Source organism: Sorex fumeus, unplaced genomic scaffold (genome assembly GCF_029834395.1).
Source record: "Sorex fumeus unplaced genomic scaffold, SorFum_2.1 ptg000130l, whole genome shotgun sequence".
Lineage (NCBI taxonomy): Eukaryota > Metazoa > Chordata > Mammalia > Eulipotyphla > Soricidae > Sorex > Sorex fumeus.
The window spans coordinates 4420123-5573555 of NW_026606187.1; the positions used below are offsets into that span (position 1 = coordinate 4420123).

General features: G+C 45.1%; 16 protein-coding genes and 7 non-coding genes across 26 annotated transcripts; 17 read left to right on the forward strand and 6 right to left on the reverse strand.

The window, feature by feature from the left end:
- Positions 1-8111: 8111 nt before the first annotated feature.
- LOC130046033 (U6 spliceosomal RNA) lies at positions 8112-8218 on the reverse strand. The gene has a single exon (XR_008795647.1). It is a non-coding gene; the product is annotated as a U6 spliceosomal RNA (small nuclear RNA).
- A 3253-nt stretch (positions 8219-11471) lies between these two features.
- Positions 11472-28569, forward strand: ANKS4B (ankyrin repeat and sterile alpha motif domain containing 4B). Its single transcript, XM_056138784.1, has 2 exons — positions 11472-11635; positions 26633-28569. Exons 1-2 carry the CDS (start codon positions 11472-11474, stop codon positions 27714-27716), a joined length of 1248 nt encoding a protein of 415 aa, XP_055994759.1. The 3' UTR covers positions 27717-28569.
- Positions 28570-32744: 4175 nt separating this feature from the next.
- Positions 32745-56224, reverse strand: CRYM (crystallin mu). Its single transcript, XM_056138786.1, has 8 exons — positions 56019-56224; positions 55427-55580; positions 51907-51969; positions 49911-50012; positions 45224-45407; positions 37619-37740; positions 36338-36422; positions 32745-33072 (listed from the first exon to the last, which is right to left on the reverse strand). Exons 1-8 carry the CDS (start codon positions 56186-56188, stop codon positions 33008-33010), a joined length of 945 nt encoding a protein of 314 aa, XP_055994761.1. The 5' UTR covers positions 56189-56224; the 3' UTR covers positions 32745-33007.
- LOC130046036 (U6 spliceosomal RNA) lies at positions 41397-41506 on the reverse strand. The gene has a single exon (XR_008795650.1). It is a non-coding gene; the product is annotated as a U6 spliceosomal RNA (small nuclear RNA).
- An 18218-nt stretch (positions 56225-74442) lies between the features above and the next one.
- On the forward strand, positions 74443-201117 carry LOC130045923 (phospholipid-transporting ATPase ABCA3-like). The gene is made up of 36 exons (XM_056138805.1): positions 74443-74502; positions 76181-76442; positions 78988-79115; positions 88745-88892; positions 91802-92067; positions 94991-95107; positions 95719-95836; positions 99528-99701; positions 106236-106414; positions 107695-107829; positions 110406-110535; positions 116103-116257; positions 116772-116927; positions 117476-117686; positions 120046-120196; positions 120649-120747; positions 121634-121802; positions 132427-132727; positions 134488-134731; positions 134880-135081; positions 136985-137201; positions 140711-140885; positions 149386-149555; positions 151507-151514; positions 157496-157609; positions 157836-158030; positions 163444-163631; positions 164611-164781; positions 165132-165322; positions 170743-170816; positions 171016-171151; positions 174550-174608; positions 178432-178510; positions 179892-179972; positions 190038-190159; positions 200968-201117. Exons 1-36 carry the CDS (start codon positions 74443-74445, stop codon positions 201115-201117), a joined length of 5535 nt encoding a protein of 1844 aa, XP_055994780.1.
- Positions 201118-201269: 152 nt separating this feature from the next.
- LOC130045924 (phospholipid-transporting ATPase ABCA3-like) lies at positions 201270-299860 on the forward strand. The gene is made up of 29 exons (XM_056138806.1): positions 201270-201389; positions 201920-202067; positions 218359-218624; positions 224121-224237; positions 225151-225268; positions 234260-234435; positions 235272-235403; positions 238828-238957; positions 246887-247041; positions 255469-255624; positions 256411-256621; positions 259077-259227; positions 268429-268527; positions 269352-269514; positions 271150-271450; positions 273244-273496; positions 273652-273856; positions 275750-275955; positions 278279-278298; positions 281073-281216; positions 285807-285827; positions 287155-287330; positions 287834-287959; positions 288177-288371; positions 292205-292392; positions 293104-293274; positions 293669-293859; positions 299191-299264; positions 299636-299860. Exons 1-29 carry the CDS (start codon positions 201270-201272, stop codon positions 299858-299860), a joined length of 4638 nt encoding a protein of 1545 aa, XP_055994781.1.
- A 14036-nt stretch (positions 299861-313896) lies between these two features.
- LOC130045925 (phospholipid-transporting ATPase ABCA3-like) lies at positions 313897-419303 on the forward strand. The gene is given in 31 exon segments (XM_056138807.1): positions 313897-313956; positions 314418-314670; positions 320355-320482; positions 323953-324094; positions 328304-328560; positions 335155-335271; positions 337069-337186; positions 340026-340199; positions 344650-344831; positions 351633-351770; positions 359407-359521; positions 363375-363529; positions 374351-374503; positions 374823-375033; positions 377687-377837; positions 381928-382026; positions 389751-389922; positions 390631-390925; positions 394504-394747; positions 395153-395357; positions 396406-396665; positions 398532-398656; positions 401533-401757; positions 404083-404171; positions 404646-404840; positions 407911-408098; positions 410524-410694; positions 411353-411543; positions 416430-416503; positions 416871-416985; positions 419245-419303. Coding segments are annotated over 31 exon segments (5061 nt in total).
- A 578-nt stretch (positions 419304-419881) lies between these two features.
- Positions 419882-441832, forward strand: LOC130045958 (cytochrome b-c1 complex subunit 2, mitochondrial). Its single transcript, XM_056138849.1, has 14 exons — positions 419882-420008; positions 422993-423076; positions 423199-423348; positions 424505-424569; positions 425641-425697; positions 425932-426056; positions 428341-428438; positions 432458-432515; positions 433343-433438; positions 433688-433887; positions 437811-437891; positions 438926-439002; positions 440116-440269; positions 441590-441832. The coding sequence occupies exons 1-14, from the start codon at positions 419976-419978 to the stop codon at positions 441671-441673; spliced, it is 1362 nt and encodes a 453-aa protein (XP_055994824.1). The 5' UTR covers positions 419882-419975; the 3' UTR covers positions 441674-441832.
- On the forward strand, positions 425395-425528 carry LOC130046044 (small nucleolar RNA SNORA30/SNORA37 family). The gene has a single exon (XR_008795655.1). It is a non-coding gene; the product is annotated as a small nucleolar RNA SNORA30/SNORA37 family (small nucleolar RNA).
- Positions 429763-429868, forward strand: LOC130046037 (U6 spliceosomal RNA). Its single transcript, XR_008795651.1, has one exon. It is a non-coding gene; the product is annotated as a U6 spliceosomal RNA (small nuclear RNA).
- Positions 441833-456140: 14308 nt separating the features above from the next.
- POLR3E (RNA polymerase III subunit E) lies at positions 456141-738661 on the forward strand. Of its 3 annotated transcripts, XM_056138937.1 has the most exons (22): positions 456141-456150; positions 713491-713556; positions 718235-718305; positions 719250-719300; positions 722031-722108; positions 722943-723058; positions 723218-723300; positions 724944-725051; positions 725445-725494; positions 726479-726598; positions 726899-726984; positions 727112-727156; positions 727235-727326; positions 728046-728166; positions 732120-732201; positions 732402-732461; positions 732548-732705; positions 732940-733001; positions 733278-733807; positions 734633-734710; positions 735964-736089; positions 737820-738661. In XM_056138937.1, exons 3-22 carry the CDS (start codon positions 718270-718272, stop codon positions 737874-737876), a joined length of 2139 nt encoding a protein of 712 aa, XP_055994912.1. In that variant the 5' UTR covers positions 456141-456150; positions 713491-713556; positions 718235-718269; the 3' UTR covers positions 737877-738661. The 3 variants fall into 3 exon arrangements, with proteins under 3 accessions (XP_055994912.1, XP_055994911.1, XP_055994913.1); XM_056138936.1 differs by lacking the exon at positions 456141-456150 and having other exon boundaries at positions 713444-713556; XM_056138938.1 differs by lacking the exons at positions 456141-456150; positions 713491-713556; positions 718235-718305; ... (4 more) ...; positions 724944-725051; positions 725445-725494 and adding an exon at positions 725877-726104.
- Positions 465465-541509, forward strand: MOSMO (modulator of smoothened). The gene is made up of 3 exons (XM_056138939.1): positions 465465-465669; positions 532722-532934; positions 540694-541509. Exons 1-3 carry the CDS (start codon positions 465564-465566, stop codon positions 540876-540878), a joined length of 504 nt encoding a protein of 167 aa, XP_055994914.1. The 5' UTR covers positions 465465-465563; the 3' UTR covers positions 540879-541509.
- VWA3A (von Willebrand factor A domain containing 3A) lies at positions 560195-618647 on the forward strand. Its single transcript, XM_056138808.1, has 31 exons — positions 560195-560212; positions 570695-570819; positions 570895-570975; positions 573553-573607; positions 578640-578738; positions 579849-579955; positions 582632-582757; positions 583469-583577; positions 583817-583879; positions 585579-585704; positions 587693-587816; positions 587956-588059; positions 589368-589448; positions 590689-590783; positions 593627-593746; positions 596461-596535; positions 596886-597030; positions 597371-597566; positions 601344-601414; positions 603608-603760; positions 605662-605749; positions 606158-606268; positions 606999-607102; positions 607880-608017; positions 609968-610076; positions 611417-611561; positions 612732-612880; positions 613882-614029; positions 615541-615664; positions 618273-618370; positions 618541-618647. Exons 1-31 carry the CDS (start codon positions 560195-560197, stop codon positions 618590-618592), a joined length of 3339 nt encoding a protein of 1112 aa, XP_055994783.1. The 3' UTR covers positions 618593-618647.
- SDR42E2 (short chain dehydrogenase/reductase family 42E, member 2) lies at positions 623954-644037 on the forward strand. The gene is made up of 12 exons (XM_056138809.1): positions 623954-624131; positions 624348-624574; positions 626402-626497; positions 629642-629699; positions 630801-630919; positions 631406-631481; positions 635787-635869; positions 637460-637597; positions 638159-638224; positions 639023-639086; positions 639663-639736; positions 643792-644037. The coding sequence occupies exons 1-12, from the start codon at positions 623954-623956 to the stop codon at positions 644035-644037; spliced, it is 1425 nt and encodes a 474-aa protein (XP_055994784.1).
- TRNAL-UAG (transfer RNA leucine (anticodon UAG)) lies at positions 647705-647786 on the reverse strand. The gene has a single exon. It is a non-coding gene; the product is annotated as a tRNA-Leu (tRNA).
- EEF2K (eukaryotic elongation factor 2 kinase) lies at positions 659219-693675 on the forward strand. The gene is made up of 17 exons (XM_056138935.1): positions 659219-659455; positions 674678-674778; positions 675951-676011; positions 677762-677799; positions 678193-678364; positions 679880-680029; positions 680273-680405; positions 680563-680690; positions 682082-682283; positions 683644-683711; positions 684955-685032; positions 685715-685777; positions 685970-686104; positions 686242-686430; positions 689657-689781; positions 690877-691055; positions 693479-693675. Exons 1-17 carry the CDS (start codon positions 659219-659221, stop codon positions 693586-693588), a joined length of 2169 nt encoding a protein of 722 aa, XP_055994910.1. The 3' UTR covers positions 693589-693675.
- On the forward strand, positions 692308-692409 carry LOC130046040 (U6 spliceosomal RNA). The gene has a single exon (XR_008795653.1). It is a non-coding gene; the product is annotated as a U6 spliceosomal RNA (small nuclear RNA).
- TRNAL-AAG (transfer RNA leucine (anticodon AAG)) lies at positions 713153-713234 on the forward strand. The gene has a single exon. It is a non-coding gene; the product is annotated as a tRNA-Leu (tRNA).
- Positions 738662-750948: 12287 nt separating the features above from the next.
- On the reverse strand, positions 750949-775073 carry CDR2 (cerebellar degeneration related protein 2). Its single transcript, XM_056138879.1, has 5 exons — positions 774696-775073; positions 765014-765126; positions 755606-755754; positions 755244-755408; positions 750949-751853 (listed from the first exon to the last, which is right to left on the reverse strand). The coding sequence occupies exons 1-5, from the start codon at positions 774772-774774 to the stop codon at positions 750986-750988; spliced, it is 1374 nt and encodes a 457-aa protein (XP_055994854.1). The 5' UTR covers positions 774775-775073; the 3' UTR covers positions 750949-750985.
- Positions 775074-782314: 7241 nt separating this feature from the next.
- On the forward strand, positions 782315-845697 carry LOC130045929 (transmembrane protein 180-like). The gene is made up of 8 exons (XM_056138810.1): positions 782315-782464; positions 787838-788569; positions 798406-798560; positions 801796-801879; positions 808455-808577; positions 811250-811257; positions 829172-829337; positions 845595-845697. Exons 1-8 carry the CDS (start codon positions 782315-782317, stop codon positions 845695-845697), a joined length of 1521 nt encoding a protein of 506 aa, XP_055994785.1.
- METTL9 (methyltransferase 9, His-X-His N1(pi)-histidine) lies at positions 845557-895910 on the forward strand. Of its 2 annotated transcripts, none has more exons than XM_056138900.1 (5): positions 845557-845869; positions 859524-859714; positions 864554-864763; positions 868516-868700; positions 895201-895910. In XM_056138900.1, the coding sequence occupies exons 1-5, from the start codon at positions 845726-845728 to the stop codon at positions 895401-895403; spliced, it is 933 nt and encodes a 310-aa protein (XP_055994875.1). In that variant the 5' UTR covers positions 845557-845725; the 3' UTR covers positions 895404-895910. The 2 variants fall into 2 exon arrangements, with proteins under 2 accessions (XP_055994875.1, XP_055994873.1); XM_056138898.1 differs by having other exon boundaries at positions 845559-845869; positions 895198-895910.
- IGSF6 (immunoglobulin superfamily member 6) lies at positions 879782-891905 on the reverse strand. The gene is made up of 6 exons (XM_056138901.1): positions 891839-891905; positions 888741-889094; positions 886082-886188; positions 884587-884634; positions 883008-883088; positions 879782-880997 (listed from the first exon to the last, which is right to left on the reverse strand). The coding sequence occupies exons 1-6, from the start codon at positions 891903-891905 to the stop codon at positions 880941-880943; spliced, it is 714 nt and encodes a 237-aa protein (XP_055994876.1). The 3' UTR covers positions 879782-880940.
- Positions 895911-914312: 18402 nt separating the features above from the next.
- OTOA (otoancorin) lies at positions 914313-998802 on the forward strand. Its single transcript, XM_056138811.1, has 28 exons — positions 914313-914443; positions 915071-915099; positions 915191-915221; positions 915323-915350; positions 918971-919058; positions 924153-924284; positions 928955-929190; positions 934278-934381; positions 946991-947091; positions 949600-949739; positions 953046-953169; positions 955294-955509; positions 957613-957780; positions 959553-959693; positions 961127-961179; positions 961371-961488; positions 964439-964512; positions 967428-967563; positions 968417-968607; positions 970666-970759; positions 973867-973996; positions 977196-977398; positions 980329-980484; positions 989880-990022; positions 990238-990374; positions 991679-991776; positions 997948-998143; positions 998741-998802. Exons 1-28 carry the CDS (start codon positions 914353-914355, stop codon positions 998800-998802), a joined length of 3420 nt encoding a protein of 1139 aa, XP_055994786.1. The 5' UTR covers positions 914313-914352.
- Positions 998803-1153433: the final 154631 nt, after the last annotated feature.

The window sequence follows — 1153433 nt, forward strand, 5'->3', positions numbered from 1 at the left end:
TATTTTAGGTAACATGGAAAACATTTTTATTTTTTCAATAAAGGCTTTCCTCAGGAGCCTTAGAGCCTGGGTCACTCCCAATGACATCCTGGTGATCAAGCTCTGCAATGCCACATTGCACTGACCCAGCAGGGCTGTCGTGGGAACATGACAGATAGGACATGACCATAAGCTGCTGGGATCAAGCCTCTGGCCCACATCCTCAGCACCATCAAAAAAGCTTTGTGGAGAAAAGTAACATAAAATACATACGGTGTAAAACCTAGTATAATACTAACAGATAGGGAAAACAGACTTAGTACACATGCTGTGTACAAGAAGGAGCTTGGTAGCCACTCTTGCCACTCAGGGTACTACTACTTCTAGAACAGTTGTTGCAGAAAGAACTAAAACAGAGCATGGTATTAGCTTTTTGCCTTTGAAAAAATAAAAACAAAAACAAAAACCTAACCACCCCCAAACCCTGAAGTCCTGCCTGTTTTCCTTGTGGTTAGTAAAAATAGGTTACTAAAGTAAATTTTTCATAAAAGTGAACTGGCTTAAAGTGAGCTCTTGTGAAAGAGGAAGTAGCAATGCAGGGAAGGCATAGGTGGTTTCAGAAACTGACTGATGAGTGTCTAGGCCTGCTGTGTTAGATCCTACACCAGCCCAAGGAAATGTGGAATTGAATTCAACATTAGAAATGAGAAAACTTCTTTGGTTTGGGATAGTTGAGAATATTGAGGTAAAGGTAAAGGCCCTCCCGTTGATCGTCGATTTGCTCGAGCGGGCCCAGTAACGTCTCCATTGGAGACTTTGTTGTTACTGTGTCTGGCATATCGAATACTCTCGGTAGCTTGCTGGGCTCTCTCCGAGAGGGGCAGAGGAATCGAACTCGGGTCGGCCATGTTGGCCGCGTGTAAGGCGAACGCCCTACCCGCTGTGCTAGACTACCTACCTTTTCTCCTCCCAGATCAGTGCACTGTAACACTGTAGTACTGTCCTCCCATCGTTCATCGATTTGCTCGAGCGGGCACCATAACATCTCCATTGTGAAACTTGTTGTTACTGGTTTTGGCATATCGAATACGCCACAGGGAGCTTGCCAGGCTCTCAGAGAGGGACAGAGGAATCTAACCTGGGTCTGTCGCGAGCAAGGCAAAGGCCCTACCCACTGTGCTATCACTCCTGTTTCAGTGCAGGAACATTAATCTGAAATCTTTATTTGCAGTCGAAGAGGAAGTGTGCCTCAGGGGTGTAGCCCCTGAGTGAACTGATTAATCAATCGCCTTGGCTACTCACTCTTCCTCAAAGTGTAGCTCCCTGTTCTCATTCTCTAAAAAAAACACCTTCTTGAGACTGTGCAGACAAGATGATTGTTTTGAGGATATGAGTCCACATCTTACAATCTGTGGGCTTGTTACCAATAAAATTCTCTCTTTCAACTGGACACTGAGTCTTGTTCGATTTGCTTCAAGGGCAGTGAAATGGAAACCTTCTGGGTGATAGTTCTCTGCTGGACTTATCCAGAAACCCTCAAGATAGGAAAAGGAGGGGCTGGAGTGATAGCACAGCCGGTAGGGTGTTTGCCTTGTATGCCACCAACCCGGGTTCGATTTCTAGCATCCCATATGGTCCCCTGAGCACTGCCAGGAGTAATTCCTAAGTGAAAAGCCAGGAGTAAGCCCTGTGCATCGCCAGATGTGACACAAAAAGCCAAAAAAAAAAAAAAAAGGAAAAGGATAAGGAAAGAAGGGTCCTGCCCATGCTCCAGCCCCATCCCACCTCATCCCACTCCAACCCACCCCTCCAGGCCCTTGGGAGCAAGCTGAATGTGTGTGTATGTGTATGTGTATGTGTATGTGTATGTGTATATGTGTGTGTGTGCGCGGGTGTGTGTGCATGTGTGTGTGTCCTGTGCCCAAATTCAATACAAATCAGACCCCTGATAAATCCTCAGTACCTCAAAATGTAACCACGGATTTGGAGATCAGGTCTTCAGAGGGGATTATCTTCAAATGAAGCTGTTAGCATTGGCTGACAATTTCAGCCTTTCTAGGAGGGTATTTGTACACAATCACATAGAAAGGGAAGATGAACTGTTCCAAGAAGAGAGTCTGGGAGCAGATCTTTCTCTCTTTGTCCTCAGAAGAAAGCCATCCTAGTAGCATCTTGTTCTCAGAATTTTAGTTTCCAGAACTGTAAGAAAAAAATTAAAAATTCTGTGTTTTAAGCCTCTTGGAGCTAAGGCAGCTGAAAAATAAATACTAATTTTCAGATAGGAGCTGAAGAGATGGTAAAAGGTTAAGGTGCTTGCCTTGAGTGTGGCTGGTCCAATTCCTGGCACTGCTCATGGTTTTCTGAGCACTGCCGGGACTGACACTAAGCATAGATCCAGGACTAGTCCCTGAGCACCCCTAGGTGTGGGCTTCTTTCTCCCAAAACCAACATATTTTTTATTGTAGAAGTGCCGGGATAGCCATGCAATCTAGTTCATTTACTCGTCAGTTTTCAATCTTGCCTACATGTGGGTTAACCAGTCAGATAAATAATAAGGGGGGGGTAGTATCTATCACTTAAAAGGAATCTTAGGTCAAGCAACTTCCTGATCTTAGCTCCAGCCCTGACAGATGGCGCCAGGGCAGGTAGCACAACCAGCAAAACCAGATTGGGTTTTGTTGTCGTCGTTGTTGTTATTTGTTTGTTTTGTTTTTTAAGGTTTTTGGGTCACACCCAGGAGATGCTCAGGGGTTCTTCCTGACTCTGTACTCAGGAATCACTCTTGCTGAGCTCCGGTTGGCTGCATGCAAGGCCAGCACTTTATCTGCTGTACAGTGGCTCCAGGCCCAAGAAAGCAGCAGGTTTTTTGTTTTTGTTTTTGTTTTTTTTATGTAGGAGTACTGCTATTTATTCAGCCACTGGTTAGCTGATTGAATTGTGCATGAACTTCACCTTACTTTTTAAAAATTTTTTATAATTTTATTTATTGAATCACTTTGAGAGCAGTTACAAAGCTTTCGGGTCTAAGTCTCGGTCATACAGTGAAACACCCGTACCTTCACCAGTGCCCATTCTCCACCCCCAACAACCTCAGTATACCCCCATCCCACACCCTCCCCCTACCTGTGGGGCAGATAATTTCCACATTACTCTCTCTCTACATTGATCACATTCAATATTTTGACACCAGACCCACCATTATTATTTGAGATTTTACCCCAATACTCAGATCTGCTGAAAAGGCAACAGTAGACAATTTGTTTTCTCTTGCTGGTTATGAATAACATATGATGTCGCATGGCTGCAGTAGTGGCCACGCGATTTTGAAATTCCAAAATTTTAACACTTAAATCTGGAGGGATTTCTGCCAAAACTGTTGGGTTCCAAGGTTTGCTCCTGAGTCTCTGGGCTGTTAAGCAGCTTGATCAGGAGCTAGAAAGGTCATTCGTGAACGATGACGTGGGGTCTCGTTGGGGTGGGGAGGACAGGACCGGCTCCACCCCCATCCTGTGAGGCCCAAAATGTCTCGTCACTGTGGGCTCAAACCTGACTGTCCAGTGGCCTCTGGAGGATGGCAGTCACCAAGCCACCAAGGGGAAGCAGGCGGAGGGACAGCACCCTTTCCCCCCTGGGGTCGCCCGGCAACAGTAACCTACTGTGGGGTTCGACGCATTTCTGCCAAAAGCCACTGGGTTTTAAGATTTGTTTGAGTCTCTGATATCATGGCCGTTGAGCAGCTTGATCAGGAGCCAGAGAGGACGTTGGTGGTCAATGACTTGGGGTCTCGTTGGGGTGGGGAGGACAGGACCGGCTCCATGTCCATCCCGTGAGGCCCTGCATGTCTCATCACTGTGGGCCCAAACCTGACTGTCCAGTGGCCTCTGGAGGATGGCAGTCACCAGGCCACCAGGGGGAACAGGCCAAGGCACGAAACCTGTTCCCATCTGGGTTGGCCCAACACCGGTAACCTACTGCAGGGACCGGACGCATTTCTGCCAATAGCCACTGGGTTTCGAGATTTGTTTCTGAGTCTCTGGGATCATGGCCATTAAGCAGTTCAATCAGGAACCAGAGAGGCTATGCCTCCAATTATATAGCTGAGCCAGAGGTGGTCTGTGGGTGTGTTTCCCATACACCTAACTTTTGGCCGTTTCCTTTCTTGGTAAACTTTGCCCCAAGTTTTTGGGGTCTGGCCAAAGGCACAGCAGCAGTTTTGGGGTATCTGGAAGTCTGAAGGCGCCATCAGGCTGCTGATGCACTCGCCTCACAGGTACAGGTTGACCTGCTGGTGGCACCATACCCCCTAAGAAAGCAGCAGTTTTTACCCACAGCTCTTGGCTGAAGAATTCGGGAAACCAAAGAGTAATAATCAACCACAAGGAGAGACAGAGACAAAGCATTCTTGATAGACCAGTGGGCCATCATCAGCCCTGAGACTTTGAGGGGAAAGAGCCAGTGAGAGAACAGTGTGGACCAAGGGTGACACGTATGGAAACAATGAGAAGAAGCATGAGACCTGGATAGAGGACCCAAAACTAAGTTCTAAATGCCGTTAAGTTAATAACTATAACTTCATAAATATCTGTAGTTTTTGCATGTTAATCTTATACACAATAACTCAAGGACCCACTCTGGAGTTAGCCAGTTTTACAGAAACAAATTCCCAAATTGAAATAACTTTATGTGACTATATAACATATATTATTTATTGTATCAGGATAAGGAATAAGACAAAACAAGAAATAAACAAAAGTAGACTGCAACTGTTGTTATTGAGAATGGAAAGAGAAGTCTTAAGAAAATCTAATATTCAGGGCTAGAGAGATAGTACAGTGGGTTGGGCATTTGCCTTGTATGCATGTGACCTAAATTCAATTCCTAGCACCCCCTATCGTTCCCCAAGTTCTCCAGGAGTGAGCCCTGAGTGGGGAAGCAGGAGTAAGCTCTGAGAACTGTTTTGTTTCTGGTGTGGCCCAAAAATAAAAGGGAGAAAGAAAGGAAGAAAGAAAGAAAGAAAGAAAGAAAGAAAGAAAGAAAGAAAGAAAGAAGAAAGAAGGGAGGGAGGGATGGATGGAGGGAGGGAGGAAGGAAGGAAGGATACTCTCTCTCTCTCTCTCTCTCTCTCTCTATATATATATATATATATGATTGACTTAAAAAAGGGAGAGAATTTCTGCCTTTCAACTAGTGGTACTACCACTCTACTATTATTGTCAGTGGGGAAAAGTCCACAGCTGATGGGTTCTTGTTCTGTGATGTGAAAAGAATTAGGCGACAGAGCTGGACTTAAAACATTAGTTTTATTTCTTTAAGAGGAAATGTTTGATTGGGCGCCCAGATCCTTCCGTTGAACCATGGGGCAGGCTTCTCATGAATAGTGTAGCACCAAAGGGCTTTTATAACTTCCCAGCATTGCCTTAGCCAGTATGACAGGTTTTTGTTGGGCCTGGTGCTTTGTACGACGGAATGAATTGGGAGAGGTAACAGGAGCCTTTGAAGTTTTAAAAGTCTCTGTTCAGCTTCCCAACACTGAAGTGGAGGTTAGGGGAAGGAGAAAAATATCTGGAATTTGAACAGTCTTGTGAGTTTCCACTCTGTGCCTTCCCCCTTGGCTGAAGCAGTTAGGCACATAACTAACTGTTTAAAAGTGACACTTCCACTGACTTCCAGTAAATGGCAAAAAAATATATATACTCACAGTTATAACATAATAAATAGCAGTAACACTATTACTGTAGCATTGTAGCACTGTCTTCCCGTTATTCATCGATTTGCTCGAGCGGGTACCAGTAACTATTACTATCACTACTAATTTACATTCACTAGGTACTAAGTATTCATCTGACATGGAACTACTTTACAAATATATATAGTCAGTAATATCCAGTACTGTTCAGTAATCTTGCAAAAAAAGTCCTGTAACTAATAACTAGAAAAATATCACCTTCATTTTACTGATGAGAAAACTAGGCTCTGCTCCAATCACTGATTGCATCAGTCAAAGTTTTCAGTTTCTAAAAAACCTGTTCTTTCATTTGGTTTTTGTCGTTTGGTTTTGGGCCGCATTTAATAGTGCTCAGGGATCACTCCTAGTGGTGCTCAGGGGACCATATGCAGTATAAGGGATCAAACCAGGGTGGACCACAGGAAAGGCAAGCGACTCAACCTCTGTACTCTCTGTACTCTCTCTCCAGCACAAGAATCTGTGATCATAATCATTACTCTGTGCTGGCTTTATTTCAACACAATACTAGGCATTCACATTAGTTAATCTGATGTCTCCACTTTCAGCTTTCAGAGAATTGAACGTTTTTATGAAATCTGATGATCTGCAGGTGGGTGATAAAGTATACACCTTCTGAGGTAAATTGTGACATCTTAAAAGAAAAGAGCTGTGAGGTAATGATTTGGATTGATTATGTTGATGAAAGTTTTTAATGTACAAAACTAACAATTAGGATAGGAAAAGACATAAGGAAAGAAAATTTGCTAGGATATCAGGATCAGTTGATTCAAGTGCATGATTTAAATTCATAGTTTCTACTTTGACTATCCAGTATTCACATTTTAAATGATTTGTTTTTTTGAGGCCTTTATAAAACTCTCTACTGTTACAATGTAATGCCATCTGGGATTTAACATTTATAAAATGTGCAGTTAAGAGATGCCAAGAGATTCCTCATGTAAACCAGATGGTACAATAACAGCTCTGTCTATTTTTCTGACAGAAAAATAGGGCTTTGAATGGGTTGAAGCTTATGTGAATAAATTAAGAATAAATTAAACACAATCAATACTTTAGGGACCTTGCAATTTTAATAGTCAAACATACTCAACTTCATAAACTTTTTTATTCAGAGAAGGAAAAACAAGACGGCAGACATTGGTTCCTTTGATTGTTTTATGTTTGTTTTTAACAGTATTTCTAAGGACATCAACTTCAAGAACCTTTGACATGAGAAAGTTTCTCCTTATTTTAAGTGTGATATGTGCTTAAATGAGAAGCAAAATGGAACCTCTTTTGAGTTGGAAAAATTCTCATCAAATAGGCTGAATCATTTTATTCCTGTGCAATAGAGAAAAAACTTCACATCAGAAGGATATTTTCCAGATAATTCACTTGACTATCTGGAGCGAATAGATTTCCCATTAATTAGCCCATGTTCAACACATACAGTACTGGGTTAATAATACCTTGTGCTGCCCTTTTCTGAGTCCATGCAATAAAAGGGCTATTGTAATCCCCTTTAATTTTATTTATTTTCTGTTATTGCTTTTATTTTCATTAGAATTTATAGATACTCATTAGAGAAAGTAATCTTGTTAACAGTAAGTGTTCTGCTTAGATCTTTTCTTTTTTCCTTGTTTCATAGAAATTCATTTCCTGCCTGTACTTGTGAGTTACCTCTGTAATTAAACACGAATAGCTTTGGAGAACAAATCTAGCCTGTTTTTGAAAGCCAAATTTCTTGAGATACAAGGGGCAATCTCATTAATAAAAATATGTGTTTCTGGGCTGCACAAGCTGTAGAATTTCTTTCCCAATTAGCAGTGAATGAAACTTTTCATGAAAACAAGGGGGAGAAGTTTGGTTTCCACTTTGCTGGCACTGGTTTTTCTTGGGGCAGACTGAAAGTACAAATTATTGTCCTTTCTTTGCCTCTCACTGAGCAAAGGAACATGGAACTCAGTTCTTTTTTCCTGTTTTATTTGCTTGGGAGACACATTGGGCAATGCACAGGGCTTACTCCTGACTCTGCACTCAGGAATTACTCCTGATGGTGCTCAGAGGACAATTTGGGATGCTGAGGATCAAATTTGGGTGAGCCACGTGCAAGGAAAACGCCCTACCCGCTGTCCTATTATTCCAGCCCCTGAACTCTATTTTCTTTTTATTTTTTTCACTTTATTTTATTTATTTATTTATTAGACTTATAAATTTTTGTGCTTGGGTTTCAGTTATACAATGATCAAGTACCCATCCCTCCACCAGTGCCCATCCTCCACCACCACGGGTCCCAGCATCCCCCCCACCCCCCATCCCCCCGTCCCACCCTGCCTCTGTGGCAGGGCATTCCCCCTTGTTCTCTCTCTCTTCTTTTGGGTACTGTGTTTTGCAAGAGAGGCATTGAAAAAATATGGAACGCTTCATAAATTTGCATGTCATCCTTGCGCAGGGGCCATGCTAATCTTCTCTGTATCGTTCCAATTTTAGTATATGTGCTGCCGAAGCGAGCACTGAACTCTATTTTCTAGCTAAGTCAAAATCATAGATAATTTCTTCCTTGAAGTTTTACTTCCTCTGGGGCCATGATCAGATTCCCAGGTTGATGGCATATCTGCTTAGATAACTCAACTTTCAGGCAGCTGATATTGTGGCAGAAGAGATTACAAAATCATAAACTTAATGATGAAGACTTGAAAATGCCATTGCTCTAGAGGGAGAAGACCTAAGGGTGGGAAAACCTCTCCAAGGGCTGATTAAGTACATTTCCCTTGGTCATTCACTGTATCATTGTATTACTGTTGTTCATCGATTTCCTCGAGTAGGCACCAGTAAGGTCTCCATTGTCCTAGCTCTGAGATTAGCAAGTGCCACATTGGAGGCTCTTTCAGTGTGAGGGGAGTGAGACCCATCATTGTTACTGGTTTTTGGCACATCAAATACACCACGGGGAGCTTGCCAGACTCTGCCGTGCGGGCGGGATACTCTCGGTAACCTGCCCGGTTCTCTGAAGAGCAAGAACTAGACAATAAGAGGTCACATGGTCCCTTGGTCATTGGCAGGAAAAAATGGCTTCTGGGCAGAGGATCCTTGCAACATAGCAGTTATATGCTTGAGGAACCAAGTAATGAGTTTTTAGGGCTTTGAGGAAACAAAGCAGGAAGTAAAGCTTACTTATCTAAGTAACCACCAAAGGGACAGAAAAGTCACTGGCAGAATATTTTTTTTCTCTGAATTAATATATAACATTACAGTAGTGTCAGGAGGTAAGGGAAGAAGGGTTGCTTCCAACAGGGAGATTGATGGTGAGAGCATAGAGGTTTTTTATTTTCTAAATAATTTATTTTAATTTATGAATAAATCTTATTTCCAATTATTTTTAAATTAAAAAGATAGAACAATTCAGAGGAGGGTCATTGCCACTTAAGTTTGACCTTCAGTGTGCAAGACAGCATGTGCTTCTCTGATCTTACAAAGAATTTCTCAGCACACTCTGAAAAACTTAATATGTGTTTCTATAAAAAACAATTCAATCACACCCAGTTGAAATATGCCATTGTCCTACAGTTATCAAGATTTCTCATTGGAAAATATAAGTCCAGGCACTGGGAAGGAAGGTCAAGTGTTTGCATACATGCATAAGCAATATACTCTAATTTAGATCCACAAAGACACAGTGAAAGGCTCAAGTAGAATAACTTGTTCCAGAGCATAGACACTCCAGCACTTTGAGCTTCAAGCTCAACTCTTTTTCTCAAACTTGAAGGGGTGTGTTAGGGAGGATCTTCAATTTCATATGGAATAGCTTTCCCCCCCCTCCCTCTCTCCATCAATCTTCTTTCAAGGAAAGCATTTTCTCAAGCAAATACCAGAAGGTTCCAAGATCTTTATAATCAAAAACAAACAAACAAAAACTCAGATGTTTCACCATTTCACAAGAACCTTTTCAAGTTAATTGATAAATATTTCTAGAGTCAAAAAACTCTTCCTTCTTTCTGTCCTTCATCTATAAGTTTCCTCTTTGACTTCATTAGGAATCTGTCCTTTTCCTTTGCTTTTGTTTTCATCTTTGGCTCTCTTTATCTATAGTGTTGTCACCGTCATCAGCCTTTTCATGTGGCAATAGATCCCTTGCTTGATTGTTTCATAGCAGTCTACCACAAAGTCAGATTTATCCCATTATCTAAAAATATTTTGTCCTTACTTGGGATGATTTGGGAGGCCTATGGAGGGAGAGGAGTAGACGTGCTATCACTATTAATTTATGTAGAAAAATTTTTGAGCATCCCCAGAGCTCCACAATAACCTACCAAGCCATACCAGAAAAGAAATAAATATAAGATGAAGAGTGGAAAATTAGCACATAAAAATGTATTCAATGCCATGAGTCATGCAAATTAAAACAATGATTACCTCTTTGTAGCCACCACAATGGTTATGATATACATGTTGAAAAGATTCAGAAAAATTGACTCCTCATATATTTCTCATGAACCTGTAAAATGATACAGTCACTTTGGAAATAATTTGTCCATTTCTTAAAAAGTTAGATATAAATTGTAACATGACAGTTCACTGCAGAATAAAGAAAATTTGTTTTATTAATAGAATAGAATATTACTCAGCAATAAAAAGGTGATACTGTTACATGCTTTTGCATGGAGAAGCCTTAAAAACCATGCAAATCTTAATAAAAAGCTATTCAAAAGTATATCATATAAGTGCATTATGTAGGATTCCAATTTAAAAGCAATTCTTTAAAGAGAGAAAACAGATCAGTGGATTCCTGAGGTTGGGAGTGAGAATAGTGAATAATTAAAAATGAGCGTAAGAGATGTTTTGGGGCTGATAAAATTAGATTGTAAATAATGGCCAGAACTTTGTAGATTTACTAGAAAACACTGAGTTGTATACTCGAAATGGGCCTCACAGTATATAAATTATAGATTAGTAAAATAGCTTTAAAAATCTATCTTCACAATGAACTATATCATTTCTGATTTTGGGGTGCAAATTATTTTCTATATTTCTGTCTAAATTACCAATACTACACTCAGTATTCCATTCAATATTGCCAATATTACATTCAAGACTTTTCTTAAAAAATATTTTTTTATTTAGAGAACCATGATTTATAAATTTTCTTTACAGTTGAGTTTGAGGCATGTAACATTTCACCAGTGATTCCACCAACAGTGTCAACTTCCCTTCACTAGTGTCCTTTTTGTCCCCACCCCCACACTCCTCTCCCACTCCCTCTTCACCTCCCGCCTATCACCTTAACAGACACATCACAAAGTTATGATGTGTGTTTTCAACGTTGCTGAGTGTGTATGGGATAGATTGCCAATTTCCCGCATCACTGTAACTGAAGCCCAGCCCCTGTTCGCCCATTATTTCCTTTTCCTTTCTTCCTTCCCGCCTTGATTTTTCATCCCTTCTTTGTCCTTCTCCTCTCTACACTCTGAGGTCAAAGGTGATCTAGGCTCATTCATTTTGACGGACATAAAATATAAAATGTGTCTTAGAACATCCAAGAAGTTCTCAATATTTGATGCCATGGCCGTTCCATGGGGAAAAAGTCCAAGTTTCAGGGCTGGGAACCGCTCTGGCTCCCGGCCAAGAAGCAGGGTGGCTGGAATGAGCTTTGCCCTGGGCTGACGCTCTTCCTTGTCACTGATTAACCAACTTTGTTGGAAGTCTGTTCCGTTGACACCCTACTCTACCCCAAGAGTGGTATCTGGCCAAGCACTGTGAGCAGGAAAAAATGTCTACCCGCTACCACCAAGCTGCCAGTGACAATTACCTGGAACTTTTGAAAGAGGCTACCAGGAGAGATCTGAATTTATCTGATGAGGATGGCATGACTCCCACGCTCCTGGCGGCCTTTCATGGGAACTTGGAAGCCCTAGAAACCATCTGCAGCAGGGGGTGAGTTGAACCTGTGGGTTTCGCTCGGAAGTGGCCGTGGTCGGATTTTTGCGAGGGGCAGCCAAGCCGATGAAAATGCTTTTCTTTCTTTCGAGACCATCTAAATGATTGTCCTTTTAGAGAAGGGGAGACTGCCGAGAGCTGCTCTCCTTTCGTTTCTGACTTCGTGGGGATGGCTCATAGCTTTTGAGTCCCAGACAGAGAGACCCTGAGTTCGAAGACACCTGCTTTGGGAGTGAGGCGCTGTATTTTGATTTTGTGCCTTTAAATCTTTTCCGTCAAGTGCCGATGGCTCTATTTTATTTATTTATTTTTTGTTTGTTTGAGGGCCAGACCTGGCAGTGCTCATAGCTTACTCCTGGCTTTGTACTCAGGGATCCCTCCCTGGTGGTGCTCGGGGAACACTATACAGTGGCCAGGGATCAAACCCAGGTCAGCTGCATATAAGACAAGCATCCAATCTACTGTGATATCACTCAGACCCCCTGCAAACAACTCTTTGAAAAGAACACATTGATTTCCTTTGTTTTAAGATGTCAATCTTGATTAGAACTAATGAATTTTTAAAAATTTGTCATTGTTGATTTTATCTGTACAATTAAAATCCAAAAAACCTTGTTTTAGTACTCGATTGTAACATAATACTCATTATTCTTAGATGGGCTAACTTGTTTTATAAGCTATAAAAGTAACCATTAACCTTTCTTATCTTCATTACTTCTCTTTCCATCAGATACATACATTATGCACGCCCCACACAACCTCCTATGCCCAGCCCAGACTATTATAGAAACCATCAGATTTTTTTTCTTTCCTGCTTCTTACCAAAGAGACTAAAAGTACTGAAACCTATAACTCAAGAAGAGTAAAGAAAAATAAAAGAGAATGGAACGAAAGGGACTAAATAAACCAACTTCGATTCAACATACTTCTACATGGCTCCTATGTGTCAGCCATTTCGTGCTGTTAACTTCAACAGAGATACAGTTCCTGCACTCAGTTTTCAGATGTGAGAGAGGACAGCAAATTACACCAATTATGTATAGGTTCAAAGAGGGGGGAGGGGATCAGAGGGAGCTAAATAAATAACATAGACAACAACACCAATAAAGTAAATGCCGGAATTCTTTTCTGAGCATTTAAGCTGGGGTTTGAAAGATAAGGTGGTGGATTGGTAAGGAGCACTGCATTTTGGAAACGGAGGAGGTTGACTTTGGCTGGATGTGGTTTGAATTGGAAGAGGACAGATTTTTAGACTGGAATCATTCAAGTAGCAGCAACTAGATACTCATTATCTCTGTCTCTCTGTCTCTCTTCTCCATGTCTGTGTTTGTATTTTTCCTTGTGTATCTGCATGTTTTCTTGTTTAAATTTTTTTCTTTTAATGTAATTGTTTTAATGTAATTAATTTTAATGTAATTATTCTGCTTTTCTTCTGATTTATTTCTCTTTTCTAGCCCCTTAAAATCTTACTGAAATTTTGGTATAAATGCAAAGGAATAAGAATCTGAGTCCAGTTAAATCAAGTCATACATTTGCACACAAATTATAAGGAACCCCCTCCAAATGCCATACTGTAAACATTGATGTTATATTTATTATGTGTGTAAATATATATGTATATATTCAAGTTTACATAGCATGTATAAATATACAAACATATTTTGCCTACATAAATATAATGGTATATATTAAGGAAATGATTTTGGCAGGGTGTTTTTATTTTTTTAACCTCTCAGTACATTATGAACTTTTCCACATGCCCATATATATTCTTTTATAATTTAATACTTAGGAGATCCTTAGTATTCAGGTCAATGAATTTATTTCCTAATCAACTTTCTTTTAAACAATTTGATTTTTAAAATTTACATAGTGTTGTGATGAGTATCTCATATATAAGTCTTTGTTTTGTCTACTTTTTCTCCCTCCACCATTCAAATATAATTAGTTCATTTGTTATTCACATTTTCTTGTGAAACTGAAGTATCTGAATAATTGTACATTCAGAAATGGACTACCTTGTTTTCAAAATTATAGTAAGTCATTAGTGATTTATCAATGTAACTTTGTTTTATTTTAGGGGCATACCCAGCTAGTTGTCAGGGTGTCTCTTGGCTCTGTGCTCAGAAGAGACCCTGAAAAGGTTGGGGGATTGTATGCCATGTCAGGAATCAAATAGGGTCAGCTGCATGTAAAGCAAAGCACCTTACTTAGATAATCTCTCTGGCCCAAATATTCTTGTCATTCATTAGTGGTAAAGCTGAAAATGTGGGATTTTTCTTTTGTTTCTTTAGTGGTCATTGAATTTCCACTCTATGTGCTTGTGTTTGCATGTTTTGTTTTGGGGCCACACCCAGCAATGCTCAGGGCTATTCCTGGCCTGTGTTCAGGGATCACTCCTCGCAGGCATGGGGGACCATATGGGGTGCCAGGTTGAACCCAGGTCAGATGCATGTAAGGCAAATGCCTTACCCACTGTACTATCTCTCCATGAACTGTACGTGCTTAAAAAATGTACAAACTCTATACACTATTGCCATTCTTACATTGAGGAGTTGAACACTACTCACTGATTTATAGAAAATATGCCTTTCAAAGTTCAAATGTCAGTTTTTTATTAATTATTTGTTTATTTACTTATTTTGGTTTTGGGGGCCACATCCAGTGGTACTCAGAGCTTACTCCTTGCTCTATGTTCAGCAGTCACTCCTGGTGGAACTCGGGATGGTGGGGATCAAACCCAACTTGACTGTGTCCATGAAAAATGCCCTATCTCTCCAGATCCTCTTCTGTCAATATTTTAATATATATTCACAATCACGATCACGATCATCCTGTTGTTTGTCGATTTCCTCGAGCAGGCACCAGTAACTTCTCCTTCCTCCTAGCCCTGAGATTTTAAAAGAGCCATTTTAATGCTCTTTCAGGATTAGGAGAATGCCACATACCAGTAACAATATATATTCACAGTTCATTATTAGTATCTTGACAACAGGTATTTTAAATATCTTTAAATATGTATTTTAAGTATGAGTGTCTTTATATATTGAAATCTGTTCAATTGTACTATCATTCTAATTGGGTGGTCATACTTATACACTGACATTTTCTTTTGAGATTTCATGTTTTATTTAATTTATTGGTGGTGGTGGGGTGGGGGGAATGTTGGATTATACATGGCACTGCTCAGGCTTCTGGTTCTTGTTTTAGGGAATCATTCCTAGCAGGGTTTGGGGAACCAGGTGTGATACCAGAAATCAAATCTAGATCACTGATCACCAGGCAAGTCCCTACCTCTGTACTATCTATCTCTCTGATTCTCAAGTTTTACTTTATTTATTTTTGTGGGGGACATACCTGGCGATGCTCAGGAAGTCAATCCTGCCTCTGCAGTCAGGAATTATTCATGGTGGGGCTTGGGGGACCATATGTAATGTCAAGAATAGAACCTGGGTCAGTCCTGTGCAAGCAAGTGACCTATCAGCAGTACTACCTCTCCAACCTCATATTTAAATGAATTTATATATCAGTTATTTAAATTTGAGGTTGAGGTTTATGATCCAACTTTACATTCTCCAACTGGTTAGTCATTTGTGCCAACATAATGTTTTGTAGTCTACTCTTTCCCGTTTAGTTGTCATAGTAATTTTAAATCAAGGTAATGTGAAAAATCTGTTTAGTAAGTTGTATTTATTAAACACTGTTTATGAGCACAAAAATTGTTCTAACTCACTTTTTCTAGTTCTTCTTCTCTGTCGCTTGTCTTCTGATAAATTTTAGTACATAATACTAGCTTTCTCTTTTCTCCCTTCAGAAGTATTTAAAATCCTGTGTCAGTTTGACCTGATGTAGGCAGAAATAAACGTCTTGTGAGAGCTCGCCTGTCCCTTTTGGCAGAGGGGGCTCGAGGAGGCTCTAGAGGGCAAGAGGGAGTAGGTGTAGCCACTCCTGGTGGTTCTTAGAAGATCTTGTGGTGCTGTGGATTAAATGCAGATTTTCTGGGGCCAGAGTGATAGTACAACGGGTAGGGTGTTTCCTTGCACGTGATCAACCCGGGTTCGATCCCAGCATCCCAAATAGTCCCCCAAGCACTGCCAGGAGTAATTTCTGAGTGTAAAACCAGGAGTAACCCCTAAGCATTGCCGGGTGTAACCTAAAAAGCACCCCCCCAAAAACAACAACAACAACAACAACAACAACAACAACAACAACAACTCAGGCTTTCTTTATGTAGAACATCCACTCCAGCCAAGCTGTCTTTCTGGATCTATCTCTATTTTTTGGTCATAATAGATCTTTAGGTATCTGTGTGAAATCAAGTTTATAATAATATTTAAAGGACAAGTAAATAAAACAGATTTAAAAGCAAATTTAGAGCCTGATAAATCATTTTGGTTCACTGTAGTCTGATCTATATTTATGAGAAAATGGGTCCTGTGATGATCATTAATATCCAAATTTAGGCTCTGTTAAAAACTTTTTTCTTTCATTAAAATTTTTTATTTCAGTTTTAATTTGATTCCAATTCATTTTATTTCATTATTTATTTTATTGTTTCATTATTTTAGTTCATTACTTATTTAGTTCACTATTATTTAGTTCATTATATTTCATTTTAATTTATTTAATTTCAATTTCTTAATTTCAAGATATCAATCAAGATAACATGCTATCCCCAATTACATACTGGGGATACCAATAATAATAATAGAACTATTTATTAAATAATAATCAGTAATTATAAATACTTTACTGAAATCAATAGAAAATAACATGTTATCTCCAAGTACACAGACTTTCATTTGGCTTTTAAAGTGTGCATGTGTTTTTTATTTATTATCTAAAATAAACAAGTTTGTTTTTCTTCCCTGATTCTCCTTTTCTTTTCTTTTTTTTGGGGTGATTTTTATACATTTTATTTTCATAAAGTAGTTCACAGTAGTTCATTACAGATAACATTCAAACCCCCACCCATCCAGCAAGCACCTTCCCATTACAAATAAGAGGGAAGTGTGTGAAGGTTGTTGTTTTTCATTCTGGGGCCATTTAAGGCCGTACATAAGACAATACAAGCAACTACGTCAAAACCAAATACATGTGTGCTGCTTTAGGTACATCAGTGGGCTAGAGTATAAGAGGTCGTGAATGCGGCGCTGCTCCAGGAAATATGACTGTAGCTCTCTTCCAGGAGCGTTGTTTTATAGTCTCTGGATCTTGGCCATTGATGAGATTACATGGCACTGGGGGAAGCGACTGGAAAACTGTGGGCCTGGGTGAAGGAGGCCCAGCCCCAATCCAAGCAGGCTTGGAGATCTCAGCCACGAGTCCCGCATACCTGGATTCCTCTGCCGGTTCCTTCATGTGTGAGGCTCATCTGAGCGTGTGAAGAGTGCCCTTGGATTCTCCTTTTCTTAATTTTTGTTTTTTGTTCCATACCCACTGGTGCTCAGAACACCCCGCTTATGAGACTATGAAGTGCAAGGGATCAAACCCTGGGTGTCTCACATGCAAAATAAGCTCTGATTTCCTCTTTTTAACTTATGCAAGGAAATACACATTTACTGTAACAGGTCCTATCACTTGGGAAGGTTATGGCTAAGGAGGTAAAAATCGTACAAGTTCTTTGATAATTAACAGTTGAGAGTATATTCTTCAGACTTTTCCCCTTGAGAATGAGTACAGGGGTCTGCAGAGAGCTCAGTTTGCTCAAGCATTTGTCTGCATGTGGAAGCCCACCCAGCTTCCATATCCACTTGAGATGTTTCCCCCAGCACTGCAGGGAGTTGCTCTGGGCCCCTCTGAGCACTGAATCTAGTGACTGTGTGATGGTGTCTTCTAAGATCTTGTCACGGTCACCGTCACAGTCCGCCAGTTGTTCATCGATTTGCTCGAGTGGGCCCAGTAACGTCTCTATCATGAGACTTGTTGTTACTGTGTTTGGCATATTGAATACGTCACGGATAGCTTGCCAGGCTCTACCGTGCTTGCCAGGCTCTGCCGTGAAGATCTTGTCATAATTCATCAATTGCTCATTCATGATGCTTAAGTCCAGTCTTTGTTCAAAGTGAGCTGGGTGAAGGTCCTTGTTCATTCATCTTTGCTCATGGTTCTTATATTTTCCTAAAATAATTTTCTAAAGGCAGAGTTGGTGACTTAAGAGTGGCATCATGTTTTAAATGATTGGGGCACAGGCTGTGCCAGGAAATTTGAGCCACTTTAGGTTTTTCCTAACTTTTTAAAATTTCCTGACATCCCTGCCAATTTGCTATTTTTTTCTAATCATTGCTAAACTTATAGGGGAAAAATGGTAATACATTGTTTTCATTCAGACCAAAGGTAAAGGTAAAGGCCCTCCCGTTGATCGTCGATTTGCTCGAGCGGGCCCAGTAACGTCTCCATTGGAGACTTTGTTGTTACTGTGTCTGGCATATCGAATACTCTCGGTAGCTTGCCGGGCTCTCCGAGAGGGGCGGTCATTCAGACCAATGGGTTCAAATATTCACTTTCATATAAAATTTCTTTGATCACTTGACTTCCCGTTAATCGTCGATTTGCTCGAGCGGGCTCCAATAACGTCTACATTTATCCCTGTCGCATGCTAGTGTAGCCCAATGGCATCTGTTAGTTCTAGGGACATGAAGAGCCTCAAACCGATTGATCGTTCAGGATCTTGATGAAGAAGTCTGACCATCTGGTAGGTGGGCGGCCATGCGGTATTTTGACGTCCCATGGAATCCAGTCGGGAACAGCTCTAGTCCAGCGGTTTTCTCCAAATCTCATTACGTGTCCAGCCCATCTGATTTTTGACACCTTGGCAAACGAGACAGCGTCCCTGATTCTTAATCGTCAGTGGAGGTTGGAACTCTGGATTCTTTCTCTCATTTGAGTGAAACGTGATACTCCAAGTATTGCTCCTTCGATTCCTCTTTGGGAGACCCGAATAGCGTTCTCATCCTGTTTTGTAGGGCCCAGGTCTCTGAGGCATATGTTAATGCAGGAAGAACAGTAGAATCAAACAGATGTGCCTGGAGCCGGAGGTTCTTCGGCCTCTTAGCTATTTCTTCAACGCTCTTGAAGACGTTCCAAGCTGCTCTCTTCCTCCTGCGAACTCAGGTGCCAGGTCATTCAATATGTTGACTTCTAGACCTAGGTACACGTAACTGTTGCATTCGAAGATGGTCATTCCATTGAGAGCGAATGGAGCATCAGGAATGAGGCTGTTTCTCATAAACATTGTCTTCAGAAGATTCAGTTGTAGTCCGACCTTTCCACACTCACGATTAAGTCGGCCAGCATTTGTGCCTCCACTGTCTCCACTACCCAGCCACCGCCATGCTCCAGGACGCTTTCTGGACCGCGCGGCTGCTTTGCGGCCATGCGACACATTATAAGACACTTAATATCCATCTTCCAGAATTGCCGTACCATATTTGATAGGGTTCAAATATGGTTTGAACCATGGGAACACCTATAAGAGCGATTAGGGGCCGCCCCAAAAGCCTCTATCCCTCTCGGAGAGCGTGGCAAGCTACCGAGAATATTCCGCCCGCACGGCAGAGCCTCTCAAGCTATCCATTGTGTATTCAATATGCCAAAATTAGTAATTACAATAGATCTCATTCCCCTGGCCCGGAAGGCATCACCAATATGGCAGCGTTGAGAAAGATGATAAATCTCAAGGCCGAACTAGGCTGCCACAACGAAGGAAGACAAAAATGATCGTCTGTACTTTCAATGCACATACGCTAGCATCAGATGCATCCATCAAGGACCTGATGGTACAAGTGCGAAAGATCAAATACGATATCATTGGTCTGACCGAGACAAGAAGGCATCAATCACATCACGCCGTTTTCGACACTGGAGAAGAATTGTTCCTCGGAACATGCGATAAAAGAGGTGTTGGAGGCATCGGTGTCCTTGTCAACACGAACTTGGCCATGAGCATTGATTCATTTAAATGACTAACAACCCGAATCGGATGTTTACATTTGAATAGATGTGGCTCACTGCCGGCAGTTTCTATCTTTGTTGTCTACGCACCAACTTCCAATGATGATGAAGAAGAAATTGAGAAGTTCTACATGGAGCTGGAGAAGTTCTATAAAGAAGACCATATCTTCTACAAGATCATAGTCGGTGATTTTAATGCCAAGATAGGACCAAGAAGATCAGCTGAAGAACTCCACATCGGGACCCATGGCCTAGAATGGAACAAACAGGGTGAGAGACTGTCTGAGTTCATCATGTCGACCAAGACCATCCATGGTAACTCACAGAAGGCCAAATCTAAATGTTGGACATGGGAGTCTCCTGGTGGACGGTTCCACAACGAAATAAAATTTCTTTAATTGTTTTTTTTTTCTGAGGATGTCATGAAAATCAAATAAATGCCAAAGGGAAAAATAGACTAGATGTTCAAAATAACTTAATAGAAGCACATGTCCTATTTAGTGTCATTAATACAAATACGGGCTGGAGCGATAGCACAGCGGTAGGGCATTTGCCTTGCATGCAGCTGGCCCAGCTGAGCCAGGTTTGACTCCTCCGCCCCTATTGGAGAGCCCGGGAAGCTACTGAGAGTATCTTGCTCACCTGGCCAACCCTGGCAAGCTACTGGCAACAACAAGTCTCATGATGGAGACGTTACTGGGCCCGCTCGAGCAAATTAATGAACAATGGGAGGACAGTGCTACAGTGCTAATACAAATACAGCTTTAAACATTATTGCCTAGCTACTTGAAAAAAATTTTATTTTAAATCAATTAAAATTGAAAGTTAAATTGACAAAATAAATGATTGCCCAAATGCACTCACAGATCCACCAAGAGACAAGAACAAAATTTGATTATGTTAAAATCTGTTTTGTGAGCTTCTCTTTAGGAAAAAAAAAAGTATAAGGGAAAAAAGTAACACAAGACAGAGTTTGGCCAAGGAAATGCTCAAGCATCAATATGAATTCAGATAGTCATATTGAGTGGGGGCAGAGGGACACCAGCTTATGAATTCCTACTGTAAGGTGGTTATAATGGTTCTATTAAAAAGTGAGACACACCAAGGATTGAAAGACAAGCTTGCTTTTAAAGGGATCCCATGAAAGTTGTCAATAGAAAACACTTTTCATCAACTTGGAAAACTGTAAATAAAATTTGTGCAGGGGAAAAGTTTAAATGCACTATCACTTGTATCACTTGTGATCCCATTGTTCATTGATTTGCTAGAGCAGGCGCCAGTAACGTCTCCATCTGTCCCTGTCGCATGCTAGCTAGACACCTGTAGCCCAATGGTGTCTGCTCACTTCAGGAACACGAAGAGCCTCAAACCGATCACTCAGGATCTTGACAAAGAAGTCTGGCCATCTCGTAGGTGGGCAGCCAGGCATTCTTTTGATGTCCCATATAATTGGTAATGGCTCTAGTCCAGCGGTCGTCTGTAAACCTCATTACGTGTCCAGCCCATCTGATTTTTGATGCCTTGGCAAATGAGACAGCATCCCTGATTATTGAGTGTTGACGTAGGTCGGAACTCCGGATTCTATCTCTCATTTGAGTGAAGCGTGATACTCCAACCATAGCTCTTTCGATTCCTTTTTGGGAGACCTGAATAGCATTCTCGTCCTGTTTTCGTAGGGCCCAGGTCTCTGAGGCATATGTTAGTGCAGGAAAAACAGTGAAGTCGAAAAGATGTGCCCAGGGCCAGAGGTTCTTTGTCCTCTTAACAACTTCTTTGACACTCTTGAAGGCGTTCCATGCACTAATATGCACTATAAATGCATATAAAAGCATATATAAATATAAACGCACTATAAAACTCATAAATCAAGTTTTTGAATTTTGTCAGGAATTATGGAATTTTGTGTATGAAATATTTTAAAAAGAAGACGTATCTTAGGGGTCATTTCAGGTTTTCTTCAGGTTCTTCTGCCTATCCTGAAAGATCATTCAAGATCCCACGAGACAAGAAGACTCCACTTGGCCCCTAAGCATGTAGAATTAATCCAATCTTAAAAACATCAGTACCCTGTTAATTCCCCACCACAGTTCATTCCCCTCAATGATATTTTTTTTAAAAAAATTATCCAAGAATAATTTGGGAAAATTGAATCAATATTTTCACTATGTTTACAGTAACATCTTTGATGTACAATCCCTCTGATGTCTGGGTTACTTAAGGATTCATTTAAATATGCATTTGGTTAAAATAAATACAAAGTCCAACTACATTTCTGAGCACGAGACAATCTTCCTTTAAGATACACAATTGTGCTAAGGTTGAAAAAAGTAGAGCGATCTTTAAAGTGGCTGCCCAAGATTTTGAACAGCGTTATTCAATATTTGCTTTCTTTAGATCCAGTTTCCTTCTTCCTTGCCCCGAAGTCCCCTGGCCCCATCCCCACACACACGGGTCGCACTGAGGTATACTGACAGCCTCTCAGTTATGGTACATCACATGACCCATCTGTGGCTCTGCTCACGCTGTTCTCTGTTCAGAAGGAGATTGCCAGCTGCCTGTCTGTGGGCTGGATCTAGCACACAAATCTGTTTTCTTTGGACTTCAATGTATTTTTCTTTTAAATTTGAGCCCACATTAAAAATTTTAGAAAACACCACATGAGATTATGGCTTTCTGTTTTTGCTTGGGGAAAAAAAAATGGAAGCAATATCGTGCCTGCTTTAAATCAAGAGTTCCATCAACCAGTGTTGAGCTCTGTACTGTTCTCTCTGTAAGGAGCTTGTGCTGAAATATGACTTTGTTGAAAGAATAAACCTGGCCATTGTTCAGTAACTCATGATACCTGCATGGCTTCTTTAGATGGAGTGGAGACTAGAAGTCAGGGGTGATACGAAAGACCAAAAAAGACACAGACTTTGTTCTCTTGGGCACATTATTGAACCAGGGGAACAGGGCATACATACTTGGCAAATTACACAAGACTATAAATGTCAAGTAAGTATAATAGCTATCATAGTGCTGAGAGAGAGTGGTTAGTAGATGGATGTGAGGGGAAAATATAGGGACTTGGGAATTATGAGATTAGTGATAAAAATGATAGTAGAGAACTAATCAATCAAATAGCTACAATGCACCAAGCACTCATCTATTGATTTTTATATGTTAACTAATTGGCATAACAATTCTATGAGAGGTAATCTGCTCAATTTATACAGCAGAACACTGAACCCTTACTTAAAAGCTCTGTTTGTTTTATTTTAAAAAATTGTTTTTAATTGAATGGCCATGAGATATACAGTTACAAAGTTGTTCATGATTGGGTTTCAGTCATACAATGTCCGAACACCCATCCCTTCATCAGTGTACATTTCCCAACACCAATGTCCTGTTACTTTCCCCTACCCCCACCCCTGCCCCCTGCCTGCCTCTACGCCTGTGATTTTCTCTCTTTATCTCTGACTTTCCTTTTGTGTTTTATTGTTTGCAATACAGGTACTGAAATGTTATCAGGTGTATTTCTTTACTTACTTTCAACACTCTGTTCTTGTCCAGAGTGGATCATTTCCAACTATTATTGTCATAGTGGTCCTTTCTCTAACCTCCACTCTCGATGTTCTTGTGGCAAGCAGTCCTCCTGGCCCCTGTTTTATCTGTCCTTGGATATTACTCGCATAGTACCATTTTTTTATATCCCACAAATGAGCACAGTCATTCTTTGCCTGGTCCTCTCTAAAAAGGTAGGTATCTGCTAAAGTATAAAAAGTGCTTTATTTATTTATTTTGCCACACCTGACTGTACTCAGGGATCACTCCTGGCAGTGTTTGTGGACCATATGTGGTGCCAAGGCTCAAACCAGAGTCAGCCACATACAAAGCAAGTGCCTAAACCCTGAACTCTCTCTGGTCTAAAAGGTGATATGTTAACACGAGAATGTATTGTGTCGGCATTGGGGTCAAGCCTTGAAGCCTGTATACCAATGGACAAATCCATTAAACACCTGTTGTCTTATGTTATCACTCTGATAATTATTCTCTTCCTCCTTCTCTAAGGGCTGGAGCGATAGCACAGCAGGTAGGGCATTTGCCTTGTACGCGGCCAATACGGCCCACTGGAGTTTGATTCTTCCTCTACCCCTCTCGGAGAGCCTGGCAAGCTACAGAGAGTATCTTAAGTCTCACGATGGAGACATTACTGGGCCCGTTCGAGCAAATCGATGAACAACGGGAGGACCGTAACCGTGACCGTTCTTGTCCAGAGTGGATCATTTCCGACTATTATTGTCACAGTGGTCCTTTCTCTAACCTCCACCCTCGATGTTCTTGTCGCAAGCAGTCCTCCTGGCCCCTGTTTTATCTGTCCTTGAATATTACTAGCATAGTGCCATTTTTTAATATCCCTGGCAAGCTACCTGTGACATATTCAATATGCCAAGCACAGTAACAAGTCTCACAATGTTACCGGGCCCGCTCAAGCAAATCGATGAACAACAGGAGGACAGTGAGAGTGACAGTGATTCCTTCTCTAAGAAGAACACAGTGATGATTGTTGGTGTGTAGGTAGCTAGTGAATGTCTAAGTACTTCACAGCCAGAAAGCATAAGGAAACCAGAGGTTCCACAGAGGAGCTACAAATCTGTTCACAGAATTGTAAAACGTCAGTTAGGTGACATCAAACAGTGCAGCTCTTTCTAATCTATCATGAGCTTAGAAATCATTTGGGTATCTTATTAAATGTTCAGATTCTGAAACAAGCATTTGGGCTGGGGTACAACATTTTGTCTTTCTATCAAACTTACATGTGATTCTGCTATTGCTGCTGCTGGTAGCTCAGGGACCAAACTTTGAGTAACAATGTCCAAGTCAGAGCTGGAGCTATAATACTTGCAAGTGGCTGACCCAGGTTCCATCCCCATGTGGTTCCGAGTCCTGCCAGGAGTGATTCTTGAGCACAGAAGCAGGAGTCATCCCTGAGCAACAAAAGGTATAGCCCCAAGTCCCCCCCAAAACAATACAAAACAAAATGAACAAGTGAGAGTTTATAGTGCTGTAACACATCCACCACTAGAACTTGGTCTTCTTTTCCATTTCCATTTTTGGCTCACAAGAAATGCTAAGAGGCTTTCTTGTGTTCTCTCTTCTCCTTCCATGGAGTTGTCTCGGGGGGCTTTGGTAAGATCTCTATCTGGGGATCCAGTCAAAAGAATCAGAAGGTACCATTTGTATTTTCAGATTTGTCAGTAGTGGCTGGAGACAGATCATAATCAACAAGAAATTGTTATTTATTTGTGTTGCTTGTAACATAAGGCATACATATGAAAGGTGGTCATGGGGGAGGGGGCTAGGACAGGATTCCAGAGATTCATTTATTGCTTAAACCTTTATTGAGCACCTACTTTATACCTATTTCTGTGATGGCCATAGGATCTCTGGTCCTAATAGCATTTATTACTCTCTCAATGTCCATCTTTTTTTTTCTTTTTGCTTTTTGGGTCACACCTGGCGATGCACATGGGGTTACTCCTGGCTCATGCACTCAGGAATTACTCCTGGCGGTGCTCAGGGGACCATATGGGATGCCGGGAATCGAACCCGGGTCGGCCACGTGCAAGGCAAACGCCATACCCACTGTACTATCACTCCAGCCCCTCTCAATGTCCATCTTAAAAGATTACAGAACTGTTCATATGTATGTTACTCTCCTAGGGAAAAAAATTGAGAAACCAGAAAATATATTGTAACCTTTGCATTATTATTAACAGAGCATTTACTACCTACTCAATATCCATTCCTTTCTTTTTTGTTTTGTTTTGTTTTGTTTTGGGGACACAGCTATGCTCAGGGCTTACTCCTGGCTCTGTGCTCATGGATCACTCCTGGTGGGTGTGGGCACCATATAGGGGTCCAGGGATCAAACCCTGGTCTACCCATGCAAAACCAGTACCTCATCCACTGTACTATCTCACTCCAGCCCTGATATCCATCCCTTTCTATATTATTGATAGAGACCTAATTTTACTCAATTATTTCTCTACAAGTGATTAAGGGAGGGTATGCAGTTCATGAGAGATGATTGATAAATTTTCAGAAATTTTGAGCATCAGTTGAATGCATATATTTGTAAAAAGAAACTATATAAGCCTATACTTTAATAACTTAAATTAGCTAACACTAAAAAACTCCTCATCTCACAATTATTTTATCACATTCTATACTATTATATAAGTTATTAATATTAGGCCCATATATTATACCCATACATTATATATGTATATGTACACAGGCATATATGTATATGTATGCATATACAATGGAAAGAATTTGTAATGAATTTCTTTTCCAAATTCATGACTCATAATGCCACGATAATAAATTGGATTTTACCATGATGACATATTTACACCAAGGATATTGTCACACACTATAAATCAGCGTTTGATATTTTGCTCCATGACCCAGTTGTTAAACATTTACCAGAACAATGTTGGGCAATCCTAATGCCAGCTTTGGGAGAATTTTCTAAGTGATCTAAACCAAACGAGGTGGCTTTGTTTCTCTTCCCTTAGCCGTTGACCACATTCTAGCCAAATGAGACACGAATACTGCTCTTTTAGAGAGTGTCTTTGAAGGATTTTCTTGTTTCTAGAAGGTAGAAGAAAAATGAGAGATGAGCCCTTTATTTTTCTGGCTATGGAATATGTGTTTGAAACCAAACTTTGAGAATGTCAGGGAAGGATTAGTATAGATGTTGATTTTCTTTTCTTTTCTCCTTTTTTTTCTTTTCTTTTTTGCTTTTTGGGTCACATCTGGCAAAGCACAGGAGTTACTCCTGGCTCTGCACTCAGGAATCACTCCTGGCGGTGCTCAAGGGACCATATGGGATGCTGGGGATCGAACCCGGGTCGTCCGCATACCGGGCAAATGCCCTACCCTCTGTGCTATCACTCCAGCCCCTGGTTGTTGTTTTTCATGTTTGTTCTTATTTGGGGGGAACCCCAGGTTCAGAGAAAAAAAAACTGCATGTCTCTTTATTTTCTCTTCTAGAGGGGACCCTGACAGATGTGACATCTGGGGAAATACTCCTCTACATTATGCAGCCTCCAATGGTCACACTCACTGTGTCTCTTTCCTGATCAACTTTGGTGCTAACATCTTTGCCCTGGATAATGACCTGCAGTCTCCGCTGGATGCCGCCGCCAGCCGAGAGCAGAATGAATGTGTTGCTCTCCTGGATAAGGCTGCCAGAAACCAGAACATCATGAACCCTAAAAAGGTCACCAGGCTGAAGGAGCAGGCTCAGAAAAATGCCAAGAGACAAATCAAAGAGTGTGAGAAGCTTCAGGAAAAACACCAGAATAAGATGGCCCGCACTCACAACAAAGAGGACTTTGGGACTCTCTCTTCCAAGAGCAGTTTCTCCAGCTCATCCCTTTCAAGTGCTTCTACTTCCAGCACATTTGGTTCTCTCTCGAAGGGCATCAAAGACACCTTCAGGTTAAAGTTTAAGAAGAACAAAGACACAGTAGAACAGGTTGGAAAGGCAAACGGAAGTGGGCAGAGAAACGTGATGGAAGTGTTCATGGAAGAGGACGAGGAATTCTCAGAGAACTTCAAAGAGAAGCTGCATTTCTCAGCCGAGGATGACGATAGTGTACAGTATGAATCCATTCTCAACCGTCCAGGTCTTGGAAATATTATTTTTAATACTAATAGAATAATGAACTCCGAAGACATCTCCGAGAGCAAGAGGGAGATGGGGTTCAAAATGACCAGTGAATTGCTGCAGGGACCAGGAGCCGAAGAGACTGATGAAGCTGAAGCTATGGAAGATAGGGAGGAAAATGACCAGGAAGATGATCTGCCTTGGGCGGAGCATGAGGTGGAGTGGGAGGAAGATGTGGTCGATGCTACGCCGCTGGAAGTGTTCTTGCTGTCCCACCACCTGGAAGAATTCCTTCCGATTTTCACAAGAGAGCAGATTGACCTGGAGGCTCTGTTGCTTTGCTCTGACGAGGACCTTCAGAGCATACAAATGCAGTTGGGGCCCAGGAAGAAAGTTCTGAATGCCATAATCAGGAGGAAGCAGGTGATTCAGCAGTCGGGGAAGCTAGTTGACACCAGTCTCTGATGGGATGTGTGGTCTCCAGGGCATGTCTATAGCAGTGGCGTGGTGCTGTGTCCCACGAGAAGCACTCCAGGTAACACTCTTCTACCCTACACACTAGGCCAGTAGAAATGGCTTCCAAATATCCAAGGAAACTACCAATGAGCAACTCAAAGAGACCTGAAAAGGATAAGAAGACATTTCTCTTCAATTATCGTTGTGATCTCTTTGAATATAGAAAAGACCAAGGGGTTACGGGGAAGGTAAAAAACTCGATGAACTTTCCTAATTCTGTATACTTCAAAGTATAATGTCTTATCCCACTAGGCTGGTGCTTACTTTCTGATTCTTATGGTCTGGGGATTCTAACTCTAGTTTAGTTCCTAGTGCTATGACTTTCCTTGTTTGGGGGAAACTAAAGTTTCTTCATTGGCCTGAGGTTTGAAGCCCAACTTAATTATGTGTAATTCTTTGTCAGATTATGGATTCTATGACAGAATGAAAACGTCTGTTATTGGGAATAAAGAGAAAATGGAAGGCAGGGGAGTAAAGAAAGAAATAAGATATTGGTTACCAAGGACTGAATCTTGCCCTTCCCTCCAAGTTTATTTGTTAAAGTTCTACCCCTCAATGTGACTATACTTGATGATAGGACCTCTTAAAGAAGGTTAAAGATAAAAAAAAAGAAAAACCTCAGGGTAGCCCCTAATTCTATATGACTGGTGTCCTTGAAAAAGGAAGTTACCAGGAGTGAACATTTGCAGAGAAAGAACCATGTGAAGACATGGCAAGAAGGCAACAGTCATAGGAGAAACCAAGCCTTTCAGCACCTTGATCTTGGACTTTTGACCTCCTGTTGTAAAAAAATAAATTTCTGTTGTTTAAGTCATCCTGCCTATAGTATTTTCTCATGGTTTCCCTAGTGAACTAATACAGTGCTGAAGCAACAGGGTGGGGGAGGAGACAGTATGCATTAAAAACAAACTCATCCTATTTGATGATTTTTCTAAGGGCATCTACCCACTGAAACTTAAGAAAAGAGCCAATCAAATGTTCTGTTCTACTCTTGGTACAACAATGGTGTAGATATGAAAGATAGCACTACCATTAAACATGTTAGTAATCTCTTGTACAAGGGCCTATTGGCCCCAGGATGAAATACAACAATCTTCACACACTTTCCTCTAAGGAAATTTAATTGGACCATTTTTAGATTATTCATAACAAGCAATACAAAATTAATGGTTTCAGTTCTGCTTTGGGTGGGTATGTTTTGGGATTTGGGGTGGAAACATTTGAAATATGGTGGTGGGAAGGTTCAATGGTGGCGGGATTGGTGTGTGAATATTAAATGTAATGAATTATTGTAAACAAATTTATAAAAATAAAACAAAATTTAAAAATAAAGAAAAAAGGAATTAAAAAGAATGGAAGAAACCTAGAATCTTAGTAGAGAACTTTTGACTAGAAGAGAGTTTACTTTGTGTGTGTGTGTGTGTGTGTGTGTGTGTGTGTGTGTGTGTGTGTATTAGGTCACACAGTCAGTGCCTAGGGCCTACTTCTAGTTCTGTGTGCAAGAATCACTCCTGGTGGTTTTCAAGACCATATGTAGTGCTAGGGAATAAACCAATATCATAGTGTGCATGGCAAATGCTTAACTTCCAGTCGTTTCTCTGAATACCAAGCTTTTAGATTTTCATGCTCATTATATACATCTGTTTTGATTATTATTGTTTATAGCCATAGCTGCCTATCTAAATACTGGAGGTTTTACAGTATAAATTGGCAGTATCATTGCTGATGTTTTTGGTCAATCCAAATTGAAGTTCAAAAGTGATTTGTAAGTCTATAGACTGATACTGGATTTTCATATTTAAGTCCATAGAGTTACAATAATTTATCATTGACTTTATATAAGATATAGGTAGAAACAACTGTTTAATTTATGCATGCTTCCTGTTTCACATTTATTTAGGTTACCTAAAGAGGCTGAAGCATGAAGGATATAAGCTTAGGGAGAAAACGGATGCTCAGTATCATAAACATTTGGCACATTCTAAGTGAATGGATTTGAAATATCCAATGTCCAATATCCATGTATATAATGAGATATGTCACACAAGCGGTAATTATGTTTACAAAAATATTGAATTTTGTTTCTCTGGAGTAAAGGAAAATTGTATTTGCTTTCAGTGATGTGCATCAAAACAGGTAGCACATAGAAGACACTCAATAAAAGTGTGAAGTATCTGAGCATGCCTCCATTAGCACTTGTTATTATAGATGCAAGGATTCCTGCCTTATATTTTCCAGGAGCTTCCTGGTGAGACATTTACTGCAAGAATGTTGGAGAACCGTACGCCACTAGGAGAGTACCACTGCAATGAGAAATAATGCTCAGTAGTAGTGTTTTGTACATCATTTTCAGAAGAAAAAACAATACAGAAAGCCAGTGTTCTATTCTAGCAAGTGTGAGCCCATGCAGTGATACAAAAAACAAGGGACATAAGGAAGAGAATAAGACAGAAAGAGGAAGAAAAGACCACCCCATAAAAAACAGTACAGGAACTCAGCATCACAGCATTTAGTTCTGATTCATGGAAGTTTGTTCTCATTGGAATTTCTAGCTGGGATTTCCATACTGTCTTACTGGTGGACAGGCAATTTACTCAGAAATATGGGAGTGGGAGCACATATGTTTGCCTCATAGGACAAGACACTTTCACTGAGACCCGTTGGCCTGCTTGTAAATTATGTGGTGAGTTAGAAGGATGCGAATTTGAATGACAGTTGGATTTTAAACCCCCACATAGCAATTCCATCAAATTGCTAGATTAAAAAAAAGAGGAGGAGAGGGAACTTGGTGGAACACCGGTAAAGAGAATGGTGTAAAAATATTGTATGCCTGAAACTCAATCGTGAATAATAAAAAACTCAATCACCAATAATCACAGTGGCTAAATAAATAAATAATTTTAGAAAGACGGAGCAAACACAATCCTTTATTTTATCTCTGTGAGGCTAGAAATAGGCTGTTAGAAGTATGCATTTTTTAAGTTACATTTCATTTTTATTAGGATCACTGTATCATTGTATTACTGTCATACTGTCATTACTGATGATCAGTTTACTCGAGTGGGCGCTAGTAACGTCTCTATCCCAGCCCTGAGATTTTAGCAGCCTCTCCTTACTCCTCTTTCCCAATGATTGGAGGCTCTTTCAGGGTCAAGGGAATGAGACCTGTTATAATTACTGTTTTTGGCATATCAAATACACCACGGGGAGCTTGCCAGACTCTGCCTGTGTGGGTGGGATACTCTCAGTAGCTTACAGGGCTCTCCGATATATATATATATATATATATATATATATATATATATATATATTGTTGCCTAATGTCTGGAAAATGGGTAGGAAGTGTCTTACGATGTGTGGAGCCCAGAGTCTAAGACCACAAAGTTCCTTATTACCTGGGTACTGTGGGACTTCGTTCACACATGAGGCTCGGCCCGAGCATCTGGAAAGCAGCCTGGAGTGTGGCAACGGTTGGGTAGTGGAGGTTGGCTGCCAAGGCTGGGTCCCTTGGGGGTGGAGAGGGCTCTCACTTGCCCCGCTCTGGGGCGCCCCGAGTGAAAACAGCCTGGCACGAAGTCCGATTTTATTAGGATATTCCTGCTTATAGACTCCATAAGCTCATCGACCTTTAACATTTTTTTTGTCCCATTCAAAGGATACGTACATCTGCAATTATCATAAAGATTGTCTCAAAATACATGAATAGATAGAATTATTTTGCATCTTCCACACTGGGGCACAGAAAAGGCTAAAGATTCCTGCTCCTGGAAACTCTCCTGTGGTCAATAATGTATCACAGAAGCCAGGTCCTGTCCTGCTGCCTTGAGTCAGGGGACCCAGATACAAGGTGACAGACTGTCAAACAGCAGATATTCAAGACATATTGTTAAATAAATAACATCCTATGTTTGGAGGAGAGAGGTGCATGGAGGCAGAATGCAGGTTATCCTGATATGTTAACTAATTTGACTAATTTCAGGTTCCACACAGCATCTCAGGGTAGAGGTGGCCAAAGTGATATCAAAAAGACTGAGTAAGGCCAAAACGTTATCCTTTCCTGCACAAACCACTCTATTCACTTTCCCAACTGAATTGGAGAGTCATCATCTCATTGTGAAGAGTCTTCCTATGAAACTTTCACTTCCTCAGAGGAGAGATTCTTATGCGAAGAAGCTTACGTCATGTTATAAAACTTATATCAGTGTTCTAAACATTCAAGATTACTTATATTTAAAACAAATTATGATCCATGTATTAAATATTATTTATTGTTTATTTTAGACAAATGTTAAATTGTTATATATTTAGGGCGTTTGCCTTGCACGCAGCCAACATGGCCAACCCGAGTTCGATTCCTCCGCCCCTCTCGGAGAGCCTGGCAAGCTACCGAGAGTATCTCGCCCGCACGGCAGAGCCTGGCAAGCTCCCCGTGATGTATTCGATATGCCAAACACAGTAACAACAAAGTCTCCAATGGAGACGTTACTGGGCCCGCTCGAGCAAATCGATGATCAATGGGAGGGCCTTTACTTTACTTTTACTTTACTTTTAAACTAATTAATTCTATGGTGTGCACCTCTGCATTGTCCACTGTCCTCCCGTTGTTCATCGATTTGCTCGAGCGGGCCCAGTAACGTCTCCATTGGAGACTTTGTTGTTACCGTGTCTGGCATATCGAATACGTCACGGGGAGCTTGCCAGGTTTTGCCGTGTGGGCGAGATACTCTCAGTAGCTTGCCGGACTCTCCGAGAGGGGCGGAGGAATCGAACCTGGCTCGGCCGGGACCAGCTGCACGCAAGGCAAATGCCCTACCACCGTGCTATCGCTCCAGCCCATGGTGTGCACCTCAATTTGAAAAATAAAAATCTTAATTATAGTCATCAGAATTCACCCAGGAGGTGAATAGCAGGTTCTGTTTGCCTCACTTTCTTTGCCATGACAGATGGTATGGGTGCAAGAGCTCAAGAACTGAAAATGCTTTATTTCAATGGATTACAAAAGGTAGTGAAATAGAAGGGAAAGGGTGTGCTACAATAATCTGATATAACAGAAATAAATGGCCACCTAGCTTTGCTTTTCAACTACAAAGAAGTGCAGATCTCATTATTAAAGGCAAGACAAGGTTAGCACAATACGACAGTTCACTAGAGACTGGCATCCTTCTCTGGAGTTAAGACACCGAGATTTATGTGGCAACATAACTTTAGCTGCAGTACCCACTGCCATGCATTCCCTTGGTTTATTTGCTAGATGACCAGGAATCGTACACGAGTTTGGCTGCCACCATGTCTTCCACGGCCATTCCTAAAATAAACAGAAAGTGGAGTCACTTTTTGTTAGAACACTTTCCCATAAACAACACAGGCCCTGGACTGGCAGTTTCCTGAGGCATTAGCCAAGTGGCTTATGCTTACCAGAGAGATGATATCCTTGAACTGATACACAAAGTGAGTTCAGGTTTGGAGGGTCTCCAAAGGGCCAGGCGAGGGGCCGGAGGAATAGTACAGCAGGTAGGGTATTTGCCTTGCATGTGGATGACCCAGGTTCTATTTCCAGCATCCCATTTGGTCCCCTGAGCACTGCCAGGAGTAATTCCTGAGTGCAGAGCCAGGAGTAACCCCTGTGCATCACTGGGTGTGACCCATAAAGGAAAAAAAAAGAGCCAGGCAAGGCAAGGAATATTATACCAGGCAAGAAATGTCCACTGAAGGGGGGGGGGGGTATGGTGCTGCCAGCAGGTCAATCTGTACCTGTGAGGTGAGTGCATCAGCAGCCTGATAGAACCGTCAGACTTTCAGATACCCCAAAATTGCTGCTGTGCCTTTGGCCAGACCCCAAAAACTTGGGGCAAAGTTTACCAAGAAAGGAAACGGTCAAAAGTTAGGTATGTGGGAGACACACCCACAAACCACCTCCAGCTCAGTTATATAATTGGAGGCATGGCCTGTCTGGTTCCTGATCGAACTGCTTAACGGCCATGATCCCAGAGACTCAGAAATGAATCTTGGAACCCAAAGACTTTTGGCAGAAATTCATCCTGTTCCTGCAGTAGGTTACTGGTGCTGGGACACTCCCGGTGGGAATAGGTTTTGTGCCTTGGCCTGTTCCCCCTGGCAGCCTGGTGACCGCCATCCTCCAGAGGCCACTGGACAGTCAGGTTTGGGCCTGAAGTGATGAGACACGCGGGGCCTCACCAGATGGGGGTGGAATTGGCCCTTTCCTCCCCATCCCAATGAGACCCTGAGTCACCACCTCTCTGGCTCCTGATCAAGCTGCTTAATGGCCATAATCCCAGAGACTCAGAAACAAATCTCAAAACCCAGCGGCTTTTGGCAGAAATGCATCTGAACTGCATACAAGGTGGCCGCCACCTCAGAGCTTATAGGAAAGTCAGTTATGAGCTGGCAGTGACGGGACAACTGCAGTCTCATGGGAAGGGAGGCCGTACCGGCTTTTCCTTCATGCCCTACTGAGGTCACGAGTTGTCCCCCACGAGCAGCTCTCTGGCATGGCCATGGCTCCAGAGGCAAAAGGACTTAATCCAGAGCCCGGCAGCTTGTGGCAGAAAAGTGAATGGACCATGTGTTAAAGTATGGTGCGATGCCTCCCTGGGAGGGAAAGGGTGTTGCTCCCTTCTGCCTCCCTCCCCCCCCCCATGCCCCCAGCAAGGTGGCCGCCGCCTCAGAGCTTATAGGAAAGCCAGGTATGAGCCGGTGGTGATGGGGCAATTGCAATCTCATGGGAAGGGGGGCAGTACTGGCTCGTCCTTCACACCCTACCGAGGTCACGAGTTGCCCCCCGACGAGTGGCTCTCCAGCACAGCCATAACACCAGATACACAGAAACCAATCTCGTAATTATCTGGCTCTTTGCAGAAACCCAAAATCATTATATAATTCTCATAACCAGCTATAGAAAACAAGGTATTTCACAATGCTTTTCAGCAATTCTGATTGTTGGGGGGAAAATTCTAAACAATAATGGTGCATCTTTTGTCAAAATAATGAATGTAATCAATGTAGAGAAAAGTTAAGTAGAAATCATCTGCCTCACAGGCATTGGGAAGGGTGGGAGGGGGTATATTGGGGTTCTTGGTGGTGAAAAATGAGTACTGGTGAAGGGAAAGGTGTTTGATCATTGTATGACTGAGACTTAAACCTGAAAGCTTGGTAACTTTTCCCACAGTTATTCAATAAATAAATATAAGAAGAAAAAATAAATGAATAAAATTATGGAAAAAAAAGTAAGGTGGAGTTCATGTCCAATTCAATCAGCTAATCAGTGGCTGAATAAATAGCAGTACTCCTACATAAAAAAAAATAAAAAGAAATGTTCACTGAGCAAAATTTAAATGTTCTTTGAATATTCAAGGCATAAAACAATTTCCTGCAAGGGTCAGATGTAAATATTGTATGCTTTGGAACCCCTATGGTCTTTATTACAAGCGGGCAATACAAATAGCTGTAGTTACAGGTAAAACTGCCAATAACACTATGAATATGAAAGACTGATTTTTGCATAATTTTCATATTACAACATTTTTTTGCTTTTCCCGCCTCAATTATGTAATTATCATAAAACTTTTCCTTGGGGCTGGAGAGGTAGTATATTGGGTAGGGCACTTGTCCTGCATGTGACTGACCCAGTCTCAATCTCCAGCATCCAATATGGTCCAATGAGCACCTCCAGGAGTAATTCTTACAGTGCGGTAGGGTAGATAAAAGACCTCAGGATATGCTTCTTAGACATCCCTCTCTGCTGAGGCTTCCATGTCATTCTCTGAGTTCTCTGTTATTTTACATTTTTATCCCCGTTCGACCTCCTGGATAGTTTCTTCTGAGTTTCATTTAGATGAAGTCTGAATGAGTTTTGGATTTCTGCTACGTGCAAATCATTTTATTAATTCATTCATATTTGGGTCTTTGTGTCACAGAGGTGCTCAGGGATCACTTCTGGCAGCACGTGGGTGACCTTGTGGGCCGTGAATGCCCTCCTGATTGTACTATCTCTGGAGCTCAGATTTTACTTATGTCCCACAAAAATGCTAAGTAACAGGTGGTGAAGAAACCATGGCTAAAGAGGTGTGGTCACTTGGCTGAAGGATGTAGCAGGTACAGGAATTTAGTGTAGGACTGCCAGTTCCAGAGTCCACCAGCTTACCCATTATGCTAAGACAAGTAAATCATTGACAGGAATGATGGGTTTCTCTAATAATTCAGACAGAGATCCTGGTGACTCGTTTCTTTTTTCTCCTTTACCCTACTTGAAGAGATGGCACAGTGGTAGAGTCTTTGACTTGCACGCAGCCAGCCGGCTGATCTGGGTTTGATTCCTCCGCCCCTCTCAGAGAGCCCGGCAAGCTACCGAGAATATCTCACCCGCACAGCAAAGCCTGGCAAGGTACCCGTGAGGTATTTGATATGCCAAACACAGTAACAACAAGTCACACAATGAAGACGTTACTGGTGCCAGTTCGAGCAAATCAATGAACAACGGGAGGACAGTGCTATAGTGCTAAGCCTACTTGGTACTCTGGTTAGATTTGTGCTCGGGGAGCCATGTCCCTTACCCAAAGACTTGAACACCGTGGTCTTCTCACAATGCGCTGGCTTCGTGCCCTTCACCACTTCTCCCAGCTCAGCAAAGATCTTTGCCTGTAAAGTGAACAGCACTGACTTGGGATGCGAAGCTACTGTGTGCTTGCAGCCAGCTCATGAAGTCAGGAGAGAGAGCTCTGAACTGAATAAAGAATAAACTTCACAACAACAACAAGAATAAGCAACTATATTCTGCACACTAAATAGGATTCTGTTGTTGTTGTTGCGTCTCTTGCTGTTTTGCATTGCTTGGCACAAAGAAGATACTAGTTATCTTCTTATGCTTCCGGTACCCTCTGTGACATAAGTAATATATCTTATTTACAGATGAATAAGTCAAGACTCTGAAATAAACTGATTTAATCATACAACTAGATCTCACATTCAAATGTAGGTCTGCCTCAAAATCCTGTCTGCTTTAAACATGTTGCATGTTTTTATTGAATTCTTCATTAAAAAATACATGTAGATTTTTAATAAAGAGAAGTAAATACAAAAAAAAAAAGAATAAGTCAGAAAAAATCTAATACCCCATGAAGGGCTGGAGCGATAGCACAGCGGTAGGGCGTTCGCCTTACAAGCGGCCAACATGGCCGACCCGAGTTCGATTCCTCCGCCCCTCTCGGAGAGCCTGGCAAGCTACCGAGAGTATCTCGCCCGCGAGGCAGAGCCTGGCAAGCTCCCCGTGATGTATTCGATATGCCAGACACAGTAACAACAGTCTCCAATGGAGACGTTACTGGGCCCGCTCGAGCAAATCGACGATCAACGGGAGGGCCTTTACCTTTACCTTTTACCCCATGAAAACTGGGAAAATTTCAAGGAACAGATTCTCCTGGGTCCTTTTTGAAGAACTTCTACCTCTGTGATACTCAGAGATACATGTTTGTGTTCAGGGGAATGTATTCCCAGGGCCTGGTGTTGATGCGGAAATCTGTATGTTCTTATTAAACTCTCTTTTGGGCAGCTTCCTTTTTATTCCTATATCTTGATAAAAAAAGATTCAAAGAAGGCCAAACTATGGCCAACCACACTTTTTGATCCAGACTGGGAAGGCTGTATAACTCTCACCATCATGGCCCCATTATCCTGGAAAGCAGATTTCGAAGCATGGAGAGATAGCGAGGAGTTGGAACTCCAGAAAAGGTAGCAAAGGGGGCTGTGGTCTAGATTGGGCCAAACTGAAGGGTACATTCATGAAACCCTGAGATACAGGCAAAGGGAGCAGGGCAGCTGGTCACCCAGAGGCTCACCCCCGACAAGCGGACGTCTCCAGACTCCTTCAGGGCGGCCTCCCTCGAATCCACGTACAGCACCGCGTGGTTTATGAGCTCATCATCCATTTCTCTCCAGTCTGGTCTACTGGCTCCAACGGCTAAGAAACAGCACAAAAGACCAAAGCTGAGGAGTACTTGCAGGGGATTCCAAATATACCAAAGAAATGAAGGGAGGTGGGATGGTGAAGGGGAGAGGATGGGGGTGAGCATGACTGAAACAGATTAAGAACACCTCCTTTTCCTGGGCCAACTCCCAGCTAATCAGAAATACTGAACCGTTGGCTATCTTCTATCTGCCACTTTTCCCTTTCCACTTCCTGTTTCATAGTCCACCTCATTCCTCACATTTTATTTATTTATTTAGTTAGTTAGTTTTGCTTTTTTGGGTCACACCCCGTGATGCTCAGGGGTTACTCCTGGCTTTGTACTCAGGAATCACTCCTGGCGGTGCTCAGGGGAACATATGCAATGCTGGGAATCAAACCCAGGTCGGCTGTATGCAAGGCAAATGACCTACCCGCTGTGCTATCACTCCAGCCCCCATTCCTCATGGTTTAGAGGGAAACTGCCACTGCTATCCTGCTTTCTGGGGGATGTTTCACAGGATCATGTATAGACCTCATAAGTAAACTTCTTGTCTGATTCCCATTTCACTTATTTACTTCGTTTTTTTTTTTTTTTTTTTTTTTTTGGTCACAGTCGATGGTGCCCAGGGGATACTCCTAGGGTAAAGTAAAAAAGTAAAGGCCCTCCCATTGATCATCGATTTGCTCAAGCGGGCCCAGTAACGTCTCCACTGGAGACTTTGTTGTTACTGTGTCTGGCATATCGAATACTCTCGGTAGCTTGCCGGGCTCTCCAAGAGGGGCGGAGGAATCGAACTCGGGTCGGCCATGTTGGCTGCGTGCAAGGCAGACACCCTACCCACTGTGCTATCGCTCCAGCTCTCTATCACTACTCCTAGGGTAGTGCTTGGGAATTGCTCCCTGCGATGCTCAGAGGACCCTTCAGTGCGGGGACGGGACCAACTCCAGAGTGCTTGTATTTGAATCATGGACTCTGGCACTGAGCTATCTTCCTGGCAGATTCCAATCTGAAAGCTATAGTAACAGACCAAAGAAATAAAGGTGCTCACTCAGGGTTAAATATTTAATCAGAACATGGGTGGCTTGGAGTCTTTCACAATTACTCATCAGGGGCAGCTGCTTCCTTACGAAAACCTTTAAAAGTGACAGAACTGGGGCTGGCAGTGTCAAGTTCCCTCAAAACCATGAGGAATGGGGGCTGAAGTGATAGCACAGCAGGTAGAGCGTTTGCCTTGCACGCGGCCAACCCGGGTTGGATTCCTAGCATCCTATAGGGTCCCCCAAGCACTGTCAGGAGTGATTCCTGAGTACAGAGCCAGGCGTAACCCCTGTGCATCACTGGGTGTGACCCAAAAAGAAAAAAAAGTTACAGAAATTACAGCTTGTTGGTACTGACTGCACAACCCTCTCTCTTCTCTTGGCTTTTCACCATTCCTATTCTCCACCCACAATCACCTTTTTCCTAAAGTCAGGACAGAGAATCTATGAACTCATGACAAAATTGCTCAGATCAAGGTCGTAGAGAGGCCCAAAAAGAAGGAAACTCACTCTCTCCTAGAGTGATAAATCCAAGGATGAATGCCTTCTACAAAACCACAGAAATTGCACACATTATAACCAAATTCCCACAGGGTCGCACACATGATGAACATGCTCACTGCTGCTCAGAGGGACAGGACAGCAGAGAGACTGGGGTCTCCAGAGGAAAGCAGCCCCTTCTCCACACAGTCATCCTGTTGCAAGAGAGAATGCCCATCCACCCTCATCTACCTCCATTTGTGTATACAAGCGAGAAGTGGGACATCTATTTACATGTGTTATTTATTGATTTTTAGAATAAGTTAAGGTCCAAAAAAAAATCTGCTGGCTGGATTCAGTCCAGGGCCAACCAGTCTTTGGAAATCCCACTGAAGCCTTATGCCAACATGCGGCAGCTTTTATATGCCGTCCAGCTATCTCCGCTTGTCCTGCTTTCTGCTGTTCTCATTTTCAAAGGGAGTGGGGGCGACTATCCATCTTGAGGTTTGTTCTATACAGGAAAAATGCTAACTAATGAGGCTTGCAAATAAATCAAAGCTGGTGGGAAAAAATTAGTTTCTCAGGCCACCTCTTCTAATTGAAGAATTTTCCTGGTTCTGAACGAGGGAAGTTCATGAAGAGCTGTAGGAGAGCAGTCAGGGCACCTGGCTGCGGGCCAGGCAGCAGAGGGCAGGGCTGGACTCACACTGCGCCTTGGCCGTGCTTTGAAGGGTCAGAGACAGGCTAGTGGAATAAAGGGGCAGGACAAGAAAATCCAGGAGACACTGGAATTGGGGCTTAGCCAAGCTTTAAATTAAAAAAAAAGTTTTAGGGTGTTTTCTGGTCACCTGGCAACACACTTTCCTTAAGTCTATTTGACACCTCTGTGGACATAGAATCCAATTTTGACCGCAGGCCAGGGACTATCTCAGCACTTCCTGGAAAGATTTGAGACACAAGGGATGAGGCAGGTGGGGAATCTTGCAGGAGGGACAATTCCCCTCGATGGCTAAGAAGATGTGACAAGCAAAGTGGGTTTGTCTTCAAGAGCTGAGAGTGGATTCACAGAAACTGGCACTTGAATTCTTTTTTTTGTTTTGTTTTGTTTTTGGTTTTATTTTGTTTTTTTTTTTTGGGGGGGGTGGGCGGTGTCACACCTGGCGACGTACAGAGGTTACTACTGGCTCTGCGCTCAGAAATTACTCCTGGCAGTGTTCAGGGGACAATATGGGATGCTGGGAATCGAACCCAGGTCGGCCGTGTGCAAGGCAAACACCCTACCTGCTGTGCTATTGCTAAAGCCCCAGCACCTGAATTCTTTAATATAAGAAACCTCCCATAGCCACAAGAGCCTGGAAGAGTCTCAAAGACCAAGGGCTGGAGAGATAGCACTGCAGGTAGTACGCTCACCTTGCACACAGGGTTGACCCAGGTTCCGTCCCTGGAATCCCATTTGCACTCTCTCCCCCTGTCCCCCTGTCACCCTCTTGCCTAGAACCGCCAGGAATGCCAGGAGTAATTTCTGAGTGCAGAGGCAGAAGGGACCCCTGAGCATTGCCAGGTGTGGCCTCCCAAACAAAAGAAGCTCTAGGTGAGGTTACAGACTGGAAAATGCCTTATACTTCTGGGCGCATAGAACCCAGCCCACAGACTGAGTCGCAGAAATATGAGATAATAAATATGCTCTTTTTTAAGCTAAAAAACTAATCAAGTCAAACAGAAGTTTCTGTTCTGGTCTATTTCACTTAGAGGTTTTGATTTCTCAAAGTCCTTCCAGGTAAGGGTTTGTACTATCCAGAAATATGGACCAGACACATCTCTCACCTGTCCAAAGTCACTTCTCACCTCCCACCGGATATAGACCTTTAAAACCATATTTATCTTTGCTGAGTTCTTATGATTTATGCACTGTAGCAATGTCCTCCCATTGTTCATTGATTTGCTTGAACGGGCACCAGTAACATCTCCAATTGTGAGGTTTGTTGTTTTTAGCATAGTGAATACAGCACGGGGAGCTTGCCAGACTCTGATGTGCGGACAGGAGACTCTTGGTAGCTTGCTGGACTCTTCGAGAGGGACGCAGGAATTGAACCCAGGTTGGTTGTGTGCAAGGCAAACACCCTACCCACTGTGCTATCACTCCAGCCCACAAAATTATGGAACGCTTCACAAATTTGCATGTCATCCTTGCACATGGGCCCTGATAATCTTCTCTGTATTGTTCCAATTTTAGTATATGTGCTTCCAAGGTGAGCAGCACATATGATTATGATTTATAATAATGTTAATGGTAGTTTCATGTATACACCAATTCAACACCACCGAGTAGCCACTTCCCTCCACTAAGGTCCCATAAAGGCCCCTTCTGTCCCATTCTCTATGTCCATAAAATAATTTCTGGAGACCAGCTCTTCAGTTATGCTGCCTTTGGCCATTTGTTGCTCCTTTACAGTTTTGGACCCGTATCTGAACATCAGGTACACAAAGATTGAACTTGCATTGTCTCATTCCTCAAATATGTCAGGTTTTGATTCCTTCACAGAACTTATCTCTAGCTAAAACAATCTATTTGGGGCTGGAACAATTGCACAATGGGTAGGGCGATGCCTTGCACTTGGCCAACCCGGGTTCGAATCCCAGCATCCCATATGGTCCCCCGAGCACCACCAGGAGTAATTCCTGAATGCAGAGCCAGGAGTAACCCCTGAGCATTGCTGATTGTGACTCCCCCCCCCTTAAAAAAATTAAAAAATCTATTTGTTTCTCTTTCCTTAAGAGCATAAGTGTCAGGAATGAAAGAGGGACCCTGAGTGCTATGCTTTGGTGGCATCGCCAGGGTCTAGAACAATGCCTGGCACATTTCAGGGATTCAATAAACATTTGTGAATGAATATGTAGTCACAATACTTGGCTCTTGCCTGCTCATCTGCCAATGTGTACAGAGATCTTAGGTTTTGAATTCACACTGTGTGTTTGTCACTAAAACATGGGGTACCAAAAACATGTTAAAATCCTCTCGTCTTTGCCTGTTCACTCGCCAGAATGCAGAATTCTTCTCCAAAGATAATAAGGAGTATTATTTAAGAATTTGGGTTATGAGGAACTAGGATTATTCAGTTCAAATTCCAGATCTGCTACTAAGAAAATCTGACTTTGGGCAAATTAATATCTATCGCCATGCCTAAATTGACCCACAGATAGGGGTCATGATAACAATAGTGTTTACCTCATATGAATGGGAATGAGATGATACACATAGAGAATTCTGATTAGCATCTAAAATGGTAGTATTTAATGATGCAAGTTCTTGCTACAACCTGCAGGGCCACTTGAAGAGCCACAGGAAGTCTTTTGTTTAAAGTCACTCTCAGGGGGTATGGAGCCTCCAGCAGGTCAATCTGTACCTGTGAGGTGAGTGCATCAGCAGCCTGATGGCACCGTCAGACTTTCAGATGCCTCAAAATTGCTGCCGTGCCTTTGGCCAGACCCCGAAAACTTGGGGCGAAGTTTACCAAGAAAGGAAACGGCCAAAAGTTAGGTATGTGGGAGACACACCCACAAACCAAACTTCAGCTCAGCTATATAACTGAAGGCATGGCCTGTCTGGTTCCTGATCGAACTGCTTAACGGCCATGATCCCAGAGACTCAGAAACGAATCTCGGAACCCAATGGCTTTTGGCAGAAACGCATCCTGTTCCTGCAGTAGGTTACTGGTGCTGGGCCACTCCTGGTGGGAATAGGTTTTGTGCCTTGGCCTGTTCCCCCTGGCAGCCCAGTGACCGCCATCCTCCAGAGGCCACTGGACAGGTTTGGGCCTGCAGTGATGAGACACACGGGGCCCACCAGATGGGGGTGGAATTGGCCCTCTCCTCCCCATCCCAATGAGACTCCGAGTCGCCACCTACAAACATCCTCTCTGGCTCCTGATCAAGCTGCTTAATGGCCATAATCCCAGAGACTCAGAAACAAATCTCGAAATCCAGCGGCTTTTGGCAGAAATGCATCTGAACTGCATACAAGGTGGCCGCCGCCTCAGAGCTTATAGGAAAGTCAGGTATGAGCTGGCGGTGACGGGGCAACTGCAGTCTCATGGGAAGGGGGGCAGTACTGGTTTGTCCTTCAAGCCCTACCGAGGTCATGAGTTGCCCCCCATGAGCAGCTCTCTGGCACAGCCATGGCTCCAAAGGCAAAAGGACTTAATCCAGAGCCCAGCAGCTTGTGGCAGAAAAGTGAATGGACAATGAGTTAAAGTACAGCACCATGCATCCCCGGGAGAGAAAGAGTGTTGCTCCCTTCTGCCTTTTTCCCCCCTGGCAGCAAGGTGGCCACCACCTCAGAGAATATAGGAAAGCCAGGTATGAGCTGGTGGTGATGGGGCAACTGCAGTCTCATGGAAAGGGGGCAGTACCGGCTCATCCCTCAGGCCCTACTGAGGTCATGAGTTGCCCCCCATGAGCGGCTCTCTGGCATGGCCATAACACCAGACGCACAGAAACCAATCTCGTAATTATCTGGCTCTTGGCAGAATTCCAAAATTGCGCAGTCGCTATTGTGGCTGTATGACATTATATGATTCTCATAACCAGCTATAGAAAACAAAGTTTTCACAATGCCTTTTCAGCAATTCTGATTGTTGGGGGAGAAATTCTAAACAATAATGGTGCATTTTTTGTCAAAATAATGAATGTAATCAATGTAGAGAAGAGTTAAGGTGAAATCATCTGCCTCACAGGCATTGGGAGGGGTGAGAAGGGGGTATATTGGAGTTCTTGGTGGTGAAAAATGAGTACTGGTGAAAGGAAAGGTGTTTGATCATTGTATGACCAAGACTTAAACCTGAAAGCTTTGTAACTTTTCCCACAGTGATTCAATAAGTAAATATAAGAAAAAATAAATAAACAAAATTATGAAAAAAAATAAGTAAGGTGGAGTTCATGCCCAATTCAATCAGTTACTCAGTGACTGAATAAATAGCAGTACTCCTACATAAAAAAAATATAATGTCGTTCTCAGGTGGTTGGAGCTATATTATAATGGGTAGGGTGTTTGCCTTGCATGCAGCCAACCCGGTTCGATCCCAGGCATCTCATATGGTCTCCCAAGCACCACCAGGAGTAATTCCTGAGTGCAGTGCCAGGAATAACCCCAGAGCATCGCTGGGTGTGACCCAAAAAGAAAAAAAGAAAAGAAAATAAAGTCTCTCTCACATGGGGCCAGTAGTGGCTGGGGAATTTGTCTTGCATGTTGCTGATCTGGACTTGATCCCTGGTTCCCTATATGCTCCCTAAGAATAACCAGGAATGATCACTGAGTGCAGAGTCAGGAGGAGACCTTGAGCATGGCTAAGTGTGGCCCAAAATGAAAAAAAAAAAAGTCCCTCTATCACACACAGTTAAAAACATTCATGCATCATATTAAAGTGTCTTTTATGCTATAATTAAAAAATTTAAAAATTCTTCAGTTTTTTTAAATAATAAATAAGCCAGTGATTTGAGAACTGAACTGTGGGGTTGAAGGGATAGGACAGGATTGTACAGGAGGTAACGCGTCTGCTTGCCTTGCATGCTGCCAACTCATGTTCAGTGCTTGGTACTGCATGGGACCCACTGAGCAGAGATCCAGGAGTAGGATCCAGGAGGAGCCCCGGAGCACTGCTAGGTAAGGCCTAGATACTCAAAACCCTCCTTTCCCTTCCCCCCTACACACATACTTCCTGCGCCCACTGGCAAAAAAAGAACTGTGCTATAACTACAATGCTGCATTTTATAGAACTGTAATTAAACTTCCAGTTTCAATTTGTGATGTTCATTCCATAGTTTGGAGAGAATACTATTTTTCAGGGTTCACATATTTCCAAGGCCCTAAAACATTCTTTATAATGTACATGAAACAACTCTGGAAATGCCACCCCTTGGTTCCGCCTAGGGATGGGTTGGGCCTCCACTTACCCGGGGTTCAAGGAACCATTCTGCTTACCATTGATGTGTGCCCCTGGTTTCACCCATTTACCAAACAAAATGGGCTCTGTTGCCATGGTGACTGTTATGATCACATCTGCATCTGCCACGGCCTCTTGGACTGATGAACAGATCCGTACCTCTCCTTCCACAGTGTCCGCAAATTTCTTTGCATTTTCTCTGGTGCGATTCCATATTCTCACCTTCGTTCGAAAACAAGGGGGACATTGGCTTCATGATTGTTTGACTTTGCATGTTGCATCAAGTCCAGTTTGAGCCTGAATTCCATTTGAAATTCAAACCACTCTGGAGCAAGGACTGTGATTATTTTAGTCATTCTCTATGGAGAACAGACATTTGCTCAGGGACACAGCATTAATTTGGGAAGACACCTTCTCTGATATTTAAAAATGACTTTCTCTACCCTTTCAATAGAGTAAGAAAGGGTATTGGAGCTGGAGTGATAGCACAGAGTGTAGGGAGTTTGTCTTGCACACGGCCCGACCCAGGTTTGATTCCCAGCATTCCATAGGGTCCCCTGAGCATGGCCAGGAGTAATTCCTGAATTCATGAACCAGGAGTAACCCCTGTGCATTGCTCAGTGTGACCCAAAAAGCAAAAAAAAAAAAAAAAAAAGAAAGGGTAGAGAAAATCTCTACCCTTTCAATAGAGAAGTTTTGCTTTTGAGCTAGTACAGCAGGTAGGGCATTTGCCTTGCACTTGGCTGACCCAGATTTGATCCCTGGTACCCCATATTGTCTCCTGAGCCCCACCAGGAGTGATCTCTGAGCACAGAGCCAGGAGTAAGTCTTGAGAACTGCCAGATGTGGTCCCCAAACTAAAAAATAAATAAAAATTAGGAAAGTTTTTCATTTCTAGCCTGGGATTAACTTCAGTTGCTTAATACCTACCCTATAATTTAATGATTAGCACAGCAAGTTCTAGAACTAGTCAGGCTTAGAATCTATCCTTGTTTTGTCCTTTGCTGCTTCTGAAGTTACTTAGAGTCTTTCAGCCTGAGTTTTCATATTTGGAAAATGCAAATGCTAACTGGACAAAGTCAGGATCAACTCACACTTGATGATAAGAGAGTGGAAAATGTTAACTGTCTTTGAAAGCTGATAAACAGGCATTTTTTCCTTCTGTTTTTCTTCCTTAGAGTATACATTTCCCAAGGTCAAGGTATTATTTATTTTTTATTTATTTTTTGCTTTTGGGGTCACACCTGGCAATGCACAGGGGTTACTCCTGGCTCATGCACTCAGGAATTACTCCCTGCGGTGCTCAGGGGACCATATGGGATGCTGGGAATCGAACCCAGGTTTACCGCATGCAAGGCAAATGCCTTATCCAACGTGCTATGCTCCAGCCCCCCAAGGTGTTATTTTTAATCATAAAAGGCATACTTTAAATATGCCCTATTTCTCTCATACACATACAAAAATAAAAGGCATACTTTACTATTTTAGGAGAACACATTAGCTATGATTGGAAGAAGCTAGACCAGCATCGAGGCTGCAGAAGGCCGGTCCTGTGGTCTGCCGCCCTCCTAAGGCTTTGTCCTAGCTTCTAGATCCAAACAAACAAACACTGTCCTCCCGTTGTTCATCGATTTGCTCGAGCGGGCCCAGTAACGTCTCCATTTTGAGACTTGTCATGATTGTGTTTGGCATATTGAATACGTCATGGGTAGCTTGCCAGGCTTTTCCGTGCAGGTGAGATACTCTCGGTAGCTTGCCGGGCTCTCTAAGAGGAGCGGAGGAATTGGACCCGGCTCAGCTGGGCTGGCTGCGAGCAAGGCAAATGCCCTACTGCTGTGCTATCCCTCCAGCCTAGCTTCTAGATCCATAACCCTCAATTCTTAAAGATTTTTGGTTTTACTCAGAGTAGCATACAATGGGACACAAGGGACAAGAAGACAGACAGAATTGATATAATATCCTTTTGAGCAAACTTTCTGTACCCTCAAGCATACTCTCTGAACTGAAAAACTGCACATGGGGTATTCAAACCTTCCCCTAATCCTTCAGCTCAAAGGGGGTTAGCGGTGGGCAACCCATTAAAAGGAAAGTCTCACATTAAATTAAGGAGTTTCTTCATGCAAAAGAAACATGGTCTAAGACTAACCAATGGCTAACTGAATGGGAGAAAATATTTGCATTCAACATATCAGATAAAGGGTTGATATCCTAATACCCAGGATATATAAAGTACTCACAAAGACCAACAACAACAACAAAAAAAAGTCCAAAAAAACATCAAATATGGGTGCTGGAAATTAACAGGGACTGCTCTAAGGAGGACCAATTTAAGGCCAAAAGGCACATGACGAAAATGCTCATCATCACTTATCATTAGGGAAATCAAAGCAACAATGAAATACCATCTTTCATCAGTGAATTTGGCATCCATCAAAAATATTGGGTACAATCTACACAACAGAATACTATGCAGCTGTTAGAAAAGATGAAGTCAAGAAATTTGCATACAAGTGGAAATTTGTATAACATGGGAAGTATTATGTTAAGTGAAATGAGTCAGAAAGAAAGGGACAGACATAGAAAGATTGCACTTATTTGTGGAAAATAAAGCAACAGAATGGGAGACTTACACCCAAGAATAGTAGAGATGAGTACCAGGCTTGATGAGATGAGTACCATGGCTTGGAAGCTGGCCTCACATGCTGGGGGAAAAGGTCGCTCATATAGTGAAGGGACCACCAAGTAAAGGGTGGTTGGAGAGCCTGCTCCGGATGGGAGATGTGTGCTGAAAGTAGACTTTAGACCGATCATGATGGCCACTCAATACCTTTATTATAAACCACAACACCCAAAAAGAGAGATAGAGAGCAAAAGGGAATGCCCTGCCACTGTGGTGGGGTGCAGTAGGAGGATGGGGTGGGGAGGGTGGGAGGGATACTGGGATCATTCGTGTTGGAAAATGGGCACTTGTGGAGGGATGGATACTGGATCATTGTATGACTGGAATGTAAGCACAAAAGTTTGTAAATCTGTAACTGTACCTCACAGTGATTCATTGAAAATTTTTTTAAAAATTAATTTAAAAAACTGGGTACAAAAAAAAATACTAGGAACAACTCTCATCCAGAGCTTATGGGAATGTTGCCTGGTTTAATCTTTATGAAAAGGAGTATGGAGATGAGATATTTCAGTAAACTAAAAATTGAGCTGCCATATGACCCAACTCTATTTCTGTGTGCATCCACCTCCAGGACACAAAAACATTAATAAAAAAGATATATTCCCATCATTATTCATTGCAGCATTTAGTATAATAGTCAAGAAATGGAATCAATCAAAGTCTCCAACTACAGAAAAGCATATCTTGAAGATGAGGTATATATACACAATGAACTACTACACACCTCTAAGAAAAGACAAAATCACGCAATTCACTGCAACATGGATAGAACTGGATGATATGTTCAATGAAGTAAGCAGAAGAAGCAAACAAAGTCTGAGCTCTCTTACATGTGGTACAGTGAATAACTGAACAAGGGCATGCAATGTTTTAAAAGGGGAACACCTCAATTACCCTTGGTCTCAGATTATAGGGAGGAGAAGTGCAGAGAAAGAAAGAAATTGAGGGGAGAAGAAGAGGCAGGCAGGAATCAGTGGTTCTAGTACTGTTCTAGTGGTGTAAAAGAGTGGTACAATGAAATATCCAAACCGCTGAGTCAACCAACAACACTGAAAACCAAAGATCCAAACTTCAACATCTGAACTCTGTCAAGGTGGCAGGCTGGGTTTGGGTGGGAGGGAATTTGGGACACCTGGTGGGAAGAAGTATACACTGATGGTGGGATTGGTGCTGGAACATAGTATGTCCAAACCCTACTATGAATAACTTTGTAAATCATGGTGCATTAATTTTTTTTAAAGAAAGGTCTAGAGCAATTGTTCCAAAAACTGCATGGCATTGCCCACCTGCCTGCCTTTTCCCTGTGGTAGTGATGGAAAGATCCAGAGGAGTGCTTTTTTTTATTTTTTAAATTTATTTATTTATTTTTAATTTTTATTTTTTATTAGTGCAACATCATGAGGTACAGTTATAGACTTATAAATTTTTGTGCTTGGATTTCAGTTATACAATGATCAAGTACCCATCCCTCCACCAGTGCCCATCCTCCACCACCCCGGGTCCCAGCATTCCTCCCACCCCCCATCCCCCCCCCCCCCCCCCCCCCCCCCCCCCCGTCTCACCCTGCCTCTGTGTCAGGGCATTCCCCCTGTTGTTCTCTCTCTCTTCTTTTGAGTACTGTGTTTTGCAAGAGAGGCATTGAGTGGCAATCATGTTTGGTCTATAGACTACTTTTAGCATGCTTCTCCCACCCTGGGAGGGTCCTCACAACACCCTTTATTTGGTGCTCTCTTTTCTATCTGAGCTTCCTTTTCACCTAGCATGTGTGGCTGGCCTTCAAGTCATGGAGCAAAATTCCTGGTACTAATCTCAGCCATTCCTGGGTGTTAGTCGAAGAGTGCTTTGTTCAAAGGAAGTAGATTTCTGGAGGGAAGCATGACACTGAGTACTTTTTTTTTTTCAGAAAAGGGGACAGTAATCCAAATAACTTTTGGAACCTCAGGTTTATATTATATCTGAACTTAATCTTGTCTGCATACTCATGCTGTAGAGGAAGCGACAAAGGTAGCTGGTCTATCCCGTCTCCCCCACCCTCCCTGACTTACCTCCTTAAAAGAGAACTGCTCTGTGAAGACCTCATAGTGACTGTAGGCCTGGACCCCAGCCCCAAGGATGCTCAGCACTTCACTGCTGGAAGGTTTCAAAAACTATTTGAAAGAAATGAAGTGGAAAATGTCAAAGAAAACACTAGCACCTAGGTGAAGAATAAGTACAGTGAGTAGCTGCTGACCTTTGCCCTACCTTTATTTTACTACCCTCACACTCTCTTGGGCATCACAGCGGTATCGATTTGTATTTCAGTTTCCCCTCTGAAGGTCTATGTGCTACATAGTCCTACTCTTACAGATGAAAAAACTGAGGGCCAGAAAAATTAAGCAATCTATTCTAATCCAGTTAAGTCTGCATGATTTTATTTTATTTATTTATTTTTTTATGTAGAATACTGCTATTTATTCAGCCACTGGTTAGCTGATTGAATTGTGCATGAACTCCATCCTACTTTTTAAAATTTTTTATAATTTTATTTATTGAATCACCGTGAGAGCAGTTACAAAGCTTTCGGGTTTAAGTCTCGGTCATACAATGAAACACCCATACCTTCACTGGTGCCCATTCTCCACCCCCAACAACCCCAGTATGCCCCCATCCCACACCCTCCCCCTACCTGTGGGGCAGCTGATTTCCACATTACTCTCTCTCTACTTTGATCACATTCAATATTTTGACACCAGACCCACCATTATTATTTGAGATTTTACCCCAACACTCAAACAGACATACTCACAGTTTGAACGCTTGATCTTTGTTCCTCTAACTTCCCATTAGATCTCAGGTTTAGTGTTCCAGACCTTATACTGATATGGTTTTGTTTGGTTTTTGTTTGGGGCCATGCCCAGCTATGTTCAGGGCTTACTCCTTGTTCCTACACTCAGGGATCACTCCTTACTGGCTCCAGGAATGGTATGAGGTGAAGTTGGGTCAGATGTGTGCCGTATCCACTACTGAACTATCACTCCGGATTCGTTACTCATTTATTTAATGTGAAAGATTCCAGACTCATATTGTTTCCAAAGACCCTCAGTTTTCTAAGTCTCCTCTTCACTCTAATTTCTAAAAGTACTCTCTCCTATAAGATGCCCCCAACATTTAGGACACATCATCCCCTTCATTCCTTATTAGCTTTAACCTGGGGGTACTCTCCCATTTCTGGATATTTCGATTATTTCATTTAGTCTTTAATCAAATGTCAACTTCTCAGCGGATCTTTTGTGTCTGTGTGCCATTCGGGCGTAGTGCCACATCTTCAACATTTGCAACAGTGCTTGAGGTTCTCAGTCCTTCCTGACTGAATAAACAACACCCAAGTCTGCCTCAGGCTGTCTAGCTCCCCCTCTGCTTCTTGCCCTTTGTGGGTTCTGGCCTACGGAGCATCACACGGATTTAAAAAGAGCAGCATTATAGGGAGACAAGACGCAGTTCTTTTTTTTCTCTCCTTTTTTGAGGGGGGATCACATCCAGCGATGCTCAGGGGTTACTCCTGGATTTGCACTTGGGAATTACTCCTGGCAGTGCTCAAGGGACCATATGGGATGCTAGGAATCAAACCCCAGTCATCCGTGTGCAAGAGAAATGCTCTACCTGCTGTACTATCGCTCCAGCCCCCAAAAAGCAGTTCTGAGGGTCAGAAAAGTCAGGTTTGAAGTTCTTGCCCTGCAACTTAGTATCTGTGTGATGCTGAGCAGTTCAGAGAGTTTCTGAGCCACATTTCTTATTTGTGGCAAAGGGAGATGGTACCTTCTTTGCAAAGTTGTTGAGAAAACCCAGGGCACCGCACATCAATTACCTGCAATACGGTACCTGAATTGGAAGCACATTTCTTGAATCACTGAGCTCACCCGAGATCCCCTATTCATCAGATGAAATTTTAGTTATGTCCAGAGGAAGACCCAAATAAGTTTCTCCCTTCCTTAGGCTCTCAAACCTGAGCCATCTCACCCCACTCAGCAATTGTCTTTCGGACTCAGTTAGCATTCATCTTACCTTGGTGGCAATAGCAGACACTGCAGCTGTTCTCTTTGCTGTTATGATGTTTCCATCCATCACCTGGAAGGGAAGGAGAGATGGTGAGCCTGGCTTCCCCCTGTCTACCAATGAAGTGAAGAGAAACTAAAAGAGAGATCTGGGAAGAATTGTAGGAAAGGGCATGAACAACCCAGCTCTCATTCATCCACTTCTTAGGAATATGACTTGGACTAAACCCTGTAATCCTCAGCAGTAAATACAAAGACTATGCTATTTATTCACAGCGATTATGTGAGTATCATATGCCTGGCTTTTATGAAAATCCAGCACATGACAAAGACTTAAGTTAGAATGACACTGTATTTATTTCACTCATGTATATGTGAACAAGTAAATGGATGAACTAAATCAAACAGAACAAACTTGTAGACTAGCAGACAAAGTTAGTGGATACCAGGATGAGAAGGAAGGGTAAGGGATGGGTGAATAGGACAAAAGGGAGAATTGGACTTTTAGTGGAAAATTTAATCTCCATCATTTTATAATGGTGCAACCTAAAACTTGCTATGGTTTTAGTGTTACTTCAATAACAAATAATTTAAAAATAATTTCCTCTTTTTTTTCTTGCGTTTGCATTCTCAAAACACCAAATGAGGATGAAGCATAAGCAACTGGGGTAAATCAGCTGGCACTGTACCTGGCCCCGAAACTCTACCTCAGGCGCACTTACTTCCTGCCATACAGGCAGGAAGTTTTGGAAAGATATTTGACCCTTTATATTAACTGAATCTGAACCTCAAATGGCAGAAACCAGTCATCCTGTTTCGGGGGGGAGGGATAAGGGGAAGCACACCTGGCTATGCTCAGGGCTTATTTCAGGCTCTGTGTTCAGAGATCATGGCAGGGTCTTAGGGAATCGTATGTGGTGCCAGGGATGGAACCTAGGTCAGCTGCATGCAAGGCACCTGCCTTATTTGAGGTGCTAGCCCTCTGCCTCCACAGCCATTCTGATTTCAAAAGCTCCCCCAGAGGATTCTGAATTCCGCCCAGTTTATAGTAACCACCATTCTTCGTACTGTTTTCCGCTCAGAAGTTAATTCATCTCAGTTGATTCTTATGAGGCAGGTTTGTTGTTTACAGGTAAGGATGTGCATTGTTTAACTACTGAACAGGTTCCAGAATTGCAGTGGTGTCACTTTACAGGAGAACTAGCTCTGATGGGCAGTCTGGATGCCATCTCTATTGGATGAGCATAGCAAACACCCAGTACTTCCTAGAAAAGCAACATGGAACTTCCCAGAGGAGTGAGGAATAGACACCCAGGAAGCCAGAAATGAAAGGGAGAAAGGTAGATTTAAGGACCCAGGAAGGTTTACATGGAATCAAGGCAATTCACTCAGGGATGACCAACTGCCTGGTCTGAGAGAAAGCCCGGACACAGAGTGCAGTGCTCTGATACTACGAGGAGGTTTGAGGTCCAGCCATGCTCTGTGTCAGCTCTTTACTTATTTACTTTGGTTTTGGGGGCATACCCAGAGGTACTCAGGGGTTACCCTGGCTCTGAACTCAGGCTCTGGAGGTCTCAGGGCATCGTATGGGTTGTGGAGGAACAAACCCAGATGCCCTACTACTGTACTATTGCACCAGCCCCTTATGTCAGATTTTTAAACCCATAGTAAACTGGGCAGAGCTGCTCTGTGAATGTTGTCACAAATGCAAAATGGGAGTCAGAATATATCTATTAATATTACTAAGCTCTAAGGGATAAGTATGGAGAATTAATACATGTGAAGTATTTAGAACAGTGCCTGACACATTAAATAAAAAGGCTTTATAAAATGCAAGCTATTGGAGCTAGAGTCTGGAAAAAAACTGAATGCCCGAGAACAGATGACTGGTTAAAGAAACTTTGGTACATGTACACAATGGAGTACTATGCAGCTGTTAGAAAAGATGAAGTCATGAAATTCATATACAAGTGGTACTACATAGAAAGTATCATGCTAAGCGAAATGAGTCAGAGAGGAACAGACATAGAAAGATTGCATTCATCTGGGGAACATAAAGTAACAAAATAGGAGACTAACACCCTAGAATAGCTAAGATAAGTACCAGGAGGATTACTGCATGGCTTTGAGGACAGCCGCACACGCTAGGGGAAAAGGCAGCTCAGATAGAGAAGGAAGCACCAAATAAAGGGTGTTGGGAGGTTCCTCTCAGGATGGGAAATGCATGATGAGGGTAGACTATAGACCGAATAAGATTGCCACTCAATGTCTCTTTTGCAAACCACAGCACTCAAAATGAGGTAAAGGTAAAGGTAAAGGCCCTCCCGTTGATCATCGATTTGCTCGAGCAGGCCCAGTAACGTCTCCATTGGAGACGTTGTTGTTACTGTGTCTGGCATATCGAATACTCTCGGTAGCTTGCCGGGCTCTCCGAGAGGGGCGGAGGAATCGAACTCGGGTCGGCCATGTTGGCCGCATGTAAGGCGAACGCCCTACCGCTGTGCTATCGCTCCAGCCCACTCAAAATGAGAAAGATAACAAAAGGGAATGCCCTGCCACAGAGGTAGGGTGGGATGGGGGGATGGGGGGAGGGAGGGATACTGGGACTGGTGGTGATGGAGAATGGGCACTGGTGGAGGGATGGGTATTTGATCATTGTACAACTGAAACCCAAGCACAAAAATTTGTAAGTTCTACAACTGTATCTCATGGTGTTTCACTAATAAAAATTTAAGAAGAAGAAAAAAGGAAGCTATTGGTGTTTTTCAATGCTATTATTGTTTTTTTTTCTTTTTGGGTCACACCCACAATACTCTGGCTCTGCCCTCAGGAATCTCTCCTGGCGGTGCTCAGGGGACCATATGGGATGCTGGGAGTCGAACCTGGGTCGGCTGCATGCAAGGCAAATGCCTACCCATTCTACCCGCTGTGCTATAGCTCCAGCCCCTGGGTTTTTTTTTTTTTTTTTGGATTGTTTATTTGTTTGGGGCCACACCTAACAATGCTCCAGGATTACTCTTGGCTCAGGAATTACTTTCGACCATGCACAGATCATAAGGGATGCTGGGGATTGAACCCGGCTTGGCCATGCATAAAGCAAATGCCCTCTCTAGTGTGCAATCTATGGCTCCAGCCCGTTTGCTGTTTCTATACTATACCCCACGGACAAGACCCTCAGGGATTACAGAACACCCTACTTCTTCCATAGTGCAGAGTCCCTACAAACGTTTTTTCTTAACTTTCAAGTCTGTTAAGCAGTCTCTCTGGGGACCTGCTACAAGGAGAGCAGCCCCTGGAAGCATGAGATTATAATTTTCACCCGTCACAGACTTGTGGCAGCAGCAGGCAGGCTCTCCAGCCCAGGAAGGCAGCCTAGCAAGACACACAGTCACCGAGACCGTCACCGGTCCTATGAGGGGCACCTGTCGCTCACAATTAAAACTCCTGGTCCCAAGAACTAACTCCTGGGTCCAGTTCTGGGCCCGCTCCCCGCCAACCCCCCCCCCCCCCCCAGGGCAAGGGTCGCTCACCGCCAGAAGGGAGCCGTTGCTGGGCTCAAAGAGCAGCACAGTGGCCTGGTGGGAGGGGACGGTGGACGTGTGGCTGAGGCCCTCGTAGAAGGTGACCAGCTTGGTGGTCAGAGCGTCCTCTGCTGCGCTGTAGGCGGGCATGACCCCCAGGAAACTAGAGAGAGAGAGAGGGGGGAGAGAGAGAGAGAGAGAGGGAGAGAGAGAGAGAGAGCAGTTGCAACGCTTTCACCAAGGCTGGGGCACCCTTTAGCACTGCCCCGTTGGCCGGCACCCCAACATCGCGCAGTCCTTCCCTTAGGTTATCTGGCCAGCTCCTTAGAGAGCGGCCCCGAGCATCACCGATTACTCCCCCGGCGACAGCCCTGAATGCAATAAGGGAGCTCGCGTAAAGATGAAGTTGGCACCAGGGATGGGTTAGAAATAAGACGCCGAGGCAGCTGGGTTTGCTTTTGTTCTGCACCCCCTCCCTCCCCGCCCCAGGTCTAATCCTTAGCCTTTGCCTCTTCCCGCTTCCCTTCGCAGTCCTCCTCCTCCTCCTCCTCCTTCTTTTCCGTGTCTCCACCCTCCGGAGCCCAGTGACCAGGTCACTCACCCTCTGTGCTTGGCCACCGGCACCACGGTACGTACGGGCTGCACCACCCCGCCGTCGGGGCCGCTGGAGAAGTTGGCCAGAGCCGCCTCCAGGGGCGGGATGAGGAGACTGCAGCTGCGGAGGTGACGCTGCACCTCGGCCGCGCTCAGGAACACGGGTACCCGGCTCATCTCGCCTCTGGCCTGCTGCCACCCTGCACCGCGACCGCCGGCTCCCCCGAGGCTCCCTTTAAGAGCTAGCGCGGGGCGTTGGCCCCGCCCTGGGGGGCGGGGCGACTCCAGTCTCCGCCCCCTCCAAGGCCCATTTCCCCCAGCCCCCCACCCCTTTTCCAGGCTCATTTCCCCGGCCCTCCCATTCCCCCTCCACGCGGGGGAGTTAGTATCCCGGGGTTCTCTTTCCCAATTCCCTTTCCCTTTCCTCTCCTTGCAGTCGCATTCCTTGCAAAACCTCTTCCTAACGGGCTTTAGCGCGCCCCCACTCCTTTGCGCCCCTCAACTTTGCTTTTTTTTTTCTTTTGCTTGGAAATCTTCCTGCCTGGCAGAAGTAGGCAAACGGTGGCGCTGCAGGGCTGCAGGGGGCTCCTTTATTTCTGAAATCCCTGCTAGGAAATTTTATTTATGTTTGTACTTTATGATTTTTTTAATTGAGTGACCCTGAGATGATAGTTACAAAGCTGTTCATGATCAGGTTACAGACATCCACTGATCCAACACTCGTTCCTCCACCAGTGTCCATTTCCCACCACCAATGACCCCAGTTCCCTCCAGCCATTCCCACCCCCAACCTGCCTCTATGGTTCTATGGCAGACACTTTCTCCTTCTCTCTCTCTCTCTCTCTCTCTCTCTCTCTCTCTCTCTCTCTCTCTCTCCCTCTCCCTCTCTCCCTCTCTCTCCTCTTTTTAGATAAAAAGAGGTATCCGTTCTTAAAAAATTTTCCTTTCAATTCTGCGCCCATCTGGAGTCTCTTACAACGCCCCCCCCCCCCCTTTTCTTTGGAGAGGTATCACAGGCTCGCCTAGATGAAACAGAACCGAGCATCTTGCACTCAGGTACCGGATGAAAGGATGAAATCCATGCGCAGCCTGGGAGACAGCGCTGGGAAATGTCTGCTGAAATTATGTTCTCCTGAGTTTTGTAACAGATCTCACGTAGGGCTTTTCCTAGAGAGAGAGCTCTAGGGTAAGTGTGTCCGCAAGAGCGGGGGAGACTGGAAAGCCTAATATGCAAACTTTACATGGGGTCCGAGGGAGGTCCCTCCTTGGGGAGTCACCTAGTAGTTGTCTAATAAATCAACCTCTGGGAGCTGGACAGGAAGGGCTGGCAAAGGGGAGGGCTGAGGGTGACCCTGGTGCGCAGAGACAACGCAGGCAGGTGTGGCACCGCAGCTTCTGGCCCCAACACGGAGTCTTCAGACAGGGTTAGCCACGTTCTCGCACTGCGCCTGCGCTGGAGGGGCAAGCGACTAACCAGTCAACCGAACGATCAATCTCTTTTTTTCTTTTTCTTTTTTCTTTTGTTCTGTTTGTGCTCAGGACTTACTGCTGGCTCTGCATTCTGGGTCAGTACTGGCGCGGTTTCAGGGAACCGAATGTGGTGGTGGGGAATCCAGCCAGAGTCAGCAGTGGGCAAGGCAAGTGTCTCCGGGCTTGTACTAGACCTCCTGCCTCATAATCAACCTCATATGGAGGAAGAAGAGGAAGAAGAGGAGAGAAGGAGGAGGAAGAGGAGGAGGAGGAGAAGAGGAGGAGGAGAGAAGGAGGGGGAGGAGAGGAGGAGGAGAAGAAGAGGAGGAAGAAGAGAATGAGGAGGAGGGGAGGAGGAGGAGAAGAGGAAGAGGAAAAAGAGAATGAGGAGGAGGAGAGGAGGAGGAGGAGGAAGAGAATGAGAAGGAGGAGAGGAGGAGGAGGAGGAGGTAATGGGTAACATGGGTTGTTGGGAAAGTGATTTCAATTGCACAATTTAATTTCTTCAGCTCACCACCTCTAGAGTTGTATGCTAAGGGTTGCTGGGATCACAGACATGTTTATGACTCTTGTTTGTGCTATAATTATTAGCAGGTTAACATTAGGTTTAGAAAAATAAAGGTATCCCTGGCTTTTTGAAATGCTGAGATATGCCAGTTTGCTTTTTACCAGAGAGAGGGAGAGAGAGAGAGAGAGAGAGAGAGAGATAGAGAGAGAGAGAGAGAAAGGAGCTGCAGCAATAGCACCCTTGATCATCAGAGGGTATGACACAAAAAGGAAAGGGGAAAAAAAAGAAAGAAAGAACTTGAAAAGGAGTTTCAGTTTTAGGGAAAAAAGGGATTGAAAGCAAAAATCATACTTAGCACTTGCTTTATAGCCATTCTACCTTTCTCTTCCCCTGTTCCCAAGAAGCAGAGTTACCACCAAGAACTTGACCCTCAGGCATTCTTGCTTATACTACCATTAGAGCTATTTTATGTTTTATGTGTTCTCTGGTATAATTTGGCCATTAGTTTTATTTGGGAACTCTCAAAAGCATCTCCATGTAAATTACTCATAATCACACCTTCACTTTATTCTATATAAGCTTATGAAATGTTCTGTACGACTGGTTTTACTTTTGGATTGAAGGGGAGAACCTGTTCAGAGGTGTAAAGAAAATAAGCGGTCTTGGGGCTGGAGAGATAGGACAGCGGGTAGGGCGTTTGCCTTGCACGCGGCCGACCCGGATTCGATTCCCTGCATCCATATGGTCCCCCTGAGCACCGCCAGGAGTAATTCCTGAGTGCATGAGCCAGGAGTAATCCCTGTGCATCGCCGGGTGTGACTCAAAAAGAAAAAAAAAAGAAAAGAAGCGGTCTGAAAGAAAATGCAAGATCAAACACTGGCCAACATAAAGAGAAACATTAGGAAAGCCACACAGTTACTTGATCCCACTGTGAATTAAGCAACTCACTCCTGGGCTCAGTGGTAGAAGCTGGCCTGGCCAGTGAGGGCCTGGAGTCAGCGCCTGGACACCGGTGGACTGACATCTGCTTAAATACATACCCTTGAATTTCTTTCTAGCCAATCCTGTTTGAACAGGACTAGTCTGCAAACCACCTCTAATTCCAAATAACCTTCTTTATAAATCATTGGTCAATGTCATTCAGGCCCTCTGTGAAGTACAGGAAAACTATCTTGATTGAATTAGTTTATTGGACCAGAGACCCGAAGGACTAACTAATTCCAAGGGTCCGGAGGCTTTTATTTATTTGTTTGTTTGGGGGCCACACACAGCTATGCTCAGAGCTTACTCCTGCCTTTGCACTGGGTGCTCTGGATCGAACCCGGTAAATGACCCGTTGTGCTATCTCACCAGCCCCTGCAGAAGCTGAGATTTCTGGATGGAATTCAGAGTTATATAATCCAGGCAGACAGAAGGTCTTACTTAGGCAACTCTGGGTGTCAGGAGTTCAAGTGCTGGAGGGTCTAATACTTCATGACATCTCTTTTATTATTTCTTTCACATATTCTGTTAGCAATTACACTCCTCTCTTTGCTTCAGTAGAAGCAAATTTAGCATGTTGTTGTAGGTTACTGTGCTATTTAAATCCATTTGAATTTGCATCAAAATGAATATGAACTATTTAAAAGATAATGCGTCTGTGAATCATCTCCTAGGAGCTTCTTAATATGGCTTTGGGCAGTATTCCCCAGGTTCTCAGTCAAGTCTTAGCTGCCAAACCTGATAATCTGATCTAGGGAGACTGAATGACTATTGATTGGCTAACAAAACCTCCATTTTGAGGCTGAGGTATAACAGAGTTAAAAAACTGTTGAGCAGATTCCTTGTTCCTGGCACAAAACCAGGATGCCAGAAGCTAACCTGGGACCCACGAGGAGATACAAACCAGAAATCTCACAGGCACAACAATGGGGAGATAAGCCACTGTCCATCCTCTCCATGGTGTCTCAGGGGGTTCCCATGAAGCAAGGCCCTCATGCTATCTAATAGCAATTCAACAAAACAGTAGGTAGCATCTGAGCAATATAAGACACTGTCCTAGGGCTGACTTCCAGGACTAAACCATATTCCCAGGCACAAGACATGTAGACAACACTTTAGGCCCTGGGTGAGAATCTCTCCCACATCCAAGAAAGTATCCATAAACCCAAACAAAGAACAACACTGCATCCATCACTCTGCAGGAAAGGTCGGCTTCCCCTTTTGGGCAAGCATTGACTGTTACAGTGAAGAGGTTAGAGTAGAGGAATAAGATATTTTAGTTAATACAATTGATCATTAAAAATATTGTCAGGGAGCAGAGGCATAGTCCAGCAGGCAGGGCACTTGCCTTGCATATGGCAGACCTGGGTTCAATTTCTGATATGGTCCCAGGAGCCTTGCTGGGAGTAAACAAACCCCTAGTGCAAAGCCAGGAGTATGCTCAGGTACAGCTGGGTATGGCCCAAAAATGGTAGGGGGGGGGAAAAAGAACAAGGAAAGAAAAGAAAATCTGTCAGCACTAGGGCTAGCCTATAAAACAGAGAATGAAAATGACTAATGGGTAGGAATAATGATGCTTAAAGAGGAAACACTAGTCAGAAAATTTAAAATTTAAAAAAATTTTTTTATTATTGAACCACCGTGAGATACAATTACCGGCTTTCATGTTTGCGTTTCAATCATACAATGATCAAACACCCATCCCTCCACCAGTGCACATTCTCCATCACCAATGTCCCCAGTATATGCCCCCTTTCCAACCCTCCCCCTGCCTCCATGGCAGTCGATTTCCCCCATACTCTCTCTCTCTCTACTTTTGGGCATTATGGTCTGCAATACAGATACTGGAGGTTATCATGTTTGGTCCTTTATCTACTTTCAGCAAACATCTCCCATCCCAAATGATCAGGAAGCTTTTCTTTTTTGGATGGGGGGCTTTTTGGGTCACACCCGGCGATGCACAGCCATTATTCCTGGCTCATACACTCAGGAATTACCCCTGGCAGTGCTTGGGAGACCATATGGAATGCTGGGAATCGAACCCGGGTTGGCCACGTGCAAGGCAATCACCCTACCTGCTATCACTCCAGCCCCAGGAAGCTTTTTTGACCCTGTGCTCATGCCCAAAGGGACAGCAGCCTCTGTGACTGCTCACCTGTGACCTGGTAGACAGCAGGGAAGTTGCAATTTTCACCCATGAAGAACTGAGAACAAAGGAAAGTCAAAAGGACAAGTAACTGCTGGGCCACAGGTCTGGAGAAGTTAAGCCCAGAGCCCTAGCAGCAGGCCAGCCTCAGACCAGCTGGAATTTCAGGAGATAGAACCAGTGGAACACAGCACAGACTGGAAGGATGGTGCAGACCAAAGCCTGCATACATGCAAAAACACGCAAGGAACCAGCATGAGGCCTGAACATAGAACCCAGGCAGAGTCAAAACTACCTTCTTACAGCTGTTAAATAGCTGCTATAATCATATAAACATCTGGATTTTTGTATGTTAATTTTGCATACAAAATTAATTTAACAGTTTCTCAATTTAACACTATTTCCTTAATAAACTCCATCCAATAATTCTCTCAGTGCCGTCTTTCACAAACCCATCCAGCTGCTTGCCATGGAAACAGTCTTAAATTCCAGATGACAAGCACAAAACTGATTGCCAACCTTGGGGCAATATATTTCCCAAATTGGGCAATACTGTCCCCAGTGAGGGGGTGGGGCACGGGGAGGGGTTGGGTTGCTGGAATGATGCGGCAGGGGACAATTTGGGAGACACTTTCTGATTGTCTCCTTCAAGAGATTTCCAGGAGGTTCTGAGTTGTTTTTGTTTTGTTTTGTTTTCTGAAAAGGGGACAGTAGGCAAAAAAATTTGGAACCCTTCATCTACAATTTAGTTTAGAAGTTAGTTTTTCCAGCGTGTTTTCAGAGCACACAAGTTGGTCATAAAACAAAGATCTCCCTGTCCCAAACACCCCAGAGACCCCAAGGACAGGGGGTGATCACACCTGAAGTTCTGATTTTCTTTGACTGTGACTCTAAGCTTAGCATACTTTTGGGTGATCCAAATACATTCCTATGCTTAATTTACCCAGTTCCCATCAAAATAACACTTAAGAGTGTCCTGTGCACTTAGGGACAGGAAAATAATCTTTTAGGACAGGAAAATAATCGTTTGGGGACAGGAAAATGATACTTAAGAGTGTCCTGTGAAATAAAAGAGGACACGAGGAAATGGAAAAATATCTTCTGTTCATGGATCGAGAGAATTAACATTGTCAAAATGGCAATACTTCCAAAAGCACTGTACAAATTCAATGTGATCCCTATTACAATACCCATGACATTCTTCAAAGAAATGGAGCAAACACTCCTGAAATTCATATGGAACAATAAGTCTCCACAAATAGCCAAAGCAAATCTTGGGAAAAAGAAAATGGGAGGAATCAACCTCCCTAACTTCAAACTCTACTACAAAGCAATAATAATTAAAACAGCATGGTATTGGAACAAAGGCAGAGCTATAGACCAATGGAACAGGGTTGAATATACTGACATCTCCCCCCAAGCATATGATCATCTAATCTTCGATAAGGGGGCAAGAAAAGTGAAGTGGAGCAGGGAAAGCCTCTTTAACAAATTGTGCTGGCAAAACTTGTTGGCTCATGCAAAAAAGTGGGCTCAGATCTCTGCCTAACGCCATGTACAAAAGTAAGATCAAAATGGATTAAAGACCTCAACATCAGACCAGAATCCTTAAGGTTCATTGAAGACAAAGTTGGCAAAGCCCTCCATGATATTGAAGCTAATGGTATCTTCAAAGATGTCACGCCACTGGCCAAGCAAGTGAAAACAGAGATAGACAAATGGGACTTTCTTAAACTAAGAAGCTTCTGCACCTCAAAAGAAACAGTAACCAAAATACAAAGACAGTCTACAGAATGGGAAAGGATATTCACGGAATACACATCCGGCAAGGGGTTGATATCAAGGATATACAAGGCATTTGTTGAACTCCGCAAGAAGAAAACATCCAACCCCATCAAAAATGGGATGACGAAATGTACAGAAACTTTCTCAAAGAAGAAATCCGAATGGCTAAAAGGCACATGAGAAAATGCTCTACATCATTAATCATCAGGGAGATGCAGATCAAAACAACAATGAGATATCATTTCACATCACAGACACTGGCCCACATCCAAAAGAACAAAAGCAACAGGTGCTGGCGTGGATATGGCGAGAAAGGGACCCTCCTTCACTGCTGGTGGGAATGCTGACTGGTTCAGCCCTTTTGGAAAACAGTATGGACGATTCTCAAGAAATTAGAAATTGAGCTCCCATTTGACCCAGCAATACCACTCCTGGGAATATATCCCAGAGAGGCAAAAAAGTATAGTTGAAGTGACATCTGCACTTGTTTGTTCATTGCAGCACTCTTTACAATAGCCAAAATCTGGAAAAAACCTGAGTGCTCGAGAACAGATGACTGGTTAAAGAAACTTTGGTATATTTACACAATGGAGTACTATGTAGTGGTTAGAAAAGATGAAGTCATGAAATTTACATACAAGTGGTACTACATGGAAAATATTATGCTAAGTGAAATGAGTCAGAAAGAGAGAGATAGACGTAGAAAGATTGCATTCATCTGAGGAACATAAAGTAACAAAATAGGAGACTAACACCTAAGAATGGCCGAGATTAGTACCAGGAATTTTGCTCCATGGCTTGGAGGCCAGCCACATATGCTAGGGGAAAAGGCAGCTCAGATAGAGAAGGGAGCACCAAATAAAGGGTGTTGGGAGGATCCTCCCAGGATAGGAGAAGCATGCTGAATGTAGACTATAGACCAAACATGATTGCCACTCAATGCCTCTTTTGCAAATCACAACACCCAAAAGGAGAGAGATAACAAAAGGGAATGCCCTGACACAGAGACAGGGTGGGATGGGGGGGATGGGGGGTGGGAGGGATACTGGGACCAGTGGTGGTGGAAAATGGGCACTGGTGGAGGGATGGGTACTTGATCATTGTATAACTGAAACCCAAGCACAAAAATTTCTAAGTCTACAACTGTACCTCATGGTGTTTTACTAATAAAAATTAAAAAAATTAAAATTAAAATAAAAAAAAAGTGTCCTGTGAATTTAGGAACAAAAATAGTCACATTGCTTTCATACTGTGACTTACGGATGTGTTTGATGCATTGTGTGGCAAAATATCCTAACAGCCCCATTTTTTTCCTCTAAGATTTTTTAATGGGCTTAAGTGATAGCACAGTGGGTAGGGCATTTGCCTTGCACACAGCCAACCCAGGTTTGATTTCTCCATCTCTCTCTGGAGAGCCCATCAAGCTACCGAGAGTATCCCGCCCAGACAGCAGAGCCAAACAAGACCCCCGTGGCATATTCGATATGACAAAAACAGTAACAACAAGGCTCACAATGGAGACGTTACTGGTGCCCACTCGGCAAATCTATGAACAATGGGTGGACAGTGCTACAGTGCAGTGCTAAGATTTTTTAAATGAAGTTCTGCTGCCTTTTGAGTTAAAAATTTCTTACAAATCAGTTAACAGGTAGAAGATGCAGATCTTTGTGTTTCATAAAGACTCCATAGTCAAGTACGTATTTGAATCCTGTTTTTGGCACAGCTCTATGACAAGAGATTTAACCCTTTTAGTTCTGTTTTCTCAACTATAAAATTAGATGATATTAGTAATATAAAAAATCAACCTATGGGGGTATGGTGCCTCCAGCAGGGCAATCTGTACCTGTGAAGCGAGTGCATCAGCAGCCTGATGGCGCCTTCAGATTTCCAGATACTTCAGAATTGCTGCTGTGCCTTTGGCCAGACCCCAAAAACTTGGGGCAAAGCTTACCAAGAAAGTAAACGGCCAAAAGTTAGGTATGTGGGAGACACACCCACAAACCACCTCCGGCTCTGCTATATAACTGGAGGCATGGCCTCTCTGGTTCCTGATCGTACTGGTTAATGGCCATGATCCCAGAGACTCAGAAACAAATCTCGAAACCTAGTGGCTTTTGGTAGAAATGCGTCTGGACCCCACAGCAGGTTACTGTGGCCAGGCCACCCCAGAGGGGGAAAGGGTGCTGTCCCTCCGCCTGCTCCCTCTTGGCAGTCCAGTGGCCACCATCCGCCAGAGGGCATTGGACAGTCAGGTTTGGGCCCACAGTGACAAGACATGTGGGGCCTCACAGGATGGGGGTGGAGCCGGCCCTTTCCTCCCAGTCCCAAGGAGACCCCAAGTCACCGCCCACAAACAGCCTCTCTGGCTCCTGATCAAGCTGCTTAATGGCTATAATCTCAGAGACTCAGGAATAAACCCCAGAACCCAGCAGAAACCCCTCCAGATTTAATTGTTAAAATTTCGGAATTTCAAAATCATGCAGTCACTACTGCAGCTGCATGACATCGTACGTTATTCATAACCAGCAATATAAAACAAATTGTCTACTGTTGCCTTTTCGGCAGATCTGAGTGTTGGGGTAAAATCCCAAATAATAATGGTGGGTCTGGAATCAAAATATTGAATGTGATCAAAGTAGAGAGAGAATAATGTGGAAATCATCTGCCCCACAGGTAGGGGGAGGGTGTGGGATGAGGGTATACTGGGGTTTTGGGGGTGCAGAATGGGCACTGGTGAAGGGATTGGTGTTTCTTTGTATGACTGAGACTTAGACCCGAAAGTTTTGTAACTGCTCTCACGGTGATTCGATAAATAAAATTATTTAAAAAATAAAAATAAACCAACCTAGTAGAACAAAATAATTTTTTCAAGCATTTTCAGGTATTTATTACATGTTATTGACTGGTATTCTGTTAACAATTAGTATTAGTGAGTCAGGCTAACACAGTTCGGGAGCTTCTGTCTCGTTCTGCTACCACCATCCTCTGACTTTAGACATCACTTTCCAACCATCAGTACCAGGGAAGTCAGGTGGATGACCTGGAGCAGGCTAAGGTGGCAGGGCACTGCCCTACAACCCACACTTTTCCTTTATAGCACTAGAATTGTAATGAAATTACTGCAAACTCCCCTCTTCAGTGACACATCCGATGTCAGAACAGTTCTGAAAATACTGCACATAGTGTTAATTGGGCGGTGACACCAGTGCAGAGATATCTCAATGAGGAGCCAACTTTTCTTGGAAAAACACCCACCTGATTCTTGGAGAAGGACACTTAGATCCCATTAATACACTTAGATCCCATTCATCTTTTCTTTTCTTTTCTTTTCTTTTCTTTTCTTTTCTTTTCTTTTCTTTCCTTTTCTCTTCTTTCCTTTTCTTTTCTCTTCTTTCCTTTCTTTTCTTTCTTTTTTGGCTTTTTATGGGTGACACCCGGTGATGCACAGGGGTTACTCCTGGCTCTGCACTCAGAAATTACTCCTGAGGGTGCTCAGGGAAACCACGTGGGATGCTGGTGTGCAAGGAAAACACCCTACCCGCTGTATTACCGCTCCAGCCCCAGATCCCATTTACCTTAAGGTAGTTTTTGTAATTTGCTTAAGATCTGTCTCCCTTAGAGTAAGTAATAATCTTCAGGAAAACTACCCTTTGTTTTTCTGTATGTCTTCTTAAATTATTTTCTGTGATAAAGCCAAAATCTGGACCCCCACCAGAATCTGGGAGGGGGGCAAGAAGGGACCAGCCGGGACTGGGGATGCGCGCTTGCTAGGAGGTGGAGAGCTTTGAAAACAGGCGTCGCGCTTGGTCTCCGAGCGCCTCTCAGTGGCCGCTGTGGAGGCAAATCCGAAGCCTGAGAGTTCAGTACCCGGATTCCCCTGGATCTTCAGCACCGCTGTCACAGGTCCTCTGGCTTCCCTGGACACGGGTCCTGGGTCTGCACTGAGCAATATGGAAATAAAAATTGGGGAATTAAATATCATTGACATCACGGACATCAGAGAAGAAGCTCTAGGATCTCTTCAGGATCAAGGAGAGCCTGTGGCTGTTACTTAAGAAACCGGCCCTCAAAACAGAGAACAGTGGGTTGTCCGGAGCATCCTCTGACGCTCAGAGGAGCAAGCACAAATTCTTTCAAAGCATCCTGGACTGGGCATAGGGTAGGGCAAGATCCGTAGCGGGCAGCTGTCACAGTGTCAGTGGAAACTCTATACTGAAGGTAAAGGTAAGGTAAAGGCCCTCCCGTTGATCATCGATTTGCTCGAGCGGGCCCAGTAACGTCTCCATTGGAGACTTTATTGTTACTGTGTCTGGCATATCGAATACTCTCGGTAGCTTGCCGGGCTCTCCGAGAGGGGCGGAGGAATCGAACTCGGGTCGGCCATGTTGGCCGCGTGCAAGGCAAACGCCCTACCCGCTGTGCTATCGCTCCAGCCATTCTATTTAAGATCACAGAAAACAATAGGAGGGTACAAAGCTAAAACAAAATTATTCTGACCCACCCCATCATCTATATAGGAAACTCTTCCTAAAACTAGAAGGAACTATAAGAAAATTTCCTTCACTTAAAGATAAACAACTGGAGGGACCAAAGCGATGGTACAGCAGATAAGAGCACTGGCTTGTATGCAGCAAACCTGGGTTTGATCCCTGCTATCCCTTACGGCCCACTGAACCCTCCAGGAAAAACCTGAGTCAGGACTAAGCCCCGAGCACGGCTTGGTGTGGCCCCCAAACAAACAAAACCTGAACAAGTGGAAAGATTATGATTGAATTCTAGAGAAAAAGATTTTAAGTAAAAGAGAAGGGAAAAAAAACCTAACAATATATATACACATATACGCATTGTAAGGTTTTTCTTTTCTTCTCTTTCATATATACGTCTATATGTACACATTTCTCCAAGTACATTTCTCTAAATGAACAATATTTGTTATTTCCAATACCAAATTGTAATACAAATTTGTCTCCAGTAAGTATGATTTCTGCCTATGGTATTCATGGCTTCGTTTTCCTTATTCATTGAGTTAATGTCACATGTAGCTGATTTACTGCAAAAAAAAATTGCAAAGAATTCTGTAAAGAAAAAAATTCTTCAAATTATGTGAAGAATAAAGAGGGAAACTGAACAGACTTTGCCCAAGAGTCTAAAGGCATAAGTAATCTGAAATTACTAACAAAGGAACTAATAAAGCATCAGAAAAAGAGATACTTTAAACTCAATTATTGAGCAATTTTAATGAGTTATTCTTCACACTTGGAACTGTAGTAGCAAATGAGAGCCAAAAAAAATAGATCTTAAAAAAAATTAAAATCGGGGCTGGAGTGATAGCACAGCGGGTAGGGCGTTTGCCTTGCACACGGCCGACACGGGTTCGATTCCCAGCATCCCATATGGTCCCCTGAGCAACGCCAGGAGTAATTCCTGAGTACATGAGCCAGGAGCAACCCCTGTGCATCACCAGATGTGACCCAAAAAGAAAAAACAAAAAACTAGAATCTTAAATTTGGAACAGGAAGAAAAATCCCTTGTCCTGCAGTGCGGATTTCCTAACAAAACTTGGGCTCCTCCAGGCACTGAGGTTATACAAACATCACTGTCTGGACCAGGAAAGAAGAGCGGGTTTGCACCCTTGACAGTTCAGAGCCTGTGAGTCTAAGCGTTAGGCAGCCCTGGGCCAGAGCTAGGGTTGGAGATGGCCAAGTGAAGACAGTCATCTGAGTCAAAGGTTTGTGGGCGGGGACATCGCAGGGCTGAGCCAATCAGAGCAGCGCTTGCAGATGCACCCCCCCCCCGCGGGGGTTCCCGGGGTTCCCGTGGTGGAAGCGCATTAACTAGCCCCGAGCACGAGCACGGCTGGGGGCGGCGTGGGATGGTTCCTGCTGAAGAAGGGAACTCCTGGGCCTGGAGTCTTGAGCACGGTGGCCCCAGGATGACGGTTTGGGGTCATCCACGAGAGCGGGTTGCAGGACGGGGTGTCGTCACGCCTCTGGATGTTTCTAAGTCCTGCAGATTCTGAAGGCGGGACCCGTCTCCCCTGGAACCTGCTGCTACCAGTGACCGCCCTGCGGAGGGAGAGACCAGAGCAGGTGCGGGAGGGGCGGTGTGGGGAGGTGGAGGGTCGTGGGGCTGTGCTGCAGGGGCCAAAGAGAAGACCTTGGGGGGCAAGTGAAGGCGCACTGAGACGGTGTCTGCGGGGTGCCGGAGCCCGGAGATCTTGTGAGGATCCAGTGGGTGGTGGGGCTGCAGGCTCTGCGGGATCCAGGGCCGAGGAGTCAGTGCTCTAGGAGGAAGGGAGGGGGGTTGCACGGAGGGGGCCCCGTTCCAAGAGGGCGCGTGCTCGGCGTCCAGCGAGCCGACTGAGGACCAGGGCAACTGACCTGAGGTCATGGTGAGCTCGAGTGGATGCGCCTACTCACGCGCCAGAAGGAGCGGTTGGGAAGGCAGTTGCGTCGCCGAGACAAGTTGTGGGGTCTAAGATGTCTCTTCAGCTAGGGCGGAGAAGGTGGAGGCAGTGAGACTCCAGTCGTGAGTGACAAGGCATGCCTTCCTTTTCACTCTGCCCTGGAGATGCGTTTTGAACAAATCGGGTAGGAAATGGTGCGGACTCCCAACAACAGCTACAACAGCACACACACACACACACACACACACACACACTGATCTACTAATCCCAACAATGACAATAGCAACACACACACACACACACACACACACACACTGATCTAGTCCTCTCTTTATCCCAAGTCATATTCAGAAGCTAACCAGAACACACACACACACACACACACACACACACACACACACACACACACACACACACTGATCTAGTCCTCTCTTTATCCCAAGTCATGCTCCGAAGCTAACCAGAATAAATGAAACCAAAAGATACTATTAGGAGTTTAATTTTGACTGTGTTTTGGTTCTCGTTGAACCAGTCTAGAATTGATTTGCAGGTGGTGGTATTTTGCAGAATCAGGTGGTGGTATTTTAACAGAACACCATAAGCTGGGTGACTTAAAAACAGCAGAGTCCTGGAGGATGGGAAATTCGAAATTTAAGGATCTGGGCAAATTCCTGTCTGGCAAGAACATGACTCCTGGCTCATAAAAGACCATCTTTTTTGTTTCATAAATGGGAGAGGCAAGAGAGTCATCTGGTTTTAATTTCATTCATGCTCATCTACCTAATCACTGACAAGTGCCTTACCTCCTAATACCATTTTACTTAAAGTGTTTTATGGGAATGTGGTGTAAACATTTAGTGAATTGCAGTGACCTAATGAACAACCTGAACAACATCAAACCTCAGTTTCCACATCCGTATTAGAAAGGATACTGCTCGATTCCTCTCAGAGGGTGATTCTGAGGTTCAAGTTATCAGATCATAGTAAATGTTCAATTAAAAAATGTGAATGTGGGCTGGAACGATAGCACAGTGGTTAGGGCATTTGTCTTGCACACAGCCAAGCCAGGTTCGATTCCCAGCAACCCATATGGTTCCCTGAGCACTGCTAGGATTAATTCCTGAGTGAAGAGCCAGGAGTAACCCCTGTGCATCGCTGGGTGTGACCCAAATAGAAAAAAAAAGAAAGAAAAGGGAAAAAATGTGAAAGTGCCTTATAAATGCTACATTAGTTCAAGCTGTCTGAGTTTTCCTCTGTCAAAGCTCAAAAAGCACTTGACAAAGGGAAACAGGCAAGAGAGCCTTAAAGTAATGTTATTTACATGGAGGGTTGGGAAACACTAAAACTCAGGTTGAGCTCAGTTCTGATGAAGCAAGAGGACGCTAGAATGAGAGAGCAGAAGGAATTGGAGGACTTTAGTGTACAGGCTGACCTATATTCAATAGGTAGATTGATTTATTTGAATTGTCTACCAACTTGGAAAGATTTCTTTCTGTGTTCACTATTGCAGCTAGAGATAAATTTGTCCACTGTATCACTGTCATCCTGTTGTTCATCGATTTCCTCGAGCAGGCACCAGTAATGCCTCCTTCATCCTAGCCCTGAGATTTTAGAAAGTGCCACATTCAAGCCTCTTTCAGGGTCAGGAGAATGAGAACCATCATTGTTACTGGTTTTTGGCATATTGAATACGCCACGGGGAGCTTGCCAGATTCTGCCGTTTGGGTGGGATACTCTCAGTAGCTTGCCGGGCTCTCCAAGAGGGACGGAGAAATCGAACCCGGGTTGGTCATGTGCAAGGCAAACACTGTGCTATCATGCGTATTCATATATTTATATATATATTAAAGATTTAATTAAAGGCTGATAATTAATGCAAAGTTATTGATAGATGAGCTTAGGCATACAGTATTCCAACACCTGTTCCATCACCAGTGTCACCTTCCCTCTGCCAGAGTTCCCATATTCCTTCTGCTCACCAACCCCTCCCCGGCCCTCCATGGCTTATCACCTTGACAGGCACAAGTCAAAGTTCACCTGTTATAGTTTAGATCGCATGTGTTCTGTATTGTTGGCTCTGTACCTTGGTTATATAACGCTACTCTCCCACATCACCAATACACCTGATGCCTCTGATCCCTGTTCACCCATCACTTTCCTTTCTCATCTCCTTCCTTCACTCCTCAATTTCTTTCCTCCATTCTCCTCCTCCTGTACTCTGGGGTCATGGGTGATGTAGGCATTCCCCCTTCATTACATTTCCTCAGCCAGTTTTTCAATATATTACAGATAAGTGAGATCACCCTGTGTTTTGTCCTTTATTTCTGTTTGAATCAATTATTTGTTTTGTTTTGTTTTTCCTCATCAATTTTCTTTTTTTTTTTTAGTCTATTGAATTTCTCTTGCAATCATTCAGGTTAGGTAACCTTGAGAGGATTGTTGGTCTGAAGTCATCTTCAGAAAGTGACAGAAGTCCTAAATTTCTTGAGGATTTACCTATATTTCTGCTCCCATCTGTTGATGAGGTTAAGTTCTTTAAGTTTTTGTTATTTCTGTCTTTTTGTGAGTCTTCAGGATGAGCTGTAGGTGTTCTCGCAGGGATCTGGTGGTACCATTCCTTTTATTAGGCTCATGATTCTAACTACTATAAGAACTGACTTGTGACAACCACCAACGCCTTGGGTAGATTTCTCAGCAAGAACTGGGGAGAGGGACAGAACTAGGTCAAGAGTTCTCATAAGGCAGGAGTTGGAGGTAGCCAGACCACAGTAGGCCTCACATGCTGGAATGGAGTGTGTAAGGAACAAGGGACAGAGCAGGTACCAGTGGCAAGTTGGAAGCCTGGATGGGGTTCCAGGGTATGGTTCAAGGGTGGCGGGACAGCACGGCAACCTGAGGAAATGAATCGCATCAGTTTCAGTGGGATGGGCAAAGAGCAGGAGGGAGGCCCAACCTGGTGGAAGAGGAAGGTTGGCAGAAAGTGAGATTTCTGTCCTTCACATTTGAAGGTATTACAAAAAAAATGTTAACCAATGTTTTATTACTATTAAATGGCCCAGTGAAAGAGTTGTAAGACCAGGGCTGGAGCAATAGTACAGCAGGTAGGGTGTTGCTTTGCATGCAGCTGACCCAGGTCCGATTCCCAGTATCCCATATGGTCCCCCGAGCACTGCCAGGAGTAATTCCTGAGTGTAAAGCCAGGAGTGCAAAGCCTGTGCATCTGTCACTGAATTAGATTTGGTTCTCAGGCATTGGGGGATAACATTCATTTTGCGTTGGAGCACAGAAGAATGCATTTATTTTTCCAAGGCCAAAGGGGACTTCCAGGAGCTGGAGCAATAACACAGTGGGTGGGGTGTTTGCCTTGCACGCGGCTGACCCAGCTTCGATTCCTAGCATCCCATATGGTCCCCTGAGCAGCACCAGGAGTGATTGCTGAGTGCTTGAGCCAGGAGTAACCCCTGTGCATTGCTGAATGTGACCTAGAAAGCAAACAACAACAACAACAGGGGACTTTCAAACACTGAAACCCAGACTACAAGCCAAGTGCTCTTTATTCCTTGGAGTAGAGATACAAATCATGATCTTCCCATTCTGGGGTTAGGGTCCAATGTGACTTAAACTCTGGTGATAATTTCTTAAAAATATTAGGAGGTTTGTCATAGGGCCAGTTGAGGATGATGAGAGTTGGAGAAAGAAAGCTAGTCGGAAAGTCTTCGTTTCTAGCAGCTATAATTGTGATACCAGATTCTGTTCTGTCTCAATTGGGGAAAGGCAGAGGAAAGCAAAAAATGCAACACAGACTTCCAAAAAAATTAGTAGGAAAAAATATGCCAATTTTTGTGCACAAAAAAATTGTGAAAATGCCCACAGTTATGGTTTTGTTCTTTCATAGTTTTGAAGTTTTGAAGAAAATAGTATTCTCTCTCACCTGACAGATTTAATCATTGGCTATTTTGATATTCTGTTCCACTTTCTTCTCACTTGTTTCTGCTGAAAAACTTGATAAAAGCTTTTCTACTTCATAAATATTTGATTATCTTTTCGAAAATCTCTTCACGTTTAAATACCCATGTGTTGTATTAGTGTCATGTATTTTCGTATGTTATTTTCCTATTTGGGGAAGTTTTCTACCATTTCAATAAGCCCTGTGTTCATATTATGTCCTTCTCTTATGGTATACTTATATTGCCTTTCCTTAAGGAGTTAGGTCTCAGAAGGTACTTTTCTACTTCTTGCATCTTATTTCTTACTTCTTCCATCTGAACTATTTGTACATTTTTGTCTTTGAGCTCACCAAATCAGATTACTGATTTTTGAATCAGTTTTTCATTTTCATTATCCTACTTTTGATCATATTTACTAAGGTTTTACATATTAAGTGTATTTTTTTCTCACATTGTGTTTTTACCATGACTTTTATTTTATTACAAAGCCCTAAATTTATTTTTCTGAGTTTTGTTGTATCTCTGGTTAAAGGTAAAGGTAAAGGTAAAGGCCCTCCCGTTGATCGTCGATTTGTTCGAGCGGGCCCAGTAACGTCTCCATTGGAGACTTTGTTGTTACTGTGTTTGGCATATCGAATACTCTCGTTATCTCTGGTTAGCATTTCTAAATTGTCATGTATCAGTTTGGCTTTCCCTACAAACTTTTATCTCATAGGGTTTCTTTATTATAGTTAATTTTTAACTGTTTTATAGGGAGATGTAACCCTTCACATCTCTGATATTGTATTCTGGAGCATTTTGTCCTCCTAGAGGCCTCACTGAGCAGCAATTTGATCTTAGAATTGTGATCCAATTTTACATAGTACTTTTTTTTCTGATGTGTTAAGAACTGGAAGCTATACTGGCAAAATTTGCCTAGAAGTTTACCCTTTTGATCTTACTTTTTAATTTTGTACTTGATGTTTTGAATATTTTATAACTTGCGTATAGTCTTAACTCATTAAAAGTATAGGGATAAATGATTGAAGAATTTTCGGGTGATTGCGGGTTTTTTTTTGCTATCTTTAAGCTTGATTAGACAGTTCAAGTTAAGTAATTTATTTGTGTGCAAGTACAATTCATTATATAATCTTAATCTTTATAAAAATATTTCTGTCTTCCATAGAGTTGCATTTATATTTTCCAAGAATGGGCGTTTCTAATTTAGACAAATTTATGATACTTCTCTGGAAGAATTTTACTTTAAAGGTAAGTTGAACTGTTTTTCAGATTTTTGCAGAAATTAGAAGACCACAATGGGAAAATTCTGACAACCTATCTTCTGCATTTTAATTTTATACTATTTTATTTTCCTCAATCCAGGGTGGTGGTATCTTTTCCAAATAGGAGGAATTTTTATAGAGTGGAGTCATAGAAGAATGACAGAAGGAGAAAAAAGTCAGACCAGAAAACTTTCACTATTGTATGAAGAAAATTAATTTTTGTCATATGTTATTGCCATACAATATAATAGTTTCAGTTAGTGACTTTTTTTTTTTTGCTTTTTGGGTCACACCTGGCGATGCACAAGGGGTTACTCCTGGCTTTGCACTCAGGAATTACTCCTGGCAGTGCTCAGGGGGCCATATGGGATGCTAGGAATCGAACCTGGGTTGGCGGCGTGCAAGGCAAACGTTCTACCTGCTGTGCTATTGCTCCAGCCCCAGTCAGTAACATTGATTCCAAATTTTCATTGGCTAGAAATGCTGTCACTAGTAGATATAAAAGTAGCCTTTTACGTTTTTAGCAGCCTCATACTTATCATGCCTGGTATTTTTTTTCTTGTGTCTGATTTCTTGTGTTTAGTTTGCCATTACCACTAATCATATAAAATTCACTGCCAGCTATGCTAGTAAGAGGTGACTGCACAATAGTAAAGTCACCTAGTGAGGTTTTTTTTCAGACGGTACCTCTACCATTTAAGTGATGCACAGTTTGTCCCCTCTTAGCTCTGGTTCTACTTGCCACATTTTATTTTATTTTTATTTTTGGTCACACCCGGCAATGCACAGGGGTTACTCCTGACTCTGCACTCAGGAATTACTCCTGGCGGTGCTCGGGGGACCATATGGGTGCTGGGAATCGAACCTGGCTCGGCTGTGTGCAAGGCAAATGCCCTACCCGCTGTGCTATTGCTCCAGCCCCCTACTTGCTACATTTTAAATTGTCCTGGTCATCCACATTCTGAAAATCTTATGATTATGTGAATTTGGTATTTTGAGAGCTAGAATATATTTTGCTCGAGCGGGCCCAGTAACGTCTCCATTGGAGACTTTGTTGTTACTGTGTCTGGCATATCAAATACTCTCGGTAGCTTGCCGGGCTCTCCGAGAGGGGCGGAGGAATCGAACTCGGGTCGGCCATGTTGGCCGCTTGTAAGGCGAACGCCCTACCCGCTGTGCTATTGCTCCAGCCCTACCCTTTATTATAGTAAACTATTGTGATGATTCTGTTTATTGTTATGTAAATGAACTTGTCTCACAGTTATGTTGTCTTTAAGCTTGATTAGACAATTCAAATTAGCTAAGTTATTTGTGTGCAAGTGCAATTTGTTGTACTTTTTATGTCCTATCTTTTATTATAGTAAATTATTGTGATGATTGTATTTTATTGTTATATTTTATTGTCAAATCTCTTACTATGCCTATTGTTTTTTAAAGAATAGTAAATTTACATGGTGTACATAGATAGGGGAAAACTGTATATTTATATTTATTTATGTTTCGGTATTCATAGATTTAGGCATCCACTGCGGGTCTTGAATTATATTCCACTTGGGTAAGGAGGGACCACAATATCTTCTTTTATGAACTACATTTTTTTTTTATCTAAAATAGCTTTTTGTAAAGTTAATGGCTGTTAATTGACACATTTTTTTTTCTTTCAGAAGCGGCAGTTCATTGCTGTAGCTACAGAAATCTTCATAGTATTTTTAATTGCAGGCACAGTTTGGCTAATACGTATATCAAGTGATATAAAGGTTTATGGACCTTATACATATCCTTCTTTAGACATTGAAATTTTGCCTCAGCAATTGAGGCAAAACAATCCCTATGGAGATTGGGAATTGGCTTTCGTGCCTTCCACTAGTCAAGTGGTGACAGACATTGTTGAAAATGTGAAAAATTACTTAGACTACAATTTTCAAGGTTAGAAATTTAATATTTTTATAAATTGTTTTAGAGAAGATACTGTTACCTTTTATATATGCATTAGCATCTAAGTGTGACATAATAGAACTTGCCCATAGCCAAACAGTGATTTCTAAAGATAGTAGTGACTTCATTAAATGAAGTTAAATTTATATGAAATATTTTCTACCAAAATTCAAGCAGTAATATTTGAAAGTTAGATGACGGGTTTATATGAGTGTTGGTTTTAAGGAAATTCTGTGATACTCAGCTTTCCTGCCTCTAATTATTTCTTTTTAAATTTTATTTAGAGATCTTGACTAAAAGTTAGTTTAGGTTATAGATTTGCAATATTTGAAAGTTTATGCTATTTATGTATAAAGTTACTGTGTATCACCATCACCAAATATGACTTTTTACCTTGTCCTTAAGTTACTTCTGGTCTAATCTTAACTTCCCTTTTCTCCCCTCAAAGTTTACTAATAGATTTTTGTATCCAAGGACAAGTGCTTGCAAATTTTCTGTTCTTCAGTTTTTGGGCCACACCTGGCCGTGCTGGGGGCCTACTCCTGGCTCTGCACTCAGCAATCACTAATGGCAGTGTTCAGAGGACCATATGGACTTCTGGGGATCGGACGAGGTTGCCCATGGGCAAATGCGCTTGCCACTGCACTGTCACTCCAGCTCTGGGTTTGGAATTTTTTGGCTATTGTCTACTCCCTTGTTTGATCTCTCCATATTCCCCCAAGAGAGATTATCCATTATTTGTTCTTTTCTCTCTATTTTTTTGCTTTAGATGACACTCTCCAGTTCCGTCTATGTGGCAGCGAACTATATCAGTTAATCTTTTCTTTCATCTGAAGTGTTTAATTCATATCTATATATATCCATATATCTATATCTATATCTATATATAGATATATAGCACTGTCCTCCCATTGTTCATCGGTTTTTTCGAGTGGGCACCAGTAATGTTTCCATTGTGAGACTTGCTGTTACTGGTTTTGGCATATCAAATATGCCACGGCGAACTTGCCAGACTCTGCCGTGCAGGTGGGATACCCTCGATAGCTTGCTGGGCTCTCCAAGAGGGATGGAGAAATCAAACCTGGGTCGGCCACGTGCAAGGCAAACGCTCTACCTGTTGTGCTATTGCTCCAGCCCCATATATATCTGAATAACAATATATGTAGCTTAATTGTGTGTGTGTATATATATATATATATCACAGCTTTTTATTTATCCATCATTGGACAGTTAATTTTCCCCCATGTCCTTGCTATTACACAGATTCAATGAACATAGGTTGCATTTATCTTTTCTTTTCTTTTTTTGCTTTATGGGTCACACCCAGCGATGCACAGGGTTAACTTCTGGCTTTAGCACTCAGGAATTACTCCTGGCGGTGCTTGGCCGACCATATGGGATGCTGGGGATGGAACCTGGGTCAGCCACGTGCCAGGCTAACACTCTACCTGCTTTACTATTGCTCCTGCCCCAGATAACTATGTTTCTGGTGTTGTTCTTTTTGAATCTATTTTGCTTGGTATTCTTTTGGCCTCATGAATCTGCATAGTTGTCTCCCTACACAGAAAGGGGGATGTGCTTAGCTATTATTTCCCCTTTTCCTTTTTTCTTCACCTTCTGGTATTCCTGTAATTCAGAGGTTATTCTTCATTAAATAACTTGCATTTTCTTTCATTCTTTTACTTCTCTTATCCTTTTCAACTTCTTTAACAATGCTGGCCTGTATTTTATCAGGGTTTATAAAATTTTTTTTTAATTCGAGAGGAAGAAAAGAATACATGGAACTTTATTTGTATCTATAAACTATTGAAGCCTTTTGTATTCTATTTGCATTTAAAATGCTTTGCTCTAAAAAATTTTAGTGTAATCAAACACATATAGGCACTTAAGTAACAAACATTTATCTTAGAAGGGTACAAATAATGCCTTACATTAAAATTTTAAAGTAAGTTGAATTCAATTTCTGCTGAATTAATTGACGAGTCATATAAAATACTGAAGCATGATTACCTCAAATACTGAAGCATTACAGTTCTCAATTTCTGAGTATTTTTATTAAGTTATTAGAGATTCTTAAGGATAATACTTTGATTAGATTGCATAGGTCAATTTTATATATCTTAAAGTGAAAATTTCAAAATAATTTTAGTCATCTCTCTTCCTTTGCTTACCTTAAAATTTATTAATTTGAAAAACTAAAAACTTGTGAAAACTTTTTGTTAATCATGAATTATTTATGTACCTCAGATATTTGTGATATATTCAATATGCCAAATACAGTAACAAGTCTCTCACAATGGCGACGTTATTGGGCCTGCTCAAGCAAATCAATGAACAACGGGAGGACAGTGCTACAGCGCTACCTCGGATATTCATGGTTGTTATGTTGATTTTTGGTCAAGAGAATTTTGAAATTTTCAATGTTTTTATAATTTTCCTATGAAATGATTCTCTCATAGATAGGAAAGCCTTTTTATAAATTGTTTTATGTGTTCTTTTTTTGTGGTCAACTCAAACATTGGGTTTCTTTCTCCAGTTAAAGGGTTTACTTCAGAACAGTCTCTTGAAAACTATATTTTGAAAGATAACAACCATGAAAAAGTTCTTGCTGCTATGGTTTTTGACCACGAGTTCAAAAAAAGCAATGATTCCCTGCCACAAGTGGTAAGAATGTTTCATCAAAACTGCAGTCACCTCAAAATTGCTCCTTATTACTTTCCTGAGATTTAGTGAAATGGAGTCATCATTACTCTATTTTATAAGTGGTACAATTACAGCTTTCTCAAGGTCATACTGCTTGCACATAGTAGAGCAGGGTCAGCAATTCAAATCAAATTAAATTAGGATTTTATGCCTATGGAGAAATAAACAAATTTACCTCACACTGAATTTTCTATTTACAAACCAGAAAATCACAGGAAATTTTGACAACTAAATACCTCTTAGGCCAAAATGGATAACGTGATATAAAGCATGTATATCTTCACTATTTTCCTAACTAACACAAATAAAAAACTTTCCTCTTTGATATCATAATTGCTCTCCTAAATCTAAATCGGGGGTGGGGGATATGCACAGGTTTAGCTAGGCTAAGTCAGAATTAGGACATAGGCAAACATTAAGATTCTTGTAGCAAATAAATTATCTAGCATCTGTCTGTGGGGCAGGCTTGAGTGGTGGTAGGAAAATTCAAAATAATGATGATGGGAAAGTGTAATAGTGGTGAGATTGGTGTTGGAATATTGGATGTAATCCATTATTGTGAACAACTTTATAAAAATAAAATGTAAAAATTGAAAAAAGAGATTGTTAGCAACTCCAAGAAAAAGAAACAAAGAAATGTCTTTAACTAAGAAGGTCTGATGGTAAGAATATAACCAAAGATTTTTGCAGATTTCTGCCTGCATCCAAATTCTAAAATTAATTTTTTTCGATGTTTGTAAATGAAATGGGAAAGTAAGAAAATTACTTGTTCTAAGTAAGGTTGAGGTATGGTTTTGTTTGTCCCATCACTGTTTTAATAAATGCCAACATCCTTCAAGTTACTGCCTGCAAGTCCAGGCAGATGTAGGCTCCAAGGTACACTGTAGAGCTTGGTGAAAAACACTGGAGTCACTTTCAAACTTTTTTTTTAACTGAGAATCCTAGTTTTTATTTCCTTTTTGTTTCTTTTTTAAAATTTATTTCTTTATTGAATGACTCTGAGATAGTTACAAAGCTTTCATAATTGAGTTTCAGTCATACAATGATCAAACACTCATCTCTCCACCAGTGCTCATTTTTCACCACCAATGTCCCCAGTATCTCTCCTGTCACCCCTACCCTAACCCTCCCCTGCTTCTGTGGCAGGAACTTTCCTTCTTAACTCTCTCTCTACTTTGGAGTATGGTTCGCAATACAGATACTGAGAGGCCATCACATTTGGTCCTTAGTCTACTTTAGCACACATCTCCCATCCTGAGCGATCCTTCCAACCACCATTGACTTAGTGATTCCTTCTCTATCCCAACTGCCTTCTCCCCCAGCACATGAGGCAGGCTTCCAAACTGTGTTGTGATCCTCTTGACCCTTGTCTCTACTGTCCTTGGGTGGTAGTCTTATTTTATATTCCAGGTCATTCGTCATGTTGACTTCTCGACCTAGGTACACATAATCTAAACCATTGGATATTGTTGCATTAGGAGATGTTCATCCCATTGAGAGTGAATGGAATATCAGGAATGAGACGAATGAGACCGTTTCTCATAAATATTGTCTTCGTGAGATTCAGCTGTAGTCCAACCTTTCCACACTCACAGTCGAACTTGGCCAGCATTTGTGCTGCTTGGCTGATGTTTAGTGTTATTAGAACGATGTCATCAGCGAAGTGGAGGTGGTGTAGTTGCCGACTGTCTCCCTTCACTTCCATTTCTTCCCATTCCAGCCATCACATGACGTTCTCGAGGGTGGCACTGATGAGTTTCCATTGCCCTTCTGGAAGATGTGATAGATCCATCAGGACGTCAGAGGTCAGTCATCTTGGTCTTGTAGTTGGCGAAGGACAGGCAGGCGTTGCGAATGTTTTTTCCCAACCTCTGCCACATCTGCGAGCACTGCGCTCTTCTCTCTTTGAGGTCTTCCTTTACCACAACTGCACTGCTTTGTGAGCACAGACGTTCCTGTGCGGTTGCCTGAGGCTTGTGCCAAGCCACGTTGGCAAATGAGCTCGAGAGTTTTCGAAGACAGGCATCTTTTTGTGACTATCTCTCTCTTGGTGTTCTTTGCACAATCATGGAGGTGCTGAACCAGTCAATCGTATTCCTCGTCAATGTTGTCAATGATGGGATCTTCCCATGTTGCCGCAATAGTGCCAAAGAGCTCCCAGTTGGTGGTCGTTCTGGGAGTTCTCTTCTTAAACTTTGCAGCCCTTTCCGCTCTGTGAAGTAGAATTTTGCATGAAGGAGATGGTGGCCCGATCCTGTTTGGAAATTTGAAACAGCGACATCAGTCAGGCAAAACCGTCGGTTGAATATGATGTGGTCAATTTTGTTGTGGAACCATCCATCTGGAGACTCTCATGTCCAACGTTTAGATTTGGCCTCCTTGAATTGTGAGTTACCATGGATATCTTGGTCAACATGATAAACTCAGACAGTCTCTCACCCTGTTCCTTCCATTTTAGGCCATTGGTCCCGATGTGGAGTTCTTCAGCTGATCTTCTCTGTCCTATCTTGGCATTAAAATCACCGACTATGATCTTGTAGAAGGTGTGGTCTTCTTTATAGAACTTCTCTAGCTCCATGTAGAACTTCTCAATTTCTCCTTCATCATAACTGGATGTTGGTGCGCAGACAACGAAGATAGAAACTGCTGACAGTGAGCCACATCTATTCAAGTGTAATCATCCGATTTGGGTTGTTAGGTATTCGAGTGAATCAATGTTTGTGGCCAAGCTCGTGTTGACAATGACACCGACGCCTCCGACGCCTCTTTTGTCGCATGTTCTGGGGAACAGTTCTTCTCCAGTGTCAAAAACGATGTGATGTGATTGATGCCTTCTCATCTCGGTCAGATCAATGATGTTGTACTTGATCTTTCATGCTTGCACCATCAGTCCTCGATGGCTGCATCCAATGCCAGTGTACGTTGGATGTACAGACAGTCAATTTTTTGTCCTTCTTCGTTTTGGCAGCCTAGTTCAGCCCTGAGAATTTATCAGCCTCTCCTTTCTCATTCTTCTTAACACTGCCATATTGGTGGTCAGCGGAATGAGACCCATTGTCAGAGTGGCCACGCAACACATCATAAAATACTTAATCACAGATTGCCGCACCGTATTTGATGGGGTTCAGATATGGTTTGAACCATGGGAACACCTGCAAGGATGATTAGAGGCCACCCTAAAAGCTTCTATCCCTCTCAGAGAGCCTGGCAAGCTACCGAGAGTGTCCCGCCCACATGGCAGAACTGGCTAGCTATACGTGGTGTATTTGATATGCCCAAACTAATAAATACAATGGGTCTCATTCTTCCCAACACTTTTCTTTAAAGTTAATAACCACTCTAACAGGTATGAAGTGCTATATCATTGTGAATTTTGATTTGCATTGCTCTGATAATTAGTGATATTGAGCATCATTCATAGATCTGCTTAGCATCTGCAGATTTTCTTTGGAAAATTATCAATTGAGAGCTTTTGTACACTAAAATTTTATTTTTTTCTTTTGAGTAACATGGGTTTATTTATATCTTTGGATATTAACTGCTTATCAGTTGCATGATTTTATTTATTTATTTTTTAATGTAAAGGCCCTCCCGTTGATCATCGATTTGCTCGAGCTGGCCCAGTAACGTCTCCATTGGAGACTTTGTTGTTACTGTGTTTGGCATATTGAATACGTCACGGGCTGGAGCGATAACACAGCGGTAGGGCGTTTGCCTTGCACGCAGCCAACATGGCCGACCCGAGTTCGATTCCTCTGCCCCTCTCGGAGAGCTCGACAAGCTACCGAGAGCATCTCGCCTGCATGGCAGAGCCTCGCAAGCTCCCCGTGACATATTCGATATGCCAAACACAGTAACAACAAAGTCCCCAATGGAGACGTTACTGGGCCCGCTCGAGCAAATCGAAGATCAATGGAGGGCCTTTACTTTACTTTACTTTATTTTTAAATGTAGGAGTACTGCTATTTATTCAGCCACTGATTAGCTGATTGAATTGTGCATGGACTCCACCTTACTTTTTTCCCATTTTTTATAATTTTATTTATTGAATCACCGTGAGAGCAGTTACAAAGCTTTCGGGTCTAAGTCTCGGTCATACAGTGAAACACCCATACCTTCACCAGTGCCCATTCTCCACCCCCAACAACCCCAGTATACCCACATCCCACACCCTCCCCCTTCCTGTGGGGCAGATGATTTCCACATTACTCTCTCTCTACTTTGATCACATTCAATGTTTCGACACCAGACCCATCATTATTATTTGAGATTTTACCCCAACACTCAGATCTGCTGAAAAGGCAACAGTAGACAATTTATGTTCTATTGCTGGTTATGAATAACATATGATGTCGCGTGGCTGCAGTTGGGCCATGTGATTTTGAAATTCTGAAATTTTAACACTTAAATCTGGAAGGATTTCTGCCAAAAGCCACTGGGTTTTGAGATTTGCTCCTGAGTCTCTGGGATAATGGCCATTGAGCAGCTTGAACAGGAGCCAGAGAGGCCAGTCGTGGGTGATGACTTGGGGTCTCATTGGGGTGGGGAGGACAGGCCTGGCTCCACCCCCATCCTGTGAGGCCCAACAAATTTTGTTACTGTGGACCCAGACCTGACTGTCCAATGGCCTCTGGAGGATGACAGCCACTGAGCCACCAAAGGGAAGCAGGCGGAGGGACAACACCCTTTCCCCCCTGGGGTGGCCCGGCAACAGTAACCTACTGCGTGGTTTGGACACATTTCTGCCAAAAGCCGCTGGGTTTCGAGATTCGTTTCTGAGTCTCTGGGATCAAGGCCGTTCAGCAGCTTGATCAGGAGCCAGAGAGGCCGTTCGTGGGCGATGACTTGGGGTCTCGTTGGGACAGGGAGGACAGGACCAGCTCCACCCCCCATCCCGCAAGGCCCTGCCTGTCTCATCACTGGGGGCCCAAACCTGACTGTCCAGTGGCCTTTGAAGGATGGCAGCCACTGGGCCGCCAGGGGGAACAGGCCAAGGCACGAAACCTATTCCCACCTGGAGTGGCCCAGCACTGTTAACTTACTGCAGGGACCAGACACATTTCTGCCAAGAGCCACTCACTGCGTTTCAAGATTTGTTTCTGAGTCTCTGGGATCATGGCCATTAAGCAGTTCAATCAGGAACCAGAGAGGCCTTGCCTCCAATTATGTAGCTGAGCCAGAGGTGGTTTGTGGGTGTGTTTCCCACATACCTAACTTTTGGTCGTTTACTTTCTTGGTAAACTTTGCCCCAAGTTTTTGGTGTCTGGCCAAAGGCACAGCAGCAATTTTTGGATATCTGAAAATCTGAAGGCGCCGTCAGGCTGCTGATGCACTCGCCTCACAGGTACAGGTTTACCTGCTGGCGACACCAAACCCCCACAGTTGCATGATTTTAAAATACTTTTCCATTTGTCAGGTTGTTTCTTCTTTTATGTTTTCTGTAGTGATAGGAATCAGAATCTCAGATCACGTATTTACAGGCTAAATAGTCTAATTTTGAGCTTCATCACATCACTATCTTGGCAGGTTGTCCTTTATTTATTTTATTTCCAGAAGAGCGATTTTTATTTTATTTTATTTTATTTTTCCTCCCTTTTTTATTGATTCACATTGAGATACAGTTACAAAGCTTTCATGTTTGAGCTTCAGTCATACAATCATCAAACACCCATCCCTCACCAGTGCACATATTCCACCACCAAAATCCCCAGTATTCCTCCCCCCCCATCCCTTCCCCTGCCTGAGAGGCAGACAATTTCCCTTATACTCTCTCTCTACTCTGGTTACATTTGATGTTTTGACACCAGTCCCACCACCATTCAAACTTGCTGAACAGGCAATGCTAGACAATTTGTTTTGCATTGCTCATTATGGACAGAATATAATATGTGGCCACATGCTCTAGGAATGTTAAAATTTTAATAATTAGGGTCTGGAGAGATCTCTGCAGTTAGATGCTCAGTTCCAACATTTGTGTGTGTGTCTGGATCATGACTGTGTAGGGGCTTAAGTAGGCGGTGGTAGTCTGTGGGCATCATCTCAGAGTTCCATTGAGGTGGGGTGAAGGAGAGTGACCTGCTCCTCCCCTGTCCTGTGAGGCCTGGTGTTTGTTTGCTGCCACTGTTACTGCGTATCTGGGCCTTTCGTTGAGTTCTAGAAGATGGTGGCCGCTGGGGGGCAGGCGGAGGGACAGCACCTGCTCCCGTTTGGAGTGACCCAATGAAAGTGGTCTATTGCAAAGTCTGGAAGTATCTCTGCAGTGAGCTGCTTGGTTCCGAGATTTGTGTATGTGTCTTGTCCTTTCATTTTGCCAAATAGTTTCCCTTGTGGAGCCCAATCTTTTAAAAAGGATTTTGTTCAGTTCTTTCGTTTTTGCTACTTTTGCTTTGTTGACATATCTATTTTTTAATTTCATTTTAGGCATTTCGATTCATAATACTGTTATTGGTAGGGTTTCATGCATAAAACATTCCAGCATTACACTTCCCACCAATGTCCACTTCTCTCCACCACTGTGCCTGTGACCACCTCTTTTGTCATAGTCACCTTTTTGTCATAGTCACCTCCCTATCTTATTTCCCCCTAACGAGCCTTCTCAGTAAAGACCAGTTCTAAGTTTCCATTGCCCTAGGGAATTTGTTATTTACTTGCTATATTCTTTTTATTTTATATATGAGGAAGATGATTCTTTATTGTGTCTTTCCTTAAATTCACTCAGCATGATCCATCCATGTAAAAAAAATGCATGATTTCATCTTTCCTTAAAGCATGTAGTCATATATATGCATATATACATATATAGTATACTATATATACATATATAGTGTTGTATATATACATACACACACACCTTGGCTTCTTTATTCAGTCCTTGGACACTTGGATTGTTTCCAGATTTTTGGCTATTGTGAGCGGTGCTTTGGGATATTATCTTTACTCTTTGGCTTGCTGGGCTTTTATGCAGCTCTCTATTGTGTTCGCTGTTCTCTGGGGTGAGAGCTCTAAGTGATGCAGACCCTAAAGACAGGAGTGCAAATGTCATTTCCGAATAGAATTTTGGGAGTCTTGGAATAGATGCCAAAGTCTTGGAATAGATGCCAAGAAGAGGAATTGCTGTGTCATTTAAAATTTCTAGTATTTTTATTTTTTTGAGAAGTATGCACATCATTTTCCAAAAAGACTGGACCAGCGGTGAATAAGGGTCCCTTTCCCCCCCACATTCATGTCAACAATGTCTATGTTTGTGCTTTGTGATGTGTGCTTCCCTTTATTTCTTGATGGGGTTGGTCACTTCTGATGATAGTTTTCTCATTTCTGCTCTCAGACTGTCTTGTTCCTGAACCTTTGTTTCTTTGATCTCATTAAATGGTCATAGCATGGTCTTTCTCTGAGAGGTTAGACTGTTGGCTGATGCTGGTAGAGCCTTCTGGGATATAATCTTCACTCTTTGGCTTGCTGGGTTTTTATGCAGCTCTCCATTGTGTTCGCTGTTCTCTGGGGTGATAAAGGCAGAGAGGGTCACCCTAAGATCGTGGTCTTCCCTGGGGATATAGGTGTCTACAGTGTGAAGTTGAAGTTGAGTGGCCATGTATACCCCATAGTGGAGGCAAAATTCCTGCAGTGACAGGTGAGTTTGGGCTCCATCCCGTCCCCTTGGAGATAGTACAGCAGGTGGGCGTTTGCCTTGCATGTGGCTGACCCGGGTTTGATTCCCAGCATTCCCTATGGTCCCCAGAGCATTGCTAGGAGTAATTCCTGAGTGCAGAACTAGAAGTAACCTCTGTGCATTGCCGGTGTAACCCAGAAAGCAAAAAAAAAAACAAAAAACAAAAAAACAAAAAAAAAAAACTTGATTTCTACTCAGGAATTTTTTTTGGAAGTCTTTGCATCTTTAATGCACTTAGAATAGTGTATATGAGTGAGATCATCTGATCTTTGTCCCTTAATCTCTGACTTATTTCCCTTAACATGCTGCCCTCTAGTTCCATACAACTTTCAACAAAAGGCAATGTTTCATCTCTTCATATAGGTAAGCAGTTTTCCATTGTGACTATGTACCACAAAGTTTTATCCACTCATCTATCCTTGGGTTTTGGGGTTGCTTCAAGATATCAGTTATTACAAATAGTGCTACAGAGAATGTGTGCATGCATATCACAATCACTATCATCCTGTTGTTCGTCGATTGCCTCAAGTAGGCCCCAGTAACGTCTCCTTCGTCCTAGCCCTGAGATTTAAAGTGCCATATTTAAGGCTCTTTCAGGGTTAGGAGAATGAGACCCATCATTGTTACTGGTATTTGGCATATTGGGTATGCCACAGGGAGTTTGTCAGACTCTGCCGTGTGGGCAGGTTACATTTGGTAGCCTGCCAGGTTGTCCAAAGTCAGAATGAGATAATAAGATGTCTCTTCTGGGAGCTGGGTTTTATAGTCTCTGGGTCTTGGCCGTTGATGGGATTACACAGCGCCGGGGTTGTGGGGGTGGGGGGGAGGGGGTCAGCTGGTGGGTGTGACCCCTGCCTACTGGAAGATGGAGGATCTGGGTGGAGGATGCTCAGCCCCGATCTGAGCAGGCTTGGAGATCTCAGCCCCGGGACCCGCATGCCTTTGTTCCTCTGCTGGTACCTTCATGCGTGTGGAGAGTGGTCTCAGCATGGTTGTGGCTGGTTCTGGAGGTCTTTGGCTGCTGGAGCTCTGCTCAGGGCAGGGAGGGAAACTCAACCCATCCCCCTCCAAGGGGCCCTGGCGAGGACAGCCAGGCGTGGGGGCAGGAGACTCTGCTGTGCATGCATGTATCTTCTTGAATTAGTCTTTTTGTAGTTTTGTAGATTCCTAGAAGTGGAATTGGTGGGTCTTATAGAATATCTCCTTTTGATATCTTTAGAGAAATCCCCAGGTGATTTTTCATAAAGATTGAACCAGTTTACATTTCCACCAACTGTGTAAAGATATGCTTTTGTCTTCATACCTACCATTTCTGTATTTTGGATTTACAAACTTATTATTGATGAGGCAATATCAATAGTATTTAAAACTATGGCCTCAGTATATAAAAATTATTGTCCCTCGCCACCACCAAAGTGCCCATAACTCTTCTATTGTCCCTAAGTCACCTTTAGACTTGTCTTCTTTCTTTTTCAAGCTTCTTGGTAATTTGGTTTGTATTTCAATGTCAAAACCTTGTCATTGTTACTTTCTCTTGCTTCATCTTTTTATTGTTCTTAGTGGATTCTTTTGAGGTTGAAATCTCTTTCAGAAGAAGAGATTTTTGCTCCCAGTCTTCTTTGGGTCACATAGTAGAAGGTAAATTTAATAATATTTTGTTATCTTTCATGTTAGTATGTCTACCCACTGTCTTTCTAAGAAAAATACATTTAAAGCAGTGTGTGAGTTGCCTGTGTGTTTGCTTACTGAAAATCCACAACAGTCTTAGGACATTTATTCTCATGTCCTGATATTATTCTTCTACATGTGTACAGAGAATTCAGCCTCAAAATCACATATTCACAATTACAGTTCAAGCTTCTTTTGCTTTTCTTAATTGTTTGTGTATATAATTGTTTGGTTTGTTTCTTATTGCCCCTTGTAGGTGAAATGTTTTCTGCGTTTTAGTACTTTTCAAAGAAACGAGGAGATAGAATTTATTCGACTTGGAAGCTGGAAAACAAGCTCTCTTTATTTGGATTCTGCACAGCCAGGACCCAGATATTTTTCAGCTTCATCTGGAGGGCCCCCAGGTGAGCAGATCTTTAATCATATATTTTCTAAAATGGTTGTAAAGTCGAAGCTATCAAATATTTTTGCTTACATTTCTTCAAGCTTGTGATGAAATAGTTTACTTTTCACTTCCTATGGTGACTTTTTTATGTTAAAATATCACTGTCCAAAACCTCCTAAGCTGAGGCTGGAGAAATAGTACAGACATTCAGGCATATACCTTGCAAGTACCCAACTCTGTGCCCAACTCCAGTTCAATCTGTAGTTGTATAAGGCCTCCAAACATCACTCTGTAGGTTGCTGAGTGCTGCTGGCACAAATGAGTTGTTCCAGCACCACCGAGCCAGACAACACTGGTTCAGACAGACCTTAGACCCTAGGCTTGAAGCACTGAGTTCACCCAATATCACGAGGCGTGACGAAAGACATCCTGAGCACCACGTGGGTGGGGCCCCCCAGGGTTCTTTTCATGGAAATTATGAAATTTTATCCTCTTGCAATTTTTATTGTGTTTAGATTTTATGTAGATCTGTCCATTTTTATCTTAATGCCATAATTCTGCATAAAGCATAGGTCAATGATAAATGAAAGCTATTCTGTTGGATCGATGAAAAGGTTTTACTATTGTTATTTACTTTGATTAATTATACTAATTACAATTAAGAGGTCTCTTAACAACTAAGACTTATTCTCTCTAAGAAAATTATTTAACAGAAGAAAGCTATAATCAATTTTGATTCTTAAAAATTGGATATAACATATATCTCAATGAATGGCACGTATAAAATATAATTTGGCAGGAACACTGTGCAATCATTTAAAATACATTATTGGGTCTTCTAAAAAAGGCAAAACTCAGAAGTTTATTATGAAATTATACCTATGTAAATAGAGTATTTCTCAGCACAACACTGGTGTGTGTATGCACATATATATATCCATTACATAAACATATTTGTTTGGGTGATGGGATTGTATTCTGGGAAGATTTAGTCTATTCAGGAATCTATAACAAAATGCTATCACAATAAGTGGGTTTTATTTTTTTTTTTGCTTTTTGGGTCATACCCGGTGATGCACAGGGGTCACTCCTGGCTCTGCACTCAGGAATTATCCCTGGCAGTGCTCTGAGGACCACTTGGAATGCTGGGAATCAAACCTGGGTCCACGGCATGCAAGGCAAACGCACTACCTGCTGTGCTATCACTCCAGCCCCCACAATGGGTGGGTTTTATTTTATTTATTTATTTATTTATTTATTTATTGCTTTTTTTGGGGGGTCAGACCCGGAGATGCACAGGGGTTCCTCCTGGCTCTGCACTCAGGAGTTACTCCTGGCGGTGCTCAGGGGACCATATGGGATGCTGGGAATCGAACTTGGGTCAGCTGCATGCAAGGCAAATGCCCTACCCGCTGTGCTATCACTCCAGCCCCAATGGGTGGGTTTTAAAGAATAAATATGTATCACATTTCTGGGGACAAGTTTGAGATCAAGTTTCCATATTCTGGTGAGGCCTTCTTACTAACTCTGAATTCTTCTAGTGTTCTCATAATAGGGATATCTCTGAACATTTTTTTTATAAAGCACAGATTCCTTTTATGATGGCTCAGAACTTTCCAAAAGTCACTTCTACTATCACTAATAGCAGGATTTCATGTTTATAATTTCAACATATGAATTAAGGAGAACATTAAGACCATAACTGAAGCCAAATAAAGATGTGCATAGTAGAAACCATTCAAAAAATATTCCTGACAGAACTGTTACAAGTAGCAAGAAATAGGAGAAAATCTGGGCAACTGACGAGAAATATTGTGCAAAGAAGAAATTAAGCAAAAATATTGAATAAAGGAATAAAGTTTAAAATGAAATTTTATTTACAGAAATTAAAATATATGCACATATATATTTTATATATGTGCACATATATAACAGTACAAGGCTTTTGGAGGGTTTGAGAGGGAACACCCAGCGATGGTCAGGGATTACTCCTGACTCTGCACTCAGGAATTACTACTAACTGTGCTTGGGGGACCATATGGAATGCCTGGAGTCAAACTTGGATTGGCTGTGTGCAAGGTAACTGCCCTACCCACTCTACTATTGCTCTGGGTCTGTGGTTCTGAGCTCTACCCAGGCCATCATACAATGCTCAGGAGTTACCAGGGCTAATTAGGGAAGTCATGTCTTGTTTTGCATCTAACCAGAGTTGGATGCCATCAAATCTCCCCACCATCTATTGCTCAAGCGGGCCCAGTAACGTCTCCATTGGAGACTTTGTTGTTACTGTGTTTGGCATATCGAATACATCACGGGGAGCTTGCCAGGCTCTGCCGTGCGGGCGAGATACTCTCGGTAGCTTGCCGGGCTCTCCGAGAGGGGTGGAGGAATCGAACTCGGGTTGGTCATGTTGGCTGCGTGCAAGGCAAACGCCCTACCGCTGTGCTATTGTCACCATCTATAGATATTCTAAATTATCTTAATATCTTCCTCTACTAATATATCAGAAATAAATTATTTGCATACTCTCCAGATCCAAAGGATCATGATGAGTAGCACTAATTTGTGGATAAAATTTTACCTAACTCAACAGAAATTCATTTCTCTATTGTACCCTCCCTCCCTCTCACACACCTCCATGGTCCGCTGAATCAAAATCTTTACTTGTCCAATGAATGTCTGTTCGATCATCCAACTAAATGATTAAAAATACAGAGAAAGCAGCTCTATAATTTACATGCAACATTTCTGGAACGATGGGGATTATACTCCCCTTTACTATTATTTTCTTTGTTCTTCTGTGGTAAAACGATGTTGGTTTCCTCATTGCAATATTTACTTTATTGTTTCTCTTTACATAATTTAGAAACCATTCATCTCAGGCATTTCTTATTATATTATACTTAGTACTTCCTGTTCCTCATTTAGGATACTTTGCTGAAGGGTTCCTGGCTGTGCAACACGCGTTGGCTAGCTCCATCAGAACACACTATCTCTCTCAACATCCAAATACTTGGTTTGAGAACTTGAGGATCAGCATGCTGTCTGCGAGATTTCCATACAGAAAATATAGTCATGATTATTTCTTTCAACATGCTAATATTTTTATACCTTTAGTAATATTATTTATTTTTGCTATAAATCAGCTTATTCTCATTAAATCCATCGTGTGGGAAAAGCAAAACCGATTGAAGGTAATTTCACTTTTCATTTTCTTTGTTTAAATTTAAGGCATTTTCGACTGGGTCAGCCCTTTTGGAAAACAGTATGGACAGTTCTCAAGAAATTAGAAATTGAGCTTCCATTTGACCCAGCAATACCACTCCTGGGAATATATCTCAGAGAGGCAAAAAAGTATAGTCGAAGTGACATCTGCACTTGTTTGTTCACTGCAGCACTCTTTACAATAGCCAGAATCTGGAAAAAACCTGAGTGCCCGAGAACAGATGACTGGTTAAAGAAACTTTGGTACATTTAAACAATGGAGTACTATGTGGCGGTTAGAAAAGATGAAGTCATGAAATTTACATACAAGTGGTACTACATGTAAACTATCATGTTAATCAAAATGAGTCAGAAAGAGAGGGATAGACATAGAAAGATTGCATTCATCTGGGGAATATAAAGTAACAGAATAGGAGACTAACACCAAAGAATGGTCGGGATTAGTACCAGGAATTTTGCTCCATGGCTTGGAGGCCAGTCACACATGCTAGGGAATAAGGCAGCTCATATAGAGAAGAGAGCACCAAATAAAGGGTGTTGGGAGAATCCTCCCAGGATGGGAGAAGCATGCTGAAAGTAGACTATAGACCAAACATGATTGCCACTCAATGCTTCTTTTGCAAACCACAACACCCAAAAGGAGAGAGAGAACAAAGGGAAATGCCCTGCCACAGAGGCAAGGTGGGATGGGGGGTTGGGGGGTGGGAGGGATACTGGGATCCATGGTGGTGGGAAATGGCTACTGGTGGAGGGATGGGTATTTAATCATTGTATAATTGAAACCCAAGCACAAAATTTGTAAGTCTACAACTGTACCTCATTGTGTCTTACTAATAAAAAAAATTTTTAAGGCATTTTATTATTAAGCTTTCAAGACCAGTGTTAGTCACTATAAATTTTGTCTTTTTATAGATTGTCATATATATTTTCATATTATAATGTATTTATTGAAATATCATTAGTTTAAAACATTATATAGGTTTGGGATATACAGTATATGTTTTATATCATATATGCTATGTCCTCATCTCCAGAAAAATATTATCTCATTGTGAATAATAGTAATTTATTATAAAAGCATTTATTTACAGAACTGTATACATTTTAGAGATAGTTTATGGTATCGCAACATTAGGAACCATGAAATATACAAATTTTAAAAACTTATCTACCCATGGATGGACACATTTCCATCCTTCAGCTATTATGAATAGTGTTGATATGAGATTTTCTATTCAAATGTCTATTTCTATTCAAATGTCTTGAGGACAGTTTAAATTATTTTGAACATATACCCCATAGGATAGGTCTCAGCCAAAGCCATGCTGAGACCACGCTCCACACACTTGGATGAGGAATCGGCAGAGGATCTCAGGCTGAGATCTCCAAGGCTGCTCGGTTCAGGACTGTGCCTCCTTCACCCAGCTCCCCCACCTTCCAGTAGCTAGACAGTTACACCCAACAACTTCCATGTAACCCCATCAACGGCCATCTAGAATCTATAAAACCAAGCTCCTGGAAGAGAACACGGCAGAGTTTCCTGCCCCCACGCCTGGCTGTCCTCACCAGGGCCCCTTGGAGGACAGCGGGTTGAGTTTCCCTCTGCAGCTCGAGCAGAGCCCCGACAGCTGAAGACCTCCGGGACCCAGCCAAAGCTATGCTGAGCCCACTCTCCACATGCTTGGACGAGGAACCGGCAGAGGAACCCAGGTGTGCGGGACCCAGGCCTGAGATCTCCAAGCCTGCTAGGTTTGGGACTGGACCTCCTCCACCCAGCTCCCCAACGTTACAATAGCTAAACAGTTACACACACCAACTGCCATGTAACCCCACCAACGGCCATCCAGAGACTATAAAACCAAGCTCCCGGAAGCTCTTATTCTCTAGTTCTCACTCTCAGAAAACCTGGTAGGCTACTGAGAGTACCATACCCGCCTATATGCCTGACTAGGAACTCCCGTAAAGGTGATTAGAGGCTGCCCCCAAAGCCTCCATTCGATTCGGAGAGACTGGCAAGCTACTGAGAGTATCCTGCCCGCATGACAGAGCCTCACAAGCGTACTCGGTATTCTAAAACAGTAACAATGAATGGTCCTCATTCCCCTGACCCTGAAGGAGCCCCCAATATGTCATCAGGCTACACTTGCACGTGACAGGGATGAATGGAGACGTTACTGGGCCGCTCGAGCGAATTGAAGAACCCCATAGGAAAATTGACCAGATAGTATTTATATGTTCAACATATTGAATAGCTGCCAGACTGTGATACTGCAAGCCCAAGTCTCAGAATCTGAGAAATGAGCATTATGTTCACAGATTGCAAAAAAAGAATTCAAAGTTTGGAGACACCTGCTGTCTCTACAGTTTACTTATATGAATGGCTTACTTAAGAAAATGAGTAAGCAGGACAACAATAAACAATATTCATTTTAGCGAGTTAGACTCATTTGATCAAATAAGGTTAATGGTGCCTAATGTTAACAGTGGGGCTTATGTATTTATGTACATTATCGGACTGCTGGTAACTACATGAATTATTTTAAGCAAGTAACATTCTAAGCCAAACTTCCTCCTTTAAAAATTAAACATGATATCATTGTATAATCGAAACTCAAGCACAAAAAATTGTAAATCTACAACTATACCTCATGGTGTTTCACTAATAATTAAAAAAATAATAAAAAAAATTAAACATGATGATTTTTAACTACTCAAATTAGTTTGGTGATAGTAGAAATTAAGTTAAAAAGTGTTTCTCTCTGAAAGTTTAGATCATGTTATAGTTTTGGTAAATGTTTTTGATTTAATTAATCTTATCAAGTGCCTCCACGGAGAGTGAATTTTATAAAATGGCATTTTTTTCTGACATTGGTTGTGTTAACTCTCCTATAGGAGTACCAGCTCTTGATTGGACTCAGTAATTGGATGCTCTGGGCTGCCTATTTTGTTACATACCTTGCTTTGTACCTAATTGACATTTTTGTGATTTGTATAATTTTCTGTTATAAGGTAAGTGTCTAAATGAAGAATATTACAGTCAGACTTTGAGAGAAAAGAGTCATGGTGTGGGCCTCCTGGATAAATGATGCTAGAGAATTAGAATGAGCCAAGTTAGTTTAAAGATAGCCTTCCCAGGGGCTGGAGCAGGTAGGGTGTTTGCCTTGCAAGTGGCCAACCTGGGTTCTATCCCTGGCATCCCATAGGGTCCCCTGAGCACCACCAGGAGTAATTCCTGAGTGCAGACCCAGGAGTAGTAACCCCTGAGCATTTCCAGGTAAACCCCAAAAACAAAGCAAAGCAAAAGACAGCCTTCCCAACCTGCCCCCTAAAGTCTGTTGGTAAGATGCTTTGCCAAGGTGGTAAACTGAGAGCTTTCAATGGTCATTTGGTACTCTTCGCATGGCCTTTGTTCCAGTGGGAGGGACTCCCTTCCTTCCTAAGGGTCCTGCCATCTCTGGGCCTGAAGTTCTACATTTTAGTGGTTTTCCAGGCTGAACTTCACAGATACATCCTGTGTCTCAAAGGCCTTTATGCTTTGGGGATGGTCTAGATTAGCATTAGTCCCCTATCTCTCTGCTTGCAGCAGCACGACTAACCTGTGTTCCTGATCATTTTGCTAGCTTAAACCGAAGGCGATCTTCCAATACAGTGATCCATCTCTGGTCTTTGTCTTTTTGCTGTGTTTTGCCTTTTCCACAATATTCTTCAGCTTCATGATTAGCACATTCTTCAATAGAGGTGAGTCTAAGCTTCTGGAAAAGTTCTTCATTGATTTAGTAAGGACCACATTTGGACACTCCTGAATTTTTTTCCCCATCTTATCAATAGTCTCCATTTACATTTTGTTTTGTGTTGGGGTGGGATGGGGGGAGCACACCTGACAGAGTTTACTTCTGGCTCTGTGCTCAGGGCTCATTCCCAGCAGGCTCAGGGACCATATTGGGTGATGGAAATGGAACCACTTACCTTACCTGCTGTTCGAGTCCTCCACCCCTCTCAGAGAGCCCGGCAAGCTACCGAGAGGATCTCGCCCGCACAGCAGAGCCTGGCAAGCTCCCCGTGATGAATTCGATATGCCAAACACAGTAACAACAAAGTCTCCAATGGAGACGTTACTGGGCCCGCTCGAGCAAATCGATGAACAATGGGAGGACAGTGATGATTACTGGGCCTATTTAAAAAAAAAAAAAGAAGAGTAATGACAATACAATTCATGTAAAAATGGATTTAAAAAATGACACTATATTTGTGATATCTTCCTAAACTTTACCTGGTACTTCAACAAATAATGTCTTCATGTTGCTGTTACAGTGGGTGCAGATGAAATATGACATTGTTTGGGATTTCTTCCTATGCTTTAGCTGGGACTGCATATAACGTCTTTTTGTAACTGCTATAGTGGATGCGGAGTCTCAATTCTAATCATCAAGCAGTTAACATTGAAACCAAGGAACTGGAGATGGAATGACCAGATTCAGAAAATAATTTTAAGATGAAGGCAAAGAAAAGAAGGCCAGGAAGCTCCTGGATTATGGGGAGGAGTCTCCTTGAAGTGAGATTCCAGAGAAAGAGAGAGCTCTTTACCCTTTGATTCCTTTTTAACTAGCAGAGGTGTGGGAGTCGGGAGCTGAGTGAGGATTCTTCATTGAGTTTAAAGTAGTCAGGCTGATAAAACAGAGGTAGGATGTTGAGATGATTGTCTTCTGGTTATTTGGTCATGTAGTTCATCTGCATAGCTTGGGCCAACCAGGCTTATCAGACACCACCCAGGCAGACCTTTTGACCATCTATGTAATCGTTCCTTTCCTTTGGGCCATATTTCTATTCCCTTTCTGTCTCTACTTTAACTACTGTCAGGAATGTTTAACATTAAGGTGGCTTCAGTATATTCTATTGGAGAACCTAAATTTTCCTTAAAAACTTTTTAAAAAATTGATTGAGATTCTGTGGTTTACAATACTACTCTACATTCCCAGGTCTTTTGTCAAATATTAGCTTACAATAGACCTGAGGATCTGTCTCTGGGTTCTCAATTCTATTCCATTGGTCCAATAGTCTGTCTTTATACCAGAACCACTCTGTCATGATTTCTATAGATATATAACTTAATTTAAAATTAGGGAAATAAAAAACTCCAGTCTTTTCTCCCCCAGGATTGTTTTTGACTGTGTGTGTGCATGTGCATGTGTGTGCATGCATACCTGTGTGTGTGTATGTGTATGTGTGTGGCAGGGAGGTTTATGACTTCATATGCATTTTAACAGAAGTTGGTCTATGTCTCTGAAAACAGATTGAAGATTTTTATATTACATTAATTCTTTTACATTACAGAATTATCAACTCTGTACAGTGCTTTGGAAAGAGTGGCCAGTTTGATAATATCAACGCTTCAAATCCTTGAAAAAAAATGATGTTTGTGCTTCTATCTTCTATTCTTTTAGGAGTAGCATTGTTTTGTATATCTTTCACCCCCTTTGTAAGGATATTTCTAGGTATTGGAGTTCTTGAAGCACAATTGCGAATTGAATTTTTTTAAATATATCCTTCTATGTTATTGTTTACATGTATATTTGTGTGTTGATTTTGAAGTCTGCCACTTTCCTGTACAAGTACTGATTCTAGGAGGGTTTTTTTGGTAATTATTCTCTTTTGTGTTTTTTAAGTAGAGTATCATGACACCTGCAAAAAGGAATAGTTTTAAGTTACTCTTTTTGAATCTGGGTCCTCTTTATAGCACTTTCTTGCTTAATTGCTATGGCAAGGTCTTTCAACACAATATTGAATAGTAGCAATAAGAGTTGGTAAACTTGTCTTCTACCTAATCTTAGAGGGAAGACTTAACATTTTTTCACTATGATGTTAGGTGTGGATTTGTGGTAAATAGTTTTTTTTAATTAAAATTTTTTTAATAGTGAGACATCATGAGGTACAGTTGCAGACTTACACATTTTTGTGCTTGGGTTTCAGTTATACAATGATTAAATGCTCATCCCTCCACCGGTGCCCATTTCCCACCACCATGGATCCCAGTATCCCTCCCACCCCCCATCATGCTTGAGTTTCAGTTGTACAATGTTCAAGCACCCACCCCTTCACCAGTGTACATTTACCACCACCACCAACATCCCCAGTTTCCTTCCCACCCCCCAGCCTGCCTCTTTGGAATCTTTATTTTAAGTGTTTTGAGGAAACGCCATATTGGGAAGACTCTAATGTGATGAAAGATGAATTTCAAGTCCATTAGAATGGCAAGAGCAACGTGTAGGCACCAAGGAACTTTCCTCAAACTTTCCTTAAAACTATTTACCACACCTTTATTTGGTGTTCCCTTCTTTATCTGAGCTCACTTTTCTCCTAGTATGTGTGGTTGGCCTCCAAGCCATGGAGTAAAATTCCTGGTACTAATTCCAGCCATTCTTGGGTGTTAATCTCCTATTCTGTTACTTTATATTCCCCAGATGAATGCAATCTTTCTATGTCTATCCCTTTCTTTCTGAGTCATTTCGCTTAACATGATACTTTCCATGTAGTACCACTTGTACGTAAATTTCGTGATTTCTTCTTTTCTAACAGCTACATAGTACTCCATTGTGTAAATGTACCAAAGTTTCTTTAACCAGTCATCTGTTCTTGGGCACTCAGGTTTTTTCCAGATTCTGGCTATTGTAAAGAATGCTGCAATAAGCAGACAATTGCAGATGTCACTTCGACTATACTTTTTTGCCTCTCTGGGATATATTCCCAGGAGTGGTATTGTGGGATCAAATGGGAGCTCAATTTCTAATTTTTTGAGAATCGTCCATACTGTTTTCCATAAGGGCTGAACCAGTCGGCATTCCCACCAACAGTGAAGGAGTGTCCCTTTCTCACCACATCCGCGCCAGCACCGGTTGCTTTTGTTCTTGTGGATATGGGCCACCAAATAAAGGTGTCGGGAGGATCCTCCCAGGATGGGAAAGCATGCGGAAAGTAGACTATAGACTAAACATGATTGTCACCCACTGCCTCTTTTGCAAACCACAACACCCAATAAGTGAGAGAGAACAAAAGGGAATGCCCTGCCACAGAGGCATGGTGGGATGGGGAGTGATGAGAGTTTTGGTTTTTTCTTTCTTTCTTTTTTTTTTTAACTATGAAGGAGTGTAGAATCATGTCAAATGTTTTCTCTGCATCTATTGATGTCATGAGAGTTTTATTTTTCCTTGTATTGTTATAGTGTATTACGTTGACTTGTATTGATTAAACCATCCATGTATCCCTGGGATAAATCCTCCTCAATTGTGGTACATAAGTTTTGTATTGCATAATAATTTAGACAGCAATAGTAAACAAAAGAGATTTTTTTAAATTCTTGATGTGCTTATTTTAGTACTCTTATACTAAACAAAGATATTTGCATCTGAGGTTATAATCTCCTTTTTATTTGCAGTATATTTTGCTGTCAGTTTTGGAGGTTTCATTTGCATGGCCTTCTACTTTCCATCTTCTTTTGTCACTGCAAAATTGGGAGAGATGTCATTCTTACAGAGGCTTATTTCCTGTCTCAGCTCAAATACTGCAATGGCGGTGGGAGCCAGCTTTCTAGTCAGGGCAGAAAAAAATAGTGAGTATTTAACTTGTGATTTCCCAATGCTCTCACATGATAGTTTAAAATTTTTGGTTAATAATGACATGGTACCCTCTTCACTCCTCACGCGGTGCTCATCTCATCTCAAACCCAGGTCAGCCCAGCCCCTGGTGTGTGGCCCCGGGACTTCCATCTCTCCCTTCGGGACCTCAGGCGTCCCGGCAGACACCTGGAGAAACGCAGCCGTGAGCGTCTGCCGTCCCCTCTTCACTCCTCACGCGGCGCTCATCTCATCTCAAACCCAGTTTTCCGTAGAGGTGTGGTCTCTTCAGAAGTGGACGTGGCTTCAGAGTGAGCGTGACCTATTTTCTGGCCGGCGGCCGCTTATGCGGCCGCAGGTTGTTTACCCATTCTAAGGAACCTAGTTCCCAGGGAATTTAGTCCCCAACCTACTCAGCAATATGAAGAAACAAAGAAAATCCCCAACACAAGTGGAGGACAACAAAAACAATCCAGAACATTCTGTCGATACAGCTCACCTAAGGGACCTCTCTGACACAGAATTCAGATACAAAGTCATCAAGATGTTCAATCAACTCAATGAAACGGTCAGACAGACAGCCAGTAACACCACAGAAAAAATCGACAAATTATGCAAAGAAATGAGAGAAGAAATGTCACGATTAAAAGACTCCGTAGATGAAATGAGAAACTCAGTTTCTTCTCTTAAAAATAGAATGACCGCAGCTGAAGACAGAATCAGTGAGCTGGAGAATTAGCTGCACAAAACCTACAAGGCAACAACAAACAATAGCAAAAGACCTCAAAATCGCTCTAGAATGAATCAGAGTCCTAGGAGATGACTCCAAGAGGAACAACATTAGAATCATAGGACTCCCTGAAGCTCAGGGAAACAATCCCAACGAAAAAAACACCGTCAAACAAATCATTGCTGAAAAATTCCCAGAGCTCCACAATGCAGCCATTCAGGTTCAAGAAGCCCGAAGGGTGCCAGCTAAAAGAGACCCCAACAGAAACACTCCAAGCCATATCATAGTTAGAATGATTGATGCTGCCGATAGAGACACAATACTGCAAGCAGCAAGGGCAAAGAAGGAAATCACATACAAAGGAGCATCCCTTAGATTCACAGCAGACCTACCAGAGGAAACCCTGCAAGCCCGAAGGCAGTGGCAAGATATAGTCAAAAAACTCACTGAAATGAATGCTTCACCAAGAATACTCTATCCGACTAAACTCTCCCTCAAAATCGAAGGAACAGTACACTATTTTCTAGATAAACAGCAGCTCAGGAACTTCATAGACTCAAAACCAAACCTAAAGCAAGGCCTAAAGGGGCTACTATAAGACAAGACAAACCCTACAACCACAACACACCCTACAGAAAATGACACAAAACCCCATAACCATACTCTCTCTCAATGTCAATGGTCTAAATTCACCATTTAAGAGACACAGAGTGGCAAAATGGATACAGAGACAGAACCCAACATTCTGCTGCCTACAAGAAACTCATCTCAACAGCCAGAACAAACACAGACTCAAAGTCAAAGGATGGAAAACAATCCTGCAAGCAAACAGCCCCTTCAAAAAAGCTGGGGTGGCCATACTAGTATCCGACAACATTAATTTCACATTGAAAAAGATTAGAAGGGACAGTGAAGGCTATTTTCTCTTCATCAAGGGATACATACAGCAGGAAGAAATCACACTCTTAAATGTATACGCACCTAATGAGGGAACAGCTAAATATCTAAAACAACTGCTAACAGATTTTAAGGAGGACATCGCTACCAACACAATAGTACTTGGAGACTTCAACATCACCTTATCAACTCTGGATAGATCAACAAGAACAAAACCCAGCAAGGAATTATTGGCTTTGAAAGAAGAAATAGAAGAGAAAGGGCTTATAGACCTATACAGGGCTTTATACCCCAAAAGAAAGAATATACATTCTTCTCCAGTGCGCACGGAACATTTTCCAAAATAGACCATGTCCTAGGACACAAAACATACCTCAACAGAATCAGGAAGATAGAAATAGTATCAGCCATCTTTTCAGACCATGATGCACTGAGGATAGAAGTGAATCACACACTGACACGGAGAACAAAATCAAACACCTGGAAATTAAACAACTCGATGCTGAACAATGAGTGGGTCAAGAACGAAGTCAAGGACAAAATCAAAAGATACCTGGAAACAAATGAGAATGAAGACACAAACTACCAGAACTTATGGGATGCAGCGAAAGCTGTATTAAGGGGAAAATTTATAGCTCAGCAAGCATATCTTAGGACTGTAGAAACGATGCACATAAACAACTTGACCTCACAGCTCAAGACCTTAGAAAAGGATCAACAGAAAGAGCCTAAATCAGGCAGAAGGAAAGAGATCATAAAACTTAGAACAGAAATCAATGACATGGAAAACAAAGAAACAATCCGAAAGATCAATGAAACCAAGAGCTGGTTCTTTGAGAAAATAAATAATATAGATAAACCACTAGCAACACTCACAAAGAAACAGAGAGAGAGAGCCTTAATAAATTGAATCAGAAATAAGAATGGGGATATCACAACAGAAACTAAAGAAATTCAAGAGATCATCAGAGACTACTTTGAAAGTCTGTATGCCACGAAACAAGAGAACCTAGAAGAAATGGATAAATTCCTGGATTCCTATCATCTCCCAAGCTGAAGCAAGAAGATATAGAGTACCTGAATAGACCTATTCACATCAAGGAAATTGAAACTGTAATCAAAAGTCTTCCAAAAAACAAAAGCCCAGGTCCTGATGGATTTACTAGCGAATTTTTCCAAACATTTAAAGAGGACCTATTGCCAGTTCTTCTCAAGCTTTTCCAGGAAATTGAAAAAACGGAAACTCTCCCAAACAGTTTCTATGAAGCCCATATCTCTCTAATACCAAAAGGAAACAAAGACACCACAAGAAAAGAAAACTACAGGCCAATATCCCTGATGAACACGGATGCGAAGATTCTCAACAAAATACTAGCGAATAGAATTCAACAACTCATCAAAAAGATCATACATCATGACCAAGTAGGATTCATCCCAGGGATGCAAGGATGGTTCAACATTTGGAAATCAATCAACATAATCCATCATATCAACAAAAGAAAAGATAAAAATCATATGATCATATCAATAGATGCAGAGAAAGCATTTGACAAGATCCAGCACCCATTCATGATGAAAACCCTTGCCAAAATGGGGATAGAGGGGACTTTCCTCAATATAGTTAAAGCCATCTACCACAAACCTACAGCAAACATCATCCTCAAAGGGGAAAAACTGAGAGCCTTCCCCCTAAGGTCAGGGATGAGACAAGGATGCCCACTCTCTCCACTGCTGTTCAATATAGTACTGGAAGTACTTGCAATAGCGATTAGGCAAGAAAAAGATATTAAGGGCGTCCAGATAGGGAAAGAAGAAATTAAGCTCTCACTATTCGCAGATGACATGATACTATACTTAGAGAACCCTAAAACCTCTACCAAGAAACTCCTAGAAACAATAGGCTTGTATAGTAAAGTGGCAGGCTATAAAATCAATACCCAAAAATCCATGGCTTTCCTATATGCAAATAGTGAAAGAGAAGAAAGTGACATGAAGAAAACAATTCCATTCACAATTGTGCCAGAGACAATCAAGTACCTAGGAATCACCTTAACTAAGGAAGAAAAGGATCTGTACAAAGAAAACTACAAAACGCTACTTCGGGAAATAAAAGAGGACACGAGGAAATGGAAAAATATCCCCTGTTCATGGATGGGGAGAATCAACATTGTCAAAATGGCAATACTTCCCAAGGCACTGTACAAATTCAATGCAATCCCTATAAGGATACCCACAACATTCTTCAAGGAAACGGAGCAAACACTCCTGAAATTTATATGGAACAATAAGCCCCCACGAATAGCTAAAGCGATTCTTGGGAAAAAGAAAATGGGAGGAATCAACCTACCTAACTTCAAGCTCTACTACAAAGCAGTAATAATCAAAACAGTATGGTACTGGAACAAAGGCAGTGTTGCAGACCAGTGGAACAGAGTTGAATATACTGACATCTCCTCCCAAACATATAATCATCTAATCTTCTATAAGTGGGCAAGAAAAGTGAAATGGAGCAGGGAAAGCCTCTTTAATAAATTGTGCTGGCAAAACTGGATGGCTACATGCAAAAAAGTGGGCTCAGATCTCTGCCTAACGCCATGCACAAAAGTAAGATCAAAATGGATTTATGACCTCAACATCAGACCGGAATCCATAATGTTTATTGAAGACAAAGTTGGCAAAACTCTCCACGATATTGAAGTTAGTGGTATCTTCAAAGATGTCACGCCACTGGCCGAGCAAGTGAAAACAGAGATAGACAAATGGGACTATCTTAAACTAAGAAGCTTCTGCACCTCAAAAGAAACAGTGACCAAAATATAAAGACAGCCTACAGAATGGGAAAGAATATTCACCAAATACACATCCGACAAGGGGTTGATATCAAGGATGTACAAGGTACTGGTTAAACTACACAAGAAGAAATCACTCAATCCCATCAAAAAATGGGGCGAGGAGATGAACAGAAACTTTCGCAAAGAAGAAATCCGAATGGCAAAAAGGCACATGAGAAAATGCTCTACATCACTAATCATCAGAGAGATGCAGATCAAAACAACAATGAGATATCATTTCACACCACAGAGACTGGCCCACATCCACAAGAACAAAAGCAACAGGTGCTGGCGTGGATGTGGCGAGAAAGGGACCCTCCTTCACTGCTGGTGGGAATGCAGGCTGGTCCAACCCTTTTGGAAAACAGTATGGACGATTCTCAAAAAATTATAATTTGATCTCCCATTTGACCCAGCTATAGCACTCCTGGGAATATATCCCAGAGAGGCAAAAAGGTATAGTCGAAGTGACATCTGCAATTGTTTGTTCATTGCAGCACTCTTTACAATAGCCAGAATCTGGAAAAAACCTGAGTGCCCGAGAACAGATGACTGGTTAAAGAAACTTTGGTACATTTATACAATGGAGTACTATGTAGCTGTTAGAAAAGATGAAGTTATGAAATTTACATACAAGTGGTACTACATGGAAAGTATCATGTTAAGCGAAATGAGTCAGAAAGAGCGGGATAGACACAGAAAGATTGCATTCATCTGGGGAACATAAAGCAACAAAACGGGAGACTAACACCCAGGAATGGCTCAGATTAGTACCAGGAATTTTGCTCCATGACTTGAAGGCCAGCCACATGTGCTAGGTGAAAAGGAAGCTCAGATAGAGAAGAGAACACCAAATAAAGGGTGTTGTGAAGACCCTCCCAGGGTGGGAGAGACATGCTAAAAGTAGTCTATAGACCAAACATGATTGCCACTCAATGCCTCTCTGGCAAAACACAGGACCCAAAAGAAGAGAGAGAGAACAAGGGGGAATGCCCTGCCACAGCGGCAGGGTGGGACAGGGGGTGGGGTGGGGTGGGGTGGGGTGGGGAGGGAGGGATGCTAGGACCTGTGGTGGGGGAGGATGGGCACTGGTGGAGGGATGGGTACTTGATCATTGTATAACTGAAACCCAAGCACAAAAATTTATAAGTCTATAAATGTACTTCATGGTGTTTCACTAATAAAAAAAAATGATTAAAAAAAAAAAGCTAGTGTGCCATCAGCACCCAAAAGGAGAGAGCGAACAAAAGGGATTGTAAGTCTACAACTGTACCTCATGGTGTTTCACTAATAAAAATTAAAAAAAAATAATGACATGGTATTCTTCAAAATATGACAACTATTTTATACAACTATCTCCAATACTTGAGTGCTTCCATATTCTCTACAAAAGTTTACTACACTTTTAGGTTCTCCTTTATTCCATCTGGGGTTAAATGCCCCCTGTTTATTTGTCAGGGAAAAAATAGCACGGCTCTGCTTTTAGTAACTTTTCCCTTTTTCTATCAGTGAAGTATCTTTGTATAAAATTATTCCAGACATTTTTAGGTAATGGGAATTCCATTTTAATAATTGCTTTTCCAAAATAATATGTATCAGTGAAATTTTAGCATGAGAGTCATCATATTATCCTATGGGTCTGTTTATTTTTCTGACTTGTATTTAATATATTTCAACTCTGTTTCACTCATAACTACTAAATATGTTTAGGACATACATAATAGGCAGCATCTGCATGCTATGACATAAAGTGTAATAGTATAAGAGAACAGCTGAGGGGCTGGAGTGATAGCACAGCGGGTAGGGCATTTGCGTTGCACACAGCCGACCCGGATTTGATTCCCAGCATCCCCTGCGGTCCCCCGAGCACTTCCAGGAGTAATTTCTGAGTGCATGAGCCAGGAGTAACCCCTGTGCATCACTGAGTGTGACCCAAAATGCAAAAAAAAAAAGAGAGAGAGAATAGCTAGGTAAAGTAAAAATATATCTTATACTAGCATATTTCTTTAATGACATAGATAAATAATTTTGTTTAGGTCACTGGCACCTAAGTATCTTTTGTTATCTCTTAGACATAGGACTTAAATGGAGTAATGTCTTCGAACCAATCAAAATTGAAGGGTTTCATTTTGGCCATGTACTCGGAATGTTGTTATTTGATGGTTTCTTGTATGGCATTGTGGCCTGGTATATAGAAGCTGTTTTTCCAGGAGAGTACGGCGTGCCTAAACCTTGGTACTTTTTTGTGCAGGTGAGTTTTAATACTTCTGTTATTGAGTTCACAGTTCTTATAAATTTGTTCTGTGCTTTCTATAAAAACAATTTTAAGTTAACTTTCCATTGTATAGTTGAATCAGTAGTCAAAATAAATGCCTTATTTTCATCATTCTAACCATACTGGAATGGGGGTTGTTAATGGAAGGGAAACTGGGGACATTGGTGGTGAAGGGATACATGAGCCAGGAGTAACCCTAGTGAAGAGATGAGTGTTAGAACATTGTATGACCGAAACCCAATCATGAACAACTTTGTAACCATGTATCTTACAGTGATTCAATTAAGAGTTTTAAAATACTACATATATATGCATATATGCATATATAAACATATATTATGTATGTCATGGTCTTCAAGCCCAGGCTCTTCAAATTTTGAATTTTCTATATTTGCAATCGAGTACTTCATTAAGGATTGAAATTTGGCCTAAAATTATATGAATTATAGATGCTAACTAGAGGAGATTTAATTATGTACCATATCTGGGTACTTATCACTACTTTAATTCCTTGGTTTTCCCAGATTCCTTAGAGTCAGATGCGTTGCAAATTTGGGAGCATGAACATCTTGCCCTCACTTATCAATATTTTTCATTGCTTACATTGACTTACATATTGCTAGAATATTTCTTAGAAAATAATAAAATTATTTTACTACTATGTCATATATACATATTTTTGCTTTTTGGGCCACACCCAGCAATGCTCAGGGGTTACTCCTGGCTCTTCACTCAGAAATTACTCCTGTGATGCTTGGGGGACCATATGGGATTCTGGGAATCAAACCTGGGTCAGCCGCGTGTAAGGCAAACGTCCTACCCGCTGTGCTATCGCTCCAGCCCCTACTAGGCTATATTTTTGAAGTGACTTTGTTTTTCTTGGGCAATTAATAATTTCTCTAGTGTACTCTGGTTTTGAGTCAGCAGTCCCACCGAGCCAGCCAGGAGTGAAACCTGGAATCTTCTGATCCGTAGTCAGACACGTTATCCATTGCGCCACTGGCCCTGAGTGAAAAAGCAGATAAATATATATAATAAAACTGCATAAACACATCATAAAGTTATTATTAACTAAGTGGCATAAGGCCAGTGTGAACAGTGACTCTGGTTTTATATTTATAAAATGCAGAAAACAATTCCAAAATTCAATCCCATAACATTTTAAAGCAGTTTAATACACTGAATACTAGGCTAAAGCAGTTTCTAATGTTTCACTTTTCAGTATTATAATGAATAATTTCTAAAATTCTTCTTAGTACTCTTACTGGTGCAGAGAAAATCCACAGGCGAGTACGAAGAGAAGCCAATATGAAGATACAATCCCAAATCCGTTTTTTGAAAATGAGCCTACTGATTTGACAGAAGGAATACAAATAAAAAATTTGTGGAAGGTATTGTCTCAAATCACTTTTTCTAAAAATAAGTCATAGTTCATTACATATGTTTGTTACTGAAAATGTCAATGGAAAGATCCCATGATAGTAAAAACATCATGGTTATCCTGGAGAAAGATTCAAATAAAATAATTGCATAAAGGTAAAAGAAGTCACATCTTTTTTCTTAAGAATACATTTAGGTTTTCTATCATCTATAGTCTGATAGATAGTCTTCTACATCTGCTCTGATTTTGAAAAGTAAAGAGAAGAAGTACATTATTGTTTGACTATGGGAACACTGATTTATGTTTAGAAATGTTTTGCATTTGTTTATTAATATGTCTAGGCTTTCAAAAGGTGAAAGGCTGGAGGGGAACCTGTCACTGTCACTGTCACTGTCCTCCCGTTGTTCATCAATTTGCTCCAGTGGGCCCAGTAACGTCTCCACTGGAGACTTTTGTTGTTACTGTGTTTGGCATATCGAATACACCACGGGTAGCTTGCCAGGCTCTGCCATGCGGGCGAGATACTCTCGGTAGCTTGCCGGGCTCTCTGAGAGGGGCGGAGGAATTGAACTCGGGTCGGTCATGTTGGCTGCATGCAAGGCAAACGCCCTACTCTGTTTAACTTGACAAACAGCAGGCACATAGTAACTAACCTGTATATTTTCTGACTTGACTTGACTTGCAAATTTCCAGCTTTTAGTTTATCTTTTAAACAACAGCTTCGGAAAAATAAAAATGTTTTTCATGCAAGTTCCACTAATTTTAGATGGTTTCATGTTCTTTGACTCCCTTCTGCTTCTGTCATATGCTTTTCCAGTTTTGTGAGAGCAAACCAATTGTATCCAAGTCTTGTCTCTGGTTTTTGTATAAACTCATGTACCTCAAACCGTTTTTTGTTTGTCTGTTTGCTTGTTTGTTTGCTTTTTGGGTCACACCTGGCATTGCACAGGGGTTACTCCTGGCTTTGCACTCAGGAATTACTCCTGGTGGTGCTTGGGGGACCATATGGGATGCTGGGAATTGAAACTTGGTCCACCACATGCAAGGCAAATGTCCTACCAGTTGTATTATCTCTCCAGTTCCTCCTCCTGGCTTTGTCTGCCCTGGAGTCTTCACTCCGTAGCTCATATGTCACCCTCTTCCCAGTCATCTCTTTCCAGTCTATTCTTCTATGTGATCTGATCTTGAAATCACTCCTTAATAAATTTATACTTTCTAAACCTTAAGAAGTGTTACCAAAATAATAAGGTAGGGTCAGAGAGTTGGAAAATTTGCCATAGGAAATTCAAACAAATGAAAATTTCATCAAACTAATAGAGAAGTCAACACTCAGGTGGAAAGGAGCTTCAGAAGCTGAGGACTTGGAGGAGATCAAAGTCGGGATGACAGAAGTCAAGAAAAAGTTTGATATGACATTCACTGTGACTGTCACTGTCCTCCCATTGTTCATTGATTTGCTCGAGTGGGCACTAGTAACCTCTCCATTGTGAGACTTGTTCATATGATCTTAGCTGGGATATTTTGCTATAACATAAACAAATCAGGTAACCATGAATTTCATTTGTTTAATATTGAGAAATAATCATGGTTCTTTATGAGGTAAATGAACATGATATGATTTCATTTTTGAAATTACCACTCCTGTGAAAAGTGGAAGAAAGAACATGAATTGAAGCTTGCCTAACCCTTGTAGCTTTTAGGTAAAATGTGGCATTATGGACTAGACATATGGAAATGGCATCAGAGAAATTCAGCATTTTGGAGTTAGAATGGGAAGACTTGTTCATTAAATTCATGTGTAACTGAAAAGCTGTTTACTGGTGATTTTGTGGCACATGCAAATGGTTGTATAGTAAAGCCATTTATCAATACTGGAGAATTTGAAGTTTATATGGTTAGTTGGGTTTTTATTAATGTTAGAGGAATCAGGAGTTCCATTTGGACAAAGAACTTTTTTAAACCTTCATTGAAGTAGAGATTAGAAATAAACTGTTAAAATTAGCGACCTGGTAGTTAAGTATGGAGGGAAAATAACTTGAGTATGTCCTGTGAGTAAACATAGCCATTTTGGGTGAAAAAGATAATACTTTCTTACAAGATATATACGTTTATTATTATGGGTTTTATGGAAGGAATATGTTTTAGTTCTAAACTAAATGGCTTTAACTATCAACTCATTGAAAAACCTTTAAGTTATTTTCACTTAAAATTTATCAAAACGTTTTTAATAGTTTTCATATCTGTAGCAATGTTTAATGTCTGTAGTAGTTTGGCTAATCTCATCTCACTTATGGGTTCAAGTTTAGTTCTGAAATAGTATATTATTTAGCCTCTTTTTTGACAACAGTGGATAAAATTGCTCAGTAGATGTTTATATATTTATAGTAAAAGTCTAAAATGATTGATGCTTATTGTGCCTTTAAATGCAATAATAATTTTCCAAGTTTTTCCATTATTATATATTAATAGTTTTCCTCTTCAGATCGATTCTATTTCTCTGTTCTAGTGTTAGATGTTGTAAGTGCTTATTCTTCGAAAGTGATAATGACAACATATAAAGTTAATATTTGTGGCTTTCCCCCACAGGAATTTCCTGCACGTAATATGGTGAAAGTAGCTGTACAAAACTTAAATTTGAATTTATATGAGGGGCAGATTACTGTTCTTCTAGGAAACAATGGGGCAGGAAAATCCACTACTCTCTCCATTCTCACAGGTATGTATATGTTTATCTTTGCACAGGTTTCCTTTCCAGACACTGTAGATGAAGCTTGTAAGATATTTATGTATCCTTTTGATTTAAACAGCTTAATCACTTTGAAATATCTATAAACAGCTTCAATAATCTATTTTCTTTTTAAGTTGCAAGTTATAATTATAAGGTTTAAAGGCTGAGTTAATTTTTTAGGTTTTTTTAAAATTCATCTTTTATTTTTTAAAATTTTTTAATGAATCACCATGAGGTAGAGTTCATCTTTTCTAAGAGCTGCGTAGTATTCCATTGTGTAGATGTACAATAGTTTCTTTAACCAGTCCTCTATTCTCAGGCACTTGGGTTTTTTCCAGATTCTGGCTATTGTAACAGTGCTGCAATGAATATATAAGTGCAGATATCCTTTCTAATGTACTTTTTTGCATCTCCGGGATATATCCCCAGAGGCAGTGTATTGCTGGGTCAAATGGGAGCTCAAATTCTAATTTTGTTTTAGAAATGTCCATATTGTTTTTCAAAAGGACTGCAGTTGGCATTCCCACCAGCAGTGAAGGAGAGTTTCTTTCTTCCCACATCCATGCCAACAACATTGCTTTTGTTTTTATGTATGTGAGCCAGTCTCTGTGGTGTGAGATGATATCCCATTGTTGTATTGATCTGCATCTCCCTGATGATTAGTGATGAAGAACATTTTTTCATGTGCCTTTTGGGCATTCAGATTTCTTCTTTGAAAAACTTTCTGTTTATTTCATGTCCCCATTTTCTGATGGGGTTGGATGTTTTCTTTTTGTAGAGTTCAACCAGTTCCTTGTATATCCTTGATATTAACCCCTTATCAGATGAGTACTGGGTGAATATCCTTTCCCATCCTGTAGACCATCTTTGTATTCTGTTCACTGTTTCTTTTGAGGTACAGAAGCTCAATGTTTAAGATAGTCCCATTTGTTTACCTCTGCTTCCACTTCCTTGGTCAGTAGCATGTCATTTATGAAGATACTTTTAGTTTTGATATTGTTGATGGTTTTACTGACCTTTTCTTCAATGTACCTTATGGATTCTGGCCTGATGTTGATGTCTTTAATCCACTTTGACCTGACTTTTGTGTATGGTGTTAGGTAGAGGTCTGAGCCCATTTTTTTGCATGTAGCTGTCCAGTTTTGTTAAAGAGGCATTCTGGGACTATAGTGCTGCCAGCAGGTCAATCTGTACCTGTGAGGGGAGTGCATCAGCAGCCTGATGGCACCGTCAGACTTTCAGATACCCCAAAATTGCTGCTGTGCCTTTGGCCAGACTCCAAAAACTTGGGGCAAAGTTTACCAAGAAAGTAACAGGCCAAAAGTTAGGTATGTGGGAGACACACCAACAAACCACCTCTGGCTCAGATATATAATTGGAAGCACGGCCTGTCTGGTTCCTGATCGAACTGCTCAATGGCCATGATCCCAGAGTCTCAGAAACGAATCTCAGAACCCAATGGCTTTTGGCAGAAATGCATCCTGTTCCTGCAGTAGGTTACTGGTGCTGGGCCACTCCAGGTGGGAATAGGTTTCGTGCCTTGGCCTATTCCTCCTGGTAGCCATCCTCCAGAGGCCACTGAACAGTCAGGTTTGGGCCTGCAGTGACGAGACATGTGGGGCCTCATCAGATGGGGGTGGAACTGGCCCTTTCCTCCCATTCCAATGAGACCACGAGTCGCCACCTACAAACAGCCTCTCTGGCTCCTGATTAAGCTGATTAACAGCCATGATCCCAGAGACTCAGAAACAAATCTCAAAACCCAGTGGCTTTTGGCAGAAATGCATCTGGACCGCATACAAGGTGGCTGCTGCCTCCGAGCTTATTGGAGCCGGCGGTGATGGGGCAACTGCAGTCTCATGGGAAGGGGGGCAGTACCGGCTCATCCTTCACGCCCCACCAAGGTCACGAGTTGCCCCCCATGAGCGGCTCTTTGGCATGGTCATGGCTACAGAGACAAAAGGACTTAATCCAGAGTCTGGCAGCTTATGGCAGAAAAGTGAATGGACCATGCATAAAACTATGGCGCCCTGCTCCTTGGGAGGGAAAGTGGGAGGGAAAGGGTGTTGCTCCCTTCTGCCTTTCCCCCCGCCCCCCCCGCCCCCCGGCAGCAAGGTGGCCACCACCTCAGAGCTTATAGGAAGGCCAGTTATGAGCCGGTGGTGATGGGGCAATTGCAGTCTCATGGGAAGGGGGGTGGCACTGGCTCATCCTTCATGCCCTACTGAGGTCACGAGTTGCCCCCCATGAGCAGCTCTCTGGCACAGCCATAACACCAGACGCACAGAAACCAATCTTGTAATTATCTGGCTCTTTGCAGAAATCCAAAATTGCGTGGCCACTATCATGGCTGCATGACATTACATGATTCTCATAACCAGCTATAGAAAACAAGGTATTTCACAATGTCTTTTCAGCAATTCTGATTGTTGGGGGGGTATTCTAAACAATAATGGTGCATCTTTTGTCGAAATAATGAATGTAATCAATGTAGAGAAGAGTTAAGTAGAAATCATCTGCCTCACAGGCATTGGGAGTGGTAAGAGGGGGGCATATTGGAGTTCTTGGTGCTGAAAAATGAGTACTGGTGAAGGGAAAGGTGTTTGATCATTGTATGACCGAGGCTTAAAACTGAAAGCTTAGTAACTTTTCCCACAATAATTCAATAAATAAATATAAGAAGAAAAAAATAAACAAAATTAAGAAAAAAATAAGTAAGGTGGAGTACATGCCCAATTCAGTCAACTAATCAACAGCTGAATAAATAGCAGTACTCCTACATTTAAAAAAAGAGGCATTCCTTGCTCCACTTCACATTTCTTGCTCTCTTATCAAAGATTAGATGATGATATATTTGAGGGTGTGTGTAAGGATATTCAACCCTGTTCCATTGGTCTGTGGCTCTTCTTTTATTCCACTACCATGATGGTTTAATTATTAAGGCTTTGTAGTAGAGTTTGAGGTTAGGGAAGTTGATACCTCCCAACATTTTTCCCCCAAGAATTTCTTTAGTTATTCTTGGGGGTTTGCTTTTCCATATGAATTTCAGAAGTGTTTGATCAATTACTTTGAAGAATGTCATGAATATCCTTATAGGGATCACAATGAATCTGTATAATGCTCTGGAGAGTATTCCCAATCCATGAGCATGGAATGTGTTTCCATTTCCTCATATCCTCTTTTATTTCTTGAAGTACTGTTTTGTAATTTTCTCTATACAGGTCCTTTACCTCCTTAGTTAAGCTGATTCTGAGGTACTGGACGCCCTTAATATCTTTTTCTTGCCTAACTGCTATTGCAAGTACTTCCAGTACTATATTGAATAGGAGTGGTCAGAGAGTGGGTCAGGTTGGAAATCAAGGAAGAAATCAAAAGATATCTGGAAACAATTGAGAATAAAGGCATGAGCTATTAGAACCTGTGGGATGCAGCTAAAGCCACATTAAGGGAAAAATTTATAGCTCTGCAAGCATTTCTCAGGAAGGAAGAAAGGGCCCACATAAATAACAACTTCACAGCTCAAGATCTTAGAAAATGACCAACAAAAGTAGCCCAAATCAGGCACAAGGAAAGAAATAATAAAACTTAGAGCAGAAATTAACGACATGAAAACTCAAAACAATACAAAAGATCAATGAAATCAAGAGCTGGTTCTTTAAGAAAATAAACAAGATTTATAAACCACTAGCAAGAGTCCACAAAGAAAGAGAAATCAAAAAAACCGAATCAGAAATGAAAAGACGGACATCACAACAGAAACCAAAGAAATTCAAAAGATCATCAGAGATTACTTTGAAAGTGTATGCCATAAAACAAGAGATCCTAGGAGAAATGGATAAGTTCTTGGATTCCTATAATCTCCCAAGTTTGAACAAGAAGATTTGGAATACCTGAATAGACCTATTACTATCAAGGAAATTGAAACTGTAATCAAAAGTCTTCTCAAAAACAAAGCCCAGGTTCAGATGGATTCATTAGCAAATTCTTCCAAACATTTAAAGAATACCTAAACCAATTCTTCTCAAGCTTTTCCAGAAAATTGGAGAAACCTAAACATTCCCAAACAGTTTCTATGAGGCACATGTCTCCCTCATACCAAAAGCAGAGACTCCACCAAAAAAGAGAAAACTACAGGCTGATATCCCTGATGAACATGGATGCGAATTTTTTTTTGTCTACAGGATGGGAAAGGATATTCACCCAATACCCATCCGATAAAGGGTTGATATCAAGGATATACAAAGCACTGGTTGAACTCTATAAGAAGAAAACATCTAACGCCCTCAAAAAATGGGGTGATGAAATGAACAGAAACTTTCCCAAGAAGAAATCCGAATGGCTAAAAGGCACAAGAGAAAATGCTCTACATCACTAATCATCAGGAAGATACAGATCAAAACAACAATGAGATAAATCTCACACCACAGAGACTGGTCCATATTCAAAAGAACAAAATCAACCCGTGTTGGTGTGGATGTGACAAGAAAGGGACTCTCCTTCACTGCTGGTGGAAATGCCGACTGTTTCAGCCCTTTTGGAAAACAGTATGGATGATTCTCAAGAAATTAGAAATTGAGCTCCCATTTGACCCAGCAATACCACTCCTGGGAATATATCCTGGAGAGGCAAAAAAGTACAATAGAAATGACATCTGCACCTCTATGTTCATTGCTGCACTATTCACAATAGCCAAAATCTGGAAAAAGCCCGAGGGCCCGAGAACAGATGACTGGTTAAAGAAACTTTGGTACATCTACACAATGGAGTACTATGCAGTGGTTAGAAAAGATGAAGTCATGAAAATTACATACAAGTGGTATTACATGGAAAGTATCATGGTAAGTGAAATGAGTCAGAAAGAGAGGGACAGACATAGAAAGATTGCTTTCATCTGGGTAATATAAAGTAACAAATTGGGAGACTAACACTCAAGAATAGCCAAGTTAAGTACCAGGAGGTTCACTCCATGACTCAGAGGCCAGCCACACATGCTGGGGGAAAAGGCAGCTCAGATAAACAAGGGAGTACCAAATAAAGGGTGTTGGGAGGATCCTCCCAGGGTGAGAGATGCATGCTGAAAATAGACTATAGACCAAACATGATTGCCACTCAATGCCTCTTTTGCAAACCACAACATCCGAAAGGAGAGAGAGAACAAAATGGAATGCCCTGCCACAGGGGTGGGGTGGGATGGGGGGATGGGGGTGGAAGGGATTCCGGGAGCATTGGAGGTGGGGAATGGGCACTAGTGGAGGGATGGGTACTCAATCTTTGTATAACAAGCACAAAAATTTGTTAGTCTACAACTGTACCTCATGGTGTTTCACTGATTAAAAAAAAAAAAGAAACAATAGAGTACAGTGAGTTGGAAATTTGTTCCCTAGTTATGGTTTAGAACAACTCACAGTTAAAATGCCCAAAGCATTTTATATAATTGTCAAAACACCTGGGCCATCTTTAGGGAAACAGAACAAAATCATTGAAATTTATAGAGAACCACAGAAGACCTCAAATGCCCAAAGCAATTCTGTGTTTATAACTTCGTTTTATTTTAGGTTTCTATCCTGCTACCAGTGGAGAGGCCTATGTTAATGGGTATAACGTCTCAGAACAGATAGTTGAAATCAGAAAAAGCTTGGGCTTATGTCCCCAGCAGAACTTATTATTTAATCACATGACAGTAGCAGAACAACTTTATTTCTATTGTGTGGTGAGTCAACAATGTCCTTTCTGTATATTCTGTATATTCAGTATATTGATGGCTTTGAGTCAGTTACCACTCTCCATTCTTATTTTTAAAAAGTTCAAATTAGGTTTTTGGTGAATTGTACTTTAAATTGTATGTTAGAGCGGAGCAATAGCACAGCAGGTAGGGCATTTGCCTTGCACATGGCTGACCCAGGTTCAATTCCTCCGTCCCTCTCGAAAAGCCTGGCAAGGTACTGAGAGTATCCAGCCCGCATGGCAGAGCCTGGCAAGCTCCCCGTGGCATATTCGATATGCCAAAAACAGTAACAACAAGTCTCACAATGGAGACGTTACTGGTGCCCGCTCGAGCAAATCGACGAACAATGGAGGACAGTGTTACAGTACTACAGTACTTTAAACATAGAAGGGCAAAGGGAAGTTGACACTATGTAGAGCATGTCGTAAAAGTGTTGGCATAATATGTTGCTAAGGGAAAAATTAGAAGCATCACATTAAACTCTGTCTCCTCTTTTCAGTTAAAAGGAGTACCTAGAAATACAAGATCCATAGAAATTGACCAAATGCTTTCTACCTTCCACCTCCTAGAAAAGAGTCATGTGCGTGCAGAATTGCTGAATGGTGGAATGAAACGCAAGATCTCTATCATTATAGCACTTATAGGAGGCTCCAAGGTAAGAGAAAAAAAGAGATATTTATGAGAGAGAGGGAGTGAAAGGGAGGAGAGAGAGAGAGAGAAAGAGAGAGAGAGAGAGAGATCTTTGTTGCAGCAGATTTAAATCAACTGACACAACTGAGAGTCACACAACTGGCCCCTGGAGGCTGGAGAGGCAGTAATGGCCAGCCCAGGTTCTCTGTTGTCCCTTGAGTACAACAGGATTAATCCCTGAACGCAGAGCCAGGACTTAAGCACTTAGCACCACCATGTGTGGCCCTCAAACTGAAAAATACTACTACTACTACTACTACTACTACTACTACTACTACTACTACTATTACTACTACTACTACTAAATCCCTGCAAGTAATGAATCCCCAGGCAAAATTCATATTATCAAATTAGTTGGTATAAAACAGTCATGTGTTTGGCATTACTTCATCCTTACTTATTCTAAACATGCTAATTAATGCAAATGACTAAGAAAGCAAAACCAGATCAAGCCTGTTAGTGTCACTAATTAATGTTTAGCAATGATCAGCTACTGTTTCTTCTGGTTCTTAGGTGGTGATACTTGATGAACCAACATCTGGTATGGACCCAGCCTCAAGGAGGTCCACCTGGGATCTCCTTCAATACTATAAACAGGATCGGACTGTGTTATTGACCACTCACTACATGGATGAAGCTGATGCCCTGGGTGACCGCATTGCCATCATGGTCAATGGGTCCTTGCGGTGCTGTGGATCTCCTTTGTTCCTGAAAAATATATTTGGTCTCTCTTCTTTGGATTATTCTTTAAAAACTGATGTCTCATGCTTTAACACAATTTTCATGAATATTGGTGTTTTAATAGCCTTCTAACGATTTTCTCTACATAATATCTCATATTTAAGCTTTTTCTGTGTCTTTGCTCTATGTACTTTTTAATGCCAAGGTCATACTTTTTTATTACTATAGTTACATAATATAGTTTAAATCAAGAGGCCAGATGCTTTTCAGATATTTTGTGTTTTTCTCAGAATACTTTGTTCATTTGGGTTTTTTGTTTTGTTTTGAGATTCCATATTTACATCTGGATTTTTAAAAATATATATATTATAGCTTAGATGACAGGTTTATAACAGTATTAGTTCAAGTTTCTAGTATTGATGAACAAAGATACTGCCCATCCTATAACCTTTCCCCATTGCTACTCCAGTCCAATATTCCATCCTTCTCACCCCCATTCCCATTATTTGACAATTATAGTTTTAGTGCATACTGCTTCTTTCCTTAGTACTACACATGTGCTGGGAATCTTTCATTTATGTTCCTGTGTTATTTCATGGCATCCCAATTATTCCATCTTGGTGAGCTTTTTTAAGAATTTGTCCATTTATCTTGAATTGTCCATTTGTGTTTTTTTTCATAGCCTCTCATGGTGCTTTGTATCTGTGTAATTATCAGTTGCAACACTTCTTCCTTATTTATGATGGGGGGAGGGACACCATACCTGGCAATGCTTTAGAATTAGCTCTGTGCTCAGGAGATTTTATGCAGTTTCAGGGACTGAACTGGGGTCATCCATATGCAAGTCAGGCATATTAGCTCTTGTACTGTCTTTCCAACTCTTTATTTGTAATTTTAATGTATTTATGTCTTCTATTTTTCTTACTCTAAAAGAGATCCCTTGTTTTTGCTTCCTTTTCTCATAACCAACTCTTAACTTGGTTATTTTTTTTTTCTGTTGATTCTCTGATTCTCTTATTTCTACTCCAATCTTGATCACGTCTTCTAATTTTTTTCTTTTTTAAAAAAAATTTTTGGGTCATACCCAGCGATGCACAGGGGTTACTCCTGGCACATACATTCAGGAATTACTTCTGGTGGTGCTCGGGAGACCATATAGGATGCTGGGAATCGAACCCGGGTTGGCCGCGTGCAAAGCAAACGCCCTACCGGCTGTGCTATGACTCAGCCCCCTATTTTTTTTTAATTTTTAACTTCATTTAAACATCATGATTAACAAAATTGTTCACAATATAGTTTTTTCAAATATTCAATATTCCATCACCAGTCCCACCACTAATGTGCACTAATTAGTGTACTTGGCAGGCACTAATTAATTTATATGGTTTGTTACAACATAAATCACATAATGATGTTGCTAAAGTCATGGTCTGAAGATTTATTAAGCTGTTGGGTGCTAGTTGGGCCTTCTATGTTATTGTTTTCACTCATTGGACTTAGTGGGCTTCTACTCATTTTTCCCATCGAATTTTCTTGTTTCCCCTGGGTTATTAACTCTATGAAGTCTGGAGATGTTGTGCAGCTGCAGAGTACTTTGCGAAGATTTCTCAGATCTCTGAAGTAAAGGGTTTTTTGTTTTGCTTTGTTTTATTTGCTTTGGGGGTCACAGCCAGCGATGCTCAGGGGTTACTCCTGGCTCTGCACTCAAAATTACTGCTGGCAGTACTTGGAGGACCATATGGAATGCCAGGGATTGAACCCGGGTTGACCACGTCAAGGCAAAGGCCCTACCCACTGTACTATCACTCCAGACCTTGAAGTAAAGTATTTTACACAATTTACTTAGCAATAGCACAGCGGGTAGGGTGTTTGCCTTGCACATGCCGACCTGGCCAACCCAGGTTCCATTCCTTTGCCCCTCTTGGAGAGCTTGGCAAGCTACCGAGAGTATCTCGTCCGCATGGCAAAGCCTGGCAAGCTACCCTTGACATATTCGATATGCCAAACACAGTAACAAGTGTCACAATGGAGACATTACTGGGCCCGCTCAAGTAAATGGATGAACAACGGGAGTACAGTGACAGTGACAGTGATTACCTCATTTATAAAAGGCATTTTTATATATCTGGTTAACATATTTGACCTCTTCTATTTCGATATCATGATAAAATGTTAGTTAATTATAAATAGTTTTTATTCCATCTCTGTTCTATAGTGCAGGTCACTAATTATCAGAAAATGACTGGACAAAATGACTACACAAAAAGATTTAGTAGACTTTTTAGATTTGTCATAAAATAACTTGTGAGATCTCATTTTAATTTGCTTAAAGCATGAAAAGCTGGCATTCTAAGAGTATGGAGAATACAAATTTTATTTTTCTTCTAAATATTTTTACTCAGGTGTGGGATACCACCTTGTCATGGAGAAGGAACCACACTGTAATGTTGAAAAAGTTTCTGATTTGATTAATGAACATATACCAACAGCCACCTTGGAGAGTGATGCTAGAAATGAATTGTCTTTTATTCTACCCAAACAAGAGAGCCAAAGGTATGGATCTGGGTAATGCTAAAGAGTTGATTTTTAGATGGCCAAAAGTAATTGTTTTTTTCCTGTTCTTTATTTCAAAAGTCAGAACTCCAGAGTTTAACCTTGCACTGGACATAGGGATACTACCTTACCCATATAGCATTATGGTTTTAATTTATAGTGCTATATTGTTGGTAATTTAAAAATTATCTGCAAAAGAGATATTGAAATGAGACTTTTTTCTTATTTTCTTATATCTAGCAATTATCAGGGCTTATTTATGGTTCTACATTTTTCTTACTATTAGTGATTAAATCAGTTTTGACAGATTTAACATAAAAATCAGATCTGGTGCTTGCATTATCTCCTCCTTGCTAGTTTCTTTCCTTATGGTTCCTTCTTTCTTTCTTTTCTAAATATATTTATTCAAGTTTTCTATAAATATATGTATATATATTTACTTTATTTTCTAGTTTTAAAGAGCTTTTTACTCATCTGGAAAGTAGAGGGGAAGAACTTGGCATAACTGGCTTTGGTGCCTACAACACCACCATGGAAGAAGTCTTCTTAAGGTGAACAACAGACATAGTAGTAGACATTAACTTGGAAGAAAAACACATAAATCACTCTTCTTTTTTGGTGGGGGAGGGAGGCACACTTGGAGGTTCTCAGGGTTTACTTCTGGGTTTGCACTGAGACATCACTCCTGGCAGGCTCAGAGGACCCTATAGGCAAGGGGTAGGCAAAGCAAATAAGTGCCCTACCTGCTGTGCTCCCAGTCTGGCGCCAGAACTTGATCTTCTTTGTAAACCAACCAAACTTCCATATTCACACATTAGAGACTTAGAAAGTGTGGAGTCAGGTGTTAACTGGACATAAAAATTTTGTGTTGTAAGGTGTTAAATGGGCTGAAGTGATAGCACAGTTTGTAGGGTGTTTGCTTTGCGCATGCAGACCCAGTTTTGATTTCCTCCATCTCTCTTGGAGAGCCTGGCAAGTTACTGAGAATATCTCGCCTGCACAGCAGAGCTTGGCAAGCTACTGTGGCATATTCGATGTGCCAAAAACAGTAACAACAAGTCTCACAATGGAGACCTTACTGGTGCCCACTCGAGCAAATTGATGAACGGGAGGACAGGTGTAAAATATCATAACCATCATTTTATAAAAGAATAGACATTTTACTTATTCTGAAATATGAATTAACATAACTTTAATGTGGATGACTACACCTTTATGAAACACTCATTAGGATGCCCCTGTTTATAGTGCTTTAAAGTATGAAAACAATACTTTGAGTTTGAGAAAACTACTGTTCTACCAGTTACCATGTAGAATCATCTGCCTATCAGTAAGAAAATCAAGGAAACCTTTCAGTTGGGTGCTGTAAATTAGAATATCAAAAGGAGAGATTTGTGGATAGAATTGAAATTAAATGATTTGTTCTTTTTTATGTAGGGTCAATACTTTAGAAGATTTTAAACCTTTTCTCAAAGTCTCCCGATCTCGAGCTCCTTCTCTAGTGAACAAAGCCTTAAAAAGTAATGAGAATATGAATGCATCCGGAAATGAGATTTCAGATACTCCCACCATAAATGAAAGTTCTAATACTAGCTTTAACACTGGAGTAAGTGCCTCTATAAAGAAATTTGATCATTTTTGCTTGGGGTGCAAGAGGTAGATTTAAAAAGATACTTGAACAAAAGGAGTATGGAGCATTAGTCCACTGCAAATTATAAATAGAATATTCTGCACCACATCAAGAATTGTCTGCACCTGAATGGGATGCGTAATACCCATGATAGACATAAGGACCAGGAGAATTGCTCCACAGCTTCGAAGCTGCCCTCATGTGCTGGGGGAAAGGGCACTGGGATAGAGAAGAGACCACCAAGTAAAGGATGATTGGAAGGCTCTCTTGGGATGGGAGATGCTTGCTGAAAGTAAACTATAGACCACACATGATGGTCACTTAATACCTGCATTGCAAACCACAACATCAAAAAAGAGAGAGCAAAAGGGAATGTGCATGCCAAAGAGGCGAGTGAGGGTGGAGTGGGATGGGGTGGGAGGAGGAGCAGTGGGGGGAGGGATACTGGAATCACTGGTGGTGGAGAATAGGCACTAGTGGAGGGATGGGTACTCGATCAGTGTATGACTGAAAAGTAAGCATGAAAGTTTGTAAGTCTGTAACTATATCTCACAGTGATACATTAAAAAATAAAAATTTAAAAAATTTAAAAATAATAATAAAAAAGAATTGTCTGCACCTAATGCCCACCTGTCCTTCACCAACTACAAGACCAAGATGACTGCCCTCCGATGTCCTGATGGATCTATCACATCTTCCAGAGGGGCAATGGAGACAATTATTCATGACTTCTACTCAGATCTCTTTAATAGCCACGTCCACTTGCCCACATACCAAATTCCACAGAATGGATATGTCATTCCCAATGTTCTCCCTTCTGAAATCCGACATGCCATCTCGTCGGTAAAGAAACAATGAGCACTTGACTCAGACAAGGTCAGACCCGAACACCTGAAAAACCTACCGTCAGTACTCATCAATACACTGGTTCAGCTCTTCACACACTACCTGTCTGAATGCAAGGTTCCATCCCAGTGGAAAACCAGCAGGACTGTACTACTATACAAGAAGGGAGATATCCACGGCATTGGCAACTATTGCCCAATCTGCCTATTTTCTCTTGTGCCTTTTAGCCATACGGATTTCTTCTTTGGGAAAGTTTCTGTTCATTTCATCGCCCTATTTTCTGAAGGGGTTGGATGTTTTCTTCTTGTAGAGTTCAACCAGTGCCTTGTAAATCCTTGATATCAACCCCTTTTAAGACGGGTATTGGGTGAATATCCTTTCCCATCCTGTAGACTATCTCTATATTCTGTTCACTGTTTCTTTTGAGGTACAGAAGCATCTTAGTTTAAGATAGTCCCATTTGTTTATCTCTGCTTCCACTTGCTTGGTCAATAGCGTGTCATCTTTGATGATACCTTTTTACTTTCAATGTCGTGGAGGGTTTTGACGACCTTTGCTTCAATGTGCCTGATGGATTCTGGCCTGATGTTGAGGTCTTTAATCCATTTTGATCTGACTTTTATGTATGGTGTTAGGTAGAGGTCTGAGCCCATTTTTTTTGCATGTAGCTGTCCTGTTTTGCCAGCACCATTTCTTAAAGAGGCTTTTCTTGCTCCTCTTCACATCTCTTGCTCCCTTATCAAATATTAGATGATCATATATTTGAGGTTGTGTGTAAGGATATTTAATCCTCTTCCATTGGTTTATGGCTCTTCCTTTGTTCCAATACCATGCTGTTTTAATTATTACCGCTTTGTATTAGAGTTTGAGGTTGGGGAAGGTTATGCCTCCCATCTTATTTTTCCCAAGAATTGCTTTACCTATTCGTGGCAGTTTGTTATTCCACATCAATTTCAGGAGTATTTGATCAATTTCTTTGAAGAATGTCAATGTTGACATTGTTGACAATGTTAATTCTCCCAATCCATGAGTAGGCTAAAGCAGAGGCTTTAGGGTTCTTTAGATATAGTATCAGATCATCTGTAAATAGTGAGAGCTTAATTTCTTCCTTTCCTATCTGGATGCCCTTAATATCTTTTTCTTGCCTAACCACTATTGCAAGTGTTTCCAGTAATATATTGAACAGAAGTGGTGAGAGTGAACATCCTTGTCTTGTCCCTGATTTTAGAGGAAAGGCTCTTGGTTTTTCCCTATTGAGGATAAATAAGCTTGTGGTAGATGGCTTTGACTATATTGAGAAAAGTTCCTTCAATACCCATTTTGGTGAGAGTTTTCATCATAAATGGGTGCTGGATCTTGTCAAATGCTATCTCTGCCTCTATTGTTATGATCATATGGTTTTAGCTTTTCTTTTATTGAATGTGATGGATTATGTTGATTGGTTTCCGAATGTTAAACCATCCTTGCATCCCCGGGATGAATACCAATTGGTCATGGTGCAAGATCTTTTTGGTGAGTTGCTGGATTCTATTCGCTAATTTTTTTGTTGAGGATCTTTGCATCCATGTTCATCAGAAATATTGGCCTGTAGTTTTCTTTTTTGTGGTGTCTCTGTTTGCTTTTGGTGTTGTTGAGATATGTGCCTCATAGAAACTGTTTGGGAGAGTTTTTGTTTCTTCAATTTCCTGAAAAAGCTTGAGAAGAACTGGCAATAGGTCTTCTTTAAATGTTGGGAAGAATTCACTAGTGAATCCATCTGGACCTGGGCTTTTGTTTTTGGGAAGACTTTTTTTTTTTTTGCTTTTTGGGTCACACCTGGCGATGCACAGGGGTTACTCTTGGCTCTGCACTCAGGAGTTACTCCTGGAGGTGCTCAGGGGACCATATGGGATGCTGGGAATCGAAACTGGGTTGGCCGCGTGCAAGGCAAGCGCCCTACCCGCTGTGCTATCTCTCCAGCCCCAGGAAGACTTTTTTTTTTCATTTTTTATAATTTTATTTATTGAATCACTGCGAGAGCAGTTACAAAGCTTTTGGGTTTAAGTCTCGGTTATACAATGAAACACTCGTACCTTCACCAATGCCCATTCTCCACCCCTCAAAATCCCAGTATACCTCCATCCCACACCCTCCCCCTACCTGTGGGGCAGATTTACACATTACTCTCTCTCTCTACTTTGATTACATTCAATATTTTGACACCAGACCCAACATTATTATTTTGGATTTTACCCCAACACTCAGATCTGCTGAAAAGGCAACAGTAGACAATTTGTTTTCTATTGCTGCTTATGAATAACATATGATGTCACGTGGCTGTAGCAGTGGCTGCACGATTTTGAAGTTCTGAAATTTTAACAATTAAATCTGGAGGGATTTCTGCCAAAACCTGCTGGGTTCCGAGATTTGTTCCCTTACTGCAGGGACCGGACGCATTCCTGTCAAAAGCTGCTGGGTTTCAAGATTTGTTTCTGAGTCTCTGGGATCATGGTCATTAAGTAGCTTGATCAGAAGCCAGAGAGACCATTCATGGGCAGCGACTCAGGGTCATGTTGGGACAGGGAGGAAAGGACTGGCTCCACCCCCATCTCGTGAGGCCCCACTTGTCTTGACACTTTGGGCCCAAACCTGACTGTCCAGTTGCCTCTGGTGGATGGCAGCCACCGGGCCTCCAGAAGGAACAGGCCAAGACACGAAACCTATTCCCACCTGGGGTGGCCCAGTGCTGGTAACCCACTGCAGGGTCTGGATGCATTTCTGCCCAAAGCCACTAGGTTCCGTAATTTGTTTCTGAGTCTCTGGGATCATGGCCATGAAACAGCTTGATCAGGAGCCAGAGAGGCTGTTAGTTGGCGGTGACTTGGGGTCTCGTTGGGGTGGGAGGGAAAGGGCCGGCTCCACACCCATCCTGTGAGGCCCCACGTGTCTCATCACTGCGGGCCCAAACCTGATTGTCCAGTGGCCTCTGGCAGATGGTGGCCACCGAGCCGCCAAGAGGGAGAAGGCTGAGGGACAGCACCCTTTTCCCCCTGGGTTTGCCCGGTGACAGTAACCTACTGCACTGTCTGGATGCATTTCTGCCAAAAGCCGCTGGGTTTCAAGATTTGTTTCTGAGTCTCTGGGATCATGGCCTAATTTAAGCAGCTTGATCAGGAGCCAGAGAGGCTGTTCGTGGGCAGCAACTCAGGGCCTCATTGGTGTGGGGAGGAAAGGGCCGGCTCCACCCTCATCCCATGAGACCCCACGTGTCTTGTCACTGCGGGCCCAAACCTGACTGTCCAGTGGCCTCTGGAGGATGGTGGCCACTGGGCTGCCGGGGGAACAGGCTAAGGCATGAAATCTATTCCCACCTGGGGTGGCCCAGCGCCTGTAACCTTTTGCAGGGACCAGATGCATTTCTGCCGAAAGCCATTGATTTTCAGGATTTGTTTCTGAGTCTCTGGGATCATGGCCATTAAGCTGTTTGATCAGGAACCAGAGAGGCCATGCCTCCAATTATATAGCTGAGCCAAAGATGGTTTGTGGGTGTGTCTCCCACATACTTAACTTTTGGCCGTTTACTTTCTTGGTAAACTTTGCTCCAAGGTTTTGGGGTCTGGCCAAAGGCACAGCAGAAATTTGGGGGTATCTGGAAGTCTGAAGGCGCCATCAGGCTGCTAATGCACTCACCTCACAGGTACAGATTGACCTTCTGGCGGCACCATACCCTCCTTGGGAAGACTTTTGATTACAGTTTCAATTTCCTTGATAGTAAAAGGTCTATTCAGGTATTCCAAATATTCTAGTTTCAGCCATGGGAGATTATAGGAATCCAGGAATTTATCCATTTCTTCTAGGTTCTCTTGTTTTGTGGCATACAGACTTTCAAAGTAGTCTCTGATGATCATTTGAATTTCTTTGGTTTCTGTTGTGATGTCCCCCTTTTCATTTTTGATTTGATTTATTAAGGTTTTCTCTCCTTCCTCGTGTGTCTTGCTAGTGGTTTATCAATCTTGTTTATTTTCTCAAAGAAGCAGCTCTTCGTTTCACTGATCTCTTGGATTGTTTTTTGGGTTTCTATGTTATTAATTCAATAATTAATTATTATTTCTTTCCTTCTGCCTGGTTTGGGCTCTTTTTGTTGATCCTTTTCTAAGATCTTTTTTTTTATTTATTTATTGAATCACCGTGGGAAAGGTGGTTACAAAGCTTTCAGGTTTAGGTCTCAGTCATGCAAATATCAAACACATTTCCCTTTACCAAAACTTATTTTTTACCATGAAGAACCCCAATAAAACCCCACCCCCCACCCCTCCCAGTCCCTGTGGGGCACATGAATTCTAGTTAACACTGTATCTGCTTTGATTAGATTCATTGTTTCAATAAAAGATTCACCACTATTATTTAGAGTTTACCCCCCCCCCCAACTCAGACATGCTGAAAAAGCATTGTGAAGTGATTTGCTTTCTACAGCTGGGTTCAAGAATTATATGTTGGTTTTGGATTTCTGCTATTTTACTTATTGACCCTGGAAGTATTTCTACTGAAAGTCAGATAGTTAAGAAATTGGTTTCTGTGCTCTGGAGACGTGGCCGTGCTGGAGAGCCACTAGTGGGGGGCAACTGGTGACCTCGGTAGGGCGTGAAGGGCGGACCGAAACGCCTCCCTTCCCATGAGGTTTTAGTTGCCCCCAGTCCCCCGGCTCATACCAGCTGTCCACAAGGCTCCCATGCGGCCGCGATCTTTCTTTCCAGAGAGGAGAAGGCAACTGGGGCAACACCCTTTCCCCTCCAGACAGACCTGATGGCCTGGATTAACGCATAGTCCTTTCACTTTTCTGCTCCAAGCTGCCGGGTTCTGCATTAAGTCCTTGTGCTTCTGGGGCTGTGGCCGTGCTGGAGAGCCGCTCGCGGGGGGCAACTGGTGACCTCGGTAGGGTGTGAAGGACGGACCAGAACGCCCCCCTTCCCATGAGGTTTTAGTTGCCCCCACACCCCCGGCTCATACCTGCTGTCCACAAGGCTCCCATGTGGCCTCCATCTTTCTTTCCAGAGGGAGGAGGGCGGAAGGGACCAACACCCTTTCCCCTCTGGTAGACTTGATGGCCTGGATTAACGCATAGTCCATTCACTTTTCTGCTCCAAGCTGCCGGGTTCTGCATTAAGTCCTTCTGCTTCTGGGGCTGTGGCCGTGCTGGAGAGCCGCTCACGGGGGGCAACTGGTGACCTCGGTAGGGCGTGAAGGGCGGACCGGAACGCCCCCCTTCCTATGAGGTTTTAGTCGCCCCCACACCCCCGGCTCATACCTGCTGTCCACAGGGCTCCCATGCGGCTGCCATCCTTCTTTCCAGAGAAGAGAGGGCGAATGGGGCAACACCCTTTCCCCTCTGGTAGACTTGATGGCCTGGATTAACGCATAGTCCTTTCACTTTTCTGCTCCAAGCTGTTGGGTTCTGCATTAAGTCCTTGTGCTTCTGGGGCTGTGGCCATGCTGGAGAGCCGCTCGTGGGGGGCAACTTGTGACCTCGGTAGGGTGTGAAGGACGGACCAGAACGCCCCCCTTCCCATGAGGTTTTAGTCGCCCTCACTCCCCCGGCTCATGACTGCTGTCCACAAGGCTCCCATTTGGCCGCCATCTTTCTTTCCAGAGAGGAGAGGGCGAACGGGGCAACACCCTTTCCCCTCCGGACAGTCATGATGGCGTGGATTAACGCATAGCCCGTTCACTTTTCTGCTCCAAGCTGCTGGGTTATGCATTAAGTCCTTGTGTTTCTGGGGCTGTGGCCGTGCTCCAAACTTAACTATGATTTTCAGAGAGAAACGTTGGGTGGTTTACTTCCCATGGATCACTTTGTATATAGAGAGATGTCGCCGGCGGCGTAAGCGGCCGCGTGGTTTTGAGGAAAAGTCCTAGTTCCCGCATACTCGAGCTGTGCTTGTAGAGGCTTCTGGTCACCGGGGTTCCATCTGGGGGAGGCGGGATGCGGTACCTACCCCATCTGGGGCTTCCCGATGATCTCGGCTCTTTTTGGAACCTGTTTTTTTTTTTTCCTTCGGGATCTGTGGATCCCACCCTCCATGTTGTCCTTCTCTTCGGCTGAATGCTGTAAATATGGCGCTGGGGGGCGGGATGTGGGCGTGACTTCCGGAATCTGAGGTTACCTGGGAGTTGTAGTCCCGGCAGGTTTGAGGAAAAGTCCTTGTTCCCGCATACTCGAGCTGTGATTGTAGAGGCTTCTGGTCACCGGGGTTTCATCTGGGGGAGGCGGGATGCAGTACCTACCCCATCTGGGGCTTCCCAATGATCTCGGCTCTTTTTGGAACCTGTTTTTTTTTTTTTCCCTTCGGGATCTGTGGATCCCGCCCTCCATGTTGTCCTCCTTTTCTAAGATCTTGAGTTATGAAGTCAAGTTATTTGTGGGCCCTTTCTTCCTTCCTGAGAAATGCTTGCAGAGCTATAATTTTGTTTTCCTTAACACAGCTTTAGCTGTGTCCCACAGGTTCTGGTAGCTTGTGTCTTCATCTCATTTGTTTTCAGGTATCTTTTGATTTCTTCCTTGACTTCCTTCCTGACCCACTCATTGTTCAACATTGAGTTGTTTAATTTCCAGGTGTTTGATTTGGTCCTCTGCATCTGTGTGATTAACTTCTATCTTCAGTGCATCATGGTCTGAAAAGATAGTTGATACAATTTCTATCTTCCTGATTCTATTGAGGCATTTTTTGTGACCCAGCACGTGGTCTATTTTGGAAAATGTTCTGTGTGCACTGAAAAAGAATGTGTATTCTTTTGGGGGGATGTAAAGCCCTGTTTAGTTCTATTAGCCCTCTCTATTCTATTTCATCCTTTAAAGCCAGTGTTTCCTCGCTGAGTTTTAATCTTATTGATCTATCCGGAGGTGGAAAGGCGGTGTTGAAGTCTTCAAGTACTATTGTGTTGCTAGCAGTGTCCTCCTAAAAATCTGTTAGCAATTGTTTTAAGTTTTTAGCTTTCCCATCATTGAGTGAGTATATGTTTAGGAGCTTGATTTCTTCTTGTCATACATATCCCTTGATTATTAAAAAATGACCTTCACTGTCCCTTCTAATCTTTTTCAACCTGAAATCTATGTTGTTGGATACTTGTATGGCCACCCTGGCTTTTTTTTTGAGGGAGTTGTTTGCTTGCAGGATTGTTTTCCATCCTTTAACTCTGAGTCAGTGTTTGCTCTGACTGTTCACATGTATTTCTTGTATGCAGCAGAATGTTGGGTTCAGTTTCTGGGTCCATTTTTTCCACTTGATTGGTGCATTTAGACCATTGACATTGAGAGAGATTATTGTCACGGGGTTTTGTGCCATCTTTCTGTAGAGGTTTGTTGTGCTCATAGGGGTTTTTCTTGTCTTAAGTAGCCCTACTTAGACCTTCTTTCAAGTTTGCTTTTGAGTCTATGAAGTTCCTGAGCTGCTGTTTATCCATGAAATAGTGTATTGTTCCTTCGAGTTTGAGTGATAGTTTAGCCAGATAAAGTATTCTTGGTGAGGCATTCATTTCATTAATTTTTTTCACTATATCCCACCATTGTCTTCGGGCTCGGAGGGTTTCCTCTGATAGGTAAATCTAAGGGATGTTCCTTTGTATATGATTTCCTTCTTTGACCTTGCTGCTTGCAGTATTGTGTCTCTGTCCACGGCATCCATCATTCTGATTATATGTCTTACAGTCTTTTTATTAGGGTCTATTTTAGCTGGCACACTTCAGGCTTCTTGTATCTGGATGCCTGTATTCTCCAGCTCTGGGAACTTTTCAGCAATGATATCTTTAACTCTGGCTTTTTCATTGGGGTTGCCTCCCTGTCCTTCTGGTACTCCGACGATTCTTATGTTGTTCCTCTTGGATTCTTCCCCTAGGTCTTTGATTCACTCTAGAGCTATTTTGAGATCTTTTCCCATTGTTTGTTGTTGCCCATAAGCTTCCTGCAGCTCATCTTCAAGCTTCTGTCTTCAGCTGAAGATTCCGTCTTCAGCTGAGCCATTCGACTGTTGAGGGTACCCCCTGAGTTTTTTATTTTATCTACCGAATCCTTTATTAGTGACACTTCTGTTTGTAGCTTTCTTATTTCTGCTCTCTTTTCTTCCTGTATTTTCTTGGCTGTCCATTCCTGTTTATTTCATGTCCTCCTTTAATTTACTGAATGCCAGTTTCACCGTTTCTTTGAGTTCATTGATAATCTTCAACATTTCACCTCTGAATTCTTTATCGGAGAGATTGTATTTGTGGGTAACTCCTGTTGAATCTTCTGGACTCTTTTCTTCATCCTCTCCTTGTAGTGGGGATTTGTGCTGTTTCTTCATGTTGTTGTAGTAGTATGGAGTTTGGACTTTCCATTTCACTATCAGTATTCCCATCTTGCTGAGAGAGATAGCAAGCTAGAGGCACTGGAGGGGCAGTGCTGGGGGCGGGCAGAATGGAGGTCCCAGGATGCTGGGAGGGTTCAGGTCCAGGCGGCAGTCTGGGGCACAGGTGCAGGAATGGGTCGTTGATGGCGGGTCACGCACCTGAGAGAGAGAGCAAGCTGGCAGTGCTGGAGGGGTGGTGCTGGGAGCAGGCAAGATGGAGGTACCAGGATGCTGAGAGGGTTTGGGTCCTAGTGGTGGACTGGGGCACAGGTGCAGAAATGAGGTGTCAGTGATGGGTCACACACCTGAGAGTCCAATGAATTTTTTTTATTAATTCACTGTGAGGCACAGTAACAAAAATTTCATGTTTGAACTTCGATCAGATGGTAATCAAACACCCATTCCTTCTCCAGTGCACATTTTCCACCACCAAAATCCCCTGTACGCCCCGCACCCCATTCCACATCTCCCCCTGCCTGTGTGGCAGACAATTTGCAAATATTCTTTCTCTACTTTAGTTACCTTCAATATTTTAAGATCAGTCCTACCATCCCTCATACCTGCCAAAAATGCAATGCTAGACAATGTGTTTTGTTATGCTTGTAATGGATATAATATAATGTCGCATAGCTGGAAGGGGGCCACATGCTCTAGGAATTCTAAGATTTTAATAATTAGAGTCTGATAGACTATAGACCGAACACTATGGCCACTTGATACCTCTATTGCAAACCACAACACCCAAAAGGAGAGAGAGAACAAAAGGGAATGCCCTACCACAGAGGCGGGGGGTGGGGGGGGGAGAAGGGGGTGAGGGATACTGAGATCATTGGTGGTGACAATGGGCACTGGTGGAGGGATGGGTAATAGATCATTGATTGACTGAAACACAAACACGAATGTTTGTAAGTATGTAACAGTAGAAGGGCCCACTTCCCCCTGTCCTTCGAGACTTGGGATTTGCCACCACCGTGACTCATACCTGAAGTTTCTCGCTGGCTTCTAAAAAATGGTGATCTCTGGAGCTCTTAGAAGGCAGGCGGAGAGACAACACCTGCCCCTATCTCGAACAGCCCAGCAGAGAAGGCCTATTGCAAAGTCCCGGGCCATCTCTGCTGCAAATTGCTAGGATCTGAGATTTGTTTGTGTGTCTCCAATGAAAATTTTTAATCGTAAAAGCCTATCATAATTTATTGAGTTCTTCTTTAAAGCAAACAGAAAGGCTGTTTATAGTACAGTGTGCATGACATTGTGTTATTGTGCTTAGGTTCTGTCCCAAGTATTTGTAAAAATTTTATATATCATTTTGACACTCCAAAGTGCTCATCTTAATGCACCTAAGTAAATGCAAAATGTATTCTGATTTATGAATGTCACAATGTTCTTTTCTTCTGTAGTGTTCCCTCTTTTACCAGCAGTTCATGGCTATGCTCTTGAAGAAGGTCTTATTCAATTGGCGCCAATGGAAACTGCTTTTGGTACAGATATTGGCATTTCTGGGTTCCCCTTTGCTTCTCTTCGAGGCTGAAAAATTTGCAAAGCTGGATATAGATTCACACTTCAGAGAATTGGATCTGAAACAGTATGGTAAAACCATTGTGCCTTTATCTCTGACTGGAAGCTTTAACTTCAGTATATTTGTTAAGGCGCTTGAGACAATTCTTCAGCCCGACAACCACAAGCTTATAGTGATGCGAGGCAAGTAAAGCTCGTTAAGGGAAAACAAAAAACAAAAACTCCTGACTTCTCTTAAGTGAATACCTGGGTGTATCTCTTTCAAAGTTCTTAACGAAGAAGGCTGTATATATGACAGCCTTCTCCTGCCCACGTCCACCCCCATTGCCCAATTAAGGCAGAATCAAGAAATGTTCTTGTTGACTCCTAGTTTCAAGGGGCCGAAGTGATAGAACAGTGGGTAGGGACTTGCCTTGCTTGCTGCCAATTGGGTTTCTATTACCTGAGCACCATAGCCTAGCATGTTATTATTTAGTCTTACCTATTTTCATTTCCTTTCTATTTTGATACCTTATGTTAAAATAGTATTAATGTTTATAATGTTGATGGTACAATATTACGCTCCTCCGCTATCAACAAGATGCCCAAGATATTCCATCAGTCCCACTTTGTTTTAAAAACATACATGCACTTTATTAAACAATACTATACCTTAGTTGCTGAATCTTTTATGACTGAGCTATACTATTTTTTTTTTCTGTGTCAGGGATGAAACCCAGAGTCTCAAACATGCGAGGCAAAGGCTCCATTGCTGAATTTTACCCTCCACACCTAAGTTCTTCTCATTTTAAATGATATCTCTCTATTCCAAATTCTATGCCATTTGTGAAGTTCACAGGGTAAAGAACTTCAAGTAAATCCTTTCTGACTTGGTATCCCTTATACTAAAACTCAGAAAAAAGATCACTGATGAGGAAAGAATATTCTAATAATCCTCCTCCCAACAATCTTCTCAAATAATATGTGTCAGCACTAGAGAAATGATTTTTTCTCTTTTGAATTTTTGGCTATTGTTTCATTTTAGTCATCATGATTCACATTTTTTTTAATTACTCTCAATGTTAGGGTTTTGTGCATACAGCATTCTAACCACACACCAGCCACCAGAGTTCTCAAGATAGCTTTCTTATCTTCCCTTCCCCTACCTTCCTCATCGTCCCCAACCTGCTCCCCACTTCTCACTGCCCTGGTCAGTTCCATTCTGCAGAGCAGTTCTTAGATTCTACTTCTTTTTTTTTCTTTTTGGGGTCACACCCGGCGATGCACAGGGATTACTCCTGACTCATGCGCTCAGGAATTACTCCTGGCAGTGCTCGGGGGACCATATGAGATGCTGGGAATAGAACCCGGGTCAGCCGCACACAAGGCAAACACCCTACCCGCTGTGCTATCGTTCCAGCCCCTCTACTTCTTTTGACCAGTTGTTGTTCCCTTATTATGGGTTTTTACATCCCACATAGGAAAGCATTCAGTATCTGTGTCTCTTCTCATCATTGACTTCACTCAGCATGATACCCTACCTTTCTAGAAAAAAATATGTGACTACTTCTCAGAAAAACTAAGAAATGAGCTCCCATGTGACCCAGCAATCATTGATTTTTAAAGCACATTCATGAAATAAGTGGTTTATTAGCTTTACATGGGAGCTCTAGCATAATAATTACTGTGAAATTCCATCTGCCTTCCCAGGCAAAATCATTTCCCCTTAGCCATAATTTAGATGAGTGTCACATTCTTAGGCTTTATCTCAAAAACATCGTACCCCTTTCATATACTTCTATAGATAATTAGATTAAAGAGAGGTGAGCGCACAATTTGATTTTAATAGAACCTGACTCAATTCTTAGCATATAAAAGCATAATTTGGACCAAGCAGTATTTGTTCCAGCTTCTAATGGGATGATCTGTATTATAGGTAAACTGATTACTATTTCTCACCCTAGGTAATCTACAAACCTATTTGACAGAGAATGTAGATTGTATTCACACTTGTATTGCTGCAGTTGCCATAAATGCAACAAGAACATCAATAAAAGTGACTTCTCTGTTCAACGCTGAAGCAATCCATTCACCTGCAGTGTCCTTGGCATTGGTAGAAAATGTCCTTTTGCAGCTAAGTTCTCCTGCTTCCTTGAGAGTTTTCAATAAACCTCAGCCATACATTTATGAAAAAGCAAACATAGCAACGTAGGTTGTGGTATTCTTTGTGTCAGAATAAAGTTTACAAATTAAATTATTTCTGCCATCCTGTATGATTAGATTGAAATGACTTTAGGAAGCTATCAATATAAAGTTGAATTTTCTAGTATGTCTACTTTTGTTCCTTCTTGTGTAGGGCAGATGGACTTCGTGTGGCAATATACATACATTTTGGTATGGCTCTTTTGATGAGCGGTTTTTGTCTCCTGTCAGTGAGTGAGAGAGTCTCTAAAGCAAAGCACATACAGTTTATGAGCGGAGTCTCTGTCCTTGTGTACTGGTTATCTTCTTTTCTGTGGGATGCGATCATTTTCAACCTGATCATCTGCTTGCTGTTGGTGAGTGTTAGATAAAGTTTCTTGAGAACTTCATTTTCCTTTTATGCCAAATGAAAAATTCCTCTTCTCCTATTACATTATTAGTTTATCTTACAATCAACTGTTTGTTCATTGCAAAATCTCATGGTGGAAAGTTACACTTCAATACTCGTTCAGTGGAAGAGAGTAATTTATTTACAAAAGCACAAAGATTTTGGGGCTGGAGCAATAGCACAGTGAGTAGGGCATTGGCCTTGCACGCGGCTGACCCGGGTTCGATTCCCAGCATCCCATATGGTCCCCCGAGCACCACCAGGGGTAATTCCTGAGTGCAGAGCCAGAAGTAACCCCTGTGCATCGCCGGGTGTGACCCAAAAAGCAAAAAAAAAAAAAAAGCACAAAGATTTTTATGAGTTAGCTTTCAAGTTATGTTCTCATCCGTGTATGCAAATCCCCCCAAATCTCCTTATAATACACAAGATTAATTTTTTATGGGTTGATTAACTTTTATAGATTCCACACCTTTGCGATAATCTCATTCTAAAGTGAGATTATTAAACAATGGTCACGGATCCATATATTTTGTCACAGTCATATTATTTTTATTAAAGAATAATATTCAATATTATCTCTACATCATATTTTCTATAATTATTTTCTCAATAAAAGACATGTAGGTTGCTTCCCTGTCTTTGTTATTGTAAATAATGCTGCAGTTACCACAGGGGTTTAATTTTCAAGTTTGGTTTTTTATTTTCTTTGTATGCATACAAAGATGGGAAACTCTTGATTGTATGGTAGTTCCATTTTTAATTGAAAAAATGCACCATTTTTCATAAATGATATTACAAACAAGAAAGCACAATAATTTATTTTTTCCCATATCTTCGCCAACACATTGTTTATTGCATTCTGGTAACAGCAATTCTAACTAGCATAAGGAAATATGTAATTTCACTTAATGATTAATGAATGATTATATTGAGCTCAAAATTCAAACTAGGTCATCTTAATTTTGTCCTTTTCTACTTGTCCTTCTGTTGGAGTTAGAAAACTTAAGATACTAGGTCCTCAAGTTCCTATAGGATAAGATGGGAGTGGAAGAGAGGAATGGAACATAAATTTAAAGGTGTATAGTATTTTGTGCAGCTGGAGTGATAGCACAGCAGTCAGGGCATTTGCCTTGGACACAGCCGACACGGCTGACCCTAGTTCGATTCCTCCACCTCTCTCAGAGAGCCAAACAAGCTACCAAGAGTATCTTGCCTGCACAGCAAAGTCTGGCAAGCTACCCGGGACATATTTGATATGCCAAACACAGTAACAAGTCTCACAATGTTACTGGGCCTGCTCGAGCAAAATAGACGAACAACGGGAGGACAGTGACAGTGGCAGCATTTTGTGACTTAAGCAGTTAAAAAACAAATAGAAATCTGTTTCTATTCTGGAACTGGAGTTAGAATTATGGGTAATATTAACTTCAGTATGTTTTAGAAAAATATTTCAAATAGAACAAAACAAAGGGAATTAGAGCACTAATATGCCCTATGAACTTTAGACTGATAAAATAAGGGTAGAAGTTTCTTCATGCCTGTAGACTGAGAGTCATTTTTTAGGGTCAAATTGATAGGCCTAATGAACACTTTTTTGAGGGGGGAGGGTCACACTGGTGATGCACAGGGATTACTCCTGGTTCTACACTCAGGAATTATCCCGGGTGGTGCTCAGGGACCATAAGGGATGCTGGGAATTGAACCTGAGGCAGCCGCATGAAAGGCAAATGCCCTACCCGCTGTGCTGTTGCTCCAGCCCCAACACTTCTATGACAAACATAAAGCTCATTATTTACCTCTCTAAATAACCTAACTTGAATTCTGTTTGCATTTACTTTTCACTTTGCTGGTATCTGTGTACTCTGTTTCAGGGGGTGTTCAAATACTGCCAGGTGGATATATATGTCAGTGATTACCGCTTTCTGGACACAATGCTGATCTTCATTATATATGGCTGGTCTTCCATTCCCCTCATGTACTTGATGGGCTTCCTCTATGAACGGCCTGGTAGTGCCTATACCATGCTTTCTGTATTTAATTATGTTTCTGGCATTTTCACTATCATCATAGATCACATATTTGAATACGGTAAGTGTAAAGGCTTCACAGAATGCCTCCTTTCCCTGAAAGCAAAATAAACTAATAAGTAAAATGGAATAAGAATGCACTGTTGCACTGCCCTGCCATTGTTCATCAATTTGCTCGAGTGGGCACCAGGAACATCTCACAACAAATTGTGAGACTTGTTGTTGCTGTTTTTGGCATATCGAATACATCACGGGTAGCTTGCCAGGCTTTGCCATGTGGGCGAGATACTCTAGGTAGCTTGCCGGAATAAGAATATTAGGCAAACAAAAATATTTGCTGTGTTTGGGAGAAATACTGTATTTGAGATGCCAATGTTACTTTGAATACCTGTGATACTTAAGGCATTGTGTAAATTTGGAATCTTCACATTAAAATAATTACATTGAAGCTGACCTGCAGATCCCTTGTCATGGTTCTGATCTCCATCATAGGGACTTCTTGATATCATTTGTGGCAAATATTGGAAATTTTAGGAGCATCTGTCCCTGAGAATCGTTTATGAGAGGGAGAGATAGAGGGAGAGGGAGAAACAGACAAACAGAAACAGAGACAGAATTCAAGAAAGAGAACAGAGATGGAGACAAGACCAAGAGAACAAAAGAACAGCACTCTTCTTAGAAGCAAAACCTCCAAAATTTGGAACAGTGTATTTCAACTACACGATACCATTCTTGTCCTTGAACGTGTAGAGTCTTTGATGTGGCACTTTGTGGTGGTGGGAAGAAAGAGAAAAGTGGAGAGGAATGATTCCCAGGCTCTTCAATATTCTTAAGAATAAAGATCGAATAATAAAGATGCTCAGAATCAAGAGTTGGAAAGTAGAAAGGTTTACTGGAAAGTAGATTAGAAGAGGAAAGGAGTGGAGAGGAAGTTAGCATAGGACTAAGTTAAAAATGGCTGTTTTTAAAATAGGAGAACCAGGTCTGTGTTACAGGGAATGCAGGGAAGTTAAGATAAGAGATGATGAGGGCTTTCATGTAGAATCTTTTTTTATTTTTGTGATTCTTATACATTTTATTTTCATAAATGTAGTTCACAATAGTTCATTACAGATAATATTCAAACACCCACCCAACTAGCAAGCATCTTCCCACCACAATAGGAGGGAATTGTGTGAAGGTTTTTGTGTTTCATTCTGGGGCCATTTAAGCCCGTATATAAGAGAATACAAGCAAGTATGTTAAAACCAAATGTGTGCTGCTTTAGGTACATCAGTGGGTTAGAGTATAAGAGGTTGTGTGGCCGCGAATGCGGCCTCACACTCCGGGAAATACTGTGTCGCTCTCTTCCGGGAGAATTGTTTTATAGTCTCCGGATCTTGACTGTTGATGAGATTACATGGTGCTGGGGGCAGTTTGTGGGTGTGACTGCCAAGTTACTGAAAAATATGGATCTGGATGGTGGAGGCCCAGTCCTGATCCGAGCAGGCTTGGAGATCTCAGCCACGGGTCCCACATACCTGGCTTCCTCTGCCAGTTCCTTCATGCATGAGGCTCATCTTAGTGTGTCGAGAGTGGCCTTGAGCATGGCTGTGGCTGGGTTCTGGAGGCTTTCGGCTGCCGGGGTTCTGCTTGGGGCAGAGAGGGAAACTCAACCCGCCCCCCTTCCGAGGGACCCAGTGGAGACAGCCTGGCACAGGGGCAGGAGATTCTGCTCATGTAGACCCTTTTAAATGAAAATTGGGCTTTTGTCAAAAGTTACAGAGGACGCCAGAATTCAACAGATCCTTGTCTGGACATTTGCCTTAAGTGTTTCCTGTTATCTTAACCTCTCTGTGAGCCTAAGCTCTGGGGAAGAATTTTATGATGGACAATTGTTAACTCCCTGTTGATCACAGAAAGCACAGGAATTTTCAGGAAGTCAAAAAAATTGGACTGCTCACAACAGCTGACAAGGGTAAACTGAGGCTTTCTCTTTCACAAGTAGTTCTTTTCTGGGAAAAACAAAAGTAGTTCTCTATTTTCTTTCTTAATGGAAAGGCACAATCCTTAAGTACCCTTTGATTTTCTAGGAAAAAGAAAAACCATTTTTTCCTGACCCACTCAAATATGAGTGTTTCTTCCTTCCATTCAGCATCATCTCCTTATTGTTCCTTCTCTAAACTATTTGGGAAATAGAGTCACTAAAATGACTATGAATTTTTTTTTTTTACTTTTTGGGTCACACCTGGTGATGCTCAGGGATTACTCCTGGCTCTTCACTCAGCAGTTACTCCTGGAGGTGCTAGAGAGACCATGTGGGATGTTGGAAATCAAACCTGGGCTGGCCGCGTGCAAGGCAAACGCCCTACCTGCTCGCTGTACTATTGCTCCAGCCCCTGAATAAAGTTTTTAAAAAAGAAAGAATAGTTCCTCTATCATTGAATCCATCTTCTAATATAAATTAATCTGACTTAATTATTTGTAAGACATTTGTAAGGCAACTGAAGACCTCCGGGACCCAGACACTGCCATGCTAAGACCACTCTCCACACTCTTGGATGAACCTCACGCATGAAGGAACCAGAAGAGGAACCCAGGTGTGTGGGACCCAGGGTTGCGATCTCCAAGCTTGCTCGGTTTGGGACTGGGCTTCCTCCACCCGGATCCCCCATCTTCCAGTAGCTTGACAGTTACACCCACCAACTGCTGTGTAACCCCATCAACAGCCAAGATCCAGAGACTATAAAACCAAGCATTCACAGCCACACGATCTCTTTTTGTCTAGTTCTTTCTCTCTGAGAACCTGGCAGGCTTCTGAGGGTTTCCATCCCGCATATATGCCTGACTGGGAACACCTGCGAAGGTGATTAGAGGCTGCCCCAAAAGCCTCCATCACTCTCGAAGAGCCCGGCAAGCAACTGGGAGTATCCCGCCTGCATGGCAGAGCCTGGCAAGCTACTCGTGGCGTACTTGATATGCTAAAAACAGTAACAATGATGGTCCTCATTCCCCTAACCCTGAAAGAGCCCCCAATATGCCATTGGGCTACACTAGCACGTGACAGGGATGAATGGAGATGTTACTGGCGCCCACTCGAGCAAGTCAATGAACAACCGGGTGATAGTGATAGTGATAATTCGTTATCAATTTATTCCTACTTGTTGCACAATTCCAGAATCACAGACTTCCTTCCTTATAACCTGTCATAAAATTTTTCACTTTCAATTAACTCAAAATATCACTTTAGATTAGGAAACTGGAACACCAAAGAATATTTCCATTTTTCAGAAACAGAGAAAACACTATCAGTGATACTCTGCAAAACAAACAAACAGCAAAGCAACCAACTTTTAATAAAGTGCTAAATTGGTAGAGGCCAGCAATAAAGGAAGCAGCCCTGAACATAAGAATATAAGTATGTCTTAAGGGTAAATTTAAACTGAAGTTGTTGACTGCATTTAGTGACCTTCATTTTCTGTTTCCATAAACTGATATCAACAGCAAAGTCAGAGAAAAAAAACCATAGAAGCATAACACATGTTTAGTAGCTTTCATATCTTGTCCTAATCTTATTCAATTTATTTTTAGGTATTCGACATGTCTTATCAAGTCCCATTGTAGACTTTGTTTGTAACGCAATAGTAGTCTTTCCAAATTTCAACCTTGGGAAGTGCTTGGTTAACTATTTTGCTTTCTACCAACGTAGAATACTGTGCTCTGTACGGAATCCTTCTGCCAGTTTAAATTGTGAAGAATTACGTAAGTATCTACTGGGAACTCTGAGTTATTAGAAGATTATTTTCAGCTCGACTCATGAGCTACATGAGGAATCTGCCCACGTTAAAAGGATAAAATCAGGATAAGTTCACTTATAAAAATGTCATTTTAAGTGTATATTCTTAGTCTAAAAATATAGGTCATTTTAAATATTAATTGATAATAAAACTCAGATACTAGAATACAGACCCAAGAGGACCAGAGGGAAAAAACCATAGAAGCATAACACATGTTTAGTAGCTTTCATATCTTGTAATAAGTCCTAGCCTTATTTAATTTATTTTTAGATATTCGACGTGCCTTATCAAATTCCATTGTAAACTTTGTTTGTAATGCAATAATAGTCTTTCCAAATTTCAACCTTGGGAAGTGTTTGGTTAACTATTTTGTGGTGAGGGGTAAGTGGACCCAGTAGACTATTTGGAAGTAACCTAGGAACATAAGTGATGGGTCTTAACTATATGGGTGTTTCTTAGAAAAGTAACAATATACATTATAAGGGATTTTGTTAGAATGAAAAGGAATCCCATCTAGAAGTAACATGACACCAAGAACATAAAACAGAGGAGAAGAATATTAATTGGTACTCATAATAACCTTTAAAATTAGCTTGCTTTAACATTAAAATAGGTCAAAGCTTAGAATACTATGTTTAAACATCAGAATAAAGAACCTGGAATAAATAGGAGGAGTAAAAATATGATACCCAAGCATAAAACAAGAGAGATCTCAAAGAAAAATTAGGGCAAAGTGGCAAGTAGCAGTTCTATTATTAATTTATAAATATTTATAAAGTATTAAATGGAAAAAGGCAAGCCTCTTCAACAACTGGTGCTGGGAAAACTGGGCAGCTACATTTTAAAAAACTGAACTCAGATCTATTTCTAACACCATGCAAAAATTCATACCAAAATGGATTAAAGATCTCAACATCAGACCTGAATACATAAGGGACCTGGAAGAAAACATAGGCGGAACCTTCTGTGACATTAAAGCTAAAGGCATCTTCAAAGACGAAACACCACTGACCAAACAAGTGGAAGCAAAGATAAGCTAATGGAACTATATGAAATTAAGAGGTTTCTGAACCTCAATGAAATGAACAGAAACTTTCTCAAAGAAGAAATCCGAATGGCAAAAAGGCACATGAGAAAATGCTCTACATCATTAATCATCAGGGAGATGCAGATCAAAACCACAATGAGATACCATCTCACACCTCAGAGACTGGCCCACATTCAAAAGAATAAAAGCAACCGATGCTGGCGCGGATGTGGCGAGAAGGGGACACTCCTTCACTGTTGGTGGGAATGTCGACTGGTTCAGTCCTTCTGGAAAACAGTATGGACGATTTTCAAAAAATTAGAAATTGAGCTCCCATTTGACCCAACAATGCCACTCCTGGGAATATATCCCAGAGAGGCAAAAATGTATAGTCGAAGTGACATCTGCACTTGTTTGTTCATTGCAGCACTCTTTACAATAGCCAGAAACTGGAAGAAACCTGAATGCCCAAGAACAGATGACTGGTTAAAGAAACTTTGGTACATCTACACAATGGAGTACTATGTAGCTGTTAGAAAAGATGAAGTCATGAAATTTACATACAAGTGGTACAACATGGAAAGTATCTTGCTAAGCGAAATGAGTCAGAAAGAGAGGGATACACATAGAAAGATTGCATTCATCTGGGGGATATAAAGTAACAAAATATGAGATTAATACCCAAGAATAGCTCAGATCAGCACCAGGAGGATTACTCCATAGCTTAGTGGCCAGTCGGGCATTCTAGAGGAAAAGGCAGCTCAGATAGAGAAGGGAACACCAAATAAAGGGTGTTTGGAGGATCCTCCCAGGAGGGGAGATGCATGTCGAAAGTAGACTATGGACTGAACATGTTTGCCACTCAATGCCTCTTTTGCAGACCACAACACCCAAAGGGGGAGAGAGAACACAAGGGATTGCCCTGCCACAGAGGCAGGGTGGGATGGGGGTGGGAGGGATATTATCCATGGTGGTGGAAAATGGGCACTGGTGGAGGGATGGGTATTTGATCATTGTATAATCGAAACCCAAGCACCAAAAATTGTAAATCTACAACTGTACCTCATGGTGTTTCACTAACAATAAAAAAAAAATAAAAAATAAAAAGGTTTCTGCACCTCAAAGGAAATGGTGTCTAAGATACAAAGACAGCACACCGAATGGTAAAAATTATTTACCCAATACCTATCTGATGAAAGGGTTAATATCAAAATTATATAGGACACTGGTAGAAATTTACAAGAAAAATACATCCAACCCATCAAATAATGGGAAGAGGAAATGAGCAAAAATTTCCTCAAAGAAGATACACAACCGGCCAAAAGGCACATGAAAAAAATGTTCTAAATCACTAATCATCAGGGAGATGCATATCAAAACAATGAGATTTCATCTTACACCACAGAGACTGGCACACATCCCCAAAAACAAGAGCAACTAGTGCTAGCGGGGATGCAGGATGAAAGGGTTTCTCCTTCTTTGTTTTTGGTCCTGCCTTTTTGGAAAACAATATGGACATTCCTCAAAAAAAAAGAAAACCTAGAAATTGAGCTTCCATAAGACCTAGCAATACAACTTCTGGGAATATACCCTGGGGGCCCAAAAACACAAGGCAGAAAAAACATCTGCACTTGTATAATGGTTCATTGCAACACAACAGTTGCAACACAGTAGTCAGAATCTGGAAGTTAACTTGAGTGCCTAAGAACAGATGACTGGATAAGGAAACTATGGTACTTCTACACAATGGAATACTACATAGCTGTCAAAATGAAATCGTGAGATTTGCTTATAAATGGATGGACATGGAGAGTATCATGCTGAATGAAATAAGTCAGGAGAGGGACAGTTATAGAATGACTGCATGTATAGAATGACTGCATTCATTTGTGGGATACCAATATATATATAGGTATATTGGTATATTGGCTGGAGCGATAGCACAGCGGTAGGGCGTTTGCCTTGCATGCAGCCAACATGGCCGACTCGAGTTCGATTCTTCTGCCCCTCTCAGAGAGCCCGGCAAGCTACCGAGAGTATCTCGCCCACACGGCAGAGCCTGGCAAGCTACCCGTGACGTATTCGATATGCCAAACACAGTAACAACAAAGTCTCCAATGGAGACGTTACTGGTCCCACTCGAGCAAATCGATGAACAATGGGAGGACAGTGATATATATACAGTGATATATATATGTATATATATATATATAGAGAGAGAGAGATTAATATCCAAGGAGAGGATAAACGCGGGGGAGGGGGCAGGAGGGCTGGTCAATGGTTGAAAGCTTGCCACAAGAATGTGTGGGGAGGGGTGACGAGCAGTTAGGATAAAGAAGAGATCAGCATGACAGTAATAATTAGAAATGAACATTTTGGACAGGAACTGAATGTTGAAAGTAGGTAAATGAATATACCTGATAACCTTTCATTACATATATTGCAAACCTTAAGGTGAGAGAGAGAGAGAGAGAGAGAGAGAGAGAGAGAGAGAGAGAGAGAGAGAGAGAGAGAGAAGGAGAGAAGTGCCTCCATAGTGGCAGGCGGGAGGTCGGGGGTGGGGCCAAAGGCCGTGATGGAAATTGGGGACCATTGGTGGTGGGAAAAGTACACTGGTGAGGGGAGAGGTGTTGGAATATTATGTGACTGAAATTCAATCATGAACAACTTTGTAAATGTTTTTACCTCTGTGATTAAATTAAAAAATTTAAAAAACAAAGATTGTATATGATCAAAATAAAAAGAAAACAAACCTATAAGCAAACAATAACAAAAACTGAATAAAAGGATACAGACAGGCACATATGCTGCCCAAGCCCATGTGCTGCTTTTGCCCACGTGGCCAACCACATGCGGTTCCTGAGCACGTGTCGCCCCCATCTCCCCTCTTGAGATGTGTACTTTCATGCTTTCATGTCTAATGCTGGGGTGTGTGTAGGGGCTCTCTCTACCCTTGGAGAAACCCGCATTCTCCCTTAAGCGTGTTACTCTCCCTCTCTACCACTCTCCCACCCTCTCTCCCTCCCTCTGTCCCTCCCTCCCTTAATCTCTCTCTTCCTCCCTCCCTCTCCCTCCCCCGCCTCTCTCTCAAAAATAAATAAAAAATAAACGGATACAGACAACCATATTTATAACAGATAAAAAGGAAAGGGTGTGTGCAAAGCTTTTAAAAGGTAACATAAATAAATGTTTTTATAATGGCCAAAAGATCATTCATGAAAATGAGTGTATATGAAGCATGAAATGGAGGAACTTGGGGCCTGAGAGGTAATACAGAGGTTAAATCTTTGCCTTGAATGTGACTGATCCAAGTTAGATCCTGACACTGCTTGGGGTCTCCTGAGCACTGCCAGGAGTGACCCCTAAACACAGAGTCAAGAGAAAGTCCCGGGCATAGCTGGAGACCCTTCACACCCTTTTCCCCCCAAAACCCAAGAAGAGATAGGAGTATTAAAATAACATAAATTTTGATTAGCAATCAAAAACCAAAAGCAAGTGAAGTACAAATATCATGCCACTGAAAAACTACTGACTCATCTAGAAAATAAAAGGTGAAAATTTAAAATATCTGGAAAAAAAATGAGTATTCCAATATATGTGGGATATAGAAAAAGCAGTCATAAGAGGGAAGTTTATAATAATAATAAACAATATAGGCCTATTTCACAGAACAAGAATAATCTCAAGAAATATAATCTTGAAATTATATTGAAAGGAACTCGAGGAGAAAGAACAGATGAAGCAAAAAAAAAAAAAACAAACCAGTAGGGGCTGGAGCAATAGTACAACAGGGTAGGGAGTTAGCCTTGCATGTGGCCAACCTGGGTTCGATTCCCAGCATCCCATATGGTCCCCCGAGTACCACCTGCAGTAATTACTGAGTGAAGAGCCAGGAGTAACCCCAGTGCATCTCCAGGTGTGACCCAAAAAGCCAAAAAATAAAAATTAAAAAAATTAATAAAAACCAGCTTTAATTGTTTTTCTTTTTCTATTAAAGCAAAATAGTAAAAATTAGCATAAATAAATTCAAAACAAGTAAGATAATAAAAAATACTAATAAAAGCACTAGTCAGTTTTTTAAATGGATAGACAAATTTGACAATCCTTTAAGGTTTACTAATAAAAATATTTAATAAATAGAACCAGAAATAAAAGGAGTAGTTATAAAATATACCTCGTAAAATACAAAGGATTATAAAACTATGCACAACTGTACATCCCCAAGTTGTAAGATACTGAAGAAGTGGAAAAATTATTAGAACTATATAACCCTACTTTATTGTTCAGAAGCAAAGAAAAAAATTATTATAAGCAAGAAAATTGACACTGTAAAGTCTCCCAATGAATAAATGTCTAGGTCCAGATGATGCTTTATAGTTAGTTCCAAAAAACTTCATAGATTACCTAATATTCAACTCAATTTCGATGAAGTTGTTGTTTTCAATCACTTACACTGGACTTCATAATAATTGTATCACCTTTTACATAAAAGAATTTTTTATAAATTATTTTATACAAGTGTTGTCAACTTTGAATGTATCATTTGAGGTTAAGTGAGTTTAAATCATTTGAGGTTACGTGAGTTTATGGAGGAGATAAAACCTCCATAAAGGGTTTTATTCCCTATGCCATAGATTCACACAGGCCTATTGGGTGATGAAATCTACAGTTTTTCTCTGCTATTTTTTGTTCTTCTCTTTCTGTACTCTGATGTCAGTCTTTTGAGTAGCAATCATATTCCACTTGCTACATATTGTTTACTTCTAGTAAGTAGTTTTTTGTTGAAGTTGTCTTGAGCTTGACATTTACGGTTCTATGCATAGCCCATTTTGAATAGGAAGAAACCAAATCTAGAATTTGTTCGTCTAGAAAACCAGTATTACTTCGTTTTTCATATCTTTTTAAAATAGTTAACAATAGTATTAACTTTGATGGATTTGAAAGTTTATCTTCACAAACCCCAAAATACCCAGGGCCTTTCATGTGGCCGACCTGAGTTCAACTCCCGGCATAGGAGTGATTTCTGAATACAGAGCCAGGAGTAACTCCTGAGCATTGCCAGGTGTACCCACAAAACAAAACAAGAGCCTTTGTCACCAATAGTTTGTTTTAAATGCATCTTCATGATATTTTCAAAAAAAATTTTCTTTTTCTTTTTCAAAGTTCCCTTAGTATTTTCTTGCAGAGATATGGAATTGATTTTTTTTAAACATCCGAACATCTTTAGTGATGTTCCTTTCTACTTTTGGGATATTACTAATTGTTTCTTTTTTATTGAATCACCATGAGATACAAGGCTAGAAAATTGTTCATGATTTGGTTTATTGTGGTTTGCAATAAAGATACTAAAAGGTTATCATGTACATCCCGTTACCTCTTTTCAACGCTTCGTTCTTGTCCAGAGTGATAATTTCCAAATTAAGTTTTAATACTTGTCCTTTCTCTGTGCTGACTGCCCTTCCCCTGGCCCCATTTGTGACAAGCTTTCAACAGTGGGCAAGTCTTCCCAGTATCCCACAAATGAGTGCAATCATTCTATGTCTGTTCGTCTCTTTCTGAATCATTTCACTCAGCATGATACACTTCATGTTTCTAAGCAAATTTCATGACTTCATTTTTCCTGATAGTATTCCATTATGAAGATGTACCATAGTTTCTTAACCCAGTCACCTGTTCTTAGGCACTCAGGTTGTTTCCAGATTCTCGCTGTTGTAAACAATGCTTCAATGAACATACAAGTGCAGATGTTTTTCTACCTTGTATTTTTGAGTTCTCAGGGTATATATTCCCAGATGTTGTATAGCTCGGTTGTATGGAAGCTCAGTTTCTATTTTTTTCCAGAAATGCCTACATACTTCTGCAAAAAGGCTGTACCTCAACTGTTATTCCCAACAGCAATGAGTGAGAGTTCCTTTCTCCTCACATCTTACCAGCAATTGTTGTTATGGTTCTTTTTGATGCTTGCCATCTCTGTGGTGTGAGATGGTATCTCATTGTTGTTTTGATTTGCATCTCCTGATTATTAGTGATGTAGAACATTTTTTCATGTGTCTTTTGGCCATTTGTATTTCTTCTTTGAGGAAGTATCTGTTGATTTCTTCTCCCCATTTATGTTTTATTCTTGTGAAGTTCTACCAGTGCTTTAAATATTTTTTATATCTTTGATATTAATAACTACTTATCAGATGGGTATTGAGTAAATAATTTTAACCATTTTTTGGGCTGTCTTTGTATCTTAGACACCATTTCTTTTGAGGTGAAGAAGTTTCTTAGTTTCATGTGGTCCCTTTTGTTTATCTTTGCGTATCCTAGTTCAGTTGGTATTGAAGTTTTTTTTTTTTAACACTAATTGTCACTGTCACTGTCCTCTCCTTGTTCATCGATTCTGCTCGAGCGGGTCTAGTAACGTCTCCATCGTGAGACTTGTTGTTACTGTGTTTGGCATATCAAATACTTCACGGGTAGCTTGCCAGGCTTTGCCGTGCGGGCGAGATACTCTTGGTAGCTTGCCAGGCTCTCCTAGAGGGGTGGAGGAATCGAACTCTGGTCGACTGTGTTGGCCCAAGGCAACCACCCTACCCGCTGTGCTACACATATTTTAAGGTTGTAACTTAGTAACTCTTCAAAACATGTTGCCATACATACCTAACACCAAAGTATAAAACCACTTTTAGCATCAGTACATTAAACTTATTCCCCCCTCTTTAACCTCCCTTTATCACATCCCTTCTGTAGCTTTAATGGAACATAGATTATATTTTTCTTAGAGCACGGTCACGGTTCTCCTGTTGTTCATTGATTTGCTTGAGCGAGCCCCAATAACGTCCCCATCGTGAGACTTGTTGTTACTGTGTTTGGCATATTGAATACGTAATGGGTAGCTTGCCAGGCTTTGCTGTGCGGGCGAGATAGTCTCGGTAGCTTGCCGGGCTCTCCAAGAGGGGCGGAGGAATCGAACCTGGCTCGGCCGGGCTGGCTGCACACAAGGCAAACGCTCTACCGCTGTGCTATCACTCCAGATATTATGTTTTATTCTTTCTTACTATTTTCTTCCAAAGAATTTTTTTAAAAGTCAGCCAGTTGCCATTAATGCTTAAACATTTTTACCTTTCCAAAACTTTATAAATGTTTTTGTGAGAATTTTCAATTTAATACTTCTAATTATCAATTTAATGTTTTATTATTTTGAAAGACTTTTAGCATGTATATAGCATTTATTATATAGAGATAGAAAGCAAAATATGTATGTATACTTTATTGCAATCATATTCATGAACATTTGTCTTCAAAATTGTTAAAATAACATTCATGTAGCAGGATAATTACATCTATTTTAAATAATTTAACCTAAATGTTTTAATTCCTTTTTATTCTTTTTTATTGTACTATTAGCCAGTGCTTTGCAGCAATAATTTCTACTTTTCCTCCTCAGGTGACCATAGTGTTTATTCCTTGAATAAGAAAATGATTGGAAGACCCCTGATCAGAATGGTTATTATAGGTTTTATTTGCCTTTTCTTGATCATCTTTTTGGAAACTACTTTCTGGAAAATAAAAATATTTTTCAATAAATATATTTTATTTGGTATATATAAAGCATGCAAGAAGGTGAGTAACTAAGATTAGACCATAAGAATAATGTGAGAATTGGAGCTACAGTATTGAGGGTAGGACACATACCTTACACACAGTCAACCAAGGTTGGACTCTTGCCAACACATACAATCCCCCAGAGCCTGCCAGGAGTGACATCTGAGTATAGAGCCAGAAGTAATCCTGCAGCACTGCTGTGTGTGTCCCTCAAAAAACACACAATCAATTTTTTCTTTGTTTTTTAAATATATATATAATATATATATTGCTTTTTGGGTCACACCTGGCAATGCACAGGGGTTACTCCTGGCTCTGCACTCAGGAGTTACTAGTGGCGGTGCTCAGGGAACCATCTGGGATGATGGGAATTGAATCCGGGTCGGCCGCGTGCAAGGCAAACGCCCTACCCGCTGTGCTGTGTCTCCAGCCCCTCAATTATTTTTTTAAGGAAAAGAATCACTTAAAAATTGAACATTAAACATGAAGGAATATATTTGTGGATTATTGCATTGATAAGTATATGAAAGAAAATGCTGACAGAAATATATTTTTTGACTGAGATATATTGCTTATAATTTACATACATTAGACTACATTTACTTATTAATCATTTCAAATAACCAAATTTTATCTTCCTTAAGTTTTCTCTTTTATTATTTTCTGTTTTATTAATTTATGGGTCTTAACCTTTATGTTTCTTCCTATTAATGCTTTCCTTCTTTTAGTATCATTTTGCAATTCTTAATGCTTATATATTTAAAGTCTTTAATTTTTCTAAAATAACCACTTAATGTTAGATATTTCCCTATAGTCTGTGTTCTAATTTTCCCCTGAAAATTTGTTATGCATATTTTAATATCACTCAAGTTGTTAAAATTTTATAATCGTTAACATTTTATAATTCTGGTATCATTCCGTTTGTGCATGAATTAACTTAAATGTCAGTGGAATAATTACAAATATTTATGTGTCTAACTATATTATTGCCATTATTAGCTTGTTTGTCTTGCCATCCAATAATATTTTCTGTATTATTTTCATCTAAAGTATTGATATTTTTCCTGTAACTTAGCATATAGTCAATCTTGGCAATACTCCTTATATTCTTAATGTAACTTGGTTTTGCACTTGTTGTGGTGGTGGGTTCTTGCTCTGTGAGGTGAAAAAAATTAGGTAGCAGAGTTAGGCTTACAAGAAGCAGATATTTTTCTCTAAGCTGCGGGTAGCACAGATGACTGAGCAAGAGAGAACTGTGTCTCTGCTGATGTAGCAAGGCTGTCTTCTTCTCCAAACAGTGCCTCTGCAGAGGTTTTTTAAATGTATAACCTGTTCCTAGGTATGTCCAGGTGGTGACATGGGGGCCTCAAGTTGGTTCCCTGTTCTTGTAAGGTAAGCTGAGGATAGCAGAAACCATTTGAACTTGAAAAATCTTTGTTCAGTTTTGTTCCCTATGGAACGGGAGAGAAAAAACAGCCAAGTTTTGAAAAAAGCTTGATATCTTGACAGAACAACCCAAACTAGAAGTCATGGGTGTTTGAAACCACACCCATGCTGTGGAAGGGTCTTTGTAACTGATTCTTGAACTATGGCAAGGGGCAACAAAATATATTAACATTTTTAATAAAAGTAGCATCAACCAATAACCAATCCCCCCTGTCGAGACATTATTGCAGAAACTTCTGAGGTACTTCAATGCTGTCTTTTTTTTAAATTGAAGTGAGTCAGATATTCCTGAGAAATATTATAGTGTTTTCCATAAGGGATGAACTAGATAACATTCTCACCAGGGATGTATGATATTTTCTTTTTCTCCACATTCCAGTCAGCACAGGTTGTTTCTACCCATTCTGAAATATGCCATTCTCACTGGTGTGAAGTGATATCTCATTGTAGTCTTAATTTGAAATTCCTTGATAAAAAGTGATGATGAACACTTTTTTATATCAAACTAGCCTTCTTCTTCTTCAAAGAAGTGTCTGTTCATTTTATATTTTTAAATGTGATTATTGGATTTATTGCTGTTGATCTTTGTGTATCTTAGATATTAACCCTGTATGTAACATATGGTGTGAAAGTCTTTTCCTTCCATGTCAGTAAGGTGTCCTTTAATTTTTTTTTTTTTTGCTTTTTAGGGTCACAACCCGTGATGCTCAGGGGTTACTCCTGGCGTTTCACGCAGGAATTACTCCTGGCAGTGATGGGGGACTCTGAGTTGCTGGGGATCGAACCTAGGTCGGCCACGTGCAAGGCAAACACCCTACCCGCTGTACTATCACTCCAGCCCTGGTGTCCTTTAATTTTGCCATGCTGTAGCACTGTCCTCCCATTGTTCATTGATTTGCTCGAGTGGGCCCAGTAACGCCTCCATTGTGAGACTTGTTGTTACTGTGGCATATCGAATACGTCATGGGTAGCTTGTCAGGCTTTGCTGTGCAGGCAAGATACACTCAGTAGCTTTCCTCAGAAGGGTGGAGGAATCTAATCTGGGCCAACCAGTCGGCCGCGTGCAAGGCAAATGCCTTACCCACTGTGCTAACGCTCCAGCCCATTTAGTGTGTCTGTATTTAAATTTTGCCAGGCAGAAACTTTTAAATTTGATTTCTCTGAGAGCTCCCTGTTTCCCTGACGGAGATGATAGTGGAGTTCTGATGTAGATGAGCAAACTTCTGAGATGGGTGGTCAAATATTCCTTGAAATTTTCAGATTCGGGGAAACAAATTGATTAGGAAACAAAAAATGTTTATTAAGGTGTCTAAAGAACACCAATAGAAGGGGAAGAATCACTTGATCACTTGACATTTCTTTGCTCATCGATTTGCTCAAGCAGGTACCAGTAATGTCTCCATTCATCCCTGTCGCATGCTAATGTAGCCCAATGGCATCTGCTCCTTCTAGGAACACAAAGAGCCTCAAACCAATTGTTCAAGGTCTTGACGAAGAAGTGTGACCATCTCATAGGTGGGCAGTCATGCCATCTTTTGACATCCTGTAGAATCCAGTTGGTAATGGCTCTAGTCCAGCGGTCATCTCCAAATCTCATTACATGTCCAGCCCATCTGATTTTCAACACTTTGGCAAATGAGACAGCATCCCTGATTCTTGATCGTCGACGGAGGTTGGAACTCCAGATTCTTTATCTCATTTGAGTGAAGCATGATTCTCTAAGCACAGCTCTTTCAATTCCTCTTTGGGAGACCCAAATAGCGTTCTCATCCTATTTTTGTAGAGCCCAGGTCTCTGAGGTGTACGTTAATGCAGAAACAACAGTGGAATTGAAGAGATGTACCCGAAGCTGGAGGTTCTTCGTCCTCTTAGCTATTTCTTCAATGCTCTTGAAGGCATTCCAAGCTGCTCACTTTCTCCTGCGCAACTCAGGTGTCAGGTCATTAATCATGTTGACTTCTCAACCTAGGTACATATAACTGTTGATTCAGAGATGTTCGTCCCGTTGAGAGTGAATGGAACGTCAGGAATGAGACTGTTTCTCATAAACATTGTTTTTGTGAGATTCAGCTGTAGTTCAACCTTTCCACACTCACAGTTGAAGTCGGCCAGCATTTGTGCCGCTTGGCTGATGTTTGGTTTTATAAGAACGATGTCATCAGCGAAGCAGAGGTGGCGTAGTTGCCGACCGTCTATCTTCACTCCATTCCTTCCCATTCCAGTCATCACATGATGTTCTCGAGGTGGCACTGAAGAGTTTTGATGAAATGGTATCACCCTGCCGAACCCCTCTCTTGATGTCAATGGTCATCTCCCTGTAGAATGGTGAGATCCTGGTAGTGAATCCGCAATACAGCTCACAGAGGATCCTGATGTATTGAATTTGAATGCCCTGTGTGGCTAGGACTTCAATGACCACTTCAGTCTCAGCACAATCAAAGGCCTTCTTTAAATCAATGGACTTTAGATAGAGTGGCAACTCCTGAGACACTTCAATGAGCTTGGTTATCGTGTGGATATGGTTGATTGTGCTAAATCCTTTTCGAAAACTGGCTTGCTTGCATGGTTGTCCTTCATCTAGTGTTCTGCCGATCCTATTCAGGATGAGTGAACAGCTTGTGAACGACAGACAACAGGCAGATCAGGCGATAGTTGCCAATGTTGTGGATGTCTCCTTCCTTGTACAGTCCTGCTGGTTTTCCATTGGGATGGATCCTTGCGTTCAGACAGGAAGCGTGTGAAGAGCCAAGCCAGTGTATTGATGAATACTGGTGGCAGGTTCTTCAGGTGTTCGGGTCTGACCTTGTCTGAGCTGGGTACTGTTTGCTTCTTTACCAACAAAATGACGTGTCAGATTTCGGAAGGGAGAACTTTTGGAATGACATATCCATCCTGCAGAATTTGGGATTTGGGCAGGTGGACATGTCTATCAAAGAGATCCGAGTAAAAGTCATGGATAATCTTCTCCATTGCCCTTCCGGAAGATGTGATAGATCCATCAGGACGCCGGAGGGCAGTCATCTTTGTCTTGTAGTTGGCAAAGGACAGGTGGGCATTTCGAATGCTTTTCCCGGCCTCTGTTGCACCTACCAGCACTGCTGCTCTTCTCTCTTTGAGGTCTTCCTTTATCGCGTCTCTGCACTGCTTTGCGAGTTCAGAGGTTTGCTTGCAGTTGCTTAAGGCTTGCACCAAGCCACATTAGCAAATGAGCTCTAGTTTTCAAAGATAGTCATCTTTTTGTGACTCTCTCTCGGCGCTCTTTGCACAATCATGGAGGTGTTGAACCAGTCGATCATATTCCTCGTCAATGTTGTCAATGATGGCATCTTCCCATGTTGCAGCAATAGTGCCAAAGAGCTCCCAGTTGGTGGTCGTTCTGGGAGTTCTCTTCTTAAATTTTTCAGCTCTTTCTCCCCGCTCTGTGAAGTAGAATTTTGCATGAAAGAAACGGTGGTCCAATCCCTTTTGGAATTTTGGGACAACAGCGACATTGGTCAGGCAAGACAATCGATTGAATATGATATGATCAATTTTGTTGTAGAACCGTCACAGCAGCCAGGCAGACCTCCATTATTTCCACTACCTCCACTACCCTGACACCAACACACTCCAGGACGCTTTCTTCCGGACACTCAGGCCGAGACTCACACACGAGTGAAGCTCAACAGAGCGAGGAAAGTGAAACTCTGTGACCTCGGACTCCAGGCTCAATGTACCCAGGAACAAAGATCCTCTGCCTGCTCCCATCAGTCAAACAGACCTCCACTACCTCCACTACCCGACCGCTGACACACTCCAGGACGTTTTCCAGATTCATTGCAGCCACGCGACACATCATAAAACAATACAAGACTACTGCACCATATTTGATTGCGTTGAAATATGGTTTGAACCATGGGAACACCTGCAAGGATGATTAGAGGCCTCCCTAAAAGCCTCTATCCCTCTCGGAGAGCCTGGCAAGCTACTGAGAGTGTTCCGCCCACATGGCAGAGCCTGGCAAGCTATCCGTGGTGTATTCAATATGCCAAAACCAGTAAATACTAGGGGAAGAGTGTCCCTACCAAAAAGGTTCCCAAATTCTCAAATATAGGTGGATGGATGACTGGAAACGATTACCTTCAGGCTGGAAGGTGCACTATGGCTCATTTCATTAACCAGGGCCTTTGAAGAGGTCCTTTAGATTTTCCAGAGGTTGAGATTGACATTCCCTGTCCAAGTGGTCTGCTGGAGTCTGGGTTTCCTCTTCCTTTGTGAAGAACCATTGGAATGAGAGTCTCTGGCTCAGGATGTGAATGGTATATCCAGTTCTTCATCAAGAGTGATGGATCCAGTGTGTGATACCCAGGAGCTGAATATTTAGAGAATGGAACCTGGTCCTTTCAGAGCATTTGTAGTTATGGTGAATCTGTTTTGTGTTCTGAGTTGTCTGAGTTCACTGAGTTCTCTGGAGTGGCACATATTTACCTGTGGCTCCAATAGTCTGTGAAATCGAGCCACTCCCATGCTCAGAGGATAATTTTAGAGTCTTGTCCAACACCTTTAATGTTCCCCTATCCCATTCCTACCCTGTTAATTCTGAAGTTTCTAGTCTTGTAGCTACTGAAGCATCAGGTTCATAATAATTAATTTTCCTCTAGTGAGAACACCCACGCTAGAATATTCTACCTTGTGATTCTCGGTGGCAATCTTGTAACCAGTGATTATTTTTTATATCACTGAAAGGGTTCTGGAGGGGGGTCTGTTTGAGCACCCATCTTTTCAGTATGTTTTCTTGCAGTAACACTTTTCCTAGGAATGCCAGAGGTGCCTAGGGCATAACTGTATTCTTCTTTTTTTTTTTACTTTTTGGATCATACCAACAATGCTTCGGGTTTACTCCTGGCTCTGCACTCAGGTATTACTCCTGGCATCACTTGGAGGATGGAGGATGCTGGGGATTGAACCCAGGTCAACTGCATGCAAGGCAAACACCCTACCCGCTGTACTATTGTTCCGGCCCCAAGTCTAGGGCATTCCTAAGAGCTATAACCAGAGATCAGTTAGTCTCCATAGGACCCTTTAAAGATCCTTTGCCAGTGCTCAGTCATGATCCAATTTTAATAACTCACCTAGCCTATCCCTGGATCCATACGTCTGTTTCTCCGTATCTGGGGTAACCTTTTTGTGATCTTACAAACACACAAGCAAGAAGCGGTATCCTGGTGGCATGGTGGTGTTGTCTCTCACCAGATTCAGCACCTCTAGTGATTGAGTGAGTCAGAACCCATCAATAGGGGGTCTCTGCATCCCTTGAGTTAATGAGGAGTTGCTGAGTGAGAGATAAAACATGCTTCACAGGCCAGAGAGCCATATCCCCCTAGTCCATGAGTTCAAAATTTCTTACAAAGAACTTCCTTACAGTACAACTCTACTGGTCTAAGACAGAAACCACTGATTAACCCTTGGAGAACTTGAAAGTGTCACCACTGCCGGTGGGGGAAGTTGGGAACAACTAAGAACAGATTAGTGAATTTTCAGAAGGTTGTTTAGGGACCCAAAATCAGAAATTGGGGAATGCTTGTCCACCTATGCCTGAGGGAATTTCAAGCAAGTGTGACAATCCACTGAACTGCCTTATGCTGGCTTTGCAGTGACAGTTCACAAGCAAACAAAATTTGGTGTTCATATTCATGACCACCGGCCAGACCTCAAAACTAACACTTACTGGATGTAGAACTAAGTGGCGTCTCCCACGTGTAGCATGTCTCTGTGTCCCCGTGTGTTTTTCTCTGTTTTTCTGCCCTATATGTTCCCTGCTCCTCCTCTACGTATCTCTCTTAATCACCTTCTGTCCAGCGAAGTATTATTTTCCTATGGCCACTCCATTGAAGTCAATTTACTTGGAGGTTCAAAGATAACTCCCAAACTATGCGACTCTCTTGTTGTCCTGTTCGTCTCTATTGGAAGTGAAACAAAGAACCTCCTTTGAGGTTCTATCATGACCCTGTATCTTATGATCTTTATAGCCTACAGTAAACTAGATTAGACCTTGAAGACCTGGCCTGTGAGTTTTCAAGTCGTAATTTTGATCAGTCTGAATGATTGCTTTTAAAGGTTTAATGTACACCATTTATCATGCTAATTCACACTCTATACCGAGTGCAGAACAGTTTTTCTTTCTTTCTTCCCAAATCCCCGGACTCTTTGGTCTAATATAGCATCCCTTATTTAACAATAAATCAAGCTGTACATTAGATGATGATGTGTATCACTGTAGCATTGTCCTCCCATTGTTCATTGATTTGCTCGAGTGGGCATCAGTAACATCTCCATTGTGAGACTTGTTACTGTTTTTAGCATTTCAAATATGCCATGGAGATGGATGATGTGTAATATTCATATATTTTTAAATGGCTCAGATCTTCTATTTTGTCATCACTTAGATTATCATTCAGTTTAGCTTTCATGAAGAGACTCATTCTAGACCAGATGCCTAAATACCATTCATCTCTATGATTCTTAAAATAAAAATAGGAATCCTTGGAATTAGAGGAAGAAGATGAAGATGTAAAAAATGAAAGAAACAGAGTCCTGACAGAGACACCAGAATTGCTAAATTCAGCATTAATTCTAAAGGAAGTCATAAAGGTATCAGCATTTGTGAACTAACAAATTATTGCTTCATTCATACATAACAATTCATCATTCCTACATAACTTTTCCTTTTGGTGTTTATGACTTTGTGAGTATGTGTTCTCCTGGTATAATATAAAAATTCTTACAAAAAAATTCAAAGTTCTCTATAACACTAGGGAAGTTTCTTGTACTTTATCTGTACATATTCCTCACTATGTCGTGTTTCTATATGCTTTAGATATATTTTAAGTATCCAGTTGTTATGGCCTTGAAAAATATCTCCCTCTCAGTTCAAAAAGGGGAGTGCTTTGGATTGATAGGATATACTGGAGCTGGAAAAACGAGTCTATTTCGAATCCTGACAGAAGAAAAGACTGTTACCTCTGGGGAGGTGTTTATTGATGGCTTTAACATCACTGAAAATATTCAAAAGGTAAGATGAGATTGCAGTCTATTATGAGAAGCATATGATAACATGAGGTGCAGGTCACAAGCTAGAGATGGTAATATGGTAATCGTGGAATATATTGATATTAGCACTACAAACTACATCTGTACATTCTAGAGTGAAAACTATTTTGATTTTTTTCATTGGTTTGTTATTTTTTTACCATGTAGTAATTAGAGGGTTAATTTTACTCCTTGATAGATGTTTGATTATCACCATTGCTTTTCAGTGCCATTCATGTCCATCACCAAAATAACTGTTAGTCCCACACTTCCCCTCATCCATTAGAGTAGATAGAGTTTTGAGAAGAGATAGTGAGAAAAAAGAAGAAGATTATAGGATATATTCTTTTCTCTTCTTTGAGACTGCTAGAGTACAAGGCAAATTCCTTGAATACTATATCAGTAAAGGCACTATAAAGAAGAAAAATTGGGGAAAATACTACTGACAATTGAGTTACAACTGGACCTTGATTCATTTATGTAACTGATTATGTCACATAAATGAATCAAGAACTGATTATGTGACTCATATGCATGTGTAAGGCCCTGGATTTTATTCCTGGCATCACATAAAAGAGAAAAAATGTTGATTAAATATACAAAATCAAAGTAAACAATTTACGCCTCTTTTGTAAAAATGGCTCTCATCAAAGTGACTTCTATGAAAGTAAATTCCTTAGACAAAAGTGATAGCCCTGCATCAACCAGTAATTGACTAAACATACAAACTAGCAGAGAGCGGATAACCAATAGAAGAAGCAAAATAGAGAGATTCAAGATAATTGAGTGGCTAAATGTATCAGATACAAGTAAATGTCTGGCAAGAGAAAGCCTAAATGTTGTCTATCTCATAAATTTAGTAACTAGAACCTCAGGTAAAGAAAACTTGCTTCTTACAGCTCTTGGTTCCTTGGGATACTGTAATCACTGATAGGAAGATGGGGCTGCATTAACATGTTTGAAATCGGATGGATGGTCTGGTATCAGAAGTAAAACAAAAATTTTGGGTCAATACCTTGCATATATTTATCTTTGAAGCAAAGGGATATATTAGCATTCTCTTGAAATAGTAATCGGAGATGTTTTATTAAAGCACTTGATCATATTAGAAGCAAAGAAGCTAAATAAAAGGAAACGTGATTTATGATTATAGGAGGTGAGTTTCTGTTACATATCTCTTGAGAAGAAAGGGATAAATGAATTTAACCATAAATATCCTTATCCATGTCACTTATCAAATCCCTTTGGGTATCATGGTGGCAAAGTTTGTGAAAACTGGTAGAAAGGTTAAATGTAGTAACAAAGAGAAAAATCTGCTCGGACCCCACAAATTTATAGAAAGTGTCAAAATTTAAAATAATGAGGCATACAGGCAAAAAATAAACAAAGATATAACAAACTTTCATTTGTTTCGTTTCTCTATATACCATGGGTTAAGAAGGATGAGGAAGGAAAGGTTGATAAAATAAAAAAATAAAAAACACGAACTTGGCCATAAGCATTGATTCATTCGAATGCCTAACAACCCAAATCAGATGATTACACTTGAATAGATGAGGCTCACTGCCAGAAGTTTCTATCTTCGTTGTCTACGCACCAACATCCAATTAGGGCGAAAGAGAAATTGAGAAGTTCTACATGGAGCTGGAGAAGTTCTATAAAGAAGACCACACCTTCTATAAGATCGGTGATTTTAAAACCAAGATAGGACCGAGAAGATCAGCCAAAGAACTCCACATTGGGCCCCGTGGCCTAGAATGGAACAAACAGGGTAAGAGACTGTCTGAGTTCATCATGTCGAGCAAGACACCCATGGTAACTCACAATTCAAGAAGGCCGAATCTAAACGTTGGACATGGGAGTCTCCCGATGGATGGTTCCACAACAAAATTGACCACATCATGTTCAACCAAGGGTATTGCCTGACTGATGTCGCTGTTGTCCCAAAATTCCAAACAGGATCAGACCAAGGTCTCCTTCATGCAAAATTCTACTTCACAGAGCAGGGAAGAAAGGGCTGCAAAGTTTAAGAAGAGAACTCCCAGAATGACCAACTGGGAGCTCTTTGGCACTATTGCGGCAACATGGGAAGATGCCATTGTTGACAACATTGACGACGAATATGATCGACTGGTTTAGCACCTCCATGATTGTGCAAGGAACACCAAGAGAGAGAGAGCCACAAAAAGATGCCTGTCTTTGAAAACTCTCGAGGTCATTCGCCAACGTGGCTTGGCACAAGTCTCAGGCAACAGCAAGCAAATGTATGAGCTCGCAAAGCAGTGCAGAGACACGATAAAGGAAGACCTCAAAGAGAGAAAAGCAGACGTGCTGGCAGATGCGGCAGAAGCTGGGAAAAGCATTCACAATGCCCACCTGTCCTTCGCCAACTACAAGACCAAGATGACTGCCCTCCAACGTCCTGATGGATCTATCACATCTTCCAGAAGGGCAATGGAGAAGATTATTCATGACTTCTACTCAGATCTCTTTGATAGTCATGTCCACCTGCTCACATCCCAAATTACGCAGGATGGATATGTCATTCCCAACGTTCTCCCTTCCAAAATCCGACATGCTATTTTGTCAGTAAAGAAGCAAACAGCACCTGGCCCAGTCAAGGTCAGACCCAAACACCTGAAGAACCTGCCGTTAGTACTCATTAATATACTGGCTTGGCTCTTCACACGCTACCTGTCTGAATTCAAGGTTCCATCCCAATGGAAAACCAGCAGGACTGTACAAGAAGGGAGACATCCACATTGGCAACTATCGCCCAATCTGCCTGTTGTCTGTTGTCTACAAGCTGTTCATTCAAGTCATCCTGAATAGGATTGGCAGAACATTAGATGAAGGATAACCATGAAAGCAAGCCAGGTTCCAAAAAGTATTCAGCATGATTGACCATAGCCACACGATAACAAAGCTCTTTGAGGCTTTTCAGGAGTTCAAGATGCCGCTCTACCTAACATTCATTGATTTAAAGAAGGCCTTTGATTCTGTTGAGACTGAAGCGGTTTATCGAAGTCCTAGCCAAATAGGGCGTTCAAACTCAATACATCAGGATCCCCCGTGAGCTGTATTGCGGATTCACTACCAGGATTTCACCATTATACAAGGAAGTGATCATCCATGTCAAGAGAGGTGTTCGGCAGGATAATACCATTTCACCGAAACTCTTCAGTGCCACCCTCGAGAACATCATGTGATGACTGGAATGGGAAGGAATGGGGGTGAAGATAGACAGTCGGCAACTACGCCACCTCTGCTTCGCTGATGACATCGTTCTAATAACACCAAGTGGCACAAACGCTGGCCGACTTCGACTGTGAGTGTGGAAAAGTCGTACTACAGCTGAATCTCACAAAGACAATGTTTATGAGAAACGGTCTCATTCCTGATATTCCATTCGCTCTCAATGGAATGAATATCTCCGAATGCAATAGTTATGTGTACCTAGGTTGAGAAGTCAACATGACGAATGACCTGACACCAGAATTGCGCAGGAGGAAGAGAGCAGCTTGGAACGCCTTCAAGAGTGTCAAAGAAATAGCTAAGAGGATGAAGAGCCTCTGGCTCCGGGCACATGTCTTCAATTCCACTGTTCTCCCTTGCATTAACATAGACCTCAGAGACCTGGGCACTATGAAAAGAGGATGAGAATGCTATTCAGGTTTCCCAAAGAGGAATCGAAAGAGCTATGCTTGGAGTATCATGCTTCACTCAAATGAGAGAATCTGGAGTTACGACCTCCATCAATGGTCGAGAATCAGGGATGCTGTCTCATTTTCCAAAGCATCAAAAATCAGATGGGCTGGACACGTAATGACATTTGGAGATGACCGTTGGACTAGAGCCATTACTAACTGAACGAACCTGAACGTCCCTGAACAATCGGTTTGAGGCTCTTTGTGTTCCTAGAATGAGCAGATGCCATTGGGCTACACTAGCACGCGGCAGGGATGAACGGAATAACGGGATGTAGTCAAGTGATCAATATACCATGGGTGAATGAGATAATTTGGTGTGTTATTTGTCCTGTCCCTCTGATGTATTTTGTTGAACATGATTCTAGTTTCATCCAAGTTACAACCAAAGCAAGATTTCTCTCTTCTAGTTGAGTAATATTCCATTGTGTATTTACACAACTACTTCTTTTCCATTTATATGTCGTAAAACATTTGACTTGTTTCAATATCCTGCCTGCTGTACAGTAAATATAGGTTTTCATATATCTTTTTGAATTAAGGTGTTTTTATTACTTACAAATAGTTTTTTTCATCTATGGAAGACCGTTTTGTCTGCTTGTAAAGCTAGTTTAGTAGCTATAAACTTCTGTAACTGATGTTTATCTGTAAAATTTTACATCTTTCTTTTGAATCTGAGTGATAACCTAGCTGGTTAGATTGTTCCCTTTTGGATAGCCCCCTTTGTAGTGCCCACGGCCCCTGGCCCGGCCCAGGGTCACTCCCACCCAGAATCCTGGAATGGAGGAGGGGCGATGGACAGTCCCACGGAGCTGAGGCAGGTATCCCTGGCTGGGGGCTGTGGGGTTTGGCGGGAAAAGGTGCGGGGCTGGGGGGGGAGGAGCGGCTCCCGGCTTGGGCTCCCCCTACCCACCTGTAGGGGAGGGGCAGATTAGGTGATGTACTGTCCCACGGAGCTGCGGCAGGTGTCCCCCGCTGGGGGCTGTGGGGTTTGGCGGGAAAAGGTGTGGGGCTTGTCTTTAAAATTATGTAGCAAAATAATTTTATCCTAGAATTAAAGGTTTTTAGTTGATTTATCCAAATGGCCAGAAAGAAAAACAGTTGGGGACATTCTAGAGTAACACCTCAATTCCAGATGGAAAAGTATTAATTTCAGTTGTTTAAAATACCTTAATTTTTTTATCTAAAATTAATTTTTAGTTCTATATTTTCTCTGTCAATATGTATCTCTATGTGAACCATAGAAGTGTTGATTATTTATTAAGGTAGTAGTGATTACAATACCCCATTTGAAGGTGTGAGGGATGACTTTGCTTCTTACTCAGCTTCACTATAAAACAAGGTATTTACATGATTATGAGTGTTTTTCTATGTTCCTTGAAGTGAAGTTTCTAATTAATGAGGGACATTTCTAGTTTATGACTAGAAACATCAATAACTAGACATACCCAACACTATTTTGCGTCTGATTTTATCATTCACAAAATATTTAAAACTGAACTGGGGACATTTTAATCCAGTTTATTACAATAGACCAACAGTCATAATTTTGTAAGCTGTAAGAAACAAAAACTTTTGGTAGTAGTCTTAGAAGAAAAACCTTGAGTATTATAAGGCCTCCTGTCTTTTCATTGTGTACTCAGTAGGATAGAGGACATGGATGTTTATTAAGGTAATACTTGTATTTAGGTGAAGTCAAAAGTTGGCTATTGCCCTCAATTTGATGCCTTGCTGGAATATATGACTGCTCGGGAAATGTTGATCATGTTTGCCAGACTGTGGGGAATACCTGAGCATAAAATTAGGCAGCATGTGACAGTAAGCTTGAATTCCCTACAACTGGAACCCCAAGCGGACAAACTTATAAAAACATACAGGTGAGTCATTGTACCGATCTTTTATTTCTGTTGCTAATGTTGCAGTTCTTCATTGTTTTTTTTTTAGCTCCTTCTGAGTCACTCCGTCAAACGATTACTAATTATGCAACAGTGCAGTGGGTTTCCAAGATTTTAATGTAGTCAAAAGATAAATCTAGTTCTATGTTTTTCCTTTGCAGATAAGAATTTCTCTTATATCTTAGTTTTATTTAAATGACTTTTGAACCTCAGCAGGAAGCATCTTATACTTATTATCCATTTGATTCTTTGTGTCCTAAGAAAGGACGAACGCAGGCCTTTCAAAATGTAGTGGGGTTTATATACCCGAAAAAATAATGACACCCTGGAGCTGGAGTGATAGCATGGCGGGTAGGGTGTTTGCCTTGCACGCGGCCGATCTGGGTTCGATTCTCAGCATCACATATATAGTACCCTGAACACCGCCAGGAGTAATTCCTGAGTGCAGAGCCAGGAGTAACCCCTGTACATTGCCAGCTTTTTCCCAAAACAAAAAACAAAAAAATAATGACACCCTAAGAACAAAATCAATACTAGAGATAACAATGTGACAGGGGTCCTAGAGATCTTAGAGCCAATAGGGCTCTTGTCTTGCACATGGCTGACCTGGGTTCAGTACCTGGCATCCCATAAGGTGCTTCAAGCACCACCATGAGTAATTCCTGAGTGCAGAACCAGGAGTAGTCCCTGAGCATTGCCAGGTGTGACCCCAAAACAAAACAAAACAACCAATGTGACAAGCAGTTACATAAAAGTAACTTCTATATTCCAAATAAAATGGATTAATATATACTCTTTGGTTCTGCTCATTTATTAGATGTATATGTAATTACCATGGGGATGCATTTATAAAGTATTTGCTAGAGTCTCAATATTTGAATGTTTGGTCTAAGTCTTTTCTGACAATAACTAATGTGTATATCCTCTCCTTCCTTCTACTGTTTCTTCCTGTACCATGAAGCGGAGGAAACAAACGTAGGCTGAGTGCTGCTATTGCTCTAATTGGAAACCCCTCAGTCATTTTGATGGATGAGCCATCAACTTGCATGGATCCATTAGCCAGACACATGCTCTGGGGTATTGTGAAAGAAGCATGTGCAAATGACAAGACCATTATGATATCTTCCCACAGGTGTGTTTCTTTGAAGGGATTGCTTCAGAGTTGGTGCTCTTGCAAGTGACTATAAAATAGCATTACAGGGCTAGGAATATTGGTTCTACTTATCGTCAGTTTTTGAGTTTCTTATTAGACCAAATTAATGGAGTGGCCAGAATCCTCTTTAAGTTAAAATTATCAAGCATGGGAAGGAAGAAGGTTAGGGATATTTTCTTTTTGAGGATTTTGTTACTCTGCCATTTATCATGTGAAAAATATTCACTTCCCGTTTAAAATAATCATAAAGTTCTGACTGTTTGAACTACATAAGGTCTTCCAAAGGAAAGGTTCTTAGATGTGCTCATCCCGGTGTTTAATTTCATCAGCATGGAGGAATGTGATGCCATCTGTACTAAACTGGCAATCTTGGTGAAAGGGAGGATTGTATGCTTGGGCAGCCCTCAGCATCTCAAGAGCAAGTTTGGTAACATTTACGTACTAAAGGTGAAGGTCAAGAGTGAGGCACGTGACCAGATGATGGAAGAGTTTAAAGATTTCATTGAGACAACATTTCCAGGTAAATTTGGTTAGGCTAATTTTGTTAGGAATTTTTTAAATCGTGTTAATCATTGTTACATATATTTAACAACCATTTTTCCATTAGTTTCTGATATTTCAACACTGAATTCATTTTGATACTTGCTTCTGCAATCCATTATGCCTGGCTATGCCATGCTTCCACAAAAAATATTTTCACTAATTTCTTACATCACTTAATATGGCAGTTTGGATTTGTGCCATTCACATAAATTATATTTCTAAACCAGTTGTTTAGCACCATTCTAAATTATTTTCACATGTCATATGCTACAAACTTTATTCAATCTTTTTCCTCCAAGTAAGCATAGGACCCTGATATTTTTCTTTCTGGGCCAGGATATGGTGTTACAAATGCAAAGAATTGTCCCCCTCAACCCGCCCCAAGAGTAGACCTGATTTGACAAGTGCCTTTCACTTTATACAACACAAGGCACAGATACTATTTATTTTATCTCTGTCCTCAAATAGAAGTAACAGACAAGGCAAGGCTGTCAGTATCACTTTTAATTTTTTCTCTAGGTAATGTTTTCTCTCTAGGTAATGGGAAATAGGTTAATGTATTGCATAGTAGGAGTTGAGATTTCGTTAAGGAATTGATGAATGGAAAAGAGATGTACAGAAAGATGATCACCTCTGTGTTGGCTATAGTGATTGTGATGTGCCCGTGATGCATGCAAATAGATATGCCCATGAATAATTTAAACATACAGTTTTGCTCAGCAAATAACTTGGTGAGATGAGGTGGGATGGGTTCTGGGGGGTTGAGGCAACACCCAGAAGTGGTCAGGGATAATTCCTGCTGGTACTCAGGGGAACTTTACAGTGCTGTGGATCAAATTAGGGTTGTCCATATGCTAAGCATATATGCTTAACCTCTGTACTATGTGTCCAACTCTCAATAAATATTTTGACATTTATTGTATCAAAGTTCTATTTCACCAGATACCTAAATGACTATTGAAAAATTTGTGATCAGAAAACCTCAGCAATTTTCTTTTCAGTATTCAACACTGAAACAAGTCTTAAATTTGAAGTGAGCACAAGATATTTAAAGGGAATATAGGTACAAGATATGGGTTTCATGTGCATTATTTACTGAAAGGTAGTTGTTGAACATTATTTTCTCATTTAACTCTTCAGAAAATAGTTTGCCAAATATTATGAAATCATAAAGGAATGGCAGGGAACCCACACACAAATAATTATTTTTAAAAAATAAATCAGCATCACAAACAACAATCTACCTGTGTATTTTATATGTATGAAGTCTATACAATAATGTCACCTAAATGTACTTTTTGTTTTTTATTATTGTAAATTTATTTAGTTAAGATACTGTGATTTATAAAGTTGTTTATACTACAGCTTCAGATATTCAACATCAATCCCACCACCAGTATAAACTTCTGTCCACCAATGTCCCCAGTTTCCCCACCCCCAACCCCAAGTCTGTACCCTTAGTGGGACAAAAGGATTTACTTTATACCATTTGTTACTACATATATCTCACAATGGTATTACTAAAGTCACTGAAGATTTACTGAGTCATTTGGTGCTAGTTGAGCCTTCTGTATTATTGTTTTCACTCACTGAGCTTAGTGGACTTTTCACAATTTTCCCATCCAATCTGCTGTGCTCCTACTGGATTGACAGTACTGTGAAATTTGCATATGCCACTGCCTATGCCCCTAGAAGAGAATAGGGCAGAGTCTCCTGCCTCCATGCCCGGCTGTCCTCACCAGGGCCCCTTGGAGGAGGGCGGGCTGAGTTTCCCTCCCCGCCCCGAGCAGAGCCCCAGCAGCTGAAGACCTCTGGTTACAGCCACAGCCATGCTTAAAACCACACTTCACAAGTTCGGATGAGCTTCACGCATGAAGGAACCTAGAGGTTCCCAGCAGAGGAACCCAGGTGTGCGGGACCCGGGGCTTAGATCTCCAAGCCTTCTCGGATAGAGATTGGGCCTCCTCCACCCAGATCCCCCATTTTCCAGTATGTAGGCGTTACACCCACCAACTGCCCCCGACTCTGTGTAATCCCATTAACGTCTAAGACCCAGAGACTATAAAACCCAGTTCTCAGAAGCGCGCGGCCACATTTGCCACATCTTATTATCTAATTCTTACTCTGGAGAACCTGGCAGGCTACTGAAAGGATCCTGCCCGCACGGCAAAGTCTGGCAAACTCCCCATGGCATATTCAATATGCCAAAAACTGGCAACAATGATGGGTCTCATTCTCCTGACCCTGAAAGAGACTTGAATATGGCACTTTCTAAAATCTCAGGGCTAGGACGAAGGAGACGTTACTGGTGCCTGCTTGAGGAAATCGATGAACAACAGAATGACAGTGATGCTCTGGGGTCTGTGGAACTGGGATGATTCAGTAGCCTCATGTCTCTAATTTTAGTTATGGAGCTGTGAAACTGGGACATTTATATGCCAGTGGATGTTGGGCATGGGTTGGGTGCTGAACTTCTCTCCACAGGGGAGGACTCTCCCTGCCCCATCTCCAGAATCTCCAGGATCTCTAGAAATTCCAGCCCAGACCCTGAGCTACCTGGGACAATTAGCAGCAGCATCTCTTTGCACTTACACCTACAAATTCTTTGAGCATAAATCCCTGTGGATTTAGACACAAATACATGAAGCCCCCTGAATCCTGTGGTTACACAGTCAAATTTCAGAAGTGAGAAGGAATCAGCGCTCTTCTCTCTTGCTCTGGGGTTCCTGCTGTAAAAGCTCCTTGCTGTCACCTCATGTTCTGCAAGTTGTGTGGTCAGGGCAGCCCTGGGAATGTTCCTTGTGGGCAGCAGTGGCTTGGGTAGTGAAGTAGCCCCAACTCCCAGCAAGTCAATTTTGTGTTCGTACCTTTCTTCTTTCTTTCTTTCTTTCTTTCTTTCTTTCTTTCTTTCTTTCTTTCTTTCTTTCCTTCCTTCCTTCCTTCCTTCTCTTTCTTTCTTTCTTTCTTTCTTTCTTTCTTTCTTTCTTTCTTTCTTTCTCTTTTTTAAGGGCCATAGCTGGTCTTGTTCAGGGACTACTCCAGTCTCTGTACCTGGTGCTTGAGGGAGCATACTGTACCAGGAATTGAACTTAAGCTTCCCACATGCAAAACACACACTCTTCCTCTTAAGTTGCCTCTCCATCTCCTGCAAATGAATACTCTAAAAAGGACTTATTTTGTGGGACCAAGGAATGCACAGAAAATGAGTTTAACAGAATCCCTCATAAGGTCCTGTTGGGAAAATTCACCAAGAAATCCAGTTACTGTCTCCAGAAGATATGATACTATGGAACACAGAGAGGAAGTAGATATTTAAGTTAAGGAGAGTGATCCCAGGAAGAAGTACAGGGATGAGGCAAAGACTGAAAGCTCCTAAATTTACACTGGAAAAGATGAGGAAGCTGAAAATTGAGAACAAACTTAAATCTATACTCATACTAATTTACTATTTAGCTTCACTTTTGTTTTTTTTCTACCAACGAAAATGAATCATTGAGGTCAATATGGAGAGTTCTCTCTAAATATTCCTTAATATATTTTATGCATTTATCTCTAATATTATTTGGTCTTTTAATCCATTTGAATTGCCCATTGTGTAGGGTGTGATACAGAGGGTGTCCATTTTATTTTCTTCCATGTGTATGTCCAATACTTGTTGAAAAGGAATTTCTTCACTTTAAAGCTCATAACTTCTGCTATTAATTGTCCATCCATATGAGACTTTACTTCTTTTATATAGTTTACAATAGTCATAAAGTTTATGGTATTGCTATACAAAGTTGCTTCATATCACCACAACTGCCCATGACCAATGTCTTTGTGTCACCTTTGGTCTTTATTCATTCTACTACTCACTTTACTGTTTGCACTCCTAACAATGCACAATGGACCATATGAAATACCGGGGATAGAATCTGGGTTGGCTGCATGCAAGGCAAATGCCCTACCTGCTGTACTATCACTCCAACCCCACATTCTTATCTTTTACTATTTCCTTTAACTTGAATACTATCTGGTCAGACATAAGTATGGCTATCCCTGATGTTTTTAGTCTACCGTTAGCCTTTATGATTGTTTTCCAATCTCTCACTCTAAGCCAGTGTTTATCATAAGAGTTCAACTCTTTCTCCTATAGGCAGCAGAATTTGTATTTTGTTTCTGGATCCATCCAGCCACCCATGCCTTTGATAGGAGAGTTCAGTTTTCAGTTTATTGATAAATAGTTGACAAGAAAAAATTTGTTGGCATTTTTAATGTAAATTTTGGTCATATTTTCCATTAAGCCATTTCATAGGAATATTAAGTGTTCCTTGTAGAGATGGTTTAGATGCAATGAATATTTTCATCTGTTATTTGTCTGAGAATATTTTTATCGTATAAGTGATTTCCTTGCAAGATAGAGGATTCTTGTCTGTAGGATATTTTAATTCAATACATAATATATATCATTCCATTACCTTCATATGAACCAACAATTCTGTCAACAAGTATGCCTTTTGGGGCTGGAGCCATAGCACAGTGGATAGAGTATTTGCCTTGCATGCAGCTAACCCAGGTTCGATTCCCAGCATCCCATATGGTCCCCTCAGCACCACCATTCCTGAGTGCAGAGCCAGGAGGAATCCCTGAGCATCACCAGGTGTGACCCAAAAAGAAAAAAAAATCAAGTATGCCTTTTATACACACCAGACACATTATATATATGAATATATATACATATATCTATATATATATCAAGTATCAACAAGTATATCAAGTATACATCCATTGTGGTAACTAAATAAATAAAATAATATTGAATCTTGAAGTCAGAAGTTAGATAACAATTGTCAGACAACTTGTATATCAGTATCCAAATAGAAAACAGATTAAAGTTGGAATTGGAAGATATCATGTTGAGTGAACTAAGCCAGAAGAAGAAATACAAACACAGGATGAGCTCACTTATCGGTAGAATATAGAACACTGGATGAGGAAAAGGGGTGTACTTAGATCTTCCTTGACCCCAGGGTTTAGAGAGGAGACAGACAGAGAAGGAAAGAAATCAAGGAGGCAAGACGAGACAAGAAGTAATGGGTTACCAGACATCAGGGCTTCAGTAATACCAGTGATATGAGGGAGGGGTATAGCCATATGCCCCAAACACAGATTCAACAAAACTGAAAGCATGAAACCTAAGTGACAACCACTGAAACTCTTTAATGGGTCAAGTTGACAGGTGGTATGGAGCTGGGGGTTGGAATGGCGAGGGAATCTGGAAACATTCTTTTGGGTAATCACAAATTTAGTCTTATATTCTTAAAGTTTATTTTTGCCTTATCTATTTAATTGACTTATTTCTTTTTATGTTCTATATAATCTGTTAAATAACTTACTTATGCTATTTTTCCTTTTTAGGTAGTGAATTAAAGCAGGAAACTCAGGGGATACTTAACTACTACATTCCCAAGAAGGACACTAGCTGGGGAAAGGTGATTGTAGATATCAAGCCCCTTATATACTGCCTTTTAAGAAAACACAAATGAAGACATAGTACCTATAACGGTCTTAATTTCTCATCTCCCTCCTCTGACTTTTATTCTCTGACAGTAATTTGGCAAGAGAAGAGGTTCATCTGGGGTAGGAGGTAGAAGAACTTTAATACTAATTTTACTTTTGTTATTTTTAAAGCTCGTTGATATTTTGGAGAACGCTAAAGATCAATACAGTTTAGAAGACTATTCTATCAGTCAGATGACACTAGAACAGATATTCCTGAACTTTGCTGTGCCAGAGGAGACAAATGATGAGAAGGAAAGAAGAATGAGTATGCCTTGGTAAAAAACACAAAGTGAGTTCAAATAAGAACAAGTGATCCTTTTATGTCTTCCTTGAACTGCCCTCTACTACACCTGAACACAGAGAGACATTCTCTTTTGTATATGTATCTCGGTATAGGTATATTTATGTAATAAAGTAATTGCCCCAAAGAAGACCATATGCTCCTTCTTTGTAATTTATGGGGGTAGGAAGGCTTTGAGTCCAATGTGCAGAAACAGATCACTGTATCACTATCATCCCGTTGTTCATTGATTTACTCTAGCTGGTGCCAGTAACATCTCCATTCGTCCAGCCCTGAGATTTTAGCAGCCTCTCCTTACTCGTCTTTCCCAACGCTGCTGTATTGGAGGCTCTTTCAGAGTCAGGGGAATGAGACCTGTTATTGTTACTCTTTTTGGCATATCAAATACGCCACAGGTAGCTTGCCAGGCTCTGGGTGAAGTGCTTGCCTTGCATGCAGTCAACCAATTTTCATCCCTGGCACTGCATATGGTCCCCTGAGCACTGCCAGGAGAGAGAGATAATTGGTGAAATTTCTGCTTTCTTTACTAGAAAAAATAGAAAGGTAACAAGTGATAAACATTACCACAGAGATAAAGGTAAAGGTAAAGGCCCTCCCGTTGATCGTCGATTTGCTCGAGCGGGCCCAGTAACGTCTCCATTGGAGACTTTGTTGTTACTGTGTCTGGCATATTGAATACTCTCGGTAGCTTGCCGGGCTCTCCGAGAGGGGCGGAGGAATCGAACTTGGGTCGGCCATGTTGGCCGCTTGTAAGGCGAACGCCCTACCCGCTGTGCTATTACCACGGAGGGGGCAGGAATTCTGTTCCTGATTATTCTGAATCTATGAATAAAAACAGAGAAACGATAGTGTTGTCAGAATAGAGAGTTTATAGAGGAAGCTAATTATATCTTAAACTGAGTCATGAATGAGAACATTAATCCTACAGTGAATCATTTTCCCATGGACACACATACATTCCCCGCCCCCCCCCCCCCCAATTTTATACAATTAAGAAGCTAACTGGGGCTGGAGAGACAATACAAAGCGTTAGACCTGGCTCAGTTCCCATCACTAAATGGTTTCCTGAGTATCCAAAAGAGTAGTCCTGGAGGCCCTCAAGCATTGCCAGGGATGGCCTTGGGCATCCCAGAGTACAGCCACTGTGGCTACAGTAGTATTGATACTCAAGATCAAAGCAGCACTGCATTCTCAGGCCCTTTTGCTGAGCTACTGGACTGGTTAGCTCAGTAGAATGACTAGTAGTGGTCTAAGCACTGTTGGAACACCGTTTCTCCCAAAGAAGAGCTGAACTAAAACCAGCATCAAAGTTTATACGGTAACAGATTGTCTGAAAAACTTAGATTCCACATTGTTTTGGTTTGCAGTAACCCCCTGTGGTTTTCAATGGTTAATCCTGCTTCTCTGTATCCTGGTTGGGTTACTCATAGTGGTGCATGGGGACCATATGTAGTGCGAGGAATTAAACTGGAGTTAGCCTTGTGTGGAGGAAGCACCTTAATCTCTGTACTATCTGGTCTCCAAGATTCCATATATTTTTTCCCTTTTTGGGTCACACCTGGAAATGCACGGGATTACTCCTGGCTCATGCACTCAGGAATTACTTGTGGCAGTGCTCGGGGGACCATATGGGATGCTCGAAATAGAACTCGGGTCAGCTTCATGCTAGGCAAATGCCACACCTGCTGTGCTATCACTCCAGCCCCTCCAAGATTCCATATTTTAAAGGAAGTTTTGGCACTAAAACATACAAAAACAAAGAAAACATGAAAAAAATAAATCACTTTCTTTTCTAATCTTTTTCCTCCATCTATGAAGAACGAATGAGAAATGCAATAGAGAGGGACATCATTATGATTCTTTGGGGGAACATAGGCTGCTGCCCACAAGCAACATGAGAAATCTAATTATTCTCCGGGTTTATGGAGCAGATGAACATACAACAAACTTGTTGAAGTAGAAGCTGAAAAGAGTCCAAGAGCTCATAGGGTTTGGGGACAATTCTTTATGATTTTAATATTCTCTATTGAATATCATAATAAAGTGAGTTATAGAAACATTTTTTATTTTCAAGTTTTAACCATCTATGGTTTCCATTCCTACACCTTCCATATATATTGATACTGATTTCAGCAAAATGTGTCTCTCAGGTTGTATATCTTGAAAGGGGGAGGAAGACTCATTTTATTAATGGTCACTTCTAATTGCATTTTAAATGCTCTTTTAAATTTTTCCCCTTGTCTCTTTTACTGTCTTGCTCCATCTCACAGCCTACTTCTTAATTGTCCTTCAAGATTTAAAAAAAAAAACAGGTAGTTTTTCAGTTCATCTGCTAAGCACCTTCTAACCAGAGTGTTATGTACATGGAGGAAAGAATATGAAGAATATGAGTGAGAGATAGTTCTCAAGGAGGAAACAATGTTGGAAGAGGGTTACTGACCAAGGCTGGGTTCAAACCATCTTGGGAAAAGGACCAGTGGTCTCACTGGATTTTGGGAGGTTCATTGTCCGGGACTGGTCTACAGCAAGCAGGAAATATTCTCAGGACACAGGCTGTTGTGACTGGTCCTGGGCAGCAGGAAACATTCTCTGGTGGGCTGGAAGGCAGGCTAAGAAGGGTCATCTATGTAAACCACTGGGTAAGTGAGTGTCAGGAAATGTCCTCTATACCTGGGCCTGGAGCAGCAGATGAGAGCAAAATAATCATCATCTATAAAACACTTGGACTGGAAGAGAAACCACTTTTCCTGCAGTGGGCGGTCAGCACCATCTCCTAATAAAACTCCTTGGGGCCAGAGATTGATTGCAGAGCAACTAAGGCCTTGCACGCATTTACTGGGCACCTAGTATGGCCCTCTAAGAGGCCCAGGAGTGATCCCTGAACACAGCTAAAACCCCATCCCCTAACTCCCAACAAACAAAACTCGAGCTCCTCTTGGCACTAAGATAACACATCACTGTCTGTTTGGAGTGTGTTTGTACCCTTGACAGTTCAGAGCCTGCGAGTCTAAGCGTTAGGCAACACTGGGGTAGAGATTGGGTTGGAGATGGTCAAACCGAGGCAATATCTGACCGTCCAAGGTTTGTGGATGGGGACTTCGCAGGGCTGGACCAATCAGGGCAGTGCTAGCAGATGAGCAACTGGGAATCCTGCATGCTGAGCCAGCAGTGGTGGAGGAAGCACAAAGGTGGAGTTTTGGAAGAGTGAGATAATTCCTACGGGGGAAAGACTCCCGAGCATCGTGGTGAAGACTTTGGGGCGACCCACAAGAGCCGGTTGCAGGACCCAGTGTCGTCACACCTCTGGATGTTTTTAACTCCTACACACTCAAAGGAACTAGTTTTTTAAAAATCTTTAAAAGACCTGTCCACCCTGGAACTTCCTGCCACCAGTGCCTGTCCTGCAGAGAGACCAAGACAGGTGAGGTGGAGGGCTGCAGGATCCAGAGGTTAAGAACCTGGGGCACAAGCGAAGGGGCACGGGATCTGGTGCCTTGAGCTTCATATGAGGTCATGCGAGGTGGGTGGCCCCACAGGCTCTGAGCGAGTGATCAAGGGCAGAGGGTCCACTGTACAGGGGGAGAGGAAGATGCCTGCAATGCCCTACTAGGAGCGAGGGAGAGCAGGGCTGCTTGGGGTCTGGAGTGTGGGGAGGAGGACAAACGGGAACCCTGGGCACAGGCTCTAAAGATAGCCGGGAAACATGCACTAGGGCTTCCAGTGAGTGAACTGGGTACCACTGGTCTCGGTTCCACAGGAGGTCCGTGGACAATCCTGCGCACGCGCAGGAAGGAGCGGTTGGGGAGGACGTTGGCGGGGGAGCCCTCAGGATATTTAGGACCTCTCTCCAGCTGCCCTCAGGATATTTAGGACCTCTCTCCAGCTGTGGAGGAGCTGAGCCTGCGCGGTGAGTGTTAGGGTTTTCCTTGCTGTTCCTCTTCCCAGGAGGTGGGTGCATCTTGAACAGCTCTGGAGAAGATAGTGCATCCGATCTCCCAACATAATCACCACAACTACAGTCACACAACAACAACAACACACACACACTCTGAGACTTCTCTTTCTCCCAAGCAATACACAAAAGCTAGTCAGAGGAAGCAAAATAAAAAGATACTTTTAGGAATTTTATATTGACTGGTTTGGTTCTATTTACACCAGTCTAGAATTTATTTGCCCGATGACTTTCTTCATCAACCGGAAGTATTTTAACATAATACCATAGGCTGGGCGGCTTATAAACAACAAAAATTTATGTGTCAGAGTTCTGGAAGCTTCAGGATCTAAGGGGACCAGCAGTTTCCTACCTCATAGAAAGTCGTCTTCTTGCTTCATATGTGGAAAAAGCAAAGGAGTCCTCGGGTTTGTTTTATGAGGACACATTCCATTCATTATCGTAGAACTAATCACTGTACCCAGGGCCTCATCTCCTCATGCCATTTCATTGGATTAGAATTTAATAATGTTTGGTGGGAAAGTGGCATAAACATAAGAGCAGTGACCTAACAGAAATAGCTAGCTAGCATCAAATCTCAGTATCCACATCCAGAGTAGAAAAGATACTACCTGACTCATCTCAGTGGGTGATTGTGATATCGAAGTTGCCAGATCATAGTAAACATTAAAAATCACAAAATAGAAGTAGCATATTATTAAATTCTACATTCATTCAAGGTGACTTAATTTTCCTCTGTAAAAGCCAGAAAGATTAAAATCACACTGGACAAAGGTAAACAAGCAAGGGACATTTTATGCAACATTAGTTGCATAGGGAAGGGGAGTAAGAACCAGTCTGAGCTCAGCTCTGTGGAAGCAAAGGATGGAAAGGATTCTCATGGTCAGGTTAAGATGGCGAGATGAGTGCCAAGAATGTTAGTGTAGGGGTTGATCAGTACATTGAATTATCTATAAAATTTGAAAAGGTTATTTTTATGTGATTAGATCATCTGTGTTTGCCTGTTGAAGTCTCTACAGAGATAGGTTTGTGATTTACCCTGCTTATTGATTGCATTTTCAAAAGAGGCCCTTGAGAAAGTTTTTGGTTTGTAAAACAAGATAGAGACATTTAGAAAGCCTTTCATATATTAAGGTAAGGTAAAGGCCCTCCCGTTGATCGTCGATTTGCTCGAGCGGGCCCAGTAACGTCTCTATTGGAGACTTTGTTGTTACTGTGTCTGGCATATCGAATACTCTCGGTAGCTTGCCGGGCTCTCCGATATATTAAAAAAAATGATAATCACTGATAGTTTTCTAAAGAAAGCTGTTGTAAGACTCTGAGATAGGAAACTATGTAATTTTCAGTCAAGCTGACGAGAATATTAAGGCTGTCTTGACCTTATTTGATGATAAATAGGCACAACATCTAAACTTAAGATAACCCCTTACTCTAGTAGAATGTGTTTTATGCAGAACAGGCCCTAAAATCCGAGTTTTTCTTTCTTTTGGTAACACATCTGACTGTGCTAAGGGTTTACTCCTGGGTCTGCAATCAGGAATGACTCCTGACAGGGCTCTGGGGATCAGATGGAGTGTCCAGGATTGAACGTTGGTTGATTGCATGCAAGGCAAGTGCTTATCCACTGTGCTCTCTCTCTAGCCTCTACACTACAAGTGTATTCTTGTAAATTACAGACTATTTTAAATGAGTACTTGCTCTATATGTCCTTTCCTTTGAAACAGATGAATAAAATTTCATTGAAGGATTGTGGAATTTCACTCTGCTTCTACTTCATTTTTCAATTTCCTATGTTGTGGAGATTATATTTTCACATCAATATTGAATTTTATGTGTCTATATTTTATGAACTTTGTTCTTATCTTTTTCTCTGTAGTACTTTTATTTATAAATATTTGTAAACAAAAATATTTATGCTAATGTAACAGCTATGTACTGAGTATCGTTAATTTTATCTGATATGAAACTCTTCCTTTAAATGAAAAATATCAGATTATCATAAAAGTGAAGTTGTATGAACTTAAAATTAATATATGTTAAATTAAATTAATATATGACATCATCTCATTAAAAAGATCTTATATCAGGCCACTTGATGTGAGTTTAGAGTTGTATTGCCGCTTTTAGGAATGTATCTTTTACAGAGAAAGTAAACAACATACCAAACTCATCTTTTTTGATATCTAAAGGGAAACTAAAACATCACTGGGCAGATTAAAGTCCAGCATCCTGTTCTAAAACTAAGTATTATACTATCATGTTGGTAATTTTATCATTTAATCTTTTCTTCTATTGAAGTGTAATTTACATCAATAAAATACTAATTTTGTGTGATAGTCTGACTGCTTGAAGAATGCTTACTTCTATCAGGACACAAAATATTTCTATCATGCGAGGGACTCTTCTCTAACCATCAGTCCTCAAGTTCCAAACCTCTGATAATCATCTTGCCTATTTTAAGACCTCACGAATGGAATCATGCAGACTGCTCTTTTGGTGTCTGCTTTTTTTTCACTTTGTGTATAGAGAATACATCCCACCACTTCTAGGCTGCAGATCTATTACCACACCCCAACCTACCCACGTTGTCACTTATTCCTCATGTATTCTTGATATGACTTCATATTGCTTGATCCAACAAAACTTAAAGAAATGGCAAATAGGACGATCAGAAGATAAAGTCGTAAAAGTCAATTTGTGAGAGCTATATGATTTTAACCTATATAAATAAGGAAATTAAAGTAATTTAATAGGATATAATAAAATACCTATTCTCCATTCATTAAGTTTTCAACCCTGAAATCTAAAATATATTGCTTTAAATTTTCTTTTAGTACTTGGATTCCACTATGGTAATAATCATGTCTTTCCATTAGTAAAACTTTAAAAATTCTGGGCTAATGTATTTAACATGAAAATAGGTAAGGCCAACATACTCCACATTTTACATAAACACTGTGGTTTACAAGGTTGTTCATGATGATTTCTTACAGGTAATATTCCAACACTAATCCCACCTCTACTATCATCTTCCCTTCACCCTCGTCTCTAATTTTCAAAGCCTCTCCTCAAGCCTGCGCCCATAGCAGGCCCACAATAATTTATTTTATATTGCTTGTTACAAATAAATTGCTAAGATCAAAACCTATTTCCTTAGAAGAAAATTAGTGAAAAATGTCTCTCACCATGGAGACATTATGTCCTTGTCTGGGGGATTACTAAGATGTTGTTACAAGTTAAGCCTTCTGTGTTAAAGTTTCTGTTAGTTCATATTGGTTGACTTCTACTTTAGATCTCATCCAATCTGGTTTGCTACTACTGGATTGTCAGTGTTGGAGAATTCCAGGAAATTCAGAACGTTAAACTGGATGGTACATCTGGAGTTAAATTTTTAACTGGGTGACAGCTGTGGGATGTGGGTGTGACTACCAGGGCTTCTGCACAGGGAGATGTGGGCATGTTGCCCGTTCTGACTTAGAGAAGGCTTGGAGTGTTCAGTCACAGGGAGCTGACCCCATGTACCTGAGTTTTTGGCAGGTTAATTTCTCTGTAAGGCTCAGTACTAATTGATGGAATCCAGCAGGAGTCATGTTGGTGACTTTGGAGGGTAGGAGCAAGCACCTGCTGGGGCTTTGTTTGGGCAGGCATTGGCCCACTCCCCTCCACGAGTGCCCAGAATGTTTCAACTGAAAATGGGAGTCTGAGAAGTTTTGTGGCTAGTTGATCTCTTTTGGGATTTATTTATGAGTACCTGGAACAAGGCCAGTGGATGAGCTTACATGGCAGCATAGGTGGTTCGTGGACATGATTGCCAGGGCTTCCTGGGAGTACAGGAGATGTGGGGAAGTAGCCCATCACAACATGGAGAAGACCTGCATTTTTCGGTAGAGCAGTGTTAAGAGTTCTGATATATTTTAGGATTTACCTGTATTTCTGTCCCTATCCATTAATGCAACTGAATTCCTTCAAACAAACAAAACAAAACACTGTCCTCCCGTTGTTCATCGATTTGCTGGAGCGGGCCTAGCAACGTCACCATTTTGAGATTTTTGTTACTGTGTTTGGCATATTGAATACATCATGGGTAGCTTGCCAGGCTTTGCCGTGCAGGCGAGATACTCTCGGTAGCTTGCCAGGCTCTCCGAGAGAGATGGAGGAATTGAACCCGGCTCAATCGGGCTGGCTGCATGCAAGGCAAACGCCTTACCTGCTGTGCTATCTCTCCAGCCCAATTAAGTTTTTTTTTTCTTTTTCTCTTTGGTTCACACCCAGCAATGCTCAGGGGTTTATTCCTGACTCTGCACTCGGGAATCACTCCTGGCAGTGCTTGGGGGACCATATGGGATGCTGAGGATCGAACCCGGCTTGGCCGCATGCAAGGTAAACGCCCTACCCGCTGTACTATCGCTCTGGTCCTTCTTCATTTTCTTTAAATTCCTAGTTCTTTATAAATGAGTTCCAAGAATTGGAGAACTACTGGCAAATTTTGCCCGGGAGCTTATACTTTTTTAATTAGGTGTTCTTTATTTTGTGCTTGGTGTTTTCTTCATCTTATAATGTGCATAGATTCTGAATACATTAAAAATATAGAGATAAATAACTGAAATATTTCAGATTCTTATTGCTTCTTACCTTCTTTAAGCTTGATTAGAAAATTAACAAATTCAAGTTAAATAATTTTGTCTAAGATGTACACTTTTTTATGTGACCTTTAATTTCATTTATAAAAAAATCTTTATTCCTTCTATACAGTTGAATTTATGTTTCAGAAGAATGGAGATTTGGGGTTTAAACAGGTTTACAATACTTCTATGGAAGAATTTTATTTTGAAGGTAAGTTAATCTATTTCTAAGATTTTTGCAGCAATTAAGAGAATGCAATGGGAGAATTTTAACAACCTATCTACAGCATTTCCATTTCATACCATTATATTTTCTGGTTGGAGCAATAACACAGCAGTAAGGCGTTTGCCTTGCATGCAGCCAACATGGCCAACCTGAGTTCGATTCCTCCGCCCCTCTCGGAGAGCCCAGCAAACTACCGAGAGTATCTCGCCCGCACGGCAGAGCCTGGCAAGCTACCCGTGATGTATCTGATATGCCAAACACAGTAACAGCAAAGTCTCCAATGGAGACGTTACTGGGCCCGCTCGAGCAAATCGATGAACAATGGGAGGACAGTGATACAGTGATATTTTCCTCAGTTCCAGGGATGTGGTATCTTTTCCAAATTTAAGGAATTATTATACAGTGGAGTAATAGAAGAGTGACACATAGAAGGAAGAAAAGTGTCAGTCAAGCAAACTGTCACTATTATAACCATCTGTTGTAATGGCCACAAATACTTATAATACTCTTTCCATCAACGATCTGTCACATGTCAGTGATCGCCTCTGAAATCTCATGGACTAGTGATACTACAGCCATCATAACATTTTACATTGACAACAACCTCATATTTCTTATGTTTGAATCATCATTTTCCTTGTGCCTATTTTATATTGTGGTTTTTTGGTTAATCACAACTGTTAATTATACAAAGTCCACAGCGAATGATGCTGGTGAGAGGTGGCTGCACAATGAAATCACCTAGTGTGACATTTCTTAGACTGTATCCCTATCAGTAAGTGATGTACTATTGCACTGTCACTCATTTCTCACTGTGTAAATTGCCACAGTCAGAAAGGGTCTGAAAATATATTATGTAATATTTTGAGATGTGGGACACAGTCATATAATACCTCTTATTATAAAAAAAAGTGTTTTGACTATTATATCTTATTATTGTTGTCCATCTCCTCCTATGCCTAATTTATAGATAAAATAGTAAATATAGTAAGTATCCATAGTAAATATAGTAGTGTTTATAGTTTTAGGCTTCCTTTGGGGGTTTGAATCATATCCCACAGGATCATGGCGGAAGTACCATTATGTCTTCTTTTATGAAGCAGGTGTCTTAATATAAAAAATTTAACCATTTGAAAAACTAATCCATGGGGCTGGAGCGATAGCACAGTGGGTAGGACGTTTGCCTTGCACGCTACAGACGTGGGTTCGATTCCCAGCATCCCATGTGGTCCCCCAAGCACCACCAGGACTAATTTCTGAGTGCAGAGCCAGGAGTAACCCCTGTGCATTGACAGGTGTGACGCAAATTAAAAAAAAGGAAAGAAAAAAAGAAAAACTAATCCATGAATGGATTGCTAAAATACTTGACACAATCTTTTTTTTTTAATTTTCAGTGGCGGCACTTCATTGCATTAGTCATCGAAATCTTCATAATAATTCTATTTGCAAGTACACTTTTGTTATTACGCAAGTCAATGGATATAAAAGAGCTTGGACCATATGTTTACAATGATCTGGACATCAATTCGTTGCCTAATTTTTTTACAAATGCCAACATTTCCTCAGAAACATGGGAACTGGCTTATGTGCCTTCCAATAACAGCCTTGTGCAAGAAATTATTGGACTGTTGAGCGTCAACTTAAATTACAAATTTAAAGGTTAGAAATTAAAGTCTTTTGATTAAAAAGTACTATACATTATTTTGAAAAGATAATGCTTATAACCTTTTAAATGGGTATTCATCTCTAAGTATAGCATCATGAGATAATCTCATAGCCAGACAACAATTTTCTAAGTATAAATAATATCAGGGGCTCTGCTAACCTTGATGGTTAAATTTATTTTTACTGGTTTTTCTTTTGTTTTGAGGCCACATCTGGTGGTACTCAGGGGTTACTTCTGGTTCTGCATTCAGAAATTAGTCCAAGTGGTCTTGGGAACTACATGGACTTCAGGGTTCAACCAAGGTCACCTGCATGCAAGGCAAGCACCCCACCTGCTATACTATTGCTTCAGCTCCGTAAACTTGAGTTAAATATATTTCCTTCTAAAGTTCAAATAGCAATATTTAAAAAATAGATGATCAGTATATATTATTCTAGGTTTTTACCTAGTATGTTGTGAAAATATGTGTCAATTATACGCCTTCTAGTCTCCGGTTGTGTTTCTCAAACCTGAGTAAGTATGACTGTGTATATGATGGTGAGAAAGGAAACTAAAGCCGTGACATACATAAGCTTTCATTTTAAGTAAATAGTTTGTGCTAAGTCATTTCAATGATTGTTTATGTAAATTTTTCACAAACTTATTTCTCAATACACAACTCTTCACTTTTCCCCACACTTTCTATTAAATTTTACTTCTCCTTTTCCTAAAGATACTGTCAGAAATATGATGCTTATTCCTCTAAGTGCCTCTTCTCTTTACACACAAATATGTTCAATACTCCTTTTTAAATTCTTTTTTTCTCTAAGAGTATTATAGAAACCTTGAGGGAATGGATGCCATCTCTAAACATTTAATGTTTTTTTTAAAAATGAGTACAAAATTCCTATTATTTTTAAAGTTTATGATTTTAAAGTTTTTCTCAAACTTCAGATTTTTATAGGCTACACTGGATAAAAATGTTTTGCAATTTTTCTTATGAAAATTTAAGTGATTTAAGTGAAGAGTTTAGTAGAACGACTTTTTAAGTGATTTAAGTGAAGAGTTCAAGAGTCTCCATAACAGGGTAAAAGAAATGGAACACAGACTAATTGCTCTAAAGTGTTGGAATTTTGAAATCATCCAATCATAGAGGAATAGAAGCTTATAGAATCTATGGAACTTACTTGAATGCTTGAATGTGCAACTATTGGGGGATAATGGATTTCTAGAAAAGAGGGGAAATAGAAGTAAAAGGTCTACATTTAAGTACTTAGTAAAAGTGGGGAGAGAGAAAAATGCAAATTTTGAAAGCTTAAAGGTTGCCTGTTATCCCAATGCAATCATCGCAGACATTTTAATGAAGAAATAGAAAATTAAATATAAGACTAAACAACTATAATAAATATTCTGACAAAAAAATTGGGAACACAAGAAACTTACTTCAATATAGCACAGGTCATATACATCAGATCCACATTTTACATCACACTCAGTGGTGGAAAACTGAAAGCATATCCTCTAAGATTGATCCTAGACAAGAAAAGACAAGGATGTCAATTTTACCGTTATCATTCAACATAACACTGGAAGTCCTACCCACAGTAATGAGTCAATAAAAGTAAATGGATTCAAATTTTAAAAGTTTAGCGATAGCACAGCAGGTAGGGCGTTTGCCTTGCACACAGCCAACATGGCCAACCTGAGTTCAATTCCTCCGCCCCTCTCAGAGAGCCCAGCAAGCTTCCGAGAGTATCTCGCCCGCGAGGCAAAGCCTGGCAAGCTACCTGTGATGTATTTGATATGTCAAACACAGTAACAACAAAGTCTCACAATGGAGACGTTACTGGGCCCACTCGAGAAAATCAATGAACAATGGGAGGACAGTGACAGTGACTCACTAATACATGAAAAATATTGTTTTTCCACTAAAAAACATTTTTTCCAGAGTTACACATTTTTGTGCTTGGGTTTCAATTATACAATGATCAAACACCCATCCCTCCACGAGTGCGCATTTCCCACCACCACGGATCCCAGTATCCCTCCCACCCCCTAGCCCCCATCCCACCCTGCCTCTGTGGCAGGGCATTTCCCTCTCTCTCCTTTTGAGTGCTGTGGTTTGCAAAAGAGGCATTGAGTGGCAATCATGTTTGGTCGATAGTCTACTTTCAACATGCTTCTCCCATCCTGGGAGGATCCTCCCAACACCCTTTGTTTGGTGTTCCCTTCTCTTTCTGAGCTCCCTTTTCCCCTAACATGTGTGGTTGGCCTCCAGGTCATTGAGTAAAATTCCTGGTACTAATCTCTGCCATTCTTGGGTGTTAGTTTCCTATTTTGTGACTTTATGTTCCCCAGATGAATGCAATTTTTCTATGTCTATCCCTTTTTTTCTGAGTCATTTCGATTAACATGATACTTTCCATGTAGTACCACTTGTATGTAAATTTCATGACTTCATCTTTTCTAACAGCTACATAGTACTCCATTGTGTAAATGTACCAGAGTTTCTTTAACCAGTCATCTGTTCTCAGGCACTCAGGTTTTTTCCAGATTCTGGCTATTGTAAAGAGTGCTGCAATAAACAGACAATTGCAGATGTCACTTCGGCTATACTTTTTTGCCTCTCTGGGATATATTCCCAGGAGTGGTATTGCTGGGTCAAATGGGAGCTCAATTTCTAATTTTTTGAGAATCATCCATACTCTTTTCCAAAAGGGTTGAACCAGTCGGCATTCCCACCAACAGTGAAGGAGTGTCCCTTTCTCGCCACATCCACGCCAGCACCACCGGTTGCTTTTGTTCTTGTGGATGTGGGCCAGTCTCTATGGTGTGAAGTGATATCTCATTGTAGTTTTGATCTGCATCTCCCTGATGATTAATGATGTGGAACATTTTCTCATGTGTCTTTTAGCCATTCGGATTTCTTCTTTGTCAAAGTTTCTATTCATTTCATTTCCCCATTTTTTGATGGGATTGAATGTTTTCTTTTTGTGGAGTTGAACCAGTATTTTATATATCCTTGAAATTAACCCTTTATCAGATGTGTAGTTGGAGAATATCCTTTCCCATTCTGTAGACTGTCTTTGTATTTTGGTCACTGTTTCTTTTGAGGTGCAGAAGCTTCTTAGTTTAACATAGTCCCTTTTGTCTATCTCTGTTTTCACTTGCTTGGCCATCGGTGTGACATCTTTGAAGACACCATTAGCTTCTATGTCATGAAGGGTTTTGCCAACATTTTCCTCAATGTATCTTATAGATTCCGATCTGATGTTGAGGTCTTTAATCCACTTAGATCTTACTTTTGTACATGAAGTTAGGCAGAGATCTGAGCCCATTTTTTTGCATGTAGTCGTCCAGTTTTGCCAGCATAATTTGTTAAAAAGGCTTTCCCTGCTCCACTTCACTTTTCATGCCCCCTTATCGAAGATTAGATGCTCGTATGCTTGGGCGGGGGGGGGGGGGACACGTCAGTATATTCAACCCTGTTCCATTGGTCTACAGTTCTGCCTTTGTTCTAGTACCATGCTGTTTTAATTATTACTGCCTTATAGTAGAGTTTGAAGTTAGGGAGGTTGATTCCTCCCATTTTCTTTTTCCCAAGAATTGCTTTAGCTATTCATGGGGGCTTATCGTTCCATATAAATTTCAGGAGTGTTTGCTCCAATTCTTTGAAGAATGTCATGGGTATCCTAATAGGAATTGCATTGAATTTGTACAGTGCTTTGGGAAGTATTGCCATTTTGACAATGTTAATTCTTCCGATCCATGAACAGGGGATATTTTTCCATTTCCTCGTATCCTGAAGTAGAGTTTTGTAGTTTTCTTTGTACAGGTCCTTTACTTCCTTAGTTAAGGTGATTCATAGGTACTTGATTTTCTGGGGCACAATTGTGAATGGGATTGTTTTCTTCATGTCTCTTTCTTCTCTTTCCCTATTTGCATGTAGGAAAGCCATGGACTTTTGGGTATTGATTTTATAGCCTGCCACAGTGGTAGGGCATTTGTTTGCCTTGCACACAGCCAGCCTGGTCGAGCCAGGTTCGATTCTTCCGCCCCTCTCAGAGAGCCCAGCAAGCTACTGAGAGTATCTCGCCCACATGGCAGAGCCTGGCAAGCTATCCATGGTGTATTCAATATGCCAAACACAGTAACAAGAAGTCTCAAAATGAGACGTTACTGGGCCCGCTCGAGCGAAAATCAATGAGCAATGGGAGGACCATCCATCCATCCATTCTGTTGGGCTGGAGCAATAGTACAGCGGATAGAGCGTTTGCCTTGCACGTGGCCGACCCAGGTTCAATTCCCAGCATCCCATATGGTCCCCTGAGCATTGCCAGGGGTAATTCCTGGGCTCAGAGCCAGGAGTAACCCCTGTGCATCACCGGGTGTGACCCAAAAAGCAAATAAATAAATAAAAAATAAAACCCTGAGTCTGAGCATCTTTAAATATTAAAAGAAAAGAAAAGAAAAATATTTTTGAAAACCTTGAACATTCATCAAAAACCTTTTAGAAATAATAACCTAATAGAATAAAGGAGCAATAAAGGAGCAAGCTATGAAACAAATCCACACAATCTATCATATCTTTATGTGCAAACGACTAAGAAAAAGAACTGTTTTATTGCAAACCATAATGTCCAAAAGTAGAGAGTATGGGAAAAATTATATGCCATAGAGGTAGAGAGATACAGTTACTTAAATTTTTAAGGGACCATAAAACTTACCAAATAAAGGTAAAAGGTAAAGGCCCTCCCGTTGATCGTCGATTTGCTCGAGCGGGCCCAGTAACGTCTCCATTGGAGACTTTGTTGTTACTGTGTCTGGCATATCGAATACTCTCGGTAGCTTGCCGGGCTCTCCGAGAGGGGCGGAGGAATCGAACTCGGGTTGGCCATGTTGGCTGCTTGTAAGGCGAACGCCCTACCCGCTGTGCTATCGCTCCAGCCCAAATAGCAAAAAAACTTACCAAATAGCAAAAAAAACTTACCAAATAGCAAAAAAAAAACAGTTTTGAGAGAAAAAGAAGAAACGCAAATTTTCTGAGAAATTTTCTGAGAAAAGTTTGTTTAATTTATTGAGTTAATATTTAAAACACGGTATGTTTCAGAGGTACAGTACTATCATTCGTTTTCTATATTTACATTTCAACATATAAATAATACTTACCAAAGTGCCAATATCTCTTGTCTCTCCCATTTCCCTCAATTAGGAAACCTCAATTCTGTTGTCAGGTCTAAAGATTTTTTTCTTTAATTGGACATTGTATATTCTCTTCCTTGTTTCTTTATATACACTAATATGTAGGACCATTTGGCCAACCTCACACCCACCCCCAGTGTCAGTGACTCTCCATCAATGTCTCAAGGTCCCTCCCTCACCCTCTTGGCAAACTTACTTTGAAAATTGTTATAATTTTGGTCATATGTTTACTGTAGTGTAAATGCTTATGTTTTCTATGCACACAGTTTCCCCAACTCACCACCACTGAAGTGCCCAATTCCCTCCTTCAATGTTCTTAAGTTGCATCCTGTCAGCCTCATCATCCTCCACCCCCTTAGATGGCACTCTCATTTCTAAAGTCCAGAGCCAAGGACTTTTTATTATTTGATACCTTTTATTTCAGTATGATATGCGTTTTTTATTATTATAATTATTTTTGAATTGTATTAATTATCAAGTTTGCACAAAATCTTAGGCAGTGTTCTGACCTGATTTTTTATTATTCCTCTTCAATAGTTTTTCAAAACCTTTATTACAAAGTAATATTACATTATAACATTATTTTTGAAGTATGCATTATTGAAAATCAGTGTGTGTTTATATGCTGTATCAAGTTCATGCTAAAATCCATCATAATCCTGAAAAATGCAAAACCCTAATTTGAAGAGATATATCCTTCCTCATCTTTATTGCAACATTATTTACAATATTCAGGAGCTGAAGACAGCCTAAGTGTCTATTGATGCATGGATAAAAAAAGATGTAATATACACACACACACACACAATTGATTAAAGTTTAAAATTTGGTATGTGAAAGGCAAAAGTCGCATAAATTTGTATACACTACCACTAATTTTTATTGAATCACTGTGAGGTACAATTACAAGCTTTAATGATTGAATTTCAGTCATACAATTATCAAACCCATCCCTTCACCAGTGTACATTTTCCACCATCAATGTCTCCAGTTTCCTTCCCACCACTGAGTTTTTAGCACTAGCAATAAATCAGTGAAGTCCCGATCCTAGAAGTTGCCAAAGAATTCCTCTAAGCTGATGAATGACTAAGGTGGATGAGTAAGTTAAGTTGCTTTTGTAATGTTTGGAAACATTGCAAAGTTGATTACAGATAGCTTTTTAGCTTGGGTGCCAAATACATTGACATGGGCTACACCTATTTTCTAGTCATTGCCTCAAGCATATGTTTTGGTGTAATTTTTTTGGCATGTACGTAGTCACCTCTGAGCCAAACATTGGTCTAGCATCATAAGAACCAGGGTCTGTTCCAGAAGTCATAAACTTGTCCTTTTTTCCTTCCTTTTGGGCCTGATTATATCTTTGTCCGTGACTGTAGAAATTATTTATGACTTATAAAAATGTTAAGCAACCGCCCATCCACCAATTCGCATAAATGCAGATAAATTAGAGAGTGAAAATTCAAGTTTCCCATGGAGATTCCATGTGTGCATAAAGGCTGGGGACTGATTTTTTGCAGTTAAGTGTTTTTGCAGTTAAGTGTTTTTAAACTAACTAGATGAGGAAATGCAATGGTTTAAAGGGAGGTATGCCTAGGTCACCCTTGGCCTCAGAGTATAGGGAGGAGAAGGGTAAAACAGAGTAAAGGGAAAGAGGAGAAGAGAAGCAATGGGGGCAAGGGTCAAAGGGATTCAGGTACATGGTGGTGTTAAGGAATGATCACACCAAATATCTCAACCTCAAAGTCAACACACTGAAATCACAAGACTCAAACTTTAATTACCGAACTTAAAAGGTGCCTGTCAAGATGACAGGTTGAACTTGATAACACTGGTGGTGTGATCAGTGATGGAACATGGTATGTCAAAAACCCAACTATGAATAACTTTGTAACTCACGATGCTTTAATAATATAATTTGGAGGAAACTTTTTTTTATCTCATTTAGAAAATAAGATGAAAGAACTGAGTTGCTGATTTTATGATAATTTTTTAAGCTTTATTTTTTTATTTATTGTAAACAATACTATCTGGGGTCTCTGGTGACAGTTGTGGCATCAACACAAACAGAAGCTATCTTTTGAGTAGGAGGTGTACAAGTATAAGACAATATCTTTAATGAAGGTTTGGTGTTTTCACAAACTATATCACTGACAATGACCAAAAACTGAGATTTATTATATTAATTTTTATGAATCAGTAATTATGTATTTGCTAAAAAGGGAATTTTGCAATTGAGTTGCTTAAAATCTTCAGAATAGAAATGCAGAGGAAGTCTGGGAGATGGTTCAGCAGTTACAGCACATGGCAGAACATGGTGTACGCATGATCCCAAACCAGGTTTGATATCCTAGCACCTCAAGACCTCCCTAGCATCAAAGGGTGCATCTCTGAAGACCCCTAAATCCCTTTGGGCTGACCTTGGTGGTCCCTGGTACAACTAACTGAGCAGCACCAGATCGTCAGGCCCTCAAACTGAATCATGGACCTAACTGCCTGGATACTACTGGGAGTGCCCCTGGGATCCCTGGGTACTGCTTGAGAAGCACAAAACAAGCTAACCAAAACATACATAGAACTGCATTTGGATTTATGTACTATTGAACCTTTTGTATCCTATTTACATAAAAAAGTTTTTAAAAAAAACTGTTGTGTATACAAGCATGCATAGATATTTAAAGCAGGAAATATTTGTCTCAGAGGGTACAAATAATGGCATTTTTAAAGCTGTCAACAAGGTTAAATTTAATCTTAACTAAATTAATTTACGCATCACCTAAAATACTGAAGAATAATTTCTTGAAACACTGAAACCATTCATTACTCAATTTCTGAGCATTTTTATTCCGTTTTAAAAATTCCTGTGGATTTGGACTTTGATTAAATTATGTAGATTAGATTAAATGTATTTATTTTGTTTTCATTTCCCTTAAATGTAGAAATTGCAAAAAAAAGTTTTAAGGGTAACTCTCTAATGACATGAAAATTTAGTTATTTGAAACCCTTATTATTTTAAGTTTGTGAAAATTTGAGCTCACGAAATAGTTACTCCAAATATTAATTTTTATGCTAGTTATATAAACGTGTTTTTGAAGTTTATAATATTCAACAGTCTTTCATCCACATAAAATGGTTTCCTATAGATAGAAAAGATTATCACACATTGCCTTATGTAGTCAACTCACATCTAATTATTTTCCCTACAGAACAAGGCTTTGCTTCAGAAAAAGATTTTGAAGAATATGTTACTGAAGGTGATAATCATAAAAAGGTCTTGGCTGCTATTATTTTTGAGGACAAGTTCAGTAACAATGAAGTGCCAAATAAGGTAAGAAAGCTTTACACAGTTAACACAAAATCGTTCTTCTACTTTCCTGTGATTTAATTCAATTTTATAGGTGTGGCAAATGTAACTTTCTCAGGATCATGCGACTTGTAATTAGCAGAGCATAGACTTTAATGTGAATTAAATTTTATTCAATGTATCTTATTTAGTTCATGTTTGAAACTTATGTGGAAATAAATTCACCAGTGGGCTGGAGCGATAGCACAGCGGTAGGGCGTTCGCCTTACAAGCGGCCAACATGGCCGACCCGAGTTTGAATCCTCCGCCCCTCTCGGAGAGCCCGGCAAGCTACCGAGAGTATTCGATATGCCAGACACAGTAACAACAAAGTCTCCAATGGAGACGTTACTGGGCCCGCTCGAGCAAATCGACGATCAACGGGAGGGCCTTTACCTTTACCTTTACCTAACTCAAATTTATAGGAAACTTTGACAACAAAAATACTGTGTTTGGGGATGGAGTGAACATGATAATGTATATATTAGCCATTGTGAGAATATTTTCTCCTATTCACTAGGAAGTATTTTTGTTTTGTTGATTTATCAAAATGTTGATTTCACCATGCAGTAACTTTTTAGTTTGATGTAATCTCACTTGCTTATTTTTAATTTTTAAATAGTTTAGTTTTTGTTTGGGGCCTAGTGATGCTCAGGGTTTATTACCTGGCCCTGTGCTCAGGGACAATTTCTGGTGGTGCTTGGGGATCATACACAGTGCCAGGTATCGAAATGGGGTTGGCCATATGCAAGGCTGGTATATTACACCTGTATTAATTCTCTAGGCCCCCACTAGTTTATTTGTTTCTATTTCCCTTGACACTGGAATCAAATCCCTGAACACGGAAGTAAAAATTATGGAATACTTGCCTATGTATCATATGGTTTCTGGTTTATTGCTCTTCCTTTTTCCTGTGAGTCGATTTTTTGTCACTTTTCAGTGAACTTACTCATATTCCAACTCATATCATATCATCGAACTAATTTATGATCTTTTGTCCTATATTGTTAGTTACTGTTAGTCTTTCTGCTCCTTTATGAACCTGGGGTTTTGATTTTTCTTCTTTTGTTTCCTTATAATATAAAATTTTATCTAAGAATGCTACCTTTTGAGTCAGTCAGTCATTCTAAATTTGACTCTGACAAGTCATTATTTCAAATTTTGGTACACCTTTATATTTTGTTGTATTGATATTTATGTTTGACCCAGGTATTTTAAAAGCTTTGTGTTTATTTTCTTTTACACCTGGTTATTCATTATCATAAAAACTCTTAAAACATTTGTGAATTTGTATCTGTTCCACTTGAAGTTGATTCCTAGTTTCCTATCACGATAATTGAAAAATACTGTGGGTATTATTCAGTTGTTTAAGATATGACGAGTCATTTTAGCGAAATATATTCTTTCTCATGGAGAATTTTCCACTTGCAATTTAGAAGTGTGTATTATCTTTGGATGTTATGTCCTGTATATATCTGTTACATTCATAGGCTCTATTTTTTTGCATTTTTTACATTAAATCACCAAGAGATACACAGTTACAAAGTTATATGTTATTTTATGATTGGGCCTCAGTCATACAATATTCAAATACCATCCATCCCCACCAGTGTGCATTTCCCACCACCAATGTCCCATGTTTCCCTCCTGCCACCTCTCACCCCCCAGCTAATATCTCTTTTCTAACTGAAGTATTCAAACTATTTATAATTAATAAGATTATCTATATGGATGGGCTGGAGCGATAGCACAGCGGGTAGGGCGTTCGCCTTGCATGCAGCCAACATGGCTGACCAGAGTTCGATTTCTCCTCCCCTCTCAGAGAGCTCGGCAAGCTACCGAAAGTATCTCGCCTGCACAGCAAAGCCTGGCAAGCTCCCCGTGATGTATTCGTTATGCCAAACACAGTAGCAATTGTCACAATGGAGACATTACTGGGCCGGCTCGAGCAAATCGATGAACAATGGGAGGACTGTGACCGTGACCATAAGCTTATGCCACCTTGATATTTGCTTCATGCATTTTCTGTTTGTCTTGTCCTGTTACTCTTTTTCTGCCATCCTGTGAATTAAAGAGTCTATTTTGGATTCCACGGTATCTCTTTAGGCTCTATTTTTTGTGATGGCTGATTCCCTAAAACTGCCAGAAAGATATACTGCTGAGTCAGCAGTATGAATGTTAGACATTACTTGTATCAGCCATTATGGAAGGTGTTTGGGTAAGGCTCATTGAAATGTCTAACCGTATATTTAAGTTATGACTTGTTTTAACTTGTGATCACATTTATGATATTAGGCAGCCAATATATAATGTCTATACCTCACAGTGTAAGTCCAGAAGCATTGGAAGAGAAAGTGTAGTTGAGACACTTGTCCTTGCTGGGTTCCCTGCACATGCCCAGCATCTCTTGAGCTTTACCCGAACAAATGTGCTTACACATCATCTCCACTCTCTCTTCCCTGATACCTTTGAGTGGGCCCAGCCACTTCTGTTCTTCCAGAACTGCTCCTGGAATGGAACCTTGGTTGGCCACATGTAAGACAAGTGCCCTACCCTCCGTATACTCGAGATAGATAATATCACAAACAGATGTGTGTCTGTCGTATAGGTGCATAATGCTCCTAGGTGTTCCTTCTACTACATTCTCTCTGGTCTCTGTGCTTCAGAAGCAACACTGTGCTGTAGATTATTTCAGTATTTTTCTGTTTCTGGGTGGTTTTTGTTTTTTCCTCCTAGGAGAAAAGAAAATAAAAAATCCTCTGCTGCCAAAATGGCGATGTCTTGCAGTAGTGTCTCCATATTATCTAATGTGTCTTTTAAAGCTATATTTCCTTGCTAACTTTTAATTCAAATGTGTTTTTCTTTTTAAAAATTAAATCACCATGAAAAGTACAATTAAAAAGTTGTTCATTGTGGCTGTGCAATCTTCTTCTTCCCCCAGGTTGTAACTGCCACACACACCAGGTACACGTAAGGGATGTGGCCTCTTCAGAAGTGGCCGTGACCTAATTTTGGGCCGGCTTACTCATGCCCATCAATCTTATGTAACATCTCAGTCTCCATACCTCCAAACCATATGGAGAAACAACAAAAATCCCCACCACAAGGGGAGAACGATGAAGAGTCCGGAAACCTCAGTAGGTGCTACTCACCTAAGGGACCTCTCTGAGAAAGAATTCAGATATGAAGTGATGAAGATGTTCAATGAACTTAATGAAACAGTGAGACAGATATCCAGTAAATTAAAGGAGGACATGAGAGAAACAATCAAGAAAATCCAGGGAGAAATGAGAGCAGAAATTGGAAAGCTATGCACAGAAATGTCACGAGTAAAAGATTCGGTAGATGAAATTAAAAACTCAGTCTGTGCTCTCAACAGTAGAATGGCCACAGCTGAAGACAGAATCAGTGAGCTGGAGAATCAGCTGCACAAAACCTACAAGGCAACAACAAACAATGGCAAAAGACCTCAAAATAGCTCTAGAATGAATCAGAGTCCTAGGAGATGACTCCAAGAGGAACAACATTAGAATAATTGGACTACCAGAAGCTCAGGGAAACAATCCCAATGAAAAAAGCACGGTTAAACAAATCATTGCTGAAAAATTCCCAGAGCTCCACAATGCAGCCATTCAGGTTCAAGGAGCCCGAAGGGTGCCAGCTAAAAGAGACCCTAAAAAAACACTCCAAGACATATCACAGTTAGAATGATCCATGCTGCCGATAGAGATACAATACTGTAAGCAGCAAGGTCAAAGAAGGAAATCACATACAAAGGAGCACCCCTTAGATTCACAGCAGACCTATCAGAGGAAACCCTCCAGCCAGAAAGCATTGGAGGGATATAGTGAAAAAGCTCACTGAAATGAATGCTTCACCAAGAATGCTCTATCCAGCTAAACTCTCACTCAAACTCGAAGAAACAGTGCACTATTTTGTGGATAAACAGCAGCTCAGGAAATTCACAGACTCAGAAACAAACTTAAAAGAAGGGCTATGGGGGTATGGTGCCGCCAGCAGGTCAATCTGTACCTGTGAGGCGAGTGCATCAGCAGCCTCATGGTGCCTTCAGACTTCCAGATACCCCAAAATTGCTGCTGTGCCTTTGGCCAGACCCCAAAAACTTGGGGCAAAGTTTACCAAGAAAGTAAATGACCAAAAGTTAGGTATGTGGGAAAAACACCCACAAACCACGTCCGGCTCAGCTATATAATTGGAGTCAAGGCCTCTTTGGTTCCTGATTGAACTGCTTAATGGACATGATCCCAGAGACTCAGAAACGAATCTCAGAACCCAGTGGCTTTAGGTAGAAATGCGTCTGGTCTCTGCAGTAGGCTACCGGTGCTGGGCCAACCCAGGTGGGAATAGGTTTCGTGCCTTGGCCTGTTCCCCCTGGCGGCCCAGTGGCCGCCATCCCTCTGAGGCCACTGGATAGTCACATTTGGGCCCCCAGTGACGAGACACACAGGGCCTCACGAGATGGGGGTGGAGCCGGGCTTGTCCTCCCCACCCCAACGAGACCCCAAGTCATCGCCCATGAATGGCCTCTCTGGCTCCTGATCAAGCTGCTTAATGGCCATGATCCCAGAGACTCAGAAACAAATCTCAAAACCCAGTGGCTTTTGGCAGAAATGCATCCGGACTCCACAGTACGTTACTGTCGCCGGTCCACCCCAGGGAGGAAAGGGTGTTGTCCCTCCACCTGCTCTCTCTCTTGGCGACTTGGTGGCTGTCATCCTCCAGAGGCCATTGGACAGTCAGGCCTGGGCCCGCAGTGACGAAACTTCTTGGGCCTCACGGGATGGGGTGGGGGGAGTAGCCGGGCCTGTCCTCCCTACCCCAATGAGACCCCAAGTCATCGCCCACGAATGGCCTCTCTGGCTCCTCATCAAGCTGCTCAACAGCCATGATCCCAGAGATTCAGGAGCAGATCTCTAAACCCAGTGGCTTTTGGCAGAAATCCCTCCAGATTTAATTGTTAAAATTTTGGAATTTCAAAACCACATGGCCCTACTGCAGCCACACAACATCATATGTTATTCATAACCAGCAATAGAACACAAATTGTCTATTGTTGCCTTTTCAGCAGATCTGAGTGTTGGGGTAAAATCTCAAATAATGGTGGGTCTGGTGTCGAAATAGTGAATGTGATCAAAGTAGAGAGAGAGTAATGTGGAAATCATCTGCTCCACAGGCAGGGGGAGGGTGGGGGATGGGGGTATACTGGGATTTTTGGTGGTGGAGAATGGGAACTGGTGAAGGTACGGGTGTTTCATTGTATGACTGAGACTTAGACCCAAAAGCTTTGTAACTGCTCTCACGGTGATTCAATAAATAAAATTATAAAAAATGGAAAAAAAAGTAAGGTGGAGTTCATGCACAATTCAATCAGCTAATCAGTTGCTGAATAAATAGCAGTACTCCTACAAAAAAAAAAAAAGAAGGGCTAAAGGGGCTACTATAAGACAAGACAAACCCTACAAGCACAACAAACACTTACAGAAAGATGAAACAAAACCTATAACAATAATCTCTCTCAACACCAATGGTCTAAATGCACCAATCAAGAGACACAGAGTGGCAAAATGGATCCAGAAACTGAAACCAACTTTCTGCTGTCTACAAGAAACTCATCTAAACAATCAGAGCAAACACAGACTCAAAGTTAAAGGATGAAAAACAAACCTGCAAACAAACAGCTCCATCAAAAAAACTGGGGTGGCCACACTAGTATTTGACAACATTATTATCAGATTGAAAAAGATTAGAAGGGACAGCAAAGGCCATTTTCTATTTATCAAGGGATACGTACAACAGGAAGAAATCACACTCTTAAATGTATACGCACCTAATGAAGGAAGAGCTAAATATTAAAAACAACTGCTAACGGATTTTAAGGAGGACATTACTGGCAACACAATAGTAGCTGGAGATTTCAACATCGCCTTATCACCTCTGAATAGATGGACAGAAACAAAACTCTGCAAGGAAACAATGGCTTTGAAGGAAAAAATAGAAGAGAAAGGGCTTATAGACCTATACAGGGATTTACACCCCAAAAAGAAAGAAAGCACATTCTTCTCAAATGCACACGGAACATTTTCCAAAATAGACCATGTGCTAGGCCACAAAACATACCTCAGTAGGATCAAGAAGATAGAAATAGTATCAACAATCTTTTCAGACCACGATGCACTGAAGATAGAAGTGAATCACACACAAGGAGAACCAAATCAAACACCTGGAAATTAAACAACTCATTTTTGAACAATGAGTGGGTCAGTAAGGAAGTCAAAGACAAAATCAAAAGATACCTGGAAACAAATGAGAATGAAGACACGAGCTACCAAAACCTATGAGATGCAGCTAAAGCCATATTAAGGGGAAAATTTATAGCTCTGCATGCATTTCTCAGGAGGAAAGAAAGGGCCCACATAAACAGCTTGACTTCACAGCTCAAGATCTTAGAAAAGGATCAACAGAAGGAGCCCAAATCAGGCAGTAGGAAAGAGATTGTAAAACTTAGAGCGGAAATCAATGACATGGAAACCTAAAAAAAAAATTTGAAAGATCAGTGAATCCAAGAACTAGTTCTTTGAGAAAATAAGTAATATAGATAAAACACTAGCAAGACTCACAAAGAAAGAGAAAGAGAGAGAGAGAGAGAGAGAGAGAGAGAGAGAGAGAGAGAGAAACCTAATAAACCGAATCAGAAATTAGAAGGGGGATATCACAACAGAAACCAAATAAATTCAAAAGATCATCAGAGACTACTTTGAAAGTCTGTATGCCATGAAAGAAGAGAATCTAGAAGAAATGAATAAATTCCTGGATTCCTTTAATCTCCCAAGGCTGAATCAAGAAGATCTAGAATACCAGAACAGGCCTATGAACATTAAGGAAATTAAAACTGTAATCAAAATTCTTCCCAAAAACAAAAGCCCAGGTTCAAATGGATTCAGTAGCGAATTTTTCCAAACATTTAAAGAGGACCTATTGCCAGTTCTCCTCAAGCTTTTCCAGGAAGAAACACAAACTCTCCCAAACAGTTTCTATGAAGTCCATATCTCTATATACCAAAAGGAAACAAAGACATCACAAGAAAATAAAACTACAGGCCGATATCCCTGATGAACACAGATACGAAGATTCTCAATAAAATACTAGCAAACAGAATTCAACCACTCATCAAAAAGATCATGATGAGTGACCTAGTGTGATTCATCCTGGGGATGCAAGGATGGTTTAACAATCGGAAATCAATCAACATAATTCATTATATCAACAAAAGAAAAGATAAAAACCATATGATATCAATAGATGCAGAGAAAGCATTTGACAAAATCCAGCACCCGTTTATGATAAAAACCCTCGCCAAAATGGGTATAGAAGGGACTTTCGTCAATATAGCTAAAGCCATCTACCACAAGCCTACGGCAAACATCATCAAGAGGAAAAACTGAGAGCCTTCTCTTTAAGATCAGGGACGAGAAAAGGATGCCCACTCTCTCCACTGCTGTTCAATATAGTACTTGAAGTACTTGCAATAGCAGTTATGCAAGAAAAAGATATTAAGGGCATTCAGGTAGGTAAGAAAGATATCAAGCTATCACTATTAGCAGATGCCCATGGCTTTCCTATATGCAAATAATGAGGGAGAAGAAAGTGACATGAAAAAAACATCCCGTTCACAATTGTGCCCCAGAAAATCAAATATCTAGGAATCATCTTAACTAAGGAAGTAAAATACCTGTACAAAGAAAACTATAAAATGCTACTTTAGGAAATAAAAGAGGACATGAGAAAATGGAGAGGTATCCTCTGCTCATGGATCGGTAGAATTAACATTGTCAAAATGGCAATACTCCCTAAAGCATTGTACAAATTCAATGTGATCCCTATAATGATACCCATGACATCCTTCAAAGAAATGGAGCAAACACCCCTGAAATTCATATGGTACAATAAGCACCCACAAATAGCTAAAGCAATTCTTGGGAAAAAGAAATGGGAGGAATCAACCATCCTAACTTCAAACTGTGGGCTGGAGCGATAGCACAGCAGATAGGGTATTTGCCTTGCAAGCGGCCAACATGGCCGACCTGAGTTCGATTCCTCTGCCCCTCTCGCAGAGCCCGGCAAGCTACTGAGAGTATCTCGCCCACACTGCAAAGCCTGGCAAGCTACCCGTGACATATTCGATATGCCAAATACAGTAACAATTGTCACAATGAAGACATTACTGGGCCCGCTCAAGCAAATTGATGAAAAACAGGAGGACAGTGACAGTGACAGTAACTTCAAACTCTACTACACAGCAGTAATAGTTAAAACAGCATGGTACTGGAACAAAGGCAAGGCTGCAGACCAATGGAACAAGGTTAAATATACTGACATCTCCCCACAAACATATGATCATCTAATCTTTGATAAGGGAGCAAGAAATGTAAAATGGAGCAAGGAAAGCCTCTTTAACAAATTGTGCTGGCAAAACTGGATGGCTACAAGGAAAAGAAAAATGGGCTCAGATCTCTACCTAACACCACGTACAAATGTAAGAACAAAATGGATTAAAGACCTCAACATCAGACCGGAATCCATAAGGTACATTGAAGACAAAGTTGGCAAAACCCTTCACAACATTGAAGCTAATGGTGTCTTCAAAGATGTCATGCCACTGGCCAAGCAAGTGAAAACAGAGATAAAAAATGGGACTATGTTAAACTAAGAAGCTTCTGCACCTCAAAAGAAACAGTGACCAAAATACAAAGGCAGTCTACAGAATGGGAAAGGATATTCTCCCAATACACATCCGACAAGGGGTTGATATCAAGGATATACAAAGTACTGGTTGAACTCCACCAGAAGAAAACATCCAACCCCATCAAAAAGTGGGGTAACGAAATGAACAGATACTTTCGCAAAGAAGAAATCCAAATGGCTAAAAGGCACATGAGAAAATGCTCTAAATCACTAATCATCAGGGAGATGCACATCAAAACAACAATGAGATATCATTTCACACCACAGAGACTGGTCCACATCCAAAAGAACAATAGTAACTGGTGTTGGGGTGGATGTGGCGAGAAAGGGACCCTCCTTCACTGCTGGTGGGAATGCCAACTGGTTCAGCCATTTTGGAAAACAGTATGGACGATTCTCAAAAATTAGAAATTGAACCCCCATTTGACCCAGCAATACCACTCCTCAGAATATATCCCGGAGAGGCAAAAAAGCATAGTCGAAATGACATCTTCACTTCTATGTTCATTGCTGCACTGTTCACAATAGCCAAAACCTGGAAAAAACCCTAGTGCCCAAGAATAAATGACTGGTTAAAGAAACTTTGGTTACATCTACACAATGGAGTACTATGCAGCAGTTAGAAAAAATGTCCTCCCACTGTTCATCGATTTTGCTCAAGCGGACCCAGTAACATCTCCATTTTGAGACTTCTTATTACTGTGTTTGGCATTCGAATACGTCATGGGTAGCTTGCCAGAAAAGATGAAGTCATGAAATTTGCATACAAGTGGTACTACATGGAAAGTATCATGCAGAGTGAAATGAGCCAGAAAGTGAGGGACAGATATAGAAAGATTGCATTCATCTGGGGAATATAAAGTAACAAAATAGAAGACTAACACCCAAGAATGGCTGAGATTAGTACCAGGAGGTTTACTCCATGGCTTGGAGACCAACTGCACGTGCTGGGGGAAAAGGCAGCTCAGATAGAGAAGGGAGCACTAAGTAAAGAGTGTTGGGAGAATCCTTCCAGGATGGGAGATTCATGCTGAAGGTGGACTATAGACGGAACATGATTGCCACTCAGTGCCTCTTCTGCAAACCACAGCACCCAAAAGGAGAGAGAGAACAAAAGGGGATGCCCTGCCACAGAGGCGGGGTTGGATGGGGGGAATGAGGAGGTTGGAGGCATCCTGGAATCATTGGTTGTGGAGAATGGGCACTGGTGGAGGGATGGGTACTCAATCATTGTATAACTGAAACCCAAGCACAAAAACTTGTAGGTGTACAACTGTACCTCATGGTGTTTCACTAAAAAAATTTTTTTAAAAAATGTTGTTCATCATTGGGTATCGTTCATACAATGTTCCACACTTGCCAGAGGCATAGTAGTGACTTTGGAGTGGAGAATTTAGCAGGACTGCCAATGCTCTGTCTAGGAGGGCACTGCCCATCCCAACCCTCCTCCAGGACATCCTGAGTTGGTCAGCCATAATCAGGTCACTCAACCCTTTTTGTGCCTGGTTGATCTCTATCGAGATTAATTTATGGATCTCTGGAACAGGATGGATAGACGAGCTTACGTGACATCATAGGTGGTTTATTGCATGACTGCCAGAATTCTAGAAGTACAGGGAAGTGGGGGCAAGTAGTCCAACTGGAATTCCATCCCAGAGAGCCTGGTGATTGCAGTCACAAAGACCCGCATACCTATATTTTTGGCAGAATAATTTCTCGATGAACTCGGTCCCCAGTTGTTGAAGTCCAGCCGTAGCCATGGTGGTAGCTTTGGGTAATCAGGAACCCTAGGGTGCCCTCAGGTCACCTCTGCTTTGGCCTGACAGGTTGACCCATAAGCTGTGCTTTGCCCTCTGCCCAGGCAGTCTTGGGGGTGGCAGTGGTGGACACCGCCAGGACTGGGACAAGGACCAGGCCCTGGGCTGGGGCAGGGCTGGGCTGGAGCAGCTCTGTGATACGGGTGGGTGGCTGCTGTTCCAATAGGGCCTGGCCTAGTGGCATTCACCCTTGTCCTCGGGTCTGGTCTCCAGGTAGTCAGAGCTGAAGGATTTGGAGGAGCTCTTCCCCTGAGACACGCCTCTGATGACTGCAGCTCAGATGCCAGTGCTCTGAGTCCTGGGAGCAGCAGTGTAGACATCAGGCTTGGCGTGACTTCAATCCTGGTACAGGTGCCAGGCTGACAGCGAGTCCCTGGGATCATCCGGCTGCCTGATCTGGCTGCTCATGGCAAAAACTTGGGCACAAAAGCAGTTCTGGGCACTGGGCTGGGCTTGAAAAGCGCTTTTAAAAAATGAAGAAAAGAAACTACATTTACATTCATTCTCACGAAAATATGCAGAGTTTTTGTGCCCTTACGTCCTGCTGCTCAGAGCTGGAAGAGCCACCACTGCTCCACCCCACCCCTGCAACTGTGCTGCCCCCAGTTGGATCCTCTAGATATATTTTCATTGATGTAAGAGGGTGGGATTTTTTTAAATCACTTTTAAAAAAAGAGAGATTTCCCTCCTAGTTTTAACTGAGTGACATAATGGGAAGATTATTTAATGATGCCTTTGGGTATACTTTCATGTTAATATGTGTACCGGTATTTTGATTTAAAAATAAGTTTGCAGAGGCCAGAGCAAGAGCACAGCAGATAGGGCACTTGCCTTGCATGTGGCCAATCTAAATTTGATATCTGGCATACCTGGTACCCCACATGGGGCCCTGAGCACAGAGGACCAGAAGTAAGTTTGAAGCATCACTGTGTGTAACCCAAAAGTGTTTTTTAAATGATAAAATGTAGGTTTATAGCAGTGTGGGGGTTGTGATCTGTTTACTTATGAAATCCCACAGTAGTCTTCGTACTCCTGATGTTTAGCGTCTGTGTTCATACTGATCATTCAGCCTCAACATTACATGTTCAGAATTGTACTTTAACCTCTTGTTTCACTCTAGTTATTTTTCTATATGATTTTTTTGTTTTTTAATTACTCCTTATAGGTGAGATATAATCTACGTCTTAGCAGTTATCAGAGGAACAGGTATACAGCTTTTATTCGCATCGGGAGCTGGGATACAAATGTTCTCTATCCACCTCATCCTATCCAGGGACCAAGATTCCAGGCTTTTCCACATGGAGGGAGTCCTGGTGAGCAGAACTCTAACCATATTTGCTCTGATATTAAGGTAAAGTTAAAGGCCCTCCCGTTGTTCATCGATTTGCTCGAGCGGGCCCAGTAACGTCTCCATTGGAGACTTTGTTGTTACTGTGTCTGGCATATCAAATATGTCACGGGGAGCTTGCCAGGCTCTGCCGTGCGAGCGAGATACTCTCGGTAGCTTGCCGGGCTCTCCAAGAGGGGCGGAGGAATCGAACTCGGATCAGCCATGTTGGCTGCGTGCAAGGCAAACACCCTACCGCTGTGCTATGATAGCTCTGATATTATATTTGCAAAATAAGAATGGTGGCATTATTACATTTCTATTTCCTCTACCATATGGAGATCACGAAGTTTGCTTTAAACTTTCTAAGTTTTCTCTTTTTTTTTTTTCATTAAAAAATTCAGTGTCCAGAAACACATTTGAGGTGCTGCAGTGATAGCACAGCAGGTAGGGCATTTGCCTTGCATGCAACCAACCCGGTTTCGATTCTCAGCATCCCATATGGTCCCCCGAGTACTGCCAGGAGTAATACCTGAGTGCATGAGCCAGGAGTAACCCCTGTGCATCACCAGGTGTGACCCAAAAAGGAAAAAAAAACACACATTTGAAAAGCTCTGTTCTTGTGCCTGAGAGATAGTGCAAGTATAAGGGCACTTCTACCTGACCCTGGTTTGAGTTTCAGCATCATATGGCATCCAGGTATCACTCTGGAGACCTATAAACTCTGCTGACATTGTCCTGGTGGTCCGCAACACAAGATTCAAACAGCAATTTAGCTTCAGCCTCTAGTTTGAATTGCTGGTTAGTTGGCCAAGTATTGCCACGAGTGACCAGATCCTCTGAGCATTGCTTAGGAGACTGCCCCCCACCCCACCCTGACACAAAAGTTGTGGACATGGAAAAAATCTTAACCTTTTTTTTGCAATTATTTGCATTGTCTTTGCTTAGATATTATGTAGACTTGTCAATTTTCATCTTAGTGTCTTGACTCATATAATACCGAAGACAACATTAGCTTATAATAACTGTATTTTTTTTTTGCTAAGTTGATTAAAAGATTTTACTAGCGCTGTCCTCCCATTGTTCATCGATTTGCTGAAGCAGGCCCAGTAACGTCTCCATCGTGAGATTTGTTGTTACTGTGTTTGGCATATCGAATACATCACGAATAGCTAGCCAGGTTTTGCCGTGCGGGAAAAGATTTTGCTATAGCTTTCTAATTTGATTTATTATGCCAACTATCATCAAAGGCCTTGAATATGAGGTAATTCTTTTGAGAACATTAATGCACAACTGCCCTGAGGATATTCTTTAATAGGAGAAGGAAGCTATGATCAATTTCAGTCCTTAAGAAGCATCTTAAGAATGAATGATAAGGTAAAAGGATAAGTTTACAGGGAACACTCTGTAATCATTTAAAATAACCATCCCTTTTCCTTGCACAAACCAACTTGGGTTAGTTCCCTGGTCCCTTGAGCCATACCAGGAATGGTTCTGAGCACAGAGTTAAAAGTAAGTCCTGAGCATAACCAAATGTGACAAAAAAAAAAAAGCCACCATAGCCACCATTAAGTTCATGGGGAAAAAAAGCAAACTGTGTCAGGAAATTGTAGTATATTAACAACAGATGTTCTGTCCCACAGCTCATAGGGTGCTCAGAGGTCTGCCGGGAGTAACAGGAGGAAGCCCTTGAGCACCAAATTTTGCCCCCAAAACCAAAATAAGTAATTACAGTGGGTAGGATGCCCAAGGTCTAAAGCAGGGGCACCATGAAGATTGAGAAAGCAAGACAGACGTAAGAGAGAAAATTATGGGTCAGAGACTCACAACCTCATAGACTGAGAACCATGATTCTCCACCACATTCCATATTTATTGCCTTAAACCAACAATCATCGGAAGAACAAGGCAATCATTTGCAGTCATTTGCCTATATTAACATAACCACACTAAGTTTTTCCATATCTAAGGGGAGTGTCTTATATCTAAAAGACCCTAAATTGTCTTAATCTATGCTTGTCTGGCACATTTTTGCAGCAGGCAGATATTTGTTGTTTATTCTTTCATGCTACATTATTCTTTCCTGGGAGCATTTTTGCAAGCACTTTGCATTCTATTATCTATTCTACTATCTTACCTAAGGGCATATTTTATCTTATGGGGTGGCGGGTCACTAGGGAAATTAATTCCCACAATCTCTGAGTGCAGAGCCAGGAGTAAGTTCTGAGCACCACAGGGTGTGGCCCCAAAATAAAATGAAATAAAATTGAAATTTTCAAAGGCTATTTCTACTAATATCATATACTTCATGTTTATTAATTCAACATATGAATTGAGGTGGGTAAACATTCAGACTACAGGAGCCAAACCATCTTTTATGGATCCATAGAAATGTTCCCGGCATGTTATTTCAAGTTGCAAGAAATAGGAGACAATTTAGGAAACTCACTGGAAATACTGAGCTAGATATATGCAAATAAAAAGGGCAAACAAACCTAGATAAATAAAGCGTATAACACAATTTCACTTACATAAATTAAAATACATGCATTAAAATACTAGTGCATAGTTTAGAATAACAAAGATTCATATCAAATGTATTCATAATGTTGTCAATGGGAAGCAAATAGTAGAAAGGAATAAGAATATAAAATAATAAGCAAAGAAGTTAAGAAATACAAATCAGGAACTTTTAAGGCTACAGCCAGATGTAGCCTAAAAGCAAAACAGAAGTGAGGCTGGAGTGATTACACAGAGGGTAGGATATTTGCCTTACCTGTGGCTGATGCAGGTTCCATTCCAGCACCACCTATGGTCCCCAAGCCCCAAAGGGGAGAGATCCCTGAGCACAGAGCCCTGAGCACCACTGGGTGTCATCGCAAAATAAAAATACAAACAAAACAAAATATACAACACAAAAGACTCCGAGTAGCCAAAGCAATACTGAAAAAAAAAAAAAGTAAAGTTACGTTCACTAAGTTTAAATTGTACTACAACGGCACAGCCACGACTCCAGAGCACAGAAACCAATCTCTTAACTATCTAACTTTTAATAGAAATACTTCCAGGGTTAATAAGTAAAACAGCAGAAATCCAAAACATCATTTTATTCTTAAACCAAGCTGTAGAAAGCAAATCATTTCACAACGCTGTTTCAGCATATCTAATTCGGGGGGGGGGTCATAAACTCTAAACAATAATTGTGCATCTTCTATCGAAACAATGTATCTAGTCAAAGTAGATAGAGTATTAACTAGAACTCATCTGCCACACAGGAATTGGGAGGGGTGGGAGGTGGGGTTCTATTGGGGTTCATGGTTAAAAATAAGTATTGGTAAAGGGAAATGTGTTTGATACTTACATGACTGAGACCTAAACCCGAAAGCTCTGTAACTTTTCCCACAGTGATTCAATAAAGAAATAAATTATTAAAAAATAAAGAAAGAAAGAAAGAAAGATGGCGGCCGCACGGGAGCCTTGTGGACAGCCGGTTTGAGACGGGCTTGGCGGGAGCGGCGGGGACCTCATGGGAAGGGGGGCTTTGTGGGCCGTCCCCCACGCCCCACCGAGGTCGCCGGCTGCCCCCCACGAGCGGCTCTCCGGCACGGCCACGGCCCCGGAGGCACAAGGACTTAGCACAGAGAACCAGCCGCTTGGAGCAGAAAAGCAAATGGACAATGTGTTAAACAGCGCCACCAAGCCTGCCCGGAGGGGAAAGGGTGTTGACCGGCCCGCCCGCTCCTCTCTGGAAAGAAAGATGGTGGCCGCACGGGCACAGAAACCAATCTCTTAACTATCTAACTTTTAATAGAAATTCTTCCAGGGTCAATAAGTAAAATAGCAGAAATTCAAAACCGCGCGGCCGCTATTGTGGCCGCGCGACATCATTTTATCCTTAAACCAAGTTGAAGAAAGCAAATCATTTCACAACGCTGTTTCAGCATATCTGATTGTGGGGGGTGGGTCGTAAACTCTAAACAATAATTGTGCATCTTCTATCAAAACAATCTATCTAGTCAAAGTAGATAGAGTATTAACTAGAACTCATCTGCCTCACAAGAATTGGGAGGGGTGGGGGGAGGTGGGGGTCTATTGGGGTTCGGGGTTAAAAATAAGTATTGGTAAAGGGAAATGTGTTTGATATTTACATGACTGAGACCTAAACCCGAAAGCTCTGTAACTTTTCCCACAGTGATTCAATAAATAAATAAATTTAAAATAAATAAATAAATAAATAAAATAAGTTTTACACTGAAAAAAAAATAAAATAAATTGTACTACAAGATGTTGGTCATTCTGGTTAAAGAAACTTTGGTACATCTACACAATGGAGTACTATGTAGCTCTTAGAAAAGATGAAGTCATGAAATTTACATACAAGTGGTACAACATGGAAAGTATCATGCTAAGCGAAATGAGTCAGAAAGAGGGATAGACATAGAAAGATTGCATTCATCTGGGGGATATAAAGTAACAAAATATGAGATTAATACCCAACAATAGCTCAGATCAGCACCAGGAGGATTACTCCATAGCTTAGAGGCCAGCCGGGCATTCTAGGGGAAAGGGCAGCTCAGATAGAGAAGGGAACACCAAATAAAGGGTGTTTGGAGGATCCTCCCAGGAGGGAAGATGCATGTTGAAAGTAGACTATGGACTGAACATGTTTGCCACTCAATGCCTCTTTTTCAGACCACAACACCCAAAAGGAGAGAGAGAACAAAAGGGAATGCCCTGCCACAGAGGCAGGGTAGGATGGGGGGAATGGGAGTGGAAGGGATATTATCCATGGTGGTGGAAATGGGCACTGGTGGAGGGATGGGTGTTTGATCATTGTATAATCGAGACCCAAGCACAAAAATTTGTGGATCTACAACTGTACCTCATGATGTTTCACCAATAAAAATAATAATAATAATAATAATAAATTTAAAAAAGATGTTGGTCATTAAAACAGTATAATATTGAAACAACAAAACCCCAGACAAATGGAATAGAACTGAAAACCTAGAAATAGACTCACACATATGTTTATAGTTTGCTTATAGACGTCATATATGTTGCATATGACATACAAAACAAGATTGTACAATTAGAAAATCTCCTGAACAAATTGTACTTGGAAAGCTGGTTAGCCACTTCTTTTTGTGCTTTTTGGGTCATACATGGCGATGCACAGGGGTTACTCCTGGCTCTGCACTCAGGAATTACTTTTGGTGGTACTCAGGGGACCATATGGGATGCTGGGAATCGAACCTAGGTCAGCACTGTGCAAGGCAAACACCCTACCCGCTGTGCTATTGCTCCAGCCCCTAGCCACCTTTTAAAAATAGGTAAAGGTAAAGGCCCTCCCGTTGATCGTCGATTTGCTCGAGCGGGCCCAGTAACGTCTCCATTGGAGACTTTTGTTGTTACTGTGTCTGGCATATCGAATACTCTCGGTAGCTTGCCGGGCTCTCTGAGAGGGGTGGAGGAATCGAACTCGGGTCCGCCATGTTGGCCGCCTGTAAGGCGAACGCCCTACCCGCTGTGCTATCGCTCCAGCCCTTACATTATACACAAAAATAGTTCAAAGCATACTAAAGATATAAGATCTGAAACTATACAATACACAAAAGAAAATCAGCATATACTCCTGAACATCAACTTTACTTTTTTTTATTTTTGGGTCACACCTGGCGATGCTCAGGGATTACTCCTAGCTCTGCACTCAGGAATTACTCCTGGTGGTGCTTAGGGAACCATATGAGATGCTGGGAATCAAACCCGGGTAGTCCGCATGCAAGGCAAATGCCCTACCAGATGTGCTCTCTCTCCAGTACCCTGAACATCAATTTTAGAAGTGTCTTTGGATTGTTGACTCGCCAAAAGATAAACAAAACAAAAATAAATATAGAGAGCTACACCATACTAAAAAATTTCTTAACAGAAAGAAAAATTATCATGAAAGCAAAAGACAGCTACTAATGGGAGAAGATGCTTTAAGTCACACATACTACATGTATCCAAAATATATAACAACACATTCAACTGGACAAGCAAAGATAAGCAACTAAATTTTAAAACAACTAAAATTTAAATAATCTGAATTTTCATAACACAGTAATAAAACCTATAGATCTCAGTTAAACTTCATCATGATAGACAGCTTATCTACATCAAAAGATCTGGGTGAATGAAATAGAAGAAGGAAAACCTCATCAACAAATGGAGCTGGAAAACTGGTTAGATTCCCAAAACGGATAAACTGTATAGCTCACAGCATATACAAAAGTTCATTCAAAGTGAATTAAATAGCTGCATATTAGACTGGAACCCATGAAATGCAACAGAGATAAACTCTACAAGATATAGAGCTCAAAGCTGCTTATAACAATATGATTGCATTGGAAAAGATAAAAGAAATAAAAATAAACAAATAGGACTACGTAGCATGAAAAGATTTTATATGGCAAAAGAATAAAAGAACAATGAGTAACATTTCATACTCTTCTCAAGAGTAGCACACCACATTTGATTCAGGGTGTAAGGTAGAAGGCAACTGATCGCGATCAAAAAATAATATATATATAAAATATATATATACTAGCACACGAGGGTCAACCTGTAGCAGCATGTTAGTAATCTCTTATATAAGGGCTAACTGGCTCCAGGGTGAGATACAACAATCTTTACACACTTTGCTCTAAAGAAACTTTTTTGAATCATTTTCAGTTAATTATTCATAACAAGCAATACAAAATAAATTATTTAGGACCTGCTTTGGGGGCAGGTTTCGGTGATGGTGAGAAAATTCAAAGTAATGGTGGTATAAAGGTGTAATGGTGGTGGGATTGGTGTTGGAATATTGAATGTAATAAATTGTTGTGCACAAATTTATAAAAATAAAATAAAATAACAAAATTTAAAAAGTAAAATAATATTAAAGGACATTATTGAATGGGAAAAGATATTTGCATACAGAATATCAGATAAAGAACTAATATCCAGGATATGCATATAATGGTCACACAGCTCAGCAACTTTAACCTCATTAAAAAAAAGGGGGGGCCATGAACAGACACTTTCACAAGAAGAAACATACAAGTGGAAAAGAGGTATATTTAAAATTGTTCACTACGACTTTTCAATATTTATTGTAGGCACAATAAATATTGTAGACATCTTATCAGAACTTTTTTTAAATGACATCTTATTGTCTCATTCCTATTTTGGACAAACTTGCAGGCTATCGAATGTAGCCTGCCCACAGGGCAGAGTCTGGCAAACTCCCCGTGGTGTACCAAATATGCCAAATACAAGTAACAATGATGGGTCTCATTCTCCTAAAGAGCCTTGAATATAATCTCAGGGCCAGGATGAAAGAGATGTTACTGGGGCCTGCTCGAGGCAATCAACGAATAACAGGATGATGAAAAAAATGAAAATTGTAGGCACCATATTTATAGTACTATCAATGATAGAGTTTTGTGCATGTAATATACCAGCACCACACCTTCCACTCGAGCACTTGCTCACCCTCACCCCCCCAGCCTCCTGACCATGGGTAAGCTCACTGTAATAAAGACAAAATCCAAGATCAGTAGAGTAGAATTCAGAGCCTAGAGACAGATCCTCAGGAATATAATTAGCGAATCTTGCATAAAGGAGGAAAGAGTAGGAAGTATGGAGCAAGGAAAGCCTCTTCAAAAATGGTGTTGGGAAAAATTGTCAGTCTCATGTAAAATAATAAACTCAGATCCCTATGTCAGAGCATACACAAAATTCAATTGAAAATAAATAAACTCAATATAAGACCTGACTCCATAAATTATATTGATTATATTTTGATTATATTCAATATCTTTGTCCAAGCAAACAAAATAAAAGATAAACAAATGAAACTACATCAAATTAAAAAGCTTCTGCACCACAAAAGAAGTGACAACCACAAAAAAAAGATATTCTACAAACTGGGAGAATATATTGTTCCCCCACTCATCTGAAAAAATGTTGATATCCAAGATACACAAAAACTTGTAAAAACTTAGCTAAGAAAAAAATTCCATCACAAAACAAGGACAAGAGATGAGTAGAAATTTAGTCACAGAAGACATGCAAATAGCAATAATTGTGTAAAAAATTGCTCTGCATCACTTATCACCAGGGGAATACAAATTGAAACAATTAAATATTACCTAAAACGAGTGAGACTGGCAGACATTAAAAAGAACAACAGTAAATGTTGGCAGGTATGTGGTAGATGGGTGGGGGAAGAACCCTCACCTACAGCTGGTAAGAAATTTGCCTGGTTCAACCTTTTTGAAAACAGTATGATCTGTCTCTAAAAAACTAAGAATTGAACTTCTATATCACCTATTGCCACTTAATTTCAGGGAAATAAAAATCAAAACAACAATAAGGTATAATCTCACACCAGTGAGAGTGGAATATAGCAAAAGAAAAAAGAAAAAAGAAAGGAAGGAAGGAAGGAAGGAAGGAAGGAAGGAAGGAAGGAAGGAAGGAAGGAAGGGGAAGGGAAGGAAAGGGAAGGGAAGGGAAGGAAGGAGAAAGAAAGAAAGAAAGAAAGAAAGAAAGAAAGAAAGAAAGAAAGAAAGAAAGAAAGAAAGAAAGAAGAGAGAGAGAGGGAGGGAGGGAGGAAGGAAGGAAGGAAAGGGGGCTGGAGTGATAGCACAGTGGGTAGGGCATTTGCCTTGCATGCGGCCCAACCAGGGTTCGATTCCCAGCATCCCATATGGTCCCCCGAGCACGGCCAGGAGTAATTCCTGAGTGCATGAACCAGGAGTAATCCCTGTGCATTGCTGGGTGTGACCCAAAAAGCAAAAAAAAAAAAAAAGAAGAAGAAAGACAGGAAGATAGGGAGGCAGGAAGGCAGGAAGGAAAGAATAAAGAAACAAGAAAGAAAATCAATGTCTACAAGGATGTGGTTTAAAAAAAAAGAACTCTAATTCACTGTTGGTCAAATATTGTCTAGTTGCATTCCTATTGGGAAAACTATGGAGATGTTTCAAAATAGGATAGAACAACTTTCACATTACCCAAATACAAAAACATTAGATATAAATTATATTTATGTACCAGTGTTCATTGCAATTTTTAATACAATTACTAGGATATGTAGACAACCCGAAGTCCAATGACAGATAAGGGACAGATTTTGGTATATATAAACAGTGAAATAATAGGCAGCTGCAGGAAAAGATGAAATATTGGAATTAGCTGCAACTGAATCTATAATGATATATTTATGACTTTGGGTTAAACAATGACTTATTAGGATACAAAAGGTCATTAAAAGAATAAATTGCTCTTCCTCTTCATCTCCCAAGCTGTGCTGATCTCTCCGCCACCCAGGTCAGTTTATCCACCGGTACTCAAACGTGGGACTTGGATTTCTCCCTGCAAGGCCCCCAGCCTTCCTCTTGGATGCTGGGAAAAAAGCAGCTTTGAGTCTCTGCCTCTTCCTCTTTGTCTCCCAAGCTGTGCTGATTTTCTCCACCACCCAGTCTTTACCCTCCCCCCACACACACACCAGGTTTCCGTGGGGGAGATGGCCTCTTCAGAAGTGGACATGGCTTCTCTAGAAGTAGGCGTGGCCTAATTTCCAGTGGGCCAAAGCTCACGCAGCTGCAGGTAATTTACCCATACCAAGAAACCAAGTCCCCATACCTACACACCAACATGAAGAAACAACGCAAATCCTCAACACATGGGGAGGACAACGAAAAGAACCCAGAAGTCTCTGTAGATACTGCTTACCTAGGGACCTCTCTGACAAAGAATTCAGATATGAAGTCATGAAGATGTTCAATCAACTCAATGAAACAGTCAGACAGATATCCAGTAACATGACAGAATAAATAGACAATTACGGGAAGAAATGAGACCAGAAATGTCATGAATAAAAGATTCCATAGATGAAATGGAAAACTCAGTCTCTGCCCTCACCAGTAGAATGACCGCAGCTGAAGAGAGAATCAGTGAGCTAGAAGATCAGCTGCACCAAGCCAACAGGCAACAACAAACAGTGGCAAGGGACCTCAAAATAGCTCCACAGAGAATCAGAGTCCTAGGAGATGACTCCAAGAGGAACAGCATTAGAATAATTGGACTACCAGAAGCTCAGGGAAACAATTCCAATGAAAAAAACACGGTTAAACAAATCATTGCTGAAAAATTCCCAGAGCTCCATAATGCAGCCATTCAGGTTCAATGAGCCCGAAGGGTGCCAGCTAAAAGAGACCCTAACAAAAACACTACAAGACATATCACAATTAGAATGATCGATGCTGCTGATAGAGATACAATACTGCAAGCAACAAGGTCAAAGAAGGAAATCACACACAAAGGAACACCCCTTAGATTCACAGCAGACCTATCAGAGGAAACCCTCCAAGCCCGAAGGCAATGGCGGGATATAGTGAAAAAAAAACTCACTGAAATGAATGCTTCACCAAGAATACTCTATCCAGCTAAACTCTCACTCAAAATCGAAGTAACGGTACACTATTTTCTAGATAAACAGCAGCACAGGAACTTCATAGACTCAAACCAAACCTAAAACAAGGGCTAAAGGGACTACTATAAGACAAGACAGACCCTACAAGCACAACACACCCTTACAGAAAGATGAAACAAAACCCCATAACAATAATCTCTCTCAACGTCAATGGTCTAAATTCACCAATTAAGAGACAGAGTGGCAAAATGTATTCAGAGACAGAATCCAACATTCTGCTGCCTACATGAAACTCATCTCAACAGTCAGAGCAAACACAGACTCAAAGTGAAAGAATGGAAAACAATCCTGTAAGCAAACAGCTCTCTTCAAAAAAGCTGAGGTAGCCATACTAGTATCCAACAACATTAATTTCACATTGAAAAAGATTAGAAGGGACAGCGAAGGCTATATTCTCTTCATCAAGGGATACGTACAACAGGAAGAAATCACACTCTTAAATGTATACACACCTAATGAGGGAACAGCTAAATACTTAAAACAACTGCTAACAGGTTTTAAGGAGGACATTACTAGCAACACAATAGTAGCTGGAGATTTCAACATCACCTTATCACCTCTGGATAGATCAACAAGAGCAAAACTCAGCAAGGAAACATTGGCATTGCAAGAAGAAATAGAAGAGAAAGGGCTTATAGACCTATACAGGGCTTTACATCCCCAAAAGAAAGAATACACATTCTTCTCCAGTGCGCACAGAACATTTTCCAAAATAGACCATGTGCTAGGCCACAAAACGTACCTCAATAGAATCGGGAAAATAGAAATAGTATCAACAATCTTTTCAGACCATAATGAACTGAGAATAGAAGTGAATCACACACAGACACGAAGAATCAAATCAAACACCTGGATATTAAACAACTCAATGCTGAACAACGATTGGATCAGGAAGGAATTCAAGGACGAAATCAAAAGATACTTGGAAACAAATGAGAATGAAGACACTAGCTACCAAAACCTATGGGATGCAGCAAAAGCCGTATTAAGGGGAAAATTTATAGCTCAGCAAGCATATCTCAGGACGGAAGAAAGGATGCACATAAACAACTTGACTTCACAGCTCAAGATCTTAGAAAAGGATCAACAGAAGGAGACCAAATCAGGCAGTAGGAAAGAGATCATAAAACTTAGAGCAGAAATCAATGACACGGAAACCAAAGAAACAACCCGAAAGATCAATGAAACCAAGAGCTGGTTCTTCAAGAAAATAAATAAGATAGAAAAACCACTAGCAACACTTACAAAGAAACAGAGAGAGAACCCTAATAAATCGAATCAGAAATAAGAATGGGGATATCACAACAGAAACCAAAGAAATTCAAAGGATCATCAGAGACTACTTTGAAAGTCTGTATGCCACGAAACAAGAGAACCTAGAAGAAATGGATAAATTTCTGAATTCCTATAATCTCCCAAAGCTGACTCAAGAAGACATAGAGTAGATTAGATCTATCAACATCAGGAAATTGAAACTGTAATCAAAAGTCTTCCCAAAAACAAAAGCCCAGGTCCAAATGGATTCAATAGCGAATTTTTCCAAACATTTAAAGAGGACCTATTGCCAGTTCTTCTCAAGATTTTCCAGGAAATTAAAAAAACAGAAACTCTCCCAAACAGGTTCTATGAAGCCCATATCTCCGTAATACCAAAAGGAAACAAAGACACCACAAGAAAAGAAAACTACAGTCCAATATACCTGATGAATATGGATGTGAATATTCTCAACAAAATACTAGGAAATAGAATTCAACACATCAAAAAGATCATACACCATGACCAAGTGGGATTCGTCTCGGGAATGCAAGAATGGTTTTACATTCGGAAATCAATCAACATAATCCATCATATCAACAAAAGAAAAGATAAAAATCACATGATCATATCAATAGATGCACAGAAAACATTTGACAAGATCCAGCACCAGTTTATGATGAAAACCCTCGCCAAAATGGGGATAGAGGGGACTTTCCTCAATATATTTAAAGCTATCTACGACAAGCCTACAGCAAGCATCATCCTCAATGGATAAAACCTGAGAGCCTTCCCCCTAAGATCAGGAATGAGACAAGGATGCCCACTCTCTCCACTACTGTTCAATATAGTACTGGAAGTACTTACAATAGCGATTAGACAAGAAAAAGATATTAAGGGCATCCATGTAGGAAAGGAAAAAATCAAACTCTCACTATTTGTAGATGATAAAATACTATACATAGAGAACCCTAAAACCTCTACCAAGAAACTCCTAGAAACAATAGACTTGTATAGCAAAGTTGTAGGCTATAAAATCAATACACAAAAGTCTATGGCTTTCCTATACACAAATAGTGATAGAGAAGAAAATGACATGAGGAAAACAATCCCGTTCACAATTGTGCCCCAGAAAATCAAGTACCTAGAAATCAACTTAACTAAGGAAGTAAAGGACCTGTACAAATAAAACTACAAAACGCTACTTCAGGAAATAAAAGAGGACACGAGGAAATGAAAAAATATCCCCTGTTCATGGATAGGGAGAATTAACATTGTCAAAATGGCAATACTTCCCAAAGCACTGTACAAATTCAATGCAATCCCTATTACGATACCCATGACATTCTTCAAAAACAATGGAGCAAACACTCCTGAAATTTATATGGAACAATAAGCCCCCACGAATAGCTAAAGCAATCCGTGGGAAAAAGAAAACGAAAGAAATCAACCTCCCTAACTTCAAACTCTACTACAAAGCTGTAATAATTAAAACAGCATGCTATTGGAACAAAAGCAGAGCTGTAGACCAATGGAACAGGGTTGAATATACTGACATCTCCCCTCAAGCATATGATCATCTAATCTTCGATAAGGGGGCAAGAAAAGTGAAGTGGAGGAAGGAAAGCCTCTTTAACAAATTGTGCTGGCAAAACTTGTTGGCTCATGCAAAAAAGTGGGCTCATATCTCTGCCTAATGCCAAGTACAAAAGTAAGATCAAAATGGATTAAAGACCTCAACATCAGACCGGAATCCATAAGGTTCATTGAAGACGAAGTTGGCAAAGCCCTCCATGATATTGAAGCTAATGGTATCTTCAAAGATGTCACGCCACTGGCCAAGCAAGTGAAAACAGAGATAGACAAATGGGACTTTCTTAAACTAAGAAGCTTCTGCACCTCAAAAGAAACAGTAACCAAAATACAAAGACAGACTACAGAATGGGAAAGGATATTCACTGAATACACATCCGGCAAGGGGTTGATATCAAGGATATACAAGGCACTTGTTGAACTCCGCAAGAAGAAAACATCCAACCCCATCAAAAATGGGATGACGAAATGAACAGAAACTTTCTCAAAGAAGAAATCCGAATGGCTAAAAGGCACATGAGAAAATGCTCTACATCATTAATCATCAGGGAGATGCAGATCAAAACCACAATGAGATACCATCTCACACCTCAGAGACTGGCCCACATCCAAAAGAACAAAAGCAACCAATGCTGGCGCGGATGTGGCGAGAAAGGGACACTCCTTCACTGCTGGTGGGAATGCTGACTGGTTCAGCCCTTCTGGAAAACAGTATGGACGATTCTCAAAAAATCAGAAATCAAACTCCCATTTGACCCAGCAATACCACTCCTGGGAATATATCCCAGAGAGGCAAAAATGTATAGTCGAATTGACATCTGCACTTGTTTGTTCATTGCAGCACTCTTTACAATAGCCAGAATCTGGAAAAAACCTGAGTGCCCAAGAACAGATGACTGGTTAAAGAAACATTGGTACATCTACACAATGGAGTACTATGTAGCTGTTAGAAAAGATGAAGTCAAGAAATTTACATGCAAGTGGTACTACATGGAAAGTATCATGTTAAGCGAAATGAGTCAGAAAGAGCGGGATAGACACAGAAAGATTGCATTCATCTGGGGAACATAAAGCAACAAAAAGGGAGACTAACACCCACGAATGGCCGAGATTAGTACCAGGAGTTTTGCTTCATGGCTTGGAGGCCAGTCACACACTCTAGGAGAAAAAGGAGCTCAGATAGAGAAAGGAGCACCAAATAAAGGGTGTTGGGAGGATCCTCCCAGGATGGGAGAAGCATGCTGAAAGTAGACTACAGACCAAACATGATTGCCACTCAATGCCTCTTTTGCAAACCACAACACCCAAAAGGAGAGAGAGAACAAAAGGGAATGCCCTGCCACAGAGGTAGGGTGGGACAGGGGGATGGGGGTGGGAGGGATACTGGGACCCGTGGTGGTGGAAAATGGGCACTGGTGGAGGGATGGGTTTTTGATCATTGTACAATTGAAACCCAAGAACAAAAGTTTGTAAATCTACAACTGTACCTCATGGTGTTTCATTAACAAAATTTTTTTTATAAAATGTAAATGATGGAGAATGGGCACTGGGGGAGGGATGGGTACTGGATCATTGTATAACTGAAACCCAAGCACAAAAATTTGTAAGTCTACAACTGTACCTCATGGTGTTTCACTAATAAAAATTTTTTTAAAAATTTAAAAAAATTAAAATAAATAAATAAAATCAAGTTAAATAAATAAATTTAAGCTAAATAAATAAATAAAATAATACATTAACTTTGAAAAAAGAATAAATTGAGCATTATTAAAATTAATTCTCATTTGAAAGTATGAAAAATTAAAAAGTGAAATTGACAAGATACATGTTCAGATCCCATAAAGGAACTGTATCAGTTCCTTAAAAGGTCAGATTTTAGGGCCAGAGAGAGGATATGGGAATTAAGGATATTGCCTTGCATGCACCCAACCCAATTTTCATCCTTAGCACCAGGAGGTGGAGCACAAAGTGAGGAGTCATCCCTGAGGACTGCAGGGTATGATCCCAAAATAAAAACAAGTAAATAAGTCAGGTTTTAGATGCCAAGGTAATGCCAAATTTCTATAACATGCCTTTCAACAAATAGTGTTTTGTTCTCCCAAGCAATTTTCTGCCATTCAGGTCAGGGATTCAATGTAAGAGCCCAGGGATGTGACAGTAGCCCTGTAGGCTAAGGGAACACAAAAGTAACATCACTGATGCTGCTCTATGGTCAGGCCCTGCAGTGTCTAGAGATGGACATAAGGTGTCTGGGATCATAATAGGGACCAGTTCATGGTACCCTAGTTTCTGCACTCTCTGTCCACCCTCTACAAAGTTTTCAAAGTGTTTTTTCTAAATTTCTTTGTATATGACTAATATGGCATGAAACTGTATACTGTAACAGATCAAAAGATGATGATGAAGAGCACTAAGCCCATATAATTCAGTACCGCTCTATTTATACCCCCAAATTTCCAGTCACAGGATCAAGCCCATTCAACAATTCTCATTTGATTCATTGAGAATGCAGAAAGCCTCTCTCTAATTTCATGTAACACTTCCAAGAAGCTACAAATTATAACCCTTTAAAAAGCACGAGAGAGGCTGAAACGATAGTACTGGGGAAGACACTTGTTGGCAGAGCATAATTCTATATCTGGCACTGAATGGAGTCCCTTGGAAAAAAGTCAGGAGTGATCCCCAAGCCCAGAGCCCACAGTAAACCCTGATCACTACTGGCCGTGGCTCCTAGCAAAACAAAATGAAATAAGTACATAACTGCATGTTTGGTATGGTAAAGTTGTGCTAGCTGCTCGTTGCAAAAAAAAATTTTCTTTGTTTGCATTTGACATAACTTACTTATCATTTTCTTTTGGCAGGTCAGATATTTCTTGTTCCATTATACTCAGAAACTCCTGTTTTTCATTTAGGGTACTTCACTGAAGGGTTCCTGGCATTGCAACATGCCCTGGCTATGTCCCTGATAGCAAAGCAGAACTACACCAAATTCCTGACGCTGTCAACAGTTAGAAATCTCAAAGTGTTTGCTAAGAGATTTCCATATCCAAAGTATCAGCATGATTTCTTCTTCCATTTTTTTAGTAATTTTGTCCCTTTAGTGGTATTATTTGTCTTCTTCATGAATCATCTCACCCTCATTCAATCCATTGTGTGGGAAAAGGATAAAGGACTGAAGGTAATTTCTGTTTTATTGCAATAGATACAAGTTCTGTCAAAAATGTTGAATATATAAGGTTAATTTCTGCTGTGTATTAAACTATTTCCATTCAGCACTGGTGGGCAATTTTGTTGCAGCAGCCACCAAAAAAGTAAACACTTAATCACTTTGCCATTTTCTAAAATGTTACTGGGGATTCTTGGCTTTGTTTTAGCTTTTCTCCTAAAAATACTCCACAAATATAGTAGCACTGTAGTACTGTCCTCCTGTTGTTCATCAATTTGCTCAAGTGGGCCCAGTAATGTCTCCACTGTGAGACTTTTTGTTACTGTGTTTGGTATATCGAATATCTCATGGGTAGCTTGCCAAGCTTTGCAGTGTGGGTGAGATACTCTCAGTAGCTTGCCAGGCTCTCTGAGAGGGGTTGAGGAATCGAACCCGGCTCGGCCGGGCTGGTTGTGCACAAGGAAAACGCCTTACCACTTTGCTGTCGCTCCAGCCCACAAATATAGTACCAAATATAAAATATTTTGAAATTTGTCTATAATAGAATATTTAAATATCAAACGCCTAAACTCTGTCTGGGATTAAAAGAAAATATTAATTTGGGCCATTCCTTCCTGCCTCTCCCTTTCCCTTTCATTTTTGTTGTGCAGTGACCACATTCCTGACTGATGTTTGCACATTTCACCTGTAGTCCACACAGGATTCCCCCATCTTATGGTTTTGCTCACATGCCAGAGTATGGAGCTTTCCAAAGTTGTGATCCTTTAGTCACATTGTGTGTACACGACTTACAAATGGACCCCATGCTTAGTGAAATCACACAAGTGACAGTTGTGGTGCTTCTTGTAGTGGCTGCAATGCTCACACACAATCACCAGGGATAGCTCTTCCCAGCCATGGTTTTCACACATATTTTTAATTGTGGTGCTTATTGGAGAGTTTCACCTTTTAAAAAAAATAATGATGCATGTAACATGTGGCTGCAGTGTGCTTAAAAATCACTTGCAGCAAGCACTAGAGTTCCACAACCAAGATGGCAGGCTCCCACTCAATGCTTGTGGAGTGACAGGATTTGAACTCATATCTCAGGTTTACAAAGCGGGTTCTCTTAGTCACTGCCCGCTTTGTCTGGGCTTACTGTCTTCTAGTACTTTTAGACTATCGTTTCCTATTCCTTCTCCTTTAAGAATTTACCAAGGGGTATGGTGCCGCCAGCAGGTCAATCTATACCTGTGAGGTTAGTGCATTAGCAGCCTAATGGTGCCTGCAGATTTCCAGATACCCCAAAATTGCTGCTGTGACTTTGGCCAGACCCCAAAAATTTGGGGCAAAGTTTACCAAGAAAGTAAACGACCAAAAGTTAGATATGTGGGAGACACACCCACAAACCTCTTCTGGCTCAGCTGTATAATTGGAGGCATGCCCTCTCTGGTTCCTGATCGAATTGCTTAGCAGTCGTGATCCCAGAGACTCAGAAACAAATCTTGAAACCCAATCTTTGCTTTATGTCGTATTCAATCTTTGCTTTATGTCGTATTCAATCCTCACTTAAAAATTTCTATGTGGCTAAGGTCTGGATCAGTCTGCTGTTACTGGTTCTGCTTGGTTATTTTCTTAAGTAAATGAAGTTAAACCTATAGGTCTAATTTCTGGGCATCTGAGTGATTTCCTTGGAGATTGGCAATCATTGTGCTCAGCTACTGAAAATTTTGGCTTGTAACATTACAAATAGTTATTAAAAAAGTCAAACATAAAAATGCTAGGCAAGCAATTTTCCTGCAAGTTATATACCCAGAGTAATTTAAAATGCCATCCAACATGAATACAAATGTTCATATCAATACTGTTCATGAAACACAGATTGGTTAATAGACTAATGTCTTTCCAATGATGTTCAGATTTTACTATATTTATATTCATGATTCTTTAAAGCATGTATTACTATACCACACATCGTATCACTAAATTCTATACAAGTGTGTAAACTAAAGTTAGATACATAATCATTTATGTGCAATGTATTGATAGCTCATAAATGAGTAAAGTTCTTACACATGAGATTGCAGGGATGAGTATCGAAAACATTATGCTTAGTAAAAGGATCAAGCTATAACATGGATATAATTTCTGCACTGCACTGTAGCACTGTCCTCCTGTTGTTCATTGATTTGCTCGAATGGGCACCAGTAATGTCTCCATTGTGAGATTTGTTGTTACTGTTTTTGGCATATCGAATACGCCATGGGGAGCTTGCCAGGCTCTGCCATGCGGGTGGGATACTCTCGGTAGCTTGCCAGGCTCTTCGAGAGGAATGGAGGAATCGAACTGGGGTCAGCCGCATGCAAAGCAAACACCCTACCCACTGTGCTATCAGTCCAGCCCAAACCCAAAGTACTAACTAATCTTGAACCTCAAGATCTTGGTATGAGAATATCTGGTAGCTTTTTTATTTGTTTGTTTTGTGATTTTTTTATTAGTGAAACACCATTGAGGTACAGTTGTAGAGTTACAAATTTTTGTGCTTGGGTTTCGATTATGCAATGATCAAATACCCATCCCTCCACCAGTGCCCATTTTCCACCACCATGGATCCCAGTATCCCTCCCATACCCATCACCCCATCACACTCTGCCTCTGTGGCAGGGCTTTCCCTTTAGTTCTCTCTCTCCTTTTGGGTGTTCTGGTCTGCAAAAGAGGCATTGAATGACAATCATGTTCAGTCCATAGTCAACTTTCAACATGCATCTCCCCTCCTGGGAGGATCCTCCAAACACTCTTTATTAGGTGCTCCCTTCTCTATCTGAGCTGCCCTTTCCCCTAGAATGCCCAGCTGGCCTCTAAGCCATGAAGTAATCTTCCTGGTACTGATCTCGGTTATTCTTGGGTATTAATCTCCTATTTTGTTACTTTATGTCCCCCAGATGAATGTAATCTTTTTATGTCTATCCCTCTCTTTCTGGGTCATTTCACTTAGCATGATACTTTCCATGTAGTACCACTTGCATGTAAATTTCTTGACTTCATCTTTTCTAACAGCTACATAGTACTCCATTGTGTAGATGTACCAATGTTTCTTTAACCAGTCATCTGTTCTTGGGCACTCAGGTTTTTTCCAGATTCTGGCTATTGTAAAGAGTGCTGCAATGAACAAACAAGTGCAGATGTCAATTCGACTATACATTTTTGCCTCTCTGGGATATATTCCCAGGAGTGGTATTGCTGGGTCAAATGGGAGTTTGATTTCTGATTTTTTGAGAATCGTCCATACTGTTTTCCAAAAGGGCTGAACCAGTCAACATTCCCACTAACAGTGAAGGAGTGTCCCTTTCTCACCACATCCATGCCAGCACTGGTTGCTTTTGTTCTTTTGGATGTGGGCCAGTCTCTGAGGTGTGAGATGGTATCTAATTGTGATTTTGATCTGCATCTCCCTGGTGATTAATGATGTAGAGCATTTTCTCATGTGCGTTTTAGTCATTCGGATTTCTTCTTTGCGAAAGTTTCTGTTCATTTCCTCGCCCCATTTTTTGATGGGGTTGGGTGTTTTCTTCTTGTGGAGTTCAACTAGTACCTTGTATATCCTTGTTATCAACCCCTTGTTGGATGTGTATTGGGCGAATATCCTTTCCCATTCTGTAGACTGTCTTTGTATTTTGGTCACTGTTTCTTTTGAGGTGCAAAAGCTTCTTAGTTTGGAAAAATATATACTTTTTTTGGTAGAAGTACTACTACTTATTCAGCCACTGATTAGCTGATTGAATTGGGCATGAACTCCACCTTACTTTTTCTTTTTTCTTTTTTATAATTTTATTTATTGAATCGCCATGAGAGCAGTTACAAAGCTTTCGGGTATAAGTCTCGCTCATACAATGAGACGCCCGTACCTTCACCCCTTCACCAGTGCCCCTTCTCCACCACCATACACCCCAGTATACCCCCATCCTAGACCCTCCCCCTACCTCTGGGGCAGATGATTTCCACATTACTCTCTCTCTACTTTGATCACATTCAATATTTCAACACAAGACCCACCATTATTATTTGGGATTTTACCCCAACATTTGTTTTCCATTGCTGGTTAAGAATAACATATGATGTCGCGTGGTTGCAGTAGTGGCCACGCATTTTGAAATTCCAAAATTTTAACACTTAAATATGGAGGGATTTCTGCCAAAACCTGCTGGGTTCCAAGATTTGTTCCTAAGTCTCTGGGAACATGGCCCAGCTTTGTAACTGCTCTCATGGCGATTCAATAAATAAAATTATAAAAAAGAAAAAAGAAAAAGTAAGGTGGAGCAGCTTGATCAGGATCCAGAAAGGCTGTTCATGGGCGGATCTCTGGGATCATGGCCATTAAAATGGCTTGATCAGGAGCCAGAGAGTCTGTTCATGGGTGGCGACTCAGGGTCTTGTTGGGGTGTGGAGGAAAGGGTCGGCTCCACTCCCATCCCATGAGGCCCCACGTGTCTCGTAACTGCGGGCCCAAACCTGACTGGGCAGTGGCCTCTGGAGGATGGCGACCACCAAAGACAATATGGGCATAACCTTGAGATAGAGTTGGGGAATGAAGATGCTATAGTGAGCATGGATGGTGCTGTCTGTACTGGGTACCAAAGATAGTGATTACACCTCCAGCCGTGTTTCCATTCTCACACAGGGAATTGTCTCAGGTGGTCCAATTATGAACATTATTTCCAGCTTCCCTCCAAGAAGACTATATAGATTTTGGAGGGTCAGTACTATTCACTTCATTTTCTATATTGTTTTTCCCAGTGATTAGTCACGTGTAATTGTATTTTATTACAACAATGCATAAAGGTTTCATTTTTGTATACCCTGGATAATATTTACTTTAATTTTAAATTTTATTATCATTATTATTATTACAGCCGTGATAGTGAAGGTGAGATCATATCTTATTGGTTCTGATTTTCATTTACCTAAAGAGTAATATAGATGGAGTCATACAGTGCATAGCCCTTCAGATTAGCTTCTATCACTTAATTATCCCCATTTAAGATAATTTTATGTCATTCCATAACTAGATAGCTCATTTCCCTTTTAGCACTGAAAAATATTCAATTGTCTAAATTTAATAAATATTTCTTTCCCAGATGTATCACTCTTTAGTCACTCACGTAACTAAAGATTATTTTACTTTGTTCCATACTTAAAAATAAAGAAAGCTGTTATAAACATTTCTGTGTGTAGTTTTGGGTAAATAGCAAGAAGTACAATGAAAGGTTTTAAGGGGAAACATATGGTTTATTTTGGCAATAAACTACTTAACTTAATTTCACATGATAATTAGTATTACTTAGCTCATTTTGGAGGTGGTAGAAATTAAGTTAGAAATAATTTTTACCTGAGCATTTTTAGACTACGGTTTTAGTTTAGATGCTTAAGATAAACTTTAGATTTTCTGTTTCACCAAATACTTCTCTAGAGAGTGAATTCTGTATGAATAGACGTTTCCATGACCTTTGGTTTCTGTTAACTCTCATACAGGAGTACCAGCTTATGATTGGACTCCGTCATTGGATGCTCTGGGCAGCCTATTTCTTCACCTACCTTATTTTTCACCTAATAAGCATCTCTGTGTTGTGCATTGTTTTATTTATCAAGGTAAGTATCTGACTGGAGCATGCTACAGTTAAACTATAGAAGTTAAGCTAGTTTCGAAGGATCACGTCTGCGAGTCAGGATTCCCGATCCAGAGAAAATGGCCCGGATGCGATGGAGCCTGAAGGTGTCATCAAGAGTAATTGGAATGAAATTGCTGACAGCTTTAATGAAATGAACCTCTTTTCTTTTGTTGTTGTTTGTTTTTTGTTTTCCTTTGAATAATTTTCACTTTTTGAGGCGAAAAAAATACTTTAGAAATTAAGCAAAATATTGGTATGAGCCTCTGCATACAGATTGACAGGAATTCAAGTGCATCTTTTATTGACTCAATGTGGGAAACCAGAGGTTGCGTACGGTGTCAGCAAACAAACTATAAACCCACGTGTGTAAAACCTTCTGTAGTTAATGAGCTGTTTAGTCTCTACTCCCCTGAGTGTCAGCAGTTTTATTGATGATAATTAGGTAACAAAGAACACATCAGTAATATTAAAATATTTAAAAATATTTCATTATCCTCTATGACACCACTTAAGAATGTGACTGATGGGGATATCACAGCTGGTAGAGCATTTGCTTTGCATTTGGCCGACCCAGGTTTGATTCCCAGCATCCCATATGGTCCCCGGAGCACTGCCAGGAATGATTACTGAGTGCAAAGCCAGGAGTGACCCCTGTGCATCGCCGAGTGTGACCAAAAAGAAAAAAAAAAAAAAGAAAAGAAAAAAAGAGCATGACTGAACTTGGGCTTAAACAAGGGTTAAAGTACTTGAGTTGCATTCATCCTGTTCTGACAGACACTGACCACTGCCAGGAGTAGTCCCTGAGCACTGCCAGATATGACCCAACCTTCCCCCATGACCTTCTTCCCAAATAAAGAAGTATGACTAAGCTGTCTTCCTGGTTGTTTTGCTAGATTGAACCTAGGCCAGTCCTGCAGTACAGTGAGCTTTCTCTTATCGTCATCTTTTTGCTGTGTTTTGCCTTTGCCACAATACTCTTCAGCTTCATGACTAGCACCATCTTCAGTAAAGGTGAGACTAAATCTCCTATGGGAAAGATCCTCGGTGATTTCGTGAGTACCCAATTTGGAAGCTTCTTTTAAATTTTATTTTACTCACCTATACTTTTGCTTCTCCTGGTAGAATACATAAAAGCCACTTTAGTTAATGATTGGTGATAGTTACATGAAGATTATGTATGAGGTATAAATGCAAAGGTTAGTAAACTATATTAATTTTCATCACCCCATTTCCTCTCTTTCAAGTAATATGTGTCTTTTTAGTGAAAGTATAGCACTGCACTGTAGCACTGTCCTCCCGTTGTTCATCAATTTGCTTGAGTGGGCACCAGTAACATCTCCATTGTGAGGCTTGTTGTTACTGTGTTTGGCATATCGAATATGCCACAGAGAGCTTGCCAGGATCTGCCATGCGGGCAGGATACTCTCAGCAGCTTTTACGGCTCTCTGAGGAATTGAACCTGTGTTGGTCCGTTCATCTCTTCTCCCCATTTTTCTCATGTTGAGCTTTATGAGTATGTTATATATCTTGGATATTAGCCTTTCATCTGACTGTGGTATGCAAATATTTTCGCCCATTAAGTAGCATGTCTTTTATTTTAGTTCAAGTTTCTCTTTGTCTATGAAAAAACTTTTTAGTTTGATATCGGGCAACATCGCCTGATCTGCCTATTGTCTGTCATCTACAAGTTGTTCACTCAAGTCATCCTAAATAGGATCGGCAGAACACTAGATGAAGGACAACCATGCGAGCAAGCCAGGTTCTGCAAAGGATTCAGCACCATCGACCATATCCACACAATAACCAAACTCATTGAGGTTTCTCGGGAGTTCAAGATGCCACTCTGTTTAACGTTCATTGATTTAAAGAAGCCCTTGATTCTGTTGAGACAGAAGCGGTCATTGAAGCCCTAGCCAATCAGGGCATTCAAGCCCAATACATCAAGATCCTCCGTGAGCTGTATTGCGGATTCACTACCAGGATCTCACCATTCTACAAAGAAGTGATCGTTGATGTCAAGAGAGGGGTTCGGCAGGGTGATACCATTTCACCGAAACTCTTCAGTGCCACCCTCGAGAATATCATGTGATGACTGGAATGGGAAGGAATGGGAGTGAAGATAGATGGTCGGCAACTACACCACCTCCGCTATGCTGATGACATTGTTTTAATAACACCAAACATCAGCCAAGCGGCACAAATGCTGGCCGACTTTGACCTTGAGTGTGGAAAGGTAGGACTACAGCTGAATCTTCTGAAGACAATGTTTATGAGAAACAGCCTCGTTCCTGATGCCCCATTCGCTCTCAACAGAACGATCATCTCTGAATGCAACAGCTATGTGTACCTAGGTCGAGAAGTCAACATGACAAATGACCTGGCACCCAAGCTGCGCAGGAGGAAGAGAGCGGCTTGGAACGCCTTCAAGAACGTCGAAAAAATAGTTAAGAGGACGAAGAACCTCCGTCTCCAGGCACATCTCTTTGATTCCACTGTTCTTCCTGCATTAACATATGCCTCAGAGACCTGGGCCCTACGCAGACAAGATGAGAACGCTATTCAGGTCTCCCAAAGAAGAATAGAAAGAGCTATGCTTGGAATATCATTTTTCACTCAAATGAGAGAAAAAACCCCGAGTTCCAACATCTGTCGACGATCAAGAATCAGGGACCCTGTTTCGTTTGCCAAGGTGTCAAAAATCAGATGGGCTGATCACGTAATGAGATTTAAAGACGACCGCTGGACTAGAGCTGTTACTGACTGGATTCCACGGGATGTCAAAAGACCGCGTGGCCGCCCACCTACCAGATGGTCAGATTTCTTCGTCAAGATCATGAACGATCGGTTTGAGGCTTTTCATATTCCCAGAGCGAACAGATGCCATTGGGCTACACTAGCACGCGACAGGGACAAATGGAGACGTTACTGGCGCCCGCTGAGCAAATCGACGACTAAAGGGAAGTTAAGTGATTTTTAATTGATATAACCATTTAATTGATATAACCATGGTCTCATTCACCTGACCCTGAAGGCTTCACCGACATGGCAGCACTGAGAAGGATGAGAAAGGAGAGGCCGACAAAATCTCAAGGCCGACCTAGGCTGCCACAACGAAGGAAGACAAAAATGATCGTCTGTACTTTCAATGCACGTACGCTAGCATCAGATGCATCCATCGAGGACCTGATGGTACAAGCGCGAATGATCAAGTACGACATCATTGGTCTGACCGAGACAAGAAGACACGAATCTCACCATGCCGTTTTCGACACTGGAGAAGAATTGTTCCTCGGAACATGCGATAAAAGAGGTGTTGGAGGCGTCGGTGTCCTTGTCAACACAAACTTGGCCAAGAGCATTGATTCATTTGAATGCCTAACAACCCGAATCGGACGTTTACATTTGAATAGATGTGGCTCACTGCCTGCAGTTTCTATCTTCATTGTCTACGCACCAACATCTCATTATGATGAAAGAGAAATCGAGAAGTTCTACATGGAGCTAGAGAAGTTCTATAAAGAAGACCACACCTTCTACAAGATCATTGTGGGTGATTTTAATGCCAAGATAGGACCGAGAAGATCAGCTGAAGAACTTCACATCGGAACCCATGGCCTAGAATGGAACGAACAGGGTGAGAGACTGTCTGAGTTCATCATGTCGACCAAGACCATTCATGGTAACTCACAGTTCCAGAAGGCAGAATCTAAACGATGGACATGGGAGTCTCCCGGTGGACGATTCCACAACGAAATAGACCACATCATATTCAATCGACGGTTTTGCCTGACTGATGTCGCTGTTGTCCCAAAATTTCGAACGGGATCGGACCACCGTCTCCTTCGTGCAAAATTCTACTTCACAGAGCGGGGAGAAAGGGCTGCAAAGTTCAAAAAGAGAACTCCCAGAACGATCACCAACTGGGAACTCTTTGGTACTATTGCGGCAACATGGGAAGATGCCATTGTTGACAACATTGACGAGGAATACGATCGACTGGTTCAGCACCTCCATGAATGTGCGAGGAACGCCAAGAGAGAGATAGCCACAAAAAGTCGCCTATCTTCGAAAACTCTTGAGCTAATTCGCCAGCGTGGTTTGGCGCATGCCTCAGGCAACCGCAAGCTAACGTCCGAGCTTGCAAAGCAGTGCAGAGATGCGATCAAGGAAGACCTCAAAGAGAGAAGAGCAGAAGTACTGGTAGATGCGGCAGAAGCCGGGAAAAGTATTCGTAACGCCCGCCTGTCCTTCGCCAACTATAAGACCAAGATGACTGCCCTCCGACGTCCTGATGGATCCATCACATCCTCCAGAACGGCAATGGAGAAGATTATCCATGACTTCTACTCAAATCTCTTCGATAGCCATGTCCACTTGCCGACATACCAAATTCCACAGGATGGGTATGTCGTTCCCAACGTTCTCCCTTCCGAAATCCGACACGCCATTTCTTCAGTAAAGAAGCAAACAGCACCCGGCCCAGACAAGGTCAGACCTGAACACCTGAAGAACCTGCCGTCAGTACTCATCAATACACTGGCTCGGCTCTTCACTCGCTACCTGTCTGAATGCAAGGTTCCATCTCAATGGAAAACCAGCAGGACCATACTACTGTTCAAGAAGGGAGACATCCATGACATTGGCAACTATCGCCCGATCTGCCTATTGTCTGTCATCTACAAGTTGTTCACTCGAGTCATCCTGAATAGGATTGGCAGAACACTAGATGAAGGACAACCATGTGAGCAAGCAGGGTTCCGCAAAGGATTCAGCACCATCGACCATATCCACACGATAACCAAACTCATTGAGGTTTCTCGGGAGTTCAAGATGCCGCTCTGCTTAACGTTCATTGATTTAAAGAAGGCCTTTGATTCTGTTGAGACGGAAGCAGTCATTGAAGCCCTAGCCAATCAGGGCATTCAAGCCCAATACATCAGGATCCTCCGTGAGCTGTATTGCGGATTCACTACCAGGATCTCACCATTCTACAAAGAAGTGATCGTTGATGTCAAGAGAGGGGTGCGGCAGGGTGATACCATTTCACCAAAACTCTTCAGTGCCACCCTCGAGAACATCATGCGACGACTGGAATGGGAAGGAATGGGAGTGAAGATAGATGGTCGGCAACTACACCACCTCCGCTTTGCTGATGACATTGTTTTAATAACACCAAACATCAGCCAAGCGGCACAAATGCTGGCCGACTTTGACCGTGAGTGTGGAAAGGTAGGACTACAGCTGAATCTTACGAAGACAATGTTTATGAGAAACAGCCTTGTTCCTGACGCCCCATTCGCTCTCAATGGAACGACCATCTCCGAATGCAACAGCTATGTGTACCTAGGTCGAGAGGTCAACATGACAAATGACCTGGCACCCGAGCTGCGCAGGAGGAAGAGAGCGGCTTGGAACGCCTTCAAGAACGTCGAAGAAATAGCTAAGAGGACGAAGAACCTCCAGCTCCGGGCACATCTCTTTGATTCCACTGTTCTTCCTGCATTAACATATGCCTCAGGGACCTGGGCCCTACGCAAACAAGATGAGAACGCCATTCAGGTCTCCCAAAGAAGAATAGAAAGAGCTATGCTTGGAATATCACGTTTCACTCAAATGAGAGAGCGAATCCGGAGTTCTGACATCCGTCGACGATCAAGGATCAGGGACGCTGTCTCATTTGCCAAGGTGTCGAAAATCAGATGGGCTGGTCACGTAATGAGATTTAAAGACGACCGTTGGACTAGAGCTGTTACTGATTGGATTCCACGGGATGTCAAGAGACCGCGTGGCCGCCCACCTACCAGATGGTCAGACTTCTTTGTCAAGGTCATGAACGATCGGTTTGAGGCCCTCCATGTTCCCGGAGCGAAGAGGTGCCATTGGGCTACACTAGCACGCGACAGGGACAAATGGAGACGTTACTGGCGCCCGCTCGAGCAAATCGACGACTAACGGGAAGTTAAGTGATTAAGTGATAACCATTTTCAAATTTTTGAAAATCTTTGCCAATGGAGACAAATCACTGATATCCTGGAGACTTTTGCCTATTTTCTCAACGTATTTTATTTATCCTAGTTTAATCTCAAGGTTTTAATTCTTTTGTTTATTATTTTATTTGGGAGCCATATCTGGCAGTTCTCTGGGCTTACTCCTTGCTCTGTGCTCAAAGATCACTCTCAGCAGACCTCAAGGGACCATATGTGGTACAAGGGATTAAAGTTTGGTTAGCCATATGCAGAGCAAGTGCCCTACCCAATCTAAGATGGCTTTGGCCCTAATTCTCTTGAATTAACTCTTTTCTATGGTGTGAGATACAGACTGTTTCTTTTTTACCCATGTAACTCTCCAATTTTCCCAGCATCATTTGTTGGAGAGATTATGCATTGTATAATAAGGTAGGTAAGGATGATGACTAAACTTTTATCCTTGAAGTTCTTATTGTGGGACACTTAAAATGAAACAAAGATTTGCATTCTGGGTTTTCATGGTTTTATTTTGGTTGCTTTTGGCCATACCCAGTGGTGCTCAAGGCTTACTCTGGGCTTTGTGCTCAGAAATCACTGCTTGTGGTGCTTGGGGAATCATATACTATGCTAGAAACCTAGGGTCTGCCACATGCAAGGCAAGTGCCTTAACTTCTGTATTTTATCTTTGACGCTGTATTTCAGGGCTTCATTGATTGCTAAAATTAACATTATGATTTCCTTCTTATTTGCAGTACATCTTGCTGTTTCTTTGGGAGGTTTTATTTATATTATATTATACTTTCCAAGTTATTTTGTCATCTCAAACTTTGCAGAGATGTCATTCTTCCAGAAACTGTTTGTCTGTCTCAGCCCAAATGTTGCAATGTCACTGGGAGTTCACTTCCTAGAAATGGCAGAAATGAAAAGTAAGTATTTCACAATTTTTCCCCATGTGCCCAGAGGATAATAAGTTTTAAATATTGATTAATATTTCTATGCTGCCCTTCAAAAAATTGTGACCATTTTAACCAACTATCTGTTCTGCAAAAGTGCTTCTACATAGGGGATATGGTGCCGCCAGCAGGTCAATTTCTGTACCTGTGAGGCGAGTGCATCAGCAGCCTCATGGCACCTTCAGACTTCCAGATACCCCAAAATTGCTGCTGTGCCTTTGGCCAGACCCCAAAAACTTGGGGCAAAGTTTACCAAGAAAGTAAACGGCCAAAAGTTAGGTATGTGGGAAACACACCCACAAACCACCTCCGACTCAGCTATATAAATGGAGGCAAGGCCTCTTTGGTTCCTGATTGAACTGCTTAATGGACATGATCCTAGAGACTCAGAAACGAATCTCAGAACCCAGTGGCTTTAGGTAGAAATGCATCTGGTCTCTGCAGTAGGCTACCAGTGCTGGGCCAACCCAGGTGGGAATAGGTTTCGTGCCTTGGCCTGTTCCCCCTGGCGGCCCAGTGGCCGCCATCCCTCTGAGGCCACTGGATAGTCACATTTGGGCCCCCAGTGACGAGACACACAGGGCCTCACGGGATGGGGGTGGAGCCGGGCTTGTCCTCCCCACCCCAACGAGACCCCAAGTCATCGCCCACAAATGGCCTCTCTGGCTCCTCATCAAGCTGCTCAACGGCCTTGATCCCAGAGATTCAGAAACAAATCTTGAAACCCAGAGGCTTTTGGCAGAAATGTGTCCAGACCCCGCAGTAGGTTACTGTCGCTGGGCCACCCCAGGGGGGAATGGGTGCTGTCCCTCCGCCTGCTCCCTCTTGGCGACTTGGTGGCTGTCATCCTCCAGAGGCCATTGGACAGTCAGGCCTAGGCCCGCAGTGACGAAACTTCTTGGGCCTCACGGGATGGGGTGGGGGGAGTAGCCGGGCCTGTCCTCCCTACCCCAATGAGACCCCAAGTCATCGCCCACGAATGGCCTCTCTGGCTCCTCATCAAGCTGCTCAACAGCCATGATCCCAGAGATTCAGGAGCAGATCTCTAAACCCAGTGGCTTTTGGCAGAAATCCCTCCAGATTTAATTGTTAAAATTTTGGAATTTCAAAACCACATGGCCCTACTGCAGCCACACAACATCATATGTTATTCATAACCAGCAATAGAACACAAATTGTCTATTGTTGCCTTTTCAGCAGATCTGAGTGTTGGGGTAAAATCTCAAATAATGGTGGGTCTGGTGTCGAAATAGTGAATGTGATCAAAGTAGAGAGAGAGTAATGTGGAAATCATCTGCCCCACAGGCAGGGGGAGGGTGTGGGATGGGGGGATACTGGGATTTTTGGTGGTGGAGAATGGGCACTGGTGAAGGTACAGGTGTTTCATTGTATGACTGAGACTTAGACCCAAAAGCTTTGTAACTGCTCTCACGGTGATTCAATAAATAAAATTATAAAAAATGGAAAAAAAAAGTAAGGTGGAGTTCATGCACAATTCAATCAGCTAATCAGTGGCTGAATAAATAGCAGTACTCCTACAAAAAAAAAGTACTTCTACAGTCTCTACAAAAATGTATTGCAAGTTTATTAGAACCACCTATTCCATTCACAGTTGTCACGTACTCTTTGGTTGAAGTCTGCTTACTAACTTTCTTCCTTTTCTATGAGTTAAATATCTTTTAAAAATTCAAATAAATAGCAGTACTCCTACATTAAAAAATATTCTAGCCTTATATTATGTAGCTAACATGAACCCCCATCTTCATTGGTTTTCCTTCATATATATAATATGTATACATATATAATATTATTAATATATAAATAATATGTTACATATATACACAACATACATATGTATACATAGGTGTATGTTTATTATATACTTATATATGTAGAATATCAAGTATATTTGCATGATATATTACACGTACATTATTTATGCATATATAATAGATTATAATATAAAGTAAGTAAAGTAAAGCCCCTCCCGTTGATGATCGATTTGCTCGAGTGGGCCCAGTAACGTCTCCATTGGAGACTTTGTTGTTACTGTGTTTGGCATATCGAATACGTCACGGGGAGCTTGCCAGGCTCTGCCGTGTAGGCGAGATACTCTCGGTAGCTTGCCGGACTCTCCAAGAGGGGCGGAGGAATCGAACTCGGGTCGGCCATGTTAGCTGCGTGCAAGGCAAACGCCCTACCGCTGTGCTATGGTTCAGGCTGAGATTATAATATACTGTTATATAAACATTACACATACATACTGCAGCACTGTCCTCTCGTTGTTCATTGATTTGCTAGAGCGGGCCAGTAACATCTCTATTGTAATATTTGTTGTTACTGTGTTTGGCATATTGAATACGTCACGAGTAGCTTGCCAGGCTTTGCCATGCGGGCGAGATACTCTTGGTAGCTTGCGAGGCTCTCCGAGAGAGGTGGAGGAATCAAACCCAGCTCGGCCGGGCTGGCTGCATGCAAGGCAAACGCCCTACCACTGTACTATTGCTCCAGCCCGTATAAAATAGTAGAATTTAAAATTAGTTGTTTCTATGCACGTAATGAACTATCAAAAAGAGAAATCAATCCTATTTGAGAAATCCTATTTGTGACTTCTTATGAGAAACAAAACAATCCTATTTATAACTTCATTACCCCCCCCAAAAAAATTAAAGGAGTAAATTTGACTAAGAAGATGAAAGAGTGTAAACTGCAAATCACAATAAATTAATGGAAGAAATAGCAGAAAACAGAAATAAGTGAAAAGATATTCCGTGCTTACATGCATATTTATTTAACTTTTAGTATGAAAAGTGATCTGCATATTAACCTATGAATCTGCTTATTTTGATTACTGCTTAATGTATTTTATTTTTATTTCATTCTTGGCTAATAATTTGTTTTGGGCACAGAAGGAGATATATTACATACTTACGAAGATATCCTAAGTTCTAAGAATATATGAAAATAGTGGAGTAAAGTAGAAATCCAGAGAATTACTACATTTCCTTCTCTTTAGTGACATAGATAAGTGATTTTGATCTTTCTTGTCTGGCACCTAAATCAAATATCTTTCTATCTGTTAGAAATAGGACTTAAATGGAAAAACATCACACTAATGGAATATGAGGAATTTTATTTTGCATATATACTAGGAATGTTGCTCTTTGATGGTTTCTTGTACGGCCTTGTGACCTGGTATATAGAAAGTGTATTTCCAGGAAAATATGGCATGCCAAAACCATGGTATTTTTTTATGATGGTGAGTTTCAATATTTCTGTTATTGAGAGAGACCACAGTCTTCATGAACCTGTTTTGTAATTTGTATAAAAATTATCCTGAGTTAATTTTAATTTTGCAGTGTAAACTTGAGTCAACACATCAGGCATGTCAAAATGTCAATTTTATCACTCTAGTCATAATTTACTAGCATTTGTTAATACAGTTTAAAGCTATCTATGTTATAAATACAAATATGTATACATAAATATACATAGCTATGTATACATATATAGCTATAGATATTTATATGTATGTCATGGATACACATTTGTATATGTTTGAAAAGTGACAAGATTTTCAAATTTGGAGTTACATCATATTCTCAATCAAGTACTTCATAAAGGATTTTGCTAAAAGGAAATTTGATAAAACTTACTTGGTAGATTCTAACAAGAAGTTTAACTGTGTGCCATATCTGGGTATTTAACATCACTTCATTTCCTTGGTTTTTCCTCGATTCCTTAGAGTCAGAATCACTGGAATGTGTGAAACTTGTTTATCTTGCCCTCTCTTATCAATCTTTTTTATAATTGTTGGCTTGTGTGTTGCTAAGAGAAGAACTCATGGAGATAATTATAATAATTTTTACTGTGCCATAATCTTGAAGTAATTTTCTCTCTTCAATAGTTAATGATTTTATACAGTATCCCACTTTATTCCTTGTAGATGCATATCAATTAGCTCCAAAATTCAATCCCCAAATATTTTTAAGTTTATAGTAACAGTGTTAATATAATGGGCAATAAGCTTAAGTAATTTCTAATGATTCATGTCTCAGTGCTCTTTTAGTGACGACATCTTAAAATCCTTTTTAGCGCTCTTACTGGTGTGGAGAAAAACATAAGATTAAAGAGATAACATCACTTGATGATACAACTAAAACTCAGTATTTTGAAGAAGAACCTACTAATTTGATAGCAGGAATACAAATAAAAAATGTGTACAAGGTATTGATTCAGATCATTTTTTCTTGATGTTGCTGATATTTAGTTACCAGTTTATTGCAAATGTTTGTTACTGGGAATACCAAGAAAAAAACACATGAGAATAGAAGCTTCACTTCCTAGAAAAGATCCAAACAAAAGTCCGCCTAATATAATAGAAGACACATCTTTCTGCTACCACCAGAATATTCATTATCAGTGCATTCAAAACATCCCCAGTTTGTTGTGGGATCGACCTTGTTATTACTATACTTCCAACCAACTATTCTCTCTGCTGTATCTACGTCCTTCCCTTTAATACATAGGTATTGATTCGCAAGAAAATGCCTGTGTAATTATTTATTTCTTATGTAAACTTTGATTCCTAACTTCTATCTTAAAGTGCGTTTATCACAGAGTGATTGTTGATGCTAGAGTGGATGGAGAAATCAGATGACAAGAGGAGAGGTAAGCGCTGGCAAAAAGTAGCAGCACAGTGCTTAGAATTTGGATGGCATTTCAAGGGTAATGAGTACAGTAGTCATTGTTGTGTGTGTATTGAGCATTTTAACAACATGGGTAGTAAGGACCAAGAAATCTAGGAAAGCTGTTGCATAAACAGGGAACAATAATATGGTACCCACAGGATGCACAGAAATGTCTCGGTAGTCTCATAGTTTCTTAGTCTGTAAATGAACAACAAATGCAGCCATCATAGCCTGAGGAGTGCTCAGGACAAGGACTGTATCATCTCTCACATAGATCTTAACGCAGAGCAATTAACCCCTGATGGGAGTAATCAAGAATGTAAAGAGAAGGGTAGGGATGTTAATTGCAGAGAGGAGCAACAGGAAACTGTTGGTCAATCCATTGCTATTCCGTGTGCAACTTTCTGCCCAGGAAAAAGAAACTCACCACTGTTCTGGAGAAGATGCAAAGGGAGTTGATTTGAAGAGAGAATATTCAAGGAGTAAAATGAAGAAAGTCGATAATTTTGCTTCCCAAACATTATATTCTACACCAGGAGACTTATTTCTTAACTTTGGAGCAAGGTATCATATCACTGACAGCTTCATTTGACAACTCCCAATATCATCATCTTTGGAATTTTATTGACTGAAAAAAGTCAGATTTCTGAAGTTAGACTCCTAGATTTTGTGTACACAAATTCCAGTGACTGGTCAATTTGGAGTTGATAAGGCTCTAATTTGTCTTAAAGCCTATTTGTGGTAAATCACTAAAAATGGTAACAATTGGTTTCAATCAATGGCCATTCTAGCATGCACATTATTCACGGGTTTTCCTGAGTCCCTAGAATAACTGATATGTCACTTATGTTCATCTTCTTCCATCCCATTCTTCCAGCTCTTCCCTGCATGGGATGTGAACTGCAAATCACTCTTTAATAAACTTCCTGTTTTCTAAAACCTTTAAGATTACTTTCCTCGAATTTGTTGTCCAGCAATCTTAGAAATGCTAACGGAATAACAAGTTTGGGCAAGCTGGTTGAACAATTAGGCCTAGGAAAGCAGCACAACGATAGCACAGCGGGTAGGGCGTTTGCCTTGCAGCCAGCCAACCCGGGTTCGATTCCTCCATCCCTCTCTGAGACCCCACCAAGCTACCGCGAGTATCCCACCCATATGGCAGAGTCTGGCAAGCTCCCCATGGCTTATTTGATGTCCCAAAAACAGTAACAACAAGTCTCACAATGGAGACGTTACTGGTGTCCGCTCAAGCAAATTGATGAACAATGGGAGAACAGTGCTACGGGACAGGAGACTCAAAAGAAATGAATTAAAAAATTGGAAGGCACTGTAATATGTCCAAACTTCAGTTGTGAAGGGACATGGTGGAGATCAAAGTTGGCAAAACAGAGACGAAGAGAAATATTGATATCGTACTAGCTTGAACATTAATCATTATATAAATCATCCTGTGATCAGGCATTTTATTTTTTTATTATTTGACAAAAATTATAGTCCTTTATGAGGCAGATGGACATAATATGATTTATGTTCTGAAATTACCATTCTTGGCTGCTATGAAGGGCATAAATGGAAGAAAATAAACAAATTGAGATTATTGTAGTTTCGGCTTAAGGGTAAGATGACCTTGTGGACTAGTCTTATGGCAGTGGAAACAGACATTCGGCATTTATGTTTTGGAATTAGGATGAAAAAGATCTTCCTAATTTGATGTGTAACTTGATGTGTGATTGAGAGATTAGGATAAAATTAATTGTGATTTATGGAAAATGTTTTTTATAAGTAGAGACATTGTCAATATTGGAGAATTTGAGGATATTTGGTAACTTGTATCTTTATTGAGGGTTTGAGAAATTAAGTTTTCATTTGGAAAAACATACCTTAGAACACTCACTGAAGTTTAGATTTTAAACCAGCTGTTAAAGTAATATTTAGGTCAGGGAAGAAAATAAGATAAATATGTCTAGGGATTGCACTGTAGCCTATCCTCCCGTTGTTCATCCATTTGCTCAAGCGGGCCCAGTAACGTCTCCATTTTGAGACTTGTTGTTACTGTGTTTGGCATATTGAACACATCACGGGTAGCTTGCCAGGCTTTGCTGTGCGGGCGAGATACTCTCAGTAGCTTGCCGGGCTCTCCGAGAGGGGCGGAGGAATCAAACCCAGCTTGGCCGGCCGGGCTGGCTGCACACAAGGCAAACGCCCTACAATTGTGCTTCGGTGAAAAAGAAATTACAGAAACAGAATTTTCTTTTCTGTTATGCACGGTTAAACTTATCTAATCATAAGTTTTTTGTAAGGAAAATACTTCCATTCTGAATTAATGACCTAAAGTACCAATTTTTTCAACAATTTCTCAAACTATTTATACTTGAAAATTTACCAAAATCTTACTACTATTTATTCACCAGTAGTAAAACCCCACTTCACTGATGTGTTCAGGTAAAGCTTGGTTTTGTATATTATATAACATTTTGTTTGCTAGAGAGGAATGATCATTTTAAGGAGAAGCACTACTAATTAAGACAAAGAAATCTGAGATAACTATCTGTATCTTAGATCTCTTATTCATATTTTCTATTAACGGTTTACTAAATTCCAACAAACATATTTACTATAGAAGTATGTGGCATCATCAACTTCAGGATAAAATAAAGTATAAACCGAGCAGAGATAGATGAGGTTGTTTACCAGCTGATAAATTTATGGTGAAAATCTAAATTGTGTGCTTTAAAAAGTATTAACTTTCAAAATTTCATCATTCATGCATTTTTTTCTCCTTTCAGATTTATTACATGTTATTGTTTCTTCTAGAGGCAGTTTGTATAAGTGCTTATTCTTCCAAAGTGATTTTGAAAAAGATTTCAAAGTGAAGAACAAAAAAAAAATGTGCCACTAGGGATATTGGCACACCATACACTTTTAAATATATATAAAGTATTTGTGGCTTTCTCCTGCAGAATTTTCATATGTATAAAACTGAAAAAGTAGCTGTAAAAAAATTGACTTTGAATATATATGAGGGGCAGATCACTGTGCTTCTAGGAAACAATGGGGCAGGAAAATCCACTACTCTCTCCATTCTCTCAGGTATGTTGGGCTTTCTTTTTTTTTTTTTTTCAGACCGTATACCCTTCTGGACACCGTAGATAAAGCTTACACTCTAGCCTAGGGCTAGAGTGATAGTACAGCAGGTAGGATCTTTGCCTTGCACGTGACAAACCCGGGTTCAATTCCTAGCATCCTTCATGGTCCCCTGAGCACTGCCAGGGATAATTCTTGAGTGCATAAGCCAGGAGTAACCCCTGAGTATCGCTGGGTGCGACCAAAAAAAAGCAATAAAAGAAAAAAAAGCTTACAAGACTTTTGTGCATCCTCATAATGATAATAGTTTAATCTGCATTACTATATCTGTTCAATCACTACTTACTTTTAAATTATATATAATTAAAAATTTTTTAAATATTGTCATTTCAAATCACTATCACTGTCATCCTGTTGTTCATTGATTTCCTCAAGCAGGCACCAGTAATGTCTCCTTCGTCCTAGCCCTGAGATTTTAGAACGTGCCACATTTGAGGCTCTTTCAGGGTCAGGAGAATGAGACCCATCATTGTTACTGGTTTTTGGCATATTGAACACTCCACGGGGAGTTTGCCAGACTCTGCCATGCGGGTAAGACACTTTTGGTAGCCTGCCAAGTTCTCCAGGGTAAGAACTAGATAATAAGATGTCGCATGGCCGCAAATGCGGCCACGTGCTTCCGGGAGCTGGGTAGTCCAAGTCTCTGGGTCTTGGCCGTTGATGGGATTACACGGTGCCAGGGGCAGTAGGTGGGTGTAATGCCTAACTACTGGAAGATGGGGGATCTGGGTGGACTCCTCCCAGATCCAGCCCCAATCCAAGCAGGGCTGGAGATCTACGCCCCGGGTCCTGCACACCTGGGTTCCTCTGCCGGTTCCTTCATGTGTGAGGCTTGTACAAATGTGTGGAGAGTGGTCTTAAGCATGGCTGTGGCTGAAACTGGAGGTCTTCAGCTGCCAGGGCTCTGCTCGGCGCGGGGAGGGAAACTCAACCCACCCTCCTCCAACAGGCCCTGGTGAGGACACCCAGGCACAGAGGCAGGAGACTCTGTGCTGTTCTCTTCTGGGAGCTGGGTTTTATAGTCTCTGGGTCTGGGCCGTTGATGGGATTACACAGTGCTGGGGGCAGTTGGTGAGTGTAACACCTACATACTGAAAGATGGGGGATCTGGGTGGAGGAGTCCCAGTCCCAATCCGAGCAGGCTTGGAGATCTATGCCCCTATCCACTCTCCACACGTTTGGACGAGCCTCACGCGTGAAGGAACCGGCAGAGGAACCCAGGTGTGCAGGACCCAGGGCATAGATCTCCAAGCCTGCTTGGATTGTGACTGGGCCTCCTCCACCCAGATTCCCCATCTTCTAGTATGTAGGCATCATTTCAAATATTTTTAGTTTTATTTTACCTGAGGTAAGATGGTCATGAAGCTATATAATATGGATATACAAAGTTACTGCATTCTACTACCACCAAAGTGCCCACAACCCTCTACTATTATCATCTCTTCTGGTTCTCATCCCCACCACACCCACACCCCTTCCCACCATTACTTGATAATCAGTTTTCAATCTAAGGTCAAGAGTTTGCCATTTTTCTATATTGTCTATTCCCCATTTTTCTCTCTCTCCATAGATAAGTGAGATCATTCAGTATTTGTTCTTCTTCCCTTGACTTATTATTCCATCACTTTTTTATGAGGTACCATGACTTCTGATACTTTCAATGAGTTTCATGCATACATTGTTCCTATACCACATGCACCACCAGAGTGCCCTCTTTCCTCTACCAATGCCCCAAGGACCACTGCTATCCAACTTCTACCTCCCAAGTAAGCTCAGTTTTGTAGACTAACCTCTCCCCAGTTGCATTTTGCTTTTGTTGTTACCTTAGCCTCTTCACATTCAACATATGAGAGAGAACATTCTGTATCTGTTCCTATTCTAATTTCACTTAGCATTAGTTCCATACCCTTAGTTTCATCCATATGAAGCAAATTGCGTGATTTCTTCTTTTCTGATTGAAAATAGTATTCCATTGCATAATGTTGCATGAACGTTCGTTCAGACAAGAAATGTGAAAGAAATTTATGTCATGGAGGGCCCAGGTTCTCTCAGACCTGTGAGAAAGGTAGAGAGCCCCGAAATCTCCTTTTATTACCATCCTACAGTTCAATTCAGTGAGGTTATCAACAAAGGAGTTACAGGAAGAACATGCAAAACTGAAAGCTTTTCTGAATACTGAAAACAAACAAAGTACCTAGGGTCTGCATACTGACAACAAACAGGTTAAGTAACCTTCAAGGATCTGTGAGAAAAGGACAACTGAAAATTTCAGTATACTGAAATTTATGAAATTATTCACTAAAGCAGCCAAAAGAAAAAGATGTTCACTCTCATCCAAACCAGTCAGGACACACAAGAAATCTCGCCCACTTTCATGGGTCCCTATGTTCCTGCCCTTGTGTGGAGAAGTTTACATGGGCTCACCCTGGTAGCTCAGTCCAGCCCCAACAGCATAAATTATCACTATCACTTTCACTATCATCCCATTGTTCATTGATTTGCTCAAGTGGTCAATTAAAATGGATTAAAGGCCTTTATTTAAGAAAGCCTTGACCAATAAATTATCTTGAGGAAAACTTATGCAGAACCCTTCATGACATTGAATCTAGAGGCATCTTCAATAAGTGACTCTCTGCCACTGGCCATGCAGACAGAAGCAAAAAGAAACAAATGGAACTGTATCAAATTAGAAGTTTCTGGATGACCAAAGAAATGAGTAGAATAAAAAGACATCCCACATAATGGGAGAAAATATTTATCTGCCACTCATCTGATAAAGGATAATATCCAAAGTCATAAAATGCATACAAAATAGCAAAAACAACAACAAAACACCATCAAAAAAGTGATGAGATGAAGAGACACTTAAGGAAGACATAATGAAGGCCAACTGGTATATGAAAAATGCTCTCATCACTTATCAAGAAAGTGCAAATCAAAACAAAGTGAAAATATCACCTCACATTATGAGATTGGCATACATAAAACAAGATTAAAACTGTAAGTGCTAATGTGGATGGAGACAGTGAAGGCAGATTTTAAATCATAAAAAAAGGCTTTTTCCACTGTGGAGAAGCCTGTGTTTTCTCTTAACAACCTCTCTTCCTTCTCACATTTCTTTAAATAAGATTCTTTAGGGCTGGAACGATAGCACAGTGGGTAGGGCATTTGCTTGCACGCGGCTGACCTGGGTTCAATTCCCAGCAACCCATATGGTTCCCCAAGCTCTGCCAGGAGTAATTCCTGAGTGCAGAGCCAGGAGGAACCCCTATGCATGGCCAATTGTGACCCAAAAATTTTTTTTAAAAAGTTTCTTTAAATAAAACTATTTTGCTTCCCAAAATGTCAATGAAATTGGCAAAGTTTTTGTTATACTGAACAAGAGGAAAACACAGTGATTTGCATTGTTTAAATCAGGAATTGAAGATTTATGACAAAAACTAGAATTTAGTGTTGATCAAATAATCTCAGTTTTAATACAACTAAAATTATAACACTGTTAAAAATAAAACTGAAATGAATGTGAAAATAGGTGCAGCTTCAGAATATTTGGTAATTTGGGACAAATGGTCAGTTATTGTGATTTACATTTTGAGCCACATTTATTCTCTGGAGCGATAGCACAGCGGTAGGGCGTTCGCCTTACAAGCGGCCAACGTGGCCGACCCGAGTTCGATTCCTTCGCCCCTCTTGAGAGCCCGGCAAGCTACCGAGAGTATTCGATATGCCAGACACAGTAACAACAAAGTCTCCAATGGAGACGTTACTGGGCCCGCTCGAGCAAATCGATGATCAACGGGAGGGCCTTTACTTACTTCACTTACTTACATTTATTTTGAAAGTAGAATTAACATCATACTGAGTTTGAAGTAGTTTACCCCCCACCAACCATTAAACTTTCCAATTTTGACATATCTGGCTAAACAATATACATGTTGTATATTGTATGTTTTTCTCCCCTTACTAAAATTTTAGTCCTACAAACAGAGCAGCTTTAATTGTCTGGATTTTCAAGTTTTACAAGTCTGCCAAAGTTTAGGACTGTGTACACAAGTTGTCATGATTAACAAAGTTTGTCAAATGGCTTATGGGAATGCTAAAATCCTCTAATACAATAAGATCATTGCTGTTTTTACAATCCTAGTGATAGTAAAATTCTCGTACATATTCACTGAAAAATAGAACATGCAATTCAAAATTACAAAATAGTTTCTAGTCTTATCACCCCAAAGATAATAGTTTCTATAATTTTCTTCCGAATGAGATAATAGTAATTCTATCACTGTTATGTGATCCACTATGCTATTTTGAACTTAAGGGCATAATGAACATTTTGTTGCCATTATCCTTATGAAAGCAAAGGTTTGGTCATATTCTCTACTTTTCCACAGAACTTGTATTTCATTTCTTTGAATTGAAATAATGAAGACTTCAAAGACTATGTTTTAGCAATACAATACACTTAGCAATACACTTCTTTAAAATGTACATTACCACACCCACCATTAAAGTACCAATACATTTTCACCATAGTCTACTCAGCTACTCCCTACTTCAATTACTTTCCCATTTTGCTAACTTCAAAATGCTTTCAGAATCTAAAGGATTGTTTTCCTTGTCTTCCTTTATTCCCTTCTTCCAATACCACATACAAGAGGATTTACTCAGTATTTGTTTTTCTCCTTCTGACTTATTTTCTTAGTATGATTTCTCCCAGCTGCATCTACATAATAGGAAAAAATGGAAGATTGCATCTTTTCCAATAACTGAGTGCAATTCATTGTGTACAAATCACATTTTCTTAATCCAATATCCATTGTCGGACTACTTGGCTTGTCTCTTGACAAGCTTTTGTAGAGAATGTGTGTCAGTGAACACAAGTATTTATTTTTGAATTAGTTTTTTTGTTTTCTTCATAAAAATACCTAAGAGTTGAATCGATGGATCTTGAGAAAGATTTATTTTAAATGTTTTAAGAGTTGTACCTTCTGTTTTTCATAAAAGTTGAACTAATTTGCATTCCCACTGCAAATGTATAAAAGCTCCCTTTTTTGTCTACACTTATGCCTGTTGTTGTTTCTGGCCCTGCAATTCTCACTAAGGTTCTACCTGTTTTGATTTTCATTTCCCTGATAAGTAACAGTAGTTGGCAATATTTCATATTTCATTTAACATGTTTGTTGACCATCTGTATTTTTTCTTTTTCTTTCTTTTTTTTTTTTTTTTTTTGCTTTTTGGGTCACGCCTGGTGATGCACAGGGGTTACTTCTGGCTTTGCATTCAGGAATCACTCCTGGCAATGCTCAGGGGACCATATGGGATGCTGGGAATTGAACCTAGGTTGGCCGCGTGCAAGGCAAATGCCCTACCCACTGTGCTATCACTCTAGCCCCATCCATCTGTGTTTCTTATTTGGGAAAGTAACTCTTGCAATTATCTTCCCATTTTTGAAATGTTTGTTTGTGTACTAAATAAATAGGAAATTCTAAAATGTGCATGTGTATCTTGAATATTATCTCCTTTATTCAATTTTTTAGGTTATATTTTGCCATTATTGGTAGTTTCTTTTGCAATTCAGGAGGTTGTGAGTTTTATTCAATAACTTTTTTTCTTTTCCCCCCTTGTCATTGAAGTTAAGACATATCGAAAGTTTACATTTGGGATAATTAATTTTTTTTGGCTTTTTGGGTCACACCCAGCGATGCTCAGGGGTTACTCCTGGCTCTGCCCTCAGGAATTACTACTTGAGGGTTCAAATGGGATGCTGAGGATCAAATCGAACCCAGGTCAGCTTTGTGCAAGACAAAAGCTTTACCACCTGTACTATCACCCCTATATCTAGGATTATTTTGTCTAAGTTTCATTCAATGTAATTTTTGAATTGGTGAGCAACATCCAAGTCTTTAATTCATTTTCAGTTCGCTTTCTTCCATGTAGTGTAACAATTATTCAGTTTTTCTTTTTTTTTTCCTTTTCTTTTTCATATAGCTATCTAGATATCCCAGTACCACTTTTTTTTTTCTTTTTGGGTGCCTGGCTCATGCACTCAGGAATTACTCCTGGTGGTTCTTGGGGGACGATATGGGATGCTGGGAATCGAACCTGGGTTGGCCACGTGCAAGGCAAACGTCCTACCCACTGTGCTACCCAGCCCCAGCACCAGTTATTAAATAAAACTTTCATCCATCCATTTGGCCTCTTTGTTGTGACTTAACTTGCTAATTAACTTGTGTAAAGAACTAATAATTCATATATGGGAGGATTTAATTCTGGGCCTCAATTCTATACTTTTAGTAGCACTGTCCTCCCGTTGTTCATCGATCTGCTCAAGTGGGCCCAGTAACGTCTCCATTGTGAGACTTGTTACTGTTTTTGGCATATCGACTATACCACAGGTAGCTTGCCAGGCTCTGCTGTGTGGGCAGGATACTCTAAGTAGCTTGCCAGGCTTTCCGAGAGGGGTGGAGGAATCGAACTCGGGTTGCCAGGGTCGGCCGCATGCAAGGCAAACACCCTACCCACTGTGCTATCACTCCAGCCCATCTGTATTATTCTACTGTCTTCAGGCCTTCTGTTTGTTTGATTTTGCCACACTCAGTTCTGATCAAGGGCTCCTCCAAGCTAAGTGCTTAGGTATCGCTCTTGGCTTTGCTTAGGAGATCATGTGGAGCTAGAAATCAAACGTGGACTTTCTACATGTAAAGTATGCACTCCAATCTATTGAATTATCTTGCTGGCCCAAAATTATTTTTATTATTGTATCTTGGTAGTATAGTTTGAATTTGGAGACCATGATGCCCCAACATCTTAAAGTATTCTATAGTAAATTAAGTGGATCATTCATCATGACCCAAATGGGTTTACAGGTATGGGTCAACACAAGCAAATTAAGTAGTATAATAAATTGTATCAGTAGCATTGTAGCACTGTCACTGTCCTCCCATTGTTTATCAATTTGCTCAAGCGGGCCTAGTAACGTCTCCCCTGTGAGACTTGTTGTTACTGTTTTTGGCATATCAAATACACTATAGGTAGCATGCCAGGCTTCGCGGTGCAGATAGGATACCCTCAGTAGCTTGCCGGGCTCTCTGAGAGGGATGGAGGAATCGAACCCAGGTTGGCTGCATGCAAGGCAAATGCCCTACCTGTTGTGCTATCGCTCCAGCCCATCAATAAATGAAATACAAAAAAATCATGATTCTATCAATAGATGTGGAGAAAACTTTTGTTAAGATTCAACTTCTGTTATTAAAATTTCTCAAGAAAATCTAATACATATCTTAGCATTACTTAGTGGTAAAAAAAAACTTAAAAGCATTTCCTCAAAACAGGTACAAGTTCTTACCACTATTGCTCACCATAAATAAATCTATGTAAATAGAAGAAAAGCTATCACTATTTGCAGATGAAAAAAGAAATGTAAATAGAAAATTTTAAAGATGCAACTAAAATGTACTAAAAACTATAATACACAAAATCAATGGACAAAAATCTGTTGCATATATATGTATATGGAATTAACTTGAGAAGAAATAAATTAAGAAATAATCACAAAAAAGAATTATATGCCTAAGAATAAAGTTAATAACAAAGATGAACTACTTTAAAATACCTTAAGCAAGGTATTTTAAAATATCTTACTTTTTTAAATCTACAAAAGGAATTCTACAGAGAAATAGAAATTTATTACGTGCATATGGATGAGAAAATACTTACAGTTAAAAGGTGAAATTGTTGTCTAGAATAATTCAATCTGTGTCAAAATCCCAGTGACATTCTTCAGAGAGATAGAATAAACATCATTTGAATTTGTAAAAAAAACACAAAAGCCAAATAGCCAAAACAACCCTATGATTATACTTTGTTTGCTTTTAGGTCTCTATCCTGCTACTAGTGGAGAAGTATATATCAATGGATATGAAGTCTCAGAACAAATAGTTGAGATTAGAAAAAGCTTTGGCTTGTGTCTCCAGCAGAACTTATTGTATAATAACATGACAGTATCAGAACAACTTTATTTCTACTCTGTGGTGAGTCAGATATGTTCCTTCTGTCCAGTATATTGCTGTACTGCAGGTAGATTACAAACCACTGTTATTCTTAGAGAGTGCAAAAATTGGTTTTTGATCATTGTACTTTAAGCATAAAGATGAATATAGAGAAGATCGCATGATATCATGTAGCAAAACAACTAGTGTACTATACTTCTGAAGATAAAATTAAAGATATGTTTTCGTGTGCCTTTTGGCCATTTGTATTTCTTTTTTGAGTAAGCTTCTGTTCATTTCTTCTCCCCATTTTTTGATGGGGTTCGAGGTTTCTTTCTTGTACAATTCTACTAGTCCCTTGTATATCCTCGATATTAATCCCTTATCAGATGGGTATTGGGTAAATATTCTTTCCCATTCCATGGACTCTCTCTGTATTTTGGTCACTGTTTCTTTTGAGGTGCAGAAGCTTCTTAGTTTAATATACATTTGTTTATGTTTGTTTCCACTTGCTTGGTCAGTGGTGTTTCATCCTTAACGATGTTTTTAGTTTCAAAGTCATGGAGGGTTCTGCCTCCATTTTTCTCCATGTACCTTATGGATTCATATGTGATATTGAAGTCTTTAATCCACTTTGATCTGACTTTCGTGCCTGGCATTAAACAGAGGTCAGAGTTCATTTTTTTTGCAGGTAGCTGTCCAGTTTTCCCAGCACCACTTGTTGAAGAGGTTTTCCTTGTTCCACTTCACATTTATTGCTCCTTTGTAAAGATTAAATGATCATAAATTTGAGATTCTGTGACAGAATATTCAACTCTGTTCTACTGGTCTGCAAGTCTGTTTCTAGCCCAATACCATGCCGTTTTAATTACTACTGCTTTTGTAGTACAGTTTGAAGTTGGGGAAGGTGATGCCACCCATCTTATTTTTTCCAAGGATTGTTTTAGCTATTCATGGGGGTTTACTCTTCCATATGAATTTCAGAAGTGTTTTGTCTATTTCTTTGAAAAATGTCATGGGAATCCTGATAGGGAAAGCATTAATCTGTATAGTGCTTTGGGGAGTATTGCCATCTTGACTATGTTAATCCTCCCTATCGCTAATCATCAGGAAGATGCAAATGAGATATCATTTCACACCACAGAGACTGGCACACATTCAAAAGAAGAAAAACAACCAGTGCTGGCATGGATGTGGGGAAAAAGGGACGCTCTTTCTTTTTATTCTTTTCTTTTTTTTTTAATTTTTATTAGTGAAACACCGTGAGGTACAGTTGCAGACTTAAAAATATCTGTGATTGGGTTTCAGCCACACAATGATTGAATACCCATCCCTCCACCAGTGCCCATTCTCCACCACCACTAATCCCAGTATCCCTCCCACCCCCATCCCCCCATCCCACTCTGCCTCTGTGGCAGGGCACTCCTTCTTGTTCTCCCTCTCCTTTTCGGTGCTTGTAGCTTGCAAAAGAGGAGTTGAGTGGCAATCATGTTCGGTCTATAGTCTACTTTCAGCATGCATCTGCCATCCTGGGTAGATCTTCCCAACACCCTTTATTTGGTGCTCCCTTCTCTATCTGAGCTGCCTTTACCCCTAGCGTGTGCGGCTGGCCTCCAAGCCCTGGAGTAAACCTCCTGGTACTTACTTTGGCTATTCTTCGGTGTTAGTCTACTATTTTGTTACTTTATGTTCCCCAGATGAATGCAATCTTTCTGTCCCTCTCTTTCTGACTCATTTCACTTAGCATGATACTTCTCATATAGTACCACTTGTATGTAAATTTCATGACTTCATCCTTTCTAACAGCTACATGGTACTCCATGGTGTAGATGTATCAAAGTTTTCTTTACCCAGTCATCTGTTCTCGGGCACTCAGGTTTTTTCCAGATTCTAGCGATTGTAAACAGTGCTGCAATGAACAAGTGCAGATGTCACTTTGACTATACTTTTTTGCCTCTCTGGGATATATTCCCAGGAGTGGTATTGCTGGGTCGTGGTCTGAAAAGATTGTTGATATTATTTCTATCTTCCTGATTCTATTCAGGTATGTTTTGTGTTCTAGCAAATGGCCTATTTTGGAAAATGTTCCGTGTGCACTGGAGAAGAATATGTATTCTTTCTTTTTAGGGTGTACAGCCCTGTATAGGTCTATAAGCCCTTTTTCTTCTATTTCTTCTTTTAAAGCCAATGTTTCCTTCCTGAGTTTTGTGCTTGTTGATCTATTCAGAGGTGATAAGGCAATGTTGAAGTCTCCAACTACTATTGTGTTGCTAGCAATGTCCTCCTTAAAATCTGTTAGCAGTTGTTTTAAATATTTAGCTGTTCCCTCATTAGGTGCGTATACATTTAAGAGTGTTATTTCTTCCTGTTGTACGTATCCTTTGATAAATGAAAAATGGCCTTTGCTATCCCTTTTAACCTTTTTCAACCTGAAAATAATGTTGCCACATACTAGTATGGCCACCCCAGCTTTTTTGATGGAGCTGTTTGCTTGCAGGATTGTTTTTCATCCTTTAACTTTGAGTCTGTGTTTGCTCTGACTGTTCAGATGAGTTTCTTGTAGGCAGCAGAATGTTGGGTTCTGTCTCTGACTCCATTTTGCCACTCTGTGTCTCTTAATTGGTGAATTTAGACCGTTGACGTTGAGACAGATTATTGTTATGGGGTTTTGTGTCATCTTTTTGTAGGGGTCTGTTGTGCTTGTACGGTTTGTCTTGTCTATAGTAGCCCCTTTAGCCCTTCTTTTAGGTTTGGCTTTGAGGCTATGAAGTTCTTGAGCTGATGTTTATCTAGGAAATAGTGTACTGTTCCTTCGAGTTTGAGTGAGAGTTTAGCTGGATAGAGTATTCTTGGTGAAGCATTCATTTCAGTGAGTTTTTTCACTATATCCCACCATTGCCTTCGGGCACGGAGGGTTTCCTCTGATAGGTCTGCTGTGAATCTAAGGGGTTCTCCTTTGTATGTGATTTCCTTCTTTGACCTTGCTGCTTGCAGTATTGTGTCTCTATCAGCTACATCCATCATTCTAACTATGATATGTCTTGGAGTGTTTTTGTTAGGGTCTCTTTTAGCTGGCACCCTTCAGGCTCTTTGAATCTGAATGGCTGCATTGTTTAGCTCTGGGAATTTTTCAGCAATTATTTGTTTAACCGTGGCTTTTTCATTGGGATTGTTTTCCTGAGTTTCTGGTACTCTGGTGATTCTAATGTTGTTCCTCTTGGACTCACCTCCTAGGACTCTGATTTGCTCTAGAGCTATTTTGAGGTCTATTGCCATTGTTTGTTGTTACCTGTTGGCTTGATGCAGCTGATCTTCCAGCTCACTGATTCTGTCTTCAGCTGTGGTCATTCTACTGTTGAGGGCACAAACTGAGTTTTTTATTTCATCTATGGAATCTTTAATTTATGACATTTCTGTGTGTAAAGGTAAGGTAAAGGTAAAGGCCCTCCCGTTGATCGTCGATTTGCTCGAGCGGGCCCAGTAACGTCTCCATTGGAGACTTTGTTGTTACTGTGTCTGGCATATCGAATACTCTCGGTAGCTTGCCGGGCTCTCCAGGAGGGGCGGAGGAATAGAACTCGGGTCGGCCATGTTGGCCGCTTGTAAGGCGAACGCCCTACCCGCTGTGCTATCGCTCCAGCCTGTGTGTAGCTTTCCAATTTCTGCTCTCTTTCTGGATTTTCTTGATTGTTCGATTCATTGTATCTTTCATGTCCTCCTTGAATTTACTGGATATCTGTCTGAATGTTTCATTGAGTTCATTGAACATCTTCATGACTTCATATCTGAATTCTTTGTCAGAGAGGTCCCTTAGGTGAGTAGCACCTACTGAGGCTTGTGGACTCTTCATTGTCCTCCCCACGTGTTGGAGATTTCCACTGTTTCTTCATGTTGGTGTGTAGGTATGGGGACTGTGATGTTACACTAGATTTCTTAGTATGACTAAACAACCTGCGGCCGCATGAGTGGCCACCCGCCTAAAATTAGGCCACGCCCACTTCTACCGAAGTCACGCTCACTACCGAAGAGGCCACACCCCCACGGGAACTTGGTGTGTGGGGGGAGTAAAGGCTGGGTGGGGAAGAAGACCGGAACAGCGTTGGGGATGAAGAGGAGGAGGCAGAGGCTCAGGGCTGATTTTGTCCCAGGGTCCTAGAGGACGCCTGGGGTGCTTGCAGGGAGAAAGCCAAGAAGGACACTCTTTCACTGTTGGTGGGAATGTTGACTGGTCCGGTCTTTTTGGAGAACAATATGGGCATTCCTTCAAAAACTAGAAATTGAGCTTCCATATGACCCTGCCATACCACTCCTGGGAATATATCCCAAGGGTGCAAAAGGCACAGTAGAAATGACATCTGCACCTGTATGTTCTACTGTTCACAATAGCCAGAATCTGGAAACAACCCGAGTTCCCGAGAACAGATGACTAGTTCAAGAAACTTTGGTACATCTACACAATAGAATATTATTCAGCTGTTAGGAGAGACGAAGTCATAAAATTTGCTTATAAGTGGCTGGACAGGGAGAGTATCATGCTAAGTGAAATGAGTCAGAAAATGAGGCACAGATATAGAAGGACTCCACTCATTTGTGGGATTAAAAAATAACATAGAGGTTCCTCAGGGAGCCAGGGAGTGCATCCCTTTCCTGTGCCCCATGAGTGCACCTCACCTGCATGCCCCTTTTCTGCGCAAGGCCCCCACTGTAGGGCAGCGGTAGGAGTCTTTGGGGAACACCTGCCCGAGTGCCAGGGGACAACCTGCCCACCTTTTCATGACGCCACCAACCTCTGCAGGTTCCTAGGTAGTGAGTCCCTGAGACTGGCTGGGGACGTGGCCACCACGTAGGGGCGTGGCCTCCTCAAAAGTGGGCGTGGCTTCTCTGAGGCGGCTGCAGTTATATTTCCCACTCCCAGCACTCTCAATTCACATCCCAGCCTTAATCACCTAATTCTGTGGAAAAAATCCTGGCCGCCTCAACTACAGTACAAAATAATCCATTGGCCTACTCCAATTCTAACAAAAGACCAGTACGCAAGAAGCTGTACAAGCCCAATATAAAAGAGCACCTCCAACGCTTCACTAGATGCCCGTCATAAGCCACAGAGGAATACCTGAGAGGAAGGACAGATTCTAGAAAGGGAGAAGAGTGACCACCACAAACTGACCTTATTCAGAATCCTCTCCCATGATAAGAGGGAACAGTGCTAGTGAATTCCAAGGTTTTACCTCTAGACAACCACAACAGCATGAAGAAACAGCGCAAATCTCCACTACGAGGAGAGGATGAAGAAAAGAGTCCAGAATCCTAAACAGGGGTTATCCACAAATATGCTCACTCTGATAAAGAATTCCAAGATGAAATACTGAGGATGTTCAAGGAACTACTCAAAGAGTCAATGGAGGAGACATCCAGAAAATAAAAGGAAAAAATGAAAGAAACGGTGGAACGGATAGTCGAGAAAATACAGGAAGAAATGAGAGCAGAAATACAAAAAAAAAAAAACAAAAAGAAGTGTCACAAATAAAGGATTCGGTAGACGAAATTAAAAACTCCGTGGGTGTCCTCAGCAGAAGAATGAATACAGATGAGACAGGATCAGTGAGCTTGAAGATGAGCAACAGAAATCACATAGGGAACAACAAACAATGGGAAAAGACCTCAAAATAGCTCTAAGGAGAATCAGAGACCTAGGGTATGACACCAAAGGAACACAATAGAATCATCAGAAAACCAGGACAGGGAGGCAACCCCAATGAAAAAGCCACGGTTAAACAAATCATTGCTGGAAAGTTTCAGAGTTAAAGAATGCAGACATCCAGATCCAAGGAGCCAGAAGAGTGGCGCTAAAAGAGACCCTAATAAAAATTACTCCAAGGCATATCATAGTCAGAATGATGGATGCCATAGAGACACAATACTGCAAGCAGCAAGGTCAAAGAAGAAAATCACATGCCTTCTTGTCTCGGTCAGACCAATGATGTCGTACCTGATCTTTTGCACTTGTACCATCAGGTCCTTGATGGATGCATCGGATGCTAGAGTATGTGCATTGAAAGTACAGATGATCATTTTTGTCTTCCTTCGTTTTGGAAGCCTAGATAGGTCTTGAGATTTTATCAGCCTCACCTTTCTCATCCTTCTCAACACTGCCATATTGGTGATGGAATACTCTCGGTAGCTTGCCAGGCTCTCCGAGAGGGATAGAGGCTTTGGGAGCAGCCTCTAATCGCCCTTGTAGGTTTTCCCATGGTTCAAATCTACAGAATGGGAGAGGATATTCACCCAATACCCATCCGATGAGGGGTTGATATCAAGGATATACAAAGCACTGGTTGAACTCCACAAGAAGAAAACATCCAACCCTATCAAAAAATGGGGTGATCAAAAGGAGAGAGAGAACAAAAGGGAATGCCCTGCCACAGAGGCTGGGTGGGATGGGGATGGGATGGATACTGGGATCCATGGTGATGGAAAATGGGCGCTGGTGGAGGGACGGGTATTTGATCATTGTATAATCAAAACCCAAGCACAAAAATTTGTAATTCTACAACTGTACCTCATGGTGTTTCACTAATAATTTTTTTAAATGAAGTGATGAAATGAACAGAAACTTTCTCAAAGAAGAAATCAGAATGGCTAAAAGGCACATGATAAAATGCTCTAAATCATTAATCATCATGGAGATGCAGATCAAAACAACAATGAGATATCATTTCACACCACAGAGACTGGCCCACATACAAAAGAACAAAAGCAACTGGTGCTGGCGCGGCTGTGGCGAGAAAGGGACCCTCCTTCACTGCTGGTGGGAATGGTGACTGGTTCAGCCCTTTTGGAAAATAGTATGGATGATTCTCAAAAAATTAGAAATTGAGCTCCCATTTGACACAGCAATACCACTCCTTGGAATGTATCCCGGAGAGGCAAAAAAGTACAGTCGAAATGACATCTGCACTTCTCTGTTCATTGCTGCACTGTTCACAATAGCCAAAATCTGGAAAAACCCGAGTGCCTGAGAATAGATGACTGGTTAAAGAAACTTTGGTACATCTACACAATGGAGTACTATATAGCTGTTAGAAAAAAATGAAGTCATGAAATTTACATACAAGTGGTACTATATGAAAAGTATCATGCTAAGCGAAATGAGTCAGAAAGAGAGGGACAGACATAGAAAGATTGCATTCTTCTGGGGAATATAAAATAACAAAATAGGAGACTAACACCCAAGAATAGCCAAGATATGTACAGGAGGTTTGCTCTGTGGCTTGAAGGCCAACCACACATGCTTGGGGAAAAGGCAGCTCAGATAGAGAAGGGAGCACCAAGTAAAGGTTGTTGGGAGGATCTTCCCAGGATGGGAGATGCATGCTGAAAGTAGATTATAGACCGAACATGATTGCCACTCCCCTTTTGCAAACCACAGCACCCAAACGGAGAGAGAGAACAAAAGGGAACACCCTGCCAGAGAGGCGGGGTGGGATGGGAGGTATGGGGGTGGTTGGGAGGGATACTGGGATCATTGGTGGTGGAAAATGGGCACTGGTGGAGGGATGAGTGTTTGATCATTGTATAACTGAAACTCAAGCTCAAAAATTTGTAAGTCTACAACTATACCTCATGATTTTTCACAAAACAAACAAACAAAAACACTATCCTCCCATTGTTCATCGATTTGCTTGAGCGGGCCCAGTAACATCTCCATTGTAAGACTTGTGTTACTGTGTTTGGCATACCGAATAGGGCTCAGTAACGTCTCCATCATGAGACTTGTTGTTACTGTGCTTGGCATATCAAATACATCACGGGCAGCATGCCAGGCTTTGCCGTGCAGGTGAGATACTCTCAGCAGCTTGTTGGGTTCTCTGAGAGGGGTGGAGGAATTAAACCCGGCTCGACTGGGCTGGCTGCATGCAAGGCAAATGCCCTACCACTGTGCTATCACTCCAATAATAAAAATTTTTAAAAATAAATTTAAAAAATAAATAAATGACATAATATGAGACTGACACCCAAGGATAGTAGACACAAGGGCCAGGAATATTGCTCTGTGGCTGGAAGCCTGTCTCATGATCTGGGTAAGAGGGTAGCTGGAACAGAGAAGGGATCCCTAAGTCAATGATGATTGGAGGGATCATTCGGGATGGGAGATGTGCTCTGAAATTAGATAAAGGACCAAACATGATAAACTCTCAGTATCTCAGTAACCCAAAATTAGAGAGTATGGGGAAAATTGTCAGCCATGGATCAGGAAGAGAGTTGGAAAGGGGGTATACTGGGTACACTGTGGTAGAGAATGTGCACTTGTGGAAGGATGGGTGTTTGGTCATTGTGTGATTGGAACTCAAACATGAAAGTTTGTAATTGTATCCCATGGTGATTCAATTTTTTTAAAAAAGTGGAAAAAATACACTATCTATAGTTTAAAAAAAAAGTATCATGTAAACTCTTATCTCCTCTTTCCAGCTGAAAGGAATACCTCAAAAGATGCGGTCTACGGAAATTGAACAAATGCTTTCTAAATTTAACCTTCTCGAAAAATGTAATGTATATGCAAACACACTGAGTGGAGGAATGAAACGCAAAGTCTCCATCATTATAGCACTTTTAGGAGGCTCCAAGGTAAGACAATACAGATCGATATGTAGGGGCGTGAGTGCTCATACAGCGAATAAGGCGCTTACCTTCCACAAGGCCTACCTGGGTTTGAATTCGAGCATGACATATGGTTCCCCCAGCCTGCCATATGTGATACCTGAGCATAGAGCCAGAAGTAAATCCTGAACACCACCAGATGTGTTCACTCAAAACCAAATACATATATGTCAGATATATATGTATGTATATGCATATATGTTATATATAATGACATAGATTAGAGAGAGCAATAGAGATAGATGAGAGAAAATATAATTAGTTAATTTATTTATTTTGCCTTGGGGTCATACCTGGTGATGCTCAGGGGTTACTGCTAACTCTGCACACAGAAATTACTCCTAGAGGTGCTCGGGGGTCCATATGGGATGCTAGGGCAAGCCTGTGTTGACCACGTGCAAGGTAAATGCCCTAGCCACTGTACTCTGACTTTGGCCCCCCAAATAGATATAAATTAAAGAGAGTACTTAAAATGCAACTGATTTTTAAAAGTTCAGCTGACATAAATCTGACAACAGACAGATATGTTGGACCTAAAACTTGAAAAGGATCCTCATACATGAAAAGGAATCTTTCATAGAATTTGTGATTCATATCAACAAAGTTTGAATACAGAGCCACGGGTTTGGATTTAGTCATTTTTTGCTTAAACTTACCAATTAATGCAAATTAACTGAAAAGGTAAAAACATATTAAGCCTTATTAGAGAGCTAACTAATCTTTGACGATGGTCGTGTCGTTTTGTGTTTTAAGGTGGTGATACTTGATGAACCAACATCTGGTATGGACCCAGCATCCAGGCGGTCCACCTGGGATTTCCTTCAGCATCATAAACAGGGTCGGACAATCTTATTGACCACTCATTACATGGATGAAGCTGATGTCCTGGGTGACCGCATTGCCATCATGATCGAGGGATCCTTGAAGTGCTGTGGATCTCCAATTTTCCTGAAAAATGCATATGGTCTCTCAACTTTTGATTATTCTTCAGATACTAGTGCATTCACTGTCACTGTCCTCCCGTTGTTCATCGATTTGCTCGAGCGGGCTACGTCTCCATCGTGAGACTTGTTGTTACTGTGTTTGGCATATCGAATACGTCACGGGGAGCTTGCCAGGCTTTGCCATGCGGGCGAGATACTCTCGGTAGCTTGCCGGGCTCTCCGAGAGGGGAGGAGGAATCAAACTCGGGTCGGCCATGTTGGCTGCGTGCAAGGCAAACGCCCTACCACTGTGCTATTGCTCCAGCCCACTAATACATTATGTTCTAAAAAAATTTTCATGGATATTGATGTTATAGTAGTCTTCTAACATAATATTTTCTGTATAAAATACACCTCATATAAGATTGTTTTACACACACACGTATTTGGGTTTGAGGGGCCACAGCTTGTGGTGCTCAGGGATTACTCCCAGCTGTTTTTAATGGTATTGCCATACTATTTAATTGCTGTAATTATCTCATATAGTTTAAAATCCAGAATTGTGATGCTCAAAGTTTTGTGTTTTTCTCAGGATTTTTTTTTTATTCAGGGGTGTGTTGTGTGTGTATGTGTGTGTGTGTGCATCATTACATACTTACATTAGGAAAAAAGCTACTGGACATTTTAGAGAAATAATGTTCAAAAACATCTATTCTATAAAAAATATTCTTTTATTTATTTAAACCTTTTCTTTAATCAAGATCAGTTTTCAACATAGAGCTATTTCATTGTTTTGACTGAATTTATCTCTAAATGTTTTATTATTTTTGTTGTTATATAAAATTATTATCTTCTTTTACAGATAATAATAATCTTTATTATTAGAGCATATAAATTATACTTAATTTTGTGTCTTAACTTTATAATCCTGAATTACTAAATTTCTTGATTATACATAGAAATTAAGTCTTTAGGAATTTTTTTAATTCATTACTGTAATTTATATAAAATGGTTACAATATTATCGTAAATTGTTTTGATGAAGACATTTATTAAACTTTTTTGTTGTTAAGGCATCATGATTTACAAAATTGATTATAATACAGTTTCAGGGAAACAATGTTCCAACACCAGTCCCACAACCAAGGTAAACTTCCCTCAACCAGTGTCCTCAGTTTCCCTCCCACTCTCAACCAGTGTCCTAAATTGACTGCATTTGCACTATCTTCAAAGTTCCCCAGGGCTTGGGGCTGGAGCGATAGCACAGTGGGTAGGGCATTTGCCTTGCACGCAGCCAACATGGCCGACACAGGTTCGATTCCCTGCATCCCATATGGTCCCCCGAGCACCACCAGGAGCAATTCCTGAGTCCATGAGCCAGGAGTAATTAACCCCTGAGCATCGCCGGGTGTGACCCAAAAAGAAAAAAAAAACAAAAAAACAAAGTTCCCCAGGCCTTCCACCTCTGTCTCTGGGTGATCCTTAGGCTGCCCTTGCATCAATATTACCTTAGCATTTGAAGAGCAAGAGTTTGTCCTTAGAAAATACTGTTCATTGCCTTGTTTCATTTCTCTAAAAGCCACAAATGAGTGAGAGCATCTGGTATTTGTTCTTCTGCCCGATTTGGAGACAATGTTCCTTTGTTTTTTTTTTTTTATTCCCTTTGTATTCCTTCACTATTTGTTTCTTCGTGTATTCTGAGTTGATCTAAAGAAGATGTTGAGTACTTTACAAAGATTTCTCAGATTCTAAAAGAATATATTTTTATATAATTTTTTTACTAGACATTTAATACATGGTATATAGTATAGCACTGCACTGTCCTCCGGTTGTTCATCAATTTGCTCCAGCAGGCACCAGTAATGTCTCCATTGTGAGACTTGTTACTGTTTTTGGCACATCGAATACACCAAGGGGAGCTTGCCAGGCTCTGCTGTGTGGGCGGGATACTCTCAGTAGCCTGCTGGGCTTTCCGAGAGGGATGGAAGAATCGAACCTGGGTTGGCCACATGCAAGGCAAACGCCCTACCTGCTGTGCTATCACTCCAGCCCATTACATAGTATATAAAAATATATATAAAGTTACATATTAACACATTCATAATGTATACAAATATTTATATATTTATGTAATTTTATAATAATCTTCTAACACAATATTTTCTGTATATCTCATATAAGGTAGTTTTATGCCCCTTTTCTGTTCCATCGGTTGTATAGTTAACACATACTAATTTTATCTTCTACTATTTCAGTGCCAATATAACAAAAAGTTAATTAACAGAGACTTTTCATTCTTTTTGTGCTCTATCTGGATGATTGTAAAAGCTATTTATTATTACTCCCTAAGAAAGTTAATTGATAATACATATAAATGATTTATAGGATTGCCATTCTTTTTTAAACTCACCCAAATTATGGAAAGCTAGTATTGTCTCACAAGAGTAAGGGAGTTCAAATTTTATTTTATTTTTTTCTTTAAATGTATTTACTTAGGTATTGGATATCACATAATCATGGTGAAAGAATCACATTGTAATGTTGAAGAAATCTTCAAATTGATAGATTATTATATCCCAACAGCCACCTTGGAGAGTAATCTTAAATATGAATTGTCTTTTATGCTACCCAAAGAATACAGGCACAGGTATGGATTCATAGGATCTAAATGGCTGATTTTTCAGATGATCAAAAAAATCATTGTTATTTTCCAGGTTTATCGAATCTTAGCAATCAGAAACTCCAGTCATACTCCAATCATAACTCCAATCAAAACTAACCATAGCTTGCACTGGATAAGGGGGTGGTCTCTCTAGTAGATCCTGGTGTCAATTGATAATTGTATATTGTTAGTAATGTAAATTTTATCTGCAAAAGACAAAAAGTGGAGCAAAAGAAAGAATTTTGTAAAGGCTTAAATGGTGGATCTTAAGCAAATGTAAAGGTAAAAGGTAAAGGCCCTCCCGTTGATCATCGATTTGCTTGAGTGGGCCCAGTAACATCTCCATTGGAGAGTTTGTTGTTACTGTGTTTGGCATATCGAATACGTCACGGGGAGCTTCCCAGGCTCTGCCGTGCGGGCGAGATACTCTCGGTAGCTTGCCAGGCTCTCCAAGAGGGGCGGAGGAATCGAACTCGGGTCGGCCATGTTGGTTGCGTGCAAGGCAAACGCCCTACCGATATGCTATCGCTCCAGCCCCTAAGCAAATGTAACAAGATCTTTTAGGAAATAAGCAGTTTTACATTTCTGGTTAGCCAAATTTTTCATCAAATGATGATAATGAAAAAATAATGAGTAGCTTTACCTGATGAAAAGGAGAAATGGAAAATAGAATATTCATAACTGATTTTAAAAGTATGGCTTTTCAATTTTCTTGTCATATACATCTAAGTGCTTAATTTGATAGTACAAGACAGTCATTATATTATAGACTGTGTTAACTTCATTTCTGGGGAAAAGTGGGATGTATCAAAAAGAATAGAAAAAAAGCAACCATAACTGCATTGTTTGGCATGAAAAATTTTTAATCGTTTAAGAATAATATAATTCGAGATATTTCATCTTAGAAATACATGAGAGTTGACTTGTTCCAAAAACGTTCAAAGACTTAATCCAATGAATTGCTATGACCTGAGTGAAAGTTCAAAGTCTGTCCAAAAGAGACATCAAAATAAGAGGCATGACTCAATTCCTCTATTGCAAACCATAACACCCTAAAGGAAAGAGAAAGCAAAAAGGGAATGCCCTGCCACAAAGGCGGGGGTGGGGGGGTGGGAAAGTAGGAGGGCTACTGGGATCTTTGGTGGTGGAGAATGGGCACTGGTGGAGGGATAGGTACTCGATCATTGTATAACTGAAACCCAAGCGCGAAGGTTTGTAAGTCTACAACTGTACCTCATGGTCTTTCACTAATAAAAAAAAATATATAAATAAATAATAAAATAAGCCTTCCAAATTAGACCACCTGAATTGGACTTGTAATAAAAGAGAAACTCAATCATCTAAATAAATAAATAAATAAATAAATAAGGGAGATCGTTTCACACACACATAAAAAGAAAGAAAAATAACAGGCATGGTTTCTTTATACAGTCATCTGCTCTTGGACACAGGGGTTGTTATCGGATCAAAGTCAATCTGAAGGAGAGTGACTGATTTTGTTGGATATATCTCATATGTGGGATATAAAGGACCTCTTTCATATGTGTGATATAAAGAAACATAGTATGGGGATAATTATCCTGAGAACTGACCTGTAGAACTGAGCTTTATTAAGAGTGGAGTCTGGGAGTACTGGTGGTGTTGGTGGGCAGGAAGGAACCATGAGACTATGGTGGAGAGAAACACACCCTCTGGTGGAAGGTGGTATTAGAACGTTGTGTGCATGAAATTCTATCATTAATGTGTGTTGTAAATCACAAAATTTCAAGTTAAAAAAAAAACTTTTAAAAATAAGAAACAGTTATTTAAATACCATAGTGCTGGCCTATATAGATACAATTTGAAAAGAAATCAGAAAAAATTGCTAAGATGATCTGAAACAGAAAATGAAAGTTTTGAGAAGCAGAGTATTCTTATCATACTTCTTTGTATTCATATGCATAACTTTATATATATACATATATACATATATATATATATATATATATATATATATATATATCTCACCAAGCTCCCAGAAGAGAACAAAGCAGAGTCTCCTACCCCCGTGCCTGACTATCCTCACCAGGTGTGCGGGAGGCGGGGCTGAGATCTCCAAGTCTCCACAGTTTGGGACTGGGCCTTCCAGTAGCTAGACAGTTACACCCACCAACTGCCGTGTGACCCCATCAATGGCCAGGATCCATAGACTATAACACCAAGCTCCAAAGAGAACAAAGCAGAGTCTCCTACCCCAGTGCCTGACTGTCCCCACCAGGGTCCAACAGCTGAAGACCTTCAGGCCCCAGCCAAAGCCATGCTGAGACCACTCTCCACATGTTTGGATGAGCCTCACGCAAAAAGGAACCGGCAGAGGAACCCAGGTGTGCGGGACCAGGGGCTGAGATCTCCAAGCCTGCACGGTTCGGGACTTGGCCTTCCAATAGCTAGACAGTTACACCCACCAACTGCCATGTAACCCCATCAATGGCCAGGATCCAGAGACTATAACACCAAGCTCCTGGAAGCACGTGGCCGCATTCGCAGCCACGCAACTTCTTATTCTCTAATTCTCGCTCTCAGAGAACCTGTCAGGCTACCGAGAGTATCATACCAGCACATATGCCTGAATAGGAACACCTGTAAAGTTTATTTGTATTTTCAGGCTACCGATAATATCCCACCCACACGGCAGAGCCTGGAAGCTACCCATGGTGTATTTGATATGCCAAATCCAGTAAATACAATGGATCTCATTCCCCTGACTCTGAATACGGCAGCGTTGAGAAGGATGTGGAAGGAGAGGCTGATAAAATCTCAAGACCAAACTAGGTTGCCAAAATGAAGAAAGACAAAAATGACTGTCTGTACTTTCAATGCACGTATGCTGGCATCTGATGCATCCATCGAGGACCTGATAGTACAAGCGCGAAAGATCAAATACAACATCATTGGTCTAACCAAAACAAGAAGGCATCAATCACATCATGCCGTTTTCAACACTGGAGAAGAACTGTTCCTTGGAACATGCGACAAAAGAGGCGTCAGTGTTGTCGGTGTCCTTGTCAACACAAACTTAACCATGAGCATTGATTCATTCAAATGCCTAACAACCCAGATTGGACGATTACACCTGAATAGATGTGGCTCACTGCCAGCAGTTTCTATCTTTGTTGTCTACGCACCAACATCCAATTATGATGAAGGAGAAATTGAGAAGTTCTACATGGAGCTGGAGAAGTTCTATAAAGAAGACCACACCTTCTACAAGATCATAGTGGGTGATTTTAATGCCAAGATAGGACCAAGAAGATCAGCCGAAGAACTGCACATCGGGACCCATGGCCTAGAATGGAAAGAAAAGGGTGAGAGACTGTCTAAGTTCATCATGTCGACCAAGACCATCCATGGTAACTCACAGTTCCAGAAGGCCGAATCTAGACATTGGACATGGAAGTCTTCCGGTGGATGGTTCCACAATGAAATTGACCACATCATATTTAATCGACAGTTTTGTCTAACTGATGTTGCTGTTCACCCAAAATTCCAAATGGGATTGGACCACCATCTCCTTCGTGCAAAATTCTACTTCACAGAGCAGGGAGAAAGGAATGCAAAGTTTAAGAAGAGAACTCCCAGAATGATCACCAACTGGGAGCTCTTTGGCTCTGTTGCGGCAACATGGGAAGATGCCATCATTGACAACATTGAGGAATACAATCGACTGGTTCAGCACCTCCATGATTGTGAGAGGAACGCCAAGAGAGAGATAACCACAAAAAAAGCCTGTCTTTGAAAACTCTTGAGCTTATTCGCCAATGTGGCTTGGTACATGCCTCAGGCAACTGCAAGTGAATGTCAGAGCTCGCAAAACAGTGCAGAGAAGTGATCAAGGAAGACCTCAAAGAGAGAAGAGCAGCAGTGCTGGTAGATGCGGCAGCAGCCGGGAAAAGAATTCGCAACACCCACCTGTTCTTCGCCAACTACAAGACCAAGATGACTGCCCTCCGAAGTCCTGATGGATCTATCACATCCTCCAGAAGGGCAATGGAGAAGATTATTCATGACTTGTACTCGGATCTCTTTAGTAGCCACGTCCACTTGCCCACATACCAAATTCCACAGGATGGATATATCGTTCCCAATATTCTCCCTTCCGAAATCCGACACGCCATCTCGTTGGTAAAGAAACAAAGAGCACCTGGCCCAGACAAGGTCAGACCTGAACACCTGAAGAACCTACCATCAGTATTCATCAATACACTGGCTCGGCTCTTCACATGCTACCTGTCTGAATGCAAGGTTCCATCCCAATGGAAAACCAGCAGGACTGTACTACTGTACAAGAAGGGAGACATCCACGGCATTGGCAACTATCCCGCGATCTTCCTGTTGTCTGTCATCTACAAGCTGTTTACTCGAGTCATCCTGAATAGGATTGGCAGAACACTAGATGAAGGACAACCACGTGAGCAAGCCAGTTTCCAAAAAGGATTCAGTACAACTGACCATATCCACACAATAACCAAGCTCACTGAGGTTTCTCGGGAGTTCAAGATGCCGCTCTGTCTAACGTTCATTAATTTAAAGATGGCCTTTGATTCTGTTGAGACTGAAGTGGTTATCGAAGCCCTAGCCAATCAGGGCATTCAAACTCAATACATCAGGATCCTCTGTGAGCTGTATTACCGATTCACTACCAGGATCTCACCATTCTACGAGGAAGTGATCATCCCTGTCAAGAGAGGGGTCCGGCAGGGTGATACTATTTCACCGAAACACTTCAGTGCCACCCTCGAGAACGTCATGCAACGACTGGAATGGGAAGGAATGGGAGTGAAGATAGATGGTTGGCAACTACACCACCTCTGCTTTGCTGATAACATTGTTCTAATAACACCAAACATCAGCCAAACAGCACAAATGCTGGTCGACTTCGACCGTGAATGTGGAAAGGTCGGTTTACAGCTGAATCTCACAAAGACAATGTTCATGAGAAACAGTCTTGTTTCTGACGTTCCATTAACTCTCAATGGAACAACCATCTCCGAATGCAACAGTTACGTGTACCTAGGTCGAGAAGTCAACATGATGAATGACCTGGCACCTGAGTTGTGCAGGAGGAAAAGAGCGGCTTAGAATGCCTTCAAGAGCATCGAATGAATAACTAAGAGGACAAAGAATCTCCAGCTCTGAGCACATCTCCTCGATTCCACTGTTCTTCCTGCATTAACATACGCCTCAGAGACCTGGGCCCTACGAAAACAGGATGAGAACGCTATTTGGGTCTCTCAAAGAGGAATCAAAAGAGCTATTCTTAGAGTATCACACTTCACTCAAATGAGAGAGAGAATCTGGAGTTCTGACCTCCATCAACGCTCAAGAATCAGGGACGCTGTCTTGTTTGCCAAGGCATCGAAAATCAGATGAGCTGGACACATAATGAGATTTAGAGACAACCGCTGGACTAGAGCCATTACCGACTGGATTCCACAGGACATCAAAAAATTGCATGGACGCCCACCTACGAGATGGTCAGACTTCTTCACCAAGACCCTGAACGATCATTTTGCGGCTCTTTGTGTTCCTAGAACAAGCAGATGCCATTGGGCTACGCTAGCACGCAACAGGGATAAATGGAGACTTTACTGGCTCCCTCTCGAGCAAATTGATGAGTAATGGGATATCAAGTGATCAAGTGATTTTTATATATTTTTAATTGAGGGCAAATGTTTATCACCACCTCTTTTTTTCCCAAACTTCAAACTGTACTATAATGATACTAATCAAAGCATGCTGGTACTTACTCCCACAGCTAGTTTTCGTGGAAAGGGGTGATTGGATTGAGTTAATGTTAGCAGGCGTGTTTGAGGGCACCAACACCACTCCAGAGAGAGTGTCATGCAAGAGTCCAATGTGTGTTCACCATGGGATATGAAGGATGAATGTAGGGCAAACAACTGGCACACACCCGGTTGGGTTGTACAGTTCATCTATGATTCATTTATGTTTTAAATTTTAACTTTTTTATTGATTGAAGTTCTGTCATTAACAATACTAATGATGGTTTTAATGTGTATAATTCCAACACCACACCAATCACCAACATATCCACCTCCATCTCCCAAGAACACCAACACCTCTCCATTCCCACCCCTACCCCCATTTCAACAGTTCTCCCATTGTGTTGCCTTTGGCCTTTTACTGCTGTCTTGCTGTGTATCTTTAAATCCCACAGATAAGAGAGATTGTCCTGTATCTGTTCTTTTCCTTCTGACCGGTTTAATTCAGCATGATATCCTCTAGTTCTATTATGTTGTAGTAAATTCTATACACAATGGAGTGCCATGCAGTTTACTGGGAAGAAGAGAAACAATAACATGTGGTAAATTGTATGATATTCTACTATTACATATATCACAACTTCTGGAATTTGGGTTGTTTCCATATCTCAGGGCTTGCACTAAATACTGCAACGAACATGGCATGCGCACATATATCCTTTCTAATTAATGTTGTTTTTTAACTAGAGGTATATTTCAAAAAGTGGTATCATTGGGTCATATGGGAGTCCTATTCCTTTTTTTTTAGTCTGAGAGATCTCTGTATTGCTTTCCATAGAGGCTCAACCAGATGATGTTCCCACTAACAATGAATGAGGGTTTCTTTCTCGCCACAACTCTGCCAACACTACTTGTTTCCAGACTTTTTTTTGGCCTTTTTTTGGCCACACTAGGCAGTGCTCAGGGCCTACTCCTGGCTCGGCACTCAGGGATCACTTCTAACAGTGTTCAGGGGACCAAATGGGGAACAGAAGATCAAACCTGGTTGACAGCATGCAAACCTGGTTGATAGCATGACTGCTGAACTCTGGCCCATTGTTTCCAGACTTTTTGAATGTGCCATTCTCATTGTTGTGAAATCATAACTCAATGTTATTTTAATGTGCATTAATTTCATCATGAGTGAGAGTGAGCACTTTTTCATATGCCAGTCATATGCCATATAAGTCTTCCTTGGGAAAGTGTTGTTGTAGTATGTTGTATGTTGTATTATGTTGAGATATGTTCCATCTATCCTTATTTCAGAGGAATTTTTTCTCATGTATGGGTGTTGGATGTTGTCAAAATCTTTTCTCTATTGAGATGATTGTTATCTTTCTTTTTATTTACATAGGGTATTACACTAATTGACTTGAGTAAGTCAACCCATTTGTGTCCTTGGGATGAATCCCACTTGATCATGGGATTTTAAGCTTTTTGATAGATTGCTAAATTTGGTTTTCTAATATTTTGTTGAAGATCTTTGCATTGATGTTCAGGAATATTTGTCTGTAATATTTTTAGTAGTGTAATAGTTTTCTGTGTAATAGTGTCTTCATAGGAGTGACTAGGGAGAATTTCTGTTTACTCATTATTTTCAAATAGTTTGAGATGTATTGGCATTAAGTCTTTGAAGTTTTTGTAGAAGTCATTTGTGAATTCATCTAGATCTGGGCTTTTGTTTGGGGAAAGACTTTTAATTTGTTTCAATATCTTTACTCAGGATTGTTCTATTCAGGTTTTCTGTTTCTCTTGGTTCCATCTTGGGAGTCCATGTGATTCTAAGAATTTGTTCATTTCTTTCAGGTTTTCAAGCTTGGTGGCATAAAGTTGCTCATAGCAACCTCTTATATTTTTGTGTGTTTCTGGGGTGTCTGTTGTAATTTCTCCACTGTCATCTCTGATTCCATATAGTTGTTTTATTCTCTTTTCTTCTTAGAATCTAGCTAAGTTTTTGTTAATCTTGTTTACTCTTTAGAAGAACCAACTCCTGGATTTGTTGACCATTTGCATTCGTTTCTTACTTTCTGTTTCATTGATTTCCACACTTATAGTTATCCCTTTCTTTCCTCCTGGTATGCATTTGAATAATATAAACCTTCCTAATATTACTATTTTTGCTGTTTTCCATATGTTCTAAAAGGTGGTGCCTTTATTCTTGTTTGTTTCAAGAATTTTTTTTATTTCTTCTTTGATTTCATCTTAGATCCAATTGCTGTTAGCAAGATGTTCCTGGGGGTTTCCTGAGGGTTTTTTTGCAACTTTTTGTATGATTGATTTCTACTTTTATACCCTTGTGATCTAAGAAGATATGTGGTATGATCTCAGTTTTGTGATTTTGGAGGATGTTCAAGTTATGCCCCAGCATATTATCTGTCCTGGAGAATGCCCAATGTGCAGTAGAGTAGAATGTTTACTCAGTCTTTTGGAAGTGGAGGGTCCTGAATATGTCTATTAAACCCAGTTTTTTCCTGTTCCTCAATTAGTTTTCTTGCTTCTTTATCAATATTTTTCCTGGTTGATCAATTCTATGATGAGAGTAGTAGATCAAAGTCCCCCATTACTATTGTGTCAATAGATGTATTTTTTTCAGATGCCCCTTCATTTAGGGCATATATGTTGATGAGAGTTAAGTCCTCCTGTTCTATTGATCCTTTAGCCACTATGTAAAAAATCTTTTAGATTTTTTAAACGAACACTGTCCTCCCGTTGTTCATTGATTTGCTCGAGCGGGCCCAGTAATGTCTCCATTTTGAGATTTGTTGTTACTGTGTTTGGCATATTGAATATGCCGGGCTGGCTGCACGCAAGGCAAACACCCTACCTCTGTGCTATCGCTATAGGGATATTGTGTGTGTAATAGTATATCTTCTCTCAATTAGCTAGAATTTTTAGTGTATGAACTCTTTTGTGTTTATTGGAAAAACTAAAATTATGTTTCTCCAATAACAAAGTACAACACGAAGCAATTTGCTATAGCAATTTGCTAGTTTATTTCTTTCCATTTTTTTTTAATTTTCTTGGAGGGTGGGGCTTTGGGGCCACACCAACATGGGATTACTACTGGCTCTGCTCTCAGTAATTATCCCTGACCAGCTCAGAGGATCATATGGGATGCCAGGGATTAAACCTGGGTTGGCCGCATACAAGACAAATGTCTTATTGCTGTACTACTGCTCTGGCCCTGTTCCTAGTTCTTATTTGTCAAAGGTGTTATGTTATAATGAGCACTGAGATTAAGAATCATTTACATATTTCTTTCTGTGCAGGGGAAATAGTTTTGAATAAATATATCTATCCTAAGCTGGTCTAGTGTTTGCATTTACCTTTTGCCTTTTCCTCCATGCAATCATATTTTCCTCTTCATTCTTTCCTGTTCTTCTAGGTTTGAAGATCTTTTTACTGATCTGGAAAATAGACAGCAAGAACTGGGCATAGCCAGCTTTGGTGCTGCTAGCACTACTATAGAAGAAGTCTTCTTAAGGTGAGCAACAGGATAAATGTAAAAATAAAAACTTGGAGAGAAAGAACCACAGTTTTGTCTCCTTTTCTACATTACCTAAATTTCAAAATAACACCTAGAAATTTAAACTGTGGGAGCCATGGAATAGCTTGACAATTATTTTAAAATTAGAAAACTGATAAATATTATAACCATCATCTTGTTAAAGAATAGGGACCAGAGAAATAGTACAAAGGTTGAGATATTTGTGTAGCATCAGATTGAGGAAGTGGCCGTAACATGGATTAAAACCTGGCACCACATATGGTCCCACAAAGCATAGAGAGCAATGTATGACCCCAAACCCCAAAATTTAGGTGTTTTAACTTATTCTCAAATTATAAAATAACACTAATCTTTAACTTAGATGATTAGTGAAATGCTCGTTATAATGCCCTTGTTTTTGTACTAGGGTCAGTCAGGATTCATATGGCTGGATTTTAAATCACTGCTCTGTGCAGGTGACGTAGTCAGCGGTCACTTGCCTTGCATACAGCTAATCCAAGTTCTATCCCTAATATCACATATGGTCTCTGGAGAATCACCAGAAGTGATCCCTGTGCACGGAGCCAGGAATAATGCATGAGCATCCCTGAGTATGGTCCAATCTCCACCCCCCACCCAAAGAAGACCACTTCTTTACCAATTGCCATGTTACATCCATAAAATTCTTCTGCCAATCAATAAGCAAATTTAGGAAACATTTGAGTTTGCACCACATCAAGTTGAGTGTTGTGATTTTCAATATTTAAGCAAGATATTTTGGGATGGAGTTTAAATGAAATACTTTGTACTTTTTCATGCAGAGTCAATGCTATGGAGGATTTAGAAACTACTTCCAAATCTACCCAGTCTCAAGATCCCTCCTTGATTAATCAAATCTCAATCACGAGTGAGAGTAAATTCAGAAATGAGATGCCAGAGTCTTCCATAACAAATGAATATCCTGTTATCAGGTTTAACACTGGAGTAAGTTCTCATAAATGAATGTGCTTTTTTCACTTGGGGTGCAGAAGTACATTTTATTTTAATATTTGAACAACAGGAGTGTGAATATTTAATGCATACAGACTTGCGCATAAATAGAATGGTCTACAGTACATCAAATTTCCTTAATTTGGAGATGATGAGTTATTGGTGTAGATCTCGGCTCTTTCGCTTAAACTTGTGATTCTTTGGTTCATTTTTTTTTTCTTTTTTGGGTCACACCCGGCAATGCACAGGGTTTACTCCTGGCTCATGCACTCAGGAATTACTCCTGGTGGTGCTCAGGGGACCATAAAGGATGCTGGGAATCGAACCTGGGTTGGTTGTGTGCAAGGCAAACACCCTACCCGCTGTGCTATTGCTCCAGCCCCTCTTTGGTTCATTTTTTATTCATAACTATGTTTGTTTTTAATTGGTAGCCCACAAATTTGTTGGATCTTTAATTCTAAAGAATTGTAAAATGAATAGAATTTTCAGTATTTTTTATAATAATTCAGTCTTACAATCTTTGCAGTTTTGCCACAAAAACTGCTATTATTGAAGTAATCATCACTTAAAGACATGATCTTCAGTATAGATTGTCTATTTGAATTTTCATTTTCTTTTCAGTTTTTATTTTTTATTCAATTTTTTCTCAAGTAACTTGTCATCTGAAAAAGAAAATCTGTTTTTTTTAACATTCAGGCTTCCAAGAAAAAATAATTTTAACATTTTAAGAGCATATACCAAAAACCAAACTTAAGCATTTTAATACCTTAGAGCTATGTTCAGCAACATACATTTAAAAGTGATCATTTGTATATCATAAAAATAATCACTTGTATTTAATATGTTCTTTGTTTTTATGATGCTGATTAGAAAGAGCTTTGGGGTCTTATATTTTGTAAGGAGAATGACTATCCCCTATGTTAAACCCCTCTTTGTAGAGGCATACTTTTATTAGGGATTGGGAAAAGGGGATGACTTTTCAGGATTTCAACACCAGAGTTTTCAAACTTTGGAAATTCTGGTCTTCAGGTTTCTGGAGTTAGAGATGATCTCTTTAAGGACAGCAATCAGTAACTCCACAGCAATTGCTCGACCTTGCCAGTTTTCTCCCCCAAACAATTTAACACTAAGAAATAAACAGGCTTATCTATGTTCTTATTCTTTTATCTTTTTCTTTCTTTTTTTTTTTTTGCTTTTGGGGCGACACCCAACGATGCACGGGGTTACTCCTGGCTCTGCACTGAGGAATTACTCCTGGAGGTGCTCAGGGGACCATATAGGATGCTGGGAATCAAACCCAGGTCAGCCGGGTGCAAAGCAAACGCCCTACCCGCTGTGCTATCACTTCAGCCCCGCTTATCAATGTTCTAATCCAACTCTTTTATACAAAACCAGATCATAGTTTGTTCACTCCTGCCTTATACAAACAAAAAGTTGATGGTAACTAACAACCCAATATGCTATTGTGCTAAGATTATTTTTCAAGTATGCATATGCCTATAACAAATTTTATATGTATAAATTTTTTATGTAATAAAAGTTCAAAGTATTCATCGCAATAAGCCTCAACATGAATGACCTAGTCACACCTTTGAACATTGTAATGCTGTTTCTCTCTCCACTTTCTAGTGCTTTCTCTGTAGTCAGCAGCTCTGGGCTTTGTTCATCAAGAAGATGATGTACAACTGGCGCAACTGGAAAATGCTTTTGCTACAGATACTGGCGTTTCTAAGTTCATTTATCATTCTCTCAGCATCACAAAGACATTCACATAATTATTTGGATAAAAATCCCAGAGAAATGGATTTGAATGAATATGGTGAAACCATTGTGCCTTTATCTCTTATTGGGAATGAAAATTTTACTGAATTTATTGAGGTTCTTGAGAAAACTCTTCAGTCTAACAACCATAAACTTGTGGTAGTGCAAGGCAAGTAAGGCTCATTAAGGAGAAAAATCAACTCCTGTAGGAGGAGATCTGAGTGGATCACTTTACAGAGTTTCTTCCCCCCTTCTCCCCTGAAATAGTCACCCCACCAGTACGAATTTCAAGGAGAGAGCTTGAAAAATACAATAGACTAACCCCAGAGTTACCTATTTTAAATTTTCACATTGTCCTTGTTAGCTAAATACATAATAATATATGTATAATAAGGTCTTGGTCAGTTCTACTTTCTTTAAAGAATCATTAAGTTGTACTCTTGAAACTTTATTAAATAATATTCTTAGTTGCAGAATTTTTTAAACACTTTATTTAGTTTAGTTTTTTGGGTGACACCTGACGGTGCACAGGGGTTACTCCTGGCTCTGCACTCAGGAATTACTCCTGGCGGTGCTGAGGGGACCATATAGTATACTGGGGATCGAACCCAGGTCGACCACATACAAGGCAAACACCCTACCCACTGTGCTATCGCTCCAGCCCCCAGTCGCAGAATTTTTTATTGCTAAATTCTTATTCTTTTTTCTGTGCCAAAGATGGATTCCAAAGTCTCAGACATGCAAGATAGCGTGCTCTAATACTGTGCTACTTGTATGGCCCTGAATTCTAATTTTTGTTTTGTTTTGTTTTGTTTTTTTGGGGGGGGTCACACCTGGTGATACACAGAGGTTACTTCTGGCTCATGCATGCACTCAGGAATTACTCCTGGTGGTGTTCGTGGGACCATATGGGATGCTGGGAATTGAATCCGGGTTGGCCGCAAGAAAGGCAAATGCCCTACCCACTGTGCTATCGCTCCAACCCTCTGAATTTTATTTTGAAGGCTACCGCCACCCACTGTGGTGACTGGGGTTGAAACCAGGTCGTCCCATATGCGAGACAAATGTTCTACCATTAAAGCTGCATCCTCTACCTCCGAATTCTTCCAATTTCATATGATGTATCTCCATTACAAACTGTCCCTTTCATTAACATCCTTAGGAGTTAAAAAATGATAGTAAATATCCTTTTACCCAAACTTTGAAATGTTTGCATTTTTGAAATATTATATTTATTATATTTATGTTTATATAATATGATAAACATTTTTCAAATCTATATGTGAGGAAATACATTTGAAAACAATTTTCCATATCAAACAGTCTTCCCAAATAGTATACGCATTGACACTGGGGAAATTTATTTTTTAGGTACAGCTATGAAATAAGTAAATATGAACTGTACACTAGATATCCTACCCCAATAATTACTGATAAATGCCACCTGCTTTCCCAAGGCAAATTAATCATTTCCTCTTAAGCATAAGTTAGATGAATTCCATTTTTGTGGACTTTATCTCAACCACATCGTACATCATTCAACCAGCATTGCACTATAGCTCTGCTCTCCCATTGTTCATCAATTTGCTCTAGCAGGCACCAGTAACACCTCCATTGTGAGACTTGTTACTGTTTTTGGCATATTGAATATGCCACGGGGAGCTTGCCAGGCTCTGTCAATAGTTCATCTATCTTTCAATAAATGTAGGCAAATGGAGACGTTACTGGGCCCGCTCGAGCAAATTGATGAACAAGGGGAGGACAGTGACAGTGACAGTGACAGTGCATAATTTATTTTATAGAAACTGACCCAATCTTTGTCCCATAATAAGCACACATGACAAACATTTGAAATAATCATTCTGAGAAAACAAAAGTTTGAGAACCAAGTACATTTTTTTCTCTACCCCAACACATAGCATATATAATCTGCATAGATTGATCAATATTTTCTCATCCTAGGTGACATGCTGCAGTACTTGCTAAAAAATGAAGACTGTATACTCATGTGCATTGTTGCTCTTATCTTGGAAACACGTAATTCAACTGTAGAACTTACTGCTCTATTTAATAATGAAGCATATCATTCTCCAGCAGTATCTCTGTCATTGGTACATGACATACTGTTCAAGTTAAATGCTCCTGATCCTGATACTTCTTTAACAGTTGTCAATAAACCTCAGCCAAAAATTTATGAAAAAGAAAGAATTTCACTGTATGTTGTTCTTTGAATCAGAATGAACTTTAAACTTTAAATGCATTTATATCACCCTGTCTGATTACATAAACTTTTTCTTTTAATTATCCATAGAAATTTGTGTTTTCTAAGTTGACGTTCTGGTATATCTACTTTTGTTGCCTGTTATTCAGGACGACAACTGGAATAGAAGTGGTGCTAGATGTACATTTTGGGATGGCTTTCTTGATGAGTGGATTTTGCCTTCTGTCAGTGACTGAGATGGTCTCTAAAGCAAAGCACATACAGTTCATGAGTGGCGCTTCCATCCTCATCTACTGGTTTTCTGCTCTTCTATGGGATTTGATAGTTTTCTTTATGACTAGCTGCCTATTAATGGTGAGTGTTAGATGAAGTTTTTGTAGGCCCCCTTTTCATAGTGCTAGATGAAGTTTTTGTAGGCCCCCTTTCCTTTTATTCCACATGGAGAATACCTCTTTTATTATTATATCATAAACATAACTGCAAATTCACCCTTTATTATCTTAAAATATTACAAAAATCTCATGGCAGAAAAGAACTCTAATCTTCCTTTATCAGAGAAAAATAGCTTTTAAAAAATTTAAGTACAAAGACCTCTCATGGTGGGGCTGGAGTGATAGCACAGTGGGTAGGGCATTTGCCTTGCATGCCGGGTTCAATCTCAGCATCCCATATGGTCCCCTGAGCACTGCCAGGAGTGATTCCTGAGTGCAGAGCCAGGAGTAACCCCTAAGCATTGATTGGAGTGTGATCCAAAAAGAAAAAAAAGACCTCTCATGGGACTGGAGATGTTATAGTGGATAGGGCGCTTTCCATGTACACAGCCAACCTGAGTTTGATCCCCAGCAGCACATATGATATGGTCCATGAGCACCATCAAGCATAATCCCTGAGGGCAGAGTCTAAGTAAGCCCTAGGCTCCTCGTGTGACCCAACCAACCATCCCAAAAAAAGACCTCTCATGAAATAGCTTTCAGTTTATTCGGAATGGCTTTCAGTTTATTCAGAAATAGTGTTTTCATCAGTGCATGGTGATATTCCAAAACCCTCAACAAAGGTGGAAAGGTACATATTTATCATTTTCCATTTTATACAGTCTTGTCTGGTTTTTCATCTACTAGTGTTCTAATGATATTACAGTCAGTTTCTCTTTAAGTTCTCTACATTAATTTATTAACGTATTAATAGTGTTATTATCCAGAATTCAAAATTATTCAGAATTATTTGGGATTCAGTGTGTGGTTTGTTCCTAAATCTGAATAATGGTCTTCCTGCTACTGAATTTCCCAAACAAATGAATCCTACTCAATATTACTATTTTAAAGCTAATCTATTTATGTTAAAAGTAAAGAGCAATAGAAATAACTATAGTTACTCTAATTTATCAAATACATTACAGAGGCAACTTATGACAAAAATTATATAATATAAGTATAAAATATAATATTAAAAAGTAAAGAAGTGGAGCAAAATATGAGAACAAATGTTTCTAATAAAAACTATTTTCTTAGTTTTATAAGCTAAATATTGTCATTTTATCATATTACTATAATAAAGTACATAACATTTATATTTTCAAACCAAGAACTAAATCTTTCATCTATTTCCCTAATATGTTCATTTATTCTAATTGAGATATAATTGGCACACATAATGATTTGATATTTGTGTATATTATGAAATGATACTCACCATAAGGCCGATTATCATCTGTTATCTCAATATTTTCCTGTTATGAAATCCACTCTCAGAAAATTTAATAATAATAATAGTGTTTTTATTTGTTTTTCACTCATGGTTGATGATGATCAGATTGAAACTCACCTTGGGTCTCCCTAATTTTTTGCTTTACTGCTTGACTTTACTTTAATTTGAATAAATTAGAAAGAAATCTTTGAATTTATATAGGAGTGAAGGAGCAGAATATAAGAAACTGGAAACTAGGTGTGTAAGTTATGCAGCCAAAGGAAAGTCTAATCTGCTAAAGCTATTAGATTTATTTGTGTAAAGTATTTCAGACTTTGTAACTTTATAAGGTAGTTATAGCGGTCATATGCTCTCTAGACTGTTCTTTGGTTTAGTTCATGCTTCTATCCAGGATAATTTAAGGATGCAATTTTATATCATTAAAGAATATCTCTATGAAAATAAAGGTAAAGTATAAAAATAAAGGTAATGCTCCTGTAAATATTCTATAATTATTTTTTGCATTAATCCTTCACCTTTTTTGTGTTTTGCATGCTTTTACAGGTGGTGTTCCTATGCCTTGAGTTGAACATTTATGTCCAGAATTACCGATTTCTGGATACAGTGCTGATCTTCACCATGTATGGCTGGTCAGCCATTCCCCTCATGTACCTGATGGGCTTCCTATACAATCATAGTGGTCAAGCCTACACCAATCTGGTCCAATTTAACTATTTTTCAGGCATTTTCACTAACCTTATAGATATTATGTTGCATTTTGGTAAGTGTAAGGGCTGAATATAATGAATGTCTTCTTTATTAGACAATAACAAAATATTCACTGTCACTGTCCTCCCATTGTTCATTGATTTGCTCGAGCGGGCCCAGTAACATCTCCATTGTGAGACTTGTTGTTACTGTGTTTGGCATATCGAATACATCAAGGGGAGCTTGCCAGGCTTTGCCGTGTGGGTGAGATACTATCCTGCTCTCCGAGAGGGGCGGAGAAATCGAACCTGGCTCAGCCAGATAGGCCCCGTGCAAGGCAAACACCCTACTGCTGTGCTATCCCTCCAGCCCAACAAAAAAATAAATAAAAATAAGAGGGCCAGAGAGGTACTACAGTGGGTCAGGTGCTTGCCTTGCAGGTGGCTGACCCAAGTTCAATACCTGGCACATCATATGGTCTGGAACCCATTTGTTCCCCTTATCTGCTACCCAAGTTCAATACCTGGCACATCATATGGCCTGTCTCATGAGCTGGGGAAGAAGGCAGTTGAAATAAAGAAGGGATCACTAAGACAATGATGGTTGGAAGAATCATTCTGGATGGGAGATATGTGCTGAAAGTAGATAAAGAACCAAACATGATAGCCTCTCAGTACCTGTATTGCAAAACATCATGCCCAAAAGTAGAGAGAAAGTATGGGGGAAGTTGTCTGCCATGAAGGCAGGGGGAGAGTTGGAAAGGGGGGCTAAGGAACACTGGGAACATTGGTGTGGAGAATGTAAACTGATAGAGGGATATGTGTTTGATTATTATGTGATTGAAATTCAAACATGAAAGCTTTGTAACTGTATTTCAAGGTGATTCAATTAAAAAAAAAACCTTCACAAATCTCTGGCAGGAAAAATATCTCATTTCTACTCTCAGTGACTGTACGTGGAGTTCTTCTCCTGCCAAAACAGAGCATCCCAGTCATTCCACTCTCTTCTGAGCCAGTTGGTTGATTACACCCTCATCCTTCTTAGTAAACTTCAGAATTTTGAGTAAAATGTGTATCCATCTTTATTCAACTTTTATCTTTAAATGTGTTGTCACTTAATGTTGTGGTACTTTCAGATGCTGTGAAGAAAAGGAAAAATGGAAAGGAAATTTAAGTTCTTGTGAAAAACCAAAAATTTTTCTCTATGAAGTTTTAGAGGCAGCACTTCTTTCCCTATTTAATGGAAAGGAACAAACTATTAAGTGCCCCTAGCTGGTCTAAGAAGAATAAAAACTAAATTGTTCTGATATCCTCAAAACTCGACCAAATTTTCCTCCTTTAAGGCCTGTCAAAATTCTTCTAATATTTTGGGGGTAAAGTCTCTAGTGATTGTTACTAAGAATTTTTCAAAAGCTAAAAGATAGTCCTCCTTGTGGCAAAATTCTACAAGCAAAGCAAAGTTTCCATTCCTCATACCCTTAGCTATTTGGCTGTTATAAAATAATTCCCAGAAAAACCCTTTTAAAAGTGACTACTCTATATGATTAAGACTTAAGACTCTGCATAGCAGGAAATAAAACTTGTAAGAGCTATTCTGTAGCATTAAGTCTCAGTAAACAGTTCAAAATATGAATCTGTCTATATATTTTTGCTGGGGTTGAGGGGAGTACGTACACTAGCATCAGATACATCCATCGAGGACCTGATGGTACAAGCGCGAATGATCAAGTACGACATCATTGGTCTGACTGAGACAAGAAGGCACGAATCTCACCATGCTGTTTTTGACACTGGAGAAGAATTGTTCCTCTGAACATGCGATAAAAGAGGTGTCGGAGGCATCGGTGTCCTTGTCAACACAAACTTGGCCAAGAGCATTGATTCATTCGAATGCCTAACAACCCGAATCGGACGTTTACATCTGAATATATGTGGTTCACTGCCTGCAGTTTCTATCTTCGTTGTCTACGCACCAACATCTCATTATGATGAAAGAGAAATCGAGAAGTTCTACATGGAGCTGGAGAAGTTCTATAAAGAAGACCACACCTTCTACAAGATCATCGTGGGTGATTTTAATGCCAAGATAGGACCGAGAAGATCAGCTGAAGAACTTCACATCGGGACCCATGGCCTAGAATGTAACAAACAGGGTGAGAGACTGTCTGAGTTCATCATGTCGACCAAGACCATCCATGGTAACTCACAGTTCCAGAAGGCAGAATCTAAACGTTGGACATGGGAGTCTCCCGGTAGACGATTCCACAACGAAATAGACCACATCATATTCAATCGACGGTTTTGCCTGATCGATGTCGCTGTTGTCCCAAAATTTCGAATGGGATCGGACCACCGTCTCCTTCGTGCAAAATTCTACTTCACAGAGCGGGGAGAAAGGGCTGCAAAGTTCAAAAAGAGAACTCCCAGAACGACCACCAACTGGGAACTCTTTGGCACTATTGTGGCAACATGGGAAGATGCCATTGTTGACAACATTGACGAGGAATATGATCGACTGGTTCAGCACCTCCATGAATGTGCGAGAACGCCAAGAGAGAGATAGACACAAAAAAACGCCTGTCTTCGAAAACTCTTGAGCTAATTCGCCAGCGTGGTTTGGCGCATGCCTCAGGCAACCGCAAGCTAATGTCCGAGCTCGCAAAGCAGTGCAGAGATGCAATCAAAGAAGACCTCAAAGAGAGAAGAGCAGAAGTACTGGTAGATGCGGCAGAAGCTGGGAAAAGTATTCATAATGCCCGCCTGTCCTTCGCCAACTGCAAGACCAAGATGACTGCCCTCCGACGTCCTGATGGATCCATCACATCCTCCAGAACGGCAATGGAGAAGATTATCCATGACTTCTACTCAAATCTCTTCGATAGCCATGTCCACTTGCGGACATACCAAATTCCACAGGATGGATATGTCGTTCCCAATGTTCTCCCTTCTGAAATCTGACACGCCATTTCGTCGGTAAAGAAACAGCACCCGGCCCAGACAAGGTCAGACCTGAACACCTGAAGAACCTACCATCGGTACTCATCAATACAGTGGTTCGGCTCTTCACTCGCTACCTGTCTGAATGCAAGGTTCCGTCCCAGTGGAAAACCAGCAGGACCGTACTACTGTTCAAGAAGGGAGACATCCATGACATTGGCAACTATCGACAATCTGCCTATTGTCTGTCATCTACAAGCTGTTCACTCGAGTCATCCTAAATAGGATTGGCAGAACACTAGATGAAGGACAACCATGCGAGCAAGCCGGGTTCCGCAAAGGATTCAGCACCATCGACCATATCCACACAATAACCAAACTCATTGAGGTTTCTCGGGAGTTCAAGATGCCGCTCTGTTTAACGTTCATTGATTTAAAGAAGGCCTTTGATTCTGTTGAGACAGAAGCAGTCATTGAAGCCCTAGCCAATCAGGGCATTCAAGCCCAATACATCAAGATCCTCCGTGAGCTGTATTGCGGATTCACTACCAGGATCTCACCATTCTACAAAGAAGTGATCGTTGATGTCAAGAGAGGGGTTCGGCAGGGTGATACCATTTCACCAAAACTCTTCAGTGCCACCCTCGAGAACATCATGCGACGACTGGAATGGGAAGGAATGGGAGTGAAGATAGATGGTTGGCAACTACACCACCTCCGCTTTGCTGATGACATTGTTTTAATAACACCAAACATCAGCCAAGCGGCACAAATGCTGGCCGACTTTGACCGTGAGTGTGGAAAGGTAGGACTATAGCTGAATCTTACAAAGACAATGTTTATGAGAAACAGCCTCGTTCCTGATGCCCCATTCGCTCTCAATGGAACGACCATCTCCAAATGCAACAGCTATGTGTACCTAGGTCGAGAAGTCAACATGACAAATGACCTGGCACCCGAGCTGCGCAGGAGGAAGAGAGCGGCTTGGAACGCGTTCAAGAACGTCGAAGAAATAGCTAAGAGGACGAAGAACCTCCAGCTCCAGGCACATCTCTTTGATTCCACTGTTCTTCCTGCATTAACATATGCCTCAGGGACCTGGGCCCTACGCAAACAAGATGAGAACACTATTCAGGTCTCCCAAAGAAGAATAGAAAGAGCTATGCTTGGAATATCACGTTCCACTCAAATGAGAGAAAAAATCCGGAGTTCTGACATCCGTCAACGATCAAGAATCAGGGACGCTGTCTCATTTGCCAAGGTGTCGAAAATCAGATGGGCTGGTCACGTAATGAGATTTAAAGACGACCGCTGGACTAGAGCTGTTACTGACTGGATTTCACAGGATGTCAAAAGACCGCGTGGCCGCCCACCTACCAGATGGTCAGACTTCTTCGTCAAGATCATGAACGATCGGTTTGAGGCTCTTTATGTTCCCAGAGTGAACAGATGCCATTGGGCTACACTAGCACGTGACAGGAACAAATGGAGACGTTACTGGCACCCGCTCGAGCAAATCGACGACTAACGGGAAGTTAAGTGATTAAGTGATAAGAGGGGAGTGAGGGAAGTCCTCGAGACATCGGTCAAGGGAAGAGAACGTTTTGGTAGTGGACATGATATTGGAAACTTATTTATAATATTGTAAATCACTGTTGAGAGGGAAAAAAACAAGAAAAGTGTTTTGAAGGAAAGTTTCAAAGTATTTTGTACGTTAAGAATACAAAAAAGAAGTAACACTTTAGATTTGGATCTCAACAAAGATTTCCACTTTTTTAGAAGCAGAGCTAACACTGAATCGTTGTCTGTGTGTGTGTGTGTGTGTGTGTGTGTGTGTGTGTGTAGCCATATAGTTTTTATTGCAGCTTGCTTAGATGTGAGGAAAGAGAAAGAGAGGAAGTGCATGTTCAAGAGAAAACACAGCCTTTTTCCATAGTAGAAAAAGTAAAAAGATAAGCAAGTGGGTCTTGTGAGCGAAGGAGAACACTGGCTTGAAGAGCAAGTCCCCAAATAAATTTTTTAAGTACTGAATAGATAGAGACCAGCAATGACGTAGAAATAGCATGCCTTAAAGGTAACTTTAAACCTAAATTGTTGATAACATTTAGTGACCTCAATTTTTCATTTCCATTTGCAAATAGGTCAGAATAAAAAGCATAGAAGTACAACAAATGTTTATTAGCGTTCATATCCCATAATAAAACCAAACCTTCACTTTCTCTTTTTTTTTTCAGAAGTTCAAGGTCTCTTACCAAATTCCACCAGAAAATTCATACTTAAATCATTAACGATCTTTCCAAATTACAACCTCGGAAAGTGCCTTAGTAATTATTTTGATTTCTACCAGATGGTGTTAATTTGCTCACTTAAAAAGCCTTCTGCCGCTTGTGAGGCCATAAGTAAGTATTTTCGGGAATTCTGAACTGTTAAAAAATTAACCTTAAGCTCGACTCATGAGACCTATGAAGAATCTGCCCATATTTCAAAGCATAGAATCAAAACACATGTTAGCATATGAAAATAATTTTATGAACCTTGATAGCCATTGTAAATATTATAAATCCTTAAAATAAGATCCTGTATAAATTTAAATTATTAAAGGGCTGGAGCCATAGCACAGCGGGTAGGGCGTTCGCCTTACAAGCGGCCAACATGGCCGACCCGAGTTCGATTCCTCCGCCCCTCTCGGAGAGCCCGGCAAGCTACCGAGAGTATTCGATATGCCAGACACAGTAACAACAAAGTCTCCAATGGAGACGTTACTGGGCCCGCTCGAGCAAATCGACGATCAACGGGAGGGCCTTTACCTTTTACCTTTACCTTATCAGGTATAGAAATAAAGATTTATAATAATTAACCATATGTTAACTCTATTTACTTTATTAGAAGTTTACTTCCCATAAGTTTATTTACTCTGAGTTCATACTTACATACCTCATATTATCTGTTTCTATGATGGTTTTTAGGACAATGGTTATGTGCTGTGTACTGTGTCTTTCACAGACTTTTGTGAATAAAATTTTTGTGAAATTCAAGGCTTACATTCTTACCCAGCACTGCTACTTCTCAGTACTGAGTGACAGATCTCTATAGCCAATACACAGCTCATCTACACTAAAATGACCTTTTTAAAAAATTGAATACCATGATTTACAAAGTTGTTCATAATACAGTTGCTTCAGGCGTTCAATATTCCTTTTTTTTCCTTTTTGGGTCACACCCAGCAATGCTCAGGGGTTACTCCTGGCTTTGCACTCAGGAATTACTCCTGGCAATACTCAGGGGACCATATGGGATGCAGGGAATCGAACCTAGGTCAGCCGCATGCAAGGCAAATGCCCTACCTGCTGTGCTATCGCTCCAGCCCCCAGGCGTTCAATAGTCCAACACCAATCCCACCACTTCTATGAACTTTCCTCCACCAAGGTCTCTAGTTTTCCATCCGCTCCCCAAACCTGCCCCCTTAGCAGGTTCAATTTTATTTTATATTGCTTGGAGCAATAGCACAGTGGGTAAGGCGTTTGCCTTGCATTCAGCCCACCCAGGTTCGATTCCTCCGCCCTTCTTGGAGAGCCCAGCAAGCTACCGAGAGTATCTCGCCTGCATGCCAAAACCTGGCAAGCTCCCCATGACATATTCGATATACTAAAAACAGTAACAATAAGTCTCACAATTTATTGTGAGACATTACTGGTGCCCGCTCAAGCAAATCAATGAACAATGGGAGGACAAAATGGCAGCTGTAATCAGAAAATAGATCAATAAACATCTTGTGATGATTGCTTTATCTCACAATGGTGTTATTAAAAGTCACTGTCTGAGGATTTACTGAGCTGGTTGGTGCTAGTTGTTGTTTTTATTCATTGAGCTTGGTTTTCTCCACAACTTTCCCACCGCATTTGCCATGCTCTTATTGGACTGTCAGCATTAGAAAATTTGGGTATGTATGTGATTGTGCAGCCTCATGCTCCAGCAGAATTGAAAATCTATAAAAGTAAACACATGCATTTTTTGCTGCAGTTAATTTGCAGCAAATGAGTCAAGTTTATATAGAGATTGGGAAGTTTCTTTTGCAAGAAACTAGAGAAAAAACTAAAACTAGACCAGTACTTCACACAAGACACAAAAATTATTTCATAGTAGGTTAAAGACTTGCATGTAATTCCTAAGACAAGCAGAAGTAAATGCCTTCCATAATATTAGCTTCAGTGATGTCTGTCTTTGGGAACCCCACTCTGGCAAGGGAAGTAAGCAAAGAAATAAAAAAGAATTTGGCTTATAGGAAAGAATCAGAAAACTAAAAGAAAGTCAGTAAAATGGAAATACATGCTACTGAATGGAAAATGTACTTGCAAATCATAATTCTGGAAAGAGATTCACTGTCACTGTCCTCCCGTTGTTCATCAATTTGCTCAAGCACGCCCAATAACATCTCCATTTTGAGACTTCTTGTTACTGTGTTTGGCATATTGAATATACTCTCAGTAACTTTCCGAGCTCTCCGAGAGGGGCGAAGGAATTGAACCCTGCTTGGCCGGGCTGGCAGCATGCAAGGCAAACGCCCTACCGCTGTGCTATCACTCCAGCCCTGGAAAGAGATTTATACCTAAAATATAGAGAGTGCTTATAAACTCAACACTAAGTAATAACTGCAACCAAAAAACTGGTCAGAAGAACCTATTTTTTAAAAAGACATAGACAGAGGCCAGGCCCTTCCTTTCGGTAGCCTCTGCCGCTGAAGTTGCATATGCCAGGTCACTCTGCCATCTGGAGATGCGCTACATTGCCTAATACCTGCTGGCCACCCTTGGGAACAACCCATCCCCTAGTGCCAAGGACATCAAGAAGATCCTGGACAGCATGAGCATGGAGGCTGATGACCACAGCCTCAACAAGGTCATAAGTGAACTGAGCGGGAAACTGGTCGCCCCAAAAGCCTCCAGCCCCCTTGGAGAGCCCAGCAAGCTACTGAGAGTATACCGCCCACATGGCAGAGTCTGGCTAGCTCCCTGTGGCGTATTCAATATGCCCAAAACAGTAAAAATAACAGGCCTCATTCCCCTGACCCTGAAAGAGCCTCCAATACGGCAGCGTTGGGAAAGACGAGTAAGGAGAGACTGCTAAAATCTCAGGGCTGGGATGGATGAAGATGTTACTGGCGTCCATTCAAGTAAAAGCGATGACCAACGGGATGACAGTGATGCAGTGACAGTGAAAAATCAAAGCAATGTGGTTAGCATGTATGCCAAAGACCCAGAAACAACAATTGTGTCCTTGTTAATTTTATATCTGGTTGTTCTGTCCTTTTGAGAGAGTGTCCACTTAGAACTTTTGCTCCCTTTGTTGTTTTAATTCACAGAGCAGGGATAAAGGGCTGCAAAGTTTAAGAAGAGAACTCCCAGAACTGGGAGCTCTTTGGCACTACTGCAGCAACATGGGAAGATGCCGTCGTTGACAACATTGACAAAGAATATGATCGACTGGTTCAGCACCTCCATGATTGTGCAAGGAATGCTGAGAGAGAGAGAGAGAGACAGAGACAGAGAGACAGAGAGCCACAAAAAACGCCTGTCTTTGAAAAACTCTTGAGCTCATTCACCAATGTGGCTTGGCGCACGCCTCAGGCAACCACAAGCAAGTGTCTGAGATCGCCAAAGCAGTGCATGTGGCTTGGCGCACGCCTCAGGCAACCACAAGCAAGTGTCTGAGATCGCCAAAGCAGTGCAGAGATGCCATAAAAGAAGACCTCAAAGAGAGAAGAGCAGCAGTGCTGGCAGATGCGGCAGAAGCCAGGAAAAGCATTCGTAACGCCCGCCTGTCCTTCGCCAACTACAAGACCAAGACGACTGCCCTCCAACGTCCTGATGGATCTATCACATCTTCCAGAAGGGTATTGGAAAAGATTATCCATGACTTCTACTCAAATCTCTTCAATAGCCATGTCCACCTGCCCACATCCCAAATTCCGCAGGATGGATATGTCATTCCCAACGTTCTCCCTTCTGAAATCCGACACGTCATTTTGTTGGTAAAGAAGTGAACAGCACCCAGCTCAGACAAGGTCAGACTCGAACACCTGAAGAACCTGCCATCTGTGTTCATCAATACACTGGCTTGGCTCTTCACACACTACCTGTCTGAATGCAAGGTTCTGTTCCAATGGAAAACCAGCAGGACTGTACTACTGTACAAGAAAGGAGACATCCACAACATTGGCAACTATCACCCGATCTGCCTGTTGTCTGTTGTCTACAAGCTGTTCACTCGAGTCATCCTGAACAGGATTGGCAGAACACTAGATGAAGGACAACCATGCAAGCAAGCCAAGTTCCACAAAGGATTCAGCACAATCTACCATATCCACATGGAGACCAAGCTCATTGAGGTTTCTCAGGAGTTGAAGATGCCATTCTGTCTAACATTCATTGATTTAAAGATGGACTTTGATTCTATTGAGACGGAAGCAGTCATCGAAGCCCTATATATACAGGGCATTCAAACTCAATACATTAGGATCCTCTGTGAGCTGTATTGCCGATTCACTACCAGGATCTCACCATTCTACAAGGAAGTGATCACCCATGTCAAGAGAGAGGTTCAGCAACGTGATACCATTTCACCGAAACTCTTCAGTGCCACCCTCGAGAACATCATGCGATGACTGAAATGGAAAGGAATGGGAGTGAAGCTAAACGGTCAGCAACTATACCACCTTCACTTTGCTGATGACATCGTTCTAAAAACACCAAACATTAGCCAAGTGGCACAAATGCTGGCAGTCTTTGACCGTGAGTGTGGAAAGGTCAGTCTACAGCTGAATCTCACAAAGACAATGTTTATGAGAAACGGTCTCATGCCTGATGTTCCATTCACTCTCAATGGAATGAACATCTCCGAATGCAACAATTATGTGTACCTAGGTCAAGAAGTCAACATGACAAATGACGGGGCATCTGAGTTGCACAGGAGGAAGAGAGCCTTGGAATGCCTTCAAGAGTGTCGAAGAAATAGCTAAGAGGACAAGTACCCTCAGACTCCGGGCACATCTCTTCGATTCCATTGTTCTTCCTGCATTAACATATGCCTCAGAGACCTGGGCCATACGAAAACAGGATGAGAACTCTATTCGGGTCTCCCAAGGAGGAATCAAAAGAGCCATGCTTGGAGTATCATGCTTCACTCAAGTAAGAGAAAGAATCCAGAGTTCCGACCTCCATTGATGATGGAGAATCAGGGATGCTGTCTCGTTTGCCAAGGCGTCAAAAATCAGATGGGCTGAACACTTAATGGGATTTGGGATTGACCACTGGACTAGAGCCATTACTGACTGGATTCCATGGGACGTTAAAAGATCGCGTGGCCACCCACCTATGAGATGGTCAGTCTTCTTTGTCAAGACCCTTAACGATCAGTTTGAGACTCTTCGTGTTTCCAGAATGAGCAGACGCCATTGGGTTATACCAGCATGCGACAGGGACAAATGGAAACGTTACTGGCACCTGCTCGAGCAAATCAATGAGTAATGGAATGTCAAGTAATCAAGTGATCAAAATGTCTTCTGACCTGAAGTTGTTTTACATGTTTTATTCCCATTTGTAAGCATATAATAACGAATTCTGTCTTACTGATGGCATGAATACATGAATACCATAAATACCTCCCCCTTTTGATTTTATTTCCTCACATACCCTTTTACAACCTGAAAACAAAGTGTGGTTCAAATTTTTCTTAGAATAGATAATTTATGCCTTTTATTCACTAATTTTCTTCCTAAATTTTTTTAATGTCAGATAATTGTCAACTTAAAAATATATCTTTTATATTTCTGTATCTTCTCTAAGTTTGCACTTAATGCATATAGTTGTTCATTTAAGATTTATACATCTGAAGGGGTTTATGTCATATTTATGATTAGCTATGTTGTGAAACATATTAATATGTATATGCTTACTAAATTAAAAATCTGTTAGTTCCTTAACATAAGTCTGTAAAATTTATTGTTCAAGTTATATTTTTGAAGGAGGATAACTGTCTTTAAACAACTTATGGGCTGGAGCAATAGCACAGTGGGTAAGGCGTTTGCCTTGCACTCAGCCAACCCAGGTTCATTTCCCAGCATCCCATATGGTCCCCTGAGCACCACCAGGGGTTATTCCTGACTGCAGAGCCAGGAATAACCCCTGTGCATCGCTGGGTGTGACCCCCCCAAAAAAAAACTTATGCCCTCAATTTAACCTAACATGTTCATTTATTTTTCCTTTTGTTGTATGTGTAGCCTCTGGTTTCAGTGTTCTACAGTAAGAATCTCTCATTTTCTATCCTCAGATAATAAAAACATTTATTCTATGGAAAAGAATATGATTGGAGAGCATCTCATTTCAATGTGTGTTATAGGCTTTATATTCCTTTTATTGCTATTCTTTTGGGAGACAACTTGGTGGAAAATAAGAGCATTTTTCAGTAAATATATTTACTTTGGTATTTATAAGATATTTAAAGAGGTGAGTAACTCATAGACCATAAGAATAACTCAAAATTGAACTTAGTCCCAAAGGTTTATGTCTATATACTACTGAGTGCATAACTCACAATGATACTACACTTCGGAGACACTATATCTGGCCTGTGGATTTTCACCTGCCACTTTGGCTTAAATGATCTCTTTGTTTGCTCGAGCGGGCCCAGTAACGTCTCCATTGGAGACTTTGTTGTTACTGTGTTTGGCATATCTCTTTGTTAAAATGCAAAGAATACAGTCTAGGGTGTATCCACACTTCACAGACAATGTGAAATAACTTTCCTTTCTCCTTCAGTTCCCACACTCAATGGTCAATACTTAAGCAAGTGGTACATAAGACACTCGATATTCATAGGTGCTTGAAATGACTCAAATCTTCTGTTTTGACATCACTAAGGTTATCCTCTAGTTCACTTTCAAAGACACTCATTCTAGACCAAATAACTAAATTCCATTCTCCTGTGTATTCTTGTCTTGAAAATATAGGAGAAAATATCCAAGGAATTATCTGGCGACTCTGATGATGAAGATGTACAGAATGAAAGGAAGAGAGTCCTGGCACTGACCCTGGAGTTGCTGGATTCAGCAATAGTTATGAAGGAACTCATAAAGGTAAGAGCATTCACAGCAAATATAAATCGACTTCATAAAGGAGTGTCATTGGTATTCAAGGCTCATTGTGGGTATGATTTTTTTCATCTCTAGGTATTTTTCCCAGTGTATTTTCTCAGTATTTCCAACGATTTTCAAGAGCACTCTGGAGGCAAGTCTTATAAGGGCTTAAGATGCTCATTATATTTTACCTATGTTGTATTTCTGTATATTTTAGATATATTTTAAGTGTCCAGTTGTTCTGGCTGTGAAAAATATTTCCTTTGAAGTCCAGAAAGGAGAGTGCTTTGGATTGCTGGGATACAGTGGAGCTGGAAAAAGTACTATATTCCAAATTTTGGCTGAAGAAGATTCTGCCACCTCTGGGGATGTATTCATTGATGGCTCTAACATCACTAGAAATTTCAGAAAGGTAAGAGGCTGCTTCAGTCTATTATAATAAGTGTGATGACATGGGGGGCAGATCATAGGAGAATAGATGGAGATATCAGGTAGGAATCATGGACTATTCCATTTCCCTTTCAGTAAAAGTCAAAAGGCAATAATTTTATTGTTCATAATTATGTTTGTAAATCTCTCTAATTAACCCTCATTTTTCCATTGTCATTTAATTTCCATCATGCTTTTGAGAAGTATGATATGCCTCTGTATAAAATAGAGGAAACCACTTTTTATATTTTTGAATTTTTTTAAACTTTAATATAAATTACTTGGTATCACTTATTTAAATTATTATCTTTGGAATTTGTTGACATTCTTAAATTTATTAATTTTTTGAGGGTCGGGGGCACACCTGGCAATACTTAGGGGTTACTCCTGGCTCTGCACTCAGTAATTACACCTGGCGGTGCACAAGGGACCATATGGGATGCTGGGGATCAAACCTGGGTCAGCCATGTACAAGGCAAATGTCCTCCCGCTGTACTATCTCTCCGGACCCAAATTTATTAACTTCTCTCTTTAATGGGTTTATAACCATTATCACTTATTACTTCAAATAATTCTCCTGTTCTTTTCTTCCCTTCTGCAATTATCAACATGTTAAATTTCAACTTTGTTGTTCTTTTTGTTTTGCTTTGTTTTCTTTGGGGCAGGCAAGTTTTTCTCTTGGCTCTGTGCTGGGGGTCATTCATACTGGTGCTCAGGGCACAGGCATTGTTCAGGACTGAACCCAAGCCTCTTGCATGTAAAGCACGTACTCCAGTTTTTATTGAACTATCTCTCCTGACCAGTATGTCATTCTTATCTCTCAACTCACTTTTGTAGTATTCCACCTGTGTTTTGTGAGATTTTACAGTGTAATGTATGTTACATTCTAGTAGTTTCTTACAAACTTCTTCAGGTCGATTTCTTTTTTTATTTTTATTAGTGAGACATCATGAAGTACAGTTGTAGACTTACAAATTTTTGTGCTTGGGTTTCCATTATACAATGCAAATATTCAGGTCGATTTCTTACTTTGTGACTAAATGACTGCTAAATGTATTTGTAGAATTTACAGCATAACTTATTTTGGTTTTACGGATTTAACAAATGATCAATTTTTTAAAATGTTTGTGATTGTATGCTCTACTTTCATGGAACTTTTTGAATTTTAAAAACTTGTCTAAATTTAGTAAAAATATGAAATCTATTTCATCATATTCCATAATAATCACAAGCAATTGTACATGTGTTTATTGTCTTTTTTATTATTCATTGGGTTATCTTTGTACATACTTTATGTTCAAAATTATATAGGAAAACAATTTTATGCCTAAAAATAAAAAGTTTGATAGATTTCTGTCAAGAGTCTAGGAGAATAAATAGTTGGGGATCACTGTCATCTAATTTATAAAATCCAGAACCAAATATTAATTTAAATCACAATCACAATCATCCTGTTGTTCATTGATTGCCTCGAGCAGGCACCAATAAAGTCTCCTTCTTCCTAGCCCTGAGATTTTAAAAGAGCCATATTCAATGCTCTTTCAGGCCTAGGGGAATGAGACCTATCATTGTTACTGGTATTTGGCATATTGAGTATGACACGGAAAGTTTGCCAGACTCTCCCATGTGGGCAGGATACTTTCGGTTGCCTGCCAGGTTCTCCAAAGTAAAAACGAGATAATAAGATGTCGCATAGCCGCAAATGTGGACACGTGCTTCTGGAAGCTGGGTTTTAAAGTCTCTGGGTCTTGGCCGTTGATGGGACCACCTGGAACGGGCAGCAGCTGGTGGGTGCCTACCTACTGGAAGATGGGGGATCTGGGTGGAGAAGGCCCAGTCCCAATCTGAGCAGGTTTGGAGATCTCAGCCCCGCGACCCACATGCCTGGGTTCCTCTGCTGGTTCCTTCATGTATGAGGCTTGTCCGGATGTGTGGACAGTGGTCTTATCATGGCTGTAGCTGGTTCTGGAGGTCTTCGGCTGCCGGGGCTCTGCTCAGGGCAGGGAGGGAAACTCAACCCTCCCTCCAAGGGGCCCCAGTGAGAACAGGCAGGCACGGGGGCAGGAGACTCTGTGTTCTCTTCCGGGAGCTGGATTTTATAGTCTCTGGGTCTTGGCCCTTGATGGGACCACCTGGCGCTGGCGAATAGTTAATTCAAATGCTTATAATAATTTTAGTTACTCTTAATTTTATTGATTTTTAACTATACACTTACTCTGTGGACTGGAGCGATAGCACAGCAGGTAGGGCATTTGCCTTACATGCAGCCAACCCGGGTTTGATTCCTCCGTCCCTCTTGGAGAGCCCGGCAAGCTACCGAGAGTATCCTGCCCACACGGCAGAACCTGGCAAGCTCTCCGTGGCATATTTGCCCCCGCGCCTGGGTGTTCCTTCCCGGAGTCCCTTGGAGGGGAGCGGGTTGAGCTTTCCTCCCCGCCCCGACCAGGGCTACGGCAGCCGAAGACCTCCAGGACCAGCCACCACCATGCTGAGACCACTCTCCGCACACATGAAGGTACTGGCAGAGGGACAAAGCCACGCGGGTTCCGGGGCCGAGACCTCCAAGCCTACTCGAATTGGAGTCGAGCATCTTCCACCCAGATCCTCCAAATTCCAGTAGGCGGGGGTCACACCCACCACCTGGCCCCCTGGCGCCGTGTAATCCCATCAGCGGCCAAGACTCAGAGACTATAAAATCCAGATCCCGGAACCGCGCGGCCGCATTTGCAGCCGCGCGACATCTTAACACAACTTTTTTTTTATGACATCTTATTGTCTTATTTCTACTTTGGACAAACTTGCAGGCTATCGAATGTAGCCTGCCCACAGGGCAGAGTCTGGCAAACTCCCCGTGGCGTACCAAATATGCCAAATACCAGTAACATTGATGGGTCTCACTCTCCTAAACAGCCTTGAATATAATCTCAGGGCTAGGATGAAAGAGACGTTACTGGGGCCTGCTCGAGGCAATCGACGAATAACAGGATGATGAAATGAATGAAATGAAACACAATGGAGACGTTACTGGTGCCCTCTTGAGCAAATCGATGAACAACGGGAGGACAGTACTACAAGTGCAGTGCTACACTTTCTCTAGCTATAGTAAGCTGAATAAAAATATCAAAAAAAGATTTGATACTAAACAACAGTGGTTGCAGTATTCCAGCTGTAGGAATGAGAAATAGTTTTACTTTTTGTACAATCTCACCTTGAATCAAAATATACATACAACTCTGCAGGCTGTGGAATATAAAGTCTTCTATGGTGACCATGTCTTTTAGGGTTTCTCATAAAGGAAGCTTCTGTTTGCTAATATCCCTCCAGTTTCATGGGGTCTAGCATTTTATTAATAGTATATTCTTTCCCAAAATAGTTAAAATTAAATATTTAATAGCACAGTGGGTAGGGCGTTTGCCTTGCACGCAGCCAACATGGCTGACCCGAGTTCGATTCCTCCGCCCCTCTCGGAGAGCCCGGCAAGCTACCGAGAGTATCTCGCCCGCACAGCAGAGCCTGGCAAGCTCCCCATGACGTATTCGATATGCCAGACACAGTAACAACAAAGTCTCCAATAGAGACGTTACTGGGCCCGCTCGAGCAAATCGATGATCAACGGGAGGGCCTTTTTACTTTATTGTGTTAGAAACAATTTATTGTGTAGATTAACATAATTTTATAGATCAATGACTTTAGAAAAAATATTCTTGGAAGATGTTTTAGAAGCAATACTGCAGTCCTTCAGGTCTTCTATAGTCTCCATGAATTTTCAGAAGAATAGATGACATAGGTCTTTATTAAGGCGATTTTTATATCTAGGTGACTTCAAAAGTTAGCTATTGCCCTCAATCTGATGCCTTGCTGGAGTATATGACTGCTCGGGAAACATTGATTATGTATGCAAGATTGTGGGGAATATCTGAGAACCAGATTAATCCATATGTGAATGAGCGTTTGAAGTCCCTACAACTGGCAGCCCATGCTGACAAGATTATAAGAACCTACAGGTGAATCATTTATGTTGATATTTTTGCTGATGTTGAAAACCCTGAGAGGGCCTCACAGTACTTTTTAGCTAAGTACGAGTTCTTAATGCATTGCCAAGATTTAGATGTTATTGATAAGGACACCCAGTTCTATGTATTGCCTTTGCAGACACGAATCTCTCTAAATTCTGAATCAATTTGAACAATAGCTCTCAAATTCAACAAGAGACATCTTTTACTTACTATTGTCTATACAATTGTCTCCCAGAAAGGAAGTTCAAGTTACTATTGTCTCTATGTACCTAGAAAATTATATCACTATAAAAAAAATCAATAAATACTAGTGACAATCAATTATACAAGAGTCACTCTTCTAGGGGCAGAGAGATAGCACAGGGGGTAAGGTGCTCACCTCTAATGCAGCCAACCCCAGTTAAATCCCCAGCACTGCATATGATCCCCTGAGCACCCCCAGTAGTAATCCCTGAGCACAGAGCCAAGAGTAAGTCCTGAGTACTATAGAGTGTGACCCATCCACCCAAACACTCTTTTACATTCCAAAGAAAATGAATTAATATGCATTAGATTTTTTTAATTCATGTAAAAATCAGTATTGAGGGTATACATGTAAAGCGTTTGATAGACTTGCATTTGAATATTTATGCTAAAACTTTTCTGTGAGTACTGATTCACATACCTTCCTCTCCTTCTATTCTCTCCTATGCGATGAAGTGGAGGAAACAAACGTAGGCTGAGTACTGCTGTTGCCATGACCGGAAACCCCTTGATCATTTTGATGGATGAGCCATCCACGGGTGTAGACCCATTAGCCCGAAAACTCATCTGTAATGTTGTGACAGAGGCACGTAAAAATGACAAAGCCATAGTGATCTCTTCCCACAGGTGAGTTTCCTTGGGAGACTTGCTTCAGAGTTCGCACCATTGTCCTGACTGTAGAAGAGAGTTTCTTAAGGATAAGAATATTGATGCTCCAGTTGCGCAATCGGTTAGCGCGCGGTACTTATAAGAATATTGCGCATGAATTAGTATTTAGTATGTGTCTTCCTTACTATCTTAGCGAACAGAGTAGTCAGAACTCTCAATGAGCCAAATAACTAAGTGTGGGTTCAGAACAGGAAGTTGACAAATTTTCTGTTTGAAGATTTGGTTACTCTTCTATTTATCATTGTGCAAAATTTCTTTCATTTGAAATCATTGAAATTCTGTTGTTTGAACTACATAATTTCTAGCAAAGGAGAACTTAGGTTTTTTTCATCCTGGTATTTTGCTTTGCTAGTATGGAGGAATGTGATTCTATCTGTACCAAATTAGCCATCATGGTAGAGGGGAAGATTGTGTGTTTGGGAAGTCCTCAGAACCTCAAGAACAAGTTTGGCAACGTTTACAACCTGAAGGTGAAAGTCAAGAGTGATATAAGTGAGGCTAAGTTGGAAGAATTTAAAAGATTCATCTTGGTGATATTTCCAGGTAAATTTAAGTTAACTTTACTAGAAAACTATTAACCCCTGTTTTATTGTTCTTTTATACATTAGTTATACATCTTCAATTATTCTTTATACATTTTATCGATATTCAGCACTAAATTACTTTTGGAAATGCCCAGTTTTACAACCTCTTGTGCCTTCATATATAATTTTCTCACAGAAAGTTTATCATTTTAAACAAAGCTTCTCATAAATTTCTTGCATTACTTTATGAGGCAGTTTTGGGTTTGTGTCCAAGAGTATCTCGCCCACACAGAAAAGCCTGGCAAGCTACCCGTGATGTATTCAATATGCCAAACACAGTAACAAGTGTCACAATGGAGACGTTACCGGCCTGCTCGAGCAAATAGATGAACAACGGGAAGACAGTGACAGTAACAATTCTCCACATAAATGATACTTCAAAAGGAGCATTTTTTACACAATTCTGAATTATTTTTACATATTATTTATAGAACATTTTTCATATTTACCTTCCAATAGGCATGTAATCTTGGTGAACTTTCTTAGTCAAGATGTTATTGGTATGCGCATAATAACCATTGATATTTCCCATCCTTAGAGTAGATCTGTTTCTACAGGATAAATTCTAAACATTTCTATATAAGAACAGGTAGTGGCTATTTTTTTCCTTGCTTTTTAAAAATAAAGGCACTCATTACCTCTAGTTCTATTAGAAATATTAATTTCTAGAAAAAGTCACTCAGAATCAGAAAAATTTGTAAAAATCACAAAATGGGAGAAAGAGAGTAATAATGAGGGCTTTCAGAAAGAACTTAGACTTCAATGCTTAAATTCAAATGGATAAATAGACTTAGAGCTTCAGATTAAATAAAATGGTAAAGCATAAATATTTCTGGAAACAAGAAGAAACCATCAAAAGCAGATTACTACATAAAAGGCAGCCTCGAAATTCGTGTTGAGATTTACAAGGAAAAATCAAAGAAACAAAGTGAAATAGAAAACCAACAGAAATCCTCATAGTGAGATGGCAACAATTTTTTTCATGTTAATAGTTTATCTAAAAGTCTATGGGCTGAACTCCCCAGTAAAAAGGTATATAATGAGGAATCACAGAGATAGTACAGTGAGAAGGAGGTTTGCTTTGCAAGTGACCTTAATCACTTCACTTAACTTCCCGTTAGTCGTCGATTTGCTCGAGCAGGCGCCAGTAACGTCTCCATTTGTCCCTGTAATGTGCTAGTGTAGCCCAATGGCATCTGTTAGCTCCGGGAACATGAAGGGCCTCAAACCGATCGTTCATGATCTTGACGAAGAAGTCTGACCATCTGGAAGGTGGGCGGCCACGCGTTCTTTTGACATCCCGTGGAATCCAGTCGGTAACAACTCTAGTCCAGCCCATCTGATTTTCGACACCTTGGCAAATGAGACAGCGTCCCTGATTCTTGATCATCGACGGATGTCAGAACTCCGGATTCTTTCTCTCATTTGAGTGAAACGTGATATTCCAAGCATAGCTCTTTCTATTCTTCTTTGGGAGACCTGAATAGCGTTCGCATCTTGTTTGCGTAGGGCCCAGGTCTCTGAGGCATATGTTAATGCAGGAAGAACAGCGGAATCAAAGAGATGTGCCCAGAGCCGGAGGTTCTTCGTCCTCTTAGCTATTTCTTCGACGTTCTTGAAGGCGTTCCAAGCCACTCTCTTCCTCCTGCGCAGCTCGGGTGCCAGGTCATTTGTCATGTTGACTTCTCGACCTAAGTACGCATAGCTGTTGCATTCGGAGATGGTCGTTCCGTTGAGAGCGAATGGGGCATCAGGAACGAGGCTGTTTCTCATAAACATTGTCTTCGTAAGATTCAGCTGTAGTCCTACCTTTCCACACTCACGGTCAAAGTCGGCCAGCATTTGTGCGGCTTGGCTGATGTTTGGTGTTATTAAAACAATGTCATCAGCAAAGCAGAGGTGGTGTAGTTGCCAACCATCTATCTTCACTCCCATTCCTTCCCATTCCAGTCGTCGCATGATGTTCTCGAGGGTGGCACTGAAGAGTTTCGGTGAAATGGTATCACCCTGCTGCACCCCTCTCTTGACATCAACGATCACTTCTTTGTAGAATGGTGAGATCCTGGTAGTGAATCCGCAATACAGCTCACGGAGGATCCTGATGTATTGGGCTTGAATGCCCTGATTGGCTAGGGCTTCAATGACTGCTTCCGTCTCAACAGAATCAAAGGCCTTCATTAAATCAATGAACGTTAAACAGAGCGGCATCTTGAACTCCCAAGAAACCTCAATGAGCTTGGTTATTGTGTGAATATGGTCGATGGTGCTGAATCGCTTGCGGAACCCTGCTTGCTCGCATGGCTGTCCTTCATCTAGTGTTCTGCCAATCCTATTTAGGATGACTTGAGTGAACAACTTGTAGATGACAGACAATAGGCAGATCGTCGATAGTTGCCAATGTCATGGATGTCTCCCTTCTTGAATGGTCCTGCTGGTTTTCCATTGGGACAGAACCTTGCATTCAGACAGGTAGCGAGTGAAGAGCCGAGCCAGTGTATTGATGAGTACTGACGGCAGGTTCTTCAGGTGTTCAGGTCTGACCTTGTCTGGGCCGGGTGCTGTTTGTTTCTTTACCGACGAAATGGCGTGTAGGATTTCGGAAGGGAGAACGTTGGGAACGACATATCCATCCTGTGGAATTTGGTATGTCGGCAAATGGACATGGCTATTGAAGAGATTTGAGTAGAAGTCATGGATAATCTTCTCCATTGCCGTTCTGGAGGATGTGATGGATCCATCAGGACGTCGGAGGGCAGTCATCTTGGTCTTGTAGTTGGCGAAGGACAGGCGGGCATTACGAATACTTTTCCCGGCTTCTGCCACATCTACCAGTACTTCTGCTCTTCTCTCTTTGAGGTCTTCCTTGATTGCATCTCTGCACTGCTTTGCGAGCTCGAACGTTAGCTTGCGGTTGCCTGTGGCATGCGCCAAACCACGCTGGCGAATTAGCTCAAGAGTTTTCGAAGACAGGCGTTTTTTTGTGTCTATCTCTCTCTTGGCGTTCTCGCACATTCATGGAGGTGCTGAACCAGTCGATCATATTCCTCGTCAATGTTGTCAACAATGGCATCTTCCCATGTTGCCACAATAGTGCCAAAGAGTTCCCAGTTGGTGGTCGTTCTGGGAGTTCTCTTTTTGAACTTTGCAGCCCTTTCTCCCCGCTCTGTGAAGTAGAATTTTGCATGAAGGAGACGGTGGTCCGATCCCGTTCGAAATTTTGGGACAACAGCGACATCAGTCAGGCAAAACCGTCAATTGAATATGATGTGGTCTATTTCGTTGTGGAATCGTCCACCGGGAGACTCCCATGTCCATCGTTTAGATTCTGCCTTCTGGAACTGTGAGTTACCATGGATGGTCTTGGTCGACATGATGAACTCAGACAGTCTCTCACCCTGTTCGTTCCATTCTAGGCCATGGGTCCCGATGTGAAGTTCTTCAGCTGATCTTCTCGGTCCTATCTTGGCATTAAAATCACCCACAATGATCTTGTAGAAGGTGTGGTCTTCTTTATAGAACTTCTCTAGCTCCATGTAGAACTTCTCGATTTCTCTTTCATCATAATGAGATGTTGGTGCGTAGACAACGAAGATAGAAACTGCAGGCAGTGAGCCACATCTATTCAAATGTAAACGACACTACTCCACTACCCAGCCGTCGCCACACTCCAGGACGCTTTCCGGACACATCATAAGATACTAAATACCCATCTTCTGGAATTGTCGTACCATATTTGATAGGGTTCAAATATGATAACACCTACAAGGGTGATTAGAGGTCGCCCCAAAAGCCTCTATCCCTCTCGGAAAGACTGGCAAGCTACCGAGAGTATTCCGCCTGCACAGAAGAGCCTGGCAAGCTATCCGCTGTGTATTCGATATGCCAAAACCAGTAACTACAACTGGTCTCATTCACCTGACCCTGAAGGCTTCACCGACATGGCAGCACTGAGAAGGATGAGAAAGGAGAGGCCGACAAAATCTCAAGGCCGACGTAGGCCGCCACAACAAAGGAAGACAAAAATGATCGTGTGTACTTTCAATGCACATACGCTAGCATCAGATGCATCCATCGAGGACCTGATGGTACAAGCTCAAATGATCAAGTACGACATCATGGTCTGACCGAGACAAGAATGCACGAATCTCACCATGCCGTTTTCGACACTGGAGAAGAATTGTTCCTCGGAACATGCGATAAAAGAGGTGTTGGAGGCATCGGTGTCCTTATCAACACAAACTTGCAAGTGACCAATCCTGGTATAATCTCTGGCACTCCATATGGTACCCTGAGCATGGGTCCTGTGCCAAAAATAAAAAATTTAAAAGCAAAGAAAAGAATACCATGTTGTTTACAGATTCTGACTGCTGTGACTAGTGCTGCAATGAACATAGAAGTGCAGATGGCATTTCTGCTGTGTTTTTATTTAACTTTTTAATTAAAGTGACTAAATTATAACTATATAGGTATGATTGTTAATCAGCTTTCCTATATACTCCATTAATTTCACCATTAAAAGCTCAATTCTGGACTTTATCCTATAGTTGACCCCTTTTACATAAATATCCTTTCCTTTTTTTTTTTTTTGGAGAAGGACAGAAGTTTATTTTATCATGATGGGTCCAAGGATCATGATGGGTCATGGGACTTTTACCCATTTGACAAATGATTAAAAAACTGAAATTGCATTTATACTCTAAAGCTATATTCCAAAGTGTCAATTCAGCCATGCATGATTACTGTTTTATTTATTTATTTATTTATTTTTTATTAGTGAAACACCATGAGGTACAGTTGTAGACTTACAAGTTGTTGTGCTTGGGTTTCAGTTATACAATGATCAAGTACCCATCCCACCACCAGTGCCCATTCTCCACCCCCACCAATCCCAGTATCCCTCCCACCCCTCCCATCCCCCATCCCACCCCGCCTCTGTGGCAGGGCACTCCCTTTTGTTCTATCTCTCCTTTTGGGTGTTGTGGTCTGCAGAAGAGACAGTGGGTGGAAATCATGTTCTGTCTATAGACTACTTTCAGCATACATCTCCCATCCTGGGCAGATCTTCCCAGCACCCTTTATTTGGTGCTCCCTTCTCTATATGAGCTGCCTTTGCCCCTACAGTGTGCAGCTGGCTTCTAAGCCAGCCATGCCCTTTCCTTTTGATAACTACTATTTTAATCTTATAGCCTAATATATTATTTTCATTTATTAAGTTAGTTCATTGATTTCATTTCTTTGTGTACCACATAATCTGTGAAATAACTCACCTATTCTATTTTTCCTTTTATAGGTAGTGAATTAGATCAGGAAAATCAAGGGATACTTAATTACCACATTCCCAGAAAGGACAATAACTGGGGAAAGGTGACTATAGAAATCATGCCCTTTAATCACTGCATGGGACAAAAACACAACACTAGTATGGGAGTATAATTTAATGGTATTTTGTATTTTTAATTTAATAATTATAATAATCATGCTGTAAAGTAGGATTTTGGAATTGTAGGAGCAATAACTACTCTATAGTTCATAGATTTATATTCCTCAAATCCCATCATTAGTTTATGGTCTATCAAGATATTAGAACAGAAACCTGCTCTCTCAGTTTCTCACTTACCTGTTTGTTCTAATTTTTCTTCTCCTTTCTACCTTTTGTTCTCCAACAGTAACTTGGAAAGAGGAGAAGGTGGGTGAAATTGCAAAAGTAACTGAAATTTTTTTTGTTATTGTTAAAGGTTTTTGGTATTTTGGAGAAAGCTAAACAACAATATGATTTAGAAGACTATTGTATTGGTCAAATGACTTTGGAACAGATTTTCCTCACCTTTTCTATGTCAAAGAATGTCCCAGATGTTCCAGATTATATGAAGAAAAGGGAGTTGGGTAAAGTTAGTTTAAATAAGATGAATACAGTTAGTTTGGAAGAGAAGGATAAAAGTCGCATCAGTGAGATTGAGTGACACTTTTATGTCCTTCCTGAACTACTTTCTACTACACCTGAATACAGATAGAGAGGAGCCTTCATATGTATGTTTTATATGTATTGTACATGTATATAATAAAGGATTTCCCCCATCCACCATGCACAAATACAGGGAAAAAATTGGTGAATTCTTGTTTGCGCTCCTAGAAGAAGCAACAAAAGGCAACACAAGAGCAGTGTTAAGCAAGCTAATGAAAAACATCTATTCCTATTTTTCTGAATGTTTGAAGAGAAATATCCAGAAAATGATGGTGTTCTCAGATGGGACTAGTTGATGGGCGAGATATTTCTGCTTTAAGGGAAAATATTAGGGGCTGGAGTGATAGTATAGCGAGCAGGGCATTTGTATTGCAGATGGCCTACAGGGGTTCGATCCACAACATCTCAAATGGTCCTCTGAGCACTCCCAGGAGTGATTCCTGAGTGCAGAGCCAGGAGTAACCCCTGAGCATTGCTGGGTATGACCCAAAAAGCAAAAAAGAAGAGAGAGAGAAATATTAATAAAAACCTTAAATTTGCAACAAGCCATTCACCCATGGACATGCATACACATAATTTTATACCAATAGGAAAATAAATAGGACCAGGGAGATGTACAATATTTAGACCTGACATTGATTTCTAGTCTACTGAGCATTTCTGGGTAAAGTTCCCCCGACACTGCTAGGTGTGACCCCGGGTCCCCAGACACCACCAGGTTATATCTGGTGGCCCCAGGCATACAGAGCTAGCATGATGCTGGCCTGATTGGCCAAATATTGTCCAGAGTGTCCCCACAGTCCCCTGGGTACCAGTAGAGACAATCGTCATTTAAAGAAGACAACTAAAATCAATATTAAAATTAGGTCTTAATGGGTTATTTCCTAAACCCAAAGATTCCACATTTTAAAGAGAATCTGTAAGTCAAAACATTTGGATTCCAAGCACATAAAGGGGAAAAATATACATCAAAATATGTCAAAATATACATCAAAAATATGGGGGATATAAATACCTGTTACAAGTAAGGAAGACAGATTTTCGTCTGACAATATACAGCCTGTGATTCTTTTTTTAAAAATATTATTCGTTTTATTTATTAGCATAAAATGGCTCAACAATAAAATTATGGGCCCTAAGAGCCAGTAATTTCTTTTCTTTTATTTTTTTATTTTTAATTTTTATTAGTGAAAAATCATGAGGTACAGTTGTGTAGACTTACAAGTTTTTGTGCTTTGGTTTCAGTTAAAAATGATCGAGAACCTGTCCCTCCACCGGTGCCTTTCCCGCCACCAATGATCCCAGTCTCCCTCCCACACCTCCTCGCCCCCCCCATCCCATCCCTTCTCTGTGGCGGGGCATTCCCTTTTGTTCTCTCTTTCCTTTTGGGTTGGAGCGATAGCACAGCGGTAGGGCGTTTGCCTTGCACGCAGCCAACATGGCCGACCCGAGTTCGATTCCTCTGCCCCTCTTGGAGAGCCCAGCAAGCTACCGAGAGTATCTCGCCCACAGGGCAGAGCCTGGCAAGCCACCCGTGATGTATTCGATATGCCAAACACAGTAACAACAAAGTCTCCAATGGAGACGTTACTGGGCCCGCTCGAGCAAATCGATGAACAACGGGAGGGCCTTTACCTTTACCTTTACCTCCTTTTGGGTGCTGAGGTTTGCAAAGGAGGCATTGAGTGGCAATCATGTTCGGTCTATAGTCTACTTTCAGCATGCATCTCCCATCCTGGGAGGATCCTCCCAGCACTCTCTACTTGGTGTTCCATTCTGAGCTGCCTTTTTCCCTAGCATGTGCGGCTGGCTTTCAAGCCATGGAGTGAAACTCCTGGTACTTATCCCAACTATTCTTGGATGTTAGTTTCCTATTTTGTTACTTTATATTCCACAGATGAATGCAATCTTTCTATATCTGTCCGTCTCTTTCTGACTCAATTCACATAGCATGATACTTTCCATGTAGTACCACTTGTATGTAAATTTTATGACTTCATCTTTTTCTAACAGCTGCATAGTACTCCACTGTGTAGATGTACCAAAGATTCTTTAACCAGTCATCTATTCTTGGGCACTCGGGTTTTTCCAGATATTGGCTATTGTGAACAGTGCAGCAATAAACAGAGAAGTGCAGATGTCATTTCAACTATACTTTTTTGACTCTCCGGGATATATTCCCAGGAGTGGTAATGCTGGGTCAAATGGGAGCTCAATTTCTAATTTTTTGAGAATCATCCATACTGTTTTTCAAAAGGGCTGAACTGGTCGGCATTCCCACCAGCAGTGAAGGAGGATCCCTTTCTCACCACATCCGTGCCAACACCCTTTGCTTTTGTTCTTTTGGATGTGGGCCAGTCTCTGTGGTGTGAGATGATATCTCATTGTTGTTTTGATCTGCATTTCCCTGATGATTGGTGATGTAGAGCATTTTCTCGTGTGCCTTTTATCACATATCTTCTTTGATAAAGTTTCTGTTCATTTCATCACCCCATTTTTTGATGGGGTTGGATGTTTTCTTCTTGTGGAGTTCAACCAGTGTTTTGTATATTCTTGATATCAACCGCTTATTGGATAGGTATTGGGTGAATATCCTTTCCCATTCTATAGATTGTCTGTATTCTGGTCACTGTATCTTTTGAGGTGCAGAAACTTCTTAGTTTAAGATAGTGCCATTTGTTTATCTCTGTTTCCATTTGTTTGGTCAGTGGAGTGTCGTCTTTGAAGATACCGTTCACCTCAATATCGTGGAGGTTTTTGCCAACCTTGTCTTCAATGTACCTTATGGACTTTGGCCTGATGTTGAGATCTTTAACCCATTTTTATCTGACATTTGTGCATAGTGTTAGGTCGAGGTCTAAGCCCAGTTTTTTTCATGTGGTTGTCCAGTAATGCCAGCACCATTTGTTGAAGTGGCTTTGCTTTCGCCACTTCATATTTTTGCTCCCTTATCAAATATTAGATGTTCATACATTTGTGGTTGTGTTTACAGATATTCCTCCTGTTCCATTGGTCTGTGGCCCTGTCTTTGTTTCAGTACCATGCTGTTTTAATTATTACCGCTTTGTAGTAGAGTTTGAGGTTGGGGAGAGTAATGCCTCCCCACGTCTTTTTCCCAAGAATTGCTTTAGCTATTCGAGGGCGTTTGATGTTCCATACGAATTTCAGGAGTGCTTGATCTATTTCTTTGAAGAATTTCATGGGTATCCTTATAGGGATCGCATTGAATCTGTATAATACTTTAGGGAGTATTGCCATTTTGACAATGTTAATTCTCCCTATCCATGAGCAGGGGATATGCTTCCATTTCCTCATGTCCTCTTTTATTTACTGGAGTAGCATTTTGTAGTTTTCATTGTAGAGGTCCTTCACCTCTTTAGTTAGGCTCATTCCAAGGTATTCGATTTTCTGGGGCATGACAGTGAACAGGATTTTTTTTCATGTCACTTTCCTCTGTTTCACTATTTGCATATAGGAAGACCATGGAATTTTGGGCGTGAATTTTATAGCCTGCGACTTTACTGTACAAGTCTATTATTTCTAGGAGTCTCTTGATAGAGGATTTAAGATTCTCAAGATATAGTATCATATCATGGCAAATAGTGAGAGCTTGATTTCTTCCTTTCCTATGTAGATTCCTTTAATGTATTTTTCTTGCCTAATCGCTATTGTGAGTACTTCCAGTACTATATTGAACAGAAGTGTGATAGTGGGCATCCTTGGCTTGTCCCTGATCTTAGAGGGAAGGTCCTTAGTTTTTTCCCATTGAGAATAATGCTTGTCATGGGTTTGTTAGATGGCTTTGACTATCTTGAGGAAAGTACCTTCGAAACCCATTTTGGTGAAAGTTTTCATCATAAACGGGTGCTGAATCTTGTCAAAAGTTTTCTCTGTGTCTAGTGATATGATCATGTTTTTTTTTTGTTTGTAGGAGTACTGCTATTTATTCAGCCACTGATTAGCTGATTGAACTGCGCATTAACTCCACCTTACTTTTTTTTCATAATTTTATTTATTTATTTTTTCTTCTTTTTATATTTATTTATTTATTGAATCACTGTGGGAAAAGTTACAAAGCTTTCAGGTTGAAGTCTCGGTCATATGATGATCAAACACCTTTCCCTTCACCAGTACTCACTTTTCACCACCAAGAAACCCAATATACCCCCCTCCCAACCCTCCCAATGCCTGTGAGGCAGATGATTTCTACTTAACTCTTTTCTACTTTGATTACATTCATTATTTCGACAAAAAATGCACCACTAGTGTTTATAATTTCCCCCCAACAATCAGAATTGCTGAAAAGGCACTGTGAAATACTTGGTTTTCCCCATCCAAAAATGGGGCAATGAAATGAACAGAAACTTTCTCAAAGAAGAAATCCGAATGGCAAAAAAGCACATGAGAAAATGCTCTACATCATTAATCATCAGGGAGATGCAGATCAAAACCACAATGAGATACCATCTCACACCTCAGAGACTGGCCCACATTCAAAAGAACAAAAGCAACCGATGCTGGCGTGGATGTGGCGAGAAAGGGACACTCCTTCACTGTTGGTGGGAATGTCCACTGGTTCAGCCCTTCTGGAAAACAGTATGGACGATTCTCAAAAAATTAGAAATTGAGCTCCCATTTGACCCAGCAATACCACTCCTGGGAATATATCCCAGAGAGGCAAAAATGTATAGTCGAAGTGACATCTGCACTTGTTTGTTCATTGCAGCACTCTTTACAATAGCCAGAAACTGGAAGAAACCTGAATGCCCAAGAACAGATGACTGGTTAAAGAAACTTTGGTACATCTACACAATGGAGTACTATGTAGCTGTTAGAAAAGATGAAGTCATGAAATTTACATACAAGTGGTACAATATGGAAAGTATCATGCTAAGCGAAATGAGTCAGAAAGAGAGGGATAGACATAGAAAGATTGCATTCATCTGGGGGATATAAAGTAACAAAGTATGAGATTAATACCCAAGAATAGCTGAGATCAGCACCAGGAGGATTACTCCATAACTTAGAGGCCAGCCGGGTATCCTAGAGGAAAGGGCAGTTCAGATAGAGAAGGGAGCACCAAATAAAGGATGTTTGGAGGATCCTCCCAGGAGGGGAGATGCATGTCGAAAGTAGACTATGGACTGAACATGTTTGCCACTCAATGTCTCTTTTGCAGACCACAACACCCAAAAGGAGAGAGAGAACACAGGGGATTGCCCTGCCACAGAGACAGGGGGGATGGGGGGATGGGGGTGGGAGGGATATTATCCATGGTGGTGGAAGATGGGCACTGGTGGAGGGATGGGTATCTGATCATTGTATAATTGAAACCAAAGCACAAAAAATTGTAAATCTACAACTTTAAAAAAAATAAAATAAAATAAAGGGAAAAAAAGAAAGAAATACTTGGTTTTCAATAGCTGGTATGAGAATCATACAATGTCCTATAATGATTTTGGATTTCTGCAAAGAGCCAGATAATTACAAGATTGGTTTCTGTGCATCTGGTGTTATGGCTGTGCTGGGGGCGGAGGGGAGGAGGAAGGGAGAAACACCCTTTCCCTCCCGGGGAGGCATGGCGCCATAGTTTAACTCATGGTCCATTCACCTTTCTGCCACAAGCTGCCGGGTTATGGACTAAGTCCTTTTGCCTCTAGAGCCATGGCTGTGCCAGAGAGCCACTCGTCGGGGGCAACTCGTGACCACGGTAGGGCGTGAAGGATGAGCCGGTATCATCCCCCTTCCCATGAGACTGCAGTTGCCTCGTCACCACCGGCTCATACCTGGCTTTCCAATAAGCTCTGAGGTGGCAGCCACCTTGTATGCTGTCCAGATGCATTTCTGCCAATAGCAGCTGGGTTTCAAGATTCATGAGCCTCTGGGATCATGGTCCTTAAACTGCTTGATCAGGACCCAGGGAGGCCATTTGTAGGCAGTGACTCAGGGTCTTGTTGGGATGGGGAGGAAAGGGCCGGTTCCACCCGCATCTGGTGAGACCCTGCATGTCTCGTCACTGCAGGCCCAAACCTGACTGTCCTGTGGACTCTGGAGGATGGCGGTCACAGGGCCACCAGGGGGAATAGGCCAAGGCACGAAACCTGTTCCCACCTGGAGTGGCCCAGCACCAGTAACCTACTGCAGGAACAGGCCGCATTTCTGCCAAAAGCCTTTGGGTTCCGAGATTCGTTTTGAGTCTCTGGGATCATGGTCGTTAAGCAGTTCGATCAGGAATCAGAGAGGCCATGCCTCCAATTATATAGCTGAGCCCGAGGTGGTTTGTGGGTGTATCTCCCACATACCTAACTTTTGGCCGTTGACTTTCTTGGTAAACTTTGCCCCAAGCTTCTGGGGTCTGGCCAAAGGCACAGCAGCAATTTTGGGGTATCTGGAAGTGTGAAGGCGCCATCAGGCTCCTGATGCACTTGCCTCACAGGTACAGATTGACCTGCTGGCAGCACCATACCCCCAGGTTTTTTATCTTTACTTTTTTTGATATGATGGATTTTGTTGATTGATTTTGTTGATCTTCAAGCTCACTGATCCTGTCTCATCTTTATTCATTCTTCTGCTGAGGACACCCACCGAGTTTTTAATTTCATCTACCAAATCCTTTATTTGTGACACTTCTTTTTGTCGCTTTTTTATTTCTGCTCTCATTTCTTCCTGTATTTTCTCGACTATCCTTTCCACCGTTTCTTTCATTTTTTTCCTTTAATTTTCTGGATGTCTCCTCCATTGACTCTTTGAGTAGTTCCTTGAACATCCTCGGTATTTCATCTCAGAATTCTTTATCAGGGAGAGCATATTTGTGGGTAACCCTTGTTAAGGATTTGGGACTCTTTTCTTCCTCCTCTCCTCGTAGTGGGGATTTGCGCTGTTTCTTCATGCTGTTGTGGTTGTCTAGAGGTAAAACCTTGGGGTTCACTAGCACTGTTCCCTCTTATCATGGGAAAGGATTCTGAATTAGGTCGGTCGATGGTGGTCACCCTTCTCTCTTTCTAGAATCTGTCCTTCCTCTCATGCATTATTCTGTGGCTTTTTACGGGCATCTAGTGAATAGAGCCTGTGATTCTAACCTTTTAACAAAACTGGGTGGGTATTGGGCTGGGGTTGAACCTATAGCAAACATCTGACTTTTGGGTGTTGCAGAAAATTTGGTGAACTTCATGGCAGGACTGGGATTCACAGGCATGACTCGAAGATGAGAGTTGAGGTTTCAGTGCACTGAGCTGTCAGGGTGAATGAGAATTGGGAAGGAGAGGGATAGTGAACACTAAGGAAAGGGAGTTTTATGAAGGGGGTTTTGGGGTGGCCCAGGAGAGTGGATTGCAGGAACTGATTCCCACATCTCTGGTAGGTTCTCATTTTGACAGACCCTAAGAAGCACAGCCATTCAATCTTCTCCAGCTCCTAGTGGCTACTAAAGGTTGCTGTGAGTCCTAGGAAGAAGGTTGCTCTGATGGTTTCATTGGGAGGGTGAGCACAGCCTCTCCTTCCAGGTGTGTCCCAGGGATAACCCCTGGGCAGGGGGAAAGGATAAAATTAGTTCAAAAAAGAATGAGTGACCCTTCTGTGTTTTCTTGAACTACAGAATACATAGTGGTGTGTATATATTTTGTGTGTGCTTATTGAGGTAAATATATTTATGTGACAAACAAATTCCCTAAAAGAATATTGTTTCATCATTATAGATTTACATGAAGTATCTGTGTCTCTGATGTACCAAGAACAGAGACATTTGGTGATATTATTGTTTTTACTCCTAGAAAGAGCAGCAAAAGGGAAAGGCAACAAAAATTCAGTGTTAATAAAAGTGGGAAAAGAAACTTATTCCTGATTATTCTGAGTGTTTCAACAGAAACACCCAGAAATTAGGTGTTATCGGGTGGGACAGATTTAAGAGCAAGATACTTACATTTTAAGTTGAGTTATGAATAAAAGGAATTTTAATTTTTCAGAAAAACATGTCCACAAGAGCACTACCACACACGCATGCACACAACACACACACACACACACACACACACCAGTTTTACAGTTTTAAGAATATAGTTGAAATTAATATAAAGTTCAGGTTGAACTTGGGTTGGTTCCAAAACTCAAACCAAAATTCCGCATTTCTAAGAGAATCTTTGCACCAAAAACACTTAGAATCCAAACCCATAAAGGAAAAACATTTGTTAAAATACACACTTTTTTTTTCTTGTTCCATCTTAAAATACGAAAAGATCATGGAGATAGTGCAATGACTAGAGCGCATGCTTTTCTTGGAAAAGGCAACAAGCAATTTAACTACATTAATACAGGTTTTAGATATGCATCATTTGTAGTTCAATTCCTGGAACTACACACTATCTTGAGACACCACCTAAAGGGACCCCAGGCACAAACACAGAGCTATGTGTAGCTCCTAAGCAGACCAGGTGTGGCCCAAAAACAGAGAGAGAGAGAGAGAGAGAGAGAGAGAGAGAGAGAGAGAGAGAGAGAGAGGAGGCAAAAGGGGAGAAGGAAGAGAAAGAGGAGGGAGGTGAGGATTGAAATGAAGCAGAGACAGAGGGAGACAGAACTTCTGCTTCTTGTTGGGGAAGATGGCGTCCCCAAAGCAATGTGAGCAATCTAATCATCTCTCTAGATTAATGGAAAATAATAAGCAGACAAGTAGATTGAAGTAGATTGATTCTTGTTGGATTGGAAGATGTAAAAAGCTCATGAAGCTTCTCTGTTTGGATATAGTTCTTTCAGGTTTTTATATTGTAATTTGGATACTGCAAATAGTAGAGTGAGATTCAGAAACTGTTTTCTGTTTGATTTTCACCTATAGTACAATTTTCCATGGACTCCATTCCTACACCTCTCACATATACTCAGTAGTTGATTTCCGTTGTGGCAGAACGTATTTCCTAGGCTGGACATCTTGAAAACGATGCAAGAACTAATTTTTATTAACTTGTCGCTGTCACTGTCATTCTGTTGATTGTCAAATTACTCGAGAAGGCCAGAAACATCTCTATTCCTCCAAGCCCTGAGATTTTAGCAGATTTTTTTCTTACTCATCTTTTACCAATGATTGGAGGCTCTTTCAGGGTCAGGGGAATGAGAACTATGTCACACAGTGAAGAATGCTAGAAGTGGATGGGCTAACATTAGCCCTGGATGATCTGATCTTTGAACCAGTCCAGCAGGTTTTGCCCTAACAGCCCTTACCTCTATTTTATTAACTTATTTACATCTAATCTCCCAGTTCATTAGTTACCCAATCCAAAAATTATTTTGTGATCTCTTTCACTGTCCCCATATCCCAGCCTAATCCTTCATCTTTCAGTAAAGTACAAATAATGTCAGATCCCCCACTCATCACTTTAACTAAAACATAAGCCAAGCACAAAGCAAGAAAGGGAACTCTAAAACAAGCCCTATGGAGATTATCACCCAAGAGTGGCCGAGATTAGTACCAGGAGTTTTGCTCCATGGCTTGGAGGCCAGTCACACATTCTAGGGGAAAAGGGAGCTCAGATAGGGAAAGGAGCACCAAATAAAGGGTGTTCGGAGGATCCTCCCAGGATGGGAGAAGCATGCTGAAAGTAGACTATAGACCGAACACGATGGTCACTCAATACCTCTATTGCAAACCACAACACCCAAAAGGAGAGAGAGAACAAAAGGGAATGCCCTGCCACAGAGGCAGGGTGGGATGGGGGGATGAGGGGTGGGAAGGATACTCGGACCCGTGGTGGTGGAAAATGGGCACTGGTGGAGGGATGGGTGTTTGATCATTGTATAATTGAAACCCAAGCACAAAAATTTGTAAATCTACAACTGTACCACATGGTGTTTCACTAATAAAAATTAAAATAATAATAAAAATAAAACAAGCCCTATGGCTGAGGGGAATCACCCAGACAAGAAAAATTTGAAGAGCACCTCTTAGACTGAAACCTTCTCGAAGAAGGAGTAGTTGTCACACACTAGATGAAAAGTTTGTTGGTCCTGAGCCAGGGCTATTCCACTGCTGTGGAGCAAGCAGACAATACTCTCAGAACACCGGGAAACTGGTGCTAGGCCCAGCAAGCAGGAAACAGTTCCTGGAGGTGTTGGCGGAATGGAAAGCAGGCGAGGATGGGGACACTGTGTGAATCACTGGGGTGGGTGCTGGCAACAGCAAGAGCAAGAAGAATGTTAAAAAGAAAAAAAGCAGCAAGGGGCTGGAGCGATAATTCAGTGGGTAGGACGGTTCACGTGACCCACCAGGGTTCGATCCCTGGCATCCCATATGGTCCCCCAAGTACTACCAGGAGTGATTCCTGAGTGCAGAGCCAGAAGTAACCCCTGAGCATCGCTGGGTGTAACCCTAAAAAAAAAAAGCCAAATAATCATAAAACCAAAAAAAAATCTTTAAAAAAAAAAAAGAACAGTGGGAAGAGAAAGCCTTTGCCCTTCTGTGTGTGCGCCTCCCAACAGAGCCCCTCCGGGCACTGAGAAGGTAATGCATACATCAATACCCGGGATAGGAAGGCAGGGGTAGGAAGGTTTGCGCTTGGACAATTCACAGCCTGCGATTCTAGCCATTAAACAATATTGGACTGGAAACGGCCGAGAGCAGCAACACAGAGGACCAGGGGAGCATCACAAACTATTCTGGGGAAGAGAGACAGTACATGGTGTCCAGTTAAGGCAGCGCTTGAAGGGGCAGTTCCCATGCACTGTGTAGCAGGGGCAGAGTCTAGGCAGAACATGAAGAAGAGTGGAAGAGGGTCCAAGGAGGAGAGGGGCTCTGCACCTTGAGGCATGGAACACTTTGGCTACCAGCCCTGTGCATGGTTTGTAACCCTCAGTTGGAGGGTATAAGGGGTGGGGTGGAGTGCAGCATTCAGAAGTTACTGACCCCCAACCAAGCTGGGGAGTCCCTGAGGCCTCCTGGACCTTCCTGGGACTGGCCCGATGAATGACCAAGACCCGGATAGGAAGAGGGGAGAGCCCGGGGAAGGTGTGGGAGGTTGGCTAAGAACCCAGGCAAGCAGAGGGACCCCCGGAAGAATCTTTAGGCTCTGGGGATCTTCCGCAGCTTGCAAGGGTGAGGGGGTTTGGCCCCAGGTTCTGAGGGGGTCAAGGGTGATGGGTGAGTCCATCGGGCTCCAGGAGAGGGATGAAGAGCTCCAAGAAGGGCGAAGGGGACTAGGTAAGGGAAAGGTTGAAACTGGCAGCGCGGTGACGGGAGCCGAGATGCGCAGGGGGGAGAAGGCGCATGTGCTGGGGAGGAGCCGCGCATGCGCACCGAGCACAGGCGGAGGCGCGAGGTACCTGCCCCTGGGGAGCGGTTAGGGACCGCCTGTGCGGACACGTGACTCAGAGGTGCCCCGCGCGGTGTCTTGCCCTGAACGGTGAGTGGTCGGGACCGCCCGGAGGGACTGCTGTGTCATACACAAGCTCAATTCTAGGTTGGTGGTCTTTCTTTCTTTCTTTCTTTCTTTCTTTCTTTCTTTCTTTCTTTCTTTCTTTCTTTCTTCTTTCTTTCTTTCTTTCTTTTTTTGTAAGTGTCCATATGGTTTTCCAAAATGATTGGACCCATTGAAATTCCCACCAACAGTGAATGAGGGTCGCTTTGTCCCCACATACATGCCAACATCGGTTGCTTTGGTTCTTTGTGATGGGTGCCCATCTTGCTGGTGTGAGATCACCTCTCCTTGTTGTTTTAATGTGCATCCCTCTTATAAGTGATATGGAACATTTTTCATATACTTCTTGCCATCTGCTTGTCTTCGTTGTGAAAGATAGTTTTTTCTCTTTTTTTCATCTTTATTTCTTTTGGAGCTACAGGATTTATTCCTGGTTCTGCACTTAAGAATTATTCCCAGTGATGTTTGGGGGACCATACAGGATGCTGGGGATCAAACTCAGGTCAGCTGCATGCAAGACAAGCGCCCTATCTGCTGTACTATCTCTCTGCCCCCCCCCCCCCCAGGCTTTTTTTCTTGGTCGATGAGGATGAGTTTTCTCTCTCCTATTTATATCTGGTTCTCCACCAAGGTTTGGGCAGAGGTCAAGGATTCATATTGAAATTGGCCTTGATGACAGCCCACGTTTATGAGTGGCCGGTGTTAGCTGCCAGCCATTAGTTCAGTACAAGGGCCCAAGGGTGCCAGGCTGTTTGGCCCTACAGTGTTAGGGATTACCTGTGCCATGCCTGCAGAGCTTAGGGGCCTCCAGGGTTTACACCTGGTAGCTCTCAGGGCACCATGGGGAGTCAGGGATTATAAGTGCTGTACTATTTCTGGGTCTCTCTACGGCCTTTGTTATGTTGAAGTTACATACATATATATATGGGCTGGAGTGATAGCACAGCGGGTAGGTTGTTTGTCTTGCATGAGGCCGTCCTGGGTTTGATTCCTCCGTCCCTCTCGGAGAGCCTGGCAAGCTACCAAGAGTATCCCACCTGCACAGCAAAGCCTGGCAAGCTCCCCGGGGCATATTCAATATGCCAAAAACAGTAACAAGAAGTCTCACAATGGATACGTTACTGGTGCCCACTCGAGCAAATCAATGAACAACACGAGGACAGTGCTACAGTGCTATATATTCATATAAAAAAATCTGTGTAATGTTTTTAAAAGGTGTCAAATTTGGCAGATGCTCTTTTTCATCTACTGAAATGATCTGAATAATTTTTGCCCCTTATTCTTTTGATGTATACCACTTTTATTATTTTGATTTAATACACCAAAGTCTATCATTGTACTTCATAACAATGCATGATCCTATTGATATATGTGCTGTTGAATTCCGTTTGCTTGCATGTTTTAAGAAGATTTTCATCTCGTTTTTCAGGAAAAAGTGATTTTAGTGTTCTTTCTTTTCTTTTCTCTCTCTTTGTTTTTTATAAGTCTCTTACTAAAAGTTTCATCAAGATAATAATGGCTTCCTAAAATGAATTTGGAAGTGTCCCCACTTCAATTTCTGTGGAAATTTGAGAAGTATTAGTGTTAATTCTACTTTTTTAATTTAATTTTTTTTATTGAAACCCCATGGGGTACAGTTGTAGACTTACAAACTTTCGTGCTTGGGTTTCAGTTATACAATGATCGAGTACCCATCCTTCCACCAGTGCCCATTTTCCACCACCAATGATCCCAGTATCCCTCCCACCCCCCACCCCAACCCACCCCACCCCCACCCCGCCTTTGTGGCAGGGCATTCCCTTTTGCTCTCTCTTTCCTTTAGGGTGTTGTGGTTTGCAGTAGAAGTATTGAGTGGCCATCGTGTTCGGTCTATAGTCTACTTTCAGCATGCATTTAATTCTACTTTTAATGTTTGATGTAATTTCTATGCGTATATATCTGGTCCTGGAAACTAATAGAAAAAATATAACTTGTTGGTTTTATGTCTTCTGGAATAATCTTACTGATTTTACAAAATGTTTTACTGATATTTTTTATTTCCCTTTTGGGTTTTTGTGTTAGTGTGAAGCGAGATACTTTTTCTTGAGCAAAACATACTTAGAAAAATATGAGGGGAGAGAAGGAAAAGAATATCAGCTCAAAAGAGCAAGCAAGCAAGAAGACAGAGATAAGCAAGCAAAATACATGTTCAAGAAATAACATGGGCTACAAAAGCAAGCTTTTCCCTTGTGTTGGTTTTTGTTTTTGTTTTTTTCCATCTTTTTTGGGTCACACCTAGAGATGCTCAGGGTTACTCCTGGCTCTACAATAAGGAATTACTCTTGATGGTGCTCGGGGAACCATATGGGATGACCAGGATAGAACTCGAGTCAATGGCATTCAAGGCAAACACCCTACACACTGTACTGTGGCTCTGGCCCCTTCCTGGTATTTTAAACTAACTGTTAGAACTTCACTGGGTAGTAACCAATTTTATAGATAAGAATTTTCACTATTTCTAGTATATATATATATATATCTTTGAAGTTGATGAGGGGAAGATTAGAATATCATTATCTTGACATTTCCTCTATTTTTTTGGTAACATAACATTGAAAAGCCTTTCTTCTATTCTTATAGTTGAACACTCTATAGAAGAATGGGTTTATTGATTCTCTGCCAATTTTCACTGCTCCTCTGGAAAAATTTCACCTTAAAGGTAGGTACAAGCATCTATAGAAATGTCCTTAAGGGCTCATATTGTACTTCAGATTATTTGTATATTTGGATATTGAAAATCTAATTTTATGACTATAGGTAGCCCTTGTATATCATAAAACTTAAGTTTTTCAATATTATGATATGAGAAAGTTCAGAGAAGGGTCAGGGATGTGACTCAGTGGTAATGTTTTATGCTTTGTATGCAACAGTTCTGGGTTTGATCTGTGGCATCACAAAAAACAAAAATAAATTTTAATTGTTGAGAGGGGAGGAACAAAGTGTAATATGATATAATTCAGAAAATACTGGAATTCTGTAATAAAATTTACAAAAACTTAGTGTCAGAGATTATCATTTGTGAATAAATATCAGTACTCCTACATTTAAAAAAAGAGAGACTATCATTTGCATTGAATATATTTCAAATTAATGAAAACTATCTTTTTGTTCCGTTTTTAGACGAGGCATTTTTCTGATTTAATATTGGACATCCTAACAGCGTTGCTATTTCCAACAACACTTTTGCTATTCCGTGTAATTATTAATGTGCATGCTAATAACCCTCAAAGTTTTAGTCCTCACAACATCAGTACCCTGCCACATTTTCTCAAAAATTCTGAAGAGTGGGAACTGGTTTATGTACCTTCTGATATTGATGTGCTGGAAGATATCATTGAAAATGTGAAGAGCAATCTAAACATGAGTAATAAAGGTTAGAAATTAAGGTTTTCTATAGTACTTATTGAATATTTTTGAGGAACTGAAACAAGGTGAAAAAAACTAAGTTGGGGGCTGGGGAGATGACTTAAGGGGCTATACATTCTTTGCCTGTGGGAGCCCTGTCTTTGAGTTTCAGCAGCGCGTAGCCCCCCATGCACTACTAAGAGTGATCCCTGAGCACCGTGTTGCGAGTAATCCACAAGAATTGCTGGGAGTGGCTCAAAACTTTTAAAAACTGATGTTGAAAGTATCACAACCCTTGATTTACAATATAATTGCTGTAGAAACAGCATGCTGTTGGTGATAGATATCCGAAACATCATAGGAAACCCAAAGTGACTCACAGAAATATAAATTTTCTACAATGGTATTCTTTCAATAAACAATGATGAATATTTGGACATCAGTAACTGAAAAATGAAACCTCATACCTTATGCAAAAGTTACATTAAAATGTATCACAGATATAGAGGTAGCATTACTTTTTAAATTAGGAGAGGACATAGAAAAATGTGTATAACTTAGATTAGTTGAATTCTTTAAACATGACAGTAAAAGCATCATCCATGGAATTGAAAAATTGACAAATTGGACTTAGTATATATAAACATTTGGATCTTTTTCACCTTTTGACTACATTATATATTAGGGCTGGAAAGATTGTACAGTACCTTTATACACACATAGATATATCCAAGGCTAGAGAGAATACAGTGGGGACAGCACTTGCCTTGCATGTGGTCAACCTGGGTTCAATCCCTTTTACTACATACAGTCACTCCTGCAAGAGCAGTGTCAGGAGTAAGCCCTGAGCACAGCTACGTGTTGCCCTCCTCCAATATATATATTTGGGGGAGGAGAGAGAGAGAAAAAAAGAGAAAGAGAGAGAGAAGAGTATATACTTTGAACATAAGAGGTGGTAGGTTTGATCTTTGGTACTGCAAAAAAAGAATAATTTGTAATTATTTTCTCCACAGTCCACTTAGAATACTTTGCTACTACAATGTAATTTAAGATATTTTCTGGTATGTAGGAATTTTTACTATTTGGGGGGATACCACACCCAGCAGCATTCAGGGATTACTCCTGGCTCTGTACTCAAGAATCACTTCTGGCAGGCTGAGAAGACCATACGGGGTGCCTGGGATTGAACCTGGGTCAGCTGCATGCAAGGCAAGCACCCTACCCACTATATCATCACTCTGGTTCCCAAACTTTATCATATTTCCATCTTTGTATTGTAGTTTTATTTCTACATCAGTGCACAACTTTCCCAGAAAATGTTATATATCGCTGGAGTGATAGCACAGCAGTAGGGCATTTGCCTTGCACGCAGCCAACATGGCTGACCCGAGTTCGATTCCTCCACCCCTCTCGGAGAGCCCGGCAAGCTACCGAGAGTATCTCGCCCACACGGCAGAGCCTGGCAAGCTACCCATGATGTATTCATATGCCAAACACAGTAACAAAAAAGTCTCCAATGGAGATGTTACTGGGCCCGCTCGAGCAAATCGATGAACAACGGGAGGACCGTGACCGTGACCGTTTTATATATATATATATATATATATATATATATATATATAATCATACGATCATGATCATCCTGTTGTTCATCTCTTGCCTCAAGCAGGCACCAGTAAAGTCTCCTTCTTCCTAGCCCTGAGATTTTAAAAGAGCCATATTCAATGCTCTTTCAGGGCTAGGAGAATGAGACCTATCATTGTTACTGGTATTTGGCATATTGAGTATGACACAGGAAGTTTGCCAGACTCTGCCATGCAGGCAGGATACTTTCGGTAGCCTGCCAGGTTTTCCAAAGTAAAAACAAGATAATAAGATGTCGCATGTGGCCGCGCGCTTCCAGGAGCTGGATTTTATAGTCTCTGGGTCTTGGCCGTTGATGGCATCACCTGGCGCCGGCAACAGCTGGTGGGTGTAATGCCTACCTACTGGAAGATGAGGAATCTGGGTGGAGAAGGTCCAGACCCGGTCCGAGCAGGCTCAGAGATCTAAGCCCCGGGACCTGCATGCCTGGGTTCCTCTACCGGTTCCTTCAAGTGTGAGGTTTGTCTGGATGTGTGGAGAGTGGTCTCAGCATGGCTGTAGCTGGAGGTCTTCGGCTGCCGGGGCTCTGCTCTGGGTGGGGAGGAAAACTCAACCCACCCCCCTCCAAGGGGCCCCTGTGAGGACAGCCAGGTGCAGGGGCAGGAGACTCTGTGCTGTTCTCTTCCGGGAGCTGGATTTTATAGTCTCTGGGTCTTGGCCGTTGATGGGACCACCTGGCATCATACATATATAACAATTTATATAAATGTGAAATGTTACGTTCTAACTAAATAAAAACTGTTTATTTAAATATTTGACTGGAGCATAGCAGGTAGGGCGTTTGCCTTGCACGCAGCCGGCCCAGGTTCAATTCCTCTTCCCTTTCAGAGAGCCCAGCAAGCTACCAAGAGTATCCTGCCCGCATGGCTGAGCCTGGCAAGGTCCCCATGGCGTACTTGATATGCCAAAAACAGTAACAACAAGTCTCACTAAGCAGACGTTACTGGTGCCCACTTGAGCAAATCGGTGTACAACAGGAGGACAGTGCTATTTAAATATTTACCATGGTGGGGAGCTGCAGAGATAGCAAAGTAGATAGGGTGCTTGCCTTATGAATTCAGTCTCTGGCACCCCATATGGTCCCCCCGTGTCTCACCAGAAGTGATCACTAAGCAAATAGCAAGAATAAGCCCTGAATAGGCCCAGTATGCCCCCCAAACAAAACAAATATTTACTATGATTATTGCTTTTGAAGTTCTATGTCTTCTTTTGAAAACACTAATATACTTTCTGTATCTATACATCTGCCTATTATAAACCTTTCTATCAATAGTTTTTTATAGGTTTTCTTTAAATTCTAATAATGCCACATATGGTCTTTTGTGATAGACTTCTTTTGTTTAGGATAATATTTTTTCATGTAGGAGTTCTGCTATTTATTCAGCCACTGATTAGCTGATTAAATTGGGCATGAACTCCATCTTACTTTTTTTTCATAATTTTATTTATCTATTATTTTTTCTTCTTATTTTTTTATTGAATCACTGTGGGAAAAGTTACTAAGCTTTCAGGTTTAAGTCTCGGTCACACAATGATCAAACAATTCTCCTTTCACCAATACTCATTTTTCACCACCAAGAACCCCAATATTCCCCCCCTACTCCTCCCAATGCCTGTGAGGTAGATGATTTCACTTAACTATTCTCTACATTGATTACATTCATTATTTCAACAAAAGATGCACCATTATTGTTTAGAATTTACCCCCAACAATCAGAATTGCTGAAAAGGCATTGTGAAATACTTCATTTTCTATAGCTGGTTATGAGAATCATATAATCTCGCATGGCCACAATAGTGGCCTTGCGATATTGGATTTCTGCAAAGAGCCAGATAATTACGAGATTGGTTTCTGTGCGTCTGGTGTTATGGCTGTGCCGGAGAGCCGCTTGTGGAGGGCAACTCGTGACCTCGGTAGGGTGCAAAGGATGAGTCGGTACCGGCCCCCTTTCCATGAGACTGCAGTTGCCCCATCAACGCTGGCTCATACCTGGCTTTCTTATAAGCTCTGAGGCTGTGGCCACCTTGCTACTGGGGGTGGGAGGGAAAGGCAGAAGGGAGCAACAGCCTTTCCCTCCCGGGGAGGCATGGGGCCATGGTTTAATGCATGGTCCATTCACTTTTCTGCCGCAAGCTGCTAGGCTCTGGAGTAAGTCCTTTTACCTCTGGATCCATGGCCGTGCCAGAGAGCCGCTTGTTGGGGGACAACTCGTGACCTCGGTAGGGCATGAAGGACCAGCCAGTACTGCCCCCCTTCCCATGAGACTGCAGTTGCCCCCTCACTGCTGGCTCATACCTGGATTTCCAATAAACTCTGAGGCGGTGGCCACCTTGCTGCTGGGGGGTGGGGGGGATGGTGGAAGGGAGCAATGCCCCTTCCCTCCCAGGGAGGCATGGCACCGTAGTTTAACGCATGGTCCATTCACTTTTCTGCCACAAGCTGCCGGGCTCTGGATTAAGTCCTTTTGCCTCTGGAGCCATGGCTGTACCGAAGAGCCGCTCGTGGGGGGGGGGGGGGGGGAGGGGGGGGAGGGGACTCGTGTGACCTCAGTTGGGCGTGAAGGACGAGCCAGTACTCTCCCCATTCCCATGAGACTGCAGTTGCCCTGTCACCACCGGTTCATACCTGGCTTTCCAAGAAGCTCTGAGGTGGCGGCCACCTTGTATGTGGACCAGATGTGTTTCTGCCAAAAGCCGCTGGGTTTCGAGATTTGTTTCTGAGCCTCTGGGATCGTGGCCGTTAATTAGCTTGATCAGGAGTCAGAGAGGCCATTTGTAGGTGGCGACTCAGAGTCTCGCTGGTATGGGGAGGAAAGGACTGGTTCCACCCCAATCTGGTGAGGCCCCGTGTATCTCATCACTGCAGGCCCAGACCTGACTGTCCAGTGGACTCTGGAGGATGGTGGGCCGTTAAGGGGAACAAGCCAAGGCATGAAACCTATTCCCACCTGGAGTGGCCCAGCGCCAGTAATCTGCTGCAGGAACAGGATACATTTCTGACAAAAGCCTTTGGGTTCCAAGATTCATTTCTGAGTCTCTGGGATCATGTCCGTTAAACAGTTTGATCAGGAACCAGAGAAGCCATGCCTCCAATTATATAGCTGAACTGGAGGTTGTTTGTGGGTGTGTCTCTCACATACCTAACTTTTGGCTGTTTACTTTCTTGGTAAACTTTGCCCCAAGTTTTTGGGGTCTGGCCAAAGGCACAGCAGCAATTTTGGGGTATCTGAAAGCCTGATGGTTCCATCAGGCTGCTCGCCTCACAGGTACAAACTGACCTGCTGGCGGCACCATACCCCCATAGGATAATATTTTTAAGGTTCATCAACTTTTTAGCATACAGGAACATTTTATTTCTTTCTACTGATAACCAATTGTGTGGATGTGCTACCTTCAGATAGTGTAGCCTTTACAGTTGATAAATATTTGAATCATATCCACCTTTTGACTATAAAAAATTTTCCTCATATTTTATGTGATGTGTAGTTTTATTTCCCTAAACTATATATCTTGGAATAGAATGAATATGTCATATGCTAACTCTGTTTAACTTTTGAAACACTGCCATACCATTTTGCATTCTAATCAGCATGAAGATTCCAACTTCCAACTCCTTACCTAGTATAACCTGTATCTTTTATAACAGCCTTTTTGGTGAGCTTGGAGTAGTATCTCATTGTGATTTTGATTTTTCATTTATGAATCACTGTCCACTGTCCACTGTCCTCCCGTTGTCCATCGATTTGCTCGAGTGGGCCCAGACATCTCCATTTTGAGACTTCTTGTTACTGTGTTTGGCATCTTGAATACGTCATGGGTAGCTTGCCAGGCTTTGCTGCGCGAGCGAGATACTCTCAGTAGCTTGTCATGCTCTCCGAGAGGGGCAGAGGAATCAAACTCGGGTTGGCCATGTTGGCTGCTTGCAAGGCAGACGCCCTACCCACTGTGCTAAATTTTAACACATAATATTTAGATAGACTTCTGTTCATGTAAAAATAGTAACTTAACTCTCAGGAGTGATCATCAGTCATTTTTATTTAAGTAAAAAATATTTTCCTGTCTACACAGTTCGTGGCTTTTCTTCAGAACTTGAGCTTGATAACTACATTAAGTATGACAATATGTCCAAAAAAATTTTGGCTGCGGTTGTGTTTGACTTTGACTTCAAAAACAACAGTGACCCTCTACCACTTCAGGTGAGAAATTTTTATTTTGCGTTTTACAAGTTAATATGTTTCTTATAATCACGCTTCTCACTTGCAGGATTTTTAATGCATATGAAATTTTTACCTTATTTTCTGAAGAAACTACTTTTTACTTTTTACTTGTACAAAATACAAGAATGAATCCGGATCTGAGAAATCATGTCTGTATTCCTTCTCTTTATTCTGATAAGGGAAAAACACTATCTTCCATATGCAAGGCCTTTGATTCACAGAAAACTGCCCAAAAAAAATTTGTCAAAAGATGGCGAAATAAACTTATAGAAGCATCTACATTTTTACTAACTTACTGTACTCAAGAAAAATTGTAAGATATTATTCTTTCTTTGAACAAAGCACAGAATTTAAGTCGTTTTATAAATCTTTAAAGAAAACTCTTAAGGGGCTGGAGCAATAGCACAGCAGTAGAGCATTTGCCTTGCACGCAGCCAACGCGGGTTCGATTCCCATTTGGTCCCCTGAGCACCGCCAGGAGTGATTCCTGAGTGCAGAGTCAGGAGTAACTCCTGAGCATCACCACATGTGACCCAAAAAGCAAAAGCAAACAAACAGACAAACAAAAAAACCTCTTAATTCTCAGCCGAATTGATTTAGAACTGGGACATCTGTGATCACTGAGGAGAAAGACAGTACTTTGAACTTTTTGTTTTTTTAGCAGCACTTAAAAACATTCTCTCCAGGTGGTGATGAAATAAATGGTCAATCTATGAAATCTAGACCTGAAGCCAAATACTGAGTCTGTTACACAAATGCTTCTCAGTAGAAAACATTAATTAAATCACTAATAAGATATTAGACATTTTCTAAGTATGCCATTCTTTCATGACTCCATTTTGTGCTCCAATTTCTTTGAGTTCATTAACTCAGAATAATCCATATGCTGGTAATTTACACTCAGCAATATACTTTATCTTGAAATGTCTTCAATTTCAAGTTTTATTCTCATTATTGATTAATGCTGTTTGTGTCCGCAAATATTTTAACTCTGCTTCTTACACCAAAATCTTTAAAGTTGAGTGGTAAGTTGCTTGGTCTGATTTTTTTCCCCCAGTTTTATTGAGAAATAATCAACATATAATTTCTTGGAAATTTAATATGGATAATGTAAAACATGTATAATCCAAACTGGTTACCACGCTAATTTTAATGTATTTAATTAATTTCTACATTAATTACCTCACAGAATTGCCATTTTTGTGTGTTGTGAGAATATTTAAAATACATAAGTTCTGAGAAACTAGTGTTCAACTTGCTGCTTGATTTGTGTAATATGAAACCTAAAATTTGTTGATTTTTTTGGAAACCAAGTGCTGATAAGTTTTGATGCCAAAACACTATTTTGAACATATTGCCAACCACATGACTTTAGCTATGCTTCCTCCCCACGTATGATTCCAGAGTTTTACAGATTCTAGTTGACTTAGCTACTCTAAGTTTGTGGCACATCATAATATAATTTTTTTCTTTTTCTCTCTTTCCACTCATAAATTTTCACTTCATAGGAAATTTCCATCCATAAGTAAAGAATGACTCCATGTAACTTCAGTAAAAATATAAATCCAGACCCATGAGTTTATTCTCTTTCCTTTCTCTGCTTTACTATGCCCCATGTATGCTTTGTAATTTCTAGGTCTTATAAAATTACAATATGCATCTGTTTTTTTAAATTTTTCTGATGAGGGGCTGGAGCAATAGCACAGCGGGTAGGGCGTTTGCCTTGCACACAGCCGACGCGGATTCGATTCCCAGCATCCCATATAGTCCCCTGAGCACCGCCAGGAGTAATTCCTGAGTGCAGAGCCAGGAGTAACCCCTGTGCATCGCCAGGTGTGACCCAAAAAGCAAAAAAAAAAAAAAAATTTCTGATGATCTTTTTACTAATGAGTATCTTATAATAATCTTCACGGTCATGGTCCTCCCGTTGTTCATCGATTTGCTCGAGCGGGCCCAGTAACGTCTCCATGATGAGACTTCCTGTTACTGTGTTTGGCATATCGAGTATGTCACCGGTAGCTTGCCAGGCTCTGCCATGCGGGTGAGATACTCTCGGTAGCTTGCCGGGCTCTCCGAGAGGGGCGGAGGAATCGAACTCAGATCGGCCATGTTGGCCACTTGTAAGGCAAACGCCCTACCGCTGTGCTATCGCTCCAGCCCTATAATAATCTTATTATAGCAATAATAATAATAGTGAGAGCTGATCCTGTCATAATATTGGCCAATGGGGAAATGTCTGGAAAACTCAGTAGAGTACAAGGAAATGTACCTTGGAATTTCTAGCAGGTGGCATTATTACCACGGTGTTGAAACTGACAAACAGGATGTTTCAGTGATTTTCAAGTATAGCTATGATTGGAGCAATTTTTTTGCCTGGCACGTCATTTCCAGGCATTCAGCATCACCTTGATGACACACGTATTGCAACAGATGAGTTTCCTCTTAGACAACTTTTCCATATTTCTAACATTTGCTCTTCATTATAGTATAACATGACAAAAAAATGTAAGGTACCAAAAGTGACCTAATCCTAGGCTCAAATTACAAAAACAGAAAGGCCAGGGAGGGGCGGAGCGATAGCACAGGGGGTAGGGTGTTTGCCTTGCACTCAACTGACCTGGGTTCGATTCCCAGCATCTCATATGATCCCCCGAGCACCACCAGGAGTAATTCCTGAGTGCAGAGCCGGGAGTAACCCCTGTGCATCACTGGATGTGACCCAAAAAGCAAAAAATCACTGTCAGTGTCACTGTCATCCCGTTATTCATCGATGTACTCGAGCAGGCACCAGTAATATCTCTATTCCTCCCAGCTCTGAGATTTTAGTAGCCTCTTCTTACTCATCCTTACCAACGATTGCAGGCTCTTTCAGGTTCAGGGGGATGAGACCTGTTATAGCGGGGAGCTTGCCAGGCTCTGCCTGTGCGGGTGAGATACTCTCGGTAGCTTGGCGGTCTCTCTCCCTCTCTTTCTCTCTCTCTCTCTCTCTTTCTCTCTCTCTCTCTCTTTCTCTCTCTCTCAAAGCAAAACTAAATAAATAAAATAAAAAAAGAAAGAAAGAACAAAGAAAGAAAAAGAAAAAGAAAGGCCAGGGAAGAAGAGAAATATTGTAGGGGAGTAAGAGATTGTCTGGGGAGATCATGGAGACAAGGGTCAGTAACCTTGGACACATCATTGGTGTAGAGGCAAGACACCTGTGTGCATCTCAACTGCATATGACCCAAACTACAATAATTAAACATAGAAATGTACCTGTTAGAGAGGTGGGCGGAGGGGTGGAAGGGAGCCTGGAGACACTAATGGAAGAATACTGACACAGGCCATGGGATTTGAGTTGGACATTATTTGCCTGAAACTATTTTTGACAGCTTTGTAAATCATGGTGCCTAAGTAAAAGATAAAAATAAATTAAAAAATAAAAATAGCTTGTTTTCTATTTTTCTCTTTAGGTAAAATATTATCTGCGTTTTTTCAGGACACAGTGGAATATTTCCTCATTAGAGATGGTAGACTGGGCAACGTCTTTGCTCTTTCCTGTTCGTCCTGTTGCAGGACCCAGGAACCCACAGTTTAGCGATGGAGGAAATCCTGGTGAGCAAATGCTTGGGCATATTATTTCATTGACATCATTGTGTACTAATAGACACACAGAAACACATTGTTTTACACATATTCCCAAGTAGTGCTCAAGAGGCCTAAGGGCCACTTCTGAAAACTCTCAGGTAGGTTGGCCAGCAGTTCTATGTAGGACCTGTAAAAGTGGTGCTGCACAAGCCCTGCAGTGCTGAATACTCTGGGTCAATCCAGCAATATTCAGGGGCCTTAACGAGCTGCATTTAGTAATGTTTGAGGGGCCATGAGGTGCCAGGGATTGAACCAGGTTTGGCCGTGATAGAGAAAAAGCCTTTGTTAAAATTTTGAGATTGCCTGTGATAGTTCTACTTTCAATGTTTTGGAAAAAGTTCGTATAAAAAAGTTTTTATAGCAATGGTATTGACTTAGAGATGAAAAAAAAAAACAATAGCAAGATAGGGAAGGATGAGACCAAGGTGGTCAAAAGGAACAGAATGAATGCATAAAAATGGAATGAAGCACGGTATTCCATAAGGGGTCTTGCTGTGAAAATTCACTGGAGAAAACATCCATCACCTTAGGGAGACTCGACTCTAAGGCAGAACCAAGGAGAGCATTCCTGGGTGGTAGGAGGGGAGAAGCAGAGATGGAAAGAAAAGGGTTTCAAATCCAGTACTAACACTAACGTAGGACATGAGGGAACTGATCTCCAAAAAAAATAAACCACAAACAGCCTCTCTGGCTCCTGATAAAGCTGCTTAAAAGCCATGATCCCAGAGACTCAGGAACAAATCTCGGAACCCAGCAAGTTTGGGCAGAAATCCCTCCAGATTTAATTGTTAAAATTTCGGAATTCCAAAACACATGGCCACTACTGTGGCCACGCAACATCATGTGTAATTTATAATCAGCAATAGAAAACAAATTGTCTACGGTTGCCTTTTCGGCAGATCTGAGTGTTGGGGTAAAATCCCAAATAATAATGGTGGATCTGGTGTCGAAATATTGAATGTAATCAAAGTAGAGAGAGAGTAATGTGAAAATCATCTGCCCCATAGGTAGGGGGAGGGTTTGGGGTAGGGGGTATACTGGGATTTTTGGTGGTGGAGAATGGGCACTGGTGAATGGGCACTGGGTGTTTCATCATTGTATGACTGAGACTTAAACCCAAAAGCTTTGTAACTGCTCTTACGGTGATTCAATAAAAAATTTATAAAAAGGAAAAAAAAAGTAAGGTGGAGTTCATGCCCAATTCAATCAACCTAATCAATGGCTGAATAAATAGCAATACTCCTACACTCAAAAGAATGAAAAACAGAACATCAGTTTTGGCACTTGCTAAGTTGAAAAGACTTGAGTCACAGTAGCACTGTGTGCAAGAAGAGAGCAGCAGTTCCTAAAGTGACCCACCCCCCATAGCAATGCAGTCTCAGCTCCACCAACGGGCATGCCTCCTAAGCTGACACTGCCCTGTCCCGCCGCACTCCCCAACAGATTTTACTAAGCAATTAGACTTTTCACAGCACTAGTTTGTCTATCGGTTCTCAGGAGTTGCAGAATATTAGAACTTCTTAAGTTAGACAAATGATGGTGCAACCACACTGGCCCCAGCTTGGAACAGCCATTTAGGAAGTGAGGACCACCCAACCAAGTCCCACCCTCAGTTCCAGTTATCAGGGGGTAACAGCTTAAACTGCCAGCCCAACAGACTCCCAGTCTTATCTGTGCTCTTGGCGGTTAAGATCCTCAGCTTTGCCATTCAGGCCCCACCCTTCAAACTTCTAACAATTCTGTGTATCTTACCACCAGGATTCCTCTACCCATTGAAATTATCTCTCAGACTGGAGGGGGTTATATAAATATTCCCAGACAAGCAACAGCTAAGACATTTGTTGCCTCTACACCAGCACTGCAATTTTGAAGAAAAATACACAAAAATATGAATAAAATAATAAGTTTTTAGAAACAGAGATAGTACATTTGGTAAGATGCTTATCTTGCATGTGGCTAATGTAGGTTCGAACCCCAGCACTGCATATGGTCCCCCAAGCCCCACGAGAAATGAGAGCACAGAATCTGGAGTAAGCCTTGAGCACTGTCAGGTGTAGTCCAAAAAATTGATTAAAATGAAAAGGTTTTTGGGGCTGGAGAGATAGCACAGCGGGTAGGGCATTTACCTTGCACGCAGCCGACCCAGGTTCGATTCTCAGCATCCCATATGGTCCCCTGAGCACCGCCAGGAGTAACTCCTGAGTGCAGAACCAGGAGTAACCCCTGTGCATCGCCGGGTGTGACCCAAAAAGCAAAAAAAAAAAAATGAAAAGGTTTTTATATGAAAGGAAGCTCAGCCTAAAATAAGACACACTACTGAATGGGATCAAATATTTACATACCATCATCAGATATTTATATATGTCCAAGATATATAAAGCACTCACAAATCTCAATAATAAAACATCCAATAATCAGATCAAAATGGAGAAAGGAGATGAATGAACTCTTCCCTGAAGAAGACATTTGGGTGACCAACAGACATATGAAAAATTGTTCTTTGTGACTTATTACCAAGGAAATGCAAATCAAAATGACAGTGGGATGCCCTCTCACACCAGTTATAATGGCACATAAAAAAAAAAACTGGAAGCAACCCATGTTGTTAGGAGATGTGATGAAAAAAGAATTGTTCGTTCACTGTTCATGGAAATGTCATCTGGTTCAGCCTTTCTGGGAAGCACTACAGGTATTCCTCAAAAAAAGTAAGACTTGGGGCTGGAGGGATAGCACAGCGGATAGGGCATTTGTCTTGCATGCAGCCAACCTGGGTTCGATTCCCAGCATCCCATATGGTCCCCTGAGCACTGCCAGGAATAATTCCTAAGTGCAGAGCCAGGATTAACCCCTGTGCATCGCTGGGTGTGACCCAAAAATAAATAAATAAATAAATAAGACTTGAGCTTTCATATCTCATAGTAGATACCAGTGAATATACTTTTGGGCATGTGCCCCCAAAACAAACAAAAAAGTAATTCAAAAACATTATATGCACACCCCTGTACACTTAGAACAATAGAATACAAAAGCCAGGCTATGGGAATAACACAAATTTCCAATGACATTTGAATGAATAAAGAAAATGTCAGTTGAACAAATAAAGAAAACATGCTACTTATAAGCAGTGAACTACTATGCAAGCATAAAACAAGTCATGAAGTTGACTGCAGCGCAGATGGAAGTGGAGGGTATCATGGTAAGCAAAATAAATGAGAGAGAGAAGGACAAATACAGATATCTCACGCAAGTGTGGCACAGAGACATTTTTAAAAACAAAGGAATAGATTGTATCGAACAAAGGCAAACCCTTGACCTTGGATTACAAAGAGATTACTAAACCATCAGGGTAAGAGTGGGAGGAATAAATGGACTAGATGCAACATAAGGACAGTTTCAATTTCTGCTAGAGGTGACATAGGTGTAGTCTTAGATAGTTTGGTGGTAACAGAGTGCTTTATACACAAATACCATAAGCTTTAGCACTAACTGTATCCATGATAGTGTCTAAAATTACTTTAGATATTTCATCAAGCAACGTATTTCTAATTCATGTATCAAGGAAGTCTCAGAAAGATTAGAAAAATTAAATTTAATAAAGAAAAAATATTCAGATTCACTGAGTATTTGAAGAATTGGAGGGAGGTGGTACAGCTAAAGCAATGCTTCAGAAGACTTTTGCAGTTCCTCTAAGGACAGAAAAGCTTAAAATTATGAGTTTCAATATTTAAAACTTGAAGAAAAGCTGCTTAAACTCCTGGAAGCCTTTTAGCTTTATGGCTGACTTTGTTTCACTGAAACAGTTTTCCTTAGAGACCATTTTGTATTATTCACTACAACATGTCAGTATTTAATTTCTTTTTACATTTCTGGGTCTTAATCTCTCTAATGTTTAAGTATGCATTCTTTTTGTAACTATAAGTTGCATTTAGGAAACCCACCATTTTTATTAAAGGTAATTAATTTGTGTAAAATAGGCATCAAAATGTACCTCTAAAAAATGCATTTTACCTCTGTGTCAAAGCTATGGTAGTTTCCCAGAGTAACTATTTGGTTAGCCTTGTTACAATAATAAATTTAGGGTTTATAGGTGACAAGCATAATTACTTAAATTAACTTGATTTTTGTGTCTCTGAACATTTGTCTGCTTTACTTAAAAATTCTTATTTTATCATGCAGGATACATCAAAGAAGGGTTCCTGGCTGTACAGCATGCCGTAGATAAGGCCATCATGCTGTATCATGAAAGCAGTGCTGGACAGATGTTTGATAATATCAGTATCCTTATACAGAGGTTTCCATACCCACACTTTTCTAATGATGGATTAATTGCGGTCATGAGCTCTTTTGCCCCTTTGATGTTCATACTCATGTTCTCTCCAACTGTACTTTCTAGCATGCGATTCGTGGTGTCAGAAAGAGAAATGAAATTAAAGGTAATCAGAATTATTTTTCTGATAAACTTTCTATGAATAATTTTTTAGAACTGTGTACATTGTATCACATCCCTATGACATAAAATTCAAATATAGAACAGAAAATACTATACGGTGAGGTATAGTCACCGTATCAGTTTTCTATGTGAAGGACTTCAGAAATAGACTTCCTGCGGGAACAGCATAAAGGGAAAACTTGAAGCAAGGAAGGAGATTTAAAAAAGGTTACTAGAAAGTGTGAAACCATCTAGAATAACTGAATCAAAAGCAACTTACATTCTGGCTAAAATAATATAATCATACTTATGCCTCATACTTATGCCTACTTATACTTTTTGCCCTATAAAAAGATAAAGGCCCTCCCGTTGATCGTCAATTTGCTCGAGCGGGCCCAGTAACGTCTCCATTGGAGACTTTGTTGTTACTGTGTTTGGCATATCGAATACTCTCGGTAGCTTGCCGGGCTCTCCGAGAGGGGCGGAGGAATCGAACTCGGGTTGGCCATGTTGGCCGCTTGTAAGGCGAACGCCCTAGCACAGTGTAAGCGTTCGCCTTACAAGCGGCCAACATGGCCGACCCGAGTTCGATTCCTCCGCCCCTCTCAGAGAGCCCGGCAAGCTACCGAGAGTATCTCGCCCACACGGCAGAGCCTGGCAAGCTCCTCGTGATGTATTCAATATGCCAAACACAGTAACAACAAGTCTCCAATGGAGACATTACTTGGCCCGCTCGAGCAAATCGACGATCAACGGGAGGGCCTTTGATTTTGCCCTATATAATAGAAAAATAAAAGGCATGCTAAAAATAAAGGTACTTTGGAGGAGAGTGGTGGGTACACTGGTGATAGGTGTGGTGTTAGAAATATATATATATATATATATATGTGTGTGTGTGTGTGTGTGTGTGAAAGAGTATTGTAAATCACAGTACCTCGATCAATAACAACTTTTTTAAGTAGTTCTTTTTTATTTTTATTTTTTTGACTTTTTTGGGTCACAACCAGCAATGTGCGGGGTTTACTCCAGGCTCATGCACTCAGGAATTATTTCTGGTGGTGCTCGGGAGACTATATGGGATGCTGGGAATCGAACCCAGGTCACCCACGTGCAGGGCAAACATCCTACCCTGCCTCCTGCCCCAATAACAAGTTTTTTTATGTAGGAGTACTGCTTAGCCACTGATTAGGCTGATAGAATTGGGCATGAACTCCAACTTCCTTTTTTTTTTTCATTTTTTATAATTTTATTTATTGAATCGCCATGAGAGTAGTTACAAAGCTTTCAGGTTTAAGTCTCAGTCATACAATGAAACACCCATACCTTCACCGTGCCCATTATCCACCACCAAAAACCCCAGTATACCACCATCCCACACCCTCCCACTACCTGTTGGCAAATGATTTCCACATTACTCTCTCTCTCTACTTTGATCACATTCAATATTTTGACACCAGACCCACCATTATTATTTGGAATTTTATCCCAACACTCAGATCTGCTGAAAAGGCAACAGTAGACAATTTGTTTTCTATTGCTGGTTATAAATAACATATGATGTCGCACAGCTGCAGTAGTGGCCGCGTGATTTTGAAATTCTGAAATTTTAACAATTAAGTCTGGGGGGATTTCTGCCAAAAGCCCTGGGTTCCAAGATTTGTTTCTGAGTCTCTGGGATCATGGCCGTTAAGCAGCTTGATCAGGAGCCAGAGAGGCCATTCGTGGGCAGTGACTCGAGGTCTCTTTGGTATGGGGAGGAAAGGGCTGTCTCCACCCCCATTCCATGAGACTCCATGTATCTCATCACTTAGGGCTCAAACTAGACTGTCCAATGGTCTCTGGAGGATGGTGGCCACCGAACCACCAAGGGGAGGCAGGCAGAGGGATAGCACCCTTTCCCCCTCTGGGGTGGCCCGGCGACAGTAATCTACTGCAGGGACAGGCGCATTTCTGCCAAAAGTCGCTGGGTTTCGATATTTGTTTCTGAATCTCTCGGATCATGGCCATTAAGCAGCTTGATCAGGAGCCAGAGAGGCCGTTCATGGGAGGCAACTCGGGGTCTTGTTGGGATGGGGAGGAAAGGGCCAATTCCACCCCATCTAGTGAGGCCCTGCGTATCTCATCACTGCAGGCCCAAACCTGACTGTCCTGTGGACTCTGGAGGATGGCAGTCACAGGGCCACCACGGGGAATGGGCCAAGGCAAGAAACCTATTCCCACTTGGAGTGGCCCAGCACCAGTAACCTACTGCAGGAACGGGCCGCATTTCTGCCAAAAGCCTTTGGGTTCCAAGATTTGTTTCTGATTCTCTAGGATCATGGCCATTAAGCAGTTCGATCAGGAACTAGAGAGGCCATGCCTCCAATTATATAGCTGAGCCAGAGGTGGTTTGTGGGTGTGTCTCCCACATACCTAACTTTTGGCCGTTTTCTTTCTTGGTAAACTTTGCCCCAAGTTTTTGGGGTCTGGCCAAAGGCACAGCAGCAATTTTGGGATATCTGGAAGTCTGAAGGCGCCATCAGGCTGCTGATCAGATAAATAATACTGCTATAAAAATACAAAATGGAATTGCTAGAAGTAGCTAATTTTTTATAAAGGAGCAACACATGTGAAGTAAAGCATGGAAAGCCTCTTCAGTCGGTGGTGCTGGGAAAACTGGACAGCTACATGCAAAAAAATTTTTTTTAAAATCCCTCAGACTTCTCTCTAATGCCAAGCACAAAAGTCAGGTCAAAATGGATTAAAGACCTCAGTTTCAGACCTGAATCCTTAAGATACATAAAGGAGAACCTAATCGCCACCAGGCTCACTGTTGGACCCCACAGGCTCAGACGAGACACTTGCATGAATGCATTTGTTGAAAAACTCAGGTAGGAGGATTTTGTGACAGAAATCTCTAAGCTTTCACTGTGTCAGGGATGGGTGACCGCCCCCCCCATTCCTCTGCTCTCCCTGGAGCCTGGCAGTCATGCCCATGAACTGCCTCCAGAGCTCACCAAGTAAGCTCATTAACCAGCCATGATACAGAGACTCATAAATAAATCTCAAAAGATTTTTGAGCTGCAATCTCAATCTCAAGCTGCAGAGATGCTTCCAGAGTCCAGAGTTACCATCCAGTTAATAATTCAACCCCAGTTGTATCACCCCATCAAAATTTTAGAATTCCTGCAACATGCAGCTGCAAACGTGGCTGCATGACATCTCTTACTCCACATCAACGACATATGAGGAGTACCACACCACATTGGATGGGATGTAAAGTAAAAGGCAACCACAAGGCTTAACCTGTGAAAAACATGTTAGTAATGTTTTATACAAAAGCTTAATGGCTCCGGCTTGAGATACAACAATCTTCACAATTTCTTTTAAGGCAGTCTGTTTTGATCATTTTTAGTGAATTAAACCATAACCAGCAATACAAAATAAATCCTTTAGGGCCAGCTATTGGGATAGACCTGGGTTGTGGTTGGGGAAAATAGGAAATAATGGTGGTGAGGAGGTGTAATGGTGGTGAGATTGATGTTGGAATATTGAATGTAATAAATCAATGTGAACAATTTTATAAAAATAAAATTAAAAAATTTTTAATTTTTTAAAAATGCGGGCAGAATCTCTCCTCCATGACATTGAAGAAACTAAAAGAATCTTCAAAGATGAAACACTGCTGACCAAGCAAATGGAAGCAAAGATAAACAAATACATTAAACTAAGAAGCTTCTGCACTTCAAAAGAAACAGTGACCAAGATATAAAGACAGCCTGCAGATTGGGAAATATTATGTAATACCCACCTTGATAAAGGGTTAATATCCAAGATATATAAGGCACTGGTAGAACTTTACAAGAAAAAAAAAACTTCTCCACCCCCATCAAAAAATGGGGAGAAGAAATGAACAAAAACTTTCTCAAAGAGTAAATACAAATAGCCAAAAGATACATGAAAAAATGCTCCACATCACTAATCATCAGGGAGATGCAAATCAAAACAACGAGATATCATCTCACACCACAGAAACTAGCATATATCCAAAAAAGCAACAGCAACTAGTGCTGGCATGGATTCAGGGAGAAAGGGACTCTTTTTCATTGTTGCTGAGAATGCCGACTACTCCAACTTTTTTGGAAAAACAATATGGGCATTCCTCAAAATGCTAGAAATTGATCTTCCCATATGACCCACCCATACCACTTCTGGTATTATAGCCTGGGGACCCAAAACACACAGCAGAAATACACTTCTATGTTCATTGTAGCACTATTCACATTAGCCATAATGTGGAAACAACCCGACTGCCCGAGAACAGATGACTGGTTTAAGAAACTATGATATATCTACACAGTGAAATACTATGCAGCTGTTAGGAAAAATGGAATTATGAAATTTTCTTATAAATGGATGGACATGGAGAGTATCATGTTGAATGAAGTGTGTCAGGAGAGGGGTAGACATAGAATGATTGCTCTCATTTGTGGATATTTTTTAAAAACCATAATACCCAAGTCAAGGCCCTGGTCCATGGTTGGAAGCCTGTCTCAAGTGCTGAGGGAGAAGGCAGATAGAGAAGAGACCACTATGATAAAGACAGTTGGAAATGATCACTCTGGATAGGAACTGCGTGCTAAAATGGGTATAGAACAAACATCTCACTCTCAGTGCCTATATTGCAATCTATAATTCCCAAAAGAGGAGAGAGAAAAGAGAGCAAGAAAAGGAAAGTGCCTGTCATAGAGACAGACTGGGGGCATGGTGTGGCAGGAGGAAAATTGGGGATATTAGTGGTAGGAAATGTACAGTAGTGAGGGGTGGGCATTGGAACTCTGTGTGACTGAAACCTAACCATAATCAGCTTTGTAAATCTGTGTCTCATAGTGATTCAATAAGAAATTTTAAAAGCATGCTCATTAATGAATACTGGAAAAATTCATCAGTAGAAACCTTAATGAAGGAATAAAAATTGAATACAAGATAGTTGAAATTACAAAAACTAAATGAAAAGCATAAAAGAAATGTGAAAATTCAGAGGAAAGCATACAAATGTATAGTAGACTATAAGGCGAAATATTATATACATAATTGTTAATTGCATAATAGGAAATTAAAGACTAGAACGATAACGATAACTAGAACTAGTAACGATAGACTGTTTTCCAAAGTTGATGTTAGATGTTAAACCACAGATCTTCAAAGAAGGAAATCAAAAGAACACAAAGCAGAATAAACTTATCTCTCACACACATGCACAAGTTAATGTACACACACACACACACACACACACACACACACAAAACACACGTGCATGCACGCATATACCTCAACATATTTAAACTGCTGAAAACCAAAGAGAAAGAGACATCTTGGAAGAAACCAGAGGATAATAAAAAGACACATTGCCTACAAGAAGCAAGCATGATTACAACCAACTTTTAACTTGGGATTACACAAGTAATCCCATCAATGGCCAAGACTCAGAGACTATAAAAACCAGCTCCCGGAAGAGAACAGTGCAGTCTCCTGCCCCCGCGCCTGGCTATCCTCGCCCGGGCCCCTTGGAGGGGAGCGGGTTGAGCTTTCCTCCCTGCCCCGACCAGGGCTCCGGCAGCCGAAGACCTCCAGGACTAGCCACCACCATGCTGAGACTACTCTCCGCACACATGAAGGTACTGGCAGAGGGACAAAATCACGCGGGTTCCGGGGCCGAGATCTCCAAGCCTACCCGGATCGGGGCTGAGCATCCTCCACCCAGATCCTCCAAATTCCAGTAGGCGAGGGTCACACCCACCAACTGGCCCCCTGGCACCGTGTAATCCCATCAACGGCCAAGACTCAGAGACTATAAAAACCAGCTCCCGGACATCCTATTATGACATCTTATTATCTCATTCCTACTTTGGACAAACTGGCAGGCTACCGAATGTAGCCTGCCCACAGGGCAGAGTCTGGCAAACTCCCCGTGACGTACCCAATATGCCAAATACCAGTTACAATGATGGGTCTCATTCTCCTAAAGAGCCTTGAATATAATCTCAGGGCTAGGATGAAGGAGACGTTACTGGGGCCTGCTCGAGGCAATCAACGAATAGCAGGATGATTTGTGATTTTGTGATTTTAACTTGGATTGTTAGAAGATATACTTGATAATATTGTTGGTATAGTAGAAAGAAATCCTAACTCCAGTATTTTAAAATCTCATTTAAATGTTTTTCATTTTGGTCCAGTAGTATTTGTAGTGTTGAAAACTAAAATCTCCTGGTGACCAAAGAGATAGTACTTGACTTCCATATGGTTGACCCAGGTTCCATCTATGGCACTCATTTGTGATTTCTCAAGTATTCCAGGAGTAAGTACTGAGCCAGGAGTAATTCCTGAGCACTACGGGGTGTAGCACCCAAAAAATCTCAAGAGTAATATGTTTTAATGCCAGTGTTACATTTATGGTGTCATTTTTATCAATACACTAGACTTTCTGAGCCTTGTTTTTCTCATTGACAAAATGGAGATATTAACTATATAGCTTTTCATGGAAATTTAATTAGAAAGATATGTGAATGCACTATTGCTGATGCTAGTAATATTCTTATTTTCATTGACTTTCCTACAGGAGTACCAGATCATATGTGGACTTAGGAACTGGATGATTTGGGCTGGCTATTTCTTCACATTCTTCCTAATTTATATCGTTACTATCCTTTTGATATGTGTGTTATTCTGTGTCAAGGCAAGCATCTAATTTCATGCTATCCAACAGATATATAATGAGTGTCATATGTAGATATTTTAAAGTAAAAACAAGTAAATTGCTTAAATCTTTATGTGCAAAATATTTTAATATGCTTCCAATGCAAAACTTGGGATATTTTTCATTATTTTATACATACATTTCAAACTTTAGTTTGTATTTTATGTTAGTAGAACATGTTAAGTTATACACTATATTTTCATTAGAAAATTACTTGCTCTGAATTTGAGTGTGCTTTTGTATTTTTACATTTATTTAAAAATAATTACAGTTAAGGATTATCATTTAGATCTAACGATACAGATCTTCAGGGACACAAAGCAGCTTAGGGAATTCATGGTCTTGAAACCAAAGCATTAACAAAGCATTAATGGAGCTTCTTTAAAAGGCGAGACAGAGCTGGAGCGATAGTCTTGCACACGGCCAACCCAGGTTCGATTCCCAGCATCCCATATGGTCCCCTGAGCACTGCCAGGAGTGATTCCTGAGTGCAGAGCCAGGAGGAATCCCTGAGCATCTCCGGGTGTGACCCAAAAAGCAGGGGGGAAAAAAAGGCAAGACAAACTCCTCAGCATGTGGCATTAGGTACGGCATTTACTCATGGTGCTATGGTTTCTCTCTACTTGATTAAGAAAGGTATATTTACTCCTGGCTCGCTAAGGGATTTTACACATTTTCAAAACAAACTGTCTCATTTATATTAAGTGTTCTATGTCTAAAGAGTTTTTTTACATCTATAGAAAATGTATTGCACTATTTTTACTTATTAATACAGATATTTAAGCAGGACCTGTAATATAATATATAAACTATATAGCACAGGATTTTTTAAAAATGTTTTATTAATGATAGGGAAAGCATGATAATTACCGCAGTGAGATCCAAGTTAAATTAAATTTAGTGCACTATATTTTAGATAACAGGATTGAAAGTTATATATGTAAATGATAATAGGTTTATATTAAATGATTTGAATTTATTTACGTAGGTTAAAATCACATAGTCATCACAAATTGATTTTTACTGATTTGTTTTCTAATAATTTCATTTACCATTCCTTTAAGTTTTGTTGGAGCAAGCAATATGAACTAAATTTATTATGTGTCTGCCAGGGGGACAGGCTGGGGGTAAGAGGGGGTTTGGGGGTAACCTGGGGGTATTGGTGGAAGGAAAATCACACTGGTAATGGCATTTGTGTTGGAACATGGTATTCTTGAAACAGCTCTATTTTGAGCAACTTTATAAATTACAGTGCCTTAATTTTTCTCATTAAAATTAAATTAAAATAAAGTTCAATGAAAATTAAAACCCTACAATCACATTAGGTGTATTTTAATTGCTTAATGTGGCTAAATGACACTATGTAAGACAATTCTAGTCGACTGTAGCATGTTTCAACTATCCTTTGAAAGAAAAAAGATGATAGAGTGTACAATTATTATCTCAGCACTATATGGCTGACACCTAATTATGAACAGCTTTGTAAAGATCTATCTCACAGTGATTCAAAAATAAAACCTTAAAAATAATTATTGCCTCAGGTTTCCAGGAAGTTGGATGGGGATTTTATTTTCTCTATTGTAGAGGTTGCTGAATTGCTGAGAAAAACTTAAACCTTTCTGTAAGAAAGCTTTTTGTCAACCTTTATCTCATTGAATTTTAGCCATTGAGCAGTTTATCTTATTTCATTAAATCCATCATCTTCTTTTTCACTTGTGTTTTGGTGACACTGTGTATTCTGTACCTTACATGACACCATGATTGTTTTTATTGTAGATTCTCAATGAACCAGTATTCCGCTACAGTGATTTTAGTTTCATCTTTGCCTTTCTAACTTGCTATGCTATTGCCTCAACACTCTATGCCTTCATGATTAGCTCATTCTTCACTAAAGGTGAGTCTAAGATGTCTTCTTTAATAAAAGTTCTGTTTTAATTGATCAGACTAGTGTTTGGGAGCTCCATTGCCACCATTTAGAACACTTAGAATAAACTGACCGATGATTTCTGCAAAAGTTGTTTTCAAGTAATTTTCCACTAAGAGATTGATAATTATTTATTATTCATCATATTCTTTGTATTTCCTTACCACATGTAGCCCCCCATACACTTTAAAAGAATGTTTTCTGTTATGTCTGTTAGGAACAATAGTTCATTATATTTCTGGATCTGATTGTTGTGTCCTTTACTGAAAGTAAGGTACTGAAGCCTGAAAAAGTTATTGTAGACTTTTAAAATTGTATTTCTCATCACAATATCCTGATTTATTACCTCCTTCCACTCTAGCCAGCTGGAGCGATAGCACAGCGGTAGGGCATTTGCCTTGCACACAGCCAGCCTGGCTGAGCCGGGTTCGATTCCTCCGCCCCCCTTGGAGAGCCCGGCAAGCTGAGAGTGTCTCGCCCACAGAGCAAAGCCTGGCAAGCTATCTGTGACGTATTCAATATGCCAAACACAGTAACAGCAAGTCTCAAAAAATGGAGACGTTACTGGGCCCGCTCAAGCAAATCGATGAACAATGGGAGGACAGTGACAGTGATTACCTCCCTACTGGAGTGGTAGATAAGCAAATCCTGCCAGCCACATTCACTTCAGCACAACTTAAGAATTTCATCCTTCAGGGGCCGGAGTGATAGCACAGCAGATAGGGCATTTGCCTTGCATGCGACCGACCCTGATTCGATTCCCAGCAGTACCTCAAGCACCACCAGGAGTAATTCCTGAGTGCAGAGCCAGGAGTGACCCCTGAGCATTGCTGGGTGTGACCCAAAAAGGAAAAAAAAAGGCATTTCATCCTTCATTCTTTTGTGTGTGTGTGTGTGTGTGTGGTAGTGTGATGTGGAATTGTTGTTTTTCCTTGAATATGTTTTGCTTAACATAATTTTTGAAACTTAAACATCGTAATTTACATAGTTGCTCGTAATACAGTTGTCTTGGGCATTCATTGTTCCATCACCAGTCCTTCCACCCAAGTGATCGTCCCTCCACCAAGGTGCTTAATGTATTTCAAAGATTTGTTAGGTATACGTTGTTATGCTGCTGCCTCAACACTCTATGCCTTTGTGGTTAGCACATTCTTCACTAAAGGTGAGTCTAAAGGTAAGTCTTCTTCAATAAAATGTCTGTTTTAGTTGATCAGAATAGGTGTTTGGGAACTCCTTTTAGCCAACTCACTTATTGTCTTGATTTATATTCTAGCACAGAAGATCAATTGCAATTGTTTTATCTTCTTGATAAGACAAGTGCTAACTTGAACTTTTCATTAAGAGTTACTGTATTTCAGGGCCAGAGAGATAGTACAGTGGACAAGACACTGACCTTGCATATCGCCAAACTGGGTTTGATCCCTGGCACCCTGTTTTTGATTCCCCAAACCTCACCAGGAATGATCCCTGAGTATAGAGTAAGAGTAAGCCCTGAGCTTTTTTTATATATGATCTTTCTGGTATTAGCATAAAATCTCCACACTGTTTAGGTTACTATTTCTACATACCACAGTTTTCTACCTTTACTTTCAACCTTTTTGTGTCTTTAGACTTTTGTAAAAACATATAGTTGGTTTTTTCTCCCTGAGAACCTTTCTATTTAGAGATTTTAATACATTTTATTTAAATAAATTATGGAGAATGGACACTTGTTTTTTATATGCCTTAGCGCCTTTTTCCTCCCATATTTTCTGTTAGTGAATTCTTTTGTTTCAGTTGCCTTTTTGTAGTTTGTTTTATGTCCTTATTTTCTAATGTGTGTATTTTATAGACAGCTTCTTTGTGGTTGACATGAGATTGTATTTAGGGGTCCTAATGTTAGGAAGATCTAATTGAAAGGGCTGGAGAGATAACATAGGTATTAAGTGCATACAGCCAGCCCAAGTTCAATTCCCCACGCTATGTGGTCACCCTGGAGACCTACGCTCACTGCTTGGATGGCCCAGGTGATCCTTAGCATCACGAATTTGCTTTCTTCGTGTTATTATGGGGACTGGAAAGGATTACTGGGGCAGGGTGCTTGCCTTGCATGTGGCCAATCTGGGTTTGATCCCCAGCACTATGGTTCCCTAAGCAGTGCCAGGAGTGATCCCTGAGTGCAAAACTAGAAGTCCTGAGCATCTTTGAGTGTTGCCCAAGAACAAAAAATAAAGTATATAGTCATGATGATCTCAACTAGAATCCTCTTTGTCTAGCTTATAAAACCCAATATTTATGGACTTGCCGGCATTCCATTTTTAGTAGTTATCTATTAAATAATTTTTAAGTATCATGATTCAGACTGAAAGTAAGGCTTAAAACTAGACTGTTTTTCTACCCATCGCTTCAAATCTCTGGAAAACTTAAGTGCATTGAACTTCTGTCAATAGTAATAGTTTGCCTTTGCAGTTTGTCAAATCAAATGAACTTGTGAATAAATAAATTTGACAGAAAAGGAATTTTTCCATAACATGTTTATGACTGCATGTTCAATTGCTAGATAGTAATTCCTATTGAAATTTCTAAATATGTATCATTTGATAAATATCGTAGATGTTGACTCATCCTATACACTATTCATTCAAGGCCTATTCACTGGATACATACTGTGTGCTGGTACCTGATAATGCAAGAAAGAAAAAGGGAGGCAGTTTTCTTTCCCTTGTAGATTTTGCATTCTATTCCTTTGCTGACCCATAAAATTATTTGTAATTCATAACTTTCATATTACTTTTTAAAGTGGATTTCTATCTTTGCTTCTTATTTGCAGCTGAAATGGTTCCTTCGTTTGGAAGCATCCTATATTTTGCCAGTTTCTTTCCATATAATTTCATGGCTGAATATTATGGAGTGCTAAGCCTCCCTCAGAAGATGGTTTCTTGTCTCAGTTCAAATGTAGCCTTGGCTCTGGGGGTTAATCTTCTGCTAAGGTCAGAAATAAAAGGTACTTGTGACTTGTGTCTTTCTGAGTAGATGCAGTGTGAATGGAGCCACACGTGGCCAGGAGGTTGAGAATATGTTATAAAAAAAATTGACCCCAGGATTTTTAATTTAAGATTATATATAACAAAAAAAACAGAAGTGTGAAAAATTGAAAGTTCCTTGTTTCTCCACAACAATGCTTCAGTTATACTCTCAAGTGAAATAATTTAAAAGTCTTCTGCAACTTACTTTATTTACATAATTATACATACTGAACCTCTTGAGATAGACTCACTCTCCTTTTTTACAGTTATTTGATATTTAATGGTGAAGAAGTACTATAATATAGTAATATATTTCTGTTTAAGTGCCTATTTAAATAGTTTCCACTTGTGAGTGGACACTAACTTAAATCCTAAATAATAACTGTCTTTTAAAGTATTTGTAGCTTAATTTGCATTGCTATTATAATAACCTTCAAATAGACTAGACTGGGGCCTGCAGGAATGTATCCAACCTCAGTTTGATCTCTGGCATCATATGATCCCCCCAGCATTGATGGATGTAGCCTTTAATACCACCAGGTGTGGCATTGAGGACCACAGAGCACCCAAGGGTACCTTGGGTGATTTTCAGCACTTCAGGACAAGTAGCATTGCAGCCTAGGTTACTCAGATTAAACTACAGGCCCAGTTAACAAAATTGTTTGGGTGTCTCCCCTCCAAGGAGAGATTAGGCCAATTCTCTCACCAAAGTATTTAACTTTTGGGGGACTTGAGTGATAGCACAGCGGGTAGGGCATTTGCCTTGCATGTGGCCAACCTAAGTTTGATTCCCAGCATCCCAATGGTCCTCTGAGCACCACCAGGAGTGATTCCTGAATGCAAAGCGAGCAGTAACCCCTGAGCATCGCCAGGTGTGACCCAAAAAGCAAAAAAAAAAGTTTAACTTTTTCTACACACTTTACAACAATATACCAATATATTAACGATTAGTATATTAGTGTATTTACTATATAACTATATTTATAAATATATATTTACATAGAAATATATATTTAATATATAAATAACATACTATTTTCTTATATCAAAGCATAGTATAGTATAATTTTTAATTTTAAGACAAATACAGGACCAGAAAGAGATTTCAAAGGGCTAGAACACAGGCTATGCTACTGGAGGCCTGGTTTCAATCAGGCAGTGTATGGTCCCTTGAGCACTACTGGGAGCAATGCCTGAGGACAGAGCCAGACAAATAAGCCCAACACCACCAGGTGGCCCAAACACCCTCCCCTAGAAGAGCAAATAGAGCACTTTTGTTTCCTCTAACTAATTTTTCCTCCAAACTCTGCACGACCACAGTGAGGAAATAAATGTAATCCAAGGATTTATGCAGGTTCTTCTAAATTGGTTTGTCTTTCTCCTTATATTCTCCAAGATTCTATGGATAAGGATAGAAATTAATTACCAGAGATTTCTTATGGTGGGAGGAAATAAGGACCCCAAATCTAGGGGTCATCTTTTTCCTTCAGAGTACTTAACTGAGTTTCTGTGTAGTGCCACACAAATCGAAGTGTGAGCATTTACACACAGCCCATGTAGCACAAAATAATGACGTCATCTCTTACAAGCTTTGTTTTGACTATTTACCCAGTCCTTATTGAACTCTTCTTTGCCACCTACCTTCTGTTTAGAAAATTCTTTGTTCTTCACAAACACTTGAAAAGTTACGCCTGCTGTAAATGTGAAGAGATGAGGAGCCAGTAATACTTCTGCCACCCATTGAGTTCCTCACTGTCAATACCAGATACAGTGTAGATGATCCTTACCTGATGTCTTGCGAGGGTTTCCCTGAAATGAAAACCTAGAATATCAAGATATTTATGCTGAGTATCTTATATTATTCTTTTCTTTTTTAACCTCGAGTTTTCTTTCCAAAGAATTCTTTCCTAAATGATGCTTATATTGCTACTGGTTTTCCGGGACACATAATGTCAGATACAAAACCAGATACAAAACAGCAGTCTAAATTTTAAAAATTTTTAAAGGGATGGAGTGATAACGCAGCGGGTAAGGCATTTGTCTTGCACGTGGCCGACCTGGGTTCGATTCCTCCGCCCCTCTCAGAGAGCCTGGCAAGCTACTGACAGTATCTCGCCCACACGGCAAAGCCTGGCAAGCTACCTGTGATGTATTGGATATGCCAAAAACAGTAACAACAAGTCTCACAATTTGTTGTGAGACGTTACTGGTGTCGCTCAAGTAAATCGATGAACAATGGGAGGACAGTGCTATAGTGCTTTAAATGGAAAAGAAATAGTCTTATAGATTTAGTTCCACTAAGTTGAGGAATGTTTCAGGTTTTTATATCTATCAAATTATTTCACCTTTTCTTTTTTCTGCTAAGTCAGAAACAGTGACTTCTAAATATTTTAATTGCCAAGGGAGACTAATTCCTTACCATTACATAGAAGAATTTGGATCCTCTAAGTGTTGTGGTAATATAAATAAATAGTCTTAGTCTAACTCATTTTTCCTATATTTAAGTTCCAAATATTTTAATTTTGTTCCAAATTTTTTAATTCAATATAATGAAATTGTTAGTGTTTTTATTTAGTTTGTACTTTAATCAAGAAATTCTATACTGTGCCATTTTCTAATATTTATACATATTGTTTTAATATAAGTATATAATTGATACTTATGATTTACTGATATGTCCTTTCCATATAAATATTTTTTCTATATGAATAGTGAGCTATTTTAATCACTAGTTTGTTCTCTACTGGTTTCTGATTCTACTTTTATTTTACATTATTTCCAAATATGCATAGACCTGTATCTGGCTATCTTTTCAATTCTGTTGGTCGTTTTGTAGTCTATTTTTATATTTCTACCACAATAACTTTATTCATAATAACTTTATAAAAAGTCTCAATGGTTCTTAATCTTGCCATAGTACCTTTTTGTTCTTTAGATAGTCTTGTCATCTTATATTGCACTTGAATTTTAAAATCACTTTATTATAAAAAATCTTGGTGATTTTTGTATGCATTTCATTATACGTTTGATTAGTGATGAGGACTGAGAATATTTTCTCATCTCTGAATTAAAATGTACCCCCAGTGAATGGTCAAACAAAAATATATATATGGCTCTTTACTTCATATTCTTTATAAAATATATTAACAGATTCACTAGGATTTATCAATATCAGGGTTTTAGGGAGTGATAGTCTGTGATGCTACCCCTTGCAGTGCTCAGGAGGTCGCCAGAGTCATACCTATTAGGGCTAGTAGACCTCAGAGCCGCATCAAGGTCTTGCACATGCTACACATATACTTGAGTCATTTGCACTATTTCCTTCAGCCCTCCGCATATGGTATTTTTATAGTCTTTATCTCTAATAGACTGTATCTTTTTTGTTTTCTAATTGGGTTATTTATATCATGTTATTCATCTTTATTATTCTCCGTATTATTTTCTCTTTCAGGAACTCATATTGTCTTTGGGGAGGGAGAATTTCTCAAGTTTTAGTAGGCATTCTACCTTCTTTTTTTCTAATTCTGTTCATTGCCTTTTGAAAATGGCCTTTATTTTTAAAATTCCATTAATTTTTCTCTCCGGCTTTTGCCTTATGACTTTCTCATGCAGCTGTTCAGTAGAAAAGAAGGGCCACAAAAATAGTACAGCAGGTAGGATGCTTGCCTTGCATGTGACTAGCCAAAGTTTGATCCCAAACAATGTTTGATCCCCTATGTTCCCCCTGAGACTACCAGAGTCCAGAAGTTAGCACAGATCCTGCAGTAAACTCTATCACTGAGTTTATCACATAAGAAACAGAAGGAAGGAAGGGAAAAAGGAAGGAGAGAAAGGGGAGGAGAGGGAGAGAGAGAGAGAGAGAAGAATGAGTTGAAGTTAAGGGAAAGATGACTTTCTTGGGCCACCATCATCTTGTTACCTCTTCACATTGCAAGCCTTGATACTTAAGTTACACTCTGTCCAGTAATAAAGAAAATAAAAGAACAGAATACTCTTTTATGGAGAATTTAATTTCCTCTTTTTCATCAGTTTTATAAGCAAATCGTTTTGATCTTTGGTTTGACAGTCAGCATCCATCTTTGTTGCCATTGAATAATTTTCCATTTTCCTCTATTGTCATTGAATATACCTGGTGAGTATTTCGTGAGAATTTAGCATGAGGGGAAATCAAAGGAATAGGATCTAACAGATCTGCTTTTATACTTTTATTCACATTGTCTCAGTTATTGCTGCTTCTTTGTATATTTTGAAGAGAAGAGGGACACTACCAATTCAGTTACATAACCCATAATTTTTTGCTTGATCTAAATACTAAGAGTATCAATTTGTAGATAATTCACAATGATAAAAATTAAGCATACCAACCTTTTTCCTTTGTTCTTCTAATCACATAGCTGTCATGACTGTAAAAACATTTTTTTCTTTCAGAATATGGTGTTAACTGGAATAACCTTTGGACCCAAGTCAGCCTTGAGGATAACATCATCTTTGGCTATTTAATAGGAATGCTTTTACTTGACGCTTTCTTGTATGGCCTAATTACATGGTTTATAGACACTACCTTTAAAAAGAATTACGGCAGTCACCAACCATGGTACTCCTTTTTCATGGTGAGTCTTAATGCTGCTGGTAATTGCAAAGAAGACATAATCAGTTCATATTTATAACAAATTTAAAGCAGGATTATTTGCATCTACATGATTTACTAAAATGCTAGTCATTCCTTGATATATCTTAGAACCTTTTAAATATATAAATATGTACAGATAGTATGTGTGGCTAAAACATTATTAGCCCCATACATTAAAATTGACGAGTGGTGATGGAAGGTGAGGGACCCTGGGACAGTGGTGGAGGGAAGCAGATGCCTGTGGTGCTATAATAGTTCATGTATGAAATCCGTGGTTGGAGTGATAGTACAGCGGGGAGGGCGTTTGTGTTGCACGCAGCTGACCCAGGTTCGATTCCCAGCATCCCATATGGTCCCCCGAGCACCACCAGGAATGATACCTGAGTGCAAAGCCAGGAATAACCCCTGTGCATCACCGGTGTGACCCAAAGAGAAAAAAAAGCCCAACTATGTAAACCATGATGACAAAAAAAAAAAAAACTATAAGAATTGTTCCCACCTAAATTTAAAATGATGGTTTCTCAGATCCTAGTGAGTGGAGAATTAGGTATTTAATGTGTCAGTTGTTTCACTGTTTCTTTTCTTCAAATGGTTAGAACAGGGCCAGAAAGATGATAGTACATCAGGTAAGGCACTTGCTTTGCTTGTGGTGGATTCAATCCCTGGCATCACATATGGTCTTGCAAGCCACCAGCAGTGATCCATGATCTCAGAGCCATAAATAATCCTAAGCACAGCCAGGTGTGATCCCAAAACCAAATAAATAAGCGAATAAATGATTATAGCAATTTACTTCAAATGAAAGAGCTTCAAAAACAAAAGTAGGACAGCACAAAACACTAATTCAAAAAGTATATATATACACACCTATGTTTAATATGCAACTATTTATAACAGCCAAGATATGGAAAGAATCTAATAGTCAACAACAGATGAGAAAGAAATAAATGAGTGGATACAGAAAGATTGGATATATTAAAAAAATACTTTCAGCTATAATAAAAGATGAAATATTTCATTTTGCTACAGCTTGGATGGAACCTTCTGAAAAAAATGATTATATATTTTTTCTATTCATTCTATTAATATAATATATTGCTTCAATTTATTTGCATATAGTATGGTACCCACACATTCCTGGGAGAGACCTCACAATTTCTCCCCCAAAAGGGGATAATATTTTCATATACTACTGGATATGAAATAGTATCACTGATAGTGATTGTATCACTGATTTTATAGTGAGGGCTAGAGCGATAGCACAGCGGGTAGGGCATTTGCCTTGCACATGGCCGACCCAGGCCAACCCCGGTTGGATTCCTCCGCCCTTCTCAGAGAGCTCGGCAAGCTACCCGTGACATATTCGATATGCCAAAAACAGTAACAACAAGTCTCACAATAGAGACATTACTGGTACCCACCTGAGCAAATAAATGAACAATGGGAGGACAGTGCTACAGTGGTACTACTGGGTATTATTTTTGCCAGTACTTTCTTGAAGATATTTGTATCTATATGATCTATATGTATAAAAATATTGATCTTTGTTTCCTTATGATGTCTTTGTCTAGCTTAGGGGAAGAGTATAATGCTGACTTCACAAAAGGAGTTAGAAAACGTTGCATCTTGTATTTCTTGGAGGGTTTGGACAATGATTGTTATTTGTTAGAATTCACCAGTGAAGTCATCTGATACTGGACTTTATTTTTCTTCAGTGTTGGTATATTTTAGTGATTAAATTCATTACTTTTTTGTGGTTATGGGGGCCATACCAGCGCTACACAGGACTTACTCCTGGCTCTGTACTCAGGGATCACTCCTGGTGGTGCTCAGGGGACCAAATGGGATGCCGGGAATCGAATCCAGATCAGCTGCAAGGCAAATGCTCTACCCACTGTGCTATCACTCCACACTCATTATAAAATCAGTGATACTATTCATTCTGTTGTTCGTCGATTGCCTCAAGCAGACACCAGTAATGTCTCCTTCGTCCTAGCCCTGAGATTTTAAAAAGTGCCATGTTCAAGGCTCTTTCAGGATTAGGATAATGAGACCCATCATTGTTACTGGTATTTGGCATATTGGGTACACCACGGGGAGTTTGCTAGACTCTGCCGTGTTGGCAGGTTACATTCAGTAGCCTGACAGGTTGTCCAAAATAAGAACGAGATAAAAGATGTCACGTGGCCACAATGTGGCCGCGTGCTTCCAGGAGCTGGGTTTTATAGTTTCTGGGTCTTGGCCATTAATGGGATTACCTGGCGCCGGGGGCAGTTGTTGGGTGTGACCCCTGCCTACTGGAAAATGGAGGATCTGGATGGAGGATGCTCAGTCCCGATCCAAGCAGGCTTGGAAATCTCAGCCCCGGGACCCGCATGCCTGTGTTCCTCTCCCAGTTCCTTCATGCGTGTGGAGAGTGGTCTCAGCATTGTTGTGGCTGAGTAATATAAACATTAGTTGATAGATTTAAAGAATTTCACAATGTTCCTCTACAAAAGTAAAGTTTCTTTCTTTTTTTTTTTTTTTTGCTTTTGGGTCACACCCAGAGATGTTCAGGGGTTATTCCTTGCTCTGCACTCAGAAATTTTCCTAACTCTGCTTGAGGGAATCACATGGGATGCCAGGGATCAAACCCGGATGGGCCATGTTGCAAGGCAACCGCCCTCCCTGTTGGACTATCACTCTGGTCCCTAAAAAAGAGAATCTGAAAGAAAATTGATTAGCTTTAATCAGTGCAAAATTTGACAATTCCGGGACTGGAGAGACAGTACAGTAAGTAAGATTCTTGCCTTGTACCGAGTCCCGTCAAGAGTTCCCTGAATTCACAGCCAGAAGTAAGCCTCAGTGTTATGTATAGTTCCCCAAACAAATCACTTGATCACTTGACTTCCCGTTAATAGTCGATTTGCTCGAGCGGGCATCAGTAACGTTCTCCATTTGTCCCTGTCGCGTGCTAGTGTCTGTTTGTTCTAGGAACACCAAGAGCCTCAAACCGATCATTCATGATCTTGATGAAGAAGTCTGACCATCTGGTAGGTGGGAGGCCACATGGTCTTTTGACATCCCGTGGAATCCAGTCGGTAACGGCTCTAGTCCAGCAGTCATCTCTAAATCTCATTACGTGACCAGCCCATCTGATTTTTGACACCTTGGCAAACGAGACAGCATCCCTGATTCTTGATCATCGACAGAGGTCGAAACTCCGGATTCTTTCTCTCATTTGAGTGAAACATGATACTCCAAGCATAGCTCTTTCAATTCCTCTTTGGGAGACCCAAATAGCATTCTCATCCTGTTTGCGCAGGGCCCAGGTCTCTGAGGCGTATGTTAATGCGGAAGAACAGTGGAATCAAAGAGATGTGCCCGGAGCCGGAGATTCTTCGTCCGCTTAGCTATTTCTTCAACGCTCTTGAAGGCGTTCCAAGCCACTGTCTTCCTCCTGCACAGCTCAGGTGCCAGGTCATTTGTCATGTTGACTTCTCGGCCTTGATACACATAATGTTGCATTTGGAGATGGTCATTCCATTGAGAGCGAATGGAGCGTCAGGGAAGAGGCTGTTTCTCATAAACATTGTCTTCTTGAGAGTCAGCTGTAGTCTGACCTTTCCACACTCACGGTGGAAGTCGGCCAGCATTTGTGCCTCTTGGCTAATGTTTGGTGTCATTAAAACAATGTCATCAGCAAAGCGGAGGTGGTGTAGTTGCCAACCATCTATCTTCACTCCCATTCCTTCCCATTCCAGTCGTCGCATGATGTTCTCGAGGGTGGCACTGAAGAGTTTTGATGAAATGGTATCACCCTGCCGAACCCCTCACTTGTCATCGATGATTACTTCTTTGTAGAATGGTGAGATCCTGGTAGTGAATCCGTAATACAGCTCACGGAGGATCCTGATGTATTAAGATTGAATGCCCTGATTGCCTTGGGCTTCAATGACCACTTCCATCTCAACAGAATCAAAGGCCTTCTTTAAATCAATGAACGTTAGACAGAGCAGCATCTTGAACTCCCAAGAAACCTCAATGAGCTTGGTTATCGTGTGGATATGGTCGATGGTGCTGAATCCTTTGCGGAACCTGGCTTGCTCGCATGGTTGTCCTTCATCTAGTGTTCTGCCAATCCTATTCAGGATGACTCAAGTGAACAACTTGTATATAACAGACAATAGGCAGATCAGGTGATAGTTGCCAATGTCGTGGATGTCTCCCTTGTACAGTAGTACAGTCCTGCTGGTTTTCTATTGGGACGGAACCTTGCATTCAGACAGGTAGCGTGTGAAGAGCCGAGCCCCCCAAACAAAAAACTACAAAAAAAGAGACAACTTCCAGTCCAATATCTTTTTTAAAAAATCCCAATAATTAGGGAGAGAAGGGGAGGAAGGGGGAGAGAGAGAAAGAGGGAAGCAGGTATGGAGAGAGAGAGAGAGAGAGAGAGAGAGAGAGAGAGAGAGAGAGCTCAAAGGGCTGGAGTAATAGCTTTGCATTTAGGAGGCCTTGGTTCAATTTCCAGTATTTGGTCCCCAAAGCATTGTCAGGAGCAAACTTCAAAGCAATGAGCCAGGAGCAGCCTCATTCATTCATTAAGGTGGGTGAATTGTGTGCATGTGTTTCTGTGTACACGTATAAGTATTTGTTTCTTTAATGGTCAATTCACATCATCATATATGTGTTTATATAGGGATATAGATATAGATGTATACATTGCCTCTAGGAATATTCTCAAAATACGGTATATTACTCACTTGTCACCTAGCAGAATTAGAAATTGAGACTAAGGGGTGGAAAAAACATTATGTTAAATATTGTATTTTCAAAGAAATTTAATACCAAATAAAGAAATATGAATTTCCATCTCTCTGTATAGACTTGAATCTTGTACACATTTGGAGGGTGGAGTGGGATTGGGCCATACCCAGTGTTGCTCAGGATATACTCCTGGCTCTGTTTAGGGATCACTCTCAGCAGTGCTTGGGGGACTATTTGGCGTGCTGTGAGGATTGAACCCAGGTTAACCTCATGCAAGGCAAATGCTTTAACTGCTGTATGTAGTATCTCTCTGGCACCTCATATACATCCCTAAAAGTATGAATTACCGTTTTCATTTCTTCTTTCCATAACTACTATATTGTTATATTTAATCATATCCAAAACCCACCTAATACCTGTTTTTATGCTTGGCCTTTAGAATGTCATATAATGTGAAAGTTACATATTCTGACTTAACACAGAGTGACTCATACCATTTGTTTTTTTCCTTGTATTTAAAATTTCTTGTGGGGCTGGAGCTATAGCATAGTGGGTAGGGTGTTTGCCTTGCACGCAGCTGACCCGGGTTCGATTCCCAGCATCTCATATGGCCTCCTGAGCACCACCAGGAGTAATTCTTGAGTGCATGAGCCAGGAATAACCCCTGTGCAACTCCAGTGTGACCCAGAAAGCAAAAATAATAATAATAATTTAAAAATTTTTAAATAATAAATAAAATTACTGGGTTTTTTCCCTGCATTAGTATAACAGTTGAAGATTATCCCAAAGTTTGCTCAGGCTTTCCTCTTGTTCAGGAGAGCCTTTTTTCCTTAAGAAATCTTTCACTTTCCTCCCCATCCCAGTGAGACCCCGAGTCGCTGCCCATGAATGGCCTCTCTGGCTCCTGATCAAGCTGCTTAACGGCCATGATCCCAGAGACTCAGGAACAAATCTTGGAACCCAGCGGGTTTTGGCAGAAATGCATCCGGACCACGCAGTAGGTTGCTGTCACCAGGCCACCCCAGGGGGGAAGGGTGCTGTCTCTCCGCCTGCTTACCCTTGGCGGCTCAATGGCCGCCATCCGCCAGAGGCCATTGGACAGTCAGGTTTGGGCTCGCAGCGATGAGACATGCGGGGCCTCATGGGATGGGGGTGGAGGCGGCCCTTTCCTCCCCATCCCAATGAGACTGCGAGTCACCCTCCACGGGCGGCCTCTCTGGCTCCTGATCAAGCTGCTTAATGGCCATGATCCCAGAGACTCAGGAACAAATCTCGGAACCTTGCAGGTTTTGGTAAGAAATTTTGGAATTTCAAAACCGCACGGTCTCTACTGCAGCCACGCGGCATCATATGTTATTCATAACCAGTAATAGAAAACAAATTGTCTACAGTTGCCTTTTTAGCAGATCCGAGTGTTAGGGTAAAATCCCAAATAATAATGGTGGGTGTGTTGTCGAAATGTTGAGTGTAATTAAAGTATAGAGAGAGTAATTTGGAAATCATCTGCCCCACAGGTAGGGGGAGGGTGTGGATGGGGTCATACTGGGGATTTTGGTGGTGGATAGTGGGCACTTGTGAAGGTGCGGGTGTTTCATTGTATGACCGAAACTTAAATCTGAAAGCTTTGTAACTGCTCTCATGGTGATTCAATAAATAAAATTATAAAAAATGGGAAAAAATTAAGGAGTTCATGCACAATTCAATTAGCCTAATCAGTGGCTGAATAAATAGCAGTACTCCTACATAAAAAAAAGAAATCTTTCAGCCATATGGTCTTGCATTCTTGCTGCTGGCCATCTATGGTTAATTCACTGATTTTCTAATTAAGACATGCTAAAATACAATCATATTTATGCTTTATTCAAAATATATACATATATACATACATATCAACATATATAATACAGGGAGCTTCTGATCAGTGATTCTATCACTTATTATAAACCTATTTATATAAGAAAACTTCATTTCCTGTTGCTCATTTCATTAATGTTTAGTGGGTTTTTTCCTCTTATTTTTTTCTCTTATCTTTTAGTACTCATATTGGTTTAAAAAAAGAAATGTTAGAATGAGCACACAAGAAAAGCACTATTCTATGGAAACTGAAAGAAAGTATTTTGAAGATGAACCTACTCATCTGAGGCTAGGTATCCAGATGAAACATTTGCACAAGGTATTGTTTCAAGTATCTCTTCTTCCTAAAAGTACCGGAAGCCATATACTGTCCATTGGAATTGTTTGTAACTGGGCATTCAAACAAAAAGGTGCTTAATAAAGACTCAAATATTAAACTATAATATACACTCACAAATGTCATATTTGCTCCATCTATTGTTCATTGTTCTTTCAATTTCCTCTGATGGGTTTGAAAGAAGTGATTTTTAAATTTCGTAAAAATTTGTGGCTAATAAAATTTTAGGGCTAGAGTGATAGCCCAGTGGGTAGAGCATTTGCCTTGAACGTAGCCAACCCGGCTGACCCAGGTTTGATTTCTCCACCCCTCTTGGAGAGCCCAGCAAGCTACCCAGAATATCTCACCCATACAACAAAGCCTGGCAAGCTACCTGTGATGTATTCAATATGCCAGAGACAGTAACAACAAGTCTTACAATGAAGACGTTACTGGGCCTGCTCGAGCAAATCGATGAACAACGAGAGGACAGTGACAGTGACAAATTTTCTGATAATATATTTAATATTTGGGTTTCTATGGGGAAGTTAACAATAAGGGAAGATAAAGAAAAACCTCTCTAAAGATACCTGAGATAGCAAAGGAAAGAATAGAATACCCAGGGTAAGGAAACAGTAAATTATTTATTTCTGGCCCTGAAATGTGTTCAAGGAATATTTGGAGGCAAAATATCAAGGTAAGAATTAAAACTAAGTTATTTCAATGAAAAACCACTGATTGGATCAAAAACTGGAGTAATATGATTTATGAGTTTGTTTTTAATAGTTACTGAGTTTACGTAAGATCATGACAGTAGTTAACTTTTTAATAGTTAGATTTTATGGTGATTATGTAAATAACTGCACATCTTTACCATCTCCAAAGTGCCCAAACCCTTTCACTACTGTCTTTATACACTTTCTAGTCCATGATTTACATCCCCCTTTGATTGGTAATCAGCTTGCCATCTCCCAAGGGTTTGTCATCATTTGATACTGTTTGCTAGTATCATTTTGATTCTCTATATGCCACAGATAACTGAGATCATCCACTATTTAACATTTTTCTCCAACTTGTTGCCTTTAATATGACTGCTTCCAGTTCCATCCCAAGTTGTAGCAAACTGCAGGATTTTATCTTATAGCTGTGTAATATTTCATTGGGTATATATAACACTTTAGCTATCAGTGCAGCTATGAAATCTGGGAACAGGGAAACTAACCTTCCAGTCAAAGGCTAATAGTTCAAAGATGAGCTGGGAGATGCCATCCGTGCAGGCCACAGACTGATGGCCACATGACAGCGTTTATTTGGGGGGAACAGTGATTATATAGGAGCAAAAAAGAATGCACTTTGTGAGGAGCACGAGACAGGAAGAGAAAGGTGAACTCTATGGTTACATGGGCTAAATAGGATAGAATATCATGAGGTGTCGCAGGGTTTCTGTGACTGCCCCTGACTCAAGTCCCATCTGCCAGCAGTTGCAAGGTCATGAAGTCATCAAGAAATGCCAGTTTCTCATGTAGGCTGGGCCTTGGGGCCTTCCCACAAGCCCTTCAGTCCAGGTGGTCAGGGAGCTGTCCCAGAAAGAACTACAACATACCACAACTACTTTTTAAAAAAAATTTTAATGTAGAAAAAAGCCACAACGTTTAATTTTTTAGTCACAGTCACAGTCACAGTCCTCCCGTTGTTCATCGATTTGCTCGAGCGGGCCCAGTAACGTCTCCATTGGAGACTTTGTTGTTACTGTGTCTGGCATATCGAATACGTCACAGGGAGCTTGCCAGGCTCTGCCGAGCGGGACAGATACTCTCGGTAGCTTGCCGGGCTCTCCAAGAGGGGTGGAGGAATCGAACTCGGGTCAGCCATGTTGGCCGCTTGTAAGGCGAACGCCCTACCGCTGTGCTAAAACGTATTTGAGTTTACATGAGCTGGTGATGATAAACTAACCCATTTCCTGGTCATCAAAGTAGCCTTCACATAGCTGAGATCAGACTTTAACAAAAGAGTTTACAAAAGTTTACAAAGGCACCTAGCTTCAGGCAGGGAAGAAAACATGCTGGTAGAAACTATACATTTAAGTACTAGAATGTCTCAGCTCAACCAACTTAGGCAAAAATCTTTCATAAATAGAAAAAAATTAAAATTGATTAAATAACAAAATTCCATAGTTAAATCAATAGTATAAAACATCAGTTTTTGTGAAAATTGTTATATCTGATTACAGAGTTAAGTCCTTGCCTAACACTTTATTAAGCTGTTTGTTACTATTTGAGCCATCTGTGTTATTGCTTTTGTTTGTTGAGATTCTACATTACTTTCCCATCTAATCTGGTATGCCCCTACTGGAATTTCAATACCGAGGAATTAGGAGATGTTGCACAGCTGTATATGTGGCTGCCAGTCCAGAGACTTCAGGATCTATGATCTGGGCCAGTGACTCAGCATGCCACTGGCTACGGGAAATGGGTGTGGCTTCTGGGGCTTCTGGAAGTATGAGGGCTTTCAGGGAAGTTACCCACTCCAACTCAAATAACACCACAGTTCTCAGCCTGGACACCGCATACCTGAAATTATTCACAGAGATGTGCAGAGAATATTCGTGAAGTGGTGGAGTTAAGCCCTTAGCATGACTGTAGTAGTGGAGTGTGGGGACAGTGGCCAATTGTATCCAGCCCATCCATCTCCAGAGATTGTCCTTTCAGCTGTAGGGATCATATACCACAACTTCTTTATTCATTGACCTGTCATTGGACTTTTGGGCTGTTTCCATAGCCTGACTATTGTACATAGCAATGTAATGAACATCACAATCACGATCATCCTGTTGTTCGTCGATTGCCTCAAGCAGGCACCAGTAACGTCTCCTTCTTCCTAGCCCTGAGATTTTAAAAGAGCCATTTCAATGCTCTTTCAGGATTAGGAGAGTGAGACCCATCATTGTTACTGGTATTTGGCATATTGAGTATGACACGGGAAGTTTGCCAGACTCTGCCGTGCGGACAGGATACTTTTGGTAGCCTGCCAGGTTCTCCAAAAGAAAAACGAGATAATAAGATAATAAGCTTCCAGGAGCTGGGTTTTAAGTCTCTGCATCTTGGCCATTGATGGGACCAAACTGGTGCTGGCGACAGCTGGTGGGTGTGCCGCCTTCCTACTGGAAGATGGGGGGGATCTTCCAGTAATCAACATAGACATGCATATATCTTTTGGATTTAATTTTCTTGTGTTCTTGGAAAAAATACCAAGTAGAATCACTGGGACATATTTCTCTGTTGAGACATATCCATACTGTTTTCTGTACAAGTTGAATCAAATAACTTTTCCGAAAACAATGCATAAGGGTACTTTTTTTTAATCACATACCCACAAACCCTGATTGTTTCCAATTGTTTTCCCCCCATAGACTATTCTCACTGGTTTTTTTTTTGTTATTTTTATTTGTATTTTGCTCATAACATGTGATGATCAGCACTCATATGCCCAGTGGGAAATCCTATAATCAGAGCCCAAAGTTTTTTTTCATGGATAATTGTCCATTCCTTCCCTTATTTCATTATATACCACAAATGAATAGGATCATTCTGTATTTGTCTTTCTTCTTAGGGATTATATCACTTAATGTGATAACCAACATTTCCATCCATAAGAAGCAAACAAAAATAAAGTTGCATCTATATAGTCAAACAGTGAACTAGATCACTTGATCACTTGACATCCTTTACTCATTGATTTGCTCGAGCGGGCGCCAGTAATGTCTCCATTCATCCCCGTTACGTGCTAGTGTAGCCCAATGGCGTCTGCTCATTCTAGGAATACAAACAGCCTCAAACTGATCATTCGGGATCTTGATGAAGAAGTCTGACCATCTCATAGGTGGGTGGCCACGCGATCATTTGACGTCTTGTGGAATCCAGTCGGTAACAGCTCTAGTCCAGTGGTCGTCTCCAAATCTCATTACGTCTCTAGCCCATATGATTTTTGACGCCTTGGCAAATGAGACAGTGTCCCAGATTCTTGACTATTGACGGAGGTCAGAACTCCAGATTCTTTCTCTCGTTTGAGTGAAGCATGATACTCCAACCATAGCTCTTTCATTTCCTCTTTGGGAGACCGGATTAGTATTCTCATCCTATTTGCGTAGGGCCCAGGTCTCTGAGGCGTATGTTAATGAAGAAAGAACAGTGGAATCAAAGAGATGTGCCCAGAGCCAGAGGTTCTTCATCTTCTTAGCTATTTCTTCGACACTCTTGAAGGCATTCCAAGCTGCTCTCTTCCTCCTGCGCAACTCAGATGCCAGGTCATTTGTCATGTTGACTACTCGGCCTAGGTACACATAAGTGTTGCATTCAGAGATGTTCGTCCCATTGAGAATGAATGGAACATCAGGAACGAGACTGTTTCTCATAAATATTGTCTTTGTGAGATTCAGCTGTAGTCTGACCTTTCCACACTTGCGGTCGAAGTCGGCCAGCATCTGTGCCTCTTGGCTAATGTTTGGTGTTATTAAAACAATGTCATCAGCAAAGCGGAGTGGTGTTGTTGCCGACCATCTATCTTCACTCCCATTCCTTCCCATTCCAGTCGTCGCATGAGGTTCTCGAGGGTGGCACTGAAGAGTTTTGGTGAAATGGTCTCACCCTGCCTAACCCCTCTCTTGACATCAATGATCACTTCTTTGTAGAATGGTGAGATCCTGGTAGTGATTCCTAATACAGCTCACGGAGGATCCTGATGTATTGAATTTGAACGCCCTGATCGGCTAGGGCTTCCATGACCGCTTCCATCTCAGCAGAACCAAAGGCCTTCTTTAAATCAATGAACGTTAGACAGAGCAGCATCTTGAACTCCCAAGAAACCTCAATGAGCTTGGTTATCGTGTGGATATGGTCGATGGTGCTGAATCCTTTTCAGAACCTGGCTTGCTCGCATGGTTGTCCTTCATCTAATGTTCTGCCAATCCTATTCAGGATGACTCAAGCGAACAGTTTGTAGAGGACAGACAACAGGCAGATGAGGCGATAGTTGCCAATGTCATGGATATCTCCTTTCTTGTACAGTAGTACAGTCCTGCTGGTTTTCCATTGGGATGAAACCTTGCATTCAGACACGTAGCGCATGAAGAGCCAAGCCAGTGTATTGATGAGTACTGACGGCAGGTTCTTCAGGTGTTCGGGTCTGACCTTGTCTGGGCCAGGTGCTGTTCTCTTCTTTACCGACAAAATGGCGTGTGGGATTTTGGAAGGAAGAACATTGGGAACGACATATCCTACCTGCGGAATTTGGTATGTGGGCAGGTGGACATGGCTATTAAAGAGATCTGAGTAGAAGTCATGGATAATCTTCTCCATTGCCCTTCTAGAAGATGTAATAGATCCATCAGGATGTCGGAGGGCAGTCATCTTGGTCTTGTAATTGGTGAAGAACAGGCGGGCATTCCGAATTCTTTTCCCACCTTCTGCTGCATCTGCCAGCACTGCTGCTCTTCTCTCTTTGAGGTCTTCCTTTATCGCTTCTCTGCACTGCTTTGCGAGCTCGGACATTAGCTTGCAGTTGTCTGAGGCTTGCGCCAAGCCACATTGGCGAATGAGCTCAAGAGTTTTCAAAGACAGGCGTCTTTTTGTGGCTCTCTCTCTCTCTGCATTCTTCACACAATCATGGAGATGCTGAACCAGTCGATCGTATTCTACGTCAGTGTTGTCAGTGACAGTATCTTCCCATGTTGCCACAATAGTGCCAAAGAGCTCCCAGTTGGTGGTCGTTCTGGGAGTTCTCTTCTTAAACTTTTCAGCCCTTTCTCCCCGCTCTGTGAAGTAGAATTTTGCACTAAGGAGATGGTGGTCCGATCCCGTTTGGAATTTTGGGACAACAGCGACATCAGTCAGGCATAACCGTCAATTGAATATGATGTGGTCAGTTTTGTTGTGGAACCGTCCACTGGGAGACTCCCATGTCCAATGTTTAGATTCGACCTTTTGTAACTGTGAGTTACCATGGATGGTCTTGGTCAACATGATGAACTCAGACAGTCTCTCACCCTGTTTGTTACATTCTAGGCCATGGGTCCCGATGTGGAGTTCTTCAGCTGATCTTCTCGGTGCTATCTTGGCATTAAAATCACCGACAATGATCTTGTAGAAGGTGTGGTCTTCTTTATAGAACTTCTCCAGCTCCATGTAGAACTTCTTAATGAAACAATGAACTAAAAGAGGAAAAATATTTTAAATCTTATTTAGAAATGCTTTCAAAATATCGAGTACCTAAGAATTAAACAGGAAGACAAAAGACCTGTACATCAAAAACTATATGCCATTATTAACACATTGATGCTGGCATGGCAATTTGTACTAGTTAAACTATATTCAAGTGTGAACCAGTGAAAAAATATTTTATGCACGTGGTGCAGGAGATTATTAATTATTAAAATGATCGCTCTTCCCAAAACATTATATAGATTCATGTGATCCCTATCATAATTGCAAAATCATTCAGTCTTTTTAAAGGTACTAAAATAAATACTTCTAAAATTCTAATTTAACCATAAATCCTTCCCCCAAATAGCCAAAGCAATCCTGAAAAAATAAATAAGTATATACATATATATAGAGAGAGAGACACCAACACACACACATATATAGGAAGCATTTCATTCCATAACTTTAAATTTTTCTATAAAACTATTCTAATCAAAACAGTGTGGCACTGGAAACAAAAGACCAATGGAAAATAGTTGAGAGTCCAGAACTATACATTCAGATACATGAAAAGTAAAATATGACAAAAGAGCTAAAAACATAAAATGAAAAAAGTTAAAAAGTTTCTTCAAAAATGGTTTTGGTAAGACCGTCAAAGAAATTTGACCATTCTCTCACACCATGCATAAAAGTGATCTCAGAGTGGATTAAAGACTTTGATGTTTGACAAATTGATTATATATATATATATAAACATGTAAAATATTACGTGGTATTGGCTGCAGGTTTGTCTTTGGTGATTGGACTCCACTGGCAAAGCCAACAAAAGAAAAAATAAACTTTTGAGGCTACTTTAAAAAACACTGTTGCAACCTCCCTGTACTTCCAGAAGCTTCAGCAGTCATATCCACACCCCAAAGCTGTTACCCAGTTAGAAAGATACTCCAGCCTTACCTTCCAGATAAAAATACTGAATGCCCTGAACATACACAATCACTTCTTAGTACCTGTATTGCAAACCATAATGCACAAAAGGAGAGAGAGATGGAGGAAGGAGGGGTGCCTGAAACCCACTCATGAACGGCTTTGTAATGGTCTATTTCATAGATATTCAATTAAAAAAAATTTAAAAACACTTTTACACTGGGAAAACTATTGTTAAATAAAATGTACCCTTTCTCTAGTTTTGCTGTCAGAACACTGCTAGCATCAGACTGAAGTATTTGAGTTAATCACATTGTCACTGTGTCACACTGTCCTCCCATTGTTCATCAATTTGCTCGAGCGGGCCCAGTAACGTCTCCATTTTGAGACTTGTTGTTACTGTGTTTGGCATATTGAATACGCCACGGGTAGCTTGCCAGGCTCATAGTGGAGGATTCTATGAAAAGAGGAAATGTAGGTGTTTCTTACCTAAAGCCATTCTTTCTTTTATCCCACAGCAATTTGATCACAGAATAGCAATAAACAACATGAGTTTGAATTTATATATGGGACAGATCTCTATTCTTCTAGGGAAAAGTGAAGAAAAATCCACTCTTCTCTCTATCCTTACAGGTATGTATTTAGCTCAGAAAAGCTCAGAAAAGTTGGATTGTATATGTTATTTCATGGCATTTAAACTTTGTTATTGTTTAAATTACTTAATACTAAGATACTCTCCAAATGATTTATTTTATTGAAAGTACATACGTGTATGCCCATACATTTAGGAATTAATAATACAATGGTTTTTACCAAGTTATTATTCTCAATTTAATACTCTGGTAGGATTATAGACAAAAACTTAAGACAGATACACTATATAAAATAGTTGACGTGTAGTATAGTTCCCTGAAACAATAAAATCTGGATATATTAATAGAATATAGCAACAGAACATATCACCCAACAGATGAAATCTAACTTGTCCAGCAATAAAGAAAAGGAAGTGACATAAAATCTGAGTCAACTAGGATTAAGCTTAATCACTTAATCACTTAACTTCCTGTTAGTCGTCGATTTGCTCAAGCGGGCGCCAGTAACGTCTCCATTTGTCCCTGTCGCGTGCTAGTGTAGCCCAATGGCATCTCTTCGCTCCGGGAACATGAAGAGCCTCAAACCGATTGTTCATGATCTTGACGAAGAAGTCTGACCATCTGGTAGGTGGGCGGACACGCGGTCTTTTGACATCCCGTGGAATCCAGTCGGTAACAGCTCTAGTCCAGCGGTCGTCTTTAAATCTCATTACGTGAGATTTAAATCAGCCCATCTGATTTTCGACACCTTGGCAAAATCAGCCCATCTGATTTTCGACACCTTGGCAAATGAGGCAGCGTCCCTGATTCTTGATCGTCGACGGATGTCAGAACTCCGGATTCTTTCTCTCATTTGAGTGAAACGTGATATTCCAAGCATAGCTCTTTCTATTCTTCTTTGGGAGACCTGAATTAAGAGCTAAGAAAAGAGAAAAAGTATTATAGAAATAAGCAGAGACCAGAATACTTAACATCAGGGAGTATTTGTATGATTATATCAGAGAAAGAATCTAAACTAATGCTAAAAGATTAAACAAATCAATCATTTAAAGGTGGAACATAAAAAAGCTTAGGAAATAGATTTTATATTAGAATTTGTGATAATGGCAATAAAAATCCAAAAATATTTTATGAAGGCGTATTGTATTCGCCAGGATAAAGAATGGGTGAATAGGATCCAGAGAAATAGTACAGCAGGTAGGGCATTTGCCTTGCCAACCCAAGTTTAATCTCATCACCCAATATGGTCTCCAAGCCCACCAGGAGTGATCCCTGAGCACAAGGATAGGTGTAATCCCTGTGCACTGCCAGGTGTGGTCCCAAAACAAACAAAACTAATAGTGAATAATACTAGGGACTATTAGAGCAGTTAATTTCCTGTTCCATGTGAAGCTAGTTTCAGTCCTAAATCTGGAGCAGGGCTGACTGTACCAGCTGAAATAAAATGACCACTCTCCTGGTATAAAAATAATACCAGAATAAGGAGTGATAAATATTACCAACATTCCCTGTTATATTTTATATTTTTCAACTGACTCTCAACAAAATCCCTTTTTTTTTATTATTTTTATTTATTTATTTTTTTACAGTTGTAGATTTACAATTTTTTTTGTGCTTGGGTAACAAAATCCCTTTTTAAAAGAATAATTATCAAGATAATATCACAGATAATATTCAAAATATACTTAGACAAAATGGAATTGCTCTACATAATTTTTCTTGGAAGATGCTCCATATTTTAGGTTACTTTGGAACACATATGCAATTTATATGCATGTGATTATTACCTTATTCTCACTGGCAATCCCTGATTCAACTCTGTACCTATTGAAAAATCTATTCAATGCCAAGATACAGCTCAAAAGAAATATCGGGAGCAAAATAACAAAGGATATAGCTTCAAGTTCCAATTCCTTCACTAACAAAATTAGCAACTACAAATTTTCATAACCAATTTTATCAAAATTCTGGAAATGGGCAAAGGAAATAATCAATCACTAAGGAAAAAGAACAAAAGCAATAGGAAATAAGAGTGACATCAGCTGTATGATAAACTATGAATCTCTAAAGGCTGATTCTTCAAGAGATGTCAATTTAACAATACAGAGACAAAAATACCTCTTTAATAACACCAGAAATCAGTTTGGAGGCATTAGCATGCGACTGAATATGCCACCAATATTTTAAAAGGCTGGAAGTTTGTGGCACTTTCCCAGTCGAAACTCTTCACTCACATGACATGACACAGTCAGGAGTCAAGTTTCTAATTTCAAGCTCTTCTCCTGGGATAAAAATAAAAAACACTAGAAGTTTTATCCCTTATGTTTTGATTTGTCTAAGTACTTTCCAAGGACCTTTTGGCCACCTAAATCTCAATTTTTAAAGAAAATGCCTATCTTATAAGTTGCAAGGAGGTATGGGTGCTAGGTTGGAATTGACAGAAAAAGAGGCAGCTATGTCTGGCATTTAAAATGATCTTAAGTTGTCTCACACAAGATCCATGTCACAAGACCCAGGACTGCCCTAAAAACCAGGAGGTTCCTAAGCACTGACAGCTAATGCTGATCTTTAAACTATAGGCTAAGGAGTGATGTACTTTTAAATGGATTGGTTAGGAAAGTATGTGTTGCTACAAATCTATGAAATGTGCAGGCTCTGCTGTAACGGCCGGTGAAGGCCTATATAAGATCTCCTTTGGAGAAGCTCGGGGTCTTGCCCAACCTGCTGGACCTGTGTATCTGCGTAGGCAGCTCAACACTGTCTAGCCAGTCTCACAATAAACCCTGCTTACTGTTTGCAAAAAACTAAATAAATAAAAAATAAAATGATCTTAAGTAACAAGAAGTCTGCAGTTCCACAAGTAGATGACAATTGAACAAGAGTATACACATGGAAATACAAGTTGTCAATATTAAGGAAAAAACATCAACTAGGCGCATTGGACTCTGTCCAACCTGCATTATGTAATTCTTTTCTTTTACTTTATGGAATTCCCTGTAAATGAGGGAATAAATAAATATAAATGGTGCTCGAGCGGGCACCAGTAACATCCCACAACAAATTGTGAGACTTGTTGCTACTGTTTTTGGCATATCGAATACATCACAGGTAGCTTGCCAGGCTTTGCCATGTGGGCGAGATACTCTCCGTAGCTTGCCGGGCTCTCTGAGAGGGGCGGAGGAATCGAACCCACGTCAGCCGCATGCAAGGCCAACGCCCTACCCTCTGTGCTATGTCTCCATCCCAACCCAAAAAGAAAAAAATTGAAATAAATAAGACCTGGGGATTGGGAGGGTGAAAATGTAGGATCTGTACATCTGTGCTATCATCTATAGTATCTGTACTGTCATCTCTAATATCCTACCATTTGTACTATCTCTTTGGCCACCTAAATCTCAATTTTTAAAGAAAATGCCTATCTTAAAGAATCAATTATTCATAGAGTTGAAGTGGCTCTATAGCCTTCCTTTATGTAACACCATAGAATCTCCCACAAAACTGTTATATTTTAATTAGTGATTAATCACGAATAGTGATATTTGGAATGTTATTAGTAATATTTTAATGTATTGAGAAAAAAATTATTTATTTCAAATCTCCTTCATATGGCACACAAATACAGTAATGGACTGATTGCAGTGCAAAACAATGCTAAATTTTTTAATGTTTTATGATAAATATAATCCATGAAACTTATGCTAAAATACTATGTATAAGCCAAAAGGAAATTCATACACTAAAAAAGATTGATATTATCTTGAACTGTTGTTCTGCAGAATACAATCCTTATTCTTTTGAATATCCTTAAGTGAATTTATCTTAAGTTTCTGATTTACAACGTCGAGCTCTCTCACCAAAGGTTAGTTTCTATCATGTTTTCTGCTTGCTGGCAGGACTTTATCCTCCCACTCGAGGAAATGTCTTTATTAATGGATATGACATCTCAACGAACATAACTGATATTCAGAAACACTTGGGCTTCTGCCCACAACATGACTTGTTGTTTGATGATTTGACAGTATCAGAGCACCTTTTTTTCTACAATGAGGTGAGTTCAGATTTTTTTAAAATTTTATTATTTGATAAATTTAACTTTTGATTTTAACAGATTCATAACCATTATGGTTGCGAACAGCTCGGTCACGCCAAATACTCCCTCATGTTTTTCCCTTCTGGGTGTCCCTCCTCTACCTACTAACATCTGTTCTTCTTCACTAATGTTTTGTCTTACTGAAAATGTTATATAAATTGGAACCATATCAGAATATAACACTTTGTAGTTAGCTACTTAACACTGCACCTTTTAGATCTGTACATGCTATTGCATGATCAATAGGTTTTTTCATCTGAGTTTTCAGTTTTGAAGTTTTATTTTATGTTGTTTGTACACCAATCTTAGGATAATTAGGTTTTTCCAGGCTCAGAGATTACCAACGGAGCTGTTCTGAATTTCATATGTAGTTTTTTTATGTAAATGTAAGTTAGAATTTCTTTGAGTGTTGGATTTATGGATTGCATCATTATTCAAATGTATAAGAAAATGTCAAACTGCTTTCCAAATTAGTTTTACTTTTTTGAGCCACTACCAGCAGTGTGGGAGGATTCTAGTTACTCCACATCCTTGCCAGTATTTGGTATTGTTACACTAAAAATCATGGTTTTGATATGTATTTCATGAATGGCTATTTGTGTTGACCACAATTACTATTTTTAATTACTATTTCTAAAGCTTCTTTGGTTAAATATTTGTTTAAGTCCTTTCGTTCACTTTTTAAATGTAGGGTGTTTGTTATTATTGAATTGTGAGTGTTATTTATATATTCTGGACATGCGTCCTTTGTTTGGTATGCGTTTTGCAATTAGGTTCCCAAATATTTGTCTTTTTCATTTTCTTAATATTGTCTTGCAGAACAAGTTTTTCATAGTAAAAAGCAATTCATCGCTATTTTCTTTTTATTGAGGTAACAGTTTACAAGACTCTAAGTTTTAGGGAGAGTTTCACAGTTCTTCAAAATGTATGCTGCTACACTGCACCCACCACCACAGAACCAATATCCCTCCACCAGAGCCCACTGGACTCCATCCACACTCTGTCGGTGGTAACCTCGGAGCACCAGGGTTTATTTCTTTTAGTTTTGTCTGTTCCTTGCATTGTTTCTTATAATATGCAGGAAAAAAGGAAATCAGCAGATATTTGTCCTTCTCCTTCTGATTAAGTTTACTTAGCATGATCCCCTTGAGTTTCATCCATGTTTGAGCAAAAGCCAATAATTTGAGATTTTTATAGATGTAGCAGAGTATTTTATACCACATTTTTTTATCCATTCACTATTATTGAACATTTGGGTTGTTTCTATATCATGGCTGTTGTACACAGCAATGTAATGAGAGTGTGCATAATGTATTTTCTGATCAGTGTTTTAATAAAATTCAGAAGTATAGAAAATTTTCTGGATTATATCATATACCATTTCTCCACACCCGTGGTAACACTTGTTCTTTCCAGCCTTTTTCTTAATAAGTCATTTTCACAAATGTGAAATAATATCTCATTTTTGTCTTGATTTGCAGCTCCCTGAGAGTATATGATAATGAGTTCTTTTCCCTGAGTCTGTTGGTTGTTTATTTTTGGTAAATTGTTTATGAAACTCTTCTCCATATAGCTTGGTAGGTTGTTTGGATTTTTGTTGTTTAATTGTGAATTTTTTGTTTTGTTTTGTTTTGTTTTTTTGAGTCACACCCGGCAATGCACAGGGGTTACTCCTGGCTCTGCACTCAGGAATTACTCTGGCGGTGCTCAGGGGACCATATGAGATGCTGGGAATCGAACCCGGGTCGGCCGCGTGCAAGGCAAACGCCCTACCCACTGTGCTATCACTCCAGCCCCTAGTTATGAGTTTTTTTCATCTATCTTGAACATTAGTCCTTTTCAGTTATTATCTCATCTTTATTAGGATGTCTAATAATTTTATAATTAATAATTAATTTTAATGATAATTTCTTTCAGTGTTACCACATTTTTCTTAATGAATCCTTCTATTGCTGTCTTTTCTCTGTGTCTAACCCCAGGAGATTAAGATTTTTTGCAATTTAGGGGCTGGAGTGGTAGCACAATGGGTAGGTTACTTGCCTTGCATTAACTGAGGTTTGATCCCTGCACTATATGGGGACCCCAGACAACACCAGGAGTGATTTCTGTGAGTGAAAATCCAGGAGTAAGCCCTGAGCATCACCAGTATGGTTCAATAAATAAAACAAAGATTTACTGTATTTTGTATATACTTTTTATTTTTCACTGTTACTGTTTTTGGCATACCAAAAAAAAATTCTCCTGTTTTCTATTTTAATGTAGAAAAAAGCCAGAAGTGTTTTGATTCAATTCTAGGATTAAAATTGATTAGATAAAAAATTTTAATGTTGAAAAAAATCCAGAAGTATTTTGATACAATTCTAGGATTAAAATTGATTAGCAAAAACAAAAAACTGCAATATTAAAATCAATATGTGTAAAAAGGAATTTATATTAAAATTGGGCTGGAGTGATAGCAAAGTGGGTAGAGCGTTTGCCTTTCACGTGGCCAACCCGGGTTCGATTCCTCCACCCCTCTCGGAGAGCCCGGCAAGCTACCGAGAGAATTCCACCCACACAGCAAAGCCTGGCAAGCTACCTCTGATGTATTCTATATACCAGAAACAGTAAGGACAAGTCTCCCAATTTGTAGTGAGACGTTACTGGTGCCCACTCAAGCAAATTGATGAACTACAGGGGACATTGCTAAAGTGCTACAGTGCAGTTGTATCTGATCACAGGGTTAAGTTTTGTTGCTTTGCTTTGCTTTTTGGGTCACACCCAGCGATGCTCAGGGGTCACTGCGCTCTCTGTGCTCTGCGCTCTCCAGGATTACCTCTGGACTGCTTGGGGGAAACATACAGGATGCTGGGATCAAACCCAGGTTGGCTGCTTGCAAGACAAACGCCCCACCCACTCTACTATCGCTCCAGCCCCAGGATTGTTGTCCTTATCAAAGAATTTATTCAGCTGCTTGGTCCAGACGCTTCAGGGTGTATGTATGGTCTGGGCTAATGAGTTGACTTGGTGGCAACTGTGAGAAGTGTGCATGGCTCCCAGGGTTTTCAGAAGTCCTACGGGTAGGGGAAAGTTGAAGTCACCCACTCTTGAAAAAACAAAACACCAGAGTTCTCAGCCAAGGCTCGGGTAGCACTGTTCTCCCATTGTTCATCGATTTGCTGGAGCAGGCACGAGTAACGTCTCCATTGTGAGATTTACTACTGTTTTTGGCATATCGAATACACCATGGGGAGCTTGCCAGGCTCTGCCCTGCAGGCAGGATACTCTCAGTAGCTTGCCAGGGTCTCTGAATCGAACCTGCGTCGGCTGCGTACAAGGCAAAAGCCCTACCCACTGTGCTATCGCTCCAGCCCCTGAAATTATTCAAAGATTGTGGAGGAGCACTATGTGGCTGCAGGGGTATAATGTGGGTCTCATTAAGCTCCAGGAAGCCCATAATTTTTAAGGGGTGGTACATCTGAAGTTAATTTTATAACTGGATTTTGGACTTTGGGGTATGGGCATGACTGCTGAGGCTTCCAGAAGTGAGGCCAAGTAGCCCATCCCAAATAGAAGAAAGGTCCGGATATTTCAGTCACAAAACCCACATACCTAATTTTTTTACCAAATTAATTTCTGGATGGGGGCTTGGTCCCCAAACAGTGGTGTCCAGCCAGGGGCATGATGGCCTCTACTTGATTTGTATTGGTATTGCATTCGATCTGTTTTAGACTAGAGAAAATTAACATTGCTAAGATATTGAGGCTTCATCATAATTGGATGTTGGTGCGTGGACAACGAAGATAGAAACTGCCAGCAGTGAGCCACATCTATTCAAGTGTAATCGGCCGATTCGTGTTGTTAGGCATTCGAATGAATCAATGCTCATGGCCAAGTTCGTGTTGACAAGGACACCGATGCCTCTGACGCCTCTTTTGTCGCATCTTCCAAAGAACAGTTCTTCTCCAGTGTCGAAAACGGCGTGATGTGATTGATGCCTTCTTGTCTCGGTCAGACCAATGATGTCGTACTTGATCTTTCACGCTTGTACCATCAGGTCCTCAATGGATGCATCTGATGCCAGAGTACATGCATTGAAAGTACAATCATTTTTGTCTTTCTTCGTTTGGGCAGCTAATTTGGCCTTGAGATTTTATCAGCCTCTCCTTTCACATCCTTCTCAACGCTGCCGTATTGGTGATTCCTTCAGGGTCAGGTGAATAAGACCCATTGTATTTACTGGTTTTGGCATATCCAATATGCCATGGATAGCTTACCAGACTCTGCCGTGTGGGAAGAATACTCTTGGTAGTTTGCCAGGCTCTCTGAGAGGGATAGACGCTTTTGGGGCAGCCTCTAATCACCCTCGTAGGTGTTCCCATGGTTCAAACCATATTTGAACCCTATCAAATATGGTGCAGCAATCCTGGAAGATGGGTATTAAGTGTCCTATGATGTGTCGCATGGTCACTTTGCAGCCGCATGGTATGAAAAGCATCCTGGAGCATGGCAGCAGCTGGGTAGTGGAGGTAGTGGAGGTCTGCTGGTGAGGTATTTATCTGGTACTGGTAGGGTGTGTCTTCTGTGCGTAATCCAATCCCTGGGTCCATGACGATTGGTGGAAGCAGACAGGGCAGGGCAGGGTGGGGCTCCTAGTTTTATCCCTTCATCACCTGTGGTTGGGGGAGCAAGCAGAGGATCTCTGTCCCTGGGTTCGTTGAGCCTGGAGTGCAAGGTCTCAGAGTTCTGCTTATCATGTTCTTTGGGGCTTCACTCGTGCTTGAGTCTCAGCCCAAGTGTCCGGAAAGCATCCTGGAGCATGGCGGCGGCTGGGAAATGGAGGTAGTGGAGGTAGTGTAGGTCCCACACCTTCTGCACACTTTATTGAGGCTCCCACACATTCTACAAGATCATTGTCAGTGATTTTAATGCCAAGATAGGTCTGAGAAGATCAGCCGAAGAACTCCACATCAGGACCCATGGCCTAGAATGTAACAAACAGGGTGAGAGACTGTCTGAGTTCATCATGTCAACCAAGACCATCCACGGTAACTCACAATTCCAGAAGGCCGAATCTAAACATTGGACATGGGAGTCTCCCAGTGGACGGTTCCATAATAAAATTAACCACATCATATTCAATCAATGGTTTGCCTGACTGATGTCGCTGTTGTCCCAAAATTCCAAACGGGATCAGACCACTGTCTCCTTAGTGCAAAATTCTACTTCACAGAGCAGGGAGAAAGGGCTGAAAAGTTTAAGAAGAGAACTCCCAGAACGACCACCAACTGGGAGCTCTTTGGCACTATTGTGGCAACATGGGAAGATACTGTCATTGACAACATTGACGAAGAATACGATCGACTGGTTCAGCATCTCCATGATTGTGCAAAGAATGCAGAGAGAGCCAAAAAAGACACCTGTCTTTGAAAACTCTTGAGCTCATTCGCCAACATGGCTTGGCACAAGCCTCAGACAACTGCAAGCCTACATCCGAGCTCGCAAAGCAGTGCAGAGAAGCGATAAAGGAAGACCTCAAAGAGAGAAGAGCAGCAGTGCTGGCAGATGCAGCAGAAGGTGGGAAAAAAAATTCGGAACGCCCGCCTGTTCTTCACCAATTACAAGACCAAGATGACTGCCCTCTGACTTCCTGATGGATCTATTACATCTTCCAGAAGGGCAATGGAGAAGATTATCCATGACTTCTACTCATATCTCTTTGATAGCCATGTCCACCTGCCCACATACCAAATTCTGCAGGTAGGATATGTCATTCCCAATGTTCTTCCTTCCAAAATCCCACACGCCATTTTGTCAGTAAAGAAGCGAACAGCACCCGGCCCAGACAAGGTCAGACCTGAACACCTGAAGAACCTGCCGTCAGTATTCATCAATACACTGGCTTGGCTCTTCATGCGCTACCTGTCTGAATGCAAGGTTCCGTCCCAATGAAAAACCAGCAGGACTGTACTACTGCACAAGAAGGGAGACATCCACGACATCGACAACTATCGCCCAATCTGCCTATTGTCTGTCATCTACAAGCTATTCACTTAAGTCATCCTGAACAGGATTGGCAGAACACTAGATGAAGGACAACCATGTGAGCAAGCCAGGTTACGAAAAGGATTCAGCACCATCGACCATATCCACACAATAACCAAGCTCATTGAGGTTTCTTGGGAGTTCAAGATGCCTCTCTCTCTGACGTTCATTAATTTAAAGAAGGCCTTTGGTTCTGCTGAGACAGAAGCGGTCATGGAAGCCCTAGCCAATCAGGGCATTCAAACTCAATACATCAGGATCCTCCGTGAGCTGTATTAGGAATCACTACCAGGATCTCACCATTCTACAAAGAAGTGATCATTGATGTCAAGAGAGGGGATAGGCAGGGTGATACCATTTCACCAAAACTCTTCAGTACCACCCTCGAGAACCTCATGCGATGACTGGAATGGGAAGAAATGGGAGTGAAGATAGATGGTCGGCAACAACACTACCTCTGCTTTGCTGATAACATCATTCTAATAACACCAAACATTAGCCAAGCGGCACAGATGCTGGCCGACTTCAACCGTGAGTGTGGTAAGGTCAGACTACAGCTGAATCTCATGAAGACAATGTTTATGAGAAATAGTCTCATTCCTGACGTTTCGTTCACTCTCAACGAGACGATCATCTCCAAATGCAACAGTTGTGTGTACCTAGGTCAAGAAGTCAACATGACAAATGACCTGACACCTGTATTGCGCAGGAGGAAGAAAGCAGCTTGGAACACCTTCAAAAGTGTCAAAGAAATAGCTAAGAAGATGAAGATCCTACAGCTCTGGGCACATCTCTTCAATTCCACTGTTCTTCCTGCATTAACATACGCCTCAGAGACCTGGGCCCTACAAAAACAGGATGAGAATGCTATTCAGGTTTCCCAAAGAGGAATCAAAAGAGCTATGGTTGGAGTATCACTCATTTGAGTTTCACTCAAATGAGAGAAAGAATCCAGAGTTCTGACCTCTGTCTACAGTCAAGAATCAGGGACGCTCTCTCGTTTGCCAAGGTGTCAAAAATCAGATGGGCTGGACACATAATGAGATTTGGAGATGACCTCTGGAATAGAGCCGTTACTGACTGGATTCCACAGAATGTCAAAAGATCACGTGGCCGCTCACCTACGAGATGGTCAGACTTCTTCATCAAGACCCTGAACAATCGGTTTGAGGTTCTTTGTGTTCCTAGAATGAGCAGATGCCATTAGGCTACACTAGCACGCAACAGGGATGAATGGAGACATTACTGGTGCCCGCTCGAGCAAATCGATGATTAACAGGAAGTCAAGTGATCAAGTGATTGAGGCTTGAAATTCTTTTTTAAGTTTCCTTATTTTTTTTTTTGCTTTTTGGGTCACACCCGAAGATGCACAGGGGTTACTCCTGGCTCTGCACTCAGGAATTACCCCTGGCAGTGCTCAGGGGACCGACCATATGGGATGCTGAGAATCAAACCAGGGTCAGCCGCATGCAAGGCAAACGCCTTACCCGCTGTGCTATTGCTCCAGCCCCAAGGCTTGAAATTCTTGACCACAGTCTTATCAATTTAGATCTTTACTGTTATCACTGTTTTGAGGTTTTAGTTTGTCAATTCAATGCCTGTTTGGGTATATTTATTCTTACATATGTGTGGTATCTCTCTTTATGTTTTACTCTTTACTCGGAGTATTGAAGCAGTTTTTGTGTCCACTAGTTTACATGGAGGTTCTAGCAGCGATAGCACAGTGGTAGGGCATTCGCCTTACAAGCGGCCAACATGGCTGACCCAAGTTCGATTCCTCTGCCCCTCTCGGAGAGCCCGGCAAGCTACTGAGAGTATCTCGCCCGCACGGCAGGGCCTGGCAAGCTCCCCATACGAATATGACGTATTCGATATGCCAGACACAGTAACAACAAAGTCTTCAATGGAGACGTTACTGGGCCCGCTCGAGTTTACATGATTGATAGGACACTGTCCATAGGATCGTACTTATGTACCAATCTGTATCCCTCTTATTTATTTTTCTTACCAGTTGCACTGCCAAGGAATGTGATTGTGTGGTTAGTTAGAATGGGCTCCTTTTTGCAGAGGGCTGGGGGTGGGGGGGCACACATGTCGGTTCACAGGGCTTACTACTGATTCTGTTCCCGGGATCACTCCTCAAGTGTTTTGGGGGACAATAAGTGGTGCTGGGGATAATACCCAGGTGTGCTGCATATAAACATTGTATCCAATTTACTGTCTCTCAGGCTCTGAGAGTAGACTTCTTTAACTTTTTTTCTGATCTTAGGAGAAAAGTATTCAATTTTTCATTGTTAAAACTTTTGGTAGAAGAATGGGAAAGGATATTCGCCCAATATACATCTGACAAGGGGTTGATATCAAGGATATATAAAGTACTGATTGAACTCCACAAGAAAAAAAATCCAACCCCATCAAAAAATGCGGAGACAAAATGAACAGAAACTTTCTCAAAGAAGAAATCCGAATGGCAAAAAAGCACATGAGAAAATGCTCTACATCATTAATCATCAGGGAGATGCAGATCAAAACCACAAGGAGATACCATCTCACACCTCAGAGACTGGCCCACATCCAAAAGAACAAAAGCAACCGATGCTGGCGTGGATGTGGCGAGAAAGGGACACTCCTTCACTGTTGGTGGGAATGCCGACTGGTTCAGCCCTTTTGGAAAACAGTATGGACGATTCTCAAAAAATTAGAAATTGAGCTCCCATTTGACCCAGCAATACCACTCCTGGGAATATATCCCAGAGAGGCAAAAATGTATAGTCGAAGTGACATCTGCACTTGTTTGTTCATTGCAGCACTCTTTACAATAGCCAGAAACTGGAAGAAACCTGAGTGCCCAAGAACAGATGACTGGTTAAAGAAACTTTGGTACATCTACACAATGGAGTACTATGTAGCTGTTAGAAAAGATGAAGTCATAAAATTTACATACAAGTGGTACAACATAGAAAGTATCATGCTAAGTGAAATGAGTCAGAAAGAGAGGGATAGACATAGAAAGAGTGCATTCACCTGGGGGACAGAAAGTAACAAAATAGGAGACTAACACCCAAGAATAGCTGAGATCAGTACCAGGAGGATTACTCCATAGCTTAGAGACCAGCCGGGCATTCTAGGGGAAAGGGCAGCTCAGATAGAGAAGGGAGCACCAAATAAAGGGTGTTTGGAGGATCCTCCCAGGAGGGGAGATGTAGGTTGAAAGTAGACTATGGACCGAACATGATTGCCACTCAATGCCTCTTTTGCAGACCACAACACCCAAAAGGAGAGAGAGAACAAAAGGGAATGCCCTGCCACAGAGGCAGAGTGGGATTGGGGAATGGGTGTGGGAGGGATACTGGGATCCATGGTGGTGGAAAATGGGCACTGGTGGAAGGATGGGTATTTGATCATTGTATAATCGAAACCCAAGCACAAAAATTTGTAAATCTACAACTGTACCTCATGGTGTTTCACTAATAAAAATAAAATAAAAATGAAAAATAAATAAAATTAGATTTAAAAAAACTTTTGGTAGAGTCAGAGCGATTGAGTATAGTAGCTGGGGTGTTTGCCTTGCATGCCGCAACATGTGTTCAATCTCAATACCCCATAAAGTCCCCTGAGCCCTCTAGGAGTGATCCTTGAGTACAAAGCCAGGAGTAACCCCTAAGCACCTCCAGATGTGGTCCAAAAACAAAAAGTAACTAAATAAAGCTTTTTTGTAGATTACCTTTTTTGTACTCGAGAAACTTCTACTTTGTTAACAGTTTTTATTATGAATGAATATTGCATACTGTCAAAGGCTCCTTCTGGATCTTATTAATAATGTGCTTTTGCTTTTGAAAGCTATGAATATGGTGAATTATGGTTACAGACTTTCAAATACTAGCATAGCCTTACTTTTTACATTTTAATACTTGATTAAATTCAGTTTAATAATTCTTTAGAACCTCCGGTTAGGAGGGATATAATGTATAGTGTTTTCTCATTCTTCTATCATTGGTTTTGGATTAGTGGTGGTATTGTCTTCATAAAATAAGCAGGAATTATTCGCTACTTTTATAATTTTTTGGAGAAAGTGTGTAGAATTGTTTAACTTGTTTTCATTTAAATTTCTTATTAAAATGATAAATAAAATGTAATTAAACCATATCAACTTAGGTTTGTTTTGGGTTTTTTTTGGGGGGGGGGATTGGGTTGGGGTTTTTTTTCTGGATTTTTTTTTGTTTTGGTTTTGGTTTTTTCTTGGTTTGGGGCCATGCCCAGCAGTGCTTAAAGCTTACTCCTGACTCTATGCTCAGTGATCACTCCTGGCAGTGCTCCGGAGGCTATACAGTGTGCCAGGGATCAAATCCAGGTCAGGAGTGTGCAAATCAAGCCCGTTACCCACTGTAACCTTTACCCACGCTGATCCCTTCCTGAGCAATTTCTTGGAAAACTCTGAACGTTCCTAGTTCTCCAGCTTTAACAAATGAGTTCAGTGGGAAATAAAAGAGAGTGTGTCCTCATATCTGAGAACTTAGAGTTGTTTTTCCCCTTTTGTTTATGAGTTTAAGTTCTCCTTATAAGTTTTTTAAAATGTTTTACTAGACCACCTTTAGACAATGGGAATAAGATATTATGTTGCCGATTTAAAAACCAGAGGGAATCTTTTAAGGCTGTGAATGCTAGAAACACCACACATTTATCTGGATGTATAAGAAAAGGCATTATCCAAGAATAAAGTGATGTTTACTATATAACTTCTGGTTCCTCTTTTAGATTAAAGGAAAACAGAAGAGTGAGTCTGTGGAAATTGACCATATGCTGTCTACTTTTGCCCTGCAAGAAAAGCGTGATGAATTTTCAGTGTCACTGAGCACAGGAATGAAACGCAAACTCTCTGTCATGATAGCACTGATACAGGGCTCCAAGGTATTGAAGGAGAGATAAATGAGAGTTGGTGTGCTTAAAAATAGGTTTCTGACAGTGGTCTAGAAAACTCAGCTGATAAAAACAAAATCTGAGAATAGATAAGAGTCTTTCAAAAATGTAAAAAATGTTGCCAAGGATTGTCAAGGGAATGTTAATTTTTCACTACTTTTATGATATAGTTAGGAATTTTTTTTCTAGAGTTCTTATCACCATTTTTAGTCTAGTTTCTGTATCTTATATGTGTTCCCTTTACATGGGAAATTCCATAAATGTGGCTAACATCAGTTATAAATTATGAAATTATTCTTTTGGTCTTTAGGTGGTGATACTTGATGAGCCAACTAGTGCCATGGACCCAGTCTCAAGGAGGTCCACCTGGGGTCTCCTTCAGCATTACAAACAGAATCGGACTATATTAATGAGTACCCAATACATGGATGAAGCAGACATCCTGGGTGACCGCATTGCCATCATGGTCAAAGGGACTCTGCAGTGCTGTGGCTCTTCAAACTTCCTGAAAAACATATATGGTCTCTTTCCTACTTTGATCATTCTTAAGATATTGATGCTCTGTTCTGCTAATGAGATTTTTCATTGTATTTTGTTTATGTATCCCAACCTTCAATAATTCCTTATCTTAACAAGTTTCCAGCTGTTCTAATTGGTATTTAAGATTGTTTGTAACACGTATATTCCCTAGATATACTTATCATATTCTTTAATATATACCTTCAGATGTAGGAAAGTCAACCATCCTTCTTTCTACCTTTTGCATTTACTTACTTTGACCTTGGAATGCAGTTGCACTATGTAATACATGTAATTTATTGAATAATAGGTTATAATAGGTTGACACAGACAAGTCATAGAGAAATTATATCTAATCCTAGTTCCCTTATTTGCCATGTCAGTATTATGTATTCAAAGTGATGGGATGATTTTGCAATTGATACTAAGAATGGGGGAGGAAGAATGAAGATCTACTCATTGTACTTTCAATGCATGTACTCTGGCATCAGATGCATCCATTGAGGACATGAATGAAGAGGTGAACTCAAAGTAACTATGTGGTTACTTTGGTGGAGGCAATTAGGCACTCTAATGCTTGTGAAGTAACAGTACACCGGGACCATAAATGTTAGCATTATTATGAACTTGTTACCTTAAATTTTAAAAAAAGTATTGGTTTTGGACCACACTCAGTGATGCTCAGGTTTTACTCCTGTCTCTGCACTCAGGGATCACTCCTGGTGGACTAAGGGGACTACATGGTAGGCTGAGGTTTGAACTCAGGTCAGCCACATTCAAGGCAAGTGCCCAACCTGCTATACTATCACTCTGGCCCCCAAAACAGTATTTTTTTAAAACTTAAATGCTGACCAAAAGAATGAACAGTGATAATGACAATAATGCAGAATGAAACATGATTTTAGGAGATTAATAAACAGGGGCCCAAGCAATGGTACAACAGGTCTACTTAAGGATCACTCCTGGCTGTGCTTGGGGAACCATGAGCAGCATCACTGCCAGGGATTGAGATACAGTTGGCCACTTGCAAGACAAGCATCTGAATCCTTGTACTAATTCCCTGGCCCACATTATTTAATTTTATGTTAGTTGGAACACTAACACAAATACAATGACAAATTAAAACGTATATTTTAAAATCAATAATGTTTCCTTCTGTCGATAAAGCACCAAATAAATATAATAATTCTCTGATGTCTTTAAGGTCTCTAAAAAAAATTAAAAAGCATTAATCAAATCACATTCTCAGGATCGGTCTGAAATTTTGAAACTGTAAAACCTTTCAGCATTTAATATCTTCCTTCTCTAATTTGTCTTAACAGTTCATTTTTAACTTCTCTTCCTCATTTTTCTCTATACTGGGCTGGAGCGTAGCACAACGGGTAGGGCATTTGCCTTGCATGCAGCCAACATGTCCGACCCGAGTTTGATTTCTCCACCCCTCTCGGAGAGCCCGGCAAGCTACCGAGAGTATAGCGACCGCATGGCAAAGCCTGGCAAGCTACTGGTGACCTATTCGATATACCAAAAAATAGTAACAACAAGTCTCACAATTTGTTATGAGATGTTACTGGTGCCCGCTCGAGCAAATCGATGAACAATGGGAGGACAGTGCTACAGTGCTATTCTCTATACCCTTTGACCAGAAAATGCTCATAGAAGGGCAGGAATGTTTGCATGTTTTGCTCACTGCTCTATCTTCAGGCCCTGGGTCAAAACATCTCAAAAATATTTGGCCTACTGCATCCCATTCAGAAAAAAATTACCTGTGCCATAGTATAGCAGGTAAGGTGCTTGCCTTGCACATGGCTGATCTGGGTTCGATCCCCAGCACCACACATGGCTCCTTGAGCACTGCCAGGAGTGATCCTTGAGCACAGAGTCAGGAGTAAACCCTGAATACCCTGGGTGTTCAACAACAAACACAATAACAAATACCTAGGAACTCCCTGAAAATCTCCCTCTTAAAGCAAGCAAATAGAAGCACCCCCATGCCCCAATTATACTGGAGGTTTCTCCCCACCCCCCACCCCACTTGGTTTATTCTAGCATCCCTAAGAGTCCCACTTTCAGAACCAGTGGTCTAGATTAATGCCCTTTTACACCATGGACAACAAATAATATCAAACAAGTGAATATTTAGCAAGAATTTTGTTACAAAAATGATCACCAGGTTATAGAGCCTTTATTCATACCTGTACTGACTATATACATTGAATTATCTAAAATTTAATTACTGAAATTTAAGTGTAAGTTTGTTATTTAGTCAACATCTTGGATCTCAGAAGAACTTTTAGAATCTCCCTAGAATAATAACACAATGTTTTGTCACATACCACAACTTCTTCCTCCAGGACTTAAATAATTTTAGCTTTGGAAAGTCTAATTTGGTCTGAAAATGAGATGTAAGACTACAGAATTATGGGGTTGGAGCAATAGCACAGTGGGTAGGGCATTTGCCTTGCACACAACTGACCCGGGTTCAATTCCCAGCATCCCATATGGTCCCCTAAGCATGGCCCCTCGAGCACCGCCAAGAGTAATTCCTGAGTGCAGAGCCAGGAGTAACCCCTGTGCATCGCCGGGTGTGACCCAAAAAGAAAAAAAAAAGAGTACAGAACTTCTTCATTTGGTCTTCTGAATGGTTTCTCTCAGGTGCTGGCTATCACATAATCCTGGTGAAGGAACCAGACTGTGACGTTGAAATGGTCTCAGCAATGATTCGGTCTCATGTTCCTAATGCAACGTTAGAAAACTGTACCGGATCTGAATTATCATTTATCCTACCCAAAGGAGATATGCACGGGTATGAAATAAAAGAGTTGTAGATAGATGATTGATGTGATCGGAAATAATTTTTTCAACATTAGCAAGCTTAATGACTAGCATTTTTCTTAAAAGTCGAGTTTCCAATTATAGCTCTCACTTGCCTATTAAAGCTGTCAAGTTCACAAATTAATATTTCTCTTAATGAACAGTGGATTGTCTCTTTAAATTCAAGTTTATTCAAAAGTTTATTTGATTTTTTTTCTGGGTTTTTTTTTCCTTTGGGAAGATGGAGGTATTGCAACCTACTGAGAACTAAGTAACTATATATAGTTTCCTAGTATTAATAAGGATAAATAAAATGGTAAAATACTCATACTGCATGTATTGTATAGATGATGAGTGAACTCCAGAGAAAGACTATGATGAAAGGAGAAATAGCTTAAATAGTAAGCCTTGGTGCCAGGTGGCAAGGATACAGCAAAATCCAGGAGTTTGCCCCCAAAAGTAGCCAATCTTAGTTATAGAGGAAAAAAACAGGGATAGTAATTCTAGCCCCTGCGATTCCTACTCCAGCTAATAACGGAAACTTAGAGTATCCATCATCAACCTTGAGACTGCCATCTTACTCCTGAAATTATTTCTGCCTAGGTATCTTACAGTTATACAGTGAATGTCACACACAGGAAGCCACTGTTTAGGCATTGTTCTGTATTTATAGTGATATAGAGTTACTTTGTAGAATGAAGGGAATAGAATAGGGAAGTCCAAGATTATAATAAATGAAGATATATGAAAGGAAAGAATTGCTAAGAAGAATTAAATGAACAGGAATTCTCAATTGGCACTATATTTATTCAGAGAACAAATCTGAAACTTCTTGAATAGCAAGAACATGAAACAATATTCAGACATTGTGATTAACCTATGAGGGAGAGGAGAGGAAATGAAAGAAACTACCAGTGCACATTCCTTATATCATTCAGCAGAATTAGGCAATTGTTTAAAATTTGGTACATTATTGCATTAAAATTTAAAGGCCCTCCCGTTGATCGTCGATTTGCTCGAGCGGGCCCAGTAACGTCTCCATTGGAGACTTTGTTGTTACTGTGTCTGGCATATCGAATACTCTCGGTAGCTTGCCGGGCTCTCCGAGAGGGGCGGAGGAGAAAAATGGCGCGGGCGCCCGGCGCGGGGGGCGCGGCGCGGCGCGGGCAGGGTAATAATAATTTATTACTATAATAATGGGCTGGAGTGATAGCACAGCGGGTAGGGCGTCTGCCTTGCACGCAGCCAACATGGCCGACCCGAGTTCGATTCCTCCGCCCCTCTCGGAGAGCCCAGCAAGCTACCGAGAGTATTCGATATGCCAGACACAGTAACAACAAAGTCTCCAATGGAGACGTTACTGGGCCCGCTCGAGCAAATCGATGATCAACGGGAGGGCCTTTACTTACTTACTTACTATAATAATAAAAATACGAAAGTACAAAGTATCTCCTAAAGAAAGCAGCCCTTAAACTACCATACCTGACATCAGAAAAAAGAACAACAGTGGTGAATATATAGTTAATATTGCCTAAAATGGGAAAAGTAAAGATTTAGAAAAAGTAATATTTTTATCATACATTCATTCTGGGACTGGAGCCATAGCACAGTAGGTAGGGCATTTGCCTTGCACGCGGCCGACCTGATTGACCCAAGTTTGATTCCTCCGCCCCTCTCGGAGAGCCCGGCAAGCTACCAAGAGTATCTCGCCCGCACAGCAAAGCCTGGCAAGCTACCTGTGACGTGTTCAATATGCCAAACACAGTAACAACAAGTCTTACAATGGCGACGTTATTGGGACCACTTGAGCAAATCGATGAACAACTGGAGGACAGTGCTACTACAGTGCTACATTCATACTATTTTTGACCTTGAAGAGAAAAAAGAGAAGAATCTCAAAGAAATGAATGGTCAAATTTATATCAGCATAGTAGATATTACTAAGCTATGGACATTTTCTAAGCTAGCATAATATACAAATTAAATCATAAAATTGAGAAAGAACATATTTGATCAGAATGAAGCTTTTTGAGTTTTGTGCATGGGGGAAGAGGAGACACCAGACACACACACACACACACACACACACACACACACACACACACACGGCTTACTCCTGGCTCTGTGGATCAGGGATAACTTCTTTTTGTGTTCACGGATTATTCCTAGTGGTGCTCAGGACCATTTGGGGTACCAGGGATCAATACTATCTCTCCAACTCCATTTTCAGGATATTTTTAAACAGCTATTGAAAGAAACAAAAATAATCATAATAAAATGCCCATACCTTATTAATTCACAGGACAATTCACAATAGTAAGGAAACAGTAAAATGAGAAATACTTTTTGGTTATTTTCAACACTAAACTCTATGTTAGAAAACAATAAGATGGGGTTGGAGTGATAGCACAGCGGGGAGGGCATTTGCATTGCATGTGGTCAACCGGGTTCAATTCCCAGAATCCCATATGGTCCCCAGAGCACCGCCAGGAGTAATTCCTGAGTGCATGAACCAGGAGTAACCCCTGTGCATTGCCAGGTGTGACTCAAAAAGAAAAAAAAAAAGAAAAGAAAAGAAAACAATAAGATAGTTCCTCAGAAACTTAACTGTTTCAGCTATTCCACTTCTAGATGCATGCCCAAAGTTTTAAAAAACAGGGCTTAGATAAAATATTTTATTTCCAGTACTTATACCAGCATATTCAAAAAATCAAAAGGTAGAAAACCCAAATGTCCACAGATAAATGAATGAATGAATAAGCAACATATATGTCCATAATGAGTGTTATTCATTTTTCATTATTCATTATTCTAAAAAGAATATAATGATTTCTTTATGTATTTTAACATATAGGCTCTGCCGTGTGGGCGGGATACTCTTGGTAGCTTGCTGGGCTCTCCGAGAGGGATGGAGGAATCAAACCCAGGTGGGCCACATGCAAGGCAAACACCCTACCCACTGCGCTATGAAACCAGCTCCCTGTGGTGTATTCGATATGCCAAAACAGTAACAACAAGTCTCACAATGGAGCTGCTACTGGTGCCCGCTCGAGCAAATTGATGAACAGTGGGAGGACGGTGCTACAGTGCTACTTTAACATGAACCTAGAAAGAATTATGCTACATTAAATAAGCCAAAACAAATATTGTGATTCCAATTTATATAAGACATAGGGAATAGGTAAACCTATTAAGATATAAAGAAGTAAAAGTGAACTTGAGGGGAAAGGGAACTAGAGAAACTGTTGTTTACTGTATGCAGAGTTTTAGCTTAGGATCATAAAAAAAACACTTCTGGTGTAAGTTAAATCACATTGTTTCAGTTTCATCCTGATTGAATTATACCTAAAATGATAAAAGGGCTACCATCTATCTTAAATATTTAATACAAGGAGGAAAACTAGAAGATAAGGCAGGTGCCAAAGAGCATAAAGGGCTAAAGGCTCCAAGTTCAATGTTTGGCATCATATGTTCCTTGAGTACCATTGTCTAAAGTCCTAGTGACCACCAAGCGCAACCCCAGAAGCTGTGCCAGAGCCCAGCACTGCTCAACCCAAGCAACACCACATTGTCATTCCTGGCACTGAACTATCTTACCTGCTTGGTTTACTATTGTCATGAGTAGCATTACCTAAGAGGCCCTACCAGAAAAAAGAAAAAATGGAGCATGTAACTGGGCCTTAAAATTAAGTACAAAATGGGGAGAAAAATAAAAGCTCATCACTGTCACTGTCACTTTCCTCCCGTTGTTCATCAATTTTTGCTCGAGCGGGCCCAATAACATTGTGAGGCTTGTTACTGAGTTTGGCATATCGAATACATCACGGGGAGCTTGCCAGGCTTTGCTGTGCGGGCGAGATACTCTCCATAGCTTGTTGGGCTCTCCGAGAGGGATGGAGGAATCGAACTTGGGTCAGCCATGTTGGCTGCGTGCAAGGCAAACGCCCTACCACTGTACTATCGCTCCAGCCCATATTTCCAAAAATTGAATTTTCTTGAAAATTTAGTGAACTAAAAATGCATAAAGATATATATCTAGACTGGCTCTAGATCTTTGTTTTTCTTTCTTCCTCTCCTTCCAGATTTGAAGCTCTATTTACTGATCTCGAAAAGAAAAAAAGTGAGCTGGGCATTGCCAGTTTTGGTGCTTCAATCACTACAATACAACAAGTATTCCTTAAGTGAGTAATAATGACCATAAAAGAAACAAAGTTCTACTCCTGAAATCCATAGCAATTTGAAAGCAAACCCCACCCTATTTGTAGATATGTATCTATGTATGCATTTATGCAGGCACAAACATATGTGTGTGTTGACTGAGGATTTGTATCAGTGATACAGTGCTTGCTTTGCTTACATAAGATCTGAGTTTGATTCCAGTACTGTAAAAAAAAGTATGTATGTATGTTTGAACATATTATATGTGTGTCGATGTTTAATGTATATAAATATCACTTTATATCTTCAATGTTCACCCATATTAGAATCAAATAATCTGAGTATATTAATATTTTATACCAATATATTTCCATATATCTAACTGGAGATATATAAAGATTTTGAGCTAGGGTTTTTGGGGTAGAGAATTTAAGAGTTACACTTACCATGCTTGTGTAAGACACTGGGTTCAATTCCCAGCACTGCATGGACACCACCCCCCCGCCCAGCACTTCCAGACATGATATCTGAGCAAAATCCAGGAATAGCAACCAAGCACAGTTGAGTGTGACAACCCCTTCCCAAAAAAATGAGTCAAGGAAAACAATCAAAGTATAATCATAGAAATTTCTAGTCCAAACTCTCAGTATGTAGAAATTCCTTTAAATTTCTGTACTATAAATGTCTTTATTTTTTTTACCCAATATTATTTTCATAATGGATTTAGTATGAATATTATCTGTTTATTGCACTGAGAAAAATTTCAAAATAAAAATGATTAGGAAACTCAGGCCATAACTAGATAAAGCGAGTGAGCTGATTAGCTGTTAAAAGTTTTCACAAAATGTCCTTTTCTCATACAAAGCTTAGTCCTGAAATCTCTTACACTTAGAGATTTACTAATTTCAGTGCCACAAAACTGCTTTTGGATCATCTATTTACATGAATTAAACTCATAAGAGACTGATTATATGAATTAAAATCTTAATTTATTAACTTATAGTAGCAAGTAAAATGTAAGAATATAAATATAAATTATAGACAGTGTGGTATGGGAATAAAAGCAAATAAAGCAGAACAAAGAAAGAAAACTTAGAGATCAGAAATAAACTTTCATGTAGATGAGCAGTCAGTTTACAACAAAAAAAAAGCCAAGAACAAAAAAAAAAGTCCAAGAACATAAAATGAAGAAGGAAATTCTCTTCAATACTGGTGCTTGAAAATAACTAGCCATCGGCAGAAGAATGAAATTGGATCATTATCTCACATCACATACTAAATATATGTCAAAATGGGTTAAAGAGTGTAATGTGAGTCTGAAACCAAGACTAGAAAAGCGTAGAATCAAATATATTATAGTATACATACTCCATGATAATGCTGTCTTCGGCTGTCTGGGGCCCATGAGCAAGGAAATCAAAAGCAAAAATAAATAAATAAGATTCAGTCAAAATAGAAAGCTTCTGCACAGCAAAATAAACTATTGTTACAACAAGAAAACATTCTGGGGGCTGAAGCAAAAGCACAGTGGGTAGGGAATTTGCCTTGCACGCGGCCAACATGGGTTTGATTCCCAGAATCCCATTTGGTTCCCCTGAGGATCGCCAGGAGTGATTCCTGAGTGCAGAGCCAGGGGGAACCCCTGAGCATCGCTGGGTGTGACAAAAAAAAAAAAAAAGAAGACATTCTGTTGAGTGAAAAAATACATGCATACCATGCATTTGACAAATGACTACTATCTAAATAAATATCTCAGAACTCAGCCACACAAGAAGCAAACACTCTCATTCCAAATGGGGATAATAGCTCAGTAAACATTTCACGAGAAATGACATATATATAGCCAGCAAAAACATGGGGGGAACTCATAATCAGTTATTATAAAAGGAAACGGAAAAGGAAAATCAAAACAACGCCGAGATCACCTCAGAGCTCCAAGAATGACCTCTATCAGAAGGGCCATAAATAATAAGTTATGACAGGGATGTGGAGAAAAAGGAGCCCTCATTCTCTCTCAGTGGCAATGTAAACTGGCTCAGTCTCCATGGAAAACAGCAGAGAGATTTTTCCAAAAATTTAAAAACATATCTATATAAGTTCCAGCAACCCACTCCTAGGTATTTACACAAATAACAAAAAACACTAAATCCAAAGGAGATACATGAGACAGAGAGATAGTGCAGTGGTTATATACAGAACTTGACTTCCACACAGCCAACCTCTGATCAATCCTCAGCAGGGCGTATGGTACCCCTAGCATCAGGAGTAATCCCTGAGCAGAACCAGCAGTAAGTCTTTAGGTAAAATGTTTTATTTTACTTTTTGGTTTTGGAGCCATACCTGGCAGTGCTCAGAGCTTATTCTGGTTCTGTGCTCAGAATCAGCCTTGGCAGTGTTCAGGATTGTTGCTGGGGAGTCAGCAGGGGCCTGCCACATGCAAGTTTCCAATCCCTAGATGGTCATTTTAATAATGTTATTCTTATCAGTCCAGGCGCAAGGTATATATTTCCATTTCTTTGCATCTTCTCTTTCTTAAATTTTTTTTTTTTTTTTGCTTGTTGGGTCACACTCGGCGATGCTCAGGGGTTACTCCTGGCTCATGCACTCAGGAATTGCTCCTGGCAGTGCTCAGGGGACCATATGGGATGCTGGGAATCGAACCTGTGTTGGCCATGTTGGCTGCGTGCAAGGCAAAGGCCCTACCCGCTGTGCTATCGCTCCAGCCCATCTCTTTCTTTCAATATTAACAAGCAGGCGAAATAATATGTTCAAAGGAGAACACAGGTTTGAAAAGCAAGCCCTGAATGCATTTGGGAGGAGCTTTTAGACAATTCTTCCAAAAATTTTTAATGGAGTTTTGCATGCATAAAAGTTAACCTAAGTATTGCCTTGCAATGTGATGATCTTCTCATAACCTCACTCCTTGCACTGTTGATGGTCTTTTATAATCTCATAGATTCTTCTGTAGCTCACCCTTTTTCGGGGGGGGGAGGGTCCAGGCTTCTCTGGGTGGGGCCTTGGATATCTACTTCCGGTTACTGTCTCACCTTCTCTTCAAAGAGCTCATGTATCTCAAAGGAATGTGGCACTGTGACCTTTTTTGGGCAACTCTTTGCCTGTAAGTTTGTTTTCTACATTTTCACTTTAAACCTGTGTTCATCATAACTGTTCTCTTCATAACAGATGAAGAGAAATTAATCTGTTACTAATCAAAATAGTATCAAAAGTCTTCCTCAAAACTTCCAAAGAGGGGCTGGAGCAATAGCACAGTGGGTAGGGCATTTGTCTTGCATGCAGCCAACGTGGCCGACACAGGTTCGATTCCCAGCATCTCATATGAGCCAGGAGTAACCCCTGAGCATCGCCGGGTGTGACGCAAAAAAAAAAAAAAAAAAAACTTCCAAAGAACTAACTGGTGAGTATTTTCATATGTGCAAAGGGTGCCACGCAACTTCTTATTCTCTAATTCTCGCTCTCAGAGAACCCAGCAGGCTACTGAGAGTATCATACCAGCACATATGCCTGAATAGGAACACCTGTAAAGTTTATTTGTGTTTTCAGGCTACTGAGAATATCCCACCCACATGGCAGAGCCTGGCAAACTATTCATAGTGTATTCGATGTGCCAAATCCAGTAAATACAATGGATCTCATTTCCCTGACCCTGAATACGGCAGCGTTGAGAAGCATGTGGAAAGAGAGGCTGATAAAATCTCAAGGCCAAACTAGGCTGCCAAAACAAAGTACAAGCATGAAAGATCAAGTATGACATCATTGGTCTGACCGAGATGAGAAGGCATCAATCACATCACACCGTTTTCGATACTGGAAAAGAACTGTTCCTTGGAACATGCGACAAAAGAGGCACCGGTGGTGTCGGTGTCCTTGTCAACACAACTGAGCCATGAGCATTGATTCATTCGAATGCCTAACAACCCTAATCAGACAATTATACTTGAATAGATGTGGCTCACTGCCGGCAGTTTCTATCTTCATTGTCTATGCACCAACATCCAATTAGGGCGAAAAAGAAATTGAGAAGTTCTACATGGAGCTGGAGAAGTTCTATAAAGAAGACCACACCTTCTACAAGATCACTGTCAGCAATTTTAATGCCAAGATAGGACCGAGAAGATTAGCCAAAGAACTCCACTTCAGGACCCATGGCCTAGAATGGAATGAACAGGGTGAGAGACTGTCTGAGTTCATCATGTCAACCAAGACCATCCATGGTAACTCACAGTTTCAGAAGGCTGAATCTAAATGTTGGATACGGTTCCACAACGAAATTGACCACATCATATTCAATCGACGGTTTTGCCTGACTGATGTTGCTGTTATCCCAAGATTCCAAATGGGATCAAACCACCATCTCCTTCGTGCGAAATTCTACTTCACAGAGCAGGGAGAAAGGAATACAAAGTTTAAGAAGAGAACTCCCAGAACGACCACCAACTGGGAGCTCTTTGGCTCTGTTGCGGCAACATGGGAAGATGCCATTATTGACAACATAGACGAGGAATGCAATCGACTGGTTCAGCACCTCCATGATTGTGCGAGGAAAGCCAAGAGAGAGAGAACCACAAAAAAAGCCCAAAACTCTTGAGCTTATTCACCAAGTGGCTTGGTACATGCCTCAGGCAACTGCAAGAGAACATCAGAGCTCACAAAACAGTGCAGAGACGCGATCAAGGAAGACCTCAAAGAGAAAAAAGCAGCAGTGCTGGTGGATGGGGCAGAAGCCGGGAAAAGAATTCGCAACATCCGCCTGTTCTTCGCCAACTACAAGACGAAGATGACTGCCCTCCGAAGTCCTGATGGATCTATCACATCTTCCAGAAGGGCAATGGAGAAGATTATTCATGACTTCTTCTAGTTTTTTAATATATTTTATATGTGGTTTTTAAATAGTGGAGAATTCAGGCCATAGGGATATTTAAAAAAAAAAAGGTTGAACATATGCAAAGGCAGAAAAGGAAATCATGTGTTTTCTTTCTTATTTTTTTTTATTTTATGAGGTTGGAGAGATAGAAGGTAGGGCACTTGCTCTGCACACAGCCAATCCAAGTTCAATCCCCTGTGTCCCATATGGTTCCCAGAGTACCATCTAGAGTGACTCCTGAGTGCACAGATAGGAGTAACCCCTGAGCATTGACAGGTGTGCCCCTCCCCAGGTTTTATTTTATTAAAACAACATGATTTACAAAGTTATTCATAATTGAGTTTTAGACATACACTGTTCCAGTACTGATCCCACCGCTATCAACTTCCCTCCACCAGAGTTCCCAGGTTCCCTCCCTGTGCCCCACATCCAGCTTGCCATCTGGACAGGTACCTTTCAAATTTGTTGTTAAAGTTTGAGTCTCGGGGCTGGAGCGATAGCACAGCGAGTAGGGCCTTTGCCTTGCACGCAGCCAACATGGCCGACACAGGTTCGATTCCCAGCATCCCATATGGTCCCCCGAGCACCACCAGGAGTGATTCTTGAGTGCATGAGCCAGGAGTAACCCCTGAGCATCACTGGGTGTGACCCAAAAAGCAAAAAAAAAAAGTTTGAGTCTCATGGAAAAATCATGTACTTTCTAGCAAGCATTTTGACTAAAGCAACACACGATGTTTTTTTTCTACTTAATAGTTTCTTCCATCAATTATAATAATATATACAGTATGTATATTTTATTCTTTATGTGTATAGATCAATATAGGAACTGATTCTCAAATATCCACATCCAAAGATCCAATTTCTGATAGAGGCAGTAGTAAGAAACTGTACTATTCACTGTTCCTATCACTTCATAAAGTTTTAATTCCAAAAATGTTATTTTTATTGTGTAACACTGTAGCACTGTCCTCATCTATTTGCTCAAGCGGGCCCAGTAACGTCTCCATTGTGAGACTTGTTGTTACTGTGTTTGGCATATTGAATACATCAGAGGAGCCTGCCAGGCTTTGCCTTGAGGGCGAGATAATCTCGGTAGCTTGCTGGGCTCTCCGAGAGGGGCAGAGGCATGCAAGGCAAACGTCCTACCGCTGTTCTATCTGAGGGCAGCCAGGGGGAGGCCCCAACAGCTCTTCCCCTAGCTGCGAGCGTTTGGGGTGCCGCTCACCCAGCTGGGGCAGCCCGGGCCCTTGGGCAGACAGTGGACGAAACGAGGGCCAAACCGGTTGATTGATCAGTTACCGTTTATTCCATTCTCCCCACGCGCCTGCCCCAGTCTCTCTGAGCCTCCCTTTCTGGTCTCACACTGTTCCTCATTCCCGTCTCCTTCTGTCTCTTCTGCTCATCTCTCCGCTCCATCTCGCAGCCTGGTCTCTCTCTCTCTCTCTCTCTCTCTCTCTCTCTCTCCACGTGCCTGCTCCTGTATTCTTCTACATTCTTCTCTCTGTCCCCCTTGCTAGCCTCTCCAGGGTCCATCATGCTGCCCTGCTTTCTCTCTCCATCCAGCTCTCTTACCTCTCCAACTGCCCTGCACTCTAGGCTGACACTGCACCCAGTCAGGTAGCCAAAACAACATAAGAAAGCTCTTCTTGAGGACCCACCAGGTTCAAAGGGAACACTACCTAAAAGGCATTCCAAAGCCCTTCCTGACTGCCCAAGGGCAAAATACCTCTTAAGGTGTTTTTCTCCTTTCCTCAGTCCATCCAATAACTATCAACATATCAATATTAGTTATTTTTGTATGGACACAGTAAGAGATAACTTTGAGGCTTGTAGAGCAGCTTTCCTGGGAACATCTTGCCACAGACTCAGACTACAGAGCTCAGGCCAGATTAATCTTTCCCAACCCTAGCAGGGTCCAAATCTAGTTATTGCTTTTTGGATCATGACAGCATTTGTCCATGACCAAGCTCTTAACTTATAGTTAAGCATTATGGCACTTCAGCCAGGCCCATCTTGATGCCAGGGTAGCACATAGCTTACTGCTTGTGCTGGTTCCATCCAGTCCCTCTTCAGGACCCTGCTTTTGGGGGCACTAGGGAAGTAAAGGCAGCTGAGGCTTAGGTGAGAGAACAGATGCCCAGGAGGGAAATATCACTGAGAGTCACATTACAAAAGCATGTGTTCTTGTGTCCATACAAAAAGGACATTGCTCTGAATAAACTATGCAAAGAACTTAGGGAGAAGAGAAAAACAATATTTACAAGCCAACAGAGCACAAAGTAAGAAGTTACAAATAAACACAGAGGAATGGGAGCACTGTGAGGGAAGCAACCCAATAAACCTAAACTACCTGAGGCTATGCAGGAAGGACAAAACAGTGTTATCCTACAAAAAGTAAGTCCTTTCATTTTAATATATTCCAAATTAGTGAAACATCATAAAATGCATTGTATTTGTTTTCCTCCAATTGCCACAAAGTGGTAGAAACTATACCATAAACTGACAGCAGTCCTCTAGTGTGTTAAGAATCAGATTTCTCATGCCATGTCTCTACAATACACCAGTGAGAAACATGAAGCAGTCTTCCCATTTTGGAATCTTACTTTATTTTATCCAGATAAAATGGATTGAGGCGGGGCCAGAGAGATAGTACAAGTGGGTAAGGCCTGCACATGGCTGACCTGCACTTGATTCCTGGAACCCCACATATGGTCCCTCAAGCTCACCAGGAGTGATCTCTGAGAGCAGAGACAGGGGTAAGCCCTGAGCACTATGGAGTAGGGCCCAAAACAAACAGAAGAAACTAACTGAGGCCATGGTCAAAGTGAAGTGCTTTGTACTTTCTGTCTGTTTATCTGTCTATAGAGTAAATATGATGGTAGATTCCTCTATGAATATTCAGAATTCCTCACCCTCTCACTTGGAAGAACAAGAGATAAAACAAGAAATGAAGACAGAAATGGATATACACAGTACTTATGAGAGACAAATATCTTCTAGATTGAATGAAATTGCTACCATTAAATTTAATACCGGGGTGAGTATACTCTCTAAGAATAAACCTATGTTTGTATGTTTTGCTTACGTGTAATATATATATATAGTGTTTAATAACTGAACATAAGAGATGTTTAGACTTCAGCCATATAAGAATGCCAGTGATGAAACAGTCTGAAATGCAACCTCCTTAAATTTCTTGAAGCACAAGAAACAAGTTCTAAATACAGATTGCAACTGCTTCTCTCACCATTGTTGTTTCTCTGAAATACTGTATTAAAGTTTTCATCCATGTTCTCCTAAATTTTTACTTTGTTTAGTTCTAAGATAATACCTAAGTTAGAAGATATTGATTCATCATATGAGAAACATTTTCTCACTATGAGCCAGAGTATGTGTATGAAATCTGGTAAAGGGTAACAGTTATATTTGCTTTATAGGAATACTTTACTTTAAAATAAAAAAATAGATTGTGGTTTAATGTTGAATAAAATATTTATAGTAATTTTAGCATGAGAATACTGCATATCTTGATGAATATAATAATTTTTATGAACTCTAATGTAGTTGCTTTAGAAATCAGATCTGAATTCTTTTTTCTTAACACTATATAAAATGAAACCATCTTATTTTCTTGACTTTGATTCACGGATGTATTTGTATTGTGTACATCTATCTTCTGCTATAAAATATGAACCATCTATCAGAGTGAGCAGACATTATAATGCTGTTTATCTCCTCTTCATAGTTTTCACTTTACCGCCAGCAGTTCTGTTCCATGTTTATAAAGAGAGCACTATTCAGTTGGCGGAGCTGGAAGATGGTGTTGCTACAGATAATAGTAAATTTGACTGTCACTACCTATCTCATATTGACTGTAGGCATAAACTATGACATGCCTAGCAGAGAACTGGATTTGAGTCAATACGGTCAAACTACTGTGCCATACTCAGTTTCAGGGAATTCTGATTTAACTCTGAATCTCATAAAGAACCTTCAGATTTTTCTAAAGTCCAAGAATCAAAAAATTTTGGAAGTTAAAGGTAAGACCCATAGCAAACACAGAGTGCTGTTAGAGGAAGAACTTAGTCACTTGTAAATTAGGAGTTTAAATTAGCATTTGGCTTTCCATTCACAATCTTCCCTTCCGCCTAATTAGTAACTAGTATCTTAAAAGCAGAGAGATCAGAAACCAAAATGTCCTCAATCTTTCAGAAGACAGGTAATGAGTTAAAACAGCATATTAGTGCAAATTTTAAAATAAGATTTGTGCAAAAGTGTTTCTCTTAGCTCTCCCAAGGTGTGGTGTTTGTTCCAAGAGCTGAAGTTGCCCGTTACTGTACTGACCACTTGAAGAACAGGTGGCAGAAGGCTTGATAGATGGATTCCTTTAGAACGTTTTGTCAAATCAAGGCAAGTTGATTTCTGATGATGTTACTAGAAACATTTGGGGACTGCAGTGTCACTACATCCCAACTACCACCAGAGTGTCATCTACTATGATTCCTAGTGTCACCTTGCCACCTCGCCTTAGTAAACGGAATTCTATAGGCAAACTCTCTAAGTATGTTATAATTAGCTATTGTTTATTCCATCACTATATTACTGTATACTCCACATAGGCATGAAGTTATTCAGTAATCTGTCCTCTCTTTTTTTTTCACTGAATCACCATGGGATACAGTTACAAAACTTTCATGTTTGAGATTCAGTCATACAATGATTGAATATCCATCCCTCCACCAGTGCACATTCTCCACTACCAATGTGCCCAGTATCCCCACCCCACTCCAACCCTCCCCCTGCCTCTATGGCAGACAATTTCTCCCATACTCTCTCTTTCTACTTTTGGGCATTATGATTTTGCAATATAGATATTGAGAAGCTATCACGTTTGGTCCTTTATCTATTTTCAGCACACTTCTCCCATCCTGAATGATTCCTCCAAACATAATTGACTCAATGATCCCCTCCCTATTCCAATCTGTCCTCTTTTTGATTTCACTTTACTCAGCATGATACCCTCCAGTTCGATACAAGCTGCAGCCAACTGCAGTTTAATCTTTTCTTACAGCTAAGCAGTCTAGCCCATTGTATATATAAAATCACAGTTTCAATAGTAACAACAGAAAGGGCAGTGAAAGCTGAATTGTGTCCCTGTAAAATTCATACGTTGACTTGCTAACTCTCAGTACCGCAGAATTTGATTGTATTTGCATATATATTTCTCAAAGAAGGAAATTAAAGCAAAGTCAGTTAGGTAGACCCTGATCCAATAGGGCTGGTGTAAAAAAAAGGTTATTATATAAGAAAAGGATGCTAGAACACAGATACAAGGGAATTCAAAAAGACTGTGTGAATCACAGGGATAAGACAACCATCTGCAAGTCAAGCAAAAGGCCATCAGAAAGAAATGAACAATGCCAGTTCCTTAACCTTAGACCTCTGTAAGAAAATTTCTGTATAAACCATTCAGTTCCTGATACTTTGTTATTACAGTCTCAGAAAAAATAAGAGAGAGAAGAAGCAATGTGATCCATACACAGGGGGGAACACCCAACAGAAAATGTCCTGGAGAGATAACAAATGTTGAATTTAGTAAACAATTTTTTTAAATTTTTATTATAGTATAGGTGATAAGACTATAATCGTGTTAGTATTTATAATATTAATGTACAAAGTCTCTGCACCACCACCAAAGTGCACGTGACTACCCACCACCACCCCTGACTCTATGTCACCTCTGGTCCAATATTCATTCTCCCTAAAAATCCCACCACTGCTTGATAATCCATTTAGGGAGGGGGGTGTTCTTGTTTGTTTGTTGGTTTGTTTGTTTGTTTAGAGGCATATACTCAGCAATGCTCAGAGCTTACTCCTGGTTCTGTGCTCAGAGATCACCTTGGGCAGTGCTCAAGGGATGAAATGTGGGGTTGAAGATCAAACTGGGTTGACCCCAGGTAGGGAAGCTCCTTAACTCCTGCTATTGTCTCTCTAGTAGTGATGTTTAATAATCCAAAACCAAGGGTTTAGACAAAAGACTTTACACTGGCTATTAGAAGTATAAGAAAAGCACTCATAAAAATGTGTAAATAATTAAAGAAAGTATAGTAACTATATCCAAAAAGACAGCATTCTTAAATAATATTTTTAAAAAGAAGTTGAAATTCTGTATTTGGAAAGCACAATTAAATGAAAATTTTACCCAAAATAATTTTATTTGAATATAAATGAATAAGCTAATTGAAGGTATCTCAATAAAGATTATCCAATTTATGGAAGGAAGAAGAAATTCTTAATTTATTGGGGGGGGTTAATTGTAGGATATATTATGATCTTACTTTAGTGATTAGTAATGCCATAGAATTTTTTTTTATGTAGGAGTACTGCTATTTATTCAGCCACTGATTAGCTGATTGAATTGGGCATGAACTCCACCTTACTTTTTTTTCATTTTTTATAATTTTATTTATTGAATCAAAGTAAGGGCAGTTACAAAGCTTTCGGGTTTAAATCTCAATCATACAATGAAACATCTGTACCTTCACCAGTGCCCATTCTCCACCACCAAAAACCCCAGTAGACCCCCATTCCCGCACCCTCCCCCACCTGTGGGGTAGACAATTTCCACATTACTCTCTCTCTACTTTGATTACACTCAATATTTTGACACCAGTCCCACCATTATTATTTGGGATTTTACCCCAACACTCAGATCTGCTGAAAAGTCAACAGTAGACAATTTGTTTTCTATTGCTGGTTAAGAATAACATATGAAGTTGCATGGCTGCAGTAGTGGCCACGTGATTTTGAAATTCCAAAATTTTAACACTTAAATCTGGAGGGATTTCTGCCAAAACCTGCTGGGTTTCGAGATTTGTTCCTAAGTCTCTGGGATCATGGCCGTTAAGCAGCTTGATCAGGAGCCAGAAAGGTCGTTCATGGGTGGCGAATCAGGTCTCATTGGGGTGGGGAGGAAAGGGCCGACTCCACCCCCATCCCATGAGGCCCCACATGTCTTGTCACTGAGGGCCCAAACCTGACTGCCCAATGGCCTCTGGAGGATGATGGCCACTAGGCCGCCAGGGGGAACAGGCCAAGGCAAGAAACCTAGTCCCACCTCGGGTGGTCCGGCACCAGTAACCTACTGCAGGGACAGGACGCATTTCTGCCAAAAGCCGCTGGGTTTTGAGATTTGTTTCTGATTCTCTGGGAGTATGACCGTTAAGCAATTCGATCAGGAGCCAGAGAGGCCATGCCTCCAATTATATAACTGAGCCGGAGGTGGTTTGTGGGTGTGTCTCCCACATACCTAATTTTTGGCCATTTACTTTCTTGGTAGACTTTGTGCCAAGCTATTGGGGTCTGGCCAAAGGCACAGCAGCAATTTTGGGGTATCTGGAAGTCTGAAGGCGCCATCAGGCTGCTGATGCACTCGCCTCACAGGTACAGATTAGCCTGCTGGTGGCACCATACCCCCTGCCATAAAACTTTTGAGAAAATGAAGAGTAAGTCATTCCAGGAAGTTAGGGACAGATAATAGGAAATTTAGGGTCTTTTACTTCTAAGGAGTAGGTAATCATAATATGTTGCTTCACTGACCAGTCTTTCTTTATTCTAGGTAATATAACTAAGTATATAGTGGAAACTAAAGCATGTCATGCTTTCTCCATTATCGCATTTTCCATTAAGGCTGAGCAAAACAGAACAGTATTAACTATTTTATTCAATAATGAGGCATACCATTCAGCTGCAATATCCGTGGCAGTGTTAGACAACATTCTTTTTATGTCACTTTCTGGTCCCAGTGCTTCCATTCAAGTTTTTAATAAGCCTCAGCCTCTTGATTATACTACTCACAAAATGTATGTATGTTCTTTTCTTTTACTTGAATTGGGGGGCTGGAGCAATAGCACAGGGGGTAGGGCGTTTGCCTTGCATGTAGCCAACCAGAGTTCGATTCCTTTGTCCCTCTCAGAGAGCCCAGCAAGCTACCGAGTATCCCACCCACACAGCAGAGCCTGGCAAGCTCCCCGTGGCATATTCGATAGCCAAAAACAGTAACAATAAGTCTTACAATGGAGACGTTACTGGTGCCCACTCGAGCAAATCAATGAATAACAGGAGGACAGTGCTACAGTGCTACTTGAATTGGGTGTTGATATTTCATTTTACTTTCTTGCTATATACATTTGAAAATAGTTGTAGCTACTAAAACTATTTTCTGTGCTTATCCCATTATTTAATCTTTTTTATTTCATCTTCTGTAGGTCTGTAGATGGAATACGAGTGGTGTTGTGTTTGGCTTTCGGCATGGCTATTGTGATCAGTGGCTTTTGCCTACAGACAGTGACTGAGAGAACATCTAAGGCAAAGCATATCCAGTTTATCAGTGGGGTCCATGTGTTTATTTACTGGTTCTCTGCTTTGCTGTGGGATCTCATCTACTACTCCATTCATTGCTGCTTGCTACTGGTGAGTATTATCTGGGGTTGCCCCGTGGTTCGTTTTCTATGTTGCCCAAAGGGAATTTTTATTTAATTATATCCTAAAATAATACTTGTAAGGAAATTTTGAAGTTCCATTGAACTTATTATGCCAGGTAGCTTACTGTGTGAATATCAGTATACAATTGTTCTCCCTTATATTATTTCAGTTGGAGAAAATGTTTCTTTTTTAAAAGTGTCTTTTAAGTTGACTTCCTACATAATTTCTCAATATTACACCCTCGTCCAAAAATCACTTGAGGGAGTAACACCACTTGTCACTTATGCCTTGATAAGCCCCACCCAAAGCTGATCTTTTATCAAATTGAACCGTAGCACAGTTTAGAATCACGGCCTAATGAGGCTTCCCCTGAAAAACCCAACTTAAATATTAAAAAAGTACTTCAGAGTGAGACTGTATACAATGATATGGAACATTTCATTGTAATGATTTTACTCATTAATGAACTTGGCAATTTTTTTTTTACTTTTTGCGTGATACCCAGCGATGCTCAGGGGTTACTCCTGACTCTGTGCTCAGAAATTAGTCCTGGCGGTGCTCAAGGGACTATATGGGATGCCGGGGATCAAACCTGGGTAGGCCGCATGCAAGGCAAACGTCCTATCTGCAGCCCTGAACTTGGCAAATTCTTTAATGTTGTGTACATATTGAGGGTTAGGGAGATATAAAGATACAATGGGGTAAACAGGGATTTTATATGGTTGTATGAGTAAAGAAGGTAAAGTTCTTTTCTGAATAGAAGATACTAGGAACTTAAATATGAGCAGGGGCTGGGGCAATAGTACAGCAGATTTGATCCCAGGCATTTCATAGTGTCCCCCATGCACTGCCAAGAGTAATCCCTGAGCAGGTGTGACCCAAAAAGCAAAGATAAAAAAGAAAAAATAGCAATGTAAGTAACTCTTTGACATACGAATTCTGTACTCTGGTAAAGACAAGGCTTGCTGTTTTCTGAATGTTCTGACTTATTTCACACCACCTTCACCTTGCCCTTTCTCTGTGTTCTTTGTCTCAGGGAGTGTTCAAATGCTGCGGAGTGGAAGCATTTGTTGAAAATTTCCGATTTTTGCAAACAATGATTATCTTTCTGCTGTATGGCTGGTCCGTTGTTCCTCTCATGTATGTTGGAAGCTTTCTCTTTTCTAGTAGTACTACTGCCTACGTCAAGCTCACCCTCTTTAACTACTTTTCCCACGTTTATACTGTAATGGTTTACTCCATTGCACATCGCTCTGGTAAGAACTTCAAACAAGTTTCCTTTCCTCCAAGCAATAGATAAATAAATGAAAATGAAGAGTAAAGACTTTGAGGTTGGGCTGGAGCGATAGCACAGTGGATAGGGCGTTTGCCTTGCACGTGGCCAACCTGGATTCGATTCCCAGCATCCCATATGGTCCTCCGAGTACTGCCCATTAGTCCTGAGCACCGTTGGATGTGGCCCAAAAACACACAAAAAGAAACCACAAAAAGTGAATAACTTGATAAATTTTTATAAATTGAGCCCTACCACTGGAGGCTCCTATTCACTGCCAGGTGTGACCGGGGAGGTTCTTGTGTTAGCCCCAGGTAATTCTCAACACTCCAAGATCAGAGCAAAACACATGCTTGAGCTCTCGCTTTGGGCTGACGGCCAGATTGGTGGAGAATGGCCAGAAGGAACTCCACCCCCCACCCCTAACTGCTTGGGAGACCCCCCCCCCTCCAAAATTGAGCATATTAGTGAAACCTCATCTACAGGAAAAACATATCAGAGACCTAGATCAACCAAGTCAGAAAACAAAGAAGGCCTTTATATTATTCTGTAAAAAGAATAGTTCTCCCAGAGCAAAAACTATAATGTTAAAAGAGGACAGTACTGATTTGAAGGGACAAATAGAAGAAATATGACACAACCTGTTGGATTTAACAAGAGAAAGTCGAAGGATACCCCAATGTCCAGAGGATAGAAGACATGAATGCTTTACACTTTACTATATTTTTTAAATTAAAAAGTTGTTTTTAAATTAAAAAGTTGATCTGTGAAAAAGTTGTTTAAAGTTTTTATATAACATTGATTTAACAATAAATTTTTAAATGTAGAGGCCAACAAGTGAAATCTAGAACCTCTCGATTTTTCCATTTTGTAGTACTGCATGGGAAATAGAGTAGAAAAATTTGGGACCAAGCCAAGATGCAGATTTTAATAGCAAGCCCACACCAAAAGAAGGAGGAAGGTGCAGGGCTGGAGCACATACTTTCCATGAGGGAGCCCCACATCCAGCCCCTGATACTGCATGGACCCCAGAAGCAATCAATGATCACTGAGCTGGTGTTGTCCAAAAAAAAAAAAAAGTAGGGGGAGGAAGACACTTTTTTCTCTCTTTTTACTTTTCTTTGCATTTTTTATTGCTTCTTTTTTCTTTTTTTTAAATTTTTTATATATTTTAATGAATCACCATGAGATACAGTTACATACTTACAAACTTTCGTGATTACGTTTCAGTCATACAATGAACAAGTACCCATCTCTCCACCAGTGCCCATTCTCCACCACCAATGTTCCCCAGTATCCCTTCCATCTCCCCATATCCCCCCTCCCTGCCTCTGTGGCAGGCGCATTTCCTTTTACTCTCTCTCTCCTTTTGGATGTCATGGTTTGCAATACAGGTAGAAAGTGGTCATCATGTTTGGTCCGTAGTCTACTTTCAGCATGCATCTCCCATCCCGAGTGAGACCTCCCACTATCATTCACTTAGTGGTTCCTTCTCATCCCAGCTGCCTTTTCCCCCAGCGTGTGAGGCCGGCTTCCAAGGCATGGAGTGATCCTCCTGGCCCTTATCTCTATTATCCTTGGGTGTTATTCTCCCATTCTGTTACTTTATATTCCACAAATGAGTACAGTCATTCTAGAAAGAAGACACATTCTAAGGAAATACTGTGTGTATGAGTCTTTAGAACTCTAAAGTTCTATGCTAAAAGCTGTCAAAGCAAATAAACTTGATAATTTTGTCATTCCCAAGTATCATCTGCTAGTTAGTAATTGTCTATGAGTGGTTTAACTAACTTAAGGGAAATATTTATGGGAGATTTATTACCTTTTTATCATTGATTTTATTTTTTAATAACAGGTATTGACTTTGTTAAAAAATATTTTATAAAAACTGCATTAATGCTACTTCCAAGTTACAACTTTGTTATGAGTCTCAGCAAAGTGTTTGATGATTATGAAATTAAAAAAATGTGTTCTAGGAAATATCCAAATGTCCATCTAAACTGCACTAAAGAAAGTGAGTATCTGAAGCACCCAAGTTTCTTGAAAACAACATACTTCCTTTCCAGATTTCCGTATTTAAGCCTAGATTGTGGGAGCTAGGAGCACCCTGTTCACTCTCTAACTGGAAATAGTCAGGTTTGCTATTTAATTATTCTATGCCAAACATTATTTCACAGACTGGGGCCAGGGTGGGAAATAAAGCCTCAAGATTAAATTCATTAAGTCACTACCAGATCTAGAATCAGTTCCAAGTCATCTACTAGGTGGAAGAGGCTTTGCACATATTATGTTGGTTGTTCAAAGCACCGGCAAGTTAGCTGCTATAATCCTGATTTTATAGTTGAGTATATTGAGCTTATTTAAAAATAAATGCTAAACTGTTTAGATAGCCAGAATCTGGAAAAAACCAAAGTACCCGAGAACAGATAACTGGCTAAAGAAACTTTGGTACATCTACACAATGGAATACTATGTAACTGTTAGAAAAGATAAGTCATGAAATTTGCATATAAGTGGATTAACATGGAGAGTATCATGCTGAGTGAAATGAGTCAGAAAGAGAGGGACAGACATAGGAAGACTGCACTCATTTGTGGTATATAAAGTAACAAAATGAGAGACTAACACCCAAGAATAGTAGAAATAAGGACCAGGGGGATTGCTCCATGGCTTGTAAGCCGTCCTCACATGCTGGGGGAAAAGACAGCTCAGACACAGAAGGAACCACCAAGTAAAGGATGCTTGAAGGACCCACTCAGGATGGGAGATGTGTACCGAAAGTAGACTATAGACTGAACACGATGGCACTTAATACCTGCATCACAGACCACAACACCCTAAAGGAGAGAGAGACTAAAAGGGAATCTGCCTGCCACAGAGGTGTGTGTGTGTGGGGGGGGGGGGGGGGGGGGTTGGGGGAGTGGTGGAAGGGATACTGGGAACATTGGTGGTGAAGAATGGGCACTGGTGGAGGGATGGTTACTCAATCATTGTATGACTGAAACATAATCATGAAAGTTTATAAGTCCGTAACTGTACTTTATGGTGATTCATTTAAAAAATAATAAAAATTGGGGGGATGGAGCGATAGCACAGTGGGTAGGGGGGTTTGCTTTGCACGTGGCCAACCAGGGTTTGATTCCCAGCATCCCGTATGGTCCCCCGAGCACCGCCAGGAGTAATTCCTGAGTGAAGAGCCAGGAGAAACCCCTGTGCATCTCCAGGTGTGACCCAAAAAAGCAAAATAAATACATAAATAAAAAATTTTTTAAAAAATTTTAAATAGTGGCTGAAACAACAGCACAGGGGGTAGGGCGTTTGCCTTGCATGCAGCCGACCCGGGTTTGATTCCCAGCATCCCATATGGTCCCCTGAGCACTGCCAGGGGTAATTCCTGAGTGCAGAACCAGGAGTAATCCCTGTGCATCGCCAGGTGTGACCCAAAAAGGAAAAAAAAATTAAATAAAATAAATAAAAGTAAAAGTTAAGCTTTAAGTATGATACAGATAAAGAGAAAGGATAATTCACAGTCAAATCAAAGTCAGGGGAAATAAGGTAGTCTATTCCACCTTCCTTATTTTGGCTGATTTCATATTTTTAGATTGATTCAAAGGTTCATAAAAGAAAGTATATTTCTACTGTATTCATAATCTCTTCTAGAACCAAGCCATTTATATGCAACCTCAGAAAGAGAAATGTAATTGTATGTCACTATATCAGAGCAATGTGAAATTATAATTTCTAGGGTTAAGTAATGTTTTGGAGCGATAGCACAGCGGAAGGGTGTTTGCCTTGCGCACAGCCAGCCTGGCTGAGCCGGGTTCGATTCCTCCGCCCCTCTCAGAGGGCCCGGCAAGCTAACGAGAGTATCTCGCCTGCAGCAAATCCTGGCAAACTGCCCGTGACCTATCCAATATGCCAAACACTGTAACAACAAGTCTCAAAAATGGAGATGTTATGGGCCCACTTGAGCAAATCGATGAACAACAGAAGGACAATGTTTGTTTGTTGTTTGACAGGGTTAAGTAATTACTCCCCAACTAACCAAAATAGAGTCATAATTTGGTCTTTTTAGTCTATAAATGCCTTATACTCTTAAAAAATCTCTATCAGTATTTATATGGATAGTGGTTTTTGTCTTTTATATAAAAAAGTCTGTTAAGTTTAGGTTGCAGAGCAGAATCACGAAGTCATATGGAAGGTCTATTCTTACCATTTTGAGAAACCTCCATATGTTTTTCATAGAAGCTAAAACAAATGACATTACCACCAACATTGTATGTTAGATATATAAACATATGTTTTCCACCTATGAATATTATCATTAATATTCTTTTTCTATTTAAATTCTTTTCTTAGTCGCAGTTTTTTCTCACTCTGAAAAACTTTAAAGATAATTCTGTATAGCCTACAGCAATGCCTTAATCTCATGAATGTCTTTAATTTTTCTACCTTTACTATTCTATTTATACAAATCAGACTTTGAATTTCTTTAGGTATACTATAAGATCATCTCCAATCAAAACTGGTTAAAGAAAGAGAAATATTAATTACAGGGTAACTTTTATACTAACTGTAGGTACAGATAAAATAAAATTAAAGATCCCAAGCCATAGTTCAATGGGTCAGGTTCTTGCCTTGCACAACACCAACCTAGGCTCAATCCCTGGCACCCCATATGGTGCCCTGAACACAGAGTTAGGAGTATATCTTGAGCACCAGTGGGTGTCACCAAAAAAAGAAAGAAAAAGAATGATTTTTATTAATAAAATTAAATAAATAAATGAAATATTATTTGCCACATTCTTATTACTTGTGATAATCTTGACTTTTATCTCAGACTATATCAGTTTATAGAGTAAGGTTATCTTTTTTTTTAATCATCCTCAGGGGTAGAGAACAATATCTACAGTTTTGAAGAAAATGGAATTGCATATTTTTTGACTGCATTGGCTTTTGCGGGATGTTTTTACATCACTTTGCTTTTATGTCTGGAGACTACAGTATGGAATCTGAAGAACTTTGTATTTCATAGAATAATACATAAGATCTATATCAGATTTTTTGAAGACAACAGTGTGAGTACATAACTTCAAATGCAGCTCACTATTTGCAGTGAGAGCTCAACATTAGGCCAGAATTAAGAACTTATATTCCTACTTCTGTTACTTTGTAAGAAAAGTACCACTGAGGTACAATATGGAAAGTATCATGCTAAGCGAAATGAGTCAGAAAGAGAGGGATAGACATAGAAAGATTGCATTCATCTGGGGGATATAAAGTAACAAAGTATGAGATTAATACCCAAGAATAGCTGAGATCAGCACCAGGAGGATTACTCCATAACTTAGAGGCCAGCCGGGTATCCTAGAGGAAAGGGCAGTTCAGATAGAGAAGGGAGCACCAAATGAAGGATGCTTGGAGGATCCTCCCAGGATGGGAGATGCATGTCGAAAGTAGACTATGGACTGAACATGTTTGCCACTCAATGCCTCTTTTGCAGACCACAACACCCAAAAGGAGAGAGAGAACACAGGGGATTGCCCTGCCACAGAGACAGGGGGGATGGGGGGATGGGGGTGGGAGGGATATTATCCATGGTGGTGGAAAATGGGCACTGGTGGAGGGATGGGTATCTGATCATTGTATAATTGAAACCAAAGCACAAAAAATTATAAATTTACAACTGTAAAAAAAATAAAATAAAATAAAGGGGAAAAAAAAAGAAAAGTACCACTGAATTATACCAGGATATAATTGAAACTAATGTAAATCATAAATTTTCCATCTAAATTTGGGTTGGGCTTTCAGGCTTAAATCCTCTGCTAATCAAATAATAATCCATTTGTGATGGAGTCCCTAGGAATAGAAAGCATGGCCTTGAATATGAGATATACTTGGTTGTAATTACGAAATTGACTTCTTTAAAATCAGGTAAGGGGGCTAGAGCAATGGCACAGCAGGGAGGGTGTTTGCCTTGCACGTGGCCGACCCGGGTTCAATTCCCAGCATCCCATATGATCCCCCTGAGCACCGCCAGGAGTAATTCCTGAGTGTAGAGCCAGGAGTAACCCCTGTGCGTGACTGGGTATGACCCAAAAATTAAAAAAAAAACAAAAAACAGGATTGTAGGGATTACTGTCTCTATAAGTCAACTTATTAATTATTGCTTTACATAGTTTTAATAATTTTATATATCTCAGAGTTTTTCCTAGAATAAAAAATTCTTTAATTGTTTATTAATTTACTAATTAAATTGGGTACTGACCTGTCCCTTGAAGCAAAAATTTCTTGAGGCAGAAAACTACTACCTACATATCTCTTTGTAACATTTCTTCATTCCATTTCTGCTATTCTTGGTTAGTCCCAGATTTTGGTCATAAGTTCTCTAAGCCTGTAACTCTCTACTGTTGTAGAAAGGAGTGTATCTTGAGGTTCTTAATGTTTCTGCTACCACCTGAAATTAGTATAATAACTAATTATTAGTATCATAACGAATATATCATTTACACAGTTTTAGTTTAGCTTATATGATAAGATTGTAGTTGCCCTTTATATGTTACTAGTTAGTGCATTGAACTACATAACCCGTGAAAGTTCTGTCTTGCTTGTTTTCACACCAAAGGCCACGTAGATTTTACTACTCTAATTAGAAGACATCTGGCTCAAGACATAAAAAGTAAATAAAGTGTTTAGAGTGTTAACATTGCACCCCTAAAATATTTATAGGGCCGGGGCTGGAATAACAGCACAGTGGGTAGGGCATTTGTCTTGCACGAGGTCGACCTGGATTCAATTCCCAGCATCCCATATGGTCCCTGGAGCACCGCAGGAGTGATTCCTGAGTGGAAAGCCAGAAGGAATCCCCGTGCAACGCCACGTGTGAGCCAAAAGCAAAAAGTAGTAGTAGAAGAAGAAGAAGAAGAAGAAGAAGAAGAAGAAGAAGAAGAAGAAGAAGAAGAAGAAGAAGAAGAAGAAGAAGAAGAAGAAGAATTCAGGAAGTTAATAAGAAGCCTCTTTGAAATTACTCAGGCCTTTTTAGATGTTTCTGAGACAACGCTCTTAAGTCAGATTTCCAAAAACCACTCAATATAAACAAGGTTCATCGATTTGCTCAAGCAGGCCCAGTAACGTTTCCATCATGAGACTTGTTGTTACTGTGTTTGGCATATTGAATACGTCATGGGTAGCTTGCCAGGCTCTGCCGTGCGGGCGAGATCCTCTCGGTAGCTTGCCAGGCTCTCCAAGAGGGGCGGAGGAATTGAACCTGGGTCGGTTGGGTCGGACACGTGCAAGGCAAACGCCCTACCGCTGTGCTATCGCCCCAGCCCATAAACAAGGTATCTTAAAATATATTCACATCTATAATTTTTGTTTTACAAATATAGGATTCCCAGCAGGATACTTCCATGAGCCATGAACAATTAAACGAACACGAAGAAGATAAAGATGTAAAAGAAAAAGAAAGTAATGAAACACAGTCTCCTCAACTGAACACTGCCCCACTGGTTCTTAAAGATGTTACAAAGGTAAAAAGGCATTTCACAACCAAAATTGCCATGAACTTTTCCCCACTGTTTCTGCCAAGAAATTTTAAGTATTCATTAAGTATTAAGTACTTATTTTAAGTCACACTAAGTGACCTAAAGTTCTTCGATGTTGAAACTTGAAGTAAAAGGATGTTTTGCTAAAACAGATTCTAGAATAATGTGCTTGAGCTTTTGTCCCACATTGGCCAATTGGCCAGTAATTTTTTTTTCTCATCAGTGTTATAACAAAATTATACTGACTGTAAAGATTTTATTCAAGGACTTGCTATATTACTAAGTCCCTCTGTGTGTGTGTGTGTGTGTGTGTGTGTGTGTGTGTGTGTGTGTTCTGGTAAAATAGAGGGCTACTGCAGAACTTTTGTAAAACTGCTCACAATTACTCATCCACAGGGGTTTGTGTTATGGATGACCCATAATCAATGCTTTAATACATTGTGGGTTTTTTTCCCTCAGATTTATTATAAGTGTCCAGTTGTGAAAGCTGTGAAAAACATTTCCCTTGTAGTGCAAAAGTCAGAGTGTTTTGGATTACTTGGAATAGACGGAGCTGGAAAAAGCACTATATTCAAAATGATTACAGGAGAGGAAATCACAACCTCTGGAGTGGTACTAATTGATGGCATTAATATCACTAAAAATACCACAAAGGTATTCCTTGCCTATTCACAGATGTGGTGGCCTAAGGGAGGAGGCAATAAGCAAGTAGGTTTGGGAAAAAGGTTAAAAGCTTGAACCATTAGTGTGCATATTCATTTTTCACAAGTAAGAAACTCTATGGACAGCAGTTATAATGCTAACATTAAGTTTGGTAAAGGAAACTATTCGTTCAGGCTAAAACAAAGTATATATCAAAGTAGAAACAGGAAGAACAATTTTAACCTGTGAGAACATTATTGAAGTTTAATATAAAATGGGGTTTAGAAAAAGTAGACGGCTCGGGTAGGACCAAATCAATGTACACCTTGCCTTGAACCCACCTAATTGGGGTTTGATCCATCACATCCCATGTGACACACCCACCCCACCCCCCAGAGCCCATCAGGAGTAATCCCTAAGCACAGAACCAGAAGTGAGCCCTGAGCACTGGGTGCTGCCCATAAAACAAATAAAAGGAAAAGAACACTCTTTCATGGACCCGGAATTACCCAACACTTCCAAGGACCAGATAGATACAGATTGGGCTGCTTAGGTCAAAAGAGAAAGAAATTGCCTGTCCTGAGGGCGCTAGCATTCCAACATGTGAGAACAGAGATCACAGATAAACTACAAATTGGTAAACAAATAAATGAATTACAGGACTGAGGATGTAGCTCAATACGACAGTGATGTCTGGGTTCAATCCATAGCACCACCACCCCAAAAAATAAATAAATAAATTGTGGTTAGAATGGGCTAGAGCAATAGCACCGCAGGTAGGGTGTTTGCCTTGCACGCGGCTGACCCAGGTTCGATTCCTCCATCCCTCTTGGAGAGCCCAGCAAGCTACCGAGAGTATCCCATACCTGGCAAACTCCCCATGGCATATTAGATATGCCAAAACCAGCAACAATAATTCTCATAATGGAGACGTTACTGGTGCCCGCTCAGACAAATCAAGGAACAACGGGAGGACAGAGCTACAGTGGTTAAAATATACACAATAGACTATTACTCATCTGTAAGAAGAGATGAAATTTCGCCTTTGCTTGAACTTGGAATTTTAGGAGGTCATAGAATACAAAAAATAAGTCAGCTTATTTGGCAAAGAACAAGTGCTACATGATCTCACTCAGATGGTGTATATAAAAAAAATTAAAGGAGGGCTGGAGAGATAGCACTAGGGTTAAGGTGCTTGTCTTTCACATGACTGACCTAGTTTCAGTTCTCAGCACCACAGCCGGTCCCCCAAGCAACAGCATGAGTGAAGCCTGAGCACAGAGATGGGAATAAGCACTGATCCCTGCCAGGAATGATTGCAAAACAAAACCCAAAATATATAAATAAATAATCAAGGAAATTAACAGTATCCAATGAAGAAAACTTTTGGATTTTGGCCAAAAAACTGAAATTACCCAGTGAGGACAGGTAGAGGATGGGGAGGGAAGTGCCCGGACAGTGGTGATGGTTTGGGGCACTTGGGTGGTGATGCAAGTATAATACCTTTGTATACCAATACCATAAACATCAACACTATTGTAACCATGTCACCAAAATAACAAAACATTTTTAAGTAGTTTGTAGTATATATACACAATGGAACACTACTTCATTATAATAATAGATGAAATCTTGGGACCAAAGGATAATATAGTGGGTAGGGCAATTTGTCTCTCAATCCTGGCCCAGGTTCAATCCCCAGCACTAGTATGGTCCTCCAAACCCCACCAGGAGTGGTCTTGGAATAACCGTATGTGGGGGCTTGAGAAGGAATGAGGCAAAGATGAGTTAGAGAAGGCATGAGATTTGTAGCATATATGTCTGTATGTGTGTGTATATATATGTATACACACGCATGTGTATGCATATTAATCTATTAAGGAAACATTAGTTTGCTAGTGCACAAATCTTTATTCCTTTTAGTGGTTCAAATCACCACACCGTACCCATCGTCAGAGTGTCAGTGTACCTCCACCCCAAGACAGAAATAGCTTTTTCTGTTGTCCTCCTGGTCTATGTGGAACTCCCTCACTTCCTCTTTGTGAGCTGTACCTGGGTCAAGTTTACATACTTCCACACAACGTCCACCAGTCCTTCCCCAGGTCACCCTAAATAAAGCAGCTTCCCTGCTGTCTGTCTTCCACCTCGGACCCACCTCCCTGTCTCCTCATGCCTGCCTATCATCCTGTGGAGTATTAAACTCTTCTTTGTCTTCTTTGTACTCTGCATTGATCTCTGAAGCACACGGGGTGGCTCAGTCTTACCGTGTAGCACTGTAGCACTGTCCTCCCATGGGCACCAGTAATGTTCCATAACAAATTGTGAGACTTGTTGTTACTGTTTTTTGCATATCGAAAATGTCACGGGGAGCTTGCCAGTCTTTGCCATGTGGGCGAGATACTCTCGGTAGCTTGCCAGGCTCTCCGAGAGGAGCGGAGGAATCGAACCCTGGTTTGCTGTGTGCAATGCCTTTACCAGCTGTGCTATCGCTCCAGCTAGTCTTACCCTAAGCTATGAAAATCTCTCAGTGTCTTTTCTTCTTGTTAACTATTAGTTGGTTTCTCCTGTTGATTATTAGTTGGTTTCTCTTGTTCATTATTAGTTTCTTTTGGGAAAGAAACAACCATCTCTGTCACCATTTTCACCATAATCTCCAGTGTGCTGTATCTAAATCCAGTGCAGTTCCTAATAGATTATCAACTTACTGCAAATCAATAACCAGGTAAAGAGTACAGAAAGCAAGATTGAACTAAATTATTATGTCTTTTTCCAAAGAGATTTGAATAACATCAAATATCAGTTTCATGTAATAAAAATGTCTTTAGCACATATGAATTCACAATAAATTTATGTTAAAATTTTCAACTTGGAATGTTAGCACTCCCATTTTACTACATTAAGTTCCAGTTATAAACATTCTTTGGACCAGAAAATAATCTTTCACAGGAAACTCTCTGAATTTCAAACTTTCTTAGTAGCCTGGTCTGTAAAGTTCTAGGTTGGCAATCACTTTGGTGTGAACTGTATGATCTTTCATATTGCTGACAAGGATGTGTTGCTTGTGATTGACCTCTTGATTCAGGTTGCATCAAGAATTGGCTATTGTCCTGAAATTAACCCTACGATCAAACATATGACAGGCCGAGAATTACTTACTATGCATGCCAGTCTGAGAGGGGTTCCTGAACCTGAAATTCATAAATATGTGGAAGCCTTTATATTTTCAGTGTACCTAGAAACCCAGGCCGATAACTTTGTCTCCACATACAGGTAAGATATTTTACTGTTTTGATTATTAAGCACATAGATATATACACACAAGTATGTTAAAAATGAATACCTGCAAACTCAATGTGATTTCTCTCTCACACAGAAAGTTCAAATATCAGTAATAGGGTACATCCCACTTATGTGAAATTAACTTTTGACAGACATGAGCGATAGCCTCTGAATGTAAGAGAAGAGAGCACTATCATTTTTATAACCCTAGGATACAGGGATATCATTCCTATTCCTATATCCCTTGTTTTCTTCAAATAAAAAATATTTCACCACTAGTGATACTGAAATGAATTACAAAAAAAGTATTTAAATTAAAATTAGTTGATCTGGTGGTGGCAACAGATGAGAAGGATGAGGAAGAAGAGGAGGAGGAGGAGGGGAGGAGGAAAAAGAGGAGGAGAAGTTGGTTCTCATGGAATTGTCATGCATCATTGATTCAGATTTTCTTTCAAAGTGTGGAAATAAATTTAAGATTCTGGTGAGCCTTCTATTTGAAGATGAATGTAGAATTTAATGTAAGAGTGAAAAGAGCACCTTTGGTGCCACTTAAGTTCTTTCACCAGCCATGATCCAGAGATTCAGAAATAAATCTCTAAAGAGATCTACGGTATTACTGCCACTGTCATCCGCTTGATCCTCGAATTACTCAAGCGGGCACCAGTAACGTCTCTATTCCTCCCAGCCCTGAGATTTTAGCAGCCTCTTCTTGTCTTTTCCAATGATTGGAGTCTCTTTCAGGGTCAGGGGGATGAGACCTGTTGTCATTACCGTATTTGGCATCATGAATATGCCATGGGGAGCTTGCCAGGCTCTGCCCGTGTGGGCAGGATACTCTCGGTAGCTTCTCTGAGAAGCATATATTTATATAAAGAGATCTACAAGAGGCACGGCGGTAGGGTGTTTGCTTTGCACGCAGCTGGCCCGGCCGAGCTGGGTTTGATTCCTCCGCCCCTCTCGGAGATCCCAGCAAGGTACCAAGAGTATCTTGCCCACACAACAAAGCCTGGCAAGCTACCCATGATGTATTCAATATGCCAAACACAGTAACAACAAGTTTCATGATGGAGATGTTACTGGGCCCGCTCAAGCAAATTGATGAACAAAAGAAGGACAGTGCTGATAGTGCTGACAAGAGGCATAATTCTCCCACATCCTACACAAGGCTGAGTCGTCCCCAGGCAACCCAGTGGGAGATGGGTGAGCCCCCACACCCGCCGAAACTGAGTCCCAGCAGCAAAACTAACCCCACACTCTACGGTCACTGCTTTGCTCCCAACCAGACACAACTGCTCAGATGAGCCTCATCCAGAAATTAACTTGTTGGAAAACTCAGATATACAGGTTTTGTGACTGAAATCTCCAGCTTTCAAGGGATCAGGGGTGGCCTACCTCTCTCCATCTCCCTGTAATTTGCAAACCTGGCAGTCGCACCCATGAACCACACCTTTGGCACCATGTGAGCACTTTCACTGACCATGATCCAGAAACTCAGAAATAAATCTCAAAAGAGATCTACAAGTGGCAGAGTTTCTCCCAAATCCTGCACAAGGCTGAACCATCCTGGCATAACGCAGAGGCGGGCAGATGAGTCCTTGCACCTGCCCAAACAGGGCCCTGGCAGCCAAAAAACTCAGTACTTCACAAGCACTCCCATGCTCACCCTCTGCTCGGATGAGCCTCATCCAGAAATTAATTTGTTGAAAAACTCAAGTATGAGGGTTTTGTGACTGAAATCTCCAGTTTTCACGGGGTGAGGGATGGGTTACCTTCCCCCATCTTCCTGTACTTTCAGAAGCTTGGAAGTCACACACACACACACACACACACACACACACACACCAAAGCCGCCAGTCAGTTAAAAATTTAACTCCAGTTGTCACCCTGTTAGAAATGTTGGACATCCTGGAATGCTCAGCCACAATTTTGGCCGCACAGCATCTCAAACTCTGTAACACTGATAAACCAGGAGATGTAATGCTGAAGGAAACCAATCTCAAGTAACAAAATGTAAACACAGAAGGCTTAACCAGTAACGATTTTTTAGTAATCTCTTATACAAGGACTTAAGGGCTCCATGGTGAGATACAATAATCTTCACTAACTTTCTTCTAAGGAAACAGTTTTTGATCATCCTTTTAGCAAACTATTTGTAACAAGCAATGTAAATTATTGAGGGCTTGCTATGAGGGCAGGCTCAAGGGTGGTTGGAAAAATTGGAAATAATGGTGGTGGGAAGATGCAATGGTGGTGGGATTGGTGTTGGAATATTGATCATAACTAAATTTAGTGTCTTAATAGAGTTATTTTTTAATTTTAATTGATCTATATATGAGCCAGTTTTGTCCTGTGGATTAATGACATGTGTACTCTCACCCTCTTTCTCTTTCACTTTCTTTCTCCTTTGGTGTTGAAGCAATGGAAGCAAACGTAGGTTGAATGCTGCCATTGCCTTAATGGGAAAGTCGTCCGTTGTTTTCCTGGATGAGCCATCAAGTGGCAAGGACCCAATAACCATGCACTTTCTCCAGGACGCAGTCACTTGGATGTGTGAAAATGGCAAAGCTATCATTATATCTTCCCACAGGTATGATTCATTGGGAAACTTGCTTGAGAATCAAAAGAGTATAGGAGGAAATTAGCTGAAGCTAGGCATAAGGGATAACACTGTAACACTGTCCTCCCGTTGTTCATCAATTTGCTCCAATTTGCTGGAGCAGGCACCAGTAACATCTCAACTAATCGACTTGTTGTTACTGTTTTGGGCATATTGAATACATCATAGAGAGCTTGCCAGGCTTTGCCCTGAGGGCGAAATACTCTCAGTAGCTTGCTGGGATCTCCAAGAGGGGTGGAGGAATCAAACCCGGGTCAGCTGGGCTGGCTGCGCACAAGGCAAATGCCCTACCGCTATGCTATCGCTCCAGCCCTTGTGCTATAAGGTCAGAAAACTTATTTAACTATATGAGCTACCTAGGAGGAAGAGGTTGATTCTTGGTTAGCCAAGAATCCACAGATGAATTCTGAAATCTATAATTGACTGACAGTAGGAAGCTGGGGGTGTTTCTATTGTGAATTTAGTAATTAGCCGAATTGCTTTTAAATTTTAAATTCTCTTCCCAAATATGGTGTGTAATAATCCTCTAAACATTGTGGCTTCCTTAGTGCAAATGGTACCTTAGAATCCTGACTGTTTTGAAATGTGTCAGTTTTCCTATAAGAGGGATGCTGTTTTGTCCCCCTAGCATGGAAGAATGTGAGGCTTTCTGCACCAAAATGGCCATTATGGTGAATGGAAGGTTCAAGTATGTAGGCAGCCCTCAACATCTCAAGAAAAAGTTTTGCAACTTATATATTCTGACAGCAAAGATTAAGACTGTTCATAAAGAAAATAAACTAGTGCAGTTCAAAGAATTTATTACGACAACTTTCCCAGGTAATAGAGGTAGAACTAACTTGTGACAGTTGTATTGTCATGTCTGGTCTGCTGCATGTCTTCAGTAATGAACTTTATCCTGTGAGTCACTGATGTTTAGAATTTATATTATATTTTTGGAATCATGTAAGATTAGAAAGTCTTAGAGATTCTAAACAGAGGGATCCCAGAGCACAGAGCCAGGAATAAGTCCTGAGCACTTCTGGGTATGATCAAAAACAAAGAAACAAAAATGACAATAAGTGCAGAACTGTTTGACGTGTGCAATAGCCTTAAATGAAAATTCCTGAATATCCTTGCTAAAAAAAAAAAAAGCACATACAGAACTGAAGCTGTGGTACAGTGAGTAGAGTGTTGCTTTGCACATGGCCAACCCACATTCAATTTCCAGCAACCATGCTCACTTCGGCACCACATGTACTCAAGTTCCAACACCCATATGACTCCCTGGGCCCATTGGAGTGATCCCTGAACACAGAACCAGAAGTAAGCCATGAGCACTGCCAGATGTGGTCCAAAAAACAAAATAAATCATTTAAAAGCACTTGCACATAAAAATCTGCTCAATATCATTCATCTGGTAAGATATTAGTTAACACATTGAGATATCACTATGTACTCATGACTGAAATTAAATAACCATACCAAGTGTTGGAACAATCAGAGATTTCAAGAAGGATCTCTTATTTTTGGTTTGTTGGAATTTGAATTATTTGAATTTTTGGCACAGTATGATAACGTTAATGACTCAAACTTCTGCCCCCCTGAGTCACTCATAGGGAAATTATCTTGTATAAGAACCAGAGAACCATGCAGTCACATCTTCAGCCACGCAATATTTCCTACTCTGCACCACTGATGTACCAAGAGGAGCACACCACATATAATGGAGTGTAGAGTAGAAAGGCCCTCCCGTTGATCATCGATTTGCTCGAGCGGGCCCAGTAACGTCTCCATTGGAGACTTTGTTGTTACTGTGTCTGGCATACCAATCTCATCTCAATAAAAAAAATTTTAAGTATTAGTACAAAAGGCTCAACCTGTAACAATATTTTAGTAGTCTCTTATACAAGGGCTTAATGGTTCCAGGGTGAGATACAACAATCTTCACATGCTTTCCTCCAAGGAAACTTTTTGTGTAATTTTTAGTGAATTATTCATAACAAGCAATATAAAAATAAATTCTTTAGAATCTGCTTTGGGCGCAGGCTTTGGGTGGTGGTAGAAAAATTCAAAATAATGATGGTGGGAAGGTGTAATGGTGGTGGGATTGAATATTTAATGTAATAAATTATTGTGAACAACTATAAAAAGGTAAAGGTAAAGGCCCTCCCGTTGATCGTCGATTTGCTCGAGCGGGCCCAGTAACGTCTCCATTGGAGACTTTGTTGTTACTGTGTCTGGCATATCGAATACTCTCGGTAGCTTGCCGGGCTCTCCGAGAGGGGCGGAGGAATCGAACTCGGGTCGGCCATGTTGGCCGCTTGTAAGGCGAACGCCCTACCGCTGTGCTAAATTAAATTTAAAAAAGAATGAAGAGATAGGGGCTGGAGTGATTTGCTTTGTACACAGTTTACCGGGGTTCAATCCCCAGTACCCCATATGGTACCTTGAGCCCACCAGGTATATAGAGTCCCTGAGTGCAGAGTCAGGAGTATGCCCTAAGCATCACCAAGTGTGTCCCCAAAACAAAAGAACCAGGAGGTAGAGGCAGGGGAGTTAGATCAAGGGGGTTGGAGAACATACTTCACATGCAGGAGACCTGGGTTCCATCCACAGTATCGCATATGGTCGGTCCCCCAGGCACCCCCATGAAGTGACCCTGAGTCAGGAATAGTCCCTGAGAACTTCCAGGTATGGCCCAAAAGTTATAAAAGTAAGAACCAGGAAGTAGGTAAAAGTTCAAATCCAACATGTTTTCTCTTGATGTATAGAAAATGACCAAAATACTTTGTGATCTACAACAATGAATACAAATTATTGTTTCTGAAGGTAAAAAAAATATATATATGAATGACTTGGATGAAATGGGTCAAAAGAGGTCTGGTTCAAGTCTGTCATAGTGTTGGATAAGAGTTGTTCACTGAGACTGTGATCACTGAGGCTGGGTATTTGTTTTCTGTATAACTTAATGGTTGTTAACAGTTCCTTGCCACATGGACCTCTCCACAGGATTGCTTGAGTGTCCTCAAATCACAGTCACAGGTTTCTCCTACATCAAATGATCCTAGAGAAATCAATTTAGTCTTATGAGCTAACCTAAAAAGACATAAAATCCTTATTTCTCTACTAATTTGTTACTATCAAGTTGACAAATCAACCCGATTCATTAGGGAAGGGACTAGACTGTCTTGCATTTATTAGAGGATAAATAGGAAAATGAACTCTAGTGACACACAAAACTATGCAGATGAATATTAAATATATAGTAAAGTAAATAAAAGTAAAGGCCCTCCCGTTGATCGTCGATTTGCTTGAGCGGGCCCAGTAACGTCTCCATTGGAGACTTTGTTGTTACTGTGTCTGGCATATCCAATACTCTCAGTAGCTTTGCCGGGCTCTCCGAGAGGGGCAGAGGAATCGAACTCGGGTCGGCCATGTTGGCCGCTTGTAAGGCGAACGCCCTACCCGCTGTGCTATCGCTCCAATGAGTGAAGAAAATGTTATTATTGCATATATGTTATTGTTTTCCTATGAAGTAGAAAAGAAGGCAAGACACGGGAGAGATGGTACAGGGAAAAAGGTGCTTGCCTAGCATGCAGCTGACCTGGGTTTGATCCCAAGCACCACATATGGTCCCCTGAGAACTGCCATAGAGTAGCTGTTCTTGACTCTGTGCTTCCCAAATACAGAGCCAAGATAGCTCCAGAGCACCGCCAAGTGTGACCCAAAAAACTGAGAGAGAGGGAGGGGGAAGAGAGAGAGAGAGACAAAGAGAGAGAGAGAGAGAGAGAGAGAGAGAGGGCAAAAACAACCTATGGTGATTAGGATCTCTACTAAAGTAATAAAGAATAGCAAAGGACTAGAAAACTAGTATGGGGGTGGGAGCAGGAGGGGGCAGGAGAGATAGTACAGCAGTTATTTGCCTTGCACACCGCCGACCTGGGTTCAAGCCCTAGTATCTCATAGGGTTCCCCAAGCACCATGAGGAGTAATTTCCGAGTGCCAAGCCAGGAGTAACCCCTGAGTACTGCTGAGTGTGCACCATCCTCCTCCAAAAAACAGCATCGGGGTTAAGATGCTTGCTTTGTTCAAGCATCACCATAAACTCACCCCCACCACCAAGGAAAAAAAAGATGCTTGCCTTGCATGAGGGTGACCTTGGTTCAATCCCCAGCACCATATGGTATCCCGAGCACAAAGCCAGAGTAGCCCCTACGCAGTACCACTGGGTACTGACCTAAACCCTCCCTCCAAATGAATAGCAAAGAAATGTTTGTCATAAAACTCAAGACAATACTTTTCTTCATACAGGAGAAAGTGAAAACGTCTAGATTATGAGATCCACACAGGTGATTCTGAAGTACTAGATGTCAGTTTGTAAAGTTAATTATAAATTACTAAACTGAAAATCATTTTCAATGCATTTTTGTATATTTGATATATTTCACAATTTTAAATGCTTCTTATAAATTTAGGCTGGAGTGACAGCACAGCGGTAGGGCGTTTGCCTTGCATGCAGCCAGCCTGGCCAAGCCAGGTTTGATTCCTCCACCCCTCTTGGAGAGCCTGACAAGCTACCAAGAGTATTCAATATGCCAAACAAGAAGTCTCACAATGGAGATGTTACTGGGCCCGCTCGAGCAAATCGATGAACAATGGGAGGACAGTGTTTGTTTTGTTTGTTTTATAAATTTACTTAAGTGCAGGAGTTTATCTTGACTTTTTACAAAAGGAATTGCCTAGAGGTCGGAACGATAGAACAGATGGTAGGTGTTTACCTTGCATACAGCCCAGGTTCGATCCCCAGCATCCCATATGGTCCCCCTAGTACTGCTAGGAGTAATTCCCGAGTGCAGAACCAGGAGCATCACCAGGTGTGACCCAAAAACAAAAAATAAGGGAATTGAAAGGAATTGTCTATTATAATTATTATTAATAATTTTATTTTAATCCAGGGTAATTCTATCTGTAATCTCTAACTGTGGAGTAAGAATAAATATAAATGTACCCTATCAAATAGAGGTTACAATTTTCTTACCATAATTTAACCTGTAATATCTCACTTCATTGAATGTCTTTATACTTGTGTTTTATATATGTGTATATGCCATATATAGAGATAGAGATTAGATATGAATTTTTTTCCTTCAGAATAAAGTTTGCCCAGCTATAAAAAAAAAACAGTAAAGACCCCATTCTCTACACATAAATGTGTGCAAATACATATATAAGCATGCTCACATTATAACCTCTATTTGATAGGGTGCACTTATACTTATTCTTACTCCACAGTTAGAGAATACGGATAGAAATAACCTGGACTAAAATAGAATACATGCTCACACACACGTACACAACTGGAAGAAAAAAATAACACATATTTCATGAGCATAATTATAGTACAGTGCTTAGAAACGAAGTTCTATAGAATATTTAGATTCATACATCATGTTTGGCAAAGTATATCGATTATCCTACCTTCCACAATTTTTACCAACTGTAGAGAAAAGGACCACATTTTATGTGGAAGTAAGCCTATTGAAATACTTACCAAAGTATCACATATCAAAAAACTGTTCTTTTGAGAGTATGTCTTATTTTGTATTACCTGTATACATCCTCTCTTCGTACATAATTAGAATATGAATTTGTTATGATTTTATTAAGCTGTCAAATACTGGGCCCTCTCTTGTTACTCACGTGTCAAATCTTTCCTTTTGTAGGTAGTGTCATAAACCAAGAGCATGAAGGGTTTGTTGGCTTCTACATTTCCAGCAAGAAAATTCAGTGGGGAAAGGTGATTGTGGTTCCTGAGGCCTGTCATTATAAGTTAACAGAGGGCCATGAGAACATTGGTGTTCAGTATGTGGAATGGGAGTCTGATGTTAGCAGAGAAACTTTGAAAACACTTTTCAAAGAAAAAATTTATAAGTAATGTAGATTGATTGACTGAATTCCATTATTCTACATACATCAAGAGAGTGTGAATAATTAACTGCCTCCTTTTCTCTCTATTTTTCCATCTTCTTCTACATCTACTTTGTAAATTTCCGATGCTGAATCTGTCACTAAGCATAAGCATAGCAAGAGTTAACAGTGACTGGGTGGGATAAAAGTGTTGGGTGGTGATCATGTGATGGTAACACTATGTTTTTCTGTTAAAGGTATTTGGTATTTTGGAGGAAGCTAAAGTGTTATTCAATCTAGAAGATTATTCCGTCAGTCAGATAACAATGGAACAAATCTTCCTGACTTTTGCTAATATTGATCAAATGGAAAGTGATAGTTTACAAATAAACTTGCTATGAGATTTGGTTCTAATCCTTGTTTTGTTTTTTTAATATTTTGGTGTTGTGAGTGAAGAGCCATGATATAAAAGTTACTGGTAGTTGCATTTTAGGCATACAGTACTTCAACACCAATCCCTCCACCAGTGTCAACTTCCCTCCACCAGTGTTTCCAGATTCCCTCCCCATCACTCCACCCTGCCTTGTATCTTGACTAGCATTTTACAAAGTTCCAGTTAACCCTTTTCTTTCTTCAGAGAGAGAGAGAAAGAGTCAGCCATATAGGGGGTATGGTGCTACCAGCAGGTCAATCTGTACCTGTGAGGCGAGTGCATCAGCAGCCTGATGTCACCATCAGGCTTTCAGATGCCCCAAAATTGCTGCTGTGCCTTTGGCCAGACCCCAAAAGCTTGGGGCAAAGTTTACCAAGAAAGTAAACGCCAAAAGTTAGGTATGTGGGAGACACACCCACAAACCACCTCCGGCTCAGCTATATACTTGGAGGCATGGCCTCTCTGGTTCCTGATCGAACTGCTAAATGGCCATGATCCCAGAGACTCAGAAACGAATCTTGGAACCCAAAGGCTTTTGGCAGAAATGCATCTTGTTCCTGCAGTAGATTACTGGCGCTGAGCCACTCCAGATGGGAATAGGTTTCGTGCCTTGGTCTATTCTCCTTGGCGGCCGGGTGACCACCACCCTCCAGAGGACACTGGACAGTCAGGTTTGGGCCTGCAGTGACAAGACACGCGGGGCCTCACCAGATGGCTCCTGAGCAAAAGGACTTAACCCAGAGCCTGGCAGCTTGCGGCAGAAAAGTGAATGGACCATGCGTTAAACCATAGTGCCATGCCTCCCCGGGAGGGAAAGGGTTTTGCTCCCTTCCCCCTACTCCCCCCCACCCCCGCAGCAAGGTGGCTGCCGCCTCAGAGATTATAGGAAAGCCAGGTATGAGCTGGCGGTGACGAGGAAACCGCAGTCTCATGGGAAGGGGGACAGTACCGGCTCGTCCTTCACGCCCTACTGAGGTCACAAGTTGCCCTCCCCAGTGCCTCTCTGGCACAGCCATAACACCAGACGCACAGAAACCAATCTCATAATTATCTGGCTCTTTGCAGAAACCCAAAATCACAAGGCTTCTATTGCGGCCACGCGAGATTATATGATTCTCATAACCAACTATAGAAACAAAGTATTTCACAATGCCTTTTCAGCAATTCTGATTGTTAGGGGGGAAATTCTAAACAATAATGGTGCATCTTTTGTCGAAATTATGAATGTAATCAATGTAGAGAAGAGTTAAATGGAAATCATCTGCCTCACAGGCATTGGGAATGGGTGGGAGAGGGGTATATTGGGGTTCTTGGTGGTAGAAAATGAGTGCTAGTGAAGGGAAAGGTGTTTGATCACTGTATGACTGAGACTTAAACCTGAAAACTTGGTGACTTTTCCCACAGTGATTCAATAAATAAATATAAGAAGAAAAAATAAATAAAATTATGGGGAAAAAAGTAAGGTGGAGTTCATGCCCAATTCAATCAGCTAATCAGTGGCTGAATAAATAGCAGTACTCCTACATAAAAAAAAAAAGTCAGCCATAAAGGCAGACTAGGAGCTGGTGACATCAATGGTGAAGGGTTGAGTGTTGGAACATTGTATAACTGAATCCCAATTATATCTTTGTAAGTGTTTATCTCACTGCGATTCAAAGTGGTATACAAATCTCATAGATAGATAGATAGATAGATAGATATAGATATAGATATAGATATAGATATATAGGCAAAAAGTCTTGTCCAGTATAATGATGCAGAATTGTCCACAAGGTGGCAGTATTACGTTAAACTTTCATCATTTTCTTATTGAAGCAGGGAGATAGGCACATGCAGACTTTGAATAAAATGGGTACTGGAAGACCTGGTTCCCTCATAGGTGGTTTCATGTAAAGTCACATTTTCTAAGAACTTATTGTGGTTTAATGCTTTATAGAAATTTTTGCAATGTTGCAAAACAATAAACTGCATAGATGATATAACGAATCACTTTGCAGATTAAATCAAGTTTTAAATTCTAATGCATTTGAACAGACCAACAAGTTTCAATGTTTGGATGGGAGTCGGGGGACAAGAGAAGGGAGTGGACCCACCTAAGCTAACCTTGGATGAAGTCCTAGTGATGAAACTTAACAGACCACCCCTTAATATTAAACCTTAATACTAAGTTTTAAGCCTTAAGCTCCGTCTGTCAAAAGGCACCTTCTTCGTCTTCCTCGAGAAACGGGGACAATTCTTCGTCTGGATCATGACATGACTCTTACCGTGCTGGATCCAACCGACATGCCCATGCACACCTCCCACCCAGGTCACCTCCCACCCAGGTCTCCTCCCAGGCCAGCCCAGGAGCTGGCCACGAGCCACGAAGATGCAAGATGCCCTCCCTGGGTTTCGGGCTCACTTATAAAGTGTCCCGACCCCGATCCGGGGGTCAGTGTAGCGACAGCTCTGATCTAGGCATGTCCCGATGGCGTCTGATCCTCCGGCGACCACAGCGCCCAGCAAGTAAAACGGCCAAGGACAATCCGATGATGCTCAGCGCAGGTCTCGGCGAGGGACCCCCCGAGGGGGGCTCCAAGCGACTTCGCCGAAGGGCTGACGCTGGGCGATCGGGCGGGAGAGCTGCCGAGCCCGTCAGGAAAAAAAGAAAAAAAAAGATTCTAGAGTGAATTTCTAGTCTGGGAACCTAAGAAGCTCCTGAACACTGACGTCCCGCCCTCTCGACATCCTGAAGGACCGGCCGGGCCCGCCCTCCCCACGACAGCCCCGGGGGAGCAGTAGAGTGCGAGCCGGCTAGAGAAGCCGCCCGGCGAGGGGGCGTGGCCAAGTGCCGCGGGGGCCGCTGGGAAATCGGCCTCCGCCCGCCGCCATCTTGCTTTCCTGGAAGCCGGCCGTGACCGGGGAGGGGGTCACAGGACGATCTGGAGCCATGAAGCTGCTGACCAGAGCTGGGTCTTTCTCGGTGAGCACAGCCGGCGGGGGCGGGGCACGTCGGTCAGCGAGTCGGTCCAGGCCGGGCCGCAGGTGCTTGGTTTGGGATGCCCGGTCCTCCGGGCTTCCGTCTGTCCTTCACCGGGAGGGTCGGAGCCGGAGAGCAGCCCTGCGCGCGCGCACACGCACACACCGGCCAGTCCTAGAAGCCGGGGGTCCAGCGCCGAGCAGCCGAGCCGAGGGAGAGGGGGCCGAGGGGACGCGAGCCGGTGGGGACCTCTGAAGGTCATCCCCGCGCCGGGGCGCCCGCCGGGCTCCGAGGGTCCGCCGTGACCTCTGGGAGGTCACGTGACTTCTGGGGGCCTAGCAGGTGCCGGAGGGGGAGCCAGCCGGGGACCCTCCTGCCCCAGCCCCCGACCAGCCAGCGGGGATCGCGTTCACTTGGAATCTCCCCGGAGGCCCCGCTGCCTCTGAGGACACTGTCGTGGGGGGCAGCTCGGAGCGGGGTCCTGCTGGCTGGTGCTAGTGGCCGGGGGGTGCTGCCAAATAAGCATCCTGCAGCGCGCGAGGGACCCCCTGAACCTAGAATAGCGCCTGAATCCCGACGCCCCGCGGCTGAGCGCCCCCCGGCCCCCCTCCGGTGCCGGGATGTGGGGTTGGTACCTAGTTGCCCGCCAGAAAGAGGCGAAGGACCAGGGAGCAGCGTTTTTCTGAGCGTAGGATGGAAGCAGTTGAGCCCCCAGTCGGACAAAGCGCCGTCTCTGGCGGTCCGCGGAAGACCGATCATTAACAGCCTTTGGAGGGCAGCCCGGTTCCGTCTGGCAAAAGAACATCAGCGTATCCCCCTTTATTCCATTCATTCATTCCCCAGCTTCCCCCCGAAAAGGGGAGTGGGGAGCCCAGGCTGGAGAGGTAGGAGAGACGTCAAGCCACTTGCTGTGAACGGGGCTCGCCTGGCGCCGCACGAGTCCCTGATCACCCTTGGGTCCCTGATCACCCTTGGCCGCCTCCTCACCTCCTTTGCAGAGATGAGAATAGCCACGAGGAGCAGCCAGGCCTCTGGAACGCGTTTTGGAATTACTAACCCCCTTACCCGCAAAAATAAGTAACCGAGTTGCAGAGGACCGGTATTGACAAATTGTAGTAAATTTGGAGGCAGTTATTATCATTGCACTTATTTTTACAAAAGACTGTGCATGTTTTGTCAGTAAGACATACTAGTCAGTGGGTGATTCTTTGTTAGAGTTTTGATTGGGACACATTGTAGAAACACAAAAGCAACAAAGTTACTCGAGGCACGTTGGCTGGGAGACCACTTCAACCTGCCTTGGCCCGGGAGGGTATGGATCATGCAGATTTGTACTCTGGTTACATGTCTCAAATTCTTTTTGAAAAATCAGACACCAGAATCCTAGGATTAATTACCTTTGTTAAAGCAAAGCTAATTCATTTTAAGGTGGCTACGTAAACGTGCAGCAAATGGACCCTAGGAAATTAGTGTAGTGCTGAAGGCCCTCTGGATTGATCTCAGTGTCGGACACCATGGTCTCTAATGGGACCCGCAGGAAACGCCAATGATGTGTACATTAGATCTGGGGTATACAAGGTCTTATGAATTCTTCAACATTGCTAGTAACCTCAAAAACCGTAGGCATAATCACAAAGAATTTTTGTGGCGTCTTGTCCCCAACCCTCCTCCCCCAAATAAAGTTATGAATTTCTGATCCCTTATCAGAGGTCTAAGAGGGCCCTTTACTCTTTCAGTAACTATATATATTTTTTAATATTGGGACACAGCTATGTATGAAGCTTGTTAATTGCTTATCTCGAGCAAACTTACATTTGAACTGGTTAAAGGTTAGATAAAACCCCTGATTATATAGACTTAATAGTAGAGAGTGAAGATACTTCGGGAAACACTGGGAATGTGAAAGATATCTGCCAGGTGTGCTTGGTCTTTTTTTGAAGGTTACTGAAGTGCTTAAGGCGATGAAGGCATTTCTGCTTGGAGATGGAAGTTGAGATTCTTTGAGTAGTTAGGGAGAAAAATGCCAGACTGTCTAAAAGGTGTGGATGTGTCAGCCCTGGACTTTTTAAAAAATATTCTGAGGCAGAATTGAAAGTATTATTAAAACATTTTTGCAAATGTTGGACTGTAAATTAAAATGCAGTATTTGTTTACATAGTAAAAAGTGAACATGAACTCACAGCTTTTCCAGTCTCTCCACAAATCACAATTAAGCTGAGGTTTAAGAGTGGCCAAAGGGGTCTGGAACCATAGCACAGCGGGTAGGGCATTTGCCTTGTATGTGGCCAACCCAGGTTCGATTCCCACCATCCCATATGGTTCCCTGAGCACCGCCAGGAGTGATTCCTGAGTGCAGAGCCAGGAGTAACCCCTGTGCATTGCTGGGTGTGACCCAAAAAAGAAGGAAAAAAAGAGTGCCTTAAGGGCTGGGACCAGGACAAGAGTTAGAGGACAGGATGTAAGCTTTGCACTTTTAGTCCAAGGTTTGACTGCCCCACCACACAGTTACACAGAGACACACACCCAGGAGGAGCCCTGCCTCAACAGTGCTGGGTGTAAAAGTGGTTTACAGAGCGAAGAACTAATACAGGGTTTAATGCACATACCTGATGCAGGACCCTGAGTTTGATCCTTGCATCACAGAGCCTGGAGCAGGCTGATATGCGGAGACCCTGGGCAGTGCTGGGTGTCCCCCTGGCAGCAAACTCCATCCCCCACCCCCGGTAATCCTGGCACTGAGGATCTGACCTGCACTGTATCCTCACGCGGAACTGCCACCCTTTCTGCCCATTCTAGCTAGGAGGGCCCTGATCCCCACCCTGTCCTCCTGAGCACCACTTGGGGAGTAGCGCCCCGCCCCGCTCAACCCAGTGGTGGGTTGAGTCCTAATGAGTCCAATTCTCCATGGAATTCTGTTCTCGGGCACACTGATACTGTGTACACTCTGCTTGTGGAAACTGTGTGTGACCTGTCTTTTTTGTTTTTAGAGGTTTTATTCCCTCAAAGTTGCTCCGAAAGTGAAGCCTGCGGCTGCGCCGACAGGAGTGGCTCTGCATCCTCAGGATCTCGAGGTGAGTCCCGCGGAGGTGCTCGCAGCGGCCCCCGCCACCACCCCCCCACCCCCACTGCCCTGCTTTACTGTCCTTGGTGATGTCCTGACAGTAACCACGTCTTTGCTTTATCTCAAATACAGTTTACCAAGTTACCAAATGGCCTCGTTATTGCTTCCATGGAAAATTACGCTCCCACATCCAGAATTGGCGTGTTCATTAAAGCCGGCAGTCGCTATGAAGACACCAACATTTTAGGGACCTCTCATTTGCTCCGCCTTGCCTCCAGCTTGGTAAGCCAGCGTCTTTCTACCTCAGCTTGTTTAGAAATGTGGCGCCGTAATTTATTCCCATACTGTGACTGCAGCCGGGGTGGTCTAAGTGGAAACTTACCCTGGGAGTCCTGGCCTGTGCGGATCCATGCCACAGACTGAGAAAAGTCTTCCTGTGCCTCTCCCAAGCTTCTGCTGGTCACCGTCAACCCTCGGTGTTCCTGGCCTGCAGCTCCAGGACTGCAGTCTCGCCTCTGGAGTCACAGTTCCCTCAGACTGGACTTTCTCAGTCACTGGATTTAGAGCTCACGCTGGTGGGACCTAATTTCCAGTGCTTAACATCTTTAAGTATTGAAGGTATTAGTGATGAGACTTGTAATGAAAGTAAGGTCCTATAGGCCTTGCTAGACAGGATTTTGAGGGTTTGTTTTCGACTCAGTTCAGTTGCCACATAAAATGCTGGGGCAGTTGGATGGGCGGAGAAATTGACCACCGAGAAGCACTTAATTGGTGACCAGCAAATGTTTCTTTTGGGCCAGGGAGATCCCTCAGAGGGCTGGAGAGCACGCTGTGCCTGCGCAAGGCCCCAGGTTTGATCCCTTGGTACCCAGAGCATCACCAAGCAGTGAACCTGAGATTGAGCCTGTGGGCTGTGGTGGCCACGTCATACCACAAAGGTGGCTCCCAGGACACATGAATGTAATTTTGGGGGCAAAAGAAAGTTTCCTTTAGACAAAACTTTCATTTTTGTAAAGCACCATGATTTACAAAGTTATTCACAGTTAGGTTTTAGACAATACGGCGTTCCAGCACTGATCCCGCCCCCAGTGTCAGCGTCCTTCCACCAGGATTCCCAGGTTCCCTCTCTACCTGCCCCCCACCGCCACCCTTTTAAGCTTGCTTGTCGAAGTTTGGGTCTCCTGATTTCTGCTGTTGACTCTGTAGTTTGACTAGTTAGCTCTGTCATTCCTCAGCACCGATGTGCGTGAGTCCCCTTGTCCCCTGCCCCTGTAGCTTCTCATCTCTCTCTCCTCTGACCTCCATTTCATTTCTTCTCCCTGTACTCTGGGGTCAAGGAAAGTTGCTTTTGAATCTAATCTAACATTACATTTTGAAGTCCTGTGGTGTTTGTCAGCATTAAAAAGCAACTAAAACAAGTGTTCTTTCTTTTTTTAAGACAACAAAAGGAGCTTCGTCTTTCAAGATAACTCGTGGAATTGAGGCAGTTGGTGGTAAATTAAGGTTTGTTTAAGATGTAATGATATCGGGTTCCAGGGATCGAAGCTGAGTTAGCTGTGTGCAACACAAGCGCCCTATTAGCTGAGCTATTACCGCTCTAGCGCCTAGAAAATACTTTCAATTAAAAAAAAAAAAGACAATTTAACCTTAGGAAAATCTGACACGTTACACATGGATGAACCTTGGAGACATTGTTCAGTCAATTAAGGATCGACAAATACTGGATGACGCCTCCTACAGGATGCAGCTAGGTTAGATAAAACCATGGAACATAGAAGGGCTCTTGCCAACAGTGCGGGGGTCAGCACTCAGGGCAGCGGAAACTTTAAGAGGGGAGTTTCAGGAGCTAAAGAGAGCACTATGGGCCAGAGCACAAGCTTCGCACGCAGAAGCTAGAGTGAGATTCTTGGTCCACATGGGCCCCTGGGCACAGTTGAAAAAGATCTCTAAAAGAGAAGCTGGGAGAGGCCCGAGCACCCCTGGGCACAGCCCCCAACCAAATACAATAGGAAGAGGACAACAGTCTGAAGGCGGAGGGTGGGGTTGTTTCTCTTTCTGTTTTGATTTGGGGCCTCATCCACTGAGGCCCTGGCTTGGTACTCTGTGACTGAACCCAGGTCTGTCCTGTGCACGGTAAGTGCCCTACATGCTGAACTATTTCTCCAGTACTGACATTTCTTAAGGACAAAGCACATTTAAAAGTTGTGCTTTGGCCCCAAAACCAAAAAAAAAAAATTATTTTCTAATATTTTAATTTGTAAATGTGCCCTTTTTTTAAAAAAAAAAGGAGAACTTTTATGCATTTTTCCGACTTTAAAAATATTTTCTGTAGCACTTTCACAGGTCCCCCCCAGGCCATGGGGTCAGGATTTGGTAGCTAGTGCTGAGAGAAAGACCCCTTGGTTGCATCCTTGCCCTGGCACCTGTTGTGCCAGTGGCGGCTGGCACTCAATGGGACAAGAGGCAGGAAAGAAAACTCCTCTTTCTGATGGAACTGGGTGACTTCGGCAGAGCTGCAGGAGGAGCTTGTTGCTGTTGCTGTGGCTGATCCTCTGTCCTTTCCCTCCACTGCAGCGTGACCTCGACAAGGGAGAGCATGGCTTACACGGTGGAGTGTCTGCGGGACGATGTGTGAGTAGCCGCCTCGGCCCCCATCAGCTTGGGTCTCACTGTGGGTTAGGTTAATGCAGTATCACCATTGGATTTGGGACGGTCACTTTCCCCCTGCTCAAATCACCGGGTTTTAAGGGGACTTAAAAGCCACCTATAGATGAATAGTGAGAGTGTGACCGTTCGTGGGACAGGCAGGTGTTGCTCTGAAAATTCCTGACTCATGACTCTCCCTTCCCCTGCTGTCGCCTGCAGTGACGTTCTCATGGAGTTCCTGCTCAATGTCACCACCGCACCAGAATTTCGTCCTTGGGAGGTCGCTGCCCTTCAGTCCCAGCTGAAGATTGACAAAGCTGTGGCTTTTCAGAACCCCCAGGCTCGTAAGTGTGTTTTCAGAATAGTGCCGTTGTTTGGGTGCGTGGGTCGTGGGCGGTCATCAGGGCCAGGGCATGCCCACTGATACTTGCCCTGGCTGTATATGCTGGACACATTAGTGTTTGGGCCTGGTGCTTGGTGCTGCTTCAGTCCACAGTGCTGGGAACTACTGGGGCCAGCCCCTGGGGTGCTCCATGCAGAGACCTGGGACCTCTCTTGGGCAGAGCATGCACCCCAGCCCTTTGAGCCATCTCCCTGGCCCCAAAGGTACTGTGTTTTTGAGAAAAATTGATGGGAGAGAGAGAGTTGCGATTACCGTTGTTTTTCCCCACTTGGGTTCAAGTGCTGCCGCTCGGGAGTAGAGCCGCGGCCTCACGTGTGCCAGCGCCTGCGTTGGCTCTCCCGCACCATTCAAAAGAAGAACCTAAAAACTAAAAATGGGATGGGGCGATAGAACAGCACATAGGGCATTTGCCCTGCATGTGGCCGACCCAGGTTCAATTCCCAGCATCCCATATGGTCCCCCAAGCACGTCCAGGAGTAATTCCTGAGTGCAGAAGCCAGGAGTAACCTCTGTGTATTGCCAGTGTGACCCAAAAAGGAAAAGGGGGAAAAAAACCTTTTGGAGGGGTCATGCCCAGCGGTGCTCAGGGCTTACTCCTAACCGTGTGGTCAGGGTTCACTCTTGGTAGTGCTGGAGACCACAGCCCAGCTGCATGCGAGGTACACCTTAATTCCTGTACAGTGTCTCTGGCCCTGTTAAGAATTATTTCTGTTCAACTCACCTCATTGCCTCTTTCCAAAGCAAGCAACTTAGTATTATTTTTAAAAAAATTTAAATGAGGACATTTTTATATTTACTTTTTTTGTTTATGCAATGTGTAATTTTACAGTGTTGACAAGTCCAGTTAGCAAAACAAATTAGTAAATAAGCACCACTAGGAGGAGCCGCAGTTTCTAGATGTAGGTAAGTGAGTGGGAGCAAGGGCTCGGCCAGGAATGCAGCTCACTCAGCACAGGGGTCCAGAGGGTCTCCAGTAGTACCGTGTCATGGTGATGCTTAATGTCACAGTGGAGCGTGGTCTTTATACTTCTGAAATAAAAATTAAATGGTAGCATTGTGGAAAAGATAATTCCATCCACATTGGCAGCAACTAGCCTCCAGCTTTCATCTTCTCTGAATAATTTGTGTAGTCTTGGGGGCAGGGAGGTGGGTGCATAGCTGCAGGTGTGGAGTTACATGCACGGAAAACCATCATTACAATACTGTAAGTCACAAAGATCAGTTTTTAAAAGTTTCTTAAAAAGTCAATCCAGAAATCAGTAGTACAGTAATGACTATGGCCTTTAGGCCGGAGTCTCTGCCTTTGCTTCTGCCTTCAGTCCATCCCCTGTTAACTCTAACTCCAGATTCTTTAATGGCTTTTTATCTCTGGAGTAAAGTCCAAGCGCTTTAACTTAACATATACATTTACTTTCATGCCTCCTCCCTACCTCTTTTGTTTCTTGTTCTTTCTTGCCCTCCGTGATTCCATTCCTTCGCTGTAGTTGATTTCTTTGTCTGCTTCTGTTTCTAAATTTTTCACCTAGGAAACTTCTACTCATTCCTCACCCCGGTGTTGTTACTCCTTTCCCTCTCCCACTGTCCTCCCCTGCTGTACTTTGGAGGCGCAATTGCCTTCATCCCCATAATAGCTATTTCAGGTTTTCCTCAACATTTGGAGGGTCCGAGTCATTTCTTACTCATCTGTGTTTCCATTACCTATCACTCTATCTGGTGTAGTATTATTGCCAAATAATGAGCAAATGGAGGGGACATAGTTCGGGCAGAGGACCAAGCAGATACACAGGACAGTACTTAGGCACCAGTAAAGTGTATTTGATCCCAGAAAGTGAGTAATATGACCTAAGACAGACAAATTCAGACCTCATAACTCCTAAGAGAAATGGAAGGAAATTTCTCGTCAAGTGACTTATGTCATGTTGGTGGCAGAACTGAAAAACTAGGTTTAGACTTCATGAAACCCAAGGCCATTCTACTTAACCACATGGTGCCAAAGTTAACGGTAGAGAAGTGGGCTTAAAGGCAGGTGCACTCGGCTCATAGAAGCTGCTGTTATAAATAATCTTTTCTTCTCAGCACATGTGACCGGTATAATTGTCAAGGCTGCAAGTCTTAACATGCAAGTACCTTAGGATGACCTAAGTGTGTCGTCACTTGTTTTCTAGATGCTGAAGATTTCTTATTTTTAATTGTATCTCTTCAACTGTTTCTCTGCTCATTTACAGAAGTCATTGAAAATCTGCATGCTGCTGCCTACAAAAATACCTTAGCTAATTCCTTGTACTGTCCTGATTATAGGATTGGGAAGGTGACGTCAGAGGAGGTATATGTCTTATGATCTTCCTAGTTGCATATGAAACATATTGAACATTCTTTTTCTGATATGTTTGCTAAATTTATCTTCTAATTTAAGAAATTGCTTTTTCTGTCAGTTTACTTTTGACGAGATTTTATCTGAATAGTGGTTTTTTGTTTGTTTGTTTGTTTGTTTGTTTTTAACATCTTTTACCCTAAAGTATTATATAAGGGTGTGTGTGTGTGTGTGTGTGTGTGTGTGTGTGTGTGTGTATTATATATAAGGTGTAGTGCATATATCATGTATTACATACATGATCATTATAGAAAATTCAAGAAATTGGGCCTGGGATGATAGTACAGTGGGTAGGGCATTTGTCTTGCATGTGACCAGCCTGGGTTCAATCCCTGGCTTCCTATATGTTCACCTGAGCACTGCCTGGAGTAACCTCTGAGTTTCACAGGGTGTGACCCAAAAAGCCAAAAGAAACAGAAGGAAATTCAAGAAATTAAGAAAAAGACTACATCACCCAAGTAAAAGCACTGAATGTTACTATCTAGAAATATTTTCTTTCAGCAGGGCTCATATGTATCTGTGATACATATCTTTTTGAAGACAGTTTGTATGAGGCTGATGAGCTAGTACATAGATAAGACTTTTGCCTTGCACATGGCTGGTGCCCCGAACACCACCAGGTGTGACCTCTTAGCGTAGAGCCAGGAGTAAGCCGTGGGCATCACGGGATGTGGCCCCAAAACAAACCAAAACAGTAAAATAAAATAGTATTCAAATTGTAAGTTGATGTTGAAAGTCTGCCCTTAGCAAAATCTTTGAATCTGTAGGAAATGATGAAGCCCTCTTCCTTCCCTCCTACTCCACCCTTGTGGGCTTACTGTCTCTGTCACAGCACAACAGCCTTACTTTGCTGTGGACCCATATCCATCTCGTGTGGCAGGTCTATTCTTGCAGAACTTGTTTCAAAGCATGAGACGCTGTTAAGTCTGCAATGTTAAAGTGTTGATGTTCATAGTTCATATAATCTTAATTTTCTAATTCTATCCCATTGTACCTCTCTCCTCCCCCTAAAAAAGGTTTTTTATTATCACACCAGATTTACCAAGTTGTTCATAATACAGTTGTTTCAGGCATTAAATACGCCAACAGTCAATTTGTGATCATGGTTATATCTTGTAGTGATGTTACTAAAGTCATTGTCTGAGGATCTACTGTGATGTCCACACTTTTTTAGTTAAGGATTTTATTCTCGTTTCATCCTGGTTACCCACTGCAGAAATCTAAACTTTATATTTATTACTTCCTTTGATTTATCTGTTGACTAAGAAACTGTTTGGTGCACGCTTCAGCAGCACATCCTCTAAAATTGGAACATAGAGAGAAGACTAGCATGGCCCCTGCACAAGGATGAGATGCAAATTCGTGAAGCATTTCATATTTTTAAAAAAGAAAGAAATTACTCTTATCTATCAGTAATTTAGTATGAGACATTCGTAAGTTCCACCCCCCCTTCTTTTTTCTTGTAGTTACATGATGACAGTCAGTGGTTATTTCTTACTTTCTGTAAGAAATAATGACTTTCTCTAGATTTCTTAAAGTGGTGACAAGTGGAGATAATACTGTTGCGCAGACTTGGTGAATCGTCATCTTCACGACATTTTTTTTCTACAACTGCACATATGTGGTATGGGATTTGATTTCTTTTGCCCAGAAAACTTTCTGAGTCTGGTGCCTATCTAGAGTGCCCCCTCACTTGTGGCAAACGTACAGATCTTTTTAGTATCCAAGGTACATGCCTCTTTAGGCATCTCCATGGATGCTAGTGAACATCAACGATGTTATTTTGGGGTGCTGCTTCAGGGTTGAACATCAGCACTACTTGGCAGGATCCATTCTGCAGGCCCAGGTGCATATGGCACCTGCAGAAAGTTAGTTAGAGCGATTACTGTGCGCCTTGAAGCTGGCACTTTTCATGAGAGAGGGCTCTGGTTCGTTTGAAAATTTTTCATGAATCAAATTCACCTTCATGAAGATAATGTTATTAAGGAAGCAGAAAGAGTCCACAAAGCGAAACAATCTTATCCACAAAGCCATCTATTATGGGATTATTGCAAATTTTTTGCCTCATTTTTAAAAGTAAAAATTAGAAGCAAATTAAATTTCCCTTGTCAGGGGACAAGTTAAGTAATGTAGTAAGTGTCTATAGAGTGGAATGCTATTCAGCCATTCAAAAATTTTAATTGGTAAGAATTCTATAGCATATTGAGGAGGAAAAGTTTATGAAAGGACATATCAAATGACTCCCATCTTTTTTGGAAAATTGAGTGTTTAGAGACAAATAACAAAATGAATTTTCTCACCAATTGTTAGCCTCTTCCTTTTTGTGTTTTGGGCCATATCCAGAAGTACTAGATACTGTTCCTGGCTCTGTGCTCAGGAGTGACACCTAGCAGTGCTCAGAAGACCCTGTGTGGTACGAGGGATTCAAACGTAGGTCAAAGGGATCCAAGGCAATTGATCTCTGAGCACAGAACCAGGGGTAAACTCTGAATTTTGCTGGGAGTGTCCAAAAAATGATGCTGGAATATTTTTAAGCAATGGCAGCATTCAACAGAGGGGCAGGGGAAAATGACTTTCCAAAGTGATTTCATAAATGTGAGTTTTTTTCTTTTTGATTTATTTTAATTGAATCAGCGTGTGTGATTAACACAGTTACAAAGTTGTTCATGACTGGATTTCAGTCAGACAGTATTCCAATATGGGTACTGTATTTTAAGGCTCAAATTCTGCTAGGCCGATTGAAAGTTTAGTCTCGTTTTCTTGGCCTAGTGATGCTCAACAATATCACTCATTCCCCCCAGGAACATTTGAAGCCAATTTTTTTAAAACCACTTTTCTGGTTTATTTTTCACCCTTCCATGCCCCCTCTGCTGAGATGGTGACAGTGGTGTTGGTGATGGCGGTGTGCTAACCAGGCATAAGACCACAGATAAAAAAGTAGACACTGTACTTTTTTCTTACCCTCAAGAACTCTTGGGAGCAGTGGTGCTCTTGCTAAGAATGTGTATTAGGACTGGAGCAATAGTACAGTGGAGAAGGCGCTGGCTTGGCACGCCGGCAATCTGGGTTCGATCCCTGTACTCTGTATGGGCCCTCGAGCCCCGCCCGGGATCAGCCCTCAGCATTGCCAGATGCGGCCCTACCCCTACCCACCCCCAAAATAGGTGATGTGTATTAGCTTTTCTTTTATATGTTAGGTCTGAGGGTCAGTGTTAATGGCACTGACCCTCAGACCTAACATATATATAATACATGTATTATGTAATATATATGTTATATATAGTATATATTATGTATATAATCGGGCTGGAGCAATAGCACAGCGGTAGGGCGTTTACCTTTTGCGCAGCCAGCCCGGCCAAGCCGGGTTCGATTCCTCCGCCTCTCTCAGAGAGCCCAGCAAGCTACCCATGACGTACTCAATATGCCAAACACAGTAACAACAACAAGTCTCACGGTGGAGACATTACTGGGCGCACTCGAGCAAATCGATGTGAACAACGGGAGGACCGTGACCGTGATGTATATAATCCAAGGGTGAAGTTTAGATGGAGTCCAGAATCTGTACTGAACCTCCTCCCATGCCAGCCTGCAGACTGGGCCCAGGGATAAAGCACAGAGGAGATGGTGTTTTGAGATGCACGTTTGTTTTAGTACCTTCACTTATGTACATGCATTCGTTTAAGTGGAGTATTTAAAATTAAATCTCAGCTTCCTCTTCAAGCCCATTTTCTCCTTTGAACACTCCCTTTTCTTGTTTTTGTGTCTCTTGGCTTAAAAGTTTGTGTTCTCTGATGAACACAAATTCCTTTCCCCTTCCCATCTTTCTAAATGAGCTTCATTGAGTAAAATCTACCTTGCTTCCCTAAGTTAAAGATAAATAAAAATCTCAGTGTCTAATTCAGCCCTGGGGTAACCCTTTATTTTGCCAGATTTATACCAATATAACCTTACTAATTTTTATTCCTCAGTTACATTTCTTCGTTCAGAACCACTTCACAAGTGCAAGAATGGCTTTGATCGGACTTGGTGAGTTGAGACCACCAGCAGTCAGCTGGCTTCCTTTTAAATTGTAATTTCATGAGCATAACAGAGAATGGAGTTCTAGGATTACTTGTCAGGCTTGTGTCCTGGAGTGTTCATTGTCGGATCTTGGAGAAGGCAGGCATCAAGAGGGTTTGAACCCCCCTTTGGCAAAAGTGTTTTTGGAGGAAAAAAAAAGTCTTTCAGTTTTTTGCCCATTGATAAGATGGATTGTTTAGTTTTGGGGTTTTTTTTTATTGTGGAGTTATCTTTTATATGTTCAGGATGATTTCTTTTCCCTGCCGCAGTCTGTCTTTCACTCTCCTGATCGTTTCCTCCAATGCACAGCCCCAGGTTGTGGAAACAGTCAACTTTTGGCAACGTGCTTAAAGCAGAATGGATGGTGGGTTGGGTGGAGAATGCAAGGGGGTGAACACATGCTTTTCTGGCAGGAGACCCCCAGTCAATCCCCTGAGCACCAGCAGGAGTGACCTCAGACCAAACTCAGGTAGTGGTCACCTGTCACCTGAAGCACCCCTCAGTGTGGTTAAAAAAAAAAGAAGGGAAAAGAATGTATTCAATGAATGATGGTACAGCCATGTAATGGGATTTATTATAACTGTCCAGCACTTGAGGTAGGCCTCATGCTTTGATGGAAGTGCCAGGAGGCATGTTAGAAACAGTGATCAGTAGCATAATGCTTGAAATGTTCTAAATGGGTATTTAGCAAAGAACTCTTTTTTTTTTTTAACTGTCTGTCCTTGAATTGGGTAGTCCTGTATTTGCTGAATGGATGTCTTAGAAAGGCTTGTTTTTTATTTCTGTTGAAATAGGTGTGAGTCATCCAGTTCTGAAGCAAGTTGCTGAGCAGTTTCTGAATATGAGGGGAGGGCTTGGTCTCTCTGGCGCCAAGAGTCAGTACCGTGGAGGTGAGCATTTTGGTTTATTAGGGCAAGTTGAGTGGAACAGCCCTTGTGTCTTCCCTCAAACAGTGCCTGGGCATTGTAAACTCTGTGTGTGTGTGTGTGTGTGTGTGTGTGTGTGTGTGTGCGTGTGCGTGTTTGGGGTAAGGATGGAGGATGACATGGTACTGAGCTTTGAGATAGCTTAATCTTACCAGGTGATCACGATGTTCAGGGAAATCCTGCAGATTCTCGCTCTCTCCACCCGCGATCCAGGTGAAATTCGGAAACAGAACGGAGACAGTCTTGTCCATGCCGCCCTTGTCGCAGAAAGTGCGGCCATCGGGAGTGCGGAAGCCAATGCCTTCAGTGTCCTCCAGCATGTCCTGGGGGCCGGACCCCATGTCAAAAGAGGCAGCAATGCCACCAGCACTCTGTACCAGGCTGTTGCCAAGGGAGTGAACCAACCATTTGATGTGAGTCTGAGAAGCTGGTGTCTCTCATCTTCTTTTCACTAATCTCATTTTAAACCATCCTGATCATTTTTGTGCTGACTTTAATACCTTTGGGGGTACAGGAGTCAGAGCATTTTATTAAGTCCAGAGGGGGCGGTCGGAACCCACCTTCCTCAGCCTGGCCAGGATCTCCCCAGCTTTACGGCCATTGAAGGTAAAAGCTAAAAGCTTTAGAAAATGTAAGAGATGGTCGGACTTGATGTTAATACATTACTGAGTCTATCAAAAACTTGTCATCTTTCAGCAACTTTAATACATAAAGTAACCAAAATCAGAGATTAACACTTTAGCTCCCTGTAGGATAAAGTGTTACACATTAAATAATCCCCTTGATTTTGGTCTTCTCCCCCTCACCCACCCCACCCCCCGCTCTGTTTTCTTCTATCCCTTCCTGTTCTTTGGTGTGCTTCCTGTATTTCACTCTTTTCAGTCAGTTCTATAAGAAAATACACCGAGAGGATCAAAGGTGCAGCTCCGCCATAGATCACTCATTTCTTCTTGCCTTGTATGTGTGCCTGGGTTTGATCCCTCGCACCATTTTTTTTTTAATTTTATATGCTTTTTAGATGACAAAGATGCATATATGTGTGTGCGTATATATATATACACACACACACATACACACACATATATATATATAGACACAGAAACATTAACGATCCATCCCCACAGCCTGAAATTAAGTTAAAAAGAAAAGGCAATATTTTATAATAAAAAGTCTTTATTACTTTAGGATTTATAGTCTCTGAGTCTTGGAGACTTCTTCTCAGGACATCTTTTTATGACATCTTATTATCTCATTCCTACTTTGGACAAACTTGCAGGCTATCGAATGTAGCCTGCCCACAGGGCAGAGTCTGGCAAACTCCCCGTGGCGTACCAAATATGCCAAATACCAGTAACAATGATGGGTCTCATTCTCCTAAAGAGCCTTGAATATAATCTTAGGGCTAGGATGAAAGAGACGTTACTGGGGCCTACTCGAGGCAATCGACGAATCACAGGATGATGAATGAATGAATGAATGAATGAATGAATGAAATACTTTAGAATATACTTTATGACAGGAAAAATGAAAAATGATAAAGCCATTAACATGATACTCCAGTTAAGAAAATGTAAAGATGGGGTCCGGCATGATAGGACAATGGGAAAGGCGTTTGCCTTGCACATAGCCACCTGGGTTTGATCCCCAGCATCCTATATGGTCTCTCAGCACTGTCAGGAATGATTCCTAAGTGCAGAGCTAGGAGTGACCCCTGAGCTTCACCGGGTGTAACCTAAAAGCAAAAAAAAGAAAAAAGATCCAAGGGACCAGAGGGATAGTTTAGAGGTTAAGATGCTTACCCTGTATTCTGCAGAACCAGTATTCAAATTCCCAGCCCTGCATGTGGTTCTCCAAGTACTCCTGGGGTCACTGCTGAGCACAGAGCCTGGAATAGCCTGGAACACCACTTGGTGTAACCCCAAACATCCCACTTCACCCACATAAAATAAAAGATCTTCCATTTTGCTCCAACATGGATAGAACTAAGTAAGTCCAAAGGAGAGAGACTGGATTTGTAATAAAACAAGGCCCACAGGGAGAAAACGTTAGACTGCAAACAGCTGAGAGCCAGAGCGATAGTACAGTGGGTAGGGCAGCCAACTTGGGTTCGATTCCTGACATCCATATGGTCCCCCAACCCCATCAAGAGTGAACCCTGAGGGCAGAGCTAGAAGTAAGCCATGAGCACTGCTAGATGTGGCTCAAAAAAATAATAAGATACAAATTTTAAAAAATAAAATTGAGATGGGGGATGGGAGGTGTTAGACAGGAGAGTGGATGGATTTAGGGACAGTGGCAGAGAGATGCCAGCACTTCGGTGGTAGCTGTGGTATGTGACATTGTACCGCTAAAGGTGAATATTAACACTATTACAGATCATGTTGCCACAATAATTTTTGAACTTTTAATAGAAGGTAATGTATTAAATTGCGCAACAAGGTACAATTTCAGCAATTTTTCTTTACCAATAGAGGAAATTAAAATCGGCCCCTTTTGTTGTTTTGTTTCTGTGGCCACGCTTGGCAGTATTCAGGGATCACTTCTGGCAGAATTGGGACGATGTGGGATACGGGGGATAGAACCCAAGTCCAGGTCGGCCATGGGCAAAGCAAACACCCTATCCACTGTAATATCTCCAGCCCCCAGCCTTCTCGAGTTTTATTCCTTCGTTTAATTTTCATAGTTTCCAAACTTTTTAATAATAGGGGGTTTTTTTCCCCCATATTGCTCTCTAACTGCAATAACAGCCCAATAGTAAGCCGTTGTGAATGTTTACTTGGGATTGAGCCCTTTGAGCCTTCAGAAATATCAAGCTTTATTTTTTCTTCCCGGAAGCTTGGTTTCAAAAGCATTATCTTCTTCCTAAGTTAAATTTAACTGCTGCTTTTTAACAGACTCCTCGGCTTTTCTTCTTTCCTAATTCAGGCTTTGCTCTCTTTCTTTCTGATCCACTTTTCACTCAGTGATGCATTTGGGCAGCATAGTTTAGATGGAATGCAGTATCAGTACTCAGTATGAATTTGTATAACTCGATACCACTTGTTAGCCTGAGGGGCCCCAGAGAACAATCAGAGGCTTAAAAGTGCCTGCCTGACGGTCACAGCGGCTGGAGTTCAAACCCCAATGTCACCTCACACACTGTGGTCACCAGGAACAGTCTGATTTATTACCAGAAAATGGCCCTGTGTGTGCCACACGTGCCCAGGCACCAGGATGCAGGTTCAACTAGGCAACTTGAAACAGCTCTGCAGTTAGGGGACTTGGTGGGGGCGGGCGGGGGGGTGGGCAGAAGATGAGTCTATGGCTCTAGGCACCTCCCAGAGCAAGTTAGAGGTCCAGAGCTCAGTCACTGGCACCAGGCACATCTGTGATCTGGGGGAAGAGAAAATTCTTTGACAATAAGGAAAGAAAATCATTGGGATGGAAACTCGGTATAGAAATAGAATTATAATTGAAACACGTTTCTTCTTAGACTTTACCAAACCCTTAGTTTGCAAACATGAACATGCACAGGAAGCACCAGTAACGCTAGTTAAGAATGGGGGCTTCCGGGCTTGTCTTCAGGGACCCGCTGCAGGACCCTGAAAGTATGGCTGAATAGGAACATAGACGATTCCGCAAGCACTTGAGTGATGCCAAACAAGTGGGCAATCTTGCTTCAAACCTTACAGAGCTTAGTACTCTGCTCGGCCTCAAGACTGCAGTGTTGTGGTATCCAGGACCTCCTTTCTTGTCACTGTGGACATCTGAAGAATGTCCTTGAAGCAGAGATGTTTCCCTAACCCTTTAACTCTGACCCTAGAACTGAAAGCAAAGTGATAAAAATAGGTAATCAGAGGGCCAGAGAGAAAGTACAGTGGGCAGGGCAATGGCCTTGCATGTGGCTGGCTTGCGTTCAATCCCTGGTGCCCCATATGTCCCTGGCACCATCTGGGAGTGATGCCTGAGCACCATCAAGTATGCAAACCCACCTCCCCAAAATAAAAGGGGAAAAAGCACAGAAAAGAAGGAGGTCAAAGCCTGCCTTCCGTACTCCTGAGCCTCAGTGCACCTGCAATAATAGTTGTTCACGGGCTAATGTTTTAACCTTTTAGTTATAAAATGAAGGTTTGAAAAGATCCCCACACAAAGGAAACAGTCTGTTTAGGGGGACCTCAAAGTCAAAACTCATCAGAGCTCTGAAAAGGGTGCACCTGCATCCAGAGAGAACTTCGGTCCCTAACACATTCAATGAAATCCTCATTTTTTTTATACTTTGAAGATACAAGTTTTTGATGAGGTAAACGGAGGGAAAGTTGCCGCTTTTGCATCAAATGACAGTTTTCCTCTGTTCCAGGTTTCTGCTTTCAATGCCGGCTACTCCGACTCGGGGCTCTTTGGGATTTACACCATCTCCCAGGCTGCAGCTGCTGGAGATGTGAGTTGCGCACTTACCTCATTGACTCTCAGGAAATTTCCCCCTCCACATATTCTTCCTGTCAGGAACCCGAGCTGCATGAATCCCCTGACGTACCCGTAGCTCAGTACTATGTGATAGCATTGTCAAGTACAAGTGCTCTGTGCTTGAAACAGTGTGCTGATGTTTCTGAAAAAGAGGGAGGAAAGGCCTCCCTGGTATTTGGGGTATTTGGTTCCCTTTGGACAGGTGGTATTGAGTTGTACTGTTTTCATTCCCAGTGAGAGCCGGGGCTGCCGCCTGTGGGAGAACACATGGTGTGCGTGTCTGAAGCGCTGAGCGTGGTTCCCGACACCGGCATCCCCGAGGAACACTAGGCTTTCTCTCTCAAATACAGGACCATTGGGTCCCATATTTTGAATGTTCGATTGCTCTCAGACCATTCTCAGAGTCGATTGCACAGCAGGAGTGACGGGAACTGCAGCCAGGCTCCCTCCATCGGAGATGCTGCTGGTGCAACAGTTAAAGGTTTCGGGAAAAGGTTACAGTTCCCAGATAACTCAAAAGCAGCCACGTAATGAGTCCTGGCACACATTGTGTTGTGGGGACAAAAGTGGGGGTGTGAGCAGAGTAAGTCCTGTCCTGAAGGACCCAGGAGACATCCCTTGCCAGTTGGCATTTGTTCTGACCTCACTCTCAGCTGTCCAGAGGGAAAGGTGCTCGGGGAGAGTCCCTGATGGCCACAGCGATTGTCCATTTTGCAGCGTGTGACCCAAGTCAAGCTCGGGTTTCCTGATGCCACAGACCTGCTTTCTGAGAGGGGGGCCAAGTTTCATGTGGAGGAGCTTGAAGTTACTGTGACTGAAAGTGACTCCTCCCTAGGGCTGTGGGGTCAGATGTCCCCTCCCCGGGGTCATGGCATTGTGGGTGAAGGACCCTCACCCATGAACGCCTCAGAGCTGCTCCCCCCTTACCCCTTAGTCAGACCCACCTATAATTCCCGCCACCTGGACATGCAACCCAAAGCATCACCAGATGGTACTTGTCTGCTCCAGGTCATCAAGGCTGCCTATAACCAAGTCAAATCCATTGCTCAAGGAAGCCTTTCCAGCACAGACATCCAGGCCGCCAAGTAAGTCTCCTGGGAACCCTATGTTTCACATTCTCAGGCAAACGTAAAGCAAACACTTAGATGGGATGGGCAGCGCACCTATAGCCTCCCATCACCTAAGGTGAGAATACTTTATTTTTTAAACATAATTGTTAATAGTTATAGTTACTTTAATTCTAGAGTCGCCCCAAAATCATCTTCCACTCCTTACTAATTTATTTTTTTACTTTATGTTTCTGTTGAGTTCCTAAACAACATTGCATATCAAAATACACTTCTTGAGTATTTTCTGCAGCTAGAAATTACAAACTTCTCTAGTGTATCATTGAATCAGATACATTCTTAGTGAACTGGAGCATTTGCTCTGCATGCAGGTATCCCCGGGCTTTATCCCCAACATTGCATGGTCCCCAGAGAGATCTTAAAGCACTGAGCTGGAAGTTGCAACCCACCGCCCCCCCAAAAAAGTTTGATACTTCATATTGTTGGCCCTCCATATCTAAGGGTGCGAACCATAGAACCTCCATACCTTAGATTGTGAACACAAGCCCAATTGTATATGCGTTAACTTGCCTTGCAAGTGGCCAAATCCTTGTTCGGTTCCCAGCAAAAAAAAATGGTGTGCATTTCCAGGTGTTGTCAAAACTGACCCACCCACCCTACCCCAAAAGAACTAGGTTTGTGCCCTACATTTTATAGAAGGGACTTGAGCATCTTGGGTTTGGGTAGGAAGTGAAGCATCGTATAACTAATAGCAGGAGCTTGGACTTAAAGTGTGTGTGTGTGTGTGTGTGTGTGTGTGTGTGTGTGTGTGTGTTTGAAATATAGAAGAAAGGTGAAATTTAAAAAAGTCATAATATTGAAAGGTTGCATCTTGGGGTGGGGGGGCATCAGTCACACCCAGCACTGCACAGGGTACCATGTGGGATGTCAGGGATTGAACCCAGGTTGGCCACATGCAAGTCAAACACTCTGACAGAATGGGACAGGTCCTGTCTGCAGCCCCCTGAGTATTGCCAGGGACTACCTCCCTCAGGATCTCGCCTGATAGCCTGAGTACCATCAGATATGGTCCTAAAACAAAAGTGGGGGGCGGGGAGCCGTATAAAACTGACTTCTGCCTTTCCTTGATAGGAACAAGCTGAAAGCTGGGTACTTGATGTCAGTGGAGTCTTCAGAAGGTTTCCTGGATGAAATTGGGTCCCAGGCTCTAGTAGCTGGTTCATATGTGCCCCCAACCACCGTCCTTCAACAGATTGACTCAGTCACCGATGCTGATGTCACCAAGGTAAGCAGGTGAAAACTGAAGATGCAGCATCACATAACTTCTCCTTGGTGGTCTAGTTTCAGGAGGAACACGTAGGCTTCACTCTGCTGTCGAGCGCCCGATACATGGAGGCTGGAGGGTGCATTACCTTCCTCATCCAACTCAGTTACCTTCAGCTTAAACCATTTAAATTGTTGGAAGCCAGGATGGGTCAGATATTGGCAGTTTTTGGGGGGAATCGATACATTCTGTTAGTCAAGTTGGGCATTTTTCTTCCTCCCAAGTCAAGCACCCCACCATACCTTTGTGATGTAGCGTCTAAGCTTTTTTCTCTTCTCTTCATGGTCTAAGGCAGTCTTCTGCTCATGCAGTGTTATTCACATATATTCTTGATTCCTAAAGATTATCGTTTTGAAGGCAAGGATTGGGCTGTATGCTGGACCTCTTTGTCTGCCCTGCTCTGCCTGATAATACAGGAGCGCCACTGCAGATCTGAAGGGGACCAGAGGGAGGTGGCTTAAGGGACTGGAGCACAGGCCATGCATGCAGGAGGTTCAGGTTTGATCCCTGGTGCCACGTGGTGGTCTGAGTACCACCGTTAGTGACCAGAGCACTTGCCTTGTTTGTGTCAGGCCCTGGATTGGATCTGGTCCGCAGAGAAAGGAAAGAAACACTAACTTGGCACCTAACTTTGTCACTACGTACTCTTCCAAAACTGGGTCTTGCAAACTGTCACTATGGAATGGACTGGAGAGATTGTACAGCAGGTCGGGCGCCTGCCTTGAATGCAGCCAACTACATTTTTTTTTTTATTCCTCACATCACATATAGTCCCACAAGCCCCGCCAGGAATGAACCCCGAGTACTGCTATCCTGCCAGGTATGCCCTCCCCCCCCCCCCCAAAAAAAAAAAAACTTGGTTCATTTGCTGCTCCTGCACCAATACCATTCTTCATAAAACCCTGGACCTGTAACCTTTGTATTTGAAAGTAGTAGCATAAGGAATACTAAGATCCAGAGTTTGTAATCAGTGCATTTTATTGACCCGATTGTTCTACAGCAGTTGGAAAGCACAGCTCTGCCTGAGGCCAGTTCTGCCCTGATTTACAGGTTTTCTTGAAGTTCCCCTTTTGCCTGTTTTCACAGGCACTTGATCATGCAGTTGACGGAACAGTCCGTAAACAGCTGTGTCTTCTGCGCCAGCACAAGAGACTATTTCAGAGTTGCTGACTGAAAATGCCCTCGCGCAAACTCTTGAAAGAACAGAAAGCATTTACTCTACTTGACGACACATTTTCTTACTTTTTTTAAAGCTTTTTTTCTTTGTTTGCTTGCTTTTAGGCTGCAAAGAAGTTTGTGTCTGGCCGGAAGTCAATGGCAGCAAGTGGCAATTTGGGGCATACACCTTTTCTTGATGAGTTGTGATGCTGAAGAAAAGAGCTGAACATTTTCTCATCCCAGAGCAGCAAACACATAAGCATTTCTCTTTTTCCAACAAGGTGAAACAATCTTAACACTTAAAATGTAGGTCATCATTCTTTGTTGACCTGACGTCAATAAAATGTTCTAATATTTTTCTTGTCATTTTTTTCCTAATTAGTTCTTCAACAAGTATTTCCTTGTAATCATTTCATCAACAGGTATTTATTTTATGCTAAAATATTTGACTTAGAGTACAATCGAATAAAAGGTCACATAGTTTTGGGGCCACACCTGGTGGTACTGAGGGCTTGGTCCTGGGTTACTCCGGCAGGTTGGGAGGACAATCTGGGAAACCAGGAGTCACACCTAGGCCAGTTGTATGCAAGGCAAGCACCTTTCCTGTTGTACTATCTGTACTATCTTCATCACTTCTCTAAAACAAAAGCAGTTAAATCTGTCGTTTGGGAGGGAGAGGGGGGACAGGGTTATGGGTACTCAAGAGAAAAACCTATGTTCGTACATTCATACATTCTGGTTTTGGACCATAATGGTACATCCATTGCCTTTTCTGAAAAATGGAACTCTTCACAGAACAGAGGGTTTTCATGATACAAATGATTTTGCTGGTTTTGAGAATAAGCTTGGTGAGACCGCAAAGGGATGTTTTTGGAGGTTGCAGGGAAGGTATCTGAAGAACTTCACAGTCGAGCTGCCAAAGAAAACTTAAAAGTCTGCACATCAGCTCAGGCATGCAGTACACATAAGTCAAAACTTTGCAAAAGCATCTGTCTATAATCAAAAATTTGCAAACTAATAAACTTTCGGTTCAGGATGACCCTTGCTCTTTTCCATGTGGGTCTCAGAATGACCCTTGCCTTTTTCCATGTGGGTCTCAGAATGACCCTTGCCCTTTTCCAGGTGGGTTTCAGAATGACCCTTGCCCTTTTCCAGGTGGGTTTCAGAATGACCCTTGCCCTTTTCCAGGTGGGTTTCCAAATGACCCTTGCCCTTTTCCAGGTGGGTTTCAGAATGACCCTTGCCTTTTTCCATGTGGGTTTCCAAATGACCCTTGCCCTTTTCCAGGTGGGTTTCAGAATGACCCTTGCCCTTTTCCTGGTGGGTTTCAGAATGACCCTTGCCCTTTTCCATGTGGGTTTCAGAATGACCCTTGCCCTTTTCCTGGTGGGTTTCAGAAAGACCCTTGCCCTTTTCCATGTGGGTTTCAGAATGACCCTTGCCCTTTTCCTGGTGGGTTTCAGAATGACCCTTGCCCTTTTCCATGTGGGTTTCCAAATGACCCTTGCCTTTTTCCATGTGGGTCTCAGAATGACCCTTGCCTTTTTTCATGTGGGGTTCAGGATGACCCTTGCGCTTTTCCATGTGGGGTTCAGGATGACCCTTGCCCTTTTCCATGTGGGCATAGTCTTCCATCCAGAATGCGTCTGAGGTTGAGGAGGTCGAGGAGGATGTGCTCTCCTGGGTGTGCTTTGTCATGGTCCAGTACGGAGAAGGGGCCCTCACGTCTTTCCTGTCACCTCTGTGAATCATATCAGAGTTGATGTCTTCTACGCGGATAGTTTTGGTCTCCTTTTTATAGTCATGCCATTCACTGGAGATGGACACGGTTCTCCCTACGGACGAACGCCCGCTTGACCGACGGCTTAGAGAAGGCCTCGGTTTTTTATCTAAAACTTTCTTTTCATTGTCATCACCGATTGTCGAATCCTCTGCCTGTTTTCTTGTCTTTTTTTTGCTGAAATGAAAAGAGGAGAGAGTGAAATGGACTCACAGCAATCATTCATGTAGAGTCTGCTGTTGCTCAGGAAAGAGGACAACAGGGGCTGGAGTGATAGCACAGCGGAGAGGGCGTTTGCCTTGCACACAGCTGACCCGGGTTCAATTCCCAGCATCCCATATGGTCCCCCAAGCACCACCAGGAGTAATTCCTGAGCATTGCCGGGTGTGACCCAAAAAGCAAAAAAAAAAAAAAAAAAGAGAACAGTACTAGTCCCTTTAAATTATTCCCATCCTAGAATATAAATCAAATATTGTCTTATTTTTTATAAGGGCTGGAGCGATAGCACAGCGGGTAGGGCGTTCGCCTTACAAGCGGCCAACATGGCCGACCCGAGTTCAATTCCTCCGCCCCTCGCGGAGAGCCCCGCAAGCTACCGAGAGTATTCGATATGCCAGACACAGTAACAACAAAGTCTCCAATGGAGACGTTACTGGGCCCGCTTGAGCAAATCGATGATCAACGGGAGGGCCTTTACTTTACTTTTTATAAGGAACTTTTATATGTAGTCTTGGCCCAAATAACTTACTGAAGAGTAAGTAGAATAGTAGCACACTTTAATCGGGGCATTGATTTCACACCACCTACGTTGACATGTTCAACCACACCATCTCCATGAAACGTTTTCTGGGCCGTGTGGGGTCAGAAATAACAGACTGTATAAACTTTCAGGGGAGTCAGGAAACTGGCCTCAGACATCATCAATGTGAGTTATTGGACCCCATATGGTCCCCCAAGCTCACCAGGAGCAAGCCCTAAGCATCACCAGGTATAACCCCAAAACAAAAGTTTTAGGGAACCAGAGAGAGTTCCGCAAGCCGAAATGTGTGATTTGCATGGTAGGATCCTGGTTTCAGCCCCGGCACTGTATGATCTCCCCAAGCACCTCCAGGAATAGCCCCGTGAACACCCTTGAATTGGTCAAAAAAAAAATCGTAAGAGGGACTGGAGCGATAGCACAGCAGGTACGGTGTTTGCCTTGCACGCAGCCAACCTGGGTTTGATCCCCAGCATCCCATATGGTCCCCTGAGCACTGCCAGGAGTAATTCCTGAGTGCAGAACCAGGAGTAGCCCCTGTGCATCGCTGGGTGTACCCAATAAGAAAAAAAAAAAAAGCGAAAGTGGGTTGAAGAGTTACTACGAAATGGTGTCTCATGAGGGAATGGTGCCATCCAGCACAAGGCGGCAAGTTGAGAGTCGAGGGTAGGACGGGCAGGAGTGGGCAGGAGAGGACAGTGGGGTTAAAGTGGGGTTTGCTGCCATGGTAAAGGCTCCCACAGGCTTGACTGTTAATGGGGAGGATCCAGGAGAAGCCATACAGGCAGGAGACAAATGAAGAACTAGGTACTGAAAGGTTCACTTGGAAAAGGCATACCACAGGGTCTGTAGAGTTTCCCTCCAGGGATTAGTTGGGTTTTTTATTGTTCTGTTTCATTCCCCATGATTCAAATTGCTGATGACAGTTTTGATCGATCATTGTTCCCATTCTAAACCCCTACCAGCGTCAACATCCCTCCACCAATGACCAACAATTCCCTCTTCTCCCCACCCAGCCTCCTCAGCAAGTTCATTTTTAAAAGTTTGCTTTTTAGGGGCTGGAGCATATAGTAGGGCCAATCCCCAGCATCCTGTATGGTCCCCTGAGTAGGGATTCCTGAATACATAGCCAGAAGTGACCCCAAAACAACAAAAAAATTAAAACATAAAAAAACCTCATTTTGGGGATGGAGCAATAGCACAGTGGGTAGGGTGTTTGCTATGCACGCGGCCAACCTGGGTTCAATTCCCAGGATCCCAGATGGTCCCCCAAGCACCACCAGGTCTAATTCCTGAGTACAGAGCCAGGAGCAACCCCTGAGCATCGCTAGTTGTGACCCAAAATGCAAAAAATAAAGAAGATTAAAAAAAAAATTAATTAAAAAAAACTCATTTTTAAAATTATGCTTACACTGGTGTTGACTCTGGTGAATTTGATGGACACATCCACTTCCCTGAAGACCCATGTTGTCCCATGTTACCTGTCACCTATCTTGGACCCCGCCCCTGTTGTTTATTTTTATATTTTGCTCTTTTAACTCCAGATTTAAGGCTCTAGTCTTTCTCACATCTGCCTTGTTTTAGATCCTGCAAACTGTTCTTTTCAAAAGGATTCAGAAACCCACTAAATTCTCCTTGTGTTTCCACCTGTATTACACACCTCCCCTTCCTACCAAAGACCACTGGTTGATTGCTGCATTAAAATAAGACCCTATGCATGAAGTTGGCATCCATTTGGTCTCCAGAGTACCACCCCACCCGGAGTAACTCTTGATCATCGCCAGACATGGTCCCCCAAACCAAAATAAATATACCAAGGCCCTGTACCTCATAGACCCCAGGAATTCTATAGCATAACAAAGTTTCCTAAAAGAAACTGCTTACCGTGTTCCTGGAAATTTGGTCTCAGGGATTAAATTAGATATTTCCTTCCATTCTTGGGGAATTTCAATAAAGTTTTGGTAAACCTTGATCTGCAGCACTGTTCCTATGGTGATACGTTGCAAAAGCTTAAAAAATTCTCGAAGAGTATATCCTAACACATTGGTATGGCCAACACTAATCAGAACATCACCTGAACAGAAAAAAAAAAGATAGTAATCCATAAAATTAATTGTTTCAAGGGATCATTTCTGGCTTTATTGAGAGGTTTCATTTTTATGGGTACATATTACTGCTCCACTTTGAACCCAAACCAGGCCTTACTAATAAAAATGGTCACCTCCAAGGCAAGTGTCCTTCACATCATGAAGAATAAGTTTAAGAGGTTTCTGTAGGTAAAAGGGGGGGGGGGGGGGACATCCCAGGGGTGCTTACTCAGGAGGCTCAGGGGCCACTCCTTGAACTTAGGCAGGGTCCCATGCTGAGGCCCTGTAACACTGCGACTCATCCAGACCACGCCTGGCAATGCTGTATGGACATTTTTCAGTCATGGTGTGAGAGATCAATCCAGGTTCTTTCATACTTTACTCCCTATGCTGTCTCTCTCTGGTCTGCAAGGGGGGTTCTTTTTTGTTTGTTTTTGTTTTGGGCTGCAGAACCGGGACATGACCCCAAAACAAAAAGAGCCACCACCAGGTGTGGCCCCACCAAAAAACAACCACAAAAAACTCTCATCTGGGCCAATCAACCATTTGGATTCTGAAAATGTGTTTCACATCAAATGAATAGCTCTACCGAAGAAACCACCGTCTCCCCTAAGTTGGTGAATAAACCACCAACTTTCTAGAATTTCCACCAGGTAACTTCCGTGCCCGTCACAAGTGAGCAGAACAAGTCTTTCATTGGTTTTGTTTTGCTTTGTTTGGGGGGCACATCGGACAGTACTCAGGGCTTACTCCTGGCTCTGCACTGAGGGTTCACTCTTGGCGCTTAAGTCTTTCATTTCAATGTTCTCTCCTTGTATTAGTTGAGGAGATAATTCTGCATGAGTCACTGGACAGTTACCGTGTTTTAGATAAGCTTAAGATGGGGCCAGAGCGGTAACATAGCAGGTAGGGTATTTGCCTTGCACATGGCCGACCTGGGTTTGATTCCCGACATTCCATATTGTTCCCCAAGCACACTGCCAGGAGTATTTCCTGAGTGCAGAGCAAAAAAAAAAAAAAGAACACAGATAAGTTTAAGATCTAAGATGTAGTGAGTTCCTAGCAACCCAAGGTGGCCAGGTCTCCTTCAAGGACGTGCTGGACAGGGAGAGAATCGTGGTCAACCACAGTGCTTCTACCACCTGCCACAGGGGGGACAAAAATCCCCTGGTGACAGTAAGTCTCTGAGATCCCAAATTGGAAATTAAACCAGTTTACTCACTTGCATCACCTGACAGAGCAAAGGCATGGATGGACCATCTAGGTCCATCTAGGTACAGCCCTGGACAGGCCATGTGGACTCTTGAGCCTGAAGCAAAGGGGGCAGAGGAGTGACAGGAGCGCAAGGCATCCAAGGGTGCTTACGTGCCCTCTGTGCTCTTGTCATTTCCCAAGTCTGGTTCTCCAGACTTGGTGCCAATCTCAATATCCTAAATTAGGGGCTGGTGAGGGCTGGAGCAACAGCACAGCGGGTAGGGCGTTTGCCTTGCACGCAGGTGACCCGGGTTCAATTCCCGGTATCCCATATGGTCCCCTGAGCACCGCCAGGAGTAATTCCTGAGTGTATGAGCCAGGAGTAACCCCTGTGCATCACCATGTGTGACCCAAAAAGCAAGCAAATAAATAAATAAGGGGCCGGAGCAATAGAACAGTGGGTAGGGCATTTGCCTTGCATACTGCTGATCCACGTTCAATCCCAGGCATCCCATATGGTCCACCCACGCACTGCCAGGAGTGCAGAGCCAGGAGTAACCCCTGAGCATTGCCAGATATGATCCCCCCAAAAAATAAAAAAAAAATCCTAAATTAAGTGCCTTACCAAGATGGTTTTCTGGATGTGATAAAGAACCCTGACTGCTTCCAAGGGCGTTCAGCAAAAGAGGAAGGAAATAGCAAAGGAATTTTCTTGTAGAGCAGGATCGCATTGGGTAAGGCCTGAAATCTTCCGCTTTTTCTAACCCTAACATCCTGCCAAACGGTAGTGGGACTTACTAGCTGACACCAGGTGCGGTGACGCCAATGAAGTTGCAAAGGCTGGAGGAAGCGAGTCCACATGACACCACATATCTGTCCTGCCATAAATCTGAAACCAAGGACTCAGGAATTGCACAGTACCTAAGGAAACCCCCGAGGACACATGTCCTTAGTGCTGGGGCCTCTCTGAAGCCAAAGTTCCTGGGGCTGAGGAAGATAAGACTGACAAGGGTGGAGAGAATCTTCTATTTTGGTTCCTGGGGAGATAATGTACAGCAGGTCCAGCTCATGCCTCGTGCGTGACCAACTCTGATTCGAGCTCTGGCACTATATAAAGTCTCAGAGCCCCACCGGGAGGGATCCCTGAGAACAGCCAGAAAAGGACCCTGAGCACCAATGACTATGGCCCCCAAACCCTTAAATAACAGAAGTAGGCAGGGAAAAGGAAGGTTCAAAGAGCTGGAGCCCATTCCTTGGATATCCAAGGCTTGCTGGGTCAAACCTTAAGACCCAGGGCTGGAGCGATAGCACAGCGGAAGGGGGTTTGCCTTGCACATGGCCAACCCGGGCTTGATTCCCAGTACCCCAGATGGTCCCACGAGCACCATCAGGAATTCCTGAGTGCATGAGCCAGGAGTAACCCCTGTGCATCACCAGGTGTGACCCAAAAAGCAAAAAAAAAAAAAACCTTAAGACCCTCATCATTGGAGAAGGTCCCTCTCAACAAAGAAGGTGACTGGACCCTACCATGGGTCTGAAGCTACGTTAGAATGAAACAGGGCTTCTCCCAGCCATGATAGACTGCGGTGTGAGACAGCTGTTCATCCTGTGGAGGTTAATTAACAACAGTCACAGGCTGAGTTTGCCCACTGTTAAAAGGAGCGTTTATGGCTGACGGCTATGGTTTGGCATTCTGCTTAATTACATGGTGAAAGGGGCGCTTCTGTCAAGAAAGCAGAAACAAGCAGCTTAATTCCCTGACCGCTCTGGCTATAAACCAACCTGTCTGTGCCTGATTGTGCCTACTCTGGCGATGGGTATTAACATTGCCCTTCATAAAGACGTGCCATTTGGTACTTCTCATTAACCAACCTCATTACATCTATTTTTTTCAATTTTAATGAGCTGTAGGAACCACAATGTATAAACTGTCTCAAGTCATTATCTGAAAGCAACTTTGCAGCAGCTAAGCCACTACTGAAGATTTTATTTCTGTTTTGTTCCATCTCTTCCAATGAGGCTGTTAAACTACATAAATTCTTTGCAGTGAAGACAACATCGATTTTTTGGGGGGGAGGGGTTGGGTCACACCCAGCTATGCTCAGGGGCTACTCCTGGCTCGGCACTCAGGAATTACTCCTGGCGGTGCTTGGAGGACCATACAGGATGTCAGGAATTGAACTCAGGTCGGCCGCGTGAAAGGCAAATGCCCTACCCGCTGTACTATCACTCCGGCCCCACATCGATGTTTTTGTTTTCTTTATGTTTTTTGTTTTTGGGTCACACCTGGTGATGCTCAGAGGTTACTCCTGGCTCTGCATTCAGTACTTAACTCCTGGCAGTGCACAGGAGACTATATGGGATGTGGGGGTCAAACCTGCTATACTATCTCTCTTGCCAGGTGTAGACCCAAAACTAAAAAAAAGAAACAAAAGAAAAGAACCTCCTCAGTGAAGAACCTCACAGAAGAGAAAGTTCAGACTTGCTTCCCAACTGGTGATTGAAATGGGTAATCAGAATTATAAACCTGTGGCTTAATCTCCATCATTTTTTATTAAGGAGAAAAGACAAGAATCTAAGAAAATCGACTGCCAGTATTTCAACAGTATTATGCTTTTCTTTTTTCCCTTATTTTTTTGTTCTTTCTTTTGGTTTTTGGGCCACACAGGCTCAGAGGACCATATGGGGTACTGGGGATCGAACCTGGGTCAGCCGTGTGTAAGGCAAGTGCCCTCTATACTATCACTCTGACTTGGCACAGTAGTTTAAAAAGGGCTCACAAAACTCTCTTCCAAGCCCCACAACATCGACAAAGGTGGTGGCATCCCAATGTAGAGGTAAAATAACTGTGGGCCTGCAAGATTACCTGAATTCAGACCATCTAACACAGATTCTTTCTTTTTTTTTAATTTTTCCTTTGAGTGGTGATGGGATAGAACCTCATACATGCAAGGCTCTACCACTGAGCCACCAAATGCTTTTCTCTCAGGCACCCTCCTTCCCCCACAGTGCTCAGCATCACAGGAGCCTCAGAGGAGACAGGTTCTGGGGAATCCCAACTTGAATGCCCTTTTTTCTGGAGGGGGTCACACCCAGGGGTGCTCCTGGCTCTGTGCTCAGGAATTATGCCTGGCAGTGGTTGGGGGACCATATGGAATGCGGGTATCGAACCTGGGTCGGCTGTGTACAAGGCAAACGCCCTACCCACTGTGCTATCGCTCCATCCCACCCAACTTGAATAGAAGGTAGTTTGTGCACCCAAAGAGAAGAGTAGGGCAGTGCTGATACTTCCTGTGCTCCAGATTCTGCACAAAGAAGGTTCAGACTGCTCCCCTGCCCCCAACTTGCTGTGACAGAGGCCAAGTGAAGACTTAATTATCTCTCAGGGCCGGAGAGGTAGTCCAGCTTGCCTTGCACACAGCTGACCCGGATTTGATCCTTGGCAGGTCCTATGGGTCCACCAGGAGTGATCTCTGAGTGCAGAGCCAGAAGTAAGCCCTGAGCACACCAGGTGTGGGCCCAAAACAAACCCAAAAAAGGACTTAATATCTCATTCTCTATCCGCCAGTGCAGAACCAACCTAAGGTTATTAGCACGTGAAATGAGCTATTCTGTGTAAGTGCTAAGATCGAGGTCACATTTTCCCTGGGTTGGTAGCATACCTATGAGATGGGTGGGACCCTGGAGAAGAAACTCATTGCCAGGTGTGACCAGCCAACCCACAAACAAAAAAGTGGGGAGATGATCCTGCTAGCTTCCTTCTAGAGGGTTCTGGTAAAATCCATCGAATAAACATCATGATAACTGAGGCTTCTTTGCAAAGTCAGTGGCTGGCTGGCTCAGAGGAAGTGCTTGAACTATCTATCTATCTATCCTCATTGGTTTGTGGGAGGTTGTTTTATTAAATCACCATGAGATTCACAGTTACAAAGTTGTTCATGATTGGGTTTCAATCATACAATGTTTCAACACCGTCCGTCCCTTCACCAGTGTTTATTTCCCATCACCAATGTCCACTCCCTGTCCCCAATCTGCCTTTATAGCAGGCATTCTCTCTCTCTCTCTCTCTTTCTCTCCTGTCTCTCTCTCCCTCCCTCCCCCCTTTTCTCTCTCCCTCTCTCTCTCCCTCTCTCTCCCTCCCTCTCCCTCTCTCTCTCTCCTTTTGTGCATTATTGTTCGCAGTGCAGGTCATCACGTCTATCCCTTTACCTCCTTTCAGCCCTCAGTTCTTGTCCAGAGTGAGCATTTCCAACCATCATTGTCATCAGTGGTCCTTTCTCTATCCTAACTTCCGTCTCCAGCCCCCTCCCCACCCCTATCACAATTTGTGGCAAGCTTCCAGCCCTGGGCCAGTCTCTCTGCTGTCCTTGGGTATCATCACTGCTAAGGCCGGAGGGAGGCAGGGAAAGGGCGGCCACCTGGCTTGAGCTTTCCATCCCTGGCCGCGGCGCCCTTGCTGAGGAGGTGGATGATCTGGAGGTAGGGCCCGTTCTGGACAATGATCAGCCCGAGCCCCAGGCGGCCCACAGTCAGCTTGGTGTGCAGGGTTGTGCTCAAGTTGTGAACAAATGGCTTGACATCTTGGGCGAGTTGTTTGTCTAGAAGAAAGAGAAGAAATTCCTTCAGTGGGGGCTGGAGCGAGAGTATAGTAGGTAGGACATTTGCCTTGCATACCACTAACCCGGGTTCGATCCCCAGCATCCCATATGGTCCCCTGAGCACTGCCAGGAGTAATTTCTGAGTGCAGAGTCAGGAGGAACCCCTGTGCATCGCCAGGTGTGACCACCCCAAAATAAGAAAAAAAAAAAAAGAAATTGCTTCAGTCCTTCATCTCGACCCAAGCTAGACCATCACTCAAACCATCAGCAGCCCTGGGCTTCTCAGGCCAGACCACTGGGCAGTGACTCATCTGGGTGGCTCAGTTTCCTGTCAGGTAAATGAGGAGAATCAGAGCAACCTCCTGGCATCAGAAGTAAATCTGACCGTAACTGGGTTGGGGCCTTCCTCCCCCGGAGTATTACCTCCGTGTCGGATGTTATTACCCCTTCACCGTGTGCCTGGGAACAAGTGCTTCACAGACCTTCCAGCCAGGGTGAAGGAGAAACTTAAAAAAATTATGTAGGGGCTGGAGCAATAGCACGGCGGGTAGGGTGTTTGCCTTGCATGCGGCCGACCCGGGGTTCTATTCCCAGCATCCCATATGGTCCCCTGAGCACTGCCAGGAGTAATTCCTGAGTGCATGAGCCAGGAGTAACCCCTGTGCATTGCCGGGTATGACTCAAAATGCAAAAACAAACAAACAAACAAAAAACCCAATTACGTAAAGATCTGAGGGGAAACTTGCATGAAATCTGAGGGCGGAGACCCCAGTCTGGAGACTGAGTTCTCCTGTGAGGAGGGTACACTGGCCATCACAGAAGAATTAAGCTTGAGTTAAGATCTAAAGGACCCAACGAGATGGAAAGGAAATGGTTAAAGCAAAGGTTAATCGAAAATGGTTAAGTTGGCTTAAATTGCACGAAGGTTTTGAGGCAGGAAAGCATAGGAAGGAGACCAGCAGGGGGCAGAGAGGAGCTGCGAGACCCTTGTCCTGAGGAGATTCGGCAGGTTTGCTTCAGTGACAATGCGGAGAAATCAGTGAGCGTGTCACATGTGCAGTTTTGCCTTTTTAAAAAATCAACCTGATGGTCATGGAGAGCATCATGCTAAGTGAAATGAGTCAGAAAGAGGGGGACATAGATAGAATGAATGCACTCATTTGTGGAATATAAAATAAAATAATATGAGACTGACACCCAAGGACAGTAGAGACAATGGCCAGGAGTATTGCTCCATGGTGGTTGGAAGTCTGCCTCATAAGCTGGGGGGGAAGGCAGCTGGAACAGAGAAGGGCTCACAAAGTCAATGGCGGTTGGAGGGATCGTTCGGGATGGGAGATGTGTGCTGAAAGTAGACCAAGGACCAAACGTGATAACCTCTCGGTATCTGTATTGCAAACCATAATGCCCCAAAGTGGAGAGAGAGTATGGGGGAAATTGTCTGCCATGGAGGTAGGGGGAGGGGTGGGATGGGGGATACAGGGACATTGGTGGTAGAAAATGTGCACTGGTGGAGGGATGGGTGTTCGATCATTGTATGACAGAATCTCAAACATGAACGCTTTGTAACTGTATCTCACGGTGATTCAATAAAGAAAAAACTTACTGAGCCATAGTAACATAGTATAGGTGTAGAGCACTGGTTGCACGCGACTGAACTGGGTTCGATCCCCACATCCCAGAGGGTCCCTCGAGACCAACCAGGAGTGATCCCTAACCCCAGAGCCAGGAGTAAGCCTTGAGCACAGTCAGGTGTGGCCCGCAAACAAATTAAAAAAAAAATCAAAGCACCTTGGAGGCTATGTGGAATGTAGATTTGGGGGGTGGGGGGTGGTGCACTGCCACCCCGCACGCATGCACTGTGGAAACGGAGCTGAGGGGGGGAAGCTCTGGAGGAAACGGCCACAATGGGTAAAGGAAGGGGCTGAAACGTGCTCCACAGTGGCGGGCTCGCAAGGGGAAGGTTCCCAAGGCTCAAGAATAGCTTCAAGCCAGTTCCCAAGAGGCAGCTTCTTGGAAAAGGAAGTTTCTGGAGAGAAACTTCAGAGCAAGTGATCAACATTTCTTGGTCACCACTTTTCCTTAAGGACAAGTATTTTTCCAGTCCCAGCAATGGGTTCATGGCCATCTGCTGCAAATGTGTCCCCACTCTCACCCAGGCCTCGAAGGGCAGACACACTCTTTCCTCCCTCCCTCCCTGCCCCCACCTCCCTCTCTCTCATAAAATAATCCAATTGAAAGAAATTCTGCCTTCGGAGATTCCTCAGGATGGTGGGAGAAATCTGGAGAAGCTTCATTTCTTGCCTAAGCCTCCCTGAACACACTCAAAGTCTCCTTTTAAGCAGAAAAGTGAACGGACCATGCGTTAATCCAGGCCATCATATCTGTCCGGAGGGGAAAGGGTGTTGCCCCATTCGCCCTCTCTTCTCTGGAAAGAAGGATGGCGGCCGCCTGGGAGCCTTGTGGACAGCAGGTATGAGCCGGGGGTGTGGGGGCGACTAAAACCTCATGGGAAGGGGGGCGTTCTGGTCCGTCCTTCACGCCCTACCGAGGTCACCAGTCACCCCCCACGAGCGGCTCTCCAGCACGGCCACGGCCCCAGAAGCACAAGGACTTAATGCAGAACCCGGCAGCTTGGAGCAGAAAAGTGAACGGACTATGCATTAATCCAGGCCATCATGTCTGCCCAGAGGGGAAAGGGTGTTGCCCCAGTCGCCCTCTCCTCTCTGGAAAGAAAGATGGCGGCTGCATGGGAGCCTCGTCTCCAGCACGGCCACGACTCCAGAGCACAGAAACCAATTTCTTAACTATCTGACTTTCAGTAGAAATACTTCCAGGGTCATTTAATTCTTGAACCCAGCTGTAGAAAGCAAATCACTTCACAATGCTTTTTCAGCATGTCTGATTTGGGGGGGGGGGTAAACTCTAAATAATAGTGGTGAATCTTTTATTGAAACAATGAATCTAATCAAAGCAGATAGAGTGTTAACTAGAATTCATCTGCCCCACAGGGACTGGGAGGGGTGGGGGGTGGAGTTTTATTGGGGTTCTTCATGGTAAAAAATAAGTATTGGTAAAGGGAAATGTGTTTGATATTTGCATGACTGAGACCTAAACCTGAAAGCTTTGTAACCTTTCCCACAGTGATTCAATAAATAAATTAATTAAAAATAAAAAAATAAAATAAAAACGTTCTTGTTTGTAAACTGAAAAAAAAAAAACAAAGTCTCCTTTTAGGTGGGGTGTGCACTGTTCCACCTCAGCTAGCAAATTCTTTTTTTGGAGGGGGGCACACCTGGCGATGCTCAGGGCTTACTCCTGGATCTGCACTCAGGATTCACTCCTGGTGGTGCTCAGGAAACCATATGGGATGCCAGGGATCGAACCCGGGTTTGCCGCATACCTGCAAGGCAGGCACCCTCCCCCTATACTTTAAAATTTTTTTTAATTTATCTTGCTTGGGTTTGGAGTCATTCCCAGTGATGCTCAAAGGTTACTCCTGGCTCTGCACTCAGGAATATTTCCTGGTGGTGATGGGGGACCATATGGGATACTGGGGATTGAACTTGTCCGATATACTATATCTCTCCAGCCCCCCTCAACTTGCAAATGAAATGTGCGCGTGAAATATAGTCCAGTAGGAAGCCCAGTCTCAGAACACAGCAGGTTATATGAGAGAAACCAGATGTGAGAAGGGCTCTGGTCTAGAGATGCTTTTTTTTTTTAACGACAATCTCCAAGGGAAAAGGGCAAAACCATAAAACAAATATGCCAGGGTGTCAGGGGCTGGGCTTGGAGGGGGGTTGGCTGCAAAGCTGCAGCACAAGATGACTGGAAATGGGGTGGGGGGGAGGTGGGTTGGGCAGGAGGTGGAACACCATGATTGTGGTGATGGAGAAGCGTGGGTAGACGTTTGTCAAAACTCTACAAAGGGGGTGGCGTTATATAAATCATAATTTATATCTTAACTATAGCTTCAATCTGACTGTGTGGAAATGAGGCTTTGGGGAAACAAGAGATGGTCCAGCCAGTGTCCAAGCTAAATTGCGTAACGCACCCCCAGTTTACACCCTGGCCCCCAGGACATCGCTCTCTCCCCATTCCCGCTTACCGCTTCTGATTCGGTAAGCTCGCTCCACGGCTCCGGGAGGGCTGGCGGCTCCGGGGGCAGGGGATGGGGGTGTCCCGGGTTAAAATTTGGAGTTACCCAACCTCCAACGGCTTGGAATGGTCCAGCAGCCCGCGCTCTGTGGGCTCACGCCGGGCCGCTCCTCGGGATGGCCGCGAGGGGGCGCTGTGGAGGCGCTTTTCCAGAGACGCAGCGCGGAAAAGGAGAATGGGTGGAAAATCCCGGGGTACCGCAGCGTCCGCGGTTCCAAACCCGATGCCCGACTCACTGCCAGTTTCAATTCCTGCCGAGCTACCGAAATGGTGAGGGTGGAGGAGGCAGAGAGGAGGCGTCTGAAAGGTGTGGAACATCTGCAGAGAAAGTCTCGCTGGCCAAGAGCAGAGATTCCCTGGCAGCTCCTGATAATATATTTTAAAACAATTTTTTTTGGGGGGGAGGGTCACGCCAGCGATGCTTAGGGGTTACTTCCGGTTCTGCACTCAGGGACTACTCCTGACGGTGCTTGAGGGACCATATAGGATGCCAAGACCCAAACCGGGGTCAGCCGCGAGGACTGTGAAGTGTCCTACTGGCTGTACTATCTCTCCAGCCCCTGATAATGGTATTTTTAAATATTGTTCGCTGGCAGCTCCAGCTGCTCTGTGGCTGTTTTGACTAAGAAGGGCAAGGGTGGTCTGAGAAATTTCTTTTTAAATAAGTCATGCTTAGAAAGGAATTAATTGCTCCATTTTTTTTTTCCAAAATAGCCCTTCCTCCCACACATGCATTCATTCATACAACAAATAACCCGCGCTTTGGTTTCTGCTCGTGCTGGAATCACAACAGTAGATGAAGATGCTGTCCTTTTGAAATATAGATTAAAACAAACAAACAAACAAAAAAACCAAACCCAACAGGGACCAGAGTTGATAGTCCAGCGGGTAAAGCATTTGCCTTGCACACTGCTGACTGGGGTTCTTCCCCCACATCCCATGTGATCCCCCCAAGACTGCAGGAGTGAATCCTGAGCTCAGAGCCAGGAGGATGCCCTGAGCATCACAGGGTGTGGTCCCAAAACAAAAACAAACAAAAACAACCAACAGATGAAGTAGATGCGTTTAGAAAAATGTAAGTTAAGGATGGGGAAAGATTTAAAAAAAGAAAAAAGTAAGTTATCCAGAACAAATCTAGAAGAAGTAGACATCAACATAAAGGACTACTGGACTACTGTCCTCCCGTTGTTCATCGATTTGCTCAAGCAGGCCCAGTAACATCTCCATTTTTTTTGAGACTTGTTGTTACTGTGTTTGGCATATTGAATACGTCACGGTAGCTTGCCAGGCCTTGCCGTGTGGGCAAGATACTCTCAGTAGCTTGCCAGGCTTTGCTGTGCGGGCAAGATACTCTCGGTAGCTTGCCGGGCTGTCCGAGAGGGGCGGAAGAATCGAACCTGGCTCGACCGGGCTGGCTGCGCGCAAGGCAAACGCCCTACCGCTGTACTACCACTCCAGCCCATCAACATAAAGACATAACAAAAAGTTTATTCCGCTGTCAACCCTACGCTGGTGAACCTGAGAAATTAATACCCTGCCCAAACACTTCCTTGCCTTCAACCTGAGGAAATCCCGCCCATAAGTTGTGCAGATTCCCACAGTGTACCTGGGCAGGTCCCAGTTCATTCAGCTATTCCTTACACTCCACCCTGACGACTAAGCAAGTTTCTTTCTTTCTATTTTTTCTTTTTCTTTTCTTTTCTTTCTTTTTTGTTTTGTTTTTGTTTTGTTGGGCTGGAGCGATAGCACAGCGGTAGGGCGTTTGCCTTGCGCGCAGCCTGCCCGGCCAAGTGGGGTTCAAGTCCTCCGCCCCTCTCGGACAGCCCGGCAAGCTACCGAGAGTATCTTGCCCGCACAGCAAAGCCTGGCAAGCTACCCGTGACGTATTCAATATGCCAAACACAGTAACAAGTCTCAAAATGGAGATGTTACTGGGCCTGCTCGAGCAAGTCGATGAACAACAGGAGGACAGTGTTTGTTGTTTGTGGTTTTTTTGTTTGGCTTTTTGGGTCACACCCGGCAACGCTCAGGATTACTCCTGGCTCTGCACTCAGGAATTATTCCTAGTGATGCTTAAGGGGCCATATGGGATGCCGGGGATTGAACCCGACTCAGCCAAGTGCAAGACAAATGCCCTACCTGCTGTCCTATCACTCCAACCTCCTAAGCAGGTTTCTTATTGGACGAATCCTGTCCCATAAAGGCTAATGCTGAGGGACGCGAAAGTGGCCGTCCTGATCCAGAGACTCTCCACCTCAAGGGGCCTTTTGCAGGTGGCTTCTTAGGATAGACTGCTTGCTTCCTCCTCCAAACAGTCTGGCGAGGCATCTGCCCAGACACCAAATGAATGCTAACATAGATGCATCCTTCCCTCCACTTTCCCATTAGAATAAAGCATCGGAAGGTCTGTGCAGGGTGCAGGCCGGTGCCTAGCCTGGGTGTAGTCTCCTTCCGCCTTCCCGGGATGAACACTCAGGCGGGTGGAAGCCCAGATCACCTTGACGGGGGGCTGCATGATTGGTACCAGGCTCTGCTGTCCAGACTGGCCTCCAAGGTGGAAGGCCTAAGTCCCCTCCTTCCTGTTGCACAGACCATCATCTGGCTGGGCTGCCCAGTGGTCAGAATCTGGTCTGTGCAGGCTGAGGAAACGGGCCTCCTCCATCCCTGCTTCCCAGCTCCAGAGGATCCACCAGCTCCCCCTGCTCTCCCAGGCTCTGGCCCTGCCCCTCCCCTACAGGTGCGGGCACTCAGAGTCCTCCCCGACAAGCCCCCTGCAGGAGACCCTGCAGGAGACCCCCCAATGCACAACAGCGCATGCCAGGGATGGTCAATGGGAGGAAGGGATTTGGGAGCTAGATGACTCACTGCCCAGTGGGGTAATGTCGTCAATAATGATGACGGCCCCTCCCTTCCTTTCACCCCCATTCAGGAGTAGTTGGATACAAGGAAATATTCATTTTGTTCCTTTTCTTGTTGATTGTTTGTTTGGGGGCCACACCTGGCAGTCTTGGGGCTTATTTCTGGCTCTGCACTCAGGGATCACTCCTGGAAGGGTCTGGGAGAACTTTGGGGTTGTCAGAGATTAAACCCGTGTCATCTGTCCACAAGGCAAGTTCCTATTCTCTTTCTCTTTCTCTCTAGTCCCAGTTTTGTTCGATCTCACACTGGTAGGAAAATGCAAGGGTAAATCAGGGGGAGGAACTCTGCTGGTAGATTTCTGTCCAGACACCAAATGAATTCTGGCATAAATGCATGCGTGTATGAAATATAACGTATCAGAAAGTTTTGGTCCTTTGCCAATAAACCAGCAAGCAGGCACTAAAAGTAGTAACTCAGAAGGAGGCTGGCACTGAGGGGGCAAGAAGGAATGCTTGACAACCCCCCTCTCCCCCCATATTGCCCTACTCTCCTTGCCTTATTTCGACAGCAAGCGAACAAATAGAACAGTCACTCCCTGAGAAGTTCATGATACCCAAGAGCTCCAACTCAATTGTTCTGGCCCTCCCAGCATCACAGTCCGAGGGGGCTGCAGAGAGCGAGCAGACCTTCGGGGTGGGGGGCGACAGGGTGTGTGTGAAGGGAATAGTGAGAGTGTGGCAGGCTGGAGTCTGTCCACCAAACCTCCAAGTCTCCCCCAGGAACCATGAAAGTGCCTCTCTCAGGACGTCAAGGGGCAAAGGGGGCTGGCAAGGAGTCCGGGTGCGTGGGGGCAAAGGCCGTCTTGGGATGCCCCATTCCCCTTCAGGACAGGAAGCACCTAGTTCAGGGGTGCTCCCTGGCTGAAGAGCAGTCTCACTCCACCTCAACCCCACCCCTGGGGCAGTCAGCGCCCCATGCTGAGCCACCCAGGGAACAAGAGATTTAACATTTTCCTCAAAGTCACATCGACCTGGTCCCACCCTCCCAGCTTCAGTGCCTCCCCCAGGGCTGCCCGCGTCACCTGTCCCTGCTCCTAGCCACGCTGTCCCCGGGTCCAATTCTGCCTCTCTCATGCTCCCTGCCCTGGGAGTGGCTCCTGAGAACTCTCCTTGATCCGCTTCCTCACACTGTTCGGTGAAGCTCTAGTCTCCCAGGAAGCACCAAGGAAACCGATGGTAGGTACCTGAAAACCAGACCAAGAGCCGGACTGAAGCCATGACAGTCCGCAGCTAACATTCAGTTTTGACTAGGCCTAAGTTTCTGTTTCGCAGAAACTGAACTTGTAATTTCTGGTAAGGAATTGCTAGATCATCTGACTGGTCATGAGGGATCACTATGTCCATTTTTTGGAACAACCACAAACTGACTGTTATCAAATGTTGACTAATAGTTGCTTGATCACTGCTATCATAGTGCTCACTCGACCTTGGAACCTATATAAACTGCTTGCTTAGAGGTCATGGTCGCTACCAAGAAACCATTTGGTGGGTGAGATAGTTGACCCCAGTTAACTGGAATAAAACTCCTTTGCACTTGCATTACTGTCTCTCTGACTCTGTGTCCGTTCACGCCGAGACCCAAAAACCCAGATACAACACTCAGTCCCTGCCAAGGGGATCCGACGGTACCAACCATCAACCTGTCCATGGAGCTCCTTTGATTGCTCCGATCCCAGAAAGCCCAGGTGGGCACCACTCCAACCCTCTTTTGTTCTGTATGGTCACCTGCCCTCCCCCAGAGGCCAGCGTGTTCTTTCCACTTGGCTCTCCAGAGAAGAGCAGGAGCACTGTCCCCTGCACAGCTGCCCCGGGGCTCTCATCGGATGCCAGGTCTGCTCGCCAAGGCTCCCCATCAATCACCATAAAGCACGCTGGATTCATAGCCCCTTAACAGCCACGGGAGGGCTACTTAGGACTCCTGGCTGTGAGCACAGATCCCTCCCTGGGGCCTGCTCTGTGCTTCTGCGTCCCCGGGGGCCTGAAGGAGCCTCGTGGCTCATCCTTTTTCTGAATGGAAAAGTCCTGGCTCTTGGCTTAGTCTGGGGTAAGAGGCTGAGACTCTTCGAGCCAGAGAGGTGGGGAGATGGGGAAAGAGGCGGGGGTGTGGGGGGAGTGATGGAGTGACGGGGCTCCCACGTTCAAGTCAGTGGCAGGAAGGGGTCTAGATGATTCTGGGTTCTTTTTGTTCTATCACCCATTTCCCAGCCCCAAGGGCTTGTCTTTGCACAAACCAAGATTGAAATGGAGAGAAGGGAATTGAACTGACTCCTAGATGAGAGAGAGAGAGACAGAGAGAGAGAAGAGAGAGAGGAGAGAGAGAGAAAGAGAGAGGAGAGAAAAGAGAGAGAGAGAGAGAGAGAGAGAGAGATTTGGAACTTTAAAACACCAAGAATGAGATGTGGGGCTAAAAACTGGATTTAATAGTATATCTGTGAAAGAGAGCATCTGGGGTCGAAGTGATAATACAGCAGGTAGGGTGCTTGCCTTGCACGGGGCCAACAAGGGCTTGATCCCCATCATCCGATATAGTCCCCAGAGCCTGCCAGGAGTGATTCCTGAGTGCAGTAACCCCTAAGCACCACCAGCTGTACCCCACAACAAAAACTAAAACAAACAAAAAAGGAGTATTTGGCCTCTGCCAACTCAATCCTGTTTGATATAAAAAGGGGAAGAATAGGTGACTATAATTTCTACTGATGTGTAACCATTCTTCTAATTAAAAATAGGTATTCAGTGGCCAGAGAGATAGAAGAGCAGATAAGGTGTTGCTTTGCACGTGACCAACCCAGGTTCGGTCCCTGGCATCCCATATGATTCTCCAAGCACTGCAAGGAATTATCACTGAGGGCGTGGTCTCAAAACAAAACAAAACAAAAACTGACAACAGAATAGTGAGTAGTTTTTCTGCAGTGATAGGATATCTGTCTGTATGCCTGGAATATATAAATCAGCTGTGTCAATTTCTGTGGCAGAGGGGAAAAATGATATAATAGTAGCAACAAAAATAATCCCTCCCTGCCCCCCAGAGACTGAGGTCTGGACCGGAAAGTCTTTAGGCTAGCAATCAAACCTTCCCTTATCCAGGCTCTGTGGGGACACCCATCACTTCTGCAAGGCCATTGCATTTGGTGGAATCTGAAACTTGCTGAGTTTTGTGGACATTTAGAGACTCCAAAAATAGAGATAGATGTCACTCTTCTTAGGTCTTTCAAGAGCTGACCTTGGTGGCATTTAAGAAGAAAATGTCTCATCTTCTGCTTGCTGCATGGGGTACACTCCCCCAAAGAAAGACCTGGATCCAAAAATCAAGGTTAATGGGAGCCATGAAAGAAAAGAAAACCTCCTTCAGATATCACAATCACAGATGGATAGATTATCTGTATTGCTAACAAAGTATGTCCATTTTTTTCTTCTTCCAGTTTTCTAAGCCCCAATCCTCATTTCTAGAAACCAATCATCACCAAATAGCTGGGGACTCAAGCCAAAACTTTAGGAGTCCCCTCTTGGAATTCCTCCCTCATTATCAGCAAGTCATTCCTTCTGCTGACAAAACATCTCTCTCTGGCCATGTCCCACATCTTCACTACTGTCACCCTCACTGGAACCATATTTCTCCTAGCTTCTGGATTCCTTTGCCTCCTAACTGTTCTGGCCATCTTGCCCAGATGACCTTTCCAGCGGAGTCTGTCTCTCTACAGAGGACACAGTCACTCCCCAGCCCAAACCCTTCAGTGCCTCCTTGCTGCATGGAGAACAAATTCTCACCTCTATTGCCCAGAGCTCCCAAAGCCTGGCACAGAACCTCAACCTTCCCTCTCTGAAGTGGCCTAACAAAGATCAACATGCCTGACTCAAGTCCCCATTTCTTTTTTTATTTTTTGCTTTTGGGTCACACCCAAGTTGCACAGAGATTACTCCTGGCTCATGCACACAGGAATTTCAGGAATCACTCCTGGCGGTGCTCGGGGAACCATATGGGATGCTGGGAATCTAACCGGGGTCAGCCGTGTGCAAGGCAAATGCCCTACCGGTTGTGCTATGGCTCCAGCTCCCATGTCTCCATTTTTAAGGCCTGGCGGCAGGCCGACACTCCCCTTCTAAAACACTCAGCTGAGCCCAGGCAACTCCATCATGCCCACCCCCCAGCTCCTAGAACTGCCTTGGGCACCCCTGCCTTTCTGATTTGGCCCAGCAAGACACATACTCTATGCCTTTGTCTTCCAAATTCCTAGAACTGGCCATACTCTTCCGTTCTGGCATAGGCTAAAATGATTTCATCCTCATCTTATCATCTCTATATGATCGGCTTAGAATATTTCATAGTTGATCCAAGTTACTATGTGCATTTCCTCTCCTTTTTTTTGTTTTATTCTTTTTTTATTCTTTTTCTTATTTTTTTTTTATTAGTGAAACACCATGAGGTACAGTTATAGACTTATAAATTTTTGTGCTTGGGTTTCAGTTATACAATGATCAAGTACCCATCCCTCCACCAGTGCCCATCCTCCACCACCACAGGTCCCAGCATCCCCACCACCCCTCATACCCCCCATCCCACCCTGCCTCTGTGGCAGGGTATTCCCCCTTGTTTTCTCTCTCTTCTTTTGGGTACTGTGTACCCAAAAGGAAGCTCAGATAGAGAAGAGAGCACCAAATAAAGGGTGTTGTGAGGACCCTCCCAGGGTGGGAGAAGCATGCTAAAAGTAGTCTATAGACCAAACATGATTGCCACTCAATGCCTCTCTTGCAAAACACAGTTCCTCTCCTTTTTATGTGATAGCTTAGAATAGTCTATATACAATTTACTTTCACCTCAAAATTGGGGATATATCTCCTGCTCACCCTCTCCCAGGATTAATGTATAGAAAGCAGAAGTTTCCAGGCCTCAAGCAGCCCAGATAGACAGTGTTCCTTAGGGGCTGGAGTGATAGCACAGTGGGTAGGGCATTTGCCTTGCACAGGGCTGACCCAGGTTCAATTCCCAGCGTTCCATATGGTCCCCGGAGTAACTCCTACGCATTGCAGGGTGTACCCCAAAAAGAAAAAAAAAGTGTTCCTTAAAAAGCGCAGGCCTCTGCTGTCTCAGCGACACCGTGCACTCACTGTCTCTCTCAGAAAACTGGCTTTGCTCTTTTGTTCTTGCTAAGAGCTCAGGAAATTCTTTCAGCCCCTCCAGCTAAGACCCAGGGGGCCCCAGTGCAAACACCTCCTTCTAGCCCTTCACTCTCCACCTCTCCACTGTCCAGACCCTCATCCAGTTCCTGCACTGACCAATCTTTTCCTTGCCCCGATGCCCAGCGTTCTTAGCTGAGTCTCAACAAATCTGCCTGGGTCAGAGTTCTCCCATCCTGGGGTCTCCAGGTAACCTACTGAAGGAGATCAAGTACCGGTGTGCCCCAACCCCCTTTGATGACCCCCGCTTCAGTCATGGATCAATGCCTGAGGTTATTTTGAAGCTGTTTTGTCCCCAGTCCTTTTTCTTTGAATTGTCTTGGAACCACACCTGGCAGTTCTGGTGGGCCTTGGGGGCCATATGCGCTGTCAGGGATGGAGCCCAGGAGACTGGAACCCGGGTCTTCCCCACTGTACTATGTCTATGGGGACAGGGGTCCCCCACGTTCACTCCAGGTCCCCCTGCCTGACGCTTGGTGGGAGCCGGGGGCTTATTTCTGAAAAACAATTCTGGGGCTGGTAGCCAGGCAAGGGGCAACAGGAGAGAAAGGGGCAGGGCTGGGAGTGACAGGGTGTGTGTGTGTGTGTGTGTGTGTGTGTTGAGGGTGGTATTGGGGTGCAAGGGGGTAAGAGGCTTCCGCTTGCAGTAGGACGAGGGTGTGTGTGTGTGCGCGCACGTGTGTGTGTTCAGGGAGGTGTTGGGGTGCAGGGGCTAAGCAGCTCCCGCCTGCAGCGGGACGAGTGTGTGTGTGTGTGTGTGTGTGTGTGTGTGTGTGTTGAAGGAGGTATTGGGGTGGAAGCGGGTAAGAGGCTCCTGCTTGCAGTAGGACGAGGGTGTGTGTGTGTGTGTGTGTTGAGGGTGGTGTTGGGGTGCAAGGGGGTAAGAGGCTTCCGCTTGCAGTAGGACGAGGGTGTGTGTGTGTGTGTGCGCGCACGTGTGTGTGTGTTCAGGGAGGTGTTGGGGTGCAGCGGGACGAGTGTGTGTGTGTGTGTGTGTGCGCGCGCGCGCGCGCGTTCAGGGAGGTGTTGGGGTGCAGGGGGCTAAGCGGCTCCGGCCTGCGGAGGGACGAGGGCGCCCCCAGCATATCCCGGCTGACGGGCATCTGGTGCCACGGGCCCGGGGCCCCCACCCAACCCGTGCCGTCGTCTCTGTGCCCGGCGTGGCGGCCGGCGCGGGCCGGAGGGCCGGGGCGCGGGGCGGGCGCGGGGGCCGGTTTCGCTTCCGGGTGAGGGGCGGGCGCGCCGAGCAGTTCCGGGGCGGGCGGCGGTTCCGGCTGTGCGGGCCGCGCCGCGGCTGCTGGTCCCGGGCGCGCGGAGGGCGCGGGCGGCGCGCGGGGGCCGAGGCGGCGCGAGGCGGCGGCCCATGGCGCGGGAGGCGTGAGGCCGCGGCCTGCCCGGGGCTCGGGGGGTGGGGGGAGCGGGGCGGGGCGATGGATAAACTGACCATCATCTCAGGATGTCTCTTTCTGGCCGCCGATATCTTCGCCATCGCCAGCATCGCCAACCCGGACTGGATCAACACCGGGGAGTCGGCGGGTGAGCGGGCGAGCGGCGGGCGGGGGGCGTCGGGGGGCGCGCGGGGCGCGGGCACCCGACCCGGCTTCTGGAAACGGAGGGGGGCGGGGGAAGACGCGAGGAAACTGAGGCCTCGGCGAGGGGGCGGAGAAATCAGGCGGGGAGGGGGACGCGGGAGGGTCGCGGGCGGACGCAGCCTGGGCCGCATTCCTGGTGAGGGTCGGGGGTCGCGGGCAGAGCGCCCCCCCCCCCCCGTGTGGCCGCTTCTCAGGCGCTCCTGGCGTGTGTGATTCCCCCCCCACTCCCCCCTCCAACACACCTTCCCACCTTTGAAGTCTCCGTGGTTATAATTTGGCTTTATTTTAGATCCCGGGGGCATAATACTAATAATAATAATACTAATAATGCCAATAATGAACTTCATTTTATGGAGCATCTTTTGATTCCAGCGCAGCGCAAACCAAAACAAAAACACAACGCACCAGCGGGGGGGAGGGAACAACCAACCTCCCCTCCCACCTCCCCAAGCCGCGTTTTAGCATCCCAGAATTCAGTCACGCAGGAGCGTCGCGGGCAGCCCCGGTCATCGGTCGGAGTCGGAGCAGGAGGCGACCGAGACCAGAGGTGCCCCCTCCCCCGCACACACACGCGCCCCCGGTGGTGGGGCGGCAGCTTTCCGGGGCTCCCAGGTGAATGCCCTTGCAGGATTGTTCTCAGACACACACGCACTCACACTCACCCAGACCCGTGAGACCAAACCTGTAATTAAGGGAGCAGCTGTCGGGAAGCCGGTTGGGCGGCTGGGCCGCGGGAGCTGCTTTCCGGACTGCAGGCTCAGGTGCAGGTGAAGGGACGCACGGGGCTTGGCAGTGCCAGGCGGGCCTCCCTGAATCCTTGGCTGTAAAAATGTTTCACGGTGCTGTCAAACTTTCTTCTTAAGTATTACTTGTGGTTCTGTATTTATCCTGCAGTATTTTTAGCGCTTGCAGAAAAGCGGGTAGCGGGGGACATTTGTTGCTTCCTCCTTATTTCTTGTCGCTGGATTCCCCATAACACGAAATCATGCTGTCACTTTTACTCATTATTAAAATAACGGTTAAAAAAAATGGCTCCTTTTCTTGCCTGTAAGGTTTCAGTTGAGCTCTTGATTGTAAAGCAGACGTGATAATTATGTGACAGTGTTAGTGAACACCCTTCTGCACTATAGTAGTAATCAGATTGCAGTGTATGAATGTATCATAGCAACACCGTTGTATCTTAAACATGCACAATTTTATGTGTCAGTTAGAATCTCAACTTTAAATCATAAGGCATACGTCAGAATGATCTGGGAGGATGGGCTTTGTTTCGGAAAATACTGGTGAAATCAGTGGCCCTTCTGATTTGTAGAGTTATGACATCCAGTTCATGACCTGTTTTTCTCCCAGTTATGTGTAGTGTCTCCTTGTCACGAGACTAATTTTTACCTACTGTCGCTATTCTGATAGAAGAGGTTCCTTATTGCAAGAAAATCTCTGTTCCAATCCCAGGGTGTCAAACAGACACATGTTCATAAGGAAAGACTTAGTTGACTTGGAACTTTTTGTTACATAAACAGAAGAAAATAATCAGTAGCACTGTGTAACAGTCATGAGAAAAATGAAACCTAGCCTTCAAAGCACTAGAGAAAAGAATAGCTCCTCCAGTTCAAATGAAGGATGAGTGCGGTTCATTTGAATTAGTAAAAAAGACTTAGTATGAGATGGGTGAGACAGTAGTCCAAGGTGTAAAGGAAATGGAAAATATTTGAGGGGCCAGAATAATACAGAGGCTAGGATGTTCGCCTTGCACCTCGGCTAACCCTGGGTTGATCTTGGCATCCCATACAGTGTCCTGAGCACGTCAGGCTGTGGCCCCAAAACAAAGCAAAATGAGCGAAGCGTTGTAAGGAGCAGGCCATCAGAGGCCCTGGTGGGACTAAGGGGGAAGGTCAGGAGCACATAATGTGTTAACCTTTTGCCTTTGGATGGTGACCCTCTACTTTAACTACTTCAACTGTTTGGCATCGGTTGTGTGAAAATTAATAGGTTTCATTCAGGTTTGGGATTTGCCAGATACCTGCAACAGAATGAAAGAGAAGCAGAGATGTTTGGATGACTCGTGGACTGTCAGCTGGATAAAGGGTTAAAAGTGAATCGAGGAGGCCGCTGTTGGATTGGTCAGTGGAAGAGTGGGCCTAATAGAATTGAAGACCTGACTGGAAATGAAATTCACTAAATTACTATTTAGTTTACTGATGACTAAAGCTCTGTGGAAGGGCGGGGGATCGTGAGCAGAGGTTCTGGATGTGTGGCTCCTTCGTAACATTCACATTGAGTCTCCGACACCCTTCAGTAGTCGGTGGTTAGGAGGAGGGCTAATAGGAGCAGGAAGAGGAGGATCAGCGTTCTTGCACTGTGGTAAGATGCACCTGATCTTTGCCTACTGTTTGCATTTGTCTGCTCCGTATATACTTTGGTTGATTTGGCCCACACCAGGTGGTGCTCAGGGCTTACTCCTGACTCTGTGCCCAGGGATAACTCCCGGCAGGCTTGGGACCGTATAGGTCAGTATGAAGCCTGGGGATCAAGCCTGGGGATGCTCAATTGCAAGACAAACCCCCTGCAGCTGTGCTATTGCTCTGGGCAGAACCCCAAGATCCTTTTATCTGAGCAAACAGATGGAGTTTTATGGTAAAAATCAGTGCAGAGTTACACCTTCCAAATCAATGGGACATTTATTTACATGGAGTTCAGGTTAGATCTCAGTGGTGACAGGACTTACTTGCTTTTGTCAATCACCTGTATTTGTCACTAAAACCAGTATTCAGATTTGGTCACACCTGGCAGCCGAAAGTTAATGTGTCGTATATGTAGTATATGAAAGTTAGCGTGTTGTATATACATTATATAAAAGTTTTGATGGTGATTTTTTGCTTTTGTTTTGGGTCCTTGGTCAGCTGTGCTCAGAGCTTACTCCTGGCTCTGTGCTCAGGGATCACTCCTAGCCATGATCAGGGGCCCATATGGGGTGCTGGGAATTGAACTTGGGTCAGCTGTCTGCAAGGCAAACCCCCTTCCTGCTGTACCATTTCTCCTGCGCAGGTGGTGGGGTGTGTGTTTGTGTGTGTGTGTGTGTGTGTGTGTGTGTGTATCTGCTTCTGTGCGAGTCTGCTTGTTTTTCCCTCTGGCTGCTGGGAAGAAAATCCAGGAGAGATATGCACTCTGCCACTGAGTTCTTCAGTGTCCTTCCCACCTTTCCTCTTTCTAATTTTGTTTTGTTTTGGGGCCACATTTTGCAATGCTCAGGGCTTAGTTCTGGCTCTGCACTCAGGAATCACTCTTGGCAGTGCTTGTGGGACCATGTAGGAAGTGTAGAATTGAACCCGGTCAACCATGTGCAAGGCAAGAGCCTACCTGCTGTGCCAGCTCATGGGTCCCCATCCTCTCTCTAATGTTTAAAATAGTTTTTGTTTTGTTTTGCTTTTTGGGTCACACCCAATGATGCTCAGGGGTTACTCCTGGCTCTGCACTCAGGAATTACTCCTAGTGATGCTCGGGGACCATATGGAATGCCAGGGATTGAACATGAGTCAGCCATATGTAAGGCTCCCCGCTGTACTGTTGCTCTGGCGCTGTTTAAAATAGTTTTATTTTGAAAGAACTGAAGCCGAGAAATTTGCAGAATGTAGTTTGAAATCACTGTAGTGAACTACTAAGCAAAAATTTCAGTATTCAAATCCAAACTTCTTCACTTTTCCTAGCTCTGTGATTTTCGGCAGGCTATTTAGCCTTTTTTATAAAGTAGGAAATAGTAAAAGTTAACCTGTGTGAAAAACATTGAGAACAATGTTTAACACATTGGAAGTGGTCAGTATAAGTCAGCTATTGTTGTATTGCTGGTTGAGTTTATAATAAGGGGTATTGGAATTACAGTTTGAAAATTAAAACTCCGGACTCTTTCAGACTGTTTAAGTACATCCATCTCTCTCTCCTTCCTCCTCATCTACTTGAACTGCCATAGAACTCCCAGACTCCAGATAAGCAAAAACCAAAACAAAACTGAATAGAATTATTGCCTCAGTTCCTAGCGGATAAATTATATTACGTAACTCCATCACTCATATTGGCAGAATTTTTAATACATATTTTTTTTCTTTGGTTTTTGGGTCACACCCGGCGATGCACAGGGGTCACTGCTGGCTCATGCACTCAGGAATTACTCCTGGCGGTGCTCGGGGGACCATATGGGATGCTGGGAATCGAACCCAGGTCGGCTGCGTGCAAGGCAAACACTGTGCTATCACTCCAGCCCCTTAATACATATTTTAAAGTTTTTTTTTCCAATTTTTGAAAGGGGGGCGTACCCACTTTACTCCACAGGGCTTGGGGAGGTATTGGCAATGAACCCTGGTTAGTCATGCAAGGCACTTGCCTTTCCCACTCATATTCTCTCCAGCCCCTGGTTATTTTAATCAGTTTAGATAGGGAAAAAATACATTGCTATTATTTTCATTTGTATAGGATAATAAAAAGGTAAAGGCCCTCCCGTTGATCGTCGATTTGCTCGAGCGGGCCCAGTAACGTCTCCATTGGAGACTTTGTTGTTACTGTGTTTGGCATATCGAATACGTCACGGGTAGCTTGCCGGGCTCTCCGAGAGGGGCGGAGGAATCGAACTCGGGTTGGCCATGTTGGCCGCTTGTAAGGCGAACGCCCTACCGCTGTGCTATCACTCCAGCATATTCACTCAGCTTGTTCTAATAGCTTGTGTATAACGCACAGTGGTAGGCTGAAACAGAATTAGTAATGATGGTATAGTGAGAAGGGTGCTTACTTGCCTGAAGCTCACTTAGATTTGATCCCTGCTACCCCATATGGTCCTCCCAGCCCCACCAGGTGTGATCCCTGATCTTAGAGCCAGGATAAGCCCTGAGCATCACTGGATGTGGCCCAAAAACGTGTACGTGTGTGTATGTGTATTCTGTATTTATGTGAAAGTACATGACATGGAGAGGAGGCACTTCAGTAAGGACCCTTAGCTGAGGCACTCCAGTAAGGACCCTTTCTTTCTATCAGCAAGAAAAACACATATAAAGTTGTAGGTGATAATCATGGCAAAATCACGCAATTTTGTTATGCCATTATCAGATTTCCTTTACTGGAATTCAGCAATAGCAATATCTTTTGCTCCACACTTTATCATTTCTGAAACATATCCATATCTTGATTTCTTAAATTTTATATTTGACCAATAAGATATTATTTCCACATTTTTCTTGACATATCAGTGATTTGCACATGAGATTTAAGTTTGCTGTAAAAACTCCATTCACGAAAATTCGCTTATTGCCTATATCATTTATGCACGCCTTTTATTTAATTAAATGAGATTTAAAATTCCTTCAGTGACTGAAAGTTTTGTCAAATTATAGAAGGTACAGGCTTTAGTTGAAATGTCCTTGGGCTGGTGCAAGCCTCTGGCAACTGCAAGTGAACATCTGAGCTCGCAAAACAGTGCAGAGAAGCAAGCAATAAAGGAAGACCTCAAAGAGAGAAGAGCAGCAGTGCTGGCAGATGAGGCAGAAGCTGGGGAAAGTATTAGCAACGCCCGCCTGTCCTTCGCCAACTACAAGACCAAGATGACTGCCCTCCGACATCCTGATGGATCCATCACATCCTCCAGAACGGCAATGGAGAAGATTATCCATGACTTCTATTCAAATCTCTTCGATAGCCATGTCCACTTGCCGACATACCAAATTCCACAGGATGGATATGTCGTTCCCAACGTTCTCCCTTCCGAAATCCGACACACCATTTCGTCGGTAAAGAAGTGAACAGCACCTGGCCCAGACAAGGTCAGACCTGAACATTTGAAGAACCTGCCATCAGTACTCATCAATACGCTGGCTCGGCTCTTCACACGCTACCTGTCTGAATGCAAGGTTTCATCCCAATGGAAAACCAGCAGGACTGTACTACTATACAAGAAGGGAGACATCCACAACATTGGCAACTATCGCCCGATCTGCCTGTTGTCTGTCGTCTACAAGCTGTTCACTCAAGTCATCCTGAATAGGATTGGCAGAATACTAGATGAAGGACAACCATGCGAGCAGGCTGGTTTTTGAAAAGGATTCAGCACAATCGACCGTATTCACAATCATTCAGCACAATCGACCATATTCACAATCATTCACAATTCACAAGCAAGCTCATTGAGGTTTCTCAGGAGTTCAAGATGCCGCTCTGTCGAACGTTCATTGATTTAAAGAAGGCCTTTGATTCTGTTGAGACTGAAGTGGTCATCGAAGCCCTAGCCAAACGGGGTGTTCAAACTCAGTACAACAGGATCCTCCATGAGCTGTATTGCAGATTCACTACCAGGATCTCACCATTCTACAAAGAAGTAATCAAGAGAGGGGTTCGGCAGGGTGATACCATTTCCCCGGAACTCTTCAGTGCCACCATCAAGAACATCATGCGACGACTGAAATGGGAAGGAATGGGAGTGAAGATAGACAGTCAGCAACTACACCACCTCTGCTTTGCTAATGACATTGTTCTAATAACACCAGACATCAGCCAAGCAGCACAAATGCTGACCGACTTCGACCGTGAGTGTGGAAAGGTCAGACTACAGCTGAATCTCACAAAGACAATATTTATGAGAAACAGTCTCGTTCCTGATGTTCCATTTGCTCTCAATGGGACGAACATCTCTGAATGCAACAGTTATGTGCATCTAGGTCGAGAAGTCAACATGACGAATGACCTGGCACCTGAGTTGCACAGGAGGAAGAGAGCAGCTTGGAATGCCTTCGAGAGCGTTGAAGAAATAGCTGAGAGGATGAAGAACCTCCGGCTCCGGGCACATCTCTTCAATTCTACTGTTCTTGCATTAACATACGCCTCAGAGACCTGGGCCCCACGAGAACAGGATGAGAATGCTATTTGAGTCTCCCAAAGAGGAATTGAAAGAGTATGCTTGGAGTATCATGCTTCACTCAAATGAGAGAAAGAATCTGGAGTTCTGACCTCCGTTGAGAATCAAGAATCAGGGACGCTGTCTCGTTTGCCAAGGTGTCGAAAATCAGATGGGCTGGACACATAATGAGATTTGGAGACAACCGCTGGACTAGAGCCATTACTGACTGGATTCCATGGGACGTCAAAAGATCGCGTGGCTGCCCACCTATGAGTTGGTCAGACTTCTTCGTCAAGACCCTGAGCGATCGGATTGAGGCTCTTCGTGTTACTAGAACGAGCAGACGCCATTGGGCTACACTAGCACGCGATAGGGACAGATGGAGACATTACTGGCGCCCACTCAAGCAAATCGATGCATAACGGGATGTCAAGTAATCAAGTCCTTGGGCTGGAGTGATAGTACAGCAGGTAGAGTGTTTGCCTTGCACGCGGCTGACCCAGGTTGGATCCCCAGCATCCCATAAGGTCCCCTGAGCACCGCCAGGAGTAATTCCTGAGTGCAGAGCCAGGAATTTCTGGCATTGCTGGGTGTGACCCAAAAAGCCAAAAATAAATGAAATTTAAAAAAAAAGTAATGTCCTTTTACTTTACGTAGAAAATAGTAGCATGCTTAAGTTTTTTTGCCTTGCCTCTGGTTAACCTGTTCTATCCCTGCCATTTCATATGGTTTTTAGGCACCACCAGGAGTGACTCTCGAGCACAGAGCCAGGAGTAAGCTCTGAGCACTGACCAGGTGTGGCCCCAAAACAAACAAAAAGGGATGTCCTTTGTGTTGTAAATTAAGTACCATTGTCGCTGTTTTCTCATCCCTAGTGACAATGACAATGACAGTGACAATGACAAAAGGTAGCACTGTAGCACTGTCCTCCCGTTGTTTATTGATTTGCTCGAGCGGGCACCAGTAACGTCTCCATTGTGAGACTTGTTGTTACTGTTTTTGGCATATCGAATATGCCACAGAGAGCTTGCCAGGCTCTGCCTTGCGAACAGGATGCCCTCAGTAGCTTGCTGTGCTCTCTGAGACAGACAGAGGAATCAAACCTGGGTTGGTCGCGTGCAAGGCAAATGCCCTACCTGCTGTGTTATTGCTGGGCTGGAGGAAAGATACTTATTGCAAACATTTTGTGAGAAAAAATATTTTAATATTATGAGTTATTGTGATAAAAACAGTTGAGAGGTTTGCTCTATGCATGCAAGGCAGGTGCCCTACCCACTGTTCTCTTCGGCCTCTCCGATGAAGATTTCTAAATGCTTCCCCAAATCCCCTTTCAATACCTGAAGGAACTTCTTGCCATTTCTAATGAGAATTTCTAGAAACGCTCCTCATAGTTCCATTGCGGTCTCGTTTATTTAGTTCTAAATTGTTTGAGTAGAGACATTCTTAGATGAGTAGTGTTTGTTCTTTTTGATTTTGGTACTCTACCCTGCGATGCTTGGGGCATCTCCCAGCGCCGTCCCGGGAACTACTCTTGGCAGTGCTCAGAGGACCATGTGCCGCTTGCATCAGAACTGGGGCTTTTGAATGCAAAGCATGCACTTGAGCTCTTGGAACGAGCCCCTGCCCTCATTCTTATTTTTCAAAAATTGTTTCGATGGATGTTATTTTGTATTTTTATCTCCCCTATTTATATTCTGAGATAATTGAGGGGGAAAAACAGAATAAGGAATTGGGAGCTAAATATTTTATTACAGATAAAGAGGATGTTGAAGAATGTGCTTGATATTTGTGGACAAGCAGCTTCTTTATTGGACCTCAGAGCTCATAAGATAAACTGTCCAGTCTTCAGCGGGACTGGACCAGACACCTATCCTATAGGGCAGCATGAAGGCGCAGAGCTGAGTGTGCCCCCATGGGCAGCGTGTCCCCTAAGACAAGAAGCTGACCCATAGATTGTTATTTTCTCCTAAATTGCTGAATAAAAAATTTCCCTTTGAGCTCGAAAGGACCGGGTCAGGAGACATAGCTACCCCCCTCCCTGTCATGGATGAAAAAAACAGAAATAAAGAGGGAACACAGGTTGAGACTGATATCACGGTCACGGTCCTCCCGTTGTTCATCGATTTGCTCGAGCGGGCCCAATAACTTCTCCATCATGAGACTTGTTGTTACTGTGTTTGGCATATCGAGTACATCATGGGTAGCTTGCCAGGCTCTGCCGGAGACTGATATAAATAATAAAATAAAAAAGTTATAATAAAATGTTTTCTTTTTCCTGAAGAGTGAACACATGGAGACGTGAAAGTCTTGGGCTGGGGTTACTATTTCCCATTCTGCAAGCTACCCACCTTTTCAAGGAGATGTTGGGAAACCTCAGATAGGAGACTGGCGTTTGACATCTGTCACATGAGAGTTTATGGTGTACAGTCAGATTTTAGACCACCAGTTGGGGATCCTTATCTTAAAACATGAAAGTTATAAGCCATTTGTTAATCTGTTGGGGGGAGGGCTGGGTTGGGGTGGGTGTGCAGCTGGGGGTTGAACCCAGTGCTTCCCAAACGGCAAGGGCTGGACTGTGGAGCTATGTCTTTGACTTTTATTAATGTTTTTGTTGGGGTGCACACCCAGTGGTGCTCAGGTATCACTTCGGCAGTGCTTGGGAGACTATGGATAGTGGTGGCGGTGTTGGCATTTGAGCCCAGCTCAACCACACTCAAGCCAAGCGCCTAAGGTGCTGTACTGTCCTCAGTGCCTTACCTCTGCACTGTCTCTCCCGCCCCTCTTATCTTGTCTTCCAACGTGACTTGTTAAGGAGAGCAGAATTGTGTCTTTTCAGATGGTGAAACTCTTGAAGTTGTGTTCTTAAATTTACAAAGCATTAACACAATTTCTTAGCAGAAGTCTTTTCCCCTTAAAATGTGGTTGCTATGGTGGTGTTTAGGAGTAGTGTAGGTTGGGCCATACCTACGCTACTCCTAACTTGGTGCTCAGTGGTCCCTTCCAGAAGGGACTCAGGGGACCATGTGGTGCTGGGGACTCAAACCTGGGCCTCCTGCATGCACAGATTGTGCTGTAGGTCTTTCTCCAGGGACTTACATTCAAGAAATTATTTTATTGATATAAAAGTTACATTACCATATAAAATCACACACAAATAATGCGTTTAAGTGTGTAATTCAATGGCATTTAATATATTCTTAGAGTTGTATCAGCTCTCATCACAATCTTAGACTTTTCTTAGACGGGGGACAGGGGGCAACTCTGGTGCTGGGGATTGAACTTGAGGTCCTTTGTATAAAGCATGAACTTTAGCCCTGTTAGCCATTTTCCTGACATTGTAATGTTTTCAATATCTCAGAAAGAAATCCACATCCTTTAGCCATTACCCCCAATGTCCTACTCCTAAACAATCACTAATCTACTCTGTACTGTAGATTTTCCTATTCTGGGTATTTCATATAAATGGGATTATCCATATGTAGTTCTTTCTTTGTGACTGACTTAATCTTAGCTGTTATGAAGATTAATTCATAATACGACATTTTTTTCCTCATTCCTTTTTATTGTCAATGTGGTATACCACATTTTACTTATTTATCAGTTGATGAACATTTTGGCCAATAAATTTCTTTTACTTCCAAGAATAACATTTTTCCATAATGCTACAGTAAAAGGATTTTTAAAGTCTTATTTCAGCCAAATAATAAGAACTTTTAATAGAAATTCAAAGACCAGATTTTTTTTTAATCACCCAGTTTTTTTTTTTTTTTATTTTTTACTTTTTATTTTTATCTTTTTCGTTTACACCTGCTGATGCTCAGGGGTTACTCCTGGCTCTGCACTCAGGAATAACTCCTGGCAGTGCTTGGGGGACCATTTGGGATGCTGGGAATCGAACCCAGTTCGGCCGTGTGCAAGGCAAACACCCTACCTGCTGTACTATCGCTCCATCCTGGTTTTTTTTTTTTTGGATTTTTGGGTCACACCCAGCGATACACAGGGGTTACTGCTGGCTCTGCACTCAGGAATTACTCCTGACGGTGCTCAGGGGACCATATGGGATGCTGGGAATCGAACCCGGGTGGGCCGCGTATAAGGTATAAATGCCCTAAATGCCTATAAATGCCCGCGTATAAATGCCCTACCTGCTGTGCTATCGCTCCAGCCCCAAGTCTGTTTTTGTTTTTATAAACAGTGTTACTGTGCTAGGTATCAAACCCCAGGCTTCACACATGCAAGGGATGCACTCTACCACTGAGCTGTGTTCCCAGCCCATGAGCTTTTTGTGTGTGTGGTGTGGGCATGGCTGGGTGAGGGGGGAATATCTATTTCCGTGTGTACTTAGGCATTGAGCCTTACTGCTTAATCTTATAGGGGAATTTTAGATAGGAAATTAAATATTGCTATTTATGAAACTGCCCTGAGCAGAGCCCCAGCAGCTGAAGACCTCCGGAACCAGCCATAGCCATGCTTAAGACCACTCTCCACACGTTCGGATGAGCCTCACACATGAAGGAAATGGCAGAGAAACCCAGGTGTGCGGGACCTCTGAGATCTCCAAGCTTGCTCAGATTGGGACCGGGCCTCCTCCACCCAGACCTCCCATCTTCCAGTAGTTAGGCATTACACCCACCAACTGCCTCTGGCGCTGTGTTATCCCATCAACGTCCAAGACCCAGGGACTATAAAACCCAGCTCCCAGAAGTGCGCGGCCGATTTTGCAGCCGCACAACCTCTTATTGTCTAGTTCTCACTCTTGGAGAACCTGACAGGCTGCCGAGTGTATCCTGCCCTCATGGCAGTCTGGCAAGCTCCCTGTGGCATATTTGATATGCCAAAACCCAGTAACAATGATGGGTCTCATTCCCCTGACCTTGAAGGAGCCTCCAATGTGGCACTTGCTAAAATCTCAGGGCTAGGACGAATGGAGACGTTACTGGTGCCTGCTCGAGGAAATCTATGAACAACAGGATGACAGTCTGATACATTGATGAAAATTACAATATATGAGAGCTTAACCATGCAACTTGACTGCATAATTCTTGGTACTTGGTGGCCTTGTCTTATATTTTCTAAATGACCTAGAAGATTTGTATAATGATAGCAGTGACAATAGGTATACATTTCATATGTAGAAATGGTTTTTACCTGTTTTTGACAACTTGCATAAACACGTATTTGGGGATGGTCAAAGGTTTTTGTTTTCAAATTCTGAAGATGTTTCTTTTTTTTCCCCCAAGTACTTTGTAGATTTGCTCGCTGCTAGCTAATGAAGTTTTTGAATACTTTAAAAACTAGCAAGGGATTCAATGTAGTGACCACATTATTTTATTTTTCCCTAGGTTTTTATTTTATGTTGACAACAGGCTTGTGAAAAAGCAGTTAGCAAAGCTGTGGTTGAAATACTAGTGAGGTTAAGAAACATGAAGGAACCCAAGGATCTTTGAGTGTCAAGGTGCGAAAAATAAGTATCTGGGGATCTAGCTCATTAGTAGAATACTTGCCTTGTATGCATGTGGCCCTGGGTTGTGTTCCTGTTACTACATGGTCCCTTAAATACCACTGAATGTGACCCAGAAACCAACTAAACACCAGCAGTACCTAGCTCAGAATCACTTTTTGTGGTCTTGGATCTTACTTGGTGATGCTCAGGGGACTATATATACCAGGGAATGGACCTGTGCCTTACAAGGCATACGCTCTCTACCTCTCAAAATTCACTTTCCAATAATATTTCTCTGTAAATTTTATTGTGTATCAGTATCAATAAGTTTTAGGGAGGAGATCTTTCTCATGTGCCATAAGGAAGTAGAATATGTTGGTACTTTGATTTTTTTTTTTTTGCTTTAGCTTTAACAAAATAAACATTTGGGTTTGGACATTGCTTTAAATACATGTATTTATAGAATTTCCTTACAGGAAGTTTTAGTATATACTGCCAATTCAGTTTTTGAAGCAAACTGACATTTCTTTCAACAATTGCTTTTATGTTCTTAATAAGGATGAAAAAGGCTGTACTTTTTTTTTTTTTTTTTTGCTTTTTGGGTCACACCTGGTGATGCACAGGGGTTACTTCTGGCTCTGCACTCAGGAGTTACTCCTGGCGGTGCTCAGGGGACCATATGGGATGCTGGGAATCGAACCCGGGTCGGCCGCGTGCAAGGCAAACGCCCTACCCGCTGTACTATCTCTCCAAGGGCTGTACTTTTTATATGTCTCTTTATTCCAGCTTTGCTATAAATAAAGGGTCCCATTTGGCATTTTGACACTTGCTGTTGTGTATGTTGAGCATAAAAACAGCTGTTGACTTTTAATATAGATCTGTTCAATGAGGCCCATATACTGCTATCATTAGATACTTAATGGGAAAAGAAGAAAAATGCAGTTAGCTGGGTCAGGTTAAAAAGCAGGAGTGCAGAATTTCACTAATTCTCCCCATCTGTGGCATATTCAGAATCGGTTAGATACCTGGGAGAGTTGGGGCCACTTTATTAAGTTTTTTTTTTTTCTTTTTGGGTCACACTGGGCAATGCACAGGGGGTTATTCCTGGCTCTGTGCTCAGAAATTACCCCTGGCGGTGCTCAGGGGACCATATGGGATGCTGGGAATCGAACCCAGGTCGACTGCGTGCAAGGCAAACGCCCTACCGTCTGTGCTATTGCTCCAGCCCTCTTAAGTTCTTTTTAAAAAATAGGTGAAGGCAGTCCAATTGGTTCTGCTGACAGGACACTAACTTCAAAGTCAAGCGTCTCTAAGACCATTTCATCTATGACCATTTCATTTGTAAGTTGGGCTGGAGCAATAGCACAACGGAAAGGCATTTGCCTTGCACGCATCCAAGGTCGTCATGGCCAACCCAGGTTCGATTCCTCCCCTCCTCTCGGAGAGCCTGGCAAGCTACTGAGAGTATCTCTCCTGCATGGCAAAGCCTGGCAAGCTCCCCGTGACGTATTCAGTATGCCAAAAACAGTAACAACAAGTCTCACAATTTGTTGTAAGACATTACTGGTGCCCGCTCGAGCAAATCGATGAACAACAGTAGAACAGTGCTACAGTGACTTCGATAAAGTCTTTTATTTACAATGATACTAATCCTTCCTGCCTGCCCGCCTTCTTTCTTTCCCTCCCTCCCACACCTAGCCGTGCTCAGGGATTACTCCTGGCTCTGTGCTCAGGAATTCCTCCCACTCGCGCTAGGAAGATCAAATGGCTCCACCGGGTTTGGCTCATGCAAAACAAGCACCTTAACCCCTGTACTGTCTCTCTGGCCTTACTCGAAGAATTTCTTAAATCTTCTCACTTGAGTTTATTCCAGATTGCTTTGCAACAGATATTTATTCACATGTGTAGTCTATAAGGAACTGAACTAAATATTCTGAGGGATTATGTTTTTATCAAATGAGAAAGTATTTTATTCTAAGAAATTGTGTATGGGAACATAAAATTGCATATGAAATTACTTACATATAAAAGCCGTGAAGTTACTTTCTGCCCAGGTGGCCAAGGAGATCACATTTGATCTTAATATAAGATGCATTTAGTAATTAGTATTTAATTAGACTTGGGCAGTTTCTTGAGTTGAAAATGGAATGGCTTGATTAAATGTGTTAGCACAGAAATTTCCTATGCAGTCCATTCCCGTACATTGCTGCTAAATTTATCTTTCAAAAGGATAACTATAATTGCAGCTATTTATATAAGCATTACTTTGTGGAACTCCTCCAAATCCTCGCAAAATTCCTACTGTGTATGCTTTATTAGCCTACAACATACTGAGCAGTTAACTTGCTCAAGGTCACACGCTGATAAATAAAAGAGCAGTATTTGAATTCAAGGAAGTCTAGCTCCAGAGCTGATTCTTAACCCCTGCTGTGTTTGTTCCAGAAGAAACCTTAAGTGACACTTCCACAGAATAAAAGCACAGTATGACTGTACCTTAACTTTCCAAACTTCCATTTTACTTTCTCTTATGTGGATCTACACTTTAATACATCCTGTTTCTTCCTATTTCCTAATTACAGTCCATATTCTCATCTCTTAAATCTCTGCTTTTGTTCCTTTTTCATTTTGGCTGGGCAGTGGGGGGCGGGGCGGTGGTTAGAGATCAGGGAGGCACACCTGACTGCATTCAAGACTTACTCCTGGCCGGTCCGGGGAACCATATGCAGTGCTGGAGATGAAATCTGGGCGGCCACATGCAAGGCAAGTGCCCTAACCACAGTACTATTCCCCCCACCCACTTTAGTTCATTTTCAGCCTGAAATGCCTTTTTACTCTTCCTGTCTTATTTATTAGTTTCCTACCCACCTTCACCTTCTAAGTATCTCTCGGCTGCCATCCTTCATGTTCATACAATACCTTTTTTGTAGTTTTAAATTGTGGAATCCCTCCTGGGGGGATTTAATGTAGTGATGCTGGATGTGTGATGGAGAGGCAGGAGGGCTGCACCCATGCTCTTGAGGCCATCACTGTGAGGATCGGATCCAGGGCCTTGCACACAGGAACTTGTCTGCACTCTATCCCCAGGGCCACACCAAACACTTTTATTAATCAGATGATGCTCTGATGCCCTAGGTTGGCAACACCTTGGATGTTTTACTATGGTGGGTTTTTTGTTGTTGTTGTTGTTTCGTTTTTGCATGTTCTCCTGTTTTCTGGTGTAAGAGATATAACACACTTATACTTAGGTAGCCATCAGTTCAAACTTTGATGTGGCAAGAAAAAAGAAAGTGATACTGAACTCTTGAATATGTGATAGGGGATAGGACTGGCTGTTTAGGAAACCTTAAGCATTCTGTGTTTGAAGCAGGACTTTTTTCAAGTAGAAAGGGACTAGCACACTAATACCTGGGGGTCCTGGGGCTCAGGGGCTAAAAGACCTGCCTTGAGGCCCTGAGTTTGTTCCCGGGTCCTGTACTCTCCGGACCACAAGAGTGTGTGATCTCTGGTATACTGTTAGCTGTGTGTGCATGTGCCGCAACAGGGACGTGTGACTCCAGGCGAGCACTACAGCGGAAGATGTGTGAGCCTTAAAGGGACCCACCCACCACTGCTACAACTAGAGTATTGGTGAGCACTCTAATCATGAGTCCACCCCAGATAAGCCTGTGGCTGAGAATCCCCCTGTGGACAGCACAGCCGGGTGGGCAGTGCCATGTTTATCACAGCTGTGGGGAAAAAGGGAAGTGGGGGGAGAATATTTGACCTTTCTGGTCTTACCTCATTTTCATAAGTTACATTGTTACAACTTATTAAGTTGGAAGTTTTGTATTCCTACAATTTACTGTTATAAGTGATACATTCATATAACTTACTAAGTAGCTTTTTAACCACTAGAGTTCAGTTTTTGGGTTTTTTTTTAATGTTACCAGGTGATTTTCATTTTGGAAAAAAGTACAACAGAGCCATGTTTGCGTGTGAGAAACCCAGGTTTGACACCTGGAGCACCACCATGATCCCTGAGTCTTAGAGCCAGAAGTGGTCCCCAGACATCACAAGGGGTCATCCCTTGTGAGGCAAGGGAGATACCGCCAAGGGCCAGTGGGCTTGCTTTCAACCTCCTTGTCCCTCCAAGCACCGCTACTAGCAGTGCCAAGCGTGGAACTATGAGTTGCTTCTGAGGACCATCAGGTGTGACTGGAAAACAGCAGAAAGCTTAATATGTCAGGGATATTACCCAGTGTTAGAGCACTCGCACATGTGAGCCCTGGCCTCCATTCTCAGAGTCATATCAACCCCAAAACCTTTCTTTTGTTCTATTTTATAACCTAACTGGCAATAAAATACTGTTTTTCTCTTATTCATCCACGGTACCTGCCAGTAGGAGCCATTGGTCCAGCCTCATGTCTTATTCTACTCCCCCCTCCCCCCAGGAGAGAGCACTTACCCAGGATAAGATCCACATTGCGCCCACATTCTCACCGTCACCCACCACATATATGTGCACTCAAGGATTCACATACATCACCTTTGTTTCCATCATGTTCATTATCTTTGGAATTCTATCAGAAAATCTCAAAATCTATTTTTTCTGTGAATCTCTTTTTGTTTATAGAACAATTGATATGTCAAAATCTGGCCAAATGTATTGTTCATGAATACAAGAAAAATCTCAGTGAAGCATATGTATCACATAGAAGGAATGCCATAGGCTATGGTCAAATCTACCAAGGAGCAGAGAAATTAGCTATCTTATTTTATTTCATATTTTAAATGTTCTAGTAATGCACCTGTGCTTTCTATTTTTTGTTATTGCAGAAGTAAATATTTCCACTACAACATGGTCTTATCAGCCAATCTAGGAATTAATATTCACCCAAAGAGTTATCCTATTAAAATATGAATTACTTTTCTGGAGCTGGAGAGATGGTACGTGGGTTAAGGTACTTTACCTTGCAGGGGACTGACCTGGTTCTATCCCTGGTGTTGCATATGGTCCCCCGAGAACTGCCAGGAGTGCCCACAGAGCACAGAACCAAGAATAAGCCCTGAGCACAACTGAGTTTGGCTCCCAAAAATAATTGGGTGGGGGGCTAAATCTTTAATGCATCAGCTGTCTGGGCAGTGGAGGGTCTGCCTTACCTAGTGCAGAGCCCAGACTACTTGATGAACAGCTCATCAGGCCCTGCAGCGGCTCCAGGGGGAGCACGGCCAGGGGAAAAGTTGAAGCAGCCCCAGTAGGTCTCTTCCCCCTTCGGCACCGCCTCACGCTGCCTCCATCTCCATGTGTTCCAGGCACCAAAAGTCTGGAGAGCACTGACGAGTTGGTGTGCCTAAACAGCCCCAATTCAATTTTAAAATACAGAGATTACCTTTCATCTTGTAGTTTTTTTTTTCTCTCACCATGCTCATGGTTCTTAGCTGAATTGCTACCTTTCTTCTTCAGTGCACTAAGAAAGCAGAGGACCACGCAGTGTAGCCAAGTGTTTATAAGCAAGTGCGATTTGGCCCATCAAAGATAATATGTATTGGGCAATTTCCCAGCAATGATGACAGATTATGCTAAACCATTAGCATTCTGTCAACCCTCTTACTCTAGTGAACATTTGCTAAGTGGGCTGTGGATATAGTCTGTGGGGCCAGTGTGGATTTCCCTTCTCTTGGCGAAGGATGTAAACTGTGACCTCATTAGTTGGATTTAGTAAACACGTGTAGATAAAGGGCTTTAAAAGAAAAGAATGAACGACAGTCACAGGTAGTCTCTGAGGTAATTTGTAATAAGGAGACTGTTAAAATAATTGAAAATTGAGCTATCTTATGATCCAGTAATTATATACATTGGCATCAGTCCCAAGAAAACAAAATCACTACTTCATAAAGATATATGCACATCAGTGTTCATTCAAGAGCTATTTGCAATAGTCAAGCTCTAGAAATAGGGATCCAAAAACTGATAGTGGATAAAATATTTTTTTAAAATTTTTAAATTTTGGACCGTATCTGGTAGTACTCAGGCCTTACTCCTGTCTCTGTGCTCGGGGATCACTCCTGATGGGATCTTGGGACAGGACGGGGTGCTGGGGATCGAACTTGGGACAATACTGGGTCTGGGTAGGCTGCATGCAAGGTGAGCACCCTGCTCACTGTGCTCTCCCTCCAGCCTGAAAATTAAATCCTTTCTGTTTGGGGGCCATACCTGGCAGTGCTCAGGGACCTACATGGCACTAGGTATAAGGTATCAAACATGGGCCTCCTGCACCCACAGCTGCAGGAGCCTATGTCCTCTAGCCTATGTCTCCTGTTCCAGGATAATTAAGCTTCAAACACTGGGTGGTCTACTTAAAGCAGACATCATATTAGCTATTAGTATGACTTTAAATGGTTACAGGATAGTAGCAACCTGCTAGACAGTAAACAGATACACACTGGAAATAGCCCTCTAATGCTCCCAGAATTAGTCCTATATTGGCACACCCCTGGTGTCCTTCCTCCCCCCCAAAATATTTAAATATACTTTTTTTGCTATTGTCTTCACAACTATCAAGGTGGATGAGAATATTATCACTCTACCTACTATGCTCTCTCTTGTTTTTTGTTTCCAAGTTGTTGGCCAGTACTTTTGTTCTTCGTTAGCCTTCACACAGCCCTCCTGCTTATGGTGCCTGCTATGACAGATTCCCAACTTGGCCATCCAGGCAGTCATCATTTACTTCAAATGGTCAGGGTCAGTGCAATCACATTCTCGTACCCCTTTATACTTTGGGAACTCAACCCCAATAGTATAGGAAAAGCAAAATTGAAAAGAATTGTATCTTTAATATTATATGGAAAACCCAACCTCAACAGTATGGACAGCAAAAGCAAACTATAAAACAATTGTATATGTTTATATAGCACAGTGGGTAGGGCGCTTACCTTGCATGCAGCCGTCCCGGGTCGACTCCAGGTCGATTATTTCGCCCCTCTTGGAGAGCCCGGCAAGCTACCAAGAGTTTTGCATCCGCACAGCAAAGCCTGGCAAGCTAACCGTGACATATTCGATATGCCAAACACAATCACAACAAGTCTCACAATGGAGACGTTACTGGTGCCCGCTAGAGCAAATTGAAGAACAATGGGAGGACAGTGCTACAGTGCTATATAGAAAATAATTACAGAAAGCAAAATTAAATAAGTGGGATTATCATAAAAAAATTTTGTATAAAACAAGAAAATATTAGCAGAAGGACTAGGGAAGGTAGCTCAGTGGTAGACCATTTGCCTGGCTTGGGTGAAGCCTTGATTTTGAAACTTGCCACTATAAAAATATAACAGTAAAATGGTCAAGGTACATAAAAACTTAGGAACACAGTGAAAAAAACCCAACCCAATTAAGTGGGTAGAAGATTTCAATAGATGCTTCTGAAAGAGCATATAAAGCTAGCTGACTGACATGTGAAAAGATATTCATCACTTTATTTTTAAGGATGTGTGAACCAAAACTATAGTGAATTACAACTTCCCACCTATGAGAATGGCTTATATAAAAATGTACAAAAACAAGTATTGGTGAGGATCTGGAAGAAAAGTAATACCCTGCACTGCTGGTGGGCGGTAAATTGGTACTACAACCATTTTTGAAGAATAGTGTGGAGCTTCCCCAAGGGGCTAAAAAAATAGAACTGCCAAATGATCGAGCAATTCTGCTTCTGGATATTTATCCAGAGACTATGAAATCTTCCACCCAAAAAGTTAGATTCACCTGTGTTTATTGTAGCACTATTTACAATAGCTAAGAAATGACAACAACTATGAAAAGACTGTGATAGATGATTGGGTAAAAAGATGTGGTGGATATATACACCCTAGGGTAGCATTCAACTATTTAAAACATTAAATTTTATTATTTGCAGTGAAGTTGAGGGGGTTAGGTGAAGCAAAGTCAGTCAGAAGGGGAAAGGCAAACACTGTATCCTTATGTACAAAATAAGGAAATAGGTGAATGGACAAAAGAAAATCGGTGGAACAGACTAAAATATGGAGATTACCAGAGAGAAAGAGCGTGGGAGAGAGTGCAGGTGTCTTAGGGAGAGTGTGGTGGGGATTCATTTTTGTTGAATTTTTTAAAAAATGAGTGTGAGGTTCCTCTCTTTCTTGGTATCAGGTGGTGGGATGATATGACTTATTCATCATACCCCCATTTTCAGTAGCTTCAGAGTGTCTTTTTTGCTTTGAGAATTTCATTCCACCTAGTCCTGTAGGTTTTTCCAAATCTGCCTTCCTAAATTAAGTGATTTGTAATGCTTACACTTTCTCTTTATGAATTCAAAGATGACCTGGCAGATTTTTCTCTTGATTCTCCTTCCTCTTCACTAATAAAATAGTTTCCTGCATTATAGCATCAAAGTAATGAGTGCTTATTGATAAATGAGCATGTAAATTGTATGTGAGGGAGCTGCATTCTTTTTTTTTTTTTTTTTTTGCTTTTGCTTTTTGGGTCACACCCAGCGATGCTCAGGGCCTACTCTTTTCTCTAAACTGAGGAATTACTCTTGGCGGTGCTTGGGGGATCATATAGAATGCCAGGATTGAACTTGGGTTGGCCGCGTATGAGGCAAATGCCCTCCCCGTTGTGCTATTGCTCTGGCCCAAGCTGCTTTTTTAAGGACATGAATCTAATGGGTGTGTGTGTGTGTGTGTGTGTGTGTGTGTGTGTGTGTGTGTGTGTTTTGGCCATACCAGGTGGTACTTAGGGCTTACTCCTGGCTCTGATGGGGTGTGTGTGTGTGTGTGTGTGTGTGTGCGCGCGCGTTTTGGCCACACCAGGTGGTACTTAGGGCTTACTCCTGGCTCTGATGGTGTGTGTGTGTGTGTGTGTGTGTGTGTGTGTGTGTGTGTGTGTTTTGGCCACACCAGGTGGTACTTAGGGCTTACTCTTGGCTCTGCGTTTTGAGATCACTCCTGGTAGTTCTTCAGGGAACCCTATGGAGAGCCAGAGATCTAACTGAATTGGCTGCATGCAAGGCAAGTACCCTACCTGCTGTATTGTCATTCTAGCCCCTCTGTGATGTTTTGATGGTAAGATACGTAGAGGGAGCATGATAAAAAAATGCAGTTGTTGGACATTTTTTATATGAGAGATGGTAGAAACATACTACTTTATAAACTGCAGTCTCACTCATTAAAGCAAATAAAAATAGCAATGAAACAAAGACATAATAACTACTTGTGAAATGAACTCTGTGTCCTTTGAGAAGGGAATGATCAAGAGAGAAAATATGTAAATAACTTGAGAACACAAACTGTTATTTGAGATTTTGCCGAGTAAGAATCTTGGGAATTAAACAAAAATTGAGTTGGATCTGCTTAAACTACTTTTATGTTGAAAGTCTCCGATTTTTTTTTAAATTATAAACATTTGAAGAATTTTAGCAGAATCAGATTGGAGCTTTCTGTTTTTAATCTCTCAAAACTGTCTTTCACAGGTGATTTTAAAATGTAATTCAGTGTGACAAAGTTGTTCAGAAGATGATTTCAATGTAGTTTTCTTTTTCCTTTTCTTCTTCTTTTTATTTTTGGTCCACACTCAGCAGTGCTCAGGGACTGTTCCTGGCACTGTGCTTAGTGTTCCCCCCAGGGTTCAGGGGTGCTGGGATTGAACCTGTGCCTCTAGTCCCCATGCAGGGCTCGCCTATTGAACTCTCTCTGGTGCTCACAGTAGATTTAAAAGGAAGTAAGGCTGCCTGTGAGAATAATTTGAAATTCTTTTTTTATCACAAAGTATAAAATAATGTTAGTCTTTCATTAAATTAACTGAGTTTCCAAACCCCTGGGGGAAATTACTTTAGCTGTCCAAAGTAGCTTTCTGTGATAAAATGTGACACTTGTTTCTGAGACAGAAGTTTTTGAGATGTCTCTGTTGATATTTTCAACACACTGAAAAAACATTCAAGAGTTCTACAGAAAATTCTTCAGTGGTAAACATTGAGCTAAGCTGTTGAATCAAACATGGTTTATGTCCTAACTTTACTTTTTTTTGGCTTGTATCTAGCCTATTCCTCGGTTTTAGGCTGTTCTGAAAATTAAACTTATAAATGTAAGACATTTATACCTCTACTGGCATTAAGTTGCAGAGTACAGTGGCAGATGTTATTGTTTATTCTTTCACGTCCAAATTCATGTGATGAAGAAGGGAATTTTATTGTGAGTGTTCCTTATTTTAATGTCAAGATTTTGAAGTAGAGCTTAGAACCATAACTAAGTTTTCCTCAACCAAACATTTGAGATTGTGTTTGGAAAATAGAATGAAAACTGCCAAAATACTCGTTCTGCTTGTCTGGTAGCAAGAAGATTGAATTTCTCCTTTGTTTCCTGTTCCTAGCCCTTGCCTTCAATTCCTCTGACTCAATGAAAATTTCTATATACCTTTTGAAATTCTTACCTGACTGACAAAAGAGAACAATCCCTGAGAATACTGCTAGCTAACTGTAATCTTTTGTTAAGCACATTTGGATGTGGTTTTAATTTTTGAATTCTGTAATTTTTAGGTAGAGTTCCATAGTTCTAAATTACCAGTGTCCTAAATTATAGCCATCCATTTATGAATTTTTATTTCAAAGATAAAAGGTTGTGGCTACTAATTATCAATTATGGTCAGTGACAAAAATAATTGCAGGAGTTTCCCCTTCAGATTGTTATAATGTAATAATTACAGCAAATATATCTACATATATTCATGGGAATAAATGTAATTTTTCTATATTGTGACTACTCACTTGCCTTAAATAGTGAGTAAAGATCTTACAGCTTAAAGTCTTAATCACAGAAGAAAAAAAGTAATAGTCCAGAGATATCTGAAAGGTGTTTATTTCTGCAACTGCTTCCTCTTTAGGCTGGTTTTTTTTTTTCTTCTGTATTTCACTGTATCACTATCATCCTGTTGTTCATCGATTTCCTTGAGCAGGCACCAGTAAAATCTTCGTCCTAGCCCTGAGATTTTAGAAAGTGCCACATTCGAGGCTCTTTCAGGGTCAGGAGAATGAGACCCATCATTGTTACTGGTTTTTGGCATATTGAATATGCCACGGGGAGTTTGCCAGACTCAGCCTTGCGGGCAGGATACTTTCAGTAGCCTGCCAGGTTCTCCGGAATAAGAACTAGATAATAAGATGCTTCCGGGAGATGGGTTTTAGAGTCTCTGGGTCTTGGCTGTTGATGGGATTGCAAGGTGCCGGGGGCAGTTGGTGGGTGTAACGCCTAACTACTGGAAGATGGGGGATCTGGGTGGAGGAGGCCCAGTCCCGATCCGAGCAGGCTTGAAGATCTAAGCCCCTGAGTTCCTCTGCCGGTTCCTTCATGCGTGAGGCTCGTCTGAACATGTGGAGAGTGGTCTTAATCATGGCTGTGACTGGAACTGGAGGTTTTCACCTTCCGGGGCTCTGCTCGGGGCGGGAAGGGAAACTCAACCCACCCTCCTCCAACAGGCCCCGGTGAGGACAGCCAGGCGCAGAGGCCTGTATTTAACTTCTTTTAATAATTGTGGCATTTAATATATCCAATTGCATTTTCTTTCTTTCGTGTGTGTGTGTGTGTGGCTGATGGGGGAGGAGCACACCCTGTCATGCTCAGGGGTTGCTCCTGGCTCTCCACTCAGAACTCGCTCCTGGTGGTGCTCAGGGGACCATACGGGATGCTGGAAATTGAACCTGGGTCGGCTGTGTGCACGGCAAGCACATTACATGCTGTTCTGTCTCTCTGGCCCCATCACATCTTCTTTAATTTTTTTCTAAGACCTTGCTTTTCCAAGGTGATGCAGCTTGTCTAATTTTATGTTTTACATTTATAGCCCACTTTACATTCCTTCTTACCTTATACTCGAATGAGTGCCAGAGATCAGAACAGCAGTTCCTTTTACCGCCTTTGCAGTGTTCATGGTTTTTAAAGCCATAGAAGGCAGATTGTTGAAAGTACATTGCTGGCATTTTAAATTCCCCCAAGTTCGAAAGAACTTTCTCTGGACGGGTAGATACATGTATGATTCATAACTTGAAACCGGGTTGCCTCTAGTTCTTTCTTAATTGAGCTGACATTTACAATCTTCTGGTCTTATCTCAGGAGAAAAAGCTAAAGTGCTTTAATGTCATACAAAATATATTATTATTTGGGAAAATTTATTTTCTTTATTCTCTCTTCCGGCAAGCTACCGAGAGTATTCGATATGCCAGACACAGTAACAACAAAGTCTCCAATGGAGACGTTACTGGGCCCACTCGAGCAAATCGATGATCAACGGGAGGGCCTTTACTTTACTTTTACTTTACTATTCTCTCTTCCCATTTTAAGGATTTTTACATCTTTCATTTTGTCACAAAATTAGTTTGTTAACCAATATCCTTGGAATTTTATGCACATAGATATTCCGGAAAGAAAGTGATATCACTTTCTTAAAGGCTTTATTTATTTTGATTTGGGGGCAAATGCAGCAGTCCTCTAGGGCTTCCTCTTGGCTTTGCACTCAGGTATCATTCCTGGCTGGAGCGATAGCACAGCGGGTAGGGCGTTCGCCTTACAAGCGGCCAACATGGCCGACCCGAGTTCGATTCCTCCGCCCCTCTCGGAGAGCCCGGCAAGCTACCGAGAGTATTCGATATGCCAGACACAGTAACAACAAAGTCTCCAATGGAGACGTTACTGGGCCCGCTCGAGCAAATCGACGATCAACGGGAGGGCCTTTATCATTCCTGGCAGGCCTGGAGGACAATGTGGGGTACCGGGGATCGAACCCCGTCAGCTGCATGCAAGACAAGAATCCTGCCTACTGTATTGTCGCCCCAGCCTCTTATTCTTAAAGACTTCATATTTTTTTCTTTTTGGGTAACACCCAGCGATGTACAGGGGTTACTCCTGGCTCATACACTCAGGAATTACTCCTTGCAGTGCTCAGGGAACCATATGGGATTCTGGGAATCTAACCTCGGGTCGACCACGTGCAAGGCAAAGACCCGCTGTGCTATGGCTCCAACCCCTTAAAGGCTTTAAAACAGTTGTTTGGACCTCTTATAGAAATTTCTAAATACCTAGATTGCTTTAACAAAAGAAAACTCCAAAATTATATAAAAAGACTTTTTTTAGATTCTTGTTCCATAAACTCATTTTCACCCATCCCAGATTCTGAAAGTTTCTTAGCCAAATGCGGAGTGAAGTCTATTTGTAAGTTGGGAGAAATCCTTTCAACAGGGCATTTCCATGCCATTTTAGACTCTATGGAATCTGTACCATCTATCCTATCTCCACCCTGCTCAGAATCGATAAGAGTGCGTCAGCCTTGATTCTCTCTTGCAGCTAATAATGGGCAGGATTGCCCGTAGTTAATTCACTCCTGTAGCTGTTCACTGGGATTCAGAACCTGTCATGCATCACTACAGAAAAAGATTCAAATGCAGAGTATTTTAAAATAAAAACTTTTCCAAACAATCTGGTTAAATACGTGTATATCAGCACAAAGCTTAATCAAATAATTGACAGGTCATTATTTTTTCATTTGAAAGCTTGTTGAGAGTATCTGAATAGTAGATGTTTTATGTGTTTTCTAGGCAAATTATGCATTTTTGCTTTTCTCTTTTTAATGAAATGTTTCTAGTATTCTGAGATTTAAAAAAAAAAATGTTCTTATGGTTGGAAGCTTGCCACAAGTATGTGGGGAGTGGACAGCAGTTAGAATAGAAAAGGAACCACTATGACAATAATACTTGGAAATGATCACTCTGGAGAAGAACTGAGTGCTGAAAGTAGGTAAAGGGATATACTGATGGCCTTTCAGTATCTGTATTGCAAACCATAATGCTCAAAAAGGGAGGGGACCAGGGGGAGAGAGAGAGCATGAGCGAGAGAGAGAGAGAGAGAGAGAGAGAGAGAGAGAGAGAGAGAGAGAGAGAGAGAGAGAGCAGGAGAGAAGTGCCTGCCATAGAGACAGTGGGGGCGGGGGTGGGGGCAGGAGGGTAACTGAGGACATTGGTATTGGTGGTGGGAAATGTACACTGGTGAAGGGACAGGTATTGAAACACTGTATCAGGAAGCAACTTTGTAACTATATCTCATGCTGATTCAGTTAAAAATTAAGAAAAAATATTATTTGTCATTTCTGAGATGATAAATGATAATAAAAATGTTCATGGCTATAGTTTATCCCATTTTGATAAGTATCACTTTGAATTTGTAGATCAAATTGGGGAGTAATGTCTGATCCACAAATATATCTTATTTATTTCGGTCTTCATTAATTTTAATGACACTGTTCTTTGAACAAGTATTTTTTTGATTTTCTTTTTCATTGGTTGATCTTTAGTTTGCAATATATATTTTTAACCAATACAAGTTTTCTTTCAAATAGCATACACTTCACAAGCCATATATCACCCTTGTGATTCAGTTTCTAGATCCTTATAAGTTTACTCTCAACATTTCACTATCCATGACCTATAATTAGTGAATGCATTGTTGCTATTATTATTTTGAACTGTTGTTACCTGTTCATAATTAGAAAGAGGGAAAAATAATACCAGTAGGTAAAGGAATAAAGGGGTTTTGTTAACGAGAAAAGCCCAATATAATATTAACATCTTCCTTTTACCCCCCCAGATTTCATATATTTACCAGTTTGGGAGCTCTTCAAAATCCCCTCCATTGGACTGTCATTGAGGATTACACAGGCATGATTAATTAACTCTTTGAACATTTGCAATTGACCTCAGTCTCTAGCCTCTCTTCCTTCCGTGAAAGTCAAAGGGAGGAGGGACTGAATCTACTCATGTTGGTATCCCTGGCAACCAGCTCCATCCTCAGGTGTTTCCAATTTACCTTCATTATCATAGCTTTATCATTCACAAAGCTCAGAAAATTCCAAGGGCTTTTGGAAGCTGTAATCCAGAAACTGTGATAAAGACCCAATATGCTTGACAAATGTCACCTGAATGATTGTGTGTGTGTATAAGTAAAGGTAAGTAAAGGCCCTCCCGTTGATCGTCGATTTGCTCGAGCGGGCCCAGTAACGTCTCCATTGGAGACTTTGTTGTTACTGTGTCTGGCATATCGAATACTCTCGGTAGCTTGCCGGGCTCTCCGAGAGGGGCGGAGGAAACGAACTCGGGTCGGCCATGTTGGCCGCTTGTTAGGCAAACGCCCTACCCGCTGTGCTATCGCTCCAGCCCTGTCCGCAATAAACTATAATATGGCAGTTTGCCACCTAATATTCTAACAGAAATCTCTAGTAGCAAAAAACAGTAAAAGTCAAAAGGTACGGTTCATTTTTAAAATTTAATTATTATTATTATTATTATTATTATTATTATTATTTGCTTTTTGGATCACACCGGGCGATGCACAGGAGTTACTCCTGGCTCTGCACTCACTCCTGGCTCTGCACTCAGGAATTACCCCAGGTACTTGGGGGACCATATGGGATGCTGGGAATCAAACCCAGGTCGGCTGCGTGCAAGACAAATGCCCTACCTGCTGTACTATTGTCAACCCCTATGGTTCATCTTTAAAGCATCATTTAATTACTGATAACTACCCAGGCCATGATCATAGGTGAAAATGTCTCCCTGCCTTTGCCATCTCTTGGGTTTGGAGAATTCCTGTCAGATCTTGTCAAGTTCCAATGGTAGGAGTGGTCTCAGAAAACGAGGCTTCATTCTTTAGGCATCAGCTGGTGTAATCAGCTGAGAGACAGTAATGTGACTCTTTCAAGATGTTAATATTATATTGGGCTTTTCTCGTTAACAAAACCCCTTTATTCCTTTACCTACCGGTATTATTTTTCCCTCTTTCTAATTATATCCAGACTTTTTCTTCTTTAACAAGGGACAATAGATTCAGCCAGGGTGCTGGTTTAGACTGCAGGGAGCATTAAGAGGTTGGTCACTGCTTCCACTTCTAGTCAAACACCAGGAGAGGTTACATAGGTCCCAAACCTAGTGGTCTGTCAGTATAACTGCATTCATAACTCCAGTTTTGCCACATGAACAGAGGCACCTCTCGCCTCTCAGTCTCTTAGAAATTCTGACATAAACTTTCAAAAGGCAGTTAAAGTTTCTTCTTTAGGAGTTGTCTCTGCCTTTACTCCATGTTCCACACCTGCTCCTCTTACCAGTGCATCAGTTATAGGGGGAAAATATTGGTGATTTAGGGAAATGTGCCAACATCACTCAGAACTTTTGTAATTGTCCCACAATTTGTGGATATTATGTACTTTCATCCTTTTTAGAAACTTCTGTTGATAGTTCTTTAAGCTTATTGATTCTTTAACTTAGTAACTGTTCAGTGGATTGGTGAACCCATTGACTACTATCTTCTTTTCTCTCTTTTTTTTTTTTTGCTTTTTGGGTTATACCCGGTGATGCACAGGAGTCACTCCTGGTTCATACACTAAGGTATAAGTTTTTACTTCAGATTTATCCCCTTTTTTAATTTTTTATTTTTGTGTGCTATTCTGTATACATTGCTGTCTTAACTTTAAGTTTGCCATTACCAGTATGTAGAAGTACAGTTTTTATGTTGATCATGCATCCTCACCAAATTGCTTATTTAATAGTATTTAAATGAGTTTTTCCCTTTTCTAATTGCCTTGACAGTTCGATGTTTACTTCTCTAGAATAGCTCTTGTACATCTTTGTCTCATTTCTTTAAAGGAAAGCATTCAGTCCATCTTCTCTGAATGTATCAGTTGTGGCTTTTCTGTATGTACTGTCATCTTGAGGAAGTTTATTTTTGTTCTAGTCCCAGGTAATACTCTTGCAGAACTATAGTATAAAATCATAAAACTGGGGCGGGGAGCAATAGCACAGCGGGTAGGGCATTTGCCTTGCAAGCGGCTGACCTGGGTTCGATTCCCAGCAATCCATATGGTTCCCTGAGCACTGCCAGGAGTAATTCCTGAGTGCAGAGCCAGGAGTTATCCCTGTGCATCACCGGGTGTGACCCAAAAAGCAATAAATAAATAAAATAAATAAAAGACTGCAAAACTTTTTTTGGGGGGGGTTATACCCAGTGATGCTCAGGGCTTACTCTTGGCTCTGCCTCGGCAGTTAACTTCTGGCAGTCTTGGGGGAGCCATATGGGATGCTGCGGATTGAACCCGGGTTGACCATGTGCAAGCTAATGCCCTACCCAGTATACTATTGCTCCAATCCCTGCAAAACATTTTTCAAAAAGAAGTTTTCACCACCGCTAATCCCAGTATCCCTCCCACCCCCCATTCCCTGCATCCCACCCTACCTCTGTGGCAGGGCACTGGGGGAGGGATGGGTATTCGATCATTGTATAACTGAAATCCAAGCACAAAAATCTGTAAGTCCACAACTGTACCTCATGGTGTTTCACTAATAAAAATTTTTAAAAAAAAAACTTTTCAGCCTATATTTAAAATTTAAACTTGTTTTTGAGAGCATTAGAAGGTAATTTAAGTGTTATCATTTTTTGGATTTAGGAGGTTGCCAAACTAGAGAATATGCGTGCCAACCAGATAAGTTATAAATAAGTCTGAAAGAAATCAGGTTAGGGCTAAGGCTAAAGAAGAAGCATCAGCAGCGTAGCTTGTAGGTTTTAGGGGTTTTGTTTGTTGTTTTGGAAGGGCCACACCCAGCAGTGCTCAGGCCTTGCTCCTGGCTCTGCTCTTAGGGATTGAACCCGGGTTAACCACATGCCAGGCAAGCACCTTACCTGCTATACTTTCTCTCCTCGCCCCGCATTTAGTTTTTAAAAGCAGTGGGTATGCATGATATTTTCCAGGAACCGCATGAAGAGTGAGTAAAAAGTGAGTAAGCAGAACTGGGGCAGAATTCTGAAAACTACAAACATTTAAAGAAGATTGATAGAAAAAAGTCAGACTTTAGAAATCCAAAAAATTTTAATTATTGTTTAATATTGTGGGGGGCTGGAGCGATAGCACAGCGGGTAGGGCGTCTGCCTTGCACGCAGCCAACATGGCCGACCCGAGTTCGATTCCTCCGCCCCTCTCGGAGAGCCCCGCAAGCTACCGAGAGTATTCGATATGCCAGACACAGTAACAACAAAGTCTCCAATGGAGACGTTACTGGGCCCGCTCGAGCAAATCGACGATCAATGGGAGGGCCTTTACCTTTTGCCTTATCTTTTAATATTGTGGAAGCATGAGGAGAAAGTTTTTCAAGAACAGTCAATAGTGTTAGCCAAAATAAATATATATATATATCAGAATTAAAAAAGAGAGAAAAAAAATAGCGTTAGCCAGAGAGGATGTAGGATACCATTGGAAAACTCTTGCACATGTGCGCGCGCGTGCACTGCGTGCGTGTGTGTGTGTGTGTGTGTGTGTGTGTTGTGTGCACATCTCATTCAGAGTGGTTAAAATTACTAGGAGGTGAAGTAAGGTAAGAATAGAATTTGACCTGCTCAAGAGGAAAGAAGACTTGTGGGGTCCAGAGTGGGTCGCCTTTAGACTCAGAGGAGTTGGGCTTATTTTAATGATAACAAGGAATCAGTGAAGAGGGATCAAGGAGAATGGATTCTGATTGAGTGAAGATCCTGAGGGTACCAAACAGAATGGTCAATTGACTTCAGGAAGCAAGATATATCTTACTTTGTGACAAGAGGAAAGGAAGTAAGGATGGAGCCGGTGACGTGGTAGAAAGTTGAGGGAGTTCACTTGGCTTCTATTTTCTCTGTAAGAGAACTTTGAGGTCATTTGCTAACAGTATGAAGGATGTGATGAGGTAGGTTTGAGGAGTGGTAGCGTTTGAGATAGCTGCTACAGAGAAGAATAGGAGAGAAAGCAGGACAATATTTAGGTTGTAAAGAGGCCCTAGTTAGAGGCTCACAGCATAAATTTCTTGTTTCTGTTCTTGAGCCACGCCCAGTGCTGCTCAAAAACCACTGGAGCCCTCCCCCAACCCCCTACCCTCCCCGACCTTGCTGTGGGGGGTGGGGGACATTGGCAGGGGCCGTTCAAACTCCAGCCTCCAGCTTGTAAAGAAGGTACACCAACCCTTTGCACTATGCTCTGGGGCGTGCACTTTTAAATAATTACAGTCTTATGGTTATTTATTTTCCCAGTGGAGAGATATGGGAAAGGAGAGTATTTTGAAGTACTTCTTTTTTGGGAGTTGGGGTTTGGTGCCACCCGGGTTCGATTCCCAGCACCCCAGATGGTCCCCCGAGCACCACCAGGAGTAATTCCTGATTGCAGAGCCAGGAATAACCCCTGTGAATCGGCAAGTGTGACCCAAAAAGCAAAAATTAAAAATAAAATAAACTGCAAGATATGATACAGACAAATTTGGGATGATTTATGAATTTCAGAACGGTTTTCATTGAGTAGGTTGTGGTGGGTTTATTTGCATGCCTTTTTTTTTTTTGCAAGTAAGTGGAAAGAAAGATTATCTACTCTAGGCAGACAAGAGAATTTGAGGACTCAGTCAGCAGTTACCTGACATTTTTCAGAGAATAATCCTGGAGTACAGCATTTTTCTTCTCTTAATAATTCATCATGCCCTGTACATGATACCTCTTTTATGCTTTTGCCATGAAATAATGAACTTCAAATATTTCCTTTGTAGGATATAAAGTATCCAGCACTAACCTGACTTGCAACTCAAGTGACACTATGGATTTTGGTCACAGTTCATAAGATGCTTGCCATGATTTTACAGATGTGTATTTCTAAGGCTAGCCTTGTGAAGAGCATTGATTTTTGCATGGGTACCAGAAGTTAAACATTGATGGATGCAGGTTAGTGCAAGAAAAACAATTTTCTTAATTTTCGACAGGTTTGAGTGAGTGGAAATCAGTTTTAACTAAGGGGGGAAGAATAACTAGGCACTGTGTTGTTTATTCTACACATAGCTGAATACTTTAAACAGCTCAGTAGAATAGTAGAATATGTCCACTTACGGATAAGAAAACTGAGACTTACTGGCCTAAATTGTAAGGTCGAGAACAAGGAAGCTTGAGAACTAGGAATCTGCAGTTTTCTTATTCCACACCCCATACCCCTTTCATACCGTGCTATCTTGGGTAGGATATAATCTAGCTCAGAGGTTACCAGCTCATTTCACCTAACAACCCCCCCCTTTTTTTTTTGCCGGGGGTCGGCAGGAATCACAGTGCATCTTTGAAATTATCTTTACTGTAAGTGAACAATATGGCAGCTTTGGGAAAGATGAATAAGGAGAGGCTTTTTAAATCTCAAGGCTGGGACGAATGGAGATGTTACTGGCTCCTGCTTAAGGAAATCAATGACAACAGGATGACCTTGATACAATGATACAGTGATAACAAAACACCCCCCCCCCCACTGTACCTGAGGCCATTTGCCACCCCCTTAGCTTATTCAGGTGCCCCCAGGGCTGTGTTAGAATTATTGATTAATGAGGAATTTCTAGCTGGAAACAGCTTATTGCCCAGCATAGCTCAATAATTAAAATGCAGCCTGGAGAATTAAATGGAAAAATTTTGATTGTTCTTACCATCTTTTATGTAGGCCTGCAGAAATTCCCTCTTGGGGGCTGGAGAGAGGACAGCCAGCAGGGCAGTTACCTTGCTCACTGCATGCCTAGGTCAGTCTCTGGCATCACATAGAGTCCCTCAAACCTTGCCAGGAGTGATCCCTGAGCAGAAAGTCAGGAGTAAACTCTGAGCGCTGCAGGTGTGGACCAAAAGCCAACACAAATTAATTAAATTTTTGGAAAAGAAATTACCTTAGGCCTAAGGTTGCTGATAAAGCACAGAAGAATTAGGCATCAGAAGAGTTTCAAGTTTTTTATTCTCCAGTGAACTTTGATGGATCCAACATTTGAGTTTGTTGTGGTGGTTTTTAAGTCACAGCAAAGTAATAGCATTCATGGCTTCAATGTCATCTAATATAAGTAAAAGGAATTTTTTTTCCCTTTGTTTTGCCACATTTATTGAGTGTTGATGATATCTAAAGTTCTGTACCTGATTTTTGTGTGTGTCAGTAAGATTTATACATTTAGACGAAACATGAAGAATGCTATTTCTAGGGAGATATAGCTGAACTATCAAAATGATAATACTTGTAAAAGGAATTTTTAGAAAATTTTATTTAACTTCCTTCTCAATCTTCCCTTCTTTGTTGTGATTTTCTTGCAGTAACTTTGAGTTGCATACATCCTTTCTGTGGCTGGCTTTTGCACATTTTTGCTGTGGGTTTGTTAGTGCTTTTATTTCAAGATCCAGTGCTCACGTGCTCAGCTAAGGTGCTCCTGAGAGTTTGCACTGTTTTAAATTTTGTTTTGGGGCCACACCTGGCGGTGCTCAGGGTTTACTCCTGGCTCTCAGTTATACAACATGCTCAAGCAGCAGAGTTTGTTACAGTGGGATCACTGTATCACTGTCATCCCACTGTTCATCAGTTTACTCGAGTGGGCTCCAGTAACATCTCCATTCGTCCTAGCCCTGAAAATTTTAGCAGCCTCTCCTTACTCATCTTTCCCAACAACTGTATTGGAGGCTCTTTCAGGGTCAGGGGAATGAGACCTGTCATTGTTACTGTTTTTGGCCTATCGAATATGCCACGGGTAGCTTGCCAGGCTCTGCCGTGCAACTGTGGGATACTTTGGAATAAAGATGGCCTTGGAGGAGTGGTACCCTATTGGGCAGAAATAGCCAGGCCTTTGTTCTCATTTTTGGGCCGATGGCTGCCTAGGAAGAACATGGTTAAATCCGAAAGAGGAGATGATTCTTCAAGGCACTACCAACTCGCTGGGGTTAACTGTGGCCTTTGGAGCCAAGTTGAATTGTCTTTAAGGGAGATGTAAGCAGCGCTTCTCCCTGGTGGCTGCTGCAGTGTTGTTTAGCATAGCAAGAATAGCAAGCTGTCTAGAGCCAAAATTTCCGTTCAATATCTTTGTGTAAGCTGTTACTTAAGATCTGTACCTGTTTCTTTACATTGGGGCTGCAGAGAGAGTTCAGAGGCAGTGCACTTGCCTTGCACGCATCCAACTTGGCTCTGCACGCAGAAATCACTCCTGGCGGTGCTCAGGGGACCATATGGGATGCTGGGAATCGAACCCGGGTCGGCCGCATGCAAGGCAAACTCCCTACCCGCTGTGCTATCACTCCAGCCCCCAAAAGTAATAATTTTCTTAAAACTTACATGGAGATGTAAGTAGATTAATTCATTTTATCATAACTTTTTAACCTTATGTGTATCTTATGGGCTGGAGTGATAGCACAGCGGGTAGGGCATTTGCCTTGCACATGGCTGACATGCCGTCCTGAGTTCGATTCCTCTGCCCCTCTCTGAGAGCCTGGCAAGCTACCAAAACTATCTCGCCCGCATGGCAAAGCCTGGCAAGCTACCCGTGATGCGTTAGATATGCCAAACACAGTAACAAGTCTCACAATGTTACTGGGCCCACTCCAGCAAACCGATGAACAATGGGAGGACAGTGACAGTGACAGTGTACCTTATAATTCTAAGTTATATTAATAAAATAACCATTTAATAGAAAGAGGTTTTGGTTATAAAATATTATATGTTGTTATGGACATGGGTCTTTTTATTAATTCTCCCCTCCCTACTGTTTCCTTTTGACTTTTTTTTAGAGGGGGAAGGGGTCACACCCGGCATCGTTCAGGAGCTTTTCCTGGCTCTGAATTCCTGGTGGTGCTCTGAGGGAGCTGTATGGGGTGCTGGGTCTTGAACCAGGGTTGGCTGCCTGCAAGGCAAAAAACGCCCCACTGCTGTACTATTGCTTTGGCCCCTCCCTCTCTCTACTCTTTGTTGTTGTTGTTTCTGTTGCAGTGATTGGGGCTTGGCGAGGCTGGAGGGGTGGCAGGAACTGCACACACACACACACACACACACACCTGGTTGCAGTGCACAGTGCACATCCATTCATTTTTAATCCTTGCGGGGTCACATGTCAGGGATAGTGCTTGCTCACTGGGAGCCACCCTCCTGGCTGGGCTGTCTTCGCTGTGGTGTATGGCAAGGGGGACACACATTGGTTGCCGTGCTTCCACATACCTGCTTGCAGTGGGTCAGAGGCAACACCGATGTGTCAGGCAGCAGGTGTAGGGATTAAACCCAGAGACTCAGAGATCAAACTTGTAGCAGGGTGGGCACTTGGCCACAGAATTGTGAAGGGCCTTCCCCTTTGTAAATATAATGAACACACATGCGCCAGGAGGTAATACTTGCCATGCCCAGTTGGATTACTGGTGCCACGTGGTATCCTGAGCCCCAGGCTTTGTGACTCAAGTCCTCCCTCCCCCAATAATAAAATAAATACGCATACTATGCTTGCATTTAACAATACATCATCTCTGTAAACACAACTAACAAATGTTACCATAATTATTGCTTCAAGGGAAAGGCACTAAGTAGTTGAGAACCAGTTGTTTAAGAGAAATACACTTGCCATATATACTACATCCTTTTATAGCTTCTATTTTTTTTATAAATTTTTTTGGGTGGGCATTGTTGCCACACATGGTGGTACCCAGGGTTTACTCCTGGCTCTGTGCTCAGGAATCCCTCCTGGTGAGGCTTGGGGACCATACATGTGCTGGGGATTAAATCCAGGTCATCTGTGTTCAAGGCTGATGCTCTACGCACTGTTAGGTAGGACTCCAGCCCAAACTTTTAAATTTTTGTAGCAGATTTTTGTACTAGACACTCAAAGTTTTAAAATATCTGCATAGGGGGGAAAGGGTAGTCATTTATCATTTGTGAGAGGTAACTGGAGAAACTCCAGCATAATTTCTAACTTTGGTGACTTAGCAAGTTTTGCCAAACCATATGAAATGAAGACACTGATTCTGCACCTAATTCTCATGCCAAGTTTTTCTTGATGATTAAATTCCTTGGAATATAATTTATTAATTAAGACAAATATTTTACTGCTGGTCCTCAAAGCCTCACCTTGCTTCATTTTATATTGCATATGTCAGACAGTGCTGTGAAATTATATCTGTATCTTACCAATACATTTATTCAGATCTGTTTGTGATGGGAAGCAAAAAGGCAACCATAATACATTGAATTTTTCAAAATTCGACTTAATTAAACCTTTCTTTCCCTTAAGGCTGTTACGGCATTTTTTCCCCATAAGATGAAATTTTATTTTATTTATTTTTTATTAGTGAAACACCATGAGGTACAGTTGTAGACATACAAATTTTTGTGCTTGGGTTTCAGTTATACAACGATTGAGTACCCATCCCTCCACCTGTGCCATTCTCCACCTCCAATGCTCCCAGTATTCCACCTCCCCTCCCCAGGCTGTTATGACATTTATCTTAACTTAGCACTATATCTATTTGCCTTTATAAAGATAGGACTTTCCCTCTTATTTTCATTATCATTAGTAAAAGTGATTAAAGTTCTATAAATGTTATCTGTTTTTAGTTGACTCATCCATTCTGTAGTACAAGACTCCACTCTCCTGTAAAGTCTCACCTCCCAGTTGTTTCTGAAGGAGAATAAATGTATTTATTGATTACTGTGTATTTCTGTGGAGCACCATACATTGGTGTAGTACCCAGTCCTGGTGCCAGCTTGCTTGGTAGGTAGCATTTCGGACACTTATGTCAACACCACTGCTTTTTGCTGAGTAGTGCTACATCTACCAAACATTATTATTCTTGTACGTTATTCAGTAGATTAAATGATGGTAGAATAATATTCCCCAAAGATAGCACTGTAGCACTGTCCTCGCGTTGTTCATCAGTTCACTCGAGCGGGCACTAGTAACGTCTCCATCGTGAGACTTGTTACTGTTTTTGGCATATCGAATACACCACAGAGAGCTTGCCAGGCTCTGCCGTACGGACTGGATACTCTTGGTAGCTTGCTGGGCTCTCTGAGAGGGATGGAGGAATCGAACCCCGGTTGGCCGCATACAAGGCAAACGCCGTACCCACTGTGCTATCGCTCCAGCCCAACTATAGGGTATTGAAAAGGAAAAATCATTTTCTTATATTTTTCACTGACTTCAGAAAAATTAAACTATCTTCATAAATTGCCTATTATGAGGCATGGATTGGGCTGTGCCAATTCTTTGTTCATGTTCTCAACATTCTTGATCTATGAACAACCTAAAATAACTGATTTTGGTTCATTTGGAATTAGGGCTAATATCTCTGCTTCACAAAATTAACAAAAGTGTGGTTGGATTAGACCTTGTAGCTTTGTCTTTTCCTTTGGGGGACTAGGCTTTTCTAGTTTTAATTAAAAAAAAAACCTTTTGTTTGACAAATGAAACCCATTTGGGGGCAGATTAATATTAGTACTTACCACTGAGACTCAAGTTCAAATTAATCTTTCAGAGTAATCAAGTTCTGATTAGTCTTTCTTTCCTTTAAGTGTCATTTTGCTGCTTCCTTCTCCTTTGAAATTAAGCAGATATGGAGTCTCTATTTACATTTTTTTCACGGTGTATGCTGGGGAACCTAGTAGATTTTTTCTCCAGATTCCTTCATATAGCAGGAGTTTTCATGACCATCTTTTCTTATGGCTGAGTAATATCCCATTGTGTATATGTGCCATAGGTTGTTTTTGTTTTTGTTTTTAATCCAGTCACCTATTCTTGAACAGTTGGGTTGTTTTCAGATTTCGATTATTGTGGATAGTGCTACAAGGAACATAGGGGTGCCAATGTCTTTTCTTCATTTTGGTTTTGGACCCTTGGTTATATTCCAAGAAGTGGGGTTGCTGGGTCAAATGGAAGCCCAAAGATTTTTTTTTTAGTACTGGCCGTATTGTCTTCCAAAAGGGGTGGACCAGTTGACATTCCCATCAGCAATGAATGAGTCTTTTCTCCCTGCATCCATGGCAGCACTGGTTTTTGATGTGTACCAATCTCTGGCATGAGATAGTATCTTGTTTTCTTGATTTGCATCATCCTGATGATTAGTGATGTAGAACAGTTTTCATCTTTCATTTGGCCATTTGTATTTCTTCTTTGAATACATTTTTGTTCCTCTCTTTTCTTCATTTTTTGATGGGGTTGGATTTTTTTTTCTTGTAAAATTCTACCAGTGCCTTATATAGCTTGATATTACCCCCTTAACAGATGAATGTTCAGCAAACAATTTTTCCCATTTCATGAGTTTTGTATCCTGGTCATTGTTTCCTTTCAAGTGCAGAAGCTTCTTATTTGCTTCTGTTTGCTGAGTCAATGGTGTTTTCCTCCTTGACCATGCCTTTAGCTTCAATGTCATGGAGAGAACTGCCTACATTTTCCTCTGTGTACTGTATGGATTCAGGTTATATCAAGGTATTAAATCCATTTTTATTTGACTTTTGTACATGGTAATAGAAAGAGGTTTCAGTTCATTGCATGCAGCTGACCAGTTTTCCCAGCACCACTTGTTGAAGAGGCTTTCCTTGCTCTACTTCATATTTTTTGCTTCTTTATTGAAAATTAACTGATATAACTGAGAGTCAGTCTTGGGATATTCAACTTGATTCCATTGATCTGAGGGTCTATCTTTATTCCAGTACCATGCTGTTTTAATAATTATCACTTTGTAGTACAGTTTGAAGTTAGGAAAATGATGCCTCCAGTTTTTCCCAAGATTGCTTTAACTGTTAATGGGGGTGGGGGTTGTTTTTCCATATGAAATTCAGGAGTGTTTGATCTATTTCTTTGAAAAAATGTCATGTGTATTCTTATAGGGACTGCATTTAATCTGTACATTGATTTGGGGAGTATTGCCATTTTGATGATTTAGTCCTCCCAATCTGTGAGCAGGGATATGTTTCTATTTTCTCATTTTCTCTTTTATTTTATTTTATTTTATTTTATTTTTTTGCTTTCTTTTTGGGTTACACCCAGAGATGCTCAGGGGTTACTCCTGGCTCATGCACTCAGGAATCACTCCTGACGGTGTTCGGGGGACCATATGGGATGCTGGGAATCAAACCAGTATCGGCCATGTTGGCTGCGTGCAAGGCAAACGCCCTACCCGCTGTGCTATGGCTCCAGCCCCTCTCTTTTATTTTTTGAAGTAGTGTTTTGTAGTTTTCTTTGCATAGGTCTTTCACCTCATTAGTTAAGGTTAAGCTGATTCCTAGGTACCTGATTTTTGTGAGGCACAGTTATGAATGGGATTAATTTTTTTAATATCTCTTTCATTTTTTAATATCTCTTTTGATGTTATTTGCACATAGGAAAGTCATAAACTTTTGCTTATTAATCGCCTGCCACTTTATAATCCATTGGTTTTAGAAGCTTTTTGGCAGTCTTTAGGAGTTTCTTTTTTTAATTTTTTTTTTTTGCTTTTTGGGTCATACCTGGCGATGTACAGGGGTTACTCCTGGGTCTGCACTCAGGAGTTACTCCTGGTGGTGCTCAGGGGACCATATAGGATCCTGGGAATCGAATCCGGGTCAGCTGTGTGCAAGGCAAATGCCCTACCCGCTGTGCTATCTTTCCAGCCCCTCTTTAGGACTTCTAAATATTATATCATGTCATCTGCCAATAGTGAGAGCTTGACTTCCTTTTTTCCTATCTGAATGCCCTTAATATCTTTTTTTGCCTAATTGCTGTGGCAAGTACTTCCAGTACTATATTGTATAGAAATGGTGGGAGTGAAAAACCTTGTCTTAGGCCTGATCTTAGAGACAAGACTTACTAGTTTTTACCCCATTTAGTATAATGTTTACTGTGAGCTTTGTGATTAATGACTTTGACTATGTTGAGGAGAGTTGAGAGTTTTTGTCATGAGTGGGTGCTGGACCTTGTTAAATGTTTTCTCTGTATCTTGATAAGATCATATGATTTTTTTTTCTCACTGGTATAGTATATTGATTGATTTGTATATGTTAAACCATCCTTACATCTCCAGGATGAAACCCATTTGGTCATGGTGTGTGATCTTTTTTGATGTATTGTTGGATTCTGTTTGCTAGTATTTTGTTGAGGTTCTTTGCATCTGTATTCATCAGGGATATTAGTCTATAAGTCTCCCTTTTTTGTGGTATCTCTGCTTTTGGTATCAAGGGTGAAGTTTGTTTCATAGAAATTGTTTGGGAGTGTTTCTTGTTTCTTCAGTCCTAGAAGAATCTGAAAAGGATTGGCAGTAGGTCCTCTTTAAAGGTTTGAAAGAACTCACTAGTTAATCCATCTTGGCCTGGGCTTTTCTGTTTTGCGTACGTAGGCTTTAGGTTACTATTTTGATTACTTCAGAAGTTACAGGTCTGTTCAGGTGTTCTAAATCTTTTTCGTTCAGCCTTGTAAGATTGTCAGAGTCCAAGGTTCCATTTCTTCTAGGTTCTCTTGTTTTTTTCATAAAAATTCTCAAAGTAATCTCTGTTGATCCTTTGAATTTCTGTGGGATCTGTTTATGTTCCCTCTTTCATTTCTGATTTGGTTTATTAGGGGCGTTCTCTCTCTCGCTCACTCGCTCTCTCGCTCGCTCGCTCTCTCTGTCTTGCTTGTGGTTTATTGATCTTGTTTATTTTTCCAAAGACCCAGTTGTTGGTTTCATCAGTCTCTTGGATTGTTTTTTGGGATTCCAGTTCATTAATTTCTAAGTTTTATTATTTCCTTCCACCTGCCTACTTGGGAATCCTTTTCCAGTGTCTTAAGTTGTGCAGTCCAGTTATTTTTGTGGGCCCTTTCTTCCTTCCTGATGAGTGTTTGTTATCTATGAACTTTCCTTTTAACACTATTTTTGCTGTGTCCCACAAGTTCCGGTAGCTTGTGTCCTCATTCTCTTTTTTTCCAGGAATTTTAAAATTTCCTCTTTGATTTCCTCTCTGACTCACTGTCTGTCTAGAAACAAGCTACTTAATTTTTCAAGTATTTTGTGTTGTTTCTTTGTTTTTTGTTTATGACTAATTTCTATTTTCATTCGGATAAGATAGTTGATATGATTTCTGTGCTTCTGACTTTGTGGAGGTATGTTTTGTGTTCCAGTGTGTGTCAATCTTGGAGAATGTCCATGTGCTTCGAAGATGTGTATTCAGCTTTTTGAGCTTGAAAAGCCATATGTAGCCACTAAACGCCTCTCTTCCATTTTTCCTTCAAAAAAGTTACTTCCTTACTGAGCTTTAGTCCAGTTGGTCTGTCGAGAGGCAACAGTATTCAAATCTGTTCTTACAGGCAGTTGAATGTTGGGTTCAGTTTTCTAATCCCTCCTGCCTTCCTCACCCCCACCCACCCCCACTTTTTGGGTCACAGCTAGCAATGTACAGGGGTTACTTTTGACTTTGCACTCAGGAATTACTCTGGCGGTGCTTGGGTGACCATGTAGGATGCTAGGAATCGAACCTGGGTCGGTTGTGCAAGGCAAACGCCGCACCCTTTGTGCTATTGCTCCAGCCCCTCTCTGTCTCTTAATTGGCTCATTTAGCCTTGAGACACATTATTGTTATGGAGTTTTATTCTGCCGTCTTTCCGCAGGAGTTTGGGGTGTTTGTGGGATTCATCTTGTCTTAAAGTTGCCCCTTTAGTTCTTCTTGTAAAGATGGCTTTGAGTCTGCAGTTCCTGAGTGTTTATCTGTGAAGCTGTGATTTATTCCTTCAGGTCTGAATAAGAATCTATCTGGGTAAACTATTTTTGGTGAGGCATTCATTTCATTGATTTTTTTTTTAACTATATCCCACCACTGTCTTCTGGTCTTGGAGGTTTTATTTGGTAAATCTGCTCTAAATCTTTCTTTTTTTCTTTTTCTTCTTTTGTTGTTGCACATTTTTCTTGGGGTGACCAGCACAAATGCCTTTTCTGTGTCTTGGAGGTAAGGTGCTCACAGAGTCTTCAGCTGCTCCAAGCTTCAGCCCGGGGGTGGGGGGTGGGGGGCACTCGGGACGCGGGGGGGGGGGGGGGGGCGGTGCTGGGCCCGTCTTGCAAGTTCGCATTGTCTTGGATGGGCACCAGGAGTTGTAGGGTGTGACCTGATTGATCATGGCGACATGCCTGGTGTAGGGGCTGGGGGCGGGGGTGGACGGGATGACCTTGAGGCCCTCAGTGGCAAAGGACACAACCAGCCCTTGGCCCAGGCATCCTTGAGGAAGGCGGTGAGTCTCCCAGCCATCTCTCTAGGTCTCAGCTGCTGGCCTTCTGTAAGCCTTAAGGTGCTCCTTTGCATAGAACTTCCTTCTTTGATCCTGCTGCATTCTCTCAGCTTTCCCCCATTCTGCTTAGGATGTGTTTTGGAGTGTTTTTATTTGTATTTCTTTTAGCTGATGCCCTCCAGGCTCGTGGGAAAGTGCATGCACTTCCCGGCTCTGGGAACTGTCTTTCTGTTTGGACTTTCCTCATTTCTGCTCTCATATCCTCTTGCGTTGTATTGGTTCCATTGTTCTTCGCTCCATTGTTCAAACATTGCATTGTTTCGAGATCCTTGTACACCCTCGTATCCTTATCCAGAGGTTGTGGAGCTTGTTACTGCGGGTGAGTCTTCTGGGCCACCAGCCTCACCCCCTAAGGCTGGTGAGGGTTGCTTTCCCCTCGTGACATTCACAGTCTGAGATGTTTCTTGTGTGTTTTGGAGTGCTAGGCGGCTAGTGAGCATGTCTTTGAATGCCCATGTGAGATACGAAGAGGTGCAAAAACAGACAGCTGCATGATGCAATAGGGGGCTCGGGGGATCCTGACCTCAGGGGCAAAACGGTGACGCTAAGTGGCAGGCTGGACCCCCAGCACTGCTGCAGTGCTTTAATCACCTCGGGCAGGAGCTGGGCAGTGCCAGGCTGGGGTGGCAGCAGCATTCCCCTCCTCTTCTACTTGATGGACAGTGGGGATCCTGACCTAGGGGGCAAAATGTCAATCCTGAGCAATAAGCAGGGCTCTGATGTCGCCTGATGCTTTCGTTTCCTGGGGCTGGGACTGGGCAGAGCCAAGCCAGGGTGGCTGGCTAGTAGCCTTCCCTCCCTTTTCACTTCTCAGATTAAGTGCTCAATCCATTGAGATTTATTTTAGGGAGTGGTAGAAGATAGGCCACCAGTCCCATTCTTTTGCAAATAGATGTCCACTTTCCCCAACATTATTATTATTTTGTTGTTTGTCATGAGTCACACTGGGCATTGCTCAGGGGCTACTCCCAGCACGGGTATTCGGGGAGCTGGAGGCACCCCGCAGTGCTCAAAAGGCCAGGCAGTGCCTGCGTCAGACCGTCAGACCAGGTGTTCCTTCCAGCCCTTTGATCAGTCCTGGGCCCTCCCAGTATTATTTATTGAAGAGACTATTCTCTCCCCATTGTGTGTTCCTGGCTCCCTTGTCAAAATGTTAATGAGATGTTTGTAACTTTATTTCTGGCCTGAAGATTTTGTTGTTTCATTAGTTTATGAGTTCATCTATTTTGTGCCAATACAATACTGTTTTGATTACTGCTGCTTTGGCATAATTTGAAATTGGGGAGTATAATGCCTCCAGCTTTGTTCTTCCTTCTCAAAATGACTTTAGCTATTTGAGATCTTTTGTGATTTTATGTATTTTTTTTTCTGTGAAAAAATGCCATTAGAACTTTGGTCTGGATTGCATTGAATCTGCAGGTTGCTTTGAGGAATACGAACAGAGTGATTACCAGGTCCTAAGGGTAGGGAAAATAGAGAGACATTCATAAAGTACATAAACTTTAAATTAGAGGATGGAAAAAGTTCTGATGAGCTCATGTGTATGTACCATGGCATCTATAGTTAATAAACAGTCTCTTTACAAAGAACAAAAAGGTTACTGTGTGAAGTGGTAGATGTGTTAATTGACTTGAATGTAATTATTGTCACACTGTACAAATCATTACATTATAAATGTCACATGTGTCTATATACTTCCATTTGTCAATTATATATTAATGAAACTGGAAATACTTGTGTACTTATCAAGGCATATTATATGTTTAGCACTGCACTGATTGTTCAATAAATTTGGTAAATAAAACTGATACAGTCCACACATTGACTTCAGAGTCTAGTAGGTAAAAGAGACAAAAATAAATCATGAAAATAAGCTTAATTATCAAAAATTCTCTGAAAGAATAAATATAATGGGAGCATGCAACAGGGAGAAAGTACTAGAGAAGTCTTAACTGAGAAAATCACTCAGGCTGTAGGACTGTCCTCCCATTATTCTTCGATTTGCTCGAGCAGGCTCAGTAACGTCTCCATTGTGAGACTTGTTGTTGCTGTATTTGGCATATCGAATGCATCATGGGTAGCTTGCCAGGCTTTACCGTGCGGGTGAGATAGTCTCAGTAGCTTACCGGGCTCTCTGAGAGGGGCGGAGGAATTGAACCTGGGTCACTCGGGTTGGCCTCGTGCAAGGCAAACGCCTTACCCACTGTGCTATCACTCCAGCCCTCATTCAGGCTAGAGAGAGAATTATAGGGGTTAAAAGGTTTCTGCAAGAAGTTGACCCTTGTTCTGTCCCTAGCACTGCATGGTCCCCTGAGTACAGCAGGAAGTAGCCTCTCCCCCCGCCCAACCCCAGTACCTCCAGGTTTAAACCAACCCCCCCTTCATCAAAAAAGAGTTACTTAAAATGAAAGAATGTGTAAGAATTAGCAAGAAAATGAGAAGTAAATAGTACTCCAGGCAAAAGGAACATGTGCAAAGGTTGAAGCAGAATAGACCAGACCCCTGATAGGGATTTGATCTTCTAAGACTGATGACTGGGGGAAGCGGGAAGCTATTTGTGTGTTTTTTTTTTAATTTACATATTCTGCAGTATGAGAGAGAAAAGTTTCCATTGAACAGGAATTGAGTGATGAGTATTTATATTGACTTGGATTGGAATTGTTAGAGATGGAGAGAAGAGGATAGAATTTTATGATGGGGATATAGATTCTACTTGGCTCCATGAGACTAGGATGGAAAGTTCTGGATATTAGAAGCAGTTGCAAATGTGTGATTTGAACAGCTGGAAAAAGAGTTGTGGCGTTGACCAGCACACTAGAGAGAGCCAGATTAGAGAAGGGAAGGTGAGTTCAGTTTCGTATTTGTTGAGCTTGAGATGCCTACGATGAATCCGAGTGGAAATGTTAAGTAACAGTTTTGAGTAGGAATCTGGGTTTAAAAAAGGTATTGCAGCTCTCAGTGGATATCTTAGTTTCATGAGTCACCAGCTGTGAGTCATAGGTGATAAATGAACCTGTAAACTTAATTGAGATTAATTAGAAAGAATTCGGAGTGACAAGATAGAAGTGAGTAGGTAGTAAATTTGGGAAAACTCACTGAAGACATGTAATTTCTGTTATTGACAAAACCATTATGTTCGGAAAAAAATCATGCTTGTAATAGTCTTAGTTTTATTTGGTGGAATATGACTTTCCCAGTAGTTTCTGGAGACTGGGGGTACCCTTCCTGGCAGTTCTTGCCCAACTAGTCCCACATGTGAGGTGCTGCCCGGCCTTGCAGTGATTACCTGAGGATTACCCAGGCCACCCCTGTGGCCTTGTGGGTCTCCAGGGCTGCCCATGGCGATACTCAGGGAGTCCCAGTAGTGCCAGGGCTGCCATGCAAGGCATGTGCCTTAGCTCCTGTGCTGATTCTCTGGCTCTATAACCTTGGTTTTAATTGACACATTGATGTTGGTGCTGCAGTTAGAGTTAAAGAAACCGTATTCAAGTGTGAGCCACCAGTGGTACACCCTAGCGTCAAAATGTTAAACCTTTACATCGTGACATTGTATGCTTTTCCTGATTGCCAGATTTGTCGTGCTTAATACTTATTTTTTAGACAGTCTACAGACTTGACAATTACTTGATCTTTCAGAGGTAATATAATTGATCCTAAGCACCTGAATTAAGCAGTGACTTTCATCTGAATTAAGAGAGAAAGAACTATTCTTCTGTGTATTTGCTTCATAAATAATTGAGGTAGCATAATTTTTTTCTGTGTCAGTAGCTAGACATATAAGGAAAACTCAGTGCTCTTTGGCCCTCTTTTTCCTTCAGGCATTGGGAACCTCCTTAGAGATATATAGTGCATTTATTCATATGAGTTTATTACCCTGGCAGCCTAACTGATAGAATCTTATTCCCTCAATATCAGTCGAGGTTAGGATGGTGGGGAATGCCCCTTAGCTGCTAATTTGTCATACGGAGCAGGATACGAAATTGATAAATGGAACTGCCGAAATTTAAAACATTTGTTCTCCAAAGCTGTTTAGGAAAAAGTTAAGGCATAAACTGATGGGAGGATATCTGTAAAACACATCAGATATTGGGCTTGTGTTTAGTATATATATAAAAAAAAGCTTAAAATTCAATAGTAAGATGACTTGTTTTTTTAAATAGGCAAAATATTTGAACAGACCAGACATGGCAGAGAAGCACATGACAAGATGTTCTTCATTATTAGACATTAAGGAAGCACAAATTAAACCAAATAGATATTTCTACATATCCACTGCTGCATTTTCAAATGGCTAAAACTAAAAAGACTAATAATGTCAAATGTTGGTGAGTATGGCGAGGTACTGGAATCTTCATATATTGCTTGTAGGAATGCAAAGTGGTAGACCGCTATAGAAAATAGTTTGGTAGTTTCTATAACTATACATCTAAACATACACTTACCATATGACCCCATATTTTTATTCTTGGGTTTTAACACAGGGGAAAATGAAAATGTGTCCTGTTGTCAGGGTTCTCCATATTATGGAAGCTGAGTCCCCTGACCTGCTGTCTGCAAGCTGGACACCCAGGAGAGTTGGTGATAGAATTCCATTGAAATCTAAAGGCCTGAGGAGGAGGGAGCCGATCAGGTAAATCCCAGTCTGAGGACAGGAAAAGATGAGAGAACCAGCTCAGATCGCCAGGCAGGGGCATAACCAAATCTCCCTTTCCTCTGTCTGTTCAAGTCCGGTCCTCCGTGACAGCCACACCATCCATGTTTCACACAAAAAACCACACGCCAATGTTGATAGTAGCTCATTTAGTCATAGTTTGGGAAGGGCATTGACGGCAGAGTGGTACAGGGGGGCATTTTGTGGTAACATACAGATGCCCTTGGGTATTATATGCGCATTAAGGAGTTGGTTGTATATACTCCATCAAAACTTACTGAATCGTACACACTAGCATGATGAGTTTCACAGTCTAAATTGTATCTCAGTAAAGCTGATTAAAACAATTGGGAACCTTTTAGGAAATGCAGACCAGCCTTTGAACAACTTGGAGATTAGGGTGTCTTGGCAGTTGAAGGTCTGAGCATAGTTTATAATTGGCCATCCATGCACCGTGCAGACACGCCTGGGTATTCGAACCATCAACTGCAGTAGTTGGGTAAATGCGTGAAGGCAGAATGAGAGATTCTGAGGTGGGTTTTTTGTTTTATTTTTTTGAGGTTTTTGTATTTTGAAGTGTTTAAAAGTGGCTTCATGATGTTTAAATCCATGTCATTTGTAAAATATAAATAGTGAAATAATATGCATGTGTTAGGCCCTAGATTTGATCTCTGGCACTACAAAAAAATAAAAATAAAAAAATAGAACTATCTCAGTAATGCTTAGTATTAAGTTCAGGGGCCACTCCTGGGTCATAAGTGGTACCAGGATTTAAACCATGGTTGTGCATATAACCACATACCAGGCAAGGTCGTAAACCTTTACACTACCTCTGCAGCCCTACTTGATCTAAGTTCTTAATACACATCCTGGTTATAGTGGGGGGTGGGGGTTGTTTATTTGTTTGTTTGTTTTGGTGTTTGGGGCACACTTGGCAGTGCTCAGGGCTTACTTGTGGCTCTGTGCTAAGGGATCACTCCCAGTGGGCTCGGGATCCAGGGATCAAACCCAGATCAGCTGCATATATGGCAAGTAGCTTATCTGCTGTACTCTCTTGGGCCCGTTTTCTTGTTTTTTAATTTTAGGTAGTATAATTTACAATGGGCTGGAGTGATAGCACAGAGGGTAAGGCGTTTGCCTTGCACGCGGCCAACCCGGGTTCGATTCCTCCGCTCCTCTCGGAGAACCTGGCAAGCTACCGAGAGTATTTTGCCCAGCTGGCAAAGCTGGCAAGCTCCCCATGGTGTATTTGATATGCCAAAAACAGTAACACATTGTGAGACGTTACGGGTGCCCGTTCGAGCAAATCGATGAACAACGGGAGGACAGTACTACAGTGCTACAGTAATTTACAATATTGTTAATGATAGGGTTTCATGCATGCAGTGTCCTTGCACCATACTTCCACCAGAGTGCTCCCACACACACACAGTTCACCACCCCTCTCTGCTCCCCACCATGGTAAGCTCAGTTCCATAGATGAGTTATCTGTTATTTCCTCAAAGTTTTGAAATAATGTTTTGAGATTCACACAATAGCAGAAGACATTTTGTTGTCATTCTTATTTATAGTTGAGGAGAAAAGCCTATAGAGATGAAATAAATTTGCCTAAAATGTAAGTTGTGGTCCTGGAATCTGATGCTGAACCTGAGTTCTAACCACTCTGATTTGTTTCATTTTGTTTTCTGAGTCACAGCCAATGGTGCGCAGATATCACCCCCGGCAGGCTGGGGACCATATTTGGGAGTGATTGGACCTGGGTAGGTTCCATGCAAGACAAATGCCTGTACTGTTTATACTGCCACTGATGTGTGGCTAAATAGCTTAGAATTTGATTCCCTATCAGAATTACCAAACTTACTGAGATTGCACAAGTTACTAGAAAATGTCTAGTATTAGAATTAATGTCTCGATGTATCTATATAAAGCTAGATATTAGGTGAAAAAGAATTTTTTTTAACAAACCTGGAGATTATAAAATAGAACTTTTGTTAAACCCACAGGGAAGTTATTTATTGTGACTTGTCTATAAATTCCTTTTTAAGAAGGTAGCGGTGCGTATTTTACCAACCATATAAATAAATAAGACTAGTATGAATGGTCATTGTGATGTAGTTTATAAATAGCCAGCTTTCTTGCATAGAGATCTGAAAGCAGGAAATCTTTTAAAAGAAAAGAAATTGGATTTTTCAAATTTGTCGCTTATTTATGTATTTTGAGGAAGAGCCAGGAGTAAAATACTCCTTGGACAATTTTTGAGAATATGTGGCTGGTAGGGGAGGAGGCTGTATTGTAGAGTGAGTAGGATTCAGGGAGTCGTACCTGTGAGCTGACAAGACAAACTCCGTCTCCCACTTTACAAGGTAGTTTGATTTTGACCTTGTCTTAGGAGCTGAAAGTTCCTCTTCAACTCACTGTCACTGTGCTCACAGAGTTGTAATTAACTCTGTCTGATATAAATCTGAGTGTTCCTGAGGGTAATTTTAGATACTGTTCATTTTCTTGGTGAATGGTGTGCAGGAAGTCAGCACTCCGAAGTAGGAATAAGGTTAGGAGGGTAAGGAAAACCTAGGTTTTATGCTCTACTGCTTAGATTGTGTCCTTGGATTACACTCCCCAAACCTCATTTTGGGGAGATTAGGTCAGATGATCTTTAAGATTCCTTCCATACCTTTTTTAAATTATTATTTATTTTATTTTATTGAAACACCGTGAGATAGTTACAAGCTTTCACGTTTGACTTACTACATTCATACAATGATCAAACACTTATCCCTCCACCAGTGCACATTCCCTACCACCAATCTCTTCAGTATACCCCCACCTTTTCCACCCTCTCCCTGCCTCCATGGCAGACAATTTCTTCTGTACTCTTTCAACTTTTGGTCATTATGGTTTCCAGTACAGATACTGAGAGGTTGTCATGTTTGGTCCATCTACTTCCAGCACACATAGCCCATCTGGACCTATCCCTTCCAGCATCGTTATCTTAGTGAGCTTCCATACCTTAATGTCCAAATTCTCTGACAGCTTTTGGCCAGTTTCGGTGGGGGAGAGAACTATTCTTTGCTACATTGCTTGCTTATTTCTTGATAAACAATTCATTAGTCTTTTCAGTGATTGAAGGCTGTGGAGTAATTAATGTTCAGACTTTTTTGTAAAAGTATTTCAGAGATTTATTTGACTTGATAAATTCCTATCAGAGGTTTTATTTTATTTTTTAATTTGATTTTATTCCCTTTTCCAGTATTACCCGTCTTAAGCCAGTAACTTTTACATACGCAACATGGGCACTCTTATTCACTTAGGTGAACTAAATGTTAATCTTATTTTGGGTTTCTGCAGCCCAAACAGGAAGAAACAATAAGTATCTTGATATGATCTATTAAATTCTCCCTGGGGTTTCTCATGCATGATACCCTAATTGAAATGGAAAAGAAAATGTGGACAGAGTGATTTAAATTCCGTTAGTGTTCTACCTGATTTAATTTGATTGATTTCGGAGTTGGGGACTAGACCTGGTGGCGCAGGAGGCAATGTGGTGCCAGGCATGGGGGCCTGACTTCCCGGGTGCCAAGCGTGTCCTCGCCCATTGCGCTCTCGCCTGCCCCTCTACTTCATACCCTGATTACTTGGGCTCTTTCTCTGATGATGATGTAGCAGTAGTGAGGGGTCGTCCACACAGTGTCATACTGCTCACACATTTCATCATGGTATTTGCAAGAACAGCAGATCAGGTGCTGTGCTCGCACCCTTGCCACAGTGCCTGCGGAAGGTTGCACTCCACTTGTAGTGCTTGCACCTGTGCTCGCCAGCGGTCACTCTCATTAGCCATCGTCCACATTCTGCTTGTAGTGCTTGACATGGGTCACATTCCAGCTGTGTGACACTGTGTGATCCTTGCACATCTTTTTGTTGTTGTTGGGCCACACCTGGCTGTGCTCAGGGTGTGTTCCTGCCTCTGAACTCAGGAATCACTCCTGGCAGGGCTCCAGAGACGATTGAACCCAGGTCAACCGCATGTCAGACAAGCACCCTACTTGCTGTGCTGTCTCTCCACCCCTGCACATCTCTTTGTTTATTTTGTTTGGGGGTCACACTCAGTGATGTGTAGGGCTTACCTTGCTCTGCACTCTGGGATCATTCCTGCCAGTGCTCTGGGGACCATATGGGATGCCCAAGTGATCGAATCTGGGTCACCTGCATGCAAGGCAAGCGCCCTACCCACTGTACTATTGCTCCAACCTTCCTGCACCTCTTTTTCTGTTGCGATGCTCAGGTGTATGTGAGCCTCCTGCCTGCAGAGCAAGTGCTTGGCCACTGAGTTGTCTTTAAACCTCCCTGATTCTTTTGTAGATCTTGGCTGTGCTTAAATTTATGCTTGATTCAAGGATTTCACGTAAAATATAAATACAACCAATATTGTATTTAAATTTAGTGTGTAAAATTCTACAAGAATTTTAGAATTTGTGGGGCCAGAGTGACAGTACAGTGAGTGGAACCACCTGCTTTCCAGGCAGTCAACCCAGGTTCAATCTCTGCTATCCCATATGGTCCCCCAAGTACCTCCAGGAGTAATTCCTGAGCACAGAACCAGGGGTTGACCCTTGAACATTGCCTGCCCCGCACCAAAAAAAAAATTTTTTTTTAATACAAAATGATTGCGTACTTTATTCGTGGGAAAGAAGCAGAGAATTTGGGGCCACACCTGGCCATGCTCAGTCAGGGCTTACTCCTTTTTTCCATGTTCATTGGTCATTCCTGGCAGGATTCCAGAGATCACCTGTGCACGGGATCAAACCCAGGTTGGCTGCGTGTGAGGTGGGGACTTTCCTCTGAAGTGTCCCTCCAACCCCTGCAGACACTTTTTTGTTGTTTCTGCTTTTGAGCCGAACCCACACTGCTCAGGGGTTACTCCCGGCTCTGCACTCAGGAATCATTCCTGGCCATCTTGGGGGGCTGGGGGGGGGGGGGACATGGGATGCCAGGAATTGAACACAGGTCGGCCACATACAAGGCAAATGCCCTACCTGCTATACGATTGCTCCGTCCCCCCACGTCTCATTTAGTTTAAGTCTTCATCTGGTCAGATCTGAGTTTTGTAAGAGGAGAGTGTGGGCTGGAGAGAGTACTGTGAGTTAGGTGCTTGTCTTGCATGCAGCCAAGTCGCTTTTGAGCCTCACGATGGCATTTATGGTCTCCCCACCCCCTTCAGGAGTGATCACTGAGCACAGAACTTGGAATAAGGCTGCCAGGTATGGGTCCAAAACAAAAATGAATAAATAAGAGGACAATGTTAGGTATAATTTAATCAAGTGTAAAATGAGATAAGCCATCTGAACTAGAAACAACTGGTAACAGTCTTATGAACAGCTGGTAATAGTTCTGTTTTAAATAAGGACAGAACAGCCACTTGGGTTTAACAGAAGAAAGTTCCAGCTGAAAAAGCAGCTTTGTCAACTTTTATTTGCTAACAAAATATTCTGTGATTTCTCTTAGCCGGGCATTTTTAATACCAGTATTCCCGGCATCGCCATTCCTATCAGACCTGCCCCTTGGGCTTTTATTTCAGCAAGTTTGAGCTTGCCTTGTGTTAATCTTCAACATGAATTCTACACTGAAACAGTTGGACAGAGGAGTAATGTTCTGAGTACTTTTTTATGACCAGCTGTCCTTAGCAACCTTCAAGGATCACTCTTTTGTTTTGGAAAGTTCAGCTCATGAATATACTATGGCATTAAATCATTGTGTCGGCTTATTCTCTGCATATAATTTTTTAAAAAATCTTTTGTAGGAGTATTTCTATTTATTAAGCCATTGATTAGGCTGATTGAATTGAGCATGAACTCCACCTTACTTTTTTTCCCTCCTTTTTTATAATTTTATTTATTGAATCACCCTGAGAGCAGTTACAAAGCTTTCAGGTTTAAGTCTTGGTCATACAATGAAACACCTGTACCTTCACCAGTGCCCATTTTCCACCACCAAAAACCCCAGTATACTCCCCTTCCCACACCCTCCCCCTACCTGTGGGGCAGATGATTTCCATATTGCTCTCTCTCTACTTTGATTATATTCAGTATTTTGACACCAGACCCACCATTATTATTTGGGATTTTACCCCAACACTCAGATCTGGTGAAAAGGCAAAGGCAACAGTAGACAATTTGTTTTCTATTCCTGGTTATGAATAACATGTGATGTCGCACAGCCACAGTAGTGGAATTCCAAAATTTTAACAATTAAAACTGGAGGGATTTCTGCCAAAACCTGCTGGGTTCTGAGATTTGTTCCTGAGTCTCTTGGATCATGACCGTTAAGCAGCTTGATCAGGAGCCAGAGAGGCCATTTGTGGGCTGCAACTCAGGGTTTCATTGGGATGGGGAGGAAAGGGCCAGCTCCACCCCCATCCTGCAAGGCCCTGGTGTCTCATCACTATAGGCCCAATCCTGACTGTCCAGTGACCTCTAGAGGATGGCAGCCACTAAGCTGGCAAGGGGGAGCAGTCAGGGAACAACACCCTTTCCCCCCTGGGTGGTCCAGTGCCAGTAACCTATTGCGGGGACCATACACATCTCTGCCCAAAGCTGCTGGGTTCTGAGATCTGTCTCTGAGTCTCTGGGATCTTGGCCATTAAGGAGTTCGATCAGGAACCAGAGAGGCCATGCCTCCAATGATATAGCTGAACCGGAGGTGGCTTGTGGGTGTGTTTCCCACATACCTAACTTTTGGCCGTTTACTTTCTTGGTAAACTTTGCCCCGAATTTTTGGGTTCTGGCCAAAGGCACAGAAGCAATTTTGGGGTATCTGGAAGTCTGAAGGCGCCATCAGGCTGCTGATGCACTCGCCTCACAGGTACAGATTGACCTGCTGGCGGCACCATACCCCCTTGCATATAATTTTTAACAAAAACATAACCACTTTATTAACCATCTCTTCCGTCCAGTTCTTACGCACCACAGGGACCAAGTCACGAGAAAATAAAAGAGCTGGGTTTGAGTCTGCCATTCCTCTTGCCTTCATGCTCTTCCTTTCCTAGAGCTTCCAGTAGCCCTATGCAGAGCGCAGTTTGGAGGGTCTCATCCCCTCTGGTTTCCAGAAGGGCCCTGGAAGAATCTGCCATTTTCAGTGGGAAGTAAGTATTAGATTCTAAATATGACCACCAATCACTGTTTCTGGATTTGCCACACCTTTTTTTGTTTGTTTTTTGGGTCACAAACAGTGATGTTCGGGGGTTACTCCTGGCTCTGCACTCAGGAATTACTCCTGGTGGTGCTTGGGGCACCATATGGGATGCCAGGGATCGAACCCAAGTCGGCTGCATTTCATGCAAGGCAAATGCCCTCCCCTCTGTACTGTGGCTCTTGCTCTGCTACACCTTTCTTTATTGGAAGACACCAGTTACTTGAGAAATAAGAACATTTTTGTTGATCCCCCAAACAGAGATGAAAAACATTTTTTAAAATGTGCTCTGGGCCCAAGAGCCAGGGTGCATGTTTGGTATATGCAGGATTTCATTCCCTGGCACTAGATGTTCCTTCCAGCACTGCTGGGTGTGGTTCCTTTCCCCCAACTCTCACCTTTCCCCCAGTGTGAAATCTCTAGCATAGTACATATGCTTATGGCAAGCTTATGACATGGAGAAAAATAATCTAAATTTCCTGAAAATGTATAATAGTTATTCAGTACTTGGAGTTGTTTTAAAGGTACTATCTCATCATCTTAATTCTCACATAAATAATAAGTCATATTATGTTCTTGCCGAAGCAGGTTTAGTAAGATTAACTCACCCAAGTGTGGCAAAACTGATTTTCGGATTGTGACCTTGGGTTTAACCTTGGGGATAGCAGAGTAGGGACGTATGAAAATCTGCCTCTCCATAAATGCAGTGAGCACACTGGCAAAAACTATGAGGTCAGTGTTTTCTGGAACTCTGGTTTACCACAATCAAAGGAGTGTTGAAATAAAATCTCCTGGGTTGTAGTAGGAGCAGCAAGTTTTGTGGCACTTTTAAGTTTTACTAATCCATTTCCCCCTCTCCCGAACTCCAGGATAACTTTGAAAGCCAATCGCCTTGCAGTTGCGGTAGCTGTAAACGTACCTGGAAGGGAAAAAGGGTTTGCTGCTCCTTACAGTCACAATATTCAGAAAATTTTTGCAGTGTGATCTGTTAGGCAGCTCCCTTAAAATCTTCATTTTCAGAGTTTGGTCTGCCCTCTCCCAAGCTCTTGTACTTAGTTTTGTAATATAAGTGTGCCTGTATCTTTACAGATTAGTATGCCAAAAAATGGAATTGCTGGGTCATATCAAAGTTCCGTTGTTACTCTCTGAGAAGTCTTCATACTGCTTTCTTTTTTTTTTTCCTCAAAATTGCTTTAGCCATTTGCGTTTTATGATTGCATATATTTTTTAGTTTAAATCCGTTCAAAGTTCTTGAAGAACATCTTAATTTTAATGGAGATAGCTTTAATCAGTATAGTACTTTGGGTGTGATGGTCATATTGACAATATTAATTCTTCCCACCCATGAACATAGTATTTTTTTTTCACATCTCCTAATGTCCTGTTTCTTTCAGTAGTCACTTTTAAAATTTTCAGTGTATGAATCTCTCATATTTACTGTGAAGTCGGTTCTTAGTATTTGATTTTTTTTTAACATTACTGTAAAGCCTGGCAAGCTACGCAGAGTATCTCGCGCGCACGGCAAAGCCTGGCAAGCTACCCGTGACGTATTCAATATGCCAAATACAGAAACAACAAGTTTCAAAGTGGAGATGTTACTGGGCCCGCTCGAGCAGATCGATGAACAACGGGAGGACAGTGCCAGTGCCAGTGATCAGATGATGAGAGGGCAAACTGTAAATGGAGTTTTCTTTTTAAAATTTCTCTTCTAGTTGATTGTCTACATGTATAGAAATGCAACAGATTTTTCGTGTGTTGATTTTTGTAGCTTGTTACTTCGTATTATTCGCTTCTTTCTAATAGTCTTTTACTGAAGTCTGTAGAGTTTTCTTCATATTATGGCGTCTGCAGATAGGTTATAGTTGATAGGTAAGCTTCTTTTCCAATTTGGATACCTTTGTTATCTTTTCTTCCCCTACCCCACCCACACCTTCCACACCTTCACCCCCCCCCCCCAAAAAAAAAAGATATCTTTTTCTTGCTTGGTTGCTGTGGTAAAACTTTAAACTTCTAAAACTATATTGAATAATGGTAGAGAAAGTGAACATCATAGCTTGTGCCTGATAGCCAAGGAAAGGCTTCCAGTCTTTTGCCACTGAGTATGTTGATTGTGGGTTTTTTGGCTGTTATCTTGAGTCATGTTCCTTCACTGTATCCCTGTTTGTTGAGTATTTTTTTTTTAAATCACGAATGGCTATTTGCTCTTGTCAAAAGCATAAGTTCACTTAGATTTTCATGTTATTGTTCATCGGGGATATCGACCTGTAACTCTCTTTCCTCTTTCTTTTTCACTGTATGTCTACTTTTGGTTGACACCATAGAAACTGTTAGGAAGTTTCCTATTTCACATATATTTATATATCAGTTGCTGTATATGTTCCAGGAAATGAAGGAAATAGCATGTGAATAAAGGACGGTAAGGAAACAATGTTTCCACTGGAAAGGATATAAAAGAATAGTAAAGAGATGAAATTATAAAAGAAAATCAAAATTCTGGGATTGAAAACTACGATAACTGAAATGAAAAATTGGCAAAAGAAATCAGTTTCATTTCTTTTTGGGGGGGGGTTACACCTGGCAATGCTCAGGGGTTACTCCTGGCGGTGCTCAGGGGACTATATGAGATGCTGGGAATCGAACCCGGGTCAGCCGCATGCAAGGCAAACGCCCTACCCACTGTGCTATCACTCCAGCCCCGAAATCAGTTTCATTTCTACAGAAGAAATCAAACTTAAAGACAGATCAACTGAAATGATCTAATCTGAACAGAAAGAAAAAGTAATGAAAAATTAATGCATAGAGTATGAAAATAAATTGTCCATGGGACTCATAAAACATTACCAGTCTTCCAGCACACACATTGGGAATCTCTGAAAAAGGCTAAAGAGGCAGAAAATATATTTGAAGTAGCAATGCCAAAATCTCATCTCAAGTTTATTTGAAAATTTCAGTGTAAGGGTTGGAGGAGAACTCTCAGAGGGGTTTAGGTGCAGACTCATATGTGACCTACTAAGGTTCCATTGCTCACCCTGCCTGGACCTCTCCCCCCAGCCCCCAAGTATTGCTGGGTATAGCCATGGAGGTCCCTGAGAGCCACCAGGCGTTGGCCCAGAACTGCGAGCTCTGCTGGGGTGACCCAAGTCATCTGTGGCCCTGCAGGGCCTGAGCACTGATTCCCCGAACCCTGGCATTAAACCCTGGCCCAGCAAACCAAGAACCACTAGGAGGGTTCCCAAGCTTCTTGAGCACCACTTGGGAGAAAAAAATAATAATAATCTGCACTAAAATGAAAATAATCTGCACCTTGAAGAATGGCTACAAATTCCAAGTAAGATCAACTTAGAAGTATTCCACACTTAGGAATATCACAGCCAAAATACCAAAGATGGAAAAAGAATCCTGGGGATGGGGGAGACAGGGAAAAAGTGTATCTTCTTGAATCCCAAGGGATCTTTAGGACTGTTAACAGTGATTTTACCATACCATGAGGCCAATCAGTGGGGCCAATCAGTGGGAATGATGACAAATTCCCAATGCTGCAAGAAACATTCTATTAACTAAGAAATCTGTGACTGGCAAAGCAAAAAACAAAAACAAAAAAGCTGCCCTTGAAAAATGAAAAAAAAACTAAAATAAACAAAACAGAAAATTGATCAAAAGCAGACCTACCCTAAGAAGCAGTGAGATTGAGTTCTCAGACAGAAAAGAACTTTTGGCAGTAGTTCAGATTTACACAGAAATAAATCCACACAAAGAAATAAAACAACATGGATGAATATAAACATTATGATAGATGTAATTCTGTTTATAACTGCTTTCTATTTTAAATAAAGCAGTAGTTACAAAACTGTTGATGAGCTTATAATCTGTAAAGTGCAATTTGCATAATAATCGTGCAAGAAGGGAGCCAGGGAATAGAGCATTGACTAGAATGCCCCAATAAAATATTGGAGCCGTTTGATTATACTCTTGAAATTAAGCTGGTAAATCTAAGCAGCTGAGTCTCTTTTGACATAAATTTCACCATTTTCAAATGTAGAATTCTGTGCTTTTTAGTAGATTCCCAATGTTACACAACCAGCGCCAACTAATTCCAGAATAATTGTATTACCCCAAGAAACCGAAACTCTTTCATTTCTCAGTTCCTCTTCCCTTACCCACTGCCGTCCACTAATTGTTCTGTCCTTGGGATTGTCTGGCTGCTCTCACTTAGCAGTCAAGGTTTATCCGTATGTGGCCTCTCTCAGTACATCATTGTTTTGGACCCCTGCATAATGCTCCATTGAATGTCTTCTTATTCATTGAGACCGTGTGGGTTGTTTCCACTTTTTCGCTCTCATGAAAGGTGCTGCTGTGAACATGCAAGTACACGTTTTTGTGGAAAATCTTGTTCCACTGGTTGTACCACGGCCTAACTGGTTGTTGCTGTAAAGCAGTTCAATTCTAACTACCTCAATTGAGCCCAGACCCCACAAGTTAAGGGTTCATTTCATCACAGACTGTCCCCAGTATAGGGACTGCCATGGTTCAAGCGTTCCTCAGGCTATCCACACTCCTGGCTCACTGCTTATTACGTATTTAGGATTTCTCACACCCCACCCTCCCAGTTCATTAAAGAGACATTTAATAGCGAGTTAAAGAGAGTAAGGGCTGTAAAGCATAGAGGATAACCCTGAAAGGAGAGAAACAGGTGGGGGAGGGAGGCAGGTCAGAGAGACTACCTTTAAGTGACTTCAAAGCTGCTGCTGGAATTTTGAGCTATTCGTAATAGTAGCTAGAAGTTTGGAAGACTAAAGCAAAAGCATATATGAAGAGGGAAAAAAAATAATGAACACTCGGCATGTGTAAGAGACAGAAATTATTTAAGAATTAAGGGCCGGGAGCGGTAGTACAGCGGGTAGTGCATTTGCCTTGCATGCTGTCAACCCGGGTTTGATTCCCAGCGTCCCATGTGGCCATATGGTCCTCCAAGCACGGCCAGGAGTAATTCCCAAGTGCAAAGCCAGGAATAACCTCCCTGTGCATCGCCAGGTGTGACCCAAAAAGCCAAAAAAAAAAAAAAAAGAATTGAGTAGAGGTTGGAGAGATGGTATAGCAGGTATGGTGTTTGCCTTGCACACAGCCAACTCGAGTTTGATCCCTAGCACCCTGTGTGGCCCAAAAACAGAAAAAAAATGGGCTGGAGAGATAGTACAATGGGTAGGGCGCTTGCCTTGCATGTGGTGTGCCTTACTCACTATGTTGTTTCTCCAGCCCCCTGAGCTCTCCAGGAGTGATTCCTGAATGAAGAGCCAGGAGTAACCCCCAAGCACTAACAAAAAAACAAAAACAAACCCAAAAAATCCCAAAACAAAAACAGGCCAAAAAAATTTAAAAAGCAGCAAGTATGAATAGTAGAAAGAAAAGGCAGAAGCAGTATCCAGACCGTTGTAGGTCATTTCGACATGGGGGTGGGGAGAAGGGGGAGAAAGAGAGAAGGGGGGAGGGAGGAGAAGGGAGGGAGGAGGAGAGAGGAAGAAGAGCCAAATTTAAGAATGATCTCTTGGTGCACTAAATTTTAGTGACAGCAGCTTAAAAGATATCCAAGTATGAATAAAACCAGTTGTAACTTGGAAAGCACCACCAGTTTGAAAGGAAGTGTGTTTTAGGAACTGTGTCAGGTGCTGCTGGATATATAAGGACCTGAAGTCAGTGATAGAGAAGTGAGTGAGCTTGTCAAGAGCCGTTCTGAGGCATGGGGACTTTGGTGTCAAAGCCAAATTGTAGCAGATTGAAGAGTGAAGGGGTCAGACCCTCAAGGACATAGAGGCAGGAAATCTTGGTGGTTGTTTTTTAAATTTTAGGATTTTTAATATTAATGTAGAGTATCAGGCATAAAATTTTCCAGCATCACACCTCCACACAATTGTCCTACTCTTGAGGGGAAGCGGAAGAGATAAAAAGCACAAGCATTGGGCTGGAGCAATAGTACAGCTTCTGCCTTATATAGCCGACCAGGTTGTCCTCGACATCCCAAGTGGTCCCCCGAGCCCTGCCAGGAGTAATTCCTGAGTGCAGAACCAGGAGTAACCCCTGAGCTTCGCTGGTGTGACCCATAAAGCCAAAAAAAAAAAAAAGGAAAGAAACACAAGCATTATGACACTGGAAGATAACTTGGTATACGAAATAGTTTGGGATTTGGTGGAGGGGCTGAAGGGTCGCATGAGGGTGGCAAACTTGTCTACGTATGGTGGTCCTCAGAGCTTACTACTGTCTCTGTGTTCTGGGGTCACTCCTGGTGGTTCTTGAGGTACCATATGCAATGCTGAGAATTGAATCAGTTTTGGCCAAATGCAAAACCCCTGCACCTTAACCCCACTTTAACCTCTCCAGCCCTGTTTTGTTTGATGATATGGAAGACAGGCATATTAAAACAATTTTGTAATATAGAGACAATAGAAGTAAGCTGGGCAAGATCCCAAAGGAAGTGAAAGAGACTGGGTTTCCAGATACCAGAAGAATCAACAGGATGAAGAAATGAATGTGTGTGCTTTCCTGAGTTTCTGTGGTGGAAAGTCGAGGTGTTGCTGTTTGGTGATTTCTATTCTTTTCTGAGAAGTCATCAACATGTGCACTTACTGAATGCGAAAAAAGTGATGGATGGTTTCCATATTTAAGGAGGTCAGCTTGGACCAACCAGAGCAGAGAATGGGGAAGTACAGAATTAGGGAGACCTAATTAGTTTCTGGGTGTTAGTGATGGCCTGAAGGTCGAAATTTAGGAATTTCCATCTCCGCTCTGAAGTATGACTCCATCACCACTCAGCAGCCTAGAGGTAAGTGCAAGAAGTGAAAAACTTATATTGAATCTGGGATCTGGTTTTTGCCAGGTGGTGTAGTAAAAATGTTAGTCAGTAATATGGTCAAGGACCCTAATCTGGATAAGGAAAGTGGTCAAGACACTAACAAAATGATGGCTGGGGAAAAGTAGGGGTCAGTGGAAGGGCAAGCGAGGTAGGATTAATGATGGCGCAGAGAGTGTTTTTACGCTAATGGACACTAGTGACGGTCTAAACCTACTAAGTCATTCTGAACGTCATGCACCGTCTCTGTGTGATTAATGAAGGTTTCTGTTTTATGTGTTTGCTCTTGGCCAGATTGTGATCGACCATATCTTAAGGTAGAAACCAGAAACCATAGCTGATACCATTGACTTCTGAAGAAATTAATATTTTCAGTTTTCCAAGTTATCTGTAGTCTATTCTTCCTGTACCTGCACTTCACTTTTAAAGCCACCAAGGTGTGACTTAACATGAGGAGGCATGCTTGGGTACCTATACGAAACTTCCTTTTCCGGTCTCTTGTATCCCCATCTGCCTTAAGTGCTCCTAAATGTCCTTCACCAGCCTATCATTAAAACATGAAACCTCATAATTGCACTTAACTCGGGATATTTTCCTTGCTCAAGTACCGGTGCTCTTAGGGCAATATGTTAAACATTTATCAGTCAGTGAAACATCTGTAATAAAACATCTTGTCTGTGATACCGTGGGGTAGCAATAAAACAAGTAGGATCACTTGTCTTATTGTCATTTCCTTGGAGATAGTTGACAAGAGACCCTTATCAGCAATAGGGAACTGGTGGCAGTGGGGGGGGGGGGGGGTGCAAGTAAGAATACCTAGAGATGACAGGGCAATCCCCATGTGAAGAGAATGTTGCAGGGAGGAGAGAAATAACAGGGAGTGTTCACTGTTTTGTTTTGTTTTGTTTTCAGTTTTGACCATACATGAGAAAATTTTGCAGCCGGGTCGGTGTGCACTTCCTGCATCTGACTTGCTCTAACAGACTTGGGTGGGTGTGCGCGCTCCTCTACATTGCAGTTCCCACATGTAAGGCTTTCTTTGATAGAGCAGTGACATGCCTTATAATCATCTTCATTGTGGCAGAGACACGCTCAGACTGCGGTGCCAAATCATTTCAGTGTGTCTGGATCAATAGATGGTGCCTGTCAGAAGCTTCTCTCGTTAACATCCCCCACTTAATGGGAGAAGACTCATTATCCTTTTATGTGTTATGATACACAGGTGAGATGCTGAGGCCTGTGGGATGCTCTAGTTCCTAATTTGGTTTCCTCTCCTATTGTGTGCAAGCCTTTCGTTTGACTGGATTGGTTACCTAGGAAACAGTTACAGAGTAAAAAGTGGATTGGCTGTTGGGGAAATGGGAGATTACAGACCTTTTCTAGAAGCTAGAGGTCTGGTGAATAAAACAAAATTTAGTGAATAGTTTTGTTTGTGCTTCATTAGTGTGTTTTAGGAGATAACTCTTAAGGTAGTCCTACAGGAGAACCTATATAGTGCAGTGTGATTTTAATTTTAAATGTTTTTGTTTGGGGGCCATACCCTGCTAGGCTGGGGACTAATCCCAGCTCTGTTCCAGGGTCAACTCCCAGTAGAACTTGGAGAACCATGCAGTAATTAGAATCACATCCAGGCCCTCTTCATGAAAAGCAAACACTCTGCCCATGGAGTTACCTCTTTAGCACTACTGTGTCCGTTTTTTTTTTTTTTTTTCGTTGAGTCACACCCGGCGATGCACAGGGGTTACTCTTCCTGACTTTGCACTCAGGAATTATTCCTGGCGGTGCTCGGGGGACCACAGGGATGCTGGGGATCGGACCGAGGTCGGCCTGGTGCAAGGCGAGCGCCCTACCCTCCCTACTATCGCTCCAGCCCCTACTGTGTCATTTTAAATTAAATCTTTGAAATTCATTCAAGATCACCAAGTGCTTATGAATTCTGCATTGTGTTTACACCACAGACCACTCTAGAGTTTCCAATGAAGTTAACGGTTCAGGCTGTCACAAATAGCTCGTATCCTGTTTAAAATAAAAAGTGGTCACCTTAAAATCAAGAACATGCTTGTGTGCACAGAGAATCTGGAAGGCATGAAGGTCTCAGCTAATTTTTGTGGGTGCTTGATTTGAATCTCTAGGTAGCAGATGATTCTTTGAGGTAAATATAAATTTTAAAGACCTCCTGGAAGTTAAGGTATTAACAGAACTTAAATTGACGAGATTTAGTAATAGCAAAACTCTAACCTTTGCAGATCCCAACCCCCAGTCAGCCAATGGAAAAAATGTGACTACATAAATTATGTTAACCTGGTGTTTTGATGGAGACGTTACTGGGCCCACCCGAAAATCAGTGAACAACGGGAGGACTGTGACTGTGATGTGTTGCTCAAGAAAATGAATTTGTATCAACTCTTATATAGTCCACTGTCCACTGTCCTCCTGTTATCATTGATTTGCTCGAGTGGGCACCAGTAACGTCTCACAACAAATTGTGAAACTTGTTACTGTTTTTGGCATATTGAATGCGTCACGGGGAGCTTGCCAGGCTCTTCCGTGTGGGCAGGATACTCTCGGTAGCTTGCCAGGCTCTCCGAGAGGGGCTTGTATAGTCATTTAAAGAAAATCTTTTTTCACTGAAAGTGTGACAGAATATTAGTTCTAGAATGTTGGACGGCTGTAACAGTATGGAGAACATAGGAGAAATTGAACAAAATATTTTCACATGGCTTTCTAAGTACAGTATACCTTCTGGTTGTCAGCTAGCATTAGCCTTTATCTAAAAGATAGGTGCAGGATATTCAGTATTGATTTATAGTCATAAGAACTTTTCTGAAATACAGTTATGCTCTGGAATTTGTAAATATATGTTTCTTTTAAGACTGAAAACTTTTCAGGTTATTTCCATTTAGTTTATGAAGGTATGTGTAATTTTCATTTTCTTGTTTTATTTGTATTCATTTGTTATGGTATGTATGCCTGTCAGAAGAGGAGAAAAAAGCAAGTCTATCCAGAAAGCTTACTAATCTACAAACACAGAAGATTAAATTGAATTTCAGCCTTGAACTGTCTTGCCATATGATAAAGGGACAGTAAAAAGCATCATTAGGATGCTCAGGAATATTTAAAGGAGGGATGTTTTAGTTTAAGATGTAACTGAACCTACCGTTTAACTAATTGTCAGCACCCCCTACCCCCCCAAAAAATCTCAAATATAAGAGCTGGAGCAATAGAACAGGGTTAGGGTATTGGCCTTGCTCGTGGCTAACCCAGGTTTGATCCCAGGCATCCCAAGTGGTCTCCTGAGTATATATGGTCTTCAGGAATGATCCCTGAACACAGTCAGGTGTGACCCCAAAACAAAAAGAAATCTCATATGTTGATCTAAGTCCCCTGTATATAAAGATAATTTAATTTTTTAATTAAATAATGAAAGTATAATAATTATAACTCACAATATTGTATTTTCTGTTGCCTGTTCCTGTGGTATATTAGAGTTTTATAAGTGGAATAGTGAATACAAAGGGGAATTTGTTAAAAGATTTTTTGCTTAACACTTGGTGTTTAGCAAAATTTCTTGAGAAATTTTTGGACACACCTCTGTATGTCTTTTGGTGGGGGGGACATATCTGACGATGCTCAGGATGTATTTCTGACTGTATTCAGGGACCACTCCTGGTTGGTTTGGGGGACCATAAGGGGTGCCAGGATCAAACTTGGGTTGACTGCAGACAAGGCAAACGATTATACTTTTGCTCCGGCCCCATGAATGCTGCTTTGTTTTCAAGACTACAGTAAAATGCTTTATCTTAATAAAATCCTCCCTTGCACCCAAGTTTTACTTCCAAGGAGACTTTAGTGTTTAAAGCAGTGGAACTTCCTAGCATGTCCGCACTCTATCCCCTCCCCTTTTCTGGTCTTTACGTTCAAGGTTTGTTTTTGCATGTCCGAAACGTTGAATCGTTGACATCCCCTTGACCTGTGAATTCATTCAGCTCTTCGCAGTGGCCAGCAGGAGTGATAGTAGATAGCTTTGCTGTGAAGGTTTGCTCACTTTCTGTTTTTCTCCCACCCGCATCTGTTCTTGTTTTGCTAAAATTGTTACCAAATTAAAGTGCTGTTTGCATTTATGTGGGGGTCACAGAATGGGCCTAATTATTGGTCACTTGATGAGAAAAAGGTACCACTTGTTTTATTTGGACTATCTTTCACTCTATGAAAGATAGCTTCAGAGGGGTGGAGGGGAGTGATGACAACTTTGGGGGAGGAATGGATTTTTTGTTTCCATGTCTTTGAATAATTTGCTTTATTTCTGCAAATGTGTCAGTGATGAAGCAAATTGCAGGACCATCTACCAGTCGCATTTCTCTGCTCACACGTCCATAGCCTAGAGCTGCCACTATCCTGTTTCCTCCGGCCTGAGTGTGGCTTCCCAATGTGCCTTTGGGAGTTTTACTAACTATCCTTAAAAACAACAACAACGAAAACCCTGATGGACTTGAGGCTAGCACTGTGTTTTTTTAAGCTGATTCCCCATTGCTTTCCTGAGAAAGTAATTAGGACCTACCCAAAAAGATGCAAACATCTATTTTTCATGGCTTGAGAAACTTCTTTTCTTGTACTTTCGTCATTTGTTTTTCATTTGCTGCCCAAGAATCAATCAAGTTTTTTTCTCAGTGGGGAGTTTATAGAAGGACTGTTTTTGCCACCTTCGCCACCTTTCTCATCCAAGTTTGATACAAGAACATGTTTATGTAAAAAAAAAAGTAAATAGTCCCATTTAGGAAATATGGGAGGAGAGAGAGAATCTCGTAAAGTAGGAGAAATCACACATGCTAAGTTGGGCCAAGGGTGACTCCCGGATGGCGCCGCTGCCCCCGCCTCCCCTCCATCCCCCTTTAGGTAGGTGTCGTGTTGATTGGAGGTGAACACACTTGGTTATGGTGTTTGCACAAATACTCCCCTGAATCACACTCTTGTGGCGCTCTAGCACATTTGGTTGCAGTGCTTGTAAATGCTTTTGTGGTACACTGAACACCACACACTTTGTTATGGCACTCGGGGTAAATAGAAAATACCAAGTAGCAGAGCCGGGCCGGAGCCATAGCACAGTGGGTAGGGCGTTTGCCTTGCACGCGACCAACCCGGGTTCGATTCCCAGCATCCCATATGGTCCCCTGAGTACCGCCAGGAGTGATTCCTGAGTGCAGAGCCAGGAGGAACCCCTGTGCAAGGCCGGGCGTGATCCAAAAAGCAAAAAATAAAAAATAAAAAAATAAACCAAATATCAGAGCCTCTGGAGCCACACAGACATGAGATGGTTCGTGGATTGAGACCTCATTGGCCACAGGCTCACGTTGCACTTTCATGCAATTAGGAGACAGGGATACTTTCAGAATTATCTTCCACGCTTTGTTTTCCTGCCAGAGTGGTCCAGTAACAAGTCTGGCAATGTGAACAGGTGTACATGGTCCAAAAAGTGTGCTTATCAAATGCACTAGTTTCCCGAACATTTTCTTCACTCTCATGGACATTTTCTTCACTCTCGTGGAAAAACATCATCTTTACAGCTGTAATAAAATACACTGGTTCTAGCATTCATTCCATTATTGAACTTTCCTTACATAGTAGTTTGCCTTCGCTTTCCTGAAAAGTAATTTTTTTTCCTGAGCCAAAATTAAATATTATGCAACGAGACAGTCTGAGAATAGCAAAGCTTCAGTTCTCTCTGCTAGTGTGTAACTGCAAGATCCGGAAACTCGCTTGTATTGTTCAGTTATTTCCCTGAAGCCCTAAAACAAAGACTTAGAAAAGTGCTAACTTAGTGAGTGAGCTGCCATGTATGGATGTTGTGGGGGTTTTGCTTGTTGGTCGGCCTCAAAGAGCAAAGAATTGGTTGGGAATATTCCACAGGAATGCAAACCCTCTAAAACATTCTCCCCTTTGGCCTGTCCCCAGGAGCACTCACCGTTGGCCTTGTGCGACAGTGTCAAACAATCCACGGACGAGACCGGACGTGCATCCCCCCTCGGCTTCCCCCAGAGTGGGTCACCACGCTATTTTTTATCATCATGGGGATCATTTCATTGACTGTCACTTGTGGTTTGCTGGTGGCTTCCCACTGGCGAAGAGAAGCAACAAAATATGCCCGATGGATAGCATTCACTGGAAGTAAGTAACCCGTGCTTGCTAGGTCGTTCTAGAAGGCGCCCACACTGGTATTTTTATGAAGATAATCAACTATCAGTAATAAGGACTCCGTACTCGTCCCAGAGCACCCCTTCCATATGGCCGTCAGATAGACTGCGCAGCCGGCCCGTTCTTCAGATTCTCACCAAACACACGGACATCTAAACTTCAATGAAGTACAGTTGCTTTGTATCAAATGCTATTTTAGTGATTTTCTCTCGCATTGTGACATAAGTGTTCCTGGTCTGTGATCAGAGCGACTACTAACCTGATTTTTTTTTCTCTTCTTGAAGGTGTTGATATCCTCTCTCAAATAAAGATTAAGGCTTAGATAGAAAAAAAATGACATATAAATTAGATTAAGTGGTGATTTGCTTTTTGATATGACCGAATTTGTGTTTCTACTATGAGTTATGTGATCATTGGAAAATCAGCACATTTGATAATTTAATAATTGTGGGAGTGTAAATTCAGCATTTCTTATTCCATTAAGCTATGCCCAAAGACCTGATCCATTTGCTATACATTCTCTTTACTGTAGGTTTAATTCAGTACATGTCAGAGGCTTATCTCAAGTTAGAGAAACAAAAATGCACAGAGAAGATGTTCTCCGATTTGCTTTCTCCCCTTTTACTCTCTAAGGCAGTTTTGACCCTTGGAACATTTGTCACTATCTGGAAGTAGTTTTGACTGTCCAATTCCATGGAGGAGGGAAAGTGCTATGGTCTTACAGTAACTGGAGACCAGGGGTTCTGCTGAACATTGCCTCCACACAAAGACAGACATGCAACAGAGACTTCTGGTTGGAAGGTGATTTGCTCACTGCTGACCTGGTTCCGTTGTAGTCCGCAGAGCAGCACCAGCGGTGACTCCTGAACACAGCCAGAAACAAGCCCTGAGCACTGCCTAGCTTTGCCCCAAAACAATAAACAAATACCACAAGAGCGTAAGATTAAGATTTCATGAATATATTCCCATCTCTCCAGAAACCCTTCTCTTTATATATTTTGTCTCATTATTGTCTCCATTTCCCTTCATTTTAAAAATTAGATCAAATTGCTTTGATGTGAAGTCTTTTCTGTCCTTGTTAAGGAATGTAAAACAAGTTAATGATGTTTTTGAGATCTGAAGGACTTCCTGAGACAGTCCTTTTCTCTAGTAGCAGAGCTCAGAGGTAGCTGTGGGGACAAGCTGCTGTCCCCTCGGTGCCGAGCCCCATTTAGTTACTTAGTTCAGAGGTATTGCTGGAGCCGGGGAGCGTAAAGGCCTGGAATCTGTGCTTTGCGTCCTGGAGCCTGAATCCGGTCCTAGCACCTTATCCCCCGAGCAACCCCCAGGCCCAAAGACTAAATAAGAAGAAAGGATTTTGCTTAGGAATTAAGAGAACCTATCTTACAAACAGATAGACTCCCTTTTCCAGCTAGAATTCACTCAGATGGATGGGGAACTTCTTGACTGCCAGGGGCCTTTTGGGTGTCTGAACATCATTTCTTTCTTTTTTCTTCTTCTTCTTTTTTTCCTCTTTTTGGGTCACAGCCAGCAATGCACAGGGATTACTCCTGGTGGTGCTCTGGGGACCATATGGGATACTGGGAATCGAACCCAGGTTGGCCGCGTGCAAGGCATATGCTCTCTCCTCTGTACTATCGCTCCATCCCCCGAACATGATTTCTGAGCCATACAGAATAGGCAGCCAAGAAGCAACAAACTTGTCTGTTCTGTCCCACCAGGGCCAACCCACAAGATTTTACAGGCCTGAGGTGTAAAAGCCAAGGATTTCACTTCTGAATTTAGTTGACATTTCAGAATATATATGCTCTAGACCCTGGTTTCATCTTTGATCCCCTGCACCCCATGTGGTTCCCTGAGCACATCACCCCCCCCCAAAAAAAAGGGAATGCATATGCTCTAAATCCAAAAATATTTAGCAAAGTAATAAGTCAAAGGGAGATTTAAGGTGCTTATATAAGTCATTGGTTCTTGTGACCCAATACGGGGAAAGAACTAGGATTATTCTGATTCCCCCTCATTCCTAAGAGAACATTTAAGTATATGTAACTGTCCCCAAGTGCAATATGCTTTCCTTTATTTTTTTTTAAACTTTAATTTTCTAAGTAGTTTATGCAGGGGGCTGGAGTGATAGTGTAGCAGACTTGTGCACTTGCCTTGCCCGTGGCTAATCAGGATTCAATTCCTGGCATCTGATACATGCCCCTAAGCACCACCAGGTGCGATCTTAAGTGTAGAGCCAGCAGTAACCCCTGAACGTCGCTGGGTGTGGTCCAGAAACCAATAATAATGACAACAGTATATGCGTATGATGTGCTTCAAAACCTGTAAAAGGATCACCGAGTGAAAAATCTCATCGTGGTCCGTATCTCTTCCCTTAACACTTTCTTTAGGCACTTGTTCCTACTCTTTGGACTTTCCCACCCAGAGATGTTCTGTGCATAGAAACACATATGCATATGTGTGATTCTATAAATATATAATTTATTATGTTTCTACTATTCTGTATCTTGTTACTTTAGCCTAATGATGTATCTTAGAGTTAATGTCATCTCAGCATAGAACTGCCTTAAGCGGGTTTAAATAATTTTTTGCTACAGGAGTGAGTCTACTGAGGGAGTGGGCGCCCCCTAGTGTTTCCACCAGTCGTTGAAAAATGCATTTTATTGTATATTGCTTGATTTTTGCTTGAGCGGGCCCAGTAACGTCTCCATTGGAGACTTTGTTGTTACTGTGTCTGGCATATCGAATACTCTCGGTAGCTTGCCGGGCTCTCCGAGAGGGGCGGAGGAATCGAACTCGGGTCGGCCATGTTAGCTGCGTGCAAGGCAGACGCCCTACCTGCTGTGCTATCTGGGTAAAACTGTAAGGCTAACAGTTTCTGTTGGATTTGCACAGTAGTGAAACCACTCTCATAAGAAGCAGCTTTCATAACTATCATTTGCAGCTTTGTAAATGACAGGGTTTCCCTGGAGCCCACAGTTACGTCTGTCTTCGAAGTTCACTGTTATCCTTTCCTTGGCTGCCCCAATTTTATCTTCTACAATACCTGATATCTAACTCTCACCACCATAAAAGATGAACCCTGGAATATTATGTCATCACAAGCTTATCTAGAGGTTAGAACTTAATAAGTACAAATAAGTATGAATAAATATTTATGTTGAAAGCTGTTACTGGCATTCATTGTATTTTGACAATATTTTAAGATCTAATGTAAATTCACTGCTCTCAGCTGCAAGAAAACTCATCCAACTGAGTGGGTATGACCCCAAAACAAAATAGTTGTAATTTCAGAATCACAAAATATGAAAGCCTAGGGCTGGAGAGGTGGTACAGGAGGTCAGGTGCATGGCTTGATGCAGCCTACCCTTATTCAGTCCCTGGAATCGCACACAACTCCCCAAGCACTGCCAGAAATCACTCCTGAGCACTGTTGGGCACAGCCCAGGGCCATGCCCTCCCTCCATTAAACTTTAATTTTTTTTTTTTTTTTTTTTTACTTTTGGATCACAGCTGACGATGCTCAGGGGTTACTCCTGGCTCTGCACTCAGGGATTACCCCTGGCGGTGCTCAGGGGACCATATGGGATGCTGGGAATCGAACCCGGGTCAGCCGCGTGCAAGGCAAACGCCCTACCCGCTGTGCTATCACTCCAGCCCCATAAACTTTAAATATTTTTGAATGATTACTCCTTCTAAAGGTTAGATTGTTTGTTTGGTTGGTTTTTTGTTTGTGTGAGTCACACCTAGCAGTGCTCAGGGAGCACATCCTGACTGTGTTCAGGGATCACTTCTGACAGGCTCGGGGGACCATATGTGGTTCCTGGGATTGAACCCGAGTCAGCCACGTGCAAAGCATATGACATGATCACTGTACTATCACTCTGGCCTCAGATTTTTATTTTATAGTAGAAAATAGGATAGTCATAAATTTGGCACATCAGTGTGACTAAATTATTTTCTGACAATCTGCAAAACTTCTAAATTATTTTAATTTTTCTTGAAATGACTCATCCTTTTTGTTGTCTTTGCCCGCACGGCAGAGCCTGGCAAGCTCCCCGTGATGTATTCAATATGCCAGACACAGTAACAACAAAGTCTCCAATGGAGACGTTACTGGGCCCGCTCGAGCAAATCGACGATCAACAGGAGGGCCTTTACCTTACTTTACCTGGAGCGATAGCACAGCGGGTAAGGTGTTCGCCTTACAAGCGGCCAACATGGCCAACATTCAATATGCCAGACATTCAATATGCCAGACATAGTAACAAAAAAGTCTCCAATGGAGACGTTACTGGGCCCGCTCGAGCAAATCGACGATCAACAGGAGGGCCTTTACCTTACTTTACCTGGAGCGATAGCACAGCGGGTAAGGTGTTCGCCTTACAAGTGGCCAACATGGCCAACATGGCCGACCCGAGTTCGATTCCTCCGCCCCTCTCGGAGAGCCCGGCAAGCTACCGAGAGTGTTGGATATGCCAGACACAGTAACTTTACCTTACCTTACCATTTTTTTCTTTGCTTTTTGAGTCACATCCAGCGATGCACAGGGATTACTCCTGGCTTTGCACTCAGGGATTACTCCTGACAATGCTCAGGGGATCATATGGGATGTTGGGAATCGAACTTGGGTCAGCCACGTGCAAGGCAAACGCCCTACCCACTGTACTATTGCTTCAGCCCTTGTTGTCATTTTTTGTTTTGGGGCCCCACCCAGATGTGCTCAGAGCTTACTCTTGGCTCTGTGCTCCAGGGTCACTCCTGGTGGGATTGGAGACCTATGTAGTGTGGGTCAGCCCATCAAGCAAGGACCTACTGTATTATCTCTCATATTTACAGCTAAGCAATACATTCACAGCAGTAATCCTAGTTCATTATTTTTAATTTGCGTGTAGTTGTTTAGATTGACGTTTTATTTTACTTTTCAAAACATGTTAAGAATCCTTAGACATTGAGGGTTGGGGTGATAGTACCATGCTTGTTTGACTCCCTGGCACCATATTTGGTCCTCAGAGCTCAGCATAGAGTGATTCTTAAAAGTAGAGCCAATGGTAAGCTGGGCGTGGCCCCCAATAACAACAGTGAAGAATCCAGGTTTGCTTATAGTACATCATTTGGTGTGGTTATTTGCTAAAAATGAAGCAGGCTTTATGTCTGTCTCGTATGAAGTAATTCACCTATCTATAGCAAAAGTGCTGCTGTGTTTCTTCTTAAGTTAGTATATTACATAAGAAAATGCTGCCTTTGCATGTATTTCTTGAGCCCTTTTTTTCAGGAAAAGGTTTTCCTAATTGACTTTTTAAGCACTCTACAATTTTGATTAATAAGAAAACCATTTAGGACAACTTCTAGCTAGCATGGAAAGATTTAATTTGGGATCATTTTCTCATTCAGTTAATGGAAAATTTCAACATTTGTTAATGCAATAGCTATAGTACTCTGGCTTTATCTAATAAGAAATGTTTCTGCCTCCATAAAACATTTCAGGAGTAAGAATATTTGGACAGTGCACTTTCAAAACACATAAAATACCTTTTTTGGGAAAAAGTTGAATCTATAGGTACTTCATTGAATTACGAGTTTCTCTGATAGCCCAGGAAAAAACTGTTTTTGCCAAATCAGTGAAAGGTGGAATTACTTCTCAGATACCAGGTTTATTAAAAATATCTTCTTAGAAATTTTTCAGCAAATCATATAGTTCATTGTGTTTATAAATTAGACCTATGTGTTCCCCACCCTCCTACCTAAACCTCTATGTATAAAAGACCCTGGGTATATTTAATTTTTTTCAAAAAATACTGTCTGTGCAGAGATGGCCACTTTGACAACACTGCTAATTAACATTTCAGTAATCTAAGATTCTTTCCCATGGTTTTTTGTGCTTAGAGTTCTTCTAGGTGGTGCTCTAAAGCAGTTCAGCGTGACGCACATAAAAGACAAGTGCCTTCTTTCCTGTACACTCTCTATTCTCTCCTCTCTGGTCCCTTATTTTTTTTTCAAACATAATTCTATTGGTTTGTCATTGGTGTACGATACTGTAACAAGTTTTAGAGTAGCTTCATACCTCTTTGTGTGTATAAGACTCACTGCTGGGGCCTGGAGCGATAGCACAGCAGGTAGGGCATTCGCCTTGCATGCGGCCGACCCGGGTTCGAATCCCAGCATCCCATATAGTCCCCTGAGCACCACCAGGAGTAATTCCTGAGTGCAAAGCCAGGAGTAAGCCCTGTGCATCACCGGGTGTGACTCAAAAAGAAGAAATAAAAAAGACACTCCTTCCCCAGCCCCAGCTCAGCGCCATCACACTATCAGTGGGCCCCGCTGCGCTTTCCTCCCTTTGCCCTTCCCCAGTTTTCACAGTCATAGAGTTGTTTTGTTGTTTTTGCCAGATCGCTTCCTTTGGTTATTTATATACCCCCATGAGTGAAACCGTTCGGTTATTGTCTTTTACTTCCTGATTCATTTCACCTAAAGTTCCTTCTGTGTTGTTGCAAAAGGCACAACTTCATCACCCTCCCCTTGCCCCCCTCCCCGAACCTTCATGTATGTAAGCATGAGCTTTACCTTTGACCCATGTGTCCAACTTTCTTAAATAACTGTTAAGCATACCACAACTTTTTCTTCTGTCCTATTTAGTCTTGTGTTTGTGAGCATTTAGGTCAGCTCCTTGTTTGGGCTCTTGTAAATAAAGCCACTGTTTCCATGGTGGTGCAGATATTCTTTTGAATTCTAGTAGCTTATTTTTAAATCGGAGTAAGGTAAACCATACTATTTTAGCAGTTCTCAGCTCAGTTGATATTAGAAGGAATCAAGAAGATATATATTAAAATGTTGGTACAATCTGTCTTACTCCGATTTAACTGTGATAATATGCAACATTTATTCAGCTCTTGCTATCACCAGGGCACTGTGCCAGATACAAGATTGTTTTGTTTATCCTGCTAGTACTTACGAGATTTAAAGAAGAGACTTAGAAGCCTGGTTTTACAGCTAATAAGAAGTAAATCCAGAACTTAACCCTAACTAACTCGGATGCCCTAGTCACTTTGAGTGGTCAAAAATGCAAGTGCTTAGTTTTGAGGCGCTTTTTTTTTAGGGGGGGGGGTGGTCACACCTGGCGATGCACAGAGGTTACTCCTGGCTCTGCACTCAGGAATTACCCCTGGCGGTGCTCAGGGGACCATATGGGATGCTGTGAACCAAACCCAGGTTGGCCGCGTGCAAGGCAAACGCCCTACCCGCTGGGCTCCAGCCCCTTGAGGCTTTTCTTAATGCTGATATTTAAAGTTATCCTAATGCTTATTTAGGATGGAAAAGAGGCCTGCAAAATCAAGTCACAGGACAGACACATTTGCTTCTCATCGGCTGCCCACAGACCACCATATTGTATATGGTTCATGAAAGATGCTATGAATATTCAAATGGCTCTTGGCAGGAAAAAAGGCCACCCACCCCTGAATTAAATGCTAACTTATATATAAGATGTGTGCATATGTGTATATATAAGTATACATATATATTTATATATAGCTTTACTGTACTGTTAGACTTTGGGAATATTATGTAATTGTAATATATACAGATCTTTTGAAAAGTAATCCATGTTTTAGCAGGTTTAACCATCTTTAACAATCCCCACCCCTCTTAAAAACTTCCTTTGTGCCAAATTTTCATTGCTTTCTTAATCATCAAACATGTCACTAATACTGTGTTTTGGTTTGTTTTACAGTGATCCTTTTCTGTATGGCTGCCCTAATATTTCCAATAGGATTTTACATCAATGAAGTCGGAGGTCAACCTTATAAATTACCCAACAACACAGTAGTTGGGTCATCATATGTACTTTTTGTCTTATCCATTTTCTTTACAATAGTCGGACTTTTATTTGCTGGCAAAGTTTGTTTACCAGGCTGATGAATGTCTTAGTTGCTTGACTCTTTTATTAACTCTTATTTTATTTTTTTATTTTTGGAAGGTGGGAGGACAAAGGCAAGGCCTCTGGGTATTCCTCACCTAGGAATCTACTTAGATGAAACTGATGCTGAAAAGACAAAAATGCTTTGATTTGTTCTCACTATGCACTTTGGATTTAAAAACAAAAATTAAGGAGAGCCTTTTCCAGAACCAAATACAGACGATATTGACTAAATCTCCTGAGCATTTTCAGGCAGTCAGGTCTGCACTGTGATAGCAACCTAGTGAAAGAGAATGCTTTATACTGAGAAGCATGTGGCCCTTTGTGACTCTTGTTTTCTTTTTAACGTCTAATGATTCATTTGAGAGAAAAAGTCTATAAGTATTTATGAGTCATGATGGACCAGGGGGATGCAAAGACAAGTCCATGTGAGGCTGGCCTCACCTCCTAAGAAATTAGTATTAACAGATTCCTTGTAATGGTATGAACCTTTGGCACCAGGATAGATTGCCATTGCATCACTGTACCAAGAAGCCAATAGATCAAAACTTACTTGCTAAAATGTATGTAAAAATTCTGAAATTCCCTATTCTCTATGTACAAAAAAAAAAATCAAACACTAAGAAAATATGTTGTTGGGGCTGGGTGGGAGGGGGAAATGTTCCTTATATTTATATAAATATATATAATATATATATTTTGCTGATGCAGTATACAGTGTGTATATATGTATGTGTGTGTGTGTGTGTGTGTGTGTGTGCCTATGTGTGTGTAGATTTATATACACACACATGCAAACGGTTCCTGGAAGAGAACTCTGAATGCTTTGCTAGCAAAACACTGTGGTGTGCAAACCTAGAATTCAATAGAAAAAAAAAAGCCATTTATCTGAAGGCTGCATAGTGGAGAGAGTCTTCAGTTTACCTCATTCTTTGTAGCAGCCCTTGATTTTAACAGGTTTTTGTAATAGGTACAAATAATTCCATACCTTTCTAGGTGCAATTTTAAGTTAAGCTAAAATTCTTTGTAGGTTTAATTTATTTGTATATGGTAGTAGAAGGTAGGTCATGTCAAGCCTTATAATTTGGGGGGAGGGAATCTGACACTATTTAAATTATTGAAAACTGTTGTCTGTTGTAAAGAGGTTCTCTTTTTCTACTGGCAGTCTGTTACATTAATAATGCATTTTTATATGTTCAAGCACACAACTTTACATAAGAGACAAAGTATACTAGAAATACAATGCATAAATATGAATACACTAGTAATATGTTAGTGATTTGCAACATTAACATCTCTTATAAAAATTAAATTTATGTTCTTTTCATCTGTAAACTTTATATTATCACTACATTTCCTTTACCAAAAACCTGAGCAATACAATATTTTCTTTATGTGCTATATATACACCTTTGTTTGCTAAAAGCTAACATTTTTGCATTTACTTTAAAGGGCTGTACTAAACCCACAGCTTTGGTTTTGGTTTTTTTTTCCCCTAAAAGAAGCATTACATCTAATCCTTGAACTTATGAATAGTTTTAAGTACAGTGTTTCTCTTCTCCACATCTCCATGCCTTTGTGTCCACATTTCTCCAAATGAACACTATAGATATTCTCCTGTTTGTACTGTGGGGCAGGAGAATCTTTCTTGGCAAGGAAGCTAAGTTTTTCTTCTTTAGAGTGAAACAGCAACCTAAATGTCCCTATCAGTAGAGACAGACTCCTATTTAGTCCATGTTTTTCCACAGAACTGAATGCACTGTTTTTTAAAAATTAGATTAGAAATTATAGAATGATTACTTCAGAGATGGGGTTGCTTCCTCCAGAATTCTAAGTATGAAATGAAAGAGCCTGATGTGTTTCTCATTGGCTTATTTGACATTCATATATATATATATATGTGTGTGTGTGTGTACACACACACACACAGACACACACACACATTTTACTGTTAATTCAGCAGTATTTTATTGTGAAGGAAAACCCCAGAGTTGCGGCTCACTCAGGAGCTGAGGGAAAAGGCAGACCACCACTTGTGGTGCATTCCTTGAGTGTTCTGGGGACGTGGCACACTTTTTCTTCCCAGAGTCAAAGACCCCTTTGGGAAGTGCCTGCAGGAGACCATTTCCCCCCAAGTGTTATAACTAGTTCGTTCCAGGAGTATCACTGGACATTTCTGTGGACATTTGGAATTGCAATTCCCATCATGATTTGATTGGTCCTCAGTCAAATGGGCCACTTAGAAGGAAAACTTTGGTTGTCGCCATTATACCACTGAGATAAAGTGTTAGCAAAGTATGGTTCAAATTATTGTATCACATGACCAAGAACTTTTCTCTTCCAAAAGATGAATTTATTGTACATAGTTTCTCAAAAATAATTTTAACTGGATCATGAGCATGGGGAGAGAAAGTTTCTCAGCTGCTAAAAATTTCCCCATTGTTTACTTCTTTCACTTACAGTGGTATTGCATACACAATTGCAAAGTTTAAGGTTTATTTGTATCTAAAACCCAAACTACTAAATTCTCTTTCTTGTCATCGTTATCTTGGAAGTCCAATACATAGTGGATTAACCAGGAGAAATTCCCTGTAACCAGTCGATATTCTAATCTGAATTTAAACTGTTTCATCTAGTAGGTGAAGTCCAATCTTTGTACTCTTCCAGACCAAATGTTGAAATGGACTCAGTCATATGAAAGTATGTAAATCCTGTAAGTGAAAAGATAGACAACTGCCAGCAGTTGCTTTAAAAGAGGTCACTATAATAAGTACTATATAGTACAGTATTAACTTAGAGCAGGAAATCATATCTTGTAAACTGTATATAAAACACTGTTTTATGGTGCAATCATTTGTCAAATCTTTTGTCTGTTACATTGTTTTTAGAGTGTGCATTCTCATACCTAAGAACATCACTGTAAAATCTGCTGAAAACTATTTATAGGTTTTATTTGCACAAGACTTAATTTGAAATTTTTGGAAGCTCCTATTGAACACGTCTAAACATCTGTTAACATGAAAAACCTTCAGTTCATTAAAAGCAAACATGTCAGTATGATTCTTTCCAAAGGTAATCCATGTTCTATGTTGTTAATGTGTGTATGTAAGTTTTCTGATTCTCCCACTTCTATTTTCAGTTTCATTTGTTTTTTGTTTTTGAAGGACGGCTCTTTTTTTCTTCTTTTTTAATGTTCTAGATGACCAAAACATTTCATTGATTTCCACCCTTTTACCTGAAGCTTTGATATCCAACTTGATGTTCTGTGAATTCACTCTTTAATCTTTTAAGTAAAGGAATAAATAGTCCTGGTGACATACAATCTATTGTCTGAGGGAGGCCCAGAACAAGCATTGGAACTAACTTTGGATATACTCTTAGCTGTTTTTTTGCATCGTGGGCTTCAAGGGAAGAACATGTTGCGTTTGTTTTTGTCTTTATTAAAAGACTACTAGCCACAAGTTACTCTGATTGTAAGGACTGTTTTGTCAACCCACTTTGATCTTTTAAAAATTAAATTTGCATTCACAATTCAAAAAGCTGTCTTTCAGAACTAATTTTTGAAGGATAAAAGTGTATGAAGGAAAAAAAGCAGCCTGTGTAGGTTGGCGTTCCTACACAGGACATATTAGTTGTATCACCTCAAGAGATTTTAAAGTTTGTGATTGTAGCCTGTATATTACCCCAGACTTTATTAAGGATTGTTTTCTAATTGGTTATGACATTTTTCAATTAATAGTTTCAAAACAAATTGTTAATACAAACTGTATAAAATGAACATAATTTTCTTCACTTGTATTTTTGTTATCGAGCAAGTTTATCAAAATAAATTGTCTACTAAAGAAACTAAAAAGCCTCCTCTTACTTTGAAATAAGCTTTTATCTTTTTTAAAAAACATATTTCTTACAGAGATTTCCCACGTTAACATGGTGACACTGGGCTCCTGGTTTGCTTTTGTTATATCACACCTGGGGAAGATTTTCCCACCTCTCCCATCCCTAGTTCCACCCCGAGGAAGAAGATGCCATGAATATTCCAGAACAGAGACTTAGGCCATTTTTGCCAATAAGTAGATTCACTCAGTGCCAGAGCCAACAGCAGATAAGGGGCGTGCCTTGCATGCAGCTGACCCGGGTTCAGGTTTGATCCCTGGCATTGTATACGGTCCCCAACTCCCTGGGGACCTTCAGCACAGGGCCAGGAGTGATCCCTGACCACACTAGATGAGGCCCCCTTTACAAAAACCAAGCAAATAGATTTTTAAAAAAGAAGAAAACAAATGGCATTAGGTTTTATTTTTTTTGTTGTTTGGTTGGTTTTTTTTTTTTTTTTTTTTTTTTTTTGCTTTTTGGGTCACACCCAGCGATGCACAGGGATTACTCCTGTTTTATACACTCAGGAATTACTCCCGGCAGTGCTCAGGGGATGATATGGGATGCTGGGAATTGAACCTGGGAAGGCAGCGTACAAGGCAAACACGCTACCCGCTGTGCTATGGCTCCAGCCCCAGTTGTTGTTTTTTTTTTTAAAGAAACAAAACAGATAAAAATAAGTCTCTCAGCAGCAATAAAAGACCACCCACATGTAACTCTTCTACATCGTGATCCAGAGTCCCCAAAACCAACACTTGTTCTTTTTTCCTTTTTTTTCATTTTTTATTTTAAACTTGTGCAAAGATCTAAGGCCAGTTTCTGTTTCTGCTGTAATGGAGGATGAAGGAGCAGTATAGAGACCCTGGATCTCTAGACTAATCCTTGTGTTTCCTCACAGTTTTTTTTTTTAATTTTTGTTTGTATGTTTTGCTTTTTGGGTCACATCCAGCAATGTTCAGTGCTTACTACTGGTTCTGCACTCAGGAATTACTCCTGGTAGTGATTGGGGGGTATGTGGGATGCTGGGGATCAAACCCAGGCTGGTCACGTGCAAGGCAAATGCCCTACCCGCTGTACTATCACTCCAGCTTTCCTCACAGTTTTTTTACTATGTTCTCAGGTTATCAGGATTAAGTCCGTCAAACAATTACTACTGGTAGAATATCGCACCTTTGATACTGTTTCCTTTTGATTTTGCCTCTTCAGAACGCTGTGGGAAGTTGGGAGGTTAGAATAAGGTCAGATCCGGATATTCTTGGACTTTGAGTATTAAGATCCTTAAAGTCATTTTCATAGGCTAGCCAGCCATCCCTGTTTTTCTGGACTTGAGAGTTTCCCAGGGCAGAAAGTGTTCAGTGCTATAAATAGGAAAGCATCAGGGAATGGTGCTCGCCCCATGTTTTTTGTTTTTTGTTTTTAATTTTATTGAATCACCGTGAGAAAGTTACAGGATGTTTGGGTTTTGTCCCAGCTTTTATACCACCCAAATCTTACTGATTCCTGACAGAGGAATTTGGGGAGTTCTTTTCTGTTACCCTTCACAGGTCATTAGAAGTTATAATGGTAGACTCCTACGGAACCTCCACTAGAAGGGAGAAAACACATTGACTTTTTGTTTGTTTGGGGACCACAGCCAACTGTGCTTGGAGCTTACTCCGGACTCTGCACTTGGGGATCACTCCTGGCATAATCAGGGGACCATTTAAACTTGGGTTGTAGACATGGAAGACAAGTATCCTACCTAGCTGTCCTAGCTCTGTGATCTCCAAACATTTTTTTTTAAAGATTGATTTATTTGTTTTGCTTTCCGTGTGACACCCAGATATGCTAATGGGTTACTCCTGGCTCTACACTCAGGAATCATATGGGATGCCAGGAATCGAACCTGGATCAGCTGCATGCAAGGCAAATGCCCTCCCCACTGTCCTATCACTTTGACCCTCCTCCAGACATTTTTTAAACAACAAAAACAAAAAGCTTAGCTAAAAACAATTTTTAAATATCTTGCTTCGACTTGATCTTCCATCAGTCCAATTCTAGCCCCTGAACGATTATAGGAAAAACTCCAAGACCAAAGCACTGTGACTTTGAAGGCCGGTTTATTTGAGGCTGCAGGCCACACCTGGCAGTGCTCAGGGCTTACTACTGGCTCTGCACTTAGGAGTCACTCCTGGAAGACTTGGGGGGCCACATAAAGGTGCTAGGGATCCACCCCAGGTCTGCACGTGCAGGGCAAGTGCTTTATTCCAGCCCCAGCAGGGTTTTCTGTTAAGCAAAGTCAACTCTGGGTCATAGTTACTCAGCAACAAAATAAAAGAAGCTATTTATAAATGATATTAAAGATAGAAAGCATAACGTTAGATCATTTTTTAGAATTTTGATTCTTTTTCCAGCAGGAAACACTGGGGTGATATTTTCAACCACATGAAGTTTTTTTTTTATACAAGTCAGTTTTTACAGTCTCCATTCCATAGAGTAAGCCCCAGAAGAAATTTTTCATGAGACTCAAAAATATTAGAGCTGCATGCCATCGAAAAGAGCATTCCAGGGTTCCCATTTTCCAGATGAAATTAAGGACTCAAAGAAGCTCAAAGTTTCGAAGCCACATAAGTAGACCTCAACAGAAGACTCCACACCAGACAAGAATGGCTTTGAAGGGCTGGAGCAATAGCACAGTGGGTAGGTCATTTGTCTTGGATGCGGCCGACCCAGGTTCTATCCCCAGCATCCCATATGGTCCCCTGGAGTACCAGCAGGAGTAATTCCTGAGTGGATGAGCAGGGAGTAACCCCTGTGCATCGTCAGGTTTGACCCAAAAAGCAAAAAAAAAAAAAAAAAGAATGATTTTGACATATAGAATGTCTTTGACAAACAGACCTCGGATGGTGGTTACTGATCCAGTTCAAGTTCAAATTTAGTATTCTTTTCAACCAGTCTGTCTTAAACTAATCTTCAACTTCAATCTCTCTAAATCATTTTCTTAAGTTCTTATCATTCCCACATTATAGAATGAAATCCACTCTTTTTTATTGAATCATCGTGAGATACGGTTATAAAACTTTCCTGTTTGAGTTTCAGTCATACAATGATCAAACACCCATCCCTCCACCAGTGCACATTCTCTACCATCAATGTCCTCAGTATTAACCCCACACACACACTCCAACCCTCCCCTTGCCTCTGTGGCAGACAATTTCCCTCATACTCTCTACTTTAGAGCATTATGGTTTGCAATACAGATACTGAGAGGCTATCAAGTTTGGTCCTTTATCTACTCTCAGCATATATCTCCCATCCCTAACAATTCCTCCAACCAACATTGACTTAGTGATCAATCCCCTCTCTATTCCAAATCCTCTCATCTTTAACAGTAAGATTTCATGATCTGTGTCAGGCTAATTTCCCACCTTCTTCATGTTCTACTGAGTAACCTATTCTTTCCCTATACCTACTTTGTCTTTTTTTCTCTTTTTTTGAGTCTCTACTACCCCCTTGAAGTTTCCCCTAAAAACCTCCTTTGTGTTGCTTTCTTGCTTATGCTTGTGTAACACCTTACTACAGGTGAGTGGACTACTGGATTCCGGTCTCAGTTCCACAATCCTTTGTGATCTCTAAATCACTTAATCTTTATAAGCCTTAACCAAGACTCTCCAATGAGGTTAACAGTACTTACCTTCTAAGGTTGCAGTCAGTTTAAGTAAAGGCTTCAAGCATGGAGTAAGCACTCAGATGTTTCTGCTGCTCTTACTTGCACTTTCCTCTGTAACTAGAAAGTCTTGAATACAAGGAGCATTCCTGAGAGATTCAGAATAGTGGCGTATACCAGGATTATCGTAAATAATTGAGCAAATCAATGAACAATGGGAGGACAGTGACAGTGATCGTAAATAAATTGGGGCCCCAGGTTCTAAAGAATAGTGAAATTGTGCTTCCTGAAGGTTTGGAAGACCTGATCATCTATCTGCTGGGATTGTGTTAAGGAAACTTTTCCTGAAAGCAAAGTATTGCCTAGAAGTAAATGTGGTTATTTTTTCATTTATTTTTATTTTATTTTATTTTTTATTGCTTTTTGGGTCACATCTGGCGATGCACAGAGGTTGTTCCTGGCTCATGTACTCAGGAATCACTCCTAGCAGTGCTCAGGGGACCATATGGGATGCTGGGAATCGAACCCGGGTTGGTTGCATGCAAGACAAACACCGTACCCACTATGCTATCTACTCCAGCCCCTAAATGTGGTTATCTTATTGGTAAGATTGAATTGGGACTGGAGTGATAGTACAGTGGGTAGAGAGCTTGCCTTGCATGTGGCCGACCCAGGTTCAATCCCCAGCATCCAGTATGGTCCCCTGAGCACTGCTAGAAGTGATTCCTGAGTGCAGAGCCAGAAGTAAGCCGTGAACATTGCCAGGTATGGCCCCAAAACCAAAATAATAAGAACAATAATAATAATCATAAGCATGTTCTTATACAAATATTTCTCTCTAGACTGAAGATTTTTTTATGTGGAATTCATCTTGCCCTGATATTTAAAGACAGGATAGAAAAAGCATCCTGTTGATCCTGAGGGAATTCTGGCTTTTTCAAGCTTGTGGGTTTCTTATGTTGAAGCCATACATTTGCTGTGTTTTCAAAAATATGGTTTTTCCATGATAGTTTCAATTATCTGCTAAAAATAAGCCAAGGATTAGGTCTTATTTCAGATGCCGTTATTCCCAACAAGTGATTTCTATGGCATTTTGTTCAATTTTACCAATGTATTTGGTCACTATTAAATTAGTCTCCATTTATATTCTGTCAGGGAAAGTCAGTAAAATAAATGAGGCTGGTACTCTTCATTGTTTTTTCAGATATCCCGTTTAGCTGACTAAGCCACTTCAAGTTTCTTCGATCAAAAATAGTAAGTTATTCTATTGCTTTCTCCTCTGTGGCAAAATGCAAATGCAGTTGAAGAACAGCAATATTCACTGGGTGCAGGCGTGCTGATTCCACGCTGAGGTCCAGGATTGAATTCAGGGCCTCAATATGCAAAGAATGTGCTTCAGCCCTGTAAGCTCTCTTGCCAGCCAGCCTATCCTGATATTAATAAAATGGATGCAGAGTGTGTGTAAACGCAGTCTAGGCATATCTAAGTACTATATTTTAAAATATTGTATAGAATCAGAGTTAGTACAGGACACAGGTGGCTGACCCGGGTTGGATCCCCCCATATCACATATGGTGTGCCAAACCCCACCAGGAGTGATCCCTTAGCACAGAACCAGGAGTAAGCCTTGAGCACAGCTTGGCTTAGTTGTGTTCTTGGCTTAATATTTGGGCCCCAGCTTGGTATTGGTGTGTGTGTGTGTGTGTGTGTGTGTGTGTGTGTGTGTGTGTGTGTGTGTTTTCCTCTATTGTGTGTGTTTAGGTTGTTTTTTGAGACTTTCCTTTTTGGGGGTCGGGGGATCACACACTGTGATACTCAGGTGTTACTCCTGGCAGTGTATGGGGGACCATGTGGGATTTCAGAGATCCAACCCAGGTCTGCCGCATGCAAGGCAAATGCCACACTCCTTGAACTATTGCTCCAGCCCCTGCTTGGGTTGTTTTTCAGATATTTTTGCTATTACAAGTAGTGCTGTAAACATGGACCTTAGGTAACAAACTTTCCCAACATTATAACCTACATTCTAACTAAAGCATGCTTGCTTAGTTAGAAATACATTTTTAAAAAATGTATAATGGTTAGAAATAGATATCAAGACAAGGGGGTTAGAGCAGAAAACAGTAAATTTGTGTTCTGCATTTTCCATATGTTAGTTTAATTACCTCCTGTGAAGTGGAATATTTCACAGACTAGAAAAATAAAGGTACTAAAGAGCGAGCAATTTGGCCTTGGTTCGCTCATTTAGGAACTGATGACTCTGGGTTTCAAACCTTAGTTCTTTGACTTCAAATCTAGGACGACTTCTCTGTTCCACACCACCAGTTTGGCTAGTCAAACGGAAATAAAAATAGCTTGTCCCAGTTGCACGATTCCTTGGCTCAGACACAAACAGCTAAAGCTATGGTTTACTTCTGGATGTGAAATACAGGCCGCCATGAAAGGTCGTCACGACTTGAGGAACAACTTGTGAGTATATTTTGTTGTAAGGGAAAAATCAGTAACTTATTCTGTTGTTTGTGTTTTATCTTCTGTCAGTCTTCTCTCGCATCACGCTTTCTCCGGTCACTGTGATGGACTTTCATAGTACTACTAGTAGTAAACTAAATGGTGGTGCCCACTGATTTCACTGGGAACCAGGGAATTTTTCTCGAACTGGCTATCCCCTCCTCCCATTGTAGCAGGGCCCAGAGGACTAACACAGGAACCGATCATGCCGGCCTTACAAGCATTTGATAACAGGTTCAAATCCCCCATACACAAAAGTACCACATACAGGGGCTGGAGCGATAGCACAGCGGGGAGGGCATTTGCCTTGCACACGGCCAACCCAGGTTCAATTCCCAGCATCCCATAGGGTCCCCTGAACACCACCAGGAGTAATTCCTGAGTACATGAGCCAGGAGTAACCCCTGTGCATTGCCGGGTGTGACCCAAAAAGCAGAACAACAACAACAAAAAAAGTCCCACATACACAAAACTTGATCCTGGCAGCTCTGCTTTCTGTGATCCCCAGCCCTGTAATCGATTTCTGGCCACACGGCAGCTGTGTGTAAGCACCGCAGAGGGGTAGGACCCCTGGCCAGCAGCAGCAGAAGCTCTGCAGTCATTCCTGAGCGAGCACTGCCAACTCCCAGCATGCACCACTGTCAGGCATGTGCAGCCCTGGTCATCAGCAACAGCAACAGTGACTGGCAACGGTGACTGGGAAGGGAAGACATGGGGGTGATTAGAAAAGTCAAGTCATGGCTAGATTCCTTCTACTTCGCTAGCCAGAAGTCTCTTGGTGATTGGGGATGCCCCAGAGTTATGTGGAGAATCATGGCTCATACATTAGGGAGGATTCCTACCCCCCCCCCCCCCCCCCACGCACCAGGTCCTTTGTCCTCTTGTCTACACTCACCACTGCGAAGATAACAACTGCTCCAGAATAAAGGATGCAGGGGCCAGAACGACAGTACATGACAGTACAGTGGGGAGGGCGCTTCCCTTACATGTGGCTGACCCGGGTTCCATCCCAGCACCCCATAGGGTTCCCTAGGTCCCTCCAGGAGTGATCCCTGAATGCAGAGCCAGGAGTATGCCCTGAGCAACCCTGGATATGACCTCCAACTCCACCAAAGAATACAAAACAAACTACAAAGAACAATAAATGAAGAATGCAGTTGTGTTACGGTTTGCAACCCCAATTCATTAATGACATGATGGTGATCCGTTCACAAGTAAGAAGTGTTGTGTTGTACATCTGATACTAATGTTTCATGACTTTTTTGGAGGTTGTTTTGGGGTCACTCCCAGTGGTGCTCAGGTTTTATCACCAAATGAACTTTCTGTGAGCTCAGAAAAAAAAATGAATGTTTTTGGGGCTGGAGTGATAGCACAGAGGGTAGGGTGTTTGCCTTGCACGCAGCCAACCCGGGTTTGATTCCCAGCATCCCATATGGTCCCCCAAGCACTGCCAGGAGTGATTTCTGAGTGCATGAGCCAGGAGTAATCCCTGTGCATCGCCGGGTGTGACCCAAAATGAAAAAATAAAGTATGGTTTTTTTGTTGTTTTTGTTTTTTGTTTTTTTGCTTCTTGGGTCACACCCGGTGATACACAGGAGTTACTCCTGGTTCATGCACTCAGGAATTAACCTGGTGGTGCTCGGGGGACCATATGGGATGCTGGGAATCAAACCTAGCTCGGTTGTGTGCAAGGCAAACACCCTACCTGCTGTGCTATTGCTCCAGCCCCCCAAAAAGTATGTTTTTAATCTCTAAAATTCCCTTGCTTTAGACACCTAATTTCTGTATCTTTAGCTGCTTAGGGATCACTTTTAGTGTTCAGGTGACTATACACAGTGCTGGAATTTGAACTTGGATCAGCCACAGGCAAAGTGAGCACTTTCTCTCCAGTACTTTTCTTCCTTTTTGCGGCAACATGGGAAGATGCCATTGTTGACAACAATGACGAAGAATACCATCGACTGGTTCAGCACCTCCATGATTGTGTGAGGAACGCTGAGAGAGAGATAGCCACAAAAAGACGCCTGTCTTCGAAAACTCTTGAGCTCATTCGCCAATGAGACTTGACACAAGCCTCAGGCAACTGCAAGTGAACGTCCTAGCTTTCAGAGCAGTGCAGAGAAGCAATCAAGGAAGACCTCAAAGAGAGAAGAGCAGCAGTGCTGGCAGAAGCTGGGAAAAGCATTCGCAATGCCCGCCTGTCCTTCGCCAACTACAAGACCAAGATGACTGCCCTCCAACGTCCTGATGGATCTATCACATCTTCCAGAAGGGCAATGGAGAAGATTATTCATGACTTGTACTCAGATCTCTTTGATAGCCACATCCACCTGCCCACATACCAAATTCTGCAGAATAGATACGTCATTCCCAATGTTCTCCCTTCCGAAATCTGACACGCCATTTCATCGGTAAAGAAGCGAACAGCACCCAGCCTAGACAAGGTCAGACCCGAACACCTGAAGAACCTGCCGTCAGTACTCATCAATACACTGGCTTGGCTCTTCATGCGCTACCTGTCTGAATGCAAGTTTCCGTCCCAATGGAAAACCAGCAGGACTGTACTACTATACAAGAAGGGAGACATCCACGACATTGGCAACTATCGCCCGATCTGCCTGTTGTCTGTCGTCTACAAACTGTTCACTTGAGTCATCCTGAATAGGATTGGCAGAACATTAGATGAAGGACAACCATGCGAGCAAACCGGGTTCCGAAAAGGATTCAGCAAGATCGACCATATCCACACAATAACCAAGATCATTGAGGTTTCTCGGGAGTTCAAGATGCCGCTCTGTCTAACATTCATTGATATAAAGAAGGCATTTGATTCTGTTGAGAAGCGGTCATTGGAGCCCTAGCCAATCAGAGCATTCAAACTCAATACATCAGGATCCTCCATGAGCTGTATTACAGATTCACTACCAAGATCTCACCATTCTACAAAGAAGTGATCATCCCTGTCAAGAGAGGGGTTCAGCAGGGTGATACCATTTCACTGAAACTCTTCAGTGCCACCCTCGAGAACATCATGCGACGACTGGAATGGGAAGGAATGGTAGTGAAGATAGGTGGTTGGCATCTACACCACCTCCGCTTCGCTGATGACGATCATGATCACGATCATCCTGTTGTTCGTCGATTGCCTCGAGCAGGTACCAGTAACGTCTCCTTCGTCCTAGCCCTGAGATTATAAAAAGTGCCACATTCAAGGCTCTTTCAGGGTTAGGAGAATGAGACCCATCATTGTTACTGGTATTTGGCATATTGTGTATGCCACCGGGAGTTTGCCAGACTCTGCCGCGTGGGCAGGCTACACTCGATAGCCTGCCAGGTTGTCAAAGTATGATGACATTGTTCTAATAACACCAAACATTAGCCAAGCGGCACAATTGCTGGCCAACTTCGACCATGAGTGTGGAAAGGTCGGACTACAGCTGAATCTCACAAAGACTATGTTTATGACAAACGGTCTTATTCCTGACATTCCATTCACTCTCAATGGAACGAATATCTCCGAATGCAACAGTTATGTGTACCTAGGTCGAGAAGTCAACATAACGAATGACCTGGCACCTGAGTTGCACAGGAGGAAGAGAGTGGCTTGGAATGCCTTCAAGAGTGTCGAAGAAATAGCTAAGAAGACAAAGAACCTCCAACTCCGGGCACATCTCTTCGATTCCAGTGTTCTTCCTGCATTAACATACACCTCAGAGACCTGGGCCCTACGAAAACAGGATGAGAACACTATCCGGGTCTCCCAAAGAGGAATCAAAAGGGCTATACTTGGAGTATCATGCTTCACTCAAGTGAGAGAAAGAATCCGGAGTTCCGACCTCCGTCAACAATCAAGAATCAGGGATGCTGTCTCGTTTACCAAGGCATCGAAAATCAGATGAGCTGGACATGTAATGAGATTTGGAGATGACCGCTGGACTAGAGCCATTACTAACTGGATTCCACGGGACGTCAAAAGGACGCATGGCCACCCACCTACGAGATGGTCAGACTTCTTCATCAAGACCGAATGATCAGTTTGAGGCTCTTTGTGTTCCTAGAACGAGCAGACGCCATTGGGCTACACTAGCACGCGACAAGGACGAGTGGAGACATTACTGGCACCCGTTCGAGCAAATCGATGATTAACAGGATGTAAAGTGATCAAGTGACTTTTCCTCCTCTCTGACTCTTTATTTCAAATTTTAATTTTATTTATTTATTTTTTGGTTTAGGAGGCCACACCTGGTAGTCTTTAAGGGTTCCTCCTGGCTCTGCACTCAGGAATTACTCCAGGAGTTCCCCAGGGGACCCTGTGCTGTGTTGACTGTGTGCAAGGCGAGCACCCTACCCGCTGTACTATCCCTACAGCCTTTATCTCAATTTTTTTTTTGGTCACACCCGGCAATGCACAGGGGTTACTCCTGTACTCCTGGCTCTGCACTCAGGAATCACCCCTGGTGGTGCTCAGGGGACCATATGGGATGCTGGGAATCGAACTCAGGTCGGCCACGTGCAAGGCAGACGCCCTACCCGCTGTGCTATCGCTCCAGCCCCTTTATCTCAAATTTTTAAAGGAAAATGGATTAGACGCTAAAAACAAAAATCAGTCACCGCTGTCTACCCATCTCATGAGGATTAAAAGGACCAACTACAGCACATCGCTATAATATTTTTTAAGTGACAAAGAGATTTGGAATGCAATTTTTTCTGATGAAAAGATTAATAAAGGTTCTTAAGCTATTTTTTAGGCCACCGAGACAGTCTTCCACAATGCAAAACTCTGAAATAGTTGCACTGAGTAGAAGACAGACGTGTGTAGCCTTAGGCCAATTCAAATCAGGTTTTGTCACCAAATGAACTTGCTGTGAGCTCAGAAGAAAACTGTATTTTTCAATCTCTTAAATTCCATTGTTTTAGACACCTAATTTCTTTATCTTTGGCTGACAGAAATAAAATGCAGTACACAAAGATGCAGAGCAATATTCATTGTAACAGTATTAAAAAAAATTAGGAGCAGAAAGTTAATAGAGCAGGTAGGTTATGCATTGCACACAGCTGAGCCGGCTTCAGTCCCACCCACCCTTGGGTCCCCATTCAAGCACTGCCAGGATAATTCTCAAGCACAGAGCCAGCAGGAAGCCCTGAGCACTCTTGAGTATGGCCCGAAAGCAGAACGAATGAAAAATATCTCAGTGCTGGGAGGCCTTTGAGGGTGTAGCCAGGCTACATAAGCACCCCCACCAGATTCCACCTTCTCTCTTGGAGGCTGTGAAACGGCTCGGATGAGATCACTCATCACCCATCACCTCCCCCCCTCCCTTGAAGTTGTGTTTACTCAGTGTCGCAAAACAGCTGCAGCTTTTTCTTGTTGCAATTTCAGAGGAAGTATTCCGTTACTAAAACTTATTCCCTAGAAGCAGCATCAGAGCTGACCGAAGATGAAAAAACCACCACCTTCGTGTCTGATTAATTTGTGCTGTGTACAAGACCCTGCTTTAAATTCCCTTCCAATGTATACCCCTGACTCCATAGTGTACCAGACAGACTATCACTAGGACAGAGTTATCAAAAAGATGCATTTAATAGTTGTTTATTTATAAAAAAGAAGCTGCGATACAGAGGCCCAGACTAAAATGGTTAATCAAAATTCAGTAAACACAATAATGGTACCCTGGGGCCGGAGAAATAGCATAGGGGTCAGGGTGCTTGACTTACATGCAACCGACCTGGGTTCAATCATTGGCATCACATATGAGCAATCTGAGTACTGTCAGGAGCGATCCCTGAGCACAGAGCCAGGAGTAAGCCCTGAGCACAGCTGGGTATGGCCCACCACCATCCCTCACCCCTGCACCTCCTGCAAAAACTAAAACTTGGCTAGAAACTATTTATTCCTTTTCCTTTCACTTGCCTTTTTTAGCCTCAATTCATTCCCTTAGCCGGGTGAGCAGCCAGATCCTTTTCACCTGTCCCTCAGCCTGGCAGGCTGTTTATCATGAGACCACTCGTCCTCGGTAGCAGCGATGCTCCAGCTCTCCAGCTCCCGGAGACAATGCAGACGCCCGGACAGTCTCCTGGGATTCGGGACACAAAACTTAGAGAAAAACAAGAAAAAGGCCATAGGAGAATTTTGCAGAAGCACTGGCACCCTGGAGTTGCTTTCTGCATTCCCGATAGCACAGCATGTAGGGCGTTTGCCTTGCACGTGGCCGACCTGGGTTTGATTCCTCCGACCTTCTCAGAGAGTCTGGCAAGCTACTGAGAGTATCCCGCCCACACGGCGGAGCCTGGCAAGGTACTCTTGGTGTGTTCGATAAGCCAAAAACACTAACAAGTCTCACAACGGAGATGTCACTGGAGCCTGCTCGAGCAAATTGATGAACAACGGGAAGACAGTGCTACGGGGCTATTCCCCTAGCACAGGACCCGTGAGTTTTCAATTCTCCTTCTTAAGGGGTGTGAGCACCTTTGGCAGGTCTCCTCTTCAGCAGACAAGGTCTTGCACGTTTCTGCAGACTGCATTGAAAGCCAGAGTGAGGGGCCAGAGTGAGAGTACAGTGGGTAGGGAGCTTTACAACGGCCTGGATCTCCCACATCCTATAAAGTTCCCCCAAGCCCACCAGAAGTGATTCCCCCAAGTACAGAGTCAGTAACCCCTGGGCACTGCCGGGTGTGGCCCAACTCCCCCCTCCCCCCAAAAAAGAAAAGAAAACAGAAAACCAAGGAATGGTATAAGCTTCTGGGTGCTCCTATGTATGGTGCTTTTGTGGACTTGGCCCAAGGACACCAATGCCATTTCCCTCTTGGATCTTTGATCTCCCAGTGTGCTGAGTCATCTAGTTCCTCAGCACCATGTCTGTGGGGACCCTTATACACTGCGGACTCTATTCATGTCTTGGTTTTTTATTTTTTATTTATTTATTTTTTTGGCTTTTGGGGTCACACCTGGTGATATTCGGAGCTCACTCCTGGCTCTGCACTCAGGAATCACTCCTGGTGGTGCTCAGGGGACCCTATGGGCCGTCAGGGATGGAACCCGGGTCAGCTGCATGCAAGGAAAATGCCCTGCCTGCTGTCCTATTGCTCTTGCCTCACTTGCTGTCTCTGCTGATCCCCACTGACCTTTATTATTTATTTATGATTTAGACTTTCTTGGGTCACACCTGGTGATGCTCAGGGGTTACTTCTGGCTCTGCACTTAGGAATCACTTCTGGTGTTGCTCGGGGGACCATATGGGATGCCAGAGATTGAACCCAGGTCAGGGCAAGGCAAACTCCCTACCCACCGTACTATCCCTCCAACTCCTATCCGTGTCATGTAAGGATGTCGCCCCGTTTATGAGAGGGAGGGCTCTATCCCCAGGAACTAATCCCTACAGAGACTAACTGTGGCACATCACTATAATATTTATTGTCAATGAGATATGGAATCCAATATTTTTTCTGATGAAAAGATTAAACAAGGTTCTTAAACCAATGCCCCACCTGCTGGTCCCATCACTACTCATGACATTATTAAAAGGGGGAGGGGGAGACGAGACAAATATTCAGACTAGAGCAAAAATATTTTGAGCAACAGGACTAGATGAGCGCTCCTAGACAAAGATCAGAAACAGGTTGGCCCTGAGTCTACCCAGAAGCTAAGGGAAGAGGAAGAGATATTCCTGCCACACTCCGACCCTTTCCGTGGAACCAAGCCTGAACTCCACAGACCATCTGAGGAAAGTCAAGGCAGGTGGTTCCCACAGCCTTCCTCTGCCTGCCTCTCCATCCTGAAAAAATCTCTCTCTGCTTCGTCCTTCTGGCGCCCGAAGGTAGAGAACGTGTATGTCGAGCACTAATGGGTAAAGCAGAAACCAAGACTGGGGATATTGGTTTTCTTTTTTTATTTATTTTTTGCTTTTTGGGTCACACTTGGCAATGCACAGGGGTTACTCCTGGCTCATGCACTCAGGAATTACTCCTAGCAGTGCTCGGGGGACCATACCGGGTGCTGGGAATCGAACCTGGATTGGCTGCATGCAAAGCAAACGTCCTACCCACTGTGCTATCACTCCAGCCCGGATGTTGGGTTTTACTTCTGTAAAATGTCGAGATCCACCCAGCAGCAAACGAGGTGATGAGGGTAATACTGTCCCTGGAGTCTCCAGGTCTCAAAACTGGCATCTCAAAACTTCTCCAGCGTCTTACTTTTCTTTCTTTTTATTTCCTTTTTTTTTTTTTTTTTTTTTTTTTTTTGCTTTTAGTGTCACACCCGGTAATGCACAGGGGTTACTCCTGGCTCTGAACTCAGGAATTACTCCATTACTCCTAGAGGTGCTAAGGGGAACATATGGGATGCTGGGAATCGAACCCGGGTTGGCCACATGCGAGGCAAACGCCCTACCTGCTGTGCTATCGCTCCAGCCCCCTGTGTCTCACTTTTATGAGCTACCTTGACGATCAGCTTCTGCAACCCGATGGCCGCCCCATGGGAGCGTGTCCACATAGGAACGCTTTTGAGAGTGAAGACAGTGATTTGAAAACCTGACCTAGGTAAGGAAAACTAGACACAGATCCCTTAGCCTCCCGCACCCTGGTTCGCAGGTAACGTCAATTCATCTCTCCTCACACCCACCAAAGAGGGAATTGAAGGAGGGGAAAGAGGTCTCCAGCGTGGGCCAGTTACATCACAATCACCGCCAGCCATTGTTGAAGAATAGTGTTCCCACGGTTCTGTAGGAATCTTCCAGATGGGCACTTACACACCTTTGCTTTGCAGACAGCCCTGGATGATTCTGTGGGCCAGCTGGGTCTGGGCACCTCTGTGGTAGCTGTCTTCTGGGGCTAAGGAGCTGCCAAACTGGCTGTTGGATTGGTCCCTCCAGTGTCTGTGGGGAATCCCTGGCCTCTCCCGGAAGTGAGTGTTGGGGGGCCCCAGGGAATCAGGAGAAAAAGAAGGTTGCCACCTTGTGTATTTTTTCCTAAAGCTCTATAGGTCTCGACCACAGTTCTCTGGTGCTCTGATGTGGTTCTAAAACACAACACAAGCTCCAAACCCTCCTTCCGGGACCCTGGGCAGGTGACCTGGGAGAGATGATAACAGCAAACCAGTCTTTTCCTCCCCTGGGTGAGGCAGGGAAAACTCTCTCCCTGCCTCAAGCTGAGGTGGTGCGGTCTGTTACCTTGGAGACCAGCTAACAACTTCCTGCTGTTTGCAAGCTTCATGAAGTTGCCTGAAAGAGCTAGAATCAGGACCCAGGAAAAGCAGGTCCCCGGGATATCCAGGGGCCTTCTCCCAAAGGTGGAGAAATGAATGGAGACCTGCAGGTGAGGGTGTGCGTTATCAGGGTGACCGGGAAGGGCAGGGAACCTAGGTGGTTAGAGATTCCGGTGTGGGCACCTTAAGACACTAAGGTCTGGGCTGAGTGAGAAATATTCAGAGAGCCAAGAGGGTTAAGCATCTCCTCCCTATGCGCTAGACACAATACTAAGTGCTCAAGGTACAACACTTGGCAAGGAATAGGGTTACTAGGGAGAAACCCCTCCTGACAGAAGACCGCCAGAATGAGAGGTGGAAATGGTTTCCTTAGCAAACTGTGTCCAGCCAAGGAGGGTCAGGAAGAACTTCCCTGGGTTTCCTTGTCCCACTAAGGACAAAAGCATTTTTTTCTTTTAGCAATTTATTTTTCCCCAAAATCAGAAATGTTGGTAATTTTCCATCTTTCTACATTCCTTAACTTCCAATATATTTCCATTTTTTTTTAATTTTTAATTTTATTGAATCACCGTGAGAAAGTTACAAGCTTTCATGTTTGGGTTACAATCATACAATGATCAAACTACAAAAGCATTTCTAGCAGGTCTGACTAATGATATAGAGTGATTTTTTTAAAAAAAGTATGTGGCTGTAGGCGAGCGATAGCACAGCATGTAGGCTGTTTGCTCTGCACGCGGCTGACCCGGGTTCGATTCCTCCGCCCCTTTTGGAGAGCCCGGCAAGCTACTGAGAATATTCTGCCCGCAGGGCAAAGCCTATCAAGCTACCCATGACATATTTGATATGCCAAAAACAGTAATAAGTCTCACAGTGGAGACGTTACTGGTGCCTTCTCGAGTACATCGATGAACACAGTGGACAGTGAACAGTGTGTGGCAGTAGGGTTACTGCAGGGGCGGAAGGATGCAGCGTGAGATGGGGAAGCCAGGGAGGAAGAACTTCAGGAGGGAATGCTGGACCTCTCTGAGGCTGAATCCACGATCCCCAGTACCCAGGAGCCTTGGCCCGGTTGTAAACAGGCGGTGACGGGAACGATGCTGCCAAGTGGAAACCTTATTTTGCAGGACTGTCGGTAGATTGGAGGGAGCAAAGCCAACACTCGCTTGCAGTTAAACACATCAACCCTCGGGACTGATAGGACAGAGGGGAAGGCTCTTGCCTTGCATGCAGCACCCCACATAGTTCCCGAGCCTGCCAGGAGGGATCCCTGCGTGCAGAGCCAGGAGCAAGCCCTGAGCACAATGAGGCATGGCCCAGAAAACAATCTAAACAATCTAAGGCCAGGGAAGACGGTTCAGGAGTTAGGGGCCATGCAGGTCCTAGCTCAGTCCCTGGTACCCCGTGGTCCCCAGAGCATCACAGGATGCAGACCTGGAGGCCCTGAGTATGCTGGGTTGCACACCCCACTTCATGGCCCTGGGGCCTCACATTAAACAGCTGCCCTGGATGGGCAAAAATCCCAGCAACGGCCTCTGCTCCCTGAGTCCCACGTAGGAGGTCCACAAGTTTTTAAGTGGAAAGGGGAGAAACCAGATCCATAGTATAGGAGGGAGGGCATTTGCCTTGCACACAGCCGACCCCGGTTTGGTCCTCAACATCCCATATAGTTCCCCAAGCAGCTAAAGAAGTAATTCCTGAGTGCAGAGCCCACCCCTGAGCATCACTGGGTGTGATCAAAAAAACCAAAACCAAACAAACAGAAAAAGCAAAGGGGAAGAAATTACAACTCCCAGAAATGGTTTTCTCTTCCATGAATATTTCAGAGATGCCTAGCTCCAGCTGTTAGCACTGTTTCATTGTTTATTTCTCTATTTTTTAATTTGGGGGCCACACCTGGCAGTGCTCAGGGCTTACTCCTGGCTCTGAACTCAGGGTTCACTTCTAGAGGGCATCGGGGGTCCCAGTGAGATGCCGGGAATCAAACCCGGGTCTGTTGCATGTAACCCCTGTGCCATCTCCCACCCCAACTCATCACTGTTGACACTTCACTTTTACAATGGCTGAGCTACATCCTGCCCCTATGGGACTGAGCACTGGTGGGCTCAGGCAGGGAGAGCAGAGCTGAGATGTGGGGAAGGATGCAGGGATGCTTTGTCCAACCTCAACAGGGAAGAGCTATTGAGAGAGGGTCCTTGAAGGCCTCTCGACCAGGATCTTGGGGCCAAGGGAAGTGCCAAACCCTCATGAACAACGCGGGGTGGACATGCTTTGTGCTGAGCTGCTTGTCGCTGGCCTTGTTCTCACCAGACTCTTGTGCATCATCAGTGTCACCTGGTCCTCCCGAGGCCACAGTGGAAACAAGCAGAGCAGTGGTTGTTCTCCCCAAGATCTGGTGCTCATTGAGCAGCTTCTTCCCTCTGCCTGCACAAGTCACCCCAAGCCAGCTGTGCAGGCCCCTTGAGCACAGAGTTCACTAGGAAGAGATGAGCGGGACAGCAGTCTGGCTCCACAGCAGGCAAAGTCCAAAGTCCAATATGCTCCTCAAGGTTCCCAGTGAAGGATCCTAAGGGAAAACCAGTTCAGACAAGTGTGTGTGTGTGTGTGTGTGTGTGTGTGTGTGTGTGTGTGTGTGTTAAATACATTGCCACATTATCTTGGTGTTACCCACAGCTCGAAACAACCTGTGAATAAGAAATTCAACATCCCAAAAAGAAAAGCAAATTGCCCAAGCAGCCACTGAACAGTTTTCTAAAAAATGTTCATGTATCAGGGCTGGAGCAATAGCACAGCGGGTAGGTTGTTTGCCTTGCATGCAGCTGACCCGGGTTCGATTCCCAGCATCCCATATGGGTCACCTGAGCACTACCAGGAGTAATTCCTGAGTGCAGAGCCAGGAGTAACCCCTGAGCATCGCTGGGTGTGACGGGAAAAAAAATTCATGTATCTGCCACTGCTTTCTTTGCTCTGTTTGTGGGGGTTTGCGGGGGGGGGGGAGCACTCCGGGGCTAGTCCTGGAACTCTGCTTAGGATTGACCTCTGGTGGTGCTTGGGGGACTCTATGCAGTTATGGGAGATTGAGCCAGGCTGGCCATGTGCTGTAAGTATAGAGGTTACTCTGTATTATCTCTGGCCCCTGCAACTCCTTCTCCCTTGCAGTGTCTCAGCAATGTTTTTTTTTTTCTGCTTTTTTTTGGGGGGAGGGTCACACCTGGCAATGCACAGGGGTTACTCCTGGCTCTGCACTCAGGAATTACCCCTGGCAGTGCTCAGGGGACCATATGGGATGCTGGGAATCGAACCCAGGTAGGCCACGTGCAAGGCAAACACCCTACTCGCTGTGCTATCTCTCCAGCCCTCAGCAATGTTTTTTGACCACAAGTTACAGAGCTAACCTAGGCAGGGGACTATCAGGAAGTGTGACTCTTGCACCAAGAGCAGAACATGAAGTCAGGTCTCACCCGAGGCTCGGATTAGTATTTAGAAATTCAAGGACCGGGCTCGAGCAATAGGACAGTGGGTAGGATGCTTGCCTTGCATGCAGCTGAGCTGGATTCGATTCCCAGAATCCCATATGGTCCCCTGAGCACCGCCGGGGGTAATTCCTGAGCGCAGAGCCAGGAGTAACCCCTGTGCATCGCTGGGTGTGACCCAAAAAGAAAAAAAAAATTCAAGGACCAACCAAGGCTATTTCTCGTCCTCTTTCCATCTCCCCACTCCCAAACATGTATTGTCTGCCAGTCTCCTGACCTCTCCACTCCAAGGGAGGGGGACACTGGCTTTAATTATTTATTTATGATTTAGACTTTCTTGGGTCACACCTGATGATGCTCAGGGGTTACTTCTGGCTCTGCACTCGGGAATTACTTCTGGCGGTGCTCGGGAACCATATGGGATGCTGGGGATCGAACCCGGGTTGGCCACATGCAAGGCAAACCACTCTACCCGCTGTGCTATTGCTCTGGCCCTGAGACAGTGTTTCTTAGAAGTCACGCTGCCGAGGGGCTGGAGCGATAGCACAGCGGGTAAGGCATTTTCCTTGCAATCGGCCGACCCAGGTTCGATTCCCAGCATCCCATATGGTCCCCTGAGCACCACCAGGAGTGATTCCTGAGTGCATGAGCCAGGAATAACCCCTGTGCATCGCCGGGTGTGACCCAAAAAGCAAAGAAAAAAAAAAAAGAAGTCATGCTGCCAAGTGCCACTTTTTTTTTTTTTTGATCACTTGCTGTCTTTCTTTTTTATTTTTGTTTGGTTTTGAGTTTTTGGTTTGTGGGCCACACCTGGTAATGCTCAAGGGTTGCTCCTGGCCCTGCACTCAGGAATCACTCCTGGTGGTGTTCAGGGTACCTTATGGGATGCCGGGGATCAAACCCGGGTCAGCCATGTGCAAGGCAAACACCCTCCCTGGTGTCCTCTAGCTCCTGCCTCACTCGCTGTCTCTGCCGAGCCCAGCTTTCCCTCTCTCTCAACAAAGCTGCTTCCTCTCCATCCTTTTGAAGGCCTCAGCTCAAAAGGGCACTGTAGCTGATCATCTTATGTGTGCTAAGTGGGTCCCTTTCCCAAGTCCTCTCTATTGCTTTGTATTTTGCTTCCTTTCTGGCACTCTCCCGCAGTGTGTAAATGCCACAGTGAGCTGTTCTGCCTTAGTTTCCCTCCTCTGGACTTTGAGAAGACAAAACAAGGCAGGGTTCAGGGACAGAGAGCGCGCCCAAGAGGTACAGCCCTGGCCACCTTCCTTGTGACGCGGCGACTATGGTCCTGGTTGAGAACCTCAGCAGCATGGATCATCCCTGAGCACCTCCAGGGATCACTCCTGAGCACAGAGACAGGAATTAACACATGAGCAACCAAAACCAGAAACAGCGCCCCAAATAACGCAGTGTCTAGCTCAGTGATTCTCATTTGGGGATGGTATGACCTTCAGAGACATTAGGTTCTGTCTTAGGCCATATTGAGCTTTTCAAATTTGGCAGGACGCAGGGCTGAAGTGAGAGTACATGGGTAGGGTGCTTGCCTGGCACGCAGCTGACCCAGGGTCGATCCCCGACACCCCATTTGGTCCTCCAAGCACTGCCAGAAGTGATCCCTGAGTGTGGCCAGCCCTGACCAAAGCCCTCCGCACCCCTCACTCCCCTGCCCACTCCCCACCTCCCCCCTAAATAAAGCACTTGGGAGAACAGAGATATTGATAAATATACTGCACAGTCTCACCCTCCAAGTGAAGAATTACTGAGGCCAAATTGTCAATGGAAGCTCTAGAAAGCCTTGTCCCGGGCTGGAGTGATAGCACAGAGGGTAGGGCATTTGCCTTGCACGCAGCTGACTGGGGTTCGATTCCCAGCATCCCATAGGGTCCCCCTGAGCACTGCTAGGAGTAATTTCTGAGTGCAGGAGCCAGGAGGAACCCTATGCAACCCAAAAAGCAAAAACTAAAATTAATAAATAGAAAGCCTTGTCCCCTTGCTCACCAAATATCCTCAGCATCTGGCTCAACGCTTGATGACTCGTTGGTGCTCAGTAAGTTTTTACTAAATGCAAAAGTTGTGTTGCGCGTGGACACACCCTCCAAAGCCGTTGACCCATACTTGCCTTTTCCTTACCCTTCTCTGTCCTCCCCAGGAAAATAAGCCATAAGTGTCTTCAAAATGGCTGCACAAGCCAGCCAGGACACCTGTGCTCAGGATGACCCATTTCTGGAAAATCCCTGGTAAGCAACAGCTTTGTTTTATCTAAGATATCAGCACTTCTGCTCAGAGGACGAAGGGGGAGCTGCCTGCCTTGTAGTGAGGTAGAAGGTCGTGGCCGTCTCATGTCCGAGGGCTTCTGGTATCTAACTTCTGTTATCAGAAGTACCGGACTGATAGTACTGGGCCACGTGCTTGCCTTGTTACCCAGGTGACCCGTGCTCCATCCCCGGCATCCCATATGGTCCCTCAAGTTCACCAGGAGTGATCTCTTGAGTGCAGAGCCGGGAGCAAGCCCTGAACACTTCCGGGTGTGGCCCCCAAGGCAAATAAAAAATAAAGTATCTCATGGACTTCAATGTCTCATTAACTAAAATGTCTCATGGACTTGAACCCTGCATTCTCTTAGCGCTCTTCAGGAAGCTTTCCCAGCTAATGCACAGAGCTACATTTCCGGACTCCCTTTAAGGGACGGGATTTGACTCAGTGACCAAGTATGTGCCTTGCATGCACGTGGCCTGGCTCCATCGGTGGTGTGGGTGGAGAGGAGAGAGATGTGGCCTTGGTCTGTTCTCTGTGCGGAGGTATCGATCCATCCAATTGCTTGTTTTGTGTTTTATAGCACCGAGGAAAACAATGACAGAAATCCGAAGCAGCCATTAAACCAGGAGACTGGTGGACGTGGCCCAAATCCAGACAATGGACTGCTAGTTACACATGTTAACCAGACACAAGACTTACTGGTAAAGTTAATTAACTGAGAGGCAGGGGTTACAGACCACAGTTGGGGGTGGGATATGGGGGTGCAGAATGTGTCAATGTGGGGATCTTTATTTGCATAGACTTCTCAGACTGAAAAATATTAGTTACGTGTTCATCCTGTAACCCCCTGCCTTCAGAAGTGACTGAAAAACCTCTAAGGGTTTTGTGTTTGTTTTGGTTTTGTTTGTGGGCACACCCAGCAGTGCTCAGGGCTTATTTCTGGCTCTGAGCTTAGGAATCCCTTTTGCTTCATATGGGAATCACATGGGGTGCTAGTGATTGAACCAGGGTCAGCCACATGTAAGGCAAGTGGCTTACTTCCTTTAGTATCTCTCGGTTCCTCTAAGTCATAAAAATTGTATAAGCAATTGGCCACACCTTCAAATACTCAGGCATATGCAATGTTCTGTCCAGGGTATTCCTCAAGTCTAATGAATTTAATTCTAAGATTTCCTTTCTCTGTATTTATTTTTTCCTTTCAAATTTGCTGTCATCAAGACCCTAAAATTCAGTTTTAGGAAGTACTATCAGAGCAAGGGTTTGATGTGGGACAGTTGAATCCGCCTTTGAATAGACAGAAGAGGCGTTGGGCCGAATCTTGAGAGATCTTCCCAAGATGCTATGTGATGGTCTAAAACTTAGAATTCTCTCTGCCATAGACACTCTTGTCATCGGGATAAAGCTTGATCTCTGACTGTCCATCTAATTTACACTAGAGATTGACTATGACACCTTTGAAATGATGGTCAAAATGAAGAATTTGGGGTTGTGTGTGTGTGTGTGTGTGTGCTTGTGCCACAATCAGATGTGCTCGGGGCTTCTCCTGTCTTGGTGCTTGGGGTCATTCCCAGCCATGCTTAGGGGACCATGCAGGGACCCCGAGAAACTCATAGCATGCACCCCAGCCCTTCCCATTATGGGTTTTTGTTGCGGAGGGAGGTACCAAGCTGTGCTCAGGATGCCCACAAGCCACTCCCAGCAATATTTGACCTGTGGTACCAGCAGTTGAGTGCCAGGCCACCAGTGCTACCCCACCTGGACATTCAGTGTCTGGCTGGGGAGTGCGGGAGAGCAAATTTGAGAAGAGTGACATCTAGTGTTCATATGCTGTCATTGCCAAGTGGGTTTTGGTCGTACTGTTCACGGCAAGAATGTTACTTAGCATATAGATTCAGCTAAATTAACTTTCCGTTGGGACCCCCAATCCCTGCCAGGCGTAATCCTTGAGCACAGAGCTAGGAGTAATCCCTGAGCACAGAGCCAGGAACAAGTTCTGAGCACAGAGCCAGGAGTAAGCCCTGAGCCCATCCGAGTGTGGCTTCCAAACCAAAAAAACCTAAAACAAAAAACCAAGCAAAACCCCTCTACCAAGATCATAAAAACGAAGCTGGTAGAAGGAAACCCCAGCAGACTGTCTCCCACTGTCCCTCTGTCCCCTCCTCTCCCTCTCTGCTCTCCGGGGCAGCTCGCTCAGCTTCAGAGGAGAGTTCTCTGCACTTCTCTACCACCTCACCACAAGCCTAAGCAGAACCTGCTGAGTGTTCAAGCAGGTCCCCAGTAGATGGACAGGGCACCTCTGGATCTCCACCAAAGTCCCAGCATGTGTCCAGGAGTCCAGACCCACTCCTCAGCCCCTGTGCAATGTCCCACACTCCGGACCGCCCCCGGCTGTCCATCACGGTGACACGCAGGGAGGTCTGCGGGGTCCCTGTCTGCGCCGGGCCCGCCTTCCCAGCCTCTCCTCAGCCACACAGGGCAACCCTTTTCTCTTCAAACATTCGCAGCCCAGCCCAGTATGCACCCCCACCCCCAGCCCCACCCCCACCCCAGTGTGTGTTCCCGGCCTCCTCCTTGGCCTTCAGATCTCCAGACCAGGACCTTCTCTCATCCCCACCCTCAGAAGTAGAATCTGTCTTCCCACTTCCACCCTGTTGTTCTCTATCACATTTCCCCCCTCCACATCCTATCCATTTTGTTTGGGGGGTCACATCCGGTGGTGTTCTGGATTGACTCCTGGCTCTGTGCTCAGGGATCACTCCTCCTGGCTCAGAGATCACTCAAGGGACTCTATGGGGTGCCAGGAACTGGAACTAGGCTAGTCTGCCGGCCAGGGAAAAGCCTTAGGCTCTGAACTGTGTTTCTGGCCTCGACACTTACTTTCTAGAGCTGGTGTTTTTGGAAATCCCACCAGGAAGCCAGGAGGCTATGACAACCTAGACATGTTCAGTGGGGAACAGTGACCCAGGGCCTCGGCCGATGTTGGTCCAGCATGTGTCCTGCCAGGGGCAGGAGACAGCCTTAGAGGGTCCTGCAGAACAGTCATCTCAGTGGGGACCTCTTATTTAGAAACTTGTGGGATTGGTTCTTTTTTCATTTTCTTCTTTTTTTGGCCAGGCCAGGCTCCTCGTGGCGTATTCGATATGCCAAAAACAGTAACAAGTCTCACGATGGAGACGTTACTAGCGCCCGCTCGAGCAAATCGATGAATAATGGGAAGACAGTGCTGCGGTGCTTTTTTTTGTCATATATGGTGGTGCTGAGGGCTTCTCCTTGCGGGGTGCTTAAGGGCCACTCTGGTTTGTTTCATTTCTGTTTTGTTGGGGGTCACCCCCAGTGATGCTCAGGATTTACTCCTGGTCTGCACTCAGGAATTACTCCTGGCAGGGCATATGAGATGCCAGGTTTCAAACCCAAGTCGCAACATGCCCAGAAAGTTGCCCTCCCCGCTGTGCTATTGCTCCGGCTTAAGGACCACTCTAAAGGAGCTCGTGGGACCAAGTGGTGCCAGACATCAAACCCCAACCTCCTGTATGCAGAGCTCATATGCTGGCCTTGAGCCATTTCCTGGGCCCAAGGCAATGGCATTCCCGTCTTGAACACCCAGGGGCCCACACACCAGAGACCATGCCCCGTGCTACTGACGCTCTGAAGCATGCGTGAAAGCAACAGCAGCTTCCAGGGAAGGAGAGCAAGGCTCAGGGCTCTGGGGCTCGGATCAGTCCTCTCCATCTTGGCTCCCAGAAAGCATTGCTGAGGTCGGCTTCCTGCCTGTGAACAATTTCTGCTCCACCACCAAGAAGCTTGACCTTCAGTAAGGGCCACGGGCCTCAAGAGGCAGTTGGGTCTGTCGCCTATGAATTCTTCCTGTTAATATTGGTCCACTGGCTTGTGACCTCTAGGATGAACAGAAGATATCCCCCCGTAACCCCTCCCCCCCACACACACATACACTTCCTTCAACTCAGCCAATGTTGACCTGCCCCTCTGTCACACTGAGAAGGAGGGCAAAACTCATGCTCTTAATGACACAGAGGAGGCAAGTGTGCAAATAAATAAAGGTTTTCCAGATAAGAGCCAGCCCAGGTCCTTTATTCCACACTTACCCACGCAGGAGTTGGCAGGAGTGGGCAGTCTATGGTGGGAAAGGGGAGAAGCCTTAGGTGTGGCAGGAAGGAGGGTGTGGATAGGGGTAATCTGGGAGCTGGGGGCTGCTGGTTGGAAGGTGGGGATGCTAGGAGATTGGGAGGGTGCGTGTATTTGGCCTTCTCGCATTGGTTCCAGATCAGAGATAGTCCCCAGATAGGAACTTGGCCATTCTGGCAGAGGCCATGGACTAAAGCTCAAAGCCCACCTAGAATCTGGCCATTCTGCACACTGAGTCTCTCAAAAGGCAAGATGAAACAAGATTGGGGTTTTGATTTTGGTGGTTGTGTGTGTGTGTGTGTGGGGGGGGGGGGGGGTTGGAGGGCCACACCTGGCAATGCTCAGGGCTTACTCCTGGCTCTGTACTCAGGTATCACTCCTGGCCGTGCTCAGGCGACCATAGGGGATGCTGGGGATCAAGCCCCAATCAGGCGCCTGCAAGGCAAGCACCTTCTCCACTGTGCTATTGCTCCAGCCCCAAGATGCAGCAAGCAATCCCTGTCTTGTGGCATACTGGGGCTGAGGTGAGGAGTGATGCTGAGCATTTCCAGGCTGCTGGCTCAAGCATGGACCCCCACTCAGAGTCACCTCCTCCCCCTGTTTGAGAAAGCAAGGACTGTTCCGGGCCGGTCACGCTCTGATAGCCTCACGCGGGGTCTCAAGCGCACCTTCAGCCTGGCCTTCCCTCCCGTTTCCTGTTTGACTCTGACTGTCGCCCCGCAGAGGCTGCAGGGGAGTGAGACCCCACCCTCGGCGTGGGAGGACGACGAAGACTGGCTTTCCACTCACAGTCTAAAGTTTAGGAAACTCACCGTGACTGACCTCCTCAGGCAGGGCCTGGCTCTGCGGTAAGTCTGGAGCTATTCCGCTCGGCCCCTGTCTGCAGGGCCCGGAGGCCCCCTCCTAATGCCAGCTCTCTGCAGGGAGGACGACGGATGTGGTGGCATGAAGAAAATACACTTCTCCACCCGGATTCTCTACCAATTCGAATCAAAGCTCAATGAGTAAGTCTGTGTCGCAATCAGCCTCCCAACAGCCTCAGAACTTGTTTTTCAGTCTTCCAGCCCCAGATAACTTCATGCAGACAATCATTTCTGTGAAACCTTGGAAAGGACTTGTCCCAATTTTGGCCCCAAATTTCCTCTTGTCTTTCATAAAAACGTTGGACTGGGGTTGGAGCAATAGCACAGTGGGTAGGGCATTTGCCTTGAATGCGGTTACCCGGGTTCAATTTCCAGCATCCCATATGGTCCCCTGAGCATCGCCAGGGGTGATTCCTGAGTGCAGAGCCAGGAGGACTCCCTGAGCATCGTCAAGTGTGGCCCAAAAAGAAAAAAAAAAAACCAAGTTGGACTGTCTCAATTTGCATCCACCCTTCAAAACCTAGGATGCCCTTGACTGAGCATAAACCACAGCCTCATGATTATTTTTTGTTGATTTTGGGGCCATACCCAGCAGTGCTCAGGGGTTACTCCTGGCTCTGTGCTCAGGGATCATTCCTGGTGTGCTGGGGGAACCATAAATGATGCCGGGAACCAAAGCCAGGTGGGTTAGCCACATGCAAGGCAACCACTATCACTCGAGAACTTTATACTTTTGCAAACATCTGTCCAAAATAATAGAATTTACCTTTCTTAACATGTCAGAAGTTTTGTGTGAAGACATGAAAGAGCTTTACTGGATCCTCATGACAAGTTGAAATCTAATATTGCTCTTGTCAGTTCACCAGAAGCAGTTCACCAAATGACCGATTTGCCAGATGTGTCAAAACTTTTTTGGGGGGTTGGAGGTGGGGAGTCACACCTGGTGATGATCAGGAATTGCTCCTGGCTCTGCACTCAGAAATGACCCCTGACAGTAATTGGGGAGCCATATGGGATGCCAGGGATGGAACACGAGTCAGCTGTGTCCAAGGCAAATGCCCAACTTGCTGTACTATTACTCTGGCCCATGTCAAAACATTTTAATTGGGGCTTTCATGCAAATCTTACTGGGCTGAAGGTTAACATTGACCTTCAAGAATTCTAATGTCTGGTTGATTTGTCTTAATTGCAGATTCAGTATTTAATGAATGTTCAGCTCTTTTAATGTTAATTGGTCACTTTAGAGAATTCACTTTTAGGACACTTATGACAAATGGGCTAAAATTGGCTTGAGAGAGTTCTGCTACTGTCTTCTCTCTCCTCTCTCTCTCTCTCTCTCCCTCCCTCTCTCACTCTCCCTCCCTCCCTTTCTTTCCTGTGGTGCTGGAAATCAGCAGATCCCACACCTGTGAGATATAGACATTGTCCCTGAGCCACATGTCCTGCCTTTCATTATCTTCATGTCAGAGAACCAACCGGGGCTCAAATTGGTCACCCTACCTGCCCCGAGTCAAACAGCTAGTAAACGGTTGTGATATCTCAATCATAAGCATGCCTCATTGTAGAGCTTATTTTCTTAGCTCTAGGCACATGCCTGTACGCCCTACAATGCTACCTCCTGCCATGCACTGGCCTGTGATTTCCTATCTCAGAGGTCTTTGCCCTTCTCTGGGCTTTCTGGTCTTACCTGTCCTCAACAAGGTTCATTTTTTTCTTTTCTTTTTTTTTTCTGGCTTTTTGGGGCCACACCTGGAGATGTTCAGGGAATACTCCTGGCTCTGCATTTGGGAATTATTCCTGGTGTTGCTCAAGGGACCATATGGGATGCGAGGAATTGAACCCTGATTGGCTGTGAGCAAGGAAAATGCCTTCCCCACTGTACTGTCACTCAGGCCTCTCAGCAAGGTTCATTGTGTTTAATTCTAGAGACTGAGTGCAGAACGGGAGCTGCTGGTGGGAGCTCCCTCCACCCAGCCCCTGGTTTTGCAAAGCTCTGTTCTCAGGCCAACCCAGGTTCGATCTCTAGCACCCGATATGGTCCACCCCCCAGCACACCAGGAGCACTCCCTGAGCACTGCTTCGTGTGACCCCCAAACAAATAAACAAAGACCAATCAAATGCCCGGAGGACCTGCTGTCCCACCACCTCTGGACCATCTCCAGGAGGCCAGAAGCTGCCGTTTGAGGAAGACACTGATTTGGGAAAAATCAAGGGTTTCTAGGGTCCTTTGAGGACACTCTCCAGCCTACACACACACACACACACAAAAAAAAACACAAACACACACACACACACACACGAGTTCCACCATAGCAGTCACTGGTGATGTGTCATGGACCCCCAAACAGCCTCCTCTATACCCTTGGTCCATGGCACACTGATGCTGTCACTTTTCCACGTCACCTCATCTTAGCCCCATGTGTTGGCCACATTCAAAACCAAGTCCTGGGGCTGGAGTGATAGTACAGTGGGTAGGGTATTTGACTTGCACACGACTGACCCGGGTTAGATTTCCAGCATCCCATATGGTCCCCCGAACACCGCCAGGAGTCATTCCTGAATGCAGAACCAGGAGTAACCCCTGTGCATCTCTGGGTGTGACCCAAAAAACAAAATAAAATAAAACCCCAAGTCCTGCTACCCATTCCGTGCCCAGGCGCCTGGCTGTTTCTCAGTGATGGGGCTGACCTCAGTGTGACGGGTCTTGTGTTTTGACAGAGCGATTCATCTCTACCAACAGAGAATTCGGTGGCTCTCCGAACAAAGCAAGAAGGTAACAGATGCATTTCCTTCCTGGCCACCTTTTCTCTCCTTCCCATCTGTGCTTTGTCACAACCCTGGTGAATGCTAGAGCCGCAGCTGAAATTGGCTCAGGCTAAAAGGGGAATTTCCAGCCCCCAACAGAGGAATGCCAGGCCCGCTCTACCCGGGTGGCTGGCACTGCTGGCCTTCATCTTCTAGGCACTGCTCTCTGCCAGCTGGTTTCATCCTCCGACAGGCACTCTGGAGGCGCGGGGTGATGCTCTCCGCCTTGAAAGAATCTCCCCTTCCTTGGTCAGTTCAGTCTCCCGAGTTCTGGCGTGACTCTTGTTCTGGGGGCGGGGGCACTCCGCCAGCCCTAGGGGAACTGTGCTGTGCCTGGGACTCAACCTGAGACTCCCACATAAGCAACGTGGACGCAAGCCCTTTAAGCATGTCCCTGGCCCTTCCGTGTGCCTAGTTATATCTGTCCCCAGACTGAAGGGAAGAGAAGGTGCCACTTGGCTCAGTCGCAGGGAATGGTGGGAAAATCTGGGAAGTGGGAAGGGGTATTGGGTTAGACCCTTGCAGAGCTCATGGAGAGACTGGGTGCTCTTACCAGCAGAGGGACCAGATCCAGATCGTGAGAGCCATAAAGGTCTCGTCAACCCCCAAACCTCAAACTCAGGCTCATCCTCTGCACAGAACTTTTTATTTTATGTTATTTTTATGTTTTTCAGTTTCAATACTCTCTCTCTCTTTTTTTTTTCTTTTTGGGTCATACCCAGCGATTTGCGATTCCTCCGCCCCTCTCGGAGAGCCCGGCAAGCTACCGAGAGTATTCGATATGCCAGACACAGTAACAACAAAGTCTCCAATGGAGAAGTTACTGGGCCCGCTCGAGCAAATCGACGATCAACGGGAGGGCCTTTACCTTACCTTACCTTACCCAGCGATGCTCAGGGGTTACTCCTGGCGCTGTGCTCCTGAATTACTCCTAGCAGTGCTTGGGGGACCATATGGGATGCTGAGGATTGAACCCGAGTTGACAATGTGCAAAGCAAACGCCCTACCCACTGTACTATCGCTCCAGCTCTCAATGCTCTCTTAAAATAACTTTTCTTGAAAGTCTGATTTGGGGGCCAGAGAGATAGTACAGCGGATAGGGTGCTGGCTTTGTACGTGACCATCCCATGTGGTTCCCCCAAACACCGCCAGCAGTGATCCTTGAGCACAGAACCAACAGTAAGCCCTGAGCACAGCCAGGTGTGGCCTCCTGACAGGGATGCAGAGATAGTGCAGTGGGAATGGCACTTGCCAGACAGAGAGGCATGAACAGATCCTAAGGACCACCAGATGTGGCCTTAAAACCAATCAATCAATCAAAAAAAATCAAACAAACAAAAAACCCTAAAATAGTGACATTTTCTTTTTGTAGCTGCCTTCTGTCGGGAGGCTTCTCAGGGCTGTAATTCCCTCCTGGGCTGATACAATTATTCTGTGAGATAAATAAATGTCTATAATTTTAGTGGCAGAGAAACCAAAGTCTCACCCGTGCAAGGCTAATGCTATGCCACGGAGCTACCTCCCGGGCTGCTTTCTTGAAATGTCCTGTTTGTTTTCTTTGGGGGCCATACCCAGCACTTCTCAGGGGGCTACTCCCAGCTCTGTGCTAGGGAGTCACTCTTGGCGATGCTCAGGGGACCAGGTTGAACCTGGGCCACCAGCATGCAAAGCATGTACTGTCCATTGACCTCTCTCCAGCCCTATCTCACATTTTGAAAGAAATAGACAAGTCTCCAAATTTGAACTTCTTTTTGCTTTTTCTTTTTTTTGCGGGGCAGGGTGGGGGGCAGGTTGGCTCACACCCAGCAGTGCTGGGTACTTTCTTCTGGCTCTGTGCTCAGGGATCACTCTTGGTGGGGATCAGGACATTCAAGGCATGTGTCCTACCTGTTGTACTATTGTTGCAGCCAAAATTTGAACTTCTTTTGAGCCTTGAAGATTTCTGATATCCTGGGAGATTCTTGTTTCATTTGGATCATGAATTCCACAAATACTGGCAAATAATTACAAATAATTACGAGGACTCAGGACCATTCTGGAACTGGGGGTACAAACATGTCCAGTAGCAAAGATTGTCCTTCATGGAGCTTATGGGAGTCAGAAAATCATGTACAAGATCAGGGACAGAATGGGAGGGAAGGAGGGAGGGAGAGAGAGAAGAGAGAATGGGAGGAGAGAGAGGGAGAAGAGAGGGAGGGAGAGAGAGAGAGAGAGCACTATAGGCTGAGTCAGCATGCATTGCAATCAAGAGGTCCAGGTTTAGTCCTCTGAGCACTGAGCTGGGAATAATGCCTGAGTAGCAAAAGAGGGTGAGGGAGTAGATGGGCTAGGGGGGCAGTTCCTTCCACAGAGCAGTCAAGGAGGAGATGTTTGAACAGACCCCAAAAGAAGGGAAGGAAGGAGCCACATAGATGGCTGAGAATGTTCCCGGAAGAGGAAAAGCGAGTGTGGAGCTAGCTTGGCACATTGCAGAAACTACAGGCAGACCATGGAGTGAGCCCAGAGGAAGCACAGGGAGGGTGGAGATGAGGGCAGAGGTGGGCTTAGGGAGGCCTTGCCGAGTTGAACTTTCCTGCTGCTGGGGAAGGTTTTAGGCCGGAGGTGACATGATCTGACTCCAGTTTTTGTTTGTTTGTTTGTCTTTTTGAGTCACACCCAGCAATGCTCAGGGATTATTCCTGGCTCTGCACTCAGGAATCACTCCTGACAGTGCTCGGGGGGGCCCTATGGGATACTGGGGATCGAACGCAAGTCAGCCACATGCAAGGCAAATGCCCTCCCCACTGTACTATCGCCCCATCCCTCCTGTGACTCCAGTTTAAAATGATCACTTGCGGGACTGGAATGATAGCACAGCGGGATGGGCATTTGCCTTGCACGTGGCTGACCCAGGTTCAATTCCTGGCACCCCATATAGTGTCCTGAGTCCTGCTAGGAGTGGTACCTGAACACAGAGCCAGGAGTAATCCCTGAACATCACCAGGTATGCATCCCTGCCTCCCCCCCAAAAAAAAATGATCACTTGGCTGCTTCCTAAAACTGATTGTGGAGTACAAAGAATGGGAGTAGTCAAGTCCACAGAGTAGTCAAGGAGGAGATGTTTGAACAGACCCCAAAAGAAGGGAAGGAAGGAGGCCTCGACCAAGGAGGCCGAGGGTGAAGGTGCCTTGAGGGGTGTGGGTGGAGGGGGTGAGAAATAGGAGATTGGGGCAAATTAGGAAGCAACGTGGCAGGACTTATGATGGGCTGGGTAGGTTTGAGGCCAGAGTGTGCAGAGGTATGAGGCAGATCAGGATGGCAGGAGAGTATGCAGAGGCGGATTAGGACTGGGCTAGTTCCAAGAAGGCTAGAATTCTCTATTTCATGTCAAAAAAAAAATTCCATTTACCTTACAGCTCAGACCAGATGTGCAGCCCCCAGTAGCAATGGTGTGGAGGGAGTGATGACCCTGAGGAATATCATTAGAAGTGCACAGAAATGGGGACTGGAGGATCATACAGCGGGTTTGATCCCAGCACCCCATATAAGCGCGCCAGGAGTGATCCCTGAACAGAGCCAGAAATAAGCCCTGAACGCTTGCTGGTGTGGCCCCAAACCCAAACCCCAACAAATGAAGCGAACCAAAACACCTGTAGAAATTCACAGAAATACTCCTCCAGCCCATGAGCTTCAGCCAGCTGTCCCGCATGGGTCAGAGTTGGGGGAACTTTAAAGAAAGACTTGGGGGAACATTCAGATAAATGAGCATCAACTGGGGGGACTGGGTCTCCAACTTCTTATCTTACGAAGGGGGCTTTGCTTTAATCTCCATATTATTATTATTATTATATAATACAATAATATATTATAATAATAATATCAATTGTCCCAATAATATGACAAGGTAGTAAACACTGAGAAAATATTATATATATACATATATATGTATATGTATATATGTATATATATGTATATATATATATGGCATGGAGAGCCCGGCAAGCTACTGAGAGTATCTCGCTCGTATGGCAAAGCCTGGCAAGCTACCCATGACATATTCAATATGCCAAACACAGTAACAAGTCTCATGATGGAGACGTTACTGGGCCTGCTCGAGCAAATCAATAAACAACGGGAGGGCCGTGACTGTGATGATGATGATGATGATGATGATGATTATTATTAGGTTTGGGGGCCATACCTGGCTGTGTTCAGGGCTTACTCCTGGCTCTGCACTCAGGGATCGCTCCTGGTGGGCTCAGGGGACCATAGCATACCCATTCCTCCTGTGCTAACTCTCCAGCCCCTTCGTTTTATTAGTCACTGTCACTGTCACTGTCACTGTCCTCCCGTTGTTCATGGTTTTGCTTGAGCAGGCCCAGTAACAACTCCATTGTGAGACTTGTTACTGTGTTTGGCATATCGGATACATCATGGGTAGCTTGCCAGGCTTTGCAGTGCGGGCGAGATACTCTCGGTAGCTTGCCGGGCTCTCTGAGAGGGGCAGAGGAATCAAACCTGGCTTGGCCAGGTCAGCCGAGTGCTTGGCCATGCTCGGGGACCACATGGAGTGCCATAGATGGAACCCGGGTCAGGGGGTGTGCCAAACAAGCACACACCGCCCCCCCCCCCCCCCCCCCCCCCGCTGTACTATCACTCCAGTCATTGGACAGTTACTGTTAAGGTGGAGAAGACTCCAAGAATAGGCCGCCACAGCCATAGCCATGCACCGGCAGAACTATCCATGGCAAATGTGGAGACACACAGAGCTAAACTAGGTGCTCTCCCCAGCCTCTTTGTCTTTTTTTTTTTCTTCCCCTGCTTTTTGGGTCACACCCAGCGATGCGCAGGGGTTACTCCTGGCTCTGCACTCAGGAATTATTCCTGGCAGTGCTTGGGGAACCATATGGGAATCGAACCCGGGTCGTTGGGAATCGAACCTGGGTCGTCTGCGTTCAAGGCAAATGCCCTACCCACTGTGCTATTGCTCCAGTCCCCTCCCCTGGCCTCTTTGGTTCCAGGTGTTTGGCCTCATTCACGGAGAGAGGGTCGGCATCCTCATCCACATGTCGGTGTTCCGCAGCAGCTCTCAGAAGAAGGAGTTCCTCGAAGACCTGGAGGTGAGTCTCCTGGGCTGGGAGTCCTGCTCTGTCATCCTGGGTGGAGGACGGCCACATCAGCAAATGCAAAATGGGGTGTCCCCAGCATCCCCCCCGCAGGCTCAGCTAATTAGCACTTCCTGTAGTGGATGAGCTCAGTCATTTGAGGTGGGGTGTGAGCTTCGAGTGTTCTCACCAGGGCAGTCCCTAGAGCTCGTTGTGGTGCTGCCAGGTCCCTGGAAAGAGGCGTGAGGAACGGGACTGCGCTAGACTCAGCCCTGCAGAGCTGAACCTGGCCTCCTGGCTTCCCGGCGCTTCTGGGCTATGTGACTTGTCCATGACACAGGAGCAGAGAATACTGGAGTCAGACCCAAGGCCTGATTCCAGACCTTGGGATCTGCCATCTACACTCCAGGAGTGGGATGTGTGTGCGTGTGCATGCATGTGTGTGTGCGTGAGTATATGTGTGTGCGTGTGTGTGTGTGTGTGTGTGTTGGGGGAAGCATGCATGTTCTTGGGGGAACCCCTACAGCTTTGCTTTGAGAACCATCACGGCTCTAACCACTCTGTGCCTGGTCCCTATTTTAGCCGCGTCAGGCTACAGGTATGAGTGCAGCCCCTTGGGGACAGTCCTCAGAGCTATTTCCGAAGATGCCCCAGGGAGTCTGATACTCTCAGGGTTAAGCTGTGTGGGCAGCCTGCGGGTCACATGGGAGCTGCTGGGAAAAAGATGGAGCCTGGGACTGCGGAATGGTCCCCGGCATCATGAGCATTAACCAGCATCGTGGTCACTGCTCCAGCCAGCCTCTGTTCCCAACTCCTGTCCCCCGGGGGCACAGTGCAGGGGCCAGGGTCCTACGCCAGCGCATGCTGGGGCTCCAGCGAAGATGCCTCCCCACCCGCTCCCAGTGTGTAAGCATGTGGCCTTGGTCGGGACCTGCTCCAGGCTGACCAGCACTCCGCACTCAGTGCTCCATCCCCCATGCACAGAGCCTGCGTGCCAGGTACCCCTGCCACACCCCCAGGAGAGCGCAGGAAGCTGGTGTCACTTGAGGCCACTAGGTCAAGCCTCAAGCAGCCCCACTCCTGGCCCAGCTCCAGGATCAACTGCTAGTGTCCCTCTGTCCACAGAGCCTCATCCTGGAGCAGCTGAGCCGGAAGGAGGCGCTATACATCCTGGCATTTGGCTCCACCAGCAGCAGCCTCTGGCCAGGCCCTGTGGAAGTCAGCGCCTCCACGTGAGTGGCCGCTGACCTCGGCCCAGGGTTACCGTGCTGCACGTCGGGGTAGGAGGGCAGGGAGAAGGCAGGGAAGGGGGAGGGAAGCGGTCACTCTGGAGGTAAGGGTGCTGGAAGGAAGTACCAAGTGCCTGCTCTAGGGGGCCGGAGTGATAGTGCAGTGGGTAGAAACTTACAAGCAGCCCACCTGGATTTGATCCCTAATACACCATGTGGGTCCCTGCCAGGAGTGATCCCTGAGCACAGAGTCAGAGTCAGGAGTATCACTGGGTGTGGCCTAAAAAAAATTATTTTTAAGAGCCTGCCATAGAGGCAGGCTGGTGAGCAGGTAGGAAGCTGGGGACATCAGTGGAATGAAGGGGACACTGGGGAAGGGATTGGTGTTGGAGCATCGTACGCCTAAAACTCAATCATGAGTAACTTTGCTTTTTGAGTCACACCCAGCGATGCTCAGGGGTTACTCCTGGCTCTGCACTCAGGAATTACTCCTGGCAGACTCAGGGGACCATATGAGATGCCAGGGATCGAACCTGGGTTGACTGCATGCAAGGCAAAAGCCCTCTCCTTTGTTCTACCGTCCTAGCTCCCAAATCATGAGTAATTTTGTAATTCATGGTGATCCAATAATTTTTTTTTTTTTTGCTTTTTTGGGTCATACCTGGCATTGCACAGGGATTACTCCTGGCTCTGCACTCAGGAATTATTCCTGGTGGTGCGCAGGGGACCATATGGAATGCTGGGGATCGAACCCGGGTCGGCCGTGTGCAAGGCAAACACCCTCCCCGCTGTGCTGTAACTCCAGCCCCCCAATAATATTTTTAAAAAGACAAAAGAAACAGCACATTCCAGACCCTCACATATATGCAAGTGCAAGGAGACCATTCTCAAAAGCAGAAAGACAAGATGCCAGCAATTTAGGGACAGGGTCATTTTCATGAGCCATCTGCAAAGCGGAAATGAGTCAGCCATGATCCCCCTCGCCCCGTCTGGGGGCTGCTTTGTTCTGTTTCATCGGGGGAAGGTGCCCATGCAGCAGTGCTGGGGAGCTCTCGGCGGAGCTTGGCGCTGGCTTTGTGGCGCTGGGGGTGGAACTTAGGCCTCCTGCAAGCAGAGCAATGTCCCCACTCCTATGTGCCAGCTCCCAACCCTAGCACCATGTTGATCCAACAAATCAGACAGAATTTCCTGCTTATGACAGTAGCTCATTAAGAAAATTCAAACAGGGGCTGGAGCGATAGTACAGACGGGAGGGGGTTTGCCTTGCACGTGCCTGACTGGATTTCATCCCTAACATCCCATATGGTCCCCCGAGCATCTCCAGGAGTGATTCCTGAGCACAGAGCCAGGAGTAAGCCTTGAGCATCATCAGCTGTGGCCCTCAAAAAAACAAACAAACAAACAAACAAAAGAAGTAGAAGAAAATGTAAACATTAGGGCTAGAGAGATAGTCCAGTGCATAAGGCACTTGTCTTGCATGCAGATTACCTGGGTTCGAGCCCTGGTACTGCATAGGGTCCCCCCAAGCACTGCCAGGAGCAACCCCTAGGCACAGAGTCAGGAGTAAGGCCTGAGTACTGCCAGATGTGGCCCCAAAACAAACAAAAAATTATAAAATATAAAAATTATAAAATTCAGGGGCTGGAGCGATAGCACAGCGGGTAAGGCATTTGCCTTGCACGTGGCCAACCCGGGTTTGATTCCCAGTATCCTATATGGTCCCCCGAGCACCACCAGGAATAATTCCTGAGTGCGAAGCCAGGAGTAATCCCTGAGCACCGCCGGGCGTGACCCAAAAAAACAAAAACAAAGGGGGCTGGAGTGATAGCACAACGGGTAGGGCGTTTGCCATGTACACGGCTGACCCGGGTTCGATTCCCAGCATCCCATATGGTCCCCTGAGCACCGCCAGGAGTAATTCCTGAGTACAGAGCCAAGAGTATTGCCAGATGTGACCCAAAAAGAAAAAAATAATTATAAAATTAGAAAATTCAAATAGTACAGAAGGATAAATTGCAGCATATAAGTCTTCCTTCCTGCACATCCCTTCTCACCATTTTTGATGTCTGTGTCCTACTCCACTATATAGATGAGTAGTCCTTTATTTGGAATGTGTGTGTGTGTGTGTGTGTGTGTGTATAAAATGCAGATAACCTACCCCCTGTCCTATCTCTCTGGTGTGTGTGTGTTTGTGTAAGATGCAAACACCTTACCCCCGTCCTATCTCTCTGGGGTGTGTGTGTGTGTGTGTGTGTGTGTGTGTGTGTGTGTGTGTGTAAGATTCAGGCGCCTTACCTCATCCTATCTGTGTGTGTGTATGTGCTTGTGTGTAAAATGCAGGTACCTTACCCCTGTCCTCTCTCTCTCTCTCTCTCTCTCTCTCTCTCTCTCTCTCTCTCGTGTGTGTGTGTATGTGTGTGTGTAAGATATAGGCACCTTACCCCTGTCCTATTTATGAGTGTGTATATGTGCGTGTGTGTAAAATGCAGGTACCTTAGCCCTTGTCCTATCTGGGGTATGTGTGTGTGTGTGTGTGTGTGTGTGTGTGTGTGTGTGTGTGTGTATCTCCCACCCTATCTCTCTGGCCCTCTGATGTTCTTCTTAGGTGTCAGTGAGCCTCGTGAGCCTCGTTCCCCTGCCTGGTCGGCCACTGTGATGATCTACCGCTGTCTCCCACAGGCTCCAGGAACTGAAGCTCTGGGTGCAGACCCTGCAGCCCGAACGGGGGAGCAACCTCCTGCAGGCCCTGCGGAAGACCCTCGCTGTGAGAGGGCTGGATTCTCTGGTGACCATCATGGGGAGCTGGTGTGTCTTCTGAGAGGGGCCAGAGAGCCAGTTGTCTGAGGAAAGACCTTAGCGCGTGACCTTGGTGTACCCTTGGCGGGGGACCCGCCCTTCCCATCCCCTGCACTTGGCTTAGGGTCAGGCAGCCAGGGCAGGCCAGGAGGGGTCACAGGTTCGGGGGCTCAGCCCTGCCTCTTCCTCACCAGGCCTGGCCTGCAGACGGTCCTTCAGTTTGGGTAAACGTTTCCTGGGACTTAGCATTTTCTTTCTTTCTTTGTCTTACTTATTTTATTTTATTTTATTTTTTATTAATTTGCTTTTGTTGGGAGTGGGGGTAGCATTGGTGCCCCTGGCTCTGCTCAGGACTCACTCCTGGCAGTGCTCAGGGGTCCATATGGGGTGCCGGGGATCCAACCCAAGCAATATACCAGCTGTGCTATGACTCCAGTCCCCTTCCTATGTGTGTGTGTGTGTGTGTGTGTGTGTGTGTGTGTGTGTTTATGTCACATCCAGTGGTACCCAAAGCTAGTCCTGGCTCTGTGCTGAGAAGTGACCCCTGACCGTGTCTGGGGGACCGGACGTGGTGGTGGGGATCCAAACTGGGGTTGGCAGCCTGGCAAGGCCTGTGCTCTCCCTCCTCTCCCCGGAAGGCATCGTTTTGCTCTGGAATGTTCTCCAAGTGATCTGACTTGAGCTGCCCTCTTGTCTCCTTCCCTGTGTCCCCACGCCCAGCCCGGACCAGTCTTCGGAAATCCTATCTGATTACGTCCAGCAGTTGGTGCTGGGCCGGTGTGTCTTCATCCATATTGTCACCTACAAATGTGATGACCAGGTGCCCCCCGTAAGTCCTCTCAAGAAGCTGCTCCCGAGGGGCACTCGGAAGGGCTATGGCCAAAGTGGCCAGCCCTGGCATGGCCGTGCTCGCATTCACTTCCCCCCAAGTGTGGATCAGAACGTGGCCCCCTGTGGACAGAACTGTGGCCCCTTCAGTTCGGACGGGAGCACTGGGCCGGGGAGAAGGAGGAAGCGCGTGAGGGGACGGGGTCCCCACATGAGGCTGACCTGTCCCTATTCCTGCAGGCTGTGCTGAAGAACCTCGCTGAGGGCCTCAGGGCCCGCTACCACTGCTACAGCCCCGAGCAGGTGACTGTCCCTGCCCCACGCCCCCACTGCCCCTTCTTGTCGCTCACAGCCCTGCACGGGGGTGGGAGTAGGCAGCCAGGACAGACCATGCTTTCACCTCCCCTTCTTCCCTCCTCCATTCCACACTCAGTAGGTTCACACAATCACAATCACAACCATCCTGTTATTCGTCGATTGCCTCGAGCAGGCCCCAGTAATGTCTCTTCGTCCTAGCCCTGAGATTTTTTTTTAAAAAGTGCCATATTCAAGGCTCTTTCAGAGTTAGGAGAATGAGACCCTTCATTGTTATTGGGATTTGGCATATTGGGTACACCACAGGGAGTTTGCCAGACTCTGCTGTGTGGGCAGGCTACGTTCGGTAGCCTGCCAGTTTGTCTGAAGCAGGAATGAGATAAGCGGCCAAGCACTTCTGGGAGCTGGGTTTTATAGTCTCTGAGTCTTGGCCGCTGATGGGATTACACGGCGCCAGGGGGCCAGTTGGTGGGTGTGACCCCCGCCTACTGGAATTTGGAGGATCTGAGTGGAGGATGCCCAGCCCCAATCCGAGTAGACTTGGAGATCTCGGCCCCGGAACCCGCGTGGCTTTGTCCCTCTGCTGGTACCTTCATGTGTGCAGAGAGTGGTCTCAGCATGGTGGTGGCTGGTTCTGGAGGTCTTCGGCTGCTGGAGCCCTGGTCAGGGCGGGGAGGAAAACTCAACCCGCTCCCCTCCAAGGGGCCCCGGCAAGGACAGCCAGGCGCGGGGGCAGGAGACTCTATGCTGTTCTCTTCTGGGAGCTGGGTTTTATAAAAACCCAGCAGGTTCACTCGGGAAAATTCAGGTTTTAGCAAGTGTGGTGTGAGAACAGGAGAGATAGGACAGGGGGTAAGGCCTTGCATGTGGCCCTTGGAATTAGAGGCACCAATATGCCCCCCACTGCCGCCCCTGGGCTGGAGCGATAGCACAGCGGATAGGGCATTTGCCTTGCACGTGATTGACCCGGGTTCGATTCCTGCACCCCTCTCAGAGAGCCCAGCAAGCTACTGAGAGTATCTTGCCCAGTGGCAGAGCCTGGCAAGCTCCCCATGGCGTATTTGGTATGCCAAAAACAGTAATAACAAGTCTCACAATGGAGACGTTACTGGTGCCCGCTCGAGCAAATCCATGAACAGGAGGACAGTGCTACTGCGGCCTCTGGACCACCAGGGGTCACTCCTGGGCACAGAGACAGGAGTAGTTCCAAAGTACTGTGGGGTTTTAGTCATTGAGTCCCATGTAGAGAATGTGGGCACCACGTCCTCAAAAGATCCTTTGAGGGGCTAGAGAAATAGCACAGCGGCTAGGGCGTTTGCCTTGCATGTGGCTGACCCAGGTTCAGTCCGCGGCATCCCATGTGGTCCCCCCAAGCACCGCCAGGAGCAATTCCTGAGTGCAGAGCCAGGAGGAACCCCTGAGCATTGCTGGGTGTGACCCCCCCAAAAAAAGATCTTTTGTTCAACAAGGAGCTGGTGGCATTCCCGGGAGCCTGGAGGCCTGTGACCTTCCCCTCCCCACCCCTTTATTGCTGTCATGTGTGTCTGGGCTGGGGGTCACCGTCCGCCACCCCGACTGTAGTTTAAAGGGGCTAGTGGAAAGAGCTTTAGGGAATGATATCATTGCGCCCACTTCCCGCATTCACGCGTGGGATTTCTGGGTAGTTGATGCCTCTTGCTGCCCCCAGATCAATACCAATCAGGATGTGGAGTCGCTGCAGAAAGAAATCCAGGCGGCCCATGGCCTCCTGGAACACATCCAGGCCCTGTACCACAGCAGCCCCGGGGAGGAGCTCACCAACATGATGAACGAGGTAGGTGGTACTCTGAGATTCTGGAACCTTCCCCAGAGACCTCATTCCAGTCTCCTTTTCCACCTATCCAAGGGTCCAGCAACAGAACTCCCCGCCTTCCACTGTACCCTGAATTGGGCTTTCAACAGGGCTGGGAGAAGGATCTGGTGAATTTTCTCATTGAAGTGTTTATTTCAGAGGCTGGAGAGACAGTGCAGTGAGCAGGGCACTTACCGCACACATGCCAGCCTGTGGAGTGTGGCTTAAAAACAGAGGTGGCGGGGGGAGAAAGGAAGAGAAAGGAAGAGAGAGAGGGAGAGAGGATAGAAGGAAAGAAGGAAAGAGGGAAGGAAGGAAGAAAGAGAGAGAAAAAAAGGAGGGAGGGAGGGAGGGAGGGAGGAGGGAGGGAGGGAAGGAAGGAAGGAAGGAAGGAAGGAAGGAAGGAAGGAAGGAAGGAAGAAAGGAAGGAAGACAGTCTTGTTTTAGAGGTGTCTTCCAGCAGGATTCTGTCCTTCCCTTCCGACTCTTCAGAGAAGGGTGATCACCTCAGCCACCAAGTCACCTCTGTCCTTCCCACCCAGCAGCTCACGGCACTCAGGGACATTCCTGTTTGATGAATTGGTTTGTTTAGCCTTGGGGAAAAAAAAAGAGTCCAACCAGTTTATGGCCACAAGCACCATCAAAGGTCTGATCCACAGAGAACTTACAAGAGTCAGAAGGGAAACCAAGGGTGAGAGATGAGGGCGGGGAAGGGACAGCTGGTCCCCTGCTCTGGCTGGAGTTGCTCAGAAGCAGCATCTGGGCCTGGGATCTCAGGAGTCTGTGCCAGCCCGCTACTAAGGACCTTGGCGTAGTAACAGTTGTTTGGGTTATAATGGTTTTTGTTTTTCTGTTACGTTTATTTATTTATTTATTTTTGGCTTTGGGGTCACACCTGGTGATGCTCAGGAGTTACTCCTGGTTCTGCACCCAGGAATTACTCCAGGCTTTGCTCAGGGGACCATATGGGATGCCAGGGATCAAACCCAGGTTGGCTGCATGAAAGGCAAATGCCTTACCCACTGTACTATTGCTCCAGCCCCTATTTTTATTTTTATTTACTTTTCCCCACCTCCCTCTATTATTATTATTATTATTATTATTATTATTATTATTGCTTTTTGGGTAACACCTGGTGATGCACAGGGGTTACTCTTGACTCGTGCACTCAAGAATTACTCCTGGTGGTGCTCGTGGAATCATATGAGATGCTGGGAATTGAACCCAGGTCGGCCGTGTGCATGGCAAATGCTCTACCCCTATGCTATCGCTCCAGCCCCCCCTCTATTATTTTTAACTGGGGTAGACTTGGTACATGCTGCATGTAATTTGGGGCCATACATGTGATGTTTGATACCTACATGCAGTAATATTAGCTAACACTTATCATGTCACACAATTATTCCTTTTCTGTGTTTCTGTGTTGAGAACAATTAAGATCTAGTCGCTTAGCAACTTGAAAATTTGTAACAGTATTATTAATGGTGATGACTGTATTGGACGGCTCTTTTATCATTTGCTCTTTTGAAGGGAGAGGTTGAACCTCCCAAGCAGTGCTCAGGGAATCGGGGGTTCAGTGTTCAGCCTGGCGGTTGGTGCAGCGTGTGGACCCAGCAGTGATGAGGCTCTGGGTTGAATCTTCTAAAGCAACAAAAAGAAAGCAAAAGTGGGTCTGGAGCGATAGCACAGCAGATAGGGTGTTTGCCTTGCACGCGGCTGACCCAGGTTCGATTCCCAGCATCCCATATGGTCCCCTGAGCACCGCCAGGAGTAATTCCTGAGTGCAAAGCCAGGAGTAACCCCTGAGCATCATCAGGTGTGATGCAAAAAAAAAAAAAAAAAGGAAAAGAGAAGGAAGGATATTCCAGGGGACAGCCGGGTGCCTGGGTGACTGAGGGTTTGTTTTCCAGCTTTAAAATAGGATCATGTCATGAAGATGTTGTTTTTGTGTCATTTCATTTTTCACACAGATTGCAAATGGGCCATTGACAAATTCCTTGCCTAAGCCCCCAAGGCATGAGGACCCTCTCACAATTGAGTTCCCGAATTTGGACAAAAATTCCACAGAATGGCTAAAAACATACGGTCTCAAAGGTAAATCCCCAAAGAGGAAGAACCAGGAGTCAGGTGAGAGGAAGAACCAGGAATCAGGTGTCTGACTGGAAAGCATGAAGCCACTGGACTTTGGGGTGGAGCGGGGGGCCTCAGACCTCACTATTATTTGTTCTTACAGCCAAGAAGTTAAGCCTTTATCAGGTGCTGGCCCCCAATGCATTCTCCCCCGTGGAGGAGTTTGTGCCTATTCTCAAGAAAACGGTGTCATCGACTATCCATGAGGTAATTCCAGTCAGGCTTCTTTCCCTCCCTGGCACAGAAGCTCCAAGGCGGCATTTCACTTCTCCTCAGACGTTCAGGAAGTACAGGATCAGGGGCCTGAGGGTCTGGGTGGGGTGCAGGCTTTCACCAAAGTCACTCTAAGGCCTAGTTCCCAAAGGTGTGAAAATGGAACTTGGCTCATGAGAGAAATCAATCTGGTCCTACGGGGACTTCCTCCACGGAAGTTTCCCTGCAACCTTTTTGCCATCTCTGTGTCCTCAACTTTACCTCTTAGAGACTTCTCTCGTTCTTAATGTGTGTTGAATGCCCATGTTTGTCCCTACCATTGTGAGCTCTGAAAAAGAAGAAAAACTCTCTTCTCTAACTCTATATCCCCATGATCTAGTGTAATAAGCAACTAATAAGTGTTAAGAAGGAAGAAAGGAAGGAAGGAAAGAAGGATGGAGAGGAAGGAAGGAAGGAAGGAAGGAAGGAAGGAAGGAAGGAAGGAAGGAAGAAGAGGACAGGGGAGGGGAGGTAAGGGAGGAGGAGGGGAAGAAAGGGGGAGGGAAAGAGAGAGGAGAGAGAATGGGAGGAGAGAGAAGGGGAGGGAAGGGGAAAGGAAGGAGGGAAAGGGAGAAATAAAGACGTGGATAGGTAGATAACTTTATTGGTAGAAGGATTAATGGATGGATAGAATATGAATAAATGAAATTTTAAATGGAAGGATGGATTACACAATAGAATAAACTATAAAAGAATAGAAAATTAAAAAGTAAGAATGAAAGGTTGGAGAAATGGAAGAGACTAGACTAGACTAGTGACTAGAAAGGTCATTAGAAAGATGGAACAATTAAAGGGACAGAGTGGAGGCAGGTCATTCTGGCAGTGGACGGAGGAAGATGATGACTCAGTGGGCCAGTAGAACACAGGGAACAAGTTTGATTTTCAACCTGGCCCACTGGGTTCCCAAACGAAAGAAACCATGGCCAGGACATCTCCAGGGCTCCAACTCTGCCCTTCCCAGCACCGCCATTCAGACCTTATAAGAACGACACTGATGTTGAGACAAGTCTCTCGATTGTGCCACCTGACTTGTCAAATCTAGTTTTTTTTTTTTTGGTCGGGGGGAATTCATATCCCCAAAAGACTCTGCTGCCAGGTCCAGAAAAGCAATATCTGGGGTTGGGGGGAAGGGGGTGGGGAGCATTGGTGTAATCCCATCCTAGACATGTTCAGAGTCCATTTCTGCTGTGCATTTGGATGGAGAGCCCAATACTCAAAATCCTTCTTCAAATATGCTCCCCCTCATGGTGTCCCTGGGTGCAGAAGGCAATGGTACAATTCGAGTGGCACGATGGGACAATGAAGAATCTTCATGTGGATATACCCTTCCTCTATGAGTACCAGGTCAGTGATGGGTGCGGTTGGTCAGAATACGGGGTGTGTGAAGGGGGAAGGACAGGAACGTACCAGGGGACGTGGGAGACACCAAATTGTTGAATGAATATCTCCTTCTAAACAAAGACTGCTCTGCATAATCTCCTCCTCCTCCTCCCCACGAGATACACAGTTACAACATTGTTCATGATTGTCATACAATGTTCAAACACCTGTCCCTTCAGCAGTGTACACTTCCCACTACCAGTGTCCCCAGTTTTCTTCCTTCCACCCTTCCACCCCTTAGTCTGCCTCTATGGCAAGTACTTTTCTTCTCCTCCTCCTGCTCTTCCTCCTCTTCCTCCTCCTCCTCCTCCTCCTCTTCCTCTTCCTCCTCCTCCTTCTTTCCCTTCTCCTCCTCCTTCTCTTTCTTCTTCTCCTTCTCCTCTCTCTGTCTCTCTCTTGCATTCTCTCTCTCCTTTTGAGCATTATGGTTTGCAATACAGGTACTGAAAGTTTATCATGTACATTCCTTTACTTCCTTTCAGCACTCAGTTCTTGTCCAGAGTGATCATTTCCAACTACCATTGTCATAGCAGTCCCGTCTCTATCCTCACTGCCCTCTCCACCCCTTCTTGTGGCAAGCTTCCCACTCCTGGCCCTCATTCCTACTGTCCTTAGCTAATAGTCTCATCCTTTGTTTTTTATATCCTGTGGGTCATCTCATGCTTTTCCCACTCACAGTCCCTTCCCCAAGAAATGCAACCTGGGCAAGCACTGCCAGAAACCCCTCAGACTCATCACACCTTTGAACTCATTTTTGGGTCGTTTTTTATTAAGGAACATTTTGCTATTGCCATTTTTTTAACCACTTCCACATTTGGTGACACAGCCCCTATGGAGTCCTGACCACAGTTTAAGAAGTTAGAATCTTGGGGCTGGAGCAATAGCACAGCAGGTAAGGCATTTGCCTTGCACACAACCGACCCGGGTTCGATTCCCAGCGTCCCATATGGTCCCCCAAGCAGCGCCAGGAGTAATTCCTGAGTGCATGAGCCAGGAATAACCTCTGTGCATCACCGGGTGTGACCTTAAAAGCAAAAAAAAAAAAAAAAAAAGGAAGTTAGGATCTAGCAGAGTATTTATACCCCAGACCTGGACACATAAATCCTAGAAGCTAACAAGTTCATCCCTCCCCCGCCCCCAAGACTTTACAACCGGCCATACTCTGCATGGTCAGGTCACTCTGTGTGTCCCCACGGATTTGCAGAAACAGCTCAACAGAATTGTGCGGCTCTACGAGAGGCGGATCGAGTGGCTGTCCCTGGCCAGCAGAAGAATCTGGGGCACCGTCTGTGAGAAAAGGTACCTTCTCCTAGCTGGGGCCTTGCTCTTTGTGGGTCCAGCACGTGCACTTGACTTATCCAACATGTCCTAACAAGTCCCCTGCGAGCGGCCTTGGAAGTCTTCCCTCAGGTTCAGGATCAGCAGAATCCCTAGAGGAAAAAGTCACCAGTGTCAGTATCAGCATCCAAACCGTCCCTCGGGGTGCTTTCCGGTCTGAAGCAACAGAGGGTAGGCGGGAACCAACGTAAATGTGAAAATGGGAGTTAGAGTGTGGTCACTGACAATTTTTTAAAATTTTATTATTTTATTATGATTATTATTATTTTGCTTTTTGGGTCACACCCGGTGAAGCACAGGGGTTACTCCTGGCTTTGCGCTCTGGAATTACTCCTGGCGGTTTTTGAGGGACCATATGGGATGCTGGGAATTGAACCCAGGTTGGCCACGTGCAAGGCAAACGCCCTACCCGCTGTCCTATGGATTCAGTCCTGGCAATTCTAAAATAAAGCCAATGACTGCCTTCAGTTCTGGTTTGATCCAGAAGTCCATGCATGTCAGGAATCTGTCTCCATCACTCATCTCTGCCTCCTTCCCTCTTGGTTTTGTTTTCAGGCAGACATTCTTCCTCCTGGTGGCAAGATTCCACTTGAAGCTCCCAACTTAATTTCTCGGGGAGGGAGTGTTATCCTCAGGGCTATTATGTCCCACTGGTACTTGGCCAACCAGGCCAGGCAGTTCAGTGCTACTCAGGATTGTGGATGTGGTACTACTCAGGACTGGGGTGCTCAGGGCCATCCTAGTGGTGCTCGGGGACTCAGTGGTGGTTGGGGGGTAAGGGATGGGATGCTGGAGATGATTTTTGGTACCTCGAGCATGCAAAGCATATATTCTAGACTTTTGAACTATCTCCCTGGTGCCAATTTTTTTCTCTCTTTTCTGGGGCAAGGGTGGGAGCACACACGGCAGTGCTCAGAGCTTATTTCTGGTTCTGCACTTAGGGATCACTCCTGGCAGGCTCAGAGGAGCATTATGGGGTGCCAGGGATGGAACCTGGTCAAATGCCTGCAAGGCAAGCACCCTTCCTATGGTATTATTTCTCTGCCCCTGCTAATTTACTTTCTACCAGTTTATCACACCCGGGGCTCTGGGCCTGGACCTATCCGTGAGCTATTTTCTTCAGTCAGAAAGACAGGGAGTTGATTTTGGCTAAAATCAAAACCTGACTTTTTGTTTGTTTTATTTGAGGCCACACCGGGTAGTGCTCGGAGCCTTACTCCTAGCGAGGCTCAGCAAACCAAAGGGGGTGCCTGGGATCAAACCCAGTTGACCATATGCATGGCAAGTACCTTACCTGGTATTCTATATTTTCTGGTCTTCAAAAACCCACTTTGGGCTGACCCTCCCCAACTCAAATGGACTAACGGAGGAACATGTTCTTCCCAAATGCAAATCAGGATGCTCCTGCTACAGGAGCTAAGAATTGCTTACTTGGGAATAAAAATAGTTATCAATTATAGCCATTAAAAAATTCCATACCAGAACTAGAGAGATAGTACAGAGGGTAGCCAACCTGGGTTCAATCCCTAGCATCCCGAAGTTCCCCAAGGCCACCTGTCTCTGCACTTAGGGAGTGACCCTGAGTAATCCCTGAGCATCACTGGTGTCTGGTTCAAAAACAAAAAAAACAAGTTTCATACCTTATCTGATGTGTTACCACTTTGAAAGTATTACGTATTATATCATATATCAGTGAGACCTTCTGAGGGGCCTTACTATAAATGGTTGCTAGTTAAATATACTAAGGGTAAGACAGGTTTTGTGACTTACCCAAGGCAACACACAAGAAGTGGGTCTTGAACCAAAAGGCTTCCCACTCTAAATCCACTACATCTTTTTGCTTCCATGGTGTTTCTAAATGAGCTGGGGCTGCAGCTCAGCACTTGCCTTACAGGCCCTGAATTTAACCCCCAGCACTGAAAAGTAAAATCATCACTGTGTCTCCAAATGAGACTGCAAGGAGAAGCCAGGGCTATAAGATTTGAAGTAGTGAAAGGAGAAAGTGAAACAAGGATAGAAATCTCGTAACAGAGAGGAAATAAAAAAGATGCAAACCCCAGAGGCGCAGATCCCTGCCTCCCTCCCCACCACCATCTACTTTGCTTCATTTCCTTCCCTTTTCTTTTGAAAGACCCCAATTCTGGGTCAGAGACAGCTGGTGAGAGAGTGCTTGCATGCAGAAATCCTGGGTCAGATTCTGAGCACCCCACAACCCCCCAAGCACTGTAGGTAGAGATGCCGAACAAACTCAGAAGTAGCCCCCAGCACCTTCTGGGGCCAGGTGTGACCCTAAACCAAAATAAATAAAGACCCCCACCTCTCGTCATATTGAATGAACTAAGCATAGTTACATGTATGACAGTACATGTCATTCATGCAGTCCCTGACCATAAACCATCTATTTTGCCATGAGACTTTATTCACGAAGTTTCCCCAGCCCCTGAGTTTACTCTTGTATCTTGGTTTTGGTTTTGGGCCTCACCCAGTGATGCTCAGGATCTACTCATGGCCCAGCACTGAGGGGTCACCTCTGGCTGGCCTTAGGGGAGCCATGCGGGGTGCTGGGAACCAAACCCGAGCTGGCCGCGTGCAAGGCAGGTGCCCTGTCCACCGTCCTATCTCTGCAGTCCCCGGTGTTAACCCACCTCTGTTGACCTTAAACCATGAAGATGACTTGCGCCAGCTCTTAATTTTAACTTGGCAGACAAAATTTCCCTGGAAAACACTTTAAATAGTAAAATGGAACAACACAAACGTTATCGGAGCGATTTGGTTCTCTGCTTAAAGCTTGTGTTTCTTTTTAGGGTGGTTATACTGCTCGATATCTCTGAGACCAATTCCATATACATTATTCACATCCAGCACTCCCTGCGGCTTCTGCTGGAGGAGCAGCTCTCCAACAAAGACTGCTTCAACGTCATCGCGTACGTGCCCAGCGCCATGCGGGGGAGGCCAGGAGTGTCCGCCTGTCCTCGCTGGGCTGAGGCATCTGGTGGGTGGCGGGCTGTGAAGGCCCCTAGAGCCAGCGTCCTAGGATGGCCACCGGTTTATCTGATTTGAAGGAGCTTGTTTGCAGCTTGAATAATTAAGGAGTTGCAGGACAGTCCCACTGGGACGAAGGTGATAAGCGGCCCCCAAAGGCGCAGCTTGATCAGCCAGGATACAGTAACACAGCTCATTGCCCTATTTGGCTCCTGAGCTGCTAAACACAGGAGAAGAAGAAAACAAAACAAAACAAAACAAAAAAACAGCCAGGCACAGGCCCAGTTTAGATCTAGCAAGGCACAATAATTCAAATACTGCAATTGCAGGGCCCAGAGATGGGGTCCAGGGACTGGGGCATTTGCCGGGCATGGGCATGCAAGTGACCCTGATTTGAATCCCTAGCACTATGTTTGGTCATCCCCAGCACGTGGATGGTCCTCAGCAAAGTGATTCCTGAGCACAGAGCTAGGAATAAGCCCTGAGTGCCCCGGGTGGGACCCCAACCCCCCCACCAAAACAGAAAGAATATTTAGAATTGCAATTCTAAATTTTCATTATATATACTTATGTGTGCATATAAAGCAATATATATTCAAATTGCATATAAAACTATGTATTTAAACAATATAAAAGTATAATTTAAATGGCATGTAAACTATATATTTAAATTATATAATAACTATATAGCATGTATTATATAAAAGGTAAAGGTAAAGGTAAAGGCCCTCCCGTTGATCGTCGATTTGCTCCAGCGGGCCCAGTAACGTCTCCATTGGAGACTTTGTTGTTACTGTGTCTGGCATATCGAATACTCTCGGTAGCTTGCCGGGCTCTCCGAGAGGGGCGGAGGAATCGAACTCGGGTCGGCCATGTTGGCCGCTTGTAAGGCGAACGCCCTACCCGCTGTGCTTGTATTATATTATATAACTATATAACATTTAAATTGAATTTATTCACAGGGAATTTTATATACAAGTTTAATATTAAAACTTTAGCATTTTTAATTTAACATTTTAGCATTATAAATATAAATATTCTATACACAAATACTATCTAATCTATATTAAATTATATGTTTATAACATATATTACAGATTAGTATATGCAATTTGAAAGTATATTTATATCAGAGCTGGAGTGATAGTACAGTGAGTGTGGCCTTTGCCTTGAAGGTGGCTGACCCAGGTTTGATCCCGGCACCCGATATGGTCCCCCAAGCACTGCCAGGAGTAATTCCTGAGTGCAGAGCTGAGTTACCCCTGAGCATTGCCAGGTTCGGCCCAAAATCAAACAGAAAAGTATAGTTATATATAATTTAAATCATGAAACTGAAGAGATAGATAGTACAGTGGGTAGGGTACATTCTTGCCTTGAATTCAGCCAATGCAGGTCTAATCCCTGGCTTCCCATATGGTTCCTCAAGCAATGCCAGGAGTGACCCCTGAGTGAAGGTCCAGAAATAACCCCTGGGCATCGCCAGATGTGGACCAGAAATAAACAAATATATAAACATGCATATATTTACATATATGTTTATATATGCATTTTAATTATATGCCATATACAAATGAATATATGTGTATATATACATTTTTAGTTGTATATCATTTTAAAAATTAGAGAAAAACAGAAACCCACTTAAACATTTATACAATTTCACTTTAATAGAATGTTCTTAACCTAATAAGGCTAATTATGTCTTTATCTGTACCTGACCCTGATATTTTGTTTGTTTTGGGGTCACACCTGGCTTGATTCCGGACTTTTCCTGGTTCTTGCTCAGGGATCACCCCTGGAGGGGGTTGAGGGAATCATATGCAGGGCTGGGAATAGAGCCCAGCTCAGCCACATGCGAGGCAAACACTCTACCCGCTGTTACATATCGCCAGGTCCCTAAGTTAACATTTTTGGGCTCTTAGGATAGATGCCAAGAAGTAGAATAGCTGGGTTCTAATGGAAGCTTAGTTCTTAATTTCTCTGTCTCAATACTGTTTTTCCATAAAGGCTGAGCCAGACAGTGGGAGCTATTTCTATATAAGTATGATGCTTCCTCAACACGCAGAGGAGTAATAAGAGAAACGGGGACAAGAGAGTGTGGGAATGGGGGCATTGTCTGTAAACAGGGCCTCGGAAGGTGATGAAATGATGATGAAATGAAGAGGCCAAGTGGAGGAATTAACCTTGTATAGGAAGAAGCACCTTTTCCTTGGTTAAAGAGACTGGGGATCACAATCCTCTCAGGAGCTTTTAAATTCTGTCTTGGAGAAACTGAGACAAAACCTATAATGATACAGACAAAAGTAGAAAATGTGTCATGAGAATGAATCAGCACTGGGGATTTAAAAAGGGGGGGGGGTTATTCCCTCCTTGTGGGTGAAAGGGACCCCACAGACCAGGGAGAACTATTCATCTTCCATTAGAAGGTTGGGTGGGAGAGCTGGTCCTTGTTCTGGTCTCTGCCTCGGCCCTGATCACTCCCACCCTGAAGAGCCTGAGGCACATTTCGTAACCACCAAGGAAGTGACGAGTTGGGCCTGGTGGCACCCTGATGTTTGGGGTGCCATTCCAGTGTTGCCTCCCTTGACAGCTTGGGGATCCCAAGAGTGGGGACAGTGGCTGCATCTGCCTTAGATAGCTCTTTCTCTCCTCCAAGGTTCGGAAGCACAGTTGAGAGCTGGAGGCCAGAGATGGTTCCTGTGAACCACAAAAACCTACAAAGCGCCTGGCGGTAGGTGTGCCTCCGTGGTCTGGGCGCAGCCTCTTCAGCGCTGTCATCGCTGTCTCCCTCTCCACCATAAGCGTGACAGAAAATCTCAACCGCTTGCCTTCCCTGCCCTCTGCACCCAGCCTTCTTCAGCCTGTTCTTCCTTCAGCCTGTTCTTCCCTCAGCCTGTTCTTCCTCAGCACATCCTCAAACCATCCTCCCTCAGCTTATTCTCCCTCAGCCTGTCCTCCCTCAGCACATTCTCCCTCAGCAAATCCTCCCTCAGAACATCCTCCCTCAGAACAGCCTCCCTCCGCCTGTCCTCCATCAGTCTGTCCTCCCTCAGCACGTCCTCCCTCACCTCCTGCCTCCAGGTGGGCCCTGGGCCTGCGCTGTGAGGGCAGCAGGAATGTCCTCGGTGCCCTGCGGAAGGCTCTGGAAGTGGACTTCAAGGACAAAGGCAGATACGAGTCCCAGGGCATCTACCTCTTCACGGGGGGCATCCCCGACCAGGACATGGTAGGCAGCCCGCGTCCTTCAGAACCCGCCTCTATCACAGTGAGCAGCCGGGGCCGGGGCGGGTGTGAAGCCGCAGCTCCTGCTCCGAAGGCCGTGCTGGGCCTGAGCATCTGTCTCCCACAGACCCAGGGGTCCATACACGGGGTGCCAGTGACTCCGAGTGACTCAGGCCCAGTGCCCCAGACACAGCCTGTTAATGGAGCATGGGAAACTCTTCTAGCCTTAGTGCCAAGCTGGAGGGGCAGAGGGGACCCCCGAGGGAGATGCTGAGGCTCATCAGCCTGGACCCAGTAGCTTCTGGCACCTCAGCCACGGCCCCTCCTGCCCTCTCGCCTCACAGACCTTGCTCAGCGCCTACATGGCCCAGACCTGTGGGGGCTGCGACCTCCAGCTGAACGTGAGCCTCTTCTACGTGGGGGAGCCCCAGCTGGACACCACCCCCCCTGCCTGCTACGCCAGTCGCATGGACACAGCAGCTGCCTACCGGGAGGCCACCCAGGCCGTGGGGGGTCGCTTCCACTGGTTTGGAGACACCGGTGCGTGAGGGTGGGCTGGATCCTTCTCTTTCTTCCCGGACTCTTGTCTCAGTACTAGCAGAGCCCTGGAGGTGTAGAAGATTCCAGAAAAGCATTGTGAGGAAGTCCCATTTCATTATTTATTTATTTTTATTTGGGGTGACGGGGTTGGGGAAGCTATGTCAAGTGATACTCAGGCCTTACCTCTGGTTCTGCATTCAGGGGTCACTCCTGGTGGGGCTCAGAGAACCATATAGGATGCAAGGGATTAAACCCGGGACAGCTGTGTGCAAGGCAAGGGCCTACCTGCTGTACTAACAATCTAGCCTCTATTTTTCTTTTTAAAGCTATTTAAAGCTTTTGTTTGGATTTGGGGGGGCCACACCAGTGGTGCTCAGCACTTAGGGGACCCTGTAATGCCAGGGATTAAACCCGGACCCCCACACATGCCTTCAACTCTTTGAACTGTCTCCCCAACCCTTAAATTCACATTTGATTTGATTTTACTTACTTTTTCACGAAGTATCATAATTTACTGTCACTGTCACTGCACTGTCCTCCCGTTGTTCATCGATTTGCTCAATTGGGCCCAGTAACATCTCCGTTGTGAGACTAGTTGTTACTGTGTTTGGCATATCAAATACGTCACGGGGAGCTTACCAGGCTTTGCTGTGTGGGCGAGATACTCTTGGTAGCTTGCTGGGCTCTCCGAGAGGGGCAGAGGAATTGAACCCGGGTTGGCCATCATAATTTACAATATGATTGAAGTTATTTGACAGTTATGAAGTTATCATGACAATCCTTCTGCCAGTATCTCAAGATCTCTCTGAAATCATATTTTTGTAACACGCCACTGTTTTGAAGTGGGTAGTGGTGGTTGACATTGTAAATGAACTTAATACAGCTGAGCTAGACTCATCCAAAGGGCTAACATGATCTGTTTTCTATCATCTGTATTTTTACTGCCACTTTTTGTGGGGTCAAACCCAGAGATGTTCAAGGGACCTTGCAATGATGGGGATTCCACCCAGAGCACTGCACAATGTGCGAGACATTTTGCCACAATTTTCTTGAAGTGAAAATGAAAGAAAAATAAAACTAAAACTATTTCTGGACTTCTGGAGAGATAACAGAGTGGGTAATGTGCTTACCTTGGATGTGCCAACCCAGATTTGATCCCTGGCCCTACATATACCCTCCAAAGGGTCATATGTAGGGCCAGGGATCAAAAACCCCCACCAGGACACCACAGCCCCTGACTACTACACCAGCTGTGTGAAAATGGCTTATGATTTCTGGCCCCAATATATATTCATGGCCCCTATGCGCGCACACACACACACACACACACACACACACATTTATAATGCCAGAGCTGGAAGAACCCTAAAGTTCCCTTAATTTAACGTTTGAAAAGGGTGGTATGTTTCTGACAAGCATGGTGGTTGTCAAAATAATGGCATGTAGAGCACAGAAAAATTATTCTTCTCATTATTATTATTATGTATTCATTTATTTGGGCTGTAGCGATAGCACAGCGCATAGGCTGTTTGCCCTGCACACAGCCAACCGGGTTCAATTCTTCCGTCCAGTAGTAGCGCAGCAAGCTACTGAGAGTATCCCGCCCGCACAGCAAAGCCTGGCAAGCTGCCTATGACGTATTCAGTATGCCAAAAACAGTAACAACAAGTCTCACATGGAGACGTTACTGGTGCCTGCTTAAGCAAATCGATGAACAATGGGACGACAGTGCAGTGCAGGGTATCAGAATATGCACACTAAAGTATGCCACTTTAACAGGCCTGGAAAGATGAGAAAGTACAGGGGTTAGGACACTTGCCTTGCACCCTAGTGGCCGTGGTTCAAATCCCTGGCATTATCTATGGTCCCCAGAGCACTATCAGGGTCATTCCTGAGCATAGAGACAGGAATAGCCCCTGAGCACTGCAGGCTGTGACCCAGAACTACCCCACCTGCCCAAAAATGCCCCATTGACATCAGGATGATTTGAAGCTGAAATGATGGAGAAACGAATGGTGATTTCAACAGAAAAGGGCCTGACTGAAAAAGCAGGACACTTGTAGCCGGGAGACTCTGAAAGGCACCTCCCAGGAAGAGGAGGCTCCCCTGGGTTCACACTCCCAGCTCTTAGCAGCCCACAGATAACAAGGCGTGGAAATCCCACTCAACCCGCCCTCGTTTCCAATTTATCCCCCGTCTTCACCTTCCCACAGGGAGCCTAGACCCCTCCCCCCACCTGTCATTCTCTACAGCTGTCCTCTTCTTTGGTGAGACGCTGAGTCTGCTCCGAGTTCTGTGCAGCCCCGGAGGCACTCACTCCATGGCCCCTCACAGCCACCTGCGCTCAGAAACTTGAAAAAGTTTGTTTTCCTCTTGCCCACCTGTTTTTGTTCACTTAATGGTCACATCTCCTCAGAAGTTCTCAGAGGGCAGAGGAAATTTTTTTTTTCTCTCTCCTGAATGTTATTTGTGCTCAGACACCCTCGGGGCTGCTCTCCAGGCCAATGACTCAGTTTGAGGGGGCCAAAGATATGGTGTTTCTTGACCTGGAGATCCCTAGGACAACTCAGCAGTGCTGAGATATTATCATTCCACCTGGTGAAGCTCAGTTCCTTATGGTGCCCAGGATCAAACCTTCATCAGGCACGAGCCAGGCCTACACCCTAAGCCCTGGGCCATCTCTCCAGCCTGCTCTGTGCTTGCCTTAGCATTTATTTTTTAACAATTACTTATTTATTTGTTTATTTATTTTGCTCTTTGGGTCACACCCAGCAATGCACAGGGATTACTACTGCCTCTGCACTCAGGAATTACTCCTGGTGATGCTCAGGGGACCATATGGGATGCTGGGAATCAAACCCAGGTTGGCTGTGTGCAAGGCAAACACTCTACCCACTGTGCTATAGTTCCAGTCAACATTTGTTTTTTTAAATACTGGGGCCAAGAGTTCCAGGGTACTACCAAAAAAATGCTAGCTCTGCATTGTAGTAATGACACAGATTGTCCTTGTTTATCTTTAATATCACCTACCGGGGTTGTGGTCAGGGGTCCTGTGGTGCCAGGAAGGAACTCAGGGCCTCACACGTAGGCATGTGCGCTATAACTTGAGTCAAATCTTCAGCTGTAGTTTTCCTTTTTATTTACATTTTATTTTGCGAGACCTCCCAAGCAATGTTGAGGGAGTTCAGGACCCCCTCTGGGAGATTCACAGCCCACCAGGATGTTAGTTGATTACAAGAACTGGGGCATAGGGCTAGAGTAATAGCATTTGCCTTGCACATGGCCGACCCAGGTCCAATTCACAGCATCCCATATGGTCCCCTGAGCACCACCAGGAGTAATTCATGAGTGCAAAGCCAGGAGTAAGCCCTGTGCATCACCAGGTGTGACCTGAAAAGCCAAAAAAAAAAAAAAACCTGTGGCATGTGGTTCTGGGTACCAGGGACCACCAGGGTCACAGCAGGGATGCTGAGGGAGCCATATGGTGCCGGGGATTGAACTGGGGTCAGGTACACACTCCCCGCCATACTATCTCTCAGACCCCAGACAGTAGCACCTTGAGTATTGCCAAGATGGGTCTTGCTATTCACTGCAAGAGCAGCCCCTCCACTTCCTTTGGGTGGGAGCTCCTGGGTACTAGCACCACGTCCCACGACCAGCACCTTCTCTTGGGGACCCCACTGGAGCCTCCTCCTGTCCTTCTGGCTCTAGCTCCCTCACTGCTGCCCCCTGATATGGACATGGCCTGTGTCTCCTGTCCACGCACTTTGTTTTCAGGCATTTTTGAAAGTGATGACATCGACATCATCACGTCGGAGATGGAAAAGGCTCTCAACTACTCCCAAAAGGTACCTCAGCTGGGTGGCTCTGTTGTCAGCATGTCCGGGGAGCTCTGTAAAAGACTGGGAACCAAGGGGCTTGAGACAGACATTCTCATGGCTCCAAGGTTGGAAATCTGAAATCAAAGGGTCGGAGCAATAGCACAGAGGATAGGGCATTTGCCTTGCATGCGGCCACCTGGATTCAATCCCCAGCATCCCATATGGTCCCCCGAGCACCACCAGGACTAATTCCTGAGTGGATTCAGGAGTAACCCCTGAGCATTGCTGGGTGTGACCCAAAAAGAAAGAAAAAAGAAAGAAAGAAAGAGAGAGAGAGAGAGAGAGAGAGAGAGAGAGAGAGAGAGAGAAAGAAAGAAAGAAAGAAAGAAAGAAAGAAAGAAAATCTGAAATCAAGGCATCAGACGGGTCAGGCTGTACAGAGAACGGGCTCAGGAGGATCCTCATGACCTTCTCCTAGCTCCTGGTGGCAGCTGGGGTGTTTTCAAAACCAACTGCATACAGTGCTTGTTAAAAATGTTGAGGAGACTTGGGTTGTTTTTCTATCCTGACTGCTGGATTAAGCTCTGTGTGAATACAGGTGTTTGGACAACTTTTTGAATGAATGCTTTTGTGTTGGAGGGGGTAGTGTATGTAGAGGCGGGATTACTATGCAGCCATATGAGAAGATGAAGTCCTGCAGTTCACTGCAACTTGGATAGGACTAGACGATATCACATTAAGTGAAAGAAGCCAGAGAGAAGAGGGTAAATACCCGATGATCTCGCTCAGCTATGAGACAGAGAGAAACAAAACTACGGAATAGATGAACCAAAGGAAAATAGGGCTGGAGTGATAATATAACAGATAGGGCTCATGCCTTGCATGCAGCTGACCCAGATTCAATCCCCAGCATCCCATATGTCCATATGAGAACCTCCAGGAGTGATTTCTGAGTATAGAGCCAGGAGTAACTGCTGAGCATTGCTGGGTGTGGCCCCCAAACAAAATAAAAAAGGATAACACGCCCTTGGCCCTGAATTGCATAACTGAACAACAGCAAGACATGAAGCCAATATGAAGTCAATTTATTTGTCCCTGAAAGGGGTGTAATGGATGGGAAACTGGGGACATCAGTGGAGAGATTGGTGCTGGACCATTTAATGCCTGAAACAATAATGACAGTGATCAAAGGGAGGGCAGGACAGGGGCCAAGTTACTAGCTAGAGAGATTGAATTCAGCTCCAAATACAGCAGAGGTGTCTGGGACCTAGACCCACGAGCAGAGAAAGGTCAGGGGATGGAAACTTACTCAGAGGAACTTGATTCGGTATCAAGATGAGGGCAAGTGTCATTAGACAGACTTGGCAGGACTCTTGGCTGAAAACAGCATGAGGTCACAGTCAAGGCCAGCAGAGAAGAGAGTTTAGAAGTGCTCAAGGGTCCCTGTCACCAACAGTCATTGGCTTGTGGCGACCCAGGTCCAAGCTCTCCCCTCTCTTCCTCCTCCCTGTGTGAGTCTGTACCTCCTCTTCTGAGGACACCAGTTACAATGGATGAGGCTCTGCCCCTTGTCCAGTGCGACCCCATAACTGAGATCTTAGTACATCTACAAAGGTCCCATTTTCAAGTCACTGTCATAGGTATTCAAGTTTAGACTCCTGCCTCTCTGGGGGATGCAGTTCATTCTGCACCAGCTGCTCTCATTCTGATCTGCTGACACCCAAGGCTTCAGATGAATCTTGGGCAATTCCTAGAAGTCATCGGTTGGGTATTCAGGCCTCCTCTGACTTGTCTCAGACACATCAAGTTCTTTCTGAAACCCAGGGCCTTGGCACTTGCTGTTTCCTCAGCAGTCTGTTCCCCTTCCTCCCAGCGGTGGGCCGGGGCAGGCAGCAAGCCAGCCAGCATTTGTGGAAAGAGCATGGTGGGCTTTGGAAGTAAGCTCTCCTGGCTTTGCATCTAAGGTTCTCCACCTAGATGCAAGTAATGGGGCCAGAGTTTTAATTTCCTCTTCTGCAAATGGAGGTGTGTGTGTGTGTGTGTGTGTGTGAGAGAGAGAGAGAGAGAGAGAGAGAGAGAGAGAGAGAGAGAGAGGTCGATCCAGTGTCTTCTGCTGTGTGTGTATATGTCTGTCTGTCTGTCTGTCTCTGTCTGTGTGTGCGCATGTGTGATAGGCTTGCACTCACCTGTCCTCCCCTGCTCTCCCCGTCCTTGCTGCAGTGCGCCTTGCTCGTCTCCTCTTTGAAGAACCAGTCCGGGAAAACAGTGGAGAAGGCAGCCTCACACAAGGAGAAGCCAAAGATGCCCAAGCACAAGAGTCACACCAGGAAGGGCGGTGCTGCCAAGGCCACCATCCCCTCGGGGGGCAGAACGGTCTGACTAACTCCCTAATAACACAGAATTTCTGTTTCCCTCTGTCTCCTGCTCTTTCCTGCCTCTTGAGCTGGCCTGGACCAGATCCCCAGAGTCCGGGCCCAGGGGGAGGATTGGGGAGGGGCAGTGGTTTGGAGTAGTGAGTGTCCCCGGCTTTGAAGAGGGAGAACTCCAAGGGGAGCTGCTTCTCCTCTCTGGGGCACCCCTGCCTTCAATTGCCTTTGACTAGGCTGTCTGTCTGACCGAGCTTTGCTCGCTAGCCCAAAGGGCTAAGGGTTCAGAGCAGTGGTCGCCATCCAGGTCACAAGGCAAGAGGGAAAACTCAGGGGGTCCCTCAGGGGCATTCACACCCAAATCACCAGGGAATTAGGGGTCTGAGGAGCTCCTGCAGCTTCCACCCCAGACTTCCTGTGCCTGGGGGTACCAGTCCCCATCACAGCCTTCGACGAACCTGTCCTGTGTAAATCACCCAGCAATCAGAAAAGACCTTGAAAGCCAGAGCTGGGGGGCGAGTCCAGGCAGCCTGGGACTGCTGAGTGGAATAGACAGGGACACACTGGGTGTGGCAGTAGGTTTACGGAGTCACCAGGCTTTGCCCACCACACCTGTGCCCAGGGAGAAAACCCAGCCTGTCTGGGAGTGGCATACTTCCTTCCCGGGGCTGTATTTCTCTCTCTCTCTCTTTTTTTTTTTGAAGTAAACAGATTTTATTCGGAGGATTTTTAGGTATGGAGCGATAGCACAGCGGGTAGGGCGTTCGCCTTACAAGCGGCCAACATGGTCGACCCGAGTTCGGTTCCTCCGCCCCTCTCGGAGAGCCCGGCAAGCTACCGAGAGTATTCGATATGCCAGACACAGTAACAACAAAGTCTCCAATGGAGACGTTACTGGGCCCGCTCGAGCAAATCGACGATCAACGGGAGGGCCTTTACCTTTACCTTTAGGTATGGAGGGAGAGAGAGAGTGAGAGTAACGTACTCAAGAGAGAACACAAGCTTCTCCAAGGGTGGAGAGAGAGCCCCTACACACATCCTAGCATTAGACATGAAAGCATGAAAGTACACATCTCAAGAGGGGAGATGTGGGTGACACATGTGCTCAGCCCACATGTGCTCAGTCACTTGGGCACAAGCAGCACATGAGCTCAGGCAGCATATGCACCCGGGGCTGTATTTCTGGTGTTCCAATAAGAATTCAGGGTTTCAGGAGCCTGTTCAGAGACATCACTCCCTTGGGCCTCCCAGATTCTAGGAGGGAAGCCCAGAGTCTCTTTGTTTGTCGTGGACTTCCCTGGTTCTCAAGTGGATTCAGTGGCTTTGCCCGGATACAGGGCTGGCAGCCCCTGAGGGACCACCCCAGGCCTTTTTAGGGCAGTCCACCCAGAGGTCGCCTCAGCTAAACCCCAAGACTCTGGCCACTTTGTGTAGTGGTCGCCACGTTACACCCGAGTCCAGCAAGAAGCTGAGATAAGCCGGAGGGAGAAAGACAAATACTGGGCGAGATGTCCCAGAGGACAGAGAAGATTCCCGAAGTCAGTTGCCATAATGGAGGCCCTGAAATTTCATGCAGTAGGACAAGAAGCAGGAAGCAGGTAAAGGAACTTCTGACCACTCTCCACCTCTGTAATAGGGTTTGTCTCTCTCTCTGTCTCTGTCTCTGTCTCTCTCTCTCTCTCTTTCTCTCTCTCTCTCTCTCTCACACACACACACACACACACACACACACACACACATACTCTTGCATTCACCTCAAACCCCCAAGCCTTCTCAGAATCTTCCACAGGAGAAGGGCAAACCTCCGCCCCCAAGGACAGCTTCTGGAAGAGTACCTGATGGACAGATTGAGGCTGGTCTCCTCCTGAAAAAATGGGTCTCTGATGGGAAAGATGGTCTGTTTTCTAGAACATTCAAGACAGCCCTGACAGAAGGAAAAGCCCCCCCTGGAAAACCTTGATATGGTGCCCACACAACAAAGCAGGTGCCCCTCCAGGTAACATAGGGCTGGCCTCGGGCTGGGGTGGGGCAGCAGAATCGATAATGACAGACATGAAATGTTCAATGCTGTTGATTCTTGATCACGCACCAAGGAAGCAAGATACTTGCCTTGCATGCAGCCAACCCCAGTTTGACTCCTGGCACTGCCTAGGGTCCCCAAGCACTGCCAGAGGTCACAGAGCTAGGAATGGGCCCTGAGCACCTCTGGATGTGGCTCCAAACCCCAAAATAATCATAACAAATAAACCAAGCATGCAACAATCAGGTCATTGCCATAGGTAATCTTTGCTTCCTCCTGTCTCTGTGTCCTACATGACCCCTTTGCAAACTGGGGGGCGCAGAGGGAGCATGAGATGGGGTGCGGAAAGCACTCCCATCAGCCACTGGTTCACATGTCCTTTAGCAACTGTCCGGGTGGGGCCTGAAAGGCCTGCGGAGCGGAGGAAGAAGAGCCAATCAAGGGCAGCAGAGACCTCGCTCTTACTGTTTTACACAGAGCTGGGGAACAGCGTGGGTAAGTTGGTGACCCCTCCAGTCTGTGGTCTTTGAGGTCTTCAACAGCAGGAAGATCACGGTAGGGAACTGGCATAAGCATTCTCCAGAGCAGACCTGACCTCAGGGCACCGGGGTGCAGAGAATGGACGTGCCCAAACCTCTGGGTTCTGCAGACCCAGCACTTGGGCTCCACACACTGGAGAGAGAGGCCAGGGCTGTGCCAGGCCAGCTTGATGCATGGCCGAGGCCTGCTACTTTGCAGTGATGTGGAGAAGGGCACCAGAGGGATCACTCTTTAATCGCCTCCTAATCACTCAGTGAATGCACCTGGGGAATTTTAACAGCTGACCCAAGTGACAGAGAAATTAACTCCAAAGGGAGTGGGGTGAGAGGGGTAATGGAGGGGCCAGAAGATGGCTTAAAGGGATGGGATGCATGTTTTGCCAGCGGGAGCCCTGGGTTTAGTTCCTAGAGCCATGTGGTCTCCTTAACATCACCAGGATTCTATCCCCGGCATCCCATATGGTCCCCTGAGCACCGCGGAATGATTCCTGAGCTCAGAGCCAGGAGTAAGTCCTGAGTATCGCCAGGTATGACCCCAAAAGAAAGAAAAAAACCATCACCAGGAGTGAGCATTGCAGAAAGCAACCCCAAGGACCAGTGGGTGTAACCCAAAACTCACAAAAATGTGGGTCGCAATGGAGGGGAAGGATGACAAGTATATAAGGTGACCTTACTCTTTGCCCCAGGCGCGGTGTATAAGAAGTACCCTCTGGGAAGGAGCATCAGAAGATCAAGGTCCATGTCTTCCCTCAACTTGCCCAAAAGAGATACAGTCTGCTCGAGCCGAGAGGTAAACCATCTGCATCAGTCCCTGCGCTGGCACAGAATCTGCCCACTCCCCCCATTGTGTCTAGACCCAGGAGGGTGGACATGTTTGGAAACAAGGACAAACATATTTAGAATGTCTGCTTCCATGGCGGGTTGGGAAAAGTTCCAAACCCACTCAGACACTAGGTTTGGGCAAATCACTTGCCTACATTCACTCACTGGTCAAATGAAGGTGATGATATCTCTCTAATAGAACCAAAACAAACTTTGTCTCAAGCAAATTGTAGTTTGTAGTTGCATGCAAGAAATACCCCTTCTCCATCATTCCAGAAGACAACACACATTTCTCCCCACGGCCAATCACTGAAGGTTTCTTGGTTCTGACTGGCCTAGGCCAGGATACCATGCTCCCGTGGATTAAGTTCTGCCCACCTTTGGCTCTCTCACTGGGACAAAGGGATGGAGATGATCTTAAGTGGTATTGAATCTGAATTTAAGATCTATCAGGGATTTTTATTCAAACTTAGTGTGTGAGGATTGAACTGGAGATAGGGACTTGTCACTGTTTAGATCAGGGACTGGTAGGTACTCAGTAGATGATGTTCCCAGTCACCCGCATTCCCTGTGTCTCCCCGAGCACCAGGGCAGGAATATGCATGTGATCTATGTTCTTAGAACTAAGAAAACCACCTTTCAAATGCAAGACAGATTCCAAACATGAGATTTAAAGAGAAGAGTCAGACAAGTTTCCCGTTAAGCTGGGCTTATTGAAGCTAACGCTTCTTTCCTTTATTCCAAGTGGCTAGCAAATTATGGGCTCAAGAAACTGAGGATGGAGATCTCCAAACACATCGGTCCCAACTGCACTCATCAAAATACCACACAAAGTTCAGCATCGGCCAAACACTGCAGTATCCTGCCCAGCATAAAAATCAATGTAAGTCATGAGCTCTTGTTTCCCTCTTCTCACCCAAGAAGGGCAGAGCACGCTAGGGAGTATTCTTTGAGTTGTATGGACAGGAGTTTCTGAGAACAACAAAATTCCCCCACAGGCAGTGGTTTCGTCAAATCTGTGGAATAAACGTCAAAAAAATTAAAAAAAAAAAACACTGAAAGTATGATGCAAGGTAACCCATTCCCCCATATACTACCAGGAGTCACTTGTGAGTACAGAGCCAGGAGTAATCCCTAGGCACCACGGGGAGTAGTCCCTAACCTCCCCCCTCCAAAATGAATAAAAGAGGGCCAGAGCAATAGCGCAGCAGGGAAGGTGCTTACCTTGCATGTGTCTGACCCAAATTTGGTCCCCAGCATCCTGTACTACTCTCCAAGAAGCACCAGGAGTAATTCCTGAGCAGAGTCAGAAGTAAGCCCTGAGCATCACTGGGTATGCCCCACCCCCAATTTTTTTTAAAAGGTAGAAAAGAGAATGAAAGAAAATCAGATCCTCAAAGGGGGCCAGAGTGATAGTACAGTGGGTAAGGTGCCTGCATTGCATAAGGCAGACCCAGGTTCGATCCCTGGTACCCCATAAGGTCCCCTGAACCTGCTAGAAGTGATCCCGGAGTGCAGAGTCAGGAGTAAATCCTGAGCACTGCCAGGTGTGACCCCCAGACAAATAAACAAAAATCAGACCCTCAGGTAACCTGAGGCCACACTCCAGGGTTAGGAGGGCTTATTCTGATGTCAAAGCAAAAGCAGTGGCCAAAGGATTCACTTAATATGCAGATCATCCCCGATACCGATGATGATCTGTTAGCAATGAAACAGGAACTGAAGGGGTTCTCATCTCTATTTTCTGGTTTTGTGGTCATGTCTTTTTTCTTTTCTTTGATAAGGGAACAAAAACATTACGGTAAAAATTTAGTGACGATTAAAATGTAAGCATTCTTTTTTGAAAAATCCCATTTTCCCTCAGGCTTCTTAGGCCACATTATCATCATAAGAGAAAAGCAGAAAACTAAAACTAACCAAGGAATTTACAATTGCCCATCAGAAACATCTTATGGTATCTTCAAGTTGTTCCCCTTGAGGTCAACATTTCGTTTGAAATTTTTGGATCTTTCATTTCACTGTTAAACAGTTTCGATTGTAAAATTGAGAGATGTGCTTTCTATTCATTTGTTTGCTTTGTTTTTCTGTTGGCTTTTGGGTCATAGCTTTTGGTGATGCTCAGGGCTTACTCCTGGCTCTACACTCAGGGATCACTGAGTGGTGATCAGTGGTGTTCAGGGGACCATATTGGATGCCAGGGATCGAATCCAGGTCTGCCACTTGCAAGGATAGTGTCCTACCCTCTGTACTGTCTGCAGCCTCCTGGTTTTTATTCTTGTAGTGGCCACATTTGCCATAAAACCATCAGTCTAGTCCTTTAGTAAAGAACAGGGAGAGCAGGCAGAGCAAGGTAAGGCACTTGCCTTGCATTCCATATGGTCCCAGAGAGCTGCCTGGAGTGATTCCTGAGTGCAAAGCCAGGTGTAACCCTTGAACATCGCTGGTTAAGTCCCCTCCCAACACCCCTCCATAAAAATAAATGAAAATTTAAAAATAAAGGGGGTAAAGCTTTTAAACACACAAAAAAAATGTGTGCTGAACAGATGTTTTGGACATTACGAACCACAATGGATTCAAACACTTTGGAGGCTGCAGAGCTAGAACAGTGGGGCGGGATGCGGGGGAAAGGGGGACGCTTGCCTTGCATGCAGCCAAGCCAGGTTCCACCCACAGCACCACCAAGAGTTATCCCTGAGCACAGAGCCAGGACTGAGCCCTGAGCACCGCTGGGTGTGGCCCCCAAGCCAAAATAAATAAGTAAATGAAGTTGGTGGGAGGAGCACACAGGGGAAACTGAAGAAATAGCTGATGGGGGGAATTTGCCTTCGTGCAGGGCACAGTGAAGCACAGCCGCTGCACGCTCAGGGAGATGGAAGCGTACATCGCCTGCCTGGAGAAGCTGACCAGGCGCTACGTCCAGCGGCTGCAGTGGCTGCTGTCCGGTGAGCCAACTGCTGGTTGGAGACTGGCAGGGGTTGGGAGCAGGGGGGACAGGGCCTCGGGGACCTGAGTCCTTCCACACCAGGAACTTACAGACATTCAGGTCAGAAATTAGACCAGGAGGAGATAGATCAGAGCTTCTGAGCTTGGGGCACAGAAAAATGGACCAGGGGCCAAAAAGCATACCCCAGGGCCAGCCCTGCCCTTCCGGCCCGCTGCTTGGCCATCTTCCAGGCCTTGCCTTCCTAGGCAGCACCTAACACCTCAATCTCTAGAATCTGCAGGTCCTGTCGATGGGGACCCACAAAGCTGCCCACATGGCAGGGATCCCCACGGGGCTGAAACCCCTTCGTTTTTCTTATAGAGAGCACCAGGGCGAAGGAGAGCAGGTGGTACCCAAGGGGAGGGTGGGCTGTGCCCAGCAGGGTCTGAAGAACGAGGTCCAGGAGACTGGGCCAAAAGCGGTGAGAGGGTGGCGGGGCTTTGGGACAGGAAGGAGAGTCACACGGGAAACCGGAGCAGGATCTGTTTTCTAGAGACACCCCTGCCCCCCAATCCCGGCCCCCCAGGATTAGGCCCACTGGGTGCCGTCTAGCCTGGAGAAAATAATGCATGGCCTGGGGCAGAGAAACAATTTTTTTTTCTTTTTTGGGCCACACCCAACGATGCTCAGATGTTACTCCTGGCTCTGCACCCAGGAATCACTCCTGACGGTGCTTGGGGGAATCATATGGTATGCCAGAGATCGAACTTGGGTTGACTGTGTGCAAGGCAAATACCCTACCCACTGTACTATCTCTTTGGCCCCAGAGAATGAATTTTTGAGAGACTCTGAGGGGGCCAGGAGCCCCAGGTGAAGCAGAGCAGAGGCCGGAGGGGGGCAGTGTGTGGGCCTCAGGCCTGAGTCATGTCTGATCCGTCCACCAGACACTGTGGCCTCTTTCCCAAGGGCCTAGAGGTCACATCATAGACCCGTGAGTTTGGCTTCCAACAGACAAGGGCTGCTCTCCACCGGGGGGGCTGGGAGATGGTAGGGGCGTCAACAGGCCCCCAAGCCCTTGAGCGCACAGTATCTGCGGAGTGATCCCTGAGCACGGAGCCAGGAAAAGCCCCGAGCATCACTGGGTGTGAACATCCCTCCCCGCCAAAAAGAAAGGGAAAAGAAAAATTGAATCAGGAGCCAGAGTGATCATCTCCCCAGCGCCCGCACTGACCTGGCTTGCCCCTCACTGCCAGCCCCTTTGACAACACCAGTTCCCAGGGTCTAGACAACCGGTGAGGGAGCCATGGCGTGGGCGACCCTTCATGCCCTTGCTGCCCTCCCCGGCCCACCACGGAGCAGGGAGTCGCCGGATGTTTGGCGCCATCCTGGAGAATAGAGTGTGCATCCTGCTGGACACGTCAGGCTCCATGGACCCGCACCTGCAGCAGGTGAAGACAGAGCTCGTCCTGCTCATCTGGGAGCAGCTGCGCACGCACTGTGACAGGTGAGAGGCGTGGGAGCACTATGACAGGTGAGAGACATGGGAGCACTGTGACAGGTGAGAGACATGAGAGCACTGTGACAGGTGAGAGGCGTGGGAGCACTGGGACAGGTGAGAGATATGGAGCACTATGACAGGTGAGAGGCGCGGGAGCATTATGACAGGTGGGAGACATGGGAGCACTGTGACAGGTGAGAGGCGCGGGAGCACTGTGACAGGTGAGAGGCGCGGGAGCACTGGGACAGGTGAGAGGCGTGGGAGCACTGGGACAGGTGAGAGACACGGAAGCACTGGGACAGGTGAGAGACATGGGAGCACTGTGACAGGTGAGAGCGTCAGAGCCCCTGGGCGTGCCCGGCAAGACTCCAGCCCTTCACGTTTTCCTCCCAGCCCCTGACCCATTTTTTTTTTTTCTTTTTGGTTTTTGGGATCACACCCAGCGGTGCTCAGGGTTTTTCCTGGCTCCATGATTAGGGATCCCTCCTGGAGGAGATCAGGGGATCACCTGGGGTGCCGGGGAGGGAAACCAGGTTGGCGCCAAATCCAAGACAAAACCCTCCCCATTGTGCTCTCGCTGCAGCCCTGGCCCGAGTTTCAGCGATGCAGGGGTGTTATCACTCCTGCCTCCAAGAGGACAGCAGAGCGTGCTGGTCCTAGGTGGGGGCTCACTCCCGCCTCTCGACAGTAAACATCTATCAAGAACTTTCTGGGTGCCACACACTTGCCCCGCGTGACTTCATTCACTCCTCCCGGGGACCCCATGCGGGCTTACCGTCTCATTTCTCAGAAGAAACTAGAAGTTGGGTGAAAGAGCACATCCAGGACCTTGTAACTATTTGTGGCTGAGATGAGCAGGAGTGTCTCAGGGCTGGGGAAGGAGCACAGGGGCGCAGGCACAGGGCAGCAAGTTCGATCCCCAGCACCCCCAGAGCCCAGAGCCAGGAAGTAAGCCCTGAGCATCGCCAGGTGTGACCCCAAAACAGAATAAAACAAACTAACATGCATCCTTCCCGCCTCCAGAATCCGCCTGACTCTCGGTGCCACGGTTCCATCCCAGGGGCTGCAAGGCTCGCTGTGAGAGTCCTCATGACAGACCCGAGCGGTCTGGGTGCACGAGACCCCAAACGCCACACGCGCCGGCTCCTTCTCACTGATCTGCCCTCTTCTCTCCAGTTTTAATCTGCTCAGCTTCGCGGATGACCTCCAGCTGTGGCAGGAGACGCTGGTGAAGACCACAGAAGCCGCCTGCCGTGAGGCTATGCAGTGGGTGGCCCACCTGAGTGCTCAGGGGAGCACCTCCATCCTGGAAGCTTTACTGGCAAGTTGCACCCCTGAGCTCAGCCCCATAGCCAAGCACAGACACCGGCACCTGTCACAGTGACAGGGCACAATGCTTTTCCTTATTTATTCTGGGGATTCAGGAGTTTCCATCAAGTGCTGCATGGGAGCTACTCCCAGCTCAGTGCTTGGGGATCCATCAGAGACCTCCCATGCACATGCGCTGACCCTTCGAACTATCTCCCTGTCCCTGATAGTGCTCCCTGCTTCAGCATTACAAAGAACTTTTTGTTCATTTAATTTACTTAAAGATTCTCTTCGGGGCCAGAGAGATAGCACAGCATGTAAGGCGCTGGCCTGGCATGCGGCCCTCCTGGGTTTGGTTCCCGGCATGCCATTCACTCCTCCAGTGACCCTGGGAGGACTTATCGGCTCATGTCTCAGAAGAAACTGGGAATTGGGTGAAAGGGCATATCCAGGACCGTGTAATCATTCGGTACCTGAGATGAGCATGAAGTGTCTCTCGCAGGACTGGGGAGAGAGCACCGGGGCTCAGCACATTGCAGCAGGTTCGATCCCCAGCACCCCCAGAGTTCACTCCCAGAGCACAGAGCCAGTAGTAAGCCCTGAGCATCACCAGGAGTGATCCCTGAGCACAGAGCCAGGAATAAGCCCTGAGCACAGAGCCAGGAATAAGCCCTGAGCACTGCTGGATGTGGGGCAAAAAAAAATTTTTTTTAATTATTTTTAATTGACAATGACTTCATCCCCACCTTCCCGGTAAGGTAAGGATTCTCCTGGTGAAGTGAGACAGGGAAACACAAAGGCTCAGTGACATGCGGTGACTTGGTTGGGGTTCTCCAGCAAGGAAGTGGGCTGTGCAGGCTGAAGGGAAGTCTCAGGGCCTTCAAGAACAAGTCAGTGGCATCCAGACACACACACACACACACACACACCCCACACACACTTTTCCCAGGTGACTGGATGTGTCCTTAAGGTGAGATCCACCCCCAAAGTCAGACATGGGCTATGTTCTTCCAGAAAGCTTTCAGCCTCCAGGACGTGCAGGCCTTGTACCTCCTGACAGATGGGAAGCCCGACACCAGCTGCAGCCTGGTCCTCAGGACAGTCCAAAGACTCAAGGAGGAAAGAGACATCAAAGTCCACACCATCTCCCTCAACTGCTCTGCCAGGTGGGTAGGGGAAAATGGTGAAGTTGGGGTCCTTCCCTGGGGCCCCAAGTCTGAGCTTCTCACCTAACCCAGAGGCTCACATTAGATTCTGCTCGATCCCAGGGCCAAGCCACTGTACCAGAAATTACATGCGGCCAACCGGGGTTCGGTCTCTGGCATCCCATATGGTCCCCTAAGCAACACTAGGGATAATTCCTGAGTGCGGAGCCAGGAGAAACCCCTGAGCACCACCAAAACACATACAAAAAAAGAAGGAAAGGAAAGGTAAGGAAAGGAAAGGAAGGAAGGAAGGAAGGAAGGAAGGAAGGAAGGAAGGAAGGGAGGGAGAGAGGGAGGGAGAGAAAGAGAGAGAAAGAAAAAAGGAAGGAAGAAAGATAAAGAGAAAAAGAAAGAAAGAAAGAAAGAAAGAAAGAAAGAAAGAAAGAAAGAAAGAAAGAGGAAGGAAGGAAGGAAGGAAGGAAGAGAAAGAAAGAAGGAAAGGAAGAAAGAGAGAGAGAAGAAAGGAAAGAAAAGAAAAGAACGAAACTAGAAAATCCAGAAGGTGTAGCCCAGAGGGAAGGGTTACCTCTCCCTGCTCTAACTCTGGGCCCACGCTCCTGATGGTCTCCACTGGGGAAATGGCTTTGCACAGATTCCCACAGTCACATGATGCGTTTTCCCTCCTGTTCACTCTTTTTCTTCGGGGGGGGGGGCACTTTTGTGAATATTTATGGGGAGGTGGTAAAGATGCATTGTGCTGGTTATTTTCATCAATGATCCCCACGGAAGAACATGTGTGCAGCAAGAGAGAATCGGTTCCTACAGGAAGAGAAGGCACTAGAATATCCTCAGGAAAGCTGTGATGATTGATAAGCATTTCCCTCTGTCTCAAGTAGAGGCTCCCAAATCGATTTTCCCACCACATCCATTTTTCAGAAAAGAAATTACGTAGGGACCAGAGTGATTGTACAGCAGGAGGGCACTTGCCCTGCTTGTGACCGAACCAGGTTCAATCCCTGGCATTCCCATAGGGTCCCCTGAGCACTGCCAGGAGTAATCCCTGAGTGTGGAGCTGGGAGTAAGGCCTGAGCAGCATCACCAGATTTGACCTTACACCACACACACACACACACACACACGAATTTACTTAGTGCCCCTAGACATCTACCTTCTTTAAGCAAACAAACAGGAAGTTCACACACACTCTTACACTCAAAACCACTAGGGGTTATTCCAACCTGGATCATTCCAGCACCCCCTTGGGGTGTGGGGCTGGCATCTCTTGCTTTGGAAAAATCCCAGTACACCCCTTCCCAGATGAACACATAGTAGGTGCTGTGGAGACATCCAACAGGAGAATGGGCCTGGGTGGTGTTTGGGGGTTGGGGGGAGTCTGGGCTGAATGACCCCAACATGGTCACTCCACTGCATGCAATCTCAGGGGCACAGAGCCCCCAGGTCCCTTATGAGACCTGCGGTCCCCTGGGCTGCAGGCTCAAAGGAACCTTGCCAGCGTGCTGTTCCTCCCCTAGGGAAGAGATGAAGTTCCTGAGAAGCCTAGCCGCCCTCACCGGGGGGCGCTACCACTGCCCTGTGAATGAGAAGTCGGTCCTCCAAATCCACGGCCTGCTCACCAGGGGCTTCATGGAGGAAGGGGTGAGTGGTGGGGCTGCAAGCCTGCTCGCAATAGCATGCCACCTGCTGTGTCTCTCCCTACCCACTGCAAAGATCTCTCTAGGCCAAAGATTCCGACGCTGGCCTGGACCGTATTTCCCGGCTGGCCTCCCTTTCGATTTGACTGGCCTCAAGGTTGGGAAAGCAGCTGGCTCTGGTTGGGTCCAGATTTAGGGACAAGAAAGTTTCTGTTCATGGAGAACTCGAAATTCTATCTACTCCACCCTCACTATCCCTGACTAACAGCTGAATGAGTAAACCCAGTAAGGTTTAAGAGAACATCTAGGAAAGATCTAGGATTGGAGCACTGCCAGGAGTGATCCCTGAGTGCAAAGCCAGAACTCAGCCTTAAACACAGGCAGATGTGGCCCCCAAAGCAAAATAAAAGATAAAATAAAAACGCACCTGGGGGCCAGAACAGTAGCATAGCAGGTCGGGCACTTGCCTTGCATGTAGTCGACTCAGGTGTGATTCCTGGCACCCCATATGGAGCCCTACCAGGAGTGATCTGCCAGGAGTGATTCCTGAGCATACAGCCAGGAATAAGCCATGAGCACTGCCAGGTGTGGCCCCAAACCAATACCAAAAGTAAATTGTCTAAAATTCGAGCAAGGGGCCGAGAAAGAGTATAGCAGGTAAGGCATCTATCTGTCTTGCATGCAGTCAACCCGGGTTCAGTTCTGGCATCCCATGTGGTCTCCTAAGTTCATCAGAAGTGACTCCTGAGAGGCTGGAGCACAGCCCCTATAGCATAGCAGTAGGTCATTTGCCTTCCACGCAGCTGACCGGTATTCGATTCCCAGCATCCATATGGTCCCCTGAGCACCACCAGGAGTAATTCCTGAGTGTATGAGCCAGGAGTAACCTCTGTGCATCGCCAAGTGTGGCCCAAAAAAGAAAAAAATATGTGACTCCTGAGCACAGAGCCAGGAGTAAGCTTGGAACACTGCTGGTGTGACCCAAACCCACTCCATTCCCACCCACCCCTGAAAAACTAATAAAATAAAAAACTCGACCATGTGATAAAATAGGGAATTGAAAGATACAGTGCCATTGAGGCACTTGCCTTGCACATGGTTGACCTATGTTTGATTTCCAGTACTACATATAACCCCCAAAACACCACCAGGAGTGATCCCTGAGCACATAGCCAGGAGTCCTGGGCACCACTGGGTGTAGCCCTCAACTAGCTAGGTAAATAAATAATAAAGTAGGAGCCCAGCAACCCAAGTGTTCAGCTTTAGACTTTAATTCCTGTGCTTTTCTGTCTTCCCGAGTTATATGCATGAAACACAGATATTTAAATGAGCCCTTAAGTACAAACTCTGATGTACTGGTGGAATAAGAGGCACATACCCAATCTTTCACATCTGAAAGCAAAACTAGGCACAAACGCATACCATCGGGAACATGGTGCTGTCGATTATGACCTCTGCAGATCATTCATTCGTCAAGTAGCACAGCCAACCAAAATGCCATCTTTCTTTCAGGAGAGTGAAGATTGCTGTGACAGGCTGTAACATAATATTTTTAATAAGGGCCACGCATCAAGATAGTGTGGGGGCATCAGGGCTACAGCTGGCAGTGCTAGATCGGGGGCACCCACAATGGGGACTGACCCACCCCCAGAGGCTCACACATGATAGGCATGTGCCCTGCCCCTGGGCGGTCTCTCTGGCCCCTGGTATCAAGTGGTTGGCATGACTCCTTTGACTCCTTTGTGCAGGTCACTCCTTTAGCGTAAAATAGGACAAATGCTAGTGAGCACAGAGCAAATGACGGTCACCATAATTCTCTCGTGTTCTTCTAACACAGGAAAACAGATTTGATGACATCGTTCAGGTTAGCTCAAGTCAGATGGTCATCCTCTGGTTGAGAATAAGCTGTTCCTGCTGCTGTGGCTGGCGAGAAGGGGGTGCTTCGTTCCTTTCGTGGATTATCTCACTAATTATAGGAAGGGTGCTTTTAAGGCTAGACTCTGGAATTTCACTGGTTGCCATCTTCATTTTTTTTTAAAAAAAGAAGGGACCAGAGCGATATAGTACAGCAGGTAGGATGCTTGCCTTGCACGTGGCCAACCCGAGTTCAATTCCTGGCATCCCATATGGTCCCCCAAGCACCGCCAGGAGTAATTCTGAGTGCAGAGCCAGGAGTCAGCCCTGAGCATCACTGGGTCTGGCCCCCAAAGAACCAAATATAAAAGGGAGAAGAAGAAGAAGGCTGGGAAAGACTGCATTCTACCAAAAAAAAAAAAACAGTAGAGAACAGGTTGAAGAGACTGTCCTGAATAATCTGAGCAAAGGAACATATTTCCTTTCTGTGCCGTGACGTGCAGAGAGGGACTGACGTCAGCAAGGTCCATAGACTCTAGGGGCTTGGCACCCCCCGCACTGACCCACAAGCATCTCCTTTGCAAGCATCACACTTTTCAGAAGGACTGCCTAGGTGGGAGATGGGGCCCTTAGGGGTCCTGCCGGGGTGGGAGACTTGCATCAGGCTGATCCCCAAAGCTTTCTCTTGAGCATTTGAACTTCTGGTCTGGTCAGCCACTGAATGACACTGACTTCTTTCTTGTTTCCTCCCTTTCAAGGATCCCACGTTGCCACAGTTTGAAGGGGATGATTTAAGGAGTCTAGCCCAGGAGATCACCAAGGCCAGAAACTTCCTCCGACAGGCCCAGTCGCTCAGGTAGACTCACTCACCAGCCCATCGACCCCCAGGACCCTCAAAGCGGGGCCAGTCTTGGTCTTGGCCCCTTTTATTCCAAGAGTTCCTATTTCTCCCTGCCAGGCTCAGCGGTCTGAGCTTGGAACGAGGACTGGGTGGAATTATTTTCCTCATCTTCTCCTATTCACTAGGTCTCAACTCCAGAAGAAAACACTAGAAGAACCAAAGGCCACTTTGGCTTAGAGAAATGATCTCAGGGAAGCGGAGGACACGGAGGCCCCATCTTCTTAGTCCCCCAAAGGCTGCATATTGTGAACAGTTAAGCGGAAGGATCAAAGCCAAAGAATCACAATTCTGGAGCCAGAGCGATGGTACAATCGGGAGGGCATTTGCCTTGCATGCAGCCAACCTGGGTTCAATCCCCAGCATCCCATATGTTCCCCCAAGCACCACCAGGAGTAATTCCTGAGTGTAGAGTCAGGAGTAATTCCTGAGCATCACTGGGTGTGACCCAAGCAGAAAAAAAAAATCATAATTCCTCTAAGCAGAAGCGTTCCTATCAGGAGCACAGTTTGGCCCTGAGCAGCAGAGGCCGTGGAGATCTTCAACCCACGGATAAGCCCTAGGACACATATTCCCAGGCACTGGTGCTCCCGGGAAGTCAACGGAGAAAGAGTTCTTCACCCACGAACCTCCCCTCGCATCTCTGGCCTGACCCCAACCAGGTACCAGTCTTAGACATGCTTCCCTCTGCCTGGCCACTCCTGCGCTTGCTCATGTAGGAGCACCTGGGTGAGGAGGTGTCTGGAGCCACCACCCTTCGAACTGTGTCCCCACCACAGTCCCTGCCATACTCCCACCTGCCCTGGTCAAACTCTTCTTTCTCCTTGAACGTGAACTCCAGGAGGGAGTGGTGGGGTACTAACAGCCCCAGGTCCCTAGAACCTACCACTTGGCCATCCATCTGGGTGAATGTTCAACGTCGGGTTGGAGGCATGGGTGGCTCTCAAACCCGCCAACAACAGTGGTGCCTGCCGGATCCTTCTGCTCACCACTCAGAGCCAACCGCCACTCCTGTCCACACCTCCTTGGAGGAAGAAGCAACCACCGAGCCTGACCACGCCCTTCTCCCTGCACTACCCAGACTCCCAGGGCTGCTCCCAAGCTCAGTCCAGGAGGAGGCCCAGCTCCAGAGGGAGGAAATCAGGCCGGGCAGCTGGACCCTGGTGCATGTGCACATGTGAAATGCTTGTGTCATACCCTACATCATCTGGACTCAGGTTTTAAGTCAAGAAAAATTGCTTGTATTTAATGAACTAGATAAAATGAATTGTAAACTGAAGTGATTATTGATTGTGCGTTTGTGTGTGTACGTGTGTGTGCGTGCGTGTGTGTGTATGGGTGTATATAAAACTTTGGTGAGATGAAACTATTAAAAGTAACATAGCTGGGTTCCATGGGTCAGAGGGACGTCTTGCATGCACAGGACCTAACACCAACACCATAAGGTATCCCCAAGGATATCAGGGGAGCCCCAGAATACCACCTTGGGGGTCCTTGTAGCCCCCAGCATAACTTGAGCAGTATTGTATCATTGGGCCTCAGGAAGAACCATCTAGCCCAGTTGTCTAATTACCAAGAGTGGTCCCTGAGGTTCTCTGAACACTGTTTGGAAGGCCCCAAAACAAAATTTAAAAAAATAAAACTCATATCCAGGAGAGTAGGCGCTGGTTGACATGGTTCTGAATTCCCTCACCACATATGTCTTCCAGCACCGCCAGGGGGCACTCTTGAGCACAGAATCAGGAACAGCCCCTGAGCACCAGGGCACCTCTCCCCAGAGACTCGTCTCCAGGGCTAGAGAGACACTACAGAAACTAAGGTGCTTGCTTAGCATGGGGCCGGCCCTGCATGTGGTCCCATAAGCAGTCCCCTAAGCACTACCAGGGGTCATTCCTGACCACAGAGCCAGGAATAGCCCCTGAGCACTGCCATGTGTGGCCCCCGCAAGCCCAAAATAAATAGGGGTGAGCCCCACACCTGGCACTGGCTGCTCCTGTTCTGTGCTCAGGGCTCACTCCTGGCAGTACTCGGGACCACATGTGGTGCTGGGGATCACACTGGTTAAGCCATTTGCAAGACAAGTGTAGCGTAACTCCTGTACTATTTCTTGCTATTACTGCTTTATTTTCATTTATTTTTGTCTGGGGGCCACGCCTGGTGATGCTCAAGGGTTACTCCTTGGCTCTCCACTCAGGAATTACTCCTGGCAGTGTTTAGGGAACCATACGGGATGCCGAGGAACCAACCCGGGTCAGCGGCAAACAAGGCAAGCTTCTTCTGAAGTGCCTTGGCGGGCTGCGTTGCTTCCATCTCCGTCCCGGGTGCCCTCCGGTCCCGTTTCCCCTCACTTCAGGGATGCCTCGTTTAGATGAGGGTCCCTCTGGTGTGGCCTTAGGCTAAAACACTTCCCAGTGAGGTTCCCACGCAGCCTGGTTCCGAGGCCCTTGGGAGGGGGGAGGGGTGTTTGCAGAGGCGGAGGTGAGGTGGAGGACCAGTTCCATTTGTAACAGTTGTCAGCTCTGCTCGGCCAAGGCCAGCCGGCCTGAAGGCCTGGGGGAGAGGGTTCCCCGGGGCCAGCCGGCGTGGGAAGGGGAGGGGAGGGGCGGGAAATCGGAAAGGGGAGAACGGCCGGTAGGTGGGTGGAGAAAACCGGTTCCGGGGTCTGGGGACAGGCTGTGCGGGCAAGACCAGGCTCCCACGACCTTGCTCTCTCTCCCTCGCCGCCCCACGGCGCACCCCACTCCAACCCATCCCCGCTCCGCCGGCCTCCGTCTCCCTCCGTGGGAGCCTCGGGCCGAGGAGGCGGCTGGGGGCGGGCGCGGGGCGGTGCTGGGAGGCGGGGAGGTGGCGGCCCGCCCCGTCCAGGCGCGGACTCGGCCCGAGCGCCCGGCGCCGCGAGAACCCCAGCCAGGTGTGCGGGCCAGGTGAGTGGCGGGGCGCGGGGATGCAGCGCGCAGGGATGCGGCGCGGGAAGCCCCGCGGGGCTGATGTTGGACTGGGGGTGCGGAGCGGGGCGGGAGACACTCGCACCTGCCCGCCCCGCGAGGTGCGCACAGCCCCGGGGGGTCCCTGGTACCTTTCGGCGCATCCTTTCACCGAAAGCTGCTTCGGGGAGGCCCCAGCGGAGTTACCTGAGAGCCAGTTAACCAGGACTCCGTTGGAAAGTTGGAAAATGGCCTCTGGACCTCAGTGTCCGTCACTGGGAGGTGTAACGCCTGGATATCTTAGCCCCCGCAACCCCCTTAGTCAAGACACCCTGGAGCTGTTTCATCCCTTCGGCCACCTCGGGGCGCCGCCCCGCCGCCCGCCGGCCCTGCTCCGGGCCGCGCCCCTGCCTGCGTGCCTCCCTCCCTCTTTGCCCGAGGCTTCAGCATCTCTGGGTCCCGGGCGCAGCGGAGGGCGCTGGGTCCGCTCACAGCCAAGCCTGGCGGTTGGAAGGATTTGGCCCCGGGAGTCACCCAGGACACGGGTAGGGGGCAGAGTCCTTGGCTCTGTCACGTCCACTGTCCCCGACCGGGGCCAACGGCTCCATTCTGAACTGCGTCCTCTTCCCCTCCTCCTTTATCCATGTGACGGCTCCGGCTTGGGGTGTCCCCACCCCGCGACGTGGCTGACCCTCTAGGGACTGTGGGAGCCGGTGTGTAGGTGTGACTCTGTCCCCCGCCGAAATTTTGGAGGGTGGGTCAGAGGCGGAGAGGGGGCAGCTCTGACCGGTCATTGTTAGCATCTTTGTTCCCACCCACCAAGACCACTTCATGTCTCAGTCTAAGGAGGCAGAGGACCCCCGACCCCCACTTAGCTTCTGACACTGCTGAGGTCAGCTGGGGTGGGGCACGGAGGGGGGTTGGCCTGATCCGTGTCGTGTCTACAGGAGAGCCCCAGGCGGAGGGAATACGAGGCGGCGGGAACAGTGACTGGCAGCCCGGGATAAGGAATTTACCGGGTCTTGGGTAGAACTGGGGTGCTGGGGCTGGAGCCATAGGGCATTTGCCTTGCACGCGGCTGACCTGGGTTTGATTCCCAGCATCCCATATGGTCCCCTGAGTGCATGAGCCAGGAGTAACCCCTGTGCATCACTGGGTGTGACCCAAAAAGCAGGGGTGCCATTGTCTGTGCTCCCGGTGAGGGGGTTCCTGGAAGAACCAGAGGCCCTGGGAATCAGAGTGGAGGGGCTCCTTCAACTGGGATGTCGTGGGAGCCCCACTGGATTGGGCCCCCTGCGGCTCCCTCATCTTCCTCTCCTCCTCCTCCTCCTCTCTCATGCTCCACCCCTCCCGGAAACCTCCCATCTCCCCACACTCCAGAATTCTCAAACCCGGGCTGCCTCGGGTGTGTCCCAGCTGTCTTCCCCCAGGGCTGTGTAGAGACTGATCCAGAAATTGGGAATGTTTGGGGTAAATCTCAGCCATACACTGTGATTTTGAGCCTCAGTTTCCCCAGCTATAAAATCCAGGGCCCAACAGTCCCCTGGTCGTTCTGAGATTTAGAGGGACAGTTTTTCTGGAAACTCGGGCTCTCGGTCTCCTGCCCGGAGTTCCCACGGCCCTGACCGGAGGGAACAGTTCCTGAGTTGCAGACACATGTGAGGATCAAACTGATGCTGCTGCATTTTTTTCTTTTATAAAAAGTTTATCAGAAAGTAGAAGGGAAAAGAAAAACCAAACCAGGGAGGAACTTAGGATCAAAACCAAACCAAGGAGGAACTTAGTTAGGATCAAGCTTTTTTTTTTTTTCTTTTTGGGTCACACCCGCTGATGCATAGGGGTTCCTCCTGGCTCTGCACTCAGGAATTACTCCTGGCAGTGCTCAGGGGCCCCTATGGGATGCAGAAAATGGACCCCAGGTCGACCGTGTGCAAGACAAATGCCGTACCCGCTGTGCTGTTGCTCCAGCCCCAGGATCTAGCTCCTTAAACTGTGGGTCGAGATACCATGTGGTGTCACCTTATTGAAGAAGGCTGGTGTAAGAAGTTTGGCAATAGTAAACGGTTTCTGAACAGGCAGTGACCAGAAGTTAACTCCAGGGCTGGCGAGAGAGTAGAGCAGATAAGGTGCTTGCCTGGCACACAGCTGACCCCGGTTTGATCCCCGACATCCCGTATGGTCCCCGAGCTCCTCCGGGAGTAAGGGAGGTGGAGCCCTATACTCTCCCTCCCCCCACCGATTAAATTCAGAATCAGTGTTAGGAATCTAGAAGTTTCTGACTGGTCTCCCCCCAGGTTCCAAGTCTCAGCAAAAAGGGGTCATAAGTGGAAAGAGTTTCAGGGGTGGGGCTGGAGTGATAGCACAGGGGGTAGGGCGTTTGCCTTGCACGTGGCTGACCTGGGTTCGATTCCCACCATCCCATATGGTCCCCGGCACCACCAGGAATAATTCCTGAGTGCAAAGCCAGGAGTAACCCCTGAGCATCACCAGGTGTGACCCAAAAAGCCAAAAATAGAAAGAAAAAAAAAAGAGTTCCAGGGGCACTGCTGTGGACAGTTCTTTTCTTCTGTTTTCTCCACAGGCGGCCAGTTCGTGAATCTGCATGGCTCGGTAGAAGATGAAGCCCAGCCCAACAGGCCCCACCGCTGAGGCCTGCAAAGGTGCAGGACAGGACGAGAAGAGCTGCTCGGTCTGCCAGGCCTGGGGGAAGCCTCCGGGCACCAGCCCCAAGGCAGCACCTGTGCCAGGCCCGGCCGTGACTCTTGGTCCTGACCCAGGGACTGCTTCAACTTCGGGTACTGGATCAGGATCTGCGGCGGTGCCTGGCCCGAGGCCCGAGTCTAATCCAGCACCGAAGCCGAGCCCCGCTGCAGGCCCCGAGTCCCGCTCGGCTGCGCTGTCTGGATCCAGCCCAGGGGCTGGTGCTGGTCCCAAACCTGCACCAGGTCTGGCAGCCACGCCAGGAGCTGGGTCCGTCGCTGAGCCCAGAGCTGCGCCATTGCCTGGGCCAGCAGCAGGGACCGGGCCCAAACCTAGCGAGCCAACGACAGCTCCGGCACAGCAGAAAGCTCAGAGCACACCGCGACAGGCCCCTCGGCAGAAGGTCCTGGTGACCGGGGGAGGAGGCTACCTGGGCTTCAGCCTGGGCACCAGCCTGGCCAGGAGTGGCGCTTCCGTCATCCTGCTTGACTTGCGCAGACCCCAGTGGGAGCTGGCTCCAGGGACTGAGTTCATCCAGGTGCAGTGACCAGGGGCTTGGCAGAGGCCAGGAGGCGGAGTCTCGTGTGGACCTAGTTGAATGGCGCTGAAGAACACGGGTTCAAGGCATCAGAGTGTTTTAAGCACCTCCTCTGGGTCTGTTGTGTCTTATGTGGGCATTTGTGGCCACAGGCGCCACCTCTCTGAGACTTATACATAATGAGAGGACACTAGTGACACAGGCTCCACAGTCACCTCCTGGATGGGTTGGTGAGGTCAGCCACAGAAAACAATGAGCAAAGCCCTGTGACAGAGAGCCAGACCCGAGGCCAGTGGTGATGATGATGTTGACAGTGGGGATGGTTATGATGATGGTGACAGTGGGGATAGTTGTGATGATGATGGTGACAGTGGGGATGGTTGTGGTGATGGTGGTGACAGTGGGGATGGTTGTGGTGATGTTGGTGGTGACAGTGGAGATAGTTGTGATGATGGTGACAGTAGAAATGGTTGTGATGATGATAGTGACAGTGGGGAAGGTTGTGATTATGATGGTGATGACCGTGGGGATGGTTGTGATGTGTTGGTGACAGTGGGGATGGTTGTGATGATGGTGACAGTGGAGATGGTTCTGATGATGTTGGTGGTGACAGTGGAGATGGTTGTGATGATGTTGGTGGTGACAGTGGAGATAGTTGTGATGATGGTGACAGTAGAAATGGTTGTGATGATGATAGTGACAGTGGGGATGGTTGTTATTATGATGGTGGTGACAGTGGGGATGGTTGTGATGATGGTGGTGACAGTGGGGATGGTTATGATTATGATAGTGGTGACAGTGGGGATGGTTGTGATGATGTTGGTGGTGACGGTGGGGATGGTTATTATGATGGTGATGACCGTGGGGATGGTTGTGATGATAGTGGTGACAGTGGGGATGGTTGTGATGATGTTGGTGGTGACAGTGGGAAAGGTTGTGATGATAGTGGCAGTAAGGATGGTTGTGATGATGTTGCTGACAGTGGGGATGGTTGTGATAATGGCAGTTGGGGATGGTTGTGATGATGTTGGTGACACAGGGGATGGTTGTGATGATGGTGACAGTGATGCTGCTGCTGCTGATGGCAGGGATAAGTGAAGACAGTGACAAGATGGTGACAGTGCTGCTGCTGCTGCTGCTGATAATGTGATGGTGATGATAACAGTGATGCTGGTGGTAATAAAATGATGATAGTGATGATAGTGACTGTAGGTAGTGATGATGGGGATGATGATAATGGTGATGTTGTGATCATAGCGACGGTGATGATGGGGACACTGAGTAGAATCAGATACGATTGTAAGCCACCAAAGACAGGCTTACTTTTTTTGTCTTTGTTTTTTTGGGGTTTTTTGGGGGGGAGGGGCATACACCTGGTGATGCTCAGGAGCTATTCCTGGCTCTGCAATCAGAAATTGTTCCTGGCGGTACTCAGAGAACCATATGGGATGCCAGGGACTGAACCTGGGTCAGCCGCATACAAGGCAAGTGCCTTAGCTGCCATGCTATCTCTCCAGCCCAAGCTAGGCTTATGCTTAGCAAAACGTGTCAGTAGGTAATCTCGTATGTGCCAACATCATCAAGTGTAGTCACCCAGACCCAAAAGGCACAGATGACTTTATCCCTGGGCTCTGTCGCATAGCTTATTGGGACCACTGTTAAACGTGTGATCTGAGGTTGACGACCTCAAGGGAGCCGTAATGGTAGTAAATCCTGCCTCATAACCTCTCTTGAGCCTTCAGGTGCTTAGCCCAGGTGGGTCAGGGACCAACTGTGGGACTGGGCAGAACTCAAACCGCCATGAGTTGCCTCCGCCTTCTGTTTCAGGCCGATGTACGGGATGAAGAAGCCCTGTACCGCGCCTTTGAGGGGGTGGACTGTGTCTTCCATGTGGCGTCCTATGGCATGTCTGGGGCTGAGAAGGTAAGTCTTCTCATGCAGGGGACAGTGGGGTTCAGGTCATGGCTCTGCCCACCACACCCCTTCATGTCCAAGCCTTTATTATAATTATTATTATTATTAGTCTCATTCCCCTGACCCTGAAAGAGCCTCCAATGTTGGGAAAAGACGAGTAAGAAGAGGTGGCTAAAATCTCAGGGCTGGGAGGAATAGAGACATTACTGAAGTCCACTCGAGTAATTTGATGATCAATGGGATGACAGTGATACAGTGATACAGTGATTTTTTTTGGGTCACACCCGGCAATATTCAGGGGTTACTCCTGGCTCTGAACTCAGGAATTATTCTTGGCAGGCTTGGGGGTGTGGTCCATAAGGGATGCTGGAGATTGAACCCAGGTTGGCCACGTGCAAGGCAAATGCCCTACCTGCTGTGCTATCTCTCCGGCCACACCAAACCTTGATTGTCATTATATTACTGGTTTGTGGGCCACACCTGTTACTGCTCAGGGCTGTCTTCTGGCTCTCAGCTCAGGATCACTCCTGGTGGGACTCAGGGGACTACATGGCAGTGCCCGGGATCAAACCTGGGTCAGCTACATGTAAGGCTATACGTGTCCTCCCCGCTGGTTCTGCCACCTCTCAGCCTTTATTCTTCTTCACTGACTCCAGGAAGGACTTGGACTCCTTCCGGTCTCCATTTCCATCCCTTGGACCTGAACTTGCTCCGTCTCTCTAGACGGAGCGTCCCCAAGCCTGTTTCCTCTAGCGTTTGTGCCCTGTCTCGCACATGCGCACCGTGGGCCCCGGAAGTTGCTCCTGCCTGTTTAAACACTGCAGCAGTGTTTATGACAGCAAAATGCAGGAACTCAGTGATGCCCGTCAGACTCAGGACCGTGTGAGGAAATGGTGGTGACGCCACACAGGGACCTTCCGAGCAGCTATCAAACGCGTGAGCTCACGCAGGGTCACTTCCCAGGTGCTCCGAGTCTGGTATCCTCTTGCTGGTGCTGTTGTTTTAAAGGCTGGGCAAGACCCAGGAGCTCCATCCGGTACCTGACTCCGCCAGTCCAACCTCTGCCACCACCTGGCCCCCAGAGCACTGCTGGGTGTGACCCTGTTAAGGGGGGAAAAAAAAGGAGAGGAGAGTTGAGAGGTAACATGGTGGTCAGAGCACAGGCCCGGCACGTGTTCAGCCAGGGTTCAGTTCCCTGCACCACCCCCAACATCACCAGGCATAGCACTGGGGAACCCCAGCACTGCTGTGGGGGGGGGGGGGGGCAGGTATCCCCAGCTCTGCAGACCCGACAGCTCCACGTTGTCAGGCCGTGCACTGAACCAGTGGCACAGTTGGCCAAGAATTACCAGTGGGGCTCTGGGACTCCAGCACTACTTGGGAGGTGCCCCCTCTTTCAAAAAACGGCGCTGATATTCTCATCCACAGCTATGTGCTAGTGACATAGATTAGCTCAGAAATGCTGAGCTCAAGAAACTGGGCAGGAGTGATAGTACAATGGGAAGACATTTGCCTTGCATGTGCTCACCTGGGTTCGATATCCCTATCCCCTAGGGTCCCCTGAGCACTGCCAGGAGTCATTCCTGAGTGCAAAGCCAGGAGTAACCCCTGAACATTGCCAGATGTGACCCAAAAAGCAAAGGAAAGAGGAAAGGAAAGAAGGGAGGGAGGGAGGGAGGGAGGGGGGGAGGGAGGAAGGGAGGGAGGGAGGGAGAGAGGGAAGAAAGAAACTGGTAGCAGAGGTTGCCTTGGGTAGGGCTCAGCTAGGGGTGGGAGACAGATGAGACGATGTCGAGTTAGAAGCATGTGCCCTTTGGCACTGCTGGAATTGTTTTCGGCCTTGTGATCGCAAACCTATTAACACACTGACACCAATGGCTGGAGAAATACTACAAGCGGGTAGAGTGCTTGCTCTGCACCCCAGACCCCGGATGGTCTCCCAAGCTCTGCCAAGCGCAGCACAGAGATAGGAGTGAGCCCTGAGCACCACCAAATGGGGAGAGGAAAAAAAATTGATGCCAGTGCTACAATTTGTGTTAACTGCATTCAAGTGTGATGGGGGAAAAATATTGACACCAATTTGTGTTAACCACATCTGAGTGTGGACGCTGGCAATACGCACCATTGTATTAAACAATGACAAACATGGAGCCAGTGGACTAATGGGTAGGGCATTTGCGTTGCATGAAGTCAACCTTGGTTTAATTCCCGGCGCCACATACAGTTCCCCAAGCTCTGCCAGGATGATCCCTGAGCACCATCAGGTGTGGCTAAAAAACAAATACAATAAGGAAAATATACAGTTGGGGGCCAAAGAGGTAGAACAAGTTTACTTCCCTTGCATGCGGCCAAGCCTGGTTTGTTCCCCAAGACCACATGGTTCCCCGGGCATCGGCACATGCAGTGTGGAGGCCCCCAGCACTGCTGGGGTAACCCCTGGCCCCATGAGCCTGAGCAGCACCGTGTCCTCCAGCCCTCAATCTGGACCAGTGGCCTAGAAGGCTGAGAATCACCAGGAAGGGCCCCAGGCCTGCATGGCGATGCTCGGGAAGTTTCTCCCCACCCAAGAAGAAAACTGAATAAATAGAATTGAAAAGTCAATATAAACCCCCCTGCTTGGGGCTGCAGAGATAGTTAGTACAGAGGGTAGGGTGCTTGCCTTGCATGCAACTGATCCAGGTTCCATCCCATATGGTCCCCCAAGCATCACCAAGAGTCATTCCTGAGTGCAGAACCAGGAGTAAGCCCTGAGTGCCGCTGGGAGTGGCCCCCAAACCAAATCAAAGGAAAACCCCTGTTCCAGCGAGATGCAAAGGCCTTACCTAGCTCTGCCTCCCAGACCTGGGCGGTGTGGTTGCGTCTGTTTTCCATACCTCAGACCCTCGGTAGGGGGTGCTGCGGTGGCCCGTCCTCCTGAGGGGTCGTCCTTCATCCCGCCCATCACCGTCAGGCCCTGCCTCCCTTTCCAGACCAAGTCAGACGGGTGTGCTGTTCTCCCTGGCTCCGGGATCAGGATCGAGGGCAGAGCTGCAGCTCCAGCGCCTGCGAGCTGGTGGTTCAACACCCACCAAAGGCGGCCTTGGCAGCTGACAGACCTGCGGAGGGGCTGTGACCTTTGAACTGTGACTTTGCCACCTTGCTCTTGTCTTTTAGCTACAGAAAGAGCAGATTGAGTCCATAAATGTCGGCGGCACCAAGCTAGTGATCGATGGTAGGCACGGAGCCGAGTGTGACCTGCTGTGTGTTTCCTGCTTGCCTCCCCTCTCTGCCACCGACTGGACTCATGAAAACGGGCCCAGGAGAAACCACCCCCCACCCCCAGCTCTACCTGGGGCAGTGTCTCCTGCCTGGCCCCTCATGGACTGCCTCAGAGCCCGGAGACCCAGGGGACAGGATTTGCACATAGAGGTTGGGGGTCTGGAAAGTTGCTGATTGCACAGAAGGAAGAACCCTCTGGGGCCCTCTGGGCATGTCCTGCACCCGTGTTTCTCTGACTCTCAGTGTGTTTCCTTTGAGACTTTTATCCGACCCATTGCTGGCTAAGAAGCTCAGGGCACAGTCTCTTTGAGGAGGAGGGAAGGTGGGGAGGCCTGCCCATCTGTCCTTCGCTCCAGAGCAGCTTGCTCAGGGAGGGGCTGGGCTGGGATGCGGGGGACAGGGGGATGGGGAACAGGGCAGGGGGGAAACTGTGTCAAGGCCAGTGGATTTGCCTGAGGAAGCACCGTGGGTACCTCCACAGCCAGCAACCTGCTCACAATAATCCCGTGTGTGTGCCTGTGTTTTGTGTGCACCTATGTTGTTTGGGCATGTGTGCATGTCTGTGTGCTTATGCATATATGTGTTGTCTGTACCTATATTGTATGTTTGTGTTATGTGTTTGTGCCTGTGTGTGATCATGCATGCCTTTGTTGTGTGTGCATGTGTGCATACCTGTATGTGACCATGCCTGCCTGTTTTGTGTATGTGTGGTGCCTGTGTGTGATCATGCATGTCTATGTTATTTGCATGTGTGTGTGCCTATGTGTGATCATGCATGCCTGTTGTGTGCATATGTGGTACCTGTGTGTGACCATGCATGACTGTGTTGTGTGCATGTGTGGCGCCTGTGTGTGACCATGCATGTCTGTTGTGTGCATGTGTGGTACCCGTGTGACCATGCATGGCTGTTGTGTGCATGTGTGTGCCTGTGTGACCATGCATGCCTGTTGTGTGCATGTGTGTGCCTGTGGGCATGTGTGTGCCTGTGTGTGACCATGCGTGCCTGCACTGTGTGTGCCGTGCGGACGGGTGGGTGTGCACTCCCTCCCTGCAGTCTGTGTCCGCCGCCGAGTTCCACGACTCGTCTACACCAGCACAGTCAACGTGGCCTTCGGCGGGAAGCCCATCGAGCAGGGCGATGAGGACTCAGTGCCATACTTCCCACTGGAGAAGGTGCCAGGGGAGGGCAGGGTGGGTGGCACCAACCTCACAACCCAGGTGACTCCCAGACAGCTCCTGGGGCTGGAGGGCGGGGGCTGGGGGAGGGGCGCTGGCATCAGGTCAGTGGAGCCATTTTCCACCCAGGACCTCAGTTCCCCCCAGCCAGCTTCATCTGGACCTGACCGCACTGTCCCTGTGGGCTATCATGGGCAGGAGAGAAAACACGTGGGGGCTGAAGGGCCCGAGATGTGTCCCCCTGACTAGCCCATCTGCACATGCTGGTCTCCATCCCTGCGTGCTGGGGCCTGGGTTCTGCCTCTGCCCCTCTCTTCCAGGGACCCACCCCAAGGGGCAGGAGGTACAGGGGGCGCCCTGCAGTTCTGCCTCTTGGGCGTCCCCAGAATCCAAAGTCTTTGCGGCCCAAAGCAAAGGGGCAGAGTGTGCGGGCAGGACTGGCCCGTGTGCTGACCCCAGGGCCCTGCCGCACTGTCCCCCCAGCACATGGACCACTACTCCCGCACCAAGGCCATTGCTGACCAGCTGACCCTCATGGCCAATGGAACGCCGCTCCCTGGTGAGTCCGCATACACGAGCGCCCCCTGGGGCCTCGCAACGTGTCCGTCTCCCCATTAGCCAGTGGGGCTGCCTCCCATGGGACAGGCCCACATTCAGCCAAGAGCAGGGTCCAGGGCATGCGTCGTGGGCAGAAGGACGAGGCCATCGGGTCTGCTCTCAGATCTCTTTGTTTGCTTGTTGGAGGCTCATCTTGCAGTGCTCAGTGGTGCCGGGGATGGAACCAGGCTTCCCATGTGAGATGCCTCCTCAGACCCCACAAGCCTCTCTAGGACCCCAGGCTGGCTCACTTCTCTGCCAGTAGGAGTGAATCCAGGGGGGCTCTTCTTGCTGAAAGAGCACTGCATCAGGAGCGTAGCGTTAGGAAGAGCTCTTTGAAAGGGCCAAGTCAGGGCTCGAAGGCTTCCCTGTCAGTAACTCCCAGAAAAAGTGACCTTGCTGCTGTCCAGCGTCCCTGGTCTGAGAGAAAGTGACTCTGGACAGCCGGGAGACCCCAGAGCTAAGGGCATGTGCAGGCACTGGGGAGAAGTGAGAGCCAAGCCTAGCTCCATCCCAGTGAGGCTCTGTGTTGTTTTGTTTTTGTCGTTTCTGTTTGTTTTGGACCACACCGTATGGTACTCGGGGCTACCCTACACTCCGTGCTCAAGGGTCACTTCCGGAGATGCTTGAGGGTGATGCGACACTCCAGAGGTTGACTCTGGCCCACATGCCAGTTGCTCCAGCCCTTTGAGTTCTCTCCATGTGAGCTTGAGCTGTGTCCTCTCCCATCCCAGAATGAGTTTCATTTTTCTTTTGTTTTGTTTTTGGGTCACACTGGGCGATGCTCCGGGGTTCCTCCTGGCTCTGCACTCAGGAATCACTCCTGGCGGAGCTCAGGGGACCGTAGGGGATGCTGAAGATCAAACCCAGAGTGGCAGCATGCAGAGCAAGTGCCCTACCCCCTGTACTATTGCTCCCCCCACCCCCAGCCCCCAGGCTGAGTTTCTTTATCTGAGGGCGATACTTCTATGGGAATAAAATGCTCTCTGGGTCTTTTTGTGGGGGAGGGGAATGAACAGAGTGATACAGCTAGTAAGGCTCTTGCCTTGCATGCGGCCAGCCCAGGTTTGATCCTCAGCATCCATGTGGTTCCCCAAACCAAGTCCACCAGGTGTGGACCTCCACCTCACAAAAAATGCACACTGACTTTTTAAATAGATAGTCTCCATTTATCAAGTGTTTCCTAAAGGACTCCCCTGCCCCCCCCCCCACCCCTCTAGTTTATATACAAAAATCTCAGTAACTTCATGGCATCATAGGAGGCAAGAACCTTAGGTGGATCTTGTTTTCCAAATCCATAATCTGTCTAGAGAAATTCCTTGCTATCCAGATTATTGCCAACCCCCCTCACCCCACCCCCGTCCAAACATTTGGTTTCCCTCTTTGTCTAAAGCCAGGAGCCATGTGGATTAGAAGTCAAGAGCTACTGAAAATCAGGATGCCCTGGCAGAGGGTGGGGGTGTGTTTTAAGGGGTAGAACCCGTGCCCTGCCTACGTGATGCCCCGGGTTTGATCCCTAGCAGTGTGCTCTTCTCTGCATCCCGCGGTCCCCACCATAATGCTATCAGTGGCAGTAGCCACGACTAAGAAAACACAGGGCCTGGGAGATAGCACAGGGATCAGAGCCATCCTAGCGGGCACCCAGCCCGGTGAGACTCCTGATCCCCGAGCACTAAAGACCGAGCAGCACCATGGCCTCAGGCCCTTGTATGAACCACCTGGAAGTTCCCACCACCCACCCCCAAAGAATCTCAGTTTCAGGGGAGAGAGGCGGCTGAGAGGTTGGCTGTCTCGGCTCCCGGCTCCTAGTTGAAACTCGGAGCCTCTAACACCAGATCCTGGATGATCCAGCAGGTGGCGCTGTAGCCAGCGCTAAGCAGGTTCCTGGCCTGGCTCCATCCTGCTCCATCTCTCAGAGCTGGGGGTGTTGGGGCCCGAAGTGGGGAAAGGATGGGGGTTGTTTCCACACCTGACCTTGACCTCTGTGGGACCATTCTGCTGGGTTTTCCCAGAGGGCTAACCCCGTGCAGCAAGATTCTCTCTCTACCTGGGTCCTCCCGGCCACTGGCCCCCGTAGCCTGCAGCCCAGATACCTAATCCTCTTGCTGAGAATTATTTATGCCAGAATCCCCAGCTTTCCGTGGTCAGCAGAGTCATGGATACCCTAGGCCTGGCCCCCCTGTGACGTGACTGCCCCGTGCTCCGCCAGCCAACCTCAGCTGCAATCTGACCACCCCCCCGCCCCATGCCCAGGTGACCTGGGTTTAAAATAAGCTGCGGGCTGTGTGTTGGCAGGCTCACCTGACACCCTCCTTCCAGGAGTCCAGCCTCAGTCACGCTGGGTGATTCCACTCCTGCACCTAAGGCCCATTCCTGAGGTTCTGTCTGCAATCAGCAGGGAAGGGCCGGCGCCCAGACCCGTTTGTGCAGCTGTACCCTCATGGGTGTGTGGAAGGGGGTGGGCAGTGAGTCACTCCCAGCTGTGCCCAGGTCTTACTCCTGCCTTATTCCTGTGCTCAGGGATCCCTCCTGGTGGGGCTCCACATGGGGTGCTGGTGACTGAGCTTGGGTTGGCCTCAGGCAAGACCCATGTCCTCCCCATTGTGCTTTCCTGCCTTTCATGGTTTTAAGGGTTGAGTGAAACACACATGCATGTGGCGATCTGTACCCCAGACTCACCCAAGCCGGCTAGCTCATCCCTCTCACCAGTGGCTCCCCTTGGCAAAGATTTGGAAACCCTGGATGAGTTCTGCTGTGGCACAAGGGACTCTGTTGACACAGAGCAGTGAGAGTTTGGGGAACGCCACCCCTCCCCCACCCCTGGCTCTTGTGGAACCCGCACCGGTCTTTCCCTTTCTCCCTTGCTGGTCTGGAAGTGGGTCTGCTCCCACCACGTCTGGACACCCAGGTCTCAGCCCTGCACCACGGGGCCAGGTGTTCTGGGAAAAGTGCATCCTTGAGAGCTTCCAGCCGTAATGCAGGGATGTGGCTGAAAAGAGCACAGCTTGTGTCTGGCACACATCCACCCGGTTCAATCCCTAGCACCAGATGGGGTTTCCTGACCCTTCCAGGAGTGATCCCGGAGCGCAGAGCCAGGATGAAGCCCTGAGCACCGCTGGGTGTGGCCTCGATTATTACTATCACCAAGGGTCGCCTTGAGGGGAAAATGCAGATTTAGGTGCCAGAGAGATTGTCCAGGGCTGAAGACACTCACTTGCCTTGCATGATGCAAGCCCTGATTCAGATCCCAGCACCTCACAGAGTCCCCCCAGGATCACCAGGAGCGATCCCTGAGCACAGAGCCAGGAGTCAGCACCATTAGGTGTGGCACAACCCAAAATTGGAGCATCCTGGAGCTGGGCACACAGCAGGACCTCGCTGAGAGCTGTCTTAGTTCTCATCTAGTCATCAGGAAAATGAGAGGATGGGGGGGGGGGCAGGGGACATCATCAAAATGGCACAACAGGCCCCTGGGGTACAGGAGGAGTCACATGAGCCAGGTCACCATGGAAATGGGGAACCTTTTCCACTTCCCACCCACCCCCAGCACCTGAGTCCTTAAGTGTGGTAGGAAAGATTTGCACCCAACCAAAGCTCCAAATGCACCATGCAGGCGGGTGGTCTGTCTCTTTACCCATGTGTAACTTCCCACTCCTGGGCCTTCGCTGCCCGCTCGCCTCCATATCCGGTGGCTGGTCCTGTCCCTCCTCAGTCCCGGTCGAGCTCACGCCTTCCATGTAAGGGTGAGGTCTGAGGCTGGCACGCGGTGGCCCCCTGCCACCCCAGCCAGCCTGGTCTGTTGCTGCCTTCCCCTCCCCCGTCTCCTCCTGTCCTTGCTCTTCCGCTGCGTGCGTGATGACAGTCCCTCTGCCTAGCTGGGGTCCCCTTTATCTCTCTGTTTGCCCTGGCTCCCTTTTCGGGCAGGGGATGTTCAGAAGGACCAACCATGTCCACCAAGAGATCCGGAGCCTCATGCAGCGGCTTCCACTTCCGCTACAGCAAGTCACGGGCCCAGCAAACCCTCACAGGGCCCTGTGCATGCCCACCGCAGTCCTGGCCCCTCTCGCTGGCCTGTGAGCATCCCGAAAGCCAGGCGCTTCTTGGGCATCCGGGCCCCTCCGCAGTCTCCCTCGCAGGGCACAGAGGAGGCGGGAGTGCGCTGCCCTGTGTGTGTTGAATGACTAGTGGAGAGGCCTAAAGGAACCAGTGCCCGGCCTAAAGGAACCCGAAGGCCTGCCCCCGCTGAGCACGCTCTCCTGTGCCCTAGGAGGAGGCACTCTGCGCACGTGTGTACTCCGGCCCCCCGGGATTTACGGTCCTGAGGAGCAAAGGCACCTGCCCCGGGTGGCGGTAAGTTGTCCGGGCCCAGGTACCTGCAGATGGGGCCTTCCGACCACTGTCAGCGCCTGAACTGGGGCAGCAATGTGAACCTGGGGTCCTGGGGCGGGCTAGGCCACCTTCCCTGCCCTCTTCTGCCCCCTGAAACAGCTATGAGTGGGCACTGGACTGGTGGTGGGGATTCAGGGAATTCACCTCCAGAGACACGGAACTGTGACCCCAGGAAGCAGAAGGGCTCATAGGCCCCCTCCAGTGAGACTCACTGGGGCCAGACGGATCTCCTGCACAAAAGGTCTCTCCAGGGGCCAGCAGTAGCACAGCAGGGAGGGTGTTGGTCTTGCACACTCCCGACACTGCACCCGGGTTCACTCCCCAGCACTCCATATGGTCTGAATTCACTCTGAACACAACCAGAGTGAGCACAGCCAGGAGTGAGTCCTGAGCTCAGAGCCCGGAGTCAGCCCCGAGCACAGAGCTGGGAGTCAACCCCGAGCACAGAGCTGGGAGTCAACCCCGAGCACAGAGCCAGGAGTGACCTCTGAGCACAGAGCCAGAAGTGACCCTGAGCATAGAGTCAGAAATGAGCCCTGAGCACAGAGCCAGGAGTGAGCCCCGAGCACAGAGTCAGGAGTCAGCCCTGAGCACAGAGCCAGGAGTGAGTCCTGAGTTCAGAGCCCGGAATGAGCCCTGAGCACAGAGCCAGGAGTGAGTCCTGGGCACAGAGCCAGGAGTCAGCCCCAAGCACAGAGCCGGGAGTCAGCCCCGAGAACAGAGCCGGGAGTGACCCCTGAGCACTGCAGGACTCAAATGGCCTTTGACTCCGTGCTCAGATTTCTCCCAGGCTAACCAGGGGATGGACACCACTGCCCCAGAGTACATACGCAGAGAAGACGGACAAAGGAGAAGCTGAGCACCCTCCAGGGAGGACCTGGCTGGGGAAGTCAGGAGGGCTTCTGGAGGAAGTGGTCTCTGTTGCCTTTTGGAAAGGGCCAGAATTGACCAGGGAGGTCGAGGCAAAGGAGAAAAAAAAGCCAAGATGGGGGAGAGGGAGGGAGCAGTGGGTCAGGGAGCCCAGTGGGGTGGGAAAGGCAAGAATCCACAGAAGAGGGTGGTTGCAAGGAGTCCCCCCCCCAACCCGGGCGGAGGCTAGAGCTGACCAGACCCTGAGCTGCGGGAGCTGGTCACTTCGCCCCAGAGTCCAAGGCATCCAGTGGGGGCAGCCCCTGGGTCCCGCGGCACCGGCTGTGCAGCAGAGGAGTGAGGGTCTCTGCAGTTTCTGAGCAGGGGGTCTCGAAGGCAGACGCAGAGCCCGCCTGAGAGGTGAGGGGCGGTGATACTGGAAGGAGGTCGCTCTGGGGTCTGCATTCTGGGGCTTGGTGGCGGGTCCCCCACCGAAAGCTCTGAGACCCCCACACAGGAGGGTCTCCCAAACCCCCTCCCCCAACCACAACCCAGCGCCTCAGCCCAGTTGGGAGAGAGAGATGCCCGGGTGGGCAGGGCTGTGGGGGCGGGCGCCTTTGCAGGGGTTGCTCAGGCCACGGCAGACTCGGATCCCTGTTCACGCTTCCCCCCGCCCCCCGCCCCATCCCACCCCTCCCGCAGGGCCACATCAAGAAGAGGCTCTTCCTGTTCCGATTCGGGGACCGCGGGACTCGCATGAACTGGGTCCACGTGCAGAACCTGGTGCGCGCGCACGTGCTGGCGGCCGAGGCGCTGACGGCCGCCAAGGCCCACGTGGCCGTGAGTCTCCAGCGGGGCTGCCCTCCACCCCCACCGTGCCCGTCCCCCCCCACCCCTCCAGCCGGGCTGTCCCCCGCCGTGCCAGTCCCCCTGCTCCTCTCTGCCTCACACCCAGCCTTTCCCCAGGTGCAGGAGGGGAAGTGGGGCGCAGGGCAGCGGGGTGGACAGGGAGGGTGTCTCCTCGCAGTGACCCTGTGGGATTTTGCTGGGGTGGGTGCCCCCAGCAGTGGTCAATGGATGCCCGGTGCTTTGCATGGACCATTCATTCATTGTCTTGATCTGCACAAATGCAGTCCAAGAGGGAGCAATGCTGCGCCCTTCCCAGTGTCTCCCATAAGGAAATAGAGATTCAGAGACGTTAAGTGAGTTCTTCAAGGTCACACAGCTAGTTGGGGTGGCAGCCCAGAAGTCAAAGGGATTCCTAGGTCTGTCCCCAGGGCTCGGGACTGCTGGGCACTCTCCAGTAGCTGTTCCAGAGAACAGAAGGACTGGGCAGCTGCTGGGGCCATGGGAAAGGGAGCTCGTGCCTGACTGTCCCTCTCTTCCTGTGTCCCCCCTCAGAGTGGACAGGCATACTACATCAATGACGGGGAGAGCGTCAACCTCTTTGAGTGGATGGCCCCACTGGTACGTGCCCGGAGGCAATGCGTGTGTGCTCCAGCCCTTGGAACCATCTCCACAGCCTCAAAGCTGATTTTTTTGTGGGGAGGGGGGGACCCCAAGTGGTGCTGAGGGGGTCTGAGTCTCGAGGAGATGGTGTGGCCTGCCCCGGGTGCTAGGCATCACCGAGGCCACCCTAGCAGTGCTTGGAGGAATCCACCTGGTACCCTCCAGGGATCCACCTGGTGATGATCAGGGATCATGCAGTGCCGGGGATCGAATCAGGGTCGGCTGCATCCAAGCCTGGGCCGTAATCCCTGTACTGTCTCTCCTGCCCCCAGAGCTGATTTTTGTTTGGGGGCCAAACCTGGCTGTACTCAGGACTCACTCCTGGCTCTGCATGCAGAGATCATGCCTGGTGAGGCTCAGGGGACCATTTGGGGTGCTGGGGGTTGAACCCTGGTAGGTCACGTGCACGGCAAGCGCCTACCCAGTCAGGCTCCTCAGAGCTGATGTTTTCCTGTGGGGTTTCTGGGTGCAGGAAAGATAGAGGGAGGAAGAATTCTCACCTGGTGGGGCTGGAAGCATAGCACAGCGGGTAGGGCATTTGCCTTGCATGCGGCCGACCTTGGTTCGATTCCCAGCACCCCATATGGTCCCCTGAGCACCACCAGGAGTGATTCCTGAGTGCAGAGCCAGGAGTAACAACTGTGCAACGCCGGGTGTAACCCAAAAAGAAAAAAAAAATTCACCTGGTGTTCCCTCGGGGTCCAGGGAACTTGACCCCAAGGGCCTGTTCTCATCTCAGGCCACATCTCTTTACAGTTTGAGAAGCTGGGGTACAGCCAGCCCTGGCTGCAGGTGCCTACGTCCTGGGTCTACCTGACAGGTAAGGAAAGGGGCGTGTCTGTGAAACCCCTGGGTGGGGAGACAGCTCAGAGGGCCGGATCAGCGGTCACCATGTGGTTCCAGGAGGACCTGCGGCCCCCAGGACTGCAGGACTCAAATGGGGTTCAAACACAAATTGGGGCCCAGGTATCACATCATCTCATTCCCCAGTGCAGGGCTAGAGCAGGATGGGGGTGTATCCCAGTGGGCTTTTTGTCATGCATGCATGAGACCCCAGGCTGGCTCCGCGTAACAAAAGGAGAATGCCCCGTGAGCCAGTGTAGCCCCTGGTGGTTCCCAGCATCTCCGGGTTCCAGCACTGAATGAATAGACCTGCACAGCCTGGTGGAGTCTCCCCAGGCCCCTGTGCCCTGTTAGGGAGTCCCCGCCCCAAAGCAAATACAATATGCAAATGCCTCAGCCACTCCTTGGACCAGTTCCGGAGCATCGGAGCATCGAGGGGCTGGTCAAACAAGGAGCTTCTGCAGGAACTGGCGCGACTGAGGCAGGACTCTGGGGACGGCTCCCCACAGCTCCGATGGTGACAGCAGTCGTCACTGGCCCTCTTTCCCCTCAGCCACCCTGATGGAGGGTCTGCACCTGGCCCTGAGACCCCTCTTCAGCCTCCCGCCACTGCTCACCCGGAGTGAGGTAAGCTATCTGCTGTGGGCCAGGCTCTGCTGCCCCTCCCCTGCCTTCCTGGCCCTCCCCCCACCCCTGCACTGCTGCCACCCCTCATCCTCAGTCCCTGTATCTGGAAGCTGGTCTGGGGTCTTGGAACCTTCCAGGTGGATCCGAATCTTGAGCTAGATCCTGGAGAGTCAACCTGACCTCTGGGCGTGTGCTTAGGCTTCTCAAGGGAAGGGCTTCAAGACAGTCCCTCCTCCCCCAAGACCTTCCCTCCTCTCCCAAGATCATCCCTCCTCCCCGAAGATCATCCCTTTCCCCCCAAGATCATCCCTCCTTCCCCAAGATCTTCCCCCTCCCCTCAAGATCATTCCTCCTCCATCAAGACCGTTGCTCCTCCCCCAGGACTTCCCTCCTCTCCCAAGATCACCCCTCCTCCCCAAAGACCATCCTTCTCCTCCCTGAAGATAATCCCTTTCCCCCCAAGACCATCCCTCGTCCCCAAGATCTTCCCTCTTCCCTTCAAGATCATTCCTCCTCCTCCAAGATTGTTCCTCCTCCCCCAAGACCGTTGCTCCTCCCCCAGGACTTTCCCTCCTCTCCCAAGATCACTCCTCTTCCCCGAAGATCATCCCTCCTCCCCCAAGACCTTTCCTCCTCTCCCAAGAACATCCCTCCTCCCCTAAGACCATTGCTCCTCCCCCAAAACCTTCCCTCCCCTCGGAAGATCATCCCTCTCCTCCCAAGGTCATCCCTCCTACCCCAAGATCTTCCCTCCTCCCCTCAAGATTATTCTTTCTACCCCAAGACTGTACTTCTTCTCCCAAGACGATCTGTCCGCCCCCAAGACCATTCCCCAAGACCAGCCCTGCTCCTACGACACTGTCCCTCTTTCTCATCGTTTCATTCATGGTAGCTGATCTCCCCAGCTGACCTAGAACTGGCAGGTTCTGCAACCTTCAATGGTTTTGAAAGCCACTTCCCACCAACACTGTGTAGGGTGGAGAAGAAATCCACCTCCTTTCTCTGGCTGGCTGGGGAATCAGTTCATCACCACATTAGTAGAAGGGAAGAACACATTGAACTACGTGTCAGTGGAGAACCTTGTGGGCATGGGTTGTAAAGCAAATGGGGCAGAATGAGTGCGTGTCAAGAAATGGAGTGGGGGGTCCTGGGGCTTTAAGGGGGTATCACAAATGAGACAGAAAAGATTCTCTGCAGTCAGATATTTGCTCTGCCATGGACATGGGTTTCTTCAGTAGAAAAAACGTTCTGATAAAAATCTGGATTTGGGGGGAGCGGAGTGACAGTACAGCGGGGAGGGCATTTGCCTTGCATGTGGCTGACCCAGGTTTAATCCCCAGCATCCTATATGGTCCCCCAAGCACCGCCAGGAGTTAATTCCTGAGTGCAGAGCCAGGAATAACCCCTGAGTATTGCTGGGTGTGACTCAAAAAAGAAAAAAAATCTGGATTCTGTGGGGCTAGAAATGGCTCAGAGGGCTGGAGCTCATACTCTGCCTGCAGGAACCCCAGAGTCCGTCTCTAGCACCTCCAGAAGGAACCCCCCATCTCTGTACCAAGAGTAGCCCCAGAACACCACCGGGCATGCTGCCCCTCTCAAAAACATTCCTCATTCCAGATAATACCCTGAACTTCCATTCTTTTCCACAGTTAGGCGGGCAGTCTCCCACAAAGGCTGCAGGCCAGGATAGACCTCAGCTGAAAAGAATCCATGTGCCAAAGTCATATTTCTCGAGAAGACTATCCAGCTGCCAATTCTTCCAACACACACACATGCACACACACACACACACACACACACACACACACACACACACACACACACACACCGCCTGCTAGAACTAGACAGGCAGCTCCCACTCATGAATAAAAAGTACGGGGCAGGAGCAAGAGTGCAGCAGGTAGGGCATCTGCCTTGCATGCGGCTGACCTGGGTTTGATCCTTGGCATCCCATATAGTCCCCTGAACACTGCCAGGAGTAATTCCTGATTGCCAAGCCAGGAGTAACCCCTGAGCATCGCCAGGTGTGACCCCCCCAAAAAATAAAAGTATATATTGGGGCCAGAATGGCAGTACAGTATTTCGTCCCTTGTGCACCACCAGGAGTAATTCCTGAGTGTAGAGCCAGGCGTATTTTTGGGTCATATCTGGGCACTGCTAGATATGGCCCCCAAAGAGAATCAGCATAATAATGTGTTGAGTACCTACTACCTACTTCCTAATAGGTATTGCCTATTAGGTATTAGGTATTAGGACCTAATACCCTAGAGAGTATTCCTCACCAGGGATGAGGAAGTGGTTCTCTATTGGAACATACAGTGGAAGGTGTATATGCCATATGTTCGTATGTACGTGTCCAGCAAGGAAGAGGCCTGTGGCTGCAGGGGTGCAGCAGGTGGTGTCTGGGGGTATGAGCCGAATCCTTCTCTACTCTCTCACGTGATCCTGATGCCCTGCTCATTGGGGAAAAGCAAAATTACTATAATATTATTTCATGATGAGAAACACGAGTTAGGGCTGGTCCGAGGCCACGCGAGTCCGGGAATGGCTTCCCACTCCCAGCTCAGGGCGCTCTGACTCAGCGAGCAGCCGTGTCCTCTGCTCTGTCCTCTGGGCCAGCTGGGCCAGCCGAAGAAGGAGGATGACAAAGGTAAGCGTGTGCTGAGTGGGGACCAGATGCCAGGCGCTGTCTCCTTCCCTTTCCTCTAAACTTCATACCTTCCCGTAAGCCCCATTTACAGAGAAGGTGCAAGGGTGAGACATAACCTGCCCTCACGTGATCATTCACTCCAGCAGCAGAGCTGGGACTGTCACCCAGGCCAGGTCGAAATGGTTTCCAGCTTCTAGTTCGTGAAATGCTTCAGGAATCACCCGCCCCCTTCCCTCTCCTCCTGCGGTGGTAAATTCAGCCAAGGACCTCCAGGTAGTTAGGGAAGTTTCTGGGCCTTGTGTGCTCTGGCGCCATCTGCTGACCAGTCTGAGACATGTCAACCAGCCGTCTAGTAAGAGTTTGATCGTCTTTGGTTAGAATTTGAATTCAGCACACTGTGGTAAGGTCTACACTGGGGGAAATAGTGAGACACTTCAAGGCACACAAAAGGAACATATAAACCAGCTCTGAGGAAGTTAGACTTCCGGAGGAGGTGGCAACTAAGCCTGAAATCTGAGAATACTGTGTACCAGGACCCTGTTTACCCTGTTTACAGAGGTATCCCATGAAGCCCTGATTTTACTAGCTGAGGCTGAAAGGGTCCAGAACTGATCTCTTTTCTTCCCACAAGCATGCAAGACCAGGGCCGGGCCCCAGAGTCTGCCTTGATATCACGGAAGTAGTGTCCCCCTGCCCAGGGCCTAGCTGAAGAACAAGAAAGGGAGAGAAGCATCTGGGTGGGGGTGGGGAGTTATTCCCAGTCGGGCAATAGTAGGGAATAGAGGGGCTCTGCTGTGTGACCCAGGGAAGGTCACTACACCTTTCTGATCTTTCCTTGCAAACAATTAAAGAGTTGCTCGTGGTAATCCCATTTCAGAGGACTCAGAGGGATTAGACCTAGAAAAGATTTAGCTGGAGCAGTGTTCAAAGTGAGTTCTGGAATTGGACTTGAAGCATGTGCGCCCCTGGGCCACGGGAGAGGTGAGGAGACTCTGCAAAGCAATTCCTTCTGCCAAATTGAGTGTTTCTCTTCATCGGCACTGGCTCAAGCTTGCGTGAGCTTGTCTGGCCTGGCTAGATCTGGAGCAAAGGCTGAAGCGCGTTCTGAAGCCCCACCCCGGAGACGCACCAGGCCACCAGGCGGCTATTGCAAAATGTCCGCGGCCGCCCAGGCTCCATCCCTCTGCTAGGCTCTGAAAGGGGACTGCAGGGGTGGGGGCTGGGAGTTAGAAGGTCGACAGATGCAGTCGGGATGTCCTGGGAGCCTCCTGAAGGAGCCCGGAGAAGACAGAAGGGTGATTGTTCGTGGCAAGGGATCTCAGGAGCAAGCCCCAGCACCGGCTTCTCCGATCGCTCTCGGGACCGAGGGCCCGCGCGCCCCTCGCTGCCCCGCCTCTCCCCGCAGGTGTGCAGCGTGGCCGTGACGCACACCTTCCGGATCGCCAAGGCCCGGACCCAGCTCGGCTACGAGCCTGACCGGTTCAGCTTCGCAGAGGTGGTGGAGCGCTACGTGCAATCCACGCACGAGCGGCGCCGCGGCTCCACGGCGCGGACGCTCCTGCTGCTGCTGCTCGGGGTGCTGCTGCTCCTGGGCCTGCTCGCCCTGGCCCTGCACTTCCTAGACCTGCAGCCGGCCGTCTCCTGGCCGTAGCCCCGGACCGCACTTCCACGTGTCAGTCTCTGCCCCTGCCCGCGGGTTCCGGCTCGCCCCTTGGCCCCGCCCTGCCCCGCTGTCCCGGGCTAGGCCCCGCCCCCGCGCCCTGCTTCCTGCGATAGGTCCCGCCCCCGGCCAGGCTCCGCCCCGGTCTGGCCCCGCCCCCGTCCCGCCGTCTTGGTCAGACTCCGGCCCCGCCCCTGCCCCGCCCTCACTTCCTGGTCTTGCCTCTAGTTTCGCCCTCGGCTTTTGACAGTAACTGGCCTCACAGCGTGCTCCGCCCCTCTTCTGTGCCTTCTCATCCTCTATCTCCCCTATTCTGCTTTCGCCTCTCTCTGTAGCATCAGTCTCCCCTTTGGACTCTCCTTCCGGGATCGATTTTGCTCCGCCCTCTGAGCCCGGCCCCGCCCCCTCTTTTCCATAATCAGGCCACGCCCCTTCCTGAGCTGCTTCCAGCTGTAGTGCGTGGCCGCTAGGACCTTTGCGGAGGATTTTCCGAGTTTACCTGGAAGGACTTCAACTGTCTCGGGATTTGGGGTTAGGCCCATTCTAGGAGAGTTATATGTTGTGGAGTAGCTCATTTACGAGTGATCTCCCAGTGTACTGCTGCTAAGGTTGAGAAACCGTCTTCTGCCCAGCCCTGTCTGGCTCTTTTGGGGTTTCAGATGTGTACATTTTTGTATGACTGAGCATAGTAATCACAGGTTTTGGTATCAGCAGCGTACGTGAAAAAAGAAAAAACATGTATTTATTTTTTAAAAATCGTTTTTATTGAAAGAAATTTACTTAAAAAGACGGGAAGAAAGGAATATTGTGTGCCAGGGAGAACACGGGCTTAAAAGACTAAGCCAAAGAAGAAAAAGAAAAATATTTAAAGGACGTGGACATTTTGAAAATGTACCAATATAGTTATAAGGGGGAAGAGTTAGAGCTTAGTTATCATAGAATAAACATGCTTACGATTTAGTTCCGTTTCTATATGCAATGAAGGAGCGGTGATGATCCCCATAATCTTTCATGTTTAAACATGAAATTTCTTAATCTAGCCACACAAACATCTCTTCGTCATCTTGGTTGTGGGTACCAGAGTCTGTGTAAATGCATCCGTGTGTGTGTGTGTGATCAAACCATGGGTTCTGTCTGAGAAGAAAACCAGAAGCAGAAGGAAGCCTGTGGTGAAGGGGCAAAGTGTTAGTTAAGCAGAGCTAAAGTGGCCATTAGCTCTCCTCCAACCCGCCCCCCACCGCTGGGGGTATCTACTAAACAAAAAACTTTTGTGAAAGCAGCTGAAAAGCATATTCCTTTCTGGATGTATATAATTTTGTAAGATAATACTCCTTGATGTCTGCTTAACCCTTGCTAGTTTGAAAGTTTTTTTTTTTTTAAAAAAAAAAAAAACTCTGTGTGGTCTTATTTAACCATCAGGGCCACTCTACTGGGGGGGTTATTATTCACAGTTTATAGATGAGGAAACTAGACTTGTATCTAACATCAAAGAGTGAAGGAGAGTGGGGTTTACTGCTCTGTGACTGGGATAATTTGGAGGTGCTGTTCAACGCTCATGGCCTAAGCAGGACAGACATGTGAGAAGAAATCCAGAAGTGGAAGGAGACCTGCGGTGAAGAGGAAAAAAGAGCTGAAGCGGCCATTAGCTCCCCTCCAACAAGCCTGCTGGGTTTATCTACTAAAAAAAAAAAAAAGATACTTTTTTTTTTTTGCTTTGTGGGTCACACCCCGCAATGCTAAGTGCTCAGGGTTTACTCCTGGCTCTGCACTCAGGAACTACTCCTGGCGGTGCTCAGGGGACCATATGGGAAGCTGGGAATTGAACCTGGGTCAGCTGCGTGCAAGGCAAACACCCTACCCACTGTGCTATCACTCCGGCCCACAAAAAGACACTTTTGTAGGGGGTGGGGGGGCACACCCAGCAGTATTCAGGGCCTACTCCTGGCTCTGCACTCAGGGACCCTCCTGGCAGGCTCAGAGGACCATACGCTGCCAGGGATCAAATTGGGGTCAGCTACGTGCAAGGCAAATGCCTTACCTGCTGTACGATGGCTTATCCTGCACCCTGGCCCTGCGAGGCTGTTGGTAAGTGGACTTTAGGAATCTGGAGCTTCACCAATCTGAGTCACTCAGGACTGGCTGTCCCTGGTTCCCTTTCTTCCCAGTAACACACATTTAAACTTACCTCTTTCTTTCTGGACATTCCTTTCTCTACCAACCTTCAGAAAAGTGTACTCAAGACAGGAAAAACAGATTCTTGCTGTACATATCACATAGTCTGTCTATTGCCAAACCTCAACTTTTGAAAAGCAGAAGACACGTTATTTTGATTTCTAGATTTTTCTCATTTCTTCCTGGAGGCACTGAAAGCAGAATAGCTAAACCCTGTGCATGCAAGAAACACTAAAGTATATTCACTTGATGAAAAAGGGGGTGGTCGCTGCCCAAGAGAAAAATTGAGTCCACTGGAGAGTTAGAAAGATGACTCAGGGTCAGCAAGAGTTTGAGGGGCTGGAGTCAGGCCTTACATGTAGGAGGTCTGGGTTCGGGTCTTGGCACCCCACAGTCCCCCAAGCACTAAGCTAGGTGTAGTAGCTCCCAAGTGTTATGAGGTGTGACCCCTCTTTGCGTAACTCATATCTTGCTCTCCAGTCCACTTCTTCTTTCTACCCAGCCTCCCAGAATCACCTTCACAGCTTCTGGGGCTTTCCTTGGCCTCCAGGATGCTCCATGTGCCAGTCTTGCTTCTTCCTGGAATTTTCCTGCCTGACCAACACCCGGGAAATCCCTCCAGGTCAAGTCTAGCTAAATGACACTGTGCAACTGAGCCTGGGCTGCATCTGCAAGATGCACCAAGTGAAGCTCCTTGCGGATGCAGTGAAGGAAACAACAAGGGGCTAATCCCTGGTGTGCAGACAATTCTGGTATGGAGACAGTTCTTCCCGGGGACAAACTTGTTCTCTGGTTCACGGTAGCCATTAATAAAGTTGTTGAATGAATGAATGAATGAATGAACTCCATCCCCACCCCCAAACCAAGCCTGGATTCCTACTAGGTGGTGGACCAATGGAAGGCATCAATCCTTAAACCCGCTGCAGTTGCTGGATCCCCCAGAGCACCTGGAAGTGGGCCAGATCACCGAGTGCACGCACTGTGGCTGCCGGGGGTGCTGCCCCGCCCGACACCCCATTTTCCCGGACTCTCCTTGGGCGTCTCTCTCAGCGTGCGCTCCACCCCCAGCCCCCAGCACAGGCTTCTTACTACTGCAGGGCCCAGGCTGCAGTCGGTGGAGGCGTTGCCATTCTGCACGATCTGTAGAAATAAACCTTGAAACCTTAAAAAAAAAAAAAAAAAAAGAGCGAGAGAGAGAAAAAGGAAAAACGAAGGAGGAGGAGGAAGGAGAAGAAAAGGAGGAGACAGTAAAGAAAGACGGCTGTTTCTAACGTCTATTTGGAACTTTCCTCGGTATTTCTGGAAATAGAAGTTTGGCGGCGGGATGGGCAGGTTCGCATATTAGGACGAGGAGAGAGAGCGCCCGCGCTGCCGTTTCTTGCTCCTCAGTTCTCTCCTCATTTCGTATTTTCACTAAGCGGAGGCAAAAAAAAAAAAAAGAGAGAGAACAGAATACTGAAAAGTAAAAATAAGACTGCGGACGGTGTGGCAGCGGTGGGATTCGAACCCACGCCATCGAAATGACTGGAGCCTAAATCCAGCGCCTTAGACCACTCGGCCACGCTACCTCCGTCCGCAGCGCTTTTCACTTACCCTCTATTAGTCTAATGACGAGATGTGACGCCCCGCAAGCCCCGCCTTCGGAGTTCTGCGCATGCCCGACAGCGGCCCGGTCTTGTCCGTCCTTCTCAGTACAGACTTTAATTTCCCTTGAACTCGGAGCTACAGTGCTCTTAGGTAGGTAGCAATCTCTATGGTCGGAACAGGAACCGGAAAGGAAAGGAGAATTACTGGTTGCTATATGTTGATTTTCGTGTAACCATTCCTGGTTGTTACATGTTGATACTCGTGTAACCATTCCTAATTGTCATACGTTGATATTCATGTAGTAATTGCTACATGTTGATATTCGTGTAACCATTCCCGGTTGTTACATGTTGATATTCATGTAACCATTCCTGGTTGTTACATGTAGATTTCTCACGCGCCTCGTCTATACCGAATACGGCCACCTGGTGTCGCGCCGCGTCGTCCTCAGAAGGCGCCGCTTGGGGTGCCTGGGTGGCAAATCCCCGAATGCTGTTACAGGTATCTTGCATGTGTGGGTTCCACAGCCAAAACTCCTGTGTGCATCTCACCCAGGGTGAAACTGAAGCTCGTCTTCGCTGTCCCGGACAGATACTCATCCCCCCAGCTACCCCAGTCTACATCTAGATAGACTAGTTCTAGGCAGTTTTTTCCACCTTCCCCCCCTTTTTAATGCATCAAATACAGAATAGATACACATAGAGAAAACTCTTTTCCCCGCCATGCATGAGAAAATTGCATTCTTCGGACTTTCTCATAGAAACTCAGGTGAATACTACTGAGACTCACTTCTTTGATATTCCCACAATTCCTATCCTTCTGCAGAAGTTTCCCAGTCCTTTCGAAGCCCACAGTTCCTCTCTAATTTCACATACATATCCAAACCCCCAGCTAAGCCCCTGGATAGCCTTTCATGTGACAAGAGCCCCTTGGACAATGTGCTTAAGTAGAAAATCTGGAGATGGGAATAGTGTCCTGCATTATCCAGGCGGACCATATACTGAGTATATCAGGGTCCCTATAAGAGAGAGGCAAGGAGGGGACTGTTCCTAGTGATGTAGCCGCAAGGGAGGAAGTGGGGGCAGCCCCCAGCAGCTGGAAAAGTTAAGGAAACAACTTCCCCCCTAGAGCCTCTAAAACAGAACATTTTATTATTTTTAAGCCACACCAGGTTATGCTCAGGGCATACTCCTGGCTCTGCACTCAGGGATCATTCCTGGCGGGGGGTTCAGAAGACCATATGGGGTGCTAGGGATTGAACCTGGGTCTACCACGTGCAAGGTAAGTGCCCTACCCACTGAACTATCATTCCAGCTCCTGATGCCTTAATTTTAGAACTTCTAATCTCCACAGCCACAAGACCACTGTGCTCTTTTGAGGCATGGAATTCGGGTGATATATATAATATATTTAAAACACAGCAGTGAGAATAAACCAGTGCTGAGAGGCCCTGGGATGGAGGGGAAGGGGGTATCACATGGCCTGGGCATTTAGCAGCTGGACCCTCAGGCTCCGAGTTGGGTGTGAGGAGTATCCATCTCCCAGGGTATGCCCCAAGCTCTCTATTTTTCCTGCAAATAGTTCTTCAGCATTTGCAAGGTGTCCTGTGCTCTTCTGAGTACAAGGGGACATCGGAGAACAAAACAGATGAAAAGGGAATGCGTGCCATGCCCATAAGCAACCCCCCGCACACAGCGCTGATGTCTTATACTCCAGAAATGTCACCCTGCCTCAGGGAGGTATCGATCTTTCTTTCCCAGGATGATCTTGACCACACGAATGGGTACCGCTTAACTCAGTGAACAGCCTTGGCAGCAGCCCACGTGCAGCCCTGCTCCCAGCTCCAGAGCTGTCTCCTACCTCTAATACACTTTCCCTGCCACATGCAAGGCTTTAACTCCTGTACTATCTCTCGGGCCCTAGACTGTCAGGCCCTAGGCCCAAGGTCATGTCTTACAGGACATGGAAGGAGCAGAGAATTCTTTTAATGAGCACGGGGCGGGGGGCAGGGGGGAGCAGCCCACACCCAGCAATGCTTACAGCAAAGCTCATAACTTACTTCTCACTCTGTGCTCAGGGATCACTTTTGGCAAGGCTCAGATGACCAGGTGGGGGTGCCGGGAATTGAACCTGGTTTTCCACCACATGCAAAGAAGTGCCTTATCTGCTGTCCTACCTCTCCAGCCCTCAAAGCAGAGAATCTTTTTTTTTTTTTCTCTTTTTGGGTCACACCCAGCGATGCACAGGGGTTACTCCTGGCTCTGGCTCTGCACTCAGGAGTTACTCCTAGCGGTGCTCAGGGGACCATATGGGATGCTGGGAATCGAACCCGGGTCGGCCGCGTGCAAGGCAAACACCCTACCCGCTGTCCTATCTCTCCAGCCCTCAAAGCAGAGAATTCTTGAGGCAATTCTGCCACAATTACAATACTCTCCAGGCCTTGGATTATTTGTTAGGGGCAATTCTTACCAATTTTGGTCTTTCTGTATTGATTCCTAGTATGACAACTGAGGCTTTAGCTCCCCATTACCTTCCCTGCCCTGCTCCACCCCCACACAGGGAGGATCTCTGGTCCCTATAGATACCATGTCAAGATCTCTGTCCCCTTCCCAGGGGCTCTGGGAATCTCATGGGTTAGTGTGAGTCTCATTTCACCAGAAGAAAGAAGATGTGAGTGTTGTGATGCAAAACGTGATAAGAAAGCAGAAGGGAGTTGCTGGAGTGATATGATGCAAGTAAATGATAAGGAAACAAAAGGGAGTTGCTGGAGCCATAGTACAGCGGGGAGGGGTTTGCCTTGCGCACTGCTGACTTGGGTTCTATCCATGGCATCCCATAGGGTCCTCCGAGCATTGCCATGAGTGACTCCTCAGTGCAGATCCAGGAGTGAGCATTGCTGGGTTGTCTCCCCCACCCCCCACCCACAAAAATAAAGCAGAACTGTGTCTCCTAGAGGGTAGGTGGCAAGTGGGGTTCCAGCCTCCCTGAGCCCGTGGCAGGGGCACACCCATGCAGCTAAGCTGCAGCTAAGCTGTCACGTGTCCGTGACTGAGCCGGTGCACGTAGGAGCTGATCACCCTTCTGGGCCATCTCTCTTCTGCTACCACACCCTGACGCTGTGTAGGCAGACGAGGAGCTGGGAGGCCCCTTTTGTGCATTTCCATTGCAACATCATTCCCCGAGCACACCCCACTCCCTTTCCTAGTATATCATTCAGGATCAGAGAAAGAGAGCAGGGACCGAGTGATCGGACAGCGGGGAGCACATTTGCCTTGCATGGGGCCAAACTGGGTTTGATCTCTAGCATCCCTAATAGGGTCCCTAAGCACCACCAGGAGTAACGCTGAGCAACAGTGGGTGTGACCCAAAAAGCAAAATATTAATAATAATAATAATAATAATGAGTGCAGTGGGTAAGGCCTTTGTCTTGCCTGCGGCCAACTGCTACCCTACTCCAGCACCAAATGTGTGCCCTCCAAAAGCTAAAAGATTAGTGTAGCCATCATCATAGCTGTGCATAGTAGCTCCCCCCCCCCCAAAAAAAAAACACTTTCCAGCCACAGGTAACGACATATCTGCTTCCTATGGGTTTCCCATTTTTAGACATTTTATATAAATGTAATTATATATCATGGGTGTTCTGTGTGTGTGTCCTTGTGTCCTTTCATTTACTATAGTATTTTGGGGGCCCTGGTGATGTTTAGGGAATTGGGGTTCATTCCCCAAGATACTAGATCTGGAGGTGCTGGTTGGGATTTGTGGCTCGCCTGGTTCAATTTGGGACTAAGACAATAGCCGAGACAGCTGGGGAAGGCCTAGAGGGACAGGAATACAGCAAGTACACACACGATCGCAGTCGTGGAGCTCCTGCTTTGACCAAGACTTCCTCGAATAAAAGTACTTTCAAGTTACGCATACTTACCCGAAAAAAACACGTTGCAGTTAGCCACGGAGACTTATACACACAAAGAGATCCGGGTTGTTTGGGAGAACCCTGGGATGCAGGCGCGAAGGCAGGCGGCAGACGGGCAGCGGGAAGACGGGCGGGGGGGGGGAGGGGTTGGCGCCTCTTTCTCACATTACACCAGCGTCGGTCCACCCCGGTCCCCGGAGCCAGTTGGGCGTCCGCCCCACGCATTAGATCCTGTCGTGCGTTGCGAGGCCGTTTAACGTCAGCGCGGAAGCCTGGGCGAAGCGCGTGGCTGCAGGAGCGCGGCCGGCCGGCAGGGGGCGGCCACGGGAGCGCCACGCCGCGCGCCCGCCCCGCCCGCGGGTTCGTGCCAACGCTCCACGCCCGCGGGGACCCGAGCCCCGCGCGCCCAGCCGCGCTGCCGCCACCCCGCGCCCCGCGATCGCTGCAGCTCCCCCCCTCCAGGAGCACCCCGCGCCCAGGCACTGCCGGGGAGCCTCCCAGCGTGCACCCTGGAGCACCGGGCCGCGAGCCTCTGCCCGTCCGCCCGGGCCAGGTAGGTGTGGGTCGGGCGCTGGGGCTTGGAAATGGGGCCCCAGGCCATGCGCGGGGGAGCAAAGTGTGCGTGGAGGGAGGCGGGACTGGGGACGCAGCTCGCCGCCTCCAACTCCGCCCGGCTGGATGTTTTGTTTCTGTGCAAAAATTGACTGGCGGTGTTTCTTGGAAAAACGCGTGGTGTGCCGTGCCGTGGGCTGGAGAGGTCCCCAGAGGGCACTGGACCTGGGGTGGGGGTGGGGGCTCGCTCGGCCTTCCTGCCCGTCCCCGTGTGATGCCCTACCCCCAGCCGGGTCCCCTAACTTCCTAGAATCTCGAGTTCCGTGTGGACGCGCCCTGGCTGCGTGGTTGACTGGGGAGTTGGGGTGTTTGCAGGCTGGGCTGGTCGTGCGCAGGGCCAGGGGCGGGGGCCACAGGGCTAAGTTCCAGCCTATACCTCCTTGCTGGCTGGGGTGTGGGGAATTGCGGGAGACCAGCCCCGCGCTATAAGGGAACTCCCCCACGTCACAGGATCCCAGCCCTGCAGTTCTCTGCAAAGTCCCTGGGCGCAGCCTGCCTTGGAGCCACCTGGTCGGGACTGGAGTAACAAACGTGCCACCTCTGTGGCCCAATGTGGTCTCACGGGGAGACAGGCTGAGAGACAGTATCGGGGTAGGGTACTTGCTTTTCAAGCAGCAAACCCATATTGGATCCCTGGCACCCCATAAGGTCCCTGAACACACGGGAGTGATCCCTTGTGGGGGGTAAGCCCTGAACACAGCTGGGTGAGTCCCACGGAACACCCCACAAGAAAGGGAATGAGAAAGATGGAGTGTGAGACTCCAGAGTGATCAGAAAACAGCTGTTAATGCCCGCTGTGGGGGCAGCGGGAGAGGAAGGAGTTTGGGAAGGCTTCCTGGAGGCGGTGATATCTGAGCGGAGTTGGGAAGGCTGCTAGTAAGGTTTAGACAGGAGGTGTGCCACTGTTCTCTCTGGGCTCCACCGCCCCTGATGTCCTGCGGGTGTTTCAGTATGAATTTGACAGACACAGTAAATCCTCTTGATGACATGGCTTCCGGTGTTAGGTGAGTGGCGTTGCCCTGCTCAAAAGTGGGGGATGAGCTTGGACCTCAAGTTCTTCTGCAGGGGTCCTTGGCAGGAAGTTGGGGCCTGCGGAGCACTTGAAATGCTCTTCTTCATGTGTATGTGATCAATTGTGTACTTTCTATGATGTACAGATTTTTTCTTTAAAAAAAATTAAAAATTTGGTTGTTGTTTTCTTGGGCCATACTTGTCAGTGCTTGGGGTTTACTCCTTCCTCGGTGGTCAGATGGGACCACATGGGGTGTCGGGGACTGAACCCGGGTTGGCCAGGTGCAAGGCAAGAGCCCTACCTACTGTACTATCACTCTGGCCCTGGTTGTGCGTGTGCGTTTTTTTATACACTCTTTTTTTGTGGCAGAGGGATACTTTGTGGCAGATCAGAAAGACATCACTGATAGAGGACATGCCTACTTACTGTACTTTATGTGGCAGACGCTCTGTTCTCACACCCTTTTCTTCGCATTCTAACCATGAACCCGTTTCCCCAGGCTTATGGGCAGTGTGGTCCTTACAACTGAATTTTGTCCCACAGGTGTGTACCATTCAAGTCTGGTCCTAAAGGGGAAGGGGAAGGGGAGGGGAGGGGGAGGGGGAGGAGGAGGAGGAAGGAAGGTTTTCTCCAGAGCAGAACGGTCTTCAGCAGCAGCGACACTGTTAGATCTCGCCCGGACTGCACAGGGAGAGGCTGAAAATCTGTTGACTCAACTGCCTTGTGCATCAGAGTCACCCAGACAGCTTGTCTGGGCACACTAGTGCCCTGGAGGTGCGTTAGCAGGACAGGAGCAGGACCTGAGAGTCTTTCCAATTAACAGTCTTCAGTGAGGAAACTACGGCTGTGGGACCCGGACTAACATGAGGAGGACCAGTGATGACTGAGAAAGCACCCTGGCATCAGCCTGTGTGGTTACATACCCAGCTCCCCCACTTTCTCGCTCCAGAAGCATGGATAAGCCACTTTACCTCTCCATCACTCCTAGGATTCAGGGGAGGCTTCTTGGAGGAGGTGACGTTTTAGCTGCAACCTGTGGGATGATTAGAGAAGTTGGCCAGAGCAGGGAGGGCAAGGGGAGTTGCCTGTGATGCCTGAGAGGTTGGGCCCGGGGGAGCTCATCTCCAGGGCACTGAGCAAGACTCGGAGACTCTGCTAAATGGCTATTTGGGCCAGGGCTAGCTCAGCAGAGAGGGGTGTGTGCCTTGCACATGCAGGTGCCTGAGACTGATATCCTGTACCCCCTGCACTGCTGGCGGCCTTCATCTAGAACCTTCTGATGGATTGGCCAGTATCGCCAGGAGTGACCCCTGGGTCTCCTGAGCGTGGCTTGGGAACCTCCCTCCAAGTAATGAAATAGTAAGGTGAAATGCTGTGACTGCACGGCTCATGTTACGAGGCAGGCTGGCAGGGGCTGGCAGGGGCTGGCAGGCTGGCTGGGTGTGGGAAATGTGCTGCCAGGATGGGGCTCCTACCCTGCCGCTTCCTTCTGCCCATATTTCTTCTCTGAATACTGTCCAAGGGCAAAATTAGATGCAGAAAGTGCCTGAAGTACAGAGAGCCAGCTGTGTGCCACCATGACTGTGGCCCGTGGCAGACTCTCTCAGCTCTTCTCTACTTTGCACACTCGATTCTACTGTTGGAAGAACCAGTGGAACAGAGGTTCGTTCTGAGTGAAGAGAGGTTCAGAGATGTTAAGTAATTTTCCCAGTGTCACTCAGCAGCGAGTGGTAGATCTAAGGTTTAACCCCAGATTTGTTTATCCCAAGGGCCTTGTTGGGCCAGACCCTGGCCTTGATGTTTTCAGAGGGTCTTCCCCACTCAAGAGCTCAGCTGAGTATTTTTTTTTTTTTTAGTTTTGTTTTTGGTCACCTGGTAGTGCTAAGAGGTTGCTCCTGGCTCTGCACTCAGAAATTACTCCTGGTGATGCTCAGGAGACCATATAGAATGCTGGAGATTGAACCCAGGTTGGCCGTGTCTGTAAAGCAAATGTCCTACCCACTAATACTATTGCGCTGGCCCCTGTTAGGGTCTTTTTGTTTGTTTGCTTTTTGGTTTGGGGGTCACACCCAGCAATGCTCAGGGATCACTCCTCACTCTGCGCTCAGGAATCAGTCCTGGTGTCGTTTGTATCAGACCATGTGCAATGCCAGGAATCCAAACCAGGTCAGCTTCATGCAAGCAAATGCCCTACCCACTGCGCTCTCTGGCCCTCAGCTGACTTCTTGAGTGACCACAAGTTTGGTTCGTGTGTTCTGGAGGCCATGCCCGGTGGTGCTCAGGATTTACTCCCAGCTCTGTACTTAGGGATCCTTCCTGCTGGGACCAGTGGGAACCATATGTGATACCAGGAATCGAATCTGGGTTGGCTAAGCAAACGTCCTCCCCGCTGTATTGTCGCTCTGCCTCCCTCCTCCAGAGTCTTATAATAATAACAACTCAGTGGCCCTGGCTTCCTGCAGTGCCCCTTGGAGGAACAAAAATCTCCCTCTTTCCTCTGGGTGCAGTGCCTTTGTCCAGAGAGTGTGTGTCAGGCATTGCGCCCTGAGCTGCAGGGACCAAGACAGGGCCCCTTTTGTTCCCGATCCTCACGTGGCCTGGCTCCCCCAGAGGTTGTACAAACAGAGCTCCCCGGAGAAGTGAAATGTGCCATCTCCCTGTGAGACCCACCAGAGGTCCAGAGTGCCCCAGATGGCGTGAGAGGGGTGTTCAGCCAAGGATTCCGAAGGAGAAACTCAAGCCCTCCCCACCATTTTGTCCCTCAAAACTGTCATTCTAGTATTTGTGGCTTTGCACTGTAAGATGCATTTCCCCCCTGGCGGTTGAAATCATGAAGCAGCCTTTCCCCCATAAACCGTTTTCTCCGAACAAAGCACAGAGGACTGTAGAGACACTTTTATGAGCCTTCGTGGACTTATAAAAGTTGACTTATCTCCTTGGGTCCAGCCGTGCTCACGGCTTGTGGCAGTAAATGAGCTCATTTCTCTTCCTCTTTGTGGTATGCATTGTTGGGTTTGTTTCTTTTTATGGTTTTTTGTTTTGCGTTTATTTGTGCAATGCCCACGATCAAATTCAGGTACACACACATATATATGTGTGTGTATATATGTATGCAAGGCATGTCCACCTCAGCCTTGAGATGTGTTTGTTTGGGTTTGGTTTTTGTCTTTCTGGCCACACTTGGTGATGTTCAGAGCTTACTTTTCTCAGGGACCACCCCTGGTGGTGCTCTGGTGACTGTCTGAAGTCCAGGATCAAACCAGGTCAGCCACATGCAAGGCAAGCGCCCTGCCTACTGTCCTGTCTCTCCAGCCCACAGGTCGCATTTCCTTTAGCCATTTGGTGTTTAATGTTTGTTTGTCCTTTGAGGGGCCACGTTCAGCATTGCTCAGGACTTTCTCCTGGCTCTGCTCTCAGGGATCAGTGCAGTGGGCTGAGGGGACCATATGGGGTGCCCTTTCCAGGCAAGTGCCCTCCCCGCCATACTGTTACTCTGGCCAGTTTCCACTCTTGTGCGAAGGACACTTAGGCTGCTTCTGTATCTTCTCTGCTATGACTAATGCTGCAGTGAACACGGGACAACAGATGTCTGTTTTTTTTTTCTCTCCCTTGTTAGAAGGACACCAAGCACTCAAACTACAACTACAGACAGGCTTGGGTTCAAGGAGGCGAATGATGCTCTCCCTTCCCCTCACCCCCTCCCTGCTTCCCCTGCACCTCTGTGGCTTCAGTACCCGTTTGCACATACATTTGACAGGAAATGACTGATGGTCTCTCAAGCTAAGGCCCCTGGCTGTCCATGACGCTCCCGGGAGTAGGAGCTCTGAGGCTTCCAGGGAGTGGGCGGTTCATTCTTTTTCTCTTTGGGATTATTTTGGAGGGGTCACACCCGACAGTGCTTAGGAATCTTCACTCAGGGATCACTCCTGGCAGTGCTCAGGGAACCAAACTGGGTGCTGGGGATCCAATGGGTCAGCCACGTTCTATTCACTGATTCATTGTCCTATGGCTCTGGTCATGTTCTCCATGTTCTTTCTTTTTTTTTGTTTTGCTTTTTGGGTCACACCCAGAGATGCACAGGGGTCACTACCCACTCTGCTATCACTCCAGCCCTTGGTTGTGTTCTTTCTATAGGGATTTCAGAGGGGAGCTGGGAACGAAGCCGCTGTTCAGGCCACTTGTCCTCTGAGTGCCCCTCCCTGTAAAATGGGGGCGCAGGGGAGATGAAGGTCAAACTGCCGCCAGCGTCGCCAAGATTTGTGCCCTTGGTGACCCAGCTTTTGAGTTCAGTGTCACCATTGAGCCACACTGCCTGGAGGTTTGCAGGCAGAAGCTATGACCTGGCTCTTTCTGGGCACAGTCCTGGCCTTCAGGGATCAATGGCCTGTCTGGGTTTGCTGGCAGCATTGGTTACCACGCCACGCCCCCCTGGGTGAGCAGGGCTTGTTGTGGCTGAGAACCATGAGATGCAGGCCCGGGGCCTGGGCTTGGGGATTGGATCAGGTGACTCACACACCAGGCCCAGGCCGGCAGCTGTGTCCAGCCCAGAGGGCCAGCAACTGAGCCAGCTGTCGATCCCCCACTGGTGATTTCTAAACTGAGCTGAGAGATGAGTGCCAGTACTGCATTAAGAAGCAAGAATAGGGGCTGGAGCGATAGCACAGCGGGTAGGGTGTTTGCCTTGCACGTGGCCGACCTGGGTTCGATTCCTAGCATCCCATATGGTCCCCCGAGCACTTCCAGGAGTAATTCCTGAGTTCATGAGCCAGGAGAAATCCCTGTGCATCGCCAGGTGTGACCCAAAAAGGAAAAAAAAAAGAGAGAGGCAAGAATAGAAAGAAAAAAAAAACACCATAGCAAAGCCCGTTCTGTAAAGGAAGGCTGAATAGATTTCTGAAGTATTTCTTTTTTTTTGGTGGGGGGCACACCTGGTGGTACTCAGGGGGTCCTCTGTGGGTATTGGCATTGAACCAGGGTCAGCCACGTGCAAGTACTGTAACCCCTGTACTAACTGTCTCTCCAGCTCAGAAGTTTGGACTTCTGTAAGATTGTGGAGAGAGCGATTGTACAGTGGTTAAGGCGTTTGCCTTGCACGAAGCTGACCCAAGTTGGGTCCCCGGCATTTCATATGGCCCCAGTGCAGTGTAAGGAGTAGTTCCTGAGTAGTAGTTCCTGAGTTCAGAGCCAGGAGTTCAGAGCCAGCACCGCTGGGTGTGACCCAAAAGCAAGAAAAAAAAAAGGTTGTGGAGAGAAGTCATCAGAAGTAGTTCTCAAATAAGACCATGATTTAGTCTCAATTGTGTTCGGAAAGATCATTCTAGTGACTTCAGGACTGTTTGTTTAATTTTTCTGTATTTGTTTGGGGGCCACACCTGGCAGAGCTCCGGGGTTACTCCTGGTTCTCTACTCGGGTATTGCTCCTGGTGATCTCTCCATGAGATGTCGGGGACTGAACGTGGCTCAGCTGTGTGCCAGTCAAGGTCCCCACCTGCTATTTCCCCAGCCCTGAGAAATGTTTACTTTTAGCAAATCCTGAGTTCGTTCATCTGCGGTGGCTTAGCAGAAGATCACGTGCCTTGCAGGAAGGAAACTCTGGGTCCAATAATCCCTGGCACTGCAGAAATAATAAGTAAATAAATAGAAAATAAACTGTTTCTCGAGGCAGCTTGCTGAGTGCTTCCCCTAAAGATAGTGGGAGTTTTCACTCTGTGGATGCCAGCTTGTATGCATGCACATTTGGGGTGAAGTGCCCAGTGAACTGTCTCTCCTGGGCTCAGCACCCTTTCTCTTATTCCTTTGCAGACCCCTCACCGCTGCATTTGCCCAGTAACTCTGCTTGGACCGTGCACCCGTTGGGTGACACCGAATCCGAGACTATGGCAGAGGAAGATCTTATCTTCCGCTTGGAGGGAGTTGATGGCAGCCAGACCGGCCACAACGGGGAAACTGATGCAGACAGTGATGACGAGGAAGGTTTCTTTATCTGCCCCATCACCGAGGACCCGAGAACTCATCAGAATGCTAATGTCAAGGCTGATCTCTACTGCAGTAACAGAATGAAAACTGAGTCCTACGGCTCCATCGGGTCCCCTGGCAGTTCCTTCCACTTTAAGGTAAGTGGCCGCCTGCTGCCCCTGCTCACCTGTCCTGGCTGATGGGCAGCTGTGCTTCTAAACCCTGTGCATTCCTTGAAATTCTGCTGGTTGATTTGGGCTTGGGGGTCACACCCGGTGGTACTCAAGGGCTTCTCCTGGTAGTGCTCAGGGAACCATGCAGTGCCAGGGATCAAACCTGGGTCTCCTGCATTCAAAGCCTGTGATCTAGACCTCTCTCTCTCTCTCTCTCTCTCTCTCTCTCTCCCCCTCCCTCCCTGTCTCTCTCCTCTCTCTGTCTCTCTCTGTCTCTCTCTGTCTCTCTCTCTCTCTCTCTCTCTGTCTCTTTCTCTCTCACTCTCCTCCTCCTCTCTCTCCAGCCCATGCTCTGGATTATGGATCTGAGCCTTGTTAAATGGAAGGTCTTGTTGGTTTAAAACAAATTTCATTCTGTTTTTGTGTTTTTTGGTCTTGGGGGCTTAGGGACTATACCCAGTGGTGCTCAGGGGTTACTCCTGGCTCTGCACTCAGGGATCACTCCTGGTGGTGCTCAGGGGACCATATGGGATGTTGGGAACAGAATCCATGTCAGCCCGACCCATTGTACTATCACTCTGGACCCAGATGTTTTTATTTCTCCCCCATTGTGGGTGCATGTGCCCTGGGACACATTGTAAAATGTCCTTTGTGTGGGTCAGGTGTCAAGCCTCTGGATTGAGGGAAAAGCCCCTGATTTTGTGAGGGCTTGTGTACAGGAATGAGGAAAAAAGGTGAATGTTATTGGACTTTGATATAATAATTTAGGGGGAATTAAAGATATCCAGTGATACTTAAATAAGGATTGGCCGGAGTGGTAGGACAGCTGGGAAGAACGCTTGCCTTGCACGCAGCCAGTCTGGGTTTGATCCCTGGCATCTGAGATGGTCCCTTGAGCACTGCCAGGTGTGATTCCCAATTGCAGAGCCAGGAGTAAGCCCTGAGCATCTCCATATGTGGCTCCAAAACCAAACTAAACCAAAAAAAAAAAAAGGTAATTGTGTGTGTAAGGAAGTACGTCTTCCCACTGTGGGATTTGAGATTGCAGTCATTCCCAACTCATCTGCATTGGGAGTAGCAGCAATCCTGTTCTTGGGTTGTTGGTAAGATTGTAGTTTACAGGGGCTGGAGCGATAGCACAGAAGGTAGAGTGTTTACCTTGCATGCGGCCGACCAGGGTTCGATTCCCAGCATCCCGTATGGTCCCCTGAGCACCTCCAGGAAACCGCCAGGAGTAATTCCTGAGTGCAGAACCAGGAGTAACCCTGTGCATTGCCGGGTGTGACCCAAAAAAGAAAAAAAAAAGATTGAAAGATTGCAGCTTACATTGCTTGACAGCAGGCAGCTCTTGAAGCAGACTTGTGGTTCCCCCCTGCAGATTGGTGGGGTGGTCCTGAGGGCCCAGGGTGCAGCAGGCCCCCTTCCCTGTCCTTGGAAATCTAGCTCCCAGAGGCACTCAGACTGCTCAAGTACTCATTTGAGGTCAGGAGATCAGGAAGGCCACCGGGTGGGGATGCAGTGGGGTGGATAATGACCCAGGGGTCCTGTCACACATGTGAGGGACTCTGGGTGCCAAGTGGGCAGGAGGGGTCAGAAACCAGCTCTCACGGGGCCATGGGGACTGTGAACTTATTAGGGTCATTGGGTGTGTGTTTCTAGACGTGATGCCTGGTTTCCCGGGAGAGATCTAGGAACTGGCAGGAGCCCAGTCTGTCCCACTGGGCCTGCTCTTTGTTTCGCTCTGACCTTTGTCTGCATAGCAGAATCCCACAAACCCTACTGTTCCCACGTCATGCTGGAGCCTCTGCAGAGGCAGATTTTGCCCTCACCATCCCACTTCTGGGAGGAGAGAATCTGCTGGTTCATCCTCTGTCTCCAGCCCACGATGGGGTGGGGGGTTCCAGGAGACTGGGTCTGGGGCTCACAACCCCCAAGGCAGAGTGGGGTGAGTCCTTTAAAAGGAGCAGAGAGGGCCGGAGTGATAGTACAGTGGGTAGGGTGTTTGCCTTGCACGCGGCTGACCTGGCCTGTATCCCACATGGTCCCCTGAGTCCCGTTAGGAATGATCCCTGGGCGCAGAGCCAGGAGTAAGTCCTGAGCATCACACAAATGTGGCCCAGAAAGCAAATGAATGAATGGATGGATGGATGGATGGATGGATGGATGGAACACAGAGGGGCCGGAGAGAGAGTACAATGGGTAAGGCACTTGCCTTGCATATTCTCAACCTGGGCTTGATCCCCAAAACCCCAGCAGCTCCCCTGAAGCCCATCATGAGTGATTCCAGAGCTAGGATTGAACCCTGAGCACGAGTGGGTGTAACCCCAAAACAAAACAAAGACGAACACAGACTAAGGGATCCTGGGTCAGGAGGGAGGCCTGTCTGTGGCTGTAACTTTGGACTGGAGGTTCCTGAGGGCCCCGGTGACCTGTTTTTCACTCACCCCTGTGCTGAGAGCATTGCTGGGCACTCAGTGCTGCATCTGGAACCACGAAGGGACGGGCAGATGCTGGCCTGCTTCCACAGTGAGTATCTCAAGGGCCAAACAGACTGTTTCCCAAACCTGTTGGCAGTGGTTATTAGAATTAAAAATATTACCTCCTGAATAACTGTTCCTGCTCCAAATATTCATCCCCAGATGAATTTCCAACAGAGGGTGCCCTTGGTATCTGGGGAGGGAGAAATCTTTGGTCTTTTAATTGTTTTGTTGTGGGTTTTTTTTTTTTGAGGGGGAAGTAGGGTTTGTAGTCACACCTGGTAGTACTCAGAGCTAACTACTAACTCCATGCTCAGGAATCACTCCTGTCAGGCTCAGGGAACCCTGTGGGGTGCAAGGGTTGGAACCTGGGTTGGCTATGTACAAGACAAGTGCCTTCCCCACTTTACTATTGCTCCAGACCCTGTGTGCTTTTTCTTGCAGGAAGGTCAGGATGTGGCCTACCAGATGCCATAGTTCCCTTCATTGATTACGACAAGCCAAAGTGCTTCCTCTCTGGACTTGCAAAGCCCAGGCAAGGGGGTTCCACTGTCATTCAAAAGTCAGTACAGAAACACCTGCATATACTCAAACGGACATAGTCAGAGATGTGCCTTGCATCTTTGCTGAGAATAGTGAGGGAACAGAAATGGCCCCAATGCCCATCATGGTACACCTGTTCCAGGGAAAGACCCTGGTACCCACAGTGTGCTGTGACCACACGAAAGCTGTTATGAAGTTCTGTGATTTGGTTTAGAAACAGTGTTGAGATGTGTATACACACATATGCCTACAATGTGAACACATATGTTAAAAACTGAAAAGTCCCAGGGCACTGTGGTGGTGGTAGTGTGTGTGTGTGTGGGGGGGGGCGGTGTAGGGCAGAGGTTGGGCCATGGTGCTCAGAGACCTTTCCTGACTCTGTACTGACCTCTGGCAGCATTCAGAGGCCCACCGGACCAGAGTCAGTAACATTCTAGGCAAGTGTCTTAACTTAACCTTCATACTCCAACCAACCTCCCTTTTTTTTTTTTTTTTAGTGGGAGCCACACTTAGCATTGCTCAGGCCTTACTCCTGAATCTGTATTCAGTGATCATTCCTTTGGGCGCAGAGAACTATATGGGTGAGAGGAATTGAACCTGGGTTGACCTCATGTGAGGCAAGGACCCTACTCACAGTACTATCTCTCCAATTCCCAATCTTCTTCTTCTTTTCTTCTTCCTCTTTTTGGATCATACCCTGCAATACTCAGGGGCTACTCCTGGCTCTGCACTCAGGGATCACTCCTAGAGGTGCTCAGGGGATCATATGGGTTACTGGAGATCAAACCTAACTCAGCCATGTTATAAGGCAAATACCTGCCCCTCTGGACTATTGCTCTGCGCCCCCCTTTCTTTGAAAAAAATTATTTTTATTGAACCATCGTGAATCATCAGGTTATTGGCGATTGCATTCCAGGTACACAATGTCACACACCAATCCCTTCACCAGTGTCTGCCTTCCTTCTATGTTTACGTGCTGGTTTGTATTTATGCATTGTCAAGTAAGAAAAATGTTGAGCTTGAGCGACAGTACCATGGGTAGGGTACTGGCCTTGTATGAATTGTGACCCAGGTTCACAACCCCTGGCATCCTGAGCACCTCCAGAAGTAATTCCGAGTACAGAGCCATGAGTGACCCCTGACCACTGCTGGTTGGGACCTCAAGACACAGTAACAACAAAGTCTCCAATGGAGACGTTACTGGGCCCGCTCGAGCAAATAAATAAATAAAATGAACATTTTTAAAAAAGGAAAAAAAAGAAAAATGCTGAGCTGTACTATGATTCCAGTGTGTATTTTATTTAAGAATATGCACATCTGTTAAGTATTTGCATAGCAAATTTTAGCCAAGGAATCTGCACTCAACAGCTCAGGGTTAAAACTTAACTCTTCTCTGGAGGAGAGAGTGCCCCAGGGGGCCTCAGATGACGTCTGTAATACATGACATCAAACATTTGGAACTGTTGGGGCTGGAGCGATAGCACAGCGGGTAGGGCGTTTGCCTTGCACGCAGCCAACATGGCCAACACAGGTTCGAGTCCCAGCATCCCATATGGTCCCCCGAGCACCGCCAGGAGTGATTCCTGAGTGCATGAGCCAGGAGTAACCCCTGAGCATCACCGGGTGTGACCCAAAAAGCAATAAATAAATAAATAAATAAATAAATAAACATTTGGAACTGTTACAACTACATCTGTTGGAATTGTGTATGGAAAGAGTTGGGTTTAGAAAATCAAGCAAGGGTCCCGGCAGCCTCCCTCCTGTGCAACCAGCCAATCAACGCCCAGCCCTTCTTTAGAACCCTTCCTTCCACTCTGCCCAGGACAGTCCTGGCAGGATGTATGTATTCATGTGGGATCCCTGGCACTATGGCAGGGTGTATGTTTTCATGTGGGATCCCTGGCACCATGGCAGGGTGTATGTTTTCATGCAGGATCCCTTAGATCCCTGGCACCGCAGGTTCATCCAAAGCTGGGTGTGTCCCCCAAATAAAAAATCTTTCCTGGAGGTAGAGCCTGGAGTGTGTGGTCTTCATGAGCCCTTCTGAGGCTTCACCCGACACCTCTGGCTCCTGGAATAATTTTTGCTCTCACCTCTGACTGAGGTGTTTGGGGATGCTAAAATGCCCCGTGGACTGGTTAGGGAAAGTGTGACTCTTCGTGTCACCCTCTCAGGCTGCAGGCTCTGTGTCTTCCAAGGGAGATGCCACTTTCCAAACTTCACTCTCCGTGGCTCTCTGCAAACCTTAAGTGTTGGATTGGCTTGTTTGTGTCTTTGTGTCTTTATTATTGATTATGTTTTTTATCGAGCCATCAAGATGGTTGAACCAAAATGTCCACCTGCCTTCCACCAAGCAGCACACCCGTAGGGGCTTGGTGTGTCTGTGGAATGAAGATTCCTCACTGTCGTGGCCAGGTTCATGGAGGGTGATGGTGGACTCGGTTTCCCCGGGTGATGGTGGAGATGGCAGGCCGCCCTTTCCATTGGCTCTCAGGTCACCTGGGGCAAGAGTGATAGCACAGTGGGTAGTGTGTTAGCCTTGCTCGGAGCTGACCTGGTTCAATCCCCAGAGCCCCGTATGGTCCCCTGAGCCCTACCAGGAGTAAGCCCTGAACACAGAGTCAGAAGTGAGCTTTGAATACTGCTGAGTGTGTCCGTAAAAAGCAAAAAGGAACATAAAAATCAGGAAGAAAAGAAACATCAGGTCAGTAACCAGAGGTTATTTATAGAGTTTATCACAACGTGGGAAAGTCCTTCTGCTGCGGTTGAATTTAAATAGCACAGCATAAAGAACTCGCAGCACACGTAGCCCACGACTAGAGGAAGTAGATGAGCATGGCCCTCGGATTGTCCTGCACAGCTGGCAGTGAGCATGCTTTCGATTCATCTGCCATTTCTACATCTTTACAAGGAGCCTCTGTGGCATCTCTGTGTGCTACCTTTGGGAGGAGGGTTTAAGCCACACCCAGCAGTGCCAGATCACTCCAAGGTCACTCCAGGTCATGCTCAAGGGACCATATATGATCCTGGGGGTGGATCTGGGTGGGCCAAGTGCAAGACAAACAACTTCTCCGCTGTACTATCTCTCTGGCTCAGTATGTTACATTTTAAAAATAAAGTGATCACAATTGCGGTCACTGTCCTCCCGTTATTCATCGATTTGCTCGAGTGGGCCCAGTAACATCTCCATCATGAGACTTGGTTGTTATTGTGTTTGGCATATTGAATACTTCACGGGGAGCTTGCCAGGCTTTGCCGTGCGGGCGAGATACTCTCTCGGTAGCTTGCCGGGGTCTCCGAGAGGGGCGGAGGAATCGAACTCGGGTCGGCCATGTTAGCTGCGTGCAAGGCAAATGCCCTACCGCTGTGCTATCACTCCAGCCCAAAAATAAAGTGATACATCTTAAAAAATAATTATTTAGGGCTAGAGCGATAGGACAGCAGGTAGTACGTTTGCCTTGCCTGTTGCCAACTCAGGTTTGATTCCCAGGCACACTAGATGGTCCTCCGAGTTCTGTCAGGAGTGATCCCTGAGCACAGTGCCAGGAGTAAGCTCTGAGCACAGCACCCCAATACATTTTCAATTGATTATCTTTTATTAAATCAACATGAGATAAAGTTAGAAGGTTGTCCATGATTGGGTTTCAGTCATACAATGTTCTAGTACCCATCCATTGACCAGTGTACATTTCCCACCACCAGTGTCCAATATCCCCAATTTCCCTCCTTCCACCTCCCACCCCCAGTCTCCCTCTACAGCAGACTGCCTCCCCCCATTTCTTTTGGTTATCATGGTTTTCGGTACAGGTCCAAATAAATCACTTGATCACTTGACTTCCCATTAATCATCGATTTGCTCGAGTGGGCGCCAGTAACACCTTCATTTGTCCCTGTCGTGTGCTAGTGTAGCCCAATGGTGTCTGTTCGTACTAGGAACACGAAGAGCCTCAAACCGATCATTCAGGGTCTTGACGAAGAAGTCTGATCATCTGGTAGGTGGGCGACCACGCGGTCTTTTGACATCCCATGGAATCCAGTCAGTAATGGCTCTAGTCTAGTGGTCGTCTCCAAGTCTCATTGTGTGTCCAGCCCATCTGATTTTTGACGCCTTGGCAAACGAGACAGCATCCCTGATTCTTGATCATCGACGGACGGAGGTTGGAACTCTGGATTCTTTTTCTCATTTGAGTGAATCGTGATACTCCAAGCATAGCTCTTTCAGTTCCTCTTTGGGAGACCCGAATAGTGTTCTTATCCTGTTTGCATAGGGGCCAGGTCTCTGAGGCGTATGTTAACGCAGGAAGAACAGTGGAATCAAAGAGATGTGCCCGGAGCCGGAGGTTCTTCGTCCTCTTAGCTATTTCTTCGATGCTATTGAAGGCGTTCCACGTTGCTCTCTTCCTCTTGTGCAACTCAGGTGCCAGGTCATTTGTCATGTTGACTTCTCGACCTAGGTACACATTACTGTTGCATTCGGAGATGTTCATTCCATTGAGAGCGAAAACGAGGCTGTTTCTCATAAACGTTGTCTTCGTAAGATTCAGCTGTAGTCTGACCTTTCCACACTCACAGTCGAAGTCGGCCAGCATTTGTGCTGCTTGGTTAATGTTTGGTGTTATTAAAACAATGTCATCAGCAAAGCGGAGGTGGTGTAGTTGCTGACCACCTATCTTCACTCCCATGCTTTCCCATTCCAGTCGTCGCATGATGTTCTCGAGGGTGGCACTGAAGAGTTTTGGTGAAAAGGTATCACCCTGCTGAACTCCTCTCTTGACATGGATGATCACTTCTTTGTAGAATGGTGAGATCCTGGTAGTGAATCCGTAATACAGCTCACGGAGGATCCTGATGTATTGACTTTGAACGCCCTGATTTGCTAGGGCTTCAATGACCGCTTCTGTCCCAACAGAATCAAAGGCCTTCTTTTTTTTTTTTGCTTTTTGGGTCACACCTGGTGATGCATAGAGGTTACTCCTGGCTCTGCACTCAGAAATCACTCCTGGCAGTGCTCAGGGGACCATATGGGATGCTGGGAATCGAACCTGGGTCGGCTGCATGCAACACAAATGCCCTACCCACTGTGCTATCTCTCCAGCCCCCAAAGGCCTTCTTTAAATAATGAACATTAGACAGAGTGGCATCTTGAACTCCCAAGAAACCTCAGTGAGCATGGTTATCATGTGGATATGGTCAATCGTGCTGAATCTTTTTTGGAAACTGGCTTGCTCGCATGGTTGTCCTTCATCTAGTGTTCTGCCAATCCTATTCAGGATGACTCGAGTGAACAGCTTTTGTAGATGACAGACAATTGGCAGATTGGGCGATAGTTGCCAATGTCGTGGATGTATCCCTTCTTGCACAGTAGTACAGTCCTGCTGGTTTTCCGTTGGGACGGAACCTTGCATTCAAACAGGTAGCGTGTGAAGAGTGGAGCCAGTGTATTGATGAGTACTGATGGCAGTTTCTTCAGGTGTTCAGGTCTGACCTTGTCTGGGCCAGGTGCTGTTCATTTCTTTACTGACAAAATGGCGCGTCAGATTTTGGAAGGGAGAACTTTGGGAACGATATATCCATCCTGCGAAATTTGGTATGTTGGCAGGTAGACGTGGTTATCGAAGAGATCTGAGTAGAAGTCATGGATAATCTTCTCCATTGCCCTTCTGGAAGATGTGATAGATCCATCAGGATGTTGAAGGGTAGTCATCTTGGTCTTGTAGTTGCCGAAGGACAGGCAGGTGTTACGAATTTTTTTCCCAGCTTCTGCCGCATCTACCAACACTTCTGCTCTTCTCTCTTTGAGGTCTTCCTTGATTGCATCTCTGCACTGCTTTGCGAGCTCGAACATTCGCTTGCAGTTACCTGAGGCATGCGCCAAACCACATTGGCGAATAAGCTCGAGTTTTCGAAGACAGGCGTTTTTTTGTGGCTATCTCTCTCTTGGCATTCCTCGCACAATCATGGAGGTGCTGAACCAGTCAATTGTATTCATCGTCAATGTTGTCAATGATGGCATCTTCCCATGTTGCTGCAATAGTGCCGAAGAGCTCCCAGTTGGTGGTCGTCCTGGGAGTTCTCTTCTTAAACTTTGCAGCCCTTTCTCCCCGCTCTGTGAAGTAGAATTTTGCATGAAGGAGTCCGATCCCATTTCGAATTTTGGGACAACAGTGACATCGGTCAGGCAAAACTGTCGATTGAATATGATGTGGTCAGTTTTGTTGTGGAACCGTCCACTGGAAGACTCCCATGTCCAATGTTTAGATTTGACCTTCTGGAAACTGTGAGTTACCATGGATGGTCTTGGTCGACATGATGAACTCAGACAGTTTCTCACCCTGTTCGTTCCATTCTAGGCCATGGGTCCCGATGTGGAGTTCTTCAGCTAATCTTCTCGGTCCCATCTTGGCATTAAAATCACCAATAATGATCTTGTAGAAGGTGTGGTCTTCTTTATAGAACTTCTCCAGCTCCATGTAGAACTTCTCAATTTTTCCTTCATCATAATTGGATGTTGGTGCATAGACAATGAAGATAGAAACTGCTGGCAGTGAGCCACATCTATTCAAGTGTAATCATCTGATTTGGGTTGTTAGGCATTTGAATGAGTCAATGCTCATGGCCGAGTTTGTGTTGATAAGGACACCGAGGCCTCTGACGCCTCTTTTATTGCATGTTCCGAGGAACAGTTCTTCTCTAGTGTTGAAAATGGCGTGATGTGATTGATGCCTTCTTGTCTCGGTCAGACCAATGATGTTGTACTTGATCTTTCGCACTTGTACCATCTGATGCCAGCATCTGTGCATTGAAAGTATAGACAATCATTTTTGTCTTTCTTCATTTTGGCAGCTTAGTTCGGGCTTGAGATTTTATCAGTCTCTCCTTCCTTATCCTTCTCAGGCTCCAGGATGCTTTCCAGACCGTGCAGCAGCTTTGCGGCCATGTGACACATTATAAGACATTTAATACCCATCTTCCAGGATTGCCACACCATATTTGATAGGGTTCAAATATGGTTTGAACCATGGGAACACCTACAAGGGCGATTAGAGGCCGCCCCAAAAGCCTCTAGCTGGTAGCTTGCCAGGCTCTCCGAGAGTATTCCGTCTGCAGGGCAGAGCCTGGCAAGCTATCTGTTGTGTGTTTGATATGCCAAAACCAGTAATTACAATGGGTCTCATTCCCCTGACTCTTTTTTTTTTATTTTTTATTTTTTTTTGCTTTTTGGGTCACACCCGGCGATGTTCAGGGGTTACTCCTGGCTCATGCACTCAGGAATTACTCCTGGCGGTGCTCGGGGGACCATATGGGATGCTGGGAATCGAACCTGGATCGGCCATGCTGGCTGCGTGTAAGGCAAACACCCTACCCGCTGTGCTATTGCTCCAGCCCCTCCCCTGACTCTTGAAGGCGTCACCAATATGGTAGCGTTGAGAAGGAGGTCCAAATAAATGTTTTAATAAAATTAAAATTACATTAAAACTTGTTTTCCTGGCTGGGATTTCACTCAGTGGTACATAAAGCAGATGTCTTAAATGTACAAGAGCTGGCTTTAATCCTGGCACTGCAAAAATAAGCAAACCTGTTTTTCTGGGCTGGGACTATCTTAGGGATCACTTAACATCAGCACACATAAATTATCTTTTTCTTTTCTTTGGGGAAAGGCACTCCAGAACTACTCCTAGTTCAGTGCTCAGGACTGAACACGAGGCTCTCACAGGCAAAGCATGAGCTCCAGTCCAGTTCTCCGGCCCTTTAAACCCCTTTTTAAGGAAACGCTCTTATTTTCTGATTATAAATAGTGTTGTACTAAACTTCCTATACGTAGAACTGAGCAAAATTTCAAAATATAAGTTTTGGGTTTTTGTTTTGTTCTGGGGCCACACCTGCCAGTGCTTAGGGATTATTCCTGACTCTGCACTTATGAATTTCTCTTGCTGGGCTCAAGGGACCATATGGGATGCTGGGATAGAACCCTGGTCGGCTAGTGCAAGGTAATCACTCTGGATCGATAAAATATATGTTTTGGGACACAGAGATAGTACAGGGATTAAGACATTTGCCTTGCACGCAGCTGACCTTAATTTCTTCCCCAGCAACATATTCAGTTACCCCAGCACTGCCAGGAGTGACCCCTGAGCAAAGAGTCAGGAATAAGCACTTGAACACTGCCAAGTATGGTCCCAAACCAACAATATCCTCCCCCTCCACTGTAACACTGTAGCACTGTCCTCCCTGGCTCATCGATTTGCTCGAGCGGGCCCAGTAATGTCTTCATAGTGAGACTTGTTACTGTGTTTGGCATATCGAATACATCACAGGTAGCTTGCCAGGCTTTGCCATGCGGGCAAGATACTCTTGGTAGCTTGCCGGACTCTCCGAGAGGGGCGGAGGAAATGAGCTCAGGTTGGACAGGTCGGCTGCATGCAAGGCAAACGCCCTACCCGCTTGCTATCTCTCCAGCCCAAGCTCTCCCCCTCCAAAAAAATAAAAATAAACAACATGTTTTGGTAAGTGAAATAAAGGTCAGAAGGAAAAAGTCAAATACCAGATGATCATGTTTGTAGTGGAGTATAAGGAAACAAGTCGCACGTCCTTGTGGCTCAGAGCCAAGGCGTGTGTCTGAGACCTTGGTTGGGTCTCCAGCAGAGAGAGGAGAGAAGGGGAAAGAGCGGGGAGCAGGTGTGTGTGGGTGGGTGCAGATTATCCATGGAAATGAACCCTATGGTACTTCCAACAGATCTGAGATCTAAGACTGCCAAGTGGTGGGATGCTGGGAGCAGGCAGGAGGGACCTTGGGGTAGTGGGTCTGGGCCATGTTGCCCCTCCCGTGGTGGGTGTGGCACAGGAGCACTTTAGCATAGAACAATAGTTTTGGGGATTTTTTATTTTTGTTTTTGAGTCACACCCAGCTGTGCTCAGGCCTTACTGCTAGCTCTGCACTCAGGGATCATTCCTGGAGGTGCTCAGGGGACCCTGTGGGGTGCTGGGGATTGAAACCAAGTCGACTATGTGCAAGGCAAACACCTTACCTCTTCAGTCCCAACAAAAAGATTTATTTAGGAGTTCTAGTTTGCTCTTTATATATATGAATACATTATACACACACATATGTATATATAATGACAGCTTGTATTGATTACAGGCATAATGGTCTTTGCAGAAAGAAAAAGCAGATCTCATTATGCTATTCATTCATGGGTGTTTCTAACTTTCTTTTTTTTTCTTTCTTTTTTTTTCTTTTTGGGTCACACCCTGCGATCCACAGGGGTTACTCCTGGCTCTGTGCTCAGGAATTACTCCTGGCGGTGCTTGGGGGACCATATGGGATGCTGGGAATTGAACCTGAGTCGGCCACGTGCAAGGCAAACGCAGTACCTGCTGTACTATTGCTCCGGCCCACGTTTCTGACTTTCTTGCATTCACTGTCAGCCTAGATAAAATAAACTGGGGACTTTTTTATTTTTGGATTTTGGGCCACATCTGGCAGTGCACAGAGACCACTCCTGGTGGGGTTCAGGGGACCCTTCGAGGTGTCAGGGCTCGAACTCAGGTTGGCCACATGCAAAGCAAGTGCTCTACCCATGGTACTATTGCTCAGATCCTAACTTTTTTTTTTTTTAATAACAGGATCCTGCTCCTTTGCTCTGCAGCCACCAGTTTTCCTCAGCAAATAGCCATTTATCTCATATCTAGTTTACCATGTATCAACTGACTCATACCAGCCTCTTGGTGGATAATGCAGTTTCTTAAAGCACTTCCTCCTAGGGGTGACTATAATTTTCTTCAGTTTTGGCGGGGAGGGTAACACCTGACGATGTTCAAAGACTGTTAATAAACTGTTACTGTCTAGCTTTGTACTCAAGGATCACTCCTGGAGAGGTCACGGGACTAAATGTGGTGCTGGGATCAAACTCCGGTCGGCCACATGACATGCAAGTGTCCTCCCAGCTGTAACAACTTTCCAACCCGTTGTTGTTGTTGTTGTTGTTGTTCTTCTTCTTCTTCTTCTTCTTCTTCGGAGTTAAAAAAAAGAGAGAGAGACTATTTATTTAAAAAATTTTTATTTGGGGGCCACACCCATCTGTACTCAGGACTTACTCTTTTTTATTTATTTATTTTTTTTTGCTTTTTGGGTCACACCCAGCCAATGCTCAGAGGTTACTCCTGGCTCTGCACTCAGGAATCACTCCTGGCAGAGCTTGGGGGACCATATGGGATGCTGGGAATCGAACCCGGCTTGGCCGCGTGCCAGGCAAACGCCCTACCCGCTGTGCTATTGCTCCAGCCCCAGGACTTACTCTTGACTATGTGCTCAGGGATCACTTTGAGAAGGCCTGGGGGACCATATGGGGTGCTGGGAAATGAACCCTGGTTGGTTGCTCGCAAGACAAATGCCCTACCTGCTATACTATTTCTTTGGTCTGATTATTCATTCTTAATTTCTTTTTTAAAATTTGTTTATTCTTATTCTAATTTAGGGAATAGAGCTGCAATAGTGTTCTAGTTTCTGGTACCGATACACCAAGTTACTGGCCACCCCCGCCTCTGAAGTGCCCGTGACACCCCATCATCCTTGTGCTGTCTCTCGACCACGTTTTTCCCCTATCCCAGACATTCCCCTCATTATTTGCTGATTACCAGTTATGGGTTTTAAAACAACTAGTTTTTTTTTAAACAACTAGTTTTTAGTTTTTTTTTTAAAACAACTAGGTTTTGTCAACTAGCAATGCTCAAGTTGACTCCTAGCTCTGCACTCAAGAAATACCACTAGCTGTGCTCAGGGAGCACTCCTGGCAGTGCTCAGGGGACCTTATGAGGTGCCAATGATTGAATCCAGATCAGCTGTATGCAAAGCGAACACCCTGTCCTCTGTCCTATTGCTCCAACCCCTCCTCTAAGCACTCTGGATGCGGCCCCACAAGCCCCCAAGGAACACCAGATGGATCTAGTCAATTCTTGCAGGGCCCACTGAGCGCTCTCAGGGAACAGGCTAAAGAAGTGGGTTAAAGAAGAGAAATGAGGGGCTGGAGATATACTATAGCAGGTAAAGCGTTTCCTTTGTATGCAACCAACCTGGGTTCCCCCAAGCACTGCTGGGAGTAATTTCTGAATGCAGAGCCAGAAGTAATCTCTGAACATTTCTGAACATTGCCAAGTGTGCACCCTCCCCCCCCCAAAAAAAACAAAACAAACCCCAAAACAACAACAAAAAAATGAAGAAAAAAATGACCCTGCAGGTTTACATTGGCCCAGAAGGCAGCCTGTGCCTCACAGTCCCTATGCTGTGGAATTCCTGAGATGGCTTTCACACCTCGGGAATACACACCTCCACCCAGCACCCAGACGCACAGCAGCTTTCTCTGAGCAATCGCAGGGCTGTTCTCCTGCTCAAGACCTCCCTGAGGTTCTCTTACATTTTCCCCAGATATCTGAGACATGGAGCCGAAGGGATAGACAGCAGTCAGTGAGGCATTTGTCTAGCTCGCAGCCAACCCAGGTTTGACCCCCAGGACCCCTTCTGGCTCCCTCAGCCCTGCCAGGGCTGATTCCTGAGTGAAGAGCTAGAAGTAACCCCTGAGCATTGCCAGATGTGCTCCCCCCCAAAAAAAAAAATCCAAGTCACTAGGTTTTTGGTTGCATCCCCTGCTCTATGTGGGAGCACCTGCTTCCCCACACCCTGGCCAGAGCGGGGGTGGAGGGGAAGTGACCACTCACTTTCCATCTCAGCCTTTTCCTGGGGCCGGAGAGATAGTCCAGCAGGAAGGCATGGGCCCAGGCTTGAGCCCTGAGCCTGCCAGAAGTGATCCCTGAGCACAGAGCCAAGGAGTAAGCCCAGAGCACCGCTGGGTGTGCCCCCCAAACAAAACCATAAATTAACAGGGGTGGGGCGGGAACCTACTTCTGTCCATGTCAGACTTTTTGTTACAAGTGAAGTGGAGTGTTGGCTCCATTGACTCCATTTCTCCTGGGGTTCGTAGTGAAGGCCTGTCATGTGTGTCCCCCACCCCGGAAAGTGCCCCATGGGAGGGCAAACAGGCCCCCAAGCAAGCGCTGCTGGCCACATGTCTCTCACAGGCTCTGTCTCCATGAGATGGGAGGGAGACGTTGCAGGGTGGTGGGGCACAAGGAGTCTGGACTGTTTGACCCATAATCCCTCATCTGACTGTCACATCCCTTTTGTCTTCTGCAGGAAGCCTGGAAGCATGCAATCGAGAAGGCCAAGCACATGCCGGATCCCTGGGCTGAGTTCCATTTGGAGGACATTCCCACGGAAAATGCCAAGCGTCACAGGTCAGCAGAGGGACGGGCAGAGGGAGAGAATGGGGTGCTGCATGGCCCCCCCAGCTTTCATGAATTCTCAGGGTATGGGCCTGCTTCTGCTCACAATCAGTGAGACCTAAGAATGCTGAGGAGATGGATGCCAAGGTGGTCCAGGAAAAGGGAACTGTCATCATTATCATCATCACCACCACCATCACAATCATCATCATCATCACCACCATCGCCATCATCATCACCATCACCACCATCACCAACACCATCACCAACACCATCATCTTTATTATCACCACCACCACCATTACCGTTATCACCATCATTATCACCATTACCATCACCATTATCATCATCATTGTCACCACCACCATCACCATCACCATTATTATCATCATCACCATAACCATCATCACCATCACCATCATCATCACCATCATCATCATTATCACCACCACCATCACCATCATCATCACCATCTCCACCATCACCATCACTACCATTTCAACCATATCCAAGCGGGCGTGCAGGTGTGCTGGTTCTCCTATGTCCTTACAAGGTTTTTTGTCTGAGAGGCAACCTGCAGCACAGACCCCCAGGGCCAGGGTGAACAAGTCCCTCCTGCATGGATTAGAAGACAGAAATAAGAGAGCAAATCATGGGATCTTGGGGCTCATGGCCTCCAAGACTGAGCGCCCCCACCGTCCTCTCCACGTACAATGTTTATTAGAGCTAGTGATCATCAGAAGGGGAACAACACCCTTTTTTGGAATGGGGAGGAAAACCCAGAGATGCTCAGGGATTACTCCTGACTCTGCACTCAGGGATCACTCCTGGAGGTGCTCTGGGGACCATATGGGATTCCAGGAATCAAACCTGGGTCAGTCACATGCAAGGCAAAGGCCATCCCCACTGTGCTATCGCTCCAGGCCTGCCCTCCCTTTTTTTAAGTGTCCCACTTACTGGACAAAACAGGGTGTGATGATTAAGTAGTGAAATACAGCAGCTGTGATGAAGAAAGAGGAGGGTGGCTGGGGCCTGGTAGAGGAGAGTTTGGGCCAGTCAGGTCCAGCAGGGCTTCACCCGGGGCAGCAGGGAGCCCAGGACCTTTAGCACATTTTTCACCTTTAGCAGGTGAGTGATGCGGTTTTGTTATGGATGCGGCCCCTGGTGGCTTCTGGTCTTTGCAGGTACAATGCAGTGACTGGGGAGTGGCTGGAAGATGAAGTTCTGATCAAGATGGCAGCTCAGGTGAGCAGAACCTCGGCCCAGGCTGCGAGCTGGGGAGTGTCCCAGCTCCTGCGCACTCCTGGCCTCAGCCACTTTTTTTTAACAACACTGGGGAAGTCTTATAAGTAGTGTGTGTGTATCTGTGTGTCTGTGTGTCTGTGTGTCTGTGTATGTGTCTGTGTGTGTGAGTGTGTCTCTGTGTGTGTATGTCTCTGTATGTGTGTGTGTATGAGTGTGTGTATGTGTGTGAGTGTGTGTGTCTTTGAGTGTGTGTCTCTGTGTGTGCGTGTATATGTGTGTGTGTGTAGGTGTGCGTGTATGTGTGTATGTGTGAGTGTGTGAGTGTGTGTGAGCGTGTGTTGTTTTGTTGTAACAGCCATACTAAAATTGTCATAGGCCACATAGCCAACCCAGGTAAAGTGGAAGGTTGAGTGGCTTTCAGTAGAGTCACTTGGGGTTATGTGACTGTGTCTGCAGTGGGTCTCAGAACAATTTTCACTGGCTCCAAAGGAAGCCCCGAGGGATAGTCTCACTAGTCTGACTTCGGTTCTCCCTCCCGCCCCTCCAGCAGCCACCTTTCCCCCACATCCCTGAACAGTCAGAGTTCTCCTGGCTGGCTCTATAGCTTTACCTATTCTGGTCTGTTTGTTGATTGCCTACACTTTAGCACTGTAGCACTGTCCTCCCATTGTTCGTCAATTTGCTCAAGCGAGCACCAGTAAGGTCTCACAACAAATTGTGAGACTTGTTACTGTTTTTGGCATACCGAATGCGTCATGGTGAGCTTGCCAGGCTTTGCCATGTAGGCTAGATACTCTCGGTAGCTTGCCAGGCTCTCTGAGAGGGGTGGACGAATCGAACTCGGATCGGACACGTACAAGGCAAGTGCCCTACCCACTGTGCTATCGCTCCAGTCCCTTTAAAAAAAAAAAAAGATTTTTCTAAGTGATCTAGTGAGAAACAAAAACAAAAAACAGTTGACTGTAAGATCTAGAGAGATAGTACAGCAGGTAAAATATTTGCTTTGCAGCTGACCTGGGTTCAATCCCGAGCACCCCATATGGTCCCCTGAGCACTGCCAGGAGTGATTCTAGAGCGCAGAGCCAGGAGTAAGCCTTGAGCTCCACCAAGTGTAGCCCAAGATTTTTAAAAAATCTTTTGACTTTAAATTTGTATAATCATTTCAAAAACTGCCATTCCCCAGGGATCTCTGAGTCACTCGATTCTCGATTCGTTTCACCTTGCTTTTGGACTATAGCTAAGCATTGCTGTCCGTATCCTCCCGAGTGAGGCTTCTTTTGCTCAACACTTAGCCGTGAGGTCTATATGTGTTTTCTGTTTGGAAGCCTCTGCTCACTCCCTCACTGATGTATAGTGCGTCATCAGATGAGTTGGTGCAACTGATTCAACTCTTGGTGGACCTCTAGGTCATTTCTGCTTTTCTGGGTTACAGCCAAGGCTGCAAAAGCATCCCTGGACATGCTCTGTCTCCCTGTCACCCTTCTTCGTCCCCAGAACATCTTTGCTCTCCAGGGGTGCTTTTGTTCAATCAGGGTGGGGAGATGGGGGTGGTCTTGTCACCCCTGCAGCCTCCTGGCTGGAAGCTCCACGATTGGGTGCTAGGGGATAGGGCTTTTAGGATGAAGTCCAGGGTGAATCCAGGGTGGAGGCAGGGGAATCTCCTGTCTCAGGGCTGTTGCTGGTGGTCACCGGAAATGCCGATCTGATGGTGGGCCCCAGAAATGCTGACCTGTTGGCTGGTGTCTTTCAGCCCTTCGGCCGTGGAGCTATGCGGGAGTGTTTCCGGACGTGAGTGATTCAGCCTGGCTCAGGGGCCCCACCGATACTCCTGAGAGAGGAGACATGGGGATATTTCTGGCCAAGAAATGATATCCAGGGTCCTCTGCACCTGATGTCCTTCTCCATCTGACCATCCTTGGGCCCCACTTTTGGTCTTGGCCGGGGGAATGGCCTGGGGAGGGGAAGCGGGTGTACCCACACATTTCTGCTCTGGAATTTGGAGACCAAGGGATATGGGACATTTTTGTGCTGACCCTAAGCCCCTTCCCACTCTGTAAAGGATGCCATGGTGATGGGAATGCTCTAACCAGCTGGGTCAGGCAGGCTCCTCCTGTCCCAAGGACCCAGGGATGAGTCCTAAATGAACTCAGATAGGTCCCTCCTGCCTCTCCCAACTCCCAGGAAGAAGCTTTCTAACTTCCTGCACACCCAGCAGTGGAAAGGGGCATCCAACTACGTGGCCAAGCGCTACATCGAGTCTGTGGACAGGGACGTGTACTTTGAGGACGTGCGGCTGCAGATGGAGGCCAAGCTCTGGGGAGAGGAGTACAATCGGCACAAGCCCCCCAAACAGGTGGGGGCACCCCTCCCAACCCCGCCCCCCCAAGGCAGCTGGGGACAGTGTCCGGAGATGCCCATGAGAGTATAAATAATGTGGTCACCATGTAAATCAGTGTTACTTTGGTAAAACAGAGTAAAGTAGTAGAGGCCCTCCCGTTGATCATCGATTTGCTCGAGCGGGCCCGTAACGTCTCCATTGGAGACTTTGTTGTTACTGTGTTTGGCATATCGAATACTCTCGGTAGCTTGCCGGGCTCTCCGAGAGGGGCGGAGGAATCGAACTCGGGTCGGCCATGTTGGCTGCGTGCAAGGCAGACGCCCTACCCGCTGTGCTACCGCTCCAGCCCTTTGGTAAACAAACAAACAAAAAACTATTTTAAAACATGGGATCTGAGGAGATAGCTCCAAGGGCTGGAGAACAGGTTACTGTTGAGTCCCAGGTTTGGCCCCTGGGACCTCATGGTTCCCAAGTAACATGAGGAGCAGCCCCTCAGCATCTTACCAGCACTAGCATCATACTCTGTCATGTGTGACCCAAACGGTCCTGTCCTGCCCACCCCCTTTTTTTTTGTTTTTAATTTTTTTTTTTAATTTTTGGGTCATACCCAGCGATGCACAGGGGTTACTCCTGGCTCTTCACACAGAAATTACTCCTGGAGGTGCTTGGGGTACCATATGGGATGCTGGGAATCGAATGTGGGTTGGCCGCGTGCAAGGCACATGCCCTACCCGCTGTGCTATCACTCCAGTCCCTGTTTTTAACTTAAAAAAAGAAAAAGGACGGAGCTGGAGCGATAACACAGTGGGTAAGGTGTTTGCCTTGCACGCGGCCAACCCGCGTTCAATTCCCAGCATCGCATATGGTCCGCTAAGCACCACCAGGGGTAATTTCTGAGTGCAGAGCCAGGAATAACCCCTGTGCATCGCCAGGTGTGGCCCAAAAAGCAAAAAAGAAAAGAAAACAGAGCAGGAATATGGACAGGGAACATGAACATCTTTAAAACATCAGCAAATAGGGACTGAGAGCTATAGAGCAGGGATTGAAGCACTTGCCTCACAAGTGGCCGACTCTGATTTAAGCCCCAGAACCACATAGGGTCTCCTAAGCTGGAAGTGATCTCTGAGCACAGAGCGAGGTGTGACCTGTGCCCCCCCAAACAAAAGATGATGTGGTGGAAAAGAGATGTGACTGCTGGGGGAAGGCCACTGTCCCCCCATGTCTTTGTGCCTACACCTGGTTTCTGGGTGGTCCTGCTATAGCCTCTTGGCCAAGGTACGGATGGGGGAAGTCTGAGAACCCCTGTCCCACCCAGTCAGGCTGATTCTCAAGCTGAAGTGGGCGGGGTTGGGGGTGGGGGATGGGGAGGGATGCCACCTTTGCCCTGGCCACATGTGTCTGGGGCACCATCAAGGGCAGGTAAGTGGCCGGATCCCCTGTTGCCTACGCAGCCTGGCTCCTCTCAGCCCCTGTGCCCAGGGTGGAGGGAGCTGTGGGATCCTGCCCTCCGCTGACTCGCACGGCCCCCAGGTGGACATCATGCAGATGTGCGTGGTGGAGCTGACGGGGAGGCCCGGCCGGCCCCTGTTCCACCTGGAGCATTACATCGAGGGCAAGTACATCAAGTACAACTCCAACTCGGGCTTTGTCCGCGACGACAACGTGCGCCTGACCCCACAGGTGAGGCCCCTGGGGAGGAGAGTCCCTGTGGGGAGGGGGCAGGGGAGTCTTACCCCCCTCCACCCAGCGGGCCCTCGGTGCCCCCCACCCTTGGCAGCCTCTGTCCACAGCCCTTCCTGCTCAGCTGATCCTTCCTTCCTGTCATCTTTGCCTCACTCAGCTTCTCCAGGCAGGTGGGGCAGCCAGCACCCTGCCTGGCCTCCTGCGCTCAGTTCGGCCTTCCTGTCCCCTCCCCCACCCCAGGCCTTCAGCCACTTCACGTTTGAACGCTCGGGCCATCAGCTGATCGTGGTGGACATCCAGGGTGTGGGCGACCTCTACACCGACCCGCAGATCCACACCGAGACGGGCACTGACTTCGGAGACGGCAACCTGGGTGGGTCTGTGGGGAAGCAGCTTGTTGTCGTGGAGACCAGGGGGCCACCTGCGCCCCAGTCCGTGAATGCCTGGGACACCTGCCCCTCCCCCACCCCATACCCTGGGCTGCCCTGCCCTCCTGCCCGTCGCCCAGCAAAGCCCCGCTGTGCCCACAGGTGTCCGGGGCATGGCGCTCTTCTTCCACTCTCACGCCTGCAACCGCATCTGCCAAAGCATGGGCCTGGCGCCCTTTGACCTGTCGCCCAGGGAGAGGGACGCGGTGAACCAGAGCACCGAGTTGCTGGTAGGTGTCATGTGAGCTGCTTTCGGCCTCCCTGCTGGGGCTCTGTCCCCTCTGGGCCCTCGTCCTCCTGGGTGCCCCCATGGAAAGTGAGGGACTGGCCCTGGGCGCATTGGTGACTGGAGTGAGGGAGCAAAGAGAGCCAGAGAGGAGTGTGGTGCCTGTTTACGTCGGGGTGTTGGGGTAGTGATGGCCGGTGCAGGCCTGGCCTGGCTTTCAGCACCTCAGTGTCCAGAATGTGACCTCACCCCCACCCCTTTGCACTGGCCCAGATACATTGATTGAGAAAAGACCAGCATGGGTTCTGGATACTTTATACACATAGTTCCCAGCTCAGGGCTGTCACAGTGGGGGGGCCTTGGGGGAATGCTGACTGGCAGCCTCCTGGAGCCCCCGTTCCAGAAGACCCTTCTTCTTTAGTGGGGGTGCAAAGCTCCCAAGAATTGCTTGGGCCCCTCCTAGAGATTCTTGGCCACCCAGGCCTGGTTCCGTGGAAGGCCCGAGGGCATGGAGCTGATCAGGTCCTGCAGTGCTGGGAACACCCAGGGCCACCCTTTGAAGGGGCTCAGGGGCTTCCAGGGCTATCCTGGGTGATGTTCTGGGCACCGTGCAGTGTCAGGGATTAACCCTGGGCTGGTGCCATCCATGACCTGAGCCTTCACCGTGACCCCTCTCTCCACAGATGTCCCTTCTTTGGGTTCATCTCCTCTGATTACTTTTATTTATTCATTTATTTGCTTATTCATTTTGTTTTGGGGCCACACCCAGCACTTACTCCTGGCTCTGAGCTAAGATATCACTTGTGGCAGAGCTCAGGGAACAATATGGGATGCCAGGGATTGAACCCAGGTCAGCCGAATGCAAAGCAAGCAACTTACCTACTGTACGATCTCTCCAGATCCCAGAGTCAACTGGCTTTACTAGGTCATTAAGAAAAGTCCCTCTTTTAAAAAGTGTTAACAGACCAATTAACAGACAGACCAGAGGAGGCAAATGCCTTACCCATTGTACTATCACTTCAGCCCCATTCCATGATTATATATAGACTTTCTGCCAGTCATGATATCAGAGCCTTCACTAAAAGGACACCAGTGGGGCTGGAGTGATAGCACAGCAGGTAGGGCGTTTGCCTTGCATGCAGCCAACCCAGGTTTGATTCCCAGCATCCCATATGGTCCCCCGAATACTACCAGGAATAATTCCTGAGTACAGAGCCAGGAGTAACCTCTGTGCATTGCCAGTGTGACCCAAAACGCAAAAAATAAATAAATAAAAAAGAAAAGAAAAAAAAGAAAAAAAGGACATCAGGGTTTGGGGGAGCAACAGACAACAAGAAGAGCCCCTCCTTCACCCAGACCATGCCGTGGTAACCATGTCCTCATTACTGTCCTCAGCAATCAGCAAAGACCATCTTGAGGGGGACCGAGGAAAAGTGTGGGAGCCCCCGCATCAGGACTCTCTCTGGGAGCCGGCCCCCACTGCTCGGGCGCCTTTCAGAGACCTCTGGAGACGAGAACTTGAGTGACGTGACCTTTGACTCTCTGCCTTCTTCCCCATCTGTGGCCACCCCCTACGGCCAGAAGCTGGACCAGCTCCGTGAGTGAGGGTTTGCTCCCCACCCCCATGCTGCCTTCAGAGGACAGGCACCAGGGAGAGCAGAGGAAACGTGCTTTCACCCTTGTTAGCAAACAAACAAAAACCCAGGAAGGTGTTCAAGACTCAGGTGGTGGGGCTGGAGCGACAGCACAGCAGGTAGGGCATTTGCCTTGCACGCAGTCAACCCGGGTTTGATTCCCAGCATCCTATATGGTTCCCTTAGCACTGCCAGGGAAATTTCTGAGTGCATGAGCCAGGAGTAACCCCTGTGCAATGCCAGGTGTGACCCCCCCCCCAAAAAAAAAGACTCAAACTTTAACAACCAAGTTTAAAATGATGCCTATCAAGATGGCAGGATGGGGATAGGAGGATGGGTGAGGGAACCTGAGAACACAGGTGGAGGGAAATGACACTGGTGACAGGACTGGTTCCTGGAACATGGTATGCCTAAAACTCAACAATAAAATGACTTTGTAAATCACGGTACTTTAATCCAATAAAATTTTAAATAAAATTTTAAAATATAAAAGGTAAAGGCCCTCCCGTTGATCATCAATTTGCTCGAGCGGGCCCAGTAACGTCTCCATTGGAGACTTTGTTGTTACTGTGTCTGGCATATCGAATACGTCACGGGGAGCTTGCCAGGCTCTGCCGTGCGGGCGAGATACTCTCGGTAGCTTGCCGGGCTCTCCGAGAGGGGCGGAGGAATCGAACTCGGGTCGGCCCGTGTTGGCTGCATGCAAGGCAAACGCCCTACCGCTGTGCTATCAAACTCATGATGGGACCAGAGTCGGTTGGGCACTGGCCTTGAGCGTGGCCAATGCAAGATCAATCCCCAGAACTGCATAGAGTCCCTCAAGCAACCGCCAGGCGTGATACCTGAGCACAAAACCAGAACTGATCCCTGAGTATACAGGCGTAGGAATAAGCTCTGAGCACTGCTGAGTGTGGCTCCCAAATCAAAAAATTTTTTAAAAAGCAAATGTCCATTTAGAGTTGCAAGCTGAGTCCTGGTCAAAGAACGTGAGCCTACTGAGAACATTCTTCTACCAGTTTTGCTTTTTCCTTTTTGGGTCATACCCGGTGATGCACAGGGGTTACTTCTGGCTTATGCACTCAGGAATTACCCCTGGTGGTGCTCGGGTGACCATATGGGATTCTGGGAATCGCACCCAGGTTGGCCATGTCTAAGGCAAACACCCTACCTGCTGTGCTGTCTCTCCAGTCCCTCCTCTACCAGTTTTGCATCTTTCTGTATAATTGACAGTGGGCAGAAGGCTCAGTGGCAGTTGTGGTCGGCTCTAGTCCACATGGGTTGGCAAGCCAGCCGCCCAACTGTCTGCCTTCTCTCCCTGCATAGACTGGCCTGCGTTCAGCGACCTGGATAACCTGGCACCCCATGACCAGGAGGACCTTGACAACCACCGGGTACGTGAACGGAGGGGGCCTCAGACGCCCAGTGGGAACTGAGGGTGGGTCTGCAGCCGGGAGGGTGATCTGGGTCAGCTGTGGGCACTGCCAGGTGGGGCCCAGGGCTGCAGGCGTGGCTCAGCTTCCAGACAGGCTGGGCCTTCCCCAGGGAGGAGCTGGGTGGGTCCTAGTAACCGGACACGGTTAGAGGAGAGGAAATGGGAGTCTGTCCAGGCAGCACGGTTCCTAGAGCCAGCACTGGGAGCTTGGTCCTGTAGGCACAGCTGCTGGGAGGGGCTGTGTCAGCCACAAACCTGTGACTCATGGCAGTCAACCGTGATGTTCAGAGGTCGGAGAAAGCAGTTTCCTGCAACCTCTGTGGAGCTCGGGAGTAAGAAGCTGGAGGCCACAGATCTGCATCTAGACGATGTGTGTTACATGAATATTTTTTTTTTTTTGGCGGGTTTCACAGTAATGTTGCACTTATGCACAGACCTGGAAGGCTCTTTGGGATTTCTCAGAAGTCCAAGCACACACGTGTGTGTGTGTGTGTGTGTGTGTGTGTGTGTGTGTGTGTGATACCAGGAATTCACAGCGTGAATTGGGTTCACACATGGAACCCGAGGCCTTCCATGGGCAAGGCAAACCTTCTACCATTGAGCTCGGTCTCCAACCCTCAAATTCTCTCTTGACTGCCTTTAAGAGTTCTTACATGGAAGAGTGTGTGTGTAGCTGATACTTAGAGAATCATTGCTGTGACCAACACTATTTCGGGGAGAGGTCGTACTACTCCCAGCTCTGTGCTCTTAGGGTGGCTCTGGTGCTTAGGGGACTCTGCATTGCTAGGGATGGAGCTGGGAGCAACTGCATGCAAGGCGAGTGTCTTAACCCCTGTACTTTCTCCCTAACCCTGCAAACACTTTTTAAAATTATTATTAATTAGGGGGGAGTTGTTTGTTTTGAGGCCACACCCAGCTTTGCTCAGGGGTTACTCCTGGCTCTGAACTCAGGAATAGCTCTGGCGGTGGTGCTCAGGAGACCATATGGGATGCCAGTGATCAAACCCAGGTTGGCTGCCTGCAAGGCGAGCACCCTCCCCTTCCCTATCTTACCTCAGGAGTAAGCCCTGAACATTTCCAGGTGTGAGCCCCCCCCCAAAGAAATAAGTAATAGAGAGAAAAATGAATGGGTTGCAATGTCCACAAGCCACTGACCTCCACCCAAGGACCCCCAAGACCCTAGAACCATCTTCTCTCCATAGGATTCTGAAAACAGCGGGGACAGTGGATACCCCAGTGAGAAGCGGGGTGAGCTCGATGACCTGGAGCCCCGAGAACACGTAAGGAATTCCCCCCAAAATGAGCACAAAGTCTCCTGGCCCATCATGAGGGTGGGGGGGGATAGGGTGGTAGTGGGCTGGGGGTGTCATAAGCTAATTAGTAAAAAGGATCATTTCAGACTAAGATCAGTGCAGACCACGAGGCATAGCAGGGCAGTAACTGATGCTTTCACAGGTGTGGGGGATGAGACATGGGGCGGGAAGAGGTGGGTGCAGGTGAGGGGGGGGCTGGCACCCCTGGGTGCCGAGCACAAAGCCTGCTGGGCTATCAAGCCAGGTGCAGGTGTGGGTGGGAGGGCCCCACTCACAGGTGCATGTTCTGGACCCCCGGTGGGTCCCTAGGGGACAGGTTCCCAGGCATCCTCTCATCAGCGTCCTAGTGAGGGGACCCTAGGGGGCTCACCTACACCAAGATCAGCCTGAGCAGAGGCCGTCGGGGCGTGGCCTGTCATGTTGAATGTGGAGCAGCTAGGAGAACTCTGGGGAGGCCGAGGACTGGCCCAGGGTTCAAGCCAGCTCCATGTGCCCCCGCAGGGAGAGGGGGAGCAAGGCTGGCCGCACCCTGGGGGTCCTGGCTTCCACCCGCCTCCCCTCTGCTCTTGCTGGGCTGTCTCTGGGCGGAGATTCCAGCACTTGGGGGCCAGCGCGGCGGCTCTTGGGCTTCACTCTCCATCTCCCTCAGGGTCCCACAAATGGCCATCGGAGGTCCGAGTCAGACGAAGACAGCCTGGGCAGCTCAGGGCGGGTAAGCACCCCCCCACACGCACACCAGGGCCTGAGAAAACCATCACGGGACTCCGTCCTGCCTCCTGTTGTCCCCAATTTGTGGGCCAGGCTGGTGTCCTGGGGGCAGCCGAGGGCTGGTGTGGGGAGTCCAGCCCCACCTCTGGCCTCTCAGGCCTGTGGACTCAGCCGTGGGCCGCTCTTCCCCGCTCAGGTCAGCGTGGAGAAGTGGAACCTCCTCAACTCCTCCCGCCGGCACCTGCCCCGGCCCTCCGCTGTTGGCCTGGAGCTGCAGAGGCTGAGCGCTCTGGACCTGGAGAGGAAGATCGGGAAGTCCATTTTGGGGAAGGTGAGAGTGGGGTGCCCTGGACCAGAGCCTCCCCCACAAGCTCGCCCGGGCAGGCTGAGACCCCGCGGTGCGGTGGGGAGCCCAGCTGGGCAGCAGTCTCCCAGGCAGCCTGGCCAAGCCCACCGTATACCCGGCAGGTCCACCTGGCCTTGGTGCGCTACCACGAGGGTGGCCGCTTCTGCCCCAAGGACGAGCCGTGGGACCGCGAGGCGGCTGTGTTCCACCTGGAGCAGGCGGCCAACCTGGGCGAGCTGGAGGCCATCGTCGCCCTGGGCCTCATGTGTGCGCAGCTGCCGCACCATCTCCTGGCCGATGTCTCTCTGCAGGTGAGGGGCCAAGACCCCGGGGGCAGCGGGAAGTGGGGCCCGGCCAGCCTGTCCTGTTCCCTCCTAACTCTGGGGCCTGGGAGACATGCTCTGAGCCTCACTGAGGCCCTTGTAAGGGAGGGGAGCGAGAGGATCTTGGGGAGCAAGTTCCCCAGTTCATCAAACGTAGGAATGGAGAAGCCGCTGATACTGATGGGAACTGAGGACGGGGGGTCCTCCAGGCCAGTGCAGTTTCCTGATGGTTGATTCCAGCAGTGTCCTGAGGCAGGGCAAACAGCCTCCCAACACACACACTCACACACACACACACACATTCACATATACTCACACACACACATACATACATACACACATATACATGCACACACACATGCACACAAATACACATATACACACACACATAAACACATATACTCATACACACATACACATACACTCACACCTACAAAACATACACACACATACACATACACTCACACCTACACACACGTATGTACACACATACACACACATACACATATACACATACACACACACACACACACACACACACACACACACCCTGCGCTCGCTTCAGGGACCGTCCAAGGCAGTCAGCGCTAGGTCCCAGCAGGGAGGGGGAGGGGAGCAGAGCCATGCACAGGGTCCCTGAGGGCCGGAGCCCCCCCCTCCCCAGGACATGAGGCTGCAGGGGGACCAGAAAAGGTCTGGGGCCAGAGGATACGTGTGTGCTGGGTGGTTCTGCTTCTGCTCTTGCTCTAGTGCGTGGGCACAGCAGGGACAAGCTTGGCTGAGCAGGACTGGCCCGGCGTGCGGACGCCAGCATTTCCTTGGAGAGGGGAGAGGCCCTAGGTGTGCGTGTGGCCCCAGGGTGCCTGTTTCTGTCCTCTCCACTGTGTGGGCTGGGGTTGTGCGTATGCAGGTGGGCAAGGCTGGGCCTGGCATGGACATGGGACAGTGGTCTGTCCGGGGGGCCTGGCAGTGGTGCTGGGTGGGGGAAGCCACCTCTGACACAAAATAAGGTGCTCTGTGGATTTGGGGGGCTTCTTTTATTTTTTATTCTTTGGGTCATCACACCTGGTGATGCTCAGGGGTCATTCCTGGCTCTGCACTCAGGAATTAGGCCTGGCGGTAACTCAGCAGACCATATGGGATGCCGGGATCAAACCCAGTTTGGCCATGCACAAGGCAAATTCCCTCCCTGCTGTACTATCGCCCTGGCCCTCATTTATTTTTGTTTGCTTGTTTGTTTGGGGGCCACATCCGGCAGTGCTTAGGGTTTACTCCTCGCTCTGTGCTCAGGGATCATTCCTGCAGGTTCGAGGAAGCCTAGGGGGTGCTGGGGCAGATGCCCTCCCTGCTCTGGCCCCGGTACCCCACAGTCTTTTTGGTATTTAACTCTTGGCAATGCTGAGGCTTACCTGACTCAGGGGAGGCCTGTGCTCTGCCGCTGAGCCACAGCCCTGGCCAGTGTTTTGTCATCATTTTGAGGGCGATGGTGGGGGCGGGGGTGTCTCCCAAGCAGGCCTCAGGTGATGCTGATGATGCTCATCTGGCTGGGTTGCTCTGATGGTTTAGTGCTCAGGCCCAGGCATGGGGACCTGTGTCCAGCAGTGCTGGCAGACCCCCCCACCCCCCGGCAAACCTCACAGTGCATGGGTGGGGGGCTTCACAGAGCTGGGGGGTGAATCCAAAGGCTGAGAGCAGGCAAGGCAGACACTCAGCCCTTGGGGCGGTGACACCAGCCCTGCCCAGTGTTTGCCATGGCACTGGAAGGCTGAGATGGCCACAGGGGAGGTCACAAGACCTTTGGGTCTGTCTCCTAGTGAGTCGGGAAGTCTCGGAGCAGCTTTGACTGAGGCGTGTGGCCCTGTTTGGTCCTTGAAGGCGTCTCTCTGGCTCCTGGGGCTGCAGGATGGATCTGGGGGAGCAGAATGGAATTGAGGTGGGGGAGCGGCCTCCAGTGCAACCACCATGAAAAATAACATGCGGCCACCTTCAAAGACTAAACATAGACTAGGCACATGTGGCTTTGCAGTTCCATGGAGGATGGGACTCAGCCCTCCACGCCGGGACTCATACATGGCTGCTCGCAGCTGCACTGTCAAAGCTGCCCCAGAGTCCCATGCAGATGCGATAGGATTAATACAATGCGATCCGTTCATACAGTGGAATGATATTTGGCCATAAAATGAATGAAGCACTGAAGACCATTGAAAACTTTTTTTTATTGCATCACCGTGAGATACAGTTACAAAGCTTTCATGTTTGAGTTTCAGTCATACAATGATCGAACACCCATCCCTCCAACAATGCACTTTTTCCACCATCAGTGTCCCCTGTATTCCCCTCCTCCCCATCCCACTCCTCCCTCTGCCTCTATGGCAGACAATTTCCCCCATACTCTCTCTTTCTCTCTACTTTTGGGTATTAGACCACTGGAAACTTTATACTGGGGACCAGAGAGATAGTAGAGTGGGTAGGGCATTTGCTTTGCATACAGCTGACCCGAGTTTGATCCCTGGCATCTCATATGGTCCCCTGAGCTCATTAGGAGTGGTTCCTGGTCACAGAGCCAGAAGTAACCCTCCTGAGAATTGTTGGGTGTGACCAACAAATTTAAAAAAAGAAGTTTTATAGAAAAAAAAAAAGACTTTATACTGAGTGAGACGGCAGACCCTAGTAAGTTAACCGTGGTGTATTCGATATGCCAAAAACAGTAACAATAACAGGTCTCATTTACCTGACCTGAAAGAGCCTCCAATATGGCAGCATCAGGAAAGACGAGTAAGGAGAGGTTGCTAAAATCTCAGGGCTGGGACGGATGGAGACATTACTGGTGCCCACTCACGTAAATCGATGAACAACTGGATGACAGTGATACAGTGATATAGTGACACTGAGTAAAGAAAGCCAGTCCCAGAAACTCCCCTATCTGACTGCATCTGTTTAGGGAGATAATGCAGCAGACATCAGGTAGGGCATTTGCCTTGCAAGTGGCTGACCCGGCTTTGATCCCTGGTACCTTTAGGGTCCTCTGCGCTGTTACAGGAGTGATCCCTGAGCGAGGAGTAAGCCCTGAGCACTGCTGGGTGTGGCCCCAAAACAAAACATAAGATGAAAACAAAATATGGGTTCTGAAGAGAGGAAGAAGGGTAATTTGTGGCAACCCTCGAGGGCTGGCCTAATATTTTTCTCCCTCCCCACCCTGGGTTTGCATTGGCAGGAGACGGAAGAGAATAAAACCAAAGGCTTTGACTACTTACTGAAGGCGGCGGAGGCTGGCGACCGGCAGTCTATGATCCTGGTCGCACGCGCTTTCGACACGGGCGAGAACCTGGGCCCAGACAGGTACCTCAGCCTTGCACCTGAGCTGGGGTTCAGGCACGGAGCCCCCCATACTACTGATCACGGGCCAAGTATTTTACTCACTCCCACCACTGTTTCTTCACTGGGTGGAAGGCATTATGTTCTGAGCCCAAGAGAGAGTACAGCAGGGTGGGTGCTTTGTGTTGTGTGTTAGCAGACCTGGGTTCGATCGCTGGTACCCCATAGAGCTCCTCATGCCCTGCCAGGAGCGACCCCTGAGCAGAGGGCAGAAGTGATCCCTGGGCACTGCCAGGGGTGGCCCCAGAACAAAAATAAATAAGTGAAAATATGCTGCTTCATCTGCTGGAAAATGTCAGAATTATACTGATTTTGTGAGGGAATGCTTCTTGGCAGCTGTCTCATGATATGGGTTGGAGAGAGAGCACAGTGGGGAGGGCACTTGCCTTGCATGTGGCCGACCCGGGTTCAGATCCAACCTGGCAAAATGTGGGGCCAATGTGATTCCCCACTGCCAGAACTGAAAGAGACTCAGCCCTACGCCCCTTTTTATTTGTTTGGGGGAACCACATGACAGTGCTCAGGGCTTACTCCTGGCTCTGTGTTTTGAGGATCATGGATTTATACACGTATTTGCTCTTTGAGCCCACGTTCGAACACGTATCTTGTTTGCTTGTCTCTATGTCTCTTTGCCTGCTTTTCCACTCTGCTGGAGAAGCCCATGCTTGAACTCTTAAACATGTACTTTCTCTCCTTCCCTCCTCGACACCATTTTAAATAAGTTTCATTCAGGGACTGGAGCAATAGTACAGCGGGTGGGGCACTTGCCTTGCATCTGGCCAACCCAGGTTCCATCCTTGGCATCCCAAATGGTTCCCCAAGCACCTCCACGAGTGACTTCTGAGTGCAGAGCCAGGAGCAACCCCTGAACATTGCTTGGTGTGGCCCCCAAACAAAAAATTCTAAAAAGTTTCATTCAACAAAACTATCTTGCTTCACTTTAAAGAAGAACGAGTTTTGAACTACGTGAGCAATGTGGTGGCCTTTTGACCCTCCTTCTTCCTTCTGCTGGCCTTGTTGCCATGGTAACCCGGCTCTCTCCCTCCGCATCCTGTCAAGGTCCCGGGACTGGCGAGAAGCTCTTCATTGGTACCACACTGCCCTGGAGACCACCGACTGTGATGAAGGTGGCGAGTATGATGGGATGCAAGATGAGCCCCGGTACGCCCTGCTGGCCAGGGAGGCAGAAATGCTGTCTACTGGGGGCTGCGGGCTGCAGAAAGATGCCCAGAAATCAGGTATGATCTGGCAGACTTCCCCCTGCTGGGGCAACCCCTCCAGGGAGGGACCTTAGTCCTGTCCATGGGGAACTGTGACAAGATGCAGAGCTGATGGGACAGGAAAGCTAGTACGACAGAGAGTGCATGAGCCTTGCATGCACTGACCTGGGTTCGAACCCCAGGACCCCATATGTTCGCTAGAGCACTGCCACGAGTGATCCTTGAGCACAGAGTGAGGAGTAAGCCCAGAACACTGTTGTGCGTGGCTCCCCAGAACGAACAAAAGAGGGATGGAGAGCTGAGTTTCTATCAGTCCTGGCAACGGGGAGTCACACTGGCCCCATATTTTGCCAGGCTGGATACGTACAGGGTGCTGACTTGCTTTGGAGAAGTGGGTACAGGGGATGGGGGTGGAGCTGGTTTGCATTTCAATGGTTATATGTCTGGATGATATTGTCTTTTTAAAAATTTATTATTATTATTATTTTTTGCTTTTCGGGTCACACCCGGTGATGCTCAGGCGTTATGCCTGGCTCTGTACTCGGGAATCACTCCTGGCAGTGCTCGGGGGACCATATGGGATGCTGGGAATAGAACTCGGGTTGGCCGCGTGCAAGGCAAACGCCCTACCTGCTTGCACTATCACTCCAGCCCCCAGGATGATATTGTCTTATGATTTAAAAATCTGAGTTGAAGTTCTTTTTTTCCTTTTTTTTTTGTTGTCGGGGAATTCAGAACCACACCCAGAGGTGCTCAGGGTGCCAGAATTGAAAGGGAGAGAGGACCAGCCCCACCATGGTCAGCCATAAGTTATGCACGTGCCCTAACCCTTTTACTCTCTCACAGCTGGAGCTGAAATTTTCAGAGCAGAAATTTCACCATAAAAAAAAAAGTACAGGAATTGGAGTGATAGCACAGCGGGTAGGGAGTTTGCCTTGTACACGGCCAACCCGGGTTCGAATCCCAGCATCCCATATGGTCCCTCGGGCACCGCCAGGAGTGATTCCTGAGTCAGGGGCCAGGAGTAGTAACCCCTATGCAATGCTGGATGTGACCCAAAAAGAAAAAAAAAGTACAATTAGGGGCTAGAGCGATAGTAAAACAGGTAAGGTGCTTGCTTTGCATGCAGCCAATCTAGGTTCAATTCCTGACACTCCATGTGGTCCTCTGAGCTCTGCAAGAGTGATTTCTGAGTGCAGAGCCAGAAGTAACGCCTGAGCATTACCAAGTGTGACCTAGAACTAAAAATAATTAAAAAGCACAATTCAGTGTTCTCTTTGGCAGTGCTATTACTAAAATTGGAACACAGGGAAGATTTGCGTGATCCCTGCACAAAGGTGACATACAAATTCATCACAACTTCCATATTTTTCAGCAGCTGTAACTGGTCTATTTTTTTTTAACCTGGTCTATTTTTAAGCCTAGGAAGAACATAAGTGGCTATTTTTTTTCTAGCTGAAATAGCTGTATTGGCCACTCACTTTTTATTGCTGGCCTTCGGGTAGCACGCACTGTAGCACTGTCTTCCCGTTGTACATCAATTTGCTCGAGCAGTCTCCATTGTGAGACTTGTTGTTACTGTTTTTGGCATATCAAATACGCCACAGGGAGCTTGCCAGGCTCTGCCATGTGGGCGGGATACTCTCGGTAGCTTGCCGGGCTCTCCGAGAAGGACTGAAGAATCGAACCCAGGTCAGCCGCGTGCAAGGCAAACACCCTATCCACTGTGCTATCACTCCAGCCCTTTGGGTACTAAAAAAACCTGCCTTTTAAAAATAGCTGAACTAAAATTAAAAGAGTGTATTTCTTTTTTTTTTTTCATGTAGGAGTACTACTATTTATTCAGCCACTGATTAGCTGATTGCATTGGGCATGAACTCCACTTATATTTCGTTTTTAAAAACATAGAATATAAGGGGTTGCAGCCACATGCGCCAGAAATTTCTGTGGTACTCTCTTCTCAGAGCTTTGGTTTATAGTCTCTGGGTCTTGGCTGTTGATGAGATTACATGGTGCCAGGGGGCAGTTTGTGGGTGTGACTGTCAAGCTACTAGAAAACTGGGGAGCAGGGGGGAGGAGGCCCAGTCCTGATCCAAGTGGGCTTGGAGATCTCAGCCATGGGTCCCACATTACTTGGGTTTTTCTGCAGTTTCCCTCATGGGGTGAGGTTGTCTGAGTGTGTAGAGAGCAGCCTTGGGCATAACAGCGGTTGGGTTATGGAGGTTTTCGGCTGCTGGGGCTCTGCTTGGGGCGGGGAGGGAAATTCAACCTGCCCCCTCCAAGGTGCCCCGGTGAAGACAGCCTGGCACAGGGTCTGGGAATTCTGCCGAAGTTGGGAATCTTAGGGAAATCTCGGGGTACTGTTTCCCAAGGAGGGATGGGCCCCCCGGCTAGCCAGAGAAGTAGCTCACTTGTCCAAGCTCCTACTCGCTTCTTTTCAGGTGACTTGTACACGCAGGCAGCAGAGGCTGCGATGGAAGCCATGAAGGGTCGGCTGGCCAACCAGTACTACCAGAAGGCGGAGGAGGCCTGGGCCCAGATGGAGGAGTAACTGGCCAATAGAACCGCTGCCTGCTGGGCCCAAGTCGCAGGCAAGGAAGAGGGAAAACAAGAAAGACTGAGTTATCGACTGGGTTTGTGGTGGGAGACGGAATTTTTTTTTTCCTTTTTGGGTCACACCCGGTGATGCTCAGGGGTTACTCCTGGCTCTGCCCCTGGCGGTGCTCAGGGAACCATATGGGATGCCGGGATCGAACTCAGGTCGCTGTACTAACACTCCGGCCTCAGGACTGAATTTTTTAGTGTGCTTTATGTTGACTTTTGTATTTCTCTTCTTGTCTTTCTTTTTCTTCTCTTTATTTCTACTATTTTTTACTCTTGAAAACATCTTTGCTACCAGCAAAGACACTTCTGCTGTCCCCAAGGGCAGTATTTTGGGGAGCCATCTGAATTGAAAACCCAGGCTAAGGGAAGTCAACATATCATTCTGAACTTTTGTTTTCATGAGATCAAAAAAAAAGTGCTTTTCTTTTCTGGACAAAAAAAATCAGGGATTTTTCTCCCCACCTTTTCCTCCTGGACTTAAAATCTCGGGTTCACAGAATCCTGCTTCTTGAGTTGGGGGAACTTGTCTATGTACTCCCTCGCTCTCTATGTATCTATGTATTGTCGTAACTTGATGCAAAGCCAGTTTCCTGGAGCCCTGGGAAGGAAGGGTGCTTGGCGTCTTTCTCCATGGATTAGACAATACTCTGGGGAAGGGGCCGCACGCCGAATGTTCCCCAACCTTCCAACGTCACAGCTGCCAACTTCGGTGTTGAAGCAGCATCCTTCGGTGGACTTGGTTTCTGGATGCACAATGTCTCCTACCTCCGACCCTCCGGCAGCCGTGCACGAACGGATCCCATCCCCCCTTCCAAACGTGACTGTGTCTGAGGACAGTGGCGTGGCACGTTGGCTCCTGACCTCCAAGCGACGGCTCGGATTCCACAGTGACTGAAGGGACACTTGCTCAACAGTTCTGTTCTCTCAGCATCTGTTGTTCTCACAGAGTGCCTCGCCCCCAGCCCTGGCTCTCACAGCTTGAAGCCGGGCGGAATTTCTCATCCTCTGTAAGCAGGATGCCTGCAGCTGCTGGCCCAGGAGATTCAGCTAAACTGTTGTCAAATCAGAGGTCAAGAACAATCAGCGCTCATGCTCATTAATTCCAGGAGTTTCCCCCCAGGGTTATGGTTATTTGTTTTTAATGAGCTTTCCCTTGAAAGAAACTTTGATGGGATGTTATTGTATGATTTTAGGTGCTGTTTTAGTTTGCTGCAGCCACAGTCTGCCTTGATCACCCCCAGATTTGTACACCCCCCCAGACTGTCTGCTTTTTTTGGTTTTGGTCACAGCCAGTGATGTTCAGGGTTTGCACTGAGGAGTTCCTCCTGGCAGTGCTGGCAGACCATACAGGGGGTGCCAGAGATCGAACCCAGGGCATCCGCATGCAAGGCAAGTGCCTTATCCACTGACTATTGCTTTGCCCCCTAGCAGTCTTCACTTAAAAAAAAAAATTCAAAATGGTTCAAAGAAACGTTCTTATCCGGGCCTTCAGTGTTAAACCCTGTGGAGTTATGAACCTGTATAAACATTAGGCTCCAAAGTTCAGCATGTGCCCTGGGAAGAAAACCAAATTGACCCAAAACTACCCTTGAAAAATTCTTTAGATTGCCTGAATTGCAAAGTATCCCTTGAGATTTTTGTGGACACGTTACAGCTACTTTCCTTTAGGTGCTGGGGCCAATCAACTGTCCTTCTGGGCACCAATTCAAGTACGTGGCTGGCATGATGATCTCTGTGTGTTTGAAACCAGTGCAAATAGCCAAGTCACATATTGAATGTGAGTTAGGAACAACTCCATGGCCACAGTCCTTTCGAAGGACCAAGCCTCCTACAGTTCCTACCTTGGTGAGAGCTATTCAATTAGCCTCCTCTGTCTCTGTCTGTCTGTCTGTCTGTCTCTCTGTCTCTCTCTCTCTCTCTCTGAGACTTTATTATGCAAATCATTTGCTAGTGGATCATCTGATTTGTTATTTGTCAGTGTTGTGAATCTCACACAAGGATGCCAAACTTCTCTGCTCAGGTGTTTTTTGTTGTTGTTGTTTTGTTTTCTTCTGGGGCCACACTCAGCGATGCTCAGGGGCTACTTCTGGCTCTGCATTCAGGAATTACTCCTGGCAGTGCTCAAGGGATGCCTGGGATCAAACCCAGGCCGGGAGAGTGCAAAGCAAATGCACTCCCTGCTGGACTATTGCTCTGGCCCATGGGCAGACTTTTGTAAAGGGCTTGATTGTAAATATTTGAGGCTTTGTGGAACTCTTCAGCAGTGGCAGTGCGGAACCTGCTGCTGGAACAGTCCAGAGAGGAGTGTGGTTGGTGATCAAATAGAGTTTTGTTGCTGAATGAGGCTCAAAACCTAAAAATAAACTAGCAAGAAAGATAAATGCCCTACCTGGGCTCAAGTTTGCAGACCCCGCTGTCTAGTCCTTGAATGCGGTCTACTATATAAGGTCCTGAGACAAGAATGAGCTCCCAATCCCAGAGTGATTGTAGAGCGGGTTGGATGTTTGTCTTACACACTGCTGACCTGGGGTTTGGTCCCCAGTAGCCCATATGGTCCCTCCAGCATGAGTCTTTCTCCCCCCCACCCCCACCCCCCATCCCCCATACTGCTAGGAGTGATTTCTGAGTTCAGAGCCAGGAGTAACCCCTGAGCATTACTGGGTGTGACCCAAAAAGAAAAACAGAAAGAAAAAGATAAAGAATGATCTCCGAGTGACCTAAGAGATGAGCATCTCTCAGATGCTTAAAACAGGACTGAGTCAGCTTGTACACAAATGGAAAGGGAGCCCCTCACTCTCTGTGGATTCTGCCCACCAATGCTGCAATTCTGTCCACCCACAGGCCTTAATGTCCTTAGGGCGCCCTCTTGTCCAGGAGGCTTGGAGGCCTGCAAGGAGCTAAGCAAATGCTTCTTTCAGGACCCCCAAGAGTAAAGGGGGTTCAGGGTGTTGAGAGATTTCTCAATGAGCAGAACTAATTCTGTTGTCCAATTCGAGTTGTGAGCAGGGCACCTTCTTATCCCTCAAATGCCAGACACACCGAACAAACAAAAAAACATCCTAGGACATTCACCCAAGTGTAAGAAGCTGTCCCGGGGTCAGAAGACAGCAGAGAGGAGGTCATCTGTCAGAGATGGAGGGACCAGGGCTCTGCAGGTAGACATCCCCGCACTGCCAGTGAGTGACCTGCCTGGAGCCCCATATGGAAGACTGATGTTCTAGAAGATTCTGTGACAATGGTTTAAAGTTAAACTGGAGGAGGGGAGGGGTTAGGGCCTGGAGAGACAGTACAGCAGGGAAGACGCTTGCCTTGCATACAGCCGACCCAAGTTTGATCCCCAGCATCCCATATGGTCGCCTGAGCACTGCCATGAGTAATTCCTGATTGCTGAGCTAGAAGTAACCCCTGAGCATTGCCAGATGTGGCCCCCCAAAAAACAACCAAAAAGAACAAATAAATTGGAGGTTAGTGTTTCTTTCTGTTTAGCTACAGGCAAAGAAACACAAAGCAGTTTTCCCAGAGAAAAATAATTCCCTAACCAGTTCTCAGCCTTTTCCTGCCCCCTTCACACCTTGTTTCCTTTTTTTTTTAAATTTTTTTTTAATTCTATTGAATCACTGTGAGATAGTTACAAGCTTTCATGTTTGGGTTACAATCACACAATGATCAAACACCAGAAAGAGAGGGTCAGACATAGAAGAACCTTGTTTCCTTTCTGTCACATCTCTGTCCTACCTGTTGGCCCCAAGTCTCATGCTCTGCCCCCACAACTCTGCTCTATTTATGTCATTTCCACCCATGGCCCCCCTTGGGGTGTCCTGGGAGCCCACAGGAGGCCATAACGCTGCCCTAAACCTCCAGGGTTTTGGAAGGTACCTTCCCCCCAACTTACCTGAGGTCCCACAGGAATGTATCATCAGGTGCAGTCTGATGAGTCAAGCCAAGTTTAAACTTACACATTTAGCGACTTCTTTTTCCTTCTATCCCTGCACTTTGGTCTACACTCTCACACACCAACAAATGTTTACAGGAATTGATACAGCTTGGGAGAGGGAGAGAGGGATCAGATATGCATATTCTCACGTGGATCTGTACCTTTTCCCTGGGATTCTAGCCCTCGAGGCAACCGTTTAGTCCAGATAAATTAGGCACTGGGTGGACCCCAGAGAAGCACCCACCAATTTGCCTTACAGATTTATTTTTGCATATGTATAAGTTCCATTTGTCCTTCCAAATAAAATGATTTCTTTCTTTCTGCTCTCAAATTGAAATATCACATGGTAACAAACAAGGGACTTCGCTGGCTGCAGATCCAGGTTTAAGAAAAGTGGGCCCACGGGGGTCTAGCTTCTGATTTTTCAAGAGCTGCTAGAAATTGGATTTTTTAACGCAAGGCCTCCTAAGTTTTAATATTTTTTAAAATTTTAATTTTCTGAAAGTCTTTTAGACATGGTTCCTATACCATCCACCTGCTTTAAATAAAGTGCAAACCTCTTTTTTTTGGGGGGGAGGGTAAATTTGGGCCAATCCCTTGTAATTCTCAGGAATTACTCTCATTTCTGTGCTCAGGGATCCATCTTGGCTGTGACGGGGGAACAGACAGACTGCCCAGATTGAACCCAGGTCGGCCATGTGCAAGGCAAGCTCTGTACCTGCACTCTCCTCTCTCTCTTCTCTCTCTTCTGTCTCTCTCTTTCTCTCTCTTTCTCTTTTCTCTATCTTGCTCTCTCTTCTTTCTCTCTCTTGCACTGTCTCTCTGTCTTGATCTTACTGATAAAACAGAAAGGATAATCTTTGTGGTTAGAGGGGCCAGAGCGGTAGTCCAGCAGGGAGGGCATTATTTGCCTTGCACAAAGCCAACCAGGTTTGATCTCCAGCACCCCATGTGATGCCCCCAAGCACTGCCAGGAGTGATTCCTGAGCACAGGGCCAGGAGTAACCCCTGAGCATTGCTGGGTGTGACCCAAAAAGCAAAAATCAATCAATAAATAATCTTCATGGTTAGAATTGTCATCCAGTTCAAATAAGATAATGCAGGTCATAGAGACTTCGGGGCTGGAGAGACAGTACAGAGGTTAAGGCACACGCCTTGACTCTGGTTCAGTCCCAGATACCACGTGTTCTCCCGAGCACCATGGGATGTGACCCCCAAACAAAAGCTAGGTAGACACGCTTTGTGGTCCAGAGCCACAGTACAGAGGGTAGGGCACCTAACCTGAGTTCCGTCCCCAGCATCACATATGGCTCCTATAGCACAGAACCAGGAGTCAGCCCTGACTACCTCTGCATGTGGTCTAATAAACAAAACACAATAAATATGCTTCGTAATGCAAAACTTAAGAAAAATAACGGGGGGGGGGGCCACACTCAGCAATGTTCAGGGGTCACTCCTGGATCACACTTAGGAATTACTCCTGTGGTGCTCAGGGGATCTTATAGAATGTGGGGTTGAAAGCTGGGTCAGGTGCATGCAGGCAATTGCCCTGCCCACTGCACTATCTCTCTGGCCCCAAAGCTTGAGAAAATCTTACTTGGGAATGGAGAGAAAGCTCGAAGGAGTGAGTGCATACTTTCTACATGTGGGAGGCCTGTGCTTGATCCCCAACACCACATGGTCCCCTGAGTATGGCTGGAATGACCCTTGGATACAAACTGGGAGTAGTCCAGAAGCACCATGTGGTGTGTCCTGCTCCCCACCCCCCACGCCCCTGCAAACAAAAGCAAAAAGCTAAGAAATGCGGTTGGGACCTGAGATGGTTCCATCCATGGTTGAAGCATGAGGCTGTGAGTTGGATCCTCAGTGTTGCCTCGTACTCTGAGTGTGACCCTTCGCCCCAGCCCTGCTGTTTGGAACCTCTCAGTGCCACAACAAAGTGGCATCTCTCAGCCTCCAGCATCTCTCAGTCAAGTGTGTGTGAGTATCACAATCACGGGAGCCCTGGGCAGTGATAACCACAAAGGGAAAGAAGTGTTGGGGGGGTGCGGAGGGTTGGGTGAGGAAGGGAGGGGGATGAGGGTGCAGAAAATCTTGGCTACTGGTGTAATAGTCTGACTTCAAACGAATTAGTGCTTGGGGGTATATGTGTAGTGTTGGGGAGCAGATCACATCAGGATACATGTAAAACATGCATTTTGTCATTAAGCCACATTGCTAGCCTTCACATAAAAATGTTAAGGGACCTGAGTGACAGCTCGGGTGCATGGAGGAGTCCCAGTTCAATCTCCAGCATTGCAGGCCCCCCTGAGCACCACTGGGAGCAGCGCAATTAAAAAAATAATAATAATAAGAGAAGTAAGGGGGGAAAAGTCACAGGGCTGGAGCAATAGTGCAGCGGGCACTTACCGTGCATGTGATTCACCCAGGTTCGATCCCGGCACCAGATGGTCTCCTGAGACCCCCAGGAGTGATCCCTGAGAGCAGAGTCGGGAGTAAGCACTGAGCACCACCATATGCCCCTCCCCAGCCCCAGTAAAAAGAACAAAAAGGTCTAGAGACATAGTATCGAAGCTGGGGTGCTTGTCTTGCATTTGGCCAAGCCAGTTCTGTCTTGACATCACAAATTCCTGAGAATGGCCAGGAGTGATCCCTGAGCACCTCCGAGAGTGATTCCTGAACTCAGAGACAGGAGTAATCCCTGAGCACTGCTGGGTGTGGTCCAAAAGCAAGCTAGCAAAAATTAACTTTTAAAGAAAAAAAACGAGGGGCTGGAGCAATAGCACAGCAGGTAGGGTGTTTGCCTTGCACGTGGCTGACCCGGGTTCGATTCCCAGCATCCGAAATGGTCCCCTGAGCACCTCCAGGAGTAATTCCTGAGTGCAGAGCCAGGAGTAACCCCTGTGCATCGCCGGGTGTGACCCAAAAAGAAAAAATAAAAGAAGTGATAGTACAGCGGGTAGGGCATTTGCCTTGCACGCGGCCGACCTGGGTTCGATTTCCAGCATCCCATATGGTCCCCTGAGCACCACCAGGAGTGATTCCTGAGTGCATGAGCCAGGAGGAACCCCTGTGCATCGCCAGATGTGATGACCAAAAAAAAAAAAAGGAATTGTTTCTAAGTGCCCACTAAAGTCACAGAAAAAAAACTTTTCTAATGGTGCAAGTCCCCATTGAGGAAGAGGTGTCAAGGGTGGCAAAACTTTAGGAGCATGTGGTTGATGCACTATTGCAGAATTAGACCCAGGATCTGAGGTTAGAAGTGAGGCAACCTGAGAAACAATCTAGTTTTCATTATCGAAGAATCCCCAGAAGGTTGACTGTTGGCACTAGGAACCTCCAGACAGAAATCAAATGGGGTGAGTTGAAATATGATTTAAACACCCCAGGCCTCTCTCTCTCTCTCTCTCTCTCTCTCTCTCTCTCTCTCTCTCTCTCTCCAGCCCCCTGACTCTTTCTCTCCTCTCCCCCTTTTTCTGATAAGAAGCATTTACCTGTCTGAACACATACTTTGCATGCTAAGAGCCTATGGATTTTTTTGTTTGGTTGTTTTTGTTCATTGGCTAGTTTTTGGGCCACATCCGGTGGTGCTCAGGGGTTACTCCTCGTGGCACTTAGGGGACTGTATGGGATGTTGGGGATTGAACCTGAGTTGGCTGCATGCAAAGCAGATGCCCTACTCACTGTACTATCTTTCTGGTCCCTGAAGGTCCAGGTTTGATCCCTGGCACCACCTGGGCCCCTGAGTACTCTTCAGAGTTACCCCCAAGAACCAAGATGAGGGTCATACCCGAATACCATGAGGTGAGCCCCTCAAACAACCGAGAAATAAAGGATCAGGATCAGGTGGGTAGAGCCACTGCCAACTATGGGTAGCCAGCCAGCTTCCTCTGCCAGCAGAGACCTGAACAGCTGGCACAGAGCAAGAACAAAGCTACTGTAAGAAGGAGACCATGCGGGAATTTCTGTATTGAAGGGAGGGACCCTTCCCACTTTCTCTCCCTGCTGTGATCCAGGCATTGGCAACCTATGATACTTGGAGAAATGTCTAAAACATCTGAGCATCCTAAGACAAGAGACTCGCTGGTACTTGCCCCTGAAGATTCAGTCTAGACAGAAACCTCAGAGACAGTGACTCAGCTGCCCTAGAAATTCCCATATCCACAGAAACTCCTGGAAAAGTCACGCTTCTGAACTTTGACAAGTCAACCCAAGATTCACTGCCATTTTGCTGTTATTGGAGTTTTGGGGTCACACCCAGGGATGTTCAGGGACAACTCCTGTCTCAGTGCTCAGGGGGTCATTCTTGATGGTGCTTGGGTCTGTGAAGTGCTGGGAAGCCAACCCCGACTTCCTGCATGTAAAGCATGTGCTAAGCTTGTTGAACTATCTCTATGCCCCCAGCCCAAGATTCACATGAAAGGGAAGTACTCAGGGAACAATAGAAGAAAGCCACCTTGGAGGAAATATTGAGAGAAAACAAAAACATAAATGAGTAACTCAGGGTAAAATAAGGCATCCATGGAAAGAGGACAAGATGCTATTGAAAAACTCCACATGTTGGGGCTGGAGCGATAGCACAGTGGTAGGGCGTTTGCCTTGTACGCAGCCAACATGGCCAACACAGGTTTGATTCCCAGCATCCCATATGGTCCCCCGAGCACCACCAGGAGTAATTCCTGAGTGCATGAATCAGGAGTAACCCCTGAGCATCGCTGGGTGTGACCCAAAAAGAAAAAAAAAAACTCCACATGTTGAAGAGCGCTGGCTCGTATGAAACATGAGAACATGCTCGTATGAAAAATGAGTGCCTTTAGAGAAAGGCTGGAAAGTAAAGTTGAGGAAGACGGCCACGAAGTGCAACAACAACAGCAAAAACAAACCCTAGACACCAGAGGAGCAGTCAGTGGGGGGCTGTGCACATGTTCCGTGGTATAACAGTCATAACCACTTGTTATATTTGTTTGGTGGAAAAATTAGCTGAGAACAGTCTGTGATTGGGGCTGGAGGGATAGTACAGTGGGCTGGTCACTTGCCTTGCACGAATCCAACTGGGGTTTGATCCCTGGCATCCCAAATGGTCTCCTGAGCACCGCCAGGAGTAATTTCCTGAGTGCAGAGCCAGGAGTAAGCCCTGAGCACGACAGCGTGTGGCCTCAAAACAAAAAAACAAATAAATTAAAGAGCAGTCTATAAGTGTGTGTGTGTGTGTGTGTGTGTGTGTGTGGTTTGGGGGCCACACCCAGTGGTGCTTAGGTAGAGCTTTCTTCACTCCTGATAGTGCTCAGGAGGCCACACGCGGAGTTGGGACAAACTCGTGTCTGCTGCATACCAGGCAAGTGACTTAGCCCCTGTGGTATCTCTCTGGCTCCTAGAACCAGAATTCTAAGGTGCTTATTTCAGTCAAAATGTTCATGGAGCTTTTAAAATAAGTTAATTTGCATGCTAGTTACATATCAGCAAAAATGTAAAGTTATAGATACATTTTTACAAAACCACCTAAACTAAACATTAAATAAAATGGAACTCAGTCCTATTACTAAGAAAATCATTGAACAGTAAACAGATACTTTTTTTCCCTACTTATACTCTAGCAATTCCCAGGTCATCCTTTTTATTGTTGCTGTTTGCTTTTTGACTTCACTGTGGTCAGAGTTTACTCTTGGCTTTATGCCAGAGATCATTCCTGGAGGGCTCAGGGGACAGTGTGGGGTACCCTCCCCACTGTGCTATCTCTCTGGCCCCATCCCAAGTTGTCCAGAGAAACCATGTTCGAGAGTCCCCATTTGAATTTATGTGCTGTCAATATGGATACGTGCCAAATCCTTCTGAATTACAATAAGGGCCCCCCAAAAGATTTGGTTTCTTTTACCTTGGCAGACTTATCAGCATTTCAGACCACCAAAAGTGACTTTGAAGCCAGCTAAGACTGGGCTAGGTTTGTTCCCCCCTGCATGCCATGTAGAACCATGACAGGTTCTAGTTCTTTTCCTTCCTAAATACTTCGATTTCCTCATCTTGACTTCATGCAGTTTTACTTCTCTCAGTTAGAAACTAGATCAATTGCAAATGAATAGGAACCTTAGCATTAAGGGCTGTGCATACTAACCTGTTGGGAAAAGAGAAATCTTGTTATGGTCAATAATGTTTTTTCTCATTATTAAAAAAGGTCAGGAGGGTCCAGAGCAATAGTACTATGGAGAGGGTGTTTGCTTTGCTCACGGCATCCCCTGTGGTGGTCTTCTTAGGCCCCCCGAGAGTGATTCCTGAGTGCAAAGCCAGGAGTAAGCCCTGAGCACCATTGGTTGAAACCCCCCAACCAAACAAACACAGAAAGTTTAGGAGCTTAGGGGCTGAAGAGATAAAACATGACTCCTGAACACAGAGCCCTAAATAAGCCTTGAGCACTTCTGGGTGCCAGGAATAAGCCTTAAGCACTTCTGGGTGTGGCCCAAAACAAAAGCAACATTCTAAAAGGTATTTGTGAATGTAGAAAGGTATTGGGGAAAGTAGATGGGGAAAGAGGAGAGATTCGTTTGGAAAATGCAAGAACATCTTGGATCTGAAGGACAGGTGTCTCCAGAATAGGCCCATCGAGTACCCAGAATAATCAATAAGGGAAGACCCTAGAAACTTCCAGTAGGAAAAAAAAATCCAATCCAAGGACCAGGAACATTAGAAGTTGGAAGATGAGCCTTCTAAATTCTAGAGAATTTTTGTTTGCTTTTTTGAGCTACATTTGCAGGTGCTCAGAGTTTACTCCTGGCTCCACAGTCAGGGATCACACCTGCAGGCTAGGGGAGACCATATGGGACGCCAGATAGTGTTAAACCCAGATCAGCTGTGCATAAGGCAAACATCATACCCAGTATATGATCATTTCAACTCTGCGAGAATGTTTATTTTTCTTCATGTAGTTCTTCTTTTCCTGGCTATTTATTTATTTATTTTTTTTAGTGTGACACCATGAGGTACAGTTGTAGACTTACAAATATTTGTGCTTGGGTTTCAATTATACAGTGATCCAATACCCATCCCTCCACCAGTGCCCATTTCCCACCACCACGGATCCCAGTATCCCTTCCCCCTCATCGCCCCCCATCCCCCCCTGCCTCTGTGGCAGGGCATTTCCTTTTGTTCTCTCTCTCTTATTGAGGGTTGTTGTTTGCAAAAGAGGCAATGGGTGGCGATCATGTTTGGTCTATAGTCTACTTTCAGCATGCTTCTCCCATCCTGGGAGGATTCTCCCAACACCTTTATTTGGTGTTCCCTTGTCTATCTGAGCTCCCTTTTCCCCTAGCATGTGTGGTTGGCCTAGGAGAATGTTTTTTAACCTAGAATTACATATCCATACTTTCAATCAAGTACAATATATGGAATAAGTATACTTCTAGAGATGTAAACTCTCAATAAAAAAAAAAACACCCAAAAAAAAACCCAAACAAAAAGGAATGTCTCATGTTGTCTCTCGAGAAGAGACTCCAGGAAGAGAGTTAGCAAAGGTGGAGAGCTCCTGTGGGGGGCAGGGATATTTCTCAACAGTAGAATGGGATCTCCTGAAGAAACAGGAGTTGGACCTCTTGTTGAAGGAGTTGATTTTGGTAAAGAAATGAGAAGAAATGTGTAGGGTCCTGAAGAAGAAGGTGGATCCAACATGGCCATTTCCCCATGAGCCTGTCCAGGAGCTGAGGGAGGAAAGTCTTCATGAAGCAGAAATAAGGTTCTGAAGAGGGGGTTCTGGCATTGAGGCTGATGCCTTGCACTGTGGAGACCCTGGTTCAATTCCTGGCACCATCAGGCCAGAGCACAGAGTCAGGAGTAAGTTCAGGGCTGACTCTCTCTCTATCTCTCTCTCTCTCTCTCTCTCTCAGAAGCTGAAGTAATCGAATGCCTTTTAACTCCATGGAAAGAATAATTATGGACAGTCTGCTGTTGAATTAGTGACGAATTCATAGAAACCAGGAAATACTTAAATTTTGTTTATTTATTTTGTATTTTGAGCCACACCTCAATTACTTTTGGTTCTACACTCAGGGATCACTCCTGGAAGGGTTTGGGGGATCATATGGGGTACCGGGGATCGAACCCCAGTTGACTGCATGCAAGGCAAGTGTCCTACCTGTTGTACTATTGCTCCCGCTCCAAAGGTAATTATTAACTCTAGAGGAAAAAATTTTCTCACTTAAACGCAAAAATAGTCACTTTTGAGTACATAGCCTAGCCTACTGTCACTGTAGCACTGTCCTCCTGTTCATCTATTTGCTCGAGCGGGCACCAGTAACATCTCCATTGTGAGACTTGTTGTTACTGTTTTTGGCATATCGAATATGCCACGGGGAGCTTGCCAGGCTCTGATGAGTGGGTGGGATACTCTTGGTAGCTTGCCGGGGCAGAGAGGGACAGAGGAATCGAACCCAGGAACCCAAGTCGACGTGCAAGGCAAATGCCCTACCCGCTGTGCTATCGCTCCAGCCCAAGCTTTCAATAATTTACTGATAAATATCTTAATTAAAGTCTTTAATTTTATTAGTAGTAAAAAGTATTTACTATAGTATTTAAAATGAAATTAATATCTACTAATCATTGCCCAAATGAAATTTCATTATGACTCTTTGAAGAGGGTAAAAGAAGATATTTGTGTCAAGAGGGGTGGTTGGAATTAAAATGAAGGGAATACAAGCTCCAGTATAAACCTGTTTTTTAGAGGCAGGGGTGACATAGAATCAGATAAAAGGGGGTGAGGGTGGAATAGGGGTGATATGTATGCTAATTTGCTGCAGGTTGACTTTAGGTTGACCTTGTGACCACTCAACCCTGGAATGATAGCACAGTGGTAGGGCGTTTGCCTTACACGCAGCCAACATGGCCGACCCGAGTTCGATTCCTCCGCCCCTCTCGGAGAGCCCGGCAAGCTACCGGGAGTATCTCGCCCGCACGGTAGAGCCTGGCAAGCTCCCCGTGACGTATTCGATATGCCAGACACAGTAACAACAAAGTCTCCAATGGAGACGTTACTGGGCCCGCTCCAGCAAATCGATGATCAACGGGAGGACCTTTACCTATGTATGCTAATTATTTTTATAACAAATCTTGTAAATGCATGAAGAATTTGATAAAACGATGAAATTGAATGAAAGTTTTATATCCTAGTTTTAAAATAACTTGAATTTACTAGGTTAATTCACACTAGTAGTTAACTGTATTGAGCATCTGCTGTGTTTTTTTTTGTCTCAAGACAACATCAATTTTTTTTTTAAAGTTTTTATTATTTTTATGTTTTTTTTTTTTTTTTTTTGCAGGGACATGGGGACACACCCATCTGTGGTCAAGGCTTACTCCTGATTCTTTGCTCAAGGATTACTCTTTGCAGGTTCTGGGAATCTTATGTGGTGCTGGGGATCAATCTGGGTCAGTCACATGCAAAGTAAGCACTTTGCCCTCTAATCTATTTTTCTAGCCTGACAATTCCAGCCTTTAATGGTGCATAGAACGATGCACCATTGTTGTTTGTAAGGGAGAAAATCCTGGCAGTCAACTATATGGTATTGATGTTAAGATGTAGGTCAATTTAATTTTAATGTAATTTAAATTTTATTTTTGGTTTTCGGGTCACACCTGTCAGTGCTCACTCCTGGCTCTGCACTCAAGAATCACTCCTGGTACACTTGGGGGACTGTATGGGTGACCAGGGGTTGAACCCAAGTCTGTTGGTTAAAGTGCAGGGCAAGTAGCCTACCTTCTGTACTATTGGTCTGGCACTTTGAAGGTCAGTTTTAGAGATGTTAAAATATGAGAGCTATGTATCTTGAAAACAGTGATATGTGGGTATATCGGATTCTGGAATGGGCATCTGTATCTCTAACCCTGCCACAAATATGAGAATCACTGTCACTGTCCTCCTGTTGTTCATTGATTTGCTCAAGCGGGCCCAGTAACATCTCCATTGTGACAATTGTTACTGTGTTTGGCATAATACGTCTCAGGTAGCTTGCCAGGCTTTGCCCTGTGGGCGAGATACTCCAGAGTCTCTCTCTCTCTGTCTCTCTGTCTCTCTCTGTCTCTGTCTCTCTGTCTCTGTCTCTCTCTGTCTCTCTGTCTCTCTCTGTCTCTGTCTCTCTGTCTCTGTCTCTCTGTCTCTGTCTCTCTCTCTCTCTGCTCTCCGAGAGGGGCGGAGGAATTGAACTTGGGTCTGTGTGCAAGGCAAACGCCTTACCCGCTGTACTATCGCTCCAGCCCATGAGAATCATTGTGACCATTTTACAAGTGAAAAAAATGAGGCTTGAAAGGACACCCTTCATCTCCAAAGCATTTTCCAGGAATGCTTTCATTAATCAAGATGGGAAAATAGCGGTTCCGACATCAGATGTCTTTCTAGGCCAAGTTAAATCAAGTAAACTGATGATGTGTGTGTGTGGGGGGGGCTATTCTGGGTCACATGGGGTGAAACTGAAATGATAGGAATGAATGACAGAAGGCGCCACCAGCGGCGGCTCCTGTGGCTAAATTTGGTTCAGCAAGAAATCCCGGCTGGCAGGATGCAGACGGGAAACAGCCAGGAACAGAACAGACCAACAGATTGGCTGTTAGTGTGTTACAGAACCAGATTTTCAGCTCAGATCTGCGATCTTAGGGGGGACCCCTGGGCAGGCGTTGTGTGAGCTGACGGCAGCTGGCCAGAATCCGACTTCACGATAATGTCCCAATGAAACATTTGCTCCAGGCCAGTGCCAAGAGCGACTCCTACCCCAGAACGTGCTTCCTCTGGGGAAGGGCTGGGGCGTCCTGGGAGAGCATGTAGTTTCCTTGATTGCAGATGATCAGTTTCAGTGAAGAAGCCATCTATGGGACATCTATGGGACATTTCTGACTCTCTCTCTGTCTTAGTAAAGACAATTTATTTTATTTATTTTAAACTGGGAGGATCAACAAGAACCTGAGTTTATTTTATTTTAATTTGGTGGGAGAGGGAGGGGTTAGGTCATGCCAAGCAGTGCTGAGAGAATATTCCTGCCCCCAGCAGGACCATATGTGATACCAGGGACTCAACTAGGGTGGTAGAAAGCAAGGAAGGGCCTTAATATCCTTACGAGCTCTCCGACCCGGTAGAAACATTTCAAAATAAAAAGCCGTGACTAAATAATGGCTCTGTGAGGTAGAAGAGAATGTTTAGTTAAAGTTCACACTTCCCTCCTAGAAAGGAAAGTAAAAATGCAAAGAATCTGGCCCCAGAAAGGGAGGGACCAGAGTAAATGTGGGAGTCTTGAAGCAGAAGTTCAGCGTAACATGGAACTTTCCTCGTTGGCCCTATTGTTAACAGAGCGAAATCTTTGGGTCCTCTCTGAATCCGATTTCCAGGAGAAAGCACAGAATTGGCCCAATTTGGGTCTTGTAACCGCCCTCTTATGCTGTGACGGACAGTTGAACTGACAGTTCATCTGAGACCAACAGCCTAGAGGGAAGTTTTCTCAGGAAAAGTGACCAAAGAAACAGATTCCTTACCTGAGAGAAAGTATTCCCTTAGCGGGGAAGAGGAAAGGGCCCGGAAGATTAGAGGAAAGTGTTCGAGAAAATTATTCCAGATGATTTTGTTGCCAGCCTATGACAGAAAAATTGCTTTCTAAACTTGGCAGAATGTATAAACCCTCTGGAAAGCAATTTCCGTGATTTATACTTGGTAGAAACTTGATTTTTAATTACGGTGTCACTCACATAGAATACACTTCACTAGTAGTGGACAACTTGGTGGGTGTTAGGACATTGGCAGTCTGCCCAGAAAATTCCCTTCAGCTGCCCTCCAGGAATAGACCCCCCCACCCTTACCCTACCCTACACAAAAGTCACATTTCTGACTCTCTCTCTTAGTAGAGACATGTTATTTTATTTAATTTAAACTGAGGGAATCAATAAGGACCTGAGTTTATTTTATTTTAATTTGGTGGGAGAGAGAGGGGTTAGGCCACACCAAGCAGTGCTGAGGGAATATTCCTGTCCCCAGCAGGACCATATGTAGTACCAGGGACTTGAACCAGGTTGGGTAGAATGCAAGGAAGGGCCTTAATATCTATACTAGCTCTCCCACGCAGGAGAAATATTTAAAAAAAAATCTGTGACTAAATAATTGCTATATGAGGTGGAAGAGAATGTTTAGTTTTTAAAGTTCATACACATTTTTTTTTCTTTTTTGGTCACACCTGGCGATGCACAGGGGTTACTCCTGGCTTTGCACTCAAGAATTACTCCTGGCGGTGCTCAGGGGACTATATGGGATAACTGGGAATCAAACTCAGGCTGGCTGCGTGCAAGGCAAATGCCCTACCTACTGTACTATCGCTCTAGCCCCAATCTCATACACTCTTGACGGAGTGAAAGACAATGGGATGGGTAGAACCATTTTCCAAGGCCAAATCTCCGTGCCATTAAATTTCAGAAGAAACACGTTTCAGCACTTGATGAGGAGTGTTCATTTCTTTCCAGAAGGAAATTCATGGAGAGGGGCTGGAGAGCTAATGGAGCAGGTAGGGCTTTTAGCTAGCATGTAGCCAACCTGGGTTTGATCCCTACCATCCCATATGGTTCCCCAAGCACCACCGGTAGTAATTCCTGAGTGTAGAATGAGGAGTAACCCCTGAGTATCACTGGGTATGGCCACGAAAAAAAAAAGTTTATGCAGAAAGTTTTGGACTGAGTGAGATGTGGGATGAAATTTCTTTTTAGGGGCATAAGGGAGTGGGGAAGGGGAGAGAGACAGAGAGACAGGGAAACAGAGACAGAGACAGAGAGAGGTTTTAAGAGACAGAACCTATACTGCCCAGAGCATGGAGACAGGCACTGTTCATCTGTCAGCCACTAGATTGGAAATGTAGTGTGTTAGATTTGTGGTTACTGTTACTGTTACTGTGTCTGGCATATCGAATACTCTACTCTCGGTAGTTTGCCGGGCTCTCCCAGAGGGGCAGAGAAATCGAACTCGGGTCGGCCGATTTGTGGTGCTTACCCCTCCACCTGCCCCTAGCGAGGGCCAGAGAAGCAGGTCGTGCAAAAAGAAAAGTAGCGAATCACAGCACAGCAAGGGAAACTCAGTTTCAGTCTTTCATTCCCTCCTCCCACAGGAAGCTGCTTGGCTCTTGTACGCCCAGAAGTTCTGATGTAACATCTACTTCTCCAGCTTATCTTCACATCTGATCATCATCAAATAGCTGCCTAATGTTGTTGCAGAACTTAAGAAACGCCCCAAAAGGGGCCCTTCCAAGAGAGCCTTTGGCAAGCCTTGCCCTCCCTCTCGAGCATTGTTCTGTATGTATGTGTCAGCAAAACAAACCTGGATTGTTCCAAGAATGTCCCAGCAGAAACCACGCTAGCTTCATTTGAGCCCTCATCACCAGTTTCCGAAACTGCAATTGACAGCAGTGATACTAGCTTTTAGCAGAAAAAGGGAATTTATTACTATGGCAATGGGACTCACCCTGGGGTGGAGACTTGAGGCAGAGTACCATCAGGATTTCTCCATGATTCTCTGTTCTCGTTTCGCCACTGGTTTTCTTTCTTTCTTTCTTTCTTTCTTTCTTTCTTTCTTTCTTTCTTTCTTTCTTTCTTTTTCTTTTTTTTTCTTTGTGGTGCATGGTTTTTCTCAATTTTTCCATTGCAGAACACAGCCACCCTGCATCCTTCTTTCTCTCTACTTCTAATCAGTCTCTGAGACTAACTCCAACACTTACAACCATGAAAAATAAGCCAACAACTCGCTGTGTCTCAGTTTAGATTCTCAAGAGCAACTCTGAGTGGCCCATTCAGAATCTTCTATCTTGTTTGTCCTGTGATGTGTGTGGGAAGCTAACTAAGCTTTTGAAAGGGGGCTTCCGGGGAGCCACTCTGGGCTGCTCAGGCAAATCCTAGAAAATCCGGGGGGTGGGGGGTGGGGGGCAAAATGGCAGAAATTCCAACAATTATCTTTACCACAGAGATTTTCCCTTTTGGAAGATCTAGCAATTTAACAAAAACAGTCCTTTCTGCTCCTACCTCATTATGTCTAGATCAATACCAGGGTATTTCCTAGCTCTTGGCTATCCATAAAACATGGATAGGTCCATATCCATGACATGACACATTCGAAAAACAACTCAAGCTTTGCAGTGTTTAGCCTGTGGGAGGTGGGACTGAGATGGAACTGAGAGTTAACTGAAAACTTTTTCCAGAAACTATGATTCTAGAAATGATATTCATAGTATGTAATGAATGCATGTATCATTACATACACATATTACATGCATTGATATATATGTATCTAGATCTCAATGGATCTCAAAAATCTAATATTGGAATGAGAGGACAAGGTGCAAAATGGTATTGATACAACACAGTAACATTTATAAAAATACACAGAAAAATCATGGTATATATTGTTATGGATACACAGACAATATATAAGACTGCCTAGGAAATGAATGAGAAGGACATACATCAAATTTATGATAAAAATTAAAGGCAGAGAGCTGGAGGGATAGTACAGCGGGGAGGACTTTTGCCTCGCACGCAGCCCACCAGCATTGGATTCCCAGCATCCCATAGGGTCCCCGGAGCACCGCCAGGAGTGATTCCTGAGTGCAGAGCCAGGAGTAACCCCTGAGCATTGCCAGGTGTGACCCCCCCCCCAAAAAAAAAGTGACAGGCAGACTGTTAATAAATTTTTTCTGGTGTTAAATTTTGACTACAATGCACAAAGCAATAGCAATTTAATCTGTTAATTTTTTTTTCAGATTGAAAAAAGTATACTAAAATCTCAGGAAAATATTCTACACATCCTTATCTTGTACCAAAAGCCATCTAATAGCAAATTATTTTTAAGTGAAAAAAAAAGTTATTTCTTAATTTTTTACACGTTTCAGAAGTGACTTTAGTGTTATTTATAATGACCCAATACATTTTTAAATGTTTTTTATAAAGATTTAAAAGATACTCTGATATTTATCTCCATGTAAACTCACAGCCGCAGCCCCAGAAGGGAGCGGATATCCTAAGACAACAGTGGTGGGGGGGACTTGGGCGGAATCAAAGGAAAAGAGCATTCACGTTGTATGTGCCATTTTAATATTTGTTATAATGTTTTATTTGTATAACTGAAAGTCAAAAATTTTTTTTTCAAATAAAATCACCCAAAACTCATTCCCCGGGTCCTGCCAATCAGTCAAGCTCAGTGTGTGGTTTACTGTCCGAGTCTAGACTTGCTCTCGAAGACAGGGGACCCAAGTCTCCGGGGTGAAGCCGAGGAACCCGTGCTGAAGAACAGGTTTAAAATCCAGTTTCCAAAACCTTTTTTTGCTCTAAAACTCATTAGTAAGAAGTCTAGATCTAAATCTTGGCTCATGTGGAACAAGCCTCTGCAGGCCCTTTCCTGGAGCACATACTTTAAAAAAAGAAAAAAAGATAAGATGATGTATTAGAAAATAGATACGAGAAAGCACAGGCAACTGACTAAACGAAACGCTTCTGAAATAGAAGAGGAGAAAGAGAGGAACTCGCAAAGCCCTGTAATTGGCAGCAAAGATTTTAAAGAGCTTTCTGGCGCCGTGCTCGGCGTACAGGTAGCGTGGCCGAGCGGTCTAAGGCGCTGGATTAAGGCTCCAGTCTCTTCGGGGGCGTGGGTTCGAATCCCACCGCTGCCAGCTAAACTTTTGTCCCCGGCGCCCTCACCGCCCAGCGCGGAAGCTTGGGGCCTTTTTTGCTGGCGCACTAGCGCCTCCTGCTGCCGGTCGGGGCCGGCATGAATGGAACGGGCGAGGGAGGGGGCGGGCCCTGGGCGCGCCGGGGCGGGGCATTGTGGGTAAAAGGAAGCGCGAGGCCCCGCCCCGCTCTGCCCCCACGTGTCGCCTGGAGTCGCTCCGCCAGCAACATGGCGGCTGCCTGAGCGGAGCGCCGGCCCCGCCGCCTCTGCAGCCCGCGGGCCCTGGGCCGTTGTCGCCGGCCGCGTGCGGCCCCCGCGGGGAGGTGAGTGCGGCGCCGGCCGCGCCCGGGCCCGCCGCCGCCGGGCCCTGCTGGCGGCCGTGCGCCGGGCCGGGCTGCCCGTAGGCCGGAGGCCCCCGCCGAGCGCGGCGTGCCGGGGGCCGGGGCTGCGGGCCGCGGGGCGCCGAGGACGGCCGGGCAGCGTGCCGGGGCCCCCGGGCTGGCGGTGGCGGGGATCGGGGGGTGGACCGCGACCCCGGCCCGCGCGGGGCGGGGGCAGCGCGGAGGCCGCGGGCGGTGACTCAGGGTCCGCTCGCCGGTGCCCCGGCCCGGCACCTGTCCGCGGGGCTGCGGGGTCCGGCTCGCGGCGGGGACGGGGCGGCAGCGCGGGACCGGGGAGCCGGCCGCGCCCTGCCGGGTGCCGCGGGCCGTGGAGGGGACCCTCCCGGACCCCCACGCGGCCCGGGCCCCCCGCTTCTTCGTCCTTGCCTCCTCCTCCGCGCCCCCGGTCCGCAGGGCCTGACCATCCGTCGGGCCGAGGAGGTGTCAGCGGGGCGAGCGGCCACCGGCAGGAAGGCGAGGTCGTCCTGTCGCGTGTGCTTGAGCACCGCCGGCTGGGGGCGGGGGGCGGCGAGAGATCTGATCTCGGGGGTCGCCACGGACCCCCACTGCCGTGCCAGCGCGCGGGGTGGGGAGGAGGTGTCATCCCAGCTCGGCGCTGCGAAGGGCCAAAATATCAGGGTCAGCGGGCGGGGGAGGAACGCATGTTGCGAGTCATAAGTGGCCTGCGCCTCGCCGCGGTCGCGGTTGTCACCTCGCTTCTGGCCCCGGGTCCCCTCCCGCCGCCGGCCTCTGGGTGAAAATAGTGAGGGTCGCGGCGGGGGTTTTAGAGGCCGCGCGCGGGCCCTGGCAGGGAAGCAGCAGAGGTGGGACTTGAACCTGCGCGCTCGGGCGCCAGAGTCCGGGCACTTGCCTGCCGGACCACCCCTTCCTCCGCCCGAGCCGTGCGGCGAAGCGGCTATGAGACCCAGCCGCCCAGGCCCCGCTGCCGCCATGCTCCGGCACCGTGTGACCTTGGCAAATGACTGTCCCAACTTCTCTTTCCTCCTTCCGGACGGAGACTAATAGAACCGAACCCAACTGGGCCCTTGAGAGGACCGGGCGAGAGTGTACTGGAAAGGGCCCGGAGGACGATGTTCCGGCTCTTGCTTTGACAGAGGGTGGGGTGGGGGGCTGCAGGTGACCCAAAGAAGGGAAATGCACCCCCTTCCCCACTTCTGGGGTCTACAGAACCAGGTTGGAGAGGACTTGCCCGGGTGTCCTCACCCCATAATTCCCCTTATTATCTTGTCATCCCACCCCAGCGGCCTCGGCTTTTCCAGATTGGCAGGCTAGGTTCCAGGGTGTGGCACGGGTGCCCTCCCATACATGCTCTGTACTGGACCCTCCTTAACCTGCGGTCTGTACCCTCTTGGAACTCCTTCGGGCGGTTGCAGGACCCCATCTAGTATCTTGGGTCAAGGCCAGACCCACTGCCATGGGAGAGGAGGCCATAGGGTTCCCAGGTGGTCGCTGCTGCTGGGAGAAGCTTGGACCATGGTGGATGGCCAGTCTCCTGCTCAGAGTTAGGCTCCGCGAGGAAAGGGTCTCTGATACCGGCTTTCACACCCTCTGTCACGGGTGGTTCTAGGTGATGCAGACAGCAGCTTGGGTTAGAGAATGAAAGGAAGGGTGGGGCAAGGTAGTATGGAACAGAGGGTAAAGGCGCTTGCCTTGTGATCACTCTCTTTCTCTCTCTCTGTGTTTTCATGTTTTTGTTTGTTTTTTGCTTTTTGGGTCACACCTGGGGTTACTTCCCGGCTCTGCACTCAGGATTTACTCCTGGCAGTGCTCAGGGGACCATATGGGATGCTGGGAATCAAACCCAGGTCGGCCGCGTGCAAGGCAAACGCCCTACCTGCTGTGCTATTGCTCCAGCCCCTGTGTTTTCATGGTTTATTTATTTTTAAGTTTTATGTTTGAGCCACACCCGGTGGTCCTCATGAGGGGTTTACTCCTGACTCTGAGCTCAAGGATCACTCCTGGCAGAGCTCAGGGGACCTTATGGGGTGCCCGCATCAGCTGCATTTGAGGAAAGTGCCCTGCCCGCTGTATTGTCTCTCTGGCCCCATATACTTAAAATGTTTTTTTTTTTATTTTTAAAATTGAGATTCTATGTTTACAGTACCTTTAATAACCTCTGGGTGATTCCCAATACCTCCTAAGGTCCCCAAAGCACAGAACCAGGAGTAAGCCCTGAGTACCTGCCAGGTGTGGCCCAGAAAAACCAAACACTCAAAGGTCGTGATTTCTGTGGTCACGTGATGAAGCCAGCCTAGTCACTGTGTCCACTGTGTGGTGGAGGACATAGAGGACTGAGGGCCCTCGCAGGTCTCATGTTTCGTTGCCGGTGGTAACTGGTCTGTGGCCAGTGGACTAGGTCGCTGCAGACGGTGATGAGAACCCCAGTGGACATAAAACAGGGAGATAGAGCCCGGGGGGAGTCTGAAGGACAGAGAGGGACTGGTCAGGGAGTGGATCTCCTGGCAGTCGGCTTGCAAGAGAAGGAGCCCAGCTTGAGAAGTCCAGGTGAGCAAAGGCCCGGAGGCAGGGCGGCCATCTGGTGCAAAGGTTTGAAGGCCCAGCAGGTGGCCATCGGGCCAGGGCCAGCAAAGGGTACACCTGGCTCTGCTCAGGGACCCCTCTCTGGTGGGGCTCAGGGATATGTGGGCCGGGGATCAAACCCGGGTTGGCTGCGTGCAAGGCCCCCTCTCCTATCACTTGGGGCCTGGCAGTAGATTTCTAACTGTGGGTCTTTGGTGAGTACCTTGAGTGCTATCAAGTGGGAGGTTGGAGTGGGCTGGTGGACCAGCAGGAGTCTAGTCAGACACCCTGTCCAGAAGGAGAAGCCTGGCTTAATGGTGCCTCTCCCTCTGCTCTCTCTGACCATGTGGCACTTGACCGGGGGGGGGGGGGGGTCGGGGGGGACGGGGACGACAACCTGCTGATTTTGCCTGGGGACCCTCCCAGGCCACGTCCTCTGGGTACACAGCCCCACGCCCTGCTCCCTGGGGCGGCTTTCTCTGTTGTCATGAACTCTCAGTTGCATAGTCTGTGGCACCCTGGGCAGCCCGTGCAGGCAGGTGGGCACCGAGCACCCCCTCTCCTGCCACTCACCCGGCCTTCCATCTCCTAACTCCGAGTGACCGGCTCGTCCCCCACCACATCAGCCTTCTTTCTCAGCTCCCTGAGAAATTGCATCAGTAGGTATTGAGTGCCTGCTGTATGCCAGTCAAGGGCACAAGTGCCACAGCGGCCGAACAGACCCAGGTCTCCCACTTATGCCACTTGCTGTGGAGTGAGGGCTGGGGACAGGCTATAAGTGCGCAGCTCCAGGTGACCAGGCAGGCCAGGGGGCAGGACAGGTAAGACCTTGGGTGGCATGGTAACATTTATGCAACACCCTGGCTGGTAAAGCAGGGAGCCGCAAAGGGGAGGGGGAGGGGCAGTTACAGCAGCTGGGGGCGTCAGGGTCTGAGAGGTTGTTTAGGGGGTCCTGGGGCTGGGAAGGAGAGTTTGCAGGAGGTAGCATCGGGGTAGCCAGCAGCTAGACTGGACAGGGTGAGACCAAGAGATGTAGCAGGGCCAGTGGCCGCTCTGTGGCTGGAGTACGGATTTGGAGCAAGTGCGGTGGGCAGAGACCCTGGCTGGCCCACCGTGGCCTGTTGCCGGCCTCCCACTGAGGGGGGTTGCTCCCTTCATGCAGTTTTCTGAGTGAAGGAGACGAGGCAGATCTTGCATGGCTCTGGCCCAGAAGGGGAGGCCCGGGACCAGAGGATCCCTGGGTGCCTCTTACGTGACTGCACCCCACTTTGGGAATGTGAGCGTCAGCTCAGCTGTGAGGCTGATCTCTGCCAGGAGCCCCTTACCCTTCATGTGTGGACCCCCCCCCCCATCCTTCCATCTCTCAGGACCCAGCCTAAGGCTCCTCCCCAGCCTCCACATGGTTCCCTGAATGCTCCTGGCCCCTCCTACCCACAGTTTTTAACCACCAATGTCTTCTTTGAGGGGAGGGCGTATCTGACAGTGCTCAGGGTATACTCCTGGCCCTGCCCTCAGGGATCACTCCTGGTCGGGCTTTAGGGGACCATGTGAGGTGCTGGGGTCAAACCTGGGTTGGCTGCGTGCTGGGCAAGGGCCTTACCTACTGCTCTGCCCCCCTCTCCCCCTCCCCCACCCCAGTTTGTCGACTTGCCTGCACGTGGCTCATGTGGCGTCTCAATACCCCAGGCCTGTGGTATGGGTGCGGGCGAGGGGCTGTGGAAGGCCCTCTGGAGGAGCGTACGTTGCGGTGTGGCCCAGGGTCATCTGGGACATGGAACATCCATGTAGTGTCGAGCCCTAGCGAGCCTTTCCCTTCCTGGGTCCCCTTCCTGGTGTGGGGCTCCTTGATGAGATCCCCATGGTCCCTGTTAGTGTCTGAGTGTTTCTGCCTCCGCTCAGCGCTTCTTTCCCGCGTGGTTCCTCTGCTCCTCCCATCGGCACCTGGCGTCTGCTCGCGGGTCTCTTTCTGGGGCGTTGTGGGCTTACCCCGGTACATGGTACAGTTCCCCAGCACCCAGTGGACAGCCCTGATATCTGGGCATCTGGAGCTGACCCCCAGACCTCTTGTGCTCCCTTGCAGATTGAATCCGAGGACTGTGCGGCTGCCCCCCTAGTATGGCCAATGAAGAGGATGACCCAGTCGTACAGGAGGTGAGCGCTGTGCCAGGCCTCTGCCCGCAGAGACCTGCTTCCCCCATGCCCTCGCCCTGCCAAGTCCCCAGTGCAGAATCCAGAGAGGCCCCCCTGCACCCCCAGCTCCTTCCCGTGGCTGTGCTTTGCGCCACCCACTTTCCTGGGTCGTGCAGTCCACGAGGGCCGCGCTCTCCATCCTTCCACTGTTGATCCACAAAGCAGGTGCCACTGGGCGCCGAGAAGCACTCAGTGACTGCAGCCTGCGGAAGTGGACCTGACAGTTCCCGCTTCTTCCTCCGCTTACCCGGTCACTCTGCAACATTCCCTGAGCCCCGGGGCGGGGGGGGGGCAGGGGGCAGGGGGCAAGGCAGCAGGGAGCAAGGCAGTACTTCTGCCCTTGGCACACTGCAGGGATGGACTCCCTAAGGTCAGATCGAACATTTCAGGTCTCAGGATGGGGCCCGAGGGAGAGCACAGAGCCAAGAATAGCCCCTGAGCCCCTCTGGGTGTGACCCTAAAGCCTGAAGGGGAAAGATAAGTCACCGGGAGCAGGCATGGAGTGGCAGGTTCTAGAGTCCGCCTGTTGCCGGGGGACTGTGCCCGCCACCTGAATGCCCTTTGCACCGGCCTCTGTGCTGGCTGGCCCAGAGCGTCCGGAGGCAGGAAGGTCCGCTGCTGCAGGGCATGGGCCGCTGGGGTTGGCAGGAGGACGGCTGGGCCCACCCACTTTTGCAGGCCAGTGCCCAGTGCGTCAGAAAAGCATCGCCTTGGTCTCTCCGGGAAGATGTTGTTTCCGGGGGTTCTGATGAGCCGGGATGGGCGTGCTTTCCTCTCTTGTCCAAAGGGGCTGAGCTCCTCGCCCAGACTGCCGGGACCTGGGCTGGAGGAGCATCCGCAGGAGCGGCGGGAAGGGCCCTGGCTTCTGTTGACATCCTGGTCAAGTCTTCTCCCCTTGTTTCCAGATCGATGTGTACTTGGCCAAGAGTCTTGCGGAGAAGCTCTATCTGTTTCAGGTAACTGCAGAGCCGGCAGGAAAAGAGGGGAGGGCGTGGGGGGGCGGGCACCGGAGAAACACCCTCTGCTGGGGTCTCCTGGTTGCAGGAGTGTGGCCACTTGGCTCTCCGCTTTGCCAGGGGGTCCAGGGCAGCGCCTTGATTCTGAGCTGGGCAGAGCCAGGTAGAGAGCAGGGAGCGGCAGGATGGGGTTGGTGCTCACAGTCCGTGGACACTCAGGCAAGTTCGGTGATTCTGTGCCTCAGTTTGCTGACATGCAAAATGAGGGTAGTAGTCACACCCGTGAGGCTTGGAGGAGCCCACCTGGAAATGCTTGGAACACTGTACAGAGAGACACAGAGAGGCCCGGGGTGGGTTTTCTGCAGTCCCCACCCGCTGCAAGCCTTCTACCCGCCACCCCTACCCCCCAGTTTTTAGCCCTGCTTCCTCCAGTTTTCGGGCAGTTGCCTCTCCCCTGGCTCTCAGATTCTGAGCCTTGAGGTTGACACAGCACCCCGGGGCTGACCCCTCTCTTCCCAGGTGCGTCCTGTAATTTGGCGACAGCTTTATTGCCATGGAAGTCACCTGTAACAGCTCAATCCACCATCAAAGGGGCCGGACCCACGATCTTTCAGACCTCGGTTTGCAGTTTTGGACAGGCAGCTCCTCCTCGTAGCCCTCTAGCAGCCTTGGACCTATGTTCTACCGCTGGGTTTGCCTGTCCGGCTGCTTCATGGCAATAGAGTGTGCACGTGGCCTTTTGGAGTCTGGCTTCTTTTGCTTGGTCCCCCTGTTTTTAGGGTTCACCCCAGGTTGTTGCAGGGATCCAGGCCCGTCATTGCTGGGGACTTGTCCTCCGTTGTATGACTTCATGTGACCGCCCCAGGCCCCCGCCCCCCATCATTGTTGGGCCAGCTTTTGGTGTCTGAGATATTTCATTAAATAATAAAAATTATCGGCTGGAGCGATAGCACAGCGGGTAGGGCGTCTGCCTTGCATGCAGCCAACATGGCCGACCTGAGTTCAATTCCTCCGCCCCTCTCAGAGAGCCCGGCAAGCTACCGAGAGTATTCGATATGCCAGACACAGTAACAACAAAGTCTCCAATGGAGACGTTACTGGGCCCGCTCGAGCAAATCGACGATCAACGGGAGGGCCTTTACTTTTTTACTTTACTTTTAATTATTTAAATTAATAACTTCCCCTTTGGACTGATCTGAAGTGAAGTGTTTTTTGTTTGTTTTGGCTTACATCTGGCGCTACACAGGGGTTCCTCCTGCCTCTGCACTCAGGAATCACTCCTGGCAGTGCTTGGGACCATATGGGATGCTGGGGATTGAACCTGGGTCGACTGCATGCAAGGCAAATGCCCTCCCCGCTATGCTATCGCTCCAGCTCTCTGAAGAGTGTTGTTAAAAGCATTCTCAGCTACAGGCTGGAGCGATATACAGTGGGTAGGGCTTTTGCTTTGCACGCAGCTGACCTGGGCTCGATTTCCCAGCATCCCCATATGGTCCCCAGAGCACCGCCAGAACTAATTCCTGAGTGCAAAGCCAGGAGTAACCCCTTAGCATTGTGCCAGGTGTGACCCAAAAAACAAAAGAAGCATTCCCAGCTAGGGTTTTGTGGGGACGTGAGATATATATATATCTATATCTATCTATCTATCTATCTATCTATATATGTAGTTTTTTTTCTTCCATTTTGGGCCACACCCAACCGTGCTCATGGCTTACTCCTGAGCACCGTACTCAGGAATTACTCCTGGCAGTGCTCGGCGGGGGGTGGGGGGGATCATATGGGATGCTGGGGATCAAACCCCAGTCTGCCGTGTACAGAGCAAATGCCCTACCTGCTATATTATTGCTCAGCCCTTTTTGAGTACTGACTTGGTAGTGGACGTGTTGGGTCATATGAAAGCACTGCACTTGTTTTGTTTTTGGTCTGTTCTTGTTTTTTTGAGCCACTCCCAACAGTGCTCAGGACTTAACTCCAGCCTTTGCACTCAAATCACCCTGTGGGATGCCAGGGATTGTGTCTGGTCAGCCATCTGCAAGGCGAGCGCCCTCCCTGCTTTACTATTGCTCTGGCCCCCAAGGTTGTTATTTTAAGAGCATGATCCCCAGGTTGCTTGGCCCTCGCTCGGGTCTCTCCTAGCAGGGCTCTGGAGACCATATTGTGTGCTGGGAATTATAGTAGGGTCTGCCACATGCAAGGAAAGTGCCCTACCCGCTGTGCTACCTCTTCAGCACACCCGGGTATTTGCACGTGGTTGCATCCACACACTGACCCCGCAACCTGGGAGACGGAGGGAATTGTGGCTGCGACGGAGGGTGTGATCCAAGTAACTCAACACTGCGAGTTGTGGAGGACTCCAGGTGGTTGGTGGGGGACCAGCGCCTTCTCAGTTGTCTCTCTGTTGCGGGCAAGCTCAGAGATGGGGTGTCCAGCCCTTCAGCACCCGGCACTCTGCTTGCCCCTTGTGCCCTCTGGCCTTGCAGTCCCCATGCTCCAGCCCCCTTCACCTCCCCTCTCCCCGCGTGGCCGGTGAGCCAGCTCCAGGTTTTGAAGCCAGGCCGCCCTCTGTGGGTCGCTAAGGCCTGCTGACCTGCTGGCGGTGCCTGTTGGGATTCCTGGGCATCTGCCCTTTGTAAGGCAGCTGGCTGGTGCCCCAGAGCCTCTGGTCTGGTCTGGTTTGGGGCAAGTCGGCGTTGATGGGGGGCTGTGCTGACTCTCCCTTCCCCTCCCCAGTACCCCGTGCGGCCTGCCTCGATGACCTACGATGACATTCCACACCTCTCAGCCAGGATCAAGCCCAAGCAGCAGAAGGTGGGCTGCTCTCTTAGCAGGAAGAGGATGTGGCATGGTGGGGTGATGCTAGAGGGAATGAAGGGGGGGGAGAGGGGCCATCTGGGAGTTGGGCATGCAGAGGAGGAAGCAGCAGACAGACCAGGGGGCAGAATGAGGCCTCAGATGATTAAGAAAACTGCGTCAGGGGTGAGTACGTGGTCCCCAGGATGGGGTGAAGGGAAAGTGCCTGGAGGGTCCTGGAACTTGAGACCGGCTTCTCTGTGTGCCTCCTGCAGCTGTGGCTCTAGCACCCCCTAGCGGCGCTGCTTCAGCATTGCCAGTACCACTGGCTTGGTGGTGGTGGTAGCTATTAGCATACACACGTGCACGCAGAAAAATGGGTACAACGCATACACTTACTCTCTGTCTGGGATCAAACCGGTGCTCGGCATGTGCTCTGCCATTGAGCTGTATCCCTTGCCACCAATCTGGAATCAGCAGCATGCGAGTCCCTTCCCCAGTATTCTCTCTGGGCCTCTGGCTTTATGACCTCCAAGAGGTGCTGGGGATTTTCATGAGAGAATCTGTTGATTATTTTGTGTTGGTACCTGATTCAATGGTTTTTTGGGGGGGGGGGTGTGGGCACAAATAAAAGGGTACGGTACTCCCCATTTCTTCCTCTCACCAAAGTGAAGCGGCTCTTTGGCTTTCTGTCCGAATTAGGGTTTGTAGGTTTGGGTGTAGGAGGAAGCCTGGGGCCGTGGGAGAGGGGGCACTGCATCCTGTTGCTGTCCCCATGGCCGGGGCAGGGGTTGGTCGCCCTCAGAACTGTGCCTCGGGGTCCTCATCACTGGGAGTGCTTGGTACCTCCAGGTAGAGCTTGAGATGGCCATCGACACCCTGAACCCCAACTACTGCCGCAGCAAAGGGGAGCAGATTGCGCTGAACGTGGACGGTGCCTGTGCCGATGAGACCAGCACGTATTCCTCGTGAGTTGTCGGGCCACGGTTGGGCTCCCCACCACATCTGGGTCTGTTACAGGCCCTTCCCCCTCCCCCGCTTGGTTCCCATAGCCCATCCTTCGGGGATGGGAGGGACTGTGGCCACCAGGCTTCTTCCCCTTGATGCCGTTCTCCCTTGTGCTCCAGGAAGCTGATGGACAAGCAGACCTTCTGCTCCTCCCAGACCACCAGTAACACCTCCCGGTATGCCGCTGCACTCTACAGGCAAGGTACCCTGCTGGGCGTCCGGGGGGTGGCGCCCCTGGGCTGAGTGGGTGGGGTGGAGGCTGGGGCTTTATGGGCTGACATCCATGGGCTGACATGAAGCGCATCTGCCACTGAACACACACACACACGCGTGCGCGCACACACACACACGGTTCGCCTTTTGAGGTGGGCAGCGGAATTTTGTTTTAAATACAAAGTCCTTGTGCTGACAGCTTCTCCCCCGGGGTGCATTGTCCACGCAGGTGTTAGAGTCGCGGGCACGGCGGGGAGTCTGCTCAGTTGTGTGGCATGTGAATCCTGCCTGTGTGACTGGAAACGTCCCAAATATTAGAAGTACTTAAGGGCTTATAAAGCCGAGTTGAGAGATGGTACAGCTGTAGGGCACAAAAGGAAATGAATTTGAAAACAGAGCAGAAGCAAGGTCGTGTCTCCTGCTGCTATGCTCTTCGAATCTGCCCACAGCGCAGGGATTGGGTTCCTAAAATCCAAGAATCTGCAGGCCTTGTAGCCAGGGCCGTCACTCAGTTCCTCCTATTCCTCCTAAGCCTCGGCGGCCTGTTCCTTCTGGAGCCCGGGCAGCCTCCCCGAGCCTCTGCAGCTCTTTCAGCCTCCATTGACTTGATTGAAATCGATCAAGTCAATGTCTTTGCGCAGCCTCGCAGGCCTGGGTGTGAGGGCCCGGAAGCAGAGGCTGCACTCCGGGGACCACAGCCTTAAAGGCTCTGATGGAAGAGGTGGTGGCTGAGAAGAGGAAGAAGAGAGTGTGTGTGTGTGTGTGTGTGTTGTGCTGTGGTGTGCTGTGGTGTGCATGTCTCCGGAATGGGTACATGTAAGGGTGACCTGGCAGGGATGTGTGTGTGTGTGTGTTGTGTGGTGTGCATGTCTCCGGAGTGGGCACATATAAGGGTCATCTGGCAGGGATGTGTGTGTGTGTGTTGTGTTGTGGTGTGCTGTCGTGTGCATGTCTCCGGAATGGGTACATGTAAGGGTGACCTGGCAGGGATGTGTGTGTGTTGTGTGGTGTGCATGTCTCCGGAGTGGGCACATATAAGGGTCATCTGGCAGGGATGTGTGTGTGTGTGTTGTGTTGTGGTGTGCTGTCGTGTGCATGTCTCCGGAATGGGCACATGTAAGGGTGACCTGGCAGGGGTGTGTGTGTGTGTGTGTGTGTGTGTGTGTGTGTGTGTGTGTGTGTGGTGTGGTGTGCATGTCTCCGGAGTGGGCACATATAAGGGTCATCTGGCAGGGATGTGTGTGTGTGTACGTGTGTGTTTCTGTTTGTCTGTCTGTGTGTCTGTGTTTCTCCGGGGTGGTCACACATGAGGGGGATCTGGCAGGGGCCAGGAAGAGGCACGGGAGGTGTTAGCTGTGGGGGTCTGTCCAGTGAGTGCCGGCACCGGGACCCGGCTTCTGTGCTCCTGTGGCGGTGGCCTGAGCACAAGCGTCTGCTCATGGGCTGATCCAGGCTGTGTCCTTGGCCGTGTCCCCCGATTGCCTTCAGTTGGTCCTTGAGCTTGTGGGCTGCCCTGGGGTGGGGGGCTAGAGCAGAGGTGTGGGCGTTGCGTTGCGGGCAGGGGAGTCCAGGGCCCTTTGTAGCTCCAGCCCAGTCCCATGGGTCGGGTTCAAGGCTTCCTTCCTCTGCCAGGAGAGCTCCACCTGACACCTCTACACGGCATCCTGCAGCTGCGCCCCAGCTTCTCATATCTGGACAAGGCAGACAGCAAGCACCGCGAGCGGGAGGCGGCCACCGAAGGTGAGGGCCCAGCCGTGCCACCTGCTGGTTGTGTGTGTGTGTGTGTGTGCGTAAGGGACCAGCTGTAGGTTGCCGCGGCAGCCCTCTCCACAGCTTTGACAACTGAAGTGGTGTCCAGGGCCAGGGTGCTGACCGTGCCAGGCAAGGCCCCAGGTTCCATCCCACTCCACTCCCACATCCCACACCACTGCCAGGGCTGGGCCCTGTACCTTAGCTGGGGTTGGCCCTGTGATTGGAGACCAAGTGTCCCGTGGTCACGTGAGTCCCGAGGTGCTCCGGCAGCCCTTGGGTCTTGGAGAAGGGCCGCCCCCTCCCCCTGCCCCGAGAGGCCTCCCCGGTGGGTGGGCTGGAGAGCTGGGGTCGGGCTGGATGCAGGCTCGTGTCTCTCTGCAGCTGGAGACTCTTCCCAGGACGAGGCTGAAGACGACGTGAAGCAGATCACGGTGAGCGTTGCCTCGGCATGGCTGAAGGCGGGCGTGTCTGGGCTTCAGGGGCTGTAGCAGCACCAGGGTTCACCTTGGGAGAGAGCTGGTCGGACCAGCCTCACTGACCCCCCTCCCTCGCCCCCCGAGAACCCCGGGAGCTCAATCCCTGTGGTGATCACCCGCTTGACTGTCTCAGCAGTGGGGCCCGGGCGCAGCTTCTCTCTGACAGTCCTGTCGGCTGTGGGCTCTCCCCTTGAGCAGTGTCCCCCGTTTCGCATCTCTAGGCTCCGACGTGTGGGCATGGGCAGTGTGGCAGAAGGGGCACCGTGGCGTTGCTGCAGTGGCCGTGGAGGGGGGGTTTCTGGCGTCGCAGCCAGGGCGGGGGGCACCCCCCTGTTCTCTCCATTGCTGTGGGATGCCTTCGCCTTCCCTTCTAGCGGACTCCCTGCCCCGGCCCAAGAGTCCCCGGACTCCTCCGCAGCAGCCCGGCCCTGCGGGTGCCTCTCCCGGGCGGGGGCCTGAGTCGGGCGCACCCCCTAGTGTCCTGGTTACTGGAGAGCTGCGGGGGGCTGGATTCCGCAGCCCAGCCCCGGCCTCCGTCTCCGGATTGTCTGGCCCCGGCGGTTGGGTGAGTGGGGGTGTCCCCCAGCTTCCCAGGACCGCAGGGGCGAAGAAACTCTGTCTCATCACTTCCGATTCACCTCCGTTGGTTGACCCAACCCTGAACGAGCCCCTGTGACTGAGGGTTTGGGATTCAGGGTCTGCGTCCGAGTCACGTGCCCACTTCTGTGGGTGGGGTGTCAGGAAGAGGGGGGTGCAATGCCCCCGGGCATGCGAATGCTGGGCAGGCGGCACCAGAAACACTGCTCCTTGGTCACGGAGGGACCTGGTGGAAGGGGCTTGCAGAGACTTGTGCCGGGGTGGGGGTGGGGAGTGCCCCCTCCCTTCCCTGGTGAGCTCCCGGGCAGTGCCCCAGGCCTGAGCCAGATGCCCCCACCCCAGGTCCGCTTCTCCCGGCCCGAGTCGGAGCAGGCCCGGCAGCGGCGCGTGCAGTCCTACGAGTTCCTGCAGAAGAAGCACGCAGAGGAGCCCTGGGCCCACCTGCACTACTACGGCCTGAGGGTGAGCCCCCTGACGGGTCGGGTCAGGGCCCGATCCTGTGGAGATAGGAAGGGGAAGCAGGTTTAGGGGAGGGGTGAGAGGGGAGAGAAGGGGCAGGGTTAAGAGGGGGAGGGGAGAGAGAAGGGGCAGGTTAGGGGCGGGGAGCGAGGAGGGGCACTACCGGTCAGGAGAGGTGGGGGCAGAGTTGGGGGCGAGCTGAGTGGCAGACAGGCTGCTGGCAGGCATCACCTGGGTGGTGGCGTGGGGGTGCAGGAGGGACCTGGCGCTGACTGAGATGTCACACCCCCCCCCCCCCCCCAGGACAGCCGCTCTGAGCACGAGCGCCAGTACCTGCTGTGCCAGGGCTCCGGCGGGGCCGAGAACACGGAGCTTGTCAAGTCGCCCAGGTGAGGCTGGCAGGAGTGTTACCCCGACCGGGGCCTTCCTGGGATGCAGCCCCCTCTCCGTCTGGGTGTGGGGTCTGGCCGAGGGGAGTCGGGCCTTCTGCCACTGACGCCCGCGCTCTCCCCACAGCGAGTACCTCATGATGCTGATGCCGCCCAACCAGGAGGAGGAGAAGTGAGTGGAGGGGGGGTTGGACCCCTGCACCCCACCCCTATCAGCCTCTGGTCACCCGTCACCCTTGTTTTCCAACAGAGACAAGCCGGTGGCCCCCAGCAACGTCCTCTCCATGGCCCAGCTGCGCACCCTGCCCCTGGCCGACCAGATCAGGATCCTGATGAAGAACGGTGGGTGGCCGCCCTCCCTCTCCTCCAGGACGCAGCGAGCACCCCCACGGCAACTTGGGGTTCCTGTGCGCCCAGCCGTCGGGGTTTATTTGAAAGTGCCCAAGCCGGCTGCCGGGGCTTCACAGCCTGGCATGTCTCAGAGGTTTCCCGTGCACATGTGTGGCACTGCAGGCCTCTGTCCCTGCCCTTTCGTCTGCAGCGGGCAGCTCGGAGAGGAGGGGACGCTCCCCAGGGTGGCGTGCAGAGCCCAAGCTCCTCCAGGCTGCCAGGCCCAGCCCCACGGCTGTCCCAGTACTGTTGGGGCCCCTCTCCCCAGACAGTCGGAAGGCAGGGCCGCGGGGCCTGGGAACCGGGATTCAGGGGTTTGCTCCTCCGAGCTGTCCACGTGGAGACCACAGCCAGTTCCAACTGCCCAGACTGGTGTGGGGGTGTTTGGGCAGAGGAGAGCTCAGTGGTCAGTCCAGGCCCCGCAGTCTGGGTCGCACGTGGTCTGGGCTCACTCCTGGCTTGGTGACTTGACAAGCTGAGTGTCATGAGTTCTGTAACCAATAGCACCTTGTCATCGCCCTCAGTGGCTGTTTCCCAGGACTGGAGTAGGGGATGGGAGTGGGGGGAGCCACAGGAGACAGCCAGTGGCTGATGCAGCTGCCTTGCCCCTGGGACTGGGTGCCAGCTGGGTGAAGGGCGTGGCCAGGCTCATGACTCCTGGTCCTCCTCAGTGAAGGTTATGCCTTTTGCCAACTTGATGAGCCTCCTGGGTCCCTCCATCGACTCCGTGGCAGTGCTGCGTGGCATCCAGAAGGTGGCGATGTTGGTCCAAGGAAACTGGGTGGTTAAGAGGTAAGTCCCCCTGTGGGCGCGGGTCCTCAGGGCTGGCAGTGGTGAATCTATTCCAGTGTCTGTTGTCTGTCAGATGTTTTCTTTTTTTCCTTTTTTTTGGGGGGGGGGGCGGGAGGTCACACCCGGCGATGTACAGGGGTCTCTCCTGGCTCTGCACTCAGGAATTACCCCTAGCAGTGCCCAGGGGGACCATGTGGGATGCTGGGAATCGAGCCCGGGTTGGCTACATGCAAGGCAAACGCCCTCCTCATTGCTATCGCTCCAGGCCCCGGGATATTTTCTTTCTCTCTACCCCCAACTCCTGCCTGGGCTCGGGGCACCTTAAGTCCCAGTGTCAGCATCTCTGGGACTGTTCACATCTTCCTCTTTTTTATTCTGCTCATCTTTCCTTTCTGATCTCCATCTGCCATGGTTTCCTTCTGCCTCTAGGAACCTGGTAATCAGTTCTTTCTTCACCAGAGCGCTGTGGTTTCTGTTTGCCTGGAAATGTTTATTTCACCTTTGTCCTCGAAAGATACATGTGGATACAATCTTGTCTTCCATTGGTCCTCTGGATAACAAGCTCATTATGGACTTTCCTGGGAAGTGATCGCCTTACTTTCTCTCTGATTGTTTCTAAGGCTTTTTCTTGTTTTAGTTTCCCAGAGTTCTTAGGACCATCTAACTGCAGATTTCCTCTTAAGTGACTTTTGGAGCCTTAGCCCAGAATTCCTCGTCTCTAGTGTAGTTTTGTGACCCCTTCTTTCTCAGCCTTGTTCCTCCCATAGCCTCTTTTAGTGGCCCACTGCCCTCCTAATTGGCCTCCTAGGATGAGCTTGGGGTTCTCCCCCCCCCCCAGAACTGCTGCCCTCAGCTGCCAGCTATGCCCCTCAGGCTATTACCTCCCTGGCAATACTCAGCTGCATTTTATGATTCCTATTTTTTTTGTGGGGAGGGGGGTCACACCCGGTGTTGCACAGGGGTTCCTCCTGGCTCTGCACTCAAGAATTACTCCTGGCGGTGCTCGGGGGACCATATGGGATGGTGGGAATCGAACTTGGGTCAGCTGCGTGCAAGGCAAACGCCCTACCCGCTGTGCTATCACTCCAGCACCAAGTATGATTCCTTTTAAGTGGCGTAAAATAAACTATGTTGATATAGGCTCCTGTGTTTTACAAGTGTGGCATCGAGTGGACAGTGGAACAAAATGGACATGGTTCCAGATTTCTTTTTTTTTTTTAAAGCCATTTCATACAAAAGTTGTCACTTCAGAGCTGGTGGGCCCGGGAAACTGGGCAAACTGGGAGGTGTTTTCAGGCTCCTGCCCTGACCCGGGAGTCCGCTGCTGTCGCCTGCTCCTCGGCCTTGGTGCCTTCTGGAGCCCCGTGTGGCCCAGCGCCACCCAGCGGGACCCTCCCGGCCCGGGTCTATTTATGCTGCCAGGAGTGCTGGCCCCATCCCCAGTGGCCACAGGGGCAGGTGTCCTGAGAGTGGGGGCAGCCCTCTGTCCCCTGCCCCCTGCTGTGGGACTCCTCTCAGTTGACGCAGTGTTCGCGGGGAGCCGTCCTCTAAGGCCACCAAGTTGCTGAACGCAGACTGGCGGGGAGGGTCTTTATGTCCCCGCGAGATGTCACTGTTTCCCATCCCCGTGCTGTGCTGTCATGTTGACTTTGCCCCCGTGGTCTGGAACCTTCCATGGGGCCAACACCTGCCTTGCCCAACTGACTCTCTGGGCCAGCGGGGAGCAACATGGGGTAGGGGTCCCTGGACCTGTAGAGGTTTCGGGGTGGTGTGGTGGGGTGACCTGGCTGTTCCCTTGCTATGCTCAGGGGCTATTTCTAGCTCCCCTGGCAGCACTTGGGACCACATATGGCATTATTTGTCGGCTGGAGCGATACAGTGGGTAGGGCATTTGCTTTGCACGCGGCTGACCTGGGTTCGATTCCCAGCATCCCATATCCCCTGAGCACTGCCAGGAGTAGTTCCTGAGTGCAAAGCCAGGAGTAACCCCTGTGCATCACTGTGACCCAAAAAGCAAAAAAAAAAAAAAAAAAAAAAAAAACCAAAACAACCTTGTAAATTTGAAGCAGAAAGACTGGCCTCTTGGGGGTCCAGTTGCATGCCTCTTGGGAATGTGTTGCCACACCATATCCTGCCGGTTCACCTGGCTCTGTGGTCATTGGTTGCTGCTTCCCTTGCTTCTTGCTGTTCCATGTATGAGTGAGACTGTCCGGTGCGTGCCTTTTCTTTAGGACCTATTATGTTTAGATACAAACCCCTCTGGCTTTTTCCGTGTTATAGCAAGAGGCAAAATTTCATCATTTTTTAAATTTAATCTTATTATTTTGGTTTTTGGACCACGCCCAGTGCGGCTCAGGGCTCTGTGCCTGGGATCAAACCTAGGTTGGCGCCATGCGAGGCAAGCGCCCACCCCTGTGCTGACACTCCCACCCGCCCCTTTGTCTGTCCTCGCCTTCTTGTGTTTTTATACATGTCTTTATCCATCTGCCTTGGACCCTTGCGGTGTTCAGAAGTCGGCAGTTACAGACCGTGCTGTGATGAACGTAGGTGTGGGCCTGGGTGTCGGGAATGGAACAGTTGGATCCTGTGGCAGGGCTCTCAGATTTTTCCTGCCAACAGTGAATGCAGCTTCGTTTCCCGCCCGTTCCTCCCAGGGTCGTTTCTGGCCTTTTTGATTCAGGTCTTTGTCACGAGCCTGAGGTCTTGCTGCCCTGTTGGCTGTTCCTGATGCTGTGTGGTGATGCACCTTGGTGCGCTTGTTACTATCTCTGTGTTCTTTGGTGAGTCTCTTTTCAGGCGCACCCTACCATGTTTTTTCCCAATAGGGTCACTCCCAGCAGTGCCGACCCTGGTTGTGTGGGGCCTGATATCTGTGCTCAGGGTCCGACTCAGCCCTGCACGTGCTGGGAATGTGCTCATCCCCTTGCGTGCCTTTCTCCTTCACTTGCTGCCTTGCTTGTTTTGTTTTGTTTTGTTTTTGGCTTTTGGCGTCACACCTGGTGATTTTTGGGAATTACTCCTGGCTCTGTGCTCAGGAACTGCTCCTGATGGGCTTGGGGGACCATATGGGATGCCGGGGATCAAACCATGTCGGCCGCATGCAAGGCAAACACCCTCCCTGCCATACTATCGCTCCAGCCCCTTCCCTCGCTCGTTTTTGTTGTTGAGCTTTGTGACTTCTTGGCACATTTTTCATATTAGCCCTTTGTCAGGTATATGGTATAGGAGTATTTCGTCTCATTTAGTGTGATGTCTTCAGATTAATGGAGTTTCTTTCTCTGTGCCCAAGCTTTTCCGTCTGCCGTGGTCCCATTGTTCGGTTTTGCTTCTGTGGTCTTAGCCTTTGGAGTCAGACTCCAGCAGCCCACCAGAGGAGCCAGTGTCCTGAAGACTATTGTCTCTTACTTTGGTTTTGGGGCCACATCTGGCAGTGCTCTGGGGCCAACCACACGGAGTGCTGGGGATCGCACCCAGGTTGGTCGTGTGTAAGGCCATGGGCAAGGGCGTTCCTGGAGCCTCTTCCTTCCTCCCCTCTGTGCTCTTTGTGGAAGTTGGCAGCGGGTCTCTTTGATCGGGGAGTTGGGCGGAAAGAGCACCAAGGCTGTGGGTTCGGGCAGGCTGCGGCAGCTGTTGGGGTTGTCCTCCACGCCTGCCCCTTCCAGGGCCCCTGGCTTCAGGCCCCACCTCAGGGCTCTCCTGGCTTCCTCTGGCCTCAGCTCACGCTGTCCACTGTCCCTTCGGACTGTGGTGCAGGCAGGCGGCTGCCCCTCCCTCTCCGCCTCCCAGATCCTGGGTCCGTTGCCCTCTTGAGCCTCTGTGCTTCCCCACACACCATGGGACCATGGACCTAGGCTGGGCCCCTGGGGTCTGGGGAGGGGGCTGCCCAGGCACAGGCTGGGTAGATGGCGGGCCGGAGCTCTGAGCTGAGGTGCCATCCCCACTCTTGCCGCCAGTGACATCCTGTACCCCAAGGACTCGTCTAGCCCCCACAGCGGGGTGCCCGCCGAGGTGCTCTGCAGAGGCCGTGACTTTGTGGTGAGCATGTGCACTTGGGCGGAGGGAGGGGGAGGCACGGGGCAGGGCAGCGCCCAGAGGCAGCTGGGGTGGGATGGGGGTGGGGAGTGTAGGGGGCAGTGAGCCTCCGGGGAGCAGAACCGGCCACTGGGCCTCACTGCTGGGAGGCGTCTCAGCGTCGCCTCTGCCCCCCTGGAAACATGCCGATTCTTCATCTTTAGATGTGGAAGTTCACGCAGAGCCGATGGGTGGTGCGCAAGGAGGTGGCAACTGTGACGAAAGTAAGTGACGGAATGTGAGTGGGGGAGGCTCGAAGGGGGTGGGGCACTCTGGCACCACCCTCACCGCCCCCTCCCCGCCCCCCCAGCTCTGTGCGGAGGACGTGAAGGACTTTCTGGAGCACATGGCCGTGGTGCGGATCAACAAAGGCTGGGAGTTCCTCCTGCCCTACGATGGGGAGTTCATCAGGAAGCACCCGGATGTGGTCCAGCGGCAGCACATGCTGTGGACGGGCATCCAGGCCAAGTAAGGGCGAGCGGGGTGAGGGTGACCAGCACACGCACAGCCCGGTGTGAAGGGGAGGGGGACAGCATCATCAGGGGGGCAAGTGTGGCCCTGCGTGGCCCAAGCAGATGGGGCAGGTGGGGGTCGGGGAGAGGGGTGGGCCCCGGGGCACTCTCGGGGCCTGTCCTGTGCCGCTGAGGGAGCCGGGCCCTGGGGAGGCGCCGTGTGATGTCGGGGCCTTTCTGTCCCTCTCAGGCTGGAGAAAGTGTACAACCTCGTGAAGGAAGCCGTGCCAAAGAAGCCGGGTGGACAGCCAGGTGTGTGGGCGGCCCTGGGCCTGGCCTCAGGGCCACTGTTGTTGCCACCCCGGAGGGGGCTGGAGAGCTGCTCCGTGTTCTCCTGCCCACCTGAGGGAGAGAGGAGAGTTGGAGGGAGCCCGACTCCCCAGTTCTCTCTGTCCACGGCGTCAGGGGGGCCGGAAGTCAGGACTGGCCTCTCGCTAGAGCCCAGCCCAGCGCACCTTCCTGGGGACAGTGGGATTGGTCCCGGGTCCTCCCCCGCGGAGCCCTGAGCGGTGCCTCCTGTCCCCACAGGGCCCACTGGGCTGCTGTCTGGGGACCAGCGGGTGCAGGTGGCCAAGAGCAAGGCCCAGCAGAACCACGCGGTGCTGGAGCGGGAGCTGCAGCGGCGGCGGGAGCAGCTGCAGGCAGCGGCCATCCTGCCCGGGGTGCGCGTCAAGGAGGAGCCCATGAGCGAGGAGGGCGAGGACGAGGAGGAACGGGAGGCGGACGACAGCCAGGAGCCCATGGACACGTCTCCCGGTGCCGGCGGCTTCCATCCCCGGCTGGCCAACGGGCTGCCTGCCGGGCGGGCGGCTGGCGGGGACAGCTTCAATGGGCACGCGCCCCCCAACTTTGCCGGCACCCCAGTGGCCCAGGAACTGCGCGCCTTCGTGCGGGCCACCTTCCAGAGACAGATCGTGCTGACGCTCAGCGAGCTCAAGCGCCTCTTCAACCTGCACCTGGCCAGCCTGCCCCCCGGCCACATGCTGTTCAGCGGCATCTCGGACCGCGTGCTGCAGGACACGGTGCTGGCGGCCGGCTGCAAGCAGATCCTGGTGCCTGTGAGTAGTGGGGGGTGGGGCGCTCGCGAGACCGCGGTGCCGCCCTTGGGGCCCGACCTCCACAAGGCCTCACCGACAGCAGGCCCTGCCACTCTGTCTGCGTCGCCACTTCCCCGAGAAGTGCAGCGACCTTGCCACTCTCATGCCCCGGGTGCCATCGGGCCAGGAGAGAAGCTCAGGAGCCTCCGGGACATGGGGCTGCCTCACCGCTGCCACCCACCCCGAGTTTCTTGTCCCACCGTTAGCCAGGGACCCCCGGGTGGAGGAGAGGTGGGGGCTGAGCGACTGTCGAGGCACTGAGCGTGCCCGGCTGGGCCAGGAGGGCGGGGGCTCCTGTCCTCCGAGTCTCTGCCTGGATCTGGCAGAAACGGGCGGGGGCAGGTAAGAAACCCCCGCGGCCTTGGGGCTCCAGGACCCACAGGTGGGCCAGGTGGACACATGCCCCGGGCCTCATCCAGCCCAATGGGGCTGCCTCTTGGGAAGGCTGGTGTGTGGGACCCTGACACCCTCTCTGGGGCACCAACCTGGCCCGGCTAGTCTGGGGGTCTGTTGTAGTCAGGAGGGCTGGGCCGGGCTCGGCCGTGTTGGCCGCTCAGCTCTGTGTGGGAGCCACGGTGGAGAGGACGGCGGAGCCAGTACTGGCCTCCTGTGTCCCAACGTGGTGGCACCTGCCTCCTGAGGTCATGGCCCCTCTCTGCAACCCTGCAAGGCCCGCCTGCTCCCAGGGTGAGGCCACGGGACAAGCAGGTCTGAGATGTCGGGGGCTGGCCTGGAGGGGGTGTGGGCCAGGGCGCCCGTGGGAGGCTCACCCCAGGCTTTGGGCAGTTCCCCCCACAGACGGCCGCATCCCCGGATGAGCAGAAGGTGTTCGCCCTCTGGGATTCTGGAGACATGAGCGACCAGGTGCGGCGGGCAGGGAAGGGGCTGGGGTCAGGGGTCTAGGGCACGGTGCACCGGGAGTTCCCGCCCAAGTCTGTGGGCTTGGATGACAGTTTCTGATGCTTGGGTTTTTCTTTATGGGGTGGGGGGCTCCTGAGCAGTGCTCAGAAGGTGCAGGGGCTCCTACTGGGCAGTTCCACACTAGGGGCTGCTGTTAGGCCCCCCAGGGCTACCCCACGACACTGAGGGACCAGACCCCCGGCTGGGCGCATGCTCGGTGTGCCCAGGCCTCTGTGGGCTCGGCCTCGAGGAAACGCGTTCCCTGGGGCAGCCGGCTCCGTGCTGGTCTGTAAGAGGATAGACACGGCGCTTGCCATCTCTCATACTCAGAATGGGCTTCTGTTCTCTGCGAGAAACCTCTGTTGAGGTTTCACAGGAAAGATTCCTTTCCCGTCAAATTCAAGATATTTCTCTCGTGGTTCAGCTTCCACAGTGGGTATTCAGTGACTAAGTTTCACCCCCCCGTCCCTTTACCCGCAAGCATAGGCCGCTTCCTGGGGCTGAGTGCCCCATCCCAGTGCCCTCCAGCTGCGTCCTGCTGTGGATGTTCACAGCAGCACTGTACTTCATGTCCCTACTAAAGAACATGCATGTAGCCCAACCAGATTAGACCTGACCTGTTTTTAAAATGTATTTATTTTGCTTTTTGGAATCATACCCAGTGGTGCTCAGGGGTCGCTCCTGGCTCTGCACTCGGGAATTACTCCTAGCAGTGCTCAGAGGACCATATGGGAAGCCAGGGATCAAACCAGGGTTGGCCGCATGCAAAGCAAATGCCCTTCCTGCTGTGCTGTGGCTCCGGCTCCTAAACCCAGCCTCTTCTCTCGTGACTGCCTCGTCTGCCCTTGCGGCCTCAGCTGATCTTTGCACTGGGGGAGGCAGTGTCTGTTGTGGCTACACTGTCATTTGTGGGCGAAGACTTGAAATCACTCGCTTCTGATTTCTGTCAGGCTCCGTGTGTGTAGACTGGCGTTACTCCCGTCTTCCTCTGGGTGTTGGAACTCTGCAAGTCCTTTACTGCCTCCTCTTTTTACGAAATAAATGCCCTTAATTGTTTTCCTGTCGTAGTATTAGGGACTCGAGAGATGGCACATTGGCCAAGTGTGTTTATCTCATGCCCTGGACAAGGAGTGAGGCTCAGTCTTAGGGGTTTCTTGTTTGGGATGTTCCCCGTCCAGGCGATTGTTCCCCATAATAACATGTTTTTGCTACAAAAGCATCGACAGGTCTTGCTTGAAATTTTCTCCAAAAATTATCGGGTACGCCGGAACATGATCCAGTCCCGGTTGACTCAAGAGTGTGGAGAAGATCTCAGTAAACAGGAAGTGGATAAAGTGTTAAAGGTACACTGTCCCATGCTCAATATCACAGTGCTCGGGGCTTCTGCTCTGGACCGGGGCGGAGGAGGAGGGTGGTTTAGTTTTCACCTGTATTTGTTTTGAGGCCACATACGGTGGTGCGCAGGGCTTACTCCTGGCCCTGTGCTCAGGGATCACTCCTGGCAGGACTCGGGACTGCACGGGGCGTCATGATTTGGACTCTGATGATGCCAGATGCGAGGCAAGCGCCCTACCCACTGGGCTCTCTGCGGCCCCTCTCTCCTGTCTTGGACATGGGCGGCGTGTAAGAGGCCTTTGCTGGACCCCCTCCTGCCTGTTAAGTTAGGGTTCCCCTGTACTGATGAGCAGTAGGGGGGTACAGTACCCCTCAACCGAACAGGATGGAGGCCGTACCATAAGGAGAGACGGTCCATGGTCCCCGTGAGTCATCACGCTCCTCCTTGGTTGGCGTCCTGACTCCTAAATCTATCGTTCTGTGATTGTCCCGTAGCCTCATGCCAACTCCTGGGTTCCGACTCTCAGTGGGATCCATTCTTTCCACATGCATTCACTTTTTTGTTTGGTTTTTGGTTTGGGGCCACACCTGGCCATGCTCAGGGGTTACTCCTGGCTCTGCACTGAGGAATCACTCCTGGGGGGGGTGCAGGGGGCTAGAGAGCCTGCGTTTGCGATTTGCAAGGACAGCGCTCTACCCGCTGGGCTATCGTTCTGGCCCATGTACACTGACTTGAGAGGAGACTGCACGGGCACTCCGTGTCACTCCGGAGAACCTGCCTGGCACTGCTCGGGACCCCGCGATCAGGCCCCATGGCCGGGCCGACACCTGCAGGAGTGACTGGGGGAGTCCCTGTGAGAGGACATCAGCACGGCCTGGGTCTGGCAGGGGGAAATACCGCGGAGCTGCTGCTCGAGCTGCCGTGTTGTGTGGGCACTTGACCGATGCGTGGCCTTACCTTCTGGTTTCCTCTTAGAAGCTTTTATTTTTTTTTATTGGAGTTTTGTAGTGTTTTTTCTTTTTTCATTGTGATTTGCAATAGTGTTGGTGTTACTGTTTGCATCTGACAGCGTTACTATACCACACCCCACCACCAGAGGACACCTCCCTCCTGCCACCTGTGTCCGCTGGTGTCTTCTTGTCCCCCCCACCCTTCCAGCCCACCAAAAGATTCAGGGATCTGTTACCTTTGACATCCAAGGCTTTATCTCGTGACACTGAGCCCCCTTTGTTCTGGTTGGTGCAGTGACAGTTTTTGTGCATTGTGGGGTTTTCTTGTTTGCTTGTTTTGGTGCCACAGCCAGCAGTGCTCAGGGGTACCCCTGCTCTCCACTCGGGAATTACTCCTGGTGGTGCTCGGGGGATGCTGGGATCGAACCTGGGTCAGGGATCCAACTGGAGTCGGTCGAGGCACGGCAAAGGACCCACCCTCTGTGCTCTCAGACCCTGTGTATCGTGTCTCCACGGCACCTTCCCTGACTGTACCTCCAAAGACTCGCCAAGCCTTACACCTGGGACGGCAGATTGTCCCCCAGTATCGAGGTCAGGCAGCTCTGGGAGCTCCCGTCTGTGGGCTCTCTTGGTTTGGATTTTTGAGGGGACCATGCGCAGCAGTGCTCAGGGGGGACGGCAGGGTGCCAGGGCTCAAGCCCTGCAGCGGGCACAGCCACATCCCGCCTGCAGAGACTGTGGCAGCTCTGTCCCCCGCTCTGAGCCCGGCCCCTCCCTCCCTCCGCAGGACTGCTGTGTCAGCTACGGCGGCATGTGGTACCTTAAGGGGACGGTGCAGTCTTGACAGGAGCTGCAGACACTCACCCGACGAAGCCAAACCCTAGGACGGCCCGTGGAGCCCGCAGAGGTGGGAGTGGCATCTCGGTGGCTTCAGAAGACACGGAGCAGGAGGGACTGAGGGTCTCGGGGCCTGTGGCAGCGCATCGTCCCGGGGACAGCGGGGGTCCCACACGCGCTGCCGGCGGTGGCAGGCGCAGCTCAGGCTGGCTGGCTCCCAGGAAAGACCACCCGGGACCTTCCTTCCAGTCTAATTCGAAATTCCTGATGTATTTTGCTTATTATTTGGTTCCATTCTCCTAATAATAAAGAGAGTGTGTACTGACATGGGCAGGACGATGGAAATCATGGTCTAAGATCTACTTTGCAAACCTGATGCCAACAAGGCCTAAGTTATGTTTACAAGATGAAGAAAACAATCTGGAGGTTTTATTTGTTTTGTTTTGTTTTTGTTTGTTTTTTAACATTTAAAATGCCTAGAAACCAATATATAGTCTCTGATTCTATCTGCTAAGACTTTTGCCAATATCATTAAACAAACCAAATCAAATTGTTTTATTACCGTTGGGTTTCTGTGGCAAGCAACCTCCTTTAGGTAGCAGTCTCAGCTGTTTACATGAGCCATCGCAAAAAAAAAAATCAGAATCCAGTCCACCCCGTTCTTACTGTCTGTGTGAGGACACAATCAGAGCCAGGTAAGTATGGAGCGATGTATGAGTGAGGTCATCACACACCGATGTAAAAATTTTATATTTTGTGTATTTTTAAAATAAACGCCAACACTAACCTGGGGTCATGCTGGTGCTGTCTTCAATGGTTCTGAGAAAGCCAGGGCCTGGTCAGGAAGGGACTAGTGGATGGAGGGAAGGGGGTAGTCGCCTCCCCAGACCAGCGCTACATACTAGGATTGCAGTGTGGGGTGTAATTTTAAAGGATCCTCATGACACATTAAAATACTGTTTCACATTTCTTTTACCTACTGAAGCTTTAGAATCTTGCATCTTCCATGTGGAATCCTTGCTTTGCTCGGTTGCCACATATATGAGTGGGAATCTCCAGCTTCCATATCGGTCCACAATACCCTAAGGACTGTGGCTTTACAAGAAATCTGGGTTGGGCACTGTAGCACTGTTATCCTGTTGTTCATCGATTTGCTCGAGTGGGCACCAGTAACATCTCCATTGTGAGACTTGTTACTGTTTTTGCCATATCGAATACGCCACGGGGAGCTTGCCAGGCTCTGCCGTGTGGGCGTGATACTCTCGGTAGCTTGCCAGGCTCTCCGAGAGGGGTGGAGAAATCGAACCTGGGTGAGCCTTGTGCAAGGCAAATGCCCTACCCGCTGTGCTGTTGCTCCAGCCCTGGGTTGGGCAAGATGAGAAATTGATGATTTAAGTGACTCAAAATGGGATTTTTATTTGTTTTTTGGTTTGGGGGCCACTCCCACTGGTGCTCAGGGCTTACTCCTAGCTCTGCACTCAGAACTCACTGCTGGCGGTGCTCAGGACCATATGGGATGCTGGGGATTAAACTCGGGTTGCCCAATGCAAGGCAAGCACCTTACCCGCTGTACTATCCATGAAAGAGTTCATTGAAAGAAATTTAGAGAAATGTGAGAGGAGAGAAAAGGAGAGATACGTGTTCAAGAGAGTTCATGGGCATCTCCATAGTGGTTAAAAAGCAGACTGTCTTTTGAGAGAATGTTATAAGCAATTTTTCCACGTTGTCTTGGCCTGGAGTTCTCTCTATGCATAAAAGTTAATCTGGGTTATATTATATTCATGACTCTCTTAACTTGAGGAACTGGAAAAGTTAAAAATGACTTAAACTGATGGGGCTGGAACAATAACACAGCGGGTAGGACGTTTGCCTTGCACGCGGCCGGCCTGGGTTCGATTCCCAGCATCCCATATGGTCCCCTGAGCACTGCCAGGGGTAATTCCTGAGCACAGAGCCAGGAGTAACCCCTGTGCATTGCCGGGTATGACTCAAAAATCAAAAAAAAAAAAAAAAGACAAACTGGGCCCGGAGTGACAGTACTGTGGGTAGGGCCTTTGCCTTGCATACAGCTGGCCCAGGTTCAATCCCCAGCGTCCCATATGGTCCCCCAAGTTCCACCAGGAATAATTTCTGAGTTCAGAGCCAGGAGCGACACCTGAGCATTGCTGGGTGTGACCCCAAAACAAAGCAAACAGGACTGAAATTGTGAGCCTTAGAGATAGTACAGCAGGTAAGGCCTTGTATGCAGCTAACCTAGGTTTAATCCCCAGCATCACATAAGGTCCCTTGAAACTCCCCTGAGCACAGAAATAGGAGGAAGTTCTAAGTAAAGCTGGGTGTGGCACAAAAAAATTTACCATCTTAGGAATCATGCTGTACAATTCATTCTTGATAAACATTCTCAAAAGCGTAGAAGTACATTCTTCAGAAGTATGAGTAATAGAAAGACCACATCATGCTAAATCAAACACTGGGCACACATTTCCCCAAGGTTTGAGACAAATGTGTTTACTCGCTGTGATTAATATTCTGGGCATAGTAATTAGAGCAGTTAGACAAGGAAAAAAACACAAAAATAAAGGAGTCAGTGTTTTTCTCATGTCAACAGATTATTAACGAAAAGCTATTCCCAAGCTGAAGTCAACAGCTTCCTATATGCAGCTAGTTGGAAAATGAAACGAAGTATAAGGAGTTGAAGCTTGAAAATATACAACTAGTTAGAAAATAAAAGCACAAGGAAACCTAGGAAGTGAAACTTTAAAAATACAGACATCTGGAAACTAAGTGAAAAAGCATCATGAACAAATAGGAAGGCATAGCATGCTTTTGCATCAAAGGGCCTACCTTTATTTTGACTTCTGTTTTTTGGACCACACACAGGACTTAACTCGACTGTGCTCAGGGATCATTCTTGGCAGGCTCTGTGTACCGTATCAAACCTGGGTCTGCCACGTGCGAAGCAAATGCCCCACCCACTGTACTAGCGCTTGGGCTCCAGGGTCTGCCTTTAACTAATACAAGTAGCCTCTCCCCCTCATTTTAATGTTCATACCTGGAAAAACCAAAATCAGATTTCTGAAGGGACATCAAGGGTGTATTTCACTTATATTTTAGGAAAGCATTAACCATTAGGAATGTACAATGTACAACCATTAGTATTAGGAATGTGCAATGTAAATACCACGCAAATCCTAGAGTGGAAATAGGTTCAAATTTGTGTAGAAATTCAGTATTGACTTGGGTAGCATCTCATGCGAGAACATTGAAAATAAAAGTTTGGGTACTTTGAGAAGGCAGCAGTGTCTCCCCACTTAGCGATGGCATGGTCCAAATGTTCTGGAATTCTGGAGGCAAAAAGCACCAAGTCCAGGGCAATACTTGCACCATCAGTAGCTGCTCATGTTGGCACAGTGGTGCTCACACATTGCCACCGCCCACCCACCCAGCCAGAGGCAGGCAGCTGCACACCTGTTCCAGCTCCAGCTCACATCAGCTGGCAGAACTGGGGGAGCGCCAAGTGTTCTGGTGGCAGAGATGTGGAGGAGAACGATAGGGCTGCACACCCCTTCGCCTAATGCTGAAGGGACCACTCAGGGACTTAAAGGGTCAGTGTGTTGAGGGCTAGAGTGGTAGCACGGTGGGTAGTGCACTCGCCTTGCACAACGCCCACCCAGGTTCAATACCCGGCACCGCATAGGGTCCCCTGAGCCCTGGCGGAATAATCCCTGAGCACAGAACCAGGTGCAAGGGCTGGGAACAGCTGAGTGTGGCCCCAAAACCAAATTCTTATTTTTATATCTTTTTTCGAGTCACCATGAGATAGTTACCAAGCTGATCAGAGTCAGGTTTCAGTCATACAGTGTTCCAACACCTGTCCCTTCACCAGTGCACATTTCCCACCGCCAGCCCCCAGTTTCCCTCTCGCCTCCCGTCTCCCAGCTGGTCTCTATGGCAGGCACTTTCCTTCTCTCTGTCTCTGTCTCTGTATGTGTCTCTGTCTATTTCGCTTTCTCTCCCCACCCCCTTCCCTTTTGGGGCATTAGAAAAGCAAATCTTTTTTTTTAAGTGAGAAGATATTTTTAAAAATTCCAGATGGAAAATAAGGAGAGATGGCACGGTGGGGGATCACTCAGTGGTAGAGCACCTGCCTGGCAGGAAACGCCTCGCCCACCTGTGTCCCAAGCAGTGCTGTTCCCAGAGCCCTGCAGCCATGCAGGTACAGCCTCCAATATAATGCCACAAACCTGCGCCCTCTGCTGGGCACTGCCACCAGCATGGTCCCTGAGCACAAAAGTGCATGAACACACCAAGCTGGAGGGTGTGTGTGTGTGTGTGTGTGTGTGTGTGTGTGCAAAAGTGCATGAACACACCAAGCTGGAGGGTGTGTGTGTGTGTGTGTGTGTGTGTGTGTGTGTGTGTGTGTGTGTGTGCCACCAGCATGGTCTGAGCACAGGAAAAGCTCATGTACACTCCAGGCTGGAGTGTGTGTGTGTGTGTGCGTGTGTGTGTCGGGGCCGTGAGAACACAACAAAGGGAAGGGGTTGTGGGGGAAGATTCTCAGTCACAAAAAAAATACAAGCAAGGTTGTGGCTGCCTAGAAAGAAATGCTCCAGTCCAGTCCTGCGGGATGAGATGACAGCAGAGGGTGCTGGGCCGCGCCAGGAGCCACAGGAAGAAACTGAGTCCAGTAAAGGTTCGTGGACAGTCACTGTGATTGGGTTTGATGACAAAGCACATTCCTAACACGCATGAGACCCGGGTTTTCCCTTGGCAGCGCACACAGAGAAGCTACTTTTATGATTACTACTCTAACACTGGCTGGAGGTGGGGGTGGTTGAAGGAGGCTGTGGGAGAGTTTGGGCCACACCCTGAGGTGCTCAGAGCTTATTCCTGCCTTTGTGCAGGAATAAGGAGTCACTCTTGGTGGTGTTCAGGGGACCACAAGAGATGCAGGGGATCAAAGCCAGGCTTGGCCTCCAGATAAGCACCTTACATGCTGTACTATCTATCTAGCCCATTGTGAAAACAAACAAGAATGATAACTTCTTTTTTTGTTGGTTTTTCAGGCAGGGTGGGGAGAGGAGCATCACACCTGCCATGCTCATAACTAATTCCTGGCTGTGAGATCAGGCTCGGGAACCACATGTGGTGCTGGGGATAAAACCTGGATCTTCTGCTTGCAAGACAACCTTGCTGACCTCTAATAATTAGTCATTGATTTAAGAAACAAATATGTGCTAATTCACACCCCCCTTGGGGGGGGCACACACACCCAGCAGTACTCAGAGGTTACTCCTGGTTCTGTGACCGTGGATTACTCCTGGCAGTGCTCAGGGGACCATATGGTGTGTTGGGAATTGCTCCTGGGTAAGCAGCATGCAAGGTGGGTGCCTTCTCTCTCTCTACCAAAACCTAGTTTTTAATGAAAGTGAGAATTTTCATTGAAAACCCCCAATCTTAATTTTCTTTTTCTTTTGGTTTTTTGGGTCATACTCAGCGATGCTCAGGGCTTACTCCTGACTCTGCACTCAGGAATTACTCCTGGTGGTGCTCAGGGAACCATATGGGATGCTGGGAATCGACCCGGGTCAGCAAGGCAAACATCCTACACTGTACTATTGCTCCAGCCCCTTGAATCTTATTTTCTATTTAAGGGATTAATTCACTGTAATTTTTTGGTTTTGGGGACCACACCAGTGGTGCTCATGGGCTAGTCCCAGTGCACTGCTTAAGTCACCCCTAGCAGTGCTTGGGGAACTATGTGGGGACAGGTACTAATCCCAGGGCACCTCCATGCAAAATGCGCCATCAGTTTCTCTCTGGCCCCACCTTTTTAGTTCATTTTTCATGGTGGCTCCTTGAACTCTGAGCAGTTGAAGCAGAGTTCAAGGACCACCCAAGTGGCAGTTGAGGAGTGTCACATGCTCCAAGTCACACCTTCCAGCCCTTGGTTCTCTCTGGCCCCGAGATTGTCATTTGCAAGAATTATTAGTGGGGTTACAGAGGTAGCACAGTGGGTAGGGCGCTTGCACATGCCCTACTTGCTGTATTACCTCCAGAAACCCTAAGTGAATTTAAAGAAGAAGGCTAGTCGATACAAGAAAAGAAAAAAAATGAGTTGTATTTCTATACCCAAACAATGAATAATCTGAAAATTGTTCGTGGAAAATGCAAAAACAATTTCATTTACAATAACGTCAGAAAGAACAAAATATTCAGAAATTAAACCAAGCTAGTTGAGTACTCATTATGAAAACAACAAAATATTGCAAAGTGAAAGACACATAGAAACACATCTCATGCTGTGTTTACGCACTGAACGAATAAGTATTTCTAAAACGTCATCCCAAGCAAATTGAATTCAATGCAAATTATCAAAACAGCAACGATGCTTTTGTGTAGATAAAGTCATTCTCATTTTCCCATGAAAGGGCTGAAGCAATAGCACAGCAGGTAGGGTGTTTGTCTTGCATGAGGATGACCCGAGTTCGAATCCCTAATGGTCCCCAGAGCACCACCAGGAATGATTCCTGAGTGCAGATCCAGAAGAAACCCCTGAGCATTGCAGGTGTCACCCAAAAACTAAGACAAAAAAAAAATTCACGAAAGTCTTAAGGAACCCTGAAGAGTCAAAACTGAGACTGGAGCAATAGGACAGCAGGTAGGGTGTTTGCCTTGTATGTGGTTGACCTGGGTTTGATCCCCAGCATTCCATATGGTCCCTGAGCACTGCCAGGTGTCACCCCAAAAGCCAAAAAATTAAAAAAAAGTTTTTAAATGAGTCAAAACTATTTTTAAAAGGAGCAAAACTGGAGACTCACACTTCCCTAGTTCAAAATAATACAAATCTAACAGAAATCAAGAGCCAGAGAGATAATGCAGGAGATAATATGCTTGCCCTTATCCTGCCAATCCCGATTCAATTCCCGGGAACACGGTGATTGCCCAGGCATTGCCAGGGGTCACTCCTGAGCACAGAGCCAAAATATAGCCCCTGAACACTGCTGACTGTGGATCAAACACACTCCGAATTAAGAAGGTGATACTGGCATTAGGCATAAATGGAATAGGATAGAGAGCTGTCAAATGACCCTTAATATAGGTGGCTTTCAGACAAGGTTTTCGAGAGCATCCCATTGGAAAAGGGCTGGGACCGAAAGTACAACTGGGACGGGAAGATGCGACTACCCACATGCAAAATAGAAGTTGGCGGGGTCGGAGCAATAGTACAGTGGATAAAGCACTTGCCTTTGATGTGGCTGACACAGTTTCTATCCCTGATACCACAAATGGTCCTCCGAAGCCCGCCAGAAGTGACCCCTGAGAGTAGAGCCAGGAGTAAGCCCTGAGCTCAGTTGGGTGTGGCCCCTCCCCCCAGCCCCACCAGAAAATGTTGGGTCCCTAGCTAACACCAACTGATCAAAACCCTGGGTATGAGAACAACAAAAACTTCTTTTTTTGCCTTGTCTCTAGCCTTAGTCCATTCATGATCATGGCTTTAATTTTGGTGGGAGCGGGGGAGAAATCCAAGTGGCGTTCAGGGAGCGTGGGGCCACCCCCAGCAATACTCAGGCAACCAGGGTTTGTGTTTCATTGCTCAGGGCAAGGATGTGGCATTGTTCAACCTTGTGGTTCCAGAGCCCATCAGGGTCACAAATAAATCTTGGAAGAGAGCAGCATACCACAGAGATGCCTCTGGACCCCAAATATTAAAAATTTTTAGGACTCCAGGAGCCTGTGGCCACTTTTGCAGCCATGTGACATATACTATTCATGCAATCAATACAAAATAAATTACTTAGCATCTGCCTAAGGGGTGGTGGTGGGAAGATTCAAAGTAGTGGTAATCAGAAGGTACAATAGTGGTGGGATTGGTGTTGAAATACTGAATGTAAATAATTATTGTGAACAACTTTGTGAAAAATTTTTAAAAATTTTAATAAAGCAATGCAGAGTTCATGCTTGCTTCAATCAGCTTAATCAGTGGCTGAATAACAGTACTCCCACATTAAAAAAAAAAAGATAAAAGATAAACTTTTGCCTGGCAAGATGTTTAGAAACTTGATAAAAATTAAAATAACCAGAATACAACTTCTCATTTCAAAAGATTTCCTCAGTGCTAGCACTCGTAGATAATAGAATAGGTCAGAGACATAGGAGAGGAGGGTAGGTGCTTTCTTTGCATGGCAAACCTGCACCCCCAGGATTGATGCCTTAGCAGAGTCAGGAGTAAGCTCTGATTGTTGACAGGTATGGCCCCAAAAGTGGAGAAAAAAGATAATCGGCAAAGGACAATACAAATGGCCTTTTATTAAATTTTTAATTAGAATGTTCAGCCTTGGGACTGGAGAGAAAGTACAACGGGTATGCTTGCATTGCATGTAGCTGACCTGGGTTCGATCCTAGGCATCCATTATGGTCCCCTGAGCACTGACAAGTGCAATTACTGAGTGTAGATCCAGGAGTAACCCCTAGCCTACCCCGGGTGTAGGCCAAAGACCAAAGCCAAACAGCAACCACAAAAAGTTCAACCTTACTTTTAAAATGTTGACCCTTATTAATAAAGCAATGGAAGCTGTAGGGAAACATTCTTCACATTCCTTTTCGTTTTACATTTGGCTCAAAAACAAGTAAAAGAATGTAAAGGAGGACTCACAAATGAATCTCAGAACTGAGAAGCTCGCTGCAGAGATGCCTCCGGACCTTGCGCCAGGCCAACTTCACTGGGGTGCCTCAGACGGGAGCAGGCATCAGCCCTCCACTTGCCCCCTAGGAATCCCGGCAGCCGCAAGCTCCCAGAACCCAGTGAAAAACCCAGGTATAGGGGATCAGGGACTGCAACTCCCGGCCTCAAGGGATCAGGGATGGGCCCTCCTTCCCATCTCCCCGCCCCAACAGGGTCCGGGCTGTCACGCCCACGAACTGCCTGCAGGTGCCATTAAGTGCATTAACAGCCATGATCCAGATACTCACAGATGAATCTCAGAACCAAGCAGCAGAGATTTCTCTGAACCCTGATTCTTTAAAATTTTAGAATTCCGGGGCTGGAGCAATAGCACCGTGGGGAGGGCATTTACCTTGCACGTGTCTAACCTGGGTTCGATCCCCAGCATCCCATATGGTCCCCTGAGCACCGCCAGGAGTAATGCCTGAGTGCAGAGCCAGGAGTAACCCTTGAGCTTTGCTGGGTGTGACCCAAAAAGCAATAAATAAATAAATAAAAATAATAACAAAATTTTAGAATTACAGGAGCGTGTGGCTGCTCATGCTATTCCTAACAAGCAATACAAAGTAGATTATCTGGTGTCTGCCTGTGGGGCAGGCTTGAGTGGTGGTGGGAAAAATTCGAAATGATGGTCGTGGGGAGGAGTAGTGGTGGTGGGATTGGTGTTGAAATATTGAATGTAATTCCCTATTGTGAACAACTTTATGGGAATAAAATTTAGAAAAGAAAAACAAAACACTGTGAAGAACCTTTTATAGGGGCCACGAGGACCATCACAGGCAGTGCTGGAGATCACATCCAAGGACTCATGTGGTTACACACATTCTCTCACTTGAGCCTATGAAACACTTTGTCTTTGGACCATAACTCAGGGCTTACTTCTGGTGGTATTAGCGGGACTAGACTGCAGTGCTGGGGGATGGAACTACAGTTGGCTGTGTGCCAAGGCTGTTCTCTCTCTCTCTCTCTCTCTCTCTCTCTCTCTCTCTCTCTCTCTCTCTCTTCTGGCCTGGAACACTTATTTTTACTAGCTTGGCAAGGGTCAAAAGTTTTTTTTTTAATTTTTATTAGTGAAACACCATGAGGTACAGTTGTAGACTTACAGATTTTTGTGCTTGGGTTTCAGTTATACAACGATCGAGTACCATCCCTCCACCAGTGCCCATTCTCCACCACCAATGATCCCATATCCCTCCCACCCTCCAATCCCCCCCCATCCCATCCCGCCTCTGTGTCAGGGCATTTCCTTTTGTTCTCTCTGTCCTTTTGGGTGCTGTGGTTTACAAAAGAAGCACTGAGTGGCAATCATGTTCGGTCAATAGTCTACTTTCAGCATGCTTCTCCCATCCTGGGAGGATCCTCCCAACACCCTTTATTTGGTGCTCCCTTCTCTATCTGAGCTACCTTTTCCCCTAGCATGTGCGGCTGGCCTCCAAGCCATTGAGTTAACCTCCTGGTACTAATCTCGACTATTCTTGGGTGTTAGCACAGCGGGTAGGGCGTTCGCCTTACACGCGGCCAACATGGCCGACCCGAGTTCGATTCCTCCACCCCTCTTGGAGAGCCCGGCAAGCTACCGAGAGTATTCGATATGCCAGACACAGTAACAACAAAGTCTCCAATGGAGACGTTACTGGGCCCGCTCGAGCAAATCGACGATCAACGGGAGGGCCTTTACCTTTACCTTTTATATTCCATCCATAGATGAATGCAGTCTTTCTATGTCTGTCCCTCTCTTTCTGACTCATTTCACTTAGCATGATACTTTCCATCAGCGGTAGGATGTTTGTCTTGCGAGTAGCCAGCCTGGCCAAGCTGGGTTCAATTCTTCTGCCCCTCTCAGAGAGCCTGGCAAGCTACCGAGAGTGTCTCGCCCGCACAGCAAAGCCTGGCAAGCTACCCATGACATATTCGATATGCCAAACACAGTAACAACAAGTCTCACAATGGAGACTACTGGGCCCGCTGGAGCAAATTGCAAATCGATGAACAACTGGAGGACAGTGCTATAGTGATACTTACTTTCCATGTAGTACCACTTGTATGTAAATTTCATGACTTCATCTTTTCTAACAGCTGCATAGTACTCCATTGTGCAAGGGTCAAAAGTGTTTTTTGTTTTTTTGCTTCTTTGGGTCATACCAGGTAATGCACAGGTGTTACTCCTGGCTCTCCACTCAGGAGTTACCCCTGGCGGTGCTCAGGGGACCATATGGGATGCTGGGTATCGAACCAGGGCCGGGCGCATGCAAGGCAAACGCCCTATCCACTATGCTATTGCTCCAGCCCCAAGAGTCAAAAGTTTTACTGGCATGCGGGTGAGAAATTATGCACCTGCATATTGGTTGTGGGAAATGTTTTTATCTGTGAATTTCTGGAAGATGGCTACAGCAAAATACTCAAGTCTTCTTTTCTTGGCCACACCTGGCCATGCTCAAGGATCACTCCTGGTGGGCTCCGGGACCATATGTAGTGCTGGGGACCTAACTTGGATCAGCTGGAAGCATGACAAGTGCCCTGCCCACCTAACTATAACTCCGGCCTCCACTTCTGATATCTTCTAGATCCAGAAATGTCTATTTCTGGGACATTCTTTCAGTAGCAGCTAGAGCAGGAGTTTAGGGGCTGGAGAGACAGTACAGTGGGTGGGGCACTTGCCTTGCATGCAGCCAATATAAGTTCGCTTCCCAGCACCTCACAAGTGATCCCTGAGCACATGACCAGGAGTAAGTCCTGAACACACCCAGGGGTGGCCTCAAAACAAACAAACGGGTAGGAATTTATATACCAGGGACTATATAATAGCACTGTATGTGCAGGAATACAACCATCAGAAAGAATGTAGTTGAAAGCTAGAGGCAGTACGGCAGGTAAGGTGCTTACCTTGAATGCAGCCGACCCAAATTCACTCTGACACCACTGGGTATGGCCCCCAAACAAAAAAGTCCAAAAAAGCAAAACTTATTCATGTTCTAATACATGCATAGAATATTTTAGAACGGAGGCGGTAATTAATATCGGAGGAGTTAGGGGGTAGGGAACCTGGGGAAGAGGAAATTGAGTTTGGTACTGTTTGAAAATGTCTTAGCTATTTTTAAAAAAAACATCTGTTCCTACCCTTTTCCCTTAAAAAAAAAATCAACCAATAATCGAAAACCAAAACTGATTTAGATTCAGTGACCATTTTAGTGTTTGAGTGTAGCAAATCCTTCTTGTGACTGGATTTTTTAATGTTTGAAAAACTGACTATTTAAATGCTATTTATTCAAGCAGGAATCTGGCAGGAATTCCTAAAATACTTACAACGATCTAATTTTAACAAACACTTAACTTGAGCAGAGTCTGCGCTATGACACAATCCTAAGGTCTACTTAAAAAGGAATGGAACCAAAAGTGACCATTCAGACGTTCCTAGTGGGCAGGAAGAATATGGACAGCCTCTGGTTCTGCTGTGTGTGTGTGTGTGTGTGTGTGTGTGTGTGTGTGTGTGTGTGTGTGTATGTGTGTAATGGCCAAAGTTTACAAGAACAAGCAATAGACGAGTGTGCTCATGTTCTGAGGGAGTTTTATTGGGGCTTTAGAAAAAAAATATATACAACAACTGAAACCTCAGTTCTCTTAAATAAAAGTCTTAAATTAAAAGGACGCAGGTGAGTTTATTTCCACAGTCAGAACATCAATACTGGTTAGTAAAGGAGCAGGTGTGTGTGTGTGGGGGGGGGGGGTCGTCAAGAACACAGGGAGGGCGGGCGGGTGGGCAGGCGGGGCTCAGCCAGCGCCACCTGGTGGGCGGGGGCTTCCTCCTGCTCCTTCCTCTGCGGCTGAGAAAGGAACCGAACAGCCTCCCACTACCCAGGGCGCAGACTAACAAGGAAACCTGCCCTCTCCACCAGGCAGTCCTTTGGGATTGGGAGAGACCAGGGTTCCACTGGTAGCAGCTGTAAGACCTAGCGGCCGGGAGCACTTGCTAATGCCAGTACTTTAGGATCGGACGCCGGCACCCCCTGAACATTCCTCCTGGTGCCTTCACAGTACCCGACGGCGCGTGGCATCCCGTCTGCCTGCCTTCTACCCAGTGCAGAGGCAGAAGTGAAGGGGAAGGTGGCAGGGGCCAGTGTCTGCCCACGGGGGCTCAGGCTGGCTTTTCGGGAGCAGAGACACCCCCCCCCCCCCCCAATCTTTCTCCCAACTGGGTCTGGAGCACTTCTGGGCATCCCAGCCTTGACCCGGGCGGGCACCGGCCACGGAGGCCAGTTTGTCGTGGCAATTCCTGAGGCGCCTACACACAAGAACGTGCCCGGGCCCCACGCGGGCGGGCGGGCGGCTCCTCTCCTCGCGGGGCACCCCACCCAAGGCGCCCGCCGGGCCAGGGGGGCCGGGCAGAGGGGCGGCTAGGAGTGGGAGGAGAGCGCCGGGTGCTTGGTTCTCTGCTCGTCGATCTCCTGCTTGGTCTTGCTGATGCAGCTGAAGATCTCCTGGAAGAGCGCTTTGTACTCGGGGGGCGACGCGTCGGCGGTGGCCGGGGAGCCCAGCGGGTCGGGGGTGCCGGCGGCCGGCCGGGGCGGGGAGCGCGGGGCGGCGCTGGGCGCGGGCTCCCTGGCCAGGGCCCCGGGAGTCTGCACGGCCTTGTGGGCCAGCCCGTCGGCGGCGTCCTCCTGGCACCTGCGCAGCAGCTCCTCGTACTTGACCTTCAGGGCGCTGTACTGCGTGTCCACCTCGTGCAGCAGCGAGATGCCCCTCTGCTGGACGGCCTGCGCGCGCCGGACGCACGTGTCCTCGTGGGCCGCCAGCACATCGCCGCCGCCGCCGCCGCCGGCCAGGCCGCTGAGCCGCGTCTCGCTGCTGCTGCGGGTCAGCGGCTTGCGGGGCGCGTCGGCCAGGCACAGCTCCTCCAGCAGGCTGGGCCCGGGCTCGCGGCACGGCAGGAACAGCGCGTCGGGCACCAGCTTCTCCAGCCCGCGCGCCGGCGGGTGCTCGGCCTGCAGGCGCTGCCGCAGCTCGGCCACCTCGGCCTCCAGCTCGCGGGCCCGCGCGCGGCAGGCGGCGGCCGCACCCAGCTGCCGCTCCAGGTCCCCGTTCTCCTTGAGCACCAGCCCGTACTCCTCCTCCACCGCCTGCCGCTTGCGCCGCTCGCCGCCCAGCTGCGCCTGCAGCGCCGCCACCGCCTTCTTCAGCTGCTCGTTCTCCTCCTCCTCGGGGCTGCGCTGGCTCTGCAGGGACGTGATCTTCTCGGCGAACACGTGGTCGTACACGAAGTGCCTGGGCGGAGGAGGGGCGAGGAGGCACGGCGTCACGCGGGTCGGCTGGGGGTCCTCCCCATCCGCCCCAAGCCCCCCTCGATGGAAGTACTATTTTTTGCCACTTGGGGGTCACACCCGGCGACGCGCAGGGGTTCCTCCTGGCGCTGCACTCAGGAATCACTAGATAGGGTGCCGCGGTCTGCTCTGTTTGGGGGTCACACCCGGCCACGCACAGGGGTTCCTCCTGGCTCTGCACTCAGGAATCACTCCTGGCGGTGCTCGGAGGACTAGATAGGGTGCCCGCGGTCTGCTCTGTTTTGGGGTCACACCCGGCCACGCACAGCGGTTCCTCCTGGCGCTGCACTCAGGAATCAGTCCTGGCGGTGCTCGGAGGACTAGATAGGGTGCCCACGATCTGCTCTGTTTTGGGGGTCACACCCGGCCACGCACAGCGGTTCCTCCTGGCTCTGCACTCAGGAATCAGTCCTGGCGGTGCTCGGAGGACTAGATAGGGTGCCCACGATCTGCTCTGTTTTGGGGGTCACACCCGGCCACGCACAGCGGTTCCTCCTGGCTCTGCACTCAGGAATCAGTCCTGGCGGTGCTCGGAGGACTAGATAGGGTGCCCACGATCTGCTCTGTTTTGGGGGTCACACCCGGCCACGCACAGCGGTTCCTCCTGGCTCTGCACTCAGGAATCAGTCCTGGCGGTGCTCGGAGGACTAGATAGGGTGCCCGCGGTCTGCTCTGTTTTGGGGTCACACCCGACCATGCACAGGGGTTCCTCCTGGCTCTGCACTCAGGAATCAGTCCTGGCGGTGCTGGGAGGACTAGATAGGGTGCCCGCGGTCTGCTTTGTTTTGGGGTCACACCCGGCCATGCACAGCGGTTCCTCCTGGCTCTGCACTCAGGAATCACTCCTGGCAGTGCTTGGGGGGCCCTATGGGGATGGAACCTGGGTCGGCAGCGTGCAAGGCAAATGCCCTACCCGCGGCACTACTGCTCCAGCCAGCCCCTCCTTTGAATATTGTGGGGCTGGGAGGCCACTGCGGGTGGGCCTAATCTCGCGCAGGAACTGAAATTTAAGAGAGGAAATGTAGACTCTGCTCCCAGGGGTCCCTCCCAGACGGAGCTCGGCTCTCTCTGGCAGTGCTCGGAACAGAACCACGCCCAGCGATACTTGGATGGCTGGGAGGGGGGTAGTGGTCCTAGGGAACAAACCCAAGGCCATGAGTACCACCCACTTGAGTTTTCTCCCCAGCCCCCAAAAAACTTTTAAAAAAATTTGGGGGGGGGGTGGGTCTTGGGCCACACCCAGCTGTGCTCAGGACTTAGTGGCAGTGCTCAAGAAACCCGATGGGATGTCGGGGATTGAACCCGGGTTGGCTGTTACCCACTAGACTATCACTCCAGCCCCAGGAAACCATACAAAAAAAATTAAATTTTTTTTTAACAGGACCTGGAGAAGCAGTCAACAGGCTGACAAGGTTGGCATGTAGGAGGCTCAGGGGTCGATCCCATCCCCACATGGTCCTCCGAGCACTGCTGGGAGTGATCCCTGAACAGAACCAGGAGTAGCCCTGGCGCCACTCAAGTCCAGTGATCCTCTACGCTGACCACAGATTAGGCTCATTGGGGTGGACTTGAACACCAAGGTCCAGGTCCTGCCCCAAAGGATGTGCCCTGGACCATGGGCGTTTCTTTGGGAGGTGAGGGTATGGGGGGGGGCACAGTTTGGGTCACAGCCAATAGCGCTTAATTCCTGGCTCTGTGCTCAGGAGTGTTACAGAAGAAACCAGAACCTGGATGGCCACATGCAGTGTGAGCGCCTTAACCCCTGTCCGACCTCTCTGGCCCCATAAGAGGTCTGCTTGTATCTAGAAGCTCTCTCTGTGAGTGCAGAGCAGAGCAAGCACCAATGCTGTGGCAGTTTTGTAACCAGAAATGCACACTGGGGCCAGAGCGATAGCATAGCGGGTAGGGCGTATGTGTTGCACGAGGTTGATCCAGGTTCGATCCCCGGCATCCCGTATGGTCCTCCAAGCACTGCCAGGAGTAATTCCTGAGTGCAGAGCCAGGAATAACCCCTGAGCATCACTGGGTGTGACCCAAAAAGGAAAAAAAAAAAAAAACAAGATTCCCACCTAGGGCTGAAGGGGACTGACGGTTACTGGGTTGAATCCCATCTGGCACATGGCTGGCTCCCTTCCTGTGCCAAATCGCTTGCAGCTCAGAGCTGTCCCTGTCTGGTGGTCGGTGTTCCGCCTGCCTCAGTGGGACCCGCATCTCTCTGTGCCCCCACACCTCAGGCCTGCTGTACGCTTGAACCAACAGGTGCTCAACATGCAGTTCTCAAACTCTGTTCTCCTGACTCACCCCCGGATACATGCACATGTGTATATCTGCAGTTCCTCCCTCTCCCCACCCGCCCCACAACACTTTTGAGTAAAATTTCCCCTTTTTCTTGAATGTGAAATACAATTCCTGAATCTGCAGTCTAACAGAATTATTGCATCTTTTTTTAAAAAAATTCTTCTTTTTCTCCCCCCCCCCATTTTATTTTAGGATCCATAGTTTATAATACTACTAACGAAAGGGTTTCATTTGTAACACAATCCCTCACAGGACTCATCCTGCACCTTGTTTTAACTACTTAAATGCAGGAAAATAAATGTTCCCAAATGTTAAAAAACAACAACAACAACAAAAGTCTTCTCTGGGTTGGAGAGACAGTGTAGCTGACCCTGGTTTGATCCCCAGCATCCCATATGGTCCCCCAAGCATCACCTGGAGTAATTCCTGAGTGCATGAGCCAGGAGTTTAAGGAATTAACCCCTGTACATTGTTGGGTGTGACCCAAAAAGCCAAAAAAAAAAAAATCTTCTCTGGGTTGGAGAGATAGTTGACTCTGGTTTGATCCCCGGTGTCCCATGTGGTCCCCTGAGCACAGAGCCAGGAGTAAGCCCTGAGCAGAGCCGGATGTGGTTCAAAAACAAAATAATGACAACAACTAAAAATGAAACAACACCCCCCCAAATAAAACAAAACAAGGTTCTGTCAAATTTCTAATACTTCAAACTCTCACTTGGGTATTTATGTGGTTTTGTTCTTGGGCCATCTCAGTCCCGTGGTTTTTGATTTTTTTTCCTTTTTGGGTCACACCCGAAGATGCACAGGGCTTATGCCTGGCTCATGCACTCAGGAATTACTCCTGGCAGTGCTCAGGGGACCATATGGAATGCTGGGAATCGAACCCAGGTCAGCCACATGCAAGGCAAACACCCTACCCGCTGTGCTATTGCTCCAGCCCCCAGCGCCCGGTGGTACAGCCTTAGAGGATGCCCTGAATCCATCAAGGATGCAGAATATGCCCATAATGTGAGGGCGCTGTGCCCGGGAGGGCTCTTACTGGCGGAGGTCATATAGCTCCTTCAGGGAGGAGAAGTTGGGCTCCCACTTCTCCTGCTCGCTCCTTCCCTGGCCCTTGGTCCGCTGGCCTGATGCCTTCAGCTCCTCCACTTGGCTCTGGAGATGCTCAATGTTGGTTTGGAGACACTCGATTGTTTCCGTGAGACTGTGGGGAACAGACAGAAGCCAGTTGCTGCTCAGTGATATCACATCAGGAGCCTTCTTAGTGGGAAGGACTCCACCTTAGTCTTAGTCTCCAGAGAGAAGTAAACATCTGCCTCCACTGACCCCGGACCCAGCACGGCCATACTCTGGTCTCCGCGCTGCTCCCTCACTCTCCTCAGGAGACCACTGACCACGTACCTCAGGATCTTCTGCTGTGAAGCCTTGCTCTCGGCGACCAGCTTATGATTGGTGTCCTCCAGCTCCCGTGCCGTGACATCTAACTGCTCGTAAACCTTTGCATGCTGTTCATTCATCTGCCTCAGAAGTTCTACCTGCTTGGTCAAGTACTGCAAGACAGGATGGTTCGGACGGTCATGTGAGCACTCCAGCACCAACACTCCATCTCTTCTCTAACGCCAAATGGCTACAACCCAAGCAGCAGGAAGGCGTGGTTCCTGAGACTCAGGTGAGAGTCCCAAGGGAAGATGGACATCCCTATACTTCCACACAGTGGGCTATAGATTTGGGGGAAGGGGGGTCTCATGACCTCCTCTCAGGCTCACTAACTCAGGGAAGAAAGTGACTTACTGACATTCATGGATTTATAGAAAGCAAATGGAAGGGCTATGCAGGGCGAGGTCGTGTGTGTGTTGGGGGGGCGGGGCTTTCAATGCCCTCTCCAGAGACATGGTTCTCCTGGCTCACCAAGGCTCACCTACCTGGAAACTCTCCCAAAGTTATAAACATTTATTATTTGGTTTGGTTTGGTTTTGGGGCCATACCCAGTGATCACTCCTGTAAAGGCTGGGGAAACCATATAGGGTGTTGGGGACCAAACCTGGGCTGGACATGTGCAAGGCAGGCGCCTTACCCACTGTGCTATCTCTTTGGCCCATCAATCTCATTTATTCTATTGCATGGTTGGTTGACTGGACCACTGATCACTGGTGATTGGTCTCAAGCCCCAGTCCTGGTACCTCCTCTGAGACTGGCAGGAGGGGTTGGGGCTGAGAGCTGTAACCCCCCTGGTCATACAGTTTTTCAGACAACCAGGCCCCATCTTGTCACTCAGGAAATTCAAGGGTTTTCGGAGTTCTCAGCCATGACCCGCGTGACCAAGAGCCAGGGGTGTAGAATTGGCATGATTCCACAGCAGCACGGTTCACTTTCACAAAAGTGAGGACTTGAAATCCTGATGAAATGACTTTCCTCAACAGGAACAAGGAGAAGCCCTGCTTGGTCTCCCGGGGCTGCCTCCTCGGGACTCCCCAGCATCCCCACGAGTAGCTGGGAGGCTCGTTCGAGCTTTCTAAGTGCATAACTGGCCCAATACTCAGGGAGCTATAAAAACCCTCCTAGAGAGAAAAGGCAGGAAACCCGCAGTTGGTGTTTAGAAACAAGCAACGAAACACACGCTTTACAGAAACAAGAAAGCCAAGAGGGGAATACCTGGGGCCAGAGAAATGATAGTACTGGAGCACTGTCCTCCCGTTGTTCATCGATTTGCTCAAGTGGGCACCAGTAACGTCTCACAACAAATTGTGAGACTTGTTACGGTTTTTGGCATATCGAATACATCACGGGGAGCTTGCCAGGCTTTGCCATGTGGGCGAGATACTCTCGGTAGTTTGCCAGGCTCTCCGAGAGGGGCGGAGGAATCGAACCCGGGTCGGCCGCGTGCAAGGTAAACGCCTTACCTGCTGTGCTATCGCTCCATTCCAAGAGAAATGGTACAATGGTAAAATGCCCAGAGGACCAGATGCGGTGCTGGGGTTCGGACAGGGGTGCAAGGGAAGTGCCTGAACTCCTGTTCCCTCTCTCTAGCCCGATAATCAATCATAAAGCTTTGTATCATTCACATTCTTCCTTTGATTCCCTTCCACTCCACCACAAGACACTGAAACACAATCTATATCACGAAGAAAATATCCACAATATTTCTCAGTAGCACAACTAGAAAGGGAAAAAGAGGGACTTGCAGCATCATTGATGATAAACTGGTAACTAGATCAGGGCTTTCTATTGGGCTTAGGGGCACACGCAGGGGCTTCTCCTGGCTCCACACTTAGGTCCCAGTCAGTTAGGTGTGACCTAAAAAATAATAATAAACTGGACTGGAGTGATGGCACAGTGGGTAGGGCGTTTGCCTTGCACGTGGCCGACCCGGGTTCGAATAATAAACCAAAAAAGTGAAATACTTAATGTAATGTTCAAATTAGAGTTTAACTTGAGTCTCTGGAGCAAGAGACACAGTATAGCAGACAAGGCACTTGTCTTGCAGGCATCCGACCTGGGTTCACCCCAGAGGGTCCCTGGAACCCTGCCAGGAGTGATCCCAGGAGTGAGCCCTGAGCCCTGCTGGGTGTGGCCCCCAAATAAGAGGCATGGCCAATCAAAAGGAAACTAGTCAACTTGGAAGAAAGTACAAATATGCCACTTTTTTGTTTTTTCTGTTTTCTCAAAAAAATAAAAAGGCGATTGTATCTTTTTTTGGGGGGGAGGGGTGCATTTGGACCACACCTAACAGTGTTCCCAGTCATTCCCTGTGGTGCTTGAGGGACCACGTGGTGCCAGGGACCAAACCCTCATGCCAAACACATACTTAGCCCTTTGGGCTCTCCCCCCAGGCCCCCAAAAGGCTATTTAAAACAATCAAAACTACAGAAAAATCTCATTTGATATTGGAAAAACCTGATTAAAAACAATGAAACCATTTAGAACAAACTTGCCACATTCTGGCCTTTGAGTACTTGGCTTCAGAACGACCAAAAGAAAGGAAGCGCTCTTGTTTCACATGCTAGTTTAATCTTATTAACTCAGAACTAATACGCAAAGTTCTGTGGTCTCCAGGATTCTGTGGACGGTGACCTAACTAAAGGTCTGGCTAAACGGGTCAGCAGCTTTCAAGCAATTCATTAGACCTCTCACCAAGAACGAAGGTAAGACCCCAGAATCTGACATTACTGAAAGGTTTGGCCTCAAAAATTTCAAATTAGTGTGTGTGTATATATGTATATATCTCCCCTCCCTCCCAAATCTAGAAGGAAATGGATTTGTTTTCTAACCTTTTCAAGATTCATTTCTGATTTCCTGTTTTTTGTTTTCTTTTTGGGTCCACCAGGTGATGCTCAGGGGTTACTCCTGGCTCTGCACTCAGGAGTTACCTCTGGCAGTGCTCAAGGGACCCTATGGGATACCGGGGATGGAACCCGGGTCGGCCACATGCAAGGCAAATGCCCTCCCCACTGTACTATCGCTCTGGCCCCAATTTTCTGGTTTTCTCAGTTTACAATTATTGAAAGTTTCAAATGAATCTGACTAATCTACCAAGATCCAAAAATGCAAGCACCAAAAAGGGTCAAGTACCAAACATATTGGACAGGAGGAGGCATTTTATTTTTATTTATTATTTATTGATTTAGGCTTTTGGGTCACACCCGGTGATGCTCAGGGCTTACTCAGGAATCGGGCCTGGCAGTGCTCAGGGGACTATATTGGATGCTGATGGGTCAGCCGCGTGCAAGGCAAATGCCTTACCTGCTGTACTATTGCTCTGGGCCCCAGTTGGAGACATTTTAAACACATGACGAAAACATGAGGGAGCAAAAAAAAAAAAAGTCAACAAACAGGAAGAGTATTAAAATATAAGTGCGGGAACTGGAGAGACAGAAGGGGTGAGGAACATATACAAACTGCATATCACCTTCCACATGGCCGACCCCAGGTCATATATGATCTCCTGAGCACTACCAGTAGTGACTGCAGAGTCAGGAGAAAGCCCCGAGCATCAGAAGTAGATCTGAGCATCACTCGTATGGCCCCATAATAACCAACCAAAATCACAGTGAAGTAAAATGCAATTGCTTCTCGGGCTTTTGGCTAAGATCAAGTGTAGAAAAATGCAGTGAATAGTATTTCACATCTGCCCTGGACTTTGCAGGCTGTCACCTCGATCATGAGTACAAGGTTATACACAAAACACTGGGACCAGGCAACCTTCCCAGCTGGGGTGCGGGAGTGGCTGGGCTCTGTTCCACCAGCAAGCGTGCAAATAAACCACACCTGGAGCTGCCGGCCTTGGAGCTTGCAGCTGAGCCAGGTTCAAGTCCCAGCATCCCAATATGGTTCTTGGAGGGGTCAGGAGTGATCCCTGAGAGCAGAGCCAGGTATAACTCCTGAGCATCACCAGGTGTGGGCCGCCCCCCCCTCCTTTCCCCACTCCAAAAAATAACCCCCACCTGAGATGCAGGGGAAAAAAAAGACATAACCCAAGCTAAAAAGCAAAAAGAATGAATGGAAATTTGGCTCTTCTGCATGTGGGGATTATTGCTATATTAATAATTACAGTCCAAATCTTCTGGACTTAGTATCAAACAGGCCTTTCACAATACTTAAGAAATACTTCCTATTATATTTGAAAACAAAAAAGGCTCTTTCCCTGATTAAAATATCCTATTTTTTTCCTGTCAAGTAAAAGAAAACATGTCTATGAAAATAAAATCCACCTGTAATCTCAACTGTTATGAGCTTGGTTTTTAAAATCTATTTTCCAGCAACTAAAAAAATTTCTTTTTTCAGAAGAAAGATCCTTTTGTTACTAATGTTCTTAAGAAATGAATAACCTGCGCAACCATTCAAAATGTCCAAAAACATTTACGCTCACATAATCTCACCTCCTCAGAACAACCCTATTCCCAAGTGCAAGCCAGAACCTTCTCTGTTGTACAGAGGAGCAGACAGGAGCCGACCCACATGCACAGAGTCCCCAGCTGTTTGCAACAGAATCGAGGGCTTACACCTGAACACCTACTGCCTCTAAGAACTCCCCAGACGTGATTGCCTATCACAATTTTAGAATCACTGGAAGCAATTTGTCAACTCTTTGCTTTTCCTGGGCTAAGAGACTTATTTCAACAACTACTGATTTGAGATGTTACTGGTGCCCGCTTAAGCAAATCAATGAACAACACGAGGACAATGCTACAGTGCTACTGATTAGGCATTAAATCCAAAAAAGACCACGAATAAACGCTGGAGAGATAGTACAGTGGGCAGACCACTTAGCTTGCACCTGGGTTCAATCCTGATGACCCCCAAATCCTGCCAGGAGTGATCCCTGAGTGTAGATGCAGAACTAAGGCCTGAGCATAGGTTGGGTGCGGCCAAAAAAAAAAAAAAAGCATGAAAAAAAAAAACAGTAAGGGGCTGGAGAGACAGCACAGCAGGTAGGGCGTTTGTCTTGCACGCGGCCGACCTGGGTTTGATTCCCAGCATCCCATATGGTCCCCTGAGCACCGTCAGGAGTAACTCCTGAATGCAGAGCCAGGAGTAATCCCTGTGCATTGCCAGGTGTGACCCAAAAAGAAAAAAAAAACAACAGTAATAGTTTTCAAAGTTACAAGGGAAAATTGGGGGAAGAATAGGACAAATCAAGAATATGATATATTAAATTATTAATGAATATAGTAACGGATAGCACAGCGGGTAGGGCGTTTGCCTTGCACGCGGCCAACATGGCCGACCCGAGTTCGATTCCTCCGCCCCTCTCGGAGAGCCCGGCAAGCTACCAAGAGTATTCGATATGCCAGACACAGTAACAACAAAGTCTCCAATGGAGACGTTACTGGGCCCGCTCGAGCAAATTGATGATCAACGGGAGGGCCTTTACCTTTACCTATAGTAAAGGAAATAAACTGCTTTAGTTTCTAGCACTGGAGACAAGACACAGTACATCAGGCAGGGATCTTGACTTGTATGCAGACCCAGTTTGTTCAGAGGACCATATGGGATGCGGGGGAATCGAACCCGGGTCAGCTGTATGCAAAGCGAATACCCTACCCACTATACTATCACTTCGCAACTCTTCCCCTTTCATTTTAACGCCTTAAACTATCATTTTCCATTTTAGTTTGTTAGACAACAAGACAAACTGTATATTACCAACAACAAAAAAACAGAAAACATGGGGCCAGAGCTTGGCCTGCATGTGGCCGACCTGGCTTCAATCCCCAGCACCCCATATGGCACCCCAAATCTCACTAGGAGTGATCCCCACAGCAGAAACCAGGAGTCACCCCTGAGCACTGCTGGGTGTTGCCCAAAACAAATCAAAGGGGAAAAAAACAACCCCCAAAACAAAACACCTCAAAACCTCAAAACAAGACCCTAAAACCCAAAAGTCTACACAGTGGAAAGAAACGGCAAGTGTAGCACTCTTCAAGAACTTATGATTTTTGAAGGCATGGGAATTTGGGCTCAGTATAAAATCTGATACTATGATTTAAAATTCTTCATCTCAACCCAAATTTGGACGAAGGAACTTCCAGGGAGACTGAACAGTAGACAGATTTCTTGCTTAAGGGGATGCATACCCAAGTATTCGCGGTTGTTCCGACATACAGCTCTACAGATTTTTTTTTTTTAATGTATCACACCCGGTGATGTGGGCTGGAGCGATAGCACAGTGGTAGGGCGTTTGCCTTACAAGCGGCCAACATGGCCGACCCGAGTTCGATTCCTCCGCCCCTCTCGGAGAGCCCCGCAAGCTACCGAGAGTATTCAATATGCCAGACACAGTAACAACAAAGTCTCCAATGGAGACGTTACTAGGCCTGCTCGAGCAAATCGACGATCAACGGGAGGGCCTTTACCTTTTTACCTTTACCCGGTGATGCACAGGGGTTACTCCTGATTACTCCTGGCAGTGCTCAGGGAACCATATGGGATGCTGGTAATCAAACCCTGGTAGGCTGTGCAAGGCAAATGCTCTACCCGCTGTGCTATCGCTCCAGCCCCTCTACAAATCTTCAATACTGCTTAGTTGATTTCTTAAAAAAGCAGGAAACTGGGCTGTATGGTAGTGCGATGGGCAGGGCGTTTTCCTTGCAGTCAACCTAGGCTCAATCCCTAGCACCCCATATGGTTCCCCAAACCTGCCAGGAATGATTCCTGAGTACAGAGCCAGGAGTAAGCCCTGAGCACTGCAGGGTGTGCACCCCCTCAAAAAAATAATAAAAAGGGCAAACTAAGTGTGACATTTACAGCTCCATTCATTCACTTTATTTATGGGTGATTACTGGTGGACTCGTATCTCGTCGGTAAAGAAACAAAGAGCACCAGGCTCAGACAAGATCAGACCTGAACACCCGAAGAACTTACCATCAGTACTCATCAATACACTGGCTCGGCTCTTCACACGCTACCTGTCTGAATGCTAGGTTCCATCCCAGTGGAAAACCAGCAGGACTGTACTACTATACAAGAAAGGAGACATCCACGACATTGGCAACTATCGCCCAATCTGCCTATTGTCTATCATCTACAAACTGTTCACTCGTGTCATCCTGAATAGGATTAGCAGAACACCAGATGAAGAACAACCATGTGAAAAAGCCAGATTCCAAAAAGGATTCAGTACCATCGACCATATCCACACGATTACTAAGCTCATTGAGGTTTCTCAGGAGTTCAAGATGCCGCTCTGTCTAACGTTCATTGATTTAAAGAAGGCCTTTGATTCTGTTGAGATGGAAGCAGTCACTGAAGCCCTAGCCAATCAGTGCATTCAAGCTCAATACATCAAGATCCTCCGTGAGCTGTATTGCAGATTCACTACCAGGATCTCACCATTATACAAAGAAGTAATCATCGATGTCAAGAGAGGGGTTCAGCAGGGTGATACCATTTCACCAAAACTCTTCAGTGCCACCCTCGAGAACATCATGCGACGACTGGAATGGGAAGGAATGGGGGTGAAGATAGATGGTCATCAACTACACCACCTCCACTTTGCTGATGACTTCGTTCTAATAACACCAAACATCAGCCAAGTGGCACAAATGCTGACCGACTTCGACCATGAGTGTGGAAAGGTCGAACTACAGCTGAATCTTACGAAGACAATGTTTATGAGACACAGCCTCGTTCCTGATGCTCCATTCGCTCTCAACAGAACCACCATCTCCGAATGCAACAGCTATGTGTACCTAGGTCGAGAGGTCAACATGACAAATGACCTAGCACCCGAGCTGAGCAGGAGGAAGAGAGCGGCTTGGAACGCCTTCAAGAACGTCGAAGAAATAACAAAGAGGACAAAGAACCTTCAGCTATGAGCACATCTATTCGATTCCACTGTTCTTCTTGCATTAACATATGCCTCAGAGACGTGGGCCCTACGCAAACAGGATGAGAATGCTATTCGGGTCTCCCAGAGAGGAACTGAAAGAGCTATGCTTGGAATATCACGATTCACTCAAATGAGAGATAGAATCCGGAGTTCTGATCTCCGTCAATGCTCAAGAATCAGGGACGCTGTCTCATTTGCCAAGGCATCAAAAATCAGATGGGCTGGACATGTAATGAGGTTTACAGACAACCGCTGGACTAGAGCCATTACTGACTGGATTCCACGGGATGTGAAAAGGTCGCGTGGACACCCACCTACAAGATGGTCAGACTTCTTCGTCAAGACCCTGAATGATCGGTTTGAGGCTCTGCATGTTCCTAGAACAAACAGATGTCATTGGGCTACGCTAGCACACAACAGGGATGAATGGAGACGTTACTGGCACCCGCTCGAGTAAATCGATGAATAACGGGGGATCAAGTCATCAAGTGACTGGTGGACTCACTTCAGTAACCTTGCATGAAGAGAGAAAGCTCATCTGAGCAGACCATGCATCGGAGAGTCTGAAGATACATCCCCTGTCATCTCAGATGGCCCTGTGCTTTTTATTTTTTGGTGCCACACCCAGAGATGCTCGATACTTCTCCTGACTCTGAGTTTAGGATTACTAGTATTGCTCCTGGTATAGCTCAGGGGACCCTGCGGTGCCAGGGATCAAGTCCGGGCCTCCTGCATGCAAAAATCTCTGGTATCTCAAATGGTTTTTTCTTTTTCTTCTTTTTTGCCACACCTTACGATGCTTAAAGGTTACTCCAGGCAGGGCTCCAGGGATCATATGGGGTGCTGGGGATCAAACCCAGGTCAGCTGCTTGCAAGTGCGCTGCATACAGTCCTAGGTCTCTAGCTCCATAGACTCCAGTTCAACTCTAATTTGAATATTACATTATGTAATCGCTGGAGCGATAGCACAGCGGTAGGGCGTTTGCCTTGCACGCAGCCAACATGGCCGACCCGAGTTCGATTCCTCCGCCCCTCTCAGAGAGCCAGGCAAGCTACCGAGAGTATCGAGCCCACACAGCAAAGCCTGGCAAGCTCCCCGTGACGTATTCGATATGCCAAACACAGTAACAACAAAGTCTCCAATGGAGACGTTACTGGGCCCGCTCGAGCAAATCGATGAACAACGGGAGGACAGTGATTTGACAGTGACTTGACATTATGTTAAGTATTTTAACTGGCGGGGTTTGGGGAACCATATGGGATGCCAGGGATGGAGTCTAGGTCGGATGCATGCAAGGCAAGCACCCTGCCTGTGGCGCTCTCTCTCAGGCCCCCTCTCATTTGATTCTCATTCTCCAAAAAGTCTGGGTTGGTCATCCAGTGTTGCGTTGTACTGCAGGTGTCATTTTAGCCTGGTCTCCCTGCTGGAACAGCAGCTGACTTGCTGCCGGCTGGAGCAGCTCTGCTGCTGAGCCCCTTACCTCGATTTCCCGAAGCTGCTCCTGATTGGTGGCGTACATCTGCTGGAGTGACTCTTCCAGCTCTGTGTTGCGGTCCAGCAAAGTCTTTCCAAGCTCCGCAGCAAGCTGAAGATCTAACACAAGAAGAGAATCTTAGAATAATGCCAATATGGGGCTGGAGCGATAGCACAGTGGATAGGGTGTTTGCCTTGCACTCGGCCAACCGGGTTCGATTCCCAGCATTCCATATGGTCCCCTTAGCACCTCTAGGAGTAATTCCTGAGTGCAGAGCCAGGAGTAACCCCTGTGCATTGTCATGTGTGACCCCCCCCCCGCAAAAAAAAAACAAAAGAATAATGCCAATTTATCTCATTTTAACATTCTCTATGATCCAGCCCTTTAAAGCAAGAATGAGCCAAGACTCAATACACAGCGGGACCTCAAATTATACCATTTTGTGATAGTCTGATGAGGGAAAAAAAGGGGGGGAAAAGGAGGAAGGTGAAGGCAGGAGGGATCAGAGAGAGGGAGTAGAGCAGTGGGTAGGGCTCCTGTCTTCCAGCCCTGGTTCGAATCCCTGTTCCCCCATAGGATGCCCCCAGCCTGGTCAGCAATGATCCCTGAACACAGAGCCAGCAGTAACCCTGAGAGCTGCCAGGTGTTGCTCCCGAAAAACAAACAACAACAAACAACAAAACTCGCAGGGCAGGCTTCTGTGCAGGTAGCCCTTCTCCCTAGTCTGTATGGTTTTTTTTCCTGGGGCTTCTCCTAGAGGCACCCACACACACCCAAAGGCGTGTCCCAACCTTCCAACCTCAGACAATGTGGCCATGTATACACCCCTGCTGTGGACTGTCACTGCTGAGTTGGTACCCGCTTCATGTCCTGAGCTGCCAGATAAGCTCTGGCCACCCGCAACTCTGATCTGGAATAAGCAGGTGAGAACGTGAATGAACGCCTATAACAAAGGAATCCCGAATGCTAGAAGTATCATGAATCTTTATCGAAAAGTTTGATGATGCGACCAAAGAGAGAGTACAGCAGGTAGAGTACTCGCCTTGCGCATGGCCTACCTGGATTCAGCTTCCCAGACGGTCCCCCAAACCCTACCAGATTGATCCCTGTGAGCAGAGCCAGGAGTAAGCCTTAAGTAGAGCTGGGTGTGGCCCCAAACAAACAAACAAAAAAGTTTGATGATGTTTTGGGGAAGAGAACCTTTTTTGTTAGAATCCATCAGCCAATCAGCTGATAAATCAACCAGTTAGAAAAGTGGGTTTGTTGCACAAAATCATTTCTCCTAAAAATCAGTTTTGAGGGGAAAAGCGATAGTACAGCAAACAGTCATGTGGCCTACCTGGGTTTGATCCCCGGTATCCCATATGGGCCTCTGAACACAGCCAGGAGTAATTCCTGAATGCAGAGCCAGGAGGAACCCCCGGGCATCTCTGGGTGTGGCCCCCAAACAAAAATGAACAAACAAGCAAACAAAAAACTCAAAATCACAGTTTGAGGATTTTCTGTACTCAGTGACAGGTGAAATGGCACAGAGGAAATTCAAATTTTTTAAGAGCCCGGCAAGCTACCGAGAGTATCTCGCCCGCACGGCAGAGCCTGGCAAGCTCCCCGTGACGTATTCGATATGCCAAACACAGTAACAACAAAGTCTCCAATGGAGACGTTACTGGGCCCGCTCAAGCAAATCGACGATTGACGGGAGGGCCTTTACCTTTACCTTATTATCATAATTTTGGGAGGGCCACACCCAGTGGTGTTCAGGGATTAATCCTGACCTTACACTCATGAATCAATCCTAGGGAGGCTCGGGAGACCATGCAAGGGGTGCTGGGGGGGTCTGCAGGGCAAGCCCCAGCTTCCCTTACCCCGTACTCTAGGCCCTGGGAAAGCAATACCTTTGTTACCAAGTACTACCCAGTCAAGTGAATAATTAGTATTTTACTTGGATAGCTTTTCATTAGGAGGAGACCAAGAATGCTACCACACAACACGTTTCAGCTCATTTAAATACATTCATATCCAATTTTTTAATTTATTTTTATTTGTGGGCTATACCCAGAGGGGCTCAGGGGATCAAGTTCAATACTCCAGAATGCAAAGCACATTAGTCCTTTGAACTACCTCCCAGGTCCTAACACACATTTTAAATAAAGCAGCAACAGTAGTTGGTAGAGATGAGAGAACAGATTTAAACACCTAATTTAAATATTAACACAGGGCCAGAGAGACGGGCGTGGGCTGCACACGTGCTCTGCCTGCAGGTCGAGTCCCTGACACCAAGGCACCGCTGGGGAGGGGTCAGCCTTGAACAGAGAGCTGGGAGTGGTCCCCAAGTACCTTAGTCCTGCTGGATATGACATCCCCACGATAAAGCAATAAACATTAGCATCTATTGGTGCATTTAAGACTTCAGGTATAATACAGTATCATATTCAAAAGACACGGAACCTTTGCAAAGAACTTAAAGCATTTAAGAGACAACAGTTTTTATGGTTTCAAGGGATTCAATCCAGTCTTTCAGGTGAAGCTTCTGGAAGCACGAGATGCTAATGCATGGCACTTGTCTGATGAGTCAAACATTAGCCACGGGGCCTTCCTGCAACCTTAATTCCACACGACTCGGTGTTTAGTCTGGGGCCTTAATGCTGACACACATCTCCCAGGGACAGAGTACAAACCGCCCCTAGGCATGGGGCTGCATCCTTTCACTTGTTTTCATAAATGGCAAGGACTGAGGAATTTGGCTTTTACTGCATGTGCTGTCGGTGAAAATGCAAACAACCCCTGGCGAGTTGCTATCCTGTTTTCACTCTATGGAGAGGAACTCTGTGTGTCTGGAGATGAGAAATATTATCTCGCACTCAGAGAATGTAGTATGTACACACAGTGCCCCTATAAAAGCCGGCCCACGGGGCCCCAGCTACACAGAAACATTACTAAGTCTCTCCTGGCCAGTGGTGGGGAGTAATTTCTCCCTGGGAAAGACTAGAGAATCACAGAAGACCTTTTAACAGTTGTTGCTGGTGGGGTGGGGGTGGGGGGGTAGGAGGGCACACCCAACTGTGCTCAGGGCTAATTCCTGGCTCTGCCCAGGGATCACTGTTGGCAGGGCTAGGGTGCCAGGATCTAACTTGGATTGCCGCATGTGAGGCCAGTACCCCACCTGCTATACTATCTCAGCCCCACATTCCTCTGATTGTTTTTTTTTTTGCCACACCCAGAAGAACCCCACGCTCTGCACTCAGAAATTACTCCTGGCAGCGCTTGGAGGGGTCCCTATGGGAAGCCAGGGATCAAACCTAGGGCCAGCTGCATGCAAGGTCAGTGCTCTACCCACTATACTATCACTCCGGCCCCTCTGAAGCATTTTTTTTTATTTTTTTGCTTTTTTGGGGGCGATGAGGGGAGGTCACACCCAGCGATGCACAGGGGTTACTCCTGGCTCATGCACTCAGGAATTGCTCCTGGAGGTTCTCGGGGGATCCTATGGGATGCTGGGAATCGAACCTGGGTCGGCGCCTGCAAGGCAAACGCCCTACCCACTGTGCTATAGCTTCAGCCTGAAGCATTCTTAACTCAAGATCAAAACCCGAGCTGATGTCACTTCGACTATACTTTTTTGCCTCTCTGGGATCAGCACTCTTTACAATAGCCAGAATCTGGAAAAAAAACTGAGTGCCCAAGAACAGATGACTGGTTAAAGAAACTTTGGTACATTTACACAATGGAGTACTATGTAGCTGTTAGAAAAGACGAAGTCATGAAATTTACATACAAGTGGTACTACATGGAAAGTATCATGTTAATCGAAATGACTCAGAAAGAGAGGGGTAGACATAGAAAGATTGCCTTCATCTGGGGAACATAAAGTAACAAAATAGGAGACTAACACCCAAGAATGGCCGAGATTAATACCAGGAATTTTGCTTCATGGCTTGGAGGCCAGCCACACATGCTAGGGGAAAAGGGAGCTCAGATAGAGAAGGGAGCACCAAATAAAGGGTCTTGGGAGGATCCTCCCAGGATGGGAGAAGCATGCTGAAACTAGACTACAGACCAAACATGATTGCTTCTCAATGCTTCTTTTGCAAACCACAACACCCAAAATGAGAGAGAGAACAAAGGGGAATGCCCTGCCACTGAGGCAGGGTGGGATGGGGATGATGGGGGGGTGGGAGGGATACTGGGATCCGTGGTGGTGGGAAATGGGCACTGGTGGAGGGATGGGTATTTGATCATTGTATAATTGAAACCCAACCACAAAATTTGAAAGTCTACAACTGTACCTCATGGTGTCTCACTAATAAAAATAAAAATTAAGAAAAACAAACAAACAAACAAAAAAAAACCCGAGCTGAAAGCTTTTCCAGAGTCAGGCTTCCTGGAAACCAGCAGCGACTTTCAATTGTGAAACTACCTACCCTACTTAGTAGAGGCGAGCAGCAGCATTCCTGCCGGAGCAGAAAGAGATGCCAAGTGTAGCACTCTTACAGTAAATAACAGAAAAGAATTTGAGACTTGTTCTTATCGCCACCCTTATTTCCAGTTGAACAAAGGCCCAGCGTGGTTCAGTAACCTGCCGTCTTAGTCGGCTAAATATTTCATAGGTGCTTAGGGTAGGATTCTGGCAAGACAAGTCTCAACTACGAGAGGAACGCCTGTGAAGTCACACTGTATAATCGGACATTACTTCATCTGTTAGTTTACAGACCAGGGTCTTTTTTTGGTCTTAAAAAAAAAAAGTCCATTTCCTGTTGTGTAGCATCTGGCTTCCATGACCAAAAGGAGTCAAAAGTTGGCAGTAAGCCCAAGAAGGTTTTCTAAATAATTAGGGGGAAGTAAGGGGAGGGTCGGGGAATAGTCAGTGTCCTTTACTTCTAATTAAGGCACAAAAGAAAAATATTACATAGTTTTTGAAGCTTTATGCACCCATTCGTTTTTATTTTGCAATAAGAATTTTACTGAAGAGGTCTAAATCAGTCGAACTGGCTTCGGGGAGACACTGAAATGACCACAGGCTTGACAACTACAACCTATCAATATGTTCACAGTCACACCCTTCCCTCATTGGCCTTTGCAAGTGACAATCAATTTGAACAGTGTAAACTCTGGGCTTAAACAGATGCTCCACAAGCCCAGTGCTTTGGGAAAAAAGGGGAAAAAAAAAAGCTCTTCTGAGTGACTTTTTATTTTATTTTGCTTTTTTTGGGGGGGGTCACACCCGGCAATGCACAAGGGTTACTCCTGGCTCTGCACTCAGGAATTACTGCTGGCAGTGCTCAGGGAACCATATGGGATGCTGGGAATAAAACCCGGGTTGGCTGCGTGCAAGGCAAACGCCCTACCTGCTGTGCTATTGCTCCAGGCCCTAGAGTGGCTTTTTAAACAAATTTTTCTTTCAGAATTCTGAAGCCTTTCAATCCCACTACTCCTGTGATTTTTCTTACTGTGAAATCTTCTGTTCTCTCAAAGAGGAAGGGAAGGAGCACTTATTGCTCTGTTCACAGTGGACCGTAGCCGTAATTCAATAACACTAAGGCTGGGTGCTTGTCCTATTACCAAGTCAAATGCGTCATCTGCTGATGCTCTGCACCTCCTGTTGCCAAACTGTAATCGGGGAGGAAAGAGGAACCCAACAGAATATAAACACCAAGAAATCTGATGGTGTTCGTTTGTTTGAATGACCCTCCAAAGAGTGATTCGGCAAATCCACTGCGCACAAGGGAAAAATGTACTCTGGCTTGAAAAGAAGGAGAAATCTTAGGATCCCTTCAAAGTCAGACTTCTATTCGCTGATTCATATAATAGAAACCTGAATCCCTCGTCTCAGTTGGCACAGCTCACCAAACTACAATTATAATAGCAGCTGGTCTAAAAGAAAACTCAAGCCTCTGAAGTGCTTCCACCTTGTTTTCAAGGGCACATTTCAAGGCAAGCACCATCATTACCTGCTGCCCCAGAAAGGATCTTACCACAGAGATCACTGTCAGCATTTTTACCATGTCAGCTGAGCCCACTGACAAAAGACACTTCATCGGAGTGTTTCGTGAAAGCAGAGAATTTTCTCCTTCTACCTTCACACTTTTATGTGTATCTGACAATGGTGGAGCTTTCCAAAGTAAGAATTTTAATTAAAAAAAAAAAAACCTTCAGAGGCTGCAAAGTACCAGCAGGTAAGGCACTTGCTTTGCAGACGGTCCACTGGGATTCGATACCCAGCACCACATGTGGTCCCCTCTAACCTCACCTGGAGCGATCCCTGAGCACAGAGCCAGGAGAAAGCCCTGAGCACCGCCACATGCGGCTCCCAGACAAAAACCAGACTAACAAAGAAAAGAAAGTTGCAGCTAGCTTTCACACAAAGATTCAATCCACTTAAATAATGACTTGTGTCACTTAAACCAGGTTCACTCAATAAAGTGAACTGTGAGGACACTGAAGAAAAAAAAAAAGGAGATATCCAAACCAGAGTCACCAACTCTGAAATCAGGAGATCCAAACTACAACAATCAATCAAACTTTAAAATGTGCTTGACCAGGTGGCAGGCTTTGGGATGGGTGGGAGGGAACTTGGGGACAGAGGTGGAAGGAAGTGGCCACTGGTGGAGGGATTGGTGTTAGAACATTATATGCCTAAAACCCAATATCAAGAACTTTGTAAATCATGGGAAGGGGGAATGGGGGAGTGGTTTGGCCACTGCTGGCAGTGCTCAGGGCTTATTCCTGGTTCTTCACTCAGGGATCATTCCTGGTGGGCTTGGGGGACCATCTGGGGTGGCAGCATTGAACTGGCATTGCATGCAAGGTAAGTGCTTTACCTATTGTACTACTGCTCTAAACCCTGGTAAATTAGTTTTTCACCAAAATAAAAAGAATGCATAGACGTCTACACAGAAAGCCCACCCAACCTGTTTACAGCTGACCTGACTCCACACTTCATTCAGCAGCAACGATCCCCATACATACATAATGGCTACATCTGGTAAGACACTTCTCTGGCCCCCAGACTGTCAGATTCCCAAGGAGGATCCTATTGGCCCCATCTCAGGACAGACCTGAGACCCCTCAGCCTCGGGGGCACTGAGTAGACCATAAATTAGAGAAACAAATCTAAAAACCCGTTAGAGCTTCAGGAGTGCGTTAGCAAAACTGGCACCTCTGATACCAGTGCAACTTTCATTCTTTCATAGGCCATATTCAAGAGTTGTGAGTGTTTTAATTAATTAATTAATTAATTAATTAATTTTTTGGTTTAGGGGCCACATCCAGCAATGCTCAGGGCTTACTCCTGGCTCTGTATTCAGAAAATACTTCTGGTGGTGCTCAGGGAACCATATGGGATGCTGAGGATCGAACCCGGGTCAACCGGGTGCAAGGCAAGTGCCCTACTTGCTGTACTATCACTCCAATCACACAAGTTGTAATTGTTGACATTTTGCACCTATTTCTGTCCCTCCCCAAACACATACACACTCTTTCAATATCCAAGATAATTTCAAGGTCCACCTGATAACAGGTGTAAAAGTCCTTTGGAAAAAAAGAAAAACAGAACAAATTCCAAACACAAAGTGCTATCATGGAGTTTTGGTCCGAGGTTAAGGTTTCAATACGCTTAAATACTTGATGTTCTCATCAGAGGTTAAGGAGTTCTAATACACACACCCAACAACGGGCACTTGTTTCTCAACAGACTTAACTATTATAACCGATGGCCCCTAAGAACCCCCCTGGGGGAAGAACGTGCATTGTGGACTAAGGTGGATTATAGAAGGGAGTCATGCAAGCTAAAATCTGGCATATCTCAGTTCAAGTTCAACAAATACTAAAATCACGTCTCTATTATGTGCTAAGTATTATTCAGAAAACATGCCTATACAGATCTCTGCTGCTTAAATACAGGAGAGAAATTTACTCGGCTTCCATTAACCAATCAGCTTAATTTATTTGAGGGGAATGTTGCAAGTGCACAGCGGTTGCCTCATTAATCCAGGAGAAGTATCAAACTAGGCCATCAATACTTATGGGGAATTCTGAAAACAGGTTTGCTAAAATGGAAGACAAATCTGTCAGGTACAAGAATCTAAGGAACCCGACGCAAACATCACAGGGTGGACACGAAACAGCGCTGACCAAATGCACCTAATGGTGGACTGAGCAAAACTGTCCATGGTCTATACCTTTAACAAACCGCCTTCCTGCCAAAGGGATCCTTCTCTAAGTCTGAATCAGTCAAATCAGGGTTACTGTAATCCCCAAGCTCAATGGTTGGTATAACATGCTGATCATTTACTATTTGATAAGATATCAATTTTCAGAGCGGAATTAGAACTGAAGAACAGAATTTACACAGACCCACAGAAGCAGTGGGGGGGAATTCCCAGGAGGGCCCGGAGGGAATAGTGCAGAGGGTACAGCACTTGCCTTGCCCGTGGCTGACCTGGGTCAAATCGCTGGCACTCTATATGCTCCCCCAAGTTTGACAGGAGTGATCTCTGAGTGCAGAGCGGGGAATAAGCCCTGCGCACAGGCAGGTGTGACACCCCGCAGCCCCCAAATTCCCAAGAAATGTTCAGTTGTTCGTTTTATTTTGGGCTGTGTGGGGGAAGGGACCGTATAGGTTACATCTGGCTGTGCTCTGAGCTTGCTCCCGGCTCTGTGCTCAAGGGATCGCTCCTGGCGGTGCCAGGGTGCCAGGGCCCGAACCCGGATCAGCAGTGCGCAAGACAAAAAGCCTTAGCCGTTGTGCGCTCTTTCCAGCCCCATCAGTTCTGCTGAATCCTCAGCTCTCCCAACCCAAGAGCTGCGTCCCTTCAGAGGACTGAATGGGCTCTAGTGTTAGGGCAGCAAAAAAGAGAGAGAGAGAGAGAGAAGTTACCTAATTGCAAGCTCAGGCTCTTTTACCAAGGCGGGCGGAGGTAGTGCGTGTGTGTGGGGACTGGCGGAGGGCTGGTCCCAAACTTAAGGCTACTCGGAGTTGTTCTTTGGAGACAAGCCTGCTTTCGAAAAGCTCCAGTGCAAGGTGGCTGGTAGAGACTAGAGTCCCCTGACGTCGTTTCACTTAGAAGCCGGTTGAAGCATCCCCCTCCCACCCCCCAGAAACAAAAGATCTAACCCCCAACTGAGGCCGTAACTCAGAGCACCCAGTTGTCCAGCAGAGAGAGGGGCTGGGCTCTGCGCAGCCTCTTGTCGAGTGTGATGATGCCTCCCGGTTCCTTGTCCCCGCCGCCGCCGCCTCCCCAACTCGGAGGAAGTCCCTGCGCTTTTCCAGCCACCGCGTTCCGCATCTGGGAAATGGGGATAACAGACCTCTGCGTCTCCTGCTACCCCGCGGCGGCTCCGGTCACCCCCACCCAGAGGACGAGCCCCTCTTCTCGGGGCGCCCAGGAACGCCGGGAGCATTGAAGCCGCTAACCCGGGGACAGCGCCTGGCAGCGGGGCGCCCCGCACGCCCGGGCCACGGGGCCGCTCACTGCGCAGAAGCTCGGGCGCGCGCAGAGGCTGCCCCGGGGTGGGATGGGCAGGTGCGGCCGGTCCCCCACGCAGGTGAGCGCCCCGACTTCGCCCGCACCTGCCACCCGTCGGGCGCCGGGAGCACAGGCAACTCGGAAAGTTTCCTAAAGCCGGGGCGGAGGAGGTGCCGGCCCGCAGCGTGCCCGCGCGCGAGCCGGCCGCGCCCGCCCTGCCTCACCTTGCTGGAGGTCCTGGGGGTCGTACCACCGCTCGTCCTCCTTCACCTCGAACTCCTCCATCAGGCTCCCCGACAGCATCTCGCTCGGCCCTTCCGGGGGCAGCGGCCCCCGACGCCGCGGTCCAGCCTCGGCCGCTGCCCCCGGCTCCCCGCGGGCCCCTCCGCCCTCAGCCAGAGCCGCCCTCGAGCGGGACGCGCCGCCGCCGCGCAGCCAGATCGGAGCCGCTCGCCCGCCGCGGGGCGGCCCCACACGCGCGCGCCACGGACCGGCTTCCCGGCTGGCGACGGCCCCAACGGCCCGCGGCCCGGCTCGAGCGCCGCGACCCGCACCCCGAGCCGGCTCCGACAGCCGCAGCCCGACCCAACGTGGCACTTCGGCAAAACCCTCCCCGGCCGGGGCAGCGATTCAAACCCCCGGCGGCACGCCGGCCAATCGCGAGCGGGCCGCCGGCCGAGCGGCAGCGACGCCGTCCAATCGCGGCTCGCCGCAGTCCCCGCGGTTCGCCCGGTCTCGTGGGCAAGGAGCCAATGGTGACTCTGGGAGGAACAAAGAAGGCGGGGAGAAGGCGAAGGGGTGCGGCCGAAGGGCCCGCCCTCCTCCCTGCGTTGCGTTGTTCCTCGGTGTGCGTTGGGGTCCCGGAGTGCGGCGCTGGCGGCCTTCCCGCTGCCCCTAGTGGGTGTCGGGCCAGCCCACCAGAGTGGACAGGCTGCGTCCGGCCTCCAAACTGGACGGTTGACTTGGGACGTCCTTACTGCCGAGGGTGCCGGGCACCCCGATGTCCACTGCCCAGCCAGCCTATTCTGGCTTTTGACCGCTGCGTGGAAATTTACTGTGGGGTGTGGGAGTCTGGGGCGGCTAGCTTTTTCTTTTTCTTTTTTCCCCTTGATAACTAAGCCTTCATCTCCAACCCGCAGGCCGTTGTACTGCCCCTAAAACGTGAGACCTGCTTGAGTATCTGCGAGTGGAAAGTTCAGTGGATACTCTCTAATTAGAAGGGGGCAAAATATTATTATTATTATTATTATTTTTGGCGTGCATTTTTTTACACACTGCTTTTTAAAGGTCCGAAGGCCGGAGGGTCAGCCGCAGGGGCTATGACATTGCATCTGGAGAGGAGAGAATGCGGCAGTAGCGCTGGGTGGAGGACCGGGCAGTCGGGCAGTCCTGAAAGCTGTTTTCCGCAGACATCGAAGTAAATCCTGCCCGCGGTCTGCGGCTTTTACCCTCATCCTGCAGATAAAACACGGAACCTTTGAAATAGGGTGAGGACCAGAAGGTCAGGGTACAGCCTTGATGTGAAGGTAAAAGTACAGCGGATAAAAGATAGCAGTGCTCATAGTGGAATGCCAAGCAGTGACAAAGAGTCATGGTATTAGCAAGTGATAGTCATGAGAAAAGGGGATGTTGAAAGTTACAAATCCCTTTTCCTCTGAACATAGCCATAGGAAACGGCACACGGATACTGACCTACTTTTTATTTGCTAAGATTTAAAAAAGGAAGAAAGTGAAGTCCCTTTGGTTGTCCCAGTTGCCTATAGTCAAGAAGCAGTATTACTCCCGAGCTAAAAGAAAATCATTAAAAACCAACTTATCTTCCAGGAAGTCATTCCAGACAGAGCTCCCTGACAGAGAAATGATTGATTTAGGATTTGCTGGGTGACTGATGGAAGCTCAGGGGTTTGAATTGTCCAGCTGACCTTCAAGAGCCTCCTTTTCTTAAAGTCACTGATTCATCAGATGGAAAATACCTGCGTTCCCCCCCCCCCCCACTTTTCCTGCCAAATAGAAATTCCCTTGGATTTGAAGTGGGAAGGCATATTGAGCATATTGAAACCTTCACTGTTAAGCAATGGGATTTGGTATATAACTGCACAATTGAAGTTACTGAGAGTTTTAAATGGCGTTATGCTGCTTAAGTATTTGACATTGGTGTTACTAGGTTCTGCATGTGTGTGGTGCAGGGCACTGAACCCTAGGCCTCAAACATGCAAAGCATGTGCCCTACAGATGACTGGTGGGTTCTTTTTTTTTTTTCCTTTTTTTCTTTTTGGGTCACACCCGGTGATGTGCAGGGATTATTCCTGGCTATTATTATTATTCCTGGCTACTCAGGAATTACTCCAAGTGGTGCTCGGAGGGCCATATGAGATGCTGGGAATTGAACCCGGGTCAGCTGCATGCAAGGCAAACACCCTACCCACTGTACTATCACTCCAGACCCAACTGGTGGGTTCTTTAGAACACTGTTGATTTCCTGGAGGAGCTTAACCAAAAACTGCATTGGAAGGAGATGTTTACCTTTCTGGTGGCAGCCCTGAGGAGTCCTATTTTTTTTTTAGTGTCTAGTCACTGCTTAGACACAAGTCTAAGCTCTCTTCAGTGACATTCTTCCTCTTTGGTTCAGTACTAAGTTAGTCAATAAGAAAAAACTTCAGTTGGTCTCAAAGGAAGGTGTTGGGTATTCATGGAGTAATTCATGGATTCTTCCTGTGCCTGCCCTAATTCTAACCCATATACCATCTTGCTGCTCTACATTTTGTATAAAACTTTTGGTGGGAACAGCTTCAGGGGCTGGGGAGACAGCTTGGTGGGTTGGAGTGCATGCTTGGCACGTAGATTTTATGTTCTTACGGGTTTGATTCCCAGCACCGTGTGGTCCCCTTGCACGGGCAGAGGTAATCTTAGAGTAAGAAACCAGAAAAAGTTCTCTGAGCACCTCTGGGTGTGTCCCCAAAGCAAACAAAGACTGTCTCAGAAGTCCTTTGCTCTGGGGTGTAAAGATTTAGCATTTTTTTCTTTGGGGGGCTTGGGGATTGGGCCCACACCTCACAGCTGTGTTCAGGGCTTACTCCTGGCTCTGCTGGGATGACTCCTGGTACAGCTGGACCATCTGGAGTTCCGGGGATAGAGTTCGTGCAAGGCAAGCCCCTTGCCTGCTCTAGCCTCTCTCTGGTCCCAGATTTTATGTTCTTATTCTATCATATCATTGAGGGACTTTTTTAGTAGTGGTGGCATTGAAATAACAGAAGCGATTTTTACTTTGATACTGAAAAAGTTTATACTATTATGAAAATAATCTAAAAAGAAGTATTAGTAATTTTTTAGGTAGGCATTTCTTTAGATAGAAGTAAGATTTTCACTTTTCTTTATTTATACATGAATGTATATATGCAAACATGCATTCATGTATCTAACATATAGATCTAACAAATGGAGAAGTTGAGGCTATATCATGTTATTAAAACCTTGTGTTCACAGGTTTCCTTTTTCTTCTTTTTTGCTCTTTTTAGGGTCAAATCCAGTGATGCTCAGGGGTTACTCCTGGCTCTGCACCCAGGAATCACTCCTTACAATGCCTGGAGGACCATATGGGATGCTGGGGATTGAACCCAGGTTGGCCGCATGAGAGGCAAATGTTCTACCCTCTGTACTATCGCTCCAGCCCCCATATTCACATGTTTCAGACAGGATGGTGCTTATATAAAAATAACTCAACTTTCTTTTTTTTTTTTTTTTTTGCTTTTTGGGTCATACCCGGCAATGCACAGGGGTTAACTCCTCACTCTGCACTCAGGAATTACTCCTGGTGGTGCTCAGGGGACCATATGGGATGCTGGGAATCGAACCTGGGTTGGCCGAGTGCAAGGCAAATGCCCTATCTGCTGTGCTATTGTTCCAGCCCTAAGAACTCAACTTTTTGAAAAAAAAAAATGCACATTTAAACTCCAGGTAAGAAAGATAATTCAAAGGGCCAACTGAGGGCTACGGTGATAGTACAGTGGAGAGGGCAGAGGGCATTTGCCTTGCAAGTGCCCAACCCAGGTTCAATTCCTGGCATCCTATATGGTTCCCCATGCACTGCCAGGAATAATCCCTGAGTGCAGAGCAAGAATAACTCCTGAGCACCGCTGGATGTGACCCAGAAAGCAAAAAAAAAAAAAAAAAAAAAAAAAATCAAAACCAACCCTCCACCACCCCCTCCCCCCAAAGTGTGCATGTGTTGAGGGTGTGCAGATGCTTGACTTGCTTTACATGCAGGAGGCCCTGGGTTTGATCCCTTCTGGGAGTAGCCTTGAGCACTGCTGGGTGTGTCCCCCCCCAAACAAACAAGCAAACAAAGAAAAAAAAATCTGAATTCAGTGAGTTTATGACCCTTTGAAAATTTCTGGGTTTATAAATAACTGCCTTCTGACTTAAATAACTGCCTTCAGAAGGTGTGGTACCATTCTTGTTTTAGCAGGCCTGGAATAAAACTGAGCAAAAGAGGAGTTCCTACTTTTTAGTGGACTAAATTACTGTCCTAGCTTTTGGGTCTACTGATTTTGTCCCTTCTCTCTGCCCTCCCGTTTTTGGTCATCTTAGTAACCCAGTGACCTCTAGACTGTATTTTCATTCTCACTATGCAAAAAAAAACAACTTCCTAGAGTGAGAGCTTCACTAGGAGTTCCAGCATTTGAAATCTGAGAATTATTCTTAAGGCCAAAAATGTTAGCTGACCTCCAATTAATACTTTGAATGTATTTGAATGCTGTATCATAACCCCCCAGATTAGATTTCTATTTTATCACTGCAACAGAATCTACAAACATTTTAAGTACACATATGGGCAAAATATTCAGACAATGCTTGGTCTACATAAAGGTTTAGTAAATGCCTTGGGGGGTGGGGAGCTGGAATGATAGCACAGTGAGCTGGGCATTTACCTTGCATGTAGCCAACCAGGGTTCGATCCCCAATATCCCATATGATACCCTAACACTCCTTGAGCATCACCTGGCCTGACCCAAAAGTCAAAAAAATTAAATAAATAAATAAATATTGCCTTCGGCAATTCTAGGAGCCTACTTACCATGCAATTAGAATTACTGTTAGATCTACTCAATGTGAAGTGAAGCTCAGAAACTTGGGCAAATTTGATCTTAAGTGCCAAATGTTCACTCCCTGCATCCAGAAATTGGGCAATATAGATTGTGCTGCCTACTTAAACATCGCAAGTATTTTAAACAAGTAACATTGCAGATTATTTAAATACTTGTTTTCTGATTTAGTAAGATTGTTTGTGGAGATCTAGCCAAATATTCCAATAAACCAGGGAAAAAAATAGGAAAACCATGATTGATGTTATCTTAAAAGAAGAGCAAAATCAGGGCTTAGAAACCTGTGTTCAATGCCTAGCGCAAGAAAGGAAAAAAGAACCGGAGTGATAGTACAGCAGGTAGGGCTTTTGCCTTACACACAGACATCCTGAGTTCGATCCCCAGCATCCCACAAAGTCCTCCAAGCACCACCAGAGGTAATTTCTGAGTGCAGAACCAGGAGTAACCTCTGATTCCCCACCCCAGGGGAAAAAATGCAAAGGAAAGGATGAAAAAAGAAGGAGGGAGAGGAAAAGGAAAAGGAAGAGAATGAAAGGACAAAAGAGAGAAAAAATTAATCAGAATTAAAGGAAGATGAGTCTATTTATTACTTTTTGACTTTTTGGGTAACATCTGGCATTGCTCAGAGGTTACTCCTGGTTCTGCACTCAGGAATTACTCCTGGTGGTACTCAGGGTGACCATATAGGATGCGGTGATTGAACCAAGGCAAATGCCCTATCCGCTGTACTATTGCTTGGGCCCCTGGAAGATGAATGTAGACCCACCTTCTGCGTGATTAACCTTTTCTTTCTTCTTCCTCTTCCTCTTCCTCTTCCTCTCCTTCTCCTCCTTCCTCTTCCTCTTCCTCTTCCTCTTCCTCTTCCTCTTCTTCTTCTTCTTCTTCTTCTTCTTCTTCTTCTTCTTCTTCTTCTTCTTTTGATTGGGTATATCAAGTCACTGCAAGGGTAAGACAGTATACTTGATTTCAAAGGAACACGTGTGTCAGAGCAGGGAACAGACATGTTATTTCTCTCTTCATCTTTGATGTGTCCTTTGAAGCAAAATTAGTCTGACAAAAGATCAAAAAAATCATCAAGGCTGGAGAGATAGTACCAGGGGTAAGGCGCTTTCTTGCATGCCAACAGACCCTCGTTTGATCCCTGAGAATTGCACCAGAAGGAAGCCCTGAGCACTTCTGGATGTGGCCCCCAAAATCTCACCCCTCAAAGAAATATATGTAGCATTTCTCTTAGAGATACAGGCACATCTCAATCTGCAATGTGTACTTCCCTCTACCTTTTCCCTCCCTTCTCATATTTCTATAAATAAAACCATTTTAATTATTTGATTTTAAAAAGAACAAATCTTCCAGTGCAAGCTACTGAATAAACAGATAACTCTATACGACTGCTAGAGGTTGGCTTTTTATTCTCTGTTTCTCTCTCTCTCTCCCATTTCAGTTAAATAATGTCACTTCTGATTGCTTTTCTGTCATTCACAGTAGGGAGGGTAGTAATACCATAAATCTATTCTCCTAACCTCTGCTTTAAGCGTATCCAAAACTAGAATAAATATCTTTTTGCTTGTTTGTTTTGGGGTCACACCCAGCAGTTTTTGGAGGGGGCATTACTTGGGGATCACTCCTGGTGATGCTGAGGGGACCATGATGTGCCAGGAACTGAACTTAGGCCTCCTGTGTGCCACGCATGTGCTCCAGGCCACTGAGCTTTTTCCCCAGCTCCACATCTCACTCTTACAATAGGTGTTAGAAAAAAATAGATTCAAGTAGCATCACACTCTATGCAAATTAGGGTTTCTGCATTTCTTAACACTAAAAATGTTGAGTGGAATTAGAAAGGAGGTGAAGTGTTATAAATCTGGTTTTTGAGTTCTGTTTTGTTGTTTGTTTTTGAGTTCTGTTTTGTTGTTTGTTTTGTGGCATGCTTAGGGCTTACTCCTGGCTCTGTGCCCAGGGATCACTTCGGGTGGTGCTCAGAGGACCAGGTGCAGTTCTGGGATCTGCAATCTAAGTGGGCCACTTGCAAGGCCTGTGCCTTAACTCCTGCACTATCTGGCTGGCCCTTTTATCTTTCTTATTTAATGAAAATTAACTAGGCTGGTCTGGGGAGACAGCCTAAGCAGTAGGTCTCAATTTGGTCCTCTTTCCTTCTAATCTGGGAGTTACTGTTGAGCACTCCACAGTGTGGCCCTATTAAAAAAAAAAAAGACAAAGAGGGACTGGAGTGATAGTACAGTGCGGCCAACCTGGGTTTGATTCCCAGCATCCCATATGGTCCCCCAAACCCCGCCAAGAGTAATTCCTGAGTGCAAAGCCAGGAGTAACCCCTGTGCATCACTGGGTGAGACCCAAAAAGCAAAAAATGATTAGGAAAATGAACTAGATCCTATAGAATTTTGCCACATTTTAGCAATTATAAGCAAATAACAAAATGTTGGCTGAAGCGATAGCACAGTGGGTAGGGCGTTTGACTTGCACGTGGCCAACCAGGGTTCGACTCCTCCATCCCTCTTGGAGAGCCCGGCAAGCTACCGAGAGTATCCTGCCCGCATGGCAGAGCCTGGCAATCTCCCCGTAGCATATTCGATATGCCAAAAACAGTAACAAGTCTCACAGTGGAGACAGTACTGGCGCCCGCTTGAGCAAATTGATGAACAATGGGAGGACGGTGCTACAGCAAAATGTTAACTATTTTCTTTTTTCCCCTTAAGAACTGAAGGAAAAATTTCTTCACATGGAAAATGACATTTTTAAGCATCCAAAGCATTGTGTGGGCATATTCTATGATAACATTCGGGACTGTGACGCTAAATTACGTCTTTAGCTTCTACTATGTGAAGCTTTTTTTACAACTATACAAGATTTCAGATGTGGCCTTTTACCAAGCGCAGGTGAGATGGAGCTCTTATTGACTTCCGCCTCGGAGAGTTTCTCTTTCCTCAAAGTTCCACATTATGATCTTCCTCACATAACTCAGGGAGTTATGAAAAAGTTGTCTTGGCTCAAGACCCTCTATTTGAGGGCAAAGGACTTATTATTATTATTATTTTTTTTTTTTTAAAAGAGCCCGGCAAGCTACCGAGAGTATCTTGCCTGTGCGGCAGAGTCTGGCAAGCTCCCCGTGACGTATTCGATATGCCAGACACAGTAACAACAAAGTCTCCAATGGAGACGTTACTGGGCCCGCTCGAGCAAATCGATGATCAACGGGAGGGCCTTTACTTACTTTACTTTAAGAAAGACAGTTAAAACAGAGAAGCTGGGCTGGAGTGTGTGGTTTGCATGCAGAGGTCCAAATTTGATCTCCCAAACCTCATTGTTTCCTGAGTCGGGAGCAGTGCCTAAGTGCAGCTCCAAAATGAACCAAAATGGGGTCTGAGAGATGGTACAGCAGGTAAGGAACGGGGCCTTGCATGTAGCTGACCCAGGTTTGATCCCTGGCATCCCATATGGTTCCCTGAACCTCGTCAGGAGTGAGTAGTTCTTGAGTGTAGAGGGGCCGGAGCAATAGCACAATGGGGAAGTGTTTGCCTTGCACACGGCCGACCTGGGTTCAATCCCCAGCATCTCATATGGTCCCCCGAGCACTGAGTGATTCCTGGGTGCAGAGCCAGGAGTAACCCCTGAGCATCGCTGGGTGTGACCCCTTTCAAAAAAAAGAGAACCTCTGAATATACTAGATATGCCCTCCCCAGTCCTCACCCCCCAAAAAAAGAGGGTTTGGGGATTTTGTTTTGTTTATGGGGTATACTCGTTGATGTTCAGGGGTTAACTCCTGGCTCTGCACTAATGAATTACTCTTGGTGATGCTCAGGGGACCACATGGGATGCTGGGAATCGAACCCATGTTGGCCCCATGCAAGGCAGGTGTCCTACCTACTGTACTATCGCTCTGACCTTTAGAGTTTATTTTAAAATTTGACTTTTTTTGGTTTATTTGATCTTTGGAGGCTCAGGACTTAATCTTGACTCTGTGCTCAGGGATCACTCCCAGAGAGGGTGAGGACCAAATATTGCATCTGGAGGTTGGCTGCATACAAGACAAGCACTTAACCCACTGTCTCTCTGGCCCTACTTATTTTTTCAATATTAAAATGTTTACTCACAGAACCCTAATATAATATAATATTTTATTAATTGTATAAGGGTTTTCTTTTTTTGGAGGGGACGGTTATGGGTCACACACAGCTGTGCCCAGTTGTTGCTCCTGGCTCTGTGCTCAGGGATCACACCTGGTTTTGCTCAGTGCCAGCAATCAAACCAGAATGGGCTACAAGCAAGGCATGTGCCTAATTTATCTACTGTAGTATGTCTTTGACCCAACATTTAATTTTCTAATTTTATTTTTACCTCCCACTATTTGCCCTTCCTCTTCGCAGATGATCTTGGTTCTGTTAGATATATATATGTATATATATATATATATATTTATATATATTTATATATCAGGCCGTTTGCCTTGCAAGCAGCTGACCCAGGTTATATTCCTCCGCCACTCTCGGAGAGCCCAGCAAGCTACTGAGAGTATCTCGCCCGCACGGCAATGCCTGGCAAGCTACCCGTGACATATTCAATATGCTAAACACAGTAACAAGTGTCACAATGGAGACATTACTGGGCCCACTCGAGCAAAATCAATGAACAACGGGAGGACAATGACAGTGACAGTGATATTTATTTGTATTCCACATATAGGTGAAATCATTCAATGCTTTTGTATTCTCATTTATTTTGCTTTGAATAATTCCTTAGAGTTCATTCCATTTTTTTTAAGTGGCAAAATTGCATGTTTTCATAGCTGAGTAGTAGTTCTTCTTTTTCTCCTTTTTCTTTTTTCTTTGTGCTTGTTTTTAAAGGGTCACACTTAGCGATGCTTAGGGATCCTCCTAGCTCTGCACTCAGGAATTATTCCTGGCAGTGCTTAGGGGACCATATGGGATGCCAGGAATTGAACCCAGGTCAGCTGCATGGAAGGCAAGCACCCTCCCTGCTGTACTTCTGTTTTGGCCCATGAGTAGTAAAAAAGTAAAAGGCCCTCCCGTTGATCGTCGATTTGCTCGAGCGGGCCCAGTAACGTCTCCATTGGAGACTTTGTTGTTACTGTGTCTGGCATATCGAATACTCTCGGTAGCTTGCCGGGCTCTCCGGGAGGGGCGGAGGAATCGAACTCGGGTCGGCCATGTTGGCTGCGTGCAAGGCAGACGCCCTACCGCTGTGCTATCGCTCCAGCCCATGAGTAGTATTTTTTGAATTAATGTGCCACATCTTCTTTGTCCACATATCTAGCAACAGCTACTTTGGTAACTTCTATATCTCAGCTATTTATAAATTATGCTGCAGTGAATTTTGGGGTGAACATATTTTTCTTGTCCCAATGTGTTTCATATTATTTGGCTAAATACCTGAAAGTGGAATTGCTGGATTATACGGTAGCCGTCCCTCTAGCTTCTTTGGCATTATTCAAAATGGTAACACAGATTCACATTCCCAAGAAGCTTTAGAGCTTAGAGAGTAAGCTTTGGTTTTCTAAAAAAAATTCATGGGTGTGGAACACGTGGAATTGTTAAGAATTTGAAAAGAACCACGTTACTCATAAATTATAATTCATTGTTAATTAGATGATGAGTGAGAATGGGTAGGATTTTTGGTATTAAAAAGCCTTTACAGGGAGCAGGCGGTGGCAGGACAAAAATAGATAAATAAAGCAACCTTGCTATGTATTTTATCTTTTTCGTTTTGTTTTGGCCACACCAGGCAGTACTCCCAGCTCAGTGCTCAAGGTTGCTCCTAGTAGCCTGTGGGAGCCACGTGGTGCAAGGAATTGTGCCTGGGTGTAAAGCATGCACTCCAGCCCCTTGAGCCCTCCCTAGGGCCCCCCCAAATCCATACAGTTTCTAGCATTACTAATTTATTTTCCTTTTTGAAGGGGTAGGGAGGCCACAAGCGGTGCTCAGAGAGCCCAGAGGTCACTCCTAGCAATGCTCAGGCCAGCTGGGCGGGCTGGACAGTTCAACGCTTAGCCTGGTGCTGTAAGACTGCCCCCAGGTCAGAGACGCTGGGAGCCCGGGAGGCTTCACCTAGTGCCCGGGATGAACTCTGGGCCTTGTTCAAGCCAGGCGTGGACTCTAGTCGTTGGAGCGATCTCCTTGGTTCCAATATCACTCATTACGCCCCTCAAGAATATTCTGACTTTTGTGTTTGGGTCACACCCAATGGTACTTAGGACTTTCTCCTGGCTCTCTGCTCAGTTATCACCCCTGGCGGGGCTTAGAGGACCATATGTGGTGTCAGGGATCAAACCTGGATCAGCCTCGTGCAAGGCAAGTACCTTATCCACTACTATTTCTCTATCCCATGGCCCAGAACATATCAGTCCGCCCCTCTCGGAGAGCCCGGAAAGCTACCGAGAGTATCTCGCCCGCACGGCAAAGCCTGGCAAGCTCCCCGTGACGTATTCGATATGCCAAACACAGTAACAACAAGTCTCACGATGGAGATGTTACTGGCCCGCTCAAGCAAATCAATAAACAATGGGAGGACAGTGCTACTCTGGGGGGAGGGGAGAGGGGACCATTGCTGGTGCTGCTCAGTGGACCGTATGCAGTGCCAGGGGTCAAACCAGGGTCAGCCATATGCAAGGCAAGCGTCTATCCCCTCTACTGTATGGGTTTATCTCCAGCCCTCCCCCAGTCTTTTTTTCTTTTCACTATTTTCAGTTAGTAAACTGATATTTTAATTAAAAAAATGAAATCATGTGAAGGTTTGCCATGGCATATAGCAGGCTGCATCATTCTGCTATGACCCTTTTCCACTTGGAGTTGGGGAGGGAGCTTTGCACAATTATGGGAAGTACAGACTGTACTTTGGCTCATACTTGGCTCTGTAATTTAATAGTGAGACGAGTTGCTTAATTTCTTTTCTTTTTTTCTTTTTTTTTTTGGGTCACACCCAGCAATGCTCAGGGGTTACTCCTGGCTCTACACTCAGGAGTTACTCCTGCCGGTGCTTGGGGGACCATATGGGATGTCGGGGATTGAACCCAGGTCGGCTGTGTGCAAGCAAACGCCCTAGCCACTATACTATCGTTCTGGCCCCCTAATTTGCTTAATTTCTTTGACCCTCTACTTCTCTTGTTAAGAGGGAATATTAATGAAAGCACAGGAAGTACTGTCCTCCCGTTGTTCATCGATTTGCTTGAGCGGGCCCAGTAACATCTCCATTGTGAGACTTGTTGTTACTGTGTGTTTGGCATATCAAATACGTCACGTGGAACTTGCCAGGCTTTACCGTGTGGGCGCAATACTTTCAGTAGCTTGCCGGGCTCTCCGAGAGGGGCAGAGGAATTGAACTTGGGTTGGTTGTATCGGCCGCGTGCAGGGCAAACGTCCTACTGCTGTGCTATCACTCCAGCCCGGCAATATTAATAATAACAAAAATAATAATTGGGGCCGGAGTGATAGTATAAGCTGGGTGAGCATAGCTGGGTGTGATCCCCCAAAATATTATTTTTACAATTACTGGGGGAGCAATAGCACAGCGGGTAGGGTGTTTGCCTTGCATGCTGCCAACCTGGGTTCGATTCCTCCGCCCCTCTCAAGAGAGCCTGGCAAGCTATCGAGATGTATTTGATATACCAAAAACAGTAACAACAAGTCTCACAATGGAGACGTTACTGGTGCCCACTCAAGCAAATCGATGAACAATGGGAGGACAGTGTCACAGTGCTATTATAATTTCTATATGCTCTGAGCGATACTACAGCAAGTAGGGCGTTTTCCTTGTACAAAGTCAACCCAGGTTCAATCCCCAGCATACCATGTGTTCCTCTGAGCCCCACCAGGAGTGATCCTTGAGCACAGACCCTGGAGTAAGCCCTGAACACCGCCAGTAGTGGCCCCAAAGCAACAGCAGCAGTAACAGTAACAATAAAAATATATATCATGGTACCTACTTCATAGGATTATTTGAAGGATTTGAAGAATTATCACACCCACAGTAGCACAGTGCTGAAACACTATGTGAATGCACTTTGACTTTTGGCGAGGCATTAGTTGTTGCTATTATTATTATTATTATTATTTTCAGCTGTACTCATCTCCCTCTCTCCCTCACACCCCCACTCCTCTTGCTGGTTCTAAAAGTCAGGAGCTCATTTTTACCCATCAGCTCTGGTCACTTTGCATTTAGTAAAATTTCAGGGTTCCTATTCACAAGCATATATACCTTTCTCTAAAAGAATCAATCATGCATTTTCTTCTGCCTAGGTGATTTCAATGATCTGCAATGCCATTAGTGATCTGACTGGGTATTTTCACAACAACTCCAAGACCGACTGCTGCGACAATCGTCATAGCTCTCTCTGGTTCGGTGGCCCATTATACATCATTGCCTCCCTGCTTCCTTGGTTCCCTTGGAAAGACTATCAGGAAGGGGACTGGCTCAGTGGCCTTCACTTGGTGGCTTCATTATGTGCTTTCAACAGCATGTTGACCTTTGTCCAGCAAGCCCAGTGTGTGCTCTTCGCAGAGATCTTCTCCAGAGGCGAAAGTCGGCAGCAGTTTATCAAGAGCAACCAAGTGGCGTTCCTGGGAGGCTCAACCAGCATCTTGTTCTGCGGCCTCACCTCGGCTAACGCAGAACTGCTGCACAATTTCCAGTCCGCTGTCATCTTCGTCGCTCTTCTTGCCGCCGCCAGCCTCTGCCTGGGCACGTACCACATAAGTCGCTTTGCACCTCCAGGAGGCCCCAAGGAAAACCAGAAGCTTTTCCCTGAAAGTGGACAGGATCTCCCCTGGACCTCGGCCATCTCAATGATGGGACAAGTCCTCACCCAGAAAAACTTTTGCCTTTTTCTCATAATGAATTTCTTCCAGGTCTTCCACTTGACCTTCCTCAATAACTTTCTGATGATCTTTGTGGAGAGCCTCATTCCCAAGGAAGTTCTCTCTGCCTCCGTCAGGAGCATCGTGTACGGGGCAGGGTTTATCTGCCCACAGGTATGGGAGGATTCTTCACGGATATTTCCCATGGGGTTAGCAGTTACTTACCTGATTACACCAGCAGTTCCCAAACAACTGCGTGTATGAAGAAGACCCAGAATCCAGAACCCTGATCCTCATATTACAATCATTAGAAATGAGAGGCAGATAAGAGCTGAACGGTAAAAGGATGTAGAGCCCACGGAAAGCCCAGCCTTGTGGGCTTTTTTTTCGCTTGTTGGGTCACACCCGGTGATGCACAGGGGTCACTCCTGGCTTTGCACTCAGGAATTACTCCTGGGGTGCTCAGGGGACCCTTTGGGATGCTAGGAATCGAACCAAGGTCTGCTGTGTGCAAGGCAAACGCCCCACCCGCTGTGCTGTCGCTCCACCCCCCATGTGGTTCTTTATTCGCTCTTCTCCAGAGCTTTCTCATTCTGATCTCAGCAGAGGGCCTGGGAGGAAATAAGTGATTTCCTGCAAGCTTTGTACTTCTGCTTTCCCAGGGGCTTTGGGAATTCCTGGGATGGTTTATGAGGAAGAAGAGTTACTCGATCAAAACGTCTTGGAGCCAGGTTTCAAAAACCGCTCAGGAAAAGAGTCCTGGGACTCATGAGCATTGTTCAGATTCCATGGTCAGGACCAGAGTCTCGAAGGGCCTGACTGCCTAAAAAAAAAAAAAAAAACAAACAAACACCTGCTTGCTCTTTAAGGCTCTGTTTGGAGAGCTGCAGGCACCCCTAGACACACTGAACCCAGTGTACCCTCCCCAAACTCTGGCTGATCCTCAGCCTAGGAGACAGTAAAATGTTATCTACGGTGAATAGGTCACGCTAGATGGACTTTGAGTTTTTTAATTATTTTTTTAAAAAATTATTATTTTTTGCTCGAGCGGGCCCAGTAACGTCTCCATTGGAGACTTTGTTGTTACTGTGTCTGGCATATCGAATACTCTCGGTAGCTTGCCGGGCTCTCCGAGAGGGGCGGAGGAATCGAACTCGGGTCGGCCATGTTGGCTGCTTGCAAGGCAGACACCCTACCCGCTGTGCTATCGCTCCAGCCCTGAATACACAGTTTTAAAGTTCAGATGATGTTCCAACACTCATCTCTTCATCAGTGTACATTTCCCACCACCAAGTTTCCTTCTTGGGCTGGAGCGATAGCACAGCGGGTAGGGCGTTCGCCTTACAAGCGGCCAACATGGCCGACCCGAGTTCGATTCCTCCGCCCCTCTCGGAGAGCCCGGCAAGCTACCGAGAGTATTCGATATGCCAGACACAGTAACAACAAAGTCTCCAATGGAGACGTTACTGGGCCCGCTCGAGCAAATCGACGATCAATGGGAGGGCCTTTACCCTTTACCTTTAAGTTTCCTTCTGCTTCCCCCAACCCCTGCCCTGCCCCTCTCTATGGCAGGCAGGCTTCTCTCTCTCTCTCTCTCTCTCTCTCTCTCTCTCTCTCTCTGTCTCTCTCTCTGTCTCTGTCTCTCTCTCTCTCACATACACACACACACACATGTACGCACACACACAAACGCTTTTGGACATTATAGTTTGCAATACAGATACTGAAAGGTTATCATGTAAACCCCTTTACCCCTCTACCTACTTTCAACACTCAGTTCTTACCCAGAGTGCTAGAGTGATCATTCTAAGGATTATTGTCATACGTCATACTGGCCCCTTCTCTATTCTCGCTATTCGCCCCACACACACTTGTGGCAAGCTTCCAACCACTGACCTGCCCTCCTGGTCACTGTTTTCCCTGGACTTGAATATTAATCTCATACTATTCTTTTTTATATTCCACAATCATTCTATATTTGTCCCTCTCTCTGACTCACCTCACTCAGCATGATACTCTCCATGACCATCCATTTATATAAGCAAATTTCATGACTTCATTTTTTCCCAACAGCTGCGTATTATTCCATTGTGTACATGTCCCATAGTTTCTTGATCCAGTTGTCTGTTCTCGGGCACTCAGATTGTTTCCAGACTCTGGCTATTGTGAATAGTGCTGCAATGAACATAGAAGTGTTGATGGCATTTCTGCTGTGATTTTGTTTTCTTTATCATTGTTTTTTTTTAACTTAACTAACTTTTGAAAAATATTCTATGTGAGGTAGAAATGGTTTCAAAATTTTTTAAGTGCCACTATACCTTCTTAAGCAATGGTGAGAGGATAGAATTTGACTAGCTGGGGCCAGAGAGATATCACAGCAGGCAGAGTGCCTCACACTGGACTGACGGGCTTCAATCCCCAGCACTCCATGTGGTCCCGAGTGCCACCAGGACTGATCCCTGAGCACCGAGCTAGGAGTAAGCCTTGAGCATCATGAAGTGTGGCCCACCCTCCCCACCTGAAAAAAAAATTTTGCCTTTCTATTGTTAGTGTCAAGGCCTTTGCCGTCATTTGGTTGCTGCAGATACTATAATATAATAATAATAATAAATCACATTTACTGAACGCTTACCAGGTGCCAAGCATATTGTACCTGTTTATTCAGATATTCCTCACAACCATCTTTAAGACAAAGACTTCTTTTTGTCTGGGTTGGGGGGGGTGGAGGGGTCCTAAATGGTGCTTCCGGCAATGCACAAGGGCTACTCCTGGCTCTGCACTCAGGAATTACCCCTGGCAGTGCTTGGGGGACCATATGAGATGCTGGGAATCGAACCCGGGTCAGCCGTGTGCAAGGCAAATGCCGTACCCGCTGTGCTATTGCTCCAGCCCTCAGAGAGACTCTTCTTAGCGATGAGTGAAGAGAGTCCCAGAGGCTCCTCTCTTCACTGACGTTGAGATTCTGTCTGGAGACTTCCCTGGGTGTGTATGTCTAGTGATCAGGGCTGACCAAGGGGGGTTCCCCTGTGCTTCATGGGTGCAGCTCCAGGTCTGTGCACGTCTGTGCATGCACAATAGAGGGATGCTCCCCACCAGGGCAATGGGGAGTTTCCCAAGGTGTTTGCTTCTGTGTTCAGTGATCCAGAACCGGGGGGAGGGGGGGAGGGAGGGAGGAGGAGTTCCTGTCTCTGCTGGTTATTATCTGAGCGATAGCACAGCGGGTAGGGCGTTTGCCTTGCGTGCAGCCAGCCGGGCCAAGCCGGGTTGGATTCCTCCACCCCTCTCAGAGAGCCCGGCAAGCTACCAAGAGTATTTTGCCTGCACGGCAGAGCCTGGCAAGCTACCCATGACGTATTCAATATGCCAAACACAGTAACAACAAGTCTCAAAAAAATGGAGACGTTACTGGGCCCGCTTGAGGAAATCGATGGACAATGGGAGGACAGTGTTTGTTTGTTGTTTGAGTCTCTGTGCACTATCCCTCCCCACATGTATGTATATATTATGTATATAATTTTTTGTATTGTCTCACTTTGAATCATGCCTTTGCCCAAGTTCTTTATGCTTTTTTCAGGTGAAGATGAAAACATTTGTCAAAGTCAGGTGTAAAATTTGTTGAATAGATGAGTTTATTTAAATTTTTATTCATTTACTTTACTTTTTATGGCCAGATTTTAATTTATGTTTAATTAATTATTAATTATTTTGGTCTGGGACAACACCCAGCAATTACTCAGCGAGCATCACTCCTGGTGGTGCTCAGAGGACCACATGAGGTGCTGAAATCAAACGTGGGTTGGCCACTTTCAAAACAAACACCCTACCCTCTATACTATTTCTCCAACCCCCACTTGATTCCTTTTTTTTGTCAAATGCTTTTATTTTGAGTGAACATAACACCGTTTTGTTTTTCCACTGTTAAATGTATAGATTATTTCTGCTTTTTGACTTAATAATGCTGCCATGAATACTAACATACACGTTTTTTATGAGGATGTATAATTTTCCTTCCTTTTGGGTATATATATCTATCAGTGAGAAAGCTTTGTCATGAGGTACTTTATTTCACACTTCTGAGATACTGATAGATCAGTTTCCAAAGCAATTGTACCATTTTAAATTATCTCCTGGGGCCAGAGAGATAGATAGTACAGCAGATAAGGTACTTTCCTTGCATGCAGCTGACCGGGGTTTGATCCCTGGCATCCCATATGGTCCCCTGAGAACTACCAGTAATAATTCCTGAGTTCAGAGCCAAGAGTAACCCCTGATCTGCTAGAATGTCACTCTAGCCCTCATGGTTGTTTTGATGTACTTTAACCTCATGGCTAATCATATTGAACATCTTTTCCTATGCTATTTACCCCTATATATGGAAAAATACCTTTTCAGCTTGCTGCTTTGTTTTTTGTCTTTGGGGCAACACCCGGCAGTGCACAGTGCTTACTCCTGGCTCTGCGCTCAGGAACTGGAGGGACCAGTTGGGGTGCTGGGGATTAAAACTGGGTCAGCTGTATGCAAGGCAACTGGCCTACCTGCTGTACCCTCTCCCTGTCTATTCTTTTCTATTCCCTGAATTATATTCTTTTTACCTCTATCACAGTCTGAAGTCAAACAGGCTTCCTTGAAAGTTCTTATAGCATTGCTTGCTGGGCTTATGCTCTCTGGTTGTGGTTCTCAAGCACGGTTTGGTTGCAGTGCTCGCTGGACCCCATAGTACTCACACACTTCAGTTGAGCTGCTCACCAGATCACACTAGCATACTTGCACTGTGCCAGAGACCACAAACTTTCATCATCATTGTTGTTTTGGAGTCACACCTAGCAATGCTCAGGGGTCACTCCTAGCTCTGCACTCAGGAATCACTCCTGGTGATGCTCGGGGGACCATATGGGATGCCGGGGATCGAACCCGGGTCAGCCGTATGCAAGGCAAATACCCTACCAGCTGTACTATTGCTCTGGCCCCATAAGGGATCTTTTTATTTTTTTATCTCGAGGACTTTAGATGGGTGACTTCCAATCTCTCTTTGGCTTTTTTTTTTTCTTTTTGGGTCACACCCGGCGATGCTCAGGGGTTACTCCTGGCTCATGCACTGAGGAATTACTCCTGGCAGTGCTCGGGGGACCATATGGGATGCTGGGAATCGAACCCGGGTCGGCCGTGTTGGCTGCGTGCAAGGCAAACGCCCTACCCACTGTGCTATCACTCCAGCCCCTCTCTTTGGCTATTAAGTATTAAGAGAAGCATGGCTAGGGCTGAAACGTGGATATAGCGGGCAGTGCACTCGCTTACCAGGTGGCAGACCCTGGGTTCTATCCCTGAATTCCAGAGGATCTTCTGAGCCTCCAGGAGTGATCCTTGAGGGAAGAGCCAGGAGCCAGCCCCGAAGTGGCCCAAACACAAACAACAAACAAAACCAAAAGAGAAGTATGGCTAAAAGCTTACCCCAATCCTTTTCATTTGTGGGGCCACACCCAACTGTACTCAGGAGTGTTGCGGATCAAACCTGGCCTCCTGCATGCAAAGTATGTGCTTCAGCCCATTAAGGCCTCTGGCCCCTAATAATCCCTTTTCTTAATTTTTTGTTTGTTTTTATTTTTTGGACCATATGAAGTGATACTCAGGAATTATGCCAGCTAGTGTTCGGGGGACCATAAGGGATGCCAGGGATTGAACCCTGGTCGGTCACATGCTCTGGCCCGATGATACTTTTCTTTAAACCCTTATGCTGTAGCGTTGTAGCACTGTAGCATTGTCCTCCTGTTGTTCATCGATTTGCCTGAGCGGGCACCAGTAACGTTTCCATTGTGAAACTTGTTGTTACTGTTTTTGGCATATTGAATATACCACAGGGAGCTTGCCAGGCTCTGCCATGCGGGTGGGATACTCTTGGTAGCTTCCCGGGCTCTCCGAGAGGGATGGAGGAATTGAACCCGGGTTGGCCGTGTGCAAGGCAAACGCACTACCCTCTGTGCTATCCTCCAACCCAACCCTTATACTAATGTATGAATTTCACTTGTTTAAGGAAACATCAGAAAATGAAAATCCAAAGTTACTCTAAATTTATTCTTAATTTCTAGAAACATGATCTGTATAAACTGGTAGCACTGTAGCACTGTCCTCCCATTGTTCATCGATCTGCTCAAGCGGGCACCAGTAATGTCTCCGTTGTGGGATTTGTTATAGTTTTTGGCATATCGAATATGCCACGGGGAGCTTGCCAGGCTCTGCCATGTGGGCGGGATGCTCTTGGGGGCTTGCCAGGCTCTCCGAGAGGGATGGAGGAATCGAACCCAGGTATGCTGCGTGCAAAGCAAACGCCCTACCCACTGTGCTATTGCTCCAAACTGGTAGGGTTAAAAAAAAGACAGTTCAGGGGCCAGAGAGATAGTACAGTGGGCAGGGTGTTTTCTCGGCATGTGACCAACCCAAGTTCTATCCTCTGTACCCCATATGATCCCTGGGCCCCATAGGGAGTAATCCCTGAGCACAGAGCTAGGAATAAGGTCTAAGCACTGCCGGTATGGCCCCCAAACAAAAAACAAAACCAAAAACAATCAACAAGTGTTTATTTGGCTAAATAAACCCTGGAGGTATTGGGTATAGTTTTAAAAGAAGAGCACTGTATTTTCATTTCCTCAGTGGCTAGTTTTTTGAGGAACCAGATTCAGGAAAGGAGAAAAAGTAAACAAGTTGCTCTTCTCTCTAATAATTGTTTTGTTAGATCCATGCTTCTTCCACATCCTGTTCCCCTCAGATAGACAGAATAGAATACGGGTGAAGAGCATGGCTTGGGGGCCTGAGAGATAGTACAGTGGGTAGGGCGCTTGCCTTGCAAGCAGCCGACCTGGGTTTGATTCCTGGGATCCTATATAAGTTCCCCGAGTGCTGCCAGGAGTAATTCCTGAGTGCTGAGCCAAAAGTAATCCCTGAGCTTCATCGGGTGTGACCCAAAAAACTGTCAAACAAACAAACACTGTCCTCCCGTTGTTCATCGATTTGCTCGAGCGGGCCCAATAACGTCTCCATTGTGAGACTTCTTGTTACTGTGTCTGGCATATCGAATACTCTCGGTAGCTTGCCAGGCTCTCTGAGAGGGGCGGAGGAATCGAACCCGGCTTGGCCGGGCTGGCTACATGCAAGGCAAATGCCCTAGAAAATAGAGAAAAAAAAATAGCATGGCTTGGGAGTACCTCAGGAATGTGACTCCCCCACTTACTAGCTGTGTGACTTTAGGGGAAGTTCCTCAACCTCTTGGTGTCTCAGTTTCCTCCTCTGAAGAATGAAGATCAAAACAGATGGAGCTATTATGAGAATGAAGTGAGTGAAAACATACGAAGTCCAGTATAACAGTTCCTGGCACAAAATAAACACTAGAAATGTCAGCTCTTCTTATTAAGACTCACACAGCAAGTGTTTATTATTCCTTTGCTGAGAGCTTGGCACTGCCTTTATCTGTTTCCGTTTGGGCTCTTTTGGCATAAGTTTGCCGACACTGAGGAGAGCACAGTATTCACATACTCCTCAGCAGATATGACTGGAGAGCCAAACCGTCAGCCGGCAGAGTTTGATTTTAGCAAAAGAAAAGTCTTTCTTATGTGATTTCTGGTAAGTAAAGGCCCTCCCGTTGATCATCGATTTGCTCGAGCGGGCCCAGTAACGTCTCCATTGGAGACTTTGTTGTTACTGTGTCTGGCATATCGAATACGTCACGGGGAGCTTGCCAGGCTCTACCGTGCGGGCGAGATACTCCCGGTAGCTTGCCGGGCTCTCCGAGAGGGGCGGAGGAATCGAACTCGGGTCGGCCATGTTGGCTGTGTGCAAGGCAAACGCCCTACCACTGTGCTATCGATCATTTTATAGCTTTTAAGGTATTGGACAAAATAATACCAGGAGCCAGAGCAATGTACAGTGTTAGGGCGCTTTCCATACATATCATGATCGGAATTCAATTCCTTGGCACCCTCTACGGTCCCCCAAGCCTGCCAGGAGTGATCCTAGAGTACAGAGCCAGGAATCAGTCCTGAGCACTGCCAGGTGAGGCCCGAACAACCCCACCCCCATAACGTACAATTATTATTATTATTATTATTACTTTTTGGGTCACACTCAGTGATGCACAGGAGTCACTCCTGGCTCACGCACCCAGGAATTACTCCTGACAGTGCTCAGGAGACTATATGGGATGCTGGGAACTGAACCTGCATCGGCCGCATGCAAGGCAGCACCCTACCCACTGTGCTATCACCCAGCCTCTCTTTAATTTCTTGTTATTTTATTTTTGTTTTTATTTGGGGGCCCCATTGGGGGGTGCTCAGTGCACCTCCTGGCTCCGTGCTCAGGGATCACTTCTAGAGGGGCTCTGGGAACCCTATCTGGTGCGGGGATTGAAACTGGGTTAGTCGCGTGCAAGGCAAGCGTCCTACCTGCTGTATTATCTATCTGGCCTCTAATTTGTTGTATTTTGATGTATAAAATAATGCAAAGAAGGAGCTTCACCTCGATATGTGGAAATGCGTGGTTGGACAATGTTATCATTTTATGTTGGCCTGGAGTGGGACTTCCTGAGTGTTCCACATGCTTTCTCTTTCAGAACGCTTAAGAAATGCTTTGGGTCACATCAATCACAGAGCCATTGTTTTTAAGTGTCCAGAAAATGAGCTCTTGTTCCTTGAAAGTAGGAAGCCAAGAAATGTTTCGGGTGGGGAGAACCCTTCCTTATATTTATCAAAGAGCATTTTTGTATTCCACACACATCATTAAAAATTCTCTTCTAATTGTAACGGTACTTGCATTGAGTTAGTGAAAATTGCAGGGCTAAACAATGTACTTTTTAAGGGAAAACAAAGGGTCTTCTAATCTTTTTTTAATGTACATATGGATATTTAACACAAGATTTTCAGTTTAGAACAATAGTTGTTTTAATTGATAAGAAGAAATATAGAAGAATAGTATCTTAGCTCTCAATGCAAATCTATCAGAATTATGAAAATATGTAAGGGTAGGGACAAAACACAACCAAAAGAAACAGAATCTTAAACTGTTATTATCTGTGTGTGGTGCTTAATTTTAATTTAAAAAATGCATTTCAGGGGCCAGGAGATAACATAGGGGTTGTAGTTTAGAGCTCATAGCCCCAAAATTTTCCTGTCTCCTTCCCCCCAATAAAAGCAAAAACAATATTTTGGGTTGGAGCAACAGCATAGTGGCTGATCTGGCTGACCCAGGTTCGATTCCTCTCCCCCTTTCGGAGAGTCTGGCAAGCTACCGAAAGTATCTCGCCCACATGGCAAAGCCTGGCAAGCTACCTGTGATGTATTCGGTATGCCAAACACAGTAACAAGTGTCACAATGGAGACGTTACTGGGCCCGCTCGAGCAAATCAATGAACAACGGGAGGACAGTGACAGTAACAGTGACAGGGAATGTTTTTAAGCACAATCTGTTTCTACAGGCCCGTCTGACTGTCTGACTGTCTGTCTCTAGTTTTTGAGCCACACCCTGCCAAGCTCAGGGCTTGCTTCTGGCTCTGTGCTCAAGGATCACTCCTGGCAGGCTCCAGGGGCCTATGGGGTGCTGGGGATTGAACCTGGGTTCGATGGTCTACAATGCAAGGCAAGTGCTCTACCTGCTGTACTCTTGTACTATCTCTTTGGCCCCTACAGTTTGTTTTTAAGTGATAGATTCTTTCATATAGTTGGTTTTGGTGAAATCTCCTTATGTTACTGTGAGAATTAAAATGTAGTAATTTCCTGGCTTATTTAATTAATAGGAAATAATAGGATTTTTTTTTTGGCTAATTTAGACTATTATTATTCTTCACTGATTTTTGTGGAAGCATACAGATAATTAAGTTTCCAACATTGGTAGATGGTTTTGTGTATTTCAATTGACATTCTAATTCAGTTTATAAAGCAAATTAGTTTTTTGCTGAGGATATTTCTTTTGTCATCAGCAAAATTCACAGGATCTCATCTTCATGCAATGTCAATCTGTTTCTCTTTCAGTGTCTTACACTCATTAGTCAATCCTGGCTGAAGAAATATGGCTATTACAAAATCATCTTAATTTCTTTCTACCTAGAAGGCACAGCCTCCATTGTCATGTTATTGCTTGGACAGCAATACTATTACTTTTTGACTCTCTATCTCATGATTATCATGTAAGTAAATGCCTGTACTAAGCCAGACCTATGCTCCCAAATGGCTCACCATTCACTCTTTCAAGCTATGAAGCATCCTTGATCATCATGTCTCGGCACAGCAAGCGCACTTTTGTGCCAAGCTGAATGGTCACTGCAGCTTTTTTGAAGGACTTTTATCCATTAGACTCTGTCGTAAAGTTGCTTGTTTTTATCTTATCAAAACGCACCATTTCATGACAGCTGCCACCTAGGTGTTGACTGCCTTTGTTTGCCAGCTGGGAAAATGACTGTATTTATCTTTTATTATTATTATTATTATTAAAGTAAAGTAAAGGCCCTCCCGTTGTTCATCGATTTGCTCGAGCGGGCCCAGTAACGTCTCCATTGGAGACTTTGTTGTTACTGTGTCTGGCATATCGAATACGTCACGGGGAGCTTGCCAGGCTCTGCCGTGCGGGCGAGATACTCTCGTAGCTTGCCGGGATCTCCGAGAGGGGCGGAGGAATCGAACTCGGGTCGGCCATGTTGGCTGCGTGCAAGGCAAACGCCCTACCGCTGTGCTATCGCTCCACTTATTACTATTAAAAATACCATGATTTGCAAAATTGTTCATTATCCAGTTGTTTCAAGCACTTTGAATTCCAACACAACCAAATTGTGACCTTCCCTCCACCAATATCCCCAGTTTTCTTCCCAATCCCAGCTTGACCCTTGAGGCACATAACACATTCTTCATTGTCTCTTAGTCTAGTCAGCCACCAATTAATAACAGTCTCACCTCCCTAATGTGTCCTGAATTAATCTCTTTTCTCTTGCCACTACCATTCCTTTACAAGTTCTCATGTGATTTTTTTTCCTTTTTTTGCACACTTAGCTGTACTCAAGGATCACTCCTGGCAGCGCTCAGTACAAGGTGCTGGGGTTTGAGTCTGGGTTGGCTCTGTCCAAGGCAAGCATCTTGGGCTCCTCTGATCAGATCTTTTATGAAATTGTTGGGCAGCCATTTACGTGTTCTCCCGCATTCAGTCCTAGCTCTCTGACCCTATTTTCCATACTGCTGCTAGAACATGCCCTTGTCTGGCTTAATAACCTGCAGTGCTAGAGACTGAGTTGAGGCTTTGCAGGTATGCGCTCTGCTACCGAATTTTTCTCTTAATGATCTTTTTGGGAGGAGGCCGAGCGGTGCTTGGGAAATCCGGAGCCCATTCCTGGCTTTAGTTGACCAAGTTCCATGCGAGGGCTGGAGGCAGCTGTGCTGAGCTCTGGTCCTGAGCTGCTGGAATCTTCGAGAACCAGCCCAGCAGTGCCTGGTGGTGGTGGTGGGGATGATGGGGAGTATCCCTGGGCTACACTCTGCAATACATGCGCCAGGGACTGAACTCGGGTCCAACCTGGAGGCATGCCATGTGTGTGCTCTCATCCCCTTGTACTAAATTTCTATTGCTCTGCTTATTAATATTTTGTTTTGTTAGGGCTGAAGCGATAGCACAGTGGGTAGGGCGTTTGCCTTGCACACAGCCAACTGGGGCGACCCGAGTTTGATTCCTCTACCCCTCTCGGAGAGCCCGGCAAGCTACCCGTGATGTATTCGATATGCCAAACACAGTAACAAGTCTCACAATGTTACTGGGCCCGCTCGAGCAAATCGATGAACAATGGGAGGACAGTGACGGTGCCGGGGCCACACTGGGCAGTGCTCAGGGCTTATTTATGTTTCTGGTCCAGGGATCTTCCCTGGCGGAACTCAGCAGACTGTACTCAGTGCAGGAGATTGAACAGGGTCAGCTGCAGGCAAGGAAAAGACTTAAATCCAGTATTATCTTTCCGGTCCTCTTTAATAATCTCAAGAGGCTTTCCAATGCATTTATTTTTAAATATATTATTATTATTATTATTATTATTGGGCTCACTACATCCTGTGCCCTTCCAGCCCTTCCCATTGCTTTTAGAATATGAGTAAAGTGGTAAAGTGGTAAATGTCTTTTTAGGGGCTGGAGAGAGTCCAGCAGGGAAAGCGCTTGCCTTGTACGTGGCCAATCCAGGTTTGATCTCCAACATTTCATATGGTCCCCTATCACCACCAGGAAATATTCCTGAGTGCAGAGCCAGGAGTAACCTCTGAGCATTGATGGGTGTGGCTCCCAAATCCAAAAAAAGAGAAAAAATTAAAAAAAATTAAATGTCTCTATAATATTGATTTTTGTTTGCTTATTTTTAGATTATACCCATGACACTTGGGGGTCATTTCTAGCCTGGTGGTTGGAAGGGGCGGGGTTCTCTCCCAGCAGTACTGAATAAGGGGGCATGTGGTGCCAAGGATTGAACCGCGGAGCCTGTGTTCAGCCCTTTGACCTTCCCTTCAAACATTTACATTTATTTTAAGAATGAAAAAAAAAATTTTTTTACTGGAGTCTTTCCCCATTTTCATCTCTTCTCTTAATTGAAATGTTAGATGGCTTTTTATAGGTCTTAATTTATCCTGTTCTTAGAGCAAGAGAAAAAAATGATGGATTCCCCTAACATGCTTTGTTCTTTCAGATCTATTCATAATTTAAGTAGATCAAGTGAATAAGTAGTCATTTGGAAATGAGAACAAAATTGCTTTTAAAAATCCTAAGAGGATTCTTAAAAATCCGGAAAGAGCCGGAGAGATAAGACAGTGGGGAAGGTCCTTGCCTTGCATGTAGCTGACCTGGGATCCATCCCTGGCATCACTTGTAGTCCCCTAAGCCCATCAGGAGGGTTTCCTGAGTGCAGAGGTAGGAGGAACCCCTGAGCACTGCCGGGTGTGTCCCCAAAACAAAATCCCAAGAAAAATGTGTTATTTCTCTTTTGGGTTTTTTCTGTGCTGGGGGGTCCCTCCCACCAGTGCTGGGGGACCAGATGGCATTGACCATATGGGGCACCTAGACCTCCGGCATGCTAAGTGTGTGCACTCAGCCTGTTGAGCTCTCTGGCCGAGTTATTTCATTTTTAAAATAATTATATATATTCATAAATCTGTATTTAGAAGAACAGAACTGTGTGTAATTCTATTTGCTTTTATAACATACTATTTTCTTTATACCTTGTATTCATAAGTATATGGTGTTTCAGGGAACAGAAGAGTGTACATTTCTGTTCTTGGCTTTTACAGTATATTCTTTTCTTTTTTACAAGCCCATACAACTTTCATTTGATGTTTGTTCTAAACAAATTCTGTGACTCCCAGGTATATAAAATTTTCATATGTGTGTTTTAAAATTGTTTCTAGGGTGACTGTGCAGGCTGCTTCTTGCTTGTTCTACCTGCCACTCGCTGACATGGTTGATGCGGACATGCTGAAGTTTAGTCGGCAGTAAGTCTGTTCATGCACCAGCTATGAAATATCTCTATGGGCGGGAGCTAGTCAAGTCTCCACACCTCAGTTCTATTGCCACTACAAATCACCTTAAAGAAAACCATTCAAGACGTCATTGGGAATTAGAGGACAGACAATAGTAGGATATCTTGAATTGTTTGTCTGAGTAACTTTCCCTGGCTTCTGAATGGGCATCTCTGGGCTTCACAAAGCTGATGCAACCCAAGGACCAAGCCTCCAAAACCAAAGTAAAATCTCAGCTTTATGTTCCACAAACTCGAACACACAACCGATAAGGCAGCATGACCTTTGCTCTGTGACATGGCAAGAAATGAAAATGAGGAGTCAAGGTCCGTCTTAGTGCTTTTTTCCTTGAAGACATAGGCATGGATTATGAGTAGTTTTGTTCTTTGGAACGGTGATAAAATTCACTTGATCGCAGATATTTTTCACTGTGTATGGATTAGAGAGGAACATGTTATGTGTGGGCTTTTTTTTCTGTTTTTTTGGGTCACCTACTGTGATGCTCATGGGTAACTCCTGGTTCTGCACTCAGGATTACTCCTAGTAGTGCTCAGGGGACCTTATGGGATGCCAGGATCAAACCCAGGTTGGCCACATGCAAGGCAAATGCCCCACCTGCTGTACTATCGCTGCAACCCCTGGAACATGAAGACAGACAAATACTTTTTTTTTTCAAATTTAATTTAATTTTTATAGTTGTTCACAATAGTTCATTACAGATAATATTCCAACACTAATCCCACCACAGTGCACCTTCCCATCACCATAAAAGTTGTGAAGGTTGTTGTATTTCATCCTGGAGCCATGTAAGCTCTTGTATTAGAGATTACAAACATATATGTTAAACCCAAACAAATGTGTGCTGCTTTTGGTACATCACTGGGCTAGAGTATAAGAGGTTGTGCAGCCACAAATGTGGCCCTGCACCCAGGACGTTCTGTGTCATTCTCTTCCAGGAGCTTTATTTCATAGTCCCTGGATCTTGGCCGTTGATGAGATTATATGGTTTGCAGGCATGACTGCCAAGCTACTGGAAAACAGAAGTTGCAGGGAGGGCCTGGTCCTGTTCCAAGTGAGCTTGGAGATCTCAGGACAGACAGGTTCTTAAACTTACCACCTCTGTAGTCTATAAAAACATCTTGATGCCATGGCCTTGCTCTTTGTCTTTTTTTTTTTTTAACTGGAGAACAGCATTGCCAAATAACTCAAGCATTGCTTGAGTTTTTTCTATAATATCTGTCCTGTTTCAGGGTTTTGTGGCTAATTTGTGTTTGAAATTTTGAGCAAGTCAGTTCAATACCCTATTCTGAGTGACTCAAGAGGTGACTGGCTCAAAAATCACTGTTTAGGGAGAGGCTTTGGGGTTTGGTTTCACTTTGAGGCTCAGAGAACCATGTGGTGCTGGGGATCAGACCCCAGACTCTTGTGTGTACAGTGTGTGCTCCAGCACGTTTAATTCCTTGGCTCTCAAATCAAACTTCTTTACTCTTTTTTTTTTTTTTTTTTTTTGGTGTTTAAGCCACACCATGGTGGTGGCTGGTCCTGGAGGTCTTTGGCTGCCGGAGCCCTGGTCGGGGCGGGGAGGAAAGCTCAACCCGCTCCCCTCCAAGGGGTCTCGGCGAGCGAGGACAGTCAGGCGCGGGGGCAGAAGACTGCACTCTTCTCTTCCGAGATCTGGTTTTTATAGTCTCTGAGTCTTGGCCGCTGATGGGATTACACGGCGCCAGGGGGCCAGTTGGTGGGTGTGACCCCCGCCTACTGGAATTTGGAGGATCTGGGTGGAGGATGCTCGGCCCAAATCTGGGTAGGACCAGCCACCACCATGCTGAGACCACTCTCCGCACACGTGAAGGTACTGGCAGAGGGACAAAGTCACGCGGGTTCCGGGGCCAAGATATCCAAGCCTACCGGGATTTGGGCCGAGCATCCTCCACCCAGATCCTCCAAATTCCAATAGGCGGGGGTCACACCCACCAACTGGCCCCCTGGCGCTGTGTAATCCCATCAGCGGCCAAGACACAGAGACTATAAAAACCAGATCTCGGAAGCACGCGGCCGCATTTGCGGCCGCGCAACATTTTATTATAACATCTTATTATCTCATTCCTACTTTGGACAAACTGACAGGCTACCAAATGTAGCTTGCCCACACGGCAGAGTCTGGCAAACTCTCCGTGGCGTACCCAATATGCCAAATACCAGTAACAATGATGGGTCTCATTCTCCTGAAGAGCCTTGAATATAATCTCAGGGCTAGGATGAAGGAGACGTTACTGGGGCCTGCTCGAGGCAATCGACGACTAACAGGATGATTTGTGATTTTGTGATTGTGAAGCCACACCAGGTGCTGCTGGGGAGGGGATCACTAATGCCAGATATTAAACCTGGGCATCAGCATGCAAAGTCTGTGCTCCAACCCTTGAACCATCTTCATAGTTTCTCAAATAACTTTTACTTTTCCCCTCCCTCCCTCCCTCCCTCCCTCCCTCTCTCCCTCCTTCCTTCCCTCCCCGCCCTCCTTCCTTCTCTCCTTCCTTCTCTCCTTCCTTCCCTCCTTCTCTCCTTCCCTCCCTCCCTCCCTCCCTTCCTTCCTTCCTTCCTTCCTTCCTTCCTTCTATCCTTCCCTCCTTCCTTCCCTCCCTTCCTTCTTTCCTGCCTTCCTGCCTTCCTTCCTTCCTTCCTTCCTTCCTTCCTGCCTTCCTGCCTTCCTGCCTTCCTTCCCTCTTTCCTTCTCTCCTTCCTTCCTTCATTCTCTTTCCTTCCTTCTCTCCTTCCTTCTCTCCTTCCTTCCTTCCTTCCTTCCTTCCTTCCTTCCTTCCTTCCCTCCCTCCCTCCCTTCCTCCTTCCTTCCTTTCTTCCGTCCTTCCTTCTCTCCTTTCTTCCTTCTCTCCTTCCTTTTTTCCTTCCCTCCCTCCCTCCCTCCCTCCCTCCCTTCCTTCCTTCCTTCCTTCCTCCCTCCCTTCTTCCCTTCTCCCCCTTCTTTCCTTTCTTCCCCAGGCAGTGCTCAGGGTTTACTCCTGGCTCTGTACTCAAGGGTAACTCCTGACAGTGCTCAGGGCACCATATGTGGTGTCGGTGATCAAACCTAGGTTAGTTGTGTGAGGCAAGTGTCTTAACCTGCTGTACCATCTCTCCAGCTCATAAAAATAACTTTTAAAAACACAAGTAATCTAACGAGTAATAACTGCAGCAAAATCCCCGACAACTCTTAAATTGTTTTTGAACGAGACTGGTTACAAATAAAGGGAGGAAAGGGAGCTCCAGTGACTCAATGCCGACGTGTGCAAGCACCGCGTAGCCTTTCCTCACTCAAGCCCTTGCCAGTCTTCTGGGGCAGCTCTTATTGACCCAATAAACGTGGCTTAATCGCCTCCACTGTGTTGGGCACCATGGCAGATGCTGGGGAGACAGCCACGAATCTCTCTCAGCTTTTAGATCACAATGTCTCTGTGTGGGACCCACGCTGTTCGCTCCTGTTCTCTATTACCCAGAGCCCACAGCTGGCTTTGCTTCTGTTCCTTGCCAGATACTCTGGTTCTGCTCAGAAGGTTCAATCTATCTTGTAAACCTAGGAAAAGAACGTGTAGAATGAAAGTCATTTCTAGGAAAACAAAGTTAACTACTTTGGGAAGATATGACAGAAATAATTTGTAAAGAAAAACAAAAGAGAATTCAAAAAGGAAAATATTCCCATCAAATCACATCTGGTTTTGGGAAAAGTCAAGAAAACTGAAAGGTAACTCGAACTCAGAATTCCTTGCAAACGGCGTCAGATTCTCCTGATAGCAGGTTGTAGGTATTGTGACGCTTATAACCGCAATGTGGATTTGTCTGGGGGAGAAAAGAAGAATCCAAACTTCTAAGGCTGTGGTTTTTCTTTCTTTCTTTTCTTCTTGGAAGTACACTGAAGGAGAAAATTTGTGTTTGTAATTTACATTTTATATTCTCGTCTGTGCTGGTTAGCCACTTCAAATAGGCAGAAGAGTGTTTGGAAAATCCTCTTGCCCACTTTTGACTTCATTGTAGTGTAATCTTGTTCATTAGAATACCGAATGAAAAAAGAAAAACTTTTTTAGTTTTCAGTAAGAGAAAACTTTCAAAGAGCAAAATGAGCTACAACAACAAATCTAATTTTGAACATTGCAGCTTCATTTTCTTGTATATGTACTTCAAACCGACTGGTTTATATAAGATAGTTAAAAAGACCATTGCCCTTTTCCTTTTTTTACTTTTGATCTATGAAGTGGTTGATTATTTATTTATTTATTTATTTATTGCTTGTTTTGGGTATTTGTAAAGCATTTTATCCAAAAACAACAACAACAACAACAACAAAAAATTTGCATTTAACTGAATTGGTTCTAACAACAACAACAACAACAACAACAACAAAACGAAAAAGATGGCACAGCATGGGCCGAAGCCATAGTACTGTGGGCAGGGTGCTTACCTTACACATGGCTAACTCAGGTTCAATCCCCAGCACCCCACAAGCCCTGAGTACATCTAGGTGTGACCCCCAAACAAATAAACAAACAAAAGGAAACAAAAGATGTCATAGTATTTATCAGATAAAAACCAAGGGAAGAGTGGTTGGTAGGACTTTGCATATCTAAAGCCTTGGGTTTGATCCCTGGCATGTCCCTGCCCCAAAACACACACACACACACACATACACACACAAAATCACAGACATACACACAGACACACACACAGACACACATAGACACAGACACACACAAACACACTCACAGACACAATCACAGACATACACTCAGACACACACACACTCACAGACACACATAGACACAGACACACACAAACACAGACACATACACACAATCACTGACATCCACACAGACACACACACAGACACAATCACAGACATACACTCAGACACACACACACTCTGACACACATAGACACAGACACACACAGAAACACAGACACACACACAATCACAGACATCCACACAGACACACACACTCACAGACGCACATAGACACAGACACACACAAATGATAAATGTAGAGCAGAGTGGTTAATATCTCCTTTTCTGAAAATGGGTGTCTTTTGCTTCGATTATATCAGATAACTTAAGACACTGAGCAAAGCCTGGGGTGGTTCTGCCTCTCAGAACACTGAGAGTCTAGTGGTGGGCAGGCCGCCATTACACTATTATATCATCCTATAATTGTGATTATCCCCACTCTCAGGAAACATAAAACTCTTGGGGGGTTAACTTTCTCCAAGAGAACGCAGCTGGTAGATGGAAGTCCAGGGAATGAAACCTGAGCGCTGACCATCATCCAAAGACCTTGCCTCATCTCTTTCTCTTTCATTTCTCCCCCCCCTCCCCCTCTTTTCTTCTCTGCCTTCCCTTTCTTCTCCTCTTAGTGTAAAATGTCTCTTGTTTGTTGAAATGCAAGATCTTAGTTTATTGGGTCAAGTCACTTGATTCATCTTCTATGAACTCACTGTTTCAAATAAGAAAAGATATGGCAGGATTCTTCCTAGAAACACGTGAAATGAATCCTTAGAGAAATTTGGACAGAGGGACTTAGAGGTGAATCCTAGTTCTGCTCCTTTGGGGCCATGTGAGTGTGGGCCAGTCCCTCTGCTCTCCCGTCTTCTAAGGCAAGAGTGCTAGAACCTTCCTCATGGGGCTGCGGTGGGGTTTAGGTACAGTGCAGCCAAAGATCACTCTCTCTTTTTGGGGGTCACACCAGCGATACACAGGGGTTACTCCTGGCTCATGCACTCAGGAATCACTCCTAGCGGTGCTCGGGGGACCATATGGGATGCTGGGAATTGAACCCGGGTCGGCCGTGTGCAAGGCAAATGCCCTACCAGCTGTGCTATCGCTCCAGCCCCAGATCACTCCCTTACTGAGCATTTTTTTTTCTTTTTGGTTCACACCTGGAGATGCACAGGGGCTTACTCCTGGCTCTGCACTCAGGAGTTACTCGTGGTGGTGCTCAGGGGACCACATGGGATGCTGGGAATTGAACCCGGGTTGGTTGCGTGAAGGCAAACGCTCTACTGGCTATGCTATCTCTCCAACCCCCTCTTACTGAGCATTTGAATAGTTCCAAACAGGACTACGTTCTTTTTCTCTCCGGGGTACCTTCCTCTCTGTGTGTATCGCTTTCTATCTCTCTGTCTTTGTCTCTGTCTCTGACTCCCCCCACGTCTCCCATGTTGTAAATAAAAACCTTTTATTTCACACACAACAGAGATATTAGAAAACTATCTTTCCATCCTCTTACCTTTTTTTTTCTTATTTATTTATTTTGTTTTCCGGCCAACCCAGCTGTGCTCAGGGCTTACTCCTTTGGGGATATCATATGTGAGGAGGCTCCTTGTGGTTCAGTAACTCTCTTGTGACAAAGTCAGGTGAGCCCTGGAACTGCTGTGCTCTGTATCATTGTCTAGTTAGGGTCAAGGTGGACTTCAGAGACAAAAAAGATCCTCACATACGTGTTTGCACATGAACACCTTCATGTATGCATGTGGATACAGATGCACTCTGTCTTTTTCTGTTGCAGGTCACCCCTTTCTTCAGTGGTCTTTGGCCTAAACGCTTTGTTTACCAAACCTGCTCAGGCCTTGGTACCTATGCTGATACTCTTTGGGCTGAACCAGTATGGATATGGGAGCCCCAACAAAAGGTAAGAAGCCCCTTGAAATAATGTCAAGGAACTCAGAAAGCAAGCTCAGCCTTCTATATTGATTACCTGGGCACTTATCTTGGACTTTGGATATCATTAGTCATCAACTCATAGATTTTGAGTAAGCTACAATAAAAGGTGCTCGTGTCAGAGGTGCTTTCAAGGGAGGCTCTTTCTGGCTGACGCAGGGGCTGTGATTTGTGCTCAGCCCTGGTGGGATGTGCTGGCACCAACAGCATGTTCAGTAATATATGCTGCAAGTGCCTGTCATTATCAGGAAACTCCCTACTGGGGCTGGAGTGATAGCACAGTGGGTATGGCATTTGTCCTGCACATAGCCAACCTGGGTTTGATTCCCAGAAACCCACATGGTCCCCTGAGCACTACCAGGAGTGATTCCTGAGCGCTGAGCCAGGAGTAACCCCTGTGCCCTGCCAGGTGTGACCCAAAAAGAAAAAAAAATTCTTAGAAGGAAACTCCCTATTTAAGTTATTCATTTAACATTTCATTCCACAAATGTTTCTGAGGGTTGGTTATTACCTACATAAGGTTCAAAGGTACTGGGACCCCCAAATGAATAAGGAACCTTCAAGGACCCCGCCCCCATTCCCATAGATTCTGGTATGAATGTCCCACCAGAAGCCCGTTAGGGCATCTGGGGGGAGGTAGAGAAGAAATTCCCACTTTAGTCTCCATGAGTTCAGGGTGCACCTCACGGAAGGGTGGGTTCTTGTTTTGTTTTATTTCTGGATGGGGCACACGTGGCTGTGCGCAGGGTTTACTTCTGGCTCTGTGCTCAGGGATCACTTTTGGCGAGGTTCAGGGAATCACATGGGGTGCTGGGGATTGAACCTGGGTCTGCTATGTGCAAAGCAAATGCTCTACCTGCTATACTATCGCTCTTGCCCAACATTTGTCAATTGTTTTTTGTCTTTTGTGTAATATCTATTCTCTCACAGGTCTCTCACAGACGTGTAGTAATATCTCATTGTTTTGATTTTTTTTGGTCTATTTTTCAATTAGGTGTTGTTGCTGTTGTTGTTATTGTTGTGTGTGTGTGTGTGTGTGTGTGTGTGTGTGTTTGGGTTTTTTTGGCTGTACCTGGCAGTGCTCTCAGGAATTACTCCTGGTGTGCTCAGGGGACCATATTTCTGGGGATTGAATCTACGTCTGTCGCATACAAGGCCAGCACCCTACCCACTCTATTATCTCTCTGGTCCCACGTGATTTTTATTTTGTAGTTTTTTGAGGTTCAAGAATTCTTTGTACATTTTGGTTAACAGAAATGTCTTTATCAGAAATGTCTTTGCAAATATTTTTCTCCCAGTCTGGGGTGTGTCTTTCCATTCTCTTGCCAGTGTTCTTTTTTAGTTTACTTGGGTTTTTTTTTGAAGGGGTAGTACACACAGTTGTATCCAGAGTTTGCTCCTTTGTGGGGACCATATAGGGTTGGTTAGAGATGGAGCCAGTTCCGGCCAATTGCAAGGCAAGCACCCTACCTGCTGTACTGTCTCTCCAGGCCCTCTTGCCAGTGTCCTCGGCAGAGTATAAGTTTGCATTTTTCTTTCACAGATGACTTTTCATAATGTATCTCAATGCTTTGCCATACCCAAATTCACACAGATTTTTAAATTCTTTTATTTTATAAGGTAGTTCACAATATTTGATTACATTTAATATTCAAACACCAATCCCACCACAACACCTTCCTATCACCGTATTTCGGATGTTTCCATTCTGAACCCCAATCCCTGCCCCAAAACAGAGCCGTAATAATATATTTCATATTGTTTGTTATGAAAAACCACTGAAAGTGCTACAAAAAAGTATCCTTAGAGGAAAGAGTGTGAATATTGTTCTATTTCAACAGGGGCCATTAAGACCTTCTATAGGTGATCTCTAATATGTTGTTAAAGGTTGAGCCTTGTGTACTTTTATATATATATATATATATATCTGTAAAAACAATATATATATATATACAGATGTGTATATATATTTCCCCTCTAAGATTGGTTGCCTGACAAGCTACCCGTGGCGTACTCGATAAGTCAAAAGCAATAACAATGAATGGTCCTCATTCCCCTGACCCTGAAAGAGCCCCCAATATGTCATCGGGCTACACTTGTATGTGACAGGGACGAACGGAGATGTTACTAGGCCCACTCGAGCAAATTGAAGAACAATGGGGTGATAGTAATAGTGATAGTGAAGATTGGTTGCCTACTACTTCGAGCCCCATTAAATGTGGTGGGGTACTCTTGGAGTATGGATGGTGTGATGTATGAAGTGTCCAGAAATAGGTTTACTTGTGGGTGAGGCTTGGCCCGAGCATGTGGCACAGCTGTGAGCACAGTGGCAGTTGAGCTCTGTAGGTTTTTGGCTGCCCGGGCTGGGTCCCTTGGGATGGGGAGGGATCTCACCCACTCCCTTCAGGGACGCCCCAAGTGAAACAGCCTGGCAAGGAGTCTGGTGGCATGGTTATGGTGAGCGTAGTGTTATGCTCCCTTCTAGGAGAGAAGGACATGCAATCTGGATTGTGGCCAATGACAAGATTATCTGGTGCCAGCCAGGGGTGACTTATGGGTGTGACTGCATAAACCACTGCAGAAGTCACAGGAGTCAGGAGGATATGGACAGGGGATCTTTGTTCCCGGTCCCAATGGACCCAGAGTTCTCCGTCACAAAGTTCCGCATATCTGCATTTTCTGGGGATTCACTTGTGGGTGAGGCTTGGCCCAAGCATGTGGAGAGCAGCCTTGAGAATCACACAGATTTTTGTCTATATTATCTGTGGAGACTTATAATTTGGAGAGAGCCATACCCTCTCTCAAAACAAAGTAAAATAGTGAGGAGGGAGAAAGAGAGAGAGAGAGAGAGAGAGAGAGAGAGACAGAATGACAGAGGGACAGAGAGAGACAGAGAGAGAGAGAGAAAGGAGAGGTCTTTTCTAGGGAGGAGGAGAGAATTTAGCATACCCCATAAAGTAAAATAAAGGAATTACATGGCTGGAGAAATAGTATAGGAGATAACTGCTTTGCATGCTGCCAATCTCATTTATCCAAAAGTATCCCCTGAGCCAGAAATATCCCCTGAGCACCGATGGTCTTGCTGCCCCCTCACACCTCCAGAAAAATAAAGGAATTTCACATCCCAAGTTGAGGTGGGAGTGAGCATAATGTGTATACAACAACAACAAGCAAATTGGCCAGGCGCAGAAGAGATAGGATAGGGGTGAAGGCACTTGCCCTGCACTGGTCAAGCTTAGTTCGATCCCCAGCAGCAAATGTGGTCCCCTGAGCCCCTCCAGGCCTGGTGCCTGAGCACAGAGTGGGAGTGAGCCATTGCTGACAGATTTTTTCTAGTTTTGCATTTCACATTTAGATATTTGATTAATTTTGGGAAGGGCCACTGTCTAGAATTGGTTGGCAGGTGGATGAGGCCGTACCCAGCAGGGTTTACTTTAGCCTCTGAATTGTACACATCAACCTGATATCCTACAATCTTGTTCACTTGATCACTTGACTTCCCGTTAATCATCGATTTGCTCAAAGGGGTGCCAGTAACGTCTCCATTCATCCCTGTCATGTGCTAGTGTAGCCCAATGGTGTCTGTTCATTTTAGGAATACAAAGAGCCTCAAACCAATTGTTTAGGGTCTTGATGAAGAAGTCTGACCATCTGGTAGATGGGTGTCCACACGGTCTTTTGATGTCCCGTGGAATCCAGTCGGTAACTGCTCTAGTCCAGCAGTCATCTCCAAATCTCATTACATGTCCAGCCCATCTGATTTTCGACGTCTTGGCAAATGAGACGGCATCCCTGATTCACCGACGGAGTTCGGAACTCCGAACTCTTTCTCTCACTTGAGTGAAGTATGATACTCTGATTCCTCTTTGGGAGACCCGAATAGAGTTCTCATCCTGTTTTCGTAGGGCCCAGGTCTCTGAGGCATATGTTTATGCAGGAAGAACAGTGGAATCCAAGAGATGTTCCCGGAGCCAGAGGTTCTTCATCCTCTTAGCTATTTCTTCGACACTCTTGAAGGCGTTCCAAACCGCTGTCTTCTTGCTGCACAACTCAGGTACCAGGTCATTTGTCATGTTGACTTCTCGACCTAGGTACATATAACTGTTGCATTCGGAGATGGTTGTTCCGTTGAGAGTGAGTGGAGTGTCAGGAACAAGGCTGTTTGTCATAAACATTGTCTTCGTGAGATTCAGCTGTAGTCTGACCTTTCCACACTCATGGTCGAAGTCGGTCACCATTTGTGCTGCTTGGCTAATGTTTGGTGTTATTAGAACAATGTCATCAGTGGTGGTGTACTTGCCGACCATCTATCTTCACTCCCATTCCTTCCCATTCCAGTCGTCACATGATATTCTTGAGGGTGGCACTGAAGAGTTTCGGTGAAATGGTATCACCCTGCCGAACCCCTCTCTTGACATCGATGATCATTTCTTTGTAGAATGGTGAGGTCCTAGTAGTGAATCCATAATACAGCTCACGGAGGATCCTGATGTATTGAGTTTGAATGCCCTGATTGCCTAGGGCTTTGATGACCGCTTCAGTCGCAACAGAATCAAAGCCCTTCTTTAAATCAATGAACGTTAGACAGAGCAGCATCTTGAACTCCTGAGAAACCTCAATGAGCTTGGTTATCATGTGGATATGGTCAATCGTGCTGAATCCTTTTCGGAAACCAGCTTGCTCGCATGGTTGTCCTTCATCTAGTGTTCTGCCAATCCTATTCAGGATGACTCGAGTGAACAGCTTGTAGATGACAGACAATAGGCAGGTTGGGCGATAGTTGCCAATGTCGTGGATGTCTCCCTTCTTGTACAGTATTACAGTCCTGCTGCTTTTTCATTGGGATGGGACCTTGCATTCACACAGGTAGCGTGTGAAGAGCCGAGCCAGCGTATTGATAAGTACTGATGGCAGGTTCTTCAGGTCTTCAGGTCTGACCTTGTCTGGGCCAGGTGCTGATTGTTCCTTTACCGACGAAATGGCGTGTTGGATTTCAGAAGGGAGAACGTTGGGAACAACATATCCATCCTGCAAAATTTGGTATGTGGGCAGGTGGACGTGGCTATCGAAGAGATCTGAGTAGAGGTCATGGATAATCTTCTCCATTGCCCTTCTGGAAGATGGGATAGATCCATCAGGACGTCGGAGGGCAGTTATCTTGGTGTTGTAGTTGGCGAAGGATAGGCAGGTGTTACAAATGCTTTCCCCGGCTTCTGCCGCATCTACCAGTACTTCTGCTCTTCTCTCTTTGAGGTCTTCCTTTATTGTATCTCTGCACTGCTTTGCGAGCTCAGACGTTAGCTTGTGGTTGCCTGAGGCATGCGCCAAACCACGTTGGTGAATAAGCTCAAGAGTTTTCAAAGACAGGTGTTTTTTTGTGGCTATTTCTCTCCGCGTTCCTCACACAATCATTGGTCTCATTCCCCTGACCCTGAAGGCGTCACCAATATGGCAGCATTGACAAGGATGAGGAAGGAGAGGCTGATAAAATCTCAAGGCCGAACTAGGCTGCCAAAACGAAGAAAGACAAAAATGATTGTCTGTACTTTCAATGCACGTACGCTAGCATCAGATACATCCATCGAGGACCTGATGGTACAAGCACGAAAGATCAAGTACGACATCATTGGTCTGACCAAGACAAGAAGGTATCAATCACATCACACCATTTTCAACACTGGAGAAGAACTGTTCCTCAGAACATGCGATAAAAGAGGCGTCGGAGGCATCGGTGTCCTTGTCAACATGAACTTGGCCATGAGCATTGATTCATTCAAATGCCTAACAACCCAAATCGGATGATTACACTTGAATAGATGTGGCTCACTGTCAGCAGTTTCTATCTTCGTTGTCTATGCACCAACATCCAATTATGATGAAGGAGAAATTGAGAAATTCTACATGGAGCTGGAGAATTTCTATAAAGAAGACCACACCTTCTACAAGATCATTGTCAGTGATTTTAAAGCCAAGATAGGACCGAGAAGATCAGTCAAAGAACTCCTCATCAGGACCCATGGCCTAGAATGGAACGAACAGGGTGAGAGACTGTCTGAGTTCATTATGTCAACCAAGACCATCCATGGTAACTCATAGTTCCAGAAGGTCGAATCCAAATGTTGTACATGGGAGTCTCCTGGTGGACGGTTCCACAATGAAATAGACCACATCATATTCAATTGATGGTTTTGCCTGACCCATGTCGCTTTTGTCCCCAAATTCCAAACAGGATTGGACCACCGTTTCCTTCATGCAAAATTTTACTTCACAGAGTGGGGAAAAAGGGCTGCAAAGTTTAAAAAGAGAACTCCCAGAATGACCACCAACTGGGAGCTCTTTGGCACTATTGCAGAAACATGGTGAGATGCCATAGTTGACAACATTGATGAGGAATACAATTTACTGGTTCACTTAGACAAGGATCTACTTTTTTTTTACAAATTCTTCTTCCCTTGTTATTAAGGAACATTTTCAAAAATGTAAAAATATTGCACAAGAAGACTCATATTCATCACCCTGGTTCATCTATTAATACCTTACTATTATCAATTAATCATATTATAATCAATAAGCTCAACACTAATAATCTTAATATATTATTATATTAATACAAACCACATTCATTTCATTTTCATTTCATCATCCTGTTATTCGTCGATTGCCTCGAGCAGGCCCCAGTAACGTCTCTTTCATCCTAGCCCTGAGATTATATTCAAGGCTATTTAGGAGAATGAGACCCATCATTGTTACTGGTATTTGGCATATTTGGTATGCCACGGGGAGTTTGCCAGACTCTGCCCTGTGGGCAGGCTACATTCGATAGCCTGCAAGTTTGTCCAAAGTAGGAATGAGACAATAAGATGTCATAAAAAAAAGTTCTGATAAGATGTCGCGGCCGCGCGGTTCTGGGGTCTGGATTTTATAGTCTCTGAGTCTTGGCCGCTGATGGGATTACACGGCGCCAGGGGGCCAGGTGGTGGGTGTGACCCCCGCCTACTGGAATTTGGAGGATCTGGGTGGAGGATGCTCGACTCCAATTCGAGTAGGCTTGGAGGTCTCGGCCCCGGAACCCGCGTGGCTTTGTCCCTCTGCCAGTACCTTCATGTGTGCGGAGAGTGGTCTCAGCATGGTGGTGGCTGGTCCTGGAGGTCTTCGGCTGCCGTAGCCCTTCATGTGTGCGGAGAGTGGTCTCAGCATGGTGGTGGCTGGTCCTGGAGGTCTTCGGCTGCCGTAGCCCTGGTCGGGGCGGGGAGGAAAGCTCAACCCGCTCCCCTCCAAGGGACTCCGGGAAGGAACACCCAGGCGCGGGGGCAGAGACTGCACTATTCTCGTCCGGGATCTGGATTTTATAGTCTCTGAGTCTTGGCCGCTGATGGGATTACACGGCGCCAGGGGGCCAGGTGGTGGGTGTGACCCCCGCCTACTGGAATTTGGAGGATCTGGGTGGAAGATGCTCGACTCCAATTCGAGTAGGCTTGGAGGTCTCGGCCCCGGAACCCGCGTGGCTTTCGAATTTTACCACATATTGAACAATATATCCACCCCTTTATTCTATAACTCTGGTTTTCTTCACAACATTTTATTATGAAAATCTTCAAATACAAAAACAAGTTGCGGGGCAGGAGTGATAGTACGGTGGGTAGCACATTTGTCTTGCACGTGATAGACCTGGGTTCGATTTTCAGCATCCCATATGGTTCCCAAGCAATGCCAGGAGAGATCCCTTAGTGCAGAACCAGGAGTAACTCCTGAGCATCACTGGGTGTGACCCAAAAAGAAAAACAACAAAAACCAAGTTGCAAGAAAGTTCCAGAGAAAGTCCGTAGTACCTCTTTCTGGGATTCAGTGATTGACATTTTGCCTTATTGGCCCTATTTCTAGCTATGTGCCTGCATGTATTTTGTTCTCTGTATCATTTTGGAGAGGGGATTTGTCCTCACCCAGCAGTTTTCAGGGTGTAACTCTGTGCCGAGGGTTCCCTCCTGGCAGTACCATAAGCAGTGCGAGCGATCAATCCAGGGTCAGCCATGTGCAAGGTGGTGCCATGACCCTATGCTCATTCTCTGGCCCTTCTCTGAGTTGAAGTAGAGTGGCAGGTGGTAACCCTATAATGTTCTTCCACATTTTAGCTGAACACACATCTCATAGAAATTCAAGTGTCCTGATCAGGGAGTTTGAGCACTGTAATGACCTGATTTGATTTACTTCTTAACAGTGTCTCTCTGGCAAGTGTTGAAAGTAAGCAGGAGGAGACAATGACATGGGAGTCCTGTGATGTAGTGACACACGGTGTCCCATGTTTGATGGCAGCGGGAGAGCGGTGACACAGGCAGGGCCACCAGGATGGCCACACCATCAATGATGGATTGATGTCTGAGAGGTGGATCCCAAGTCCTGGGAGGCTATGAGAGGAAAAGATGCTTCACTCAGGCTTTGGTAGAGACACAATAGGAACAGAGACTGGAGGTGTCTAGGAAAGTACCATGCCTGTTAACCATGCACCTGTGACACGATGGGACAGTCCACTAACATGCATTCACCAGGCACTTAACTACAGACCGTAAAGAACACAGAGACAAAAGTCTGCGCTCTGAATTTGCTCACAGTCACCTCTCGGGAAAGTCAACATTGTGTCTAGCTGCACCGACAGAAGTGCAGGTTCCACTTGAGTCACCCTGGGCTGAGCATCGGGTTCAGAATGGGGAGCAGAGAAGTGATCTCTCAGGCGAACTGTGAACATGTAAGGTTTTGGGAATGGGCGGTAGTAATCAGTGATGCTCAATAGTTATTCCTGGTTCTGCACACAGGAATTCCTCCTGACAGTGTTCAAGGACCATATGGGATGCTGGGGATCAAACCCAGGTTGGCTGCGTGCAAGGCAACTGCCCTCCCCTACTGAACTATTGCTCCAGCCCCAGAATAGGTGATTTAGTAAAGTTTGGAAAGTATGAAAATTTTTTTCTAACAGGAATGAAATTTATCACTATTCTTTTTTAATTGTTATTTTTATTCTGCCTAACAATATTGATATCAGTCTTATCTCTGCAAAGATTATTTTGCACTGTAGGAGAGTTGTGCTTTTTTTTTTTTAATTTTTGGGTCACACCTGGTGATGCTCAGGGATTACTCCTGGCTCTGCACTCAGCAATCACCCCTAGCGGTGCTCAGGGGACCATATGGGGTGCTGGGACTCGAACCCAGGTTGGTCGTGTGCAAGGCAAACGCCCTACCCACTGTGCTATCGCTCCAGCCCCTATAGGAGAGTTTTGAAGTTAGTGAAATGACAGGAAATCACACTTTGAGGGGGAGGCGAGCTTTCCAAACAGTGCTCAGGAGACCCAGAGGCCTCAAGCAACAGTTTTTGGACAACTGGGACAGTTATTTATTTGTCTACTGGGTTTTAGAACACACCCAGCAATGCTCAGGGCTGACTCCTGACTCTGTACTCAGGGATCACCCCTGGTGGGCTGAGGGGACCATAAGGGGTGACGGAGATCAAACCTGGGACAATCACGTGCAAGGCAGGCTCCCTTCCGGCTGTACTGTCTTTCTGTGGGTGAGTAATTGAACATGGTGCTGCTCTGGCCCTGCAGAGCTGGAGATTACCTGGGCCACACTGGGATGCTCCAGCTCCTCTGGTGCTGTGGGAGGCCTTTAGGGATATACCTGCTGATGCCCGAGGGACCACGTGGCACTGGAGGTCATACCAGGTCAGCCACATGCAAGACCACGACTTTAACCCCTGTCCTCTAGCTCAGGTCTCTGCTGAACTGATTTTATATGAGAAGTGCTGGTGTGGATCTGAGCCAGAAACACCCTCGCAGGAGTGATGAGACTATCGCAGAGAGATTAAGGAGTCAGAATCAGCAGAATTTGGTGATCCTAGTGATGAAAGCATGACTCAGAATTGGGTAACTGTGCTAATAAATGAGCTAATAAATGAGTTGAGGGCCAGAGAGATGTACAGGGGTTCAGGCCTTGCATGCAAACAAGCCCCAGTTCGATTCCCAGCACCACCTATGGTCCCCTGTGCACTGCAAGGAGTGATCTCTGAATACCACTGGGTGTGACCCAAAAACGAATTTCAAAAAATGAGTCCATGAGAGGCAAATGTGGACAGTTCCAGAATACGTTTCTTTTGTGGAATTTGAAGATAGTATTATTTAAAAATTTTTTCTTTCCATATTTATTATTAAAGCATTGTGATTTACAAAGTTATTCATAGTTGAGTTTTTAGTTCTACAATATTGCATCACCAATCCCACCACCAGTATCAACTTCCCTCCACCAATGTTCCCAGGTTCCCTCCAACCTTGACGTACATTTTTCCCCTCACAACCCCCCTCCATCCCCTCCCATTCCCCAACCTGCCCTCTTGATAGGCACTTTTCGAAGTCTGGTTGTGAAAAGTTTGGCTCGCTTGACTCTGTGGTTTAAATATTTGGCGCTGTCATTCCTTAACACCACCTTAGTACTTAGGTAAGCACTGTCCTGGCCCCTGCTGCTTCTCATCTGTCTCTTCTCCCCCTTCTCTTCATTCTTGCTTTCTTTCTCCTCCCTGGGGTCAGGTTAATCAGGGCATCCCTCCCTTAAAACACTGTGTTCCTGCATTCGGTTATTCTAAATACCACATACAAGTGACAACATCCTCTGTTTATCCTTCTTTTTTATGGCTTCCTTCATTTAACATGATGTCTTCCAGCTCCATTGAAGATATTCTTTCTTAGTCTCAGCTTCTCCATCTACTAAGTGAATTATCTCCCATATTCACTGGGGAAGTGGCTAGGTATTTAAGCAATGGGAAAACTTAAGTAATACTTAAAAAACAAAAAACCATAGGGAGGGGCTCAAGAAAAGAGGAAAAAACTCTGGAATAAAATGACTCAATGATAGAGTGGGAGCAAAGAAGAAAGGCTTCCCCCTAAATTTTCATTGAGAATAGAACCCTGCAAGCAATGGTCTTCAACCGTGATGCAAATTAGAATCGGTGGCAGCTTGGAGAAGTGGTGGGGCCCATCCCTCTGTACCCTTAGATGGGGCATCTGCGGGGGCATCAGTGTATTTTCAAGCTTCCTTGGTTGTTCTATTGTACAGCCACTGTGCAGAATTACCTAGAGATTTACTTCCGTGGATATAGAGGCCCCAGAGATTAATTCTTGTTAACTCGTGTTGTGTAGACAACAACACAAGCTGACAATGTATTCTCTTGACACTGTAAGCACTCTTCAGGCACTCAGGTATCATTTATCTTGGAGCGATAATCCAGTGTTTGACATCTTGTGACTGTATATCACTCATCCTAATCTGAAAGTATTGGAATGAAGTCCAGAGGCTAATTGGACACTTAGAAGAATATGGTTGAATGAACAGAGTGCTATGAGATTCACCAGTGTAGTGAATCTGGCAGACTCAGTAAATAAATAAATAGAAAGGCTTGTTTGAAATAGATGTCATACTTGTAAGTGAATTTTCTGATAGCTGATGATTATTTTTATAGTTACACTATGCAAAACTACAGAACCCAATTCTTCCTTTAGCCGTTTTTGAAAGATAGTCTGGTTCCTTGATATGGTTAGAGAAATTTATCAAGACAATGACTTTAATAAGTTTAATTGATCTACTGACCACTATTTCGGGGTGGGGGAACAGTTTGGGCCACACCCGGCCATGTCCAGGACTTACTCCTGGACTCTGCCCCCAGGGATCGTTCCTGGCAGGCTTGGAGGACTGCCAGGGATTGAACCTGAGTCAACTCCCTGCCCACTGTATTCTCTCTCTACAGCCCCAAGAGATCTGTTTACTTCTCATTGGCCTGATGACATTCTCTGCAGTACCCAGTAAACGTAACGGTTAAGCTCTGTGCTCAGACGGTTCTTGGGGGACCCTATGTGGTGCTGGAGGTAGTACTGGGTAGACTGTGTTTTGGGCAAGTGCTTTAACTCCCCTACTATTTATCTAGTCCCTCGTTAAGTTCATTGTTATTGGTGATTCATACTGAACAGAGGCAAGAAAATCCACTTGTCATCTTTTCTGATTATAGGGGAGAAGGTGCTTCGTGTATTAGAAATCAATTATCTTAGCTCTTCTATACATACAGCTCCTATTTTTAATATGACCAACAAAGTCCAGCCTGCACAGGACACAATGACAAATGATGCTCTCATCGGTTATGTAAGAAGGGTTGCTTCTTCTCTTTAGGCAATTAAGCATTCTTTTATCAGCAACCATTTATAGAGCCCCTATGAGGGCTTAGCACTGAACAGGGAGTGAGATAGAGTGGTAAAGTGTGATACCTTTCTACCCTGGGGCGTTCCCTCAGCATCAGTGGGTGAGGCGTGTCCAAAGGTCCAGCACAGCGAACTAAGTCCAGGGTGAGAGGGCAGCAGAGGCATGTCCTGCTCCCTGCCACGTGTCCCACTGGACTCCGTGTGGGGGTTTGGTCTGAGAGCCCTGGGCCAGTCACTGCTGCTTCGTTGGACATGCTGGAATAGAGATATTCTGCCCATTGCACTCGGAGATGCCAATTTAGTTCATGAATCGTAGTGTCATCTGTGGCTACGTGGCAGGAAATGTAAATCAACTCATTACTTTAAAAATGGTCTTCCATAAAAAATAAACAAATAAATAAATGAAATAAAAACGGTCTTCCATGATCAATCTGCTAACTATGCCAGTATGTGTATGCGTTTTTATTTATTTTGGTTTTGGAGCCTCTCCTGCAGTGCTCAGGGCTTACTCCTGCCTCTGAGCTCAGGGATCACTCCTGGCAGGGTTTGGGGGTCTGTGCCACACTGGGGATCGAACCTGGGTTGGCCACATGCAAGGCAAGTAAACTTAACCTCTGTATTAGCTCTCCAGCCCTCCTATTTGTGTGTTTTTCTCTGAAAGCCTGGTAATGAATACTTCCAAAATTGTGTTCGCGGCCAAAGTTTAAAAAGTGACTTTTCTCTTAAAGATGTACAACGCTTGAACTGCAGCCAAGATGCATTTCTGAGACAGCTGCTTCATGGTGAATCATTGACAAATTAAAATAAACTCAAGACTTCGGGTGTTTCAAGTGCTGGAACATATTCTTGGTGTTGAATTATAGACAAGTAGTCATTGAAATCAATTTAAGAAGTGTTTTTGGAAAACAAATATTTTCCCGAGTTTTGCTGTCACAACAGTCTGGAAATTCTCAGGCAAGAAGACTCTCCCATTGGTTTAATAATTTCTGTTTCATATTTGGACCAAATTGGTGGTTTTAACTGGTGTTAGAGATTAGGTTATCTAGACGAAAAATGAGCTATTCCTGCGTATTATACTTGGTGCTAGTGGATTTCAGTTCCTTTAAAGTATCAATTCTGCTATAGTTTTGAAGTTCCTATTTTGTTTTTTGTTTTGTTTCTGGGCCACACTAAGTGGTACTCAGGGCTTACTCCTGGTCGTGTGCTCAGGAATCACTCCTGGCAGGGCTCAGGAATCTATATATCATGCTGGGGATTGAATCTGGGTTGGTCCAATACAAGGCAAACACCCTAGTTGCTGTATTATCTCTCTGGCCCAGTTTTAAAATGCTTATTATAATTTTAAAGTATACACACAACACTGTCACACACTGTCCTCCCATAGTTCATCGATTTGATGAACAGTAACGTCTCCATTTTGAGACTTGTTACTGTGTTTGGCATTTTGAATACATCACAGGTAGCTTGCCAGGCTTTACTGTGCAGGTGAGATACTGCCGGTAGCTTGCCAGGCTCTCCGAGAGGGGCAGAGGAATCGAACCCAGCTTGGCCCAGCTGTTTAAAGTATAAATTTCTTCCTTTCTTTTTTTTTTCTTTGCTTTTTAGGTCACACCAGGTGATGCTCAGGGGTTACTCCTGGCTCATGCACTCAGGAATTACTCCTGGCGGTGCTCGGGGGACCATATGGGATGCTAGGACTCGAACCTGTGTTGGCCTTGTTGGCTGCGTGCAAGGCAAACGCCCTGCTCGCTGTGCTATTGCTCCAGCTCCAAATTTCTTTATATAATAATATCATGATTTACAAAGTTACTCATAGTAGCGTTTCAGGCATACAATGTTCTAGCACCCATCCCCCCACCAACATCAACTTCCCTGCACCACTGTCCCCAGGTTCCCTCCCACACCCCAGCCTGCCTCTTCGACAGACACATTTTTAGCTGTAGTTTGGAGTTCTTGCTTCCAGTGTTGTTGACTGTGGTTTGGCTATGTATGTAAATATCACCTCTATACCACTAGTGGACCGCGGCCCTTGAACCCTGTTCCCTGTTAATGTCCATTCTCTGCTTCTAAACTGTCCCTTTGGTTTCTTTACTTCCCTGTCCTTTTCCCTCCTGTACTCTGGGGTAAAGGGTTCTGTAGGTATCCCCTGTTGATTTATTTATTTTTGTGCCACACCTGTGATACTCAGGGGTTACTCTTGGCTCTATACTCAAGAATTATTTCTGGCAGTGCTCCGCGAGTCATATGGGATGCCAGGGATCAAACCTAGGCAAGCCGTGTGCAGGTACTACCTGCAGTACTCGCTCAAGCCCCAATATTTCCCTCCCCCCTTCTTTTGCTTTTTGGGTCACACCTGGCGATGCACAGGGGTTACTCCTGGCTTTGCACTCAAAAATTATTCCTGGCAGTGCCTGGGGGACCATATGGGATTCTGGGAATCAAACCCGGGTCGACTATGTGCAAGGCAAACACCCTACCAGCTCCAGCCCCCACATTCCCTTGTATTCCCTCACCCAGTTACTCTGTATACCACAGGCAAGTGATATCATTCTGTGTTTTTTCTTCTTCTGATTTACTTCACTTAACATGATATCTTCCAGTTACATCCAATCAGGTGTCCAGTGGCAATGAGTGGACTGTGAAAGTGGTATATACACGGAATACTCTGGAGCTGCTTGCTAGGGTTTGTTATAATTTTATTTTTTTGGCTATTTTGGGTCACACCAGGTGATGCTCAGGGGTTCCTTCTGAGTCTTCATTAAGGAATTACTCTCGCCAATGCTCGGGGAATTATATGGGATGCTGGGGATGTTCCCCCAAGCACCACCAGACGTGATTCCTGAGTGTAGAGGCAGGCCTGAGCCCTGAGTATTGCTGAGTACAAAAGAAAACCCAAAAAATCAGCTTCTAACTTATGAGCTGTATAACCAGTGTGATCTAGGTGAGCCTTCTTTCGGTTATTATGAAAAATTAATGACAAGTGATCTTGGACCAGGCACTCAGTAAACCTGTATGTTAGGTCATCATTATTCTTACAAGAAACTCATCTCCTATCTACTATCAATGAAGCAACAGCTTGTGTGGATTCAGAGTTTCCTTGACCTGAATTTAGGAGATAACATACGGGCCTGAAAACCAGATGTAGATGTCTTGGTTTCTTCCATCCAAGCGCCTGTGTTCTCTGCAATCCTGCTCATCGATTCTGGATTCACTGACGAGTCCTTTGACAAGATTGTCTCTTTTCACACACAGGATCTTTTTATTGACTCCATCAGGAAGCACCTTAATTTCTTTTCGACTCTTTAGGTATCATGGTGATAGTGGGGAGGCAGAGTGGAAGCGAAACAGATTTGGCTTTATTTTTTTGTTTCCCTTGAGAGGGATCACACACAACAGTTGCAGGGCTTATTCCTGGCTCTGTGTTCAGGGATCACTCCTGGAGGGCTTGGGCACCATGTGGGGTGCTGGGGATCAAACCCAGGTTGTCCGCATGCAAGGCAATCCCCTACCTGCGACACTATCTCTCCAGCCCCTGTGTGCTTGTTTGTTTTTTGTTTTGTTATCACGTAGCACTGAATTTACCCATGATTTAACAGGTGTGAGCTAAGACAAAATAAGGAACCAGAAGTCAGAAGGTAATGTGTTAGAAGGTTCTAACCTGCCAGGAAATAGCTTTCTTTAAAAAGGAGAGCATGAGGAGAGAAAATCTGGTGCCAAGTTTTTCATAAGCTGGGCTGCAACTGTCACTGATATGAAATTAAATCAAGTCTTCGTTGTTCTTGTTGGTTGGGGGCTTGGGGCCATACCTGGTAGTACTTGGGGCTTATTCCTGACTCTGCTCAGGAGTCACTCTGGACAGTGCTTGGAGGAATCATCTTCAGTGCCAGGATCATGCACTTAACTTGTACCATCTCAGTTTCTTCGCTTTCCTTTGATCTTCTTGTCTCCACAAGAATGCGAGTCATATTGAGGAGAAAGGTTATTGTTGATTTTTTGATTCTCTCTTCCAAGCACTTAAAAGAAGTGTGAAATAAGTATCAATTGAGTGAATGAAATTACAGCAGGAGTCAGGGATGCTATTTCCACCAGACATTCATGAAAATATCTGGTTAAGATTGAGATCAACATTCTGAAAACAGAAAATCCCAATTGTTTAATAGGTTTAAGTTTGTCCCAGTAGCGTGCATATGAGTAACATGAGAGAGGAAAAGAATTGTTCTAAATCCTAGCCCCCTCCCCCAGATTAGAAGGATTTTTATTTTTTGTTTTTGAGCCACATCTGGTAGGGCTCAGGACTTATTTCTTCTCTGTGTTCACTCCTAGAGGGACTTGAGGGAACATATGTGGTGCCTGGGATTGAACCTGGGTGGGCAAGGGAAGTGCCATATACGTTGTGCCATTTCTCTGGCCCTCAGGAGGGCATTTTGTTTGTTTTGGGACCATCGCTGGTGATGCTCAGGGCTTACTCCTGGCTCTGCACTCTGGAATTACTCCTGGCAGTGCTTGAGGGACCATATGGGATGTGGGGTATTGAACCTGTACCAGCCACATGCAAGGTAAGTGCCCTACCTGCTGTATTATCTCCCCAGTCTCTAAAAGGGCATTTTAAGAGAAAGGAAATCTTAATGAAAGGAGCAGAAAGAACAAGGAAATCTTGAAAGAGCATGAAGCAGCCCAGTGAAATTGGAGGGAAATGGTCTTTGCCTTGGAGTCTTTGAGGCCATTGAAAATGTCCGCAGTTGGGGGGCTGGAGTGATAGCACAGCAGGTAGGGCATTTGCCTTGCACGTGGCCGACCCGGGTTCGATTCCCAGCATCCCATATGGTCTCCTGAGCACTGCCAGGAGTAATTCCTGAGTGCAGAGCCAGAAGTAACCCCTGTGCATCGCTGGGTATGATAAAAAAAAAAAAAGAAAAAGGAAGAAAGAAAAGAAAAGAAAAGAAGAGAAAATGTCCGCAATGATAAGAATTAGATCGGAAAGCACTGGGAATTAGCCTGGAATGCGAGAGTGCTCCGAGAGTGCTCCAAGAGTGCTCCAGCTGCTGCCTCCGTTGACGTCATCACTGCCCAGACTTCCCTAGAGCTCCCAGCCTCTTTGCAGTGCTGTCAGTTGTCTCACAATAGGCTTTCCAGCCGCAAATTACCACGGGGCTCCCCCCACCTCTCAAGATGGGAAAAAAAGAGAAAAAGACAATTCCACCCCGGAGATGGAAAGTCTCCCGGGAAGAACCCCTGGCAGCCGGAATCCTATTTCTTGATATTTCTGAAACTGGAATCTGGTCTGAGTAGAGAATGCAGAAAGATAATGGGCTCCTGCCACTAGACAAACACGCAGAGGGAAAGCAGAGAGGAGCCTCGACCCTGCAGAAAGAAGGGGCTGCAGACACACGGGGTTCTGTGCACATCTCACAGTCATTTTGCCATCAGCCCTTCCTGGACGCAGTCGCTTGAAAGGTTTTGATTAGAACATTTCCTTTCTTCTATGAAGTGGAGACGTGTATGATTTAGGCTGCTTCCAAATGAGCCTGGGATTCCGGCTGGTTGCTCTCTCTCTCTCTCTCTCTCTCTCTCTCTCTCTCTCTCTCTCTCTCTCTCTCTCTCTCTCTCTCACACACACACACACACACGTCAGTCCAGCTCTTCTGCCTGCTCAGCCTCAGGAATCCAATCAGTGAACAGAGGGGGCAAGAGAAATATCATGCGTGTGGCCCTTGCCGTATCAAGTTCAAGAGACCTGTGGTAAAATCCGGGCGCCATCGTTCTCCAGCCTCTGTGTCCTGGTTAGTTGTGGCCAGTTAGAAATTCCCAAATCCCACCCCCCAAATCCTCAATTGTGGTCAGTGGCTGCCAGGTGATGGTCAATTTGGAACTTGAGTGCAAGTGGAAGGACTTCACTTAGATCCCTCTGGCTATGAGGGATGAAAATACCCCCCCCCTCCACCCTCCACCCACCCACACACAGGCCAGCTAAACACGTTTACATCAGCGTTGCGATTTGTGTTAACTAAATCACATCCACATGGGAAACCCTGCTGGTACATGCTGGAGTCAATTTACATCGGAGGAAAAGGGGGGAACTTAGCCAGCTCAAGTAACTGGAGAGTCAGGTGGAGCGAGGTGCAGGGTGGGCCCCGGATGACTCCAGAAGCCTGCTTCTGTCTGTGACTTACCTACCCTGTGGGTTGGGTGCAGGGAGAAGTCCAGGCGTCTGTAAGTCAAACCGGCACAGTTCCTAGCGGATGCGTGGTCCCCCATAGTCCCATAGGGACCCTGAAAGGCTCTGCAGGAGTTGGTGCCCATCTCAGAGGCAATCCGGGTGGCCAGAGGTGACAGGACCGGGACCAGCTCCGAGCTGACAGTGTGCTGACCCCGGGGTGGGTGGAGGGCGGCCACTGCCCATTCTTCAGGATGGAGACGGCTTGCAGAAGTCCAGAGAAGCTTTTTCTTTTCATTTTTATGGTCTTTGGGGCCATACCTGACAGAACTCAGGGGTCACTCCTGACCCTGTGCTAAGGGACCGCACCTGAGGGTGCTGCAGGACCATATGTGGTTGGTGCTGAGAGATAGAGAGGGAGGGAAGTGGGGAGGGAGGGAGGAAGGGAAAGAGAAAAAGAGAGAGGAGAGAGGAGGAAGAGAAGAGAGAGGAGGGAGAGGAGGAGGAACAAGTGGGGAGGTTAACAGTAGAGAAACTGGGGACACTGGTGGTGGGGAATGCACACTGGTGAAAGGATGGGTGTTGGAACATTATATGACTGAAGCACAATCATGAGCAACTTTGTAACTGTGTATCTGACAGCACACAGCACACACACACACACACACACACACACCACCGTGAGTCCTGGGAATGAGGTTTTGCATAGAAAGCTTGCGGGAGGCAAAGGTGTCAAGGCAGCAGTCTTGGTGCATCTGTTCCTTCTGAAGCAGCAGGTGGTGCCTGAGCGAGCGATTCAGCCCAGAGCCCCAGCATGTCCCCAGCTCTGATTGCTTGTGGAGGGAAACAGGAGTGACGGGTGGAGGTTTTGCCTATGATTCATTTTTATTGTTGTTGTTGGACCACACCCAGTAAAGCTCAGGGGTTACTCCTGGCTCAGTGCTCAGGAACGGCTCCTGTTGGTGTTCAGGAGACTCTATGGGGTGCTGGGAATTGAACTCCAGTCAGCTACATGCAAGAGAAATGTTCTCCCCGCTGTACTATGACTCCGTCCCCTGCATGATTCTCTTAGTCTCTTAAATCACGCCTCCTTACCCCACCATACTCAGCCCACCCCTCTTCCTCGGGGCTCTGCTGACCATGAGTGGACCATGCCCGATGAGTATGAGGTCTCGTCTGATACTTGTGCTTTTCCAGCACAGTAATTCTCCATCATCGCATGCAATCTCGTGTCATGTCTGTTTTATTTATGATTATTTGATTACTTCTGTACCCGCTGCTGAGCTCCATTGAGAACAGGAAGTCTAGCAATTTGGTCTAGCATCAAACAATAATACATAGAATGAGTCCTGGGCACTGATGCACCGAGAACATTAAAAATCACACCCTGTCCTTTCTAGGTAAAGATGAACGATTCTTAAGTTCTGGAACTAACAATTGGTCTTAGTAGGTGTCGCAAACTCCCTTTTCTTCTTATGTCAGAGACTTCGGCTTTTTCACTTATTTTTCTTAGTTGGCTGAATTAATGAGGTGCCAATTTTGACGGCCCAGGCTAACAGAAAGAATCTATAGGTTGGACGACCTGCCCCTGGGTAATCAGACGCTTCCTTTTTTTAATATATAATTTAAGTGAAAAAATATGATCTATCTGGAATGTAGTTAGAATCACAAGAATCACTGGGCATAATAGAAATTCTTGGCAGAAACCAGGCCTTGTCACTGTGGCATATTATTATTAATGCTAATTTCCTCTTGAAACCTCTAATTGTGTTGAATAGAAGTCAGTTGAGTAGTAGAAATGAATGCCCAGGACCCACCACTTTGTTGAAAACCCATCAGATGATAATTTCCCGATTATTATAAAGTTCAAGATCATGAGAATATAGGTAAAGATGACCAACCCTCTGTCGTCCCTGTGTCTTCATAACTGCACTCGCTCTCAGGAGCAGGAACTGTCCTGCCTGTCCCCTCTGAATATGACCAACTGCAAAATAATTCTTTAATTATTTGCAAGAATCACAATTATTTGGTAACATTTCCATTACTGTCTAAATGGGATCAGAAAGAGCAAAACTTTTCTGAAACCCTTTGTTATGTAGCTTTGGATTAATAAGAAAAGTGACTGGAGAAAATGACTGTCCTTTAACCCTGTTTCCCCCCACCCCCGCCCCAGTTCCACTCTAGGTCTTCATGATGCTATGTTTAATTTGATTTGCCTGGTTCCGCTGGGCATTGCAGGAATACAGATTCTGGTCTGGAGCCCATTCTCAATGAGGAACAAGACGGATTACACAGGAGCTCTTCTAAGGATAACAGGAGACGGCCACCAAGGGATTCCAACAAAGCTCCAGTGGGTTTGATCTCACAGAATTTTTATTATTCTAAACTAATACAGACATATCGATACTTTGGATGATAACAGAGAAGACAGCATAGAAGGTAGAATTATTTTCTGTAATCTCTAAGTTGCTTAGAAAACAAAAAAAAATAAAGAAAATGTTTTATTTTTTCAGCATGTCTTAGGGAATTTTTTTATTTTTGAACTCTACAATTAGGGAGTTAAGTAGAAGTTGAAACCTTTCTAGACTGTTTCTAATTGGTTTTGTAGCCTGGACATCACTTTTTACCCTTGAGTTGCTATGTGAGCTACTTTGAGTTTCCCAGAAACACCTCACTCCGTGTGCTAGTTTCTCTGAATAGATTTATAGGGGCCACCCCAGCAGAGTTGGGGGAGGGCATGTGTGTGTGTGTGTGTGTGTGTGTGTGTGTGTGTGTGTGTGTGCGCGTGCGCGCGTGTGCCCTGGCTGTTCTCTACAGTGCTTGGCCAGATGGTTGGGCCTGATAATTCATAACTTGGGTCTAGGGATTCAGTGCTGCTCGGGTCTGATTGTGCTCAGGAGACCATTCGGTTCTAGAGATCGATCTCAGGGCCTAGGCATGTGGGAGTAGGAGGAAAGACACTGGGGCAATGGTAGAGAGACGCAAACTCTCAGGGAGGGTGTGATGCTGAGATATGTTATGATGAAACTCTATCATTGTCAGTAATGCACACAGGGAAGAAGGAAGGAAGTTCTTCTATTTGCAGCAATATGGATGGACGTGTAGAGTATTACACTTAGCAATTTAAGTCAGACGAAGACAGATTTTATTTCTATGGGCAACGTAAAAGAAACAAATGAAGTGGATAAAATAAAACTTTTTAGATTCTACGGCCTAATTAATGGTCCCCAAAGGGAAAGTGAAAGGGAAAGAGGTGTGTAAATCAGGTGAATGTTTCAATTGCCCTCTGAAGGAGAGAATTGGACTTTCAGTGACAGAGTCAATGCAACACGCAGGCATGTTGATACACATAATGATACACACCTGAAACATATGATATGAGGAAATGTGCAATAAATGTGCAATTTAGGTTAATAAAAAAGCAATGCATGACTTTTGAATACTTTAAAATATGTATCACTTCTGCTAATGACTCCTCCCTTTTCCTTATGAGTCACGTTGAAAAACTCAGGAAGTTGGTTGCATGAAACCAGAGCACCAGGTGTGTGTGTGTGTGTGTGTGTGTGTGTGTGTGTGTGTGTGTGTAGCGGGGTGTGTATGTTGCTCGTCTAGGCCTGTTAACCAACACCAGGAGGCAGTAGAGCGTTGTGCACGGAGTGTGGGTCCCGCAATCCAACAGCCTACTCTAAAAAGTCACCTCCCTCTGCTCACTCTGCTCCCTTTGGAAGTTGTAAGGGAAGAGAAAGAGACAAGTACACGTTCAAGAGAGAACACAGACTGCTCCAGAGTGGAAACAGGCAAGCAAAGAAATAGAGACGTGTATTCAAGAGAGATGTGTATTCAAGAGAGAACATGGGCTTGAAGAACAATCAAAAAAAATTTTTAAAAAGCAACCTTAGGGCCGGAATGATAGTGCAGTGGGTAGGGCATTTGCCTTGCACGCAGCCAACCTGGGTTCGATCCCCGGCATCCCATACCCTCCCTGAGTGATTCCTGAGTACAGAGCCAGGAGTAACCCCTGATCATTGCCGGGTGTGACTCAAAAAGTCAAAAAGCCAAAAACAAAAAATAGAAACCACCTCAACCACTTTTTCTTCCTTCCTTCCCCTCCTCCTCCTCCTCCTCCTCCTCCTCCTCCTCCTCCTCCTCCTCCTCCTCCTCCTCCTCTTTCTCCTCCTCCTCCTCCCGTTTTTGGGCCACAATTAGCAGTGCTTACTACTCCTGGGTCTGCATTCAGGGGGCAGTCCTGGCAGGGCTCAGGGCACCATACAGAGAATTGGTGATTGATGCTGGAGGGGGGTGCATGCAAGGCAAGGGTCATGCTGACTGTACGATATGGATCTCTCCAGTCCAATTGATGACTTTTTTTGTGGGGGGTGGTCTCGTTTTTGGGTCGACCCGGTGAAGTGCAGAATTTACTCCTGGGACTTCTGGATCTATGCTCAAGGATCACTCCTGGAGGTGCTTAGGAGCGAGCGGAAAACGTATGGAGTGTCAGGGATCGAACCCAGGTCAGCTACGTCAAGGCAAGTGCCTTACCTATTGGCTGTACTATAAGCTCTGGTCCCTCCAACCGGTGACTTTCTGAGTGGCTAAAAACATAACTCTGTTCTTTCTTTTTTTCTCTTTCTTTCTTTCTTTCTTTCTTTCTTTCTTTCTTTCTTTCTTTCTTTCTTTCTCCCTTCCTTCCCTTCCTCCCTCCCTCCCTCCCTCCCTCCCTTCCTCCCTTCCTTCCTTCCTCTTTCTTTCTTTCTTTCTTTCTTTCTTTCTTTCTTTCTTTCTTTCCTTCTTTCTTTCAAGATGATTGGCATTTTGCTTATTTTATTTTATTTTTAAAGGTTTTTTAAAAATGGAATCACCGCAAGATAAACAATTACAAAGTTGTTTGTGATTGAGTTTCAGTGACACAATATTCCAACCTCCATCTCTCCACGGTGTACATTTTTCCACCACCAATGTCCACCAGTTTCCCTCTTGCCAGCTTCCCTGCCCCACCCCTGCCCCCTGCAGCCTGCCGCCTGCCTCTTGGAAGACACTTTTCTTCTCCCTCCCTCTCTCTCTCTCTCTCTCTCTCTCTCTCTCTCTCTCTCTCTCATTTTGCTTCCAGGCACTGTGGTAGGCAATACTGTTACTGAAAGGTATCATGCATTTTACTCTACCTCCTTTCAGCACTCAGTTCTGGTCCAGAGGGATCATTTCCAACTATTTCTGTCCTGGAGCGTCCTTCTCTGTCCTAACCGCTCTTCCCCTCCCCCTTGGTGTGGCCAGTGCCTACCACGGACCAGATGTCTTGGGCCCTTGCTCCTCTGAGGAGAACAAGCATTCTGAGCTTCGGAGACGTCTGTTTAAAAAAAAAAAAAGAACTTGAGAGTGATGGTATTGACCTCCAGCAGTTGTCTAGAGAACCGAGAAAAGACACAGAGAGGACACTTGGCTGTGACTGGGCTGGGCTGCTTTCATCTGTGACAAGTGGCATGTTGGCAGTTACCACAGGGGGTGGGAGTGAAGGGTAGTTAAGATAGAGGAGGGTCCATTATGACAATACTAGTTGGAAATGATCACTCTGGACAAGAACTGGGTGTTGAAAGCAGGTAAAGGGATAGACATGATAACCTTTCAGCATCTGTGTCGCAAACCATAAGGCCTAAAATGCGAGAGAGAAAGAGAAAGGGAGAGAGAGAGAGAGAGAGAGAGAGGAGAGAGAGAGAGAGAAGAGAGTGCCTGCCATAGAGGTAGGCTGGGGTGGGGGGCGGCTAGAAGGGTAGGTGGGAGGGAAACTGGGACACTGGTGCTAGGAAATTACACTGGTAAAGGGGTGGGGTTTGGTACATTGTATGACTGAAGCGCAATCATGAACAGCTTTGTAATGCTGTAATAAAAGCTTTGTTATTATTTTATTTTATATCTTTTTTGGGGTCACACCCGGTGATGCACAGGGGTTACTTCTGGCTTATGCACTTGGGAATTACTCCTGGTGGTGCTCGGGGAACCTTATGGGATGCTGGGAATCGAACCCGGGTCAGCCACACACAAGGCAAACGCCCTACCTGCTGTGCTATCGCTCCAGTCCCAACTGTAATAAAAGCTTTGTAACAGCTGTAATATCTCACCTTGATTAAAAAAAACATATTTGCAAGTTAGTCAAAGGTGCTTTTCATCAAGATTAGGCCATGGTCCAGATCTAGCATTTTAGAGGGAAGAAATGCATCTGTTTTCACTACCCAATTTGTTCCCTTCCAGGGACTGGGGCCAGTCTCACAGGAAGGACAGCAGGTGAGGGGGAGCAGGCAGGAGGGCGGTGACTGCCACCTTAGAAATGCAGGGATTTGGGCTTAGATTCCGAAGAAGTTATTTGTCAAGAGTTCAGCTCTCCAAAACGAAAGATGATCCCACTTAGAAACTTTGTCAGGAGTGTGTACTCTATTTAGTGAATTATTTTCCATTTTATGAAGTGTCATGGAACTCTGAATGTGTATAAGATCTTGTGTTTAAAGTGTGTGATAAAATGGAAAATTAACATAAAACACTTAGCACTTATGTTTATATAGACCCCTTCGGGGGTGTCTACAGAATTCACAAATAAAAGTAAACAGGTAAAAAATAGATCCAGAAAACAGACAGGACAAGACAGGTCCAACCACACAGGTTTTTTGTTTTTTTTGTTTGTTTGTTTGGGTGTTTTGGGTCACACCTGGCGAGGCTCAGGGGTTCCTCCTGGCTCTGCACTAAGGAATTACTCCTGGCGGTGCTCAGGGGACTATATGGGATGCTGGGGATTGAACCCAGGTCAGCCATGTACAAGGTAAACACCCCATCCGCAGTACTATCACTCTGGCCCCCAGCTACATAAATTTAAAAAAAAATATATATATATATCACTTTCACAGAAAAAAATATTTGAGGTTAATGTGATTTTTCACATTCACATGGAAAATGTCAAGGATATAAATAGAACCCAGGTCTCCTGCCTCCTGGTATAAATGGTAACCCTGCTTTTTTTTTTCTTTATTTGGGTCACACCCGGTGATGCACAGTGGTTACTCCTGACTCTGCGCTCAGGAATTACCCCGGGCGGTGCTTAGGGGACCATATGGGATGCTGGGAATCGAACCCCAATCGGCCACGTGCAAGGCAAATGCCCTACCCACTGTGCTATTGCTCCAGCCCCGTAACCCTGCTTTTGATGATAAAAATGGAAGCCAGAGAGGGGCTGGAGCAATAGTACAGTGGGCAGGTTGCTGCTTTGCATGCTGCTGACCTGGGCTTGGTCCCTGGCTCTCCGTATGGTCCCCTGAGCTTGCCAGGAGTGATTCTTGAGCACAGAGCCAGGCACTCCTCAGAAAAGCGACATCTGGTCCTCACTTGATGAATGGCAGGCTGGCGGGTCCTCTTCAGTTCCCTAAAGGGACATGCCCTGGGCCCATCGTGGCCTTCGGGAAACTCCTATGTAAGGGATACTGAGAACTGAACCATCTCTCACAGGTGCATAAGTGAGGCCAAACTCAGACCAGTGCAAAAGCAAAAGCCAGCCCCACCCAACACCTACTGACTTAACTGTCAGCTACCTCTAGGCAGCCTCATTAGGACTTCTCAGGCCACGCTGAGGGATCAGGGAGCACAGACTGGTGACTAAGTAGAGTGGGCTGTGTCACGAGGCCTTGATAAGACAGATGCAGCCATTGCCGGCTACACAGACCGACCCTTCTAGGTTCACGTGAACCAGCATCCCATACCCTGGACTGGCCCTAAAGTGGAATTTTTTTTTCTATTTCCTATGGGTTAGTTTGTTTTTGTTTTGGTGTCACATGGGGCGGGGACCAGGGCTTCCTCTTGACTCTGTGCGTTGTATTCAGATGTCCCTAGGAGGTACCAGGGATCAGACTCAGATCAGTGGCCTACAAGGCAAGCGCCCTATCAACTCTTCTCTTGCAGATCTCTTCCTATGGTTGTTTTTAAAAGCAACATAGTTCTTTTTTCTTTTTGGGTCACCTGGCGATGCACAGGGGTTACTCCTGGCTCTGCACTCAGGAGTTACTCCTAGCGGTGCTCAGGGGACCATATGGGATGCTGGGAATCGAACCCGGGTCGGCCGCGTGTAAGGCAAACGCCCTACCCGCTGTGCTATCTCTTCAGCCCCAAAGCAAGATAGTTTTTATTGAAAGAAATTTGAAGAGGGGTGTGTGTGTGTGTGTGTGTGTGTGTGTGTGTGTGAGAGAGAGAGAGAGAGAGAGAGATAGTCAGACAGACAGAAAAATAGAGAGAGAGAGAGCTCCTATGTTTTTGGGCACACCTGGCTGTGCTCAGGGCTTCCTCCTGGCTCTATGCTCAGGAGTAACTCCTGGCTGTGCTTGGGGGACCATATGCAGTGTCAGAGAGTAGACCCAGGTTAGCTGCATGAAGGGCAAGTGCCTTAACCCCTATACCATCTCTCTGGCTCCAGGCTCTCTCTATTTTGTTGTAGTTGTTGTTGTTGTTGTTGTTGTTTTGCTTTTTGGATCACACCCAGCGATGCACAGCGGTTACTCCTGACTCATGCATTCAGGAACTACTCCTGGCGGTGCTTGGGGAACCATATGGGATGCTGGGAATTGAACCCGGGTCAGCCGCGTGCAAGGCAAATACCCTACCCACTGTGCTATCAATCCAGCACCTCCAGGCTCTCTCTTTTTAAAGAAGATTTTGTTGGGCTGGGGAGATATTTCAAAGATTTGGAGCTAAGACTTGGAGTTTGTGTTTCAGCACCATTGGCCTCCTCAGTGCTGTTGCCCCCTTAGTCCTGGTGATTCTCAGTGCCACTGGTTAATCAAAAAGCAACCAAATAAGAAAATAAAGGACACTTCCTATTTCTTTGTTCTTACCCAAGGTGTGACTTTCAGCAATTTTATTTTCCAACTTTCAGAAATTTCTTTAGGACAATTTATGATTAATAGCATGTATCACCTGCCATGTCACACCTGTCATGTGAAAAAGACAAAATATTTTCTTGATACACACTTAAAACATAGATGTAAGAAAAATAATGTATTCCTGATACTTACATCCAAAATGTCACTGTCCTCCCATTGTTCATCGATTTGCTCGAGCGGGCCCAGTAACGTCTCCATTGGAGATTTTGTTGTTACTGTGTTTGGCATATTGAATACATCACGGGTAGCTTGCCAGGCTCTGCCGTGCGGGTGAGATACTCTCGGTAGCTTGCCGGGCTCTCCGAGAGGGGTGGAGGAATCGAACTCGGGTCGGCCATGTTGGCTGCATGCAAGGCAAATGCCCTACCACTGTGCTATCGCTCCAGCCCACATCCAAAATGATACGTTCTAAATAAACTAAAGGAGCAAAGCAATGTTAAGACATTCCTAAAGATGATGTGATTTACTGTGGGTCAAGATCAAAATATCCTCATGGAGAGGCTGGAGTAATGGTATAGGGCAGGTACTTGCCTTGCATGAGCTGATCGGGTTCGATTCCCAGCACCCCAGATGGTCCCCTGAGCACCACCAAAAGTGATCCCTGAGTGCAGAGCCATGAGTAAGCCCTACGCACTGCTAATATGGTCCAAAAAGCAAAAAAAAAAAATTCTTATGTATACTCTGTTTTTTGCAAAATGTTGAGTTTTCAGTCTATAAAACAAACAAGACATTGGATATTGTAAAAGTGGGTCCATTGTACAATCAAACCTTACAGGAGTAACAAAGACTTTTAATGCTCTTCAAGATGTATTCCATTAAAGAACCACAAGCACTGTAGGTGCAGTGAAATTTTTTGTGTCCTCTTATAAACTTTATTTTGGCGGGGGGTGTTGGATCACACCTGGCTGTGTTCAGGGTTTACTCTTGGCTCTGTGCTCAGGGATCATTCTTGGAAGGGCTCAGTGGACCATATGTGGTGCTGGGGATCAAACCCAGGTTGGACACATGCAAAGCCAAGTGCCCTATCTACTATATTTTCTCTCCTGCTGCCCCCCATCTCCTTATGAAAGTAAGAGACCTAAAGATTTAAAAATGGCAAGAGAACGCCTGGTGGCTCCGTGGACTTCATCCTCCAGAGGCCATTAGACAGTCAGGTTTGGGCCTGCAGTGACAAGACATTTTGGGCCTCACGGGATGGGGGTGGAACCGGTCCTGTCCTCCCCACCCCAATGAGTCCCCAAGTCATCGCCCACGAACGGCCTCTCTGACTCCTGATCAAGTTGCTTAACGGACATGATCCCAGAGACTCAAAAACAAATCTTGAAACCCAGTGGCTTTTGGCAGAAATGTGTCCGGAACCTGCAGTAGGTTACTGTCACTGGGCTACCCCAGGGGGGAAAGGGTGCTGTCCTTCTGCCTGCTCCCCCTTGGTGGCTCGGTGGCCGCCATCCTCCAGAGGCCATTGGACAGTCAGGCTTGGGCCCGCAGTGACAAAACTTGTTGGGCCTCACGGGATGGAGGTGGAGCCAGTCCTGTCCTCCCCACCCCAACGAGACCCCAGGTCATCACCCACGAACGGCCTTTCTGGCTCCTGATCAAGCTGCTTAACGGCCATGATCCCAGAGACTCAGGAGCAAATCTTGGAACCCAGCAGGTTTTGGCAGAAATCCCTCCAGATTTAAGTGTTAAAATTTCAAAATTTCAAAATCGCATGGCCACTGCTGCAGCCATGAGACATCATATGAATAACCAGCAATAGAAAACAAATTGTCTACTGTTGCCTTTTCAGCAGATCTGAGTGTTGGGGTAAAATCTCAAATAAAAATTGTGGGTCTGGTGTCAAAATATTGAATGTGATCAAAGTAGAGAGAGAGTAATGTGGAAATCATCTGCCCCACAGGTAGGGGGATGGTGTGGGATGGGGGTATACTGGAGTTGTTGGGGGTGGAGAATGGGCACTGGTGAAGGTACGGACGTTTCACTGTATGACCGAGACTTAGACCCGAAAGCTTTGTAACTGCTCTCACGGTGATTCAATAAATAAAATTATAAAAAATTTTAAAGAAAGTAATGTGGAGTTCATGCACAATTTAATCAGCTAATCAGTGGCTGAATAAATAGCAGTACTCATACATTAAGTAAAAGTAAAGGTAAAGGCCCTCCCGTTGATCGTCGATTTGCTCGAGCGGGCCCAGTAACGTCTCCATTGGAGACTTTGTTGTTACTGTGTCTGGCATATCGAATACTCTCGGTAGCTTGCCGGGCTCTCCGAGAGGGGCAGAGGAATCGAACTCTGGTCGGCCATGTTGGCTGCGTGCAAAGCAGACGCCCTACCCGCTGTGCTATCGCTCCAGCCCAGCGATACTCATACATTAAAAAAATATAAATAAATAAATAAATAAAAATGGCAAGAGAGTACAGTGGGTGGGGTGTTTGCCTTGTATACAGCCAACCTGGGTTTGAACCCCAGCACCACATATGCCTTTTGTCCCCTCCCCCCCAAGCCTGTCACAGAGTTGGGAGTAAGCCCTGAGCACCACCAGGGATAGCCCCCAAACAAAACAAAACAAAATGGCAAGATCATGTCTAGCTCCAATATAATTTATGTTTTGGTTATAATATGGACTTTTTCTGGCAGGAAATCGGCCCATAGAGAGTATATAGTCTTTGGGGTAGAGGAAAGAAGAGCTGTTCACCTCCACTGTCCACCTCTAAAAAGTTTTACTTTTTTATTTTGATGGGGACCCATTGTATTTAATGTATAAGAAGGGAGACATCTATGACATTGGCAATTATCGCCCGATCTACCTGTTGTCTGTCGTCTACAAGCTGTTCACTCGAGTCATCCTAAATAGGATTGGCAGAACACTAGATGAAGGACAACCATGCGAGCAAGCAGGGTTCCGCAAAGGATTCAGCACGATCGACCATATCCACACGATAACCAAGCTCATTTAGGTTTCTCAGAAGTTCAAGAGGCCGCTCTGTCTAACGTTCATTGATTTAAAGAAGGCCTTTGATTCTGTTGAGACTGAAGTGGTCATCAAAGCCCTAGCCAATCAGGGCGTTCAAAGTCAATACATCAGGATCCTCCGTGAGCTGTATTATGGATTCATTACCAGGATCTCACCATTCTACAAGGAAGAGATCATCCATATCAAGAGAGGGGTTCTGCAGGGTGATATCATTTCACCGAAACTCTTCAGTCCACCCTCAAGAATGTCATGTGACGACTGGAATGGGAAGGAATGGGAATGAAGATAGATGGTCGGCAACTACACCACCTCTGCTTCGCTGTTGACATCGTTCAAATAACACCAAACATTAGCCAAGCAGCACAAATGGTGGCCAACTTCAACTGTGAGTGTGGAAAGGTCGGACTATAGCTGAATCTCACCAAGACACTGTTTATGAGAAACGGTCTCATTCCTGATGTTCCATTCACTCTCAATGGAACGAACATTTCCGAATATAACAGTTACGTATGATTAGGTTGAGAAGTCAATGTGACGAATCACCTGGCACCTGAGTTGCGCAGCAACAAGAAAGCGGTTTGGAATGCTTTCAAGAGCGTCGAAGAAATAGCTAAGAGGATGAAGAATCTCCAGCTCCAGGCACATCTCTTGGATTCTACTGTTCTTCCTGCATAAACATACGCCTCAGAGACCTGGGCCCTACGAAAACAGGATGAGAACTCTATTCGGGTCTCCCAAAGAGGAATCGAAAGAGCTATGCTTGGAGTATCACACTTCACTCAAGTGAGAGAAAGAATCCGGAGTTCCAACCTCCGTTGATGATCAAGAATCAGGGATGCTGTCTCATTTGCCAAGGCGTCCAAAATCAGATGGGCTGGACACGTAATGAGATTTGGAGACGACTGCTGGACTAGAGCCATTACTGACTGGATTCCATGGGACATCAAAAGATCGCGTGGCCGCCCACCTACAAGATGGTCAGACTTCTTCGTCAAAACCCTGAATGATCGGTTTGAGGCTCATCATCTTCCTAGAATGAGCAAATGCCATTGGGCTACACTAGCACGCGACAGGGACGAATGGAGACATTACTGGTGCCCACTCGAGCAAATCGATGATTAACGGGATGTCAAGTGATCAAGTGATTTTGATGGGGGGAGGGATTGGGCGCCCCACCTGCAGTGCTCAGAACTTCATTGATTCCGTTGTACTACCTCCCTATTTCTAAGTTTGCTAATTTTAGGAATCCCTGTGGATTAAAGGAGTTGAAAAGGGAAACTGTGATTGGAATAATAATAAACTGTGGTTTGGGTTATCTAATGGACAAATGCCTCCCCCCCACCCCGAAGTCGATGATTTGTCTAAACAATACATCTAAGAAAGATCCAGGCCAAATTGTAAAACAAAACCACATTAGTTATGGCTCTTAAAAAAATCAGTTAAGTGCTGTAGTGACATTTCAGTGGGTAGGGCACTTCCCTTGCATGTGGCCAACCTGGGTTTGAGCCCTTACACCATGTTTGCTCCTCCCAAGCCCCACCAGTAGTAAGCCCTGAGCATTGCTGGGAGTGGTCCCCAAATGTGCAACAGTACAACAACAAAATCAGTCATGAAGCCAGGAAGATAGCTCAGAGTTTAGATGCATGCCTGATATAAGTGAGGTCCATCTCTGCCTCCCGGTTAGATGGTGATTCTCTCTAGTTTGCTTTCATCTGTTTTATTCATTTACTTTTATTTTTTGGATCATACCTGGCGGTGCTTAGAGCTTATTTCTGGCTCTGAGTTCAGTGATCACTCCTGGAAGGGTTGGAGGTGCTGGGGGAATGAACCTAGGTGGGCTGTGTGCAAGGCAAGTGCCCTAGTCACTACACGATCTCTCTAGACCCACTTCCATCCCTTTTTTTTTTAGCTTTGTCAGACCTGGTGATTCTAAGGGATTACTCCTGGCTTTGCACTCAGGAATTGGTGGGGACCATATAGGGTGCTGGGGATGGAACCGGTAGGCTGCATGCAAGGCAAATACCCTACCCATTGTATTATTCCTCTAGTCTACTTCTATCCCTTTTAGTCTTGAATTTGGTGTGCTGGCCAATGCTTTATCCCCAAAATGAAAGAAAGACATTTCTTTGTCCTTCTGATGGGATTTCTAACATAATTAAAACGGGTCTGTGATCACCATGGAAGCCAGCTACAGGATTCAGGAAATTGTAAGCAGGTGAAATGCTGGCATGGAGGTAAACACACGAGTAGGGAAAAGTTCTAGAGTCAGGGGAAGGATGTGCTAAGGGCACAGCAGCCTTGCCTCTCAGATCTCTGGAGCTGGCTGTCTGCGTTTGTGAATCTAAGGTTGGACTGTGCTATCGTTTTAATGTTTTATATCCCTTTCCCTCATCCCATCCTTCCCCTTTCAGTTCAAGGCCCCAGAAAAGGGCCTGGGAGTCGATCTATTCAGAGGAAGAGTCCTCTTTTTCTGGGCTCTCAGGACTGTTTCATGGGGGGTAGCTTTGCAGAGGCCACTTTCACGTTAAGAAGGAGTATCACGAGTACAACTATAGTTGATGTTTTTATGGTCTATGAAACTTTTACTTCAGAAACCTTCGGGTTGGAGCCAGCTGATTCTGAAGACACATTTTTTTTTCTCCTTGGGCCACGCCCAGCAATGTTCAGGGGTGGCTCTGCATTCAGGAATTACTGCTGGCAGTGCTTGGGGGGGGGGGCATTTGGGATGCTGGGGATAGAACCTAGGTCAGCCGTGTGCAAGGTAAGCACCTGACTCACTGTACAATTTGCTCCAGACCTCTACTTTTTGTTGCCATTTGTTTTTTTTGGTTTTCTTTTGTTTGGGCTACATCTAGTGATGCGTAAGGGCTACTCCCAACTCAGTGCTCAGGGTTTGCTGCTGGTGAGGCTCAGGAAACATGCAATACTGGGTATCAAACTTGGGCATGCTGCATACAAAACATGTGCTCCAACCGTTTGATTGATCTCCTGTCCTGTTGCTAAATTTAAAGCAAACGAACAAAGCTGTTCACAGCTTCGCCTTAGTTTTGAATTTATCTTTCAAAGTCTGCTGTGATTGAATCTGACTGAAATGATATTAATCAAATACAGATAATAATACCCAACATTTACTAATGTGAAAAATTATTTAATATATTCATTACTTATTTTTAGAAATACTCATCATAGAGCACATCTATTCAGTATATTGAAGAAAACTCGCTTTCTCTGACATAAAAGCATTAATAAGTAGCATTAAAAAAAGTCAGATTCAGGGACCTGAGTCATGACAGAAATACCAAGAATAGTACAGTGGGCAGGGTGCTTGCCTTGCATGTGGCTGACTGGGTTCGATTCCCACATGGTCCTTTGAGCACTGCTGTCATTCTTGAATGCAGAGCACCGCCAGGTGTGGGCCCCAAACAAAACAAAAACAAAACAGGAAGTGCCTGTTGAGGCATGTGTGAGACCAGGTGGGTGCCGAGCACCACCCTACATTAACTACGTGGTGCTGTTGGGCATGTGGCCTTGACTTTTGGATCCGTGAGCCACTACAAGCGTGCACTTTCTGTACATCGCAGAAACAGTGATGGGAGGTCCACAAAAATGTCTATGTGAGAGTTTTGTAGATGGCCAAGGAGGCACCCATGGCAATGATCAATGACCAACAGTGACGGACACATTTTGTACCCCTGAGACAGATTCAGCTCTTTCTTTTTCTGTAGGGGTACGTTATCCCCCGCGCCCCTTTGTTTTGGGGCCACCCTTGGCGGTGCTCAGGAGCGACCTCTGCCGGTGCTTAGGAAAACCTCATGCAAGGCAAGCACCTTAGCCCTGGTACCATCTGCCAGGCCCCATTACACTTTTTAATTGAGGAGCAAACATAAAAATGCGGTGATTTGTTGCTGAGGAGAACAGTGCTAACAAAGTCACCCAAGCTGAGAGTTCTAGACGGGAAAGTGATCCCGTCAAGATTTGGGGGCCCGTGTACAGAGCGTGATTGCACGGCCGCTCGGAGGTCAACCCAGGTGTCCTTCGAATATCCCCAAACCTGCGTTTCCAAACCTGGTGAGAAAGGATATTAGCTCATTAGCTTTCTGTGTAATCTGTGCCTCTTCCTCTCTCCATTCTGGACACGGGAGGGTTTTAATATCCAGTATGACATTCTGCTAGATGAAGGGAGGGGGCAGTCCCCCAGGGCAAGCTGAACTTCTGCTTGGTATATTTACTCTTGCTGCTTTCCTTCCTCCTCATTTGTATTTCAGGAGGCTCTCTGGGAAGAGCGAGGCAGCCAGGCTTAGATGGATCAAAGGACCGCGAGCTGGGATACCAGGGTCTATCAGAAGGTCTGGTATTGACTTTGCTGTTACCTCTCGGCAAATCGCGGGTTTGCTCTGGGCTTGGGTTTCTTCCTGGGCTGGTTAAGTGGACCTAACCCCTATGTTGGGGATTTGCCGGTGATTAGGTTTTTTTTTTAAAAAATGTGCGAGCCATTTTTTCCCCCGCCAGTTTGGAGTTAAGATATGAAGTGGGACACCAGGCTGCCCGCCAGTCACCTGAATCCAGGGTCTTAAGACGGCAGAGACCCTCCACTTGGTTTTTTGTTTGGGCTCTGGCTTCTGCTTTGTGCCTCCCCCCCCCCCCCCCCCCCCCCCGCCCCCTTGCAGTGCATGAGGCTTCCTCCATGGAGGGGGGGGCATGCCTCTCTCTCGCCTTTGTCTTCAGAAATAGGAGTATTTTTTTTCATGTATTCTTGGCTGCTTGCACTCTTGCTTCCAGTCCACTCCAGACAGACCAAAGGCTTCCTTTGGCACACGGCTGCTTTCTCACTGACCCTGCTCCTGGGAGGCACGGGTGAGAAGTGACCTCACAAAGTGATCTGGACTTGCTCCTGCAATTCTCATGCGTGGAGGGCCACTTCAGTTTTGAGCTGGATTTAGTGAAGGGCTAGCTAGGTGGGGCTTTTGGCAGGAAGCTGGCAGGGAGTGCAACGACAAAGCACCTCCCTCCTCCCTGCCCCACTATGCATGCATGCATTCATTCATTTGCCTCATATTATTTGGGGGAGGGGCTCTCCCAGTGAAGTCCATCCTCCCGCATCCCCCCTTAATTTTTGTTTCTGTTACAGCTTTTGCAACTTGAGGCAGTAAGAGGAACTTGTCTGAGAGTCTTAGGTTGATTGAAATGTGGGTAAGGGGGGGTAGGGAGACAGCTCACTGAGAGAGGTGATCGCGGATGCAAGGGCCCCAGTGCCATCCTGGGCACTGCATGCCTCCCGGGCCTCAGCACTTCCAAGAGGTAGCCCTGATGGTCTCCTGAGCATGGTTGAAGTGGCTGGGGTGGCTTCCAGCACCATCCTCGGTGCAGGATCTCCAATTGAACCTGGGGGCCAACAGAGAACACGGTCCCACACCCCACACCAGGGTCTCGAAAGGGGAAGGGAGGCGTGAATAAGGAACAATTTTGTACCTTGTCAATGAGTCTCTACCCCATTTTCATAAACGGACTTCTCTGGCACCAAGTACAGTAAGGAATCGAGGGAAAGGTCTGTTTCTTCCGTTTGGAACAAAAGTAAGTCAACACCATTATCCCCAAGGGCCGTAAAATAGCGATGCATTTTCTCTGCCCACCCCAGCCTGGTGTTCAAAACTAGAGGACCCAGGGCCCCTCTGGCCCTCGGTTGCCACTCGGGTCGCAGCAGGAAGAGCTGCAGACACAGAACACCGTGTGGCCCTTCAGTTTGGAAACACTTGCAAGGTCTCCCGGAGCTATAAATGATCAAAGAAACATCCGGGTGAAGCCCGCTCCCGGGCGTGCAGTCGCTCTCAGGGGCTGCTTCCAACTTCCCATGGGGGGTGGGGGGGAGGTCGAGGAAACAGCAGGCGGGGCCTCTAACTCGGGCGGGGGGGGGGGCGGCGGAGGGGGTGTTCTTGGCCGGGGTCATGGATACACGCAAACAGGTCTTGCAGACACCACAGCAGCTGCAGCGCCTTCCGACTGGAGGATGAGCTTGTTTTTGTTCGTTTGCAGAGCAGACTTCCAGCCGGCAACTCAGCCGGGCTCGGGGGGCGCGGCGGAGAAGGAAGGGAGGAGTTGGTGGTCTCCTTTCAATCCCCCCGCCCAAGTCCGTGTGCTTTGCAAAGCAGGGCGGAGGGAGGCCCTGGGAGCCGGGCTCTGGCTCGAGTGCTCTAAGCGGGGCAGGAAACCACGCGGCCGAGACAGGCTCGGCGGTGTCCACCTCCCGCTCGGCGGGCTTTGGTGGGGGTAAAAAAAATGAATAAAATCCAGAGTAAGTGTCCCCGCGAACCCCGCCGGGTTAATTTGCACAACCAGGTGAAGGCCCGGAGGCGGCTGGGGAGGAGGAGGAGGGTGGGAAAAGGAAGAATGAACCGCGGAAGCCCCCAGAGCCCCTGCCAGGGCCACCTGGCAGGGCTCGGAAGGCCGCAGGGACACCCCCGGGACGCCCTGGCCCCGCGCGGCCCCGCAGGCGGCCGGGGACGCGCCCTGGGCGGCTGCGCGCTCCCTTTGTCCCGCCTCCCGGCGCGCGTCCGAGGCACCGGGCTGCGCGCGCCCCCCGCCGCCCGCGCGCCCCCGGCCGCGTCGGAAAGGGCTCCGGGTGGAAACCGGCGCCCGCGGCGGCGGCGTTCCGCGCGCGGCACGGCCGGGGAGGCGGGAGGGCCGCGCGCCGCCCGCCCGCTCCTCCCCACCCCCGCGCGGGCGCTGCAGGGGCTGCACGGGCGGGCCGGGCGCGATGGCTCGAGCCCGGGCGGCGGCGGCGGCGGCGGGCGGCGGCGGCGCCGCCTCGTGCTCGGCCCGGCGCCGGCGGTGATCGCAGCGAGCGGCCGCGGCGGCCCCCGATGAGACTGTGGGTGGCGTGGCTGTGCCTGAGCCTGGCGTCCGCGTGGCTGGCGCGGAGGATGTGGACGCTGCGGAGCCCGCTCGGCCGTTCCCTGCACGTGAACATGACGAGCGGCCCCGGCGGCCGGAGGGAGACCCACCAGGTACGCGGCGCGGGCCCGGCGGGGGCGTGGCGGCGCGGCCTGGACCCCGCGCCCGGCCCGGCCATTGTGCGGCGCGGCCCGGCCCCGCGCGAACTTTTCCCCGCGCCTCGGGCCGGCGCCCCCCGCGGCCCCTTTTGTTCCAGGGCGCGCGGGCCGAGGACGCTCCCCCCTCCCCGTCCGCCGCGGGCCCGAGCGTGGGCGCCCCGCAGCCCCGCATTGTTCCCGGGCCCCCCCCCCGCGCGGGGGCGGCCGGCGGCGGCGGGACCCCGAGAAGTTGGGGCGTTCGCCGGGCGGACCGGCACGTCGCCAGCCCCCTCGGGCCCGGGCGGCGGGACCCCCCCGAGGATCGGCACGGATAGGCAGCCCCTTCTCCCTTTATTTATTTATTTATTTATTTATTTGGGGGGGGGGCACGTCTGGTTGAGCCTCCCGAGCAGACAAAAAGGCCGTCCAGACCTGGAAGCGCGCGACTCTTCTCCTCGGCCCCTCCAAAAAAGGTGTTTGACAGGTCCCCCTCGCCCCCGGACTCTGTCCCCGGCTCCGCCACCTCACCCCCCACCCCCAGACGACCCCACTGTAAACTTGGATGTCGGGCCCCGATCTGCGGGATGCGATAGGAAGGTGGAGCGAGCTCCCAGCGGAAGGGTTTTGGGGGGCGTGTGTGTGTTTAAAGAACTGCTGGTCAACAGTGGCTTCTTTGCAGTGGTCGCTGTGGCTCGGGAAGGGTGATGTCACCGCTTAGGTAGTCTCAGGAGCTCAGTTTGGTGCCACTTCTAGAAGTCCGTGCAGGTTGGCCCGAGAAGGGAGAGGGAGCTTTGCTCCAACTTGCAAGGAGGAGGCAATCGGTGCGAGACCTCGCGCGCGCGCGCCCACCACGTACTGCACACAGACCCTATTGTACCAGCCGCAGACGCGTCCCTAAGCCCTAACCGGATGCAGCGTTCCCCTCCCGAGCAGGAAAAAGAAACTCTGTTACCTGGCTGACCACGAATCAGAACCTCGTGCTTACATTTACAACAATGTTTCATGTTTAGGGTCTGATTCCTGAGCGTCGAGTCAGGCGTAACCCTCCGAACGTCTCCGGGTGTGGCCCCCCAAAGCAAAAAACCAACCCCTTCCCCCCAAAAAAACCCCTGGAGCTCTTTCCGATTTGAGTGGAATGTCTTTTGCACGCTCACCTTGACACTGCAGAGGGCTTCTGCCCCTGCCAGAGGGTTGGTTTGAAATCACATTCTGTCTTTTCCTACAACAGGAACTGCTCCCCATCTTGTCTTTCATTATTTTCCTGGATTTCTCGTTTTGCTCTGTGACTTGTCTCAGTATGGCAGCTGCTCCGAGTGGACACCCAGGTGCAGAGCAGGTGTTTTCCTGAAAGTGAAAAATTGCCTGAGATAGAGCATTCTATTCCGAAATGTGGTTGTTTATGATTCAGTGGCAATTTATGGTGGATCTTTTTCTGTTCTCAAAGAGAGTAAGAAATCTCAGGGTAAATCCGCAGGGGTTGAATATGGGAGGTAGTCTCTTGTGATGTTGATCAGAGTAAACATCAGGTGCTCTTAAGTTGTAAGACCACATCTATCTGTGCAATAAACTAGTCATCCTTAGAGAAAGAAATACAAAGTATTGTTAATGGTACTGTATAGTGACTGACTGTCAGAACCATATGGAACATGGATAATGACATAAAACAGTGACTTTGAAATGGTATTTTCAACAGTTGGTAGAAAGCAGGCCTTGGATAGGATAAAGAAGAGACTTATTTACGTAGATGTGGAATTAGGTCTGAGTGTCTTAGTTGTGGGTATTTATTATAATGTGATTACTGCTGTTGCCTCAAACTCAAGCTCGTTATGTTTTCAGTGCTTATAAAAGAGCTAGACATTACCAAAATTAAAGCAGTTTAAATAATATGATTTTTCTGGTGTCTTGAAGAATTGTAGCCCTGGAGGTAGCCTAGAAATATCATCTAGAAAAGGGTATTTTACCTCTTGATAAAAAGAAATTCTTTCAGTCTAAAGAAAACCAACACTAGTTTCAAAATACTTCCTTTACTTTGCAGTTCTTTAAGGCTCTCAAATGTTTGTTTAAACCCAGTTGTGCTAACAGTTTGACAGATAATATCTCTTAAGTAAAGATTAATCTGGTGTTTGCTGATTATTTAGGGGGAGATTGATTCTGTAGGATTATGAATCCAGACAGGATTTTGTGACGATCCATTTACATTATGAAAATAATTGCTCATGAATAAAGATTAAAATCAACAAAAGAATTGTATGTATTAGAACCTACACAATGGAGAAAGTAAAATAGTTTACTATGGCTGAGTTGTCTGTTACTTGCTGTGTATTCCAGTATCCTACCTTATAAATTTTGTTGCTAAAGTAACAACTCTGTAACTTTTTTTTTCCCCTTCAAATTAATAGTTCCGTACAAAGTCTTCTGGTGTTCATTTGGGTTTGTGGGTTCCATAGCCAGCCACATCTGGTTCTCTTGGAGTTGCATGAAAGTAATGTTATGGAGTTGATTGAGCCATACTTAGCACAAGTTTTCCTTATGGTTATTTTATTAAGAAATTATGGTGGAGGATTCTATGGTGAAAAGAAGAATCTTGGACTATGCTTATTCATTAAAAATTGCTAGTTACACTGAATCCTGGAGATACCAGGCTCCTTTAAGCAAAAACAGTTCCGAAATTTGTAGTAGCAGCACTATTTGTATAACTTAGTTTGGTGCACTAGCTTTGACATTGGGATTATATTTCGCTTTGGGCAAGCTGGAACCAAGGGTCTCTCCATGCCGGGACCTGGATTGTAGGTCAGATTGGCCCCCTTAACTCTTTGTACAGAAATGAAGGTAGTTTTACATTTTTAAATAGTAAAGTAAAGGCCCTCCCGTTGATCATCGATTTGCTTGAGTGGACCCAGTAACATCTCCATTGGAGACTTTGTTGTTACTGTGTTTGGCATATCGAATACGTCATGGGGAGCTTGCCAGGCTCTGCTGTGCGTGCGAGATACTCTCGGTAGCTTGCCGGGCTCTCCGAGAGGGGCGGAGGAATCGAACTCGGGTCGGCCATATTAGCTGCGTGCAAGGCAAACGCCCTACCGCTGTGCTATCGCTTCTCTCGGAGAGCCCGGCAAGCTACCGAGAGTATCTCGCCCACACGGCAGAGCCTGGCAAGCCCCCCGTGACGTATTGCCAAACACAGTAACAACAAAGTCTCCAATGGAGACGTTACTGGGCCCGCTCGAGCAAATCGATGAACAACGGGAGGGCCTTTACTTTACATTTTTAAATGGCTCCAGTTTTTTTGTTTTGTAACAGGTGAACATTTCTTCATGAAATTTAAATTTTAGTGTCGGCAAAATGTCGGCAAAATTTCTTGAAATAGTTATTTACTATGTTTGTTTGCCTGTTGTCTGTGACTGCTGCCAGACCCTGACAGCTTGAAGTATTTACTGTTTACCTGTCACAGAAAGTTTTCCCAAGAGAAAATGTCCAGTTTTCTGATGGCGTATTCTTAATCAGAGGTGATTAATATTCTTAATTATCCAGGTGGGTAATTAAAAGGGGAAATCGAGCCAGGTGATGAGAAGCTAGATGGCACTTTTCAATATTGACAACCTTAAAAAAAAAGAGAGAAGGAAAACAGTACAGACACCACTTTAAACTTAGTCTTGTGTCTTTCTGATGCATTGCATCTAGCACTTAATGTTGATGCAGTTATTATGGAGCTATTGAAACTTGAAGGGACCCTATACCTTGGATCTTGGTACAGCAGTCATTTCCCGGCCTCTCTATGGAAGAGTGAGTTGTTACAGAGCTCTCTGGAAGCAAGCCAGGATAGTTGGTTGCTCCAGATGACACAACCCAGGGTTTAAAAAAATGTACAGATAACATTATTTGATGTCATTTAGGTATAAACCTAAAATTGTGCAAGTATGTATGTATCTGACTTCATTTCTCCTTCATACGTGGAAAGCTCGGATCCGTGCCAGGCCAGTGATAACTTCAAGATAAAATTGAAATGGTTTGTTTTCATTTTTCCTAATGAAAAATGCCGTGCACCTCACAGCTGGCAGTCAGAGGTTGTGCTCAGGCACAGACTGTTTCCTGTCCCAAATGCCCAGTTGACTTTGTGGAGGCGGACTGAAATCAAGCATGAGTTAACAGTGCTCAGGGCAGCCCACCAGCTAGTCAGACCGACACTGATGGACCAGTGTCCTCCTCTGAATGCCTTCGAACAGAGGTTGGAGGCCTTTGCAGCTGAATACCAAAGAGAGTTTGTAAAGGGTTCTTTCCTCCAGTATTCGTTTCCATTTCAGGGAACATTTAGAACCTCTCCCCTCTGTAGGATACATCAGGCACCTGAGGAGATCCTAGAAAATCCCAGTGCCAGACACTTTTGTTTAGATCCTCTGAAATTTTGTTGAAAAATAGGCTCTCCCTGGGGCTGGAGTGATAGCACAGTGGATAAGCGCCCGTTTGCCATGCATGCAGTTGACCCGGGCTCATTTCCCAGCATCCCATATGGTCCCCCGAGCACCGCCAGGAGTGATTCCTGAGTGCAGAGCCAAGAGTAACCCTTGAGCATCACTGGGTGTGACCCAAAAAGCAAAAAAAGAAAAAAATAATAAAAAAGAGGCTGTCCCTGTGCATGGGGTTAGCATCCTGGGATCTATCTGGCCCACAGATAGAAAATAATACAGTGTACAGTTAGGTTAAGCATGTGTAACATGCACAGACTTGTTCCTTGTCGCTGTTCTCTAAACTGTAATACAGCAATTAATTGGATTAACTGTTGCACATAATCTGGAGGTTACATGAAGCATGTGGGCAGATGCACATATGTGAGGATATGACACTTTATATAAGGGGCTTAAGTTCTTGTGGGTTTGGGTTCTAGAACTATCCCTCTCAGATAACAGGACACATGTACTAATGACGAATGTTTAAAAGGGCCAATCATGATCACAACCATTCTGTTGTTCTTCGATTGCCTGGAGCAGGCCCTAGTAACGTCTCCTTCGTCCTAGCCCTGAGATTTTTTTTAAAAGTGCGATATTCAAGGCTCTTTCAGGGTTAAGAGAATGAGACCCATCATTGTCACTGGTATTTGGCATATTGGGTACACCACGGGGAGTTTGCCAGACTCTGCCATGTGGGCAGGTTACATTCGGTAGCCTGCCAGTTTGTCCAAAGTAGGAATGAGATGATAAGATGTCACGCGGCCACATTTGCTTCCGGGAGCTGAGTGTGATAATCTCTGGATCCTGGCCGTTATTGGGGTTACACGGCAGTTGGTGGGTGTAACTGTCTAGCTACTGGCAGGTCCAGTCCCAAACCATGTAGGCTTGGAGATCTCAGCCCCGGGTCCCACACACCTGGCTAATATTATCTAATATTTATTAAAGTGGAAACCATTTAATTTACTAACTTTTCTTGCAAGTGGACCTGTGGGTGCCTTGTTCCTTCGTATGCTCTAATCTCAGAATTTGTGCTATTGGTCTTGTGACATTCTAGAGAAATAATGAATGACTTGACTATTCTATGCTATGCTGTGCTCACGTGCAAGAAGGTATTCATGATTAAGTGTATGGGCTGACAGTGATGGCATTGTGGGCTCTCAAGGTCAGTGTTGTCAGGCTTGGTCTCACCACCCGATTCCGTGTTCATGGACCCATATGTGGAGACTTCCCAGTTGTTTTTAGTGGTCCTGACTGCCTCAGGTTTTCGGTTACTCATTTCTTTAGAGAGTGGCTGGGTACCCAGACCTGCAGCATGGCTTCTAGACATTCCCTTGAACATCAGTTCTCTGACTAGCATTTGAGGACCTTGCACAGGAGGGAGGAGGAAATCTTGTTACTGATGTTCAGTTGTATGCCAGGAGCTTTAAATAGATTATCCCCTCTAATCCTCAGAACAGCTCTTGGTGACAGGGTACCACTTCCATTTTGTGGATAGGAAATTGAGGTTAGGAGAGATGAAACTTACTCAGAAGCATGTTAATGAGGGCCCTTGGGTTTTGAGCCCTGGTCTGTCTAGTTTCAAGGCTGGGACCTTCTCCACAATTTCATGGTGTCTTTCCCCAAACCTTGTGTTGGCTGAAGGGCTGTGAAAAAGTAGTGCTCTACTCCAGTGGACCTGTGTGTTAGACACTGAAGTTATTATGTATCTGTGCATAAAAGACAGTTGGAAGTTCTTGCAGGTTGTGTTAGAGCAGACAGGACAACTGCTTGGTCAGTTGCTTGGTCATATTTAGTGTTGAAAGAAATATTCTCACCTATGTGTTGGGAACAAAGGATTATAACTCCGCAGCACCCCTGCACCAATCCTGTGCAGCTGGGCTGGTCCCTGGCATCTTTGGTGACTTTTCTGACCACTAACTGGGTGTCCTCCCGTTCTGGCTTCCTGTGACCCCACCAGGAATTAAGGCCAGGCCAGAGGCTTAGAGGCTCAGTAATAGAACTTGCCCTCGAGCCCCCAGTCAGCCGACTTAACTCTGCTTCATTCCATTCTGGCTACAAATTCTCGGGTTCCCACAGGTCACCACTTCCAGGGAAGATGATTAGCTAGAACCACTCAAAAAAGGATGCAGGAGAACCCTTCACTTATATTTATTGGTTTATTGTAAAGATGACAACGCAGGAGTAGTCAAAGGGAAGTGAAGGCAAGGTGTGGGGCTGGGGAGTGGCACAGAGCTTCCTTGCCCCCTCCCCTAATTCAGTCATTGACACTGGGATGGAACCCCTTCCTAGCCCCCACTCCTTGGTATTGGGAAGTAGGGAAGAAAGTTCAACCTTCTAACCCAACTTGGCCTCCCCCCCCCCCCCAGTAGAAGGAAGTGGAGGGCAGGGGAAGAGGATTTGATCCCGGCGGTGCCTAGGGCTTACTCTTGCCTGTGCTGGAGGACCATATGCGGTCCCAGGGATCAAAGCGAGGTCATTGTGTGCAAGGCAAGCATCTTAGGCCTCTGCACTCTCTCCTGTGACTTGGTCCTCCTGTTGACAAAGTCTTTATCCTGAAAATGTATCTATGTACCTTTCCCCACGGCCTACCGTACCAGCTTGCAAAAGGTACTTGCATCATTCAGGAGATTTCCTAAGGATTTTAGGAACCAGGAACAGCAGAGGATAAAGACCAAGTATTTGCTTATTTTTTACTACCTAAAATCAGGAATTGATTTTTTAAAAATAATTTTCTAATTCTGCTAATATGCACAAGTCTTTGTATTTTGAAAGAAAAATTAAACGCATATGTTTGTCCAGTTGAGGAACTCCAAGAAGTAATTCTCGAAAAACTATTAACTGATCCTTCAGTCTGATAAGAAAATATAGTTTAAAAAAACACATTTCAACTTTGAAGGAATGAGTCATTAATCCAGGTTATATGAAAATTAGGAGCTGGGTGTGGAATCCTTTAAGATAGTCTTTAAGAAATGACCTAATACTGAAACTAACCCCAAGTGTGTGTGGGGCTGAGGGTCAGTGAAAGATGAGACCGGTATGACAGTAATAGCTGGGAGTGATGACACTGGGCAAGATGTGAGGGTTAAAAGTAGGTAAAGGTCATAGCACGCAAAAGGAGAGAGAAAGAGTAAGAGGGAATGTGCCTGCCACAGAGGAAGGGGGTGGGAAGGGGTGGGGGTGGCAGGAGGAATACTGGGAACATCGGTGGTAGAGAATGGGCACTGGTGGAGGCATGGGTACTCGAGCATTGTAGAACTGAAATGTAAGCATGAAAGTTTGTAAGTCTGTAACTGTATCTCACTGTGATTCACTAAAAAAAAACCAACTAGGTAAAGGGATAATTTTGATGACCTTTCAGCATCAGTATTGCAAACCACAGTGCCCGAGAGAGGTGGGGCGAGAGAGAGGGGAACAAAGCGCTTGCCATAGAGGCAGGCAGGGGTGGGGGTTTGGTGGGGTGATGGGAGGGAACCTGGGGACCCTGGCGCTGGGAAATGTGCACTGGTGGCGGGATGGGTGTTGGAACACTGTACGACTGAAACCCATCATGAACAGCTTGTAAGGGTCTATCTTCCAGTGATTCACTAAAAAAGGTCTAAAAGAAAAGACATGCCCTAATGTATTGCTTTGATGGGCTAACCTGTCAAATACACATTCAGACTCAGGACTACCTGACTGTCTGTGCATTGTTTGACTAATTATAGTATCATTGCCGTCTGGTTGAAAGTGGAGAGCAATGTTATTTACTGTAATTTGGGGGAAGATGTGAAGTTTAGACTCCCACTTTATACTTGGCATCAGCAGATGGTTTAACTCTGATTGGATGAGAGCTCCTTTTTAGAAAGCTTTCCTAACTCAGATGGAACAATATTCAAGTGAGCTTTAGCAGCAGATGTAAGATGCTTTTTCAGGCACTTGGTCTCCTGCTGAGGAGTCAGCCCCACAATGGAGTTGGGGCACCCTGGGCCTTCCTGTGCGGAAATCTCGTTCTTGCTTGGCACCTTTGTCTCATGTTCTTTTTTTTTTCCCTCAGGGCGCAGTGTAGCTTTATTGATGGTATGTGACAAGGTGGGGCTCCCTAAGCCCTTCCCCTTCTTCTGGGGTTTGGGATGTTCATTTTATTTACTTATTTTTGCTTTTTGGGTCACACCCAGAAATGCACAGAGGCTACTGGCTACTCCTAGCTTTGCACTCAGGAATCACTCCTGGTGGTGCTGGGGGGCCACATGGGATACTGGGAATCGAACCTGGGTCGGCCGCATTCCAGACAAAAGCCCGCTGAACTAGCGCTCCAGCCCCTGTCTCATATTCTTTAAGGAGCCTATGATTAAAGAATTTATCTGTTTGAAAGTGCATAGGAGTCTCCGTCTTTTGATTAAGCTGGGTTGTCCGGACAGAGCTAATTCTAGGGCCCCCCCATTGATTTTCAAAGCAACTACACCTTTAAGGAGCCAGTCTTATCCAAGAAGATCCTCCCATTCCGTTATTTCGCAGCCCTGTCCCCACTGCTATGATAAGCCAGTGAGGGCTCTTTGCTTTTCTCCTGGTCCACTGTTACAGTGGGTAGTTAGGGGACACACCTTCAGAGTCAGAGCAATTAAATTGTCTGTGTAAACCCATCAGAGGTTCTCAAGCAGTGGAGATTCGGCATTTGCTATCTTGACTGGGGGCAGTACCTGCCACCCCATGGGTAGAGGCTAGGGATTGTAGTGTTAAGGCAGTTCCTGTAAGAAAGGATTATTGTCCCCAAATATCAGGAGTGCAGGGATGGAGAAACCTTGCCTGTAGTAAAATTGAAGTCTGTATAATGATCTCTTCTTTTGGGGGCTTAGGGGGCAGTCACACCCGGTGATGCTCAGGGGTCACTCCTGGCTCTGCACTCAGGAATTATTCCTGGCTATGCTCAGGCATCATTCCTGGCTCAGCACTCAGGGATTACTCCTGGCAGTGCCTGGGGGACCATATGGGATGCCGGGGATTGAACCCGGGTTGGCTGCATGCAAGGCAAACGCCCTCCCCCTTGTACTATTGCTCTGGCCCTGATGATCTTTTCTTGAGACAGAGCGAGTGTCCTCCAGTGGGCCAAACAGTGGGACGTAGAGGTCGACACTGGGTGGAGTGAACAGGGCTTCACTGAGTGGAACTCCTGAGCCAAAGCAGCATGTACTTAGCACCTGCACTTGAACCAACTGGAGCTGCTCAGGGACCCCCAGGCTTCCTGTTTATGTGGAAGTTATGAGGTGACGAATGAAGTATAAAATCCTTGGTCAGGTGCCTGGTGCAAGGTAGGGTCTTGGCAGTGCCCTCCTCGTGTCTTGCTGTGGTCAAGCAGTTTGTGGTGAGTGCATAGCTGTAACCACTGTTTGCAGTCCTGGGCCTAAGTAAGGCCTTGCAAGAACTGTGGAATTTTAGAAATTGACAGAGGCTCAGTTTACAGCAGCTTCCGTGGCTCTCCTATGTTCCTCTGAGTTTTGCTAGAAACTTCAGGTTCTGTCAGATTGCCTGTGGTCTTCAGTCACTGTTCCTCTGTAGTCTGTGCCAGACACTGAAGCCGGTCACTCTCCCGGTCATTAGAAGCTCCTGTAACTTCGTTTAGCAGCCCTTAACACGGTTCTGTGCAGCTTTTCCACTCAGTGGCCGCGAATGTTCCCAAGGAGACTTGGGAGATGTTTGAGTGGGTCTTGGGTCCTCTGCTCCAGCCTGGAAGTTCAAAAGGAACTGAGAAACATTTAGCCTTAGATTGAATCCAGGAGGGAGAGGTCAGAGGGGAGGGGAGAGGGTCAGGTGAAAAGGGAAGGGGGAGACAGAGCAAATACTCTGTGAGACAGTCCCGAGAAAAGGAGGCTTCCTGGAAAAGAGACCAGGTTGAGTGGGCAGGTATGCTAGGCCAGTAGGGGCTGTACTGAGGTGTGGCTTAGAATGGACAGCTTGTATAGGCCTGTGAAAGTCAACTTAGGTATTCTAGAGAAGTCTGCTGTGAAGCAGTGTGATCACACGATCAGATTTGTGCTTAGAACTTCGATTTTAGAAGAGACTCACTAGGTCACTTAAAATTTTTAATCACTGGGGGTTGGAGCAATAGTACAGCGGGCAGGGCATTTGTATCTATGCAGCTGACCCTGGTTCAATTCCCAGTCCCACATGGTCCCCCAAGCACTGCCAGGAGTATTTCGTGAGTGCATGAGCCAGGATTAACCCCTGTGTATCGCTGGGTGTGACACCAAAAAAAAAAAAAATTCAAATCACTCAATTTTTGGAAGATTAATCGACTAACTTTTAAAGACCATTTTTAGAAATGAAAGTTTTAATGAGATACAATTCATATGCCACAAAATTCACCCCTTGTTTGGGGGTGGGGAGAGATTGGGCAACACTCAGCAATGCGGGGGGCTTCTGTGCTGTGGAACTTGTAGTGCAAGGAATCAAAGTGGGATTGGCCACATGTCAGGCAAGTGCTTAAATCCCCGTTCTCCCTCACTGGTCCCAGGCCATCCTTTTAAAGCATACAGTTGGGTGGGTTTTTCATATTTTCATTTTAGAGTCTTGTAAACACCTCCATGCTAATTTAAAAACATCCTCATCATTTCAAAAAAGAAACCCGTACCCTTTTGTATTCACGTTCCTTGGTCCCCTTCCCTCAAAATATGGCAACCACAGTTTACTTCTTGTCTGGTCTGCCAGATAATTCTGGAGGATTGATGCAGTGAAGTCATATAACCGGGGACTTTCGTGACTGGCTTGTTTCACTTAGCACATTGTGTTTCAAGTTCAGGTTGTGACATCCATCGTGTCTTTCCTCTTTATGGAGGATGATTATCCCGTTAGATGGCTCAAGTCTTGTTTGTTTATCCAACAGTTGGTGGACGTTTCAGTTTGCTTTTCCGTTTTTGGTGGGAGGATGCCGCCCTGAGTTGCCGTTTGTACCAGGCAGCGGTCAGAAGGAAATCAAGTGTTGGCCTTGGTCTTTTGAAAGCGAGACGTCATTTCTTTTTCATCTGAAGCGTATTCTGGGCAGCAAATAGTTTTTCTCAAAGTCATCATGGCAGTAAAGATCCAGTTATATGTGTTAATGTTGATTGAATTGAGAGAAATACTGTTAAAACTTGGAGTTTTCTTTTGGCACTTGAAAGCACTGTTGCCTTTAAAGGCCAGTTCCTTCGTTGCTCTGGAAGTCAGTCCATTGTTACTGTTCTACTTGTCCACTCCGAAGTGGACGCCAAGGTATTCTTAACTGCCCTGCTTCACTTGAATGACTTCTTGTCCACATTAATAGAATGTACCTGATTGCCTATTACTAAAGTAATGGCTTTCATCCTGATTAGTTATTTCATAGAATTAAAAAAATAAGTTAAAGTCAGACTGGCCCCAGCACTACAAAGTTCAGAATGTGCACCAGGAGGTCAGGAGGATAATAAAAAATGTTTTATGACCTCTGCTGGGGCATAACTTCAAGCACAAGGAGCATTAAGAATTAGTTAGTGATTAAGTGAGACCATTTTTAGACCAGGGAGAAAAGTATAAGCAGTGCCCGTAAGGAGCTTCGTAGCTTATCATATAGAATGGGAAAAGTAAGAATAATGTTAAGGCCCAAACCGTGTTGGCAGTAGTGTCTGTTTTTTATGGTAATAATGCTTAAGTGGTAAATTAGTCAGAAAGGCTTGGATTATCCAATTTAGATTACAGGGTTTGTAAAAAGATTAGTTTAATCTTTCAAGTTTTGCTGTGCCTCTTTGCTTGCTTGTATTGGTTTATAGGGTTCCTTTAATGTTAGTGTTAGGGATGTTACCCAAGATTTTGTACAACATTTAGCAAGCTTAGAGTGACTATAAAACTGGTCCACCAGTTGTGCAAGCATCTGGGATATCTGCTGGTAAATGGTTGTATTTATTAGGGGGAAGCAAGTTTCTCTTGGCCAGTAGACTCCTCTTGGGGAAAATTGATAGTTTCGTAGCAGATAATGGATTAATAATGACGGGTCTCCATTTTCATCATTGCACCTAATGGGCTTACTTTTTATCAAGCCATGTTAAGAGAACTCTTCCTGCTATTACTATTGTAGGATTTTCCTGTGTGGCCATACCACATTGAGGATTTGTGTGCCTTAGTTTATTTAATCCTCCTAGTACCCTACTGGATAGATAATAGCATATCTGTCGTCTACAGATGAAAGAAGGAGGCTTAGCGATTATTGGTTTGTCTGAGCTCACACAGGAACAAGAGAGTCAGGACTTGGCCCGTGGGGCTGGCTTTAGACCTGCTGAACGCCCCAGCCTGCCCCTTCTCAGACACATGAATGAAGAGGGGCTATTACGGAATTAATTTGGAACATTACATTTTAGCCACAGTCGAGATGCTTTTGTTAATGTTTAGAAAAGTTCGCTCTGGTTTTGGTCTATTTGAGGAAACCTAGTTCTTGGCATCCTGTTACCTTGTTGTCTGATTGATTGCAGCGTGACCTTAAGTAGCTTAATGTTCCCTAGCACACTTGCCCCTGTCTATCAGCAGATCAGGTGACCGAATAAAGCACACCTCAGATCTCTACTTAACCTTCCCAGGAAAGGCTGCTTAATCAGGCCCTGCTGCTCACTCTGCCGTTGATTGGGTTGTTCTGAGCTAAGTTGTTCGATTATATGGCGGTTTTCTTATCTGAAAACAAGTTTAGGGGCCGGAGTGATAGCACAGCGGGTAGGGTGTTTGCCTTGCATGAGGCTGACCTGGGTTTAATCCCCGGCATCCTATAGGGTCCCCCAAGCACCTTCAGGAATGATTTCTGAGTTCAGAGCCAGGAGTAAACCCTGAGCATCACAGGGTATGACCCCCCCCCCAAAAAAAATAGAAACAAGACTAGTAATGTTAGTTACTGCTTTCAGATCCTGAATTTCACTGAAGAGACCAGTAGAGTTTCTTGAAATCTCAGTCGGGTGGGAAGGTAGGGATCAAGTATTGGGTCTAGAGTCAGACCGTGACGGGCCCGGCCTGGCGCTGCCACGTGCTCAGCTTCATGACTGGCAGGCCTCTCCACCCTGAGAGCAAGGCCTACACAGGCGATATAGCACTGAGATTTTATATATTACAGGGCATGTGAGTATGAGATGCTGATTATGGCAAAAATTGTTTTTGAACTCCTTAAATGACACGTTGGTTGTGGTGTATTTTCAATTTTCTTCTTCTTCTTTTTTTTTTAGTGGTATGTGTGCAACAGAGAGAAATTATGTGAATCACTCCAGGCTGTCTTTGTTCAGAGTTACCTTGACCAAGGAACACAGATCTTCTTAAACAACAGCATTGAGAAATCAGGCTGGCTCTTTATCCAGTTATATCACTCTTTTGTGTCATCTGTCTTCAGCCTTTTTATGTCTAGAACGTCTATCAATGGGTAAGTGACTCCTGGATGCATTTTTCATTGATCTTTAGGTGTAAAACTAAAGTGAGCAGTGTAGCCAGATGAGTGTGATCCTGGCTTGTTGAACAGCAGCAGCAGCAGCAAAGGGAAGCGAAGGGAGGCGGAGGGGGAAATGCAGATTCTGGGTTGGCCGGACTGGGGGCATCCTGCATCTTTAACAGGTTCCCCAGGATGCCTGCGATGCTGCTAATCCCGTACCACGGAGCGGAGCTGGATCCTTGGGGAAGCCCTTAGCATAGTGAGGCTAAAGACCTTGATGTTTGCAGTTCCCAAGCCCCGGGTTTTGGGGGACAATCTAATTTAGCATTGTGTCGCGATTGGTTTCAGGTTCAGATGCTCAGGGTCCTGTATCAGTGCTTTCATAATGCTGAGGCTCACCAGAATTTTTAACCTTGCTATGGAATTCTTTCTCCTGCAAGTGTCTCACATCAACCCTGAGATGAGCTTTTGGAGGATACACACACACACACACACACACACACACACACACACACACACACACACCTCGTTGGCTGAATATCTAAATATCCTAAGACTTAAAAAAAGCTGAGGTAAGCAACATGTCTTAATGCTTACGGAGCCTGATGGACCACTTCAAGCCACCACTTGGACCCACTTCTTTTTCCCCTTGTGGTTTGGAGCCAGCCCCCACTTAATATCTGGATTCTTAGTCTGTCATCTGTTTGGTCCTGGAATATGTTTTCAGATACCACAAGCCATTTCTCCTTATTTCTTGATTTGTGTGTGTGTGTGTGTGTGTGTGTGTGTGTGTGTGTGTGTTGCTTATATGACATTGCCTTTAGTTTGCTTTGGTGACCAGTTATTTTGAATTGGTAGTTAAGTTTATATGGCACAGCCTGATACTTTGTTATTAAAATGGGCTATACCATGTATCTGTTCTTTATCAAGTAAATTTTTCTTTGGAAAGTACACAAGTAGCTGTATTAACGATTTGTATCCTAATTGTGGTTTTGTACATCTTTAAAAGTTACAAAAGGTAGGAGTAATCTCTTCAAAAAATATTTCAATATTTTGTATCTAATTGAGGGATATTTAAAACTTAAAACTGAGTTTTTAAATCCCTCCACCTCTACTTGATTGCAACCTGGGTCGAAGTTTCTCTTTTGAAATTTTATATCTTGGTTAAAGAGACGTAATATTATGATCTTTCTCCTCTATAGCTCTTCTATTTATTTATTTATTTATTTTGCTTTTTGGGTCACACCCAGTGATGCATAGGGGTTACTCCTCACTCTGCACTCAGGAGTTACTTCTAGCAGTGCTCAGGGAACCATATGGGGTGCTGGGAATCAAACCCGGGCTGGCCACGTGCAAGGCAAACCCCTACCCGCTGTGCTGTCTCTCCAGTTCCCTTCTATTTATTTTTTAACTGTCGTCTTGTCCCCACCCCAAATAAAGCAATAAAAAAATACTTCTTATCTAGCGGAAATTTTAGTTTTGAATTCACTGGTATTTTAATTCATAATATTGGTGGATATTACCAGGAGTGGCTATTTCTACAGAAATAATTACTATGGTAGCTTCTTTATTAGGGTCTTGGGGGTGGGTGGGTAGGTATTGGCCCCTTCCCTGCTGTGCTCAGGACTTACTCCTGGCTCTGTTCTTGGGGATCACTCCTGGTGGTGTTCAGAGGACCATGTGTGTGCCAGGGATCAAACCCAGGCCCACCATTCGCCAGGCAAGTGCCTTATCCCCTGTACTACCTCTCCTTTTGATTACAAAAAATACATCAGGAACCAGGGAGATAGTACAGGGGTTTGAGCATCTGCCTGGCATGATATGATGACCCCCCCCCGCTACATAGCTGGATGCAGCCTAGAAAGCCCCCAAGCAGTGTTGGGGTGGTCCTAGTGGTACCCTGCACCACAGGCTTAGAGCAGCAGCATTGTCAGGCACTGGACTAAGCCGTTGGCCTACTTGGCCAAGTGGGCCCTGGACCCCCTGATTATCACTTGGGAGGCTCCTCCCCCCAACCCAAGAGGACAGACTTCTTCCTTTATATTAGAAAGAACAGAGGGACTTGAGAGCTATTTTCAGCATTTTTTCAGCAGGATATATTTGAGGAGTCACACCCCTTCACAGACTGGAGATCTGGAGACAGTCTACATCAGGGACCCCCAAACCCATCTGGCTTACCACTCACTCCCTTTGCAGACTCAGTGCTCCCCGGGGAATGGAACTAAGTGACCCACAACAGCACCCAAAGCTGCATCTGCTCCAGCCAAGGCATTATCGTTCGTTTTGGGAGACACTGGTTGTGGCCAGCCAACTCAGATTGGTTTTTAAATTTCGTTTTTGTGCCACGTGTGGTGGTGCTCAGGGCTGACTCCTGCCACGGCGCTCAGGGATCACTCCTGGTGGGCTCAGGGGGCTGTAATGGGGTGCCGGGGTCAGCTGTGTGCAAGTGTCTTACCTGCTGGACTCTCTCTCCAGCCCCGATTATTAAATATTTTTTTTTAAGATCATCACTAGGAAGATAAATTAGAGCTTTTGTATGTGTTTGCTGGAAGCCTTGCGCTGAACTTGGTCAGTGTCTGTTATTTGTAGTGTGATGATGTATCTTGTGGAGGCTGATTGCAAGAGCTCCGACCTTCTTGACCCCGCTGCCTGATGCTCATAAACTATCTCCTTGTGGCTGTCCAGAGCCCTCACTGACGCTGTCCTCCCTGGAGGGCAGCCTCGTCTCGGTTGAGCGCACTGACAGTTTTCGATGGATGGAGCAGTTTCAGTCTTTCTTGATCTCCTCTTGTGCATTCATTGTCTTAGAAAATACAGCCGAAAATACAGTCTGCGCTCGGGCACCTTTAGATGGAGGTGTGACCTCTGGTTCTAGAATTTTAAAGGCCTCTAGTTCTTTACCATTCCTAAGAGACGGCTGGGCAAGCGTGTTACTTTTATTGCTGGGAAGAGTTGAGGGGAAATGGTGAGTTTTCAGCTAGAGTCTGTCCTCTGGTAAGTCTGCACCAGCGTTTGGGAGGTGACTCTGGCTCCCGCTTGGCGCTCGCTCAGGAAACTGCCCCTGGCCCCATGGTAGGGCCCTGATATGGGCGATTCGATGCCCAGGCTCTGGTGTGGCCACCGTGGACTTAGCAGTCTCCAAGCTTTGCCTCCTGTCCCTCTCACCTTTTAATCCAGCAGTTCTGTGGGACAGATTTACTGCAAATGCGTGATTGGATTTGGTTAAATTTGCCTCTGGCTTTATTGGGAAAAGGGGAGGGGGGCTTGAATTCTGTATTTTATCTACTTATTTTTGGGGCCACACCTGGTGCTGCTCGGGGCACGTTCCTGACTCTGCACTCAGGGACCACTCCTAGCAGGACTTGGGGGGCCATATGGAGTGCTGAGGATTTAACCCAGGTTGGGTGCATGCAAGACAACACCCTATCCACTATTGTACTTTGGCCCCCAACCTCGATAACTTAAAAATCTTTTTCCTTTTTTTTTTTTTGTGTGGGGGGCAGACCTGTTGCTCAGGAATTGTTTTGGTGGGGCTCGGGGGACCCTACGGGCTGCCAGGGATCAAACCCAGATTGACTGCAGGTAAGGCAGTGCCCTGCCCACTGTACCATCGCTCTGGGCCCCCTAAGTTAAACTCTTGAAACCCTCAGGTTACACTCATCCCCTCCTTAGCTGTGCTGCAGATACATTGTACCTCACACCCATCCAGCCCTTTCCTTGCTGCCAGCTCCTGGACCTGGGAGTTTTAGAAGGAAGTGCTGCGGGTGCTGCCGCAGGCCTCGTAGCAGAACCTCGTTGGGGCTGGCCGCTGCTCCAGTGTCTGCCTCAGCAGCCCCAGCTTCCTTCCTTCCAACACTGTGTGTCGTCCGTGGATTCGAGGCGTCCTTTAGAGAGAGGGCCTGCGAGTCCCTGCCCCGAAGCAAGGAATGCGTTCTAAGCTGAAGGAGATGCCGCATCCACCAGCCTGTTGGATCCGGGGGCTGCTGTTCCCAGAGTTCCCTTTGGCCTCTAGTTTTACCCTTTTCGGGCTCTTTTTTCCAAATCATGGCAATGTTCTGGAATAGTTCTTTTTTTCTTGAGGGTTTTTTTTTTTTTTAGAAATAATAGAACCCAGCTAATTATATGACATGAAAAGTAACACAAGTACGAAACTGCCTTAAAAATGCCAGTTAGCTGGCATCACAAGAGCCTCTCTTCCTCTCTTCTCAAGTGTCTCTTAAAATTCTAGTAAAGCTGTTTTTCCCTCACCCATTGTTTAACTTCCTAATGACTGTTTTCCTATTGTGTTGTTCCCTCCACCCCCAGAGTTCTGGATAGCGTTGTAGTTCTATTCTGCTGACCTGCCATTAAACAAAAAATCATGAACATGTAATCTGTTGCGTCTTCCATCTTTGCTTAGTCTTTTGTTACAAACTTTCACATTCATCTTTCAATTTCTTATTTTTCCTTCCGCTCACCTTCCCCCTCCCACCATTTTTAAAATTATGTGGCACTAGGGATTCAGGCCATGCTTGGTGAAATGCAAGGCAAGTGCCTTCGCCTCTGAATTATCTCTCTGCCCCTCAGCTTCCCCCATTTGTTCCTTTCCTTTACCTAGTTGTGGTCTATTACTTGCAGCCTTCTAGACAAATGATGTCTGTAGTTATTGTTTAACTGACTTTTCCTTTTAATCATGGAAATGATCCAAACCATTTTAATTATATAATTGCATAAAATATATTCTGAGTTCAAAAGGTTGTTGGTGTGGGGTGACTTTTGTCACTTTGACATGTGCATGGGGGGGAGATATGCTCAGTTTATAATGAACCTTCCCATTTTGTCCCCTTTTTCCAGGTTGCTAGGAAGAGGCTCAATGTTTGTGTTTTCACCAGATCAGTTTCAGAAACTGCTTAAAATCAACCCAGATTGGAAAACCCATAGACTTCTTGATTTAGGTGCAGGAGACGGAGAAGTCACAAAGATCATGAGCCCTCATTTTGAAGAAATCTATGCCACGGAGCTGTCTGAAACGATGATATGGCAGCTGCAGAAGAAGAAGTACAGGTACAGTTCCAAGGTGGCGTGGGGAGTTCGTCTTGGTTTTAAATGTATATTCTCGAGAGTCTATTATTTCAAAGCTGTGGAACAGAAAATGTTTCCTATGACTAGGAATTTTGTTTTGCAACACACCCAGTGGTGCTCAGAGTTTACGCCTGGCTGTGCTCAGGGATCACTTCTGGTGGGACTTGGGAGGCCATTTGGGGTGCTGGTGATCGAACCCTAGTTGGCCACGTACAAGGCCAGCACCCTACCTGCTGTACTATGGCTCTGACCCCTCCACACTTAGGAATATTTAGAATACCTTCCCATTAACAAGTAAGTGGAGGGAGCGGAACTGGCACTGAAGGGAGTGAAAAGGCAAGTGAGAGGTGATGTGGAACAGGCAGATTTGATAAGGAACCTGATTCCGAGTTGGAATTTGGCATTCTCAGGTCTTTGCTGAGTTGCTTTACTCAGTTAAATTCCCATTCCCTCCCCTCCCCCACCCCTTTTGGACCACACCTAGCATTGCTCTGGGGTTACTCTCCACTGCGTTCAGGATCACTCTTGACCATATTGGCTAAGGGGATCACATGGTATGCTGGGGATTCAACACTGGTCAGCCGCGTGCAAGGCAAACACTCTACCCACTGTACTATATTTCTGGCCCCCAATTAAATCACTTTTGTTTAAAAAAAAATAAATTATACATCCCTTCCTTGCTCCTGTCAACTGCCATTTTTACTTTTTGTCTCTGAATTTGACCCGAGAAACCTTGAATGAGTCATAGAACATATTTCCTTGTGTGACTGGCTTCTCTCACTCAACTCTTTCTCTAAGGCTTATCAAAGCCATCTTAATATTCCATAGTGTATATTGTCTGCATCTTGTGGATCTGTTCTACAGCAGATTGGGGTTGCTTCCATGTTTTTGCTATTATGAATAATGTGCTGTAAATATAGGTGCATAGATACTTGAGTCACTGTTTTCATGTCTTTGAGGTATCTACGGCAAAACCTGGCAAGCTCCCCGTGACATATTCTGTATGCCAAACACAGTAACAAGTCTCACGGTGTTACTGGGCCCGCTCGAGCAAATCGATGAACAATGGGAGGACAGTGACAGTGACCCAGAAGTGGTCTTCCTGTATATTTGTTTAATTTCTTGGTTTCTGTTTGTTTTTGCCATACCAGCTTCCACAGGAGAGTCATTTCATATTCCCCCAGCAATGAATGAGGGTTTTAGTTTCTTTATATCTTTGCCAATACTTACGATTTTCAGGGTGTGTGTGTATGTTTGTTTAAATAATGGCTATCCAATGAGTGTGAAGCTCAGATTTTTTAAGACCATCTGCTGCTTGAGCGACTTAGGAAAAAGTCTATTTTGTAATCAGTTGAGTGGGAGAACTTGTTGAATATGAAAAGGGAAACAGGCTTCAGGTTTGGATTCTTGTTATATGTTTTGGCAGCCAGGCTTTATTTTAGAAGGAAAGGAGAAGGAATTAGCTCTTGACTTACTGGCCTGGCCACCTCAGCTCCTTCTCTGCACAGGCTAACCACAGAGGCAGGAGTTAACGTAGCCCTTAGGGATAGCCCCGGGCACATTCGTCTCGCCGAGCAAACTGATTCGTAAGATCCTCCCTAGTGCCAGCAGCCCCGCTCAGATTCTGGTGGGTCTGTTTGATGGTAATTGATTTTCCTTCAGTTCAATATTAATCCCCCCATTTCACAGCTTGGAATGTTTTGTCCTTTGTTGCAGCAATGGTTGAAATCACGCTGCGTTAATTCATGTGTAAAATCTATTAGTGGTTCGACCAAAATAGGAAATTCAAGCTGTTGGCCCTCCCTACATAATGTTAAAAGTATGAAATAGAAACCTTTACAAAAAGGGAAGCTTGTAATAAGGATTTGGTGATATGTTAATGAGTGGTTGGAGCATCTTACCTGCTGGTGGGGGGTGTGTGGAGGCCTATCTCACTTCTGCTGTGCCAAGGATGGCGCCCAGGCCTCTGCCTGCCACGCTCATGTGAGCCCCAACCCTGAGAGCTGTCTCTCTGGCCTTCACTGAGCTTTTATATTTTTTTTTTGCTTTTTCGGCAATGCACAGGAGTTAATCCTGGCTCTGCACTCAGGAATTACTCCTGGCGGTGCTTGGGGGACCATATGGGATGCTGGGAATCGAACACAGGTTGGCCGCATGCAAGGCAAACAACGCGCTGTGCTATCGCTCCAGCCCCGTTCACCGACCATTTTTATCTGGTGTCCTGAGCTTTATTGCTCTCTCTCTCTCTCTCTCTCTCTCTCTCTCTCTCTTTTGGGGGAGGGGTGTAGTTTTTCAACTATGAAGATTCTAGAGTATGAATAGCACTGTAGCACTATCCTCCCATTGTTCATCAATTTGCTCGAGTGGGCCCAGTAACGTCTCCATTTTGAGACTTGTTGTTACTGTGTTTGGCATATCGAATACATCACGGGGAACTTGCCAGGCTTTGCCGTGCGGGTGAGATACTCTTAGTAGCTTGCCGGGCTCTCCGAGAGGGATGGAGGAATCGAACCCGGCTTGGCCGTGCTGGCCGCGTGCAAGGCAAACGCCCTACTGCTGTGCTATCTCTCCTGGAACTAGAGACACTCCCCAAATGTCTTAGGTTATAGCAGAAATGATGTGATGCCACCCTAAAGTTCCTTCGAAACAGGCACCCTGGGAATTGAAAGCCAGACTCTCTCATGTCTTTCGTGCTTCAGTTCTAGTAAAGTGGAGAGAACTTTTCTCCATAAACTGATGTTCAAGAATTTGATGCCCTTGGTTCATAAATGGTTTTTATAGCCTTAAATATTTTTCAGACTAAGGAGATTTTACGTTTTAGGGTTTGGAAATAGGTCAGATAGCTAAATGTAAAGAAATATGCTTTTTTACCTGGTAATTCTTATTACTGTAGATATAAATTGTAAATGAAAAATTTAAATTTACTTTGATTTAGGAGACAGTGCAAGCCTTTACTGGAATCTCTTATTTTTATATTTTTATTTTACTGTTTTGGGGTTAGACCCAGACCCAGAGATGCTTACTCCTGGCTGTGTGTTCAGGGATTACTCCTGGCAGGGCTTGGTGGGGGACAGATGGGATGTGCTAGGAAAATGCCTTACCTACTACTATCTCACCGGTTCTGGCATCTCTATTTTTTTTTTTTTTTATAATTTATTTATTTATTGAATCACTGTGGGAAAAGTTACAGAGCTTTCGGGTTTAGGTCTCAGTCATGTAGATACCGAACACATTTCCCTTTACCAATACTCATTTTTAACCCTGAACCCCAATAGACCCCCACCTCCCACCCCTCCCAATTCTTATGAGGCAGATGAGTTCTAGTTAATACTCTATCTACTTTGACTAGATAGATTATTTCGATAGAAGATGCACAATTATTGTTTAGAGTTTACGACCCACCCACCCCCCCCAATCAGACATGCTGAAACAGCGTTGTGAAATGATTTGCTTTCTACAACTTGGTTTAAGAATAAAATGATGTCGCGCGGCCGCGATAGCGGCCGCGCGGTTTTGAATTTCTGCTATTTTACTTATTGACCCTGGAAGAATTTCTATTAAAAGTTAGCTAGTTAAGAGATTGATTTCTGTGCCCTGGAGTCGTGGCCGTGCCGGAGAGCCGCTCGTGGGGGGCAGCTGGCGACCTCGGTGGGGCGTGGGGGACCTGGCATCTCTATTTTTAAAGATAACTCGGAGGGACTTTTTAATCAACTCGATTCTTCTGACTTTTCTAGAGTTCTTGGGATAAATGAATGGCAGAATACAGGATTCCAGTATGACGTCATCAGCTGCTTGAATTTGCTGGACCGTTGTGATCAGCCTCTAACTTTGTTAAAAGATATCAGAAGTGTTTTGGAGCCAACTCGGGGCAGGGTCATCCTTGCCCTGGTCTTACCCTTTCACCCCTATGTGGAAAACGGTAAGTGTGGCCAGCAGCCTTTCAGCATAAGTGTCAACTGCTGACTTGGTTATTCGGTGGTTCTGTTCCATGGTGGTAATGTGATTCTGTTTCCTAGAGTAACCCGGAGTTTACAATGAATGCAGTCAGCCTGTAAAACAACACCTTGGTTAATGTTCGTTTTATAGAACTTTAGTGTTCCTGGCAGTGGCAATAATTAATACTCAACTGGGCTTTCTGTTGGAGATTAAAAGCCTAGCGTGTCTGTATTTTCTGCCTTTCAATGGAGCCTTTGAATCATTTATTTATTAGTTTATAAGCCGAGTCAAGCAATAAATGGTGCCAATAAATCTTCTCGGAGACGCTTGCTGAATGGCATCGTATTGTGTTGTACATTTCCTGCTCCAGATTCTAAAAATGAGAAATGTTATTTGTTTTTCCTTTTTGATGATAGTTGAGTTCCATCATGTATTCTTTGTGTGACATCTGAGGTTTTTGAGCCCATGATCTTTTTTTAACACAAGTTTGAATGAAGAATCTGTTGTGTGGGTGCATTCTCTGTCTTGGCGATCCCCCCTTGGTCCAGTCTGCTTGAGATGTATACGCCTGGTCTCTACTCTCTTGACAAGCTCCTGTTCTTACTTGAATACATGAAACTCACTCCCTTCCCTGCAGAGCTCACGTGGACCCCAACCCTGAGAGCTTTCTTTTTCTCTTTCCTTTGTTCTTTCTCCTCATATTCCCCTAAATAAAACTATTTTTTTAAAAAAATGACTTGTCTGGGGATGTGGCTTAGTGGTGGAATACTTGCATGGCTCAGGGTTCGCTTCCTGGTACCACAAAAGCAAAGAACCAAAAAAGAATCTAGTGCTTCCTATTCACTGTGACTGCCGACTCTTAATTCACGGTTTCACCTTTGGTTTGCATGTTAGATCATGTTGAAAGTTGTGGCTCTCAGACTCTTTTTCACTTTTGAATTGTTAACATAAGCTAACACATTTATTGTGTAAGTGATGCACATTAATATTTAAAAATTGTTAGTTTTTCTATTTTATTGCCTACTTCTGCCTTGGGTTCAGCAGCTTATGAGCTTGCAGACATTTTTCTGTTGCTGCTTTTGAAGTAAGCACATCTGCCACTTCCTTCCTCCAGTTCAAATGTTCGTGAGGGGAGAGAAGGCACAGGAGTCTTGGAATTCCTGTGGCCCCATCAAGCAGGCCTCTGGGGGGGTGGACGTACTTGCTCAGTGGGGGGTGACTGACCTGAAGCTACTCCCTCCTGCTTCTAGTCTGTTCCATTGAATGGGGCGAAGGTTTCCTGAGCTCCAGCAAAGCCATCCCAAACCCCTCAGCCGCAGCTGCTCTTCTTAGAATGACAAACTTCAGGCAAGGGGCCTCCTTGAGGAACTATGTGGGTGTGTATTCGGGGGTGAGGGCATCAGACACTCTGGTCCCAGGAGGGGGCGGTCCCTGCGCCCAGCCCTGATGCGAGTGTCCACGCAGTTCCCAGGAATCAGATGAGGTCAGCACCTTTCCCCATCTTCCCTGGGGGCCTCTGGGATCCTGCGTGCTCCAGAGCGCTCTCCCACCTCCCCCAGCAGGTCAGTGTCCCCCGTGACCAGCTCTCGCCTCTCCTTGGGTGGGTTGCTCGGTCCCCTGTGCTCAGATGGCGCCCCGCTTCTGCGCCGTCTGCTGGGCTCTCCTCCCTGTTGCCGTCTGGCAGAGTCTCTGGAGACCCCACGCCATTGGCGCCGCTTCTCAGGTGCTCGGCCTCCTTGTGCTCCTGGCGGGGTCCCACAGTGCAAGCCTCCGAAGGTGCCCGCGTGGAGTGGCTGTAGCATGACTGCCGCAGGGGTCGCCGACTGTGGGGTCTGGTGTGCCGGAGTTCGGGAGCAGACACCTGCTATCCCTCAGCAGCTGGCCTTGCTGGCCTCGGTCATCAGGCCTGTGGTGGGCCAGGCAGTTGGCCATGAGAGCCACAGTCCCACAGTGGGGAGAGCTGCAGGCATTTCGCAGTTTTACATTTTTAAGAAATGCATTAACAGTTTCGTCAGCGTGGAAATCCATGCTTCCATCTGGGGCCTCTGTTGCCACGCGGGTGCTCCTTCCCTGCTCGTCCTTATTTTCACTCCTAGGTCGGGGTCCCTTCAGTGCCAGGGTCATGTCCGCACAGGGTCTGGGGGATGGGGAAACGGGAGAATTCTTCAGACGGCCGTGTCGGGGGAAACCTCCCCTCTCCCGCTGTGTGCTCTCACGTGTCTGCTGTTGGCTGTGCGGCGTGGGAAGGAGAAGACTCTCCACATGAGTGTCCACCTGTCATCTGGACAGCGACAGGCCTCGTGCCGGTCTCCCGCGCTCTGTGGCCTGCCACGGATTCCGCGCTGTTCCCTGTGTGACAGGGCCTCAGCTCGCTCTTGGCTCTGCAGGTTGCCAGGTTGTGCGATCCTGGTGCCCGGTGCCCCGTTGGGCAAGTGCCTGACGGATCTTGCCTGTGACTTCCTGGCTTAGCAGGAGGCGGGGGAGCGGGGGGAGAAACATCAGTCTACCCGTGCATTTCACGCCAGGATCCTCACCTGAGAAAAGGAGAGGAAGTTGGGTTAGACCCCTGGGGACCCCTCGACCCCAGCAGGACCAGCACGAGCTCTTTGCCCTTGCTTGAGTTCCCCGAGCCTCACTGGGGTGACCTTTGGTGACCTCTCCAGACTGCTCTGTGGCACTGTGACTGCATCCCTTTCCGAGTCGCTCATTCAATCCTGATGATTGCCATGTCTTCTGGCTGGGAGACCCCCTCACTGCTGCCCACTCACGGTTTGGCTGTGGTGCTTGTGGGCAGGAGCCGCAGCGGGGTCCGTCTGTGCTCTCATCAGGAGATTAAGGGCAGCCCTGTGGGGGCTCTGAGATAGGAGAGACTTGGCTCATATGGGTGGCTGCAGGAATCAGACTGGTGGCCTCAAGCAGGCCAGGCACTTTCCGCCATTGAGCCATCCCTTACTTCTTAGGTGATGCTCTTCCTGTCTTGAAGTTGAACTACAGCAGTTTTGTTAATTGTGGTTTTCTCGGGGAGGGGGGGGGGGTGAGGGGGAAGAACAAAAGACAAGATGTAGCTTTCTTAAAAGTTTGATTTAATATAACCTAATTTTGTCTAGAGACTATTGATCTAGTGAGAATTATCTTAATGCATTAAAAAAGAGAAAAACAGGTGAAGGAACATTAATTACACTGCAAATCCGAAAATATAGCGACTTTAATTTTTAAAAATTACAATTTTTGTGAATAGATAAATCATGGTAAGAAGAGTTCAAGCAACTTACAGGATGGTTTGAGATGAAAGTTGCTCCCTTACACCAGTCATACAGGTTTTTTTTTTTTTTGGTCACACCTGGCGATGCTCAGGTGTTACTCCTGGCTCTCCACTCAGGAATCACTCCTAACTACTGGTGGCACTCAGGAGATCATATGTGATGCCCGGGATGAAAACCAGGTCGGCCTCTTGCTAGGCAAATGCCCTACCCACTGTTCCATGGTTCCAGCCTAGTCATACGATTTTTTTAGGGTTTCTTAAAAATCCTTCCAAAGAGAGTGTGCAAAACTACTATGTATGTGTACATGAAGTAAACTGAGTATATAATTAAAACTCATTATGAGTACTTCTGTTGCTTTTTCCCACTGTTTATCTAGGAAATTATCACCTAACTGCACATAGATGAATATGTCTACATCAGTGGGCGTGAGCAGTGAGATGCTGGAGCTGGTTTTACTGGCTTCTGAAAGTTGATTGTTGTATTGGCAGGAATTTAGTGGCCACTATTTAAGTTGACCGTAGTGGCAGAACTGAAACAAAGTGGATGTTGGCAAACACAGGTGGCCGCTCCCCTCTCCAAACTGGTTGGTAAATATTTACCCACACAGTATATGATGATTTTCCCTGAGGAGTTCCCGTTTGCCTGGTTTTTATTACTGGTTTTCCATTTGCTTTGTAAGTAGCAATGAAATGAACACTCCAAGATCAGTCCTCACAAATGTACAATATCAGGATGCTTTCTGCTTCAAGAAACAAGGGGCATTTAGAAATTAGAAAAACATTTAGAAATTGTTTTGAAATTGTTTAGAAAAAGTTCATTTTAGAAAAGTGGTTTAAATTGATTGAGACAACTGTTCCCTTAGAGTTCAGAGCTTGCCTTTCCCCCTCCCCCCCAGAGTTTTAACTTTCCTTTCAGAACTACAAAATAGCAGTGTAGACACAACAAAATCTTGAGGCGAGAGGAGCCTTCTCTCCAAACATGGGTTTTGGTTTGTGTTTTGGGGAAGAAAGCTTTCCCAGAAATTTGCCCAGTATTTCAGATCTCGTTGGCAAAGCAGGGGTCAGAGGGCATATACTTTGCCCTTGTACCAGCAATGCCAGGGGATGAAGACAATCCTGATGTCCTCTCAGGGTCTGGAGTTGTAGTTTTCTGCAGATTTGCTCTGTGAGGCTGAGCTTGCAGGAGGTAGAAGAAACTCAGTTTCTGAGCTCTTTGTGTAGGAATGTCTTTATTTTTTTTGGTTGTTGTTTTTGCTTTGGGGGCCACACCAGGCTATGCTCAGGGCTTACTCCTGACTCTGAGCTCAGGAATTACTCCTGGCAGAGCTTGGGAGACCAGATGGGATGCCAGGGATCGAACCTGCGTCAGCCACATGCAAGGCAAATGCCCAACCAGCATTAGGCATTGCTCCAGCCCCTCTTCATTTAAGTGCATATTGAATGCCTGGATGCTGGAGATACAGTGAACAAAAAATGTACAATTACCTGTGCTCTGGTGGAGTCTACATTCTAGTAAGGAAGACCAGACAAATGGCATGGGGTTGGTGATGAGTGTCATGGATGAAAAGAAACAGATTCAGAAGGTTTATGGAATTGGATGTTAGGATTTTATAGAGGTTACTTGGATGGTCACAGGAGAAAAGACTCAAAGGAAGGAAGGATTAAATGACTGTTACCTTTAGAGGGAGAGAACAAAAGGGAATGCCCTGCCACAGAGGCACGGTGGGATGGTGGGGATGGAGGTGGGAGGGATTCTGGGATCCATGGTGATGGAAAATGGGCACTGGTGGAGGGATGGGTACTCGAGCACTATATGACTGAAACACAAGCACGAAAGTTTGTAAGTCTACAACTGTACCTCATGGTGTTTCACTAATAAAAATTTTTTAAAAAATGTTACCTTTAGGGGGAACCAGAGACCATTGGGGTGAGGCAGTTGACTTGAATACAGCCAACCATAGTTCAGTCCCCAGCACCACATATGGTCCCCTGAGCCCCCTCAGGACTGATCCCTGAGCAGAGAACTAGGAATAAGTACTGAGCACCACTAAGTGTGGCCCTAGAACAACAACAAAATGTTAATGAAACATTTCTAGGGTGGCCCTGCTTCTAAAAGAATAAGATTTCAGAATAGCTAACCTGTGTTTGCTGCCACTGTTCGTGGAAAATCGCCCTTTTCCCACTGCTTTGAAATGCTTCTTTCATCACGGCCAGAAGTCCAGTAGGTACGCATTGGGTTCTGTTCCATTAAGAGCTCTCCTTTGGGTGTGCCCTACCAACCAGCTATTTTAGTTACTGAAGTTTTATATTTTGATGTCACAACATTATCTCTTCCCTCATAGTTACTTTTGGACTTTTCTGGCTTAATTTAACTTTAGCAGTAGAGTGTCTAGTTCCCTTTCATATAACATGGAGATTACCTCAGGAAGTATTGAGTTTTTCTAACTAATAAGTGCTATTCAGTTATTTTTTTAAAATTTATTTTTATTTGTTATTTTTTGCTTTTCGGGTCACACCCAGTGATGCACAGGGGTCACTCCTGGCTCTGTACTCAGAAAGTACTCCTGGCGGTGCTTGGGGGACCATGTGGAATGCTGGGAATTGAACCCGGATTGGTTGCATGCAAGGCAAACGCCCTGCCCTCTGTGTTATCATTTCAGCCCCTTATTCAGTTCTTTATGTCCCTTTGTAATACATTTATTTTCATTAAAAAGTGCTGCACAGTTTTTTTGCTGCAGTTCTGGCTAGATTTTTTTCTGTTGGTGAATGCATGTGAAAATTGGAGCTTTCCTTTCATTGGAAGTATCTGTGTGTCCAGCTGTAGGTAAATACATTCATATTTATTTGCTGTCCTGGGAATTGACCCCAGAGCTTCATACATGTGAGGTGTGTGCTCCCACTGAACCACCTCCCGGCCTCCCAGGGACTTTCCTTTTCCTTAGGGAGTGCACCTGACATTGCTTGTGGTTCCGGGCCCCTCCTGGCCGTGCTGGGCCTCAGGCTTAAGGTCTCTTGCCTGCCAGACTTGCGCTCTGCTGTTTTGAGCTACCTTCCTGGACCCCAGATGTTTTTAATTAGCATTTTTTAATTTTAATGTGGTCATATTGACTAACAAAAGCTGTGTATTTTAACTGTGCAGTGTAATGATTGTCTATATCTGTACATTTTGATATGCCACAGTCAAATTAATGAGCACATCTGTCCTTCACAGTTTAATGAGCACATCTGTCCCTTCACAGTTGCCTTCTGTGTGATGAGAACACCTTAGATCTGTTCTTTTATGTGTACAGTACGGTTTTACTAACGGGAGTCCCTGTGCTGGGGGCTTCCCGGAACTTAACTCCTTTTGTTGCTGGAAGTTTCTCCCCTGGGCCAGCATCTTGCTGTTTCCTCTGCACCCTCAGCCCTTGCAGCCTCTGCTGTGCTCTCGGTTCTCTGGACTCAGGCTGTTCAGTTTGCACATAGAAATCCTTCTGTGTCTGACTTATTTCACTTAATGTGGTGTCCTCTAGGGTTACCCACATTGTCACAAATGGCTCTTCATCATAGTTTAGAATGGATGCTCTTTGTCTAGATACAAACAACTGATTTTTTGTGTCTACTAATTTGTATCCTTTTACCTAATAAATTATCTAATTGTTTCCAACAGTTTCTCCATGTGAGTTTCTGGTTTTCTTGACACACCATTACACCACTGCAAATGGTTCTTTCTACTACAAGTTCGGTTTTTGACCTTTTTTTTTCTTTCCTCCAACTGACTTGGTAGTTCCTGGAGATGTTTGACACCCTAATCTTTAATGAAAATAACTGCTATAAACGTGATGCTCTATTTTGGCTCAAGAAAGCTGTTTGACTTAGAATTAAGTTATGCTTTTCCCCCCAAACACCTGGCGATGCGAAGGGGACCACATGGGATGTGAGGCTCGAACCTGGTTGGCCACATGCAAGGGAAGTCCTTTACCTGCTGCACTATCTCTCTGGCCCAAATATATACATATTTTTTAAAATTTTGTTTTAATAGGAGCTTAAAAATCAAAGACATAGAAGAAATTTTATTTTTTTAGCATCTTTTGAGATAAATAATAAAATTTAGTAAATCAGTAGTACTTTCATAATATGTATCCTTGTGTTTCTGAGTTTAGACTGGGTGGTCCTTACTTATCACTGGATTGTAGTTGTAAAAGTCCTAAATATACTAGCATTAACATCAGTGATGAGCGCTGGTCTATATGTGATCTTTTGTTTATTTGGAAGCTGTTACCTTTGCCATGTTTAGTCCTTAACATCATTCTCACTTTCTCTGTCATCATTGTTCTGGTTAAGTTAGGCATTTTTTCCCCAAATTTTTTTTGAGGGGGTACTTTTGGGCTGGAGCAATAGCACAGTGGAAAGGTGTTTGCCTTGCACGCAGCCAACATGGCCGACCCGAGTTCGATTCCTCCGCCCCTCTAGGAGAGCCTGGCAAGCTACCGAGAGTATCTCGCCCGCACGGCAGAACCTGGCAAGCCACCCGTGATGTATTCGATATGCCAGACACAGTAACAACAAGTCTCATGATGGAAATGTTACTGGGCCCACTCGAGCAAATCGATGAACAACGGGAGGACTGTGACCATGTGACTTTTGGAGTCACACCCGGCAATGCCAGGGGTTACTCCTGGCTTTGCACTCAGGAAGTACTCTGTCAGGGCTCGGGGGACCATATAGGATGCTGTGGATCGAGCCTGGCTTGGTCATGTGCAAGGCAAACATCCTACACACTGTACAATAGCTCCAGCCCCAAATTAGCAGGCATGCTTACTGTTAAAGTTTCCATCCATCTGAATAGAAATAATCAAGCCTTTGGCAGGACTGTTTCATGGAAAGATCTTAGGCTTTTCAGTGGTAGAACTTTACAAGAAAAAAAATGGGTTCAAGAGATGAACAGAAAGTTCCTCAAAGAAGAAATACAAATGGCCAAGAGGCATATGAAAAAATTCTCTATATCACTAATCATCAGAAAAATACAAATCAAAACATCAGTGAGAAATCACCTCATGCCACACAGACTGGCCATCATCAAAAAGAACAATGACCAATGTTGGTGAGGATGTGGGGGAAATGAGACCCTCATTCACAGCTGGTAGGAATGTCGGTTGGTCCAGCCTGTTTGGAAGATAATGTGGGTATTCCTCAAAAAAGTAGGAATTGAGCTTCTGTAGATTCAGCAAATCTACTCCTGTGGATATATTCCAAGGGCCCTAAAACTTGACGCAGAAAAGACATCTGCACTCTTATGTTCATTGCAGCATTATTCACAAATAGCCAGACTCTGGTAGCAGTCCGAATGTCCAAGAACAGATGACTGGATAGTGGTACATAATGGAATACTGCTTGGCCATAAAAAAGGTGGAGTCCTGCAGTTTGCTGCTACATGGATAGATCTGGAGAGTATCGTGTTGAGTAAAATCAGTCACAGGGAGAGGAATAGACTCAGAATGATCTCTAATGTGTGGGATATAAAAAAAATTCATAGGAGAATATCAAATAGAAACAAAAAGCAGAAGCGATCTTCAGTTTGAATCTTGAACTGGGGTGGATGGGGGTGGGGAATAGGTTAGGGAAGGGAACAGAAGGACCTTGGGAGAGGGGAAACGGGGCAGGAGAGAAACTGGGGACACTGGTGAAGGGATTGGTGTTAGGAACATTGCATACCTGAAACTCAGTCACAGGTATCTTTGTCACTTCGTAATTCATGGTGACACCATTAAAAAAAAGAATCTGGGTGTTGCAGGGCGGACCTGGAACTGCAGGTCAGCCTTAACAAGCTGCGTGCTGCTTCCTTCCAGAGGGCTGACACTGTTTGCTGTGCGATGACGGAGCCAGGTATGTGCATTACCCAGCCTGTCCATCTCGGCCCTGGCCTTACGGACAAAAAGTCACAAATGTGTTTCATTCCATCCTGTTCTGTTGCCTTTTGTTATTTGCTTATTGTTATTTTTTAATTTATTAGAAATGTGTGACTCTACTGATTGCTGTTCACTGTTTTTCCATGTGAAATATTTGTCAATGTGTTTTAGATCTGCCCGAGAAGCTGTTTGTGGGCATATTCAGAGTTGATGTCTTCATTTCTGTGTTTAACTTTGTCCCAAATCCTGTACCTTCTCTCTTGGTTTATGTGACTTGACTCCACATAGATGCCTATGTACCAGGGGTTTCAGATTCACTCACGTCTTAGAGAAATTACTTTTCCTGATGATCCCGTTAATACCTTTTGTCATGTGGTTTAAGCATTGTTCTCTAGAGGCTGAGGGGTGTGTTGACGCCAGGATTCCGGTCTCTGTCCATTCCTCTTTGAATTGTTTTAGTATTCTCCTTTCAGATCTAAACAGAACGCTAAAGCTAAATCGCTTCCAGTGAAAATTCTGGTTGCTCAGAAGCAGGAAAAAAGTACCGTTAGGGATTCAACTGTCTATAGGAAAGGGTTGCTGGTTTGGGGGTGAATGGGCTTCAGATCTCAGTTGAAATGCTGAAATACTGTTTTCTAGAAACACTGCTTAGTTGCAGTCATACGGTATATTTAAGAACCTATTATATATCACAGTGCTCGCCAAGTAGTGGAAAAACTAAGATAAATGAGAAATGTGTTTCTGGTCTTAGAATGCTTCCAGAAGATAGCTGTAAATAGACAATGGCAGGATATTAGGGTAGGAAATGTGACAAGGTGGGTTAGAGGAGGAAAGATTAATCACTAGGGAGTTTTTAGGGGTGCTTTCCTGCAGGGGGTGACATTTGGGTCGTGTTTGTATCTGTGAAGCATTTTACCAGGCCTCCGGGGAATAGTAGAGGCAGCAGTGTGGAAGTGTGACCCGGGTGGGACCAGGAGGGACAGGCTCTGCATGTCCTCAGGACAGCTGGTGAAAGGGGTCTTCGGCAATAAGTAGGGTGGACACGTAGAAGTTTCTATCTCAAGTATTCTCATTCATGATCTGAGGGAGTGGAACTACTTTGTCTGGGAAAGTGTTGTTCAAATTCAGCTTAAATGAGCGTCTTGGAACCACAGCCGCTGCTTATATTAGGAAAGACTCGCTGTGAAGCCAGTCCTAGTGTAGCTGAGGGATTTTTGTCTCTGTTAATCAGTCTGAAATGTCGGTGATCTCATCTGCACAAGAGCGTCAGCGGTGGGCCTTGCTGGGGTGAGTGCTCGCCCTTCACCCTTTGTTCCGGCCCTTCTGGGTGTCATGTGCTTGGTTTCAGTCTGGCCGGGCATTGCAACACCAGTTGTTTAGTTTCTGTTTTTGTGCCTAATATACATGTGGGTAGACGCATAGGCACTACTCATATGTGCGCGAAAGTAAGAGTGTGTTGTGTGTGTGTGTGGAGGTGGGAGGCACTCAGTGTAGTGCTCATGACTCACTCCTGGTTCTCAGTTTAGAGATCACTCCTCGCTGTGCTCAGGCTAGTATCTCTAGTGCCAGTAACTGAACCTCTGTAACTGAGCCTGGGTTGACCCTACCCACTGTCTTACCACTCCAGCCCCAAGAAGAGTAATTTTTTTTTTTTTTGCCTTTTTTGGTCACACCCGGTGATGCTCAGGGGTTACTCCTGGCTCTGCATCCAGAAATCACTCCTGGCGGTGCTCAGGGAACCATATGGGATGCTGGGAATCGAACCCGGGTCGGCCGCGTGCGAGGCTAACGCCCTCCCCACTGTGCTGTCGCTCCAGCCCCAGAAGAGTAATTTTTATTCTCCTCTTCTCTCCTCTGTTTTTCCATGAATTGTATGATTAGGAAGGCTGGGGATGACCAATATAAACCATTAGTACAAAACAAGTTCAGAAGAATCTTAACATGTTTACAATTTCATTGGCATTTTAAACTGACCAGACCCCTAATTTAATACTAGTTTAAAAGAAGCCCTGGGATGAAATAAACATAACGAGGTTGTAATTCATGTTTCATAATTTTCAGGCTTGCTTGTGGATACTTTAGGTGTTTTTGCATTGAATATTCGAGGAACAGACTAAATGTTCTTTCAGTAGCAATGTAATTCAGTCTCTAAACATCCTTGCTGTACCCAGGGCGCTGTCCTCCTAACTGTACTGAGTGCCGCCGTGCTGGGGCCGGTGTTTGGGTGGGGCCCAACACTGACACCTAGGGGCCGTCGTGGCTGATCTGCACTGCGTTGGATTTAACCCCATACTCTGGTTTACCTATTTCCTTGGCTTTCATAGTCTCACTTTATCATCTCGTCCGTTACATCCTTTGCTCACTTTCTGTGACTTAGCGTGAGGCTGGTTATTTCACAGACTCCGGCAGGAAGGTGTGTTACACCTTTGCCCAGCGGTCACACCCTGATGGGCTACACCTGGCGGTGGTGCTCAGGGCTGACTCTGCTCTGCGTTCTTGGATCACTCCTGGCAGGCTCAGGGACCATAGGGGTGCCGGGGGTTGAGCCTGGGGTCGGGCGCGTGCAAGGCAAGCACCCTACCCATTGTACTATCACTCCGGTCCCCTGGGTGCTTTCCAAGATGATTTTAACTCAGGTTTGACTCTTGCTCTTTCCTCCCCGCCTTCCCTCCCGGGTAGTCTAATTGTGCACCAGTTCCACAGCCCATAAAGATGATTCTCCTAGAGACTGAACCATGTGATGTGACTTCATTCTTTCCCTTGTTGGGGATGTTACCATGCACCCCATGTGGATGGAATGGAGCAAATTTGGAAGTCTTTGAAGAGTCCTTAAAGATTATAAAAAGGCTCCTTAGAAGTTTTACGGCAAAATCAAGTACTTTTTTCGGTTGTGTTTTGTTGGGTTTCGGTAATTACTGCTAGAGATGCCTTATATTCATTCTGCTTACAGCCAGGTGCTTTTTCCATTTCCAGTGAGTTGTTCATTTAAAGTCCTCATGGGCATATGTCCATTAATACTGCCATGACGTTTGCAGTTGGATTTCTGATGACTTAGTTGAAAATTAAAACCTTCCTACGGTCTTTCATACTTGGAAAGCGCACTTCTGTTTTCGTAGGTGTCGTTTCTGTCCTGCAGTAGTAAATAATAAGCCATATTTAAGGTTCCAGCACCAATGATACCATGCTGCGGGCAGTAGGTGAACTGCTTTACTGGCTTGCCTTCTGAGTCCCAGGTAGCCTTCCAGTAATTTTTTTTTTAACCATAGAGAAATTTTATTGTAAATCCAGTGTTCTGCCATCCCACATCCAGTTATGTGTTGCCGTGACCCATAGTGGAATATTAACTGGGGGGCCGGAGTGAGGGCGAGTGGAGTGCTTGCCTTGGACACAGCCAGTCTGGATGCAGTCCCAGGCACCATGTCTTGTCCCCCAAACCACACCAGGAGTGATCCCTGAATGCAAAGCCAGGAGTAAGTCCTGAGCACAGCAGAGTGTGGCCCAAAAATTAAAAATAAAAACAATGTTACCTAGGATACAGGTCTTGCCTTCGAATCTTTTAAATTCAATATACATATATATTTTTTGGTTTTCCAGGCAGAGCTCAGGGGGCCATGGAGATACTCTTGGCGATTCTCAGCCTGGTGCTTCTCAGGCCCAGTAGTGCTGCGGGCCCATATGGTTCCCTGTGTCCTCCCCCCCCTCCCCCCCTCCATACTACCTGGGCGTCCGCCTGCCAGACGTTTTCTCTCTAGCCCTTTACGCTGTCCAGATAACCCTAGGCTTTTTTTTTTTTTTGCTTTTTGGGTCACACCCAGCGATGCACAGGGGTTACTCCTGGCTCTGCACTCAGAAATCACCCCTGGTGGTGCTCAGGGGACCATATAGGATGCTGGGAATCGAACCCGAGTCGGCTGCGTGCAAGACAGATGCCTTGCTTGCTGTGCTATTGCTCCAGCCCCTGGCCCTAGTCATAAGAGCAGGTGCTGGAATAGAGTGTGATGTGACTGAAATTTAATCTTTTTGTTAGATGACATCGTCACGTCTAAGTCACTTTGTGCCAGAGACTTGCCACAGTTCTTCCTTGTAGTTCTGTCACCAAGCCAGTCACCTTGGTCTCTGCTGAAAAAGATTCCCTGACCTCAATAAGTCAGAGTGTGAAAAGGCACTTATTTATCATCATTCCAGGCGGCCTCTTAGGTAATTTGATTGTTCCTTATGTGCTTATACATAAGGAAGGAGGAAATGACTTGGTTAGACGAGAGGTTCCTAAACCTCCTGCCTCCCCTTACAGAAAAAATATCACTCATCCCCAGCCTGGCTAGTTCCAGCTCTGCACTCCTAGTTTCGGGGTGGGGGACCTATCCCTTGCTTGTCTGTTCTTTTTAAGACTTGGATTCATAAACACGCCTTAGGGCAGGACAGATAGTACAGCAGGTAGAGCATTTGCCTTGCAGTCAGCTGATGCTGTTCAGTCCCTGGCACTATATATAGTCCCCTGAACCCGCCAGGGATAATCCCTGAGCACTACTGGGTATGGCCCAGACACCAGACTCAACCCTCCCCTCCAAACCCAAACCACCCATTATCTGGGAATTCTGTGCAAATACCTCTTGACTTTGGGGAGGGGGAAAGACCTTTACTGGCACATAGTCTGATCCTGGGGCCTGGAAACTGAGTCTGACTCTAAACAGCATCACAGTTGAAGGGCCTGTTTATAAAGAGCTTTACAGAAACACTGCCAGAATGAGAATACATCATACGGAACGTGGACATATTCCTTCTGACATTCCAATCCTAAAGACTGAAGACAAATTGTGTGTGTGTGTGTGTGTGTGTGTGTGTGTGTGTGTGTGTGTGTTGCCAGGGACCAAGCACATGCCTGGAAAGCCCCCACTGTTCCTTTAATTTACAAAAAGGATCCCTTTCATTATTAAAAATGGTGCCTGTTTCCTGCGTATGTCTGAAAGATGCCAGCCTGGTCTCTGGTTACTATTGTATCAGATGTTCTTTGTCATTTTGGGAAAATCTTTTTGTCTCTCATAATAGAAAACTTGATCATTGACAGCTTGTTGGAAGTTTAGTAACTTTAGCCAAACATGTTTTATAACTGCATTACATCTTTTTGACGTATTGTACTCACAGGTGGATGGCTTGTTTCCACGTGTCTTTTATTATATAGTTCTTGAGCGATTTCCTGAAAAATGCGCCGAGCACTCATTTTCTGGAAGTTTGAGAAAAATATGTCTCTCTTAGTACAGTAATTGCATAACTGTATGATTGCACATCTTTAGGGCTTTTCCTTTCTTTATTGCCATAAGGCTCAAAACTCTCCCCACCAGCATATCTCAGATACCTAAAATTAACTCATATTTATATTAAGTAGAATTTATGGTTGAAAACGATCAACTTTAAATCACAGCTTTTTTTTGAGAGAAAAAATTCTTGTTTCATTATATTTGTGTACTTTTCTATTATGTATATATACTAGAACTTCTTTATCCATTCACCTATTGTTGGGCAGTTGGGTTGTATCTAGATCATGGCTACCATAAATAATTCTGCAGTAAACATGGGATTACTAATGACTTTACAAATTAATGCTTTTTTTTAATCTTTGTAATTTTTTTAAAAATAAATTTATTTATTGAATCACTGTGGGAATAGTTAACAAAGCTTTCGGGTTTAAGTTTCAGTCATAAAATGATGAAACACCCATCCCTTCACCAGTGCCCATTTTCTACCACCAAAAACCCCAGTTTTTCTACCACCAAAAACCCTCCATCCCAACCCTCCCCCTGCCTGTGTGGTAGATTATTTCCACGTTACTCTCTCTTTGATTACATTTAATATTTCGACACCAGACCCACCATTATTATCTGGGATTTCCCCCCAACACTCAGACCCGCCAAAAAGGCAGCATTAGACATTTTGTTTTCTATTGCTGGTTATGAATAGCATGATCATGGTCACGGTCCCCCCGTTGTTCATCGATTTGCTCGAACGGGCCCAGTAACATCTCCATCATGAGACTTGTTACTGTGTTTGTCATATTGAGTACGTCACGGGTAACTTGCCAGGCTCTGCCGTGCGGGTGAGATACTCTCGGTAGCTTGCTGGGCTCTCCAAGAGGGGTGGAAGAATCGAACTCGGGTTGGCCATGTTGGTTGCGTGCAAGGCAAACACCTTTCTGCTGTGCTATGGTTCCAGCCCGTATGAATAGCATATGATTCCATATTTCGGAATTGTGAAATTTTAATAATTAAGTCTGGAGGTATTTCTGCCAAAAGCTGCTGGGTTCCAAGATTCGTTTGTGTGTCTCTGAGATCATGGCCATTAAGGAGCTTAATAAGTAACTGGAGGGGCCATTTTGGGCAGCAACTTGGGGTCTCATCGGGGCGGGGGAGGACAAGGGCCGGCTCCACCCCCGTCCCATGAGGTCCTGAGTGTCTTATCACTGCTGGCCCGTACCTGTCCAATGGCCTCTGGAAGATGGCGACCACTGGGCCACCAGGGGAATAGGCGGAGGGACACCTCTTCCCGCCTGGGGTGGCCTGGCACAGCTTACTTCTTAAGACTTTCTGTGAGTTTCTCAGTAGTAGAAACTGGATCTACCATGTTTTCTCCATGGTTGTTTTTTTGTTTGTTTTTAAATATTTAGGATATTTAATAGTTAGGACTGATCACAGTTTAAAAGATACTTTACGAGGTTTGTCCTGTACCTTTTGTGAGTCTTCTGTTACTTTGTTTCTTTGACACTTAGATTTTGTCTGTCAAGAGGAAAGAAAATACACATATGACATTTCATAGACTCAAAACTGTTGTCTGTTGTCCCACAGATCCCTCCTGCCTGAATAAGATTAAACTAACAAAATATTTAGGTGGATAAATAGTAAGAGCCAGTAACTTTCATGTCATTTTTTGAGATGCATTCCTCAATAAAATAGCAACTCAGGTTTGTTGGGACTGTAGGGTCTTTTCAGTATGCTTGGTTCCAGGGATTGAACTGAGATCTTTTGCATGTAAAACGTGGACTCTGCCAGCGAACTTTATACACTGAAATACACATCACACACATGTACTATGATGTGTAGCATATAAACAGCCAGAGATACTCCTCAGAAACTGCCTTTAAAAATATTTTAAGAGAAGCAAACAAAAACTGAAACAGCAAAAAATAATATCTGTCAAAGAGACAGGCTGGGGGACATTGGTGGGGGGAAGTTGACTGGGGATGGGCTAAGTAATGGGAAATCGCACACCTGAATCTCAGCTGTAACTAACTTTGTAAACTCTGATGCTTAAATAAAAAATAAATCATAAAAAAGGAGGGGGGGAGTCTTTTTAAACACACTTTTTCCCCCCAAGGAAAAAAAATTTTAAGAGAGCCTGTAATCACTGTCAGCCCTCTGTTACTCCGAGAGTCTATTCTTCGGCCTTTGTTAGGTAACAGGAAGCACTCTCCATCTCCCTCAGCAAAAAGCAGTTTGGAACAAAGTCATAAGGAGTGGCCTCCTACTATTACTGTGTTTTAAAGAGAAAACACTATAAATTTTGTGTTCTGGTCAGTAATTTTAGTGATAAAATATTTGGAGTGTGTGTATGTGTGTGTGTGTGTGTGTGTGTGTGTGTGTGTGTGTGTGTTTGGCGGCAGAGCACACCTGGCTGTGCTCCTGCATTACCCCGACTCTGCACTCGGGGATCACTCCTGGAAGGGCTGGGAGGTGGGGGACCATATGGGGTGCCAGGGATCGAACATGGGTCGGCCAGTCTGTTGTATGAGGCAAGCCCATCTACACTCTCACTCTGGGCCCCTCAGATTTGTGTTTTCTTTCTTTTTCTTTTTCACATGGAAAATGTTTTCTTTATTATGATTCATTTTGGATTACTCTTTTTTTCTTTTTGGTGAAACACCATGAGGTACAGCTGTAGACTTACAAACTTTCGTGCTTGGGTTTCAGTTATACAGTGATCAAGTACCCATCCCTCCACCAGTGCCCATTTTCCACCACCAGGGAACCCAGTAGCCCCCCCACCTCCCCATTCCCCCTCACCCCGCCCCACCTCTGTGGCAGAGATTTGTGTTTTCTTCTGGAGACCTCTCAGATGCAAAGGGAGATGCAAATTAGATGCGTTCTTTCTGAGACCTACACATCTGGGGAAATCATTTTCCGAGTATGTATTCTGGGACCGGCAAAACGAGAAGATTGAACTTACTTTGGACAGGATGATGAAGACCAGAGCCACACCAACAATGTAAATGGAGAGCAGTGCTAAGACAGCTGTCAGGAGACTCTGCACCGTCTTGCTGAGAATCTTGGTGTCTTTGGAAATTACAAAAAAAAAAAAAAAAAACCAAAGAAAAACAAAACAGAAAGAACGGGAGTCATCATTGAAACACATTAATGCAAATATTTTATGGGTCAAGTGTAAGTAGTCACAATAGAAATGACATAGACTCATTCTGCATGGCTCTTCACAGAATTCACAGAATGGTGAATTCAGGGTCTTCCGGTCCCAAAGATACTTAGTTATAATAGTAGCAAAGATACTTAGTTATACTAGTAGTTTAAGCCAGTACATCACTTCTTTACATTTAGTCTAGGCATACTAGTTGTTACAACCAGTACATCACTTTTTAAAATTTACTACATATTTAAAAAGAACACGATTTTAAAACTAGAAAAGTCCTAAGATATAATATTACTTAGTATAATCCTAAGAATCCCCGTTTATTTTTTGGTTTTTGGACCACTCCTGGGGGTGCTCAGTGCTTACTTCCTGGTCCTGCTCAGGAATCACTCCTGGCAGGGCTCGAGGAACCATATGGGGTGCCCGGGATCGCACCCCGTTCTGCTGAGTGTAGGACAAATGCCCTACCTGCTGTACTACCACTCCAGCCCAAGAATCACCTTTTATATAAAGCCTTTATATAAAAAAAATTTCTAGCAAGAGTTTGTTCAGTGATGTGTTTTCTATTTCCTTTGGTAGCAGCGGTATACGAGATCACCAAGAATTAGTTTATGGAGGTAACATATTTCCCCCAGAGCTTGTTAAGGCTGTAACAGTCTTGAACCATATGCTTGGCTGAATAGTGCTGTCTGCCAAAGAACCCGGCATGGCTATTCAGGAGGAGTTTTAGGGTACTTAACTGTGTGCTTAAAAGACAGGCGTTATCACATGCCACCCGTCTTTCTAATGTTGTAGAAGTAGAACTGGACTAGTGAATCCATTTCCACATTCTGGACGTATCCCTCATTGCAGTTAGTCTCCTGTACTCCAGGTAGGGATAAAATAATATGCACTACCTATACAATACAGTCTGATATACAAATATAATTTGAGTAGCTGGCGATTTTCAAATAAAGGTTCTATAGATACTTATCCTGTGAACTCAGCTTATACAATATATAGTTTTGTTGTAAGATTAGCTAACCAGCCATATCTGTAAACTTTAAAACAACACTTCAAGGGCTAACTTAGGATCTCTATAGAAAAGGCAGGAAGTAGCCATGTTTATCTCCACTACACTTGGATGCCTTAAAGGGTACCTCTTCTGGAGTCTGGAGAGAGTTCAGTGGCCGAGCATATGATTTGCTTATCGGAATGGGGCCGGGTTTGGTTTGATCCCAGGCACCACACACCCTGAGCAAATAAAAACAAAGACTTTTTTTTATAAAGGCTTGCAGACCTTCTTCATTTTACTACCTATTTTTCTTTTGACTAATATTTCTTATGCATAACTAATTCAGTATGAGCTACAAATCTCCAAAGTTGCATGTGTTAATATTTGTAATTAACATTTATGAGTACTTTTTGTGTAAGTCAGGCATAGTTAAAAGTGCCTAATATATATTAGCAGTTATAATTCACAGATAAAAATAAACTCAAGGTAAAAAACCTTGGGGGTATCAAATGCCTATTAAAAGCCTCCTGGTAATAAAAAGTAGGAGTAATAACACAAGGCCCCTTCCTGGCTTTTTCGTTTGTTCTTGGGGTGCCATGGATGAGCGTCGGGGCCTCATACATGCAAGGCGAGTGTTTCACCACTGAGCTGTGTCTTCAGCCCTCTTTAAGGAAAGAGGTCCAAATAAAGAAAAGGAAAGGAGTGACTCTTCCTCCCCAGAGCCACATGGTTCCTTCCCTCACAGTCCCGCCTCTCCTGAAAGTGTTTGTTTCTAGGACTTAGCCGGGCTTGTGGGTGCTCAGCCCTGGGAACATTGTCCGTGCTCTCAGTTCCTTTCAGCCAGCTGCTGCCCCTGCAGGGGGTATGGGCGCTGCCCTCAGGCGCCTGTCCCTGTGTTTTGTCATTCTTCCTTCACCTGATCCCCATCCCTGTGCTTCCTCTGGGCTTTGTTCTGGGTGGTCCAATCCCTGGGGCAGTTCCCAAGCAAGGTGCTAGAGCAGCAGTGTCCCTTCAGGCTGGGCCTGTCTCACTAGTTACTACACTGGGCGTGGGGAGAGAGCCCAGCGCCTGACATAAGCCCTAGTGCATTTCTCGAGGTTTGGAAATGGGGCCGGTGGTTCTCTATTATTATTATTTTTTTCTCTTTGGTCACACCCAGAGATGCTCAGGGTTTACTCCTGGTTCTGCACTCAGGAATTACTGTAGGCGGTGCTTGGGGACCGTATGGGATGCCTGGGATTGAATTTGGGTCAGCCACATGCAAGGCAAACGCCCTACCCGCTGTACTATCCCACTGCGCCCCCGCACCCCCCCCTTCTTGAATCTAACCCTCCCTAACCCTGCCCTATTCCTATAAGCAAAACATATAGGAATATAACCCAGGGCTCAGGCTCTGCCCACCCCGTTAGCAGCTTTCTCCCCTGGTCCCTGCATGCATGTAAAGAGAGCATCAGACCCCAGTTGACAGACCTCTTACCGCCAGCAGGGTCCCGTTGCCTGTCCGCTTAGCCCCCGGGTCCCCCGATGCTGCAAAGGCAATGCCACAGATGTAGATGGCGCTATCATTGGGGGCCACTTGGTTCACAGTGAGGAAAACTTGCTTCTCGGCCATGTTCTTCCTCTCGGTGAATTTCTCACTCTTGCATCCTTTTTCACACAGATTCTCGGGCTGGTGCGCCCCATAGCGAAACCACAGGCTGGTTGGGGGCTCCGGGGGGCAGCCCGAGGTGTCAAAGGAGCACTGCATTGTCACGGCCTCCTGCGTGTAGTCCACCTCGAGGTACGGAGGCTGAGAGATGGAGACAGTGCATTGGCCAGCGACACCTGTGTGGGGGCCGAGTGAGCAGTTAGCAGGCTGTCCTGGCAGGCAGTGACCTGACCATCACTCACCACTGTGCCAGCTCCCACGGGACTCCCATCCCCCCCACCCCACACACACACCTCTGCTTTACAGCTAGGCCTGGCGCCTGGGGACAGCCCCACGGAGCATCCCACAGAGTCAGTGGGAGCAGAGATGGGAGCCCGTGTTTGGAGGTTGAGGTGGTCAGAGTGGCAGTGGGCAGCGCAGGTCACTACCAGCCACTGGACCCGGGGCTGGAGCGAGTTTTGTCTTGTTGGGCTACTTGGGGTTTGTGGCGATGCTCAGTGGTTCCTGTTGGAACTTGGCCAGCCCAGTGGGGAGTGTTGTGAAAGGCAAGAGGTGCACCGGGGGCAGAGCCCGTGGACAGAGCCCGTGGACAGAGCCTGGGGCAGCCTGTGGCACCTTTGGTCTCTGTAGCACGGCTAGGAGCCTGCTGGCCCTTGCACCCTGGAAGCTGGACGAACAGTCTCCTGACCGAGACTGCAGACTTGAGTTGGGAGTCCGCCTTGGGGGTGTCCAGCTCTGATCTGTGCAGTTCAGTTTTCTTACTAGCAAAATGGGGCTGATACCACTTACCTGTGTGGCTGCAGGGATATGTGAGGGGGAGCCCCGATACACAGGGGCATCTGCTCAAGGGAGGCACGCCAGCCCTTCACAGAAGGCCGACAGCCCTGGGCCTCCCAGCAGGGTGGTGGTGGCACGGCCAGGCTAGACAGTCCACCCGCCATCGTGACAGCACCACTCTCTGGGTTATCCCACCACTCTCTGGGAGTTGAGTCCCACCGAGGCCTTCTAATCCCAGGGGTCCACGAAACTGGGAAGCCCCTCCCCCCACCTCCATCCCAGGAATTTACAGATGGGGAAGATCTTGCTCTTTGGGGTCAGGAGAGACTCTGTGAAGGGGTGTTGGCAGAGACAAATGAAATCTGTTTGCAGCTGTGACTGACTCTCCTGGTACACGTCTGCCAATGGGCTTACTTGTGAGTTTGTCCAAACCATCTCGTTGCTTAAGCTTCAGACCAGGATTTTTCACTGACTAAGTCTTTCTCTGAAGGCCTCATCCAAAGCAGAAGAGGAATTAGAACTGATGAGGCACATCTAGTCTGACCATGTTTTGTTTTTAGTAGTTGTCCAGTAAGGTGAGCCTGGGAGCTTCTAAAGGAGGTGAAGGGAGAAGCCCCCAGAGGCTGGTAGAGCACCCTTTTCTTGCTCGACCTCGTCTCCTACGGGTATAGAGAAATGCTGGACAGTGGACATTGGTTGGAAACGTGAAAGGAATTGGCCTTCCAGGGGGTAGCAGAGGGAGCCCTTGGGCTTTCTAGCTCACATCTTTCATCAGAATTTAATTGTATTTATTTTAGTTTGGGGGCCACACCTGACAGTGCCAGGGGCTATTTCTGACTCTTCACTCAACAGTTACTCTTATTGAGCTTAGGGAACCAGATGGAGTGCCAGGAATCAAACCCGGGCTGATGCGCCCCCCCCCCCCCCCCATGCTGCCCCGTTTTGTCAGTTTTTAAAAGAAAGCTGACTTTCAGCATGTCGCCAGAGAACCGAGGCCCTGGGGAAAACCAGGTATTTGCAATTTGGACAGTTCCTATCTGTGCTCCTTCTGTGAAATCCATGGTTAGCGGTTTCCTCAGAGCGTGCTGGCTCGCGAGGGCCCTACTGTTCCCACTCTGCCAGTTAAGTAACATCTTCGCAGAAAGGGGAAGTTGGGATGACTTGTCACACCACTGCCAGTTCCTATGAGAAGGCCTCTCTGAAAGTGGAGAGGGTTTTTATTTTAACTTTACTGGGTTTTGGGCTGCGCCAGCTATGCCCAGGGTTTACTCTTGCATTCAGGAATCACTCCTGGCAGAGCTCTGGGACCCTCAGAGATGTCGGGGATTGAACCTGGATCAGTTGCATGAGAGGCAAGCGTCCTCCCTGCTGTACTGGCACTCGGGCCCCATGTCACAACATACCTCTCAAAGAAAAGCTCCTTTAAAATAGCACCCGTTAAATTTCAGAAAAAACAACCCATCATTGAAAGGAGCACAGAACCACCCATAGTTCTTTCACCCCCACAAATGTCTCAAAAATTCTCACCCTCCCCCCAAGAAAAAAATAAATCACTCAAGGGACTGGAGAGATAGGACCGTGGGCAAAGCAGACCCAGTTTTGATCCCCCAACATCACATACGGTCCCCCTGAGTGCAGAGCCAGGCAGGAGTAAGCCCCGAGTACAGCCCAGCTGTGGCTCTTTGGACCAGCTACAAATTTTGGACGTAAGTTAGCCTGCTTATTCTTCTCTGGAAGGAGCCTTGGTATTTTTGATTTTTACAAGCACTTTAAGAAAATTTACAGGAATCCAGCTTTTCAGAAACACTGTTCTTTGAAAACACTCCGCGAGCGTTTGTTTTGTGCCTGTTGCGTGCAGGGTGAGGCTCCTCCATTAATAGCCAAATTGTGGACAGCCAGCACATGTGACTTTAAGGAACTGTTCAGACCTCTGGGATATGCTCTTCTAACAGCATAGCAGAAGCAAAGGAAATTTTCAAAGTCAGTGTTCCCCAGCTATAACTCAAGCAACTATCTTGCTTGAGAAAAAGGAAGCTTACTACCTAAGTTTCTATACTGTTATATATTTAAAAACAATCTAGGAGGATTAGGTTACAAATACATAAGGCAAATAACAGTGATGGATTGAAATAAGAAGTCTTACCGACATGAAATAGAATCAGGTTGATTTTCAGACCAAGGACAATCCTGGCCGTGCTCATGGTGTCCATCCTTCTGGGCGCACTCAGAAGCTCACACATATTTCAAGAGCTGGCATTTTTTTTTTTTTTAAGGAAGAACTGAAGAGGAACTCTTCTTCCGGAACCATAATCAGGAACTTATTGAAGTTGTGTAAAGATTGTAACCCAATTTCATCATTTTAAGTTGAGATTTTAGCTTAGAGCACATTTTTTGGTTTGTTTTGGGGCCACAGCTGGCCATCCTCGGGGGTTCCTCCTGGCTCTGCAGGCAGGGATCACTCCTGGTGGTCTTGGGGAACCATGTAGGATGCCTGGGCAGGCCCATGTGCAAGGCCAGCGCTCTCCTGCTGTCCGAACGCTCTGGCCCCAGAGCACATTGTTGAGTGTTCCTCGGGTGCATTCTTTCGTGGGTTTTGCAGGTCCTCGGGGGTGTGAGAGGTGTAGAGTGAGGCTTTGATTCTGGTGCAGCACAGGTGCGGGAGGAGGGAGTGTGGTGTGGTGGATGGATCGGATTTAAGTTTCCAGAGCCAGTCAGTCATGGGTCATGTACCTGCTGTGTGCCTCGTGCCACAGTGGCTGCTGGAACGTCTTCGTGTCAAGTCAAGGAAAAGTAGCTCGAGAGGCAATGGAGAGTGAGTTGTGGCATTAATTAGTCACGTCCTAGTTTTGTGTTGCCCCCTTTTCAGTGTGCTGTGAAACAGATTTGTAGGTGTTTTCTGGAGGGCTTCCCCCTCCTGCCCCTTGGAAGCAGCTGAAACTGATGTGGCCCAACTTGAGCCAAAGAGACCTTCCTGAAGAGGTGGGAAAGGCAGCTCAGGGGCGCGAGTGGGACTCAGGCATGTGCGGCGCTAAGAGGAACATCCCAGTCCATAGCTGATAGAGGGCCACCCCTCGGCCTGAGCCTGGCTCGCGCCTGTCAGTGCTGTCCCTGTCTGCCCCGGTGATCACTCTGGCTCAGTCCATGTGCCCGAGCAGCAGGGCTTCCCAAGGGCTCAGGCGTCCATGAAAAAGAACGAAAAACCTGTCCATTATAGTATTTGTGTTTTCGACCAAGAATGGCTCGTATGCCAAGAATATATTTTCCTGCTATACATTAAAACATCCTTGATCTAGTGTAGTAAAATGCTTTTAATATTATTTTGTATTGTTGTAGCATTTAAAAGTAATTATTTTTCGGGGCAGAGCAATAGTACACCAAGGAGGGCGTTTGCCTTGCCTGCGACCAACCCAGGTTCAATCCCTGACATCCCATATGGTCTCCCAAGCACCACCAGGAGTAATTCCTATGTGAAGAGCCAGGAATAACCCCTGTGCATATCTGGGTGTGACCCAAAAAGCAAAAAAAAAAATATATATATATATGTATATTTTCTCTGTATAGATTTATACAGCGCAGCGGGTAGGGCATTTGCCTTGCACGCAGCCAACCTGGGTTCAACTCCTCTGTCCCTCTCAGAGAGCCCGACAAGCTTCCGACAGTATCCCGCCTACATGGCAGAGCCTGGCAAGCTCCCCGTGGCATATTCGATATGCCAAAAACAGTAACAACAAGCCTCACAATGGAGACGTTACTGGTGCCTGCTCGAGCAAATCGGTGAACAGCGGGAGGACAGTGCTACAGTGCTAGATATACATACACATGCCCATGTATAATGGCACACCTATACTATTTGTGTGGCATCCTGTGCAGTCACTGCTTGGGATGTCAAGTCCTTAAAGACCTTATCTGCTCTGCCCCCTTTCTCTGGACCCCCAACTATCTTGGGCATCTGATGCTCGTAGGTTTGTAATTGGCTACCATAGACTTTAGTCACATTGGAGAAAAGTTAGTTGAGTCATTCATTCTAATGTTAAAGCTTTTGGTTCAGCAATTTTCATCAAATTGTTCTAATAGGTTGGGGGTGATGGGTTAGATGAGTTTCCCTGAAAAAAGAAAAAGAAACAAAAAAAAACCTACTGGTGATGTTCCTATACATTCAGATCCTTAAACATCTAGTTTTTATTTTCAGTCTGATAATCTGATTAATACATTGCATGCATTTACTACATCAGTGTTTTATTATATTCATTCAAAACCTTCAAATATATTACTCTTTTTTTAAAAATTTTTATTAGTGAGACACCATGAGGTACAGTTGTAGACTTTCAAATTTTGTGGTTGGGTTTCAATTATACAATGATCAAATACCCATCCCTCCACCAGTGCCCATTTCCCACCACCACGAATCCCAGTATCCCTCCCACCCCCCATCATCCCCATCCCACCCTGCCTCAGTGGCAGGGCATTCCCCTTTGTTCTCTCTCTCATTTTGGGTGTTGTGGTTTGCAAAAGAAGCATTGAGTAGCAATCATGTTTGGTCTGTAGTCTAGTTTCAGCATGCTTCTCCCATCCTGGGAGGATCCTCCCAAGGCCCTTTATTTGGTGCTCCCTTCTTTATCTGAGTTGCCTTTTTCCCTAGCATGTGTGGCTGGCCTCCAAGCCATGGAGCAAAATTCCTGGTACTAATCTCGGCCATTCTTGGTTGTTAGTCTCCTATTTTGTTACTTTATGTTCCCCAGATGAATGCAATCTTTCTATGTCTATCCCTCTCTTTCTGACTCATTTCGCTTAGCATGATACTTTCCATGTAGTACCACTTGTATGTAAATTTCATGGCAAGAAAGGGACCTTCTTTCACTGCTGGTGGGAATGCCGACTGGTTCAGCCCTTTTGGAAGACAGTACGGACGATTCTCAAAAAATTTGAAATTGAGCTCCCATTTGACCCAGCAATACCACTCCTGGGAATCGCAGAACGGCAAAAAAGTATAGTCGAAGTGACATCTGCACTTGTTTGTACATTGCAGCACTCTTTACAATAGCCAGAATCTGGAAAAAACCTGAGTGCCCGAGAACAGATGACTGGTTAAAGAAACTTTGGTACATTTACACAATGGAGTACTATGTAGCGGTTAGAAAAGATGAAGTCAAATATATTACTCTTTGCTTACATATTCTGATACTCAGCCAGCGAGTTTTCCAAAACCATTCAAGCACCCTCCCAGTTAGCCTCAGGGAGGTAATATCGGAAACTCTGTTAGAGGAAATAATGGTCTGGGCCACAGGGCCCGAGAAACCTGGGTCAGTCACGTTGCTCTTTTCATGAACCTCGTGAGCGAGCTTTGGCCAGTTCTTGCTCTGTTCTCTGTGTTATCTCTGTCCCCCTCACAGATGATTCATCCTGACACACACCCGGTCGTTGGCAAGTACTATTCTTCCCCACTTCCCTCTTGAAAGGACTTGTCCGTTCAAGAATTTAACTGAATATTTCTGTTTGTTTTAGTAGGTGGCAAGTGGGAGAAACCATCGGAAATTTTGGAAATCAAGGGACAGAATTGGGAAGAGCAAGTGAACAGCCTGCCCGAAGTCTTCAGAAAAGCTGGTTTTGTGATCGAAGCTTTCACCAGACTGCCGTACCTATGTGAGGGCGACATGTACAATGACTACTACGTGCTGGATGACGCAGTCTTTGTCCTCAAGCCGGTGTAGACGAGGGAGTGGGGGGTGGGGGGGCCAAGTCTCCACAGTCTGCCTCAAGAATGTCCACCTGAGAAGAGGGGCAGCATTCATGACTGTGTGGAGGGAGGAACATTGGGGGCTGCCGTTCTGAATATCATGTAGGAATTAAAAAAGCCAAAATACTAATTATTTCTTTGTAGTGTGTAAAAGGAATGTTTTTAAAAAAACAAAAATGCAACTCGTTGAGGATTTTTATCAGCTCTCTACTCAGTAATGCAGGTCACATTCCAGTGATGGAAGATATTTTTTATACTTAATCGCAGTAGGGATTCGTTCCCAGGCAGAGTACTTGTCCCGGCTCCAACAGAACCAGTGCATATGGATTGTTTATACTAAAAGGAAGACTGGCAATAAAGCTGCCCATTCAGTCACGAATATTGGTTATAAGGTGTAGCCACTGATACTCTTTCATGTTTAGAAATTCTTTCTGTCATTATTCAAGAAAATGTTTTTAATCATGCTAATAAACTTTTTGGAGATGACTTTTGGCATTTGTTATCACTGGAAAGTGCCCCTCACTTGTTCTGTGGCTTTGGATTCAGGGATGCCCGGTGTAGTAGCATCGCGTGAAAGATGCAGTTGATTCGAGTCAAATGCAGGACAGCTTCAGACTGGGGTTGAGGCAGGGAGGAAAGGAGATTCCTGCAGATCATGGCAAAAGACTCATTCTCAGAAGAACCATCAACCCCACTACCAGTTCAAGCTGCAGAACACTGACTTCCTGTTTCCAACAGTTCTACATCCTACAAATTTTGCTTTTCTGGACAATATCAGGTCCTCAGAATAGGAAACATTCCATTGTATCTCCCAGTAAGACGCGATCTAAAAACATTTTCACTTAACTTCTTACTTTCCACTTGCACATGAAGTTCCTACAACCTGAATCTGCCTGAAATCCTAAACCGAGTTTAGCGTTTGCCAAGAACATGGTTTGGTTATGACCATGTCAGACTCAGATGTTCTAGAATCCGTGAGCGCCTCCAGCCATATACCCCAAAATGTTGCAGCAAGGAACTCATTAGCAGGATCAGTAACCATTGTGGATATTCCATGGAGCAGAGCACTTAACCCAGAATCTAAAATTTTAGTAATAACAAAGATGTTGAGATTGTGGTTATTAACAATATGTTGTTCTCACAACTTTATTCTTTTTTTCACCCAGGTGTTTAATTAAGTACTCTCATTTATGTGCTCATAGAAGTCATCGAATGAACATTTACTGCAACACCTGGATCTAAAGGAGAATTAAAGCCTTGAGAAGAATTTCTTTATTGTTCATTAAGAATAGCATTCCCGCACCTCACACCAGTCTCCTCTCTTGCTACTGTGGATAGTCATAATAAGAATTGGGTTATGTGATTCATGCAAAGGTATTATTGGTACATTCGAATGGATTTTTTTTCTTAGGAATTTAAGTGAAGTACAAATACCACCCTAGACTGCAAAAGTAGAAAGAGAGAAATGAGTAAACAAAGTAGTTGGTGTGCAGTTGGGTTTTGCTTTTTTTCCCTTTATAAACTGACACATCAGGTGTTGACTGCCGAATAAGAAACGCAAGAGTGGGGCTGGAACGATAGCTCAGCGGGTAGGGTGTTTGCCTTGCACATGTCCAACCCGGGTTCAATTCCCAGCATCCCATATGGTCCCCTGAGCTGGTACCGCCAGAAGTAATTCCTGTGCATCGCCGGGTGTGACCCAAAAAGCAAAACAACAACAACAACAACAAAAAAACAGGTTCCCAAAGTGTTTCATACTTTAAAAAAAAACTGGGAATTTATTTGAAGGCTTAGTAATAATAATAATAACAAAATACCTCATTCTTTATCCTAAAGAGCTTAGAAAGTCATTTATGTACTTGAAAGATGAAAAACAGTTTCTTGAAAATGAAGTTCTCTGAAGACTAGCTTATTAAATGTGCCATTTTACAGAGAAAACCATGAGTTTTTTATTTTATTTTTATTTTTAGTATTTTTAGTTATTTTTAAATTTTTATTAGACACCATGAGGTACAGTTGTAGACTTACCAATTTTTGTGCTTGGGTTTCAATTATACAATGATCAAATACTCATCCCTCCACCAGTGCCCATTTCCCACCACCACGGATCCCAGTATCCCTCCCACCCCTCACCCCCTCATCCCACCCGGGGTCTTACCCGGGGTTCTTGACCTGGTGGTGTACCATTGGCGCCACTAGATGGCGTGTTGCTTACTGAGTGTCAGTAGCTCCTGAATGGGGTTTTCTTACCCAGACAAGTGTGTAACAAAGCTGCCTTCTCTCCGCACCATTCCTGTGTAAGTGCTTCCTATCAAGTTAAGGTGATTCTAGTGAAAATTAAGAAGAAGCATTTGTGGATTAAGCTAGCAAACCAACTGACCTTAAGGGTCACAGAGAAAGGCAATTCCAGCTGCACCTGGGAGTCACAGCACCACACCTGCACTTGCTGGCCCCATGGGCATCTAGGGAAAGGGAGAAACTAAGATGTGACACCCCTAGTCACGCTCCCTGTGCTGGGGGCTTAGAAGAGATCTGTTTTCTCTGCTCCTCTTTGTGCTGTATCATTTTTGGCATAGTTGACCCTTGAACAGAAAAATGGCTGGGCTTGGAAAGAAAAAGTCATTTCAGGCTGGCTTTCTGAGTGAACTGTTTCCACTTCTTTTGTAGGGTATTGAGACGCCCCGTGACGCACAGTGCTTTCACCATTCGCTTCCCACTCCTAGTTTTTCAGGATATTCCCCCGATTATACAGCATTTCAGCACAGCTTTCAGTGACTTTTGACACAGATGTGTGCCCCCCCCCCCCCCATACGCAACGCACAGCTGGAGCACGGGGTACTGACTCAGGGTTGCTTGGTTGAGTTGTACTGCCCAGGAGTCCACTGAGCACAAATGCAGGCTTTCAGCTAGAGAAACAGGATGCTCACATACCATACCGATAATCAATTTATCAAAGACTTGCTGGCAGAGTATTTGCGCAAAGAAATATTTGTGATCCCAGTGAAGAATGCACCCAGAATCATTAAGGAAATATTGCTGCAATAGAAAACCCAACAGCCTGCCTTTTTGCAATTTGTGGGTGATGAGAGGCTAGGATTCAACCATGAATAGTGCAATAAAAAAAAGTCACATCTCTATCTGGGTGTAATTCGTGCTGCATGGTTTGCTAACTTCTCTGCTACATTTATTTGTGTTGTCCTGGTCTTCTGTGCAGAGATTTCATTTCACCTTTTAGTTGTTACTTTCTGAAAATACTTTTAACTACTTACTTTGGGAGTGACAACACAGCAGGTAAGGCATTTGCCTTGCACGCGGCCGACTGGGCTGACCCGGGTTTGATTCCTCCGCCCTCTTAGACAGCCCGGCAAGCTACCGAGAGTATCTATCTCGCCCGCATGGCAAAGCCTGGCAAGCTACCCGTGATGTATTTGATATGCCAGACACAGTAACAACAAGTCTCACAATGGATATGTTACTGGTGCCCGCTTGAGCAAATCGATGAACAACAGGAGGACAGTGCTCGGTGCTAATGTCAGATTTACAGAAATGTTGCTGAGTTGGTGAGAGATTTCGGATGTGGTAGCATTGTCCTGGAGTAGCATGTCACTTCACTCTGTTATGTTTATCAGAACAAAAAAATTTACATTGGTGCATAGTGAACGATTGAGGAGATTGCAGGCTCCTGGGATTCGTTAACCACTTTCTGCTTTAGGATCCGATTCAGCATCCTGTTTGGCTTCTTTTTATTAGTGACACAGTATTATCTCTTTTTTTCTTTCCAATTTTCTTCCTGTAACATACACAGAATTTGCCAACTTGACAGTTGGTAAAACAGAATTTACCATCTCAACAATTTTTAGGGCTCTAGTTCAGCATTATTTGTCCATTCATGTTGTGCAAGCACATCACCATCCACCTCGAGACCCTTTCGTCCAGAAAACTCAGCTCTGGGCACACAGAAACGCAAACTCCATGCTCCAGATCAACCACTCGACTTCTGGATTCTTTGCGGCACCTCGTTTCAAGTGAAACTCATAAAATGCCTGTTTTTTGTGATGAGTATTTCCTTGGTGTTTCCATGTTTCATCTATGCTATTCCAGAGTTTCCTTTGTACATTACGGATAGTACAGTAGGAGAGTACGGCTAGGCTGATGGTACATTATGGATGGATCACATTTTACTTACCTAGTCCCTTCCCAGTGGGCACTTGGCCTGCTTCTCCCTTGTACCTTAGGTGAGTAATGCCGTGTAGATATGTCAGCAAACTTACCTGTTTTGGTTTCTGTCTTTGCTTCTGGGTTTATAGCCGCAAGCAGAATTGTTGTATAATATCGCAATTTTGTTTACTTTTACTTTTACTTTTTTTTTTTAAGGAATTGCCATACCTTTTCAGCACGGTTTTAGTTCCCATATAGTTTTTCCAGATCCCTACTGCTGCTTGTTCTTTTCTGTTTTCTAGGCGGTAACTACTCACGTATGTGTGAGACGTGTGGTAGCTCGTTGTGGTTTTGAATTGCATTTTCCTAATGTTTTTATTCAACAGCTTGTATAGATTAGGTTTCATTCACTGGCCATTTGTATTTTCTCACTTGCTAGCTCTGCTGATATTGTAGAGCTGGAATCCATGCACAGTGATTCCAAAGTACTTTTATTTTTGGCTATGAAATTTTGTATGTTTGGAGAGTAAGGGAAATACTACATAACCAGAAATTAAGATTTCCCTTGGATTTGAAAATCCAAGCAAATTTGAAAATTTGCTGTGTTCGTGTGAATTAAAGATTGTATTTTTTTTATAACAAGGCCATTTTTCAGTTCCTTTCAATACATATAAAATGAAAAGTAAAGATTTGCTCCTTCCCCCTGCCTGCCTCCCAAATGACCATGTAAAATTGGGATGTCACACACCTGCACTCAAATTATGGAAATAATTAAGAACAGTCAGAATTCCTAAGTTCTTGTTTTGGGTGTTCTTTTTTTCCCCTCCATATATCCTGTTTGGGGGCCAACACCAAATACTGGTTTAAAACGCCTTTCAAATGAGGAACTGAGGTGGTTGGAAAAATGCTGTGGCAGTTTTTATACTTAACAGACAAAATAGACTTGCATGTATTTTCACCACCTTGCTTTTGTTTATATTATTTTTAAGGTGACTCGTAACAGACCATAAGGCCCCTCTGGGTTGCATTATTAGCACCATTTTTGAGAAAAAGTTAAACATTCTGACTGATGAAACAAAGCAAAGACACATAAACTCTGTTCATGCCCCTACCTGCACAATCATCCAATTTTTTTTTTTTTTTTTTTTTTTGCTTTTTGGGTCACACCCGGTGTTGCACAGGGGTTACTCCAGGCTCATGCACTCAGGAATTACTCCTGGCGATGCTCGGGGGATGATATGGGATGCTGGGAATCAAGCTCAGGTTGACCGCATGCATGGCAAATGCCCTAAGCGCTGTGCTATTGCTCCAGCCCCAATCATTCACACTTTGTTACGTGCCCTTTTCGTCTCTTTTCCTTCTATGCAGGGATATATGCACACATTCACATTAATAGACTTTTTAACAGAAAACAAAAATGTTTTTAACCTTCCAAGATGAGCCGTGTGAAATTCATAGACACTTATTTTCTAAATAAAAACTGACAAAGGATAAAAGCCATCGCTTACCCGTTAGGTCTTGAGGGAAAGGGCCTTGTTGAAAGGATTAAACACCAATGCCATTCAAAGGCTGCTTTGGAGCGTGTTGAATATTAGAAGTCTATAAATAATCACCCGAGGAACTCTTTCTGTAGAGGATGTCTAATTTCACCACAGGCAAAATAGTGTCAGCATCAGACATTTGTTACTGCTTAAAAAATGATCAGGTTTAAAAATTGATATGGGTTTCATTAAATGTGAAGAATGGCCAGGAAGCCTCTGGAGTTTACAGTGACATTTTCATTAAAAAGATGGAAACACAGTCATGCATAACTTCCCGTGCACACCTAACTCTTCTATTTCCTTAAAAAATTCAACATGGGGCCAGAGAGATAGTCCAGCGGGTAGGGCATTTGCCTTGCATGGAGCCTACCCGGGTTCAATCCTCAGCATCCCATATGGTCCCCTGAGCACGGCTAGGAGTAATTCCTAAGTGCAAAGCTAGGAGTAACTTCTGAGCATCGCTGTGTGTGACCCCAAAAAAGAAAAAATATATTCAACAAACTGGGGCCTCCCAGCTGGAGTTATGCGCACCCATGCCAGAGACAGAGCATCGTTCATCTAGTGCTGGGACCCCCGGGGCTGGACTCAGGGTGCAGGGGACATATGCTGCCCATAGGGCTGGGGACACGCAAGACAGACGCCCCTTTGAGCTGTCCTCAGCGATCGCCTTTCAGTTTCACATGTATTCATGTTTGACTTGGTGGGGAGAGGTTGGGCATGAATTCAGTTCTTTGCTGCCATTACCTGGTCTTCGTGAATGCTTGTTTATTTTTATTTACTTTTTTGCTTTTTGGGTCACACCCAGCGATGCACAGGGGTTACTTCTGGCTCATGCACTCAGGAATTACTCCTGGCAGTGCTTGGGGAACCATATGGGATGTTGGGACTCAAACCCGGGTTGACCTCGTGCAAGGCAAATGCCCTCCCTGCTGTGCTATCACTCCAGCCCTGTTAATGCTTGTTTTGAATGGCTGGACAGTTGATGTGTCAAGCTTTCGATAGCTATTTCCCTAGTTTCTCCACCATCTCCCCACTCCCTTTCTATCTACATTTAATGCTACTTTGATGTGTAGTTTTGTTTGGGGGGAGTCAAAATGGTGGTGCTTGGGGCTTAGGCCTGACTCTGTGCTCACGGATCACTCGTGGCGGTGCTCAAAAAATCATTGATGGCCCTTGGCTGGAACCAGGTGAGCCCTGGGCAAAGCAAGCATACCTTACCCCTGCACTGTCTCTCCAGCCCTGCCATAAATATTTGGATGCACAAAACTTCACTTCTAAAAAAAAAAAAACTTCACTTCTGAGAGATCTCTTTTCCGAATTTGGCCACAGGTTACCAAGAAGTAATCTGTCTTTCTAATTCTTATTATTGAGAACACTCCAGTAGGGGACATTCCACACAGATGAAAGAAGAAAGACATTCCACAGAATAAAGAAAATGATCAGCCCTCCTCCTGCAATTCCAGCAATTTTAGCACACCCGGGTAAGTGCATTCCCTTGCCACATTTTGGTCCTTTTTCTTTATTTTTCTTTTCCTTTCCTTTCCCTTTCTTTCTTTCTCTCTCTCTCTCTCTCTCTCTCTCTCTCTCTCTCTCTCTCTCTTATTTCTTTTTATCTTTTTGGGTCACACCCAGCAATGCTCAGGGTTCACTCCTGGCTCTACACTCAGGAATCACTCCTGGCGATGCTCAGGGACCATATGGGATGCCAGGGATTGAACCCATGCTAGTCACGAGCAAGGCAAATGCCCTCCCGACTGTATATCGCTCCCACCCCAGGTCCCTTTATTTCAAAGCAAGTTTTCTAGAATCACTCTAAGCCCTGCCCTGTAGGATAACGTTGGTTTGTCCTTTCTCCCTTGCCACAGGGAGCTTAGGTTTATCGGGTTTCACCATCACAGTGCTCCTGAGTCACTCCCATTCCTCTGTTTATCTGTAGACACTTCTCTTTGTTCTCCTCTCAGCCAGTTAATCACCTTTTCTCCCTAATCAGATTCTGTTAGCTTGCAAGATCAGATCTTTCTAAGGATATGAACTTGTATTTTAAGTTATGTCTTTTGAATAGTTTACCTTAAAGCAACATCCTTCCTGTATGGACAGAGGAAGATAGTTAATATTATGCTTTGTAACTTGGGAGTTGATTGACTCCTGGGCATCTGATTTCTTGACTCAGTTACCCTTAGTTCCTAGCACCCCAAAAGCCGGGTCCCAACAAGGGACTGAATGGACCCAGAACAAACCGTGAGCTACCCTGGCATCAAAATGGGCCAGGGCAAAGTGCCATGATACTCAACTATAAATTGAGGGCATGATCATGGACAAATGCTGTCATGATCCAAAAGATAGTAACGTTGAGACTAGGACCCTGCTGGGGCTAGGAAGACTAACCTGGCCTGAGGACTGCAGAATGTATAGTGAGATGTCCTCAGGAAGAACCAAACTAAGTTTATATCTCTTACTGTGTTCATACAGAATGACATTGCTAGAAATATTAGAAGTAGATTTACTACAACTATTTAAGTAGATTACTAGCTGAGGAAAGAACACACCCTTGTTGGAATCCCACCCTTGAGCAGATCACCTAGTAATCTGCAATAATCTCTTTAGAGGAGATTTTATCCTTGAGTTAATCTCCTTGAGGAGTGGTCTTACCTCTCTGTTGGTTTGTTGATGTTCAACCTACCTTCGTGTCACCATCCTACGTGATTGCTATATAAACTAAGACTGTAAGCTTGGAGGGGGCTTGGGCTCGAGAGAGCAGGGTGAGAGAAGGCTCAGGCTGAGGCTCAGACTCAGGCTCAAGCTCAGGCTCGGGCTCGAGAGAGCAGAGACTGAGGCTCAGACAGAGGCTCAGGCTGAGGCGCGGGCTCGGGAAAGTCAGAGGTGAGAGTGAAGACTGGAATAAACTACAATTGATACCAACCAGCCTGGCCCTCGTTCCTTTCTTCGCCTGCCCATCGCCATCGACCTCCCCGTGAGACTATCGAGCGCGGGCAGCGAGAGAGATAGAGTGATGCCAGACTCTTGAAAACACACACTGCCCCTGTTCCCTCCTGCCGAGTGCGTCCCTGTCCTTGGGCACACAGTGGGATAGAGGTGGTGTGTATCACAGGTTAACAGCACTGAAAGGAGACCTGATCTACAACCCCTCTTAAAAGTGTGTCAAGGAAGGAGACCTGGGGACGTAGCTGGAGGGAATCTGGTGGTGGGATTGGTGTCATTGGAACACAGCAAACCTGGAACTCTACCATGAATAACTTCGTACATCACGGTGACAATATATTAAGTTTCTTTTAAAAAATCATGAGCATTGCCCGTAAAAAGCCTAACCATGAATTATCCGGCGAACAGGACACCGTTCTCTTAGACTCTTGCTCCAAATTCGGGTCCAAATCCGACTCTTTAATTGCTCCAAATCCAGCCTGGCTATGGAGGTCGCCGGTCGGTTTTCAGCGCGTTTTCACTCCCTGGCCCGGCCCCTGCGCTTTGGTCTGCGTCGGACCCTCCCCCTCCCGCCAGGGGGACACTGAACCCTTTCCTGGACCCGGGGGACCACGCGGTCACCACGGGGGGGGGGGGGAGGGGGGAATGAGTGAAGCCCGAGCTGCCCTCCCAGCCCGGGATGCTGGGGTGCCCCTCCCTGCGCCGGGCCCGCGGTGCTCAGGGTAGCCCGGAGCAGGTGAGATCCGCGGGGCGCAGTTCCCGGGAGCAGGTAAGATCCGCGGAGCGCAGGGTACCCGGGAGCGGGTGAGATGCGCGGGCGCAGAGTACCCAGGAGCAGGTGAGATCCGCGGGGCGCAGGATACCCAGGAGCAGGGTACCAGGACAAGGAGGCGCGTGGGGCGCTGCGCGGAGCGCATCACAGAATGCCACTCGGGGGTTCCCAGGGGCGAGGGGAGACTGCGAGGAAGGGCAGAGTTGGCCGCGGGTGCGCCCCGTGGGTGAGGGCTGGCCCCTCTAATAGCGCGAACAGCCGAACAGCCGAGGTGCTGAAAGGTTTGTTCTGGAGCGTTTGCCGGGGCCAGCAAAGGGCTCTTCGCAGTCAGGCCAGTGCCTTCTCGGCTTTCCGGCTTTTCCCCCTTCCCAGCCCCAGTGAGCAGCAGGTGGGAACGTGCAGGAACAGGTATTTGCAGCCCCGGCCTGCTGGTGGCCTCCATTGGTAGCCCCTTGTCAGAGCAGTGAGGGGCAGGAATTTACCCTGAGATCCTAGGCCCTCCTGAGAGCCAAGCACAATTGCCTTGGGTAGTGACCTGGCCCTACCCTACCTAAGTGACCTTGACTTGTTACTTAACCTATTTTTTGTGGGATGGGAGGAGGAAGTCACACTCAGGGTGCTCAGGGCTCCTGGCTCCGCACTCAGGGACCACTCCCGGCAGTGCTTGGGGGTGGCAGAGATTGAACCTGGTGGGCCTCATGCAAGACAAGCGCCTTACCCACTGCACTAGCCCTCTGGTCGCTTGATCTTGAAAGATATTTCGTCTAAGAAATAGCCATCATTGACTTCAGCCCCACATGGGTTAAGTGGATTTTGTTTCCTTTCATGACTGCTAGGATTAACGGGGGAGGGGGTGGGGGGGGTCCGGGGACCACCCCTCTGCCATTTGCTTTGTGCCACCCACATGGTCACTGCAGTCAAAGGTGAGAGCAAGGGCACCTTCAGCATAAGCAGAGAGAGGGCTAGCTTGAGGCAGACAGTGGGAGATAAGGTGAGATGGAACACTTTATTGAATTAATTCATTTATCTGGATTTTGATTATCTGAGTCCTGGCTCTGAGCTCAGGAATCAGCCCTGGAAAGTGCAGGGACCCCTGTGGGGTGCTAGCAATTGAACCTGGATTGGCTGCGCGCAAGGCAAATGCCCTACCCACTGTACTATCGTGCTGCCCGAGACTGATCATTCCTCTCTCCTTTCAGCCCTGAATCCCAGGCCTTCATTTTGTCCTTCTGACACTAACAGAGAGGAAGGTCAAGGGTCAAGGAAGGTGGAGGTCCAGAATCTCACCCACCAGGGAACAAGAGCTTGTATCTCCATCCCTAAACACCTGTTCCCTTGCCTCCTATAACCCTTGTGAGCTTGGTCTTCCCAACCAGGCTTTGGGGGGAAAAGAAGAAAAACAAGCAACCCAACTCCAGTTCAAGCAGCCTGGTTTCCTTCTGCACAGCTGCCATGCGAGCCCGTTGGCATGCAGAGTGATGCGCGTAGTCTGGTGCGTGACTTGTGGATGGTGGGTAACTGCCAGATCACCCCCTTCAGACCATGGTTGTGTGGGTGGCGGGGACCTGGCACACAGCTGCTTTGCAGAGACGAAAGCTCCCTGTCATTGTGAACCCTTTGTGTCTGATATGGGCGGGCAGTGCTGGGCAAGCTCCCAGCATCTCTCCCAGAAGATGGGATATCTTTCCTGCCTAGGGTTGCCAATGTCCCCCTGTTCTGCCTGCAATTTCCCCAGTTTTTTCTCCTTTTTGGGTCACACCCGGCGATGCACAGGGGTTACTCCTGACTTTGCGCTCAGGGATTACTCCTGGCAGTGCTCAGGGGACCACATGGGATGCTGGGAATCGAGCCTGGGTTGGCCGTGTGCAAGGCAAATGCCCTACCTGCCGTGCTATTGCTCCAGCCAAATTTCCCCGGTTTTTAACATAGAGACTGTCTTGGGGAACCCCTATGTCATGGGAACCCAGGACCGGTGGGCTTTGGGCAGGCTCCAAAGCAGTTTCTCTGGCAGCTCTGCTCATTCCGGCTAGTTTGTGGCATTATAGATTCCTTGGGAGCTGTCCTGGCTGCCTTGGTCCCACAGGAAGGGAGCCCCCGGGCCCACGAAGAAAACTCTTGACCTCCAAATGGCCCTTATCTTGTTCCGCCCTTTCTATGCCATTTGGCCAAACCCCTGAAAGAGAATGACCCGAAGGACTTTTAATTAAAACCAAATCCTTTATTGGTGATGGGCTGGGTATTTTTTGGGGGGAGGGAGAGGTGGTTGGGGGCGGGGGGGGGGATGAAGGCATTAGGTTTTGCAGAAAACAGGCATCAGTTTCAGTAATAGTAAACCTCTCTGTAGAGTGGACAGGTAGGGGCAGCTGAGAGCACAAGAAGCCTTCTTGTCTGGGAAACTGGAGAATCGTGAAAGAGGCCAGTGCCCCAGGGCAGCTGGCCAAAGGACTGGAGCAGAAGGGGCTTTAAAGGTGGCTCCTGAGCCACAAAGCCAGGAAGTCTTATTATGGAGAGTGGGAGGAGGCATTCGCTCATCAGGTTTACTCCAAACCTGTCAGAAGACACAACTTTCAGTTCATTTGGAACTTTCAAAAGTTCCTGTTAGAGACCAGATTGATAGTACAACAAGCAGGGTGTTTCCCTTGCATGCAGCTGGACTGGGTTCGATCCCCAGCATCCCATAGGGTCCCCCAAACACAGCCAGGAGTAATTCCTGAGTGCAGAGCCAGGAGTAACCCCTGAGCATTGCCAGGTGTGACCCCAAATATGCCAAAAAAAAGAAAAACTGAAAAAAGTTCCTGTTTGTTTTTGCCCTGCGGATGGACGTTAAGGTTTCCAGAGCTGGTTATGGAAGTGTCTGTGTGGTAATGTTGGGGAGAGGAATCCATTTACATAACAAGCCAGACAGGGAAGTTTGATTTAAAAAAAAAATCATGATAAAATGAGCTCCAAAACTTGAGGCTGTGCTTGATGGAGTTCCCATCAAACATCACTGGGAGTGAATAGTCCCTGCTGGTGAGGTGCCTCCCCCCCAAAGCAAAAAACAAACAAACAAACAAAAAAACAGTCTATTTCTCTCTTCATTTTTGGGTCATACCCAGTGATGCTTGGGGTTACTCCTCACTCAGTGCTCTGTGCCTGGTCGGGTGACTCCAGGGCTCCTGCATGTGAAAGAGGCTCACTAAGCATCTCCCAAGACTCGAGGTGGAGGGTTCCAGTCCTGAGCACTGGCCAGTGCCCTGTGGCTGCTGTCAGTGGCTGGATGAGACCCTGGGGAAGGTGGGCTGGTTCTTGGAGAAGTTTTTATTTTTATTTATTTATTGTTTTTTTAAACATTTTTGGGGGTCACAGAAATTCCCAGGGGTTACTCCTGGCTCTGCACTCAGGAACCACCCCTGGCGGTGCTCAGGGATGCTGGGAATCGAACCTGGGTCGGCCGTGTGCAAGGAAAATGCCCTACCCGCTGTGCTATCACTCCAGCCCCCCTAGAAGATTTTTATTTTTTTTAATTTTTTTTTCATTGAATCACAGTGACTAAGTTGTTCATGATTGGGTCTCAGTCACACAATGTTCCAACACCTGTTCCTTCACCAGTGCACATTTCCCACCACCAGTGACCCCAGTTTCCTTCTGCCACCACCCCACCTCCCCCACAGCCTGCTTTTATAGCACACATTTTTCTTCTCTCTCTCTCTCTCTCTCTCTCTCTCTCTCTCTCTCTGTCTCCTTTTGGGCATTATGGTTTACAATACAGATACTGATAGGTCATCATGTCTTGTTGAAGTTTGAGATAACCTCATTCTGAGCACTGCCAGGGGGCACTCCTGAGCACAGAGGCAGGAATAGCCCCTGAGCGCTGCTGGACATGGCCCCCTCTCACCCACCCCACACCCAAACCCAAATCAAAACAAACAAAAATTAGGATTGGGTCTGGAGCGATAGTACAGCCGGTAGGGCTTTTGCCTTGCACATGACCAACCCCGGGGTTCAATTCCCAGCATCCCATACGGTCCCCTGAGCACTGCCAGGAGTAATTCCTGAGTGCAGGTCAGGAGTAACTCCTGAGCATCGCCAGCTGTGACCCAAAAAAATAAAACAAAAAAAAATAGCATTGTTAAATGATGTCCACCCCGGTGTGTGTGTGGTCATGGTGGTGCTTTAGTACCATCCACAGGATCTGGTGGTTTCTCTTTCTCCCCCTCACTTGTAACTGGACCTGGGTTTGTGTGATACAACCCCTTAGGAACGGGAGACAGAACAACAACCCATGAGGAGGCAGAGCCTCTAGGAACCTCTAAGAACTGCAAGTGCGGGGAGCAAGAAGCAGTCTCCAGAGCTTGCTCGCTAACAGGGCTTCATCTTGAAATCTGCTGTAACCTCAAAGCGCCAGTGGTGGTGCTTGATAAACAGCTGGTGCATGATGCACCACGTAGTTAAACAAATATAAGTGAGTATTGCAATTGTGCTTGGTGAAAGATAGGATCGTGGCCTTTTAGTCTAGCGAATTGTCTTGCCTTAGAGAATTCAGGGATGGGTTTACTGAGGTGGGCCATGGATGGCTGTGAGCCTGGCGGAGGGCGCTCTGGGGAAGAGGGAACAATTGTGAGCCGACCTTGATTTGGAAAAAAGTGTGGTTCATTGGTGGTGGTGGTGGGGAGTGGGAGTAGGGCAGGGGGGAAGGAGGAAGGCAGGAGGAAACTGGCTGGAGGCTTAGGGAGTGAGGGGCAAAGAGGGGGGTCTAATAAAAGCAGATTCATGGGAAACTGCGAAAAGGTGAAAGGATCATGCCCAGTACTCTTTTTTCACCCCAAATTTTATTTTATGAACATACCATGAGTCACGGGCTGGAGTGATAGCACAGCGGTAGGGCATTTGACTTACAAGCGGCCAACATGTCCGACCCGAGTTCGATTCCTCTGCCCGTCTTGGAGAGCCCAGCAAGCTACCCAGAGTATCTCGCCCACACGGCAGAGCCTGGCAAGCCACCCGTGACGTACTTGATATGTCAAACACAGTAACAACAAAGTCTCCAATGGAGACGTTACTGGGCCCGCTCGAGCAAATCGATGAACAACGGGAGGAACGTGACCATGAGTCACAAAGTTCTTCATAGTTGGGTTTTTGACCTACAATGTTCCATCACTGATCCTGCCTCTGGGTCAACTTCCCTCCACCAGTGACCCCATGTGCCCTCTCCTACCCCCACCCCAGCCCCAGCTGCCATCTGACAGGCTCCTTTTGAGTTTGGCTATTAAAGTTTGGATCTCGTGATTTCAGAGTTGTTGGCTCCGTGGCTTGGATACTTAGTTCGATCCTTCCTTAACACCACACTGTACCTGAATCCCAGTGCGCCGGGCCCTACGTGCCCTGCTGCTTCTCATCCATCTCTCTCCCCTTCCCCTTCTCCTCCAGGGCCATATCAACACTAGGGGATTGACATGAAGCAAAGACATTGTCATTTTGGGCCACATCAAGTGGTGCTCAAGGGCCACTGCTGGTTCAGTGTTTGAGGGTCACTCCCAGTTAGGGCGATCATGAGTGTTGGGGATCCAATCTCTGGCCCCCTTTTTGCAAAGCATGAGCGCCAGCCCTTTGGACTAGTTTCCCAGTTCCCATTGGATGGAGTTGGTCTCCATCCCTGTGATTTTATTTCAGAAATGTGACATAAATGAAATCATATCATTTGTGACTCACTGTCCTTCCCTCCTCCAGTAAGTACGCATAATTCTGTTGAAGTCCATGTTATCCACTGCACATCTATAGATTCTTCCTTTTTCATTGCTGAGAAGTATTCCGTGACAGAGATAGGTCACTGTTTACTCATTCACTCACTGAAGGGCATTTGGATTGGTTTCAGGCTTGGGTTATAAGTGAGTATTCATGTATAGCTTATATGTGAACATAAGTTTTTCATTTCTCTGCAATCTATGCTCAAGAGTGCAGTTGCTGGACTGTATGTTTGTATGTCTAGTTTTTATAAGAAACTCCTAAGTAATTTCCAGAAGAGCCATTTAATTGTATTAGAAGCAATGCTTGAGTAATTTAGTTTCTCTGCCTCTTTTCCAACATATGGCGTTATTCCTTTATTATTACTTAAAAAATTTGATAGGTCTGTAGTGATTTGAATTTAATGTTCATTTTCTTAATGGTCGATCATATTATAGAGCATTTTTTTCAGTGCTCAGTGGTATATCTACTTTGGTAAGATGTCTGCTCATATTTTTATTCCCTTCCTAATTGAATTGCTTATTTATTGTTACTGTCCAACTTTGAGAGTTCATTATGTGTTCTGGGTACAGTTTATTTGTGGAATTATGTGTGATTGCTTCTCAGCAATTTGAATTATACTATGGGACTTGGTATGCTTTCTTTTTCATGTTTCTACTACTTGGAGTTTGTTAAACTTCTTGATGAGTTTATTGTTTTATTCAACTTGAAAATAATTACCGTCATTCAAATATTGTTTCTGCTATCGACTTCTTTCCTGGGACACATGTTTTAGTCTAAAGTTTCCCAAACTAACTTCCTCCCTCCCTTCCTTCCTTCATTTTTTCCTTCCTCCTTCCCTCCCTCCCTTCCTTGGCCCTCACCCAGTGATGCTCAGGGCTTACTCCTGACCCTGCCCTCAGGGATCACTCCTGATGGGTTCAGGGGACCTTATGAGGTAGGTGCCTTATCTGCAAGATAAGTGCCTTATCTGCTCTACTATCTCTCTGCCATTTTCAGAAAAACAAACAAACCGTGCAAGGCAAACACACTATCCTATCCAGGGATTCTATGGGTTCTGTCGCTCTGGCCCCTTTGTGAATCTTTGGATTGGTATTTCTTTTAATGTCTCTGGGATGGGCTGGAGTGATAGCACAGTGGGTAGGGTGTTTGCCTTGCACGCAGCCAACACGGCCGGCCCGAGTTCGATTCCTCTGCCCCTCTCGGAGAGCCCGGCAAGCTACCGAGAGTATCTCGCCCGCACGGCAGAGCCTGGCAAGGTCCCCGTGACGTATTCGATATGCCAAACACAGTAACAACAAAGTCTCCAATGGAGATGTTACTGGGTCCGCTTGAGCAAATCTATGAACAATGGGAGGACAGTGACAGTCTCTGGGATAAATACCTGTGAGAGGAATCCCTGGATCACAGAGATCTGGGTACTTAACTTGAAGATGCTGCCAAGTAGTGACGGTACCAGAGTGTAGAAGAGTTCTTGTTGCTGTTCATCATAGACTATATTGTTAGTTCTAGGTCCATTGCTTTGCTCAGGATTGAACCCAGACCTCCTGCCTGCAGAGCACACACCCACCTCCTGAGCACTCTCTCCCGAGTATTCCTTCTGGCTCCCAGCCATTCTAATGCTCTTTTTTTTTTTTCTAATGCTCTTTCAACTGGTGCTACACACTGGGACCAGCTCAAAGCAAGAAGCTTGGGAGGTTGAAACCTCTCAGTGTAAGATGGGTGGTAACCACTGCCCTTGTGTGGGGCTTCTTACACTTTTTCCACTTGCCACCTCCTTCATGCCCCAAAAATGCCACATGCACTTGCCAGAAACACTTGCATTCGTGCAGTCAGTTTCGAACTAAATTTGGTTCTTTGTGCATTCTGCCTATTATTGTTATCAAATATTTTGTGACTCATGACTACCCCAACAAAAAAGCTAAAATTAATGTATTTTCTCCCCTCCCCCCCACCATTTGGCTTGTTTATTTTAATCTTACTGACCTATAGGAGTTCTTTTTAATATTTTGGATGCAAATTTAAATACATATAAATGTATAAAAGCACTTATTATGAGTGCTTTTACATTTTTATTTAACTATTTATTTTGGCTTTTGGGGTCTCTGCACTCAGGAATTATTCCTGGCAGTGCTTGGGGGACCCTATGGGATGCCAGGGATTGAACCCAGGCCGGCGGTGTGCAAGGCAATCGCCCTCCTCACTGTACTATTGTTCTGGTCCCCATAAATGCTTTCTATAAAAATAAATAGGGGCAACTCCTGGTGGTACTTAGGGGGATAGAACAGTGCTGGGGATCAAACTTAAGCCTGGCACATCCTGGGCATGTAAGCTACCCGCTTGAGCCACATCCTGTCTATCCCCACCAGAGTCCATGCCTTTTGCAGGAAGGGGACTCCCACAGGATCTCAGGGGTCCCTGATCCCACCAGCTGGGACCAGGGGTCAACTGCAGAACTCACGTATGCAAAGCATGTGCTGTAGCCCTTTGAGCTGTTTCCCTGGGCCCTAGGTTTATGCTATCAATGACGCCTTCTCTGCTGGGTTGAGGGCACTAGGAGAGCTGTAAGAATATAAACAGGTCATTGTGGTGACCCAAGAGAGAAATAACTATAGTTTTCACTTTTTGCTTAGAGGCAAACACTTCTAAGTGTTCGTGTGTGAGTGGTTCTCCGGAGGTTTCCAGGGCTCCATGGCAGATAGCGTGGCTGAATGGGTAGTTGGTTCAGGATAAGAACCTGAACATTTGATGCTGCTCCACCCCATGGTGTGGGGGCTGGGGAAGAAGACTTGGGCCATCATGAAGGTTTTAGGGATCTCCAGGGTGACACCTAGCAGTGCCAGGGAAATCATGTGGTACCGGGAACTGAACCTAGGTCGGGTGTATGCAGGGCATGTGCCTTGACCACTATACTACCTCCCAGGCCCAAATTGTTTGTATCTTAGACTAGGGTAAGGGTTTGGAAGGAGCAATGAAATTTAAGAATTCATTTTTTAAAAGTTCACTGTCACTGTCACTGTCCTCCCGTTGTTCATCGATTTGCTTGAGCAGGCCCAGTAACGTCTCCATTGGAGACTTTTGTTGTTATTGTGTTTGGCATATCGAATACATCACAGGTAGCTTGCCAGGCTCTGCTGTGCAGGCGAGATACTCTTGGTAGCTTGCCGGGCTCTCCGAGAGGGGTGGAGGAATCGAACCCAGCTCGGCCGGGCTGGCTGTGTGCAAGGCAAATGCCCTACCGCTTAATTTTTAAATTTGTAATTAATTTTTATTAAAAACATTGTGATTTACAAAGTTGTTCACGATACAGTTGTTTCGGGCATTTAGCAGTCCAGCACCACCAACTAGTGTGACCTTCCCTCCACCAATATCCCCAGCTTCCTCCCAATCCCAATCTGCCTCCTTTGGCGCATAACAAATTTACTTTATGTTGCTTATTCCAACAGAACAGACCCATAGAATGATCAGAAAATATATCAGTAAGGGCCAATTAGTGATTACTACATGGTCTTGACCTATATCGATAAGGAAATTAAAACTATTTAATACAATATAAAAATGTCTATTCTCATTTACCTATATACGTTTTCAACTCTGTAATCTAAAGTATGTTACATTACATTTTATTTTATATTTGGATCTCATTATGGTAAACAATCATGTCTCTCTGAAGAATTCGTTTAAAAAGACCTCACGAGATTCTTGTTTGGTGGGTCTCTGCCTTTTGTCTCCTTACATAGATCTTTAAGATACAGCTGGACTGTCTGCACAGAACTGATGCCAGGACAATGTCTCAGGAGCCGAGGACGGACTTGCTTCTCCTGTTCCTTTTTGTGAGCCATGGAGTGGCCGGTCCTGGTGTCCCACCATCCACTCAAGGTGAGTCTGAGGCCAGAACCATCGATCAAAAATGATCTGGCTCGATTCCATCTCAGAAATGTTGCAAGACCATGGCGGGTGAAGTCTGTGGTGCTCGATAGTCTTTTGGGGGCCCATGTTTTGTGGGGAATTTTAGGATTAGTCTAACAGAATTTCCAAGCCAGGTTTTCTCATATGGGCCTGCATGGACATGGGTCACTGTCACTGTCCTCCTGTTGTTCATTGATTTGCTCGAGTGGGCCCAGTAACGTCTCCCTTTGGATATTTGTTGTTACTGTGTTTGGCATATTGAATACATCACGGGGAGCTTGCCAGGCGGTGCTGTGTGGGTGAGATACTCTTGGTAGCTTGCTGGTCTCTCCGAGAGGGGCGGAGGAATTGAACTCGGGTCAGTCATGTTGGCTGCATGCAAGGCAAACGCCCTACCCACTGTGCTATCGCTCTAGCCTGTGGACATGGGTATAATTAAGATTTCAATTTTCCTTCCTTCTTTCCTTCCTTCCTTCCTTCCTTCCTTCCTTCCTTCCTTCCTTCCTTCGGAGAAGAAGGGGGAGTGTCTCTTTTCCTCACCCCTATTTCCATTTTTGAATTCAATTCTAATTACTATGTGCAATGACTTTCTTACAGATTTGCCTCCATTGTTGCAAAAAATGGTGGTGAGTATTGCCTGTTCTTTTCATTCCAATCCCCTCTCCTGTGGCCAGCAACTTTGTATGTTGTGCTTGATGTTATCTCTTTGCCTTTTAGGAAGAAATAATAGCTGGACGCTTTCTGAATGGTAATGTCCCCTCTCTCTGCCTCTGAGCATTTCTAATGGAATGCCTTAGTGATCTCTCTGAAATGACTTTTTTTTTCTCTTTTCATTTTATTCTCCTTTAGCATTATTGGACCTCCTGCAGTTTAAAAGGTAACCCCCTCCTGGGGCAGGGAAGGGATGGGTAGGTTTATAATAAACACTTTTATAGGGGTCACACCCAGTGGTGCTGGGAGGACCTCTCAGGGGGGCCTCCTCCAGTGATATCTAGTTTGATTTATTGTTCAGACCTGGTTATGCTGAGGACCACAGGGATCTATCTGGCAGTGCCTGGGGGTTCGTGCAGATCCTGGGACCAAATTCAGGGCCTCACACCTGCTTGGAGTGTGTTCTACCACTGAGGGTCACACCTCAACCCTCATAGACGTTGCTAGTGGCAGGCTCTCAATTTCAGCAAGTAATAATGCTTGTTACTCTCCCTGCCCACCCCCCAAAGCCAACAAATGTATAAGGGTTTAATTTTTTAAAATTTCATTCCAGGTTTTGATTTATAATACTGTTCATGACAGGGTTTCATTGCACACAGTGTTCCAACACCACACCCTCCACCAGAGTGTCTCCCATCTTTACCCTTCCCATTGGCCTACGTTCGGGCCACTCAGGGCTGTAGACCAGTTCCCAGGCTGGGTGAGTGTTTTGAAGTAGACCCACTTTAAAAAAAATTTTTTTTTTAATTTATAAAGTCACTTTCACTGTCACTGTCCTCCCGTTGTTCACTGATTTGCTCGAGCGGGCTCAGTAACATTGTGAGACTTGTTACTGTGTTTGGCATATCGAATATGTCACGGGCAGCTTGCCAGGCTTTGCTATATGGGTGAGATACTCTCGGTAGCTTGCCAGGCTCGCCGAGAGAGGCGGAGAAATCGAACTCAGGTTGGCAGTGTCGGCCCCATGCAAGGCAAATGCCCTACCGGTTGTGCTATCCGTCCAGCCCAATTTATAAAGTAGTTCACAATGTTTGATTACATTTAATATTCAAACACCAGTCCCACCACTATTACACCTTCCTACCATCATGTTTTGGATGTTTCCATCCTGAACCCCAATCCCTGCCTCAAAGCAGAACCGAAATAATAAATTTTGTATTTGTTTGTTATGAAAAGTTGCTGAAAATGCTACAAAAGACTATCCTTAGAGGAAAGAGTGTGAAGATTGTTGTATTTCACCCAGAGGTCATTAAGCCCTTCTATAAGTTTGTAAAAAAAATTCCCTCTAAGATTGGTTGCCTCCTACTTTGAACCCCATCAAATGTGGTACGGTGCTCTTGGAGTATGGGTAGGGTGTGTCCTATGAGGTGTCGTGCAGCCGTAAATGCAGCCGCTCGAGTAGACTCACTTTTCTCTACCTACTTTTATTCCTCTTGCCTCTAGTACAAGCATGGGCACTCACTGCCCTCTTATTCTGTGGCAGAGAGACATTCATAAAAACAGACCTAGAGAAGGCAGGATAATGGCCACAGTGACATGCAATACACAATAAAATTGAGTGCAGCATATTTCAGATGTCAGAATAGAAAGTTTATTTGTGTTAGTGAGAATAGGCATTAATTTTTATTGTATCAAATAATTTGAATTGATTTTTATATAGGTTAAAATCATTTTAATCAAGCAATTGATCACACACATTGACTTTACCTGATGTATTTTCTGACAATTCTTTTGGCCATTCCTTTAAGTTTTGTTGGGAAAAGTAACATCAAATAAATTTGTTACTCTGGGGGTTAGGGAAAGGGCAAACTCGTGGTGGGGTGAGATTGGTGTTGGAACGTCATAGGCCTAAAATTACTCTGTCATGAACAACTTTGTAAATCACAGCGTCTTCATAAACATACATCAAAATAAATAAAAGCAATAGGTAAAGGTAAAAGGTAAAGGTCCTTCCGTTGTTCATCGATTTGCTCGAGCAGGCCCAGTAATGTCTCCATTGGAGACTTTGTGTTACTGTGTCTGGCACATCGAATACGTCACGGGGGGCTTGCCAGGCTCTGCCGTGCGGATGAGATACTCTCGGTAGCTTGCCGGGCTCTCCGAGAGGGGCGGAGGAATCGAACTCGGGTTGGCCATGTTGGCCACGTGCAAGGCAAATGCCCTGCCGCTGTGCTATTGCTGAAACACACCTGGCTTTGCATGTACCTTGAGGTGGAACCTACTATTTGCCCATTGGAAAGAATAATGAAACTAAGGCACAGGGAGGGGAATCAGGCTCACAGGCCTGGAAGTGATGGAACTGGGTGTGTGTCCATGACTGGTCCTCCTGCCATGCCTCTCTGCACAGACAGACCAGGACTGGCTTTGGAAGCTCTAGGGAATGTTATAGAAGGGCAGGGGCTAAGAGAGAACTCAAATGTGATGGGCTCTAAGGAGAAGGTCTTGGTATTTCTGAGCAGGGCTCCAATCATGCTCAATTAATGCTTCCCCACATAGAATCTACTCCCTAAAAAAGTCCAGTTGAGAGTTAAGGGTATAGTCTTTCAGGCTATGCATCTTCTTTATTTACCCATCGACTTGTCAACTCCTTCATGTGTTCATCTATTTATAAAGAAAAAGGGATTTAAGAATGCCTTCTGCGGGCTGGAGCAATAGTACAGCAGGGAGGGCATTTGCCTTGCACACAGCCAACTTGGGTTCGATTCTCAGCATCCACATGGTCCCCCAAGCACCGCCAGGTGTAATTCCTGAGTGCAGAGTCAGGGGTAACCCCTTAGCACTGCTGAGTGTGACCCAAAAAGCCAAAAAAAATGCCTTCTGTTTATGGCAAGAGGGTTCATTATACTCCATCTCAGCTGGGAGCAAGAGTTCAACATTCCTTTTTCCATGATGGCGGTGTTGCATGGATGGGATACTCTGTCCCTCTCTGTTAAATCTCGCGTGTGTCATTGGCCTTTGAAGTTTTTCCAATCTGGGATTGTTTGGAATGAAATTCAGTGCTTTCTATGTGCTGGGGATAGTTTTAAGCAATTGACATGTGTGTTAAGCGAATGTGATGAATATCGCACTATGAAAACCGGTATACTTGACATGTGTGGACAATTTGGAGCCTCCCAATTCTTAGCCATGTTATAAAGAAAGGGAAACTGAGGCATGGGGATAGGCTAGGCAGTGAATTGCCTCCAGGCTCAAAACGAAGTGGTAAAAAAACTAGTATCCCAACCTAGGTTTTAAGCCTATGCCTGGAATCTGCTCCTATTTGCATTTATAAATCTGCTTATAAATTTTTTTGGGGGGAGGGAGGTATTAGGACTCACTCAACAGTGCTCAGGGACTACTCCCAGCACAGTGCTTAGGGACCACTCCCAGCAGTACATAGAGGACTGTACAGTGCTGGGGATCGAACTACAGTGACCAGGTGCCAAGTAAGTGCTCTAGCCTCTGAACCATGCCACTGACTCTCTCACAAATCTCCCTTTCCAACTTAACACAGCAAGGACACCTTCCAGGCCTAGCTGGACAATAATTCACCATAGGGTGAATTGTTATGGGAATTCAGATATTGCACACAACTGGGAAATCAAGAATTTCTGAGATTGGAGACCATAGAATACAGGGAAGTTTCTGGAATCAGAAGCTCCCTTCCACCTCTGCCAGGTTAAGCACACCACACCACTCACTGTATGCTCAGGGTCGCTGCCTGAATCCAGCCCCTGACACTCAGCTGTGGGGGCAGCTTGCGGGGGGCCCTGGTATCCTGACCTTTTTGTCTGTCTTTGACCAAAGCTCTCATGAGTGGACGGCGGAGCTGACGCACAGAGTCCTGGACTATCTCAATTCACGTGATGTGCTCTTCACCACCTCCAGCCTCCAGGTGTGTACCAGACTCCCTCCTGGACTACATTCTCAGTGCTCAAGGGGGAGCAAACTCAGGGTAGTGGACCAGGTGAAGACCTAGGGGAAATGTGTGAAATGTATTCTACTCAGTTTTTCTTTTTTGGCCACACCCAGTAGTACTCAGGGCTTACTCCTGGCTCTGCACTCAGGGATCACTCCATAGGGGGTGTGCTGGGGATTGAACTTGGGGTCAGCCTTACGCAAACAAGCACCCTACCCACTGCGCTATCACTTCAGCCCTTCTCCAGTTTTTCTTTTTTCTTTTCTTTTCTTTCTTTATTTTTTAATGAATCACCATGAGGTACAGTTACAGACTTACAAACCTTCGTGCTTACGTTTCAGTCATACAATGATCGAGTCCCCATCCCTCCACCAGTGCCCATTATCCACCACCAATGATCTCAGTATCCCTCCTACGACCCACACCCAAGTCCCCCACCTCACCCCACCTCTGTGGCAGGTCATTCCCTTTTGCGCTCTCCTTCTCTCTCTCTCTCTCTCTCTCTCTCTCTCTCTCTCTCTCTCTCTCTCTCTCCTTTTGGGTGTTGTGGTTTGCAATATAGGTATTGAGTAGCCATCATTCGATCTATAGTCTACTTTCAGCGCTCATCTCCCATTCCGAGCGGGTCCTTCAAGCATCCTTTTTCTCTAGTTCTTCTTGAAAGTGCTTCGGTTTTCTTTCAGTCAGGGCCCGAGGATGGAGAGTTGGTCCCTTTAAATAGGGAATGGCTGGGAGAGGAACGAATTGTTGATACAACACCTTAAAACATTTGGATTATTTCTCATGGAAGAACCCGGATAAGAGAAGGGGTATCCAGAGAAAGAGAGGGGACTCTGTTGCTAAAGGTCCCGCGAGAGACCCAGTTCCTTGTTTGCTTCAGTTGCTTTGTCAGCATCTAGCAAGTTGTGTACACAGGGTTGCAACAGGTCACTTGTTCTCCAAGCCGGGGGAAGGGAGGGTGGGAAAGAGGAAGCTCAGGCTGGATTCTTCCCTTCCGTGTCACCTGCGTGCCGTGTGCTTGCTTCTGTTTTCTCTCCGGGGGCTCTTGGTCTGTGGTCACCTCATTGTGCAGAAGAGTAAGAGGAGAGAATCTCTGAGATGCCTGCATTCAGATACCACAGGGGAGTTCTGGGACTGGAGGGAATCATGTAAGAGTGCTCATGGCAGTGTGACTATCATGGATCAGTCAAGAATAGACATGGAGAGTATCATGCTAAGTGAAAGGAGTCAGAAAGAGAGGAACAGACATAGAAGGACCGCACTCACGTGTGGAGTATAAAATAACATAACATGAGGCTGACCTCAAGGACAGTAGATACAAGGGTCAGGAAGATTGCTTCATCAGTGAAAGCCTGCCTCATGAGTGAAGGGGAGAAGGCAGCTGGAATAGAGAAGGGATTACTAAGAAAATTATGGCTGAAGGAATCGGTCGGGATGGGAGATGTGTGCTGAAAGTAGGTAATGGACCAAACATGATACCCTTTCAGTGTCTGTATTGCAAACCATAATGCCCAAAAGTAGAGAGTATGGGAAACATTGTCTGCCATGGAGGCAGGGGGAGGGTGGGAAAAATTGGGTATACTGGGGATATTGGTGGTAGGGAATGTGCACTGGTGGAGGGATGGGTGTTTGATTATTGTGTGATGGTAACCCAAACATGAAAGCCTGTAACTATCTCACGGTGATTCAATAAAATTAGAAAAAAGAAAAGAAAAGAAAGAAAGAAACAACCTCCGGGGCTGGAGTGATAGCACAGCGGGTAGGGCATTTGTCTTGCACACAACTGACCTGGGTTCGATTCCCAGCATCCCATATGGTCCCCTGAGCATTGCCAGCAGTAATTCCTGAGCGCAGAGCCATGAGTAACCCCTGTACATCACCGGGTGTAACCCAAAAAGCAAAACAAAACAAAACAAAAAAAATAACTTCCTCAGGGCCAGCACAATAGTACAGCAGGTAGGGCATTTGCCTTGCATGCAGCCAACCTGGGTTCTATCCCCAGCATCCCATATGGTCCCCCAGCACTGCCAGGAGTGATTCCTGAATGTAGAGCTAGGAGTAATCCCTGAGCAATCCCTGGGTTGCATCGCTGGGTGTGACCCCCCACCCTACAAAAAGAAAGAACTTCCTCCTCTATCAGCTGTACTCTAAACAAACCAGGAGTACTAGCACATTAGGAGATGACTGTGGATATTTGTTTGGGAGCACGTGAAGGCCTGGTGGAGAGTGTGACCGTCGGGGACATCACAGGCTCATTAGCATGACCTGTGGCCCAGTGAAGTGTGTCCTCTCTTAGCCACCACACTATGAACAGCACAGAACATGGAGGACATATTGATTCCAGAACTATTATCTGATTGAGCCAAGAATTCATGTCATCAATGAAGTTCTGACATGCATGCAAGTGTTTCAGTTTTTACTTACTCTGTAATAAAAAGGAGATGAGTCACCATTTAGGGGGAAAACTAGACCCAGAATGCTGGGGGATCATCATTTCCCAGAATCCCATCTTCAGTACCCTAAAAAGAAAAAACGTGTGTTCCAGTTATCTCCAATGAGAGAGAAACCCAAGCAGTGTCTAGACCATTTCTCTTCTTAAGTTCCTGGTCACTTGCTCACAACTCCTGTAACATGTCATCTTCTTTCTGCCTTACACAGTTCTGGATCTAGGAAGACCCAGAACTCACAGTCCCAAAGCTGCCCACACGGCGGAATTGATTCTATGGGGGAGATACTGGGTACCTATTCAGTTCAGAGAGAGAATCAAGCCAGCATGGGCCAGCTGCTCACCATGTTCAGGCTATACTGAAAATATGTCACAACTCTCAGTTCTTCCTTGCCACAATCCGGCATGGTTTGACTCATCTCTTTTTTTTTTCTTCTTCTTTTCCTTCTTTTTTTTGGGGAGGGGAGGCATACCTGGCACTGCTCAGAGCTTTACTTTTGGCTCTGCTCTCAGGAATTACTCCGGGCAGAGCTCAGGGGACCACATGGGATGCCGGGAATCGAACCCAGGTTGGCCGCATACAAGGCAAATGCCCTACCCGCTGTACTGTTGCTCTGCCCTTGTCTTCGTTTCTCCAGCAGAGTTAGCATTAATTTATCTGACTCGGCGTGTTTTAGGGATACCATGTCATTGCTCTTTGAAGTATACATTACCACACGCTCACCACCCGTGAGGGGATTCCTCCCCCACCTGCTGATGTCCCTAACCTTGGCTGAGTCTTGCACTGGTTTTACGGGCTCTCCTGGCCGGCTTCCTTGTACTCCAGATCTGAGTGGGAGTCTCTGGTATTTTTCTCCCTCTCACCTACATAACCCCCTCTAGTTTCTTCCACGCTGTTACAAAAGCCAAGAGTTTATCTTCTCTGATAGCTGAGCAGGACTGCATTGTGTATTGAATCTGCACCTCTGATCACTTACCTGTCATTGGGCAGTTGAGTTGTTTCTGGATCTTGGCTATGTCACTAGCTCTACAATGAGTGCCCATGTGTGTATATTTTTTCAAATGAAAATATCTATATTCTTTGAATGGATACGTTGGCGTGGAATTGAAGGATCAGATAGTAGATACATTTTAATTTTGGGTTTTGGGGTATTTCTTAAAAAATTTTGATATTTAGGCCACACCTGGGGTGTTTGGAATCTGTGGCCAGCAGTGGTTGGAGGACCATGTGGTACTGGGTATAGAACCTGGGTCTCCTGCATGCAAAGCTGAACTCAACCCATTGAGTGTTCTCTCTCTTTTCTTTTCTTTTTTATTCTTTCTTTCTTTCTTTCTCTCTCTCTTTCTTTCTTTCCTCTCTATCTTTTTCTTTCTGTTCTCTTTCTTTCTCTCTTTTCTCTCCTTTTCTCTCCTTCCTTCCTTCCTTCCTTCCTTCCTTCCTTCCTTCCTTCCTTCCTTCGTCCCTTCCTCCCTCCCTCCCTCTCTCCTCCACTCCATCCCTCCCTCCTCCCCTTCATCCCTCCCTCCCTTCCTCCCACCCTTCCTCCCTTTCTTTCTTCCTCCCTTCCTTCCTTCCTTCCTTCCTTCCTTTCTTTCTTTCTTTCTTTCTTTCTTTCTTTCTTTCTTTCTTTCTTTCTTCTTTCTTCCCTTCTCTCTTTCTTTTTGAGTTACATATGGTGATACTGGGGCTTCTGGCAGTATGGGATGTGGAGTTCGGGGCAGCCTGTTCCACTCCAAGAAGATCCCAGAGTTTTCATCCTGGAAACTGGTGTGCCAGGAATTTTTGTCCACTTGTCATCTCGGCAGAGGTTTGTTATGAAACAGTGTAGTTGGGCTGTTGACGTGGTGGTAGCTGTGGGGTGTGTGTGTGGCTTCCAGAGCTTTTAAAAGGCGAGGATGCAGCTTGTTTCCCTCCTGAGGGTGCCCCATAATTATGAACAATCAAACAATATTTTGAGAATTCTTCATGCTGTTTCTAGTGAGCCCTGGCTTTTCATTTATGTCTTTGAACTGAACCCATCTGTGTTCAGGGCTTACTTTTGCCCTGAGCTCAGGGATCACTCCTGGTGTTTCTTGGGGGACCATTTGGAGTACCAGGAATCAAAGTCGGGTTGGCCCTGCTTGTTCTATTCTCTCTCTGCACCATATTTTACATTCTTTTGGGGGGGTCACACCCAGGGTGCACAGGGGTTACTCTTGGCTTTGCACTCAGGAATTACCCCTGGTGGTGCTCAGGATGCTGGGAATCGAACCTGGGTCAGCTCTGTGCAAGGCAAATGTCCTACCCACTGTGTTATCGCTCCAGCCCCCCCTTTTTTTTTTTACATTTTTAACATTCCCTAATATCCTCACCCAGGGGCGCATGCAAGCCACACAGCCTCTCTGAAGAGCATCCCCATCCTGGGGATTGAACCTGGTCCACAGTGTGCAAGGCAAAATCCTGCCCACCGGACCTTCTCTCCAGCCCGAAGCTCTGACTTGATTGTTGGCAGCTAATGAAGAAGTTTTGTTCCCAGCCACAGCAAATGTGATGGTTCACAGTTTCTGCAGGGAATCGGGGACCATGATGCTGACCACATGCTCCTTTCCTTTTCTTTTTGACTATCCCAACTTCCCACATCCAGGCAACCATGGAAAATCACCTGAAGCAGCTGTTGTACCAGCCCCGGCGGCTGCTGGAGGCCCTGCGGGAAACAGACGCTCAGCAGCTACACACGGCCATGAGGTGCCTTTTGGAAGACAAGAAGGAGCACTGGGTGAGCTGGCTTGGGGAGACCGGAAGTCCAGGGCAAGGATTTGCTGAACTAAGCCTGTCGTGGCCTGGGTTCTTCTCAAGCTCTTCCTTTCTGGGAGCTGGGAGACCTGGGTTTTCTTACTCACTCTTCTCTGAAGCGCAAATGATGAACCTTTGTGATTTATATTCTTGTGGGTTCTAAGAAATAGGGGGTACTGAGTCTCTTCTGACAGCCTGGCAGCCTAAACACCCATGAACAGTTATTTCAACCTCAGTGCACATTGGGGCTGCAGGTGAGAGGTGGTTGCTTCCCTCTTGGGGGAAAGACAAAAACCAGAAGCTTGGGGCTGGAGCAACAGCACAGTGGGTAGGGCATTTGCCTTGCACCCAGCTGACCCGGGTTCGATTCCCAGCATCCCATATGGTCCCCTGAGCACTGCCAGGGGTAATTCCTGGGTGCAGAGCCCAACTACATAAACATTCTCATGACAGATTCTTGCTGTTGTTTTTTGTTTTGTTTTGTTTTGTTTTGGAGGCGATGCCTGAATGTGCTCAGGGATTACTCCAGCTCTGTACTCAGTGATCATTCCTGGAGATGTTCAGGGGATCATATGTAGTGCCCAGGAGCGAACTGAGGTTGACTACACATGCAAGGCAAGCACCCTGCCCACTGTAGTATCTCTCCATCCCCAAAGATAGATTTAAAGTTTGTCTTTCATTATTATTATTATTATTATTATTATTTATTATTATTGAGTTTGGGGGCCACACCCATCAGTATTCGGGGGCTATTCCTGGATCAGTGCTGAGTGGTCATTCCTGGAAGTAATTGGGGGATTATATGTGGTTTCAGGGATTGTGGGTGCTTCAAACCTGAGGGTTTTGTTGGATAAAATGTTTCCTTTTGAAGTAATCTTTTTTCCCCCCTTTTTTGGGGTCATACCCAGTGATGCTCAGGGGTTACTCCAGGAATTACTCCTGGTGGTGCTGGGGGACCATATGGGAAGCTGGGGACTGAACCCAGTCGACCCGAGTTGAGCGTGTACAAGGCAAATGTCCTACCTGCTGTACTATTGCTCCGGCCCCTGAAGTAATCTTTTTTAAAAGAAAACTTAAACAGGGCCAAGGAGAAGAGTCAAAGGCTGGAACATGTGCTTTGCGTATGGGGTTCCCAGCTTCCATCCCCAGCACCATACGGATCCCTGAGCATCACTATGGAGCAACCCCTGAGCAATGAGTCAGGGGCAACCTCCCATCACCACCCTCCCCGTGAAAAAAGGATAAAGAGTAAATGAAAATGTGAAGTGCAGATAGAAAAGACAGTGAGAAGGTATGGCAGAAATAGGGGTGGGGTTTCTGAAAATATTGACGAATACTTACTGAGGGCTTTCCATGTGCCAGGTATGATTTTGTGGTCAGCAAATTGTTTCTGTGCTATATATTCTATAGTAGAAACAATTCTACCACAGATATATATGTGTGTGTGTGTATCTCTCTCTCTCTCTCTCTATCTATCTATCTATCTGCAGTCATTCTACAGCTGTCCCTCTCCTTCTGACTCATTTCACTCAGTGTGCTACTCTCCATGTCCATCCATTTATAGGCAAATTTCATGACGTCATTTTTCCTAACAGCTGTGTAGTCTTTCATTATGTAAATGGAGCATAATTTCTTTATCCACTTGTCTGTTCTCAGGCACTCAGGTTGTTTCCAGATTCTGACTATTGTGAATTGTGCTGCAGTTAACATAGGAGTGTAGATGGTGTTTCTGCTTTGAGTTTTTGGACCCCTGGGGTATATTCCCATAAGTGGTATTGCTGGGTCAAATGGGGGAACTGCTGTTGTTTTGATTGTTTTTGTTTCTTTTTGCTTTTTGGGTCATACCTGGCATTGCACAGGGGTTACCCCTGGCTCGTGCATGCAGGAATCATTCCTGGTGGTGCTCAGGGGACCATATGGGATTCTGGGAATTGAGCCCGGGTCGGCCACGTGCAAGGCAAATGCCCTACCCACTGTGCTTTTGCTCCAGCCCCCGCTGTTGTTTGGAAAGAGTGTGATATGTCAAGGAGATTTTGAGACATGTGGCATCCTTGCCGTCATAATAAAGTTAGCTTTGCGGTTTCTTTTTCTTACTTTTTTTGGTTTGTTTTGTTTTGGGGCTACATCTAGCAGTTCTCAGGGCCAACAACTCCTGGCTCTGTGATTTAGGATCACTCCTGGTGGAACTCAGTGGACCATATGGGCTGCCAGGGATTGAACTCGGTTGTTTTCATGAATGCAAGTGCCTTTCCTGCTGTACTCTCACTCCACCCTCTGATTTCTACTGAGGCTAGAGCAGGGATCCTATTCCTGTTGAGTGGGGCTCCCAAATGCTCTCCCCTGAACAGCAGAAGTATCAGTTCTGTGGTCATGAAAATGAGGCAGCAGGTTTTCCCCAAGGTTTGCAGCTGCCCCCCGGTTCTATCCACAGAACCCCAAGTGTCATTGTGAACCTCTGCTCTGCTCAGCCATGGAGTCTCAGGACGGAAATGAGGAAGTGCTCTGTCGTGGTTGAACCTGGTGACTTGGAGGCAGATGCCCCAGTAGTTTCAGATCCTGGCTCCCCTGGAGGATGTAGAGATGTGACCAGAGATGAGGATAGCATATGAACATTTGCGGTGCATTGATGAGATGCACCAGCTCAACCACATTCACGTTTGGACCAGTTAGGCACTGGGTTCAGCTCCATTTCACTGGGAAGGAAACGGAAACTGATCCAGCAAGCAAGCTTGCTCAGGGCACGCAGATAACAGGAGGACTTGGGACCCGAACCGAGAAATATCTGCCTCTAGGTTCTCTGGGTCATGGAAATGGCATCATGCTCCATGTTTGCTCTGCGCTTGGCACTATGATTGGCCTATGGTCTATGCTCAGTGAGCGGATGTTACTTTTGGAGAAGGTAGTAGGTGAAGCCCTGGGGAACAGATCTTTAACTAAACCTGGAAACATTCCTGGGTTCCATGTATTTTTTTTTTTTTGGTTTGTTTGTTTGTTGTTCTGGGGCCACACCCAGCAATGCTCAGTGGTTACTCCTGGCTCTGCATGCATGAATCATTCCTTGCAGGGTTTGGGGGACCTTTTGGGATGGCTGGGGATTGAACCCAGGTTGGCAGCGTGCAGGGCAAGCACCTTACCTGCTGTACTATATCACTCCAGCTCCTCCTGTGATCTGCGGTTTGTTTTTCATTTCATTAATTTTGACTTTCAGACTACACCCCCGGATACTCAGGGCTAAATCCTGCCTCTGTGTTTAGGGATCACTCCTAGTGGGGCTCATCTGTAGTTCCAGGGATTGAATCTGGGTTGGCTCAGAATCTGGTTGGGTTCTCTGGTTTAAAGGTTCATTTCTTTTCTTTCTTTCTTTTTTTTTGAAGTAAAATAGATTTTATTTGGAGGACTTTTGAAGGGAAGGAGGAAGACAAAGTGGGAGAGAGTGGAGAGTAAGTGAGACAGAGTAACACACTCTAGGGAGAACGTGGGCTTCTCCAAGGGCAGAGGAAGCCCCTACACACACCCCAGCCTTATATAGGAAAGCATAAAAGTACACATCTCAAGAGGGGAAATGCGGGCGACACATGTGCTCAGGCACCACATGTGCTAGGCCACGCGGGCACAAGCAGCACACAAGCTCGGGCAGCATATGCGCCTAAAGGTTCATTTCTTGTTCACTCACTCACTTGCTCACACATTCTTCTTTTTTTTTTATTAGTAAATCACCATCAGGTACAATTACATACGTACGAACTTCACTGCTTGCGTTTCAGTCATACAATGATCGAGTACCCATCGCTCCACCAGTGCCCATTCTTCACCACCAATGACCCCGCCTCTGTGGCAGGGCATTCCCTTTTGCTCTCTCTCTCCTTTTGGGTGTTGTGGTTTGCAATAGAGGTATTGAGTGGACATCGTATTCGGCAGTCTACTTTCGGCATGCATCTCCCAATCCAAGCGGGGCCTCCAAAGACCTTTACTTGGTATTCCCTTCTCTATCTGAGCTGCCTTTCCCCCCAGCATATGAGGCCGGCTTCCAAGCTGTGGCTGCTCACACATTCTAACAGATTTCTCAGTGTTTTCTTGGTCCCAGGCATCCATGAGGCACATGGACTGGCCTTAAGGACTTTCCTGGCTCCACCCCAGACTTAAGCAGAAATCAGTCTCCATCTGGGGACCGCTTCCCGGTGATTCTGATATGCAGCCAGGGCTGAGAATAACCTGGCTCGAGAGGAAGACAGGAACCTAGATATTTGACATAGAGTTTGGGTCAAGATTGGGTGCAATACTGGAGGGAGGTTTGATTTGACCATAGTAGGAGAGCATCAGAAAAAGGCTTCGCCGAGAAGGTGACGAGTGTTGATTGAGTGCTCACTTATAGGAATGAACTAGATGTTTGCAGGGAGGGGGAGGTAGAAGGGAAACTCCAGCCAGAGCAAAGACTTGAGGTGTGACGGACAGGTGGGGGCTATGCAGAGAGATGTTGCTCAGTGTGGAGGCACTTGGCTTTATTCTTTAGGTCATGGAACATTCTAGATGGTTTCCCATAGCAGCATGAATATGATCCTGAATGTTTCCATTGCTGCCACGTGGGATTCCTCCCAGGGTTTTCGTCCTGACAAGCAACCCAGAAAACAACCCGCACTTCCTTGATTCCCGTAGGAGCTAGAGGACATAGCCGTGGACTTGGGCGAGGCACGGAGACAGGCCTTGCAGAGCCCGGGCGTGAGGCGCAGCCTCTTCCGCGTCACGCTGGAGAGGTGCTTCGAGGTGATGAACCCCCTGGAGTGTGTGGAGGTCTTGGGCCGCCTGCTGCGGGCTTCCTCGGGCAGCTTGCTCCAGCCAGAGACCCCTGCGCTGCTGCCTCAGGACCTGAGGGAAGACGCCTTCCGGAACTTGTGAGTGACGCCCAGCCCTGCCACCCCCGGCAGGCCCAGGTGGCAGAGGGGAGGAGGTTGGCGTGTCAGGGCTGCAGCAGAAACTTGACACCTGTGGAGTTCAGAGATGAAAATGGCTCCTACTTTCAATCATTCTGGTGCCATCCTCACAATTCCCTCCTTGATGCACTGTCTATATTGTCATTTACTTTGTGCTTTTCTTTTCTTTTTTGTTTTTGCTTTTTGCGTCACACCCAGCGATGCACAGGGGTTACTCCTGGCTCATGCACTCAGGAATTACTCCTGGCAGTTCTCGGGGGACAATATGGGATGCTGGGAATTGAACCCGAGTAGGCCGTGTGCAAGGCAAATACCCTACCTGCTGTAGTATCGCTCCAGCCCCTTCTCTGTGCTTTTCTTTACCCTTTCAGTGACTCTCTGTTGTTTGGCCAGAGAGGGGGTTGGGCCACACTCAGCTGTGCTCAGGGATGACTCCTGGCTCTGTGCTCAGGGATCACTCTTGGCAGGGATTGAAGAACCCAATGGGGTGCCGAGAGTCAAACCTGGGCTGGCCTCATGTAGGACTGCCTATGTACTCTCTGTAGTACCATCTCTCAGGCCCCATGACTCATTTATTTAAACTTAATTTTTTTTAATGTAACATTTACTTTGGGCTAGAGGCATCACTCAGTGGAGTAGAGCATGTGCTTCGTGTGCTGGATTTCTGGTGCCGCATATTTTCCTGAGGGCTTCCAGGGGTAACCATCTTCCCCATTAAAATCAAAAACACTAAAATGAAATTTCATATTATAGGAATGTGTTGCTATGTGGTGAGAGGAAGTTCCAAGAAATGTGTTTTTAGATGATTTTGCCCTTGTGTGGCCATCATGAATCTATTTGCACAAACCCAAGTTCTGGGGCCTGTTGCATACCTGGGCCAGTGTCACCCTGGGCCATTGTCAGGGCTGTGATCGGTGATCAGCTGAAACCCATTAAGCAATGTGTGACTGTATCGCTGTAAGAGGAAAGCCAGTGTCCCTTGGATTAAGAAAAGGCAAACATAAAAATATACAAAATGAGAACACTGGGAAATAGTACAGAGGGTAGGGCATCTGCCTTGCACATGACTGACCTGGCTTCTACCGCTGGTATCCCATATGGTCCCCTGAGCACTGCCAGGAGTAATACCTGAGCATCTCTGGGTGTGACCCAAAGAGCCACACAGACACACCACACACACACACACACACACACACACACACACACACACACCCCAAGGTCAGGGGGCTGGGAGACAGTACACTTGTTAGGGCACATGCCTGTCATATACCCGACCTGGGTTCAATTCCTGGCTACATGGTCCCCTGAGCACCGCTGGTGGGGGTGTGGGCAGGAAGCTCCTAGCACTGTGGGGCATCCTGGGGATCCCCAGCATTGCGGGCCTGAACAGCTCCGTTCCCTCTTTCTTTGTTTCTTTGTACTCTGCCTCCAAGACACATTGTCTGATATTTACCTTTGACAACTGCCTCACTTCGCTTAGCATGATGCCCTTTGTCCTATCCTAGTTGCAGGGAATCGCAGAATTTCCTCTTCTCTCAGAGCTGAATAGCAGCCCAGGGTGTATAGAGGCACCACAATCTGATCCCCAGCTGTTTTTATTTATTTTTATTTATTTATTTATTTGGCTATACCCAGCTGTGCTCAGGGCTGACTCCTGGCTTTGAGCTCAGGACTGACTCTTGGTGGTGCCTGGGGGATCCTATGTGGTGTCGGGGATTGAATATGGGCCAGCTGTGTGCAAGGCAAGCACCCTTCCTGCTATCCTATTGCTCTGGCGCTGAACCCCAGTTTTTCCCTCTTTCTGCTCTGTCCCTCCAATGCTCTTGTCCCTGTGAGATTGTCTCTTCATTAATCCCACGCCCCCTTTTCAGATGAGGAACCTGAGGCCTCATCACAGAGGCGATAGTACTTGCACAAGGTCAGTTCTCAGGGCCAGAGAGAACCAGCAATTTTGCAAGCGGGTCAGTGTGTCCTTAGCAAGGTTTACTGTTTTATTTGATTTTCTGCCTTGATCCTTCCACCCATGCTACTCTTCAAAAATAACAAAACAACAAAGAAGGGAAAGGGGGGAAAAAAGGAAGAGGAAGAAGAAGCAATAATAAAAAAAAAATCCAGGGAGAAAATATTAAGATTGGTTTAAGATCAGTTTGCCTAGTAGGTTACTGGGTGAATTGATTTCAGTGGTGGTGGGTGGGGGTGGGGAAAAGTTCCTGGTTTGAGGAGAATCAGCTGTTTTGTAGGATGAATCAGAAAGTGATCAGTGTCAAAACCTGGGAAATTTTGTTGTGATTTAATGAAATGGGACCTCTGGCACTAGGATCTCTTGGCCATTGGGATCTTGGGCACAGTGTGGTGGGGAGAAACCGGATTAGTGCTTAAAAAATGACCAAGTCTCGCCCTCTCCTCTCTGGAAAGAAAGATGGCGGCCACATGGGAGCCTTGTGGACAGCAGGTATGAGCCGGGGGAGTGGGGGCGACTAAAACCTCATGGGTCGGGGGACGTTCCGGCCGTCCTTCACGCCCTACCGAGGTCACAAGTCGCCCCCCGCGAGCGGCTCTCCAGCACGGCCATGGCCTCAGAAGCACAAGGACTTAATGCAGAACCCAGCAGCTTGGAGCAGAAAAGTGAAAGGACTATGCGTTGATCCAGCCCATCAAGTCTGCCGGAGGGGAAAGGGTGTTGCCCCATTCGCCCTCTCCTCTCTGGAAAGAAAGATGGCGGCCACATGGGAGCCTTGTGGACAGCAGGTATGAGCCGGGAGTGTGGGGGCGACTAAAACCTCATGGGAAGGGGGGCGTTTCACTCCGCCCTTCACGCCCTACCGAGGCCACCAGTTGCCCCCCACGAGCGGCTCTCCAGCACGGCCACGACTCCAGAACACAGAAACCAATTCCTTAACTATCTGACTTTCAGTAGAAATACTTCCAGGGTCAATAGGTAAAATAGCAGAAATCCAAAACCAACATTTAATTCTTGAACCCAGCTGTAGAAAGCAAATCACTTCACAATGCTTTTTCAGCATGTCTGATTTGGGGGGGGGGGTAAACTCTAAATAATAGTGGTGAATCTTTTATTGAAACAATCTAATCAAAGCGGATAGAGTGTTAACTAGAATTCATCTGTCTCACAGGGACGGGGAGGGGTGGGGGGTGGGGTTTTATTGGGGTTCTTCATGGGAAAAATAAGTATTGGTAAAGGGAAATATGTTTGATATTTGCATGACTGAGACATAAACCTGAAAGCTTTGTAACCTTTCCCACAGTGATTCAATAAATAAATAAATAAATAAATAAAAATAAAAAAAAAATGACCAAGTCACTTCCCAGCCTGCATACCATCTGGCACCAAAATGTCAGGTAGCCCCAACTTGGGACAAGCCCCCATGCATCACTGGTGAGAACAGAAGTCATGTGGCTACTCTGAAGAGCCTTGAAGGGCCAACTACAGGCCAACCACATGTGGAAAACCATGTTGAGTTTCCGCAAAAAAACCCAAACTAGGTCTACCATACAACTCCGCAGTTCTTTCAGTGTGGGAAGCAGGAGGAACAGGCTCGAGGCTTCGGGTCTGTTCCGAGATGCTTCAAGGCTCTAAAATTGATCCTGCTGGCAGACCTCGGTGACTGGGCTAAGAAAGGCTGAATTTTGACGAGGGTTTTCATCATAAACGGGTGCTGGATCTTGTCAAAAGCTTTCTCTGCATCTATTGATATGATCATATGGTTTTTATCTTTTCTTTTGTTGATATGATGGATTATGTTGATTGATTTCCGAATGTTAAACCATCCTTGCATCCCCAGGATGAATCCCACTTGGTCATGGTGTATGATCTTTTTGATGAGTTGTTGAATTCTATTTGCTAGTATTTTGTTGAGGATCTTCACATCTGTGTTCATCAGTGATATCGGCCTGTAGTGTTCTTTTCTTGGTATGGGGAGGTTGGGGGGGTGGGTGGGAGGGATACTGGGATCAGTGTTGGTGGAGAATGGGCACTGGTGGAAGGATGGGTATTCGATCATTGTACAACAGAAACCCAAGCACAAAAATTTGTAAGTCTACAACTGTACCTCATGGTGTTTTCTAATAAAAATTTAAGGAAAGAAAAAAAAAGAAAGGCTGAATTGCACACACTTTTCTTTTTCTTTTTTCTCCCCTTCCCTTCTATTTGTTGACGCTCTGATGACCAGGAGCTGTACACATGGCTGGTCATGGTGCTGTTGGGGTCCCAGACTTCAGTGGTGGTACTTCTGGCTCCTGCCCTCCCTCCCTCTCTCTGTCTCTGTCTCTGTCTCTCTCTCTCTCTCTCTCTCTCACACACACACACACACACACACACGCATGCACGCACACATGCGCCAGTGATCGAATCCTGACACCAGAGGTCACACAAGGTTTGGGGTGCTCAGGGATTCCCTCACAGCTGCAGGGAACCATCCCTGGGCTCATGGCGGGTATCTCTGGAGTGAAACTCACGGCATGCAGCTTGTGGAGATTCTTTTGCCACTGACCCACCCTTTGGGTCCCTGGAGTTGTATGCGTGTAAATTCAATGTATACACCGCTGTTCTGCTAAAGTAAAAAGTCACCAAGAGGTAAGGAATAGAGACCCCACTTTGGAGGGTACTGAGCATGGGAGGAAGAGGAGAAATGGAAAAATAATGACAGAGCGAAAGTGTGGGGAGGGCTTCTAACACAGACAGATGAGGAGACAGTTGCCACTCCTTTTAATTTGTATTTATTTGGTTTATAACATTCTGTAGTGTTCAGGGTTGCTCTTTTTCAACCAACCCTGTCTCCCTCACCTTAGGGCTGTCACCAACAGTCTGGTTTCTACTCTTTCCCGGGAGTGTGTGTGTACGGGGCTGATTCCTGGTATCCACTTTCACCAAAACCCCCACCTGCCTAGCGGATCAAACCCCGCTAATCCCAAGTTTGTTCTCACCTGCCCGGCTCTCCAGTGACCGCCAGTGGGTGAAATCTGGAGAGCTGGTCAGCCAGAGGGGTGTGGACCTGATACCTGCTGACTCCGCGGTGCCACCTGTGTTTCAGATCAGCTGTGTTCAAGGAGAGCTATGACCCCATGTCTGCGCACGCACAGAGAGCCGTCTACACCTGGATGTCGCAGGTTCTGCACCGTGGCGCCAATGTCACAGGTGAGGCCGGCCTGGGAGTGGGGAAGGGAGGTCTTGGAGTGGGGGGGGTGCTCCCACCTCCTCACAGGGCCATCATCTTGGAAAATGGGTTGACTTTGTGATTGCTTCTGGTTTTCAGTCGTGAGCTCCCCAGCCCCCTAGTTTCCACGAAGGATTTGCTGTGGCATGTGGATTAACATGGGCTCTCTCCTTGCCTTGGTGCATTTTCCCCACCGCTGTTGAGGTCTAGGAAACCAGCATGCCTCTGGGGCCCCCCACGGTGGTAACGCCTTGTTCCCCAGGAAAACCAGTGATGAATGACTCCCCAGGTTGTGTACAAGGAGATCATGAGTTCAAAATCTGTACCTGAGTTAAAATGTATGAGATCATTTATGGGGAAATGGGAGGGAAACAATTTAAGCAATAACACACATGCACACATACTAACACACACAAATTAGCATCAAAGCAGAAAGCAACGAGGATCCCTTTTTATTTAGGTATGTATTTAGTTGTCTTTTGGGGAGTCACTGCCGGTAGTGTTTAGGGGGCTATTCCTTGTCTAGAGCACAGGGGACATTCCTGGCTGTGCTCCTGGAACCGTTTGGGGCTGGAGGTGTAGCCCAGACCCCCTGCATGCAGTGCACTGCTCCAGCTCTGGAGTAGCTCCTGGCTCAGGATTCCTTGATTTCACATCTGTTGATTAAACCCCTCTATTTCCAGCAGAGGTCCAATTTTAGAGACAGGAAGCAGAGAAGGGGCCGGAGCGGTAGTACAGTGGGGAGGGTGTTTGCCTTGCATGCGGCCGATCAAGGTTCCATCCCGGCATCCCATATGGTCCCCTGTGCCCTCCCAGGAGTAATTCCTAGTAAAGAGCCAGGAATAACCCCTTAACATCACCAGGTGAGGCCCAAAAAGAAAAAAAAAATAAAGCAGTGGTGGGGAGGGAGAAATGGGGAATTAGTATTTTAATGGGGACAGAGGTCGAGCTTTGGAGCATGGGAGGAGTCCCATGCTGGGGGGTGGTGCCTGTTAGTGACTCTTGTATCGCACACTGATCTGTGCACACCTAGAAATTGTTCGGAGCCAGATTGGATGTTTTCTGTGCTTTATCCTCATCCAAAAAGAAAAGAGAGACTGGGGAAAAAAATGGAATGGCTGTGTGGAATAGCAATGCTGATGCCTTCTGAAGAGGTCCAGCTTGCCCAGTGTTTAATGTCAGGAGCATGAGTACACAGAACAAACCTTTTCAAGAAATACTGTGTGTCAGCCGCAAGGAATACAGAGGCAGGAAAAGTCAGTCTTTGCTCGCTTGGAGCTATTGTTCTCTTTGGTGGAGGCACTGTCAGGCAGGAGAGAATTTAGACACCAGAAACTCCTCTGAAAAGAACCAAGCGGGCAGACGCCATGGCCAGGGTACCCGTGTACTCTATAAAGAGTCTAAACATGAGATTATTATCTGTCTGCACTAGTCCCTCAGACCTTGCAGCCTAAGGTAGATGAATAAGCATGCTCATGGCCCAGTACAACTTTATTAGTGACATGGAAATATGGACACCATATCATTTTCACCCTGCACGGCAGAGCCTGGCAAGCTCCCCGTGGCATATTTGATATACCAAAACCAGTAACAATAATGGGTTTCATTCCCCTGAACCTGAAAGAGCCTCCAATATGTTAGTGTTGGGAAAGACAGTAAAGAGAGCTGCTAAAATCTCAGGGATGGGATGAATGGAGACGTTATTGGTGCCTGCTCGAGTAAATCGATGAACAATGGATGACACTGACAGTGATACAGTGATCATTTTCACAGGTCACAGATATTCCTCCTCTTGTGCTTTTACCTTTCAAATCGTGAAGAACAAGTTCCAAGTTGCTATGAAAAAGGTTGATGAGCTGTGTTTGGCCCCTGGGCTCTGCATTCAGAGGAGAGTTTCCAGAGCAGGCGACACATGAATTGAGACAGTTGTGGGAGGCTCTGGAGGAAGGACATTGCTCATGGAGGAACCAGCCAGTACCAGGGCCCCATGGGAGGCGTGTCTAGTGAGCTGAGGAGACTGAAAGGAAGCCAGAGGGGCTGGGGTATAGATGGTGCCAACTCTTTATGCAGTGAAGCTCTGAGATTTGTAGATAAGGAGCATTGAACAACCAAATAATCAATGTCTCCAGTGTGTGGCCAGATGCCTGCTGCCTGATGCATAATTCTGGCCTCCAGGAATTGAGTCTTGTGCTCCGTAACCCTGAGAAAGCCATTCGACCACTCAGCTTGTCTCTATGCTCAGTGCCAGGACTTAACCAGACACAGATTATCCTAATTTTTTTTATGTTTTGTGATGAAATGGAAATGAATTGAAATGAATTCTATTTTTTTTTTTTAAGTTTTTTTTTTTTATTTATTGAATCACTGTGGGAAAGGTTACAAAGCTTTCAGGTTTATGTCTCAGTCATGCAAATATCAAACACATTTCCCTTTACCAATACTTATTTTTTACCATGAAGAACCCCAATAAAACCCCACCCCCCACCCCTCCCCGTCCCTGTGAGGCAGATGAATTCTAGTTAACACTCTATCTGCTTTGATTAGATTCATTGTTTCAATAAAAGATTCACCACTATTATTTAGAGTTTACCCCCCCCCCCCAAATCAGACATGCTGAAAAAGCATTGTGAAGTGATTTGCTTTCTACAGCTGGGTTCAAGAATTAAATGTTGGTTTTGGATTTCTGCTCTTTTACCTATTGACCCTGGAAGTATTTCTACTGAAAGTCAGATAGTTAAGAAATTGGTTTCTGTGTTCTGGAGTCCTGGCCGTGCTGGAGAGCCGCTCGCGGGGGGCAACCGGTGGCCTCGGTAGGGCGTGAAGGGCGGAGCGAAACGCCCCCCTTCCCATGAGGTTTTAGTCGCCCCCACACTCCCGGCTCATACCTGCTGTCCACAAGGCTCCCATGTGGCCGCCATCTTTCTTTCCAGAGAGGAGAGGGCGAATGGTGCAACACCCTTTCCCCTCCGACAGACTTGATGGCCTGGATCAATGCATAGTCCGTTCACTTTTCTGCTCCAAGCTGCTGGGTTCTGCATTAAGTCCTTGTGCTTCTGGGGCCGTGGCCGTGCTGGAGAGCCGCTCATGGGGGGCAACTGGTGACCTCGGTAGGGCGTGAAGGACGGACCAGAACGCCCCCCTTCCCATGAGGTTTTAGTCGCCCCCACACCCCCGGCTCATACCTGCTGTCCACAAGGCTCCCATGTGGCCGCCATCTTTCTTTCCAGAGGGAGGAGGGTGGAAGGGAGCAACACCCTTTCCCCTCTGGGCAGAAATGATTGCCTGGATTAACGCATAGTCCTTTCACTTTTCTGCTCCAAGCTGCTGGGTTCTGCATTAGGTCATTGTGCTTCTGGGGCTGTGGCCGTGCTGGAGAGCCGCTCGTGGGGGCAACTGGTGGCCTCGGTAGGGCGTGAAGGGCGGACCGAAACGCCCCCCTTCCCATGAGGTTTTAGTCGCCCCCACACTCCCGGCTCATACCTGCTGTCCACAAGGCTCCCATGTGGCCGCCATCTTTCTTTCCAGAGAGGAGAGGGCGAATGGGGCAACACCCTTTCCCCTCCGGCAGACTTGATGGCCTGGATCAATGCATAGTCCGTTCACTTTTCTGCTCCAAGCTGCTGGGTTCTGCATTAAGTCCTTGTGTTTCTGGGGCCGTGGCTGTGCTGGAGAGCCGCTCGTGGGGGGCAACTGGTGACCTCGGTAGGGCGTGAAGGACGGACCAGAACGCCCCCCTTCCCATGAGGTTTTAGTCGCCCCCACACCCCCGGCTCATACCTGCTGTCCACAAGGCCCCCTTGTGGCCGCCATCTTTCTTTCCAGAGGGAGGAGGGCGGAAGGGAGCAACACCCTTTCCCCTCTGGGCAGAAATGATTGCCTGGATTAACGCATAGTCCTTTCACTTTTCTGCTCCAAGCTGCTGGGTTCTGCATTAAGCCCTTGTGCTTCTGGGGCTGTGGCCGTGCTGGAGAGCCGCTCGTGGGGGGCAACTGGTGACCTCGGTAGGGTGTGAAGGACGGACCAGAACGCCCCCCTTCCCATGAGGTTTTAGTCGCCCCCACACTCCCGGCTCATACCTGCTGTCCACAAGGCTCCCATGTGGCCGCCATCTTTCTTTCCAGAGAGGAGAGGGCGAATGGGGCAACACCCTTTCCCCCCGGCAGACTTGATGGGCTGGATCAACGCATAGTCCGTTCACTTTTCTGCTCCAAGCTGCTGGGTTCTGCATTAAGTCCTTGTGCTTCTGGGACTGTGGCCGTGCTGGAGAGCCGCTCGTGAGGGGTGACTGGTGACCTCGGTAGGGCGTGAAGGACGGACTGGAACGCCCCCCTTCCCATGAGGTTTTAGTCGCCCCCACACCCCCGGCTCATACCTGCTGTCCACAAGGCTCCCATGCGGCCGCCATCCTTCTTTCCAGAGAAGAGAGGGCGAATGGGGCAACACCCTTTCCCCTCCAGCAGACTTGATGGCCTGGATTAACGCATAGTCCTTTCACTTTTCTGCTCCAAGCTGCCGGGTTCTGCATTAAGTCCTTGTGCTTCTGGGACTGTGGCCGTGCTAGGGAGTCGCTCGTGGGGGGCAACTGTTGACCTCGGTAGGGCGTGAAGGACGGACCGGAATGCCCCCCTTCTCGTGAAGTTTTAGTCGCCCCCCACACCCCCGGCTCATACCTGCTGTCCACAAGGCTCCCATGCGGCCGCCATCCTTCTTTCTAGAGAAGAGAGGTCGAATGGGGCAACACCCTTTCCCCTCTGGGCAGAAATGATGGCCTGGGTTAACTCATCGTCCGTTCACTTTTCTGCTCTAAGCTGCTGGTTTCTGCATTGAGTCCTTGTGTTTCTGGGGCTGTGGCCATGCTCCAAACTTAACTCTGATTTTCAGGGAGAAAGATTGGGTGGTTTACTTCTCATTGATCACTTTGTATATAGAGAGATGTCGCGCGGCCGCATAAGCGGCCGCGCGGTTTTGAGAAAAAGTCCTCGTTCCCGCATACTCTAGCTGTGTTTGTAGAGGCTTCTGGTCACCAGGGTTCCATCTGGGGGAGGCGGGATGCGGCGCCTACTCCATCTGGAACTTGCCGGTGCTCTCGGCTCTTTTTGGAACCTGTTTTTTCTTTTTTCTTTTCCTCCGGGATCCCGCACCCTCCATGTGTTCCTTCTCTTATTCTGAACGCTTCAAAGATGGCGCTGGGGGGCGGGCTATGGGCGTGACTTCCGGAATCAGAGGTTACCTGGGAGGTGTAGTCCGGCAGATTTGAGAAAAAGTCCTCGTTCCCGCATACTCTAGCTGTGTTTGTAGAGGCTTCTGGTCACCAGGGTTCCATCTGGGGGAGGCGGGATGCGGCGCCTACTCCATCTGGAACTTGCCGGTGCTCTCGGCTCTTTTTGGAACCTGTTTTTTCTTTTTTCTTTTCCTCCGGGATCCCGCACCCTCCATGTGTTCCTTCTCTTATTCTGAACGCTTCCAATGAATTCTATTTTGACTCAAGCATTTGTTTTTATCAAATTTCTTGAGCTAGTGGGAAATGCTTTGCATGTTAAAAAAAAAAAACCTGAGCACAGCTTGGGGATCTGTAGAAATGCAGTGCATGATTTGTAATTAATTAAAAGCAAACAAATCAAGGACCCTGGGACGCTCAGCATCCCTGAGCCTCTTCCTGTTTATCCCCAACGCTGTGCTGGTCTTCCTCCCCCTCCAGGTCAGTTAATCCGTCAGTATTCGAACCTGGGACTTGGCTTTCTCCGTGCATGTGCCCCAGGCGTCCTCTAGGACCCTGGGACGCTCAGCATCCCTGAGCCTCTTCCTGTTCATCCCCAACACTGTACCAGTCTTTTTCCCCCCTCACCAGGTTGTACCCCCCCCACACCAGGTACCCGTGGGGGCGTGGCCTCTTCCGAAGTGGGCTTGGCTTCTGTAGAAGTGGGCGTGGCCTAATTTTTGGGCAGGCGGATGCTCACCTGGCCGCAGGTAGCTTACTCATACCCAGAAATCTTGTGTAACATCTCAGTCCCCATACCTCCACACCAACATGAAGAAACAACGCAAATCCCCACCATGTGGGGAGGATGATGAAAAGAGTCCAGAAGCCTCAGTAGGTGCTACTCACCTAAGAGAACTCTCTGAGAAAGAATTCAGATATGAAGTAATGAAGACGTTCAATTAACTCAATGAAACAGTGAGACAGATATCCAATAAATTAAAGGAGGACATGAGATAAACAATCAAGAAATTACAGGAAGAAATGAGAGCAGAAATTGGAAAGCTATGCACGGAAATGTCATGAATAAAAGATTCCGTAGATGAAATAAAAAACTCAGTCTGTGCCCTCAACAGTAGAATGACCACAGCTGAAGACAGAATCAGTGAGCTGGAAGATCAGCTGCATGAAGCCAACAGGCAACAACAATGACAAGAGACCTCAAAATAGCTCTAGAGTGAAACAGAGTCCTAGGAGATGATTCCAAGAGGAACAAAATTAGAATCACTGGAGTACCAGAAGATCAGGGAAACAATCCCAATGAAAAAGCCACGGTTAAACATATCATTGCTGAAAGATTCCCAGAGCTGGACAATGAAGCCACCCAGATTCAAGAAGCCCAAAGGGTGCCAGCTAAAAGAGACCCTAACAAAAACACTCCAAGACATATCATAGTTAGAATGATGGATGCCGTGGATAGAGACACAATACTGCATGCAGCAAGGTCAAAGAAGGAAATCACATACAAAGGAGCACCCCTTAGATTCGCAGCAGACCTATCAGAGGAAACCCTCCAAGCCTGAAGGCAATGGAGGGAGATAGTGAAAAAACTCACTGAAACTAACGCTTCACCAAGAATACTCTATCTGGCTAAACTCTCACTCACAATCAAAGGAACGGTACACTATTTTCTTGATAAACAGCAGCTCAGGAACTTCATAGACTCAAAACAACACCTATAAGAAGGGCTAAAGGGGCTACTATAAGACAAGACAAACCCTACAAGCACAATAGACCCTTACAGAAAGGTGACACAAAACCCCATAACAGTAATCTCTCTCAATGTCAACGGTCTAAATTCACCAATTAAGAGACACAGAGTGGCAAAATGGATTCAGAGACAGAACCCAACATGCTGCTGCCTACTAGAAACTCATATGAACAGTCAGAGCAAACACAGACTCAAAGTTAAAGGATTGAAAAACAATCCTGCAAGCAAACAGCTCCCGCAAAAAAGCTGGGGTGGCCATACTAGTATCCTGCAACATAAATTTCAGGTTGAAAAAGATTAGAAGGGACAGCGAAGGCCATTTTATATTTATCAAGGGATATGTACAACAGGAAGAAATCACACTCTTAAATGTATATGCACCTAATGAGGGAACAGCTAAATATTTAAAACAACTGCTAACAGACTTTAAGGAGGACATTGCTAGCAACACAATAGTAGCTGGAGACTTCAACATCACCTAATCACCTCTGGATAGATCAACAAGAACAAAACTCAGCAAGGAAACATTGGCTTTGAAGGAAGAAATAGAAGAGAGAGGGCTTATAAACCTATACAGGGCTTTACACCCCCCAAAAGAAAGAATACACATTCTTCTCCAATGCACATGGAACATTTTCCAAAATAGACCATGTGCTAGGACACAAAACATACCTCAGTAGAATCAGGAATATAGAAATAGTATCAACGATCTTTTCAGACCACGATGCACTGAGAATAGAAGTGGACACACAGTCATGAAGAACCAAATCAAACACCTGGAAATTAAACAACTCAATGTTGATCAACAAGTGGGTCAGGAAGGAAGTCAAGGACGAAATCAAAAGATACCCGGAAACAAATGAGAATGAAGACACGAGCTACTAGAACCTATGGAATGCAGCTAAAGCCATGTTAAGGGGAAAATTTATAGCTCTGCAAGCATTTCTCAGAAAGGAAGAAAGGGCCCACATAAACAACTTGACTTCACAGCTCAAGATCTTAGAAAAGGATCAACAAAAGGAGCCCAAATAAGGCAGAAGGAAAGAGATCATAAAACTTAGAGCAGAAATCAATAGCATGGAAACAAAAAAAGCAATCTGAAACATCAATGAAACCAGGAGGTGGTTCTTTGAGAAAATAAACAAGATAGATAAACCACTAGCAAGACTCACAAAGAAGAGAGAGAGAGAGAGAGAGAGAGAGAGAGAGAGAGAGAGAGAGAGAGAGAGAACCCTAATAAACCAAATCAGAAATGAGAAGGGGGATATCACAACAGAAACCAAAGAAATTCAAAAGATCATCAGAGACTACTTTGAAAGTCCGTATGCCACGAAACAAGAGAACCTGGAAGAAATGGATAAATTCCTGGATTCCTATAATATCCTAAGGCTGAATCAATAAGATCTAGAGTATCTGAATAGACCTATTAACATCAAGGAAATTGAAACTGTAATCAAAAGTCTTCCCCAAAACAAAAGCCCAGGTCCAGATGGATTCACTAGCAAATTTTTTCAAACATTTAAAGAGGACCTATTGCCAGTTCTACCTAAGCTTTTCTACCTCAGGAAATTGAAAAAAACAGAAACTCTCCCAAACAGTTTCTATGAAGTCCATATCTCTCTAATACCAAAAGGAAGCAATGACACCACAAGAAAAGAAAATTACAGGTTGATATCCCTGATGAACACGGATGCAAAGATTCTCAACAAAATACTAGCAAATAGAATTCAACAACTCATCAAAAAGATCATACACCATAACCAAGTGGGTTTCATCCTGGGGATGCAAGGATGTTTTAACATTAGGAAATCAATCAACATAATCCATCATATCAACAAAAGAAATGATAAAAAACATATGATCATATCAATAGATGCAGAGAAAGTATTTGACAAGATCCAGCACCCGTTTTTGATGAAAAACCTCGCCAAAATGGGTATAGAGGGGACTTTCCTCAATATAGTTAAAGCAATCTACCACAAGCCTACAGCAAGCATCATCCTCAATGGGGAAAAACTGAGAGCCTTTCCTCTAAGATCAGGGATGATACAAGGATGCCCACTCTCCACTGCTGGTCAATATAGTACTGGATGTACTTGCAATAGTGGTTAAGCAAGAAAAAGATATTAAGGGCATTCAGGTAGGAAAGGAAGAAATCAAGCTCTCACTGGTCGCAGATGATATGATTCTATACTTAGAGAACCATAAAACCTCTACCAAGAAACTCCTAGAAACAATAGACTTGTATAGTAAAGTTGCAGGCTATAAAATCAATACCCAAAAGTCCATGGCTTTCCTATATGCAAATAGTGAAAGAGAAGAAAGTGACATGAAAAAAAATCCCGTTCACAATTGTGCCCCAGAAAATCAAGTACCGAAGAATCAGCTTAACTAAGGAAGTAAAAGACCTCTACAAAGAAAACTACAAAACGCTACTTCAGGAAATAAAAGAGTACATGAGAAAATGGAAAGATATCCCCTGCTCATGGATCGGGATAATTAACATTGTTAAAATGGCAATACTTCCCAAAGCATTGTACAGATTCAATGCGATCCCTATAATGATACCCATATTCTTAAAAAAAATGGAGCAAACACTCCATTCATATGGAACAATAAGCTCCCACGAATAGCTAAAGCAATTCTCGGGAAAAAGAAAATGGGAGGAATGAACCTCCCTAACTTTAAACTCTACTACAAAGCAGTAATAATTAAAACAGCATGGTACTGAAACAAAGGCAGAGTTGCAGACCAATGGAACAGGGTTGAATATACTGACATCTCCCCCGAAACATATGATCATCTAATCTTTGATAAGGGAGCAAGAAATGTGAAGGAAAAGGAAAGGAAAGCCTCTTTAACAAATTGTGCTGGCAAAACTGGACAGCTACATGCAAAAAAATGGGCTCAGATCTTTGCCTAACACCACGTACAAAAGTAAGATCAAAATGGATTAAAGACCTCAACATCATACCAGAATACATAAGGTACATTGAAGACAAGGTTGGCAAAACCCTCCACAACATTGAAGCTAATGGTATCTTCAAAGATGTCACACCACTGGCCAAGCAAGTGAAAACTGAGATAGACAAATGGGACTATCTTAAACTAAGAAGCTTCTGCACCTCAAAAGAAACAGCGACCAAAATACATAGTCTACAGAATGGGAAAGGATATTCGCCCAATACCCATCCGACAAGGGGTTGATATCAAGGATATACAGAGTACTGGTTGAAATCCACAAGAAGAAAACATCCAACCCCATTTAAAAATGGGGCAACAAAATGAACAGAAACTTTCTCAAAGAAGAAATCTGAATGACAAAAAGGCACATGAGAATATGCTCTACATCATTAACCATCAGGGAGATGCAGATCAAAACAACAATGAGACAATCATCTCACACCAGAGAGACAGGCCTACATCCAAAAGAACAAAAGCAACCAGTGTTGGTTTGGGTGTGGTAAGAAAGGGACCCTCCTTCACTGCTGGTGGGAATGCAGACTGGTTCAGCCCTTTTGGAAAACAGTATGGACAATTCTCAAAAAATTAGAAATTGAGTTCCCATTTGACCCAGCAATACAACTCCTGGAAATATATCCCAGGGAGGCAAAAAAGTACAGTCAAAGTAACATCTGCACTTGTTTGTTCATTGCAGCACTGTTTACAATAGCCAGAATCTGGAAAAAATCTGAGTGCCTGAGAACAGATGACTGGTTAAAGAAACTTTGGTACATCTACACAATTGAGTAATATGTAGCTGTTAGAAAAGATGAAGTCATGAAATTTACATACAAGTAGTACTACATGGAAAGTATCATGCTAAGCGAATTGAGTCAGAAAGAGAGGGACAGACATAGAAAGATTGCATTCATCTGGGGAACAAAAAGTAACAAAATAGGAGACTAACACCCAAGAATAACCGAGATTAGTACCAGGAATTTTGCTCCATGGCTTGGAGACCAGTCACACATGATAGGGGAAAAGGCAGCTCAGATAGAAAAGGGAGCACCAAATAAAGGGTGTTGGGAGGATTCTTCCAAGATGGGAGATGCATGCTGAAAGTAGACTATAGACTTAACATGATTGCCACTCAATGCCTCTTTTGCAAACCACAGCACCTAAAAGGAGAGAGATAACAAAAGGGAACGCCCTGCCACAGAGGCAGGGTAGGATTGGGGGGATGCGGGGTTGGGAGGGATACTGGGATCATTGGTGGCGGAGAATGGGCACCGGTGGAGGGATGGGCACTTGATCATTGTATAACTGAAACCCAAGCACAAAAATTTGTAAGTCTGCAACTGTACCTCATGGTGTCTCAATAATAAAAATTAAAAAAAAAAGCAAACAAGTTAAGTTGGATTCTTGGCGAATTGGTTTTCCTTGCCCTCTGTTCTCTAACCATTTGGAATGACCCTTATTCTTTAAACAGTTCTTGTTGCAGTTAAGGTACTGTGTTTATAACATTGTTAATGAATATGGTATTGATGTATAGGGACTACACCTATCAGCATCAAAATGTGCATTAAACCTGTCTTAATGATTTTATATTACATCTAGCCATCCTCATCCTCCCTCCCTGCTCTATCAATCCCTACTGATGGTTGTTCTGAGTTTTGTAATCCAAAGTCAAGGGTTTGTCTCTTCTAAATGCCACTAAAGCAGTGTTACCATGTGTGAGAAGCTCTTGAACCAGAATGTGGGGCCCATGGAGGCCAATTCTAGCCTGGCGAAACTTGCACTTGTGTCCTGGACATGGGTCCACTAACATCCTGCTGACGGGGAGTTTTCAAAGTTTGCCAGAGGTGGTTCTCTGAGAATTCAGAGGAGTTAGACATGATATGACAAGAGAAGGCTTTAAGGAAGAGAAAACATTTGAGTTCAACTTTGAAGAAGGATTTAGAAGCAGAAAGGTTAGAGGTGGAGCCGGAGTAATAGTACAGAGGGTAGGGTATCTGCCTTGCATGTGGCTGACCCAGGGTTCAATCCCTAGTGTTTCATATGGTTCCCAGAGCAGGAATAATTCCCCAGAGCAGAGCCAGGAATAACCCCTGAGCATTGCCGGGTGTGACCAAAAGGAAAAAAAGAAAGTTTTAAAAAAGAAAGGTTAGATGAAACACATTCTAGCCCCAGTAAGTAAAGATTTGGGGAACATTTGGGACCCCCAGCAGGGTAGATGAGCAGTTCAGCTGGGCTCAGTATCGTCATGTTGTGTGAATCAGTGTGAATGAACATAATTATGGGAGGGAGTAATAAAGGATGATCAAACATTTAGAGTTGGGAGACCAACTAGTAAGGAACATTAATGAAGTGAGCTCAAAGCATAGCTAAATTTTATGGTCTACTATATTAAAAAATTTTGCATTTTCAATACATTTCCAGTGATATTGCTGCTGCTGCTACTGCTGCTGGGACTGACTCCCATCGAATCTCAGTGCCTGTAGGTGGGGATCCAAGGGGTCCTCTGAATAAGGCAGTGCCTGATGGTTGGGGAACCCGGAAAATGGCCCTTGACAGAAGTAATGATGAGTTCCGTAGGGCGTTCCTGTGCTCAAAGGTGCTTTTGATTGCCGCATGCCAAGGAAAAGTCTTTATTTGTTGACTGACTCCTTTGTTTTTCAGATGACTCTATTTCCTGGGTCAGTGCAGAAAGCTTATGGATTTTGGGTAGATACATGGTTCACCTTCCATTTGAAGAAATTAAGAAAATAAGTCCTATAGAAGTAAGTTGGAAAAGTTCATTTATCTGTCCTCATTATAAATACACGTGGCACTAAGATGTAGTCTTAATTTTACTTTTGTGAATTTGTTTTGTTTGGGGGCCACATCTGGCAAGGCTCTGGAGTTATTCCTGGATCTGCATTCAGGAACCACTTCTGGCAGTACTCAGGGGACCAGATGGGATGCTGGGGATCAAACCCAGGTTGGCTGCATGCAAAGCAAGTGCTTACCCACTGTTCCATTTCTCTGGCCCCTAAGATGTATACGTGTGTGTGTGTGTGTGTGTGTGTGTGTGTGTGTGTGTGTGTGTGTGTGTAGTGGAATATGAACCCCTAAGCTATACTTAACCTTCACATTCATATAGCCAATAAGAGGCACCGGAAATTGGTCACTCAACTTCAGCCCATACATCTTGTGTTTCTCAAGAAAATTCTCGAAAAAAGATCATAGCGGGTTGGTCATTGACCTGTGCTCTAGTGGTAGAGAGCAATAGCAAGAAAAAGCATGTGACCACCAAGATTGCGCTCTGATGTGCATGGAGTGTGATATAAGGAAAATGAGGGGTAAGAACCCCAAATCACATAAACCAAGGACAATGGCTATAGAGTTTCCAGACCTTTAGAGCCTGAACCCAGATGAAAAGCCACATTGATGAGTAGCACTGCTGGTCCTAGTCACTCCTGTTGACAGCACTTACTTATGAGCAGGATTAGATTTGGATGTTAGTATTTGAAGTAGAGAATACACATCTCTGAAGGCTCCTGACCGGAGGGTCTACCTGTCATTAACTTAAGGATACTGCAGCCCCTTGGATATCCTGGTCTGGAACATGGTGTTTATTTATTTGATTTTTAAAAATTAATTTTGGGGACCTCCCAAGCAGTGGTCATGAGGCCTAGTGGTCATTCCTACAACCCTTAGTCTAACTCTTTGGGCCTCAGCTGTGCAGACCTGGCAATATGGCATTGGAGGGCCCAGTGGTGCTGAGGTTATACACAGTCGTGCTCCAGGGGCCCTGAGGGGTCATGTATTGAACTTGGGTCCTCAACACGCAAGCCCTCCGGACCATCTTCCAGATCCTGTTCCCCCCACCTCGTTTTTATCCTGTGTACCCTGGCAGTAAGAGAAGCGTTCACATCCAGTAGCTTATTCAAGCAGCAGATAACCAACCATCTTTGACTTAGGATGCTGGGAATATTTCAAGTGTCTTCTTCATTTTATAAGCAGTGGACCTCCGTTTGACATTCCTGGTTAAGCAGTAGAGGTTCATTCAGAGGAATGTGGGTGGCTCATGGGGAATTTCTAAGATGGCAGCCATTTGCAAATTTTCTTTATTACCTGGGAATGCAGGGAAGAAATGGCAAGGTACAGGGTAGTCTGGTCAAGCTACCAATACCCAGAGGGTTTTTCCTTTATGGACAAAAAGTACAATTCATGAAATACGGCCTACTTTCTGAGCACAAAATGACTGTCATGGGTATGGAGTGATAGCATAGGGGGGAGGGTGTCTGCCTTGCACACAGCAGCCCGGGTTTTGTCCCGGACATCCCTTATGGTCCCCTAAGCACCACCAGGAGTAATCCTTGAGTATCACTAGGTCTGGATCAAAAATACAAAGGAACAAGAAACAAAAACTGGATGATTATGCTGAAAGCAGGGATTTCAATCCAGGGCAGGACACTGTTAGACATACAAGCAAGGTGGACAAACATAGAAAGAATCTGAATGTGTTCAACAAAGTTGAATAGATGTGTATCATCTGTGGGTGGATACACAGCTAAATGTTTATAAACATTAAATACGTGTCTTTTCTCACCTGAAAACCATTTATAAACTTCATCTCTGAAAAGAAACAACCGAAGTTGAACATTTGTGGATTGCTTCCTCTGACCTTCATATAACAAGTCTAGATATAAACAAGCTTTTATATACAAGACACCTATACCTCGGGCTGGAGCCATAGCACAGTGGGGAGGGTGTTTGCCTTGTGCGTGGCCGACCCGGGTTCGATTCCCAGCATGCTATATGGTCCCCTGAGCACCGCCAGGAATAATTCCTGAGTGTTAAGCCAGGAGTTACCCCTGTGCATCGCTGGGTGTGACCCAAGAAGTCAACCCCTCCCCGCAAGACACCTATACCTAAAGGCACTTTGAGAAATTCCACTGCTCAGATGTTAAAAAACAGCAATACTAGGGGCAGAGTGACGGCACAGTGGGGAGGGCACTTGCCTTGCACATGTCCCACATGGGTTTTGATCCCCAGCATCCCATATGGTTCTCTGAGCACCACGAAGAGTGATTCCTGAGTGCAGAGCCAGAAATAACCCCTGAGCGTCACCAGATGTGGGTCCCCCCACCAAACCAAAATGCAATCATTTAGGGAACAGTTGGGTAGAAAGGAGCCCTTGAAGGAAAGGAAGGACAAGGGAACTGGGCTTCTTCAGGTGCTCGGGACGGGGCTGCCAGGACCCCTTTGCTCTTCTTACTAGTCTTCCTGTCCCCGTCCACCAGATGGGGCTGTTCATCAGCTATGACAATGCCACCAAGCAGTTGGACACGGTCTATGACATCACCCCAGCCCTGGCCCGGGCGTTTCTGGAGAGGATCGACTCCTCCAGCTTTGACATGAGGAACACCTCCACCGTCCACCGGTAGGTGTGGGGGCTCTGGGCGCCCAGCTCTTCCCACGTGTCGGCTTCGCGCTAGCCCCTGCACTGCCTGACGCCTGGGTGGGAGTCCCCCATGCCTGGCCTTGAAGAACCCTAAGTCTCTGCATGCCATCGGAACTGTTCCCTAAAAACTCCATTTGGGGACTTCTGGTTGGGTAGGAGCCCACGACTACTTTTTATTTTTGGTTTCTGGTCTCACCCAGTGATGCTCAGGGGTTACTTCTGGCGATGCACTCAGGAATTACTCCTGGTGGTGCTTGGGGGACCACATGGGATGCTGGGGATCGAACCCTGGTTGGCTGCCAGCAAGGCAAATGCCCTACCTGCTTGCTATCACTCCAGCTCCAGAAACCCACAATTTCTGATCCCCGTGGGTCAGGCTTCATGGTCCCTTTACCTGGTCTAGAATAACTGCTCTGAGCCCAGAAACAGGATGTTCTTGACCCTCCTAGCTCTCTGCATCCCCAGCCAAATGCACAGATCCCAGGCTGCAAGCCCAGAGTTCAAACTAGCTGGTGAGGGGCCGGAGAGATAGCACAGTGGGTAGGGCACTTGCCTTGCATGCGGCTGACCCAGGTTCGATCCCTGGCACCTTGTATAGTTCCCCAAGCCAACCAGGAGTGATCCCTGAGCACAGAGCCAAGAGTCAGCTCTGAACACCGTTAGGTGTGGCCCCCAAACAAAACAACAACACAAAGAAAACCAGCTGGCGGTCCCTCATCTCTGTGAGCCCCTTGTGGGGACCCTGGGGAGAGAGCAGCTGTAGACTTTAGTATTTGTGACCCCCTCTCCCCAGAAGGCATTGCCTGCAGAGCAGGGCCAGGAGCTGTGTACCTGGTGACCCCCAGTAAGGGTTAGGAGGTCAGGGGCAGTGAGGGGCGAGTGGGGAGCACTCCCCCCATGTCTCAGGCCGGTCACATGACTTCATCCAATCTCATTGCCCAGTCATTGTTTTCGACTGAGTCCCTGATAACGGTTTCTGAAAGAACAATAGGGCGCTCCTTCCCCCCACCCATGGCCATGGCCCCCATTTTCCTGCACAGGGGAGGGGCCCAAGGACACAGAGCCTGGAGCCAGACTTCCAGGTTCCCTCGTGGCTCTACCCCATGCAGTAGGTTGCATGACCTTGGCAGTGGCCCTAGATCTCCGGCCTCTATGTCCCCATCTGTAAGATAACCGACTCAACTCACCCTGGTGTCGGGCTCCATCCAGCCCAGCACACATAGGGAGCACTGGTGATTTCGCAGGGACCTGGGGTCTCCTGAGCACCATGCAGGAGTACCCCCCCACACACACACCAGAAGATCTTAGTGATCACGTGATTATTAATCCGCAGCCTTCACTTTCGCTCCAACCTTTCTCATCAGACAGACGGACAGACAGACAGAGCCTTCCCCAGCTTCTCCACTTCCTCTCCTGTGGGTGGGAGGGTGTCAGTGTCGCTCTTAGTGGGTAGGACCAGGCCGTGCAGGGGTGGGGTACACGGGCACCCACAGAGCATCCATCAGGAGCCAGCCAGACGCCTGCCTCTCCGAGGTGCATCTCACCTTGCTCCTTGGCCCTCCACGTGTTCCTTCATTCATCACGTTTTGTTTTGTTTGGGGGCCACACCCAGTGACGCTCATGGCGTTCTCCTGGCTCTGCACTCAGAAATTACTCCTGGGGCTGCTTGGGGAACTATACAGGGTGCTGGGGATCGAACCCAGGTCAGCTGCGTGCAAGGCAAACGCCCTCCCCGCTGTCCTTCCCCCATTCAGCACATTTCTTGTGAGGCGTGAGGACGAGCAAAGCTAGCTGCCCCTCGAGCAGCAGGGACAGTAGTTCAGAGCGTGCACTGCACAAGCACAACCAAAACTGCGCAGAGAGCTCACTTTGTTGGCACGGGCTACAGCTCCAACTGGCTGCATCTGCATCTTCGCCCTGGGGGTAGCACTCCCCACCAAAGGAGGCGACAGGTCCCCTCCGGCCCCAGCTGACTGGCCAGCCTCTTGTCTTTGCTCCTAACCTTCCATGTGCTCCACATCAAGCCCATCAGCAGTGTGGACAGCCTGGTGGGGCCAGATCATGGCCTCGGGGAGCTAGTGTATAGAACCCTTATCTGACTCTGGGTAGAAAACAAGGGGCCTGGGGGGCTGGAGCAATAGCACACCGACCCGGGTTCAATGCCCAGCATCCCATATGGTCCCCTGAGCACCGCCAGGAGTAATTCCTGAGTGCAGAGGCAGGAGGAACCCCTGAGCTGTCACCCAAAAGGCAAAAAAAAAAAAGATAAAAAAGAAAAGGAGGGGCCTCTATTCCCTGCCCCCCCCCCTTTACTCAGGCACCATGGTTTACACAGTTGCTCAAGATGCCTTTGTTCCGGCATTCAATGCTCCAACCCCGCCCCCTCCACCCCCCTCCACTGTCCCCTCCCTCACACTGTCTCCGTTTCCCACACCAGCTCCCAAGCAGCCCCATGGCGGGTCCACAATCACTTGCGTTGCTTGTCACCATTAACTGGCTGAGGGAATGCTCAAAAATGAATCAGGAAGAGAAGGTTCCTGAGAGTGGTGTCTCACCATGGGGACAGGAAGTCCTTGTCTGGGCGTTTACTGAGCCCTGGCTGCACCCGAGCCTTCCGTGCTGCCGCCGAGATGGGTTGGCTTCTCCATCACATTCCCAGCCACTCTGGTCTGCCCCTACTGGAATGGCAGTCTTTTTTTTCCTTTTTTTTTCTTTTTGGGTCACACCCGGCAATGCTCAGGGGTTCCTCCTGGCTCATGCACTCAGGAATTGCTCCTGGTGGTGCTCGGGGGACCATATGGGATGCTGGGAATCGAACCTGAGTCGGCTGCATGCAAGGCAAATGCCCTCCCCGCTGTGCTATTGCTCCAGCCCGATGTCAGTCTTGTAGAATGGGGAGATATGCAGAGAGTTCAGAATATCTAACTGGGCAGTCCTGCCGGAAGCACGGCTGTGGCTGTTGGGGTTTTCGTAGGGTGGAAACTTGGCCCGCCCCATCATGGGGAAGGGGTATCTGTGTGGACTCAGCCCCCTTCTTGCCACCCAGCGGGACAGATGGCACCTTTACATGGATCCAAAGGCAGGTTCCAACTCCATCACCTCGAGCAGCTCACATGAGTGCTCTGAGCCTCAGTTGGCTCTTCCATGAAATGGGTCTGCGGCACCTCCCTATCTCATAGGCATAGTGTGGGTTCCTCGGGAGGGCTGTGACCATGAACCGCTTGACTGACGGGGTGTGGTGTGGGGCCCCCTGCCCACATCACTTCCCTGCTTCCGTCCCTGCAGGCTGGGGTTGCTTGTGTGTTTCTACGATGACCTGGAGCTGCTGGATGCTGCCGTGGCCCACGTCCTCCTTCACCAGATGATCAAGTGCAGCCGCCTGAGGGGCTTCCAGGCCAGCGTGCAGAAGGTGCAGGCGGGTGCTGGGGCCCAGACCCCCTCTGCGGGTTCACTAGCCAGAGGAAGGTGGAGAACAACCTAGCCTGGATTCTGAGGGGCGGGGGAAGTAACGGCATAGGCGGTGACCTAGGATCTGGGAGCCCTCTGACGAGAGTCTTAATGGGGAGGGAAGAGGCCCAGGGCACAGACCTCACAGCAGCGGCCCGGGAGCTGGTCACAGGAGCCAGGGCACAGCCAGAAAACACACAAGGGGACGGAAGGAATGGCAGGAGTCCCTGATTCCTGGCTTAACTTCTTTGGTTTTTGTTGGGGGCCACATCCTGCAGTGCTCAGGCTTACTCCTGGCTCTGTGCTCAGGGATGGCTCCTGGCTCTGTGCTCAGAGATTACTCCTGGCTCTGTGCTCAGGGATTACTCCTGGCTCTGTGCTCAGGGATCGCTCCTGGCGGGGCTCGGGGGACCATGTGGGGTGCTGGGGATTTGGCCGTGCAAGGAAAGCGCCCTCCCCAGTGCCCTAAACCATTGGTCGCGACTCAGCGGCATCACTAAAGCTGGAGGGTCTGAGCATGCCTCTGGACCAACAGAAAAAAAATTCAAGACCAACCGCGTGCTCCTGGCAGCCCTCCCTGGCCTGTGTCCCATTTCTTGGTCGAAAGGGGTGGCGAGCGGAAGAGGTTTAAGGAGCTCTGACCTCGAGGTCTCTCTGGGGGCTGCAGGGGAGAAGGGGGCGGTGCTGACTTTGGAGACGCCCGGATGCCTGGGCAAGTTGCTTCTTTTGCTTCCCTCTGCTGCCCTCCAGTGGCCATTTCAGTGATGCCTTGCGCTTCTGGAAGGGACACTGTGTTCAGGACCAGGTGCTGCACCTCTCCCAGTGCTGGTCTGGTTTTACAGAGGCGAGTGCAGCACCCCCTCTGCTGGAAGCAGCTGGGAAATGCATTGCCCAGTACTTGCCTACTATCCTTCTAGGGGAGGTGGCCACAGGCCACAGAAAGGCCGACACATTCCGGGATAACTGTTAGAAGTAAAACGCAGAGAACTGCACTCCGCTTACAGACAACCACACAGAAATGACACACAAAGTACCCGCTTAAAGAGGCAGAAGAAGTCTTAGCATTTGCATTAATCCCGTTTATTTTTATTTATTTATTTATTTTTTGCTTTTTGAGGTCACAGCTGGTGATGCTCAGGGGTTACTCTTGGCTCTGCATTCATGAATTACTCCTGATGTGCACGGAGGGACCATGTAGGATGCCGGGAATCGAACCCTTGCAAGGCCATGCAAGGCAAATGCCCTCCCTATTGTACTATCACTCCAGGCTCTCTGGTTGTTTTTAGGAGGGAAGGTTTTCTGGAGGCTTTCATAAACTTGCTGGTCACAGTTGAGCATTATTTTTTTTACAGACTATAATGGAGCTGCCCACAAGCCCTGCATAGTTCATGAGAGAAAAACAACTTTGGGGCCAGAGCGATAGGGCAGCGGGTAGGGTGTTTGCCTTGCATGCAGCCAAACAAGGTTCGATCCCCAACACCCCATCTGGTCCTCAAGCCTTGCCAGGAATGACCCCTGAGCCCAGAGCAAAGAGTAAGCCCTGAGCACCAGCAAGTGTGGGCCTAAAACAAACAACCCAACCCAAGGGGCTGGAGCAATAGTACAGTGGGTAGGGTGTTTGCCTTGCATGTGGCTGACCTGGGTTTGATTCCCAGCATTCCATATGATCCCCAGAGCACTGCAGGAGTAATTCCTGAGTGCAGAGCCAGGAGTAACTCCTGTGCATTGCTGTGTGTGACCCCCCCCCAAAAAAAAAACCAAACTCAACCCAAACAGAAATAGAGCTGCCTTTGTGGATCTGGGCTTCAAGGTCACTAAGCAAAGCAGGTGCTAAGAGACTGCAGTGGAATTAGAGGTAAAACAGACAGCTTTCCTCCTCACACCTCAGCTTGATTTCAGAGTGAGCTGATGTGTAGTCGAGGCACAAAGTGAATTTGCTCCATGTGGAGGCTCAGGCCGGAGAAGCCATGTTCTCAGCGGACCGATTCAGAGCCTGGGTTGGGCCAGGCTTCCTTATACCCTGGACGGAGAGGAGGCCACTCTCCTATGTGTCCACCGCCCTCACTCCAGCTTGCTCCCCCTCTAGCTCAAAGCTGACCTCCTGGACGTTGCCACGGAGAACCAGACCCTCAACGAGACGCTGGGCTCCCTGTCGGATGCCGTGGTGGGCCTGAGCCATGCTCAGCTGGAGTCACTGTCCCCGGAGGCCGTGCATGCCGCCATCCCTACCCTCAACCAGGTCAACGGCTGGGCCAGGGGTCAGGTCGTCATTTTGTCTGCCAAGTACTTGGCCTATGAGAAGGTCAGTGGGGGGGGAGGGGGAGCTGTTTTGAATGTCCCAAAGGCTCTGCTTTACACACACACACACACACACACACACACACACACAGAGTTCTGTCCGTCCTCATTCATTCATTCATCATCCTGTTATTCATCGATTGCCTCGAGCAGGCCCCAGTAACGTCTCTTTCATCCTAGCCCTGCGATTATATTCAAGGCTCTTTAGGAGAATGAGACCCATCATTGTTACTGGTATTTGGCATATTGGGTACGCCACGGGGAGTTTGCCAGACTCTGCCCTGTGGGCAGGCTACATTCGATAGCCTGCAAGTTTGTCCAAAGTAGGAATGAGATAATAAGATGTCATAAAAGATGTCCTGATAAGATGTGTGGCCGCGCGGTTCCGGGGGCTGGATTTTATAGTCTCTGAGTCTTGGCCATTGATGGGATTACACGGCGCCAGGGGGCCAGGTGGTGGGTGTGACCCCCGCCTACTGGAATTTGGAGGATCTGGGTGGAGGATGCTCGACTCCAATTCGAGTAGGCTTGGAGATCTCGGCCCCGGAACCCGCGTGGCTTTGTCCCTCTGCCAGTACCTTCATGTGTGCGGAGAGTGGTCTCAGCATGGAGGTGGCTGGTCCTGGAGGCCTTCGGCTGCCGAGCCCTGGTCGGGGCGGGGAGGAAAGCTCAACCCGCTCCCCTCCTTCGAGCATCCTGTCCGTCCTAGTCACAGACAAAATAATGTTACTTTCCTGGTACCCAGCTCCTCCATCTGAGACCTAGAAAGATTTTTACTAAGAAGTCAAGGTCTAGAAGGTCTTGTCTGCCTTGTGAGCACTGAGGCTCTCTGTCCTACAGATGGTGATACAAGGACAGCCCCAACTCTACTTTTGGGGTGCCTCTGTGATGGTGCTCAGGGGCTATTCCTGGCCCTGTGCTCAGGACTGACCCCTGGTGGTTGTCCGGGGAACACCTGTGGTGTGGGAGATTTGACCCTGAGCAAATGAACCCCCTGAACTGTCTCTCCGGCCCCCACTGTCTTTCCTGTAGAGCCAAGGAAAGACCCTGAGTAGAAGGAAAGTCCTCACCACCTATATGCCAGCAGGGGGAGGAAGTCAAGAGCGAATCAGCGAACAGCACCCACTGCCTCTGCCCTGACGTGTCAGATCCTATCCAGAGATACTTCCTTTAACTCTGAGTTTCCACTAGGGCTGCCAGGACTGTGTAGGCAGCCACAGAGCCATCCTAAAGGGCGCTGGGTCGGTCTCTTCCCGCTGGTTGGCAAAGACCCAGAAACAGTGGATGTTAAAAACAAAACAAAAAACCCAGAAACTCAACCCATATGCTGCAGGGCTCAGGGATCACCCCTGGCTCTGTGCTCAGGGCTCACTCCAGGCTCTGTGCTCAGGGATCACTCCTGGCTCTGTGCTCAGGGATCACTCCAGGCTCTGTGCTCAGGGGTCACGCCTAGTGAGCTCTGGGGACCACATGTGATTCAACTGGATAGAGTGCGTGAAGCCTTGAGCTCTGTACTATCTTTTCAACCCCTGAACCCGGATTTTTTTTTTGGTGCTCAGGAATTACTCCTGGCTCTGTGCTCAGGAATTACTCCTGATGGTGCTCTGGGGGACCAAATAGGATGCTGACTATTGAATCTGGGTCGGCCTTGTGCAAGGCAAAAGCTTGCTGCCTGCAGTGCAATTGCTCCAGCTCTGAACCTGAATTTTAAAAGTTCCTCCCACTTAAAAATGTTGGGTTCAAAACGAACACCAGAACATAACCCCCCTCCACCCGCAACCCCATCCCCCAGTGGTTGTGTGTGACTGAGGATCTTGCTGTCTGTGCCAGGATAGCCTCGCCAAGTGGCCTCACAGTTTGTCTTTTCTGCCTGCTCTTTCCTGAGGGTAGGGGACAGCGAGGAAGGCTGGGGGTGGGGGGGGTGGGGGGGGGCTGGCTCCCTCACTGCTCAGTCTCCCCCTGCTGGAAGTGGGAGGCAGTGCAAGGGCACTGGCACCCTCTGCTGGGAGCCTGAGGGAGTGTTGGAGAGCACTGGCGCCCTCTGCTGGGAGCAGGAGGGAGTGTTGGAGAGTGTTGAGCAGAGCCTCAGCCAGCTGGACCTCCCCAGGTGCTGTCCTTCCACAACGTGAGTCAGCTGGGCATGCTGCTGCCCGGGGTGGGCACCCAGGCCCTCCACGCCATGGAGCACAGGGACCTCATGCAGCTGCTCTGGAGCACCAGCTCCCTGCACCTGTCTGCACTGTCCATGGTCCAGCAGCAGGGTGTCCTCAGCAAGGTGAGAGACAGTCCCTGAGTCTTGGCTCTGGGACTCAGGGAGGTGACCGATGAACCTGAGCTCCTGGGCCCACGTCACAGTTCCTCTAAGTGTCACATTGGAAGGCTTTCCTTAAAGGATTTATTTTTGTCTTTTTGGGTGTGTGTGTGGGGGGTCACACCTGATGATGCTCAGAGGTTACTCCTGGCTCTGCATTGAGGAATTTCTCCTGGCTGTCCTCAGGAGACCATATGGGAAGCCAGGGATTGAGTCTGGGTTGGTCACATGCAAGGAAATCACCCTACCTGCTATACTATCAACCCAGCCCCAAGGATCATTTTTGTTTTTTTGCTTTTTGGGTCACACCCGGCGATGTACAGGGGTTACCTCTTCCTGGCTCATGCACTCAGGAGTTACTCCTGGTGGTGCTTGGGGACCATATGGGATGGTGGGAATTGAACCCAGGTCGGCTGCATGCAAGGCAAATGCCCTACCCGCTGTGCTATTGCTCGAGTCTGTTTGTTTGATTTTGGCTTGGGGGCCATACCTGGTGATGCTCAGGGGTTCATCCTGGCTCTGCACACAGGAAGCATTCCTGCGGTGCTCGGGGGACCATATGGGATGCCAAGGATTGAACCCGGGTCGGCTACATGCAATACAAATGCCCTACTTGCTGTACTGTCACTCCAGGCTGGATCATGTTTTTTAACACTTGAGCTAGGGGCCATTCTCTGTGGTATTTGGCTCAGTGGTGTGACCCGGTGTCTTGATGCTTGGTCCGTGGTGCTCTGAGGCTGCCAGGGCTGCTCCTGGGGGAGCCTGAGGACCACATGGTGCTGGCAGGAGAACTCAGAGGCTTGCCCCTGATGGACATGTACCTCTGGAGCTGTCTCCCCTGGCCACCAAACATTTGGTTTTTTAGATCTAAAGATGGATTTAAAACCATGGAGCCTGGAGCTAGGGCAGCAGTTCCCTTCATGGCCCACGAGGTCCCCCAGCATGGCCAGTGCTGCATGGGAGGCCCCCAGAAGTCCCGGGGTGCCTAGGCATTCCTTGCACCCCAGGATCCTTGAAAACAGCACCACTTCCCCAGGCCTCCACATCGAACTGATGGTCTGGTTGGCTGAGCCTCCAGTGGGCACCTGGGCCTCTGGAGCATTGCTTGGAAGCTGTACCCCCCCCCACATCAAATCAAATAAAACCAGCCTCTCACTCAGCTGGGAGTCACTGTCACCCCCACTGTCTTTTTTGTCACCTCCACTGTGTGGTGGTTGGAGTCACACCCTGAGATGCTCAGGGGTTCCTCCTGGCTCTGCACTCAGGAATTACTCCTGAAAGTGCTCAGCAGAACCTATGGGATGCTGGGAATCGAACTCAGGTCTGCCACATGCAAGACAAGTGCCCACTGTTTTATGTTCTCATCTGAACCACTGGGCCTCCTGGTCAACCAGGCTTGCAGTGTCCAGTGAAAGAATGTATTACAAATCTCCACACAAAGGACCCGCCCTGAAAGGCCAATACAATGCAGAGGACAGGGCTGGGTGATTGGGGGGGGGGGGAGCTAACCTGAGGAGCATGGAGGACTGAGACTCTCCTCCTTGATGTGGAGCAATTGAATTGCTGAGCCTCAGTTTCCTTGCCTGTAAGATGGGCTTGAGGAACATCCCTGCCTCTGAAGGCTGCTTCACAGACCTGGTGTGCTTCCTGGTGGGGGCCAGGACTGGGCCTTTGCCCTCAGCGGCAGGGGACATCCCCTACCCGCTGCTCATTCGGTCTCTTCTCACTTCCGACAGGTGCTGGAGGCAGGAGACAGGCCTCCGGGCATCGTGGAGATCCCAGGGGCTCTCTTTAAGCAAGTGTCTCTCTTCGACGTGTGGAGGGAACCTGGACTCAACGCCACAGTCCTGAAGGAAAAGGAGCTTCGGAGGAGTCAGGTGTGTGTGTGTGGTGTGTGTGTGTGCATGCCTGTGTGTGTATGTATATGTGTGTGCATTGTGTGTGTGTGTGTGTGACCGGCACCAGGATCCCCAGTGTTCGATTTCCAACTCCCAGGAAAGTTCTGTTTGAAGGTCAAACTGCTGAGAGAAATGGATGCTGGCGTGAGGAAACTCAGGAAGTGGAATGGCGTGGCTGGAAGAAGCCAGACGGATCCAAGCATGAATTGGGGCATCTCTACTGTTCATTATTATTTTGGGGGGAAGATTACATCCCCTTGGTCTCAGTATTGCCATGTGCAAAGTAGGGGTCATTTCTCAGAGGGTCAGTGAGGGAAGACGCCCGGGTGTGGGCAGGTGTGCCCGTGTCCGATCTTAGCCCCCAATGGGGGCGGCTGATGGAAGCACCTCCTGGGAACAGGCCCGGGGCATCTTGCGGGGACCCCTGATTCTTGCCCCGAGGCATGCTGGGACAGGCACACGTTCCCTCTCGGCTGGCCCTGGCCTGTCTCCCAGGTAGCAAATGATGAGCTGAATACACAAATGGCCCTGGACAGATAAAGGACTCCCACCCTGCCTGCCCACAGCCCTGGTAGGAAAGTGACCTTATTGGGAATAAAGGAGGCCTTTGCAGCTCACATTCGGAGAAGGCCCTGAAGACCAGATATTGATTATCTGCTCCCTCCCGTTATCCAATGCCACGTGGCTCTCTGAGTGCCCACGCAGACAGCAGGGAGGCACGTGGGTGAGAGAGATCAGAACCGCCCAGAATCGGCGCTGGGGGCCAGAGAGGCTGTGCACGGAACGGAGAGGGGAGATATTTCTTTGGCTTTTTTGATTTTGGGTTTTTTTTTGGGAGGGGGGGTGGAAGGGCTGCTGGGGGCTGCCCCTGCTCGGGGAGCACCTTTCCGCATGCAGAACTTGCGTTCGAGCCCCCTGAACCCTCCCCTGGGCCCCCCTTTCTGCTGTTTTAAGCCCCAGCTCTCCCTGTCAGGAGGCCGCCCCTCAGGTCACGGAGAACCCAGATGGCCTCTGCTCCTTGAGGCTCCCTCCTCCACTGTCCGGCTGTCACGTGCATCTGTTATGTGCGTCTGTCATGCACGGCACGTGGGCCTATCACTTGCATCTGCCACGTGGGCTGCACGTGCGTTTGTCACGTGCGGCAGCCACCGTGCGGCTGCCTTGTGCTTCTGTCGTGGGCTTCTGTCAGGTGTGTCTGTCTGCGCCTGCGGTCAGCAGGGTCACTTCGGCTGCCCGGTCAAGACAGACTCTTTTAGGTTGCACCGGGTGGTCGGTGCTTGTCTTTGCTTCCCCTTTGCTGTGAAATGGAGCCCTGCTCCTGCAGGGACACCCCAGCCTCCGTCTTCCCATCTGTCAAATGGGATCACAGCCTGTTCCCGCAGGGCTCCATGCCGACTGTTCTGTCCCCCCAGGCTTTGTTCCTGTACGAGCACCTGTCCCGGGCCCCGGCCGAGGAGCTCCTCAGGTAGGGGGGCCTCGTTCCTGGGGGCTGTGAGTGCGTTGGTGTCCCAGTCGCCCGGTTTCAGAGGCGTGAGGGTTGGTGGGACCCGTGTGTAGCCTGTGCCAGAGCGGACCTCCCTCCGGCCGCCCCGTCTCCCGGCTCTCCCCTGTCCGTCCGTCTGTCCATCTCCTCCCGGCCCCCCATTCTGTCTCCAGCACAGGGCAGCTGCTCAAAGGCGTGACGTGCCCCCAGCTGGGGGCCATGAGCAAGGACACCTTCCTGGCCCTTTCCGTGTATTTCGAGGACAATCTTTCCCTGCTGTCACCGTATCAGGTACCCTCAGCACATTCTTCACTCCTCCTCTCTCTCTAACCTCTGCCGCCAGCTCCGGGGGCCTCTGGCATCTGGAGATACTTTTACCAGGTGATTTGATGCAGATAATGGTGTGTCTTCAAGACCCAGGGGACCCAGGGGACTACCCCTGGCTCTGTGCTCAGGAGTGACTCCTTAGAGGGTGCTCGGGGGATCATATGAGGTGCTGGGGATTGATCTAAGGGCAGTCGTGTGCAGGACAAGTGCCCTACCCACTGTACTATCTTTCTGGCCCCCAGAGATAGTGTCTTCACTATCTTTAGTGAAGACACTAAATAGTCAGGTCTCTACAGATTCCCAAATTTTCAGGCTTGAACTTGAAAATATAACCATGAGGTAGCGAGGTCCTCCTGTGCGCTCGTAAGGGGGCGGAGGGGCGTCTTCCAGCTTCTGCTCCCTTCCGGGCTTCCTGGAGTGGGATCAGGGCTCTCGAGAATGGTTTTATTCTTCACTTCGCCTGCTGTGCTACCTCTCCAGCCCTGAATTTTTAAAGCTGGTTTGAGCAAAAATCAATTGCATTAATGGCACCAGAGTAGAAGTGACAAGGAGCAGTAACAAAAAAAAAGTATAAAAGGGAGAAAAGGAATTGTTCTTTTTTGAGGCCGGAGGAATAGTACAGTGGGTAGAGCACTTGCCTGGCATGTGGCTGCTTTGGGTTCAATCCCTGGCATCCTATATGGTCCCCCGAGCACTGTTAGGATCCTGAGCACTGTGCCAGGAGTAACCTTGAGAATCACTAGGGGTGGCCCTCAAACAAACCAACCCAAAGAAAAGAAACTTTCTTTTTAACTTTCTTTTTTCTTTTTAACTTTTTAAATAGGGGGCCACCCTAGTGATCTTACAAGCAAAACACTGTCCTCCCGTTGTTCATCGATTTGCTCGAGGAGGCCCAGTAACGCCTCCATTTTGAGACTTCTTGTTACTGTGTTTGGCATATTGAATACGTCACAGGTAGCTTGCCAGGCTTTGCCGTGCGGGCGAGATATTCTTGGTAGCTTGCCGGGCTCTCCGAGAGGGGCGGAGGAATCGAACTCGGCTCGGCGGGCTGGCTGCACACAAGGCAAATGCCCTACCGCTGTGCTATGACTCCAGGATGTGATCTTAGAACGACTTATATTCAGGGGATGTTAGAGTCAAAACTATCAGTGTTGGGGGCAGGACTGTGCCCGGACGAACCTTGGAATGCTCTGTCATTCAGGGCATCTCCCAGCCCAAGGGAAGTTACTCAGGATAGAATTTCAGGCATAGAGTGTCCCAGCATTGATTCCACCATTAGTGTCACCTTACCCCCACCTGTGTCCCTAGGGTCCCTCCTACCCCGCCACCCTTAGCAGGCACCTCGTCAGTTGTAGTTTGGGCTTCCTGCTTCCCGTGGATGGTTCTGTGGGTCAGAGCTACACAGACGCCACGATGCCCGACATCCCTCCCCTCTGCCTGGCTCCTCCTGCCCCCCCCTTTTCCACCTCGATCACTTTCCTTCCCAGTCTGTCAGCTTCCTGTACCTCAGGGCCCAGAGGAAAGCCCTGGATAGCTTGCACTTTCTCGTCTTGTCCTAAACAGCACAGCTAAGTGAGACCATCCATATAGAGAATAAAGGGTTTTGTTGCCCCCGGCTGAAAGCCCAGTCAGCTGTTTGTGACTGTTGGAAGCATTTCTCAGCTGACGAAGGGCCCCTGACATTCACGCCAGCTCAGTCTCATGCATGGGTTGTGCAGTGAATGAACACATCTCACTACGTGAATTCCCTCGATGTGGGTATAAACAAAACTGGAGAGGACTGGCTTACACGCACTACACACGTGCTTTACATAGTCATACAGATAGACATGACATATTAATATGTATACATTACATTAGGGCTGGAGCCATAGCCAAGTGGGTAGGGCGTTTGCTTTGTACGAGGCCAGCCCGGGTTCGATTCCTCCACCCCTCTTGGAGAGCCCGGCAAGCTACCGAGAGTATCTTGCCCACACGGCAAAGCCTGGCAAGCTACCTGTGCAGTATTTGATATGCCAAACTCAGTAACCAGTGTCACAGTGGAGATGTTACTGGGCCCACTTGATCAAATCGATGAACAATGGGAGGATAATGCTACAGTGCTACATTACATTGCATGTAATGTTACATATCACATACATGATATGTTTGTGTGTATATATGTGTGTGGCAGATCTATCCGTCTGTCTGTCTGTCTATCTATCTATCTATCTATCTATCTATCTATCTATCTATCTAATCTATCTATAAGCCATGCATGGCAGTGCTGAGGGATTGCTCCTGGCTCTGTGCTCAGGGATCATTCCTAGAAATGCTCTGGGACCACAGGCAGTGCTGGGGATCAAACTGAAGCTGGCCACCTGCAATGTGGTCTTAGCCTCTTGACTATTCTTTTTTTTTCTTTTTTTGGTCACACCCGGCGATGCTCAGGGGTTACTTCTGGCTCTGCACTCAGGAGTTACTCCTGGCGGTGCTCAGGGGACCATATGGGATGCTGGGAATCGAATCTGGGTCGGCCGCGTGCAAGGCAAATGCCCTCCCCGCTGTGCTCTCGCTCCAGCCCCCTTGACTATTCTTACCCCTGCACTGTCTATCCAGCTCTGACTTCGATGATATATTTCTATCATCATCTTTTTTTCTTTTTTTGTTTTATTTTTATAAACTTGTTTACAATAGTTCATTACAGATGATATTCGAACACCCATCCCACCACCGTGTACCTTCCCACCACCATAAGAGGAAAGTGCGTGAAGGTAGTTGTATTTCTTCCTGGAGCCATTTAAGTTCTATCATTGTCTTATCATCACCTTATGACTGCCTCCGTTTCTTCGCCCATGAGCTGAGCACAGGACGCACCTCTTGTGTTTGCGTTTCTCTGGCTAGGACTAAATGCCAATATGTCTGAATTTTTCAGGTTAATTGCTTGGCCTGGAAGTACTGGGACACCGCCAGGTCCTCGATGCCACCGTTCCTCGTGGCTGCACTTCCGTGAGTGAATGTGGGACCAATGGTCAGAGTGTGTGTGTGTGGGGTGGGGGGGCGGGGAGGAGTTCCCAGAGCTCAAGCGATGTCTTCTCCCTGGGTTTTGCTGAGCAGCAGGCAGCAGTATGGAGAGTGCAAAGCCTTTGAGAGCCGTTCCTGTCCCCAGAGTATTGGCCATGTAGATTCTGAGCCCCACATAGACATGTCGATATTCCAAAACTCAAATGGAAGAAACCCATGTGTGAGTGAAGCACTTCCTGTCTGACCTGACCTCACAGCTGTACCTAGGCTGCAGGGCAGTTGAGGCTGATATAAGGCAAGAGGATTTCTCCTGGAAGCATCAGGGGTTGGGGGGAGGGCACCCAGCTTTTCTAACGTGACCCCAACACTTTCTCTCCTGCCTTTCTCCATTTCCCTCTCTTATCTCGTGATGTGATTATCTTCATTTAAAACTCACTAGCTGAGTATACCATGTACTGTTGACAGAGATAAGTCAGCGACCCCCTTATGTGCCACCCCAATCTCCTGGAAAGGGGGTGGTGGTGGGGAAACAGAGAGGTGTGAAACCAACATTTGGCTGAAAGCAATAGACCTTAGACTGGCTGAAAATGAAATTTGGGTGTAGTTGACCTGAAAGCTCAGGGATGGACTTCAGGCATGGCTGGGTCCAGGGGGCACAAATGACATTATCTGTTTGTCTTTTGACCCCATGTTCTTCTGTAGCTTCTCTCGCAGGCATGTTTTTATTCTGGGGTAGCCCCTGGCAGCTAGGTCACATCTTCTAGTTCCATATACAGGACAAACGAGACTGTCTTTTCCTTCTTAATGGAAATCGTGGGGCTGGCTCTCTCTGGCTCAGCTCAGGTGAGTTTGCTGGAACCAACTAGTGAGGTGGGAGGGATGGACCACGTTGACTGGCTTAGGCCTGTATTGCACACCTGGGGTTAGGTGTGAAGTGGGTTCCACAGCATACCAGGGTAGAGTAATTCTTGGGTGATACTCCCAAGAAATCCAGGCGCTGTCTGCATGATATGGGTAGTGAGCATGGGAAGGGAGATGATCACCTTCAGGAGGGGGGTCTGAGGAGACTGAATTGGAATGAAGGAGTTGGGGTGAGCCTTCAAGGTGGCCCCTCCTTGACTGGGCTGTGGTGAAGTGGTAGAAGGGGAGCTCCCCTGGTGTTGGCAGAGCAGAGGGGGAGAGAAGGCTGCACAGGGAAGGCTCAGTCCCTCCGGGAGACTCTTGTAAGACCCTGGGGTAGCCCATGCTCTGGACTCGACTCTTGGGTTGTTTCTTGGGAGCCTCATCACCACAGACCACAGAGAGAGAGGGAGAAGGGAGATGGGGTGTGTGTGTGTGTGGGGGGCTAGCTCTGGCCTGGCCCAGCTCTCGGCCTGCTTCCACTCATGTACGGGTCAGCTCAAATAGCACCACCTTCTGTCCCCACCACCGTTATTCTCCCCCCTAACTTCTATTTTTTTTTTTTTTTTGCTTTTTTGGGTCACACCCAGCGATACACAGGAGTTACTCCTGGTTCATGCACTCAGGAATCACTCCTGGCGGTGCTTGGGGCACCATATGGGATGCTGGGAATCGAACCTGGGTTGGCCACGTGCAAGGCAAACACCCTACCCACTGTGCTATTGCTCCAGCCCCCCTAACTTCTATTCTCTAGCTAAAATGACCCCTTTCATTCACTGGTGTGTGTGCATGTATGTAGTATGTGTATGTGTGTGTGTGTGTGTGTGTGTGTGTGTGTGTGTGTGTTTCCTGCCTGATGCAGGAACCCAGCCCTCCTGCTTTCTTTACAGAGGCAGCTTCTGCCCAGGCAGCCAGATATTTGCAGAATGAATAAAGAAATGAACAAGTGGTTTCAGGATTGGAGGAGCAGGAACAGAGTTTCAGCAATAGGGAAAGAGCACTGGCGGCTAGCAGCGGAGCAGTCACAGTGACTTTAGGAAACTCACAGAGAGGAGCACAGTGGGGGGCATGTTGACTGGGTCTGGGGTCCCTAGGGGAGGCACAGTCCAGTGTGCACCTTGTCAATCCAGGCTTGCTCTTTCTCTCCCCAGGAGGAAAAGTGTAATTTCTCCCTAAGGAGAGTGATCGCAAGGAGGAAGATTTTGCTGAATAGGGTTGAACTTCAGTGGGTCATAAATCATCATAATAATTTAAGTATTTCTGCTCTCTCCCTCCTCTTTGCCAATCTGGCTTCCTCATCTTAGGGGTGATATTGCTCCTAATGAGAACATAAGGTCAAAAATCTTAGGTTCTGGACTCAACACGGAACTGGAAGTCATTTTATTACTTTTCTCTTTTCACCTTTTTTTATATTTGATTCTCTCTTCTATTTGTCTCTTTTGTTTCTTTTTCTTTCTCCTCTCTGCCTTCACCAATCATCAGACAAATGCTTTATGAGACCCCATTCTCTGGGTCAGTTTTCCTGGGGAACAGGAGGTTTTATTTTCCCAGACCAAGAGTAGAATAGCACGATGGGAAATTTCCTCCCGTCCTAACTCTAGAGGACCATGATGGAAAGTCTCTCACCCATAGAAGAAAAGTATGATGGGAAGTTTGTTTCTCATCCAAGAAAGACGAGCATGATGGGAATTTTGTCTCCCCCCCCGAAGAAGAGCATGATGGGAAATTTCCCATCCAAGAAAGAGGAGCATGATGGGAATTTTGTCTCCTCATTCCCAACCATAGAAGAGAAGCTTGATGGAGAGTTTATTTCCCAACTCCTAGAAGAGCAAGAGGAATCCCAAGGTTCACCACTTGCTCAAAGGAACCTCAGACTAACTGGAGAGAACAAACCTCTGAGACCCGTGCCTGTCCCCAGACTCTTGGCCATGTAGAGCCTGATTTCAGGGGTGAATACAGAGCGGTCCCCGATTTCTTCCTTTTGTTCCACCTGTCTCTAGAGCTCGCTACTTGGCTTCCATCCCTGCGTCCCAGTGTGCACCCTTGCTGACCAGCTTGGGCAAGAGGCATCTGGACTCCTTGGTCTTAGATCCCCATAAGAAGAGTTTGGTCCTCCGGAAAGTGCAGCAGTGCCTGGTAAGGAAATGTGGCCACCAGGGTGACACTTCTACATGCCCCGTGTCCTCCCACTCCCGGGGTCTGTTGACCCTTCTGCACAGCCCTCAGGAGATTCTGAAACCTTGAGCCTGTTGCAATGCCCGGAAGTTTGACTTCAAAGCTGGTTCTGTGGCCACTGGGTGGGGCACAGCACTGGCTATGAAGATGGCCAGCCCAGGGCACAGATGGAAGGAGTGACGGTGGGGTCTGGGCCTGTCACTTGCCCTCCTGAGACTCAGTCTCCTCATCTGAATAATGGCTCTGATGGCATTTCTGGTAGAGAATGATCCAGGCCACACAGATGGTGAGATCAGGCTGAGCCCGCGGAGTCTCTGGGCAGGAGTGTCAGCTCTGCCAGCAGCTGGCGGTGCCTCTGTGGAAAGTGAATGATGCTAAGACTGACGTTTCTATTCACTGGAGAGGGCACAATTAAGACTCATAAGCACTGAGATCGGAGCCCAGCATGCAGTGAGCACCCACAAAAGAGTAGCTCTTTTTCTTGGTTTATTTCTCTCATTTTGTAAAAGAACTTTCAAGCCTTTTTGAGGTCAGACAGAGGCTCCCATGGGGTTCTTATTTACTTGTTTTGTGCTGACTCTAATGACTGTTGAACTCTGGGGTTGCCTCTTCCCAACAACAGTGATCAGGATGACCACCTCCCTTTGCTGTGTGTGCCCTGTCCACACCCCTGGAGCACCCCAAGTTCTGACGCTGGATCCCTTGGGGTGGAATCAGGGTGGAACCTTGGTGGGGTTTGAGGTTGGGGAGCCTTGTTAGGGTGCCTTGGCCTTGAGCTGGTTGTGTCTTCCCATCTGTGCCCTTGTGGTTTCAGAATTACTCCGTTGTTGACGAGTACGATGTGGACATCATGGGCAGCCTACTCTGTCACCTGCCGGCCACTGTCATCTACCATGGGGTGTCCCCCAGGGCCTGGCCCATGGTCCTGTACGGCCTCAGACACTGCGCAGACCTGGGCCCTGAGCAGAAGGTGGTGCTGAGGGTCAAGCTTCTGGAACAGTTTGGGTGAGAAGGGGCTGGGCTGGGCACTGGGCCGAGGGATGCTGGCTCTCCTGCTGAGACCCTCAAAGCACAGGGGCTCGGGGCCAGAGAGATAGTATAGCAGGTGGGGTGCTTGCCTTGCATGTGGATGACCTGGGTTCAATTTCCAGCATCCCATATGGTTCCCTGAGCACCACCAATTCCTGAGTACAGAGTCGGGAGTAACCTCTGGACATCGCAGGGTGTGCCCCCCAAATCAAACCAAATACAACTAACAAACATAGTCTCAATTTCTGACGAGGCCAGACACTCGCATCTATCCTAAAAGGGACCCTTTCTACCTTTCTACTTCTGGGTCAGCTACCCTGGGGTAAGAGAGCCGTGACTGTGTTCTATGGACCCCAGAACATGGAGGTGTCTGGAAAGGGAGTGAGGTTTGAAAAGATGGCGCTTACCTTGGCATAGGTATTTTATTTTATTTCTGACCATAAAACCATGACAACAGTATAAATAACAGAGCTCCTGTTGGCTCTGGGTGAGAGTGAACTTCTGCAGGGGGAACAGAGCAGTTCTCCCTCTGGAGAGTTTTCAGAAGTCGGGTCAGATCCTAGGGGAGGTCCCATCCACCCGCAGTGGTTAGACAACAACTCTTTGGAGTGAGCACTGCGTCTGGGCACTGCCTTCTCACTTAGAATTTAAGAGTGTGGTCTTGGGAGCTAGACCTGTTCAAGTTCTGTTTGTCCTGTCTGCTGACTGGGAAGCTGCTTGACCCTCCAGTGCTTTGATTTTTGCTTCTATCTCATGGAGAGAGTAAGAGTCCCAGAGTGGCCTCGTGGTGGTTGTTTTGCCTTTTTGGGCCACACCTAACAGTGCTCAGGGCTTGCTCCTGACTCTACACTCAGGACTCACTCCTGGCGGACTCGGGGGACCATGTGGGGTGCCAGGGATTGAACACTGACTGGTTGTGTGCAAATGTCTTATCCACAGCTCCAGCCCAGGTCTTATGATGACTGAATTAGCAGAGGAAAGCAAAGACTTTGCCCTAGAACATGGCCTATAGAACTGAGCTTGAGGTCAAATGCTTTCTCACAAGGATTGAAGAGCTGTCGACTACCTGTATAGTGGTCTATACAGAGTTTAACCTCCTGCCCCATGGAACTCTGATTCTAGTGAGATAGTAGTTGAAATCAGAGCTAAGGGGTATGCTTTTGGCAGACCTCCCTTAGAAATGTCATCAAATAGAGCAGCAGCCCCTTGGTTGTTGGCATTGGTGGTCACTCTAAGAAAAAAAGTGGCTTCAGACTCAGTGCTAGTATTTCTGCCAAGTTCAAGTGGAAATGTCATCATTCTGTAAGGGAAGACATTGGGGGCTGGAACAATAGTATAGTGGGAAGGGCACTTGCCTTGCATGTGGCTGATCCAGGTTTGATCTCAAGTATCTCATCTGATTCTCTGAATCCTCCAGGAGTGATCCCTGAGCTCAGAGCCAGGAGTCAGCCCTGAGCACCACTGGGTGTGGCCTCCAAAAAACCAAGGAAAAAAAGAAAAAACTATGTGGTGACTTGTGTGTGTGTGTGTGTGTGTGTGTGCGTGTGTGTATTTTGCTGCTCTGTTGAAGAAGGGAAGGAAGGAAATCCTGTGATGTAAAATTCACTGATTTACAGAAATTCAGTGGTTCAATTCAAGCTAGAATAAGCACTCATTGCATTCAGAAACAGAATTCAATAGCAAATGTCAGGGGGTGGATGTCAGGTATGGCTAGATCCAGAGGCTCAGGTGATGTTGCCTGGCACATGTCATCCTCATCCCTGGTGGAGTCCCTATTTTTCCTACCTGGTGAGAGGCCTCCAACACAATCTTTCCTGATGATACCGGGAGAAAGCAAGCTTCTCCAGTGGTTCCATCCACATTCCCAGGGATAATTCTGCTTGGTCAGCCTGCATCACGTGCCCATTTTCTTGGTCAGGGACCAGGTGACTGACAACCCCTCTGGGCATGGAGAGAGTGTGTTCCAGAAAGGAAAGGGTGCCGGGTGTGGGGGCAGGGCAGGGGTGCAACATATGGCTTATTCTCTCTCCTTAGATTCCCCGAGAACTGGACCGCTGAGACTACCAAGGACCTGGCCCCCTTCCTAGTGCTTTTCTCAGGAGCTGAATTAAGCCCTGTTGCTGCCAAGGTAACCTCTGGGTTCTCGCTTTCATGATCACGATCACAACCATCCTGTTATTCGTCGATTGCCTCGAGCAGGCCCCAGTAACATCTCCTTCGTCCTAGCCCTGAGATTTTTTAAAAAGTGCCATATTCAGGGCTCTTTCAGAGTTAGGAGAATGAGACCCATCATTGTTACTGGTATTTGGCATATTGGGTATGCCACGGGGAGTTTGCCAGACTCTGCCGTGTGGGTAGGTTAAATTTGGTAGTCTGCCAGTTTGTCCAAAGTAGGAATGAGATATTAAGAGCCCCAACCAGGGCTCCAGCAGCCAAAGACCTCCAGAACCAGCCACCGCCATGCTGAGACCACTCTCCGCACACATGAAGGTACCAGCAGAGGAACAAAGGCAAGCGGGTCCCTGGGCTGAGATCTCCAAGCCTATTCGGATCGGGGCTGAGCATCCTCCACCCAGATCCTCCAAATTCCAGGAGGTGGGGGGTCACACCCACCAACTGGCCCCCCGGCGCCGTGTAATCCCATCAATGGCCAAGACTCAGAGACTATAAAACCCAGCTCCTGGAAGAGAACAGCGCAGAGCCTTCTGCCCCCACGCCTGGCTGTCCTCGCCGGGGCCCCGACCAGGGCCCCGGTTCTCGCTTTATTTTTTTTAAATTTATGTATTTATTTTTTGCTTTTTTTGGGTCACACCTGGCAATGTACAGGGGTTACTCCTGGCTCATGCACTCAGGAATTACTCCTGGTGGTGCTCGGGGGAACCATATGAGATGCTGGGAATCGAACCTAGGTCGACTGCGTGCAAGTCAAATGCCCTACCTGCTGTGCTATTGCTCCAGCCCCAGGGTTCTCTCTTTAGAGGCTGAAGGAATTTGAAAAAAGGCAAAGGTGCGGTTGATCATACTCCATTGGCTCTGCTGCTAGTTTGTTTTTTCTGGAACGTTCCTTTTTTGTCCCTGAGGGCTCAGATGTGTCAACATGTGCTGGCTGATGCCCAAGGTTCAGGAGGAGAGAGTGGGGCAGCAGCATGAGGGACCCTGGGCTGTCCTCAGGCAGATGTGCACAGCCTAGAAGCCACCAGCTGAGTTCCTCCTTTGCTGTCTCTGTGCTTTTCATGGGGGCCCATTTGAGGCCTCACCCCCCCCCCCCCCCACCAGACACACATGCACATGCGAGTGCTCATGTGTGCCTCTTTGACCTAGAGACCAGACTAGTTGTGCTGGGAATAAAAAAAATTGGTGATGGCAGTGGTGGTGGCGGTGAGGGGGATTAAATTGATGGTAGAAGTGATCAAAAATGGACAGATCCCCAAGGCAGTCGCTGTATGGTTTAAACTCTGATTTAAATATATTTGTGGTGCTTTTATTTATTATTGTTGTTTTTAAAATTTATTTATTGAATCACCGTGAGAACAGTTACAAAGCTTTCAGCTTTAAGTCTTGGTCATACAATGATCAAACACCCACCCCCTTCACCAGTGCATATTTTCCACCACCAAGAACCCCAATATACCTCCATCCACCCCTCCCCATGCCTGAGAGGCAGATGATTTCCACTTAACTCTCTCTCTGCTTTGATTATATTCATTATTTCGACAAAAGATGCACCATTATTATTTGGAATTTCCCCCCAACAATCAAACCTGCTGAAAAGGCATCATGAAATAATTTGTTTTCTATTGCTGGTTATGAAGACCATATGATGTTGATAGCAGCCACGTGATTTTGGATTTCTGATATTTTACTAATTAAGTCTGGAGGGATTTCTGCCAAAAGCCGCATAGTTCTGAGATTGGTTTGTGTCTCTCTGGGTCCATGGCTGCGCCGGAGAGCCGCTCGTGGGGGGCAACTCTTGGTATCGGCGGGGCAAGAAGCACTGTGCTTTTATTTTTATAATTTTTTTCACTGTTTCACTGATAACAGTGAATCAGTGAAACAGTGAAAAAATTTTATTTATTTTATTTTATTTTTGGCTTTTTGGGAGACACTTGGCAATAATCAGAGGTTACTCCTGGCTCTGCACTCAGGAATGACTCCTGGCGGTGTTCAGGGGACCATATGGGATGCTGGGGATTGAACCCAGGTTGGCTGCATGCAAGACAAACGCCCTCTCCACTGTACTATCGCTCTGGCCCTATTTTTATTTATTTATATTTTTGCAGCTTGTTGATCTCTTTCGAAATTTATTTTTGAGGCTCTGGATCATGGCCATTAATGACCTTTTATGGCACCAGAGGCAGTTCATGGGCATTGCTGTCAGGCGCCTGGAAAAACAGAGAGATGGGAGCATCTCTCTGGGAATGGACAAGGAGACTCCCAGAGAGCCTTGAGAGTTTGGTCACAAAACCCACATACCTGGGTTTTCCAGCCATTTCACTTATGGATGAGGCTTGTCCCAAACCTGTGGAGATTCGACCGTGAGTGTGGCAGTGATTGGGTTTGAAAGGTTTTCGGCTGCTGGGGCTCTGTTTGAGCAGGTGGTGAGCTCAGCTGTACCCCAACCCCCACCCCATCCCTGGCTGCCCCAGATGAGACTCAGCCTGGCATGTGGTGGTTCGCTGTGCTTCCACTTTATTATTTATTTATTTATTTTGCTTTTTGGGTCACAACTCGATGATGCACAGGGGCTACTCCTGGCTCTGAACCCAGGAATTATTACTGGCAGTGCTCAGGGACCATATGGGATGCCTGGGATCAAACTTGGGTCAAGGCCGATGCCCTCCTGGCTGCACTATGGCTCTAGCCCCTCGCTGTGCTTTTAAAAATATCACTCCCCTTTCTCTTCTGTCTGTGGTGGTTGTGATGATTGGAGGCTGCACACGCACACTGGTTGCACGTTCACCAGAAATTGTACACTTCACCTGTGGGGAGCTTGAGTTCACACACTCTGATGTTGTACCAAGGGGTCCCAGAAGGCAGAGACCCCGCAGACTGCACTCTCTGTGTGGGACAGCAGGCTCCCAACTCTCATGCCAGCTGGGTGCTCGCATGGCAGAAACTTTTTGCCCCTGTGCCATCCCTGGCGACCCTCTGACAGGTGTGCTTTAATATGACTTGTGCTTTAATGTAACTTTTGGTCGGTCACAAAACCCACATACTTCTCATCTTCTCCACCAGTTTCCCGAGATCCTGCAACAGACAGCTTCCTCAATGACAGGGATCCTGCCCCCCCGAGAATTCCTTTGGGCCGTCTTTGAGTCTGTTCGGAACAGCAGTGACGGGGACACCAAGTCTCACCCCAGTCCTGGTGGGTATTTCTGGAGCCTCTGAGCTGATACTTTTAACAGAATCCACGAGGCCAAGATGTTTTCTCTCCTGGAGACAGGGTACAACGTTTATAAGGCCACATCAAAGACTTGCATCTTTGGCGTCACGTCCTGTCCTCCTTATTCAGGCTTATCTATTAAGTTTATAAGGTTTATTGGGCGGAGATGTGCAACCCACATTTCAAAACAGGATCGAATGGCACAATGGCTAAGCATTGCAGTGTTGGCAACAGACTGGCTGGGTTTGGAACCTGGGGATTTCTGGCTGTGGGTCTGCGTAAGTTCCTCAAGATCCCTGTGCTTCAGTTTTCATCCTCTTGAGAACTGTGGGCAAAGCGAGTCCACATTATATTGTGGGAGGGATCACTGGTGAAGTCTTTGAGCCTGCTCACAGCAGTACCTGGTATACAGCGAACGCCTAATACGGGATAGACATGGTTCTTGTTCCCATTTTTATTCTCCTGCACCTACTAAGAGTAGACTTGTGTCAGGCAGGGAGGAAAGAAAGTTAGTCAAACTCAACAATAAACACAATCAGAATGGTCAATAGGCCTATGCTTGCTTGCTTTCCTGTAGCAAATGCATTTTGAGTGCCAATGATGGGAACAAAACCAAGATTCCTCTCCTCTTCCTCTCACCTGGGAGGAAACCAGGCCACGAAGTTCACCCTGGATGGACCAGGCTTTCAGTGTGTTGGGATGCCAACGGCCACGGAGGGAAACAATCATGTTGGAGAGGGTGGGAGTGGAATTAGAAAAGGAAACAGTGCAGGTAGGTCTCCCCAAGAAGGTGACCTCTGAGAAAGGGGAGCCTGGGCCACTGGCCTGTGGCCATTTGGAGTCCAGATCTTCCAGGCGGGGTGGTGGAATGGGAAATGAAGGTGGGGAGGCCAGGGTGGCAGCCAGGCAGGAAGAGGGTCTTATACCTTGGGGGAACTTGGCTTTTCATCAGATGGGGAGTCTCAGGAGCACTGAGCAAGGAAGCATCAGGGTCTGATTTCTGTTTATCATGCACAATCATTCCCTCACCCCTGTCCTATGGGGCAGGCACTGCTATTGCTCCTTTGGGCAGAGGAAGCACTGGGTCACACCCAGGGATGCTCAGGGGTAACTCCTGGCTCTGCGCTCAGGAATCGCTCCTGGTGGCACTCAGGGAAATGTATGTGGTGCCAGGGATTAAAGTAGGTTTGTAAAGTACAAGGAAAGTGTGGAATCATACCATCTATCTCTCTGGCCCCTTTCCTATTTTCTTCTTTCTTCCCTTTCTTCCTTCCTTCCTTCCCTCCCTCCCTCCCTCCTCCCTCCTTCCCTCTCTCCCTCCTTTTCTCCCTTCTTCCTTCCATTCATCTTTCCTTCCTTCCTTGGTTCTTGAGCCACTCTTAGCAGTACTCAGGGATTACTCCTGTCTTTGACTCAGAAATTACTCCTGGTGGTACTCGAGGACCATATGGGGGGCTGGGAATCAAACCCCCATTGGCTATATGTTATACAAATGCCCTATCCTCTGTACCATCTCTCTGCCCGCCTCCTCTTATTTTCTTGACAAAAGAAAAATTGAGAGAGATTAAGAAAGAAACTTTTGGGGAGCTAGTACAGCAGGTAGGGCATGTGCCTTGATCCCTGGCACCCCATATGGTACCCTGAGTCTGCCAGGAGTAACCCCTGAGCACCACTGATTGTGGCCCCCATCCCCAAACCAAAAAATTACAAAAACACAAAAGCCCTTTATATTGGGGGGAGGGGGCACACACTGGCAATGCTCAGGGGTTATTCCTGCTCTGCGCTCATGAATTAGTCCTGGCAGTGCTCAGGGGATATTATGGGGTGGGGTGCCACGGGTAGAACCCTGATTGACTGCACACAAAGCAAGTTCCTGACCTGCTGTGCTCTTTCTCCAGCCCCAGTGAAGAAACTTTCTCAAAGTCCCAGAGTTGGTTCACAGCCACTCATGGGCTTGGAGCTGAAGCTGGTGGTGTTGCACTCATGGCCCTCACAGCCTCTCAGTATCTCTCCTCACGGGGAGTGTGAAGAGTCTGCACAGCAGGGAGCAAGCTCTGTCCTGGGCCCAGTCAGCTCTCATCAGCCGAGTCTGTGCATTGTGGCTCTGCTTGTGGTAATTGATGAGTTACCACTTGGCTTCCTTAAGTGAGTTTTTGTGTGCATTGGATTCACTCTGTGAATATTCGCCGAGGACCTACTGTGTGCCAGTCCCTGCTCTAAGGACCAGGAGCACAGCAGCGATAAGATCAAGTCTCCATGGCATTATTTAGCTACCTCTTCCTCTCTGATTCTCTTCTGGCCCTGGATCCTGTTTTCATAGAAAGATGGAGTGGGATGAGGGTCTAGGAGGGAGGGTCTGAGTCTGCTTCCAGGGGGTCAGGATAAAGATGTATAAGGACTACACACAGCATCCTTGTCTTGGAGGGCACTTCATTTTCCTTGAAAGGGCTCTGAGAAGGGCCTGGCTGTGGGCTTGGAAGTTGAATTTATTAGGAGTTGGGTTTATCCCTGTGGTTTGTTGCTAAGAGACCCAGGATTGCACTTAAGACAAGGAGCTGTGGGTTTTGTGCCCGATTTGGGCTTGCCTGGGTGAGCATAGACAGTGCCTCCTTGTTCACGGGGCTGTGGTTTGCATAGAAGGATCAATTTAATCAAAGAGTTAAATGATTGGTCTTTCTCCTGTTGCCAAGGCAAATGCACCAGGCCCATTTCTTGCTCCTGGGATGGGAAGGCCAGGGTTCCCACTAAAAATCTTTTATGGATGATCAGTGGTCTTCTCTTTCCATCCTGGGATGGGAGTGCTCCTGCCTCAGGATTCCGGAAGTTTTAACTCTGCACTGCAAACACAAATGCAGAGATGGTGGTAGGTAGGTAATAGAAATGATCAGAGCGGTGCACAATTATTGATCCGGTCCCTGGCATCATCATTCTTCGTAAAGACTCAGGCAGTCCTTCCAGAAGTCCCATGTGAGAGACTCTCCTCACTTCATCCATGAGGAAACTGAGGCACAGAGGGAAATTTTTGTTTTGGATCTGAATCTAAAGCTCACGGCCCATCAGAATGTACTCAAATCCCGACGTTACTATCCACGAAGCCAACGGGAGAAGCCGTGCTATCATTTCAAAGGAGAAACCTACATTTCCTGAAATTCTCTCTCTTCTGTCCCTCCCTTCTCCACAGCTCCCCATTCTTCAGGCTGCCACAGGGTCGTGGCTCCTTCTTCCGACGCCGTCTTCAGTTTGGGGGAAGCCAACGTCTGCTGGACCCCCCAGGACCTGCTCTGCATGGAGGAAGATGTGTTTGCCAGGAATGTGGAGCTACTGGGGGCCGTCAGGGGCTTCAGCCTGGCTCAGCTGCTGGCTCTGAAGGAGAAGACGATCCAGGTGAAGTCCCATCTCGGGGAGGAAATTTGCCCTTGGGGAGACAGCCTTGGCCTTGGGGTCTCCACAGGTCTTTGCAGGGAATCTCCATAATTGGCGGTCACGTGCCTTGTTTAGTGGAAATCTCTGCATTGGTGCAGGACTGCAGTTTGAGGTTCAAATCCAAGAAGTGGGGCCGTGCTAAGTTCTTCTAGTACTTCTTTATTGGGAAATGAGATGGGACCATGTCCTCTTATGCACACAAAGGAAGTCCAATTATTATTATTATTATTACTGATAGATCACCGATCCCAGCCGACACAGGCAGAGGGACAGAGACAAGTAAAAGTTTATTGGGGTACACTCCTGGACAGATTCCATGAACCTCTGATGAGGCTGGGGTAAACCCGTGCCCTGGGAGAGACTAGGGGGGATTTAAGTTGTCTTGGTCTGGAAAAAGGAGGAGGAAACAGAGACCAGTGGAACCGGGTGTGCTTGGTCTGACCTGTTATCCATAGGGGATGGATGTGACAAAGCATGGAATGCAGCCTGGGGGCTTCCTGACTCTAGGTGGGCCCTCAGTCCTGTCTTCCTCACTGGGGACAGTGTGATCTTTGATTCAGGGAATACTGCTGACTCATAAGTAGTTGCCATTTGGTCCTGATTGCCATTTTGTCACAGTTATTATTATTAATAATAGGTTACACTTGGCAGTGCTTACTCCTGGCTTACTCCTGGCTCTGTGCTCAGGAATCACTCCTGGCAGTGCTTGGGAAACCCTATGGGATGCCGGGGAATGAACCTGGGTCAGCTGCATGCAAGGCAAACAGTTCTACCCACCATACTATTACTCTGGCCCCAGAAAGTTCAATTATTATTACTTTTAAAAAGTTTAGACACCATGCATTACATAGTTTTTTTTTTTTTTTGCTTTTTGGGTCACACCCAGCCGATGCTCAGGAGTTACTCCGGGCTCTGCACTCAGGAATCACCCCTGGCGGTGCTCAGGGATGCTGGAAATCGAACCCAGGTTGGCCACATGCAAGGCAAACGCCCTACCCGCTGTGCTATTGCTCCAGCCCTATGTAGTTTTTTTATGATGGGTTTTCAGTTCCGTCCCACCCCCCGTGCCCCCATCCCTTCACCTCTGACCCCAGCGTCCTGGCCACCTCTCATCCTGACTCCGTAATGACCCATTTTCAGTTTTACTGCTGCGCGTGGGGTCCCATGCCGACAGGCTGTTGATCTATTCAGACCCACACCTCAGGGTTACGCACGCGACTTACTCCCAGGCTGCCTCCTCTTGCTCCCCCTTCAATTTCGCCCTCAGTCCTTGGCATTTTGGTCTCTGTGACCTCGAGCCAGTGTTTTGCCCACCTTCGCTTTGTACCACCCCCCAGACGTTATCCACTATACCCTGGATGTGTGAGAACATCCAGCGCTTGACCTTGGTCTTCTGATTTCAGAAGTCAAATTCTGCACTTGCTCTGCCTGACTGTCCTGGATTCTCGCCTTTTCTTCATCCCCTCAGAGACCTTAACTGTGCTGTTCACAGGTTTTCACAGACTTGTTGAAAATTTTCTTGGAAATCTTCCTGAAAGGAGGATGGGCAGGGGATCCACATCATGAAAAGGCCTTTGATGTGGCATGGTAGGAGCACGGTGGGCTGTGGAAGCCCCCGCCTCCCCCCACCCCATGGAGTTGGCATTGAATTTTTTTTTTTTGCTTTTTGGGTCATACCCAGCGATGCTCAGGGGTTACCCCTAGCTCTGCACTCAGGAATCACTCCTGGCGTTGCTTGGGGGACCATATGGGATGCCAGGGATTGAACTCAGGTCAGCCGCGTGCAAGGCAAACTCCTTACCCACTGTACTATCACTCCAGCCTGCCATTGAATTCTTTAAGACCCCATTTATAACTTTCTTTTTCATTTAAGCAGTCCTAATATATTGTCGGGAAGTTAGAAAATAAGAAAGGAAGTAAATTGTAATCTTTGACCCAGACTAAAGTACTGTTAATAGTTTGGCATATTGACCTACAGCTTCCTGAGTTTGGTCAATGTTAATAAAATATATGGAGCATTTCAAGCACGTGTTTCATTTAGATTCATGTATCTACATTAGCCAAAAATGGAATCAGACTCTTCTACTATTCAATAACTTGCTTTTAACATCCAACAGTATTCATGGCTTTCCATACCAGGCATGAGAGGATCAGGCTTTGGAATAGCTGTATAATATTTTTATATGACTGTTCCTTGTTTATTTAGCCAGTTGTTCGATTTTTTGATGGTTTCTATGCTTTTAGTGCCTCAAGGTATGAATTTGTGCATGTTTCTTTGGGCACTTGCCTAATTATATACTTAGGCTAAATTCCCAGAGATGAAGTTTCTGGGTCAAGCCGAATAAATCATTACACAATTTTGCATACCTCTAGTTATTGCCCTCTACAAAGCTTGCAGCAGTGTTTTATTCTTCACATCAAAAAATAGAGTATATTTTTTTCCGGGGAGCTCTGTGAAACTGTGGATCAAACCAGGGTGGGGCCAGACATGCCCTCTGCCCCCCATACTATCCTCCTGGCCTCTTTTTTCTGTTTTTTTTTCTTTTTGGGTCACACTCGGTGATGCTCAGGGATAATTCCTGGTGCATGCACTCAGGAATTACTCCTGGTGGTGCTCAGGTGACCCTGTGGAATGCTGGGATTTGAACCTGGGCTGGCTGTGTGCAAGGCGAACTCCCTACCTGCTGTACCATCACTCTAGCCCCTGTTTTTTTTTTTTAATCACACCCCTGTTGCTCAGGAGACTGTGTGATGCCACACCTTGAACCCGGGGCTCCCGCATGCCAAGCACTCGCTGCAGTCCTTGGGGTGATGTCTCTACCCCCTCAGATCCGTTTTAAACTCTCTTTAATGTTTAATGTTTAATCTGGGCTTTGCTTTTTCATCTCCAGGTTTGGGACATGCCCTCTTCCTGGAGAGAGCACCAGATTGTGTCCCTGGGGTGCATTGCCCTGGCTCTGAATGAGACGGAGCTGGAACAGCTTGATCTCAGCTCCATTGATGCCGTGGCTTCCCTCAGCCAGCAGACAGGGTGGACACCAGGACAGGTGGGTCGATGTTGCCGGATCTTTGATTTATTCCATTTCTATTCTAAGTTTGTGTGTCTTTTTTCTTGGTACCTTGAATGGACTACTAGTCTATAATTGTTGCTTTGAAAATCCTTGTGCTGGGGCTGGAGTGATAGCACAGCAGGGAGAGCATTTGCCTTGCACACAGCCAACCTGGGTTTGATCCCCAGCTTCCCATAGGGTTCCCTGAGCACTGCTAGAAGTGATCCCTGAGTGCAAAGCCAGAAATAGCCTCTGAGCATTGCCACATGTGGCCCAGAAAGCCAAAAAAAAAAAAAATCCTAGTGCTAATTTGGTTATCACTGCCATTACGAGGACTGTCTTTGTCTCCTAACTATTGTCTTCTGAGTTGCAAGCCTAGTAATTTGTTTTTGTTGTTTTGGGGGCCACACCCAGCAGTACTCAGGGTTTGCTCCTGCCTCTCTGCTCAGGGAGCACTCCTGGTGGGGCTCAGGGGTGCTCAGGTCGGCCATGTGCAAAGTCCCCCTACAGGCCTAGTGATTTTGACTGAATGATGGGCTTTGTGAATTTGCCATTGCTGAGTAGTTTGTTTCGTTGTTCTTTGGAGCATCTTCAGCGTTATTTGGCAAACATGTAAGCCGCTCTTGGATCAGTCCTTTTGAAGTTTCCTTTTGAGCTCAATTAGGGGAGGTCCAGAGGGACCTTTGTTCTGTGGTTCATTTATCTCCGTGATGGAGACGTGCTCCTTTGGCAGTCTTTACTTGCTGCCCGAGTGTTTTAGGGTCTGTCTAAGGGAGTGAGCACGCTCGCTCCTTCCAGCTCTGCAGGAGCTCTGGGGATGGTTAGACTAGACTCCTTGTTTCCTGATGATTCTATATTTATGTGAAGTTTCACTCTTTGCATGTTAATATCAGTTTTAAATTCTTAGCCCATTTTTTTAACTTTCATTTTTTAATTAGAGAACTGTGTTTTACAAAGTCCTATATACTAGGCATGTAAGATTTCAACACCAGTTCCACCACTCATGTCAACTTCCCACCACCAATGTTCCCATATTCCCTCCCCACCCCACGCCCACCCCATCCCGGCCTGTCAACCTGACAGGCACGTGACAGAGGTCCAGTGGTTGTAGCTTAGTTTAACACATCTCATTCTGTCCTTGCAGATTTCCACAGCTGGAGCTTTCTCTCCCTCTCTGCAGGTGACAGGTGGTTCTACTTCTCAGGTGCTTTGTCCCACAGATAAAAAGTACTCCTGTTTTGGGGCTGGAGTGATAGCACAGCGGGGAGGGTGTTTGCCTTGCACGCGGCTGACCCAGGTTCGATTCCCAGCATCCCATATGGTCCCCTGAGCACCGCCAGGAGTAATTCGTGAGTGCAGAGCCAGGAGTAACCCCTGTGCATTGCTTCTCTGAACTGGAATCTCTGTATCCCCCAATTCAGACCAACTCTAGGTCCAATAGAATAATTCTCCAGTCCCATGGCCTGGACGTGACCACTGGGCAGTAGGTGAAGGCAAGCACAGCTCAGTGCATTTTCTCTCCTCACTTTGGCATTAAAGCCATGTGCTCTTGTTGTCCCGGGTCTGAGTATAGTTGTGGCATCTATGTGGTTCTATTTGCCTTTTGGTTGAGAAATTCTAAAGATCTTTCTGAGCACACAGAGACGGTCACTCTAGAATTGTTCATCAGGGACTGGAGCCATAGCACAGCAAGTAGGGTATTTGCCTTGCCCGCGGCCAACCCGGGTTCGATTCCCAGCACCCCATAGTCTCTCCTGAGCACTGCCAGGAGTAATTCCTGAGTGCAGAGCCAGGAGGAACCCCTGAGCATCGCCGTGTGTGACCCAAAAAGAAAAAAAAAAGAATTGTTCATCACTTCGGAGAGAATTGTTCATCAATGGGGAGAGAAGTTCATCACTGTGTAGCTGCTGTGTGTTGCTCAACACCACTCCTGTCAGCGGTGGACCACGTACTCGGCATCTCCACGGAGCCTGTGAGCAGAGCAGGAAACACCATCAAGGCATGTGTAATGACACTCTCTGCCACTCCGATGAATCCGCCTCACCATGCATCTCTCAGGACAGAGCCCCACCGTGAAGCAGGGCCTGGCCATATTACTGCCAAGAAGGAGCTTTGTGGCTGCATTCGCAGGCAGCTCTTTCCTCAGGCGTTTTCACAGGATCTGACAAGCGATGACATCATGAAGTACCCTCTTTTCATTCATTTTTGGAAAAGTCCCAGCGTTGACTTGATAGCAAGACTGTCCACTGTGACCATCACTCCAGGCAGGGACAGACTCTGTTGGGTGGTTAGGCGGTGGAGTCTCTCTCACTGTGACCTCATGAACTGAGCAATGGGAATGGGGGTACAGTAGAGAGCCTCAGGGGTGTCCACATTGGGGTTCTGGAATCTGTGAATTGGCTGACTTCTGTGGCAAAGGAGGCTTTGTGAATATGACTGAGGGTCTTGACGGGCTCCACAGAGGCCCTTTAAGAGGGAGGCAGGAGGCCACAGAGAGAAAAGACCTCTGGGAAATGGAAGCAGAGCAACACCCAGGGACCTGCAGGGGCTATTCAGAGTTGATGGAGACTGGGGTGATGGGCCCCGGAATGCTGGCAGCTAGGGAAGGCAATTCTCTCTAGAGACTCCATAAGGAGCATACTCTGACATCCCCACCGAGGACTAAGACCCCCCCCCCCGAACTGTAACAGAATAATTTTTGTTTATTTCCATATGCTCAGTCTGTGGTTGTGAGTTAGAACAGAAGGGGCCCCATCTGGGGTGGTGCGCCCAGAGGCGGCAGGGGTTAGCTACGGACTAAGCCAGCTCATGTTCCCTGCTCACATCAGCATCTTCTAGTCAAGACCACCCTGTCATGGAACTCAGGATGGCACCATTCTGAGGAACACAGTGTGACTTGTACCTCCTGGACTCAGGCAACTTGAAGGTCCCGGCCATAACGATGTGCTGAATTAGTGTATGTAAGATAACTTGGAGCAATGCCTGCTATCAGTGTACCAAGACTAATGAGTTTTTTTGTGGGGAGAGGGGAGTGGAGCGGCATCCCCCTGCAGTGCTCAGGGTTTACTGTGGTTCTTGTACTCAGGGATCACTCCTGGAGGGGCTCAAAGGACCTTATATGGTGCTGGGGACACACCCTTGTATGTCAGTTTTTGGGGGTTTGGTCCATACTCACTGGCAATCGGAGGCTCTTCCTGGCTTGGTGCATGGAGGATCATGTAAAGCCAGGGATGGCACTTGGGACAGGATGGAACCCTGGCCCTCTACAGGACCCTGCAGTGCCAGGGATGGAACGTGGGACTCCTGCAGGACCACGCAGTGCCAGGATGGAGCCTGGGCCTCCTTCTGCAGGACCCTGAAGTGCCAGGGATAGAGTCCAGGCCTTCTGCAGGATCATGCAGTGCCAGGGATAGAACCTGGGATTTCTGCCGGACCATGCAATACCAGAGATGGAGCCTGGGCCTTCTGCAAGCAAAGCAAGTGTTCAGCCTCTTGATCTCCCTCACTGATCCCAGAAGAGTCCTTCTCACTGCTGCTGTTGTCATCACCAGCCCCATCGCCATCACATTGCCACCACTTCTTTGGAAGTTTCAGTTTCCTCTTAGGCAAGATGACAGGTCCAGCCACTGAAGGTTTGTTCACCCCGATGTTTAGAAACCCTGGGCTTCCTTGGTTTTCAAAGTGGGGCTGGCTGGTTCGGGAAGGGTCCTACTCCCCTCGCACAGTTAAAGTCATTCAGTTGTCAGCCTGGGAGAAACAGGACAGTACATCCAGCTTAGAAACTCACACATCTCCTTCCCTTTGCATCAATTTTAATTTTCCCATACATGGCAGTGAGATTTATCAATATGTTTGTGGAGGATATGAAAACCTAACATTTGCATATATCATTTGCAGTCAGTTCCTCAACTTTAGCTCCCAATCAAACCCTTAAATGCATGTTTCTAGATTAATAGTCAGACCTGGCGGAACTACATTAAGAGATAGTTCAGCTTAAAAACCAATCTGAGGGGGAAAAACTATTGAGGGAGCCCGAGGGATGAACAGAGAGATTGAAATCTCACAGCAATTCATTTTTCAGAGGTTAATATTGCCTAAAAGTGTTGATATTAATTGTCTTGGAGTCATTATACATACACTGGTCCAGTCATTTAAGGAAATGTATTTTGACTTCTCACTTTGCAGGCTGAGTTTGCATTTTCTAGTTTCCAGTGGCAAGGACAGTTTAATATTGCATCTTTGAAGTAATTTTATTTGAATTGTATTTTTGCACTTTTCATTTCAAAATGGGCATGCCTGGTAGTTGCAGAACACAAATTGCTACAAGCACAAATGACTGAAACTGGATTGTGAAGACTGAATGATCAAAGTTCGAAATCTCACTCGAGTCTCCACACCCCACCATCCTCATGGCTGGGCACAGCTTCTTAAGTCAGAGTATCTGCATTTTAAGTTTAGGACTTAGAACTTTTTTTTTTTTTGCTAGGCTGGATTGGTGTAGTTTGTTCTTTATGTCTCAGTGTCCTTGTCAGCAAACAGGGATAGTATTAATATTTGCTTGTTTATCAATATTACTAATAATTATATTAATAGCACTGTAGCAGTGTCCTCCCATTGTTCATCGATTTGCTTGAGTGGGCACCAGTAACGTCTCCATTGTAGGGCTTATTGTTACTGTTTTTGGCATATCAAATACGCCACAGGGAGCTTGCCAGGCTCTGCTATGCGGGCAGGATACTCTTTGTAGCTTGCTGGGCTCTCTGAGAGGGATGGAGGAATCGAACCCAGGGTGGCCACGTACAAGACAAATGCCCTACCCACTGTGCTATCACTCCAGTCCTTGATATATTAATATAATAGACTATGATATATTAATTATATGAATATAATTAATACTTATAGCAATAGCATTAATATTTATTAACACTTGTATTTGCTTGAGCTCGAGTGGGTCCAGTAACGTCTCCATTGGAGATTTTGTTGTTACTGTGTTTGGCATATTGAATACATCACGGGTGGCTTGCCAGGCTCTGCCGTGTGGGCGAGATACTCTCGGTAGCTTGCAGGGCTCTCCGAGAGGGGCGGAGGAATCGAACTCGGGTCGGCCATGTTGGCTGCGTGCAAGGCAAACGCTCTACGGCTGTGCTATTGTTGTGAGAATTATAGATGAGAGAGTACATGCAAAGTGGGCAAGACACCATTGCCACAGAAGAAGCATTCAGTACTTACTAAGCATTTAGGACATGTATTCTTCTTTGAGGATGTTTTCCTCTTAGCAGGAAGTCACTAAAACCCTTGGGGGACAGTGGTGGTGGGAAATGAACACTGGTAGAGGGATGGGTGTTGGGACGTTGTATGACTGAAAACTGATCACGAAACTTTGTATATCCATATCTCATGGTAATTCAATTAAAAATATTTTTTTTAAGGGAGGGAGTCTGTGACTCAGATCAAGCCTGGTACATGGCAGAGAAAATCTCCCCAGAGCAGGGGGGCAGCGGGGTGCAGAACTCCACCACCAAGTGCAGGGGGCACACACAGCCCACACTCTGGACAACCTGTAGTCATAGGAACAGCCTGTAACCTTCTCTCCTTAAGGGGAGAATCCTCCTGCTGCTGGGGTCACCCAGGTCGGCCTTCAGAGTGCTGGAACCGTGGACATAGTGCCACCAGGCTGGGCACTGAGATCCGAGCCCCCGGTGGGGTGCAGGTGCCTGGCATTTTGCTGTGATGGTTGTTGCTTGGGGCCTCACCCAGTCAGGGTTCTATGCTCAAGCTTGGCTCCTGGCAGTGCTCAGGGGATTGAGCCAGAATTGAGGGGTACAAGGCCAGTAGCGACCTCCAGGACTGACTCTCTGGCTCTAAGCAGCTGGCACTTAAGCTTGGAAGCTGTGATGGTGAAGCTTGTTGGGAGCTGAATGATGTGGTCCCCCTCGGCCAGGCTCCGCTGTGGGGTTCTACAGAGCTCCTGTCTGCTGGGGCCTCTCCTGGGACTGCTTCTCAGCTCAACCGCCTCCTGCATCCAGGCAGCACTCAGGAGGAATCTCCCTTAGCTGGTAAGCGAGGCAGTTCTATCATGGAGGATTCTGATCTGATCAGTGGGAGAAAATACCTCTCTATATCTGCCTGTATCTACCTGGAACTGTGAGTGTGGCCGACCCGACCCATGTCTGAACCCCGACCCGAACCAAGTCCGAAGTCTGAACCCCCAGTCCAGCAGAGGGGCAATGCTGCAGGCCTGGAGAGCAGGTTAGTGGAAGCAGCCCGGAGGACAGGAAGGCAGAAGCACGTCTGGTCCTTCTCATCAAGGACACTAGTGGTCTCTCAGGAGCTGGTGTTAAGGATGGAAATTTATTATGTGTATCTTTGGTTTTTATCAGAAATCTATCCGGCAAGCTACCGAGAGTATCTCGCCTGCATGGCAAAGCCTAGCAAGCTACCCATGACGTATTCCATATGCCAAACACAGTAACAACAAGTCTCACATGGGGACATTACTGCGCCCGCTTGAGCAAATTGATGAACAACGGGAGGACAGTGCTACTTTCAAGAGATGATTTTGCTTGTGGGTGGAAAGTTTGGAAAAAAATGCCCACTGTGTCAGTACTTGGGATGAGCTTCCTTGTTCCAAGCTAAAAAAAAAAAGTGCTGATTTTAGGAAAGTTCCTGCAGCCAGACTCATAAGATGATGCTGTGTGTGTGCACCTCCCACCCCTCCCCTTGCTTGAGCATGAAACAAAGCAGTGATGCGCTTGCAGAACTGCCCTGCGAAATCATGCTCTAGGACCCCTGAGCTTGGTCTCCGGCTTCAGGTGCTGGCCTAGCCCAGACCCAGTGGTCCGGTCAAGGATAAGGATCTCCTTATCCCCCCACCATGGATTGTCTTGGTGTGTTCGGATAAGTGAGTGCCCAGTTACAGCACTTAAACTCATGGTTCTCTCCGACAGTAGAGAATAGACACTCTCTGCTTCTGCCCAGGGGTGGGACTAGCCCCCCGGGAGAGTCAGTGTATAAAGTATCCTGGTAAGTATACCCTGGGATCACAGCCTGAAGCCTATGCATGAATGCCAGGCCTGCATGGCTGGCTGCGAGAATACAGCCAAGACACTCAGCACCGGAAGGCTTGGGTGAACCAAGGGGTCTACCCCAAATGATGGCACAAACACGGGGGTGGGTCAAGTTCAAAGTCACTGGGCCTGAGCTGCTTGCCTGAGAAGAATTAAAAGCTAGTTCGTGTCCCATGCATCAGAACAAACATGAATAATTCTGTTGTGGTTGAGGAGTTTTGCTTGGAGGTGTTGCAGAGATGATGGGTTGTAGTTTTCTCTTTGGTGATATCCTGGTTTGAGTATCAGGTAATATCAACTTCATGAAATGCTTTTGTAAGCATCCCTTCTTTCTTTCTTTCTTTCTTTCTTTCTTTCTTTCTTTCTTTCTTTCTTTCTCTCTCCTTCCTTCCTTCCTTCCTTTTTTATTTCTTTCTCTCTTTCTCCTTCCTTCCTTCCTTTCTTTCTTTCTTTCTTTCTTTCTTTCTTTCTTTCTCTCTCTCTCTCTCTTTTGTAGGGTCTCAGAACAGGCCCATGCTCTTTGAAAATTGGATTAAACAGTAAAGATGTTTGGTTTAGAACTTTTGTGGGTTTATTATTATTAAATATTTTTTATTGAATCACTGTGAGATAGATAGACCCTTGCAAAGCTGATCATGATTAGTTTTCAGCATACAGTTCCCAGCACCAGTATTCCCAGTTTCCAGGTTTTGTTATGTTTTGAATCAAAAAACTTCAATGATAGTATTTGTGATTGGTCATTTTGGCTTTTCTGTTTCTTATGTTTTGATATCAGTAGTCTGTATTGATGCAGTTCTTCTAAGTCATCAAATTTGCAGGCATATTGTTCATAGTAACCTTTATAATCCTCTATATTTCTATTGTGATTTCACATGTACCGTTGGTGAAAATGTAAGTTGGTGCAACTGCCTTGAAAATGGCATTGAAGTTCCTCAATAGGCAAAAGATAGAGCTACCATATGATTCAATAATCCTCAGTACTCCCACTTCTGGATATCTATAGAAAGAATACAAAAATATCAACACAAACTGTTATTTTCTATTCTTGCAGTGTTTATTTATTCATTTGGTGTTGGGCCACACCTGGCATTGCTCAGACCTTACTCCTGGCTCTGTGCTCAGGGCTCACTTCTGGGGTTTGTGAGGACCATATGGGATGCTGGGCACCAAACCCTGGTCGACCACATACAAGTCAAGCATCGTACCTGCTGTACTATCTTTCCAGAAACTTTATTGAAGTATTGTTTACAGGAGCTAAGCTGTGGGAGCCACTGAAAGGCTACCAGTTGGGTAACAATTGGATGGTTGATTGGCTAAGATAATGTGGCACATTATTTTGGCTATTAAAACTTTTTGGCTATTAAAAATGATGAACAGATGTGCATTTGTAATGGAATAGACAGAGCATGAGGGAACTCTGTAAAACAAAACAAACCAGAAGGAAACAGGTTAAGTACTGGAAGATTATACCTATGTTTACAATAAAATAATAAAAATTAGTCAATAAACTAGTGGACAATGATAGTAAAACCAAGATTACTTCGGGATAAAAATAATAAATGGGGCTGGAGTGATAGTACAGTGGGTAGAGCGTTTGCCTTGTTTGATCCCCAGCATCCCATGTGGTCCCCCAAGTACTGCCAGGAGTAATTCCTGAGTACAGAGTAAGGACTAACCCCTGAGCATCACCAGTGTGACACAAAAAGCCAAAAACAAAAATGAAAAATAGCAAAAAAAAAAACCACCCGAAAACAGAGACTTAAATTTTTGTTGTTGTTCCTGCTGTTGATTTTTGGGCCATACTCAGTGTGCTAAGGCTTACTCCTGGCTCTGCACTCAGAAATGATTCCTGGGAGTCCTTGGGGGACCACCTATGATACCAGGGATTGAACCCAGGTCAGTTGCATGCAAGGCAAGCACTTTACACTCTGTATTATCTCTCCGGCTGCCTAAAAATAGTAAACGGGCTGAGCAGACAGGTAGTAAGTCAGTAGTGCGTAAAAAGGAAAAAAAATAACAAAAGTTCTGAAAAGTTTGTCTGCTGATACAGAAAAGCTGAAATGCCCCAAAGGTTCTGATGGTCATGTGTGGATAAAGGAGAAAAGCCGGCAGAGATTCAGGCTGTAAGTTCCTTTAATGCCAGCAAGGGATGCGGGGCTTTCCATTGGAAAGATGCTTCTGTCAGCCAGTGACATACTCGAGGCAGCGCATTGGGACCGTCTGTCTGATCCAGTGAACAGAATGCTCATCGGGAGGGTGGAGGCTCAGGCATCCTTCCCAACTTGGTGGGTGGGTCATCCTCTCTCCCCTTCCTCCCGTCTGTAGGCTAGATCCATTTTGCAAGGATTCTTGGAGGATGCTGCCTGCCCCATCCAGGATCTCAAGAGTTTCCACTTAGTAGGACTTGGCGCGTGCTTGTGTACTCTGAACGCGACTGAAATCTCACTCATCAAGACCTCAGAGTTCAGGTAACCAAAACAACAGTGTGCCGTGGCGAATGGCGGATGGATGGAAGAATTCATTCAGCAGGGTGTTCTCAGCAGCCTTCCTGGGCTAACGTAGGGAGTGAATTAGCTGGATCCTTTCCCAGTGCAGCCTCCTTACATTTGCACTGCCTTTTTTTCCCTTTTGGTTCGGAGAGTCTCTCAAGCTCACTCATCCGCCCTCTCTCCCTCTGAATCAGGCTGGTAGTGGCCAGTATTGGAACCTTGCCCTGCAGCGTTCAGGTCTTGGCTGAGTTTAAGAAGAAGGCCGAGGTTGTGTTTGGACTTTCTTCACAGTGGTCCAGCTCTGTCTTGCAGGAACTTGGGATGATTGCGGGTAAGGAGCACCCTGAAGGAGCCCTGTTCTTCATTCCTGACCTTCTATCTGGGGGACATAAGAGCCAATAAGAAGTATCAGGACACCCCAGAGGGAAGATTTTTTTTTAATTGAATCACTGTGAGATACAGTTACAGATCTTTCATGTTTGAGTTTCAGTCATACAATGATCAAACACCCATTCCTCCACCAGTGCATATTTTCTACCACCAATGTCCCCAGTATCCCCCCCTCCAATCTCATCCTCCCTCTGCCTCTATGGTAGACAATTTCCCCCATACTGTCTCTCTAGTTCTGGGCATTATACTTTGCCTGAATTTTCCCACCACCATTGAAGCCTGCCTCCCTGGGGCAGACACTGTCACTGTCCTCCCATTGTTCATTGATTTGCTCAAGCAGGCCCAGTAACATTGTGAGACTTGTTACTGTGTTTGGCATATCGAATACGTCACGGGTAGCTTGCCAGGCTCTGCCGTGCAGGCTAGATACTCTCGGTAGCTTGCCGGGCTCTCCGAGAGGGGCGGAGGAATCGAACCTGGCTCGGCCTGGCATGTAAGGCAAACACCCTACCTGCTGTGCTGTCCCTCTAGCCCAGGGGCAGACAATAGATAATTTATTTTCTGTTGCTTATTTTGAATATTTTGAGAGGTCATGTGCCGCAAAAGCGGCTGCGTGCTTCTGGAATTCTAAAATTATAAATAGTTAGGGTCCAGAGACATCTCTGTAGGGCGCCAGTCCATCCTGGGATTCATTTGGGAGTCTCTGGACCAAGGCTGTTGGTATGCTGAGATGGCGTCTGGAGGCAGATTGTGAGTGTGACAGCCAGGACCACAAGGGGGCAGGGAGCCAGGGAGGGACGACCCAGCTCCTCTGCGGCTGCCATGAATGAGGTGGAGGGAAGATCTTCACATTAAAGCAAATCCCAGACTTCATGACTGGAAGTTGCAGGCAGCCGGGTCTGCAAATCTCCCTTTTAAAGACAAATTCTCTTGGGGGTTCTGGGGCCCAAGCGTGTGTTTTGGATGTGATTAAATAGGCTCCTGGATATTCTGAAGTTGTGCAAAGTGAAGCCCCTCCGGGCCATACATTTCACGGTGGGAGACAAATCAGGGATAATATGACCCACATTAAAAGAAGGTCGGGCCCAGAGAAAGCAAAGGAGTCCGCAGTGTGACTCTGGGGCCTTCCAGCAGGAGCAAAACTTGCCTCGAACGCGCAGATCTGTCCATTAGGCAGCATCATTAATAAAACAAGCAGGCTACCTCGGGCTGGAACTCATGCCTCCGCTTCCTTTTTCTCCCCAGCTGGATTAACCAAGGAAGAGCTCCAAACACTCGACAAGGAGTTGATGCCGCATTTCCAGCCATCAGCAATCAAACGCTTTCCTGATGAGATATTCAAAGTAGGTCCTCGGTGCGTCAAGGATAATGGGAGCTTGACCCCATTTCAGATTACAGGGAGGCAGATGGCCCTGGACCCAGGCTCTTGCAGTCAGGTTTCTGCTGACAGGATCAGAAACAAGTTGTGTGTCAACCATGGGTGGCTCACGAGACACTTTGCAGCAGTTTTTAAATTTTTAAAATTTATTTATGTGATTTTTGCCACTTAATTTATTTATGTTTTCCAATTTCCCCCTTGCACTTTATATAAACACTGTGATTTACAGAGTTGCTTATGATGATTTGTTACAGACATTCAATATTCCAACACCAATTCCACCATCCAGTATGTGTTATTATTATTTTTTAAAGTATTTTTTAGGTCGTTTTTCTTTTTTTTTTTTTAAAAAAGATTTTGATTTCTGTTTTAGTTAGAAAAAATTTTATGTTTGCCCTCTCTTCCTAGCACCGGGTAGTGATTTTCCATTTCTGATGATATGACAAGTTCATCTTCCCTAATCCATAACCCTTGGGGGCAGATCTATTTCAGAATTCAGCATTTTCCTGACTTTAGAAAGATCAATCTGTGAATGGACAGTGTTTGACTTAGCTCCCTCACTGGTGTCTGGGGAAGCACCTTGTAAGCCAACACATTCCTATTTCTGCAAAGAACTCGGTGACAAGTCAGACTAATTGGCATAAATAGAGACTAAAAATGGCTTCATGTCAAGTTGGGTCAGGTTTCACCAGCAAGTAAGTGCGTGTTAAACTTCTGGAATGAACTTTTAGTTTTCAGACTTCAGAATTGCAGAGGTAGGAGTGTGGACCTGCGTCACACTTCCTTTTTAAAAAATAAATGGGAGCTAATGTACTTGAGTTGCTTGAAAGGGCAAATCATTGGGCCAAATGATTCGTTGACGTGGGGAAATGTAAGAGGACTATGAGGTCAGCTGAAGTTGGGACACCTTGGATTCCTGGCCAGCAGGACGGGGAGTGATTGCTGATGTCTGAGGACAGCCTGGAGCTTTGGTCACTTGAGAACACATTCTCTCAGATAGGTTTGGGGACCCTGCCTGGTGCAGGCAGAGGGATAGAGACAAGTTAAAAGTGAAGGGATACGAGAAGTTGATTGGCTGGGGTAGAGCGCGCCCTGGGAGAGATTAATAATCACTTATCACTTAACTTCCCGTTAGTCGTCGATTTGCTCGAGCGGGCGCCAGTAACATCTCCATTTGTCCCTGTCGCGTGCTAGTGTAGCCCAATGGCATCTGTTCGCTCCGGGAACATGAAGGGCCTCAAACCGATCGTTCATGATCTTGACGAAGAAGTCTGACCATCTGGTAGGTGGGCGGCCACGCGGTCTCTTGACATCCCGTGGAATCCAGTCAGTAACAGCTCTAGTCCAACGGTCGTCTTTAAATCTCATTACGTGACCAGCCCATCTGATTTTCGACACCTTGGCAAATGAGGCAATGTCCCTGATTCTTGATCGTCGACGGATGTCAGAACTCCGGATTCTTTCTCTCATTTGAGTGAAACGTGATATTCCAAGCATAGCTTTTTCTATTCTTCTTTGGGAGACCTGAATAGTGTTCTCATCTTGTTTGCGTAGGGCCCAGGTCTCTGAGGCATATGTTAATGCAGGAAGAACAGTGGGGACTTTTAAGTTGTCTGGGGGTTGAGGGTGGGAGAGGGACCAATGGGAAGGGTGTGCCTGGTCTGGCCTTCTGTTATCTGTAGGGGATGGATGTGAGGAGCCATGGAATGAAGCTTGGGCGCCCGATGGACCATAAGTCCTGTCCTGGGGTGGGGGCAGGGTGATCTTTGATTCTGGGAGCGTTGCTATCACATCAGCTGATCACCATTTCGACCCGGCCGCTATTTGGTCCAAGCAGACCTTATGCTCCCCACCACCATGGTAAGGCACAGAAGGGGAATGGGTAACTCCCAGGAGGCCATGCTCTTGTCTTTGAACCCCGTCAGCATCAAGGACAGATCCCCCCCTCCCCCCCTGCATAGGTCCAGTCACTGATTTGAGGACATAGTCCTTGAGGTCACTGATTTTCCTTTCTGAGATGCTGCAGTTAGAACGGGCAGCTGGACCCTGGGCCCTGGCATCTTCTTCTACCCTGTGGGGAGTGCAGTTGTGTGCCCATGTTCCAGTGCTCAGACCATCTTCCTGACTGCCTGCATTCTGTTCAGCTCTGAGCTAGGAGCTCAAGGGAATGCAGAGCGAGGGGGTAGAATGGCATCTTGTGAGGAGCTTAGACTACAGAAAGAAGGCAGTGGGCTGAGAAGGAACAGGGCAAGCGAGGAGACCTGCTGAGTTGGGGAGCCTGGGTCTCATCTCTGGCAGACTGGGGACCATCCAGGATTACACCCCGGGATAAATCAGAAGTCTCCAGGTGTATGTGAAGTCTCCGGAATCTGAAATATTGCCAACCACTCTCCACTTATTCTTGGGAAACAACGCACTAAGCCCAGAGATACAGTCTGGCCTCTGGGTTGTGAGTTAGCCACACTGGCAAAATAATCTTTATAATGGAGACACTGTAGGTGTATGCCAGAACACTTATGGCGTGTGTGTGTATATATGTGTGTGTGTGAGAATGTGTGTGTATAGACACTGTAGGTGTATGCCAGAACACTTATGGTGTGTGTGTATATATGTGTGTGTGGTGTGAGTGTGTGTGAATGTGTGTGTGAGTGTGCATGTGAGGGTGTGTGTGTGGGGTTTGTGTGTGGGGTGTGTGTGTCAGTGTGTGAATATGTGTATGAGTGTGTGTTTAAGTGTATGTGTGGGGTGTATATGTATGAGTGTGTGGGAGGTGTGTGAGTGTGTGTGTAAATGTGTGTGTGGGGATGTGAGTGTGTGAGTTGAGTGTGTGATTGTGTGTGGGGTTATGAGTGTCTGTGTTTGTGAATATGTGTGTGGGGTGTGTGACTGTGTGTGTCAGTGTGTGTGGTGTTTGTGTGAGTGTGTGAATGTGTGTGAATGTGTGTGTATCTGTGTGTGATGTTTGTGTGAGTGTGTGAATGTGTGTGGATGTGAGTGTGTGCGTGCATCTGTGTATGGGGTTTGTGTGTGAATGTGAATGTGTGTGTGGGGATATATGTGCATGTGAGTGTGTGTGATTGTGTTGGGGATTATGAGTGTTTGTATGTGTGTGAATATGTGCGTGGGGTGTGTAACTGTGTGTGTGTCAGTGTATGTGGGGTTTGTGTGCGTGAGTGTGTGTGGGGGGATGTGAGTGTGTGAATGTGTGTGTGTGGGGATGTGTGTGCGTGTGGTGTGATTGTGTGTGGGGGGTTATGAGTGTTTGTGTGTGTGAATATGTGTGTGTGGGGGTGTGTGACTGTGTGTGTGTATGTGTTATTGCATCGTTGTTAAAAGAAAGGAGCTTAGCCTTGCAGGCCGGCTGCTGGTTGAGGAGGGAGTTGCTGTACTCCAGGCGAAGGAGGTGGCAGCTGTGTTGCCCTGGGGTGGGGGGTGGGAGCTCATTCTCATGCAAAGAAGCAAGTGGGCTTGGGATGTAGGGGAAGAAGGAGAGGGCAGCCGGACCCAGAGCCCAAAGGCCTGTTTGTTTAGCGCAGGGGCTTGAGATGAGCCCTGGGGTAGCTGAGGGATGGGTTCCAAGAAGAGGAAGACGGGATTGCAGGGCACCATTGGCCCAGGGCAGGGACCAAGAGGGTGAAGGAGAGAAGGAGAAGGAACGAAGGAGTGTAACTCCCCCCCTCAGGGCCTGCGGGGCTCTTAAAAATAGCGGAGCAGACTTGATTCTATTTATTTATTTATTTATGGCCTTCTGGGTCACACCTGGTGACGCTCAGGGGTTACTCCTGGCTCTGCACTCAGCAATTGTTCCTGGTGGGGCTCAGGGGGCCATATGGGATGCTGGGAATCGAACCCGGGTTGGCTGCGTGAAAGGCAAACTATTACTATTGCTCCGGCCCCAGAAATGTGATTTTAGAGCCTGCCCCTAAGTGCAGTTTCAGCCTTTCTCATCCTGGACCCCCTGGCCAGTCTTGTAGCTCCTAGGCCGGAAGTGACCCGAGAAAATGTTGTTGGGAGAGACCTCAGTGGTGCTCAGGCTCACTGCACTGTTTGCCCCTCTGGGTGCCTGCTGCAAACACATCCCCATCTGGCTCCTCTGAGCCCTGACAGACTCACTTTGCCCTGGGGCGCAGGTGGCCACAGCAAAGTTCAGGATCCACACCAGAGCTCTGGGTGCTGTCCTGCCTCTCGTCTAAAGGGCCCAGAGAGGCTCTTTAACCCGTGCCGGGTCACACAGCTTACGGGTGCTAGTGCTGTGGCTTAGATTCAGACCTTTGACCGTTTGGCTTTTCCTCAGTGGGCAACATAGAGTGGCAGAGTGTGAAACATGAACTCACCAGTGAGAAACTCAAGTTTCCTCTAAGGCATCCAATTACCTTAGGGAGGAAGTCTCATTTTGGAGGAAGGTGTTTGTTTTTTCACACCTTCCTAACACTTTCCCAACCCCCTTTTAAAAAATGTTTATTTATTTACTTTGCAGCGGGGTGGGGAGGTTGGGCTGTATCCTACAGTGCTCGGGGCTACTCCTGACTCTGTGCTCAGGGACCAAAGAGACATAAGGCAAGTGTCCTTACCCCCATACTCTCTCTGGCCCTGATTTATTTTTATTTTTATTCATTAATATTTTAAATTGAATCACAGCAAGGTACATAATTGCAAGGTTGTTCATGGTTGGGTTTCAGTTAGATAATATTCCAACACCTGTCCCTTCACCAGTGTACATTTGCTCTTCCTCCTCCTCCTCCTTCTTCTTTTCTCTCTCATTCTTTTTGAGCATTCTGTCTTGCAATACAGATATTGAAAGGTTCTCATATCCCTTTACCTACTTTCAACACTCAGTTCTTACCCAGAGTGATCATTTCTAACTATTTTTTAGAAAGAAATAGTTAAATATTTTGAAATAGCCCAAATATTTTTAAGCTATTTTTTTTCTAACTTTTTCTAACTATATTTCTAGCTATTCATAGTGGTCCCTATCCTAACTGCCCTTCATGCTCCACACACTTGTGGCAAACTCCCAGCCGTTGACTAGTCCTCCGGGGGCCTTTTTTCCCTGACCTTAGATATTAGTTTCATATTATTTTTTAAATATTCCACAAATGAGTGCAATTATTCTATATCTGTTCCTGTCCTTCTGACTTGCTTCACTCAGCATGATACTTTCCATGTCTATCCATTTATAAGCAAATTTCATGACTTCTTTTTTCAAACAGCTGCATAATATTTCATTGGGTAGATGTACCATAGTTTCTTTATCCACTCAGTTGTTCTGGGCTACTCAGGTTGTTTCCAGATTTCTTCTGGCCTCGTTTTAAAAGAGATAAGATCTTCAGATGTTGTTGGCCCACAAATCTAGTTGGAATTGAATAATATTTCTTTTGTGCCTATTTTTAATGATTACAGATGGAAAGTCATTCTGTTTTGCCATTTTTTGAAATTTCCATAAAAATCCTCAGGGCACGTGTGTGGTGGGGAGGGAAGAGGGGGGGCTGCCTTTGGGCTACACCCAGTGTTGTGAGTCACTCAGGTCAAAGCCCGTGAGCACCAGGCCAGAAAAGGAACTGGCATCCTGCCCTCTAATCTCTGACTATATCTACAGATTTTCCATTTAAAAGAAAAATTGTGAGTTTTGAGTGATCTTGGAATGGAGCGATAGCACAGCATTCCTCCGCGCCTCTCCGAGAGCCCGGCAAGCTACCGAGAGTATCTCGCCCGCAGGGTAGATCCTGGCAAGCTCCCCGTGACATATTTGATATGCCAAACACAGTAACAGCAAGGCCTCACAATGAAGATGTTACTGGGCCCGCTAGAGAAAATCGATGAACAACGGGAGGACAGTGACAGTGACAGATTTTGTTTTGGGGCTACACCTGGGAGTTTTCGGGCTTCTGCTGGCACCGTACTCAGGGATCACCCCTGGTGGGCGTTGGGGTTTGAGACCCAACTGGCTTGCCCCTTGGGTGGGGGGGTGTTGGGTGCTGGGATCCAACCAAAATACAATGCCAACGCTTTATTAACGACCCCCTGGACAATCTCTTGGACCCAAGAGTGATCTGAGTTGGAAGAAAAGCACTCAAGAGGAGCACAGATGGTGCCCGGGAATAGCAGCGCTGTGCCCCGTCCCCTCTCGCCCCTGCAGGCGCTGTCCCCGGAGCAAATCGCCTTTCTGGGCCCAGAGAACGCGGCCGCGGTGACACCCGCCCAGCGCCGGCAACTCGGCATCTTGCAGCTGCAGAGCCTGCAGCGGGCGCTAGATGGCGCCAAGACTCTCTCCTGGCTGGACGCGCCCTTGAGCGCCGGCCCCACGCAGACCCCCAACTCCGGTTCTCCCCCAGGTGAGCAAGACCGCGGCGGGAGCCCGGGTACCACTCCCTGAGCGCTGGTGCATCGTTCCGGTCCCGGGAGGAAGGCTCCAAAGAGCCAGTGGGGGTTCTCGCGCAGGGATCAAAGACTGGAGAGAAAAAGCCAACATCGTCCCAAGCGTTTGTAGGTGGTTCTGGTCCCTTGGCATCCCGCCTCCTCCTCACTGCCCAGGGTTGAGTAGTAAGTGACTCGGACACGCACGGGGCACCTGCGGGGGCACCTATACTAGATACCAACCCTGCAGTGTCGGCCAGGGACCGGCTTACATGTAAATGAACAAGTTGATTTTTTGGTTGTTGTTTGCTAATTTGGGGGCCACACTCGGTGGTGCTCAGGGCTCACTCCTGCGGGGGCTCAGGGAACCTTCGGGGGAGTTGGGGAGAACCTGGGCCGGCCACATGCAAGGCGAGCGTCCACCCCATTGTACTGTCGCTCTGGCCCGGGCCAAGATGACTTTAAGTCTGATTCCACCGGGGAAGGAACGCAAGAGGGGCTAAGCTGAGAGAGGACATTTGCCTTCGTCTTTCTTCTCTCCTCCTCTTCTTCACTCCGACTCCTTCTGTCTTTAGTGAGAAGCATCTTTGGTGCTAGGACTCGATGTTTGACCCCAGCCTTCACTCTGTGTTTCTAGCCAGGGCGTGTTCAGCTGCCCTGGGGGAGAGTAGATTGGAAGAGTCCCAGTTGCTGCAGACACACCAGTGGCCAGTGGCAGCATTTGCATGGGAGCCAGGACCTTTGATTTGTATTTTTAATTTTCTCTTTTTATTACTATTTTTAAAATTTTTATTGGTGAGACACCATGAGGTACACTTGTAGACTTAGAAATTTTTGTGCTTGGGTTTCAATTATACAATAATCAAACACCCATCCCTCCACCAGTGCCCATTTCCCACCACCACGGATCCCAGTATCCCTCCCACCTCCCGTCCTCCCTATCCCACCCTGCCTCTGTGGCAGGGCATTCGGTTTTGTTCTCTCTTTCCTTTTGGGTGTTGTGGTTTGCAAAAGAGGCATTGAGTGGCAATCATGTTTGGTCTATGGTCTACTTTCAGCATGCTTCTCCCATCCTGGGAGGATCCCCCCAAGACCCTTTATTTGGTGCTCCCTTCTCTATCTGAGAATTATCTGTTTTTAAAGCTTTTACTTGAGATGTAATATGCATCCACTCCTAATGGTTCCCCCCCTAAAAATCATAGTTGTTTGTGTGTGTTTGTGTGTGTGTGTGCATCATAATGACACACTCCAAGATGACAGACACATGGTTCCAACTGTGTGGTCTGAGATGGAATTCTGAGGGGTGTTCCCTGCCATGGGTGACTTTGGAGCTCCCGCCCCCAGTTCCTTTCCCCAGAAGTCACCCACTTGACCAGGGAAGTTGCCCCTTGGGGGTATCTGGAGAAGCCACCATACATTTTTTTAGAAAATGTTTTAATATATTTAATATATATATTTTAATTTTTTTCTTACATTTTTATTAGTGAAACACCATGAGGTACAGTTGTAGACTTACAAATTTTTGTGCTTGGGTTTCAGTTATACAATGATCAAGTACCCATCCCTCCACCAGTGCCCATTCTTCACCTCCACCTCCAGTGCTCCCTGTATCCCTCCCACCCCCCATCCCAACATCCCCCCTAATATATATATTTTTAAATGTTTTAATATATTTAATTGGGTTAAATAAAATAGAAAAGTTACAGTTTCTTTATACTGAATTTAATATGAATACTAGAAATTTTCAATATAGTGTTTCATATTTTTGTTAGCACTGTAAACTTACCAAAAAAAGCAAACATACCAACTTTACTATTGTTGGGGGTAGGTAGCTTTTTCTCTGAAGAGATTAGGAAATAAGTTATGTCATTTGTGCTGTGCTAGATAGTTATCAGTACCATGCATTCTACATAAGCATGTACATAATTATCAGTATCATATATTCTGAAATATTATCAACATCATATGCCCTACATAAGTATCAATATCTGACATAATACAGAGTTATCGGAGACATACATCCCACAGCTATCAATATTGTATATTGTAAAGACTTATCAATGATTTCTGTTTTTTACTTTTTTCTTCTTTATCGAATCTCTATGAGACAGCCCCTTACAAAGCTGTTCATGATTAGGTTTCAGTCATACATTGTTCCAACACCCGTTCCTCCACCTGTGTACGTTTTCCAGCACCAGTGTCCTCAGTTTCCCTCCCATCATCCCCCACCCTACCCCCAGCCTGCCTGTATGGCAGTCACTTGTCTCTCTCTCTCTCCCCCTCCCTCCTTCTTTCCCTCTGTCTCTGTCTCTGTCTCTGTCTCTGTCTCTGTCTCTGTCTCTGTCTCTCTCTCTCTCACATACATACACACACACACACACACACACACACACACACACACACACACACTTTTAGAGGCTGTCTCTGCACTTTCACCAAAGCTCTTCAGATACCCACGTTTCTCAAGGGCTGGTATGTGAGTGGCCAGTTATGAAATCCTGGCCCTGAGCATCACGCATGTGGTCCTGGTGGCCCTGAACACGGTGTGTCTAGGCTTGAACAGTGATCCGTCAGCCCTTACCCAGTTCCCCAGCCTCCCCCCGCCCTACTGGGCAGCTTCTGGGCTGCTCCTTCCAGTGAGGGCTGCGGTGGGCCACCCGCCTCCTCAGCATCAGCACCCCAGCTTCCCTGTTGCTCCCTCTGCTCTGTTACCACAGAGAGGCTGGGGATGCAGATTCCTGGGCGCAGCCTCAGTCGGGAGGAATCAGGATCTGCAGGGAAGGATCCATGATTTGCTGTATTTTCTTTTCCTTTCTGGGTCCCTCCTGGCTGTGCTCAGGACTTACTCTGGCTCTCAGCTCAGGGATCACGCTTAGAGGTGCTCAGGGACCTCTGTGTGAGGTGCTGGGGGTTGAACTGCACTGGGCTGCACACAGGGCAAGCAACTTCACCCTTGGCCCATCTCCCTGACCCCCACGGATTACATTTTTATTTTCATTAAAATTTATTTTACCGATTCAGATTTTGTGGTTTACAATATTAATAATGGGTTTTCCTGCACGTCATCCCAACTACACCCATCACCAGTGTACCCACCTCCCTCTCCCGAGGACCCCAAACACTTTCCTCTCCTCACCCCTCCCCCACAATTCAGTTGTGTCAGTTCTCCCGCTGTGTTGCCTTTGACCCGTTGTCACCCCCTTGCTGGGTCTCTTTCTGGTAGATCATCCTGCAACTGCCCCTTGCCTCCTCTCTTCATTCAGCACAACGCCCTCTACTTCCACCCTTGTTGCTGCTAATTGCCTGAATTTGTTCTTTCTTAGAGCTGTGCAGTATTCCACTGGGTGTCATCACTTCTTGATCCATTTGTCCATAGTCGGGCATTGGGGTTGTTTTTGTGTCTTGGCTATAAGTGTGACAGTGAACACAGATGTGTATTTACTCTTTTGAATTAATGTTTTTGTGTTTTGGAGCTGGAGTCATAATTCAGTACAATGGGTAGGGCGTTTGCTTTGCATGTGACTGACCTGGGTTCCATCCCTGGCATCCCATATGATCCCCTAAGCACTGCCAGGAGTGATTCCTGAGTGCAGAGCCAGGAGTAACCCTTGAGCATCACTGGGTGGGACTCAAAAGGCAAAAAAAAAAAAAAAGAATTTTTTGTGTTTTGGGTATAGATGCCAAGAAATTATATTGCTGGGTAACAATTTGCATATCTACCTATTGATTAATTTTTCCCGGGGCCACACAGACTGCAGCTTCTTCTCTTCCTTCCAAGGGAAGAGAAGAACCATCATCCTCCACCTGGTTTTGGGTGCTCTACGCACCCATGACACCCACAAACACACAGGTCTCTGCATCCTGATGCAGAGAAACTTCTTTAGTATTGAGCTACAGAAACAATCCCTAAAGCTCCCTCAAAGAAAGTATAGTCTTCACAATTTGCATTTTTAAAACTGTCTCCATTAAGAGTTGGTTCTGGCACAGGTAGGATTCCCATGCTCTCTCTCTCTCTCTCTCTCTCTCTCTCTCTCTCTCTCTCTCTCTCTTTCTCTCTCCCTCTCTCTCTAGTTCTCTCTCTCTCCCTTTATATTTTCTGCTTTTGGGGAGTCACTTGGTGGTATTCGAGGTTTACTCCTGGTATGCGAGGATTGAGCTGGGGGGGGGTGTTGTCATACCAGGAGATGCTCAGGACTTACTCCTGGCTCCGCGCTCAGATCAGCCATGTGCCAGGCAAGCGCCTTCCCAGCTGTATGGGGTCCATCTCACCATCTCTCAATCCCCCCACTCCCCTGAAGGCAGATGGGCATAGCCAGGCCCCCTCGGTCTCCATGCATGGTGGCCTGCTGGCATTTCCTTGCAGGAGTCTACATCTCCCGCTGTCTGGGGCTCGGCTGTCCTCTGCTGACTCTGATGCCCAGGCTGGTGTGGTGAGCACCTGCAAGGACCCTTGGGATGCCCGCGGAGGCTGGCCTGGGAGTGAGGAGCCAGGATGCTTTGGACAGTGGGACCGAGAGCCGCACCTGGAGCAGGGAGACGCGAATCTTGACATTGAAAAGGAGGAAGACGCACCATTGAAATGGATCTGGCCAGTTCCTCCGAAGTCGTTCTGGTCCCATGAGCTCTCCCAGTCTGGAGCCAGAGGAGCCGAGAAGAGGAAAGGCGCTTTCCGTGAGCCGCTTGAGAACCTTCTGGAAGAGTGACTTCCCTCCCTCCGGAGAGAGGTGCCAGGCAGCTGAGGGCGCAGGAAGAGGCCCAGGCTGCCCTTCCCTTCCTTGGGACCCCAAGCTGTATCGATTTTGCCCTTTGAGATATTTAGCAGAGCTGAAATAAATGAATCCCTTCACAGAAGCCAATATTCCTGCCTGATTGCTGGGGCTAATTGATGTTTTGGTGGGCACTCGCCTCACTTGGAAATTAAAACATTTAACATTGGTTCAACGTTAAATCAATTTTTAAATACATTTTCCAGATGCTTCCATTTCCGTCCACGTCCGCGGAGTAGACACTGCAGCCGATGTGGGCGGATGGTTCCTATTGGGCTCAGCTGCTCTGGCCGGGCCGGGTGGGATGGGGAAAGTGCACGGGGGAAGGAAGTCGGACTCCAGGTGAGCTCAGCTCAGCCCTGCCTGACCCTTTGCAAGGCCATGGAGGCGGCCGGAGACTCCCAGCCAGACCCTGGGCTATTTCCATTCTGGAAGGCTATTTCCATTGGGGAAGGGGTCAGGCCCAGGTGCTCGGCAAAGCCAGCCAGGGGACCCCAAGCCCCCTTCTCCACACGGGCAGGCCGGGCACCAGCCTCTCTCCTCCTGGCCACACAGCCACTGTGCACACAGCTGACCCGGGTTCGATCCTCGGCATCCTGTATGATCCCCTGAGCCCACCAGGAGTGATCTGAGCACGAAGCCAGGAGTAAGCCCTGAGCATCTCCCGGTATGACAACCCCCCTCCCCCCCCAAAAGAAAAGAAAAGAAAGAAAAGAAAGACAGAGGTGGGCAGACCTGGAACAGCAGTTTGGGTGGGGGTGCAGAGACTTGCGTGCTTGGGGGTGTCATGGGCAAAGGTTAGAGATGAGGGAAAAGGTGGTGCACGGAAGGGGTCACCTCACAGGTGGGGTTCGGGGTCCAGTTGGGTTTGCTTTGCTTCCTGCCAGGCAAGTGGCATTCATGGTTGTGGCTGGGGCAGGGTTCGCGGGCAGATTCCTGCCAGCAAGGCTTGGAGCTGATGTAGGAGCCCTGCTGGCCACCAGCCGGGGACAGTGTCAGGGATCTGAAGGCCGAGGGCAGTGAAAACAGCTCGCCGTGGGCTGGGGAGAGAGGACAGGGGCTAAGGTGTTTGGTTCGATCCCCAGTGTGACATATGAGCCCGGACAGGAGTGATCTCTGAGCACAGAGCCAGGAGTAGGCCCTGAGCACTGCTGGGTCTGACTCCCAAACCAGAAGAAAAAGCACACAGTTCTTTCCTGGGTCAGCCTTCATGCTGCGGGTACCATGGAAGATTTCCCTTTGATTGACTAATTGATTGATTTTTTAAAATTTCAACTCCAAGCCATTCTTCCCAGCTCCAATGACCGGTGATTCTGACTAGGCCAAGCTTTGGACACAGGTCAGCATCATCAGGACACTGCCAGGTCCTTGCTGCTACGTTCCCACTTCCCAGATGAGGGGACTGAGACCCAGAGTGGAAGGATGCTGGTCTCAGGTCTCCCTGAGCCAGGACTTGAGTCCGCCTGGATAGCGGTCCTTTCTCTCGGCTAATAAAGTCAGATCACAGAGCCATTCCATAAACCCTGTCACCTTCTCCTCTGGTGGGAGGTCGGCTCCGCTCACAGCACGGATAATTGGGGATCGCCTCAGGCACAAAGACAAATCTAGCTTATGCCCTGCAGGACCCCCGGGGTCTCGGCTGGAAATGCATGGTCTGTGGCGTGCAGCAAAGCTGTGGCTCACGTGGTCTGGTCACCTCTCAATGTCACCCCTCCTGTTGGAATTCCAGCCTGTCTTTGCCAACTCTAGCTGGGTGTAGGGGCTGTGGGGAGGGGCTTCTGGTTGCTGGAGGGTACAGTGCTCTGGCCACACTTTTTTTTTTCCCTTTATTTTATTTTATTTTTTTTTACAGTTGTAGATTTACAATCTTTTGTGCTTGGGTTTCAATTATACAATGATCAGATACCCATCCCTCCACCAGTGCCCATTTTCCACCACCATGGATAATATCCCTCCCACCCCCATCCCCCCATCCCCCCTGTCTCTGTGGCAGGGCAATCCCCTGTGTTCTCTCTCTCCTTTTGGGTGTTGTGGTCTGCAAAAGAGGCATTGAGTGGCAAACATGTTCAGTCCATAGTCCACTTTCGACATGCATCTCCCCTCCTGGGAGGATCCTCCAAACATCCTTTATTTGGTGCTCCCTTCTCTATCTGAACTGTCTGGCCACACTTTTAACCCTTCCCGATCTGTGCCACTTGCTAGAGACTATTTGGAGTGCCACCCCCAGCAATGTCTTTTTGCAGAAGCCTGGGTCTCCAGGGTCACGCCGGGTGCTATAGACTAGCTCTGAGGACGTTCATCTGGCTTTCCCAAAGAAACATGTTTTGGAGAGAGCCCCACAGCACAATAACATGAAATGAACTATTTGCCTATCGAGCGTTCCGTTGTGCTTAAAAGCTCTTTCCCTATCTAGAGCTTTAAAACATCTCAGGGGCCAGAGAGAGAGAGTACAGTGGGTAGGACAATTGCCTTGCACATAGCCAACCTGGGTTCATCCTGGGCACCCCCTTGGGTCCTCCAAGTTTTCCAGGAGTAATTCCTGAGTGCTGAGCCAGGAGTAACCCCTTAAACATCACAGGGTGTGGCCCAAAAGCCATTAAAAAGGTGGTTTGGGTATACCCAACCCATTCCCTGGCACTCCCAAGTCTCCTGAGCATTGCTGGGGGCAGCTCTGGAGTTCCCCAGCACTGCCTGGTGACCTTGGATAGTCCCAGGCACTGCGGGACCCCAGCAGTAAGGCATCCTTGGAACCCCCAATTGAACCACCAACTTGAATGAGCCTCCTCGCTGGTGGGGTGTCCTCAGCACTGATTGGGAATCTCCCCCCCCCCCCCCCGATAAATCAAGTGCTGTCATCTAACTTGCCCCCTCATCCCTACACAAAGCAGCCTGTGGTGAGGTCAGACAGCGTCTGCAGTGAACTGAAGTGAATAGAGCAGCGAGTTCCGCTCCCTGGCCCCGTCCGGGGGCTGCCAGTGATCCCAGGGACTCTGGACGGCCACACGCTGTTTGTTTTATACTGCTCTGCCTTTGTGTGGGCCCTGGGAGCTGAGCGTCCCAGGGCCCACAGAAAATCCCAGAGGGACGGGACTTTCTGATCCCAGGAAGAGTAGCAGCTTGCAGGCAGGCAGAGTCACCTTCGCACCCACCTTCTCCGCCATCCCGGCCTTGTGGGAGCCAGAGCAGATGGCTCCAGAGGAAGTCGGGAGTGAAGGACCATCCTTGCGAGCAGCTCCATCCTGGGATGTTCCCTCCTTTCGTCTCCAGGCCACGCTGGCTCTCTGCTGTGTGTGCAGGGCCAGGTTGGTGCTTTTCAACTTTTTGTTAGTTTGTCTGGGGTCTACAGCTGCGCTGACCCTCAGGGGCTGCTCTTGTCTTGGGTGATGCTCGGGAATTGGAATAACTCCTGGTGGTGCCCAGGGGCTATGCCAAACATGCCCCAGCCCTTTGAGCCATCTCCCCAACCCTGTTTCCACCTGTGGATCTGCCCTATCTGTGGGCTTGGGCGAGGGGAGTGTTCCTGGCTCTTCTGCATGCTCCTGGCGATGCTCAGGGGACCCTATGGGATGCTGGGAATCGAACCCGGGTCGGCCGCATGCAAGGCAAATGCCCTCCCTGCTGTGCTATTGCTCAGGCCCCAGGGCTAAGCCTTTTGCTGTCCCTTCCCTGGCCCGCTCCCTCGGGGCTATCTGACACATTCCACTGGAAGAATCTCCCTTGAGCTTGCACAGTTTCCTTTGGCCTCTTGGTGGTTGCTTTGCAACGCGGGGAGACTAACCCTGCCGGCACCACACCCAACCGGAATACTCATGGGCAAGAAAGAAATGTTACTACGGTCAAGTCATGGAGATTTGGGGGGTTCTCGGTCATGCCACTACAAGCTGATGAATCATTCAGGTTTTCATCACACCCCCTGCACAGGGCTGATCCCAGTAATGGAGAGACGCCCCGCTTCCGGCCTCCCCTTCCCTCCCCAGCCTCTGACAATGTACAGCAGCTTGGTCGTGAAGCGTTTCCATCAGGTGTGACACCACTTGAGGTTTAACCATGGCTCTTAACTTCTGCATTCATTTACTTCCCATATGTTTTGGGGGTGGAGGGTCCCCTTGTCTGGGCTCAGGACTTCCACCTGTGCTCAGGGATCACTCCTGGTAGGGCTCAGGGGATGGTATGTGGTTTGAGGGATCGAATCCCAGTCAACTGCACGCTAAGCGAGCCTCTTACCCTCTCTACTATCTATCTCTGCAATTTTATTTTTCGAGGGAGCTCACACCTCGCAGTGCTCAGGGTTACTCCTATGCCCTGGTTCTGTGCTCAGGGATCACTCCTGGCAGTGCTCAGGGGATGGTATGTGATATGAGGAATAGAATCCCAGTCCACTGCATGCAAGTGAACACATTACCCTCTGTACTATCTATCCCTGAAGTTTTTTTGGGGGGATGCCACACCTCACAGTGCTCAGGGATTACTCCTGGCTCTATGCTCAGGGGTCTGTGCTGGCAGTGCTCGGGGGTCCATATGTGGTGTTGGGACTTAAACTGAGAATGGCCTTGTGCACAGCAGGCACCTTAAAACCCCCCGCACTGGGTCTCAACATGGAGGATTACAGGGAAACAGTGTTCCAGGATTTTTGCCTTGAGCCCTGCCTTGTTCTGGAGCTACTTGGGGACCCCCCTCACCTTTAGGGCCTTTCCTTGGTGGGAATGTGGCCCCAGGCACCCCAGTCCTACGGGCCTGACTCAGGTACCATGCCTGGTCCCCTGTTCAGCTGAATGGTGATCCCTGTTCCCACCAGCACCTCCCACTTCACTGCCTCCCGTTTAACGGTTTAGCATGAGCTGGGGCAGGGGGACCATTCTGGGCCGTAGAATTCTCAGTTCTGCTGTGTAGTCTGAGTTGCCTTGGACCAAGCCCGTTTCCTAAGTGGCATCCAGTCGCAGCCTTGTCACACGACTTTCTTTAAAGGTCACTCTGGCTGTCACACAGGCAGGGGACTCCACTCCTGATTGTTGGCGTCCAACAATGGACAGCGGCCCCCACTGCACACCAGCCAACTCCTGCCCATTACTCAGCCACAGAAAGGAAAGAATGAAAGCTGCGAAAAATTAACTGCGTGGCTGCACATGGTGCCAATCCCTGGGAAGCTGGTGATTAGTTTCTGGTCCCTCCGTCCCCTCCTCCCCCTCCTTCAAGATCTAGCATTCTTGTTTCCTTCTATTTAAATTTTTTTTTATTAAAATAGTTTGAAAAATATCATTGGTGATGGCTTCTCATGCACACACTTCCCACACCACCTTAAGTCAGTATACTCGCCTTCTTCCCCCAAGAACCCTCCTCCCTCTCTGCGCCCTCCCCCTCCCACCAGCTCCATTGTGTGGGTCAGTTTTCCTGCATTGTTGCCCTTGTTGTTGCTGTCTTGCCCGTGTCTCTTCCAAGTCCAGCACACAAGCGAGATCATTTTGTACGCGTCCCTTTCCTTCTGAATGCTTTCACTCAGCACACTCCCATCGCGCAAGTTTGTTCTTTTTTAGTGCTCTTGGAGTATCCTTGGGGCAAGTCCCAAACCCATGTCTCCAGGGCCTGGCGCCCTGCTTCCCGGCAAACCCTTACAGTGGCTGGAGCTGTTCTCACTGCTTCTGCTGTGAGCCTGGTACAAGCTCTAGGGACTCTTCTCTGAGATGCTGCAGCCGTGTTTGGGGGGGGGGGGGGTGGGTCGCCGGGGAGGAGCCGGTCACTCCTGCAGGCTGGTTAGGACAACCGTGTCCAGGCCCTGGAGAGCCTTGGTCCCAGGAGAGTTTTTTTTTTTGTTGGGTTTGGTTTATTGCTTCTGTCTTCTTGAAAGCTCTGATTGAGCTGCCTGGCTTTTGGTTTCAGCCTTGGCTTCTTCCTGCCTGCCTGTCGGACCCCTTCCTGTGTTCACTCAGGATGCTGGGGGCTGGAGGTCCTGGGCCTTCCTGCTGGCCTGGGGTAGGGGGCAGGGTGGCTGTGTTCCCCCAGGCAAGTCTCCCTTCCTGCTGGGTGGCTCTTTATTTTATTTATTTTTTTGTGGGTCAGGGGGTGGTGCTGGAGAGTTTTGGGGCCACACCTGATGGGACTTAGGGATCACTCCTGGCTCTGTGCTCAGGGGTCACTCCTAATGGTGCTGAGGGCCCCTATGTATCCCACTAAGCTATCTTTCAGGATGTGGAGAAACTCCTCCCTCCCTCCCTCCTTCCCTCCCTCCCTCCCTCCCTCCCTCCCTTCCTTCCTTCCTTCCTTCCTTCCTTCCTTCCTTCCTTCCTTCCTTCCTTCCCTCTTTCCCTCCCTTCCTCCCTCCCTTCCTCCTTCCCTTCCTCCCTCCCTTCCTCCCTCCCTCCCTCCCTCCCTCCCTTCCTTCCTTCCTTCCTTCCTTCCTTCCTTCCTTCCTACCTACCTACCTACTGAGTTACTACGAGATACACAGTTACAAAGCTGTTTATGGTTTGGTTTCAGTCATACAATATTCCAACACCTGTTCCTCCACCTGTGTTCATTTTCCACCACCCACCAATGCCCCCAGTTTTTCCTTCCACCATCCCTTTTAACACTCAGTTCTTGTCCAGAGAGATCATTTCCAGTTATTATTGTCATACTGATTTCTTCTTTATCTTACCTACCCTCTGCCCCGCATAGTCTTTTGGTTGATCCCAACCATTGACCAGTCCTCCTAACCCTTGTTTTCACTGGCCTTGGATATAAGTCTTCTACTATGTATTTTTTATATCTCACAAATAAATTCAGTCTTTCTGTATCTGCCCCTCTCCTTCTGACTCATTTCACTCAGCATGATACTCTCCATGTCCATCTATTTATAGGCAACTTTCATGACTTCATTTTTTCTAACAGCACAGTAGTATTCCATTGTGTAGATGTGCCATAGTTTCTTTATTCGTCTGTTCTCGTAAGCCCATTTCTCTTGTGTCAACTAGGTGTCAGCCTCTAAGATGCTGTCAGCAATCCCCAAGTTTTGCTATTCACATCCCAGTTGGCCCAGAGCATCCTCCTTAGAGCCTGAGCCAGAATCAAGGTGTATTTATTTATTTATTTATTTATTTATTTTTAAAGAGAGAGGCCACGCCCAGTGGTCAGGGGCCACCAGGGCCACTCATGAAGGTATACAGGAGCAGGGTATGTGATGCCGGGAATTCAACTCAGGGTCTTACCCAAGCAGGAGATGTGTTCTTGCACCCGAGTTTTCTCTCTGGCCTCCACAGACTTGGAGTTTGGTTTGTTTGCTTTGTTGGGAGGCCACTCCCAGCAGTGCTCAGGGCTTGCTCCCGGCTCTGCTCTCATGGATCACTCCTGGAGGGGCTCAGGGGACCACATTGGGTGCCGGGAATCAAGACCGGGCAAGTATCTGCTGTACTAGCTCAGTTTCATCAACAACCTAGAGCCAAAGAGAGATGACTATCACCCCAAAGACAAAATGATGAAAGAGGGGGGTCTTCCTTCTTGCTGGATCCCACCCTCCGTTGCCGTGTCACTTACCTGCCCTGGGCAACCAGTTAGAAGCTGTTCCTGGGAGGGGACCAGGATCAGGGCGCCCTCTTCCGGCAGGCGCTAGGAACTGACTCCTGGTGACTGCTAACGGTTTGAGTGCATTTGAAGGGGGGTGGGGGGCGGGAGGTGGAGGGGGGTAGTGGTAGAGGGCGGGGACCTGGGTCAGGTCATACCCAGGGGTGTCCCAGGGGCTATTCCTGGCTCTATTCTTAGGGTTGTTCTCTGGGGGCCTTAGAGCACCATATGTGGTGCTTGTGATTGAACCTGAGTGACCAAGTGGCATTGTGCAGGGCAAGTGGCCAATGTGTGTGTGTGTGTGTGTGTGTGTGTGTGTGTGTGTGTGTGTATGTGTGTTTGGAAGGGATTCTTGACATGAAACTAGCTGATGCTGCCACTGCCATCTGTGACCTTTTGAGGAGGGCCCACCTCATTTGTCTCAAATTCCTGACTCTCAAAAATGTGTAGCTGTCAACTGCCAAGTTTCAGGGAAATTAATTTTCCTCACTTCCTTTTTTATGGGTTGGGGAAGGGGGAGGTGCCAGGGCTGGAACTCAGGGCCTCACATGTGCAAGGCAAATGCTCTGCTGCTGGGACACCTTTCTGGACCTTGGGATAATTATAGAAAAAATATATAGAGAGAAAAAATAGAAATAGCTAATACAGTAGAACCTCAAACCATATTTCTTTCAACATTATTTGTTATATTATTATTATTTTTATTGTTTTGGGCTACCTCCTGTGGTTCTCAGGACTTACTCGAGGCTCTGTATTCAGGAGTCACTTCTGGCAGGGCTCAGGGGACCATATGGGGTGCTGGGGATAGAACCTGGTTCAGCTGTGTGCAAGGCAAGTGTCCTCCCTACCTGATATACAACCTCTTCCTCCTCAACATTATTTTGTTATAACATTGGTGAGAAAAAAATGAAACAATTCTTACCAAAGTGGAAAGAAGCACATTGTTCACTTTTGTTACGTGTCATTTCATGAAAGTTGCAGTTTCAGTGGCTCTGTACAAGGTCCAGCCCCTGCTTGGCATGTATGAGGCCCTTTGAATTTTGTCCCAGCATTGAGGTTGTGATCCTTGGTATCACAACAACTGTGTGACGTGCAGAGGCCTCTTGTCAGGTGCCCTGGATATGGAACAGTAGGAATAAGCACAAAGGGAAGGAGGAGGGGAGAATTCCGTTTCTTGCCAAATGTCAACATTTTCAGAAACCAAATGTGCCAATTCCCAGAGATGTGAGTGATGTCAAGACTTTGATTCAATGATCTAGACTTTACTGATGATTCCAAGGGGGCGACCAGAGCAAGAGGGGCCTCCCAAGGAAGAACCTACAAACCAACCCCTTATCATTTCTCTGCATCCTCACCTTTCTCCACGCTTGGGGGTTCTCTCTCGGTCTCTCTTGAAATCACTCTTCAATTTTTTTTTTGGTGATTAAGTAGTAGATATTTTAATAGGCTTTACTTTTTTTTATTAGTAAAACACCATGAGGCACAGTTGTGTAGATTTACAAATTTTTGTGCTTGGGTTTCGATTATACAATGATCAAATACCCATCCCTCCACCAGTGCCCATTTTCCACCACCATGGATCCCAGTATCCCTTCCACACCCATCGCTCCCATCCCACCCTGCCTCTGTGGCAGGGCATTCCCTTTTGTTCTCTCTCTCCTTTTGGGTGTTGTGGTCTGCAAAAGAGGCATTGAGTGGCAATCATGTTTGGTCCATAGTCTACTTTCAACATGCATCTCCCCTCCTGGGAGGATCCTCCAAACACCCTTTATTTGGTGCTCCTTTCTCTATCTGAGCTGCCCTTTCCCCTAGAATGCCCGGCTGGCCTCTAAGCTATGGAGTAATCCTCCTGGTACTGATCTTGGCTATTCTTGGGTATTAATCTCCTATTTTGTTGCTTTATATCCCCCAGATGAATGCAATCTTTCTATGTCTATCCCTCTCTTTCTGACTCATTTCGTTTAGCATGATACTTTCCATGTAGTACCACTCGTATGTAAATTTCATGACTTCATCTTTTCTAACAGCTACATAGTACTCCATTGTGTATATGTACCAAAGTTTCTCTAACCAGTCATCTGTTCTTGGGCACTCAGGTTTTTTCCAGATTCTGGCTATTGTAAAGTCACTCTTCAATTTTGCAATTCTCAGTTTCCTTGACTCTTCTCTTCCTGTGGGTTTCCAATTCTTCCTCTGTTCATTTCGCAGGAAATTCCTCTGACACTTCCTTCTCCAAATGATTGACCAACTTCTGTGTTTGTTCAGTAGAACAAAATCTCTGTTCATCCAGGCCACCTTTCCTGGGCAGCTGTGTGGGTTAAAAATCTATAAAAATCAGTTACATAAATCTCTGTCTCCTCTTGCCTTTATTGATATTCAACAGCTTAAAACTCTTGAAAAATGCACGACAACAACAATTTAATCTAACAAAGACAGTGCCCTTGTGACAGTGTTTGCATCAAGAGAGCCTGTCCCTTGTGATGGAGAAGTACCTTCCACGGAAGAAAAGCTTTTCAAACCCTCTTCTTTGTGACATTTCGGCTAGTATGCCAGACCAGAAGCCTACGACAGAATTATAGTGAGTGGTGTTGTTAGGAAAATATGGGCTAGAAAAGAACTTCAGAACATGTATCATTGAACTTGAAATAATTTTAGAGGCTGTGAAATTATCTCAGTGAAACTGGAGAGACGCAGCAGAATTCCTGTTTTGCAGCTTCCGATTTTGATTGCTTCATGCAGGCCAAACCCGGGAATGCTGAAACTTGGTGAACAAGACAAATGTCAGTATTTACATCAGGGGTTTCACCTGTGATCCAAGAAGCGGGCAAAAGGGTGCCAGAATAGTTGTAGATATGGTTTTTAAATGAAAATGTCAGGAACAGGGGTTAGGTACAAGCAGATGGGAATGTGGTCACGTGTGACTCTTCCATGCAAGCAGGATCCAGATTTTGGCTGGATCTTTGCAAGGATGTTCTAGATGTTCTCCTGTCTCAGATTTGTCCCTTTTGGTTTTGTTTTCCATTACAGAAACAGAAGGATCCTTTAAAAACGTAAATCAGAGAGCAACACAAGTGTCTGTCTACTGGTGAGTGAATAAGCAAATAGGGCTTATCCAGAAACAGGAAGAAGACCCAGGTGCTGCTACAAGTTGGTGAGACCTTGAAAACAGTCAGAGAATGAAGCCAGTGTCCAGATACTGCCTTCATGACATGAAATGTCTAGGATCCACAGAGACAGAAGATACATTTGTGATCCCCAGGATTTGAGGGGCTGGAGGAATGGGACTGTCTGGGAATGAGTACAGGAGTTCTTTGGAGGAGGTGCGGTGGAAATGTACCCTCATGGGGATGGTTGTATATTTCTAGGACTCACCTTAAAAAAACCTTTGATGGGCACATTTTCTGAATGAGTGACTTGTATGGTGGATGAATAATATCTCAATTATAGCAGTCAAAGAAGACATGTATGGGAAAGGTGAAGAGACTTGGATTACTCAGGATTGCTCAGTCTTCGGTAGGAATAAATTTAGTCTGATGGTTGCACATAGAAGACAAAACAATTCTCAATTACCAGTAAGCACACCATGACATTCCTTGTGACCCATAGGAGAGTGTGTGCGTGGACAGGTATCTGTGTGTGTGTGTATGTGTGTATGTCTTTGTGTGTTTCCCACACATCATTAAGTAGTGCTCCAAGTTCCAGCCGGGCATTCTATAATTTAGCTTAGACTCACCAAATTCTACCCAGACAAGCATCAGATTCCCCGGGTGAAGGACAGTAGCCCCCAACCCTCCCTAGAAGTCAGCATTTCTATTTGTTAGAGTGCTGGGAATCAAACCCAGGGCCTCACCTATGCATGTGACCACTGAGGCACAGGCCTGACCCTAACATTTAAATGAAGTTGAGGCAAATCTGCACACACTCGTGAGGAATGCCATTTTTCTGAACAAGGATATATAGGGCGGGTACTACTTATTTATCTGAATCAGAGGCAAGACGTTTTACTTGAGGTTTGCTTCTCTGACGACCTCGCTTCTTCCTTAGAGAAATAAAAATGCTTTCAGCAGTGGCTTGTGTGACATTTCAGCAGAATTTGAATGTATATGTGTGGATTATAAAGCTGATTTGGAAATTAGCACTGGAATATATTAGAGAGTCTGACTTGGTTTGAAAGCTTCTCTTTTCTTCTTTTTGATTTATCGGTAACCAGGAGCTGATTTATCTCTAAGTAGTTCAAAGCCTTGTCTGTTTTAGCTTTGGGAATAATGTTTTTCCTTTTTTTCAAAGATGTAATATTTTTGTTAACAGTATGGAAAGATAACAAAGATAAGAACCTCCGGGGCTCTTTGAAGACAAAATCGGATTCTGCATTGGGCATTCCTTAGAGTGAGGGGGCAATCTCTAGGTCTGGATTTCATGATGTTAGGTTTATTTATTTAGCGGATTTCCTGCTTAAGCTCAGGTGCATGCATGGTGACTTCTAAGAGCAGAGAGATGAACAAATGCTATTTGACTCAGACGTCTTTCAAAGACATTTACCATTGATCTCAGGGTTGGTTAAGCTTATTTTTCACGCGCTCAGGAGAAGGCAGGAATGATTGTCTTGCTCCCTCTCCAGCTCAGAAAGATAGGCTTTTTTTTTCCATGAATACATTATTTGAACTCAGAGGCATTGGGACAGTGGCTTTTCAGGAGGGCTGGTGAGGAAGCGGGGCCAGGGCTGGGGAGACAAGTTCCATTGACCTGGAAAGTGGCTGGTGAGGGACAGCAGCCTTTGTGGTGGATCCTATGCCAGCACTTGATCCTGATATGAGAAAAACAGAGATAAGGGAGGCCAAAGGCTCCAAAGTGTCCTGTCAATGGCAGCTCTGCCAGCACAGCAGGTACCATGGCTCAGTTGGACATGAATTTTAGGACTTTTGTGCCAAGGGTTATGGGAGACTAGAAGGATGGTGTCCTTCTGGGACAGTGAACATTTCCGGCTTCAGGTTGGGAACATGGGGAGCATCCCAGGGCTGGCTAGCTTCATGGGGTTGGTTAGCTAGTCCTGAAAATTCCAGAATACCAGATAACCTCGGGCACCAGACCCAGGGAACAACAAACCACTCAGCTTCTCAGGTAATAGGTTTGAATCTTTTATTTGTTTTGAGGTCACACCCAGTGGTGCTCAGGACTTATTTCAGGCTCTGTGCTCAGGGATTATACTCTTGTTGTGGCTTGGACGACCAGAGAGATGCCGGGAATCAGACCCCGTTGGCCTGGAGCGCGGTAAGTACCCTCCCGCTGTACTGTCATTCCAGATCTTATAAGACCTTTGAAACCCACACTGTCAATGGAAGCCTTTGGATAGCACTATGTCTTTCTGAATTTTTGTAGGACTTGCATTCTGATCATTTGGAAAGCACATTTTTTCTCTTAAAGTGGACAGTGGTGCAATTACAGAGTTTCAAAAGTGGGTGACCTTAGTTAATTTTTGCTTGCTTGGGGACCACACCCAGTGGTGTTCAGAAACTGACTCTTCCTGGCTCTGTGCCTAGGGACCATATGTGGTTCTGGGTATTCAAACCTGGGTTGGCACCCTGCAGACAAGCACCTTACCTCCTGTCCTATGTCTCTGGCCTGTCCTTTATTCATTTTTAGGTTTATTTTTAAAACATGAGCCTCTTGGGCCTGGAGCTTGATCTATCCTTCACCTGATAAGGCTGTGAGGTCACAGTCTGGGGCCCATGTATGCCTGAGAGTGAGTTTGGTGGTTCTTCTCTTGGGGATCCCTGGAGTCATAATCAAGTATGTGCTCTCTGGGGTGGTGTGTGCCAGCACCTCAAGAAAAAGTGTGAAACCCCCAGATTGTACAGTGACCAAGAGTGCAAGTGCCATGGCTGAGTGTGTGTGACGCATGGTCATTGTAGAAACAGCAACAGCAGAAGGGAAGGGAAAGAAACTTACTATTAAAGTTTCTTAGTAATTGCCTGAGCTCTCAAAATGGCTCAGAGGTTTTCTGCATACCAGAGTCCCCAGTGGCATCTACATTGTCAAAATCAGGAAACTGATGTTGGCATAATACTATTCCAATGAATTTTAAAGCTTTATTTCCTAATTCCTTAATTGATTTAGGGAGCTATTCAGAAGCAGTGAGAACAAAACACAAGTGAGGATTTCTGGCCAATGAAGTTACAATGAGGAGTTATGAGACTGGCCTACAACATCTATTCTAGAATGTTCCATGATGGCATCCTCTTGGTGTGAGGGGTCCAATGTGAACTTCCTCCTCTGGGGGCTATGGGAGAAAACCTTGTATCTGAGCCACGAGTCTCAGCTGCACACTTAGGGGTGCCTAAGTGTGCAGCTTCATCTCTTCGCGCAAATGGACCAGCGACCATGAGGGCAACCATGAAACCCTACCTGGCAGATTCTGTGGCGATCAAAAATAATAAAAGATGAGGACATGCTGAATAAACCCTCGGACTGAAAGGACCTGCAGAGAGCAGAAGGGGCCCCCAGCTCTTTGTTCAGTCTTGCAGAGAAAATCGCCCAGGACAAGCACTGCACTGCACTGCACTGTCCTCTCCTGTTGTTCATTGATTTGCTTGACGGGCCCAGTAACGTCTCCATTGTAAGACTTGTTACTGTGTTTGGCATATTGAATACATCACGGGTAGCTTGCCAGGCTTTGCCATGTGGGCGAGATACTCTTTGGTAGCTTGCCGGGTTCTCCGAGAGGGGCGGAGGAATCGAACCTGGGTCGGCCAGGTCAGCTACGCATAAGGCAAACACCTTGCTTGCTGAGATAGCCCAGGATAAGACATTTGATAAAAAAATAATAGAGCCTGATGGACTGAGAAGGGATAAATAAACACAGTCTGGCACAAAAGGCAGAGAAAGGTCTTGGAGGCAGAAGGAAGAAGAGGGGGCTGGGTAAAGAGGGCCTGTGTGGCCCCTTGGAGATCTGCCCTATCACAGAGGGCTGAGTTGCAGCTGTCAAAGGAGATAATCTTGGGGTCCATGCAAGCCTGGCCTGTTCATGGTCTTCAAGCATTCTCTCTTCCGGTCACCCCACAACGTGCAAAGGAAGGTCACAGTGTCCTTATTTCAGAGACTGAGACTTACGATGAGTGAGACTCCCAGCAGACAGGGCATGAGCAAAGGGTTCTCTTGGCATCATGAACTAGTCCCTTTCTCAGTTTGACCTTCAAAAAAAGCGCTAATGTGTCTGCTGCTCTCTTTGAGGGGGCTTCCCAACTGATGCTTGGGGAGCCTGGGGGTCACTCCTGGGAAGATCTCAGCCAACCAAGCTGGTCATCTGCTGCTTTTTCACTTTCTGGTATCCCTCAGGGCTCTTCCCGTCCCACACCTGCACCCCAAGGACTTCTCCCCCAATGATGAACAAGGGCTTCTCAGATGATCCCCCTGCCCCCATGTCCTGGTTTGCCTCCTGTCACCTCTATTCTTAGAATACAAGCCAAAGAGACATCAAACCAATTCCTGTCTGTTAAAGTGAATCCCTCCACCACAACCTTCAGAGGTACTCAGAATAACCCAAGCATTGGAAAAACGCTTCCTGCAGCCTGCAGCATCCAGGCTGGTCTTTTTTTTTTCCCTTTTTGGGTCATACCCAGCGATTCTCAGGGGTTTCTCCTGGCTCATGCATTCAGGAATTACTCCTGGCGATGCTCGGGGGACCCTATGGGATGCTGGGAATCGAACCCAGTTCGGCTGTGTGCAAGGCAAACGCCCTCCCCACTGTGCTATTGCTCCAGCCCCCCAAGGGTGGTCTTGACCTGGACAATCACCTTGTTGCTATTGTCCTCCTGTGTCACTCTTCCCCTGGCCAGGCTGACCTTCCTTGGTTTCCTTGCTCACTTCTTCCCCTTCCTGGCCAAGCTCTTCACTTCTCTGATTTCTTCTACTTAGAACTCCTCTGCTTCCACTTTGCTCAGGGATGTTAGGCATCTCTCAGACCTGCCACGTCCCCTCCAAATTCATAGACGAAAGCCACATCAGCTGATGGTACTAGGAGGGGATGTTAGAGTGAGTGGAATACAACAGGTCGGCAGTCCCGTGGGAGGCCTTGGTGACAGTGTGAGAAAACTTGCGTTCTTTCCCTACTCTCCACCATTTGAATGTGCAACATCAAGGGCACTGTCTGTAACCTGGAAAAATGGATCCCACACAGAACCCGACCTTGGGGCCTCCTACTCTTGGACTTCCAGCTCCACAGCTCTGAGAAATACATTTCGGATGCATCTCTGCTATTGCATGATAGTAGCCTGAATAGACCAAGGCCAGGTCCTATTCTTAAGCATCCATTTTTCACCTCTCCAAATTAAAGTAGGTCTCTGATACTCATTTAGTAAGCCAGTTACCTTGGTGAACAGAAAGAAATGAAATATTAAACATAAAAAGAAACAGAGTAGTAGTATATATTTTTGGGAAGCCTTTTCACATTATGTAACCATACCTGCATAATTATTTAACAATTTGAGGTCGGAACAATAGTGGGCAGGGCCAGGTTCGATCCCCAGCATCCCATATGGTTCCCCAAACACCACCAGGAGTAATTCCTGAGTGCAGAGTAACCCCTGAGCATTGCTGGGTGTGACCCAAGAAACAAACAACCAAAACAATTTAACCTTTCAATGAACATCCAAAGTTTCGTAATGGTCCTGGACTTGTCCTGACTGTTCCCCACTGTCCGTCTAGGGTCCACCATGGCTGGCATGTGACTAGAAACTCAATCAATATAAGTCGAATGAAAAGATCAACAAATAAGGTTTGCTGGCCATTCTGGGCTTAGAGATTTTAGCATAAATTTTCATTTTCTTAACGAGCTCCAGCGGCAAGTGCGATGCTCACCTCAAAGGCATCAACATGAGAAGCAAAAACTTGAAATTTATGGCACATGTCACGCCACAAAGAAGACCCTCCTGGCCCACTGGCACCTCTGAACTGGGACGTTGCCTCTGAGTCTGCGGCCGTGGACTTGGCTGGAGGGACGTCAGTAAGACTGCCGGCCGCAACTAGCAATTGAACAGTGAAGAGCGGTGTCAATCTTCAAAGCCCAAGATATTCTTAGATGCTTATTTTTATAATTGGCTTTATTATGGAGTTGCTAAAATGGGCCCGAGCCATATGTTGCTCCATCAAGCAAAGTCTGAGCCTGGATTGCGGAGAGGGATGAAAACGGAGCCCGCGCGAGGATGTGGTGCGCCTGCTTGGAGGGCATTGCAGGGGAGACGCTGGTGTTTTGTTTTGTTTCCTTTGGCAGCTCAAAAGAAGAGTCTTGGCTGGGAGCAATACTGTGCGAAATACAATCAAACAAACAGATAAAGAAAAAAACGGGTTTGTTTCTTCCCTCAAGGTCAGGTCATATCACAGTGCGAGGTACATGTAATCATAGAAAACCCCATGGCTTAGAAACGGCTGAAACAACCTTGGGGCAGAAAGAGGCAGTCGAAGGTGGCCTTCTTTTTATTCTTTTGGGTCACACCCGGTGATGCCCAGGGGTTATTCCTGGCTCTGGACTCAGGAATTATTCCTGGCAGTGCCCAGGGGACCATATGGGATGCTGGGGATTGAACCTGGGTCAGCGTGTGCAAAGCAAATGCCCTACCCGCTTATACTACCGCTCCAGCCCCAAAGGTGGCCTTCTTGAGTGACACCATCCAACAGGCTCAGAGGACTTGCACAGCTGGGGGAGGGGCACCAGGGCAGCCAGTAGCCAGTCTGCTGATGAACGGGACTTGTTCATCTGACCTGTCTCCTTTACCCTCTTTGCGATAATGAAGTCAGAGGGGCTTGTGAGTCTGCCCAACGCTGAGTGGTAGTGCCGAGGTTGTAGCCCTTTTCTGTATGATTAAATCTTGCCCCTTTCCTAGATGTTTGGAGCTGTGGTTTCAGAAATGTTCTGCGTGTGTGCGTCCTGGAGGTACTCTGACCCAGAGCGGGAGGACAGGACAGAACCTGATGTTCAATATTCGGGCACCCGGACAGAGAGGAACTTTTCTGGAGCAGACAGATTACCCTCACGAGGGACTGGCTAATAATAATCTTGTGGGGAATTTTTTTTCCCATTTGTTTTTCCTGATGGCAAGGAATTTGTTCATTCATCAGAACAATTAAACAACTTTAATGATGCTCATTTTAGAAGGGCGTAATTGCATGCACATGGTAAAAGTGGAAGCATGCCAGCTCGTTCAGTGAAAGTGGTCTGCCTCCTCCTGACGAGCACAGCGCCTGTGTCATGGGACTTCTTCCAGAGGGTTCCATGCCTCTCCCTGCACACAAATGCGTTTTCCTTTTTAAAAACAGCACTGTGGTAGAACTCAATGTTCCCTCTCTTTAAAGACATTTTTGGGAGGTGAAATTCACAAAACCAAGTTAACCGTTTTGATTCATGATTCTGCGTGACCACTGCCTCTGTTCTAGTTCCCAAACATGGCACTTGCTCTGTGATATACACCCCCACCCCTCACCCCTGTCCCGCGCCACCCTCTTCCTAGTCCCTACACTTAACAACAAACTCTGGAGACTGTTCCATAACAGGAAGTCAACTAACCTTCCTTCTCTTCCTCTCTCACCCTTCCTTTCCCCCTTCCCTGCCCCTTCCTTTCTTTTCTCTCCCTTTCCCTCCCCCTTCTTTTCCCCTCCCCTCCCCTTCCCTCCCTTCCCCTTCCTTCTTCTCTCCTCCCCTCTCCTCCCCTCTCCCTCCCCTTCCTTCTTGCCAGATTTGGGAATGCTCTCAGATCCTCCCTTCAAAAGGGTTTGATGGCCAGTTGCTGGGAATGTTTTAAATTAAATTAATGTTTTTAATTAATCAAACATCTCCTGGGGGTCTTTCAGGGTCTCACTCAGTTGTTGATCTGGGCACAGTCTTCTGTGATAGCCCCCCCACCCCACGCCACCATGACTGACCCAGATGGCAGTATGGGGTCCTGGCTAGTTCTCTAGCAGGCAGTCTTCGCCTTTCTCTGGGGTGGAGGGGATACTGCTTAGTTCTAAATTCTGCTCGAATGGCACCCACCTGCTAAATTTTGTTTTCCTTCCTTTTCCAGTCATGGGTGAATTTTGTTGTTGTTGTTGTTGCTTTGTGTTTTTTGGGGGGCTCACCCAGTGATATTCAGGGGTCACTCCTGGCTCTGCGCTCTGAGATAACTCCTGGCAGGTCTGGAGGACCACATGGGTGATGGGGATTGAACCCAGGTTGGCCTTGTATGAGGCAAGCGACCTGTCCACCACTGTACTACCTCTCTAGCCTCTCATGGCTGAATATTTTGCTCCCTCTCTCTTTTAATTTATTTATTTATTGAATCACTGTGGGGAAAGTTACAAAGCTTTCAGGTTTAGGTCTCGGTCATGCAAATATCAAATACATTTCCCTTTACCAATACTTATTTTTCACCACGAAGAACCCCAATAAACCCCCACCCCCCACCCCTCCCAATGCCTGTGAGGCAGATGAATTCTAGTTAACACTCTATCTACTTTGACTAGATTCACTGTTTCGATAAAAGATGCACCATTATTATTTAGAGTTTACACCCCCAAATCAGACATGCTGAAAAAGCATTGTGAAATGATTTGCTTTCTAAAGCTGGGTTCAAGAATTAAATGATGTCGCGGCCACGCGGTTTTGAATTTCTGCTATTTTACTTATTAACCCTGGAAGTATTTCTGCTGAGAGTCAGATAATTAAGAGATTGGTTTCTGTGCTCTGGAGCCATGGCCGTGCTGGAGAGCCGCTCGTGGGGGGGCAACTGGTGACCTCAGTAGGGCGTGAAGGATGAGCCGGGAATGCCCCCCTTCCCATGAGGTTTTAGTCGCCCCATCACAACCAGCTCATACCTGGCTTTCCACAGAGCTCCCAAGTGGCTGCCATCTTTCTTTCCAGAGGGAAGAAGGTGGAAGGGAGCAACACCCTTTCCCCTCTGGGCAGACATGATGGCATGAACACATAGTCCGTTCACTTTTCTGCTGCAAGCTGCTGGGCTCTGCATTAAGTCCTTGTGCTTCTGGAGCCATGGCCGTGCCAGAGAGCTGCTCGTGGTGGGCAACTGGTGACCTTGGTAGGGCGTGAAGGATCTCTCTCTCGCTCTTGATCTCTCTCTCTCTTTCTCTCTCTCTGTATCTACTTTTAAGAAAACCCAGCCAACACATTCCCACATGCTGCATTTTGTGCATCCAGTCTTCCATGATTGACACTGAGGTTGCATCTCCCGTATAGCAACTCCCATCTTTTGCGATGGACTGGAGCAACAGCACAGTGGTAGGGCGTTTGCCTTGCAAGCAGCCAACATGGCCGACCCGAGTTCAATTCCTCTGCCCCACTCGGAGAGCCCAGCAAGCTACCAAGAGTATCTCGCCCGCACGGCAGAGCCTGGCAAGCTACCCATGACATATTCGATATGCCAAACACAGTAACAACAAAGTCTCCAATGGAGACATTACTGGGCCCGCTTGAGCAAATTGATGAACAATGGGAGGACAGGATCATAAGACAGGATTATCTTTTGCAATTACAGAGAGTGCTGAGTGCAAATCCTTGCACCTATGTCTTTAAATAGACAAATGTACAGGACTGTTCCCTGTGTTCAACTTGGGGGGTCAGTTTAAATCCTATTAAACTCTGAATGTGCACCACCATCATTTTCCACCCACTCCGCCCTTGAGGTTGCACTGGGTCATGATCTTAATCAGGTAGGAAGGAAGAAATGATCTTCTCGCATGCGTGCCAATAGAGCTTGTGATCTGGTCCATGTTCCCGGTCCAGAGAGAGCTCAAAGAGCCTTGCATAGGCTTTGAATGCAGGAGGCCTGGGTTCAATCCCTGGCACTGTAGGGTCCTTTGAGCACTACCAGGAGTGATTCTTTTTTTCGTTTTTGGGTTACACCTTGCAATGCACAGGTGTTACTCCTGGCTTATACACTCAGGAATTACTCCTAGTGGTGCTCAGGGGACCATATGGGATGCTGAGAATTGAACCGGGTTGGCCACATGAAGGTAAACGTCCTACCCGTGTGCTATCATTTCATCCCTACCAGGAGTGATTCTTGAGCACGGAGCTGGGGACTGCCCAACTCCACTCCCCAAAACATCAACAACATGTTCTCAATATTATATATGAAAGCGATGGTGCCATTTAGTCCTTTTCATTATGAATGAAACTGAACATATTTTCAACTGCTTTAAAATGATGGCAAGCAAAGGAAAACGTTATTTCAGGTTCTAACCAACAGAGTATGTAGAGGGTTTCAAGAAAAAAAAAATGCTTGAAAACGAAGCTGTTTGTGGAAGGTGATCCAGACATCTTTGGGTACCAGTTCTCTTTCCTCTGCTGCTAAGGAACTAAGGTAGAAAGTCCCACACACTGGGCTGTGGGAGATTTTCTAAAACTTCAGGAAGCCAGTATCCACCTGTGTAGGACTTTACTGAGCACTGAATCTGTTTATTAAGATCTTCTGAATGCTTTAACTTAAATAATGAGATTAAATAATTGCTTTTTTGCGAATTGCTATATTGTTAGAATATGATACCTATCATCCTTTAAACTCTTTCAGCCTCAGCAAGATAAAGGGTTATGCCAGAAATAACCCCAACTCCTCCTTTTTTTTTCTTTTTTGGAGTGCATTCTGCACTGAAGACTGAACTCTCACCCCTAATCTATCAGCCTTGGGGGAACAGCAATTTGTCCTGTCTGATGACAGAGCTGGGTGGGAGAAAGCAGAGAAGCACTGAGATTCTAAGCCCCAGTCACAGATCACAAGTTAATGTTCTTTTTCTATGCACTCTGAATGATGCTCCGAGATTCATTTTCCCTTCTGAATGCCTAGGGAAGTGGGGAACTGTGACGTGTATTAGCTGGTCTGCAGATTGAGTGGTTGGAACGAATGCTTAGTGAAATGGCTCAGGGGCATCATTTAAACATTTCCTCCTGTCTTCCAGTTTAGGTTGGTCCCAGGTCGGATGCATTGATCATCGATTCCACGAGTTGATTCACTTCTGACTCAGTGCTTTGCCATCCCCCGGAGTCTGCCTTTACTCACGTGATGGGAGCTGACTCATCTGTGCCCAACTCACAGGAAGGGTGAGCGAGAGGGTGTTGGACCAGCAATTTCTTTTTTAAGGAGAGTGAGGAAGATGCTGATAAATCATTTACACTTACACTTCTTTGGTGAGAGTTGAGTCACAGGGCCATCCCCAGTGGTTGAGAAGTGAGATTCCGATAGGATGGCCACCTGTCTTGGGAAAACCCCCATAGACAAGTATAAAAAGGAGTATAAAAAAGGATTGATGTTGGGGGACATATTTGCCATGTGGGTTCAGAGCCAATAGGACCATGATGCAGGAAAGGCAATAACTCAGTTTGTCTATCAGTGGGACTTATTCTACGTGTTATGAACAAAAGAAGGGTAAGATAGTGAGGAAGAGGAGGTGGCATCTCTTCTTTGATCTGTCAAGTAAATATCTTCCCGCCCCTCCCCTTCCCTCCCCACCCTTCCCCTCTCTTCCCCTCTTCTCTTCTCTTCTCTTCTCTTCTCTTCTCTTCTCTTCTCTTCTCTTCTCTTCTTTTTTCTTCATTTTGTTTTCTTGTTTTTTCAAAATTTGTTTTGTTTTTGGACCATATCTAGTAGTACTCAGGGTTTACTTCTGCTTCTGAGCTGAAGGATCACTCCTGGAGGCTTGAGGGACCCTATGTGGTGCCAGAGATAGAACCCACATCACCTACATACAAGGCAAGCACCCTACGCACTATACTATATCACTCTGTCTACCCCCCCAAAGATCCTTTTTCTTTCTTTAAAAGTCTGGTGTCAAGGAGAGAAGGATGAAAGATAACCTACACCCTTGTAAGCCTTTAGTATCAGCTTCTGCTATATGTCAAGCTACGCCCAAATGAAGTGACTTAAAGTGACAGAAATTTATTATTTATTGGTTCACAATTCACCAGATTGGCAAGTTTATAATTCAGAAGATTTAAATGGGACTTATCTGGATGGTCTGTGAATTCCAGAGTGAGCTCCCTTTTGCCTCTCCCTTGAACCATGGGTCTGTAGGTGTCCTGCTTCTGAGGTTAAGCTGGCTGGTGTCCGGGGTGCTGAAGCTCTACTTTTCCAGGGTTGGAATTCCAGTACAATGAGTAAGGTGTTTGTGTTGCACACAGCTGACCTGGGTTCGATCCCCAGCATCCCATATGGTCCCCCAAGCACTACCGGGAGTAATTCCTGAGTGCAGAGCCAGGAGGAAGTCCTGTCCATTGCTGGGTGTGACCCAAAAAGCAATAAAAAAAAGTTCTACTTTTCCATGTGACCTCTCCTCCTCTATGGTAGCTCAGACGGGCCAACTCATGTGAAGGAAGGAATCTTAAAGAAAGTGGAAGCATGCCAGACCTCAGGAGACTTAGACTCAAGTTGAGCACTCTTGTTGTTGCCACATTCTATTGGTCAGAGCAGGTTGCCCAGCCAGACTAAGAAAGGCGAGAGGAAATAGATGCCAATTCTTGAAGAGGAGAATTGAATGTTTGTATTGGATAGAGAAGTTGCAGGAAAGGGGACCAATTGAGACCTTTTTTTTTTTTTGCAATCAAGTAAAGAATTTGTGTGATTGGATGATGCAGGAGATTTTTTTTTCTTAAATTTTTATTAGTGAAACACCATGAGGTACAGTTGTAGACTTACAAATTTTTGTGCTTGGGTTTCAGTTATATAATGATCGAATACCCATCCCTCCACCAGTGCCCATTCTCTACCACCACCCGTCCCAGTATCTCTCCCACCCCCCATCCCCCCCATCCCACCCTACCTCTGTGGCAGGGCATTCCCTTTTGTTATCTCTCTCCTTTTGAGTGCTGTGGTTTGATGCAGGAGATTTTAAAGCAGGAACTAAGAGGTCAGAGCCATAGTACAGCAGAAAGGCCATTTGCCTTGCGTGTGACCCACTCAGGTTTGATCCCAGCACCCCACATGGTCCCCTAAGCCCTCCAGGAGTGAGACTTGAGTGCAGAGCCCTGAGTACTACTGAAGGTGTCCTCGGTGCCAAAACAGAAAGCAATAACAACAGCAATAAAAAAAAAAACAGCTAGGAACTAACACAGGGCGCACGGCCAAGGTGATTTGTGTGATTTGTGTGACCGCACAGTGGATGCTTTTGAGAGTACATGCCCCATTTCACCGTGTTGCTTGTGAGCCCTTCGGCTGCAAGGCCTGTGGCATCCTTTCCCAGGACCAGAAATAGTGCTCATCGGCCAGCTCAGTTTGGGGACTGGAAAAACCATATACCTTTTGCTGTTTGGTGCTGCGGGCTTCCCAGTGAGGTGCTGTGGAGAGGGTTTGTGGAGACAGCTTAGCTTGTTTGGAGTTGCTAAGCTAATACCCTCACCACAAGCTGAGCTGTGAAGAGTTCCAGACTTTTATAAATTATAATTTGTTTGTTGGGCCTGGAGGGGGGTCTGGAAAGCTTGTTGCAACTTGTCTTTCTCTCAGCAGCACAGGCGTGTTTACCCCAAATGGCATTTCTCTTCAGAGCATCTTTTATTTATTTATTTTGCTTTTTTTGGGGGGGGGGATCACACTCGGTGATGCACAGGGGTTACTCCTGGCTCTGCACTCAGGAATTACCCCTGGCAGTGCTCAGGGGACCATAGGGGATGCTGGGAATCGAACCCGGGTTGGCTGAGTGCAAGGCAAACGGCCTACCCGCTGTGCTATCTCTCCAGTTCCCAAGAGCATCTTTTAGAGGAGTATTTTGCTGCTGGTGGAGATATTATCCTTTCAGACTCTATGAAACCTCCACTTTTCTGGAGGTTCTGTCTTCACTCTTCCGGTCTCTCTGGAGGTTCTGTTAGAGTAACCAGAAGATTCTGTTAGAGTAACCAGAAAGGAAAAGAAATACCTTTTTTCCCCACACTCATTTGCTCCTCAGGTTAGCCTTTCTCCAGCAATGCGTCCCTCCTTGGTGGGGCCCCTGGATTATTCTAGTTTGTTCCAGTTCTCAGTTTCTTCTTCTACCCTCCTCACAAAATCTGACTTTGTTTAGCCATTATCTTCCCAGAGTCCTGAGGCCTAACTCTGAGCAATCTTCTCATTTTTTCTATCTATCTATCTATCTATCTATCTATCTATCTATCTATCTATCCATCCTTCCTTCCTTCCTTCCTTCCTTCCTTCCTTCCTTCCTTCCTTCCTTCCTCCTTCCCTCCCTCCCTCCCTCCCTCCCTCCCTCCCTCCCTCCCTCCCTCCCTCCCTCCCTCCCTCCTTTCTTTCTTTCTTTCTTTCTTTCTTTCTTTCTTTCTTTCTTTCTTTCTTTCTTTCTTTCTTTCTTTCTTTGTCACACCTGGAAATGCTCAGGGGTTACTCCTGGCTCTGCACTCAGGAATTACTCCTGGCGCTGCTCAGGGGACCATATGGGATGCTGGGAATTGAATCCGGGTTGGCCAAGTCAAGGCAAAAGCCCTACCCGCTGTGCTATCGCTCCTGCTCAGGATCTTCTCATTTTCTAAACTCTCAGGCCCCTATAAATCTGTACTCTGTTTCTTTGGGAACAGAGAGTAACTCCCCTGTACAAGTCTTATTTCTGTGTTAACTCAAGGGTTTCCTTTTGGTATTTCAAGTTCTCCCACATTGTTAAGAAATTCTGATAAAAAAAATTGTGTGGTTTCTGTGGTCTTGCCTGTTATGTTAGCAACGAACATTTCTTTTAAGCAATACCAAATTTAATAGCACTGTAGCATTGTCCTCCAGAGCATGCCCTTCAGAGCATTGTTTATTTATTTATTTATTTGCTTTTTTTTTGGGTGGGGGTCACTCCCGGCAATGCACTGGGGTTACTCCTGGCTTTGCACTCAGGAATTACTCCTGGCAATGCTCGGGAGACCATATGAGTGGTGTGAATCAAACCTGGGTCGGCTGTGTGCAAGGCAAATGCCTTATCTGCTGTGCTATCTCGAGCAAATCGATGTTGTTCATCGAGCAAATTGAGCAGGCACCAGCAACGTCTCACAACAAATTGTGAGACTTGTTGTTTCTGTTTTTGGCATATTGAATATGTCTTGGGGAGCTTGCCAGGCTTTGCTATTCGGGCGAGATACTCTTGGTAGCTTGCCGGGCTCTCCGAGAGGGGCAGAGGAATCGAACTCTGGTTGGCTGTGTTGGCTGCATGCAAGACAAATGCCTTACCCACTGTGCTATCGCTCCAGCCCACCAAATTTAATAGTTAAAAAATCTGAATGGGAATTTATTTAGTGTAATGCGTGTTATGAAAAGAAATTACATGCCAAAATGTGTTAGCATTTTAACACGATGGTTTAAGATTAAGTAGAATAAATTAAAAAATAAGCTGGCAAAAAGAACAATCCTAGGCCCCAGAGGTAGTTCAATGACTTACAACACTTGCACTGTATACAGAATAATGAGTTCAAACTCTGAGTTCAAACTCTGTCTCCTTTTATTTTTTTTTAAAAATCGAATCACCGTGAGATATATAGCTACAAAGTTGTTCATGATTGGGTTTCAGTCATACAATGTTCAATCACCTTTTCACTCATCAGTGTACATTTCCCCCCACCAATGTCCCCAGTTTCCCTCCCATCCTCCTCCCTGCAGCCTGCCTCTATGGCAGGTACTTCTCTCTCTCTCTCTCTCTCTCTCTCTCTCTCTCTCTCTCTCTCTCTCTCTCTCTCTCGCTCTCTCCTTTTGGGCATTATGGTTTGCAATACAAGTACTGAAAGCTGGTCATGTACACCCCTTTACCTAATTTCAGCGCTCAGTTCTTGTCCAGAGAGATAATTTCCAACTATCTTGGCAATAGTGGTCCTTCCTCTATCTGCTAACCTGATCTTGACAGTTTTGCTGTCAGGAAGGGCATGGAAGATGGCCCAGGGGCTTGGGAAGTATCCAGGGCAAATAATGAGGTCCTGACTTCATCTCTGTGCTGCTGTAGAGTGTGTTGACCTTGACTACCCCAAGGTACTGGCTGATAGCAAAAAGACCCAAACACTATTAAGGAAACAATAATGAAAGTTTGAAAGGGCTGAATGAAGACTTGCTTGTTATTCTAACAAAATCGCCCTATTAGTGAGGGAAATTACGGTGGTTCCAAAAGAAGAGTCAAGATGGAAAGAAAAGCCACGAGCCTGATTGTCTGAATCTCTTACATTCCCAGACTGGTGTGGGATAGAGCGGCTGAATTTGGCACCTAAAGTCCAGTCCATAGTGGTCAATTTGTTGAATGTGGGCGATGAGCTTCGTCTGCACTGGTGCATCAGCCTTAGAGAGGGTGAGCTGTCTTTTTGAAAGGCATTCCTTTCAAAGTGAGGCAGAAAGGAGCCGAAGAGACTGGTGGAACTACAGAGATTGGGGGACCAGGTCTCTGTGCTCCTTTATCATTCCGCCACTGAACTCCTAGTCTTCAGTTTTGGCAACAATCTAGAGGTCAAATGATAGACTGGGGGCGTCTGTGTAGCTACCTAGGTCAGCCCGACACATGTCTTCCCACAGCTGACAGGAAAAGCTTGTACTGACATCCTGTCCTGAGAAATCCACTGCCACCTCCTCTTCCTTTAGTGACAAGGAGTTGAGGTAGTTATTTTTGTGCCAAGCAACCCCAGATGGGGAGGAAGTCAACCCACACAGACTGGAGAGGAGGAGGAATCCTTCAAAGAAGACTTTTCAGTGGCTACAGAGGTGGCCAGGCCTAATGAGGTTGCCCCAGTGGAAACGGACCCTGAATTGTGACTTGGGGATTATGTGAAAATGAATAAGGAGGAAGAAGTGGAGTGAGGCTTAGTGTGAGACAGGCATCAGTGGAAACGCTTCAGAAAAGGCAAACGTGGGGGATCTGTCCCGTCATGACTGACACTCAGTGTCATGGGCTTTAATTTTATTTCATTTCTGAGAGAAAAATTGACATAGGTGAACTACAGAGAGAAAGGAAGAGGATATGAAGAACTATTTCACTTGTACCTGAGTATGACAGCAAAAACTTTTCAATTTAGACATCCAGTCCTTCACAGAGACTTCTTAATCTTCAGAGAGATTCCGGTGTGCTAAAATTTTCTGGTTGAATGTTTTCCTTTAGGAAACAATCCTTCAGGAACAGAGGTCCATAGTTAGAGGCAAAAGCAATTCAGAACAACAATTTTTTTTCTCAGATAGCTCAGTTCCACTCGGAATGATCAATATGACATAGAAAAAAAAAGGGTTCCTTGGCTTGGACTTGATTTTAATCTACTTGGAGTTATTTCTACACAGGATCTTGAAAAGAACTAGACTTCCCCAGTATTGATAGATTTTCCTGAAGATCTTGATACCAAATTAAAAAAGAAAATCATTGTTTTCTTTTTGGAGGGTTGATTTTTGGTTTTGGGGTCACACCTGACAGTTTGTGATTTGTGAATTATGGGGTCACACATCAGGCTTTACTCCTGGATTTGTGCTCAGGGATCACTTTTGGTTGGGCTCGAAGGACCATTTGTGGTGCCAGGTATTCAACCTGCGTCAGCCACATGCAAAGCAAGTGCTCTCCGCACTGTACTATGGCTCTGACCCTCATGTAAGAACTGTGGACTTGCTCCTTTTATTGCATTATCAGTTCTCAAGCTCCACATCCCAGGGCTATTAATGAATTAAATAATCGAAGGTCCAATCAGTGCCAACTTTGTTTGATGCCTGAAGCCATTTAGGGCTTTTTATCTATTCTGGATTCTTAGCGTGACATGAACTATCTGGTGTTGACACAGGGATTGGCCTCTGATATCAGGGTGTCCCTTAGGTTTCTATCTTGCCATATTTGGATCCACCATAAACATAAAAATGATCAAGTTTACATAATTCGTTGATTGAAATAGAAACAAAACCTATGAGTTTCTACTTATTCACCATATCAAGGTATCACAGTCATCCCGTTGTACATCGATTTGCTTGAGCAGGCACCAGTAACATCTTCATTCATCCTAGCCCTGAGATTTTAGCAAGTGCCACGTTGGAGGCTCTTTCAGGGTCAGGGGAATGAGACCCATCATCGTTACTGGGTTTTGGCATATTGAATACGCCAAGGGGAGCTTGCCAGGCTCTGCCGTGTGGGCAGAATACTCTCAGTAGCCTGCCGGGTTCTCCGAGAGTGAGAACTAGACAAAAAGTGATGAAAAATAACAATACAGGACTATTTTGAAGCCCTGTAATTGGGATGAGTCCACTTCTACTTATTAAACACATATTATAGTGGTCATCCTGAAAAAGTAACACGTATGTGCCCCCTTACCGTACTCATTGGTTCAGAGTAAAAATGATGACTCCACAAATATACAAGGGGAGAAGGAAAAAGTTTATTGCTCGTACAGTGGGGCTTTCTAGGGAAAGCAGAGCAGAGCAGAGATCACCAAGAAGGTCCAAAGATGGCGTGTGAGAGCAGGGAAAGCTGATTGCCCAAGCATTAATGGTGTCAGGGGCTGGTTAGGTGGCTGAGGGGTCTTAATGTGGGTGCTAAGGCTCTGCAGTGCTTGCCAGTTTCAAAGAAGAGTGCCTCTAAGTGTTATCAGCTTCCTCAGATGTGGACAGAGGGAAGGGGGTGGGGTGAGTTTGGAAGATGGGAAAGGGGGGGGGGGTGGGCTTAGAAGATGTTAGCAATTAAACATCAAAAAATGGAGGCAGATTCTTTATTATAATTCACCCTTGATGTTTGACTAATGACTGAAATGTGGTATGTTTCATTTAATTGAGTTTGAAGTTGTTTAATTAAGCCATTATAGTTCTCTATGGGCTTGTATCTCGAGGAAGGTAAGGGAGAGGATGGATCCAGTGAATGCCTCATTAAAGATCCCGTTACTGTGAATGTTGAGAAATTAAATTAATGCTTCGGTCAAACCCCAAATGGAAGGAGGAAGTGTCTTGGTACAGCCTTGTGCTGTGGTGTTGGTAGGCACAGAGACATGTGTGACTTTGGTTTACAGTCCGAAGACCTGGGAGGCAAGAAATTCTTGGAATTCTTTAACCCAAAGGGGGCAACCTAGGATAAGTAATTATTTTTGCCACTGGTAAGACCAGATGGCCAGACTATTAGAAATGGTCCGTGAGTCTATAAATGTGTGCAGATGGAGCTAATAGCTAGCCAGGGAAGTCAACGCTAAGATAACTTCTTGAAGCTCAGCCAGTTGTGTTGACCTGTGGATTTCCTCCTGTTTCAGAGATGTTCTGGTTAAGACACACAGCAGCAGATTTCTAGACTATTCCACCATGTTGAATATGGTTGCAATCTTGCTTGCAAAGACTGTGCTATTATGGCAGAACCATTGAGATTCCCATTAAAAAAAACCTTGACTCTTATGTGTTTTTTAATAGTGGGCTTAAATCTCAAGTGCCTGATTTGACTAAAATTGTTTCTCACTAAATATTTTAACAGGGGGTATGAAGATCCATGGGATACGATTTTTGTTGTTATAAGTGCCAGAGACTCCTTTTAACATGCTTTGAGTGAGAGTATCTGTGCCTTCTATGGAATAGATGAGGGCAAAGGGCGCACCATTGATGGGAAGTTTAGGTAAGGCATACTTCTCAATGTGAAGGAGGGGGAAAGCTCTTGGTTTCCATTTCATGTTCTTGGGAACTCCCCCAAGATTATAGGGAACACTTGCTTTAAACTTAGTGGGATTCCAGGTATAACTATAATCTGAGTGGGTTCCCCAGGAATAACTATAATTTGAGTCTCAGTATTGATTAAACCATGAAGGTTTGCCAAGTAGTTTATCTCAGCAGATGTCAAGGTTAATTCAGAACCTATGCTGTTGGGCTGTGAAAAGCAATATTTCTCCTTTCATATTTTTATTATGCTGACCTTTTTTAGTTAATTCTGGATTTCCAATGGAGCCAGATTGGATCTCCCCGCTCCTTCCCCTCTGCACCTCCCCACCTCTGTCTTTTTTTTGTCTTCTATTTCCATGTCATTATTGATATTATCATTCTTATTACTTGATCACAGTTACTAGAAATACTTAGAGGTGGAACTTTCTCCCTCTCTCTTTCTCCCTCTCTCTCTCTTTTGCTTTTTGGGTCATAACTGGCGATGCACAGGGGTTACTCCTGGCTCTGCACTCAGGAATTACTCCTGGCGGTGCTCAGAGGACCATATGGGTTGCTGGGAATTGAACCCGGGTCGACTGCGTGCAAGGCAAATGCCCTACCCGCTGTACTACTGCTCCAGCCCCAGGTGGAACTCTCTCTTCCCTTCTCATACTTAGAATTCTTTCCACCAGAGAACCTCAACTCAGTGTCATCAGTTTCCAGGGCCTTCCCAATGAGAATGGCTGCCTTAGGAGGTTGTAGGACTTGAAGCTTAAATTGTGTTTGAATTAAACCTTTAGCTTTAGGGCTAGCTGTCAGACTATGGGGAGGGATCAGGAGTGTTTTTCTCCTCCTCTCTCTCTAAGATCAAGTTCTTTGTCTAGTAGAGTCATGAGCAATAGCAAAATCACCGTGCTTTTAGGCTCCTGGCCTCAGGATGCTGTTCTATATAAGGGAGCCTGGAATTCAAAGGACCTCTGTCTTCCTACCATGCTCTCCTGACACATGGATCCTAAAGCCTCATCGAGCAGTACATCCAATAGTAATAGAGTCACACATACCCCTCATCCACCCTAGCCCAATGCCAGTCTTGACTGCTGTTGGAATTGACATACAATTGAAAACGCACAGATGGGTCCAGGTGAAGACACCAGACCCAGGGTTAACTCCATACTCATGTTCCTCTATGCTCAGTATTGTGAAGCTTTTGCCTCAAGTTGGCGAAATGTAAAAGAGGCTTGAAAGAACTCAGCAAATGCATCAAAGGCAATTCAGTTCAAAGTGTGAGCCAGCCCTCAGCAGCTCTTCATGCATGCTCTCCAGAGCCAGTGAGCAAGCTAGAGCAAGAAGAGAAAGTCCCACGCTGGCTGTTTCCTGAGCATCCTGCCCGAGATCCTTCCTGCTAAGGTCATTGCTCTCATTGCTCTTATGGCAGGCTTCCACAGAAGCTCTAAAGTGCCTTGATTAGACAATGGAAGGAGACTGATCTTTATGGTAGTTAGGGTAGAGTGATGGATGGGTTGTGGGGTCTGCCCCCCCCCCCCCATGCCAGGGTCTTCCTTGGTGTTCAACTTTTGGCTATAATCTAAGGGAGGAACATCCAGCATTCTTATAAGCTTGTTCTGCTGGGGAGCAGAAAGGAAGGAAGAGGGTGGGTCTTGAAAGTTGTCAGCCATAGAAAAAGTAACAGGGAATTAACTCTGTTACAGATACATTATCTCCTATAACTCTTCCTCAACATCTGCAGCAAGAGCCCAAGAGGAGTAGATGTGCCACAGAACTATTGAAGAAATAAAATCCCCAAGGAATCTGGGAGTCAAACCTTGGTCCAGTGTCTCGCCAGCAATGAGCCTGCCCACACAGCCTCTGGACTAGTAGTTCAGTGCTAGGGCCTGAGGATGTGGTGTTGTTCGGGGTCTATAGTGCCAGGGACCACCAGTACCACCGTGCTGGGTCTTGAGGCATCTAGGGCCACACCCAGTGATGCTTAGGAGGTCATGTGGTGCCAGGCATAGATCCTGGTTCTAGGGTGCCTTTTACCTACCTAAATCCTTACACCCTAACCCTTATCTCCCAGGCTGCCCCAACCCCAACCAATGCTAATTGTAGAGTTTCTCCATGCAGGGCAGGAGCAGGGACCAGATGTGGAGCCTGTGGAAGAGTGTTGTCTTCTGGGACTCATAATATCTTCCTTCCAGTTTTCTTTGTTAATTTGAAGAAACTGAAATAATATCTGGAATTGTATTCAATAATATACTTAAGGTTTATATTTCATTCCAAATAACTGTACTTTGGAACGGTACACTAGCTTGGTAAGGTACTAGAGCAAGTTTATGGTTGTCATATGTCAATGTCGAGATTAATTTCTCATGCACAGGCACTCAAGGAGGCTCCCCTTGCCAGATGCGTTTAGGAATTCCAACTTAGCTAATTTCGGAAGTACCAAGAAAGAAAAGTGTGTTGCAACTCACGAGACAACTCATGAGATTCATTTTCATCATCCATCACCACCGGTCCCTAAGGCCACAGTGATTCTGGGAATACAAGTTACTCACCCATGGGGGGGAAGGAATCAAAGCCAAAGGGGCGTGTTTCACCTCAGCAGCCTCGCACAACATCTTGCAATGTGCTTCCTGAGTAAAAGAAAGTTTGAATTTGAAAAAGATGCAACTTCACCTGCATCTGCCTTTATTCCTACCCCAAAGCCCTGTTTTGGAATATCCACCGCATTGTCTCTCACTGTGCAAGCAACGGGGGATTTTAGGGAGGAGACTTTTGTCCTAGAAGTGATCAAATTGGTTTATGATGTGGAGCAGGGATGCTAATAAAGCATTGGCTCTATCAGATAAACGCTGCTCCTCTAAGAGACCAGCTTTTCCTCCTGAGAGCTGAGCACAGTGATTTCTCTTTCCTTCTGCCGACACAACCCAGGTGTAGTTTTATCCACTCTGAAATCAGCAGTGAATTCAGATGCCATGCATAGAAATATTATCTTTGGGGAGGGACTCTTCGGAAATAGTCATGGTCAAGAAGTTTTGTTTTGTTTTCAAGGAATGACTTCAATTAGGCAAAGATGCTGGTGCCTGGAAGAAAACATCTGGCAGGCTTGGCAGCACATCTGGCTTCTTGCATTGGGTGAAGATATTATATGCTTCATTACTGTCAACACTGGCATCAAAGACTAGCCAAAATCTTGAAAGGAGGCTTGCTGAGAGCAATAAAAGCTGGCCTTTGGAAGAATTTTTGGCACAAAATGGGTTCTCCTCCTCCTCCTCCTCCTCCTCCTCCTCTTCCTCCTCCTCCTCCTCCTTCCCCTCCTCCTCCCTCCTCCTTCCTTTTTGCTCCTCCCCCTCTTCCTCCTCCTCCACCTCCTCCTCCTCCTCCTCCCTCCTCCTTTTAGTTTCTCCCCCTCCTCCTCCTCCTCCTTCTCTTTTTTCTTCTTCTCCTCTCCTCCTTCTTCTTCCTCCTCCTCCTCCCTCTCTTCCTCCTCCTCCTCCTCCTCCTCTTCTTCCTCCTCCTCTTTCTCCTTCTCAACACCTCTATCCCACCAGTTCTTGACTGAACACCAGGAAGAATTTTCACTTTATGAGAGAATAAAATTCATTTTTTTGCAGAAGAGTTGGGTCATGGATTTTTTCCTTTTGGGGGCCCACACCCAGGACTGTGCAAGTCTCACTCCTGAGTTTGTGTTCAGGGATCACTCCTGGTTGTGCTCAGGGACCCAACAAAGGTCTTCCATGTGCCAGGCAAGTGCCTTGATTCCTATATGAGCGCTCTGACCCAGAGGTGTTGATTCTTTCCCCACTGATGAGGACTGATGAGGAAGATTTTAGTGAATTATCAGAATGACAAAAATATTCCCATTTGGGCTTTTCACTCACAACCATGCAGTTTGCAAAGACTCTGAGAGTTCATTCAGTCAAATTACCCTGCAGGTGGGCAGCACTCCAACCATCATAAGGATAGCACTTCTGCATGCTGGTGCTGAGAACAACAGAGTCTCATTCATTTCAGGAAGTTTGAAGACCCCCACTAGCACCAAAGAAGTTAGTGAAGGTTCTTTATATTCAGACCATCTTCAGCTCAAATACACCTGGAGGTTCTTCCCTTGTGGATCCTGCCTCCTGATGGGTCAAGAAAATAAGTGACAAGAATTTAATTTAAAAATATCTGGAAAGGGGCTGGAGCGATAGCACAGTGGGTAGGGTATTTGCCTTGCACGTGGCCGACCCGGGTTCAATTCTCAGCATCCCATATGGTCCCATGACACCGCCAGGAACGATTCCTGAGTGCAGAGCCAGGAGTGACCCCTGAGCATCGCCAGGAGTGACCAAAAAAGCAAAAAAAAAAATCTGGAAGGGTGAGCTGTTGGTGGGCACAAGTCAATCTGTTGGCACAGTGAATGATAGGAATGTTCACTTTTTTCCCCTTTCCTACTTATTTTTTAGTTCAAAATCTTTTTTTTTAAACACAGGGTGGAAATTTCTTCTCACCTCTTTATCTTGTTCCAGTTTCGTGTGTGTGTGTGTGTGTGTGTGTGTGTGCGCTTTTTGGGTCACACCCAGCAAGGCTCAGGGGTTACTCCTGGCTCTGTGCTCAGGAATTACTCCTGGCAGTGCTTGGGGGACCCTATGGGATGTCGGGGATCAAACCTGGGTCAGCTGTGTGCAAGGCAAACGCCCTACCCGCTGTACTATCGCTCCGGCTCTCTTGTTGCAGTTTCTACATTGCTAAAAGTCTGGTGTGTGTGTGTGTGTGTGTGTGTGTGTGTGTGTGTGTGTGTCCCCTCATCTGTTTATAAAAACATACAGGACTAAAGGGTTTCAAGGGATATACAAATGGATGGGACTGGGCTAAGGATTACCCCTTCTTTATTTCCTCTTTGTTCTTGCGATGATCAGAGAATACACATTTGCTTGTAATACTTGTTGGAAGCTTGGTGCCATTTAAAAGAAAATTTAAAATTGATTTGGTATTGATATCAAAGACTGCTCCACAATTCCACTTTTTTCCTGCATGCTAAGCAAGCACAGCAATCTCATTAAATTGTGATTTTGAGAACCATTGAAAAGTTTTGTTTCATGTGCAATTTAAGATCCATTCTTTCTACCACTCGCATAGACCTTGGATCTTAAAATAAGTTATAAAATGAGACCAAGACTTTTTCAGAAAAGATTGCTTTTAACTGAAAAATAGCAAATGCCAAAGTTTTGTTGACTATAATTCTATGCATTTTTTTTTTTTGGAAAGGAGGCACAGAACTTTCTTCAGCTTCAAAAATGCCTGGGCTGCTCATGAAAGAAAGAACGGTGGCATATGGTTAGGCTGGATGGTCTGACCTCTCCTCCACCTGCTTCCAATTAATCCCAATCATTGGTTAGACTGTTGAGTTCTCAGCATGCCTTTGTACCCCAGCCAGCTACCCTTTAAAAACCAGGAAGGTTAATCAGTCCAGTCGCTGGTCCTGAAATCAATCAGCACATCACTGGAGTTATGCATGGATTTCCCAGAGGTAAACAGATTTCTATTTAAATGTTATTGTTCTCATTAGCATCCACTGTTTTCATTATAGATGTGCTGAGATGTTCTTTTCTAATCTAGTTTATAAATTATGCTTATTACTTTCAGACATTGAAAGAAATCCTTTTGTTGTTCCCAGTTTTTTTTTCCATCCCACCTCTTGTCTGTGCGTTTGTGATGAACCAGGGCTGCCTTATAACGCTCATTGGTCTCTGCTCACTACTCATTCCCTTGTTCTGCTGCCCCGAGCATTTTTTTTCGATTTATTGGCGTTTTTTCTCTCCTTTTCCACTCAACAGGAATATCCTTTCAGATATCGTTCTAATCTCTCTCTCTCTCTCATCCCCTCCCTATCCCCCACTGCCCCCACCATTTGACTATACATCTGTATGTAGTCACCACCACCCCGTTTCTAACTTTCTGCTTCTCCACTGTGACCTGGTTTCCCGGGGAATGACAGATACTTTTGTTGTGCCCGAGTTTCAGATTCCTGGCTGCAGAGAGACCAAGTCCACACACGATAATGCAAAGGAACTTTGTTACTAGCCCAGGCCAGCGCTAGCATGAGCTAGGGTCCAAGTCTTATCCAACTTAGTAGAGTCTTGACCAGGACCCCGACTCCAAATCACAAGCAGTTTATATAGGGTTCAGAGTTAAAAAGCAATTTATGTACTGGTCTATTGTTAGCATGGGCCCTATTACAATGGCGGTCAGCAATTAGGCAATGGTTAATAAAGTTTCTAAGGAGAGTACGTGACCCCTCACGACCGGCCAGACCCAAATGCCCGATTCCTTATCTCGGCAAATTACTCAACTGGGAGCTTACCAGAAACTGCAAGTCTAGATCCAGGGAAACAGAAACTGAGGCCTAGTTGAGACTTAATGTTAGCTGCAGCTTGTCATGGCATTAGTTTTGCCCTCACACTTTTAGCTGCTAAGTGGCTTATTTGGACAGTGACATATTTGTTTCTTTCCTTCCCTGAAAGGGAATCCTGGTTTCTAATTACTCTGTTCCATGATGTTTCTAACTGAGAAGCACATTATAAATTGGTGATTCATGGCAGGACTTGACACTGTTTCTGTAGAGGGTCCCAAGTACTTTTTTGGTCTTGGGGACCACCTGGTCTCTGCCACGAGACTCATCTCTACCTTTGAAGCATGGAAACACCTGGAAACAAGGTGGACATGAATAAGTGTGGCCAGATTGACCTGTATGTTGTGATTTGCTGACCCCTGAGTTACAGAAAATGTTTATTTTAAACAAAGCTTCAGGGAGTGAATGAAGAAATCAGGTACCTAAAGCTGAAATGTAATGACTTATGACTGGGACATTGGTTTAAGCGCTTGCTTTGTTCAATGAATGTTTTTCTTTCATGAGTCTACATTCCTAGTGTGGGAAATACATATCCCTCTCCTGGAACAAGTATAGTCTACACAGAGAGACCAAGAGAGCAGATAATTAGTGTAATCTCTGAGAGTGACCTCGGAAGTGATATGGGGGAGGTAGGTAGGGAGAGAGATAGAGAGAGAGAGAGATAGAGAGAGAGAGAGAGAGAGAGAGAGAATTGCTACTGAAGTAACTTCCCATTTTCACCCTTGCCAGACTACCCACCTATACATCACCAAGCACTAAATGTCAGTTGTTATTTATTTTATTATTTTTTAGTGAAGTAAGATAGTAGTTTTTTTTTTATTGAATCAAACTTGCTTAGAAAGATGTGTGGAGAGAGAAGGAGAGGAAGTATGGGTTTGAGAGAGAACACAGCCTTCTCCAAAGTGTAAATAAGCAGGCAAAGAAAGAAGCATCAACACAAGCCAGCGAGATACATGTTCAAGGAACACAGGCTTGAGGAGAGAGCCAGCTGTTGCCCATTTAGAAGGGAGGAATCTGAGGCTCTGAGGGATTAAACAACTGCTAGGGCGTTTGCCTTGCCCGCAGCCAACATGGCCAGCCCGAGTTCTGTTCCTCCACCCCTCTCGGAGAGCCCAGCAAGCTACCGAGAGTATCTCGCCCGCACAGCAGAGCCTGGCAAGCTCCCCGTGAGGTATTCGATATGCCAAACACAGTAACAAAGAAGTCTCCAATGGAGACATTACTGGGCCCGCTTGAGCAAATCGATGATCAACGGGAGGGCCTTTACTTATTTTACTTAAGGTTCCAAAGCCAACAGGTGGACTCAGTGGGATTTGGACCAGACTGTCCCAGTGCTTGGCCACATATGTGACCATAGCACTGTCCAGGATCCAGGGAATAGTACAGTAGGTACGCAGTAATAGTACAGAAGGTAAGGTGTTTGAAGCTGACCCAGATTGAATCCCTGGCACCATGTATGGTCCCCTGAGCCCACCAGGAGTGATCCCTGAGCACTTCTGGGTGTGGCTCAAAACAAAACAAAACAAAGGCACTGTCCAAGATCCAACCCTTTTGGCTAATAAATCAATTCTCCACTTCAGGATGATTCTGTATAACAGAAACCAGCCCAGTCCTTGGAAACAGGTCAACCTACTCAAATGCCCCCGTGCTTACACTTCCCCCATGAGAGTGGCTCAAGTTCTGTGCCTGGGACTATGTGTCTCCTTCATCACGGGCACCGAGCAGGAACTGAGCCCTGCTGACTGCCAGGAAGCTCTCAGCTTCCGTGAAGGTGGAGGTGGCCAACCTGATATGTCAGTTATTACACAGCGTGTCAAGGCGGGGACTGGCCTGCTTCTGGGATAAAGCATCCACAGTGATAATGATACTTAGGAAGGACAAGCGCACTATGATTCACACATACCTTATGCTTTTGTAGGCACACGCTGTTAATTAATCCTCCACCATAGCCTCCTTGAGGGGGGGGTGCATTAGTTTCCTGGCGCTGAGGTCCCAAAGCATCCTGGGCTGGCTGACTTCCAACAGCAGAGCTACATTCTCTCAGAGTCCCTGAAGAAAGAGGTCAGGTCAAGGTAGCTCCTGGCCTTGCTCCCTCTGAAGGTGCTAGGGCGGGATTCCTCCTTGACTGTTCTATCTCCTGGGGTCGAGGGTGTTCTTGGGGTTGGGGCACGTAGCTGCAATGTTGGTCATTCCAAGGTGATACCAAATGTCTGAAAACTTGTCCTTTTGTAAGGACCACATCAGGGCCTTTGGGGGCCACCCTAATGCAGTGTGACTTCATATTCATTCTATCTGCAAATACTCTGTTCCTCAGAAGTTCACATTCAACAGGACCAGAGGGCAGGCTGTCAGTGTATTTTTTGCTCCCTGTCCGCGTATTCAATTTGCACACAATTTAACCTATAATAGATACTGTTCTTCTTTGTACACAAGAAGCACTGGTCCAAGGTACCAAAAACTCTGTTCAAGGCCACTAGCTCAAGCTGCAGAGGCAGGATTTGAACTCAGGGACGCTCTGCCCACAGTCACAGTATTCACAATAGCTGTGCCTACAGAGTCATCTGGTAAGACAGCATGCTCAGCACCCGGTGCCCATACAGAAGCCCTGAAGGAGTCCCAGGGGACTGTCTAAAGTCCTCTGGCTTCTTCCTTCCCAGGAGCCAGCAGAGGCGCTTGGTGGAATGTGGGGCTTTTTGTTGATTTCCACAGGAAATCAGGCTCTCAGGGATGGCACGTGAGCAACGCCACTTGCCACCTGGGTAATTGGTTTTCTGTGTTCATTTTAATAATGAGCAATATTAAAGGGGCCTGGAGATGCAATGGAGATACCAGCATTGTGGAAGGAACAAAGAGGTTTTAATGTGGGAGTTGCGGTGCTGGGGAAGATGAGGGACATGATAATCGAGTATTAAAACAGAGGAGATTATGCAGCGGCCCTGGCACCATCCATCATCACTCTCGTCTGGGGCTGGTGGCGGAGCTCGGAGTCTGCAGAGATCCCAGCATTATCTCTGCACTTTATTTACATCTCAAATCAGGTTGCGCTGACAGGAGTGAAAGGAATTCCAGGCAAGAAATGTAACGACATGATATATTTCCTACAGAAAGTACAAACACAATACAGACTATCTGGGTAAATACATCATCCCGGAAATGATCCCGGGGCCAGATGCTTAAGCCTGCACTTTATATTTCTTGCCCTGAGGCTGTGACAGACCCTCTGAGACCATCTGCCTCTGCTGTTCTCCACCTTTCTGCTGATCCCTGCTTGGCCTCCTCCCCACTGCCTTAAATGATCCCCAGGCTCTGCTTTCAGTGTATTTCCTTCTCTCTTTATATCTGCCGGGGAAACCTTGAAGGAAGGAAGGGAAACTTTCTCCATCCCCTGGGGTTCTTCTTGAGTTGTTTGGTTCCTGCAAATGGGACTAGACAGGGGCTAGAGTGATAGTATGGCAGGTAGGGCATTTGCCTTGCATGCAGCTGACCCAGATTTGATCCTTGGTGCCCCATATGGTATTTTGAGTCCTGCCAGGAGTGAGCCCTGAGCATTGCTGATGTGGCCCCCAAACTACACACACACACACACACACACACACACACACACACAAAGATCAATGTAAGTATGTACCTATAGCAAACCAACAGAGAGGATGAGGGCTCTGTTCTTAAGGGGAGTTGTGGGGAGATGAAAGGTCTCTGCAGGGACGGAAAATTTTTTTCTCTAAGGGTCATTTGGATATTTATAACATCATTCGTGGGCTCTACAATGCAGACAAACAGGCTGGGGGCAGCTGATGAGAAGCACATGTGTTTGTTCCTTGTTCAGGGCCAGACCCCGTGATGTGGTGTGATGTGATGGCCCACGGGCCAGATATTCCCCATCCCTGCTTTAGAGTTTTTCATGGCAGTACAGAAGAAGGCTTCATTCCTTTATGCTTTCAAATTTAGAATTGTGGAGTGGCCCTTTGCCTGGCTGTCACAGAGTTTATTTAACCAGTTTCCTGTTGACAGGCATTGAGTGGCTTCTCATCACCTGCTGTGATGGTTAATTTTATGTGCCAACTTGACGGGGCAGTGAGGTGCCAGCTATTTGATTAAACATTGTTTCTAGGTGTGTGTGTATGTCTGTGTGTGTGTGTGCGCACGCGCGCGTGTGTGTATGTGTAAAGATATTTCTGGATGAGATTTCTTTTTGATTCAGTAGACTGGGCAAGCATCTTGCTTTCCCTAGTGTGTAAGGGCCTCAGTGCAATCCACCGAGACCTGGGAACAGCATGCACTGTAGCACTGTCCTCCTGTTGTTCATCGATTTCTTCGAGCAGGGACCAGTAATATCTCCATTGTGAGACTTGTTGTTGTTACTGTTTTGGGCATATTAAATACGCCACGGGGCACTTGCCAGGCTCTGCCATGTGGGCGGGATACTCTTGGTAGCTTTCCAGGCTCTCCGAGAGGGACGGAGGAATGGAACCCGGGTCGGCCGCGTGCAAGGCAAATGCCCTACCCGCTGTGCTATGGCTCCAGCCCGGGAAACGCGTAAGTTGAGTTAAAGAGACTGTGCTCTGTCTGCCTTCCTCCTCTATGCACACTCAGATTCAGAGTGAGACTCAGAGTGAGACGCTTTTATTCTACTGGGCCTGGACGTCTCAACTTCCAGAACTGCACAAGCCAATTCTTCATGCACATGCTCTCTCTCTTCTGTTTAATCCTCTCTCTCTCTCTTAAAAGTTTTATTTCTTTTGAGAACCCTGGCTAACAGACTTGCATGGCAAATAATATTGTAATGAATCACTTCATAAAAATGGAATTTCCCACATGTGTATGTTATACCCTTAGGATAAGTTTTTTTCCCAAAGTGGACTTTGGGAGAAAAAGGATTTAAAGTGGAAAGTCTGATGGAAAATTCCTGGTGGAAGTTTCCTGTTGGAAAATTCCCTTCGTGGATGAAGAGTCAGCTTCCAGGAGGTTAGAAAATGCACTTTCTTATTTTAATTTTTGGACCATACCTGGCAGTGCTCAGGGATCACTTCAGACAGTGCTAAGGGGACCGTATGAGTGCCAGAAATTGGGAACCTGTGTTGACCACATGCAAGGCAAATGCCTGCCTGCTGTACTATCTTTCCAGCCCCAAAGAGGTACTTTCTTGCATCAGCTGGTCGAGGGGACTAACATTTTCACCAACTGATGCCCCACTTATGTCTCACAGACAATTTGGACATTTGGTATGGGTTGCTGAACTGAGAGGCATAGGAGTAGATGCAAAATCTGAAATTTGCACATTTTTCCGTGTCAGACTCATGCATATTGTAATTCTACCAGAGTGCCAAATTGCTCACCAGAGAGAAGGTAGGAAATTAGGCTCTCACTAGCCATGTTGGGGAGCACTTGTTTCCTCACAACACTTACCAATTAAGTATTATCAAACTGTTGGATGTTTCCAATCAGCTAGGTGAGGAGTGGTATCCAGATATTCGATGTGTATTTCTCACATTAAAAGTGAGGTTGGGCCTCTTTACATGTCCATAACAAACAGACAAAAAAACCCAAACAAACACTGTCCTCCTGTTGTTCATCGATTTTGCTCGAGCGGGCCCAGTAACATCTCCATTTTGAGACTTGTTGTTACTATGTTTGGCATACTGAATATGGGTAGCTTGCCAGGCTTTGCTGTGCGGGCAAGATACTCTTGGTAGTTTTCTGGGCTCTCTGAGAGGGGCGGAGGAATTGAACCCGGTTTGGCCAGGTTGGCTGCGTGCAAGGCAAATGCCCTACCGCTGTACTATCACTCCAGCATTACATGTCATATAAGAACTGTTATTTTTCTTCTCTGCGAACTGACTAAGCACCTCTCTTTTAAAAATTATTATTATTATTTGATTTTTGGATCACACCTGGCGATGCTCAGGGGTTACTCCTGGCTCATGCACTCAGGAGTTACTCCTGGCGGTGCTCAAGGGTCCATATAGGATGCTGGGAATCAAACCCAGGTCAGCCACGTACAAGGCAAATGCCCTACCCGCTGTGCTATTACTCCAGCCCCTAAAATTATTTTTATTTTTAAAAATTAATGTAATTTTTAAAATTGAATTACCATGACACACATTTACAAAGTTGTTGATGTTGGGTTTCAGTCATACAATGTTCAACACCTGTTGCTTCATAAAGGTACCAACCACCAATGTCCTTAGTTTCCCTCCCCCGCCCCAGCCTTCCTCTATGGCAGGCATTTTTCTTCTCTCTCTCCCTATCCCTCTCCCTCTCTCTCTCTCCCTCTCCCTCTTTCTCTCCTTCTCTCTCCCCCTTACCCCTCTCTCCCTCTCCCCATCTGTCTCTCTCTCTCACTCGCGCTTTCTTTCTGGGCATTATGGTTTGCAATACAGGTACTGAAAGGTCATCACATGTATCCCCCTTATTTCAGCACTCAGTTCTTGTCCAGAGCGATCATTTCCGACTCTCAACTCCTCTCTTGCCCATTTTTCAGTTTAGGTCTTTTTCTAGGACTGAATTCTGGTTTTTGTCTCACATTCTTACAAATACTAGCCACTAGCCATGCCTGAAAATGTACTTTCCCTCCATTTTATTATGCCCCCCCCCATCTGCCTCAGTTAGGGCGCATGTCTTATATTCCTGCCTCAGTTAGTGTGAGTGTCTTATATTTCCTGTCCTATTTAATGAAACCAGGCCCAGAAGCATCAAAGCTATTCTGGATCTCTTTATCATCTGACCGTAGAATTCTGTGCAGTACCTAACTGTGCTCCTTGACTAGGAGGGGCTCATCCTGTTGAAGGAAGCCTAAAGTAATTTTAGGGGCTGGAGCAATAGCACAGCGGGTAGGGCATTTGCCTTGCACGTGGCTGACCTGGGTTCGATTCCCAGCATCCTAAATGGACCCTTGAGCACCGCCAGGAGTAACTCCTGAGTGCATGAGCCAGGTGTGATCCAAAAATCAAATAATAAGATTTGAAGCCGAGCATTTTATTCATTTATTGTTGTTATTTGGTTTGTGGGCCACACCTGGTGGTGTTCAGGGCTTACACCTGACTCTATGCTCAGGGCTCACTCCTGGTGGTGCTTTGTGAAACCATAGAGGTCCAGGCTTGCCCACTGAACTCTCTCTCCAGCCCCCGAAGGCCAGCATTTTCTAACTATAGCGGGAGAGAAAGTATACTTTGAGTCACAGAACAAGACCCATGGAGCTCGAGAGTGACTACAATGAAAGGGTTGGTGGGTGGAATGCCAAGAATGCTATGGAGGCTTCCTTCAACAGGATGAGCCCCGAACAGACAGAGATGGCCCCAGGAAGAGTGGGTTAGTAAAATTACCAGAACGGAATGTTAAGCAGATTGTATCTTCTCTTCTTCCTTTAATCCCATGAACATCTGAAAACTGGGTTATAAAATGGGCCAGCCAACTTCCTGCAGTGGAGATTTATCAAGAACCCTAAAGTATGGACAGAATGCAGACAAGTTCCTGGTACTACATGGAAATATCTGTTCATTTTATTAATCAGGAATTCTCTGTGGTAGAAGGCTAGATGTAGTGGGAAAGAACCCCACCATCAGCTCTTTGTGTGCAGGAGTCAGAGAGTCCTCGTAGCTTCATAAAGAGGCTCATGATCTTATTGGAAATACAAGGGGCTTGGGAAGGGCCCTGCTGACTGTAGGGCTGAGGTTTGTCGGCCTGAAGATGACTTTGGACCAGCGCCGAGTAGCTGAGTCTGGAAATGGCTTAGTCTCCCATTTTTCATCTCTAATCTTCCCCTATGGGGGGAGGGGAAGGGCCAGCCTCTGCCTAAGTGAAAGCAAATTAATTATCCACCTCCAGAAGTAGGAAAGGTTCCACATTATTCTCTGGCCTAAGGAAGTTTCTTTCGCCTCTTAATTGAGTGTCTCTATTCTGCCTCCAAAGTGGGGAATTAGAAACCAGCTCTCTGCTAGGTCGGTTCTGGGGTTCCCTCAGGAATCTGGGTCCATTTTGGTGTTTTTTTTCCTTCTCTCTCAACACCTGGCTTCCTCTGACAGAAGACCAGAAGGGGAGGAGAGAGATAGAGAGAGAGGGGAGAGAAGAGAGAGAAGGGAGAGAGGAGAGAGAGAAGAGAGGGAGAGGAGAGGGAGGGAGAAGAGAGAGAAGAGGGTAGAGGAGAGAGAGAGAAGGAGAAGAGAGAGAGGAGAGAGGGGAGAGAAGAGAGAGGAGAGAGAGGAGAGTGAGAGGAGAGAAAGAGACACACACACAGGAAAGACTAAGGGTTAGATGGTAGAGGGATAAAGATGCTGATGTGAGATTGTCCAGGTTCTAACCCGGGCACCGCATATAGTCCCCAGAGCACTGTCTGGGGTCACTCTTGAGTGTAGCCCTGAGAGGAGAGGCCCAGAAATGAGGCCCGGGAGAAGGAGACGGTGTGGCCTCCTGAGTGGAGAACTCCCAAGTTCTTGGCTTCTTTCACCAGGATTCTGGAAAGGGAAGCCTGTGCTTTTGGCTCTTACAGGACACATGATGCAGAACAAGACAGTGTCTCCTTAAAATCCACATGTTGAAGCCCTAGTCTCCAAGGTGACTAATCAAAATCCCAAAGGGGAGTCCTAATCCAGCAGGACAGACTCTGTCCTTCTCAGTCAAGGGGCGACAGCAGAGAGCGCAGAGAGCACGGCGCTGTCTGCACAGCTGCGGAGACTAGAGAGAGCAACGAGTCTCTAGCTCTTCCAGCCCCCAGCATCCAGTGATGTGGAAATAAGCACCTGAAGCTCCAGCTAACTAACTAACGTGTCCACGTGGCTTTCAGATGAATTTTAGTTACAGAAGAATACGAGCGGTTTGCTTTCTCCCTGTGGAAAAAAGTCATCAAAGGGACTTTAACCTTCCCTGTTGATTTTCTGGCCCCCGAGTCTGCAAACTACAGTCTTCCCCCTCAAGCTGGCTCCCTCTCTGTTCCTGAAATCGAGCTGCATTGGTACATAGCTCATCCGTGTCGCCAGTGCCTATGGCTGTGTGTCCACGCCAGTGGAAGAGTCAAATAGGTCACAGCAGAAGCCCTGGGTCACAAGCTGTGTGTGGACCACTGCTCTCGAACATGTTCAGAAGCAGGCAAATGTGCTAGTTTGATGTTAATAGTTAGAGCTTTTATAGCATTGTGTTACTTGGGGTGTGTGTGTGTGTGTGTGTGTGTGTGTGTGTCTGTGTAGAATAGTTATCATATTTTCCATGTTTTTTCCCCCTTAGGTAAAAAGTCAAAGTTTTTTTTTTTTTTTTTTTTTTTTTTTATATATATTTTTTTTTATTAGTGAAAAACCATGAGGTACAGTTATAGGCTTACAAATTTTGTGCTTGGGTTTCAGTTATACAATGATCAAGTCCCCATACCTCCACCAGTGCCCGTCATCCATCCCCATGGGTCCCAGCATCCCCCCCCCCATCCCCCCCCCCCCCCATCCCATCCTGCCTCTGTGGCAGGGTATTCCCCCTTGTTCTCTCTCTCTTCTTTTGGGTACTGTGTTTTGCAAGAGAGGCTTTGAGTGGCAATCATGTTTGGTCTATCGACTACTTTTAGCATGCTTCTCCCACCCTGGGAGGGCCCTCACAACACCCTTCATTTGGTAATCTCTTCTCTATCTGAGCTTCCTTTTCACCTAGAGCCTGTGGCTGGCCTTCCATTCATGGGGCAAAATTCCTGGTACTAATCTCAGCCATTCCTGTGTGTCACTCTCACTTTTTGTTGCTTTATGTTCCCCAGATGAATGCAATCTTTCTGTGTCTATCCCGCTCTTTCTGACTCATTTCGCTTAACATGATACTTTCCATGTAGTACCACTTGTATGTAAATTTCATAACTTCATCTTTTCTAACAGCTACATAGTACTCCATTGTGTAAATGTACCAAAGTTTCTTTAACCAGTCATCTGTTCTTGGGCACTCAGGTTTTTTCCAGATTCTGGCTATTGTAAAGAGTGCTGCAATGAACAAACAATTGCAGATGTCACTTTGACTATACCTTTTTGCCTCTCTGGGATATATTCCCAGGAGTGCTATAGCTGGGTCAAATGGCAGATCAAATTCTAATTTTTTGAAAGTCGTCCATACTGTTTTCCAAAAGGGTTGGACCAGCCGGCATTCCCACCAGCAGTGAAGGAGGGTCCCTTTCTCGCCACATCCGCGCCAGCACCGGTTGCTTTTGTTCTTGTGGATGTGGGCCAGTCTCTGTGGTGTGAAATGATATCTCATTGTGGTTTTGATCTGCATCTCTCTGATGATTAGTGATGTAGAGCATTTTCTCATGTGCCTTTTTGCCATTCGAATTTCTTCTTTGCGAAAGTTTCTGTTCATTTCCTCACCCCATTTTTTGATGGGGTTGGGTGATTTCTTCTTGTGGAGTTTAACCAGTACCTTGTATATCCTTGATATCAACCCCTTGTCGGATGTGTACTTGGTGAATATCCTTTCCCATTCTGTAGGCTGTCTTTGTATTTTGGTCACTGTTTCTTTGGAGGTGCAGAAGCTTCTTAGTTTAAGATAGTCCCATTTGTCTATCTCTGTTTTCACTTGCTCAGCCAGTGGCGTGACATCTTTGAAGATACCATTAGCTTCAATATCATGGAGAGTTTTGCCGACTTTGTCTTCAATAAACATTATGGATTCTGGTCTGATGTTGAGGTCATAAATCCATTTTGATCTTACTTTTGTGCATGGTGTTAGGCAGAGATCTGAGCCCACTTTTTTTGCATGTAGCCGTCCAATTTTGCCAGCACAGTTTGTTGAAGAGGCTTTCCCTGCTCCATTTCACTTTTCTTGCCCCCTTATCAAAAATTAGATGATTATATGTTTGGGAGGAAATGTCAGTATATTCAACTCTGTTCCATTGGTCTGCAGCTCTGCTTTTGTTCCAGTACCATGCTGTTTTAATTATTACTGCCTTGTAGTAGAGTTTGAAGTTAGGGAGGTTGATTCCTCCCATTTTCTTTTTCCCAGGAATTGCTTTAGCTATTCGTGGGGGCTTATTGTTCCATATAAATTTCAGGAGTGTTTGCTCCATTTCTTTGAAGAATGTCATGGGTATCCTTATAGGGATTGCATTGAATTTGTATAGTGCTTTGGGAAGTATTGCCATTTTGATGATGTTGATTCTCCCCATCCATGAACAGGGGATATTTTTCCATTTCCTCGTGTCCTCTTTTATTTCCTGAAGTAGCGTTTTGTAGTTTTCCTTGTACAGGTCCTTTACTTCCTTAGTTAAGCTGATTCCTAGATACTTGATTTTCTGGGGCACAATTGTGAATGGGATTGTTTTCTTGATGTCACTTGCTTCTCTTTCACTATTTGCGTATAGGAATGCCATGGATTTTTGGGTATTGATTTTATAACCTGCCACTTTACTATACAAGCCTATTGTTTCTAGGAGTTTCTTGGTAGAGGTTTTAGGGTTCTCTAAGTATAGTATCATGTCATCTGCGAATAGTGAGAGCTTAATTTCTTCTTTCCCTATCTGGATGCCCTTAATATCTTTTTCTTGCCTAATCGCTATTGCAAGTACTTCCAGTACTATATTGAACAGTAGTGGAGAGAGTGGGCATCCTTGTCTCGTCCCTGACCTTAGGGGGAAGGGTCTCAGTTTTTCCCCATTGAGGATGATGTTTGCTGTAGGTTTGTGGTAGATGGCTTTAACTATATTGAGGAAAGTCCCCTCTATCCCCATTTTGGCAAGGGTTTTCATCATGAATGGGTGCTGGATCTTGTCAAAAGCTTTCTCTGCGTCTATTGATATGATCATATGATTTTTATCTTTTCTTTTGTTGATATGATGGATTATGTTGATTGATTTCCGAATGTTGAACCATCCTTGCATCCCTGGGATGAATCCTACTTGGTCATGATGTATGATCTTTTTGATGAGTTGTTGTATTCTATTGGCTAGTATTTTGTTGAGAATCTTCGCATCCGTGTTCATCAGGGATATTGGCCTGTAGTTTTCTTTTCTTGTGGTGTCTTTGTTTCCTTTTGGTATTAGAGAGATATGGGCTTCATAGAAGCTGTTTGGGAGAGTTTCTGTTTTTTCAATTTCCTGGAAAAGCTTGAGAAGAATTGGCAATAGGTCCTCTTTAAATGTTTGGAAAAATTCGCTAGTAAATCCATCTGGGCCTGGGCTTTTGTTTTTGGGAAGACTTTTGATTACAGTTTCAATTTCCTTGATGTGAATGGGTCTATTCAGGTACTCTATATCTTCTTGATTCAGCTTTGGGAGATGGTAGAGATCCAGGAATTTATCCATTTCTTCTAGGTTCTCGTGTTTTGTGGCATAGAGACTTTCAAAGTAGTCTCTGATGATCTCTTGAATTTCTTTAGTTTCTGTTGTGATATCCCCATTCTTATTTCTGATTCGATTTATTAGGGTTCTCTCTCTCTGTTTCTTTGTGAGTGTTGCTAGTGGTTTATCTATCTTATTTATTTTCTCGAAGAACCAGCTCTTGGTTTCATTGATCTTTCGGATTGTTTCTTTGTTTTCCATGTCGTTGATTTCTGCTCTAAGTTTTATGATCTCTTTCCTTCTGCCTGATTTAGGCTCTTTCTGTTGATCCTTTTCTAAGGTCTTGAGCTGTGAGGTCAAATTGTTTATGTGCATCGTTTCTATCGACTTAAGATAGGCTTGCAGAGCTATAAATTTCCCCCTTAATACAGCTTTCGCTGCATCCCATAAGTTCTGGTAGTTTGTGTCTTCATTCTCATTTGTTTCCAGGTATCTTTTGATTTCATCCTTGACTTCGTTCCTGACCCACTCATTGTTCAGCATCGAGTTGTTTAATTTCCAGGTGTTTGATTTGGTTCTCCGTGTCTGTGTGTGATTCACTTCTATCCTCAGTGCATCATGGTCTGAAAAGATGGCTGATACTATTTCTATCTTCTTGATTCTGTTGAGGTGTGTTTTGTGTCCTAGCACATGGTCTATTTTGGAAAATGTTCCGTGCGCACTGGAGAAGAATGTGTATTCTTTCTTTTTGGGGTGTAAAGCCCTGTATAAGTCCATAAGCCCTTTCTCTTCTATTACTTCTTTCAAAGCCAATAATTCCTTGCTGGGTTTTGTTCGTGTTGATCTATCCAGAGGTGATAAGGCGATGTTGAAGTCTCCAAGTACTATTGTGTTGGTAGTGATGTCCTCCTTAAAATCTGTTAGTAGTTGTTTTAAATATTTAGCTGTTCCCTCATTAGGTGCGTATACATTTAAGAGTGTGATTTCTTCCTGTTGTACGTATCCCTTGATGAAGAGAAAATAGCCTTCACTGTCCCTTCTAATCTTTTTCAAGGTGAAATTAATGTTGTCAGATACTAGTATGGCCACCCCAGCTTTTTTGAGGGAGTTGTTTGCTTGCAGGATTGTATTCCATCCTTTGACTTTGAGTCTGTGTTTGCTCTGGCTGTTGAGGTGAGTTTCTTGTAGGCAGCAGAATGTTGGGTTCTGTCTCTGTATCCATTTTGCCACTCTGTGTCTCTTAACTGGTGAATTTAGACCGTTGACATTGAGAGAGAGAATGGTTATGGGGTTTTGTGTCATGTTTCTGTGCGGGTGTGTTGTGGTTGTAGGGTTTGTCTTTTCTTATAGTAGCCCCTTTAGGCCTTGCTTTAGGTTTGGTTTTGAGTCTATGAAGTTCCTGAGCTGCTGTTTATCTATAAAATAATGTACTGTTCCTTCGATTTTGAGGGAGAGTTTAGCCGGGTAGAGTATTCTTGGGGAAGCATTCATTTCCATGAGTTTTTTGACTATATCTCGCCACTGCCTTCGGGCTTGTAGGGTTTCCTCTGATAGGTCTGCTGTGAATCTAAGGGATGCTCCTTTGTATGTGATTTCCTTCTTTGCTCTTGCTGCTTGCAGTATTGTGTCTCTATCGGCAGTATCGATCATTCTAAGTATGATATGTCTTGGAGTGTTTTTGTTGGGGTCTCTTTTAGCTGGCACCCTTCGGGCTCCTTGAACCTGAATGGCTGCATTGTGCAGCTCTGGGAAGTTTTCAGCAATGATTTGTTTGACGGTGTTTTTTTCGTTGGGATTGTTTCCCTGAGGTTCAGGTAGTCCCATAATTCTAATATTGTTCCTCTTGGAGTCATCTGCTAGGACTCTGATTCTCTGTAGAGCCATTTTGAGGTCCCTTGCCAGTGTTTGTTGTTGCGTGTTGGCTTGTTGCAGCTGATCTTCTAGGTCACTGATTCTCTCTTCAGCTGCGGTCATTCTATTTTTAAGAGAAGAAACTGAGTTTCTCATTTCATCTATGGAGTCTTTTAATCGTGACATTTCTGCTCTCATTTCTTCGCGTAATTTGTCGATTTTATCTGTGGTGTTGCTGGCTGTCTGTCTGACCGTTTCATTGAGTTGATTGAACATCTTGATGACTTCATATCTGAATTCTGTGTCAGAGAGATCCCTTAGGTGAGCTGTATCGACAGAATGTTCTGGATTGTTTTTGTTCTCCTCCGCTTGAGGTGGGGATTTTCTTTGTTTCTTCATATTGCTGAGTAAGTTGGGGACCAAATTCCTTGGGAACTAGGTTCCTTTGAATTAGTAAACACCCTGCGGCCGCGTAAGCGGCCGCCGGCCGGAAAATAGGCCACGCCCACTCTGAAGCCACGCCCACTCTGAAGCCACGCCCACTTCTGAAGAGGCCACACCTCTACGGAAAACTGGGTTTGAGAGGAGAGGAGCGCCGCGTGACTGCCGGAGAGGGGACGGGGACGGCAGCCGCTCACGGCTGCGTTTCTCCAGGCGTCTGCTGGGATGCCTGAGGTCCCGAAGGGAGAGATGGAAGTCCCGGGGCCACACACCGGTGGCAGGTCTGACCTGGGTTTGAGAGGAGAGGAGCGCCGCGTGACTGCCGGAGAGGGGACGGGGACGGCAGCCGCTCACGGCTGCGTTTCTCCAGGCGTCTGCTGGGATGCCTGAGGTCCCGAAGGGAGAGATGGAAGTCCCGGGGCCACACACCGGTGGCAGGTCTGACCTGGGTTTGAGAGGAGAGGAGCGCCGCGTGACTGCCGGAGAGGGGACGGGGACGGCAGCCGCTCACGGCTGCGTTTCTCCAGGCGTCTGCTGGGATGCCTGAGGTCCCGAAGGGAGAGATGGAAGTCCCGGGGCCACACACCGGTGGCAGGTCTGACCTGGGTTTGAGAGGAGAGGAGCGCCGCGTGACTGCCGGAGAGGGGACGGGGACGGCAGCCGCTCACGGCTGCGTTTCTCCAGGCGTCTGCTGGGATGCCTGAGGTCCCGAAGGGAGAGATGGAAGTCCCGGGGCCACACACCGGTGGCAGGTCTGACCTGGGTTTGAGAGGAGAGGAGCGCCGCGTGACTGCCGGAGAGGGGACGGGGACGGCAGCCGCTCACGGCTGCGTTTCTCCAGGCGTCTGCTGGGATGCCTGAGGTCCCGAAGGGAGAGATGGAAGTCCCGGGGCCACACACCGGTGGCTGGTCTGACCTGGGTTTGAGAGGAGAGGAGCGCCGCGTGACTGCCGGAGAGGGGACGGGGACGGCAGCCGCTCACGGCTGCGTTTCTCCAGGCGTCTGCTGGGATGCCTGAGGTCCCGAAGGGAGAGATGGAAGTCCCGGGGCCACACACCGGTGGCAGGTCTGACCTGGGTTTGAGAGGAGAGGAGCGCCGCGTGACTGCCGGAGAGGGGACGGGGACGGCAGCCGCTCACGGCTGCGTTTCTCCAGGCGTCTGCTGGGATGCCTGAGGTCCCGAAGGGAGAGATGGAAGTCCCGGGGCCACACACCGGTGGCAGGTCTGACCTGGGTTTGAGAGGAGAGGAGCGCCGCGTGACTGCCGGAGAGGGGACGGGGACGGCAGCCGCTCACGGCTGCGTTTCTCCAGGCGTCTGCTGGGATGCCTGAGGTCCCGAAGGGAGAGATGGAAGTCCCGGGGCCACACACCGGTGGCAGGTCTGACCTGGGTTTGAGAGGAGAGGAGCGCCGCGTGACTGCCGGAGAGGGGACGGGGACGGCAGCCGCTCACGGCTGCGTTTCTCCAGGCGTCTGCTGGGATGCCTGAGGTCCCGAAGGGAGAGATGGAAGTCCCGGGGCCACACACCGGTGGCAGGTCTGACCTGGGTTTGAGAGGAGAGGAGCGCCGCGTGACTGCCGGAGAGGGGACGGGGACGGCAGCCAAAAGTCAAAGTTTTGGAGATTTATCTATGTTGGCAGATAAAGTCTAACAGTTCTAACTACCATATATTCCAAATATTCTGAAAGATAAATATATTGGAATATATTGTGGTTTATTCCAATTATCCATGGAAACTCCTTTATTTCTTTCAATTTTCTTCCAATTTCTTTCTTTCTTCCTTTCTTTTTTTCTTCTTCTTCCCTCCCCTTTCTTCCTTCCTGCCTTCCTGCTTGCCTGCCTGCCTGCTTTGCCTTTGCCTTTGCCTTTCCTGTGGGACCAAATGAGGTGCTGAGGGTCGAACCCAGTCAGCCGTGTGCAAGGCAAGTGCTTACCCACTGTAGCATCTCTCTGGCTCCTCATTTTCTTTCTTGCCATAATAGGCAACATTAGAGAGAAGATCCTTCGAGAGAGGTCTTTTCTATCCATGTGAATCATTCTACAATCGATATCAAGATGGGAATTTTTGGCCTGCATAGAAAATTATTTGTCCTGCATCTGAGTAGGTCATGCATATACATGATACAAGAATAAAAATTGATCTTCTAGGTTTGCATCACCATCTCCTTACCTAGTTCCTTATATATGCTCTTCATCCTCACACCACTCTTAGCTTCTCACAATTCTTCTGGGGTTTCTCTATGATAAGAAAACAAGGAGAGAGGCTAGAGCGATAGCACAGTGGGTAGGGGGTTTGCCTTGCACGTGGACGACCCAGGTTCGATTCCCAATATCCCATATGGTCCCCCAAGCCAAGAGTACTGCCACCAAGAGTGATTCCTGAGTGCAGATCCAGGAGTTACCCCTGAGCATTGCCAGGTGTAACCCAAAATCAAAAAAAAAAAAAACAAGGAGAATATGTATTCCTATTTTCTTTTGTACACGAAAGGGAGCAAACTATATACTTTCTTCTTTATCTTGTGTGACAGTATATTCTGGAGATCATCCCACAATTAGTTCTTCTATGGCTGTATGGAGTGTAGAAACAAGCCCTTTTCCACACAATATTTAGTTTGTATTGTGTGTCTTGATGTTTAACATACCATGGCTTATGTAGCTAGTCCCTGATCATGTTTCCTGCTGTTTTACTACTACAATAAAACATGAGCATTTAAAATTTTGATAGATACAGCCAGGATGCTCTTCAGAGAGGCTTTGTGGCTTACATGCACCCCTGAGTGAGGATGTAAGGGGATGTTAAGAATGTAAAAAATGGTGCAGAGAGAGAATACAATAGGCGGGGTGTTTGCCTTGCATATGGCCAACCCAGCTCAATTCCTGATACTCCGAATGGTCCCCCAAGCACCACCAGGAGTGATCCCTGAGCACAGAGGTAGGAGTAAGCCCTGAATACCGCTGAGTATAGTCCCCAAACCAAACAGATATTAAGAGATTAAGGAATGTGAATGCTTTTTAAAATTTTACATTTTGTTTTGTTTGGGGACCACACTGGGAGTGCTTATGGCTTACTCCTGGCTCTGTGCTCAGAGATTATTCCTGTTGGTGCTCAGGGAACCATATGTAGTACTGAGGATTGAACCAGGAATAGCAGGTGCAAGGCAAGTACCTTAGCTCTGTACTATCTCTCTGGCTCCCAAGGAATGTGAGTGTTAAGGAAGCACAGCAGAGCAGATACCTTATGCTCCAGCAAGTTTAATGGGCTCACAGCTCCTAGAACACATGTTTTGTCAGGAGGTCTTACTCTTCTGTTTCATGGGACCTTGTTCTCTACGTTGTTTGTCTAGCTGAAGTTAAAATCTTCCTCTATCATGAAATTTACTTATACATGGATAGACATGGTAAACAAACTGAGTCAGAGGAGAAGGATGGGCCTAGAATGATTGCACTCATTTGTGGGATATAAAAAAACAACAACCAGTAATATGAGACTATTATCCAAGGATAGTAGAAACAGGGCAGGAGGACTGGTCCATGGTTGGAAGTTTGCTGCAAGGGGGTGGAGGAAATGCGAAAGGGCAGTTAGGACAGAGAAGGGGCCACTGTAACGGTGGTAGATGAAAATAATCACTTTGGGCAAGAACTGAGTGCTGAAAGAGGGTAAAGGAACATACATGGTAACCTTTCAATACATGTATTGCATACCATAATGTCCAGGAAGAAAGTGAGACTGTGTGTGTGTGTGTGTGTGTGTGTGTGTGTGTGTGTGTGTGAGAGAGAGAGAGAGAGAGAGAGAGAGAGAGAGAGAAAGTGCCTGCCATAAAGTTGTGCTGGAGGGACCAGGGTTGGCAGGAGGGAAATATTGGTGCTGGGAAATGTAGAAATGTATTGAACTGGTGAAGGGATGGTGTTGGAACATTGTAAGACTGAAACTCAATCATGAACAACTTTGTAACTGTGTATCTCATGGCTGAATTCAATTAAAAAAATCAATAAAATCTTCTATGTTTTGCCTTGAACATTTATGACACCACCCTCAACCCTCTAAGGAGTTGCATTCTCTCCTCGAGTTGCTGTGGACACTTACCCATGTCTTTCTTCGAGCATCTCACACTGATTATCAACGGACTGTGAATTAAACTCCCTCTTCCTTTGTTGCTGTTGCTACAATTGGGGGTAACATGCACCCCCAGAGGTGGTACCATGGGTTGCGGTGCTTACACACTTGGGGTGGCACCACAGATCATGATAGCAGTGCCAGGTATTGGGTTCAATAGTGCACGGCAGAGCAGGGAACCAAACTCCAGCCCCCTGGCCAACAACACAGAGGCTCTACCACTGAGCCACCTCCCCAAATACTCATTTCTTCACCGATTTTGTCTCTCCTCCTTCGGCTTTTGGAGTGATAAGATCCTACCTTTTGTTCATGTTTGTGGTTCCTAAAGGCTAAAGCAGTGTGTGGAGTGGGATAGCTGTTCAGTAATCACTGGCTGAATGAGTCAATTAGCAAATAAACGATCACTAAGAACAGAGATGAACCAACCCAATTGAATTTGGACAACGAACCCATGGGAGTGTTCCTCCACTAGTCTGCCAATCATGTAGATAAGCTTATCTGCGTCTGCTGGTTGGTGTTTTGGATGCGATTTGCATGCAGCAGGGCTAGGCTGTCAAATCACAGAGGATTCTTCTAGGCATTTGTCATTCATTAGAGAACATAAGCTCGCACTGGAGTTTATACAGCACAGTCTCAGCCAATTAGAGGAGATTGTAGCTTTGGAAACAAACATCTGCTTCGTGCTGGATAAATAATATTTAGAGTCTGATATTTCATGACAGTCTCTGTGATTAATTTGAATCCCATGTAATTTAGCATTTGTCCATGTGGAACGCTTGGAGATCATGCCTATAATCCAAGTTCAAGTGGCAAAACTATATCTGACATTGTCTACCGTTGAGCTCAACTGCCCGAAGACACTTTCTGTTGGGGTGATACCTGAGCCCGGAGTGCAGACTGCTCAATGTAGCCACCTTACCTAAAAGAGGAAAGGAAGAGACACCTCCAAATTCATTTTTATTTTCTTTTTGGGTGGGAGGGCACATGGGGCAGTGCTCAGGGATCACTCTTGGCAGTGTTTGGGGAATCATATGAGGTGCTGGGGGTTGAACCTGAGTCAGCCACATAAAAGGCAAGTGCTTCAACCCCTGGACTGTCTCTCTGGCACCACCACCTCCAAATTCTTCTCTAACTGTCCAATAGACAACTCATGGATAGTGGGTATGTTGTTCGATATGACGGAAGACTGTGAACAGCCTTTGAAAATGGATTTTTCTTCTTTCCAGGGAGTAGGAGGTTAAAAGCCAAGGTGAAAGGAAAGTAGCATTGATAAAATTCCTTTTCTCTGGGGCAGGTTCTTTTCCCCATGATTTTTCTCATATTTTCCCCACCCTTCCACCGCAGTGGGTCTGTGCTATTGTACCTCTTGATATTGGACAGAGCCATCAGCTTTCAGGGATGTGCTATGGTTCTCTGTGAAGAGAATCAGGGAATTTGGCCACCCTTGATTTATTACAATAGACTCAGATGCCTCGGTATCTTTACCCAGGTAGTCCCTAAGAACACGATTCAAATGCTTTATGGGGAAAGATAAAGGGACCCAGAAGAAAACCTGCCTCATTTGGGTGAACTTCAGCATTTAGCAAATGACAGCTGAGTGGCCAAGAGTGCAGAATGCTTGACTCCTTAACTCTCCTCAATTTAAAAAGGAAACAAGGCAAGACATCGGAACCGGGCCCTTGCGTTTCAAAAGAACTCTTCATGGGGTCATAACAAAAACAAAAGTGTGTCTGGCCACCACTTACAGATACTCTGATTCTATGGGGGTTCTACTTTATTTTAATTTGGGGGGCACAGCTGGCGGTGCTCAGGTCTTGCTCCTGGCTCTGTGCTCAGGGACCATTCCTGGCAGGGCTTGAGCTGCCATATGGGGTGTTGGGGATCAAATCTGGGTCAAGCACTTGCAAGGCAAGTGCCAGGCCCACCGTACTATTGCTTTAGCCTGTCTACAAGCTTTTCTTACTATTCCGGTGCACAGCCAGATTTGAGAATCAACAGAATAGTCTATTTGAGTCATCAGAACTTGAGTAAAGATTGCTTTCTTTGGATAAATCTTTTCTCTATCACATTATATCAAGCCAGTCTCTCTCTCCCTCTTTCCCCCTCCCCTCCTCTTTCTCCTCTCTCTTGCTTTTTTTTTTTTTTTTTTTTTTGCTAGCAGTCAGAAATTCTTAAAAGCTTTTTGCCACTAAACCATCTGCTAGAGAAATCTCCCACTAGGTTTCAAATGCCAAACTGTTCCCAGTAGCAATTTTCTTTATTATTTTTGGGGAAAGAATGAATTGCATTTCTTACCTGTGAAGGAAAATACTTTAAAAATAAAAACGTTCATTATGGACCAGTAGCAGTTGCTTACGTTTTTAAGAAATAGCTTTATTAGATGCTTGTTCTGTGAATGTGTTCCAGGCTCCCTGCACATGCTTGATTCTGGCTTCACAGACAGACGTATGGAAAGTTGGGGACCAATCCAGGATGCTCTGGGGGCAAGGGACATCCAACGAACAAAGACCATCTTGACTCAAAGCATTGCAAGATGTTTTCCGGATTGCCTGATGTCCTCAAGCCTTGTGGAAGTAGATCCAATGCTTCAGGCCTAGTTTGGAGTTTCACGTGCAAAGGTTTTACATGTGTGACTCAAGTCATGCTGTAGGATTCCCTCCCAATTCAGAGCCTCCTCTCTGCCAACACCCCCACTCCGACCTCTAGTTGTTACCCTGGAAGAATAAACCTGAACATTTCCTTTGCTTTTATTTGGAGATGCTTTTCTTTCTGTTTTTTTTTTTCTTTTTTCTTTTACTTTTTGGATCACATGCAGTGATGCACAGGAGTTTCTCCTGACTCTGCATTCAGGAATGACTACTCCTAGTGGTGCTCAGGGGACCATATGGGATGCTGAGAATCGAACCTGGGTTGGCCGTGTGTAAGGCAAATGCCCTACCCACTGTACTATCACTCCAGCCCCAAGACCTGCCACTGCTGGGTCAGTGTCTTAAAGAAAGTCATGTCTTTTCCACTTCTCATTCATGCTCTGCCAGCTGAGGACAGATACTCCCAAAGCTGTCAGGGGCAGTGAAGTCCTCAGATAGAAGAACCTGGAACCCTGCAGCACTGTCCGGAAGTCAGGTCCTGCTGACCTCACTGTGGAGCCACAGGGCTTGCTGACTGTATCGGTGTGGGTTACCCTCATTGGCGTCAGTGTGACTCTAGCTCAGTCAGGGTTGACAAAGATCTTCATCTGGTTTCAGGCACTTTGCCCAGTTATTGGAATGTTGATCAGAGCAATGAGGCCTTCTAGGGTCCAGCCTGGAAAACAGGGGGCCAGGTAAAGGATTCTTGTCTGGTGGAGAAACTGTTCTAAGAGAAAACTATTTGATATGAGTGAAAAATGATATTCAGGGCGAGAGAAGACTGTCAAAGCAAATGCCACTGGGACAGGCAAGGGGACAAACAATTTCCTCTCTTTCTCCTTCTGATAGTTGGGCTACGCCCCCGTGCCCCTACCTCCCTGCTGACCCTAAGTTCTGCTGTAGCATCCATACAGGCTTGTCCTCTCTTCTGCACTCATTCTGCAGAGACCATTCTGGCAGCAGCCGGGAACAAGGAAATGTTCAAATAGCACATTTCAGTCCCAATAGCAGTAAATATCTTTGAAAGTCTCCACCAAGCAAGAAGTAGGTTAAACAGAGAGAGGCCCAGGAAAAAATAAAAAATGAAAAAGGACCCAAGTAGATGTTTTCAGAGCAGTCAAGGTGACAGGGCATCAACTTAACAAATGTGAATGAAAGAGGGACCGGAGCCATAGTACAGCTGGTAGGGTGCTTGCCTTGTGTGTGTCCAACCCCAGGAATCTCATAAGTTTCTTTGAGCCCACCCAGAGTGATCTCTGAGCACAGACCCAGTAGCAAAGCCCTGAGCACTGCTGGGTGTGGTCCTCATCCAAAACCAAAACCAATCAAAACAAAGAGAAAGAAAAGATGGAGAAGATGGAGGAGGAGGAGAAGATGGAGGAGGAGGAGGAGGAGGAGGAGGAGGAGGAGGAGGAGGAGGAGGAGGAGGAGGAGGAGATGGAGGAGGAGGAGCAGCAGCAGCAGGAGGAGGAGGAGGAGGAGAAGGAGGAGGAGGAGGAGAGGAGGGGGAGGGAGTGACAAGAGCCTATGAGAAGGAGCCCCCACCCTCAGGCAGTCGCCAGGAATTCCCTGTCCAAGGCCTTTGTGGGGATGGAGGCAGAATGGGGCTGCAAACAGGAATCCACAAGGTCCCAGCAGCACCCCCAACTTTGCTCTTTCAGGATGAACTTTCAGCGTCTCGAGATGCTCACACAGTGTCTCTCATGAAAATGACGGTTGGCGCGGGAGTAATGACCACAGTGAAAACCGCAAGCTGGGCTTTTGCAGTTCTTCCAGCAGGCCACTTGTCATGGGATTCTGATCAAAGCCGATGACATGCTTTCTGAGCCCATAAATGCAATCTTCTCTTTTTGGCACGGGAGTGTCGCACAGAAGATTGTTCGGTTTTTTTGGCCACATCTGATTGTGCTCAGGGCTTACTCAGGACTTTGTGCTCAGAAATCTCTCCTGGCAGTGCTCAGCACCATATGTACTGCAGGGGATCCAACGGGGGTCAGTTATATGCAAGGTAAAGGCCTCAACTCCCGCACTATCCTTCCAGCCCTCAACAACAGACAACTTAAAAATGAACAATTTGGAGACAGGTTGGGACTGCGAGGGAAAGTGAAGATATTGGTGGAGGGAAGGTCACTTCTGGTGTGGGAACACCAAATGCTTGCAACCACTATATCATGAACAACTTTGCACATAACGGTGTTTTTAATAAAAATCAACTTAAAAAATGTAAACAATTTGCCCAGTCAGTGAACTGGCCAATCAGAGTAAATAGCAGCCTTAGAGGGGAAGAGAAAATTCTCCGCAGGGCTTGGTGTTAAAGCTCCTGCTGGATCCTGGTGGAACTGGAGAGGGATTCCTTTGGAGGGTGTGTGTGGGGGAGTGTTGATAGGATAATGACTTCCCAGACAAAGCAGGAATATTTCATTGTTTCAGCAATCCACATCCATGTGTACAAACTCAGTATAGAATCCGTGTAAAACATGACTAAGAAAATAGACTATCACTAGGATGGAACCTGTTAGAATGTCAGACTGGACCAGTTCTTTGTACTTCCTTTCAGACATGGAAAGTTTACCGTATAGTGTAAACAACGGCAGACTATACATTCTGGACCACGAGCTGTCCTTCCTCCTCCTCCTCCTCTTCCTTCTCTCTCTCTCTCTCTCTCTCTCTCTCTCTATATATATATATATATATATATATATATATATATATTCTGAATGTCCTGTGATGTGAGCACACAAAGATTACCCCCTCCTTGCCTTTTCTTTTATCTCCTAATTAGAAGTTGTGGACCGAAATCAATACCATTATCGAAGTGTTTTTATGCACTGCCAAGCTGCAGCCTTACACTCAGGCAGCATTTTAAAAGCACATCGCTCTTTGCTGGTGCTGAGAGCATCCTTTCCTGCAGATTCCCTTCTCCCAGGATTTGTGCAAGCTTTTGGAGAGGGTGGGAAGGGGGAGGGAGAGAGGGAGGGAGGGATGAAGGGAGAAAGGAAAGAAGGGAGGGAGGGAGGGAGGAAGGAAGGAAGGAAAGAAGGAAGGAAGGAAGGAAAGGAAGGGAAGGAGGGAAGGAAGAGAAGGAGGGAGAGAGGGAGCAAGGGAGGAAGGAATGAAGGGAAGAAGGAATGAAGGAAGGAAGGGAGGGAGGGAGAAAGGGAAGGAGGAAGGAAGGGAGGAAGGAAGAAAGGAAGGAAGAAGGAAATCCCCATCCTGCCAAACTCCCTCAGTTCTTTTTTTTATATGAAGTACAGTTGTAGATTTATAATTTTTTGTGCTTGGGTTTTGATTATACAATGATCAAATACCCATCCCTCCATCAGTGCCCACTTTCCACTACCATGGATAATATCCCTCCCCCCCCCCCCCCATCTCACCCTGCCTCTGTGGCAGGGCATTCCCTTTTGTTCTCTCTCTCCTTTTGGGTGTTGTGGTCTGCAAAAGAGGCATTGAGTGGCAAACATGTTCAGTCCATAGTCTACTTTCAACATGCATCTCCCCTCCTGGGAGGATCCTCCAAACACCCTTTATTTGGTGCTCCCTTCTCTATCTGAGCTGCCCTTTCCCCTGGGATGCCCGGTTGGCCTCTAAGCTATGGAGTAATCCTCTTGGTACTGATCTCAGCTATTCTTCGGTATTAATCTCATATTGTTACTTTATATCCCCCAGATGAATGCAATCTTTCTATGTCTATCCCTCTCTTTCTGACTCATTTCGCTTAGCATGATACTTTCCATGTTGTACCACTTGTATGTAAATTTCATGACTTCATCTTTTCTAAGAGCTACATAGTACTCCATTGTGTAGATGTACCAAAGTTTCTTTAACCAGTCATCTGTTCTTGGGCATTCAGGTTTCTTCCAGTTTCTGGCTATTGTAAAGAGTGCTGCAATGAACAAACAAGTGCAGATGTCACTTCGGCTATACATTTTTGCCTCTCTGGGATATATTCCCAGGAGTGCTATTGCTGGGTCAAATGACTCCCTCAGTTCTTGATCTCCTCAGTGAACTTTGGAAAGACCCAGTGTGCAACCCTGGTTTCTCAGTCCATGCTCTGATTCTTCTCTCTCTCTCTCTCTCTCTCTCTCTCTCTCTCTCTCTCTCTCTCTCTCTCCCCCTCCATTTTCCTTTGCCCAGCTGTGTTCTTTGCTCTCCACCTTGTCAGATGCAGGAAAGATCCTCATGGGTCCTTAGGGTACACTCAAGGCATCTTGTAAGAGTTGTGTGGGGTGGGAAACTTCAAATTCAGGGTCAAGATATTTGGAGTTTAATGGCTACTTGGGGGTTAATGGTTCAGTGTCTGGGAGCATCTGTTGGGCAAACATGAGGTTTTGAATTCCATCCCCGGTGTGGTCCACATGTGCGGGATATGGCACATCTTCTGTTGGGGAAGCTGGTGCCACTTATGATGTGCATGACTAACAGGTGTGCTCAGGCGTAGAGGTGAGTGTGGGACCCCAGGGGAGCACCCAACTAAAGACAGGTACACTGTGACTAGGCATGCAGCAGCTGGAGAGCACGAGAGTGAGCACCCCGGAACCCCTGTGTACGCTGTGGCTGGCGTGTGCGCCAGCACCCATGGGAGTGAGTGCGACCCCCCCAGTAAGCACCACAGCCAGATGTGCAACCCGCGCTGGGCTCCCTGAGTACAACGAGCACGTCAAGCAGGGGAAAGTTGGGGGGATAGAAAGACCCATGTCATGTGGTTTCCAAGATGTAAGGAAGGAGAGGTGCTGAGTGCAGACTCCAGGGAACGTTTGGATAGGGCATGGGCAGCAAGGAGCAGGGGCATCGAATAGCTGGACCCTCCTCCTGGAATCATCCCGCGCTCTCTGCCCACAGCCAGCCAACACCCATTTCATTTCTTATCTCAAATATCGCTTCTTCTAGGGCACTCTGTGCTGGCTCAGATCCCCGGCCGACTTGTCTTTGAACTAGGCTTCCTGTTGTCCAGTGAACTTATTCAGATAAGATGGAGGCGTGGTTAGGGTGAGCTGGCCATAGATTCCGGTGAACTTCCGGTGATCTTAGTCCAAGCTTGCGTCCCTTCTAATTAATCTTTTCCCTGAGAGGAACCTGCGTCTTTCTTTTGCTTTTGCTTTTTTGAGGGGGCATACCCGGTGGTGCTCTGGGCTTATTTCTGGATCTAGCTCAGGGATTACTTCTGGCGGTGCTCAGGAGGACCATGTAGGGTGCTCGGATTGAATCTGGGTTGGCTGCATGCAAGGCAAACACCCTCCCTGCTGTACTATAGCTCTGGTTCCCAACCTGCATTTTTTCTTATTGGCCCTAGAAGCAATAAAGCCAGGCCTGGCAGATAACAGGGATCTCGAAGTCTTGATTGAGCAAATAATCAAGGATCTAGGTGAGGTGAGCATTGGGCTGGACGCACCTGTCCCCAATTGTCCACAGGCAGGAGTGACCTGGAAGCAAGACTACAAATCGACTCCATGCTGAAAGACCAGCAGATGTTCTGGCTGCTTCTAGATGTTCTCAGCGGGCTGGTGGGTGTGTTGGATGGGGCTGCCAGCCAGGGCTTGCCATGTCGAGAGACCTTGGGGGAAGAGCAGCTCTCTGGCTGTGGCAGATGGCAAGTGCTGTCTTTAGTCTTTAACATTTAAGGAAAAGAACTGGGAATAGACACTGCTGCTCCGCGGCAGTTAGGATGCATTTAAATAAGTCTTGCAAATCACTTGCAGCAATACCAGTGCGCCCAAAATTCCTAATTGCCCCTGGTTCTCATAGGTGTCTCCTCTTGTCCATCTATTTTGTTTATCAATGTCAAATTCTGCGAGCATGGTATGGTGTGATTCTCATTCAGGCTGGATGGGATTAAATTGAAACAATGTTAATTGACACCAAGACCCTTGGGCATTCTGTGACCCTGGGGCCCAATTGACTTCCCAGGGAGAGCCAACTCCTCTAGTAATAAAGACTGTTTCTTATACCTCTGCATACATGACTTCACCTTCCCACCCCTCTCACCAGTCTCTTGTTCTACCCAAGTCAGTATGGGCGAAGGCAGGTAGATGCCTGTCATAACTTCTTAGAGAACAAAGCCTTTTGCTTTCCTTTTATCTGGGGGAGGAGCACACCCAGTGGTGCTCAAGGCTTCCACCTGGCTCTGTGCTCAGGGATCACTTTTGATGGTGCTTGGGGGACCATTTGGGGTGCCAGAGATAGAACCTGGGTAGGCTGCATACAAGCACCTACTATTTTTCCAGTCCTAGGAACAAAAAGTTTTGAAAGAAAGTATGGTGGCTTGGATAGGATGGATTTCAATTTTCATTTTCATTCGAAAAGTATATGAGCATACGCTTCACACAATTGTTATTCCAATGAAGGGATCTTGCCAAGGTAAGATGCCCAGGCTGTGCCTGGCACCAGGAGCAGGTATAAGAGACAGTGTAACACGGTGATGCCCGTTATGAGCAGGGCAGACACAGAGCCCCAGACTTAAGTTCTGTTATTTGCTATAAACTTTGTGACCTTGTCAACTTTTCTGGACCTCAGTGTCCTTGCAAAGAAAATGGCATTAAGTAAAGGAACTGTCCAGCTCATAGAGATGAGGTGGGATTGCATGTATTAGTGTAAGAGCCTGATCTTTTTGTAAGCATGTAATGAAAGTGTAATACTCATGTTATTATTCTTATTGAACAGGAGATAGTCACTGGGGCCTTCTGTCTCTTTGGAGTTATCTGGGAAGATTTGGTGTGGGGAGAGAGTCAATAGAGATACCATTCACCCTTTTATCTGTTCAAGCTAAAAAAGCTTGGAATTATCCTTGAAATATCTGTTTCCATTCCCCACAACCAAACTAATGGGTGTTCCAACTGGTACTACACATTAAACTAGAGTGAGGATCTAGCTACTTCTTACTCCTATCTGCTGTGCCTTGTCTACTTGTCTGAATTATTATCTGACTTCGGGATAGTTCTAGCCTCTCAGCCGGCCTTCCTGCATCTCTGTGCCCATCACAGCATTTACACAGCAGCCAGAGAGAGCTTGGTAGAAACACACATCAATCACTTCATGTCTCTCTTAACTCAAAAACTTTCCCATGGTTCTTCACCTCCCCTAGAGTAAGCACCAAAAGCATTTCCAGTGACCTACAAGGCAGCTCAAAATTCTCTCCCTTTATTTGCTTTGCTTTTTATTTTACATTTTTTCTGGTTTTTAGGCCACACCCTCCTGAATCTATGCTCAGGATCACTCCTGGCAGGGGTGGGGGACCATTCAGGGTGCAGGAGATTGAACTGCGATTAGCCACATGCAAGGTAAGTGCCTTAAAACTTGTCCTACCTATAGGCCAACTTGATCTACTCCTTTTCTCACTCCTCTGTCTCCTTCCCTCCTTCCTCCCTCATTCATTTCACCACAGGCACCCCTAACTTCTTTGCTGTTTCTCCCACATGCTAGGCATCTTCCAAGCTCCACTCTATATGGGTTGTTTCTTCTTCTGGAATGTTCATCTCCCGGATTATTTACTGAGCTCATGCTTCTCTCTTCTTTGAGACTGTATGAATGACACCTTGTCCATGAGATCTTCCTTGACCACCTGGTCAAATATTCGGTGGTCTGTGAAGTAAAAACATTAAAAACAATTTGCTACCAACTTAAACGTCTGGTTTTTATTTTGGGATTAAAATCCAAAATTTAAAAATTCAAAAGAAGAATAAAATAATCACCTTGGATCCAACTTCTCTAATGGAATGTGTGGGCAGAGTAGAGAAAGAATTGTCTGATTTATGCCAGGTTGGCCCTCTCTAGTTTCCTGTGGTCCCAACCCAACCTACTCTTATATTAGGTTCCTAGTCCTAATCCGTGGAGTCATTTGGCTTGGCTTCCTTTGATAAACTTGGCTGATGTGTGTCTGCTTCTACTTCTAGGCCTGGGGTGCCATCTCTGTGGGCTGGGTCTCTTTCTCTGCCTACGCTCTGACATAATCAGATTCCTGGGTGATTGACCATGGAAAATCAGTCCCCCATCACCCCTGAACACATCAAAATATTCGTGAATACATGCAGTGAAAATGTTTCAGTGCTGAGAACACTGATCAGAAGGGTGATGTTTGTGTAGCACTGTTAATTGGATTCCTATGATGAGATGTTCAGGAGGGTGGGGGTTATCTGATGAAATGTGGGTGATGACAACAGCTCCTGGCAACAGCTCAGGGTGGCTTCAGCGTCAGGGAACAGAGCAACCATCTGCCCAACAAGCTGGGAGAGCAGAAGGAAGGCTGCAGAGGTCACTTGGAGCTCGGAGGGTCCGAACTTCTTATCGACAAGCCTGCATGGAGAACTCCATCTCTCAGATTTAGCCTGTTTTAATGAATGTCGTGTTCAAGATAATGGCCTGTATCTGGACTTGCACAAAGCCCTTCAAATACTCTAGCGAATTATGTTTTATCTCAAGTGCTGCAGCATGTGGCATCCAACATTGCCATTGATATCATCTATGGAGAACTCTTTCCCAGGTTCTTTATTAAGGTTTAATTAAATTTTATGCGTTATCAATTAGGATTAATCTACATTTAGTCTGAATTAGAGGGAGCCAATTATAAATAACACTACTTCTCATTTATTCCTGCATACAAAATGAGGGTTTTTAAAACTTCCTTAGGGGGAGAAGGAAAAAAAAGTACCCCAGTACTCCTCAGCACCAAAATATGCATTTTGTAGAGTTGTATGCCCGGGAGGTTGGAATTTCTATTAAAATAAAGCAAAAGGTTGAGAACTTCCATAGAAAGATCCTAGAGAGAGAGAAAGGGGAAAAGGAGACCAAGGGGAAGTTAGTTCTATTTCTGAGGAAAGGTCTTCTTCCGACTTTTGGAAGAAGTTTCTCCAATTTTCAATTTTCCCTTTTCTTCCTAGGAAATTTGACCCCGTGGGAGTCACAGGCAGCGCATCATTACGTGACAGATGGACACTTGGCTGTAGTTTCATGAGTCCTTCAGGCAGCCTGCAACGTAAGTCAATCCATTTTCCCACCTCTGGTGGTGGAGTTTACAAATCCGCTCTCCTTGGAGGTGCAAAGGAACTGCACAGGCTGAGCTGTAATACTTGGCAGGAACACATCGAAAGCTGTTTCGTCTGCAATTTGGGTAGGATGGAGATTTACCTAAGTATTATTAGATCTGAGAACAGCATGGAAATAGAGGCGCAAACACGCTGTGGGGAGCGGTGGTGGAGGTTTTTCACTTCTAATGTGTTAATGCGCTGCCCTTGCGGAGCGAAGCTGAGCATACACCAGGGTTATTGAAACACCTGCTTCTCAGAGGCCAGCCCCGACTGCGCCCTGGGACGGGCTTTTGTGTTGTTCGCTAAGTATTTCCATGGCCCTTTCCTTCCTCTCTCTTCCCTAGAAGTGGGATGTGGGCGTGAACTTGTTTTGGTCAATGAAATATAGGAGGTAGTGAGGGGTGTCAGTTCCACATGGTCATTTTAAGAGGTCAGAGGGAATTTGCCCCATTTTCTGTTCCCTGCTTCCTAATCATGGGTATAATTCAGAGGAAGCCCCCATGCACCTAAGGGAAAACCCTGCCCACCTTTACTGATCAAATAAATAGTTCTCATGAGCTGGGGGAGAAGGCAGCTGGAATAGAGAAGGGATCACTAACTCAATGATGGTTGGAGGAGTGGTTCGGGATGGGAGATGTGTGCTGAAAGTAGATAAAGGACCCAACATGATAGCCTCTCAGTATCTGTATTGCAAACCATAATACCCAAAAGTAGAGGGAAAATATAAGGGAAATTGTCTTCCATAGAGGCAAGGGGAGGGTTGCAAAAGGAGGGAGGATACTGGGGACATTGGTGGTGGAAGACGTGCACTTGTGGAGGGATGGGTGTTCGATCATTGTATGATTGAAACTCAAACATGAAAGCTTTGTAACTGTATCTCATGATGATTCAACTTAAAAATTGAGAAAAAAAAAGATGTGAACTTCTGTGTGTTAAGCCATTGAGATGCTGATACTTTGGTTATTTTAGCACAACATCCTGCCAGGTAAGAATCTTTATAAGCTTTCTACCTATCTTGGACTTGTTATAGACAGACCAAAAAAGGCTAATAAATAGAAAATAGTAAATTACTAATATTTATATACAAAGTTAATCATTTCCTATTTTTTTCTTTTGGGGTCACACCTGGCGATGCACAGGGGTTACTCCTGGCAGTGGTCAGGGGACCATATGGGATGCTGGGAATCCAACCCAAGTCAGCCACATGCAAGGCAAATGCCCTACTCTCAGCACTATACCCATTTCCTAATTTTTATATACAAAATGTGTTTCTACTCAATAGGTACATTTAATAATTTTTAAAAAATTTTTATTTTAGTGAAACACCATGAGGTACAGTTGTAGACTTACAAATTTTTGTGCTTGGGTTTCAGTTATACAATGATCAAATACCCATCCCTCCACCAGTGCCCATTTTCCACCACCATGGGTCCTAGTATCCCTCCCACTCCTCAACCCCCCCCCCCCCCCGCCATCCTACCCTGCCTCTGTGGCAGGGCATTTCCTTTTGTTCTCTCTCTCCTTTTGGGTGCTGTGGTTTGCAAAAGAGGCATTGAGTGGCAATTATGTTCGATCTATAGTCTATGTTCAGCATGCATCTCTCATCCTGGGAGGATCCTCCCAACACCCTTTACTTGGTGCTCCCCTCTCTATCTGAGCTGTATTCTCCCCAGGCATGTGTGGCTGTTCTCCAAGCCATGGAGTGAACCTCCTGGTACTTATCTTGGGTATTCTTGGGTGTTAGTCTCCCATTTTGTTACCTTATATTCCCCAGATGAACGCAATTTTTCTATGTCTGTCCCTCTCTTTCTGACTCATTTCACTTAGCATGATACTTTCCATGTAGTACCACTTGTATGTAAATTTTATGACTTCATCTTTTCTAACAGCTGCATAGTACTCCATTGTGTAGATGTACCAAAGTTTCTTTAACCAGTCTTCTGTTCTCGGGCACTTGGGTTTTTTCCAGATTTTGGCTACTGAGAATAGTGCAGCAATGAACATAGAAGTGCAGATGTCATTTCGACTGTACTTTTTTGCCTCTCCAGGATATAGCCCCAGGAGTGGTATTGCTGCGTCAAATGGGAGGTAAATTTCTAATTTTTTGAGAATCGTCCATACTGTTTTCCAAAAGGACTGAACCAGGCGGCATTCCCACCAGCAGTGAAGGAGAGTCCCTTTCTTGCCACATCCACGCCAACACCGGTTGCTTTTGTTCTTTTGGATGTGGGCCAGTCTCTGTGGTGTGAGATGATATCTCATTGTTGTTTTGATCTGCATCTCCCTGATGATTAGTGATGGAGAGAATTTTCTCATGTGCCTTTTAGCCATTCAGATTTCTTCTTTGGTAAAGTTTCTGTTCATTTCATCACACCCTTTTTTTGATGGGGTTAGATGTTTTCTTCTTGTAGAGTTCAACCAGTACTTTGTATATCCTTGCTAGCAACCCTTTATCAGATGGGTATTGGGTAAATATCCTTTCCCATTCTGGCGATTGTCTTTGTATTCTGGTTATTGTAGCTTTTGAGGTGCAGAAGCTTCTCCATTTAAGATAGTCCCGTTTGTTTATCTCTGTTTCCACTTGGTTGGTCAGTGGAGTGTCATCTTTGAAGATACCATTAGTCTCAATATTGTGGAGGGTTTTGCCGACCTTGTCTTCAATGTATCTTATGAATATTGGCCTAATGTTGAGATATTTAATCCATTTTGATCTGACTTTTGTGCATGGTGTTAGATCGAGGTCTAAACCCATTTTTTGCACGTGGTTGTCCAGTTACGCCAGCACCGTTTGTTGAAGAGGCTTTCCTTGTTCCACTTCACATTTCTTGCTCCCTTACCAAAGATTAGATGTTCATACATTTGGGGTTGTGTGTATGGGTATTCCACACTATTTCATTGGTCTGCAGCCCTGTCTTTTTCCAGTACCATGCTTTTTTAATTATTACCGCTTTGTAGTAGAGTTTGAGGCTAGGGAGGGTAATGCCTCCCCATGTCTTTTTCCCAAGAATTGCTTTAGCTATTTGTGGGCATTTATTGTTCCATATAAATTTCAGGAGTGCTTGATCTATTTCTTTGAAGAATTTCATGGGTATCCTTATAGGAATCGCGTTGAATCTGTATAATGCTTTTGCCATTTTGATGATGTTGATTCTTCCCATCCATGAGCAGGGGATATGTTTCCATTTCCTCATGTCCTCTTTTATTTCCTGGAGTAGCATTTTGTAGTTTTCATTGTAGAGATCCTTTACCTCTTTATTGGGCTGATTCTGAAGTATTTGATTTTCTGGGGCACAATTGTGAACGGCATTATTTTTTTCATGTTATTTTTCTCTCTCTCATTATTTGCATATAGGAAGACCATGGATTTTTGGGCATTGATTTTATTGCCTGCGACTTTACTGTACAAGACTATTGTTTCTAGGAGTTTCTTGATAGAGGATTTAGGATTCTCGAGATACAGTATCATATCATCTGCAAATAGTGGGACTTGATTTCTTTCTTTTCTATCTGGATACCTTTAATGTACTTTTCTTGCTAATTGCTATTGCAAGTACTTTCAGTACTATGTTAAACAGAAGTGGTGATATTGGGCATCCTTGTCTTGTCCCTGGTCTTAGAGGAAAGGCCCTTAGTTTTTTCCCATTGAGGATAATGCTTGCCATGGGTTTGTCGTAAATGGCTTTGACTATCCTGAGGAAAGTTCCTTCAAAACCCATTTTGGTGATAGTTTTCATCATAAACGGGTGCTGGATCTTGTTAAAAGCTTTCTCTGCATCTATTGACATGATCATATGGTTTTTATCTTTGCTTTTGTTGATATGATGGATTATACTGATTGATTTCTGAATGTTAAACCATCCTTGCATCCCTGGGATGAATCCCACTTGGTCGTGGTGTATGATCTTTTTGATGAGTTGTTGGATTCTATTTGCTGACATTTTTATTGAGGATCTTCGCATCCATGTTCATCAGGAATATTGGCCTATAGTTTTCTTTGTTGGTGGTGTCTTTGTTTGCTTTATGTATTAGGGAGATATGTGCCTCATAGAAGCTGTATGGGAGAGTTCCTGTTTTTTAAATTTCCTGGAAAAGCTTGAGGAGAACTGGGAAAAGGTCTTCTTTGAATGTTTGGAAGAATTCACTAGTGAACTCATCTGGGCCTGGGCTTTTGTTCTTGGGAAGACTTTTGATCACCGCTTCAATTTCCTTCATATGAATGGGTCTATTCAGGTATCCCAAGTCTTCCTGGTTCAATCTCGGGATATTATAGGAATCCAGGAATTTATCCATTTCTTCGAGGTTCTCTTTTTTCATGGCATACAGACTCTCAAAGTAGTCTCTGATGATCTTTTGGATTTCATCGGTTTCTGTTGTGATGTCCCCCTTTTCATTTCTGATTCAGTTTATTAGGGTTTTCTCTCTTTCTTTCTTTGTGAGTCTTGTTAGTGGTTTATCAATCTTATTTATTTCCTCAGAGAACCAGCTCTTGATTTCATTGACCTTTCGGATTGTTTTTTTTTGGTTTCCATGTCGTTAATTTCTGTTCTAAGTTTTATTATTTCTTTCCTTTGGCCAATTTTGGGTTCCTTTTGTTGGTCTTTTTCTGAAATCTTGAGCTGTGTGGTTAGGTTATCTATGTAGGCCCTTTCTTCTTTCCTTAGGAATGCTTGCAACGCTATAAATTGTCCTCTTTGAACAGCTTTAGCTGCGTCCCATAGGTTCTGGTAGCTCATGTCTTCATTCTCATTTGTTTCCAGGTATCTTTTGATTTCGTCTTTGACTTCCTTCCTGACCCACTCATTGTTCAACATTGAGTTGTTTAATTTCCAGATGTTTGATTTGTTTTTCGATGTCTTTGTGTGATTCGCTTATATCTTCAATGCATCGTGGTCTGAAAAGATTGTTGATACTACATCTATCTTCCTGATTCTATTGAGGTATGTATTGTGGCCTAGCACATGGTCTATTTTGGAGAATGTTTCATGTGCGCTGGAGAAGAATGTGTATTCTTTCTTTTTTGGGGTATAAAGCCTTGTATATATCAATTAGCCCTCTCTCTTCTATTTCTTCCTTCAAAGTCAATGTATCTTTGTTGAGTTTTGTTCTTGTTGATCTATCCAGAGGTGATAAGGCAATGTTGAAGTCTTCAACTACTATTGTGTTGCTAGCAATGTCCTCCTTAAATCTGTTAGCAGTTGTTTTAAGTATTTAGCTGGTCCCTCATTAGGTGCGTATACATTTAAGAGTGTGATTTCTTCCTGTTGTACATATCCCTTGATAAATAGAAAATGGCCTTCCCTGTCCCTTCTAATCTTTTCAACCTGAAATTTATGTTGTTGAATACTAGTGTATGGCCACCCAAGGGAGCTGTTTGCTTGCAGGATTGTTTTCCATCCTTCAACTTTGAGTCTGTGTTTGCTCTGATTATTCAGGTGGGTTTCTTGTAGACAGCAGAATGTTGGTTTCAGTTTCTGGATCCATTTTGCCATTCTGTGTCTCTTGATTGGTGCATTTAGACCATTGACATTGAGAGAGATTATTGTCATGGGGTTTTGCGCCATCTTTCTGTAGGGGTTGGTTGTATTTCTAAGTGTTTTCCTTCTTATCTTACAGGAACCCCTTTAGCCCTTCCTTTAGGTTTGGTTTTGAGTCTATCAAGTTCCTGAGCGGTTGTTTATCTACAAAATGGTGTATAGTTCCATTGAGTTTGAGTGAGAGTTTAGCTAGATGTAGTATTCTTGGTGAGGTGTTCATTTCATTGAGTTTTTTCACTATATCCCACCATTGCCTTCGGGCTTGGAGGGTTTCCTCTGATAGGTCTGCTGTAAATTTAAGGAGCGCTCCGTTGTATGTGATTTCCTTCTTTGACCTTTCTGCTTATAGTATTGTGTCTCTGTCCACAGCATCCATCGTTCTGACCAGAATATGCCTTGGAGTATTTTTATTAGGGTCTCTTTTAGCTGGCACCCTTCTCACTCCTTGGATCTGGATGTCTACATTCTTTAACTCTGGTAAATTTTCAGAAATGATTTCTTTGACTGTGGAATTTTCATTGGGGTTGCCTCTCTATCCTTCTGGTACTCCAATGATTCTAATGTTGTTCCTCTTGGCATCATCTCCTGGGTCTCTGATTCTCCTTAGAGCTATTTTGAGGTCTTTTCCCAATGCTTATTTTTCCCTATGCAATTTTTGTTGCTCATCTTCAAGCTCACTGATCCTGTCTTCAGCTGTATTCATCCTACTGCTAAGGGCATCTACTGAGTTTTTAATTTCGTCTACTGAATCCTTTATTTGTGACACTTCTTTTTGTAGCTTTTTTTTTAAAATTTCTGCTCTCATTTCTTCCTGTACTTTCTCGACTATCCATTCCACTGTTTCTTTCATTTTTTTCTTTAATTTTCTGGATGTCTCCTCCATTGATTCTTTGAGTAGATCCTTGAACATCCTCTGCATTTTGTCTTGGAATTCTTTATCGGAGAGAGCAAATTTGTGGATAACCCCTGTTGAGGATTCAGGACTCTTTTCTTCACCTTCTCCTTGTAGTGGAGATTTATGTTGTTTCTTCATGTTGTTTTGGTTGTCTAGGGATAAAACCCTGAAATTCACTAGTACTGTTCCTTCTTATCGTGGGAAAGGATTCTGGATAAGGTCAGTTGATGGTGGTCACCCTTCTCCCTTTCTAGAGTCTGACCTAGACTCAGGCATTATTCTTTGGCTTATGACGGGCATCTAGTGAAGCTTTGGAGGAGGTGCTCTTTAATATTAGGCTTGTACAGCGTCTTGCGCACTGGCCTTTTGTTAGAATTGGAGTAGGCCAGTGGATTCTTGTTGTATTGTAGAGGTGGCCAGAATTTTCCCCACAGAATTAGGTGATAAAGGCTGGAATGAAAGTCCAGAGTGCTAGGGTGGGAAATATATCTGCACCCCAGAGAAGGCCATGCCCACTTTGAGGGCCTTGCCCCCTAAAGTGGTGGCCACGCCCCCAGCCAGTCCAGATGCTAGTCCACAGACCTGTTGGGCTGGCGACTAGTTGGGCTGGCGCTCTCTGCAGAAGTGGAGGCAGGTGCCCCAGGAATGGGGTTCCCGACACCGGCCGGCTTTCAGGGTTGCGAGTTTAGGTGGTGGGGGGTGAGTAGAGGGAGGTGGAATGGCTCAGCTTTCGCCTAGTGTGGTGTGCCTCAATTCCTGACCCCCGCAAGTTCAAGGATGAAAACCTGCTGTTCTCAGGGGATCTAGTTAGACGTGTGGCCCGGGAAGGGGCCCTGCCGCTGGGTGGGTACCTGGATCCACTTAATAAATGTTGATGTTTGTCATTGTTGTGAATACTTAAGTATTATGCCAAAATGGTTGCATTTATGATTTTATGATAGTATGTTCAAAGATTATCTAAATTCTCAGCAGTTCAATATTTGGTCCCCAGCCTAATCAGAAACAACACTGTCATTGTCACTGTCCTCCCATTGTTCATCTATTTGCTGGAGTGGGCCCATATACCACGAGGAGCTTGCCAAGCTTTACCTTGTGGGCGAGATACTCTCAGTCTCTCCGAGAAGGGCGGAGGAATTAAACTCGGGTCGGCCATGTTGGCAGCTTGTAAGGCAAATGCCCTACTCACTGTGCTATCACTCCAGCCCCAGAAACACCACATCCTTGATTTATTTTCTGTTAGAGACTTTCCAGAGCAGACAAAGCCTTACAGCGTGCAGTCCTTTACTTCTCTTTCCTTAGAATGTCATCTAATAATCTCATTCTCTTTAGTTTAATATGTATAAAACCCAGCAACTTGTTTAGGAAGGCATTGTACCCTCATGAAGCTGAATACCTAACCTGCCTCAGACCCTCTGTTACCCATAGATTCAAGAACTTAAAATAATAATAGTCATCCATTTTGCTGATTTGTAATTTAGACCTCTGCACATTTTTTCAACTTGGGTCTCATTGAAGTGCATCTGGCCAACATATAGACCTAAATACCACATTATTTCCAGCAGTTTAAATTCTTCTGGTGCCTGATGGAACAGGTATGGACTGTAAATTTTTTCTCTGACTTTTAGGGTCAATGATGAGACTAATTCAAATATTACCTGGACCCAAAATTTAGAACCCATCTTTTTTTTTGTTTTTGGATGGTAAATTCTTGTTCCAGAATCAGTATAATCCCACTGTATGCAAAATCACCACAGTAAGAAGTGTTTTGGTATGAAGTTGCAGAAATCCAGCACAAATTGTAAAGGAAAATGTAGGTCCACTTAACTGAGCGATTTCCTTGGTTGAACCCATCTAGCTTTAAGCATAGATGTATCTGACATTCAGATGACGCCAATAGCTCCTTCTTCTACTCTCTCTGACTTGTTTCTCTGTATTGGTTTTCTTTCCATAATGCTTTCACTGCTCTCTTGAGCACTTCTAAAGGCTTCCATTGCTCTTATATCAATGATCCCAGACAAAACATTAGGCCTCTTTTTAAAAGTTTTAGAAAACATGATGGGGGAAGACTCTAGGGTTAGTTTTTCTAATCTACAAAAAGCTGCAAATGGAAAAGATTTTAGAAGTCTAACAAAGAAATAAGCAAGAGACCAGAGTAGGGAATTTTCAGAAAAAGAAATGCAAATGTCTGAGGAGCAAATTAAATGATGCACCTCCTTATGGAGGAAGGGAAAATGTAAACAAAAATGACAATCAGCTTGTGTTAGAAATTCATCAGTTCAGCCGAGATGGAAATGATTCATACTCTATGGCTTGTGACTGTGTAGGGAAAATAAAGACTCTTAAATTTTGTGGAATGAGTGACAACTGCCTTACCTGTTCAAAGAAAGTCTGGAAGTAGCTTCTGAAATTAAAAACAAACACATCTTTGACCTGGTCATTTTACCTCAGCCAGAAATAAATAGAAAGCCACATCAATAGAAATCACTTATTACAGCATATGCTAATACTTACAAAAATGAGAAGCAATGCAAATATTACAAGTAGGAATCAACTTAATACATAATATTATTCCATACTCTAAAATTTTATGTAGATATTGAAATAGTAATTTGTGAAAACATGCCTATAATCTTATTTTTAATAATTAAAATTTTTTAAATCACCATGAATTACAGAGTTACAAATTGAAGTGTGTCATTGAAGTATGTCTGGCCTACATAAAGACTTAAATACCACATTATTTCAAGCAGCTTAAATTCTTTTGGTGCCTGATGGAACAGGTATGGATTGTGGATTCTTTCCATAACCTTCAGGGTCAGTGATGACACAATTCAAATATTACCTGGACCCAGAGTTTAGAACCCATCATGCTGGGTTCTCTTTTGTCCCAATACCAATATCTTCACTAGTGTCCACTTCCCTCCACCAATGTCCCCAGTTTTTCTCCAGTCCTCCAGCTGATTCCAGAGCAGACACTTTCCCCCTTCCCAATTGCCCCAGTGTTGCCTGCCTTAAATTATTCCCCTTACCCCTCCCTGGTGGCAAGCTTCCTTCTGAAGAATAGCTCTTCTGCTCTTTGTTTCTATTGCCTTTGGGGCATTGTTATTTCCTCACTGTTTCTTATACCACATCTGAGAGAGATCATTGAGTCTGTCCCTCTCCACTCAATTCACTCACTTCACTCAACTTCACTCACTGAACTTCACTTCACTCAACATAATCCTCTCCAGATCCATTTACATGGATGCAGAGAACTGCATGACTCTCTTTTCTTATACTGGGTAGTAGTCCATTGTACAAGCACTTGTTAAAGAAAAAAGGAACCCACCTCCCAATTTTGTATTTCTATTTCATTAAAAATCTACTTATGTGACTCCTTATTGTGAATGTTTGCATGAGCCTAGGAATCACAGGGAAAGATACAGGCTAAGTAATTGACACTAGTTACTTTGAAGAGAAGCATATACTGTTATTCTAATTTGAAAGGAAATTTATTAAACTGTATATATTAAGGGACAAAGTATCCCTGAGTCCCTGAAACAAATGGAAGGTGAGGTACAGACTGACAGGCAAATCGTAATTGTTGAAGTAGATTACTATATTATTGCACTGTCCTCCCATTGCTCATCAATTTGCTCTAGCAGGTTCAAGTAGTGTCTCCATTGTGAGACTTGTTGTTACTGTGTTTGGCATATCGAATATGTCACGGGTAGCTTGACAGGCTTTGTCGTGTGGGTGAGGTACTCTTGGTAGCTTGCCGGGTTCTCCGAGAGGGACAGAGGAATTGAACCCAGGTTGGCCATGTGCAAAGCAAAAGCCCTACCTGCTGTACTATTGTTCCAGCCCACTATACTATTGACAAGGGAAAAATTAAAATGAAAATTTTTGCAACTTTGGTGAAAAATAAAGTGTTGACAAGGGCCCATTTCTCAGGTTGTTGGTAAGGTCCTTTGGGCCTGTCTTGGTTGTATCTTTTGTGCATACTCTGCCATGTTATTATCCACATGACCGGGCATGCGGAACCTTTCCCTGAAGAATTCACATGGGGGACAAAGAGGCCACGCACCTCATGTTTCAACAAATACAATAGCGACTGTGCTTCCACTTGGTAGTGACCTTGCAAAGAGGCAGAAGATGAGATTGAGCCCTGATGGCCAAAAGGTCTTTACCGATCAATAGGTCTGAGGTTTCCATCTGGTTGTGTGAAGGCTTCTATTGTTAGTTGATATTGTTTATAGATAATGTGGATGCCTTGTATTCAAAAGGCAGTGGGCTAAAAGATGACTTTGGACTGCTCATTTCCTCCCCTCTTCATTGTTATTATTATTTCAACTTCAGAGACCACTAGGGAATCCACATTATCCCTAAAGATTAGCGGGCTTAATGTCACAATCCATCAGTACATCCTTCCACTCAGCCGATATGGGGTGTCGGCACTGGGCTATGGACATCGCTGAATTTTCTTCAGAGCCTGTCCCTTCTGAATAGTTATTACTCTCTGAAATGGGGTGGAAAGTGGGAGGGCAGGGGAAGAGAACAATTTCTTTAGTATGTATTAAATCAGGAGAAATAAAATATACCATCCAAGACCCCTTAGAGAAATAATACGTATGAAATGTGTATGCTATAGTCAAAACTCTTAAATTGCTTTTTATTGTTGAAAATAAAAATGAGCAAAGTTAGTTTCAAACTCAAGAAATGTGAAAATTCGCAAGACATTTTTAAGAAATCCCAGAAAAACAGTTCTTTTTGAGAACAAAGCAGATATTTATGGATTCAAACACAGAAAAACTAAAATGTGATAAAGAGGTGGCTCTTGGAAGAAAACCAATAATATAGATAAACTCGGGCAAATTGAAAAGGGGAAAGACAAAACAAATTAAATTGTAAATGATGAGGAATTCTAAAATGCACACAAGAGACGAAAAACCCAAGGTCTTACTGTGTACATCTCCTGTAAAGAAATGAAAAAATCTCAATAATGTAGATTCTTTGGGGAGAAATAAGAATTACAAAAATCAACTCACAAAAAGTGGTGCTTGAAGAGAAAAATATCACATAAAAACAAAAAGCTAAGATGTCACAGAGTTGTAGTTCTAAAACAGACTTCTTGAATAGAGATGTTCTCCCCTCTAATTTTATTACTAACAGATTATTTCTGTACTTGACTAATAGTTCAGATTATAAAAGCACAAAAACTCCCTAATTTATTTTATAAGGACAGTGTAACCCTGAAATTCAATCTTGAAGAATATGGTTTTAAAAAATAAAAAGAATAAAAACAAAAGGCACTAGATCAAACACTATAAATAAAATAATAGCAAACTGAATTCAATAATGCATTAATAGAATAATTCACCATGGCCAAGTAGAATTTAGCCCAAGAATGCAAAGACTTTTGATTTTCAGATCATTTTATTAAAAATGGGATAAAGTAAAACATTAGAGATTAGTTAAGGGCCCATTCTCACCCTTCCTCCTGGATTTCATTTTCTTACATTTCTTGGCTCTCTGTGAAAGTCAAAGATTGCACCCATTTTGAGGTTGGTATTTATTTATGCTTCTAATCCGTGTTTGTATCTCTACAACTTTTATAAGTATCTATAAATATTTAGCTACATATTTTTTTGTGTGCGTCCTTAAAATTTCATAACTGGTTTTCTTCTGAATGTGTCCCTATAGAACTTGTTTTTGTTCTCTCATCATTGTGTTCTTGGGATTTATCCACAAAGAAACAAGTAGATTTAGCTCGTTCATTGTATAGGTGCACTATATTTTAAATTTTTTTCACAGGGTTGTTCTCTTCTGTGTGTGTGTGTGTGTGTGTGTGTGTGTGTGTGTGTGTGAGTATGTGTGTGCGCGCGTGGAGTTCTCTCTGCCACATCCTTGCTTACTCTTGTGCGGTTTGGGATTTTATTCCTTTTAATTTTCATCTCTCTGATTACTCATGAGATGGAGATATTTCCAGTGTTTGTGGAGCAGAAATGTTTCCTTTCTTCTGAATTTTCTGTTTATATCCTTGGTTTAATTTATCCTACATTTAAAAATCATTCTCCTATTGATTGGTAGGATTTTAAAATATATTCTGAATTCTGATCCAGAATTTTTAATGGCAGGAAATCAATATATTATATCACAGAAATAGGTCAAAAACAAAAGCAAAACACACAAAACCAAGAAAAACCTACACAAGTGCCAGGAGAGATTAACAAGACCTTCGGTAGAAATAGAAGCATGAGGACTGGAGCAATAGCACAGCAGGTAAGGCGTTTGCCTTGCACGTGGCCAACCCGGGTTCAATTCCTGGCATCCCATATGGTCCCCTGAGCACGGCCAGGGGTAATTCCTGAGTGCAGAGCTAGGAGTAACCCCTGTGCATTGCCAAGTGTGACCTAAAAGGGCAATAAAAAAAGAAATAGAAGCATAAAAAAGTATATATTTTTCAACATTAAGCCCATAAGACTTACTGATATAGTGTCAGTTGCCTTCCTATTTGAAGTATGGTGTGCTCCCAAATTTCTAGGTTGAACCCCCAGGCCTCAGGATCTCAGATTGTGAGTGGGTCTTAATATGGAATTTCAAGATAATGAGGTCTCTAAGGTGGGTCCTCATCCAACATGATTCATGTTTTTATAAATTGCAGGGTCTGGAGTGATACTATAGGGAGTAAATTACTTGCTTATCTCACGTTGAACCCTAGCACCATCTAATCCCCTGAGCACCTCTAGGAGTGACCTGTGAGCACAGAGACAAGAGGAACCATTGAATACAGCTAAATGTGGCCCAAGCTCCTTTGCTTTCACGAGAGAGAGAGAGAGAGAGAGAGAGAGAGAGAGAGAGAGGAGAATAAAGAGAGGAGAGGGAGAAGGGAGAGGAGAGAGTGAGAGGGAGAGAGGAGAGAAGAGAAAAGAGAGGAAATTAAGGCAGATCCACGGAGACACAAGGAGAAGGCCACTGCCTGTTCACCCAGGGAAGAGGTGTGTGGACAATACTTCTCTCGCAGACCTCAAAAAGAACCAGCATGATCTACACTTTGATTTTACACTTCCTGTCCCCAGAATGGAAGTGTGAGGAAAAAAATTCTGTTCTTTTAGACACTTGGTCTATGGTTTATGCAGCCCCAGCAAATCAGTACAGTCTTGTTCACTGATATTAAATAAGAAATGTTGAACCAATGATAAATGCCATAATTGAGAACTAAGAGGGCCGGAATGATAGTACAGTGGGCAGGGTGTTCACCTTGCACGCGGCCAACTTGGGTTCAGTCCCCAGCATCCCATATGGTCCCCCAAACACTGCCAGGAGTAACCCCTGAGCATCGCTGGGTGTAACCCAAAAAGCAAAAAAAAAAAATACACACACACAAAACAAGAACTAAGCGCTGCAACCATGAGAAATAAAGAGACCAACATATTATTTATAATTGACAATGATAAGAACAATGACAGCTTTAGGCTGCAAAGGACAGTCCTGGAACATGGTTGGATATAAGTTCAAAGATCTAAAAAACTAATAAGCAAAAAGAACCACTATTATTAAGCCTCTTAAGTGAAACAGTCACAAAATAACCTGACTTGCAACAAAAGATGTACAAGGAGAAAACTATACATTTTTGCCCCCTGAATAAATACAGATAGTTTTAATAAAGATAGACTTTGGTTGCTCACATGAGGACCTAAAATATTTAGAGATTTTTGCCCTTCCAAATGAACTTACAGACTTACAACATGGAGTTTACATTAAGTTTAGTCAATAATAAAATACTTCTGAGTATTTCGGGCAATATGAAAAAGGAGAAATAATGGGAGTGGGGAATGTAAAACACCAGATAAAATAAAACGCAAACAATCTAGTCTCTGAAATCTAGAACCAGGAGCTGGGGAGGATGTTCAAGTTCAGGGATATAATTTTCATATTTGTTACTGTGTGCTCCTCCCCTTCCCCCCAGCACTAACCAGGTATGAACGCTTGTGGTCTTCAGGATTGCATCACTGGGTCCTAGCATTGAACTTCCCATCCCGGTTGGCCAAATGTCACCAGGACTGGCTCCTGGGACCCCTAAACACTGCATGGGAGCAGCCCCGCCCCCACTCCACTTAGGACCAGGTAAATGAAACATCTATCCATCACTACTGAGCCACACTGAGCAGTGTATCAACAGCCATGTATTACTTTGACAATCGGCAGAGGGGGTGAGGAGAAAATAAATGAGCTGAGGATAATCTATTACACATCAGAGAGGCGTGGAAGCTTGAGGAAGGACACAATGCAGAGTAAGAAAGGCCAGACCAGGCCCTGGAGGCCGTGCTCAGCCAGCCTGCAGAGACTCAGCATCTCACAGCTGCCTGAGGGGCAGACCACAGGCTAGACGGGGCTCTGCAGTCACCCCATCCTGGCTTCCCTTCTCTCTCGCCTGTATTGCTTTTATTTGATTTTTTAATATTTTAATTAATTTTTTATTTTATCGAATCACCGTGAGATAGAGCATTACAAAGCTGTTCATGGTTGGGTTTCAGTCAGCGTCCCAACACCCTTCCCTCCACCAGTGTAATTTCCCAGCACCAAGGTCCCCAGTTTGCCTACCCCCCAAACCCCCATCATCCCTCCACCCCATAGAGAGACTGGGGACTTAACTGCTGGAGAGGTATGGATGCATTACAGATTCCCCTACAGGTCAGGACTTATGGCTAGCTTTAAAAAGTAATAACATAACATCAGGCTGACACCCAAGGACAGTAGATACAAGGGGTAGGAAGATTGCTCCATAGGTGGAAGTCTGACTCATCAGCTGGGGGAGAAGGCAGCTGGAATAGAGAAGGGATCACTAAGAAAATGTTGCCTGGAGGAATCCATTGGGATGGGAAATGTGTGCTGAAAGTTGATAATGGACCAAATATGATAACCTCTCAGTATCTATATTGCAAACCAAAATGCCCAAAAGTAGAGAGTATGGGAAATATTGTCTGACATGGAGGCAGTGGGAGGGTGGGAAAGGGGGTGTATACCAGGGATATTGATGGTGGGGAATGTGCACTGGTGAGGGATGAGTGTTTGATCATTGTGTGATTGTAACCCAAACATGAAAGCTTGTAACTATCTCACGGTGATTCAGTAAAATTAAAAAAAAAAAAGTAACTCCTTTTGCTTTGTAGGAAAAGTAAATAGTCCATGACCAACACTTCTCAAGAAAGCATTTCCCTGGGGCTGTGGTCCCTAGTGAGTTCTCTGATTTGTCCTTTCTGGTGTAGAACAAGCTGGTCTTGGGGACATGAGGTACCAGAGAGCCAGCTTGCTACAGCCGGGCACTTAGCCCTCCCCTCTCAAAGCCAGACAGCTGGAGAAGGAAGATGGGTGAGTGGGCGGGAAGGGGGAGGGGTCTCCCCAAGCTAATTTTGGGGAGCTGCTGGATCTCCTGTGTCCCTTTAATGACCTGGAACAGACTGCAGGGTGTGAGTGGGGTGGAGGGTGTGAAGGTAGCATGAAGGAGAAGCAGAATGAGTTAGGAAGAAATGCTTTTTGGGTCATGGAAGATCTAGAACAGGAGTTGGCAAGCTTTCTCTGCAAAGGGCCAGATAGTAAATATTTTAGGCTCTTTTGGCCATATGGATTCTGTTGCAACTCCTCAGTTCTGCCCTGCAAGTGTAATAGCTGACCGCAGTGTTAGGGAAACAAATGGGCGTGGGTGTGTTCCAATAAAACTTTATTGACAAAAGTAAGTGGCATGTAGGGTGCTGCCCCTGAGCTGGGGCCCACCCGCCAATCTTTGGTTTAGAACTGGATTTTGTAGGAAGACCCGCTTCTTCCTTGTAGAATATGGACACGTTATATAATATAAATACATATTATATATATTGATATATTGGCGGGGTTGGGGGGAGCTATACCTGGCAGTGCTCGTGGCTTACTCCTGGCTCTGCACTTAGTCAATCATGCATCCTGTTGGGGTTTGGGTAACTAGATGGGATGCCCGGGATTGAACCCGGCTCAGCAGCATTCAAGACAAGCACCCTACCTGCTGTACCATCTCTTTGGCCCATTATTTATAATTCTTGAGATTGTTTCCTCATGTCTAGCAAGTGGGTGGTAAAAGGCTATAAGATTACTGCATGTCTTCAGTGCTTAAGAAAAGTGAGCTTTATTTTATGGCGGGGGTATTGGGGGGTGCATATATGACTGATCAGGGCTTACTCCTGGCTCTTGGTCACTTCTGGCATTGCTCAGGGGACCATATGTGGTACCATGTATTAAATTCAGTTTGGCCGTTTCAAGGCAAGTGCCTCACCCCTGTTCCCCCCAAATATGACTTTTGCCATTCATGTCATCATTAGGATCATTTTTTCCCCTTTGGGGAGGCATAGAAAGCACCCAGGAAGGCCACTCTAGGACAAATACGACCTCCCCCTCACCCCCGGCTTAAAATAAAACCAGAGTTCTGATTCTACTTAACACTTCTGTCAGTAGGCATGAGTCTTTAACATTTCCAGAACTTAGTAACATCTGTTGGCAGGTCTTTGGATAGACTTCACATCAAATCTGAATTCCTGAAGGATCCATGCTCATTTCTGTAACCTAACACTGGAAGATGAGCGGAAGGTTTTCAAAGAAATCAGGCGGGTCGGAACTTCAGGTGGTTTGGAAGAATAAATCATGGTCTCCGTCCATAATGTCTCAACTTCTCAGTTGTCTGCAGCGTGGCCAAAGCATCCTTCTGTGCTTTGGCTAAATTTCCTTCTCACTAGGCAGTCGTTTGTGGCAGGACATTTAGAAAGATGCACATTTCCCTTCCACTCAGGCTGTCCCTGAGCACCCCCCTGTTTCTGCTCTGGGGACTACTTCTGTGCTGAGGCTCTTTTGTCATTGTCAGGAGCCAACATGTGGTCTCCAAAAAGCTGGCTCTATTGATCAAAAAGCCCCTGGCATGAAGACGTCCAAATTATTCTATCTGATTTTTTCCCAGCGCCAATAAATCAGTGTCTGAAATCTGTCTACAGCAGTAATCTCTTCTCTGCCTCCCCACCAGGCCCCTCACTCCTGGCGAACTGGACCGGCTTCCCACCTGGTCTCTATGCTCTGGTCCTTCCTGACTCATGCAGACCCCTGTCCATTTCTCCACATCCGAGTCAGAGTGAGCCTGGGAATGTGCAGATTACATTCAGCAGCGTCATCGGGATGCCTTTTGGTCAATCTTAGAGTAAAACGCCAAGTTTCTTTGGTGGTTCCCCAGGCTGGGATGACCCCACCCACCCTTCCCACCCCATTGTTGGGCCTGGCTCACCAGGTAGCAGGCAGCTCCACAGTTACTTCCACGCACCTCCAACATACCAAGAAAAATTGATAAGGCTTCTGTGTCAATGGATTTATGTTTTCTTGCTGGTCATGAGTGCAAAAAGTCAATCTGCATTCCTTCTGGGGTCCTCAAAGGTGAACCCTTTACCTTGCCTTTTCCAGAAGTAAAGGATGCCTCTCTGCCTTGGCTCGTGGCGGTCTCGTTCTGCTTCTGTGAACACAGCTGCCTCCCGCTTTCCTTCAAGGGGTCCTTGTGATTACAGCGGGACCAGCTGAATCATACATGATCATCTCCCTCCCTCCCATGTATGAATTGAAACATATCTGGCTTGTGCCAGAAAATCCAGCAATGTCAGAGGTTCTGAGCATGGAAACATGGGCATCTTCCGTACCAGAGGTGCAGATACTGCTAGATTCTTCCTCATGTAGCTGATTCCTTTCCATTCTCTGGTTTAGGCTTTAAAACTTCCTCCAAGGATGTAGAAAGTAGATAAAGGATCAAACACGATAAACTCTCAGTATCTGTGTTGCAAACCATAATGCCTCAAAGCAGAGAGAAAGTATGGGAGAAATTGTCTGCCATGGAGGCAGGGGGAGGGTTGGGAAAGTGGGGGTAATACTGGGGACATTGGTGGTGGAGAATGTGCACTGGTGGAGGGTTGGATGTTTGATCATTGTGTGATTGTAACTCAAACACGAAAGCTTGTAACTATATCTCATGGTGATTCAATAGCACTGTAGCACTGTCCTCCATTGGCTGTACATCGATTTGCTTGAGCGGATCCAGTAACATCTCCATTGTGAGACTTCTTGTTACTGTGTTTGGCATATCGAATATGTCTTGGGTAGCTTGCAAGGCTTTGCTGTGTGGGCGAGATACACTCGGTAGCTAGACAAGCTCTCCAAGAGGGGCGGAGGAATCAAACCCGGCTCGGCCAGGCTGGCTGCATGCAAGGCAAATGCCCTACCACTGTGCTACCACTCCAGCCCATGGTGATTCAATAAAATAAATAATAATAATAATAATAATAATAATAATAATAAAATACTTCCTTCAAGATTCTGTCTGTGTAGGTTTACCCTGGTCTCCCTCTCATTAACCCCGTTACTTTATCATAAGGTCCTTGAGAGTGACACTTCTATAACCCAAGTTGTTTTGAATTAGGGATGCTGCTGGGTAAAGCGGAAGGCCCCCTGAACCACAGAGATCTTACTGCCCCCACCCCTAAGGTCCTGTGGTCAGGGATTCCTTTTCTACTCCCTCACCAGCCACATCCTGTCTGGCCCAGCCTCAGTGAACTCCTGGAGAAAGAGCAGGCAGAGAGAGGGTCGTGGTCTACCTAGAGCAGTCCTGCCACTGTGCTGCTGTGTCCAGTTTGGTTAGGATACTGGGGACACATCCCTCCCAGGTGGGCATTAGCTCACTGGGACAAAGGCTTGGATGTGAAGTGAGTCTGCCATCCCCCTGGTAAACGTGACCCTCCCTGGCCAGTTTGTGCCTTCCTGGAAGGGCCATCTGCTCCAGCAAGTGGCTTGTTGGTGGGAGAGCTTTCATGCTCTGAAATGTACCATATTAATCACAGCTCCGTGAGTACCTTTTCCGGCAGAAGGCTTCTCTGTTTCGGGGTGGGTTCCCAGAAGCCGACGGGGCGACGAGGGTCTGTGTAAAGGAGATTGATCAAGAATTGCATTACCAGACAAGGTTCCATGTGGGGAGGTAGGGAGTCCTTTTCGTAAGGGAATAAAAGGGAATAAAAAGGCACTGGTGCATTTCGAAGTCTGTGTCTATCCATAGGCAAAGGGCTTCCTGCTGAAGGGAATGCCAATTTCCAGGCACACACAGGCAAAGTGTGGGCTGACAATGAGATGTGTGTGCTGGCCATGTGAATGCACACCTGAGCGTCCACAGAAACCCAGCAGGGATCAGAGTGTGTGAAGAGAGCCTAGAACACTCCTGGATCCTCCCACAGCAAGGGGAACCCACTGATTTATTCATTCAACTCATTGTTACCCTCTTTGACTCTGCACCCACACGAGGGATGCAGGTAACAAAGACATGGTTCCTGGATTTTACAGGATTTACACGGTCTAGAAGAGGGAACAAACATACTTTAAAGCAACCTACAACCACCAGGACTTTCTGTTGTGTTTGGTGCTGTGGGTGTAAAGGGAGTGCTTGCACCAACAGCCAAGGGGACATGTGCAAGGGTCCTGAGGTAGGAATCTGCAGGAGGAAGTGTAAAGAGGCTTCCTTGGCCAGAGTGAGAGCAAGGGAGAGTAATCAGATGCAAGTCCATAGCAGGTGAGAGGTTGATTCCTTCCTTCTTACCGGAAGCCGAGGCAAAATGGGGACCTAGAGAGGATGTCAGGTGGGAGAGTCTATTTTCAACTGTTCATCTTTTTCCCCACTGAAGCTTATGGCTGAAATTAATACATAAATTTACAGCCGCAAGTCAGTTGTGATAAATAATCCCAGAAGTGTTCTGATTATTTACATTTTTATGGAATCTTGCCTGAGCAAACCCAGAGAGCTCACCAGGCACTTGAAGAATTATGTCTTGTTCAAAACCAATTTAATAGCAATGGAAAATAAAGCCATCTGTGGGAACTTGTAGAGCAGAGTAGTAATTCTCTGCCAGATGAGCAATATACAAAAAGCGCCAAATCAACCCCAGCGCGCCAAGCTCAAGGAAAAGGAACAACTGCAATTTAAGTGAACCGTCCGAGGCCATGAGACCTCGCAGTGCCTCTCGCTTATGTATCATATGGATGAACATTCTGGTCACGTAGCGGTGTGAACGGAATCCCTTGTGATCGCTCCCCACACAGCAGCGTGGATTGGAGACAGGCTGACCCAGGAAGGAACGTTTATTTAGTGGAAGGGTCAAGGGCATGAGTGTGGGGCCAAAGAGTTCAGGTTCATAGCTGGGACTTGTCACTTATGAGCCTGTGACATCATGTAACGCATTGCTTTTCATCTTCCTCATATATCAATGGAATAAAACCTATTCTCCTCCCGCCCTGCCTTCTCCCTGCCTCCAGCAGCTCTGGGTTTTCTTTTTTCCTAATTTATCATTTGTTCTTAAAATCTCTATTGAGGTATAATTTGCATACATTAAAATTCACCCATTTTAAGTATATAGTTCGATGAGTTTTTTTTTAAGCAAATTTGTATAATTGTGCAATTATCTCCACAGTCCAGTTTTAGAAAGTTTCCTTCGCTCTCCAAAATTTACCCCTTCCCATTTAGAGTTGATCCTGGCTTCCACCTCAGCTCTAAGCAACCTGCAATGTGCTTTCCATCTCTGTAGCATGTGTTTTCTAGAAACCCTGGGTCGAAAGAATGGTATTGTAGCTCATGCATCTGACTTCTTCCCTGGAGTACAATGCTTCTACATTTCTGGGTGTTTCCATGGTCCCTCTAGATCACATCTGGTTGACCCTTTCACCAGTAGATGTACAGGTGGATTGTCCTGACTGAGGACTGTTTAGAATTACTCTGAGCAGTTGTATTAATGCCTTTGTGTGGAAACTCATTTACATTTCTCTTGAGTAGATATCTGGGGATGGAATTGCTGGGTTGGATGGTATTTTTATTTAATTTTATTACTTATTTTTATTTAAAGAATTGGGATGTATTAGTCTTAGACATAAAATATTCCAGCACCAATCCCACCACCAGTGTCAGCTCCTGTCCACCAGTGTTCCCTTACTCCCTTCCGCCTCCCCCTTCCCTCACCCCCCACCTCCCGCCTGCCACCTTGACAGATGTATTTCAAAGTTTAGTGGTTGTAGTTTAGATCTCATATTTTAAGTGCTTTGGACATACACTATACCACTCTTCCACAGCACCAGTTTACTCAGGGCCTTGATCCCTGTCCCCCTCCACCCCCCTCCCCGTTACTTCCCCTTCTCATCTTCTTCCTCTCTGCCCCCTCCCTAATTTCTTTACTTCTCTGTCCTCCTCCTCCTACTCTGGGGTCAAGGATAATCTAGGTATCCCCCTCTCCAACCCCATCTCTCCTCACTTTACTACATTACATTTCCTCATTCAGTTTTTCTGGATGGTATCTTAAAGAAGCTGCAAGTTGTTTTCTGTAGAAAACGTGACATTTTACATTTCCACCATTGATAAGAAAATTGCAGTTACCCACCTACCCTCCATCCCTCCCTCCCTCTCTTTCCTTCTCTCTCTTTCTTTCGTTTGTTCTCTCCTTCCTTCCTTCCTTCCTTCCTTCCTTCCTTCCTTCCTTCCTTCCTTCCTTCCTTCCTTCACTTTCTCTCTCTTTCTTTCCCTCCCTCCCTCCCTCCCTCCCTTCCTTCCTTCCTTCCTTCCTTCCTTCCTTCCTTCCTTCCTTCCTTCCTTCCTTCCTTCCTTCCTTCCTTCCTTTTTGGTTTTGGATCATACCCAGTGGTATTTAGGGGTTATTCCTGGCTCTGTGCTCAAAGGTCATCCCAGTAGTGCTCAGGGGACCACGTGTGCCATTTGGAGTCAAACTAGTATATAAGGCTAGTGCTTTAACCCCTGTTATATTTCTCTGACCCCAGGGAATATAGTTACTATCTTAATGAGCACTGAGTTTCTAGGTCTTGTTTATTTAATCATTTTATAGGATGTGTTATGGTCTCATGTTGTGTTTTAAATTTGCACTCTGTGCTTGTTAATGATTTCAACATTCTTTCATACACGTATTACTCATGAGTGTATGTTTTTGGGTAAAGAGTTTGTTTAATTTTTTTAAAATTTATTTATTTATTGAATCACTGTGGGAAAAGTTACAAAGCTTTCAGGTTTAGGTCTCGGTCATGCAAATATCAAACACATTTCCCTTTACCAATACTTATTTTTCACCACGAAGAACCCGAGTAAAACCCCACCCCCACCCCCCACCCCTCCCAATGCCTGTAAGGCAGATGAATTCTAGTTAACACTCTATCTACTTTGACTAGATTCACTGTTTCGATAAAAGATGCACCATTATTATTTAGAGTTTACATCCCCAAATCAGACATGCTGAAAAAGCATTGTGAAATGATTTGCTTTCTAAAGCTGGGTTCAAGAATTAAATGATGTCGCGGCCACGCGGTTTTGAATTTCTGCTATTTTACTTATTAACCCTGGAAGTATTTCTGCTGAGAGTCAGATAATTAAGAGATTGGTTTCTGTGCTCTGGAGCCATGGCCATGCTGGAGAGCCGCTCGTGGGGGGCAACTGGTGACCTCGGTAGGGCATGAAGGACGAGCCGGGAACGCCCCCCTTCCCATGAGGTTTTAGTCACCCCATCACCACTGGCTCATACCTGGCTTTCCACAAAGCTCCCAAGAGGCTGCCATCTTTCTTTCCAGAGGGAAGAAGGCCTGTTTAATTTTTTTGTCCATTAAAGAAATTGGGTTGTTAGTCTTATTACTGAGTTGTATGCATTCATTATCTTGGATACAAGTCTCTCATCAGATATGTAATTTGAAAATATTTTATTCCATTTTGTGTCTTGTCTCTTCATGTCTTCTTGATCATGTCTATTTTATTCTTTTAAAAATCAAGGCACCAAGATTGACAGTTTTGTTGATGTTTTTTAAAGAGCAAAAGCTCAAAATTTTGATAAATTTTAATTTTTCAGTGTTTTCTTAACTGAGATATACTTTTGATATATCTCAAAAATTAAGATTTGACATATCTAATCCAGTGTTCTCCAGCCTTTCCACACTGGTGGACCGGTTTCTGTCTCTGTTTGGTCCAAGGGCCGTCAGTAATGAACACAGTGGTAGATCGTTGACTTTCAACCTTTTTAAACCTGTGCATCAGCATGATAAACCAAGATTGAAGACCCCTAGCTAAGCCACCATCACCAATATTTTATTATATTTCTTCTAGAAGTTTTGCAGTTTTGGTTCTTGTATTTATACTCTGATGTATTCGATATGCCAAACACAGTAACAACAAAATCTCCAATGGAGATGTTACTGGGCCCGCTCGAGCAAATCGATGAACAACACTCGAGCAAATCACTGCAAGATAGACCCTTACAAAGCTCTTTATGATATGGTTTCAATAATACAATGTTTCAACACCCATCCCTCCACTAGTATATATTTCTCAGCACCTATGTCCCCAGTTTCCCCCCTGCCTACCTCTATGGCAGACACTTTCTCTCTCTCTCTCTCTCTCTCTCTCTCTCTCTCTCTCTCTCTCTCTCCCTCCCTCCTCCTCCCTCCCTCCCTCCCACCCACCTTTGGACATTGTAGTTTGCAATGCAGATACTGAAAGGTTATCATGTAGATCTCTTTACTTACTTTCATCACTAAGTTCTTTTCCAGTATGATCATTTCCAACTATTATTGTCATACCCGTCCCTTTATCTTACCTATCCTCCACCCGCCCCACCCCCCGCCATATTGGTGGTAGATTCCAACCATTGACCAGTCCTCCTGGACCCTCTGATTCATTTTGAGTTAACTTGCAGTATGATGTGAGGTAAGGGTCTAAGTTCATTTTTTATCACAAAGCTATCCCATTGTTCTTGCACCATTTGTTCAAAGATTACTCTTTCTTCATTGAATTACCTTGACTTTTGGTTAAAAAAAGTAACCATTTACATGTGGGTTTATGCCTATACTCTCAAATTTCTTTTTGAGGATTAACCTTTCTCCCACTTGATGCAGGCCTGTGGAGAGTAATTGAAGATCCCTCTCTCTCTAGACAACGAGGGCCTACATGGGCTACTCAGATGCTTTCTGCCTAGCATTTGAATCTTGAGCAGTATATTCAAAGTGGATGGACTTAAAGTTATCATGGTGATTTCCTACCCAGATTCATTCCATAAGACACAATCACAGCTAATTCTCATACAAGACTTAGTAAGTGTCCAGCAGTGTGAACACACTTTAATGACATAAACTCATGCCTTAATTACAACAAAATTACCAGACATGTGTTATTATTCTCACTGTTTTAAAGAAGGGGAAAAAAGAAGGTGCAGAGCCAGAGTAACCTCCCCACCTTAGAAGCTAATAAACAGCAGGGCCTTTGTTTCGACAGAGGAAGTCTGGTTCCAGAACCCATACATTTAAACATCCGATTCTCCTGCCTTGTTTGTGCTTCTTTCCTAGCCTCTGCATACTCCCAGATGTGATTATGTTCATTTTTAATTTTTTAATTAATTTTTAAAATTGAATCATGGTGGGATAGAGCATTACAAAATTGTTCATGATTGTGTTTCAGTCATTCAATGTTCCAACACCCATTCCTCCACCGTTGTAATTTGTTTAGAGCTCATCTGAGAGATTATGCTATCCATTTCCTTTCAGGCATAAATGACCTAAAGATATTTTATGTTTCTTGTAACCAAAGTATCTGATAAGCCTGATTTACAAGATCACTGTGAAGATAGTAGGGAAGTGATGTTTGTTCATCACTAAGCACAGTACCTAGTACATGTTAATGATAAGGATGATGAAGATGGTAGAATTCCACCCAACATTGCAGCTGGCTTTCTCCAAGGCAGCAGATCTAAGACTGGACAAGAGGGACTGTCCGAGATGGAAACTTCAGCCTTTTTATAACTTAACCTCCAAAGTGATACCACATTTCTTCTGCAATTCCGTTTGTTAGAAGTGTACCACAGGGGCTGGAGCGATAGCATAATGGGTAGGGCATTTGCCTTGCACACGGCAGACATGGGTTCAATTCTCAGCATCCCATATGATCCCCCGAGCACTGCCAGGAATAAATCCTGAGTGCATGAGCCAGGAATGACCCCTGTGCATTGCCAGTGTGACCCCCAAAAAAGTGTACCACAAGTCTACTACATTCAAACAGAAAGGATCAAATTACAGCATGTCTTGTTTGTGTGGGATGGGAGATGATGATGGGTACTCTCACTGAGATGCTCCTCTCACTGGCATAAACTGGCATAAACTCTTACTGAATACTGCAGTGATGCTGGTGTGTGTGGGAATAAGAGTTAGGTGAGAATGCATCACCCAGGAGCAGAAAGAACTTAAGAGTGAGTTGGAGTAAAATTCCTAGGGTGACTTGTCCCGTTAAGCCTGAAGAACTTCTTAGAGTGTTCCTGAAAGTTACCTTTTGTGAGACAAATCAAGATGGACTTTATAGTTTTCCATAGGAGAGAGAAGAAATTAATGGACTCAGGAATTCTTTATTTCATCATTAAATGTTTATTGAGCATTTGCTCCGTGTGAGATATTATGCAAGAAATCCCCAAGTAAGTTTAGATTTATGGCACAGGGGCCGGAGTGATAGTACAGCAGGTAGGGCATTTGCCTTGCACGCAGCTGACCTGGGTTAGATCCGCGGCATCCCATATGGTCCCCCAAGTAACACCAGGAGTAATTCCTGAGTGCAGAGCCAGGAGTAACCCCTGAGCATCTCTAGGTGTGACTCAAAAAGAAGAAAAAAAGATTTATGGCACAGAGAAGGAAACACTGAGCTCTGGGGAGTTCAATCAGCAGAGATACTGAAGCTGGATCATGCAGGATGCATAGGAGTTTACCAGGAAAGTGCGGTAAATGAAGGCATGGGAGGAAGAAAGGGAGTTGGAAAGACTTTTATATGAAGGCCCACCATGTTTGGGGAAGAGTGAGTTTATTGTGATCGAACTGAAGGTGTGAGCAGATGGGGACTCTGGTGATGAACTTGGATACTTTGGAGGACTTTGTCTTGTAAAGGATATTTGCCTTTATTCTGAAGGAGATAGTGCATTTCTGAAGGACATTATGACCAAGGATAACGTTGGCCCATGAGTATTTTTAAAGCACAACTGTATAAGGGGTCAGTAGGAAACTATATAAGGCTGATTCTTCTTCAGATGTGTATTCGATTTTTAGGGCTGTCGTAACAAGACACCCAGCTAGATGTGTGGTGGTGTATGTTGAGAGTGTAGAAGGGGTTAAATATGATTTTATTCCTCATAATTCTGGAGGCTAAAAATTCAAGATCAAGGTGTTGGTAAGGGTTGATTTTCTTTTGACTTCCAGTCTGTACTCACACATGGGACTGATTGCTCTTCCCCCCCTCCCCCGCCCCAGCTTCCTCCTCTCTTTTCCCTCTCCTTTTCTCCCCTACTCTCCTCTCTCCTCTCCTCTTGCGTCCCTAGAAGATCCCTAGTGGGGTGGGGCTAGGGTCCCATCCTTACATCTCATTTATCCTTAATTATCCCTCTTAAGGAGTATCTATCTCCACATACAGCCACTTTGGGGGTTAAGGCTTCACACAGAAATTTGAGGGGAAGGGGTCACAACCCAGGTAATAAAAAATAGCCACCATTTGACGAAACTGTTGTCTCCTGGACCCTGTGCTGAGCAATTCACACAAGAACCTGCATTCAGTCCCCAAAGTAGTATTGTCACTTTAGACTACTACCCCAGGTCTTTGCGCCTCAAGATTCCCCATCTAAAAATTGAAGATAATAATGACCTGGAAGCTGGCTTCACATTCTGGAGGAAAAGGCAATTCAGACAGAGACGGGAACACCAAGTAAAGTTGGAGGACCTGCTTGGGATGGGAGATGCGTGCTGAAAGTAGACTATAGGTCGACCACAATGGCCACTCAATACCTCTATTGCAAACCACAACACCCAAAAGGAGAGAGAGAACAAAAGGGAATGCCCTGCCACAGAGGCAGGGTGGGGGGGATGGGGTAGGGAGGTGGGAGGGATACTGAGATCATCAGTGGTGGAGAATGGGCACTGGTGGAGGGATGGGTACTCGAACATTGAATGACTGAAACACAAGCACGCAAGTTTGTAGATCTGTAACTATACCTCACGGTGATTCACTAATAAGAAATAAAAAAATAAATAAAAATTGGAGATAAGAATCTTTCCTGTGTATAGAGTTGTTAGTAGTATTAAATGAGTGGAACACGTGTAGAACAACATCTAGTGCAGCGTGTTGAATATATTAATAAACCTCCCTATGGCATGGGTAGAATTTCTGCCCTGATTTTAGAGAAGACTGAGATCTAAAAGGAATCAATCAATAAAAAGTAGCAGCAGAATTTTGGGGAGAGAATACTCTGTTATAAGTGGCAGAACCACGTGGACCTCCCCAACTCTGCCTCCTTTAACGAGGGCACACTCCTGCAGGCTGCCCTACCACTTACATGGACCAGCCCACTCTTTTAGCAACTGCCACTTTCCTGGCAAGTCCTTTCCTCCCCAGCCTACTCCTAGCTCAGTGCTGGGGGGTTACTGAGGCGGTCTTGAATGCCATCATGTGCTCCAGCCCTTTGAGCCATCTCCCCGGCCCCAGCATTGGAGATTTATTTAAACACCATGACTTACGAAGTTGGACTGGAGCGACAGTACAGCGGGTAGGGCGTTTGCCTTGCACGCGGCCAACCCAGCCGACCCAGGTTTGATTCTTCCACCCCTCTCAGAGAGCCCAGCAAGCTACCGAGAGTATCTCGCCTGCATGGCAAAGCCTGACAAGCTACCCGTGACGTATTTGATATGCCAAACACAGTAACAAGTATCACGATGGAGATGTTACTGGGCCCACTCAAGCAAATCGATGAACGATGGGAGGACAGTGACAGTGACTTACGAAGTTCACAATAGAACCATTTTAGGCACTCAGTATTCTACCACCAGTCTCACCACCAGTGTGACCCCCCTCCACCAATGTCTCTGGTTTCCCACTGACCCCATAATCCTGCTTCCTTAGCACGCACAAGATAATTTATTTTATATTGCTTATTGCAACATGGATCTTGCAGTGGTGTTGCTAAAGTCACGGTCCAAGGGTTGACTGAGCCGTTAGGTATGAGCTGGGTCCTTCTGTGCTACTGTTTTCACTCACTGAGTTTAATAGGCTTCTACTCAGTTTTCCCATCTAATTTTCTCCTGTGCTCTGTGAGGGTTGGGGGTGTTGTGCAGCCGTGTATGGGACTATCTGCTGCAGGGGTCTCTCTGGCCCCTTTGAGATCAGCCCTGAAACTGGGCTTTTTCCCTGGCAGCCTCCGGAGCTGAATGTGGGTGGGCGGAGTGCTGGGTCTTTTGTCAGGGCATTGAGGATTTTTAAGCAGGAGCAACCGTCATGCCAAACTACCAAAATGGCTTCTGGCCAAGTTAAAATCAAAAATTAAATGAATTAAAATGAAGACAAAGGTGAAATACATGTTTACAAGAGCTACCTGGAATATCTAGGCAATACCAGCTATTTGAAAACTCTTTAGGAACCTGACCTAGTTTTTCTCCCTTGAGAAACCCTTTCAGACACGTTCCAGGGAGAGAAAATCTTATTGGCCTAGTATGTATCCTGTGATCAGCACCTAGCAGGGCAAGGTCTCTTAATTGCCAGTTGTTAGCAGATTATCTCCAAATACACACACACACACACACACACACACACACACACACACACACGGCTCAACCTTTAACAAAAGATATTATTAATCTCTTATAGAAGGGCTTAATGGCCCCTGGGTGAAATACAACAATCTTCATACACTCTCTCTTAAGGAAAGTTTTTCTTGAGCATTTTCAGTGATTTATTCATAACAAACAGTACAAAATAAATTATTTCGGTTCTGCTTTGGGGCAGGGGTTGGGGTTCGGGATGGAAGCATCCAAAATATGGTGGTGGGAAGGTGTAATGGTGATGAGATTGGTGTTTGAATATTAAATGTAATAAAATATTCTTAACTAAAAATAAATAAACAAATTTTAAGCCCCATCCCCCAAAAAACAGAAGGCTAAAGAAGGGGAGTTGTATAACCTAACCTAAGAGGAAAAGTTGGAAGGCTACTGTGAACTACAAGAGCTAACTTAAGAATAAAACCTTGAAAAGATGCTTTTGTTTCACCTATAATCATTTCATTTTTCATTTCATCATCCTGTTATTCGTCGATTGCCTCGAGCAGGCCCCAGTAACGTCTCTTTCATCCTAGCCCTGAGATTATTTTCAAGGTTCTTTAGGAGAAAGAGATCCATCATTGTTACTGGTATTTGGCACATTTGGTACGCCACGGGGAGTTTGCCAGACTCTGCCCAGTGGGCAGGCTACATTCGATAGCCTGCAAGTTTGTCCAAAGTCACCTATAATCAATTACCTTCAATTCCATGTGCAAAGCAACGGGGTGTAAATTCTGAATTTTGCCCCATGGCTAATTCTAGATTACGATTTTAGGGATAAATAGGGTAGTGTTTTTTTTTTTTTTGAGGGGTAGAGGAGGCTGGGCCATACTCAGCTCACTCCTGACTTTGTGCTCAGGGATCACTTCTGGGTGTGCTCAGGGGAACACATGTGCACCCAAGGGATTGAACTGAGTAGGCTGAATATGAGGCACGTGACTTACTCTCTCAACTAGAGAAGTATTTTTAAAATAAATAAAATGTTAGGAAGCTAGATATATTAACATCTGTATCGAACTACTGTTTGGTGGATTGTAGTCGCTATTTTCAAAGTAGGTGATGTTTTTCCAAGTTCAGCAATATACTCCTATGATTCAAAATCCAAAACAATATTAAAAGTACATGTGAAAGTGTTATTACCACTCCAAGGTCCTATAGATTAGTACTGTTTAGCTTCTGGTGCCTTTTAGTTTATCTGCATCTAGATCTAGATCCCTATTATCTATTTTTCTAGCTAATCATCAGTTACAGGCATGAATCTATTTAGAAGGATCTTGTTCCTTTCTGCACAATGCACTTACATACAATATGTGTGTATGCACACACTATGTTTATGTATATAACATATATTGTGTGTGTGTGAGATGTGTGTGTGTGTGTGTGAGTGTGTGTGTGGTGTGTTGCTAGGGATTAAACCCAGAGCCTCCCACATGCAAAGCAGGAGGTCTACCACAGGGCTACATCTTTGGCCCCTGAGTTTTCTTTCTGAAAGATGTGAAGAGGCCTAGGGGAAGTTGATTATATCACTCTGCTCCAGGGATGAGTCTTCCATTGATCATTTTGTGGGGTCCTGGCTCCCTAGGGGGCCTCAGTCTTCTGCTTCATTTCCCTAGGAGATCTGAAGCTTTCAACTCTGGGAATGTGGGCCCCATTTCAGTGGCGTGCTCAAGGTACTTGAGACTGAGGAATCCAAAGGTAGAGCCAGGTTTGGGGGATTCCTCTCAGTTCCCTGGCTCAGGAGTCTGCAAAAGCAAACAGCCAGAGGAGCCAATTCTATTGTTTTGTAAATAAAGTTTTATTGGAACCTTATCTACTTGTTTGCATGTTTGCTACGGATGCTTTTGCTTTACAAAAGTGGAGCTGAGGAACAGAGAAGGGAAGACTTTGAAAATCTAACATGTTTTCTATGAGGCTCTTTATCGAAGACTTTGCTACCTTGTATTCTAGAAGCAGGAAGAAATGAGCTTCTGAGCCCCCAAAGCCTCCCCAGCAGTACAAGACCGATTCTGTGACTCAGAGTGAGGAGGCCAGCATTTCTGAGGAGGAGGAGCTCAGTTGCATCTGGCTGCCAGTTTGTTTGTATTCATTAATTCATTTATTCATTCGTTTTTTGCGGTGCTTATCTCCTACATTTGAGGCAAGAACTGGAGAGATAGTACAGAGGGTTCTTGCATTGAATACAATTCCTGGCACCCCATACAGTCCCCTGAGCCCACCCGAAGTGATCCCTGAGTGCAGAGCCAGGAGTAAGTCCTGAGCTAAGCTGGGTGTGGCCTCCAAATAAAACCAAACAGAACAGAATAGAGCTCTACTGCCAAGCCATCGCCAAGTCTCAGTCCTGTTTGTAGTCATCCTTCTAGCTTCCATTCAGTTCAGCACCAGTGCCAGTAGAAATAATGTCCATGGTTGGAAGCCTGCCTCAAGTGCTAGGGGAGAAGGCAATTGAGATAGAAAGGGGACCCACTATGACAATGATAGTTGGAAATGATCACTTTGGATAAGAACTGCATGCTGAAAGTGGGTAAAGGAACAAACATGATAACCTGTCAGTACCTGTATTACAAGCCATAATACATGAAATTAGAGAGAGATAGAGTAAGAAGAAAAGTGCCTGCCATAGTGGCAGGCTGGGGACATGGGGGGGGGGGTGGCAGGGAAACTGGGACATTGGTGGTGGGAAATGTACACTAGTGGAGGGACGGGTGGTGGAATATTATATGATTGAAACCCAACCATGAAGAGGTTTGTAACTGTGTCTTTCATGATGATTCAATTTAAAAAAAAATCCTCTCATGGAGCAAGTCTTCTCCTTACCAGTTTATTCATCTTTCTGTCTTGTCCCCCTACATACCTTGTCACAGCCACAAGTCCATGTGTCTGTGGGACATGTATGTGTGCAGGTGTGTGTTGTATCTGTTTCCCATGAGAGCAGGAATGAGCATTTGATTCCTGCCAGATTATCATCCCTCAGGCTGATCTAGGACCCAGCACAGCGACCCCCTTGTCAAATAGATTAAAAAAAAAAAAAGGACTCTTATTCCATTCCAGCTGCCTCTGGGCACTGGCACAGATTCTGCATTGCAGCTTGGTGAGGTCTGAGGTGCCAGATCTCAGTTTTATCCCCCGAGAACAGCATTGAACAGAGCAAGTTGGCAGAGCCAACATCGTCGGCTGGTCTGGATTGAATGCCGCTTGGAGACAGCAGCTGTGGCATGCCTGGCGGGCGGAGTCTCCAGCCCCAGACAGGCTGGACCAGCAGGCGTTTCTCCTGTCTGCATCCCAGGGATCACTCACTCCCAAAGGCCGCTTGTCACCTGCGTACCCAGCTTCTCTCTGCCTGTTCTCCTGTGAAGATGCTAATGTGCAAAGCCAGCCAGAAGTCTCGGCCCTCCCACTCTTCCCTCCCTTATCTATTAAGTTTTCCAGGGGATCCAGACTCAGAATTTTATTTGTTTTTCTGGACCTAAGCTGCCCCTTGACATAGCCAGTGATTGCTTTTTTAAAACCACGAAGGGAAACTAGGTGCCTTTCAGCCACTGATAAGGTGCCAGGTGACAGAGAGATCAGCCTCCCAACACATAAATCTGCAACTAATCCTCGGGAATCAATATTTTTCATTAAGAACCTGTGAGAGTTGGGCCATTATGGGGAAAATCTGTTTAGGTTGACACCTTGATGAAGTTATTCAGTTCAGGGGCTTAAGTCATTGAAAGGAAATAAAGAGCACTGAGCAATCTTGGGTCTGGTTAGGGGAGAAAACGATGGGAGTATTGAGCTTCAGTTCAGTGAAAAATGACCTCCTGATTTATGGGGGAATGATGGGGTGCTGGCCTCTCGGGTGGGTCGGGCCAGACACTGTCCACACGCCCGCTGCTCACTCTTTCTGTCTCGCACCATCTGTGGTGGCTGCTATTTTTAAGCTGTCTGGCCGCGCAAATGCAGTGGGGAATGATTTCAGGCACCTTGAGATGGATGCTCCTCACATTCTCTCAGTCCTACCTCACTGCACGCACTTTCACCTTTTGGATTTTCCTTGTAGGTCAGGCAACACAGGGGCATTGAAGTAGTATAAGCAGTTTGACCAGGAGATTGGATTTAGTCATTTTGTTAGACTGCCTTTGTAACCCATGAGACCTGGAAGAACCGAGTCCATCACCAGAAAAGAACCAGGCATACCTGGAGCCAATCACGGATGTAGTCAGAATCCAGAGGACTGTGTTGTAAATTTCCTTTGGGTCCTCTTCACCTATAGAGAATGACTTTGAATGGCCTCCAAGTACGTATTTTTTAGTCTCTTGCCTTCTTTCTTCCTCTCTCCCTCTCGCTCCTTTCTCCTAAAGAAATGCTTAACCAACCTTGTCCAACATACTGGTCTCCTCTTGTTGCTGTCTGCTGAGATCAAGCCAGATGAAACCCATTTCTGGCTTGGTCCTGAGAACCCCAGGGCAAATTGTCTTGTTCTTTGAATGGATCTAAGTCTCTACCTTATGAATATGCATCCTCCCTTATAATGTAGTTTCTAGGTATTTACCAATGCTGTCAGACACGTGTAAAACTTTCCTTTATGATAAAAAGTGCTAACATAAGAGTATTCTACTTATTTTCTGTGCTTGCATATCATTAATATGACATGGTTTACAATGCATTAGTTTTTATGCTTTTGCCATCAAAGTTGCTGCACCATTACCACCAAAATTTTAAAACCATCCTATTCTGTCCCTTGGTCTTTTCAATCAGAGGGTTTTGGATTGGATGAAATATGGTGTTATTTCAAAGTCGGTGCATTGAAAATATCCTTTCTGGGGGTGAGGATGAGGAAGTAGTTAAGAAGTGAAGGGCATAGAGAGCCCTAGACTGAGAAGTCTCATGGTCAGCTGGCCAGGATATGTTTGGAAGAAGAAGATGGAATCAAGGAATCCAGGTGAGCAACTGAACTTGGCAGTGGGACTAGTAAGAAGGTCTCTTTGAAGGTTTCTTAAAGGACTTGTTTAGAAGCCAGACTGAGAGGAGACACTAAAAACTTGAGTGAGGAAGATAGATGGGACTTAGCATAGATGCTAACAGGACTCTGCATTGTAAATATGGAGAAGTGGGAAGCCATGAATGGAATCATTTAGAAAGGAAAAGGGTGGAAAGAAGATGGAGAAAATCAAAAATGAAGATAGAGGTAGAGAGGGGGATGGATTGGGGGGGGGAAGAAGAGGAGAGGAAGGAGAGAAGAGAGAGAGAGGCAGAAAGACAGAGAGACAAACAGAGAGAGACAGACAGAGAAAGAGATCTGGAAGGGAGTGGACTAAAGGACCCCAGTGACTAAGCATGAAATAGTCCATTGTGCTACTTTCCTCAGAGTATGGTCAAGTAAGGTCATAACTCAGCACGCCAATTCATTTTGGCCTTCTGACACTCTCAGTGCCATTTTGGAAATCAGAGAGCTGACTGAGGAGTAGACGAAACCCTTGGACATTCTTCCACATTGTGTTCCAAGGTTGTGTTCCCCTGTTGTGTATGGAGCACACTGGGAATGTCACCCAAGCACCCCCACCCCACATCCTCTAGAACTTGGATGGAAGTGGGGCTTCCTGTGTAAACTAACACTTTAGATGCAGGATACAAGGACCAGGGAAGGGGCACACCCCATTGGGAAGTATCTCTTGGAAAAGACAAGCTCAATGGGTAAATAAAGCAAAGAAAGTAGAAGCTAAAGGAAGGGATGGGATCCTGAGAAGCAATAGGGGAAGGTTGCTTTTTGCAAGAGCTTCCACCTAGGGGCAGGAAGAAGACTCACTCCTCTCACTCCTCTCCTCTCTTTAATGGAGCTGGTTCCTTGACACAAATTCCTCCTGGAATTCAGAGAGAGTCAGCACGTTCTATCAGTCCTGGGCTCAATATTTGTCTTGGTCACAGTCTTTCTTGTTTACAGGAACTCTCTGTTAACAATCACTAGGCTAGCAAATCAGGTGGGTCCTGGTCAAAAGACGCCACTGTAAGTCGTATGATGAGGAGTAGAAGCCTTATTCTGGAGACAGTGGTGTAGGTCATGGGGTGGCAAGGTTTCATCATCAAACCTGTGAGTTAGAAAGTTGATCTAGGTTACAATGGACCACAGGTGTCAAGAACACTTTAGCGGCTTTTACTGTGTTCCTGGTTAGAGAAATGACAGCATGGATAGACAGAGACCGGGAGAGTCCTGTTCCAACCACTTGTGACAAAGAACTTAAGGGACTTTGTCTAGTTTTGGAGTATGTTTTATCTAACAGAAACCCCAAATTAGAGTAAAAAGAAAACAAAGAAATATAGAGTGGGGCCAGAGAGATAGTACAGGGGTTAAGGTACTTGCCTACATGTAGCTGACACTGGTTTGATCCTTAATATCACATATGGGATCCCTGAGCACAGAGCCATTATCCCTGATCACTGCCAGGGTTGATCCCTATCCTCCACCCCAAATATAGGTCTATGTAGTTTAGAGCTGGTGGTGGGCTCTTTCCACGTCAAAACTAGGCTGTCCTCAGCATATGAATCCTACCGCATGATGCAAAATGGAAGTTCAAATGGAGCCATCACAGCTGCATTCCAGCCAACAGGAAGAAAGAAGGGTCAAAGAAGATTCCACCTTAGCTCAAGCACAACATCTTGCTTATATCCTGTTGACTAGATATTAGTTATGTTATAATATTCAGTAGCAAGAGAATATGAGATGTGTATTTTTTTTTTCACTTGGGATGTTTATGTGCCCAACTGAATACCAGGATTCTATTCCTAAAATAGAGATAAGAGTTAATGGTGCCCTGGAATATTGATAATGTCTGGACTAGGGAGGTTTCTCATGGGAGGATTGTCACAATTTATCACCTCAAATAGGGATTTGGGGGGTACAAAGGAAGCACTGAAATACTGGATAGATATTAATTAATTTTGAACATTCATTACTTTGTCAGGAAACTGGATTGTAGAAGCCTTCTTGGAGGATTCTGTCTTCCATGTTACACACAGGCCAGGTCAATGTCCATCTCATTAGTGACCCAACAAAGTCCTAATGACTCCCACTGGAAAGCGTGTCCCAGCTTCTCTTGAGGTTTCTTATAAAAGCCAACTTCAGGGGTAGAGAGATAGCACAGTAGATTGGGCATTTGCCTTGTGTGTGGTTGACCCAAGACCTGGCTCCCTATATAATCTCGCAAGCCAGTTAGTAATAATTCCTGAGTGCAGAGCCAGGAGTAACTTCTGAGCACTGCCGGGTCTGCCCCCCAAACAAACGAATAACCAACTTCAGGTGACATCTCTGCCTTAGGCATTTGTCCTCAAAGGGTAGTGGCCACCATTAATGGAACTAATTGCAATATGGTGGTTGTTTAGTTCCATCCCACTTAATTTCCCCACAGCCTTATGAGGCCCTAAAGGCAGGAACCATTCTCCTCTTTTCCCTGTGTCTCCAGTAAGTCTTGGAGCCACTTGGAGAGATTTGAAAGCTTTCCCAAAGCTAACGACTCCCCACCCCCTCCCCCCTATCATCACACACACACCTAGTAGAGGCAGAACCTGGACTTGAACTGACATCTAATCCTGCTGAGCACTATTCTTGGAGTCACTCTGTCTTACTTTACCCCCCTTTTCAGGCTATTCTCTTGTCATCCTTACCATGCAATCTCTGGTTTTCCCTCCTCTGGGCTCTACCATGTCTGGTTCCATATTTTGGGATGCCTCATAATTCAGGCAACTTCCTTGGACCTTTCAGTTGACTTATTATACTCATGCCAATATTCTGCTCGATTCCACATTCTCGCCCTATCTCTTCGCCTCTCCATGAAGCATGCCATCATGATTTCTATTCATTGACAGCTCCGTGCCCTTAGTCTTATCCTGGACATCACATCTACAAGACCCATTCCTTTGTGTTAACCCTCCTGGGGAGAGAGGGATACGAAACAAAGAAAGGCAGAGACAGGGCAGTAGAAGCTTACAACTCTTTTAAAAACTTTTTAATTAAACACCATGATTTACAAAGTTATTCATAATACAATTGTTTCAGGCATACAATTTTCCAACACCAATCCCACTGGTAGCATGAGCTTCCCTCCACCAACATCCCCCGTTTCTCACACACACCCCAAACCTGCCCCTGTAGCATGCACAAAACAATTGACTTTATATAACGCTTGTTACAGTGAATACCTCACCATGGTGTTACCAAAGTTACTGTCTGAGGACTTACTGAGCTGCTTAGTGCTAGTTGAGCCTTTTGTGTTATTGTTTCACTCACTGAGCTTCTTGGGCTTCTACGGGACTTTCTCACCTAGTTTATTGTGCTTCTACTAGGCTGTCAGTACTATGGAATTTGGAGGTGTCAAGGGTGGCCACAGGCTCAAGATCTGTGAAACTGGTGCAGTTCAGTGACTGGGAGTCTCTCGGAGACAAGCCGTGCAACCGTGAAGCTGGGGTGTTTATATGCCTAGGATGCGGGTATGGGTAGGGAGCTGGGCTTCTCAGCAGAGACTGACCATCCCCATCCCAAGAAGGCTCCCACAATCTCAGCCGGAATGACTCAGCAGTAGCGATATTAGTTCAGCTCTCAACTCTTCTTACCATGGACCAGTTTTCTGTGGTGCTGGCTCTGAAGATCCAGGAGAGGCGCTGAGCAGAGACCCGTGAAAGGACGTGCTAGCCCAGGTTCTGAGAGACCTGCAGATGCTGAGAGCTCGCATGTAGAGTTTCACCAATTCACACTGTAGAGTGAACAAGATCTCCGCACCCCACGTGCACAGCCAGGCACAGAGTCTGGCTCCTGAGAAGATGTTTCACCAGCATGAGTGAAAAATGTTCCTTTTCCGCTCCAAACCCTGGTGTTTCATTTTTGCCCAGGGCATTTTAAACTTTTGTTTATTTTATTTAAACATTTTATCACTATGATTTATTTGAGGGGTGTTCAGGGGTCTATTCCTGGTTCTGTGCTCAGGAGTGATCGCTGGCAGGGGGATGGAAGGGGTTCGAACCCGGTCAGCCATCTGTTGAACAAGTGCCTAACGCTCTGTACTCTTTCTCTCAAGTCCATCATGTTCACCTTTTAGATTCCTCTTCATACTCTCTTTATAATTTGCCGCCATCCCCACTTCCAAATCCATCCCAAGAAAGAATCTTTTAACCCCCATTTGTGTTTATTAATAGCCATTAATTCAGGTAGTCACTTAAAAAATGAGCTGGGAAAACAATAAATCACAACATGAAATAGCAACGGCATTTAGAAAACCGCCACCACCAGCAGTCACCACCTTAGTCAATTGAGATTCTTGTCTTGGTGTAGCTAAAAGTCCCAAATTTCCTAGGGGTTTAGGGATCTATTTGAAACGCTTGGTGGGTCCCTCTCTCTTCCTCCAGGTGGCAGCACAGAGTTGTGAATTTTGAAATCCTTTTCTGGGCTCCACTGGCAGGGCCACTTACCAACTGGGTGGCTTGGGGCCAATCACTTAACCTCAGTTTCCCCCAAAGAATAAATGCCCATCTCAATCTCACGGGGCTGTTCAAAGGCCGTTCCCAGGAAGCCGAGCGTGCAAGATTCAATGCAAAAACCAAGAACGCAAAACTGAGCCTGGCAGACCAAGACCTCACCAGGGATCCCTGTGGTGACCGGATTCCCCCGGGCCAGGGCGACGTGCCTCTGGGCCACCCACCCGCCTTTGCGGAGGGGGCGCGTTGCTTTGCAGGCCTGCAACCCGCGTGGCTTCCCCCCGGTAGCAAGCAGCCTTGCCGAGTGGCAACGAGTGCTCGCTACTTCTGCATCTATTGATTAGCATCCCAGGGCCGGGAGAAGGGGGGTGCTGTTCTAGAAACACTCGCTTTGATTCCTCAAATAAATCCCCCCGGGGTCCTGCTAGGAAACTAATTGGGAGTTGATTCCGATGAATAAATGTGCCGCCGCCCGAGGAATTGACCACGCCGGCAGATGGCTGGAGCATGGAAAGGCTCTGTCGTGGCCTTCCGAGGGCCCCATCAATAATAGATCGGCTCCAGTCCTCGGAGAGGGAAGCTTTTCTGCTGCAGGTATGAATTATGGATGCCGTTTAGGGTAATGCGGATCTATCTCAAAGGTTCCGCTCAGTTTATGTGCTAGTAAAAGCCGGCAATTTGCTTGTGTTCCAGCTATAATTTGCGCTACATTAAGGGACCCTCCTTTCCATAATGGATGTGCGGTTGGACGCAGGCGCAGTCGGGGCCTCGAGGGGCCGGCAGGGATGCTGAGCGCAGCCAGGTGGGGTGGTGGGCGGCCAATCACAGCGCAAGCCCCGGGGCTCGGGGCTGCTCCGGCGGATGCAGGGCTGAGCTCTTGCTCTGGGTCTGGGGAGGAGGTGACTGCAACCCGAAGCCTGGTCACAGTGTCGCGCCTCCAATGCAGAGGCCCTGGGCCTGGGGGGTTCCTGTTCTAGGCAGGAAGACACAGCAGATTGGCAAGGGCAGCAGAAGGTGAGAGGGTTGGGAGCACGGTTTCTGCAGCGCCCGATTCTCCTGCCCGGCCTTTGAAAACGAGCTTTGGCCATTTCCAAGCTCTGCGGCCTTCTGCAGTTTACCCAGCCTTCCAGGGCCTCTGCTTTCAGCTACAAAAGGCACTGAGAGTACTAGTCAGCTCTGGGGCTGAATCCGGAGCAAGCCCAGGAAAGCCAGTGCTTTACCTCTTTGAATTTATTTGTTTGTCTTTATTGTTGTTAAGCTGGTTGTTTAAAAAACAGCCATCGGGGCCACTTAATGCCTCTACTGTTAACCACAACACCCAGAAGGAGAAAGAGAGTAAAAGGGAATGCCCTGCCACAGAGGTGGCGATGGGGTGAAGGGGAAAGGGTGGGGGTGGTGGGAGAGATGTTGGGATCATTGGTGGTGGAGAATGGGCACTGGTGGAGGGATGGGTACTCCATGATTGTATGACTGAAACGCAAGCACAAAAGTTTGTAAGACTGTAACTGTACCTCACAGTGATTCACTAATAAAAATTTTAATAATAATAAAAAAAAACAGAAAAACAGCCATCGGCTTTTCCCCCTACCCCGGAGAAGCCCAGATTCTCTCCTGAACACATATTTCTCTTTCTGTCCCTGGCATTTTCGCTTGGGAGAACCCGGTGTTTACTCTTGAACCTGCATCTTTCTCCTTCCCTTGCCCATTTCTCTCAGTACATTTTATTTCAATAAAAATTCATGTGCTTCACTAAACAAACAAAACCTGCAAAACAACCATCATTAAACATTAAATCGTTTACACTCATACTTAAAGGATATGAAAACCAAAGGTAATCGTGATCAAAGCTCATCGATTTCTAGTAGTTTGCTCCACTTTGCTCTACTCTGTGTTCTTGAGGCTCCTCAGGCGTACTCGTGTGTGGCAGCAGGGCTGGGGCAGGGTTTGACACTCAAACTCCGACATCTGTGACGTCCCACAAGATCCTGAAGTTGGCCACACCACTCTTTACCCTGGGGACCCAAGGAAGGTCCCCCTCTGGGAAAGCACACCACTAGCACTGGCATGATAAAGTTGTCTAGAGGATTGAATCGCTAATAAGTATACTTAATAGTACTTCCAATATGGTCTGGCACATAGGACGCATCAGATAAATTTTGCTAGAATATCATAAACATTCCTAATATACAACCAAATAATTTGCTGTGTTTGAGTGGATCCCTCTGGGGAACTACACGCCTTTCTTTCTTCCCAGATCCTGTGATCCAATAGCCTAAGGAAAGACTTATTAACGCTCCCTTAGGAGTGAGGATAAACACAAATTTTGGAGAAAAATTAGACTTCGATGCGCATACTCTCCTTAGTTTTTCAAAATAAAGCTTACTGTGGGCAAATACTGGAGAAGGCTGACTTTAGTCGGGGGTGAAGTCATGATTCTACTTTTCACTCCTTTGAGCAAACGACCTCTGTTGTTTAACCCTTTACTCGCTGAGCTAGATGAGAGTAAAAACTGCCTCATTGCTTTGACTTATAGTTTCTGGATTCTCATTGCTTGGTTTCAACCCGTACCTGTGAGATTTTGTGGCTGGGTGAATGAGAAAAACCTTCATTTTTATAAACATGATAAGCAAAGCTAAAGTAATAACACATCTGGCCGCAGTGATAGTTCAGTGGGTAGGGCATTTGTATTGCGCACAGCTGACCCAGGTTTGATCTCTGGTACCCCATGTGATCCCCCGAACCTTCCAGGAGTGATTCCTGAGCACAGAGCCAAGAGTAAGCCCTCAGCACTACCAGGCATGGCCCCAAAACAAAAAGTAATAATGCTTCTGTCTCTTGGTTGCTGTGAGATAAAATGGAAGAAGTTACCTAAATGTAGCACGTTACCAGGGTATTAACAGTAACCACAGCTCCTCCCCAGAGGCCTCTTCACCCTGTACCTGATAACCTGAGTTTAGGCTACTCTGACAGGTTGGTTGGGGGAAAACTTCTTGCCTCTATCTTCTTAGAACAGTATCTGGTCTGAGCTGATACCTTCTAGTACTGAAAACCAGTACTACACTCACTGGGAGAGTGTCACCACTCTCTCAAAGCAGCATGCCTCTACTCAAAGCTCTACATAAACTTCTCTGAGCTGATATGAGCGTTGAATGAGATGATGTAGGATGACTGAATAACTGAATCAGAAATGAATATGGAGGGAAACCTTGGTGAAGAGGGAGGATGATTTGTGCCTTGTTTCCTTAGCTGGAGGTTCCTCATAAAAGGATGAGTTGGTCATCTTTTGCCCCGGAGGATAAGTGGGTCTTTGTTGTCCTTGAAGCTGGAGTTTGTACTGCAATAAAGGAAGAGAAACAAGTCTTCTCTTAGGTTCTCAGATTCCAGGCGTCTAGAAGGATGAGAGGTGACTCAGAAGCAGTGACTGGGTTGGAAGCAGATGGAACCACTGGGCAGGCAATGGGAGGCAGAGCACTGTTATGACACGGGACTTTCCAGAACCCCACAGAGATTGGGACATGGAAAAGAAATAAGAGAGGGTATTCAAGAAATGATGAGAAGAGGGCTCTGTAAGTTACTGCAAACCCAACTTTTTGGGCTACTGTTTCTCCGGTGGTTGGTGTAGGTTATGAGCTGGATTCTATTCAGGTTTAATATAGAATGTGATGTGACATTACTTTCAACTTTCATCTTGAGAGCATCTCATATTTGTAACTTGTGGATAGTGCTTGGATTATAATATAGGCCTGTTAAATGGCTATTCTCTTGGCCCTTCTGCTTCACCTTTATCCCATTCAATCTTAGCTCCACAACAGTTTAGAGACCAAACACTAGGGTCCTACAACCACGCACACTCATGTTTAAATCTTTGCTCCCCAATCATTGGTAGTATGAACTTTTAGTAGGGTAAATTCCTTAGTCTTCGTGTGCTCGATTTTACCAGGCATAGAACTGGCATTAAAATAGGGTAGAGTTGACATGACTCTCGGATCAGTGCCTTAAACATAAGTACTGAGTAAATGGCGGCTGCTATTATGGTCTACCTTAAGAATCAAGGAGAACCAAATACATTCCATTAAAAAAAAGTAGAAACGGAGGTACAGAGAGGTCGGCGGACACTCTAAGGTCGGGAAGGACTCAGAAGGCTATTGTTAGTGAAGCCAGAAATTCCCATTAACTCTCGGAGCTTATGTTGGTTCCAACACCAACCTGAGTGTTCCATGTTCCTAAAAGCTCTCCAAAGCAATAAATATAGATGAAACTTTCTGAGAAATTTGCTGGATCAGGACTTTTGCTTAAGCAGACAAAAGTCTGCTTGGCCGTGGCTCCTTTGCCTGATCACCCTGTTCCATGAATCCATTGCTTCAGTTCACTCTGTGGTTTCTTCTGGAACCTTCCAGAACCACTTTAAGCTTAAAGGGAAGAGAGTGAGATGCCAACCTCTGGCAAAACACAGAGAGTGAAAAGACCGGCTCTAATTTGGCCTGAGTCACCAATGAATCTGATGGACTGCTGTTTTTAAATTTTAAGTGGTATGTGTCCTGCTTTCAGTATTTTTAGAGCTAGGTTTCTGATTATTAAAGCATTTCTGGCAATTATGGAAAAATTAGAAGCCAAAGATCCTATACTATATTTTTAAAGGTAAGGAGTTTATTTAAAACAAACAAACAACCCAAACCCCAATTCCTTAAACCCCATTGAGTCTGAGAAGCAATTAACATTTTATAGGATTTATAGCTTTTCAATTAATTAATCAGTAAACCAATTAAACAAACACTGTGTGTGTGTGTGTGTGTGTGTGTGTGTGTGTGTGTGTGTGTGTGTGCATGCACTAAGGCTGGTCCTGGAATTGTGGTGAGATAATAAAATGAAAAGCTCTGAACTTCTGAAAGTCATATCATCTCAGAGGGGGTTAATCAAATGGCAATGCAGTTAGTGATTGGGGTTTGTGACAGGATTTGAGAAAGACAACACTTGGGGTCTGAACTGGAGACAGAGAAAACACCCAAAGTGACAGGAAATGTTTGACAGGAACTGCAGTGGGGAGCTATTCTATTTATTGAGCCCTAAGTGAAGAAAAGATGATTCCTTCCTTCCTTCCTTCCTTCCATCCATCCATCCATCCATCCATCCATCCATCCATCCATCCATCCATCTCTCCATCCATCCATCCACCCACCCACCCACCCACCCACCCAGGCAGCCAGCCAGCCAGTCAGCCACCCACCCACCCACCCACCCAGTCTATCTTCCTTCCTCCCTCTCTTTCTTCCTTCAAACATGCATCCATCCGTCTTTACATATTTATTCATCCATATACCTATATATCTATCCACCTAGTTAAATTTTTATTGCTTAAACAGTTTTTCGAAATATAGCTGCCATACCGTAAACCACACATGGTCTCTCCACTTATTTAAGCCTTATTTATTTTAAATTTATTTTTATTTGTTTTGGACCACACTCAGCTGTGCTCAAGGCTTATTCCTGGCTCTTCACTCAAGAATCACTTTCGGTAGTGCTGAGGGACCATAAGGGGTTCTGGGGAACGGATACTGGTCGGCTGCTTGCAAGGCAAGCATCTTACCTGCTGCATTATCCTTTCAGCCTCCATATTTAAGTCACTTAAAAACTTAGCAGCATTTTGAAACTTTTAGTATATAAACCTTTTCATTCTTTGTCAGAATTATCTCTAGTTCATATTTTTGTTATTGTGATGGTATTTTATCTCAATTTCTGATAGTTCTTTACTATTTAGACAGTTATTAAATTGATTAGTTAATTTATTTATACAATTATTAAATTGATTTTGTACATTTAGATTATATTCTGCAATCCAAACTAAGCAAATTTAATAGCTTTTGTGTTCATTACATCATATTTTCTGCATAGATGACCATGTCATCTGCAAATAGAAACAGTTTAACCTGTTCCTTTCCATCTGGGCATCTGTTCTTTCTTCCTTCCTCCCTCCCTCTGTCCTCCCCATTTCGACCCCTCCCTTCCCCTTACATTATTCTTTTCCTCCCTCCCTTACTCCCTTCTTTCCTTCCATACTTCCCTTCTCTCTCTGTTTCTCTCTCTCTCTCTCTCGTTTTATTTCATTACATTAGTTTAAACCCTTAGTTCAATATTGAATGTAAAGATAAAAGAAATAGCCTTGTATTCGTTATCCTAGGGGAAAACATAGTTCCATAGTTCATACTTCTATTGTGATGTCTTCTGTAGATTGTTTGGTCGTTTAGGCTTTTTTCCTTTTTAAAAAGTCTGTCTGAAGAAGTTTCCTTCTAGTTCTACATTGCTGAGAGTTTTTAACCTTAATAATTATTGCTGGACTTCTTTCTAGTTTCTCTCTATTGGATCTTCCAAGTGGTGTGTTCAAGGACCCAGGGGCCACTCCCAGTGATACTTGGCCAATTGACTGGTCAAGAATTGAGGGTGCAGTGCTGCTTGGGTCCTGCAGTTCTGGGGACTGGAACCATCCTTGCAGTGTTCAGGGTTTCCAGGGCTACTTGCAGTGATGCACAGGAGGCCACATGGGGCCAGAGGTGGAACCTTCACTGCTGTTCTGTCTCTTGCCTCCCACTCTGGGACTTTAACAAATGAGTTTGGGGAAGTTTTTTCATTTATTGAGATAGTCATTTATGTGTGTTTCTTTTATTTCTTAGTTTGCTAATATGGAGAACAACTTGATTTATACTTCTGGGATAAGTCCTGCTGGTTATAATGTATTAAACCTCTTATATCTTGTTAGATTCAATATGCTGATATTTTATTGAGTAATTTTGCATGTATAATCATAAAAAAGTATTGGTTTGCAGTTTTCCAATAGTATCATTGTCTGATTTGGGTAGTGTAGAAATGTTGGTCTCATTGAATCAGCCCACTTCCTTTTTTTTTATTTCAGAGAATATTTTATATATAATTGAGATCATTTTTCCTTGGGTGTTAGATCAAATTAATGGAGTCATCTGTATGTTTAGCTTGCATGTAGCTTGTACACCCTCCAGGTTCTAGTCATGCTGCCTTAATTTGAGTCCTATTCCAAAACTTTCCAAGTATATGAACATGGACAAGTCTCAACATATCCATCAACAGAGGGAAGGAATAATATAGTGACATGCCCGCTGTAAGAGTATGCTGAGAATGTAATGAGATGATGTGCATAATCCATCAATTCTATTGATCATTATTGTTTCCTTGTGCCAGGGACTCATGGATAAGGCAACTCTGCAGAGCAGAATTGAGGGAGGACACCGCTGTTTTTCTGCCCTTATATCTTCTCATTCAACCAGGCCTTATTTTACTCCATTACTCCCTACGATCATTGAAAAGAAAAATGGAGGAATCCTATGTAACTGCAAGGAATGATGAAATCATATTACTTGCTTCAACCTGGTTGGAACTGGAAGATCCTGTGCTGGGTGAAGGAAGCCAGAAGAAAGACAGGAAAACCTCACTTATCCATTGAATAGAATATTGGATGAGGAAATGTAGTAAGGGGGGATGTCTAGATCACTCTGAACCCATGTTTAGAGAGGAGGACAGGGAAGGAAAGAAATCAAGGGGGAAAGAAGAGAGCAGAAAGTAATGGATGAACAGGCATCAGAGCTTCAGTTGTACTTACTATTTGGAAAATGGTATGGCTATCTATCCAAAACACAGACTAAACAACACTAAAATCATAAGAACTAAGCTGAGACCACTGGACCTTTGTAATGTGTCTGTCAAGTTGACAGGGAAGAATGGAACAGGTGTTGGGAGTGCAGGGGGGTGGAATGTGGGAACACTGTGAGAGGGATGTTGACACTGGTGATGGAATTGGTGTTGAAATATTATATGCCTAAAACTAAACTATTAATAGCTTTGTAAACCACAGTTCCTTTAATTAAAAAAAAGAACTGGATAATTGAGACCAAAAATAACTTCTCCTAGTCTTCTTTTTCTCATCCCCCAAAGAAGCAATATTAATAAGAAAAAAATGTGTTGCTAGATACTGTCCTGACACTGCTCAGGAAGTGGGTTCTATTATGATCCCCGATTTTGCTTACATGAAACTGAGCAGAGAGGTTAGTAACTTTCTCAAAGACACATGGTTAATATGTGGCAGAATTGGGACATGAATCTATGAGTCCAGCTCTGACATCCACTTTCTCATCCTTTGCTCAACACCCACATCTTGAAAGTTGTGGTGGGTTTTGGGAGGGAGGGTGACCTGAATAATTAAACAGGCAACAGGGAAGATGTCAGTCAGTGCTACTTTACTTAAGCACTTGTTCTGCAAAACTCTGGAAGAATCTGTTCAAATGCTGATTTTTGCCCCATGTCTCAACTTCCTCCCCCGGCCTAGCTTAAATCCAGGGCACGATTCAAAGCGAGAGAAGTCTGTTCTAGCAGAGAAGACTTGACCCAATCCCAGAAGATCACTGACTTTCAAGGTTAGTGAATAATTCCGAGGTCTCCGGCTCATTTGCTATTCAGTGGGATCATTAGACCAACAAGATTAGTACCATCAGGTTGTTTGTTTGGCAGGCAGCATCTCAGGCTCCTCAGCAAACCCACTGAAATAAACCAAATTTGTGTTTTAATAAGAATGCAGGTGATTCCCTAAGGGTATACATGAAAGTTTAAGACTCACTAGACCAATATTTTTTCTGCTTACTCCTTCCTAGTGGTTGCTCTGTTGATGAGGTAATAGGGGTTCACCAAGACATCCCCTGACAGTGGTGATATTTTTACATTGAGTCCACACTGCTTTTCCCAAAGTGGGAGTTGCAAAGTCAGATTCCTTCAGTAGAAACTAGAGTGTAGATGCTCCAAGAGGTGGGGATCTTAATTTTTAAGATCTTGTGATATATTAACCAAAGTTTGACATCGATCTGAAGCTCAACAACTTGTCTAGTTACTTACTCATATAATAACTCTGAACACCAAACAAACATTTGTGCAGACAATAGTCCACTGGGGATGCCAGTTTGTGACCTATAACTTAAAAATGACTTCCAAAACAGTTCATGTTCTTAAGAAGCCAAATGTGATTTGTGAATGAGAGATTTTGTAGTTTTGGGAGCTCACAAAATTTTCTACTAGTTGGTTATCTCTAGCCAGACTCAACTGCGATGTCTTAAGCATGTGGTTTCATCTTCTAAGGCACATACCTGTTGTCTTCTGCATAAAATTATCCATTGAATGCTTTGTCCATCGGTTTAACCTTGATCAATTTTCTATGATTAAATCAAGTTCACCTTCTCTCGGAAAATTTTTCTGTTTTTCTTCAATAAGAGTTGACTACCAGCCTTCTTGCCCCCATGCCTCAGTTATACTCTGTTTGATGAGCTTGAATCCTATAAGCGCTCAGACATCAGAGACTGAATCTTATTATATGCTGTCTTCCCAGCATCATGGAAGTGCCAAGCATAGAATGGATGCTAATACTGGTTAATTATTGTAGCATGGTGAGTTACCTCCAAATAGTAGCAGCTTACAATAATGAAAAAAAAAACCTGTTTCTCAGTTCTTGTGGGTTAGGAACTGTGTGCCTTGAGTCAAGGTTTCTGATAAGTTTATAATCAGGACACTCTGACCACACGTGGTCCCACGACACAGGTCAGCTAGGGGAGAATCTATGCTTTATAGGCTATTGCAGTGCAGGGTTTTACTTTCCTACTAAATTGTTAAAGGACTTCTGTAGTGCTTTGCTCCATGGGTCTCACAGTGGATTATTCAACATGGTGACTGACTTTTTTCAAAATAGATGAAAGATATTGCATCCTTCTAACGTAATCCTGAAAGTGACCCTTCATCACCTCTGCTGTACTCTTTTTTTTTTATAGAATCTACCACTAAATATAGTTCACCTCCAAAGGTAGGGAATAACACAAGAGTGAAACTACTAGGAGACAGGGATTATTGGGTTATTTTAGAGATTGCTTGTTAGAGTATGTTTTGTGATTACTTTCTCAGTCATCAGATTCAGATTATCCAGATGGTTCAAATCCTACTCCCTCCACTTTGAACAATTGTCGTTAACTATAACACACTTCATGTCATTCTGATTCATACACTTATCATGGGGACTACACTGAACATAGTTCCTACCTGGACCTAAAAAGGTTAGTTATAATTTTTAAGGGATTAATAATTATTTGCTCGAGCGGGCCCAGTAACATCTCCATTGGAGACTTTGTTGTTACTGTGTCTGGCATATCAAATACATCACGGGGAGCTTGCCAGGCTCTGCCATGCGGGCGAGATACTCTCGGTAGCTTGCCGGGCTCTCCGAGAGGGGCAGAGGAATCGAACTCGGGTCGGCCATGTTGGCTGCGTGCAAGGCAAACGCCTTACCGCTGTGCTATTGCTCCAGCTGTTATTAAATGATTACTGGGTATATCATAGGTAGATAGACAAGAAATAGAATAAACCCCATAGAAATGGAAGAAAAATAACAGGGAGATGCCCAGGGGTCTGCATCTCTACAAACTTTTCCTTTCTCACTACAAACAGACTAGGTCTCTGTCCTAGGTTGACACCATCACCCTTAACTCCCAAGACTTTGTTCTATGCCCAGGTCTCACAGGATTTCCTGCTTTGCTCAGGCTTCCTATCACATTATTCTAAACCTTAACATTTCCCAATCAGGAACATGACTTCAACTTCACTTGAGATCAGACCCCCAGAGTTCAGTGAAGAGTGCAGGGAAGGCAGACCTCGCTGTGTGACTGTGCTGAGTCCCTTACATGTTCCTCTCTGCTATTTCAGCTCACCCTTCGCTGCCCCTCAGGCATTTTATTTTCTTTTCCAGTTCCCAGGATTGTATCTGGGTCCTTGGACATGTGAAACATGCATTCTATCAGAGTTGCATCCTCAGCCATCTAGTTGTTTTTTTTTTAATTAGTGAAACACCATGAGGTACGGTTGTAGATTTATAAGTTGTTGTGCTTGGGTTTCAGTTATATAATGATCGCGTATCCATCCCACTACCAGTGCTCATTCTCCACCCCCACCAACCCCAGTATCCCTTCCACCCCTCCCATCCCCCATCCCACCCTGCCTCTGTGGCAGGGCACTCCCTTTTGTTCTATCTCTCCTTTTGGGTACTGTGGTCTGCAGAAGAGACATTGGGTGGCAATCATTTTCTGTCTATAGACTACTTTCAGCATGTATCTCCCATCCTGGGCGGATCTTCCCAGCATCCTTTATTTGGTGCTCCCTTGTCCATCTGAGCTGCCTTTGCCCCTACAGTGTGTGACTGGCTTCTAAGCCATGGAGTGAACAACCTGGTATTTATCACAGCTGCTCCTGGGTGTTAGTCTCTTATTTTGTTACTTTATGTTATCCAGATGAATGCAATCTTTCTATGTCTGTCCCTCTCTTTCTGACTCATTTCGCTTAGCATGATATTTTCCATGTAGTACCACTTGTATGTAAATTTCATGACTTCATTTTTTCTAACTGCTACATAGTACTCTATTGTGTAGATGTACCAAAGTTTCTTTAACCAGTCATCTGTTCTCGGGCACTCAGGTTTTTTCCATATTCTAGCTATTGTAAACAGTGTTGCAATGAACAAACAAGTACAGATGTCACTTCGACTATACTTTTTTGCCTCTCGGGGTATATTCCCAGGAATGGTGTTGCTGGGTCAAATGGGAGCTCAATTTCTAATTTTTTGAGAATCGTCTATACTGTTTTCCAAAAGGTTTGAACCAGTCGGCATTCCCACCAACAGTGATGGAGGGTCCCTTTTTCGCCACATCCGCGCCAACACAGGTTGCTTTTGTTCTTTTGAATGTGGGCCAGTCTCTGTGGTGTGAAATGATATCTCATTGTTGTTTTGATCTGCATCTCCCTGATGATTAATGGTGTAGAGCATTTTCTCATGTGCCTTTTAGCCATTCGGATTTCTTCTTTGAGAAAGTCTCTGTTCATTTCGTTGCCCCACTTTTTGATGGGGTTGGATGTTTTCTTGTGGAGTTCAACCAGTACTTTATATATCCTTGATATCAACCCCTTGTCAGATGTGTATTTGGAGAATATCCTTTCCCATTCTGTAGACTGTCTTTGTATTTTGGTCACTGTTTCTTTGGAGGTGCAGAAGCTTCTTCGTTTAAGATAATCCCATTTGTCTATCTCTGTTTTCACTTGCTTGGCCAGTATCAGCCATCTAGTTTTATTTATTTGTTTTAAATATGGGAAGTTGTCTCTTTAAATACACATCTTCACTGTTTCTGCTTTTTCCTCCTACTTCCTGCCCGCTAAGCAGATGGTCTTGTCTTTTATTTTACTGGAGTAACAATAATACTCAAAATTTATTGAACACTTACTGTGGGTTAGCTGACATTTAAGCCCCTGAAATGAATAATCTCAATTATTGCAATAAATCCCCTGGTGCGGGTATTGGCTCTCTTTAACATATTGGAAACATTAAATTCAGGGAGATTAAAAAAACTGGCATGAAAAACAGTAGAGCTGGGATTTGAATTCATGTTAGAATGAGCACCAAGTTTAAGCTTTTACTCACATTTATTTACTTATTTTGGCTGTGTGTGGGATCAAACCGAGGGCCTTACACATTCAAGGCAAGTATGTGACCACTGAGATTCTTCCCCAGCACCAGCTCTTACTCACTTTTATGAAAAACTGTATGGAGTCTTTATTTTTTTATTTTTTATTTTTTAATGAATCACCATGATGTGCAGTTACAGACTTACAAACTTTCGTGATTACTTTTCAGTCATAAAAGATCTAGTACCCATCCCTCTACCAGTAGACATTTTCCACCACCGATGTTCCCGGTACCCCTCCTGCCACCCCTACCCCATCCCCCCGACCTGCCTCTGTGGCAGGCACATTCCCCTTTATTCTCTCTCTCTCCTTTTGGGTGTTATGGTTGCAATGCAGGTAGTAAGTGGCCAACAGGTTTGGTCTATAGTCTATTTTCAGCACACATCTCCCATCCCAAACGAGCCCGCCAAGCATCACTTAGTGGTCCCTTCTCTATCCCAGCTGCCTTTTCCTCCAGAATTTGAGGCTGGCTTCCAAGTAGTCGAGTAACCCTCCTGGCCCTTATCTCTATTATCCATGGATGTTAGTCTCCCATGCTGTTACTCTATATTCCACAAATGAGTACGGACATTCTATGTCTGTCCCTCTCTCTCTGACTCATTTCACTTAGCATGATACTCTCCATATTTATCCACTTATATGCAAATTTCATTATTTCATTTTTTCTAACAGCTGTATAATATTCCATTGTGTATATGTACCAAAGTTTCTTTAACCAGTCATCTGTTCTTGGGCACTCCATTTTTTCCAGATTCTGGATATTGTAAATAGTGCTGCAATAAATATACAAGTGTAGATGTCATTTCTACTACTTTTTTGATCTCTGGGATATATTCCTAGAAGTGGTATTTCTGGGTCAAATGGGAGCTCAGAAAACGGGGCAACGAAATGAACAGAAACTTTCTCAAAGAAGAAATCCAAATGGCAAAAGGCACATGAAAAAATGCTCTTCATCACTAATCATCAGGGAGATGCAGATCAAAACAATGAGATATCATCTCACACCACAGAGACTGGCACACATCCGAAGGAACAAAAGCAACCAGTGTTGGCATGGATGTGGGGAAAAAGGAACACACTTTCACTACTGATGGGAATGCCAACTGGTTCAGTCTTTTTGGAAAACAATATGGACTTTTTTTTTCATTTTTGCTTTTTTGGGTCACACCCGGTGATGCTCAGGGGTTACTCCTGGCTCTGCACTCAGGAGTTACTCCTGGCGGTGCTCGGAAGACCATATGGGATGCTGGGAATCAAACCTGGTCGGCCTTGTGCAAGGCAAATGCCCTACCTGCTGTACATATGGACATTTCTCAAAAAGTGTATGAAAAGTGTTCACTTCTCCTTGACCTTTTTTTGGGCCCACCCAACAAGTGCTCCTGGCTTGTTCCTGGCTCTGGGCTCAAGGATTAATTCTTGGTGATACTGGAGGACCGTTTGTGGCACTGGATCTGGTGCATGCAAGTATTACTAGTACTATAAAATTATAAGCACTATAAAATAGAACCCAGATGGATTGGGCTAAAACTATGAATTACTAGTCCAATAATATTCCCATAATTCCCAACCCATTTTCTAAGCTATTATTAAAAAAGTAATATTTGGTCACTATTAAGAAAGTAAAAAGAACATCCTGATTTATATTTATCTCATAAACATACAACATGCGTTTCCCTTTTAATTGAGTGATGTAATGAGTTATAGTGATAGATTTGTGATATTTAGTCATATTTGGAATCTAAGTGTAGGTATGTTATTTATTTTTTTGCTTTTTTTGCTTTGGGCCCACCCCAGTAGTACTCAGGGTTTACTTCTGGCTTTGTGCTTAGGTATCACTTCTGGCGGTGCTCAGGGGACCATATGCAGTGCCACAGATCGAACCCAGATCAGCCACATACAAGGCATGTGCCTTACCTACTGTACTATAACTCCAACCCCAATCTATTATTATTTTGATAAATAAAGAGATTTCATTTTCTAACAATTATGTAAGTTGTCTATCTGTATTTGTTACTAATTCTGTGCACTGTTTCACTCTTATGTTGTCTACCTCACTTGATAGACAACATAAAATGGTGGTTCCAGTTTCATCAAATTAATGAAACTGGAGTAATAATGCCAAAGGAATAATGTCAAGGGTAGACATAGTTGTTCCCGCTACATACCAGATGCTAAACTGAGCACTTTATGTGTATAAATTCATTTAAACGTCCTAAAAGCTTCTAGAGGTTGCCCACATTACTTGGTTCACCACCCACTTCTTCAAACCAGTTGTCCTTACTACCTCACCCCACATCCTTTTTTCCTGGTCAACTCTTGCTTCTTTAAATAATCCTCACAATTGCATTGGTTCCCTGTGGATCATCCAGGATAATCCCTTTCAGTTCATCTGATTACCAACCTCAGTTTCACCTGTAGGTTTAATTTGGGGTCTAATAACATATTAGCAGTTTCTGGGGATTAGAATGTGGCAGTCCCTCTAAAGGGGGTGAGGGTGGGATAGCTTTATTCTGTTGATCATACTTCTCCTACCTTTTAGCCTTTTCTCATTATCCTCAGTATTAAGATATTCTGAGAATTCACTTTTACATTTGATCTTGCTTATTATTCAGCAGGCCTGTTCTGTTTGAATTCAGGTCCGAGAAATGTTCCCTGAACAGTTCTGCCAATTTCTTTCTAACATTGGATCATTGCCTCTTTTCATTTCTCTGCCCTCTGGAATGCCTGCTAGAACTATGCTTCAACTTCCAGCTGTGCCCCCCCCCCCCCCCCCCACCGCCTTTGGAGGTCAAAGTTCTTTGCATTTAGCATTTCTTGGCAAGAACAGAACTCTGAAGTCAACTACCTGAGTTCAGGGCCCCAGAAACCACTTGACAGTTATGTAGTGAGGCTGGCGATAGCACAGTGGGTAGGGCATTTGCCTTGCATGCGACTGACCTGGATTTGATCCTAGCATCCCATATTATTTCCCACTCACCATCAGGAGTAATTCCTGAGTGCAAACCCAGGAGTGTCCCCTGAGCATTACCGGGTGTGACCCAAAAAGCAAACAAACAAACAAGCAACCCCCTTCCCACAATCCCAGAAATGTGATTGTGTGGTCTTGGTTAAGTCTTTAGTTTATTAATTTTATTAACTTTAATTTTAGTAACACTTTTACAGTAGTATCAATATTTAGGCTTTGATACACAGTTATCATACCTCACCACTCAAAGTGCCCAAGACTGCCCACCTATGTCCCTAGACTATTTCTAGTCTAACTTCTCATTCCTTTCCACCCACTCTTCCCATCTAGTGACTTCTGTTTTGTAATCCAAGACCAAGATCTCATCATTGTTTGACACTGTACTTCTCCCCACGTTTTTTTCTCCTCCCCCTGTACTATGAGTGAAACAATCTTGTGCTTGTTCATCTCCTTCTGAGTTATTTCTCTTAGCATGATACCTCCCAGTTGCATGCATGTTCAATGAATTGCATGATTTCATCTTTGCTTATGGCTGCATAGTATTCCATTGTTGTGACAGATACCACATCAGTGATCTGTTGTTGATGTTATTTCCTTATATTGGCTATTGTACTAAGTGCTGCAATGAGCATAGGTGTACAATTATCTTTTCAAATGAATGTTTTTGTGTTGGGAGTGGGGGTGGTTTGATACCAAGAAATGTTATATGGGAGATTTCTAGTTCTTTGAGAAATATCCACGTTGCTTTCCACAGAGGCTAAACCAGAGACATCCTTACAAACTGGATGAAGGCTCATTTCTCCCCAATTTCCTCCAACACTGATAATTTCCAGGCTTTTTGATATAGGCCATGCTCATGGGTGTGAGATATTGTCCTTTTGATTTGCATTTCCCTAATAGTAAGTGACAGTGAACACTTTCAAAAGTGCCTGCTGGCCATCCATATGTCCTCTTTGAGGAAGTGTCTGTTCATCTTCGCTCCCCGTTGATGGGGTTATTAAGATTTTTTGTTGTTGTCGAGTTTTGTGAGTGCTTTATATATCTTGGTTATTCGCCCTTGGTCTGATATATTGTGTGTAAATATTCTCTTCCATTCAGGCTGTCTTTCTATTTTAAGCCTGAATTTCTTTTTTTTTCAGTATAGAAATATGCTTATTCATTTAATGATGCACACTTGGAAAATATAATGTTGTAATAGGATATTATTTCAATAAGAAATAATTAAACACATTTATAAATAAATAGTAACACAATTTTTACTCTCCCTTTCCCATTGTTGATTATACAAACATATAAGCACTTGATTATATTTTAATAATAACAGAACCACTAATTACTTGGCACCTAGTTTCTTGAGCTATGAAAGGTAAAGTCTTCAGTGAAGGAAAGTGAAAGATATCAAATTAAGTGAGATTCTGACTAAGTCTTTGATATAAAGGGACAAACTATAAAGACTATACAATTTCAAAGAAAATACAATTTCACTATTTCATGACACATTTTCACTTCTTTAACTAGTTCACTTCTTTAAGAGAACTAGTTACTTATCTGAAACTATTTAAAATGCTTATCTGAAAACGATTTCAACGAAACAGTAATTTTTTGCATATACTTTCTTTAGCCTAAATTTCTTTTGCCATATAAAACGTTTTTTGGGGGAGGTGGTTTGTGCCACAGCTGGTGGTGCTCAGAACTAACTCCTGGTGGCACCCACAGGACCATATGCAGTGCCAGGAACAAATGGGGATTGGCACATTCAAGACAAGCCCTATCACACCAGTGTTTAAGTCCTATATCTTTCTCCCTTTCCACCCCAGGAACAAAACTTTTTTTTGTTTTGGTTTTTTTTTGGCTTTTTTGGGTCACACCCAGCAGTGTTCAGGGATTACTCTGCCTCTGAACTCAGCAATTACTCCTGATGGAGCTTGGGAGACTATCTGGGATGCCGGGGATCAAACCCAGGTCAGCTGTGTGCAAGGCAAATGCCCTCCCTGCTGTCCTATTGCTCCGGTCCTAGGTGAAGAATTTTTAATTCAAAGTAATTCCATTCAGTGGAGTCAAATCTCTGAAGAAACCTTTCAGGTCCATATCCCAGAGGGTCCTGTTTGTTTTCCTTAATGTACTTTATGGTAGACAGGAAATTTCACCTCATGGTGTCTCTGTTTTTTTATCTACATAAAAAAGTGGGAAATAATGAGAATTTGCTTCTGAGGCTTGGGTTATGATGATAATACTTAAGCTCCCAGGAAACAGTCACTAAATGTTTTGTTTTAAGATATATTTTATTATTATTTTTAATATTTTATTTAGTTTTAAAATTGAATCATGGTGAGGTACATAGTAACAAAGCTGTTCATGATTGGGTTTCAGTCATATCATGTTCTAACACCAATCCCTTCACCAGCATACGTTTCCCACCACCAGTGTCCCTAGTTTCCCTCTGCCCTCCCTCTATGGCAGACACTTTTCCTCTCTCCCTACCTCTCTTATAATGTTATTGATATTAGCATTATTTTTGTTGTTATGACCCTTCACCTTTTCACAGGCAAAAGTACTGGGCACAGCACCTCTAAGTTAACTCTGATGTAGGAGGATGTGTACTCCGGAGAGCTTGCTAGGTAGCTGTTGTGGAGGTTCCCTATTTCTCTGAGGGTACACATTCTCTGAACCCCTGGACTTCTGAGAGTCCCACATTTCCAGTTCCTAAATGGGACTTCCTAGACTTCATATGGTCTCCTTAATCCTCATGAGTATCTGGACCCCCAAATTATATGGACCCAGATCTTATTCTTCAGGATTCATGCAGTCATTTCCTTAACTGTCCTGTAAATCACATAACCTGTTTCCAATACCAGATAACTATAAATAAAAGATTTCCCCAAACGATAAACTCTTATTTGTAACAAACATCAATCTCTTCAGCTCCTATTTGGTAAAAAAGGTAAAAAGAAAAATCTATAGCTATAGATTCATATTAGCCTTTCCTACAGTTTTAATAACCATTGGCCAAACACTAATAATGAAAGTATAAACCCTTCCTGTGCAAAGAGAATAGACTCTTTCGTTTCAAAATCCAGTCTCTCCCCAGTGGGATTTTTCTTGCCCAAGTCTAAAGATAACTGTCTTTTTCCTTTGATATATTTCTGACACAGAAGCCCGGGAGGCAGAGCAACTTCCAGCAGGTACACAGCTCCCTTGCTTCCTTTCTCCTTCTGTCTCATTTCTTCATTTGAGATAAGAACACCAGCCATAATGGAACCCTCACTGTGATCCTTGTATGGAATAGAGATGATTAACCCCAACGCTGAGTTGGTTTAAGATGTATTTTTGCTCTTATGTTAATTTATCAGGATTCTTCATACCCTGAAACCATGTGAGACTTTCTTCTGTCTGCCTTCTCTCTCCCACCACAACCCTCCAACTCCATCACCCTTTTTTGAGTTTCTCCCAACCCCCAGGTTCTTTCTCCAAGGTCTCTTCATGGTGAGGAGTTCCCTGCTTGCAAAGTCCTTTCTGTTCTTCTGTCCCATCCACTCTTCCTTAAGAAAACCTCCCGAGCATTTCCTTCTTGACATCTTATGCTTGTCCTTTTCAGTGTGTAGCTCAGATATAACTAAAGTGAGATAGAACCTATGTTTGTTCCCCTCCAAGAACTCAAGTTTCATATGAACAGGGAATATTCTGTCATTTTCTGAAAATAGGTGTTAGATTCAGCAGAGTTGAGGTCCAGGGTACACTTCCACTCTTCGTGGTACAGTGAGGCAGCTGGATGGCTTTGGGATTGGGCTTTTGGTGAGGCAGTGCTGCTTGGAGTCCACCAGGGCCACCTCGAAAGTGCTTGGGGGCATTGTCTAGGCATTACCAGGGATGGAACTCAGGGGCTTTGTGCGTGCAAGGCATGTGCTTTATGACTTGACTTGAGACCTGGCCACACTTTTTTCCCTTCTGTATCTCCAACGCTTTGCACAGACTACACTATTAATGCTCAATTAGTTCTTGGCAGATCATTGGAAAAGAAGTTAAACTATCACTATTTGCAGATGTCATGATATGACCCATAGGAGACCCCCCAATTTCACTTAAAAAACTCTTAGAGACAATAAGCCAATACAACAAAGTAACATGATACAAACTCAACGACCAGTGGGAATGAGGTAAAGAAAAAAAATCATTCATTGTTGGTGGGAATATTGGTGGCTCAACTTCTATGGAAAACAATATGTGTATTTCTCATGGAAGTTAGATGAGAGCTTCTATATGACCCAATGGCAATATCGTGATTCCATATCATGACAGCTACCCTGCTCCAGCACAAAAACATTAATTTGAAAAGGTATGCCAGTATTCATTGAAGAGATTAGTTCAGTACTCAAGATATGGGAACAACCTAAATGTCCAATGATCAAAAAAATAGATAAATAAGTTATATACACACAATGGAATGTTGTGCAGTCTTAAGAAAAGATGAAATTGTGCAGTTTTCTGCAACTTGGACAGAACTGGGGGGAGGTGATGTATTAAGTGAAATAAGCCAGAGGAAGAATGGAAAATACTGGATAATCTTATTTATCTATGGTTTATAGAGAAAGAAAATCCAATGGAATAGGCAGTATCAAATGATAACAATTCCTGCAGGGTATAAAATCAATACCCAAAAGTCCATGGCTTTCCTATACACAAACAGTGAGAGAGAAGAAAGCAACATGAAAAAAACAATCCCGTTCACAATTGTGCCCCAGAAAATCAAGTACCTAGGAATCAGCTTAACTAAGGAAGTAAAGGACCTGTACAAAGAAAACTACAAAACGCTACTTCAGGAAATAAAAGAGGACATGAGGAAATGGAAAGATATCCCCTGCTCATGAGTCGGGAGACTTAACATTGTCAAAATGGCAATACTACCGAAAGCATTGTATAAATTCAATGCAATCCCTATAAGGATACCCATGACATTCTTCAAAGAAATGGAGCAAACACTCCTGAAATTTATATGGAACAATAAGCCCCCACGAATAGCTAAAGCAATTCTTGGGAAAAAGAAAATGGGAGGAATCAACCTCCCGAACTTCAAACTGTACTACAAAGCAGTAATAATTAAAACAGCATGGTACTGGAACAAAGGCAGAACTGCAGACCAATGGAACAGGGTTGAATACACTGACATCTCCCCTCAATCATATGCTCATCTAATCTTTGATAAAGGTGCAAGTAATGTGAAGTGGAGTAAGGAAAGCCTCTTTAATAAATTGTGTTGGCATCACTGGACGGCTACATGCAAAAAAGTAGGCTCAGAACTCTGCCTAACATCATGTACAAAAGTAAGATCAAAATGGATTAAAGACCTCAACATCAGACCAGAAACCATAAGGTACATTGAAGATAAAGTTGGCAAAACCCTCCATGACATTGAAGCTAATGGTATCTTCAAAGATGCCACGCCACTGGCCGAGCAAGTGAAAACAGAGATAGATAAATGGGACTATCTTAAACTAAGAAGCTTCTGCACCTCCAAAGAAACAGTGACCAAAATACAAAGACAGTCTACAGAATGGGAAAGGATATTCACCGAATACACATCTGACAAGGGGTTGATATCCAGGATATACAAAATACTGGTTAAACTCCACAAGAAGAAAACATCCAACCCCATCCAAAAATGGGGCAATGAAATGAACAGAAACTTTCTCAAAGAAGAAATCCGAATGGCAAAAAAGCACATGAGAAAATGCTCTACATCATTAATCATCAGGGAGATGCAGATCAAAACCACAATGAGATACCATCTCACACCTCAGAGACTGGCCCACATTCAAAAGAACAAAAGCAACCGATGCTGGCGTGGATGTGGCGAGAAAGGGACACTCCTTCACTGTTGGTGGGAATGTCCACTGGTTCAGCCCTTCTGGAAAACAGTATGGACGATTCTCAAAAAATTAGAAATTGAGCTCCCATTTGACCCAGCAATACCACTCCTGGGAATATATCCCAGAGAGGCAAAAATGTATAGTCGAAGTGACATCTGCACTTGTTTGTTCATTGCAGCACTCTTTACAATAGCCAGAAACTGGAAGAAACCTGAATGCCCAAGAACAGATGACTGGTTAAAGAAACTTTGGTACATCTACACAATGGAGTACTATGTAGCTCTTAGAAAAGATGAAGTCATGAAATTTACATACAAGTGGTACAATATGGAAAGTATCATGCTAAGCGAAATGAGTCAGAAAGAGAGGGATAGACATAGAAAGATTGCATTCATCTGGGGGATATAAAGTAACAAAGTATGAGATTAATACCCAAGAATAGCTGAGATCAGCACCAGGAGGATTATTCCATAACTTAGAGGCCAGCCGGGTATCCTAGAGGAAAGGGCAGTTCAGATAGAGAAGGGAGCACCAAATAAAGGATGTTTGGAGGATCCTCCCAGGAGGGGAGATGCATGTCGAAAGTAGACTATGGACTGAACATGTTTGCCACTCAATGCCTCTTTTGCAGACCACAACACCCAAAAGGAGAGAGAGAACACAGGGGATTGCCCTGCCACAGAGACAGGGGGGATGGGGGGATGGGGGTGGGAGGGATATTATCCATGGTGGTGGAAAATGGGCACTGGTGGAGGGATGGGTATCTGATCATTGTATAATTGAAACCAAAGCACAAAAAATTGTAAATCTACAACTTAAAAAAAAATAAAATAAAATAAGGGGGAAAAAAAAAAGAAAAACTACCTCCATTGAAAAAAAAATGATAACAATCCCTTGACCCTAAATTACAGAATGCAAATACCAAGTAAGGTGGGGAGAGAGTGGGAAAATGATGAGGTGGACTGGAAGAAACATAAGAACATTGAAGGGTGGTCTTGAGCACTTTGGTGATGGTAAGGTAAGTGTATATATCAAAATCATAATCATTGACCTTGTAAACATGTGGCCTAAACTATTGGAGTTAAATCTACAATTAATACTTAACAGAGAAGGGGTGATCTCTTGTACCAAATCCTTAGTTTATTCATGAGTCTGTGGATTTACCAAGCAACATCTCTGTGCCTCAGTTTATCCCTCTGTGAAATGAAGACTGGTTAACACTAGTCCTTGCGATAGCATTATGAGACTGTGAGGAAATGGTATATGTAAAGATCTTATAAAGTATTTTAGGCATATTACAGCAATGCTCAATACATTTTGATAATGATCATGGCAAACATGTGTCCTGTGAAAGTTTCGAGGATAAAACCACTGAGTCAATGTAGTTCGGATGGGCCCAATAACAAATAAGAGATGGAGACAAGCATCACTGGACTGGATGGCCAGGGAAAGTTCATTTAGATTGAAATCCAAAAGGAAGGGGGACGGGAGCAAGGGGGAAGATGGCGGGCTAAGGCCATCTGAAAGACCGCTAACTGTTAGCTCATGTCTCCAAATTTCCATGCTGTCAGATGGAGTCAACTTACTGAGCACTGAGTCCTGGAGTCCTCATTAAGAGCATGTGACCTTAAATACGAAAGTTCATAAGTTTGTAACTCTCCCTCATGGTGGTTCACTAATAAAAATTCTTTTTAAAAAAGGACCATGTGGCCTTTGGGAAAAGCAGTTTTTTTGGTGGGAGCATGGCTCCAACATCATACTGAGGTCGTATGTGTCATGTGAATGTCATGTAGAGGATATAGTGAGCCTACTCAAGGCAAGGGAAGGAGGCTTACTAGGAGGATCAGCATTGGCAGAATGACTAGAATTCAAGTATTGTAGTGATGGCCGTTGCTTCATAAAATGTCCTATCATTTCTTTAAACTTGCATATGGGTCAATGAACAAAGCCGTTCTTACCTTCCTTTATTTGTTCACCAACATTTCCTGACTGATGATTTTGTGCCATGCCTGGCCAAAGGTGCTGGACACCCCCAGTGACCGGAAATGCTCTTGGTACTGGGGTGGCAACAAAGAAAACACTCAGAAACTTGCAGGGAAATCACTCAGAACCAGAAACAGTGCGTGTGAAAGAGTGGTCCGGGAAACCTCTGAGAAGGGAATTGCTGTGATGAAACTTAGGAGACTCCGGTATAAAGTTAAGGGGATGAGATTTCCTGGGATCTGAAGAAGCACAGGGACAACTGAACACAAAAGAAGGACTTAGTTGGCCCGAGAAGCACTGTTGTTGGGAAGGATGCCCACTAGCGTGGCTGAACAATGAGTTTTGAAGAGAAGGAGTAGGAAAACTCTCCAGTGCCCCTCAGAGATAACAGGGTGATGTCACAGCTCATACATATTCTGGCTGTCTTTTAGAAAATCATGCATATTCATGAGGGAGACGGTGAACATGCGCAATGGATGAACATGCAATGAACAAGTAGAGAAAGCGGCAGAGACCTGTCATAGGGGGGCGTGTTATTTTTAGTGTGGTAAGAAGAGCGTGAGTGGGGGTTGAGAAGTACTTCAGGGCTCAGTCTCCACTGGCCAGAACTTTTGAGCCAGAAACCCACAGGGGGTCCTTGGCCAGTACAAAAACGTTCTTAAGTTTCTGTTTTGGCCAGCAAAGAGACATTAGAATAGAAGAAAGTGTTTTCTCCCAGGGAGAGGCTGTCGCCGCCTCCTAGCTCCAGGCATCAGTCTGCTTTAGTTTTTCCCCCTAAACCATGAGGATCTTAGACTGCCAAAAAGCTTTGCCAGAACCAGAGAGGCAAAGTCTGGCAGCAGAATGAGCTGGGGGCCAATCTAATGAGGAGAGAATGGCCAGATCTTGAAGAGTCTTGGATGGAGATTTAGACCTTTCTTCCAGGTGCCTGGTTAGCCCTTAGAATATTTTAAGACTGGGAGGGCTGGTCCAGGTGAAGACTTATTTACATTTCAAGAGCGCTCACAAACCTTTGGAAGCAATTTTCTCGCCTGACTTAGGAGGATTAATTAGTTAATATCTGCATGACACTCAAAACTCTTGGAGGAGCAGGAACATGCTATTATTATTTCCCCATTGAGGCTTTCCAAATGGAGGTCTGAGTACCTGGGATTCTTGCCCAAAGGAAGCAGAATGAGAAATGGTCCCGAGTCCCCCCTGAAGAAAACATTTCTTTCTCTGGCCCTGCAGGGAAATCTCACTTCCATTTTTATAAGGCCAAAGAGGGACTTAGAAACAGGACCAGTTCTGACTCTGTAATTAATTTCAAAGAAAGTCTTTTACCTCCACTGCCTATACAAAGATTAAAAAATAACTTTTGTTTAGGTAATACCCTTCTCTGGAGAATTCCCTCCACTCCACAGCAAGGACTTTGATCTTTCTCCCTTGCTGGGAAAGAGGTAGGAAGCTTGCTACCTTTTCATTTTGACTTTTTTTTTAAAAAAAACCTGTTATACCTCCCAGCAAAGGTTTTCCAGTAATCTCTAAAATCCGACACTCTGTCCCTGGCCCTTGTCCTGCCTTGTCCCCTTCCTTTTAACAACTTGAAGTGTGTTGCTGAAGATTTTCTTTCTTTTTTATTTTTAATTTTTTAATGAGACACTGTGAGATACAATTACAGACTTACACACTTTCGTGATTACGTTTCAGTCACACGATAGTCGAGTATTGTGCCTGTTCTCCACCACCAATGTTCCCAGTATCCCTCCTGCCACCGCCTCCCCCACTCTCCCTCCCTGCCCTGTCCCTGGCTAAAGATTTTCATCCAGTAAATCTCTTGGATTTGCTTTGTCCCTCATCACAACGAGCGTTGATGGTAGCATGGCTCAAAGTATGCCAGGTACTCTGCACGCATCATCTCATTTAATTGGAAATTTCCAGAGGTAGGGTTTGTTGATAGGCTGAAGGTCACAGATGAGGAACTGTGTGGGAAGAGGAGGGGAGCGCTCACAGATGCCAGGAACTCCCTGAGTTCAGATTGTTCCCAACAGGCAGGGGATGGGACTCTGAGACAATGTGATGCCAGAGGGCAAACCCCAAAACATGATTTTCCCTGTGTCTTTGGATAAAAACCTCAGAATTATTGGAGGTTATTGGATCATTGCTGTGCAGTACCATAGGCACTGTACCAAGGCCACAGTATTAAGTTTTTTGGGGGCATTACTCTTGTTTGTGTGTGTGTGTGCATTAGTGTGTGTGTCTGTGTGTCTGTGTGTGTGTTTGACGCAGTGGGTGTGGGAAGTGGCTGGGTGCAGTGGGGTGAGTGATACCTTTCCGGGCTCAGCTGCTAAACCTTGGGAAGTCAGTGCTGCCACTTGGTGCCAGACAACTGTGCTGGCTGACTTCGTGGCTCCGAAGGATGACAAGGCTTAAAAAATCGACTGTCACTGCAGAACTTGGAACAGATAGAAATAGAGTGCTTGAGTCATCTGCTAGAGACGCCGGGGCCCTGTCATGGGGGCCCACGGAGTGCCAGGGATGCTTTGGGGGAAAAAAAGAACTTTTTCCTTTGATGCCCAAGTGCCCCAGTGCTGTAGGAGGGGAGAAGGGGCTGGCTGCTGCTGCTTGGTTGACACCCCACTGCTGGGCCAACACACCTCTCTGAGTGGTGCAGTTGAATTACAGGAAAGAACCCCTCACTCAACATTTAGTGATTGGGCAGAGTTTGCCTGCAGTGCTCCAGTTTGCTCTATTTCTGTGACCCTATTTGGAGAGCCATGTTTCTAGGTACCCCCATACACATTCTCGCGGTGCACGCTCCTGCACACAGCACCCCTCATCATCAGCCTCTTAGACTGTCCCCAACCCAGACTTCACACTAAGCCTTGTCTGGAACTCCTCCTCACCTCCAGTGTTAGGAAGTGATGAGGAATGTGAGGTTTCAATCTAGATAAATAGAAATTCCTAAATAGAAATCCCTCACAGCCCAAACGTGAGTAAGACACTCACTCCCACACCCACGGAGCAATCACTCCCACACCCACATCAATCAGGATGTCCTTGGAAGTCAGAACGTTTATTTGGGTCCTGTCTGCATGATTGTGTACGGGGTGTGAGGCTTGGCAAGACGGAGGAGGGTCTCCTGGAAGCTCAGATGTCACTGTCACTGTCCTCCCGTTATTCATCGATTTGCTCAAGCGGGCCCAGTAACGTCTCCATTGTGACACTTGTTACTGTGTTTGGCATATCAAATACGTCACGGGTAGCTTGCCAGGCTTTGCCTTGCGGGCGAGATACTCTCAGTAGCTTGCTGGGCTCTCTGAGAGGGGCGGAGAAATTGAACCTGGGTTGACCGGGTTGGCTGCATGCAAGGTAAACGCCCTACCTGCTGTGCTATAGCTCCAGATGAGCTGATAGAAATGCAGGGATAGATGGGGGGAGGAGAGAGGGTGAGGGCGAGGGAGATAGGTCTTGGGGTGGAGGTGGGGGACAGGAAACCCAAGGAGAAATTGCCTAGCCCTGGAAGCAGCCAAAAGCACAAGGGCTAGATCCCTTTGAGATGCAAATATTCAGCTTTTGAAGAAAAGGGGCACAGTCCAGATGCAGATACAGAAGCACTATCCAGAGAAGGATGGATCACTTCAGAAAAGAAGTGGACCAGAGTGATAGTACAGTGGGTAGGGCATTTGCCTTGTACATGGCTGACCCAGGTTCAGTCCCCGGCATCCCATATGATCCCCGAACACTGCCAGGAGTAATTCCTGAGTGCAGAGCCAGGAGTAACCCCTGAGCACCGCTGGGTATAGCTCCCAAATAAAAATTGAAAAGAAAAGGAGAAGTTTCAAGAAAACATAAGGTGATGGTCAGTTATGCAGAGGTGGCCAGGGGCAACCTGGAAAAGGCCCAACCAGGAAGGCAAGTTGGCTGGTGATTTCCATGACAATTTGTCCTGTTAGGAAGTGAGTCCTCTCCTGTGAGTACAGTGTATATCCCTCTCTTTTGCTCCCCTCATATATCTCTAAGTACACTTCTTTTGAATAAAATTATTTTGCTTCACTTGAAATGTAAAATAATTTTATTTTATGTCTCCTGAAATGTCTTTTTATGCGAGAGAAGGTGAGATTCCTAGAAAATTTGGGCAGGGGTTAGGACTGACTTTTCTTTTCCTGTAAAATGCAATTTCTCACTCCAGCTAAGTCCACAGCTCTCAAGATCTTGCAGAACTCTCCCCACTTCACATAAGTCATCTACAACAGAGGTCAGCTGAGCTCATGGAACGGACCAACCGATTTTGACTCTTGCTCCACCTGTATGACATTGGGTAAGTTCATTACCCCTTCTGTGACCCCTCCCCATCTTAGTTTTACCATCTTGAACATGGAGATTAATAATAGGATCTAAGATTTAAGTCATCACAAAGATGAGACATTAAAAGCACAAGTGTCTGGCACTGTGTTGGTACTCAGTGAATGCTAAACTAGAAGAGCAACAGAAAGGGATCTAGGATCTTATTTTCCACCTGGGAAGATGCAAAGAGTTGGATTAAGCAGTGGCGACTGGATGGGAATGAACTGGGAAATCCACGAGGTCCCATAGTCTGGGCTAGTGGAAACTTATTTTCAGGAGTGGCAGGACGGATCATGACTGGCTTGGTGGGTAGCACTAATCAGAGGGAAAATTCTAGAATACTGGAAGATAGAAATTCATTGGGGGAATAGCTCATATGTATAATGCACAAAAGAAAAGGAGAGAGAGAGAACAAGAAGGAAAGTGTCTCCCATAGAGGGAGGCTGGGGGTGGGGTGGGGATGGGTTTGGGGGATGGTGGTAGGGAAACATGGGACATTGGTGGTGGGAAATGTACACTGGTGGAGGAATGGGTGCTGCATCATTGTATGCCTGAACCCCAATTATGAATTTGTAATGGTCTATCTCATGGATATCCATTAAAATTTTTTTGAAAAAGTTTAAAAAGAAAGTAATGTGTAGTTCATGCCCAATTCAATCAGCACAATCAATGGCTGAATAAAAAGCAGTACTCCCACATAAAAAAAAGTATTTGGTTTATGTTGTGTTGGGAGTACAACAAAGACGTTTAGTCTTCATTCTTTGCTCCTGGTAGAGAGCAACTAAGACCTTGAAATATCCTGAGTGATATGAGAATTTTTTTTTTGACTCATAGAAGATCCTTCACCCCACCCCCACCCACCAAACCTGAGTTTATGATAATGAGGTTGCCTTAGTGGGACTTTTAGGTTCCCTTGAGACACCAGAAAGAAAAAAGCTGGAAAGTTCCTTTCTGCTCTCTGCCCTTCTCCTTGAAGAGGAGGCGTAGCAGAGATTAGCATCTATAAAAATAAATGACAATTGAAACCTTGGGGTGGACATGCCCATGCACCCAGGGCGGGGGGTGGGACACTCAAAATTCTATGAGTACAGAAAGCGCTGGGTTCAGGACCCTTCTGGACTTTTCCCTATGCATCTCTACATCCAGCTGTTCACTTAGCTTCTTAACAGTATTCTTCTGACTAAATTGGTAGTAATAATTAAACTGTTTCCCTGGAGTCTATGAGTCATTATAGCAAAGGATCAAACTCAAGGAGGGAAACTACTTGGACAGAGTGTGGGTAGCATGGAGATCACTATTTATGAGTTTATGAGACATCTGAAGTGTGCGCGAGCGTGTGTGTGTGTGTGTGTGTGTGTGTGTGTGTGTGTGTGTAGTCTTATAGAATGGAGTCCATGAGCTGTCAAGTCTGCATTAACTTCAGGTGGCTAGTGTCAAAATAAAATAAAATGGTAAGACACCCACTTGGTATCTGTAGAGAGTCACTTGGAGTGGAAAACCAAGTTTTGTATTAGGTATGTTGCAGCAAAATCATTTGTGTTTTTGAAAAAATTTTCAAGGTCTGATGATTTGATTACATCAAATAGGAATGTCCTGCTTGTGATATGGGGAGAAATGAAATATATGTTAGTTGATTTGGGAGGATAAAGCTTGCTGGGAAAGATAGTTGAGGACTCACATAAGACAAAGAGATGGAACTCGAGTGTTTCTGGAATCACAACTGAGACATATACTGTCAAGTTAAAACAAAAACATACAATAAAATGGGTTCATTTGGAAACAAATAACAGAAAAGAGATCAGTTTGGAAAGTATGTTTATGCAAATTAGTTTTTGTTTGTTTGTTTTGAGGCTATGCCTGGAGGTGACCAGAGCTTTGGCTTTGTGCTCAGGGATATTCTGGTGGGTTCAAAGGACTATATAAGGTGACGGGCATCAAACCTGAGTTGACCACATGCAAGGCGATCACCCTACCTGCTGTCCCCCTTTGTCCCCTATTTCAACCTTTTTATTTACTTCAAATAAACTTTGAGGGAATCACACCTGATTGTGCTCAGTGCTTAATTCTGGCTTTTTGCTCAGGGATCACTCCACATGTAGTGACAGAGATGGAACTGGGGCTAGCTGAATGCAATGAAAGTGGCTTAACCATTGGAAGTCTCTCTAGCCCTTCAACATTTTGAAGGGTTATGTGGTAGTCCATTGAATACACAGATCACAGTTTCATTACCCAATCATCTGTTGATGGGCACTGAGGTTGATTTCATATCTTGGTTTTTGTGAGCAATGCTGCCATGAACATAGAGAGGCAAATAATCTTTTTGAATTAGTGTTTTTATATCCTTCAGCTATGTGCTGGGTCATATGAAATTTCCAGACTTTGTTTTGTTTTTGCTTTTGTTTTGGAGTTACACCTAGTGGTGTTCAGACTTGCTTCTCATTCTATGCTTAGGAATCATTCCTGGCAGTACTCAGGAAACCATATGGGATGCTTGAGATTGAACCAGGGTCAGCTCGGGCAAGGCAGGTGACTTAATCCCTTGGCTATCTCTCTAGTCCCTGAACTTTCCTTTTATTTATTTATTTTTTTAAAATATTTTCAGGAAGCTCGTAATAATTTATAGATCCAACAGAGTACATTTTTCTCTACATTGTCATCATTACTTGTTTTTCATTCTTTTGATACAGGCCATTCTCACTGGTGAGAGGTAATACTGTATTGTGTTTCTGATTTTTGTATTCCCTACTAACAAGTGGTGATTAATATTCTTCAAGAGTTTCTGAGCCATTTGTTTGTCATTTTTTCTTCCTTTGGAAGATGTGTACTAAAACTCTGTGTCCATTTTGAGGGGCAGTTTGCTTGCATTTTTGCTGTTGAGTTGTAAGTGAGCTATGTATCTTGATATTAGTCCCTTATCTGATGTATGGCGTGAAAATATCTCCCAATAATATTTAAAAAATCTGACAGTTTTCTTTTGCCATGTAAAAGATTTTTAATTTGATGTAGTCCTATTTGTTTATTCTTGCTTTTATTTTCCTTGTCATTGAAGCTGAATCTCCAATTACATGCCATGTATTGATGTTCTGGTGTGCATCACATGTTTTCTATTATGCTTTTTATGTTTTTGGGTGTAATATTCAAGACCTGAAACATTTGAATTGTTGTATCTGTAGTGAGTGGCCCCCTTCTCCCTCCTCTCCTTCCCCTCCCATCCTCAGCCTTTCAGCCTTTTATTTATTTATTTATTTATTTATTTTTGGCTGCCTAGTTTTTCCACAACCCTTTGCTAAAAAAATGTTTCTTTCTCTATTGTATGGTCTTGTCTCCTTTATCATAGATTTTATGTCCATATATGTATGGGTTTATTTCTGGGCTCTTTAGTCTACTCCATTGGTCTGTTTGACTGTTTCTTTCTCCAATACCAAACTCTGTTTTAATTACTATTGATCTGAAATATAGTTTCAAGTCATGGGGTTTGATGCGTCCATTTTTCTTCTTTTCTCTAAGAATTTCTTTTGCTATTTGGGGTCTTTTTTGGGTTCAGATAAAATTTTAGATTGGTTTTATTTCCTTGAAAAATTCCATTGGTATCTTCATAGGGATTTTGTTTGATCAATGCATTTAAAATCAAGAACACTTAGTATTTGTTGGAACTTCCTGAAGTCTTAGTAAAGAGAGAGAGAGTCTCCTTAAAATATCATTAATAAAGTCTCAGTACTTAATCAGCACTTTGAGTATGGAAAATGGAAACGAATTCTTACAATGTGCTGTTTATATAGCGTTTTAAACTGATGATAAATGAAAGCAATTTTAATCCATAGGAAAATGCTGTAAATAGAATGAAGATCTGGAATTAAAAATGAAACTGGGTACCTGCCTTAAATTTAATGTGAAGGCTAATCCTAGGCACTGCAACAAGCAGGATCTTGAGAGGAACTTTCTTGGTAACAACTATAGGTAATCCTTGCTGAGCTCCAACACCTTTGATAGGGCTCAATCGTTACAACTGAATGGCATGTGGATGATATTGAAGAAACTGAGGTACAATAACTGATGAGATGTAGAATCAGAATTGAAAATAAGCCTGGGGACTGGTTATGCCATAATAGTCCTTACTATTTTCTTTAGAGAAATGAAAGCCAGATATAAATCATTCATACTTTGTTGTTTCTCATTATTCCTCCATTTGGAGTGAAACGTCTGTACCTTCATGGGCAAGGGTAATAGAGTACTAAATAAATCTTTTTCTATGGTCTTCATAAAATCCTAAGCTGAAAAATCCTTCAGGTATCGAGTCTGTGAAAATCTTGGCTGACTGGACTCTTTGCAGTAGAAATGCTATTGGCGGGACCATATATCTAAGTTGCCCATTTCATGGATCCACCAACATCTCAGCCGCCTTAAATATTACATTCACAACTGGACAATTTTATATTTATATTTAATATAAATATAAAGCTCAAGCTCCCGGGAGAGAACAAGGCAGAGTCTCCTACCCTGTGCCTGACTGTCCTCACCAGGGCCCAATAGCTGAAGACCTCCGGGCCCCAGCCAAGGCCATGCTGGGACCACTCTCCACACACTTGCATGAGCCTCACGCATAAAAGAACTGGCAGAGGAACCCAGGTGTGTGGGACCCGGGGCTGAGATCTCCAAGTCTGCACGGTTTGGGACTGGACCTGCCAGTAGCTCGACAGTTACACCCACCAACTGCCGTGTAACCCCAACAATGGCCAGGATCCAGAGATTATCATACTCAGCTCCCTGAAGCGCGCAGCTGCATTCACGGACGTGCGACATCTTATCATCTCATTCCTACTTTGGACAAACTGGCAGACTACCGAATATAACCTGCCCACATGACAGAATCTGGCAAACTCCCCGTGGTGTACCCAATATGCCAAATACCAGTGACAATGAAGGGTCTCATTCTCCTAACTCTGAAAGAGCCTTGAATATGGCACTTTTTAAAAAAAAAACTCAGGGCTAGGATGAAGGAGACGTTACTGGGGCCTGCTCGAGGCAATCGACAAATAACAGGATGGTTGTGAGATATATATATGTACATATATATATATATATATATATATATATATATTTGGCTTTTTGAGTCACACCCCGTGATTCACAGGGGTTACTCCTGGCTTTGCACTTAGGAATTACTCCTGACCATCTCAGGGGACCATAAGGGATGCTGGGAATCAAACCCAGGTCAGCCGCGTGAAAGGCAAATACCCTACCCACTGTACTATTGCTCCAGCCCCAACAGTCAATTTTTTTGAGTCTCATTTTTCTGATCACCAGGCTCAGAACCTGGCATCTTTTGATTTTTTTCCCCCGTCACTGAAACCCTCACATGTTATGGGCCATTTTGTCATCAGATGCTCATTGTTTCCTGTCCAGCCATGCCCAGCTCACCCCCACCTACACCTCAGTGTGAGTGCTCAGAAACTATTTAAGAATAATTGCAGCAGTCATTTCCCAAACGTGATCCTTCTTGGGTTTTGCCATCCTGTGTTTAAAGTTTCTTTTATTTTCTTTCATTTTTCTTTTATTTTGATTTCTGTTACTTTTTATGCAATTTTGAAAGGCAGGCACTGTGATTTTGATTGTTATTCTATTAGCACTTCCCTTATGATTTTAAAAGAAATTCTTAAATCTATGTTAGACCATAAAAAGCCAATGACAGAACTGCAATTTTCAGGCACTCCCTGTTATGAATGTGGAATTTCATTAACGATTTCTCTGGTCCTAAACTTTGACTAGTTCCACCACTTTTTAAAAAAGAGTCAATAAAATGCGTGTGGAATACATCAGCCTTTATCCACACCAAAACAGTGTTTTGGAGAGTTGAACTGGCTAGGAAGTTTTGAGACTTTTTTTTTTTTAATTCACCCTTCATCCTCAACTTTAAGCTACTTCAAAGATAACTTCAATAGGGCAAGCTGATAGCTCAAAGGGCTGATGTGTCTGCTCTGCATGCAGGAGCCTTGGGGTTAGAATCCCAGTCTCAGAGCCTCAAGTTGCCTCCAAGCACTGCAGGGTGCAACTGTGAGCCACCCCCACCACCCAAAACCCATACATTCAAATCCCCTGTTTTGAGTGTTGGGGCTTCAAAGAAAAGGAAAAGAAAAATCTCAGGGAATTTATAATCTACAGGATTACTCCAATATTCATTCAGCTTTGCAGATGAATATAATGGAAGCAAACCAAGAAGGAAGGATGAATGGCATTAACTAACCAAGGGGGTGGTGATGGAAGCCACCACTGGGCAGAGATTGTGCACAAAACAAGGTGTTCTGATAGTAGGAAACCAGAAACAAGTGAGTATCCTGGGATTGGAGTGTGAACAGGAAGGAGGCAGTGCCAGAAAAGATTAGAAGACTGGGTCTGGATCATGGCAAAGGGTTTGGCCTCTTTGAAGACCAAGGGTTTCTTTTAAAGCTGGTTCAGCAGAGGGTAAAGGCCACCATGATACTCATCTTTGGGAAAGCAGCTTCAAGCAGAGAAGCTCAGGGCTGGGGGAGAGGGTGTCACCCAATGAAGGAGGAGGAGACGAAGAAAGACCCACCAGGAGGGATTGGTGATGAAATATTAGCTATCAATAACTTTATAAATCATAGTTCTTTAATTAAAAGACTTTTTTTTAAAAGAATAAGACCCACCAGGACCTGTGAGGTGGTTCTATTATTTCCCCGTGGACTGTGCTCGCTGTTGAGGTCTTGATGGTTCCTGCTTCATTTTCGTAAACTGTAAAAATCAGGAACAACAGTTCCTACAAGCCTCCCCACCTTCTCTGTGGCTTTGATGCAAAGGTACAGGACAGATCCTTGATTAACTGCCTCCTCCTACCCCCCCCACCCGTCTGCCCCCACTGCCCCAATGCCCATTCTGCTTCCTGGCTAAACCTTCTGGAGACGTTGTGGGGGCCGTTCAAAACTGGGGAAACCTGCAGAACAGGGGAATGACCTTGCACATGCCTGCAGAAACCCTTTTAGGTGCAGATGACCTCTATATTACCCTCCTCTGGGGGCGCTAGACCTGGAGGGTTGGTGTAAGGTAAAGGGAACTCACTGAGCAATGCTGGTGACTTACCAGGGGCAGGACCTGAAGTTCTGCGACACTGTCAGTCAAAGAGAAAACCCACCTGAAAACCTACCTCCTTAAAATGATGCTCACGGGTCCAGCAGAGCCCAGCTCCCTTAGCTCCCACTGAGACCCCTTTATCATACACTTTCGCTGGCAATAGACTGGTTTTGTAACTGCCTTTGCATTAACCCCACACCAGAACCTGAAGGACTCTTCCCCTGGCGTCTCTGGAATATTCACCAGCCTACATAGGATCAGGATCTGGTATTTTGGGGCTTGGAACATATCCCCGATGAACAGTGGGGAGGAGAACGTCCACAAGTAGGGGGCTTGTCCTGGTGTGTGGGGGGACAGATGGTGAAATCGGCTCCTATTTAGCCTTGTTGACCTGACAGTGTGGGGAGATGCCTGCATTGGGGTTGAGTCTATTAGATTGTTCGCAGTTCAAGAAAGCGCATCCTGTAGGCTCTGTAGAGGCTTTCAGAAGCTTCCAAGAAGGGACGACACTGTTAAAACGCACTCACCCCACCTCTCCTCTAAAGGATATGGAGTCTGAAGAGATTCTACGAGGCTAACACTCCCCAACGTATCACCTCCCTACACAGGGCAGTCTTCCTTTCCTCTCATCCTGGCCGTCTCTGTGCAGAGGAAATTCCTTAATGTCAAGGTAAGTGCCTTAACCTCTGCCTTAATTCCTGCCCACTTTCCCTTGCAACATCCACGGGTCAATTACATCCCATTTTTGTCTTCTGGTAACTACTGGGGAGTGAGGCTTGAAAGGGGGTACACGGACATCATAAATTATAAACATAAAAAAAGAAACACCCATCTAAATATGCCTCTAAAGAGCCTTTCTTAGGGGAAAGCTGGTTTGTACTGCTCAGAAGGAGAGCTAGCATGCCTGCTATTTTTTCCACTGAGGTTTAAATTTTTTTAATTAAAAAAAACTCTCTGCTATTATTTGTGAGGAAATCACTGTCTTAATACTTGGATTTGCAGCTCTTATCAGGAGCTGGCTTATAAATAGATATTCTCTTTCATCAATGTCTGTTTAGGTCACAAAGAGTTAATGTAAAATGACCTGATCCCACGCCAGGGACCCCTGCCCTGCAGATACAACTAATTATATGGGCTCTGGGAGATCTCTGAGCTCATTTCAAGGTAGATCAGAGGTGATTTTGGAAAATGTATTCATTGCTGCGTGGTTTTTGTGAGAGGAAGGAGGGTGGGAAGGAGGCTTCCTCTGGACTAATTGGTTGTTTGTGTGCAGTGAGAAAAAGCTCTTGGAATCTGTTCTACAGTAGGGTTTTCACTTTCTCTTCCATTGCCAGGGCTCATCACTAGAAAATTCAATAAATTAATGGACTCTGCAAATCGATAAAATAATTAGTAGGTCATTTCTCAGTGAAGAGAATGGTTTAAGTTGAAAGGAATATGATGGATGGCAGGGGCCAGGCAGGTGGCACTGGAGGCAGTGGGCATGGCTGGGCTTCTGGGGAATTGGAAAGTAGATGCCCCGCTTCTCAGTGGTTGTGAGAATCACCTCTGGCTCACTATTGCCCTGCCAGAATGTAGGTCCACTGCTTCCCCATCCTTTTCAGAAGAGGCTGAATATCTGGATTTTCACATGGAATTGGTTGGCAGCTAAATTCAGAAGTCCTCTGCTGGGCCCCTAAGACATATCTGATACAGGACACTTGCTGGTAAACCTGGGTCCAGGTTGAGAAGTGATGAAAATTTTCTGGTGATGTCTGTCTCCTTGGGACCCGAGGAGATTTGTATTGGCAGAACTTTGCTCTTATAGGACTCTCTGGGCAAAGCTGAGAAACACAGTGTACACCCAGGTCACAGATCCAGCAGAGAATGAGCCATAGGGCAAGGTCAGGGAAGCCATCTGGTTGACAGTTACAGTTCCAGCCTGTCACATTCTTAGCCCATATGGAGCCCAGCAGAAGCACCCATAGGTGGGTGTGTTGGGTGTGTGTGGCTCAGCTGTTGAGGATCTTCTCACTGTTACTTGCTAAGCCCACTTAATGGCACCTCCTGGGGGCTGCGCAGTGTTATCACACATTACAGTGTTATCACCCCATTACAGGTCACTGTCATTGATTCCAGAATGGACAGTCAGATTATCTTCCTGATTGGCTCTGTGCTCCACGCATCTCTGAAGATACTCAGATTTCACACTGCCATGTTACTGTCACCATCTTGAGATGCAGGGATTCACATCGTTCATCCCTCCAAGACTGGTGATTAGCACAAGGCTTGGCACAGAGCAGACTTAATGATTTTTTTCTGTATAAAATATGAAACTACACTTTTGGAGATTAGAAGACAAATTAGATTTAGAGGTAGTGGCCTGTGAGGCATCAGCCACTTCTCAAAGTCATTGGAGAGAGCACTGGGATGTGGAGGAAGAAATAAGTGAATTCATCAGAGACACTGGGGAGTCTATTCATCAAATAGACAAAAGTGTGCAATCAGGAGACACATTGGCATAAAAGGCCAGGTATCACCTTGCCTCCCTTTCATTAGCACTTCACAAATACCCTCAGTAAATAGTTGGTGAATAAATACATGAATTCTTTTGGGAAGCAGTGGGTATTGTCAAGTCTTGAGAACAAGCCATTTAGATAGAAGAGAGACCACGGGGAAGAAGAGATGCAATTACAGAGTTGGTGGTGGCTTTGGAGAAAGTCTCAGTAGAGTGATGGGGGCAGAAATATAACTTTAATAGGTAAAATGATTACCTATTAGCTTAGATGTTCTTTCTTTAAGGGAACTTTCCATGACTACCCCTTCTTTGTTCCCAGAGAGAGTCAATCTTTCTCTTATTCAGTGCCATCTCACTTCGTATTCAGCGACTAACGAAATCGAGGTTATCCAGTATTATGTTTGTCTGCAATTCTCTGAAGCCACATGAGCTTGTTGAAACCACCATTCCATTAGTTTTCTCCCAGCCTCTACAGCCATCATAGTAGAGCAGAAGAGAGTGTGAATAAAATTTGATTTAATGGCAGTAACCAAGGAAATAGAGAAAACGCCTTTCATTCAATGTACTTAGTGTAGTTCTAAGAAAGGCACAAGCAACCAAGGCAGAGACTTTGTGGCAGGGAGGAAGGAATGATCCAAGATCCTTTGGAGGGGTTAAGGTGGCACAAGCAGATTTCGAGAATTACAGAGAGGGACAAGGGAACCAGCAGGAACAGAAAACAAGGCATCCTTTGGGAAGCTCTGAAACTGCCACTAAAAGCAAATGGGAATCCCCCCCCCCCCCCCACACACACACACAGTTAGGCCCAAGAACTTCTAGGAGGAGTCACTTTCTTCAAATAAGAGCTCTTGAGGTCAGTAAGAACAAGAGGGGTTTAGTAAGTCTGACTCTCTCTCTCTCTCTCTCTCTCTCTCTCTCGAGAGAGAGAGAGAGAGAGAGAAAACGCTGCATGCTGAGTCCCACGCACCTTTCGGGGGTAGGTAGAAAAGCTCAGCGATGTGGAAAAAATACTCACAGCACTTGCTGCATGGGAAGTCAGCCCCCGAATGGTACCTACATTGTTTATTTCTCAGAAAAATGCATTTTTTCACCTTTCTAAACAGATGAGTCTTTCTGAGATGTTAGCAGATGTCTAGAAAAGAGAAGGTTGCAGGTTACTCACTCACAGGGTTATCTGGTTGCAATGGACTCATGGGTGGATGCGTTTGGGCCTCTCTTTTAGAGCTAGGGTTTTGGGGTAAAGAATGATGATCCAAGGAATGCAAACAGACCAAAAATAAATATAATTCAATGGGTATATTTCCACTCGGAAGTTGTAAAAGTACCAGGAGGAAATGATGATGTGGGCTAAATGATAAAACAAAGCTGGCTGCAAAATGTGGACCATGTGAAGTGATTGCATGTGAAGAGCAGTTTAGGGGTTTGGTTGTAGGAAAAGGCTGTGGATATCTCTGGTTTTTTGAGCCAAGGGATGATCTTTATATTCTCCTATAATTTCCACAACAATAGCTATAATTAATGTTGCAGCAAAACTTTTTATAATAATACGTCATTAGTATTATTTTGTTTGGGGCCACTCCTGGTGGTAATACTCCTAGATTAATGCTCAGGGGTTGCACCCATTGGTGCTTGGAGGACCATGTGGTGCCAGGGTTCGAACTGAGGTCTCCTACTTGTGTCAACCTACATTGGAGCTTTATAATTAATTCCTCTAATATGCATGAATAGTCACAGAATGTCACAGAAAACACATCTGTAGATCTTCTGTCAAATCTTACAACTTTAGTATCATATCTTCAGATTTTTTTATGTTTCCTGACCATTTCCATGTGGTAGTCACAGTAAATCTCTAAAAAATACAGGGACCAGAGCAATAGTATAGCTGGTAGGGTGCTTGCCTTGCATGTGGCCAGTCTGGGCATGATCACTGACATCTCATTTGGTACGGTTCCCAGAGACTGCCAGGAGTGATTCCTGAACACCTCCAGGTGTGGCCCAAAAATCAAAATAAAAGTAAGGGAGAGAGAAGAAATGTTCCTTAAAAATGTCACTTCTTGGGGCTGGAGCGATAGTACAGCAGGTAGGGCATTTGCCTTACACACGGCCTATCCAGGTTCGATTCCCAGCATCCCATATGGTCCCCTGAGCACAGCTAGGAGTAATTCCTGAGTGCAGAGCTAGGAGTAACCTATTTGCATCACCAGGAGTGACTCAAAAAGCAAAACAATAAAAAAGTCACTTCTTGTTCCCATTCTTTTATAGCTCCCTGCTGATTACTTTGCAATGAAATCCAAACCCCAAAAGTTGGCTTACGAGACAACTTAAAAGAGTTGCCTTTGCTTACCTCTCTGTCCTCCACTGTCCCCTGCCCCCTTGTTCCTGTGCCATCGCACTTGTCACTTGGACACCCACGCTCTCCCCAGCCACCCCAGACTCCTGCACTAGCTGTTCTCCCTGTGGGGACGCTTCTCCACTACCCCCTTCTCCTTTTACTCCCACACAGAATTAAAGTACCAGCTAAAATGTCACTTCCTTTAGAGTCTCTGCTTCTCCATTTAGTCATTCATATTTATATATTCTCTCAGAACATTGTACATTTTCTATTAAAGGACCCACGACACCATTGTCATTTCTTGTTTAGTTGCCCATGTGTCCCCCGGCATTGTATCTTTGTCATCTGATTCACTATGGTGTTCCAAATGCTTTGCATCACCCCTGCAAAACTAGAAGTGCTCCATGAAGTTTGGTAGAATAAATGAACAAGTGCTTACCTTCAGGGGCAATGGGGAAAAAAAGCAATGCTTGGAGCTTGTCATTTATCAAATGTTCTTCCAGGATAACAAAAAGATTTCCAAGGGTTTGTATCTGAGAGAAGCGAAGCTCCGGGTGCTGGCAGTAGCATGAAGAAAATAGCAGGAGAATCAGTCCCTGACCAGGTGATGCTCTAGTCCTTGGATGCAGCCATCACTGCGCAGAGAATCTGTATGGGTTTCTCAGTGGGAAGATGCTTGAGGTCCAGAGGAAGGAGCAAGGCTCTCCAATGGCTGTGAGTGGTGGGAAGGAATGAAATGCAGGAAATGGGAGCTGTAAGCAGTGACTTGGAAGAAAAGAATCTAGGGCCAAATTGCAAAATCCACTGTTTCACACTTTTCTTTTTAAACTTTTTATTTTATTAAAGCACCTTGAATCGGGGCTGGAGCGATAGCACATCGAATCGGGGCTGGAGCGACAGCACAGCAGGTAGGGTGTTTACCTTGCACGCAGCCAACCCACGTTCGATTCCCAGCATCACATATGGTCTCCTGAGCACCACCAGGAGTAATTCCTGAGTGCAAAGCCAGAAGCAATCCCTGATCATCGCCAGGTGTGACCCAAAAGGAAGAAAAGCACCTTGAATCACAAAGTTAGTCATAGTCAGGTTTTTTGACATAAAATGTCCCATCCCCAATCCCACCATCAGTGTCAACTTCCTCCACCAGTGTTCCCAGATTCCCTCTCTGATCCACCCACCTGACACTGACCTGACATCTTGACAGACACCTGTAAAGTTTAGTTACTAAAGTTTGGGTCTCAAGGTTTCGTTGTTGTTGATTCTGTGGTTTGGATAATTAGCTTTAGCATTCCTGAGACCGCCAGTGTTCTTGGATTCCATTTGTTTCACAGTTTGAACTTAGGCAACATGGAACTAGCCAAGCTAGGTGTGTTTCACTTGATTATTTATCCAGGTGATAATGCCATGAGCGCTCTCTCTCTCTCTCTCTCTCTCTCTCTCTCTCTCTCTCTCTCTCTCTCTCTCTCTCACTCTCTCTGCCTGTTTGCATGTTTTCAGGGAATCACTATCAGTTCAGCATGTCGCATACCAAGATCTATGGCAGAGAACACCCCAACCATGTAAACTGCTTCTTTGGTCTGAAAACCAAAGTTGTTTCACCCTAAATACATCGCGGGGAACAAATTTATAAATGGCATTTACAGGCAGTGTCTTTCGGGAGTGAAAGCATTTCAGTTTTGTTGAAGCTCTTAAAAAATTTATAGCAAGATCAACATTATAATGCCAATAAAGGGAATTTTAAAAATCCAAACAAATAAAGAAATGTAACCACCAGTTGAACACTAGAGGACATAAGAAATCTTGTCTTGAAGAATGGCTAGTCTGGAAGAGAACCTCTTAAATTTTTTCTAATGAAAAGAATATATGCTTATTATTTTAAAAAAATGAAAAGAAAAAGAGGAGAGAAATGCAGCAAGCAAGAGGCCAGACACTACAAAATGAATTTTAATGAGAAACAATATTTCCACTCTCTCCTTCCTGTTTCACATAATAACCAATTTTAAGTCTTTTTATTTTTATTTATTTATTTTTTGGTTTGGTTTGGTTTGGTTTGGGAGACACACCAGGCTGTGCTCAAGGCTTACTCCTAACTCTGTGCTCAGGGATCCCTCTTGATGGTCTAGGGGACTCTGTGGGTGCCAGGGATTATTAAACTGGGGATGGCCACATGTAAAGGAAGTGCTTGTCCCTTGCACTGTCTCTCTCGCCTAATTAATTTTTGTTTTTAATTAAGGCACTTTGATTTACAAAGTTATTCCTAGTTGAGTTTCAGGCACACAATATTCCAGCACCAATCCTGCCGCCAGTGTAAACTTCCCTACACCAATGTCACCAGGGTTAACGCTTTCTTCTAAAGGAACATGCAACAAGGGTTATTTCTCAGACTGTCCACTAGACATAGTTCAGAGACTGCCCCGTCATGATGACAGGAATTCAGCTCCATTTCTCACTCCATCCTTTCTCTTCGCTCATCTGCTGACTCAGATTCTGTTCTACTGTGCCTGTTCCTTTGCAAATCTCGGCCACCTTGTGCACGCCAGTCTGTGCCACCTGGGGGTGGAGATCTCATGGGTGGGGGAGGAAGCACTCAGGCCTCTTGCTCTTCTGCTCCGTGTCACACTCCTGACTCAGGTTTCTAAGCATCCCCAGAGTGATGGGGCTTCTCCTCCTTCCTGTGTCACCTCTTGTCTGCCTGGATGCTGGGTCTCTCTGTTTCTGTCCTGGCTTATCTACCCAAGGAGGCATCTCAAACAGAAACTGGGATGTCTTACAGCTTTGCTCGAGATGCCTTCATGACTCCCTACTTCTTTCTGAACCAAAGTAGCCACTCTGTACCTGGAACCCAGCTTATGTCCTGACTTCAAGCCACAGCCTGCAGCCCTCAAACTCATCCATACCACCTTGACGTTCTTCTGCCAGTGCAGGCACATTCTCATCTCAGGGCCTTTCTGCAGCTGGAAGATGGTCAGTGACCTCCATGGTCCCTTCCCTTTCCTTCCCTTCCCAGAGCTCTTCTGGTAGGGACTCATAGTCAGTGTGTGAATTCAAGGGCCTGGAGCCATAGTAGAATGAAGAGGGCACTTTCCTTGCACGTGACCGACCCAGTTCGATCCCCGGCATCCCATATGGTTTCCTGAGCACCACCAGGAGTGATTTCTGAATGCAGAGCCAGGAGTAACCCCTGAGAATCTCCAGGTGCGACCCAAAAAGCCCCCACAAAAAATCAAGAGCAGATCATTCTGGGGAAGAAAACTGGTGGGGGAAGAGGAAAGACAACAGAGTAGGAGTGAAAAAGGAAGCCTCAGTTTCCCCTTGCCAGCTGCTGTGAACAGCCTCATTTTTGACTGCCCCCCTCCTACATTTTTAATGTTCCTGTGAATTACTGGTCTCTTTCTGATAAAGAAAAGTTAACAATTGTCCAGCATCATAAAATTTTGTCCCAGAGTTTAGGCTCACCAGGAGAATAAGATAATGGGCAATTCCTAAGGCAAATGGCTTGACCACTCTGTACGATCCTTGCATTCTCTTCTCTGTAGCTTGTCAATTGATAAGAAACGCAGAGTCCAATTTTCATTTAAAAAGGGCCTCTACAAAAAAGCCCTTATCTTTAAGTTCCCTGCATTCTCTGTAATATTCTTGTCACTCAGAAACACAAAGACTCAGTTTTCCTATAAAAAACTCACAAACCGAGCCATCGAGCCATCGTTAGCTTAGTCCTGTCCTCTGTTCCTTCTCGCTTAGGGGAGTTTCCTTCCTTTTTCCTTCTACTCTCAGTTCTATTTCCAACTCTGAACATCTTTATCACTTAACATTTTCATTGTTGAAAATATTAAAGATCCCAGGAACCGGGGACCAACACAGTCTGCACTGTCACAGCTCCTGCATTAGTAGGAAGAGGGTGGAGAAAGAGAAGCTTTAGACAATTAGGTGGCACTGGGCATGGTTTGGGATTACAGCAGAAGGAGCTGTCAAACCAGGAGATACTAGGAATCCAAAACACAGAGAAAAGTTAATGTGGAGAGAATGTCCCTACAGAGGGAGAGGGCACAGGATCAAAAGCAGGAGTAGATGAAACAAAATTAATTAACAAGTTCATGCCTTGAGAGTCATAATTTTCTCCATGAAATAAAAGGCAGGGTCTAATCTGAAGAGACTGAGCTAACGTGGGGGGCAAGAGGCAATAAGGTGAGTTTGAAGCAATCAGCCGTGGAGGGGAATGGTGGGGAGGGAGGTGACCAGGAGCATGTCAAATGATTGTCTGCATGCTGAGTGGCCTGATAAAACTGGAGAAATTGAATTTGAAGTGTCCCCCTGCTCATGTTAGCATGGTTTAAATGCTCAGCAGTCCTTATGTTGTGATAACAAAATAATCACCTTGACTGGCATTCTGTAGAAGATTATTAATTCTCCCATTTTGTAGATGAGGAAACTGAGGCCTCAAGAAGTTGCACAGGGAGTTAGGGGTCTGGATTGGATTGGAGTGCTCCTGAGAAACAGAACCAATAGCACGTCCATTTGTTCTAAGGTGTCTAACAATTATTAGAAATAATTGGTCCCTATATTTCAGGATGGAAAATCAACCCTCTGGACACCCAGGCTTGCTGATGGCAGAGTTTCAGCCTGAATACTGGTAGACAAGACACTTAGAAGGAACCATATTTCTTTCCTTTTTGTTACTCTTACACTGTAAGGATTACACTGTTACACTGCTCAGGATACAGTCACTGTATCACTGCCATGCATTGTTCATGGATTTACTCCAGACATTACATTACCAGTAATGTCTCCATTCGTCCCAGCCCTGAGATTTTAGCAGCTTCTCTTACTTGTCTTTCCCAACAATGCTGAATTGGAGGCTCTTCCAGGGTCAGGGGAATGAGATCTGTTATTGTTGCTGTTTTTGGCATAACAAATATGCCATGGGGCGCTTGCCAGACTCTGTCGTGTGGGCCAGATACTCTCGGCAGCTTGCTGGGTTCTCCCAGACGCATATATATATATTATGGAAGCTGGGTAGGGAGTGTCTTATGATGTGTTCCAGGCTATAAAAGCGGCCGTGTGGTCCACGAATATGTTCCTCAATATGTGAGGCTTGGCCTGAGCATGTGGAAAGTGGCCTGGAGCATTGCGGCGGTTGGGTAGTGGAGGTCGGCTGCCGAGACTGGGTCCCTTGGGACGGGGAGGGCTCTCTCCTGCCCCCCTCTGGGGCACCCTGGGGTGAAAGCAGCCTGGCGTGGAATCCATATCACGAAAATTAATTGTTCTTTGTAAGAGTAATGTCTGGAAGCTTCCCCAAGTTACAAAGAACAATTAATTTTAGTGATATTCAGGTATAGGTACAGATCAGATGGCTGATTTTGGTGATGGATAGAGATCGCTTTATTGCACTGTGGAGTGAGGCCTTGGGTGTCTGATACTAAGTAAACTGGGTACCTAGAGAGTACCCAGTAGGAGAGAAGGAGGCAGTAGCCGTAACTATACCCCGTGACAAGCAAGAGGGAAGGGAACAGCAGAGAGCTGGGGATGTAAGTGTAATATTTAGAACAGAGAAACCCCAGGTACTGATTCAAATTTAAGGCACGGAAACTTTGATGTCCCATTT

Coding starts and splice junctions, on each gene's coding strand:
- ANKS4B (XM_056138784.1), top strand. CDS start 11,472: ATGTCTACCCGCTACCACCAAGCTGCCAGTGACAATTACCTGGAACTT. Junction 11,636..26,632: donor GAAACCATCTGCAGCAGGGG/GTGAGTTGAACC, acceptor TTTCTCTTCTAG/AGGGGACCCTGACAGATGTG.
- CRYM (XM_056138786.1), bottom strand. CDS start 56,188: ATGAGCCGGGTACCCGTGTTCCTGAGCGCGGCCGAGGTGCAGCGTCAC. Junction 51,970..55,426: donor GCAACGGCTCCCTTCTGGCG/GTGAGCGACCCT, acceptor CTTCCCTTCCAG/GTGATGGATGGAAACATCAT. Junction 50,013..51,906: donor TGTCTGCTATTGCCACCAAG/GTAAGATGAATG, acceptor TCTTTCAAATAG/TTTTTGAAACCTTCCAGCAG.
- LOC130045923 (XM_056138805.1), top strand. CDS start 74,443: ATGGGCGTTTCTAATTTAGACAAATTTATGATACTTCTCTGGAAGAAT. Junction 92,068..94,990: donor AAAAGCAAAACCGATTGAAG/GTAATTTCACTT, acceptor ACTCTCCTATAG/GAGTACCAGCTCTTGATTGG. Junction 116,928..117,475: donor CACTTATAGGAGGCTCCAAG/GTAAGAGAAAAA, acceptor TCTGGTTCTTAG/GTGGTGATACTTGATGAACC.
- LOC130045924 (XM_056138806.1), top strand. CDS start 201,270: ATGCAGAGTTTTTGTGCCCTTACGTCCTGCTGCTCAGAGCTGGAAGAG. Junction 202,068..218,358: donor TCCACATGGAGGGAGTCCTG/GTGAGCAGAACT, acceptor TTTTTCATTTAG/GGTACTTCACTGAAGGGTTC. Junction 238,958..246,886: donor TACTCTCTCCATTCTCTCAG/GTATGTTGGGCT, acceptor GTTTGCTTTTAG/GTCTCTATCCTGCTACTAGT.
- LOC130045958 (XM_056138849.1), top strand. CDS start 419,976: ATGAAGCTGCTGACCAGAGCTGGGTCTTTCTCG. Junction 423,077..423,198: donor TGCATCCTCAGGATCTCGAG/GTGAGTCCCGCG, acceptor TCTCAAATACAG/TTTACCAAGTTACCAAATGG. Junction 426,057..428,340: donor TTTTCAGAACCCCCAGGCTC/GTAAGTGTGTTT, acceptor GCTCATTTACAG/AAGTCATTGAAAATCTGCAT.
- MOSMO (XM_056138939.1), top strand. CDS start 465,564: ATGGATAAACTGACCATCATCTCAGGATGTCTCTTTCTGGCCGCCGAT. Junction 465,670..532,721: donor CAACACCGGGGAGTCGGCGG/GTGAGCGGGCGA, acceptor GCCTGTCCCCAG/GAGCACTCACCGTTGGCCTT. Junction 532,935..540,693: donor ATGGATAGCATTCACTGGAA/GTAAGTAACCCG, acceptor TTTGTTTTACAG/TGATCCTTTTCTGTATGGCT.
- VWA3A (XM_056138808.1), top strand. Junction 590,784..593,626: donor GGCACCGTCTGTGAGAAAAG/GTACCTTCTCCT, acceptor GTTTCTTTTTAG/GGTGGTTATACTGCTCGATA. Junction 614,030..615,540: donor TCCCTCAACTGCTCTGCCAG/GTGGGTAGGGGA, acceptor TTCCTCCCCTAG/GGAAGAGATGAAGTTCCTGA.
- SDR42E2 (XM_056138809.1), top strand. CDS start 623,954: ATGAAGCCCAGCCCAACAGGCCCCACCGCTGAGGCCTGCAAAGGTGCA. Junction 624,575..626,401: donor CAGGGACTGAGTTCATCCAG/GTGCAGTGACCA, acceptor CTTCTGTTTCAG/GCCGATGTACGGGATGAAGA. Junction 639,087..639,662: donor GTCCTGGGTCTACCTGACAG/GTAAGGAAAGGG, acceptor CTTTCCCCTCAG/CCACCCTGATGGAGGGTCTG.
- EEF2K (XM_056138935.1), top strand. CDS start 659,219: ATGGCAGAGGAAGATCTTATCTTCCGCTTGGAGGGAGTTGATGGCAGC. Junction 683,712..684,954: donor AGGACCTTGACAACCACCGG/GTACGTGAACGG, acceptor TTCTCTCCATAG/GATTCTGAAAACAGCGGGGA. Junction 691,056..693,478: donor GAAAGATGCCCAGAAATCAG/GTATGATCTGGC, acceptor GCTTCTTTTCAG/GTGACTTGTACACGCAGGCA.
- POLR3E (XM_056138937.1), top strand. CDS start 718,270: ATGGCCAATGAAGAGGATGACCCAGTCGTACAGGAG. Junction 725,495..726,478: donor ACGACGTGAAGCAGATCACG/GTGAGCGTTGCC, acceptor CCCCCACCCCAG/GTCCGCTTCTCCCGGCCCGA. Junction 727,327..728,045: donor CAGGATCCTGATGAAGAACG/GTGGGTGGCCGC, acceptor GGTCCTCCTCAG/TGAAGGTTATGCCTTTTGCC.
- CDR2 (XM_056138879.1), bottom strand. CDS start 774,774: ATGCTGTCGGGGAGCCTGATGGAGGAGTTCGAGGTGAAGGAGGACGAG. Junction 765,127..774,695: donor CCCCCAGGACCTCCAGCAAG/GTGAGGCAGGGC, acceptor TTCTTGTGTTAG/ATCTTCAGCTTGCTGCGGAG. Junction 755,755..765,013: donor AGCAGCTTCGGGAAATCGAG/GTAAGGGGCTCA, acceptor CCTGTCTTGCAG/TACTTGACCAAGCAGGTAGA.
- LOC130045929 (XM_056138810.1), top strand. CDS start 782,315: ATGACATTTTTAAGCATCCAAAGCATTGTGTGGGCATATTCTATGATA. Junction 782,465..787,837: donor TGGCCTTTTACCAAGCGCAG/GTGAGATGGAGC, acceptor TCTTCTGCCTAG/GTGATTTCAATGATCTGCAA. Junction 798,561..801,795: donor CTCTATCTCATGATTATCAT/GTAAGTAAATGC, acceptor AATTGTTTCTAG/GGTGACTGTGCAGGCTGCTT.
- METTL9 (XM_056138898.1), top strand. CDS start 845,726: ATGAGACTGTGGGTGGCGTGGCTGTGCCTGAGCCTGGCGTCCGCGTGG. Junction 864,764..868,515: donor CTGCAGAAGAAGAAGTACAG/GTACAGTTCCAA, acceptor TGACTTTTCTAG/AGTTCTTGGGATAAATGAAT. Junction 868,701..895,197: donor TCACCCCTATGTGGAAAACG/GTAAGTGTGGCC, acceptor TGTTTGTTTTAG/TAGGTGGCAAGTGGGAGAAA.
- IGSF6 (XM_056138901.1), bottom strand. CDS start 891,905: ATGGACACCATGAGCACGGCCAGGATTGTCCTTGGTCTGAAAATCAAC. Junction 889,095..891,838: donor CCTGATTCTATTTCATGTCG/GTAAGACTTCTT, acceptor GCCCCCACACAG/GTGTCGCTGGCCAATGCACT. Junction 884,635..886,081: donor TCTTCATCATCCTGTCCAAA/GTAAGTTCAATC, acceptor TCCTCTTGACAG/ACAAAATCTAAGTGTCAAAG.
- OTOA (XM_056138811.1), top strand. CDS start 914,353: ATGTCTCAGGAGCCGAGGACGGACTTGCTTCTCCTGTTCCTTTTTGTG. Junction 915,222..915,322: donor AGCTGGACGCTTTCTGAATG/GTAATGTCCCCT, acceptor ATTCTCCTTTAG/CATTATTGGACCTCCTGCAG. Junction 991,777..997,947: donor TTCCTGATGAGATATTCAAA/GTAGGTCCTCGG, acceptor TCGCCCCTGCAG/GCGCTGTCCCCGGAGCAAAT.